The 1,045,275-nt window shown below is 41.7% G+C and overlaps 1 protein-coding gene and 1 pseudogene across 1 annotated transcript; both read left to right on the top strand.

Moving 5' to 3' along the window:
• Nucleotides 1-94,105: 94,105 nt before the first annotated feature.
• SPOCK1 (SPARC (osteonectin), cwcv and kazal like domains proteoglycan 1) lies at nt 94,106-663,838 on the top strand. Its single transcript, XM_058279114.1, has 11 exons — nt 94,106-94,330; nt 94,935-95,117; nt 348,593-348,638; nt 470,806-470,920; nt 499,686-499,812; nt 551,992-552,106; nt 629,733-629,849; nt 633,684-633,905; nt 644,318-644,380; nt 659,797-659,934; nt 660,448-663,838. The coding sequence occupies exons 2-11, from the start codon at nt 94,935-94,937 to the stop codon at nt 660,636-660,638; spliced, it is 1,317 nt and encodes a 438-aa protein (XP_058135097.1). The 5' UTR covers nt 94,106-94,330; the 3' UTR covers nt 660,639-663,838.
• Nucleotides 663,839-1,013,611: 349,773 nt separating this feature from the next.
• Nucleotides 1,013,612-1,014,577, top strand: LOC101446144 (maspardin-like; annotated as a pseudogene).
• Nucleotides 1,014,578-1,045,275: the final 30,698 nt, after the last annotated feature.

Raw genomic sequence — 1,045,275 nt, 5'->3', positions numbered from 1 at the left:
CCATTTGACACTCTGTGCTTAAGCCCCGTTTTGTTTCCTCCTTCCTTGGTGGTGGGGCTTGGGTATCTTGACTTTACTTCCTGTTCCTGGCTCTACTCCATTTACTCCAGGGAATGTGGGATTTAGTAAGCATGGTGCAACTGTCTACTTTTTAAGGAGTTGCAAACTGTGGTCTCGTTTGGGTCTCCAAAAGTCCAGTGAGGCAGGAAAGGCAGGCATTATTTTTGTGTCATATGTCCCTAGCTATTGTATGCAACGGTAACTACTGCCACTCCCTGGGAACGTGTGGGAGTCACTGCCCTGGGCCTGCACATCACGGACGATTCATTAGCCGTAGTGATGGTTGCTCTCATCATTCCCTTTGTATGGCTGGGGAAATTGAGGCTGGGGAAATTGAGGCTCGAGAGTCTTGCTCAAACTCCAGGCAATAAGAGCTTGGACTCTATGGATTATTTCTGGGTCCATGTGGCAGCAAATGATTGCGGTGGCTTAACCAAAGAGTGGGTAAGTTTGCTCACTGCTGTGCTGAGCTGGCACAGCAGTTCCAGTGTCATTGGTCTCCCAGCTCCTTCTCCGGTGCTTCTGTCCTTAGCATGTTGCAAGAGCATTGCTCCATAGTTGTCTTCACACCTGCAAAACAGGAATGAAAAAGAAGGGAAAATGTCTGTAATAGGAAAGTAAAAACTTTTCCCAGAAATCCCTAGAACAGTCGGGGATGTGAATACTTTTACCTGAGTATGTGGTTGCTCCAAACTTAAGAGTTCTGCTTGGGAGAAAGAAGTGGGGAATGGACATTGAGTAGATAATTGGCAGTGTTGGGCATAGCCGGAATTCCTCTTGACTTGAATCTCTGGACTTCCATGTGCCAGTTGGGCCCTGAGCCTCTGTAGAGTTGCAACTCCTATTCTCTGCTTCATTGGACCTACCCAGGCCAGTAACAGGGAGGTGAAGATGGTCAATCACCACACCAGGGAACCGAGAGTGCCTACAACTGCAAGCAGGAGAATTGCATCCATCATCCATGTGGGATCTAAGCCCCCTCTTGATCTAGAGGTGGAGTGGACATCACCATCCCAGGGTCCACAGGATGGAGGAACAAAATGTGGATTAGAGTGGACTTACTGATATTCTACTATAAAACTTTTGTGAATACTAATAGAAGTAATTGTATCATTGATGGGGAGAAAGTGGCCACAGCAGTTGCTGAGAGCAGGGAGTGGGAAGAAGAGATGTGATGAGGGGGCATTTTTGGGACTTTGGAGTTGTCCTAAATGATATTGCAGGGTCAGATGCTGGACATTGTATATCCTGCCATAACCCACTGAGTATACCAGGGGAGAGTGTGAACTACAGAGTAAACTATTATCCACGTGGTACAGCAGTGCTCCAAAATGTGTATACTGAGTGTGATGAGTGTGCCACAATGATGGGGGAGGTTGTTGGGGTGAGAGGAGTGGGGTGGGGTGGGGGGAACGTCTAATGTTTTTTATAATGTAGCCTTTTTTGTGATATATGTATCTTCAAAATACAATTTACAAAAATGATTGGGGTGGGGGAGTGGGGTGTGGGTTATATGGGAACCTCTTATGTTTTTTTAATGTAACATTCTATGTGATCTATTAAGTTTAATTTTAAAAGTTTTATTAAAAAAATAAAAATAAAAAACAAAAACAAACAAAAAAGAACTCCTTTTGGACTACTGTCTTCAAATGCTACATAACTTCCTCTCCATCAGTGAGCTCCACCTTTGCCTTCTTGGATCTAAAAGTGCACATCTTTTTAGTCTATCCTCCAGCATCTGACTCTAACCCTGCAGGTTATTTTGACCCATACACAAAAAATCTGTGTATCTATATCTATATCTATATATCTATATCATCTACGTATCTATCTACCTATCTATCTCTATCTATCTCTCTCTCTATATATAGATATATATATGAGAAGGCTAATTTTGTTTCTTGTGCACTGGCTGTCTGCTGAGGGGTCCCCAAGGTAGGGCCGAGCAGGGAGGGTTTCCTCTCAGACCCTCACCGCAGCCATCTTCCTTGCTATATTGTCATCACGGGTGGAGGTCTCTCTTGCAGGATAAATGAAAAATCCTTAGCAATGGAGACCTTTCCGAACCGTGGCTGAGGCTTCAGGGACAGCTCGTTTATCAGCCCTGGAAGTGTTCCTGAAGCGCTGATTGAAGAGGCCTGTCAGCTGCAAGATCTACGACCTTTACCTGGAGAATGACCCATCAGGGCAGGACTGTAAATCTTTCTGAGTCACAAACTGGGAGGTGGAGGTGAGTGAGATTTGGTGTGGGCCTCTTGGAGGCAATTCTCCCAACTCTGTTCCTCCTGTCCTCTAGGAAGTTCTCATGTTTAAAGGGGGCCCACTGAACTGAAGGAGCTCACCAAACCAAGGGGCACGGTCTGGTTGCCAAAGGGCCACCTCAGGTCGGTTGCTGCCGGGTGGGGCTCTGATGCCAGCTTGGGCCACGGAGCAGGTGGGCAGGAGGGAGGACCCTCGAACTGGAGAAGCCCTAGGCCTTGCCCTGCACCTCTTGAGGAGGATACAAGGCAGTCTGGAGAGGATTGACAGAACCGGAAGATCTGCACTCACGGCATCGTTTGAAAGTATAGCATAATGGTTAGGAGCATGGGCTTTGAGCCGTGCAGTGTGGATTTAAATCCCTGTCCACTGGTTACTAGAAGTGTGACCTTGGTAACAGAAGCAGGCCTCCCACCCCCAGGACAGACGGGTCAGCGGAGGGTCACACACCCGGAGGTGCGGGAGCCTGGATTCTAGAGCAGCTAACAGCCCCCACGGGGACCTCACCCACACCTTTGAGCAGCAGCCTGGCTCCGAGGTGAGGGATCTGAGGTGAGGAGAGGCTGCAGGCTTCTGAGAGCATTCCAAATGTATTTTTCAGCAACAGATCCATCATGTTAATGTAACCAGTTCCCCTATTTGAATGATTAACTAGGGAACTGCCTGTCCCGGTGCCGGCGTCTGCTGCAGAGTCCTGATAAGGAAGCCCATAAAACCAGCTCCAGCAGCCAGGGGAGGCGTTCTGTATGTCCCAGAAAGGTGGTTCGATTTCTAGCAGCTTCTGGTAGGAATTTGCTGCCTGCATCTGGGAAATGGCAAGACAACAGGGGCCTGTGAATGCAGGAGGACTGGCTCCAGGTAGATGCAGGGAGGCCAAGGTGGAGATGGGGGGGTGGTGGTGTTGAGACAACTGGGCTTTGCTCCGGGCTGACTGCACGACAGGGGTCCCAGGCTGGGCTCCAGCACTCTGGGGTGGCATGAATGGATTTCCCCACACACTTGGCCTGGGTGACTCCTGTCCTGTCTGAAGGCTTGTGCAGGAGCTGCCCCCTTCCTGAAACTTTGCCTCCTGGTTTGCCACTGCCTTCTCTGGACTGCTGCTGTGTGTAGTTCACATCACACATTCAGCACATGTTCATTAGCTCTTCATACATGTCAGACTCTGTGCCAGCTCCAGAGAGGTGGTAGTAAATGAGAGGGCCTGTCCTTGTGGAGTTCATGTTGAGCTGTGGAGGCAGAGGAGTAAACAAGGAATTACAATACAGTGTGACAAGTGTCATGATGCAGGCAGTAAAGGGGCCTGAGAAGTACAGAGAAGGGTCAGAGAAAGTGTGCTGGGGAAGTGATGGATTATTTGGATGGAGGATGGATGTTGGCCATGTGAAGGGATCGATGGAGGTGTTGGGGAGGAAGGAAGAAGGAACATAAGTGCAGAGGCCCAGAAGCTAAAGAGAACATGGTCTTTTAAAGTTCCAGTATTTCAGTATGACCGGATCACGGTGTATAAGGGCGAACATGCAGACAGATGAGACTGGAGAGGTGCGTAGCAGCCATGTCACAAAAGCACTTGAAACCATGGAGAGGAGGTGGCCCTCTGTCTCAGGGTTAATGGGAAGACTTGGAAGTGTTTAAGGTTGGGTTCCCCAAGAAACAGGCCCTGAGACCCTGAGATTTTCATGCAAAATGTGTTTTGGTGAGTGCTGTTGGCAATGACACCCATGAAAGAACGAGTGAAGCAGAACTGGGCAGAGGGGGAAGTTGAGCTATCATCAGTTGCAATAGAGCCTCAGCCAAAGCAGGAGGGACGCTGGAGCCAGGATGGCCTTTCAGTGCTATACTGAATGGAGCCAAGAGAGATGAGACTTTCTATCCCTGCAAAAATCAGTCATTGACACCAAAGCACAGGCAACCAAAGAAAAAAATACATAAATTGGACTTCATCAAAATAAAAAAAAACTTTAGTGCTTAAAAAAGTACCATCAAGAAAGTGGAAAGAATCCACTTAATGGGTGAAAATATTTGTAAATCATATATCTGATTAGTATCCAGAATATATAAAGAACTCTTACAACTCAACAATAAAAAGGGAAGTCATCCAATTTAAAAATGGGCAAAGGATTTGTATAAAAGAAGCTTTGGCAGAGTAATGGACTCAGCAGTGAGCTATTAGCAGGCAGCCCCCTAAGCAGGCTGCCTCCAGGATCTGGGTTATTCACCACAGCATCCACTATGGAAGGATTTAAGGGTGGAAGTGGCGCATCAAATTTCCCTTTAGCATGTAACCGTCATGACAACCACAAGAAGCAACATTATTTTCCCCTTTTCAAAGATGAGTGGCCTGAAGCTCAAAGAGGTCACACAACTTGCAGAGGGTCTAGACAGCTAGTGGAAATCTGGACAGGAATCGACATTCATGCCCATGCTGTGTGAGGCTGAAGGCCATGTGCTTTGCTATGATTGACACTTCTGTGTTCTCTCATTCACAAATTTGTCTCCTCTGTGAGACTAATTGGTTTAAAAGTGGAGACCATGTCTAATAATAGCTGTGTTGCCAACAGTCAGTGCAGAACATAAAGAAGGTGCTTAAAAATATTTGTTAAACTGTACTAAGGCATTCGCTTCCCAACACTACTAAAGATGTTGTGCCACTTGCTAACATTCAGCAAGGGTAGTTTTTTTCCCAAGTCACAAGAAGAAAGTCATGGAATGAACAGAATCTCATTTTAAATCTTTTTTCGTAGGCAGATGTTTGCTTAAACTTTGACAAGTTGTATGAAAATTTAGTATTAGAAGGCATCTTACTTATCAAAAAATACATAGGTTTATCTTCATCAATATTTCAGTCCCTGTCAGATGCTCCCACACCTAAACACATTTGCTTGATGACATGGGAAGAGTTATGGATTCCCATAAATGGAAGTCAGGGCTGATGGAGATATTATGTGACTGTTCCTTTCCCACTGGGTTTCCCCATGAAGCTGCTTAGTTGTGGCTGGTGGAGAATCAGTGACATTATCCTGGACACATATGCTACTTATTTCCCATCAGGCCTGCTGTTTCCAAGGCCCTGTATTGGTGCCTCTTGTGTACACCTTAGCTAGGGTTAGGAGAGAGACTGGGGGAACCATTAGGTGAATCTGGGTTGCCTTTGGTAGATTTTCTCCACAGGGGGTGGGGAGAGGGAGGAGGTGCATAGGTGAAGGTAGGTCATCTGCAAGACGGCGTGTACCCGGAAAGGTGAGATGATTGTAGAAATGATTTCAGGAAGAGTCAGGCTCTAAGGATGCCCTGTCAGGTAAAATCCTGGTTCTAGTTCTGAGTTTGTTACATTAATCTTTCAGACGGGGGTAAAAATGGTCCCCAACTCATAGGGTTATTGACGGATTAAATGAGATAAACATATATGACTATTAAAACAGTCACATAAGCAGAGAAAATTCAGTCATGGTTTCTTCTTACAGGCTCCCCACTTTCTAGGTAGTGTGAAGAAAAACCATTCAATTTTAGTCCAATCTGGTAAACATTCAAAAATTTAAACTTCCTTCTGGAAACTCCTTGCCTCCTTAGGTAAAAATGCAGAGCCTCGCATTTTGCCTGGTTCCCTTTTTCCTTACTCAGGATGGCATCTAAGTATATGAGGCGTTGGTTTCTTGTGGCAGTGGGGGAGAATAGGTCCTTCTCTAGCATTCATTTGCAGAGGAAGAGACTTACAACAGGGTACTTAATAGCTTTCGAAATTGCTGGGACAGGTAAAGAAACACATCCTTAGAGCCCAACCCCTGTTTGGCTTTAGTTCTGATTGGCAGAACTTAAATCCCTCCAGATTTGTGAATGAGTCTGGGAAATGCAATTTTTAGCTTTCCAGTCTATGCTCAATAGAAGTGGGCTTGGAACACGTTGTGCTGGCCGTCCTTACTATCCACATATTCCCCCCATTTGGCTATTTGACATCCACACAAACCCTTCTTCCCGTATTTGTAAACAACCAAAGCAACAACGTGCTGTTTTCTAACCTACATTAAAATGTGCTTACCGTCTTCCCAAAAGGGGAGGCCCCAAAGCTCATCAGTCATTGCATCTCTAAGTGATGCCATTCTTTTTCTAGTTCAGTGACAATTCTGCCTTGAAATCATGTAACGTGAAGATTAAATATAAAGTTAATGACCACAATACACACTATTGCCCAAATAAAATAGAAGGGAGAAAAAGGATAATTGGGTGTGTGTGTGTGTATTTGTATCTGTTAGCTTTTACTGCATGACAAACCACTACAACACTTAGTGGCTTCAACCAACCACCATTTACTATTTCTCATGGTTCTGCAGATTGGCTGGGCAGTTTTTCTGGTCTGGTGTGGTTTCTGCTCTTGGCTGGGCTGGCAGGGCAGCTAGTGCCTGGGTGAGCTAGGATGGCCTCACTCTAGTATCTGGTGGCTGGCAAGTTGGATGGGGTGTCCCCCATCTTCCAGCAGGCTAGATCAGGCTTTTTCACAGGGGAGTTTCAGGGTTCCAGGCACACCAAGATGTCAAGCCCCAATGTGCAAACACTTTTTGAGCCTTTGCTAAAGTCACATTTACTAAAGTCCCATTGGCCAAAGCATGCCAGAAGGCCAGCCCAGGCTCAAGAGATGGAAAAACAGACTCTCTCTCTATGGGAGGAGAATAATTTATGGCCGTTTTTGCTATTTACTATAATATATATGTACATCAAGACAGATCATATGCAGGACCATAAAACCAGCCTCAACAAATTTGAAAGAACTGAAATCTTACAACACGCATGCTGTGAAAACAATGGGATTCAACTGGAAATTAATAACAGTGGGATAATGGGGAGGGGGGCTCAAATATTTGGAAATTAAACTAAAGTCCTCATTGGGCTTGAGGTTCTGTTTTAACTTTTCTTCAGTCTCACCTGGTCTTAATTTTTCCAGAAGGCTAGTGAAATTTTAGGAAATTTGTTGCTCTTGGTTTTTTATTCTCTGTGACCAAAGAGGCTGTCCACCATCAAGATCCAATTGTCCTCTGAAAGGCTGATTTTCACCACACACAAGCACTGGACAATCATCCTCTTGATGGCAGTGCCTCTCCTCTCTCTCTCGTCCCCTCCCCTCTTTGGAAAGCTGAGCATGATCTGGACATTATTATTGGTCTTTCCAAGTCTCCTGAGAATTGGCATTAAATTTAGAGGTCTCCAAAACCTGTCAAGAGAGCTGGTACTGCTCTAAGCCCAAGGCAGTAATCACTTATCAGTTAGGATACCGTCTGCCTGACCCCTGCAAGACAGGCACCAGGTGGCCACTGTCAAGTAGTTGGAGCTGGAGGCAGAGGTGAAACCTATTTGCCCTCTCAGTTTGAAGCACTTACTTGCCCTTGTGTTCCTTTGCCTGGTGCAACTCTCACATCATAGTCATGTGTTTCAGACTGAGGGCAGGATAGTGGAGAATACCATGTCTTAGGTATGTGCTGTAACTAAAAGCACATGAAATTGGCTATACAAAATAGTGAAAATTTGTGATTTTTTTCAAGTTCAAAACCTTGTTAAAATACCAGGAACACTGTTATGTGGGGAGATGTTAAAAGCAAGCTGTGTCCTCCCCCAAACATTTTTTTTCTTAAAAACTGTCTTCCTCCTTATTCCCAGATCTTTGGAGATCCTAGAAGCATTTCCTTTTGTACTTTTATGGAGAGGACCGCAAATATTTTAAAAATCTACAGCTTAAGAAAATACCTTTTTTGTACACCAGAGGCCCCTCTTTGATTTGGAAATATAAATAGTTTAACAGCTACCAGCTATTGAATTTCCTCTCTGGATTGGGCATTTTCCTGAGGGATTTAGCCACATCAGCTCATGTACTCATCAACAACAGTCCTGAGGGCCTAGTATTAGCAGGCCTATTTCACAGATGAAGAACTGGATTCAGAGTGGCCAAGTAACTTGACCAAAGATGCACAGCTAGTAAATGGTAGTTAGGATATGAGTCTGTCTGGCATCAAAGCCTTAACAGATATTCTGCCCAGCTTCTTCCTAAGGGGGTATGTGCTCTTAGTTTGGGACCTTAAAGCTCCCCTCCCCCTTTCCTGCTTTCCCCCCATCTTCTTTCACTCATACTAAGTCAAACCCTTTCCTTTTTTTTTTCTTCCAGAGAGGTACCTTCCTGTTAGTCTGCAAAGGCTGGACATTCCTCTAGTAGGGACAAAGCCTTTCAGCTGAAAATGGACCCAGCTAAAAATGCGTGCATCTTGGAACAGAGAGAAGTGCCTGAGAGCAGAAGTAAGTGGTGGCCTTAGGTCACGTGGGAGGGCAGGATTTGGGAGAGGCATGAGGGAGCCCGGCAGGTCAGGGGAAGTGTGGGCAGTAGGGAGGCCGGAGCGGCAAAGTCAAGTTCCACCAGCCCCACAGACTTCCGGCCTGCGATGGGCAGATTCGGTCATTGGTTATGTAATCTACAAACCATCCCTTGAGTTCCCTGTGCTAGGCTCCGGGAATGCTCAGAGGACTAAGGCCTGCCTTTAGGAACCCGCCTTTAGAGTATGGAGAAAGAGAAAGACAAGTCCTTGCTGCAGCACTGTGGAGGTATGCTGGGGTAGGGAGCGTAGAGAGGCGCCCACGAGGAGACGGACTCAGGAGGCCCCAAGAGGGCCAGTCATCCTGGGGCTTGAGGCCATCTTTCTGTCTTCTTTTTGGCTAGCTGTGATGACCAACTGGCCTCCCCCTTGAAGCTCAGGCAAACCATCAAAAATCAATCAATCAATCAATTCCTGGTTCTACTCACTGCCTGGGCAAGAAGCTGCCCCATCGCAAACCAAATCCTGCAAGCCAGGGAGTCAGTGCTTGTGGCTTTTGTTTGGGATCCACACCTACACTGACCACTCCCATTTTTTTCTGCCTAGAGTGTCTTAATATGTATGCAAACATTGCACCTGAGGGGCTGGCCCTTGGCTGTCCAGTCAATGCACTTTGGTTTCAACTGCTTTGGAGGATGAACTATCCTTAGTGGGGCTCTCAAAGCGACTGGTGTGTGTCCCTATGTTTTAAGTCAGACTGTCTCAAACATATCCTGAATAGAAGGAAAAATATCACCAGCCTCTTTGGCCTGATGTGCTGAGATGGAAACTTAAAATGCAGATACTGAAAGACGTTTCTCTTCCCAGTTTTCTTTCTCTCTAGCATCGGGAGGGACCTTGCAAACGGCTTTCTGGGATCCCTGGTCTGAGAGAATTAGATTGCAGAGGCAGCCTGTGGGAAGCCTCCAACCCTTCCCCTGTAAACCTCACCTCCTGCCTTTCTCTGCTCCTAACCTTCAAAACCCACCTAACTGGATCCAGCTGGGAAAGACAAAGCAGTGGCTGTTGCTCTTTGTGGCTGTGCCATCTGATGTCCTTGAATGCGGTGGGTCATGTCTTCCTTGGTGTGGGCCGGGTCTTTCTGTCCTCCTATTGTACACCCACTTGCTTGCACTTAATTTTAGATCTGGGCCGCATGTTATCCCGTGACACAAGCTGATGGCAGGTTGGGGAGAGCGGGTGTCTGCATTTCCCCAACCTCCGCTGTGATAGAAACCCTGGGCTGACAGTTCTCACACTTTTTGCAGAAGCGCTGTCTTGAAATGGCAGGAGAGAGCCAGACTGCTCCCAAGGTCTCAGCATAATTTGGTTTTATTACAAGGGTTTTCATTTTGATGGCAACATTATTCTTTCCACGGAAGAAATTATCTTCAAATTATTTAATCTTACTCTTTTATCTCTGGGGGAACTTTGGGGGTATATTGCAGCAGTCTTTATAGATTGCTGGAAAACAGTTGGCCTGTCTATCATTTTAACCACTGTTACAGGCCTACACTCGGAGGGGGAAAAAGTCTCTTGTTACTGCAGAGATGTTTGGTCCCTGAAATAATCCTGAAATAGCTGTGCTTCCCAGAGAAGAAGCGAAGAGGCGCCCAGGTTCTTCTCTTGCTCCCAAGAAAAATATTATCAGTCTAGAAAGAGTGGAAGGTTCCTGAGAAGGAAGGTTATAAATGAGATAGAGTCAACTACCATTCTTGGAGAAATGTGTTAGCATGAGCTGCCAGACCCAGGAAAGAGCATTCATTTTAATTTTTTTTTTGGCCTGGAGTTAGCAGGAACTAAAAGCATATTAGTAGTAGTTGTTGATAATAGTAAAGAAGCTGAATGGTGTGGCTCACTGGAGCCTGGGGAGGACACCAGAGCTGGAAGCTGGAAGAGAAGGCCCCTGGGGGTAACTGGTTATGACTTAGCCTGCCTGGCTCTGCTACCACAGGTGGCTCCATGGCCCCAGCTACTGGCTCAGAAGTAACCCTAGAGGAACATACAAGGTGCAGCTTCAAGTGGACTTGAGACCAAGGCTGCAGGTGCCTCCTTGGTTTTTCCTGCAGAACATACAAGGGGTGGTTGCCCGTCACTGTGGTCTCCTGGAGGGCAGGCACCTTGTGGTATCCTGTGCCCACTGGCTGGGCGAGGAAATAGCTGGGGATCACTGCTGGGGATTTTTCAGGGGGACACCTCACAGGCATGTAGTAACATAGGTGGGTAACCCAGGACCAGGCCCTTGGGTTAGCTCTCCAATCCCTGGGCCTGGAATGGCCTCCCCGACCCCACTTGTCTACTTGGGTCACGGGTCTCCTCCTCCCTGCAGCCTTTGCTTTCCACCCTCCTCTCCCCAGCGGAGGAGACGGCTACCTCCTTTATGTTCCTAAGGGACCTTGTGTAGACATGTCGTGGAGTACCCACACCTGGAATTGCAATCATCTCTTCCACTGGTATGTTTGTCCATCCCTAATAAATCAGGAGATGTTTGAGGGCTGTGCCCCACAAAGTTCCTGGTGCAGAAGATAAATTCAATGAGCAGACCATTCAGGGCTCACTGGCAGGCCTATAGGGGAAGACACAAAGAGGGTGTGAAACGATGGGGCACACACTGGATCAGGGTTTGGTTCTTCCTGGTGCCACCCTCACTGGCTTTGCAGCCTTGAGGACTGCACTTTGCTTCTTGGTGTCTCTGTTTCCACATCTGTTCACAGAGAGGGTGCTCTCAGCCTGGCCTCCTCAAGGGCTCTGATGCGACTCCGATGGGCTCACGAAGGTGCTGGCCAGGTGGAGGGGTGGTGCTTAGCCCCATTCTCTGGCATGTGGACCTAGGCACACCACACCCAGAAAGGCTTCCTGGCAGGACTAACAAGGTCAATTTCATTTTCACCAGATAGACAAGCCCTTTTCCAGAATGAATGGTGGGATGACAGCCAATGGACTTTACCTGCATCATCTCACAACAACCCCAGGCAGGGAACACCCCATTTTGCAGATGGGGAAGCTGAGGCTCAGAAAGGGGAAGTGACTTCCCAGGGTTCCCAAGATTGGAAGCCAGGGGGTCTGATGCAGGGTCTTGCTCTTTACCACTGTGCTCCACTGCCTGTCTGTGCCTAGGGTGTGGCAGTTTGGAATTTATGAATTCCCAGAAAGATATTTGATTATGTTTGTAAACTGGTCTGTTCCTTTGGGTGTGATACCATTTGATTGTATTAGACTCAGCTGAGATGTCTTTGATTAAATTATGTTAAGATTAGGGCTTTGAGTCGACCATCTTGGCAGAGTGTAACAGTCCCCACCCCCTTGGTGGGCTGTATAAACGGACATTCACTCTCTTCCTCTGAAGCAGATACACAGAGGAAGGCAGACAGCTCCATTGACACGGCAGAGGCTGTGGGAAGAAGCTGAGCCATTTGCCTGACAGCTTGCAGCTGACCTTGTGAAGAGACCAGAGCAGCTGAGCCCAGAAAGAAATGAGCCCTAGGAAGAGACGAGCCTTATGCCAGCCTACAGCTGAGACCGGGAAAAGCTGGACCCCATGGAGCCTTAAGAGGGAAGAGGAAGCCTGAACCCTCACAGACATCACCTGCTATCTTGCTTCCACCTGTGGCAACAGAGTTTGGTAAGGAACTAAACTTGAGTTGGACCCTAGGGCCTTGTAACTGTAAGCTTTTACCCCAAATAAATACCCTTTATAAAAGCCAACCGATTTCTGGTATTTTGCATCAGCACCCCTTTGGCTGACTAATACAGAGGGTATACCTAAGGGGTGATGATGTCAGCCGTGGTGCCAGGTGGCAAGGAGGCTGGAGAGAACCCTGAGTCTCAGCCCTGGAATGGGGCTCCCAGGAATTCCTGGGGGCTCAGACTGACTGCTGGTACTTTTTCCTTACTTCAGCACCAGCAGGCTACTGTGGAGGAAACATTGGGCCTTTGTTGACTTAGGAGGTTCCAAGCCTCCAACCTTGGCCGAAGAACAAGTACTTGGCCTTGGGATATGGACACAGAGGCTGAGGGGCACCTGGCTGGTCTTCCAGAACCCCAGAGCCACACCCCAGAGGGCGACGTTAGCTCAGTTCCAGACAGTAGCGTGTTTGGCTGTCTATTGCTTCTTCCTTTTTAAGGAACGAGAGAAGACTGTTTGGTGGGAATTTTGGTCTTTTGGGCTCTGGTAAAGAGAGAACTTTCTGTGCCCTTTCTAAGCATGACCCTGGCATTGAGGGTAGGTGGGGACAGTGGCCTTTGTCTTTGGAAGTACACAGGTCACCCCGGTGTGGAGGGCTTGAGGCCTTTTCGTACTTCAGTACTCTAACCCCTGAGCCAACCAGACCCCATCTCCATCCCATCTGGCACCCCGAAACCTTACCCCAGACGTCCTCAAGCTGGGGACATATATCTCTGTTGTGTTACCTTGGGAGCAGCCACCAGATGCCCTACCTCATCTCCAACATAACTGCCAGAACCCATAAGGCTCTGCTCATTGGCTTTTGCTCCCCTTTTGGGTTCCTGTATGTGTTTTCATCTCTTGTTTGTCCAGATTCCACCTTGTCTGCCCAGAGGCACCCTGGCTGGTGGTGCAGTGCTCACCTACCATGCAGGGAGGGCCAGGGAGCGGGGCAGGGCATGGGTAGCAGACATCCTCCAGGCTCTGCTGTCACTTCTCTCTCTCTTTCCCCCCACTTCTCCTACTGCACTATGTGCAGCACTGCTAAGCCAGGCCTGGAGCTGGGGGTTGTTGGGGTAGGTGGTGCGTAGAGTTTCCTAGGCCATGGTCCCTGGTCTCAGGGACTTGCTATCTGACAGAGGGCAGCAGAAAGGACTATCATTCCCATGGCCAAGGAGGAAACTGCCAGTCCTCCTCCACATCCCCTACCCACGGCTGACTTAGGTGATGGTCCCTTGAGAGGTACAGAGAGAGGGCCCAGTAGGAGATCTAGCAAATTGGGTAAGACATCAGGCAGACCTGGGGCTTGAGTCCTGGTCAGGCCGCTTAGGGGTCACGTTACCTTTCTGAGTCATAGTTCCCTCATTTGTATAACTGGGGTAGCATTGTGTATCTGGAAGCTTGTTGGTCTGGTGCACAACAGATGCTCAAAGAACAATGCTATTATCACCCTTAGTAGGGTCCTGCGGGTGGTACCAGGAGCCCTGAGGTAGTTGAGGAGGGGAGGGAGAGAGCAGGAGGAACTTGTGGAGGGCAGGATGGGGGAGAGTCCCACACAAGGCTGGTCCAAAAAGGGGCCGCAGCCCTGCACTCGATGTTGGCGCCACCGGGCATGTGGCCTCTGACAATGCCGCCTTCGCCTCCTCTCCTCTTTCCGAATCCAAGCATTTGATAAAGGCAGGTGTGTCCCTCGATCCTCCCTAGAAGGGCTGGTTTGAGAGGAGATGAAGGTGGCATTTAGAAATGACTGGATACATATTCCCGATAGCATCAAGACCTCTTTTAAAATTAGAAAGCATTTGTTTGCAGTTCAGGTTGGGCTTGGGTTGGGGTTCCCGGCCTGTTTGTGTCTTGGCTCTCCCTTTGGTGAGGCATGTTGGACTGGGAGTGAGGGCCTTTCATCTGTTTCCCCTCTGGAGTGCCATCGCCCTTCTATTGCCCCCATGAGCTCTGGGTGGGTCTCAGTGAGGAGGAGAACACAAGGGGAGAAATCTGCCCCCACAGGGGCAGGTGACTAGGGCAAGAAGGTACCCAGAGCTGCCCATGTCTTTCTCCACATGTGGGGGAGTGGCAACTGGGGAGGCTGAGACCTCAGGTGCCCCCATCCCTAGGATCCATGGTTGGATCCTTCCCGGAGCTGCTGTGAGGTCCAGATGAGCCCATACTGGGCAGCTCTTAGTCTTATTTGTTACTCTCCCCGATTCTTCTCCAGTAATGCCACCTGACTCAGCATGCAGCCTGCCACCTCTAGTCTACCATCCTCTCCAGACCCACCTCACCCACCCGAGAGCTTTAGCCTCATCACTGATGCCCCTGTTTCCATGCTTCCCCCAGCCCACATCCATACTTTGTACAATGGCCTGTGTGACCTTTCCAAAATGCAAAACTGTTCTTATCTCTTGCCAGCTTAGTGACTTCCCATTGTGCTTAACAAGTAATAAAACATCCTCATCGCAGCCCTCAAAGCTCAGTGGGATCAGGCCTTGCTGGACAATCCAGGCCCTCCTTCTCCCGCTCACCTCATCACTATCTTCCACCTGCCATACTGGCCTGCTGTCAGCATCGCAGACTTCAGGGCTTTGCATATGCTGTTCCTTCTTCCTGTAACGTTTTTCTCACCTCCACCATCTCTTTGGCTTGGCCAACTCCTCTTTCATGTTTCTTCTTAAACCTCTTTTGATTTCATTTAGTGGCGTCTGTCATGACTCCACCAAATGAAATCGAATTGATCGAAGTATTATCATAATTTACTTTTCCTTCATAGTACCTGTTGTAGTCGTTCATGATACATATTGTGAAGTTAGTCTATTCAGTGTCTCTCTTCCAGTAAACCAGGTGCTCTTTAAAGACAGTATCTTGCACAGGACTGGCACACTGGGTGCTAAAGGTTCCTTACTGTGGGAGCAGATGTAGCTCAGTGGTTGAAAGCCTGCCTCCCACATATGAGGTCCTGGGTTCAATCCCTGGTACCTCCTAAAAAAAATTGCTTACTGAGTGAATGAATGTAAGTTTCTTCTCTTACTCTGTTTTGCTTTCCCCATCTCATTTCCCTTCAAGACCTTCTCTGAATTTGTTGTATTTCTTATATTTGTGGAAACTTGTGAATTTTCACTGTACAGTGAAGCAACACAAAAGAAGCAACACAAAAGAAGCTCCTACCCACCCTGTATTTCTATTACAATCACTGACAAGGACCGTGGCACGTTTTCCTGGAGTTTTGTGCAGAGCCTCCCTGCTGTTTTCAGTGCTACTTTCTCCTGCAGCATGGTTGTAGGCATGTGTGACTTTCCTCCCATAGCTCAGTATCATCCAGTCCTCTTCTCTTGAAGCACTCCCCATCCTTCTACCATCTGGACACCCTTGCTCCTCAATATGCACTTGGTGAGCACCAGGCATAGAGTCAGACCCTGAGGGAAGCTGTTAAAAGTGCCAGCTGTCAGGTCAGGTGGACCTTGCTTTGACTCCTGAGTCCATCACTGACTAGCGGTATGGCTTTGGGCCAGTTATTTAACCTCTAAATCTCAGTTTTCTCATCTATATAATGGGGATGATAGTAGTATCTACATCATAGAACTGTGGCAAGGACAATGAGGTGAGCCATGGAAAGCATTAATACAAGCTTGGCAATGGGAAGGGTGCACAGATGGCAGCTGCTTTGTTTGTTGTTGTCAGGAAAAGGAGATTCATATTGGTTGGGCCAGACATTTCTATAAACCACCTCTGCAGTATAGTTTGGTCTCTGGTGATGAGGGTTCCTGCTGTGAGGAGTAGAGCACCTAGGCAGGGTAGCTGTGGGAGGCACACAGACATCTGGTGGCCCTGTGGGGCTCTCCGGGAGTTTGTTCTGGTTGTTTATATATGGGGTCTCCCACTCAGCATCTGGGACTGCCTGACTAGGAACTGCATTTCCACTAGAATCAGTGGGCTAGTAGGTCTAGGTTGTGCCTCTTTCATCCGAGATATTTCATCCAGGGAGGGACAAATGAAACTTCTGTTGAATTTCTTGCTTCTCAGAGAATACCTCTCTATGGTATGGGAGGGCTTAAGAAAATGGGAGGGATCCCCTCCACACCAGGGTGAGAGAGAGAGAGAGAGAGAGAGAGAGAGAGAGAGAGAGAGAGAGCTGGGGTGAACATAGCTGACAAAACTGAAGTGTTTCCTTCCACTGCATGGCAGAGGTGGTGTCAGTCAGCCAAAGGGGTGCTGATGCAAACTACCAGAACTCTGTTGGCTTTATAAAGGGTATTTATCTGGGGTAGAAGCTTACAGTCACAAGGCCCTGAAGAGTCCAACTCAAGGTACCATAAGAGGTACTTTCTCACCCAAAGTCATTGGCCATGTGTTGGCACAAGATGGCAGGCAATGTCTGCGAGGGTTCAGCCTTTCTTCTTCCTCTTAAGACTCCATGGTCCCAGCTACTTCTGATCTCAGCTGTAGGCTGGCATAAGGCTCCTCTCTGTCCCAGGGGCTTGTTTCTTTCTAGGCTCAGCTGCTCTGGTCTCTTCACAAGGTCAGCTATACACTATCAAGCTCATTTCTCTTCCCAGGGCCTCTGCCATGCCTAATGAGCTGTCTTTCTTCCTCTGTGTTCTTCTCTGTGTGTCTACTTCTGTGTGAGAGTCTGTTTTATCAGTCCACAGACGGGGTGGGCACTCAACGCCAAGTCATACTCTAATGACGTGGTTGAAATCAAAGCTCTAATGTTAACATAATTTTATCAGATGTCTCAGCTGAATCTAATACAATCAAAGGGTTATCACACCCAGAGGAACAGACCAGTTTACAAACATAATCTATACTTCTTTTTGGAATCATAAATAATATCAAATTGCCACAGGTGACTTCTTTGCTTTTCTTAGAATCACAGATTCTTAAAAATGAAAGGAAACTTAGAGTTTATCAAATTCAATCCTACCTTTTTTTATATGATGAAACTTAAGTTCAGGCAAAAAAGTTTCATTCACTCTTTCTGCTTTCCTCATCTGTAAAACAGAGACCACAGCATCTCCTTTGCAGAGCCAATGCGAGGTGCATGAAATGGGCCCATTAGAGTGCGTGGCTTGTAGTAGGTGCTCCATAAATTTAATTCCCTTGCTTTGTGTATGGCACTTCCAATGCCTACTAGATTTCTGTAACCAAATTGTGATAGGGAACTTTCTGGGGGGATTTCTGAAATCATTTTTTTTTGTATGTGTAATCAAGACCTTCAGCCCTACAACCACAAAACCTGAATTTTTCCTTTAGACTATTGGGGAAAAAACAAACTTGGGCAAGCCACAGAACTTCTCGGGGAACTCACCTTCCTCATCTGCCCATTTACCTTACAGGACTAGCACAAAGCTTGAATAAAATCATGTACTCTAAAGGTCTTCAAAATGTATAAAGTACTCAGCAAGTAGAAGGCACAACACTCCCCTTTTGTCTAGGTTGCCTCTTCTATGACCTCAAGTGGATTTTCCTGCTGGAGGAATGAGGCATTAGAGAATGAGCGATGGTGGGCATATGAGTTGAAGTTTGTTCTGGTGCTATGCTATGAGTAAGTCTTTTTTTTTTTAAGATTTATTTTTTATTTACTTCTCTCCCTTTCCACTCTCCTCCCCCGCTGCCACCGTTGTCTGCTCTCTGTGTCTGTTCGCTGTGTCTGTTCCTCTACATCCGCTTAGATTCTTGTCAGCTGCACCAGGAATCTGTATCTCTTTTTGGGCATCATCTTGCTGCGTCAGCTCTCTGTGTGTGTGGCCACTCATGGGCAGGCTGTACTTTTTTTTGCATGGGGTGGCTCTCCTTATGGGGCGCACTCCTTGTGCATGAGGCTCCCTCATGTGGGGGACACCCCTGTGTGGCATGGCACTCCTTGTGCACATCAGCACTGTGCATGGGCCAACTCATCACATGGGTCAGGAGGCCCTGGGTTTGAACCCTGGACCTCTCATGTGGTAGGCAGATGTTCTATCAGTTGAGCCAAATCCACTTCCTGAGTAAGTCTTAACGTATACAAAGACCACAAACTGGTCTAATTGATTCCTACCTGCAGATTTTCTCCCCCTTGCTCTTCCCTCTTCTCTGATTTGTCTGAAGGCCTTGCTGTATTCCATATATTTCCATCCATATAACCAAAAGTGAACAGCTTCCAAATTGGCTAGAAATAATTCCAGACTTAACAGGCTAGAATGTTACAATCTGATCCTGATTCATAAGAGCTAAGGGTTGAATTCCATTACAGGGGATACAAGTCTCTGGTTTATTTGAGAGAAAAAGGGGCAATTTAATCTGATGCATGTGACGGGGTTCTTTTTGAAAACAGCGATGGTAATTGCATCTTTCTCATGTACAGTTAATCACATCTTTTAATATTTTTTTCTCTAATGGCTTTCATTCTCTTATCTTCTAGGCATCCTTACTAAATTCATCTCTTCTTCCTTATTAACATGTTCATTAATCTGAGGAAATTTATTGTGCTTCATTAATCAGGTTAGAGAATTAACAAAACTCAGGATTTGAAGCAATTAAAGCTACAGTCCAGTTCGAACCATGAAACATAGTTTCAGTTTGCTGATGACTTCATTGCCTGCAGCCCCGGTTTTTGAATATGATGAGTGTGAGAATAAAGGAAATTTTTTTCCATTTTATAATTCAATTTTATTGATACATATTAATAAAGCATAAATCCATCCAAAATGTACAATCAATGGTATTTGGTATAATCACATATTTGTGCATTCAGTACTTCAATCATTCTTAGAATACTTCCATTACACCAATAAAATCAGTAATAAAAATAATGAACAAACAAAAACCATCCCCCTTCAATCTCTTTTTTCCCCTGCCATAGATAGCTGCTATTCTTTTTCTTTTCTTTTTTTTATACTGACAAACTTTATTTCAATAGCAATTATGTTTTTTTTAATGTTACATTAAAAAAGTATGATGTTCCCATATAACCCCACCCCGCTCACCCCACTCCTCCCCCATAACAACAACCTCCTCCATCATCATGAGACATTCATTGCATTTGGTGAATACATCTCTGAGCACTGCTGCACCTCATGGTCAATGGTCCACACCATAGCCCACACTCTCCCACATTCCACCCAGTGGGCCATGGGAGGACATACAATGTCCAGTAACTGTCCCCGCAGCACCACTCAGGACAACTCCAAGTCTCCAAAACACCCCCACATCACATCTCTTCCTCCCATTCCCTACCCCCAATAAAGGAAATTTGAGTTCAGTTTTCTTCCTGGATAATGGAGCCCTCAGCCCAGTCCCTGGTTTGAAAGTATGTTTATCCTAAAAGGCATGTTCTTGAGAGTAATAATCTCAGGGTCCATAATATTAGAGTTCAGAGTTAGAAAGCAATTAATTTAAAAACTTGTTCTCTTGTCTTCTTGAAGTTGTGATACGTAATTTCTTCATTTGTAAGATAAAGTGTTAATAATAATATCAGTAATAATGAGAGCTCTTATTTATTGTACTGAATATTTACTATGAGTCAGACACTGTGCTAGGACTGTCACATGAATTATCTCATTAGATCCTCACATGAACCTAAAGAAAGAAGACTAGTTGTATCCCCATTTTACAGATGAGAAACCTGGGGCATAGAGAAGATAATCAGCTTACTCAATGACACATAGCCAATTACTGGTAGGGCCAGAATGATCATAGAGTAATATAATAAACCCTGAATCATCTCACTAATCCTGGGACCTTGAAAGTCACTTAATTACTCTGGATTTCAGATTTTTCCCTTATAAAATAAAGACATTGGAAAAGATCGACTTTATATAAGCCCCTTTCTAGCTTCTGGATGTTCAGGAATTATACTGAAAATAAAAAGTGCCACCAAAGTGGGCTGGATATAATTATCTCTGTGCTGAACACTCCAGTGGCCTCGATTTCTAGCTGTGACACTCTGTGCTGGTGCCTGTGATTACTTTGCAAAGAAGTCCTTACAGTCTCCGAGCACTTCTCAGCCATCTCACACTCTAAGCCCCTTGAACATTGCCCTCAATTTTGCAGTTTTTCCTCATGTGCCCTGAAGCTCAGATGACATGTAAACAACCAGACCAAGAACAATAATTCTGCTTCTTGGTATTGAGGAGTGTATCAATTTTCTGTAATTCCTTGTAGCAGTGCAAGCATACATTATAGAGTTCAAGTGTTTTGAAAATAAGCCATGAAGAATTGTTATCTGCTGAAAGAACTGGGCAATTTGTCAACTTCCAGTGGCTGAATAACTGAGCATACTCTGTAAGGTGTCTGTTGTCAGTGTTGGCCTCCTCAGGGAGGTATGGGCAAGGAGGATGGGGACAGGGAGGGAAATGCCCTTCAACCTCTCAAAGAGGAAAATAATTTAGCTGTGAGGATGTGATAGGACTGTCACAAGGACCTGAATGGAGCTATGCAAATTGTTACCCATAAGTACTAATTTTTAAAAAAACATGAAAACTTTGGACTGGCTCAACTCAATCATAGTGCCTCTAGTGTCCTCATTTAGTCCCAAGAACTTATTTAATTTGTATCACACCCGTAAATCTGATACCCTTGATAAATTTCCTGCTTTCCTTCTGTAATTTAAAAATTCCTATTTCAGTTATGGTGGATTGTAGTTTCTTGGTAACTGCAATTGTTTAAAAAATAAAAGTCTTCCTTTTCTCTTTGGTAATTAATCTTTCAGTGCCTCTGCTTTTGAAATAATCTTTTTTTTTAAAAACTCTCCTTCCCCTATTTTACCTTGCTTTCCTTCTCTCTTCTACCACTGCTGCCTTTTCCCACATTTCTTAAAGAATTCTTGGAAGAGGATGTTTAGGGATCACCAATGATCCAGGTTAGAAAAAACAGTGTCTTGGCAAACAGGACCAGTACCATGGACAGCACCTGCGCATGTCTCTCCAGATTATCATTCTTTTATTTATCTTTATTTTTTAAATATATTTTTAATTTCTTTTTAAATGACACTTAGATTACATAAAATGTTACATAGAATTATATAAGGGATTACCATATGCCCCACTCCCCACACCTCCCACTTTTTCCACATTAATAACTTCTTTCATTACTGAGGTACATTCATTGCAATTGTGAACACTGTATTAGTCAATCAAAGGGGTGCTAATGCCAGAAATTGGTTGGTATTTATAAAGGGTATTTATTTGGGGTAGGAGCTTACACATACCAGGCCATAAAGCATAAGTTACTTGCCTCACCAAAGTCTATTTTCACGTGTTGGAGCAAGATGGCTGCCGATGGCTGTGAGGGTTGAGGCTTCCTGGGTTCCTCTCTTCCCAGGGCTGACTTCTCTCCAGGTTTAGGGTTCCTTTCTTCCCAGGGCTCCCAACTTAAGGCTTCAGCATCAAACTCCAACATCAAAAAACCCCTAACTCTGTCCTTTGCCATGCCTTTTATCTGTGAGTTCCCACCCACCAAAGGGTGGGGATTCAATGTCCTACTGGCACAAGAGGTTTACTTAATTACTTAATCAAGTAAACCTATGAATCTGATATAATCTAATATGCCCAGAGGAAAAGATCAGTTTACAAGCATAATCCAATATTTCTTTTTGGAATTTATCAATAATATCAAATGGCTACAAACACATTTTGGAGCATTGCCACACAGCATGGATTATAGTTTACATTGTAGTTTACACTCTCTCCCACTCCATTCTGTAGGTTATGACAGGATATATATTGTCCTGTATCTGACTTTGCAATGTCATTCAGGACAACAATGGACTAGAGTGACTTACTGGTGTTCTACTATAGACTTATTGTGACTCTAGCAATGGAAGAAATTATATCATTGATGTGGAGATAATGGCCAGTGGAGTTGCTGAAGGCAGGAAGAGGGAAAAAGAGGTAAAATATGGGGGTACTTTTGGAACTTGGAATTACCCTGAATGTCATCATTCTCTTTGACTAAAAAGCGTTTAATGGGGGAGTGGATGTGGCTCAAGTAGCTGACCTCCCACCTCCATATGGGAGGTCCCGGGTTTGGTTCCCAATGCCTCCTGAAAAAAACAATAAAACAAACAACAAGCAAAACAAGTGAAAAATCCAATTTGGGGATGCCAAAGTAACTCAGTGGTTGAGAGTCAGCTTCCCACATACAAGGTCCCAGGTTCAATCCCTGGTCCCTGGTACCTAAAAAAAAGCATTTAATGGCACCATCTCAGGACAAGATAGAAACCTGTTGAAAGAATTTATATACTCATTTAGAAGCACAGAACAGAAAGTGAGCTGCTATGTCCCCTGTTGTTCTAGGGGGAACAAAAGTTTTACTTCTAGTCTCCTTGCAACCCCAGCAGAATTTTGTGACAGGAAATTAATTGTTGCTAGCTGTGAGCAGAGAGAAGAAAAATTCAGTTTGCTTTGAACAATGGTTGTGAGACTGGAGTTGGGGGTGAAGAATAGTAAGTGGTTTGTCTGAGGGTCTTGCTCAGCATGCCTGAAAGGAGACATGTGGGCAGTTATAGGAATCATGAGTGGGGAACTGGTGTACATTTTGTTCTCACCAGAATAGAGTGTTCAATGACATGCAGATGATATGCAAATTGGCTGCCACTGTTTTGCTACCATTAGCCCGTGTAGTTTACAGAACGGCATGGAGGTAGGAGAGTAATAATATAAGTATCAGGAGCATCACCCACAGGGAGAAGCCAGTGGGGCAGAGAACTTTTTCCCAGGAGGCCATGATTATATAATATAAAGTTTAAAATATAAAAAAGATGTCATAATGTTTTTATTGTCATGAAGGACTGTATTAGTCACGGTTCTCTAGGAAACAGAACTGACAGGAGATATATGTAAATATGAGATTTTATAAGAATTGTCTCATGCAAATATGGGGATGGGCAAGTTCAAATTCCATAGGGCAGAATGTAAGCTGAGAACTCTGATGAAGGTTTTCAATGACTTTCCCAGGAGAAGTTGGCTGACTTAAGTAAGATGGAAATTCTTTTTTCTGACTGCTGAGGTCCTCACTTCTCCTTTGAAAGCCTTCAACTAATTGGATGAGATTTCTCTCATTGTTGAAGGCAGTCTTTTCAGTTGATTGTAGATGTAATCATAAATAGATGCAATCAGCTTACTGATGACTTAACGTTATGAAATATCCTCACAGTAACAATGGTGCTTGCTTCACCAAACAACTGGACAAAATAACCTGACCAAGTTGTCACAAGAACTTAATCATCACAATGAACTTTTACATTTTGGATATTTGAATGTGTCTATATCCAGCTATAAGCCAGCTATAAGTCAAACTCATTTCTCTTTGTCATTTTCCTTTGGCTTTTATGATTTTTTGTTTATCTCTGATGTTTATTATACCACATCTGAAAATGATTTTTACAAATCTTGTCCTTTCTAGGATTGTTGAGCTTCTTGAGTCCATAGATGGATGTTTTTCATGTGTTCTGGAATATCTTCAAATCTTGCCTGTCCATTCTCCTTTATCTCCTCCTTTTGGAGCTTTTAGTAAGCATATTAGATCTTTTTGCAGCATATTAGATCTTTTCACTCCTTCATCCTTGTCTCTTAACATCTCTTCTATCTTTTTCTTCTCATGATAGAACTTACATTTTATTAAAGTCTGTGTTGTCTCACTAGAGTTTAATAACGGTAGGGATTGTAGCTTACAATAGATTCTTGATCCACAAAGATCTCCCAAATATGTGATTCTTCCCTGGAAATAGCCCCTGAGCAAAAAGGAAAGAAAAGCTAAGTTGGATTGAGGTGTGTATTCTGGGTAGTTATTGGGGCCTCAGTCACCAGAAAAGTGTCTTGTTCTAATACAACAGCTTCTGATTATGTGATTCAAAGTTGTGCCTCAAAAAAATTGCCAAACCAGGGGCACTCAAGGCCACTTCTGAATAGCATCAACTTCCAATGCTGTATTCTCTAGGGCCATAGGTCACTGGTGTTCATCCTTTTAGTACTTGGTACATAGTAGAAAAACAAAAAATGTTTATTTCCTCAGGACTGCGTACCCATTCTAGGCACTGGGTTAGGTTCTGAGTTATAGAAAGACATCGGAAAATTGTCCTTACCTCAAGGAGCTCAGAATCAATGGAGGTAGGAGAAAAAGAAAATACAGGGTGAAAGTGTTCTGGTGATGTTAGCACAGGGGAGGGGAAAGGATGAAGCTTCCTGTAGCAAGTGAAATATGAACTTTTCTCTCATTGCCTTCATTGCTACTGTCCTGGTCCAAGCGACTGCTGTCTCTCTGGAATAATGTACAAGCTTTCTAACTAAGCTCCCTGTTTCTACCTTGCTACCCATACAGTCCATGCTCAGTAGGGCAGTCAGAGTTATTCTTTTTCTTCTTTTTTTCTCTCTCTCTCTCTTTTTTAATGTTACATTAAAAAAATATAAGAGTTCCTCACATACCCCCTATCCCCCTCACCCCACTCCTCCCAAAACAACAACCTCTTTCATCATCATGGGACATTCATTGCAGTTGGTGAATACACTTTGGAGCCCTGCTGCACTACATGGATAATGGTTTACATTGTAGTTTACACTCTCCCCCAGTCCACCCAGTGGGCCATGGTAGGGCATACATTGTCCAGCATCTGTCCCTGCAGTACCACCCAGGACAGCTCCAAGTCCTGAAAATGCCCCCACATCATATCTCTTCTTCCCTCTCCCTTCCCTCAGCAGCTACCATAGGCACTTTCTCAACATCAATGCTACGATTTCTTCCATTACTAATCACAATAGTTCCATAGTAGAATATCAGTAAGTCCACTCTAATCCATACTCTATTCCTCCATTTTGTGGATCCTGGGATGGTTATGTCCACTCCACCTCTATATCGAGAGGGGGCTTAGATTCCACATGGATGATGGATACAATTCTCCTACTTGCAGTTGTACACTCTCTTGGCTCCCTGGTGTGGTGGTTGACCTTCTTCACCTCCCTGTTCGCTGGCCAGGGTAAGTCCAATAAAGCAGAGGGTAGGAGTTACAAGTCTGCTGAGACTCAGGGCCTGGCTATCTCATGGACAGTTAAGAGATTCAGGTCTCCTGAGTATATACCAACCCCAGTGCCAACCACAGGTCCAGTAAAAGTGACAGAAAAGGCATGTGTAGAAAGGTCACATCTGAGTCCAACTTTATCACACTCATAACACAAACTCCAAAGAGGGCCGAGTGACATGGCACTGAACTCCAGAGCCAACTGCCATGACCACGGAACCTGTGGGTCTCTGTAGCCCTCAGGAGAACCAGTACCTGGGGCTGTATCAACTTTGGCTGTCTCTGGGACCCTGCTGAGGTGTGTGTAAGCATGATCCCTCTGATGACCTCCTGACTCTTTTTTGGAGACTCATAGCCATATACATTCATTTGTTCTTTCCATTTCCCCCTTTTATTCAAGGTTAAAAAGGAGTTTTTAACACCTGATATTACATGAGGGCTCAGATATTCTGCTGGTCTGAGTTGACCCTTTTATTCAAGGTCTTTTTCTAGTTACATCATCAACTGGTGCTTGGTAGTAATCCCTTGGCACAAGGGAGGCTCATTCCTGGGAGTCATGTCCCATGCTGGGGGACATTACAAATGCACATGTAATGCATTTACATGCTGAGTTTAGCTTAGAGAGTGGCCACTAAGCCAAACCATTGCAATAGCCCATGAATCAGGGGACAAATGCACTCTGGCCTTTTTTCTTCCAAGCAAAATGAACAACCAGGCACACTGCTTGAAGTTCTGCCCACTGGGAGGATTTGCTCTCACCACTGTCCTTCAGGGACATCCCAGAAGGGGATTGCAGTGCTGCAGCTGCCCACTCTCACATGGTATCTGCATATCATGCAGAACCATCTGTAAACTAGGCCTGACTTTTCTCTTTCTCGGTCATCTGATTGTAAGGGACTCCCTGAGTGGCCAAAGCTGTGGGCTGGGGAAAAAGAAGGTAAAGTAGAGGTGGTGACCATGGGCATTTGGGCTTCTTCCTTATGGAACTTACTTGTGCCTTCAGGACTCGCTTGAGCCCTATCTCATATATACCACTTCCACTTTATTATGGGGTGCTGCTGTGCATGCCCAACTTCATGGTTTGGTGGGTTAGACAATACCTGGCTCATGATAGGCAACTCAGTCTAATGGTAACTTGACCAAACTGCTGGGTACAATTACCTGGTCGAGTTGACACATTAGCCTAACCATCACAGATCACATGGCTGGTAAATGTGGCTAAGCTACTAAGTTTTATTTCCAGTCTATTAGAGTCCAACACCCATGTTTTTTTTTATTATTAAAAATTTATTTCATTTATTTATTTCTCCCCTGTCCCCCTCACTGTTTGTGCTCGTTGTCTGCTCTCTGTGTCCATTCATTTTGTGCTTGTCTTCTTTTTAGGAGGCACTGGGAACCAAACCTGGGACTTCCCATGTGGGAGGGAGGCACCCAATTGCTTGAGCCACCTTGCTCCCCACTTGTGTCTCTCATTGTGTTTCCTTGTTGTGGCTCTTCTTTGCATCATCTTGTGTCATCTTGTTGCATCATCTCATTGTGCCAACTTGCTGTGCCAGCCTGTCACATCAGCTTGTTGTCTTGCTCATCTTCTTTAGGAAGAACTGGGAACTGAAACTGGGGCCTTCCAGGTGGTAGGTGGGTGCCCCACTGCTTGAGCCACATCTGCTTCCCCCAAGTTTTTTTTTTTAGATTGTCAATTTTATTGTCTCTTTGTGTGTGTGTGTGTGTCTTTATTTCCCCAAGTTTTAAAACACATTTTCTATACTCAGATCAGCCACCTGCGACAGACACCTTACCTTTGAGGGTAAGAACATATTACTCCATAACTTGCTTGAAAATGAGGTTTGGGGTGTTCCAAAAACTGTAGGTGTAAGTTTATATACAGCTTTGGCAGGGCAAGTGCAGAAGGACTGTGCAATCTTGGACCCTGCTCTAACCATGTTAGTCATGATATCACATACAATATTGTCAGAACTCAATTAGGGAAGCCATTAGGACAGCAAAAGACAGGGCATATTAAGAAAGTATTGCTTCACAGGTTAAAGATATTCTTGCCTAGGAAATGTACTTTCTGTAATAATTTTAGTCCAGCTTCCTAAGCTTTGTTGAAGGGAGCCTCGTATGTGTTAGGGAGAAGGTTTGGAAGCACCTATGTTCCCTTGGGGAAGGAGCAGGGGGCATGTGTTGACATGTGATGGAGTGTTCCTGCAGAGAATGAAGGGTGCTAGATAGGAGGGTGTGAGGTCTAGAGAAAGAAATGCAGACCATAAGTGGTGGCAGCATTTTTAGAGGGTTTACAGACATTGTTTGCAGTTCAGGGAACAGTAGGATTCTCCCTTTTCAGGGGTGGTGGATGGATAGCTGGGGATGGGAGTTCATCCCCTGGAGGTTGTTTATGGATTAAGGAATCAGGTATTCTTAGAAGTAGCACTGACATATCTTCTGGATCACATTGTGAACAGTGTGAGACTCCCTGGTTACAAAGTGGGCAATGTTGTGATGCCCACAGATTATATCAAGGGACAGTTTGTGGTGAGACTCCCAGATTATATCATCAGCTGTGTTGTCAGAGTCCCCAGTTCCACCATGGGCAGTGCTGTAAGAGACCCTGGTTTTCAGCACACTCTGAAGCATCGTGTAAATCCCTCTACATATATTACCTTATGATAAAATCCAACTCAGGGGTGGCCCTCAGAGCCTAGGTTAAGACTAGCGGGGATTCTTGGGGAATATTAGGAAGGCTAAGACATCACCCTGCCTCCAAGGAATTACCTCTATGCCTCTGTCAGATGAGGCAAAAAATGAGTTTTGTAACCTACTAAGTCAACTGGTAGTGAGTTCAACAAACGTTAAGTGGGGAGAAGTGTGAAGGCTGCTCCAGTGCCCTCCACAAGGCATCGGGCATTCTGCAACAGGAGAACCGCTGTCTTATTCTGAGCTGCTCACCTTTACAACCATACCTCCAGTGTACATCCAAGACTTGACTGTACATGGCTCATCTTTGCATTTTCCTGTATTTGGATTTGAGTTTGGTTCCTCCATTCAATGTTTTACTTGAGTTCTCCCTCAGTCTGAATTTCCTTCCTCCATCTGAGTTTGTTAACTCTCAAAGACAGCCTATCTGACCTGCCATTCCTACTGCTTTTCTGCTTAATGGCTGCTTAATGCTCATGGGTGCATTCTAACAGGATTTTTCCAGAGACAATCTCTCACTCTATGGAATAATTCTAAGGGCACCTACTGCAGTCACTGAGGCAGCCCATTGTGCGAGTGATGTCCTGGCCCTGGAGAGAAAGATCTGGATGGAAGAGCCATGGGAGCAGGGGGGAAGGACGAGGAAAGTGTGTTTGCGTGTGTGGGAGCTCCCTCCATTATGTGGGGGAGCTGCTGAAGATGGCTGGAGAGAATGCTATCGTACTGGAGATGTTGGACTCTGTGCATGTATCACAAGCTAATTAGAAGAACAGATTAAGTTGGTTTGGTGTCAAAATAGCTGTGGGGAAAACAACCTTAATAGCAGGTTTCAGGTGAAAGAAAATGAAATGGGAAAGAAAGAAATGAAGAACATTTTAAAAGAGAATCATGATGTTGGAGGGAATGGAGAGAAGGGGATAAAGCAGAGTGTTTAAAAAAGTGAAGAAGTTGGTGTGGGGTAGCATATGCAAGTCTCATGAGCAAAAGGGGAAGGAAGCCTAGGCCCACAGTCTCTTCAGCCTCAGTGTTTGTCCTGTTCAAGGCCCTGCAGTTACTAAGGGGCAGGAAGCAGGAGAAGGGAGGTGGTAAAAACTTTAGCAGTGCCACTCAAGAGCACCAGATTTGCTCTGCCCTGCTCAGTCTCAGCACTGCCTCTCCCTTGGTTTCTGTGCTTTGCTTCCCCCTCTTCATTCCTTTCAGTGAGATCCACGGTCATGGCTTACATTGCCCTCTCTTGGTGGGTGGCTCTCATGTCCTGGTCTTCAGGTCAGATTATTTTTCTGAGTTTTCTAGCTGCTGTCCATCCCACACTGCACTCTCTCACTGAATACATCTAAAGTGAACTCATCTCTTCGTGCTGCCTATCCATGCTTCTCCTCCATGGTTCCCAATTTCAGTACATGGCACCACCATCCACCAGTTACCTGGGTCAGGAAACTGGGACTCTCTCTGGACCCTCCTTTCTCCCTGTTTTACCCATTCAGTCAGCTGCCACATATATCTCTAACCAGCTCACTTTTTCTCTTTGCCTCACTGCCACTGACCTGGTCATCACTTACCAGTGTAACTGTAGTAGCCCAAAGAGTTGTTCAGCTCCATTTCCGCCACCCCCAATCCATTTCCCATGCAGAAAGTTGAACGCTCCTTCCAGAAAAAATCTGACCTTGTCACTCTCTCCTAAAAACCGTCAATACTCCCTTGCTACTCTAGTTATTTATTGGTACATAAAAAGCTACCTCAAAACTTAGTTACTTAAAACTGCTACCATTTTATTATACATCATGATTTGGGGCTCAGGAAATTGGGCAAGGCTCAGCTGGGATATTCTTCTGTTATATGGGTTATCAACAGAGGTAAGCTGGTAATATTCAGCTGGCAATTGGCTAACTTGGTATCCAAGTGGCTTTGCTCACATGGAAGGTACTTTGATGGGGATGGCCAGTAGGCTGGGCTCAGATGGGACTGTTGGCTGGAGTGCCTACATATGGTCCCTCCAGCATGGTGGTTTTGGGGTGGTCAGTCTTCTTACATGGCACCCCAGGGTCCAAGAGTGAGTATTCCATGAACAAGGCAGAAACAGCATAGTGTTTTATGGCCTAGCCTTGAGTGTCACATAGCATCACTTCCACAGTACCCTCTTCGTTAAAGCTCTTACAAGGCTACTCTGTTTCAAGAAGGGGAGCATCAGTTCTACCTCTCAATGAAAGGAATGACAAAGAATTTGTGGCCGTCTTCAAACCAGCAGGGTGAAGGACAGCCTCTGTAGTGTGCACAAGTGGCTTTTTGTGGTCTGGGCTCTGTTTACCTCCTCTTTGCTCACCATTCTCTTTTCCCTTGCATTTTATGTTCCAGGCATCCAGCCATCTAGAGCAACTTATAACTCCTTGAGTAGTCTGAGATCTCACTCACCCTTGGATTCCTCCTTCTGCTTAGAATGACTTTCTCATCTCGTCTGCATCTGACAAAATCTTGTTTCCCTTCAAGTCTCAGCTTAAGTGTTACTTCCGGCAGTAAGACTTCTGTGGACCTGTTGATCCAGGTTAGATGACTTCCCAGGTGGTTGAATAATATTTATTACACTGTATCATAATCACTTGCTGAACATCTTACATCTCTCACTAGATTGAAAGTTGTTGGAGAGCAAGAAATATGACTCTTTGTTTTATCTTCAAGATAGACCTACCATATATTAATTTCTCAACAGATGTTCATTAAACCTCCCTGGGATCCAGTTTTTTTATTTGTTCCTCAGGATGGGCTGTAAAGGATTCTGAAGCCACAACTGAGTTCAGCAAGAAAGAGGACCATGACACATTAGTGTTGTCTACCATGGTGTCTACCATGAACACAGCAGGGAGAAGAAGCAGCATTTGACATATCTAGGTTAGATAATCTCCAGGGCCTCTCCAGCTTTAGTATAGTATAATATAAATTGTATCTACCTAGAATCCTAGACTTCCAGATCTGGAAGTTTCTCACTGGATCACCCAGCCCAATGCCCTCATTGCATAGATGAAGAGACTAAGATTCAGAGGGACAGAGATTCATTGATGTTAGAACCTGAGTCTAGGATCAGATCTAGTATAATGAATTATTTTGCAGTCATGTAGGCAGGGCAAAAATAGAGGGCTATTCTATAAGATAGGAGATGCCAATCCCAGCCACGTATTAATTTCTTCCCTTGCCTACTCTGAGGTTTCAGATAACATGTATGTTTAGGAAGAGAGCACCACCTTTGTGGTCTAACTAGGAGAGTTTTCAGTGGGGAATTTGGGGGATTCTGGATGTGGTGGTGGTTAGAGGGAGGGAATAGAGTAGTTGGCTGCTGGGTCAGGTAGTATCCGCTCAGTTTACCAAGGTGGCTACAGTCTGCACTGCAGCTGGCACTGGAATAAGATGGGTAGAAGGTGAGAATTTAGAATCTCCAAATATGGCTGATCTTGTGACCTGGGACTTAGTAGCATCATCCAAACACATACTGTGATGACTGAAGAGTGCTTGGGAGCACAGGTCATGGCGATAGAGCAAACTGGTTTCAGAACCTGGGCTCGGCCACTTATAAGCTGGGTGTTCTTGGCAAATTTCTTAACTTTTCAAAACCTCAGTTACCCCTTCCATAAAATATGGGTAACAGTAATATCTACCATGTAAGTGAGATAAAACATAGAAAGCACTTTCCAATTATTTCTGGAACATAGTTTTGACTCAAATGTTAGCTGTTGGATTAGTAGTCTGTATTATGATCACTTCTATTATTCTTCTCAAGGTTTTATTGATCCTATTTCCTTGGAGCTAGCACAGAGGCCCAGGGAACATGGGTTGCAAGGCACAGAGTACAGACTATCTGAACTCTCAGGGGTGACTCAGTACTTGGTTAAAGAATACTTGAAGAATTCCATTTTCCCAACCAGAAGGTTCTGAGACTGAATCCAGTAACGAATTGTGGCTTGCTCCTGGAAAATGTCTCTAGACTACTATTAGAGCCACCACATTTTCAATCAGGACTTTGACAGAGGAGAAAGGGCAGCTCATCTAATAGACCAGATGCTTTATCAGATATAAATAGTTTTGTCTTGGGGAAGAAATGGTAAAAGTCAATATAAAACAATTGACTTCAGAGAAATTATATATATTTATATGTACACATACACACACAGTCAACCTATTTGGGCACAGGATCAGTGTGCAGCCCCCATCCATGCCCTACCCTAAGCTTCAGATAGGTAGGATTTATCCCTAAGAGTTGAATAGTAATGAAATAATGTAAGTTGATTATGAAGTTAAAAAATAAATAATTTGAGAAAAATCAATGCAGGGTGATGATTGCAGAAACCAGGCGTTGTGGTAGGGAGCGGCAGGGAATGGTTAGGTGTTAATCTAATTTCTGGAGGGCTAATGCATGAAGCTCTCCAGGCAACAATGACAAATGCACTTCTAATCATCCAAATATTAAATTTAATATCAAGGAGAGGGGCACTTCTTTCTCTTCAATTTCATAGGGAATGTGATTAACGTGGATATGAAAAAAGTTAAAGGAAACAGAATTTGATTTGGACTTCATAGTCTATTTCAGAGTGAAAATTAAGATGTATTTGAAGGGTTTTAGTAGATAAGTTTCCAGGGACCCTAAACTGTGATTGAGCCAATTCCATCTTGTATTTTTCCTCCGTCCCTTTTCCCTTTCCTCAGAGTGTAAGTCTGCCGAGAATGAAGCACAAGGAAGACAGAGAAACCAGCTGAGTGCGAGGAGAGTGCTGCTGGGGCAGGGGCGGGTGTTGGTGGAGAGGAAAGCTGCCCTGGTAACATAGCAGTGTGAGGAAGTTCAGGCTAGTGTAGGCAAAGGAAATGAACCCCTTGATGGTCAATGAACCCTTTGTCAGCATGAGAATAGGGCTCTCAGAACTTGAAACAAGAGGGTTGGGCAAGAATAAGAAGGTTTATTAATCTGCTGGTTGACTAAGCAGTTGGCTTGGACACTGACCTGTTAGAGGGTCCTATTCTGTTGACAGTTTGCAGGTGGAGACAACCTCAACTCCTCTTCTGCCTCTGGTTAGTCTCCTTCACCTTATGAGTCGAAGTTTTGGATTCAAAGACATAGAGTGTGACAAAACCTTATCAGGTGCAGAAGGAGAACTTAAAAAAGTCATCTATGAATATCTGTGCCTGGAAAGGTCTTTCCTCACCTAGATTCTCTTCCTCTATTAAAGTAATTTTGGGGAATAGTGAAGGCAACAAAAGGAGAAGAAATCGGGGGACTCCTTTGGCTTTGGCAATGTAGGCACCTGCAGCTTTCCTGTCTTATAACTTGAAAACAGGCTGTGCTTTGTAGCTCTCACCCTATGGTGTTTCAGATTTATGTTTTACAGAAGAGATGCTTTTGAATGAGTATGCTTACAAATTTACCTCCTTTGGGGAGGAGCCTTCTTTGAACATTCTCTACCTGTAGTAAACAATTTAAGATAGACCTTTGGTCTGGATAAACATTAGGAAACAGTGTAATTAAAGGGATATGTGTAATTGGGACAATGACCTAGAGCCCAATTTAGCATCACTGTCTAGGCCTGACTGGGCCAGGCTGACGTCAGTGGGATTCTGGCTGTCTCAGGAGTTGGGGACAGAGTTTGCTTGATTAAGATGTTTCTAGGAAATGGAACTAAGCCTAATGATTTCCAATGGAAGGGACTGCTAATTGGAGAGGCAATTCTGCTTAATTGGGACACCTGCAAGTAATTATAGGCTCCCTCCCAATGGCCTTCTCTGCAATTACGACTCCAGGAGGTTAAGACAGATGTTGGGGATGTAGGCATTCTTAGGCCCTTGAGTTGAATCTCTCCACTGGCCATATGTTCAATACCACCCAACTAGGCCTTCTTTATACTCATTGGCGAACAGTATTTAGGGTGACATCTTCTATGGACTCTTAGTAGAACTCCTAAGCTGCTGCCAAGTAGTCTAGCAGGCTCTCTGGGAAGGGGAGGGAAAGGCAATGAGGTAATGTGGCTGTGACCAGGAGGTGCCCTGAGTTTTGATCTTGACACCCAGACCCAAGAGACCTCTGTAATACATGACTCTGGATGAACTTAAGGTTCAAGATGTAACTTCTTGAGAGATATGCAGACCTAGTACCATGTGGGGAAAAGTACTGGTAGAAACCTGGTAGAAAATACTTTGTATTAGGAGTTGGGTAAATTGATTTCTAGTTCCAAGTCTATTGCCAACTGGTATTGTGACTCTTATTTCTTTGGATCTTAGTTTTCTCAACTGTAAAATGGGAATGATTATACCTAATTTATGGACCAGATAAGGATTCTTTCCTATAGGTGCTGTGTAGGGAACTGTAGAAGAATGAAATTTTAATCTCCATTCTAAGGAACCCTGTCTACTGGGATGGAGAGATCAATAAACCAACACTTGTGATTTGGTGTTAGAGGTTTTACTGGCATTGGAGAAAGAGATCAATTTTAAGAGATGGTCAAGAAAACCTTCACAGGAAGGCGAATTATGAAAAAAGCAGATCATTGAATAGATAAGGCAGAGGGAGAAAGCCTCTTAGGTAGAGAAAGTAACATCTGCAAAGGTACAAGCATGCAAACCCGGTGATACATCCCAGGTGTTGTCACTGGTTGTGCATTTCTATTAGGTGGAAAAGAAAAGCATTGCAGGGAAGAGAAGAGGGGGTGAAAGGAGGTGGTGGAGGTCGCAGAAGATGAATCGTGAAAGTCCTCATACGTCACTTCAAGGCACTTGTTTGGACCTTGTCTATAGACAGTGAGGGGTTGTTGAAGAGTGTTCAGCATGGAATTAACAGGGTCACAAATAAGTTTGAGAAAAATGACTCTGATAGAAATGTGGTCCCGATCTGGAAACTTAATTGGAGGGACAAGGCTGGAGACAGGGAGAGTACTAAGACCCTAAATTCAGGCTAAGGCAGCGGGAACTGAAAAGAGGGAACAATTTGAGTTTGTATCATGGATTGCCTGGTTTTCTGGTGTTTGTTTTTAAGCATCTGAGAACTCTGGATTTAGAAGCCTTATTAAAGCCCCTCCTTTCCCTTTCAGCCAAAGGTCCCTCAGTTCCCATGTCTTTTCCAGCTTTCACCCCTCACTCTGCAGAGAGGCTCCCTGGGACCTGACTTTCCAAAGGAAACTTAGGGGGAGGCTTGAGAATCCCCAGATCAGAGGAGTGAGAGAGGACAAGAATTTGGGGCCTCCTTCTTTTCCTGGAGGCTTAGGAAAGAGGGCCACAGCAACAGAAGGGAACCCACCTCCGAGCTTGAGTTTCAGAGGGTTTGGAAAAAAACACATGATTGAAAAGCATCCGAAGTGGGGAAGCACAAAGGTGAACTGGAGCAGTAGGTAATTGCAGCTTTCGCTGTGGCCATCACCTTATGCTCTCTCCTTTCATACCTGGCAGTTTGGATAATAGGTTTGGCATTCACACTGCAATGGATAAGGTAGGGTCCCATTTCCAATTTTTTTGAAAAGCTGTTCCCAAGGGTTAGGTCACCTGAAAGGCTCAGTAGTTGATGTTGGTGCCAAATGCAGACTCTTGGGACTGAAGCTATTACATTTTATACCCCATCAAAAAGCATCTTCAGGGTGGAAGTTTTATTGAAGTGTTCAACTATGATTTGGCTTCTGTGAATAGCCTGGGTGCAGAGTGTGAGTTAATGTGATTTTCTTGCTTTTCCATCTGAAATTTTACTTGATATATCCCTTCTCCTCTTAACTCTTAACAGCACTGCCTCTCTTTACCACCCCTTAGCAGGGAAGGCCTTGGACCGAGGTTGAAGTCTGTGTGTCTGTGTGAAAAATACCTGGTATGTTTTACAGAATTCTCATTCCGAAGTGCAAGTTGAGTTCCTTTCAACTTGTTTTGTTTCCTTTTGAAGCCCTACGTGAAAAGAACCCTTTTGGAACTGGGCCTTGAAAGGGCCTTTTCCTGTTTGGGGAACCACAGATTGACCCCCTTTTCTCTCCAGCCAGAGCCTCTGCTTTCTCCTGTGGTCTCCATGTCACCAGGCAGAGTGACACACCCAGCATCCTTTAGGACGAGCTCCACTGTTGACCACATCAGACTGATTTCACCCGTGCCGTGTGAGAGCTAGTCTTACAACCTTGGCATATACTTGCTAGATGAATGAATGAACTTTTTCTCCCAAAAGGGAAAAAGAGGGACTGAGCTATAAAGTTTTGGCCCAATGCTCTTACCAGAACCACAGAAAGAGCTATCCTGCATTAGTAGCTCCCACAGTCCTTGGGATGAAATGCAAGCCCCTTTCTGTGGCCTGCATGGTCTGGCATGACCCAGCCTCCATGGACTTGTTTGGTCTCATCTTGCTCTGCTGTTCCTTTTGCTGGCAGTGCTTCAGCTGCACTGGCCACTGGTCACAGTCCCTCATACGTGATCCTAGCACAGATTCTTCCTCTGCTTGGAATGGTCTGTTCCTCCAAGTCCAGCTAATTCCTGCTCATTCCCTCAAATGACAGTTTAAACACCTTTGCCACAGGGACGCTTTCTCTGATCTCTTATCTAAATTAGGGTCTCTCTCTACACTCTGCCATCAAACCCCATACTCTTCCTTTTTTTTTTTTTAATGTTCTATTTGTTTTTTATTTATTTCTTCCCCCACTCCCCCACCATTGTCTGCTCTCTGTGTCCATTTGCTGTGCTCTTTGTCTGCTTACATTCTTGTCAGTGGCACTGGGAATCTGTCTCTTTTTGTTGCGTCATCTTGCTGCGTCAGCTATCTGTGTGTGCCGTGCCACTCCTGGGCAGGCTGTGCTTTTTGTCACACAGGGCAGCTCTCCTTGAGGGGTGCACTCTTTGTGTGTGGGGCTCCCCCACATGGGTCAGGAGGCCCTGGGTTTGAGCCCTGGACCTCCTATGTGGTAGGCGGATGCTCTATCAGTTGGGCCAAATCCACTTCCCCCCACGCTCTTCCTTAACATCCTTTATGAAAATATGTCATTCCATGTTTGTTTGTGAGAGTATTGGTTCAATCTGCCTCCCCTCTAGACTCTAAACTCCTGAGGGAAGAACTTGTCTGTCTTATTTCTGTTAATTCTCAGTGCCCAGTGCAGAGCCTGGCACAGAGTAGGTGCTTAATGAATATCTTTTGAAGAAATGAAAGACCAATGTTGACTCTTAGTTCAATGTGGCAGCCAAGATAAGCAGAGGTTGGAAGCATTAGCCACAGCTAAGGCCCATCCCAGGAATAATGATGGTCATAATGCTTCTAGAACTTTCCTGTAGTCACTCCTGTAGGGGCCATAAGAGTGGAGCAAAGAGTCTCATGCCAGGGCTCCCACTTGGCCTCTGTGGCAGTACTGCTTTTACTTCTCCCATCCTCTTTGAGTCCTGAAACTGCCCTTGGTATTTTCTTCCATCCCTGCAGGGTCAGGTGGTCTGCTGGGCTGGGGGCCAGAGTGGAGCGGGGAGGAGAGAGGAACTTGTTTGTACAGATTGGAGGCTGGTAGACCAGTTTTCTTAGCAGGGTGTCTGTTGATGAAATACCTAGAGCCATTTGTGAGAGGTTATTAATCTCAATTAAATCTGATCATGGCATGATTGGATTTGAGCTGAGACTGTCCAATTCAAGCCTAGCCCCCTTGATAGTCTGTTCAATGGCAGGCTGGTGCTCACATGGGGACTGAAGGAGAGCCTCTGGCACCTCTGGAAGGAGGGAGCAGGTGCCAGCCATGAATATTCAGGTCTCAGGGACAGACAGCAGGTGTCACAGTTTGTAGGCCTGCTATAGGCTGCTTGTGGAGAGGTGACACTCACTGGGGAAAGATTATTAATTGTCGCTATTAGGGGACTGTTACCTTGAAACACTGATAAAATACTTTTATCATCTTCCCAGTGAGGATGTATTGGGAGAGGTCTGGGAGAGTTGAGCCAGGGAAGCATTCTGCCATCCTAGCCTCTGGGCTGCTGCTGAGGGCCAGGTGGGTTCCTGAACAGACAGGAGCACCAACCTGGCCTGGTGGGTTGCTCGGCCCCCAGCTGTTAAGAATCACCACTCAGCTTAGAGAACAATGAATGGGTCTTTAATGTGGGCGCCAGACAGGCTGGGCCAAAAATGTGAAACTATTAGTGCAGGCTTGGACTCAGAACTGAGAGCCTTTAACTACTGAGTGGGCAGAACAATGTTAACATATAAATCCTGGCTTTTGTATATAACATGTGCAAAGCACAAATGAAAATCAAATAGGTGGAAGTTGAACAATAGATTTACATGTATAAGGGAGTCTGTTTTCAGAGAAATCAATGTATACCAATATCTCTAAAACTACTCACCACTGAAATATAATCTGAGAAAATATGGTAATGCTTCATGTGTGTTATTTCAAAAAAAATTTCACTTTTATCAAAGTAATATGTGCTCATATGTGAAAAAATGTAGCATTAAAAAACTGTTAATGACAAGTCATAGCCAACCATCCCATCCCTCATCGTTCTTCAGTTCTGCCCCCAGTCAGCTACTTTCGAAGTCTAATATTTCTTTAGTTATTTAGTTTCATATTTATTAATAATATGCTGAATACCATTTTTTGATTTATCCATTTCAGACATTTAAAAATTCTTGTTCAAGTATGGGAAGATTTAAAGTAGCTTCCACATACCCTCCTACTCACTCCTTGGCCCTACCCCATTCCTTCAGTATAATTATATAACAGATTTTGGTTGAATTAGAAGTCTATGTTTACATTATTATTGTTATGAAAATATAGTTCATTCATTAGTCAAGAACAATACTATGGTTGTTTCTTTTATTGGGGGAATTTTTGTTTTGTTTTTCCTATTTTTTTTCTTGCAAAATTTTCTTCTTACCTAATCTTAAATTTTTTTTTCAGTAGATATCTCCCCACAAAGTATTTTTTCTAAATACTCATACACATAGATATTCTATCATTCTGTCTTGAAAAGTTCTGTCTTCCTGCTCCTGATTTGGATCCAATGTTCTCTAGGCCTATAACACAGCCATGACCCTAGCTTTTCTGCTTTGGATTCCCTGCTTAAGTTTTGAGTTCTTTCAGGTCTATTAACCATTGCATTTGAATGACATTACAGCTGGTTATAAAATCTCCGATTATCTTTTGTGTCCAGTGTTCAATTCAGACTTTAACTGCCTTCATCTCTAATATGCCCGATGTTCTTGATTTCAGAGCCTCCCTAGTCTAATTTCCTCAGAGAATAAATCTTTGGTTTCCTTGGGTTGGGATGGGTGGAGTTATTCACCTGGCTGTGTGGGATTGCCGAGGGAATTTTAGGGTACAACACCTCTGTATTCTAACTTTCAAAAAGTCCCCCTGCTTTCAGCCTTATGCCTCACAGTCCCCACCTTCTGCCTTTATGGCACCTAGACCTTAAGTTCTAGGCCTCTCTGGCATTGTATGTGGTGGGAAGGGATTGGTGTGCTTATTGTCGGTATCTTCATTTTTGAGGGCACACTCGTGGCACCTCTGCCTTGCTGGGCAATTAACTCTTCTCCATCTACATTCTCTTTCTCCAATTTGCGGAAAGTTTTCATTCACTGATATGTCCCCTCTCATTCTTCTTCCTTGGGTACTTCTACTTTGTAAAAAAAGTTCCTTTACTATTTATTATGTTAGTGGGTTTTCAGAGGGAGAAGAGATAAATTATTATGATCAGTTAGCAATATTTAACTGGAAGTCTCATATGTGTGTATTCTGTTCTTTTTCAAAACTGAGCACATAGTCGATTTGCTTAAGTCCAGTGAGTACTATTGGGACTGAAGATTTATTGCTTTTGCCTTACCAAATAATTCTCATCTTTGTCTAAATTGTACAAACTGTTTATGCTTTATCCCCTATAGTAATAGACTTTTGATTATTTTGTTGTCCATAATCTAATAGTCAAGTATTTGTAAAAATAAGAAACTACACACAAATGTAGTAAAGCTAACAGAACTGGACTGTTATTTGGTAATCAGAGCCACCCAGTAATAGTTCAAAATGTCTGTCCATCAGTTAGGAAAGTCCAACCTATGAGTACAAAGGATATTTTAGCAGTGACAATGGAAAAGGTACAAAAGTCACAGGCATGTGCATTAAAGACTGTTGGTAGATAGTCAGCCTCATCAGAGAATGAGGTTACCCAGTGTGCTTCTCACAATCTGCCTTCTCCTCCAGAGTGTCTACCTGATTCTAGCAACTCCACTAACTTGAATGCCTGTCATCCTTCTGCATACCACCCAGATCGCTCCTACACTGGGAAACTTTCTTCTATCCTAGGTAGAGCTAATTGCTCCTTAGATACTTTGCTCTTGCTTTCTTTTCCAAACCCTCTCATGTTAGTTTCCAAATGGTCTTTTGAGAACTGTGCTGAAATTTTATTGGTTTTTAGAAAAGTTAGAAAAATAAAGAAATATAAACTGTGTATGTGTGTACACATGCCAGTGTCAAGTTCCTACTCTTCTTTCTTTAATAATAATAATTATTATTAATTTTTGAGGTTCTGGGAACTGGGGATTGAACCTGGAACCTCATATGTGGGAAGCCAGCACTCACTACTGAGCCACATCTGCTCCCCTGCATTTTTTTTTTTTTTAATTTGTTTTGCTGGTCGTTTTGGTTTTTCTTTTTTCAGGAGGTACCGGGAACCAAACCTGGGACCTCCCAAGTAGAAGGTGGGCACTGAACTACTTAAGCCACATCTGGTCCCCTCTCATTTTGAGGCCATCATGTGTTTTTATTCTTAGGTAATGCTGAAATGTCTTTTCTTTTATAAAACAATCATGATAGAATATGGTAGACAAATGAACGCTTACTTGGCAAAATAGGTTGGAAACACCAGCATGTGATATCTGAATTAGGGGACTGGTATGTCACACAGGAGCAGTCATCCCTATAAACCATAAACCAATGGACTTAGGTACAGATTGCATCCTTTCCCCTTAGCTTTTGCTGGATAAAAGCTGCAACCAATCTCTTTTGCTTTAAAATACTCCAATAATATGGTTTGAGGCCCATCCTGATTCTGTCGGACCACACCTTAACTAAAAATAACATCTTCAAAAGGCCCAATTTACACATGAGTTCATACCCACAGGAACACATTAAGAAGATATCTTTTTAGGGGATACATAATTCATCTGCCACAGTGGGTGTGCAAGGCAGCACTATCATGGGAAGGGGAGAGCTGGCAGCCTGGAATTACTCCAGACTTCTCATCTGAGTGTGTAGGCTTCTTAGAAGATGCTCAGTATGGCTCTGGCAATTAATGGATGAACTGGTCACATTCTCTGGCCACCGGCTCAGGCTCAAGGTCTCACCTTCAGGGTGTTGACATTCCTAGTGTGGAACTCAGGTCTTGATTGTTGCCTGCTGTGCTGAGGTGTGCCCTCCCACCCCACCCGCAGCTTTCATAGGGTGGTAGAGTCCAAGTTTGGCAGCATCACAGGGACTAAAGTCCTTCCAGAACTTACCCTTTCTCTTCCTCAGTATAACACATCTTCCTTGCCTCACCCACTGAGCTGTGGGCTCCTTGAGGAATACTGTTGGTTCATCATCACATCCCTGCTCTCTTCTGCCAACTAGCCCAGTGCCTGGCACCTAGTAGGTACTCAGTTAATATTTGTAGAAGGAGTAATAAATAATCTGCCTAAAATTTCATAGTGCTTTATCATTTGTAAGTGCCTCCATGTTCTAGCCATGTACTAGACACACTTGGATACGAGAACCTTGCAAATCACAATTCTTAAGGAATTCAGGTATGGCCTTCAGTGAGTTTAGGAACCTCTCGAAATTATATGCAAAGTCTTTCATATGTTTGGTGTATGGGCATGTTTCTCAGGAAGAGTCTTCATAGCTCTACCCTTTCAAAAGGTTAAGAACCACTAAAGAAATTGAGGCTTAGTGCTATGTACAAACACACTTGAATATGTATCACAAGCTGCAAAGTGCTATATTAATGCAAAGAATTATTAGTATTTCTAAAGGAGTCTTCCACTTTGGAAAATACCTCCTTTGGGCCTGACCACACATTTTTTTTTTCTTTCTTTTTTATTCTTTATGTGAAAAGAAGCGTTAGTTTACATAAATATTACATAGAAAATATAGGGATTCCATTATACCTACCCCCCTCCCACAGTCTTCCCTATTAATGACATCTTTGATTAGTGTGGTACATTTGATACAATTGATGAGCACATATTGAAGCATTACTACTAACCGTGGTCTATAATTTACATTATGGTTTATACTTTGCACTGCAGAATTTTATAGGTTTTGACAAAATGGGTAATGACCTATATCCATCATTGCAATATCATGCAGAACAATTCCAGTGTCCCCCAAATGCCCCATGTTACACCTATTCTTTCCTCTCCCTCCCTTCAGAACTTCTGGTGACCACCACCTTTATATCAATGATACAAGTTCTTCCATCATTAGAATAATAATAATGTCTACTTTAGTCCGTAGTTGCAATCCCCCCTTGTGTTTGTTCATTCCTCAATCTTGAGGATTTTGGGATGGTGATGCCCACTCTGCTTCCAATTGAGAGGGAGCTTAGATCCCATGGTGCAGATGGTTGGAACTGTCTTGCTTGCAGTTATAGATACTCTTTGATTTTTTTGGGATGGGTGTTGCTGACATTTTTCGTTGTCTCCCTTTCTTGGAAACACCATTGCTTTTAGTTCCAAGAAACTGACCTTGGAATCTTACCTTAGATTCAGTCACTGAGCTTGGTACATGAAACTGAAATTCCAGGTGACTCAAAGAGATTTTTAGGCTAATAAGTAACTGGATTGGGTAGAGCATTTTGTTTCACAAACATGATCACAATTTGTACGTATTTACTTTTAAATTATAAGTGATTATTCAGGAGTTTTTTTCTTTCTCTCTCTTAAATGGGCTCTTGAAAACATTGCTTTAATGAAAAATAAAACTTAAAAGCAGCTGTGGTGTTGATATGTAATGATCGAAGTATAATTAAGAGTTGCAATTATTCCCAATTAGGCATTTGGAATGCTAAAGTAGGGACCCAAATCAATTCAACCCAGGAAAAGAAACATCAGGCCTGAGACAGGGACAGAGTGCAGGGTGGGGAGCTGTTGATTTGGGGGCCCTTGAGCATCCAGTTGAAGTGGTTTGATCACTGGATGGAACATGTAGGGATTGACTTCTTATGTGTGCTGAGATCTTGGAGGGATGGTCCCAGCCTTATGAGGCTTTGGAAGGAAAGAAAGATCTGCTCAGGGGAAGATGTTTTTGAAGAATGGTTCCTTGAGGATTTTTGAGTCTTAGCTACTCAAGAGCACACAGACACCCTGGAAGAACTTCTTCCCCTTGTGGAAATGATATTCACTTGAGGGCACAAAGGTCCAGTACCTCCTTCCCCCATGGGCCCCATGACCTGGTGTAGTTTCCAGGCTGCCAGGTCTCCCCATTCCCTTAATTGTGCTGCCTCACCCATACCCACTGTGGCAGATTGAATTATGTACCTCCTCAAAAGACTTGTTCTTAATCTTTTTTTTTTACACTTTCTAAAATTAAAGCTAATAGATCACAAAGAATGTTACACTAAAAAACATAAGAGTTCCCTTATAACCCACTCCCCACCACAACATTTTTGTAAATTGTGTTTTTTTTGAAGATATATACATCACAAAAAAAAATTACACTAAAAAATATAAGAGCTTCCTGTATACCCCCCACCTCTCCACCCCACTCCTCCCACACCAACAACCTCCCCCATCATTGTGGCACACTCATCGCACTTGGTGAGCACATTTTGGAGTGCCGCTGCACCACGTGGATAATAGTTTACCCTGTAGTTCACGCTCTTCCCTGGTACACTCAGTGGGTTATGGTGTTCTTAATCTTAATCTGTGTTCCTGTGAATTTGAACTCATGAGTAATAGGGACTTTTGAAGATGCTGTTTTTAGTTAAGGTGTGTCCCAACTGAATCAAGATGAGCCTCAATTCATATCTTTGGAGTTCTTTATAAGCAGAAGAAATTTGGATCCAGTTAGTCATAGAGAAGGCCACACCAGAAGAAGCTGGAAATCAGCAGAAACTGGAAGAGCAGACATGAGGAGAAAGATTGTCACGTGAGAGGGGCAGAGATGCAAGCCAAGGAACCCTGAGGATTGTGGCAAGCCTCCATCAGAATGCTACCGACTTTGGGGGGAGGGTATGGCCTTGTCGACACCTTGAGTTTGGACTTCTAGCCTCCAAAACAATAAGCCAACTGTAGTATTTGTGGTATTTGTCATAGCCTGGCAAACTAAGATACTTACCTTCCCCATGCTCTGCTAAAAATCTTTACTATCCCCATCTTTTTATCAGTGTTATCATGTTCCATTATCATGGGGATGCCCCTGCTTTCAGTTATTTTGTAAATGAACCCAAGCTGTGAGAACCATGGTCTCAAAACAGAGAGTAGTGGGTTACTGTATGTATTATTTGTCTTGTTTGGATGGTCTTCCTGACAGTGTTATTTACCCTTGATCCCTGTTCCTGCAGTTGGGTGATGATGGTGCCTGCACCAGGGTGGGAGCAGAGTAGAGGCATGCCTGATAAATGGCATGAGTGGCAGAGCTGTTAGCCAGGGCTTCAGGCACATGTGGCAAAGCCTCACAATCAACTCACAGCTGCAGTGGACCTTCCCCATATAGGATGGGGTCCCTGGAGGATTTTGTGGGAAGAGATGTGGCAAGTTGTGATTTGGAAGATTCATCAGCCGTCCTGTTTATGGGGGTCATTGGGAATGGGGAGGGCCCAGAAGCAGAAAGATCTGCTGGAGACCACTGCTGTGGTCCGGGGAAAGGTGTGATGAAGGGGAGCAGACTGGCCATGGGTCAATGTGGTGGCAGGGCCACTGGGCAGCTGTGGAGGTTTGGACCTATGTACCCCAGAAAAATGTGTTCTTAAACTTAATCCATTCCTGTGGGTGTGAACTCTTTGTAAGTAGGACATTTTGATGAGGTTACTTCAGGTAAGTTGTGGACTAACTCAATCATTATGTGTCTTCATCCTATTCTGCAGTCCTTTTCAAGCAGAATGAAATTCAGACAGAGAGAAAGGCACAAAGGGAGGAGCCAGAAACTGAAAGTCAACGGAACTCAGAAGAGAAGGTAGAGGCCCCGAGATGCGGCCACGTACGCTGCCATGTGACAGAAAAGCAAGGACCAAGGATCACTGGCAGCCAGCCCCAGAACCCCAGGCTTCAGGGAGAAAGCATCACCTTGCTCACACCTTGATTTTGGACTTCTAGCCTCAGAACTGTGAGCCAATAACTTCTCCTTGTTTAAGCCAACCCATTGTATGCTATTTGTTTTAGCAGGTGGGGAAACTGAAACAGGTGGGGTATGGGGTTCAACAACAGAGGAGACCAGGTGTTTGGTAGGATGGTGTGGAGGTGTGTGCTCAATACTTAAGCCACATCTGCTCCCCCTGGATGAATTGTGTAGACTGAATAGTAGTGAGCCGAGTGTGTCTCAATCCCAGCTGCCAATGTGAATCAGGAGCAGGGTCCCACCCTGACCAACCCAATCAGAAGCTCTGGGGGTGGGGCCCAGGCACCCATAAGTTGTTTTTTTTTTTTTTTTTAAGGTACCTCGTATGATTCTAATGTGCAGTCAAGGTTGAAAACTACTAAATCAGCCCAGTGAAAGGTGGAATGGGAACAGAAATGGAATTTTAACAGAGGGAGTTGCATGTGTGGAATCCCGGCGGGGCAAGAGGGAGAGATGATTCAGACGAACTGCAGGAATCAGTGTAGTGTATTGTTTTGAAACCAGCTTAGTGTGTCATGACCAGTTTTTAAAAACAAATGGAATAAAATGGAACTGAAAACGTCAGGGTACATCATATACAGTAAGGATCTCCATTTCTTGAAATATTTGTTGCACTTTAGCGTGTGGGTGTGCACCCTGGGTCTCCCGCAATAAAGGCTTCTTGCTGCTCCAGTCACAGCTTTGGAGAAATAGTGGCTCGGCTTGACCGAGTTACGGGGTGGGTGGTGAGGCAGAGGCTGGGCAGGGCTGTGGAAGGTGCTCGGGCTCTGTCGCTAGGGCAGTGGGCAGCCTTTGCAGGACTTTAAGCAGGGGGCCCCAGGGTCCCCTCTGCATTTCAGACCTGTCTCTCTCCTGTCATTTGGGCAGCCTGCTGGAGGCAGTGGAGCTGCTGGCTGGGGTGCTGGGCTCCGGGAGCAGCGATACGGTCTGAGGGGGCAGTGGCTTTGGGAAGGAGAGAGGGACTGAGTAGAGGGCAGATGGTGGGGCGGCTCTGTGTACCTGGGCCTCTGTCCTTTCCATTTCCCTTCCTTGCCTCTGGGGCAGGTCCCTGGCTGCCCTCAGGCCCTGCACAAGGGCCGGATTCAGGGCCTTGGGAGCTTTTTCCTCTCTTCTCTCCATCCTTTGATGTTTCCAATTGGGTAGCTCAGCATCACTTCAATGATTCAAGCTGGGGAGAGAGAAGCCGCTGGAATCTGTCTTTAAACTGAGGCACTATTTGGGCTTTCTGCTCCCCTACGTGCAAAAATAGCAGAACAGATGTAACTAATGTTTTGAGAGAAAATTTTCTTTGAGCTTATATCAAACATGAACGCTGGGCCCCGAAGGGGATGTTCAGAAAGTTCTGGGTTGGAAAACACTCCCTTTATCTCATCCAGGGATGGGTGCTCCGTGGGTGTCCTCTAATGGGCAGAGTTTGTCATGTCTTTGTAGTGTGAGGTGCTCAGGTGAGGGGTGCGGGCCGCCAAACCAGAGGCTCCCTCCTTGCTCTCCTGGGGGCTGGATGATGAGTAACGGGCAGTTCCTGCGGCTAATGAATTGCAGCGCGGTGCGGCTCCCTCGCCCCGCCTCCCTCGCTCTCCTTCAGCCACACTGGCCTCCATGCCTTTCCTGCCAAACCCACTCCTGCCTTAGGGCTTTCGATCCTGCTGTTCTACCCGCTTGGAACACTCCTCCCCTAGAGTTTCACACCTCTGCCCAAACGTCCCCTCTGCAGAACAGCCTTTCCTGACCATCGAGATAGCTTTTTCTTCCAGCACTTTTTATTCTCTTGTCTTGCTTCTACTTCTCTTTACTTGCACTGATCTCTGCTTGAATTGATTCATCTGTTAGTTTTTGGTGGTCTTCTCCCCCCAGCAGTTTGCGAGCTCCACGAGGGCAGGCACCGGGTCAGTCCACGTCTACCTCGCTCACTGCCGCATGTATCTGGTGCTAAACAATCGCATGGTGTGTGGTGCCAAAGAAATATTTACTTATTCAAGGTGGGCCTCGCCGACGTTTTGGCTCATTCTTTCTCTCTCCGTTCAACCCTGAGCCAGGCACAGTGTTGTGTTTTTCCTGCTGGTGCTGGGGGTTTGGGGAACTTGGGTCATATCCCAGGGTTTCTGTGGGGGCAGCCAATTGGAGTGGCTCTGCTGGGGTTTTCACCCAAGCGGCTTTCCCTGAGACAGGGACTCTGCTCAGGAGCAGTCCTGCTCCTTTGGGGGCTTCCGGGTGGCCTTCAGTGGTTTTTCCTGGAGGACTAATGATAGGGATCCAGGTACCTATTGGGACAAGAAGGGAAATGATATCCAATTGCCATCAGGGGTTATGTGGCAAATCTGTACCACCAGTCCCTGACCTGGAGCTCACTCACCTTCTCTGCTCCTAGAGTCCATCTCACAACCTCCTTTCTTTCTCATGTGTTCTCAATCCTACCTCTCCTCCGCATTGAGGCTGAGAAACTGGACTTTATTTCTTTCCCTCTGTCATTCATTTATAAATTTAAGGCCACTGGGAATCTTGGGCCACACATCCAGATGTGAAACACGTTTCATTTTCTGTGGATCTCAGTTCCTATTCTACCAGGCTAGTAGGATCTCGGCCTCAGGCAGTCTCTCGTCAGGGGAGTGCCAGGGAGCCAGGTGCTCTGTCCGCCCCGCCCAGGCCTGTGCTCCTGCTGTGTCCTTGCCCACTTGGAGCCCCTATGCCTCACATGCAGCCTGCCTGGTATGGCCCTCTGAGCGCCTACCACCTCCTCATTTACAAGGAGAAAGAGGAGGCCCTGTCCCTGCCCCGTGAGGCCAGCCTGTTTAGCTGCAAGTCACATGTAAAATGGATAAGTGATAATTCAAGTAGATAAAGAGGTAAAAAGAACAAGAACTGCAAGGACTGGGAGAAAAGTGGGAGGGGGCAGGGTTGGAGAGATGGTGGCAGGGGAGGCAATGGTAAGCCTGAGCCTGGAAGGTGGGCAGATTTGAGAGTACCCTGGGGGGGAGAAAGGAATCCCTACATCCATCCAAAACCCAGCTGGCAAACTCCACAGCCCATATGAGGTGAATTTGCCATAAGAAAGAACCAACTTGAACTCTGAAGGACTTGGAAAAGCTCCCTTTGCTATTTCTGCATGGAGATGTTCTCTCCGCTGCCACCAGCCAGGTCTGATAAAGTTGGGTTTGAGATGCTGCAGCCCTTGGATGGAATTGCGTGTCTTTATAACTGTATGGCTTTGAAATGTAAAGTATAACAAGGTCACCTGTCACAGGCTGGAGCAGTCCCTCAGTTGTCGCTCCCAGCTCTGTTTCTGCTGCAAAGGGGCCACATTAGAATCCAACCCCAGAGAAAATGAATGTGGAGTGCACTAAAGGCAGCAGGCGCTTTTTATAGCTTTCAATGGGTTTTGAGTGGTGCACAGAACTGACAAAACACCTCTCGAGGCAAAGACTTTGCTGGACACTGTGTTTTGAAAAGGATTCAATTTCATTTAAATGATGGCATTTTGAGTATTTTTCACAGTCTGTACCCCCTGTCTGCCTTTTTATTTTCTATAGGAAAAGTATAAATGTGAATTAAAATGGCCTGGGAAAGGCTAGGCATAAATATTAAAACACTTGGCTGCTGGTTAAAGGGAATTTATGTCCTCATTTTCTCTCTGTTGCAGAAACTTGATTTTCTTTTTGGTGGAGGCTGTTATTGCAGACTTCAGAAGATGTCCTTCTTGGTGCTTTCTTCTTTCTTTAGCAATGGCCCTGTCCCTCCACTCTCCCCCCACCTCCGTGGTCAGTGGTCTTGGGAACCATTTACACGGGGTCCGGGAAGTAAATCAACGGGTGAAGAAGGCAGGTGGGGCCTAGGTGAGCTGGAGAGTGCATCCCAAGGGGCAGAGCTGCTGACGCTCCCACTGACAGTTGCCGGGGGGCCCAGACCCATTTTCAAGAGAAAATGGAATCTAGATTTTACAGTGAAATTTATGAGTTTTAAATGTGAGCAACTAAAAACTTAAAAAAATCCCCACTGTGTGGGCTGACTAAACGTACATGCCAGAAACAGCCCATGGGCGACCAGGTCGTGAGCTCTGCCAGGGATGTGCCAGGTTTGCCCAAGCTGTGACGAGCTGGGGGAGGGCCAGTGCCCTGGGCTTGTAACCTGCGTGCAAGTGCAGCTGCCTCTTCCAGCGAGAGTTTTAGTTTGAAAGAACGACCTCGTCATGGAGAGGGAAGAGCCGCCACTGGAAAGGCAATGGCATCGGCCAGCCGCAGTGGGTGGGGTGGGGTAGGTAGTCCTGGCGAGGCAGAGCATCGCAGAGGCCCTGAGCCCGCGGAAGGGGTGCTTCCAGGGGAAGAACCCAGAGAGGCTTGAGCCCCAGGGGTGAGGCTGGGCACGGGTGTGTGGGAGACCAGAGAGGTGGCAGGGCCTGCCAGGTGAGCATTTAGAGGCACAGGAAGGATTTTGCCCTTTATGCTGAGGGCAGTGGGATCTCCAGAATCTGCTTGGGAGAGTGGGAGGAGAGAGAACAAGAATACTTTTGTTTAGATTTGGGGGTGGTTTACGGGTCAGCTGCTGGAGATTAGGGGGAGGCACTAAGGCCTCCCTAAGCCGTGACCTGGTGTGTCCATTGCCTGAGACCCCGGGGATGCTGGGGGCAGTCGGGGAAGGTCTGCACGAGGGAGGCTGCCTCTCTCCTCCCCCAGCTGTAGGAGTTTTTCAGGCTGGGCACAGAAAATAAAGAATAAACACTGGCTGCCAGGGACAGTACTTAAGTTCTTTCTGCTGTATCAGGTTATTTGACCTGGGGGTATGGTCAGCTTTCCACATGGACGTAAAGCTTCTCTGATAAGGATCCTACTGCCTACTGGGAATGAGGTGCCAGGGGAAGGCGGGTGGTGACTCAGCTCACAGAAAGTTTTCTCTTGCCCGCTCTGGAATCAAGAATTTGTTGATTGTGCCTCCCAAGGGCCTAATGTCCCCCTGAATTCCGTGTTACTCAGAGCATAAACACAGCCAGCGCAGCGTCAAATGCTCTGCACGTGTTCATAATTCTTTCAATAAATATTGATTGAGTGTTATGCCAGGCACAGGAGCTAGAGGACTGAAAAGGAGCAGAGGGGCCCACGCACTCCCTGCGCTCTCCTTCTAGGGGAGGGAGAGTGCGTTAACCGAGACTGACAAAACTGAGGGAGGTGGGCACCCCCGACCCAATTCAGAGGGGCCAAGGAAGGCTTCCTGGAGGAAATGAAGGCTACAGTGAGACCTGGAGAATGAGTATGCCCTCTTAGGCTGAGGCAAGGGGCGAGAAAGAATGTTCCAGATCCAGAGAAGAATGGACACAGGTCTAGAGGTAAGAGCATAAGACTCATTCAGGGGCAAAAGGAGGTTCAGTGTGTCTGGAACATGGGTGCAGGGTTTGGCAAGGAAACTTTGTAAGATTTCCACTTTTCCTTGCTCTCCTGGAGAAGCTTCCCTAAAATTTGTGGGGGAGTCCGGAGCAGTCTTGGTCATAATCATCAAGTGTAACTGTATTATTCCTTCTGGGCACACTAGGTCCCAGACACACCGGGTTAAGCTGCGTTTTCTGGAATACTGCCTATGGGGTGGAGAGAGTGTGTGTGTGTGTGTGGGGGGGGGGGGGGGGTGATACTCTTGATGTTAGAAGTTGCAGGAAGCAATTATTGCAAACAATCAGAGCATGCTCATTGCTAGGAAGCCTTTGCATGGATGCCCTGAGCCCTGAACTGATGAATTACTATAGCTGCATTGACGAGGCAGAGGTTTTTCATTTAATGGGAAGGATAGGGGCCGTGGGGCTGCAGCAGCTGCACTGACCTTTCCTGGTAGGCAGAGATAGGCCAACGTTGAAACACAATGATCTCAAGTGCCTGCGGGTACCAGTTTCCTGTTGATAACATGTGGTGCTAATTACCTGGAAGAATTCAGGGCAGACGTTGGTGCCTGGAATGAATCGGCCAGCAGAAGGGCCAAGGAGTAAAGGTGTCAGCCGCCTTGAGCATCAAGGCATGTGGGGGAGGCACCTTCTCTTCTCTCCCTTTCAGGACTGCAGATGTGGTTCCTCGCCTTGTCCAGAAACTATGCTTTATTGCACTCTCTTAACCTTTTCAGCGAACCAAAAATTTGATTGGCTGACCAGTCACCCCTCTCTCCGTTTATAGCCTTCTAGACCTGCAGGGAAGGAATAGGGTGGCCAGTTAATCAAAATACTCTGTGTGGAAAAGGTCAGTGGAGTGGGGCCCTACAATATATTTTCCCAGAATGGGAGATATTAACATTCTGCCTCTGCATGCCTTTCTGTATTGCCCAAGTTGAGCCGTGTGCTCAGGAAATTGCATTGGGGCTGTGGATTCTTGATGGTGATGATTTTTAATTAAAGAGAGTAATGGTGCCTAGTCCAATCGCATTTTCCCTTGTTCTTTCTGGACCACTATTATCTGAAAAGGTGGGCAATGATGGTGGGAGATGCTTGGTGGTTTCCCTGCTGTGGGCTACCTGTCATACCTCTTTACACTCGCCTTTTACAGACTCATTACAAGTGCAATGCCAATGACATTATTAATTAACCTTCATCCAGGGCCACTTTGTGCCAGGCCTTGCACCAAGCATTTCACGTGCATCATCCCATTTAATCCCTGTACCAGCCTGATGGGGACTCTTAGGCCCCTTTTACAGACAGGGAAGCTGAAGCCCAGGGAGGTTAACAAATGTATGCAGGCCAATCAGCTAGCAAGCAGGGAAGCCAGGATTAGAACCCAGGGTGTCTGACTCCAGAGCCACCTTTGTTTCAGTTCTCTCTCCCCACCGGATCCCAGGTTCCACGAGGGTAGAAATGCATGTATCTTATTCACCTCTATATCCTAAACTCCTAATAGATGCTGAGCTCATGGGAGGAGATGGTGATAAGCATTTGCTAAGTGAATACATGAACTTAAAACTCAAACCTTCCTTGAGTGTGAGTACAGGAAAGATGGGGTCTGAGGAAGAGGGACAGGGCTAAGTGGATCAGATTCATATTATTTTGCCTCCAGGGGACATTTGCTGTGTGTTTTGTAGACAGTTGGAGGGGTGGAGAGTGGTGAGGGGTTGAGTAGAGGGGTGGTGGTGGCTTGCTGTTCTTGTGGAATCAGGTGGAGACTGATTTGGTTAATCAAGGGAAGGTAACTTTTGAGGAATGTAGAAATTGTTGCCATTGAAGGTAGTGAACCATGTGGGTTGTTTGGTATCATTTCTTATTTCCCAAAGATCTTTAGCTTTGAAAACTCCAGTCCATAAGAGCTAGCTATCCAAAAGTGGTCGGGAGCTGTAGATACCACCGTTCACCTTTCAGATACTTAGTGAGCTGTGTGTGTGTGTGCATGTGTCTCAGTTACTGAACTTAGCACATTGAATTTTCTGTCGTAGATGCCTCTCATTTCTACTATAAAAAGCTGTTCCATTTTGAAAAAATTAAATTGTATAAACAAAACAGAAAGGCATGAAAGATAAAACAAAATCACTTGAAAATTCACCATCCAGAACTAACTAGTAGATAATTTGGTGAACATTTTTTCAACGTTCACATGTGTATATGTAAAACATAATTTTGCAGAGAGTAAAATACTATAAATACTGTTTTGCAGTCTACTTTTTTCCCAGTTAATGTGTCACACAGAGTCCTTTCCATGTCAGTGAATATGATGCTACATTATTCTTTTTAATGGCTGTATTGAACGATATTTTATGGCTATTGCCTGATTAATTTAACCTGTCCCTTATGATGTACATTTATCCAAATTCATGGGTCACTATAATTATCCATTCAATCATCTGTTTCTTCCTCTAGGTTGTGAGTTCATTGAAATCAGGGACATTTCTGAATCCACAGGCATACAATAGGTATCTAATAATGCTTGGATGGATGGATGGATGGATGGATGGATGGTTGGATGGATCAGTGAGGAGGAGAGGAAGAGGTTTTGTTTTGTCATTACTGTGGTGTGGTTCTGGCTAAAACTGTGTTCTGAATGACAACCTATTAACTCAGAGCTGGTGAGGGCATTTTAGTGATTACGTAACTGCACGTTAAAAATAATGTTCTTTCGTTGACATGAGTTTAAATCCTGGTGTCCCAGGAAGTAATTTTGACATCAATCAGATTAAATTCTGATCTTCTTGAAGGAAGGTTCTTGATTTCTTAACCCTGTGGACCACTTTCGCGGCAGCTGAAGCTGCTCTTTTGCTTCCCAGGGAAGATGCCTTGTACACATTTGGAGAAACAGGAATTGGCTTTTCTGGGGGACTCGGGGACCATGTCCCTCTTTTCTCTCTCTGTTGTCTTCTCTTGGTCTTGAGCTGGATGCCTGGATATGCTGAAAAGTAAAGATGAAGAAAAATCCAAGATCATCAATGAAAAATAAAAGTTAAAATTCTCGATACCTGCTTTAGGGGAGTACAAAAGACATTGTCAAGCTGGGGCTCTTAACCTGGGCTACATGGATGTGGCCATGTGGGTGGCTTCACCATGTCCATAATCCCTGAAATAGTGTGCAAGACTTAGTGTTTATGTGCACTTTTCTGGGCTATGGGTCCATAGCTATTGTCAGATTCTTGAACAGGTTTTAGAACCTCTATTTTGGAGAAAAGAGTAATTTAAGTAACCTGAACCTCATTTTCCTTATCTGTAAAATGGAGGAAGAGCTTCTAACTCACTAGTTGGGTAAGGCTTGATAAATTAAATTCCTTAAAGTGCCTGCTCAGGTGCCCAGGCATGGCCTCTATTGATGTTCTTGAGGTAATGGAGCATTATTACCCTTCTCTGCCCCTTGGCTAGCTGTCCTCCCAGCTTCACTGTGTGTGTGTATATGTGTTTGGGGATGTGCTGTGACCAGAGATTTGTTTTAGCAGCCTTGATCTGACAGTGTGCTGGTCTGGGGACAGAGAGGAAGGCTCTAAGAGAAGATAGGGGCTGTCTCACTGTCCTGGTATGAGGTTGGCAGTGCTGGAGATGGAGGAGAGAAGCAAGGAGGACAGACTCCTTAGGACTTGGTAACTGGGCATACAGTTGAGAGACCTCTGAGGGTCTGGTTCCCTCTAAAGAAAAGGAAATTTTACTATCAGACACAGAAAGTGGGTGGTGACAGGGAGGAAGTTGGGTTTGCAGGAAGGAATTCCATTTTCCCATGCTGAGTCTGAGGAGAGGTGGACCATATGAGAGGAAATAGCCAACATGAAATATATCACTTTTGGGCTCCTTTAGTTTTTTATTTGCATGTTTTACAATTTGTAGGACTTTTGGATTTTGACTGGAAGTGGGGGCTGACTTCTGTTGTGTGGAATGCCAGGAGCAGAGAGAGGAGAGGGCTGGGATGGTGGAGCAAATGCCCTCATGTCCCCACTTGGGAATGGAAGGCAGGGTCGCTCTAGCATTGTAAACATTGGGAGCAAAGGAAAAAGCACTTTTGCCATGGATGTTAGTAAGGATTGGTGTGTTCATGATGGACACCACAAGAAGCAACAGAGGTGAGACTCTAGTTTCATGTGTGAGGAAAGGACATTGGTAGGGAGAGGAAGGATGTGGCATATCTTCCATAGTGACCAGAGATGATGATGATGGGCTTATATGACACTGTAAAGGATACTCCCTGGGAACGTTTAGGAGATGGAGGATCCCCAAGGAATGGAGGACTTTTGTAAGTGGGTATGGCAAGAGTAGGCAATCTGAGTTTTTAAGGGAAATAAACCTTTATTTCCATTTATGGCTGGGGAGGTCAGGGTATTTTTGGATCATGTAAATAAAGCTACCTGAAAGTTGAAGCCAAGGAAAGTGAATTCAAGAAATTGGCGACTCAGTTGATAACTATGTTCCCTTCTCCTAGGTTTCAGTAGCTGTCAGTCCTCTTGGAATTACTGTCTCTCTACAGCAAGAATCTATACCTCATGACAGTACCCTTGCAAAGAAAAGCCAGAGAACCACTGCTGATCAGCCTTCTAGTCTCTCCTAATTCACTGAGATAGACCAGTTTCTGGGGTCTCTACCACGTTGCGGTCTGCTGGTGTGGATGTTCCTTTAGAATGTGACTCTGGGGGTAGAAATGCCTGGAAGCCCTCTGTTGAAAAGGGGCCATTCATTTCCCAGACTGCCAAGTGAGGCTGGAGCTCCACGAAGCCTATTGGGCAGAGGTGTCTCGTCAGCTCCGGGATGCACTGATCATATTTACACTGTGGCCAAATTCCAGTAACTCAGGGGCTGGACCTACAGCCTGGAAACTAGGTTCTTGGGTCTCTTCTTTTACTCTCTGAAGCATCCATGTTATGCTGCTCTGCAGTCAAGGGGGATAGTTCTCACCTTTCCCTTATCGTCAGTAATCATTCCCCACTCCTGTAAGACAGAATAAAATATGGGGAGAAGAAGGCGTCCCATGTTAGCAGATTTCTCAGCTAAGATGAGATGTGGGGTTAACTGCAGGGCTCTCCTCTTCCAGATCCCCTATGTCTTTCTGGCAATACTCTCCTGGGTGCCCAAGGTCTAATGGGGCTCTCACGCCAGGATTCTGGTCCTCCCGGGTTGTGCCTCCTGCTCTCACCCTCCTCACCTTCAACTGATAGGCCTTCCCCAACCCCATTGCCATGAGGCTCTGTACTTTGCTGTGTTATACTCCCTTGTCTTTATAATCAGTGTTGATATTTTAAATTACAAACTATTTTTATTAATGCCATTGTGAGGTATGTGTTTGAAACCCACCACACACAATCTCTTTCCCACTGAGGTGGATTTTTCTAGTTCTATGCCTCCTCTTTCCAGTCTCCTTCCTCACTAGTAGGCATCTGGCTGTAACTTTGCATGTTTTGCCCTCTCATTTTTCTTTTCTTTAAAAATTTTTTTTTCTGATCATAAGAAACACATTTATGTTGAAAATTAGGAAAATACAAACAAGTATGAAGAAGAAAATAAAAGGCATCTGTAACTCCCTTCTGTTTCTGCACCACTAGAGCTAACCATGATCAGCACTTTGCTTTTTCCATACCATTCAGCGTGTCTTCCCTCCCTCCCTTTTTTCCTTCTTCCCTTCCTCCTTTCCTCCTTCCCTTTCTTCCTCTTTCCTTGTATGTATGAAAATCCAATCATATTGAATATACATAATTTTTCACATTATTGAAATATGCTTTGGAGTGACAAAAGAGTGTTTTATCATAAGATGAAATTTTCTAACATACCCACTTATGGTTTGATGTTCAGGAGATTTGCAACTTTTTTGGTACTGATTCACTATATGGAGAACATTTTTAGGTACCTTTATTCTAATTTTTAATTGTTTTAAAGGATAGACTCTCATATGTGGGATTAAAAGATCAGACTAGAGTTGTTTTTTTTAAGATCTTGAAATATATATGGTCAAATTTTTTTGATCGATCTCCATAACAGTTGTTGGTGGTGAAATAACTGGGTATCTCTTATATTGCTGGTGACACTGGGCATTTGGAAACTAGTTTGATAGTTTCTGAAAAAGTCAAACACTCACCTACCATATGACCCAGCCATTCCACTCGTAGATATTTATTTACCCAAGAGAAAAAGAAATATATGTCTATACCAAGAATTGTACATGAGTATTAATAGTGGCTTTATTTGCAATAGCCCAAAATTGGAAATAACCAAAATCCCATCAACTGGTAAATGGATAAACAAACTGTGATATACCCATACAATGTAAAACTACTCAGTAATAAAAAGAAATGAACTATTTCTCAGGCAACTTCATGTATGAATCTCAAATTTATGCCCATTGTAAGGAGCCAGACAAATAAGAGCACATACTGTATGATTCCATTTATATAAATATAACTCTAAAAATGCAAACTGATCTGTAGTGACTGAAACCAGATCAGTGGTTGATTGATGATGGGAGGTGGGAAGAGATAGGAGGGAGGGTTTAAAAAAGGGGTGAAAGGGCCCTATTGGGGATGATGGGTATGCCTTCTATCTCTTTGGGGTGATGGTTTCATAGATACACACAAATATTAAAAGTTATCAAATCGTATACTTCAAGTATGTGCAGATTTTGTATGACAATTATATATATATATTTTAGATTTTATTTATTTATTTATTACTTATTTATTTTCTTTTTCAATTTATTTTCAATTTATTCATTTTTTTAAAAATATTACACTCAAAAAATATGAGGTCCTCATTCACCCCCACCGTCCCCACCCCACCCCTCCCCCCATAGTAACACTCTCCCCCATCATCATGACACATCCATTGCATCTGGTGAGTACATCTCTGGGCATCGCTGCACCCCATGGCCTGTGGTCCACACCATAGCCCACACTCTCCCACGTTCCATCCAGTGGGCCATGGGAGGACATACAATGTCCGGCAATTGTCCCTGCAGCACCACCCCGGACAACTCCAAGTCCCGAAAATGCCTCCACATCTCATCTCTTCCTCCCATTCCCTGCACTCAGCAGCCACCATGGCCACTTTTCCCACATCAATGCCACATTTTCTTGATTATTAACCACAATAGTTCATGAATAGAATATCATTAAGTCCACTCTAATCCTTACTGTATTCCTCCTTCCTGTGGACCTTGGCTTGGTTGTGTCCATTCCATGTCTATGTCAAGAGGGGGCTTAGATTCCACATGGATACTGGATGCAATCCTCCTGCTTTCAGTTGTAGGCACTCTAGGCTCCATGGTGTGGTGGTTGACATTCTTCAACTCCATGTTAGCTGAGTGGGGTAAGTCCAATAAATCAGAGTATAGGAGCTGAAGTCTGTTGAGGCTTAGGGCCTGGCTATCATGTTGTCAGTCCGGAGATTCAAATCCCCTAGATATATCTTAAACCCCAGCACCAACTATACTTCCGGTAAAGTAGCATGAAAGGCTTGTGAAAAGAGATCACATCTGAGTCCAGCTCTATCACGCAGAAACACCAGCTCCAAAGAAGGGCCAACTGACATGGCAGTGAACCCCATCTGCCATGACCATAGAACCTGTGGGTCTCTTTAGCCCTCAAAAGAACCAATATCTGGGATTGTATCTATATCTGTCTCTGAGACTCTGCTCAGGTGTGCATAAGGGCAATCCTTCTGACAACCTCCAGACTCTTTTTTAGAGACTCATAGCCATATAAACTCATTTGTCCTTTCCATTTCCCCCTTACTTTAGGTCAAACAGCATTTTTAACTCTTGTTATTATATGTAGACAGGGATATTCTGCTGGTCCACATTGAACCTTTAATTCAAGGTCATTTTCTAGTTACGTCATCAGCTGGTAGTTGGTAGTGATCCCTCGGTGCCAGGGAGGCTCTTCCCCGGGTGTCATGTCCCATGCTGGGGGGAAGGCATTGCATTTACATGCTGAGTTTGGCTTCGAGACTGGCCACATTTGAGTAACACAGAGGCTGTCAGGAGGGAACTCTTAGGCACAGTGCTGCTCTAGGCCTTGTTCTTATTTCAGGTGTATAGGCTCACAAGCATAGTCATTAGTATCAGGGGCTCACTGTTGGACCCTCATTCCTTCCTGGTCCTTGCCGTTGCACCTGGGGGACTGCTGCTGCTCCCCTAGGGACCATGACAGAGCCCCCCCCCCCCCGGCCAGGAACCCAGTACCCCCCCAGCTGTTGTTTTTAATTATTTCCACTATGAGTATATCCAAACATTTCCATGCACCCTGGACACATGCCCTGTATAACTCCCTGTCAACCATATGTCCCCTGTCAATAACATCCCATACCAGTATTCCTCTGCTGCCATTGTTGAACCACTCTGTGGTCCAAAACTTCCTGAAAAGTGAAGCCCAATATAATGTCAGGTTCCCTTACTAGTAAAATGGAATATAGCGATGAGTTTAAAGGTTAGACATAGAATACATATTGATTTGGAAAAATTCTACATCCTATCTTTTTCTCTTCTTTTTTCCTAATTATTGCGCTTCTCTTCACAAGAGCCCTAGATCACAGTAATTCATATATACAATATACAATACTCCCACATATCCATTATAAAACATTTTCCCTTCCACAGCGATAATCTTTTAACTTATTCATATCATATTTACTGAAACTGATGTACAGATATTGAGACAATAGCTTTCAAACAAGGTAACATTTGTGTTTACATTGTGGTTTATACTTTAGGCTATACAGTTTTCTAAATTTTTAAATTATCCTATGTTTTACATTATGGTTTATATTATTAGTCTGTCATACCCCCAATTTCTTGGGCAATATTATCCATCCACCTATCTCTAGCCCCCCTCAAACCTTCAAAGCCCCACCCAAAGGTAACCCTATGCCCCCATTTTATCTCTTCCTTGTACACATACTTACTTCCAGCTTATCATAGATTTCACCCATGTAGATGTCAGCTTACATCCTTCTTCTACCCCCCGATTTCCTGTAAACCTATCTTCCAGTCTCTAGCTCTCTGAGGCAGCTTGCTTATTTCATATCATTGAGATCATGTAGTATTTGTCCTTCAATGCCTGGATTGCTTCACTCAACATAAGGTTCTCAAGATTGATCCATGTTATCACGTGTGTTTGTAGTGTATTTGTTCTGAAAGCTGAGTAGTATTTCATTGTATGTATATACCACATTTTATTGATCCACTCATCTGTTGATGGGCATTTGGGTTGATTCCAACTTTTGGTGATAGTGAACAATGCTGCTATGAACATTGGTGTGCATATATTGGTTTGTGTCCTTGTTTTCAGTTCTGCTGGGTATACACCCAGCAGTGGTATTGCTGGGTCATATGGCAAATCTATGGTTAGTTTTTTGAGAAACTGCCAAACTGTCCTCCAGAATGGTTAGATCCTTCTGCATTCCCACCAGCAGTGGATGAGTGTTCCCATTTCTTCATATCCTCTCCAACATTTGTATTCTTCTGTTTTTTTCATAGCTGCCAATCTTATGGGAGTAAGATGGTATCTCATTGTAGTTTTGATTTGCATTTCCTTGATAGCTAAAGATCTGGAGCATTTTTTCATGTGTTTTTTAGCCATTTGTATTTCTTCTTTGGAGAAGTGTCTGTTTAAATCTTTTTCCCATTTTTTAAATGGGTTGTTTACTTTTTATTTTCAAGATATAGGAGTTCTTTATATATGCAAGTTATAAGTCTCTTATCGGATATATGGTTGCCAAATATTTTCTCCCATTGTGTAGGTTCCCTTTTTACTTTCTTGACAAACTCCTTTGAGGTGCAGAAGGCTTTAATTTTGAGGAAGTCCCATTTATCTATTTGTTCTTTTGCTGCTCGTGCTTTTGGTGTGATGTTCATGAAGCCATTTCCTATTACAAGGTCTTGTAGATGTTTCCCTACACTGCTTTTCAAGGTCTTTATGGTCTTGGCTCTTATATTTAGGTCTTTGATCCATCTTGAGTTGATCTTTGTATAAGCTGTGAGATGGTAATCCTCTTTCATTCTTCTACATATGGATATCCAGTTCTCCAGGCACCATTTGTTGAATAGGCCATTCTCTCCCAGTTGAGAGGGTTTGGTGGCTTTATCGAATATCATATGGCTATATATATGAGGTTCTATATCAGAACTTTCAATTCAATTCCATTGGTCTGTGTGTCTCTCCTTATGCCAATACCATGCTGTTTTCACTATTGTAGCTTCGTAGTATGTTTTGAAGTCAGGTAGTGTGATTCCTCCAATTTCATTTTTCTTTTTCAATATGTCTTTGGCTATTCGGGGCCTCTTTCCTTTCCAAATAAATTTCATAGTTAGTTTTTCTAGTTCCTTAAAGAAAGCTGTGTTGATTTTTATTGGGATTGCATTGAATGTGTAGATCAGTTTTGGTAGGATAGACATCTTAATAATATTTGGTCTTCCTATCCATGAACAGGGAATATACTTCCATTTATTTAGGTCTTCTTTGATTTCCTTGAACAGTCTTGTATAGTTCTCGGTGTATAAGTTTTTTATATCTTTAGTTAAATTTATTCCTAAATATTTGATTTTTTTATTTACTATTGTGAATGGTATTTGTTTCTTGATTTCCTCCTGATCTTGCTCATTATTGGTGTACAGAAATGCTACTTCCATTTATTTAGGTCTTCTTTGATTTCCTTGAACAGTCTTGTATAGTTCTCAGTGTATAAGTTTTTTACATCTTTAGTTAAATTTATTCCTAAATATGTGATTTTTTAATTTACTATTGTGAATGGTATTTGTTTCTTGATTTCCTCCTGATCTTGCTCATTATTGGTGTACAGAAATGCTACTGATTTTTGGTCTTCTTGGATTTCCTTGCATACCTGGAATGAATCCCACTTGGTTGTGGTGTATAATTCATTTAATGTGCTGTTGAATATGATTAGCAAGTATTTTGTTAAGTATTTTTGTGTCTAGGTTCATTAGAGAAATTTGTTTGTAATTGTCCTTTCTTGTGGTGTCTTTGTTTGGCTTTGGTACTAGGGTAATGTTGGCATCATAGAAGGAGTTTGGCAATGTTCCTTCTGTTTCGATTTTTTGGAATAGTTTCAGCAGGATTGGTGTTAGTTCTTTCCGGAATGTTTTGTAGAATTCACCTGTGAAGCCGTCTGGCCCTGGGCTCTTCTTAGTTGGGAGGTTTTTAATGACTGATTCTATCTCTTTACTTGTGATTGGTTTGCTGAGATCATCAATTTCTTCTTTTGTCAATACAGGCTGCTTATGTCTTTCTAGGAATTTGTCCATTTCCTCTGAATTGTCATTTTTGTTGGAATATAGTTTTTCTAAGTATCCTCTTATGATAGTCTTTATTTCTGTGGGGTCAGTGGTGATATCTCCTTTCTCATTTCTTATTTTGTGTATTTGCATCTTCTCTCTTTTTTTTTCTTTGTTAGTCTCACTAAAGGTTTGTCAATTTTATTGATCTTCTCAAAAAACCAGCTCTTGGTCTTGTTTATCTTTTCAAGTGCTTTCTTATTTTCTATTTCATTTAGTTCTGCTCTTATCTTTGTTATTTCCTTCCTTCTTCTTCCTGTTGGATTATTTTGTTGTTTTTTCCCTAATTCCTCCAAATGTGCAGTTAGTTCTTCAATTTTTGCTCTTTCTTCTTTTTTGATGTATGAATTTATGGCTATAAATTTCCCTCTCAGTACTGCTTTTGCTGCATCCCATAAATTTTGGTATGTTGTGTTATCATTATAATTTGTTTCAAGGTAGTCATTGATTTATTTTGAGATTTCCTCTTTGACCCACTGTTTTTCTAAGAGTGTGCTGTTTAATTTCCATATCTTGGTGTGAAATCTGGGCCTCTGGCCCTTGCAAATTTCCAGCTTCACTCCACTGTGGTCAGAGATATTATTTTGTATAATTTCGATCTTTCTGAATTCATTAAGACTTTCTTTGTGGCCTAGCATATGGTCTATCTTGGAGAACGATCCACGTGCACTTGAGAAAACTGTATATCCTGCTGTGTTTGGGTATAATGATCTGTATATGTCTATTAGATCTAGCTCCTCTAATATACTGTTCAAATATTTTGTTTCTTTAGTGATTCTTTTTTGAGATGTTCTGTCCAGAGTTGATAGTGGTGTATTAAAATCCCCCACTATAATTGTAGATGCATCTATTCTTTCACTTAGTTTTTCCAGTGTTTGCCTCACGTATTTAGAGGCGCCCTTGTTAGGAGCATAAGTATTTATGATTGCTCGTTCTTCTTGACACATTGTCCCTTTCACTAATATGTAGTGTCCTTCTTTGTCTCTCACAATTGTTTCACATTTAAAGTCTATTTTGTCTGATATTAATATAGCTACTCCTGCCTTTTTTTGGTTATTGTTTGCTTGTAAGATTGTTTTCCAACCATTCACTTTCAGCCTCCATGAATCTCTGGGTCTAAGATGTGTCTCTTGTAGACAGCATATAGATGGGTCATATTTCCTTATCCAATGTCCCAGTCTGAATCTTTTGATAGGTGAGTTTAATCCATTGACATTCAGTGTTATTGCTTTCAAGGAATTATTTGTGTTAGCCATATTTTGATTGGACTTGTGTTTGTCATATTTTCTTTGTTTGTTTGTTTTTCCTTCTCTTTTTGTCTTTTTTGTTACTCTTACACTCTCCTCCAACTCTGCCTGTCCTGTTTTTTCCTTTCTTCCTGCAGAACTCCCATTAGAATTTCTTGAAGGGGTGGTTTCTTATTGGCATACTCTTTCAATTTCTGTTTGTCTGTGAATATTTTGAACTCTCCATCATTTTTGAATGCTAATTTAGCTGGATAGAGTATTCTTGGTTGGAAATTTTTTTCTTTTAGTACCTTGTCTATATCATACCACTGCCTTCTTGCCTCCATGGTTTCAGATGAGAAGTCAGCATTTAATCTTATGGAGCTTCCCTTGTATGTGATGGTTTTCTTTTCTCTTGCTGCTTTTAGAATTTTCTCTTTGTCTTGAGCGTTGGATAATTTCACAAGTATATGTCTTGGGGTGGGCCTGTTGGGGTTCATGATGTTTGGGGTGCGCTGTGCTTCTTGGATATGTACATCTGTCTCTTTCAGTAGATTTGGGAAGTTTTCAGTCATTATTTCCTGCAACACTCCTTCTGACCCCTTTCCCTTCTCTTCTCCTTCTGGGATCCCTATAATACATATGTTTGTGCGTTTTGCATTGTCATTCAGGTCCCTAAGTCCTAGCTGAATTTTTTCTATCTTTTTATCAATCAATTCTCCTATCTGTTTGATTTCCGATGTACTGGCTTCCACATCACTAATTCTCTGCTCTGCCTCTTCTAATCTGCTGCTATTTTCTGCAAGTGTATTTTTGATTTCTTGAACTGTGGTGTTCATTCCCATCGTATCTGTTAACTTTTTGCGTATGTCTGCAATTTCCCCTCCAAGTGTTGTCTTCATATTGTTAACCTCTTCCTTTACTTCATTAAATTTATCTGTGATATATGTTCTGAGATCTTTAATTACTTGTGCAAAGTTCTGCTCCCCTTCCTGGTTTTTAGTTTGTTCATTGGATTCAGCCATGTTTTCCTGATTACTGGTTTGGTTTGTAGATTTTTGTTGCTGTCTGGTCATCATTTTGTCTTGACGGGTTTAATCAGTTCCTTAGCTTCTTTGTCTAGTCTTGCGGATTAATTAGCTGTTGTTTTTGCGTAACTGTTATATCTTCTCTTTGTCACTTTGTTCTTCTTATTCTAATTTCTTATTGCTGGCTGAGTTCACTTTGAAGGAAAGTATTAGGGCCAGGGAAAGGCAACTGTGTAAGAAAGGATAATGTGTAAAGTAGTATTGGTAATAAATGTTAACAGAGCAACAATATGAGATCTGGGAGGATGGATATTAGATTCATATAAGTTGTGTAGAGTTATAGCAGTAGGTAGAGTACCTATAATGAGGTAGTTGACTGAATATGGGAGGAATATCATATGAATTAAAAAGCTAGTGTTTTCGTGAGAGAGGGAAAGAGAAAAGAAAGGCAATAGTTTCAAGAGTGGATAAAAGACAGAAAACAAATCAAAGGTATTAGAAAGTAAGAGTTAGACAATTTGGGGATCAAAGAAAGTGAGGTGGAATATAGGAGAGACAGTAGATGATGGAGGATATCAAGATGTGGGGGAAAGGGAATAGTGCAGGTAGCCAAAATCAATTCACACAGAAATGAGGCAACAGAGGATGAGGAAACCCAGCAAATGTGAGGTGTTCCCTGCAGCACCTCTTGTATGATTAAGATAAAATAAAATAAGAAGAAAATGAGGGACAAGAGAGAGAGAAAAAAAAGACCTTGGGGAATACAATGGGAGAAAAGACTAGGAGATAATGCAATGTTAGCAATCAGGACAATAAAAAATAAAAAAAAATTAAAAAACAAAACAAAACAAAAAAACAAAAAAGAAAAAACGCAAACATTGAGGGCTAGGACATGAAGGACCTCAGATGGACCTCAGGGCGTGGTGGATTCAAGGATGGAAAGTCTGTGATATTGCAGACTCAAGAGGTGTGAGTCTCTGGGGTGTGGGCCACCAGGGTTTAGGGGACACAGACCTGGCAACCTCCAATCTGGTTAACAGGGAGCCTGGGAGCACCGCAGTGCAACACAGCCTTCAGGGATCCCCGCAGCTGGGTGCCAGCCCTATGGGGGAGGTCACATCAGAAAACTGTGACCTATGTGTCAGAACCCTGCAATTCACCCTCTCACTCAGGTCTCTTCTGTGGCTATATCACCAATTCGACTTCAAGACACCTCCCGCCCTGCAAGCCCCTGAAACAGCCACCTGGGGGCGCCTCTACACTGCAGCCAATTTAATGACGCTGCAGATCAGCAGCCAGGCCCAGGGGGTGGGTTTCCAGCCGGAAGCACCGATATCCGTGTCCGAAACTGAAATTCCCACGTCTCACAAAAGATTCCCCTAATCGGCTTCCAGACGTCTCCCACCCTGCAGGCCCCTGAAACAGCCTCCTGGTGATGTCTCTTTATTGTGAGCGATTTAAGGCTGCTGCAGATTGGCAGCCGGCCTTGGGGGCGGGGCTCTAGCTGGAAGTGCTATTATTTGTGTCAGAAATCAAAAATTTCCCCGCCTCGCACAAAACTCCTGTCTGTCTCCCCAAATCAGTCTGCGAAGGCCTCCTGCCCTGTTAGCCCCCCAATAGCCCGCTCAGGGCTTATGAATCCCCCAGTACCGCAGAGCCTCCAGGAATCGCCGCTATGGTGCTGGTGCCGCAGCTCCGCCCACCTCAGGAGGGAGCGTCCCACACGCAGCCCCCACCTCCGTGTAAGAGAGCCTCAATTTTATCTTATACATGAATTTTCTCTTTTACCTTCCCACCAAATTGATGTCCAGACACCTCCTGCCCTGCAAAATCCCGAAACAGCCTGGTCCCAAAGAATTTCCAACGCTGCCCAGCCGCTTCTTTGCAGGAGAGACTATAAGGTGCACTCACTCAACCACCATCTTGCCCCGCCCCTCTTATTATCTGTTTATTTCTCTTCCCTTCCCTGTATCCCCCTCCCCCCCCCTTGTCTGCTCTCTGTGTCCATTCTCTGTGTGTTCTTCTGTGTACACTTGTATTCTTGTCAGCAGTACCTGGAATCTGTGTCTCTTTTTTGTTGCGTCATCTTGCTGTGTCAGCTCTCTGTGTGTGCAACGCCATTCCTGGGCAGGCTACACTTTTTTCACACTAGGCGCCTCTCCTTACGGGGTGCAATTCTTGCATGTGGGGCTCCCCTACGCGGGGGACACTCCTGCGTGGCATGGCACTCCTTCTGTGCCATCAGCGCTGCACGTGGGCCAGCTCATCACATGGGTCAGGAAGCTCTGGGTTTGAACCTCAGACCTCCTATGTGGTAGGTGGATGCCCTACCGTTGGGCCAACTCTGCTTCCCAACAATTATATATTGATAAAGCTATTTGTATTCTTAAAGATCTTGGTACTTATGGCCAAATTTCTTTCTTGGAACACAGTATCAGTTTATATTAAACTAAAAGCTTATAAGTACCCTTCACATCAGATTCTTGACAGAATTGGATATTATAATCTTTAAGCATTTCTGACCAATTAGTCAGGTAAAAATTATAAAAATTGTTTTAATTTGTATCTTTTTGATTTCTTGGGTGTTTGAACTTTAAAAATATTTATTGGTCATTTGTACTTCTGTGCATTTTTTGTTCATGTCCTTTATCACTTTGGGGATGTCTGCTCTGTCTTATACATTTATATGTATGTTCTTCATATATTAAGGCTATCAATCCCTTTGCTTATGCTTATTTATGTACTCCCCCCACCCCAGTTCATAATTTGAATTGTTTCTGGACAATTTTTGATTCACAGGAATTTTAAAATGTTATTTGATCAAATCAATTGAGAATTGATGTCTTTCCATCTTTCTAATTTGCAACTTTTAATTCCTTATGTGCTAGAAAAATGGGTAATCAAACATCTTAGAACTTATTAAATAAGAGTCACTGAGGCAGTAGGGTGGATGTGTGAAATTTTTCTATATAGTAATGAATGTGAATTTGGTGATGGCCATTCTAGTCCTTTCCAGGTCATTGCTTTCTACATTTACTATGTTTAGGAACACTTAATTTTTTTTCTTTATTAGAAAAGTTGTGATTTTACAGAAAAATTATAGCAATCCTTTTTAATGTAAAAAAGTTGATCTCTGCGTGATAGTGGTTATACTAATACGGTCTGTTGATGGAGAATATATAATGACCCAAACGTCTACAATTTGCATTATTTTAATCACTGCAGTACTTACATACATTTGAAAAAAAAATACACATATCTGTGAAGCAGGTACTCTGTCTACAAAGTTTGGTATCTTTGTCAGTACTTTGGCCCCTTGTAATAATTGCAGGACCACCTTCTCCAGGTTTGGGAACCCCTGTTGGGGGCCACAACTTAGTAGGTAGAGCAGGGACTCAATCTTTTGCCTGTGCAAAGGTCTTCCTCTTCCTCTAATCTGCCTTCAGCTGGGAATTATGGGGAGGTGGGCTTAGGGCTTCTGGGAAGCCCGAATTTGGGATAAGTGGGATAAGTATTAAATTAGTCTTTAAAAATTTGTCTTCAACCTGCCCTTCTCAATTTTGAAGGAGCATTTTATTCAAGTGTCCTGGGAGTGAGTGAAAAAGACATGGACTTTTCTTATCAAATGGAAGTGTCTTAACCCAGATTAATGAGCATGTAGCTTTCCTGGTCCCTCTTGTCATTTTCTCTCAGGGGACTTGGTGTGTGCCTGTTTATACAAGATAACACATGTGAAGCACCTAGACAGGGCCTGGCTGGTAGTTCACTCTCAGGAAATCTTTGTTCTCCTTCCCTTCTTTGTTTGATAGCAGGTTCCAATCTCACTTGCAAATGTAGCATTGATCCCACAGCAAATATGTTTTAGCTTAGCGATGAGTGCACTCAAAAGAAGGGGGAGAATTATTTAAATTATGGAAACACCTTAATCCGTAAGCTCACATAAATATTGTTTTGAACTGATAGTTTTATGCACTTTGGCTTCCGTGCTCTTTCTTATAGGTGGTTAATGTCTCTTGCTGTCACTCGCACCAGGCTCAATATCTTTTGCTGTCACATACTTAAAAAATGCAGGCTTTTAAAATTTTCTGTTGTGTTAAACTTGCAATGGAGTATTGGATTCCTTGGCTCATTAAAAAAAAAAGCCCTTTATCAAAATGTTAAGCTTGGTTAATTTGCATAAAATATTTCCTCCGCAATTTACTCTCTATTACTTTTGAAACGCAAATTGCCTCTGCTGCAGCGTGGGGTGTTGTAATGGCACGCAAGCTATTAGGGCTTTCGATTCTAGAGATGAGCAAGTCTCAGGTTTGAAGCTCAAGGAAATAAATTGGAATCCTGCTTTGCCTCACTCTCTGGGGTGATTTGAGCTGATCCAAAGATGCAAAGCAAGAAAAAGAAGCAGAGGTTGCAAAGAAAGGGCCCAAAGCCTGGGTTTAAGGACGTGGAAGGATGTGGTTGGAAGCTGGGGTGTGGCTGTGTGTTCTTGTGTGCTCAGTGAGTGGAGAAGGAGGAAGAAAAGCCACGGGGTATCTCCAAGAAGAGGGTCAATGGCTGCAAATCCAATGGGCACTCACAGATTCTTCTGCCTAAAACACAGCTTCCATCCTGTTGTATCTGTGCTCCAGAGCCTTTACTGCCTCCCCACTAGCCCAGAATTAACTCTACATCCAAACAGGGTATGAGAGAGTTGGTGGGTGTCAGTGCTGAACAAAGTCAATAAGCTTCAGCATATCGAGTGGAGGCTGAGGGACTTTCCTGGGGTCTTAATGTTAGGGGCCACAATGGGCCCTGCCTTTGTCCAAGGACACCTGAAACCTAGGGCTGGCGCCTCCTGTGTAGGACAGCAGAAGAGGCCTCTCTGCACTTATTGACTATCCCACTTTAAGGCAAAGCTACTCAGACTGAAAAACACTGACATTCACAAATAGCAGATGGGCAAGCCAGGCGGCAATTAGGCATCTGCTGACTCCTCGCACTCCACTTTTCTTAGAAAGGAGAAGACTCACAGAAAAGAGGGGGGCTCCCTTGTTGGGTAGGGGTCTTCCCTTTGCGTACAGGAAGTTCTTTCCCTGACTCACCCTGGGCTTTTCTTGAAAGCCAAGAAAGAGCTAATGTTAGTAGGAGCAAATGAACGTATGCAATGAAAGGTGGGATTCGTGTGCTAGGAGATGGGGTTATATTTAGACCCGTGTAATTAAAGATCCATTTATGTCTGAGCATCCTTAAACAGACAAATATAAAACTCATGAATACCAAATCCTATTTGGGTAACTGGCTGGAAGCACACTCGCACTCACACATGTATGCTCTGAATCTGTCTCTGTCTAGTCAAGTAGAAGTAAGAGCTACCATCAGTCTCAGTTTAGGCTAATGAATTTCAGGTCTCACTACTTAATGGCTACAATAAAGAACTTGTATTTTTGGTTCTTTCTGTTCTCTCTGATTTTGAAAGTCTGGTTCCCTGCTACAGCATAAAACCTAAGATGATCTGAGATTAATACAGACCAACATTACTTCTGAATTGCTTCTCTCCTCAGACCCAATGAGATGTGATGTTTGACACCTTAAAAAGTCAATGATTTGCATTTTATGAAAAAAAGGATTTTTTTCCATTTAAAAATGTTGCAAAAAGGAGAAAATACATATTTCTAATCTCTCAAAGGTCCAGCCATCTTAGAAACTGGAAAAAGTTTCTAGTTTCAATGACTTTGTGGTAGTAAGAACAAGCCACTGATGTCTGAACTTCTCCACCCAATATCACATCAGAGATAATCATATGAAACTATTGGGGTCATGTTATTTTCCAAAAACGTGGGCTCATGCTGATCTTTAGATTTCAGATATGCTGGAATTTAACTACTTTGTCCTTTATTGTAAATTAGAGTTCTAGCAGAGGCACCTCTCTCTTCCTCACTCCCTCTTCTGAATTCTACAAACATTGGCACATGTTCCACACTATTTATCCAATCCTGTCTGCTGTTTATACTCTCTTGAAGTGCAACATCTGCAGGACAGAGAAATTAGCATGGGAACCATGATTCTGGATATCATTCTGAACCATAGGAAGGACTGCATTGGAGAGTAAACATGCATCGGTCAGGAACATGGTAGAAATTGACCATGTCTTCCTAGGGATTTCTTATCAAGGATTTGAGTGAATTTAGAGAGGTTTATGCTATGAGTTTGTGGATAACATAGAGTTAGGAGGGATAATCAGGTGTTGAATGATAGACTCAGGATTCAAAGAGATCTTGACAAAATGGAACCAAAGCCTGGAATCTAACAGGGTGTATTGGTTTGAGGTTGTATGTATCCCAGAAAAACATGTTCTTAAACTTAATTCATTCCTGTAGGTATGAACCCATGGCAAGTAGGACCTTTTGATGAGATTGCTTCAGTCAAGGTGTGGCCTACCTTCATCAGGATGGTTTTACTCCTATTACTGGAATCCTTTATAAGCTGAATGAAATTCAGACAGAGAAGAAACCACAGAGAGCAACCAGAAGCTTAAATTAAATGAAACCTGGAAGAGAAAAGAGAGGCCTGGAGAAGCCTCCCTGTGCATTGACATGTGATAGAAGAATCAAGGGCCAAGGATTGCCAGCAGCCCAGAGCACCAGTCTTTGGGAGAAAGCATTGCCTTGATGACACCTTGATTAGGACTTTCTTTTAGTCTCAAAATCATGAGCTAATAAATTCCCATTGTTACAGCAATCCATTGCGTGGTATTTGCTTGAGCAGCCAAGAAAACTAAAACACAAACAAAAGCTAATGGGAATAAAGGTAAGGCCCAAAACACCAAGAGCACAAACACAGCATGGGGAAGGAAGGACATAGCCTGTGTGGATGTAATTTGGGGTTTTAGCTGACAATGAGTGCATTCCTGATCAACAATGGGCTTCAACAATAGAGAAACCAGGTGATCTGTGGCTACGTCATGGCCAGTGAGGGAACTGGTAGCGTCTATTGTGATGAGATTATGTTGTAGCATCTTTCTCAGTTCAGGACCCTCCACTGAGAATTGTAGGGACAATGGAGGTTTTTAGAGGAAGGTCCAGATCCTTGAAACAACTGGAGACCATACCAGTTATAAGGAAAGGGATTGGGCCCATATGATTCAGAAAAGAGAAGGATTGTTGTATTCCTTCTTAAAATATCTGCAGGATTGACCTGTGAAACAGAGAATGGACTTGACATGGGTGGCCATGCAGAGGCTAGCAAACTAAGATCTGTTGCCAGTTTTGTAAACAAATTTTATTGAAACGTAGTCACAGATACTCATTTATATATCATCTATGACTGCTTTGGCACTACATTTGCAGAATCAAGAAGTTGCAATAGAAAATGTATGGTCTACCAAGCCTAAAATATTTACTATCCAGTCCTTTACAGAAAAAGTTTGCCAATCCATGGTCTAGTGTGTGGAAATAATGTCTAATTTGGAGGAGTTGATGGTGAACATTTTAAGAAGACATATTTTTATATAATAAAAGATATGTGGGAAGCAGACTTGGCCCAGTGGTTAGGGAGTCCATCTACCACGTGGGAGGTCCACAGTTCAAACCTTGGGTCTCCTTGACCCGTGTGGAGCTGGCCCACGTGCAGTGCTGATGCGTGCAAGGAGTGCCCTGCCACACAGGGGTGTCCCCCACGCAGGGGAGCCCCATGCACAAGGAGTGCGCCCCGTAAGGAGAGCTGCCCAGCGTGAAAGAAAGTGCAGCCTGCCCAGGAATGGTGCCACAAACACGGAGAGCTGACACAACAAGATGACACAACAAAAAGAAACACAGATTCCGGTACCGCTGACAACAACAGAAGCAGACAAAGAGGATGCAGCAAATAGACACTGAAAACAGACAACCAGGGTGGGGGGGAAGGGGAGAGAAATAAATAAATAAGTCTTAAAAAAAAAAATAAAATAAAAGATATGTTACATACCATGGCAGAGCTGAGTTATTTCCTTGGTGAGGTTGATTTAAAAGAGATTCAAACACCTAGTGAGTGTTTTGAACTTTGGTATACCAAATTTTCCTCTTTCTAGTTTTGGAAGTCTCTGATTCATTGCTTTGTGCAATCACTTAAATCACTTCCTCATTTATTTTTCGATTGTCAGATATGTCTCATTTCCATCCTTTGCTAGGCCATTTCCTTTCCTTGCCCACAGGGCCCACACCTTCCTCTGCTTTTTGTTTCTGCTATGGCTCAGGTAAGTCTGCCCTGCATTCTCTTGAAATAGGCTTATAATGGGAGCACCAAGAGGACCTTCTTTTTGGGGAATTTCACTTACAAGGATGTGCAAAGGCAGACGTTTCATAGGCACTATGGTAATAAAAATCTATGGAGATAGTATGGAGTAGAATTAGAATAGGCCTTGGAGCCAGACAGCCTTAGATTTGAATTTTAGCTCCATCCTTTACAGTGATCTTGGAAAAGTTTCATTCATTCACTCTTTCATTCATTCATGCAATGTGTATTGAGCTGGGCACTCACTATTTAAGGCCCTTACAACATATCAGTAACAAAGGCATAAAGATTCCTGCCTTCCTGCAGCTTATCGTCTTGTGGAGGAGACAGATAATAAACAGTAAACATGACAAACATGGAAATTATATAATATGTTAGAAGGTGATAAGTGCTCCGGAGAAAGAAAACATAGAGCCAGGTTAGGGAATTTGGGAACTTGGGCAGGGGAGAGATTGTAATTTTATAGATGATGGTCAGGATAGACCTCATTGAGAAAGTAAAATTTTATTAAAGGCTGGGAGAAGGTGGAGGACTTGGTCATGCAGACGTCAGGAGAGGAGTGAGGCCCTAATGTTGGAGTGTCCCTGGTGTATTCAGTAAACAAGCAGGAGGCCAATTGGTCTGGAGTGGCAAGAGGGAGAGGAGGGGAGGGGTCAGAGAGGTAAGGGGGTAAGAAGGGTGGGGAGCAGATATGGAGAGCTTTTGTATGGACGTTGGCTTTTACCCTGAGTGAAATGGGAAGCCCCTGTAGGAACTTCCCTGGTAACCAAAGAAGTGACCAGATCTGACTTTTGATTTAGAAGGATCCTCTGGCAGCTGTTTGAGATTAGAAGGTGGGAAGTACATTAGTTTTCATGTAGCTGCTGTAACAAATATCCATGAACTGGGTGGCTTAAAACAACAGTAATTTATTCTTTTACAGTTCCGGGGGGCCAGAAATCTGAAATGCTCCCTGTGTTGTTGGCCTCTTCCAGCTTCTCCAGGCTCCAGGCACTCCTTGGTTTGTGGCTTGAGCAGTCTCTGCCTCTATATTCACATGGCTTTCTCCCCTCTCACTCAAATCCCCCTCTCTTATAAGGACACTAGTCATTGGATTTAGGGCCCACACAGATAATCCAGGATGATCTCATGTTGAGATCCTAAATTTAATTACTTCTGCAAAGACCGTATTTCTGGTAGGACTACATTCACAGGTTCTGGGGATTTGGGTGTGGACATATCCTTTGCGGGGGCCACAATTCCACCCACTTTGGTGGGCAAGGGCAGAAGCAGGCAGGCCAGCTCAGAGGCAAAGCAGTCATCCTGGCAGAAGGTGATAATGGTGTAGCCAGAGGGGTAGCAGAAGTGGTGAAAAGCCAAAAAGATTTGCTGACAGATTGTATGTAGGGTGTGAGAGAAAAATAGGAGTCAAGGATGATTTTAGGTTTTTGGCCTGAGAATTTGGAAAGTTGGGATTGCCTTCCACTGGATTGGAGAAGGCTAGCGCTGGAGAAGGTTTTTGCTTGTTTGATTGGATGTTTTATTTTTATTTACTTTTTGGTGGGAGCAAATCAGGAGGTTGTTTTTTTTTTTCACATATTAAGTTGGAAATGTCTGTTAGACATTCAAGTTATTAAGCAGGCAGTTGTATTGACAAGTCTGGGAGAAATCTTGACTGGGTATACGAATTTGGGAATCAATGTATAGAAGATATCCAAAGCCAAGTAACTAGAAGTTTTTTAACCTCAAGGAATAAGGATCTGACTGTAGAAAATTGTGTGGAATCTAGTTTGCTTGTGAAGGATGATTTTATGAAATGCAGAATCCGAGGCCCCAGCCCAGATCCACTAAATCAGAACATACATTTTACAAGACCCCAGCTGATCTGAACGCGCACTAAAGTTTAGAAGTTTGAGAAGCCCTGTTCTCATCAGTACAATTGCTGACCTCATTTTACGGACTTAATTTAGATGTTCTGGGAACACTCATTGAAAGGCTTGCTGGAGTAAAACAAAGAAATGTGGAACATTGTACAGGAAAGGGCCAACCTTTTGTTCTAGTGACTTTCCGGTACCTTCATTATTTCATTCTAAAAAGCGCCTCAAGTGGTCCAGGAAGGATGTCAACTTCTGGGATAAGCAGGTATTGGGAACAGATCTGAGAGGTGAGAAGGAATATTCCCTGGTTCACCTTAGTCCTTAGTGCCAGCCCTTTCACAGCCAAGAATTCCTTGTAGTATTTCTTCTCTTTCTCAACTGACTTTTCTACCTCTCCATGCAATAATTACAACCTTCACAGTCCTTAGGGATATCAGGTTCCCCAGGTGAGTGGAATCATTTTCTAAATAGATAAAAGGTGATTTCTCTAAAAGTTTTAAACCATGTATTTTAGAAGGTGAGTCTACCCTTTTCATACTTTAGTGGGGTTTGTACCATAATAATCTATAAACCTGTGTGGGAGTCAGCTGACTTATTTTGGAGATGCTCCTTTCTTGGAATTCACAGCCTGAGGGGTACTGATGTGCTTCACTTTAACCTCCGATTTTGGAACTCCACTTTCAAATATTCAATTTATGGGGATTTTTAAAAGGATATGTCTTGCCTTATATAGCAGAGCCATTTTAGAAGACTTATACTTACCAGGAACTCTTGGAAATTAACTTATATTTTCCCAGTAGCTTCTGAGAGCGTTTAGGAGACACTTGGCCCTCATTTCTGAGCATGGCATAAGCAGACTCCTCCTAGCTTGGAAGTAGGGTAACCAGCCCTTGCTGTTTGCTGGGTGCTGAGGGACATTTAGTACAAGCAGGGGCACAGTTCCAGGCAAACTGGGATGGTTGATCACCCTTCTTGGGAGTATAGAGACCTGGGATCAGGTCTTGGCTCTACTGAGTCCCCATGAACATGGTAGTCAATGTACTGGATCCTCAGCTTCCTCTTGGGTGACATGAGAGAGTTGACTTTGGGATTCCTTCCAGCTATTTTTAAGTTCATATGATCTGATTTTCATTACACTGGGTTTTATTAAGCCATGGCTTTCCTGACTTAAAATAATGGATTTTCCAAGCTAGGGCATGCAGCCTAAATTCTCTTGTTAAACATTTTGTTTCTTGACTTGGAATAATCCTGGTTTGGAAGGCACACTGACACTTTGTTCTCAGAGAAGAGCTTCCCTGCTGCTTTCATCCATTATGAAGTCTGAAACACTAAGGGAGTTTCTCCCCTTGACATCCATCTTTTTGAAAACAGAACACTGCTTGTGTCTTAGTTAACCCAGGCTGCTAAGACAAATACCATACCCTGGTTGGCTTAAGTACAAGAATTTACTGGCTCATGGTTTGGGAGGCTACAAGTCTAAAATCAAGGCTTTTCAGCAAGGCCATGTTTTCTCTTGGAGTTTTGGTGATGGCTTACTTTGCAATCCTTACAGTTCCTTGCCTCTCTGTCTCTGCCACATGGCAGTGTCCTTAGTCTCTTCCTGTGGTTTTCTCTAACTGTTGGAATTTTCTGTCTTTATAAGGCCTCCAGTAATATGGGTTAAGGCCTACCCTGATTCAGTTTTTAAATGAGGCTCCTATTCACAAGTGAGTCTATACCCTGCCTCACCTTAATATATTCAAAGGTACTATTTACAAATGGTTTTATACCCACAGGAATATGGATTAAGCTTTGAACGTGTCTTTTATTGGGCATATGATTCAGTTGCCCAACACTTGTTAAGAAGGGACTTGAGTCTTCTGTTTCTTTCGGTTGAACCTGAATTAAATGTCTCAAAGTAGAAGTAGGAGTGAATGTGGGGTTGTGGTGTATAGGCCTGGCCCGGCCTCTGAGCCCAGGACACGAATCTTAGAGGACAGCCTCTGGGTGATTTCTTTCTAAATACCTTTCAGCCCCTGCTTCTCCAATTATTCCATGGTCTCTGATTTGCCCAGCGACATAATCAGAAACATTAAGCACATCATTATCTTCCAAAGTCCACAGCCGAGAAATAGCTAAGACAATTTTTATGAAATTGTAATGTGTCTACTTGAACACAAACCCCAATTTCCTGAAGTCTAGCTCTAGTTTGAAGAATTGTGGGATTTATTTTAAAATTGAATTTTGCTGTCAGAAAAGCTGCCAATACTTACTGCCAGCGTTGTTATTTTTCTTTACATATTTTAGTCTTAGCTCTTGAGTATAAAAAGCTCTCTCTCCCCTTCCCTTCCAAGAATTGAGTTTCAACTGCGTGACCAGATTGTACAATTTTGCATGGGCTTACAGATTTTCAGGGAAGTAGAAGGTGCCTCATGGTTTCTTCTTGCAGATGATAGATTTTCCCATTGACAGACAAATATAGGGAAAAGTTCAATGATTCTAAATAGCAGAAAGGACCTTAAGAGGTCTCCTGTTTCATCTCTCCGCCTACTGGCAGCCTTGTATTCAAGACATTCCAGATAAAAAAAGGTGTCACAATGACCCTCAGGAATCCTTCCAGAGGTTCTTGTGGAAGATCTTTAATTTCAGGCCAAGTCAGTCAACAACTATAGAGGACAACATTATGTAACAGGCTGGGGGATATAGCATTAAGTAAAGAAGGTGAAGAAATATGAAGATGAGTGATCTGTGCTACAAAAAATAAAATAAAACAGGGAGATGTGGGAGAGAGAACTTGGGGTGTGAAGGGATTGATACAGCTTGAGAGGGAATGGGCAGTGAAAGGTTGGGGTTAGATAAATGGTGATATTTAAGGTGAGATCTGGATGATAAGAATTTAGATTCTATTCTATAGACAACTAGGAACCAGGAAATGTTTCTCAAATGGGTGACCACAGGATAGGGTCACCAATAATCCCTTACCTATATGTGTACATGCCCTATTTTCATATAAGAAACTCTGTGAGGTATTCCATGAGAACGTGAGAACACTGAAAATCAGAGACCCCCAGTAACCTTACCTAAGATCATACAGTGGTCAAAGGAATCAGCTCTTTCGTTCATGTTGGTTATTTAACCTTGGGTCAGTCACTGTTGGGACCAGCTTGTCCATCTGTAGCTGGATAAGGAGCCATTAAGAGGCCTCACAGATTTCTGATATTTTGAGTTTTGGAAGCAGGATGTGAGTGTGGGGCCCTCTGGCTTATTTAATGAGTTGTCTTCTCCAGTCGAGCAATGGTAAAACAGGATGCCTTTTCCACTCCCATGGGCCTGGGGGAAACTAAAGAATGCTCTGAAGTCCCTGCTGAGGTCCTGTCAGCCTGCAGTGGGTGTTCATCATCTGTGGAGACCCTATATTTCATTTGGTCCTTGTAATAAATGGGTACCCATGCATTTATCACACCCCCCCTCGCTACCATCCTCATTATAGTGGGCTTAACACCGACTTATTAAATTGTTTATTACAAGATGATGAATAAAAAATTCGTTTCTCAACAAGTGGGTCAAACATATCAAAATATGCTCCTGAGTTATTTAATCTTCAGATATTAACTTCCATCTATTCCGTAACCTCCCCTGGGGAGCCTGCAATGGGAAGGAATGCTTTACAGCCTGAAATGTGTGTTTGATGATCTCTGCTTCATTAAATTGGAATAGAACCCATCATTTGTTCTTCTAATAGACACTTGAACAACATACCATATATTAGCACTGTTTGTAACTGTTTCTATTTGAGATAACTAAATAGAAAGAAGGCAAGGCCTTTCCGTCCCTTCCAAATAGGCTGGGGCCTCTGGCACTGTTGATAATGGGTGTGGGAGAATGAGACTTACCTTTCTGCTGCTGGACAACTGTTCTGCCCAAGAAGCCCTACAGCTCCTTTTCCATTTGACTATAAACATTGAGATTTCTGTTCCTTTGCTCATCGTGATGTTTCAGGTAACAGAGGGGTGAAAAGTATGCATGTCTGTGTAATTATTTTTATCATTCAAATTTTAATAATATATAATTCATCACATAGTCTGATATTTTACAGAAGGAAATCCCTTTACCTTAGAATATTCTTTATATGTTCCCTTTTATTCCTTGCAAATGGTCTTCCTTTGGTATCATCCTTGACTCATCTTTCTCTCCCTTGTCTAATATCCAAGCCATGAGGCAATTCTGTCAACTCTGTCTTCAAAATATATTCAGAATCCTACCACTTCCTGCCACCTCCAGTACCCCCACCCTGGGCTAGGCCACCGTCATCTCCCAACTGGGTTATCTCAGTAGCTTCCTAACTGCTTTCCCTGCTTCTGTCCTTGCCTGCCTACAGTCCAACCAATCTTTCTAAAGCCTAATCAGATTATGTCGCTCTCTGCTCAAAACTCTCCTAAGCTTCCCCATCTCAGAAAATCCTTGAGGTCCTTTGCAATCTTGCCTCTCCTCTGACATCACCCCTAGAGCTCCCATAGCCACACTGGCCTTTGTGCTGTTCCTTGAACACACACATGCATATCCCTCCTCAGTACCTTTGCCCTTGATGTTTCTTCTGCCTGGAGCACTCCACTTCTCTCACCTATCCCCGACTCCAGAGGCATGACTTGGGCCCTCATTGCCTTACTCTGCTCAAATGTCAACTTCTCCAAAAGACCTTTCCCAATGATACTATTTAAAGATTTAAACCAGCATGCTGGCAATCACTTACCATCCCCTTACTCTGCTCTATTTTCTTTATTTTCCTTATCTTTACCAGTCACGTTTGTTGGACTCTTACCTCCACCAGAATGTAAGCTCCATGAGGAGTCTAACTTTGTGTATTTTATTAATTCTGCATCATTGCACCCTCAAGAGCACTTGGCACATAGCAGGCATTCCTATGTAGTTGTTGAAAGCATATTCATACCTGCATTTTCATATAGTGATAACAGGCACTTGATAGGGAAGGCTCTGGAGTCAAATTGCCTTAGTTTCTAAAATGGGTTCTCCTTTAATTACTTTGTGCATTTTACTTATCCGGAGCCTCAGTTTCCTTCCCTGAAAAAAAAGGGATAAATAATAGCACCTATTTCATGGAGTTATATATTGATGATTCAATGAGATAATCCATGTAATGTGCTAGTTCTTATTTCTGCATATAGTAAGTGATAGAAAAATGTTATTTTGTTGTAATTGATGTTGTTATTCTTTTGATTTCTGTTTTTTCCTCTCTCTTTTGCTTGAACTGGTTTCATGTCACGATAGTATCAGTTTTAGAGCTATGTGATCTCTATCCTACTGATTTATGGCACCTGGCATAGCCATTCTGCAGGAGGATGGTTCCAGATTTTTTTCTCATTATAAATTTTATCAACAAGTCCCTATGTACACATTGAAAATCTGTTTATTTTGTGCCTACCTCCATGATACCATCTAGCCACAAGGTCTCCTGCTTGTGGCTTGTCTGGTCACAATGGGCCTTCAGAGAATGGGGGCCAACTGGAAGATGATAAAAGCAGAGGTTTCTCTGTGGAGGAACATGGCATAGAGGAAAGGAGAAGGGGTAGCTAGGCCTGGTTGGATTGATGGCATTGACATTTCCAAGCTGTGGGATCTCAATTCAAATTACTTAACCTCTTTGAACTTCAATTTCCGCATTTAATGAAGGAAGCTAAAATGATTTACCTCAACGAATTGTAAGAATTGGATATACTGTTGGAACCATGTCTAGTACAGTGATTGGCACATACTAGGTGCCCAGAAAGTGTGTGCTACCATTGTTGCTACTGTTATTTGTTTGCAGGCAGGTGCTCTGCAGGAGGCTGGTAAATGTGGGAGGGTGGGTACAATGTTAAGGGTCAATCGAAAAGGCACTCAGTCTAATGGAGATTTTTTTTTTTTGGACTACCAGGGCTGGGGATTGAACCCAGGACCTCATATGTGGGAAACCAGTGCTCAACCACTGAGCCACATTGGCTTCCCTGAGTTGGTTGCTTAATTTGTTTGTTGTTTGCTTTTGTTTCAGGAAGCACCGGGGATGGAAACTGGGACCTCCCATGTGGGAAGCAGGCGCCCATTCACTTGAGCCACCTCTGCTCCCCAGTCTAATGGAAATTATAGTCTAATGGAAATTAATATTTTTCTAGTTTCTTTGTATGTTGGAAGTTGGTTTTCTCCCTGCAATTTCCATTCTAGAGGATGATCTGATTTGATTTAAACATGATTGGTGGGAAAAGCTTCCTTTCTGATCTTGTAGAAACCTTTCCATTCACAGCATAAGAGACTGAAGCTCCTGTCTTTGGGTGACTTGCCCAGGATCACTGAAGCTGGTTAGTGGCAGGCAGGAAAGCCAGGTCACTAGCAACTTCCGGTCTAGCTGCCTCCCCCTACTGGAGTATACCTCCACGTTTAAACCCAGGGTTACCATGCAGGTATCTCTCCCCATTTTCCTCTTTTTTTTTTTTTTTTTACCATTTATTCTAGAGCTGAGAGAAAATTCAAAGTCTGAGTTAGGAAAGTTTCAAATGTGCGGCACCTGGGATGGGAGAAGCGGGGATGTAGTTCTCCTCTGGGCAGAGGTGAGATTTGCAAATATTCTTGAGGGCTGAAGTGATAGGAAAGACCAAGAAAGTGAGAGCGAGGGAAAGAGGATAATTTTGAAACTACAAAGATAGGATAATACTGTGGGTAAACTCAGAGACATATCTGGATGCCGAAACTTCAAATAAAATATTTTCTTGGACTGGAAATCTTTTTTTTGTAATAAAATTCACCACATTAGTAAGTGTTAGAAGACTGAAAAAATCTCTCTTAAGGGGAAAAGAAAATAATAAAAAAAAAGAAATGTATGTATTGACTTATTTAACTTGCCAAGTCCAGAGCCTGGTTGGATCCAAGGACCTGAATTGTGTCTTTAAGGCCCGGCTGGCTGCCATCTCTCAGCTCCCTGTTGGCGTCATTCAGCGTCTTTTCCAAGACGGCTGTCCCTGACTCTAGGCTTATCTCCAGTCATCTTAGTAACATCAAAGAAAGAGCCCTTCACTTTCCTAATAGTGTCAACAAAAGTCCTAGAATCGAGCCTCGTTCACCAGGCTTAGGTCATGTACCCTTCCTAAACCAATCACCATGGCTAGGGGTACTACATGCTGTTTGTGCAAGCCTGTTTTTGGAATCACGGTATGGCACCTGCCCTCCAGAACCATATGGGCTGAGAGAGAGGAGGAGGTGGCTCTTCAAAGGAAAATTGGGGCATAGTTAGGAGAAGAAAGAGAAAAGAATGATGGGCAAGGAAAAGCCTCAGGTCTTTGCCTCATTTACTATGTCCTGATGTTTATTCCTTTCAACATATCCCTCTGTAAATGAAAGGGGCCCCATGAATGGTGGGTGTCAGGAAAAATTTCCCAGGATTCATAAGAATGTAATTACAATATAGCATCTTTTATAATTTTCCTACAGCTTTAGCACAGATCACAAATAGGGGAATTGTACATGGCTATTGAATTTGAGTTCAATAAGAATTTGTACCACCTGAATTACACGTCTACACACCAGATAGGATACATTAACTTAATTACTATTAGATTCAATAACATAAGCCATTGCCCAGGGATTTATCTTGTGTTGTACCCAGAGAGAGAACCAGGGCATCATTTCTAAAGGCAGTCAATTTCCAATTATCCATGCTAATGGAAGAACACAGCATGTGGAGACTCTAAATACAGTTTCTGTTTGGTTTAGGGAGTGGACATGATTTTTTATTTTCCTACTTGAGTTATTTGTTTTGATTGAGCTTAGGTAATACTAAAGGAATTTGCATTATTTTGGCCCCAAATAGTTCCCCCTTGGAGTGTATTATATTTTACTTTTCAAATGTTATTTTTAATTTGAAATTAATTTTAGACTTATAGAAAAGTTGCAAAAATAGTATAGAGGGCTTGCTTACTCTAAAGTTAACATTTTATAAAAGCATAGAACAAAACCAAGAAACTAACATTGGTAAAATACTATGAACTAAACTATGAACTTCATTTGAATTTTACCAGTTTCCCACTAATGCCCTTATCCCACATTTAGTTATTATCTTTGGGCTCCTTCAGTGTTCATCAGTTTCTCAGTTTTTCTTGTTGTTTTTTTTTTTTTGTGTGTGTGTGATCTGGACACTTTTTTAAAAAAGATTTATTTTTATTTATCTCTCTCCTCTCCCACCCCCCCTCCCCAGTTGTCCGCTTTCTGTGTCCATTTGCTGTGTGTTCTTCTGTGTCCACTTGTCTTCTTGTCAGTGTCACTGGGAATCTGTGTCTCTTTTTGGTGCGTCATCTTGCTGAGTGAGCTCTCCATGTGTGAGGCCTCACTGGGCAGGCTGCACTTTTTCCATGCAGGGCGGCTCTCCTTATGGGGTGCATTCCTTGAGCATGGGGCTCCCCTACGCTGGGGACACCCCTGCATGGCTCGGCACTCCTTGTGCACATCAGCACTGAGCGTGGGCCAGCTCACCACACAGGTCAGGAGGCCCTGGGTTTGAACCTTGGACCTCCCATGTGGTAGGTGGATGCTTTATCCATTGAGCCAAATCTACCTCCCTGGACACTTTTAAAGGGTACTGGTCAGTTACATGTAGAACATCCCCGAATTTGAGTTTATCTGGTTGAAATAAGGTTATGCACTTTTGGCAAGAATACCAAAGAAATGATCCAATGTCCTTCTCAGTGAGCATATGGAGAGGTTCGTGGTGTTAATATGTCTTATCTCTGGTGAGGTTAGCCTTCACTTGGGTGAGGTGGTTTTTGCCAGGTTTCTCTACGATAAAGTTACTATCCTTCTTTTCGTCGTTAACAGATATTTTGGAGGATATATCCAAATATATCCAATATGCAAGTCCTGTTTCTCTTTAAACTATTGCCTGCTTATTTTAGCATCCATTGCTGGATCTTGTTTGCAACAATTGTTATATAATGTTTAGCTAATAGTGATTTTCTATTTCCCTCTACATTTATTAATTGGATTTCTATTGTAAGGAAGATCTGTCTCCTTTCTTTCCTATTTATTATCTATTAATATTTATTTAATAAGTACATACTCATGGATATTTATTTTATTCTATGGGATGAATCCAATAAATCACTTTTTATTTTGCTTTAAAAATGGTGCCAGCTTTGGCCATTAGGAATTCCTTCAGGGTGTGCCCCATCCTTTTGACAAGGTCCCTTCATTTTTGAGCACTTTCTTACTTTCTGGTTCTACAAGATGTTCCAGATTCATCTCGTGTTTTTCCTCTCCTAACCCTGGAATCAGTCACTTCTTAAGAAGCTCTGATTCCTTTTATTGGAGAATAGTGTTTAGAAACAAGACCTGGGCACTAGGTGTGTTTGTTGCTCCTGGGGTGTGGTTCATCTAGACTCCGTCAGTGGACAGGGCAGGAAGTACATGCATGTGCACTAACATACTTATATACACATCTGTGTTTCTTGTACAATGGTATGATGAATGGAGTACCTGGGGTGGCAGAGATGAAGCCATGCACGGTCCCAACAACATGGGTTCCCTGTCCAAGGCTGATCTAGTGACTGCCACAGTTGAATGTTCATCTTGCCAGAAACAGACAGCATGGCTAAGCCCCCTCTATATATCAGACCCCTGCCAACTGGGAATTCACCAAAGTTTCATTTTGACTGGGACTGACACATATTCTGGGTTCATATTTGCCTTACTTGCCTGCAGTGCCTCAGCCAGCACCACTCTGCTAGGGCTCAATCTATGATATGGGATATCGCATAACACAACATTGCCTGGACCAAGGGACCCATTTTTATGGAAAAGAAGGTATGGCAATGAGCACATAACAATGGGATCCACTGATGCTTTCATATACTACTCCATCCAGAAGCTGCTGGTCTGATTAAGCATTGGAACAGCCATTTGAAGGTGTAGCTGAGGTACCAGTTTAGAGATGATTTCCCGCAAGGATGGGACAACATCCTTCAGGCTGCAGTGTGCACCATAACCCAATTGCCATTAAGTGGTGTTGTGTGAAAACATGGGCCTGAGAACCAAGAGGCAGGATATTAAATGACAGAGCTGAGATTCAAACCCAGGTCTCTCTGACTCCAGAGTACATGCTCTTAATGAAGGCTCTGCTGCTATACTTTCACATTAAGAAAATTCTGGAAGAAGAATGAGGAGGTACCCACAGTTCCACTCTATCAGAGCTGCTCCCAGTGGCTGTGTCTCCTTTTACTCCTTCTGCATATTCACTTCTATAATTTTTTTCACTCTATGATTCCCCATGTTATTTCATGGATTTTATAGCCATCATTTTGATGCCCTGTGTAACATTTCTTTGTTTGGCAGATGCTAAATTCTTGAATTTTGTATTCTCCCACTGAAGATCTTGGGGTAATTTCTGGGGACCCCTGCTGGCTCCCCTATAGTTCTCTCTGGCTTGATAGTTCCTTTCTTTTTTTTTAACTTCATGCCTTGAGCAAAATGTTACAAACTTAACTTGCAAATTGTCTAAGGATGTCTTTCATAGTTACAGGCATACGTAAATTATATGCCGATATATGTGTAGCCAGGCAAATTCTTCCCAACAATTTGAATTTAAGAAAAGTCTAGTGGGGATGAGTGTCTAAGTGGTTAAACTTTTTTCTCTGAACCTCAGTTTCTCAGTCTACAAAGTGGTGAACTGACCTGTTTGTATGAGTCTCGAGTGTCAGACTTTAATAAGAAATCCCATCATAAGTTGTAAAGCATCCTATAATAATGGCAGAGACACTGACATCTAATGTTTGTAAACTGTTTCTCATGTGTAGGACACTATGCACTGTGCATTTTACATACCTCTTAACCCTCACAACAGCCCCATAAAGAAGGCACACAGTGATTATTCCCATTTTACAGATGAGCTAATGGGCCCAGGGGAATTAATCAACTAGCATGAGAGTCCACAGCTAGTAAGAGGCAGAGCTAGTGTTTGCACTAAGGCTCCTCAGAGCCTCACTGCTCTGTACAGTTACCTAATTATGGAGGGTTATGTCCTCCCATGTGTTCATCCAGTCCTCCGGGACTGTGTTATCTTAAGATGATGCCTGCCTCCTATCATTCATTCCTGGGTACCTGAACTGGTTTAGTTTACTGTGTAGAACTTTGCTGACCCGTCTGTATTACATGTGGGGAGTTTGGGTAGGAAATTTTTACTGTATGCTTGGTTTGGCTCAAGCTAGTTTGCTGGGGGTTTTAGAAATCCTTTTGATTTAGTTCATGCTCCAGTAAGTCTGTTTGTTAATGTTCTGCCTTCTCTGGGGGCTCAGCAAACTAGTCTGGTTCATTTTGCTAAGCTTCTGGTTTGCATGGCTCTAGGTGACTCCTCCAGCTCCAATTTTGTTCTCCTGTTTCCATCCCATCTTGAAAGCTCCTTGGAGAACTTTCTGCATAAGGGTTTCCATTTTTCTCTGTCATGGGATCCTTACTGAACTGGGGCCACTTTCAGTAGCCTTGTCATTGGGAGCATGGCCAAGCTCTCTGCTGATACCACACTCACCCGCCTCCATTTCCCCAAGGTGTAAGCCTACATCCTGCCCAAACTTAGGTCTCCTTCTAGAGGTGACAATGTGGCATTAACCTGAGGGAAAGAGGCCCCCATGACCCTATCCCAAATCTTTGAAGGATGCATGGAGGTTGATGCCTCCATATGGACACATTTCTCTTCTTTAGTTGAATACAAAGCTAATGAGGGAAAGAAAAGGAACATGGGTGACTTTTCTGGGAGAGGAAAAGAAAATTGTCTTCCAGTCTCTGAAGGCTTGTTATTCAGCCAACAGAGATCAGGTATCTTCATATTTTCTACTCTGGGGACTAATTTAAGGAGTAGAGAGTGAGGCAGCACTGAATCAAGGCTTAGACCATGGATGCTGGAATGAGATTTCCTAGGTTCAGATACTCTGTATTCTTGAGCAAGTCATTTAACCTCTCTGAGCCTCAGAGCCCTTAACCATAAACTGAGATGACAGTGGTATCTACCTCATAGGCTTGAGTGAAGAACTTTGAATCTAAAAAACAAGCACTTATGTAGCTTTTATTACATGTTTAAAACTAGTCTAAGTACCTCACAAATATAAACTTGTTTAACCCTCTTGATAACCTCATGAAGCAGGTATGATGCTGTTTTATTGATCCTCAGATGTGTTCTATTTTAACTTCTCTGAAATTGGGATGTATCTTACAACTGATAGTATCTTACACACTCCAGGGATTGATACAGCTATTTGGAGGGCAGGGGAGAAGAATGCTCCAAGAAGAAGGATGTCTGAGTTTACTGCAGACCTACAAGAGCACAGAGGAGGCAAAAGTAGATGAATTCTTTCCAGCAGAGCTGAGCACGTATGCCACTAACAGGCTCTCAGGTCTTCCCTGTTGGAATAAGCTCCAGAAGGGCAGGGGCTCTATCCCTTCCAGTCTCCTGTTTTGTCCCCAGCATCCTCTGGTATGGCACACAGGGCATGCTCAGCAGCTTACTGTCGAATGACTAAATGAAGACTCTGAGGTTGCCTTTCCTAGAAACCCAGCCCTCCTGCTCTAACCCTGGTGACTTTCCACAAAAGTATCAGCCCCTGCAGTCTCTTGCCCATGATTCCTGGCCACCTCCTTAGACTTTGCACAGAGAACCACAGCTTTGGTGTTAGGCCTGGAAGTGGGGTCAAGAAACCACCTCACGCCCCTCTCACCAGGTGCTACCAGAGGTAGAGAGGGTCTCAGTATTCCTGGATGAGCAGCAAACATGAGTCTCTGGCAAGTCAAATACTATTTTTTTTTTCAAATACTATTTTATACCTCTGCAGTGATGAAGTTCCATCGTCATCATAGAACATGAGTCACTATAAAAATTTGGAACCCTATTTAATGAGTCACAGTAGTAAGGGCCTTTTGAGGCATATACAATCACACTTGTAAATAATTAATGTGGTAGATTGAATTCTGTATCTCCCTGAACAACATATTCTTAATCTTAATTCCTGTTCCTGTGGTTGTGAACTCGTTTGTAAATAAGACCCTTTGATGATGTATTATTAGTGAAGGTAAGGCACGACTAATAGTTACCTTCAGGTAGCCTGAATCAGGGCAGGCCTTAATCTGTATTAACAGAGTCCTTTGTAGGCCAAGGACATTCTGATGCAGTGAGTCAGAGAAGGGCAGAGGAAGAAGCCAGGAGTCAGTGGAAACTGAAGTGCAGACAAAGGTAAGAGAGAGCGCCATGTGATGGGAGGCAGGGATGCAAGCCGAGGAACCCCGCAGATGGCGGCAAGCCAGCCCCAGAATGCTACGGACGTCGGGGAGAAAGCAGGGCCTTATTGATGCCTTAATGTTGGACTTCTGGCCTCTGAAACCGTGGGACGATAAATTCCTATTGTTAAGCCAATTAGAGTGTGGAATTTTTCATAGTAGCCTGACAAAGACAATTAGTGTAATTTACCAATAGACCATCCATTCCATGGGAACAGACGCTAAACTCCACAAGCACAACACAGATTGTGCCCACATAACTAGTTAAAGCCCCTACATAAAACGGTGCTTTCCCCTGTGTGAGTGAACTTAGTACGAGAGGTGAGAGAAACGTAGTGGGTGTGCAGGGAGGTGGCAGCAGAGTGGCCCAGTGCTTGTGTGGGTGATTGTGGGAGCTCTGATATCAGATCATCCCTGGTTCCAATCCTGCCACTCACTGAGAGATCTGGGATAAGTTATACTCCAACTGTGGGCCTCAATGCCTGGGGCTTAGTACCATGCCTACCTTCTAGGCGATTGTCATGAGGATCACATTACACAGCACACAGCACTGTGGGGCCTGCTCCATCTAGTGCCCCAGGCGTGCTGGCGGCTGTTGTTTTTAGTATTGTCCCACTCTACTGACTTTCTTCCTCTGAGGCCAGCACTAGGATCTCTCTGTTCTGTCCCTGGGTAGTGTGGCCAGTAGGCTTTTCTGATGGCTTTCATTTATTTGTGAGGTTTTAATTTGCTTAAAATCAATTCCTCCCAAGCTGGGCTGCCCAAATGCCACAGCTCTGCATGTGGGGAAGAAAGCAAGAAGGCGTGTGTGGGTGGGTGGGGATGGTGATGGGGAAAGTAGGGAGATGGAGCCAGCCTAACTCTGCTGAATACATAAAATCTAAGGTGAAATCGACATGTTCGTAAGAGTTACAGGCCCTGCTGGGTGAGCTGCTTATCACGGTGCCAAGGAATGCATCTACTTCATTCCTTCATTTTGGGGTCCTGGTATGTTCCAGCATCACCCTCGAGCCAGCAGAATAGTCTGGGAGTGGCAAGGTCATGGCATCCCTTCTCTGTTTCCACATTCCCTCCCAGGGGTATTTTGGGGTCAAAATACTTGATATAAGCCTGGGAGATTTTCTGCCTCTAAAAAGGAAGGGAATAAATGCATTAAACCATAAACATTCATTGATTCACCCAATATATATTGTATTCACACTCTGTGCCAGGAATTTTTCAATGTACTCTGGGTTCAGCAGTGAATGAGGCAGAGCCTGGCCTTGACCCTGCCTTTGTGGAGCTGGATGTCCAGTGGGAGATCGACATTAGCCATCACACAGCTGTGGTAAGTGCCATGAGGTTGTGGGTCAGGGAAACCTTTTCTGAAGGCTCAGAGTAAAGCTGGACCTGAAGGATGAGATGGGGCAGGCCAGGGGAGGGTGGGAGAAAGGAGAGCATCCCCACAGCCAAAGGTCCAGAAGAGGAGGGACAGGGTGCTGGTGACCAGGGGGAGGGCAGGGTGCTGGTGACCAGGGCAGGGGCAGGGACACAGGAGAGGGGCTGGATGCCACGTGCTGGCAGAGCGTAACATGTGTGTAGGCACAGTGAGCAGCCTAGGCTTTGTGTAAAAGATCAAATTTACACTGAGAAAGGTCCACCCTGGGTCATGTGTGGAGAACGACTTCTATGTGGCAAGTCTGGAGGCAGAGGCCCTTGTCAGGGGCCATGTGGAGTTCCGGTGAGAGGGGGTGGGAAGTGGACTGTAGGTATGCTGCAGGAAGGAAGAGTGGGTGGGACTGGAAATATTGAGAAGGCCGACTCAACAGATGGGTGATTCACTGAAAGTGCGGGTGAGGAGGAGATCAGAATGACAGCTGGGTTTGGCTTGGTGCTGGGTTGTTCCACTGAGGGGGTGGGTACATGGGAAGGGGAGGATGTTTGGCTGGGGGCACAGCTCAAGTGGCCAATTTTGGACACACTGAGTTTGAATAGGCAGCGAGAGAGCTGATGGAGATGCCAGGTAGCAGATCGATGTATGAGTGTGAAGCTAGGATAAATCTGGTTGATGATGTTATCTCATTTAAGCTTCCAACAATTCTGTAAGGGGGATATTATGGGCCTCTCTTTTATCCAATGGAGCCTAAGAAGTGATTTTCTAGTTGGCATAACATCACAGCGGGTGGGGGGTGCTGCACCTAGAACTTTCTGCTTTCTGTGACCTTCAGCAATTCATTTACCCTTTCTGTGCTCCCCTATCCTCAGCATAAAATGGTGATAGTTATGTCTGCATCAGACTACCCAGGAGCACATGTTTGAGGATCCATTAAACTGAAAATAAAACATGTGGGGCTCTTTGGAAACAAGAGCGATGTTAAAACAAGGAGTTATTATAGTTGTGCATAAGCCAATGAAAAGCAGAAATATAGCCCCAAGGCTCAGTATTGATTTTGGTCCTGGGTGCTTCCCGCAGCCGAATAAATCTGACATTTCTCCCCTTAAGTGCTGGCGGAGCTGATGGCATGTCTCCAGCTTCCAGCCTCCTTGCCCTGTTCCAAGGTTATGTCCTTCCCGGGCTCAGGCCAGATCCAGCCACACACACACCTGCCTGTGCTGCTCTGGCTGCCCTTCCCACCCTGGTGGGTGGTGATGGGTGGATTCCAGTTGTGAAGTTGGACCTTGGCCAAGAGCAGATGCCCTTTGATTAAAATGAGGACAGCCCCTCCTTGAAAAGCAGAGCCTGGATCTGCAGAACAAGGGACTTAAGGGGAACCAAAGGAAAAACATCCCTAGACAGGGTTTTCAAACTTTAGGAAGCATTAAGGGTTACAGTATTTGTGGCATTCAGTAATTCATTCAATCACTGGATAAATACTTACTGAGTGCCCACTAGACCTTAGGCTCTGTGATAAGCCTGAGGATACCAGAGCAAAAAAAAAGACAATATACTTGCCTTCTTGCAGTTAATATTCAAATTGGAGCATGTGTGTGTGTGTGTGTGAGACGATAAACAAATAAGCAAAATACTTTTAAGGGAACAAACAGGTACAATGACAGAGAATATTGATGCGGCTGGTGGGGGGAATGTTTATTTTAGATGGGACAGGGAGGGAATGCTTCCAGTGAGGTGATGACATTTGAAGGAAGATCTGTGGCTAAGCAGCAGCAGCCCTGTGAAGAGCAGGGAGAGGCGTGTGCCAGGCAGGGGCCACGGCCCGTGCACAGGGCCCAACGGGAGCACACTCACGGCATCTTGATGGAACTGAAAGGAGCGCAGCTGGCCTCTGCTGAGTAGGGGAAGGAGCTGGAGGATACGGGGCTTTACTAGTCACAGAAAAGAGTTTGGATTTTCGTTTTAGTGTCATGCTGTTCTAGTTTGCTAGGCTGCCGAAAGCAATATACCAGGAATGGGTTGGCTTTTACAGTAGGAATGTATTAGCTTACAAGCTTGTGGTTCTGAGGCTGTGAAAACATCCAGATCAAAGCATTTTCAAGACGATACTTCTTCCTGAAGACCGGCTGCTGGTGCTCCTGGACCCTGTCACATGGTAAGGCACATGGTGGCATCTACTGGTTGGTCTCTCTCTTCTCTTTTGGGTTTCTTTGCTTCCAGCTTCTTGTTTCTGTGGCTTTCTCTCTAAATTTCATTCTCTAATAAAGGACTCTAGTAAGAGGATTATCCCATCATGAATAAGGTGGGTCATGTTTTAACTTAAGATCCTACTCACCAAAAGATCCTACTCACAATGGGTACATATCCATAGGAATGGATTGACTATAAGAACATAATTTTCTGGGGTCCCTAAAAGCTTCATACCATCACACATGCCAAGCCATTGAAAGGTTTTATGCAAGGAGTGATTTCTGTTTTAAAAAGATTGATCCAGCCCTAGAGTGGCTGATGGATTGGCGGGGAAAGGAAAGGATCAGGAAATATCCTCTAGGAAAGAAGTGATGGTCGAGTGGATCAGGTGGTGCTTGTGGGGGTGGAGTGAAGGGCATGGACTGGAGAGGTGTGTCTGCAAGTGGAAAGTGCTGTGCTCACTAATAGACTGGAAGATAAGGACAAGAAAAATGGAGACATCAAAGTGGACTCAGAGGTTTCTGGCTTAAATACTGTAATGGGGATGACTGAGAGCAGAGATCCATGGAGGGACATCCAACTTCTGTTCTGGCCTCGTAAGGTTTGAGATTATCTATCTATATCTATGTCTATGCCTATGTCTATGTATATATCATCTATATCTATCTATATGTATATGTATATCTATATCTGTATGTAGGGTACCCAAGAAAAGATGTCAAGTATGAAGTTGGACATTTAGGTTGAAATGATCAGATATACCTGGTGCTGGAAATGCAAGTGGGGAGCCATCAGCACGGCATTGGACGTGAGCACTTGGGAAAGGGTATAGGGAGAAAGCAAAGGCCTAGAACTGAGCCCCAAGAAGCTCTGGTCTGTGGGGAATGGCGAGGGGGTGGAGCATGGGAGCCGAGGGACAATTGCTCAATGTCCAAGGAGGGCAGGTTGGTGGGCTTGCCCACTGGTTTTGGCAACTTGGAGGTGGCTGCTGATGGTGAGAAGTCACTCTGGTTAGTTGGGAGGATGAAAGGCAGATTAGAGTGGGTGGAGGAATGATTTGGAGCGAGGAGGCAGAAATGACATCTGGGGACAACTCGGGAGAAAGGGGGCAGAGAAATGGGGAAGTAACTGCTTACTTGTGTTTCTGTGAAGGTAAGAATCACTCCATTATTTCTAAACTTTTCTCCCACTCGGACACTCAGGACATGATATTGAAATACCTAAAACATTCTCTTACAAAAATAAAAACGTGGATGAAATGCAGTCCCCAGCATAATAGCTGTGACTCCATCGCCTTTTCTGCCTTTCAAGAAAACTTCTAGGAATGCAAATAAGTCTGAGTAATGGAGGGATAACCATGACTCTACTGATATTTTAAAGAAAAATCAAAATCCAACTCTCTTACATTAACGTATTACATTGCAACCCAGTTATTTTCAGTGCAACATACAACAGCCCACATCACAGATGCCAGGGCATGGTGGTTGAGAAGTGTGGTTCTGTGGTCTGGCACCATTCAGGCACTCATTCATCACATAGTTTTGAGCACTTGCTCTGTGTCAGGAGCTTGAGCTCTGGACACTGGGGAAGTAGCAGTGGACAAGTCAAACATGGGCTCAATCCTTACAGAGCCCACAGCTATGCAGGGAGGACACGTCGGATACGCGAGTTCAAGGACAGTGAACTCGTGGCTAGACAGGCATCAGGTTCTCTAGGAGATTGTCACCAGGTGTCCTGGCCTGGACTGCAGGTTCAGCAAGTCTCTGAAGAAGTGAGGATGAATAAGCCAAGGGATGAATTCGTGAAGCCATGCGGAGAGTGGTCCAGACAGACAGGGAGGCTCAGTGCCGGAGGGAGCCCCTTTCTGCTGCGGTCTTGACTCAAGGCCAGCCTGTCGGGGAAGTCAGGGAAGGAGGAGGGAGTGGCATGAAACCCAGCCAAATTGGTGAGCAGGGCCAGCAGGGCCTGGGGCTCCGGGCAGGAGTTAGGTGTTTCTCAGGAAAGCAACACGAGGAGTTTTAAGTGTGTGTCTGTGTTTGTTGAGTGGAAGGGTGACAGTACGGCCAGGCTTGCTCTAAAAGAGCACTCAGGTGTCTGGGAAAGAATGAGGTATAGCAGTAGGCGGAGCCAGCCTAAGTGGCGGGCCAGGGACCGTGTGAAGTCCCTCCCAGCTCTGATCACACATGGCAGAGAGTTGAGGGGGTGACCAGCCTCCTGTTTCTCAGTGTTCTGACCCTGAAGCTTATGCTATTCTTCTCTGTCCCTCCCTCACCCCCAGAAAAGCCCAACAGTCTAGTGCTGGGTGAGCTTCCAAGGGATGGGGGCAGAAGCACACACAGGCTGTCTTTGTGGAGGAGACCCACGGGATACCCATGTGGGCCACCCCGGTGTAGAAATGAAAGACATGGAGGCTAGAGGGGCTGGCTTTAGAGCCTGATAGCAGCGGGCTTGGTAGAGGGAATGGGGGTGCAGAGATGGCTTTCCACGTGGGTGGGTGCCAGCCCTGGGGTGGGCAGTGCAGAGATGGACCTGCCTTGGTGACGGACAGGGTAGAGGTAGCGAAACTTTTCTGTGCAAAACAAAAAACAAACAAACAAAACCCAAACAAACCTGGAGAGTTCGTTAAAAGGGCAGACTCTTGGATGCTTTCCTAAGAAATGCTGTTTCAGCAATACGGGGCTGGAGCCAGCAATTCTCATTTTTTAAGAAGCCCTCTCCTTCCCCCACCGACGTGATTCTGATTTAGGTGGCCCAATGACCTTATTTTCGAGAATGCCTCAACATTGGTCGGCTTCTTTGCAGTATATCCTCGGTCCCATCAGCTCTCCCTTACTAGCTTGGGCTTGCAAGCTTATTTCATTAAGAAAATCGGACCTGGGAAGGAAAAATGATTGCGAATCAGCACATCCCGGGATGCTGGCCCAGGGGCTGCCGGGCTGTGGGGCCGGCAGCATGCGGCCGCCAGGGGGCGCCAGAGGCCTCGGCTGGCGCTCTCGGGCTCCTCCGCCCGCGGACGCCGCGCCCGAGCGAGCGAGCGAGCGAGCCAGAGCGCTGCGGGCTCACAGAGCTGCCGGACGCTCGGCGGCGGCGGGTGGCGGGAGCGCAGGGCAGCGAGCCGGCCGACCAGCCTTCTCCGCGACCGCCCACAGGAGCTCCGGCAACTCGAACGCGGGGACCCGGGCCGGCCCCCAAGGTACGTGCCCCGCGCCTTAAGTTGCCGTAGTTGGGAACCTTCGCCCCCCGCCGCGGTCACCCGAAGGGCTGGGAGGTTCAGGGCCCGGAGCCGTCACCGCGCTGCCCCTTGCCACCGGCGCCGCGGGGTGGGCGATGGGAGACCCCCACTTGTGCCCCCTCCCCCGACTGTGGGCTGCGGCTCAGAGCCCTCTTCTCCCCTGTCCTGAAGCTGTAGGCGCCGTCTGTGGGAGGGGGGCTTGCGGGTCGGGGCCCCGGGTGTTTGGGGAGGGGTACTGAAACCCCTGAGCCGAGAGCGGCGGTCTGTGGGGCACCCGCAGAATTGGCGAGAGGGGACTTCTGTAGTTTTACAGCAGCTCCCCAATTTGTGACGCAGCCTCCTAATCTGTAACCTAGCCCCGCATTTGTGAGGGGGGGTCCCTAGATCCGTGACAAGCGCCCCAGGTTTGTGAGAGGAGCCTCTCCGCGCCCGTGAGATCCCCCGACCCCCATAGCTGCAGCCCGTTTTGAAGGGGCCCAGACGCCTCGGTACCCCGCCAGGGGAGGGGGCCGCCAGCGCCCTCCGCTCCGCTGCTCACTGGCCCTGCCTGGCCCCTGCCCCGCAGATGCCCGCGATCGTCGTGCTGGCGGCGGCCGCCGCGTGGTGCTTCCTCCAAGTCGAGAGCCGGCACCTGGACGCGCTCGCAGGAGGCGCGGGCCCCAACCACGGCAATTTCCTAGACAATGACCAGTGGCTGAGCACGGTCTCCCAGTACGACCGGGACAAGTACTGGAACCGCTTTCGAGACGTGAGTACCGCCGCCGCCCTTGCGCTCCTGGAGAGGGGGCCTCTGAGGCGGGGTGGGCAGGGGGACAGACCTCTCACGGGCGCTTGTCTGATGGTGATTCCTGGGCGGCGTCTTGCCTGAGAGGAACTTTAAAAAGAACTTCCAAGGCTTGATGCACTTGCCGGTTACCTGTGGTCCAGATGTGTTTATTTGTAGGTGTGGGGGAGGCGACTGCACTAAAATAGGGTAGGAACAGCTGAGCAGCTCCCGAGAGAGGCGCTCCCTAAGCTTTTGAGTTCTAACATTGATGGCTGATTTTGACAAACCCCCTAGAGAACCTCTCTGCAGCACGAGGAGCAATTTGGACCATCTCTAGGGTTTACCAGAAGAATCCCTGCTGGAAAGGTTAGGATGGGAGGTGAGCCCAGCTGCTTTCCTAGGCAGTCACGTGGTCCAGATAGAATGGAGGCTTGCTGGGGTCCAATAATGCTGGGGGTGGGGAACCCCGGGCATCTTTGAGGGAAGGGAAGGGGAGCCCTGGGATGAGAGAGGGTAACTGAGTTGTTCCTGGGTGCCCAGAGGCACCTCTCCTACCTGTTTCTGCCCCCACAACTGGCTGCCGTTCCCCAGGTGTGCCTCAGAGGAGCAGGAGACACCTGGCTCAGAGTTGTTCCAGCAGACAGCATGCTCTCTGTCTTTCTGCAGCTGCTGCTGCCTCCTCATCAGCTGTCCCAGGTGGCTGGGGCCATGCCCTTCTTAGTTGGGGACTAAGAATGAACTTTTGTGGGCACTTAACATTAGGAATTTCTGTCCCCGAGAGAAACCCATACCACAGAGTCCCTTGTTCTTGTCACAGGGCATGATTTACAGGCTCTTTGAGGAGGGAGATGTAGAGGGTCACCTGTCTTCCCCTGGGTTCTTCTGAGCTCCATTCCCAGTATCTCCAGCCCTTGCAGGAAGAGGGTCTGAGGAATTTACTGAATCCTAGATTTTTTTTTCACTTTCTAAGCTAATGGGCGCTCTTTCCAGATCCCCTTCCAGAGAAGCAGTGTGCCAAAGGTTGACTTTCTCCTTTCTTGATTCCTCTTCCTCCTCCCCCTAGTAGGTGGAAGGCTACTTCTCCTTGAAAGGCATTTTCAAACACATTCAATGAACTTTCATGGTTGTTTGGGGCCTTACTTTCACAGCAGATGTGTTGTCCTCCCGTTTCCCCTTATAATTTGGAACTCCTGCCATACCTCACGCCTTTCTCTGACCAGTTCTGTTATCCATCTTTGATCCTCTTTCTCCTCAGCCTGGAAAGATGACTTGTCTAGGGCTCTGAGATACTCCTTACTGGCTACCTTTGCCTTTAGCTGAAAAAGATACCCCAGCTGTAGAGCTTGTATTCATGGATTCCATGCGGATAGAAATAATTTTGCATTTAAAGACATCATTACATTTTAGATAAGTTTAGGAGCAGGGCAGATGCTAATTTCTGATAGAGATGGAAGCATGGGGCCTGGTTTAGAGGTAAAGGGCCACCTTTCCAACACTTTGGATTACACGGAAGCCGAGCAGGACTGTAAGCTCTGTGCATGTTGAGGCTTTAGGTTGTGGAAAGGTTTACTGTAATTTTCATGCCTGTTTGAGATTTTCAAGTCTCAGTGCATCATAAGCATGACATTAGCCTTAATTTCTGTCCAGTTTTAAATATTTAAAATTGGAATCTGTTTCTTGTCTTTCTTGGGGATTGTGACTTTTAAAAAATCCGTGGATCAGTGTTTTCTCCACACCTGACTGATGATGAGGTTCTTCTGGGATGCTTGCTAAATTATAGTTCCTAGGCTCCTCCCTGGAGATTCTGATTCCATATTCCTGGGGTGGGTCCTAGGATTTGATATTTTAAACAAACATACTAGCTTAGTCTTAAGGTGTTTGAGAAATACTGCCTTAGATTTTGTAAAAATGTTCAGGACTTGAAAACAATAAGAGAAAAGCTGTTATGTTGACATTCACTGTTTTCCAATTCTGGAGCAATTTTAGTTCTTAAACTAACATTTTTAGCAGCATGTATGTTTATAAATGAAAATTTAATCTAATGCACTATTAAAAATCACCTAAAAAAATCCCCTAATCTCACTTGTCCACCATTTTACATGTGTCATGGAGTCTTCTGATGCTAGCAATGGCTCAGCCATAATTTAATGTCATTAGCCTCTTGAAAGTGCTATGAAACTCAAACCGGATGCTCTTTTAGGGTAAGTCCAAGTGTCTCCATTTACTTGGAATAGCCACAAAGTCTGTGTTCCCTGGGACTAGGGAGTAAAAGGCTGCTTCCTCTATAAGTCAGCTCTTCAGTGGACCATGGACAAAGCCCCATCTAGTGTTGCAATTGCTCTGCCAGCCTGATCATTTTCACTGAGCCAGACCTTGCTTGGAGTTGACAAAGCCCCAGCTTCTTTGCTGCTGCTTTAGTTGTTTTGTTGAAGCCACTGGTGACTTTGAAAGGCTGTGCCGTCTTATGATGTTTGTCAGTTTTTAAAAAAATCATTGTGAAAGAAAATGTCTTGCCTACCTCCCTCCTCCACTTGCCACTCTTTGAACCTGAGAGAAAGATATTTAGAAGTGACTTTTGATCTTGGGAAATTAAAATCTAGGGACTCTTTAGAAAGTTGTTGCCGGGCCAACTTTGAAATGGAAATGATGGTGGTGTGTGTACTCTGTGCTCCCCTGAATGTTAGTTTGCTGTGACTTTTCTGGGATGACCTAATGACCTCTAGTTACACTTAAGTGTCCTACTGCTCTAGGCACACAAATATTTAACTATCAAAAAAAATATTTATCCCATTCTTTCCAGAAGCAAAACCTTTAGAACTACTCCTTGGCTTGTTACCTAGAGCTATGGATGTGGGAGAAATACGACAACATCCAGATGATTATTCTTAAATGTATTTATGGGCTGTTAGTTTGGTCATTATTCTTTTGTAAACACTAGCAATTGGCATGTTTTGGCCAGATGGAGACCTGGGCTTTTGCACAAATATTAAGGAGAAGGCTATGAAGAAGGAAGGTGTTTGTTCTAAGTTATACAATATATTCCTGTCTCCAACTGTTAGGCATTTAACTCCTCCATGATTTGTGGTTGAGAGATCAAGATGTCACAACCATTCTCCCAATTTCTCTGAATCTGAAAAAGCTTTGGTTTCCATACCTGTTATTTTACTGCCTACCATGTGACAGGCACTGTGTTATAGAGTGAGCAAGATATATAAATGTGATCTCATCTCTCATGCAACCTCCCATCTACTGGATGAACTCCTATAATTTGTGCTGAGCACATTTAAGTTTTTTTCTTATAAAAGAAATACATGCTGGTTGTAATTTTAAAAAATTATGACATTGCAGAAGTAGAATAATAGCTAACATTTTCGCGCCCTTAGTGTGCCAGATATTGTTTAAGGTACTTTACATAGATTATTTCATTTAATATTCATAACAACCTATGAGAGATATTATTATCTCCCATTTATTGGGAGTTTAGTCACTTGCCTGAAGTTACAGAGCTGGGAAATGGGGGGCCCTGGGCTGGGACCAGGAAACCTGACTCTAGAGCAGGGTTCTTGACCTTTTTTGTTCCATTGACCACTTTGCCAGTCAGGTGAAAACCACGGACCCCTTACTAAGTCCACACTATACTGTGTATTATTTAATAAATATATCACACCCACACTAACACATCCCCACAAGAATAATGTGTTTTTGAATTTCAGTTCAAGCTTACGGACCCGTTGTTAAGAACCCCTGGTCTAGAGTCTCACCATGATTCTCAGCCGATCAAGCGTTGAATGGTTTTAGGTGTAAGTCTCCATTGAAATCCTATTGCAAGTCTGTCTTTTCAGCTTTTAGTCTGAGGACTATCAGCCGGGTACTTTAGGTAAGAGAAAGTAGAGTATGAAAGCAGGTGGACACAGCTTATTGTGGAAGTCATGCCAGGACTTAAATTTTCCTAATAATGAGCTTCTGATTTGATTAAAATAATATTGTTGCTTACACCAAACATGACATTTTCTTTCTTTTGCACACATAGAACTAGCCCTGGCATTTAACTCCAAGATAATTATCTTTGGCAGGCCTGAAGAATCAGAAGTGTTGCTTTGGCTGGCATTTATCTCACTCCGGAGCGACCTGAGTTTGTAATTCTAATGAGACCACAAGGACCAGTCTATGTTCTTTATCCTTCTAGCGTATACTCTGTGGGATTTGGTGGTCTCTGCAGCAGAGCGGGGGTGGCAGCAAGCATCTGATCTTAACATCGCAGCTATAATGAGTTTCAAGGGCAAGTGGGGCTTATTGATAGAATAGTGGCTGGCTTAGTCCACGGGGCTGGTGACAAGAGAGGTGCTATGGCTTACCCGGTCAGTCTTTAATCTGTCACCATGGAGACTTTGCTTGTAATCAAGTATAACAGAAAATCATTTTGGCTAAAGAGGTGCAAGGAGACTTAAATGAGTTTGTGATCCTGACTCTTTAATGAACCCATTATCTTAAATCCCCAATACTAGATGACCACTGATAGAAATAATTATTTCACAGAGATTATTATAAAGGGACAGTTTAAAAGTTGATAGACCTAAGACTGTTCTTACATTCTCTGTCCTTATCTTCAGTTTGTCCTTGCCACACTAAAGCTAGATCTTGCCCAGAAAGGATGGTAGAGCTTCTTACCCTAGTTGGCCTGCCTCTCCTGGTCACGCTCAGCCCCACACTCCCACAGCACTTCAGCTGTGCTGGACTGTGGGAGCACAAGTGCTTTCCTATATACTGAAGAGATTTGGGGTGTGAGCCTCCATCGTGGTCACATTGTTTTCAAAACCATGAGGTGGTCCCAAATGGATAATCAGGCTTCTAACTCTTGCTAGGAAAAATGGACTTAATAGTAACGTGTAGATTAGGATGTAGATTTAGCTGCATAAAACAGGTACCAAGTAACTGCTTAAACAAGATAGAAAGCCATTTCTCTCATAGTAAATCTGGTGGCCCAGTTCCACAAAGCTTCCAAGAGCCCAAGCCCTTTCCATGGTGATGTTCCACCAACTTGAAGATGTGACCCTGGACCATGGGTCCATGGCTCACTGCCTCCTTCCAGCCAGGGAAAGTGGGCAGAATGCAGAATTAGTACACATCACTTCTGTTTATTATTCTGATGGTCATATGTTCAAGTGAACATTTTATTACTATGCAGGATGGGGGAAGTTGCAGTGTCTGCCCTCACCAAGCACTGTGTTTGTCATGGGCGGGGACGGTCTGTGCATTGCAGGGTGTTTAGCACCATCCCCAGCCTCTACATACTAGATGCAGGGACATCTCCCATGCTGCCCCTACCCCTGACCTGTGACAACAGAATGATCTCCCTGTGGGGCAGAATCATCCTCAGCTGAGAATCACTGCATCCAAATACTAGAAAATCTACCTTGACCAGGTGCCCTCCAAAATGTGATTAGTTTACAGTCCCTAACGCTACCCTCGCTCCTTTCCCAGAAGCCTTCTAGCTTCTGGTTTGTGTGGTTGTCCATACTGGACAGTAACGGCCCCTTTTCAGCACATCCTGCCTTTTTCCCTCTGAATTTCAATTTCTAACCCATCTTTCGAGGTCCATATCAAGAGTTCCTGATGCCTTGTAACTTTTCTAATCCCAGCTTCCTAATTGATGAAGGAGAGATGGGAAACACATGGCTGTGGAGTTCTGAGCCCACGTCTGGTTCAGATGACTCCTGAGTTAGTAGTAAGACTATTTCACTTTCACATCCCCATGTGGGTTGATCAAATTGAGTGACCTTAACACCAGGCTTGTTTTTGGGGCCTAATGTTCACAAAAAGAAGGTTGCCTATTGCTAACTCCTAAAATCTCCTCCGAGCTTAGGGGCTCCAGTTCCAGACATTCTGAACCTGAGGGTGGAGGTGGCTGTGGGAGGGGCAGAGGGTACTGCACCTCCTAGGCCCGGCCTTGCCTGCTCTGGCCCTGGCCTCCAGGCTGTTTGGTGAGTTAGAGCTCAGGGTGTCGTCCACATAGCCTGGAGGTAGAAAGTCACCCACTGCAGACCTCTTCTGGGACCAGGGCTCAGGACTTTTTTTTTTCTTTTAAAATATATATATATATATTTTATTTTTAAAAGATACTTAGATTACATAAAGTGTTACATAAAAAAAATATAAGGGATTCCCATGCCCTACTCCCCACACCTCCCACTTTCCCCACATTAACAATTTCTTTCATTAGTGTGGGACATTCATTGCAATTGATGAACACGTTTTGGAGCATTGCCACACAGCATGGATTAGAGTTTGCACTCTCTCCCGCTCCATTCTGTAGGTTATGGAAGGATATATAATGTCCTGTATCTGACTGGACCTTTGTAGACCTCTCCCCATCACTTGCCAAGACCTTGCTCTGGCTAAGGAAGCAAGGCCAGCTTTTCTGAGGCCATCACATCAGAGTAAATCTTTCATTTGTAAGTTTCCCTTAGAGAAGTGGGGACCTAATGATTAGTAATATTAGTATTGAAATATTACTAATTGAAATATTTTATGATAAATTATTTCTTATTAATTTACTCAGTATAACATTCAAAACCCAAACATACTTGGTACCCAAACCTGAGCCCATTCAGATGTCTCATTTTACCTTTCCTCTGGTGAGATGACTATATATGTTCCTTTGGAAATTCCTTAGACCCAAGCTCACATTTGGTCTTATCTCCCCAGGTGAAATAATTATGAATGAAAACTTCCTATGTAAAAAATAATTTTTCCAAGATTACAAGTATTTTTTTCACCATATATCATCCTATAAAAGATGCCATTAATTGTAAGATGCACTGTTTTTATGTACTACTAAGAAAACTATGTCCAGAATGAATTTTGTAGACCCTTGCATAAAGCTGGGACTCCAGGGCATCATGCCCTCAGTGTAGGAGTAAACGAGAAATAAACCCATCACACAGAAAGGGACAGCAAGGCAACTCACATATTTCTACCTTGGTACTAGTAGATGAAGAGAAAAGTATACTTCTTGAACAATTGAATAAGCTGACACTCTTGCAGATTTCTGGTCTAAATCCACATACCACTGTGGCCCATAAAATCTCATGCAGTGAATTTAGTTGAAAGTAGTCTCAGGATGTTTATCCTCTCTGAACCTCTGACTCTTCATTTATTAAGTTGGGATAATGATACTCTATTGGTGAGAACTCCATACTGCACATGACTAAAATCTAATCTAAGCTGAAAGAAAAGAAAACTTAATCACTTGTGTAAATGAAAATTCCAATAAGCTCTGGCTTTAGGTAAGGCTGGATGCAGGGGCTCAGGGCTCAGGTTATGTCATAGGACCTGGTGTATGTGCCATTCTCTCTGCCCCACCCCCATCTTTGGGTTTTATTTCACTTATATTGCCTTTGTTCTCATATGGCCCCTCAAAGCATCTAAAAATTTATATCATCATCTGATTTTTCTGTCTCGTAGTTCCAATAAAAGTCCCAGAATTGACAATTGTTAGATTTACCTCTGTTCTGTACCCTTTCCTCAATCAGTCACTTTGATCTAGCTGGTAGAATATGCTGACTGGGCTGGTCTGGGTCATGTGCTTTGCACTCGGTGTATTGGTCAGCCAAAGGGCTGCTGATGCAAAGTACCGGAAATCTGTTGGCTTTTATAAAGTATATTTATTTGGGGTAAAAGCTTACATTTGCAAGGCCCTAAAGAGTCCATCTCAAGGTACCATAAGAGATACTTCCATACCCAAAGTCTGTTGCCACATGTTGCAGCAAGATGGTAGGCGATGTCTGCAAGGGTTCAGCCTTCCTCTTCCCTCTTAAGGCTGTGGGCATCCAGCTTCTTCTGATCTTAGCTGTAGGCTGGCATAGGGCTCGTCTCTCTTCCCAGCTTGTTTCTTTCTGATCTCAGCTGCTCTGTTCTCTTCACAAGGTCAGCTGTAAGCTATCAGGTGAATAGGTCATTTCTTTTTCTGGGGCCTCTGCTATGTCTGTAGTGCTGTCACTCAACCCTGCACCCCTTAATGATGTGATAGAATAAAAATCCTAATCTTGATTTAATCAAGTAAACGTAAAGCCTTTGAATTTAAATCAATCAAAGGGTATCATGCCCAGAGAAACAGACCAGTTTACAAACATAATATCTCTTTCTGGAATTCATAAATAATACCAAAATGCCACACTGTCGCTAGGGGCTGGGGAGGGATGGTGGTGGAGCTCCGTTGGATCACATGGTTTAAGGGTGCTACTGAGGTGTTCCTTAAGGGGAAATGCATACTGGTGGGCAAAAATCAACAGATGTCCTCTACATTAGCCAACCTCACAGGCTTGCCATAAGAATAAATGAGCTCATGTGTGTTGACGCTCTTAGCACAGGCCTAAAGGCTAAATATGTAGAAGATATCACTTATATTGATGTTAACTACTTCTCTAGTCTTTAAGGTATACTCCTTGATTATAGTTTTATATATTTATGTTATAGATTCTTTCATAGTTGAATGCTTCCTGAAGTGAAGCTTGAGTCTTTCCATGCCTTGCACATTGTAGGTGATCAGTAGGTACTTTTTGATTGAATTGCATCCTTAGCACAACTCTTGGGAGAACTGAGGAAGGAAAGCTTTTAGGGGATGATAGGCACATGTGCTTTTATTGTCTTTGATAGGTAGAAATTCTAGGTCACACACACATTGAGAAATGCTTTTTTCATCTAACCCCTTATTTTCAAGCCAGAACCTTAGGATTTTATAAGCCCTTTGAAGATATACTGTTGAATAAATCTTTGTATTTCTAGAACCTTAGAGTCTAGCACAGAAAGTTGCTTAGTGAATGTTTGAATGAAGCTGAATGAATGAAATATTCCAGCCCAGAGCTTTCTAACCCTCTAGAGGGTGCTTTGTTAAGGGTAAACCCCAGTGAATCATGCTGGCTTTGGATATGTGTGTCTCATTCTATTAGTAGTTGATGATGATGTTGGATACCAAAAGATGGGGTGGCATGTTGACAGGCAAAGTTAACCTGACCAGGAAACCAAACCCTTACAATTCCAGCATAATCCCTGAATCTGTGAGAAGCTCTTTGAGGCTGAGTCATGGTATGGTTCAGAGCCTGCTATTAACTTGAGTTCATGTTCTAGTCTTGTCAAGTACAAGCTTGGATGATTTTAGTCAGACTGTTTTTCTGAGCCCAAGTGTCCTCATCTGTAAAACTGGAATGACAATACCTTCTTCATGGGATTTGGGGGAGGATTGGGTGAGTACATGTCATACTAAGATGCTCATAAGCTTTGAGGGGCTGATATCTCTGCTGTTCAGATTTGCTTTCTTCTGTTTTATCACTTTTTTAAATTTCTACCTTGTGAACATGGGTAAGTTGTGGGTACACAGCCATAGAAGCTGCTTCTTGACTTGTGTCTTAGAGAAATGTTGTGAAATTAGTTCCATTATCCTTGAACTTGTCTTTACTCCATGCTTTGCCAATCTTGAAGGCTGTTTAAAGTTCCCTATAGTTCATTCTCTACTATTTTCCAGTTGTAGCTCCTTGGCACAGAAGACCTTCCCTTCATATTTTACATTCTTGCTGGTCTTCTGGAACTGGCACCTCTAATCACACAGTATTTGGGAGGGGTCTGTGCTCAGCTGTGCCTGGAAAAATTCTAGTTATGGGAAGAGCTCCCCAGGGATTCATGTTATGCCCACTAAGCCCTAATTGGCATCACCTTTAATGTTAAGCTCTGATGCAATTGCCTCTAGCCCATCTCAAAAGATAACACTCTTTTTGTCTTGGAGAGTGGCTTTACATTGGGGTTTGGGCTCCATTTTAAGGTAAATGATCCGTCCAGCCTGCATATTAACATGGCTTTCTCAGCACGCTCTGTACATCCAGTTTGGTCTTGGTTTTGCATAAGGTTTTAGAAACATCAGGAAACACTAGTAGGATGGGGCAAGCCTTTGTTTCTTCTCTCCACAGACCCCATTCTTCAGTTTCAGATCATTACAAGTTGTCAGAGGACCACTTATTAGAACAGTGGAAGCAGGTTGGCTCTGTGTTTTAGTTTGCTAGGCTGCCAAAATGCAATATACCAGAAATGGGTTGGTTTTTATGAAGGCGGTTTATTAGCTTAAAAGCTTACAGTTCTGAGGCTATAAAAATGTCCAGATCAAGGAATCATCAGTTGACACTTTCTCCCTGAAGATCCACTGCTGACAATCCTGGACTCCTCTGACATATGGCAGGGCACATGGTGGCATCTTCTGGTCCCTGCTTCTTTCCTGGTTTTTGTTGCTTCAGCTTCTGGCTTCCTCTTTCCTTCTGTGGCTTGTTTTTCTATCTCTTCATATTCATCCCATTAAGTAAGATGATTAACACCCACCCTGGGTCATGCTTTACTGAAGTAATCTAATCAAAAGGCCCCACCCACAGTAGGTTTACACCCACAGGAATGGATTAATTCTAAGAACTTAATTTTCTGGGATCCATCCAGTTTCAAACTGTCACACTCTACTTTACAAAAACCCAAACAATGACAAATAGCTAAGGCAGGACATGGTGATTTTTTGGTTCAAAACTGTTCTTCAAATGCCAGCTACATGCCAGCTTTTCTGGGTGCTGGGTAAAGAAGATAGCTATGGTTTATAACCTCCTGGCGTTTATGGTCTAGTGATGGTAGAAAGATAAAAAATTATAAAATTATCATAGGTACAGTTGATGGAAGTGCTACAAAGTTATAAAAATATGTAATGGAGTATTAAGTATGGTTTAAGGTAATGTGTGTGATTGCCTGGTTGACAAGGGGTGGCCAATGAAGGTTAGGTTCATGTGCCAACTTGGCCAGGTGATGGTATCCAGTTGTTTGGCCAAGCAAGCACTGGACTGATTGTTACTGTAAAGGAATTTTGCAGACTTAAATCAACTTAAGTTGATTGCACCTATGGCTGTTGACATCTACAATCAATTGAGATTATCTTCAGCAATGAGAGACATCTCATCCAATCCCATGAAGGCTTTAAAAGAAGTGATGATTTCAACGGTCAGAAGAGAGAATTTCCATATCCACTTTAGCCAGCCAGTTTCTCCTGGAGAATTCATCTAAAACCTTCATCAGAGTTCCCAGCTTTCAGCCTGCTGTACAGAATTTGGAATTGTGCACCCCCATAATTGCGTGAGACAATTTTTATAAAACTTCATAATATTTACTGATCTCTCCTGTCAGTTCCTTTTCCTTAGAGAACCCTGAGTAATACAGCTTTGGTCCTGGGGAAGGGACAGAGGGGAGGATCCTTAAGAAAGGCATGGATGCTGAGACCTGCAGGATGAGCAGGAGTTAGCCAGGTGAGAAGAGGGGAGAATTGCACACCAGATGGCAGGAAGAGCATGCCCAAAGTTCTTGAGGCAGAAAGAGCTTGATATACTTTCATTTAATGTATTTGTCCTAGGATTCCCTCAAGTAGCATACACTTTCTTAGTGTATTTAAAAACCACACTTTATACATTTCAATTTAGCTCACATTTTGGTGGTACACAAATGAGTCACCTATGAAAAGTGAGGTATTCAGACGGCCCAAGTACTTGGGAGGATGGCCTGTTCTCTGCCTCTTTGTGCATTTCTGTGCTGTCTTCTATAGCTATCCCCATTGTATAAATATCCCTTGCTCCTCTAGCCCCTTTAAAATCATAATTCCTACTTCTCTAACATCTGTAGCTGATGACTTTCTCCTTCCCTCTGTAGTCAAGTGTCCTAGGCTTCAGAGCTCCTGGAATTCTCATTGCTGTATAGAAGTGAGGACATCATAGAGTATCTTGGCAAGAGTGATGATTTGCGAAGTTTGTATTAAAAAATGAGACTTGTTTAAATGGGTTGCTCCTTGTCTCCCCCACCTCCTTTTGCATCTACTATCACCAAGACCAGCTAATGCCAGAATTTGAGGCTACACATGAAGAGTAAGATTTCCATCTTCAAGGACCACAGTTTAAGGGTTTGACAGACGTACATGCAGTTACTTTAGCCCCATGTGGGGAGGGATGAACAGCACATGGCTTTTTGTAGTCTCTGGATCCTCCCTGTGTCCCATGTCTAACAAGAGGATAATGATTTCTCCTTGGGAAGGAGGAAGATGTGGTCACAGACTGGTGATATAAATTACTGAGGATTCTTCTAGAAGGGCAATACTAATGTCAAAGGTAACTTCACTGGGTTGCTTTTCTTATGATTTTATGAAATTATGTCCTTCAGGAGGTCCTCTCCCTTGACCCCTTAAAACAAACTCTGGTGAAAATACTAACTTAAAATTGAAATAGGGAAGAGAAAAAGGAAGGCCATATTATAAAACTCTTTGTGCTAATTTGCAAACTCTTCCTGTGTGATATACCACATGTCACACTACAGAGAACACTGTCAACATTCCCCAGCATAATTATGTGGTGAGCGAGCAGGCATTTATGCAAAGTCAGTTGGTGCTTGTGATTGGAGCAGGGAAGCAGAACTTACTGCAGGTTCCAGGCAATCTTCGTACAAATAAAACTTGGGGAAAACAAATATGCAGAAGCAGGAGTCTCCACTTTATATTTCAGCTCTACTCTTCCTGTCACACCATATAGACAGGATCACTGTAACTCAATTCTAAGAGAGGCCAGGCCAAGCAGCAGATGCCTTGCCATGGCCAAGGCAGAGAGAGAAGGTACCAAGAATGAGATGCAGGAGTAGGTGTTCTCAGAGTCATATCTTTGTGTGCTTGAAAAATCATCAGTGGGACTTGTTCAACATGCAGATTTCAGCCTCCTAGTCTAGAGCATGGTCTTGGTAGGTTAAGGATGGGGCCCAGGAACCTGTATTTTAAATAAGTAGCCCTCATGATTGTGATACAGTTGGTTCTCAGACTGCATGTTCAGAAAATCTTGGAGAATTATTCACCCCAAACTGTCAACATCACTAGCGCCAATGAATAATGAAATTATAGGCAAAACTCATGCTTTATTTTGAAGACTTGTAGTAAATTGATACGTGCAGTATTTTCCCCAGTGTTACCCAGCAGGGCTCCCATGGACATTGTCATAAAAGTCTTGCTTTCCAGTGTCTTTGTCTGCATGGGTCTCAGCGGCAGCCATTGTCATGAAACGTTCTTCCTGAAGAGGATAACTGGTGACTCTCAACTGGCTTCTAGTGCTTTATGGACATTTGTGCAACTGAACACAGTTTAATTGATGTGGGAACTTCTACGTGACAGGGTCACAGAGAATCATCTCAGCAGATCTTCCTGAGTCCAAAGAATCCTGCCCTAGTCAATTCTGATCTGACTTGCATTTTCTCTCTCAGAATTGATATATTTTGAGCATAGATGCATAGATGGACTGAGGGAAACTGACTCTGACATTAGCTTTAGTTCATAGTGAAGAGGGAATTGAAACTAGAGTGGTGTTAGGGTATGAAATAGACAAGAAGAATGGTAATATAATCAAGAAAGTTTACTCTCCTGGTATGTGTGCCCACAGACCCAGAGATGCAGATAGTAGCATTTGGAAGCACACAGAAGGTCGAGAGTTATGAACCAGGCAGTGACACTATCTGCTGCTCTCTTCTTGGTATATTAATCCTTAAGTCCTTTTGTTTGGTTGGCCAGATTATTCTGGAAAGAGCAGATGACACCAAAAACAAAGACCTGTTAAAAAGTAGAAAATTTATGAAGGTTATAACTGGCACTATTCCTTTATTCCTTGTTCTGAAGCCATTGCCCACTGAGCAAATTCTCAAACTTTTCTTTACCCAATGTTTCTGAATTTCTTCTAATGAATGGCTAACTAATGGCAACTAAAATCTGTTGCCAGAGAGAAAAATTAGTTACGTCTATTGAAGAGATGAGTACTGTTAATCGTTAAGGGGCATTTAAGTAGTTCCAGGTCTTTCCTTGCTCCTTTGACATGGTGATTCCTTTGTAACTTTGGTGGGCTTGGTTGGCTGGTGACCAGTACTTTTATCTGGCCAAGACTTCATTTCCCATATGAGCCAGCTAGCCTTGCTGTGTTTCTGGACCTGGCCCATAACTTTTTTTGGTCCATAATTTTTGAACAGATATGAAGCCTATATCATTTTTAGTAAATGACAGAGTCAAAGTGCTATTCGTGATAAAGATAAAATAATGCCGTCTTTACTGGTGTTAGAGAAATCGTGTGATTTTTATATGTCAGAGTTGTTGGTTTAAAGATTCCTTCCTATCTCAGAAGGTCTTTGCCTATACTTTTTGAATGTTTTCCTTTGTTTCTTTCCATGGTAATCCTGGACCTAGAAGTTAGCCTTTCCAGAAACTAGATACTGGTTACACTCTCAGTAATTTGGTTGTTTATTTGCTCTTTCATACATTTACCCCACAGGTACTTATTGGCCAGGCTACCATGTACCAGACTACCAGGCATTGCCCTGGGCACTTAGGGTATAGTGGGGGGGGCGAGGAGTGGGGCAAAACAAATATCATCTCAGGCCTCTTGGAGTCTATGGTCCTCTTGTCTGGGTGAAGTTAAAAAATGAGCACCATGGTGGTCAGGAAAACCTATTGGGGGTATTCTGCAAAACAAACCAACCAACAAACCAAAAAAGGGTCTGTTTTGTAAATGGATCAGAGCAGTTCTGCCAAGCTAGGTGTCTTATGTCTCTGTGGGACAGTAGCTTTGGCCTTCATCTCTGAATCTGTCCGGTGGTCAAGCCTCTTCTGTTTACGTCAACTCTTATGGAAATATTTGGGTGATCCCTGATATTTTTTCCTGAGTTTAGGGACCCAGTCCCTCCAGGAGGAGGGACACCAGTCTGTACAGTTGAGGTGGAAAGTTTAGATGAGACAGAACTTGATGTGTGCATGGATACTGAAGTGTTGTGAGTTTAGGCCTTGTCAGAACTGTGGTCAGGGTCCTATAGCAAGTGGAGGGAGAATCATGGGAAAGATTTCTCTGTCTTCAGCAGCTAAGGATTGGTAGGGAGTGTTTCATTGAAGTATATCATATGTAGAACAAAGGGTACACAACATAAATGTACTGTTTGATACACTTTCACAAAGTAAACACACCCATATACCCAGCAACTAGATCAAGCGATAGAATATTTTCAGCATCTGAAAAGTCTGTGTGGTTTCCCTTCCAGCCCCTTCCCGTGACAGTTTGAAGTTCTTTTATGAATTCCCAAAACTAATCCATTCCTGTGGGGGTGAAATCCTTTTGACTGGTCTGTCAATGAGGTGTAACTCAAGTTGAGTCTCTGCCCTCTTGCTGTGTTTGATATAAATGGAGACCCAGAGAGAGACACCCAGGACAAGGGAGCCACCCTATTGATCCTGTCCTGTGAGACAGGACTCCAGTGTCACCCACAGGTGAACTGCCAGGATCACAGCCCCTGGGAGGCCGAGGGAGAGATAAGCCATATGCCTGAAAGCTTGTAGCTGAGCTCGGGAAGAATGTGGAGCAGCTGACTGATAGAGGAAGCCTGGAAAGAGATAAACCCTATACTTATTATTTTTAAAAAATTTTTTTATTAAATTGTCTTTTTTAAAAAAGATATATAGATCACAAAAAATGTTACATTAAAAAATATGAGAGGTTCCCATATATCCTACATCCTCCACCCATCCCCCCACATCAACAACCTCTTTCATCATTGTAGCATATTCATTGCATTTGGTGAATATATTTTGGAGCACTGCTATACTGCATGGATTATAGTTTACATTGTAGTTTACACTCTCCCCCAGTATGTTCAGGGGGTTATGGCAGGATACATAATGTCCAGCATCTGTCCCTGCAATATCATTTAGGACAACTGCAAATCCCAAAAATGTCCCCACATCTCATCTCTTCTTCCCTCTCCCTGCCCTCAGCAACTACTGTGGCCACTTTCTCCAGATCAATGCTATAGTTTCTTCCATTACTAGTCACAGTAGTTCTATAGTAGAATAACATTAAGTTCACTCAAATCCATATTTTATTCCTCCATCTTGTGGACCCTGGATTGGTGACATTCACTCCACCTCTATATCGGGAGGGGACTTAGGTCCCACATGGTTGATGGATGCAGTTCTCCTACTTGCAGTTGTAGACACTCTTGGTTTCCTTGTGAGGTAGTTGACCATCTTCACCTCCCTGTTAGCCAACCTGTGCAAGTCCGACAAACTGGAGAGTAGGAGCTGCAACTCTACTGTGTCTCAGGACCCAGCTGGCACATGGCCAGTCCAGAGACTGAAGTTTCCTGGGTATACACCAACCCCAGCGTCAACCGCAGGTTCAGTAAAAGTAACAGAAGAGGCATGTGTAGAAAGTTCACATCTGAGTCCAACTTTATCACACTCAGGAACACAAATTCCAAAGTAGGGCCCACTGACAAGGTACTGAACTCCAGAGTCAACTGCCATGATTGTAGAACCTGTCTGTCTCCAAAGCCCTCAGATGCACCAGTACTTGGGGTTGTATCTATTTGGCTGTCTCTGGGATTCTGCTGAGGTGTGCATAAGCACGACCCCTCTGATGACCTCCTGACTCTTTTTTGAAGTCTCTTAGCCATATACACTCATTTGTCTTTACCATTTCCCCCTTTTATTCAAGGTCTTTTTCTAGTTGCGTCACCAGTTAGTAATTGGTAGTTATCCCTTGGCACCAGGGAGGCTCATCCCCAGGAGTCATGTCCCACTGTGGGGGGAAGGTAATGCATTTACATGCTGAGTTTGGCTTAGAGAGTGGCCACATTTGAGCAACATGGAGGCTCTCAGGAGGTAACACTTAGGTACCCTACAGCTCTAGGCCTAGGTCAAATTTCAGGCACACAGGCTCATAAGCATAGTCATCAGTATCAAGGGCTCATCCTTGGACCATCCTTCTTCACTGGTCTTTACCCTTGCACTTGGGGGATTGTTACTGTTCCATTGGGGAATGTGACAAGCTCCCCTGGCTAGGAACTCGGCACTCCCTCAGTTATCATTTGTAACTGTAACTACTACAAAAATACCCAACATATATCCAGACATTTTTATGTACCCTATATGCATGCCCTGGAGAACTCCCTCCCAACCACGTGTCCCCCATCAATAACACCCCACACCAGTGTTCCTCCCCTGCCATAATTGAACCCCTCTGTGATCCAAAACTTCTTAAAAAATGAAGCCTAATATATTGCCAAGTTCAATTAATAGGAAAATGAAATAGTGATAGGTTTAAAGATTAGAAATAGAATACATACTAATTTAGAAAAACTAAAAGTAAAAATAAATTGGGATATTAGAAAGTGAAAAAATACCATAAAACTTTGTTTTTGACATTTTGCCTTTCATCACTATAATAGGTGTTGCCCTGTATGTACTGTGGCAAGGCAATTTCTTTCATTTCTTCCTCAGTGTCTACATCCTTTCTTTTTAATTTTTTCTAATTTTAAATTTTGTCTTCAAAAAAGTTTTAGATCACAGTTAAGTCACACATACAATATAGGGACTCCCATATATCCAACATCAAACCCTTTCCTCCCTTCCCCAGTGAACATCTTTTTATGTGTTCATGTTATATTTGCTGCAGATGATGTACAGATATTGGAACATAGCTACGAAACATGGTTCCATTTTGGTTTACATTATGGTTTATATTTTAGAGTACAATTTTCTAAATTTTTAGTTACCTTATGTTTTACATTATGGTTTACATTTTAGCCTATAGACTTTTGTACATTTTTGGTGTAATTTAACATGTCCTATATCCATCATTGCACGACTTTGTGGAACACTTCCATTGCCCCCCCCAGTTACCCTGCTTCCTTCTATTCTTCTTTCCCCCTCCCCTCAGGGCCCACAGTAACAATCAATCTTCACTGCTTGAAGTATCAGATTCACAGATACTTGCAACAATGCTGAGGGCTTGACATACTAGATTGTTCTCCCCCATTGAGAGCCACCATTTCTCTTGAGAGACACAATTCCCTTTATTTCAGAACATCAGGCCTCCCAAGGATGTGGGTGCACCATCCTACTCAGTGTATGAGTCTCCACCCAATGATATAAAACACTGTGACAAGATGAGCACTCACACCCTCCCTAGAAGCCTGCCCCTGTGCCATATGCCTCCCCCCATTAAGCACCTTAAATAGGTAATCCTTCCTTATAATATTATCTGAAGAGTTTTCTCAACACTGTAGTTTCAACCACATACCTGACAATCTCCCATGTTCAACTCTTCCCCCTAGCCTCCCTCCAATTCCTTGGGCCATCTGATCCATCCTCCCGACCCTAACCTCCTTCAAGCCTGCAAAACCCCACCCAAAGGTATCCCTATGCCCGCATCTTATTCCTTCCCTGTACAAATACTTACCTCCACTTTATCATAGATTTCACCCATGTAGGCATCAGCTCACAACCTTCCTCTCCCTCCCAATTTCCTGTAAGCCTATCATCCGGTCTCTAGCTCTCTGAGACAGCTTGGTTTGCTTATTTCATATCAAAGAGGTCATGTAATATTTGTCCTTCAGTGCCTGGCTTGCTTCACTAAACTTAAGGTCCTCAAGATTCATCCATGTTATCCTATGTGTTTGTAGGGTACTCCTTCTTATAGCTGAGTAGTATTCCATTGTATGTATATACCATATTTTGTTTAACCATTCATGTTTGGTTTTATTTTTTTTAAAGATTTATTTATTTCTCTGCCCTTCTCCCCGCCCTCCTTCCCCCCCCCCCCCCCCCGCCACCCCATTGTCTGCTCTCTTGTGCCCATTCGCTGTGTGTTCTTCTGTATCCTCTTGCATTCTCGGCAGCACTGGAAATCTGTGTCTCTTTTTGTTGCATCAGCTCCCTGCATCAGCTCCCTGTGTGTGCAGCACCATTCCTGGTTGGGCTGCCCTTTTTTTTTGCATGGGGGCAGCTTTCCTTGTGGGGCACCCTCCTTGCACATGGGGCTCCCCTACAAGGGGACACCCCTATGTGGCATGGCACTCCTTGTGTGCAGCAGCACTGTGCATGGGCCAGCTCATCATATGGGCTAGGAGGCCCTGGGTTCAAACCCTGGACCTCCTATATGGTAGGTGGACACTCTATCAATTGAGCCACACCTGCTTCCCTATCCATTGATGGGCATTTGGGTTGATTCCAACTTTTGACAATAGTGAATAATGCCACTATGAACATTGATGTGCATATATCTGTTTGTGTCCTTGTTTTCAGTTCTTCTGGGTATATATCCAGCAGTGGGATTGCTGGGTCATATGGCAAATCTATAGTTAGTTTTTTGAGAAACTGCCAAACTGTCCTCCAGAATGGCTGGATCCTTCTGCATTCCCGCCAGCAGTGGATGAGTGTTCCCATTCTTCCACATCCTTTCCAACACTTGTAGTCCTCTGGTTTTTTGATAGCTGCCAGTCTTATGGGAGTAAGATGGTATCTCATTGTAGTTTTGATTTGCATTTCCCTAATAGCTAGTGATTTTGAGCATTTTTTTCATGTGCTTTATAGCCATTTGTATTTCTTCTTTGGAGAAGTGTCTGTTCAAATCTCTTGCTGATTTTTTAAATGGATTGTTTGTCTTTTTATTTTTGAGAAATAGGAGTTCTTTATATATGCAAGATATTAGTCTCCTACCAAAGATATGGTTATCAAATATTTTATCCCGTTAGGCAGGCTGTCTTTTCACTTTCTTGACAGACTCCTTTGAGGTGCAAAAGGCTTTAATTTTGAGGAGGTCCCACATTTCTATTTGTTCTTTTGCTGCTCATGCTTTAGGTGTGAAGTTAATAAAGCCATATCCTATTATAAGGTCCTGTTGATGCTTCCCTACATTGTTTTCCAAGGGCTTTATGGTCTTGGCTCTTATATTTAGGTCTTTGATCCATCTTGAGTCGGTTTTTGTATAAGGTGTGAGATGGTAATTCTCTTTCATTCTTTTGCATATGGATATCCAGTTCTCCAGGCACCATTTGTTGAATAGGTTATTCTCTCCTCGTTGAGTGGGCTTGGTGGCCTTGTCGAATATCAGATGACTGTATATATGGGGATTTGTATCAGAACTCTCAATTCGGTTCCATTAGTTAGTGTGTATCTCTTCTTTTTTGATGTATGCATTTGATGTATGTATGTATGAATTTTTTGATGTATGAATTTACTTTTGTTGTATCCCATAAGTTTTGGTATGTTGTGTTATCATTCTCATTAGTTTCAAGGTTGTTATTGATTTCTTTTGAGGTTTCCTCCTTGACCCACTGTTTGTGTAAGAGTGTGTTGTTTAACTAATTCTATATCTTGGTGCCAAATCTGGGTCTCTGGCCCTTGCAGATTTCCAGTTTTTGTTTCTTTATTGGTTCTCTGTTGAAATGTTCTGTCCATTGGTGATAGTGGTGTATTAAAGTCCCACACTATAATTGTAGAGGCATCTATTCCTTCACTTAGTTTTTCCAGTGTTTACCTCATGTATTTGGAGATGCCTTTTTTAAGGCATAAATGTTTATGATTGTTCTTTCTTCTTGAAAGATTATTCCTTTCACTAATATGTGGTGTCCATTTTTGTCTCTCACGATTGTTTTGCATTTAAAGTCTACTTTGATATGAATACAGCTTCTTCTGCCCTTTCTTGGTTATTGTTTGCCTGTAAGATTGTTTTCCAGCCATTCACTTTCAACCTCCTTGAATCCCTGGGTCTAAGATGTGTTTCTCGTAGACAGCACCTAGATGGGTCATATTTCCTTATCCATTCTTCCAGTCTGTGTCTCTTAACAGGTGAGTTTAATCAATTGACATTCAGTGTTATTACTTTTAAGGAATTACTTATATTAGCCATATTTTATTTGGATTTGTGTTTGTCATATGTTGGTATTTTTAGTTGCTGTGTGTTATTGTAGCATTTTCATTCTCATTGTTGTGACTATTCCATAAGTCTATTGTTTTTTCTTTTATTAGAGAAGTTGTGGGTTTATAGAACAAGCATGCATAAAATACAGGGTTTCTATATACCACCACACCATTAAAACCTTGAATTGGTTTTAGTAATATTTGTTACACTTGATGATAGCACATTTTTGTAATTATACTATTGATTAAAGACCATGGTTTAACTTGGGATTCACTGTATAGTATAGTTCCATGGACTCTTAAAAAACGTTTATTCTGTTACCATATATACAATCTAACATTTTCCCTTTTAATCATATTCAGATATGTATTTCAATGCTGTTAATTGCATTCACAGTGTTGTGCTACCATCACCACCATCGATTACCAAAACATTTCCATCATTCCACATAGAAACCCTGTATATTTTAAGCCTTAACTTCCCATTCCCTATCCCCACCTTGTCCCTTGGTAACCTATATTCTAGGTTCTGACTCTATGAGTTTGCTTATTCTAACTGTTTCAAATCAGTGAGATCATATAATATTTGTCCCTTTGTGTCTAGCTTACTTCAACATGATATCTTCAAGGTTCATCCATCTTGTTGCATATATCAGGACTTAATTCCTTTTTATGGCTGAATAATATTCCATTGTATGTATATACCACATTTTATTTAACCTTTCATTGATTCATGGACATTTGGGTTGCTTCCATTTTTTGACAGTTGTGAATAATATAGCTATGAATATCGGTGTGCAAATATCTGTTCAAGTCCCTGATTCTAGTTCTTTGGGTATATATCTGGTAGGGGGATTTCTGGGTCATGTGGTATTTCTATCCTTAGCTTTCTGAGGAACTGCCAAACTGTCTTCCTTAGCTGCTGCTTCATTTTACAGTGCCACCGGCAACAAATGAGTGTTCTTACTTCTTACATCCTCTCTAACACTTATTTTCCATTTTTAAAAATAGCAGCCATTATAGTGGGTGTGAAATTGTTATCCATTGTGTTTAAAAATTTTTTTATTAGAGAAGTTGTGACCTTATAAAACAATCATGTGTAACATGCAGTATTCCCTTACATTACCTCTCCGCCAATACCTTGCGTTATTGTGGAACATTTGTTACAGATTATGAAAGAACATCATCAAAATATTATACTAACTATGATCCATAGCTTACATTTAGTATATTTTTTCCATATACCCCTCCTATTAATGTCAGTATGGATTAGTATTGTACTTTTGTTAGAGTTCATGAGAGAATGCTCTTGAATTTGTACTAACTACAGTTCATCATCCACCAGTGGTTTACTGTGTTATACAATCCCATGCTTTGTACAATCCATCTAAAGTGTACACTCAGTGGCTCTCACTTTCATCATGAGTTGTGCAGTCATTGCCTCAGTAAATTTTAGAATGTTTTCCTTAGTCCGAAAGAAAAAATTCCATACCCCCTATTGTCCCTTAGCATTGATATAGTACCTTCTTTGATATTGATGCAAGAATATTACAATATTGCTGTTAACTATAGTCTATACATTGTATTAATTGTATTTTCCCATGCATCACCATATTCTTACCATCTTGTAATCGTGACTTACATTTGTTCTAGTTTATAGAACTCTTTTTTTTTTTTTTTTTTTTTTTTTTTTTTTTTTTTAGTTTATAGAACTCTTGATGTGTCAGCTCTCCGTGTGTGCGGCACCATTCCTGGGCAGGCTGCGCTTTCTTTTGTGCTGGGCGGCTTTCCTTACAGGGTGCACTCCTTGCGTGTGGGGCTCCCCTATGCGGGGGACACCCCTGCGTGGCATGGCACTCCTTGTGTGCATCAGCACTGTGCATGGGCCAGCTCCACACGTGTTAAGGAGGCCCGGGGTTTGAACCGCGGACCTCCCATGTGGTAGACGGATGCCCTAACCACCGGGCCAAGTCCGCCGCCTTAAGGATTTTAAAGATCACTTTCATGATGGCTTTGTTTGGTATATCCACATTTTTATCTTCTTTGTTGGTGTTTTCAGTATTTTTATCCTCTTCCTTTGGATGGGCCATCATTTCCTATTTCTTTCTTTGTCTTGTCCTCTTTTATTGCACACTGTGCATTTTCATATTTTCAGGTGTTAACTCCAGGATTTACTCCCTGGATTTTCTGTTTCCTGGTTTTGTAAACTAATAATGATAAGATAGATTTTCTAGAGCTTCAGCCCTCCTATCAGGAAGGTCTGCCCAAGGTGAATGCACTGTACAGGAGTTTCCCTATCTCACTGGGCCTCTTCCTTGTCCTGGGCTTTTGCTTATTAGTTGTTTTGAAGTTCCCCTGTTTACGAGAGTTTGGTCATCCCCTCTTTTTTCCAGGGGATGAACCTCCTTCTCCCATTCATCTGAAACTGGCATGCCTTTGTCCCAGACTCTTTGTTACTCTCCTTTTGCTGTCTAATTTTGAGGGCTAATTTTGGGAGGAGGGCCACCCCAGGGAGGACTTTCTCAGTGCAGTCTTTCCCAGCCAAAACGGGGACAGGGACAGGGACCCATGAAGGGAGCACAGACCTGTGGTTTGGGTCAGGAAGGGTGCCAAAATCTTCTCTGATGGCTCCCCAAAGCTGAGCTTTCCTGGCTTGCCCAGCAAATGCAGCCCTTTAGCTAATTGTCCCCCTTATCTTTGATGAATTGCTGTGTTTTTAAATGTCCATCACCTTTGCCCCTTTCTAGAGAGGGCTGAAATAATGGCTACTACCACCTTTGTCTGGGGCAGGTTGAAGCAGTAGCTGCCCTCAGAGCTGGGACCCAGTGGCCCGAATGTGCTAATCAAAAACTGTGATCAGTGTTTGGTGCTCTCTCTCTCCTCCCTCTTTTCCTCCCTTTCTCTCTCTCTCTTTTCCTTAACAACATGACACAAACATTTTAGCATTCTTTGCAAATGGCACTTTAATGGTATGTATTAGTCTAGTGAATGTATATATTGCAATATACAAACAAAAATATCCAATGGTAAGCAATGAATTGTTTACAATTTCTCCTTATTCTAGATAATTATGTGGTGAATATTTTTGTGCACATTGATTCTTTCTGCATTTAGAGTCATTTCCTTATAATATATTTCCAGAAGTAGAAATACTTGGTGTACTGGCAGAGGCATTTTATTTTATTTTATTTTATTTTTATTTTTTATTTTTTTAATTGATTTTGTAAAAATATTACATTAAAAAAAATATATGAGGACCCCTTCAACCCCACCACCCCCACCCCACCACTCCCCCCCCAGCAACACTCATTCCCATCATCATGACACATCCATTGCATTTGGTAAGTACGTCTCTGGGCACCTCTGCACCTCATGGTCAATGGTCCACATCATGGCCCATACTCTCCCCCATTCCATTCAGTGGGCCCTGTGAGGATTTACAATGTCCGGTGATTGCCCCTGAAGCACCATCCAGGGCAGCTCCAAGTCCCTAAGACGCCTCCACATCTCGTCTCTTCCTGCCATTCCCCATACCCATTAGCCACCATGTCCACTTTTCCCACTCCAATGCCACCTTTTCTCTGTGGACATTGGATTGGTTGTGTCCATTGCACCTCTATGTCAAGAGGAGGCTCAGATTCCTCATGGATACTGGATGCAATCCTCTCACTTTCAGTTGTAGGCACTCTAGGCTCCGTGGTGTGGTGGTTGTCCTTCTTCAACTCCATCTTAGCTGAGTGAGGTGAGTCCAATAAATCAGATTGTAGGTGCTGGAGTTTGTTGAGGCTCAGGGCCTGGCTATCACATTGTCAGTCCAGAGATTCAGATCCCCTAAATATATCTTAAACCCCGACACCAACTACAACTCCAGCACAGTAGCATGAAAGTCTTAAGAAGAGAGGTCCCATCTGAGTCCAGATGGCAGAGGCAGTTTAAAGGCCACTGATGTATGTTACCATGTATCAGTTCTACCCCCAGAATTATGGAATGTGCCTGGTTACTGCATCTTTGCCAACATTGGGCAGCAATGATTTGGGGGGGGTTAGTAAAGGAATATTGTGGAAACATGGCTTGCCAAGATATGTTCAAATACTGAATCAATACAAAGATGGCAAATGCAAGAGTCCTGATTAGGAGGATTGTTTCTCCTATCCTGTCAGGGAAACAGGTTCGAGAGACCAGCAGCTCACCTGAGTTGGGGTGTGGAGACTGTTGCCCTTTCTCACATTTGTGCCTGGCCTTGAGAAGGCTTTGCAGATCCTGCTCTCTGTGAAGCCCTTTGAATTTACTGTGGAGATATTAATGAATCCCAGCTTTGTTCATTATTAGGAGCAGGAGCAGATGCCTGAAGCCTGCTTTTGAGTCACAGCTGCTGATGGATCTCCTGCTATGGGTACAACTTATAGATACTTTAATGCCCTTGTGGTGGAAATGAGTGAAAGGAGATCATTAAAAACCAAGTCCGTTCCTGCCACAACATAAAGTTGTTTCTTCTGTTGAATGCAGACAAGGCCTGGACCCACATCTCAGTCTATCTGTCTTCAAGACATCTGCCCAATTTTCATTACTCAATATTTCCTCCCATTATTCCCACGGCAGACCTGTCCTTGCCTCAAGAGTAGGCTTGGAACAGAGTTTCCCTTGGATGCTGTCTAAGCATTGTGAACAAGACAGGAACTCAGCAGTTCTCTGGGTCTGAGAACCCCAGTGGTTCTCCATTGGGGAAAATTTTGTCCCCAGGGGGCATTTGGCAATGTCTAGAGACAATTTCGCTTGCCACAGCCGGAGTGGTGAGGGTTGTGTGTTTCTACTGGCATCTAGTAGGTAGAAGCCAGGGATGCTGCTAAACATTGTACAATTGTACAGGAGGGTCCCCTCCTGCACCACCAAAGAATTATCCAGCTCAAAATGTCAGTAGTGCCACAGGTGAGAAACACTGGCCTTGAGATATAGTTGCTCCTTTTAGTAGTAGTATTCTTTAATGTGAGGCATAGTCCAGGTGGATGAAGTTAAAAATGGGGGGTAGGTGTGCATGTGACTAGTCATTCTTTTTTTAAAGTTTTTTTCCTTAAAGTTCTTTTTCTTAAGTGTTTGTGCATAAAATAATCATGCATAAAATAAAGTATTCCCATGTACCACCCTATTATTAGCCACCTTGCATTAGTGAAGTACATTAATTACAATGTTAAAAGCTTAGTTTTGTAATTGTACTATTAACTATATAGTTCATGATTTAACTTAGGGTTTATTGTTAGTGTTGTGCAGTTCCATGGGCTTTCTTTTTTTAAATTTTATTCTAGTAACTTATATACAACCTAAAAATTTCCCTTTTGACCACATTCCAATATGTAATTCAGTGTTTTTAAGTACATTCACAATATTGCGTTACCATCATGATCATTGATTACCAAAGCTTTTCCATTGTCCCATATAGAAACTCTACCTTTTAAGTCTTAACTCCCCATTCTCTACCCTTACCCCATCTGCTAGATAACCTATATTCTAGATTCTGACTCTCTGAATTTGCTTATTCTGATTATTTCATGTCAGTGAGATCAGACAATATTTGTCCTTTTGTCTCTGGCTTATTTCATTCAATGTGAAGTCTTCAGGGTTCATCAATCTTGTTGCATGTATCAGGACTTCATTCCTTTTTGTTACTGAATAATATTCAATTGTGTGTATATATCACATTTTGTTTATCCATTTATCAGTTGATGGACACTTGGGTTGCTTCCATTTATTGGCAATTGTGAATAATGCTGGTATAAACATTAGTGTGTAAATATCCATTTAAGTCCCTGCTTTCAATTTTTTTGGGTATATACCTAGAAGTGGGATTTCCAGGTCATATGGTAGCTCTATCTTTAGCTTTTTGAGGAAAAGCCAAATTGTCTTCCACAGTGGCTGTACCATTTTGGATTGCCATCAGCAGTGAATGAGTGTTTATATTTCTCCACATTCTCTCCAACACTTGTAATTTTCTATTTCTTTAGTAGTAGCCTTTGTAATGGGTGTAAAATGGAATCTCTTTTGGTTTTGATTTGCATTTCCCAGATGGCTAATGATGTTGAGCATCTTCTAATATGCTTTTTGGCCAATTGTATGTTTTCTTTGGAGGATGTTTGTTCAAGTCTTTTGCGCACTTAAAAATTATGTCATTTTTCTTTTTGTTGTTGAGTTGAAGGATTTCTTTATATATTCTGGATATTAAACCCTTATTGGATATGTGGTTTCCAAATAGTTTCTCCCATTGTGTAAGCTGCAATTTTACTTCCATGATAAAGTCCTTTTAGCACAAAATATTTTAATTTTGTTGAAGTCCCATTTATCTGTTTTTTTCTTTTGCTGCTTGTGCTTTGGGTATAAAACCTAAGAAACCATTGCCTAAGCCAAGGTCTTATAATGTTTCCCTTTGTTTTCTTCTAGGGGTTTTATAGTTCTGGCTCTTATATTGATCTTTTGTCTAGATATTCTAGCCATTATTGAAATTGATGTATTAAAGCATCCTTATATTAATTTAGAACTGTCAATTTCTTCCTTCAAATCTGTCAGTATTTGCTTCATATGTTTTGGGGCTTTGCTCTTAGGTTCATATATATTTTAATTATTATGTCTTCTTGGTGAATTGACTCCTTAATCAATATATAATGGCCATGTTTGTCCCTTATAACTGTTTTTTGACTTAAAGTCTATTTATTCCATATTAATATAACTGCCCCAGCTTTCTTTTGGTTACTACTTGCACACTATATATTTTTTCATTCTTTCATTTTCAATCTACTTCTGTCTTTGACTTTAAGGTGAGTCTCTTGCAGATAGCATATAGTTGGGTCATACTTTTTATCCATTCCTCCAATCTCTGCCTTTTGACTAGAGAGTTTGATCCATTTACATTTAATGTCCTTCTTGATAATACAGGACTTTCTTCTCTTCTTTTATTATTTATTCTTTGTAATTCTTATACTTTATTGTCCCTCAAGTATTCTGTTAATGCCTACTTTTATTTGATTTGATTTTTTTGTATTGTACCATATTGAATGCCCTCTCCTTTCTGTTTGGATATCTTTTTCATTTATTTTCCTTATTTTTACCATGGGGTTAAAATTTAACATCTATATATAACAATCATATTTGATTTGATACCAGCTTGACTTTACTGGCATACATATACACAGTTCTTCTATTTCTCTGCCTACCCCCTTTTTGGTACTTGTTACCACTTATATCTTTGCACATTGTATGTACAAAACCAAAGTGCTATTAATATTCTTACTTTTCATGTGTTTGCATTTTAGTACTTGTAGAAATTAAGAAGTTGAGTTACATACCAAAACATACAATATAATAATACTGGCATTTAAATTACCCAAATGGTTACCCTTACCAGAGGTCTTTATTTCTTTATGCTGCTTTAAATACCATCTAGTTTACTTTCCTTTCATTCTTATGAACTCTCTTTAGTATTGTTTATTGAATCCATCTAGTGGTGAAGAATTCCCTTTGCTTTTATTTATCTGGGAATGTCTTAATCTTTCCCTCATTTTTGTAAGAAAGTTTCACCAGATATAAAATTCTTGGTTGGCCATCATTTTCTCTCAGCCCTTTAAGTGTTTCAACACTGCTTTCTTGCCTCTGTGGTTTCTGAACAGAAATTGGCACTCATTCTAATTGGTATGTTTGATGGTGTCCCAGAGGTCTCTTAGGCTATTTTAGCTTTTTATAATCCTTTTTACTTTCTGCTCTTTAGCCTGATTCATTTCAATTGTCTTATCTTCAAGTTTGCTGATCCTTTCTTCTGCTAGCTCCAATCTGCTATTAAAACTCTCCTGGTAATTTTTCATTCTAGTTGCAGATTTCAACTCTGGTAGTTCTATTGGGTTTCTTTTTAAAATTTCTGTCTCTTTACTGATATTCTCATATTGGTCATTCATTTCCCCCCTGATATCCTTTAGTTCTTTCTTTGTATTTACTTAATCTAGAGCATATTGAAGGTCATTTTTTTTTGGAAGTCTTTGTATGGTAAGTCCATAGTCTACTCTTTTTTGTTGGTGTTTTCTGGATTTTATCCTCTTTCTTTAGATGGGCCATCATTTCCTGTTTTGTTTTTGTTCATTTTTTAATCTTTTGTTGTACACTGTACATTTTAATATTTTAAAATGTTAACTCTGGGATTCCCTGAGATGTCTATTTTTTTTGAGTTTGTAACTAGCTGGTGATATGACAGAGATTTTCTTGAGTATTAGCCCTCTGTTCAGGAAGGTCCACCCTAGGCAAATGCAAAATGCAGGGTCTTCCCTATCTTTTCTGGGCCCATGTCTTGTCTGGGCTTGTGATTGCTAGTGGCCTTAGGGGTTGCCCTGGTAACAGGAGTTTAAGTGCCCTCCTTTTCTTCCCTAGGGACAGATCTTCTCCCTATCCTGGGTGTTCTGCTGCCAGACCTAATGCAAGTGAGCCTTTGCCCCAGGCTGTCTGCATGAATTGTTCCTTACATTGCTTTCCTTCTTTCCTTGTCTCAAGCTGCTTTTACCTGTAGGGCTAATTCTGGGAACGAGAGACACTTCAAAGAGGAGTTTCCCGGTTCAATCTTTTCCAGCTGGAACAAGGCCAGGAATCTAAAATGGTACATTGCTTGGCTCCAGACTGCCCTGGAAAAGGGCAAAGGAGGGGCCAGAAAGAGTGCCAGGAGCTTCTTACATGGCTCCCCAAATCTATGCTTTCTTGACCTGCCCAGCAAATGTAGCCCTTCAGCTGTCCTCTGCAGCTCTGAAGAAGCATACCATCTTTAAGTCTCCTCCGCTACCTTGTCTGGAATGGGTTGAAACAATAACTGCCCTCAGAGCTTGGCCCCCAGTAGTCTGAAGTAGATAATCAAAAGCTGTGATCATCAGCCTGTGCCCACCTTGGATCTTGGAGAAGTAGATTTTTATGTCCCTTACTAGCACCAGCAAGTTGTCCCAGGGGCCAGACCTTACTGCTGCCTGTTGCAAGAGTGGCAGATGGGAACCAGGAAAAGCTGTGTGGATAGATCAGTTTACTGGAATTTGCCATAATGTACTAGCCTCTTCTCCTCTTCTCTGGATGCTGTATTGTGTTCTGTTGGACTCCAATGTTTCAAAATAGTTGATTCACACAGTTCCTGCCTCTTCAGTAGTTCTGGTGGAGGGCCTGATTCCTGGAGTTTCCTGCTCCATCTTCCCACAATCTTACCTAGCCATTCTTTCTTGTTTACTTGAAGGCAAATGTGTCAAACACTGTTCTAGGCTCTAGAACAAAGCCATTAGCAAAACGGACAAAACTCCCTGCCCTCATGGACTTTACATTCTTGTAAACAGAGTTCTACTTGTTTGAGATACTGGACTGTCCCAAAGCCAAGAGAACAGAGTACTCATTAAGCAAATATATTAATTTTTTACCCTAAGGAAATTTGATGGATTATTTCAGACAATTGGTATAATAATGACCATTTGATTTTTATTATTTTTGGAATGACATACAGCCACAGAATTTTTGTGTGAGATGTTATGTATTTACCTTAGAGTCACAGTAAATTGGCTGCACTGTGAATCAGAAGGATGTTTGAGTTTGTTACACTTTGTAGTTACAAAATGCAGTATAAAAGTATTTCTCTTCCCCAAAGGGACTGACAGTCTCCAGATGGATGGACTGATTACTCTCCCTTGAATCATCTTTTGCTACACATCTCAGGTAGTATCCATTATTTCCAATAAGATGATCCTTGTTCACAACTCACTTCTTTTTCATATGCTGAAGAGCAAATTCTAACAAACTGCTCCTCTGAAGTCTGTAGGAGGGACAGTTAGCACCACATGGCTCAGTGTTGGAGATGGTATTACTCACCCTGGGTTCTTGTTTTATCTGCTTGAGACACACCTGGATTGTAAACTCCTGCTGCCTGGGATTTTGGCTTGTATATTCTGCCATCTCTAATGCTACTTTGATGTTTATTACTTATTTGTGTGTGTGCTGGGGACCTTTTTCTCCTTCCCTGTGTAATTCCAGCACTCTTCCTTGGAAGTGAAGGGGGGCAGTCTATAACAAAGTGATCAATTCCACCCAGCCCCCTAGAAGATGCCAAATCATGCCCATCCTTCTTGCTCAAGTAGTCTGGGAGAGTCCACACCAAGTCCCTATTACAGAGGAGATGGGGAGAGTCAGAGACATTACTATCCCCATTTGGATGTTTCCATAATTTCTGCCCCAAGATGTGATATGCATGTCCAAGATGATGTGGTGGACCATATGGCCCATCCTTGGCTACCAGAGTTCCTTTGGGCATTCTCCATAGTGCCCCTGTTTCCACTTACAGCCCTCACTTCTTTTCTCCCTTTATTCTACATTCTCCCCAAACCCTCCAGTTACCATACTTGATATCTAGCATTGGATGCTACCTCTACCCTGGCTGGTGCCTCTCCTGGGGAAGGTTGGATGTCTTAGGCATGGGTAGGAGTATGGAGAAAGGTTGTCTGTTTGGTATGATCTGAAAGTCCTTTCTCACTTTTAAGATAAACTTGCTGCCAACATATCTCCTGTGTGATACTAATCCAAAACCATATCTTTCTCCTTTCTTGCCTTGAATAAACATCAAAAAGCCCATTTAGTTCTTTGGCATACTTTAGGGTCCATGGAGGAAAGAGAAGAAAACCTGTATTGCCACGACTTTGACCCCTCTTACCACAACCCTAGAGGACTCCTCCTCTTGTGTTTTTTATATAGACCTATGGCTGACTTTACAATTTTGTTACCAGTTGTCTAAAATGGGACCTAAACACCTGAGTTTGTATTTTGGAGTACTTTTTTAGGTAACTTAAGTCATAGTTTTAAAATCCTACACTTTCGTCTCTACCCCCCAACCCCTGCCCCTTAACAGAGATTATAGATTTATGTGAGATGTTTTCATAGCAAATAGAACTGACCAACAGAATAGCTAAGCCTCTCTACAGGTAACACAAATGCTGATGCAGAGGAAAGAAATTCACTTTGTGCTATATACAAGGGGAGCAGGTAAGAAGAATTTTCCTCCCATTCATTTGGTCAAGTAAGATTTTGAGTTTGAGAGAGACTAGAACATCTTAATCTCCAAGTACCTGTGTGCTAGGCATGGAGCCAGGTTTGGGGATATGGAAATTCAACATTGAATCTTGGCTTTATAGGAGCTGATGCTCTACTTGGAGAAACAGAAATATAGTTATAATATAAGGTGATGTCAGTTAATGTGAGGAAGCTCAGGATGCCATGGGAGCTCCAAGGAGGGTCACCATCCCCAATGGAGAGGCCAGATAGGCTTTCAGGGAGAAGGATACACACTCTGAATTGTGAAATATCTTTGGAGAGGATCAGACCAAGAAGGCAATGGGATGGATACTGAGTAGAGTAATTTCTCCAGAATTAGTCAAATAAATCCCAGGACCCCACATGGCCAAGACTTTAAGTCTCAGTGACAAATGCACAGTCCAATAGCCAAAGTTCAGTTTTTACTTCTGTCATTCAAAGAATGCTGGAGAAAACCCAATTTACCACTTGCAAGTACAGGTTTTGAAAGCTCTATTCTCTTCCTCATTTTTTTTGGTCCTTATAGGTGCTCAGAAGCCTCTTATGTGACAACCCCATTTAACTCTTTCTTTTCCTTTTTCCTCTCCCAGCTCTTTATTATGTAGTTTGGCTTAACTTCTCTGTGTTAAATATAACCTCTTCTTATCTGGCTTCATAGGTACTCTTCTCTACCCTTTTGTCTTTGAGTCTGGAAAAAACAAAAATGTTTTTTAGAGGGCAGGGGTTTGATAATGTTGAATAGGGAGAAATTGGGGAGCCTTTCTGCTTTGTGTCAGTGAATGTTTTTCCCCTCTCCCAGTCACATTCATGTAGTCTTGGTCGCTGATCTTCCAAGGCAAGTGGAGATTGGCTGCTTTGTGAGGAGTAGGCAGGCACTAGAGGTACCTAGCAAATGTGTTCATGAGCTCGCTTGATGGACTTTGGATTATGAGGCCTGAGGTTTTGACATTTCAGTGGAATTTTTCTGTAAGGGATTGATGCTGCTGACATGGCCATTTTCTCCTGTAGTGGGTCTCATCTTTTTGCTCAGGATCTTTTGTATACAATGTTATTTCTGAGTTTTTGATGCAAGGAGAGACTTCAAGTGATGAAGGAGGAGTTAGTGGATGCAGGACACATCAAATGGGAAGAAGACATTTCTGGGCAGGACTACTTGGAGAACCCTGAGAGTGATTGAGTTGTTCATTGATTGATTGATTCAATAAACATTAAATGCATACCATGTACTCATAGCTAGCTGAGGTGTGGGGATACAGTAGTGAACAAAGTTGATATGTTTCTTCTATTATGGAACTTTCGTTATTTAGTAGGGAAGATCTGATAAACATACACATTTATAATTGGTTTCAGGCTGCAGTCAGTGGTATGCAGACTGAGGCAGGGTAAGGGAATAGAGAGTGATAGAATTAGGGTGGGAACTATCTTAGTTAGCAGAGGCATCCTTGAGTACTTGACATTTGAGAAGAGAAATGGAGAAGGGTAGAAGTGAGCCATGCAGAAATCCCAGGGGAAAGATCAAGGCAGGTGGAGGAAACAGTTAATGCACAGGCCCACAGGTAGGAGTAACCTTGGTATTTTGATGTGTAGGGGGTGACCAGACAAGAAGAAAATGAGGTCCAAGAGGCAGTCATGGGTTAGATTGTGTAGGACTTATTTCAAGGGTGGGAGTCAATTCCTTGTTTTCTCTGAATTCTTGAGACCATGTTGATTACAAAGGTTAGGAGTAGAAGAAGTTCAGCGTTGGGCTTGACTTGGTTTATATTAATAGTTTGGTTTGGCCTGGTTTGGTTGTGCCTTCCTTTTTTGGTATCTTGCAGGAAAATAGTGGACTAGGATCCAGAAGGAGAAGCTAGTCTCTGCCTCTTGTTCTGCTGGTGACTTGGCTTAGACCTTTCTAGGTCTCAGTTTTCCCATCAGTTACATGAGAGGGTTGAATCAATTGATTTCTTAGGCCCGCTCCACAGCTCTTCACCACTTAGAATTTGCTGGCTTGAGAGCAGCCATTAGGCTTTTTGTAGTTTATCAAAATCTCTGGGCCACAGTCAGGCTATTCAGTGTATATCCCTGTTAATGATGATAGTTAAGTACTAACCCACTTCTGTGGACATGTTATTTTCATACATCCTAATCTTTCTCCTTGTAGGGAATACCCTCTTGTTACAGAGAAAAACTTCCATATCTCTAAAAGAGTCAGTAAGACCACATAACAGAATTAGTACATGACGGTTGGTAAGGCTGATTAGAACTGATTGTCTTGGAGCATTATTGATGGTCTTTTGAGAATTACTGCAGAAATACAAGTGTGTGAGTCTGTATTTTAAAGGGAGCAAATATGAACAGATGTAGCTTTCTGAGACCAGTCATAAACACATGTCCCTGTTTACCAAACATGTATGGATAACCAGCTTATTGAAAAATTTCAACTTGGGAAATAAACAGACAATTTTGTTTACTTTTCATTGCTGCTTTCCCTTAATAACATCTTGGGAAGAGTCCATAGTTTTTCATCATTTTCCTTTTCTTTTTTTTTGTCTTTATTTTTTTTAATGTTACATTAAAAAAAATATGAGGTCCCCATTTACCCACCACCACCCTCACACCACTCCTCCCCCCATAACAACAACCTCCTCCATCATCATGAGACATTCATGCATTTGGTGAATACATCTCTGAGCATCATTTTCATTATAAAACTAAGTCCAGTTGAGTTTAAAATGTAAATCTCATATCAGATTTGGAGTTTTTCTTCTTCTGCATGGGCTAGATTTATGGCTTGAGGAGTCAGGTGTGATGATGAATGTATAGTTGATTATTGAACCTTCTCCTTTCCAGAGTTGGTGTCAAAAGTGGGCTCTTTGGAGACCAGGCAGGAGTTCTGGTGACTATGTAATTCCCTGATGAGGTAGTTTGACTCCAGATCAATCTCTTCCAGTCTATTCTCTTTTTATACATCTGGATGGGCTAGGTTATGCTGTGGTAACAAATAACTCCAAAATAACTGTGGCATGAAACAACAAAGATGCATTTTCCACATGTTGCTCATCTCTCGTGAGTTGATAGGAGCGCCACTGTTTGTTGTCCCCAGGGCAACAGACTGATGAAGGCCCCATCTCCGTACCTTTATAGTCACTGCAAGAGGAAGGATGTAATGTAGAGCCTTGCATTAGCAATCAAGTGGGTCCTCTGGGATGAGACACCATTTTATTGAGTATAGCAAGTCATTAGGACAGACCCTACATCAATGGAGCAGTTAAGGGTGATCCTACCATGTACCTGGAAGGAGAAGTTAGACATTTGGGCAATGGTATTAACAATATACCTGTAGCATCTTCTCCTGGAGGTCTAACCTGCAACCTTTTGCTGCTCAGGTTCTCTTACCTGGTAGGCAGCCCTTATGAAGAGATATGTACAAGATAGCATCAACTTCAATGTTGTTCTTCTCTTTCCTAAACTCTCATATTCTTGCTCTATTACAGTGGGGATAGATGCTTCTCCAGCACTCCCCCTTCTCTCAGTTTGGTCAATCCTCCTGAATTGTCTTTTCCCCTGTTCGGATAGTCACTGGAGAGATTAGCAAGGTCACTCCCTGAGAAGATATCCAATCAGGGAAAGAAATCTTCCCCTCTTACCGATGACCCAGTTTTTGAGCATTTCTCTTATAAACCGCCGCCCTCCCCCCCTTAAATTGCATTTAACAGGGCAAATACACCTCACTGGGAGAACACGGTGTACATTGCATGTCCTCATCTGCTAATGACCCCCATCTTCTCCCTCTCTAGTTCTCTTCTAATACAGACTGGAGAAGTTGGGAAGGGTTGACATGGGGCAGTGGAAGGACCAGTTCTTCCCGTTACACTAAACACTCTAGGTAAGACTCTTCAACATCTGGGAGCTTGTTGCCTGCCCCGTTTAAAAAGAATATATAGGAATTTGCTGTCAGGCTTTTGGCCTTAGTCAAATTTGGGGGACAACATAAAAAGTCCCACTCAAACAATATGCTCCCAGTATAAGTGGTGTACCCCTCTGCCTTGCAACATGGTAGTCCATTGGTAAATAGGAAATCTTATTAATAAATACTATTCTAAAGATCCTCTAGATTTGCAACCTAGATTATATGTTGGTTAACATTGGAAGTTTTGCTAAATGTACCTTTATATTTTTGTTCAGATTTTTAAAAATTTATTTTTTATTTTTAAAGAAGCTTTAGATTATATGAATGTTACAGCAAAGATAATAAGGGATTCCCATAAACGCTACCTTCTCCCCCTCTCACACTTTCCCCCATTAACACGTCTTTCATTAGTGTGGTACATTTGTTAACAATTGATGAACACATATTGAAGCATTGCTACTAACTGTGGACTATAGTTTACATTATAGTTTACACTTTGCCTAGCACAATTTTATAGGTTTTGACAAAATGTATCATGGCCCATATCCATTATTGCAATGTCATGCAGGATGATTCCAATGTCCCCAAAATGCCCCTATGTTACATCTATTCTTCCCTCTCCCACTCTCATAGCCTCTGGTGGCCACTGCCTTTCTATCAATGATACAAGTTCTTCCATTGCTCGAATAATAATAAATCTACTTTAGTTCATGGTTGAATTTCCCCTTATGCTTGTTCATTCTTCAATCGTGAGGATTTTGGGATGTGGATGCTCACTCTGTTTCTCATTGAGAGGGGGCCTTAGATCCCATAGGACAGATGAATGGAACTGTCTTGCTTGCAGTTGTAGATACTCTTTGGTTTATGAAATGAGCTTTGTCCATCATCATCCTTTTGTTAGCTGTCCCAAGTGATTCCAGTGAACTGGAGAGTAGGTGCTGCAACTCTGCTGAGATTCAGGGCTCAACTGGCATATGAACAGACCAAAGATTTAAGTCTCTGGGACATATAATTAACAAGTATAATGCTAATTATAGGTTCAAATAAAAGTGGTAGAAGAGCCGCGTGTAGGGCAATTATAAATGAGTATATTTCTGTTACATTGGGGGGCATATATTCCAAAGTAGGGGCCACTGACAGGATGCCAAATTCCTGAGATTGTCTGTCTTGCCTGTAGTGTTTAGATGTCTGTAGAGCCCTCAGAAGCTCCACTGTTGGAGGCACTGTATAGTGTGGCAATCGGTGAGATCCTGCTGAGACTCGCATAAGTGTAACCTCTGGAATGACCTCCCAACTCATTTTGAAATCTCTTGGCCATAAAAACTCATTTGTATTTAATATTTCCCCCTTTTGGTCAAGTTCTTTTTCCAGATGCATCCTAGTTGGCACTTGGTAATAATCCCTCAGTGCCAGGGAGGATCATCCCTAGAAGTCATGTCCAATGCTGAGGGGAAGGTAGTGTGTTTATATGCTGAGTTTGGCTTAGAGAGAGGCCATACTGGAGCAACAAGCAGGCTTTTGGAAGTAACTCTTAGGCAATATTATACTAGGCTAAATTTCAGTTTCACAAGGAAAGGTTCATAAATATAATCATCAATACCAAGGGCTGGTGTAATGGTCTGTCTTCCTTTACTAAGCACTGCCCATGTACTTGGGGGGTTCTTGCTGCTCTATTAGAGTAAGTAGCAGTACTTTCCAGGATGGGAATTCAATATTCTTCTGGATATTGTGTGAGTCCCCAACCACCGAGACAATACCCCATGACTTGAACTTATTCATATGCATAGAGACATGCCCCAGGTGCACCCCTTCCCACATATCCCCCACATCCCTGATACCTTGCACCAGTGATCCTCCCCTGCCACTATTGTGACCCTTCTGTGATCCAAAACTTCCCCCAAAGCAAAGCAAAAAAAAAATGAATAAAAATAATAAAAAAACAAAATACTAAAAACATTAATAAAATGAATTTTTCATTGTCTTTCATCACTGTAAGATCCATTATCTTTTATGTACAGTGACAATTTCTTCCTTATGTGTCCCCATTGTCTTATTTTTTTGTTTATTTTCAAAGAAGCTTTTGGTTACAGACAAGTCACATAGAAAATATAGAGGATTCCCATATACCCAAGCCCTCCCTCTCACCCACTCTCCCCTATTAATAAAATTTTACATGTACATGGTTCATTTGTTACAGTTGATGTACAAATATTGTAGCATTGCTACTAACCATGGTCAGTGGTTTACATTATGGTTTACATTTTGGACAGTACACTTTTATAGGTTTTGACAACACTTAAAATGGCCTGTATCCATCATTGCAAGATCATGCAGAACAATTCCAAAGCCCTAAAAATGCTGTATATTCCATCTATTCTATTTTTCCTTTCCCTTTCCCTCACAGTAGGAATCTGAGAGAAGCCTGTTTAATTTCCTAAAGCAAATATTTCTTTTTATAGTTTGAGGCATGAGTTTACGAAACAATCATGTATACCATACATGATTCCCATACATTGTCCCACCACCAACACCTTACAATTGTTGTGACACATCTGTTGTAATTGATGAAAGAAATCATCATGATATTATTGCTATCTATAGTCCAAAGCTTATATTTGGTTAAAACAAACATTTTAATGGACCATTTAGTTTATATTCCATTTTAAATAAAACCAGTGATTATTCCAAATCTGAATATCCCTTATACATGGAACTTGGATATGAGATGTTTTGTTTTGTTTTGTTTTGTTTTTTAAAGCTAGTATTTTTTCCCTTTTTGGTGTCTAATGCTAGTCATATCTTTTGGAACCTTTGAATCTTGTTCATGGGTGATTGTACCTCAAGTCTGATCTGTTGGTGGACAACTCCAGCTCATTAATCTTTGCTCTATCAATAATAATAGGTAATATTTATTGAGACTGACTCTGTGCCAGGCACTGTTCTAAGATTTCCTTTCCACTATTTTGCTTTATGTGTATCACTCTTCCTGTGCAGTGTTTATTCACATGTACACTAAGCTTCTATACCAAGCAATCTATACACAGCTTGTTTAATCTGTATGTTCTACTAAAAGATCCTGTTACTTCCATTTTATACCTGAGGAACCTGAGGCTCAGGGAAGGTAAGTCACTTGCCCAAGCAGAATAGCTAATAAAAGGGAGGGGAACTTCAAATCCAGGTTTGACTCCAAGCCTTCGTTCTTGGGCACACTGAGCTGTTGATTGAAGTAAACCTCTGCTGCCAGTAAGTTGACAGAAACTGGGACTTTCTGAGTTTAGTTACATGAAGCCATTGTACCTCTTTCCAGTGTCACAAGGATATGCTGATGTGTGGTAGCTGCTTCTGTCAGCTTTTTACAGTGGTCCTTAGCTTTAGGTGCTGTCTGAGCTGACATGTGGAGCTTAGCAAGGGGAGCTGTACTGGAGTGAGGCTATGTCTTCCCTCTCAACTGTGATCATTCCCTGGGGAGTAAGTAGAGCTGCATTGTTACGGTCCAGTGGACGTTGACCTACTCTTGGGCAGAGCTGCTCTTCGGGATTGTTGGCAGGCTGACAGGTATATTTTGATATCCTAGCTGGCAGGCTGGTACCCCCTCCCTTCCTCTCTACAAATTATACTGAGAAATATTACAGGGGCTAGAGACACGAGGTGGCTCTCTCCAGCCTTGAAGTTAGTAAGAGTGGCATCTGGATTGTACCTCTTCAAAAGCCTACTACTGCACAGGACTTTTCCAGCACTATTCACAAAAATAATTTCACTCTTTTAAAAAACTATAAAAGAAATCGCATTATTTCAAGCTAGCTGTATTGCTTTTTGCATTTCTGTGCCTATATGCATACAATTTTAAGTGACATCATGTTTTGCTTATGCCCTTTTAATTTAAAAATATACCATAAACATCTTTCCATATCATTGCATGTATTTTGACCACATCTTCCTAGTATTCCCTGGAATACTAGGAAGCCATAATTGTGGCTGATCCATAATTAAATAAGTCTCTCTTTCTCTTGGACGTTTGGGCCATTTTCAGTCCCCCTGTTTTTGATGACTAAATCTTTGTGCTTGTGATGATTTCCTTAAGGTTAATTTTCAGAGAAAGAATTTCTAAATTGTTGGGAAACAAGAATCTGTAAATACATAAGACTTTTGATGTGTTTTGCTGACCTGCACACTATTCTTCCCCACTCAGCCTGAGGAGACCCTGCTTTATTATATCAATGACATAATCGCTACTTTTAGAAAAAGTTAAGGGCCTTCCCTGAAGGTCCCTAATTTCTTACACTCCTTTCCTAAAAATCAATTTTCACTTAAAAAAGTATATTTTTTCATTAAAAAAGAAAACATTTCCATTACTAGAAAATACATTCCCATGGTTTAAAACATTTTAAAGTTTAAAATTTGAAATTATTTTAGGTTTTTATTTTTTATTTTTTTTTAAAGGTTTGTTTATTTATTTCTCTCTCCTCCCCCCCATCCCTGTTGTCTGTTCTCTGTGTCTATTTGCTGCGTCGTCTTTGACTGCTTCTGTTGTTGTCAGCAGCATGGGAATCTGTTTCTTTTGGTTGCGTCATCTTGTGTCAGCTCTCCGTGTGGGTGGCGCCATTCCTGGGCAGGCTGCACTTTTCTTTCGCGCTGGGTGGCTCTCCTTAAGGGGCGCACTCCTTGTGCGTGGGGCTCCCCTACGCGGCGGACACCCCTGCGTGGCATGGCACTCCTTGCATGCATCAGCACTGTGCATGGGCCAGCTCCACACGAGTCAAGGAGGCCTGGGGTTTGAACGTTGGACCTCCCGTGTGGTAGATGGACGCCCTAACCACTGGGCCAAGTCCGCCGCCCTATTTTATTTTTTTAAAGATACCTAGACTATACAAATGTCATATGCAAGATATAGGGGAAAATATTTTACAGTACAGCGGACAGACTTGCTCCCACCTCTGTCCCCTACCCTTCTTTGCCACCTGCCACAGTTAACCACTGTTATTAATTTCTTATATATTCTTTCAGAAAATACATGTTCACATACAAATTAAACTATATTTTATTCCCCCCATTTAAAAAGGAGATAGGAGTCAATATACACTGTCCTATATCTTGCTTTTTTCTTTTTTAATGTAATGCAGTTTAAAGAGATTTTTAAAAATCAGAATATAGACAGCATATTCTTTTGATTTTAAAGATACTTTAGCTGATATGCTTCCTAAGAACTGCATGTTTTCAATAATACAATTATCAGACCTAAGAAATTTTCATTAATAATGTTATCTGGTCTATATTAAAATATCTCTTATTTTCTGAAAATACCATGTGTTGCTGCTTTTGTTTTTTTAAATTCCAGGATGCAGTCAGATATTGAATTTAGTTGTCATGTTACCTTTCTTCTAGAAAAGAAGAATACCTCATTTTTGGGGGGAAGGGTTCTTTCATGACTGACATAGACATTTTTGGAGAGTTGAGGCCAGTAGTTCTGTTGAAATACACAGTCTGTATTTGCTGCTTCATGGTTAAATTCAGATTACACATTTAGGCAAGAATATCACTGGGTGATGTTATGTACTTCTCCTTGCAATACGAAAGGCACCTAATGCCAAGTTGTCTCACTATTGGTGATACTTAGTTTGACCACTTGATTAGGATGGTGTCTGCTGAATCCCTCATTGTAAAGGTACCCTGTTCCATTTGTAATAATCTATGGGATGGGATTTTGAGACCACATGAGTATCCTGTCATTCAACATCCTTTCATCCAAAAGTTTAACTTCCATTGGTGATCCTTGCCTGCATCAATTTTTACATTAGGGGTTGCATGGTGATGATTTTCCAATTCTACCATTCTTTCTACACTTATTAGCTGGTGTATTTCAATTAAGTAGAGCTGCATCTTTCCTCACCTTTTTAATATCACTATGGATTAGGAATTTTCTTTTCAATTTAATGTGCTACCATCTATGTGCTAGCATTGCCATCGTTATTCTTCTGGATGCTCAAATTGTTCCATGTTGGTCTATGGGGGGTTGAGCTTGCTTTTGTTCCCTTTTGGGCACTTTCTTGCTTTCTGGCATATTCAGATGTTCCAGGCACATCTTTGTATTTACTCTCTTCTGAGTCCTGGAATCAGCCATTTCTTCCAAGAGTCTTGGTCCTTTTTTATGAGAACTGGTATTTATAAACATAGCTCTGGGGGCTGGCTATACTCATCACTGCTGGGACTTGCCATTGCTTTTAGGCCCTTTGAGTACACAGAGGTAGGAATTACATAAATTATAAGCTTGTACTGATAATTCCAATGTAAATCTAACACCACAGTCTTATATTCTATAAATTGCTCTTTTCCTCACAGTGAGAACACTGATCCCCAAAATGTCAGTATTTTTACTCATTAGTTTTATTCTACAGTGTACACAAAGAGTTTTAGTATTGCAGTACCAATACTACTACTCACAATAAACCTACGTCAAGTCCAAGATTTCTTTGCAGTTCTTAGACTATATCCCTCTACTGTTTATAGTTGGAATATTTTGTTAATATTCAATATCTGACTAGATCCTGGAATTTAAAAGAAAACAGCTATACATGATGTGTCTGGAAAATAGGAGAAATGTTAATATAGACTAGACAACATTGTTGTATTAAAGGCAAATTTCTTTGTTCTGATAGTTATAGTCTTGAAAATGTGGAGTTCTTAGGAAATGTATGCTCTTTTGCTTCTTGCTTTTGTCTGCTTAATAGTATATCCTAGAAATAATTCATAGCAGTTCATTGAAATCTTCTCATTCTTTCATACAGTGGCAGAGTATTTTTCTATGTGGATTTATAGTGATTTATTCAGCCAGTCTCCTATGGATAGGCATTTTGATTGTTCTCGATATTTTCTGAGATATTTGTGATGGCCCATAACTCTGTACATCTGTTATTTCCATGGAGGTGTGTCTTTGAGGTAAATTCCTCGAAGTGGAATTGCTAAGTCAAAGAGTAAAAGCATATATAGTTATGATAGTGATTGTTTTCCTACAGTCTCACTGACAAAATATGTTGGAATGGTACCATAGCGTAGTTGTACTTGACATTCCTCTTAGGAGTGAAGTGCAGCAGTTTTTCCTATTTTGTGTGTCTTTCTATGCAGGCTTCTTTGAATTTTGCCCATTTATCTACTGGGACCTCGTTTTCTCTCTCTCTGTTAAGTTGCATTGTCTGGATATAATTTAATTTATTTACCTGGGCTCTTATCAAAGGAAATTGGGGTTGTTTTATGTTTTGCCATTAAAAACAATGATACAGTTAAGCCTATGGAAACATAACCCTAACATAACCATCCCTGAGGTATCCCTTTCCTAAGGTCCACTCAGCATGTACATGGTCTGCTGGCAGCCCTAGAACCAGGTCCCTGGCCTTATCCTCCCAGGAATTCCTGCCTGATTCTCAGATAGCAGCTCTCCAGATAAGTTCCTTAGTTGGGGGGGTGGGGAGGGGAAGGAGCCTGACTTCAGGACCTTAGCTTGTGATTTGAGGGAATTTTCCATCACTCCTCTTTCTCTCACCCTTCTCAGCTGCTCTCCCTCTTCCTGCCCATTTTACCTGGCCTAATCTCTCTGCCCTGTTATTTTCTGTGCCCTCAGGCCCCTTGTCCCCATGATTACCTCTTTGCTGATTGCTAAGCTGTAGAGTTCCCTGATCACCTCTTGTTCTCAGCCTCTTATTTCCCTGCGGAGAGGTGGAGAGAGGGCTGGGGCCCCTCCTGCTGGGGGAAACGCTCCTTTTCTTGATGGCTGGTACCTGCCTTCCTGGGCTGGCTGGACTCTGCCATGGGTCTGATAGGCTGACTGCTGGCACCCAGCTGGCGCTCAGGAGCCATCCTTTTTGATGCTGGGTAGTAAATCCTCGGCTTCCAGTTTTCACATGATCTCAGACTAGCTACCAAAGCCCTGCAGTTTCCCACCTACATTTGTTAGCCATGCCATGGCTGCGAAAGCAGTGATGGTGGAGTTTTTTATTTCAGCAACTGTAGCCACAGCAATAGGAATAGCAGTTAATATTAGTAGAGAATTACTCTGTGCTAAGCACCTTTATATATATTTCCATTTAATTGTTAAATGAAAATAGGTGCTGTTATCTCCATTTTTATAGGTGAGGTAGCTGTTCAAGTCCTCACAGCTATTAAGTGGCAAAGCAAGAAAGTACACAAGTAATTTGATGTTGGGGAATATCATAATTGGGTGGGAAAGGCAGCAAAATCTAATTATGTGAAAAATAATGTTCACTTTTTGAGCATGTATCATGAATAGATGAGCCAAGGATCACCCCTTGTCGCTGTGGGGACCTTGGCCGGGGCTGGAGAGAGAGTTGGGCACAGTGAGCCTTTTGCAAAGCAGACTGTTGCAAGGGGACCAGTTGCTGAATTACAAAGGCTGATGTTTAATGAGCATTAATTGTGCGCCCAGCTCTGGGCTAAGTGTTCTGCAATCATCTCACAAACTCTCACAACTGCCCTACCAAGAAGGAGTTGTCAGCCTAAATTTACATACCATGAGCCTGAGGCTCAGAGAGTTAACCTATCTGCCCCAGGACAGATGGATAATCACTAGAGAGCTATGATTCAGGTCAAGGTGGTCCTTCTCCAGAATCCAAAGCTACAAACCATCCTGCTACACTGTTTCATGTGAGGCTGGGAAATTTCCCCTCTTCAGGTGCAGGAGGGAGGGGAGCCAGGGTAGTTTGCTGCTCATGATTGGCAAGTGGACCAGAGGCTTTAACAAGACAGACTTCCTTTCTGCCCCTGGCAGGCCTGTTATAAGGCAGTCTCTGTGGGCTGCATAGTGCATGGCTCTGGGGCATCAATCAATAGTTCTCAGTGTAATCACGGCGTTGTGCATTCATCACCACAATCAATTTTAGAACATTTTCATTGCTCTGAGCAAAAAAAGAAAAAAACCCGAATCCCATATGCCTTAACACCCCTCTACTGTTGACACTACTGAGGGTTGAGTATCTTTTCATGTGCTTTTTAGCCACTTGTATTTCCTCTTTGGGAAAATCTCTATTCGAGTCTTTTGCCCATTTCTTAATTGGGTGGTTTGTCTTTTTATTGTTGAGTTGTAGGGTTCTTTATATATTCTGTATATTAAACCATTATTGGATGTATGGTTTCCAAATATTTTCTCCCATTGATTAAGCTGTCTTTTCACCTTGTTGGCAAAGTCCTTTGAAGCAGAGAGGGGACTTTTAAGAGCAGGGGGCTCGCAGTGGGGCAGCATATGGAGGGCAGAGCATTGTAGTCCTAAAAGGCTTTCATAGTCTGCCTCTGGGTTCCAGACCGGAACATCAGCTGGGCTACTCGGAAAGCCCACCCTGGCAGCAGCAGGAGGGGAGCCTGCTTGGGTGGTGTTCAGTGTTACCACCCAAGAGATACTGCGCCAAGGGTGGTGGGTGGAAGGGAGGCATTTTCTCTGCAGAAGCCCGGCACAATGACTGGTGCGTGTAATAAGGCAATACTGAGCACTGGGAGGAGAGCATTTACCTAAGGAGACCCGGAAGCGTATGGGGCAATCTTTCCAAAGTATGTTGCATTGAATCTTAATCCCATGAGAAAATAACCTGGACAAGTATATATGTAATATACCCCCCATTTTAGAGACTCAGAATACAGTTTTTTTTTTTTTAAGGTGCTGAGAAGTCTTATAGTAAAGAGACCTATTTAACTTTTTACATTGTTTCCCAAACTTATTTGACCATGAGACCTCCTTACTTTACCCCTGTTATTAATATCCAGCAGAACAGTTTTGTTTTTGTTTTTTGATAAAACTTTGGAAATAGTGTATTTAAGAAAGATTTCCATCTCAAAAGCATTTAACTGTTAAATGCTCTTGTGCTTAAAAGTTTAACTCCCAACCCTGGGGGATTAGTAACAAAGGCTGTGTTTCTGGCAAATTCTGGAAAGCTGAGAGTTTATCACATATTTGTTTTTCCTCTTGAATTAAAATGTTAAGTTCCTTGAGGGCAGCAATGGTGTCTTAACCTCCTTTGTATCAACCCCACCACTTACCTCAGCACTGGGTATATAGTAGCTACTCAATAATTACTTGCTAATGGATTGATTGAAGACGTTTGCTGAAGGCCAAAGAGTTAATTAGTCGAGGTTGGAATCCAGTACTTTCAAGTTCCAGCTGGAGGCTTGTTTTTGCCAGCCAACAAACTCTAAATTTAGGGCTCACCAGTCTCCTGCTGTTTCCCAAAACTACTTTAAAAGCTTAATGAACTCTTTTGAGTAGTTTCCTTTTGGTCCATCATTCCTGACCCCCTCTCTCCACATTGTCGGGCACCTTACCTGTGATGAAGGGCTTGACATGACAACCTGTCAGCGGGATTTTATTTGTAGGCAGCCCTTCTTCCTCAGGTTTATCCTATTCCAGCTTCTTGCCCCAGGAAAGCATGCAGCTTTGATCCTGTCTGCTTTATTCTGTCCCTGGCTTTTACCTTGGGAATTCTATCCTGTGTGTGTTCAGGTCTAAAGGAAGTGGGGCTGCAGGTGTGCTATTCCCAGAGCTGCTGACTGCTGACACTCCCTTTTTGAGAGTAATAAACATGCATGGCCAATCTGCAAACCTTAATTGTATAATTATGTGTATATTAACGTTGGCAGTGTACTTGAGGTTTTTTACAGCGTCAATAAGAAAGAAGGCCCTTTGTCAATATATTACAATGTAGGCCGTTTATTATAGGTATCTCAGGCCCATGTTAACACGGATACAATGAGGATCCCCTAATTTCTTTTCTGTATAAAGGCATTGTAGTCCAGATATAATGAAATGTGTCCTTTTATGGTTGTTTGACACGTGAACCTGCAGCTTGCTGGCAAGCAAGAGAGGACAGGACATTGAACAGAAGTGAAATGTCTTGGAGGAAAGTTATTTATTTAAACACCCACTGGGCTGCATCTGTTTCCGGGTCTATTCACTAACCTTGAGAATTAAAAGAAAAGCTTCTTTGAGTGTTCCAGTATGTCTCTGCCATGTAGCAGTATTCCTGGATTCTCTTTGACTCCAGTAGCTGTTTCACATCATTTATATAAAAATCAATTGCATTTAATGAAATGGAATAAGAAGGCCTCTTCTGAGTGCTTTTTTGTTAGCAATAATTCATTAGAAAGAGATCGGATTTTGATTAGGGGCAGTGTGTCCTGCTATGTAAGGCTGTTTTCATGGCCAAATTAAAACAATCCAGTCCCCAAGATACTTGAGGTTTAGAAGTCTGGAAGATTGAGACCAACTGGGCTTTTATGAACTCTGTCTGGATAGTTTTTAATTATTTATTTATTTTATTTATTTCTCTCCCCTTCCTTCCCCTGCCCCCCGTTGTCTGCTTTCTGTGTCCATTCACTGTGTATTCTTCTGTGTCCACTTGCACCAGGAATCTGTGTCTCTCTTTGTTGTGTCATCTTGCTGTGTCAGCTCTCCATGTTTTAACCAAAGTCATGGAGGGCCATCGTCCTAGTTTGCCAGAGCTGCTATCACATATACCATAAACTGATTTGGCTTAAACAACAAACATTTATTGACTCAGTTCCAGAGACCAGAGTTCAAATCAAGGCATTGGCAACACCATGCTTCCTCCTGGGGTTGGCAGCATCCTGGTGCTGGCTGCCAGCAAGCCTTGGGGGCCCCTTGCCTTGTATTTCTGCTTCTCCTCACGTGGTGATATCCTCTCCTTTCTTCTGTGACTTCCAGGTCCTCTTTCCAAGGTCTCCAGTAATCCAGATTTAGACCCACCTCATTCTGTTTGACCATACCTTAAGCAAAGATAACATCTTCCAGAGGTCCTAGTAACAATGGGTTCACATCTGCAGGAATAAGATTAAGAACATGTGTTTGTTGAGGTACATAAATCAACCTACCTCAGCACTTATATACTTGAATTACAATTCTAGAATTTACTTGAGCTGAGAATATCCCTGTTTCCTGGTGTTTGGACACTGTCCTGCCTCCACCCTCCGTTTATCCACCCCTGCCTGGTGTTGGGTACTTCCCACTGCAGGCTAAACAGAAGCTGTTCCCTTTGTATCTGGACGATTGTCTTCTTTTCTGGCACTGCCTTTGCACTGGTTGGCTCTTCCTGATCCTTTTTTTTTTTCCTCCCCTTCCTCCCCCCACCCCCCAGTTGTCTGTTCCTCTGTGTCTATTTGCTGCATGTTCTTCTTTGTCCACTTCTGTTGTTGTCAGCAGCATGGGAACCTGTGTTTCTTTAAGTTGTGTCATCTTGTTGTGTCAGCTCTCTGTGTGTGTGGCACCATTCCTGGGCAGGCTGAAGTTTCTTTTGCGCTGGGCGGCTCTCCTTACAGGGTGCACCCCTTGTGCGTGGGGCTCCCCTACGCAGGGGACACCCCTGCGTGGCACTGCACTCCTTACACGCATCAGCACTGTGCATGGGCCAGCTCCACACGGGTCAAGGAGGCCTGGGTTTGAACCGCGGACTTCCCATGTGGTAGACAGATGCCCTAACCACTGGGCCAAGTCTGCTTCCCTTCCTGATCCTTTTGATCTCAGCATGGCTCTTCCTCAGGGAAACCTTACTTGAAACCTGGGTTGGTCAGATTCTTCTGTAATTTTACAGGATGTGCTTTTTCTTCCTGGCACTTGCCATAATTTTAATTAAACAATAATTTGCTTTATTTCTTTAGTGTCTGTTTTCTCTGCGAAGATTGTTAGCTTCATGAGAGTAGGGCCACGTTTTCATCAATATATTTTTAGGATTTTATGCAGTACCTTGCACAGAGTAGGTATTCATATATTTATTGAAAGAAGAAAAGAAAGGTATAGAAATTTATGAAGATTTTGCCCTTTCAGATTATAGTATGCAGCCTCTATGATCATCCTTAATAATCCCTTGTATAATCCTCTCTTGCCTTGGTTATGGCTGGACCTAGTGTCTCAGGTCTAACAAATAGAATATGGCAAAATTGTGGAATGCCACATCTGAAATTAGCTTAAAAAGAGAATGTGACCTCTGGTTTCTGTACCTCCTCTTGCTGTCTTGCTTTCTCTGAAGAAAAGCATATATCATGCTATAAATTGTTCTATGCCATGTGTCAAGGAATTGAGGCAGACCCTCAGCCCAATAACCAGTGAGGGACTGAATCCTGCCAAACATCATGCGAGTGAAACTTTGAAGTATATTTCTCCTAATTCAAGCCTTCAGATGAGACCTTAGCTGGTACCTTGACTACAGCCTTGTGAGAAAACCATACATTCCTGACCCACAGAAACTGTGAGATCATAAATGCTTATTGTGTGAAACCACTAAGTTTTGTTGTAATTTGTAGGTGGCATAGATAACTAATACATAGATTTTTTTTCTGTTAGGTGATCAGATAATAAGCTAAATACTTTACATACACACTCTTTTTTACTCCTCACATTATCTCTGTGCCATAGGCTCTATATTTTCTCCATTTCACAGATGAGAAATTGAGGCAAAGAGAGGTTAAGTAACTTGTCCACAGTCTTGGCAGAGCACTGGCAGTCTGATTCAGTTTTCTTCCTCAATTAAAGACCAGAGATCCTGACTCTATGGGCTCCCAGGACTCAGTGCAGGTGAGGTGTGTAGCTGTTCAGTATCAGAATATGGCTAATAGCTCAGCTCAGATCCTGTCTCTTTAAAGAGGATCTAGAACAAACCCCAGCTGTCACCTTATTTAGGCGTGACCCTTTAATGCTCTGAGAATTAGCCTGCTTAGTGTGGAAGCCCAGGGAGAAATTCTGAATTAGTCACTCTTCTTATGTCCAAGAATAAAATCTAATCAGGAACATAAAAGATGGTGGCTTTTGGAATAAAATGAGCAGCATCCACTGTGATTACAGCTTGTTTTTCCACTTCTGCAAGATGAAATTAAATTGAGTAATTGTTTGCACATTTAACCACATGACTCTGATCTGTCAGATTGTGGCATTGAGAATATTTAAACCAGTAATAAAACCTTTTAAGCTTATGTTCCATTTTATCTCATTTATCTATAGAATTAGATCTAAAAATGCAACAGAACAGAGTGTAAGATGTTTGAGAGAAAAGACTAATGCTGTGGAAGATCACTGTGGATTTAGGATATGAAGTTCCAAGGCTTTGTAATGGGAATTAATCTTGTGTGCAGAGAGATTCTGAGATCTGGATTCTGGTATATATGTTCTTCCAGAGAATCTTAGATGAGTAGGACTCCATTGTCATCTCTTTTCCTGTCTTCTGGAGTGCTTGGGTCGCCTGCACCAGAATTGATGTTTTCCAACACTTTTGAGTACTGTGGCGTGGCATCATAAGTGCTCACTCAGATTCATTTTGAATGACGGACAAATAACCAGGTGGGGTACAAATTGCAAGTAAGTGTTGTGTACAAAATGTATATTGAGTGTGGGGCTATTTGGAATGCTGTTTCAGATAAGACCTTATATTCTGCAAGCATGCCCTTGTGTTTGATAGTAGAAATTTTGACAGTTCTACAGAACTTTTCCAGATATATGAGAACGAATTTTGGGCTTGGATGAAAAGATGAGTTTATAGTTTGTCTAGAGTATAAACATATCCATCAGTCTTAATGTAATTATGAGGAGGAATTTGGATGGAACCTAGGTTTTATATTCCAAGGCTTTGCTTTGCCCATGGTGTTCCGCTGTCACGATTTTGGCAGCAGTTTGATACTGGAGTTGTTTTCTAACCTCAGTGAAGTCATAAGTAAATAAGTGTGTTTGATTTGGTCATTTCTTCAACAATCCGAATTTGGAGAAATGGCATTCATTTATATTAGTAACATATTTTCCTCATGAAGTTTTTTATGTGTAAAGTCAAAATGGCCAGCCTGGGTGCTTATTAGTTCCTTCCCCCTGTTCGGTAATTAGTCCCAGGCTCTGGGGTTGCCTGGCATCCCTTTCCTTCCCTTGGGCTTCTATGGCCCTGTGCTCTCATGGTGTTCTGACATGGCCTCTCTGATGGCTCTGCTTTGTCTTTTTTTCTGGGCCCTGTTCTTCCTCCCAACCTTTAGATACTGTTGATTCCCCAGGGCTCTGTCCTCAAGCCTCTTCTCACTTATTTATCTATCCCAGATCATTTATTCACCAGGGAGGTTTTTTTAAATTTTTTTTTATTTTTATGAAATTTTATTGAAGTATATCATTCTATACCTGAACATACATAAACAAGTGTATAGTAAAAGTTGTGAACTAACAAAACAAACATGCATGGCATCATACAGGTCTCCCATGCGTCACCTCACCATGAACACCTTGCACTGTTATAAAACAATTGTTCCTAACTATTAAAGAGCATTGTCAAAATATTACTATTAACTACAGCCCATAGCTTACATTTGGTGTATTTTACCCACAACCCACCTGGTTATTAACACTCTGTATTAGTATTATATATTTGTTACAGTTCATGAGAGCACATTCTTATATTTATTCTGTTGGCCACTGGATTTCCTGTGTTATACAGTCCCATGATTTGTTTAATCCACTCAATGTGTATACTCAGTGGCTCTCATTTTCCTCAGAGTTGTGCTGTCACACCTCAGTCAACTTTAGAACGTTTTCATTACTTCAAAAGGAAAAATCCCATACTCCCTTATACCCTTTATTGTTGTCCCTTAGAATTGATATAATTCCTTTTTGCAATTGCTGCACAAATATTACAGTGTTACTGTTAACTATCATCCATAAGTTACATTAGTTGTAATTATCCCATGCATTGCAATATTCTTAAAACTTTTATTTTATTTTATTTTTTAAAAAATTTTTTTATTTAATTCATTTAAAAAAGAAAAATTACATTAAAAAACATGAGGTCCCATTCAACCCCACCGCCCTCACCCCCCACTCCCCCCCCCAGCCACACTCTCTCCCGTCATCATAACACATCCATTGCACCTGGTAAGTACATCTCTGGGCATCGCTGCACCCCATAGTCAATGGTCCACATCATAGCCCACACTCTCCCACGTTCCATCCAGTGGGCCCTGGGGGGATCTACAATGTCCCATAGTTTTCCGTGAAGCACCACCCAGGACAACTCCAAGAACCAGGGAGGTTTTTACTACCACGTACATGCTCACTTTCCTGTGTACCTCTAGTCCAGGCCACTCTCCCAGCCTCAACACACTGCTTGTCCAGTCGCCCTGTGACATCTCCACATGGATGATCCCCTCCCCGTTGACACTGCAAACTCAGCCTGTGCAAAACTGAACTCCTCTGCTCCTAGACCTGCTCCTCTTCTCTGCCACTGAGGATGCCACCATCCATGTCCTCACCCATGTCAGTAGGCTGGTGCTTCCTGGATCTCCTTCTCCAATCCCCCCATACTCAGGCCTGCCCTTCTACCTCTTAAGTTGCTCTCAAAGCTATTTTTTCTTTCCTGTATTCTTTTAAGTCTCCAAATTTAGGCTCTTCCATTCTTGCCACATTTTTAAGCCACCTTCCATCCCGCTTCCTGCTCCATATTTCTGAAACCCAGATCTGACCTTATCTTGTCCCTGCTTAAAATCCTTCAGTGGCTTCTTTGTCCACAGGATGAGGTCCACGTTCTTTCTGTGAACTCTGGGGCCTCTCTATGATTTGCTTCCTGCTTACCTCCTAAATGGCATCTCCACATCATATCGAGCTGTTTGTAATTCCCCAGAACTGACATGCCATTTTCTGCCAGGTTGCCTTGGGCATGCTTTTTCCTTTAGCCCAGTGGTTCTCAACTGGGGGTGATTTTGCCCCAAGGGACTTTGGCAATGTCTGAAGACATCTTTGGTTGTAATAACAGGATGAGGGGTTGATACTGTATTTAGTGTCAAGAGACCAGGGGTGCCACTAAATATCCTGAAATGCACAAGGTAGCCCCCAACAGCAAAGAATTATCTAGTCCCAAATAGGGCCTGCCATTTCATTTGGTGTACCTTTTTACTAAAAGTCCCAGTTTCAGAACAGTTCCTTTGACTTGCCAGCTCTGTGACAATGGGTATAATTTCCTCATCTGTAAATGCAGATGGTAATAATACTATCTCTTATGTATGCTGTGAGCCATAAATGAATGAATAATGCCTTAGGACAGTACCTGGAACATAGTAAGTACTCAATAAATGTAATAAAAGCTATTATAATAATAATTATTATTTGATATACCATTTATTTTTAAAATATTTTTATTTCACACCTTCAAGCAGAGTTGATCTTATCTTCCTTATGCCATACCTAGACTGTGAGAATCTTGAGGAAGTGTTCTGATTTGTTCATTGCTATATCTCAGTGCCTGGCACAGAATAGGCATCTAGTAAATGTTTGCTGAATGAATGAATGATTTCATTTGCATACATTTTATATTATAAATTCAGAGTTCTCTATTGCTGCAAAATCAACAAAATGTAAGTACTCTGCAAATATAATTCTTAAAATTATATTTTCAAGTATTTTCCCCATTGAAATGTTTTATGTCAACACTTCATTACAAATCGCATTTTCCAGATCTCCAGACCTTAAGTGCCTTAGGCTCTTGGCAGTTGTCACATGCCTGTGCATACTCTCTCTCTCTCAGGGCAGTGCGTGAAGGTCTTTGCAATTCACAGGGCAGATATCTACTGGATGCTGGGAAGGCCCCTGCCCCCTGTTGTGGCGGGGACCATTAGGGGTGGGGCGTATGAGTTTCCTGGCTGAACTGTTTAAGTGCTTGGTTCTAGCAAGACTGAGTGCAAAGTCTGAGCTTAATTAGGTCTAGACACCTGTGAGGTCTAGCCAGGAGAGCCAGATACTAATGGCAAGGGAAGGAGGCTCTGAGCCTCGTTCCCTACCTAGAATGTCCTCTCTCAAACTGGACAATGCCTACTCCTCCTTCAAGACTCAGTTCAGTGTCAAGCCACTGATTAGTGAGCTTTTGGAGCAGCTACCCTGTGGTAAACACTGTTTTAGGCCCTGGTGAAACAGTAGTGAACAAAGCAGGCAAAGTCTCTGGTTTCATGCAGCTTATATTCTGGTAGGGAGAACTGGGCAATAAGCAGGTGAGCACATGTGGTCATTTCAGGTGCCTACTGCGAAGGCAGCACGGCAGGGTGGGCTGACAGAGTGAGCGGGGGCCCCTCCGGGTAGCTGGTAGAAAAGCCTTTCTGAGGAGGGGGCTTTTGAACCACCCCTGGGGAGATTTCCAAGCGGAGAAAACAGCCAGTGCAAAGGCCCTGAAGGGGGAATGAGCTTGACATTCTCAGTGAAGCTTTCTGTCTCTTCTGTGTTGTGTTTGGTTCCTAATCTGCTTTGTTCTTCTCTCTGAAATGTTAAGTGCACTGCATTGTAACTTACTTGTTTACGTATTTCTTTCCATCTGTCATCCTTGCAGACTCTCTTAACCTTTGGAGAGGATTATATCTGAAATAAAAGCTATTAATAGCAATAGATAATATTCATTAAGCCCCTCCCTGTTCAACAGCTAGACACTGTTCTAAGTGCTTCACAGATATTCTCTAATTTTTTTTTATATTTATTTATTATTATTATTTTTAATTACATTAAAAAAAATATATGAGGTCCCATTCAACCCCACCGCCCCCGCCCCCCACTCCCCCCACAGCAACACTCTCTCCCATCATCGTGATACATCCATTGCACCTGGTAAGTTCATCTCTGAGCATCACTGCACCCCATAGTCAATGGTCCACAGATATTCTCTAATTTAAGACAGTAGCCCCACGAGTCAATACCACTATAGCCTTCCTTTTTCAGATGAGGAAACTGAGGCAGAGAGTGGCTTAGTAACACCTAGGAAGTGACCAAGTGGGGATTCAGAATCTGGCAGTCTGACCACAAGTCTGCCTTTTAGCAGTATACCATCCTGCTTCCCAGTGATTTTGGTACAGAGAATGGGTCTGCCCCAAGGAGGTCTCTCTTAAATAAGTGTGCGAACTATAGTCTTGTCTTCACCCAGCTACAGCAGACTGACTGGTTGCAAGAACTGGGCTCTGGCTGATTCCAGCAGAATAGCAGACACAGCAAACATCGTTGCTGCCTTCAGGGCCGTTGCATGTCCTGGATGTTGAGGAGAAGTGTGCATGTTAGAAACAACTGGAAGAAATTACAGAACAGTGAGCTCTGCCAGTGGAAAATAAGAGAAAACAAAGGCATCTCTAAGGTCCTGGGGGCTTGCCCAGATGCCAGCTTCACAGTGTCCGTGGCACAGAGAAGGCTGAGTGCAAGGCCCCTAGGAACCTTCCATTTATTTTTGCTCCAGCCTTGTGATAGGAAGAGGGGTGTGTCTGGGCTGGGAGGGATTCCTCTGGGCACGTGGAGTTGGAGGCTCTTGGGTGGCCTCATTCTGCCCCCATCTTGGGCTCTGGGCAACTCCCTTGTTTCTCTGAGCCTCAGCTTCTTCATCTATGAAGTGCTGCTGCTACTAACACTGCCCTCACAGGGAGTTTGGAATCATAGAGACAGTGGGATGTGAAAATGCTTTGTGAGTGATCAAACGCTGCAGAAATGGTAGTTGATTTTATTATTAAATCACAGACAGGTTTGCTGAAAGTGTTTCTGAGTTATCTGAGGGTTCCGGTTATTGTCTTTCTACCTTGTTAGTACCTGTAAGTGAGAGTTGGCTACATTTTGCTGTTTCTTGGTTAGGATGAAATACTTTTAAAAGGCATCTCTGCTTTTCATAAAGTCTTATTAGATCCCTGAGACAGGAGCAGAACAAAGACACGGGCCCACTAGCACACCGGGACTTAGGTCCCAATCCTTCCAGCACACTCTGGAATACCAGCAATTTTACCCCTTTCTCCCCTGCCTTAACTTGACAGTTACGGGAGCTTTATTACCGACAATGACAGTATTTCAAGAGGCTGCCCCTAAAAGCTGCTTCATTAATGAAGACATTTCTGCAAGTTTCTTTTCTTGTTGACTTCATGTTCAGCAGGTTCCCTATTGCTTTTTCTCAATTTGATGTGAACACACACAATACCCAGCTGCCAACATTTTAGATGCAGATGGTTTGAAAGAAACTAGAGGCTCTATAGCTTCAGTCTTTTCAAGATCTGACTGAGCATCACATACTCTTAAGCAGATTTTCTACCCAGGGAGGTGAAGTTTCATGGATCTCCCAAGATGTGGATTGATTCATTCATTGATTCATTTATTTACCAAATATTTCTTGAGCATGAATATGTGCCAGACACTGTTCTAGACACTGGGAAGACAGAAATGAAAAAGATCGAAGAGGTCCCTGTTCTCCTTTTACGGTCTAATAGGGACACAGACAGTAAACCAAATATAGAAATAAATTAGAATTTCTATAGAGCTTCGTGCAATGAAGAAAATGTGGTGGGGGTGATGTGTGGTGTGGTGTGCCTCCTTTGGGGGCATAGAAAAAATAAGAGTAGTCCGGAAGAACTTTCTGAAGAGCAGAAAGTTGAGTGGAGACTTAAAAGACGAGGAGGAGCCAGCTGAGCCAAGATCTGGCTAAAGATATTCTGGATGGAGGAAATAGCAAGAGTAGAGATTGGAGGTGGGAATGAACTGGGCCCATTTGAGGAATAAAAGGAAGCCCAATATGTCTGGAGTATATTAGGTGGGCAGAGTGGGGTGGAATAGTTAGGTAGGGCTTGTGGGCCAGTGTGAGGAACTGGATTTTATTTGGAATTAGAGATCACTTTCTCTACCCCTCAAGATCAGGTGCAATAGAAAGAGGCCCCCAGAGTTGGACTTGCCGTTAGAGTCTATGTGACCCTATGTTGCCTGCCTCTTTACTAGATATAGTCACCATTGTCCTCCCTGAGTGTCCAGGAGTCAGCCTGGAGCCTGGCCTGAGTCTGTCAACTGGACAAACCAGGTTTATGTCTTCTGCAGGGTTGGGGCACATGGAATGGGTCAGGGAGTAGCTGTTAAGCTCTATTCCTTGACTCCCCATGTCACCTAAGTGCTCTAAACAGAATGGTCCTCACCCTGTTACTTAACCTAGAAGGTTCGCTCTAGGGCCCTGGCTCCTAGTGGCTTGCTCTCCTGCCAGGAAGACGGTTATGCAGGCAGGCCAGGGATGTTCAGAAGATCGTGGTCAATAACCTCCTTAGAACTGCAAGGCAGGAACTAGGTATCCTGGACTTCCTGAGCCTTTCCCCATTTTTTAGCTTAGGCTTTCCCCATCCAGACCATTCTACAAGCTTATCCATACTTATCTTCCATATTGTCCTTGAAAGATCCTACCTGGGTGCTTTCAAGGGCTGCCCAATATAAATGAATTAAATCCACACTCTACCTTGGCCTTCAAGACTCTTTAAAATCTAGTCCTATTGACTGTCCCATCCTCCTCTCTCACACTCCTGCTACACATATTCTTTCCCACACCAGGTGTTTGCTTGCAATCTCTTAAGTATCACAGGTACTTTCTGACCTCATGAATTTGTGTATGCAAACCCCTCTCCTAGTGCACTTTTTTCATTGTCCTGACATCCCAGGTATACCTTCAATATCCAGTTCCAAACCTACTCCTCCAGGAAGCCTTCCTGATTGCTTCAGATCATGGAGATCTTTCTAATACCCTGGAATGTCTCAAGTGCTTCCTGTATGATGGTTACTTTTTCCTCTTATCTCCTCAAATAAGCCATCAGCTCTAGGGCAACAGAGTACCTGCCTTACTGCTGATGTTGATAAGAAACCTCAGGGATAGTGAAAATATTTGAACAAGCTAGAAACCACCTGCACCTCCTTTAGGTCACGGTGCAAGTACATTTCAGATCAACCGTCCAGAATGTGGGAGCAGCATCACTTAAATCTCTACGCAGTTCTGGTCAGCCCTACAGATCATTTCCAAAAGGAGTTTCTTGCTGAAATATCTCCTTAGAACTTTGTTTCAAACCTTTTGTAGTAGGCAAGGACATATTGCTCTTGGAACCACCTCTTCACTGATGGGAAAGCTCCCTCAAGGCTCAGAGTTGGAGGTGCCCTTTTTTATTTGTCTGAGGACGAGGTTAATTCTAGCGATGGTTGGGCCAGGTCATAGGGACTGTCTTTTTGCTTTGGGCATTGATTTGATAAATGTTCTTGTCTCAGACCTCAGGAAGCTTCCCGTGCCCTTGAATTCAGTAATCAGTATTGTTCTTAGTTCCTGGGAGACGACACAATACACACATCTACACACACACATTTGGAGCAAGAGGAGACCCCTGCCTGGGTAAAAAGCAGTCACCACCTAACTTGCTTGATGTAAGAACATTTAACCAAGGCTGTCTGCCACACATCGCTGCTCAACCACATTTAATTGTGTGTGCAGCTAGTGAGAAATGGCAAGATGCAGCCAGGATTTGAGGAGTACAGATTCCCTCCTTGTTGTGTGTATTCTGTTTCTCTATTTGTAGACATCATTTCAAGTAAGTATAACCAAGTTGTTGTGCCATCTTTCTGGGCTAAGAGGATGGTAAAACCTTCATATCAACATCCCCTAGTATTTATTTTTGCATACACCTTTCTGTAGACTTTCATATTAGTTGGGGGCTAATCTCAGCTTTTTCCTGTTTGCTGTTCAAGTATTTCCCTTGTACCCTTAGAACATATGTGTTTTCTCAAAGGACGGTATGACATGCACAGGAATGTTAGCTTGCTCCTGCCTTTATTGGTAAAAGCTGAAAAACAAGGCATGGAACTCTGTATTAGTCAGCCAAAGGGATGCTGATGCAAAATGCCAGAAATTGGCTGGTTTTTATAAAGGGTATTTATTTGGGATAGGAGCTTACGGATACCAGGTCATAATGCATAAGTTATTTCCCTCACCAAAGTCTATTTTCACATGTTGGAGCAAGATGACTGCCAACGTCTCCAGGGGTTCAGGCTTCCTGGGTTCCTCCCTTCCAGGGTCTTGCTTCTCTCTCCTCTGTGTGCTTACTTCCTGGGGCTCCAGCTTAAGGCTTCAGCATCAAACTCCAATATCAATACTCCAACATCAAAAACCCTCAACTCTGTCCTTCACCATGCCTTTTATCTGTAAGTCCTCACCCACCGAGGGGTGGGGACTCAATGCCCTAATGATGTGGCCTCATCAAAGCCCTAATCATAACTTAATCATGTCCAGGTACAGACCAGATTACAAACATAATCCAATATCTATTTTTGGAATTCATAACCATATCAAACTGCTACAAACTCTTACTCCAGGAGAAAATTAGATGGAAGAAAATAAGATAACTGAAGAATGGTTATGTTTCCCAAATCTCATAGCATATGAGTTTTCATTGTATCTTGTCTAGAAAACTTGACAGAAGGCCACAATTCACTGCCTTTTTCAAGATGGTTAGATTATTTTTCAAAAACAAGGCATCCAGGGCTGAAAGATGTTTGCCCAGGCAATATTTACTATTTTCTGTTTTTTTAAAAAAATTGCTTCCCTATTACAAAAGTAACATATCGTCATTGTAGGAAATTGAGCAAATAGAGTGAACCCTTGTTGTTTTCCAAGACCGTTCCATGCTGGCCAAGAGAAACGGATCTTGAAGTCACTTTTGGAAATGATGACCAAAGCTTATTGCTTCTTCATAAACATTTTGCTGGCCCAGTGCATATGTTTTGAAACTTACAGTAAAGTAACATCTGTGCCTGTATGTGTCTGTTCTTTCCCAGGTCCATTTCTCAAATGGCATGTGCCCTCTGAAATGTACTGGTCTGACCTGTCAATGAGAATTCAGTCTAATCCAGAATGAGGGATCACTGGAACAATGATGCACTAGTTCACAAAGAAGCAATTTCTCTTTATAAGACACCTCAACATTTCTCTAAGAACTTGCTTAGAGGTGCTGACTGCCATTGTTTGCTTTATTTCCAGTAAGCACTGAATAGAATTTATTTCTGTGTATTTTCTTTTTTGTGTCATTTGGTTTATCCACTACATATGGCTTCCGCTTGGTTTATACCTGAAGGAGACTTATCTTGTTCAAAGAACAAATTCCTCTTGAAATTTAGAAAAGCCAATGCATTCTTGTTAAACTAGAAAGCATGTGTTAATTCTCTGAGGGTGGGTTGAATGTTTTTTAATCTCTACCTCCCCAGTATCATTCACACTATTTAACACATTCAAACAAGGCTAGTTGAAATACTGAATTAAACACCAACCCATCCTTATTAGTTTATCCCCTTGAAAAAGGGCTGTCACACTGCATAACTCCAGGGGCATCTTTCATGGCAGTGCCCCAGCTGTGTGGCCAAATGCAGCAATCTTGTCTAGAAGCAGTAGTCAATGAATGGTGTCACGTTTGAATAGCTTCTTGATTTTTGGTGTGGTTTAAAAATCTCTGAGAGGCATTACGTTTGAAAGTTCAGGAACTGCTCATGCTCTCCCACACTGGTATTACTCATTTGTCCCCTCCAGCCTTGGAACATTGTATTCTGCTCAAGCTCACTCTGCATGGATAGGCTTTATCTAAATTCCAATCCATGCCAGCACTGCTTCCACTTCATATCATTCTGCTTCAGCTCATTCATGTCTATTTTCTCTTTGATCTTCCTCTGAAAAATTCATAAGGACCTCTGCAGGTATCTGCTTATGTGTGAGTTTCTGCTCAAAACCAGCCATATGTGAAACTCCTTCTCCTTGATAGTGAAGCCTCATCTTAGCTAATGAATTCCCTATCTGATGAGTTACTCTCAATTTTCAAGTTCTTCTTTCCTGAATGTCAAGCTAAACTGAGAAGCCCTAGAGCATTAAGTAGAATGAGTACTAGAGCACACTAGTGGCTAAACAACCTTCAGATTTATTTCAAGTTTATCAAATGCTCTCTTGAAACTAAGGTTAATATACTCACTAGGAGATGTATATTAACAATGAATTTCTTCTGTAGCTGTCAAACTTAGATAGATGCAGTATAGTTGGTATCATTGTTATAGTATCATAGAAAAAATAAAATTTATACAAATTTCCCATTGGCTTTTGGTGGCAAGTTGTTGTTTGGATTCATCATGGTGTCCATTACAGACTTCTGTAATGGTTTTTATACCCCACAGTTTTAATGGGTTCTTGCCTCCGTACTTCACTATTATCTCTGTGATGAAAAGGACATTCCAGTGATCATAGTGATTATAGCCAGCACATAATACTATGCAATAACCGTTTGTTGATTGAGTAAATACACCAAAGGTCTGTTAAGCTGGTGGGCTAGAAACACCCTTTGGAGGCTGGATGAAGACACCATCTGGGACCAGGGGTTACTGAGATTCTATAGCATTTAATATAGTTGGAGAATCAGAGGGAGATAATGAAGGTCACATGCCTCCAAGTTTCCCAAAAGAAGAAAAGAAATCACATTTGTAAGCGTGAGAGAACTATTAAAAGTGTGTGCAAGAAGCTATCTAAATTGTGAAGCATGAGTTATAGGTTACGTTACTTCTGTGATACTATGCAATTTTATTTTTCCCTCCTATCAAAATGAGAGCTATGAGCACTGGGTTGGACAGGAATCGCCAGTGACTGAGGATGGCAGAAGCCACTGAGCACCAGGGACAGTGATGATTAAGGACCACGGACAGCTACAGTGGGGCCTCAGGCTCAGCCTATAGCCCCCACTATAGGTGGTAGGAGGTAAAACAAAACAAAATAAAAAACTAGCCTCCTTGAATTTTTAGCGGTAAGAAAAACTGACAGGAAGGACTGATCTCATTTTAAGAGCAGATTCCCTAGTGTCGTAATTTCCAGGGATGGCAGGTACTACGACCTGTTATCGTAGACATCACACACACCCATGCATGCTGGCTGTACGGTTCCTCTCATTCAGGGACTCTCAGGGTATATGACTTTGGCTTCTATCACTTTAGCACTGCCTTTTCTTAGGCTCCCCAAGGCAGCTATTCTCCTCATATACCCCATTAGACCAGCATGGGCCTGACTCTTGGAAGACATATGCCATATTTGGGGAGCAACTGGTTTGATTCCATTTGGTGGGTGTCTACAGTGCTTTTCTGAAACAAAGCTATCTGTATTTTAGACCCTTCCTTCTTGATGCATTACTATGGTAATCTGGGCTAGTCCCATCACATTTTCTGGTCTCAGATTCATTTTAGTAGGAAAAAATAACTTCTGTATTGTTCTTAAAATAATGTAGTACCTGAGACTAGACACAGCTGCTTCAAGGAAAGATACTCCAGAAGGTGATAGTGAAGCAGTGATAAAAAAAAAATCTGGGGTGCATTCTCTGGTGTAAGGTATTAAGTCTGTTATTAACAAAGCTTCAAAATTTCACCTTATTTCTCCACAATCCCCATCCCAAGGAACTTGCTATACAAAGATTTGAGAATTGAATATGTGTGAAGAAGTTTAGATTTTAAGGCCAGGGTGGTCTTGTGCAATGATAAATTTAATTTGGTAAAAGAGAGACCATTTTCCCATGTATTATTTTCTCTGGGTGGAAAAGCAATGGAATAGATAGATTTATGTTTTATCTTCAAGTGCTTCCAAATTTTATATGACAACTTCTCAAAAATCCACTGTCTAAATACCAAAAAAACCAACCCTCATTCTTTTTCATATATATGAGTTGACAACATTCTTGGCCTGGAATTGTAGAAGATATGTCATTTGTTGCTGCAACTCAGCACTTGTGATTAATTGTTTAAGCGCCTTTGTTGTACTTTGCCAAAACAAAATTAAGGGAAGGGAACATTCTCATCATGCAAATCATGTAACTTTCATGCTTATTAATCCTTCCATAGAGGAAGCAATATCAACTTCTGAATGAGAGTAACCATCACAGTGAATACTTCTCAAACATTTATAGAAGAAATCATTTTAAAATTTTCTAGGGGATTTACCTCATTATCTGAGCAAGTTAGAGCTCATTGTGTACCCCAATACTAGCAAGCTTTTGAGGCCCTTGTGTAGATTACAGAGATGTGACATTTGCTTCAACATCTGTTGATCAAGTAAAAGAAATTTTAAATGCCCATTCCTGTGAATATTATTGAACCACAGCAGATCAGTGATCCTCTGATTGTGTTTTCCACTTTCCTAGGTATTTTGGGGGTTTTTGTAGTTGGCTCAGAATTCACCTGGTTGTGCCAGCTGTTCTCTTAGATCTAGCTTCCTGTCTATTGCTGAGGTCACATCAGAGGACCAGGTTTTGCTTGTAGATAAGCCAGCTTCAAGTTGTATGGGCTGGTTCACAATAATAGGGACAAATAGAATCCTATTTCATCCCATGAAGATTCATCTTCATTATTGTCTATCCTTGGATACAATATACTCTTGGAGGTTTTGTTTTCCCTATGCTTTTTCCTGATGCCCAAAGTATCTGTTTTTTGCTCTTGCTGGTACACTATAATATTTGCCATCAGGGTGCATGCTATGTATTTGCATTCGTACATGCACAAACAGCTAAATTTAGCTTGGAGAAGTGAAACCCAAGAGGTAAGAGTATTTACAAGGCCTTGATTTTCCATTTACTTTCTATTCTTCCTTTCCCTCTGTTGATCCTCCTCCAAAGAACAGGACAAAAATAAAGCACCCAATGATACCACAACCCCCTCTCACTCTGCTACCTAAATTGCATTACTGTTGTGATGTAGATGTCTATGGAGCAGTGGTAATTGTTATTTCTCAGGCACACTACTCTGACCTGTCCACGGTGCTGATGGGCTTACAAGAAAACTATTCTTGAACAAAACACAGATTTGGATGGATCAAAACATTTTGCTCCTTGAAGTTAGAGAACTCTAGATTCCCATGGCTGAGGTCTTGCCATAATGAAAGAAAGTGGAGGATTGGGGGCAATTATTTTGCTGGTTTGAGCCAAAATAATATTTTTAGCACTTTGATATTTTGGGCTCAAGTTCTTTTGGCCTTAGATATTGGGACAGTGTCTCACTTCTAGGCTGCTTTTGGTAGCTGTAGCTCATGTTTTCATTTTTCCTTTCTTGTAGCTACCCCAGAGGATCACAGACAGTACACGGGGAATTGACAATTATTTTTAATGAGAGGTGTATGTGAAGCGGCTTTCTCATTTTGAATTCCCTGTGCTGCTTTTTAGTGGAATCAGGGGGTTTGGGATGTGCTTCTGGTGCTGTTTGTGTTGACAGTGAATTCCATAATCATTTTCTGGCAGGACCAAATGGGCCCTGGTTTTGAATTTTATTTTAGAAGCTTGCCTTAAGCAAACCAACTAGTTGTGACATTTGATGAAAACATTAGCCCTCTAATGTTTACTTTCAGTTTGAATGAAGATGAAGAACAATGGTAAGGTGGAAAGGGATCTAAAATGTCAAATAATCTGTACTTTCTCTTTTCCTAAAACTCATATGCATGAATTTGAAGATGACTTGGATTCTTAGACTGTTAGTGCCCTAGCAAGTTCTCAGGAAACATGGGAGGGCTTTCTTCTCCACCCATATAGCTGTGCTACTTTGACGCCAGCACCAGGAATAAAAGTAATATTCCACTGAACATATATTACTTCAGAATTTACAGGAAGGCCCTCCTAGCATTAACAGGGCAGTGGAGAAAACAGACATAGGATAAATAATTGCTCATGTGTTCAGGATGCTATGTAAGCAAAAAATGAAGCTACATCTTTGCATTTTAAGTGCTAGTGATGACAATACAAGTACTATCCTAGGTCAGAACTATGCCCTGGGTGTTTTTTTTTTTTCTCACTAAAAATTATCACATGAGGTATTGGATGGGGGCACATCACCCACATACATTGCAATCTCAATGATCACTATGTCTGCCATATACAGCCAAATTCAAAAGGAGGTCTTCCCAAATGACCGTGTTGTGAACCTTGACTCAAATTCACTTTTATTAGGTTCCCAAGTGCCAGTAGGAAGTAGCAAACCGCAATAAAAGAAAGGATAACTAAGTCATTTCAGATTCAGTAAGCCCCACCCATCCTTTCAAAATGACAGCTTCCTAATGACTTGGTAAAGTCCTATTTTAATATCTTTTCACTCTGCCCAACAATAAGCCAGCAGAATTGATACAACAAATACATATCTTTGGTTAAAAGCACATCTAATCAAAATACATTTGTTGTGATACAAAACACTGTACATGGTGGTGAGATTATGAACCACAAATGTAGATCATTACATCTTGTTTGACTTAACAAAATATATTTCCAAGTTTCTCTGTATGGTTATTGCTCTAAAATATGCAATTATTTATGGAGTCCAAATTATCCTAATCTGTAGAACTAGAAAACATACATGCATATTTACTGTGCTAAAACATTATAGGACTCACTAAAAGAAAGATTGAAACAAATGGATGAAACAAATTAATGAATTATTTTGGCAGCATTTCATACAAATCAGAATTAATGTGCAGCAATAGGATTAAAGTTTCAGATGAAGGCATAAAATGTATGTGCAGGACCAAACACAGTTTACACAGTTTACGTTGGCCAAGCCATTTTTCTATTTGTACATAGTTCAAGAGAAAGAGGTATGCCAAGATGATGCTTGCTAAATATTCAAATGAGAAATAGATTTTAGTCAGCATTGGAGGGAAAGCTTATTAGCTGGATTAGTGAATATCTTTCATATTACTTTGAAGTAGATTTCAAGAGTCTGTTTATGCTTAATATAATTCCTCTGTTTGTGTTTATTGTCGCTGAAAAAGGAAGTAGAAAAGGAGGTGACAGATGTCCTGAAAAATTGAATGCATTGTAAAAGCACTGTGATCGTATTGAGTTTCCCCTTGCTGAGACTGAAACATGAGCTTGGGGCAACGCTGAAAGTGTGTATTGTGAAATGTCACTTTTTAAACAGTCTGCCTTGTGCTGGAGTGCCTGGGGTAATCAGAGACGGAGCGGATCAACGTGGATTCTAACCTCGGGGAGCATACGGTATAATGAGGGAGTACGTGAGTCAGAAAGGGTGCTGTTATGTTGTAGAATAAGAATCAAGGAGGGAGGAGCCACCCTCACCCTTGACTCTGGCTTTCCTGAAAGTTTCAAGAGTCCTGAGCAGGCTGGGTCTGTGTCTGGACTGGGGCAGGGTTGGGGGTTATCCATGGCTTCAGAGGAATGGGAGTGCTACCCTGGGAGAGGTGGGGCACTGTGCAGGGTTTTGAGCAGGAGAACGCTCTGAGCATTCTTGCCTTGGTGAGATTAATTGGCATGGGTTGGCAGGATGGGCATGCAATAAAAGAGCCTGGGAGAGGGAAGACTAGTTGGGAGAGTATTTTAATAGTCCTGGGAGAAAGAGAGAACTAGAGCAGCCGCAGTGGGTATGGAGAGGAGGACATGGATGCAAGAATCTTGGTGGAAATGGAATTTACAGCACCTGGTAGCTTTCAGGTGCAGAGGGCTGGGGAGGAAGAGGGCTTGGGATTTCAAGCCCAGGTGGAGGGGAAGATGGTGCTCCTCTTATCAGGAACAGAGAGGGAGAGCAAATCTTGGAGAAAAGCTGACTCTTGCTATGAAATATGGAACCCAGAACTGGCTACATAATTTGTGGGTCCCAGTTTAAAGGCAGGGTCCCCTTGTTTAAAAAAATTGCTCAGGCCTTTAAGCTGGCGGCAGCAGAACACAGCCCTCCGGGCCACACCCCCGTGACGCTGGCCCTGCTGAGGTGGAGGTGCTGAAACGCACGTGCGTCCTCGCCCTCCAGGACATCTGGACCCTGCCCAGTACCTGGGCATGCTCGAGTGAAAGCACAGAGCAGCCCTGCTCCCACTGGGGCTGCATCCTTCAGAGACGGAGCATGGCTGAGGACAAGAATCACGGCAATCTCTGAGTAGAACTGAACTTTTATCCCCGTTGTCAATGATAGGCTCATTATCAAATTTGATCAGTTCCTCAGAACAGGTGGGGAGTCAGACGTCTTCTCATATTTGCCATCAGTTGAGATTTAAATGAAAAAGGTTGAAGCTGAAGAGCCTTTATAAGGTCCCCAGTCCTTCTGCCCTCCCCTTCTTCAATATCTCATTCCCCCCAAGTGTGTGGCTTGAAGAGTCCCTGGGCATTTTTGCATTGAGGGAAGAAGATACTAACCTTTATGTGGTTGTCTAGCATGTTTGCACAGATATACTCTTTTAGATAATTTTTATGAATGCTACTCAATCCTCAATATGGGTAAATTAACTCATTTTACAGATGAAGAAACTGAGAGAGGCAAGCCCCTCTAGAATCTCACAGTGACCAAGTGGCAGATTCCACCTCCTGCCTTGATGCTGTCCACTTTTGCTGACCATGAAACACAGATGATCAGAGCTGCTCAATATGTTTTAAAGAGTTGTGGCCGTGCTAATGTTAAAGCTGCCCTCTAAGGAAACTGGTTGTTGTACATGTGGTAGAGGGGCACAGGGAAGAGTCTGGGGGAGGCTAAGAATGTTCTGGGGCTAAAATCAGGGTGTAGGTGGTGCAGGTCTCTGACTCAGTGGCCCTGAAGTGACTGAAACTCTCTTCATCTCATTTCACAATATTCTTGGGCACTTGAGTCAGTTGAGAAGAAATCATTTTCCAGTGTGTGTGTTGTGACTGGACAGCAGGCTGGAAAGAACACCTCCAAGTGTCCTGGGGCCATGGCCAAGCCTCTCTTTCCTGGCTTCTGAGCTAGAGCGGGAGCACAGGAAGGCTGTGGAGAAGCGGACACCCAAATGAAGAGCGCCTGCTCCCTTCCCTGGGTAGCCAGCTGGGTTCAATCACAGCCTTCTCCCTGCACAGCCCAGGGCTTTTCTGAAGAGGAGCCCTGCCTGACCCGAGGGAGGAAAACTGGAAGGGAGCAGAACGTAGAGCAATTGCCTAATTCAGACTGTGTTTGTATAAAGTGCCTGCTAAATCTCTCAGTGACAGAGCAACAAAGAACCTGATATTTTAGAATCTGAAATCCGTCATTGAATTAATTCTAAATTAACAGTTCAAGTTGATTGATAGGAAAAATATGCCCTTAAATGTATTGCTGTTTGAAAACTTGAAGTTCTAGGAAATCTTACTAGCAAAATTAAAAAATATGTATGGCTACTGTTCGTGCACATATTACCTTACCTGTATTTGAACTTCACGTAGTGGCTCTGCCCCAGGGAGGGGTTTGCAGAGTCCAGCTCTGGAGCCCAGTGCAGTGGTCGGGGGTGGGGGTGGGGGGTGGGGGGGGTGGGGGAGTGGCAGGTGATGTCTGTAGGTGTCTGGGAACTCCAGGGCTCGCATTTTGCTGTGGAATTCTTCTATCCGGTTCTCCTTGTCTTGAGGGGGACCTGAAGAAACTACGAGGTTTCTAATCAAATGGTATTTGGAAGACTACTTGCTCACAGAGTGACTGCCTCTCAGTAAAGATCCTGAGGTCAGGTGTGGTCTTTACTGAGGTATCAGTGAGAACATATTTGTTTTTTAACACCAGTGCTTAATTCCTACTTGATGATAGAGACTGAATGTGACTATTACGGAAAGCCAGGCATCAGGTGCCTGGGCTTTGAAGCAGGACCAGATTATCTTCTATACCAGGGAATGTCAGTGTTTCTAGCTGGTCTTATAGAGGTGGGCTAACTTTATTTAGGAAAGTGTAGAATTCATTTCTACACTGTCATTTCTCTTACAACTATGAGTGATAGTTTCTTGGAGACCTGAACAGATGGGTGGAGATGTTTAGGGAGGCATTCCAACTCTGGGTCTTAGATCTCTGGGTGGCAGTGGTAACTGGGGTTTGGTGGTGGGTGTCATCTATGGAGTGACTTCAAGTCTGTGAGTCCATATGCCTGCAAGTTCCACCTGTACTATATAAATATGTATATATATGGATGCTATTGAACTTAATAAGTGCCAATTAATTGTAAAGCACCTCTGGATGACTAGTGTAATTTTTTAAATTAAAATTTCCTTTTTATGTCTAGAGGAGTATCTTTGTACAAAAATAAGTAGGGGAGGGAAGCGGCTGTGGCTCAATCAGTTGGGCTCCCGTCTACTGTATGGGAGCTTCTGGGTTCACGTCCTGGGCCCTTCTTGTGAAGGCAGGCTGCCCACATGCTGCGGAGAGCTGCCTGGCCGCAAGCGCTATGGAGAGCTGACTCAGCAAGGTGACGCAACAAAAAGGGAGACAAAAACACAGAAGAGCGCACAGTGAATGGATATAGAAAAGCAGACAGCAAGCAAGCCACAAGACGGGGTGGGGAATAAAGAAAATAAGTACAGAACTATTGGTTTAGGGAAATGCTATCAGCTCTCCTACTGGATCACAGTCTCACCTTTGTATGTGATAATGTACTTCAGGTGGCATACATACCATTCATTCAGAGTGGAAGTTCTTCTTACTTGCTGGCAATGGCTTTTCTCAGCTGTTGCTTTCCTCTTCACGTAGGTAAGGAGTGATCATTTAAATTAGGAAGCAAGCAAAATATTAGGCTGAACTCTTGGCTCAAAATAGACATTTCTATTTATGAAAATCTCCTTACAAGAATCAGCCCCGTTTTTCAGTCCCCAAGCCCAGGCTGACTTGTGCTGTCCTCTGTCTTTCCTCTGGTGCTGGCACATTCCTAATTTCTCCTACTGTGCAGCGCACATACCTTTCTCCCCTGAGAGTTCCTCTGCATCCGGGTGAGATGTATTTTGGGATCTTTTCACCTGTGGGACCCTGCGGAGAGCAAAGGAAGCCTGCCTCCCTGCTGGATCCCTGCTGTGGTGGCCTTCTACCCGGCATGACTGGAGAGCATGTCTGATCTTTTTCATCCTGGCCCACCTGCTCTCTGGAGACCCAAATGCTGTGCCATTTTCTACAGCTGCATTGATTAGTTGCATCATTGGGTTTGATTTAATTGCAGTGACTCTGCTGTTAAATTTATACAGGGTACAGCGGGGGAAAAAAGTCTTTGGGTACTTCCATCCCCCCAAAAGATAAAATGTATCCATTTTCCTGCATCATTTGAATTTTTACTGCTAATAAATGCCCGGCATTGCTTTTGGTGTGTTATTTAAGGCCAAAGAGATATTGTGGAGGCTGTGTATACATAATTTAATGTAGAACATAGAATTTTAGTGCTGAAGAGGATCTCTGAGGGCTTTTATTTCAACTTCCTCATATTTCAGAGGAAGAATTTGGTTCCTGAGTAGGGAAGTGGTTGGTGGCAGGGGCCAAAACTAGGTCCAGGTCCCAAGTTATATTGTGGGCTCCTCCCATTCCTTGCCATCTTTTGGAATTTATAAAACTGTATTTAGCCTGAATGTAAAATACCATATATTTTAGAGCGTGTGCCTCTTAGCTTGAAGTAATTGTATGCTTAGTCTGCCAGCAGCGAGAGGTGGCCGTTCATGTATGAACTCTTGTGCAGGTTGCCTTCCTTTATACAAAACTGGGCTTCTGATTCCATGTGCAAACATCAGATTTTGAACTCAGTGCTACCAAGAAGCTGGCTAGTAGAGGATTTCTGGATTAAATAATTTTGTAAATGGAAAAATTCTTCCGTAACGTGAAAAAAATTGATCTCTTTTGGGAAATAATGTTTGCACTTACCTTTTCTTTTTTTTTTTTTTAAGATTTGTTTATTTCTCTCCCCTCCCTTCCTCACTCCAGTTGTCTGTTCTCTGTGTCTATTTGCTGTGTGCTCTTCTTTGTCGCTTCTGTTGTCAGCGGCACGGGAATCTGTGTTTCTTTATTGCGTCATCTTGTTGTGTCAGCTCTCTTTGTGTGCAGCGCCATTCTTGGGCAGGCTGCACTTTATTTTGTGCTGGGCGGCTCTCCTAATGGGGTGCACTCCTTGCAGGTGGGACTCCCCTACGCGGGAGACACTTTGGTGTGGCACGGCATTCCTTGTGCGCATCAGCACTGCGCGTGGGCCAGCTCCACACGGGTCAAGGAGGCCCGGGGTTTGAACTGCGGACCTCCCATGTGGTAGACAGATGCCCTAATCACTGGGCCAAGTCCGCTTCCCCACCTTTTCTTTTTACAACAATTTTTAAATTATTACTTTTAAAGATGCATAGATCACGCAAAACGTTACATTAAAAAATATGAGGGAAGCGGACTTGGCCCAGTGGATAGGGTGTCCACTTACCACATGGGAGGTCTGTGGTTCAAACCCCAGGCCTCCTTGACCCCTGTGGAGCTGGCCCATGCGCAGTGCTGATGTGTGCAAGGAGTGCTGTGCCACGCAGGGGTGTCCCCCACATAGGGGAGCCCCATGTGCAAGGCGTGCACCCCGTAAGGAGAGCCACCCAACGCGAAAGAAAGTGCAGCCTGCCCAGGAATGGTGCTGCACACATGGAGAGCTGACACAGCAAGATGATGCAACAACAACAACAAAAAGAAACACAGATTCCGTGCTGCTGATGACAACAGAAGTGGACAAAAAGAAAAACAAGCAGCAAATGGACACAGAGAACAGACAACTGGGGCGGGTAGAAGGGGAGAGAGAGAAATAAAAAATAAAAATAAAATTTAAAAAAAAAAAAAGAGTTTCCCATATTCCCCACTCCCCACACCCCACTTCTTCCACATCAACAACTTCTTTCATTAGTTTGGTACATTCATTGCATTTGATGTACCTTTGACTCCCCCTCACCTTTCCTTATTCCAAATAGTATAATTTATTTTTAGGGACTTTGGAAGCGACCTCCTATTAGGGTCTAAGTTTTTCTGAAGCATCTCCTGTAGCCTCTAGCTCAGTACCCAACACATGGGAGGGGCCCTTTCAGTCTGGTTGCACTGAATTTAAGTGGACTGTTCACAGGATTGAAGAAAATATATGATTACAAATAAAATGTAGTGTCCTATAGCTCAAGGAGCAGGTGGTATATTACAACAGGCAAGCATACTTAGGGAGAAGAGAATATGGAGAAAGGGGATGGGGCAGACTGCCCAGGGGGAGAGGCACAGTGGACTTTCCTTTTGGTGGGTTCACCTACCTCACAATGAGCCGAGACATTCTACCCCTCACTCTCCACCACTTACGTTAGTGAGGCCCTCAGAGGCCATTCTCTTCTGAAACATCTCACATCTCATCTGCTCTTTTTTTTTTTTAAAGATTTATTTTATTTATTTATTTCTCTCCCCTCCCCGCCCTCCCCACTCCAGTTGTCTGTTCTCTGTGTCCATTTGCTGTGTGTTCTTCTTTTTGTCTGCTTCTGTTGTTATCAGCGGCATGGGAATCTGTGTTTCTTTTTGTTGCGTCAACTTTGCTGTGTCAACTCTCCGTGTATGCGGCGCCATTCCTGGGCAGGCTGCACTTTTTTTGCACTGGGTGGCTCTCCTTACGGGGTGCACTCCTTGAACATGGGGGTCCCCTACACAGGGGGTACCCCTTGCACACATCAGTGCTGCACATGGGCCAGCTCCACACAGGTCAAGGAGGCCCGGGGTTTGAACCGCGGACCTCCCATGCAGTAGATAGACGCATTATCCACTGGGCCAAGTCTGCTTCCCCTCATCTGCTCTTTATAGTTGTTGTTGATTCAGGCAGGCATGGGCCCCTGATCCAAGCTGGGACAATCAGAACTTCTTGAACTAGGAACTGGGAGGGGCAATTTCTCTTTGGGTAGCCAGACCAGTGTGAGGGGGACATTTGTTACCTGTCAGGGGGCTGAGGAAGGGGAGGAGGCTTGTCAGCAGAGAAGAGAGAAGGGAGATAGAGAAAATTGGGTGATTTCTAATCCGTGGGGCCTAGTTCCATCCTTGGGTCTGGCTGCAACCCTGCCTGCATACCTCCTTCAGCATGACTGTGGCCAAGTGATGGATTCTTTATTTCCATAGCCACCTTTGGAATAGAGATGATCCTGTCATTTGCACCAAAAAAAAAAAAAAGCATTAATGAATATAGGTAGCCTTGGGCAGAAGAACCAGAGTTTTGGTTGTATCCCCAAAGCTGGTTGGAGAGATTTGGTTTTGAGATCTTTCCTTGGTGGCAGGCTTTGTGGCTTGGTCCTCATGTGTTGGAGTTAGTCTGTCATCTCTGCTGTGACACCTCTGTCCCATCTGGAGTTGGATCCCAAGAGAGGGGACCATTGGTCAGAACCTACCTATTTGTTTGGCAAATGTTAAAGACTGACATTGCTAACGTGACACACAGCTGAGTTTAACAGGTAGAGTCCATGTGACAAATGTGCCAACAGAGGAGTGTAAGGCACTTGAGAGTGTGGGAGTGCAGGACATCGAAGGGAAGGTAGCACAGGAGGGGAAGCTGGGGGGCAGTGTAGGAACTCTCCTGGCAGAGCTAACAAGATGTGCCAGGTGGGCAAGAGCATGCCACACTTGGGGACACAGGGAAAATCCTGTAAGACCAAAGCTGGTGGTGTTTGAGAGAGGAGGGAGAGAAAGTTGCACACACAGGCAAGAGCCAGATCACAAAGCTTGGCCCAGGTCTCCCTTCATAGGTGGGGTGACCGTCCATCTCAATTCGCCTAGGACAGCTACAGTTTGTGCCCGTTATGCTAGTATAGTTGTTAACAGCACTCCCTTTCACCCTCAGAAGTGTTCAGTTCTGATAACAAATGCTATCTTTTTCCTGCTTGTAGATGATGGCATCCACTGCAGGACTTTAAACTTCAGAGTGACAGGCTAGAGTTTAAGGTAGGGAGATGATTCAGGAGCCAGGGTCAGGAAGCAGGGCTGGAGGCAAGATTAGAAGCAATTGCTTAATGTGAGTAGTGGAATGGAGCTGGAAAAGAGGACGTATGTGAAAACTGGTATGAAGGAGAGCCTGTTGGACTTTGTGAACCTACAGATGTCTGCAGAGGGGTGGGAAAGGGTAACTGAGTAAGAACAGACTTTGGTAGGGATGGTACTGAGTTTTCTTTACATATGTGGTTTAGGAGCTGTGGGACAGAAATCGGAAATAATGGTCTGGGAACCAGAAGAGACAGTGATCTGGGAGTCATTAGGTTGTGGGTGATGGTTGAAACCATGAGGCTATCTGGAGAGAGTGTGTGATGAAGAAGAAGAGAGAGTAGGAGACTAAGCCTCAAGGATTCCAGCGTCTAAGGGAATGACAAGAAAGAGAAGCCCACAAAGGACATCGAGACGAATTAGAAAGAGAGGTAGGAGGAAAACTAAGGGTGTGGCCAGGAGAGCTGTTGGCATTAATTGAAGGTCGGCTATGATTCAGGCACTATGCTGGGAACTTTGTGTACATCACTCTTTACACCCAAACGATCTTTCAGAGGGGTGGGATTAGCCACAATTTATGGGCTCAGAATTTAAATAATGTGCAAAGTTAGCCAAAGGCAGACATGTCTCTTTTCCCATCCCATGGGACATGAGGCTGTGACTGAGATGGAGATGCCACTGTCCAGAAAGCCCTTTGAGTGGACATCAGCAGTTGGGGCAGATGTTAGGGAACTTGATCATCTCAGTTGCAAGTCTGAGGGGTTGGCGCACTGACCTCCTTTCTCTGCTGGACCCACCGAGCGGGACACACAAGGGAGACCAGACAAGGAGGCTATTTAAAATGGAACATGGACAACTGATGCCAGTGATTTAATTGCACCATGAATTGTGGCCAGAAAAGGAGCCTAGCAACAAACTCATTTTCTGTTGGGCAAAGCACAGAGGACTTACTATAATTAATTCTGTTTTGTATTTTCTTGTTGGCAAGTGCCTCTATTTTTCTTCCTTGAGTGCACATGATGGATCAGCTTTTATGTAAGGCACTGGTGTTGGAACTGTCTCACTGCATTGCCCTAAGTTTGTGCAAGTTTTGGAAAGACACACCTATGTCTAATATTTATTGAGTGCCTACTATGTGCAGGCAGTGTCCTTGAGTATTTTACATGCATTATCTTATGTAATTTTTGGCACATTTGTGAATTAGGCAATATTAATGTTCTCATTTTACTGGTGGAGAAACTATATTAAGGGAAGTTTTTTTTTTTTTGTTTTCAACAGTTATACATTTTCTTTTTTTTTCTTTTTTCTTTTTTATTGACTTTGTAATAATATTACATTAAAAATATATATGTGAGGTCCCATTCAACCCCACCCCCCCACCCCCCCTCTCCCCCCCCCCAACAACACTCGTTCCCATCATCATGACACATCCATTGGATTTGGTAAGTACATCTTTGGGCACCTCTGCACCTCATAGACAATGATTCACATCATGGCCCATACTCTCCTCCATTCCATCCAGTGGGCCCTGTGAGGATTTACAATGTCCGGTGATTACCTCTGAAGCACCATCCAGGGCAGCTCCATGTCCCAAAGACGCCTCCACCTCTCATCTCTTCCTGCCTTTCCCCATACCCATCGTCCACCATGTCCACTTTTTCCAATCCAATGCCACCTCTTCTATGTGGACATTGGATTGGTTGTGTCCATTGCACCTCTATGTCAAGAGGAGGCTCAGATTCCACATGGATGCTGGATGCAATCCTCCCATTTTCAGTTGTAATCACTCTAGGCTCCATGGTGTGGTGCTTGTCATATTAAGGGAAGTTAACAGCTTGTCCAAGGTCCCATGCTAAGAAGGGGCAAAATGGGGATTTGAACTCACCTCTCTCTGACCATTCCCAGTTATGTTCTATAGTTTCCCTCATTTACTGTGGGCTGGCATCTTACCCAAGTCAAAATCCCCTTGGCCTGCATCTGTTTTTTTTTTCCCCCCAAACTATGACTGCCTTTGAAGGCCATGAATGATTAGCAAGGATGTTTATGAGGTAACTGACTGAATGACCCAGAAGAGCTAAAGCAACTCATGCAGAGGCCTTAGCCTATAGCTTGGTATCTGACCAGCTGAAGCCTCATGAGTGGCTCAAGTTCTGCAGGAAGATCATCAGCAAGTAATTCTCCAGGCCCATTGCCAGCATGGCACTGTTCTTTTGTTTCCTTAGGGGTAGAAGGAGTCTGTGTCTGAGACTCAGGAAACTGTGATGCCATGGACACCCTGCGGCCTTTAGTGGTGGCTCCAGGGGCACTGCGTTCTTGCAGAAGGCATGCTCTCTGGCTCTGCGGGGAGCTCTGCACCTGTGTAGTTGTGACTAGGTAACTGCTCAACCCAGAGACCTGGAGTGCATATCCTGTTAAAAGCCAATGACTTGACAGTTAGGTGGAAACATTCCCTTTGTTTGAGGCCTCCTGGTTTTGTTTCTGGGGATTTCTATGCTCTTTTGCTAAAGATTTATCCAGGAGTCAGTGGCCCTTGCAGAGTGGCTTGGTGCTACTGTCCATGCAGTGTAAGACACAGCTGCCGGCCCTGTGCGACTGCAACCTGAGGTCAGAGCCTCGGAAGAGATTACAAAGCTCTCCCATTAGCCACTTTTCCATTCCCTTTCTATATGCCTGGAGACCCGCCGATACCTGTTTGCTCCCTCACTGCGGTGAGCAGTGGTTTAAGCCTGGCAGGTGGCTAAGGCTACTGATTTGATTTATCTTACTAAGTGGTGTGATTTGATACAAGTTGGAATCACAGACTTTGGGACCTAGAAGGAACTTTGATTCAATCCCTTTATCTTGCAACTGAGAAAATAAAGGTGGGAGAAAAGAGGTGATTTCCTTGGTTTTGCCTTGAGAATCAGAGGTGAAAGCAAATTTTCTGTGCTACCACTTTAGATATCTCAGTGTCATATGCTTCTAAGACTAGTCCTCTTGCCCAAGAAAACTGGAAAAGAAGATTATAAAGATCTTGGAGAAACCACATTAGTTTTCTAGGGGATGTTGATGGGTTCCTTCTCAGACTCTGATATTGAATCAATATTTGCTTTTGCCTCACTTATTTCTATCCAAAATCACAGAAGTGGTTGTGGTAAGTGCTCAACTAGTTTCAGACAAGGGACCAAGGATCAGTCGTCCTGTTAGAGACCCCCCACCCCCCCGCCTTGTTCTTCAGTTTGTTAAAGACCTATTAATGTCCTCAAACAGTCATGTAATAGATAAAGCTTCTCGAGCCTTGAATGGCAGTAGTAAGTGCCTCATTTGCACTCAAGGATTTGTTTGTTCACACAGCAGGATCTAGGTTAATAGATATCATTTTCATAAAACATTTATCTTTCTTTTTCCATATTAGTCTCTTTTTTTAAAAAAATTGCTTTTGAGGCAATAGGCTTTGGGAAAACAATAAAACTGGCAGATTATAAGAATAAAAGCTTGACTCATACTTGGTTTTAGGGAACCAAAGCTCTATAGTATTTCCATTTTTATCAACACTTTGCCATAATGAGGTTTAGATTCAGAATTCAATTCTGAATTTTGTAAGATGCTTGCTCAGAAGAAAAGGTGCAGTTATGCCCTCTAGATAGTACTTAGGGAGACTGGAGAGGACATTTAAGAGAAAGTGTGAACAGCAAGGGGTAGGGGCTAACTCCTGACATAATCAGAAGATTTGATTTAGGTGGATTCAGTTACCTAATGATTCCTGTTGATTTTGGTTTTGCTCTTTGATGGGCACTCTTCCAAAGGAAGGTGTACATATTCTGCCCTATATTTACATTATTGGGCCGTGCAAACTTTCATTCATTCCTTCATTCTTTTGTTCTTCTTTTCTTCCTTTTTCTTCTTATTTCATGTCAGTGGTTCCAAGTTATACATGTATTCTTTATTATTTATTTGTTTGTTAGAGTATAAGTGAAATACTAGGCAGTCAAAATGCATTTTATCCTGGAAATAATGTTCTAGGGCATGGCTAGGTTACCAAGTAGCTCTCAAAAAATCTGTGTAAGTCATGATTTAGCTGAAGTACATGCTATGAGGTATTCCATTGTATTTATCCACCATTAAAGAAAAATAAAAAGGGTAATAAACTTATATTGTTCAAAAATGTCTGAGAGGAGAGCTCATTTCCACCCCATCCCCCAGCTGACCCATTTCCAGCATCTCCCCAGGGAACCATTTTTATTAGTTTGTGTGTGTATGTGTGTGTGTGTGTAGCCATCCTTCTAGAATTCCAGAGTTCAAGGATGTAAAGCAAAAGTGAATAATAGTCTTAACTTCTCCCATCTTTTTGTTTCTGCTGTTGTTGTCCAAAAAGAAGCCTCTTATAATACAGCGTTTTTGAACTTTGCCTTTTTTCACTTCTCTGTTTGTCCTTCTGGGTCAGAGCAATGAACTAGACAAATCACTACTAATCTAATTATCAAGATAGGTGAAGAGTAAAATATTTCTGGGGAAAGTGAGAACAAACTATTCCCTATCTTTGTATCATATACATTTCCATGTCTCAAGAGACTATGGCTTTTTGCAGGAGCACTGAGAAATCCAGGCAAGTTTTGTTTTCCCATGCCGACTTTTCTTCCTTTGCTCCCACCACTTGTGTGCATGTTCTGCATCCCCCTTATCCTCCTAATATAGTTGTACCTCATTTTTGGTTAAATTGTTATGTAGTGTTTGCATCACTGTGCACAGGTAAATGTTTTTCACTGCTGAGCCATGTAGCAAACTATATTTACTTTTCTTTGTTCCATGTCTTACTATTTCCTCTGGCACTAATGATTGTATTGTTTTCTTAATTGCTTGGTTTTCTATGCAATTTTCACTAATCAACCCTTAACCCTTGCCAGTTGAAAATCTCTACTGAAGATAATAAGACTCATCTGAATTTCCATTACTTCCATTTTCCTGTGCAAATCTCTCCCGGCTTTGACCATTGCCACTCTGAACTGGCTTCCATCATGGCCTGGTGCACTGTGCTCACCTTGGTATGGCACTCGTTGTGTGTGGCAGTACTGTGCATGGACCAGCTCACCACATGGGTCAGGAGGCCCTGGGGATCGAACCCTGGCCCCTCCATATGGTAGGTGAATATTCCATCAGTTGAGCCATGTCTACTTCCCTATTATTGTAGGATTTCATCTTTCCCCCTAGTGTCCTAAAGTTTCATGCTGTTGGGCCTTAATTCATGCTTATTTTTATCTACTTTTCTGAATACTTGGAGAACCCTTTATGTATGTTTTTCTACTCTGAGATTTTTTGAACATTTTTCTTGAATTGTTTTGAATAATTTTTGTCCCCCACCCCTCTCATTTTCTGGAACTCTCATATCTTCTGACATCTTTTTTTTTTTTTTTAAGATTTATTTATTCATTTCTCCCCCCTCCCTCCATTGTCTGCTCTCTGTGTCCATTGGCTGTGTGTTCTTATGTATCTGCTTGTATTCTCTTTAGGTGGCTCTGGGAACTGATCCTGGGACCTCCAGAAGGAGTGGGAGAGAGGTGATCATTCTCTTGTTCCACCTTAGCTCCCTGGCCTGCTGCATCTCTCATCATCTCTCCTCTGTGTCTCTTTTTGTTGCATCATCTTGCTGTGCCAGCTCTCCACATAGGCTAGCACTCCTGTGCCGGGTAGCACTCTTGCACAAGGCAGCACACTGTGTGGGGCAGCACTCAGCATGGCCAACTCACCACATGGACCAGCTTGCCTTCACCAGGAGGCCCTGGGTATCAAACCCTGGATCTCCTATATGGTAGACCGGGGCCCAATTGCTTGAACCATATCTGCTTCTCCCGATTTTATCTTTTATCTTCCATTTTCTACCTCTCTGTCTTTTCTATTTTCTCGGAAATTTTCTTAAGCTCATCTTTCAACTATTTATTGGCTTCTGTGTGTGCATGCATGTGTGTATGCCTTATCTCAGAAAGAAATCACAGGAATAAAGTCTTCTTGCTAAGACTAACAGTATGTAAACTGGTCAGCACATTTTCAGAAATAAAGTGTTGCCATTCCCTCTCAGGGCAGCCTTGAGCTCACCTTGGCTCCTGATTTCTCCCCACAGCCTATGTCTGTCCTCTGCAGTCTTCTCAGTGTTATCTTTTAGCTTTCCCATGTCAAATCTACTAGCATGTCCTCTCATTCTATCTTTAGAATTTATTTTATAAACCCAAAATGCATGTTGAATCCATCTCCTACTCTCCTACTCTCCTTCACTGCTTTAAAACAGTTCCCTACATTTTCTGAAGGAACCTCCCAATTTCCCAATTGCTGGTCTCCCTTCTTGATCCTTCTTTCTCTCCCTTCCTTTCTTCTTACCTCTTTCTCTCTCCTTCTCATCCCTAAAAAACCTTACATGGCTAGGGGGATTCTTTTTGGAGTGATGAAATAGTCTAGAATTCATAGTGGTGATAATTTTATCACTCTGTGACTACATTGAGAACTATCGAATTGTACACTTTAAATGGGTGAATTGTATGGTGTGTGAATTATATCTCAATAAACTTTCTCCTTTATTTCAAACCATCACTTTGATGTCTCTGTTTTCCCTGGGCTCCACCACAGGGACTTGGAGATGGTTGTCAGGAGGAGATATTACCATCCTGGCTCAGTCCCAAAGGCCAGTGTCATTGTGTTCAAAATTCCCTAGAAAGACCTTGGTTTGGTTGTGCCCACCCCTTGGGATGGGAGTGGAGGATTGGGAGTGGTGGGAAAATCAAACCATCACTGACAGTCCTACCAGAAGTGGTTGTATGATTATCTTAACATGATGTATTTTTGTTTGAAAATAGAAAGTTGTCATTGAGCAGTAAGAACCCTCATGGATCTGCTACATGGTCTAGCCAACCCTGTTCTGCTCCATTCCAGGGCTTTTGGATCTGTTCATCATTCACTCATTCATTTGTTCATTCATTCATTCATAAGAGATTATTGGACCCTCTCTGTCAGTCCCTGGAGGGTCAAGCTTATCATTTATGATGTGACCTTTAAATTTAGGCATACTATCTCAGAACTTCCTTGCTTGGAGTAGTTAACTTAGAAGTAAAACTATATAAAACACACAAAAATAACTTAACAAGAAATGTTGCAGAATCCATATGAAGAAAATAACAAAAACTTACTAACTGACATAAAAGAAGACCTGAAAAAGTAAAGATGTGCTGCCAGTTTCTTTCCGTGTGATAAAGATGTCAGCTCCTTCCAAAATAATGTATCATTTCACCCCATTCCAATCAACATCTCAGCTGGGGTTTTCTTTCTTTCTTCTTTTTTTGGAATGTGTCAAAATTATTCTCAAATTCTTGAAGAATAAACTAGCTGGAATTGCCAAGAAATTTTTGAAAATGATGCATAATCAGAGTGGATTTGCATTTCCTGAGATAAAATGTACCTTTAAATGATGCCAATCAAGACTGTGTGGTTATTAGTGCAAGAACATAATGGTGCATGAAACACAACCATCTAGAAACAGGGCCTAATATGAAAGAGGGTTTAGTGAATGATAAAGGGAAAGAATGAATTGTTTTATAAGTTCTAAATTAACTACTTGGGGAAAATATGATTAGAGCCTTTCCTCATACCAGATGCCAAATCATAAGAAATGAAACTAGGGAAAATTGTAGGTAACTCTCTAATGCCAGGAGAGTCAACAGAAACAAAATTCTCCAGAGATGGAGCAGGGGAGGGGCGGGGGGAAATTACTGATTTCTCTACCTAAAATTAACATTTCTATTATTCAAAAGCTTCCATGAAGATAAAATATAATTTAAAATTCTGGAGGAAGCATCATCTAAAAATACAGGCAACAAAGAAATAATTTTATCAATAAACACATAAATAGGAACAACACTAAAATCCTAGTGGGAATATTGGCAAAGGATATAAGCAGGTAATTCACAGGCATGGAAATACAAGTAGCTAATAAACGCAAAAAAGCTTTCAACATCTCTCTCCATGCTTGAAGAAATACACATTATATGATGCTCTATATGCACTCATTACAAGAATCATGCCTTCAGAGAACTATTAATGTCCTAAAGAAATGAATGTAATTTTATGTGAAAACAACAGGAGACAAAATAGCACATCCAAACTTTGTGAGATAAAACAAACAAGAAAGATAAACAAAGAGAAACAAAATTGACAAAATATTCACTGGAAGTTTAATAATCTTGTTGGAAAGAAAAAAAAGATCTCAAATTGGCAATCCAATCTACACTGTGGGTAGAAATGTAGATCGCTATAATTTTTATTTAAAGCCATTTGGCAGGTCTTATTAAGAACCTTAAAAAGTCTGCAGGGAAGTGGATGTGGCTCAAGCAATTGAGTGCCTGGCTACCACCTGGGAGGTCCTGGGTTTGGTTATGGGTGCCTCCTAAAGAAGACAAGCAAGACAGCAAGCTGAGATGCCGGGCTGGCATGGCGGGCTGGTGTGGTGAGCTGACGCAACAAGGTGATGTAATGAGAAAACCCAATGAGAACACAACAAGCAGGAAGCAGATGTGGCTCAAGGAATTGGGCACTTTCCTCCCACATTGGAGGTTCCTAACAAGACGATGAGCAGACACAGAGAACAGATAGCGAGTGCAAACAATGTGTGTGTGTGTGTGTGTGTGTGTGTGGAAGTCAATGCATGTTGTGAGATTGCCTCCTAAGAATTAATAAGAGATGCAGACAAGAGTTTTTGTATGTGGATGTGAGTCAGTTTATTGGTGAGTTTAAAAATGGGAAACAAGCTATAAATCCAGCAGTAGGGGTTTATTTAAAGAAATCCTATTGAACGTACTTAATATGTTTAAAGGTAAAACAAGATATAAAATTATATGCTCAAATTTTGGTGAAAATATATATACTTAGAAAATACATGGGAAGGAAAGCCACCAAAATGTTAATTGTAATTATATGGTTGGTGAGATGGTTGGCAATTTTTAACTTTCTTCTTTATATTTTTATGTGTTCTTTATATTTTATTCTTTGAGCATTTATTACTTTTGTAACCAGAGTCCCTTGAATAATTGGGAATTATAATTCATTAATATTTTAGTAATTTTAAAACTTCTTTGTGCTAGTAATATTTGACAGTTATAATTCTTAAGAGTTGAGGAAAGGATTTTAGTTTCTCAGTCACTTAAGGATTTGTACTTCCTTCCTTAAGATCTCATATTGTTTGAATGTAAAACCTGAAAGGTAAGTAGTAGGAGAGTTTCCATTTATCCTAGAAATCTATGGAAGATCACTGGAATTGGGGATGTGTCTTAGGAGTTGAGGTAAATCCTATTGTAAAGGACTAAAGATCAATAAAGAAACGTCTTTCTCTCTATTTTTCAAATGACAGTTGAGGAAGAAAGATAGATCATTACTCACTGCCTATTTGGAAGCTGTTCACGAAATGCTTTTAAAAACCAGTGCATGGTTCAGCAACTTTGCCATTTCTTCAGCTGGCCAGTTTCAGTGGATCTATTTAATTAGATTTCAACACGGCATCTGTAGCCCCAGTAAATTCAAATAATTAAGCTTCATGATTTCTTGTGTGTTATAAATGTCACTAAAATTGCTGTTGCAGAACAGATCATTTCTTTGGTAATTGCGATTTCTGTCATGAATTGTGTCATCACTTATAGCTATTAGAACTTAGAAATAATTTCTCAAAATTGGACTCAATTGAATAATCTTTTTTTTTTTTTTTGATCAGATCTCCTTGCCTGTTTTTCTCTTTTTTCCTCTCTCACTTATTTGTGCTAGTTTACTTGTCTTCCATATGGAGAGGAACATGGCTAATACTTCCAAAAGAGCAAGATGCCCAGATTTGGAGTTATGCTGTGATGGAGGGTGGGTCCAGTTTTCCTTAGAAGGGAAGCCCTCTTCTTCCTGGTAGGTTTTACCCCATTTGGGATCATGCATGATGAAGGCTTTTCAGGGACTAGGACTTGTCTGTGGTTTCTTCAGTGGTCAAAGGTTTTTTGAGGTGTTTGCTTATTTGTTGTGGATGTATCCCAGGTAAAAGCACACATAAAGTGTGGTCTTGGCTCTAAGGGGTCTGCCTGCCCAGGCGGTCCTTACTATTTGAGGACCTCTCCAGCTGCTTCTGAATACTGAGTGAATGGGCAGTTTTTGAGAACTTGTGGTGTGCCTTGAATAGTCTTAGGTGCTGTGGCTACAATCACCTACATCTGTTTTCTTTGCCCCCTCCTCTGTGAAATAAAGATCTGACTCCCTTGCCTGGCCCTTAGGCTTAGCCTTGGCTATATTACCTTTTCTGCTAATCCTAGTGCATGATTCCTCCCAACCAAACTAGATGCTCTGATGTCTCTGCTCACACTGCTGCTCTTTCTATCTCTTTAAACCCCTTATCTGTAGCAATACATATTCTCATTCTGCATGTCCAATTCCAGTTCCATCTATTCTTGGGAAATTTTCTCAAACTCCAAAGCCAGAAGCAGTGGCTGTGACCATTGAAATCTCTGTACTTGTCTCTACCTCCCTTCAAGCCACAGGTTCCATGCAGCCATATAGTAGGGTTGTTTGCATATTTCTTTGCCTTCCTCAAGGGCAGGGAAACTGTTCGACTCATCTCTGGTTTCCCAGAGAGACAAGTCACTGTGTATGTTTGCTGCCTGAGTGAAATACCTTTTAGAAATGTTGATCTGGACCAAATCTGCAATGGGGTGGGCACTATAGAACTTGACCCACAGTAGTGCTTGGCTAGGACCACCTAATTCATTAAAATGTTAGTATCAGTAACATTTAACCAGACATTGCACAAAAACTCTTTACATGTACCATCTAGCTTATTCCTACAGCAAACCTATGAAATAGGGAGTTATAGTGTCATTTTGTAGACAATGGAAAATGAGCTCTGAGGAGTTAGATAGCTTGTCTACCTAGTAAATGACCAAGCCAAATGCCCCCTTCCCCCCCACCCCCAAGTATGTCTAGCTCAAAGACCTTGAACTATGCACCCTCAGGACTGTATTTCAGTGCAGGTAACAGAAAACCTGTCCTAACATGGTTTAGTTTCCTTACTTAATATATAGCCTGAAAGGATGTAATTACTGTTATTGGCTCAGCAGCTCAACAATACAGGGCTGATATCTCTGATTTTCTAGGTCTTTCCATTATGACTGACTCCCTCATTACCTCCTGTTCACAAGATGGCTGTTACAGCTCCAAACATCACATCTATGATGAAGGCAGGAGCAAGGAATAATTGCAGAACCATCTGAGACTGTCCTTTTTAAAAACCAAAGCAAAAGCTTTCCTAGAGGCACTGAAACAGATCTCTACTGATGTTTTAGGGTCTGGAACTTGGTCAAATGATGCCCCTCAGTGAAAGGAAGGCTGGCAAGTGAGTTTATAACTTTTCAAACTCTGTAGCAAGATGCAGCAAAGGAAGAGAGGACTTGCAGTAGGTTTGAGAAGCCACTCAGTAGTCTGCCCTGCCGTACATTTCTAGAGGAGAGGAACCCATGATTTGTTCCTCCCTACTTAGGATTCTAAAGGCCAAAATGAGGGCAGTTAATCACTTCTGTCTGATTTTAACTGGAAACAAAATTATTACATTAAATTCTTCTCTGACCAAGGAAGATATATAAAATAATAATGAAAATACCAGTAAAGATGGGTAGGTTGTAAAGGGCTCTACAATATGAGCCTCCTGGGATAGAGACTGTGTCTCATTATTACTGAATCCCTAGGGCCTACTGAGGGCCTGAAACATTACAGGAACAAAATAGGTGTTTATAGAACTGGCTGAAACATCATTTTGAGCTGCTGATGGTGGAAAAGCTGCCAGGACACTCAGTTTTCCTGGATGAGGCAGGGAGAGGCCATCTGTACCTTGATGGATATGGCCTGGAGTGATGGATTATCTTATTGTCCACCTGTGAATATAGTCTTTGGTATAGTCGATAATACTATATATTTAAATCAAAATTTGAATTCTTGGTAATTACACTGCTGGCAGGAATCGGTTAGCTAGCAGTGCCATCTCTTTTAGATGGATCACCTGCCATGTGGCTCTGTGCACTAGGATGTTGGACATTTCTCAGTGTGGTAAGATCAGGATGATTTGTTTATCATCCTTATTGGACACCATTTGCTGGATGCCTGGGGAGAACAGTGACTGCTCGTTAGAAATACTTTTCTGTCATCCTAAGGACTTGGCTATCTGGCCTGGGTTGCACTGGGCACACAGGAATTGACCAGTGCATTTCACAAGCTATCTCAGAACAGCTACATCTCTAGAGAAATTCTATGTGCCAAGTCCTATGCCAATCACAGTGTATGCATTATCTCATTTTATTTCTACCATAACCTTGCAAGATTTAAGTGATAAATCCAGGATTTGAAACTAGATTTTTGGTCTCTGCAGTCAAGGTTCTAAACTCTTTTGGGTTATAGATGGATTCAGTTCTTGGCCCTAGAGTGACTTAAGTGTTAGTATGGGTTAAGGATCAAACTGTGGATTAAGAGCCCAAGGTTTAAACCACAGCTCTGCCAAAGACTGTGAGACTTTGGGAAAGCCCATTCCTTTCTCTGAGCTTCAGGTCCTTCGTCTATTATATGTGAAGGCTAAATTTACTAAGCCAAGTAATATTTATAGAGTGCCTACTATGAGCTGGGAAGTCAGCCAGTGGTAGATACTGGTGATATAGATCTCAACAAGCTGAATTGGTTCCTGCCCTCATGGAGCTTACATTCTAGCAGAGGAGACAGCAATGAAACAACCACCCCAAGTTATTTAATTATCATTGTGAGAGGTTCTACAAAGGCAAAGTACAATAAAATGGGGTTATGTAATGAGAAACTTGATATAATTGAGGGGAGTATGGGTTGGAAAGGCTTTGTTGAGAAAGTTATTCCTAAAAGAACACCAAGGATATCTAGGAGTAGAGAGTGGAAACAAGGGGTGGAGTTGCAAGTGTATTCCCAGAGACAGAGAAGTCTGAGGACATAAGAATGTTGGATAATTTTAGCAACTGAAAGGAGACCAATATGGCGAGAAGAAAATGAGTAAATATAGGAAAAGCTTGAGAGGCTTGAAGGAGCTAAAGTATAACAGTGCTGTGAATATCACATGGGGCTTTTGGTATTTATCTTAAAAAACCAAATGAAACCAGGGAGTAATACGATCAGATGTAAATTTTTAAAAGATCAGTCTGATTGCAGTGTGGGAAATACATTGGAGGGAAGTAAGAGAAGGCTTCCAGGTAGAAAGAGATTTCATGGATCCATGTGAGAGGGTTGTTACTGGCTTGGATTATAATGATGGTAGAGGAGATGGAGAAAATTGGAAGGGTTTGAGAGAGATTCAGGAGGTAGAATCAATGAGATTTAGTGTTTTACTCAAGAGTGGCAGGGGCAGGGGTTGGGATGAAGGAGATGTTAGGTTGCCTCCCACAGTTCTGATTGGTTATCTCTCCTTGGGGATATTGGTGGTGGGTGTGCTGGGACCAGTAAGGAGAGCCAGGAGGGGAATCACAGAGTTGGAAGCAGGGCACTGAGGGGATTACTTAATATCTAACCGTGATGAGCTGTTCCTTTTTAAAGCTAATTTGAGGGAGAACACAAAGTTCCTGTTCAATGAATAGATACAGACTACAGATTTTCCAGGAAAAGATGCAGAATTAAGATGGTTGTTGCAAGTAGGGTAGAGGAAACTTAGATTCCATAGAAAACCATAACTAAGTCTAGGAAAAGTTGATGGAAGTGCATTGATGGAGAACAGCCTGGGGACAGGTTCTCGTGTGCCCATCTCTCCTGGACTTCTGTACCAACTGCCTACCTGGGCCCCTGGCCTTCCGATTTCCCCCACTCCAATCCATTTTCCATGTGACTGTCCTAGTGACATGTCACTAAGATATGACTTTATCTTAGAAAGCTCCTTGCTTAAAAACCTCTGAGCCTCTGAGGCTCTTTGTTTTTTAAAGGACCCAACCTATCTTCTCAGTCTCCCTACTACTTTCTCTTCACTTTCTCCTTAACACGGATGTGTGAATCTGTTTGCAAGCTAAGGCCAACCTAGGTTGTAAATACATTGGTATGTCTGGCAGTGGTCCCAGGTAGTGACTTGTGGTAGGTCATGGCTTGACTTGTCCGTGAAAAGCCTGAAGTAGATAGAAATGGAAAACGTCTGGCCTTTACAATGCAGATACAAGTAAGGGGAGATTACTTCTGGCACAGCAAGAATTTGGAGCATGAAACCTGACCTCAGGCTGGGGTGATATGATTTGCTGAGTAGCCGAAGTATTGGTAGTGTAAGTTGTTTCTGAATTCTGATGTGAATGGAGATAGTGTTAAGATCACAGTCAAGATCCCTTATCTTGAGCAGGCATCTATTCCATGCTGAATTCTGTAACCACCAAGCACTGGATGTATCTTTGGGAGAAAACAAGAGAGGCTATTGAGAGCATGGCTCTCATCTGTTTCCTTGTCTTGTTCCTAACCCTAGTTCTGCTTATGTGTTTTTTCCAGAGTAAACTAAAGAAATTCAACTTGGTTTTCATGTGGGCCTTGTTGAGACATGTGAACACAATCCACCTGCTCTAGGACCCAAGTATGAAAGTATCAAGCCTTGTTTGAGGGAAAGGACCTTCTTTCCACATCAGCAATGAACATGACAGTTAAAGCAGTGCTAACTGCTATAACAGATAAGTCCCCAAATCTCAGAGGGTTAGGTGAAGGCTCTGCTCTCTGAAGTCTTGCAGGGTCTCAGACTCTTGGAGGACCTGCCTCTTTAACATGTATCTACCAGCAAATGAGGAAAGAGGCAGCATGGAGAAGACATGCCCATTTCCTAACCATTTGACCTGAAAATGTCACACATTACTTCCTCTCATATTCCATTAGTGAGGATTAATCACATGGTCCCGTGGAGATGTAAGGGTTGTGCAGGAATGAATTCCTTGGCTTGACACCTATTTTTAAGCAACACCTCTTGTAGTGGAAGGAGAACATGAATCTCTGCCATATACAGCATTATTGTGGTACATGCTGTGGGTTGGTGGACACCCCTGGAGACTGTACCCTTGGTGGAGACATTAGGGCTCTCAAGGGGTTTCTCATGTAACAGCAGACTGGAAAGAATTACATGTGAGCTCATGTGTTTCACTTCCAGAGAAACTTCTAGAAACAACTGGAAACTTCTAGAAACTTCTGGAAACAGGAGATCTTACATCACATGTCAGGGCAGGAGTTGGAGAAAGGTTGATGAGGTTTGAAGAAACTCAGATTACATGTAAAAAAATTCCAGTGTTTTTCTAGGGGAGATGATCCAAATTATTTCAGTAGAAATATCCTTGGAATGTAAGATTGGGCTGCCATAGCCTTGAAAACATGCCATTGTCTTGGGTGTCATTCTGTACTGTGAAGGCAAACTTCTGATCTATGTGTTGGTCTTCTGAGAGGCCCCACTCAGCAGGAAGAGGCCTCCTTGGGTAAATGACTGGCTCTTGATCATAGACCTTCTTGTGTATAAATATGTAATTGTTCATTCTGAGCTTCAAATTGGTCTTATATTTGCTCAGAGGAATGTCAGTTATTCAGAACTGAGTAGGTCAGTTCTGAATAAGCCTCTACTGTAAAACTGTGTGTCATAGTTTCAGGTCACTTTGTAAAGCTCAGCCTGAAAGAGCTCTTATTTCTATTGCCTGTGTCAGTTGATATCCAAGGAGTATACCATGTCTGACTAAAAATTCCTGAAAGGTATGCATCCAGATTGGGCATGGTCCCAGAATCTTCATTATTTCTTCCTGCATTCGATAGGGAGCAGTCAATAATCTTTTTATTGAGTGGTTTGCAATTTATATGTACAAAGGTTATGCTATGACATATATAAGCACAATAATAAAATAATAAAAATGATGGCAATAAGAAGCTAACATTTATTGACCACTTACTATTGGTCAGGCATCTGAGCTGTACAATATTTAAAAAACTAGGTACAGTTGTCATCCCTATTTATGGATGCAGAAACTGTGGCTCAGTGAAGTTAAGTAATTTTCGTGGAGTTGTATTATAGAGATGTGGCCAAGCCAGGACTTGAACCCCAGATATTGGGTCTATCACTGACTTCTAAATAGACACTGTGCAGATTGAGTTTGTGTGAGACTAGGAAAACTTTACGATCTGGGCTTTCCGATCACCATCAGTTTAGTGGTTTTGGTCACACTCTGGTTCTCCTAGCAGGCTCTTTTTTTGCTGGGATGCATCCCTAGCAGTGTAGAAGAGGGAAGATATGCCCCAAGAGTGATTGAGGGTTTGGGAGATTTAATCTGAAGAAGCTATTGCAGGTGGGACGTATCTTGGAACTGTCCTTTTTAAATCTCAAATTATGTGTATATTGCTTTCTATTCTTTAATGCAGTATGACTGTTATACCATAAAAACATTTTTTCCTTTCTAAATGTCCATGTAAAATAGATGCTTCAGAGAAGATGCACCATGTTATTTTGTAGATTGCTGTGTTCTCTGGTACAATCCAGGGCACTGAAGAAGAAAGCAGGTCCTAGCTTTTGCCAAACCAAAGGTTGCAGATGGTTTACCAGTCTTCAGGAACTGAGGTGAAAACATGGATGTCAGGGCATGCCTTGGTACTCTGAAGTGCTGCGTTGTATTGTAATGCATCGACTTATTAGAGTTGTTGTTTGCTTCAGAAAATGCAAACTGTATTCTTGGTTTGGTGACAAACTTGGCAGCAGAATTCCAGGCCATTCTCTTTGAGAGGGCTGGTTGTGGATGATGGTGACACAGATAGAAAGAGACACATGCACTGGGATAGATCTGTGTTCAGTATTTCTGCTGTGTCCCCAGCATCAGAGTTTATTACCATACCAATGACTTGATGGGAATCCGGAAAATAAACAACCAGAGCAGATCAATAAATACATTAGTAATAAATGTATCTCTTTTAGATAAGGCCATCCATTGTACTAAGCTAATCTTAAGTGTTAGTTTAAAATATAAGCTTTGTGAAAGCGTTCTAGAAATAGTCAATAGAAACGAGGGGCAGCCCAGCATCTTTAGATCTATAGTGTGATCTTTTATACTTGTGAATGTATACAGATCCTTTGGTAAACTTCTGGAATAGAAAGCCTGTCTTGAAAATGGAGAAGAGTGCTTGTTTTGTTTTTTAATAATTTTTTGAGGAAAAATTTACATGCAGTAAAATGTACCCATTTTAAGTACACAGTTTGAATTTTAACAAATGTATACACCTATGTAAATGCCACCATGATCAAGATTTAGAACATTTCCATAACCATAAAGAGTTTCCTTATGCCCTTTTCTAATCAATCCCCCAGGTGCAGGAGACCTCTGTAGATAAATTTTGCCTGTATAGAATGTGATATAAATGGAATCATACAGTACGTAATCTTTTTGTGTCTGGCTTATTTCTCTTAGCATAATCTTTTTTAGATTCATACATGTTGTATCAGTAATTCATTCTTTCTTAGTGCAGACTATTATTCCATTGTACGGATATGACATAATTTATTAATCCATTCACCTGTTGACGGACATTGGGGATGTTTCTAGTTCGGGAATATTATGAATAAATTTGCCCTCAGCAGTCAGGTATAAGGCTTTTGTGGACATATATTTTCATTTCTCTTGGGTAAATACCTAGAAATGGAATTTCTGGGCTGTACTTATAGATCGATGGATCAAAATTAGAGAATCTGGAAATAGGCCCAAACCTATTTGGTCAGCTGATTTGTTTTTACTAAGTTGCCAAAGTATTTCATTGGTAAAGGGTAGTCTTTGCAACACATAGTGCTGGAACAACTAGATATTCATATGTAAAAAAATGAACTTGACTCATACTTACGCTATACTACTAAATTAAGTTAAAATGGATTATATATCTAAATGTTAACATAAAATGTAAACTATAAAACTTCTAGGATAAAACATAGAAAATCTTCATGACATTGGAGTAGGTGAAGTTTTCTTAGGCATGACATAATATGCATTAATTATAAAAGAAAATGATAACTTGAACTTCATCAGCACTAAAAACTTTTGCTCTTAGAAAGACACCATTAAGAAAATGAAAAGACAATGCACAAGCTGGGAGAAAATATCTGTAATATATTTATGTGACAAGGGACTTGTATCCAGAATATATAAAGAAATATTACAACTCCATAATGAGAAGATGACCCAATAAAGAAATAAGCAAAAGATTTGAATAGGAACTTCACAAAAGAAGATCTGCACATGGCCAATGAGCACACAAAAACACATTAAAAAATCACTGGTCAGGAAAATGCAAATTAAAATAATAAGATACTATTTTCAGTAGACTAGCTAACATTTAAAAGACTGACACTACCCAGTGTTGGTGAGGATGTGAAACACCTGGAATTCTCATGCATTGCTGGAAGTGGAAGGGCACAACCACTTTGGAGAAGTTATCTGGCAGTTTCTTATTCATATTAGTTTTGACAGACTTCTGATTTTTTTCAGTGTATTACAGGTCACTTCCTTCACTACATTTTAAATTTAATTCCCCCCATTTTATGGCTCTTGCAGGATTATGTTAAACTATTCTGCTCTTCTGCTTAAATCAAGGTCATATCAAAGAAAGCAGTACTGTGCAGGAGAGAGTTAAAAGGTATTTTTTTCAACAAAATATGTAACATAAGGAAAGCAATTAAAATATGTGACTAATTTGAGAGCCCATGTGGCTACCATTTCCATATCTTTGTATAGATCACTAAATCAGTTGGTATAATTTTCCTTCTGACTGAAGGATTTCCTTTATTGTTTCTTGTAGTGCAGGTTTGCTGGTGATAAATTTCCAGTTTCTGTATGTCTGAAAAAGTCTTTATTTTACATTGTTTTTGAAAGACATTTTTTTTGGATATAGAATTCTAGGTTGATATTTTTTCTTTTAGTACTTGAAAAATGTGACTCTTCTGTATTCTTGCTTGCATTGTTTCTATCAAGAAATCTCTTCTTTTCCTTGTGTTTAATCTCCAGTGTGTAACATGTTTATTTTTCCTCTGGCTGCTTTTAAGATTTTCTCTCTATCACTGTTTTTGAGCAACTTGATTATGATGTTCCTGGCTGTAGGTTTTTTTTTTTTTTCCTTTCCTTTTTTTGTGCTCAGGGTTCACTGAGACTCTTGGATCTACGGTTTATACTTTTTATCTGCTTAGGTTTCTGAGAGCTAACAAGATAATCTGAGATTTTGGGACATTTAGGACCATGATTTCTCAGGGTTGTCAAGGTAACAGTGAAGAGTGCAAACTAATGTGTTTTCATCCAGTTAAATCAGCTGGGAAATAAGTGTATAAGGTTCAGCAAAAGTTTTTCTTTTTTTCCAGGAGCCTTAGGTAGGCTGCTGCCAGATTCTGAGTTAAGAACATGGAGGTCTTTTAATTTTGATTCATTTGGGTGATCAGTCAGTTAGAGATTTCACACTTGTGGCTCTCTGGCCCAGCACTCTTTGGGGGTAGAGTTTCTGGGATGTGGTGTGGGACTTGTCTTGACTAAGGAATGATTGCCTCTAATATGGTGTTCTAGGAAGATTATGTTATTCTTTACAATGGATGGAGAAGGCAAACCCTGGCTGACCCCATCGCAGAGGACCGGTCCCATCACCATTAGGTGCATGTCACTCCACTTTGGACCTGTAGAGGTCACAGTTTGCCCCACAGCCACTGACCTTTCCACAGCCACACAAATACATGGGTTGGGTTTCTCCTCTTTCACAAACCCTGTTAAAAGAGTCAGCCCAGTGGGTTGCTAAGTAGCAACGATTCAAGTCAGAGGTATCTGTGTGCTTATACGAGGAAGGGGCTGCCTTTTGTGGTAGGGATCTCTGTCTCATCCTCTCCCCTAATCAAGAAATTATTCATAAATTTCTTTTTACATATTTAGCCTGAAATACCATTTTTCCTTTAGGCTCGGAATTTAGTGCCCCAAATGGCTCATATCCTTTAAGTAGGATTTAGAACTGTCATCCTGTATTTTCTTTTCTAGTTTACTTATAACTGTGCTAATTCCCATATCTGAATGCTTCCCTGGTCCAAATTGAATGCTCATTTGTGGACTCAGGCCAAATTCAGAATCAAGGAGGTCTGTAATAGAACAAGCTTTGATCAGCACATGGGAGACAGGATATAGCATCCTCCAGTTGGTAAGAGGGTAGCTGATTCTTGGAATCACCTATTACTCTATTTAGCAACCAGAGTACACAGCATCTAAAACTCTGGACATTTTAGGGGTTAAAATATGGAGTCCTGGAAAATATTTTTTACTATCTCCCAGGAACAAAGAATTATTAGTTGTAGGCATTACTGAAATGTAAATCTTTCTTGCTTCCTTTTTCCAAGTGGTGAAATTGATAGCTGGACACATGGTCATATCCCAATTTAATAAAATTCCTCTAGCAACAAATCTTGACCAGAAGGGTATTTTGGATGTTTTGCCATCAGCAAGTGAATGTCTTCCATTTAATATAGGGAAATGTAAACAGAGCAAGCATTTCCATTTCTTTAGGCTTTAAAATCATTAATAAAGATGTCTTTACTCTCGAAGGATAGGGTGGTAAGCAGTCACATTTTTATTATTCTACTGAATAAGTGAATTTACCCAGCTCATAAATTAGCAAATATATATTCTCCCTGCAGCACATGTTGACATTTTCCTACAGATGGCTTGGCAGAAGGGGAAGCTAGAGAGGTGGTCAGTGACAAAGGACAGGCATGTTTGGTCACTGTCTTTCAATGCCCAGAGACACTGGTCTGCTTGCCCCTCTCACCCAGCCATTGGGCTTGCTGGGAGGGGCAGGCCTTGTGAGTGCAGACACCGCTGTGGAGGAGGGAGGGGGCATTGGAGGGAACTCACATCTGCCTGATCCCTTCATGTTAATTTTTGGCCCTGCTAAATTTGTTTATACTGTTGTGAGTTGGATGAAGCATTTTCTGTGTTTTCCTTTCATCTGGAATCATCTGTCAATCATAGTTTGTCTATGGAAGATCTTTTCTTGAACAGGAAGGGGATGGACTATTTGACATGTAAGTGCTCAATTTTGGTTTCAGGTGAACTGGAGGCAGGGTTTGGCAAGAACAGGTGAGTGGAAGTTGGGGGTGATCTCGGTAAAAACAGAGCAGAGCTGGGTAAATATCACATTTTGTCACCCATCCACTTGTTGGACCCTCGTGATTGGCAAACTAGTGGTTGATGGGTACAGGCAGGGGCTCAGCATGTGTTGCTTGGTATATCAGGATTGTGAGGGCTACAATTTTTTTCAGGCATTTGGGACTGAAGTCTGCCTGGATGCAGAAGGTTTCTAAATAGGGTTGTGGAATCTCGACAAGGCACAGTCCCCTCCAAAGGCTGCAGTTTCAGAGAAGGCAGGAGCGTCGCTCGGGTCTCTGATGGGGGCTATGACTTGTGCGCAGTTGGGGTTGCTCATTCTAGGAGATGGGAAAGAAGGCGTAGGTGGGGCCAGAGAAGAACCATCAAGAAGGCAGAACAGGACAGCTGGAGACTGCCTAGGTGAGTGAATGTCAGTCCCGTCTGCCTATTTACCTATACATGATCAATTATTATTACACCTGCTCAACATCAAAGCCAATTTTGAAATAAAAGAAGTTAGTAAAATAATAGATTTTGGTGTATGTGAGTTTTTTCTTTGCTGTTTCTTTGTTTATGACAAGCAAAAATGAATCAATGTTTGTATGAGCATTTTTATATACTTCTTGAGACTTTGTGTCTAGAATGGAGCATAATTCTGGAAAAAAACCTCAAGATAGACTGAGTAACAGTACTTGCACTGTTCAATGAGAAGCAAAGCATAGTTCGGTATTCAGCAGAATTGATGGAGGGGAAAAGGATTTTGAGTTAACATCCTCATTTTATAAAATGAGGTAACGGTAGTAGCTACTTGATAGAGGATTTTGCCCATAAGCTCTTGGTACAGCCCCACAAAAAGTTAACTCTTAAGATTTCATAAAAATAGGATCAGACTATTCACTGTTTTGAAAAAAATTTTTTCACTTAACAGTACATTTTGTACAGCTCTCTATGGCAGAACATATGGATCTAGTCCGCTGATCAGGGTATGCCTGTCTCTAATTTATTTCCATGTCTTCTGTTGAAGCAAATTTAGGCCCTCTTCACTTGTCTTCCCTTGTGTGTGCTTGCGGAGCTCCTCTATGGGATAACAGCTCTACCACTTATGCCTGGGGCCTGTGAGGAGACAGCACACACTCCCTGTCTTGGGTAACAGGTCCTGGTGGAGACTTGATTGAAGATCCCAGGCCTCCTTGATTTGGGACCTTGGAGTCAATACCTCCCTCCTTCTATCCTAAGGACTGCTCTTCCTCCTGTGTCTCAGGGACCCTGATTAAGTCGGCATGGTTCTTTCCAGTTGGCCTGCCGACGGTGCTTTCCAGGTAGAGACCTTGGGCGTCCCTGTGCTCCTCCCTGAGAACAAAGCAGGCAGCCATGCCTTTCTTTTTTTTTTTTTTTTGAGGTACCAGGTGGGGATTGAACCCAGGGCCTTGTATATGGGAAGGTGTGGCTCAACCACTGAGCCAGATCATTTCTCCTAAGTTGGTTTTTGTTTTTTCATTTGCTTGTTGTGTTTTTTTCTGGAGGTGCTGGGAACCGAACCCAGGACCTTCCATGGTGGAAGTGGGCACTCAACTGCTTGAGCCACACCTGCCCCTTCCACTTGTTTTCTACTTCCTTAATGTACAAGTGGCAAAATTTTGTTTGGGAAACATCTACCTATACTTAGTTATCTTCCAGGAATGAACGTTCCCAAGCTGGTCACCTGTGGAATGAAAGGCCAGCTAGTTTTTCACTCTGACCCATCCTTTTCTATAGGACTGCCAGATGTTCAGTGTGGCACGAGGCACCCCAGGTGGCACAAATTGGATGACATCATCTGTCCACTGCTACTTGCAGAGAGGTCCTGCACAAACTGGAGATTTCATCTGAGCTCTATGGGACTCTGTGGCCCTGGAAAATGGTTGTCTGGGAGAAAAGTAATATATGAAATTACTGCTACACTGGGTTTACACCTTCCATCTTAATGACAAGTTGTTTCTCTCAGCTCTTTGTTATTTGGGTTGCCTTGTTTATCCTGAGAGTCATCTGGGGTTTGGGGGTCTGAGTCAGAGTACTACAGTCTTTTTTCCCTCATTCTTCCTTCTCTCCTCTGCTGCAATACCATATTCAACATATTTTTGGGTCAAAATAGATTTTCTTTTCCTGGAAAGGGTTTAAGCAATGGGGTGGAGTGAAATTTTGGTGTTTGGGAAATTATCATTGTCTGTTGCTGCATTTTGTGGTGCTCTCATTTGTATGATTGGAGCCCCTCAATGCCCTGGTGAGATCAACAAGGCCTAGTTGTTATTAGTCCCATTTTGCAGATGATAAGTCAAGGTTCATAAGGGGAAATCATTCATCCAAAACCATGCAGCTGGGAAGTAGCAGAGTATGGAGAAGCCCTGAGCTTCCCTGCTCCTAGTCCAGGATGCATTCTAGAACACCATGTTTCCTTTCCCATGGTTATCCAGGGGATCGTCTTAAAACGCCAAATGCAACCATGTCTTTCCTGTTACTAAAGTCCTTAGAGCTCCTTGTTGCACTCAGAGTAGAATCCATGCCCTTAACAAGCCAAGCAAGGCCCTTGGTGATTTAGCCCCTGCTCCACTCTCTGCCACCATCACTGGCACTCTTCTCTTCCCCCAGCCTTTGCTCCAGCCACAAAGAATGTGCTCCATCTTGCCTTCTGCCCTATGAATGTGCTCATCTCTCTGTCCCACTGTCTTTCTACGGGCAATATCAGCACAATCCCAGGCCCTGGCTCAGGTGTAGGTCCCTTCCCTGGGAAGTCTTGACTATATCCCGATCCAGGTTAAATAGCCCTTCTAGCTGCTCATACAGTACCCTATTTCCGTTGTGTCATGATGATGTGTGTTCCCCTGGACTGTGCAGGCAGGGACCACACCTGTCCTGTTCTCCACTGTATCCTCAGCGGGGCCCGGGCCTTCAGGAGGTGCTGGATAAAGACCTTCTGGCTGGAATCTATGCTAGACTGAGGGGCATGAGAGTTTGTGACTTGACTTTGGGTTTTATCCAAAGAATGATATTAGAAAACTCCCTTTGTTGAGTTTCCTGACCTTGGTGTGCTCGTCTGTGAGGCTTGGTGCTCTTCCCAAAGTGGAATTTCTGCCTTTTCTGCCATATGCACCCCCTTTTCCCTCCCACCTCATTGCAGCCTCCCTCTCTGTCTGGGCCCTTGAGGAGAGAAAGCAGATTCCCTTTGTGTCCTGGGATGTCTCTTGGCTTGGGTGTTGCCCATCAATGAGCTGGCGTGATGCACTCTCTTCTTAACTAGAGGTTTATACTCAGAAGACATGATGAGCACAGGTCCATCTCCCATTTTGCCTGCCTGCTTTTTGTGATATACCCTACGCAAACACTGAGCTGACCAGCTGTGTGAGACCCAGTCTCTATTTAGTACTGTTGGATCCATTAAAATGCCAAGGGGTCTTCCCAGCCAATTATCCAGTGGACACCAAATGGAACTTGTGTGGAATAATGAAACTAATAAGAGAATCCGACAGTGATGATCCGTGCAGCCACTAAAACGGTTATCAAAAAGCAGCCTTTCCCCTGCTTTCTGCAGCCAGCCTGCTTGCCACATCTTAAAAAGGCCCTATTGTCATGATAAACCCACATGGCCATCAGTTTCCAAATGCTGCTTCCCCCTAACATTTTGATCGGTTCTTAAAATTAATTATCATCAGGAACAAGTCAAATGATACCATGGAAAGATCTTTTAAACACTAACAGGCGTTGTGGTAGAGTTCCCAGATAAGGGGAAATCTATCAGCTGGAAGACATAATAAACCAGTAGAGCACCTTGATTAAGTGCCTGTGAATGCCGAATATCAGGAGCATGATATTAAAGGCATAAAATGGGAAGATTTGATAAAGTTAAAATGGTCTGTGGTGCAATGATTTGAGATGCAGTAGCCCAGGGGAATGAAATGAAGTTTTCAGGGTTCAAGGTGGCAGCTGCAGCCCAGGCCAGCCATGTGGCAGCATGAGGAGGCTGCTTGAGATGGCCCATTTCCAGATCACATCTGACTTGTCTTGGTGTCCCTTCTCTCCATGCCATGTCTAACCTGGTCTGAAATGTTGGAGGTGCCTGCACATTGTTGAGTGGGTAAACTGAATTTCCACTCAGCTATAAGCTCCCTGAGGGCCAGCTACTTTATTTTGCTCAGCACTTAGTACTGAACCTAGTACTTAGTAGATGTTGAATGAGTGAATGAATGGGGAATGTTCATGCATATTCTTCCAACCTACAGAGAAACATAGGAAAATTTTAAAAAGTGACTACCTAACCAATAATTACCAATATAATAGCTAGTCTTCAATGCGCAGCTGCTACATACTATTCATATAGTATTCATTGTGTACTAAGTGCTGACATTCATATAGTATTTATTGTGTACTAAGTGCTACACATGACTTATCTCAATAAATGTATAACAACTCTATGAGATGGGAACTATTATTGTGCCATTTTACAGAAACGGAGAGAGAGGCTCACAGAGCCAGCTCATGGCTGATTTGGAATTTGAGCCCAAGCCGTCTAACACTAAACCCCACGCTCTTGATCACTAGGCCAGACCACCTCATCCATATTTCCTCTAGCCCAGTATTCTTCAACCCAGTCCCTGGGAGATTGTGTTCTGTGCAGCCTCCCTCCATTCTTGTGCACTGGCCATGGTAGGGAGCCTTGAGCCTCTAGGATTTCCTGAGTCCATGGCTTTCCCTCAGTCCTCTTGCTTAGGGTTATGAAATACACCACCTAAAGGGAGCATGATGGATAGGACTTGTATGTGCCCTTTTGGTGCTTCGAAAGAATCATCTTCTTCTGAGCATTTAATGAAAACAGGAAAATCCTCTTTGAGGATGAGGAGGTGAAGACTGTGTCTCGCATTTCCTGGATGGAGTTGGGGGTGGGATGTCATTGTGTTTTGGGGTTGTCTGTGGGGTCCTGAAAGTAGCTGGGATTCTCTCACACTTAGGAGTTTCTGCTCAGGGGTCTGATGGGCTGTGTTCTGGTTGAGGAGGAGATGGGACTGACATTCACAGGACATACATTGTGCACTAGGTGCTGTGCTGGAGCCTTCCTCCACTACCCAGTGGGATTATCTTCCCATTTTACAGTTAAGGAATCTCAGACCCAGAGAGGCCGAGAAACATAGTCAAGGCCACATATCTAGCCAATGCTGTGAGTCCCTCTACTTTATCTCATGTGAGAATCAGAATCCGTGTTCTTTCTGTGACATCTTGTTCCACTTTCCAGGGGAATCAATCTTTGGTGGAGGCTGCTGATCTTTTGCCACAGCATAAAATTAGAAAACATTCAAGCTGCAAGTACCCTTAAGAATCATGCAATTTAAAAACTAAAGTATGTGGTGTTCAGAGAGAGTAACTAGGTCACAGCTAGGAGCTCAAGGTCTTTCACCCTCTTACCCTTACTTCTTCTCATGAGTGGGATGGGACCAAAGATAAGCTTTTGATCCCTGAGGAGGAGGAAAAGTAGTGATGGGTTTCAAGATCAAGACCATTTAGGAGGTGTTACATTCTGCAGGTGATAATTGTCATAGCAAAGTGGTCATGGCCTCTCTTCTCTCTCTCGTCCTCCATACCTGTGGCATGAGGATCATGGTCCAGCCCATGTTAAATGAAACCTGGACATCCATCGTGTGTCTCCGTCTTTTGTGCTCTGCTCCCTTCCACCTGGTAGCCAAACCATACCTCTTGTAGTGGGGTCTGGGGCAGACCTAGGCTCTTCTGTCTTCCATAATCTGCGCTGAGTGCTGGGGACACAGCGCTGAATTATACAGATGAGGCCTTTGTCCTTGTGGATCCCGTGGTCTTATAGGGCAAACAGACAATAAGCCAGAAAACACATCTAGTGATAAGTACTATGAGGGAAATAAATCAGGATGGAGTAAAGTAACCTTCCAGGGAGATGGAGCAGCAAGATGCAAAGGGTCTGAGGGGACAAAGAGCATGGCCTGTTGAAGGGGTGGCGAGGAAACCCATGTGGCTCAATCTCCCCCATGAGGGGAGGGTGGTGGGAGATGGGCGAGCAGGGGAGCCCACGGGTCCGGGTAGTACAGCAGCAGGGAGCAAGGGAGAAGCCACTGATGGGTTCTCAACTTGGGAGTTCCCCATGTTCTCTGGCATAAGTTTCAAATGTTCTCATGTTCTCCATTTCTCTGGCTCTGTTTTCTCTGATGCTGGTAGGTCTACAAAGGATTGGTATATTCTTGATGGGCAGAAAGGCTTGAGATTCAGTTTTGTGCTGGGGGTTGCTGGAGAATGAGGCTCACTGTCTTAGCCTGGGTGATGAGTTCTGTGTTGTCTAGCCTGGACTGTAGGTGTTTTATGTTGGGGTCTGCACTCAAGAAAGTAGTGATTTGTGTTTCTTTGGCATATATTCTGCCCTGGGACCTTGAGGAGGGGTGGGGGAATGGACCCTGGCAGGATTTAGGCTTGTCTGGGTCGTTATCTAACAACGGGATTGACTATATCCCCAGTATAATCATGGCTTCCCCTTGTCAGGTGTTAGTAAGTGACTGTGAGAACCCCGGGGTCTGCATCCCAGGCAGGTGTAATGTCTGTCATAACATCCTGCCCTCTGGGTTAACCCTGTCAGTGCTGCCCTTTCTCTGTCTCCAGTCTCTTCCCAAGTTTTCCCCCAATTGAGAAATGTGGCTTTAAGTAAAAAAAGCGCAGTGTTGTCACATTTCCCTAGAGAAAAAAGATCAATTGCTCTAAAATTGCCCATTCTCTTTGGACAGCAGCCAGTTCAAAGTGACAGCTACAAGGAGTTGAAGTAAAGATCTTATATCTACTTTTCCAGACCATGAAATTATGTCCTGCTCAGTATGTATTTCATGGATATAATTAAGCTGTTAATTCTTCTGAGTTTATTTGAGCCACATTTTAGCAGCATCCAAGGATGCTGTTAATGTTTCACTGTGGTTAAGGGCAAGAGATTTGAAGTCAGCCAGACCTCAGTTCAAGATCCAGCTCTGCCACTTACTAGCATTGGCCTTAGGGAAATTACTTTATTCTATGAGTGTCACTGTCCTCAGTGTCAAATTGATATAACAGCAGCAGCTAGTTATTTGTTCACATTTAGGCTATTGACACACTTACTTGAATTACTCATTTAATCCTCTTAACCATCCTATGTGATAAGTACTATTATTATTTCCATTTTACAGATGAGAATACTAAGGCACAGTTCAGTCTTTGGTCCAAGGTCACTCAGCCAGGATTTGAAAGAAGAGCCAGGATTTGAAACCAGAGTCTGTGCTCTTAGCACCTACTTAAGAGGGTCTCTGTGAGTCTCAAATGGAAAAATGCCTGCATTGCACTCATTGCAGTGCTCAGCATGTAGTTTTTGCCCTTCCCATCTGTCTTCCTGTAATTCTTGAAGAGCTGCCCTCTGGAAGCCTTCTAAGTAGAAGGGTAGAAGCTTCGAATCCAAACGGGCGTTTTGCCAACGGTGGCAGTCTCTTGGCACCCGAAGCGCAGGATGGATTGTGTGCTAAGTCATCATGTGTTGATGAGGTAGAGCTGCCTGGAAGGGGGTGCTCCACCATGACCCCCGCCACATGGGGCCTTCACTCTTGTGGATATGTGTGCACTCCTGCCTGGCCCTGTTGCTCTCGTTGGCGCCCTTTCTCGCGACCCACTGCTTGGCCCCAGAATTACTGTCTTCCTTCAGGTATCTTTAGCACCATGGGGTTTGGCATGGGCATGCACCAGGGCCTGGCACAGCTTCTGTGTGTCCGGGGGTCTCTCTAACTATGGCACCTGGGTGTGAATGTCTGGTGGTAGGCTGCCTTTGTCAGGATGCCCCTAGGCTGGTGCTGATTCTCCTCTGTAGTACAATGGGCTTCTCCAGCAAGGAGATTGCATCTTCCCTTTCTTGCCTCCCCAGAACTGAGAACATGCTCTCCTGGGTCTGTGACAAGGCACTGAATTGAGGGCTGGTGGAGTCAGGCCACTGTCCACCCACTACATCTTTCCATTTTATCTTTCCTTTCAGGCAGCCAGGCCATATTGGAAAGCAGGATAGAATTTGGGCTCAGTTGGTGCACGAAGCCTGTGGGATGGTTGTGTTTGCCTGGTGTGTATTCCTCGATGCAGGAAGAGGCTGCACAGGTGGATCTGCAGCACAGCTGTGAGGCCCTCTCTTCCTGTTCCAACCATGAATAAAGACATGCCCTCTCAAATGGGAATTTAAATGTATTTGGCTAAACTGGGAAAGGAATAACCCAAACATTTCTCTTTCCTTTGCCTACTGCAATTTGGGTCTTGTTAGCTGGCTTGCACCTCTTGGCACTTCCTGCCTGGGGTTCTGGAGCCTGGGAGAGGACTGAGCAGGAAAACCAGGATATGCCCTTGGAGGCCCAGCAGAGTCAGGGCAGCTCCTTGGCTTGTTCTCTTGAGAGGGGGTGGGGTGCAGAGAGTTTGTGGCAGTCACTTAGCCCCCATGCTGCCCCTAGGAGGATCTCATATCTGACTGGTGGAGAGGGCATGGGAGAAGCACCTGCCATCTTTGCCTCCCACCTGCCACCTATGGCCCTTCTCCCTGGAAGTACACTTCAAGCTTGTCTCCCCTCTCTGAGAGTTAATAACTTGCAGTTCAACTGATTTATGGGGCTAAGATAAGCTCATTATGTGAGTTGTCAGTAATTATATGAATTGATGAGGGGATATCCATGTTCATTCCCTTGGATGTTTGCAATATCGTTTCAGGTTGATTTTGCTTTCTTGACCTAAACAGTGATGAATTTAGACATTAGATTCTCTGAGTTCAGGATAACTTCTGATCTCTGCATCCATCGCTTTGTAACAAGTTGTCTGAGGTGGGGTTTCTGATTAAATTTTCCAACACCATGGGTGACCAGAGGCTCCCTGCATCCTTGATAAGGTTGTGTTGTCTTTATTTTCCTAATTATTAAATATTTATTAAGAGCATTACCTGGAAGGATTTCAGCCTGCTTGCTCCTGTTATAAACATCTGTTGCATTGGCAGCAAGATCCAAAGTGAGTGATGGAGTATTCGTGAAGTAGAAAAGCGTATGCACCTGGAAATATAACTCTGTGGATAGAGCTGATGCAACATAACTCTTCATTTGTTAGTCGCCTTCCTTTTCAATGATTAAACTACTAACATAGGTGCATCACAGGTGACAACCCCATGAATCCATGTCTTAGAGCCATTGCCCATTTTGCCTGGAATGCCCGTTCCCTGAATATCTGCCTGGATTATTCCCTCATTCCCTTCAGGTCTTGACTCACGTTGCACCTTATCACTGAGGCCTGCCTTCCCAGCCTATTTGTTACTGTAGCCTACCCCCACCCCACCTCCTGAATTTCTCATTCCCCTTACCCTGCTCTACATTTTCATTTTTCTGTAGCACTTATCACCTTTTAACACATTTGACTTGATTTCATTATCATGTCTATTGTTTGTCTCTTCTGTCTGCTAGAATGTAATTTCCACAATGACAGGATCTTTGTTCAGTTCACTGTTTTATCCCTGGTATCTAGAACAATGCTGCACACATAGTAGGCATTAAAAAAAGTCCGTGTTGGATGTGGTTGAAATCATGGCACATTTTCTGAGGTTCCAGATGCTTGAAACTGGATAGTAATTGGGAATTTCAATTATTTATTTATTTTAATTTATTGATTTCTAACTTTTAATTTTGAAATACTTTAAAACTTACAGGATAGCTAACAGAAATAATACAAACCTCATACAGAGAACTCCAACATACCCTTCCCCCTAACATACCCAGATCTACCAATTTTAGCATTTTGCAACTCCCTTTATCTGTTTTGCTGGATAGAGAATTCTTGGTTGGCAGTTTTTTGCTTTCAGCACTTTAAATTTGTCATCCCACTGCCTTCTTGCCTCCTTGGCTTCTAATGAGAAATTGGCACTTTATCTTATTGATGCGTCCCTGTAAGTGAAGAGTTGCCTCTCTCTTGTGGCTTTCAGAATTCTCCCTTAATCTTTGGTATTTGACCATTTGATTATAATATGTCATGGGTGGGTCTATCTGGTTTTATCCTGTTTGGAGTTTGTTCAGTGTCTTGAATGTGTATACTCACATCTTGCATTAAATCTGCAAAGTTGTCTGCCATTATTTCTTTGCATTGTCTCTGCCCCTTTCTTCTCCTAGGACTCCCACAATGTGTACATTGGTATGCTTGATGGTGTCCCCACAGGTTCTCAGGCTCTGTTCACTTTTTTTCATTATTTCTTCTGTTCCTTAGATTGAATGATTTCAAGTGTCTTACCTTCAAGGTCACTGGTTCTTTCTTCTGCCAGTTCCAATCTGCTGTTGAAGTCCTCTACAGAATTTGTAATGTCTGTTACTGTGGTCTTCAGCTCAGTTTGGTTCCTCTCATAATTTCTGTCTCTTTCTTGATAATCTTTTTGTGTTCATTAATCATTGTCCTGGTTTCCTTTAGCTCATAGAGCATATTTAGGACCATTTTCTTAAAGCCTTTGCCTGGAAGTTCCTTTAAAAAAGTTCCGATCTTACTCATTGATGGTTTCTATCACTTTAATATTCTCCTTTGCCTGGACCACTGCTTTCTGTTTCTTTGTATGTTTTTTAATATTCGTTGAAACCTGATATTTTGATATTTTATTGTTATCACTGGAATTTAAAGACTCTGAGGTGTCTATTCCTTAGGTTTGTATCCAGCTTGTGTTATGAGAGCACCTTCATTGAATGCCGGGAGCTAACAAAGAAGGAAGTGGGGAGAGAAAGAAACACCTTTCCAAGATTGACATATGCCAGTGCTCTCCTTCAGAACATATTCATACAGTGAGTTCAGATAAGTGCTCCAGGCCAAAACATAGGCACTTCCCTCATCCTTTTTGCACAGGTATCTTGTCTTGGCATGTACATGTGTGGTCTTAAGAATTCTTTGTTTAAATGGTTCTGAATGTCTCCTATTTCCTAGGAAACAGTTCCCTCACTGCCCAAGGCACTACACAATATGTCCTCAGCCAACAATCCCTTGCCCCAGGCATCCACTTGAGTGCTCTCCCGTAGCACTATGTAGAAGAGTTTGGTGAGCTGCCTTCTACTGGTAGGGCAAGTTCTACAGATCGGGCCAGGTGTACATGTTCTCAGTATGTGCATGGCAGTTACTTTGCTCCCTCTAGAATCCAGACCATGGATCTGCATTGTGAGCATGGGCAGCTCTGTGTTGAGCCAGTGAGGAGTGGAGAAGGGCCCAGCCAGGGTACCAGGAGATTTTGCTGCTTTAAGTAGCCATTTTCTTGATTTGACACTCACCCTGTTACTACAGTCCTTGAAAAATATTTTCAGGAGCTTGGAGAAAGATGTTTCTGCCAGTTCTTGCTAGTCATTCTAAGTTTCTGCAGGAGGATAGAACCCTGGAGTGTCTTGCTCTGCCATCTTGATCGGGTTGGTACCCTGGGGTTCTTTCTATATCTCAGTGTACTTGTCCAGCAGGTAAGAGCACTAGGGAGAGGGGCAGTGTGAGTGCCTGAGACTGTGCCGGAGGGCCAGAATTCCAGGCTCCATGCTTTGCTATCTCTTCCTCTGTAAATGAGGATTAATCTGGCAGCATATTTGCTAAACAGAACAGAGAGGAAATGAAGAACAGGGAAGGAAGGAGGCACTGAGAAGGGACAAGTGTGAGCAGCAGCTCTAAAAGCTGTGTGACCTGAAGCACTTTTCTGGGCTGCAGTATTACCATCTGTGAAATGAGTTTATTGTTTTAGGTTCTCTCTGAATTCCTTTTCAGCCCTTTAATGCTGCTGATTGATGTTTTAACAAGGTCCTGATCTACACTGGATATATTTGGTGTAAAGTAGGAGAGTCTGTAGGTAGAATTATTTGTGCCCCTCATCATCTCTGTAGGATTCTGAATTGTTTCCTAAATCTGGCTCGATGCTATCAAAAATACATTTTATTTTTCAGATGTCCATTAGAAAAATCCTTTCTGGTTTAGAACTGCCCCCTCCCATATACATATAGTCAGTGAAATACAACATAATTCCAGCGTGCAGCTTTATGCAGGCACAGTTTTAATGTTCTCTTTGGGAAGGACAGGCTGATGTCTAACTCCTGGGCCTGCTTTTGGAAGCCTAGCATTTAATATGGTGTCAAATATAGTTTCTCAGAGCTTCACCTCCATACATACTTACTAATAAAGAATTAATTACAGTCGAATATGAAATAATACAGGCCAACCATCACCTCAGCCAAGTGGCATAAAACACACCTCATCTGCACTCCAGATGGTTGTCGATAAAAAGTGACATTTAAAAACGCTGACTAAATTTGAGCCCATGAAATGCTTTCTTCCATAATTTAAACTCATTTTTTTGGGAGATGTGCAAATCTGTTTGTTATAATGCCTAAAGGCATATTAATTGACAAGAACGACAGTATATGCAATGGTTGTACATTTACCTGACAGCTTTTCCAAGAGCAACCTGAACGGCTTCTACTGAAACAAATGAAAAATCACTCTGACTCAGGGGAACTGAAATAAACAGGCCTATTTTCTCTAAATCACGACAGCTTTGCACTTATAACCTGCCTTCCCTGGCTTTTTGGTGCCAGCCTTGAGGTGAAATCTTCATGAACAGATGGGGCTCCTCACAGCTCCTTGGGAGGGAGGTAGAATGCCTCTGCAATGACACTAAGCAGTGTTCTATTTCAAAGTTCCCACTTTTCCCAGAGAAAGCTGAAGCTCAAATCTTAAGGTCTCTCCTATGGAATAGAAGCCTTTTACAAAAAGAAATACCTTTAGCATTCCTGGAGAGGGCTAAGCATTCCCTCTAAAAGAAAGAGAGGCAGAGGCTCAAGGGGAGGCAGGAGAGAGTCGAGTGTATGGGGAGCTTGTGCGCATATAGTCATAGATGCTCTTGTTTAAAGCAGATTTCCCTTGGTGCTTGCTGTGTGACCTTGGGCAAATTACATAACCTCTCTGAGCTCTGAGTTTCTAACTTTGTGACGAGAATGTTCCTTCTATGAGTATTAAAGATGATGCATATAAAGCTGGCACTTGGCTAGCACTTAATAGATACTTAGCTAATATCTTTTGCAAAGTCTCCCCATCTCCATCACACTGTTCCTTATCCCTGTTGGAATGATGAAAATAGATACATTTCCTGAGCACGACTACTTTTTCTCTATCTGTAGTGCTTCCCTGAGCGGGACAAGGCGTGCACGTTCCCTGCTGACGGGGTCTGCAGTTGCTGCCCCTGCTGGAACGATCAGGGATGGACCCTGGTTCCCAGCCCCTGGCTGTATATTGGTTTGGTTGGAGGCTGTTCTGCGGCCCCTGTTAGGAGACTGGCCCTCGCTGCGCTGCACTCCCACCCTGCCCGCTGGCTGTGGCTCCAGCACACGCAGGACACTAGGGGGTGGGGGAGGCGCTTTTGGTGGGTGCTGTGCTGGGAAAGCCTGAGAAACCTCCCGGAAGGGCCTCCCATTGGGCAGCGGGCACCGCCCTCCCTTGGGGGGGCTGGGCTTTTTTTCCTTCCGCTCTAATCCCCCCTGTCCCTCCCTCCTTGCCTGCTGTTCTTTGGCCCCATCCGTGTTTGGGGGTTTGCCCTTGTAGCCCCCAGCTCCTCGGCTGGGACCGGTGCCTGAGTCCCGTCAGGGGCCTGTGCATTTCTGAGTGCGGCCCGGGGGTCCTGCGAGGACCCCTTTGATACCTGCCGTGGTTCTCGTCCTGTTACGGCTCCCCGTAAAACCAGGAAGGCCCCGCCGTTCACGGCTCTCCCTCCTCACCCCTGGAAGCAGGGCTGAGGCGCTGTAATTCCAAGGCCCGTGCTTGCAGGACAGGCGTGGCTCCTGCCGCTCGGCTCTTCTGGCTGGAGCTTCTCGCCGCTTCCTCGCGCACCTCCGTCGCCCCCTTAACCACGGCGAGTCTTCCCGTGCGGCACTGACCCGGGCCCGTGGTGTGCAGGCCCCGCGGGGAGCAGGGCCTCGCCGAGCCCGCCGCCCTGGCCTGGAGGCGCGGGGTCTGCGCGGGCCGGGGTGCGGGAGGCTGTGCAGCGCCGCCCCGCGTGGGGAGAGCCACCGAGAACTGGCGGTGCGGGGCTGCCCCTCCCCGCGGCGGGCGCGTCCGCGCCGGCAGAGGGCTGAGGGGCGCCGGCGTCTCCAAGCCCCCGTGTGAGGACGAGGCCTTGCAGGTGGGCCCGCTTGGGGTAGTTTCGTGGATGGGACCTGCTTCAGGGCAGAAACGTTTGAGAGAGTGAAAAACAATTCTATTGATTTTGAGGAAATGTCTTCTGAGAGTGTGTCCAGAGAAGTGCAGCTCTTCCACCTTCTTGGAACAAAAACCAACTGGTTTGTTTTTATTAAAAAATAATTTTTAATAAAGAAAATAGTGCATATTAATAATTTCAATGCAGTTTGGAAACGTTGGCTTTCAGTCCCCACCCAAAGCTTTTTCCTCTGTAGGCCTGGGCTGGACCTGGTCAGGGTGCTCACGTCCCTCACACGGTGGGAAGCTGGACTGGTGAGCTTCTGCAGAGAATAAATATTTTTCAATGATGGAGACAAAACCACAGTTTTTAAAAAAATACTTAATGTGGGTGTTTTTATTTTTATTTTTAATAGAGCCTACCAGTGAAGCATCTGGGCCCTGGATCCTCACTCATAGTGAGATCTGTTAGAATTAAAGGAGACCCTGCTTGTGAAAGCTTGTTCCACACAAAGCCTCATCCTTAGTGAATTCTAGCTATCACTGTTACATTCTGCAGTCTTTCCTTGGCATCCCCATGCCTGGCATATTTCAAACATTTTCTGGGATTGTGTTCAGTACTGTATATGGGCTACTATGACTCAGAAAAATAGAACTTTTAGGAAAAATGGGCCTCAAAAAATATAAATGAGAAGAGCAGGCTTCTCACGTGGCATGCATCATCTCCTTGCCATTCATTGCACTCCCTTTAGGACGGTGTCATTGACACAGATGGCCCTTCACCACCCCAATCATCTGGCACAAATCTTTATACCCTCTTCAATTCTCCCAGCTGCCTGGAGTGTCAGGTTTTGGGGAAATCCAAGTGGCCTGGGGCATGCTGTACCTACTGGGTCCTTCTCTCTGCCCTGTCCATGGACTACAGGTGATAGCAGGTTGGTGCATTTGGAATCCTCTATAAAGTATTTTTCATGCTGCTAGTTTTTCATTTTCAGGAATAAACAGGTTTTTTAGTATTAGATTTTATTGATCACTTAACTAGAAAGAAATTATGGAAATATTATCCATAAAGTTGCCATAAAACCCTGTTAACCTGCCAAATTTTCAAAGTAGGGAATCAATTAGATTTGTTGAGTATTTGTTTAGCTGTGGTCTCCAGGTGACTCCTGCTTTATTTACTCTCATAATTCCCCCAAAGATTTGTTTCTGGCTTCCTGAGAGGAGAATGTGTTCTGCATATCCTATCAGAAACTGCTCGAAGGGATTGGGGTAGAGAGATAAATTAAGTAAATATCTCAGATTTGTTACTGTATATCCGTGAGCCATACAAGTTAATGATCCAAGGCCAGATACATTGCTTAATGCCAGATACAATCACATGAAGTTCTGCTTTTCCTGGGGAAGCCGTGGATGGATTGCAGCTCAGGTTTCTCTGGCCCGACTCCCAGGGTGACGGGGACCCACCTCCTGACACTTTGTCTTGGCCTGAACACTTAGTCTCCAGGCACCAATTATTTCAAAGGCACGAGTTATTGTCATGGTGCCATCTCGTCCCAGCCCATCAGCTAATGAGGCTGCCTCACTGAGGTTGGCAAATGCCCAGAAATTGCAGACAGGTGGGGTTCATTGCAAGCTCTGACAGGTGGCAGAATGGGCCCAGGTGTTGGTGAGATGGGCAGCCGCCTGTATGCTGTGAACTGGTGGTGAGAGGGTGTGCTGGGCAGGGTCCCCAAGCCACCCAAAGATTGGCCCTACCCTGCCTTTCTGGTAGTCCATCTCCCTTTCTTTGGGATCTGATAATTCTCTTTTGCTGGGGAAAACATTTGCTTGATAAATATTTATTGAGCACCTACCATATGCCAGGTGTGTAGGGAGAAGGGTAAGTGTGCCCCCTCCTCCTGGAGGAGGTGATTCTGAGCTGGGTCTGGGGGTGGTTATGTGTGACAGCCAGGTGTAACAGCTCATGTGGATTAACTCAGTAACTCCCTTGATGGCTCCTTGGTGGAGGAGGAACTGAATCTCAAAGAGGGCAACTTGCCCAAGGTCGAGAGCTAGTATTTGAACTTAGGAAGCCTCTCTCCAGAGTTCACATGCTCAACCTCTGCACCTTATTGGTGGACAGACTAGCTACATCAACAATTTGACCCAGTATGGGCAAAGAAGAGAAGGAGGCAGAATGAGGAATGAGAGAACAATAACAACCTAACCTCCTTCACGGCTGATTATGTGAGAAGAGGGGGCTTGGGGTGAAAAGAAGGAGGGGATGGGATCCCAGTCCTTACAGAGTTTATGGTCCACTTAGAAAGGTAATGCTGGGAAAGCACTAATTGATGGAAATAGAGGACTACAGCCATGGGTACAGACCAGACTTGGAGCTCCAGGAGCTGACAGTGAGCAGGTCCCTAACCATGGGACGGACACACTCACCATGTGGAGCGTGGTCCTCCAGCTGCGGTCAGGGGCACGCGAGGGTGGGACTGCTCCCCAGCTCGAGGCCCAGCCCCTTGCCAGGTGGAATGCTGCTACTGTTTTCGAGGGTCACAAGCCCTCCGTGGCCTCCCACTCCCTGAAGGAGTTGCTTGGAAAGTTCTGGCTCTTTGCCCTGGAGTCACAGAAGCAACACAGAACAGCACTTTGAGCTTCTGGACCAGGAATTTGGAAACCTCGGTTCTGATCCTGTCTCCACTGTTCACTTACTGGGTGACAGTGGGCCCCTTGCTCAATATCTCTGGATCTGTTTTCTTCCTCTGTCACATGAACATAATACTTACCTTAAAGTAAATATTTGTTAAGGGATGTGAAGGCATTTTGAAAGTTCAAAGTTTAAGCATATAAGTCTCTTTGCAGAGTAGGTTCTTGTAACACTTCTTAGGTCTGCTGTGTCTGACCACTGAGCCTCCCTCTCCTGGATGGCTGCGAATCAGCCCAGCCACATTTCAAAGCCATATGTGCCATTTGATATGCACGGGATTAGTAAGCATGTTTAGACAACTAAACATCTCTGTATTTCCCCCCCAAAATATAAAATGAGGAGACAGTACTGTCTCTCAGGGTTATTATGACAGTAAAGTGAGGATGAACAAAAGACTCCTGAAGCAGAGTGGATACTCAGGACGCTTGCTGTCCACTGCCCCTCGCCACAGTCTAATAGCTCCTCCCCCTCACAACCTAGATGTTCTGCGTGAGCTCTGAGGAAGCTTGCAGTGGGGCATGGGTCTCCAATCTCATGTCCAATCCAGTGTCTCCCAGACTTGAGGTTTCCACTTTCCTGATTTCTGCCATATGACTAGGCACCTGAATTTATTAAAATATTTTTTCTTTAAGTCAATTCCCCTTTCCCTCTAAGTTAGTCTTAAGTAATAATATATGTGAAACCATAGGCTTAATACACATTTGCCTTAATACACATAGCCTTAATACACACTAGCCATAAATGTTTAAACGAAAACTGTGTGCCCCCTAAAATTCTCAGTTGGTGTTTGTATCACACTTTGAGAAACACCGTGCTAATTGGATCCCTTTGTGATACCTTTGGGCCTGCTGGAGTTATTTTCTGTCACTTCTCATTAAGAAATACTTATGGCATTTTGTAGGTAGATTAGTGGTAGGAACATTTTTATCCAAGGAAGTTTGAGGAACTGAACTGGATGTGTAATAGTGAAACCCAAATTCAGTTTGAGATTTTAAAGCTCCATCTCTTCCCAGATGGTGGAATCCAAAAGTGGCATCAGAGGTAGACATTGATGGAGTCATTAAAAATAGATGAGTGTCATGGTGGTCACTGTTGTGCTGAAGAGACATTTGAAGTTATGAATGGGTGCCACCATCATAGATATTGTAACCATCCTTTTGGTGTTGGGATGTTTGGGATCCTTCTGGAAGGATGAATGACCTTTTGTTGACGTTCCTATCCAGGCTTTTTTCAGGAGACAAATACTCACAGGATTAGAATTCACCCAGGACAGCAGCATGCATCCAACGGACTTCTTGGCCTATCTCCTCACCTCTCAGAAATGTAGACTGGAGGCCCTGGAGGATCTGAGCTTGTATCTCTTTCAAGCAGAATTGTAGGAACATTATTTCTGCTCCATCAACCACCTCCTCTCTCCATAACCCTGCATTCTCCTTTTATTCCAGCACACACACACACACACACACACACACACACACACACACACACACACACAATGTAGTAGCCACCTGTACTTTGGCTAGTAGCTGGGTGATTATTTTAGTTATTAAGCGTGGTCATTTGGGAATGAGTCACAGGTCTTGAGTGCCAGATGTGGTGTTGATGGAATGTGGAGTGGATGCACAGGCCTGCTTACCACTTTGATTTCTGATTGAGACCAGCACATCTCACACCAATGAAAATGTGTCCTCTTTGTCGGCATTCTTTTCTGAAGAGAAATGTGGTTTTAATTCTGGAGATCAGATGGGATGACTTGTGTTCATATGACTGATAAATCATTTTAAAGAAAATTACTTTGGCATGCCTGACATTTGTATGGATTGCTGATGAATTAAAGGAATGGATCCAGATCACGTCAGAAATATTTTACCATTGCAAAAAAAATAAATAAATAAAAATTGTGCTCTGCAGAAAAGCAAAATCCAATAAAGCCATAAAGCTGTCTGACCACCCTTCTGAGCTGTGGAAATGCAGCATCTGGGACTGTGCCATTGGCATAAACTTGCCAAATGGTGGGCAGTCTACATGGGAGAACTGCAGTATAGAATGAGGAGGTCTGGGTCCTGCCCCAGCTTTGCCCACTGACCACCATGTGCTATTGGGAAGAGGTCATTTCATCTAGCTGGATTTCAGCTTAGCTGGGTTATTGATTCCATTTGCGTATCTGATAAAAGCTTTACTCTCCCCCTACAAAACATACAAATGTACCCAAAGTACTTTTGTCCCAATGCCAAGGCTTCGTGGATCCCTTGAAGCCCTGTGGGCTTCAAGTTCAGGACTTCCATACCCAATGAACCGTAAGTCCCTCCCTAATTTAAAGACCATCTTCAAGCCCCATTTGAATTTATAACACTCCTCTCTAGTGGAGGAGATGAGGAGAACCAGCCCTCAGAGCCAGCCTCCTAAGTTCCCATGGGCTCTGTCTTATGGTTCAGTACAGTGAACTTTTCTTGAGCATCTATTGCATGTGAGGCATTGTACCATGCAGGTGGAAGGGTGGTGTTTCAAAGATGACTGAGATACACAGTCGGATTTTGAAGGATTAATCCAAGAGAGACTGTTCGCGTGGTTACCAGCATTACTGTTGATGAAGGCCATGGGGTGCTGGGATCAACACTGGAGAAAGACTCAAGACTTGAGGTCTGCTTCTAGCCTTGGGATGCATTCTAATTCTGTTCTTTGTGATCCTAGGCAATTCATTGTTCCACTGTTTGTTCATATGTTCAAGAGGGTCAATATTTCTAAGACTATCTGCCTTTCAGAATTATTGTGAGAATCTTATATGCTCATATACTGAAAAAATATTGTTAGTTAATTGTGACATGAGACTGTATGTGTATAGATGGGGTAAATTCTAAAACTCCTATTAATTAAGGGATTTACAGTCTATTGGCAGAAACAAGATCTTTGTCAATTAAAAAATAAATAAAAATACAAGAATGAATGACAGCACATAGTGAGAGTTTGGAGAAAGAAGGCATTGCCTAAGGTTCAGCTGATGGAAGAAGCCTCTGCCCTAAATCCAGGGACCTTTACCTTGGAGGATTTATTTTCATTCTTATTACTTTACTCTATAAATAGTCTGTGTTAATTGTGAAAAAAAAAAAAAAGAAAATGCTATTTATCGAAAAAACGAAAATCAAACCTAAAACACATACCATTCATCAATTGAACAGCTAGAAATAACCACTTTTTCATCACTTGGTATGAAATGAACCAGATTTTTAGAGGCCTGCATGCATATAGAAATTCACTCATTTGTTCATTCAACAATCTTTACGAAGAATATACCATGTTCCTGGCCTTGAGATAGGCATTTCAATCGATAGAGGTAAGAAAAACAGGCATGGTTACTCAAGGATATTATTTTCTAGGCTGGGAGTTGGCATTTAGATAAGCAATTTTATAAATATGTAATTCCAGCTGCACTACCTACTTTATTTATTTTTTTCACTATTTTATTTTTATTTTTTATTTTTTTCCAAATTCTACTCAATTTATTCATTTTTTTAAAAGATATTACATTAAAAAAATATGAGGTCCCCATCCGCCCCCACCACCCCCACCCCAACACTCCCCCCCCAATAACACTCTCCCCCATGATCATGTCACATCCATTGCATCTGGTGAGTACATCTCCGGGCATCGCTGCACCCCATGTCCCGTGTTCCACACCATAGCCCACACTTTCCCATGTTCCATCCAGTGGGTCATGGGAGCACATACAACATCTGGCAATTGTCCCTGAGGCACCACCCAGGACAACTCCAAGTCCTGAGAATGCCTCCACATCTCTTCCCCTCCTCCCCTTCTCCGCACCCAGCAGCCACCATGACCACTTTTCCCACATCAATGCCACATTTTCTCGATTATTAACCACAATAGTTCATGAATAGAATATCATTAAGTCCACTCTGACCCTTATTGTATTCCTCCTTCCTGTGGGCCTTGGCTTGGTTGTGTCCATTCCACATCTATGTCAAGAGGGGTTTAGATTCCACATGGATATTGGATGCAATCCTCCTGCTTTCAGTTGTAGGCACTCTAGGCTCCATGGTGTGGTGGTTGACATTCTTCAACTCCATGTTAGCTGAGTGGAGTAAGTCCAACAAATCAGAGTGTAGGAGCTGAAGTCTGTTGAGGTCAGGGCCTGGCTATCATATTGTCAGTCCAGAGATTCAAATCCCCTAGATGTATCTTAAGCCCCAGCACCAACTACAATTCTAGTAAAGTAGCATGAAAGTCTTGTGAAAAGAGATCCCATCTGAGTCCAGCTCCATTACACAGAAACACCAGCTCCAAAGAAGGGTCAACTGGCATGGCAGTGAACCCCATCTGCCATGACCATAGAACCTGTGGGTCTCTTTAGCCATCAAAAGGACCAATACCTGGGGTTGTATCTACTTTATCTGTCTCTGAGACTCTGCTCAGGTGTGCATAAGGGCAATCCTTCTGACAACCTCCAGACTCTTTTTTAGAGACTCATAGCCATATAAACTCATTTGTCCTTTCCATTTCCCCCTTAATTTAGGTCAAACAGCATTTTTAACTCCTGTTATTATATGTAGACAGGGATATTCTGCTGGTCCACGTTGAACCTTTAATTCAAGGTCATTTTCTAGTTGCATCATCAGCTGGTACTTGGTAGTGATCCCTCAGTGCCAGGGAGGCTCATCCCCTGGTGTCATGTCCCACGCTGGGGGGAATGCATTGCATTTACATGCTGAGTTTGGCTTCGAGACTGGCCACATTTGAGTAACACGGAGGCTGTCAGAAGGAAACTCCTAGGCACAGTGCTGCTCTAGGACTTATTCTTATTTCAGGTGTATAGGCTCACAAGCATAGTCATTAGTATCAGGGGCTCACTGTTGGACCCTCCTTCCTTCCTGGTCCTTGCCGTTGCACCTGGGGGACTGCTGCTGCTACCCTAGGGACCACGACAGAGCTCCCCACCCCCCCCGGCCAGTAACCCAGTACTCCCCCAGCTGTTGTTTTTAATTGTTTCCACTGTGAGTATATCCAAACATTACCATGCACCCTGGACATATGCCCTGTATAACTCCCTGTCAACCATATATCGCCTGTCAATAACATCCCATACCAGTATTCCTCCGCTGCCATTGTTGAACCACTCTGTGATCCAAAACTTCCTGAAAAGTGAAGCCCAATATAATGTCAGGCTCCCTTACTAGTAAAATGGAATATAGCGATGAGTTTAAAGGTTAGATATAGAATACATATTGATTTGGAAAAATTCTACATCCTATCTTTTTCTTTTCTTTTTTCCTAATTATTGAGCTTCTTTTCACAAGAGCCTTAGATCACAGTAATTCATATATACAATATACAGTACTCCCACACATCCACCATAAAACCTTTTCCCTTCTACAGCGATAATTTTATAACTTATTCATATCATATTTACTGAAAGTGATGTATAGACTCCGAGACAATAGCTTTCAAACAGGTGATATCTGTGCTTACATTGTGGTCCATACTTTAGGGTATACAGTTTTCTAAATTTTTAGTTATCCTATGTTTTACATTATGGTTTACATTATTAGTCTGTCATCCCCTATATGTTTTTGGTGTAATATTACATGTTTTTTGTCCATCCTTGTGTACTCTCACGAAACTCCTCTCTTACCCCCACATTTACCTTGGTTCCATCCATTCAGCATCCATTTTCCCCTCCCCTTGGGGCCCACAGCGACAGCCAATCTCCATTTCCTGAGGAGCCACGTCCAGAGATACTTGCAACAGTGTTCAGGGCCTGACTTGATCAACTGCCCTAATGCCCTGGGAGCCACCCTTTCTCTTGAGAGATGCAGTTCCCTCTTTTTTGATGGCATTAGTCCTCCCCAGGATGTGGGTCCACCCCCACTCTCACTACTTGGGTCTCTACCCAATGGTATAACCCACCCTGGCAAAATGAGCATTCAGACATTCCCCAGGAGTCCGTCCTGCATCAGACCATCCCCTCCAAGCATCCTGAACAGGTAACCCTCCTAATTATATTTTGATACGGTTTTCTCAGCATTTTACTCTCAACCAACACCTGACACTCTCCTATGTTCGTATGTTGCCCCTCCCTCCCCCCAATTTTTTGGGCAATATTACCCATCCGCCCATCCCCAGCCCCCCTCAAACCCGCAAAGCCCCACCCAAAGGCAACCCCTTGCCCCCATTTTATCTCTTCTTTGCGCTCATACTTACCACCAGCTCATCATAGATTCCACCCCTGTAGACGTCGGCTCACATCCTTCCTCCACCCCCCGATTTCCTGTAAGCATATCTTTCAGTCTCTAGCTCTCTGAGGCAGCTTGCTTATTTCATATCATTGAGGTCATGTAGTATTTGTCCTTCAGTGCCTGGGTTGCTTCACTCAACATAAGGTTCTCAAAATTCATCCATGTTATCACATGTGTTTGTAGTGTATTTGTTCTGAAAGCCGAGTAGTATTCCATTGTATGTATATACCACATTTTATTGATCCACTCATCTGTTGATGGGCATTTGGGTTGATTCCAACTTTTGGTGATAGTGAACAATGCTGCTATGAACATTGGTGTACATATCGGTTTGTGTCCTTGTTTTCAGTTCTGCTGGGTATATACCCAGCAGTGGTATTGCTGGTCATATGGCAAATCTATGGTTAGTTTTTTAAGAAACCACCAAACTGTCCTCCAGAATGGTTGGATCCTTCTGCATTCCCACCAGCAGTGGATGATGCACTACCTACTTTAAAGTGTATGCACGACACACACACAAAGCTGGGACCATGCTCTATGTTATTGTTTTGCTGTCTGCCACTTTCCCTCCATGATGTCCTGTGAACTTTTCTCCATGTCTGTTAATACATGTATCAGGTACTTGTTTGTGGTGCATTGGTATTTTGTACCCCAGAAAAATATGTTTTTAAGCTGCTGTTCCCTTGTAAATAGGACCTTTTCATGAAGTTACGTGAGGTAAGGTATGGCCCAACTGAATCAGAATGGGTCTTAATCCCATTATGAGAGGACTTATAGAAAGAACCTCAGATGAGGAAGCCATAGGGAGCAGCCAGAAGCTGGAAGTCAATAGGACCCAGAGGAAAAGGAGAAGGTGCCACCATGTGATGGGAAAGCCAATGATCATGGATCCCCAGAGGCCAGCCCCAGAACACCACAGGCTTCCGGAGAAAGCTTCGCCTAGCTGATGCCTGGACTTTGTACATCTCCCAGCTGCAAAACCCTGAGCCAGTAAATCCCCAATGTTTAAATCAGCCCATTACATGGCATTTATCTTAGCTTCCACTATGCTAAAACACTGTTGCATAACAGACAACCACAGAAGTCTCTCTGGCACTCGACAACAAGTGTTTATGTTTGGGGTTCGTGGAAGGTACATCCTCTTGGTGGTCTCACTCGCCGAGCTGTAGGTTGGCTAGCTGTCAACTGTCTAGGGGCCCCTTGGCCCAGACAACTCCCTGGGTCTTGTCTTCCAGTAGCTGGCTCAGGCATGTTCTCATGACGATGGCTGAGGTACAAGAGCAGAACTGAAACGCTCAAGTGCTTTTTCAAGCCTCTGCCTGTATGATGTCTGCTAAAAACCCATTTGCTAAAACAAGTCAAGTGTATGGGCCAGGTGGCAGGGTATTAGGCCACTAGAAGGAGACCTGTTCAAGGGTAAGGATTCAGGGAGAGCAAAGAAATGGAGCCAGTAGTGCAATTGATATGCCACAATAGCCCTCTGCATTACCCTTCTTAGCTGCTGTACAGGATTCTGTGATGTGCCTGTGGCTGGGTGGGATTCTAGGCACAGGGTATGATTTTTGCAAAGGTGTGAAGGCAGTACTGGCTCTGTGGGAGATGGTGGTAGGCTGGCACTGCCCTTTTGCTGTAGAGGAGTCACTTGGGAATGAGAGAGTGAAGAGCACCCTGTGCTAGGAAAAGGAGGACTTTATCTTGTCAGGAGTGAGGGATGATACAATAAAAGTAAGACCTCAAAAAATAAATCCAAAAGTGATATTTGGGATGGATGTAGGTGAATAGACTCTGGAGAAAAGGTTAAAAGCCAGTATACATTGGAATATTCCTAGTATTGGCCTAGAGGAAGAAGGAAATGAAAAGGAAGTGATGGACCAAGTTGATTGAATTAATAATTGCAGCTCTTGTTAATTGAATTCTTACTGTGCACTGGGCCCTGTGCCAAATACTTTGCATTATTATCTTTAATCCTCAGGACAATCCTATGAGCTGGGTACTCACATTATCCCCTTTCTATAGAAAAGGAAACTGGAATACAGCATTTTAGCAGCTTGCCCAAGGTCACACAGCTACCCAGTGGCAGTACTGGGATGTGGACCCAGATAGGTTCTCTCTGGTGCTGCACCCTTTACTATACTGCAGGAGTCTCTCCTCATAGCAGAAAATACTGCTGAGGGAGATTTGAAAAGAGTTGATATGAGTTTTTGGAAGAAAACAGGTAAGTTATAGAAATAACTGAGCATTCCAGTTGTAGAAGTAGTATTCTTGATAGAAGTAGGAAAACTAGAAATGAAAGTCATTTTGTGTTTTGGGGTTTGTGGGGAGATACTGGCTTTTAAAGGTGCCGAGGCTGAGATAAGTTGGATGCTCATGGACTGTGGGTGGAAGCAATGGGCAAAGGTGTGGCCCTGGGGGTGGCATCCAAGGAAAGGAAAATGTGAAGGGCAGAAAGGGCTGATAATGGAGCCGTGAGGCCAGTTTACGTTTGGGAATTAGGAAGGGAAAGTGGAGCCAGTGAAGGAGTGATTGGAAAGGAAGGCAGAAAGCTTGGATGAAATTTAGTTGTGCCATCCAGACTAACGTGGGGAAGGTTCAAGGTGGAAGGCTGGTTTATGGCCAAGAGTACAAAAGCCATTACGAGGACGCAGACTGAGACGACTTCTAGGATTTGGCAGAGTGGAGTTCGGTGGGGGCGTTGGAGAGGCTGTTTCAGGGAAGCTGTGGAAACATAGGGTGGGTTGCGTAACCACCTGGAAGGAATGACTGAGAAGAACACGGGATAGCAGATTTAGAGTCTGTGTTCAGGGATTTTGGCAGCCAAGGCCAGGACCCTTGCAGGGGCGCCTGGGCTAAGGAAGAAGGTGCTCTCTGTGTGGGGTTGGGGTTGTGGAGAGGTCAAAAGGAGAGGGCGACTGAGGATGCCCCAGAGAGGGGGGCTACTTGAAGGAGCAAGTCTTAGGAAGGGCACACGAAGCCTGGCAGTCAAGAACAGGCAGCTGAGGAGGAATTAACCACGGAGCGGAGGAGGGAGAGATGCCCAGAAGAGGTGTGGGAAGACCGTGTGTGAGTTTGAGGGTGAAGGAGTGGGAGGGGCACGGCTATGAGGCAGTGACAGCTGGGGAAAGAGCATCATTGTTTCATTTTCACTCCTGTTTAAACTCTATTAATACCGGTTACCCACTTCTGATACAGCAGCCCAAGGATGGTTTGAAAATAAAACCCGTTGATACGCCTTGTGGATGAAGCCTGCTCTCCTTTGAGTGGCCTGTCTTGCTGGTTGCCCTGCATGTCTGGGCCCCTGCCGGCTCTTCAGCCTCATCCAGCATACCCTTTCTAGATAGCCCACTCTCTGTCCCTCCCCCTTTCCTCCAGCCTGCTCCTCCCCAACCCCAGGGGTCAGCTCAGACTGCTGACCCCGCTGTCGATCCCAGCCTTCTCCTCTGGATGCTGCCTTGACCCCTGCGGAATCCCCAGCTCCCCACACCATGCCAGGTACGCAGTGGGGGCTCAAGACAGATTTACTAAGAGAAACGGAGTTGGCGGTGCTAACGCTGGAGGAAGCCCTCATTGCCTTCGGTAACCAAGTAGGGCTATGGAGGTGGGGATTTTTCTGGTGATTCTCTCAATCTCTATGTGGTCATCACTGAGAGAAAAACTGTGTTTTTCAAGCTGACCAACTGCCCTCTGCCCTGCAGTCCCCTTTTTTCTTTTCTTTTAGAAAATGGAAATCAAACAGGCAATACAGACCTCCCAAGGACCTTTTTCCTTTAGAAAATAGCTGGTATTCCTATTAAAATGGTAATTTCCTTTGTTTAAAAAGGCAGATGTGGTCAAATTAAGCTAATCTAATTTGCAGTTTTTCATTAAAAATATATATGGGTTAGGCTGGAAGGCTATTTGGGTCCCAGGGGTCACTGCATTAGCAGCCACGGGAACAAATGTCCTTTATTTGCTTATGGATACATACAGCTTCTAGGCAGGCATCATTTCCTCACATTGACTTCTCTGTGACCTTGTTTCAGACCACAGGGGATTTTTGTCTGCCAACTTGTCTTGCATTTTGCCCTTTTTATTAAATAGAAAATCCCTAATTACCCCAGGTTTCAGAGTCCCTTGCAGAGAGAAGAGGAGAAAAGAGCTAGAGAGTTAATAGAGAACACAGGACAAAGACATGAGGATTTTTATGTAAGAGCAAAGAAGAACACAAAACTGTACATGAAGCCACATGGCTGTAGATGTGACCCCTCACCCACATACACAGGTTGGGTGGACAGGACATTGGGTGGTGGAGTAAAATGGGGCCAGTGGTATCTACAAATGTTTAGTAGGCCCTTGACATTCTAACATCCCACACTTTGCCAATACCACAAATAGCCTAGGATAGCTCCCAAAAAGGCCACCAAGCACACCTGGGACCTCAGTGACCCTGTTCAAACCTTAACGAGAGTCTACACTCTCTTTGCCGTTAGGACAACACAAATGACCTACGTTGAGATTAAGATGTTATAGTCAACTATTTATTTTTCCAAGTTCCAATGTTGATGTACTTGATTCAAATCTGTTTTTTTTTTAAAAGATTTATTTATTTATTTATTTCTCTCCCCTTCCCCCACCCACCTCGGTTGTCTGTTCTCTGTGTCTATTTGCTGCGTCGTCTTTGTCCGCTTCTGTTGTCAGCAGCATGGGAAACTGTATTTCTTTTGGTTGCGTCATCTTGTTGTGTCAGCTCTCAGTGTGTGTGGTGCCATTCCTGGGCAGGCTGCACTTTCTTTCGTGCTGGGCGGCTTTCCTTACAGAGCGCACTCCTTGCGCGTGGGGCTCCCCTACGCGGGAGACACCCCTGTGTGGCACGGCACTCCTTGCGCGCATCAGCACTGTGCATGGACCAGCTTCACACGGGTCCAGGAGGCCCGGGGTTTGAACCGCAGACCTGCCATGTGGTAGAGGGACGCCCTAACCACTGGGCCAAGTCCGCCGCCCAAATCTGTTCTTTTGTAGAAGTTTTACCATCTCAGAAACTTGGATTTGAGTCCCAGCTCTGCCCTTTACCAGCTTTGTGGCTTTTGCAGAGTAATTTAACCTCTAGGTGTGTGAAATGTAGCTGCTGCTGTGGTAAGAAATGACCTGTGACGTGCTCTGTGCAAGCTTGGCCCACAGCAGTCATCAGTAAACGGTGGCTGTTCTATCACCATCAACTTGGAGATTGCCTTCCAAGTGTGGGGACTGTTAAATCCACAAAGCTAGGGGGTCCTCCTGCTTCTGTTTAACTTCATCAATGATACTTTGAGCTCTGGAGGGTATGTGGTCCAGTGACACAGGTTCTGTGTTGTTAGAACCTTAAAACAAATTCAAGGTGTATTAGAGAATGGAGATAGGTTTGGGGTCCACATGGCAGATGGTGCTCAATGGAGGACAGCCTGGGCAAGGTGGTCTTAGAACCCTTGGCTCTTCTGGAAGTCCTGTGCAATTCTTATCCATGTGAGGAATTGGAGATGCTTCTATGCTATTTTAAAGAGGGCTGATATACTTCAAAAGTTGTGTTTGTTTGGATTATCACTTGCAAGCCTGTGATAAAAACCATCTCCCAGGAAGAGTGTGGCAATGTGCTTTATTTGTACCTCTCACATCCTGTCTCGACTGGTCTTTGCAATGAGCCTTAGGTGTTTTTGCTGTAGTTGGTCTATTTTCTTGCCTACCTAAATTATGCCAATTTGTGCAAAGCATGGTATACGATGACAAGTGAGTGGTCTGCAGTGGATTCTTTTTTCTGCAGCCCCTTTTAGTCAGTGTCACAGCTGTGATTGCTGGCAAGTCCTCAGGATAGATTTTCTTTTCCTCTTAAATGTTTGTCTAAAATTAATTTCGACTCTGTTGAAGAGGTTGCTGAGCAGTTGCAAGGTTTTGCAGAACAGAATCTGCAGCCCAGGCGGAGGCGCCGAGAGCCCCAAGTTCAGTGTGATGTGTGAGTGCCATACCACAGAGAAAACTGGATCCAAATCCATGTAGAATGGGCAGGTGACAGCGGCTATCCATACTATTGAGGACCTAGAGGGGAGCCTTTGAGGCCGAGGGGTTCTTCAGAGGCCAGAGATGGCTCAGGTCATCACAGGCTCATACAGCCTGGACATCTGGCTACACGTCAGGGAAAATAGTGGGTTTTTCAAGAGTATAATTTTGAGACCTTGTTTTTCCTATATGGTTGCCTTGTGAATTCAATAGCATCTCCCCCCTCCCCCCTGCCCCTTGCCCTCAGAGATCACATCAAAAAGCATGGGAAGAGCTTGGCTTTGTACCGGAGAGGATATCTATGTTCATTGGTGTTTCTTTGTGGGCCATGGATTGTATGTTTTATGGGTTTTCACTTGGTATCTAGCACAGTGCTCTCATTCAGGACACAGGACTCTCTGTAGATTTCTGGTTCCATGAGGAACTGGCTTTGCTTTGCTCGCTTTTATATCCTTAATGCCTAGCAGATGCCTGGCACAAAGTAGAAATACAACTAATACCTGCTGAATGTGTGTATTAGTGTACTGAGTTTCACATTATGAATGTATCCTCATTGCTATGTCACAAACAGTTTTGGCTTAACTCTTTCTATTTTCCTTCTTGGCTTTAAGTGCATTTTTAATTGATCCTGGGTGGAAAAGGTAGGACATGGTTCAATAGCCTGATGTAGCCACCGGAAAAAAGGATTGTATGCTTGGCTTTGTCTATTCCTCATCACTGTGAGTCTTACTTGCTTGTGTATCCTCAGAAACGGGTTGGCAAACTACAGCCCACTGCCTGTTTTCATAAATAAAATTCTCTTGGCACATGGCCATGTCATTTGTTTACGTATCGTCTGTGGCTGCTTTTGCACTGTAACTGCAGAATTAAGTAGTTGCAACAGAGACCGTATGCCCCAAAAGCCTAAAATAGTTACTATCTGGCCCTTGAAAGAAAGTTTGCTTATCCTGCTCAAGGCAGAGTTTGTGTTCAGCAAATGCGTGAACAGGTGAAGTGGCTTCCTGATCTGTGGATGTGGTGCTCGTTCTAGGGACGGCAGAGGAGGTAAGGTTGTGGGTTCAATCCCAGAACTGCCTCTGAGGCCTGCAGAGGGGCCTGGATGACTTAGCGTGAGCTGGTGCCTCCACTGGACTGTGGAGAGGAGTGACTGGTGGTGCCCATTTATTCAGTTATCAGCTGTTTATCAAACAAAACAATTGCTGCGTGCCAACAGGTAATCGTCTTCCAGGTGTGGAGCACGTGCTCTTGGCTGGTCACTCTCTTCAGGGTTGGATGTGCATTGTCTGTGGTAGTCATGACGTTCTTGGAAAGCTGCCCACCTTTCTCTTCCTCAGCTGACAGTGAGGCCTTCATGTTAATTCACATGTGTGAGGTCACATAATTCGAAAGGGGCAGAGCCAGGTCTCAGCATGGGCCCGTGTGCCTCACAAGCCTGCCATCAGTGCTGAGACCGTGTTATCTAAGCTCTTTGAGGTGCTCGGGAAGCAGAGATCAACAAGCATGGGCCCCACTCTTAGGGGGATTTTTTTCTAGAGAGTAAGTCTAAATAACCTCAAATTAATTTTTGGAATGAGTGGTCTGGAAGGATTCCTGGAAGAGATGAAGAGGATGGCTATGGCAATAACAGGATGTAATACAATTCTTGTTCACTGTGTGCCTGATACTGAGCAATGCTTGCTGCAGACATTCTCTTAATCTGAATAACCTTATATGGTAGGCCTGAACTGGGTTGGATTGTGTCTGCCCAAAAGATATATCCAAGTCCTAATCCTAATCCCCAGGACCTGTGAATGTGGCCTTATTTGGAAATAGGGCCCTTGCAGATGTAATTAAATTAAGGATCTTGAAATGAGATCTCCCTGGATTTAGGGTAGCCCCAAATCTAATGACTACCCTTATAAGAGAAAGGAGAGGAAGACTTGTGATCCAGTGACACAGAGGGCTAGGCTGTTTGAGGTTGGAGGCAGAAGCTGGAATTACACAGCCAGAAGCCAAGGGACGCCAGAAGCCAAGGGACCCCAGAACCCCTGGAGGCTGGAAGAGACAAGGAAGGATTCTCCCATACAGAAGGAGCATGACCTTAATTTCAGATTACTGGGCTCAGAATTGAGAGAGAATCCATTTCTGTTGCTTTTAAGCCACCAAGAATACATTTCTATTGTTTCAGTTTCCTAATTTATAGGAAGTTAATACAGACACAATCAATGTCCTACTCAGAAAGGTTGAGTTAGTTGCCCAGGATGGTACAGCTAGCAAATTGTAGAACTTGAAGTCAAACTCAGGTGTCTTCATCCTGGGCTACTGGAACAGAGTTTAGTTTTAAATTGGGGTAGAACCTGATGAGCAAAGAGTTGTCGTGGGCAGAGCCCCACTGGGCAGCTCTGGGGTCAGATTCTGAGTGTGCAGTGCATTGTGGTGGCTCCAAAGGGCCCACGTTCCCTGTCCGAAAGGTCCAGCCTGCCATGTCCAGCCAGGATCCCCATGGGGAACTTGTGGGGCCATATGTCCCTGCTGTGTTGACATCCTCTGGCCATGGCCTTTGTACCTGGAACAGAGCCCTTGTGGCTTGGGCCGGCTGGGGACACAGAGGGCAGCCTTGGCAAGCATGGCCTGGAGCTGAGGCACAAGCTGTGGAGCTGGCAGGAGAAAGGAGCTTCTCTGCTGGGTGTGGAGGGTGGGGAGGCTGGCATGTGCCTTTTGTGGTCCTTGAAACAACCATGACCTTGGTTTTGCTGATGAGGAGAGAGCCTGTGGCTGAGTTTTAGCGGGTGCTTTGACTATTCAAATCTGATCCTGATTCAGTCTTCCTCAGGGAGGAAAGAGGTGGCATAAACCAGGCTTGAAAGAGCGAGTGTGTTTCCTGAGAGGGAGCCGTTGGCTGGCCCTCCCCGCTGAGGTGGTGGGCTCGGGAAGCTCGTCGTACCTGGCTGTCGGTGCAGAAGCTGAGTGGGTGGTGTCTAGGGCTCTGGCTCCAGGGCTTCACTGTGCGAATGTGGGCCCACTCCCCATGCCGAGCCGTCTCCGTCTCAGGCAGTGCTGCCCAAGCCTCGGGATGCTCCCCTTTGACCAGAGCCTGTGCCACTACCCTCTTCATTCCTAGTCCGTGTTCATTTGTCGTCTCATGGCTCTGGGACTACATCTTAACCGGCCAGAGGACAGGGATAAAGTCACCCTGACTCTGGCACCTTTGTGGAGCTGGCCTTTGATCCAGGCTAGAGGCATGCTTACCTTTATCTTGGGGAGTGAGGAGCATTATTGGAGAACTGCCAAAGCCTCCCCCCAAATCTCCCTTTCCCTCCCTCTTCTTGCGGTGCAGGGAGTTAGAATCCAGCCACCCAGTTAGCTGCTGTTATTGTCAGACAAATCAGTTCTTCAGATAAATAATGGAAGCCAAGGACTTGGTGAGTCAGAGGGTGGGGAGAGGAAAGAAAGCTGGAACGATGGCTTGTGGAGCCCTACTGTGAGGCAGGCAGTATGCTGAGGTTTTTGTTTTTGCATGCTCTTATTTAATTTAAGCATCATAATGGCCCTTTGAGATAGATTCTCATGTCCCCATTTTACAGGTGGAGAAAGGAGGGCTTGAGGGCTTAGGTGACTGACCCAAGGACTCTCAGCAAGTGGCAACGGTGGGATTTGAACTCATGGTCTACCACTGCATGAGGGCAGGGCATGAATGCTGCTGGGGAAGGCAGGCTGGTGGGTACCGGGGGACCATCCAGTGGCTGGTCCCAGTGAAGACTGTGGACAGAGCATGGAAAGACAAGGGGAGCACCTTCACTCATGTCCTACCTTTCTTCAGGAGCTTGTACTCACTTATTAGATACACACACACTATTCGATTACCTGCTGTCTCCTTTATATTGCCTTGGAAAATGTACCCAGAAGCTATTGTGATGACTACACCAATAAAGAAATTACGATAATGAGTTTGCTGTTGAGCTACATCTATTTGGAGCATTTGGTGTTGTCTAACCTGACACAGTACCTGCCCCCACATTTTCCCCTGCCCCCAGCTCCGCCCAGCTATATTACCATCTCTCTGACCTTAGCAAGTTCTTATGGTGGGGGTAGATGTATTGCACTTTAGGTGGAGGGTGATTCACGCACTCGCATTTGCTCCACCAAGCTGCCAGTCTGGTGAGTTTATGCCGTGCAGGTCTTAGGGAGTTGCTACATGAATATCTTAGAGGGAAAAAAGGAGAATGATGAATGCTTGGAAAGCTCTTCCCTGACATTCTAATTCTTACCCACTAAGTGCTAAAGTGGCAATATTTAGTTTGATGATTCAGTCTATGCTGGGGAATTGGTTTTAGTGCTATCACCATTGGGGCTCGTGCATTGATCCACCAGCAAGGTCTGAATTACTTGAAAGATGAGTTTATTTGGACTCTGGAAAGGAGAAGGGAGTCTTAAACTCCACTCACCCCACAACTTTTGTTGTCATGTCAAGCCCTGGTTACTTCTGTGGTGGAACCCACAGACACATCTTGAGTCATTGAAGGAAATTTTTGCATTCAACTCAGATGCAGAGTACATGGTTTGTGGCAATTAACCCAAAGAAATGATCAAAAAAGTTTAAAATCATTGGCTTGTCTTGTGGTTTTTAAGTTGTAGCCAAACCCCTCCAGTAGGCAAGAGATGCTGCTCAGAAGCATTTGCAGCTGGCTTCTTTTTTTGGAGAGGGACGGTAGGCATTAAGAGACCTTGGCACTTGAGCAATGTCTTTTTGAACATTAAACCATCCTTTTTTGTTAGTTAAAGCCAAGGATAGCTCAGAAGCATATTTGCATATTACCCAGGATTTTTCTTTCTTTGCAGTAAATTTAAATATGTATATGTTTGATCTCTCTTGTGTTTGAAGGAGATTAAAATAGATTCATTATGATAAAGCTCTTCAAATGCCTGGTCTGTCTTTGTTGTGATGGAAAGCTGGAATTAATTCTAGTGGCTGCAAAACACGATCCTGCACCATCCTGACCAACACTACCCGTCCCGGGGGTGGGCTGGCAGGTGCCTCTTGCCGACTGTTGTGCGTGGCACCCCCAGCCCTGCAGGCATGTCTTCGAGGTTAGATGGTGGTGGTATGGGTCTCTTAGGCTGAGAGGATCAGAGGCTTGCTCAGGTCCCTGCACATAACGGGGATATACTGCACAGCTACCGGGGGCAGTGAAGAGGCTCAACTCTGCAAAAGCCAAGTCTCTTCAATGGTCAATTCTCTCCAACGGCCATTCCTGTCGAGAGCTGGCAGGTGGCCCAGGATACAGCAGCAAGCTCATGAGCTGACTCCATGGACATTGCAGAGTATACCAGTTTGCCTTCCTGATGCTTCTCTCTGTCTGCTGCTTTTCCCCACCCCCTTCCCAGCTGCTGTCCCTTTCTTCAGGCCTCCCCTTCAAACTCCCTGAGTGAGAACTGAGTTACTTCTAGTGATCCTGGGCTACTGGCTAGTCTGTCGAGGGCAGCTTCTGTCTCAGACCCTGAGCCCTGGTCTGGCCAGCTGTTGCCAGGAAGAAGGACTGTCTAGTAACAAACACACTGATCTGTCATTGGGGGACCCCTTCTGGCCACTTTACTCAAAGAGGGGGCTGTCAGCCTAGTAACAGCAGCATCTTAGGCAACTCTGGCTCAGGTGGAGACGGTAGCCTCATTCGCATGAAAGGCTGTGGGTTTGTTAGTGTTTCCAGCTCAGGAACTGCACTCATCCAAATGTGAGACAAATTGCTGCTATTTAGCACAAATTGGACTGTTTGGTCATCGCAGGCCCATCCGGGTTTTATGGAGCTTAAGGTGGCAGTGCCAGTCCCTCTCATATTCTCAATGCCACCTCTTCCTCACCAACCCTTTTACCTATTCTTTCCCTTCTTCCTCCAGCCACAAACTTGGGAAAACCCAGACATCTGCCTGTGGCCATCCGTACTGAGCCTCTGTCAGGCACCAGTTCCCATGCAGAGCAAAGCTAAGACACGGAAGGGGAGGGGTGATGGCACAGCCTGTCTTTCGGCTCTGTCTTATAATTCTCACTTAGGCTTGCCTGATTTCTTTCAGTCCCTGTCTGATTTCTCTTTAGGACAAGGACTTACTTTCAGGACTAAGTTGTTGGCTTTGAAATCTGTCCATTGCAGAGAATGTCAAGGGGTTTCTTGTGAGCTCATTATGAGATAATCCTGAATTCCACCACAGCTGGTGGTCATGCAGCTGTAGCCCTCCTCCCTTCCAAAAACTTAATTTATTATTCTACAAGTAATTCATGTTCCTTGTAGAAAATTAAAAATAAAAGTAGCAGGAACAAGTAGTTTCTTGTTACTTGGAGAGCAAATTGAGACATTTCCCCTAAAGTTAAATCAACTTGAGGCCTCACTTGCTCAGATAGACAGGAAGTCCAGTGTCAGGCATCCCTCAAGGCTCCTTCCCTTGGGAAGGGAGGGAGGAAGGCCCCGAGGCTCTGCAGGCCCTGGCGCCGAGTGTGCCCTTCTCGTGGGCACCTGCATGCACTCTCTACCCATGTTCCCACCACGCAGTATCCTGCAATCCAGTGGAGGCAGGCTCCCCAGTGGAGGGGCCCATGAGCGCAGCTCCTGCCCAGGCCAGCAACCTGCGTGGAGCGCTTCCTTTGTCGCCTTCACCTCTGCCTATTTGGAGATGCTGTTGCAGTTAATTTTCCTTGTTGAACCAAGAAATTGAAAACAAAGAAGTTGGAGTAAGGCTTGTCCTCTGCCTATCAGTTCCTCCCCTCTGATTCTTTCATTTTTTTTAAGATTTATTTTTATTTATTTCTCTCCCCTTCCCCCCATTGTCTGCTCTCTCTGTCCATTTGCTGCGTGTGATTCTGCGTCTGCTTGCATTATCCGTCGGCACTGGGAATGTGTCTCTTTTTTGTTGTGTCATCTTGCTGCGTCAGCTCTCCCTGTATGCGGTGCCACTCCTGGGCAGGTTGCACTTTTTTTCATGTGGGGCGGCTCTCCTTGTGGGGCGCACTCTGTGCGCGTGGGGCTCCTCTATATGGGGGGACACCCCTGCGTGGCACGGCACTCCTTGTGCACACCAGCACTGTGTGTGGGCCAGCTCCACACAGGTCAGGAGGCCCTGGGGATTGAACCCTGGACCCTTCATAAGGTAGACGGTTGCTCTATCAGTTGTGCCATGTCCACTTCTTCCTCCCCTATGATTCTGAAAGTCACAAATTATAACATTTACTCTTCTCTGAATAAGGAGAGCCCAGACCTTGAGGAGCTCAAAGCTGTCTCTTCTTGGGGAGGTAGGGAAGTGAGGTACTGTATTGGTGAGAATACCACAGCAAACACACACACACACACACACAGAGGCACCAATTAAATTCTTAATCATGTACCCTTTTAACCTACAGGTACACAAAGAGAAGGTGGCACAGATCACCCATGATCCTGTGGCTCATACACCCATACTTAGTGGCTGTTAACATTTTGCTGCTGACCTTCTAGTCTTTTTTTCTATGCATATTTGCACAGGTGCAAAGAAACGCTGGGGTCGTCTACAGAGAAACCGTCCACAGCAGTATTTAAAAAAGAAGATGCGAGGATAAAGGGAAACCAAGGGCAGGAAAGGAAGGTGATTCCAGGAGTTACTTTCCCATCACGCTTATTTGGTCCCTCGGGCCCAGATTGGAGTTTCTGTGAAAAAGTCTCTTCTACAAGGAGCTTAAAAGTGAAACCTATTTGTATGGTGGGTCTTATTTCCATTTAAAGAGCCCCCTCCCTGCAAATCCCAGGGGAGCCCTATTGCTGATGACCTTGTAATTGCTGAACTGCTGCTCAAATCAGAGCACGATTGTGATCAAACCCAGCGACTCTCATTACTCCTTTGCCTCGTGCTTCAAAACCTCTCACATTGACAGCGAGCAAAGCTGGCTTCACTTTTAATAAGCGAGGTCCTGTGGGAGGGCGAGGCGGGCACGGGGCTGGCTGCTGAAGGAGGGTGGCGAGCCAGCCCCTGCACCGCTCTTCATGGACCAGAAAGACCAGGGCTCTGAGTTGCTTTCTGGAGCTATAACTGGGTGGGTCCACAGTCTTTTAATCTAAGCCAGCCTGTTCCCAGACCTGGAAATAATTAGAGGCGAGCGTGCCTGGAGTGATTTACTGTGTGGTGAAAGCCTAGTGGGCTGTGGGTTTCCTTTTGTTATTTATGCCCATTTTGATTCACCACTTGGTTGTGGAGATGGCCCGCTCCAGTTTTATTGCATTCAGTGCTTTTGAGATTGCTTTTGAGTTTCTTGTGGTGCCTTCTTAAAAGGCTGGATATTCCTAGACTCAGAGGAAGGGAGCATTATTCTAAGACCCTTTGAAGTGGCGAGGCTTGGGCTTTGTTCTCTGCAGACTTGGCTTCCCAGAATCAAACCGTGGCTCTCCCCTGTGGGGTGAGCTGGGGGTGACTGGAGGTCGAGCATCACCCTGGAGCACGAGGCTCCATTAGCTCATCTCACTGCTCCAGGGTTTCATTGTTGTTGTTGCTGAATTTGGGGTTTTGTTTTTTTAATTCTTTTTTTTTTTACAATAAAGATAGGCTGTTTCCTCCTTTCTTAAATGAGTCTGGGTTCATTCTTACCTAAAAGCAGAATCCTGTATTAAATCATTTCTTGAGATATTCCTGAAATTTTATTTTATATTTTAACGAGGTATAACCTACATAGAGAAAAGTGCACTGCTCAATAAATTTTACCTCTAAATACACCTCTGTCACCTTGTTCAGAGTAAGATATAGAACATTCCCAGCATCCCCAAAGACCCCCAAAGCTCTGTCATCAAGGTTATCACCATTATAAATTTTATCACCAGAGATTAGCTAAGTCTGTTTGACCTTGATAAATATTTTTCTTTATCTGTCATCTTTCAGTCATTATACCTGTGATTTCAATCCATATTGTGTAGTCCTTGTTCATTGTCGTCCTTGTTCATTGCTATGTAGTCTTCTGTTACATAAATTTATTACCATTATTTATCTATTTTACTGTTGATGACCATTTGACTTCTTAACAGTGTTAAAAGCCTGCTATATAGGGTTCAATCCCTGGCTCTGGTACCTCAAAAATAAAAATAAAAATTAAAAAACCTGGTATACAAAGCATCTTTTGATATTGGTTATCATTTCGTCCAGTGACTTAAAAAACAGATTAGCAGTAATACTGTTTTTTCCAAATAAAATTTGACATAGGACCTGGTGCACCTGGCTTGAGGGTGGGTGGCTTGGTGCCCAAGCTCCTCTGCCTTCCCTCTGCCCCTGTGGCACCACTGGAAAGCCAGGGATTTGTGCTAGTGGCAGGATGACAGTCCTTCCTGTCTGTCCAGTCCCGTGAAGATGAAATATGCCACCAGGCAGCGTAGCATCCGAGCTGGTTGGAAGCTCCTGGAGGCAACCACCCAGAAAAGCTGGCACTTGAACTGTACCCTCAGGGCCCTATCTTCCAGGCCCACCTTTCAGTGTGTACCTGGGCTCGATGGGATCTGGGGCCATGCTTGAGTTTGCCAAACTTTCCCTGACCCTATCCCTGTGGCATGTGTCTCAGGGAGAAAGAGGTTAATATGTGAAGAATGGAGCCTGTCTCAGGCTTTTTTTTTCTATCCTGGCTTCGAGCCAAATTGGGGTTTAGATACTATTCTTAATAGCAGTAGCTATTATTTTTCGTAAGAGCAACAGCTGTTTATTCAGTGGGTGCAATCTGTCAATTTAATCTTCAGCACAGCCCTCCGAGGTGCAAGTACTGTTACTAGATCTGATTATATGTGTTTGTTGATCTTCCCACTGGGTTCCTGTCCCCCACTCCCAACTAGAATTAAGTTCCATGAGGGAGAGATTCTTTTCTTTTTCCCCATGTTGTATCCCCAGAAGTGAGAACAGTAGGATCTTAATAAATATTGGTGAAATGAATGAATGATTCTCTCTATGAAAGAAGAAGAAATTGAGGCTCTGAGCAGTTAAATAACTAGTAGCAGGAGAGCCAGGTCTGTGTGATGCGGGAGCTCCACTGGTAGTGACACAAGAGGTGAAGGGCCCTCCCGAAAGGATGGACAGCCTGGTTCTGCTCACTCTGAACAGAGGGATGTTACCTGAGCTCAGCGTTTGCATGCGCCTGTTACAATGAGCCCAGCGTGCCTCAGGGAGGACGTGCTGCTGGCCACCCAGGTGGGGTCATTTGTGACTCTTACCTGTGTGGGTCCCAGCCTTGGCTGTCCCCGGATGGTCTGGCTAGACAGAAGACTTGGTAATGGGGCCTCAGTCTCAGCCCTTCACTGAGCAGCTGCTGGCACTGGGTGGACTTCTCTGTCCTCTATGGGGACGTGGCAGGGGTTAGGGGGAAGTGAAGCCCACCCGGTCTAAGAGGGGCTTCGGGTCAGTCCTGTGCTTAGCTTAAGGTTAAGCAGTTCAGATGTGGACATTTTTACCCCCTTTCTCTTTAAGCTCTTGGGTATTCTCAGCAGCTGTCTCTGGGCTGGAATCTCTCTTGATCGTGTCAGTCTCAACGTAGGTCTTTCAAGACACTTTGGTTCTTGAATAGATTTTTACTCACAGTACAAGAGGCAGCAAGTAATTACCATTATGCCACCAATTACAGCTGTGGAAAGTTTCTATCCATGATAATTGGCATGTCTCAGAGGAGACATCTCAAGACTCTACAGGTGAGCAGGTGAGTGACTGCTTGTCCCCAACCCCTTGGCCCATCATTTATCCATTTTCTGTGTCTCCAGTTAAGTATGCAGTTACCCATTTCATTTAAGTGTATATACATATATTTACCTCCTCATTTGCTTCATATATTTCTGTGCTTAGCATTGTCATTTTCTGATATTTTCCCCAGGAATTCTTACACAATCGCAACTAATCTCTATAACGCTCACTCTTCCCTTTCTGGGAATTTTTGACAAAGGATTAGACTTTTTTTGGACCGTTTTGAAACTGCCCTTTGGGTACTGCTGATAAAGTGCTTGCCTCTTCTTTTTAGCCATTTCTTGCTCTGGGGTCATTTTTAGCAAGTTTTAGTGGTGGTGAGGATCTTTTCTTTAAAAGTAAAATCACAGTTGCCCCCTTGAGTTTCTCTCTGCATGCAGGAAGGGGTTCCATTTGATCATTATACTGAGTTGCAGGAGAGTGTGATGGTTAGGTACTTGGCTCTGGACACAGATTGCCTGGGTCCAGTGGGGGGTCCTGGTCAATTTCTTTATGCTCTTTCCTCATTCTTTAGACCTGTGCCACCTGCCATGGAAACCACTAGCCACGCTTGGCTATATGGGACTTGAAAGGATACTTGTCTTAATTGAGATGTTGCTGTGAGTTGTAAACCATGCACCAGGTTTTGAAGCCTTAGCATAGAAGAAAGAATACAAAATGGATCGTTGATATTTTAAAATATTCACTGTATGTTGAAATGACAATATTTTGGATATATTGGGTTAAATAAAAATATTATTAATGTGCTACCTATTTCCTTTTACTTTTTTGTGCCACTGCTAGAAAATGTAAATGATATACTTGGCTCCCATTTGTGGCTCCCATTTTATTTTGATTGGACAGTGTGGATTTAGACCGAGAATAGTAAGAATGCCTTCTTTACAGGGTGTCATGCTGGTTAAATGGATGAATAGGTGAAAATTATTTAGTTTGGTACTTGGCACGCAATAAGCAATCACAAAATTTTAGATACTGTCACAATCATCATTGTCATCATCATCATATCATCAAAGGGTAGAGATCTAAGCTAAGAGGCAAAAATATGAGCGTGGAGACCTCTGGATTGTGGTTTGAGGCAAACTTGCCTCCTTCTTCCTGACGGGTGGTAAATGATTTGGGGGTGCTCTGGTATTCTAAATAATGCCCTTGTCTTCCCATTTGTGTTTATAATGAAAGCTTGTTCAAACAATTCATGGTAATTCCTGTTACCTAAAGGAAGACTGCTTACTGCATACTGCTTTGTAGAATCCCCTAAGGCTGACTTATTTATCTAGCAGATTTGACAATTGTATTGAAGTGAAAAAAAGTCAGTTTTTTTTTAATGAAACCAGTTATAATAGCTAAAATTTATAATGTGCTTGCCATATGCCTAGCACTGTGGCAAGTAGTTTTTGTATATTACTTTATTTAATACTCACCATAAGCCTCCAATGTAAGCACTGGCCTTTCCCCAGTTTGTGGTGGAGTAAAGTGGGACTTGGGATAAGTAATGTGGCCAAAGTGTCACAGCCAGTGAGTTAGGCAGCTGTGCCTAGAATCCAGATATGTCTTATTCTAAAGTTACTATGCTATTTATTCTGCCTCATTAGAACTCAAGACATGTCTCTGTTCCTCAGGAAACCTTAAGCGGTGGTAGATTGGCTATTTCAGAATGTCTGAGACACTGGAGAGGGCAGAAGTCTGAAGGCAGAGAAGTCCTAGAAAACGGCTGAGGCTCTTCAGGCTGTGCCCAAGCAGGATTCTGGGAGCAGAGGGAGGTGCATGGTGGCCAGGGACATAATGTGGCCGGAATCCAGGGACTGTCACCAGCAGAGAGAACCACGTAGCCTTTGTCCTAGGCCTCTCTTTGTCTCAGCCAGGCAGATTTTATAGGCTTCCTTCTCGGACCTGAAGTCTATCCTCCAGAAAGGCTCTCCTGGGACCTTGGAGAGACAGAGAAAAAGGCAGCTCCAGACTCTGACAAATGCATTAACTTTGCCAAAGCTGCTTAAAGAAGGCATTTGATGTAACGTTTCCAAGGCTGCAGTGTTTTCTCAGAGAAATCTCACTACAGCTAAAACTCTAATGACTGTGTGTGTCAGAAAAGGACCATGTCTTTTGTTTAGTTTTGATGTAAATTCGCTGATGACTCTACCACGTTAGCTAAAAGCCAGGAAAGATACATGTCAGGGAGCGGGTGTTTCTGTTGCCGCAGGACACTGAGTGGCACATCTTTTAATGAGCGAGTGTCACTGATTGGAGCAGCTGGCTTTCAGGGAAGCCGTTCCTCTTGAATAAAAGATTTCTATTTAGTATCCTGGTTATTTCCTCTTTGACCCTCTTTCAGTCAAAATATGCAAGGCTTATTCCTCACCTCTTGACATCCGATGCCTGTTAGAGTCTTATTAGCATTTGTTCTCATTGATGTTCATTGCATTTTAAATCTGGCAGGGACGTGATTAAGAAGTGGAAAATCATCTGTCTCTGACCGTGTGTGACTGTTGGATAGTCGCATGATGACCAGCTCAGCATTTAATCACATTTCTTGTGTTTTCAGTTTCCTTTCGTACCTCTGGTGGGAAAAAGTTCAATTCCAAGTCAAGGTCTGGTTTGGCAAGGGCAGGCAGGGGGTAAGAGATTGTGCAGGATCAGTTGGTCCTGACTGTGTGATGAGAGGCTGGGTGGGGCCTGGGAGGATTCCACCTGCCATTCTCCTGAGACACCATCATGGTGTCAATGGCCACCACAACCGGTGGCACCTCTCGCTTGGCATTTACATGGGCTAGGTGCTATGCTAAGTGGTTTACTTAGGGGGTTCCAGTTAAATCCCACACCTGTCCTATGAAGTGGATGGGGTGCTCCTAGTTCCAGTTTTCAAATTCGAGAAGCTTGCCCAAGTTCCCCAGTCAGTACATGGCAAACCCAGGTCAGTCTGAGGTAACAACTTCCTGGCACCTCTTCTCCTCTGTGGGGATGTTGCCCGGTGGGGCTTTGCTTATTTGTATTCTGCTCTTATGGTGCTCACAGAGCCATGTGCAGAGGAGACACTGAGTATATACCAGAGGAGGGAGTGAATGAATATGGCAGCCTGGGATGGAAACCAACTAAGGAAGGAAGGCAGGAGAAGGGAGTCAGGAGCCAGTCACCTTTTCCCTTCACTCATATCTGGTGTGTGATTCTGCATGGACAAGGAGCCCCAGAGACGTCTCCTCTTCTGTAGCTGGTCTCCCTAGAGACACCCACCTCCCCAGGGGGGCATTGCCTTGGACAGCTGGGATGCTGAGGAGACTGTGTGGCTGTTGTCTACCCCAGGTGGGTGCCCAGACTTCTGCTTCCATTTGAGCCCCGGGATATATGGGAAAGGAAGGGTTAAAGCCTCAAATGTGAATGTGTTGTACTGAGCAGCAACTAGGTCATTCCATTCCTCCAACACAAAAAGAAATGAAATGCAGCGCGCCCAGCTGCCGCTTGCCGCACAAACCCCGCTGCTCAGTGCAGAATAGCACCAGGCAGGCACCAGGCTGTTTTAATAAGATACAGCAAGATTAATAAGGGAGCAGACCACATGCTCCTCCTGAGCACATTCTGTGTGCAGCGGTGAAGGCATACCGGAGGGGAGAAGGAGAAGCAGCAGGGGTGGAGGTGCAGGTAGGGAGAGGCAGGCACCATGGACAGCGCCCCGACAGCAGGCGGGCCCAAGAGGCTTCCTGGGAGGAAGGTTGTGTTGTGGCAGGAGCTTCTAAACCTGGGTCCCGGAGGGGTTTCTAGAGGTCTGAGAATGCCTTGCAATTGCACATACAGTGCTCTGTGCATTCTGCCTTGGGCTGTGCTCTCGAGCCTAGCTGGCTTTGCCTGGCCCCTTGGCATGTGCTGTCCTCCCTGCCTGGGTCATCCTCTCCAGTCTTCACCTAGTTAGCTCTCTCTCTTCCTTTGGATCTCATTGCCTTGGAGAAGCCTTCCCAGACCCCAGCCTAGGTCACAGAAGTCCACTGTCCACTTTCATAGCCATGCCCCTCTCCTTTGTGACACTCACCACAGTTGTAATTTTACATTTAATTGTGTGATCTGTGAATAGTGTCTTCCTCCTGCACTAGGCTCTCAGCTCCAGGAGGGCCAGGGCTAGGCTGGTTTGTTGTTTCTTTCCTCATGCATCCCCAGAGCCTGGCGCTTAGTGGGCACTCCTGGATATTTGCATAGTTTGTGAGTGAATGCACTTTTCTGGGGTCCTTATATGGGAATCCACCTAAGGTGCCTCCTGATAATGAGCCTTGTCTGGTGAGGTTTTTGTGTTTCCTTAGTGAGGACTGGCTCATTTCTCAGCTCCCCTATGGCCACAAACCTGTTCCTGAGATGAATGATGGTATACTAGTGGTCCTTTGCAGCTGTAGGGAGAAATCAGGTTACCTGCATGGGGGACCTGAGGCCATGACCCAACCCTTAATCTGCATCAAGCTCTGGGGTCATTCAGGAGAGAAATCCCCCCTGAAGTGTTATCAGTAGGTTGGTTAGTGGCATCCTCCCATATCCTGGAAGTCCTAGCTGGTTGCCCATCATGTCCTATGATATCAAATCCAATTTAGGTTTTGTGCTGTCTCCTACAATGCTCTCAGTTCTCAAAGTCTCTTGCTTTCTAACCAGCCTTCCCTCACTGCTTTCCCCACATAGCAGCCAGGCCCTCTTTCTGAAATGCATCAAATCCCATCACTGCTCTGCTTATTTAAGACTTATGCAAGGCTTCCTGTTGCCCACTGGATGTGAATCTTTCCCCTTTCTCTGGTGGACAAGGCCCTTCATTGCCTGTTTCCTATTTACCTTTGCACCCAAACGCCTGTGCTCTGGTCACTGCACTCCAACCTGCCTGCACAACATGGCTTACTGCCTTTTTCCTACCTCTTCACCTTTGCTCACACAGCTCCCTCCACCTCTCTACCCCAGGTCTTCATACTTTGGCCTGTCTGGTGAGGGCCTCTTCCTTTCCTCAGTTGATGCCTGTTTAATCAGAGCTTTGCTATCTGCAAGGAACAGAAACCTGCACAAGCTGGATCAAGATAGGGCTTTCATAAGAAGATCTCAGGGAGCTCCTTGGAAGCTGGAGCTGGGATCTGGGAAGCAGGTGGAGACCAAACTCCTTTTCTGACTCTTTCCCTGGGAGTCCTCCTTGCTCCTTGCTTTCTGGATTGCTGCCTTCATTTTGGGCTGTCATGGGACTTTTGTACATGCTGGTCTCCCTGCCTGGGTTGTCCTCTCCCATCTTCACATATTTGACCTCCACTCCTCTTTCAGTTCTCATTTCCTTGGGGAAACTTTCCCAGGTGTCACAGGTGCCCATAGTCTACTCTCATGGCTCTGTGCTCCTCTCCATGAGGGCATCCACCACAGTTACAACTTAACATCAAGTTTTGATTTCCTCCTCTCCTGCTCTTGCTAGCCTGTCATTTTTTTTTTTTTTTTTTTGTTATTTCACTAGGGTAAACTGGATTTTGCTGCTTGTTCATTAGTATATTCACCTATGAAAACTATTGTATCAGCCCTGACTCAGCAGCACCTTCTGGTTGAAATGCCTTCCATTAGCTGATCACAGTCTCTGTGACTAATAGGTATAGATGTTTGAGAATTTGGTGTCTTCTAGGATCAGGTGTTCAGCCCAATTCAAACAGTGTTTTGAGGAGGAGGGCATGTGACAGTGAAACTGCTCTTTGGGGGTGGTTGGGGTTAATTAAACAGGGCAGGGAAGCTTGGGGGTGATGGGCTTATGGATGGATATTCCCACTGCATTGTCCTAATTAGAGGTGAATGTTCTCCTCTGCCCCCTCATCCACACCTCAGTTACAGCCCTTGTCCTGTTGCCATCCCAATAACTTCTCTCTGCTTGCCGTCCTGGACTTTGAGGACAGGGATTATGCTCTTTATCTTAGCACCCAAAGAGTTCGGCGCAGTTCTTGGCAGGTAGTTGGTGCGTAATAGTATGGGGTCAAACAATAAGAAAGAGGGGAGAAAGGGTATAAGGACATTTCCAAAATCTTTGGGCTGAGATCATTGGCATATATGGTTTATAAGGGGAAGTCTGAAGGACAGTGGGCACTTTAAAATGGGGAGCCAGAAGCTGCTCAATAGTAATGGTGATAGTAGATCACATGATGGATTGGCACTTCCTATATTCTACTCACTGTAGTTTGCTATCTAATTTAATGTCCCTGGGGCATGTATCTAGTTATTATTTTTTCCCATTAACCTGTAAACTTCTTGAGGGAAAGTGCCCCCATATGCCGTATCCAGGGCCATGTTCCCCTGGAGCTATTGTAGAAAATACCCAGTGACTTAATGTCTGTAAACCTCAATTTTATTTTCTTCCATGCGCAGTGCTCAATGGTGGTACTTCTTCCTGCTGAATGTTGACTCGAGTGGCAGGCATGACTGTTCAGCGGTGCTGAAGACTTAAGGGAGTCCAGTGGAGGCCAGGGCTCCTTCTCTGGCTCATGCATTTAGCACCTATTGCTGCCACCTGGTGACTGTCTGCGGCTCACTTTGGGCAGCAAAGTACAGGTTTTACCTTTAGCAGGGGGAAGTTGTGGATGGAGGTGAACCAAGAACCACAGGCAGACTCCCCTTCCTGATATCCAGGGTTGATATAAAGTAAGTGCAATCCAAGAACTTTCCTTCAGCTACTTTCAAACATATGAATAGGAGAACAAACAATACAAGAATACACGCAGAAGCACTGCCATTTGAGTCAAATGTCTCGGCTCTACCTTGGTGGTCTCTGGTTCAGGAATTTAAACACTCTCAGGTCTGGTGTTTAAAAATTGCAGCCACCATCGTTTGCTATTCTCTGCATTTACTTAGTCTGATATTTTCTTCCTTTGCTGACAATTGGCCTGCATTTACCTAGAGTATCTCTCTGCCTTTCTCTTATCTTTTGTAGAGCCAAACTTTTCCCTCTGGTTCTCTCTTGATTTCCTTAATGGAGGCCTGTGATGGACTTCCCTGCCCCCACTGTTTCTAATTGAACTCCTACTTAATCATTTATGTCTTAGCATTATTCAATGACCTGCCCTTTCACAGGAGTCAAACTATTTTGACCAACAGATGGCCAGGGTTAAACGGCATTAAACCATGTCATACGAATGCAGGCCCCCTAGGCCAGTTTGGTGTCACGATTTCGGGCACTGGCGTTGGAGTCCAACAGACCCCTGCTGCAGACCTTGCTCTTTTGGTGAAGGAAGGTGGAGATGAAGTGGGGGTGGCTGTGGGCACTTTCAATAGCTCTGTCTTCCTTTCCTTGTTGGAAAAATGGAGCTAGCACCTAGGTCAGGGCAGTTGTCAGGATGAAATGAGGTCTTGTATCGCCACACTCTTGAGAACAGTACCTGGGATTGAGTGCTCAGTAAGTGGTGGTTATTGTTGGTATTATTATCTGGCTTATAGATTGAGATAAGACATTTTAAGTTTTCTATTTTGAAAACATCGAAATTGCCCTGTTACCCATGAGACATCCTGATCCATCATAGGTTTGAAAAACACTGTCTTGTCTTGGCATTCTTGGGCCCTTGGCAATCTTGGGGAGAACTCATTGACATTCTTGATTAGGAGTGCAGAGACTCCAAACCTTTGTCTCTGTTCTCCTGCTTCTGAATTTCAGTGCAAAGAGTATTTATACCCACCCCTGCCTCTGCTTCCCTTGCCAGGGTTAGGAGTCACCCCATGCTTAAGGGCCTTTGCTGCACCCTCTGGTCAATTCAGGGGGAGCCACTTTCTTCCAGGGCTGCCTAAAGTTTGGGAACTGTACTTTTGTGTGCCGTTGTGTGTAGTCGGCACTACAGAATATTTAATAAGGTCAACCATAATACATGTTTGAAAACTGTATAAGTTGAATTAGGAAAACAGCTTTGATTGCATGAGTAATATTTTAAATGCCTGCTAAAAATACAGTAACTTTTATGTCAATAATAGAAAGCCTTCTGAGCTCTGGAGAGATTTTTAAAGCAAGATGCAGTGGTTCTTGCCTGTCTTGGTGAAAGTTTTCCATTAAACAGATGATTCATGTTACGGGAGTGGAATGATTAACATGAATTATGGGGAAATTATTCTAAGACTTGAATGTTTGATTTATGAATGGATTAGGGGCAGATTGCTCCATAATTGTTTTTTTTTTTTTCTTGTAAGGAGGAATTTGGCTAAATAAATGTCTCAGACCCTCAAAAAAGAGGGTTTGCTCTAATATTGGTGTTTCTTTCAAGGAGGTATCTCAGGGTCCCTTAGTTAAAGAGTGAAAAGGGGCTACCCACTTCTTCATTTGCACAGTTGCTTCCAGAGTGCTCTCCAAACCTGACCCAATTAGAGAGAGTTTGAGAAGGTCAGAACTCTTCCCTGGCCCATGAGGGTGAACCTCTGAATCCAGGTCCAGTGAGGAGGGGTGGAAGAAACCCAAATGAATTCAAGTTGGTCAGAGACTCTCGTGTTGATGGTGCAAATGGCTGAGGCTCTCCTTACCTCTTCACCAGCCAGAGCACTGGCCTCAGGAGGGTCTTTGCAGGGACCCCTGGGCTGACAACTGCAGCCTGGGTAGACAGGGAGCGGCTGAGCAGGGGAGCAGCTGCCGAAAGCTGTGTTCTGAAGATGCAGCCCACAGGCTTGCCTCAGTGTCCTCACTGACCTACTGGGTGCCAGGACCTGTGTTGGGGGCTTGGCCACAAAGTGGTTGGTCCCTTGCATGATTGTCCACGTAGGACAACATGATGGGGTGATCGTCATCATTCACTGAGCACTAATTAGCAGTGTGCATACACCTGTGTCATCTGACCATCATAGCACCTCTTTGAGAGAGGTGCTCTTATTAGTCCCCTTTTACAGATGGGAAGACTTAAGGCCACACAGACAGCTGCGACTGAGCCATGGCTTGAACCCAGGTTTCCCCAACTCCAGAGCCTTGGATCCTAAATCCTGCCTAAAAAGGTAGTTACTGCCACCCGAGGTGTGGCACCATAAATGGGGCCCACAGGATAGACCCAGGAAGTAAGGGCCCAGAAGCTGGTCTTCTTATAGACGATCACTATAGGTTGAATGAATAAATGATGGCCCCCGGGCAATGGGGTATCACTGGGACTGTGAGAGCTTTGTGGAAAAGCTGTTCATGTTCTGTGCCCCCAGATGCTTTATAAAAGTGAATCCACTTTTCTTCAGCTTTATGTGGCTTGTTCTCTCAGCTTGCTTGGGTAGAATTGGCAGAGAAACCAAAGCAGCAGTAGTAACATGTAGAAAAGGGATGGCACAGGGCTCGGGGTGGAGACAGCTGGGTAGGGCTATGCTATCATCTGAAAAGTGTGGCAGGCAATTTGTCATCTTGCTTTTCAAGAATTTAACATGGGTTGTATAATGTGTGTGTGCATGTGTGTGTGAGTAAAGCTTGTGCCACACTCAAAGAAGATAATGTTTGGGTCTCCTGAAATGTTCGGGCAATAGCTGCTTCAGTTGTTCACTCATTTGTTTGTTCATGCATGTTCATTCATTCAGTCAGTCAGTCATTAATTCATAGAAGAGATATATTTGAGCACCTCCCATGCCTGAAGCCCTGTGTGAAGTACTTGGAGTTTAATAGACGTGGTTATTGCTTTCATGGAACTCATTGTCCTGGATGGAAGTAAACCATACACAAATGATCCATCTTATCACTTGATTACAATTGCTGTAAAGGAAAGATCCAGGCCACAGTACAGGAGAGAGGGATGGGACTCAGGAGCAAACCTAGACTGCTCTCAGGGGCGATGGCTGGGGAGGCCTTCCTGAGCAAGTGCCAACTGACCTGAGAACCAGAGGTAGAAGAGGATTTAGCCAGGTAAAGAGAAGGGGGAAGAATATTCCAGGGAAGAGGAACAGAAAGGATACCTCTGCGGCTGGGGTGTAGTGGGCAAAGCGGAAGTGGAGCAAGCTGGAAACAGTGAAGGAGGCACGGGACCACCTGGTGCCTTGATCGTCAGATGAAGGTGAGGTGGCAAGCATGGCCCTTGGACTCAGAAGGTCCTGGGTTTGCTACCGACTAGCTGTGTGACCTTGAACTGGTGACATATCCTCTCTGAGCTCCAGCCTCCTCTTTTAAAATCATGGATGAAAATGCCCACCCTGGAGGGGTGCTGTAAGAATAAAATAGCATGATTTGAGTGTTTAGCCCTGTGGTGCCTGACACACTGCAGGTGCAAAAAATATCATTTTCCTCCCCCACTCTGTCACCTCTGGCTTTGGAATTGAAGCCGCCACAGGTGTGCAGATGGTGGTTCGGCATTAGGGAAAGCTGCTTGCAAACAGCAACATTTAACCCCTGTCCTCCTCCAATTAGGCGGCCCCCAGGCAGGCCTGTGGAGGAGGAGTGGGTGGAGGGGCAGGCTGGCTGTTCACTCCCCTGTTTGCTGGAGATGAATAAGGTCAGCGTTGAATCAAGAATCAGAAGCAGGAGGCAGGCAGCTTAGAAATAAACAAACGGCTGAGACTGGGGCGGAGCCGGGGTGGTGGCCTCAGGCTGCGGGGTGCACTGGGCTCTGGGCGCCAGCCTTGCTGCTCACTCTAGCTGCCCTCCACACCTTCCTCCTGCGGAGGAGCGCCTTTTGGCCCACCGGGAGATGGCTTTGTACATCCCAAGGTTAGTCCCCAGGCCTGGGACTGTGCGGGTTGGCTCTGCAAGGACAGCTGTGCCTGACTTCCAGGGCTAGACTTCTCTTACTGGGAAGTTGTTTGTAAAAAAGAAAAAAAAAGTGCCATTTTCCTGCTGACTTAGATTATTTCAGAGATTCTGTTTTTATTGGCCTCTCTTCCCTTTGTTTTGCACCTCCTGAGTGCCCGGTGCTGTGGCTATGGTAAGACAGACACAGTGCCTGCCTCCCAGGCTGTCTCTTACAGCCCCAGGAGGGTAAGAGCCTAACCTCTGCTTGCAGGTGAGGGAGCTGAGGCTGAGCGGTCAGACCATTTACCCAAGCTTGCTCTTAACTGGGGTTCCAATCCAGGTCTGCTGAACCCCATGTTCTCAACCATGAAGCTACACTGTGACCTAGTACAATGTAATGGCTAGTAGGGGGTTCCACATGCTCTTTTTTTTTTGCCACAGGACTAATGGATGTGTAAACCAGTATTTAAAAGTCCCTAGTGAGCCCACTGTCTAGCAATATCCTTGTGTAGAGAATAAAATCCTTTTGTAAAGGAATTAGGTACACTTCATGTATGCCTGTTGGGTGGGTGTTGGTGCTCCCGAGACGTGTTTCATGGGACATACTCGTGTTAGGGAGGGGGCGCCATCTTAAGTTTTGAATGGAAGACAGCATCTGGGGCTCATCCTGGCATCCCCATGCTCCGCCCGATGCTGACCTGAGGATGTGCTCAGCACGTGTTCACCTGCTGAAGAAGGATTGAGCACCATCTCCAGGGCCTCTAGAGGCAGAATGACCTCCAGGTACAGAGGGGGTTCTTTGGGGTCACACTGACCTGGGCTTGAGCCGAGCCCTGCCACTTGATGACAATATAGCCTGGGCAAATGATGTCATCTTTTTGAGTCTTAGTTTCCCCATCTGAGGGTTGTGGGGGATTAAACTAGAGGTAATATAAGTAAGGGTTGGCACAGGGCCCGCCCATGGTAAGCCATGGGTTGGCAAACTATAGCCCTCAGGCAAATATGGCTTGCTGCACTTTGTACGTAAAGTTTTACGGGAATGCAGCCACACTCTTTCGTGTCCTGGCCATGGCTGTGTTTATGCTAGGAAGGGAGAGTTGAGTAGCTGTGGTGGAGCACCTATGGTCTGCCCAGCTGAAAATACTATCTGGCCCTTTACAGTACAAGTTTGCTGACCCAGTGTTAACAAGTGGCAGCTTCAGTTTTTGTTACTATGATTGTTATTATCTGCAGACCCCTTGAATAAGAGACCATGACTTTCTGTACTTTTGTTTTGAGTGGGGGTGAGGGTCCAGGAAGGGAGTAGCTTACAGGGAGCTTCTCAACTGCTTGGTAAACAAGTGTGTACTCCCCTTAGTTTGGGTCTTCATGCCTTGGAAGATTTGGGTCAGCTTCCTTTCCAGCCTTTTTCTTCTGTCTGATGGTTCCTCATGGTTTCTGGTATGTCCTTTGAGGTGGTGCTTCTTCCATCTCCATCTCTGAATGGCAGAGGCAGTGAAAGCCCTTAACGGGAAAGTCTGCTGTAGAATCTTCTGGGAGGTGGGGAGGGGTATGTGTTAGGTTCCACATGCTTCTGGGAAACCTGGGGAGAGGTCAGCACCTGAGCTCTGGGGGCGTGAGCCCACTAAGGGTCCTGACTTCTCCAGAGTCCCTCTGACCTGCTTTTAGGGGAGAAAATCTTCTAAAATACAGAAGCGTTTGATTTTTTTTTCTTAGTCTTTTCCTTTTTAAAAATGTAATCTTATTTTTGGATCATAAATGTAATACATGCAATTTATGGACACATGGGAAATAAAGAAAACTGCAACAGTCAATCCTAATCTTACCACCCGGAGATAACCGCTATTAGCATTTTTAGCATATTTCCTTCCAGGTTCCTAATCATGTGTAAATGTTTACATAATTGAACTTCACATTGTTTATGTAATTTCATTTCCTGCCTTTTTACTTATGTCATAAACATTTCCTCTAGCTCTGAATTGTTCTTCAAAACCATAGTTTTCATCTATGCATGGACATATGCATTCACTCACCCTCTCCCCCACCTATTCATCCCCTCACCTACCCATCATCTGTCCATCCATCCCACCCACTCATCATCCATACATCCATCCATCCATCCTATATTTTCTGAGTGCCTACTACATCCCAAACCTCTGCTAGGTGCCAGTGATGCAGTGGTGAGCAAAAGCAGACCTGGTCCCTTCTTTCATTAAGCCGACAGTCTAGTAGGGGCTAGAAAGAAGTAATTAGTCATTACAACATCATGTAATGCTCTCATGTGGAAGAAAATAGCATACGTAGGAATGCATAGAGAAGGGACCCATCACCTGAACTTGAGTGGTGAGAAAAGGCTTTCTAGAGGAACCTAACTCTTGTCTCCAAGGTCCTGTTTAGAGGAGGCTTAAGGAATCCTTGCTCTTCCAGCTCTTTCTGGAATGGTGGACAGTCTTCTTGTTGTAGAAGTTGAGAGAGGTTCAATTATTTGCGTTTGGAAGGGCCAGGACTCAGGAATAATTTTGAGAAGGAAAAATGATTTATTGACGGTTGGCAGGACTCGGGACCTTTCTGTTCAAACCCGAGCCCTGAACAAGATTTTCAAGTTCCTTTTATACAGGGTGGGGAGTCAAATGGTGCTTTTATCAAAGTAAACTACTTTCCTTGTTAGTTAAGTCTTTGCCTGAGTACCAGATAGGTTTTGAATTAACATATCGCCCACATTTCAGGTGAGCTTGAATTAGCATCTTGCCGACATTCTGTCTGGATGCAACTTTGAATACATATTCAGTCTTACATCTTTTTTGAACTTTCAAAGCCCATATCACTTAACTGGATTTCTAGAGACTAGGCACACTTGGATACAGAATTAGCTGATTTTGAATTTATGCACAAGCTATTATATTTTTCATTGGATGCCAAGTCCAAGTTCCCTTAAGCTTTGGCATCACCACCATCAGTTTCCCAGGACTGACTGGTATGTATATAGAGTTTGCATTGCTAAATGGCCTCCTGGGACTGGAGTTGTTGCCATGGTTACCAAGGGCAGGCCTGCAGGCTCTTACCGTCCCACGCCCACAAGTCAGGACAGACAGCTTAGGTTATCTCAGAAGACACGAAGAGCCTCCCATCCATAAGAAAGATGAGAAGAAGGGAAATTAATAGTTACTGTTAGTGACAGAAGTGCAAATATTACTGTATTTTGTTGTTATGAAGACCATCTTCATAGCATGGGGCACTTCAGAAATAAAGTGAGGCACTGCAGAGAGAGAAGTAGGTGAACTCATCTAGAGATGTTGAACTTGTTCTTGAAACTGGAGGCAGTGTTCCAAAGGGCATACCCTCACCAGACCTAAGGACCCAGCATAGGATGGGATGATATTTGGAGGCACTCTTATGTTTTGAAGATTCCACAGCACTCCTGGCATCTTTGGGGATGCCAGGTCCACGTGGGTCCAGATGACACCTGAATTAATGTGGAAAAAGCAAGCAGCCTTGTAAGGGGGGACATAAAAATTTTTAGCAAGGACGCAGCTCAGCCCCCTAGTGCTATTCCAAAGGTCTGAGCACACGTGCTGCTGCCTTCTGCCTTTTGCTTTTATGCCTTGTCATGTGATGTTTTTTTTTTTTACTTTCTTCTGAGGAACAATAGGGTGCGCGATGGCTGTTGTGACCCACCGATTGCAGATTGCATCTTGCATGTTATGTTTGACAGCTGAGCTGGACGTAGAAGTGTGCTCCTGCATTCAGGAGTAAGGGCATCAGTTGCTACTTTTAAATCCTGAGTGTTTGAGGTGGAATTTGGCCCTCTCTGCCCTTTGGATGTTCAGGGGATGGGGTTGGTCAGGACAACTTTGTGTGTGGGGGCTTACTCAGTGATACCTTTGTCACCACGAGTATCTCCAAAGTTGCTGCAGGGCATGTCTGGGGGTCATAGCCTCACCACAGCAGCAGGTGGGGCAGCTGCATGGATGTGGAAGTGGTGGGGGATAGCTCAGAGCTGGATCATGTCCATCATGGAGAAATCCAATTCAGGAAATACAGCTATGTGTTTCTTCTTGTTGCTTTTTAAAACTTTATCCAAGTGGGGCAAGCCTACAAAAATGCTGACTGCACTTAGCTCCTCAGTATGGAATGCTGTGCTTAAGAGAAAAAAAAAGACTTTTCATTAACAAAGTCCTGCAAGCAAGGCAGAAACTAACAAAATTTGCATTTCCTCACCTTCATCTGTAAAAAGTGGAAGTTATCACTAACCTGTAGGGTTGCTGTAAGGATTAAATTAGAGAGTGGTTATCTTTGACCCTGCCTAGGGTATAGGAGGTACTCAGTAAATGGGAGCTATTATTCTTATTGATGTAATACCTAATTTTGATTCAGGGTTCAAAGTGCTTTTACATGTATTAACTCTCGTAATCGATTTTGTATGCTCTGGCTCACCTGTATTTTAGTTTTTAATCATAGATGGAAGTGTCTGTAAGACATTCTTGCTTGCCTTCCTGGGGGGTAGCTGCTCTCCTCACCAGGAATAGCCAGAGAAGTATTTTACAACCGAATGAGAGAATTATCCAAATGCAGACTTCCAGTTCAACCCCTAAATTGCTTTCTCAGATACAGGAATATTACTGTAAAGTGATCCAAAGTTTTATTGTTACGAGGATGCTGTGCCCCAGTTAGAGGGAGAATTCTTATTTCATATAGACACAAGCCGCAAAAAGTTGCTCCTAATACAGGTCTTACATCTCAGGTTCCCCAGGGGGCTTGGTTTATTTAGACTTCTTTTGAGGCTAACCGACAGTGATAGACAATTTTTAGCCTTCATCCCAGAAATGATACCTTAAGAAGCTGTCCTCTGTTTTCCTGTACTGAAGGCTTTGTGATGATTCATACTTTCAGTACCATCCAAAAGCACCTATTAAATTGGAGTTTGGGCATCTAGATTCTTGATTTGATCATGTAAGTCTTGATATTTTTTCCAGGAGGCATAGAAAAACCCTTCAAAGTTTTGAGTGTTTAATCTGTTTGAACAGATGCTCAGGAAGGGTTTAGCCAAAGAATATCAAACTTTGATATAAACAGTTTATCAAAAACCGACAGGTCTTAATATCTTAATGTCTTAAATAATTGTCTTAAATACACACCACCTGGAGCTGCTTAAATTTTAGAGGAAACTGTTGTAGAATTGTTAGATGGATTCAATTTCTTATGGCTGGGGGAAACTTATGAGTGGGGAGATATTGGAGAAGGAAGTGGATCTTTGTCTATCCATCCACCTACCTATCCACTTGTCTCTTTACTGCTTGAACGTGAGCAGAGCTAGATGTGTTGTACAGTTAAAGAGCAAGAGAGTGATGCCTCGGTCAGCACTGGAGTCTTTTTTCTCCAGTTTTGGCCAGTGGTGTTGACTGAACCTCACCCTGAACCCAGTGCCTTATGCTGGGCACACATGGCAGGGAAGAAGGAAGGTTAAATAGACTTTTTGTCTTGGGGAAGGAACTCGCCTCGCCCTGTCTTTGTCAATGATGTCTCCTCTGGAGACTCAACATGCAGTCATGAAGCCCCTTCTCTCTACCCCTCCCCACTAAGTGGCCTGCCAGGTCACTTGTTGCTCTTTGACTTCTGCAGGGAAAAACATTCAGGATTTGCACGGTGACTGCTACAGTCCTCAGGCAGAAAAACAGGTTTCCAGAAGTCGTTAGAAAGTCCTTGTCAGAAGGTGAGGCTTCTTTTCTTTTTTCATTTTCATCTCAGGGTAAGCTGATTCTGGCAATGCTTTCTTGCTTCCCAGGAAGATCCGTAAGGTTGAAATGGAATGGGACTGTATAGTTATACTTCTTTATATTGATGGAGATCAGATTATTAACAGAGGGTAAAGACAGGGCATTGCATGGGATCCAAGTATTCTATTATGGGAGAATGAGAAAAATTTCATTTCTTCAAAGATTCTTTGAGAATCACTAGGCACAGATAAGGTAGAGATGCATGATCTCTTTCAAGGACCAAGCATGTAAACAGCTTGTTCCATCAGTGTGCTTCCCTTAAAACATTTGTGCATATTAACCTACCCACAGTTCCTGAGATGCACAAGCTGTTTCATGACTAGTGGCTTTGGCACACCTTAGTCCTACTCCTTTATCCTTGTCTGCCTGGCAAACTCCTATCCATCCTTCAAGGTGCAGCTCAGGCATCTCTGTCTCTGTACTGCCTTTCTTGATTCTTGCCCCCATAAGCAGAGCTGATTACAGACTCCTTTGTACCCCCACTGACCTTGAACAGTCATTGGTCAGCATTCTCACCTCCACATCCCCAGGGCTTCACACTGTGTCTTGGACAACGTGGGCAAACAGAGCTGATTTGCTTCATAGTAGTTTAAGCATCTACCTTTCTTGTTTGGGAACTCACAGTAACAGAATATATTTTATTCATCTCTGTGTCCTCAACAAATAACACAGTGCCTAAATCATAATTGTAGATGTTGAATTATATTCCAGTGAATGTGTAGGTTCAGTACAGTGGCCTAAGAGGAGAATGGTCTAGCGCTGAGCTGCAAACCAGAAGAATGTTCCTTTCATTGAGTTCCACTGTAAGCTCCTATTCCTGTTCAAGAGAGCTGTAATTGGGGAGATTGCGCTGTGGGTGAGCAAGAATCGGTTCTTTGTATGGACATGACAGGAAGGGAGGGAGAGAGAAAAGTCTCTTCTAATTGCCTGGTTGGCAATGGTGATGTTTCTCTTCATGTTCTTGAGAGACATGATAGGTACCTGTGATGAATGCCCGTGTAGCTGTGGCAAAGCTGGAGCATGCCTCCAGGAGCTGGGGTGGGTGAGGGAGTGGGCTGAGTAGCTGGCCCCCAGAATGGTGTGCACACAGCTCTAACATGGCTTTCCATGGAGGTGAATGGGATCCATCTGCTCGGATTCCTGCCAAATAAAACGACAGCACAATCACAAAAGTGAGAGATCTTTGCTTACTGACGTGATGTTGGGCAAGTGCCGACTGCCTTTTTAAATTTCCCACCAAGTTCCCTAATGTCCAGATGGCAATTTGTGGTGAATAATTCATAACTAGATATCTTATGCATTATGCAGTGCAGATTTAAATTATAAATTGACCTTGCCTGACAGTTTACCTTAGTTAATGAGTGGAATTAGTGGTGTAGGCTTGCTAGACCAAATTTGGGTTGAGTTAATGTTAGTGAAAGGAAAATGGGGTGGTTGGTCCAATACAGTCTGCATGAAGGAAGCAGAGCAGGTGGAAAGAGGTCCTAGAGCTTGGGGTGCTTTGACTCAGATGAACCCTTGTCTGAGGGTGAGTATAGGGCAGGGCTAGCCTGAGCACTGAGTTACTGCCTTGGGACTGCGCAGATTCCTCCTGATCTGGGGGTGATGGAAGTGCCTTATAGTGTGAAGGATTGAGCCCCTCTCCAGTCTGTGACTTTTCCAAGGGAGGGGGACACTCCCTTGGCAGCCTGCACCCTAGGTGGGTGAGCTGACCCATTTGGCCTGGTCAGTTCAGTAGCTGCTGCCTTGAGATGCTACCTTGATTCTCAGGACCTTAGGACCCAAGCTGGTGGGGTGCGGTGTGACCTGAGCAAAGGGAAGGAGGAGGAAGGAAGGAATTCCTCCTTCCTTCTCCTCTTTGATTAGAGTTTCAAAGAGAACTGAGGGATGAAAGAAGCATGGTAGAAACTCTGGGATGAGGTCAGCACATCTCTGCGATGATTGTCCAAACATTGACAGCCTTATGCTGAGTCCTCTTCCTGCATTATTTCATTGGCTCCTCAGACCCCTCCTTGAGACAGATATTGCACTGTCCTCCCATTTTACATAGGTGGGAACTAGGTCATAGAGTAAGTCGCTTACCCAAGGTGAAACAGGTAATAAATGGCAGAGCTGAGTCTTGAAGGCAGATAATTCAATTACTAAAGTATTTACTGAGTGCCTTGTATGGGCCAGCTCCTCTCCTGGATGCTGGAACACAAAGCGAACAGGCAGACAGGGCTCCATCCTCAAGAAGTTACGTTGCATTGGGAGAGATGCAAAATAAAACTGCAAACCAACCTGCTATGCCTGGTTGATGCTGTGGCTCTTGCTCTTAAACATTATGCTGTATGGATTGATTAGACAATATATTGTCTAATTAAATAGGATTGGAAGGCTGCAGTAAGGAAAACTCCACACTCTCACATACTCTCACAGAGGTGAATGAGACCATGTTACTTTCATTCAAGGAACTCAGAGTTGCCTTTTTGGGGAGAAGTACAGTGAGGTGATATATAGGGTAGGGACTGGCTGCAGAGAGTGACTAATGAGGTTCTTTGGAGGATCAGAGGGAGCAAACACATGTCATCCTGGGGGATGCTGAAGAGGCTTCCTTGAGAGGTCAGGTTTGAGCTTTTGTGAGCAGGTAGAGCACTGACAGGGAAGGGGTTTACAGGGACAGACATCTATGATGGGCATTCTGGGTATGTTTGACTGGAATGAAAGCTGCAAGGAGAAGAGTGTAGAAGACTGGAAAGGACCAAGGATTTGTGCTTAATATGGTAAAGAGTGAGGAACTGACCACTGGCTTTTCTGGAGCCATGGCTTAGAGGTGCACTTTAGGGTGAGTTTGGGGATGGCATTGGGCAAGGGAACCAGGTTGGAGTCAGGAAGATTAAATTTTAGAGCTCCTGAAGATATGAGCTTGGGTGAAGATGGAAATGGAAAGAAAAGGGCAGATACAAGAAAGAGCTTTCCAGTAGCAACATCGTTGAGGCTTTTTCGTGAATGTGGGTGGCTTGAGAGGGGTCTTCAGAGAGGACCCTAATGGTCCTTTAATGGACTGCAGGGAACTCAAGCAGGATATTTAGTTTGGGAAGGAAGACAGGAGTTCAGCTTTGGCACATTGTGCTGGTTGGGTTACAAGTGTCTGCAGAAGAAGGATGCCAGCAAAGGATCTAAACTTGAGAGTTACCCTCCTGGAAGTAGAAGGGCCTTCCAGGAACAGAGACTTGAAATAGAGAATTGAAGGGGTGGGGAGCCTCTGCCCCTGCTGAGCCATCCATCCAGGAAGGGGTGCTAGGTTGCGAGCTTGTGCTGAGTGTGCTGTGTTCCAGGGACCACTGATGGTACATAAAGTTGGTTTGCAGGAGGGCCCCAGCAGCAGTTATGGAGTTCTAATAGGCTGAATAATTTGTCTCTGTTAAAGAAAGGGGCTACTTTATCTGATGAGGAACCCTTTGATATCTGGTTAGAGACGTTTGTTTCTGGTGAGTAAAGATAATCCAACTCCTGATGGCAGGTGTGGTGCCACCAGAAGGCCCATGTGGGTCATTGGGGAGACCAGTGAGTTCAGTTTCATTCCGTGTCACTTTCAGGCTAGTGTTCCACGAAGTCCTTTATGTTTGTTTTCAGTTAGTTTCTCTTCTCTGACTTGACCAGTGCTGCAGTGGTATGTGGTGAATCCAGAGCTACAAAACTGTGTGTAAATGCTAGAAGACAGTCTTTGAAAGGACTCTCTACGTTTTTGCAAATACAGTGATTTCGTGTGCGTGTGTGTGTAGAGGGAACATGGAGATGTGTCACTGCAATGCCCTCCCCCATCCTCAACATGAAACATCACCCACTCTACCTTTGTCTACCTTGATTTGAAGTAGAGAGATTTTGTCACTATCATTTACAAGAACTGACAAGTTCTTCTTGGTACAGCCTATCTGTGACTCTCAGTATATGGTTATGCCTGCCTTTTCAGGGAATTTCTGACCTGAATGTATTTTTCATGGTCTTTGTCTTCTCTTCCTCCACCTTTGCTGCCTGGTCTTTCCAGGGATTTTTCCTTTAGTGGAAGCCACAGCCATATACTTAAAATAATCCAATGGAAATAAAAATCTTTACAAATAATGTGTCCAAGAATGGATCACCTTCAGCGAACATCACATTTTAATTACCTTGTATCTTATTTTTCTCCCCCATATTTGACTATGTTAGGGCTGTTAAATATTTATTGAGAGATGAACAGGCATGTCTTTTTAGATGGAATTTAGTTCTGTGCCTTAAAGAAAGAAAGTCTAGTCTACTAAACTATTTATTGGCACACTGATAACAGCTGCCAATTTTGGGGGCCTATAGTGCATCAGCTCTCATTCTAGCTATTTGTTAAATGCTTAATGAGAACCAGGAAGGCTGGTTTTAACTTGAGAAAGAGAAGGCACAGAGAAATGAAATCATAGGTCACATGGCCAATAAACTGCAGAGAGGGAACTCCGGCCCATTCTTTCTTTTTGCAGAGCCTGAGCCCTTTATAGCTCCTTGTTCTTGACTGGCCTCTAGCTCTTCCCAGAGCATCAACTAAGGAAGCTTCTCATGCAGGCTCTCAGCTATGGTCCAGAACAAGGCTGAGTAGAGGCCAGGTTACGACTCAAATTCCTCTGGGTTTGTCATATAATTTTGGTGTAGATAGACCCTATTTATATCAGGGTTATGTAGATACTCTGATCCACGTGATAAAATTATATGTCCTTTTAGTGTTTTAAGAAGGATAAAACTTCTGGAGGAAGGGTGCTGATATTTTTGTTGCTGGGGAGACATTTTATTTCCATCTGCTTGCGGCAGTGTGTGTGTACTTACTGCCTTCCGATGTGGTCATGGCATGAAACCATCATGGCTGCAGTCACCTCGTTAGGCCCTTTTGCAAAGAGGGCGCCTGTCTATGAAACAGAACTGGGAGGGCCCCGAGGGCAAGATCCACAAGACCTGGGAGTTTCTTCCCAGATACAAGAGGACTTGGATTCTGTCTCAGCTTTTGTTACTCTCCTCTGCAGAGATGGACACTACTAGATTGTGGTTTTAAGGAGGACCATTGGAGTCAAGCAGAGTGACAGTAATAGTTAGGAGAGTGTCTAGTGTAGAGGATGCCTCCCACAATTCAGCTATCATTGTCACACCCCCCAGCGAGAGGAGTGTGTTATATTCCCATTTGACTGATGAGGAGCCTGAGAGGCTAAGTGCCCTGCCCAGCAGCACACAGCCAGCGAGTGGCAGTGGCAGCAGATCTGGCCAAGCTCGTTCTAAGAGGCCAGTCTGCTCTGGTGGGAGGTAGGACTCCATTCGTACTTTCTCCCCTGTCCTCTCTATCCCATTCTTATCCCCAGCATTCTGCACATCTGGTACACATTTCTTATCTTCACTGAGATTCTTCTGGCTGTTGGGTCACCTCAGGTTGCTGGGGGTTAAGGCTAACAGTGCCCTTGTTTCCTAGGGCTGGATGGCTTCAAACAACAGAAATGGACAGCCTCACACCCCTGGACACTAGGAGTCTGAAATCCTTCCTTGCTTCTTCCAGGCTTCTGGTGATTTACCAGCAATCCTGGGCATCATTCTCTACCTCACTCATCACGTAGTGTTCTCCCCGGAGTCCATCTGGTCTCTTCTCCCCTTTTTAGGACACCAGTCATATTGAAGGCAGGGCTTACCCTACATCACTGTGACCTCATTTTAACTTAACTAACTTCATCTGCAATTACCCTATTTCCAAATAAGGCCACATTCATGGGCCTGGGGGTTAGAACTTGAACATGTCTTTTTGTGGGGCATAGTTCAGCCCACAACACTCTTTTCTGGAACAGATGTGGCCACCTGCTGGACCTGCTGCTGAGCCCTAGTTGGAAATTGTGACAACCTGCACTCTAGTGGGTCGTAATAGAATTGGCCGACCTTCCCTAGAATGAAATATTTAGCTCATGTGCAACTCATGGGACGCATGCTTAGTCAAATAGAATCGAATGTCCCAGCCAAATGACTTGAAAATGGGCCAGACCTAATGTTTTTATTATAGTGGTACTTTCATGCACACTTGGATGTCAGGTTTTATAATTTTGTACTTTTAATGACACTTTATTCCTGCTTTTTGAACAAGAGACCCCATGTTTTCATTTTGCTGGGCTCAGCAAATTCATTTGGCAGTTGAAGATTGCTTCCACTGAGATCAGGAGGCTACAGAAGCACCAACCAGATAGAGGCCTGACCCTAGCTGGGACCCCGAGACCAAGATGCCCATGTGTGGTCGCTCTCCTTGGCAGTCGCAGCTGAGTCCAGCCTTCCAGCCATCCCTGCCTGGGTGCCAGGCTTGCCAGTGAGGCACCCCTGTGGACCATCCCACCCCCCGGTGAATACTAACAGGTGGCCTGAGTTGATGGCACATGGTGTGGACTTGCTCAGCCAACCCCTGGCCATAGTCCTTACCACAGAAATGTGAGAGACAATAAATGGCGGTTGTTTTAAGCCACTAAGTTTTGGGAATAGTTTGTTATATGGTAATAGATAAGTGGGGTACCTTAATTGAACCGATGACTCTTCCTTTCAAACTTTTTTTGCTGTATATGCTTTATTTTTTATTTTTTATTCCAACTTTATTCAAGAAGTAAAATAACAGAAAAAAGCAGCTCAACAAGTTACGGAAGCATTACTCCTAAAAAGTTCCATCCAGACACTTTTATCTGATCTAATTCCAACTACTAACTTAATTGTTCCTCTAGTGTTCAAAGAGATACACAGGTGAACACAGATTAGTTACATAAGATAGTCATAAGATAATTTATTAATGAAAAAAAAAGAGAAAAAATGCTTAGTCATATTCATATCTCACAAACCAAATCCCATATTCTTTTTTTTTTTTTTTAACCTTTAGCATTAATATAGGACCTCCTGGGGAGTGGATATATCTCAATTGGTTCAGTGCCTGCTTCCTATCTATGAGGTCTGGGGTTCAATTCCTGGTACCTACTGAAAAATGGAAATACATAAAACCTTCTTTATTACTGCAAAAACATTACAGATTGTTAACTATAGTCTATAAATTACATTATTTATATTTTTCCCATGTATTACCACATTCTTACACCTTGTGGTAGAATAGAATAATGTTCCTACATTTACATTATTAACCACAATCCTCATTTACCACCAGAATCAGTTACACATTCCCTATATTATCCTTCAGCTGTCCTTCAACTAACATTAACCTCCCTGGACTATTTGTTTCAGCCACAATCACACACATGAATCAACAATGTGTGTTACACTAATTACAGTGTGTTACTATCAAGTTCATCCATTACCACATATTTACATTTGACCTTATTAAACATTCTGCATATATCTCTCTTCTCAGCTCACATTCCATCTGCCACTTCATGTCCAACTCCATGCGTCTACTCGCTGTATTTAGTACATGTCAGTGAGACCCCCTTCAAAACCTCTGTTCCCTTGGCCTCCGTGATGTTACTCTTCGGGATTTTCTCCCACCTCTTTGGCAGAGACTCTTTAGGCCTCTTCCCTTGTCTATCTCTGAAGTGCTGATGTTCTGCTCTCAGTTCTCTTACTTTGTAGCATTTTACCTTCTCTCTGGGCAATTTCATTCATAACTGTGTCTTCAGCCACACCAGGTACCTGATCATCAATCATCTTTCTGTTTGATCCAGTAAGTGCACATACTTACTCAACTCTATAACATATAACTCAACTCTGTATCTCAGTGCAAATTTTTCTTCTGACCTCTAGAACTGTGCATGCACAGATAGCTCAACTTTAAAATGCTGAGAACTGGGCTTAACATCTTCCTTTATCTTCCTTACACCATCCATGCTGCAAACTTGATCTTCCTCTATGGTCCTGGTCTTGGCGATTGGCTCCCCATCCTTCTTCTTGCCCAAGCCAGAAACCTGCATTGTCAGCCCCAAGAATAAAGCCAGTTTGAAGTTAGATGTTCAATAATATTGACTATTTAAATAGATGCCCTCAAATATTACAGGTCTTTTGGCAATTACAGATATTACCTTGAGGATGTGCAGAATTGGAATTAAAAAGAGATAAAAATCCCAGACATCTTTTATATCCATCCCATCCCTCTGTATTTCAGGTTTTCTGAGAGAAACTATTGATTTCTTTTTTCAGCCATGGGGCCGGCATATATTGAGAGCCACATGTATGTAAATAAGGGCTCAGCAGCGAGCTGCCTTTCTATTTTGTAGAGAACTATTGATTTTGACTCGGGAGAGTTACCTAAAAGTTGTCTCTTCACCGGTTTCTTCTTTATTGTGTATAGCTTGAACCAGAGTGTTGAGATATACAATGTGATCTTTGTAACGAATTTTGCAAGTTTGGCTGAGTTCTTTGGAAGGCTTAGGGCGAGGAGGGCAGTTTTAGAGCTGTATTGATCTGCAGCAGGTTATTGAAGTTGTTGCAAATGCTTACCTCCATTTTTCCCATTCAGTGATATTGAAATCACTGGTCTGCAGAATTAAGACTCAGGTTTCCAAAGAGATGTTGTGCTATTTTTCTCTTGACAGTGATTTCAACAAGTCACTGTGCTCCATCCTTTCAGAGCATCTGGATTACCCTTGGCAACAGAAGAGCAATATAATTGTTGCAATTTCATTTTATATTGAAACTACTTGAACACATTTCCTAAACTTTGTATATGCAAATTTTTTTTTTTTTGCAAAGAAATATAGTTGTGTGTGGAAGCTCTAAGCAGTGCACAAAGACATCAAAGTCGGCCACGATCATAAAAAGCACATGCAAATCTTCCACATTAATAATTCACAGTTAAGCACAGGCCCTACGAACCCCAGTCTAGGATTGCAAGTAGCAATTTGTTTAGCTTTGGTAAAGGGCACAAAATCACCAACTTCAGAGATTCTATTTTGGTCTTGCTCTTACTTTATGGGTTAGATTTAGATCAACAACTTTGTAAGTAGATATTTATGTAGTTATCCTGAAAGTCTGATCTGTACAGGATAGTGTTAATTTTGTGGACTTTATCAATGTCATCACCCCCATGATCCTGATGAAATTGACATCTGATCCCCAAATTCCTTAGTTTCTACACCCTACCCCTCAACCTTCTTCACTAATTAATTCTGTAGACATTTACTGAGTGCCAACCATGTACCAAGACCTGGCTTGGTGCTAGGGGGACATGGTGAATTTGACAGCCTGGCCCCTGCTTTCTTTGAGTAGTGAGGCCTGATCTGTGGACCAAGTGTGGTTTCTAACCCAGCAGTGTCAGCATCACCTGAGCGCTTATTAGAAATGCAGCCTATGAGGCCCCACTCCAGAGTCAGAATCTGCATTTTAACAAGTTCATCAGGTAATTCCTATTCTTGAAGAAGAGGAAATACACATTCAGTGAATAAATATAATATGGTATGAAAATGCTCTTGTAGGGCACACGTAGGGCATTCTTCTTGGACAGAGGAGGAATGCCTGTCTTTGAACAGGAGGGGGTCAGGGACTCAGGAAAGGCTTCAGAAGGAAGAGTTGATTTCAGTGGAGACCAAAAAGATAAAGCAGCATGAACCAGCTAGAGATTTGGGGAATGTAGGTGTATGCATGGGGCCAGGTTCCAGGCAGGGATGTGTGCTTCAGCTCAGAGGTAAGAGATTATGGCCTGCTGGACAAAGGGCCAGGAGAAAAGAGCAGCAGTGGCATTTTAGAGGGCGCAGGTTCCAAGACAAGAAGTTTCAGCTTTCCCCAAAAAGTTATGAGGAGCCGTTGAGATGTTTACAAACATGACTGGATGTAAAAAAAATCACCCTGGGTATAGTATGGAGATGGAATTGGTGAAGAGTGAGAGTGGAGGACTGTCCAGGCAAAAGACAACAGGCCTGGACCAAGGTTATGGCCATGGGGAGCAGGGAGCAGGTAAGTGGATGCAGTTGAAGCAGAGCCAGGAGGATGGACCTGAGAGTAGTGGAGGGAAGAGTCAGGAGAAGAGACTTCCACCAGTCTCAGGTGGGGCACCTGGATACAGGAGATATTGCTTGCTGGTGCTCAGGAGAGGGCTTGGGCCACCTTTTCTGATCCTCACATTGTATGGGCTGTACCAATAGGCACATGCCATGTTTGGGCTATTTCTCTCTTCTCTTCTTTTGGGGAAGCCTGCCAGCTTCTTAAAAGAGGGCCATATATATATTTTTTTACTTCCTCTGCCTGCCACGGAGCCTGGCAATAGTACTATCTGGCATCCTCTTCTTGAGTAATGAACTACTTTTCCTGAGAACTTGCCTTGTTTGGTTGAAGAAGGTGACCCTCAAGTAAGAATTGACTAGAAAGCAGTATTTCTCTGTTTCCCCTTAATGTGGATGATAACTCCTGTTTGGATGGTGCTTTACCCTTGAGGTGGCATTTCCACAACTGCCCTCTCATTTGCATTCACCCTTCCTAGCAGCCTTAGAAAATGTGGTGCCTTCACAGCTCGCTGCTATTCAAGGGCTGATTATCTCAGTCTTCCTCTTCAGCCTGTTCTGGCTTCCAGCTTTTGACTTGGGATTTGCAGCTGGAGACTGGTTGGGGTCAAATAATGCAGAGTTTACTCAAGTAAATTCTATCCATTTGAGTTAGCCGTTCACAGGAAAGGAGGAGTGGAAAGAGAGACTGTGGGAGGAATCAGCTCTCCGCTCTGAGGTTCAGGTGCCCAGGTAAGTGGATCCCGAGGGCAGGAGGAGACCACAGGAACACAACCTCCCAGCCTTCCCGGGGCTCCTGTTTTGGGGATCTATCCTGATGTGCCTTGGGAGAGGAAGTCAAAATGAATTTGGTGTGAGAAAAAGGAAAGTTGAGGTCCCGTTGAAATTGTCCCTTGAGAGGCAGCCTGTGTAAAAGAAGAAAGGTGGTGAGGCAGACCTGAGTTTGAATCCTGAGTCCTGCTCACCAGCTCCTGGCCTTGGGCAGCTACCTTTGTTTTTCCAAGTCTATTTCCTCAAGAAAAGGTAGTGATAATTCCTGTCACACAGTGTGAGGTTTAGATGAGGCCGAGATGCATATTTGTCAGTAGGGTGCCCCAGTGTTCCTCAAGTCTGGTGGAGAACCTGCAACAGTGCCTGTGTATTATGTCTATCCAACTCCCAGCCCCATGCCTGCCCTACTTGTTGGCGATGATGCCTCCAGCACATGAGGAAGGGCTATCTGCTGTGGTTTCCATGTAGAGTGCAAGGGTTCTCAAATCTTCGCAGTGGGTTTGATGTATACTCAGGAGACTTGAATCTCTGGACTGGCCATGTGCCAAGCTGAGCCCTGAGCCTCAGCAGATTTGCAACTGCTACTCTCTGGTTCATTGGACTTACCCAGGTGTGCTAACAGGGAGGTGAAGATGGTCAACCACCACACCAGAGAACTGAGAGTGCCTACAACTGCAAGCAGGAGAATCACATCCACCAGCCATGTGTGATATAAGCCCCCTCTCTATTTAGAGGTAGAGTGGACTTCACCATTGCAGGGTCAACAGGATGGAGGAATAAAATATGGATTAGAGTGGACTTACTGGTTTTCTACAATAGAACTATTGTGGCTCTAGCAGTTGAAGAAACCGTGTCATTGATGTGGGGACAGTGGCCACAGTAGTTGCTGAGGGCAGGGAGAGGGAAGTAGAGATGTGATGTGGGGGCATTTTCGGGACTTGGAAGTGTCCTAAATGATATTGCAGGGACAGATGCTGGACATCATATATCCTGCCATAACCTACTGAATGGACTGGGAGAGATCGTAAACTACAATGTAAACTATAATCCATGTGGTGCAGCAGTGCTCAAAATGTATTCACCAAATGCAATGAATGTGCCACGATGATGAAAGAGGTTGTTGAAGTAGGAGGAGAGGGGTGGGGTGTGGGGTATATGGGAACCTCTTATATTTTTTAATGTAATTTTTTTTATGATCTATATATCTTTAAAAAAAAAACCAAAAAAACAAAAATCATCCAGAAGTTCATTAAAATATACATTCCTGGCCCCATGCCCCTGGTCTGATTGGTTGTGCTGAAATGGTGCTCAGTTGATTCTCTTGGAATGAATACCTAGAATTTGGAGAGGTTTGGAATAGAGCCAGGGCTAAAGAGCCACCAGGTTAAGATGTTTGCAGAAAATATAGATTCTCAGCCCTACCACTGATCTATTTATTATTGCATGAGAATCTCTAGAGAGAGGGGTCTATATTTTTATTAAGGCTCTGGATTCTTAGGATTAGGCAAGTTTGAATACCACTGGGTTAGGAGATCAAGATAATGCCCAACTCTGTGGAGGTATTTATGCAAGAGATAAAAGATGCATTTGAAAAGCACATATGGTTTCAGCCCAGAAGTGGGAAGAACACAGTAGTGGGGGGCTAGGGGGAGCAGAAGGAGGGACTGTGTCTTCCCTAGAGTACTGGCAACCAAGACTGAGTGGGCACTGCCTGGTAAGGTCTTAAACTCTAAAATCCAGCAGTATGCCCATGGGTGGTTGCTTTCCATGTCTGTTAAAATAAACCTGTAGGATTCTATGACTTTAGTCCTTCCAGCTCTGAACTCACTTGACTTTAAAAGATTCAGTATAAGTTAAATTAGGTAGCAGTGATTATTTTTAGTAGGGAGTTGGTGTTTGCATTCTTTAAAATATTGCTCAATATTGAATGACTTTATTCAATTTCTGTTTAATCTGTGTTACTCAATTATATTGCTACTTAACTATATTTTTGTGGGGAAGTATAGCATATGTGTTATTTCAAGCTGTCTAAAAGAATTTTATATGAAACATTTGTTACCTAAACTAGCAGCACCGTTACCTGGTGGCAGATAAAGGAATTGCAAGTACAGTATTTTGAGGAACTAGCAAAACACTTGCATCAAAATCACTCAGGGAAGGTGAGAGGTTTTTGTAAAAATACTAATTCCCATTCCAGACTAGCTGAATCAGGATATCTAGAGGTGGAATCCAGAAACCTGCACTTATAGTAAATCTTTCATGTGAACCTAGTGCTCACTGTGACTTGACAAATGCTGTTCTACAGTAGGGTTTCTCAACCTTGGCACTGTTGACTCTTTGGACTGGAGAAGTCTTTGTTGTGGGGAGCTGTCTTGTGCATTTTAAGATGTTTAGTGGTTTCCCTGACCTCTGTCCCCTAAATGCCAGTGGCTCCCCACTCTCTCCACTTGTAATAATTAAAATTATCTCCAGACATTGCCAAATGTCCTCTGGGGGCAAAATTGCTCCTGGTTTAGAATCAGAAGCATGGGTGTTCCTTGAACTTCCAGCCCATTTCAGTGACAGCACATGCCACAGGGTCACTAAAAGCTAAGATGCATCAATTGTCCTCAGGAGATTATTAATGCAAATGTGAAATGACTTATGACTTCTAAGTACAATAAATATTCTGGCTTTTTGACTTTTGTTTTGATTTTTAAATGGTCATAGGGGAAAGTCATAAAGGATGGAGTGACATAGACAACTCCCCACGTTTGGGGTGGGGCGCCTGACCGGCACACAGTGGCTACCCTGGTGTCTTTCTTGAGTTGATGCTAGTTTAAACTGCTAGTATATGGATGCTTCTAAGCATAACTTCTTTTTTCTTAAATCCCTCTGAAATATTTAAATTCTATTAGCTTTGCCAGTTGTGGGAAAGGACTGTTTATTGTGTACACTAATGTGAGGCAGACACATTCTAAAAGAGCTACAGAAAAGACTCACTGTGGGGAAGAGAAAGCACTGGATGTCCATGTGGCTCACAATCATGTTGAATGGATATTGCTGATCCTGTTTTGGAGATAGACCTGACTTCTCCCATGTGGTACCTGAGAGGTCACCCCAGGGGTGAATCCTGGACCTTAGCTGTGCCACTGAAAGTCAGTGAACTAGGGAGGGCTCCTCAATGCTCCCAATAGCACTGTCATGCACAGCTTTCAGGTTTTCTCATAGAGGGACAGAAGGGCTTATGAATAGCTAGACATCAGGGGACCTGTCACAGGATGAATGCCTGGGTGTTGTAGAAGAGATTGACTTCTTGTTCTCTAAAAGCAGAGAATTGGAATTGACCCTTTGTGAATATGCTTCCCCATTGACATGGGATTTCACACCATGGGGCTGAGAGCAGAGGCAGCAGTGTGGACACAATGCTATGCTTTTTGTGAGGCTCTTCTACCTCTGGTCTGTGTGACCGTGGGCAAGCCCCTGCCCTTTTTGTGGCCTCATTTCTTCCAGTGTTGAATGGAAATGTTGAACTCGAATATCTCCAAGGCACCTATATGGAGAATGGCTGTGGTCTTTGTATCTCTTCTATTCTAGGGAGGCTGGATGAGATGAGGTAAAGGAGATGCTGGCTAGTTTCTGCTATCAGTGTACTTACTGTTCCTCTCAACTTGTGCTCCCCTCCCAGAGAGCTGCAGATGTCACTAGTCTCTACTTCGCCATGGGCAGACCCTGAGGTTTGACCTGGGCAAGGTATGGCCAACCCTCCCAAACCTCTCCATGGTGACTCATGCCCCTACAACTTCTTCCTCTGATGCCCTCATGGGTAGTCAAGCATCATGATGTAATTTCATTGGATTGATGGCCCTTCTGCTCAAAGAAACTAGTTCAACAGTTCTCTGATGCCTAAAACCCTGTTTTGGGTCTGCAATCATTTTGGTTTAATACTTGACCCAGCATCAAACCATTTATCTAGCATTAGTCATTTACATTTAATGTGAATAAATTTCAGCTCATTTCCTGAGATCAGATTTTGCCAAGACAGGAAAGCAACTGAGCTCCTGAAAGGGTCAGGTAAGAACAAACAGTAGAATACAAAGATAGAAGGATCAAAAAGTACATGGAACTTGGAGACTAAAGCTGATAAAAGAAACTTTTGCTGTCTAATCTTGCCAAAAGGCAAGGTTGTCTGACTCTAAGTTCTTCCTCAAATTATCTGTGAATAGCGAAGCATCTTCCATTTCAACCTTGTCTTCTCTTCTAGTCTGAATCTCTGGGCAGATTTCTTTGTTTTAAATAATTTGTGAGGATTCTCATTCCCTTCCAGAGGCCAATTGCTTCTCTCGTTCTGCAACACTGTCGTTGGCACTTGTGCTTAACATTCTTTTATTGGAAATCTACTATATTTGTTCTGAATGGTAGGAAGGAGGTCATGAAAATCCCTCTTCAGACTACAATTATTACCACACTCAGAGGACATGATGGAGGTTGACTGGGCCACCAAATGAATTTTTTATTGGTATTTTCAATTATTCATGGTAATCAATTCCATGGGAGGAGCTGAAAGAAGTGTCCAGGACAGGATTTTTTTTTTTTATGACATAGGGAATAAAATACTTTCCAGATCCTTAATTTTATTTTCTTTTGTTCAATGAAATTCTTATGCTGAATGAATTCTAGGAGTAAATTATGGAATATCTGGGAGATGGCATACACAGGCAAGAAGGGGACAAGGGGGTCCTGGATTTTGCTGCCCCTGGTGGTCTGCCTCAGATGCCATCCTCCGTGGCAGTGTTTCTACAAAGTGCTTTCTGTGGAACACTAGACCTGCAGAGTGTTCTCTGGAAAAGAGTGCCTGAGTGAATACAGTTTTGGAAACCTTTGGTTGGGCAGCCCCATGTGCTCATACCCTTTAGCCCTGGCTTTTCCTTGGTGAGTCATCAAGCATGTTCACGTGGTAAAGGCTCTGAGAAGGGAAGTGCCATGGTAAAGAAATGGGTTTGCCAGTTTAAAGCCAGTACTTAACATGTAATTTGACCATAAAGGCTGCTTGTTTTCTTCTGTGACACCTTATTAGAAGGAACCAGTGTTTGGAAATGTTGCTCTCTGAAATTATTTTTTCCTGGGATGGGCTGTTACCCACATCATTGCAAGCAGATAGTTTTTGCAAACCTGTCTGAACTGCTGGCAAGGGGCGCAGGGCCTCTGGATGTGTTGTCTCCACTCCCTGAGGGAGAGCAAGGGCTGTGTCTGGCACAGTCAGGGTTAGGGTCTGAGAATCTACCCTAGGACCTCAGCCAAACCGATGGAACAGACAGTCCAAGATGGTCTGTTTTTACAACTTCCTGTAAAGTTCTTACAGTTCACACAGATGTCCTTGTGCTGGTAGGCCAATCTTGAAACCAAAGAGCTGACACATTTCATTTTGCTTTTTGCCACAATTTTTTTCAAACCTGAGACATGATTGCATCCCCCAGGCCTAAGCTGTCTTCTATGGCAGGCTCCTAATTTCCTTTGTATTGTGTTCCACCTGTTCGATTGCTGGGCTTTCTTGACACTTATGAAGAGTAAAGGCTCTGGGAACAGACTTTGTTTATTCTGAGCAGACTTAAAATACAGCTACATTTATAATATGCCTGCAAGGCACCGTGTGCAAACACAAGCATAAACAGAAGGATAGAACTTGTTTCTTGCCTCTGAGACCTTGCCTCACAGAGCACTAAGTTTCTGCCAGATGTGTGCAGAACATCATGCCTGAAGTTGTTCTCCCTCTAGAAGATGGTAACTTGGATCATTGCAGTGAGTACACGACGAGAGACAGTTGATAGCTTCACACATTTCTCCAAGAAAGATATACAAATGGTCAAAAGCACATGAAAAAAAATGCTCATTAGCCATTAATGAAATGCAAATCAAACCACAATGAGATACCATTTTATACCCACCAGAATGTCTACTATTAAAAGAATCAAAATAAAACCAAGTGTTGGAGAGGATATGGAGAAATAGAAATACTAGTTCATTGTTGGTGGGAATGTAAACTGATCGAGCCACTGTGGAAAAGTTTGGTGATTCCTCAGAAAGCTAAGTATAGAATTACCATATGACCTGGCAATCTCACTTCTAGGTATTTACCCCCAAAGAATTGAAAGGAGGGACTTGAACAGATATTTGCACAAAGATTTTCATGGTGGACTTAATTCACAGTTGCCAAAAGATGGAAGTACCCCAAGTGTCCGCAAACAGATGAATGATAATCAAAATGTGGTATATACAATCCCTAGATTATCCTCTATCTTTCTTTCGATTAACATTAATCTAACTAGACTATCCCTTTCAGCCACACTCACATTTATAAATCAAAGTGTTGATTATAGTCACTATAATGTGTTATCGTCAACTCTATTTCTCCACATTACAATCCCCCTTATTAAATGTTCTACACAAATTCAGCATCAGCTCGCCCTTCACAACCCACATTCTATTTCCTAGTAACCTATAGTCTAGTTTAACTCCATGAGTTTATTCATTGTATTTAGTTCATATTAGTGAGACCATACTATATTTGTCCTTTTGTGACTGGCTTATTTCACTCAACATAATGTCCTCAAGTTTCATCCACATTGTCATATGCATCCCAAGTTCATTTCTTCTTACAGCTGAGTAACATTCCATCGTAAGTATATAACTCATTTTGTTTAACTGTTCGTGGGTTGATGGACACTTAAGTTGTTTCCATCTTTCAGCAATTGTGAATGATACTGCTAATGAACATTGGGGTGCAAATGTCTGTTCATGTCCTTGCTTTCAGCTCTTCTATATATTCTGAGCAGTGGAATTACTGGATCATATCACAGTTCTATATTTAGCTTTCTGAAGAACTACCCACCTGTCCTCCACAGAGGTTGCAGCATATTACGTTCCCACCAACAGTGAAGGGGTGTTCCTATTTCTCTGAATCTTCTCTAGCACTTGTAGCTTTCTATGTTTTTAAAAAATAAGAAACATTCTATAAGGCGTGAGATATCTTATTGTTGTTTAGATTTACACTTCCCTAATTGCTAGTTATGTTGAACATCTTTTCATGTGTTTTTTGGTCTTTTGTATTTCTTCTTTGGAAAAATGCCTGTTCAAGTCTTTGGCCCCTTTCAAAATTTGTGTGCTTGTCTTCTTTTATCATTGAGTTGTACGACTTCTTTATATAACATGAAGAGCAAACCCTTATTGGATATGTAGTTTTGAAAATTTTCTCCCAATGTGTAAGCGGCCTTTTCATCTTCTTAACAGAGTCATTTGAAGCACAAAAGTGTTTAATTTTGAGGAGGTCTCATTTACTTGTTTTTAATTTTGTTGCTTGTGTTTTGGGTATCTCCAAGATGTCTTCCTACATTTTCTTCTAGGAGTTTTAAAGGTTGTAGCTTTTATATTTAGGTGCTTGATCCATTTTGAGTTAATTTTTATGATATAGGGGTCTTCTTTTTTTTTTTATCTGTGGATATCCAGTTCTCCCCACACAATTTGTTGAATAGACTGTTCTGACTCAGCTGGTTGGCTTTGGTAGCCTTGTCAAAAATCACTCGACCATATATATGAGGGTCTATTTTGGAAATCTCAATTCTGTTCCATTGACCAATCTGTCTTTAAGTCAGTAGTCAGATTTTGCCACTGTAGCTAAGTAATATTGTTTAAAATCAGGAAGTGAGAGTCTTCCAACTTTGTTCTTCTTAAAGACATTTTTGACTATTTTTGGGCCCCTTTCCCTTCCAAATAATTTGATAATTGGCTTTTCTACTGCTGGAAAAAAGGCTGTTGGAATTTTTATTGGGATGCATTGAATCTGTAAATCAGTTTAGGTAGAATTAACATCTTAATATTTAGTCTTCCAATCCATGAACACGGAATGTCCTTCCATTTATTTAGGTCTTTGGTTCCTTTTAGCTATTTTTTCAGTTTTATGAATGCATGTCTTTTATGTCTTTGGTTAAGTTTATTCCTAAATATTTGATTCTTTCAGTCACGAATACAATATTTTTTTTAAACTCCCCAGATTGCTTAATTAGTAATATATTGAAAAGTTTATATCCTGCCACTTTGCTGAACTCATCTATTAGTTCTAGTAGCTTTGTTGTGGATTTTTCAGGGTTTTCTAGATACAGGATAATATCATCAATGAATAGTGAAAGTTTTACTTTTTACTTTCCTATTTGGGCACCTTTTATTTCTTTAGCCTAATTGCTCTAACTAGAACTTCTAGCACAATATTGAATAATAGCGGACACACTGGGCATCCTTGTCTTTTTTCTGATCTCAGCAGGAAAGCTTTCACTCTTTCACCATTGAATAAAATGTTAGGTGTGGCTTTTTCATATATTCACTTTACTATATTGAGAAAGATTCCTTCCATCTTTCAGAGTGTTTTTTTTTTTTAATCAAGAAAGGATTCTGTATTTTGTTAAGTCTTTTCTGCATCAATCGAGAGAATCATGTGATTTTTTTTCTGTTTATTAATATGGTATATTCCCCCAATTGATTTTCTTGTTTTGAACCATCCTTGTATACCTGGATAAAACCCACTTGATCGTGGTGTATAATTCTTCTATTCTGCTTTTGGATTCAGTTTGAAAGTATTTTATTGAGGATTTTTGCATCATATTCATTTGAGAAAATGGTTTGTAATTTTCTCTTTTTGTAGTATATGTCTGGCTTTCATATTAGGGTGGTGTTGGCTTGATAGAATGAGTTTGGCAGCATTCCCTTCTGTTATATTTTTTGGAAGAATTTAGCAAGATTGGTATTAGATATTTGAATGACTGGTAGAACTCTTCTGTGAAGCCATTTTGTTCTGGGTTTTTCACTTTGGGAGGATTTTGATGATTGTTTCTATCTCATTACTTGGGGTTGGTTTGCTGAGATCTATTTCTTCTCGGGCCAATGTAGGTTGTTCATATGTTTCTAGGAATTTGTCTGTTTCACCTGCATTGTCTAGTTTGTTGGTATACAATTGTTCATGTATCTTCTTAATATCTCTTTTATTTCTGCAGGGTCAGTGGTAATATCCCCCCTCTCATTCCTGATTTTATTTGCATTTCTTCTCTTTTTTTCTTTGCCAGTCTAGCTAAAGGTTTGTTGATTTTGTTGATCTCTTGAAGAACCAGGTTTTGGTTTTGTTGATTCTCTCCTTAGATTTTTGTTCTTGATGTTATTTATTTCTGCTCTAATCTTTATTTCTTTCCTTCTAATTGCTTTGGGATTCGTTTGCTGTTCTTTTTCTAGTTCCCCCAGGTGTACAATTAGGTCTTTGATTTTAGCTCTTTTTTCTTTGTTGTTGTAAGCATTGAGAGCTATAAATTTCCGTCTTAGCACTGTCTTCACTGTATCCTATAGGTTTTGATACCTTGTGTTCTCATTTTCATTTGTCTCAAGATATTTATCAATTTTTCTTGCAATTTCTTAGACCCACCAATTATTTGAGTGTGTTGTTTAATCTCCATATATTGGTGAGTTTTCCTCTTTTCTGCCTATTATTGATTTTCAGCTTCATTTCATTATGATCAGAGAAAGTGCTTCGTATAATTTCAGTATTTTTAAACTTTTTGAAACCTGTCTAGTTACCCAACATATAGTGTATCCTAGAGAAGGATCCATGAGTCCTTGAGAAGAATGTATATCCTGCTGCTTTGAGGTGTAATGCTCTATAAATGCCTGTTAAGTCTAGTTCATTCATCATATTATTAATGCTCTCTGTTTCCATATTGATTATCTGCCAGATGTTCTATCCAGTGCTGAGAGTGGTATACTGAAGTCTCCAACTATTATTGTAGAGACATCTATTTCTCCCTTCATTTTTGCCAATCTGTGTCTCATATATTTTGGGACACCCAAGTTAGGTGCATAAATATTTGATTGTTATTTCTTATTGGTTAATTGGCAGTTTTATTAATATATAATGATCATCTTCATCTCTTATAACAGTTTTGCATCTTAAATCAGTTTTGTCTGATGTTAGTATTGCTGCTCCAGTTCCTTTTTGGTTATTATTTGTGTGGTGTATCTTTTTCCAACCTTTCACTTTCAGCCTGATGATTGCAGTCCTTGCATCTAAGGTGATTCTCTTGTAGACAGTTTATTGATGGCTCATACTCTTTCCATCCATTCTGTCAGTCTACGTCTTTTGATTGGGATGTCCTGTTGACATTTAATGTTATTAATATTACTGTAAAGACATTATTTCCTTCATCCATTTTATCTTTTGACTTTCTGTTGTCATATCTTACTGTTGTCTGTCTTTTTACCCTTCTAGTTACCCTTTCTGATATTCTTCATCTCTACACTTTTCTCCAAGTCTCTCACCCTTGTCTTTTCTTTTCAGGCTGTAAAGCTTCCTTTAGTATCTCTTGTAAATCTGGTCTTTTGATAACAAACTCTGTTTTTGTTTGTCTGTGAAGACTTTAAACTCCCCCTCATTTTTGAAGGATAGTTTTGCTAGATAAAGAAATTTTGGCTGGCAGTATTTTTTTCTCTCAGAACCTTAAATATATCATGCCATTGCTTTCTCACCTCCATGCTTTCTGATGAGGGATCAACACTTAGAGTTATTGAACCTTGTATGTGATGTATTGCTTTTCTCTTGCTGCTTTCACAATACTCTTTATCTCTGGTATTTGACATTCTGAATAGTAGGTATCTCAGAGTAGGTCGTCTTTATTGTCCAAGAAGGACAATGTGCACAAAAAAATGCATGTCTTGTGTACATTGTTCTTCTTGGATATTGGTATTTGTATCTTTCATAAGGGTTGGGAAGTTTTTGATCATTATTTCCTCAAATATATTTTCTGCCCCTTTTGCATTCTCTTCTCTTTCTGGAAAACCTATAATGTGTATTTTTGTGTGTTTCCAGTTGTCATTCAATTCCCTGAGACCTTGTTCCATTTTTTTCCATTATTTTTTCTTGCTCTTCTGTGTTTTTAAGTTCAGATGCTCTGTCCTCCAACTCACTTATTCTGTCCTCAACCAATTCAAATCTATTATATGCCTCTAATGTATTTTTCATCTCATCCACTGTGTTTTACCTTCCTATAAGCTGTTATTTTTCTTTGCAGGCTTTCTGTTTGTTCTTTATGCTCACCCAGTGCTGTCTTAATATTTTTTATCTCCTTTGGAGATTTGTGTGAACATCATTGATTAGTTGTTTTAAATCCTGTGTCTCATTAGTACTTTTTATTTGATCCTTTGACTGGGCCATATCTTCCTGTTTCTTAGTGTGGTTTGTAATTTTTTTTTTGCTAATGTCTGGGCAGCTCATTATTTGAATGAATTACTTTGGTCAGTTTTTCTCTCTTGTGTAGTGGTTTTGTTTCATGTGTTTTCTTTGATTTTTAGCTCAACTTATTCTAATTCTTTAAGAATACCCAGTTTAACTTATCAAAACAGGACCAGGCATCCTCTAATGGTATGCAGACAAGATCAAGGGGTCCTTGGGCATGAGAGATTCCAAAAACATCTTTACTTCTTGCATTTTCCTGGCCTGCCAGCAGATGGCACTCTTCAGCAAATGATTCCACAGAGGTGACTCCGCTTCCACTTGTCCATGATTCTGGTCTGTCCAGAGCCAAGATCCCAAGTGGGATCTGCTGACCAAATTCACTGAAGAGAAATGACTGTTTGCCCTCTGCTGCACCCTCCCTTCTTCTAGGGAGGAAGATGTCCATTACCCTCTCAGTTGGATGCAGTGGGCCACAAATTTTACCTAGGCTGTTTGCCTTGAGGTTGGGGAATGGGTGCCGTTCCTGGCCATGGGGGCTAGTAACTCACAGTTTTCACTTTGGCTTCTTTGTCTCTCTGTCTCTTTCCCTCCTGAATAGTATGCCTTACTCTCTTGGTCTGTAGCAGCTCCCTCAGACAGCTTTTTAAAAAATGTTGAGCAAATTTTTATTCTTTCCATTTCCTTGAAATTTCAAAGGGAATGCTGTGTTGTAAACTTCTTGAAGGCAATTGCCACATCTAAGATGTTATATATAACAGTGAGTGTTAAGCAGCTAATAGTTGTTAAAATTTTAAAATAAATTTTCCATTTCCCACATTGTACACAATACATACTTATTATGAAAATATTTAAACAATTCAGAAGTATATGGAGTAACACTAAAAGTCCTTTTCATACACTCCTCCAATGCCACTATCTTCCCCACAAGTAACCAAAAGAGTTTAATGTTGATCCTTTCTTTGAGACTCACACATGCCCAAACCCACACATCTTATAGCTTTATTTGTTATAGCCTTATTTATTACTAGAAATAAGAGATAAACAATTGAGATGAAATTGGCCTTGTTGCATGTTTATGGAAGACTTACAGTTTAATAGTAAGGTTGATCTTATACAGAAATGAGAGAAATCACCTGGCTGTTTGTAATGGTTTTTATAGGCGAAGGTCAGTGCACTCAAAAAGATTTCCTAGAGAGAGAGGTTTAACTTCCCTGCTGAGTCAATCATTCCTTGTAATTAAACACCCCCACTGTATAGTAAAAATAGTTTCTAAAATAAGTAACTCTATTCATTACCACTTTAGTATGGATTCATTAGCCATTCATTTATTTTTTAAATAAAATTTTACTGAAATATATCATTCATACACAAACATACATAAACAACAAATGCATAGTAAAATTTGTGAATTTATAAAACAAACACACATATCATCATACAAGGCTCCCATACATCTCCCCTACCACCATCATCTTGCATTGTTGTGAAATATTTTTCATAAACTGTGAAAGAGCATCATGAAAATATTGCTACCAACTATAGCCCACATCTTGTTTGGTTTGTTTTCCCTCCCAACCCACCCAATATTAACACCCTATGTGAGTATTATGTATTTGTTATCATTCATGAGAGAGTGTTCTCATATTTGTCCTGTTAACCACAGTCCATAATCTACCACTGTATTCCCTTTGTTATTCAGTCCCATGCTTTGTACAAACTAATGAAAGTGAATACTCAGTGGCTCTCATTTTTCATCAGTTATGCTGTCATTATCTCAGTCAATTTTAGAACATTTTCATTACCCCAAATGGAAAAATCCCATACCCTCTTATACCCCTTACCATTGTCTCTTAGTATTGAAATAATATCTTCTTGCCATTGCTGCAAAATATTACAATATTGCTGTTAACTATGTCTATAAATTGCATTAGTTATAATTTTCCTCTGTATCACCATATTCTTAGCACTTTGTAAAACAAGACCATTGTAATATTATTTCTATTAACCACAATCTTCATCTACCACCAGAATCACTGTTATACATTCCCTAGATTATTCTCTATGTTTCTTTAACACATTTACATCTGCAGACTACCCCTTTCAGCCATAATCACATTTATAAATCAGCAATATTAGTTATACTGTCACTATAATGTCTTACCCTAAATTCTATTCAATACCATGATTTTACAATTAATTCTATTACTAACGCTACATACATTAAGCATCAGCTCCCATTCTTAACCCACATTCTATTTCCTAAAAACCTATGTTCAGTGAGTTTTTGCATCATAATTAGCTCATATTAGTGAGACCATACAGTATTTGTCCTTTTATGTCTGGCTTATTTCACTTAACAAAATGTCTCAAGTTTCATCCATGTTGTCATATGCATCCCGATTCCATTATTCTTACAGCTTACTAGTAGTCCATCATATGTATATAACACATTTTGTTTATCCATTCATCACTTGATGGACACTTGGGCTGGTTCTATATTTTAGCAATTGTGAATAATGTGGTTATGAACATTGGTGTTCAAATGTCAGTTTGCGTCCTTGCTTTCAGTTCTTCTGAATATATTCCTAGTAATGGTATTACTGGATCATACAGCAGTTCTATATTCAACTTCTTGAGATATTGCCAAACTGTCTTCCACAGAGACTGCACCATTCAACATTTCCACCAACAGTGAAATAGTGTTTCTGTTTTTCCACATTATTTCTAGCACTTGTAGTTTTTTATTTTTAATGGCCATTCTATAAGGTATGAAATGGCCTTATAAGTTGGAAAGGGGGAAGGGATTGTGTATAATCTCCCTCACATTCCAGCACCATTGATCCCCTTCACATCACTGCACCAACACCACTTGCATCCACTGCCCAACCACACTCTTCCAACTTATCATAGGTTTTGCCCATACTGAGCATCAGCTCACTGTACTCTACTCTCTTTCTCGGATAACTTTTTTTCTGGACTCTAGCTCTGTGAGTTTGCTAAATTTGCTTAAATCATACTATGGAGTCATGTAATATTTGTCCTTCAGTGACTGGATTACTTCACTCAACATAAGGTCTTCAAAATTTATCCATGTTGTCACATGTGTTAATACTGTGTTCCTTCTAATAGCTGAGAAATATTCCATTGTATGTATATACCAATATTTGTTTATCTATTCATCTGTTGATGGACACTTGAGTTGTTTCTGACTTTTAGCAATAGTGAATAATGCTGTTGTGAACATTGGTGTGCATATATCTGTTCATTTCCCTGCTTTCAATTCTTCTGGGTATATACCCAGAAGTGGGATTGCTGGATCATATGGTAGTTCTATAGTTAGTTTCCTGAAGAACTGCCAAATGTCTTCTATAATGTTTGCACCATTCTACAAGCAGTGGATGAGTGTTCCCTTTCTTCTACATCCTCTCCAACATTTGTAGTTCTAATTTTTTAATATTAATCACCAGTCAGTCTAATAGGTGTAAGATGATATCTCACTGTAGTTTTGATCTGCATTTCCTGAATAGCTAGTGATGTGAAGCATCTTTCCATGTGCTTTTTGGCCATTTGTATTTCCTTTTTGGAGGAATGTCTATTCAAATCTTTTGCCCATTTTTTGATTGGGTTGCTTGTCTTTTTAACATTGAGTTATATGATCTCTTTATATAACATGGAGACCAAACTCTTATCAGATATGTGGTTTCCAAATATTTTCTCCCATTGAGTAGTCTGCTTTGTACTTTCTTGGCTAAGTCTTTTGAAGAACAAAAGTGTTTAATTTTGAGGTCTCATTTATCTATTTTTTCTTTCATTGCTTGTGCTTTGGGTATATGGTTTAAGAAACTGTTACCTACCACAAGATCTTGTAGATGCTTTCCTATATTTTCTTCTCAGTGTTTTATGGTTGTAGCTTTTATATTTAGGTCTTTGATCCATTCTGAGTTAATTTTTGTATAAGGTGTGATATAGGGATTCTTTTTCTTTCTTTTGGATATGGCTGTCCAGTTCTCCCAGCTCCATTTGTTGAATAGACTCTTCTGGCCCAGCTGATTGGGCTTGACAGCCTTGTCAAAAATCACTTGACCGTAGATGTGAGGATCTATTTCTGAATTATCAATTCAGTGCCATTTGTCAATCTGCCTCAGACATCTTTTTTCCCATCTCTGTTGTTTCTGTAATATGGTTGATCCCTGCTACCCTACTTTGACACTGATGTCCTACCCTAGGGGTTTTTGATTTGCTGTCTGGCCCAGCTATTTCTTTAGGACATCTTTTTCATGGCCCAAAGACAATCTAGGCTCACAGGTTAGAAATAGGTCATGGCTTACCAATCATAACCTGGGCATCTCTGCTTACCTGCTCCCCTCACTCCCAACTCCAAACACTCTCACCCATATCTCAGGAGTTTCCTAGTTTAATGAGAGGAAAACTTATTCCAAACTGATTGGAAAGAAAAGGAATTTTAGGACTGGCAAAACCGAGAAGTCAAGAGGTAGTTCTGGCTTCAGGGTTGGCTTGATGTAGGGGCTCACAGTTATCACCAGGACTTGGTTTCCTGCTTTCTAACTCTGAGCCCTGTTCTATGTGTTGGATCTGTTCTTAGCCAGGATGTGTTTTCATGGGGCTAAGATGGCTGCAGCAGGTCCAGTTTTAAAGCCTTCTACATTTAGTAGAAAATATCTTTCAGCAGACTCATTGGATTTCATCGCCTCTGATTGGGTCATGTGCACATCTGTGAACCAACCACTGTGGCCAGGAAAATGCAATGCATTGGTTGGCTGAAGTTTGAATCACAAGCTCTGGAACTGGGATGGCATCTGGTCCAAAGCTTAGGACTGTCAGGGAGAATTTGTCCTCCAAAGGAACTCAGAAAAGGAGAGGTGGGTGCTGGTTTTCATAATGTAAAAAATATTCTCTGCAACTCCTACTTCCCTTGATCTCTTTTGTCCCCTGGTCACTTGACTGTACTCTGGGGTTCTGGGTGCTCCCGGGAGAGGGTCTGTCTGTTCACCTCTGACTGTATTCCAGAAGCAAATATGTATTTATGCTTTGGCCACATTCTCTATGACTTATGACAATTTAAAACTCACATGTAAGAAAATCAGTAGTAATAGTTATGGCTACCAATTTAAAGCCTCTACTCATGTTAGGCACTGCTAGACACTTTGATATGCATTCTCTCACTTCATCTTTGGACTTATACTAGTCCCAATTTTCAGATGGAGAAACAGACTTTGGGAGGCAAAATTCCTTGCAAAGTCACATAACTAATTAGTGGAGAGACTGTTATGAGAAGTCATTCTGGGCTGTTAGCCAGTATTCTTTCCATCAAATCACTCTTCCTCTCTTATAGACTTATTTATTTGAAAGATGTTTGGATGTTTCTTAATGCTTCTTGCTGGACAAAGAGAAATAATGTGCCTTCATCCAGTATGGTCAGAAACTCAGTGAGGTTGTAAACTGAGTTCTTGTTTGTGTACAGCATATGTACATTTGTATATGTGTGTGGATAAGTATGCTGTTGAAAGAGTGGAGAGATGAATCCTTAGACTTTGTGTGAATTGATACTTGCTCTTTGCCTTTAGTTAAATGAAACTGATGTAGTATCTCTGCTCTTATAACTTAAATTATTATACGTCTGTAGTCATAACCTCTGCAGGTGGAGGATACTGTTGAATCTGAGACAATAGATTCAGTGTATTTTGTATTTTAATGCTATGTGCTACACAAAGGAAGATGCAACAAAATCTTTTGCGTCAGTAGGGATACCTTGAAGGTAGTAGCACAGCAGAGTAGAAAGTGTGGATTTAAGGAACTGTGGTGGAAATTTGGAGTGATCTGACCTGCCTATAAGATTACTTTAACTCTTTAGCCTGATACTCAAGGCTTTCTCTCCTATAGTCTCATCCTATAGTTCTGCAGTTATGTTTGGTGTTTCCACCAAACTGGCTGCTTCCTACTCCCTGGACTGACAGACTCTGTACTTTTCTACCTGTACTTGGTTTAGGTTGCTTCTTGAGCCTGTGCTTGGGAAGAATTTTTAAAAGGAGATGCTCACTAAGTATTTAAGCATCCATTAGTTCGTTCATCAGGTACTTTTTGAGCCCCCACTATGTACTAGTATGTGGGAGACAAGAGGTGCCCCTGGTCCTTGCCCTTGGGAAGCTCTCATTCTGACCTACCTAGAGCAAATGGGTCCTATTAGAGGCCCCACTGGGCTTCCAGCCTGGACATCTGCTCATAGGATCCCTTTCCCAGGAACTTATACTTGAAGCTCCCTTGGTCTCCAGCCTTGGAGAGGAATGTGTTTCATTCCTCTGGCTGTCCCTTTGCTCTAGTAAGAGAGCTGAGAGAAGAATTTCCTATTTTCAGAGTGGAATGCATTTTGCGAGTTCTTTTTCCATGGCGTCTTTGGATGTATGTCTCAAAAACTCATTCATCTAGCTCAAGCCAAAGTGTGGAATCATCCAGAGGCTAAAGGGGTGGTTTGTACAACCTGAGAGCTGGCCTCACAGGGACTATTACTAGACCTGGCAACTTGTTGCAACCCAAGAAAACCCCGCTAGTCTCCTCTGTCTGTGTTCTGAGCTTTCCTGCCGTATCCTGCTCTCCCCTGAGCTTGCCTTTACTGGGTACATTCGTGGAGACTGCCTGCCCCATAGTTTCAGAATTTATAGATCCATATTTCAAATGACCAGTGGAGACCAAAGGTATTGCTAATTCTGGTTCTAGTATCGGGAGTGATAGAGTGACTGGCCTAGCTTGGCAGGGCCCTAGACCCCGCCCATCGGCTATGGTCTGAGAGGGAAAAGTAGGTTCTGTGGTGCAAACATGGCTTCCAGGTCTGTTCCTGTGAGGGCTAGAGGGGCAGGTCCTAGAAAGTTGCCAGCAGGCTGCGGATACCACCCTCGAAATTTTCTACTGGGGCTGGTCAGGGAAACATGCCCTTTGCCTGGTTTATGGCACTTCTTTTTTTTTTTTAAAGATTTATTTATTTATTTAATTTCCCCCCCTCCCCTGGTTGTCTGTTCTTGGTGTCTATTTGCTGCGTCTTGGTGTCTATTTGCTGCGTCTTGTTTCTTTGTCCGCTTCTGTTGTCGTCAGCGGCACGGGAAGTGTGGGCGGCGCCATTCCTGGGCAGGCTGCACTTTCTTTTCACGCTGGGCGGCTCTCCTCACGGGCGCACTCCTTGCGCGTGGGGCTCCCCCACGCGGGGGACACCCTTGCGTGGCACGGCACTCCTTGCGCGCATCAGCACTGCGCATGGCCAGCTCCACACGGGTCAAGGAGGCCTGGGGTTTGAACCGCGGGCCTCCCATGTGGTAGACGGACGCCCTAACCACTGGGCCAAAGTCCGTTTCCCGGCACTTCTTCAAATGCATGAACTGTAGGACTGACCTCAGCTGACCTTTGTCCCTGATCTTAACACCTGTGGTGGAGAAACTCCTGTGTTAGCATGATTCAAAATATTTAGTGTTTTAGAAAATTCTGTATCAGCAAAGAACCTGAAGATCCAGTGTGTGATATTAATTCTGAAGGATAGAAAATCATTAGTTGGGGGTTGGTAAATCCTCTGTTACAGTCGGACTGTGTGTTCCAAGAAAACGAGCCTGTCGCTGGGGAAAAGAAGCATTTATACACATGTGTTGTATCTTGGGTTGGGGACGGGCACCCTGGGCTCATGTTTAATAATGTAGTTCCAGCTCCTTTCGTCCATATTTAATTGAATGGAACACGTTGAAATTTGTTCTGTTGTGTTAGGGAGCTGGTGAATGTGTGTGCAATATATGACTTAATTAATATTTGCTTCCTCTGTGCTAGAGCCATCCCCCCTCTGGGGACACACACAGTGAACCTGCTGAGGAGAAGGGGATGCACTTACTTGAATTGGGAGGCCTCAACTCTTTCAGGTCCCTGAGTTTCAGCATCAGCCAGGGAATTAAAAATCTGCTTGAGCAGATTGCTGGGGCCAAAAGTGGTATCTTTGCAAGCATTGTTTTACACTCTTCCAATTGTGTACACTGAGCCAATTATCTCATAGGTGCATTACTGAAAAGCAGTTTCGTTTCTTAATTATGAAAGCAATACAAGTCCATGATAGAAATTTGGAATATACAGAAAATATAAAGAAGAAAATTAAAATCACCTATAATCCCACTAAACAGAGAATAATCACTATAAACATTTTGGTATTTTTCTTTTATTTCTCCTGTGTCTCTGTGTGCCAATATGCATAACTTAAAGTAGATTAGGAGGATATGGTTTGATATTTGGCACTCTGTGTGTGTGTTGTTCATTTTTACTTATCACCTACGCCCATATCACTAATTACATGATGAATGCATTACTTTGTATAGTTTTATTGAGGTACCATTTATTGCAGTGACATTCCCTCATTTTCAATGAATTTTAGTACATTTTTAGAGCTGTGCAGCCATCACCACAATCTAGTTGGAGAATATTTACATCATTCCCCCAAATTCCTGGAGCCCATTTGTGTTACTTCCCATTCCCACCCCTAGCTCTGGGTAACTGTTGACCCTCTTTCTGTCTTTAGAGGTTTGCCTTTCTGGACATATCATATAAATGGAATCAGGCCACATGTGGCCTTTTGTGTCTGCCTCCTTTCACTGAGCAGACTGTGTGGTGTCTCCCACTGAGGCAGCATTGATGCGCCAACATCGCTCTCGTGTTTGGTTTTAAGGTTCGTGGGAACCCATCTCTTTTCAGAGGGTTGCAAATTGCAGTCTGAGAGTTGTCAAGCATCTGCTTCTTCAGAGAAAGGCAGGACAGCATAGAGTCTGTCCTCAGGATTGGAGGGCTTTTTCCTGAACATCAAGAGGACAGTGATGACAAATGTTAACGTGATTGTGAGGAGAAAATGAGGTGTCTGTGTCAGCATCCTGTTGACCTCAACAGGGGACCTCATCTTAGGGCCAGAATTATTGCTTCATTCCGAGCCAGAGACTGCATTCAGCTATTGATTTTCACCTTAAAGGTTATCTTTGAGACCAGAAGCACAGAAAAGCATTGTCGGCTTTGGAAAGAATGTAGGACGTTAGGGCAAGAAATACAGGGACCTGGTTCCATGACAGAATCCTCATGTGTCCCTGGAATTTAACCGACTTTGCTCTCCTTTTGCACTAGGCTAATTAGACCTTACTAGAACACTTTCAATTCTTGCACTGAGCTAAAAGGCCTTCTGGAATATCTCGCTGGGATGTTTACAGCCTGTCTGCCTTCAGACAAGTGGAAATGATGTAGTTTCTTTTGGCTGGAACCTTGTTCATGCATTTCAAAGAGGGATGCTTTTTAAAAGTCACCTATTCTATTTATCTCAGCAGAAAAGAAAAGTTGTTTGGCTGCTCATACACTTTATCATTTTGAGAGACCAAGTTATGTATCTACATTGTTTTCTGGCAAGTCTGTCTCATAGAATCTGTGTACTCGTGTGAAGCCAGTGAATTTTATGTAACTCATGTTTGGAGAGCTATGAAGACACAGGGAGGGGGAGGATGGATTTGTTGGCAGAAATTCCTAGAGAGTGGGGCTCCCTGGGCTTGAATGGGGCATCTTTTAAACTCCCCATTCACCATAGAAACTACCTAACATGGCTTCCCTTGAATAATGATGCATTGGATGTAATGTTTATATGTTGTCCTTCTCCGATTTCTTCCTCCTTTTTTTTTTTTTAATTGCTTAGTAGAGGCTATTGATTCATCTCCCAACATGGATGTGTTTAGAAAATATCACACTTATATTTTGTGTTCACAGAAATCTTTGTGTATTTATAGGTGCAACATGCATGGGCCAGTTTTTGCCAGAAAAGCAGGTTCTTGACTTTGACTAATTAGTTGTTGTTTATTTGTATCCAGGAACTTGGGCTCCTGGTACGTGGCACATCCCTGCCAAATACCAGTGCCTGAGCACTTGAATTCTGAAGGCTTTCTTACTTGGTCCACAAATAACATTTTCTCATTCATGCCTTGAGAGCCTATGTGTTTCTTTGGCCAAAATAGCCTCAGTCCTGGACTCATCAGCAAGACCAGTGCAGAGGCTTGTGGAGGAGACTGGGAAGGTTTCTCATCCACATCTGTGCTTGGGCCCCAATGGTGGCCACCATGGTAGAATTCAGCATGGCAGCCTGAGACTCTGGGAGAATGGGGACAGGCTCTGGTGAGTCTAGAGGCTGCTGGGGCATCCTAACTCATCTCCTTCATTACACAGGTACACTTTCCAATCTCTCCTGAACTGTTTCCCTATTTTTCTGGAATAGCTCATTTATTAAATAACTTAGTCAATCTCTTACCACAAAGCCTGCAGTGTCTCCCCATTTCCTGTAGAACCCAGGCCTACTTCTCGAGCCTGACATTCAAAGCCACCTATCATTTAGCCCTAACACGTATTTCCAACTTTTTATTCTTTTTATTCTGTGTTCTCACAAATTACTGCCTTATAAACACAGCTTGGGTATATTTCGGCCTCAACTTTTGCCTGGTGGACTTGCCTCTGCCGCTAGCTTAAACTCCCTGACTATGTTTCTTCAGCGTACATCAGGATCTCCTGAGTTTCTGATAACTTGCATGGGTTTTTCTAGACCCACCACCCAGAATTGTTAGTAGGTCTTGTTCCCTCTCACCCTCATTTCAGTAGCACCTATTATCTGTGATACTCACTTTGCACCTAGCCTGTTCTGTCTTGAACCATATTTGAATATTTGTCATTTGTTATTTTCATACCAGTTATTTAAAAATCTTTATATCTGCATGACATTTTGTAGTTTGAGAACACTTTTGTATGTGTTATTTAGCTCCTAGAGAGCAAAGGCCTTGCTTTCTGTGCAGGTCTTGGCCCCATCATTCCCTCCTGCCCTGCCAGCCCACAGTGGCTGAGATGGATCTGTGTTGTTGACTGGTCACTTCCTGCAGTTATTGGACATGGCCTATCAAAATAAGCAATGTTTGTTCTTTCAGACATTATGCAAGTATTTACCAAGGGCTGGTTTTGTGCTAGGCACTTTGCTGAGTGCTGGATACAGATGATGGGTGAAGCAGACAGAGTCCACAATGGGGGAAACAAGCACCAAACATAAGTGAGAAATTGCTCATTGTGCTGTCTGCTAGGGGGAACCAGTGTGCTGAAGTCGTGACTAACCCATGGAGGGATATTCAGAGGAGGGGACCTGGAAGCCCATATCCAGACAACAGGAAGACGGTCTTGTGAAGGGTGGGCGGGGTGGGGATCGGGAGGGAGCTGCAGACAGAGGGGCAAGCAGAGGTCCAAGGAGGGAAAGAGTGTGAAGAAGTGAGAGCTTGGTGAGGCTGGGGTAGTGAAAGGGGCATGGGCCTTCTAGAGAGATCTCATGGAGCTTCTCAGACCCCATGCAGGAGTTTAGATAACTAGCAAAGGGTAGAGAGGAGCACATTTAAATGTAGAGGACTGTAATGGATTGAATCATGTCACCCACAAAAACACACTCAAGTCCTAATCCCTGGTCCTGTGGATGTAAACGCCTTTGTCAATAGGATCTACGAAGATCCTGTTAGTTAAAGGGAGGCCAAATGGAATCAGGGTGGCCCTGACTCAGTACAACTGGAGACCTTATTTGCAGAGGAAATTTGGGCACAGGGAAAGGAAATGGGAGAAGACAGATGGGAAGAGAGGTGGCCACATGATGAAGGCAGGGCCTAAGTTATGGATTGCCAGCAAGCCACCAGCAAGCCACTGCCAAAACACCACAGACTTCAGAGAACGCACCATCCTGACGATGTCTTGATTTTGGACTTCAAGCCTCCAAAACTGAGAGAAAATAGATTTCTGTTGTTCCAAAGCCAACTCCTCTGTGCTGCTTTGTTATAGTAGCCCTGGCAAACCAAGACAGGGGCCAATGTGATCTGAATCATATAGAACTATAATGTATAAAAATTACTCTATCAGCAAGTGAGATGACACAAGAGGGGAGCTGGCAGGGCAGTGAGGGCTTTGGTGGGGGTTATGACTGACTGGTTTGTGGCTGAGCTAAGTATTTTGGAGTCAGCTCATCCCTTGTGGGGCCCCCATCATGACCTGGTCATGGGCTGTATGCCCAGGGAAGGTTCTACTCTTGATTACACCTTGGCAGGTCCTCCAATCCCAGGGATTCAGGAGACCCTGAGGTTGGAAGATATCTCATAGACCCCTTTGCTCCCCCTCATTTAGATGGCAAAGCAGACTCAGAGAGGGGAAGCAAATTGCCAGGACCTGCGGTCACATCCTTGCCATTCACATAGCTGCTTCTGGTTCGCAGAAGGTGGAATAAACATCTTGGCCCCAGAGGAAAAATGGTGTGAAGATTGTTGCACAATCGAGTGAGGACTAGGTCTTTTTTTTTGAGTCCCTTAGGAATCATTGTGGATGCTGTAGGAAGACCAGAGCTTTGCCACCAGACTGACTTGGAATTTGGATCCTGGCTCCACCACCATTTGCTGGTTATGATTTTGGGCAAGTTTAACCTCTCTGGGCCTCACTTTAAAATAGTAGTAGTACAATACAAACTTTTCAGAATTACCAGGTGAATTAAATGGTGTATTGTGCATCATAGTTATCATAGTCCTTAACATAATAGGTGCTCAATAAATGGAATGCTGAAAATTTTCTCTTAACTATGGCTGAGTGATGCTTGGCATGTGACTCCCTTCGATGAAAGCTAGATTATCAGGGTGAATGTTGGGCTGGGAAGGTCCCTGGAAAGATTCAAATAACTTCTCAGCAAAATTGAAGAGGGCTTAGTGGAGTGCTTTAGTGGATTGGTGGATGGTGCACCCTCACTGGGGGAGGAGGGCAGCGGGGAAAGGGCCTTGCCTCTCCATCTCCAGGGTCTGTGCCTGGCACAGAGTAGCTCTTCATCATGTATTAGCTGAAAAGGTGCTTGGACGAATATTTTTTACTATCAAGAACTTAAAACCGGCTATATAACCAAGTATAAGCCTTGCATTTACATTCATTTTTTAAAATTTTGCTTCACTTTTGCTTTTAACATTGTGAATTTTCACAATTCATCTGGCAAATGGTTTGGCGGAGGTTCTTGTCTTGAGAGATGAGAGATATGTGGCTTTAAAATAAGTGCTGATGTCTTGAAAGAGGGAATTACACTGACTTTAGTAGAATCTAACTAAAGAGGTAATATCAGCATGCATTTTGGTGGAAGCTGGTGAAAGCTAGGGAACCCAGGAGGATTATAGGTATGCAGCCCTTATCTTAAAAGTCACCCACAACTGGGAATTGCCTTTGCAATTTCTGTCTCCAGAGTGTCTGGGGATCTCTGACTCAGCCAGCTAAACATACCAGGACAGAGATAGAGGGCAGGAAAGTGGCAGGAACGTAAATATTCCGAATTGGGCCCATAGGTCATCTCTTAGCTCCTGTGCTTTGGGCAGCATGTCATGATGAAAGAGCTAATTTTCAGGAGCAGTGTCTTGGCGGGAGGTCTGGCAGAGCAGAGGTGAGGTCCCAGCTCTGCTTGCATGCAACATGCAGTAACAGCTGATGTGGCTCCAGTTTGACAGCAGATTTATTCCCACCGAGCCTTGTTTGAGGGCCAGGGGAGTCTGTCTTGTAAATGGGAGAGAGAGACAAGAACTGTGAAGAAGATTCTGACCCAACAAGGACTTGCCCTTCTGCCATTTGATTGGACTCTTCCAGACCCAGCCCTGGACTCAGAGGAGGAGACCTGTGGTGATGTGCTGAGTGATTGCTCAGAGATGCTTTTTATACTTGTGCTATGGCACAGCGTTTGTGCTCAGAGGGTTGTGAAGTGTTGAAAGAGCCCAACAAAACAAGAACGTAAAAAGGTGTTGGAGGGGCACAAGATCACTGCCACTTATCCCTTTACCTCTCTTTTCAGCTCCCTCTGCTTCAAATCAGTTCCCATTTTATTTTCAACTCAGCATTTCTTCTCAAATGGATTTGAGATGGGCTTGGACAATGGCTAGTTAATTCCAGAGCATGGTCTAAAGAATATCAGGTGTGTTTGCAGGAACACTAAATTCTTGCTCTTTTTTCTTGCCAGGGCATTTTCCTTCTGTTTCTTTGGTTTGAGAATCCTGAGTTCTGAAGACCTACTCTAAAAAATGTTGGGTGGGCTTGCCTTCCAGGGGTCTCATGCTGGCATATGCTGTGTGTGTAGCAGGACTTACCTCCTGTAACATTAGTTTGTTTTCTTCCTAGAAACTATGTTTTATTTATTTGTTTATTTATTTATTTTTAAAGATTTATTTTTTGTATTTATTTCTCTCTCTTCCCCACCCTGCCCTACATTTGTCTGCTCTCTCTGTCCGTTTGTTGTGTGTTCTTTTGTGTCCGCTTCTATTCTTGTCAGTGGCATGGGTATCTGTGTCTCTTTGTGTTGCATCATCTTGCTGCGTCAGCTCTCCATGTGTGTGACACCACTCCCGAGCAGGCTGGACTTTCTTTCACCTTGGGTGGCTCTCCTTACGGGGCGCATTCCTTGCGCGTGGGGCTCTCCTATGCGGGGACACCCCTGCATGGCATGGCACTCCTTTTGTGCATCAGCACTGCGTGTGGGCCAGCTCCACATGGGTCAGGAGGGTCCTGGGTTTGAACCACGGACCTCCCCATGTGGTTGGCAGATGCCCTATCCATTGAGCCAAGTCTGCTTCCCTGTTTGTTTATTTTTGGTATATTTTTATTATCTCCCACCTTACAGATGAGAAAATGAAGGCACAGACTGGTTATTTGCTTTGGCCGAGGTTTACACTGGCATGTAAAATTAAAGCTTATCATTAGAATACTCAGTCCTGCTGGTGTAGGAGGTCCCAAGGCACCATTTAGAGATTGTGAAGGGTCAGGCATCTTCCTCTCTGTTGCCTTCTCTTCTCGGAGGTCGTGGGCAAGTGGTCTCAACTGTTGGTGTCATTTTTCCAAATGGCAAAATGCATATAATTGTATTGAATTCTGCCAGTGTCACCAGGTGTATTTATACTGGGGAAATACTGTATATTGTATATATGAATTTCGGTGATCTAAGACTCTTCTGAAGCTGACATTATGTTGGGATTCACTTTACGGGAAGTTTTGGATCACAGAGTGGTTCAACAATGGCAGCGGAGGAATACTGATATGGGATGTTATTGACAGGATATATATGGTTGACAGGGAGTTATACAGGGCATATGCCCAGGGTATATGGTAATGTCTATATATACTCATAGTGGAAACAAAAACAACAGCTGGGGGGTACTGGGCTCCTGGCCGGGGGGTCACTGTTGTGGGCCGTGGGAGAGCAGCGGCAATCCTCCAGGTGCAACAGCAAGAACCAGGAAGGAAGGAGGGCCCAACAGTGGGCTCGTGATACTAATGGTTACACTTTTGAGCCTATACACCTGCAATAAGAACAAGGCCTAGAGTAGCATTGTGCCTGGGGGTTTCCTCCTGACAGCCTTCATGTTACTCAAATGTGGCCACTCTCACAGCCAAACTCAGCGTGTAGATGCGATGCATTCCCCCCAGCGTGGGACACGACACCTGGGGATGAGCCTCCCTGGCACCGAGGGATCACTACCACATACCAGCTGAAGAAGCAACTAGAAAATGACCTTGAATTAAAGATTCAATGCGGAACAGCAGAATATACCTGTCTACATATAATGACATGACTTCGGGAAGCTGTTTGACCTAATGTAAGGGGGAAATGGAAAGGAGAAATGAGATTATAAGGCTGTGAGTCTCTAAAAAAGAGTCTGGAGGTTGTCAGAAGGAATACCCCTATGTACAACTGAACAGAGTCTAAGAGACAGATAAGGTAGATACAACCCCAGGTATTGGTTCTTTTGAGGGATAAAGAGACCCACGGGTTCTATGGTCATGGCAGAAGGGGTTCACTGCCATGACAGATAGCCCTTCTTTGGAGCTGGTGTTTCTGCGTGATGGAATTGGACTCAGAGGGGATCTCTTTTCACAAGACTTGCATGCTACTTTATTGGAATTGTAGTCGGTGCTGGGTTTAAGATATATGTAGGGGATTTGAATCTCTGGACTGATAATATGACACCCAGGCCCAGAGCCTCAACAGACTTCAGCTCCTACACTTTGATTTATTGGACTTACTCCACTCAGCTAACATGGAGTTGAAGAAGGTCAACCACCACAACATGGAGCCTAGAGTGTCTACAACTGGAAGCGGGAGGAGTGCATCCAGTACCCATATGGAATCTAAGCCCTCACTTGACATAGATGTGCAATGGACACAACCAATCCAATGTCCACAGAGAAAATGTGGAATGGGTGTGGGAACGGTAGCCATGGTGGCTGCTGGGTGTGGGGAACGGGAGGAAGAGATGAGATGTGGAGGCGTTTTCGGGACGTGGAGTTGTCCTGGATAGTGCTTCATGGACAATTACGGGACATTATAGATCCCCCCAGGGCCCACTGGATGGAATGTGAGAGAGTCTGGGCTATGATGTGGACCATTGACTATGGGGTGCAGTGATGCTCAGAGATGAACTTACCAGGTGCAATGGATGTGTCATGATGATGGGAGAGAGTGTTGCTGTGGGGGGAGTGGGGGGCGGGGGCGGTGGGGTTGAATGGGACCTCATATTTTTCATAATGTAATTAAAAAAAATAATAAATAATTTTAAAAAAAGACTTCATTATAGATGTGACATGATGATGGGGGAGAGTGTTATTGGGGGGGAGTGGTGGGGTGGGGGCGAATGGGGACCTCATATTTTTTTAATGAATCTTTTAAAAAAATGAATAAATTGAGTAGAATTTGAAAAAAAAAGACTTCATTATAGTTATCCTTAAGACTTATTTTCTTATTTATTCTTGAGGGTTGTTTATAAGATCATGAAAATAGACCCACACTATTTTTATATCAGGAAGATGAAAGCCTGTTAAAAACTTAGGCATATTTTTTATAATATCAGTTTGTGCTGTTGGGATATACTAAATAATATAATAGTAATAATTGCTACCACTTACTGAGCAATCACTATGCAGCAGGTGCTATTTCAAACATTTGAAGGGAATTAACTCATCGAATATTTAAAACCACCCTGTGTGCCAGCCACTCCTATGTTTCCCATTTTATAGTTAGTAAGTGATGGAGCTGAGACAGGAAATCAGTGACTCAGGAGTTTGTATTTCTAACCACAGCACTCTATCCTTCCCATAACAGAAAGCACATCACTTTGGCTTTTTGAAAAGTTCCATTTAAGTCAATGATGAATGCAAATGATTATTTTTTAGAATTTAAGGGAAGTGTATTCAGAGTGAGACTCTTTTGGACAATATCTCATCAGAAATGATGAAGCTTAATGCAATGTGTATTAAAATGTGTTCCATTTGAGGACATCTCAAGAGAAATTAGTTGGTTGATTTTTACAATGGGCATAAACACAATGGAATGATAGACGAGATGAATTCAGGTAATCTCTGGATTAAAATTCTGAACAGTCAAAGAACATCTTTCGCAAAAGGTTGAATCTCTTGATAAGCTCCAAATTATATTCCCACCTTCTTTAAGAATATGTGTTGGCAGGTTTAACAAGATCTTGGCACATTCTAATTTGAGATTTATTACAAGATGTGTGCATGTTTAATAGGGGCTTAATTATTCATATCCACATCTTTCTGACAGTAACTTACTTCAGCTGTAGATAAATTCTCAGTGCACTGGGAAATATTGGCTTCTACTGTTGAAAAGATCCAGTAGAATGAAAATCAAATGCATAGGAAAGAAATTACCCAAGACAACCAGCTCCATTCAAGTCAGCGTGTGGGGTGAGTAGGACCCCATGTCCCTTGGATAGGGTGAGGCCATTGACATGGGTCGAGTTCAGGCAATGAATGGAACCTCTATTCCTTTCATTTTCTCTTCTCCTGTCACCAGTTCTTTGGAGTCCATCCATCCAAAGCTCTTCAAGAAAACATGGTTCTTCCTTTTTTATGGAAAATAAAGAAAAGATGGGTAAAATGAGGTGCTGGTAAAAATGTAGGGAATGAGGCACTCCCAAGTACTTTTGGAGAGTGTGAATTGGTACAGTCTTTTTAGAGGGCAATTTGTTGATTACTCTCAAAATTAAAAGGCCCCAGGGCCTTTGCATTTGCAGCTGCTTCTGCCTGGAATGCTTTACCCCTGCACATCTGCCTGGCTTTCTCTCTCTCTCTACTCAGGCCTTGGCTCAAATTATTTAGATTAAATAGATTATTTATCCTCCTTGTTTCTTCCATAGCTTTTATCACTGCCTGACCTTATTATTGTTTTATCTCCCAGTGTGAGTTTGTGTGCCTACCTCCACCACAAATGTGAGTTCCACGGTGGCAAGTTCTTTGATTTGTTCATTGTGTATACCCAGCACCAAGAGCAGTGTTGTGTCTGGCACAGATTGGGTGCTTGATAAATAATTACTGAATAATAAAATTAGAAGTTGTTGCCTTGAAGAAGTTCTGCTTTGGCAAACCACTCTAGAACGCTGGTTGGTACAGTGCTCTGGAACCACATATGCAGTACTGTTTTGAGCACAGCAGTAGTTTCTCTGAGAGATGCTGTTGTTACATGAGTCATGGCTCCCTTGACAAGGAGGAGGCACGATTCTTTGTCCTGGCCTTAGAGCACAAAGCACAGTGAACCCTGTGACAAAAACAGTGTGGCTTGTAGATGAATATGTGATGAAATTTCCCTCACTTGAGAAAGGAAGTCACACAAGGGAAGGCTTTGGTGTTTTTATGTATCAAGGATATATATATATTGAGAGATAATACCAGAACTGATTGGTAAATTGAAGTTTTGTTCTTTTTGGAGGTATTGGGGGTTGAATCTGGGACCCTGTACAAGTGAGGCACATGCTCAACCACTGAGCTACACCCACTTCACAGTAAATAGGTTTTTTTAATCAAGAAATTTTATTTTCATTATTTTACCTTTTTTGAATTATACAAATTGGTCATTAACATTTTTCTTTCAAAAATATTCTAATATTACTCAGGTGTCTTTGATCATCTCTAATCCCAGTTGTTCCCACCTCCACCAACCCCTCATAGGAGTGACAGTGCTATCAGTTTGCCATATGTATTTCTGGATGTGCTTTTGTTCACTTATATACGTATACACACACCAAACTCAAGGTCTGTAATCAGATTGGAAAACATTTACTTTCCTTGGCCAGTGCTGATGACTCATACTTTTTTTCAATATTGAGCCATTAAACTTGTCTATATGGCTTAGTGATGGGGATGCTTTGCTTTCTGCCCCTTTGGAAAATAAGTTTTGGTATAGAAGAAACCCGCTTGTCCCATGCTTTAGGTCCAGGATTTTCTGAGACTCTCATCTTGGACATTAGGCGTCACGTTTTGGCATTTGGTAAAATTGTAACCCACCCAGCATTATTCAAGTGGTCTCATAGCTAGTTTGGTGAAACTGGTATTCTTGATTGATGCCTTTAAAGAAACCATTTTATAAGAACAAGGCCTAGAGCTGCAGGGTGTCTAAGAGTTACCTCCTGAGAGCCTCTGTGTTTCTCAAATGTGTCCAGTCTTGAAGCCAAACTCAGCCTGTAAATGTGTTGCCTTCCCCCCAGTGTGGGACATGACTCCAGAGGATGAACGTCCCTGGTGCCGAGGGATTACTACCAAGATACCAGCTGATGATGTAACTAGAAAATGACCTTGACTAAAGGGTCAACTCAGACCAGCAGGATATCTCAGTTTACATATAATACCAGGAATTAAAAATGCTTTTTGACTGGAATAAAAGGGGGAAATGGAAAGGACAAATGAGTTTATATGGCTGTGAGTCTCCAAAAAGAGCCGGGAGGTTATCAGAGGGGTTTCCCTTATGCACACCTCAGCAGAGTCCCAGAGACAGCTAAAGTAGATACAACTCCAGGTATTGGTTCTTTCTGAGAGCTACAGAGACCCACAGGTTCTATGGTCATGGCAGATGGAGTTCAGTGCCATGTCAGTTGGCCCTACTTTGGAGTTTGTATTTCTGTGTGATGAAGCTGGACTCAGATGTGATCTTTGTCCACAAGCCTCTCCTGTTACTTTCAGTGGATCTGTAGTTGGTGCTGGGGTTTAGTGTATACCCAGGGGACCTGAATCTCTGGACTGACCATGTGATAGCTAGCCCCTGAGCTTCAACAGACTTGCAACTCCTACACTCTGGCTTATTGGACTTACCTCACTCAGCTAACATGGAGGTGAAGAAGGTCAACCACCACACCAGGGAGCTAAGAGTGCCTACAACTGAAAGCAGGAGAATTATATCCAGCATCCATGTGGAATCTAAGCCCCCTCTTGATATAGATGTGGAGTGGACACAACCATTTTAAGGTCCACAGGATGGAGGAATAATGTATGGATTAGAGTGGACTTACTGATATTCTATTCACGAACTGTTGTGATTAGTAGTCGAAGAAAATGTGGCATTGGTATGGAGAAAGTGGCCATGGTGGCTGCTGGGGGTAGGGAATGGGAGGAAGAGATGTGATGTGGGGGCATTTTCAGAACTTGGAGTTGTCCTGGGTGGTACTGAAGGGATAGTTACTGGATGTTGTATGTCCTCCCATGGCCCACTGGGTGGACTGTGGGAGAGTGTGGGCTATGGTGTGGACCATTGACCATGAGGTGCAGCGGTGCTCAGAGATATATTCACCAAGTGCAATGAATGTCTCATGATGATGGAGGAGGTTGTTGTTATGGGGGGAGGAGTGGGGTGAGAGGGGTGGGGGTGTATGGGGACCGTGTATTTTTTTAATGTAACATTTTAAAAAAAAGACAAAAAAATAAATAAAAATGAGGAAACCATTTTACAAGTTTTCAAAAGACTTGCTCTTCCAGGGATGCCAATCTTATAATGAGCAATAAATATATTGAAAAAATGTTTTGGGTGAAAGAAAAGGGCAATGAATGATTTTAATAGGCATTTCATCCAAAGATAGTCATGAAATATGGCTTGCAAATCTATTAAAGGCGGAAGGGAAGCTTGGTCATTGTGCCCTATGGGCTTTTCCTTACAGATTCTCTTCCAAATGCAACCACCCTGGGAATCCCATGAATCCTTGGGAGAGGCAGCTTCAAATTCAGTCGGGCAGTTTTTGTGATGTTTCAAACAGGCTCCATAACCTTAGGGATGTCAGCCTTGGAATTTGTCTGTGTGTAGCTCCTCTTTTCTTTGAGGCAGAGATTGGACAAACTTCAACTGCTGAGATGGAGAAAGTGAGTTATGACAGTTTTAAGCTTATAACTGCATTGGTTGGCAAATTTCAGGGGCTAAGATGTGAATTGTCCTGAGTTGAGTGGTGGCCACAAACCCTATGTATGACTGAAGAAGTCTGTAAATGAAGTTTAATTTCTTGCAGAGAAACAGGTGCCTCAGTCAGCAAATCCATGTTATTGAGTGCTTCTACTTTTGACAGCATGTCTTGGGGTTAGGGAAAAAATTACCTCTACCAGGTGAAATACCCTCAATGGGTCTGCTCTGTGCTTTCTTATGCATACTCTGGTTTTTAGAGTCCTAGCTTTTGCCCAAACACCCTACTTGAAAGGGGGAGGGGGGGAATTAAATGATAGACAATGCATGTTTCATTTTTTAATTTTATTCATGGTTGCTTTTTATAGTGACCTCCTAAATCTGTTTCTGTTTCCATGTCACTGTCTAAACAGTCATCTTGCTCACCAGCCACCAGAAACCTAGTTATAGGAAAATGATACTTGGCACTTTGACCTCTTCTCAGTGTACTGAGGGGGCTTCCTGGGAGAGAACTGGGTAGACCTACTAAGCCCCTCATGATGATCGGGGGTTTCTGAGAGTTGCTGCCTGGAAATAAGAATTCTGCTTGACATTCTAGAAAATAGAGCCATACATTTTATTATTTAAAGACGGCTTTTTCTTTCTTCTCAGGTAGTCGACAGCTAGCAATTTAAATGAGCCAGGTTTATGGATGGCTGCAGCAGTCCTCTTCGCTCAAACCCAGTATCTATCCATCAGCCACTGCGTAGCACTTTACTGTGGAGGCAGCAGGGGGATGGCTCATCAGAATCGCCCCAGTGGAATGTTATGATAGGAAAAGAGAGGAATAGATTACATATTTATGTGGTTTTTGAAAATGCAGTGGGACAGGGAGATTGCTTGTAACGTATGCAGTTACATTAAATGACTATTAACCTTCACTGGTTGTGAATGTCTGGCAAATGCATATGTGCCTATGTGTGTTGTGTGGCTTGAAAAATTAATGAGACTTGTAAAAATCATCAAAAGTATTTGTTAAACCAGGTTTTGGTGAGCTATCAAAACAAAACTGGGTGCAGCTTACAAATGTAAAGTGTCTGCCAAGAGGAAGAAAAAAACTTGCAGGAGAAAATTTATAGCTATGCAGATCTTAGAAGCTAGTTTCGTCTGATTGAGTAAAATAAGAGAAAATAAGCCCTTGTATTTTCAGATTCACTTGTAGTTTATGGTTGGTGAATTATGTCTTTTGTCATAAATGCATCACCCTCTGGAGGAATGAGGTAGCCTTTGCAGTGGTGTTTTATTCCTGCAAGTGCTAGGCTTTCTCCAGCCTGCTGGTTGGAGGAAGGACGATTTGCCAGACCTGGTGAGGAATGGTATGTGCTGAGCTGAGCCTTAACTTGCTGAAATGGAATGTTTGAAGAGGCTCTTTTTTTAAAAAATTTATTTTTTTAAATAATAAAAAAAAGATATTTAGATTACATAAATGTTGCATGAAAAGTGTAGGGATTCCCATATGCCCCACTCCCTACTCCTCCTACACTTTCCCACATTAACAACTTCCTTCATTAGTGTGGTTCACTTGTTACAACTGATGAACACATATTGGAGCATTGCCACTAAGTGTGGTTTATAGTTTACATTATGGTTTAAATTCTCTCCCACACAATTTGTAAGTTATGGCAAGATGTATAATGGCCTGTATCTGTCACTGCAACATCGTTCAGGACAATTCCAATGTCCCAAAAATGCCACTATATTTCACCTATTTTTTTTTTTAAGTTACTTAAGTTACATAAATGTTACATAAAAAATATAGGGAATTCCCATATACCCCACTCTCCACACCACCTACATTTTCCCACATTAACAACATCCTTCATTAGTGTAGTACATTCAGTGTAATTGATGAATACATTTTTGAGCATTGCCACTAAGCATGGATTAAAGTTCACATTGTGGTTTATACTCTCTCCCACTCCATTCTGTAGGTTATGGCAAGATATAAAATGGTCTGTATCTGTCATTGCAATGTCATTCAGGACAATTTCCAAGTCCCAAAAATGCCCCTGTATTATACCTGTTTTTTACCTCTCCTTGCCCTCAGAACTTCCAGTGGCCACTGTCCTTTACATCAGTGATATAATCTCTTCCATTGCTAGAATCACAATAACTCTATAGTAGAATACCAGTAAGTCTACTTTAGTCCATGGTTCATTCCCCAATCCTGAGGATACTGGGATGGTGATGTCCATACCACCTCTAATTGAGAGAGGACTGTGATCCATTGGGGCCAATGGATGGGACTCTCTTACTTGCAGTTGTAGACTCTCTTGGTTCCTTGGTATGGTAGTTGTCCAGCATCACCTCCTTGTTAGTTGTCCTGGGTGAGACTAATGAACTGGAGAGTAGGTGTTTTAACTCCGTTGATATTTGAGACCCAGCTGGCACATGGACAACCCAAAGATTTAAGTCTCTTGGACATAAACCTACCAACTCCAGTACTAACTATAAGTTCAAATAGAAGGACAGAAGAGCCATGTGTAGGGAAACCACAACTGAGTCCAGCTCTGTCACCCTGGGGAGCATAAATTCCAAAGTAGGGCCCACTGGTAAGGCACCAAACTCCTGAGCTATCTGCCCTGAGTATAGTGTCTGGATGTCCTGTTTTTCCCTCAGGAGCCCCGCTATTTGGGGTATTATCTATTTTGGCAGTCAGTGAGATCCTGCTGAGATGTGCATAAGCGTTACCTCTGTGATTACCTTCCAACTCACTTTGAAGGCTGAAGAGGTTCTTTTTTTTCTTTTTTTTCTTTACTTTTTAAATATTACATTAAAAAAATATGAGGTCCCCATATACCCCCCACCCCCCTCACCCTACTCCTCCCCCCATAACAACAATCTCCTCCATCATCATGAGACATTCATTGCATTTGGTGAATACATCTCTGAGCACCACTGCACCTTATGGTCTTTTGACAAGGGCAGTTTGACCCTGCTGTAGGTTCAACCACACCAGTAAACTATCAGTGTTGTTTTTTTTTCCTTTACTATTCTTTAATATTCTCATCTGACTTTCATAAAGCCACCTTCCATCCGTTCTTGAAACTTATCTATTCCTAATACGCTGAAGCCCACATTCTTCCCAGTGTCCTGTTCTGCACCAATGTAGCAGTGGTGTAGGTCGGGGACAAATCCCTAGGAGTCAGTGAAGGTCAGAGACCACTAGTTTTCTCTGTCCTCCATGGCCCCAAGGTAGGAGGGACAAGGGGCTCTAGAAACTTTACTCAAGAGGCTAGGGACCAGGCGTTTTCTTCCTGTCGTAACATATTTTACAAAGCCTTTTGGGTTTACTTAGCTGCAGTAGAAACTGGGGAAAGAGTCGAGGGCACAGATTGGGGACCGGTCCATAGGACATCTGCAATGAATTCTGCCAACAGAGGTGCCCCCCTGCCCTGGCCAGGCAGTGAAGTGTGGGAGCAGGTCATGTTTTACGTGGAGCCCTCAGAGGAAGGGAGGCTGCATGGCCCTCTGGCTGAGTGACCACTCAAAGACCTTATCAGCTTGGAAAAATGTATAGTCCTCAGAGGAGTCCAACACATCACCCTTCTTAGATGACGTGACACCATGGGGCTCTGGCTCTTTAATTGATTTCCTCCAAAGGCAGGTAGATTTTTTTTTCTCCAGTAAGCACACAGCAGGCCCACACTGAACACAGAAATCGTGTTATTCTAATTGTTAAACAAGAAAAACCACATGTTGTGAGGTAGGCTAATTGATTGCAGAATTCTGGTTTCCTGCAATTTAAGACTCCATCCTGGGCATGAATGAAATATTCAGAGGCCAGAGGAGTTAGAGATGAAACCTGCAGGGAACAGAAAGTAGTTAGAATGAGATTTTGCATGTAGAGTTCTGAATTCCAGGGATTTAAAATAAAGGCATCTTGCTAAGGCCCCTGCTGCCATGGCCAGGAAGTTAGTTAGAAACTGTGTGGGCACAGACAGAAGAAGTCCTGGCTGTGGGTCTGGAGCCAGCAGAGAGGGGGCTATACCTGGAACCCCCTGTCTTAAACTCTTCAGGACTGAAGCTTTGCTTCAAGTTCCCCAAATCATATCATATGAAGGAGAAGAAGACTCATGATGTAGGTGAAAGAAAGGAAAAGTCCAAGTGTCCAGAAATTTAAAAAAAAAAAAAGAGGGTCTTTTTTTGCAAAGATGGAGATTGGCTCTGGCCAACCAGGCCTCCAACTACTACAACCTCACCTCTCAGAGCATGGTCCACTTTCTAGCAGCCTTGACACCCCCTAGGAGCTCAGTGGAAATGCTGAATCTCAGGTCCTACCCCAGAGATACCAAATCAGAATCTGCATCTCCACCAGGTTCCCAGAGGGGTTGCATTAACGTCTGAGAGCACTGAGGGAAAGAAAAGTCCTCTGTATTATTTCAGCAAATCTTCCTGGGGCCCTCTTCTCTGCAGCCACCCTGCTAGTGCTGGACCTGATGATGGATGATTGATGCTGTGCCTGTTCTTGTGGAGCTTGCCATCTAGAGGGGAGGACAACAAAGAACGATCACAGGGCAAGATAAATTGATCTCATAGGGTGTTAGTGAGAGTCTGAAGTTGTCAGTGCCATGGGAAGCTGCTTCGGGGTCTGTGGCAGTTTGGTATTATTTATGAATTTAAAAAAAAGATATTGATTGTAAACTCCTCTGTTTCTCTGGATGTGATTCTCTTTGATTGTATTAGATTCAGCTGAGACGTCTGATTAAATTATGTTACGATTAGGGCTTTGATAAAACAGACTCACATGGAAGTAGACACATAGGAGAAGAGCACAGAAGAATAGAGACAGCTCAGCTCATTAGACACAGCAGCAGCCCCAGGAAGAGAGATGAGCCTAATAGTCTATATCTGACCTTGTGAAAAGAGCAGTACAGCTGAGCCCAGAAAGAAATGAGCCCCAAGAAGAGAGATGAGCCCTGAGCCAGCCTACAGCTGGGATGGGAAGAAGCTGGGCCCATGGATCTTTAAGAATAAGAAGGAAGGCTGAACCCTTGCAGATTGTGCCTGTCATCTTGCGTCAACATGTGGCAACAGACTTTGGGTGAGAAAGTATCTCTTATGGTACCTTGAGTTGGACTCTTTAGGGTCTAGTGACTGTACGCTTCTACTCCAAATAAATACCCTTTGTAAAAGCCAGCAGATACTTGATACTTTGCACCATCACCCCTTTTGGCTAATACAGGGTCTCCTTCTCTTTCAGTATAAAGCAGAGGGTATCCTAGTTAACAAACTTAGCCTCTTTCCGCTAGTGTTTACTCATGTACAAGGTGGGGAGAAATTCTTGCTCCATAAGACTATTTAGTTCTTTCAATAAAAGTTTGCTGAACAACTACCTATTTGATATCCATTACGATACATGGTGCAGAGTTAAAGATACCCTTGAAGCTCACAGCCTCATGAGGATGACAGATGAAAAGGGAATTGCAGGTCCTTGGGATATGGGTTTTAATAGAATGTGAATGGGATGGGGCCACTGAGGTTTAGCATTGAATTCTGTCCAGGGTGGATTCTGGAAAGCTTCCCAGCTCAGAGAGATGGATTTTAAGCTGAGATAATGCTTTTGAAAGTTCATGGCATAATTCCAGCACTAGTGTTTGTGATTCTTTGCTCCTATCAGAGCTGAATTTGGTCATTGATAAAGCTGTGCAGAGGAGAAGGTTGACTTCAGGGAGTTGGCAGGGGTAAGCACACAGATGGAGGTTCTGATTTTGGAGAAACCATAGGATTTCACAAGTAGCTGGGTTTGGTGGCTACAGTAACTGTTTCAAATGTTCTCCAAGACAACTCATTTCTACTGGGTATCGAGACTGAGCTCGTGCCTGTGAGAGGACAGACTGCTTTTTAAAGGCTGCCAAGCTCACTAAAGCCAATTAAAGACATGGCATTAGCTGCGGTTGTCCTGTGATCCTGATTTATCAGCCACCTGTTTGGTGCTGAACTCAGGACAAGATGAGGCCAGGGAGTAAAGAGGAAATGGAAAACGTGGTCCACATACTCTAAGAACTTTAAATATGGCAAGCTCTCATTTTCTTTTAAATATTGCCAAACTATATATACTATAGGTAAAGATTCTTGCTGGGATAAACAGCAGCCATGTAACAAATACTACCTTTTACAGAGGTCAGTATGTTTCAGACATTTGCCAGGTGCTTTATATATGATGTCTAATTAATTTTTAAAAAATGCCCCAGAGAGGTTTTATCACCTCCGTTGAACAGGTGAGGCAAGTGAGGCTCAGATAGGTGCTTGCAGGTATCAAGTCCAGTCTTCATTTTACTTTGCTGTTTGTCAGTTTTAAAGCAAGCCCAGAGGAGCAGGTAGGGGTTACTAGATTGCAAAGGTGGTAGCGCTCGTACAGTGGAATTTAGAGGTCCTTGAACAGTTATCAGGGAAGTTAGGACTACCCCCATGTCATGTGAGAAAATGGTGTTTCCTTGTCCTCAGTCACAACTGAGCAGTGGTCAATTGGTTGCCTTAAACGAGTTCAGCCGTGGGGAGGGATTAGGTGGCCACCACTTGCCGGCAGGTGCTGTGGACGCAGAGAGACCCCCAGGGCATCCGTGTGGCAGGCTTTGGGGGAGCTGAGGAGAAAAGGGGGCTAACAGGGATGAAGTCTCTAGGCTTAGGTGTGTGAGGGAGAGGCCTCAGAGCCTGGGGTCTCACTGAATTGACGTGATCTAGGGACAAGGAATTCAGAGAGTGAGAGAACCTGGAGGTCTGCCAGGGGTGGTGTGGCATCCACTTTGGAGAGCAGAAGGCAGGCTCCAGCCAGAGGCTCCTTAAGTTCCTGTGGAGTGCAGCTGTCCGTTCTGCTTCTGCTGTTGTCCCTGGGTGCTCCTGCTTTCCCCCAGGCGGTGGTGCCACTGAGTCTTGCAGTGAATGATTGGAAATAGCCAGGGAAACCGTCCCTTTCCCATCCTGCCGGAGCACAGCCCCACTGCGATTCCCTTCGGCCAGGGAAATCTGATAGAGCTGCAGGAAGCAGCTGGCTAGGGCAGAGGGGCTTCTTGGCCAAGGGATGGGTTGTAACTTGGACAGGCTTGACCAATTTTCTCCCAGTGTGCCAATATTTGTGCAATGTAGCCCTGCATTCTAGGAGCTCAGAGGAAAGGCTACTAGGCTCACTTTACAGGAGAAAGAGTCTAGCCTACGACTCTCCCACTGGTTCCCCTTGAGGCTGTTGTATCCTTCCAGGGGCTGGTTCCCAGGGGCTCAGCCTGCTCTCTGATGATTTCCTGAGAGGTTTCCTCTCTCAGCAGATAAGGCATCTTCTGCAGCAAGATGCCGGGCCCTTCTTTCTCGCTTCCACCTTGCCCTCTGTCAAAATCTGCCTCCTTGGGATGGCGCACCTTTATCCTGCTTCCAGCTAGATGATTATAATATCTACCAGTGGGCTGATTGAATTACCTAGTTTAGCAGGGACTAGTTTGTTACCTCTTCAGTTATCTGAAAACGTATTGCTTTACACTTATTAAAATTCACTTGTACCCACTGGGTACTTAGGAGAGACTGTACAGAGGGGTTTCATGCACTATTGGGAATTGATGGTGGACACACATTTTGGCCCAGGATACTTAGGCCCACCCTGTTTCCCCATGGAGATGGCACTATGTTTTTGTGCTGGGATTCAGCCTTGCTCTTAATCTAGGATGCTGCTAGAGGAAGACAGTAACCTGGGAGCCTCCTGGCTAGAGTTTATGTTGACAGTAGGAAAACAAGTCTGTGCAAACGTACTATTGTCTGGCAGTAGGTCTAATTTTTCACACTGACACAGCAGGGGGCAGTCCTCCTCCAGGGGCATTTATTCTTGAACCTCCAGTTGGGAGAAAATTTTCCAGATGGGGTATGGTGGAAGGAGGGGGGATGGATTTTGGAGCAGAGAAAGCATTTCTTCTCTCCTTATATTCTCGACATTTTGAGCTGTGATGGGCTCCTTCACTTTGTCCTGTACTCCATCCACTGGATGCCAGAGGACAGGGCATGTTGCTTCTGAAAGAACCCAGATTGCTACCCTAAACCACAGTAGATTCCTGACTGCTGAGGGTTCCTGCCTTGGCACTTCTTGGTATAGACTCTTTTACAACTCAGTTTCTGAGTAAGAAAAACAGAAACAAATAAAAACTTCTTGCTCCTTCTTACTGGTTCCCGAGGGGCTCAGTGCTTTTCTGCCTCCCTTATTCTCGAACATTCCCAGAGTTGGGATCTCTAGGCTGATGTGATATTCTCATTTGAGTGTCACGGGGACAAAACCAGAGTGGATTCTTGATTCCCTGGGGTCACGAACTGAGTCAAAGCAGAGCTTGGGCTAGAGCATCGTCTCTGAAATCTGCAGATATTCCTTCTCTCACCACCTCACAACCTGGACAGGAGGCCGCCCAGAGCCTGATATGGTAGACTCTTGCAGGGCAGTCCTGCTGCTAGAGATTTAAGGGAGCTGGGTTTGAAATTGAACCATATCCTAAGGGGCTCCCAGGCCTTTTTTTGAAATTAGATGTGCTTAGGAGCCCTTTGAAAAAGAAGTACCCTAAAGAATTGGCATATTAATGCAGCTGCATGCCAAGCAATGAAAGGTCTCCACATTTTCAAACACCTGAGTACCTGATTTTTCCAGTTTGGGGATGAAAATGGAAGACTAGTTTTGTCAGACAGTAAAACCTAATTAATTCAGATGAGCTAAGTAAATTAGGGCACAGGCATACACTGTAATACTAGGCAGCCACTAAAAGGATGCTGTAGAATATTTAATGACATAGGGAAAAGTTCATGCCTTATTAAGTGTGAGAAGCAGGTTACAAAAGAGTGGATGCAGAATTACCCTATTTTCTTGTAATTTCAAAAAAGTATGTAGAAAAACTGACAAGACAAAGATCAAAATGCTAACAGTGGTTCTCCCTGAGAGTTCAGCTTACAGGTGATTGTTTAGGTATATAAAGTTTTTTACTACAGAAATGTTATTTCTGAAATAAAAGGGGAAAAGATGAAAGTGTGTGTGTGCACATATGTGTGTGTGTGTAAAGATTAAACCCAAAAAAGAGAGGAAAGAGGTAGATACTTTAAAGTTACTTAAGGGAAGCAGACTTGGCCCAGTGGATAGGGCGTCCATCTACCACATGGGAGATCCCCAGGCCTCCCTGACCTGTGTGGAGCTGGCCTGAGCGCAGCGCTGATGCACGCAAGGAGTGCCCTGCCACGCAGGGGTGTCCCAGCGTAGGGGAGCACCACGCACAAGGAGTGTGCCCCGTAAGGAGAGCCACCCAGCGCGAAAGAAAGTGCAGCCTGCCCAGTAATGGTGCCGCACACAGATAGAGCTGACACAGCAAGATGACGCAACAAAAAGAAACACAGATTCCCGTGCCGCTGACAACAACAGAAGCGGACAAAGAAGATGCAGCAAATAAACACAGAGAACAGACAGCCGGGGTGGGGGGGCGGAAGGGGAGAGAAATAAATAAATAAATCTTTAAAAATAAAAGAACACGCAGCAAATGGACACAGAAAAGACAACTGGGGCGGGCGGAGGGGGGAGGAGAGAGAAATAAAAAATAAAAATCTTAAAAAATAAAGTTGCTTAAAAGTGTGGTGGACAAGTTACTTATGCTTACGGATGAAGAAACCAAGATTTATAAGAGTGAGGAAACCTTATTTGTTGTACAGGCTTGTTGTATTATCGAAGGAGAACAAGCTATACAAAGAAGCTAAGGCAGGGGTTCTTAACCTTTTTTTGTTCCATGGACCCCTTTGCCAGTCAGGTGAAAACCATGGACCCCTTACTAAGTCCACACTATACTGTGTGTTATTTAATAAATATATCACACTTGCACCAACACGTCTCCATAAGAATAATGGTGTTTTTTTGAATTTCAATTCAAGCTCGCAGACCCCTGGTTAAGAACCCCTGACCTAAGGCAGCAGTATTTTTTAATACTCTCCGGGTTAGTTTTAATACGCAGCCAGGATTGAACACCACCTACTAGCATGGCAGGCAACTCAGGAATAGACAGTAATTTGGAGTCACCCACAAAGAAGACTCTAGTGGGGTACTTAACACATAGTAGTTGCTCAGAAAATGGTTAACCATCATTTCCTGCATTTTCTGAAGTCAGTGTTTTGCTTCTGGTTACAAGAAAACTATGACATTCTGAAGCAAATGGAGGAAAGAAACAACTTTGAATTATCCCCTTTGGATTAGCTAAATTTGTTAAACCAACATGGGAGGCTCTGTCTTGTGGCCTGAGAGATTAGCATCTACTTTGAAATGTGCTTATCAGGATGAAAAGAAAGTTTTCTCTTGAAAGAGAAAAGGGTTCCCTGAGGCCTCTCCTCTCACAGAGGGTGCCCATGTTTTGGGAAGAGAGTGATCCTTCTGTTGTTCTCTAATAAGAGCCAGATTGATTTTAAAGCTTGTGTCTTACCTGTGCCTAGGGAAGATGGGCTTTTCTTGTGTTCTCTCTCATTTCCTGGATGATTTTCACAGTATTTCGTGGATATTATTCAGTGGAAAATAGCTGCTAACTCTAAGTGAGTCATTCGTTAATAAACCCATTAAACTCTTGCTGCTGTGCCTGTCCAGTGTGGGAACAGCCTTCCTCAGGCGGAGGTTTCCTCTGTGTTGAGTACAAGAGGGCGATGGTGGGAGAAATGCCAAGGAATTGTTGGAGGACACAGCTATAGATTTTTTTACAAATTCTTCCATCACAGAAAGAAAGCTCCGCAGAGGCCAGCTCATCAAAGGTAGGCTGCTGTTTCGATGATTGATGATTCTGGTGTGTTGATCCACCCCTCTTTCTCTAAAACAATTGTTTCTACTGTAATCTTCCCTAGTGAATTGCTTCTTGTTGTTAATAAATCAGTAGACAATGTAAATATCTTAAATGAAGATGACACTTAGCATGGTTCCACCTGAAAGCTGTTGTGCTGCCGGGTTTATAATTGCAGTGAGGTCTGATGACTTTTTTCATGAACTTAAAAATATTTGGCTTCATTCATTTAAATGAGGGGATGGGGACTGATGTTTGTAGAGGTCTCCCTATGCCAGGAGATGTGGTAAAATTATTTGACCTACATTTTTCTCATTTTATCCTCTTTAGAATCCTTGAGGAAGGTGGTATCCACTCCATTTTATAGAATTGGCTCAGAGAGGTTCAGTAACTTGGCTGAGACACCCAGTTGATGAGTGGTGCAATGTGAATTTGAAACACAGGACTGTAGCTTCAAAGTCCGTGTTCTTTCTAGGTTTTTATGCCTCTGAAGATAATGTGCAAAGAGGCAGGCATTTACATGAGTGGGCTCCATGATATTAGGTTAATGTTATGTTTATGTGTAAAAAAGTGATCCTGAGCAATAAATATTTACAGAATGACTAAATGTGTCAGCCCCTTTTCTGCAAGCTGGACTCTAAGTTGGGGTGAGGACCCAGTGTTTGAGTACCTACTATTTGGCAGGCATGACAGTAGATATTTCACTACGTTTTCTTATTTAATCCTAGTAATCTTATGTGATAAGTGTCTTTAGTCTTAATTTACTGCTCAGTGAAGATAAGTAATCTGCTCAAGGATACACAGATTTAAAATGTCAGAACCAGGATTTGAGCCCCTTTTTGAACTTGTTATAAATAATTACAGTCAGTGAGAATCATGCCAATGCATGCTCAGCCCACAATAAAGGGTCAGTTTATTAGCAGACTCTTGTGCTTACTACTTGTCCAAAGCAGAGAAGGACCAGGCACATGGGAAAGAATGACAGCAGCTGGCTGAGAAGGGCAGGGGACACCTCCCAGAGACATTTGGTTGGGTTCTCTGAGTGATCTGGGGAGGGTGGTTGGAGAAGGCGCTGGGGAGAACCAAACCCTCCAGATCAGGATTAGCGGCAGAGGAGGTGTGTGGCGCCTGCTCCCTAAGCAGGAATTCTGGCGATACAGCCCTCCTTCCTTCTGGTCCACTCCTCCTCCTGTGGGCTCTCCACCTCCACCCTTCCCTGGGCCAGGAGCAAGCTTGGAAAGAGATGACCCTTCACTTCTTCCTGAAGATCTATCTCCTTCTAGATGTTATTTTTCTCCAAAAAATGGAATTGACTTTTTTTTTGTTCTGATATAATAAAAGTAATCCATACTTACTACAGAAGAATCAGACTCTCCAGAAAAGCCCAAAGGAGAAACTTGATAATCTCACTGCCTAGAGATAACTACAGTCAAAATAGTATGTATATTCCTACAAGCATTTTTTCAGTGTGTATATGTACATAGCTCTCACTGTTTTTCTTTTCTGTGTGACAGTTTCATGATCATCTTATTCTCTTAAATATAACCCTCACTTGTCTCAATATGTCAATATGGTTAGATACATATCATTGTTTCTAATGGCAGCCAAGGGTTCCATCGAATGATTGTATAAACATTCTTCTTTAGACCGTGTGTTGGTCAGGGTCCAGTAAGGAAAATAAAAATCCCTCTGTGTTTTCAGTGTACAAAATTCAGTACAGGGAATTGGTTAAACCAGAGATGGAGGAACTGAGAAGAGGTGCAGGAAACTGTTCCTACTTCTGAGCTGGAGGGCACACAGGAGGAGGTGGACCTGAGGTCAGAAGCCTCCCTGGGAGAGCTAGAATGGTGGCAGAGGCTGCCCAGGCTGAACTGGGACTACAGGGCAGGGGAGGAGTGACCCACGGAGCCAGCACGATGGAGGAGACAGTCACCACTGAGGCAACACCCAAAGCAGGCAAAGGTCTCCCACCTCCAGTATTGACACCTGTGCCTTGAAGGAGGCTAGGAAATGACTTTTCCTTCTGACACAGAGAATGTCGAGGAGGGGCACGGGATTGGTCTGAGTGCAAACAGGCAAATGACCGACACAGATAGAATCAGGCAACTCATTCCAATGGCTTTTAGTGTGTCTGAAAAAACTTGTTAGAATTAATTAATTGCTATCTTTTCAGCACTCATGTGCGCCCCTGCTCTGTGATAGTGAGACACACTAACAGCTACTGTTTGTTGAGCATGTGCTATCTGCCAGGTACTCTGTTCACTCTTTCATGGATGTTATTGTTTTTATCTTCATGGCTCATAGGACCATGTTCCATTTCTTTTTAGCATTTATTTTGTCCTTGAAATGCATACCTCATTTAGTGCAGAATGTGTTCCCATAAAGGAAAGTGCCCTGTGCATTAGCATCAAGTCAAGGTCATGTTTCCTGAGTCCCTGCGGTACTGTGCTCCCATCTTCCAGAGTCGGCAGTCACTCTCAGTGAGGCTCCCAGAGGTCACGCCATGCTTCCCTCATTCCAGCCCTGCCTCTGGCAGTTGGAGGTTAGTCTGCCCAGACTAGAGTGGTTTTTAAGGTGGTCTTTGTAAGTCGTTTAAGGGGCTGAATTATCCCCCAAGGTCTGCTGGTCTTTGCTGTCTGTGTCCTGGAAATTTCCATTTCTAAAACTTATATTTTAGTACCATGTGCCAGATTCTTCCTTTGCTACACACTGTTCGCCAACAATTACAGATGTTGAATATAGAAGTTGGCTAATGGGAAAAGACTTTGGAGACAGTGCTGGTCAATGGCTGGGCTCTCACATGGTTTGTGTGGTTATGTGACAAAGGCTCACTTCTTCTACAGTCTGTGTGCTGTAAGCACACATTTCCGATCATGATTGTATCTCTAGCTCTCAGCACAGTATTTGAAAGTACAGCTGAATATGTAAACTGGCAGATATACGTCCGTTTACATCCAAGGAAACGGGTTCAAACAGGTTAGATAAACCACCACCAAGAGATAGAGTCGGGTAAGAGTACAGATCTGGGTGCTGTCTTGGTAACTGAAGGGTCCAACCAGAGGATTCTGTGCATCCACAAGGCAGTTCAAGACCACACAGTTTTCCAAGGAGGATAACAAAGTTGGAGATCCATGGTAGCCCAAGTATGGCAGACCCAGGTTTTGAAGGTCCTTAAACTTATGCAATGCTAGGGGCCTGCTTTATGGAAAAGAGTACAAAATTACAAATACAAATTTAGAAATACATACATTTATTTCTTGTTTAGTCTGAGAAAATTAATCATCACAGAATTACAAATTTTAAAAGCTGACACTTACTACAAAAATGGCATGAGCTAACTGCCCCTACACCGCTTTAGTTCATTTTTCCCCTCTATGCTTTTGGCTGCATATCTTTGTTTGTCCCTGTATATGACATCAATTTAGTAATGATTATAAAGATAATTCAGTCTTTCCTCTAGCATAACAGATGAAATGTATTTTTTGTTCTTGATAATTGGATTCACAAAACTGACTTCACACAGATATGTATGCTCACTTCTTGTAATGTTGCATCCCACAAACACAGGGATTCTCATTAATTTTATGTGGTCAATACAATGTGGTTTCCATAAAAAAATAAAATAAAACAGAGCACGAATAATTATAGTTTGGTATGCTGCCGTATAGAGGTATTTTGGGAGAGACCCTCCATTCTGAACCAGGCATCAGCGAGAACTGAATTCTGTGCTTCACAATTTTACACATCTGATTACTGGAAGAATTTTATGCTGCCTAGATTCTAACTCCATATGTTTCAAACCTTGTTTCTTCTCCACACCCACATACTTCTGATGCTGGGTACTGTATGACATGTATGTGATATGACTTCCAGTCCTGATATTCCATGACATAGATGAACAGGGATATTCCTGGAAGCTGTTCCCATACCAAGATGGCTGGCAATAATTTTGGCTATCAATAGATGTGACCACAAACCATATCCATCCATCACATTAACCCCACCCTGAATGTAGCCCTGAATGGAATCCTCTTAGCTGGATTCCAAAGGTGACTGCAGGTGTTGCAGAACCACTTGGCGCAAGAAGGAAATGTGGCAGAGGGGGAAGTGGATTGGAAAGAGATGCAAGTCTTCACCAGTTGTGGTTAAGTCTTACTTTTGCAAGTTTATATATAAACACATATCCATGTGAACACAGTACTAGGGCCTGTCCCAAGGTCTTGGAGACAGCATGTGTAAGGAAGGGCCCTGAAACTTATACTATACTAGCATCACAGTATATCTGCCTTTAAGTCCAGGGCAACTCTAGTTTCTTTGGGCTACCTTGGCTGAGGAAGTTTTCTTAGAGGAACTGAATTAGAGTTGGGCATGAAAGTAGATGGATTGGGAATGAGGAGGCATGCTTTATAGCAAAGATCACAATTAGTAAGCAGCAGTGGCAGTGAGTTGGAGTAGAGTAGATGATGGGAGTGGCCATGCCAAAACCTGCCCATGTGACTGATGACAACAGTAAATGTAGTGGCTAACATTTATGGACATGTGGGCAGGTACTGTACTAAGTGATTCTCCAGCCCTGTCTCAGTGAACTGCCCAACAACCAGATAAGGGAGGCACAAAAAGTTTAAGTCACTTGTTGACATCATCCAACTACTCTTGGCAGAGAATGGTCAGTGCCTCTCAACTGACCCTGGTGGTATTTATGCAGTAAAGGCTAATTTCTAGAGATACTACCTCCCATGGATCACAGGCCTGGAGAAGTATATGGATCTTATTCTTCAGTCAACCAAGGTGATCTGCCCTACTCACAGATAAGGGCAGGAGTTGCTTTCTCATCAACCCTGATGGTTCCCTTCCACTGTTAAAATCCTATGCCTGACTTCCCTACATTTTCTGCAGCTCCCATCCCACAAACTTGGACAACTAGACTTACATTTCACTGGGCATACTTGAAACTGCTGAACTTGGCAAAGTTCATGTCTTCCCCATGTGGAAGGTTGTCTGGAGGACCGTGGAGGCCAGGTTTGGAAGCCTAAGGAGCCAAAGAAGCAGTGCAGCCAGAACAGAGTTTGTGTACTGTTGCTATGGCAAACCTGCTGTGTGCCAGAACCTCTGTTAGGGGCATGGAAAGTGCAGAGATAAGTAGAATACTGTTCCTTTCCCTACCTTCAGTGTTAGATGAGGATTTAAGCCTTTGAACATGGATGTAAGATATTTCAATATATTTTAATTTCCAGTAAGGTTTTCTTTTCGTTTTCAGAGGGTAAAGGCTTTTTAATATTTTAGCTTTCATTTCCTTTACTCTTCTCGCTTGACATTCCCATTTCAGGATTCAGTAACAATATTTTCAACAAGTATTTATTGAGCACCTACCTTGTGCCAACACTGTACCTGTTCAAACCATGAAAATATGCTGTTGAAAGTGACTGGAGCAATCACAAACTTATAAACCACCCCCTCTCATTTTTATGTGCCAGGACTGTGTGTTAGAGGTAGCATGTAAGTGATTAACTGTTTTAAGTTGAGGTCCTTAACTTTGAGTCATGAACCCTAATGGATGTGAGGGTTCATGGACACTTTACAGGATTTACCAACCCCCGAAATTATTTGTAATATTTTTGTATGGATGTGGATATGTGCTTTATTCTTGGAAGAGAGCCTATAGTTTAGTCTTTCAATGGTGTCTAAAAGTAATTTAAGGACCCTCAAGGTTAATTCCTTTTGGAAAGTGAAGGAGTCTTCTAAAGAATGCATGATTTTCCATAACTTAGCCATTCAGAAATATTTAAAATATAACTTGGGACTTTAGAATCAGAATCTAAAATCATTTTCAGAAAGTAGAGGAAGCCTGGATTTCCCAAAAGTCTGTTTATAGTCCCTACAATATTATCTGGTAGTAAACTTAAGTCATTTATGAGATTCTCCTTCAAGAGCCAATTCAATTTTATAGCGGTTGGAAGCACATTGTTCCAGAAACATCATGGACAAATAGAGTGGGCTCCTGGATGTCAATCACTATACTTACAGCCCTTGCCATCCTCCTAGCATTTAATTATTTACCTATGAATCTGAAGCAATGTAGAAAAACTGTCAATCTGGAGGTGTCAATTTACACTACCGTAATCAGCAGGTTTCCTTTATTCCCTTGGTTGTCCCTGTATAGGTACAGGATATTATTACATGTAATCACTGTGCCAACATAAGTTTAGCGAGTTGTATGATTCTTCTTTCTTCTTTGCTCTGAGTGGTCCTTGACAAAAATTAGAACATACTTAAAATATAATGGCAAAATGCTCAACAAGTGTGTTTGCTGATAGTATCTAATGGTCTAAACCAGGCTTCATGCCCAAGCAAAAGATGAGGAGATATTGCTTTAGTATTTACTGAATGTTCCTGAGTGTGCCAAGTGGTACACTCTGGTGGAGGTGGAGAGGTTCCGATGGAGCCATTATACTGCCTCTGAGGGAGTTCACAATGGGTTTTGGCAGAGAAAGTTTCCACCTGTAGTCCTTCCCCAAATAATCTTTCTGGCTGCCCCAGATGTACATAGGATTGTCATAGATACCTTTTAATTCATAAATTGCTCTGAGAAACAGCAATCATTCACAGGATGGCTTGGGAACAAAGTTGTAGGGATCTACTCTCTAATCAGCATCCAATCACATATCCTGATGAGTGAGTAGAGCAGAGGAATCCTCCTTTGTAGAGGAGGGAACAGTTCTTCAGTTTAGGCCCTGAGCATCCCATATTGAGGTCCTAGGGGAGTCCTTACTTCTAGAAGGGCAAAGATAGAGATCAAGGGGTCAGTGAAAGTACTTGAATGTTCTCAAGAATATGTCTCCCTTTCTTCCTTATTTGGCTGAGAATGAGCCTTTTCCTATATCAAGACCTGGAAGCCTTGGACTGAGATCCAAATAGTCTCTTCTCTCTGAAGAATAAACCCACTGGCTTAGCTGCCAGCAGAAACTAGAAGGAAGTTGACCCTTAAGAGAACTGCAGTTGGCAAAATTTGTGTTTATATACTTAGGGCACTCTATAATTACTGGAATATGGGGTCAAACAGAAAGCTACAGTATTATTAGGTGAAGACTTGAGGGTAGAGTTCAGTGCTGCCAGAACAACTGGAACATGAAGGAGGAAATATCACAAAGGAGGAAATCACAGAAGGAGGATGTCCAATATTAGTTGTAAAATCTGCCCAAATCATTGGCTTACATCTGAGTGCACAGTAGTTTAGAAGACTCCATAGTTCTCAATAAAAAGCACCAGTTGAAAATCTAAAGAAACTAAACACTTTCAGCTTCTGCCCATTGCAGGTGAAATTGAGTTCGGAGATTGTCCAGACAAATTAACTGCCTGTTTTAAAAAAAACAAAACTACCCCCCCCCCCAAAAAAAAAAAAAAAACAAGGCAAAAGAATCCAGAGACTTTATGGTTTATTATCCCAATATCCAGTATGCAAGAAAAATTACTAGACATATGAAGGAACAGGAATGTAGGAGCCATGGTTAAGAGAAAAACCAGTTTAACAAAACTGACCATGAGATGATACAGCTATTGGAATTAGAAGATGAGTACTTTGAAGCAACCATTATAAATATGCTAAAAGACTTAAAGTAAAAAATGGTTTTAATGAATAAACAGATTGAGGAATCTAAGCAGAAAAATGGAAGCTCTAAAAAGTAGAACTATTAGGACTGAAAAATATAGTATCTGAAAGGAAAAGTTCATTTGATGGGGTTAACAGGAGATTGAAAATGCTATAAAGCATAATGGTAAAGAAATTATCCAAAATGAAAAGCAAAGAAAAAAAGAAGTCAACAGAATGTCCTTGACCTATGAGGCAATATAAAGTGGTCTAATATATGTGTAATTGGAATCCCCCCAAAAAAGGGAAAGAGAGAGAATGAATGAGGCTGAAAATATTTGAAAAAAATGAATGACCTAACGCTTGCTAAAACTGATATGAAAAAACTAAGTTATAGATATAAGTGTACCAAATCCAAAGCAGGGTAAATAAAAAGAAACCTGCACTTAGGTACATTATACTAAACTGATAAAAACCAAAAGAGGAGATCTTGAGAGCAGGTAGAGGAAAGGAAGACATTATACATGATGAAATAATAATATAAGTAAAAGCTAAGTCCTTATTAGAAATAATGGAGACAAGAGAACAATGAGGGAAACGGACTTTGGCCCAGTGGTTAGGGCGTCCGTCTACCATATGGGAGGTCCGCTGTTCAAACCCCGGGCCTCCTTGACCCGTGTGGAGCTGGCGCACATGCAGTGCTGATGCGCGCAAGGAGTGCTGTGCCATGCAAGGGTGTCCCCTGCGTGGGGGAGCCCCACGCGCAGGGAGTGCGCCCATGAGGAGAGCCACCCAGCGTAAAAAGAAAGTGCAGCCTGCCCAGGAATGGCGCCGCCCACACTTCCGTGCCGCTGACGACAACAGAAGCGGACAAAGAAACAAGACGCAGCAAATAGACACCAAGAACAGACAACCAGGGGAGGGGGGGAAATTAAATAAATAAATAAATATTAAAAAAAAAAAAGAAAAAAAAGAACAATGAAAAACATCCTTAAAATGCTGGATGTTTTAAATGAACTTGTCAATTCTTAAATATATATATCCAACAAAGATATCCATAAAAAATGAAAGTGAAATAAAGATTTTCAGATAAATGAAAGCAGAAAAGTTGTAACCAGCAAAACTTCACAATAGGATATGCTAAAGGAAATTCTTCAGACTGAGGGCAACATGGACTTATAGGAATGAATAATTCACTCTTTGAATAAACAATAGTAGATATTATATATATTTATATAAATATAAAAGTCTAATATATTAAGACTGAGTATATATTTTTCTTAATTTCTCTAAAAGACACCTGATTATTTAAAGCAAAAATTAAAGCACTGTATTAGTTTTATAATAGTGGAACATAAATCTTAGCCCATGGGATGGGGAAGGGGTAAATAGAATTATGTTACACCTCAAAGTTTTTAAAGATACATATTGTAATTACATCAGTCACTGAAATAGTAAATCCAAATATATAGCCAAAATGTCCAGCAGAAGAATGAACTCAGTATGCTAAAATACTCAGATAAATTAAGTTTGTAGTAAAAACAGATGAAACAAACAGCAAAATGGCAGATCTAAATCCAACCATATCAATTATTACACTAAATGTAAATATATGATACATTCATTTAAAAGGCAGAGATTGTCATACTGTATCATAAAAGAACACAGAATGTTGTTTACAAGAGAATAACTTTAAATATAAAGGGACAGATAGGCTGTAAGTAAAGCATGGAGAAAGATATACCATGTGAAAAATAAGCATAAAAAATGGAAATGATGTTAATATCAGACAAAATAGACACCAGGACAAGGAATATTACCCTAGTTAAAGAGAGACATTTCATACTAAAAGGGTCACTTCACTCAGAAGACCTAACAATCATGTATATGTATGTGCTGATAACAGAGCTTCAGCACAGTTGAACAAAAACTGACAACTAAAAGGAGAAATAAACAAATTTACCATGTGGCTAGAGATTTCAATATTCCTCTCTCAGGAATTAATGGAACAATCAGAGAAAAAAATCAGTAAGATTACAGAAGATCTGAAAAATACTGTCAACTATCTTGACCTAATTGATATTTTTAGAACACTCCACCCAAAAGAAGACTATATTTTTTTCTTTCAAGTATGAATGGAATATTTACCTGGATAGGATAAATGTCTTAGATTTCAAAGGATTGAAATCAGAGTTTTTTCTCTGACCAAAATGGAATTAAATTAGGAATCAATATCCACAAAATCCCAAATAGATGGAAATGTAATCACACTGAGTCTATAGTACCTTGAGAGCTCTGGGAAGATCCCATTTTGGTGCCTGAAGCAGGACAACCTGCACTCAGGGTGGGATATGTTCAGCCACCACAGTGAGAGAGGAAGGCAACTGATATTCATTGTGTCCTCACTGCATATCTTGCACTATGTTAAAAAGTACCTTCGATGCATTAAATCATGTAATGTTCACCTAGTTATTCTTTTTTTAGAGGTGGAGAGATTGAGCCTCAGAAAGCTTAAGTGACTTGCCGAACACGTCACAGGTGGTAAGTTGGAGAAGTGAGGTTGTTTCCAGGCCTGTCTTAACTTTAGAGGCCTTTCTGTGGACCACCTTAAGTCATGGGCTTTCAGTCATTTTTGGGTAGATGCATTTCCTTTGCTGATGAGTTTTTGAAAATATACCGTGCTCATTTCTGATGAAAATTTGTCCAATGTTTATCCAAGCTTTCATTTTTCCCTGTCATATGTTTTTTCTGATTTCACTAAAATTATGCATAGAAGTTCTCCTTTTGCACTTCAGCACTCACTAACTTCTCTAGGTCAGGTTGAGGCAGCCTCTGAGGAACCTGGGTCTACCCATGTTTGTACCTCATGGTTTCTCCCAAGAGTTCCACCAATGTTTTTCCTGCCTTCCCCCCTGCTCCCCACTCTGTTCCAGAAGGATCTGAGTGCCCACTCAATGCCAGGCACTCTACCAGGCTGGAAGGGAGCCATACACTCACCAATTGGAGTTACATCTTACTGTCTTCTGCAAATAGAGCTTAATATGTTTCATTGTTGAAACATTTCATGCTTGTTATAGAAGATTATAAAGAGAAATGGTCTCTCATCACCCAGCAATAATGACACTTCAGAATTGTATTTGTATTTTCTTCCACTATTTTTCTGTTGTGCTCACATATCCTGATTATTTTCACTTGTACTTTTATAAAGCAATTTCCTTATTATTTCAGATTCTTTAGAGACATCCTTCCCTTTTTAATCACTGCGTGATATACTGTTGAGTGACTGGATCATAGCTTGTTTAGTCTTTTCAAGGGACATATGTTCTGAGGACCAGCTTCAATTATAAGGGAATGAAAAAATATAGATGTGTCTCTTTGCTCTCCTGTGCTGGCCCCTGCACTTGCCCCCATGCCCTCCCCCCTTTCTCTCTTTCCCCCTTCCATTCTCTCACCCTTCCCTTCTCTCCTTTCTCTCCCTCCCTCCCTTCTCTCCCCTTTCCCCCTTCTCTCCTCTCTCTCTCCCTGTCCCCCATCTCTGCATGTGTTTATTTTTTGGTCCCTTGTTTTTTCTTGAGCTTCCCTCAAGCTAAACGTCTTTCAATGCTCTCTGGGGTTAGCTGTGCCACTCACCATCTTGCTGGGGGGCTCGGGGAGTGTCAGGCAGCCTGCTTTCAGTCCATGTGCTTCATCACAGCCCAACTCTCAGTCCCGGCTTGCGCGGGCTTATGTCAAGATTCCACATGGTGTTGAATGCACCTTTTAACCTGTCTCTCTGGGATGATGAATTGCAATAGTGGAGCATCAGGACACCTTCAGCCCTTCTAAGAAGAGCCCTAAACTAGGATTTATCTCTGCTTGTCATTGATGAGAGCTATTTACTTACGAGGCCTGCATTAGTGTCAGGCCGGAGGGAAAGCTTTTCCATCTACCGATTCACTGGGCAACACTTGTCAAACTGTAATGTTCATAGGCAGAGCCAGGAGCATACTTTTGTTTGTGTGCAGTCAGCCGTGCCACACTCTGCGGTCACCCACACAAGCTTCTCCATTTCCTGGGCATCCTTCCTTGCTACCTGCTTATAGCTAGAGATGATGTCCTTCAGCTCAGCGTAGGCACTGGATTTGAATCCTTGCTCCACCTCTGTCTACCTACATGACTTGTGACATTTGAAACCTTGTATTCCCTTTCTCAACTTCTTAACAGGAATAATTATACAACCCACCTTATTGCGTTGTTCACGTGATTAAACAAGGTGATATAAGTGGAAAAACACTTTGTAAAACCATGGAGAGTTATGCTGTGTGCATTTTTGTTTCAGATATAATGTAATTCCTCTCATTATTGATATAAATCAGAGGCCCACTCAACAAAACATTTTTTTTTTCAATAAAAAAGGCATTACCTAAGCATGCTTGGTCAGGGAAGTGAATAGAATCCAAATTCATGATGCCAGCATTAAAAATGTTGTCTATAGTTGGCCCTTTGTGGAGGAAAAAAACCATGTAGTTACTTTAGAAAGTATTGGGATCTTTAATTCCTAGCCTTGATGCAATTGCAAACTTGCCAGATATATGGAATTGTATTTTTCAGCTGAAAGAAGTCGAGAGAGAGTCATTGGCTCCTGTTATTGGGACCCCTTGGATTTGGAAGGATGGATGAAGACATGACTGTCTCTATTTGAAGGGAGTATTAACCTTGTCCCCATAGCTAGGTGAGCTCAGAGGAGGAATGGTGGGAGCAGGGCTATAGATACAAAGCAAGGCTTCATGGGGAAGTGACATTTAGGGCAACACAATGACTACTGAGGAGGATTATGTGAAAAACATTTATTGTTTATGAATTCAAAGAGCAAAGATATTTATTGCAGAATATTTGGAAAGTACAAAAAGGCATAAAGAACAAAAATATAATACCTATATTGTAACTATGGAGGTAAATTTTGTTCTTTGTTGTATATATATGTATTTATTCTGAGTATTTACTGAGTGCCTCCTGTGTGCCAGGTGCTGGGATACATCAGTGAACAACACAGAACTCTTGTCCATATGCAGTACATATTCCAGTGGGGGCAGAGGAAGACAGAATAAACAGATACGATGCATGCTGGGGAAAAAAATAAAGCTCCAGGGATAGTGGTTTGTAAGGGTTAGAAAGGGGGTGTTGCTTTTGAATAATAGTGAATGAAGGATTCATGGATGAATAGAAATATCAAGAAAGAGGAACTAAGCATGTGGATATTTGAAAGAAAAGTATTTCAGGGTAAGAAAACTGCAAGTGCAAAGGTCCTGAGGCAGGAACGTGTTACAACAGAAAGCCAGTATGATTAGAGCACAGTGATCCACAGGGGAGAGCTAGAGCCAGAAGAGGTAAAGCAGTGAGTCCAAATCCTATAGCCTGTGTTTGGCCCCTGGAACCTTTGGGTTTTCCTCTGAACAAGGTCTTGAGTGACTGAGATTTATTGAGCAGAGGAGTAGAATGATTTGACACAGTTTAACAAGGTTTTAACAAGGCTGTATTGAGAATCTACTGTGGAGGTACAAGGATGGAAGTAAAAAGCTTTTGTAATAATCTATGCCAGAGATTCTGAGGGCTTGAACCAGGTGGTTTTGGAGAGTATGATGGGAAGTAGCCAGATGCTGGATATAATTTGTGGGGAATGCTGGTAAGATTTGGGGACGGATCAGATGGTGGTGTGAGACAGAAGGGAATCAAGGATGATGTGAGGACCTGGAAGGATGGTGTGTCTAGGTACTGAAATGGGGAAAGCTGTGGGAGGAGCAGGATTGGGAGAGGGAATTGGAGTTTCTGTTTTGTACACATTTAGTTTGAAATGTCTAGTAGATTTCCAAGTGGAGATACCTGGAAGGCAGATGCATAAATGAATATGAAACAGGGAGAGGTCTGGGAAGGAGATATAAAATTGGGTGTCATCAGCATCTGGATGGGGTTTAAAGACTCAAGATTAGAGGAGGTTACCCGGGGAGCAATTGTAAGTAGAAAGGAAAAAAAGTTGTGAGGCCTGAGCCAAAGGGCACTCAATGGTAAGGGGCTGGGGAGATGAGGAGCCCAACAAAAAGGCACAGAATAGGTAACTAGTGAGGTAGGAGGAAAATCAAGAGAGTGACGTCCTGAATGGAAATGTTTCAGGGACAGAGATATTATCAGAGGTGCCAGATGCTACTGATGGGTCAAGAAAGATGAGGACTAAGGGTTGAATACTGGGTTTGGCCCTGGGGTAGTCACTGATGACCTGGAGACGTGGTTTTGGTGGTGTGGGAAGGATGTACACCTGCTTGGAGTGAATTGAAGAGGGAATAGGGAAGAGAGCAGAGACAGCAGGTCTTCTGGAGAGTCTGCCATAAAAGGAGGCAGAGAAAATAGAATGGTAACTGGAGATGACTGAGGAGTAAAGCTAAAAACATTCTTAAAAAATGGGTGCTATTATAACATGTGTAAATGATAATCACTGAGTAGAGAGGGAGAAATGATGAAAAGTGGGCAGTGCATCTTACTGGAGCCATGTCTTTGAGTAGATGAGGAAGGGGCAGGTGTAATGGGCAAGGGGAAGGGTCTCTTAGCAAGAGCAGGAATAGTTCTTCTAAATGAATAGGAAAGCAAGATGAATGGGTGGGTTGGCGGGAACATGCTGGGATTCTCTCAGCAACTCTGACAGTTTTGGCACATACATTATCCAGTCAGTTAGGTGGAAGGTTCTCCTTGAGGAGCCACCTCTCCTGATTGGCCCTTTCCCTGCCTGGGGACCAGATTTCACCTAACTCAGGGGTGCAAATGCACCTACCTGCAGGGCCACAGAGTACCCTACTTGCAGATCTTTAGGAAGGTTGTGGGGAGGGGAGGGGTGGGGCCTCTGGAGATCTGGGAGCGCATGGCCCACATGGAGGCATTCAAATTTAGATTCAATCCACACACGCGCATGCATGCACACACATTGCTGGCCACAGTGTATGTGCAGGTGGTCAGCTTGCAACTTCTGAAGCCACCTCTGGTGAGTGAGATTCTGTTGTAATTTTTAAGCTCTTTAGGGAAGGTGACACCACAGTGCCATCTTTAAGCATGGAGGCATCCCGGCTTGGTCCACTGGCCTAGTGTTAGAACATCTATCATCTTATTACTAACAGTTCCTAATAGCTGATGTTCACTGAATGTTAACTACCTCCCTGGCTGGCATGGTGCTAAGTGCTTAGGAAAGATTATTTTAGTTAATCTTCATAACAATTCAGAAAGGTAAGTCTTTTTATCTTAATTTTATAGGAGGGGAAACTGAAGCTCAGAAAGGTTGTCATTCAATCCAGGTCACCCAGCTAGTAAGTAGTGAGGGTAGGATTTGAACGAAGCTTACTCTAGAGCTTGGCCTTTATCAGTTATGTGGTAGTGTCCCTGGGTTTAGGATGGGCTATGGTTGGAGCTAAATATCAACTCTTCCACAAAAGCCATGGCCTCATGGGTGCCTGAAACAGCGTCTGGTGCACACACAATACATGGATTTTTTTGAATGGGTAGATGTCCTTCCTCTGTGTTATTTTTTAAATTTATTTACAGAGCCCTAAGTAGGAATGCCAAATGATATGTTGAAAATAATGAAAAAATCTCAGGAGTTTGGGATAAGGGAGGATACAATTCCTGTCACCTAGTCCTTTGTTTGAAGTTGGGCTTACAAATGCGGGGACAGCATGGTGTTGGAGTTGTAGGTTTTGTGTTCAAATCTTGTCTCTGTAATATCCGGGTCTCTGACCTTGGGCAGATCATTTAGCCTCTTTGATCCTCAATTTGCTCATCTATAAAACTTACTTGATGGAGTTTTTTACGAGAATTAAAAAGCACCATAGATACACAAATCATGCCATTTCTCTATATCTTTTGATATAGTAAATTGCTACAGATATGCCAATAATAGGAAAGAACACAGTTTTGTCTAGTTAACTCCCCCATTTTTTTTCTTAACTGCCCCTGTTCCATCTCGAGCTGCATAGTCCAATAGACATATGTGGCCATTTGAATTTTAATTAATGAAAATGAAATAAAATTAAACATTTAGTTCCTTGGTCATACTAGTTATTTCATATACTCAATAGCCACATATGATTGCTATGTTGGATAGTGTGGACTACAGAATTTTCCATCAGCACTGGAAATTCTGTGGGACAGACTGTTCTAGAGCAAGCGGCAAACCCCTAATTATTCTGAGTGCTAATCCACATTTAGTGAGAGCGACTAATACCTTTCTTTATGGTGGCATTTCATAAATGTTGTCTCTGGACCTCCAGGATCACAGAAACTTCGGGGAGGGGGTGGAGTGGGAATTCCAGACCCCGTGTGAGCTTTCCTTAAATTGAATTTCTGGGGATAAGATCCAGAGATCTGCTTCTTTAATAATTTCCTCTGTGATTCTGATTCAGGACTAAAATTTGAGATTTGAGGCTCTAAAGGGCATTGTTGGAATTAATTAAGGCATGTTGCACATCCTAAAGTGCTCCGAGGATGCAGGCTAAAGAACTTCAGAATATCATTACTAATTGCATATTGCTTTGGTATATCAGTTCCCTTCATCATGGTCCACTTGAGAATAGACTAATTTGTTGGGCTCTGTTAACTTGCCTATTGTTAGCATTTCATATGCTCTAATAAAAGCTGCCTACATGTTTTTTGTACCATCAAAATATTCCAGAAATAAATGCTACTCTGTGTTGGTTTATTAGATTTCTTTTTAAAACAATTAGCCTAATACACAATGGCCTACAAGTATACACTGAAAAAAAAATTCAACAAACCAACCACAGAATTGAATTAAGCAGCAGTGGCCACAGTTTTCCTAAAAGAAAGTGCCAGATGGGCACTGACCATGAGGGATTACTAGACCAAGAAGATAAACAAGATTAAAATGGAATTATTTCTCATTCCAAATCAGGATTTTCCACTGTGTTTCCCAGAGTGACTCTGGGGGAAATACAGCCTGCAAAGAGTTTGCTGTCATGGTGCCAGTTGTGTGTTTGTCCAGTGATAAGTCAGTAGATTTATGGATTTAATTTCCCTTATTGCCAACCCTCTTCCTATCTGGAGATATAAATTTAAAAGTTAGGGTGCATATCTACAGGTAGTAAAATACCATTTGTTCTTTCTCACTGGTTGAGTTCTGTATGGAATTAAAATCACAGGAAAATCTTGTTGAAGATTAATCAATTCATTACACTGCAGAGATTCATTTGTGGAAGGCAAAGCCTGCCTCTGTATTCAGTTTGCAACAGGAAGGGACTCGTTCTGATGGCTGTTTGCACTCATAGGCATTGGGGACTCTCCAGCTCCACACCACAGCCACACCTGTGGAGCTGCCCCTGCATTCTGGTCTGGCCCCTTTGTCTACCACTCCACCGAGTGGAGAGAGCATGGAGATTTTCTCATGTCACCATGCAGCCTTCTTTTCCTGGAAGCTGAGGAAGAATTTTGGGGGTTCAGCTTAGGAAAGTTTCCATTTGAAACCATTCCATCCTTAGTGGTAATTAAGACTGCTTGGCTTTGCCCCATTCCATTTGCAATCACTTTGTTTTTGGAAACTATCCTTACATCACACCTTATTTAGAAGACTTCTGTGTTAGAACTCTTACAGTTGCAAGTGGATAAAACCCAATTAAGACTAAGTACAAGGCTAAACTACTGGTCCATGTGATTTGTAATCCCAGTTCAGGCATGGCTGCGTCCAGGGCTTGCTCTCACTCTTTCCCCATCTTTTGGTCGAAGCTCTTTGGCATATTGACTTTCCTCCATGTGAGTGCAAAGACATTTCCCAAGCCAGCCCCTCCCTAAAAAAGTCGTGTGGAAGAGAGAACCATTTCTCCCCAGCATCATGCAAACCCAAGAGGGTCCCTTACTGACCTGTGTGGGTCTGGCGTCCATACCTGGATGAGTCACATCAAGGGTAGTGAACTCTGGCCAGGCTTCAGTCATGAGGCCTCTTGTATGGCTTGGGGGTGATCAGCCATGCCTGGACCATAGGAAAAAGTTCTCTCAGAGGAAGGGGAGAAGTCTGTATGACAGGCGAAAGAGATTTCCACTCCTCTCTTCTAGACCCGGCATCTTCAGGCTTCACTTTGACTTTTGTTTGTGTAGGAATCTTCCCTTCCTGGCCCAGCCCTCTCCACTCTCAGGAGAGCTGCATTCTTGATTGTTGGGTTTGGATCTGGCCTGGGTCTGTGAAATAATCATGGGCGTTGCAGAAAACGTGTTTCTGCAACCTGGACTGTCTCTCCTACTTCCCTTCGATGGTGATGGCCTACCGTAGTTGCAATGGAATCGCCGTGATGTCAGACCTGTTCAGGCTTGCGGGCCCGTCAAGTGAGTGAGTTCTGGGTTCCAATCCTTTCCTATACCCCTCGCTGGCTATGCGAAGTTAGTTAACTTTTCTGAGCCTTATTTTCTTCCTCTCTCAAAAGAGGATAATAATAGTAGCTACTTTATAGGGCTCTTGTGAAAATTACACACAATTTGTCACAGAGAAGTACTTAGTCTCTGCCTGGTGCAGAGTAGGTGCTCCACAAACAGTGGTTCTTCTCTGCCTGGTCTTGTGTTCTCTCTCCCCATCGCCAGCATGAATGCTTCAGCTAGACTACCTGTTCTTCCATAGATGTGCAGGTAGCTTAGGGTGGTGGGATAGGACATGGTTAAGTGCATGGGTTCTGGAGCAAGACTACCTGGGATGAATCCAGCTCCACCTCTTTTAGCTGTGTGACCTTGGGCAGGCCACCTAACACCTCTATGCTTACTTCATTTGAAAAATGAAATAGAGACTTGTGGGGATTACACGAGTTCCTATGTTTAAAACATTTAGAACAATACTGACACAGCAAGTGGTACATTTAGTATCCTTTGTACCATTATTAGATTCCCTTTGAGCTTTTCTGGCTTCCTAGACTTGCAGGGTTAAAATGAGGATGATGTCCCACCTCGTATGGACTGTAGGGGTGTGTCCCCATTCAGTGATTCAACTGGTGTCCATTCTGCCATGTGAAGATTTCCCTGGAAATGCCTTTTCCTGGCTAGGAGTATTTATTTCCAACTACGTAATTACCCAGATAGATCATATAAATACAACAGAATAGGCTATTTCTGTTTCACTTAACTTTAAAACTTTGTTTTATTGGAGTGTAATATGCATGTGCACAAAAGTGCACTCTTAGGAAAGATTGATCACCAGGTGAGCACAGCATGTAAACAGCGCGTGGATAAAGAAACAGCACCCAGCACCCAGAAGCCCTACTTGGGCTCCCCTCACCTTTCCCCTCCTGAGTTCTTTCCCCTCCCTTCTTCCAGTGGTTACCCCTATTGAGCTTTTATCATGCATTTGTTTTACTCTTTTTTGAACTTTGCCTTTTTTGAACTAGTTTATTTTCTTTTGCGTCTGGATTTTATTTCTCAATCTTATGCATGTGTTGTCATCTGTTCTGTAATGTCACAGTAAGTCTTTTTTTTTTTTTATTGCTGTCAAGATTTCCATTGTGGAAACATACTACAGTTGATCATTTTACTGTTGGTGGAATTTTGGCTTGTTTCCAGTATGGGCTACATTGAATATTGCCGCTTATGCACATTCTTGTGTGTGTCTTCGAGTACATCCACGCTCATTTCTCCTGAGTATATTCCTAGGGATGGGTTTGCTAGGTACTAAGGGTGCACATCCTTCTTAGTTCATGCTCTCAAATGGTTTTTGAAAGTGGCTGCATCGCTTCATGCCTGCCAGCAGTGTATGAGTGCTCTGGTGGCTCTATATCTTTTCTTATACTTTCTCTGATCATCCTTTAAAATTTAGCCATTCTTATTTATTTTGACCTCTGGCTTTCCTATTTTGTGAAATGCCTATTCAAATCTCTTGCCCTTTATTGGGTTGTCTGTTTTTTTTCTTACTGATTTGGGTAAGTCCTTTATATATTCTGGAAGCAAGTTATTTGTTGGTTTTAGATGCTGCAAAATATCTTCTCTTACTCGATGGCTTGCATTTTCACTGTCTTTAGGCTGTACTTTTTTTGATGAAGGAGATGATTTATGAGTTTTCTTCTTTGCACTCGTTTTCCCTTACTTATTTTAAAGAAACAGCTAGGAAATTAGGGTTTCTTCCCCTTGTTGAGCAGAGTGTACAGCTCTTTTTCACTTTGTTCTGGATTCAACCAACACATCTCCAGCTGGGAGACTTGTGGTTTTTCCTTTGTAATGCTTTTTCTCCATGATAAAAACAGAACCATCTTCCCTCATCTTTGCTTCTGGCTGATATGTTAGTTTTCTTTTTCTTTAAAAAAATTTTTTTCTAAGCAATCTATTATCACTGACTTTTTGGACCTGTCTTAATACCACAGAGCCAGAGTGAGCTATGTTTTAAAGCTCAATCAAACATCTTTATTCAGTCTTTTAGCCTAAAATGTTAATATGATGGCCAGCTCTTGAAAAGGAAGAGGAATTAAATGCACATAAATAATGATCTATTAGTGATAGTGCTGCTTTTAATGATTGCTCTTTAATGAGCATTCATCGTGATCGAGCCTTTTGTATTTTACATAGATTAACTCATTTTGACTTTTTAAACTCTGAGTCAGCTCCATCAAGACCCTCATTTTATAGATGGGAACAGTGAGGCTGAGTACCTTTCCAAGGTCACATAGTCAATGAACGATGGAACCAGGATTCAAACTTGGCTGTGTAAGACTCCAAAGCCCATTGCTGAACCACACTGCTCTACTAGTGAAGATGCGTCACTGCTCTTTGCAAATTGTTATCAGGCCAATCAAACTGCATTTCAGTCCCCTGCTATGAATTGGTTATTTCTGATGAAAAATTGGGTAGCTCCTCTTTCCCCAGCTCTCCATCATAGAAATAAGCCAATGACGTCAACTGTTTCTATAGTCCCTTTTAAATGAAAGATTTTATTTCTAATTATTCCAGAAGGCATTGTATTTCATTCCTCTGGTGCAATCAGGAATACCAGGTGGCTTTGGATAAAGCATCATGGACTTCAGCACTTGGCAGCAGCCTGGCAAAAAAATATATATGTAAAAATCACTGAGTCCAAATTTCCCTTTAAATGTAGTGTGGAGTCCAAGCTTGGCAGCAAGTGACTACCAGGTCTTAGGAGCCTAGGAGAGGCCAGTGATGAGAACTGCTGACTGCTCCCAGGTGTTGCCTCCATTCTTTGGATGAAGATGCTTACTTTCCAGCCCATCAGCCAGGAGCTCACAGTCATGAGGGATTCAAAGAAGAGGGTGGGGATTGACCCTGATTTGGGAGATTGGATCTGCTTAGAGGAAGCACCAAGTGGGGTTCAGGACACTGTGCTGGGATTTCCTGTTTCGAGCATCTTATTATTAAGACCTGGGGCAGGGTGAGAACTGAGTACATCCAAGGGCTTCTGTGTCCTGGAGGCTCTTGGTTTCTGAGTAGAAAGAAGGGAGGAGTCAAAGTTGCTGTTACCTGTTCTTTCAAAATGTCAATAGCACTGTGTGCTGAGCCACACAATTTGCCAAAGTTGACTTAAAGCAGCCTTACGCTGTGGAGCTATGTTCACAGAAGCTGCAGGCTGGGCCTGGCTCCTCCTTGCTGGATGATGCACGTAAGTCCTTGGGAAACGTGTACACTTGGGAGCTTAACAGTGGCAAATCTGAGTCTCCCTGGGACTGCTGCAGCTCAGTTATTTGTCATTTGATGGGACTCTTGCTGCTTCCCTTCTCCAACTAGAGGGTCTTGTATTATTGTGCTTCCTTTTGACTATTGATTACTTCTTGCAGTGGGACTTCCCTCCATATTTAACTTAAAAATAGTATTTTCTCAATTTTATGGCTTGTGACTTCCGCCCACCCACTGCTTCTCTCCCCATGTAGGCACAGCCTAAAGCATAAACAGCTGTTTTCTGGGTAATTTTCTGTGTTGCTGTTTGCTCATTTCACGGTGGCACAGGGCTCCGGGAATGATTGCCCTACCCTGAACCAGCCATCCGTAGACACAGCGACAACGGCAGCCTCAAGACAGGCTGTTCAGGGAGTCAGAGCTAAGCAGTTGCAGAGAGCAATTTTCTTTCTCTCCTCACTAGTGTCTGTCTAGAGACAACTGCAGAAACTTTTAGGGGCATCTGAGAAAAATCTTGTCCTAGGAGTTAGAGATGAAAAAAGGAAAGAAAATACAATTTCTTTTGCATATTAGCTAATTCCCAACAATTTAACTAAATCTTCCCCTGGTAGGTTCTCAGGAAGACAATCATGAGTTTGTTTTTTCCAGTTGGGTAGGATGTGGGGGTGGGGGTGGAGCCTCATAGGCCCTGAAGGACTCTTCCCCAGCACTGTACCCCGCAGGCAGCCTTCGGCTGGGCCCCTGGCTGTCTTCAGCAGAGTGCTTGGTGCAGAAACAGATTTTGCCATGACAGCTGTGCTAGGCGCCTGTAGCACACCTACGGCCTGGAGATGTTAATGTTTTGCTGGTGAGGGAAGGTGTGGTGGCCTTGGAGGTGGGGGTCAGAAGAACCACAGCAGGAGCTCACAAGGCTACCTGAAGAGCTGTCACGTGGGGGCTCCCATTTTTCTTTTTGGTTAAGAGTCTAGTTAATGATGACATCTGCACAATATAAACTTCAAGATGTCAGGAAAATTCTCTAGGTGCTCCTGACTTCCTTTATTAAGCCCTTAGGCTGTGATCTCCAGGAAAGCCAATAAATGCCTGTTGAATTGGATAGGATTTGTGTAAATCTTCCATTAAAATACCCATTTTTCACCGTTGTCACCTTTCGGAATTATGAAGTCCTTTAATTCTGCTATCTGTGTGTGAAATAGTGAACTTCTTTTTACTTACTGCAAAGTTCTATCCCAAGGGGCTTGCAGGGCAGGTGGGCTTGGCTCTCCTAGTGAATGAGATCTGGTTCCTGGATTTCTGTCCCTGGAACCCCGCCCCCTCCTGCTCTGTGATCTTATATATTTGGGCTTTCTCCTGTCTCCCTTCCTGGGTCCAGGCTGTATGTTCTTCTGGCTTTGGTGAGGCTGCCCCTGCCTCTTCCTGCCCCCTCCCCCCCAGAAGTACACTTGCAGGACTACTGCAGCCACTGTGAGGCCTTGGTGAGAAACAGGAGGAGAGGACCCCTCTGGGTGGTTGCAGCCCTGTTCCAGGGAGTGGGTTGCTATGCGCAGATGAGATGTCAGCCTCCACTCCTTTCCTGACTGGGAATTCTTGTACAGTGAACAACCTACACAGGCTTCCATGTACCCCTGTGGACTCTCAAGGATAAAGTTCATGGCTAGGGCTCAGTAAATGTTAGTTCCTTTTATATCCCTCTTATCCATAGTATAAATTCACTTCTGCTGAGAAGACAATTGCCAAATTCAGAATGTTTTTGAGATCATGTGGTAAAATGGGAAGTATGTGACCTTTAAAAATCGATGGACCTAGGTTTATACCTTGTCTGGATCTGCCGCTGACATATAAACCAAATGTGCAAATTCAAGCAGGTTCTCTAGCATTTTAGAACCTCACTCCCCACCACCCCGCATTTTTTTTTTTGACTTTTAAATCTGAAATACTTTCAACCTTACAAAACAGTTACAAAATTAATACAAGCCCCATAGAAAGAATTCCAACTTACTGCTGTCCCCTCAGATACTCAGATCCATCAGTTTTCACATTTTGCCATCCTTGTCCTCCCTCCCTCCATCCTTCATCTAGCTCTCCATCCTTCTGTCTATTTATCAATCCATTTTCTGAACACCTCAATGTAGGTTGTATACATCATGCTCTTTGAACTGCCATATACATTTCCTAAGAACAAGGCTATTTACTTATGTTTCTCCATTAACCACATTATCGAGTTCGAGAAATTTAACATTGATATAAAGTTGATGTCTATATTCTAATTTTTCTTATGTCCCAATGATGTCTCTTTCAACTTTTTCTCCTCCCTTACTAGATCCCATCCAGGATTGTGGATTGCATTTAATTGTCATTGTCTCTGTAGTTGCTCTTTTCTCTTTATAATTGTGGGAACATACATATAACATAAACTTTCCCATCTCAACCACTTGTAGGCGTACCGTTCAGTGGGATTAATCACTCATGATATTGTAATACCCTCACCACCTTCCATTACTAAAACTTTCCCATTTTTCTAAAAAGAAACTCTGTACCCATATGCATTAACCTCCATTCTCCCTGCCTCATCCCCCAGTAGCCTGTACTCTAATTTCTGTCTCTGTGAGCTTGCATATTCTCTGGTATTTTTTTTTGTCATTACCTTGGAACTTAAATTTAACATCCTAAATCTGTAATAATCTTGTTTGGCTTGATACCAACTTAATTGCTCATAGTATATTCAAACTATATTGCTTTGCCCCCCCATCTCTCCACATTAATGTAGCTCTTATCACAAATTGCGTGTTTATACTTTGAGTCCAAAACCACTGATTTCTCATTACATTTTATGTATTTACCTTTTAGTTCCTATAAGAAGTAAAAAGTGGAATTACAATCCAAAAATTCAACAGTATTGGCATTTATATTTACCTATGTCATTATCCTCACTGTTGATTTTTATTTCTTGGTGTGGCTTTAATATATTGTTCTTTTCATTCAATCTGTACAAATCTTTTTAGCATTTCTTATAGGACCAGTCTACTGGTGGTGAACTCCCTCAGGTTTTGTTTATCTGGGAATGTCTTAAACTCCCCCTCAATTGTGAAAGACATTTTTGTTGGATATAGAATAATTGGTTGGCAAATTTTTGCTTTCATCACTTTAAATATTTTATCCCATTGTTGACATATTTGCCTCCATGATTTCTGATGAGAAAATGGCACTTAATCTTATTGAAGCTCCCTTGAATGTGACATGTTGCTTCTCTCTTGCAGCTTCCAGAATTCTCTTATCTTCAGCATTTGCAAGTCTAATTATAATATTCTACAGCATGAGTTTATTTGGGTTTATCCTGTTTGGAGTTCACTGAGCATCTTAGATGTGTATATTCATGTCTCATTAAATTTTAGATGTTTTCAGCCATTATTTCCTTGAATACTTTCTCTACCCCCCTCTCTCTTTCCTCACCTTCTAAGACTCCTGCAGTGCATATATTGGTATGCTTGATGGTGTCCCACAGGTTCTTCAGACTCTGTTCACTTTTCTTCTTTTTTCTTCTTTCTTCTCAGACAGAATGATCTCAATTGTTTTATCTTCAAGTTCTCTGATTCTTTCTTCTGCCATCTCCAATCTGCTGTTGAACCCCTCTATGAAATTTTTAATTTCCCTTACTCTTGTCTTCAGCTCTCTTTGCTTCATTTTCATAATTTCTACCTCTCTATCGATACTCTTTTTGTACTTACCTATCATTTTCCTGATTTCTTTGAGTTCTTTCTCCATTATTTTCCTTAGTTCTTTGAGCATATTTAGGACCATTTTAAAAATTTCTAATGCTTTAATATCCTTTGCCTGAGCCATCATTTCCTGTTTTTTTTTTTGTAACTGTTTGTTGAAACCTGAGCATTTTGATATTTTAATATGTTATTCCTAGAATTTAAACTCTGAGGTATGTGTTCCTTAAGCTTGTATCCAGCTAGTGTTATGATAGAGCTTGAATGTGAAGAACTAACAACAACAAAAAAATACCTTTCCTTGTCTTTGCATATTGACCTGTGTGACTGCTTTCCTTCAGTGCTTATCCATAGGATGTGTTTAGAGAATAGCTGCAGGCCAAAGCTTAAGGGCTGCTCTGATCCTTTCTATGCATCTGTTTTGTGTTGGGCATGTGCCCTGTGGTCCTAGGAATGCCCCCATTTCCATGGTTTTGAATGCCCCCTCTTCCCTAGGAAACAGTTTTCTCTTAGTCCTGGATACTGCACTATATGTCCTATAACCAGTAGTCACTTGTCCCAGAGAGATAATTCAGATGAATTGCTTGCTTTCTCACAACATTCTGGAGGAGAACTCTTTGAACCATCTTCTACAGGCAGGGCAAGTTTTGGGACAGTCTCTTAGGGTACCACCAGAAAGATAGGACAAGATGCACACATTCCTAGTATGTGCATGAAGCCTACCCTGCAACCCCTGGAATCAGCACTGGGGATCCACTGGAAGCATGGGCTGGCTCTGTGCCAAGCCAATGACCAGTTGGAGAGGGGCCAGCCAGGACACCACATGATCCTGCTTTAAGTAGCTTTTTTCTTGATGTGGCATGTATCCTGTTCCTAAAGTCCTTCAACTATTTACTGGAGCTTTGGGAAAGTTGTTTCTTCCAGTTCTTGCTGGTTGTTCAAAGCTTCTGTGGGGGATGGAGCCCTGAAGAGCCTCACTCCCCCACCTGGATCTGGATGGGTACTTTGGTTTTTATTCAGAGCCTCATTCTTTTGATCTTTAAGATGGAAGCACAACAGTACCTACTGGAGAGGAGGTGAAGAATGTTAGGAGAGTGGTCTGTTTAGAACAAGGGTCGAAAACCCATGGCCTGTTTACTAGAGTAGAGCGATTTTTACATTTTTAAAATGTTGTCAAAGGGTGGCGGACTTGGCCCAGTGGTTAGGGCGTCCCCCTACCACATGGGAGGTCTGCAGTTCAAACCCCGGGCCTCCTTGACCCGTGTGGAGCTGGCCCATGCGCAGTGCTGATGCGCACAAGGAGTGCCATGCCAAGCAGGGGTGTCCCCCACATAGGGGAGCCCCACGTGCAAGGGGTACGCCCCATAAGGAGAGCTGCCCAGCGTGAAAGAAAGTGCAGCCTGCCCAGGAATGGCACCGCACACACGGAGAACTGATGCAACAAGATGATGCAACAAAAAGAGACACAGATTCCCATGCCGCTGATAACAACAGAAGCGGACAAAGAAGAAGACGCAGCAAATAGACACAGAGAACAGACAACTGGGGTGGGGAGAGGAGAGAAATAAATAAATAAATAAATCTTAAAAAAAAAATGTTGCTAAAGAGAACACACACACACAAAGAAGAATGTGCACCTGAGTTTCAAATGTGGCCCACAAAGCCTGTTTAGAGGGTTGAGCCCTTCCTGGCACAGAATAACAGTCTCCACATGTGGTATTTTCCCCACTTCTTACAAATCTTTCCCCAAGATTCTTCTCTTCCTAAGCATTAGTACAGAAAGCTTCCCTCACCAAAATTAGGCATAAAGGCGAAAGTGATCCTCAAATGAAGATCTCTTCGAAATGGAAATCCACAGCAGTTCTGTTTTTTCCACTGTTGGGTATAAAATTCACAGAAGATCATGTGGGCTCAGAATTACCACAGATGTGTGTGGCTTTCAGTAATCTCTCATAAATAATCATGGTTAAACTGAGTATCAGTGGAACACTTTTCTGATGGTCTTTAAACTGTATATTTATCTTCTCAGAGAAATATAACCCAAAATGGCTTGGTAATGAACTGCCGCTGTTGTTATGGGGCTTTTTTCATATACAGTCAGGAAGATTCATGTTCCCAGGCAGATTTTAGTTGCAAAACATGTAAGAATAATTTTGTCCTCTAAGGAGCGGAGAGGCAGTTAATAAGCCCAAAGGGCCAGTGCTGTTGTAGTTGAGTATGTGTTCATAATTTATTTAAAATTTTCTCCATTTCTGTCATTCAGGCATAATTGTTGTATAGAGGAAGAGCTCAAAGGCCAGAAGGAAAGCAAGCAATGACCAAAATCAAATTTGCATCAAGTTTTTGGTGAAGTGGGCCCCAGATTTCTTTTTTTTTTTAAAGATTTATTTTATTTATTTCTCTCCCCTTCCCCCACCCCAGTTGTCTGCTCTCTGTGTCCATTTGCTGTCTGTTCTTCTGTGGCCACTTGTGTTCTTGTCAGTGGCACCAGAAATCTGTGTCTCTTTTTGTTACATCAGCTCTCTGTGTGTGCGGCCCCACTCATAGGCAGGCTGCACTTTTTCACGTGGGGCGGCTTTCCTTACAGGGTGCACTCCTTGCGTGTGGGCCTCCCCTACACCGGGGACGCGGCTATATGGCAAGGCATTCCTTGCGCGTGGGCCGGCTTCACCATGCGGGTCAGGAGGCCCTGGGTTTGAACCTTGAACTTCCCATGTGGTAGGCAGATGCTCTATCCATTGAGCCAAATCCACTTTCCCCAGGTTTCTTAATGCATGTGTGCTCATGCAAATGGGCGCTCGGGCACTGTCAGACCCTGTGAGGCAGTTGGGCCAGGTGTGAGCTTGTGGTGCTGCTGGGGGCAGAGGCACATTGGTCCAGGGTAATTCACAGATTCCAAGTTAGTATTGGTCTCACGTAAAATGTTAATGGGCCTTCCTGGAACCTGCTCTGGTGCTGCTCAAGTTACCAGGAAGACTCCTGTTTCATCCTCCCGCCCCCATCCCAGAAGCCATGGAGAAGTGTGGTGTAACAGTGAGGCCAGCTGTCCTTTTGTCCTCAGGTCCTGGGACCTGTCCCATCTCTATTTGCTCTGCCCCATCCAGGTACAGAACTCCCATCCCTTCAAACTCCCCAGTCCTACCTAGTTCCAGAGAGAAACCCCTTGCTCAAAGGTGTTAGTGAATCCAGTGGAACACACTGATGGTTTTGTGGTGTAGACTGAGGATGAGTTATACCTCATATACTCCACAGCAAACAATCTCAAATTTTGCAATTGAACTTGTATTTTCTCTCTTCCTTAGGTCACTTCATCCCACAAGGACCCTTCCTCTTGACTGGTTTTCTCCTGATCCTTCTCTAGTGCAGTGCCAGGTGTAACAAGTTTCTCCATTCTCATGCCTTTCCCTTCCCTCCAGGATGTCTCCAAGGATTTCAAGTTCTTCTCCCCTCTTTCTGGACTCTGGGTTCTCTTATACCTTAGGTCTAAAGGTTCATCTTCTTCAAGTCTTACCAAGGGTGGGTCTTTTCCTTCAAAAGAATTAAATTACTGGTTGCCAAGAGAGTAATAATTGCTCTACCAGCTTTGAGTCAACCCTTGGCCCTTTTGAGTCTCTAATGGTTGCTCATGTCTGAGTAGGATCCAGCAGAGTCCACTTGTCAGGAGCTAGTGATCTAGTTTATGCCATGGAAAGAGCCCAAGGCTCTACAGTTGGGCAGAGCTGGATTTGCACCCTTACTTCCTGCTGTGAGACCTGAAACAAGACACTTAACCTCTCTGAGCCTCAGTTTCCCCAACTGTAAAATATCGTCCCTTAGAAAATAACCTGGGTCCTTCTTTGCTCTCTGACTTGGATCCTTGCTTTACTGACACTGGGTCAACTTCAGGTCTGTAGTAGAAAATATTTTTACGTTGACCATGCTCATTTTCCTGCTCACTTCCAGGCTATTTGCTAACTTCTTCATTCCATTTCCTTCTCCCTATTTGTCATTAATCCTCCTCACCTTCCATCTTTTCCTGGTCCCAGGCTGACAGGGATGCCATAAAATCAGAGGGCAGGGAAGGCTCTCTCCCAAACATCCCTATGTCCTTCTATTGGCAGGACTTTGTCACTTCAGACCTGGATCCCTTATAAAACGTGAGTGGCCAAGGAACTGTTAAGTCTTCTTTGCCTGGCTCTCAAGGAATGGTCCAGGACCTGGTTCTAATGAGCAGAGGTAGGGAAGAAGACCTTGACACAGGCCCTCTGCTGGGAGGTAGAGGCACAAAGGCTGAGGCAAGTCTGCCCTCTCCACAGCCACCCTTTTGGAGGGAACTCTGTCCCTGCAGGAAACAGGGGGAAGGACTGCCTCACTGGACCTGGTTTAACACTAAGAGCTGACCCTTAGAGTCAGCTCATGCTCTGCAGACACCTTGCATCTGTGGATCACACTTGTGGTTTTTCTCTATCAGCATAAAGGATCCAGGAACTCAAACATATCCAAAAAGCTGTCAGGGCAGCTCTAGTCAAATGGAAAACCTTGGGATGTCAGACATCCTCCTCTGAAAGGAACTCAATTCTATTACAGCCTTGCTCTCTCCTTTGCTGCATGTGGCACCATGGAGGCAAAAGTAGGCTATATCACGGCACCCCAGAAGGCTCTACTCCTACTCAGCCAGAGCCAGGAGGATTAGGCTAGAGATTCCTTCTGGCCCAAACTCTCTGGGGAGCCCTTGAGAGCTGAGGAAGGGAACTCAAATAGATGGCTTAGAACTTGGCAGCTCTTCCTCAAACAAACATTTCTGTTTGTATTATCACCTTATTATGAAGGCATCGCCTCCTTCCTGCTGGGTCTGTTCCCACTGATAGCAGGAGCGTGGGTCCCATCAGGAGCTAATGTAGATGTTCCCAGCCAGGGCGCCTGCAGACAGTTGGATGGACTGCAGTGGCAGCCGACAGATAATGAGAAATCCATCACACACACATGCCTGCTCACAGCTCTGGATCACATGCATTAAGCTGTGAGTAATGTGATTACTTAAGTGGCATTTTATTTACACTTTCACACAGAGTAGTGGCTGCTTCTACAAAGCAGCCATCACCCAGATTTGAGTTCTTAAAAATTTCCTCAGAGTTAGGATGGTAGCATCACAAATATACTAATCCAGAGGAAACTAGTGGTATGTTTTTAAAGCTCTTATCGGCTGAGAACAGAGCATATACTAGGGTCAATTAAAAAAATGCAGTTACCATTTTGGTATGCATACTATGTGTATGGCATCTTGTATAGATGTCTCAATCCTCACAGCCACCCTCACAGAGCAGGTGCCACGGCCTTTAATTTACAGATGAGGAAACGGAAGCTCAGAATACTTAGGTTGCTTGCTCAGGGTCACTTAGACAAGGGGAACATCAAGGGAAGTTACCAGTTAAAAAAATCTGCTATAGGCATTAATGTATTTTAGATTTTGGATTGGGAAGCAGAACCATCAATTTCAGTTCCAAGCTGGGTTAAGAGCTGAGTTTTATGAAAAGAGAGGTGCGAAAAACAGATGTGTAGGCTTTGATGGGCAATGCTGAAATAACCCATGTAGTATTGTTCCCAGATAATTCCAGCAGGCAGCCCTGACAAGGTACCTCGGATTCTAGCTATGATTTATGTGTCCCCCTGATAAATTAGATGAGGTATCTGAGCCTCGGATGCCTTATTAAAGTAAGCCACATTTTGGGTTTGTCACAGGAGCTGTCATCACCTTGTGGGTAAATGTATGATTTCTGCTACAAGCTCTGGCTTTTCTCCAGTGTGTTTCTAGCAGGAGCCATGGGCTGTTTGCTGGTGGCTCTTTCGAGGGTCACCCTCTGCTTATTTCAGATCTTTCATTCCTTACTATGGTGACAGGAATGCCAAGAATAAAGTAATGAATGAATGGGTGACACTGTTTGCCATTCTGAAAACAGGCTAATTTGAAGAGTTTGTGGTTCTTCTCAGCTGCCTCGAAGCATTCCTGGGTCGTGGCCCAAGAGGCTCTTGATTCTTATGTCCCAGGTGTGGGATGTGAGTACAATTTTCAGAGTCTAAGCCATTAGTGTATGCGTTAGTTGGCCAGGGCTGCTGTCAAAAATACCTCAAAATGGTTGGCTGAAGCAACAGAAACTTATCGCCTCACCATTTTGGAGGCTACAGGTCCAGCATTTAGGTATCAGCAGGGCTGTGCTTTCTCTGAAGCCTGTGGTGTCCTGGCAGTGGCTTGCCCACAGTCCATCCCTCAGTCTCTGCTTTGGCACAGGCTGTCTATTCTTTCTGTCTCTTCTTTCTCCTACCTCTCCTGGTCCATTTTCCCTCTTCTTAAAGGACTCCAGGTCTAATAGATTCAGGCCATGCTGAATGCTATGAACATTCATGAACAAGTATTTGTTTGAGTCCTTTTTTCCCATTCTTTGGGGTATATATTTAGGAGTGGAATTGCTAGGTCACATGGTAATTCTATGTTTAACTTTTTCAACCAAACTGTTTTCTACAGGGGCTGCACCATTTTGCATTTCTACCAGCAATTTATGAGGGCTCATATTTTTCCATGTCCTTATGAACCCTTATTTTCTGTATTATATTATTTTTATTACCACCATCATTATCATTTATCATCCCAATACATGTGAAGTGGTACCTTATTGTGTGTTTTTTTTGTTTATTTTCTTATTGTCTTTTTAAAAATATATACCTAGATCACAAAAACTGTTAGAGTAAAAAATACAAGAGGTTCCCATATACCCCACACCCCACCCTACCCCCACTCCTCCCACATCAAAAACCCCTTTCATCGTTGTGGCACATTCATTGCATTTGGTGAATACATTTTGGAGCACTGCTCCAATGGATAATAGTTTACATTGTAGCTTACACTCTCCCCCAGTCCATTCAGTGAATTATGGCAGGATATATAATGTCCGGCACCTGTCCCTGCAATATCATTCAGGACAACTCGAAGTCCTGAAAATGCCCCCATATCAATTCTCTTCTTCCCTCTCCCTGCCCTCGGCAACTACTGTCACCACTGTCTCCACATCAATGATACAATTTCTTCCATTGCTAGAGTTACAATAGTTTTATAGTAGAATACCAGTAAGTCCACTCCAATCCATATTATATTCCTCCATCCTGTGGACCCTGGGATAGTGATGTCCACTCCACCTCTATGTTGAGAAGGGACTTAAATCCCACATATGGATGTGATTCTCCTGCTTGCAGTTGTAGCACTCTCGGTTCCCTGGTGTGGTGGTTTTGATTTGTATTCTTTAATAACCAAAGATGTTGAACATCTTTTCATGTGATTTTTGACAATTTGTGTATCTTCTTTGGAGAAATGTGTATTCAAGTCCTTTGCCCATTTTTAATTGGGTTATCTTTTGTCTTTTTGTTGATGAAGTTCCTTATAATTTTGTATATTAAATCATTATCAGATATGTGATTTGAAAACATCTTCTTCCATTTTGCAAGTTGTCTTTTCACTTTCTTGATAAATTCCTTTGCACAAAGTTTTTAATTTTTAAGAAGTCTAATTTATCTATATTTCTTCATGTTGCTCATGCTTTCAGTGAAAAAAATCTAGAATTCATTTCTGAATCTGAGGTCATGAAGATTTACCCCTATGTTCTTTTCTAATAGTTTTAGCTCTCATATTTAGGTCATTGCTGCATTTTGAATTAGATTTTTTGTACACGGAGTGAGGTAGAGGTCTGCCTTTGTTCTTTCGTATGTGGATATCTAGTTTTACCAACACCGTATGTTGAGGAGACTATTCTTTCTCCATTGAATGATCTTTCCACTCTTGTCAAAATCAATTAAACATAGATGAGGTTTATTTTTGGACTCTCATTTCAATCCCATTGGTCAGTGTCTGTCATTGTGCCAGAGCCACACTTTCTTGGTTACCATTGCTTTGTAGTAAGTTTTGAAATTAAGCATGAATCCTCCAATTCTGTTTTTCTTTTTCAGTGTTCCTCTGGCTGTTTAGGACCCTTTGCAATTCCATATAAATTTGAAAACCTGTTTTCCCATTTCTGCGTAAAAGGGCATTGAAATTTTGATAGTGGTTGCACTGAATCTGTAGCTTTGGGGAATATTACCATCTTAATGGTGTTAAGTCTTTCAGTACATGAAGATGGGATGTCTTTCTATTTATTTTGGTTTTTTAAAATTCTTTCAGCAATATTTTGTAATTTTTCAATGTACAAGTCTTTCATCTTCTTGGTTAAATTTATTAGACATTCTTTTGGATGCTAATATAAATAGAATTTTCATAATTTCCTTTTTCAGATTGTTCATTACTGGTGTATAGAAATGCACTGATTTTTCTATGTTGATCTCGTACTCTCCAACTTTGCTGCTTAATTTATTAGCTCTAGTAGATTTTTTGTGGATTCTCTGGAGTTGTCTGTATATCATGTCAACACCATTATGTCTTTTTTTTTTACGTTTGCATTTTTATTTATGATAGAGTGTAATTTCAAAGTAATACCATTATATCCTTGGTTCTTTTTCTTCTTGTTTTCTTCCTGTGTCTTCCTATATGACCTTCCCCTAGGAGTCTCCAATTTTAGGAGAAAGTAATTTGGCTAAAAGTTTTGTCTTGGGATTTTTAAAAAGAGATGCTGTTTTAGTAGCTCTGGACAGTGCATGAAAAACTCAATTGAAATCTTTCTTTAATGTTCATAAGTTATTCAACAGGAAAGGGATTTTAATGGTCTAGGATGTAATTGATGCTTGTGTTCATATTAGACCCTTAAAATTTGGAAGCTAAAATCAAAGAAAAAGCAGCTTATTGCTTTAGTCTACTTTGGATTCTTCTATTACATTCAAGTCTTCATAGGCGCCGTGAAAATTTCTCCTAGATTATTTACACAGAGCTTTCAGGCATATTTGATTTATTATTTGACATGTTTAGAATCATAAAATTTTAGGACTGAAAGGGACTTGAATTGTTGTTTAATTCCTGTTATTTCCCAAATAATAAATGAATTTGTGAAGCATAAAAGTAAAAGTGTACATGGTTTCTGTTGGCTGAATGTCCTTCCACAAGAAATAAATATTGTCCTTGTTAATGAGTATTTTATTACTGTATAAATGATCTCATCAGATAATTTTATCCTGAAGGGCTTTGATTTTAAGAGATGAGAACCAGGAAACTCTGGTTGTTTGTCTTCTCCCCCTATCCTTGCTCCCTTCAAATGAGAGTGAGACTTTCAAAGGCAGAGTTGAGAGCACAAGGCCATTAATTGTTATCACTGACTCAGTGGCCCTTGCAATATCCTGGTGCCAAGATAGTGGTCAAATGACATGATCCTTATTCTCAGGGAGTTCACCTCCAGAGAGAAAGATGTTTGTTTAATAAAGGGAAGGTGTACCAAGCTGGTAATCTCTCTTTGGGAGGGAAACAAGGGCAGGCCTACCAACCAGCTGGCTTGAGTTGTTTTCATAATGACTCACAGAAGTTCTTTGCAGGATGCATGGGGATTCTTACTGATGAAGTTGGGAGGGGTGGGATGTGATCTTTCTCTTGTTCCCGAGGTGGTATGCCACAGGTCAGGGTGGTTTCCCAGTCATAGTGTCACTGCTCAGTGTTTCCAGTTGAAGTGGAATACATGTATTACTCCAAAGAGCAGCCACTGTGACAACAGAGCCTCCTAGTACCAGAAGGAAAAACAGACTAGAGGTGTGGTGAGTGGGCTTGGGAGACACTGAGAAAAGTTGGTGTGTCCCCCCATTTGTCTCTTCTCTACTACTGCACCTGGACTCAGACTTTACTACTTTTGCCTGAGCTGTGAGCTGTTGCAGCAAAGATTCCATGCTCTCACACATGCCTGTTCCTCTACCTGGCCTGGCCTCACTCATCTCTCTTGTTATCCGTCATGATCTGCTTGAGTGCCACTTTCTTGGTAGTCTACTTTGGTTCCCTGGAATAGTTATTGCCTTCTTCCTCTCTGTTCCCATAGCAGGTAGTCACTGTTTTCTGGCTTAGTATAATGGCAGGCATATAGGGCAAGTTCTATAAGTGATTTTTGTGCACATGTAAAATGAACTTCTTCACTGTTATACCTTGTTCCAGTTGGACCCCCCTACATCCTACACATGGGAGCAGAGGATGCTTCAGAAAACACCAGTCCAATGGGGTCACCCTTCCAAATTAAGCCCTCCAGTGACTTTCCAATGCCCAAAGGATGCTTGTATATCTCATTGGACATCGAAAGTCCTTGATCTTCTGGACCCAGCCTTCCTTTCCAGGCTTAATCTCACTCTTCCTCCGTTGGTGTTCCAGGCCCTCGATGAGTATAGTGAGGTCATAGAAATCCCTCGGGGTGGGAATAGGGCAGTCAGATGTTCCTGGAGTAGACCAGAGCTGGACACCCTGACTTTGGAGGCCATTCTATCCTTGGGGGACTTATGCAAATTGCTCTTGCCATAAGGACAGTTCTCTTGTAAGTTCTGGAGTCCTCTGTCTTGTCGATGTGACTGAAGTGCATCAACTACCTGTCTAAGGGGCCAGATGAGCAAGTTCCCAAGTGTGGAGCCTGGCTAAAGTGCCTTGTGGTCTTCTCTCCAAGTCTCCTGGGTCTATCAGGCATTTTTTTGGCAGAGCTAGGGGTGAGAAACTGTGTTATGTCAATTGCAGTGTTGCATAAATGCCTGTTGGCTGACAGGAAAGGTAGCTCAAGTCTCTATGATCCAGTTTTCTTTGGACCCAGCAACTTTTAGAAGTGTGATTCCCTGGAGAGTCTTCAGTTGATCTCAGAGGATTGTTCAACCCACATGGGGAGCCCTGGTATTTCAGGGAAGGGATACCTGCCCTTCTCCACAGAGGCTTCGTTGATGATTGCAAAGGTACATTGTTGCTTGGAAGGGTGGGTCTGTTTTGGCAGGCTTGCCTACTTTGGTTACCTCTTTACCTGGTGGATATGTCATTTCAGAAACTGCAAATTTCAAATGAGAACTCTCAGATTCTTATTGTGATACCATTAGCTTAAAGTGGATAAAATACCTTGAAGAGATTTATTTCTGGGCCTTTGAAGAGGACCATCTGCTCTGTAGGTGGTCCCAGGCTAGAGCCTCAGGGCATAGTCAAGGACTGGCAGGGTGACTGGTAGCACAGTTTAGGGACATAGTGAGGGAGTCTTTATTGCTACCCTTCCCAGATGTTCCTTTGAAGAGAAGAGGCCGAATGGGAGAAATTGTAACAGACATAGCTGTGCAGCTAATGAAAATTTCATACAAAGTCTGTGGCCATAGGTTTCCAGAGAGGTGACTGGTGCCAAAGCCACATCTTCCATGCGGTGCCTTGATGTTGGAGTTGGATGTTCCACTTTGAACTGGGCCCCAGGGAGAGCTGGCAGCAGACAGGTGTGAGTATTCCATCCAGAGCTCACAGGAGCAGAGAGCTCCCCCTGCTCCCCTGCCGGCCTGTTCCTGCTCACATGCCTGTGCCAGGGAAGGCTGGGTTCTGCCCAGGGAGTGAGAGTGGGTCTGGACTAGGGGTGGATCAGGAAGCTAGGGAGTCCTGTCTCCTAGAACCAGGCACTTAAGAGATAGACTTGTGTCCATACACCTGGTGAGGCAGGCATTTCCATCCCCCATTTCACAGATGGGAAGCCTGAGGCTTTAGGCACACTAAGGGTCAGGGAATGGTAGAGAGTGCCTCTTTGGAGGCCTCTGCTGTGTGCTCTCAACTACCATTGGTATCTCCTGCTGACATCATGCTACATCTCCACAGGCAGCTGGCCCCATGTCCATCTCTCCCAGGGACTCCAATTTCCATCACCTCACTGCTCCTCCTTTCACCTGGTGCCATTAGACCAGTGTTGGGTAGTGGTTAGAGCATGATCCTTTTTTCTTTTTTTTTTGAAAGATTTTATTTATTTATTTATTACTCTCCCCTTTCTCCCCACCCCAGTTGTCTGTTCTCTGTGTCTATTTGCTGCGTCGTCTTCTTTATCTGCTTCTGTTATTGTCAGTGTCATGGGAATCTATGTTTCTTTTTGTTGCATCATCTTGTGTCAGCTCTCTGTGTGTGAGGCACCATTCTTGGGCAGGCTGCACTTTCTTGGGCAGCGGCTCTCCTTACCGGGCACACTCCTTATACGTGGGGCTCCCCTATGCGGGGGATGTCCCTGCTTGGCAGGGCACTCCTTGCACTCATCAGCACTGCGCATGGGCCAGCTCCACGTGGGTCAAAGAGGCCCGGGGTTTGAACCGTGGATCTCCCATGTGGTAGACGGACGCTCTAACCACTGGGCCAAGTCCGCCACCCAGCATGATCTTTGTAGTTAGGCAAAACTGAGTTCATATCTGGGCTCCACTTCTTACTAACTGTGTGTCCTGTGTAGTAATTTCATCGCTCTAATCTTCACTTCCCCCAGCTATATAACACAGGGGTGCTGATTGTACCTATCTTACAGGTTATTATATTATTACTATAATGATTACCATGACTATTACTATTACTTGACCTAATTTGAAGTTCAGCTTGATGCAAGTCCTGAATCTTGCATCAGGTTCAGCTCAGCAGTGCTGGCTCAGTCATGCTTGTTTCTTGAGGCAGCTCAGGGTGTTAGTGGATGTGGGTGAGGATGCTGGGCAGAGGTCCACTGCCTACCACCCACACAGTATGGCTGAGCCCTCTAGACCTTCCAGTGTCAGCCTTGCCTTTCCCTCGACACTGGTTATGGCCCTAGTTGGTGCCACTGCAAGGGATTTACCTGTTTCATATCTCTCAGAAACTTCTAGGCTATAGAACCTGCAGTTTTGTCAAAGAAGAAGAGTTGGGGAGTTACGGCCCAAGATTCTGACATAAAAGCCAGCAGAGTTTGAATTGTTCTCTTCATTCAGTTAATACTTCTTGAGTTCCTGTTGCAAAGCAGGTCCTATGCTGGGCCCTGGAGTTTCAGGAGTAAGGATGCCCAACAACTGGCCTAAGGGACTGCTGTCTTGTAGTGTAAGAGATTGAGGGGTTAGGCTACTACAGTCTGGGTCCTGAGTATGCTATTGGGGCAGCACAGGTGGCTGCAGATTACACATCAGAGATGCATCAGGTGTGGGGCAATTGGGGGGCAGGGAAGGCTTCCCACAAGAAGCAATGTCTCAACTGGAATTAGATAGCGAACTAGATGTTAACCAAAAATAGATGAGGGGAAGTGTTTCAGGCAGAGAAGGAACAGTGTGTGCAAAGGTTTGGAGATAGAAGAGAGCATGGGGTCCTCTGAACAGGAAAGTAGTTCCCTTACAGCTGGAAGAAAACTTGGGCACTGGAGTGCAGCGGCGAGTGAGGCTGAAGGCTCAGCAGGGGCTGTACCTTGAAGGGGCCTGTGACCTGGCCTTCATTGGGGAAGCCACAGGGAGTCACTCAAGTATTTTAAACAGGGGAGTGATGTAGGACATCACTGTTGAACAGTACTGGAGGGAGGCTGGATAGGGCACGTGGCAGTGATCTGCGGAGAAACTGGATGCTTGGCCAGAGGTAAAGGCTGTGTGATGCAGAGAAGTGGGGAGATGTGGGAGAGCTGTGGGAGTGAGAACAGAGAGGACTTGGCCATTGCTTAGGTGACTAGAGGGAGAAGGAAAGAGGAAGGTGACTTCCCAGCTGCAGCTGGGTTCTAACCTGGGCAGCTGGGTGGACAGAGGAATTGTGTCCCTATCCCAGATGCTGGAGGGCAGGCCCTGGAAGTGGAGGATGGAAGCATCTCTGGAGAGCTCCAGTAGTTGGGGGAGAAGGCCTCTGGTGAGCCACACGGGGTTTGCTCTCTGCCATGAGCCGAGGGACTGGATCCCCCCCTGGCTGGTCCTCGGTCGCTGTGATTGAGTTGGTGTGTGTATGGCTTCCTTTAGCCCCTCTGGGGCCAAGGCCACACCTCCAATTTGGGGCCAGGCACCGGCATTTGTAAAGCCCCACAGTGATTCCAGTGGCAGCCAAGGACAAGACCCACTGCTTTAGCCAATCCCTGAGGTTGGCACCTCTCCCAGAGGATGATGGATATGGATGGAGGGGTGAGGCCATAGCTAGTAGTGGTGGTTTGCTCTCTAAAAGGTGGCATCTGGATGTTTTTGGAAGCCTACCAGCTATGAGGGGCGTTGGCATTTTTGGAAATATGGTGGTTCCTAATTGAATTGGATTTTTGGTACTTGGACAAGGCTGGGCCTGTGGTCAGTATAATTTGTGCTTTCTGTGAAGTAAAGGTTTACAGGCTACAAGCTGAAAGATTGCAAAAGCCTTGTTTAGTGTCCCAATGAGACAGACACTTTCAGGACTCCGCCATCTGTTTTTTATACATAAATTGAAGATTACACAGCAATATTGCCTGTTCAGAACAGGCCTGTCCCCTCATCAGGATATGGTTAGTTGTAATTGAAACTTTAATTTGTTTACATGTTTTTGACATGTAATGGTTTATAATGTTTCAAAACACTTCACTTGCTGCACAAAACAGCTCTAAGGTATAAGCGTTACCTTCTTTTAATAGATAGGGTCATTGAGTCTTAGCAGGAGTCAAGCCTGTGAAAAACAGAAACGTGCCTACAGCTCACATTTTCAGTCTTGAATTTCAAAGTCGAATTTTTCTCTCAACCCCTCTTCACAAAGGAGACTAGTAAAATTGCATGTTTTTAAGTTTTCATAATTATTTTTCTGGTTGCGTTGGTTTTCTTTCACCTGGGCCTAATTCAAATGTGCAAGGAGTCACATTATTGAAAATGTTCACATCATAACTCCACAAGGCCTGATGCTTCCTGGAACATTCCCAAACCTCTGTAGATGTACGAAAATGTACACCTTTTATTTGTGGAGTACTTCTCCGTGCAAGTTAATATACCATCACTTTTGCAAGCATTATTGTGAATCACCATGACCATCCTCCAGGGTAGGTGGCAGTGTTCTTGTTTTACAGCTAAAGAAACTGCAAAACTGCAACTCAGAGAAGCTGAGTGGGTTATGTGAGGTCAAACAGCGGGAGAGCAAGAGCCAGAATGTGAACCAACATAGGCTTCAAGTCTCTCCTGCTTGTAGGAACCCCTCTGCCTCCAGTCCACATACTGGCTGCTGCTTCTCTGCTTTCTACATGTTCAAAAAGCTGTTCCTGGGGAGCGGATGTGGCTCAAACAGTTGAGCGCCTGCTTCCCACATGGGAGATCCTAGGTTCAGTCGCTGGAGCCTCCTAAAACAAAAGAAAACAAACAAAAACAAAACAAAACAAATGAAAAACCAACTCAGGGGAACTGATGTGGCTTGGTGGTTAAACAGTGACTTCCTATATACAGGTCCCAGGTTCAATCCCCAGTCCCCAGTACCTCCAAAAAATAAAAAAAGACTGGTCCTGGTTAGTGCAGACAACTTGAAAATTTTGCTAATGAAGTCAAGGGTGTGGGTGGTTTTGACTCTGGGGAGGCACCCTCATCCTCACAGAATACAAATGGAACTTCATATACCCATTCACATCCCCAAAAGAAAAACCCAAATGAAGAGCATATTTTTGGAAAATAACCTCAGATTTGGATTTATCCTTGAGGAAAGAACAAGTCAGGGCATGACTGCGTTTACCCAGCTTGGATGGACTGGCAGAAACAGCAAATGCTGAGGATCTAAGAGCTCTCTGTGGTAGTTATACTACTTTAATCAGCTGTTGGGGCCACAGCAATTTTATTCATTTTACATGTTTCCTAAGATCATAAATCCATGTCCATCTTATGTTTTAGCCCCCCCCCCCAAGCTATTTTGGAGGGCAAGGAAAAAGAACTTATTTGCATAAATGTAGACAATCTATCCCTCTTCATCTCTGATGTCATCTTGGAGTTTTAATATCTTTGGGGTATTGTCACAAGCAGCTATTCATTTGAAATTCTCATAGAAAGTAATTGTGACCGAGTGTTTGAGTTTAACGGTAATTTTATTAGCTGTGCTACAGTAATGACATAGATCCCAAGGGAACATCCAGGTTTCTCCTCACATCAGTTATTCTTTCCAATAACCTAATGTTGTTTCCCATGAATTTATTGAATGACGGGACCCTTTTCAGAGGAATGATGGTAGGTGACTTAAGAGAAAATATCTGGCTATGACTTTCTAATGTTGTGATAATTTGGAATTTTGATGTGATTATCAAAAAATGTTATAGTCCTTCCTATTGTTTGATATCATTCTTTTATTTCTTTTTCTCATTTATACTGCTTTCGTACTCAGGAAGTTGAGGTAGGTTTTTTACTTTTCGACTGTATGTAGACATAGTATCAAAATAGTTGCCAAATAAAATGTAAATTTCATTCTAAATCCTAAATCTCAGTGGTAAATATTTGTTTTAGTTCAGTGAACCAGCACCACACATATTTATTTTTCATTGGTATATCCAGGGGATGCAATTTATCAAACACATATAAACAGTCCATTTGCTGCTTTATCTTTTCTCATTAGTTACAGCACAAGTATGATTGTCAGTTATTATCTGTGTTTTACTGGTGGGTTATTTATTGAAAGAGTAGAGGAACTGACATTGTTATTTTCTAAATCATTTTGTCTAAGGCCCGCAGGACTTTAAACCAAATGTCAGACCAATTTATCAAAGAATCACTCTATTCAGGAACAAAGTGATTTAGAGTGTGTGTATAAACACACACCCACCTGTACTTAGACCACACACACATGCCTCAGTACAGTTATGAGAATTTCACAGGGATACAGAGATGTTAATAAGGATGGAATAGCTTTCTTATTTTTGATACAATTCAGCAAGGATTTATTATGTGATGTTGAGTGATGCTGAATTACACCAATCCCTGCTTGAAGCAGCTTAGACTCATCTGTGTGTAGGTCATATGTGCACATGGGAATGTGTGAATGCACACAGCTACCAGTCCCTGGAGTGCAGGGTTCTCATAAACCTTGTCTGTGGGGAGAAGACTGGGGGAGGTGGTGTGGGTCTTAGGCTCAATGCAGGATGGGTCAGTTGTTTGGGCCACTCATTCAGAAGGATTCTCATTGGGCCTCTTCATTAGCAATGGAAAGGGGCAGGCCCACTTGATAGGAGATAGCAGTTTGGTTAACAAGAGATATGAAGGGAACCACCTCAGAGATGAGAGATGGAAGAGTTGTATGCAAAGCTAGCTCTTTTCCCAATAAATGGAGTGTTGTTTTTTTAATCTTATATCCGCTTGATTAGCAGGGATTTCCACTGTACACAGATTAAAATTACAGGCCAATGTTACACTATGAGTTGAGGTACTTCTATAATGTTGTCTGGAAATTTCACTTTTCCCCCTACTACTGCTACTATCATTTTAGAGATACTTCATCCACCCACCCCAAGCAGCCCTCCTTCTAATTCTCATTTCCATCCAGGAAGCATGGAAATGAACTTAACTAGCTTTCACTGAATTGAGAGCAATTTGGTTAGAGTCTCTTAATTGATCTCTTTTAAAGGCTTGGAGTTTGGTAAACTGGAGCCTGCCTTTGTCTGGGATGGAATATGTCTACAGACCTGGTTTTGGTCCACCTGACTCAGCAGGGCAGGGTTTTCCCTTTTGGGTTTTTTTTTTTTTTTAATTAAAATTTATTTATTTTTCTCTCTTTATTATTTTTTTAAATGCTACATTCAAAAAATATAAGAGGTCCCCATATACCTTCTGCCCCCCTCACCCACTTCTCCCACATCAACAACCTCTTTCATCATTGTGGTACATTCATGCATTTGGTGAATACATTTTGGAGCACTGCTGTGCCACATGGAAAATGGTTTACATTGTAGTTTACACTCTCCCCCAGTCCACCTTGTGGGCCATGGCAGGACATGCAATGTCCAGCATCTGTCCCTGTAGAAGCACCCAGGACAACTCCAAGTCCTGAAAATGCGCCCACATCATATCTCTTCTTCCCTCTCCCTACCCTCAGCAGCTACCATGGCCACTTTCTCCACATCAATGCTACAGTTTCTTCCATTACTAATCACAATAGTTCCATACTAGAATATCAGTAAGTCCACTCTAATCCATTCTCTATTCCTCCATCCTGTGGACCCTGGGATGGTTATGTCCACTCTACCTCTATATCGAGAGGGGGCTTAGATTCCACATGGATGCTGGATGCAATTCTCCTGCTTGCATTGTAGGTACTCTTGGCTCCCTGGTGTGGTGGTTGATGATCTTCACCTCCCTGTTAGGTGGCTGGGGTAAGTCCAATGAACCAGAGGGTAGGAGTTGCAAGTCTGCTGAGGCTCAGGGCCTGGCTGTCACATGGACAGTCCAGAGATTCAGGTCTCCTGAGTATACACCAACTCCAGTGCCAACCACAGGTCCAGTAAAAGTGACAGAAGAGGCATGTGTGGAAAGGTCACATCTGAGTTCAACTCCATCATACTCAGGAACACAAACTCCAAAGAGGGCCAAGTGACATGGCACTGAATTCCAGAGCCGTCTGCCATGGCCATAGGACCTGTGGGTCTCTGTAGCCCTCAGGAGCACCAGTACCTGGGCTTGTATCTACTTTGGCTGTCTCTGGGATCCTGCTGAGGTGTGTGTAAGCACAACCCCTCTGATGACCTCCTGACTCTTTTGGAGACTCCTAGCCATATAAACTCATTTGTCCTTTCCATTTCCCCCTTTAATTCGAAGTCAAAAAGCAGTTTTTAACACCTGATCCTACTTGTAGGCTGAGATATTCTGCTGATCTGAGTTTACCCTTTAATTCAAGGTCTTTCTCTAGTTATATCACCAGCTGGTGCTTGCTAGTAATTCCTAGGCACCAGGGAGGCTCACCCATGGGAGTCATGTTCCATGCTGGGGGGAAGGTAATGCATTTACATGCTGAGTTTGGCTTAGAGAGTGGCCATATTTGAGCAACATGGAGCCTATCAGGAGGTAACTCTTAGGCACCCTGCAGCTCTAGGCCTAGTTCATATTTCAGGTGCATAGACTCATAAGCATAGTTGTCAGTATCAAAGGCTCATTGTCGGACCATCCTTCTTTGTTGGTCTTTGCCATTGCACTTGGGGGATTGTTGCTGTTCCATTGGGGAATGTGATAGAGCTCCCCTGGCTAGGAACTCGGCACTCCCTCAGTTGTCATTTTTAACTGTTTAACTATTATGAAAATATCTAAACATTTTTATGTACCTTTTATACATGCCCTGGAGAACTCCCTCCTACCCATGTGCCCCCCATCAATAACACACCACACCAGTGTTCCTGCTCTGCCATAGTTGAACCTCTCTGTGGTCCAAAACTTGTTCAAAAATGAAACCTAATATATTTCCAAGTTCCATTAATAGTAAAATGGAATATAGTGATGGGTTTAAAGCTTAGATATAGAACACATACTGACTTAGAAAAACTGAAATAAAGAAAAAATAAGTTGGGATATCAAATTTGAGTTTATCAGAAATAAGCCCAGGGATGACCCCAAAGAGGCTCCCTTCACCTTGGTTCTTTCTGTTAATCTCTTATTGCTCATTCCTGGTCAAATCTCCCACTTATTTTCTAGGCTGGTAATTTGTATTATCTAAGGTAATCTTCAGATGAAACTGCAGGGTTCACATGGCTAAGGTAAAATATGTACGAGGGAGAAATTGTCCCACGTGAGCTAAATTTCTTTGATCTGTAGCAGCTGAAGCTTTAAGGTATATAATAAATTATAGTGTCATGTTCATAACTGGGAGCAAAATAGTTGGATTTCAAAAGGATTTCCATTTGGTTCTATCTCTCAGAGTCTGCTTTGACATTCTTTAGGACTGAAATGTGCACTTCTTGAAAGGCAAATCCCTGGGGAAACTTGAACTAAGCTGTATCAGCCATTTTGGTGCTGTGGGACAGGAGAAGAAAAATTCAGGTTCCTACTCAAATTGGACTGGAACCATAAACTTCCCAATTAGTTATGATCATTCATGATGAAGAAATGTAATCACCCACATTATAGCAGGAATATTTTTGCATCTTTTCATGTTAGGATTTCATTGGTGGATGCTTAAGAAGTAAAATATTCTTTGATTAATATCTAAGATTTACTTTTCCATGTGAATGTTTTAAGGAACAGATTATCTTTAAAGTTGAACCCAGAGTAAAAATCCTTCCCAACAGCCACAAACTGCTGCCAATTATGTCACAGGCTCCAGTGCTATGCTAGTGGGCTATTTAGTGAGCTATGTGGAGAAATATGATTTTAACTATGTTGATCAGCTGTGGAGGGTAAAATAGTAATTAGGGCCACAAATGTTCTCAATCTCTGATTTTTTTCTACTCCCCTTATTCTTCGTCCTGTACGTGTAATGACTTGTCACTTTTCTTTACCATGGTCTTTATGCTGGCTTTTCATGGTATCTCCTGCTGCCTAGGTATATTATATAATTTTTGGATAAAAGCAATTGTGCCCAAGTATAAAACTCTGTTTAAATGTGTAGTTTCTTCCAGATTTTAACAGTCTCTAAAAGAGAGTTGGATAGTTTTCACTTATGAAATGGTAGAGAAATGGAATCAGCTTTTCCTTAATACAGGTTGGTTAGAATTCAGAGCAAGACCATTCTCTACCATGTCCAATAGAGCCCTGATGTAATTATACTGTGCAGTGTAGCCCATAAAATATACATGCATAGTCACACTGCCATCCTTCATTCCTCAACCTTTATAATGCATTAATGGGAGTTGTTGAATTTAATAAAGATTATATTTAGACATGCATCTTTTTTATTAGGTTTATGTTAAAAAAAATTAACTGTTGCCATGGTCCTTGCAAGTCTTTTAAAAAAGCTTTTCATCATTAGATGATAAAATTACCAATCATGAGACTAACTCAGACAGATATGCCCTGCCTGGCAAATTTGATCTAACACAGCCAATATGCCTTCACCACATTCTGAATTTTAAAAGACCACAACTTTATTGGGCCAAAAGAAAGGAGAGAGATGAGGGCTCTTGAAGCCCTGGTATGGTGGCCCCGACTCTGGGTGTACAGATCAGGAACAGATGTTATATAGTGCAGCATCACAATGGTGTGAGGGACACACACGGCTTCCAGGGTGGGAACTGCAATTGTTAGAAAACTGATAGAATATCAGCAGCATAAACAAACGTGCTTGTTTTCAGACAGCATAAGACATATGCTATATTTTTTTTAGATAGAATTAAGATAAAAGAAAACCTGAACTGGTGCCATCTTTGTCTAGCCCTGGAGAAATGACCTGCCCTGGTAGTGGTGGAATGTCGGTTCAGGACCACAGACAGCTCTCCCCATTTCCTCCCACCCCATGCCCCTTGAGTACACAGATTTTTAAGCCAATTTAGGGATGACCAAATTCTTAGAAGGTGGAACTCTACAAGAGCCATTCCTGTATCTTTAGCTTTTTATACTTGGATTTGGATGCTGCTTTACCAGAAAGTCCTCCAGACTGCAGAGTGAATTAATTGATAGAACCCCAGCCTGCTTGGACTGACCATGTGTGCAGGCCTCTTGGACCTGACTAGTGCAATGTGGATGAGTGGACCAAATGTGCCTCACCATCTCACATTCTGACCTTGACTGCTACCCCATGCTCACTGACCATCCCCCAAGTGGGCTCTGGTACCTAGAGAGTCATAGATATTCTTGATTCTTGGGCTCTGATGTAGGGTTTTCTCTTTCAGCTATAGCCAAAGTAGTTAAACACAAGGTTTTTATCAGCTCCTGGCTCATTGGTTTTTCCTTTGGCAATCTACTTTCCTAAGGCAGAGCAAAGACAATCAGATGTGAAGAATCATTTTCCTTCCCTGCTTGGCCTTGCTGGGCAAGGGGAAGTGCAAAGGACTCATTTTGCATAATGAGTTTTCACTCAAGGTGTCCTTGCATATTTTGGCAGCAATTAGGCAGTATTACTACATTTGCAATGAATTTAAAATATTCTAATGCAGACACCTGATTTTAGAAGCCTTATATTTAAAACTAATTTTTCCCAAGAAATATGTAAGAATTGCAATTACTGTTAACCTGGAAAAGTAAAAAGGTCCAGAAGAATGCTGCTAATTCCAACTAAGTTATAAAGTATGTTGAAATCATTAGGGAATATGCAGTTCTTGAGACTTGCTCAAATCTTTCTTTGACATCAAAGAGAATGTGACGTATGAAATTAAAGTAAAGGGACTCGTCTTTGGCTCCAGCCCTTCTCTATTGGACACACATCTTAAGCTTCCAGGGGCTTCCATGTATTAGAACAGCATGTTCAAGTAAAAAATATTTCACAGGATTCCACATTGACAGTGGACTAGGTTCCATCCTCTGTATGTGAAGAGGGCATTGATGAACTACAGTTGAAAGGGTGAATGTTTTATTTTTTTCTCCAATGTTAAGAATGAGATCACCTTGGGTTATCTCTTCTCTTGACCTTGTGAATGCCCAGTCTGTTGGAAACATGATTGTCCAGGGCTAAGAGTACTTTGGCCATTAAAAAAAGGGAGATATTAGGTGCTAAATTACCCACCTCCTTTGCAATCCTTAACTGATAATCATTTAACACTGGTTGCTGAGTTTCTGACAGTATAGCTCCAAAAGATTAGAATTGTGTTTAAAATAATAAATGGAGAGAGATGTTGCAGAGGGATTGTTTTAATTATTCTCCATGATATTTCATGGTGTAGACCTCAAAGACATCCCAACCAGATGGGTGAGAAGGCCAGTGCAAATTGGGCCAATTCCTTGGAGTTAAAAATAATTTAATGTCAAGTCCCCAGGATCCAGGAGAAACTGTTCATGTTTATTCATGCTCTGGAAAATGGAATCATTGCCCAAGAAGCAATATGTCCTGATTTTACTCTAAATCCAGTTTCCTAAAATCTATTTAAGGGCTTAGGTGAACTCAACAAGGATCTAATAAAAACAGGTAGCTGAATGATACAGAGGCTGATAAAATTCAGAGGAGATCCTATTGGAGATCAACTGCAGCAAGGGACAGAACGGACAATAATTTAAATTAATTGTGCACTTTAGTGTAAATTAACTTCTCCAGGAGAGGAATTGAAGCCTCATTTTGGACAGCTGTCTGAAACTGTCTATAGCATACATAGTACCTGCCAAAAACACATGTAGCAAATAAATTTAGAATATTCAGGAGGAAATCAACTAAAAAATAGCTTCCCTAAAGATGGTGTGGGGATGAAGGGCATGGTGATGCCTGGTCACCTTGCAAATCATTTTGCTTCTAGGGGCGTGTGCCAGGAACATTGGGGTTCCATGAGTGCTGAGGTGATGGGGTGTGAAGAGAGTGGACAGTGGTCATTTGGATGGAAAGGGTTGTTAGAAGGAGGAAGAGGTACTATAACTGAAGAAGCAAGTGACCCTAGACCCTTGAAATTTCAAAGTAGTGAGGTGGCTAACTAACCTTAGGACATAAATCGGTGCAAGCTAAATGCAAGACAGAGTTGCGAAGAGATCAGATAGGCCAACCCTTGTTTTATTTTCTCTTTACATGCCCAGGAAAATGGTATTAAACAACTCTAAGTCTATGGTTAATTCCAACATTTGAATGGCCCTTTGTTTTTCGGTTTTGTGAGTACTGGAAACTGAAACTGTGCCACAAGTTTCATGTCTTCACATGAAAGAAATGTTGGCAGTTGAATTATCAGTTGTTACAAACACAGAGGATTAATCATAAGTGAGAGCAGCAAGGCATCACCTGCAGTATAACTGATAGCAGATACAACTTGCACTTAAAGTTGTCTAGGTGTTTGAGTCAAACCAAGAAGAGCAATGCCATCTCTGTATTGGGCTGAAATGTTTTTTTGTGACTCAAAGTGTTTAATACAAACTGTTTGAAAGAGAAGAATTTGAAAAGGAACTTGTTATTTTTGTTTGTACACAAATGCTTTGTTTTGAGAAAGATTTCCTTGTGTTTGGGGAGGTGGGGAGAATGGCAGGTTTTTATGCAGTTACATAAGAAGCTTCCTGAATTCTGATGTTTGTTTTCTATATTTCCTAATATAGGATGATTATTTCAGAAACTGGAATCCCAACAAGCCCTTTGACCAAGGTAAAGGATGTGATGTTCTTGCTATGTATTCTGTGTGAAATGCTGGACTGATTTGTTCCTTCCTTGCATGCTGAATTTATGTTCCCACAAAGGCCAGCTGACTGTTACTGATTGACTTTGGGAGCCAGATTGACTGGAGTGACAAAAATTATTTTGTCAATTTGTTTGTTGGCGATTATGTCTAAGATAGATTTAAAATTTCTTAATTGACTTGATCAGTCCAATCATTGTTAGACTTGTTGAAAACATGTAGTAAAATGATTATTAGACTAACCTGGTGAACTGTGGGACCAAATCTTGTCATTTCATTCATGGAGCACTCTGTGCAGGGAGACACTTCCCAATTCACATAAGCCATAAAAATGAAACTTACTTTCTGGAAAAAGGCTAATCCTGGGAGACTTTCCAGGGTCCTCATACTTCATTTGTTAAATAACTTCTTCATGGTTTCTAAATAGAAGTTTGTTTCAGAGTCGGTTCACTGACCACTTGGATTTAAACCGGGTTCTCCAAGGGCACTTTCCATTCACACCAGCAAGCATAAAACCAATCTCATGATGGCTGTTGTAAATCATTAACCGTGTCCCCTTGTGAGCTAAGGCACAGCGTGAACCTGCTGTGATTCACATCCCTGTTCCCATTGTTCCACGCGCTGCTGCCGTTGGCACAAACCTCACTCCTGAAAATGATGGTAGATTTGTGACTCCAGTATGTATATGCAGTTGATGCGGAAGCTCAGGGAAAATATGACCTAGCAAGCATCAAAGGGTTCACGTTTCTGAGAATCACTTTTAGCTGTGTAGCTTGAGTATTTGATGTGACCATGATGGTCAACTTGATACAAAGAAATCAAGGAACGTATCAGTATTTGTCCTGGTAGAAGGAGCCCCTTCCTACCCTTTGCTTTGTTGGTTTAATGAGTCACACTCTCTGGGCTGTGATTTTCTCATAATCAATATTAGTATTATAAATTTGACATGCATTTTGCAAATGCTTTAAGGAATGTAACATTGCATGCATGCATGCATTCATTCATTCGTTCAAGAACGCTTGTTGAGCTTACATTGTGTGTACAAGCACAGGCCAGGTATTGGGGATGGAGCAGCAGAGTTGTGGTGCCTGCCCCGGAGGAACTCAGAATGTAGACTAGGAGAGAAATCAGTCAACTATTACAGTGGGATGAGCTAAGAGCTGTGATCCAGGTGTGTGAACGGCAGCATGCTGTTTTTTGGGTGGGGGCTTAGGTCAAGGTGAGCACGAATGTGTGCATATGTGTGCAAAGGGGACAGGGTGCTGGGGAAGGCTTTCCTTTGGAGGTTCTGTCTTGGCTATACCTATTTCAGCAGACTTTGGGCCTCCTTTGTGATTCTAATGATGACCAAATCACCACAGTAAATCATATTAAAGCATGTGAGAGCACTTGTAATTAAGTTTAGGAATTTACCATCAAAATGATCAAAATTTTTTAAAAGTGTCTTTTAAAAGGGTATAACTTCATTTATGAAGAATAGTCAGAGATGCAGAGCAATAAATTCCCTTTTTGAACTTTTCCACAAGCATCCCTACCAGGCTTTTGCTTGTGAAGGTAACTCAACTGAAAATTGCAGTGAACTGATTTTTCTTAGTCAATACCTAGAAATAGATTCTTGTTCTATACGGATCAAATGTTGCTTTAAATGACTCAGATTTACTCTTCCCAGTGGCTTGCAAACAAATACAAAACTTTTCCAAGGAAAGACATTTTTATTTATACTAATGCACATTGGATAATATACTACATGAAGGTGGGAATCACTTGCTACTCAGGGATATAAATTATAGCGTCACTTGATTTGGGGGTTAACATGGTCAAAGATCCAAAGAAGGATTTTTTTGTTCTAGGAATGGTGGCAAATTAACTACCAGAACCTTGCCCCTGATCCCTCTTTTTCTAGCTCTGCAGACTTGAAAACTGGATCTGCTTAGATAAATCCTCCCAGAAAAACTCATGACTTTATGGGATATAATTGGGGACCTTAGCTGAAGAGCCCCACTTTCTACTCAGGTATAGCTGCTGTTTGCTATATATAGTCATGGGGAGAGCAGGCAGAGCTGAGAATAGCCTTCACTTAAAATATCAGCTCCAGCAGATGTCATCAATTACATTGTGTGCTGCTCAATAAAAAAGGGAGGTTACTATATCACCTCTGACACCACTTGGTGAAATATAAACCACAGGCGTAGAAGATGTAGAGCATTTCATCTTCCAGAAAATAGGAGAATGACTGAACTCCAGTGGAAGATGTCTGCTGCAGAGAAGTCATTTCCCCTTCTAAGCTGAAATTAAAAAAAAAAATAGGCTTAAGGTGATTTTGTGGTTGGAGAAAATTTTTAATTTGTAGAAATGGATCTTGTTGAAAAGCATCACAAAGTTTCATATGAAAAATCTGGGCTGAGGTGGGGATAGATGTGGAAGGGGCTTCATGATGGCAGTGAGTCAGGAGCAGGCTTGAAATGTAGGGGGAGAATTCTGATCTAGTAGAGCCAGGAAGGTGGATTTGAGGCAGACTGTGTATGACCTTCCGTGCCAGTCTGCAAAGTTCGAACTTAGTTTTCTTGGCAATGGAGGGCCATAGAAAGTTTTCGAGCATGGGAGTGACATGATGAAAGCAGTATTTTCTGGAGGATTTAGTTTTGTGATGCAAAAGCTGGAATTAGGACCTGTCAACTGGTGTCCCTCCTCTATGACTCTGAGGTAAGTTCTCTGTTGCATCACTCATTGCCTGGACCCCTGTGCTCTTGATGTCATAAGTGGTCAGATTTGTCAATTTAGCCCTCTAGCTAGACCCCTAATGCCTATGTGACTTCTGATTGTCTTAGATTTTCGTGCAAATGTTTAAGGAAGTATTCAAGAAAGAGTTACCTAGCTGGAATTGCTCCTTTTGGTTAAAGATATTTACTGAACTTTGAACAACAGGGCTTCATGGAGCGAGCATTTATCATGTAATTGACTCCAAGACAGAAGAAAAGTGCCTCACTTGGCGCTCTCCTATGATGAGCCGAGAATGCCTGTAACTTGTTACCTTTAAGCGAATCATTAGGCTTCCAGCAATGGAAGATAATAGCCATCAACTTCAGGCTTTTCTAAGCAGAATGCTGCCTGAGATTTGGGTGAAGTAGGATATTCTTTTTGATTGTGATAATTTAATGCCAAATCTTTTTACAGAGGGGACAGACAGGAGTTCAGAATTGAAGGGAACAATTATTAACTCAGGTAGGGAATTTCCTTTGTGAAGTCCACAAAGGCAAACACCCTGCAGAGAGAGTTGGGGCAGGCTGTGCATCTAGGGGGCAATGGACAAATGGAGATGGGTTTCCTGCTGTATACAGGCAGGAGAAGTAGAGGCCCTTTTCTGGAGCTCTGAAGGAGGCTGGCCCAAGCTGTGGGACATGAGTCTAGGGTCTTGGGTTGTCTCTGCCTGTTTGCCCTGTGAGCACCTTCCCTCAACAGGCCGTCCTTGAAGCACAAAGTAGATGCTACACAGACATGAAAGCAGTGCTTCTCCAAGTGGGATCTGAAGAACACTGCTGCAGCAAGATGCTGCCCCAAGAAAGTCCATGGTAAAATAAGTTTGGGACACACATATACTCTACTCATGTCTTAGAGATTCATAATGCTCATTAGCAAATTAAAATCTCTGAGGAGTCTTTTAGTAAAGAGACCCATTCAACCTAGCATTTTCCAAATCTGCCTATGAGCACGTGTTTTTATTTTTTCCAATCCACACCATTATCAGGTGCCCAGAAGGCGTGGCACATTCTTTGGGTTACATTGTAGTGGTAAGGTTTGGGGTTGGACAACCTAAATTTAGAATTTGACCCTGCCAGTTACCAGCTGTGTAATTCTAAGATGCTCAATGCTTTGATCCTAAGCTTTCTCATCTGGAAGTGGCAATATTAATAGCACTCTCAATGATAGTATCGAAAGGATTAAATGAGTTAACAAGTATCAGGTATTTAGTCGACAGTCTGGCACAAAGTAAGGGCTTGGTAAGTGTTGTTTTAATAAGTAGTTGATCTTTTTCTTTCCTTCCTCTTTCTATTATCTGCCTCTCCCTGTTGCTTTCCTCCTTTCCCACTCAGGTTTTATTTCTTTCTCCTTGCATTCCTTTTTGGTGCATCCTAGATCCTCATTATTGATGCTGAAGAACTTCAGTCTCTTAATGTGTCCATTCATTCACTAAACACTTATCAAATGCTCTATGTTGAAACCCACCCTACTGGCTAATAGAGCCCCTCCTAAGACCTCTGTTTTGGGCACACCTGGCTGTCAGTCATAAACCATCCACGTACGGTCTTATGCAGGCATGGCGTGTGTGTGAGTACTGGGGGTGGTGGTGGGGAGGGGCAAGAGTGGGAAATGTAGGTATGGGGGTGGGTTGCTCAGGGAAATTGGAAAATCCATCAGATGTCAATTGGTAGTTGATGACATAGGCCAATTTTAGTTGAGGTGACATTTTTTGTTACAACGTCGCCTTCCTCAGTCTGTGCCTGTGGTATCAGGTTCCTGGTGGTATACATTCAACCTTTGCAATCCCTTTCATGCAACCATAAAGGCTGAGGAAGTTTATCCAGTGGGCTGGAGGGGAATGAAATATATAATTTATTGAACCACAATACTGTTGTAAACAGTAAAAGGTATTGTTTTTAGGATTTATAGAATATGGAATAAAGAAGAAGCAAAGTGAATCCTGCCAAGTTGTTTCAAAGCTTTCCAACCAGTCCTTTTTGAAAAAGAAAACTGAAGCTTATTCATTCATATGACATGTTTGCTGTATAAAAGAGGTGGATTTTTTTTTTTTTTTTGAGTGTGATAGGGGTTGGGAAGGTAATTTATGTCTATCATCGATATATCACTTTAGGATAAAATTTTGTTACATGAAGATGGCCCAAGTAATAGAATGCAAATTAATTTAAGTTCTCTACTATAACCATGTTCTACTTAGGAAAGAACCTTCTGATTTATTTGAGTATGAAGTTCCTCTTGATGAGACAAGCCATATTTAGGAGAAATGACTGAAGAGGATTTATCATAGAACTTTCATGAGACGAGTGGGTAACTTTCATGTGGAATAAATGAATGCTTTAGATGAAGTGCCACTGGTTTTAAGGATAGTGTTTTTCTTTTGGAGTGAATATTCGGCATTTTTCCAGAGCAGTCTGCCTATAGCTAAAGCTCAGACGATTCTGGTGATCTTCAAGTAGAATATGAACTTGTAGAAATTGATCTCCAGATAAAAATAAAGATCAGAAAGTCAGGGGCACCTTTCACTCATGTTGTTCACTTGAATAGAAGAAAAGAAGAAAAACCTTGCCCTTTGACTTCCACTCTATTATACCAAGATCCTGACAAGCTCAAATCCTGACCAAAGCCCAGAATTGTTTTGAGGAGAAAATTCTAAACCTCGAAAAGAAAGAGTTCTTCCCTGTTCCAACTGTGTTTCTGGAACGAAAGCCCAGTGGATTATCGCAGCATCTGTGTTTTGCTGAGTTTTTAAAGGGGGGTCCAAAAAGTCAAGATTGCTTATTGGTAAAATTGTTTTTTAGAAGCAAAGTTTTTTTTTTCCCATCTAGGTTAATGTGAAATTTTACATCATAGGCTCAATAGAAATTTTAGGCCTATAGCCTTCTTCTTGATGTGGAATTTAACCTTCCCCCATCCCCACCCCAAGAGCTTCTGATTTGCATTCAAAAGGCCTTGAAAATTTTTCAGTGTTTAAGGATCCAGTTCACCTTATCTGCCCCGGAGCTGCTGATTTTCAGAGGCAGCTGGCCTGGTTTGTGGAAAGCATCTTAATAATTTTCTCCTGGTTCCTTCATGTTTGGCCTGGTTGACAGCTCCCTTTTACATTTCCCTTTTCACATAATTCAAACACTATGCCTTCCCTACCGAAGCACCTTCTCTTATCTACCTTAGCCACCTCCCCACCCAGGACAGTCAGACCCCCTCCAGTTCTATTAACTACTTTTCCTGCTGCCATCTCTTTTTCTGCTTCTTGATTATACTATTTTTAAAAATTTGGAGCACTGATTTTAAAAAGTTCTAAGTCAATTCTGCTAGAGAAGAAATAGCAAACTACTAACTCAAATATTGGTGCCTTTTACTCCATCTTTCTGCTTTGAATTTAGATCAAGTTAAGTTTTATTTTTCAACTCTGACTGCCATCACACATAAGATTGGAATCTCATGGGTGCCACTTCTGGGACCCCTTCCCCATTTTCATTTCCCTAAAGATGAACATATTGTTAGTTTGCTTTTCGGTCCATATTCTTATGCCTTCATGTCTTGTGTGCCTGTCTACAAACAATATATCACATTTATTGTATGTTTTTACAAATAGAAATAATTGTTCCCTTCCCTGACTTGCTTATTTCACTGAACATTGTTTTTGAGATTTTCTGCTTTGATTATTATAGATCTAGTCAACTCGTTTATATTGTAATACTCCATTGTATTAATATGCCACAGTTTATCTAACGCTTCCCCTACTGATGGCGTTTATGTTGTTTCCATTTGTTTTGCTGCTGGCCTGCTGTTTCTTAGCATTTCTAACACATGCTGGCCATTTTAAAATTAATATGCATACCTGATTCCTCCGTCAAACTACCAGGCCTGGAGTGTGTGGAGTCTGGAAAGAGCTCCAGGTGGAACCTGACTCTGTCCATGTTAAGATCTGCACTGTGGGCAAATTACAAGGCCTTTTTGTCTTCATCTTGCCCATCTCTGAACTAAAGGAGATGGATCTGGTGGTTCCTGGGTCCCTTACATCTGTAATAGTTAAGCCTTCACTGTTTCAGGCAGCATAGTTTTCTGGATGTTTTCCTCATAAAAGAAGGAAAAATGAAAAATTTGAGGCATGATGCCCTCACTTAAAAGGTTACTATTTAACCAATGAGGTATGAATATAACTTCAATAAAACCAATGGAATTAAATGGGCCTTTTAACCACCAGGGAGTGGGAAGGGAGGGAGACTCAGAATAAACAGCAAAAGAGGCCAAGGTACTAGGTACTTTGTCTTCTCCTCATAGCGTCCTGCGGGTCATTGCTTCGTGTGGAGGAAAAGAATGGGTTTAAAGGGTGCAGGTTCAGACTTGAATCTCTGGACTGCCCATGTGTCAGTTGGGCCCTGAGCCTCAGCAGAGTGGCAGCTGCTACTCACTGGTTTGTTGGTCTTACCCAGGTCAGCTAACAGGGAGGTGAAGATGGTCAACCACCACACCAGGGAACTGAGAGTACCTACAACTGCAAGCAGAGGAATTGCATCCATCAACCATGGGGAATCTAAGTCCCTTCTTGATCTAGAGGTGGAAAAGACATCACCATCCAAGGGTCCACAGAATGGAGGAATAAAATATGGACTAGAGTGGACTTACTGATATTCTACTATAAAACTATTATGATGAGTGATCGAAGAAATTTTAGCATTGAGGTGGAGAAAGCGGCCACAGCAGTTGCTGAGGGCAGGGAGAGGGTAGAAGAGATGTGATGTGGGGGCATTTTTGGGATTTTGAGTTGTCCTTAATGGTATTTCAGGGTCAGATGCTGGACTTTATGTATCCTGCCATGACCCACTGAATGTACTGGGGGAGAGTGCCAACTACAGGGTAAACTATTATCTGTGTAGTGCAGCAGTGCCCCAAAATGTGTTCACTGAGTGCGATGAGTGTGCCTCAATGATGACGGAGGTTGTTGGTGTGGGAGGAGTGAGGTGTGGGGGGGTGGGGCGTATGCAGGAACCTCTTGTATTTTTTAGAGTAATATTTTTTTTGTGATGTATATATCTTCAAAAAAATACAGTTTACAAAAATGATGTGGTAGGGAGTGGGTTATATGGGAATCTCATTTTTTTTTAATGTTTTTTTAATGTAAAATTCCTTGTGATCTATTAACTTTAATTAAAAAAAAAGAAAAAATCTTCAATATGTGTTCATTTATTGTAACAAATATATCACACTAATGAAAGATGTTGTTAATGGGGAAAGTGTGGAAGGGGTTGGGGTATATGGGAATCTCCTATATGTTTGATACATTTATGTAATCTAAATCTTCTTTAAAAATAAAGAAAAAAACTTTACAAAGAAAAGAAAAATAAAGGGTGCAGATTCAAATCTTGGCTCTCCCATTAACTTGCATAAATTTGAGCAATTTGCCCTATCTAGCCCTCATTTGCTCATCTGTAAAGTAGGGCTAATGATAGCAGTCTCGTCAGACATTTGTGAAGACTAAATGAGGTCATGTTTGCAAAGGGCCAAGGCATTGGTTTGTGGTATATGCTCAGTAAACCTCCATTTCTCCTCAGCTTGGTCAGGTGTGAGTGTGTAAGCTTTTTTTTTTTTTCAAATTCTACTCAATTTATTCATTTTTTAAAAAAATATTACATTAAAAAAATATGAGGTCCCCATTCGCCCCCACCGCCCCCAGTATGTAAGCTTTTATTTCCTCTTCTGTGCCAGGGGGTGGTAGCCTGTGAATGTTAGGTTGTGGCTCCTCCCTGACCTCTCCAGGAGCCCCCAGAACCCTGCGCCTCCAGCACCAAAGAGCAAAAGTCATTGTGGATTTGGCCCCACCCTTTGGATGGAATACCAGGGAATCCTGAAGGGATTGTAAAGTTCACCTTGCAATTAGGGGGCACTGCGACGTTCTATTACTGTGTTTAAGAGGTTCTTTCAGCACGAACAAATCCATTTTAATGACATGTTTATAACCTTTCCCCAAACTCATAAAACGTGGTGTTAGTTTTATAAAAAGGGAAAAAAAATTCTCCCTGCTATTCCACCTGCTATGGCAACAGCTCCTGAATTAATTATATTGTATTTGTTGAGTCCTAATGAGCCAGCCTTGGTTTGGGGAAATTCTCAGAAGGGAAAAATGTCAGCTGAATTTTAAAATCGATCAATAATGCTGTTGAAATTTTCCTCATTTGAGACTGTGAGTGGATATGAGCATTTTCACAATAGGGAGATGGCTGTTTGGAGAAACACTGCCAGAATCATCTATGTTCCCCATATCTTCTCTGTCCGAGATGGAGGGTTCTTTTTGTTACTGTCTTCAGCTGTATTATGTAGCAGTTCATTGCTGGGGCCCATTAAGTTCATCTGCCCTAATACCGAGCCTGGTGAGAGGCAATACGGAGAAGGTGGAAAGGCCCTGGGCTTCGCTGTCTGAAATACTTGGATGCAGCTCCTCCATTAATAACTGGTGGTACTTAGGCTAGCACTGAAATGTCCCTGAGCCTCAATCTCCTTATATATAAAATAGAAATTATAACACTAGAGAGTTTGTAGAACTCCTGATGCAATGCCAGATCTGATCTTGTTATAATGAACATGATAAGTACAGTAAAGATTTGGTAGAAGATGGTGGGCTGATGTTTGGTTTAAAACATCATGGGGTGGGGGTGGTGGGGGTGAATGGGGACCTCATATTTTTTGAATGTAATATTTTTAAAAAAATGAATAAATAAAATAAAAAAAAACCAAACATCAGACTTGGAAGGATCTTACTGGTTTTTGATGTGTCCACTTAGCTCATCCAGGGTGTGAACTAATGGATCAGTTAATTGTTCAATCAAGTACTGATGTGCATGCCTGGGTGCTGAGTTGATTACATGCAGAAATACAAGGAGGAAGGTAAGAGGTGCCTTTCCTTGGGGTGTGTATAGAGGAGAGAGAGACAAAATAACCCTGAAGGTGTGTTTGAGGGGCTCTGATAGAACCTTGCACAGTAGGGGCTCAGGTGAGGGGGAGGTCAGCCCTTCCTGGTGAGGGTCAGGCAAAGTGTCCAACGAAGTGACTCAGAGTGTTTTTAAAGACAGTACATGTTTAGAGGTGGCCTGAGGGGGCAGCATTTGTTGGGAAGAAATATTTTCTGATAGTTGATAATTCAGTTGCTATGGAAGTAAAACTTCATAGGATGCTTCAGAAAAAGTATGTTTCTGAAGATATGAAGAATATGCAAGTCATGGCTTTAGTAGAATGCTTCACTCTACCCGTTTGTAAATGTACCCAGAATGAGCCACTCAAGACTCATCCTGTGGGCACCTTGGAAGACCCCTAAAGCAGGGCTTGCACACAGTGAGGCAGGTCTGGACAAGGACACAGAGTGTAGATGGTGACTCACTAGCCCTTTTTCACCTCCAGAGAGCAACTGGCCCCAGCTCCAGCTGCCTTGGGTCAGGGCGGGCTGGCGGCCCGGCACTGGCAGGACTTCATGCTTGTGAGCACCTGGATTTGAAGAAGCTTTTGTGTGTGCGTGAGAGCTCCTGATTTTCAAATGTTGGCAAATAAATCAGTTATTAAAAAGCAGTTAGATTGAGGGCTCTTTCCTTAAGGGAGGACTGAGGCCTCATCATTATACCCTGTGGTGTGAATGCTCTGGAGGCTAATGAGGCCCCCAGTGCCCTTTGGCCCAGGGCAGCGGGGACATGGAGGTGTGGACGCAGCACCTGACCTGAGTGGAGGCAGCCTTTGCTCTACCATGCTCATGAGTGGAGGCAGCCTTTGCTCTACCATGCTCATGAGTGGAGGCAGCCTTTGCTCTACCATGCTCATGAGTGGAGGCAGCCTTTGTTCTACCATGCTCATGAGTGGAGGCAGCCTTTGTTCTACCATGCTCATGAGTGGAGGCAGCCTTTGCTCTGACCATACTCAGAGACCCTGAGGCCAGAAGCCACCTGTAATAAGCGTGGGAGCCCGAATGCGGGAACCCAGCCCCAGGCAGAGTGTGGGCTTATTACTGTCGTTTCCGTGTGGCCTCTGCATCACCTCTGATGGATCGTTTTAATCTGGAGAAGGTGGGAAAGTACACCCCATCCTGCACACATACACACAGGCACACTCTCACGCTCACTCACAAATGGAACTTACACAAAATATGGTCCTGTCGGGATTTAGAAGCGCCTGCCACTTCCCAAAGGGCAAAAGCTGAACCCGTCTGAGCTCATGGGCGATGGGGTCAGGAGCTGCGTTTGCTTGCTCTCGGGAGGTCGGGCAGTGCGATGGGTGCTGGCAGGCTGGTCAGAAGGAGCCGCTTAGCAGGTGGGGGCTGTGTGCCACAGATGGCCCAGCACTGCTTCTGCTCTTTTTGGGCCTAGTAATGGTAGAAAGGAAAAGATAAGGTGGAATTTGTCAGAAGCAGTCATACCAAGGAAAGAAAACCCCAATTAGGGGTGAAGATTGTTCTTCTGAGCTCATGGGAGACTCTGTGACCCCAGGGCGTGTGCCACTCATGGGCCCTTGCTCTGCTCTACTCTTCCCTCCCCAACTCCCAGACCGAACGTGCTTGCATTCACTTCAGGTCCGTGAATGCTCAGTTTCTATTCTGTAACTTATTTGAAGTGTCACTCAAATGTCCTCAGATCTGTAACCAAATGAATGATAGCCTGACCTTTCTGTCTTTTTCTTTCTTTCTTTCTTTTCTCTGCCTCATTCACTGAAAAATAGATTCCAGGAAAATATATAAGTATAAAGTGATAAAATGAACAGATGGGAACATTTGGTTAAAAAGAACAATATATAATAAATTAAAGCTGCTGTAGGGGTAGTACTCAAAACGCATGCACAATAAGTTTCTTTGTGCTTTTAGAGCTGGGCCAAGCCTCCAGGCCTCCTAACAACCAAAGCGAGGAAGGAAATGCGTGATTCACTATTCCTGTGAGATGAAAATAAGGCAGTTATTCAGGAGAAAAATAGGTTTTCCTGGAATTGAGACCAGTGGTGCCTTCCTCTTAGGGGATCTCAGAAAGGGGGTGTGTCATGGTGTGTCAAATGGGGGTGTGTCATGGGCCACACTCTCAGCAGCGCCCTGACAGAAATACTGCAGGAAGTTTTTATCATTGTTTTCTCCAATGTTCTCAGTCTACACAGATAGTTTATTGCCAAAGTTCAGTTGTTTAAAGTAATTCAGTGGCAGGCCAACCTAATACCAAGTACTCAGTCTTCTAAAGGTCTGGCTTGATACAAGAATAAAATTGATAGCATCCTGGAGAATGGATGGCCCTCGTCTCCGTCAGGGAACACGCTCATTTTTTTGTTTCTGGTAACTGATTAGCATTGGGGAACAGAGCGTTCTGGGATTTTCCTGGCAAAAACGAGGAGTTCAGATGCTTTGTGCTGCCAGTTAATGGAGCAAATGGATCTCCGATCTCCTTGTGTCAACCAATTGGCAGGCAGAGCCCTTGTTCTCAAGAACTTTGATACCTAATATATGGTCATCATCTTCCTCGCCAAAGTTGTAGGCCAAGTCAAGCCCACAGACAGATGGGTGATTAAGAACATTAGCATTCTTCCCTACATCCCACTGGCTTCTGGGAGTTACAAAGGTATGACATCGAGCTTCACAATAATGTAGGCTTCATGCGTATGTGAGATGCTTCTTTCACACACATACCTGTATATTTACAAATGTTTATATAAACTTAGATGTATGCAGGGGCTGATATTCTCCAAAAATTCACATTTTATGTAAAGGCATTGCCAAATTCATACTCGATTTTGTTGTTATGTGACTTTTGCATCCACCAAAATAACTATTACTTTGATGCCTAACATTGGAGGGAGGAGTAGAGAGTATACTTTACAAATATTTTTTGACCATGGAAAGAGGTCTTCAGAGTAAACTAATTTGGATGCTAATGGGGATTGAATCATGTTCCACACAAAAGGCATGCTCAGGTCCCAACCCTGGCCCTGTGGTGTGAACCCCTTTGTAACTAGGATCTTTGAAGATTTTATGGACTATCGTGTGGCCACACTGAGTGAGGGTTGGCCTTCATACAATATGACTGAAATCACTCTACGCAAAGGAAGTTGAACATGGACGGAGAAGCCATGGGGAGCAGCCTGAAGCTGGAAGTCAGTCGAACCCAGAAGAAAAAGGAAAAAGTGCTGTCATGTGCATTGCCATGTGGTGGAAAGAGCCAAGGAACCCCACAGATTGTCAGCCAGCCAGACATGCCCACTCTAGAGGAAGCAAGCCTTTTGGCCTCTGAAACTGTGAGCCAGTAAATTCCTGTTGTTCAGCCACCCCACAGTATGGCATTTGTTTTAATAGCTGGGAAACTGAAACCACTTTTGGATTTGGAAAGTGGGATACTGCTGTGACAAATAGCTAAAAATGTGGAAATGACTTTGGAATTGGGTAATGGTAGAGACTGGAAGAACTGTGAGTCACTTGATAGAAAAAGTATAAATTGCTTTGAAGAGACTGTTGGTAGAAATATGGATACTAAAGGTACTTCTGATGAGGCCTAAAAAAGAAATGATGAATGTGTTACTGGAAACTGAGGAAAGTGCCAGAGACTTTGGCAAAATTGTGTTCTGCTGTCGGACAGAAGGCATAACTTGAAAGTGATGAACTTGGGTATTTAGCTGAGTAGGTTCCAAGTGAGGTGTGGAAGGTACAGCCTAATTTCTCCTTGTAGCGTATAGTAAAATGAGAGAGGAAAGAGGTAAACTGAGGATTGAAATATTAACTGCAGAGAAACCAGCAACTGGTATTTTGGAAAAATCTCAGCCTATCCGAGTAGCATGCTTGGAGACTAGGGCTGGAAGTGGCTCTCTCAGGCACCTCCCTGAGTTTCTGGGAAGCAACTGCAAAGAGAACAGGATTCCATGTGAAGGTTTAATTGAATAACACTTTACCACAGCTGAAGATACAGGAGTTTCATTTTGGACTATTTTCAAGCAGGTGTTTTGAAGTGTTCATAAACAATCTCAGTGGAAACTCATAGAATACCTAATTTTAAGTCATGGCTGTTCTCATGACCCTGCTAAGATACATTATTTGTAGAAATACATCCTTAGGTAAAAATACAATTTTTGGGTTTGAGCCATATAAATGTTGGTGAGCATCTGCTAATAGCTATGATTTTTGCTTTTAGTGAGGTCAATTCTGAGCCATTCTTTTAATCAGTAATTAGGCAAGAGGAGAAATTTCCAGTTTGTGATGGCAACATGATACTGTCAGATTAGGGGTGAACATTCATCACTCTATTTTTATAGCCAGACACAGATTTCTTTATCCAGAAATCGTTTGAGTTCTTCATAGTCTTTAAAATAGATTTGGGGTGATAAACACCAAGGGGTGTATGCAATCCTCAGACGTAATAGCTGTCCTCAGATATTTGTAGAGTTTCTCATGGAGAGGGAGTTGAGGATTCTGTCTGGTTCCTAAGGTTAACCTTGGACTAGTGGGTGGAAGCTGAAAAGTGACAGACTTTGGCTTAGCCCAAGGAAAGCCTTTCTGCAGCCCAGGCTGTACAGGTATGGCTTAGGCTGCTGTGGGGGAGTGAGTCACCAGTGCTGGTTTTGCACACACAGGACTGGGCAGCCACATGGCTGGTTTGCTGAGGAGTGGAACACTGGAGGGAGACAGATATGATGGACACCCTTTCTAACCTTGAGCTTATGTAGTTCTGTGATAAGGCAGGTCTGTTGAAAATTTACTATATGAAGTGTTTCCCCACACAACCTACCTAGCTGGTACATCATAGGTAGATTCAGTTAAGTTATGTCTATGCAGCTTTTCAAGAAAGCCTAATAAGTAAATGGGGTTGTGCTTTTACAATTACAGCCTCATTTGTTGCAAATATAAAGGACTGGGAAAGAAAAATAGCTAGATTACTAGATGTTCCCCATAAAGAAAAGTAACAGATTGAGTCAGTTGAGAGCAATAGTTCCATGCATTTGGAATGACCCTACTCCTCTATGTGGATTCTGTTGTCTTTGGCAAGAAATGGCAGGGGACTAAATGACTCCAGAGCCATGTTTATCTTGCCAGAGCTGCAGATATAGGCATACATTTCTAAATGTGGAGCGATTACTCAGCATGAGGCTTAGGAAGAGAGTTTGGTGTCCCTGTGTAAAAGGAGGTACTTTTACTTTGGGAGTGAAAGAGAAGGACGTTGGAAACCATCAAGTCCATGGAGCAGCTGTTGAGGGCCAGGGCGGGGTGAGGGATAGATGAAACTCGTGTCTGCCCTCTAGGAAAGCCCAGTCCCAGCAGACATGCTGTTGTCCAGCTTCCAGGGACCGAGCCCCATCCATGGATCCCCCACCACAGCCCCAAAGGGCATGCTCTTGTAAATTCCTGTCCTCTGAGTTTGTTCTTGTTGTTTGAAAAATCTGAAGTGTCTGCAGGATTAAGTTTTGTTAGCATATCAGATAATGACTCCCTAGATGTTCTGAACATCGTGCTATTTTAGACACCAAAGAAAATACCCTGCAACTTTCAGATAAAGAGAAATTATTATGTGTTTGCAAAGTATGGGCCTAGTGTTTGCAACACTGAGCTGCTCTGCCCTGGAAGTGAAATGGGAGGGACCGCCAGTGCCTCCAAGGACATGAGGGCTGAACATTTCCAGGCAGAGGGCAGGCGGAGAGCGATGCTGGCTGTCGGGTTAATTGCGCGGCAGGAAATTTTCTGTAGAATATTCTCGGTGGCTGCTGTGTCCATGCCTGTTATCCACATTTTGCTTTGTTCTTTGTATGTTTTCCATTTTTCTTACAGCCATGCTCTGCTATGTGAGTTTGACCCTTCAAACATACTAAATAGAAATGTGTCCTGGTGGTACAAGTTTCTAGAGAGTATGGAGGGAGATAGGAAACACACAATTAAGAAAGTGAATTACATACACTTTTCTTGTCTCTTAGCAGTTTGGGTATTCCAAATTTCTATAATATTATGACTAATATATAGCTAGCCCCCGGGTCTTCGTCCATTCTGTTCTCTCTGCTTATCTTGTCCCTCACGCCCCTTCTTGTGGGCTGTCCAGCCCATCCTTAAGGTCACAGTTTCTGTGTCGCTTACTCAAGGAAGCCTTCTCTGATTTCCCCGACTAGATTAGGCCATCTTCTAATAGTCCTAAGAGCCTCAGCTTTGCAGTGTTCTGAATTTGTAATTGAATAAATTTTAAAAATCATTTACTCTTTGTTTTCCTGGCTAGACTGTGAGCTTCTTGGGAGCAGGCTTATGTTTGTCTTGTTTACTTTTGTATTTCTGGAACCCGGCGTAGGACTGGGCACAAATAGTTGTGGAGTTCATAATTGTTAAATGAATACTAATTGCCATTTTTTGAGCACCTGCTGTATGCTGGTACTATCTATCCCTCTTAAAAATTATGTGTGTGTGCATACGTGCATGATCTTTTAGTATCAACAACAACACTACAAAGAAAATGTCCTCCCATTTTATACCTGGGAAACTGGGGTTCAAATTCAGAGAACAGAATACAACGCTTTTGAAAGCGTTGAGGAAATTCATATGCAGTCATCTGGAAAAGTAGCCATGATATTGTAAGGGTGAAAAAGCAAAACTTTGTCTAATATGATTCTTTTTATGTAAAGCCAAATGTTTGCATATGCGTATATCTGATAAATGCTTATATTTGCATATAAAATATCTAAAGCAACACACCAAATTGTAACCAATTATCTTCTGAGGAATGGGCTGGAAGGGGAGTAAGGAATTTTGCTTTGTATTTGGTATAATTTTTTTTTTTTTTTTTAATTTTTTTATTTTTTATTGACTTTGTAATAATATTACATTAAAAATATATATGTGAGGTCCCATTCAACCCCACCCCCCCACCCCCCCTCTCCCCCCCCCCCCCCAACAACACTCGTTCCCATCATCATGACACATCCATTGGATTTGGTAAGTACATCTTTGGGCACCTCTGCACCTCATATACATTGGTTCACATCATGGCCCATACTCTCCTCTATTCCATCATGTAGGCCCTGTGAGGATTTACAATGTCCGGTGATTACCTCTGAAGCACCATCCAGGGCAGCTATATTTGGTATAATTTTATATGTTGTCATTTTAAAGATTTTACAGTGAGCCTCTCCTTTTACATGAGAAGTAAAGGAGGAAAACAGTGTCTTGCTCATGGCTACCTGGTCGGCGTGGTGGCTGAGGGGGATTTGACCCTGGCCCGTCTGGCTCTGAAGCCCGCGTTTTGTTCATGGTGCCCTCTACATGTCTAGAGCAGTGATTCTCAACAGGAGGGCAATTGTGTCCCACAGGGGAGATTTGGCAACATCTGGGGAGATTTGTGGTTGTCACAACTGGAGGGGCTGCTACTGGCATCTACCAGAGGACAGGGACTCTGCTAGCATCCTACAATGCACAGGGCAGCCCCTTACAACAGAGTTCTCTGACCCAGCCTGGGGCAACCATCCCCTGACCCCGGAAAGCTGACTCACTGACCAAACGCTGGTGAGCTCCCCACCCACTTCAGCCCGATGGACCCCAGCCACGTGTCTGTGGGAAGCCCAGTGCTGGCCTAAGGAGCACTGGGCTCAGAGCCAGCTGTAAGGCCCTATCACTCTGGTGCCCACTGGACACAGCACAAGTTAAATGAAGTATTGGCCTGTCTCTGACCACAGCTTTTTAAAGAGAAAGACCACTTGACAGAGGTAGTCGCTAATTGGGCTTTTAGGAAGGTGACAGCCAGGAAGGGGGAAAGCCCTGAGAGGGTGGAAGGAGGGAAAATTATGCTTGCTTTTATAATGATGCCTGAATTTTTCCCCCTCATCTTTTGTTCCTTTAATGACTTGCTACCTGGAATCAGGTGTCATGCAGGTATCTGAAAGCCAATCAGGGGCATTGTTATTGCTGGTACCTGAGTCAGTCAGTTGCTGGTGGCTCCTTCCTTACTTCGAGGACTCCTGGGGCTGCATGGATGGCCCATGACTGCTCAGGGCAGGGAGGTGCTTCTGCCAGAGTATCAGCCTTGTTGTGTTCTGCTGAGAAGGCTCTGAAAATCATCTAATTTGGGCTTCTCCTTTAAAGACAGAGGCGAAATTGAGACCAAAGAGGGGAAGATCACTTGCCACAAGCTGCCCAGCTACTTACTAGTTGCTTAGGACAGGGCTGCAAATTCTCCAGCCACATCTCAGACCTAATGAATTAGAGACTCTGGGTGTGGGGCCTAGCAATCTGTGTTGGAACAAGGTCCTCTGGGTGATTATGATGCATGTTCAACTTTGAGGACTGTGGGAGAAATGGATACAAGGCGGGAATGAGCTTTCCGTGTTACCATTCCATTAACTGGGACCTGGGACATGTCACAGGACTTCCCTGGGCCTCAGTTTCACTGTCTGCAGAATGGGGTATATCTAGAAGGTAGATATCTAACATCGGAGTTGTTGGAAGAATCTGTAGTTGAGTGTGACTTGTACAGTGTTACTCAAGCAGCCTCTCGTCTGGAAAATGGGGAGGATGTGGCTGCAGGCCAGCCAGGAGGGCTGACCCAGTGCCATGAGGCTGACCCAGAGTTTGTGAATGGGGCATGCAAACAGCTTGGGGAAGACTGGTTCTGAGAAAGGGGGGTAGTCAAGGAACTGGTGAGGAAAACCTGAGTCAGACTAGAATATGGAGACTTATTAGTGAAGGTGCTGGTAATCGCCACGGTAGCTAAATCTATCAGGTAACCAGCATGTGGCAGGCTCTGCCATCTTTCACTGAATCTGAGACATCATCTGTTGAAAGAGTCACCATTATTTTATGTACCCCTAAAAGAAGCCCACCAAAAAGCTAACTAAACTGATATGCCATTGGTTGTAAAACATATCCTGATTTCAATGTGGAAAATAATTTGGAAAACACAGTAATTGCTGACTGCTTTTTACACATTACCACATTCAATCTTCCCAACTACCCTATGAAATTGGGGCTCTTGCTGTACCTATTTTACAGATGAGGAAACTGAGTCTCACTTAAGTCAACTATATAGGACTGGGGTCAGCTAAATTTTACTGTGAAAAGCCAGATAGTCAATATTTTAGGCTTTGCAGTCCACATACTCTCTGTCACAACTAATCACTTCTGCCTGGCAGCATGAAAGCCGCCAGAATTGATGTGTAAATGAGCAGGCCTGGCTGTGTTCCAGTGAAACTTTATGGGCAATGAAATTTGAGTTTCATGTAATTTTCATTTCATGAAATATTATTTCTAATTTTAAAAATCATTTAAAACATAAATATAAAACATTCTTAGGTCATGGGTCAGATATAAACAAGCAAAAGGTCAGAATTGGCTGTGGATCTGGCCCCTGGGCCGTAGATTACTCACCCCTAGGGGCAGGGTTCAAATCCAGATGTGCTTCCACAACTAGTTTTAATTTCTACTGTACTGCACTGTGTATAATAAGAAAAAATAGCTGATTGTCAAGTTGTTTCTCAAAAAAAATCTGGAAAATACTGTTTGCCTTAATCATGAACTTTTTCTTGTTTTTCAAGGGAGATCTAATTTTAATTTCCTCTGAACTTGTGTTTTCTTAGCTCAATGTTAATTATAATTTGGGGAGGCATTTTGGCTTTTGAACTGACAGCTTGAAAATGTAGTTTTTTAAAAAGTGATGTTAAACATACAGAGTAAAAAATTCATATACTTCAGAAGTGTATAAGATGAAGCATAAAGTTTCTCCTATTCCTTTTTTTTTGCTAATTCTTCTTCCCAGGGTAACCGTTGTTAATAACTTCTGATGCATCCTTTCAGAAGTTGTCTTTCTGTAAACAGGAAATTGTGTGCATGCATATTCATTTTTAGCTGTGCACTTGGTTTTTCATTTTGTAGAGTTCTTCATATCAACGTGTCCATCAATACATTATTTTTAATGGCTGCGTAGTATTCTATGGGATGTAATCCTGAGCTGCCGCTACTTATTTAACCATTTTCCCATTGTTGGATATGAGTTGTTTCCACTTTTTAGTTATTACCAAAAAAATGGCACATTGAATATGGTTGTAATTAAATTGATCATCCTTCTGTAAATATTTCTGTAGGATCGGTTCCTAGAAGTGAACTCCCTGCATCAAAGGGACAGTGCATTTTTTGATACATTAAACTTTTTCCTACATTAAATTTCAACAAGTTATTTGCCTGAGGTAAGACTGTCCATGGAGAACAGCATTACTCGTAGGAAAATTGACTCTCTCCTGCCTTCCATATTATTTCCATCTATCTGTTGTTTTTCATTTGGTGAGGAAATAGGTAGTGTTTCATCTTAAAAAGAGTTTGTAGAGATTTAGGAAGGGGTGACACTGAGTTTTGGAGCTCCAGATCTCATCATGATCTTTGACATCTATTTAAAGAACAGCCACCTTTTCTTTAAGAGCACAAGAAGTATGCTCTGAGCCTACAGGATTCTCTGATGAGGTAGCAACATGGGTTTTTTTTTTTTAAAGATTTATTTATTTATTTAATTCCCTCCCCCCCTCCCCCGGTTGTCTGTTCTCTGTGCCTATTTGCTGCATCTTGTTTCTTTGTCCGCTTCTGTTGTTGTCAGCGGCACGGGAAGTGTGGGCAGTGCCATTCCTGGGCAGGCTGCGCTTTCTTTCGCGCTGGGCAGCTCTCCTTGCGGGGCGCACTCCTTGCGCGTGAGGCTCCCCTATGCAGGGGAAACCCCTACGCGCGTGGCAGGGCACTCCTTACTAGCGCATCAGCGCTGCACGTGGGCCAGCTCCACACAGGTCAAGGAGGCCCGGGGTTTGAACCGCGGACCTCCCATGTGGTAGACGGACGCCCTAACCACTGGGCCAAAGTCCGTTTCCCGCAACATGGTTTGTGAAAACTGGTGTTTATCTCCCTGAGTTTTCCCCTAAGCATGTGAGAGAACTGTTAATAGCTAACATGTCGATTGAGATGACTGACTTTGAGCACTGAATATGTTCCGGCTATGGTACTAAGCCACTCATAAGCATCGCTTCCTTGAATTTGCACTGCAACTCTATCAGGCTGTAACTACTAGCATCCCTTTCTTCATGTGAGGAAACTGAGATAAAGAGAGTTTACTGACAGGCTGTGTGTCACCGAGCGAATGCGTGATAGAGCCACACGTTGAATCCAGTGTCCTCTCCAAAACTTCCATTCCTATCCATCAAGTGTGCTGCCACCTTCGGTCATTTAGCTGGCTCTCACTTCTCCTATACTGTTTATTCAGATTCCACCACCTATGATATCCCCCTAACCTTTGTTAGATTTTCAAAACTTTGTGGCAGCCACTCCATAATAGAGATCAGACAGTCAGTCGTTAAGAGAGAGCTGGGAGAAGCAGGCGCCACTTCTGCCTTCTGCTTCACAGCTGCTTACAGGAACAAGGACAGGATGGTAGATCACGTTTACCTGTGACTCTAGCATAGAAAGGTGCTCATAAGGTTGGCAGAGTGAGTGAATTTGACAAAAACACATAAAATAACTAAAGAATAATTTAAAATTATGTTTTCAGGGGCTAGTGTGATATAAAAGATTTAGAAGATAAAGGTTTTTTGTTTTTGCTTTTTCTTTTTTTAAATGTGTCTTTTTTTTTTAAAAGTTACATCACGAAAAATGTTACATTAAAAAATATGAGAAATTCCCATATACCGTACACCCTACCCCACTCCTCCCACATCATCAACCTCTTTCATCATTGTGGCACATTCATTGCATTTGGTGATACACCATGGAGCACTGCTACACCGCCTGGATTATAGTTTACATTGTAGTTTACACTCTCCTCCAGTACATTCAGTGAGTTATGGCAGGATATATAATGTCCTGCATCTGTCCCTGCAATATCATTTAGGACAACTCCAAGTTCTGAAAATGCCCCCACATTACATCTCTTCTTCCCTATCCCTGCCTTTAGCAACTCCCGTGGCAACTGTCTCCACATCAATGATACAATTTCTTCCATTGCTAGTGTCACAATAATTCTATAGTAGAATACCAGTAAGTCCAAGGGCTCAGAAAGTCTATATTTCTTTGTGTTTCTTCACTCAGTAGTGAAACCAAAAATGTCTATTTTATTCTTAATATGTTAAAACGCTGCTTGGTAGCTAATTCTTTGTCTCCAAATTATATGCAGGAAAATAGGTAGAAAGAATTGATACAAGGCCCTTTATTCTAGAAAAGAAAACGTTTTTCCTTTTTTTTTTTTTTTTTTTAAAGCATCTATGAATTTCTATGGTAATGACTGGTTGTGTACCTGAGGTCAAGAAGAGGTGTATCTGTTAGGTTTCATCTGAATCAAAGGAGGAGTCTAAATCAGGGAACACCTCCTCGGATACTGAGAGACATGGAGGAGCTTCTCCAGGTCTCCTGTGAGAGCTGAGCTTGCTATATGCTGTGCCCTGGGCCAGGCACTCACTTTCTGCAGCAGGTTCCCCTCACAGTGCCCTCCCCCACCTTCCCACCCTCTGCCGTGTGGCCTCATTTCAACACCTCGTCCACAGCCTTTGCCATGTTTGGCCTCTGCCCACCATGTTCCCCTTTCCCTCCACATGTCTTCTTTTACCTGGCTAATGCCTGTTCATTCTGCAGACAGTTCTGCAGATTCTTTGTCAAGCGAGCTCCAGCTTCAATGTCCTCCACACTGGGAGTGAAAGGTTTCCAATTTTAGTAGTGTGTTTAAGATGCAGGTGCTGGACTCTACCCATAGAGATTAAATTCAGTAGGTCCAGGGTGGGGATTCTGACTTAGGTGACCTATGCACCTACCTTGAGAACCACTCTAGAAGGAGCTCCATAAATGTGGCCACATGCAGCTGCTAGAAACCCACTCTGTGACCTGTACCTTGTTCTCCTTGGATTCTTGTTTCTAGTCCCCATCTGTCCAAACCACAGGTTCAACAAGGTTGTTTGGACAATTTCAGGCAGGATGTTTATAACAGAATGATTTGTCTCTTTGCCCCAGGGTGATGAGTGAACATGATCATTAATGGCCTTCACCAAGTTTGAAGACCCCCCTGCCACACACACCAAGCACAATGTCCTCATTCAGAGCATGCCAAGGTCATCAAATTTAGAGAGTCCAACACTACAAAATGGAAACAGAGTTGGAGCTAAGAGAAGCAGTGAGATATGAAGGTGGCAGTTAAGGGCCTGGAAGCCATGGAGGAGAGGAAGAAGAATTGAGAATGTTTCATTTGGGGAAAAGCCAACTTGATAGTTGCAAGCAGGATAAAATGTGTTCTGTTTGATTTGGGAAGGTAGAACTAGTCTCAGTGCATGTTAGTTGTAAGGAGGTCACTTTAGCTCAATATGAGAAAAATGTTATGCTACAAGTGTAGTAATAGATCCCAGGCAATTTACTTGTCACATTCTATTATAGATAGTGTTTCTAATATTTACAGCAACATTGTAAATAGTTACTGTGATCCCCACTTTATAGATGATGGAATTGAGGCTGGAAAGTAATTTAAAAGGTTGCCAAGGTTATATAGCAATTAAGTAAGTAGCGTGAATTCAGATAGTGATCAGATTGACTAAAAACCTGAAGTGTGTCTCAATGTTGTTTCCTCTCAATAATTCAAGTTGTATAATGATAGAATGGCTGCTTGCATGGGGAGGTCCTGGAACTTACCTGCTCAGGTAGAACATGGGGAATCACTAAGGAAATTGGAGAGCAGCCTTTCCTAAAGAAGGTCCTTGTGCTGTTAATAGGCATTGTATATATAATATGTATTTATATTTGTATATAAACACATACGCCCCTATCATAGGTATTATATGTGCATATGTGTGTGTGTGAGAGAGACAGTAAATGAGTGCATGAAGGAATTTAGGACAACATTGGTTAAATAGACTTCTTTACTCCTAAACTTCCCAGAGCCTAATGTGCATTGTGGTTCTCCAAATAGGGGTATAATATACAGTGATTCCCAAACTTACTTGATTATGGGTCTCTCTTGAAGAATACCTCAAGGGAGTTGAATCTCTGTAAGGATATTTTTTCATATATGCAACTGTGAAGGAATTCATGTTTCAGAGACTTCGCGATGAGTCGCCTGTGATTGTTGCTGTCTCTGTGATTCTGATTCTCAAAGATCTGGGCACTTTTGCAAAGTGTGATCCCTCCATGCCTGGGCACTTTGAACTGAAACTTGTGCTTTTCTCACTGTTGTAAGTTCTTTTTGCTTGTATTGCCCTCAATCTTGCTTTCATTTATAAGCAGCAATATTGAATGTTTAATTAATTCCCTCTTCTGTTTATGCCCTTAACTATGGATTAGAACCAACAATTGGCATAATAACCATTTGAATTAAAATTATAATCTTATAAATGTTATATGAGTCCTGGGAAAGGCCTTGTACAGCTATAGAAAGATATACTTATGTCCATGTGTTTTTTCCATTTTCTGAAACCAATTTCTTTTCTGAAATTGCCTTTCAGATTGGCTATTAAGTTGAAAAGATCAGTGTATGTGTTTTTTTTTCAGATACTAGCATGAAGGAGCATCCTAATGAAACATGATGTGTTTACTATTAATTATGTTAGCTCTCACCTGGCAGCTGAATGCCAAAAATGTTTATTTTCTGGTTCTTGTGAGACAAGTGACATGTTCACTAATACCTCCTCAACCTCTACGGGAATGGGTGTGTGTGTGATTATCTTTTTATTTAAATCCTTGGAGGATTATTTTGCATTATACAGAATTTAAAATCATAACTTTTAAATTTTTATTCATTTCTATGACCTATTGTCTCTTATTAGGTGAAAGTAAACTTTGCTTTGGATGTTGGTAGGTTCTAAACTTTAGTGTTCAAAAAATAATTTTATCACAGGTCTTTGTTAAACAAATCTGACTTCCCCAGACTGGAAGGGGGTTAAACCTTGGCTCTCATGTTGCAGGGCACTAAGGCATGGTGACGACCTGGCATTGGTGGAGGGCATCGGGGGGTGCCAGCAGGGCCTGCCCAGCAGCATTGTTTACAGTCCAAATTGTAGCTCTGGCAGCTGAAACCTTTCCCCTCTGGGTGTGAGCACCTTCCATTGAGGGGGAAATCAATCCCTGACTTCCAGGTTTCATGGATCTCTGTTCTCTGGCCAGGGTACCTCGAAATTAGAACCTGCAGACTTGACATTCTCCAGATCTTAAAGTCAAGACCATTCACCCTTATATTAGTCCTACTCTCAGAAATCAGTTTTTCTATTTTGGTGTCATGCCTTTTAGGAAGACACCTAGAATTCAGCTCTAAGTGATGCTGATTCCTTTCAGGTTACCCTCCTCTGCCCCGCAAAGGCCTTCATTTTGTAAATCTTCTCATAATAGAAGCCACAGGCTTGCACTTACTTGAAGGACAGTGTGTTTCCTGATACCATCTCTCCTAGTACCAGACTAAATTTGAATTGCATACACGTTGAACTTTGGGGGTTTGTTTTCTGTGGTTCCCTGGTGCCAAGAGCAGCAGACTCTTTAAGTCCCTGGCTTTGTACTTTTGTGTACCTGTATCAAACTCAATATAGTCTCTTTATAGCCAACATGTTATTTTTATGTGCCTTACTTTATTACACATGAAATGAAACCATATCTGACATTTTTTATACTCACTGAATTTTTATTAGAGTTCCATCTTTCATCAATAATAACATAAGCACACTGCAGCCTTCTTTGGAATATTTGCTGAAATTGCTGCCACTGTTTGGAAGGAGTGCTATTAGAAATAGTTTCATCCTCATTGCTTTTATCTCAGTAGATAATCCTTTAATCCCTATCCATGGCCCATGGATTCTGACTCTCCTTGGCATGTTGCTAATGCAGGCCCACTAAACAGTGTGGGTGGGTGAGGCTGGCCCAATAGTTTATCAGACCTGTGAGTCATTACAGAATCATTAGTTCTGGTGGCTGCAAGTGATTAGAACCGGAGGTCTCATACCTGAGGCTGGCCGTGTTCATTCATAATCAGGGATTTAGCAGGTCTTAATGCAAGCAGAAAATTGAATCAGCAGCACCACCAGTGCATTAAATTATGGCATTTTCCTGCAGAATTCCTGTAAAAAAGTCATAGTAGATTTGGATGGAACTATTTCTTATGTGGGTAAGTTTCTTTTGGTAACACAGGGAGATAGGAAGTTTTCTACATGAATAAGTCCTCCATTATCTTGAAGCTTCAAATCCATTTGTTCTGGTGGATACCCACATATGAATGTGGAAGTTCACATTTTGATACTAACTTTCTATCAATTTAGGAAAATCACTTTCTTTATGGTGTCTTTGGTCTCAGGAAAATGAGACTGAAAACACAAGAAAACAGAAAGGTTCTAGTGCTGAATTTAAAAACTGAAACACTAGCCCGCATTTGACGTTTGGGAGAGATTCATTGTAATTTTAAGAGATTTAAAAATAGCTCCCGATTATGTAGCATCTTAGGACCTCCAAGGGCTTTCCCCAAGTACTAGGTTTTATTAAAAAGGGAACTGGGGTCTCTATGAGGCAGCCAAGGGGAACATCAGGGACTCAGTTGGAAGCAGGATGAGGCACATCTTATCCTCCCAGGGCATGCTTGGATAACAATTTATAAAAACTCATCCCACAAAATATCACATTACTGTTTATTTTCTTTTGTTTTTTAATATAGTTTCAAAGTAGGGAATACCTTCGGATGGTTCAGAAATGAAAATAGATGGAAAGGACTACAATAAAAGTTTCTTTGTGTCCAATTTTCTTACCCAATAACCACCATCATTAGTTTTTGGTGTATCTATCCAGAGGTATTTTTATGAGAGAAAATAGTATGTGTGTGTATTCTTTTTCTCCTTTTCTAAAACATAAAAGCATATTATGTGTATGTTCTGCACCCTGTATTTTTCAAGTAATAATGTATCTTGGAGATCTTTCCACATTTGCATGTAAAGAATGTTGTCTTCTTTTTCTTCTTTTATAGCTATATGGTTTTTCATTGTAAAATGTACCATAATTTATTTAACCCATCTTCTTTCCAGTCTTTTACTATCATAAGCAGTGCAGTCATGAATAATCTTATCCACACATCATTTCATGCACAAGCTCTTCCGTATGCTAAATTCCAAGAAGAATTACTGGATCAGAAGATGTATATGCATTTAGAATTTTGATGACTATTGCCAAGTTGTTCCCCATAATGATAACTATTTGAGATCACCTGTTTCAAAACAGCCGTGTCAATAGATATGTTTGTTCATGCCTTTTGCTCATTTTTCTGGTGTGTCTTTTGCCTAGTGCTTATTCATTTCTAGGAACGCTTTGTATATTAGAGAGTTTGGCACTTTGCTTATAATGTGAATTCAAAAAAGAAATGCCCATTTTGTTGTTTGTCTTTTGATTTTGTTATGGTTTATTGCCAAATAATAATTATATTTTTATACAATCAAATTTATAAGCTTGACTTTTATGGCCTTGGGATTTTCAGGCATACCTTGAAAGGCCATCTCCACTGTAAGTTTAAAAAGGAATTTTTCCATTTTTATCCAACCATTTTTTATCCATTTAGAATGTATTCAGATGGGTGCTATGGGACATAGATCCAACTTTTCTTCAGATGCTATCTAATTGCCCTTACGCCAGTAATTGAGCATAAATTTTTTTTCCTGCTGATTTGAGATACTGTCTTTACAGCTTACTGAATTTCTATTGTAATTGAAATGATTTCTGTACTTTATATTGCGCTCCATTTGTTTTCCTTATGGTCATATTCCAGCACAATACTCTTTTAATGATTGAGGCTTTATAATACTGTCTGCCAGTGCTTTCCTTCATTTCTTTTCTTTTTCAGTTTTTTGGCTAGTCATATGCACATGTATTTTTTTCTACACATACTTAAAAATAATTTTGTCTAATCAATTTTTTCATTAGGGCAGTGTTCTGTTTATAAATTACCTTAAGAAGAATTGACATCCGTGGGTTTGTTTTCCTATCCAAGAACATGGTATGTCTTCTGATTTGTTCATGTCTTCTTTTGTGTCTTTCAGAAATGTTTATAAGTTTTCCTCTTACAGGTCTTGCAAATTTCTTTAATTAGTCTATTCCTACATATTTTATTTCATTTGTTGCTATATTAAATGGGATTGTTTTCTTGAAGTAGGTCTATTAATTGGTGGTGGCTTGTATATAAGGAGCTATGAATTTCTGCAACTTAATTTTGCTTTCTGTTTCCTTTTTGAATTGTCTTTTGGCTTACGATAGTTTTTCAATTGATTCTCTTGGAATTTCCAAGTATACAATCATCTTGTCTTTAAATAGTCAAAGTTTTTGTCTACTTTCCAATTTTTATACTTCCTTATACCTTCCCTGGTTTGTGCTTATGCACTGTGGAATAACAATGGTGAAATTGAGCCCCCTTGTGTTAATTCTGATTCTTGATTTTAGTGGGCATGTATTCTAGTGTTGCCCCATTAAACATGCCAGTTTCGGAGTTGAGGTACTTTTGTTTTAACACATCAAAGAACACATATCCTGGTTTTTTGGGGGGTGATTTGTTGTTATTGTTATCAAGAATGGTTGTTGAACTTTGCCCAATAATTTTTCAAATTGTGACGATGGGTACATGATTTTACTTCTGAGTTCTATTTGTATGGTGTTAGTCAACCAAAGGGGTGCTGATGCAAAATACCAGAAATCGGTTGTTTTTTATAAAGGGTATTTATTTGGGGTAGGAGCTTACAGATACTGGGCCATAAAGCATATGTTACTTCCCTTACTAAAGTCTATTTCCATATGTTGGAGCAAGATGGCTGCTGATGTCTGCGAGGGTTCAGGCTTCCTGGGGCTTGCTTCTCTTTCCCTTGTGGGTTTACTTTCCGGGCTCTGGCTTAAGTTTTCAGCATCAAACTCCAACATCAAAACTCTTCAACTCTGTCCTTGGTCATGCCTGTTATCTGTGAGTACACACCCACCAAAGGGTAGGAACTCAATGCCCTACTGGCACAAAAGTTTTATATAATTACTTAATCAAGTAAACCTATGAATCCAATATAATCTCATATGCCCAGAGGAAAAGATCAGTTTACAAACATAATCCAATGTTTCTTTTTAGAATTCATCAATAATATCAAACTGCTACATATGGTGAATGAGGTAAATGGATTTACTGATATTGAGCTGTTTGCAGTCCTTGTATAAACTCTGTTTGGTCTTGATATGTTATTCTTTGATTGTGCTTCTTGATTCTGTTTGCTAATTGTTTACCATGACATTCATGAATGAGACTGGTTTTCAGTTTTCTTTTGCATGTAATAGTTATCAGGTTTCACACTTACTTTACACAACTTACATTTGGATATGTCTGGAGAAGAGTTTTCTAAGTAATTTCATAGTGTGAGCAAGAGTACAGGGAGTGTGCTTTGCTTTTTTTAAAAGAATAAGTGTTTCTGAGGACTTCCTAGGGGTGTAGTCATCTGGGTGTATGTACATTTAACTATTAAGATGAGATTTGCCACTTTGAGAAGGGAAAATATGGAAAATAATTTATTAACACTTTATTAGTACTTATAAGAACTAATAAGGGTAATTATTAATAAATCATTTACTATGTACTTGGTGGTGTACTTTACGGATATTAGTTCATTTTTATCTCCATGAATAACCCTATGTGTAATTATTTTCAGTTTATAAGAGAAACTGACTTTGAAGAGGTTAACAAGATGTGCCCAAGATCACACAGCTACTAGAGGATAGAATCATATTTTGAACATAAATCTATTTGATTCCAGAACGCTTACACTCAACCACAGTGATATTATATATATTGCTTTGAAAGTAATTCAAAGTTATTTTAGGTTATTAGAAATAAGGTTACGGAATGGTCTCAAAATATGGTCCCTAGACCAGTATCAACTGGGAATTCGTTAGAAATGCAAATTCTCAGACACTCGTTGAGGTACAACCATCTGTGGTTTAACAAGCCCTCCAGGTGATCCCGACGCACACTGAAATTTAAGAATCACTGCCTTTAAAAATGTGTCTGTTATTCCCTTCTGCAGTCTACATTTTAGAAGAGTTATTAATTTGTTTGACTCTATGTATAAAGGCAAAATATTCTTTAACGCCTCCATTTACTGTCCAGAAATAAAGGCTAATAATTTGTTTAACACCTTATGGCTTGTTCACAAAAGGAAATACATGCTGAGCCTAGCTCACTGTGAAACATATGAGAATTAAACACTCTTGTGAAATATTGAGAACATTGTTTACTCACAGCCTCAGTCCAAGAAGAGGTCTGAAACACCTAAGTAGGCTTCCATGGTGATTTGGAGTTCTGTATCTCAGAAAAACATGCTCTTCAACTTAATCCATTCCTGTGGGTGGGAACCCCTTGTAAGTAGGACTTTGAGAAAGTCACTTCAGTTAAGGTGTGGTCCAACTCAATCAGGATGGGTCTTAATCCAATTACTGGAGTCTTTTATAAACTGAATGAAATTCAGACAAATAGAAAACCACACGGGGAGCAGCCAGAAGTTTAACATCAGTGGAACCCAGAAGAGAAATGAGAAGTCAGGAAAAGCCTCCATGTGCATTGCCATGTGACAGGGAAGCCAAATACCAGGCATTACTGGCAATGCCAGCCCCAGTATGCCCAGTCTTTGGGAAGAAAGCATCACCTTGATGATGCCTTAATTTGGATTTCTATTAGTCTCAGAACAGTGAGCTAATACGTTTCCATTTTTTTCTAAGCCAAGCCATCACACGGTATTGGCTTGAGCATCAAGAAAACTGAAACAGGTTTTGGTACCAGGAGAGTGAGGTACTGCCATTGCAAATACCAAAAATGTAGAAACAGCTTTGGAATTGGATAATGGGTAGAAGCTAGAAGAATTAGTGAGGTGCTTGAAAGAAAAGGCCTAGATTGCTTTGAAGAGAGTGTTGTTAGAAATATGGATACTAAAGGTGCCGTTGATGAGGCCTTAGAAGGAAAAATAAGGGATATGTCATTGGAAAGTGGAGGGAGGGTGATCCTTGTTTTAAAGTGGCAGAGAACTTGGCAAAACTGAGTTCTGATGTCACTTGGAAGAATTTGAAAGGATGAATTTGGATATTTAGCTGTTGAGATTTCCAATCCAAGTGTGGAAAGCACAGCCTTGTTTCTCCTTGTGGCTTAGAGTCAAATATGGGAGGAAAGGGATAAGCTGAAAATCGAACTCCTAAGCATAAAGAAACCAGAAATTGATGGTTTGGAAAATTCTGAACCTATCCAAATATGAGTTCTGAGGTTAGGGCCAGAAACCACTCTATTAAGAAACTTCCTGGGAAATGGATTTGGCTCAACTGAAAGAGCATCCACCTACCATATAGGAGGCCCAGGGTTCAAACCCAGGGCCTCTGATCCATGTGGTGAGCTGGCCCACATGCAGTGCTGATGTGTGCAAGGAGTGCTGTGCCATGGAGGGGTGTCACCAATGTAGGGGAGCTCCACGCACAAGCAGTGCATCCTGCAAGGAGAGCCGCCCTGTGTGAAAAGAGTGCAGCCTTCCCAGGAGTGGTGCTGCACACATGGAGAGCTGCTGCAGCAAGATGACACAACAACAACAAAAAGAGACAGATTTCTGGTGCTGCTGACAAGAATGCAAGTGGACACAGAAGAACATACAGTGAATAGACACAGAGAGAAGACAATGGGGGTGAGGGGGAAGGGGAGAGAAATAATTTTTAAAAATAATAAATTTTTAAAAACAAAACAAAACTCCCTGTACTTCTAGAAAGTGAATCTCTAGAGAATAGGGCTCCATCTGAGAGTTTAACTGAAGAAGGATTTCAATGGAAGTCAGAAGTAAAAATGTAGTTATACAGGAAAGATCTCTGGTTCTGCCAGTCCTTCTGTCTGGCAGTTTGGATTCCTATGAACTGCACACAAAACCAATAAGATTTTTGTGTAATTTGTATATACAGAACAGTAGTGCCAGCCTGAACTGAAAGGGACAGAGAGGGTTGAATTGAAGGAAGAATGACTTCAAGGGGAGAACTATAGAAGCCAAGGTCTAGACCAAAGAGATCTCCTTGGGCCAAGACAGTGGGCCCAACCCCTATATGTGGAAAGGAGGTATACCCCAGTATTTGGAGTGTTCAGGGAGAGTGCTGTCAACCCTGTGCTCAGAGAGGATGGGGCCTGTCCCCTGGTATTTGTGCAGAGCCTGGCTGCCATCCCAGTGTACAAAGAGGATGGGGGCCTCTGTCCCAGTGTTTGTGGAGGGACTGGCTGCCATATGGATGCTTGCAGAAAGCAGGGACTTCACCCCAATTTTTAGGGAGAGCATGGCTGCTGTGCAAGTCCTTAGAAGAACTATGGCTCCCTCAGGCCTGGAGGATAAAACATCCACCCATAGATTCTTCTCAGACCTTGAAATCTAATGGAGTTTGCCCAGCTTCCTTTCAGAATTGTTTGGGACCTATGACCCTTGTTTTCCTTCCAGCTTCTCCCTATTGGAATGGGAATATCTATCCTCTGTCTGCCCCTCCCTTGTATTTGGAAGCAGATAATTTATTCTCTAGGTTTCACAGGTCCACAGAGGGGAATTATGCCTCAGGACAGACCATACCCGTAACCAATTTGAGGAGACTAGGTACTTATCATTGTTACAGAAATGACTTAAGGCTTTTTTTTTTAGTCTTTTTTTTTTCTTTATTTTTTTAATATTACATTAAAAAAATATGAGGTCCCCATATACCCCCTCATCCCACTCCCCCACTCCTCCCCCCATAGCAACAACATTCTCCTCCATCATCATGAGACATTCATTGCATTTGGTGAATACATCTCTGAGCATCGCTGCACCTCATGGTCAATGGTCCACATCATAGCCCACACTCTCCCACGTTCCATCCAGTGGGCCATGGGAGGACCTACAATGTCCGGTAATTGTCCCTGCAGCACCACCCAGGACAACTCCAAATGCCTCCACATCCCATCTCTTCCTCCCATTCTCCACACCCAGCAGCCACCATGGCCACTTTCTCCACACCAATGCCACATTTTCTTCGATTACTAATCACAATAGTTCATGTGGGAGTACTGTATATTGTATATATGATTTACTGTGATCTAAAACTCTTGTGGAGATAAGCTTAATAATTAGAAAAAAGAAAAAGATAGGACTTAAGGCTTTTTGGATGTTGTGATGGAATCCACACATTTTGCATGTGGAAAGAGCATGTCTTTTGGGGGTCCAGAGGGTGGACTTTGGTGGTTTGGGGCTAGGTAACCCACAAAAATGTGTTCTTAATCCATTCCCATGGTGTAAACCCTGGTGAACAGGACCTTTTGATGAGGTTACTTCAGTTAAGGTTTGGCCCAACTCAATCAGGATGGGTTTTAATCCTACTACTAGAGCCATTTATAAACAGAATTAAATTCAGACAGTGAAAGGTAAAGCAACAGAGAGGGCAGCTGGAAGCTGAATATCAGTGAAACCCAGAAGAGAAGTAGAAGCCGGAGGGGCTGCCATGTGACTGCAGATTTGACAAGGGAGCCGAGGACCAAGGTTTACCAGCAGCCAGCCCTGTAACTTGAGTCTTTGGGAAGAAACCCTTGCCTTGTTGATGCCTCAATTTGGACTTCTATTAGCCTCAAAGGCATGAACTAACAAATTCCCGTTGTTTTAAGCTAGCCCATTGTTTGAGCACAGGCAAGGAAGTGAAAATATCTTCATTTTAGGAATGTAAGCATTTCACAGATGTGCATGTTTTCCATGTGTGGCCACTGTGCATGATGTGCCTTACCAGGACTAGCAAGACAAGGGGGCTGGAAGTGCAGAGACTTGACAGCCTCAGTTCTGTGCCTCCTGGACAGCCACATGCAGCCTTTGTTCCATTTTATTGACTGAGTGAATGCCAGGAGAAAGGTGAAATCATGGTGGGCTGCCCACTTGCCCTCATCTCTGCACAGTGTTACCAAACTGAGGAAATAATGATGATTCACTTAACCTAAAAGGCTCAATCCAATTAATGATTTCCCTGCAATTGTCATTTGCTTGCCCTTCCCTTCCGGGTAGAGAATTCATTTCACTGGCATCAACTAATTTACAAAAGGCTTGTAAGCTAATTGGGTAAAGTCATTACAGAGGGCAGCATGACTGTGAGCTGGAACAGCGCTAAAGTGGTTTTCGATAATGTGCCTCCTGTCCCTGCGTTGGTCATCACCCCCAGAATAATTAGATCTGAGTAGCATCACTTTGGGACTATGAGGACTCTGTGGGTTTCCCATTGACCAAGTATAGTTTGCTGAAACTAGCTCTTAATTATATCAGGACACCTTGTCCAGTTCTGGGATTTCTTAGGCCTGATGTATTTCTTTGCTGAATAGATACTTCCCTTGTGAGTGGGGAAGTGGGGTGGAGTTGGGAGGTGGTGGGGGTAGTGGTGGTGGAAGGGATTGATTGATATGGCAAATGAACCACTCTCTAGGGACTGTGGGATATCAGCCTCTGTGAGTCGTTCCCCGCCCCCACCTTAGGCCTGAAATTACCTCCCTCTCAGTCCATATCTTCATTGACCAGAGGTCTGAGGGTTGTAGACTAGGATTTGTAGGGCTCAAGGAGCCCAGGGATGCCTGTGCATATTTAACATCTGTATACAGGTCTGCTTCTGACATTTGTGGAATCTGTAAGAAGAGTATAAACGAAGGTCCACATAACATAGGTCTAAATAATTAAAAGTGGTACGTTAAACTAACACAGTGTTAAGCAATACCATGTGTTCTGTCCTCCTATCTTGACAAATCACCTTCCATAATGATCTGGGATGAGACAGTGTGGTGAGGGCGCCCCTTTTCTTCCCACCCTCAGCTTCATCTTACCCTGCAAAGGGCCTTTGTGCATGAATGCAGACACCCAGCTTGATCATAGCCCTCTCCCCACTGCACACAGCTGCCCAGTGGTCTCTCCTTGGGTCTACAGGGCTCGTATTGACAGCTCAGTCAATCTGGAATGGACCTGAAGAAAGGGCTCACACAGGCCCTGGAATTTGGCCCAGGACCATATGAGCAGGAAATTCTGGGGTCCCAGAGATGGAGGACCTGATTTCAGAAGGGGAAGTGTGAGCCGTGGATGGAAATGTTTTCTAAGCCCCATAAAAACCTCATTTCATAGGGAAAGGCACAACTAGATAAGAGTCAGAGCAAGGATTCCTCTGCCAGAGTCTGAGGATATTACTGCACTTGTGAAATGTTAGAGGGCTTTCTGTTATACAGGGCCTTAGTCAAAGGAGAGGTCTGAAATACAGGCTTATGTGTTTATGTAAACACCCCCACACAGACATGTACGTTTCTCTATATGAATATGATAGGTATAACCAGCTATGTGAGTTACCTATGGTAATTTCATATTCCACGCTTACTCCCACATACACACTGAAACTCTCCTAGCAAACATTTTTGTATCACATAAAACGTGCATACCGATTTTCACCATGGCACCATACCCAGATACATGTCATAAATCTTTATCCAATCATGTCTCTTCACACAGACATGTGTATCTATCAGTCTTGCATGCACACACACACACCTACACACACCCAGAAACATTTACTTGTACACATACTTCCAAACCTTTCTTTCTACCTATACTCACTTCTCCATCACATAGTCACACTTTATCTGGCAGATTTTTCTCAGCAGCAGCTTTGAGCATTGGTGTTATCAGGGAGCAGATTGAAATTAGTATCTAAAATGAGGCTTTAGAGTTTTGGGTGTAGTGATTTTATTGAAGTTCTACTTGTAATCAATTAGCAGATAATGAAAACTGATCATATTGCTTTTACTGACAATAGTAAGCTAATCCAATGCAAATACCTAAATACCTGCTATGTCTTGTAGGTGAAAGGAGGTATCATTGATTGAGGCAGAAAAGTTTTCAACAAAATACAATACCCATTCATGTTATAAAAAAAACTCTCTCATCAGTTAGGTGTAGAAGGGGATTACCTCAACGGGATAAAGAGAATCTGTAAAAAAACTGTAGCTAATGTTGGACTTAGTGGTGAAAGATTGGCTACTTCTCTCCTAAGTTTGGGAATCCAGCAAGAATGCCTGTTCTCACCACTGTTATTCATTGGAACTTTTAGCTACTGAAATAAGGCCGGGAAATGAAATGAAAGGCATTGGAAAGGAAGAAATAAAACTGTGCCTATTTGCAGATGATGCAATTGTCCATGCAGAAAATTTCAAGGAATCTTAAAAACAAAAACAAAAAACAATCAAAGCCCCAAGAACCAATAAGTTAGTTCAGATTACCAGATCCAAGCTCAACACACAAAAATCAATTATATTCTATATACTAAACGAGGGAATATGAAAACTAACATTAAAAACAATACCATTTATGTGCACTCCATTGAAAATGAAATATTTAGGTGTACACTTTACAAAACATGTACAGGATCTGAATTCTGAAAATTACAAAGTACTGATAAAAGAAATCAAAGCAGATCTAAATAAATAGATATATCTTGGTCCCGGATTGGAAGACTCAAGATAATAAAGATACTGCTTTTCTTCAAATTGTCATATAGGTTTAAAGCAATTCCTAACAAAATCCCAGCAAGGTTTTTGATAGACATGGATAAGGTTAGTTTGACATTTATATGGAAAGGCACAGACTCTAGAATAGCTAAAACAATCTGGACAAAAAAATTAAGTAGGAAAAGTCATTCTACCTGATATTAGGAGTTACTCTATAGCTATGGTAATAAAGACAGTGTGTATTGGCAGAGTTATAGACGTGTAGATGAGTGGAAAGAAAAGATTAAAGAAGCCATAAATAGACCCACACAAATGTGCTCAACTGATTCTTGACAAAGGAACAAAAACAATTCCATGGAGGATAGAGAGCCTTTTCAGCAAATGATACTGGAGCAATTGGACATCTATAGGCAACAACCAACCAAACAACCTTCTATATACAAATTAACTAAATGGATCATGGACGTAAATGTAAAACATAAAACTGTAAAATTTTTAGGAAAAAATAACGAACAAATCCTCAGGACATAGAGTTTTTACTAGACTTCACAAGAAGAGCTTGATCCATGAAAGGAAAAATTAAAAACTTGTGCATTGCAAAAGACCCTGTTATGAGGATGAAAAGACAAAATACAGATGGGGAGAAATATTTTAAAACCACATATCTGAGAAAGGGCTATTATCTATAATACTAGAATACTCTTAATATTCAACAGTAAAATAAATAAGCAATATAATTTAAAAATTGACAAATGACATAATGAAATATCCAAGCTAAGGAGGATATACAGATGGCAAATAAGCATATGAAATGTTGCTCAATATCGTTAAATATTAGGGAAATTCAAATTTAAAAATAACCAGGAGCTATCACTACACACCTATCAGAATGGCTAAAAGGAAAAATAGTGACAGCACAGAATGTTGACAAGGATTTTGCAGGAAAACTGAATCACTGGCACATCGCTGGTGGGAATATAAAATGGTATAGTTAGTCTGGCATGCAACTACCATACAGCCCAGCAATTGTACTCTTGGGCATTTATTCCAGGGAAATGAAAACTTATGCTCATACAAAACCCTGTACACAAATATTTACAGGAGCTTTATGTGGAATAGCTAAAAACTGGGATCAGCCCAGAAGTCCTTTGGTGGGTGAATAGGTAAAAAAACAACAACAACAGACCTGTGGTAGACACATACCATGGCATACTACTTAGCAACTGAAAGGGAATGGTTATTGATGTGTGCAAAAACTTGGATGAATCTCTAGGGAATTATGCCGAGTGAAAAAAGTCTATCCCAAAAGGCTACATACTGTATGATTCCATTTACATAAACTGTTTGAAATAGCAACATTTTAGAAATAGAAAGCAAACTAGCTATTGCCCTGGGCTAGGGATAGTATCAGGAGGGAGGCAGATGTGGTTATGAAAGGGATCCTTGTGGGGATGGAATGTTCTGTCTGCTGACTGTGGTGGTGGATCCACAAACCTGCACAGGCGAGAAAAGTATAATGGACCTAAGCAAGCATGCACACACAAATGAGTGCAAGTAAAACGGGGAAATCTGAATAAGGTTCATGGATTGTATCAATGTCAAAATCTGCTTTTGCAAGATATATGGGATCTCTATTATTTCCTGCAACTGCCAGTGAATCTACAATGATCTCAATAAAAATTTTAGTTAAAATTTATTTGCTATGGTGGCACTGGGTTTAATATGTTTTGAGAGCATTAAGAATGATCAAACAGGTCCTACTATAAAATTATTAGAGAAGTATTTGGAAAGGGATTGAACAATGTGCCATCAAAATTTCCTGCCCCCCAAAGTTGATAGTTTGACAGAAATTAATTTAATATGTATCAATTTAGTTCTGATCTAAGAATGCTATATTTATTAATGAAGTAATTTTTAATTTTCCTTCTTAGAAAAGCAAAGCCCAGTGAATAAAGTAAGCATTGCCTGTGTTTTGTATTTGCTATTTAATTGACATTTCAGGCTGGAGTGTATTCTTTTGCTTTCCCTGGTTCCTCTGATCGTTCATTTTGCAGTGGGTGGGTGGGGAGAATTTTCTTTCCAAGGAGAATCCCTGAGAGAAGGTGTCAAGGTCTTCCTGTGACTCATCTGGACCTGTCTTTCAGGAGGGATGCTATTGGTTGGAGAAAAGGCTCTTGCACAAAATTTTATAAGTTAACTGCTAAAGAACTAATTACTGGACTTGTTTCAGACATAGTCTCAGCAGCTCTGTTTTTAAATTATGTGGTAACTCAAGGAGGTACCAACAGATTTTGTTCATAAAGAAAGGGGGGGGGGGAGCTTAGAATATCCAGTCCTGTCTTTGAAAAAGCATCACCAGTGCCCTTTCCTTACAAGGCCTTCTCTCTTCCTCCCCTTAAGAAGGGAGCACTAGGAAGTCTTGGTTGCCTTTTCGTCAGAGGCCAATGACTGCCTTCATCATCTGCCACTCTACATCACAGTGACAGGGCTACGCACAGCCTAACGCATCCCTCCTCTGAGCACCCTATCATGGACATCTCTTGTTCTGTCTGCCAGGCCAGTAGCCATCCACGTTCCCAGGAGATGTTCCTTCATTTCTCTAACCATGTGTGCCATCTTCCTGTAGCATCTGCCTCTCTGGCTGCAGTGGAGGTTGCACCAGGATCCTGGGAGCTGCCAGAGGCTATCCTTCTAGGACCTGGTGGTAGACCTGCCCCAAGACTAGCCACCCTTTTATCTGTTTGTATATTTGAGCTAGGGAGATATGTTCTTTGGCCAACCTAGTTCAAGTGCAGTTTCCTTCACATGCACTCAAGTGTTCTGATTCATATTCTCGCCAGAATGAATAGAAATTTTCTCTTTCTTTATCACCCCCTGCCCTCAATCTTGCTGCTGTTAGCTATAGAAGGGAAGGCCAAAATAAATGAGTAATTTTATTCTATTCTGTACGTTTTCTGCTACATCCCAGACAAGATCATTTGATGATTCCCTTTTTGTGTCTTGTGAGAATCAGAAGCTTCTCTAAGGAGTAGCTCTGGGTCTGATCAAGAATTCCTCATAATCAGAACTAAAAAGGCATGGGGAGGATGACAACTCAGGTTGCTGTCAGCACCTTTCTTTGCAGTGTGTGAGCTCATCTCCTTGCCGGAGAGATTGACGGCCTTAGCCAGGTCAATTCCTAACAGATTCATGTATCACGACTGAAGAGTGATTGCAGAGATATATTTAGATTGTTCCTAAATTCTGCCTTGCTCCAAGGTAAATTCATTATCTGGGCAAGAGCTGCTATGTAGTAATTAAACTGGAAGTATTATATTTGTACATGCTTTATGCCCCTCAGCAAAACATATTTAAAATGTTCATAGAAGTGATTTTTTAAATATCTGCACTTTTGTATTGCAATTCTCCTCTGAGTATCATGCAAGTGGTATTCTGGAGATGATTATTTTCCTATCATGTATTAGATGGGGTCTTGCAAGGAGGTGCTTCTGTGGTCTATTCAGTCTGAGGTTTGACATGGGTGGTTGGAGCAGCCAAGTGCTTGCCCTGTGGCTTGGGAGTCATCTGCAATTGAGTGTGCAGCTACAGCCTCCTGGGACACTGATGTTGATCAGAGTGCTCCCTGGTTGTACCAGCCACGTGCTCTTTGTAAGTCCTAGAGCTTGTTGGAGTCATTCAGGGCTTCCTGGGTCAAATAAATTTGGTCAGTGAGCCACACCTCCCTCTCCCTAGAAGGTGAAGAGGTGAGAACAAGAAGAAGGAATCAGGCTTGGTTTGGTCATTATTGCATTTTGGGACTTGTCAGCTTTGTTAATGAAAAGGAATTTGCCCTTTATCTGTTTTGAGTATGGGTAGGAAAATGACTGAGTCACGGAATATGTGGTGACTTTTCATAGGTCTATTAGCTTTACAACAGCCCGTGTAATCTATGGAAACCTCCAAGGAATAGGACAACAAGATCCTGAGGATGGAAGAGTCTGAGAAGCATGTTCTTACAGCACAAATCTGCTTTGGTGGTCTGTAGTCTAGAATCGGTGGTGGCAGTTGTTGCTTTGCTCCAGAGTCCTGTAATGACTCACGCTCAACTCTGCAAAGCCTATGGGTTGCCCTGAAGCCATGGGGCTTTCTTTAATAGTGTCACTGGATTCAGGTCATTGCCTTCATCTCTTGACTCAGAGACATTTCTGCACAGGTTGGTTTTGTCACTCTCACCAAAATGGAGGACTTGGGCCCCTTTGCACGTCTCAATGCCTAGCACCAAGTTGGGCAATAGATGCCAAATTTCCAGTGTTATTTTGTTATATGCTACCAGAGTCAGAGGATCATCAAGATCTCATGACCCTGTGAAATAATCTGACATAAATCATAATAAGGCAAACAATTCAACTCTCTGTCCTTGTAAAGTCCTTTGCACGAGGTACAAGACCAGCTGGTAGGACTGAGCTTTAGCAAACAATGATGACTTTCAAACCTACTTCTCATAGGCAAAGAAATATTTTTCTCCAGTCCCAACTAGAACCTAGAGCATAAAGCTGATTAAGTAGAACTTCTTAGGTGAACTTACCCTTGCCTTCTCCAGTAGATTCCAAGGTAATTTCTTGAAACCCCAGGGTTTCAGGGGCCCTACTCTAAGGGTGCTGGAATTGAGTCCTTCTTCACTGCCTTAAAAGCTGAGGCATGAGCAGCTCACAAAGGACAGAATTGGCTTGGAATTGAGTTTTTGACTCCCTTAGTGTTCTGAACTTAATTCTTCGCAGCTGCTCTGAGGTCCCTCCCTGCCACCTCCCCCACTCCCCCCTATGTGCCCTTTGGTCATAAATCTTGTTAGAAATCCTCAGTCAGAATTTCTCATTTTGCAATTGGGTAAAGGAAGGTCTGAAAGAGGAAGGAGCTGTTCAGGGTCAGCTTCTCATCATTGATTCATTCAGAAATATTTATTGAGCATCTATTACTTCAGATGCCTTGCTGGTTGCTGGGATATACTGGCAAACAAGACAGATTTGGCCTTGACTTCCCAAGGTTTACAATTATAAGGGGCAGACAAACTGTGCAAATGATTCTCAGACCCGTGAATGTTAGGATACGGGCTATTGGAGCCCACAGTAGCTATGTTTAAGCTGATGGTTGGAGGGTGAGTAGGAATTAACCATACAGAAAAGGCAGAAGATAGACTTACAGGCAGAGAGAAGCCCTGGGCAAAGGCACAGAGGTGGGAGGAGCTGAGCCCTTGGGGCTGGGTGGTCAGAGCACAGTGATGAGAGAGGAGGCAGTAGGAGGCCTGTGGCAGTTGGTGAGAGTGCAGTCACCTGGGCCCTGAGGAAGGCAGGAGCCCTTAAAGAGGTAAATCATAGTGGAGTAGATGGTCTTTTATGTTGCTTCCGCCACGTTAAAGACTCAGTCTGCGTACGTGGCCCTTTGTGGTCCAGCACCACTTATTGAGAATGAATGTGGATGCCTCTGCAGCATGACACTCCAGCCCTCAGGGCAGGAAGATCAAGCCACAATGTGCGTGCTCAACAGATTAATTTGGTCAATAGTTTACTTCTGGCAGCAGCTGAATGACATTATAAAGAATGCAGTGGCATTTCTACTGGAAATGTCTGCCATCATTTTCTTCTTGACATGGGGAAAATAAAGGCTTTTCAACTCCAGAAAGAATTAGCATGAAATACGCCCATCAATCTCCCTGTGAAGAATCTTTATGCTGCAGAATTGTAATAACATGGAGGAGGAGAGGCTAACTGAGCAGGATGGTGTGCCGCCCACTGCTAGCGTTTCGAAAGCCCCACATCTTTTCAGGGTCTAGTGTTGGTCTGGATGGCCCTGTTGGGCTGTGGTTGGGGTCAGCCCAGCAGGTCAAATTCCAGGAGCCTGCTGAGGCGGCCTGCATGGCAGGAGGAGGTCAGCCTGCAGCAGCCATTCTTGATATTCACTTGAGGGTGTCCACTTAATTTCGTCAAGTGTCTTTTGTTTATGCATATCCTTTTCTCACCTCTCAAGCTTGGCTCCTCTTAATTTTTTTGGAGCTTAATAGTTTATTTTTTTAAATTTCTTTGTCTTTATTTATTTTAATGTTACATTAAAAAAATGTGAGGTCCCCATATGCCCCCCACCTCCCTCACCCCATTCCTCCCATAACAATCTCCTCCTTCATCATGGGATATTCATTGCCCTTGGTGAATACATCTCTGAGCACTGCTGCACCACATGGTCAATGGTCCACATTATAGTTTACACTCTCCCCCAGTCCACCCAGTGGGCCGGGGAGGACATAGAATGTCCAGTAACTGTCCCTGCAGTACCACCCAGGACAACTCCAAGTCCTGAAAATGCCCCCACATCACATCTCTTCTTCCCACTCCCCACCCTTAGCAGCTACCATGGCCACTTTCTCCATCTCAGTGCTACATTTACTGCCATTACTAATCACAATAGTTCCAGAATAGAATATCAATAAGTCTACTCTAATCCATACTCTATTCCTTCATTCTGTGGACCCTGGGATGGTTATGTCCACTCTACCTTTGTATTGAGAGGGTGCTTAGATTCCACTTGGATGATGGATGCAATTCTCCTGTTTGCAGTTGTAGGTGCTCTTGGCTCCCTGGTGTGGTGGTTGACCTTCTTTACCTCCTTGTTAGCTGGCTGGGGTAAGTCCAATAAACCAGAGTGTAGGAGTTGCAAGTCTCTTGAGGCTCAGGGCCTGACTATCACATGGACAGTCCAGAGATTCAGGTCCCCTGAGTATACACTAAACCCCAGTGCCAACCACAGGTCCAGTAAAAGTGACAGGAGAGGCTTATGAACGAAGATCACATCTGAGTCCAGCTCCATCACACTCTGGAACACAAACTCCAAAGTAGGGCCAACTGACATGGCACTGAAGTCCATCTGCCATGACCATAGAACCTATGGGTCTTTGTAACCCTCAGAAGAATCAATACCTGGGGTTTTATCTACTTTAGCTGTCTCTGGGACTCTGCTGAGGTATGAATAAGAGCAACCCGTCTGATGACCTCCGGGCTCTTTTTTGGAGACTCAAAGCCATATAAACTCATTTGTCCTTTCCATTGTCTCCTCGTTAGCCTTCCTTTAACACAGTGGTTCTCCAAGTGTGGTGCCTGGAGCAGAAGCAGTATCAGACCAGCTTGGAAACTTATTGCAAATGCTAAGTCTTGAGCCTTAACTCAGACATAGGGACTCAGAGTCTCTGCAGATACGGCCCAGAAACCTGTGTTTTAACAAGCCTTCCAGATGATTCTGGATGATGCACACTCAAGTTGAGAACCACTGCTTTAGCAAATATGCATGCTAAGTTATGGTGCCTCATGGTGCACCATTTAAGTGTGCAAGTTTGTATTCAAGTAGAGATGAACTTGCTGGACCTATTTAAGGAAAGTTCTGAGTAGGTAAAGAATTATAAAGGACACCTGGATAAGGACCAGTGAGACTTGAGGGCCCTGTCATGGTGGTAAAGTACCTGATAACGATACTGATGATATAGCTAACAGCTATTGGGCATCTGCCACAGGCCAGTCACTCTGCAAAGCATCATAGACGTTATTTCATTTTCTTCTAAAAAAAAAAAAAGAGGCTCAGAACATTACCTAACTCAGCTCAAGATCACCTAACTCAGCTCAAGATCACCCAACTAAAAACTGGCAGAGATGGAACTCAGCCCAGGTCTGCGCTGTCTCCAAAGCCTGTGGTCTTGACTGCTGCAGCACACCTCTCCCCATGCTCTGCTCCCTTACTGGTCCTGCTGAGGATGGTCGCTTGGCGTCAGCACCACCTGGGTTTCCTGAGTGTGGCTCTGGGGCTGGCTGGATTGATGACTTTCAGTAGGAGCCCCGCAAAGGGATTGGGCATGAAGGGCTTTCATGCTCCTGGGGGAGACAGGTATTTAATCTTTTCTCCAAGAGTACCTTTAGAAGCACAAAAAGGAACCAACAAAATGAAGTGAGCTCTTTTACACTTGACGTGCACCACATGGGAACTACTGCCTATTAAATTGCGGTGGGCCTGCGCTCCTAGCTCCCTGCGATGGAGGCCATTAAAATGAGGTGCTAAACTGCAGGGGAGGGGCTGGTTAATTGTCTTCCCAATTTGCTGCAGCAGCCGGTGAGGGGGACAAGGGTCTCATGCTGCCTGCACATCTCTCCGTGGGGTTTCCTCTTGTTATTAAACGAGCAGCAGTAATGATGCCATTTTACTTGGGAGAACAAACAAACAAACAAAAACCTGCACTAGGGTTTAGAAGTCTCCAAGAAGACATGTGTGAGGTTTCCATTTTATTAGGTTTAGCAGAGACAGTTTCTGAGTCTCTGCTTGCTGCTTCCACGTTGATGGTTGGATGCAACATAGGGCATTTTTGGGCATTAGAATTGTTCTGTGTGATCTTGTAATAACAGATCAGGCCATTTTAAATTTCGTCAAAACCTATGTAAGTGTATGGTGCAAAATGTAAACCATACCTGTAAATATTTATACATCAATTATAACAAATGTACCTTCTGTATGTACAATGTTATCAATTGGGGAGAGTAGAAGAGGGAAAAAAAAAGATGAAGTTTCTATTTTATTAGGCTTGGCAGAGACATTTTCTGAGTTTCTGCTTGCTGCTTCCAGGTTGATTGGTGAGGCTTTTTCAAGTTTGTCTCTGGCTCTGAAACCTGCCGGTAGAAAGGTGCTCTGGGACTTAGGTATGAACTAGTCTATTGATTATAAACCAACTTGCTTTCCAAGCTAACATTATTTAAGGATTTCTATTTGGCTATGCCTTCCTTCTGGACCCCCGTTTTGTAACCTCTCCTAGAAAACATGTCACTTACTCTAAGGAAGAATCTGGCCAAATGATTAAGTCACCTCTTCCTGTCTCCTGGTTACATGGTAGGTATTCCTCAGTCTAAATGTCTCAGCATTTTCCAGATTTGAATTGGAGACATCCCAGCAATGAACTGCATTTCCCTGTGATTTCTCTTGCCCAATTAGCTTGTAGCCAAGTTCCAATAACATATTAAACCCAGAGCTTTTCTTGTTAATTTCCCCATAGAAAAGATGTGGCAAAGCTACAGGGAGGCTGACTTAGCCTACAAACAGTGCTGAGCTATGCTGTTCTTCCTTCCAAATAATCAGCTGCTCCCTTAGAGAATAACTTTGTGTAGCATCTGTAATAATGTTGGAGTGTTATAGGAAGTTGGAAACTTTGTGGCATTATTAGTTATGGGAAGTATACCTCTGGAGTAGACTCCATCAAGTGACTAGTAAAAGTTCTCTTAGTAGCCAATAGGTGAATGTATTAAGATGGTCCCAACTGTTTCAGATTTGCCTTTGTACAACCTTCACTCTAGCCCATTTTGAAATGATACTCGTGAACCATCTTTTGTTCACTGGTTTTATATCTTTTTTTTAGAATGTCCCCTGGCATTCTGAGCTCTGGCAGTGCTTACCAGCTAACAGTGGAAGTTTTAGCAGGGCCATCTCCTTTGTTCACCTGTATACTCTTATAAGTTTGAGCAATTACTTGAATTTTTAGGGCATTTTTGCTCATTATTTTATAAATACATGTAAACAAATAAAATAATGTTGAAGTTTGAGTCTCATAAATGTGGAGACAATGTTGAAAATCAGTTAGCATGCCCCAAATGGCAAATCTTTAGTTTCAGTTGGTTGCACTTTGGAATTAAGCCAGGCAACTGGGTATTCAACTGTGAGGAAAAAGAAAATAAAAGGGCATGTAAGAAATGCTGAAAATATGTCACAAAAGATTGTACTTAAAAAGCTGAGTTATATGGAATTTCATGCTGTTTTTAACACCCTGGGAATAGACACCCCCCTTACAACATATAAATCTGTTGTTTGACAATCACACTTTTTACTTTTCTTCGTATTATAGCACATTTTGTATAGTTAAAGAGGCTTTTAACTTGTAATCAGAATTTCATTTTACTTAGGCTGGAGTCACAGATCTCATTAGCAGCAACAACTGGGAAAAAATTAATGATTAATCAATGGAAGCAGTGGCTTACTCCTGTTTCATCCTCTGTCCCTTCTTGGCCTTTTTTTTTTTCTTTTAAAAGTTACTGGGGCTGAGGATTAAACCTGGGGCCTCGTATGTGGGAAGCCAGCACTCAACCACTGAGCCACATCAGCTTCCCTAAGTTGGTTTTCTCATTTTTTTGCTTGTTGTTTGTTTTAAGTTAGGGACTCAGAACAGAACTCGGGACCTCCCATGTGGGAAGCAGGCGCTCAACTGCTTGAGTCACATCTGCTCCTCTCTTGGCCAGTCTTTATCTTCTTTCTATGCTTTCCTTTTCTCCATAGCACCTATTACTATGTAATAAACCACACATTTATTGTTTACCACCTGTCTTTCATTCACAGAATACTAACTCCATGAAGGCTGGGTTTTTTGTCTGCTTTATTCATTATGCTAGGCCAGTGTTTCTCAACAGTTTTTGCTTTATCACTCCTCTAACAAGCCTTTTTAGATGTTTTTACTATAATTGCCCCTCCATGAGATTTTAATAACACAAACATACTGTATGTCTGTTTGTATATGGTATCTATTACTGTGCCTTCTACATGAAAAAGTAAGATATTTTTCACCCCTCAAAAATTGATTTTCTTCACCTTGGGGATAATGTAGTCCCCTTTGAGCACACACTCTAGACCTAGTGCTGAGGAGAGCACCTGGAATGTCATTGGTGCTTGATAAACTTTCTTGATTTCATTTGACTTATCTAAGGTATCATGAATTCATGAAAGCCATTCAACCCACAAAGAAATAACATGTTTGCAGTATCCAAGCATCTATTTATTGTTTTAATTGTATGTCCTTTTTTCCCCCTACAGTAGAGACCAAACAAATGTTGGCTAACACTTAACAGGTATTTGAAGGGAGTCTTTCCCATTGTTGTAGCGGGTTCTCATTCTTCTCAAGAGTCTGTGATTATCCAGGAGAAGGAATGATGTAATGATAGTCTTATTTAAACAGACAGTTATCTTGGACTATCAATGCATAAGTAGAAAGCCAATGAGCCAATTTACTAAATGCTCTCGATAGCTACTGGCACCTGAGGTGTGTCACCGAAACTGAACTGTTTGATGACTGATAACCAGCCCGATGAGGCTTACCCTAACAGGTTTCCTCGTGTACTCTGAGTTGGGACGGAACCAGACAGCGGCACTTAAACAAAGCTTAGAATTCTCGGACTTACCCAAGCACTCTGCATGTTTTCAGATCATTTGATTATCTGCATCCGCCTGTCCTCCTTCCTGATAGCCTATGTATATGGTACAATCAAAGCCAGCAGTTTCTATTGTTTTGAAGAACACCCTAGAAAACCCCAGGCTTTCAAGCTCTCCTGTGTGATGGGAATAGTAATGCATCAGGACATTGGTGTGTGTCCTTTAAGGAGCCAGGCATGTGAAGGCCATCTCCACCTGGAGTCTGGCCACGGCTCTCCCGTCAGACATGTAAATCTGGTGCCTGAAGCCTGCAGAGGGTGGATGCTGCCTTCCTTGAGATGCCTGATGTACACTCCCAGAAGGGGAAGTGTTCATTCATCATTTTAGGTGGCGTTGTTTCTTCATAGAAGTATTTTAGATGCTAATTTCCTTGGGAGAGAAGATTGACATTCACATTTACTTTTATACTGACAACTAAAGAAAAATATGAATATTCATGCCAAGAAATGAGTTTAATTACAGTCTAAGCAAATATCATAATGAATGGTTCTGAAAGTTTGACCCCCATGACTGTGATAAAGTTAAGTCCTTAAAATTGGGATCTATCATCATCCCAATTACAGACTGAAAGTGAAAAGGCTTTGAATTTTTTATTTGCTTTGTTGGGCCAGATTCCTTGAAATGAGGCCAAAGTGTATTGTATATACTGCCTTGCAATAATTCTTATTCTAGTGGGGTCAGGAAGAGTCTGGCATCTCCTAGAGCTTTGTCACAGTCGGATGCATTTGTAAATTTCTGATATTGGCCTGGACTTTGATAGCATGAAACCAGATATATTTCTTAGTAACTAAAACTGATTGATTGCTTACCTTATAATGGACCGAAGTAAAAAAAAAAATGTGCATATTGGATGGTGTTGAAAACATTTAGAATTGAAATCTCTGAAGCAACAGGCTATTAGTGGAATCTTATGGTGGATCCCTTTTAAAATGGAATATCTCTCCTCATTTATGTTTCTACGTACATTTTTGGGTTTTTATATCTATTTTTTTTCAAAGTGAAGCTCTCTTTTCTAAGCAGATATGTTTCTGCTGGCCATGGACTCTTGGTTCCCTGCGGTGGACTGTGTCTTTAAGTGAGTTGTAAAAAAAGGTAATTGTACAAGTGCTTTGGAAACATGGATTAGGTCAATTGTCTTAATAATAAGAAGGTGGGAGGACTTTTATCTTCAGTCTCGTTTGGATGTTACCATTTTCTACTGGCTGAGCTAGGCTCTTAAATGGATTCTGCATGGACTGACTTACGTGTTCACTTGGTGGCCGTTTGTTAAGTGTGGACCTTTGCCCTATGCCAGGTGGTCTGCTGGAGAGGCAGAGATGGTTTTGAGGTTTTGACTCAGTCCTGGTCTTCAGTGACTTCTTGATTTAGGGTAGAGACTGTGCTGCAGTCCAACAGTTACACTAGTAAGACATGGAGCTCAGCATGGTTAGGAGACCAGACTTGGGGTCAGCCCTGCGATCTTAGCCAAATTAGTTATATTTTCTGTGACTTTGTTTGCTTATCTGTAAAGTGAACTTTACCAACCTCACAGGATTCCATGAGGATTAAATGATCTAATCCATGCAAAGCACAGTGCCTGGCACATGATAATGCACAGAAAATGATGATCCATTTAAGAGCTGCATGGACAGATGCTACAGAGGGAGACTCTTAATGCATGGGGGAAGCTCCACCAGGCAGGGCAACTTTGTTGAAGGAATGAGTCATGTGCCCCTAGAAAACAAGGAGGGAGGTGCATGTTCTTTTCCAGACTGATGCAAATGGTGCTTTTTGGAAATGAGGAATTATCAAGATGGGCTGAGGAGAATGTGGTTTTGAAGTCATTTGGTATTTGTCCTGGACTGCACTGTCCCTGTACTTCCCCACTTCCAGTCCAACACTGGATTGTGCCACTCTGCCCAGAAACACCAAATCCCAGGGTCAGGAGATGCAGGTGGTCCCCCTGGAGGAGAGTGAGGTACCTGGAGACCCTGCGCTGTCCTTTCAGAATCTACTGCTGAGTCAGACGGAAGGCTGGGTATGTTGCTCTGAGCATAGACTCTAGAGCAAAGAATCCTGAGGGCTGTGGCTCTGTAAAAGTTCACATTTTTTCCAAGATTTCTTCAGGACCTGCTCACTCTTAGGATGCAAAGCAGTTCTAAAACACCAGAGCCTTCTAAAATCATCATGGCTCTCCAGCAAAGAGCCATGCTAGGTTCCTGTTAATAAACTAGACTTGGAGCTCATCAAGGACAGAGACCTCTCTTCTAAGCACTCAGCATAGAACCCCATATGAGTGAGTGAACGAGTGAATAAATGAATGAATACTTCGATCATAACGAGCTCAAGAACATTAGGTAAAGGCATTCTGCCAGGTATTGTTTCTTCACATACAAATGTTTTTCTGGTAACAAGGTATACTTTTTCATGGAATTTGACCTGGGATTTTGTTTGGCAGTATTTTGAGCTTCTATTATTTGGAGAAGAAAAGGCATGATTCTTAATTGGTGTAACTTTACCTTCATGAATTCACAAAAGCGACTCCCAGAATAATGAATTCCACTTTTAGAAAGAAGCCTATTTGCAGAAATGCCAATACCTGGCTCATTAGGCCTGTCCAGCACTAGGAATACCTGTCCCTCCCTAGGGGAGGCCCTGTCAAGTTTTGGGATCCTCTTACATTTTCCAGTCCCTGTGGTTCTCAGTCAGCTTTACTTCTCACAGCTAAGGGTTAATGTTTAATGAAAGGATCTTTGAGGCTTCCACTGCCAGGATTCTACTTGCTTACCACTAGGCAAATAATTTTGGATGAATGCTTTTTATAATCATAGCATGGTTATTTCCATTAACAGGAAGAACAGTGTATTTGTGTAAACAGGTCACTGGACAAATTGATAGGGTGATGAAAACACTTCCTGGGTGCAAATATGTCAGTAGTTCTCTGTTTTTGAGCTTCCAAGGCAGAAAGCTTTATATCTAGCAGGATTCTTCTATTGTGCCTCCTTAGGATTTCCCCCCTCCCAGAGCTTGCTAACAAGGTGTGCTTTGTGCTGGGAGCCATGAGTTTTCTTGACTGCCCCACTTCTACCTCCTTGGAGCCCACCTTGGCTCTGCTTTCTTCCTTGTTCATGGTCTTCTCTCCTACTCCATGCCTACTCTGCCCAGATGCCTGATGGCTGGGTGCCTGCTCTAACATTTGGGGGTATTTCAGCTTCCCCATCTCCACTTGTAATGTCTTGATCTGATGAGAAACCTTTTCTCAGGCAGGGCTGGGTCACCTGCCTTGTATGCTTCAAGAGTAGGGAAAGAACCTGGCTGGCTTTTACGGGTCTTAGCTCTGGGAGTTGGCTTCTTTTCAGTCCCAGGAATGAGACTGGTGGTTCATCTTTATCAGGTAATTTTCCCTGCAAAGCTTGAAGCTCTAGTGTCCCCAGAAGGACTTAAATGAGTAGAATTACTGTACTTAAGTTTGGCTCATGGGTTCTCTGGGATTTGCAGTTCAAATATTTGTTGGCTGGAAATAAAAAGTTGATTTTTCTGATTTACAAATGACTCATTTCTGTGAGAACAAAGCAAAAATGCTGTTCTATAGTGGACCATTAGTTGGATGACTTGTAGTATCTGAGAACCACTTGTTAGCATTGCACTTGGAAGTCTCCTCCTGGCCCTTGATGATGCTGTCATCTTGCTATATCTCTTCCACTAGTTATCTCTATTCCACCAGAAAAGGCACTGTCCTTTGCATAGGAAGGTCTGACACCAACCTGCTAGACTGGAACTTAAGGAACCAAGTTTCTAGTTCCAACCGCTGTCCCTGCCAAACTGTGTCACCTTAGGTAAGTCATATCCCTCTCATGGGACTCAGTTTCCCCAGCCAAAGATGAGGATGAAGGATCAAGTTTCATCTTGAACTGTGATTAATTAGAAATCGATCTGAAGTCACAACTGAAGTCAGTGGGGAAGGGTACTGTGGTTGACTAGTCATATCTGCCACAAGGAAGGCAAGGGTGGATGACCTTTATGCCACAGATTGCCATCCTTCACACAGGTGATAGCAAAGCCTCTGCTGCTTCTGATAATCTGTACTATGTGTACACAGAAGCAGTGGAGTAGTGTGAGTGGGGTAGTACAGCATGGGAGATAGGAATGGGGTGCTGGAACCAAACTCCCTGATTTTCAATGCCAGCTCTATAACTTATCGGCTATGATTATTTGGATAAGCTACTTAACCTCTCTAAGCTGTAATTTCTTCATAAACAAAAGGAGAATGTTATAGTCCTTACCTCCTAAGATTGTTATGAGGCTTGAGTCAGACATATTAAGTACTTTGTGTGATAGTTAATCAATAAAAATGTTATTGGGCTGTTATTAAAATAACAAGTACTTCTTTCAGTAGCAATGCCCAACCTTGCCAAGCAATTTGTTCCCACACTGTAGTACAGATATATTTGCCCACATTATTATGTAGATGATGATCTCAGATGGTACAAAGACATATTAAGGACCATCACTGGGAAGGGAACCCCATTCTTAGGATCATGGATCACTAAGGCTGGGCAGAAGCCCAGAATCTGTGTTTTCCAGATGGCAAACCTGACCCCTTGGTGGGAGGTTAAATCCAAGGTCGTGGAGTGAAGTCGAGGCAAAGTGAGCCCTTCTCGGCCTCTAGCACACTCTTGACCTCTGTCTCTTTCCCCTTCTGCTTGGAGCCACCCCGCTCAGTGGCCTCCACAAGCAGAGGGGGAGACACAGCTCAGCGCGATGGGTCTCATTCAGCACTCTTACAGCGGGCTCTGGGGAGCGATTTAAGTGGAAGCAAAGTGCTTCTTTGTAGTCACTGGAAGCATGTTTATTTATTCATTATGTTTGAGAAGAGCCTCCAGTAGCAGAAAGAAATGCTTCAGTCAACTGAGTTTTATTTTCTTTGTTGGTTTACCTGCATTCCCCGTGGCTTCCCACGGGCCTCCCTGCCTTTTCTCTGTTTGCAGCATCGAGTCCAAAGTCTCCACTCCCTTCTCCTGAATCAGGCTTCAGAATCCTGCCTCTGGTCACTTTCAGCGGTCTCTTACCTGCCCCTTCCTACCCTCTCAGGGCTTGCTATGCCTGTCTGAGCCTCCTGCCACATGCAGGACACCTGTTCTAAAAGCCTGCCTCTGACCATGTGACTTGTCTGCTCAGAACTGGGCTCCTTGCAGCCTCCAGGACAGAGTGCCTCCCGCCCCTGCGACAAGCCCACGCCAGGCTGCGTTCTCCACATGCCCGGCCTTCCCAGGCCTGCCTCTCGCTTGGAGCACTCTAGCTTTCGATTCATCCCCAAAGACTTGGCTGACATGAGTGTTCCCTAGCCGGGTGGGGAGTCTGATCTCAGGGCCCAGTGGAAACTGTTCTCCACGTGCTGGCGTGAAGGCCAGATCAGGTGAGGGTGAGTTCACCAGGGGCACGAGGCCGCTTAGAGGACAGTTTGCCTCTGTGCCCAGGTGGAAGCTGGATCCTTGACATTAAGTGGGATGCATTATAGCTGTTTCCTATTGGGGTTAAAAACGGATTCCTCATGGGTCTTAAATGAGAAAGAGTACAAAAAAGTTGGTTCATGGCCTATAGTAAATGTTCAAAGATGTTGGTTTCTTCCTTTGAAATGATGGACCCTGCCATCCGTCCAGTCTTCCATCCCCAGTCAATGTTTGTCCAGCACCTTCAGCGGGCAAGGCTTTACCTTGAATGTATGATAAAGTGGATGTTTATGCTTAGTGCGTGGCATTCCTTGTGCCTGCACCTCATTAAGAAGTCACTATTTATTTTTACCTTGAATTGGGTACATTGAACTTTCTTTTTATTGGGGGTAGAATTTGCTGATTAAAACATTATTTGTGGAGGAATAGCATATTTCTACAACCCAGAATGATCATGATTTAATATGCTGTGAATTGTCTCACATCATCTCTGCTTGTTCAGATACTGACTTACCCCAAAATTCAGTTCAAATACAGTTTTCTGACCACCTTACAAATGTCTCCCTTGACCCCCGGGGTCCCCCCAAAAGAAAAGTTCAAGTCCTAACCCTTGGTCCAATGAATGTTGATTTGGAAATTGGATCTTTCAAGATGTTGTTAGTTGAGGTGAAGCTAAACTGGCATAGCGTGGGCCCTTAATCCACTATGCCTGGAGTCCTAAGCAGAGGAAGTTTGGGCACAGGGAGAGAGAGAGAAGGCAGCCACGTGACAGAGGCGAGATCACGCCTGCCCCAGAACACCATGGATTGCCGGCCCTGCAGATTTCAGAGGAACCAGGCCCCGCGGATACCTTGCCTCAGATTTCAAGCCTCCAGAACCATGAGACAAACCTTTCTGTTACTTAAAGTCGGCCCCCAGCAGTCTTTATATTTCGTATCCTAAAAGTGGTCCTCAATGTGTGAGGGATTGTTTTTCTGTGTTTTTAAAAGTCTTTTCATGTCTTTGTCTCATTATTTATCCTAATTGGTTTGAGGGTAAAGACCTCAGCCACCAATAAACGCTTATTCAACCAGTCATTCAGAAAAGTTTGTGTGTCATTGAGTGATTGCAGGGGGTCATCAGTGTGGAAGACTGTGGGAAATGAATGGCGAACTACGTAAACATGGAACCCTGTGCCCCTGCGCAGGCACATTTGGTGCCATAGGAACAAAATGGCTGTGATGGTGCTTTGGTGGCAGGGTTACAGAGGGGCTTTGGGTTTGACTCATGCAGCCTTGGGTTTGAATGTTGTCTCTTCCGCTTACCAGCTCCATGACCTTGGCCAACTTGTCTTCTCTGAGCTTCCGTTTTCTCATTTGTCAAGCAGGAATAAAAGCAATCCCTCTTTTACATTTGGGGGAGATTAATTGAGATACTGCTGTGCCTGGTTTGTGGCGCTAAACAAACTTACCTATTTACTATTATTTAAAAATTTTTGTACTCCTATTACGTGGGCCATGCACTGTGCTAAGTATGAAGGAATGCCATGGTGGCAAAGGTCCTGCCTTTAATGAGTTTTGAGCTGAACTAATCTATTGGCATCATCTCTCAGATGCTGTATTTCAGTTGTAGTTTTCCTTGACTTAAGTTTCCTGGTGCTGGTATAAATTGAGTGCAGAAATGAATGACTGCACACTGGAGGTCTGCACCTCTTCCAGCATATCCTGTTGACACTCTTTTTGCTTTAAAGTAGGATGAAAGAAATGATAGCACTGGGGCAGCTGCCCCAGATGGGAGGAAGGTCATTCTCACCATTCATGGTAATCACTGCCCCCCGCCCCGGGTGTATCCATTGTATCCTTGCATTGGTCCTCCCTTGTTCCCCAGCAGTAGGCACCACACAGATGGGAGACCAGGGACCCATCAAATTTAGCCCATCCTGATTTAGTCAAGGGTGTGTGGTCATTGAGTGGTGAAGACAGAACAAGGACCAGGTGTCCTGATTCCTAATCCAGCCTGCTCGGGAGCCTGGTGGTTTTGGAGTCAGATGTCAGCCTTGTCACCCACTTGCATTATGTGAGCTTCAGTTTCCTCTTCTAAGGGATAGCAAAATGGGATAACAAATAGCTCCTCCTTGATAGAGGTTTGGTAAAGATGGAGTGAGAGAGTGTAAACTGCTCTGCACAGAGCTTGGCTTGTGAGTCTCTAGACATTAGCTCTCGGTGGCAGTGTTGTCGGTACAATCAGAGCGGGGAATCTTTAAGAAGATCTGCATTTGAAATCTGTTTCTGTCACTTGTTGTGTGACCTCGTTTATTTCTTATCCTCTTTAAGCCTCAGTTTCCTCATGAGTAAAATGAGGGTAGGTGTTGTGAACACATGAGCAAATACCAAGTGCCCAGCAAAGTCTAGTCATCACCATGGTGATGTGGATGACTTCGCTTTGCCTCCCACTTTTCCTGTCGTCAAGAATGAGAAGTACCTCCATAAATCCATGACCGCATGCCTCAGATTTGTACCTTTTGTGATCTCCAGCTGCTATGTTAGCTGACTTGCTCCTTCCTGGAAGGACCCACAATGAGTTGCAGAAGCTGCTGTAGAGCACTGTAACTAGAGTTGCCTTGACCTTCCCCAGAAACTGGCGCAGCATCGCCTCCGCAGGGCGGAGGAAGAGCTCAAGGCTGCCGCTGCCCCCCTCCCTCACCCCCTTCTCCTTCAACAGACAGCCAACCTTGTCCAGCCAACCACCTTGGTCCAGCCAACCACCTGGGGCTCTTATGCATGGGCGAGGAGCTAAGCTCTGACGTTGTCTACTGCAAGGACACTCAGCCACAGGGGAGGCAAATCTGGCAACAGGTAAAATACACATTTTGGAAATGCAGCCTGCAAGGGCTAAGACTCCTTGCCCCTGCCCAGGCCTCCTAGTTCAGCCATAGACTAAATGGGTAAACACATGGAGGCCTGACCTGACCAAGATGAGATGTTAACCAGACCCTAGGCCAGTCTTTCTGCCTGGTGTTGCCACTGCTGAAGCCCCAGTGCCTGGCACAGAGTATATGCTCAGTATATATTTGTTGAATGAATACAATTAATTCTGGAACGATTATGGTTGGAAGGGATGCTAAGAAATAGCACTATCATCACTATATTAGCTACAAATATATTGCCTCTTCTTTATTTACCAGGCACTGTGCTAAACCCTCTCTCTGAATCATCAGTGATTCTTAGCGACACCCCTATTGAGGTAGAAGTCATCACTCCCCTCATTTTAAAGTTGGGGGACCTGAGCCTCCAGGCTGCTCAGTGCCTTGCTCAAGGTCCCATAGCCAAGGGGTGGCTGAGGTTGAAGCCTGAGGGGAATTGTACTGAAGACCTTGCTCATACTCAGATGAGATCCAGGGTAATGGACAAAAATGTGGGGCTTTAGTCCCTTTGCCTTCCTGGGTCTCAGCTTCTTCATCTTCTAAGGAAATAGCATGCGATTGAAGGGCTGGAAGTCCCTTCTGGAGCCGTCATGCATAGCTGCTTCCTCCACAGGCTCCGGGTGTGCTCAGGGCTGACTGGGAACTGGAGCACGTCTCCCTGCTGCTACCAGTTTTGGCTGCTGAGGATGAGAACAACTGTGCTGCGACGTGGCTTTGGCTCACTGGAGGGGATTGTGGTGAAATGGCTTTTGAATAGGGTACTGGGGGTATGAGCGACTGAGAATTAAGCCCACAGACCACTGTCTCATCACACCAGCCAAGCTTACTGGCAATTCTGGGTCTGGGTATCTCTTTTCCCTAATTGGCATAGAACAGACTGGGAGGAGGCATGGGGAATGTAAAGAACAAAATTAGAGGATGAAAGCTCTAAACTGGAACACTGGGAAAGCCTGCTCCTCCATCCCAGTCACTCCTGCATCCCTTGCCCTGTGACTGGGTTATCTAGGAGATGAAAGTTCTGGGGCTCACAGCACTGACTCCCGTTTCCCCTCCAGATGCCCCCTGGCCTCGTGCTGTTGTCCAGACTTTATCAGCCTGTATTAGGAACATGCCTTTATACGTGTTCTCCCCTACACCTACCTGAGTTAATAAACAGGACTGCTAGGAGGTTCTAAAGAATAGAATGAAGTGCCTCATAAACTAAACTGATCTTTCAAAAGCAGTTCAGAAGTAAGCGCCCATGATTCATTCTTAAATCTCCAAAGACTAAGATGTAATATGGCTTTAAGTGTCCCCTGGCTACTTCCTGAGTGTGATAGAGTTGGACTCAGATGTGATCTTTGTTCACAAGTCTCTCCTGTCACTTTTACCAGACCTGTGGTTGGCGATGGGGTTTAGTGTATACTCAGGGGACCTGAATCTCTGGACTGTCCATGTGATAGCCAGGCCCTGCACCTCAACAGACCTGCAACCCTTATCCTCTGGTTTACTGGACTTACCCCAGCCAGCTAACAGGAAGGTGAAGAAGGTCAACCACCACACCAGGGAGCCAAGAGTGCCTACAGCTGCAAGCAGGAGAATTGCATCCATCATCCAAGTGGAATCTAAGCCCCCTCTCCATACAGAGGTAGAGTGGACATAGCCATCCCAGGGTCCACAGAATGGAGGAGTGGAGTATGGATTGGAGTGTGCTTGCTGATGCTCTATTCTGGAATTGTTGTGATTAGTGACGGAAGTAAATGTGGCGTTGAGGTGGAGAAAGTGGCCATGATGGCTTCTGGGGGTGGGGAATAGGAAGAAGAGATGTGATGTGGGGGCATTTTCAGGACTTGGAGTTGTCCTGGGTGGTACTGCAGGGACAGTTACTAGACATTGTGTGTCCTCCCATAGCCAACTGGGTGGACTGGGGGAGAGTGTAAACTTAAATGTGAACCATTGACCATGTGGTGCAGCAGTGCTCAGAGATGTGTTCACCGAGTGCAGTGAGTGTCCTATGATGGAGGAGGTTGTTGATGTGGGAGGAGTGGGGTGAGGGGGGGTATATAGGGACCTCATATTTTTTTAATGTAACATTAAAAAATAAATTAAAAAAAAAAAAAAAAGAAGAAAGAGTCCCCTGGCTAAAGAGTTTACCGAGTTCCAGCTTGGGAAGTAACCAGAGAGCAAGGGAGCTCTGTGTTTCTGTAGAGCATCCCACTTTCAGTGCTTCTTTGAGATGAATCCATATAAAACTTGGCCCAGTTTCTTTTGCCTGTTATATGGGGCAGGAAGGGAGTACACATGTACCTGAAAAAGGGAAACTGTCAACGAGGAAGTAAACTGGAACTCACGTGATATTACACGAGTGACATAACCTCCTCATGTGCTCAATTGTCCTGTTTATAACAGGGTGGAAGTGTCATCCTAAAATTCTATAGAATTGGAATGCAAGAGGGAAAAAATGGTTACATTGGATCATATATTTGGACCCCAGCTCTTTTAGTTGCTGGCTTTATAACCAAAAATCAATATCGAATCTAGTCGTGTTGGCAAATACACAAGTTTGGAAAGGCTACAGTGAACATTGAAAGCACTAAAAGTACTTGAGTCTTAATGCTGAGAACATAAAATACAGATTTATTACATTTTGTATTTGGGATAGTTGATATTTCCCTGCATTTCCTGTGGTTTTATGTTTCCAGACAAAATGTATTATATGCATCTTTTTAAACTTGATCCCAGTAACCTTATGCTAATTGGCTGTATGAATCAATTTTCCACCTTCTACTGTCACAGAACTTTCCTGGCTGTTCTCAGGCTGAAGGTTTAGGTTTTTGTTTTCTATCTGATTTGACTGACACTGAGGCTGAATTCTCAGGGGCCCCATAATGGAAGCAAAGTACAGTCAAGCAATATGTGGTTAGTCTGATTCAATCAAACCCAGTGCCTTCTCATCTGTCACACAAGCCACTCTTGCGGTTCTTGGCCCAACAAATCATTATGAAAATGGTTTCACATTTGCTGCCAGTGGTAATGTTGCCTGCTTCCAACTTTGGGAGGGATATTTACAGTGTTTCTATAGTTCAAGTCATATCAGAGCAAAATCAAAGTACCTCCATACCTACTTATATTTAGAAGCAATTCATTTCTAGCATGCAGGTCATGCAATGCTAGCTCTGATGTGACCTCGTTATTTAGGGCTTTGGCAGCCTTAATAGTTTTGAATTACCTAATGTAAAATATATTTTGGAAATAAGGAATAGTAAAAACCTTTGTGAGTAATTCCTAGTATAGTATGGGATTTGATATTGAAAGGATAAAAAAAAAGTTGTTGCTGCCACATGCAGGAGAATACATAAAGATTTTTTTTTTTAAAGGTGGCTCATCAGGTTGGAGGGGGAAAATAACATTTGTTGAGTGTGCTTTTTGAATTCAAATATTATTATTCCAGCTTTGCAAATGAGGAAATGGAGGTTAAAAAGGGGTTAGGAATCTTACCCAATTGGGAAGAAATGAAGCTGGTTTCCCATTCAGGCAGAAATAACTCCAAATCCTAGGTTCCTTCCTCCACTCCACAAGGCTCCAATTCTGTATAGGGTCATTTCAGATACAAAAAAAATGTCTTAGATAGCATTGTCATTCTTAGGGAAGTGAAATGGAGTTGTGAAGAGTCAGAGTTTCTCCTCTCTATGCGTTGTAGGGCCTTGAACAAATTTTTTAAATGTCTTTCAGGCTTTATTTTCTCATGTATAAAAATTGGGACAATATCCCTAAGTTCACAGGGTTGTATTACTAATACTGGGGTAAATTTATTAACATGGACCATCTATTGAGCTTCCTGTTCTGCCAGCTACCTAAAAGAATCCTGTAATTGCCAGCCTCATTTTTTATCTCTTTACCTTGGGGAAAAAAAAAATGTCTTTCTGATTGGGAGAAAAGATGAGTCAGGCAAAAGAATTAGGGACAATGGAAAAAAGACTTTTTTGGGGGGAGTGGAGGAGGAATTTTGGGCAGAGGACATACAATGGGGCTGGCTCTTTGTGGAGAATGAGGGAAATGAATGAGAAAGGAAGGGCTTTTGATAAATGATGCTGGAGACTGTATACATTGATCCTTTTTAAATGCCTTTCAGAGACATTACTGTTATTCCTTTTATTTTAAATTAATAAATGAATGGCCTGTGCTCTGTTTTTTAAACCATATAAGTTATTTTGGATTCACAGGGTGTGATAATAAAATAAAAGTAATCCATGATAATAGTAAGTCACACAAACCACAGTCAGTGTTTGTGGAGCAAGTGCCAAGCAGGCCTGATGCAGAGCCCTTGACACGTGTCATCTCATTTAACCCTCAGAATAGCCCCAGGAAGCATCCAGCACAGGGCTCAGCTCATCTCATGGGCTCATGTAAAGTTCATTCCAGATCCCTTCCCTTTGTCCCTACAGCACAATGCCTTATAGCCACCTGCTCCACCATCTCTGCTCCTGCAGAGCCGTCCTCAGCTCAGCCCACTGGTGCCTGGATCTACTGTCTCACATGGGGTGAGCAGGGAGGCCAGCTGACCTCCTATAACCTGGACGGGAAGCACATGCAAACCCAAGTCCAGTCCTAAATGAAGCACTGCACCCGAGGCCTAATACTTCTTTCCTGGCACTGATGGAAAAGACTGTGAAGGAAATATATGTGCACCTATAAATCATTTATTCACCATCTCTTATACATAAAACTAAATCAAGAGAATGCTGGTATTTTGGGCCCCAGTTTGAGTAGACCCTGTCTGAAGGGCTCCCTGCTGGGGGGCTACACTAGGCCACAGGGTGGGGGTTGCCAGACTGCGGTACTGGCTGTGACGCAGCTGGAGGGACTCGGCAGGCAGGCCATTCAGGGCCTCTGACCTGGATACCGGGGAATCTGGATAGGAGGAGATTCTAGAGACCCAAGGCTGGGTCTGAGGTGAGGAAATCTGTATCACTTGGGACAAAGGACTGCACTTTCTTTTTAAAAATATTCAGGGACAAACATGCCATACCATCATACTCTCGAAAGGTCACAGCACCTGCGGTCGGCATGTGGGCTCTGAGTCTCCTGGGTAGTCCGTATCCGAGCGCTGCCATGTGTTAGGCAGGGCGTCTCTTTGGTAAGCTCTCTGATCTCTAGTTCTCAGTTTCCTCATTTATGAAATGAGGTTAATACTTGTCTCATCTTTATGGGGCATTTTAAAGATGAAATAAAACAATCCAAGTATATTGCATAAGGCTTTACTATTATGTATAATACTTAATAAATGTCATTGGTGATGGTATTAATGTGCAGTTCCTCTTGTTTATATTATGCTGGTTGTAACACATTAAAAGCAAGTTTAATTTCTAGGATTCTATTAACATTTCCTAAATGCTTTAGCTTATTTCCCATGGTGGCCCTAAGGAGCAGTCAGGGGATCCAGGTGAGGAAACAGGCACAGAGGAGCAGGTGCCTTATCTGCTGTGCCCCCGCTGGGGAAGAGCAGGGCCCGGGGCTCCCGAGTCACGCTGACCTGCCTCCCCTCCGCTGTGTGTGATTTCCCCTTGTCTGGCTTTCTGAGTTAGAGAAAACTCCTCCATGGCCCTTGCTGTGTTGTGCAGGCCCATGTGATTCGAAAGCCCTTGCAGGGGCCACTCGGCCTGGGCAGTCCGGGAGACCAGCACGGTCTTTGTGGAGAAGCTTTGGGGGCTTAAAGGGAGTTCCCACTCCTATATTCGGCTCTTTGCATTCTAAAGAATGCTGCTTTTTAGTGTAACTTAGATGTGCTGAGACGTAGGAGTTACTGTTGACTTTTTGGACTCCAGCCCAGTCTGGCAGCATTAACGAGGATGTTAAGTGGTTGGTGAGCACCAGTAATGTTTCTTCTACGGGAACTGAAGGGGGCGATGCTACTCAATCTTGCCTTTCGAGTTGCCGTGCTGCAGGTTCTGGTGTTTGGGTGACGGGTGTGTTTTCTGGTCTGCCTGCCTGGTTGCTCTTCCGGACTCTGTCACCGGTGGGAAGTTTGACCTTGGGCATTGTCCTCATTTGTCAGGGCTGTTATAACAAATGCTGCAGACAACAGGAGTTTATTGTCTCACAGGTTTGGACACCAGAAAGTAAAAATGAAGGAATCAGCAGGGCCATGCTTTCTCTGATGTCTGTAGCACTCTGCTGCCTACTTGCTGGCTATCTGCCTCCTTCACGTGGCTCGTTCTCTCATGGTCTGTTTCCTGATACCTCCTGGCTCCAGATTTCCTTTGCTTATTGGGACCCCAGTCATTGGATGAAGGCCCACTCTGAAGTTTGGCCTTATCTTAATGGGATCTTCAAAGAACCTATTTATAAATGAGTTTACATCTACAGGACCAGGGGTTGGGACTTGAATGTGTCTTTGAGGGGGGCATGACCCAATCCTTAAGGGGCACCAAGCATTGGTCCCCCTGCATCTTAGTGTTCTCATAAGAGGCAGTAGTAGTACTTCTCTCCTGGGTTGTGGGGAGGACCTGAGTTAGTAAATGCAGAGTGCCTAGAAATCTGCCAGGAGCATGGTAGGCCATCTGTAAAGTTTGGTTTGTTGGTTTTCTTTTCCTTTTACTGTCTAGCCAGGGCCAGCCTGGCAAGGAGATGAGCAAGTGACAAGTGGTGCTTTTGCCTTCAGCAGTAGCTATGACTTGACCATGGATCTCCCCTAACACTGGGGCCAGGGAGCCTTGTTTCAGGATCTGAGGGCACTGGGACACTTGCCATTCCAGCAGAAGCTGAGACAGCTGCCGTGTCCCAAGGGGCACAGGTCTGCTGTCTCCTTTCCTGCCACCCCACTTAGGCGATTCATCACTGTCAAGAGCTGAGCCTGTTTCATCTTATAGAGTCCTAGAGGTGAACGCCACCTGCCAGGTTTTGTAATCCAATCAGTCATTGTCTGTGCACTGCTGGCTAGTCCATGCTTGGACACTCTCAGGGCTGGGAAACTCACTACTCACAAGGCAGGCAGCCTTTTGGAGAGAAGGACACATACTGTTCACTGAGACGTAATCTGCTACTTGGTAACATCTGTACTTTGAAACCAGGCAGAAAAAGTTCAAATGTTGCTCTATCCCATGACAACTCCTGAGTGAATTTACTTAACAAATATTTACCAAATACTACTAGATGCCAAACACTGAGCTAGGTGTAGGCTATGCTGTGGTGAATGAAAAAGATGTTGCAGTCTAGTGGGTGAGACAGGAGGCAGTCAACAGGCAAATATGCAAAAGCAGCATTACAAATTGTGAGAAACACTAAAGAAAGAAGCAGGGTACTATAACAGAGAATAAATAATCTTTGGAGTCATTGGGATTATCACTTCTAAGCTGAGTATATTTCATTTATTTCTTGATGACAAGGAGGGAGCCAGCCAAGCCAGGTTTGGGAGAAGTGGGCTTTCATGCAGAGGAAAAGCCTGTACATGGGGCGGGAGGCAAGCTGAGTGTGTCTGAGGGAGAGAGAGGATATGGGTATACTGAGTGAGGGGACTGTGGTAGGGTATGAGATTGGTGGGGCTGGTAGAAGCCTGGTTGGGGTTTGAAATTTTTTTCTGGAGGTGGTAGGAAGCCATTCAAGAGTTTTCAGTAGACAAGCTTTGCTGCATGGAGAATGGATTTGGTGGGAGCCAAGGGTGCCATAGGGTTAGAGGTGGGAAGACTAGTTTCTAGGCTAGTGCAATATTGCAGGTAAGCAGATGATGCTGAATGGGGAGGAGAAGAGGGTTAGGGAGATTTTAAAGGTAGCATCTATGGTGCACCATGAAGAATTGATGAGAGAAAGGCAGTGAAATTAAGGATGGTGCTGAGACTGCAGATTTTACCATGGGGGTGGGAAATGTTGTCTTGTATTGATGACTCTTAGAAACCGATGGATATGTTTCTGTCTTGTCATTCTGCTGCTTTTCTTTTCCATCAGAGCTGAGTCAGTCCTGGAAGGGCAGTGCTCTCTCCCAGACACAGTGTGGGAATGCATGTGGATCTTTTAGGTTTTGCTCTATCAAGGTGACAAAATCTCTGCTCTTTTGTAAACTGTTGCTACTGGTAGTGGCTTGATACTATGAATAATATTGAGAATAAAAGTAAAATAAAATATGAGTATCTATGTTTATCGAGCCAGGCATTGTGCTAAGAACTTTATAGCTATGATCGAATGGATGCCTCATAGCAGAATAAGAGTTAGGAAGAGTTATTTCCATTTTACAGAGGGGCAATCCAAGGCTTCGCTTGGTTAAGTGACCAGCCCAAGGCCTCCAAACGAATGGATAGTACAGTATTTGAATCCAGATCCATCAGATCCCAGAGCCCAAGCTCGTACCCAGAAGCCAGGATTGTTTTGTATGCTGCCTGTATTCGATTTTATGGAAGAATTCTCTGTTCCCCTTTCCTTTGTAAGTGGTAGCACATCATTAATCTATATTACTTAAGGGGGGATTTTCTGTAACATCCCTCCAAACAGTCTGATTAATTTATGAAGGAGAGACAGTTATGCAAGAGTGACATTGTTCTTGATCTAAGTAGTTTCTTGTTTACATGTGCAAATTTAGAAAGTATCCTATACATCAAAAAGTTGTGAGCGAGGTAGAGTAAATAATTTCTGTTGATGACTTGGTGAGATGCTTAAAATTCATTTAAGCAGCATCATATGCGAAGTTCTTGAAGATTAGAGAGACAGAATGATTTTCTCATTTAGCTAAACCGTGCATTAACCTTCAAGTAAACATGGTGATGCCATCCTAAGGAAAAAAGGGTAAATAGCAGTAATGATAAGGAAATCATGTACTGAAAATCGGTAATTAGAAGTAGCTCTAGGGGACTTCTCCGGGGAGGGAACAATAAGATGCTCAGCGCTGGGATATGCTCACTATTCTTTTCATTTGTGACAGTGAGTCTCATGCCTTTAGCCTGACCACCTGGATCTTGGGGAAGTTCTCATGCCAAACAGATAGGGATGCTGAAGCTCTCATGAGCCTGATCAGAAGTGACAGATCAGGCACAACTTTTCCCTTGATGATGAGGCTTAGCAATCACTTTGGGGCCACCAGACCCTCCTTTGTCTGCCAGTAGCCAGGCCCAGAAAAGTGTTCAGAGTTTTTCAGCTTTGTCCACAGTGTCAGTTATCAGGTTTAGGGTATTAAAAGACAGAAGTTACTTATTTGTTAAACCAAGATAATCGTTAGAGTAAATGAAGTTTCATTAAGGATAATATACTCATTAAGCGTAAAATGGCTTGGAAAAGTTTAACTATCATCATTTCTCAGAATAACTCAAGGCCTTGGCTGGGTTGGTTGACTTTCACCCTTGTGCAACAAGCAATCAACATTTAATTAGTTGAGTACTTAGATTTGTTGATTAGAGCACATTCAGGACCTGTGAATATGTATGACATTCTTAAAACAACATATTCAGATCAGCTGTGGTTTTTCCAAAACTACTTGTCCAGTGAGTTTAAAAGGCTCACAGTGAATATGGATGTTAGTGATTATTTATAGAATAACTCTTCTATTTTCATCCTTAGCCTTTACAAAGTTATTTTTAAGTGTACTGTGACCTGATTTTTAATTCCAGGAGAAGAATGCTTTGCTGTTATTTTCCTTTTCAGAATGTGAGCTTCTCAAATGAAGGAAACATTTCAGCCTGTGAACAGCTAACTCACTTGGTCTCAAAATAAGGAAATGATTTTTAAACTCAAATAAAGCCTCTGTGTGCTGTTCCACACAGTTTTTACCCATTGATTCTCCTGGAGGCATTTATACTTGCTGGGACACCCAGAAATTGCTGTCATGTGCATCTGTGACTGTATATTCTTGTTTACATCTATATCAGGATGCAGAAAGTCAGAGCTCAAAAGGTATTGGATCCCAGCTTGTCCTCAGCATTAGTCTGGGCTCTTTGTAGTCTGGGTTTGTAGTGTTGTGTGGAGACTTCTCTTTTCCCTTTATTCCCAATGCAAGAGGAACATGTTTTCAAAAATTAAATATATATTAGTATGTTCACATGACAAGTGTTTTGTCCAAATCATGAACAAGTAAATGAACCATACCTTCCCCCACAACTCTCTACATTCATTTCTGTTTCTACCTGCCACCATTCTATTTGCTTTTCCTTTATTGGGATTGGAAGTCTTGCAGATTTGCTACAGCCAGCCATGAGGTTGGCATTAGAGACCAAGGCATAAAAACTGGATTGGTGTTATTTGGAAATGATTGCATCAATTGACACAAAGCACATGTTCTCCTCAGATGATTGGCAGCATATTGTTCTTTAGAAGCCCTGAGCATCCCTGTGTGATGGAATGTTCAGGCACAGACGGTGACACTGCTGGGCATGGAGCTAAGGCTCTGCAGCCACATCTGGGCCTCAACTGGGTTGAGAATTGCGGGGCCTGCTGCGATGCAATTTCAATCTGTGTGTGAGTCACATGGGCATTCTCTTTTTATTTTTCCCTCCATGGAATGGAGCTGGCTATATATCTTAGAATATATAGAGTAGACACATCTTAGAATGGAGAAAGGAGTCATGTGAATTGTCATGAAAATTATGAAGAGACAGCGCTAGTGTATACTATTTGCTCTAGCCTTGTCCAAATTAAGTGACCTTGCTCAATGGGTTTCAGAATTACTTTTGTTCTCTTTCTCTAGGGGAAAGCTTCTTGGCCTTGCTTGTTCACATGAAGTGTGCATATGAGATGTTAACATTGTAATTGGCACCAGGACCTGGATACCGTCCCACATGTGGCATCTCAGGGACTTAATCAGGTTCTGTTCATATTAGCAGGGAGAATATTAAAATTCTCCTCAAACCAGCTTGAAATGTTACAGTGGCTTTGTTTCTGAGGCATAACAGGAATGAAGCACATTATTAATTTAGAAACAACTAGATAGAACAATCCCCCCCTTTGAATTAAGTGGTGATAATGGGCATTTGTGAAACTGACTGAATGCTCTTTGGGGGATGCTTATTAAAATCTTAACATCATTCCAGAGTTTTGTAGCAGATTTATTATCAGCTGTAATCTTATTAGGGCTGTTTTGTTTTGCAATCACCATTCTATCACTGGAGCCCCTGGACGTGCACCAGGCTTCTCTGCTAGTCCAGCCCTTCTGGTCTCTTTTGTTCTGATGAATCCATCCCTCTCCTTTCCTGTCAGTCAGACCCCTCACTCAAGGTTGGGCATTGTCTTACTGATGCCTCTTTCCCTTACTGGGCCAACTCAAGAGGGCAGTGGACTTGATGTCTACATTGTTCTTTTTTTTTCCTGAGAAAACTGCATTCTAAAGATATCAGTGGACATCTGCCCATTGCATTGTGAAACAGCAGGGCTTGCTGAATAGATCAAGTTTCTATTCATCGTGTTACCATCTCAACCCTTCAATTCATGTTCACAGTGTTATAAACACAAACCTCATTATATCATCATTCTGGGTTCAAATTCCAACCTTGGGGGGGATTTTTAACTACCCTAAGACTTTGTTTTCCTTGTTTGTAAAATAGTGATTCATTCATTCACTCATTTGTTCAAGGAATGGTTAAGTACTTATTACATGCCAAGTTTATGCTCTAGCTCTAGGGATTACAGGAGTAAACAGACAAAAACGCCTGCTTTTGTGGAGCTTAAATTCTGGTAAGGGGGACAATCAAGCTAAATAAATAAAATAAAGAGTGTATTAGTGTAAGTGTCAAGGAAGGGAGGTAAAAACTGGGAGTTGACATTTTATTTTTTATTTATTGTTTGTGGAGGAGGGCTGGCATTTTACTTAGGGCCAGAGAAGCCTCACTGAGAAGGTGACAATGAGTAAAGACCTGAAGGAAGTAGAGAGATAGGGAAGGACCATCTGGGGAGAGAGAACATCAAAGCAAGGCCTAAGGGACGGAGTGTGCCTGGCATGTCTGAGGAACACAGGCGGTCTGTGACAGCGTGAGTAAAGCTGAGAATACTAGGACATGGGATCAGAAAGGTACTGGGGCTGTAACAAGCCTAGGAAGGACTTTGACTTTACTCTGAATAAGATGATGGGATTCTTCTGCCTGCTATGCTGAGAAACTGAAAGAGAACAAAGCGCAGAAGCAGGGAGACTATTTGGGAGGCTCTTGTACTCATCCAGTCTCAGAGTCATGGTGGCTTTGCCCAGGATGTGGTAGTAGGGCTCCTAAGATGCAGGTGAATTCTGGCTCTATTTTATTGAGTTTGTTGATGGACTCTAATAAAGAAGACCAAAGGAGTAGCTGGTTTGCCAGGGGCAAGATTGGGAGTTTATTTTGGGATGTGTTAGAGCTTGAAGTGTTGATTGTTGGATCTATTCATCTGGGTATCAATGGGACCCATCCTGTATGTGTAAAAGGGTTGGGAGTCATCAGCCTGTGGATGGTGTATAGAACCATGGGAATGGAAGAGATCACCTTGGGAGTGAGTGTAGGCAGAAAAGCAAAGAGGACTGCTGACAAAACTGGACTCATCTGCATTCAGAAGTTGAGGAAATGATGAAGCAGTGAAAAGGACTGAGAGGAATCTCTAGAAAAGAAGAGACAAACCAGGATGTCCTGAAAGCCAAGTGAAGAAAGTGTTCAAGAAGGAAGGAGAGAACAGTTGGGTTAAATGCTGCTGATGAATCAAGTCAGATGAGGACGTAGAACTGATGAGGCTTGAGAGGTGGTCACAGATAGATGAAAATCATCCTTGACACTTGTTAACTGTTTGCTCAGTAATCTAGCTCCGTGGTGACCTAAGCAGCCCAGGTTCTTTTCTGACTAGTCTGGACATTGGAAAACATAGTGAAAACAAGACAAACCACAGCCTGAAAGACACTGAGATGGTAATTGCTGGAGGTGGGGGAAGGTAATTGCAGGACCTGAATGGAATTAACAGTGGCAAAAACATTTGTCCAGCTGACACCCACATTATCCCAGGTCTTTGTAGTAATGCCCGCACTGGTTCTATGGTGGGAGGCTGTCGCCCAAAGGAAGAGGCCGTGCCCCATGCCCTTGGGGTCACAGGGTGACAGAATCCACTGACTTCAGGCTCTGAGAAGCTGGGGGATTTGCCTCCTTAAGACCTTAATGTGAATGATGTAAAAATCAATGGACATGACGAAATCCACAAGTCAGAAATAAATCCTGAGAGTTGTTGGTAGGTCTTTGGCATATGGTTACAACAATAGTGCAAACAGGATTATTGTACAGATGATGTTGGGAGATTTTGCAAAATACTTTGAGGTAATCACCTTGTGCCAACCACCACAATACGTTTATTCAGGTTATTATGTATTTTTTTTCAGAATAGTTATATATAAAAAATGAGAACACATTAAGTTAATGAAGGAGATGATTGAGTTTTCATCTAACCGTAAAACAATAGATCTTAGAAGCAAAATCAAGATTTGTGTACCCTAAATTTAAGATATTATTTGTGGCAAAATAAAACACAAAGCAAATTAAGAAAAAATATTGCCACAAATAAAGAGATGATAGCCTTAATATATAAAAAGCATTTACAAATAAAAACAGTGCAAAAACCTTAGGAGATACCTGAACGAAGACATGAGCAAAAATTTTCATAGAAGGAATATAGACAATATGAAAGTGTTTAAATTCCCTGGCATTCAGGGAAATATAAAATTGAACAAGATATCATCTTTTACTATTAAATTAGCCAATTTTTTAAAAAGGAAATTCTTAGACCTGTCTTTCCTGACAACTATTTATCCAGCCCTTCAATGTTAGACACTCTCCTAGACACTATGGAAGTATAAATTCTGGAGAACAATTAGCTGTATATTGGGAATTAAAAAAAAAAATCCATGTGCTCTGTTACATAGTAATTCATCTTTTAGGAGTCTGTGCTAAAGAAATACTTGAAATGAGGACAATTTTGTAAAGAAACATATTAAGATGATTATAAGAAAACAACATTAAAATGTTTAAAATACTTAATTATGGGTGGCAGGATTACAAATTTTTTTTACCTTTCCTAATTTTGTACCTTTATGATTTTAAAAAGACTCAGCAATAGCAAGGATGATGAGGAAGATGAGTGTAATGTTTACTGAGCCCTCACCTTGTGTCAGTCACCAGATGACCTTACGTAATTTTCACAAAAAGGCGATGAGTTGGGAAATATCTCCGTTTCATGAAATGTGGAAACTGATCTCCATAATATCCCCATGGGACGGGGTATCTTAGTTACTCTGGGGGCTGGGCTTTGTAGTATGTGATGGTTAGGCTAATGTGTTAACTCGACCAGATAATTGTGCACATTTATGGGCTTTAGTCATCAGTGAGTTTATTGCATAGATGGCGGATTACATCCATGATCAACCAGGGAGATTGCTGTCAGCTATGAGTGACATTTTATCCAACCAGCTGAATGCCTTGAAAGGGGAAGTGATTTCAACATTCAAAGAGAATTTCCCAGCTCATCTTTGGACAGCCAACATCTCCCAGAAACTCATCAAGAGCTTCACTAGACTTTCATCTGAACCCTGGTTTGTAGCCTGCCTGTGGAACCTGGACTTGTGGATCCCCACAGTCATGTGAGAGAATCTTGTAAAATCTCGTACTATTTACAGATACCTCCTGTTGATTCTGTTCCCTAGAGAACCCTGACTAATATAGCTTGGTACCAAGAGTGGTTCTTGATGAACAGAATCTTAAACATGGGATGTCTGAGGTAGTTCTGGGAGTTTTACAATTGGTTCTCTTAATTGGACTCAAGGATACTGATAACTCCCTTTCCAATAATGAAGAGGCCACTAACAGTCCATGGTATGAGTTGGCAATGGAGATACACAAAATATCCTAAGGAATTCCCCTATTTCCATGCTTATAAGAGGCAAGGGTGTGGGGTGAGAGTATTTTCATCACCTTAACAAAGTTGTAGAGTCAAAAGGTATAATGATGTTGCTGGCTTCTCCTAGACACTCTGGATGCAGTTACAAAAGAAAGAGATGAGCTAAATGCTTCAAATTTGCATCTTAAATGCTGTACGAATGTTGTGAAAGTTTCTGTGTGTGCTCTGAAAGAAACTCATGTTTCCTGCAGTCACAGGCCTCAGATACCTGAGAACCATCTAGACTCAGACTCTTATTGTATGAGTAGCAGAGTTACAAAGGAAACTAAAATCTCCACCCTGCAGGGTATCTGCGGTTAAAGTAAAGACATTGATTGGAAAGGAGTGGAACCCAGAGGATTGGGGTGGAGACATATGGGATGATGATAATGTTGGTAGGGGACATTGGAACCCTAAATTCTGCTGAGACTTTACCAGATAAATCTGTGATGGCCTGCCCTGTGGATACCACACTCCATCAACCTTGTATAACCCAGCCTCCAACCTGCGCCACAGAGTCAGGGCCTCCTCCCACCCCTGAGACAGGTACCAGCCCAACCCCAGCCTGCACTGCCCAACGTCCATCCTGCCCTGAGGAATCTGCCTTCTAACCCCTACCTGAAGAGATGAATCCTGTCTCATTAGAAGAAAATGCAAAAGAATGCCCTGAGGTCAGTAGATTGCAAGACAAATCTAAACCTTCTCTTTATCCTCCCCACCATCCCTCTTGTCTTTGAGACCTATTAGTAGACTAAAATCACAACAAGCCCCCAAAGGTAAAATACAAAGTGTGACCCATGATGAAGAACACTATACTCTGAAAGAATTGTATGAGTTTTTCAACTTATATAGACAGAAATCAAGGAAATATGTGTGGGAATGGATCCTAAGGGTATGGGATAATGGTAGAACAAATATAAAGTTGGATCAGTTTGAATTTATTGATATAGGCCCACTAAGCAGAAATTCTGTATTCAACGGTGTAGCTTGAGGGGTTTGAAAGGGCTCTAACAGTTTGTTTGGGGGGCTAACTGAAACATGAACCAAAAGATGTCCTGGATGTCTATTTAAGATGCCCAATTTACTCTGATACACTGTAGGTGAGGGGATCCAATGGCCTAGAGAATTGGAATGCTAGAATGGATTTACCATTTGAGACCTGCTCACCCACCCCAGGAATGTCCAGAGGACACACCTTTAAGCAGGACTGTGAGGAATAAATTTGTAAGACTAACTCCATCTTCCCTGAAGAGCTCTGTGGCAGCATAATTGAAATAGACATACTCAGTAACTATCAAAATCCCACATTGGATCCCTGACTTGTGGAGTGAGAGCTATTATGGTAGGAAAGGCCAAGTGGAAGCCACCAGAACTGCTTCTGCCTAGAAAAATAGTAAATCATAAGCAATACCAGATTCCTGGAGGGATTGCAGAGATTAGTGCCACCATCAATGAACTAAAGGATGCAGGGGTGGTGATTCCCACCACATTCCCATTCAATTCTCCTATTTGACCTGTGTGGAAAACAGATGGATCTTGGAGGATAACAGTAGATTATCATAAACTTAACCAGGTGGGGGTGACTTAACCAGCTGCTGTCCCAGATGTGGTATCATTGCTTGAGCAAATCAATATATCCCCTGGTACTTGGTATGCAGCTATTGATCTGGCAAATGCTTTTTTCTCAATTGCCATTAGTAAGGACTACCAGGAACAGTTTGCTTTCAGCTGGCAAGGCAAGTAGTATACCTTCACTGTCCTCCCTCAGGGATATATCAGCTCCCCAGCCCTATGTCATAATATTGTCTGCAGGGAACTTGATTGTCTCTCTTTTCCACAAGATATCATACTGGTCATTTACGTTGATGATATCATGTTGATGGGAACTAGTGAGCTAGAAGTAACAAAGACTCTAAACTTATTAGTAAGCCATTTGCATGAGAGAGGATGGGAGATAAATCCAACAAAAATACAGGGGTCTTCCACCTCAGTAAAATTTCTAGGCGTCCAGAGGTGTGGGGCATATTGAGATATTACTTCTAAAGTGAAGGATAAGCTGTTGTATTTGGTCCCAACTATCACCAAAAAAGAGGCACAACACTTAGTTGGGCTCTTCAGATTTCAGAGGCAACATAGTCCTCATTTGGGTGTGCAGCTCTGGCCCATTTGCCAAGTGACCAGAAAAGCTGCTGGTTTTAATTGGGGACTGAAACAAGAAGAGGATCTGTGATAGGTCCAGGCTGCTATGCAAGCTGCACTATCACTTGCACCATATGATCCAGCAGACCCAATGGTGCTGGAAGTATCTATGGCAAATAGAGATGCTGTCTGGATGGAGCCTTTGGCAGGCCCCTATATGAGAATTACAATGCAAACCCTTAGGATTTTGGAACAAAGCCCTGCCATCCTCTGCGGATAACTACTCTCCTTTTGAGAAACAGCTTTTGGCCTGCTACTGTGCCTTATAGAGACTGAACGCTTAACCATGGACCACCAAGTTACTATGAGACCTGTGTTGTTATCATGAGCTGGGTATTCTCTGGCCCACCAAACCATAAAGTTGGGCATGCATAGCAGCACTCTATAATAAAGTGGAAGTGGTATATATGAGATTGGTCTCAAGCAGGTCCTAAAGGCACAAGTAAGTTGCATGAGGAAGTGACCCCAATGCCCATGGTCACCACACCTGCCATATTACCTTTCTTTTTCCAGCCCATAGCTTTGGCCTCTTGGGGAGTCCCCTACAGTCAGTTGACTGAGGAAGAGAGAACTTGGGCCTGGTTTAAAGATGGTTCTGTGCAATATACAAGGACTACCCGAAAGTAGACAACTGCAGTACTGCAGCCATTTTCTGGGACATCCCTGAAGGATAATGGTGAGGGCAAATCCTCCCAGTGAACAGTACACCTGCTTGCTCATTTTGCTTAGAAGGAGAAATGGCCAGAGATGTATTTGTACTTGGATTCATGGGCTATTGCCTATGGTTTTGGTTGGATGGTCAGGGATAGAAGGAACATGATTGGAAAATTGGTTACAAAGAGGTCTGGGGAGGAGGTATGTGAATAAAACTTTGAGTGGGCAAAAAAACATGAAAATATTTGTGTCCCACATGAATGCTCATCAGAGGTCACTTCAGCAGAGGAAGATTTTAATCAAGTGGATAAGATGACCCCTCATTATGGCTAATGCTCAGCCTCTTTCCCCAGACACTCCTGTCATTGCGCAGTGGGCTCATGAACAAAGTGGTCGTGGAGGTAGGGATGGAGCTTATGCATGGGCTCAGCAACATGGACTTCCCCTCATCAAGGCTGACTTGGCTACAGCCACTGCTGAGTGCCCAGTCTTCCAGCAGCAGAGACCCGTACTCAGTCCCCAATATGGTACCATTCCTCGAGGTGATCAACCTGCTGCCTGGTGGCAGGTTAATTACATTAGACCACTTCCACTATGGAAGGGGCAGAGATTTGTTTTAATTGGAATAGACACATACTCTGGATATGGGTTTGCATTCCCTGCATGCAATGCTTCTTCCAAAACATCATCTGTGGACTTACCGAATGTCTTATCTACCCACCACAGCATGCCACACAGCATTGCTTCTGATCAAGGAACCCATTTCACAGCAAATGATGTGTGGGAATGGGCACATGCCTATGGAATTCACTGGTCTTGCCATGTTCCCCCTTATCCTGAAGCAGCTGTATTGATAGAATGGTGGAATGGCCTTTTGAAGACTCAATTACAGTGCCAACTAGGTAGCAATACCTTGCAGGGCTGGGATAATGTTCTCTATGAGGCTCTGTATGCTCTAAATCAGCATCCACTCTATGGTGTTTTTTCTCCTATAGTCAGGATTCATGGGTCCAGGAATCAAGGGGCAGAAATGGGAATGGCATCACTTACTATTACCCCTAGTGAACCACTAGGGAAAAAAATTTTTTTAGCATTTAATTTTTTATTATCTTTTTTTTAAAGATACGTAAATCACACAAAATGTTACAGTAAAAAATATGAGGCTCCCATATACCCAACTCTTTCATTAGTGTGGTACATTCATTGCGTTTGAAGAGTACATTTTGAAGCATTGCTACACAGCATGGATTATAGTTTATGTTGTAGTTTACACTCCCTCCAAGTCCATTCAGTGGGTTATAGTAGGATATATAATGTCCTGCATCTGTCCCTGCAATATCATTCAGGACAACTCCAAGTAATTTTTGCTTCATGTCCTTGCAACCTTAAGCTCTGCTGGTCTACAGGTCTTAGCTCCAAAAGGAGGAGTGCTGCCGCCGGGAATACAACAATGATTCCATTGAACTGGAAGTTAAGTCTGCCACCTGGCCACTTTGGGCTCCTCTTACTTCTGAATCAACAGGCAAATAAGGGAATTACTGTACTGGCTGGGGTATTGATCTTGAGTATCAAGGGGAAAGAGGACTGCATCTACATAATGAGGGTAAAGAAGAGTTTGTCTGGAATACAGGAGATCTTCTAGGGTGTCTCGTAGTACTACCATGCCCTGTGATTAAAGTTAATGGAGGGATGTGGATTTGGCTCAATGGATAGAGTGTCCACCTACCACATGACAGGTCCTGACCCATGTGATGAGCTGGCCCACGTGCAGTGCTGATGCACACAAGGAGTGCCGTGCCACATAGGGGAGCCCCATGTGCAAGGAATGCGCCCCATAAGAAGAGCTGCCCAGAACAAAAAAAGTGCAGCCTTCCCAGGAGCGGTGCCACACTCACAGAGAGCTGATGTAGCAAGATGATGCAACAAAGAGGGACAGATCCCCTGTGCTGCTGACAAGAATACAAGCGGACAGAGAAGAACACACAGCAAATGGACATAGAAAGCAGACAACTGGGGGGAGGGGGGAGGCTAAGGGTAGAGAAATAAAAAAATCTTTAAAAACAGAAACAAAACAAAACAAAAATAAAATAAAATTAATGGAAAATTGTAACAACCCAATCCAAGCAATACTAACAATGGCCCAAAAGTTTGGGTCATCTCACCAGGCAAAGAACCATGACCAGTTGAAGTGCTTGCTGAGGGTAACTGGAACATGGAATGGTAGTGGAATAAGATAGTAATAAATATAAATATGAACTTCGACCACATGACCAGTTACAGAAATGAGAACTATAATAGTCATGAATCTTTTGTTTTGTGTTATTAGTATGATGGTATATGTACATAAAATGAGTTTCTCTTTCTTCCCTAATCTTTTCCATTATCATATAACAAATTGTATTAGTTTCATGTCATAATATTTAAGGATGTCAAGTTTAAGAGTGAATATTACCCAATGTCTTGCATCCTATTCTGTAGGGAATTAATGTGTTTCCAGTTGTAAGCAGGAGAGTTGAACACTGTTAGGCAGATATATATATATATATGCACATCTGTTATTGTTTTTACTTAGATACTAAGTATGGTTTAAGGTAATATGTATGGTTGCTCAGTTGACAAGGGGTGGACTGTGACGGTTTGGCTAATGTATCAACTTGACCAGGTAATTGTGCCCAATTGTTTGGTCAAGCAAGCACTGGGCTAATTGTAATACAAGGACATTTACGGGCTTTAGTCATCAGTGAGTTTACTGCACAAATGGCTGATTACATCTCCTATCAACTAGGGAGAATACTACAAGCAATGAGGGATATTTTATCCAATCAATTGAATGTCTTGAAAAGTGATTTCAGCATTCAGAGAGAATTTCCCAGCTCACCTTTGGACAGCCAGCGTCTCCCAGAAACTCATCAGGGACCTTCTTTGGGTTTATATCGGAACCCCACTGCCCTAGCCGCCTCCTCTACCTCCTGCTGGGTGGGGTGATAGTGATGTTAGGGCTGGGTCTCAGTGCTAATTCCATGGCTGCTTGCATGCTTTGTTAAGAAAGCTTTTAAAATTAACAGCCAGAACCACAGCCATGCAAAGTTACCTTTTGAAATGTCTGTGAGATTTAGGTAACTTGCCCATCATCTACATCAAGGCAAGTTGGCAGAGTACCTGTGTGAGAGAGACTTCTTGGAATCCAAAAAACTGTTAAGTGGGCAGAGAATCATTGGCGTTGGAAAGATGTACGGTTAACACTTTTGGAAAGGGGAGTGGAAACCTGTGCACGGGGGATAGTTATGCCTTCCATGAAAGGGAATTAAAAGGAGAAGCCAGATGAGCTTATTTACTTAAGTTTTTTAAGAGGGTCATTTTACATTGTTAGAGTGAGAAGAAAATAAAAGAAGTGATGGATGACCCTTTTGCTGCATGGTGAATTTAATCATGGACTGCTGCCTGGCCATTCTGTTTTCCTAATTCATGAGTTGGGGATGGAGGGAGTCAGAATCACACTGGGGAGAATGTATCTGCTCTTGGCGTTTTGTTTTCATTGCAGTTAAACCTTTCGACCCTGCCCAGACAGGATCAGAGTCCCCTGTAGTGTGGTATGCATTGTTAGCATCCGTTATCAGAAGGCTCTGTCCAGAAATGGGGAGTGTAGCTGCTGGCCCAAAGGATGGTTTGCAGAGGAATTGGATGGGATTCTGCCGAGTCCTGACTTTCCTGATAGTGGTCAGCCAGGTTGCTGTGGTAGAGGGATGAGCGGATGGGGTGAAAGCTGCTGAAATCCACTTGGGCCTGTTGTAGGAAACAGGTGTCCTAGGAGAAGTGGAGGCATTGGGAGGAAAGACAAGAACCAGAGGAGGAAGACTTGGCTCTGCTCTGTGAGCTCCTGGAGGGCAGGGCTGCCAGATCATCTCTCTGCCTGCCCTGCCTAGGCTGGCACGGGCTGAGTGTGGGGACAGTAAAGACCTGTGCTCCTCTTTACCCCTCCAGCCTCTGCTCTCTGCACTCTCACCTACTCCTCTCTCCTTCCACTAAACTGAATTGCTGCAGTTCCATTAACAGGTCAACTGGTTTCTTACTCCCGGGCCCTTGTACACGCCTCTGCCTGAAACGCTCTTCCATTCCTTTCAGCTGCCTCAAGCCCTCTCATCCTTCATGTCTCAGCTTCCCTTGAGAAGCCTTCCTGGCTGTGAAGTAAATTGCCTCTTGGGTGCTCCCTTCAGCATCAGCATGCGCCTTCCCTGTGCTGTAGCCCTTCTCACGCAGTTCTTGAGTGCCCACTCACTCGTCTGCCTCCCTGGGTGGTGAGTGCCTCAAGGACTGGGACACAGTCCTGGCACAGTTGATGTTTAATGCCTCCTTAGCAAAGTGGATGATGGAGGCCTCCACCTTGCTTCTCGCCCTTCGCTGATGAGAAATGAGTTATGGATTCTACAAAGTGTGGAGGGAAAATTTGCTGGTCCACCTTTTCCCATCTCTGGGTGATGCTGTATGGCAGGACTGACCTTCTAGGGATATTCAGTCTGAAGCAGGTGCATGGGTGCACCAGATACCTGAAAACCAAGATCCTAAGGAGCCAGGGAATTAAATATGAACAATAATTAAACACTTTCCCATTCAGCCTGACCACGTGGAGTAAGCGTGTTTGTCAGGGACAGGGAGCTATGCAGGAGGCGCCGGCACTGCCTGTGGAGGAGGAGAGCAGACCGAGGGTTGTGCTGGGGCTGGATTGGCCTGATAGGTTATCTACATGATTGCAATGCCATCCCTTACCCATTCTAATTTCCACACCATTAAATCTGCTTCTCTACCATATCCTTCAAGGGGAAATAAATTACTGGCACCCTGTACCTATAGCCTGTTGTGTTATTAACGCTAATATAACTTGTCAGGAGCAGCCAAGCACTATTCAGATTTCACAGTCGTCTGTATCCCCTAAGCTATAATGCTATCAAGTATTCATGGACAACATCTAGACCTCCCATTTTTCTCTGCTGGTTGTACCCAAAGGTTTGACTGCAGAATTAAGTATGGACTGCATTACTACTTGGGGTTTCAGCTCTATCCTTTCCAGCTCTTGCTTAATTGGGTTATTTCATCAAAGGCAGTTGCCGGACATGGCTTATAAAAGAAGTCTCACCATGTGTGGGGTGAAGGCCCTTATGGGTCTGGGGAGATGTCTGCATCTCACTGCATTTGTTACTGAATGGTACTGGGGTGGTTGTTTCTGGAACCATCAAGGGGTGGCTGGATGTGTCTCCTCCACTGCCTTCTGCCTATTCCATTGCCTCTACCTCCCAAAACTCTAGCCAGGAAACTGCTCATTAAATTGCCTTCCCCCTCTCCATCAACTCCTGCTCTCCCTAAATATACCATCAACACCCCAGCCCTGTTGGGTCATCTCCAAGACATAAACCGAGCCTGTCCAATTTTATCATCTCTACTGCTGCCCCTTTGTCCACCTATTTCCAGTTTCCCCCATTTAGTCTGTTTGTAATACAGCCATCAGAGTGATCTTTTCTTCTTTGTAACTGATGTATTTAAAAATACATCTATGTATCTACCTACAGCTTTAAGCAGCCATATTGGCCTCATATCATTTACTTAACCAAAACAGCATAGATTTATCAGGGTATACCCTTCCCAGATTTCATTCCCACCTTCCCTCCCGCCCAGGGGTGATAACAATCCTGAATTTGGTATTTTTCATGCCTTTTCTTATGCTTTAACTATGTATGTATCTGTAAATAAAAATTATACTACTGTTTTGTATGTTTTAAACCTCATACAAATAGCATCATACGTGCTTTTTTCCTCAACACATTTCTGAGATTCGTCCACGTTGATGCACATAATTCTAGTTCATTCCCTTTAGCTGCTACGGGGTCATTGATTGTATACAAAATGATTTCTTTGTCCATCTTTCTGTTTTCAGCTTTTCAAGTATAAATCAGATCATGTGTCTCCCTAGCCAGCAAGCCTGCAGCAGCCTGGTGAGGAAGCCATCCCAGGCTGCTCAGTCCTTTTGGCTGGGCGCTGCTAGTGACTGCATAGCCCCTTGTAGGGAGGCAGCCGCAGGTGTGTGAGAAATCCTTCTGACCTAGGTTAACTCCAGCCTCCTTTTATTCTACTTGGCAGTGGTTGTTCTTGGTGAGAGACCAATATATGATGCTGGAATCTTTGCCCTGGACTCCAGGTCTTGAGAGTGGGGGCTTATCCTCTTTTTCTATGCCTTCCTTAGGGCTGGGCTCTTCCATATGGCTCATCCCTCCTGCCGCTCCTCAAGCAGGACAGCTCTGAAGAGAGTCTTTCTGAAGCTTCTCTATTACTTGCTTTTTTAAATTTATTTTTATTTATTTCTCTCCCCTCTCCCCACTGTTGTCTGTTCTCTTGTCCCCATTTGCTGTGTGTTCCTTCTTCTGTGTCTGCTTGCATTTTCAGTGGCACCGGGAATATGTGTCTCTTTTTTTTGCGTTATCTTGCTGTGACAGCTCTCCATGTGTGCAGCGCCACTCCTGGATGGGATGTGCTTTTCTCGTGCGGGGTGGCTCTCCTTGCAGGATGTACTCCTTGTGTGTGGGGTTCTCCTACGCGGGGGCAACCCTGCATAGCATGGCACTCCTTATGCATGGAAGCACTGTGCATGGGCCAGCTCACTTGCTTTTTCTTTCTTTTTTTTTTTTTGAGGTAGATTGAACCTGGGGTCATGTATGTGGGAGGTGGGCCCTCAACCACTTGAGCCACATTTGCTCCCCACTACTTGCTTTTTGATCACCCCTTTCCTATATCTCTTCTGTAAGGAATGGTGGTGAATTTGTTGGAGTATGGCATGCAGATATTAGGGATTTTCTGGAGCCAAATATCTCAACTTCAAAATCTTAGATCCTGTTCTCCCTAATTAAGTCCATTGTCTCCTATGACCTTGTCAGTGAGGACCAGTTGATTGTGTGGGTGACTCAGAGAAATCCCATTTTCCCTAGTCAAAAAGCTGCTCTGGGTCCATTCTACCTGGGAGCTCATTGGTATTGTCTAGGCCCTGGAAAGGTGTGGTTGGTGTTTTGATGCTATAGGTAGAATTCTGTAGTCCTTGAAAAGGAAATCTGTGCTTCATGTAAAAGTTCTGAACCATCAGGTGAAACCTAGCTTATTCCAAGCAAAGATTTATATGGCCAAAGCCCAAGTACACCAGACTTCTCGGCTGAGCCCCCAAATGTGTACTTTGTCATGGACTCCACTGTAACTATGTGTTTTTACAGTCAGATGTTAATTTATTCATTTTTCATAAAACCCATTTGAGGAGATGTTTTATGTTCCTCACTTTGTTGAAGAAGAAATACTCAGGTTAAGTAACTTGCTCAAGATTACACACCCAGGAAAAGTTTGAGCTTTTCCATTACATTTTCCTGCCAAGTCTTGGCCCTGTGTAGCCTCCCAAAGAAGAACCAAGAGATAGTCTAGAGAGTTCCATCCTTACATAAAAATGGGGAACACAGATATAAACCTCTCAAAGCTTCCTTTTCCTTGACCTGGACAGGCTTATTTCTACCTCCACAGGTAGGCCCTGCAATGAGTTCTCCTTGGTTTGCTCAGGAAATCTATGTTGAGCTGTATCCATTGCCAAGTATTGAATTAGGCCCTGAGTAGACACCAGGGCTACCTACACATGCCCTGAATCTACCAGAGGAGCGGGGAAAGAAGGCAGCAGATGCACGGCGGCTGTGGGAGTTGGCTCATTTATCCTGGGAATTGGTTGAATGTTCCTGGGCTATGGCATGTGGCCCGAACAATCTGAAGGATGTTAGACAAGGGAGAAGAAGCATTTCTGGCCTGAGAGAACAGTCAGAAAATGATAGTCAGGTATAGCTGAAGCAGGGAGCAAGTTGTGAACAGGCGTGCATTGGGGTAGGAGGAGGTCACATGATGAGGACTTTGACCACCATCACGGGATTACTTGGAGGCCAGCAGCTCTCATCCTTTCTTCTGCCATGACTTCCCTAACCAAGGATGTCCTGTGGATTTGCTTGGGCTGATGTTCATCCTGTAAGGCTGTAGCTGCTTACTCACCTGTATTCTGCAAGTAAGCAGGGGAGAGGAGGAAGCATCTTACAAAACAGTTTGAATCTGCTCTCATGGATAAAAGGTAATCTTGTAAAACTCCTTTATTAAAGCCATTATTGCTTGTACTACTTTAATCTCTTGGGACATCTCACAGTGGATCACTACCCTCTGGTGGTGTGTCATGATACCACCACTGGTAGCTCTGTTGAGGCCATCCCCTGGGGAGTCCCTGAGAGTTGCTCATAGGAAGTTCCATGAGTGGATTTACCATCCTCTTCCAGGCTCCCACAGAGCTCTGTATACACTCCTGCTTTTAACATATTGAATTGTAATGGTGGTTTATGTGTAGCCTAGTACTTACAGGCAATCAGGAACATGCCTGCAGTGAGAGTACCTTCTCTCCTGGGTGCCCAACATAGTGCTTTGTATACTAAATGCATGTACAAGTGATAGTTGCATTGGGATAGATAATGATGACAGATTGGAAGTTGTATTAAATGGTGATAAAGCCTGTCCCCCATGGGATCTCAAATAGGTAGTTGCTATGGATTATGGGGAAAGACAGTGATTGGAACAATAATTGCAGGGGAGGATGAGTTTTGGATATGGGAGCACAGAGGGGGACAGGCATCACCAATGCCTACATTTCCGGTCTGGATGACCAGGTAAGGAACACGGAAAGAGAAGATGGTTTGGAAAGAAAAGGGTGAGTTAGATGTTGGACCCATATTGACCCTTATGTTGCTTGTGGGTTTTCCCGGGGACAAGGATCAAGGGGCTACTGGATGGATGGGCCTGGGGTTCAAAGCAGAGGTTGATCCTGGAGAAATCCTTGGGAATCATCAGCATGGAGCCCTGGGATAGAGTGGAGAGTTGCCGTACTCTTTTGGAGAGAGTTGTGGAGTCATAGAAGAGAACCTAGGACAGAACTGTAAGAAACAGTAACGTGTAAGGGATAAAGAGGAGGACAAGATGTGAGAGAGGAAAGAAGTTGACTGGGATAGTGGAGGCTATGGTATCATAGAAACCTCAGGGAGAGATGGATTTGGGAAGGGAGACATGATCAGAGGCCAAAGGATGCAAAGAGTCAAGCCAGGTGAAGACTCAGAGGTGGCCTTCGGTTTAGTGGCTGGGAAGTGGAGTGAAGTGAAGGAAGGAAAAGCAAGGGGTGAGGCAGTGAAGAGAGGAGGATTAGGCTAGATGGTGATGAGGTCCTAGTTCACTGCCTTGCCCCTCCCCAAGCTGGACCCTTGAGGACTCTGAGTTAAGCAGAGAGCACTTGGCTCACACTGCCCTGGTTCAAGCCTGATCCAGCAAATACAGTCAACAAAGATTTTATTAGTGCAAAGTTTACAGTAATTGTTGCATGCCCGCCCCCCCATGCCTTCTATCCTGCTCCCTTTGTCTCCTGGGGCTGGAGGAGAGTTACTGATGTTAGCTAGTCCAGTTTGGTCCAGGGTTTGAAGATGTTTTCCCAGGTTAGAATTAAGTCTTTCCAGGGCAATGATGGTGACAATGGGCATGATCTGAAACAGATAGTTGGTGAGGATGGTTATGGCCAATTTTGTAGCTGTCCAGCCATTTGAAGTGATTCCACCATGAGGAGCCTGGGGGGAAGGATAGCAGATGAAAATTTTCTGCCTGACTTAACGGCCTCTCTGTGATCATCAACATTATTTCTCCACAAACTTGTTCAAGACAATTGGTTGTGAAAGGTGAGAGTGGAGAGAGGAGGTGAAAGGGAAATAGGACTGAGAATTTAATTTTTAAATATTGGGGTGGCTTAAGCCTGTGTGACTGCCCCATATATAGATCTGGACTTGGGGAGGCCTTAGACCTGTGAGGACAGGGATTTTTTTTTCAGATCCCCCCAAAATAAGACAGTGCAGATTAATTTGGCCTCAAAGGGAGTTTGCTTCTCTATGTTGCCATCCCCACTACTGTCCCTTTGGAGGACTCTGTTTCTCATGACTTATCAGGATGGAGCACTGTATTTTGTTCCTGCCTGGCTTGTAGCAATACCACACTCATTTTGTTTTCAATTACTGGGGTGTACTTTGAAAGGCCTTATCTAACGGAGACACAGCTCCCATCCTCCCTGCGCGTATTTCTCTGCGTTCCTGCAGAGGCCTCCTCACATGCAGGCCTGGCTCATATCTATTTTCTGCCCCCGCTTGGTGCAGTGGCCTCCTCCGGGCACCCTGGTGCCATTGTAGTCCATCACCGAATCACAGTGCACTCCCCACCATGCTCACCTCATTCCTCTCTGAATGTTGTCTTTATTTCTTTCTTTTATTAAGTTGAAGGAGACTCACAGGGCTGTGGATCGAAAAGCGATTGCTGCAAAGTTGTCAGGTATTAAAGCCATGTAAGTGTAGCTAATTTGTCTGCTGCTATTTCCTGAATTAAAAAGAGAAACTCAACAAATTAAAATAATTGCCGAGACTCCTTCGGTGCTGGAGCCTGTGCCGTCTGCTTACAGAATTCCAGGGTCCTGCCTGCCTGGGCTCAGGACTCACAGGTGCCTGCCCAGCGGCGCCAGGCATTGTGATGGGGGCAGCCCATGGCTGTCTGCTGGTGCCAGGGGCTTCAGAGAAGGTGGCCTCAGACCTGTTGCAAGGAGATTTGACATGGATGGAAAGGAACCTGGGGAAGGCCTTCCTAGGGCCTCCGAGGCAAAAAGAACAAGAAATAAAAATGGGGAAGAGGACATGGCCCAGTGGTTAGGGCATCTGTCTACCACATGGGAGGTCCACAGTTCAAACCCCGGGCCTCCTTGACCGGTGTGGAGCTGGCCCATGCACAGTGCTGATGCGTGCAAGGAGTGCCCTGCCATGCAGGGGTGTCCCCCCGCGTAGGGGAGCCTCATGCGCAAGGAGTGCACCCTGTAAGGAGAGCCGCCCAGCGCGAAAGAAAGTGCAGTCTGCCCAGGAATGGTGCCACACACACGGATAGCTGACACAACAAGATGACGCAACAAAAAGAGACACAGATTTCCATGCTGCTGCCAACAACAGAAGCGGACAAAGAACACGCAGCAAATAGACACAGAGAAGAGACAACCGGGGTGGTAGGGGTCGGGGGGCGGGGGGGAAGAGAAATAAATAAATAAATATTAAAAAAAAAAAGAAATAAAAATGTCCCTAACACAAAGAGCAGTGATTTCGCTACCTTTCTTTCTCACTCTCTTTCATCCTCACCCTTCTCTCTCTTACTGGACCTTTCTGTTTCTTCTTCTTTCTGCCCCAGTTTCACCCCTACTCCCTTTGCTCATCCCCTCATTTGCTCCCTCTGTGCTGTCCACTGTTTTGGGTGCTGGAGACAGAATGATTAGAACAGGCAAAAACAGATGAAATGATAAGGGAGTAGATAAATAAACGAATACATAAGTGAATAAATAAATAACCACCAAAGTGAAGGGAACATGCAGCTCCAGCGTTAGAGAATAAAGGGACAGCATGTGTCAGGAAAGGCATCTTGGAGACCGTAGAAATGAGGCCCAGGGGATGCAGAGGAGTCAGTCATGAGAATATCAAGAGATGGGGCTCCTGGTAGACCCTGAAGCAGGAAAGAGATTTGAACTTCTAGGAATTAAAAGATGAGAACATCGGGTAAATATAATGAGAGAGGGGAGAAGGGCTGGGGCGAACACACCCACTTTGTAATTCTCCTAAGGGAGGTCATGGCCCTCAGTACTCCCCCCTGTGGCTGTCCTCAGATGCTTTGCCCTGGGCCGTGATGGACAAAAGGCTCCTTGTTGGTTTCATTGGCTCTGACACTGGCCGTTGATTTTACTTGAAACCCCACGGGGCTCCAGTTAGAACCTCTGTTACTTGCCCAGCAGCTTGGGGAGGGAGTGCTTTCTCTTTTCCCAAACTGACAAGAGCGTGGGCTGTGTCAGGCGGCAGATGCAAGAGCTGACAGCCCTTTCTGAGCAAGGAATAGGAGCGGCATGTGTGGGTCAGGAGTAGCTTGTATAGGGCAGGAGAGAGAAGGGCATTTTGTTGCTAGAATCAGTCAAGGACACCAGCTTAGATGCCTGAGCTGGTGCCTGCCTCCCTGGCTGCTTTTGACTGATTATCTGAGTCATAGCTACTTATGAGCTTATTTTGCTAACCTCCTAGAGCCAGTCATGTGCCCTGGGGAGAAAGCTAAAGCCCAAACCCTCACTGCAGAATGCCTACTTTGCATAGTAGGGAAAGAAAACAAAACTATTTGCAAAATGGAAGTAAAGTTCATTCCAGTCCTGGGAAACCCTTCTACTAGTGGTCATTGGACTAAATCCACCAGCCGATGGTAATATGGTTTACTATCACAGCACACAGGCATTCAAAAGATGTTAGGTGTTGGCTGCTGTGCTAAGTGTGTTATGTGGAATATCCTAAATTATCCTATGAGGTGGATAATATTCATGGTTCCCTATTATCAAGAAAGCTAAAGCATAAAGGGGGTGAATAACTTGTTCAGAGCCACCCAGCTGGAAAATGGTGGAGCTGAGAAGGTAATCAAGGCAGTCTGCTTCTCACCCTCTGGACCTTCCTGCCCACTGATGGGGATGAGATTTTCTCGAGGCTACACATCCAGCAAGGGCCCAAGGCTGGACTGTTCCAGGGTCCCCCAGCTACCTCCAGTATCCTCAGTGTTCTGCCTCCAGGTCCCTGGTCGCTCTGAGCAGTGACTCCAGATCCAGTTCCTAGACCAGTGCCAAACCGGCTGCCCAAGTCACCTGGAGAACAGGCTTGCAGAACCTTGGGCCTCCGCCTGCTTTTGGGAGGTGGGATCCAGATATCTACCTTTTGTTCTGCAGTATGATTTAGAACTGCTGACCCAGCTACTACTTTGTGAACAGTGGATTGCTGGGCAGGAGGCCTTGGTCCCCCTTTTATGGGTTTTTTCCTGACTTCATCTTTGTAGCGTTGGCTGTTCCTCCTCCTGTGACCCAGGCGGGCTGCTGCCTCACCCAGTCGACCTCGGTTCCTGCTCCCCTTGTCTGCTGAGGATGAGCACTGGGTCTGATTCATCTTTTTATTCTTAGTCTTTGCCACATAGTGAGGGCTCAGCAAAGGTTTGTGGGATTAGTGAACGTTCAAAAGGATACAGTTATACATAATAAAATATTGTGTGTTTAAATATGGAGCTACCTGTTCTTTCCTGGTGGAGACAAGGGGGATCTTAACGGGGTTCTCCTGCTGGAAGGCAGAGGCAGCCAATCACGTAGGGAGAACAAGTGCCCACGGACTCTGGACTGAAGCCCTGCTGCAGGCCGGGCTTTCTGCCCTCAAGTTCATGGTCTAGTGGGAAAGACAGACCCACAAACAAACAGTGACCCAGAGGTTAAGTGCCAGGAAGGAGGTCATTGAGAGAAGGGCGCTGGAATATCGGTGGTCTCCGTCCCTGGAAAGTGGGGATTGTAATAGTGCTTGGCATAGAGCGGACACTGGCAAACCTGTGCGGACTAACCCAGGGCCGAGGCACTCTTCAAGAAAGCTTCCTGGGAAAGAAAACAGCTGAGTTTTGTTTTGAGGCACAAGTAACAATGAGCCAGGAGAAGAGGAACATTCCAGATGAAGGAAGTGCAAGAGCAAAGAGGGACTGTGTGTGGTGTGTGAGGAAAGCTGCAGGCAGTTCATTTATTACCACGGCATAAAATTTTAGGTGGGGAGTCACAGATGGTGAGGGCTGGAGCCACACTTCCTACTGAGCATTTGAAACGTTATGCCAGAAGCAATGACATTAAATGGTTGAGCAAAGAGGTGGCATGGTTGAGCCTGTGTGTCATGAATGGTCTGTATCCAGACAGAGGCTCTGAACTCTTTAGCTGTGTCTTGATCCAGCTGGGGGGGCTGTTCTCCTGAGCCCACGGATGCAAAATTGTTTGCAGACTGTTGTCCTCTTATCCCTTTCAGCCACTGTCTGAGGTTCAGTGGATGAGTGCCTTGGGACTCTGGAACACTGAACGCATGTTCACTTCATGGCCAGGTCCGGTCTGCCCAGTCCTGAGGTCTCTTGGGGGATGAAAGGGAATCATCAAGCAAATCCTAATCAGATTTCCCAGGCAGGCATCTGCCCAGCCCGATTTAGATTATCATACATTATCCTCAGCTCAGAGAACTTGTGATGGTGGCAAGATTAGCTCACGCTTTGCATTTGCCCTGGGAGTTTACACAGCAGCAGGCCTGTTTGTTGGCTAATGCTCTAAAGTTTCCAACCTCCTTGGGGATCACACTTCCAGCTCTCTTTAATGTTTTATTCAAATGCAGCAAAATGGAGGTGCAAAACTGATGGCAAACTAGAAGCTTCTAGGATTGGGATGCTGGCACTGGTGCCCCTCCCAGTTTTGCCCTATGTGTCATTCCCTGAACCTAGCCCAGAATATTCATTTTTAAGGCAGGAATTGAGAGAACCCCCATTTGTGAGCAGAACCACAATATTGAATTTCCTGTTGACTGCTGCTTCTAATCCACCCCCTGTCCATTACTAACAGAGGGGAGAGCCCCAAGCAGATCCCTTTGTGTCGCTCTCTTGCCCAGAATCTGTCAGAGGCTCCCCCTGATTATGGAATAAAGTTCAAACTTACTGGCACAGTGTGTGTGGCTCTTCATGTTCTAGTCCAGACTAGACAGTGTCTCACATATCCAGACTAGAACATTCCATACACACAATTCTTCAAGTTCCTCTCCTCACTGTGTTTGCTCACACTTTTCCTTCTACCCAGAACACCTCACTTCTATGAGTTAGAAATCTTGTGTGTTCTTCAGTGCCTGCTTCAGTGGCTCTTTCTTCCATTGAGTCATTTCATTTCTTGTAGGTGGCATCCTTGTTTTGCACTCTGTGTTGCTGGACTTGTGTTAGAGTCACTTGTGAGGTTGGCACTCTAGGCTGGAAGCTCCTTGAGCTTATGGCCTTGGGGTCACCTTTATTCCCCATCTTTCTCCCTGGTGTCCATCCAAAGACCTCACAGGCAGCTCATGATAGGTACATCGAATTGATTCAATTCCAGTCAACCCTGACCAAGACATCCACTTGATCACACACTATTTCATTTTGGTTTTGTGAGGACCAGGACACTGAAGGGCTCATTCATGACCTTCTTGGGTTTTTCCCACATCCAAGTGCCTGAACCCTAGGGGTTTCTATTTTGAGAATGGGTTCATCAGAGTGTGGGAAGGAAGAGAGCTGAGGAGGGGAAGCACAGCCTTGGTGCAGCTCTGACCAGTAGAGGTGATTGCAAACCCTGAGAGTCTTGGTCTCAGGGTTGTTGGGAAATAAAACCTACTGGCTTCAAGCTTGGGAAGCTGGAATTCTCTTTGAGGTTGTTGTTCTCTCCTGTAAAATGAAGATAATAATGTATACCTTAGAGTCATCAGGAAAGAAATATGATAATTCAGGTCAGGTGCCTGGCACTTCAGAAAGTCAAATATCTCCTCTTCTTTCCCTACCCCAATTTTCACCCTCATTTCCACTCTCTTATTTAACCTGGCTGAGGGCAAACTTTACACATTATTCTTATCAAAGGTAATAATAATTGATAGCAGTAGCATCTTACATTTGCATCTTTCTTTTACCTTTACAAAGTGTTTTTTTTTTTTAGGAAGTACCAGGGATTAAACTCAGGACTTCATACATAGGAAGCAGGCACTCAACCACTGAGCTACATCCACTCCCCAATGAGAGCTGGTTTTTTTTCGTTTGTTTTTAGGAGGTACTGGGGGTTGAACCTGGAACCTCACACATGGGAAGCAGGTGCTCAACCACTCGAGCTGCATCTGCTCCCCTTTACGAAGTATTTTATTCTCGACTTGGTCCATGCGCAGTGTGCCAGGTGTTTTGCACCAGCTGGGCTGTGTGGGAGGGTGCGGACACGTGTCAGTCAGGGTGGCAGGCTGACGTCAGTAGCTGCAGGACACGGGCAGGGGATTTAATCTTTTGGAGCTTTGGTTTCTTTATTTTAAAATCGAGATACTAGGAACCACTGTGTGGGGTGGTTCTAAGGATGAAAGGGGATAGTTCCCTCTGGTGAGGGCACAACAAATGTTATTGTGTGTGGCAGTGTAGGAGGGAGTCAGAGCCTTTGTCCTCAAGGAGCAAATGATCTAAGGAGGGAAATGGCCTCGTCTACATTTATTCCTCACAAAAAGCCTATGAAGCAGGTGGGGCTGTTTGGTTAATCCTTCCTCAGAAGAATAAGGGGCCTACCCCAAATCTCCCAGCTGGCAAGGGGCTGCGTTGGGGTCTGGACCAGGTCTCGGGCCGTGCACTCTTGCAACCTAACCTCAGGCTGCACTTCATTCCATCTCTGCTGTGGATAGAGGCAGGTAAATGACCCATGATGGGGATGCGCAGGACTTAGGCAAGCTGCTAGGAGGCATTTTTTTGGCTAACGAAAGTGGTTAGAGAAAAAGTGTCACGAGAAGGAGATGAGATCCCTTTCCCTAAACAGAGGAGGGAGTCACAGGGCTTCAGGATGCTCCAATAAAGCAGATGCTCTCCTCATGGCAGAGGAGCAGACAGGATGACCCTACATGTCCTCCAGCTCCAGAAGCCTGTAATTTACCCCGTGTGACAACTCAAATGTGTAAGGGAACTAATTGGGAGTGCAAATAGCTGTGTCTCTTCTGCGAAAAAATAATCAGAGCTTAAATCAGACATTCTCAGAACTCAGAGCCGGTGCCTTAATTTTCAGATTGAATGGGGAAAAAGGGCCAGAAATAGTTATTTTTCACTGGGTATAGATAGAAAACCTGTGTTCCCCCTCCCTTTTTTTAAAACCCATTTTGGGCATGATTCTTAGCAAAGCAGGGATGGAATCTGCCTTTTTGCATAGCCCAATTTTTGCAATAAATACCTATTTTTAATATTGGAGGGAAAATAATACCAGAGTTTAAATTGTCTGGAAGACCTTAGAAATGCTCCATAGCCCGTCAGTTATTAACTGCCTTGGAAACAGAAGTTGCTTGCCACTACCCTGCATGCCGTCAGTTTCTGAGCACGTGCTCTTCAGTGCCCATCTTTTGTCAATCCCCAGGAATGCAGAGGTGTATTTAGCCATTTATTAAGGTTCTACTGAACTCCTGCCTTGTGCCAGACTGTTTTAGGGGATGGTGCACCACCTTCCCAGTCATGCATTCTATGGGGAAGGATCAACAAGAAAATATTGTATAGTGCTAAGTGCAAGAAAGAAAAAGGAGAGAGAGATAATGGAGGCATGGAGGAGGCTACTTTAGGTAGGGTGGTCTGGAAGAGTCTTTTTGGGAGGTGATGGGCAACATCTGGGTGACAATAAGCAGCCAGTCAGTCAGGGCACTGGGGCAGGAACAGTCCAGGTAGAGCAAAGTCTCTAAGGCTAGTACCAGCCTTTTGTTCAAGGGTGAGAAGGAAAGAAGGCCACTGCGGTTGGACCATAGTGAGGGACAGGGTATGGCCAGAGGTGAGTTCAGAGAAATGGGCCAGGGCCAAATCATATGTGTCCTTGCAGGCCATGGCAGAAGCCTTCCAAGTCACTGCAGGGATTTCAAGCAGGGACTGGGTAGAGTGGGATTTATATTTTTAAAAGATGACTTTGGTTGCTGTGTGAAGGTAGATTATAGGAGCTAAGAGAGAAGAGGAAGTCCAGTTAGGAGGCTATTGTCCAGACAGTTGAGAAAAATGGAAAGAAGCAGACACATGTAAAGCATGCTTAGGAGGTGGAGCCAGTGAGACTTATTGCTGGATTGGCTGTAGGTATTGAGGGAAAGAGAGGAGCCAAATGTAGCCACCTAAGCAATCCAGTGGATGATGTGCCAAATGCTGAAATAGCCTGGATAAGGGATAGGTGTAGGGGAATCATGGTAAGGAATTGAGAAGGTTGTTTTTGAACCTGTAAGTGTGAGCTCCCATCTGGCCAGCCAGCAGTGAGATCAGATGGCAGTTGCTCATGCAGTTTGGTGCCTGAGACAGGTCAGGGCTGGAGACGTATTGAGGAGGCGCAGCCCTGCCTTCAAGGAGCCCGGCTCTACTCACATAAAGCCACCCAGGGCCAGACTGAGGTGCCACCCATGTCCCTGCCCACAAGCCTCCAATCTGAAACTTGCCCTTAGGTGGCCTTTCTCTCATTCCACCTCAGGTCCTTCCTGAGCCGGTTCGTGGAGTCACTGTAGGTGGGAACCCAGAGCTGGAGCTGTTGGTCACTGTTAGGCCAGTCCAGAGGTGGATCAGTGGCAATTGGGTCTGAACAAACGACATTTCTCATTTCTGCTCCCTTTCCACAAGTGCACAGGACTGGTATGAGGGAGGGTCAGAGGAAGGGACACTGTTCGGGCTATCACCCGTCAGGGCACTGTAGAGAAAGGAACTTGATCTCTTCAATTTGATCTGCTCTGATATGCAGCCATGCAAAAATAGTCAAGGCACTTGTCTTCTCTGAGCCTTCATCTCCTTAAATATAAAACGTGGATAGTAATACTTTCCTTATGGGAAGTTGTAAGGATCGATCACCATCCTTTGCATTGAAGCCAGGCAGTGAGATGGGGCTGAGCTTTCTGAGGGCTGGGGGTGAAATGGGCTCGGAGACTCATCTCTCCTTGGCTGCTGCCTTCCCTGCTGCTCTGCTCAAAACCCAGCCAGGGGTCTGAAGATTTCTGAAGAAAGCCTGGATGTAGGTGCCTTCCTCCTCCCGCTGTGGTCTTTGAGGTCATGCTGAAGCCATCTGTTCCCTTTTCTTAACTGCCCCAGCTCTGCTTAGGACGGGAGGGCAAGAGAACTTCCCTGGCTGTCTTTTTTAAATCCACATCTGGGAAAGCTTTTTGATTATTACCCTGTGGCAGTTTGATCTTATTTATGAATTTCAAAAAGAGATCTTGAATATGTTTGTAAACTGGACTGTTCCTCTGGGTGTGATAATCCTTTGATTATATTAGATTCAATTGAGATGTCTGATTAAATTATGTTAAGATTGGGGCTTTGATTCAACCACATCATTAGAGTGTGACTCAGTGTTGAGTTCCAGCCCCCTTGGTGGGCTGATAAAACAGACTCTCACATGGAAGTAAACACACAGAGAAGATACACAGAGTTTCTGCATCCCTGGGAAGAGAGATGAGCCTGATAGTTTACAGCTGACCTTGTGAAGAGAGCAGAGCAGCTGAGCCCAGAAAGAAATGAGCCCAGGGAAGAGAGGAGTCTTATGCCAGCCTACAACTGAGAGCAGAAGCAGCTAGGACCATGGAGCCTTCAGAGGAGGGAGGAAGGCTGAACCCTCGCAGATATCACCCACCATATTGCTTCAACCCATAGCAACAGACTTTGGGTGAGAAAGTACCTCTTATGGTACCTTGAGTTGGACTCTTCAGGGCCTTGTGACTGTAAGCTTCTACCCCAAATAAATACCCTTTATAAAAGCCAACAGGGTTATGGTACTTTGCATCAGCACCCCTTTGACTGACTAATACACCCCCTTTCCTTGCCCTCTCCCTCATACTCTACTAGAGATCTTCTCCCCATGCCTCCCTCATTTTTAGCTACTGGCTGACACCACAGACTTTTCTTCTTCAAAAGACTCTTCAAGGTGAATGCTCAGGATTCTCCTTCCTCTTGTCTTTAAGTCTAACAGCACTTTCATGAAATAATTTTTTTTAAAATGTGCATTAATGTTAAAGGGAATTTTAAACTTTATTTTACAAGCTCTACATTTTCTTTTTCCTCCTTCCCAAACCCCTATGTTTCTTCCCCTCATCAACTTCCTTAAACCTCTTTTCTCAGAGTATTTCTTCTGCTTGTCCCTTATCTTTTTTCTCCTCTCCTCCTTGCCATGTCCTCTTGATTCCCACCTCTTTCTCTTATTCTGTCCTTTCCAGTTTTCTCTAGCTCTCACTTTCTGTCTCCTCAAGCTGGGCTCACTGCACTGCTCCTTGCTCCAGCTGCCACAGGGGCTGTTTTCCACCTGAAGAGGCCTCTGATCTCCTCCTAACCCCGGGACGCCTTTGAAGATGTCTTTGATAATGAGGGGCTGGCCTCTGGCAGATCTGGGCCACAGGACAGCTGCGCTGTCCACTGGCTGGCATCGCCCTGATGACAAATAAAGCAAGTGTTGTTACTTCACGTGGTGGCTTCTCTCTGGGTGGAATTTCTACAGAGACTAAGAACAAGTACATCTAACACACAATTTCTGAGGGGCAGATACTGCCTTGAGGCCATTTATTCCCTGGGCACACCGGATGCCAGCCTTCTATTAATTGGTTAATTTCTCTAGACTCTGGGAGTTTACTCCATCCTATAAGTTACAGGCCCAGCTTTAGGGTGTAAGTTTTGTAATTGCTGGCAAGCCTGACAGAATTCTGGGCCTTTCAATGAGAACATTTCGTGTTTACTTTACCAGAGTTTAAATATCTATCGAGATAGCCAAGCATCTTCACAGCTTCCAAGGGATGTGCCAACTCATGTCTCAGCTCTACTCCTTCTTGTGTTTGCTGGCAAGAAAGGAACAGGGTTCCTTCTACCAGTACTTTAGGGAGGTCTAAGGCGGGGCCTAGATTTGAGCCCTATGGGAATTGAGGTCCTTCTGGCCATTTGTGTGATTAAGGAACAAGATCTCCCTTCACTGAAAACAAGTAATGCATCATTGTGGGATTTGCTGGCTGCTTTTTATTGAAGAGATTATAAAGTAAAATGGGTTGGTGATTTTAATGCCTGTTCCTTGGCTTAATTAAGTTGTTATAAAGATGGGCTAAAAGTTTAATCTTGTGGGTATTCCCCTGAGTTTGATACTCAGGTCCAGAAGTCTCTTTCTATAGCTTTATCATAGGTGTAGTCAAAAATAGATATGGGACAGTGCAAGCTTCCTGATTTTACTATTATTGCAGATAGATTTTAATTTTATTTTGAGTTTTGAACAAATTATGCATTTTCCCCAAAGGAGTCACTGCTTCCTGCTTGTTGCAAGTGTGTTTGTGTGTGTGTGTGTGTGAAAGAGAAAGCGAGTGAGGTTATATCCACCAACACAGATCTAAATCTTTCTCATCCACATGGGGGGTTGGGGGTTGGTGGTGCTGGAAAGAATGGTGTTTAGGAAGGTAGGCATCTTTTACACGCCATGGGCTCTGCCAAGCACTTTACATGGATTGCCTCTGTTAATATTTGACAGCCCTATGAAATAGCTACACTTGTTTTTCCTCTTTAAAGAAAAAGAAACTGAGGTCAAGAAAAGTTAAGTGGGTTGTTCAAGGTCACACAGATAATAGGTAGTGAAATTGGGATTGGCACCTGGAGCCTGAGCTCTGAACCCCTAGGCAGGGGTTCTTAACCTTTTTTGTCCCATGGGCCCCTAGGCCAGTCAGGGGAAAACCATGGATCCCTTACTAAGAACCCCTGTCCTAGGCTATACTGATTGACAAAGGAACCTGATAGAACAGCCCAATGATTCCCAGGAGGGGACAGATTGGAAATAAGCATTCATTAATAATAAACATTTATTTATCCCCTACAGTACCTTTCCCTGCCCCAAGTGCACTCTCTGCCCCTAAGAAGCGGGCATGCTGATTATGGAGATAGAACATTTGCCTTTGTAAAGATGGTAAACCATGTACAACTCCAGTCACATCACAATTTTGCTTAATAGCCTTCAATTTTCCCTGTCTATCCACCCCTCTGGTCCTGTGGTCACTTGTTTTCCCTACCCCCATTTTCTAAATGTCCTAACCACCCATTTTTCAGAGCCCGGTTCAAATGTCCCTTCTTCCAATGCCCCCATTTCTATAAGCCTTCCCTCATGCCTATGTGAGTCATAAGTTCTCTCTCTTCATAACTCTCATTCCCATAATAATTTGTAATTTTTCTCTCTTAATGACACCTGCCACCTTTCTTTGTTTAATCTTCTGAACTCCCTGAGGGCAGTGACTGGATCACAGACATTTGAGACATGAATAGGAATTAGCTCTGCAGAGGGGTGTGTGTTACGGGCAGGGTATTTACGGCAGGGGCTGGTAGAGCCTGTAATGTCGAGGAGAAGCATGCGAAAGGAGGTGGTGGCAAGGTACCCTCCTTTGCATGATGCCTCTCCAAGGGGCGCCTTGTCCTTTGACATCTTTCTTTTGGAATGGTCCCCTCTTTTCTGCCTGTCTCTGTCATTCCTAAGGGGATCTTGGGGCTGGTGAAGGGCCAGGGCTTCCCTGATCCTAAGCCCACGTGGTTTTTCTTCCCTGCCTTGTGCCAGCTCCTGCACGATGACCTGCCAACGAACCAACTTTGGGACAGGGTCTGTGATCAAGGCAAATGCTCCCTTTTGGAACGGGGGCTGCCACCCACCCTCTGAATGAACCTTTTCACCTCTGCCCTGCGACATAGATATCTGAGTCAGGTATGAGGGGATGGACAAGACTGGGCACCAGGGCACTGATGCCTGTGTCAGGGCCCAACTGTAAAGGACTGTAAGAATACAGCTCAAGGGAAAGCAAAACGTTTGATTGTGGAGCTGGAAATTAGGGCATGGATGAAAAATAATTAGGAATCGTAGCCTCAGGAAACGAAGCCTGCAGGGAGATGTGGTAATTGTCTTGAAGCATATGAAAGCCAATTATACCACCAAGTTAGGTCAGCTTGTCTCTTCCCTGTGGAGAAGAGAAAAGTATGTTTAAACTTGAAGAGGAAGGGTTTCAGTTCAATGTGGCATTGTTAGCTGCTGGTGTGAGTTGTCATGAAAGTACTTGATATCAAATTTGAGGGAGGAATGCCTCTTTCCAGAGGGAAAGCTTAGGAAGAAACAGAAAGCTGTTTTAAGTACAGCTCAAATTTCTTTTGTCTCCAGGACTTGGTCATTTTGTTTAACTCTGAAAGTTTCCATAATCAGGATCCTAAAAGTAATAATTAAATATGGCATAACTTGGTGATTAGGTTAGACACAGAAGTTTGGAATTTCTTAGTGTAGGTTAAAATCTTAGCTTTGCCTTTTATTCCCAGTGTGAACTAAAGCTGGGCCTCTATTTCCATTACTATAAAATGGTAATAATAATACTTCCTTAGTAGCATTGTCATGATGATTGGACGGGAACAAGTTTCCACAAAATTTAGTAGCTATCTAACATACATGGAGATATACATGTTATGACAATAAATGTTGCTCAGCCTTTACCCTGAAGCCTAGCATTCAACTTTGGTTGAAGAGATTTGATAAATTATGGATATCTGTGCAATGAACAGAGCCATGCTAAGTTTTTAAAGATCTCTAAGTTCTGATCCCATATGCAATTCAAAATGTAAACAATTCTAAACTACAAAATCTAAGGAAGACCAATAAGGTTCTGGCGCTTACCATGGTCCTTGTCAATGGCTTGGCACTGTTTTGGTTTTGGTTTTGAGATATTGCAGTTTTAGGGAAATACCTTTGGTGCCCTAAGCACAAGCTCAGTCTGCTGGTTGGATAATCCAGTATTGGTGATGAGAGAGAGTGGCAATTGGATCACAGCTTGGATCAAACGAGCAGCTCTTGAGTGCTTGATCAGTTAGTGTCTTGGTTGCAAGAAACAGAAGCCAACTCTGGCTGTCTTAGGATAAAAGCGATTCATTAGGAAGATAATAGGTGTTCACAAGACTCTGGGGAGAGTGGACAATGGTCAGGAACTGGGGGCCCTGCTGAAGGCCACACCTTGGAAATGATGGAGTCCAAATGCTATGATCTTGGGGGAATTTGGCCTCTAGCTTTTCTTTGAGTCACTCTCTGAAGACTCAGAGGTCACAGAAAGAGGGCACTCTCCTGCCCACAGCTCTCCTGGGGCTCAGGTAAGAGAAGTATCTGGGGTGAGAGACAAGCACGACTGGGAACTGCATTTCCACCAAAATGATAACACAAAAGGGAGACTGGAAGCAAGGAAAAAGGGAGTTAGGTATTAGACAGAAAAAATAAAATTAAAAAAAGATAGGCATCTGCCTCTGTTTTGGACTGCTAGCCTCAAAACCATGAGCCAATAAATTCCTCTTTAAGCTGACCCATTGTATAGTGCTTGCTTTAGCAGCCAGGAAACTACACCAACATCCCATGCCCTGTGGACTACTGATGTGCACTCGGCTGATTTCTAGTCTTCAGTGTTTACCTGTCTAGGTATTTTCTTCTTGTGTCTACAGGCAGGCTTTAGGGGCCATGAGGGCAGGGATCTGTGTCCCCCAGTGTGGGTTGGGCCTCAGTAAATATCTGGTGATCTGTTAATTGACTGCATCACTGCTTATTGGATTCTGAAGTGAGTCTGCCTCAGCACAAACAGATGCTGATGGGGTATCTCTGGGGCAAGGAGTGTGTATTCGACACTTGGAGTGTATTGGTAAGACTAGAAACAGCCCCTTGGCTCAGAAAATCGGCAAATACATCTCTCTACGATTGCCAGCTGAATTCCAGCAGTGTATTGTCGGTCTAAGGTCTCTGGTAGAAAGGTTGAAAAATAAAATAAACTTATCCCTTCAATTGCTTTATTAAATAATGCACAGATGACAGTGCATGAAATATTGATGAATGGAGAGCTCCTGCAGGGAAGAGGGGCCTATGGATAATTGTTTTTTTCTACATGGCAACTGAGATAGCTTAGAAATATTGTTGCTGTTTTCCTCACTGTATCAAACTCTATTAATGAAGGGATGGAACCCATTGATTCTTGTTTCCCAAATCCTCATTATCCTGCTATCCCTGAGGCATTAAAATGAATGGAAGGAAACAGTAAAGTATTGGTGATTTCAGATTTGTTAGCTGGCAGGATTGGACATATCCCATGGGTGAAGCCGAGGGCCATTCTGCTTTTCATCCCTTTGGAAACTTTAGAATTTGGGTTTGATGTTGAAGGCCACAGCTGCATTACTGGATGTAGCTGTTTAAGTGAAATAATCATTGAATTACTTGTGAAGGCTATTTTATGGAAGGAAAGTATGAAAACCTGTAATTCAAAGGCCAGATGCTCAGGCCATTTGCTGGCCATGGAGGGAAATTGTCCATGCGATTTAATATGTAAGATGTGCAAAAGAGCAGCTGCTCTAGTACTCTTAATGGAATTTTAAGTTGCAGTAACCTTTATAATTGGAGGGACACAGACAACATATGTTTATTAGGAGGGTACTGTGGTTGCCATGTTGCCCTCTCAGGTCTGAATGGCGCTTCAAACTCTAGTTTGATTTTATTGTTGTAGAAAATGTCAACTGATGAGCTCAACAGCCCAAGGAGCTCTAATTGAAAGCCTACTGTGTGCCAGCATGGAACATTTTTTTACTTGTTGTCATTTGTAATTTTTTTCCAGCAAATGCTTTGGTCCAAAATTAGATTAGACTGAATTGATGTAAATACAGTTAGCTCTCAGCTGCTTAGAGCTGATGGGTGAATTTCCCTTTATTCAGCCAACATTTCTAGAGCGCCCATTCTGAGCTGGGTTCTGGCCCTTCATGCAGCATAACGTTATCCGTCCTATCGGGTGGTGGTTTCAAGAACATCACTTCCCAGTTAGGTTCAGCAAATGTTTATGGAGTGTCTGCCTGGTGGCTGGCAATGGGCGAATAGATAGTGAGATTCACTATTTACCCTTGAGCTCCCGGGGGGTGGGGGGTGCAGGAGGGATAGATATATGGCTATATGTGGCTCCCCTTGCTTGTGGAATTGAATATAGCCACAGGAGGCTGTCCAGAAACAGGCATTAATTCTGCAATGAAACTGTCCAGGGCAAGAGTGGGTGTGGGATGGTGGCCTGGCGTTGACCAAATGGTGGTGCCTACGGGTCTGAGGTGCATCCTGAAGGCCTGCTCCAAGGTGAGGTTCTGTCGGAGGCTCTCCCTGTTCATCCCACGGACACTCTTCCAACATCCCTGCTGTGGTCACAGCCTCACTGGCCGCCTGGTTGGCTGTGGGCCTGCCTGAGGGTATTAGGGAACAGTGGTAATGCTATTGAGCTTTGTAGTCACCTCCAGGAGGGTTTGACTCACAGCTTGGCTTCTTGTTACTCTGTGCCCTTGGGTGATATAGGAATTGTAATAGCATCTGCTTCATCTGGTTCCTGCTGAGTAAGGTTTGTAGAGAGCCTAGGCTGGTGTCTGGCATGGGGTAAGTGGTCTGTAAATGTTGACGTCTATGGTTGCATGGGTACATCTAGTTTCCCTATAAAATCATAATCCCCTTGAGGCCAGGACTGTGTTTAATATTATGGCTGTCTCTCTTAATTGCTTGGTGTAAAAGGAATTGCATTGAAAGAGGAGAAAGAATAGAGAACTCGGATTTAGAACAATAGGTTTGACTCTTGGCTTGACTGTGTCCTAGCTGGCTGTCCTAGAGCTGTGACTAAATCTCTCTGAGCCTCAGTGTTTTCTTGTCAGTGGGATGGGAACAGTAACTCTTGCTTCCCAGATTTCTTGTGTGAGGTTTAAATGAAGCAACACATGTGAAAGTAGTTGCATTTTCTGATACATAGTGGGTGTTCCATAAATATTTGCTGAATGAGATTCCCACATGTGTATCCCTGGAATATACTTTGGGCTGTCAGTGGTGGTTGACTTTTTTTTTGGCGGGGGCGGGGGGGGGGGGGGGAGGTGTGTGTGTGAAGGTACTGGGGATTGAATCCAGAACCTTGTATGTGGGAGGCAGGTGCTCAACCACTGGGTTACATCTGCTCCCCAGACTTTTGCTCTGAACTCCCAGGTTTCCCCGACTCTACTGCCTTCCATGCAGAACTTCTGCATGCCTGTCCAGGTAGCCATTTAATGAGATTCTTGACAGGGACGGAAAAAAGAAAAGTAAACTTAATCTGGTAGAGGAAGTAATGACTTAGATCAATTGTTCACATAGAAAAATGGGTTATTTTGAATGTTCTTTTTCCCATTAACAAAATTTAATCTAGTGATGAAATTTATGGGGCAGCAAGCAATCTGTCTTGCCTGATAGTGCTCAAAAGTGCAAATGAATACTTCATCAAACCTCCTTGCTTTTCAGAGTTTAACAGCGTCCGTGCGAACATTTACATTTCAAACAAGGTGCTCCCCTCTCCAGCAGGTCTCTTTATGGTCTGTGTGAAATACTTGACTTTGAAATATATGGTCTGCTGACAATTTAAGTTTTCTGAGAAGCGACTTGAAACAGAAAGATATACTATATACATACCTATTACTGAAGATAGAGGTCTTGTGGCGTAAGACCCTATAGGTAAACTGCAGGGATGCAGCAGTTTGGGCCGTGGTGGAGGAATGAACAGGGAAGTTGAACCCACGTGTTGGCCGGGGGAGGCCACCGTGCGGGTCTCAGCTCTGGATGCTGAAAACCTGTCTTGATGCAGGCAGGCTACTCATGAGGACCCTAGTTCCTGGGGGCAGACAGACCTGGACAGGAGCTCCTCTAACTGTGGGACTAGATATTACACATCTTTGAACCTAAGCTCCCACATCTGTTAGTTGGAGAAAGAATCCCTACTTCACAGGGCTGGGAAGAGGATTTAATGAGATGGTGCATGTAAGGTACAGCACACAGTGTCTTGCACATACACTAGTGCCCAGGAAATACTGGCTGGCATCATTATTACTATTATTATTATTACTTGCACTGTTGCATCATCCTAAAATACCCTTTTCAAAGGTACTTGGGGATTTATTTTTTCAGGTCTTTGATCCCTACAGAGTAACAGCTTTACCTTAACCTCCGTTTATCTTTGGCCTTAGCCTTGCTGCCTTTCTCCTCGTGGCGGTGTCTGTGGCTCTTGCAGGTGTTAGTAGAAAGTAAGCCGCAGGGCAGCAGGGACTGAGTCGCTCCCATTTGCTGCTACATTTCTGTCAGGTAAAGCTGTGCTCAGCATATAGTAGGTGCTAAATACACCTTCGTTGTTGAATAAACCCATTGCCTTTTTTTAAGCCAGAAAAAACCTCTCATTTATTTATTTTAAATTTTACTTCCCCCCACTTTGCAGCTTGCTTGTTGTCTGCTCTTCTGTGTTGTTGTTGTTGTTTTTAACTTGTCTCCTTTGTCGCGTCACCTTGCTGAGTCAGCTCTCCATGGTGCTTGCGGGCCAGGGGCTCTCCGCAGCGTGTAGCGAGCCTGCCTTCACAAGGAGGCCCCGGGACGCGAACCCAGGGCCTCCCGTGTGTTAGACGAGAGCCCAACTGATTGAGCCACAGCCGATTCCCAGCCCATTGCCTTTTGACTTTTAGACTATACATCTGGTTCCCTTGTGGACCAGAAAAGCCTCTTCTCTGTTCCCGTCTCTCTGAGTGAATTTAGAGGCTAATGACAGTTTTTTAAGCCTATATTTCCTTTTCCCTTTTCATAGCCCACCTTCTATATATAAGCTGGAGTTTCTCAGCCTTGGAGCTATTGATATCATGGACCAAATAACTCCTTGTTGTGGGGACTGCTGCCCTGTGGATTGTGGGGTACTTAGCACAATCCCTGGCCTCTACCAACTGAATGCCAGTAATATCCCACCCTCCCACCAGTTGTGACAACGAAAAATGTGTCCGGACATTGCCAAATGTCTTATGGGAAGTGCGGGTGGGAGTGGACCACCCCTCACGGAGAAACTCTGGTATAAGCACACATTCTTCCATAGTCCAATTTCAGGTGGCATTATTAGGGGAGGGAAGTTTTCCCAGAAGACTAGAGCAAATGGGGATAGTATATTGATCAGAGGCATCTGTTTCCCATAGGGTTGGGGGAGAGAGAAAAACATAAAGCAATTTTCTACCATCTTGAGGGTAAAATATAAACCTGGCCCAAATATTGTGCTGGGGATCTGGATTCACACTGAGATAATACCATGTATAATATATCACTGAAGATGTGAATAGGGAATGACAACTCTCAGATCTTACCCAGAATATGACAGCTATTGGATCTTATTCTTACATCATGGAAATTGGATAGCTGTGGCACTGAATACTTGATGAAAAAGATAAGTTTTAAAAATTTCCATCTTGCTCCTATGTTAGATGTAGGCAAATCCTAGAGATTTTTTGAATGCAAAAACAATTTGGGTAAAACATTTTCATTGGTGCCAGGATATTATAAACAGCTTGTTTATTATAAACTTGATAATTTGTCAGCAAAAGTAAGATACTTGTTGCTCTAAGAGAAGTCAAAAATATTTGTAATTCAGGAGTACACAGTTTGGTAGGCAATACAAGACAAAAATGGGTAGAAAGGTAAAACATAAATCATAACTAAATTTGTAGATGAAAGCAATGATGATTTTATAGCATAAGCAATAATTGCCGTAGGAAGCTGTGTTTAGCTTTGCTAAAGCTGCTGGGAGCAAAATACCAGAAATGGGTTAGCTTTTATAATAGGAATTTATTAGGATAAAAGCTTACAGTTCCAAGGCTGTGAAAATGTCCAAATCTACACATCATCAGAGGCTGTCTCACCAAGGTTGGCTGCAGGTGATCCTGAATTCCTGCCACATGGCCAAGAAAAATGGCAGCTCTGCCAGTCTCTCTCTGCTTTTTCCTCTGCCTTCTCTTCCAGGCTTGCATTCTCCCTGAACTCTCACCTGTGGGCAATCAAGCACATGGCAGGGCTCTGTCTCTTCAGCTTTAAGCTGCTCCATGGGCCTAGCCCCTCGGGAGCCTCTTTCTTTCCCTCTGTGCTCCAGCCTCTCAGCCTCTCGAGCTTTCTCTGTCTGTAAAAATGGTGGCTGTCTTTCTCTGTGTGGAGTCTGTTTATATACGACACCAGTAAAAGGACTATCCCTGCAATCTAATCAGTGGCCCATAACTAAAGTGATCTAATCAAAAGGTCCCTTAACTGAATCTAATGAAAAGGCCTACATATAATAGGCTTACATGTACAGGATTGGGTTAGCTTAAGAACATAATTTTCTGGGACCCACAAAAGACTCAAACTATGGCAGGACCCAAAGAAATATCATAGCATAGGTTGACAGGAAAGGTGTTTGGTCTTACAAGGGGAGAGATTTTAGGGGGTCTAGAGGAACATTATATCAGGGGCTTGCTATTCATTAAGAGGTTGTTTATGGTCCTAATTAGATTTATTTGGGGCCTGGCAAGCAAGACATATACATTTAACATTAAAGTCAGCTCTAAAGTATTTATTCAAGCGGCTCAAAATATTCAGGGCATAGGACCATTTTAAGAGCTCCTTATTTCCTTATCTCATGTTAGTCCTTTTGAGGCTATCTTTTAAAATGTCTGCCTAACTTAAAAACACTTGTTCTCTAGGAATATTTGTGGGCTCCTGACAGCCATGTTTGCTTCCTGTAACCCACCCCCTCACCGTAGGCCATAGTTGATTGGATCAGAGTGGACACCTGATCCCAGCCAGACCAGTCAGGTATGCCTACCTGAGGATTTGAACATGGGGCCAAGAGCATGCCAGTCTCTCATGTGATTGGAGCTGTACATGTTAATCTGGGAGCCAGGGGCAGTTGTCTTTTCCCCATTTAGCTGCATGAGAAGTTAGTGGTTTGCCATCTCTGAATGGGAGCCTGTGCACACTGCTTGCCAGTCACCCGAGGACCAGATCGTCACAGGAACACCTGGTAAGGTGGGTGAGGTTTGTACAGGGGTCCTCTCAAACCCCCAACTGGCCCTTTCTTGTCACAGTACTCCCAGGACCCTTCTCAGCTACCCTTTCCCCACCTTTTGCCTCTCAGCTACCTTCCCTGGATGGTGTCCTGCATGAAATCTCACTACCTGCATTCCAGGGATATGCACAGTATTTTTCATCTCAAGGGAGTGATTTTCTATGACTGTGATATTAAGGAAGATCTCACCCCAATCACTCTTAGTCTTCCCAGCAATTAAGGTTCAGTGTTCCAGCTCTCCCAGGTATGGCTGCATTTCAATCAACACTGACTTTTCAGTGCCCTAACACTGTGCTTTCTAAACACAGACCCTCTGGAGATCCCTAGAGACCAGGAACCTATGTTTCTTAGGAGTTCTTCTGATGTTAGTAACTGAATATGTTCTGGTTAACATAGAGTATCATGGGAAGGAGAGCCAATGCCCACAGAGGCAGTGGGAGACAGGAAAACCTGGCTTGGGAATGGGAAAGGACTAGAATGTGCCAGAGAGCTAGGCAGCAGGATGATCTGGTCAGCACGTTGTTGCGGCCATAAATATTTTCCATGTTCCTTCTGCCCTGGGGTTCCTCCTTCGAGATGCAGAATTGCTGGATGGTCACTGGAATTTAATGAACCAGAGTATAGAGAGGAAGGCTCAGCTGGCATCCCTGCCCCCCTGTCCTTTTGGTGAGAAGGGGGCATCTGGAACCACTATCCCACCAAGTCTACGCACAATAGGAAGAGATGATTTTCTGTAAGGAAAACAGAGGGATGTTAGAGAGGGGATTGAAGGATTCTAGGTAAACATCCACTCTAGGTCCTTGGCACCACAAAAATAAAGTTGTATGTGCAGATTTTAGACCTTCTAAAGACTACCCATAGGCATCTGGCTACCAACCTTTAATCCAAAGGCAGCGGGGTTGGGGCCAAGTAATTAACAGAAAACTCTGCAGAGAGGGAAATCATGTGGAAGACTCACCTTTCGATGCACAGACATGAAAGCCCAGCCCAGGGGAAGCACTGGGTGGAAGAGGTTCCTTTGTTACTCTCCTGCCATAGTCACCTCTGGGATCCGACAGCATGAAGACTGTGTTCAGCACAGTCAAGACTCAAAAAAAAAAAAAAAAAAAAGGCAGAGGAAAGCATGTTAGGAGAGGGAAAAATCTCCAGGGCAGAAGGACATAAAAAAAGAAACGTTAACATGTTGTTTGCCAAACAATAAAGCACTAATAGTGGAGTGGCTTTTTGAATCTAAAGGAAACTAACCTTCTTAGTGCATTCCCATCCAAATTGTCTTGGGATTCTTGTCTAGGTGAAGGAAGTATGGATACTGAACTGTGTGGTTATTTGTACTGCAAGGAAAAGGTATGCTCTTATGGAGCCATAGATGATGCAAACCCAGTGCCTTTGTGATCGGACAAACAATTAATGTACGTGTGAAGGAGAGAGAAAGGGAATTGTGGCAAAACAGTCTATAGAAAGAAAAGAAGAAAATGATAATGTAAAGGAGGCAACCATGTGGAAGAACAGTCCAAGTGTGGCCGGATCTTCCACTTTAAAAAAAATCCAGAGGTTTATAGTGGATTTTTATGTGAAATTCCCTAGTTTTTGAAGGCTGGTAACTTATTTACAAATTTGAAAGCACTGTGTAGACTGGTCCATGCTCAGGTGTGGGCTGAGCTGGCCTGGGTGGGCTTTGTGGCCCCTGGTGCATCCTGGCTCTGGCTCTATTTGACGTTTGAATTCTTGCTCTGCGCCTTTTAGCTCTGGGTGCTAGAGCAAGTTTCCTGTCTTCTCTTAGCACCTGAGCAAGTTCCCTGTCTTCTCCTAGCACATTCCTCTACTATCTTGGCTGTAAAATGCACAAGAGAATCACATCCATCAACCATGTGGGATCTAAGCCCTCTCTCAATATAGAGGTGAAGTGGACATCACCATCCCAGGGTCCACAGGATGGAATAAAATATGGATTAGAGAGGACTTACTGGTATTCTACTATAGAACTATTGTGACTAGTAATGGAAGAAACTGTAGCACTGATGTAGAGAAAGTGGCCATGGTAGTTGCTGAGGGCAGGGAGAGGGAAGAAGAAATGTGATGTGGGGGCATTTTTGGGACTTGGAGTTGTCCTAAATGATATTGCAGGGACAGATGCTGGACCTTATATATCCTGCCATAACCCACTGGATGGACTGGGGGAGAGTAAACTACAATGTTAACTGTAGTCCGTGCACTGTAGCAGTGCTCCAAGATGTAGTCATCAAATGCAATGGATGTGCTGCAGTGATGAAGGAGGTTGTTGATGGAGAGGGGGTGGGGGGTGGGTGTGGGGTATGTTGGAACCTCATATTTTTTAATGTAACATTTTTTTGTCATCTATGTATCTTCAAAAAAATACAATAAAAAAAAAAACACTACAAATGATGGTAACTGCTGCCTCAGGGTATTGTGTAAGGATTCCATGAGATCGTATGTGCTGGGCATGTAGAAGGGGCTCAGAGCCTGGTAACTGGTACTGGCCTCACTCGGAGGAACTGGGCCCCTCTTGCTCAGCACACACACTGAGTACCTGAAATGGTGCCTGGCACGTAGGAGGGTTTACTGGAGGTCTGTGCCTAACAAATAAGTGAATTATTGGATTGCAGACTTCTTTAAACTCTGAAATCCTATTGATTTCCCTTTTGAAATAACAAAGAGGGGTTGCTGTGCAGATGTGTTTCCCATAAGGAATTATCCCCCAGGAGATGAATATGCATGCTCTTGGTGATGAAAGGCCTGGGTTGGGACGCTGTTTACGGCCCTGCACCTGAACGCTAGCCGCTGGCAGCCAAGCCCAGCAGGCCCCGTCGGGAGTGCCACTTTGTTTCTGCAGCAATACCTGGGGGTCCACCGCTGGCCTGCCGCTCTCCTCAGGGTGCGCTGGCACTTCTGCTGCCTCTCCAGCACCTGATGAGGCATGGATGCTCTCCTGTGACCCTTTACTCTGTGGGTCCTTTTCTGGTTTTTTTTTTTCCCTAGGAATTTCTACTCTGTTTAAAGTTACGTGTCATACTCCATCTTTCAATGCCACTGCCGGAAGCAGTAGTGAACTTAGCCTGAAAGTTGTCCAACTTGCTCTTTAGAAACCAGGTGAAAATCAGTATTCTGCTTCAACAGTCTGAGTTCAAACCTCTGGATTTTGACTTGGCTTCCAGTGAGGAAGCTTGTTAGGCAGGAGTGACATGCCCGGAGAGTCTGTCCTTGTGACAGAGGCAGTGAATTTGCCATCTAAGTCCTCTTACCTTTGTTGATTAGACGAGACCCACAAAGAGAACAGAGGTTTTGTTTATCAGAGGGAGGAATGCACCAGGGAGATTTGCTGCCTATTTAAAAAACAATTGGGCATGAAATGGATACTATTTGGATTACACAGAAAGCACAGCCTCTCATTTGCTTTTTTCAGGACTACAAAAGGCCTGATGGTGAGTTTAGCCCCAGCCAGTGGACTCTGTTGCCAAAAATCTCTGTTACACATTAGCATAAGGAAGGAGTATTGGGGGAAAGGGAATCTCCTTTATTTCATCATTTTCCTTCTCCATTCACCAAGGTTTCTCACAATTTATGGAAGGCCAGGGGTCTGTTTCCAGCTTGACCTCCCTGAGTGGAGGGTATGAAACTGTCCCTTCACCCACGTAGGTTGCCTTGGATACAGGAGAAGGCCAAGGGGAGTGATCAGGTTTCCAAGGCATGGTGGTGTACGGGTGGGCTCCAGGCAGTGGGTGGGGGCTACTGTGCAGCGGCAGGGCCAGTCCAGCAGTAGAGGTAGCTCAAAGGAAGTCTCCGGGGGAGTGCACATTAGAGGTAAGATGATTTTAGGACTGTGCCTGGACTTAGAGATTCCTTGTTAGAGAAACTTGGAGAAGAAAAGGGGTCCACTTTGGTCTGTTGCAACTGTAAGGGCTGTTTAAGTAGAATCATGAGGGCAAGAGTTGGAACTAACATTTATTAAAACCTTGCTAAGATCAATGTTAAATGATCAGTACACTGTCTTACCTAGTCCTCTTAACAGCCATATAAAGCAGATAGATGTTACCTGCAATTCCCCTTTACAACCCAGAGAGGCTGTATAACTTGCCCAAAGTCACACAGCACAGAAGAAGCTGAGCTCAGATATGGAACTGGCTCTGTCTGGAGCACCAAGATCGTGCTCCTTTGGTCTTTCCAGATGGGCCGTGTCATGCTTCTTGGTGATTTGCTTATATGAGCCAAGCTGGCTCCAGGAAACCTGGGATCTGGGTTCTCTTTGGCCTATTTGCCTTTAGCTTTGGCAGCAGGCATAATGGCCAGGCGAGAGTCCTGTGCTGAGGCCGAGCACTGGCCTGTCACAGCGCGGTGGCGGTCACGGTGGTGAGCTCGGGTCTAGAGTGACACCCACTGCAGCACCTCAGCTAGACGTCACCTTGTTGATCGGGTGTCGGCAGACGCATTGTCTCAGGATGCAGAGATGAGAATTGGTCATTCTAGAGATGAATCCTGGTTCCTCCCTTGGCAGTGTGTCCTGAAAAAGTCATAAAATCTGTCAATACCTGTCCCTTTCTCCAACGATCCTGGGCTTTGGGGCCTTTGAAGTGGCTATTCTCTCTACCTAGAATATTCCTCTACTGATCTTCATAAGGTTGATTCCTTTGCCAAATGAGAGCTTTTCCCTGATCACTTAATCCGAAGTGAACACTCAGACACTTCCTACTGCATCACCTTTTTACAACCAGCTGCTTAGTTCTTACCACTGCCTAATGTTTTTCCCTTTCCTCCCTCCCTTCCTCATTTATTCTTTTCTCCCCTGCCCTACCTTTCCTTCCTTTCCTCCCTCCACTATAATATTCATTCCTTAAGAGCAAGGACTTTGTCTCTCTAATCCGTTTGTGAATACCCAGTGCTTGTAATAGACTTGGTGTGTAAAATGAGCTGCATAAATGTTTGCTGAATTGATGGATTAAGGTCTTTCCTGTGTTAAAAGTGAGCATATTGGTCCGGAGATACTCCCAGCTCTGAATCTTTGTGACCTAGAAACCCTGGGTTCCAAGATCCATCCAAACACCCCTTGCACAGATAGTTTAGTCAACACAAAATGATCAGGTCCCTTGGAGCAGACACAGGGATCTGAAGTTCAGAAATAAGTAAGATTTGGTCCCTGACTTCACAGAGCAGGGTAGAGTAGTGGTTAATCCCATGGGCCTGGAGTCATTTGTGCATTCATTCAACAGCTGCTATCGAGCCCCGTCATACCAGGCTCTGTTCAGATAAGGAGGCATGCGGTGGCGAAGAGGACAGACTCTTGCCATCTCGTCTCCTGAGGCTTATATTCTCCTCCATGTAGACAGAGTTGGAGTCCTATTCAGCTTGGCCAGTTACTGGTTCCATGATCTTTTGGCGAGTTCTAATTTTGTTTCCTCATCTGTCAATGAGAGATCATTGGTCTCATATGGTGGATGTGAGAATGGAATATGTCGGGGACTGACTCATGCCCCCATAAAAGGCATTCAGGCCCCGCCCCATCCCATGGGTGTGAACCCACTTGTAAATAGGTGTGCCCAGACTGAATAAGGTTGAGCCTTCCTCCAAGATGCTAAAGTCCATGGAAGCAAAGGAAATTGGGCATGAAAGGAGAAGCCACAGAGAGCAGCCAGAAGCTGGAAATCTATGGAAGCTGGAAGAGAAAGGAGAAAGTACTGCCTTATTCATTGTCATGCAATGGGAATGTGAAGAAACCCCAAAGAAGCTAGCCACACAGAAAATACTGACTCTAGGAGGAGCATACCTTCTAGCCTCTGAAAGTGTGAGCCAGTAAATTCATCTTGCTGAGCCAACCCATTGTATGGTATTTGCTTTAGCAGCCATGAAACTAAAACAGAATGATACTCTGTATTGGGCGAATGATACTCTGTATTGGGCGGCACAGGTCTAGGCTCTAGAGGCATGAAAATGTGCCACAGGTGTGAGGATTTGTAACTGAAGCCAGGGTAAATGTTGGCGGGTGAGGGGAAGCTGGGTAGGGAGGGACAACTAAATTCTGGCTGGGAAGTATTAAGCCAGACTGGGGAAGACATTCATGAAGCTCTTCTAAAAATTAAATCTGGAGTCCATAACCTTAGGGAAAACAAACAACTATCAGAAAACCAGTCCCTTTCCTTCAGTGGAAAGAATTTTCAGTCATTTTCATATCTCAAGTTGATTATTTCCCTGTTCTGTCTTACCTGCTGGGTACTCAGTGCTCATTGCTAAAGAAGAAAAAGGAAAGATTTTACTCATCATTTGTTCAGTGTTTATCTTAGGAAACCCCATAGGTATACCCATTATTTCTTGTTGCATCTGCCTCCCATATGCAGTTAAGACCTGATTTGTGTTTTATTTAGCACTATAGCACTTATCTTAGCCTAATAAGGAAGGTAACTGGCCACTGAGTGGCATACTGGTGGAAATTTAGGCAGGAAAGAGAGCCAGTTGCAGGCAAGATTGGAATTGCAAATTGCTTGGCTTATTTGCATGCATATGGTGAAGTATTTTAACAATGATTGAACAGTGTGAGGCACAAGAGGCAGAGGAACAACAAGAATATACAAAACGTAAATGATACAGCGCTTACTAAAGGCTACAGTGGGAGATACCACCATTCTTCTCTCAGCTTGGGGCAGTTTCTAATAGCTTAGAAGATGCCTCAAAGAACCCCAACTCCAATCAGCGGACGTTTAGTCGTGATTGCTTCAATGTTATCAGTTAAGGAATGGAACTTAATAACCTTGGGAACCATCCCAGGGAAGCAGAAATGAATCTGCCCTAATTGGAGAAAGAAAGGCCTTGAAAATGAATAGTCTCCAACCACCCATTTATAAATCCAGAGTCAAGCATTTCTAAAAAAATTAACAGTGGGAGGGATGATTGTTATAACAGCTTTAATTTTGTTAGTCATACCCGGGGAGTCATAAAAGTTTACTAACGCTTATATACCTTGCTTAATGCTTGACTCATAGAAAGCTCTCAAAAAAACTTTGGACTGTGCAAGGTCAGTTCTCTGAAAATCCCTGGAAACTTTCACCAAGCAGGACTTAGATCCCTGGAATTGATGGATGGGGAGCCTGTGCCAGGGAACAGGGAATACATTTTTGATAAACCTGCTTTAACTGGAGCTGCTTCCTGGTCCCGCAAGAGTGAACAGTGTGCTTATGAAGGTTCTTTGCATGTACTTTTACTGCTATTGATTTCCCATCTTAGACACAAGTACCCTGGAGAGTGCTCTGCTTCATTCTTGGACCTTCAAAACTTGTAAACATTCAACACTTTTCAAACTTTTCTATCAAAGAGTCCCTAAGGACAATTAGAAATACTTTCTCTGAGGTTCAGAGGACAGGACCCACTGTGAACACATATATTCTTGAAATCTCTTTATTCAAGTTTATATGAATTTGCATTTTGTTCCAAAATATATCAATGATTGCCTTAATATAAATATATCATCTACCCTCCAGTTAAACAGATGCTGCTTAGAGAGTGACTGTAGATTTGAATTCTCCTTGGCCACCCAGAGTGCAAAGCAAGGATTAGATTAGGTGGTGGAAATGAGAGGAGAGGTGGGCACAGGACTGCTGACTTCTTCTCTAGGTGGCTTTTGGACTCTTCAGGGAGTAGCAGTGAATGACTGTCATGTTGCCTCATAGAGGTCGTGCAGAGTTCTGTTCCTCAGATGCCACACTGTGGAAGTGACAGCTTTGCCTCAGGCTCTGAGAGGTTAGCTGAGTGTTCCTGTCTCCAATCTGGGGCAAGCTTTCCCTGCTGACCTGACTACTCTGGTTTCCATTAACACCTGCACCTTCTAAGCACTGTGGGACAGGGCAGGAAGCAGTTAGATGGGCAGCCTCTGGCTAAGGATTGGAGAGCACCAACCTATCTACCAAGCCTACCTGTGGAAGCCTGCCTGCCTGCCCATTTGTCCCTGGCATACCCCACTTAAACAACCTCCCTATACTCAAGCTTTGTCTGCTTGGATCAATAGTATTTACCAGCTTTTCTCCTTAACTGGTCTCTTTGTTCCTAGCCTTTTACTGCTGCTGCTGGAATGTAGGCTTTCAAGGTTACTTAACTCAAATTCCATGACTCTCCAATAAAGAGTTTTCAGAGTCCAAGGACCTTCTCTTTAAAAAAAAAAGTATGAACCTGTAAGTTTGTGTAAGGCTTTGTTGGATGCCCTTTGCATACAGAATTTAGGGAAGAAAAAAAAAAGATTTTCATCCTTCATTCTCGGACTTTTTCATCTTTGGGAAGAGACAGGCAGGAACACTGCTCTGCTAGGACGTATAAGCTCCCCAGTTGTCATATGGTGACATCAGTAGTGAGTGTAGATCTGGTAAACCAGCCACAATTTTCTGGATTAAGTGAACCCTGAGCTCTATGTTCAAAAGTAGTTTTAATGTTTCTTCCTGTGGAACTGAGTCTACCATTTTGAGCATGAAAAGCCTGACTAGAATTGCGGTTCCAAGAGCTCGGGTCTCGAGATGTCCAGTGTACTTTGCCCTTGGTGGGCATCCAATTTCTTTATGTTCAGACCAAGCTACAGAGAACCAGTAAGGGTGATAAGGATGATAACCAAATGTGGACTGTGTGTCAGACACTGTGCTGGGCAACTTTGATGCATCTCTCATCAGATCCTCTCTCCCAACACCCCACTGAATAGAGCTGTCTACAACTATGTTCAAAGGGTTGAGGAGCCTACAGAGACCATGTGGGTAGCTGCACCTGTCAGACCCCCACCTCTCTGATCCCAACCCCCAGGCTCTTAGCTTCTAGGCAGCATTAAAACATTTCACGTATTCCTGGAGTACCCTGGTTTCTCCCTCCTTACACAGTAAATCATCGTGGCTGCTGAGGAATGGTGGACTCATGCTTGTCAGCACCAAAGGAGTTCTCAAGATGCCTTAAGTTTGGGAAAAGCTCTGTGTTTTATAGGAGTTTTAATTGCATTAATGTGAAGTGCAAAGACAAAAGATAGACTTTATGAGACATAGCAATCATTTAAGTATACATTTTTCCTGGAAATATTTGATTTTTATTATGCTTTTTTATACCCTCTGATTCACCTAGGTTATAGAACTGGTTCTTTTATTTTTTATGTAATTCTATCCCTTTTGTTCGTAAATGTCTCATGAATAATGAATTCTAATTAAAATGAACTAGAACCCAAGTGTCTTTACTATTAAAAGAGTTTGAATGACTTCTGGCTATTTTGATGGAGAAGAAGGTTGAAGCCTCTGTGGGGATAGTTTGGGTCTCATCCTTCTGCTTAGATCCCATTGTCCCTGCTGCCCGGTCTCATGTCACCACCAGGCAGCATGGGTTTCCCATCAATCATGTGGATCACACATGCACTTCACGCCACCCCCCTCATGATGGGAACACAGTGAGGCTTACCTGGGCCCTACTGTATCTTAAGTCAGAGAGTGAGTTAAGTTTACTGGGCATTAACATTACTTTTATGATAAGCTTTGAATTTTACTGTCATTATAAAAGTAATGCAAGCTTATTAGAATATCCAGCAATCTGACTTTGATTTATGATGGTGCAATGTTTTCTTCACAGGAAGAAATTTTTTCTGGCATCTTGTGGGTGGTATGTTTCTTGCTGGGAGGTAGATAGAAGCGTTTGGTATGTTGCTGCTTAGCATTGTAGGCCTCACCTTTGCTTCCATTGGGAGCCGTTTTTATTAGTGATCTAGTGGTTCTGAGCATCAGCTTTGGCATGAGACTCACCTAGATTGAATTCCTGCCTCACCAGCTGTGTTGGTCATAGACAACTTACTTACCATCTTTGTGTCAGTGTCCTCACCAGTAAGTTAAGAATAGGATACATTATTTTATGGGTTGGTGGACGTTACTGTCTTCATCATCAGTCCCTTGATTAGGTGTCATAAAATGCTCCCACCTTTCCTTCATTTCTATTTAGTTTCCCTCTCCCTTCTCTCCGTTTCCTTCCTCTTCCTCCCACCCATAATTTAAATGAAAATCAGTATCTTGGAGAGAACACTGTGTGACAGTCCTTGTCTTCAAATTCCCAGGCAGATGGGGAACAAGAGAAGGTGTGGGATGATAGCACTGAGAAGGGAGGATTGGCTGGCTAGAATAATAAAATGTCATGGTCTGTGGTTTTAGAGAGCATATTTCCACAGCTGCTTTAGTAGACCCCTTTAACACCTTCCTTCCTAATGATCGGGTCGTTTGATTTTGCCGTGTTAAACCCATTAGTGGTTGCTCATAACGTCCAATTCAGCATGTGAGCAAACTTTTCCTAGCCACCGTCAGTAGTTCCAGCCAGACATGGGACATCCTTAACTCCTGCATCTCAAAGGCAAGTGCCAAAATCTCACAGGACTGGATACTTGCCGGCCCTAGGTGGTTGTCCTGACTTTTCACTGTTTCCCTGCTACAGACATGATTTTGTGGTCAGATTCTCTAGGAAGCAGGGAGACTGTGCCTTGTATGGGTGGTATTTCTAGACTAGGTCACTGACAGGCAGTAGCAATGCCAGCTGGAAGCTTGGAGAGTCTGAATTTGTTCACAGGTTATTGCATGGAAATAGAGGGTAGTAAGGAAAGCCTGAGTGCCCTGGTTTGGAAGAGGTGTTTTTTTTAAAGGGAAGCAGGATAGGAAAAGGAAAGAACATCTCCTTTGGAAGTACACAGACCTGGGTTTGTGTTCTGGCTTCACTAGTTATTAGCTGTGCAGTGCTGGGAAGTTACTTTACCCTTTCAAACGTTTTCTCTCATCTTCAACCTGCTTTTTCACTTCATCTGTCATAAACATCTACCTGTGTTAGTACAACCAGATCTACTTCCTCCTTTGTAATAGCAGCATTATCTTTCATAAATGGATGTTCTGTAATTAAGTTAACCATTTCCCTATAGATGGACATTCAAGTTGTTTATAATTTTCCCTTATTATAGGCCATTATGATGAACATTTTCACCTATTATGTTAGCTTGTTGGGTTGAAGGACATTTCTTTTGTCCTTTCTTTCCTTTTACTGTGAAAAGTTCCACATGCACCAATACATTGAGAGACTGGTATAATAGACCCATCCACCTATACATAACAATTGTTAATGTGTAAGGTTGTGCCTGAGAAACTGCCTTGCAAGAAAAAGCTGTTATTAATTTATAATCCCACTCCTGCTCCTTCACACACTACTAATGTAACAGAGGGCATGCTTATGGTTTTGACACAGAAAGAAAGATGTCCTCAGGCCCTCAGTTGGAAGGAGAAATAAGAGGTCTCTTCCTAGGAGGGTATCTTTGGTCACATGTAACCTCCTATCCTCTGCCTCTTGTCCTTGTCTGTCCCATGCCCCATCCCCACTCTCATTCTCTAGTCCTTGGACACACAGTTCATATTTCTGTATCGCTCAGCCGTATGTCCAGCAGGTCCCTTCATTCAGCCTCAGAGAACTTTATCAACCTCTTTAACTTGAAAGCTGAGAGTGTGCCACTCTTTCCTGGTTCCAAGAAAATCCTATGGGCATCATCTTCTATTTTATATTCTATGAGGCTCTGTCGTCAGCTAGTAAACAAGCCACTCTGGAGAGGGGGGTTGCAAGATGCATGTACTGGTTACCATGGGGACAGACAAGCTGTAATAAATGTTTGGAATCTTAGCTTGATGAGGTTTTAGCAGTTTGGAGTAATTTCTTTGTCAATCACACATAAAGTCACTCCTAATGAATCACTGGGAGTGCCTTTTTCTTTTCAAATGAACTTTGGATGAGCTTGAGCTTGACGCAGGTGGAACTCAACCCTAAAAGCATCAAGGAGACAACAGGCAGGCCTTGATTTGTAGACTTCTTGCCAACTGCATGACCTTTGCCTGAGGAAGTTCTGGGAGTCACCAAAGCAGACCACAAATACATACTGTTGCTTTAGACCAAGCCCATTGGGCACTGGTCTCAGCAGGTAGGCATGTTGCCTCCCAGAATCCTGTGTGCTTCGTGCCCCCAGGGAGGGGGGCAAGGAGATTCCCCAAAGGAAGAAAAGGAGAGGTTCAAAGGGCTAACTGCTGCGACCTCCAGCTCTGACATCCGCTTGCATTGGAGAGTGAGATCGTGAAGTCTGCCCATATCAAAGTGCCACATTCCAAGAAAAATGCAAAGGGAGGGTTCTGTCTTCTGCCCCTGTCACCCATCTTTGGGATGGGAGCGTGTGCCAGAGACCATCAGACTCCCATGTTTGTGGTCACCACAGAACTCAGAAGCCATGGCTGCCCTCGGTCCTCTGTGTCATGCCTGAGTCCTCACTGAGGTTTAAGGCCCTTCATGATGATGTCCTGCCCTGCCCTTCCCCCTTATCACACACCAGCCCTGCTCCAGCCTGCCTCCAACCCATGAAATGCTTCCCTTCCCCCAACTTTTTTCATTTGTCCCCACAAAGAGAGCTTTCCTTTATCTGGTATGTTCTTATTCATCCTATTAGCTGGCTCAAACCTACTTTTCAGTAGAGGTCAGTCTGTCCAGAATGTTTCATCTGATCCCCAAAAGGCTGGACTAGGCACCTCACCCATCTCCCATAACATATAGAACTTGCTCCTCAAATTGCCTGTCTCTCTTCTTGAACTGTGTGCTCCTGGAAAGCACAGGCAAGGCTTCATTCCCTATCGAAGTGCCACCTTCCTATCTGCCAAGGGGTGCCTGACACAGAATGTGTGCTCTCCAAATATGAATTGAATAAACACAAGCAGGTGTGATTGCCCTAGGTGACTCTCACAAGACAGAACCTTACTCTCAGTTCAGCGCCTCTGAGGTGGTACCTCATTCTGCTGTTGTGGGGATTATGACATCTTTGCCAATTAGCCTCTAGGATGTGCCCAAGTTCAGCAAAAAGACTTGATTCAGGACTTTAAAATCAATGTAGCTAATTAAAAAATAACTCATCAAACTGAAAGCAAGTTTAGAGACAATTAAGATAATTAAAATACCACTACCTTATTTGAGACCAAGCAGCAAGCTTTAAAAATAAAATTAATTTTTAAAAAATTTGCATGGAGCCTTAATTAACTGGCTTTTGAATTCATTGCTTTTCAGCTCAACAAATCTCTTTAAATTAATCCAGTCTTATATTTTTCCTTGAGAAAGTTTTAGTAAAAATTATTTTAAAAAATAACTGGGCTAGTGTCATGTGCCAGTTGACACTTGACTGGTATCTGTGTGTGGGTAGGAAGATGAAATTAACCTTCTGTGGGTATCTGCTTTGTGCAAGGCACATTATCCTGTTTAATTCCAAACAAGTCCTCCAGGTATTGTGATGCAAGAGGTAGAGGGGCCACAGGGCTTTGCCATCTCCCAGGGCTTCCTGCATCTTCTCACCAAACTTGCTAAACTTGTCTACCTTGTGCCAGACCATAATAGAAATATTAACAAGGTGGAAGACAGGGCCACTGTTCCAGAAGGGCTTATGTGCTCTGAATAGTCATGAGAGACTCTTTTGGGTCAGACACTAGTTTAAGTGTTTAAGTTTTGGTGTGTGGGGGGATTGCATGGAGAGCTCATTAAAATGAGGCTCCCACCTCAGAGGATTTCACGGAGTGGGATTGGGTTGGGGCCCAGGCATCTGCATTTTAATAAACAGCCCGGATGATGCAGATGGAACCAGAAGAACACAGAGGCGAGAGCGTCAAGCTCATTCTGAGCTATCTTTGACCGAATCCTGATCATTCTGGGCAAAATAAAAGTGGGCGATGCCATGCCGTCTGCACTTGGGAAAATAAGTCAGGGAGGGCCGGCCGCAGTCTGCCAGCCCCTGCGGTGGGGTTCTCTGTCTCTGTTTAGCCACGAGGACCCAAGGGGCGATGCTCTGGAGGACCACTCCCCTCCCCCTCTCCTGCCCTGCAGAGCTGCTGCTCCCTCTTGGTCAGTTGGCAGCTTTGTCTGGGCTCTGACTGAGGTCAGAGCTCCAGGTTAACCATGCAGAGGGGCCGATTGTCCTCAGGAACTGTGCGGTCTGTCTAAGGAGAAAGCCAAGGCACACCCAAAGCACCTTGGCAGGCAACCAACAGGCGTCTCAGAACCCCCTGGAGCCTGAGGGGAAGGGAGGGGCTGAATGAGGGGTGGCTGCAGGGGCAGGTCCAGCCAGGTGGGCTTCCATCAGCAACGGTAAATGGCGTGTTGGTGTGTAGGGAAGGGGGTCAGGGGAAGTCTGCAGGGAATCTGGCATCCCTGGGGCTGGGGATGGATGACATGACCCTCTAGTATCTCTGACTGTAGAGATGTTAAACCCTGCTGTGGGCATGAGCTTCACAAGGGCAGCTCCGGCAGAGGCCCACTGCTCTTCCAGGCACAGAGCTGCTCCCAGCCCCCTTGCTGCCTGACGCCGTGCTCTCTGGGGGCGCCAGCAAAATCAGGACCAAGAGAGCCCAGGCCTGTGCCTGGCTGTGCTGAGAAAGACAAGCTGGGAGCAGCTTCCAGAAATTATTAGCACTATACCCAGGAAGCTTCTAATGCTGGCCAGGCTATCACTAACACTCAGCTCTCTGCCCGCCTTCTCACCTCCACAATTTCCTGGCATGGGTCATGGTATTAAGGGGCCTCTCAGATGACACTTAGTATTCTGATCTCTTATCATCCTCATTAGAAAGTGAAGCCACACTTCCAATATATGTGCCCTGTCCAATTTGGGTGCCTTTCAGGAGTGTCACTGTGAGCCTCGGGGCTTTAGGAAAATCATGTCTGGGAGGCCTGCATTTAAATAAAAATGACATGCTCTTTTTACCATCCTCATCCCCTTTCAATCCCAATGCTGCTGCTTTTCAAAAACAAAATACGTTGTGATGATTAAATAAATGCTGACAGCTTGATTTGTTACTGTTTAGTTCTGTGAAGTTCATTTACTCTAAGTAATTCATATACATGTTTAAAGTATTCAGACCTTGGTAATTAATTTTTAGCAGAATTGATTTCTGTATGTAAGTAGGTATACAGAGTTAAATGACAATTTTTGCTTAATTTTTAGTTGGATTATTTTAAAGAACCATTAGCTTGAACAGTTAGAGGAGGGGTGAAGTATAGCAGTTAGCCCAATGGTAGGCTCACCAATGGCAGAAACGTTATGTAAGCCCAAACCGAGTTGAATTTGGTGTTCTTAGTCCTGTTCTTCTTGATGTCTGTGTCAGCTGGGAGGTTTGCTGCAACCCAGTGAGCTGGCCGAGGGCAGGTACCCCATCTGCACCCCATCTGTGGGGAGTGGTGTTGGGGCCGTGACCCAGCCCTTGGAAGTCTTTCTCCCCTGAAGGACCCTCAAGGCTAAGGTGCACCTGGGCTTTATCAGTGAGACCCTTGAATCACACTCACAGGGATTCAAGGAACTTGGGGTGAGATGGAGCCCCATCATCAACAGCTTAAAGAGGGTCCCAGGTGATCTGGTACAGGTGGCCTCAGACAGGGTGAGAACTGCTTCACCAGCAGTTCACCAGCAGCTTGTCTTCAGACCTTTGTTTGTAAAATGGGCACATTGGTAGCAGCTTCTCCCTTGGGTGGATGCGAGGATGAACCGTGATAATCTAGTACAGGTCAGAATCACTTTGTGGGCCCTGGGTATTGTGCTCATTATCATTGAGGCTTATCACTCACTCTGGGAACAAAATACAAACACACACAAAAAATAGTAACAAGTACATACAAGTTGCTTAATATATACCAGGACTGTTCTAAGCACTCTCAAACATTAACTCATTTAATCCCCATGACAACCAACAAACAATATAGGTGCTATTATTATCTCCATCTTACAGAGGAGAAGCCTGAAGTTTGGAAATGTTAGTAATCAGCAGAGCCAGGGTTCAAGCCCAGAAGCCCCAGCCCCAGAGTCTGCTCTTCCCCACTGTGTCCAGCTGACTTATTTTCCTTGTGATTACACTATCCTTTCAGACCAACTGGGTGGCAGTGTGGGCACTGCATGTTTGTGTAGTTGGTTGCAGAAGCAAAAAGCAGCTTGCCAGAAAACCTGTGTTTTGCCACGAAGCCTGCCATGTAGTACTGCAGATTTTGACACCCATCACCTCAGGCCAATGTTTCCTTCTCAATCTCTGAAATCCACTCAAGGGGAAACCTCAGGATCTCTGCAGCCCTTGGCACCTACTGGGGAAAATGCCTCTGCTGGTAACTGTGGTGGGGGCTGCTAGTGGTCTGGTGCCCGAATTTCTTAAGCACCGTATGTGTCTTTCTTGAACTCAGGAGTGAGCAGAAGTACGAAAAGGGCCAGCATGGTCATCGATAGTGGTCATCTGGTAGTCACCCGGAATTGTTGGCTCAAGTCAGAGGGTTGATGTGTGCTTTTCAGTCTTTTGGAAGACTCTTGGGAAGCAAGTCCCTGAGGTAGGGGGAGGCAGTACCCAAGAAGAAGCCACTGGCCACAGGCTGCAGCAGCCCCTGGCTTCCCACACGGATGACTTTAGTAACTGAGAGGCTTCTATCTGAGACCAGGATGCTCTTGCTGCAAGATTCTGGAAAGCTCAGCCCAGAAGGACTTGGAGGGCACCCAGGCCCCCTGTTCTGTGCCCACCAGAGGCAGCCTCCACTTGAAAGCTGGGAGTGGATGCCCTGCCCCTTGGACTTGCTCCAGGTACCTGGGTACTTCCCTTGGGGAGGGGGCTCTGCCAGGTGTCCCCTCTGGGGCCAGGACCTCAGCCTCACTGCCCCAACTGGCCTAAAACTCATCCTGGCCTCTGTTTATAGTGAGCAGCTCCCCACCCTGCTGAAGCTGCTGCAGCGGAGGGAGTCACCGGAGCTGTTCAACTGCAGGAAAGCCTTTGAATGTTGTGTTCAGATCCCTTGAAAAATTCTGAGCAGCAGTCTGAAGAAAATGGTGTTCCGGGTCTGGGCCCGAGCAGAATGATAGGAATCGTGACTTCCTTTATGTGCGGGAAAAGCCATGAGGGCTGAGAAGCCCAGCGGCTGAGGGGACGATGGCATTGCTGATGTTAATTTTGCTGTCCCTGCTCAGAATGCCAATTTGTTTAACCAAATGTTTGTGTGGGAAGGATATGGGAACACATCACCTCCTCTGACTGTGAGGAACAGTTATGAAAGATTTACTGCCTAATAGGTTTTAGGCCCTGGAGCTAGAAGATGGCACAATTGCTTTTGTTTTGCAGAGAATTCCCTGAGGCCTTTTCTCTGCCAATGATGAGCCTGTGTACCTCCGCATGTGGAGTGCTGATTAGCCAAGGGCCTGCTTCCCAGCCTATTTTAGAAAATGTGGCCACATCTGTACTGCTGTGTTGGGAGACCCTTTCTGGCGTTGTCTGGTGGAGTAGCCTCTTCCCCTTTGCCAGTACTCCCATCCAGAAGCCACTGCCCAAACACACCTCCCTGCCTTCACTTGGGCCATTCCTCCTAGCTGGTTTGCCTTTTCTGTCTTGGCTTTTCAAAACCCTGCCCATCCTTCAGGACCCAATTCACATATTATTGCTTTACTAATCCTTGCCCCAGAAATTGATCCCTATTTTTCTCCTGAGCTCTGTTGTCATTTTATATGCCCATCACGACCCTTATCTAATTCTGCCTTGCACAATAAATATTTATGTGTAAGCTTTTTTCCCCTTATTACATTGTAACTCTCTGTGGCCAAGAAACTGTCTTGTGCACCTTGAAATTCTTCACAAAACTTAAAATAGGCTTACGCACATAGTCGATACTTGGCTTATTGAGCTGAACGGGGGGGAAAACCCTGTCCTTAAGGACTTTTTGAGTTACAGGAAGTAAGTAAAATTGGCATGGATGAAGACATGAAAAAACAATGCCAGACAAATAACCAAAGAGAAAAAAGGTAGCTCTTAGTCCTTGGATCATGTAGGATTCTAAAGGATTTTGAAGAGTAATTCTTGCCCAGGGTGAAGAAGCTGGGACTCCCCAAAGCACAAAGGAATCACTATCCTGACGTTAGAGAAAAATATGTGCAAGAGACACAGAATACCCTGGGCTTCAGCCTCTATTCCTATCCCCACTAGCCAAAGAAAACTGCACAGAATGCAAATACAGGGCTGGTTTTCTTCCACATCTTTAACTTGAGTAGTTGAAATTAAATTCCCCTGAAGGCCCTAACCTTCCTCATCTCCTTTTTCCCTCAGCCCTTGACCCCTCCAAGGACCCCTGCCTGAAGGTGAAATGCAGCCCTCACAAGGTGTGCGTGACCCAGGACTACCAGACTGCTGTGTGTGTCAGCCGCAAGCACCTGCTCCCCAGGTAAGGCTGAAGGGAGAGCCTGGACGCTGGGAGGCACTCTCCACCTGGTGGATCCAGGAGTGTCAGGTCTGGGACTGGAGGAAATGGGGGAGAGGGACAGCATAGTGTTTGTGTTCCTGTTTTATACAGCATTCTATGCCTGTTTTGCTGTGGTGTGAGCTCTGTTCTCAAACGAAGATTTGTGAAGAGCATCAATATCTTTATTTCCTTTAAGTCAATGTTATTTCTACTTTGAACCCCCATCTGAGCAGATGAACAGACAATCTTTTCCTTTTTTTTCTTTAAAGATTTATTTATTTATCTCCCCCTCACCCAACCCGGTTGTCTGCTCTCTGTGTCCATTCGCTGTGTGTTGTTCTGTGTCTGCCTGTCTTCTCTTTAGGCAACACCGAGAACTGATCCTGGGACTTTCTGGAGTGGGAGAGAAGCACTCAATCTCTTGTGCTACCTCAGCTCCCTGGTCTTCTGTGTCTCTCATTGTTTCTCCTCTTTGTCTTTTTTTGTTGTGTCATCTTGCTGTACCAGCACTCCGCATGGGTCAGCTCTTCACTTGGGCCAGCTTGCCTTCACCAGGAAGCCCTAGGAATTGAACCCTGGACCTCCCATATGGTAGATAGGAGCCCAGTCCCTTGAGCCACATCTGCTAGGAAGCCCTTTCTTGCTTATTACTGGGGTTCTTCTTCCTCCCAAAGTGACCCCAGAACGCAGGAAAATTATAGCTGGGGAAATGGGGGCTGGACTTTTAGTCCTCTGGCTGCCACTGTCCTCTCTGAGGTGGTCCCCTGAGGTCCCTTGGAGGCCAGGGGCTCTCTACTTCTATATCTGATATACCCTCCTTACCAGCTGTTTTAGTTTCCTTGGCTGTTCAGGCAAATACCACGCAATGGGTTGGCTTAAACAATGGGAATTTATTGGCTAGGAGAAGTCCAAATCAAGTTCAAATCAAGGCCTCATCAGGCAATGCTGTCTTCCATAAGGCTGGTGTTCTGGGGCTGGCTGCCAACCATCCTTGGTCCTTGGCTCCTCTATCACACAGCAATGCACATGGTGGCCCCTCCTGGCCTCTCCTGTTTCTCCTGGGTTCTGTTGACTTTTTGCTTTTTGCTTGCTGTGGCCTTTTCTCTGTCTGAATTTCATTCTGCTAATAAACGACTCCAGTGCTAGGATTAAGACCCATCTGATTAAGTTGAGCCATACCTTAACTGACGTAACCTCATCAAAATGCCCTACTTACCTTCCACAGGAATGGATTAAATTTAAGAACATGTTTTTCTGGGATACATATTTCCAAGCTATCATATCACCTTTCTTCTCCTTCTAGGACTGTTAATATGTATATTGCCACATCTGATGATATCTCACGTATCTCTTAGACTATGTTTACCATTTTTTAATCTTTTTTTCTTTCTGCATCTCTGCCTGAATCATTTGAATTGTCTTATCTTCAAGTTCATTGATTCTTTCTTCTGCCAGAAGAAACTGTTGAAACTCTCTAGGGATTTTTTTTTTTCTTTCTTTTCTTCTGTCTTTCTTTCAGTTATTATGGCCTTCTACTCCAGTATTCCTGCTTGGTTCCTTTTTAAAATTTCTGTCTCTTTTTTGTGATTCTCATGTTGTTCATTCCTAGTGTTTCTGATATCCTTTAGTTCTTTCTCCATGTTTTCTTTTCATTCTTTGAAGATACTGAAGATAAAATTTTTTAAGTCTCTGTTTTATATGTCCAAAGTCTGGCCATCTTTGTTGATGATTTCTGTAGATTTATCTTGATTCCTTTGGATGGGTCATCATTTCCTGATTCTTTCTTTGTTTTGTAATTTTTTCTTTCACACTGTACATTTTAATATTTTAAGGTGTTAACTCTATTATTTAGTCTCTAAACTCAGTGTTCCTTAAGTTTTTATCCAGATAGTGACTTGAGAACTATTTCCTTGTGTGCCAGGCATTAACAAAACCAAATAGACAAAAGCAAAATACACCTCTCACAGTCTTTGTAAATTTGTTCTGTGTTGGCTGGTGCTCTCCTTCAGGGTTTAGCCCTCCTATCAAGAAGATCAACCTGAGGCAAGAGTACAGTTTCCTCTGTCTTTTCTGAGACTGTGTCTTGTCCTCAGCTTGGGCTAATGGCCCTCAGAATCTCCTCATTTACAGGAATCTAAATGCCTCTTGTACTCTCTATGAAATGTATACCACCCTTCTCCCACTCTAGTGTATTGATCCAGTCCTTCAGTCCACTACCTGATATACAACTACACTAGTATGTGCATAGGGGCTACTCTGCTCCTTCCAGAACAGCTCCAGGGACCCACATGGGTGCATTGGGGAGGATGTAAGAGAGGGGCTAGCAAGGGCACCACAAGCTTCTCCTACTGGTTTTAAGTTGTATTTTCTTGATTTGCAACTTGCTCAGTTACTGAAACCCTTTAATTGTTTCCTGGAGGCTTAAGGAAGACAGCTTTCCTGTTTTCTTTAGCTGGAAGGGGTATGAAACCCTGGAGCATCTGAAATCAGGCCAGCAGAGAAAACTGTACTCCTGGTGTGTTACGGCAGCACATAGGAGAGCCTCCCACAGCCTCTGTCTTTTCTAACCATGGCACCTGTGGCAATAGACCAAGCCTCTATGACCATTTTGCTCAGGGTCATTTTAAATGTTACTTTTTAAAAAACCAACATTTGTCTCTTTAAGAGCAAGATGTAAGGTACTATGATGTGCTTTGCTTTTCACCCAGGCTGGATGTTCTCCCAGATAGTAAAAATAGATATCATCCCCAGAACTCTTAGCATGTGCCAGGCATTGTGCTCAGGACTGCATCCTTGAATTCTTCTAGCCATTTTGTAAAACTAATATTCTTTTGGTCTCATCTCTACAAACACGTTAACTGAAACAGAGAAAGGTGTTAGCCATTTGCTTATATATCTATTAAGAGGAAAGCCTAGATTTGTCTGACTCATTTTTGTCTTTCATTACTAGAATATGTTTGCCTCTTCATTTGATGTGGCCATGTTTACCCATTCATCCATTTCTTTCAACAGAAATGTACAGAGTACCTACTATGTGCCATGCTTGTGTTAGGCATCCAGGCTACAAATGTAAGCAAAATAGACTAAATTCCGAACCTCAAGGAAAATTGAGTTTGCTGGGTAGAGGAATGTAAAAAATATCTGTTATTCAGACAGTCCTATGAAAAGACTAGCCTTTACTCTCCTGCCTCATACAGTTTCTCCTTTCTCTGAGTCTCTGTGGTCTCTTTGCTGCCAGTACCCTAATATTTTTGGGAGAGTGCTCTGGGTTGTTCAGCCATATACTTTTCTGGGCCTGTTTTATTGTGTGTTTTTATAAGATGAAGAGTCCATTCTATGCTCCTCCCGCACTCTCCACAGTTCTAGTCCAGTGTCATGTTCAGAGCAAACACTGAATAAATTTTGGAATTGGAGTTGTGCCCACAGGTGCAGGTGTACCTTCCTCTTGGCCCTCTGACCTGTTCTGCTGGCCTTGTCATTCTCTCGGCCTCTTTTTTACTGGGCTTCAGCATCCATACCCTAGGTGAATAATGAACCAGATAGCAGAAAATAGGTCATCTCTAGGATTCCCTGCCCGGTCAGTCACAGGTTTCTTGTCCACACCCAAGGGCTGGAAACACTTCCACTTTTGCTTTATGGCCATCCAGGACAGATCGGAATGCCTGAAGAGATAGATTGGAATGCCTGTGGCTCAGCGTTTGCCTGCATTCCCACGCTTATCAGTGGTAGCTGAAGCCTCTTAGGGCTCCTGGTTCACCAGCTTTATTAACTGTTCCTCAACATGGCTATCATATGAATGGCCAGTGCCAGGCAACTCTGATGGCCTGAGCTGGCTGTTCCTAGCATGGCCAGAGGGACTGTACAACTCAGTGGAAGGCACATACTGGGAACCCTGATGGGTGGCCTTTGTCCACAGCAAGAGCCACTCTTACCTCTTGCCTCCCTCTGATCCCCTTGCCTGATCCTCTAGTTCTCTAACTTAGATGCAGGTCAACTTTTCTTGTCTTTGGCAACCATGCTTTTGTGAAAAACATGCAAACAACAACAAAAACCTGAAAATTGTTTCTAAAAGACTTCTAGAAACCTGTAGTTTCTTCCCATGGAGGGTATGGACAAAAAGAATGACAAGGCAGGCATGAGCATTCTTTTATTACCATAGGTAGAAATGTGATGAATGAAAGATATGTAGAATGGTTGCTACAAAATATAAAATATCCTGGAACTCAGAACACAGACCTTTCTGGAAGTGCCAGACAAGAAATTTTAATTTTAAGCTCAAATCTGAGACAGAAGTGTTGGAATTCAGGCATAGCCAGGTGTAAATGGCATTTTTCTGGGCATGCCTTTTTTCTGTGTTGGAAGCACACTTTTTGCTTGTGTTGAAAACATAATCCTCACCTTCTAGTGACCACAAACTATAGAGGTTCAGAGCATGAATTTGAGAATGAGACTGATATGGGTTCATTTATCAGGTCAGCTGTTTCTTAGCTGTGCATGACCTTCATAGGTGACTTTATCTTTCTGAATTTGTATGTCCTTGTCTGCAAAATGGGCTTACTGAAAGTACTTACCCCATTCCTCTTTTCCATTTTGCTGGAATACATCCTCTAGTAATTATTATGGAGAAGGTTTCTGCATATTAAAATTTCCAACTCATCGCATAGGGTGTTGTGTGTACATTTGTGTGAGAGTTCAGTAAGGTGATGGAGTGGGAAGTACATAGTCTAGTGTCTGGACTATAGTACGTATTCAAATAATAGCTATTCCTATAATTACTAAAACAATTATGATAGTAGTTATCATTGTCTTATCCATTCTGGATTGCCAGCTGGAAACCTCCAAAATTGTACCCTCCTTAGAAAAATTGCCTCACTACAAGTACCTTGTCCCCCTTTGATTATGTCTGCTTTTGCCATTCCTGCCAGAGTAAGCCTTTCAGGTTTAGTGTGAAGGTTACAGTTTTATTTCTCCTGCCCTCTTTGTGATTCACAGCAGGTAAGGATGAAGAAGATGGCTGCATTTCTGATCATAGTGCCCACTCATAGGGAAAACAGCCCAAAGAGGAGGCTTAGGCTGGGGAGGCATGCACACTTCCTCATCAGCGTTTGGGAGTTCCAGGGGTGTTTGCTAGGGTTGTATTAATAGTTCAGCCTTTCTCCTCTCCCCCTTTGAGGTTGAATTATTCAGTCCACATTATCAACTCACTGCTTAACTCTTTTAAGGATCTTCTTGGACACCTTCCCAGATGAAACATCTGTCCTTCCACATTATACTTCAGGGGTCTTCTCTGACCAGGAGATCATGTTGACACTCTATTTATTCATCAGTCAGGGAAGTAATCTTTCTCTCTGTGAAACATCTGTAGACAATCCTGCCAGCAAATCTTGCCTCCATGGTAGAGGAGAGGCAAATTCCGCCTGCCAGCCCATCAGGAGTGCACACATATGGAGAGGCGGCTGGGCCAGCCTTGGGCTTATTATGAGGCACTGGTCTTAGGTTGGCTTTGCAAGGAGATTGAGACAGAAGAACCGTGAGTGCATCAGTGTGAGGATGTCATTTGCTTTCCTTGCCCATGGAGACTGAGTGAGTGGAGAAGCTGTTTGACACACACATCTGTGACTGCAGCGTGTTGGGGTGGAGGGCAAGCGATTTCAATGTGTTCCAAGCAGGGCAACTGGGCCTCATCCTGCTGGAATTCTTCTCCTCCATTAGGGTTATATTTATGTTTTGGTTTGTGTTTGGTTTCATCTGGAGGTTTCAGCTAAACTCACATTCTCTTTGGAAGTTCTTTGTTTCATCTCCTCTGTTGTTAAGCAGCACTGAATGTGGCTGAGAAAGGGTGGACTTTCGGTAGTATGTTCCCTTTTCAAGTTTTTCAAACTTGAAAAGGCTATTTGTGCACTAGAGAGCAGTGTGAAGCTAAAGCCTTCCTTTAGGTGACACACAGCTAATATTGTAATTTATTTTTGTTATAATAGTAGTTGATGCTTGTTACAACCCAATACCTGAAGGCCCCAGTTGGTGAGGCCACAAGTCTAAAGAACACACTTGCATTTAGTCTGGCATAAGTTTTTCTGGGATTTACAGACAGGAGAGAATATTTGATGGCAGCCAAAGAATGAATGAAATTAGCACTTCATGAAGAGACAGGAAAAATGAGGGGTGATATAAGAGGTCTCAGAACAAGGACATTCCCCAGGGTATGAGAACAGAGATCCTGCTAGGGTCAAATGAAGCGTACACATGTGGTGGGTGATGTTTTTACTACACATGTAGGAAAGACCATTAGGAAGGACGTTTACTGCTTTGGGAAGATAATAGTTTATGATACCATCTATGCATACTGGGAGGGTTGTTAACCTTTAACCTATTCCTAGGTCATATAGGCGGCTATGTGCTGAACTTTGTGGGGGGGGGGGAGGGGTGCTGGGTCCCCACAATGCTTATTATAGAAAATATTGAAAATATAGAAAAGTAGAAAGAAATAGGAATCAGGCAGATGTCACAAACAATAATTAAACTATTTCAGCATATTCCCTTCCATTCTTTCTCTGGGTTTTGTTGGTTTTGTCAAAACCTGAGTATCTAGTGGGTCTATTCTGTATATAATAATTTGTACTGGGCTCTTCCTGCTTAATATTTATAAATGTGTATTTTTATGATGCCACAAACTTTTAGATATAATTTTAGTGAGTGTGCAACATACTTCATATAAAAATTAACTTCGAATGGATTATAGACCTACATGTAATAGCTAAAACAACAAAACTTTTCAAAGAAAGCATAAAAATTACTCTCAGTGACCTTGGGCTTGTCAAAGATTTCTTAAATAGGGCACAAACACATGAACTAAAAATGAAAAAGGAATCAACAAATTGGATTTCATCAAAATAAAAAAATGTTTGCTCTTCAAAAGGCACTGGTACTAAAATAAAAAGGCAAGCTGTGAACTAGGAGAAAAATATTTGCAAAACATATATCTGAAAAAAGATTTATATCTAGGATTTATAAAGAACTTTCACAACTCAATAAGAAGACAAATAACCTACTTAAAAGAATGGGCAAACAATTTGAACATATACTTCCCCCAAAGGAGATATATAGATGGCAAATAAGCATTGGAAAAGATGCTTAGTGTCACTAGTCATTAGGGATGCAAATTAAAACAGCAAGGCACCACTACACTAAACGACAGGCCAGACCAAGTGCTGGCAAGGATGTGGCGCAACGGAAACTCTTGCTCATTTCTGGTGGGAATGTAGAATGGTACAGCTTCCTTGGAAAGTAGTTTGGTGGTTTCTTAAAATGTTAAATACCTACCAAATGACCTAGCCTTTCTACTTCAGATAACTACCCAAGAAAAATGTAAGCATGTGTCTACACAAAGATTCATACGTGCATGTTCATAGAAGCGTTATTTGTAAACTGACAGTAGGTTCCTACTCAATAAAAAGGAATGAACTGTCAATACATATGACAACATGGACGAATCCCTAAATAACTAGGCTGGGCAAAAGAAGACAGACTGAAAAAGGGAAGAGGAGTCTTTATTATACGATTCCATTTACATGAACTTCTAGAAAATTCAAACTAATTCACAGTGACAGAAGGCAGATCAGTGGTTGCCGTGGGAAGGGTATTGGTGGTGTTAGGTGGAGGGCCTGCGTATTCTTTAAGACTTACGTAAAAAGAACCCTGAGAGTAAAAGTTAAGCTAGACTCTGTGTCATAGATGCCAAAAATCCCACTGGCAAATGGAATTAAGCAATAGTGAGCAATATTACAGCAAACCTGACTTAGGTTTTAAAAAAATTCTCTTATACCTTCTTAGAGAAAATATTCTCCTTCAGGGACCGGGAATGGACAGAAAGACATGTGACCTGCAAAAGGCTCTGCTGTCAGGGATTCTCTGCCAGTGTGGATGGCTAGTTCTGATTTATTGTTCTGGGGCGCGAGAGGTGGGGGGGCTCCCTACAGAGCACTGAACATTGATTTTACCTCTCTGTTGGCATTGATTTTCATTTGGAGAATGGAAAATTGAAGCATTTGTTTTAAGCCTTCCAGACAAGCCACATTCTCAAATTCTGCAAGTGTGTTTGAATGGGAGGAAAGGATGTCAGGATGGAGCTTACAATATCTGAGTGCACCCTTCGAAGCCTTCAGAGAGCAGTGGGAACTAATCTGTTTTTAAATAAGGAGCTGACAGCCTGACTTCCCAATGGGCTGGGCCTCTCTAATGCAATGGCCCTTTATCTCTGCCTCCTAACTATCTGGAATAACAACTAATTCTCTGCACCAACCAAGAATTCAGATCCAGTGGAGGTTCTCAGTGCAGTAGACCAATCTGAGAGCTTTCTGTCTTTTATGTGAACTTGAAAAAAAAGAATCAAAGTATTTGAGGTCAGAGAGAAGTACATCACAGAATGTGCCTCAAATACCAAACTCTCAGAGGATATTTGAAAGGATGATGGTTATTTCATCTCAGTTTTGTTTTACAACAAAGCACTGCCTTCTGCTACAGGGGCTTTGAACCTGTTGATTATACATACACATATCCGCTGTGTTCGGAAGACATGTGGCCACGTGGAAGGCAGGTGATTCCTAGGTACCTCCTGGTTGGCTTTGTGGCACATCATAACTCAAGGCATTGCCAGTTACCAAAGTGTGATTGGTTTCAATTCATATTTATGTGTCTTGAGCCCTTTCTTCTAAGAGCCCACTCATCGTCTTGGCTTCTGTTTTAACCTTAGGGGATTTGCCCTGTTCTAGGTCTGGGTAGGGTACTCAGAAGGACTTGGCGCTATTCTGAGGCTGCTTGTGGGATTCAAGCAGCTCCGTTTGTGTTTGCTCACTTCTGAGACATTCACTTTTATAAAGAGAAAAAGCCATCACCCAAGTCTGTTGTTTCGCACATACCTTCCACTGGGCCCCCGCGAGTGTGAGAGCTGTCACAGTGCTGCACACTTTGCAGAGATGGTCTTGCTGATTTTTCACTACAGCCTGCTAAATCTGTCCCCGTTTTATAGATGAGACTGTTGAGGTTCTGTAAATAACTACCTGAGAGCACGGGGCCAATTATAGGCACATTTGGACTCAAAGCAGAGGTCCCCCTTCCTCCAGATTCCATGCCTTCAGCCACTCCTTGCTGCCTCCCCTGCTGCACAGTGGGGGTATGCTGTCAGTGAGCTGGTCTGCCCTTCTCTGCAGAGCCGGGGGCCATCAGCCCTCCAGCCAGTCTTCCAGGACCGCTACACAAAGGCCTGGGCCTTGGCTCTGTACTCCTGCCCCTGGCAAAGTGATTGGGCCCTGGTATTGGACCTTCTTCCTCCTTGCTGTGCCAAAAGCAATACTTCTAGATGTGTGGTTTTTCAAAAAGCAGTAATTCAAACTGCTTGTCACTTAAACATGAAGATATTTAATTACTTTAAACCACAAGCCTTGTGTTTTTTTTTGTTTGTTTCTTTGTTTTATTATAAGAACAAAAGTACTGTATGTCTCTGCTGAAGGTAAGAACCCAGCTGGTATTTGGTCTCCCCTGAGCAAGATTTTTAACTCAAGCAAGCCACTTCTCTGCTTTCCTCTCTGAAACTGAGTGTATTAATGAAAGGATCTTGGTGACAAGAGCAGTAGAGAGTAAAAGTAATTCATAATGGAGATGTAAATAATTGTGGGCAATTTTTTAGTCTGGAGGGGCACAGAGAAGCAGATCTTGCATTATAAGGAAAATCCACTAGGCTAGTTTTACAAATGCATTCAAAAAATTAAAAACCATAGCTGCTGGTAAAATTTACCAGACCCATATCTTGCCCTGCCTTATTTTCCGTTTTTATGCCATCCTTCCAATGTCAAAGCAGCATTATATCTGAAGATGGGGGGCAAGAGTACCTGGTGAGATCTCCCTGCCACAGCCCTCACCAGAACCTACCACCAGGTTCTCATTTCCCCACCTAGAGGCTACACTGCTGGAGAAGTCCCAGCCCCATTCTAGAGGGACCGTTCATATTACCACTGATGCCAAATCACTATCATTTTTTTTTTTTTGAGCCATATTCTATCTGTAGAATATTGAGGTTTTTTTTTTTTTTTAATGGTTAAAGCCCCGGAAGTCCTTGTGCCTAGATGAAGAGTTGCTGGAGAGCTAATAAGCCGAGAGACCGTGGAGCTGGGAGTGGCCAGGGCTGGATTAAAACCACCCTCTCCTTTCCTACCCCTGCTCTGTTAGGACGGACTCTGCACTGCTCTGCTCTGTGGTTCTGCCAGGGGTGACAGGGCTGCAGTTGCTGTATTTATCAGCATCTTTGCTATTAAGGAGTTTACAGGTTGGCATATTTCATGCATCAGTTTTCAGTGGATTAGAAAAGGGGAGGTTGAGCTGGCATGCTCATTTTGAATAGATAATGACTAGGTATCGTTTCTGCCCATCATCATCTTTCTGGGTAGCATGCAGGTGTGAATCACTACATTTGCACGTATGTCCCTAAACAGACAGAAGAGACAAGATCAAATGCCTTTGCAAGTTATGGAAGATGTTAAATTGCTCAACTCAGGGCTGGAATCTGTTCACTTTCTGGGGTACCCTTTGTAGTATCCGGATAGACTAGGGCCCATGTGACCCCCTCACAAAATGCATCTTCTTTCATAAAAGTGAATTTTTTGCACTTTCACTTAGTTCTATTATAATTTATTTAAACCTCTCTCCTCTTCCTTTGTTATCAATAAATCTACCATTGCCTGCTTACTGCTCTGCAGAAAGACATCAAGAGCCCAATGCACCAGTTTTCAGTTTAGACGTTTTATATCAGATTAATTCAACCAATGAACCGTGAAAGTCATTCTTTATGGCTATCAGCTGCCATAGCAGGGCCCATCTGGGCGCTGACCATGCGGGGTCTGGGACCAGAAATGAACTTAGAATGATTTAGATGGATGTCCAAGGCTATCTTTAGAGGTACTTTTGTTTTAAATAGAATCTTCCAAGCTAATGTCTTGTCTATAATGTTTCTTGTGGAGGGGGTGGGCAGAGGGCAAGGCCCTCCATGCACAGAGGGAGAGGAGAGATGAAAGTTAATTAGTTTGGAGACCTTGGTACCTTTCCAAGGCACACTCTTAAATGGTGTTTTTTCATGGGCACCATTGAACCGGATGCTGCTCTATTACCAAGTAATGAAAGGGCCATCTCCCAGGCTGCTTTGGCCCTGACTCTCATGCAGCTGGAGGTGCTGGTATAGCATACTTCCAGCTGACCTGCAGTCCAGCTTCTAACTGGCAACTCCTGATAGGAAGGAGGAGGTTCAGGGCTAGGAGGAATTCCCCAGTGGAGGGCAGGCTCCTCTCTGGCCTGGAATTGGAGGTCTTCTCTTGGCAGGGACCAGGGAGGCCATCCATGAACATGGTGACAGCGACAAGGGCTTTGGAGACTGAGTCCCTCCCGCCATAACTTTCACAGGACCAACTCTCAGAAGACTGCACACGTGCAGTGGTGGTGGTAGAATTTGTGATAATTTCTTTATTCAACAAATATTTACCTTTCCTATACCAGCCTCTGCTATGTATTTAGAATTCTATGGTAAATGGATGTAGTCTACCCTTGTAGAGATTTAAGTCTATTGGAAAAGAAGGATACAAATGAATTCATCTAATAAATTGTGATAAGCATTAAGGAGGATAAGGGCAGGGTGCCACAGAAAGTAACTGTAGGTTGGTTGAACAGGGAAGGGCTCTTAGGGAGGTGAAGGGGGAAGCTGCCAGCCAGGCAGGGAGTAGGAAGAAGTGTCCTCTGTAGAGGGAGCAGCCTTTGCGATGGCCTTGAACCAGGGAGGAGGTGATGGGGTTTGGTGTCCTGAAGGAAGAGAACGCAGTGACTGTGGTGGAAATGCTGCAATGAGGGTGGAGAGGAAGGCAGGGACAGGCACCCTTGGGTCTCAGGCCAGCTGTGATGGAGCGTGACAGAATCACATGGTGCTGTCTAGACTGAATCTCCTTGACTTCTTGTTCTTTCAGCCAGATTCCGTGCCATGTGAGAGAAGCTAGAGGAGTCTGAGGGTGGGCTGGGAGTCAGCGATCCTAAAGATCTTTTCATTGAGTTTGTAGCTTATTAGAGGAGGTTCAGGACACAAATATAATGTGTATCATCTAAGTTAGAAAGAAAGTTAAGGTTCCAGAAAGGAAGTGATCACTTCCAGGCACAGTATGGAATCAGGAGATGGTTGAAAGGCAAAGAAGGGATAGCATTTATTGGTGTATTTACTGAAGATGGCTATATATATAGTAATAAGTTATTTAGTAAATAGCACTAGTAAGTTTACTAAATATAGAACTTACCGAATATTAACTAGTGGTTTTAGAGCATGTGGGAACACTGGCTCAGACCCCTGGTAACGTGGTCTACTTTGCACAGCTGTTAAATGGCAGCTGTGGGAATCAGGACATTGTTGCCTCAAAGCCCATCTTCTGTGTAAAAACCACTCTGCCCTCAAGCCATGTTACTGCACTGATTCTCCATTTCCTTACTTATAAAATGATTACTTTAAGACCCATGTCATGGCATTATTCTTAAGAAAGCAGTAAGCATAGTGCTGGCACACAGAAGGTGCTCAGTAAAGGTTAATCTCTTGTCTGAGCCTCTAGCTCCTCAATGAGCAATCAGGTGACATATAGATCCTTGACAGATCTTTACAGAGCTGCTTAGGCTTACAGGCAATCATGTGCAAAAGGCCCTGCTCTTTTTAATATTCTGAATGGTGTGAGTTGTCATGTATAGTAAGGACACATTTCCCTCCTTGTTATGCCCAACCCACTTACTTGCAATTCACAGGGTCCTTCTGGAGTGTAAGCCTGATGAGGGCAAGGCCTGTTCCTCTTCATATCCCTGGTGCCTAGCTCAGGCCTTGACACACTGTGGGTATTAATGACATATTTAATGGGTGGATGAATAAGTGAAGGCAAAAGAGGAGCTAGGATGAAGGACCAGGCTGGTGCACCTAACTGGGAGCTCCGATGGGCCAGCAGAGCTGCCAAGAGATACTCTGAGTGAGGGTTAGGGCAGGGGTATGTGTCATCCCCCTGGTTTTGTGTATAGAATCTATCACATTCCTGGGTACACAGAAAAGACTCAGGAAGTACCTGTGAAACTTCACAGGGAAACTGGAGGCAGAGGTGTTTAGAGATGATAACATGTCAATCTGGTATAGAAGTAGCCCTCTTCTTAAGACATACTTCCGATTCTACACCCTGTTCTGATCTGGTGGCCTGCTTCTTTAGGATGCCTTTGCCCACCCACTCCCCTGTGCTAAGTAACTAGATACATCTTAAGGTCAGTTCTCCTCTGGGGCCACAGGCCTGTCCTTGTTGGGGATAAGGTGCCATCTGATTGTCAGAGTTGGAGGTCTCTGTTCTTCAGAATGCTGAACAATGGCCTTTGGATCTGCCTTACGGAAGGAAGGAAAGGAACACAGACTGGGTGCTTGGCTTTGCAGGCCATCATGATCAGAACTTATGCATGGCTTTCCACTGCTCCTACCCTACCCCATCTCCTCTCCCAAGACTCCTTCCTGACATGCCTAAATAAATGCTTTAGGACTAGAAGACTTGCAGGCACCACAATCTCTTCTCTCTAAGGTCTGACTCATCTGCGCTGTGGCCCATGGAACTCGCCCTTCCTGCCCTTTAGGAGAAAACAGGGCTGGCTATGGCCTCCATTGCACACTCAGCCAGAAGGAAGCCCTTGGACGGCAGCAGGCAGTGTTCTCATGGGTTCATCTTCCCTGTCCTTGTGAGAAGCCCAGGACAGAGAGCCTTGGTGAAGAACCACCCCACCCTCTGTGCTGAGCCCACAGGGTACCAGCAAGCTGAATGGAATGTGCTGGGGTGACATTTGATTTCCTGTGAAGCTACCTGCTTTCCAGCTTAAGCAGATTCTCCTTATACCATTCTTTTCCACTTGTATTATGGGAGAAAAGTTGGTTGGTTTTTTTAATGGCCTCATTTATGGTCCTTTGTTGGTATATCCAAGCATTTGGCTTCAGAGCAGTGCTCAGATCAGTGTCTAGTAGAACTCAGGAGCATGGAGGGTTGGGGCCATGGAGTAGAGTCCCCTCCCACTGCTATTGATGGGGGTGTAAAGTGGCTGAGCATTTCTGATGAGCATTTGCCTTTATTGATCTCATGATTCCATTTTGGAGAATCCATCTAATGGATATAAATAATAATGTGTATATATACAAAGATATTTGATGCACCTGATTATAATATTAAGGAAATGGGAACAACATCCTGGAAGTCCATCCACAGGAAAGTGCTTAAGTACATCACAATATTCCTTCTATAGAATCCCCTTCTGAGAGGTGACGCTAATTGAACTCTTGCAGTCTGGGGCCCTAATGCCTGTGCTGTGATAGACCCTCAGTCTTTGGGCAACTCTCACTCAACATTTGAGTTACTTTTCTTATAATGAGTCAAAAGGCTCAATATAACTCAGTAACTTCTACACCTTGGTCCAGGTTTTATCCTAGAATAGCATTGGAACACACTGGTTTAGTATTCCCTGGGCATCTTGTCTGTATGCAGGAGGCAGTTGGGTGCCCAACTGAGTGTAGCCACAAGTGACTGGTAATAAAGAGAAGCAGTGCCTGCACTAGGGACTGAACGCAGGGGGCAGACATGTCTGAGGGCAGGTGGGCTATCTGAGACATCCTCAGGGAGGGGTGGCATTTGAGCCCATCCTAGGAAAAGGGGATAAGACATTGGCAGAACATAAGTGTTGGAGAAAGCAGAGGTCCAAGGGAGCTAGCCTTAATTCTTAGCCACCCATCGGGAAACTTCTCTACCAGTGAGGGCCACAGAGACGGGAAGGAGCCTCCTGGGGGCGCCATCTTTCCTCCTCTGACACTGACTGCAGAAAACGCTTTCAGAGCAGGGGAAAAGCGATGCTGCTGCTCGGGTGGCACCTGCCTGCTGCGGAACTCTTTGGTGACACAGAGTTGGTGGTTTGTAGATGACTTTCAGTGTGATCTCGCATGCCAAGTCTGTAAGCTTCCAGCCTGTCTCTGGCCCTGTACTGAAAACAGCCATGTCTCTGGTGCCATCCACCCCCTTCTGCCTCATTTTGTTGCCTTGCTCCTTCCTAAAGCAGTTCATGTGCCGCCCTCTCAGAACAGAGTGCTTTGGGGCTAGTGACTAGAAAATAAATGTGGGTTTTTCTCACACACACACACATTCCATATTCCATAATAATTAACTGCCCCCAAGGAATGCAAGCAAATGTTTTCTAAGATTATAGCGTAGGGGCTGATGGTGGAATACATGTATTGGCACTCACCCTTGTGTGCACACCTAAGCTTGCAGACAATTAGCCAAGAGCTGTGTTAGCAAAACCCTCTGCTCTTCTGGCACCTCCTGTGAAGAGGCAGGATTATGAACGCTTAGGGAGGAGATAGCGAATTAAATTCTAGTCCCTGAGCATTCTTTATTAGTTTTTGAGTTTTTCCAATTAGTGTGTCCACTGCTAAGTATTTCCTCTAAGGTCTCAGGCTAGAAATGGACCTCTTTATTGGGCCAGTGAATAAAGAGGAACAGCAAAACAAGAAATCAAATGACAAAGGACTGTGGGTGAAAGTAACCATTTCTTTTCTATCCCCCTCTTAGGAAGAAGTGGATTTTTAAAAGAGTATACCACCATCCATTATCCTAAGGGAATAAAGCAAGCTCAACTTGCTCAAATGGTTTACATTTTCCTGATAGTGTGCTATTACACTGCTAGATTGGCACTTTTCACTAATGAAGCAGAAATCTATTTCAGACTGGGGCAGGCGTGTGTGTGTGTGTGTATGTGTGTGTGGCCATGCTTGTGCAATAAGCTAAATTTTGAGTTAAATCCCCAAACTCTGTTTCTCCCAAAGCCCTTCAGTGCCATTGGCCATACTCTGTCACTCTCTTAATGAAAGGTGACTGCAGAGGCAGTCTGCAGCCAGTTACTGGAATTTACATAATCACACCCGCCTGCTAATCTTCATGATCCCTTCAGGAAACCAGGAGGGCATTGTGGCCTTAGGCTCCCTGGACATATGTATTTGGTTACAAGTTTAAGGAAACCATGATTCAAGTAATTTCCCAAAAGGTGTGAAGCACCAAATATCTGGGGTTGTGATCTGGCAAGTTCCTTTTCATCAGCCACACAAATTGCTCCTGGCAATTTTAACTGTATAGTGGTTCAGGAGGTTCTTGAAATTAACAGCAGATTTCTTGCCACATAGAGACTTTCTTGGAAAAGTTAACAGTTTGTGAGAGGCTTTCATACCTCAAGATGCCAAGGAGAATAAAAGGTTAAGGGAATTCCTCTTCAGAATAAATTCAGCCATTAGCCATTAGGAGTAATAAATATGATTATGTATAATAATTACATGTAGTGTGTATTATAGAAAAGACATTCTACCTTGGGGGACTGTATGTTTTAAAAGTCTTAGAGCAGAAGAACCAGCAAGATGGCAGTAGAATAAGGCACTCCTAGAGTCAGATCCTGCTCCAGGGCAGTTAGTAAGCACCCAGAGCTCTCTGGAGCTAGCTGAAGCACCTGTTTGGGGGCTCCAGGAGACCAGAAGAGCATCCTGCAACATCCTTGAAGGAATGGAAGGAGGAGACTGCCCATCTACAGAAAAGACTTGTAAGTAGAGTGCTCCACGCCACGGAGGCTGGTGCCCATCCTCCATTGGAGGCACAAGGCCCCTTGGGAGCCATTCTGTGGCTGGACTTGAGAGTTCCACTTCCCCAAAACAGGGGAAGAGATGGTTGTGCACCAACTTCACCTATTGATGAGTAACTTCAGCGGGCTAAAGTATAATCTGGAGAACAGCTAAAGTTTAAGTCTGTCCAAGATAGAAAGAGGCCAGGAGCTGCCCTCTTTACTCCACACCTGGCACGAAGGGAAGCAGGACAGACTGAGAATCCCAGTGCTGGTGAGGACTGGCTTCTTTCCATACAGATCAGATTGCAGCTCTAGCCTAGGCCCCAGTGCTACCTCTTGCAGGGAGGAAGCTGTGGGGACCTGCACCAGCCTCTGCAGGAAATTACTGGCCAAGCTGCAAAAGCCAGTGACTGTCCTACTCTGATGATGTGAGCCACCACAGGAGCTATTCTGTGGCAGGAATTGGAAGCTCCATTTCCCAGAAACAGGAGGAGGAGACAGTTGAATGCCAATTTCAGTTACTGATTGGTAGACTCAGCTGGCTAAGCTATAATCCTGGGTACAGCTGGGGTATGAATCAGCACAAGTTAGAAAGAGGCTGGTGGCTACCATTTTGACTCTGCCCCCAGGATGAGCTGACAAAATCTCAGGGACAGTAGGAACTGGTTTCTTTCACTCAGATTGGACTGCAGCCCTAGACTAGGCTTCAGCCCTGCCTGAGGCAGGGAGGAGACTGGCAGGCCCTATACCAGCCTATCCAGGTAACTGCAGGTAACTTTGGTTGGCATAGATTGAAAATTGGAAGTCTACTGGGGAAACTGCAGTCATCTTGGACCCTCACTGCATAGATTGCTGCCCACACCTGTAGCTCCATCCCTGCCCCAAGCAGGGGAGAAAGGAGTGTGAAACTTCTTCAGTTTCTCTGGGCAACTACAGTCTAGGCCTGAACAAACTGGATTATCCACACAGCTGTGACTCTGTCCCTACCCCCCTGGCAAAGGAGAAAGTTGGAAGAAGCTTCATTGGTTCCTGGTACAATGAGGGCAGCTTGAGCCTCCACAGCGTACAGCACCAACTACATGCTTGGCTCCTACTACATAAGGAGCAAGGGAGAAAGGGCAGGAAGCCCTAAGCTTTAGAGAAAAATTTCACCCAGAATAAATATTCTACTAAGCCAGATGCCAGGACACCAACCAAAAATTACAATCCACACCAAGAAACAGGAAACTATGGCCCAGTTAAAGGAACAAGAGAAGCCTCCAGATGACATAAAGTAGTTGAGGCATCTAATCATAGATATTCAAACAAATCTCTTTAATAAATTCAATGAGATGGCTAAAGAGCCTAAGGATATTAAGAAAACATTGGATGAGCATACATAGAAAAATAGCAGATCTTATGGGAATGAAAGGTGCAATAAATGAGATTTTAAAAAAACATTGGAATCGTATAATAGCAGATTTGAGGAGGGAGAAGAAAGGATTGGTGAGCTTTAAGAAATGACCTCTGAAAGTGAACGTACAAAAGAAGAGATGAAGAAAAGAATGGAAAAAATTGAACAAGGTCTCAGGGAAATAAATGACAGTAAAAGGCGTGCAAACATATGTGTTATGGGTGTCCCAGAAGGAGAAGAGAAGGGAAAAGGGGCAGAAGGAATATTTGAAAAAATAATGGTAGAAAATTTCCCAACCCTATTGAAGGATATAGATATCCATGTCCAAGAAGCATAACATAATCCCATCCGAAAGTCTGAATATACCAACTCTGAGACACATACTCATCAGAATGTCAAATGCCAAAGACAAAGAGAGAATTTTGAGAGCAGCAAGAGAAAAGCAATGCATAACATACAAGGGATACCCAATAAGATTAAGTGCTGATTTCTCACCAGAAACCATGGAGGCAAGAAGACAATGGTCTGATATATTTAAGATATTATAAGAGAAAAACTTCCAGCCAAGAATATTATATCCAGCAAGACTGCCTTTCAAAAATGAGGGCAAGATTAGAATGTTCACAGATAAACAGAAACAGAGAATTTCTAAGCAAGAGACCAGATTTTCAGGAAATACTAAAGGGTGTGCTAGAGGCTGAAAAGAAAAGACAAAAGAGAGAGGCCTGAGAGTCTAGAAATGAAGATTATATCAATAAAACTAACTAAATGTGTCAAAAGATTGAAAATAAAATATGACTGATAAAACTCAAATAGTCAGGAATAAACTTAATCAATGATGTAAAGTACTTGTATTCAGAAAACTCCAAATCAATGTTAAAAGAAATCAAATGAGTCCCAAATAACTGGAAGAACATTCCATGCTCATGGATTGGAAGACTAAATATCATTAAGATGTCAATTCTACTCAAACTGATATATAGATTCAATGCAATCCTGATAAAAATTCTACCAGCATTAAAGAAAAAATTGAAAACACAATCATCAAATTTATTTGGAAGGGTAAGGGGTCTTGAATAGCCACAAACATCATAAAAAGGAAAAGCAAACCCTTATCTCCAGACTTTAAATCATATTACCTAGCTATAGTGGTAAAAACAGCATAGTACTTGCCTAAAACAATAGACCAATGGAACCAAATTTATGGTTCAGAAACAGACCCTCAATTGTATCATCAAATGATTTTTGACTAGCCTGTCAAACCCACACAGCTTGGGCAGAACAATCCATTCATCAGATGTTGCTGAAAGAACTGGATATCCATAGCCAAAAGAAGGAAAGAGGACCCCTATCTCATACCTTACCCAAAAATTAAGTCAAAATGGATCAAAAACCTAAAAATAAAAGCAAGAACCATAAATCTTCTAGAAAAAATTGTAGGAAAATATCTTCAAGATCTGGTGGTAGGTGATGGTTTCTTAAAGAAGATAAGAGGACTACTGATGTTTAATGTATGTAGAAGTTTTAATTAGCTTTACTATAAAAGTGTGGCAATGTATAGAGTGGATGGTAACACACAGTAACAGCTAGTTTATAAACGGGATGTGACTGAAAATGGTAGACTAGGTAAGTAAATGCCAATTTACAGAATGCTAGAGAATAATCTGGGAACTGAATAGCACAGTAAACCAAGAGGTGGATGAGAATTGTGGTTGATGGTACAGATGCAAGAGTGTCCTTTATGAGCTAGAGCGAATGTATATCACTACTGCACGGTGTTGGGAATATAGGGAAGCATGGGAAAAATAGAGTTGTAGTGACCTATGGACTGTGGTTAGTAGTAGTAATATAATATTCTTGCATCTATGTGAAAGATGTACTGTGTTGATAACAAGGCAGTGTGGAAAATGTGAGCCAAATGTACACTATGGACATGGTAACAATAAGATGATGTTATCTTATCTGAGCAAATGTGCTACCACAGTGTGATGTGTTGATGGAAGGGTGTTGTTTGGGAATTCTGCACATGTGCATGATTGTTTTATAAGTTTACAACTTCTGTCATAATATATTTAAAAAATAATAAGTAGGTTGGGGGGAAAACACACCAAATATAAGATAAGGACTATGATTAGTAGTAAGATTTTGACAATATTCTTTCATAATTTGTAACAAACATCTCATGACAATGCAAGGTGTTATTGGAGGGTTGATGAATGAGACCCCTGTATGATGTTATGCGTGTTTGCTTTGTAAGTTCACAACTTTTACTATACACTTAATTGTTTATGTATATTCATATATAAATGATATAAAAATAATAATAGGATTGGTTGGGGGAAAATACTTTGGTTAGTAGTGATATTTTGACAATGCTTCTTAATCATTAAAAAGATTTAACAACAATGTAAGTTATTAGTGGTAGGGTGAGTTATGAGAGTCCTGTATGATGTTATATGTTTGTTTTGTAAGTTCACAGCTATTATACACTTATCATTTATGTATGTTTATATATGAGTGATATAGTTAAATAAATTAATTTTTTTAAAAAGTCTTAGAGCAATCTTTGGCAGTCTGGTCTACCAAAGAGACACACGCCTGGCATGGATCTAATTCCAAAAGCATGAATGCTTCTCTAGGTGTACCTGAATGCCAACCTCTCTGCTGAAGTTTGACTCCATGACCTCCCCTTCACCTGGGCTGTGTAATGGCCAAGACAGCTGGGGAAACATGCACTCTTCATGGAGAGGGGATTCAATAGCCCCAGAAGAGAGTTTCTAAAAGCACTGCATGAGCCTGTGTAAAGCATTGAAAATGAAGGCGGAGGACACATACCAAAGGGGTAACATACCCTCTGGAAGTAGGATTAAGGATATGAGAAATGTTATTGTGGTTTTTTTCATCTGTATGCCTTTCTATGTTTGATTCTCTTATAACCATGTTTGGTTGGTCTATTTTTTTTTAATCTGAAAAATAAATGCATTTGCAGAATTTTAAAAGAAATCTCTGTTGCTAAGCCCACACCTGTCTGCCAGCCTTCCATTTCTCAGTAGTGTTTAAAGAAGCTCAGGCTGTGGGGTCAGGGAATCCAAGAAAGATCTCCCAGGTGCAGGATGGAGAGTGGAAAAAAGGGAAATTCGCCTAGATAAAAACTCTCTGAACAGTCCTTAAAGGTTTCAGTGAAGACCAAGAAGTGGGATCAACCTTATCTGGACCAAATGTTCACTTGTGTATTTTGAGGTTCTGTGGGTTTCCAAAACTGAAGGGATAAACGTTCCAAACATGGTTAAGATTCTAGAGGTAGTCTTTACTTTTCAACAAACCCTTAGTCAATACCTACTTTTTGCCAGAAACTGGGTAAAGAATTCACAGGTAATGCTGTCACTTTCTATAATATGCATGACATGTAATTATTATACATCATGATCTGATTTAACGAACCTTATCCTCCTTACCTTGGCAGACCCAGATGAGGCAAAGCCACGAGTGCACTGGCTTTCCTGTGCTTGACATGCTGGCTTGAATCAATGGCGGACCTTCATCACGATACCTGGGCTGGGACTCACATCGTGAGGGTGGACCTTTCCCAGTCCCCCAGGTCTGCTTTGCCCATGAAGTCTCCCCTACTTTCTCCCCTCATAGATTCCCTTGCTCTAACATGACTTTTCTCCTTCTTAGGGGGCTTGGGAAAAAAAACTTGGGATAGTTTGTGTACAGGGCTTAAAATAGTAACTGTAATATTGTAAGACCTTAAAACATGTTAGCTATTAGCAGTGGTAGTAATAGAGGTAAGCAGGAACACAATACATGCTCAGTACATGCTTATGCTCTCATTATTACATATTTGTCCTTTTAAATTTCATGCTTCTATAAACAGCATATCTTCTATATGATCTGAGTACACAGTAGCACTTGGGACACTCCAAGGTACAGTAGATATTCCATGGAGGCTGCTCTTTCTGTGGTGCTCTAATAGACATCTGATTGGTAGGAAAAATGGCCTCTCTTTCAACGGGTCTTATGTACGGGACCTTCTTCACTTAGTAAAGGAAGATGACTTCTGAGCCCACGTGTACCAGGATGGACAGTGTCTCATATGGGAGCCTGTCTCTGTCATCAAAGCAGCTTTTGTAAGTTATACAGGCCATTATGGTCTTCCTGTGCAATTTTATGACTTAGTATAATGACTCAAATAACACTAACAACAGAGGAATTATAGCATCATTTGACATGACAGATTATTTCAGTGGCTATCATGTTTTTCATTTCAATTAACATTCATTGTTTTGTCTCTGGTTCAAAATAGCTACCATGTCATCACTCTGAATATCTTCCATCCTGCTTTAGATGCAATTCATTTTGATTTTGCAAACAAATTCAATCCTGTTTTGAATGGGCAGTTTGATATTCACATGAAAATAAAATACATGTAATCATGCTGCTAGCAAACAAATACTGTTATTACTAGAAAGGGATCATTTGTGGGTGGGTTTTCCACTCTCAGATGACAAGTCTGCCTTTGAAACCCAGTAAGAAAGCAAAGATACAACAGGAAAAAAAGGTCCTGTGCCTAAGACTCATTACATGAGCCTTGGTTTCTACATCTTTAAAATGGGGATAATCATAGCATCTACCCTCAGAGGGTTACTGTGTGAGAGGAATCAGGGAGATGATGCATTTAGGGTATGTAGCCTGGCATGTAGCAAGCATACAAAACAGAGTGCTGCTGCTGTTACTTATGGTCTGCAATTGCTCTATGCCTCTACCAATGTGTTAGTTTGCCACAGGAATACCAGTGTAATATACCAGAAATGGGTTGACTTTTATAACGGAAATTTGTTTGGGATAAAAGCTTACAGTTTCAAAGCTGTGAAAATGCCCAAATCAAGGCATCATCAGAGATGCTTTTTCACCAAAGGTCGGCTGCTGGTGGGATCCTGGGCTCCTGCCATGTGATGAGGTAAAATGGTGGCTCTTCTTCTGGATCTCTGCCTTCTCCTGGAGGCTTCTTTCTTCCTGGGCTCGGCTGTGGGTGATCAAGCACATGGCAGTGCTCCTTTCTTCAGCTTTTAGCTGCTCTGTGGGCCTAGCCTCTAGGGGCCTTCTTTCTGTGCCTCTTTGCTCTACTGATTCCAACTTCTGGCCTCCTGGACCTCTCTCAGCCTCTGGGGGCTTCCTTGTCTTTCTATGACTGTGGGTGATCCTCTCTCTCACATGGCAGGGTCAAAACAGTGGCTTCCTTTCTCTGTGTGTTTCTGCCTCCAGTTCTCCGTTTATATAAGACCCCAGAAGATGGTGGAGACCTAACCTTGGTCACACCTCACTGACTTACTCCAATAAAAGGACCTAAAGAAATCTAATCAAAGGCTCCTTAACTGAATCTAATACAATCAACCGGTCTCACACCCACAGGAACGGATTAGTTTTAAAAACATGGTCTTTTCTGAGATTCACAAAAAACTTTATACTGTCACAACCAGCTATTCATGTGCAAAGTAAAATAGCTCCATCTATTAGGCAAATGTGGTAGAATATACAGTGTATTGGTTAAAATGAGTGGTCCTTCTTTAATAACTGAAAGAGAAGAGCTAGTAATTATACCTCCATCTACCCTATCATTAAAATTATTTTATTAATAGACACAGATTGTTTGAATTTCATACAGTGGGATTGATGTCAAATTTTTTTTTTGCCTGTACATGTATTAATTGCATAAAAAGTTTTCTCAGGGGAAACGGACTTGGCCCAGTGGTTAGGGCATTAGTCTACCACATGGGAGGTCCAAGGTTCAAACCCCGGGCCTCCTTGACCCGTGTGGAGCTGGCCCATGCACAGTGCTGATGCGCGCAAGGAGTGCCGCACCACACAGGGGTGTCCCCCGCATAGGGAGCCCCCCGCGCGAGGAGTGCGCCCTGGAAGGAGAGCCGCCCAGCGCGAAAGAAAGTGCAGCCTGCCCAGGAATGGCGCTGCCCACACTTCCTGAGCCGCTGACGACAACAGAAGTGGACAAAGAAACAAGACGCAGCAAATAGACACAGAGAACAGACAACCAGGGGAGGGGGGGGCGGAATTAAATAAATAAATAAATCTTTAAAAAAAAAAAGTTTTCTCAGTAGGTCTCAGTCATGCATTCCCTTTCTATGGGCCTTCATCCTGGCCCCACTCTGACCATGGAGAAATGTAATGCTGATCACAGCTGATGTCATCAAAAACCACGTCAGTGTTGACTATGGGGAAGTGGCAGGAGCTGAGGCTTGTCTTGGTGGTGAGGGTAGAGGTATCTATTGGGGAGCAGGTGCAGTCCCAGGCACTGGGGAAGGTCACTCTCCTCAAGGTAGTGTTTCCATGCAAGAATTCCTTCCTGGCATTTCTTGGGAAATTTAGGTGCTTTTCTTAGTCCTGACTCCTGAGAAAATTGGTAAAAAAAAAATGAAAAGTAGGGAAAGTAGGACAAAATATTGTAATTCTCCTGTGAGAATTAAAACATAATCATTAATGTAGAGGTGTTACTCGTTGGAAGGAATTAATTGACGTCGAGCTGAAAGCAAGAGCAGGAAGCTCATGTAGAGTTGAAGGTTAAGGCTGACATTTTCAGAAACTGGGACAGAAGCACTGAAAAGAGGAGTGGTCACAATCTGGCTGGTCAGTCTTGCTCATAGCTGTTGCCATGTTAAAAGAGCATGTTCATAGTCCTGGCTGCAGCCATTGGTAAGTCATCTTTGTAAATCAAGTGGATATTGATAAATTTACTTGCACAGTATACTTATAGAAACTGTATGTGTGGTATTCCAAGGTGTAGTTTTGGTGCAAAATGAGTCTTTAAATTGGCAATATCAACATGTGATTCTGTGTAGTTCTATTAACTTGCTTGTAGATCCATTTGTTAACATTGTTTGAATACTTTCCAATAATGTCCACTGACAGTTTCAAGTATTTGAGTTTTCAATCTAGGTTACATTTCTTTGTAAATGCTATTAAACATAATATCCTTATTTATTGAAAAACACAGAAACATTTTTTAATCTGTACTAAGGGACTTTGTAGCAAAACTGTGGTCATGGCGGTGGCAGTATGTGTATGTATGTATTTTGGGAAGGGAAACAGAGCAGACAGTGAACCTGTTAAGTTAGACTAGGGTGGTTTAATACCCAAACTAGGAGTTTAGGTTGTGCCCTAAAGGGTGGGGAGAATATGGAGGTTTTAAGCAGAGGAGTCACATGATCAGATTTGTAATGAAGCATCATTGCTCTGCTTCAAAGAAATATGCTGGGAATTTTGGTAGGCTTAAAAATTATTGAAAATAAGAAGTTGAGCAAAAGAGAATAAGAACACCAATGATGTGCTGCTTGTCTTCTCTGTACTGTGGGGTGCTTGTAGGTTGGGCTTTTCTGTCCTGTACTGTCTAGTTAGTAGGAGGTCTGGATTACCCCTCAGCACCAGTGAGGCTGGGGCAGAGTTAGAACTTAGCAGCTAATAGGAAGATTAGAAAGACCTGCCTCTCAATCTAAATTGCCTGTGTCACCTCAAATGATGAATGTCTATGACACTGGGCATAGCAATCTCATCAAGACACATTCATAGGGTTTCAGTCTTCATTGACTAAAGAATTGAAATATCTTGAGTTAGAGAACTTGCCTCGACTGGGCTGGTTATTTTTTATGATTTGTGTTGAATTCTGGGGATTGTAACACACACACAATAGCCAGGTAAGTTATGCCTCCTCAGGCTCATACATACTTGTAGATTTTTCTAGACTGTGTCTTCATTTCTGTAAATAACTTGGCCTCTGGACAGAGACCACAGACAAATTTTGGTGCTATCTCCACTAGGGTCCTCATGCAGTAAGGAATCCTGGGTTTGCCCTAGTCTAAGAGGTATTCTTGTTTCATTAGGGTTGGGAAAATTCAGAATGACTTGCTTTGTACCTAAAGCCCCCACAGCAACCTAGAAGAGGACAAAGTAACTGCCATATTTTTGTGTGACGTTGACCAAGTCACTTCCCCTGTGTGTCTCCAATGCCTCATTTATTAAATGAAGCTGTTGGATTGATTCGTTTTAACATTTTTAAAAAATTCTGACCTTCTGTGATTTTGCAAAAAACTGCTGAGTCATCACTGCAGTGGTCACTACGTGGCGAACCACCTATCCAATGGGGATATAGTGACCACTCATGACTTACCAGTCCTTCTAGTTGGATCCTGCCAGCCTTTCCTTAGTGAATTTAATTTAATGGTGAAATTCAGGTCCAGAGACAGAGATGACTTGCCATAAACTGGTGATTGATAGTTGGTTCCATCTGTCCCTCAAAGCCATTGGCTCAGTGTTCAACCCTACCTCCCCTGCCTTCGGCTAAGCTTCCTTGGCGTTTATCCTCTGGGGAATCATTTCGTGGGGTTATATCTGCTCCAGCAAAGCAGCCCTCTCTTTGGACTTTATAGCCCCTTTCTGGGAACTCATAACAAGAATTGCCTTAGCTATGGCTATGTACACTGGGGACTGACCCCAGAGAGGGGCTTCCAGACGCTGGAACTTCTGCCTGCACTTGCTGATTCATTATCAGTGTCAGACAATCTGCTGCGCGAATGATGATAAATGTGAGGTGTTCTGCTGAAGGAATCATGGGCTCTGAGATTAACTCCATGCTGACAGCTTGCTCGATCTGCTGCATGGAGTCCCACCACCCGCTGTGCCTTTGGTGATGGTCCAGAACAAACCTTAAAAGAGTAAAGTGTGTTTGGCAAAGAATAATAACAGACCTCGTGTACATGTGACTTAAAATGTAAATGATAGATTTTCTTTTCCAGACAGAGAGGCGAGGACAAGTTGGGTAGCTGCTGTGAAGGCAGGGAGGCATTAGAGAGAGGACCCCACTGACAGATCTCTAAGTTCCCTCAAAAGAATTTTCAAACTGGTATTCCAGGTATAAAGGAGACGGGGTGAAGAAGATCCCACCACCCGTGTACCGTGCTCCATCCCATCCCTGCCGCATCCCTGCCCCATGCCCGCTCTGCAGCTGTGAGAATATCATCACAGGCTTAGCTGCTAATTATCTAAATGAATTGGGGCAAGACACTTCCCTCATTAGTAAAATGCCTCATCAGACTTTCCTCTCTGGGTCTTTGGTCAGAGCTAGGCTCAGCCCCATGGCCTGTCCAGCCTGGGATCTCCAGCGGACCTGACGGTGGGGTTGCGGGTACGTGGTGATCCTCTTTGATGTCCACCCTCAAAGTTATTTCTATAAATGGAAACTCTTACTCTCCCAACCTCCCCCAAATTTCCAGTACAGACTTGAGGTAGGATAAGAACAAAATTGGCAGGTGCCCTTTGCTTTATCTCCCTTTCATGCTCACTTTCCTTTTAGAGAAGGGTGGATTACCTCCAGTGCCAAATCAGAATTTCTGTGGGGCTAGAGATCCATTCCACATATGGCAAAGGTTGTGTCCCAGGCAGTACTTCTGGAGGGATTTATTATGATTAAGCTACATTTCTATGGCAATGATAATTTCATCTTCTGTGCCCCTATCCACTGGGGACAGATAATTATAGACACAACTACCATTCTTATTGCACCCTATCGTACAGGCTCTATATCAAGTTTTTCATACGTATGTGCCAGCTCTTTTAATCCTCATATCATCCATTTGAAGCCAGGTCTACTTTTCTTCCATTTTACAGATGAGGAAACTGAGACCTGTAGGTTAAATATCCTGCTCAAGGTCACACAGTAAATGGCAGAACTGAGATTTGAACTTGTGCTTCCTGATTCTAGAGCCCAAAATAGCCACTATGCAATCCTTCCAGTACAAATCATTTCAAGGGCACAATAATCGCCTGATTCATGGGCAGCCCAGAGATGCTCGTCCTCCATCCGGAACTCACCTCCCTGCCGTGACTCATTCCATGTGTTGACTGAGAGCAGCTCTGGCTAAGAGAGGAAGATGGCCGTAACTGCAGGCCTTTATTTCAGTGGTTTATGATCCTGTGATGGGGTTCCTTCCGTGGACACAAGCCATCCTAATAGCACCATTTATCATTATGACAAAGGTTAGGATGGGGGGAAACTCAAGCTGGAATGAAAGAGTAGAATTCTGATTATTTTAACAGTTGAAAGTGACATCACCTCAGAGCCTCTATCGAATGGCAAATTGGAAGCTGGACTGAAATTGCTTTAAAATGTATCCAGAGATAGTTTTCTACAGCTGTGATAAAGTCATTTGGATGTGTTCGGAGATGCATTTCTATCTAAACTGTTTTGCTGAGCCGTCTGAGTCTCATCCTAGGCGGAACACTGCCCTTCAGCTTCCTTAGCTCCGGAGGCATCCAAGGCTCGGGGTGCCACATCCAGTACTGGGGGCAGGAGGTGATGAAGCCCACAGCCTGAAGTGGGTTTTTATTGTTTTCCCATGTCAATAAATGATGCTGCACAACGTTTTTAATGGCTACATTGCTTTCCTCAGTCCATCTGGTAGACTGAACCCAGGCATTTGGAACAGTCTCCCTGCTCCAGCATCAATGAATCTGAACAAATGGGAGTGCTGGCTAAGGGCCCTGCAGATTCCTCTGCTTGTTTGACCAGCCCTTTAAATTACATTTTGGCCTTTGATGCTGGGAACCTGGAGGGAAGACCCATGGGGACTGTGGCTTCAACTAACATATCCCCTCTTTTCTCACCCTTAGGCAAAAGAAGGGGAATGTGGCTCACAAACACTGGGCTGGAGCTTCAAATTTGGTCAAGTGCAAGCCATGTCCTGCGGTCCAGTCGGCCATGGTCTGCGGCTCCGACGGCCACACCTATACATCCAAGGTTCGTCCTCTTTGTCGTCTTTTGTGGCATCAAAAACTCTGCATCTACTTGTTCTGATGAGTCTCTGCACTCAAACCGGGGCCTCTGAAGCTTGGTGGGCTTCAGGTGTTGGAGAAGCTGCCCCGTGAACAGACTCAGGGATGCTGATCTGGCCAAAGAGACACTAGAAATCCATGTAACTGAATTGGTTAAACCTTAAGGAGAAAGGGTGACTCTGAGAGTGGGCATGTGACCCTGATGTTAACCTAGATGGGCTTCCTGGAGAAGGTAGGCAACAAGCTGTTCAAAAAGATGCAAGTAGTACACTTTTGCTGACAGGGAATAAACAAGGAGGCCAGGCCCAGGGTGTTGCTTCGTGGACTCACAGTGAAAGGAGGGGGCTGTAAGCCCAGGTTTAATCTATGTGTTTTGTTTGTCTAGAATGGTTTCAGCTCTGCCCCAGGCCCCAGGGCCCCAGGGACACATCAGACACTGCTCTTTTCTCAGAGAACCTGAGGTACTTACAGTCTAATGGGGGAGAATAACATGGTGGCCAGTCATTTTAATTCAAACCAATGAAAAGAAAATAGGTTCATAGAAAAAGGACCGAGGATAAAATAGGTATATTTATTCTTATTGAAGGGATGATGAAAAGCTTCACAAAAGAGGGGGTATTTTATCTGGGCTCTAAAGCTTAAGTGGGATTTAGACAGGCAGGGAGGCTGGAATTGGAATGGAAGAAAGAGCAAGGAGGTGAGCCTTTTTTTCCTTGGAACTTCAAACTCTCCCCTTGGGATACAATTGTCCATTTATGTTTGGGAATGAGTACACATTTCAGTGGGATAATGAATGAAAGAAAGGGAAACCATGAAACTGACCAGAGTTTGCTTTTTCAGTCTTTTATTCAAATAGTATAATAGTATAAATAGGATAGTATTTGTATGATAGTATAAAGAGTATAAATCAAGTGCCCCCTTCTGTGCCTGACCTGGTGTCTCAGTAATTTTCTTTAAGAGTTGGGGTAAGAGAGCAGGCTGTGCTGTAACCCTCCCCATCTTCTCTAGCCAGAACTCCACTTTAATCCCACTTGATTTTCTAGATAAGGTTTCAATTCCATAATGGAGTCTGTAACTAATGAGAGTTTGAAAATCGTTGCTGTAGGTGACACCCAGTCACTTCTAAACCCCCTTACTGTGTAATTCTCTGGGCTCAGGAACTTGGGCCTTTCTGCTGGGGTTCTCTCTCTGTCCCCCTCCTGCACAGACAGCTGCCAGCTCCTATGATCTCCCCATCATCCTGACCCTCATACCACCGAGATTCCACAGGCCTGGAGGATCCTCACTGCCCATTGTTCTCAGAGGCTTATTCAGGTTATTTTGAGGATTTGGCCACTCTTCCCTATTGCTTTTGTGTTATATAGGTCATATATGTTCAATCATTGAAAGTAGTTTCCTCCTCCCAGATTTTCACATATATCTAACAAAATAGGAAGCCAGAAGGTATGTGTCTGGCTTGTATTCAGATGCATGGTAATCTGTTTTAGCAGCTCAGTAGCATAATCATTGCTTGATTACTTTCTTCATTCATTCAACAAGTATCATTTGAACCCTTTCTATGTGCCAGGAAATCTTATAGTAGGAATTAAAAAATGGCTCTTCTTCATGCTCAGAATCAGTAATCCTTAGCTCTCCAACTCGAGACCTTTCTCTGTGAATTAGAACCTCTCTACTAATGCAATATACCAGAAATGGGTTGGCTTTCATAATGGGAACTTTATTAGGGGAAAATCCTACTTTTCTGAGCTGTGAAATGTCCAAATCAAGGCACTATCAGAGATGCTTTCTCACCACGGTCACCTGCTGGCAGATCCTGGAGTCCTGCCACATAGTAAGACAAGATGGCGGGTCTGCCGGTCTCTCTACTTTCTTGGGAGCTCATCTATGGGCAATCTGGTAACTCTCCTGGGTCTTTTCTCCTTGAGCCTCTTGGGGCTTCTCTGTCTTTCTGCAGCTATATGAAAACCTGGAGTCCTCTCTCTCTCTGCTACCTCCTTTTCCTCACATGGCAGGATCAAAATGGTGACTTCCTTTCTCAGTGTCTCTCTGTGTGTTCTCAGTTTAAATAAGACCCAGCAAGAGGGTGGATACCCAACCTATGAGTCCTGCCTCACTGACATAGTCCAATCAAAAGCCCTAAAGCAATCTAATCAAGTGATCTAATCAAAGGCCCCTTAACTGAATTTAAATGCACACAGGAATGGATTAATTAAAGAAAAGTTTTTTTTTTTTTTCTGGTATTCACAAGATTCAAACTGTCACACTGCCCAAGTTCATAGCCAGTACATCCTGGCTAAATAGCACCCAGCCCACCTTAGCTCAGCTCTACCCATTCTTTTCCCTCTCCTTTCTCTCCCTGATTCCTAAAAAACTCACAGTTTAAGAAACTTTGTAGTAACAGAGCTCTCTCCTGATAGCCTGAACATTTCTGGAATAGAGGATTTATAGGGGACATTGATGAATCGTTCCTCTTCCCCATCTCCCAAAAGCTGATCTGGTCACCACCATCTTTCCCCCAGAGTGGAGCTTCTCCAGCATTTAATGTGCATATAAATCACCTAGAATTCCAGTTAAAATTTAGATTCTGATATAGCAGGTCTAAATGGGGCCTGAGCTTCTGCATTTCTAACAAGCTCTCAAGTAGTGTGATGCTGCTGTCCATGGACCACAATTTGAGGAACAGGGGCCTCAGTTTTTATAGGCATCTCCTGATAGGTCTCCCTGCCTCCAGCCTGGCCCTTTTTCTTCCACAAAAGTCCATTTGCACATGACAGTTGGAGGGATATTTCTGTAGTATATGTCTGCTCAAGTGCTTCTCCTGCTTTAAAATGCTTGGATAATTTTCCTCTGCTTCTAAGGCTAAGCTCAAAACTCTTTATTGTTACTAGCAAGGCCCATCAGAGTCTGTCCCCTTCTTACACCATAATCGCTTTGCATAGAAAGGATCATTCATTCATACATTTGCTCATCCAACAACTGCTTATTGAACACTGAACAGTTGTTCCAGGCACTGTGCAAACCTAGGGAGTGGAGAACAAAACAGGCACCGTCCCTGCTCATCTGGAGGTTACTGTCTGGTAGGGGAGGCAGCAATGAATAAGTAACCAAGAAATAAATACACAATTTCAAATTTTGGTAAGTTCTACAAGGAAAATAAGAGTGGTCCTGGGAGAGAGAATGGTGGAGAGAGGCCTGCTTTATTGGGGATGTCAGGGAAGTCCTCTCTGAGGAGATGTCCTTTACCTGAGATGAAGACTCAAAAGGCCCCAGAGTAGAGGGATAGAATGTTTCGGACAGAAAATAGCATGGACCAAGCTTCTAAGGCAAGATGATGTGTGTAAGGACTGTGCAGATGTCTGTGTATCTGTAATGATAATGGGAGAGGTGTGTGGGATGAGGGGGGAGAAGGGAGTGTTATGGATTAAATTGAGTGTTCCAAACAGATATTTTGAACTCCTAATCCCCTGTACCTTTTGAAAATAAACTCATTTGGAAATAGGGTCATTACACATGTGATTAGCGAAGTTAAAATGAGGCCATGCAGCAGTCTGGTGGGCCCTTAGTCTAATGTGACTGGTGTTCTTACAAGAAGAGGAAATTTGGACAGACACAGGGAGGACTCCATGTGACAACTGAGGCAGGGAATGCATGGGTTATTGGCAAAGCACCAGAAGCTAGAAGAGACAAGGCAGGATTCTCTCCTGCAGGTTTAAGAGGAAGCATGGCCCTGCCAACACCTTGCTTTTAGACCTCTGGCCTCCAGAACTACGAGGCAATACATTTCTTTCTTTTAAGCCACTCAGTCTGTAATACTTTGTTATGGCATCTTTAGGAAATGAAGACCAGGAATGCTTCAAGAGGTGACAATTGGCCAAAGGTGGGCAGTGAGAAGATCTTCAGGGAAATGTCAGGCTTAAGGGCCACTCGGTATTATAATTGCCTTCTTGTCTATGTCTGTCTTACGTGTGTTGATCTAGAGGCAGACATACCCTTCGCCACCTTCACCAGGCATGAGGCATGTAGCACAGTGGGTTCTCAGCAACTACCATCGAGATAGGAGCCACCAAGGACCACAGCTGAGATGGGATGGGAGGAGGAGATTCCAATGTGTACAGCCCATCTTGGGTCTGATTTAATGGGAGGGAGAAAACTCAGTGACTGAGAAAAAAAAAGACTTCCCAAACCTGGGCCAGTTGCTTAACTGACCACCCAGCCTGGAGCTCTGCAGAAAGAGTCAGAGGCTCCTTGAAATGATTCTTTCTTTGTGAGGACCCAGTTTGTGCAGTTCAAATTATTCCCTCCAGCACTGGAGTCTGGTTCTCAGGCCCAAGCCTGGAGATGAGCCATGAAATGTCAGTGAGTGGTCAGGGCTTGGTGACCAGCACGTTGCGTATCAGGACCTGGCAAAAACGTGCCCACTCACCTGTCTTTCATCTACAGAAGAGGTTAAAATATCAGCTCCCTGTGACCCTCAAGCTACAAGAAGCAATGGAAACCTGTCAGACATGGGTGAAAATGCTGTCAGTTGCCCAGGGACTGTCTCTGGAAATGTGTGCTGGTCAAGGCCCCCTGCAGCCTGGCTAGCAGGTTTGCTCATTGTTGTGTGGGAAGGTTGCCTACTTACAGGTGCTGGCAAATAGTTTGTTTAAGAGGCAGGATGAGGACTTGGAAGATTCATTTGTAATGATTCCTGGTTCCGTGGAAGAGGAGTGATTTCCAGACACTTCTGGACAAAGTCTCCAAAGGCCTTGCCCACAGCACCCTGGGAACAGTTCCTGAAGTGTCCTGATTTCCCACACCAGCCTCACGAGTCCACGATTTCCCAGACCCTCTGCGACTGCCATTTTCTTCCCATCAATTTTTTCTGGAGCAAAAGAAGAGACTTAAAGTTTTCTTGTCAGAAATCGTAGTATTCTTCTCCCCATTTTACATGTGGGGTTTATTGAGGCCCAGAGATACCAAGCAACTTGAACAAAGTTTACAGTAGGACAGTGACTGAGTTAGACACCCAGGGTCTCATGTGGGGACACCTGTGATCTACCTACGTGTATTTGAAGTTAAACAAAGGGATTGGGGTGGTGGGAGAGGCAGGCATAGGTGTTGGGTTCTTGGCATGTGTCTCCTAGTCTTCTGTCTTGTGTGACCTTTGGAAAGTGTGTGTTCTCTATTTTCTAAAGAAATGTATCACATGACACATTTGTGTGTTGACTGCTCAAGACTTTGAAAGCAGAGGACAGTTCTAACCTCCTATGGCACTCAACAAAGCTTACTTCAAAGGGGGATGTTTCAATCTGGTTGGGTCAAGTATTTCAGTTATTTCCCCCATATACATGGTCACTTATTTTTTGAGGTACAGGAGAACTTTTTAGTCTCCTCGACAAAGCTGTTGGGGTCCACCAGTAGGTGCTCCATTAATAAGAATGCATGAATGAATTAATGAACAAATGACTTTCACATGCCCTAGAGTTATAGCCTTTTCTGGGTCCCTGAGATCAGGAAACAATGGACAGATAAAACCGCGATGGATATGTAACAGAAGGTTGTTTGATGTCATTAGCCAAATTCATAAAAAACCTCAAAATTTGACAAAAATATATGGTAGCCCTAGTCCTGTCATTATCAGGAAATCTCACACCCCATAATAAATAATCTCCGTATGCCAGGCGAATTGTTTACCCCTTCCCAGATGGGCTGGGGGCTGCAGGGACCATTGCCAGGAGAAGCAGGAAGGAGGAGTCTGAGTATCAGTTCTATCTGGGTTCTGAGTGTTGGTCCTCAGGGCCCCATTAAGTAAGCTTTTCTCCTGCTTCTGGGTTCTTAGAGCTGGGGGGATGTACTTAGGAGCCTCCCAGGGTCCTGGCATCTGGGACACCACTCAGAGCTCTGCAATTCCCACAGGATCAAAGACACAAACAAGAATATACAATGTATTGAGATGAAAGGATATAAGATGTTGCATGGCAATAAGTGATTATTCAAACTCTTATAAACATATCCCATAAAAGATAAGGAATAGAAGGTTACCTTGAGAATTGACAATTTGAAGACCAGCATTGAAATTGTTAGAGGAGTCCAATATAATCCTTCTCCTTGACCCTGCTGCCATGTGATAAGGATCAGTGTAGTCATTTGTTAGTTGCCCATTACGTTGCATTCTCCTGGCCAGGAAAGCTGAAGTAGTACCATCTAGAAATTGAGTAAATATTTGTTGAGTTCTTACTCTACACCATTCATTGTACTGGACACTATGGCTATGGCAAAGGACCAAATAGACAAAGCCCCAGTTTTTGTGGAACTGACCAGGAAGGTAGGCAAATTAAAAAGCAACCTCCTTTCGTTAGATGAAGTATAGACATACATAGATAATGGGCGTTCAGGATGCTGCCGGAGCACAGAACCAGGCCACCACAAGCATTTTAGAGGAGTAAGCAGTCTTTTTAGAGGGTGCAATGGTTCAGTTGAGATCTTAAGCCTGAAAGGAGTCAACCAGAGTAAGGATGGGGAATGGAGTGGGCATTTTATTCTGTCAGAGGAAAGAGAAGATTGAAAAGATGAAAGAAAGCATGGCACCCTGAGGGAACTGGTGACAATGTCAGTGTGCTGGGTCATGTGTGGAGTAGGTGTAACTAGCTAAGGAAATGAGGTTAGAAAAATAACTAGAGGTCATATCTTGCAGGTCCTTGAAGACCATCTGAAGGATGGTCAAATCTTTGCCCTAAGATTATCTGGCAGCTTATTAAAGATTTATATTTTTGAACTGACTTACACTAGCTGTAGGATGGGGAATGGGTCAGGGCAGGAATGGCAACAGTATAACTGAAGAGCCTATGGGGTCCATCCAGGCACAGCATGATTGAGGACCGGATTTGTATAGTGGTGGCAGAAATGGATAGAAAACTATCTAAAGAGGCTTTTAGGAAGTCATGACTGGTCTTAGTGGCTGAATTTCAAATGAAAGTCTTTTCAGTTTAGTACTCAGCAGAAGGACTTCTTTACCATCCTCATCTTAGCTGGACTTGCAAATCCTCTTGCCAACTTTTCATTTTGTCTGTAAGAAGACAATTGAGGCTGCTGACTAGACTCTAGCCAGCTCAGATATCAGGTGAGCATTCTCAGGTTTCCTCTTTCTAGGTGGGATTGCCATTTTGGAAAATATGAGGCAATCTAGGGTGCTGGGGTTCTGGAATCTCAGGGGAGGAAGTCCCCGCAGCTCCAGATCGTGGCTCAGCTCTGGCAGGTATGCCATTGCCAAGCTGCCTTCAACAGGACTTTGTTGACTTCTCTCAAGCTGCATCCACCTGATCAAAGCTCAGATGTTAGAGTGACAGCTGCTCAGTCTCTCACCATAATCTGGGGTGCTCAACCTGACCTCCCAGGAGAAGGACCTCAGAATGCAACTGGGAACCCCTGATAGCCAGCCGTGTTCTCTGGCATCAGACTGGCTGTCGGTAATTGGAAAAGAAGCAGGCAAACACCCGTCTGCTCTTACACACTGCCACCCCCAACGTTTACTTCCTTAATCGCTGTTAAACAATTAGCAAATGGCTCATTTATGTCTAGAAGCAGAAGAGAGATGCAGAGTTAAGAACCACTGTGGAGGAAAATGTTTCTTTTCTGTTCTCTGAGTGTGCACACATGAGGGAGGGGTAGAGAGCTTGCTTTACAGGGTTGACATTTCTTTCAGCATATTGTCGCTCCAGATTATATTATTTTCAGAGTCATCTTAATAGTTTCCAACAATTGCTACCAAGTAAAGGTCATGTTTGAAGTTCTTGGCAAATGGAGTCTCTGTTGGCCAGCATTTCCCAAGAACAGGCTGTTCTGAGGGTTAAAGCAAATCGAGAGTGTGGATACTAGGACTTCACAGGATGGCTTCAAGCTCGGTGTATTGTCTCAGTCTCCCCCAGACTTTTAGGATCCTGTGACAATGACAGACATGGAGGGGTTTATGTGTGGCTACTCTTATTAGCTCTTAGGCAGAGTGAAAGCTGTCAGTGTTTCCAGGGATAGTTTGGGATAGCTCTGCCTTCACCTGTGGGGTGAGAATTTTCTTCACTTGCAATGGCTCATTGGTAAGGGACTTGCTTCTGACTAAGCAGAAAATAAAATTATTGGAAACTGAAGGTGGGATGCTGGTATTAGCTCATGTTGTGCATCAGCAGGCTGGAGCACAACAGCAGACACAATGGTACCAAAAAATGAGAGTAGCAGCAGCATTTAAGCCTGCCATTGGCTGCTCCCATCTGTGCAGCACTGTGGGGAGACAAGGACTAAAACTGCCCGTTCCCACATGGTGTCCTCAGGTACCAGAGAAGGAAAGAGTCCTCGACAGATAGGCCACAGTGGACACCAATGGTCTGATGAGGGCATCAGACATTACATTTCATTATTTTGGGTTTTTTGTTGCTTAGAAAAATCAGCGATATAAGTTTTATGACTTCAGAGAAATATATCTGTGGCATCTAACCAACTATATGCAATTTTGCTTTGTAAATTAAAACACTTCGAGGTTAGGGGGAAATCCCCCCACCGTGGATGCCCCAACTTTGCTTTTCCTCTCAGGTCTTATTCATAGTCAACCTTTTTTCCACAGTCTGGGGTAAGCAAATATCATTTGATAATAAGTATATGTGGTATGAAATCCTCAACTCTTAGTTTAAATAGGGTTCTTGCCCTGATTTTGTTACTACCACACATATTACCTTGGATCATGAGTTAGCCTCGCAGAGCCTAAGTTTTCAGTCCCTTTTCTCCTTCACAGGTTGTTGGAAGGAACAAGTGTGAATAATTAGAAATATTAGTTGTGTATTAGGACATAGATTCTGACTGCAACAAAACCCCAAATGAAACAGGATCAAATTCTGTTTATCTCTGTGTAAATATTCCAAAGTAAAGCAGGCCAAAGCTGATACTAGTGGCTTGATGCTGTCAAGGACCCAGGATCCTTTAACTTGTTATCCTGTCATTCTCAAAAATTGGAGTTGTTGAACTTCTACCTCTGGGTCCAAGATGCTGCTGCACCCCAGTCAGTAAGAAAGAAGAAAGAAAAGGGGGCATAATCTAGAAGTTACATGTGACACTGCTCACATCCTTTGGACAGAAATTAATCACAACCCTGCACCAAACTGCAAAGTAGGCTGGGGAATGTAGTTTTAGTTCCTGGCAGCTATGTGCCAGCTAAAACTTGAGAGGACTCTTAATAAAGGAAGGACAAAGTAAATACTTCACTTGGCTAACTGTGTCTGTAATATCTTAAACAACAACAACAATCACAACAACAGTACTTATTGATTAAGCACTATGGCATTGTGCTAAGTGCCTTTTCCTGGGTTGTTTCATTTAGTTCTCACAACAAACCATGAGGTCCCAAATTAAAGAGAAAACTGAGGGTAGAAAACTTTTCCACAGTCAACAGCTGGAAAGGAGCAGGTCGGATATTTGAGCCCTGAGTATTTGACTCTAGAATTAGCCTTCACTTCCATGAGTGCAAAGTCATCTGTAAAGTAATGTAAAATACCAGCTGTATTACAGGATGCTTTTGATTTTAAGTGACAGAAACATAACTCAAACTTAGCTTAAATCAGAAGAGAGAGTTTATTGGCATACAAGGCTAGAAAGCATACTGGGGTGGCAGACCTCAGGGAGAGAAGGTGGAAGTCAGCATTGATGACACTCCATTTCCTTTTGTCTCTGGCTTCATTCTGCAAATAGGCTTTCTCCCCCTAGCAGAGAACGTGGATTGTGACAGCTCAAAATTCACTTGTTCCCAGCCTAGAAACTCCAGAGGAAAGGGAAAAAAAATGCCCTCCTTTTACTAGCGTCTGTTTGTCATTCCCAGGGAAGGATTCTAATTGGCTCTTTTTGAACTGCATGTCCACCCTTTAGCCAGACACTGTGTCCTGGCTGATGTGGTTCTGTGATTGGCCTACACTGGTCACATGATCCTCCCCACTCCCACCCTTCAATGTTATCAGGGTAAGAATTTTTTAGTGGAAGAAGAGGCAGGACAACTGCACAGGCTGGATGAGCAAAAATTTTAAAAATTCTATACCACACAATCTTTTTAAATATCAAAAACATTAACCTCAGCTAAGTGGCATTCATCTGAGTCAGTAAGAATGTACTAAGGCATGGTATGTTTCTAAGAATGGCAGCTATACAGAGGCATATTAGACAAGGGGCATATAAAAACATGTCTTTACATCTGACATGTTAGTTATCTAGTTAAAGGGAACAGTCATCTAAAATATCAAATGATCCAGGGTCATTTGAATTCAGAATTCTTTTAAACCGTTTGGCTGAATGCTTTAATACTTCCTCCTGATCTTGAGACACATCTGTCCTCAGTTCTCCTGAGCTTGCTTTTTTCTTTCTTTCTTTTTTTTTTTTTAAGGCCAGTATATTAGTCAGCCAAAGGGGTGCTGATACAAAATACCAGAAATTGGTTGGTTTTTATAAAGGGTATTTATTTGGGGTAGGAGCTTACAGATACCAGGTCATAAAGCATAAGTTATTCTCCTCACCAAAGTCTATTTTCACTTGTTGGAGCAAGATGTCTGCTGACATCTGCCAGCGTTCAGGCTTCCTGGGTTCCTCTGGGCTCAGCTCCTCTGTTTTCTCCACAAGGTCAGCTGTAGACTATGAGGTTCTCTAGACTTTAGGTCTCTCCAAGAGGTCAGCTGTAGACTATCAGGTGAATAGCTCTGTCTCTCTCCCTGGGGTTTGCCATGTCTAAGGAGCTGTCTCTATTCCTGTGTTCTTCTCCTGGCCCAGGTCCTCTCTTCCCAGGGCTTGCTTCTCTTTCCTCTGCATGCTGACTTCCTGGGGTTCCAGTGTAGGCTTCAGCATCAAACTCCAACATCAAAAGCTCTCCAACTCTGTCTTTTGCCATGCCTTTTACTGCCACTCTTAGTGGGTGGGGACTGAACACCCTACTGATGTGGCCCAATCAAAGCCCTAATCATAACTTAATCATGCCCAGGTACAGACCAGATTACAAACACAATCCAATATCTATTTTTGGAATTCATAATTATATCAAACTGCTACAGGCAGTAAAAAGAATTTATTTGGGAAATGGGGGAATGAACAGAGCTTCTTGAGAAATGGGACATAAAGACAGAAATACACACCGAGATTTGGTGCAGGCCCCTCTAGGCAGAGAGAGCCTATTTTTTCTTAAAACATCCCTGGGTAACACAGTCTTTGCCTCCCAAGGATAAGCTTTCAAGCAAAATGGTTATTGTGACATTTTCAAAAGGCACAGATGTTCAAACACCATCCACGGTGACAATGCATCCACAGAATTTATACAGACTGCTTCAATATGCAGACTAGTCATGAAGTTAGAGCAGAAGGAAACAATTCAACTAATTATTTTACCACTTATTTCTATGTTCCACATGTGAACATGCATTTAACCAAGATTTGAAGAATAGGTTTTCATTTCTTCTTCTTAAATGTCCTGAGTAAAATGCCTTGTAATTAGTTAGCGCTTTTGTTAAAAACACATCAGGAAGAATAACCTTCTTGTTCAGTTCTGTTGAATGCACAATTAAGCCATTTGATAAAGCAATTACCTGCGCATGAGGATGCTGGTCCTCACCTCATCAAGAGATGAAATTGGGGATTAGGTAAAATTGCAAAGCACAGGAGATGTCTGCCTACCAAGCCTTTAAAAGGCAGAAAGGTCCCTGGCCAGAATGAATATGCACATTGCTATAAATCTAATTAAATCATTACAAACAACTGTAATTAAGTTCATGATCATGTTGCTTTTGTTTCTCTAAAAGAAACAAAACATTCCCTGTTGACATACTGCTGAAATGAATACAGTTAGATTTCTGTACAGTTATAACATTTCTTCAGCACTAGATATGGGTAATGCTCAGAGAAGCTAATCTCATTTTCTAAACACGGGGTTAGGACTTGCATGTGAGGGAAAATAGTTAAGTTAGGACTTACCATGAATTGCCACCATAACTGCAAATCAAGGGAGACGACTTTAAGGATACTCTTGCTTTCACTCAAGCAAGGATTCCTATCCCCCTTTCTAAAACAAATAGAACATTTGGGATCTTTATAATCCATGCATGAAAAGAAATGCTGCCTTTATGAGTAAGGGTGGCCTTCCTGTGCTGTTGAGTTCTGTCCAGGAAGGTGCTCAGAACAGCAGACCTCCAGGTATGGGAAGACTTTGTGTCGCAAGGAGCAACTTTTCCCAAGGTCTCATTCAAAGGCACTGAGGACTGTCTTGAAATCCAAACCTCCCCCAAAAGGAGGCTCTGTGATGGTGACCAGATAGGAGACCAGGGTCCCACAGGAACCCAGGGACCCTGAACTAAACTGATCAGGTAGAGCCTATTATAAGAGTTTATTTGCTTTCTCCTCTCCTGAGAGAGAGACTGAAAGATGATATTGAGGATTAATGCAGGTGGAAGGTCCCAAAAATGGTTATGGGTAAGATCTGCTATAGCTCTCATTTTGTCTTCTACCATGTGCCAATGAAAGCTCTCTTGACTAGCCGCCTGGCACTTCTTTATAGCAAACCAACATGCAACCCAGTTCCATGGCACCAAACAAGGAACAGATATGGACTACGGAGGAGGCATCATTCTTATCTTAGTTTCCAAGATGCTAAAACAAATACTACTTGATGGGTTGGTTTAACAACAATAACTTATTGGCCCATGGTCCAGAGCCTAGAAGGCTTGCTTCCTCCCAGGGTAGGTATCTTTCAGCTGGCAGGCTATATTTGGGGTTCCTTGACTTTTCCCTCAGATGGGAATACACATGGCAGTACCTTCTTCTTTCTCGTCAAGCTTCTGTTGACTTCCAGCTTCTGGCTGCTCCCTGTGGCTTCTTCTTCCATGTGCAATTTCCTTTGCTTATAAGGACTTCTGCCACATTGGACCAAGGCCCACTCTCATTCAGGTTGAGCACACCTTAACTAATTACATCTTCAAACCCTATTTACAGATGAGTTCAAACCCAAATGACCAGGGCTTGTGACCTAAATGCGCCTTTTGGGGCTGGGGGAGGCCATGATTTGATCCCCAACAGTTCTTTTAGTTTGATGCCCTAGGATGGGGTAGAATGAACTGAGTATCCCTTACCCATATCTATCCCTACCAACAAGGAAATAATCCTATTCCTAGGATTTCTACTTTAAGCCTCATTCTAAGTACCATCTCCTCAGTGAAGTCTCCTTATACCCTTCATGCTGAATTCAGGCATTGCTTTTCTCTGAACTCCCACAGGACCAGCTATTACCTCTGCTGGGGTATTTACTCCCTGGCTTTGGAGTTGTCTGTAAATGTGTGCCTCTCCAGCAATGTGGTAGAGTAGATATCCTGAAAATTGTATGATACAAAAGTCCTAGAGATTTAATAAACATCCTTTTAATAGGTGAGCTAGTAATAAGGAAGGGAAATATGTGGTTAGGGGCAGGGGTAGTGGGGGATAAAAAGAACTGAAAACTGGAATGGGTACTGACTATTGCCCTGCAGGTGGGGCAGGCCAGCTAACCCAGAGGCTCTGGGGTAACAGCTTTGAGAGGATTGGGCACAATGCTGTCAGTCCTTACCACAGGGAGTTGGAGCTGAGGTGCTCCCTCCCCCCACACACACAAACCCAAGACCCTCAGAGCATTCACCCAGAGTTAAAGGGCTTGCTTTAAAAAAATTCACCTGCTGGCAAATTGGCAAGACAGCAATATTTGTCAGTCTCTGCATTGGATCTGGTGAGAGAAAGAGAAATAGTTGCCTTTGAAACTTTCTGACAATGAGCCTGTACTCACTTAGGTAGGACAAGGGTAAAATACAATTGGTTTAAAGATCATATAGGGCACAGATACAGTCCAATCACAACAGGTAGCAATTGTTGAGCTATCCTGTGGCATACTACGCTAATTTCAGCCTGAGAACTGGATTTGCATTTATAGCGTTTGTATGGTTTGGGAAATCTGAAAGTGAGACATTGACTTGAAGAGGTTTCAGATGGGTACCTTCCAGAGTGCCTGGAAGAAACAAAGACACATTGTCTCTGGAGGGCTGAACACTCAACTCAAGCGTCATAGGATTCCCTCAAAACCCTGCCAGACATGACTCATAATTCTTTAAAGCATAGAAGGAAATGGGTCACTATGAGTAGGTGGCAGCATAAACAATAAACAGTGGATTTAGGCCCCTAAGAACTTGGGAGATGGATTTTTCAGGTATAGATTATAAAATAAGTTCAAATGTTCAAAATGCTCAAATTAAAAAAGGGAATTTAAAATTTAAGCAATGAATTACATACTACCAAAAATACTGAATTAATTTGAAACATTTAGAAGTGAAAAATATAATCATTAAAAAGAAGATTTTAATGAAGAAAATATTCATGTAAGCTCCTTCATCATGGGAAAGAAACAAGGACTCCAGATCCTTGTTCTAAATTTGGCAATTATATTAAACATATCCATTGTTTCTATACAGTTTATACAATTCAATATAGGAAAATTCTTTATAGAAAGATTATATTGAAAAACATGGAAAGAAAATAGACTAAGAAATCATCATTTTCAGTTCTTCATGATATAATTGATGTAGGCAATAATCAATGATGGATGAAACTGTTAGACAAAAGGTTGATTCAGACCTTTAGGTGGTTGCCACCTGAGCCCACTGATGAATCTTAGGATCACTTAAGTGGGCAGCTTGGCATTGTTTGTCCTCTGATGTCCAGCAGGAGGAAGAGCTCAGCAACATGTGTGCTTCATAGGAATGCGAAGTGTTCTTGCCAAAAGGAGTTGATCCTAAATCTAATCAAGCCTTTATAGCACTAAATTCCATTAACAGGGGGTTCATAGTCAGAACAGTATATTAAATGACGCCACACAGAAGAGTCAAGGGACAAATCCAGAATATGAGGTGTTTGGGGGACCATAAAATGGATTCTGTTTTTGCGTGGAAAATGATGGGATGAATATGTGCCATGAAAGAGACCTAAGACATAGCTACTAAGTGTTGTTGGTTGGTTGGACCTGAATTGAAACAAACCGACCAAACTTAAAACTTGTTATTGAGACAAGGAAAATTGATTACGGATTGGGAATTAGATGTGATAAGTGCATTTCTTTAAAATAAATTTGCAAAAAACCCCACAAGAGTGAGGCAAAGCAAATGTGGCAAAATCTTGAAAATTGTTGAGCTGAGATCATGGTATACATTCCAATAAATAAATATTCAAATTAAATAAAAAAGTAAGCTCCTTGAGGGTAGAAACTATCTCCTGTTAATCCTATAACCCTAATGTTGAGTACGTAAATATTATTAGAAAGGAGGGAGGGAGGAGAGAATATGTATTTGTAGGAAACCTATATTTAAGGCAAAAAAGGAATATATTTGTAAAAGTATAAAAATATATAGGGAAGCAGATTTGGCCCAATGGTTAGGATGTCTGCCTACTACATGGGAGGTCCAAGGTTCAAACCCAGGGCCTCCTGACCTGTGTGATGGGCTGGCCCACACATAGTGCTGATGCGTGCAAGGAGTGCCACGGGAGCCCCATGCGCAAGGAGTGTGCCCTATAAGGAGAGCCACCCAGCATGTAAAAGCCACCCAGCCTGCCCAAGAATGGCGCTGCACACATGGAGAGCTGATGCAGCAAGATGATACAACAAAAAGAGACACGGATTCTGGGTGCTGCTGACAAGAATACAGGTGGACACAGAAGAACATGCAGTGAATGGACATAGAGAACAGACAACCTGGGAGTGGGGGGATGGGAAGGGGAGAGAAATAAATAAAAACAAAATCTTAAAAAAAGAAAAAAATATATAGATAGATAGATCATATGCCTTACTATAAAACCTAAAACCATAAAACTTACAGGAAGGAAAAACATAGGAAAATATCTTTGTAACCTTAGGTTAGGCAAAGATTTCTTAGACAAAACCCAAAAGCATGATTTGTAAAATAATTATTTGATACTTTTTTTAGTTTTGCTCTTTAAAAGGTACTGTTTAGAGAATGAAAAAAGAAGTCACAGCCAAGGAGAAAATATTTGCAAATCATGTATCTGATAAAGGACTTGTGTCCAGACTATATAAAGAGTTCTCTAAACTCAATAAGTAAACAAGCAATCCAATAAAAAGCAGGTAAAATATTTGAACAAAGATTCCACCGAAGAAGATATACAGTTGATAAATAAGCTTGAAAATAATGTTCGCCATCATTTGTCATTGGGAAAATGCTAATTAAAACCACAGTGAGATACTACTTCACACTTATTAGAATTATGAAAAGAGTAATCTTACCAATTGTTGACAAAGATATGGAAAAACTGAAATGCTCATACATGACTGGTAGGAATATAAAGTGGTCTAACCACTTTGGAAAAACAATTGGGAAATGGTTTTTAAAAACTACCATAATGATCTAGCAATTCCACTTTTGAATATTTACTCAAGAGAATTGAAAGTACAGGTGTGCAGAAAAATTTGCACACAATGTTCATAGCAACTTTATTTTAAATGACTCCTAACTGGAAACTACCCAAATATCCATCAACGAGTGATAAACAAACAAACATGGTGTATCAATGCAGTAGGTTACTACTCAGAAATTAAAAGGGGTCATCTATTGATACATGTAACATGAATGAATATTAAAATAATTGTACTGGCTTGAACTCAAACAAAAAATAGTTCATACTGAGTCCACTGATATAGACCTTTTGAAAATGCAAACTTATCTATAGTGTCACAGATCAGTGGTTGTCTGGGATGGTGGGAATGAGGGATGGAGAGAAATAGAAGAGAAGGATTGCAAGGAGCGTGAGGAAACTTGGGGATGATGGATAGATATGTTAATTACTTTGATTATGGTGATGGCTTCACAAACACGTATACATAAATATAAAGATTTATATATTTATAAATACACATATGTAAAGATACTCATTTATCAAAACTCCTCAAACTGCATACTTTAAATTGGTAAAGTTTATTTTTTGTCAATTATAATGCAATAAAACTTTTAAAGTTTCAAAAAAGTTGATAAATCTGTAGAGTGTGTCCAGGGATTCCAGTTATCAACATTTACTTTTATGTTTCTCTCTTTTGATGCTGGGATCCACCATCATTTAGAAATATCCCACTTTGCTTTCACATCTAGACTGAGTAATAGCAGGGAAGAGTTGACAATTTCCAAATATTTCTCCACTGAAAAATGGAAAGATAGAAAGTGATGCAGAGTTACCCTGAGCTTGCCTGAACACAGTCACTCAGTTTTCTTCTTTCCTGAAGAATTCTCGGAATACACTTGAAGTGTATTCTGGATTTTAGCATCTCTCTGGGTACAGAGGTCAGTTTTCATTTGTTGGCCCTTCTGCCCCTTCTTTGAGAGGACCATGTTTGAGGACTGGGCAGCAGGTGGAAGGGCCAAGCGGAGAGGACTGGAATTGCAAAGCAGGTCCCCTGGGGTGGCCCCTGGAGCCTATGGATCCCTTAGTCTTTGAGTGAAAGGCTGCTTGGGTGGGAGGGACAGTTAAGGTTTCCTGTGTGGCAAGAAGAAACTACAAAACAGATATAAATCCTAAAAGATAAGAGTCTGTGGTCAGTACAGATGAAACAAGGAAGATGGTGCCTCTGAGGAGCACGTGGTGGGGGGTGCTGCTTTGCCTTTTAACTAAGCAGATTTTCAGAGTCCATTCACTGATTCCCAACTCTGACCTCCAGAATCCCAAAATTGGAAGAGGCCACAGGCTTTTCTGGTCCTTGCTTTGGGACCCTCCTCCAGGGCGCCCCTTTCAGAGTAATCAGACACAGCCACCAAGTCCACCAAGTTGTTGGTGTGAAAAACTTCTCATGTTTATTTTCATTTCTTCAACCAACCTTTAGTGAGCAGGAGGGCACAGCAGGTACTCTCCAGGTGTGGCTGTGCTCCTAATAGTGAAATCAGAGTGGGTCTATATTCCGAAGATCATACATAGACTGTGAGATTGAAATGGGAGGTGGAAAAATGCCTCACAGCGTTACAGGTGGGGATGCCTCTTGCACACTCACTGGTCTGTCTGCCTCACCCTGATATCCCCCATCCCCTCTCCACTATGCACTCATTCATCGTATGCCTGTGGTAAATTGACTTAAAGAGCCCTTCTGATGAACTTGGCACATGAACAGATGCTGAGACAGGTGGACCCAGCAGGTTGTACTTTCTAGCACTTGTGAATAGGTGTTTGGGCTTTGCTGGGGTTTCCAAGCCCTGGTTCACACATCTCTGAGATAGGACCCTGTTGGAGTGCTAAGAGAGCAGCAGCTTTGGTTGCTGGGCTGATCATTGTTGTGCTAGAGGAAATGGACAGAAATGTGACCCTAGCCAAATATTCCCAGTGTGCAAGGGGAGCAGACAATGGGGCTCCAGGCTGCTCTTGCCTCTGAAGCCCCTCACCCTAAGGAACTGAGCAAAAGCAGCACCGCCGCTCACAGGGCCAGATACAGAGTCGGCTCCAGACCCCTCTCCAGGGTCCGTCACCCTCCTGACCTGGGCATCACACCCCATTCCCCTATGTTTTTCCTGTTGACTGGCTAGGGGTCAACCACATGGATACCAGTGCCCATGGACCACGTGAGTGCCTCCCCATGCCATGTGCTATGCTGAGCACATGACATGATCTTAATTCTCACACCCATTCCATGAGATGGGCACTAGGATTAAACCCCTTCTTCAGATAATGAAGAAAGAGAGGCTCATATTAACACCCCTGCAGTCCCTCAGCTCATAGGTGGAGGAGCCAGGCTTTACCACAGAGCTCCCCAACTCCCACAGGTAGTCAGGCACTCCCCACAAAATAATAGAACTACCCCAAATCAGACTAATCTGGGATGGATTGAAATGGCAAGAGAATTGGATTTTAAATATTCTTTTTCTTTTTTTTTTTATTTTCCATAAATGATATGGCTGCAGACTGAGGGTTTATTCCTGGCTTGGCAGATAAGTACAAATAATGGCTTGGGCTCATTCATCCTTGCTTGGGTACAACTCTGCTGCTCTGATGGTTTGTTTCCAAGTATCACTGACAGCCTCTTCCTGAGTAGTTGAAGTGTTCCTCTTGCGGTTGTGTCTGCATTAATTCCTCCACTGAGTAGACCGTTCCTTTCCCAAGCTGGTGGTTGGATGTCAAGTCTAGCCCAGGATGTTGTCTCCTAAGTCCTGATCAGGGTCTCTGGGTAGTGGGGGAGGGCTCAGCCTCTAGATGACAACTGACAGCTGGCACTGCTTCTGTGTGGAGGCATCTCCAGATACCTTCCTCAGAAGAGGCTGTTGTAGAGACTTGTCTGTTATTTTTTTCCTGGGACAGTGGCCATTGTTTTATTATAGCTATTGGAAAGAGTGGAGTGCCTAGCCATGGAAAATAAGTATAGCATATTACTGAGCAATTTCAGGGGCCACTGCAAACAATCAGAAGCTAAGGATGGGGCAGGCTATGTGGCACCCCTCAGAGCAGTCCTGTCCACCCCACCCCATTATTATATCAGGTAAGCAAAGTGTTTCTGTCACAAGTGCTAGGTGCTGGCAACCTCCCCTAGTCTAGTCTTCTCAGTGACCCCACCTCCTCAGTGAAGATGACCCCTTCCCCTCCTACCCACCCACCCACCTGGATTCTTGTGTGCTGTTGGGAATTGGTGCTGCCACTGCTGGGAGGGAGGGAGGGTTCCTGAGGTTACATGGTTTTCACAGCTCACAGGTTTTCTTGATTGCATGTTTTGTAGATCCACATTTTTATCCCTGTAGCTGTCATTTTTCTTGACCTGCTGTTTCAGTCAGTCAAAAGAATATTACAGTTTTGCTTTGGAATTTCTTAGGCTTTTTTCCTTCATAGAGTTTCCATCTACCTAAGGATAATAATAGCTAATGATAAGAATGAGAATGACCCCTGACACGACTGAACTCCTTGCGGGCAGGGCCTGGCTGTCATGGGAGTGATGTGGGCCTCCCACATGTGTGGAGCGCACTCTGCCAGGCGCTGCCCTGGGGGTTTGCTGCTCACCATCATATCTGGTCCTCCCAACAACCCTGGGATTCAACCATTCTGTTCTCATTTTACAGATGAAGAAACTGACACTCAAAAAAGGTTGTTGATTACCTAAGATCATGCAGCGGTAAGGGACAGCTGAATCTGAACCCAGTCTTTTCTCTATACTTGAGGTATGGAGAATATATTAAACTTTCTTGGAATTAATAGCCATGAATGATAATGGTATGGGGCATTTATAGCATGGCTTTGCATGGCCCACTAGAACTGTTGACTCAGATGTCTGAGTAGCACCTCACATTCAGCATGGCCACAACAGAGCTCCTGATTCTCCTCACCCTCTGGTGCTTCCCCCAATCTGCTAATGACTCTGTTCTCTGCCAGGTGATTCCTGCCCAAAACCTGGAGTCATCTTTGATTCTTCACTTTCTCTCATCAACTTTAGTCAATCCACTAGCAAGCTGTCTTATCAACTTAGCCAGGCCCCTGTGATAAATACCACACAGTAGCTTGGCTTAAACAAGAGTTGATTGGCTCGTGGTTTTAGAGGCCTGAAGTCCCAAATCAAGGAATGAGCAAGGCCATGTTTTTTCCCCTGAAGTCTGTAGTATTCTTATGCTGGCTTACACAATCCTTGGGGTTCCTTGGTTTGCATCTCTGCCTCCCATCACAAGGCAATCTCTTTCTCTCTCCTTAAGTCTGCTCTTCCCATTTCTACAGACTGCTATCTTCTGGGTCCTCTGACTGCATCTGAATTCCTCCCTTAATAAGACCTCCAGGGCACTGGGTGTGACTCAAGTGGTTGAGTACCTGCTTCCCACATGGGAGGTCCTGGTGCCTCCTAAAAAAACAAACAAACCAACCAATTCAGAGGAGCCAATGTGGCTCAGTGATCGAGTGCCAGCATCCCACATATAAGGCCCCAGGTTCAATCCCTGGCCCTGGTACTTAAAAACAAACAACAACAACAAAAAAACCCAAAGCCCTCCAGTCATAAGGATTAAGACCTGCCCTCATTCAGTTTAATTATACCTAAATAGAATCTCTTATAAGACTCTTTTCATAAATGAATCAATACCTTAATGGATAATTTATCTTCACAGGGTCTTGTTTACAAATGAGTTCACATCCACAGAAATGTGGTTAAGATTGAGAGCATGTCTTTTACCTAATTCAGGCTTGTCATCTTTACCTTAATACTATATCCTCATTTCATCCACCATCACCATTACTACTCCTATAACACTGGTGCAATTCACCATCTTCTTGCACTGGAACTGTTGTGTTGCCTCCTCACTTACCTCTCTGCTTCTGTTACTGCTTCCTTGTAGTCCATTCTCACAGAGCAGCTGAGTGAGCAATTAAAACTCTCCAGGAGAACCAACAAGATGGTGACGGAGTAAGGAGCTCCTAGAGTCAGCTCCTGCTACAAGGCCATTAGCAAATACCCAGAGCTCTCTGGAGCTAGCTGAAGCACCTGTTTGGGGGCTCCAGGAGACCAGAAGAGCATCCTGCAACATCCTTGAAGGAGTAGAAGGAGGAGACTGCCCATCTGCAGAGAAGACTCATAAGTAGAGCATTCCATGCCACAGAGGCCGGACCCATCCTCCACTGGAGGCACAAGGCCCCTCGGGAGCTGTTCTGTGGCTGGAATTGAAAGCTCCACTTCCCCAAAATGGGGGAAGAGATGGTTGGGCACCAACTTCATCTATTGATGAGTAAATTCAGCGGGCTAAAGTATAATTCTGAGAACAGCTAAAGTTTGAGACTGTCCAATATAGAAAGAGGCCGGGAGCCACCATCTTAACTCTGCGCCTAGCACGAGGGGAAGCAGGGTGGACTGAAAATCCCAGGGCTGGTGGGGACCAGTTTCTTTCCATCCAGATCATATTGCAGGTCTAGCCTAGGCCCCAGGGCCACCTCCAGCAGGAAGGAAGCTGTGGGGACCTGCACCAGCCTTCCAGGAAATTACTGGCCAAGCCGTGGAAGCCAGTGACTGTCCTACTCTGGCAGCACAAGCTGCCCCAGGAGCTGTTCTGTGACTGTATTTGGAAGCTCCATTTCCCAGAAACGAGAGGAGGAGACAGTTGGCTGTGATTTCAGCTACTGATTGGTAGACATGGCTGGCTAAGATATAATCCTGGGAACAGCTGGGGTGTGAATCTGCCCAAGTCAGAAAGAGGCCAGTGGCTGCCATTTTGACTCCGCCCCCAGCCTGAGGGGAAGCCGGGCTAACTGAAACTCTCAGTGTCAGCAGGAACCAGTTCCTTTCACGCAGATCAGCCTGCATCCCTAGCCTAGGATTCAGCCCCTCCTCTGGCAGGGAGGAGGCTGAGGAGCCCTGCACCAGCCTATACAGGTAACTGCAGGTAATTTTGGCTGGCATAGACTGAAAATCAGAAGTCTACCAGGGCAACTACAGTCACCTTTGACCTGCACTGCATAGATTGCTGCCCTAAAAATCAGAAGTCTACCAGGGCAACTACAGTCATCTTCGACCTGCACTGCGTAGATTGCTGCCCACATCGACAGCTCCATCCCCGCCCCAGGCAGGGATGTGAAGCTTCATCAGTCTCTCTGGGCAACTACAGTCTAGGCCTGCACTTGGGTTATTCCACACAGCTGTGACTCTGTCCCTATCCCTGGCAAAGGAGAGAGTTGGAAGAAGAGTTGGAAGAAGATTCATTGGTCCCTGGTGAAATGAGCACAGCTTGAGACTTCACAGCTTACAGCACCAACTACATGCTTGGCTCCTACTGCACAACCAGCAAGGGAGAAAGGATAGGAAGCCCTAAACTAAAGAGAAAAACTGCACCCAGAAAAAATACTCTAGTAAGCCAGATGTGAAGACACCAACAAAAAATTATAATCCACACCAAGAAACAGGAAGCTGTGGCCCAGTTACAGGAACAAGATAAGCCTCCAGATGACATAAAGGAGTCGAGATAACTAATTATAGATGTTTAAACAAATCTCCTTGATAAAATTAATGAGCTGGCTAAAGAGATTAAGGATATTAAGAAGACACTGGATGAGCACAAAGAGGAATTTGAAAGCATACATAGAAAAACAGCAGATCTTGTGGGACTGAAGGGGCAATAAATGAGATTAAAAAAAACATTGAAATCATATAATAGCAGATTTGAGGAGGGAGAAGAAAGGATTGGTGAGCTTGAAGGAATGGCCTCTGAAAGTGAACATACAAAAGAACAGATGAAGAAAAGAATGGAAAAATTGAACAAGGTCTCAGGGAACTAAATGACAGCAAAAGGCATGCAACATACATGTCGTGGGTGTCCCAGAAGGAGAAGAGAAGGGAAAAGGGGCAGAAGGAATATTTGAAGAAATAATGATAGAAAATTTTCCAACCCTATTGAAGGACATAAATGTCCTATGTGCTTCCTGTCCAAGAAGCATAACATACTCCCATCTGAAAAAATCTGAATAGACAACTGCAAGACACGTACTCATCAGAATGTCAAATGCCAAAGACAAAGAGAGAATTTTGAGAGCAGCAAGAGAAAAGCAATGCATAACATACAAGGGATACCCAATAAGATTAAGTGCTGATTTCTCACCAGAAACCATGGAGGCAAGAAGACAATGGTCTGATATATTTAAGATACTACAAGAGAATACTTCCAGCCTAGAATTTTATATGCAGCAAGACTGTCTTTCAAAAATGAGGGTGAAATAAGAATATTCACAGATAAACAGAAACTGAGAGAATTTCTAAGTAAGACACCAGAGTGTCAGGAAATACTAAAGGGTGTACTAGAGCATGAAAAGAAAAGACAGGAGTGAGGAGCCTGGAAGAGAGTCTAGAAATGAGATTATATCAATAAAAATATCTAAAATTGTCAAAAGAGTGATAGTAAAATATGACAGATAAAACTCAAATAGGAATAAATTTAACCAATGATGTAAAGCACTTATATTCAGAAAACTGTAACTCAATGTTAAAAGAAATAAAAAAAGGCCTAAATAACTAGAAGAACATTTCATGCTCATGGATTGGAAGACTAAATATCATTGAGATGTCAATTCTACTCAAATTAATATACAGATTCAAGGCAATCCTGATAAAATTCTACCAGCATTAAAGAAAAAATTGAAAACACAATGATTAAATTTATTTGGAAGGGTAAGGAGTCCTGAATAACCAGAAACATCATAAAAAGGAAAAATAGACCCTCATCTCCGGACTTTAAATCATAATACCTACCTATAGTAGTAAAAAGAGCATGGTACTGGCCTAAATACAGATGCAATAGACCAGCGCAACCAAATTTATGGTTCAGAAACAGACCCTCACAGGTATGGTCAAGTGAATTTTGACTAGCCCATCAAATTCACACAGCTCAGGCGGAACAATCGATTCAACAAATGGTGCTGAAAGAATTGGATATCCATAGCTGAAAGAAGGAAAGAGGACCCCTATCTCACAACTTATCCAAAAATTAACTCAAAATGGATCAAAAAACTAAAAATAAAAGCAAAAACCATAAAACTTCTGGAAAAAATTATTGGAAAATATCTTCAAGAACTGGTGGTAGGTGGGGGATTCTTAAAGGAAATAAGAGGACTGAGTGGACTACTGATGTTTAATGTATGTAGAGGCTTTAATTAACTTTACTATAAAAGTGTGGAAATGTACAGAATGGATGGTAATGCACAGTAACAGCTAGTTTATAAATGGGGATGTGACTGAAAATGGTAGTCTAGTTATGTAAATGCCAATTGACAGAATGCTAGAGAATAATCTAGGAACTGGATACCACAATAAACCAAGAGGTGGCTGAGAATTGTGGTTGATGGTACAGATGCAAGAGTGTCCCTTGTTAGCTAGAGCAAATGTATATCACTACTGCAGGGTGTTGGGAATGCGGAGTAGCATGGGAAAAATCCAGCTGGAGTGACCTATGGAGTGTGGTTAGTAGTAATAATATAATATTCTTGCATCTATGTGAAAGATGTATTGTGTTGATAATGAGGCAGTGTGGAAAATGTGAGCCATATATAAACTATGGACATGGTAACAATCAGATGATATTATTTTATCTATAGCAAATGACACACCACGTTGTGTGTGTGTTGATGGAGGGGTGTTGTTTGGGAATTCTGCACATGTGCTTGATTGTTTTATAAGTTTACAACTGTCATAAAAACATTTAAAAAATAATAATAGGGTGGTTTGGGGGAAAAACACACCAAATATAAGATAATGACTATGATTAGTAATAAGATTTTGGCAGTATTCTTTTATAATTCATAACAAGCAGATTTGGCTCAATGGAGAGAGCATCCCCCTACCACATGGGAGGTCCAGGGTTCAAACCCAGGGCCTCCTGACCCATGTGGTGAGCTGGCCCACGCACAGTGCTGATACACGCAAGGAGTGCCCTGCCATGTAGGGGTGTCCCCTGCGTGTGGGAGCCCCATGCACAAGGAGTGCACCCCTTAAGGAAAGCTTCCCCATGCAAAAAAAATGCAGCCTGCCCAGGTGGCACCACACACACACACACAGCTGATGCAGCAAGATGATGCAACAAAAAGAGACATAGATTCTGGGTGCTGCTGATAAGAATAGAAGCAGACACAGAAGAACACAGCGAATGGACACAGAGAGCAGACAGCTGGGGTGGGGGGAGGGGAGAGAAATAAATTTAAAAAATAAATCTTAAAAAATAAAAGTAAAAACTCTCCAGTCATTTCCCATAGCTTGTAGAATAAAATCTAAATTACTTACCCCGTCCTACCAGGTGCTCCATGATCTGGCCTCTGTCAGCATCTTCAATGCCATTTTTTTGAGAACTTTCAACAGTTCTCAAAATGTGCCAGAGTGGCTGCAGAGTAGAGCATCAGGCCTTCTTCAGCCCAGAATCTCTTGGGATTGAGGGAAAGACTTGACCTTCATCAGCTCACTGATGAGGATGACAGTCTCTTCTTGATTGTCCTTCTGGGATCCAATGGAGACAGGGAAAGCACAAAATCATGGTGCTAAATACTAGGAAGCATTGACTGCCCAAACACAGGCGTGTGCAAACACACATACCTGAAAGAGCAGGAGAAAGGTATCGGAGGGACCAGCACTGCTTTCTCTCATCCAGCCAGTCACCTGCTCTTCCATTCAGCAGGTATCAGCTGAGTGCTTATTCTCTCTAAGGACCTGGTAAAAAGTCCTGAATAACTGAAACATCATAAAAAGGAAAAGTGGACCTTCATCTCCAGACTTTAAATCATAATACCTACCTATAGTGGTAAAAAGAGCATGGTACTGGCCTAAAGGCAGATGCAATAGACCAAGGCAACCAAGTTTATGGTTCAGACAAAGACCCTCACAGGTATGGCCAAGTGATTTTTGACTGGCCTGTCAAACTCACACAGGTTGGGCAGAACAATCCATTCAGCAAATGGTTGGAGAAATAAAATGGGTTAGACAAAATCCTGCCCTCACACAATTCCCAGTCCATCAGGGAGATGGGAAAAGACACATGATAAAGGGCTGATAAAGACAGATGTATGCAGAGCAGCATGTGGACACAGAGGAGGGTATCTAACGTCACCTGGGTAGTCATGGAAGGCTTCCAGAGGAGGTAATGACTGAACTGCATAAAAGAAATATGAAGGTGTTTTTGCAGAGTACTGCAAGGACCGAGATGCAGAGGTAGGGAGAACCCTGGGTGCTCCTCCCTCCCCTTCACGCCTCGTCCTTCAGATCTCAGCCTTGGGACTCCATCCCTCATGCCCCCAACCGTGTCAGGGCCCTGTGTTATACATCCCAACTATACCTCATAGCTTTTATTCTTGGCGTGCACTGTAATTCTAGTTTAATTTTGTATTTGTAAGGTTATTCAATTGATGTCTCATCCCAGTAGACTGTGAGTATCTTGAAATAGGAATCATGTTTAAGTTTTGCTCACCATTTTCTCCCCAGCATCTTCCACCATTTCTAGCACATAGAAATAACTAAGTAGACACTTCTATACGGAAAGGTGGGTGGCTGGAGAGGGAGGAGAGATGAAGCCGGAGAGGTGAGCAGGGGCCAGGTCATTAAGGGCTTGAAACAACCCGATGAGGGACTAGCCAGGAAAACAATAGAAGTGTGAGTTTATCGTGTTTATAAGGACCTGATATGATTAAGCACTTTGGGGATTCTTTTTGTCTTAGTGGCTGGAAAAGCTTTGTGAGTAAATATAATAGTCTGTAAGGAACAAACGAGCTTCTACATGCAAAGAGCTTTCAGTCCTGGAGAAAGAGGGTAATACAGTTCAATTCACTATTCAGTGTGCCTCTGCCTTGGTGACAGGCTTTCTGGCCAGCCGGGGCAGAGCAGAGATGAATGAACAATTCAGGGCCCCACTGGGGGAGGCCTCCATTTGGAGGGGAGGGCCAATCTGTGCTGATCCTCCTGCAGACTGACAATGAGGAATCCTGAACCGCTGAGGCAGTGGGAGGCTCAGGGAACCCCAGGGCAAAGGGCAGTGAACAGTCATATTAAATGTGGCTGTCGAAAAGCTTTTATTTTTACTTGTCATTACCCAGAAACCAAGACATCAATGTAAAGACTGCCAGTGGATACAGCTTTCAGTAGAGACGAGCACAGGCCTTCTTCAAGTAGAGCCTGGGGCCCAGGACTGATGCTTACATGAAGGAAATGTGTCTCCGCTTTGCTACAGCAAGGGATTTCTTTTTTCATTTTAGTATTGCCCCTGGGAGTGTCTTCTCATCCTGGCATGACACTGTTTTTTCTGGAGACTTTATTTCTGTGTTTCCCAGAACCTACTAGCAGCTATTAGGTGCTCAATAAATGTTGGCGGAAAGAGTGGAATAGAGTAGAGACAGTATTTGGGAATTTGGGAGGAAAAGGCTCACAGGCTGCCAAGTTTGAAGGCAAAGCCCTCAAACCCATAAGGAATTATCTGATTTTTTAGATGTTGTGCTCCATTATACCGTATTTAGCCCACTCTACCATACCTTTCTCTTTGTGTCCCTTCCACTCCTCTTTGCCAGGGAACAGAGAGGTAGAAGGGGAACCTGTGGCCCACATTCCAATGCTCTTAGGCTACCTTTCTCTCTACATCTTGGCTCGGTTCCATGGCTGGATTAGTATGTAAGGAGATGGGTGTGGGAGGATGGATTTAGATTGGAATTTGAAACCAAGCCAGGAAGTACTCTTCGTGACTACATGTATCTGAGAGTCTCAAGAGATTCGAGTTGCATCTTGTGAAAGCCCCTTACTTAAAAGCCCAGGGCAACAAAGGAATTTTCCTCTTAAGAAATCTGTTTGTGCCTTGACCCATTTCCTCTCCCAGATCGAGGACTACAGAGCATTTGAAAGGTGTTTCATACTGTCAAGATGAAACTCTACTTGGTAACCCAACTTGACTGATTCTGCCCTTCGTTAGCTTCAGCCAGCAAAAGCTCTTGCTAATGTTCCGAGTCCCGGGTCTGGTTCTGCTGTGGGGATTGTGAAGATGGGCTGGACCCAGCACCTGCCCTCGAGGGGCTGGCAGTCTTAGCTACCACTTGTCACCACTTATCCTACACTGGCTGGACAGTGAGCACCCCTTCAGTGGAAGTTCAGTGTCCCCCCAGCTGCCTGGACTTGTGTGCTCAATGTCTACCATCTCCAGAGGCAGAGGAAAGTGCAACTGCTTTTGGAGCTCAGTGAGTGAAATGCTCTCTGATAGACCAAGGAAGAGAAAAGCGCTCTGAGGTAGAGAGCAGGGGCTCTTCTTCCGTTTTGTCACGACTCAAAGAAGCATTTGTTGGCTAATTACTTTTCCGCGAGCAGTTTAGAAATTGCATAGCAGTTTTGTTCACAATGGATTAACTTAAAATTGCCATTTTGCAAAAAGTTATTTGTTTTTGAGGCAGGATCAGCTCTTTTTATTGATATAAAACGTGAAAACTAGCAGCTTGTTTTGCGTGGGATTTACACGTTTTGTTAGAGAAAACATTGCTGCCATATCTGTTCTAAATGATGGACCATCTCCAAGTTGGAATCCCAATCAAGCTAGTGAGCAAAAATGTCTAATATCCAGGTATGAGAACGTGTTACTCCCACCCTGGTCTGGTTATTTGGGGAGTGAAATGTTCCAGTCTGCTGGTGGCCCCTCACAGCTCCTTAGAATGCCCCTGACATTCCTGGCTTACCTCCCAAGTCTACTTCAGGTTTCTTTCTCTTCCTTGTTGCAGTTATCTTAGTATGGTGTGAGGCTGCTATAACAAAGCACTGAGGACAGGTGACTTAAAAGAACAGAAATGTATTGTCTCAATAGTTCTACGGACAGAAGTCCAAACTCCACAGTGGTCTGCAGGGCCCTGCTTCCTCTGAAGAATGTAGGTTCTGGTGGTGGTTTGTGGCATTACTCCATCTCTGCCTCTGTCACATGGCCATCTTCCCTCTCCTATCTCTATCCAAATTTCTTTTCTTTGTAAGGGCACCTGTCTTACTGAATTAGGGCCCACCATAACCCAGTTTGACCTCCTCTTAACTGACAACATCTGCAAAGGTCCTATTTCCAAATAGGGTTACACTCACCAGTCTGGTGCTAGGACTTTTGGGTGACACAAGGCAATCCATTACACAAGTCAAACCACGAACCCAGGGCTACAACAGGGTATGCTTAGAAAGTGGAGTTTCTAGTAGCTTGCTCTAAATTTCTAGACTTTTTTTTTTTTTTTTTTTTTGCAGATGGGCAGTCGCAGACTTAGTGCTCTAACCCATTTGTCCCATACTCATATCAACTTTACTCTGCATCCATGAAGAATCATCGTTCTTAGCAAAACACCCCAAAATTGTTAGCAGTGTGTAGCAGACTCCTACTGTGTAGAGAAGGAAAAGACAGAGAGATACTCTTCTGCCTTTTGAGATATTGTGGGATAATAATGTTTTAAAATTAGCCCTAATATGAACCAAAAGCCATGAGTTACCTGTATGGATTTAGCATTTTAATAAATGAATATATTCTTGTGTGTGTTTAGTGCATGACAGAGAAACCAATGCTGGAATATTGGAGGAATTACTAAAAAATTAGTGTAGATTTTGCTGATGTTTCTGTCATGGTATAGACTGTATATATGGTAAGACTTCAGAGTTGAGGGGACATTAGAGTTTAATGGAGACTATTTGCTTATAAAGTCTCACCTGTTCCACATTGCTTCCAAAATTCAGCCCCTGATTCTCTTGGTGACTCATCACCAGCCGGTCTGGCTGGGCTAGGTCTCTGAGGAGGCACTAAGAGGCGGCTGCACAGCTAGCTCCCCAAGTCCCAGGTATGAAGGAGACCCTGTTGCTGGAGATGGAGCTTAGCAACAAGACAGAAGAGGACATCAAGAAGGCCAGGAGGATTGTGTGGAGCTCTGCAAATAGGACAAGTCCAAGTGGTTTGAAGAGATGATGACAACCACACTGGAGCTGAAGTGGCTGTTGATGTCCCTCTGCCCTAAGGTCTGCAGCCCCAAGGCACTCTGCAGACCCTGAGGCACTTGTGGGAGGAGGAGGAGAATGGTCATAATCTGGGAATTCACATGCCAGCCCTTCAGTCCACCCTGTCACCACAATTTTGAATCTGCGAAAATGAAAGCATTTCTACTTGCTTTCCCCTGCAGGGCTAACCAGAAAATTAGAAAATGCTATTGAGACTGAGTAGCACTGAAGGTTTTTTGGTTTTGTTTTATGTTTGTTTTCCCTTTTTTCCAATTTGGGTCAGAGGGAGAAAGTCTTTGACATTCAGGAGCCGTATTAAGGAGGGGAATGGGAAGCCAGGAGGGGGAGGGATGTGCTGACCCCATCAGGAACAAGCCCTCTCCTCTTCTCTTTGTGCCTGTGTTTCTTTGCTCACTCCCACTTCCAGACCTTCTCCAGCTCTTGGCTTGTTGTCCTTGCCATGTTCATAGTGCTCTTCCAGGCCTCTTCCCCTGGCATGTAGACTGTGCTTGTCCTTTGCTTGAGAATCCACAGCATCTGCTTCATGTTCCTCCCAAAAAGGCCAGGCTCCAGTTTGGAGTCTAAGCCTTTTTCCTAATCCCTGTCTTTACTCCTGGGCTCCCCCTTCCCTTTTCCTTCAGAACCTTGCACCAAGTCATAAGGCTGACCCAAAGACTTCAGTATCCCATCTTCCAGCTTACACAATACACAAGACCTCTCACCATGGACCACCATGTGACTGTGGCCAGTCTGGTATAATCTGATGACCCATTTGTCAACCTACTTGTTAACTCTTTGAGGGCAGGGGCCATGAATTTTTCACTTATTTATATCTCTCGCAAAATCCTTTTTCCACAAAAACAAAAATAATTGGCATAAAAGAAAGAAATGAATGAAAAAAAAAACCAATGACCCTGAAGGAGGTGGGAATGATGGAGGGATTGGGGGTTGTCAAGCTTTCTTTAAGAGGTTGCTAGATTTGACACCCTGATACTTCTTTTTTAGCTCTTTTTAAACCCCATAGAGCAAGCCCATCAAGTGATTCGACCCAAAAGTGGAGCAAATGAAAGATATACAGCCAACTCACATTGATAAAACAAATGGGGTTAGGAAGCTTAAACTAAATTCAGCTGAAGAATATGCAGTTCACATCCATGACACTGCTCAGAGACTTAAGTCACATTCCATGGAGGCTGTGGAGGAATAGAAGAGGTGGCCCTGTTCTGGAAAGGAATCCAGATCAGGCTGAGATAAGGTGTTCTACTGGCTAGTGAAAGCCTAGCATATTTGATTTGAGGGGAGACCTGGAATGTATATAGTCCAGCTTCCTCTAGTCCCCACTCCCTGACCCCCAACAATCCTTATAGATATGGAAAGTGAGACTCAAAACGTTAATCTAAGCCAAAATCCTGAATCTTCCAACATCTGGTCAAGAGCTTTTCATGCAATGCTGGCAGGTCCTTCTGATCACCTATGCTTAGACAAAACATGTATCAGCAGCCCCATGTTACTGAGATCCTCGATTGGAGGTTCCAGCTATACTGAGCTACTCGTGTTTCCCTTGGTTCACATACATTTTCCCCCTGCCTACTTCCTATCACCTTTCTGAGGCTCTCTGTGTTCTCCCTCACATGAGGCTTGGGAAATTCTCCCAGGTCCCCCTGAAAGATCCAGCTGATGCTGCTAGCTACTGCATTACAGGGAAGCCAAATCTCTGCCCAAACCTGTCATGCAGAGACCCAAGGATGCAGTGTTTTTGAGGGTGAGAAATACTAAAGAGCTAACTCTTGTAGATGAACTTGATGACATGAAAAGCAATGGTAAGAATAATAGTAGTAGTAATAATAGTAGTAGTAATAATAAAATAGCTACCATTTATTAAATTCTTCATTCTGCTAAGATCTTTACCTCTATTATCTCACTTAACACATAATCCAAAGATGTCAGTGGTATTATCTCCATTTTACAGAGGAAGACACTGAAGCTCAGAAAGATGAAGTGGCTGGTCTGAGTTCATACAACATGATTTATGTCCAGATCTATTTGATGCCTCTTGGGAAGGGCAGGGGGTTCCTGAGGGAATGGAGACCTCACCAGTCTGCCCTTCCAGATGTAGCCTACAGATGTGGCCTTCACCTTTTGAAAAGAATAGAAGCCCACACTGACCCTCTGTCCTCTGGTCCTGCTGCAGTTAAAAAGAAGGGAAAGAAAAATGGTGGTGAACTGCTCCCTTCACCATTCTCTTTAGGAAGCTTTTCCTGGTGATACCTTATTGTATTGATTTAGTTCATTTCAACAAATATCTATCAGGATTTCCCCAGCATCTGGGGAAATGACAGCTTGTTATAGAATAAGAGCATTTGATTAGTACTCAGAAGTCACTAGTTATGTTGTGTTATTCAGCTTTGGCAAATCCTGAGATTTCTCTGAGTTCTAGTGTTTTCATCTATAAAATGGAGCTAATAACACCCTCCCTATGTGCCTTGAAAGCCTACCACATGGACAAAAACTAATAGAATGGAAGACACTTCACTGAGAACCAGGTGTGGTAGAAAGTTTCTTTTACTTGTTAGTTAACCCAAAACTAAACATGTCCACTAGAATTTCGTCTTCATAAGAATAGGAATTGGATGTGTTGTCATCTTGTGCACTGCAGTAGCACTGGCAGGCATGTGACAGGTACAAGAAACCATTCGGCCAATACATGACTGAATGGATGCAGGGGCAATGCCAGGAATGAATGAGAGAATCCCTACTCAGTACCCTAAGAGGTGGCCTTGCCTCAGGTCTTTGTAGACTGCTCTGCTCCCTACAGAACAATTTTGCCAGACTCCAGAGCAAACAAAGGGCCCATGCCTTCATGTTTGAGCCCCTCCTTTAAAATCTCCTCTGATGAAGGCAGCATGCTTGATTGCCACTCAGCTCTGAGCAGTCTGTGTGGCCAGGACTGCAGCATATCCCAGACAGGAACCATGAATGTCCTATCTCAGGTTTTGCACTTAGTCTGGGGCTAATAGGGGGAAGATAAGCCCTTGACATCTTGTAAACTTTAGAGTGGTTTGATGTGTCCCTAGAAGATAAACCTCCTGTGTCCTCTACCACGAGGCAGGGAGTGTGTACAGGAAGATGAGGCAACAAAAAACTAAACACTTTATGAGCCTTTTTATTTCATTTGCCCTAAATTAGCAGTCCTCGAAGTAGGGTCTATTGTTACTCCCAGTCTACTGATGGGAGAACTAGGACTCGACTGACATTAGAAGAACTGGGATCAAGGTCAGGTCTGTCTGACTGCAGAGCCTATGCCCCCAACCCTGGAATGGCTCTGCCTTTGTGGGAGCAGGGAGGGAGAGTGTCTTGGTGAGGAGATAAATTGAAACCATGGTGAGCTACAGTTGTCTACCCAGAAAAGTGGTCAATATTTTAGGAACCAAGTATGCTTACTTAGAGGTTCATCATAAAGCTTGACTGAGCTAATGGATGCCAAGTTCTACTTCTTGTAGTTATCCTTATAGTTTCTATCATTTTCATCATAGGCGCTCACTTTTGGGGGGCTGGCCATTTTCTTGTGTCTGTATCGACCTGGCTTTATCTTCCTCTGTTGCCTTGTGAGAGGGGAGTGTTCTTCCTCCTCAGCGAAGAGAGCAACACTGTTCCATCACTGACCAGGACATTGGTCTCATTCTCCACATCCATCTGGCCCCATCCGTCTCCATGGGTAGCCTCCTCCATCCTTCTGATACTGGAAAGCCAGGGGGGGAGGGATAGCTGTCAGCTTTACATACCCGGTTGCAGATGGTGAGTAGGATCATTTCACTGGAGCTGAGCTTCTGCTTGGGGAAGTGTCGCTTTCCTGCTCTTGCCTCTCAAATGCCTCAGAACTGAGGTTGGTAATGGCCCTAAATTTAAATCTTGGTTTTTCCTTTCTGCTGATTTATGGGCCCTCTCTGACAGCTGCCATTTGGTCCGCTTCACTCGTTACTGTGTTGGTCCCAGCACTTGGCATGTTCGTGTGGGCCAGGCAGGGGTCGTTCTTGGATGGTCTCAGCAGGGCTCTGTAGGGGACCTCAGACCACAAGGTCCCTTGGGAATTCATTCCTGTCATGGCTTGTCACTCTGGGTACAGAAGGTCCCTTCTGTTAGAGTCACATATTTGGGAATCTTCTGGGGGCATAAACATTTTATTTAATTTTTATTTTTAACGCATTTTATTGCTTTGTTCTGGTTCTAATCATAATGCATGCAGAATATATGTGTGACTGGAAAGTTATGTGTTATGTACAAACCCCTTGTCTTCTGCAGATGGTAGCTCCCAAAGAGGCTTCTTTGCTTCCTTAGAGGGATATGAGTGTGAGAATGCAGAGGGAAAATATCTAGAGCTAGTGAGGTGGAGTCAGCATGGGGAGGCTGGAAGAGAGAATGAGGCAATGAAAGCTGAAGAGGAACTTTGGTTGGAGAAATGAAGAATCTAATAGAAATTTTTGTTTTTTTAGGTTTCGAAAGGCACTGAGACAGAAACTTCTCTAGGCCCTATAAAATATTTAACAGAACATTGGTTTTTCATGAATACTTATTTCAGAGGACTTTTTCTGGAGAAATCAAAGTGATGCGTCCCTCTTAAAGAGTGGCTTCCCAGTGTCCCCTGCAAGTTATGTGGCTTTGAGTTATTATCAGCCTTCAGGTATTTTCCATCCGCTAGCAATGTAAGCACTGAGAGGGAGACACAGAGCAAGACTGGGAGCTTCTGCCCTCTGGAAACTCAGTCTGGCAGGTGGATAAAAGAGAAATCATTCCTGTTGCTGGCTCTAAGTCAAATGTGGAGTGGTGGTCAGGATGCTACCCCAGCTTGGCAGTTTCCCAGGCCACTCTGCAGCTTCTGAAGAATTCCCTGCGCACTCGGTATTCCAGCTACCCAGCATGATGGGCAAAGCTACCTCATCGGGAGGGTGCTTATAGCCATTATGAAGGGACTGGGGCATCCTGGGCATGGTCTCAGAGGTGGAATGGATACGCCACAGCTGCCACAGCTTCCCAAGCATGCATGGAGGGAGGGGCATTTGGCAGGGCGAAATGAGCACCTACCCTACACCAGGCACTTGACTGAGCCCCAGCCCTAATCTTAACAACTCAAGGAGGGAGGCACCATTATTATCCCATTTTATAGATGCAGAAACTGAGCCTCAGAATGTTCAGTGACTTGTTCAAGGCAAGGAGTAAGCAAGAGCTGGGTTTTGAGTTCATTCCTACCCCAATGGGATTATAATTGTCTCATCATTTGCTCCTGCTCCACTGAAGGGACAGAAGCCAGGCCAACTTCGTCAAGGTGGAGGCCAAAGCAATACCCATTCCCTCCTGGACTGGCTTGGTGGGGAGATGTGTATTCCAAACATGCCCTGTGTTTTCCAACTCTCACTTAGAGAGCCAGGGCTCTGTGCCTGGCATTGCACTGAGCCCTTTATATACATCAGTTTGTTTAATGTTGATTTTTTCTGATACATAGCCTCCTTCTCTAGGATGTAAGTCCCAGGAGGGCAGCAGCCTTGCCTGTTTTGTTCCACTGCAGTATCCCCAGCAACTAGGGCAGCACCTGGCACATTGCAGGTGCCCAATAAATATCAATTGAATATAGAAAGGACAGCAGCCCATTGAGGCTGACAGTATTCTCTTCCCCATTTTCCAGCTCTGGAAACTAGGACACGGGAGTTTTTAATTGTTCCCATAGCTAGTAAAACTATAGAGCCAGGGAGAATTTGAACTCAGGTTGGTTCATTCTAGAGCCTCTGCTGGAACCACTGTGCTGTTCTGGAAAGTTAGCAGTGCAGTTCCTGAGAATTTGAGTAGCTGATGTATCAGCTTCCCCCTGAGCCTCACAAGTGACATCTTCCTAAGGCAGCACAAAGAAGGAGATAATTGATGGGCCTAATTATCTGTGGTAATGACATGATGAGGGGTGCCGCGACGTGAATCCTCGTTATTACTTTGCCGTGCAGGCTCCCTGAAACAGCAAAGCACACATTACAACAGGCACCTCAAAACTGGAGCTGTCGCATTTCATTTATGGGGGTCCCTCCTGGGGCTTGGTGTTACAATGTTTGAAAAATCACTCAGCTATGTGAAACACAAATTATATTAGATGGAGAGCAGATAGCTTCCTGGAGATCACAGTTGGCCTTCCTTAATGGATTTTGGCCTGATTAATGCGGGTTCTGGATTGACATAAGTAGATACTTGGTAGGGGTGGGAAAAGATCAGGTTGAACACTGTAATTTTGCAATGAGGGAAAAGGAAGGCTTGGGTGAGGCTCGGATATAAGGACCAAATGTGTAATGAGCTCTGCATCTTTGAAGCTGCACCATTTTGCTCAGACCCCTGTAGGCTGAGGTCCAGCCCAGGTCCTGGGGGCTTCCTGGCCCCACTCTCTGTCCAAGGGCACACAGCCAGGATGGAAATCTGAGGCTGATTGATGCTCAAGAGCTGCACTAACTGCTTCTCTTTTGTCCTGTTTCCTCAGCACCTGATACAGCCCTGTGTCCTCATCTAAACTCATCATTCTTGAATTCTTCACAAGGATTTACCAGTAGCCTCTTGTCCATGAAAGGCTGCCTATTACGGCTGGGTCCCTCCTGACTGGACCCATGCCAGCTGCTTGCCCCTTGGATCGATCTACATCACCATCTCAGCCTGGCATCTCAGCCTAAGACTGAGCTTTTTGCAAGTGGTGGGCATGCTTCTTTATTCCCTTTGTCCCTGTGGGCTAGCTTCCTAGTTACAGGTCTAATTTCTGTACCTTCCAAGTCCCCCAGAAACATTCACTCCAGCATCAGATGCTGGTATCTCCTCCAGCCTTGAGAGTTTGCCTGTTGCTGTGTTGTGACCACTTCATGGACGCTGGGGCTTTAGTTCTGGCCTCATGAGAAAGTACAAAAGGAGGGAGGGGGCCAGCATGAACGATGGGACTTAGAGATTTCTGACCATGGGGCCAGCAACGGGAGCCCTGAACTGGCAGAGTTGTTGCAGGGATCAGCCTCGTGAGCACCTGGTCTGGCTGGCTCACATTTTGTCAGGTTCTCTGAGGAATGAGGTTCTGTCAGGAATGACCTATTGGGGAAAACTGTAATTGGAAGAAAGGACAAATGGCAGCCTTTGTCTACCCCTTGCTACAGTTTCACAACTCAGTTCCATCATCAGAGAATGGACTCTTGCAAGGGCATTTTATTACTTAAATGTATTTTTCACAGAAGTGATGCCACACAAAGAAAATCCTCTTTGAGTTATATGGATTGTTCATTCAGCACTATAGGGTCTTTTATCTCTAAGCAGTAAAATCAGGTAGTCAGTAACTCAAAGTTGAAGTTACTGTTTCACTTTTAAATATCATCTTAATCTCGTTGCATTTGGTCAAAAGACTGGCATTTTCGGCCATCTTTATCTATATTATTTTTGTTGGTTCCTGTGAACATGTACAGGCTTTATTCAGAAAGACATTTGGGGTTTATTTTCTAGGTCAAGTAAAGGGGAAGAAAAGATAAAATTGGAGTTAAGAGCAAAGTTATAGAGGCTGAGTGGCTGGTGATGGTTATCTCATGTCAGGCCAAGGTGAGACTTTAATGGCTTTTTTTTTTACCTTCACAAAGGACAAAGGTTAGCTTTGGAAAAGAGTTGGTGAATATGCTTACCTAGCATCTGTTTTTTTTTTTTCTTCTGGGCAGCTGGAGATGGTCCATAGACTCTGTATCTTTTAAAAATCTGCTGTTCTACTTTCTCCATCTACATTTCTTCTTCCTTATCTGTGAAGTCTCTGTAGGTAGGTGAAGAAAGGATTTTTTTATGCAGAGATTCTAAGAGAGGTCACCACTTCAGAAACCAAGAATAAGTAACCCCCCCGCCCTTGCAGTGTGTTGCGAGGACATGAAGCTGGCCTATGCCGGGCCCTCTGGAGGCTGATGTGCAGACGTGCTTGGTCAGGAGTGGAAAGCTGCCTGCTGAGGGTCATCAGAACAGAGGACTGGGTTCACCACTGCTGAGCCCTGACTGAGAAAGTGCCTACAAAGCCTGGACTCTCTGGAGCTCAGAGCCAGAGAAGAGGCCTTTCCTGGCCTGCTTTTTAATGTCCATGGAGCAGATGCAGACTTCTGTTCACTCTGACCCTCTTTCACTAGTAACATAGGCACCCCATCTCTTTTGGTCACTGTGAATTTCTACGGTTTTCTTTCCTCACTCCTCCTAGGAACTCCTTTCTTTGGTGACAGCTCTGGCAGGGCTTCAGAGGGCTTGGCTTCCATTGCATTCGTCCATTCAACAAATAACTAAGGGGTATATGCTGGGTGCTGTCCTAGGTGTCTGAGCCAGACCAAAGATCTTGCCCTCACGGAGCTCCTGTTGCAGTGGGGTCATGACGGGTCTGAGGACACACCAGGGAGGGATATGGCCTCTGCATCCCCCAGTGCAACAATCTCAGTACAGTTCCCAGAGAATTCCCCACGGTTTGTGGGACTTGGAAGTGGACACTTTCTTGGCTTTCTTTAGAGGGTGGTAGTTTTGCAGCCACCATGGACTGATGGGCAGAATGTCATCAGCATGGGTCTGAACTCAGCAAACATCCTGACATAAGGCTGTTCAATATTAACCTCATAAAAGGGCTTTCAAGTCAGATATCTCTGCAATGTAGATTGGCTTTCATTGGGCAAATGACGTTTCTGGGCCTCAGTTTCTTCACATGTAAGATGGTTGTTTTAAAGTTCTGATTGCGTAGAGGTTAGGGTAAAAATCAGTGGAGAATGTCTAGGTAAAGCTTTTAGCACAGCTAATGGTTTATGATTAATTTAATGAACATTATACACACATACACATATATATATAGTTAAGACTTTATAAGCCATTTGTATCAGTACTATGGAGAATACAAACATAACACTTGCATCAGCTCTATGAATGATACATAGAAGTATTACCCAAAAGCTCTGAGGTCTAACAACTAAATTATAATTGTGAAGACAATATTGGGAACACAAGAACAAATGAGAAGTAGGCATGAGGCTGCGTGTGGCTGAGCGGTATAGGTTGGAAATGTGGCTGGAGTTGGGGGAGTGGGAGTTGGTGGGGGCAGGAGGGGTGAGGGAACTGTCCTGGGGGAGGATAGACCTGAGTGGGGATGGTTTGGGATGGAAAGAGAGAAAGGCATTCATGTGAGAGGGACATCAGCGTGGGGAAGGGACTGGGGAGAATGATGCTGAAAGGACCGGGTCATGCAGAAGAATCAGGGCAATGTTATTAGAGAAGCAACATCAGGACCAGATGGCAATGGGCCTCCAAAAACTAGAACTGGAGTTTTATTGAGGGCATAGAAAGGAAATGCTAACATTCTGGGATCTTTGGCGTACTTCACCCTAAGCAGGGAGAGTCAGATAGGCTAGTAGGAAGAGCAATCCAGGCTTTGCATCTACCTGACTGTGAGGGCAGAGATGCCATTCTCTGAGCCTAAGGGCATCAAAACCTAGAGCTGGATGGCTCTGGGCACCTTGACTTGAGAGGACAGTGGCAGCCGGGTAGAATTGCTCAGAAGGCAGTTAGGTGGGACCGGTGTCCATCTGTCCTTCCATCTCTGTATCCATCCAACATAGATGTTTTTTTTTTTAGAGAGTAAAACCATTTATTTTGCTTTTAATAATGCAAGTTTATGGCATCAAGTTTTTTTTCTCATGCATCTCTTTTAGTTTTATTTTTGTCTTATTTATTTTTAAAAATATTACATTAAAAAAATATGAGGTCCCCATATACCCCCCACCCCCTCACCCCACTCCTTCCCCCATAACAACAACCTCCTCCATCATCATGAGACATTCATTGCATTTGGTGAATACATCTCTGAGCTCTGCGCCACCTCATGGTCAACGGTCCACATCATAGCCCACACTCTCCCACATTCCACCCAGTGAGCCACCAACATAGATTTTATGCCTGCTCTTTTTCTGGATCCTTTGCTAGGCACTGGGGCTAAACAAATGAATTAAAACATAGTCTTCGGGGAGCTCGTAATAGAGACAAGTAAGAAAGCAGTCACTGCAATACAGGGCAAGAGTCAGCCTTAGAGGTGGGCACAGGTGTTGTGAGTACTTGGGACACCCGCCTGAGGCTCCATGGTGGGCTACGGACAAGCAAGGCATTTGGCAGGGGCTCCTCAGGCAGAGCATCCACGGCAGTGTAGACCCAGGTGGGCTGTGGCCCGTCTGCTCGGGGTCTGTAAGCTGGAGTGGAGAGGGCATGTGTTTAGGAGAGAAACAAGGGATGAGGATGGAGAGATTTGTGGGGCATAGATTACTGGGGAACTTTTCAGCTGGGCTAAAAGCTTGCGTTTTTATCTGAGAGGACAAGAGAACTGGAAAAAGTTTCAAGCTGGGCTGGGGTGACAAAATAATTTGCATTTTACAAAGATCACTGGTATGAGGAAGCTATTGGAGGAAGGTGGGAATGGATGGTGGGGAGTTGGGGAAGGCCCCGGAGTAAAGAACTAAGAGGTATTGCATGTCTTCAGGGGGCCAGGAAGGACTGCTGCCACCACTAGAGATCCATTATCTGGTTCGTTCTCCTGACAGGTGCAAAAGCTAGAGACTGTATTTTAGAGATTAAGAAACTGAGGCTTGGGCAAGTTATGCACATTGCTCTCACATTCTCACCTCTAGAAGTGGAGCCCAGAGTGTCAGATTCCCTTCCTTATTTGCAATGAGATGCAGTCAGCCCCTGGGCAGAAAGCATCTCCCTTCCACCGTCCCAGCTGGAGATGTGAGAGGCATAATATAAATTATATACCACGTGGACTTGCTCGCCACTTCCTGAGCATTCGTGGTGGACACCACCCCAGATGGTGTGGGGGGACAGGCAGAGTGTGACGGGGCACCACCAAGCAAGCCAGGACAATTAAGGGGCAGGCATCTCGAGGGCATTCATAACAGCGGAGATGTTTTTTTTAAAGCAGGTGCCAGTACATCAGAACATTCTCTTCCCTTCCCTTAGATCTGCCTGAGCCCATGTAGCCAGGCTGGCCAGAGACACAGGAGGAGGTCCCAATTCCCACCCATGCCAACACAGCCTGCGGCTCTCCCACTGCCTCCAGGGTCTTTCCTGCTGTTTTGTGCTTTTCCTACTCCTCACGTATCTTCTCTTTCTTGATTTTCTTCCCTTCTTCTGTCGTGCGTCCTTTACTCCTCTCTTCTTTTTTCCTTATTTGTGTTTCTTTTTATTTCCCCCTCCTCATCTGTAAAATGTCGGTGGGGTCCCTAAGCTAGAGTTGCTGGGAAAATTACTAGTTCATTCACTTCAGCAAATCCGTTCTACCCACTTCCTAGGTGCCAGGCTTATGTCTGGCCCTGGTGGATATGAGCACCAGCTGCATCTGGTTCTTGTTCTCAAGGAGTTTACCATTGGGTGGGAGTCAAATTAAGAGACCTGGCCTTATGGGCCAAACTGTTTTTTTGGAGGCCCGAGTTGGGCCACTGTGGGCTGCCTGATTGATACGAGTGGCAAGAGGCCATCATGCCCCAGAGTGAGCCAAGGCTGGGTGCCACCAGCTCCCCGAGCACAAAAGGGAGGTGCGCTCGGCATCTCGTCAAGGCCTGATGGGTTATCGTCGTCACTTCTGTAAGATACTTTTGCTAATTGCTATAATTTAGAGGTGCTTTGAGTAAAGTCACTGTCACTGTTGACTAGCAAGTGTTTGATTTGGCTCAATCTAGGGAGAAGAGGCCCTGAGCTTCCTTTCCTCCTCAGAGTCCAGCTCAGAGCCGCCTCAGGCAGGCTCTGGAGTCATTCCTTCCCCTCCTGGCCTCTGCATCTTCATTCAGCAGTTCCCAGGTGTCACAGGAAAGACTTTGCCAAACCTCTCAGCTGTTAGAAGTCTTTATATCACCACACACACACCTGGACCAGGGAGAAGCTGAGGGATTTGAATTAAAAATTAAATCTGGCACTGTATCCTTCAGGCAGTCACTTGCTTTCTTTAGATTTCTCTAGCATCTATAAAAAGGATATAGGGGAGCGGCTGTGGCTCAAGCCATTGAGTGTCTGCTTCCCACATGGGAGGTCCCTGGTTTTAAGTGCCTCCTTAAAAAAAAAAAAAAAGGAATATACCAACACACCTGCTACCTAACACCTGTATAGGGTTCTATAATGTATATCCTATAAATAAGCCAACATTGATTGAATACATCCTATGTGCTAGATAAAGAGGCATTTTTCTTCAAGAAGCAGACATGTGAACAGATAAGTATGGTGTAGTATGTAAGTACAAGCAGAGGCTTTCTTGGCAGAGAGGGAGGAGCCAGAGGGAAGCCTGCCTGGAGGAGGAAAGCCTGGAGCTGGGAAGGGAGAGAGGAAGCCTGAAGCATGTCTGGATGTGCATTTTCACCTCAGTGCTGGGAGATGGCATGCCTCTTCATTTGCTTGTAAATCTGTTCATGTCTACACTGCTCTCATTGTTCATTCCTATATTCAACATCTTTGTATTGAGCACCTACTATTTTCCAGGCACTGCTGTAGGCACTTTGGCTATAGCAGTGAACAGAACAAAGATCCCCATCCTCGTGGAACTTATGTTCTAGCAAGGAAGACAGATAGAAAGCAGAATATCCAACAATACATTAGCTGATGATAGGTTTTATATCAAATAGAAAAAGCAGAACAGGGTAAGGGAACGGAGAGTGCCTTTTATTTTTTTATTTTTATTTTTTTAAAGATTTATTTTATTTATTTCTCCCTCCCCACCCCTGTTGTCTGCTCTCTGTGTCCATTCGCTGTGTGTTCTTCTGTGTCTGCTTGCATTATCTGGTGGCACTACAAAACTGCATCTCTTTGTGTGTGTGTGTCATCTTGCTGCTTCAGCTCTCCGTGTATAGAGTGCCACTCCTGGGCAGGGTACACTTTTTTCACACGGGGCGGCTCTCCTTGCAGGGAGTACTCCTTGTGCGTGGGGCACCCCTAGGCGGGGGTGTCCTGTGTAGTAGGTCACTCCTTGCATGTGGCAGCACTGTGCATGGGCCAGCTCCACATGGGTCAAGGAGGCCCTGGGGATCGAACCGTGGACCCTCCATATGGTAGATGGATGCTCTATCAGTTGAGCCATGTCAGTTTCCCTGGGGAGTGCCTTTTATAATTTTAAGAGGGTGTGGAGGGAAGGCCTCAGTGAGAAAGTGACGTCTGAGCAAAGGCCTGAAGGCAGTGTGGAGGTGCAGGGAGGGACACTGAGCCTCGCTGGTCTGCGGGCTCTGCTGCCCCAGGCGGTGCTTGCGGAGGCTGTGTGTGTCACACCTCTCCCGTGAACCTCAGGAGGTCCTTCCTCGCTGGGGTCCACCATCTCCCCAAGAGGCTGACAGGACAGGAAGCAGGGCCTGAGGACTCCAAATCCTTCCTCCTCTGCAGTGTCCCCCACCCCCCACATTCCAGATAAGGGAATGATGCCAAATTATTACCCAGCTCTAAGAGCATCCCAGGCAGAGCCACAGCAGGGGGAAGGTCTAGAAGTGAGAAGCAGCAGTTGTGAACCAGGCGGGCACCAGGTGAGTGATACTGCTGCAGCAAGGACCTGGAGCAGGGAATAGCTGGAGAGGAGCCTGAGGAGCAGGGTGGGCCAGAGGCACCCTACAGGGCTGCCCCTCCAGGCGCAGGTGCTGGTCACTCAGTGGATGCATGAGCTGTTCCCTGAATCAAAGGTAGTAGGAGTTTGTTCATTGTAGAAACTCGGCACAAGAGCACCTCCTGCCTTTGGGGAGAGGGAGTCTTTTTCTTAGACACCTTCTCATGGCATTTCAAGTGCAGGACTTTCCACTGGTTTTGTTACAGAGCTTCAGAAACTTTATTCAGACTTGCCTCTAAAAGCAAGCCTGTGACCATGTGTATGTGAACTGGACAGCAGTGTGCCTCCTTACTTGTGACAAAAGGGTTTGCTATACCACTGACAAGGCAAACAAGGTTATGAGAGATGCCTGGCTTCTCCCAGTCTCAGTTTTCCCAGATGTGATATGAAAGGGTGTCCCTGCAAGGCCTAAAATGCTGCAATTTTGTGCACCTGTGTATAGCCTTATAATTGCATTATTACTGGCTCTGTCAGTCAAGAGGATTGGGGCTTCAGGGAAACCTCAGTCACTTGTGGGTTTAATAAATCCTTATTGGAGGCCTGCTCTTGGCCAAGTCTGGGCCGGGTCCCAGCCTGCCAAGAGCTCGCCCTCCAGTGGGGAACCGCAGGATAAGAAATAGTTACAGAGCTTTGTGCTCACTAAGGAAGGGAGAAGTTATGCTCCTGGGAGAAGTTAGGCTCCTAGGAAGAGTTCTCATACTACTGGACAAAGCAAGTTAAAAATGTTTTTCTAGCATTCGATTTAAAAATTATGAAACATATGGAAGAGTTTAAAGAATGATGCAATGAACACTTGTGAACACATAGATTTGAAAGTTGTTAACATTTGCCACATTTCCTCTATCTGTGTGTAGTACACATGCACACTTTTTTTCTGTGAATCATTTAGAAATAATTTAAAGACATTGTGACAATGAACCCCTAAGGAAAGGCACATTCTCCTATACATTCTCAATATATTATTGCACCTATGAAAACAATAATACCGTAATATCACTTAATACATACTCCACATTAAAATCTCTCTGGTTTTCCAAAGATGTCTCTTAGAGCTTTGCATAGTTTTTAGTTGAGATGCAATGAAGTTTCACCCATAATCTCTCTCATAATCTATAACAATGGTCCACCACCTCAGATTATTTGTTTTATCAAGTTTCCTTTTTTGAAGAGTTCATGTAATTATTTATAAAATGTCCTCAATTTTGTATTTGTCTATTTCCTCATAAATAGACTCAGACTAGGTACCTTTGGCACCAGTACTGACTCTTAGATGCTGCTGCGAGCCCCTTTTTGTAGTGCACACATCACAAGGCATGTAATGTGAATTGTCCCACTATTGGTAGTACCAAATTTGGTCCCTTGGTCCATTTATTAAGGTGTAACTGCCAGATATTTTTATTGAAAGTGTACATTTTCCTCTTTTAAATAACTTCTTATTCTAAAGGGTGACACTTTGAGTCTGTGGGAATATCCCATTCTCTAATAACTTTTCACCCATCATTTTAAGCAAACGTTAAATGGTCCTTTCATACTCAGTTATTACACTGATAGCTGCAAAATGTGCTTCTCTAATTCTAGCATTCGCTCTAGATTTGTTTAGCTGATATTCTTCTGCAAAGAGCTCTTCCTTTTTCACATTTCTAGCAACCTGGTTTTGAAGTGTCAGTTTTTGCCTTCTTTGGAGCTCAGAACATTATATGAGGGTGTGATGACTAAAGACTGAGCCCTGGCTCACACACAGGCTTTCCTGAGAGGGAAGCCCTCTGTTCAGCTGAGATGGTCCCTCCCACTCTTTCTTCCACGCCCTTCTAGCTGCACTGGCTTCCTTGCTAGTCTTCAACCACAGTCGGCCTAATCTTCCTCAGGGCCTTTATACTTGCTGTGCCCCTTGCCTGGAACCCTCTTTCTCCAGAGAGGCCACGTGGCCCACTTTGTTCTGGTCTCTGTTCAGGTGTCACCTTGCTACAAGTGTTCCTGATCCCTCCATGTCATATATAACCCCCACTCTTGTCATTCTCTGTCTTGTACTATCCTTTGTTTTCCTCCATAGTCCTCACTACCACCTGCCATATAAAGTTCATCAGAACAGTGCCTGAAGCCCTTTGATTTAGTGCCTCGGACAGGGCCTGGCTCATAGTAGAGGCTCAATAAATATTTGTTGAATGCAGGAGGGAACACATATATAAATGTATGTTTGGTGAGGCTCTGAGGGAGACCAAAGACCCCTCCCTTGTTGCTCTGCACGGCTCCTGCTGAATGACTCTAAGCCACTCACATCCTGTGTGTAGAGACGAGGGCTGTTCTTCCGTCATCCAGGGACAGCGCAGGCTGCATCCGTCCATGCGGGCAGCTGCCACTCACTTCACGCCCAATTATTAAAGCCAGCAAAGTAGTGAGATTATTTTCCCCCTCTACTTTGACATGATTTTGGGGAAATAAAAACAAATCAGAATTTCATCAACTGTGAACAGAATTGTCAACTGTGAACTGTCAACAGTCTGGTTTAAAAATAGATGATAGGTTGATGAAATACAGTGGAGAAAGTAATTTAAATAAAATGTTAAAAATAATACCCAAAACATGCAAGGCAAAGCAAAGAGTGTGGTGTGGTGAACAAATGTACTCAGTTGAGATTTGCATGAGCAATGAACCAGAGAGAGGTTATTAGTTTTGCTTTATAAATCATAGAAGAGAAAGATTTACTGGCTATTTGCAGGAAAACATTCATTCATTCAGATGTATTGGTGTGTTATGCAAAATGGAAAGAAAGATTGGTTGGGTAATTTGCTAGCACGTCTATTTTTAAGTAGGTCAACATTTTGAATACTTCTGCCCATTCATGCAATCTCTGGCTCTCTCCATCTTTCTTTGTTTTTGTGATGATTGGGGAAGACATTTTTGCTCTAGCAGGTCAGGGGTCTAGAAACTTCAGGGGTTTGTATTCATATTTGTATTTGTATTTATGTGAATGTAGGTTCCAGTACAATGTTTAAAAGTCCTTAGTTATTTCCCAGCTTCTCAACTCTCCTCTTTTAAATAGTTAGAGCTAATTATTTATTTAACTGCTTTATCATGAAATCAATATAAAAGCTTGAATTTTTCCTCTTTTCTGGAAATGAGTCACATTCTCAGGGGCTTTTGCTTCTTGATTTTTTAATTTTTCTTTTCAAGAGAACCAATCCATCTTGGTACAAAAATCTGTATTTTATAAACTTCAAACTATAAACCAAGTTTCCATTCCCTAGAATCTGTCTCTTTTTAAAAATCTGGATGGGAGGTGTGAAGCTTTCCCTTCCTGGGGGTGTGTGGGGGCAGAACAGAAGGGACTCCTCTTCCCCTGGATTCCCTTCCTGTGTTGCCAGGGCCAGGAGGACCCTTGCCCACAGGCAGCGTGGCTCTCTGACGGTAGCTACATCCATCACAGTGTGTCTCTCTCCTTCTGGGGGAGGAGTCCCAGAGGACACCTTTAGCTTTGGCTACCTGTGAGCTTTAAGCATTGAGTTTCTCTCCCACTCCCAATCCAAAAGGTTTGTTTATACTCTTTCCTCTTCTTTTATTGTCAAAAAATTTATTTTTTTCTAAAGTGGGAGTTAAAATGTCCCCTTATTATTCCCCAAGAATGTCATTTTTTAGTTCAATTTTTGCTTGTCAACCTCCAGGCTGTGGTAGGTAGGCTCACAATCTAACTCCTTTAGCCCGGGACTCTGCACAGAGCCTTCCAATTTGGTGAACAAACAGCCAGCTGCCGGGATCCTCCTAACAGAGGCAGAGGGAGGAGACTAGAGCTATCTGAACAAGCCCTTGTTGCAAAGAAATGAGCAACCATAATTTTGTCAGTTTTCAGCTCCTGCCTTGTGTATACTATAAGAGAGAAAGTGTAGGAATTCTGAACCCTTGCCATTCATTTGGTTCTGAAGTTGTGGGGGAACCTGTGAGGTCCTATGGTGCTGGGGAGACTCATGTCTCCTCTTCACACCTCCTTAGGAGAATCCTTTGACTTTCTTTCCTATGGAGGGGGTGCTTTCAGTCTCTCTCTCTGCTCCCTCTGCCTCTTTCCCAAGAAAGACTGTATGTTTGTTTTGATTGTTGGGATGCTGATATCTCTTGGATCATGTTCAAATCCATGGTGAGGAACAGAATCACTGCACTGGAAAGGTAACATGGGCCACTTCTTTTTCTCTTGGCTCCTTTTCTCTCAGAAGGCCTGCTGCCAAGGTGTAGCGTAGCTGCCTTGGGTTTCCAGAATCTGTTTGTAAGCAGACCAGGGGTGTTTGGGAAGCACTAGCCAGGTCTCCGCATTCTTTCCACCTGTGATTAGAAGGTAAGTGGGTCAGGGCTTCCTGTGCATCTATTATCTGCGGTTTGGGAAGGAGAGCCGGGAGCTCCTGCTCGTTGTGAAGGTCCCATTCACCTTGCAGGGTCTGGCTTCAGTAGGCAGCTCTTCCTGTGAGTTAGCTGGCCCCTCTGTGTGATGCTGGCAGGGTGCCTCCTTTTGGCTTCTATTGCTGTTCTTCCCTGGTAAGAACCTGGGAGAGAGAGGATGGTGGGAAGTGTTCAGCCCTCCAGACTTTGAAGGGTGGAAATTGGAGAAGCGCTGATGGAAGGGAGCATTTGTGGGATGCCCAAGCTGCAGCCGTCAGAATGCCTCTGCCCAGCAGTAATGAAGGGGTTCGGGTTCAGAGCTGTGCATGCTCCCCCTTCCCAGGGGGGCCTCCTAATGCTCTCACTTTCTCCTCCCAACAGGTGTTTTCTGGGAGGTGTTGTTATAGCTTGGTTGTCACCTCTATAGAAGCCTATAATTTGCTTCATATTTTATTAAGTATTTGAGACAAAAAAATATATATATGTACTATTTATATAAGTTGTCAAGCCTAGTCATAAAACAGAAACCTCTGAATTCAACATCCAACCTGTGAAATAAAATGTTAGCAGTTCTGGTGATGCCTCCTGGGTGCTCCTGGCTGGTCCCATCCTTCTGCCTTCCTCTGGAGGTAACCCCTGTCTTGATGGTATTTGTTATTTGTCTTTTGCCCCTTTTAAAGCAGATTTTGTCCTGTCCGTGTATCTCAAAATAGTATGTTTTGAGTTGTATATATATAAAAAAAGGAATTACAGCCTTTTGAGCATCCCTTAAATGCCACATGTCTTCGAAGATAAAAAGCAGCTCCGTGCACTTGAAACTTGGGTTTTCACTGGTGTAGACAAACATTGTTTCGGGGTGGTGCCCTCCTGGAGTCAGATTGCCCACAGGGGCTGGAGAGGGGAGAGGATGCTGCAGCCCAGCCAAGGAGCCTGGGGGCTCCTAGTCAAGGAGAGACCCCCACAGGTGTTTGGAGCATCTGGGAAGCAGACAGACGGAGCTCTGATCCCAATTCTAGGCTGGCATTGAACAGGAAGGCTGAAAAGCAGGGTACTGAATGTAGAACCTGGAGAGCGCCCTCTAGGAGCAGATGTGCATAAAGAACAGTTCCAGATGAGCAGCTCAGATACTGAACTCCAGCAGTGGATCCCTTCGGAGGCAGGTCAGTAAGCTCCCTGGGGCCGGAACAGAGGTTTAGAGCAGTACGGTGGACAGCTCACCCTTCTTCCTTCCTTTTCCACTCAGCAGCTATTACGGAACACCCACGGATTCCAGGTGTATGGGTGTCATATCAGGCCAGGGATAAAACATCCTGCTGTTAAAGTGCGTCATGGTCTCATAGGAAGTCGGGCATTCAAGTCAGCTTTTGTAAAATGATGCTACCATAACAAATGCTTCCCAAACACTAGTGGCTTACACTGCGCACATTGGTTTCCTTGTTCCTGTTGCGTATTCACTTCAGCTCTTCTCTGTGTCTTCTACTTCCGGGTCCGAGGCTGAAGGAGCATCCCTTCTCTGGGACTTTTCATCTTTAAGCACAAGAGAGTGATGACACCAAGCAGCCGTTCCTTAAGCTTCTCCTCAAAGCTGGCTCATACCCTTTCTACTCGTAAGCCAAGGCCAGAGCAAGTTCCATGGCCAAGGCCGATGCCCCTAGGGAGGGGAAGCATTGCACTGAGAGACATGGGGTGATGGGCAGAAGGGTAGACTCCTCTTTCAAGGAGGGCAGAGAAGATTTGGGAAAAGTCTTACAATCTATCACAGATGTGAATAGGCAATTACAATTATAGTATCATAAGGCCTTATATAAAAATACGCATTTCCCCTATATTAGCTTTAGGGATACTGTTGTTAAACATTTGAGAACTACTAGTCTGATAATCGAGGGTTTTACCAGAAGCTTACCCAGAGGAACAGAAGGAGACAGGGGCTGGCCCCTTTACTCCAGATCTGGACACATGCATATTCACAATGCTCTTTGTAGAGGAAACTTCTTACATGTTCAGTGTTCCTTTTGGCTTATCTTCATTCCATCTGAACTGTCTGCAGGCTCCAGCACTGCATGCACAGTTATGCTGCCCCACCTCATAGTCACATCCATATGCTCTCTTTTTTGCTTCATCAGTAGATCAGTTGATGTTTGAGGTCTGAGCCATGGTTTCTTTTCATATAGCCTCCACAGCTCCTGCTGTCACATTGGGCACATATGAGACATGTAACAAATATATACTAAGCAGAGTTTTGCATCAAGAGGAAGCTAACACTATGTGGCCTTGTTCTGCTTGTGCCCTTGCTCACTCTCTCTCTCTGCAAGGGTGGCCAGAAACTGTTTGGGTGACAGTTGAAGTTACACAAGAGTGACTCCAGTACATTTGGAGCCAGGTTTAAAGCACACTTTACCTCTGCTGGCAATCGGTGTGGGGATTGAACAGCTCGTGCTCTCACAATGAGCCAGTGTTCAGCTGCACTCCTGTGTTGCTTTGCAAACGGGAGTGCTTTTTTCAAAGGTATGCATTTCTGTTTTCCCAGGGCAAGGACTGTATCTCCTCTTTTCTTTCTTTTAAATGATTCCCCATGGCACCTGATAAGAGCTCCCTGCACAGTAGGTGCCCAATAACTCTTGCCTAGCTCCTTTTCCTTTGAACCTCCACCAGATACAAAGCATGGTCTGGGGCCCAAGGGCCTTTGCAAAGGACTGATTACACACAGGACTTAATCTTGAGAATTTTATAGGCAAAACAGAGTAAACTCTAAGATAGCACAGATCCAGGCCAATAGCAAAGGTGCATAATTAGCCATACATCAGCACAAGTTCTGTCCTCTGAAGCCCTATCAGTATGACAGGGGCCGTGTTGTGGGACCCTTAGGTGCTTAGCCCTGGAGTCAGAGCTTTGAATTTTATGATCTTTGGCAAGTTTATTTAACTTCACTCAAGTTTAGTTTCTTCTTCTGTAATGTAGGAATAATAAAAAACACTGATAATTCTTGTGCTCTTTTGCACCTATACAGACCTGTGCTCTGAATCATTTGAAACCAAAGAGTAAAGGGCTGGCAGAAAGTGGCAAAGATATCACCTTTATTGCTGATAAAGGGTTGATAAGAGGATTTTTCTCCGGGGCTTCTAATACTGAATCCCAGGATAAAGTAGACTGACTCCCCGCCGTCACTGGCCAGGTCCTTCAGTGGGGAAAAGACCCCAAGTAAAACTTAGGTTTTGGGTGATGGACTCTTCAGCATTCACTCCCTGCTCAGTCCGGTGGGGAAGGGGCCGGGCCTTGCATGTGCCATCCAGAGGTACTGAGTGTGAGCAGGCCCAGGCCCTAGGTGGTCTTCCTCTCTGTGGGAGGAAATGGGTGGGGGAAACCTGTTGTGAAGTGGGAGGGCTTTGTGGGCTATACATAGGACTCCACAGATAAGCTTCCTACTGAGAGTTTTATTCTATAAATAGTCATGTTGTGTTTATCATTCATTCAAGCCTCACAGTGCTTCTACAGTATTGTTAAGGTATCCTTTGCATCTGAGGAAAAAAAAGACCATTCCTTATCTAATGCTCTGGAATTCAGACTTTAACTGAAGTAGACTTCTCCCTTCTTCCTCTCTGGTCTCTGTGAACCCAGCTGTGGTTGGAGGGGCACTGGCTGCTTCCTAAGGAAGCTGAGTAGTCTGTTGCAGCTGCGTTCTTAAGGCTTGTTTTATTTTTCTTTTGCAGTGCAAGTTGGAGTTCCATGCTTGTTCAGCTGGCAAGAGCCTTACCACCCTCTGTGATGGGCCCTGCCCATGTCTCCCGGAGCCTGAGCCACCAAAACACAAGGCAGAAAAGAATGGTGAGTGAGGATGTTAGGGAACTCCCTGAAGGAGCTGAGGGTGGTCAGGGGGCTGGCCTGGCCTTGTACCGGATACCAGCAACCTGGCATTTCACAGAGCTGTTCTACCCCAAGTCAGGCACATGGGTTTACTTGGTAAACCACTCCAGCTTGTTTAGGGACCCTAAACTAAATTGTCTTCAGCAACCATTAAAAAGAAAAAGAAGAGCTGAAAATGACCAAAATACGAACTGGGTTCTTGGAGAGGTCAAATTGGCTACAGTGTGGCAGGAGCACGTTTTTCAGCATCTAAGACCAACAGCTGCTCTGGGGCACATCTTCATATTCCTTGAACTCTAATCTCTCAAATCCTTTGAACGTCTCAAGACCAAATTTCAAAACAGAGACTGCAGAGATGTCACAATAGTGGAGAGTATACCCCCCAAAAGCATTTCTTTATTAATATATTCTGCTTGGAGTAAAGTGTGGAGCCAGGGGGCAGATGAAAGGAGAAAACCTCCCCAGGGCCAGCTGAGGGGCAGGAGAGGTCGGCCAATTTGACTGTCTTCATGATGGAGAAAGTAATATTGTCTTACTGGTCTCAGCCCATTTTGAACATCTCTTAATGAGCCCCAGGATAGAAGTTGGAATTCGGCTTCTAAGGAGCTAGGGCTTTCTCACTTGTAGCTGGCCATTCTGTTTAAATATATATGTGTGTGAGTATGAGTGTGTGCCTGCCCATATACACTTGTATCTTCCAAGGTTAGCAGTTATGTATCATGGAGGAGAATGAACTGGATGTGAATGATTACCCATTTGTCTCTCCCTAAGTTGTATAATTTCCCAGGGCAAATAGATGAAAATGTTCAAACCTAGATTTATTAACAGGAACTTCAGAAATATTGTGCATAACATCTCTTTGAGGGGAGTGGATATACCTCAGTGGTTGAGTGCCTGCTTCCCGTGTACAAGGTCCTGGGTTCAATCCCAGGTACCTCCTAAAAACACACACACACACACACACACACACACACACACACACACCCCACCCCACCCCACCCCACCCCACCCCACCCCACCCCACCCCACCCCCCTACCTCCTTGTCAGGTTTAACTCCGGTCGTGGATAGACATTGTAAACCATAAAGCCCTGTGATCACAAGAACAAAGGTTATTCTTGGAAATTGCTGGTCTCCTTGTATTTTGATGTGATTCGTTTAAATAGCTCCAGCAAGAAATATTAATTACTATACATAAACCTCCTCATAGTGTGGTCAGAAAACCTAAAGTCATATGGTATTAACCAACTACAAAATCCAGAATATTAACTTCTATCTGGAGGTTTCTTAAGAATCTTCTTAGGAAGTTTCAATGGCCTCTCTTATTCCAGGTATGTGTTTTGTTTTGTTTTTCCAGGTATGTTTTGTATTGCTTTTATTTCCTTTTCCATTCTGAGTCTACAAAACCGAACCAAGTAAGTCACCCACACCAGTTTTGCCTGTAATGTCTATAAATGAGGAGTGGGGCATGCCTTACTCCTCAAGGGCCTCCAAATCCACTGAAGTTTCCTGGCTTGCATTAGTGAGGCTAGCAGACCTGTTTCCTAGGAAGGCCTTGCAGTTTTCCAAATGAAGGACAATTCTTGTTTCTTACTGGTGAGCTTGCCAAACCTAATTAAATGAGATTCATTCTCAAATGTGATTGTCTCGTTATGGCTTTGGCTATGCCATCTGTTTGTCAAAGTATAAACTGGAAAAAAAAATTAGAGCAAATCTTATTGAACCTATATAAATAACTGCATTGCTATTAAAAGGAAAGAGGCTCAAGAAAAAAGTGTTCCTGAATTCTGTGGGGTTAAGAACAAGATAACCATTGTAAAATATTTCACTTTGAGTTTGCAAAAGCATAGACTACTAAGTTAATGGTGAGAGCTATACCAGGAAAAAAAAGAAAGAAGGTCAAAATAGTCCTATCAGAAAAAAAGGACATTAAAAATAGTACCAACAATATTCCAAAACAAACAACCAAAATTATATTTCCTTCATCAGTTCCTTCAGTCCTACTTAGTTGACTTCTAGATCTTGAGTCAACAGTTTGCTTCTATGAATTCATCTGATTCTGAATGAAAAAGAGTTTGTGAAATCCTGACTCAGTCCCTAGGACCATCTGGCAGTTTTCTAAGCAGTATCACCTTGAAAGCATGTTCCAAGGAGTCTACTGTTTGAAGTATCAGTAGTTCCTGAAATCTGGTATAGTTTTTCCCATGAGATTCTGAGACTGTCCTTTGTTCAAGACCCAATTTCTAGGCTATGACTTATGGTAGGTTTTTTAAGTAAGCATGACAAAAAGCAGAAACTACCTGCTGGTGATAAGACTGAATGACTCTGGTTAATTGATTACAGTATCCAACAATACCCTAATGGAGGAGAGTATAATCCCCTATTGTGGTATAATGCTTAACTATTTAATGTGGATTTGGTCAAGTGTTTCCCTGAAGGATCAGAACATATTATGGGCAGTGAGAGCATTGATAATCCCCAGGGTGATTCTATAAAATGAAACATTTAAATTAATAGCATGTTACCTGGACAAAGTTAGTCAAGGGAAGATTTACCTTCTCCTTTGACTTGACAATCCAGCTCTCACAAGTTTATGACAGACAAGGAGGGCTGTGCCAGTTAAGAGGAAAAGGAGGGGGAACAAATAAGAGAAAGAGATCAGAGATGAAATGAAAGGTCTTGGCAACTTTGTTATGGGGATGGAGGGAGGAGGAAGAGATGGCCGTGCATTCCCCCTTACCTTACCTGTCATCGGTCTCTTCCAACCTGGAAGAAGTGGGAATCGTGTCTAAAGGCAGTCTCTTTTCCCTAGTGAGACACAACATGATTTCTGGACTATGTCAGGAGCAGTCTTGTTTCTGTATCTCTTGTGGTAGAGCCCTGGTGCTGATGGGAGGTGGTTCTTGGTATTGTCTCTCATTCTGTTGTAGAATTTGAGAGAAGTTCAATTATTTGAGTATAGAGAGGCTAGGACTCAGGAATGATTTTTAGAAGGAAAAATGGTTGATTGACGGCCTGCCGGACTCCGGAGCTTTCTGTTTGAATCTCGAGCCCTGAACAAGATTTTCAAACGTCTTTTATACAGAGAGGAAAGGTCAAATGGTCCCTTTGTTTCAGTTCTCAATAGGCTTCAATTAGCATATATATCTTCCACATCTTAGGTAAGCTTTTAGCATGGACTCTAGATATTCTAGATAAGCTTTTAGCATATTTACTTTTTGCATTTCCCCTAATTACTTAAAGTTTATAGCCCTTGCATTGTTAAACTATTTCCTGCTCCCCAAGGGCAGGACTGCAGCCTTATGTCATCCCGTCATCCCACACCCACAAGTCACAGATAGTTTAGATTATCTCTGAAGAGACAAAGAGCCTGCCACCCATAGCCCACATCAATTCTTTGGCATCCACTTATATCCTCGCTGCATCCCAGGAGAGATCGTTCAGATCCCACCATGACCTCTTCTCCCCGTGTCCATTTAGGTCATCCTGTCTCCTCTCTTTTCTTTTTCAGACTCTCCTAGGTTTACCAACCCTCTCACAACCCTACAGGGAGGGTGTTACCTCAAATCCTCTCTCCCTAGATCTGCCCTGCAGCAATTCCTACAGGGAGGGCATTTCTGTAAGGCTTGCCTCAAGTTGAATTGCATATTGAGAGCAGAGCACCTGTCCTCTTTGCTGCTGGAACTATTCAATCTGCCTGAGGTTCCAGAAGTGCCCCTTTTCTGCCTAGGGCCCAGACATGGATTAGACACAGGGAGAACTAAGGTAAGAATGGACGTGCTTGGGGACTTAACTGCCACTACTTGCTGTTCTTCCAAAAAATTCAATCTCTTCTACCCCAGCTTTAATGAGTTCTGGATGGGACAGTGGAAGGCAAGTAAAAGGGTCTAACTCATTCTTTAGGGTCCTAATCTAGGTCTTAGAGTGCTATGCTTCCTCCATGCTCAGCTCTTGTAAATCAAGTCTCAGCTGTAAGTTTCAAGAGCATATTTGAAAGTCAAAGCCAAGTAATTTTTTTGCTTGTTTGTTTCTTTGCTCTTTCTGGCACCCCTCCTCTGGAGATTTGGACCCCCCCCCCACACACACACACACAGCCAAGATACTGGAAGGTGGGATCATTCTTTAATCTCACTGAAGTTTCCCATCATACCTTTAAATTACCTTATGACCTTGAACAAGTTATTTAATTGCCTTATCTCTCTTTATCTTTAGATGGGCAGTCCAGCCTCAACTAATGATTGCCCACAAACTGAAATAAAAGGAAAGGAAAAAAAAAAAGAATAGAAAAATAAGGAGGGGAAATGAAACGAAAATCTAGCTATTGAGCCTGAGTTCTGTGTACTTTTTTGAGTATTCCAGGGCAGATCCCTCCTCAGTTTAATTTGTTATATTCCAGTGTCCAGCAGCCAGCTCAGCAGGAAGTCACTTCTTATAGCTAAACTTAACTCTTTAGACTCCAGGCTATTGTTGCTGCCTTTTCTTTAGTTCTTGGTGAAGAAGGTGAGGACAGCCTAATATACTAGTTTCTTGATTTCCTTACAGCCGTTAAAAATCTAAGGGGAAAATAGAGCTCTCTTAAAATGAGAGGCTTTGTGATCATTTTTAAACCAACACTTCTTCTCTTCTAAACCCCAGCATCTCCCTACCCCACCTCACCACTCCTCTTTTGTGGTGACAACCCGTTCCTGCCTGGCCCGGGCTTGGCAGCCCTGCTCCTCGCCCCATCATTCGGAGGAGGGATTTGGAGTTCCCTCATTGCCATCTTGGGTTATCACATCAGGAAGGATCCCACTTACCCTCTGTATTACTATGTTGAGGGGGGTCTTGGTACCGTGGAGGTGCCTCAGATTTCCCGGTAGGACCAGTGGAAGAGCAGGTGGGTGTGGCCTCAGACCTCCCCCACAGTGACTACATTTGCTTAGATTACATCTGTAGGAAAATTTTGACCATCAGTGAGCCCTGTTCAGTCCCCATTTATCAGAAGAGAAACTGGAGGCCCTTTGGAACAAGAAATTTGTCTAAGGTCAGACAGAGGGTTAGGGCCCGAGCTCAGGTTAGAAGTGGGTCTCTCCTCAGGGTGTAGTGCCTTTGCTCCCACTGTGTATACAACCTTGCACCAGCGGGAATTTCAGCCTGATGGTGGTGAAGAGCCTGTAGCTAAGTTTGGCAGATTTACCTTCTCCCAGGAGTGACTTGCCTGAATCCTGATGTGTAAACCCTCAGGCCGAAAATGGCACTGTTTTCACTCTTCAGGACCTCCTCCCCCCCCAACACACACACTTTATCTCTGGTGGAGGAAGCAGAGAGAACAAGACTATGTCTGAAGGCAGCTCCTCTTTTCTTCTATTGGCACAGATTAGCATTTGGGGAAAGGATGTGGGTCCTGCTGAGCAACTTAGGAAACTCTGGAGAAGACCCTGGAACTGTTACCCTTTATTGGCCTGCCATGTACTGAGAGGCAGGGTAAGGGCATGCATAGTTGAGGCAGGGGAGGAAAGAGTGCTCTAAGTTTTTCCAGCAGGGCATGTTAAAGAGGAAATAACAACTTCCCTCCAGCTGAGCTATTTGGAACAGTAGAAAAATAGTCTAAAGTGAGTTTCTTTCCTCAAATGGTGTTTTCAACCTGAGGGCTGATTCTGGGGGAAAAAAATTCCTGGGTTGACAGACAGTTGTCTGATTCCATTACTTATTACAAGTAGAGTTGGGGAAATGTGTTTAAACAAAAAGGGAGATGGTGCAACAACAACAACAACAAAATAGGGTGAGGACTTCCTCCTACCCGTAGAGTCTCAATGGAAAAACCCTAAAAGAATTCTGCTGTGGAGGCTCCCAGCAAAATGGAGACCTATCTTTGCATCTAGAAAAGAACACTTCTCTTTAATGCCTGTTGTGTAAAGGGTGAAGGCCTCAGGCTTGAAAACTTGCAAGTTAAAAGCAATTTATATTACCTTTCCACACCCATTCAGCTTCATTCACTTATTACTCAGGACTATTATGGTCAGAAATTAAACATATAAAGGAACATTTAATTTTTAGGGCCTTGTTATTCTAAATGTCATGACCTTAAAAAAAAAAGAAAGCCCAAAGCTTGAGAATTAAATTGGCAAACGTACCAAAGAAGAAAAATTAATTTGTCAGGACTCTGAGGTAACTGCTGACTTGGGCTTTGAATTCAAGTTCCTCTTCTTTGGTGAATTCAGCCCTGGGAAAGTTGAGCACAGGTTCTCCTGGTCCTTTCGAAACTTGGTAGTAATTGAGTGGGGGAAGCTAAAGGTGAAAAGAAAGTGAAAGGTAAGTGAGGCCAAGGGTGCCCTGGATTATAACTGGGAGCCAGAGAAAGGGGACAGAGCTTTGGGCTAGAAATTTAACAGCTTTGATGGTTCACCCGAATAGCATGCTTCTCGCCCGCATTGTTAAAATTACAAAATTGTAATTTTTTATTTGTAGACTTTATATTTTTAATTAATTATTTTTAAGTTTTAAAGGAGCTTTAGATTAAAAAAATGTTACATAAAGATTGTAGGGGATTCCCATATGCCCACCCCCTCTGCCCACATACTTTCCCACATTAACAACGTCTTTCATGAATATGGAAATTTGTTACCATTGAAGCATTGCTACTAACCGTGGACTATAGCTTACATTATAGTTTACACTCTGAGGGGAGGGAGAGGGAAAATATGTGTAATATGGGGCATTTTTGAGACACTGGAATTGTCCCACATGACATTGCAGTGTTGGATACAGGCCATTATACATTTTGTAACAACATACATTCTTATATGAAATCCAAATGTTACAGCAAAAGTGCCCCATTCTGTTAGCATTTTATGCATATAAACTTTTTAAATTTTATCATCCAAAACTGGGATCATAGTCCACGTAATATTTTCCCTACCTCTTTTATATATCATAGATATGTTTTCATGTAAGTACAGACAGATCTGTCCACATGGATGTCAGTAGGTCAGCCTGTCTCTCTCTCTCTTTATATCATCCATCATCTATTTATCACTGGCCAACCTACTTAGACTATTCCTTTGAATTCTAGACTTATAACCACTACTCAGCATTTCCATTTGAATGTCCCTAGGCATACCCACTTTAACATGTCGAAAATTAAATTCCTGATCTTCCCCCAAAATCTGTTCCTTCGGCCTGCATTTTTACCATCTTAATTAACCGCAGCTCCATACTTCCATTTGATGCAAAGTAAAAAAAAAAATCCTCTTTTTCCACATGCCACATCTAATCCATCAGCAAACTGCATTTTCTTTACTGTCAAGTGTATTTTCAAATATATCCACTTCTTATGCCTGCTACCGTTACCAGCCTGCTGGTCCAGGACACCTTCACCCCTTGCCTGCGTCATGTTAATGGCTTCCTTATTGATCTCCCTGCCTCTACATTTCTTTTGAACATTGTCATAGTCAAAGTGATAGTGCACAATGTAAGTCAGATTATGTAGTTCTTGTAGAAGACTCTCCCATGTCTTCCCACCTTGTGAAGAAGGAAAGTAGAAGTCCTTTCAGTGACCTACAAGAGCCAACATGATCTGGTCCCCTGAATATGTCTGTCCCCATCTTTACTACTCCTTATTTACGAAGCTCCAGGCACACAGGCCTCCTCGGGGTTCCCTCAGAGGCGTCCGTCACTCCACTGTCTCAGAACTTTACACTGGCTGCTCCCTCAGCCTGGTTGGTTCTCCGCCCCCCCCCCCCAATGTTCACGTGGCTTACTCCACCTTTCTCAGTCTTTGCACAAGTGTTATCTTCTCAGGAACCCCTTACTGGCACTTCTTATCCCTCTTCTCTATTTTTCTCTGTGGCTCTTATATTCTAACATATCAGATAACGTTATTACCTGTTGTAGCAGTTTGATATAGTTCATGAATTCCAAAAATAGATATTGGATTGTGTTTGTAAACTGGTCTGTACCTGGGTATGATTAAATTATGATTAGGGCTTTGAATGGGCCACTGCCAGAAGGGTGTTTGGTTCTCACCCCTTTGTGGATGGGGACTTACAGATAAAAGACATGGCAAAGGACAGAGTTGGTGGGTTTTTTTTTGTTTTTTGTTTTGTTGTTGTTGTTGCTGGAGCCTTGAGCTGAAGCCCTGAGAAGTAAGCACACAGAGGAGCTTGATTGTGAGGAGTAAGAAGCAAGCCCTGGGAAGAGAGGAACCCTGAGCCCAGAGGGAAGTAAGCCTCAGGAAGAGAGGAACCCAGGAGGGCTGAACCCCCACAGACGTCGCCAGCCATCTTGCTCTAACACGTGGCAAAAGACTTTGGTGAGGGAAGTAACTTATGCTTTATGGCCTGGTAACTGTAAGCTTCTTCCCCAAATAAACACCCTTTATAAAAACCAACCAATTTCTGGTATTTTGTATCAGCACCCCTTTGGCTGACTAATTACACTTGTTTTAGTTATTGTCCCTCTCCCCAAGTAGAAGAAAGTCCCATAATGGCAAGGTTTTATTTGGGGTGGGAGGCAGGGTACTCAGTGAATATTTGTCAAATGTTGAATGACTCTACCTCATTCTTTTTAAAGGGTTACCCATTATATGGATGTACTATTATTTGTATTGTTTAAAATAGTTTTAAAAAGGTACATTGTGCTTACTATGTATGAAGTGCTAAGTACTTCATGTGTATTGTTTAATTCCTCTAACAACCAAATAATCTCTCCATTGATGGTGAGAAAATTTGAGTTTCGGACTGGTTCAATAACTTGCCTAAGGCCACACTGTAATAAATGACAAAGAGGGATTTGAAGCTCTTTCTAGAACCTGAGCTCTTACCCCCACACTATACTTTGTTCTTAAACTAAATGGAATGTTCATTGAAAGGTAAGCTTCCTTTGGAAAAAGAAAATACACACATACACGTAAACATGTACATACACACATGTACATCACACCTTTTAAACTAAGTTTTACCTTGATTTCAGTGCTCAGAAATCAGTCCTTCAGTCATATCACCTCCCTCCCTGTTGTGATTTTTCCAAGGTTAGAGAATTAACATCCTCACTCATTTTCTTTTTCTTTCACTAGCACATTTAGCTCTCTGAAGTTTATCAAAACACCATCATGGGCTCATTGTTCACTACCATATTAGGCTTTTCTGATAGCCGCAAGTTTCCAACCTAGCTTCTTAAAGATAAAAATTCATTTGTAATCTGTCCTGAAGTTGACTCTCCTTCCATTGCTTTGCTATCTATTGCTGCAAAAATAAAAGACAGCATTACAGTGAAAAATAAATTGAAATCATGATTGAAAGCAAGCAAGCAGCTGCCACCTTGTAATTCAGCTGCTTGGCCTCTTTTCTAGATCCAGTAGTAGGAATGGGGGCTTGGCCCTTGGTGAAGTGGGGAGCAAAGGAAGGCGTGGCCTTTAACAGGTATAGGGATTTTTGAATGAGCTACTTGGGCCTGGTACATATAGAGTTAAAATATGTATGTATTTATCTGTTTTATTATCATCTTTATCACTGTCATCACCAAAATAATGATTCATCCTTTCAAAGCCAAAAGTGGCAATTAGAGATGAAGGGAGCAGGAATGTCACTTTAATTATTTAACTTGAAGAATAGATTACAATGCCAGAAAAAGTTTAGAATAAGCAATTGGTTGAATACCTATTAATAGATATTCAGATCAATCATGACCACAGCCAAAACAAAAACAATACAACTTCCGTCTCTTCAGTCTGAAGAAACCAGGGGAGAAGAGCAATCTGAGACGTGTTTCCAAAACATGATGGTGGAATTAGGTGCTACCTTGTCTTGCTTTCCTAATTCTAAAAGAATAGCTTCCCGGGTCCTTCCTGGTTGAAAATATGGAGTGTGGTTAGAGAAGGCAGACCTACTTATACAGCAGGGATTCTGCTTATGATTCTCATTATTTCAAAAACTAGAATTAGCTAGAAGGAGAAATAGGGGAAGTTCCAGGAGGTGGCAGTTCAATGATATTGGAGACAGAGGTGAAGGTGCCTGGAGAGCCTCCTGATTAGCAGACCTTATTGGGGACAAGTCCTTTATATTTGACTAAATGTCACCATGTAAAAGAATCTGTGTAAAGAACACTGACCCAGTCCTCCTATTACTTTTCTATCCCATTGGCAGATACAGGTGCCTATCTCCTCCCACTCAAGCCTGGGGAGGATCAGTTTCTTTGGTCTGACTGTGCTTTGTCCAAGCTAGAGTCTCCTAAATGGCTCATGCTATTATGTCATACACGGGGACAGAGCTAAACTAACAACTGAATGAGTCTTCTGGGTTCCATCCTAGAAAGGCATGTGAGTGCAGCCCAGCTACAGAAACCACATGGGCAATGGACATTGACATGAAACCAGATTTAGCTGCTGAATGTCAAGACCAGAATATTAATGTGGATGGAGGTTTGATCAAAATTCTGATCATGTAGCAGGGCACAGGGCCTAGAAATACTTCAAAAATTACTTGCAAAAAATCACTTAGACAAGTAAAAAGAAGACCTTCTCTTTAGTTTGAGGACTAGATTCCTGCTCCTGTTTGTCTCCAAATCTTAGGTCTTAGGAGACTCAGTCCTAAGCCAGGCTAATCACCAGGGAGAGTTTTCAGAGCCCCTGGATATTTACTTAGAGGGGGCAGTGTCAGGCTCCCCTTCACCCTTGGCCTCATCTGGGTCTGGATCCCAGCTTAGCCTAGTTCCTTCAGGATGGGGGTACTGCTGGCTCTTCCCAGCCTCTAGGACCTGATGTGTGCATTTCCCCCGGGTATTGAAAGGTAGGTGCTGTGGTATTCCTTCACATGCCAGGCTTCTGTCTGATTCTGTACCTGCCCAGGTGTTCTGTCCACCTGGGGTCTTCTGCTCTAGCTTTCCCTGCAGGCTGTTCATGGCTGTGTGTCCCATGCCTGGCAGGTACATAGCACAGATTTGGCTGCCTTCCATCATAACTGGAGTAAATTAATTGAGGGAATGTACAGCACTTTCATGTACCTGAGCTTGTGGAGGTCCCAGCCCTTGGAAAGGTATTGTGGGTGAACTAAGTCTCTAGAAGAGGCAGCTCTGTAATTCAGAGACTCGAATCTCCAGCCTTTCTTGCATCAGTCATTCTGCAGCTTGATCTTGGGCTGGGGCATAACTGCCCTATTCCAAATTCTACATGTTTCTGATGCCTTCTGGATTCAAATTGTGATCAGGCAGTTCAGCTCTCTCCCTGTATACTGCCTCCTTGACTTACGAAAAGGACTAAAGGTGTCTCAGGGAGAAAATATTTTTGTCTTCATGAAACAAGGGTAGTATTCTTTGGAATAGAACATTCTGTTAAACATCAGTGTTTCCTCAGTCTCCATGAGAACACAGGCAAAGGAGGGAGTATCTGGAGATAGCAAGAATTTGTTCTCATTTAGAATGAGAGCTTCTGGTTGTGACATAGTTGGATTAAAAACATTACCACTGTGCCCAATAAGAAACTTGCCTATTCAGGGAAAATATAGTGGACTAAAATAACACTGATCTTTTACTTCATGTACCTTGCCTCTGAAGGCTTCTAGCTCTATTTAAAACTTGCTGCTTAATGCAACATCCAGAGAAATTTTTTCTTTCCTAAAATTGAGGGCAGCAATCAAGTGTGGAGGTAGTGAATAATGTGTCTTCATTTGCCCATCCATCCATGAATCCATCCATCCATCCATCCATCATTTAAGTACCTTCTCAGTGCCTAAGTTCTGTGCTATTTCTCCCCTGAGTGAGAAGACAAGAGAAGAACTCTTTGGTAATCTGGAGTTCATTTATCTTTCATATGGAGCTCATTTATGTCTCAAGGTAACACTTACCTGGAATTGGGCTGTCTCTATCTCTTTATGGAGTTGAGTTCCTAAGACCAGGATTCTAAAGAATTTTAATTCTTTCTGAGCAGTTTGTTATAATTTTGACCTACTGCCTCCTCGTGCAGTATAGTCTGTATGATCAGAAGAGTTATATTTCACCTCTTGTGGTTGAAACAGGGAAACTAAAAACTGTAGGTATACTATTACATTTTGGACACTCTTCTACTGGCATTGAATTCCCATTCATTTGTTACCTTCTTGAAGGCAGGGATTATGTCTAATTTATTTATTTTCGTAGTCCTGACATAGGGTCTGTTGAATGAATGCTTACAACTATGTATGAATATTAATTTGTATCATGTCTGATATACATGTAAGTAGGGTAATATTTAAATAAGTAAATATCCAGGTTAAACTTGATACCTTTCTACTTACTGTCTGAGTTATTGTTTATTCCACATGTGGTAGAGACAGGCCTACTTAGATGACTCTGAGACTTCTGAATCAGGTTGGCACCTATGACTGTTGGAAATTATTTTGTGAATCCCAGAAAAGATTGTGTTTTTGAATTTATCCATTTCTGTGGGTGTGAGACCCTTTGATTGTATTAGATTCAGTTAAGGGACCTTGATTAGATCATTTGATTAAGTCACTTTTGATTGGACTACATGAGTGAGGTGTGACCAAGTTTGGGTCTCCACTCTCTTACTGGAGCCTTATATAAATGAAATAGAGACACAGAGAGAAGGGACACAGAAAAGGGAGCTCTGCCATTTGACCCAGCCATGTGAGAGAGAGGACTCCAGGTTTTCCTACACCTGCAGAAATACAGAGAAGCCCTGAGAGGCACAAAGAAAAGTGGTCCATAAGTAGATGCCTGATCACCCACAGCTGAACTCAAGGAGAAAGTAGAGAGAAACCAGCAGACTTGCCGTCTTGTCTCACAATGTGGCAGGATGCCAGGATCTGCTAGCAGTCGACCTTTGGTGAGAAAGCATCTCTGATGATGCCTGGATTTGGACATTTTTGCAGGCTTGGAACTGTAAGCTTTTATCCCAAATAAATCCTTTTTATAAAAGCCAACCCATTTCTGATATCTTTGCATTGGCAGCCTTTGCAAACTAATACAGCATCTAATATCTCTAGGTTGCTTTCTGCAGTTGCTTTCTATGATAACCACAACCAAATATTGTGTTTGTTTGGAACCCTGTGTACCTGGTTTATCACCAACTTGTCTATGAGCAGCAGCTGAGGAGAGATCACAGTCATGGTCACTTTTCTTTCCACAAGAAGATTGCTCTCCACCTGTCAAACCATTAGTCTTCAAATGTTGAGGAAGACTCACATATACTGCTTCTGCACCATCATTTGCCTTTAGCTTCCAAGGAGTCAGGGACAAAGTCACCTTGGCATCTAGGGAGGAGACCCAAGATGGCCTGAAGAGTGTCACTCAGACTATCACAACATGCTCTCAGTTATTTGGGAGCACGCAAATTCTAAAGTTAGGCTAGGGGATTGGATTGGCCTGCAGAGGGAACATCTGACCTATCGGTATGGCTGTGTATCAAATGTTCCTTATATTTCATAAAGATTACTGCTAAGGGAGGAGAAGGATGTGCCCTGGTGCAAACCACTGAGACATGTTGGACTAGAGCATACTGTCCTTGAAGGTGAGCAGAAGGAATGGCCCAGCTGGAGAAGACAAGCATGGTGTGAAAGATAATCGGCACATGCAAAATATTTAAATAGTATTTAAAAACTATAGGAGTGTTACATGTTTATTATCAAACATATAAAAATAATAAAAAAACACAGAATAAATTTGTGAAATTACCCATAACCTCCTAAACCAATATAAACACATACTATTTTAAAATCTTAATTATTCTCTTAATAATACTTAATATTCCCATATCATTAATTATTCTTTTAAAATTTGATTTTTAACGGCTGCCTGGTGTTTGATTATATAAGTACATTATTATTTTTTATATCCATTCCTCTATTGTTGAGCATTTAACCTCTCTAAATGTTCACTACAAAAATAATGCTTTTATGAACATCTTTTTGTATTAATTTTGCACACATACTTATTTTCATAGGGTACTTCCTAGCAATGGAATTTCTAAGTAAAAGGGTATGCATATTTTAAGGCTTTTTACATACCAGCAGAATTCCTCCCAGAAATCATATACCACAAGTAATGTATGAGAATCCTTATTCAGAGAACTCTCACCAACTTTGGGCACACAGTTTTCTGCTTGGTGAGTTAAATAAAAAGTTACCTAAATTACCTAGGATTTGATTTAGCAGTATATAATCAACACTCCAGCACCCAAATAAAAATGACTTAAACAGGAAAGTATTTATTCCTTTCTCATATAAAATAATTCAGCTGGTAGGCAGTCCATGGCTGGTATGGAACGCCTCAATCATCAGAGACCCAGGCTCCTTCCATCTTGTTGCTCTGCCAACATTAGCATGTCTCATGGTCCAAGGTATCTGCCAGAGCTCTTGCCATTCCATCCACAGTCCAGTCAATGGGAAAAGAGAGGCATTTTCTTCCAAGCAGACATCTGCAAATTTGGATATAATTCTGCCTTTATGTCTTTTTTTTTTTTATTGATTTTGTAAAAATATTACATTAAAAAAATATGAGGTCCCATTCAACCCCACCACCCCCACCGCACCCCTCCCCCCCCGCCCAGCAACACTCACTCCCATCATCATGACACATTCATTGCATTTGGTAAGTACATCTCTGGGTATCTCTGCACCTCATGGTCATTGGTCCACATCATGGCCCCCACTCTCCCCCATTCCATCCAGTGAGCCCTGGGAGGATTTACAATGTCCGGTGATTGCCCCTGAAGCACCATCCAGGGCAACTCCCAAAACTCAGTCACATGGTCTTACCTTGATGCAGAGGAATGTAAACATTTTAGCTGAGTACCAATGAGCCAGCCAAAAATCAGGGTTCTTATTACTAAAGAAAAGCAAAAAAAAGGTCTTGGGAGGCAAATATCTAAAATTATCTGACTGGCATATTTTGATTTTTACTACTTTGATTACACTACAGGTTTAACTTTTATATATATATATTTGCTATTTGTAATTCTTCTTTTTAATTTGCCTCATATCCCCTATCATTTCCTTTTAATGGTGTTGGTTTTTTCTCAATAATCTACATATTTTAGGATATGATTCTTTTATATATTAAGGATATGAATGCATAATGTGTTTCGTATTTTTTCAGGTTTTTCATTTACCTCTTAATGGTGTTCACTGATAGACAGGTTTTGAAGTTTTTATCCAGTCAGGTCTGTCATTCTTTCCTTTTACAGAATTTGGCTTTGATGTATATTTAGAAATGTCTCCCCCACGCTGAGGCCACATAAAAATTTCACCTATGTTTTTCATCTTGTTATTCCATGGCTTGAAGTTTTCATTTTTGATACATTAGGCCAGAGGCATTCAAACAGGAATAGTTTACAACATGAGCCACTACTTAGAACTTTCATGAAGGAAAACTCACCCTTTCTCTCCATGGTGTACTCCTTTTTTCTACTCCCTGCTCTGATACTTTTTATTTTAGAAAGTTATGTTCATGGTCCACTCATGGGTTGTGACCTAAGTTGAAAAATAGTGTTTCCAACAATCTAATACTTATTTTGCAGTATAATATGAAAGGGAACTATACTTTTAATTTCTTTTTTAAATAGTTTTCTTAATTATTTTATCCAATAATTCATCATTTCATCTAATATCAAGTTCTCCTGAAAATTTTCATGGCTATTTTCACCTATTCATTCTCTCTGATGAATTTATAATCGTTTGGAAAATTTTAAGAAATTGAGATTTAGATTTGGAGTCACAAATAATTTGGGAAGAATTGATAACTTTACATTGATGCTGTTCCATCTGGAGATGTGGCATATGTCTCTATCCACGTTTCCGCAGGAAACAGCTGTAGTTTTCTTTCACATAGGCCCTCACATTTCTCACTACATCTATGACTTGAGAGTTGATGTTTGTGATTGTTTTTAGTGAATGAAATCTGTTTTCCATCTTTGCTAAAATAATTATTTCTGTAAAATAGGAAATATCAATTCTGATGGTTTTGTAGTTTATCATGTTGGATTTTCTGTAGAAAACGTTAGCATATGTAGATAATGGACATTTTATCTTCTTTGCAATGTAAATATTAAGAAATAGCTGCCATTTATTGATTACTCACTATTGCTAGATACAGTTTTTATATGTATATTTCCATTTATTCCTCCTAAAGACCCAGTGATGGAGGAAGTGAATGAACCTTAGTTAATTAAAATTTCTCAGGATCACACAGCCAGCAAACGACAGAGGCAGGATTTGAATCCCGCTCAGTCTTCTTACTCCTAAGCCTGGGCTTTTAAGCTCTTCACTTTACTATCTCTATTATATAGCATATTTATTTTTTGCTTTTCAATGCTTTAACTAAAACTTCCAGTATAGCATAAATAATCATACTCAATTACTATGAAGCCCAACATACGAGAATTTTTAATGTTGCTGGGGATAAATGTGAATCAAGGCTGCAAAGGCCTTCACACAACTCATTCCTCTGTGAGTTATCTAATGAAATGTTTGCTTGCAGTGATGTCTCTCCTCACTTCCTTGCAATGGTCACTTCTTGGTAATTTTTTGTGCTTATAGCACCATGTATCTCGTCTTTTCAGCAACTGGTACCTGATAGAGTTCTAATATTTCCCGAGGTTGTTATTTCTATATTCATTTTTTATCTAACATTAGAAAACTTATAGATTTCAAAATTATGGCAATAATACTGTGGAAAGTTCCCATACCCTATGCCCAGCTTCCCCTGTTAATGACATCTTATATTAATCCAGTACATTTCTCACAATTAATGAACCAATATTTATATAGTATAATTACTTGAAGTCCATACTTAATTCAAATTTCCTTAGTGTTTACCTAATGTCCTTTTCTCTGTTGCAGGATTTCATCCAGGATATCACATTACATTTAGTCATCATGTCTATTTGAAGACCTTGACAGTTTTGAGGAGAATTGGTTAGATATTTTGTAGAACATACCTCAGTTGGAATTTGTCTGATGTTTCCCATATGATTGGCCTGAGGTTATGGGTTTGGGAAGGAACACCATAGAGGTGAAGTGTCCATTGTCTTTATATTAGTGGTCCATACTGTCAACACAGTTAACCATTGTTGAAGGGACGGTGTTTGCCTGGCTGACATAATGTCCATCAGGTTTCTCTACTGTTAAGCTTCTCTTTTCCCACCATTTTCATACTGTGCTCTTTGGAAGGAAGTTATTTTAGGAGTGGGAATTTATACTCACCCTGTCGTAGTTTCCTGGGTTGCTCAAACAAATACCATGCAATGGTTAGGCTTATACAATGGGAATTTATTTGCCCATGATTTTGAGGCTTAGACAGAGTCCAAATCATGACATCATCAAGGTGATGCTTTCTCCCCAAAGGCTATGGCATCCTGGGGCTGTCTGCCAGTGATCCTTGGTCCTTAGCTTGTCACATGACAAGGCAAATGGTGGCATCTCCTGGTCTCTCCCTTCTCTTCCGGGTTCCTTTGATGTTCAGGTTTTGGCTGCTCCCTTTGTGGCTTTCTCTATGTCTGAATTTTACTCTGCTTCTAAGGGACTCCAGTAAGAGGATTAAGACATATCCTTTCAGTAGGTTGTGGCAGGATATATAATGTCAAGCATCTGTCCCTGCAATATCATTTAGGACAACTCCAAGTCCCACAAATGCCCCCACATCACATATCTTCTTCCCTCTCCCTGCCCTCAGCAACTACCATGGCCACTTTCTCTACATCAGTGCTACAGTTTCTTCCATTACTAGTCATAATAGTTCTATAGTAGAATACTAGTAAGTCCACTCTAATCCATATTTTATTCATCCTGTGGACCCTGGGATGGGGATGTCCACTCCACCTCTATATCAAGAGGGGGCCTAGATCCCACATTGTTGATGGATGCAATTCTTCTGCTTGTGGTTGTAGTCACTCTCAGTTCTCTGGTGTGGTGATTGACTATCTTCACTTCCCTGTTAGCGGGTCAGGGTAAGTCCAATGAACCAGAGAGTAGGAGTTGCAACTCTGCTGAGGCTCAGGGCCCAGCTGGCACATGGCCAGTCCTGAGATTCAAGTCTCCTGGGTATACACCAATCCTAGTGCCAACCGCAGGTTCAGTAAAAGTGACAGAAGAGGCATGTGTAAATGTTCAGAAAACACAAAACAAAAAAACAAAAAACCCCACAAAACACATACACATACACATACATAACATATTGAGCATTGAAAGACAGAAAGAAAAAGATCTATCTTGATTGAAGTTGGTCACACCTTAGCTGAAGTTACCTCATCAAAAGGTCCTACCTTCAATGGGTTCATACCTACAGGAATGGATCAAGTTTAAGAACATGTCTTTCTAGAGTACATATAGCTCCAATTACCATATCCTCCTTGAGGGTGGAGTATCTGTATCATTTGTTTGGGATTCTTCTATAAGGGAAATTTGTCTCTTCACATTCAATTATTTATTTGTTCAATCATTTATATCCATCTAGACTTATGAACATTTATTTTTATACCTTGGATTATATAGCAGTTTGATATTATTGATGAATTCCAAAAGGAAAAATGGGATTATGTTTGTAAACTGATATTTTCCTCTGGGCATATTAGATTATATTGCATTCATAGGTAATTATGTAAACCTCTTATGCCAGTAAGGCATGGCAAAAGATAGAGTTAAGAGTTCTTAATGTTGGAGTTTTGATATTGGAGTTTGATACTGGTCTTAAGCTGGAGCCCTTGGGAGAGAGACAGAGCCATTCACCTGATAGTCTACAGCTGACCTCGTCGAGAGAGGCTAAGCCTAGAGAGCCTCATAGTCTATAGCTGACCTTGTAGAGAAAACAGAGGAGCTGAGCCCAGAGGAACCCAGGAAGCCTGAACCCTGGCAGATGTTGGCAGCCATCTTGCTCCAACATGTGAAAATAGACTTTGGTGAGGGAAGTAAATTATGCTTTATGGCCTGGTATCTGTAAGCTCCTACCCCAAATAAATACCCTTTATAAAAACTAACCAATTTCTGATATTTTGCATCAGCACCCCTTTGGCTGACTAATACAGATTATAATACAATACTGTTGTATTTTGTCGCTCAAAGTGTTCCAGCTTTGACTATTGGGAGCTCTTACACTTCACTCCTGTATCCCTTTGACATAAGCCCATCAGTGTAGGTTTAGTTTTATTTTTGAGCATTTCCTTACTTTCTGCTAGTACAAGATGCTCTAGGCTTATTTTGTATATTCCCTGCCCCAGTCCTAGAAGCAACCATCTCTCCATGGAGTCCTGGTTCCTTTTAGTAGAGAATGGTATTAGAGTCCAAAGTCTGGGCACTAGGTGTACTCATTGCTACTGGGGTATTGTTTCCAAGCCCTCTGAATGGACAGACCAGGGACTTATATGTGTGTATCTAAACCATGTATACACATTTATCTATAAATATTTCTATATATAACCATCTGTATCTATATTAAGCTAAACATAAGATCATAATGATATGTCCAACTCTGATCCATTACCACTTGGATCATTCTAGCTTCCTCCCCTGCTTATCTGTAAATTCTCACTCCACCAGTAAGAAATCTGAATCTCACCATCTGCTCTCCATTTATTTAATTGTTCAATTCGAGTATACATATATAGCAATATCTGAATTACTAATCTACCTCTATGGGAAACAACTTTAGCAACTAGAGTACAGTGCTTATATGCAGTTCCTTTTGCCTTTAGTCTTATAAACTCCACTCATTTTCAAAGCTACTTACTTAGATCAGCACTGTTTTCTCCTACTGTCTTCAGTGAGGTTATTTCATACATTTATAAAGAATTAGTTTGTTTTGTTACATTCTGTATTCCATACTGAGATTCCCCCAACCTTTTAAATGATTTTTTAAATTTATGTACATTAAGATTCATTCTCTATACTTTAAAGTTCTATTCATAGAGTCATGTATTCACCATTACCCTAGCATACAGAATGGTTTCACCACCCTAAAACAATCGCCTGTGCTTCACCTTTTCAATCTGTACACACATAGACACCTCAAAACCTTCTGGCAACTATTTATCTTATCTATACTTTTTCCTTTCCCAGAACATCATTTAAATGAAATCGTACAGTTTGTAACTTTTTCAAACTGGCTTTTTTCACTTAGCAATATGCATTGAAGATTCATCCATGTTTTAGGGGAGGCTTGATAGTTCTTCCTTTCCATCACTGAATAATTGTCCATTATATGATTGTCTGATAGTTTGCTTACCTATTGAAGGACATTGTGGTTACTTCCAGTTTTCAGGAATTTTGAATAAAAAGCCTATAAAAATTTGCATGCAGGTTTTTGTATTTCAGATCTGATGGTTAAATACCTATGAGCATGATTGCTGGATTGAATGCTAAAACTATGTTTTTAGTCTTCTAAAACAACTGTTAAACTCTCTTCCAAAATAGCTGTATCATTCTGCATTCCAACCATTGATAAATGTGTTTCTATGGCTCTGCATCCTTGCCAGCACTTTGTGTTGTTAGATATTTTCATATTTACTTTAGATATTATAATATATGTGTGGTGATGGTGATAGCTCCTTGTTGTTTTCATTTGCAGTTCCTTAATGACAAATTATTGAGAATCTTTTCATATTGCTGTGACCCACACAGCTGAACAGGTTTCTGAGGAGGGAGGGGTAGAAGGCTGAAGAAATGAAATACACAAAATAGCAGGGGCCAGGTGGACCATGAGGAGCTTGCAGCTACCTCCGGCACTTGGCTTGATCATGCACTTTATTTTATATCATAAGTGGAAACAACACATTCAGCAGTTCTCACAGGAAGTTTGCGTTTCTAGGTCACTACAAATACAAAAGTTTCTCTTCTATTCATTAACCCTCAGATAACACAATTTCCTTATCCATACTCAGCATGTTTTGTTCAGCACATAACCTTGCCCAGTGGGCACCTCCTTCTTTATCTATATTCTTCCTGTGAACCTTGGAGCCTGCTTTGCAGGGCTCCCCACATCATATAGTTATTTTTCATCTTTGTATCTTCTTTGGTGAAGTGTCTGTTCAACACAAGTGTCTGTTGTGCATATTTTTAATTGAGTTCTTGTCCTATAGTTGTGTTTTAAGAGGATTTGAATTTCGGATATAAGTCCCTTATCAGATATGTTGTTTACAACTATATTCTCCTAGTCTGTGACTTGGTTCTTTATTTTCTTGAGAACATCATTTGCAGCACAGAAGATTTTAATTTTAACAAAGTCCAAATTATCTAATTTTTAATTTCATGGATTGTACTTTTGTTGTTGTATCCAAAAGCTTATCCCCAAAGCAAGGTAATTTAGATTTTGTCCTGTGTTTTCTTCTACAAGTTTTATAGTTTTGCAACTTGCATTTAGCTGTCTTACCCACTTTGAGTTAAGTTTTATGTAAGGAATAAGTATGTGCCTAGGTTCATTCTTTTACATGTGGGTAACCAATTGTTCCAGCAGCATTTATTGAATTGCCTTTGCTCCTTTTTCAAATATCAGTTGACTATATATGTGGGGTCATTTCTGGTCTCTCTATTCTGTCCTATTGATCTCTATGTCTACTTTTTTTTGCCAATACCTTGCCGTAGTGATTATTTTAACTTTATGTTAAGTCTTGAAATTGCATAGCGTGAGTCCTCCAACTTTGTTCCTCTTCAGTTTTACAATGCTGTTTTTAAAAAATTGTAATATAAAAATATTTTTAAGGAAAGGAGATGGTTTTGGTTCCCAGCGTTTTTGCTTAACACGTATACTTCATACAGAGTTTATTTTGCCACAGATCTTGTGCTAGCCAAGCACATAGTAGGTCCTCATTCATCATTTATTACCTGACAGGAAGGTCAGGTAAAAGAACTCCTTTGGTTAGCAAGTGAGATAGTTGGACATGGCTAGCTCAATGGGCTCTTGTGCCTCAGCATTTCTCTAGAATTCTTGTTATGGTTCCCCAAAAAACCCCAGTTTCTAGTGATAGTGATTAGTATGAAGATTTGTGAAAGTGATGGTTCTTACCCCCAAAAAGTAGAGGTTTGGGATATACAGTATCTTAGAGTCAAATGAGAATAAGAACACTGGACACCGCAGACAGAAGCAAGAAAAGCAGTTCATAAAATAGTCTCAGCTAAGGTTCCAGCCAATGTCAAACTTTTATGGTCACTTTCATGCTCTAGTGTTGTCTGGATATTTGGGATTTGTTTACGTCTCTGGAATTATCCATCCTTTGTGAATTTGGAGGTCTATATTTACAGAAGGTTATCCCCATCCGCCCTCCCTTATTCCCAGATATGCTTAGAAACTATCTCCAGCATTTGTCTCCTCTCTGTAAGACATATAGATGTTCTGTGATGAATTTTCCAGCCAAAATACAGTGCTGGGGCAAGGAGACATATGCCCAGTGTGGATTGGCAGCAGATGGAGCTCATCAGGATGCATTAGAACAGTTGTCCAAGCCCTCATGAAGTGCTAGCCTGCTGTTAACACCGTCCTTCCTGCCTTCTGGATTGCTGGGTGGGCCCACTTCAGCTGGAAGCCAATCAGTACTGATGGTCCTTTTGCTCCAGGCTTAGAGCCCTATTTCTGCAGGCCTCACTGCCCAGCAGGCACTGGGCATCTGCTGCATTCAGCCAGAGCTGAGAGACAAGTGCAGGAGGAATGGCTAAGGTGAAATCTGTGCACAGCAGCTCCACGTTAACCTTTGGAGAAACTCTCCTGGAAGGCAGCCTTGGCAAATCCAAACCAGAGCTGGTCTTACTCCTTTTCAAAGTATGGAAGCAATGAATGGGCTAGGAGGGGGTGGAGCATTTGCTTCTAACCTAACCTGAGGAAGTCTGACATGGGAGGAAAGCTGTTCGGATGGCAGCCCACCACTCATACACCTGTGAATATGCAGCATTGCCCTGGGTGCCTGGGTAGCAGGTGCTGATGTTACCTTTGAGTGGATACCATGTTCTTTTCCTGCAGGCTAATGTAATGGCTCCATAAAAGCAATGAGCAGCACAGGGTTTATAGCCTAAATCGTACCTGGACCCTGATGCCAGTACTGCTCCTTTCTCTGGGCTATCCTTACCAAAGCCTGGCCAGCTGATGGAGTGGGCCCTGCCCCAGGAAGCTGTGGGACCTGGTCAGTGAGATTCTCTGGGTTTGTAGGGAGCCAGACAGCTGGCAGATGAGGGTTGGCAATCTAAATTTGCATCCTCCAACTTGGGTCTTCTGCAAAGGCCAGTATGCGGGGTGGGACAGTACAGAGGAGAAGTAGTCATTGTGAAAATCAGATATTCAGTCATAAGCATGGACATGGCACTTGAGCTCCTTAGGATCAAGACTCATAATTTCTTTTATCTGCTTCTGCCTTAGGTTTACTCCTACCCTCCAGGATCCTGGTATGGGCAGAATTGTCCTTGTTGCAAAATTCCAGGTGTGGCAGACAGAAAAACAGAGCAGTGAAGAGTCCTTCTCTCAAATTCAGAGAGACCTACATTCAGTTTAGACATCTACTATAATAGTTGGAGAACTTTTTGCAAATCCTTTATCATTTGGAGGAATGGAGGTATAAGTAAGAATACCTCCTCATGGAGCTGTTTTGAGGTTCAAACGAACTAATGACAGTAGAGCACATGGAGTAGGACCTGGTGTATAACATAACAAATGACATTATTACCCTCATTGTCATCACCATTTTCATTGTTATAGTAACAGGAAGTCCATGCAACAACATCCTTGCTTCTCTCTGCATTAGCCCCTTATGTTAAATCAAAATTAGGAAACACTTCTTGAATCCTACTGTATGCAGGACTTGTTGAAGGATACAGAAACAGTTTCTGCTCTCACAGTGCTTACACCTTCTAGGGCTGAAGATTCATAATTTTTAAAGTATAATAATAAATATAAAAATAAGCAATGTGAGGTGTAGTAATTGCTATGAAAACCAAAATAATCATTCTCATCTGATTACACACAGTTTTGACTGACCACACAGTCTTTTCATTGGCTCATCTCACTATCGACCTCCATCAGAAAAACAGGGTTTCTGTGAAAAGTAAGGAGAGCCAGAAAGCAAACCAAACCTGCTGCAAAGCTCCTCACCATTCTTTTGTTCTGGCATTAAGTAGTCTCTTTCTCTTGTCTTGCCTTCTTCCTTCTCCACCTCTTTGAATTCCCCCCTTTTCCATTCTTCCCTTGCTCACTCCAAACATCCAGCCAGTTGAAACAACCTGGGCAATCAAAAGATGTCTGCAGGAGAAGAAGGAAAGAAAAGGGTAGAACATGTCTGCTGTGATCACACCTTCCCCAGCCTGGTTTGGAACATTGTCTTCTGCTTGCTTCTTTCCTGCCAGATACTAGCATTCTGTATCCAGAGATGTTCCATGGGTGGCCTCCGCGGTGCCAATATCCACCCATTGAGAGTAACTGAGCTTCTAGTGAGATCCTCAATTTCTCCTAGAGTTTGGAATTCTCCCAGAGTTCCAAAAGTATGGATGCAGAATTGCTGCTTGAAATGTCTTATCCTCTCTATGTCAGAAAGGAAGAGGGTGAATTTAGTGGCTTTTCTTTCTTCAACCCAATTCTTAAGGGTCCAGCCAGTGTTTCCTCATAATAAGGAGTTGGCAGGAGAGATGGCTCCAGCGCTAGGCAAGAGCACACTTGCAGTTAGGTTGTCCCCAAATGCCCAGTTTCCAAAAGGCATTTTTCTATTCTTCCCCAAACCTGATGTGGCCTCTGCCACAAGTCCCATTCATGTGATCATTTGAATATGTCAGTGCAGCCAGTGAATGAGATTCCTCTCCCCAGCTCACCTTCACCTCCACCCTCAAACATCACATATAGGTGAGTGACTCAGGTTTCTGAAGCTTCCTTTCCAAGTCTATTTATTATTTTCAGTGCTCACTTATTAGTAAGGTTTTTTAGGGCAGAGATTTCTATGAGTTTAAGGGGCAGGGCTCACCCAAGGAAATCTGTGAATGAAGGCACAGGAGTGTTTGTATGATTGTCTTGTTCCTCTTGTGTCTTAATTGGAGGGGACAATGGATGGTTATATACACTTTTAATATTAAACCTCTGTGATACTGGGAATTACCCATTACTGGAGCTACCATTTCCCTAACTAAAGCAGAAGTGAATTCAGGGAATGATTTTTTGAGCACCTGCTATGAGAGAGGCATGGTCCTAAATGCTGGCACTCCAGCAGTGAAGACAGAAGAAGGGCTTGCTCGTGGGAAGCTGAAGTTCAAGGGCACTCAACCTAGAGAGTAGGTGCGGCACACACTGCTGCACCCACATGCAGCTAACCATGAGAGGGCAGGGGCTATATGTACTCCCTGGTACCTGGTTCCATCTAGTGCCTAATAAGTGCTTGAAAACTGTCTAGGATGCCTTGCCATTGAGCAGACGCTCCTGGGGAGGTGTGGGCTCCTGTCTTTCTCCTTAAATAGGAGAGAAAGATGCCTTGCAAGCAAGTACACTATCTGAAATCAGCTTTATTTTTCATTGTCTCTTAGAAGAGGGAGCTTAAGCTTCTAATTGCTGCTATAGAAGCCAGAGCACCTGCTGGTTCTAGCGGCTGCCTCCATTAGCACTCTGCATCTCTCCCAAGGCTGCCAGGCTGGTAATCTGAAAGGGAAATAACTTCTGGTGGGGGTGGGGCGGGCGTGGGACTCAATGTTGCTAACCACTCACCATGTCTATCTCTGTCTCACCTCTCCTTTTGAGGAGAGAAATCAATAGCCTTTTAAATGTCTTGCTAAGTGAGTGTTTCCAAAGCAGATTCCCAAGGAGCTTCACCTAGGGGCGGTGCTGGGGGCAACCTGAACCCCTGGAGCAGGGAAAGCCTCTGAGGTTGAGGAGCCTCCTGGCTCCACCCTGGCACCCCGTGCGTGCCTTCCTGTCCTTGTGGCTGTGTTTGCCTGAGACCTGGGTACTGTGAACTGGTGACGTTGAGGGTAGGAGGGAATGGCGGTGTTCATGAGTTCATTCATTCACCATTCATTCCACATATATTTTCTGAGTATCATTGTTAAGTGCTGGGCACCCCATCTCTGCTATCAAAGAACTTTCTGTGTGGAGGGAAGACAGAAAAATAGATCACAAAAGTAATGTGATTTTGACATGAGGAAGGGAGGTAGAGGAGCCCCCAGGGAGTGGAGGGGTGGGAGGAAAAGGAAAGCCAGAGAGGGCTTCCTGGCTGGGAGCGAGGGAGTCTTCAGACTTCACCCTGGCGGCTGCTCCTTCTCCATAAGCTATTTCTCCAGAGCTGCTGTTTGTGGCAGGACAATGGCCGGGGCTGTGGGCACAGTCAAGAGACCTGGGACTGTGTGATGAGCCCCTGCTGAGGGTTACTGGGTGGATAAGGTTATTTAGAAAAGAAAATAAGGGAGGCTCAGTGGTGTTTGGCAGTTTTCTGCTGCCAGGAGCACACAGTTTCCTTTGTGAACCCAGCTTTCTCTCCTGCCTGCCCTAGGGTGTATCCTCAGTGGTGCCTTCTCCTTCTGGCTGTCTCCTCACTCTTATGGGGAGCTACAGGAGGTCATCCTTCTTGTTCCCTGGTTAATCCCCAGCATGAGGCATCCAAGCAGAGAGAAAACTCAATGCTGCTGCCATCCTGGCAAGCAGTTTCCCCTTTAGGAACGTTCCTCACTTTCCTTGTCTGGCTTAGCCAAGAGAGGAGATGACTTGGGCAGCCGACTACGCACAGTGGAGTGAGGAGCTGACCTCAGAGCCCCACCCGGGGCTAGCCATGGCCCCAGCAAAGCCTGATTAAGACTCATTCATGCACCAACGAAGGGCCTAGGCAGCCTGAAAGGGCAGCAGCCCGAGGTGTCTGAGAGCAGGGATGCCAGGTCATGGCTTGCCACCCTTCCCCATCTGCATTCCTCCTGCTCCAAACTTGCCATCTTTCTCCCCATCTACCCATTTCTTCTGGAATAGCAGCTGCCTTGAAGAGTGGTGTGTGTGCTGCATAAATAGGAGTCTTTGCTTGGAAGTGGCTTTCTGGAAGGTGTGAAGCTCCTGCACCTTTCCAGGGGTTCTCTGATTCAGACTGTCAGGAGCAGCTGGCTGCCTGAGCTGGGCAGGGGGCTGACAAGCAGCCGACTCTGGTCCTGATGCAGCGATGCTGCGGGGCTGCTTACTTTCTTCCTCTTTTCCTTTCCAGCAGAGGGAGAGAGGAAGAAGTCACAGCACAGACACCTGCAGAAATAGCATTAATTTGGCCTGATTTAAATTCCGGTGCTAACTTGTGGCAGTCCTGTACGCATCAGGCTCAGGGTTGGAGGAGCTGCTGATGGTCTCATTTGTAGGGCAGGAAGCAGGGAAGGAGGCACGACTTATGGAAGGACTGGAGCAGTGGCAGCCCGCAGCAGCTGAATCCATCCGGAGGCAGCTGGTGCCTCCTGCCACCTGCTTCCCTCCCCCGGTAGCTGTGCTAGCTTGTACCTGGAATACTCTTTTGTTCTATCTGGTTTTTCTGCACTATGCCTGCCTCTCAGGCAAGCTTTACCCATCATCCAAAACCATTGCCCTGCCCTGCCCCTCAGTTATTAAATCATGTAGTTATTCTCAAGAATGGACATTTCCTTAACTACAGCATGATAATTGGTTCTGGAGTCTGCAGATCTGAGTTTCATTCCTATCTTGGCTACAACCTAGCTTTGTAACAGGACAAATAATCTAATCTCTGAGTCTCTCAATTCTCTCGGCTGTAAAATAGATGTTATAATAACACTTAGCCCATGGAAGTTTGACAAAACCATAAGATGAGGCCTGCAAAATCTTTACTAAAAGGGTTGGAATATACTAAGTGCTCCCCCTTATGTCATCTGCCATTAGCATCATCGTTAGCATCACTAAAGACACTCTGACCACCCTTTGAGACTTACAGCCCAGGCTTGGAGAACGCCACCTGTTTGCTCACTTAGAGGTGTGAGCATTTACAAGAGATCATCTTGTGAAGTGCTTAACGCAGAGTTGGGCATCTGGCAAATCCTAGTAAATGGTGAAATCCCCCACGCCCCCACCCCATGCTGGACGTACTCTCTTAGTATTCTTCACCGTATTGAAGAGCCTTGCTTCTGTCCCTTCCCTCCCTAGGCTGAGAGCTCCTTAGGGCAGGAACCTTCTCATTCCCCCGTCCCTGCCCACATGTCAGGGCCAGGTGCTTAGGCAGCCGGTGCTCAGTTAATGCACGGGAAAGAATTATTCTCACTCACATCCCTTCTGGCTGCGAGGTACTGACAGCTTGGGGAACCCTAGCCATCCTGTTATCAAATGGGAAACTGAGGTCCTCCGGAGGTGCGGTAACCCACAGGTCCAGACACAGAGCTGGTGTACCAGGCAGGCATTTAGCGAGCTCCTGCTGTGCGCAGGCCTTGAGGAATCACAGGCAACTGAGGCACTCTCTCCCTCCAGAACCTGTCTTCCAATGCGAGAGAGACAGCTGCAGAGACACAACTAGAGTACAGCTTACGGCTCATTCACCTGTTGCTTATTTAGCAGGTACTTCCTAAGTGTCTACTCAGAGCCAGTCACTCTGCAAGGAGCTAGGTATAATAAGTATAAAAAAAGTCTCTGCCCTCATGGAGCTGACAGTCTAGTGGGAGAGATGACAGTCATGATAAAAGTAGAAAACACAATGCATGATTATGACTGTGGTAAGTATACAAGAAAATCCCTGGAGAACAAGTCCAAAGTGCTGTGAAGAGCATTCAAACCTGACCTTCTTTGGGTGAGCATCAGGGAAGGAGGGCTTCCACTGGGTGGCACCTGATCTGCTGCCACCAGCAGGGGAGGGAGGGGATACTTGCTGCATTTGAGGAGCTGTAAGAGAGCTAGCAAGGTGGAGTCCTGAGAATGAGGGACAGATTCAAGGTACCGAGGGAACAGTGGGTGAGTGTCTTTGTAGAAAGGGAATTAAGTAGAAAGTAAAGAGCGAGCAGGAATTTGCCAGATAGGCAAGCTTATCAGTTTGCAAAGGCCTGACCCCATTGTCCTCTCCTGTGAATTTTGGGACCTGGTTGACGCCATGACTTCATAGTGTCTCCACATCCCTCCCCTCACCCCAGCTCCCGGGCTGCCGCACCACTCTGATCCTCAAGGTCCCTCTCAGAGATTATCAGTTGTTCTATCCTCCCACCTCGCCCTGACCCTCTGTCCCCTTGGGAGAATCCCTACCTCCTGAACTACCCCCAGACCCTCATTCAGCCATGTCACAGCCAAGGTGTGCTCACCTCCTGACCCCACAGCCGTCCTGCCAGGCCCAGCCCTAGACCTGCCTCCCTGCCTCTTCACCTCCTTTGGGGGGGCACTTCTTCCGGGCCTTGCTGTGTCAAGGCTGGGAGGGCTGAGCTCACTGACTTACAGCTCCCAGGTCCCATCCACCTGTCCTTCTCAGGCACAGGAAGAGGAGCCCCTCCATCCCCCATGAACCATTGCCTTTCTCTTCCCTGTTGTCCCTCCCTTTCTGCTTACTTGTTTCTCCTCTTCCGCCTTCATACCCATTAGGTCTCCCCTGCCTTGAACCACCAAACTTCTTTCACTGTATAGAAAGTACTTGCTGTGTCCTCTTTCTTACCATAAATAGTTATATATTTATTTTTATATATGTTTATGTATACATACATATATGTACATATGAAATATTTAAATGTGCTAACATATATATAACATAAAATTTGCCATTTTAACCATTTTTAACTGTAAAAGTCAGTGGCATTAATTACATTAGCAATGTGCTACCATCACCACCACCCATTACCAAAACTTTTTCATCACCCCAAATAGAAACTCTGCCCATTAAGGAATAGCTGCTCCCCTTTCCTTCTTCCTCCTGGTCCCTGGAAAATTCTAATTTACTTTCTATCAATTTGTTTATCCTAGATGTTTTTTATCAGTGGAATCATACAATATTGATCCTTTTGTATCTGGCTTCTTTCACTGGCCTAGTGTTTTCAAGGTTCATTCATACTGTAGAATGTATCAGAACTTAATTTCTTCATATGGTTGATTATTATTGCATGTATATACCATCAATCATCTGTGGATGGATACTCGGGGCATTCACCCCATTTTAATCTTATCATTTGGCCTTTAGACCCACCACAGCAATCCTGATTGCTAAATCCCAGGGTATTCTTCTGGTCTTCTTTCTCTTTGACCTGTCTGTGGAATTTGGGGGTGTTGACCCCCTCTTTTCTTCTGAAAACTCTTCCTTTTTTCTTAGCTGATTTCTGGCCGCCACCTCTTGATTGTGCTGATTTTTCCTTCCTTGGTTTTCTCTCTAGTACTGCCATTTCTCACATGGACTCATCCACAAGTTCTGTTCCTACGATGTCTCAGACCATTGTCCACTGGCATCACCTCTTACCCCCACCGCTGCAATGCCATGCTTCCAAGTTTTCTCACCTGTTCTTTTCTCCTTTCCACTCTCCTCACCCTCCTCCAGAGTAATCTTTTTAAAACACTACTTGGGGTATGACTGTCTCTCCCTTTAGCCTACTCAGACTCATTAACTCACTGTCCCCAAACTTGGTTTGATTCTTGTTTAAGCTGTTTCCAGACCAGAAATACTCTCTTCCCTTGATTAGTCCACAAAGCCACTCTAGCATATGGGGATTTCTCCCCTGGAATGAAACATTACTTGTTTCTTGTTGTTGTTTTTCTCATTGGTACTCGCAGTAACTCAGCAAACACTTATTAATCTCCTACTGTATATCAGAGACAGACAGATGTAGAGAAAGTTAAAGAAAATGGTCTTCTTAGCTAGAAAATATAACAGTATATATGGATATATAATGATATATTCTAAACTGCCATTTGGGAGTTACCCCAAAACTAGGCCTATTCTCCTAGCATTTGTTAATTTTTTCTAATGTTGTCATTTTTATCATCCTCTTAATTCCTGATCTTATGATTATAATAAAAATATTTTTTTCTGAGATACAGCAAAGCTTTGAGAACTTGATATTAATTGCTCAGGTAGTTACAAATACCCTTTAAAAATAAGTTCTGTTAATTCCTCATAGTTCACAGTGGAGGCTGTAAGTATTTTGTGTTTATCTCGGGGAATGCTTTAATATGAAATCACTTTAAAATGAGACCCCCAAACATAGCCCGTCTTGTAATCATGCCATGTATAATTTATAAGGAAAATGTGCTTTTATGATTCTAGGGGAAGATCCTACCAAAATAAAAGTCTTTGTTATTGTATATATTATAATTTTCAAAAGAATTGTGAAGAATGACAATTAAAAAACATATGGTACCTTTTAAGTTTTCCCATTGGGAAATATTTATGTCTGGAGAATGACAATCAGAGCTACTGTGCAGAATCAAAAGAGAGTTCAGAAATAATAGTTCCACACCAGTGTGAAAAGTCAGTGTCAAGTTTATTTTTGAGATGAGACTTATGCTATTTTAAAAATAAAATTGTAAAATAATATATATTAATTTTTGAACATTAGGAACTATAGAAAAGAAAATATGGAAAATATATATATATATTTTAACAAAATTGGAATGATTTTCCAGGTAGTGCTATGGAACCTGATTTTTTCACTTTAAGTTAATAAACTTTCCCCAAAGCCTTAAGTATTTTTTGAGAAATTGTTTTTGATGGCCACAGAGCATTCTGATATACATATATATTTGTATACATGAGTGTGTATGTGTACTTTAAGTTTGCTTTTTTTTTCCTGTTCTAAACAATTTTTAAATAAATTTCATTGTATATAAGTTTTTGCACACATCTTTGATAGGATAAATGGCAAGATTAAAACTTTAAAGCTGCCAGTCAGTGAAATGAATCATTTTGGGTTGTTTGATCCAGACTGCAACTTACCTACCAAAATATATACCAACTTATACTCTCATACACTGGTCATTTGCCAACTTCCTTTCCAATCCTGAGTATTATTTTAAAATATACAATATTTTAAAAAGGTGGCCTATATGCTAACCCCCCTAAAATTTATTCTTATTTTCACTGGTATTTCTTTGCTTACTAGCAAGATTAAACATGCTTTCCTCCCTTGTTTGGTCATCTGTAATTCTTTTGTAAATTGCCTGCCCATGTCTTTTGTATATTTAATGGCCATGTTAAACATCTCTGCTCCTGCTTAAAGTGCTGAGAAATAGTCACTAATGGTTCATTAAGCTGTGTTGAGTCATCTTGAATCAGATCTTTAAACTGGTCATTTGTTCAAAAATAAATTTGTTGAATAAATGCTAAGTAAATTATAAAACAGTAGTTGGATGACTGTAGGGCCACAAACTAATGGCTATTATTGTTAGGAGTGACAGGACAGTAGTACTTCAATACTCATCGTTCATCTATCATTCTACTCTCTAGATACTATATACAAATATATATATATATATATATATATATTTAAGTGGTCCATGCCATGTAAATATTGGACTTTAGTTCTTGCTCTCAAGAATTTTAGGGGTTTATGATACAGTGTGCTAGGTCATTAAAGAAAATCTCTCAGAACACCAGCCCAACTTTAAGAGTGCGTTCTTGACCTATGGAAAGTACCCAGTGGTTTCAGGACATAGAAGATTTCCAGCTCACCTTATATGAGTAAGTGTGCATGTCCCTTCTCTTGTTGCACACTTCCTTTGGGAGGCAAATTTCAGCCCAAAACACATCAATTTCAACTTTTAGAAAACCAAACCAAACCTCTGGTACCTTTTCTATAGAAAATGATGACTTTTGTTTCCTCTTGGGCCTTCACCTATCCTTTAGAGTAACTTTTGCCAAACCATAGTTGAAGGAGCCAGACAGACCCAGGGGCTAGTCCCAACTCTTCCACTTAGAAATTCCTGGGCAAGTCACTTATCTTCTCTGAGTCTCAGCTCCCTAGTATTTAAAAAGGGGAAATAAACATTATCTCACAAGGGTTGTTTCAAAGACTAGACCAAATGATGAGATTAAGTGTCTGGTACAGTATAGATACTAAATTATAGTTATTATTATCATTATTAATAGTAAAGTAATATAGGTTTATCATTAGGGAAGACTAACTGGTTGGTTACAATTAAAAGACTGTGCAAGGTGACTGATGCTTCCATGAATTTACCACAGTCAGAATCTATTTGCATCTTAGCTTTGCACAACTGAAACTTGGTTTTATTTTCATTCTGAGAGTGGGTCCATCTCTCAGGGACAAGGTCCCATTAACTAAGTTCTCAAAAGGCTGTTAAATAAACCAGAAACAAGATAGCTTATCAAATCTAGGTAGCTATCAAATAGGTAGAAACTAGACTATAAGCCAGCTTTCTCCCCTCGCTAGGCAAACTGTGAGAGCCAGCTTACAATGAGTGGTTGTAGGTGATCAGGGAATTGGAGTAAAGGACTTAAATTGATTGTAGGAAGCACCCCCCCTCAACACACACACACCCCAGCTTCCATAGCTCAGTTACTATTCTTCTCACAGAATTACTAGTGCTTTATGACACCCATGGACAAGATCCCATCTCTTTCCAAGAGATCGCCAGTGGCCAGTACTTCTCAAACTCTGATTTTCTTCTTGGTTCTACATCGACCACTTCCTTTGCTGATTGACACATTGTTTATCTGGTTGTGTCAATGCCTTTAAACAGGTTATTAGTTACCATTAATTGCTTTCATTCTGGAGTTGAGTCTCTGTAAGAGCTTTTGCATGTGTCCGCTTATTTATTGATTCTGTCATTCTCCTTTCTGAAGTCAGTCTCATTTCCAGAGAGCCCTTGAGTGGGTGGGTGGGGGAGAAGTATACTTTATTACCCCATGACCCATCTGCAACTTTTCTACCTTAAGCAAAGGCATGGGTTGTGAAACCCACTCCCAGAGATGATAATGGGCAAGGAAATATCCCTACCAACAAATACCTTATTTCTTGCTGTCCCCAGGGACCTGGGATCAACCTCAAAGCCCTCCTGCTGCTCAAAGGGGCCATCAGATACTTTGTGAACAGCCACCAGCTTCATGTTGCAGTGCTGGAGGAAGACTTTACCAGGGCACATTCTCTGCTAGATGCTATATTCTGTCATTTAGAGTCAGCAGGGGTAATGATGTGAATTTCATTTCTTCTGTGACATATAATAGCATCTTTCCCAGAGAAAGTCTAACCGAGATTAGATTTCTGTTCTGTTTCACATGGCCTGGGAGCCTGCATCCTCTCAGTGCAATTGCCGCTCATTCAACCCTTCATCTCTGTTCCTGGGAAAGCAGCTTGCATCCCACAGGGGGATTCAGAACTCTGACAAGTCTCCTTGACACCTGGACTCTGCTGCATCAGTCGCATCCTGTCTTAAAGAGAGGAACAAATGAGATGTGGACACCCCAAAGCCACAGCATTTCTGAGGGAAATGGAAGAGTTTGGCTTCTGGAAATCTGAAGGAGACGGGAGTCTGAGGATAACAAGTTCATTCTGACCAAATTGCTTCATAGACACCCACTTCTCCCTTTTGTCCATGCTATGGTCTATCCTTGTTGTATTAGCCAGCCAAAGGGATGCTGATGTAAAGTACCAGAACTCTGTTGGCTTTTATAAAAGGTATTTATTTAGGGTAGAAGCTTACAGTTACCAGACCCTAAAGAGTCCTACTCCAGGCACCGTAAGAGGTACTTTTCTCACCCAAAGTCTGTTGCCACATGTTGAAGCAAGATGGTGGGCAACATCTGTGAGGGTTCAGCCTTCCTCCTTCCTATTAAGGCTTCATGGTCCCAGCTTCTTCTGATCTTGGCTGTAGGCTGGCACAAGGCTTGTTTCTCTCCCCAGGGCCAGTTTCTTTCCAGGCTCAACTGCTCTGTTCTCTTCACAAGGTCACCTATAGACTTATCAGGCTCATCTCTCTTCCCAGAGCCGTATTGATGGAGTACTCTCTCTCCGTATCTGCTTCTGTGTTTTCCTCCTCCTTGTATTTAATTCCCTGTCTTTGATTGAGTGTCCATTTATGTAGTCCACAGCTGTAGCTTAACTGTACACAGTGACTCAACCAAGTCATTCTAATGACATGGTCAAATAAAAGCCCTAATCTTGATTTACTAAAGTAAAAGTGAAACCTCTGAGTCTAATACAATCGAATATACCCAGAGGTTCGGACAGACCAGTTTACAAACACAATCCAGTATCTAATTTTGGAATTTGTACACAATTCCAAACTGTCACACTTGTCCTTGTCAGTTCCTTACCCAGCAGGATCTTCAGCACAGCAGCCACAAGGTCTCCACTGAGGTTAAGCTCCCTGCCTGCTCATGTTAAGAGATAATGAGGGTCATGAAAAGGGTGGTGGGTATTGGGATAGGAGAGACAATCACAGGCAGACAGACTGCAAGTGAGCTAATCTGGCTGCAGTCAGGGTTGGTGGAAGGAGAGTCTCTATGCTTTGACAGATCTACTGCATTCATGTAACTTTTAATCAGACCATTTAGCAAATCTGCATCAGTGTTGTCTGATATGGTAGCTACTAGCCACATATAGCTGCTGAACATTTTATAGCTACTGAATTTATTAAAATAAAATGAAAAGGTCGGTCCCTTGGTCACACTAGCCACATTTCAGGTGCTCAATAGCTCACAGGGCAGGTGGCTGTCATATTGGATATTGACAGTGCAGAACATTGCCATCATCACAAAAAGTTCTATTGGGCAGCACGTTTCTAGAGAGTGGTCATTGGTTCTACAAAAGAATCCACCTCAGGATTACTGTATCGATAATTCGCTGCAGCATTTTTGTAAGTTTTGGATTTATGTAATACTGACCTTATTACTTCTGATGACTATTATTTGTGTAAATTAGGGAAGGTCTGTCTTTCTCTGAGGTCACTCTGTAATTCATCCTTGCATTTACACATATACAGACATACACACAAATGAAAGAATCAAGTTCAAAAGATGTAAAGAGCTTGAGGAGAAAATCTCCGGTTTGTGAAACAGTGGTCCATGTCCTAAGTCTCTCATTAGGAATCTTTGCCATTGTCACCCTAGCCTGTTGGTGACCCTCGCCCTCTACATATCTTGATCTGAATTCCAGATTTAGTCACCTGGGTCTGAGTTCTTTAAGAAATATAGCAATCATAACACAGGCAAGTTTAATGAATTAAAGTGAAGAATGTATTCCTTCATTCCACATGTATTTACTGAATGCTCTCTGTGTACCAGGTACTGTTAGGTGTTGGAGAATCTGTACTCTGTCTGGTTCAGACATAGAGACTGACTTGGCCTGAATGGCCTGGTGGACTTTCAAGCTGTTGGTCCTCTTTGTTTCCCATGAATCATGTGGGGGGTTTCTCAGAACAGCAAGTGAGAGGCAGCTTTGGAGTCATCCTATTCTAGGCCTGGGAGGATTCTCAGTATCATGAAAGTGATTTCTTAGTCCTCTCTTAGGATGCAGCCTTCTCTGCCTACCCTTGGTAGAGTGCAGGTGCAGTTCCTCACTGGTCCCTACCACAATGAGTATGGGTGTTTCTTTATCTCTTTTTTTCCCCAGCCAGCCCCACTTCTTAAGTCCTTCATGGAGAGCTAAACGACCTCAGGGTATATAGAAATTCACTTCTTGCAGACATGTTCTGCATATCTTCCAATTTATCCTCCATCAGAGCTGGCTTCCTTGCCTGTTTTTTTATGGGTTACTTCTCGAGCCCAGTTCTCCTTGGCCATGTAGTCCTGAGAGGAGGTGCCTCCTCCCCTGCTCCCTAACAACTTTCTTCTCCCTCTGGCAGCAAGGAGGAGGCTGCATGATGGAGCTATCGCAGGTTTTGGAGTTAGACATATTTGGATTGTGGTCTTGCTTCCATTGCTGGGCAGCTGTGACAATGCCAAACCTGTTTCCTCGTCTGTAAAATGGAATAATAGTTATCTCATGGGTTTAGATCCTCTTTCCAGTCTCAGTGATGCCTCCAGTTTTGTTTTTTGTTTGTTTTTTATCTCAGCTGCATGGTAGAGATGACTGGCATGTCATGAGCCTAATAACCATTCAGTCTTTTTATTTTCCCTGCCTGGTTTTCTTGTCTCCTCTTTTCTTTTTTCTTTTTAAAGATTTTATTTATTTATTTATTCCCCCCCACCCCACCCCTTTGTCTGCTCTCTGTGTCCATTCACTGTGTGTTCTTCTGTGTCTGCTTGTATCCTTGGCAGCACCAGGAAACTGTGTCTCTTTTTTTTTGTTGAGTCATCTTACTGCGTCAGCTCTCCCTGTGTGGGGCACCACTCCTGGGCGGGCTGCACTTTTTTCATGCAAGACAGCTCTCCTTGCAGGGTGCACTCCTTGAGCATGGCAGTTCTACGTGTGGGCCAGCTCACCACACAGGTCAGGAGGCCCTCAGTATTGAACCCTGGACCCTTCCATATGGTAGGCGGATGCTCTGTCAGGTGAGCCACATCTGCTTCCCCTCATTTCTTGTAGGACTGGTGGTCCCCTTCCTACTGATTGGTCTAGTTAACAGGAATCATTAGTTTTCATGATTAAGATATTGACATTGTAGAGTAGTAATGGGGTAGATAGCAGTAGAGAGACTCTACATTAATACCTTAAACATTTTCATAGGTCAGAGGTTAGTCCTTTTTTTATTCCAAAGACCTGAAGAGATTTCATTAATCACAGTGAATTTCCAGGATCCCAGCTCTAAATCAATCTTGTATTTAACAAGAAATGAGCAGTCAGTTGTAACTTTTTTTTTCAGTAAACTGTTGCAATTTAGTGCTTATGGAATTTATCTGTCTGGCAGATCAGCCGCGAAACATAATTTTAATTAGACCTGTCACCCTCAGTGGTTCTCTCTTATTCTGTGCTAGCCTTATCAGGATAGAGGTACCTGTACTGCTGGATTTTGCTGCTCACAAGCCACAGTCAGCTTTCTTGTCATTGAGGTAGCTGCCTGGCACTTGGATATCAGAGACACTGCCTTATTAATATAAAGCAGCTTAATAGGAGGTACAAGCTGTTAGGTTGCATGTCTGACTGAAGAAATCTACAGGTTTCCTGAAATAGCAAAGGATGAAATGTTAAAGTTAGCAAGGAATACTGTATTGACACTTGCTAATTAGATCCAATTTCACCATGTAGCCTGCTATGGTTATGGGAATTTTACTACCTTTATTTGCATTGTACTCTGGAAGCATTTCCTGCTAACCATGCTCACTGTATTTGGGTAGAACAGTCCTTTAAAAGAACCAAATCAGCTCTTTTCTCCTTCATTTCCTTGAAAGCAGAAAGGGTGAAGGGACAGGGATGAACACCACTTAGGATGACAAAGAATTGGCATTCTTTCTCCCATATTATAATTAGGGTTTTGAACATGTCTGGGCCCTGCAATGCAGGAGAAAGGATGCCTTCCTCAGTGCTCCTTCTCTCCATCTGTAGCACAATTTGATTCTCATTTTCTAAACAATTCTAGGCACTGTCTGGTATCTGAGTCACACTTTTCATGTCAATTATTTTGGAGCACGTGTTGTGTATTGCAGACTTTATGAGTGTAAATGTTAAAGTATCACACCCTGCCTTCACATCTATCCCAAATGGCTCTTAAGCAATGGCTACAGGTTTTCCTTTCCACACAGTCCCCTGGCCAAGTAGTTGCTCTCTCTTGGGTGGCTGATTAGGAGTCAAGCCAACCTTTCTGTTTCTATTAAGTCCTGCTTCTTGTGCTACCAAACTAAATCACACCCTCTAACTTCACGGCCAAGTGCTCTCAAGGCTTATGAAGCACTTGCTGTGTGTCAGTCAAGATTCTAAACACTCTGTTTTAGTTTGCTAAGCTGCCAAAAGCAGGCACCATAAAATAGGTTGACTTTTAACAATGGCAATTTATTAGCTTCCCAGCTTCCAGTTTTGAGGCCATGAAAATGTTCATATCAAGGCATCATCAAAGTGTTGCTTTTTCCTGGTGATCCTCACTCCTTTGTCACATGGTAAGGTACATGGCGACATCTGCTGGTCTCTCCCTTCTCTTCTGGGTTTCATTGCTTTGAGCTTCTTGCTTCTGTGGCTTTTTCTCTCTCTTCTGAATTTCATTCTCTTATAAAGGACTTTGGTAAGAGGATTAAGACCCACCCTGGGCCATGCCTTAACTGAAGTAGCCTAATCAAAAGTTCCTACTTATAATAGGTTTACACCCACAGGAATGGATTAGCTTTAAGAACCTGATTTTCTGGAGTACATGCAGTTTTAAAACACTGTAACTATATATGTTAACTCATTTACTTTAATTCTCTGAATAACCTTATGAGATAGATACCATTATTAGTTCTACCTTTTAGATGAAGAAATTGAGACACAGAGATTATATAAATTGCCCAAGATTGTGAAGCTAAGTAAGAGGCAGGATTTGAACTCAGAGCCAGAATTCAAACTCAGGTAGTCAGACTCTGGAGTCTGTGCCCTTAGCCAGGAGATTGTGCTGCCTTTCTTACTTTCTAGGATTTGCTGTTTGGGAAACATTAAGGAATGGTAGAAAAAGAGAAAACTCTGAAATACAAGTTGAACTAAATGATCTGTCATGTGAGATTTGAAGACAGAGTTGATGAGTTCCCAGCCAATGAGCAGAGGAGAATTCTGTCCAGGACTCATAGAAAGAGGGAGGGGTCGAAGAAGATAGGAGCCAAATGCCAGCCCTGTGATAATAATAATATCAATAACAGTAGCTACCATTTTTATGTATTTTATGTAGACAGTATATATTATGGTTTTCATGTCATATCATATCTCATACTTTAAAAGCCCTGAAAGATATAAATTGATAGTCCTCAATTTCCACTTGGGGAAACTGAGGCTCACAAGGGTTAATTGGACACTCAGCTAGTTAGTGGCAGAGCTGCATTTCAAATCCTGGATTTCTGTCATCAATTTAATATTTTATATCATCTTTCCTCTACTTCAGAGAACTTAAAATCATAGTTTGTTCTAGTTATATGTTGCTGCATAACAAACTAATTTAGCAGCATAAAATAATACCAACCATTTATTGCTGGTATTTGTCCTAGTTCCGTGGGTTGATGGGGCTCAGCTGGGTGGTTTGCGCTTGGGGTTGGTCATGTGGCTACAGTCAGATGGTGATTGGCTGGAGTCGTCTTGAAGGGTTCCTCCTTCGTGTGTTTGGCTTTGATGCTGCTGTCATTTTGCTCTCAGCTGAGGTTGACTGGAATGCTGCTGTATGACCTCTCTTGGGCTTCCTCACAGCTTGACAGCCAGATTCCAAGAGAGGGACAGAGAGAGAGAGAAGCAGAAGAAGCTGATGCTCAATCATCTTTTTTTCAAAATTTATTTATTTATTTATTTAATTGATTTTGTAAAAATATGACATTAAAAAAATATGAGGTCCCATTCAACCCTACTACCCCCACCCCACCACTCCCCCCCCCAGCAACCCTCACTCCCATCATCATGACTCATCCATTGCACCTGGTAAGTACATCTCTGGGCATCTCTGCACCCCATGGTCAATGGTCTACATCATGGCCCATACTCTCCCACATTCCATCCAGTGGGCCCTGGGAGGATTTACAATGTCCGGTGATTGCCCCTGAAGCACCATCCAGGGCAACTCTAAGTCCCAAAGGCGCCTCCACCTCTCATCTCTTCCTGCCATTCCCCATACCCATCAGCCACCATGTCCACTTTTCCCCCTCCAATGCCACCTTTTCTCTGTGGACCTTGGATTGGTTGTGTCCGTTGCACCTCTATGTCAAGAGGAGGCTCAGATTCCACATGGATACTGGATGCAGTCCTCTTGCTTTCAGTTGTAGGCCCTCTAGACTCCATGGTGTGGTGGTTGTCCTTCTTCAACTCCATCTTAGCTGAGTGAGGTGAGTCCAATAAATCAGATTGTAGGAGCTGAAGTCTGTTGGGGCTCAGGGCCTGGCTATCATATTGTCAGTCCAAGTCAATCATCTTTTATGACCTAGACTTGGAAGTCACATACCACCATTCCCTCCCTACTCTGTTGGTCAGTGCAGTCACAAAGCTCTGTTCAAGTTCAAGCGTTCAAGGGGAGGGACTGCAGACCACACTTCTTTATGCAAGTTGTGTCAAGGTCACATTTGAAGAAGAACACTTTGGCCATCTTTGGAAAATACAACCTGCCACATGTTTTTTTTTTTTACCCCGGGAATTTGTTTTCCTTCTAGAGATAAAACATGCTGCATCAAGCAAACATTTTGGCCAGCATAGATATTTCTTTTTCAACTCACCATTGCTGTTAGATGTTTTCTCAGTGAGACATTAGGGTATTAAATAAAAAAAAAAATCAAGTATGCATCTTGAGCTGTACCCTCAACTGAAAATATTTCCTTCTTCATCCCTAGTAGAGAATAAATAATTTAGACTAATTCTAGAGATGTTGAATATACCAGAATTGCATTCCATGTTATAATTGCATTCCATGTTAGTATTTCTGTGTCACAGAGGGTGTTCCCTAATGGATACCCTATTGTCATCAATAAGGTTAGGGCCAGACCTGCCCTGATGAATAAACTTTTCTAACAAGCATGCTTATTATTTTTAATTTGTTAGAATTATTTCTATTTAATACAAAATAGATAATATTTTTATCTGTGAAACAAGTAGAAGGAATAAAGAGTGAAAATAGAAATTAGGCCAGTGTATCTACCAGAGACGTTAAGAAACAAATAGTCACCATTCACTTTGAATTCACTTTGTGCTAGTCTCTGATTCCATCATCTTTCCTCCCTACTTGGAGGTAGCCATTACCCTGACTTCTGTGTTTGTTGTTCCATTAATTTCCTTTTCAGCTGGATATTCATATCCCTTAATGATCTCTTATTTAGTTTTGCTTATTTTAGAACATTTTAGTAGTTAAAATTACACTGTATTTTTACTTGATGCTATGTTCATTAGATTTATCTATGTTGCTGGTGTATGTAGCTGGATTTCAATCACGTTCACCATTACATAATATTCAGCATTGTATATAATCCACAGTTCAATAATATATTCTACTGTTTGATAGATATTTCTTTTTTCCAGTTTTTTCTTTTTTTTTCTTTTATATTTATTTTTATTTTTTTAACTTTCTTTTCTTTTTTCTTTTCTTTTAAATGCTACATTCACAAAATATGAGGTCCCCATATACCCCCCACCCCACCCACCCCACCCCTCCCATATTAACAAACTCTTCCATCATTGCAGCACGTCCACTGCACCTGGGGAATACATTCTGGAGAACCGCTGTAGCACATGGACAGTGGTCCACATTGTAGTCCACACTCTCCCCCAGTCCACCCCGTGGGCCACGACAGGACACACAATGTCCAGCATCCGTCCCTGAAGCACCACCTAGGACAACTCCAAATCCTGAAAATGCCCCCACATCATATCTCTTCTTCCCTCTCCTGACCATCAGCAGCCACCATGGCCACCCTCTCCACATCACTACTACAATTTCTTCCCTTACTAATCACAATAGTTCCCCAGCAGAACACCAGTAAGTCCACTCTAATCCATACGCTATTCCTCCATCTTGTGGACCTGGGATGACTATGTCCAGTCCCCCTCTACATCAAGAGGGGGTTTAGATTCCACATGGATGATGGATGCAATTCTCCTGCTTGCAGCCGTAGGCACTCTTGGCTCCCTGGTGTGGTGGTTGACCCTCTTCACCTCCCTGTCAGCTGGTCAGGGTAAGTCCAACAAACCAGAGGGTAAGAGCTGCAAGTCTGCTGAGGCCCAGGGCCTGGCTGTCACATGGACAGTTTGGAGTTTCAGGTCTCCTGAGTATACACCAACCCAAATGCCAACCACAGGTCTGGTAAAAGTAACAGAAGAGGCATGTGTAGAAAGATTATATCTGAGTCCAACCTCATCACTCAGGAACACAAATCCAAAGTAGGGCCAACTGACATGGCCCTGAACTCCAGAGCCATCTGCCTTGACCATAGAACCTGTGGGTTGCTGCAGCTTTCAGAAGAACCAGCACCTGGGTTTCCATCTACCTTGGCTGTCTCTGGTACCCTTCGGAGGCATGCATAAGCATCACCCCTTAATGACCTCCCGACTCTTTTTTGTAGACTTTTAGCCATATAAACTCACTTGTCCTTTCCATTTCCCCCTTTTTATCCAAAGTCAAAAAGTAGTTTTTAATACCTGATATTACATGTAGGCTGAGATATTCTGCTGGTCTGAGTTGACCTCTTTGTTCATGGTCTTTCTTTAGTTACATCATCAGCTGGTGCTTGGTAGTAATCCCTCAGTGCCAGGGAGGCTCATCCCCAGGAGTCATGTCCCACACTGGGGGGAAGGCAATGCATCCACATGCTGAGTTTGGCTTAGAGAGTGGCCACATTTGAGCAACATGGAGGCTCTCTGGAGGTAACTCTTAGGCACCCCACAGCTATAGGCCTAGTTCATATTTCAGGCATACAGGCTCATAATTGGAGCTATCAGTATCAAAGGCTCATCATTGGACCTCCCATCTTTATTGGTCTTTGCCATTGCACTTGGGGGGGATTGTTGTTGTTCCATTGGTGAGTGTGATTGAGCTCCCCTGGTCAGGAATTCAGCACTCTCTCATCTGTTGTTTACAACTGAAACCACTATGAAAATATCCAAACCTTTATATGTACCCTGTATACATGCCCTGGAGAACTCCCTCCCAACAGTGTACTCCCCACTGATGACACCCCACAAAGTGCTCCTCATAAACAATACTGATATTGACATTCTAATAAATGTCTCCAGATATATATTTGCAAATATTTTTCTAGGGCATATACCTAGCTATGAAATTGCTGAAGTATAACAAATGCTCACTTCATTTTCAGTTTCACTAAAAATGTCCAACTCTGTTCCATAGTGTTCATTCCAGGTTAGACTCATACCATCAACATGTATAAGTTCTGGTTATTTTACATCCTAACACTTCTGTTATTTATTTATTTATTTTTAACTTTTGCCAAGCTGATGTGTGTGAAATGGTATCTTACTGTGGTTTTCTTTGGCATTCTAGGAATTTTAAAGTCCTGGTTCTTATATTTAGGTCTTTGATCCATTTTGAGTTAATAGGGGTCCTTTTTGATTCTTTTGGATATGGATATTCAGTAACCTACTGTTTGGATCACTGTAGTTTTGTAATATGCTTAAAAGTCAGGACATGTGAGTCCTCCAATTTCATTCATCTTTTTCAAGACATTTTTAACTATTCAGGGGCCCTTACCTTCCCAAATAAATTGGATAACTGGCTTTTCCATTTCTGCAAAGTAGGCTGTTGGAATTGGGATCGTATTGCAACTGTAAATCAATTTGGGTAGAATTGACTTCTTTATGATATTTAGTCTTCCGATCCATGAGCTCAGAAAGTCCTTTCATTTATTTAGGTCATCTTTGATTTCTTTCAGCAATGTTTTGTAGTTTTCTGTGTACAAGTCCTTTACATCTTTGGTTAAATTTATTCCTATATATTTTATTCTCTTAGCTGCTATTGTAAATGGAATTTTTTATTGATATCCTTTTAAGCTTGCTTGTTGCTAGTGTGCAGAAACATTCCTAATTTTTGTGTGTTGACCTTGGATCTGGCCACTTTGCTAAACTGGTTTATTAGCACTAGTAGCCTCTGGTAGATTTTAGGAACTTTCTACATATAGAATCATTTCATCTGCAAAGTAAACATTTTATTTCTTCCTTTCCTACTTGAGTGCCTTTTATTTCTTTTTTTTCTGGCCTAATTGCTCTGGGAATATCTATCTTGTTCCAGATCTCGGAAGGGAAGCTTTTAGTCTTTAATCATTAAGTACAACGTTGCCTATGGGTTTTTCACGCCCTTTATCATGTTGAGGAAGTTTTCTTCTATCCCTATTTTTCTAAGTGTTTATATAAAGAAAGGATACTGAATTTCGTCAAATGCTGTTTGTGTCAATTGAGATAATTGTGCGTTTTTCCCCCTTCACTTTGTTGATATGAACATTAATTTATTTTCTTATGCTGAACATTAGTTTGTTTCTTATGTTGAACATTATTTTCTTATGTTGAACCACCCTTGCACACTTTGGATAAAACCCAATTATTCATGGTATATAATCCTTTTGATGTGCTGTTGGATTCAATTTGCAAGTATATTTTTGAGAATTTTTGTATCTATGTTCCTAAGAGAAATTAGTCTGCAATTTTTTTGGTAGTATCTTTATCTGGCTTAGGTATTAGGATAATATTGGCTTCATGAATGAATGTGATAGTGTTCCCTCCTCTTTAAGTTTTTGGAAGAGGTTGAGTAGGATTGGTATTAATTCACCCTGGAATGATTGTTAGAATTTACCTGTGAAGTCATCTTGTCCTGGGCTTTTCTTTGTGGGAAGGATTTTGATGACTGATTCAAACTCTTTACTCATAATTGGTCTGTTGATGTCTTCTATTTCTTCTAGAGTCAGTATAGGTTGTTTGTGTGTTTCTATGAATTTGTCCATTTCATCTAGTTTGTCTAATTTATTGGCATACATTTGTTCATACCATCTCCTTATGAGTCTTTCTTTTTTCTGACTTTGTTTCTTTATCTCTTTTTTCCTTCATCATTCTTGCTAGGGTTTATAAATTTTATTCCTCTTCTCAAATAACCATCTTTTGATTTTGTTTATTCTCTTTATTGTTTTTTTTATGGCAAATTTCATTTATTTTTGCTTTAGTCTTTGTTATTTCTTTACTCCTGCTTGCTTTGGGATTAGTTTCCTATTGTTTTCTCTTGTTCCTCCAGGAATGCATAAGGTATTCGATTTTAGATATTTCTTCTTTTTTAATGTAAGTGTTTAGGGTCATAAATATCCATCTCAGCACTGGCTTCATTGCATCCCATAAGTTTTGATATGTTGTATTCTCATTTTTATTTGTCTCGAGTTATTTACTGATTATCCTTGTAATTTCTTCTTTGATTCTCTGATTAAGAGTATGTTGTTTAACTTCCATATATACCCAGAAGAACTGAGAGCAGTGACACAAACAGAAAACTCTGCATGATGATGTGCACAGCAGCGTTAATCACAATTGCCAAAAGTTAGAAACATCCCAAGTGTCTGACAACTGATGAATGGGTAAAGAAAATGTGGTGTGTATGCAAAGGATGGAATATTGTCACCCTTTAAGAAGTAATGATGTCATGAAGCATATGATAACATGGATGAACCTAGAGGGCATGGTGTAGTGAAGCAAGCCAGCGACAAAAGGACAGGTACTATGTAATTGTGCTACTATCAACCAAATATATTGTGTAGACTCATGGAGTTAATAACTAGAACATAGGTCACTAGAAAATAGAATGACATTAGAGAATGGAGGGCACAGAATTGGTAAAAAGGTTGTATATAAATCTTTTGAAATGAATAGAAATGGTGAAAGCACATCATAATGTTTGTAAGCAGTGCTATTATATGGGCTTGACAGTGGTTGAAAGGGAAAGTCTAAGGACATGTATATTACTAGAAGGAAAGCTTAAAAATGTAGCATGGGACTGTACAACATAGTGAAACCTATATGAAATACAAATATGGTAATATTGCATATATAAGACCATTTTTACAAAATATAAATACAGATAAATTAGTGACAGAAACAGAATAGCAGCTATGTATAGCAGAAGAAGCATAGAAAGACTGAGAAGTGATGAATTTTGTTTGTTTTTTTATTTGATTATTGGAATAATGAAAAATTATTTTATTATTGGAATAATGATTAAAGTGATGAATACACAGCTATATAGATTATACCAAACACCATAGATTGTACACTTTGGATGGATTGTATGCTTTGTTAATATGTATTAATAAAATTGATTTTTTTTAAAAAACCATGACAGTGGTCAGCTGTGCCTACCTCTGTTCTTGGGGAAGATGCTTTTTATGTTCCTTTCTCTCATCAGTGAGCTAGCAAGGGACTGGACACCAAGGTGGACCACTGCAAGAGTGAGGGATGGGTGCTGGCAGCCTCTGCTGTGCAGAGCGCAACACACTGTTCTGTATCCTAGTTTACCAGCCTATTACTCCTGCTCTTTCCTAGTGCTGTACATTGTTCTTCTGGTCTCCTGAGCCCCAGAACAATTATTTCAGATAGTTCCTGCTTGTTTGATAGCTGTTTTGGTGCAAGGACTGAGTCCTGGAGCTCCCTACTCTGCCATTTTCCTTTGTATGCCCTCTTAATCTCTTAGTTGAATGAAGATATATATTATTTTTTCTGTACTTCTGTCAATTTTCCCTTTAAAAATTTTGAGGCTATATTATTAAGAACATACATGTTTAAAATGACTTTGCCAACCTTGTTGATCTGTACCTCTTATCATTGTGTTTGATTCTATTTATTTTAATATTTTTTGCTTTAAAATCTGATAATTAAGAATTCTGGTATCAGAATTCTATCATTTCTGATAATATAGCTACAGCAGTTTTTAGTTAGTCTCTACCTAGTATGTCATTTGAATCCTTTTGTATTTAACCTTTCTTTATCCTTTTGTTTTAGGTATCTAAATAGTATACCTAATTAAAAAATTAAAAAGTACCATGTAGCTGGGTTTTGTTTTCATCCTATGTTACAGTATTTGTCATTGCTAAAGTGTTCAGTCCACAAATATTTATGATAATTCTATTCTCTTATTAATATTTTCTACTTTTTGTCTTGCCTTTTCCATGTTTCCTTTTCTCTCCCTTTTTCTTTCATTTGGATTTTTTTTTCTTATTCTATTTCGTCTTTTCTCTATCAGGTTTGAAGTTACTCACTATAGTTCTAGTTCATTAGTGATTAATTCAGAAATTTTAACATATACTTTATCAGAGTCTAAATTTAATCATTATTTTTGCTCTCCTCAGATAATATGAGGACTGTTGATATGTGTTTGAATTGTATATTTTTTTTACTTCCAAGATGTTCTCATTGTTTTATATAGTTTATTTACTTTTCCCTATGTATTTGCCTTTTTCTTTGGCAATCATTCTTTTCTGAGCTTCCAAAGTCTGTCTGGGGTCATGTTCCTTCTGCTAAAGTATATACTTAGGAATTTCCTGTAATGAGGGTCGGTTGTGTCAAATTATTTCAGGTTTTGTTTGTCTGAAAATGTCTTTATTATCCAGTCATTTTAGGAATACTCTAGGGAAGTAGCAGTCATTGAAGATGCAGATAAATATTGAGGTACAATGATGTTCTTCACAGCATTCTTCATAACAAAAAAAAAAGTCTAATAGTTGGAGAATGCTTGATTATACAAATATATATCCATATGATGTCATATTATACAACCATAAATTATCATGTTTTAAAGATAATGCAGTGGTGAAGGAATATGCTCATAACACAATATTAAGTGAGAAGGAAACAAACTGTGTATGTCCGTTACATATATGTATTGGTATACAGACTCACATAAACACCCTGTAAAAGGCAAGAAAAATATAGCAAATGCTAAAATTTTCGTTTCTCAGGTGTTGAAATGATAAGCTATTCTGATTTTTATATCTTTCAGTAATTTGTAAACTTTCCACACAAGCAAGTATAGCCTTTATAATTAGAAGCCAGTTATTTATTTAAAAAATTACCCATAATCAAAATGATTTTCAGGAAGATTAGATCATTTATACTCTCATACCACCCCAGGAGTATACTAGTAGCATTTATATTTTTAATGTTTCCCAATTTTATAAGTGTGCTGTAGTATTTCATTGTTATTTCCATTTACATTTTTTATTACTATTGAAGTAGAACACTTGTTTGTGTGTGTGTTTATTGGCTATTTGTATTTCTTCTTTCTCTAGAGCAGCTGTTCATGCCCTTTGTCGATTTTTCAATTACATTCTTAATGGGTTTCCTATTGATTCAAAAGAACTCTTTGTATATTAAGAATATTGACCCTGCTTTTTTTGTTTCCCAACTTGTCTTTTAATATTGTTTATAGTAACATGGCTGTTTTTAACTTTTTCATTTTAAAAATGATTCAGGTATACATTTTGAAAAAAGGGAGTGGAATAATTGTAAACAAGGTAAAATACATATATTAAAAATAAGATTCTAATGTACATGTTGATAATAAGTGGAGAAAAAGTAAACAAAATGTAACTCTGAAAGGAGTTGCAGATGTATATAAGGACAAAAGGGGAGGAGACAAACTACCCCTTTCATTTTTAACTGATGAGGGGTTTGGGTGGCTCTGTCTTATCATCCCTCTGTGGGTGTAGCGATCCACACACTTATTTCCATATATTTAATAGGCTGTCATGATACCTTTCTAAGGGTTGTAATTGCTCGTTAGCACTATAAGATATACTTGAGGGAAGTATGGAAAAGTGCAAGGAGAGAGCTAACTTCTAGTGCATGCAAAATAAAGATGAATGCATTTTACAGTAGAGATTAATCCAGTGATTTTTCCACTTTACAGCAGTGTTCCTGAGGTTTGGACCTGGGTCTGTTTTTTTCCTCCATATCAGCATGGGTTTCACTCAGTCATGAATGCCACAGAGCAACCCCCTTTTTCCTCCAGTCCAGGGTTTCTCAACCTGGGCACTACTGCAGGTTTGGTTTGGATTATTCTTTGCGGTGGGGGATTGACCTGTGCATCGTAGCAATTGGTGGGGGATCCCTGCAGCACCTCTTGCCTCTACCCACTGGATGCCAGTTGTGCCATTCCATTTGCCACAACCAAAAATATCTACAGATATTACCAAATTTGCCCCTGGTCAAAAACAGTATTCTAGCCCAAGGCTGACTCAGAGCAGTGGAAGCCAGGGCTTTCCTTGTAGACTGCTGGGGTCTTTAAGTTGAAGTGTAATTTGCAGAAGATTCAGGCTCAGCTTGTTTTGATGGTAGTTTGATGGAACTGCAGCTTGTCCACTGGCCTGTCATCCACAGTGTGGGGCCATAGCAAGTCCTTTAATGAACATAAGCTTTCTCTTTTTATACTCAATTTTATTAATAATTTTCACTGCTGTTTTGTTGCTTTAATATTACCATGTTCTTCCTCATTGTTCTAATAATTTAGACTGTTAATTGCTTTTACTTTAAGCCTTTAATCCCTGTGAAACTTACATTGATGATTGAGATGAGGCTTTAACTCTATTTTTTCCTTTAAAATAACAAATGTAATGATATCACTGGTTGAATAATTCCATTATGATGTTCCTTAAAACATTCATTAAGTTATTACTTTTGTAGAGTGTTACATTATGTTTCATGGTTCTGTCTGAAGATTCTTATAATATTCTAACAAAGAAGCTCCTTACACATTTTTTTGTTTATACCTGAACATAGCTAGGTGTTGGAAATAAAATTCAAATATTTGATCCTCATTTTCTTTTGGGACATTTCTAAATTACTTAAACTTTCCGCTTGGAATTTGGCTCAGAACAGAAGCAAGAATGTCAGCCTCACCCTCTCTTAAATGATCACTAATATCAACTATATATTAAGCTCCTACTATGCCATAAGAGAAACTGAAATATAATCTGTCTATAATGCCAAGGACTTATGGTCTTGTGGCGAGACATACTCAAAACAGAAAATGTGTGTGCTCCCTCATCTGGTCCACGTCGGCTCTCTGGTTTACTCCCCACTAGGAAGACCCGAAGCCCCTGCCTCGCTTGGCAGTAGGTAGGAAGAGTCATGTAAGCAGCAGGCAGTCTTGAGGGCTCCAGCTGTGGAACTGGAGGTGGGAGGCTTCCCCTTTTCCCAGTCCTTGTTTCCTTTAGGCAGTGATACCATCTAGGGAGAACAGGGGAAATCTTTCTATGCCATAGCAGGGTTAGGGGCTTCACATACTTGCCGAGAGCTGGCAGGAGGAACCTCTGATCTCCACACCCCATCCACGCCCACAGATTGGCTCAATGCTGTAAGCAAAACTTAACCCCCTCCTTCTGTTTCCCTCTCTTTATTTCTCCCAGGTTTCCCTTCTCACACCTCCCTCAGGCCACCCTCACCTCACTGCTTACCTGGGGCCATATTGTTCTGGTATTTCTGATTCTTTTCTTCTATTATAATATGGCAAATGGTTTGGTTCCTGGGCAGCCTCATTTGGTGCCTGAGCAGTCTTTCCTTGTCCTTACTCTTAAAAATCCTAAAGTTGGTTGGTTGGTTGGTTGGTTGATTGGTTTCCTTCTGGAAGTTTAGAAAACATACCAGACTCCTGTGGTTAAACCTATGTATGACTAGGTGACTCCTTTCTGTTATAGCTTGAAGACATCAGCTGGTGTTGAGCTGAATTGTTTGGCTTTTCCAAGTCCTTGTAATCTGGTTCTACTTTTTGGTATGAAACCTGTTGTTGACAGGTTTCTAAGTCTGCTCATTTTGGAAATACTGTTTGAATTTGAACATATGACTGTATTGCCCATTTAGCTCCCCACTTGTGAGGATCCTAAGTAAGTAGGGCAGAGAGTGAGAGTTCTCAGAAGTACTGGCTTTTCCAACACCCACTATATGTTGTGCTCATGCTAGGGGTCCTGCAGGACAAGGATGCTCCTGTAGTCTTCATGACAACATATGAGGTGGGAATAATGTTTTTGCCAGTTTTCACGAGTGGCAAGTAAACACAGCAGCTTGGTGGGGTTCATGTTTGCAAAGGTCCCAAACAGGAATGCACTGGGATTTGTTGGTGGTCTGGTTTTGCAGTGAACAATGGCTTTGTTCCGGTGTGGCATTTACTTCCTGATCACATAACCCGTATTTGCCCTGGGTTTTCGCCCTTTTCATCAGTGAAGTTGATTGGCCTAAGTCTAGATATACACAGTAAGGGTACCCTTCAGACCCCAAATGTGGATCCCGAGACTTGGAATGCTTTGTCTTTTCTTTTCCTGCCATATTCCAGAGACGTGGACAAGTTCCCTTCAAAGCCATGTGTTGTTGGGGTCAGTGGCACGTGCTTAAGTGCCAGAGCCTTGCAAATGGTGTCTTAGCCTGTGTGATGTTAAAAAACACTCCATTCTGTACCCCCTGCCACCCAGCCCACACCACCAGGGAGCAGGCCACACACATGACCCAGGGCAATCTGCCAGTGTATGAAGACTAATGTGCAGGAGGGCGGGGCAGGCTATCCTCTGTGCTCTGCTATGTTTGCCTGTGTGTACCTTCTAGTAAACACACCCCATTTTCCTTCCATGCTGAGAACTGGCAAGGATGTAACTTCGGTTTGGGAGAGGAGAATCCTAGAGGAGGATGTGCGTTCAAAATATCCATGGTTCTTCTTAAAACGGTGTTATCAATACTAGTGCCTGCATCTCTGCTCTGCTCTGCTCTTTAAAAAGCAGACTGATCTCCCTTTCCCAAGACGAATGTGATAACCATGTTACAAATTCTGCTCCACAGCTACTTAAGCTGTCTACTCTTAAAGTGGAAAAATGAGTCTTTCAGAATTCACTTTTACCCAAAGACGCTTTTGAATCAGCTCCAGCCTAATTTCACAGGAGCAGAATCTATCCATCTTAGAGAATTCACCTCCAAATGAATTTGGCCTTTGTCTGTTCACCTTGCCAAGCTTTCTCAGTGAGACCCTTGCTGCATGCAGAACAATCACTATCAGAGAAATGGGTGGCTTCCGTCTAAGCCGTCGGGGGCTTTCAGAGCATTACACAGGATTTAAAAAGCAAAACACACTAAATAAAAGATGATGTATTCTGACCCTCTCTGGAATATGTTCTTGTCAGGACTTTAATATCCCTTGAGATAGAAAATTGGATTTATGAGTCTTAGCTATGTAAATATTTCATTATGGATGATAAGCTCATGGTTACTAAACACAAAGCCCCTCTTCCAGATAGATCTCAGAGACGTAAGACATTTTCTCTCTCATCTCCCTCTGTCTTGGATACTTACAGTCTGGACCCAGAGGGCTTAACTAGCTGGTAAGTTATGTCTGAGGCCATATTTCAATAAGACCCAAATCTTGATGCCCCGAGGCCCTCACCCGTAGACTAAATATATTCTGAACCAGAATATATTTAGGCCACACCAACACCTGCAGCCACATGACCAAGGAAAAATGGGTTCAGTGAGGAACTCATAAAACCAGAGCCCTCACACCTGCCTTTCTGCACGCTTGCTCCGTGGGAAGGGACCTCCACTGTCCCAGCTACCTGCGATTTCCTTGGTATAATATTCCAGCTTACCGATCCAGCTCCCAAAGCAAGTTCTCAAAAACAAACAAACGAGCAAACGAAAATGTATGACTTACAAAACAAACATGCATAGCATGTTTGTGTATGTTCATATATGAATGATGATGAAAAAAATTTTTAAATGAAAAAAGTATGCCTCTTAGTGGTAACATTTTTAGCAGTATTAGCAGCAGTAGAAAAGAAAAATGTTTCATTCTTTAACAAGTATTTTGACTTGAAATAGTTATGTCTACATATCCAGGTACCCCTTGCATAGAAGGATTAAGAATATTTTTCCTGCTTTTATTTAAATTCTGAAAATATTTATGGGGGATGCAGAGGAAAAATGTGATTAGTGTGACAGGCTTTAAAGAAAGGAAATTCATGGGAGGGAGACTATGTATAGATGTAGAGAGGGGTAAGTAAACACCTGTAGGCAAACATTTCCCAAACTGGGTTCCTCAGAGATGCAAGATGTTAATTGATTGTCCTACACAAAATAAGTATTCTGTGGGCATATAAATTTGGGTGCCTCCAGGTTAAACCAATATAAATAAACTGTGTTTAACATGAGACTCTGCAGTGCAAGTGAACAAAGAAAGAATGTTTGCCAAATGAATCTCACCGTGAAATTCTTTTCGGGGTATATCCACACACTTGACACACTGAAATGCTGCTCTGGTCCCCAGTGATTTTTCCTAGCCTCATTGGAACTGTTTTGTCTCACCCATACCTACATACAAGTCTTAGGCCTAAAAAACCCAAAATTTTGAATATTTGTTATTTGTAGAAACACAAAAACATTGACAGGTGTGGCAGTTTGAGATTATTTATGAATCCCCAAAAAGAAAGATTGTTTAAGTTTATTTGATTAAATCAATTTAGGGGTTTTGATTCAACCATTTCAATAGGGCATGACTCTGGTTGATTCTCTGCCCCCATGGATATAAACAGACACGTAAGAAGACACACAGAAGACGAGAGAACTTGGTCATTTTAGTCCTGGCATGTGACAGAAAGGAGAAGGCTCAAACAGCTAAAGTCCCAGGAAGAGAGAGGAGCCATTCACCAGATAATTTGCAGCTAAAGAGAAGAAAGCAGTTGAGCATCTGAGAAGGCCCAGAAAGAAAGGAGCCCTATGCCAGACTATAGCTGAGATCACAAGAAGCTGGGCCCACAGAGCCTTAAGAGGAAGAAGGAAGGAGAGACCAGGCCGTGATCACCCGCCGTCTTGCTTACATGTGCAACTGACTTTGGTGAGAAAGCAACCTTGAGTTGGACTCTTTAGGGCCTTGTAACTGTCAGCATTTATCCTAAATAAATACCCATTATAAAAGCCAACAGATTTCTGGTACTTTGCATCACTATCCCTTTGACTGACTAATATAACAGGCAAAAGAAAAAATAATAACCATGTTCTACCATAATAATAGACCCATTGTTAACCTTTTATTGTATACCTTCCCCCTCTGCCTCTCTTTCTATTTCTATCTCTTTCTCACTCATTCTATATACTCTACTCATTTCATACTACAGAGTGGGACCAAACCATATATGCGGTCATAATCTGCTTTTTTCAATTATATTGTAAACATTTTCTGTGTCATAATGTCCTTCTTTGTCATAAATTTTTATGGCTTCTCAGTTTCCTGACATATTTGTGAATCATAATTTAATCCCTAATATTGGACATTTGTTTTCAGTTTTTTTGTTCTGTAATAAAGTATATCAATATAGATGTAATAGTACAACTAAATCTTGGCAGCTATCTGTGCTTATTTGACTCAAGGCTCATATAAAACCACTGAAGGGTTATAAATTTTCAGTGTTTTTTCCTCATCCTGAGCCAGAATCTTAATTCAAAATAGCCCCTGGGTCATTAATACTGTGTCTCTAATTATTGGATTAATTGTTTGGCCTAATGACTCAGTGTGTGGGACCTGGAGTCTTAGACAGCCTTGGTGTAAACCCTGACTCTGCTGTTTAATATTTTGCTGAACCTGGGTAGGTTATGTAACTTCTCTAAGCCTCAGTCGCCCTAAGTATAAAATGGCAATAATAATGGTGCTTGCCACTAAGAGTTGTTGTGAGGATTGACAGCTCTGTCACTTGGGATTGTGTTTGTGGACATGAGCACATTGAGAGTACAGAGGGAATGGATGGGGCGAGTATTGAGTACCAGAGTCCAGCATGACCTCTGCAAATCCAAAACACTTCTTTGCCCAGCTCTTTCTCATTTCCTGGCAATCAGAACCTCTTTTCAAATGGCGAGACCACAGGACTGAGCAGAATAAACAGGGCTATGACTGTGACCTGAATGTGACTCCAAGCTCTACCACTTATTTGCTCTGTGACCTTAGATAATGTCCGGTAACTTCTGGTTCAGAGTCTATAAGATGGATATTAATTGAAATCCCCATCCCATAGAGTTGGTGTGATCCAGTGAGATCACGTTTGTGGATATAGTGGCTGCCATGTAACAAGCATCCAGCTGGTGGCAACTGGAAAAAAGGTCAATTAACCTCTCTAAACTTTGCACATCAGCAAAATAGAAATCATAGTAATGACTCTGATGGATTATCACCAAGAGTAAATGGGGGAAAAATGAAGTAAAGTGTAAGGTATGGTTCCTGGAAGTAGTAAGAAGAGACATCTTCTTACTCCTAGTGTTAATATTGATGAATGTGATGTCATTAACGTAAACCGAGTGCCGCTTTGACACTTGCAGTCGATAGATGGCTGTTTGAACCTTGCTAGTTAGCAGGGCCCTTGGATGCAATGCCTGCAGACAAATAAACCACCTCTACTTTGGTCTGCAAATTGGAAACCACTGAAGCCCAAGTACTCTAACCTCATCTGTCCATGTGTTTTAAAGTCTACTGTGTTGGTCTGTCAGGTTGACCTCACTGGACCGGTACTTTTAATAACTTTTTCAGTGCAATGTATTGCTGAGACTGAGGCAACAAGTTCTTGAAAAGAATGGGAAAAGAGTATAATAGATTACAGGGATGCTTTCACTATCGCAGTGCTTTCTAAGCTCATGACGAGCCTAGAATTCTCTCCCTAGGCCCTGGGAGAAAAACACATGTAGGAAATTGTATGAAGTTTAAGGAGTCACAGTGGAATTGACGTTGAAATGTACAACCACATCACACCATGAATTCAGTCTCAAAGAATGTTTTGGGTTATAATTCCTTGGGGTCCTTAGAGATGCCTTAAACACCACTTACAATTAGAACTGTTCAAATCCTAGCTTATGCCCAGCCCACGCTACACATTGTAAACCATTACTTTCCATTCATATCTAAGTTAAACTATTCTTACAAACCAATGATTTTGCATTCCTTTCAGAATGACTGTATTGCACTAAAGTTTCCTTGGAAGGTACCTTTATTTTTTCAATGCTCTGAAGTGTGAAGGCTACATAATTTGCTAAATGCATCATGTTTACATATGCATAAGCAGTTATCTTCAAATCACCATCTCCTGCCTGCACTATTGGCTGGATGCTTAAAGAAAATGAAGCTTAATTTTCTGTAAGCAGCATTCCATGGTTTCCAAATAAGCTTGCAGAAACACAAGATAAACTAAATTACTTAGTGGTAACTTCGCAGACAGGAATGAGAAGCCAGAGCTGAAACAAGCCAGGTGTGTGGAGTTGTTCTAGCATCCCTCAGTCACAATATGCAAAGAAACATGAAAATAATATCCCAGGGCTCCCCAGACTGGTGCCAGGCTGGCTGAGGTTGCCAGGCATTCTGATAATTCCTTTCCTTGGGGAAGGGAAGTTGTGGTAGAAGGATTAGGTCATCCTTTCACAGCCAGTCAGAGTAGGGAAAATAAGGAGCATGGATTTGAATTACTTGGTCCTGGATTCAAACGCTGGCTTTGGCCTTTAAGTCTGTGTGTTGTGGTGTAGGGGAGGGGCCAGGTCCCTCCGCTGTCTAGGTCATGGTATTCTTCATTGTGAAAAGGAAATAACGGCTCACCCTCCAGGGCATTCAGAGTCTTCACTGAGACACTGTGTGTCTCTACGTACTGAAGATCTAAGGGCCCGACACACATGTGTTTTTCTTCCCCCATCCTGGCCCACTCTTTGGTGGGAAATTGTTTCTCTTGGGGTGATTCCGCCTCTCCTGCTCATCCCTAGGGTCACGTGCCGGCACGTTCTTGTCTGACCTGCTCACCCCTGTTGAATCTTGGTCCCTGCAGGATGCCTGGAGTGGCGCTTACACTAGGCTCAAAGCATTCATATTCCTTCCCTTGCTGCTTCCACAAAAATATGTCAACGATTCCTTTTGACAGATATGATTTTCGCCAAGTGCTTGCTGTTTTGGATCTCAGCGTCTAGAAGAAAAGACAGGTTGTGATAGGGCATCGAAAAGGGGGGCTGCAAGGACAGAGTCCTGGGGACACCCCAAAGAGGTGGGGGATAGAATTTTCCAGGGTGGGTGGTAAGAGAAAGAAGATGTCACAGTTGAGTTAGATATCTGAACTGAGCCTTGGTTTTCCAGCAAAGAGCATTTTGGGGAAGAAAATGGCTAATGTCTTCATTGTTAAAATTCCACCAACTCAGTGGAGGGAGAGTGCTCTGCTTTCACAAATAAGGAGAGGGGATGCCGAGCACCGGGCCAGCACCATGTCTTAATCATCTCTGAATCCCCCAGAGTGTCTGACTCAGAGTGCTGGAATTGAATTTAGACCTGCTCAAGGTCACGGGGCAGGAGGGAGAACAGCACACAGATTGTGTTGATTAAAAAATCCTGTGTTGAGGGATTATTTTTCCCTTTTGGCTTAAAAAGAAAAATGTTAGCATGTGGCATTAAAACTGATGGATTGGTGCAAACTTGAGTTACACAGCTAACAAGTCTCTTGAGGCCATCTCATTCAAACTTTCTGCCGTCTTTGGGAAATGGCCCTGAACTGCATTTTCTTCATTCATTCATTCAAAAATCGACCAGTCCCCAGTGTTACATTGCACCTCAAGCTCTGAGTGGGACACACGGTCCATGCATTCAGGGATCCCGTGGTTTGGTGAGGGAGACAGACTTAAACTTTTTTTGAAGATGTATATATACACATTGTAACCAAAATTATTAAAAAGTAATGTCTCCCTCTCTTTCCAGACCACCATCTGTCCAGCTCCCACCTCCCCTAAAACAAAAGCCATTATTATAAGTGTTTTTATCCTTAAAGAGTTTATTGCATATAGAAGCAATTTATTATTATTATTTAGGAGGTATCAGGGATTGAACCCAAGACCTTGTACATGGGAAGCTGGTGCTCAACCACTTGAACTATGTCTGCTCCCCACAGAGATTCTAATTTGTCCCCCATTTTACACAGATGTAGCATATGATACACACTGTTCTGCACCTTACTTTTTACTTAAATATATCTTAGAATTCCTTTCATAGCATATAAATAGCTGTATAGTTTGCCAGTGAGTGGAGTTATTATAGTGATTTTACCCCTAGACATTTGAATTGTTTCCAACCTTTTGCTATGCCAAACAATGCTGCAATGAATAACCTCATGCACGTCATTTCACGTGTGTGTGTGTGTATATTATAGTCCCAAACTAGAAATTTGGGGTCAAAATATATCTAGCAACCTATCTGAATCACTTTGCCATTGTTATGTTACTTGTAGTCAGTATGTAATTGGGTTTTGCTTTGTGACCTGGTCTGAAAATAGAATCTTCTTCTCTTAAGAGGTGTTTAACCCATTTAGATTTCTTGGAGTTAAAATGTATCTTTAGTCCTGTCAACTCAGTCATATTTTAATGTTATGTTTTCATTTATGTTTTTTCTTTTCACTGTGCACTCTCTTTTGTTGTGTGTAGGGGAGCATATGTGTATATTATTCTTCTGATGAGGAATGTTATCACTTTAGTGATTAACAGGATTCCTCTTCCCCCTTCTTCACTTGCCTTTTGTTTACCTGTGTCTTCTCCTTTTCTTCTACTCCTTGGAAGTAGTTGATCTGATTATCCTCTTAGGGTTATTCTTTAGTCTATTAAATATGTTCAAACTTTTATTCCTTAATTTGTCATTTATTAATGCCTTTATCAGACCTCTAGATTGGAAATGAGGCAATAAGCAAACCTGCTCTAATTTCCATGTTCTTCCTCTCTTCCTATCCCATTTGTTATTGTTTTTATTGTTAGTTATATCATTTCTTTGTCAGAGCATATAACACTTGCATTTGAATCTCACCCTATTCTCCACCTTCCTTAGTTCATAAATAAATGTATTTCCCAAGTGATCTCTATGGCTGGATAAAATTAGTCCTCAGAAAGCTACTCTGGAAGGGCCCATGGGAAAAATATTCCCTGAGTTTCTGTATGTTCAAAACTGTTTTTTATTTGTTTTATTTATTCTTGAAGAATAGCTCAGGTGGACATAAAATCCTTGGTTCAACTAACTTTTCCTGACTTTATTACAAATATTGTTCTACTAGCTTCTGGCTCTCAATATTGCTGTGCTGAAATCAGAGGGCCAGCCTTATTTTTTTCTTTTCTCTTGAGTAACTTGGATGTCTTTTCTGCCACTGAGTCAATATTTCTTTATTTTTAAAATCTAACGACTTCATTAGGATATTATTTTGTATTGACCATTTTGGGTCAGTTTTCCCTGGTTTATATTGTATGTTTTCAAGATGTAGATTTAACTTTTCTTTTCTTTCAGAAATGGCTTAATGAATTATATTTTAAATACATGGCCTGTCCCATATTTTCTTTTGTTTCTTCAGAAACAGTGATGTACACATGTAGCATTTCCTTTGACTGTTCTCTCTAATATCATTTCCTCTCTAATCCTTTGTAACTCCTTTATTTCCTTTTCATTTTGCTTACTTTCTCGTTTCTGGCATCCTTCTTTTTTACTGTGTTTTCTGCAATATCTGTTCTTGTGTTTTTTTCCAATTTGGACTTCATTATTTTTACTGTGATTTTGGTTTTTCCTTCTACTTCTTTCCTAGATTCTCAATGTCCACGTCATCTCCTCAGTCGTCTCTTTATCTGTTTTCAGAGTTCTTGTATACTGCTTTATTGTCTTTCATTAGAAAGGTGGTTATTTCAGTTTAATTCATAGCATTGAACATCTCTTCATTTTTTTATTTTCCTTTTTTTCTGCTCACTGGTAAGTTTTGCGGCTTTCCTACATTTTTTTTCCTTCTTATTAAATCTTTTTGTCAATGTGCAGTTCCTTTTATTAAACAACAATAACAAAAACAGATTTTCCTGGCCTAGCTATTTAAAGATTCGTGTGGATGGGAGAGAAACCAGGTTATCTCTATAGATTTATAATCCAAAGTCTCTCTTCAGTGATTCCCCAGAGACAGATGGCTTCCTGCTAAAATGGCTCCCCAATGTTATCCTAGCTTCTCTGTTTCTAGGAAACAGATCAGGCCCAATGTGTTCACGCTGTAGTCAATGCTATTGCTACACACAAGATGCACTTTGGGTAAGTCCCTTGCCTACAGGAAGTACAATTTTGTAGGCCTATTCTGATCTGTGTTGCCCTGGGCCACCCTTGTGTTTTCTTCCTTAACACTTTCTGCTCAATTTTTAAATCTGCACCCTGTCCTTTCCTCCAGGTACCTTCCTTCTTGCTGAACAGGAAATTTTGATCTATCACTTCAGGAGTATCCCTTTGCCTCTAGGAACATATTTTTACTATTCTGGTTTTTTTTTAATTGCCCCCCCCCCCCGGACATTTTACTCTTCTCTTCCATCTGGGTGGCTTCTGCTATATTTTTCATGCCCGTGGATTATATCTCTTTCCTAGTTTTCCTGAAAATGAAATTTATGATTTTCTTCTGTTTACTTCATTGCTTATATATGATATTCAGAAAGAGAAGAGTGAAATTGCTAGCTCTCTTATAGCACTATGTTAGATATTGAATCTCTGAACACGCAATTTTGATCACATATAGCAGTATTATTAAATATAGAAATAGTAATAGCTAATATTTCATCTCTGTGCCAGGCACAAGGTATTCTCTAAATCCAGAGGAGGTGCCTTGAGGCTTGGATGCCAGCTGCCTTTCACACCAATCATGCCCTAAGGCTTCTGGCCTGGAGGCAGATTTAGAGTGAGTTGCATGACCTGAAAGGTGAGAAGAATAGTGGGTCAAGCACTCACTATTTGGATTTTGAATAGCCTAAGACACCCTTTCTGGTTTCAAGAGGCACTTTTTCCTTTGTTCCTGCTTTATTTATTCTGATCTTTCAGCATTTTGTCCTCTAGGCACATGAAGGTGAAGATGCCGTACTGTCTCTGGTCCAGGCATCTCCAGGACCTTTCTTCTCTGGCCTCAGTTCCGACTGGGAGTTCTCATTTCTAGCTGCAACCTACGTGCTCTTACCCCAGTCTCCAGGCTCCGTGGAGATGCTCCTGGTCCTTTGTTATAAGAAGGGTTTGGTGCTACCACCCTTCTAATCAGCCCATATACTTGGCCCCTGTAGCAGTTTGATATAATTGATGAATTCCAAAAAGAAATATTGGATTGTGCTTACACAATCTGATCTGTACCTAGGCATGATTGAGTTATGATTAGGGCATAGGAAAAAAGGCATGGCAAAAAAACAGAGTTGGGGGCTTTTAATGTTGGAGTTTTGATTTTGGAGTTTGATGCTGAAGACTTAAACTGGAGCCCTGGGAAGTCAGCACGCAGAGGAAAGAGAAGCCAGCCCCAGGAAGGAAGGAACCATGAAGCCAGAGTAAAGCAAGCCCCAGGAACGTAGGAACCCAGGAAGCCTGAACCCTCGCAGACGTCAGCAGCCGTCTTGCTCCAGATAGACTTTGGTGAGGGAAGTAACTTATGCCTTATGGCCTGGTATCTGTAAGCTCCTACTCCAAATAAATACCCTTTATAAAAACCAACCAATTTCTGGTATTTCGCATCAGCACCCCTTTGGCTAATACAGCCCCCATCCTCTCTAGAGCAGGGACAGGGAGGAGTTCAGGTGAGCTCATGGCTTCTGCGTTAGGCCCAAATCTACTGCTGGTCTGCCACTGGAGCCCTCCTCCCACCCTCAAATATAAGAGGGGTTCCCAAGTTACAGGCACCCTAGGCTCCCACTGTCCTCAGGATCAGACCTCAAATCCTGAGCTTGGCATTCATGGCCTTTCACCTATCCTTTGTGGCTTCCTTCCTGCCCCAATAAATAAGAATGTAAGTGTATTTTATCTTTAAGGTAAAAACAAACATGTACATATTGGTCCTTTAGGTATAGAAAAGCATAGAAAATAAAATGACATTTAATTTATGCCTAGATCTGAACATTGAATTTGAACAGGTGAAACTGGATGCAAATTGTCAATTAGGAATGGAAATTAATCTTATATATAACCTAAAAATATGTTTTCTGTCCCTAAACCTCTTGCAGATGGAGCTTGTAAATCAGTCCTGGAACAGTTAATGTTGCCTGAGTCAGAAGAAGTCTTGTGGAATGTATATATGCATATATAATGTGTAATATATAGGAATATCTTATAAACAGATATGCAGATTATACAGATATATTTATCTATTTAGGTGCACCCACAGTCACACACACATAAAATGATATAGAATTATATTTAATCATGCTAAAGTTGGTGTGTTTAATTTGAGCAGAGCTTATCTTAAGTATAAATATGCTTTAAAAAACTCATTCATTCATATGGGCATCCTTATTATTTCAAAGACCCTAAAGGAATATTTTTCCCTTTCTGAGTCCTCCATTCTGCCTCTTCCAGGAGACCTTCCCTGACTGCCATCGGCCACTCAGAATTCATACATTAACAAAATGCTGTGACTTTCAGAGAATTTCTGGCATCACATATTGGAAACAGGGACAAAGACGAGTCTGGTTTCACTGAAGTGGGATGGCCTATGCAGGGATCACAAACCTTTCCCAGATTCCTGTTTTACATACCTGGCCCTAGATTGCCTGCCACTGCTGATTTTAGATCAAGTCACTTTCTAGCTTAGTTTTAACTAGTTGAGGCCTTAAGAAATCTGGTGGCCATGAAATCCTCCAGTAAGACTGAGTGATGTTGTTTTTTCTAAAGTCACTGCTAATCTACTCTAGGTCTTTCACATAGAGAAATGCATACCCACTGGCTGGGAAATAGCAATAAAGCAAGAGATGGTATTTCTAACCAGTATTTTATATATGAATATTTTTCTTACGCCAGAGTATAGCAAAGGCTGTGGATTTTATCAGAAAATGCTTCTTTAATCTAGCTAACCTCCCTGCTCTAGATTATTTAGGAGAGGAAAATAAATGTTACTCCGCTAAAGCACATTTACAAATATTGTGCAAGTTCTAAATGTATTTCTTTTCCAGATGAAAGGTTATCATTAGAATCAAGGGAAATATTAAAGTCTCCTCAGATCAGGTTACTAACAATAGTCTTAATGGGTTTAATAGGGAAATTTATCCATCTTAGCTTGTAGGTTGTACCATTAATTAGTTTAACTCATCTTCTCCAAGTTTAATGTCAGTATTTTAAGCTCTTCCAAAGATTGCTTTTTAAGAAGGACTTTATTAGCAAGCTCATGAATAATGGGGCCCTAATTCCTTTGCTCCTGCCTATTTTTACATAAAATGATATGTTCTCTAAGGATAAAAGAACATGCATATATATTGGTGTTTTAGGCACTGAAAAGTAAAAACTGGAATTACATATAATAACATATGTATTGGTACATTTCAGTTGAGTAAGCATAAAACTGCTCACATCTCTGTTAGATTGTCTCCAATTAGGGGCTTTACCTTGAATTGCTTTAAAAATTCCTTCAGTAAGTCCTGTTAGTGATTTCCGCCACTAAAACTGCTTACAGCTGGGATATTATCTATTCACTTCTCAAAGGTAAGAGCTACCAGCTCCTGAAGATCCTCAGAAGGGATCATAATGGATGCCTCTTGGTATCTGAGAGCTTCATCTTCACAATAAATCCTCTCCATAGCCCCAGGGGGTAGCTACCATTATTATCCCCATTTTACACTTAAAAAAAAACAAAAACAAAAAAAAAACAGGTGTGGAAAAGAGCAGTGACTTGCTCAAAGAAAAACATCTTGCACTGAGAGCTGGAATTCAAGACCAGGAAAGTCTGACTTAAGAGCCTGAACTCTCACCCACAGCACAGACTGCCTTTTTGCATCCAGGGGAGAAAGCGTGGTGGCTTCTCACCCTACAGTCCATGATCTTGATCTTGTGGAAGAGGCTCTTGCCGTGGCCACTGGAGATTTGTGTGGAAGAGCAGCTGCTGGCACCTTTGGGGAACCTAGCATTGTGGTTCCCCAAAGCAGATCAGTGAATCGAAGTTAGGAGACCTGGGTTTGAATCTCACTTTGTGCCATTTACCATCTGTAGGATCTGGGAGATGTCATCTAATCTTCTCTGAAATAAGAAAGAGGAGTAGTATTTTGCTGGATGGCCTCATGTGGGCATTGCCTATGAAAATACCACACACATGACCTGGATTCCTGTACTTTTCTACCCGGTCAATGGCTATGCCTGTCCTGTGTCTTCAAACAAATGGGATCATAGCCAGAGCTTCTGAGTGCTGACTACATGCTAAGGCTGTGCTTAAGCACATTCTAGTTTAATCCTCACCACCATCCTAGGAGCTAGTTCCTTTTATTACCTTCATTTTGCAGATGAGGAAACTGAACTTTGGGAAAGTAACTTGTCCACACTCACAGGCAGAGCAGGCAGTTCTGGGACGTTAGCTCAGCTCCATCTGACTCCAGAGCCTCATTACTCTCTCCTGCTTCCCCAGGATCCTTTTAAAGCAGAATGATTCTGATTATTGCTCCTAAAACTGTGCTAAGCAGAATCAATCCCCACCTATTTATATGCCGGTTTATTACTCTCCACATTCCTAAGGGAATCATAGACTTGCTCATTCTCTCGCTCTTTCAAGCACCATCAAGCACAACACACACCCTGTCGTGCCACCTACCCTCCACAGGGTTCCTGCACAGTCCAACACTCGGCACCTGCTGTGAGCCAGATATTCAGTGACACGGGGACCTGGTTCCTGTTGGTGAAGAGGAGCCTATGATCCCACGTGTGGAAACACACATACAGGATGGCTACCAGCTGCGTGAGAATGCACTGTAGAGGGAGGAGACTGGACCCTGGGCGAGGCAGTTCAGGAGGACACCCTGTGTTTGCTGAGGATCCAGACTCTGGGAAGCCTTGTCTCCAGATCTAATCTCCACCCTAAAGAAGGCTCAGCTGGCCCTTTTACAGGAGATGCTAATTGCAAACATTCTGAGCGCATTGATCCAGCACTGCTCTGATTAAATAATTATTCACGATAGCACCTAGGAGGACTAAAGGAGATTAGTTTGAAATGGCCAGCTCCAGGTCTCCACTTCTGAGAGGCCTCCTGATCTGCTCCCAAAGAGAGCTCAAGGCTGGCCCAACTCTTTAATTGCCTTTGGAGGCACTAAAGTTGAAATTAAATTTGGATTGTTTTCCTATTCGCTTCTGCCAGAGACCTAAGCCAAGCATTGGTGAAGCTGGGGTGGGAGGGAGAAGCCATTCCAAGTGACAGGGAGGTTCATTTTTTTCCTTTTGACTCTTTAGCTGAAAAATTTTATGAGTTACAAGGGTATACCAGAAATTGGTTCCCTAGTAGAGGTTTACAGGTAACTTATAAATACTTGTGTGTCAGAGTTGCCAATTTCAAATGTCCCCAACTGGGCATTCAAATATGGCCTCAGTTGTTTAGGATTTTTTAAAAAGAATTCTTTATTTATTCCCCGCCCCCTTGTTGTTTGCGCTTGCTGTGTCTGTTCGTTGTGTGCTCATCTTCATTTTATGAGGCACTGAAACTGAACCAGAGGCCTCCCGAGTGAGAGGAAGGTACCTAATCACTTGAGCCACCTCTACTCCCTGCTTTGTTGTGTTTCTCATTGTGTTTTCCTCCTTGTGTCTCTTTGTTGCATCATTTTATTGCATCAGCTTGCTGTCTTGTTTGTCTTCTTTAGGAGGCACCAGGAACTGAACCTGGGACCTCCCATGTCATAGGCGGGAGCTCAACAGATTGAGCCACATCTGATGCCCTGTTTAGGACATTTAACGGGTAGACACACACACACATACATTATTGATCTTTCACTCTTTTAGATATTTTAACAATATATACAGAATTTCTGTCCTCTGCCTCCCCCCCCCAGTCTTTATGTCATCTCCTAATTACTTTAATAACTCTTATTTCCTTGGTTTCCCCTTTTCTGTCTAATCCCCTGAAAGAACTTTTGAATGTCATTCAACCCTCAAAGTCATCAGTAAATTGAGACCAGCTTGAAAATCTAGTGTCAGCCCTTGAGGACACTTTTCAAAGAAGCTTGAATTTCCTAGCTCCTGTCTCTCCCCTTTTAAAATCACCACCTATTTTGAAAGCTGTTATCCAGCTAACCACCAGCACTTGGCGTTGTCTGAGGGAGGGTAGATGGGCCAGGGCTGATGAGGTGGCCCTGCCAGGGAGCAGACAGGGCTCGATGGCTGATACTCACTTGGTTAGGAAGCAATCCACTCTCTCTCTCCAGTACCTCTCCTGGAGCTGTCTTAACCTCCCATAAGCAAATACGTAATAAATAAATTAGAGCACCCCTCTACTTTGTCTCTTGTAACCCACCAGGGCACCAGTAATCCTGTAAGGGCTTCTTTGCCAGACAGAATTGGCAACAGTGTATCCTTCCCCCTCCCCATAGGCTGGATCACTCAGGATATATCCCAGGCTTTGTTGGAACACTGCCTGCATTCAAATTCAGTCTAGCTTAAAGCCCCTTTATGCTCATGCCTTGGAGAGGGAGAGGGGAAGAGTGCCCAGGTGGAAAAGCAATCCAAATTCTCTTTCCATATACCTTCCGTGGAGACTACAAGTGCCTTAGTTACACCTGCTCATTGCATTTTGTTCATATTTTCCAAATAGACAGGAAAAGTCCACTGGGAGAGGACCAAATTACATGGGCCCTTCTCTGCTTGGACGCTATGCTTTCTTGGAGGAGGGAGCTGTCTTCTTTCACATCTTGTAATGCGCAATGGCACTATACTTTTCTCTAATGAATCCCCAGTGACTGCACATGAGACACATGCTTCTGGGAGCATAACAGGAATGTAGCAGGCTGTGCACAGTCCTTCCAGAGGACCATTGTTCCCACACCAACGCTAACAAAGGCAAGAGCCTCACGAGCTCCTTCCCTCCACCCTGTGGGCACTGCTAGCTGCCTTGCCTGCCTCATTGGCAGAGCTGCCTTTACAGGTAAAGACCTGAGGTTTTAATTTTTTCAGCCCAAAGTATGGACCGTGTGTCCTAATTACATCAATTACTCCTGGCTGCCCACAAGCCCATTCTACCCAAGAAGCCTATCCAGGGATGGCCCAGCAAGTTGACAAATGTGGATTCCAATATGCAGCCCTGGATTCAAATCCTATCTCAGACATTCAATAGCTATTCAACTTTGGGAGTTTGTACCAGTGTATTCTTCATTCATGCTTCTTTCAGTAAATATATTTTGCATGACTACTACTCACCAAACCATACGGTAAGTGCTAAGAATACAGGTGTGGGGAATTCATACCGCCCCCTCCCTTTGTGGAGCTTATGGACTTGGGAGAAGGCAGATGTATATTGCAACCAGAATCTACTGACCAACCTATAAAATTCATACAGAAATATTGTTCTTTATATCATAGGCATCTCCTCAGGCTTAAAAAAATAATAATGAAATTCTAGCATATTCAGAAAGTTGGGATATGGAAAGAACAGAACCCAAATTTATTAAGGCCCTGCTATACATCAGTGCCCGTGAGCTGTTTTACTGACATTATTTCATCTCGTTCCATGCAACAGTACTGCAAGCTAAACTTTGTCATGCCATTTTGCTGATGGAAATATTGAAGTTTACAAAGATAGCAACTACATTCAGGAAGTAATTATGTATTGAGAAGATTCTTCATGCCAAGAAATGACTGCATTAGATGCCGGGCCCCCAATGCTGAGGCAGACTCAGGACCTGATTTAAGCTGCTATGATCTAGAGGTGCAGGTGGACACTGGATAAGAAATTACGAGCGTGATGCATGCCATCAGAGGAGCAATGCATTGAGAGCATATGAAAGGGTCAGACTCTCCTGGTTGAGGGTCAGGAAAGTCCTCTAATAGGATGTGACCTGAAAGCCGAGACCTGATGGAGAAGTTGGCATTAGCCAGGCAAAGAGGAGAGGTGTTTTAGGCAGAAAAGTGTGTGGGAAGGGTGATAAAGCTGAGACTTGGATGCTGGGCAGGAAAGAATATAGAAAAGAGGCTGCCAGTCCATGGCAATCAGATCCCACAGGCCATCAGGTCACATGTGGAGGTAGGACTTAACTGAAGAGTCCTTGGGAGCCTCTGAAGTGGCTCAAGCAGTCAAGTGCCTTGATCAGATGTCCACTGAAGAAAGATCACTTGGGCTGCTGAATGGATCTAATAATGTGGGAAGCAAGTTGGGAGACCAATGCTATGGCCATCTGGGTGGGAGGTGCAGGTGGTAACATGGACTGGGATGAAGGCAGAGGGCGAGTGAGAAGCAGAGGAGCCTGTGAGATATACAAGGTGGAACTTTCTGTGGTCAACTAACAGGAAGAGTGAGAGGCAGGGGGGTCCAGGGGTCCCAAATGTTTGCCCTGAGGAAATGAATGTTTCTGGTGGTGCTGTTTTCTAAATACTGGAGGAGACACAGATTGGAGGTCGGTGAGTCTCAGAGATGCCGCAGACGCACCAGCCCTATAAGAAGGATGTGGAAAGTCAGTAAAAACAGGAAGGCAACTGGGGAAACATTAATGAAAAGGAGGATGCTGGGCAGAGAAAACTGGGAGCCTGAAGCCAGGGTGGAAAGCAGGAGAGAATATAATGAAAAATGAGAGGAACAAAGAGGACTGGCTGACACTTATTCCCTCAGGGAGGTAATATAGTGGCAAAGGGATAAGTTCTTTGTGGGTGAATGAATCCTTCCCTGAGGTAGCACCATCTTTTCCTCTGAAGACCCTGGTGCTTCCTCCCCAGCCAACCTGGGGAGTCAGGTACCCCTCTCCATAAGCCACAAGGTTTGACCCATCTCAGGCCATGCTGGAATGGCAGGGATATGGCTTTCTTTCCCCCTCCCCACTAGAAGGACCTGAGTGTATGGGATATACCCTTTGGGTCCCCCATTTCTGAAAGGATTAACCTCCAGTCCATACCTTTTTCTGGAATGGGGATTGGCACTTCAAAATGCAAGCATTTTTCTCATTGCTTTCTTGTTGTGGCTGGAATACCAAATCTGAACACAGCTCGCTGCAGAGCTGCCTTTGTGAGAACATTTTCTGGGATGCATCAAGCTCCAGGCAGGCTGTGCCTGAATTTCTCATGAGGACCATTTGTTTGAGGACAGCATGAGGGAATGGCCCCATACCTGAGTGCCCCTGATCCCCATTATGGCTTTCTGATCTCTCTCCACCTACACCTGTGGTTTCCTGCTTGTGGACTTGTCCCTGCAGGAGTGACAGATTCACTCTTTTGAGATTCTAGTAATTTCTTTCATCAGCCATCCAAAGCCTGTGTACTTTAGAAAACCTGTAAGAAATTCAGCAGTCTTCTCAAGATATGGATTCCCTGCACATCTGTCAGGAGTTAGTTAAACATGACTAATTCATCCTGCAGGGTGAGATGGGGATTCATGTCCTTTGCAAGTTGACTTGGCAATTTCTCTGCTCAAAGAACATTTCTAATAGATAGTGCACACGGCAATGGAGAAGAAATAGATATTAATTTTACATTTTCAAACGTAGATTGACTACAGACTCCATATCCCATTCCTTTCAGAAAAAAATAGGCCATGTCCTCATTGCCTTAAAGCTGTGCAGTGTCAAAAAAGTGAGTGCTAGATCTCTCTAAAGCTCTGAGTTGGGGCCAGTAAGTATGTCAGGGTGTGCCTGCTTCTGAGGACTGGTCTTGGTATCTAGACAGAGAAGCCTGTGAATCTCAGCCTTCCACAACAACTACTTCCCCTTCTCTCAGTGAGCATGGTGTAGCCTGAGATGCTGGTTCCTGGCCTGAAGGAGCTGGGGGAGCTTGTTATCTTCTTTCCCAGCCCATCTTTAAAGACTGCAGGGAAAGGTAGAGAAACAACCTCCAGAAAGCTGGAGATCCCAAAATTATTGCTAGCTCCATCTAGGGCTTCCCAGTAGAACTTTCTACTATGATGGAGATATTCTATATATATACTATCCAATATGGAAGTCACCAGCCCCCTGTAACTATTGACCTCTTGAAATATGAGTAGGGAAACTGAGGAACTAGATGTTAATTTTATTTCATTTTAATTAATTTAAAATCCAACAGCTGTATGTGGCTAGTGCTAATTGTATTCATTTTTACCTGTTTCCTATGTGGCCAAAGTCAGATTCTTTAAATACATTTGTCTTGTTGGTTTTCTGAATGTTGTGATATTTGCTCTAAGTTTACCTGTAAATCTTCAATTTAAAAACATTGGATTTGTATAGAACAATAATAGTAATGGTGATAAAATCACAGCTTGCACATACTGAGTATTTACTATATACCATACACTTTGCTAAATACTACACGTTATCTGATTTCTACTCATGTAACACTATTATTCTAGGTTTACAGATTAGGAGAAACTAAGGCTCTGAGTGGTTAACTCACTTGTTTGAGGTTCTTCAGCCAGTGGTCAAGCTGCAACTCAAGTCCATGCAGTGTGACTCCAGAACTGTTGTATTTTGCTGCCTGTCAAAACACTTCTCAGTGCTATCTCCTGGCTGGTTTTCAAAGTACAGCCATGCCCTGGCATTAAAGCAAGGCAGAGTATTGAGGTCATTAGCAACTTAGATGTAAACAGTGAACAAACATTCACTTCATGTGTTGCAGGGTTTAGAGTTTCAGTCCTGGCCTGGATAAGGCAGCAGCCATAAGCGAGTGTCCTTGGGTTCCACTGAGCTCCCCTCAAGTATGGAAGTGGGGAAAGATGTGTCCCTGTTGATGCTTTAGGCCCAAAAGTTTGTTCTCCACAAGGACCCAGGCCGGGCAAAAGAGACATGGGTTTGATTGAATACCAGATATGGAATATAAAAATGGGCAGAGAACACATCAATGAACCTCAAAAACATTATGTTATGTGAAGTAAACCAGATTCAACAGGAGAATATACAAAGATATCCTTATAACTCAATAAGAAAAAGACAAATTGATTAAAAGATGGGTAAAAGACCTGAATAGACATTTCTCTAAAGAAGATCTACAAACAACCAAAGCATATAAAAAATTGTTCAACATCATTAGCCATGAGGGAAATGCAAATCAAAACCACATGAGAGACAACCGGCAAGATAGCGGCAGAATAAGGAGCTCCTAGTGTTAGCTCCTGCTCTAGGACAGTTAGTAAACACCCAGAGCTCTCTGGAGCTAGCTGAAGCACTGCTTGCGGGTTCCAGGAGACCGGAAGAGCATCCTGCTACGCTCTTGAAGGAATGGAAGGAGAAGACTGCCCATCTGAAGAGAAGATTTGTAAGTAGAATTGTCCATGCCATGGAGGCTGGTGCCCATCCTCCGCTGGAGGCACAAGCTGCCTCAGGAGCTGTTCTGCAGCTAGAATTGAAAGCTCCACTTCCCAAAACAGGGGAAGAAGAGACTGTTGGGCACCAACTTCAGCTACTGATGAGTAAATTCAGTGGGTTAAAGTATAATCCTGAGAACAGCTTAAGTTTAAGCCTGTCCAATTCAGAAAGAAGCCAATAGCTACCATCTTAATTCCACAGATGGCAAAAGGGGAAGCGGGCAGACTCAAAATCACAATGCTGGTGGGACTGGCTTCTTTCCATCCAGATCAGATTGCAGCTCTAGCTTAGGCCCCAGTGCCCCCTCCAGGAGGGAGGAAGCTGCAGGGACCCGCGCCAGCCTCTCTGGGAAATTACCCACCAAGCCGCGGAAGCTGGTGATTATCCCACTCTGGCAGTACAAGCCACCCGGGGACCTATTTTGGAAAATGGAAGCTCCATTTCCAAAAACAGGGGAGGAAGAGATGGTTGGTTGCCGATTTTGGCTACTGATTGGTAGACTGAGTGGGCTAAGTTATAACACTGGGAACAGCTGGTGTGAATCTGTCCAAGTCTGAAAGAGGCTGGTGGCTGACATTTTGACTCCACCCCCAGCCTGAGTGGAAGCCAGGCTGACCAAAATTCACAATGATGGTAGGAACCAGTTTCTTTCACCAGATTGGCCTGCAGCCCTAGCCTAGGCTTCAGCCCCTCCTCTGGCAGGGAGGAGGCTGGCAGGCCCTGCACCAGCCTATCCTGGTAACTGCAGGTACCACTGGCAGGCACAGAATGAATAATCAGAAGTCTACTGGGGCAAGTGCCGTCATCTTGGACCTGCACTGCAAAGATTACTGCCCACACCTGCAGCTCCATCCCTGCCCCAAGCAGGGGAGAAAGGGGCATGATGATTCATCAGTCTCTCTAGGCAACTACAGTTTAGGCCTGCATGACTTGGATTATTCCACACAGCTGTGACTCTATCCCTACCCCTGGCAAAGGAGAAAGTTGGGAGAAGCTTCATTGGTCCCTGATGCAATGAGGGCAGCTTGGCCTCCACAGGTGAAAGCACCAATTACAACCTTGTCTCCTACTGCACAACAAGCAAGGGAGAAAAGACAGGCCCTAAACTAAAGAGGAAAACTGCATCCAGAATAAATACTCTAGTAATCCAGATGCCAAGACACCAACAAAAAATTACAATCCACACCAAGCAAGGGGAAGCAATGGCCCAGTTAAAGGCACAAGATAAGCCTCTAGATGACATAAAGGAGTTGAGACAACTAATCATAAATGTTCATACAAATTTCCTGAATAAATTCAATGAGCTGCCTAAAGAGATTAAGGATATTAAGAAGATATTGGATGAGCACAAAGAAGAATTTGAAAGCATACATAGAAAAGTAGCAGATCTTATGAGAATGAAAGGCACAGTAAATGAAATTTAAAAAAACATTGCAATCATATAATAGCAGATTTGAGGAGGTGGAAGAAACGATTGGTGAGCTTGAAGAAATGACCTCTGAAAGTGAACATAGAAAAGAGTGGAAAAAATTGAACAAGGTCTCAGGGAACTTAAAGATAGCAAAAGCTATGCAAACATAGGTGCCATGGGTGTCCCAGAAGAAGAGAAGGGAAAAGGGGCAGAAGGAATATTTGAAGAAATAATGGCAGAAAATTCCCCAACCCTATTGAAGGACATAGATATCCATGTCCAAGAAGCACCATGTACTCCCACCCAAAAAATCAGAATAGACCAACTCCAAGACACATACTCATCAGAATGTCAAATGCCGAAGACAAAGAGAGAATTCTGAGAACAGAAAGAGAAAAGCAATGCATAACTTATAAGGGACACCCAATAAGATTAAGTGCTGATTTTTCACCAGAAACCATGGAGACAAGAAGATAGTGGTCTGATATATTTAAGATACTACAAGAGAAATACTTCCAGCCAAGAATCTTATATCCAACAAGATTGTCTTTCAAAAATGAGGGCAAGATTAGAATATTCACAGATAAACAGAAACTGAGAGAATTTCTAACCAAGAGAACAGATTTTCAGGAAGTGCTAAAGGGTATGCTAGAGCCGGAAAAGAAAAGACAGGAGAGAAATACCTGGAAGAGAGTCTAGAAATGAATATTTTATCAATAAAAATAACCAAAAGTATCAAAAGAGTGGGGAAAATAAAATATGACAAAATTCAAATAGGAATAAATTTAACCAATGATGTAAAGCATTTGTATTCAGAAAACAGCAACTCAATGTTAAATCAAAAAAGGCCTAAATAACCGGAAGAACATTCCATGCTCATGGATTGGAAGACTAAATAGCATAAAGACGTCAATTCTACTCGAATTGATATACAGATTCAATGCAACCCTGACAAAAATTCCACCAGCATTTTTTTAAAAAATTGAAAACAGGATTATCAAATTTATTCGAAAGGGTAAGTGGTCCTGAATAGCCAGAAACATCTTAAAAAGGAAAAGCAAACTCTCATTTACAGACTTTAAATTATATTACCTAGCTATAGTGGTAAAAAAGAGCATGGTACTGACATAAAGATAGACACATAGACCAATGGAACCAAATTTATGGTTCAGAAACAGACCCTCATATGTTTGGTCAAATGATTTTTGACTAGCCTGTCAAACCCACACAGCTCAGGCAGAATAGTCCATTCAACAAATGTTGCTGAACGAACTGGATATTCATAGCCAAAAGAAGGAAAGGGGACCCCTATCTCATACCTTATCCAAAAATTAACTCAAAATGGATAAAAAACCTAAATATAAAATCAAGAACCATAAAGCTTCTAGAAGAAATTGTAGGAAAATATCTTCAAGCCATGGTGGTAGGTGATGGTTGATGGTTTCTTAAAGGAGAAAAGAGGAAGACTGAGATGGACTACTGATGTTTAATGTATGTAGAAGTTTTAATTAGCTTTAATGTAAAAGTGTGGAAATGTATAGAGTGGATGGTAACAAATAGTGAGTAACCACTAGTTTATAAATGGGGATGTGGCTGAAAATGGTAGTCTAGGGATGTAAATGCCAGTTGACAGAATGTTATAGAATAATCTAGGTACTGAATAGCACAGTAAACCAAGAGGTGGATGAGAATTGTGGTTGATGATACAGATGCAAGAGTGTCCTTTGTGAGCTATAGCAAATGTACATCACTACTGCAGGGTGGTGGGAATATGGAAGTGCATGGGAAAAATACAGCTGGAGTGACATATGGACTGTGGTTAGCAGTAATAATGTAATATGCTTGCATCTATGCCAAAGATGTATGTATTAATAATGGGGCATTACGGAGAATGTGTGCCAGATGTACACTATGGACATAGTAACAATCAGATAATATTATCTTATCTGTAGCAAATGTTCCAGCACAGTGTGGTATGTGAATAGAGAGGTGTTGTTTGGGAATTCTGCACATGTGCATAATTGTTTTAAAAGTTTACAACTTCTGTCATAAAGAATATATTTAAAAAATAATAATAGGGCAGGTTGAGGGAAAAACACACCAAATGTAAGATAAGGACTATGATTAATAGTAAGATTTTGACAATATTCTTTCACAGTCTGTAGCAAGTGTCTCACAGCAATGCAAGGAGTTGGTGGAGGGTTGATGTATGGGACCCCTGTATAATGTTATACATGCTTGCTTTGTAAATCTACAACTTTTACTATACACTTATTGTTTATGTACACTCATAGCGGCACAGTTGTCAAAAGATGGAAGCAACCAATTGTCCATCAACTGATGGATAAGCAAAATGTGGTAGGTACATACACAGTCCTAAAAAAGACTGAAGTTCTGATACATGCAAAAACATGGGTGAACCTTGAAGTCATCATGTTGAGTGAAATAAGCCAGACCCAAAAGGACCAATATTATATACTCTCACTGATAAGAAATAATTAGGAAGAACAAATTCATAGAGTCATTATCTAGAAACTAGAATACCAGGGAATGGGGTGGAGGTAGGGAATACAGAATTAAAGCTTAAATTGTACAGAGTTTTTATTTAGGATGATGGAAAACTTTTGGCAATGGATGGTGGTGATGGTAGCATAACATTGTGAATGTAAACAACAGCACTGAATTATATATTTAAATGTGGTTAAAAGGGAAATTTTGGCTTGTATATATTAGAATAAAACGTTTTTTAGAAATCCATGCGACTGTACAACCCAAACAGTCAACCCTAAGTTAAACCATGGGCTATAGTTAATAGTACAACTATAAAAATCTACTAACATCAATTATAACAAATGTACCACACAAGAGCAAGGTGTTAATAATAAGGTGGTATATATGAATCCTGTATTTTATGCATGATATTTCTGTAAACCTCAAATATCTCTATTAAAAAATATTTTAAAAGGACAAAGCTTATATGATTCTACTTACATGAAATAGCTAGACTAGGCAAAATTCATAGAGAGAGCAGATTACAGGTTACTGGCATTGGGGGAAGGGGAAATAGGGAGTTACTGCTTAATGGGAATGGAGTTACTGTTTGGGGTGATGAAAAGTTTGGTAATACATGGTGGTGATGGTAGCACAGCACTGTGACTGTGATTAATACCACTGACTTGTAAAATTTAAAATGGCAAAATTTGTTATATATGTCACCACAATAAAATTTTAAAAAGTACACAGAGGATCTGTGTGGTATTATTTTCTTTCAGAGAGGATTCATCCTGTCCTTTGTGAGAGGGACAGATGGACTGATGACCTAAATTCAGTCAGGGCTTGTGCAGACTCATGCCTGGATTGAGATTTTGGTGAGACTGTCTACTTCCCTTGGTCCCTGCCCCCAGGACTTCCAATGGAAAGCCTGGAGTGTTCTCTGACAAGTTCTGACAGCTAAGTCTCCTCAGCACCATGGGAGGATCAGAACTCAGCCCTGCATCATAGCAACATTCTGCCCGGTGTTTTAGCCACCTGGCTAGGGCAGCTTTAGAAGTTGGACAAAGCAGCATTTGTGGGATTCAGCTCTTTCTTCCTTCTTACTTACTGGGAATTTGGCCACTCAGGTCTCTAATTTCTGTCCCTCCAAATGCCAAAGGCCACCAAAGCTACTGCTGGTTTTTCTCCCTCTTGGTAATGGCCCATTGCCTGAATCCTTTGCCAGGATCCTCAGAACCCAGAGTTAGCACATGTCCTGAGGACACAGGGTGCTGGGCTGAGGGGTCAGCCCCTGTCTCTGCAGTTTCCTCTTCTTTGGGATTTCTCCTCTATCATTTTCCTTACCTCAGTACTCTATGAGGCCTTCAACAGCCTGCTTCTACCTACCTACCTACCTACCTACCTGGGTTTTCTTCTTCTTCTCAGCAGGAGTATCCATCTGCCCCAATTACTACTCTATCATACCCTAAAAAAGTGGACTGGAGGGTTAGAGATGGGCTGCAATTAGAGACAACCCTTCCCTGGAGAAAGCCTCCCTCTGTCTAGAGTGGAAAGTCAAGAACAAGTCTGTAGAAAGGCCAGAAATACAGGCCAAATTCATAAATCCAAACCTGGGGCTAAAACAAAATACAGTGTCTATTAACTGGAATCTCTTGGTGTCCTAGGCAACCTCTCCCTAAGAGCATTAGCAATTTCTGGGTGTTAATCTCTTGGCATGAGTTTAGTGGAAAATGTGATCATCTTTGGCAAAACTGCAATAGCAAGTTCTATCCAGTTAACGAGAAGAATACATGGCCATCTTTGAAGGATGCTCTGCACATGAGACCATAGCAGCTTGCTGTTAGAGCTCGGGTGCAGTCTGAATTCATGTTCTGAGTGATGCTGCTTGCTCTGGGAATCGAGGCTCTCTCTTTGCCATACTCTTTACCTGTCATAGCAGCATCCTTTGGGGTATTTTCAGAGTGGGGCAGGAGTTACATCGGAGTTGGAGAGGGAGGTTTGTTTTGAGCCTGGCTTTGCCAATGGCATCACCCTCTGAAGGCAGGGAGCTAATGTGAAGAGAGAGCCACAGACTCACTGTTTCTTCATCTGTGTTTCCCCAGCCTGCACAGACAAGGAGTTGAGAAACCTGGCTTCCCGGCTGAAAGACTGGTTTGGAGCGCTTCATGAGGACGCCAACAGAGTCGTTAAGCCCACCAGCTCTGACACAGCCCAAGGCAGTAAGACCACTTGACTTTTGCTCATTTATTTCATTTTAAATATTGCATTTCCTGACCTGGCAGACATTGTTAATTTAGCAATACCATTTTATAATGTGTACTGCATTAAAGTATACATTGATTTTAAACTATGCATCATTTTCAGAAATGTTAAAATTTGGAGGAGAAATAGAACTCCTTCTATATTTTAAATTTTGATTGCAAAAATGTTATGTTTATCATAGACATTTTGGGAAATACATTAAGTATATAGGAGAAATACAGAAAAAATCTATAACTCACCATTTAAGTCCTATAAGCATGTTGTGGTATATACTTCTTTTTTATCATACAGGAAAATTATATATCTATTTAAATATATATACACACATATATTCATGTGTGTTTATGAATATATTTATGAAGTTTGGATCATATATTACAGATTGTTTTATGACCTGCTTTCATCATTTAGCAATATACCCTGACTTTCCATGTCAGTAAGTAGTATTGTGCTTCGTAATAGCTCTATAGAACCCCAGGTTAATGATATAATTTAATTAGACCTTTATTTTGTGACATTTAGATTATTACTAATAATTCACTATTATAAACAACACTGTAGCAAACATCACTGAAGATATAGCTTTGTGTACATTAGTCAGAATGCTTTTTGGTTTCCGTAGAAACTCCCAAACAAGCGCCCTACCGTAATTAAAATGCAAATTCCTCAATCTGGCCAGCTGCTGAATTGGGAGAGACCACACACGGCATCTTTATAAATTGGGAGATAACTCATGGTGAGGCCTTCCTTCTATTTGTACTTTGATGAAGTTTGTCGATACCTTTAACTCAAGGTGGCAGGAGGTAGGCTTCTCCGCACTGGGTGTGGCAGGCAGCACGATGGATTACGGAACAACATAATTGTTCAAATACGTATGGTTTTGCCATGACCTTTTCTAGGTAGCCATTTTTATATTGCTATGTCAAAATATAAAAGCATTTTTTTGTTGCTTATATATATAAAACCCCATCCCTGACTCCTACACAGGGTATCATTACCTTTTTGGACAGAATTTCTGAAAGTAAGATCCTGGAAAAAGTTACTTTGGTAACTATTGGGATCCAAAGTTTAATCAGCATCTGGTCTTCAGCCAAATTAAAATTATCTCCTTAAACTTTGGATATTCTTTGCTACCCTTAGCCCTCTAGGGATATGGTAGAGAATGGTGGTCTATGGTATGTTTAATTACTTGCGTTAAAGGTATGGAGAAACTTCATTAAAGGGCAAATATGAGGGCCTACCTTAGGTCTGGATCTTTTACTTTAAGGGAAAGTTAGTGTTTACATCCCAGAATCTAAGTATCCAAAGAGTGGTCCTGGGTGGTTGTTATCTAGGGGAATGGTGGAGTAAGATGGTTTCTTTCTACTCCTGCTGGAGGTTTCCCTGGGAGTTTGTGGACAATTTGTTCAAACATGGCTGAAAACCAGGCCCATGGGCTTCCTGAACAACTTTCAACAAAGAGGAGATTTAAGCCAGGAGAGTGGTTCCTAGCAGCCTGAAGTCCCAGGAGACTTCTTCCACAGACAGCTGGGGAGCCTGCGAAAGACCTGCCCTTGGCCAAAAGCAAATTGAGTCCCCAAAGAGGCTTTTAGTTTTGATGTCCTGAAGCACTTGAAGTGATGGGAAAGTAAAGGAATGATGCTTGGCTGGCTTCCAAGACCAGAGCCGGGAGAGAGATTTCCTCAGTCCAGGAGCTCTGAAGCAGATGTTGGTGAACCCAGGAGGTCCCTCATGCCGGAGGCCAATTAGAAGAGCTGCTCTGTTTCCTGCTGAGTCACAGGCACCAGATGCAGCTGCACCTTTTCTAGAACCTTCTGAAGGGAAAGGGAGGATGTAGGAGACTGGACATTTTCACTGTTGCTCAACCAGTTTACAATTCTTTCTTGTCTTTAGTCAGCAGTACACTCCTCTTTCCTATGTATTAAAAAGTCTATTTCTCTAAAATTGATTCATTTTACATAAAAATTCTATGCAAAAATGTGTCAGCGTAAATAGTTTTCACTAACTCAGTAGCCCCTGAGATCGTCATCATCACCAGAATTGTTCAGTCATGACCTTCAGTTAAAGAAGAGGATATCTTATGTTCCACAGGCCCTCTTCTTGAAAAAGGGGGCATTTTCTAAGGTGTGCTAGATTTCTATTAAAATGAATACATTTTAAAGTGGAAAGATTTTATGTGTCTTGCAGTAGCTAGAGAACTTTTCTCAACAAATATGTTTACTAAGCACTCAACTATGTGCCTGTACTGGCAGATGCTACTGAAGGAATCAAGATGGCCGTTTCCCTCAGGGAGTTCATAGTCTAATTAAGGCAGTGACAGAAAGGGGAAGCACAGCATTCTATGAGACCTTGGCAGAGGACGTGCTGAACTTATTTTACTGGCATTTGGACAGTTAAGAACTTTCTGTGAAGACACTGCTTTAAAAAGGGGGTGTGCACTTTGTTGTATCTTATATCCTGCTGACTAAGCAAGGGCTCCTGATACATAGAGGCTTCATGACTGGACTATGGATAAGAACCCCAGGAGTGGACAACCACGTGGATAGTCACTCACATAACCCAGCATGGCCCAAGATTACAGTCACTGTAGCACTCCCTTGCACTGCCCATACCTACCCTAGCAAACTGGATATCCTCAAGGCAAGAGAACCATGCAATGCAGAAGGCAGCCCAGGGAGAGGAAGGACCCAGGATATAGACTTGGGATCTGGCTGCCTGGGTTTGATTTCCACATCTGTCTGACTTGGAGCAAATTATTGAAGTCTTGAGCCTTATTTTTTCATCTACAAAGTGGAGATATCATGCCATTTCATAGGCTGCTGCATACATTCAGTGAAATAATTATAAAGTGCTTAAAAGAGTGCTTAAGATATAGTAACACATAAAACACAAAAGTTAACTTTCATCATTATTCTGGAAAACTAAAACTAGTCCTAGAAATCCAGTTTGTGAAATAACTTGGGATTGCACAGCACCTTTGATTTGGAAAGAAAGAAATGTTTTAGATTTGGGGCATGCCTTCTCTGAGGTTTGTCTACAGTAGACCTAATACCAGCATATTAAGCCAAGGGTTATTGTTCTAGTACATAACAGTTTCCATTTGTGGAACCAAATACTTCTTTAAGAAAACTTCTTCCTCCTCCAGAGAAATATGAAAAATTATTGTCTGAGTGGATTTGGATTCCTTGTCACATATCTCTTTAGGGAATTGTGGAAAAGAAGAATGATGAGCATGCAGGTACCTGGCCTCTACTTGGCTTTAACAGTCCTTTGGGACAGAATCAGTGTTTCTGTATTATATTATGTAGTTTCATTTTACTGCCATCCTTTCTTTGTACAATATTTTCTTTTGTTTTTTTTTCCAAAATTTTTTTCCTAAATATAAAAGCAAAGTTTTCAGGAATATAAGTTATTCCTCGTACTCACCAGGCTTGTATTCTTCCTTTTTGGCATACCCGGTTCCAACAAGCCTAGGAAATGAAAACTCATTTACATCACAGACAAATTAGCATCAGGGATTTGTTCCCTTTAGATCATATTTTCTTCAAATGCTAACTTCTGTTTTGGTGCATTTTTAATTACTCCATTAAAAAAACACTAAAACAAAAAGACTGTAATAGAGTAGTAGAGGGTCACTGAGACTGGGCCCAGAGAAAGAAACCACCTAAAAATCCACCGCACGGAGGTGGAGGTGGTCAGCACCAGGCATCCTCTTGGAGCAAAAAGCTGAGGAGTGAACAGGCAGGGAAGGAAGGCTTGGCGGTGGCTGAGTCATGTCATTCCCTTGGCAGGGTTTGACACCAGCATCCTGCCCATCTGCAAGGACTCCCTTGGCTGGATGTTCAACAAGCTGGATATGAACTATGACCTTCTGCTTGACCAGTCTGAGATCAATGCTATCTACCTGGATAAGTATGAGCCCTGTATCAAGCCTCTCTTCAACTCGTGTGATTCCTTCAAGGACGGCAAGCTCTCTAACAATGAGTGGTGTTACTGCTTCCAGAAGCCTGGAGGTAAGGTGGAGGGGGGCGGGGGGAGGGCAGAGCCCAAGCAGCCTTGCTGGGGCAGGGAAGGACCTCATATCACCTATCAGGGAGGCAGATAGAGATCAGCAGGCAGAAGGACATAGCTAGAGAATAAAGAATTCAGCCCATGTAATGGCAGGTCCAAAGGCTTGTTTCTCCTTATTTCCACTTTTAGCATGGCATATTAGAAAATTCTTTATTTCAGGCTGCTCCTCTCTTTGGGAAAACCTCTTAATCATATTATGCCTCAGGTTGCTCATCTGCAAAATGGGTTTAGAAGCCCCTTTGTTACATAATTCTCTAGATCACTGTGAGATTCTCAATGTGAACAATACTATACAGATATGAGTATAATTCCCATTATTAGATGAATTCTCAATATCATGTGTTCCCCTTAGAGAAATCCACTTATATCACTTGCTCTAGAATAAGTATAGATTCATGCTGAGTGTCTATATAAGGATATTTTGGTTATAAGTAAATGCCAGCTAACAAGAAAGAAAAAGGCAGGATTTGGGAACTGTATGGAAAGGATATGGCCATAGCTCATATAACACAAAGTCAGACCTGAGAAGCAGCCTAGAGAGGGAATTCAGACTATGAACTGGAAAATTCTGAGGAGTCCAGGGGCCAGCACTCTGACTCTCCATGCAGGTAGGGTGGCATGGTCTGGCTTCATTTCCCTGGAAGCCTCCTGGAGACTGTGCCCACTTGTGGTGGTTCACAATTCATAGGACTAGCAGACAATGCCTTGTGTCTGAATTCTAATCCAAATGCCCAGAAAAATATGGGCCAGCCTGGTTCAGGTATCCAAGATAATATACTATAAAACTGGCAGGACTCAACCCCAGGAAAACAGGATTTAAAAAGTAGGAAAGTAAAGTAGATTATGCATGTATATACATATAACACATGCAGATAGTAAAAAATTAGGCATCTGTTTTAGTTTGCCAAAGCGCTGCCTAGGCAAAGTGCCAGAAATGTGTTGGCTTTTATAAAGGGTATTTATTTGGGGTAATAGCTCACAGTTCCAAGGCTGTGAAAAGTCCAGCTCAAGGCACCATACGAGGTGTTTTCTCACCAAAGTCAGCTACTCGTAACCCTGGCATTGCACGTGGTGAAGTAAGATGGCAGCTGTTCTCTGCGGAGGTCTCTGCCTTCTCCTCCAAAATCTTCTGTCTCTTGGAGCTCAGCTGTGAGCAACCAGGATAGAACTTGTCTCTTTCTGAGCCTTAGCTCTTTGAGCCTCTTCAGGGGCTTCTGTTTTCCTGAAGTCCTCTCGCTTACATTGCAGAATCAAATATAATGGCTTTCTTTTTCTATGTTTGTCTGAGTGAGTCTCTGTTTTTCTGTTTATATCAGACCCACCAAGGGGGCAGAGTCTCAACCCGAGTCATGCCTCACTGACCAATCAAAAGTCCTAAAGTGGTCTTATCAGTAATCTAATCAAAGCCACTTCAACTGGATTTAATGCAATCAAAGGATATCATACTTAGAGGAATAATTTACAAATATAATCTTTCTCTTATTTTATTTTCATAAAATAATTTCGAACTGCCACAGCATTACAAAAGGGCATTCGGTAAAAATTGTAAACATTTTCTAAATGTAAATGTGTATTTATACAAGACATATTCCAAAAAGTAGAATCACTGGTTAAAAGGACATGTTCATTTTAAAATTTGAAGAGTATTGCCAACTCACCCTCCAAAGGTGATCTACTAATTTTTATTTTCACCAAAAACATAAGATTAACTGCTTTGATCATTGCCAAACTGAGGAGCAAGAAATTATACCTTCTTATATTTCATTTCTCATATTATGAGTTAGGTTGGGTGTTCTAATACATGTTTGAGACACAAATTTACTTTTCTATGAAATGTGTTCTTCGAACATTTTTTCTATTAGGCTCTTGGTTGTTTCTTTAGAAGAACCTTTTCTCTCTATATCTATATATATTTTTTAAGGAATGAGAATTTTTATTAATTTCAAATCCCAAACATATTGTAAAGCTAAATCAAAATGGATTTCAGGAAGTAAAAGAGGAAAACTGGTGAAAACTTACAGATTGCACATATAACATTTTAATGGCTAGGTACAGAGGATTGACTGTCTTTTAAATTAGTTTAAACAGCAATTTTAATAGAAAATGATTGGAATTTGTACAGGCTATGCTTTCAACAACACTATACAGTCTACATCAATGACGAGGAAGTGCGTGAGCTGTGAGTATAACCTGTATTAGCCTTTGCAAACTTCCATACTTTTCAACCAACTCATTTTAATAGTAGCATACAATTGCTCCCAGTTTATAGCAGGAAGAAATATTAAAAATTTCCCAAACATTAAGTTCTGATATATTTTTTATATTTTAAATTTTTTATTTTGAAATAATTTCAAACTTGCAGGGCAGTTGCAAGAATAATACAAACCCCAAAGAAATGCAGCATGCCCCCACATGCCCAGATCCACCATTTTAACCTTTTGCCTCCTCTGTCCTAATTATCGACTAAACATTTGAGAGCAGATTGCACACATCATATTCCTTGAACACATAAAACTTCCAAACAAGGATATTCATTCATGCGATCACCTTAAAAGTGCAGTCATCAAGTTAAAGAAATTTAACATTGATATAAAGCTTACATCCTATTCCAAGTTTTCTTATGTCCCAATAATGTCCTTTTTTAAAATATATATATTTTTAAAATAGGGAAGTTATCAGTTTACAGAGAAGTCACATAACTTAGTATTCCCATATATACTCCTATTGTTGACACTTTGCTTTAGTGTAGTACCTTTGTTAAAATTGATGAAAGAATATTAAAATAGCACTATTAGCTATAGTCCATAGTTTACATTAGGAGTGTTTTTCCCATATACCACTCTATTATTAACACCTTACATTATTGCCTTATTTGTTATAATTCACAAAACACACACACATACGCACAAAAACATTCTTGTACTCTGAACTCCAGCCCATTTTCCACAGCAGGTTTCACTGTTATATAGTCCCATGTTTTATCTTCTAACTTTCATTCTAGTAACATACATGACCCAAATCTTTCCTCTTTCAATCACATTAACAAATATAATTCAGCATATTAAATATACTCACGATAATGTGCTAGGATCACCACCATTCATTTCCAAACCTTTACAATCAACCTAAATAGAAATTTGGTACAAATTAATAAGCATCAGCTTCCATTCTCTACAGTAACCTATATTCTAGATTCCAAATCTGAGTTTGCTTATTATAATTAGCTCATGTCAGTGAGATCATACAATATTTGTCCTTTTTTGACTAGCTTATTTCATGCAGCATAATATCCTCAAGGTTCATCCATGTTGTCGCATACATCAAGACTTCATTCCTTTTTACAGCTGAATAATATTCCAGTGTATGTATATACTATATTTTGTTTAACCACTCATCAGATGATGGACACTTGGGTTGCTTCCATCTTTTGGCAATTATCAATAATGCCTCTTGAAATATCTATTTAAGTCCCTGCTTTCAATTCTTCTGGGTCTATATCTCGTAGCAGGATTTCCGGGTCATATAGCAATTCTATATTTATCTACCTAAAGAACTGCCAAAATGTCTTTCACAGCAGCTGCACCATTTTACATTCCCACTAGCCATGAATGAGTGTTCCTATTTCTCCACACCCTTGTCAACGCTTGTAGCTTTTTTTTTTTAAATAGTGGCTACTCTATTGGGTGTAAAATAATATCTCTTGGTTTTGATTTGCATTTCCTTAAAAGCTGGTGATGTTGAGCATCTTTTCCTGTGTTTACCCACTTGTATTTCCTCTTTGAAGACATTCAAATTGCCCATTTTTAATTGAGTTCTTTGTCTTTTCATTGTTGAGTTGTAGGATTTCTTTCCATATTCTGGATATTAAACACTTATCAGATATGTGGTTTCCAAATATTTTCTCCCATTGAGTGGGTTGTCTTTTTACTTTCTTGACAAAGTACTTGGATGCACAAGTATTTAGTTTTGAGGAGGTCCCGTTTATCTCTCTTTTCTTTTGTTGCTTGTGCTTTGCATGTAAAGTCTAAGAAACCATTACCTGCCACGAGATCTTAAAAATACTTCCCTACATTTTCTTCTAGGAATTATTTAGTCCTAGTTCTTATATTTAAGTCTTTGATCGATTTTTAGTAAAGTTTTGTTTATGGTGTCAAATAGGTGTCCTCTTTCATTCTTTTAGATATGGATATACAGTTCTCCCTGCACCATTTATTGAAAGAGACTATTTTTTCCCAATTGGGTGAACTTTGTAGCCTTGTTAAAAATCTTTAGCCATAGGTGTGATGGTATATTTCTGAACTCTCAATGCTGTTTTGATCACTGTAGCTTTTTAATATGCTTTAAAGTTAGGAAATATGAGTCCTCCAACTTTGTTCTTCTTTCTCAAGATGTTTTTGGCTATTTGGGGCCCCTACCCTTTCAAATAAATTTGATAATTGGCTTTTCCTTTTCTGCAAAGCAGGCCGTTGGAATTTTTATTGGGACTCTGTTGAATCTGTAAATCAATTTGGGTAGAAATTTAGCCTTCCAATCCATGAACAAGGAATGTTCTTCCATTTATTTAAGTTGTCTTTAATTTCCTTTAGCAATGTTTTGCAGTTTTCTTCATTCAAGTCCTCTCCAACTTTGGTTAAATGTTGTCCTAGATATTTGATCCTTTCAGTTGCTGTTGTAAATGTACTTTTTTTCTTGATTTCCTCCTCAGATGGATTATTACTAGCATGTAGAAATGCTATGGATTTTTGCTTGTTGATCTTGTACCCCACCACTTTGCTGAATTTATTAGCTCTAGTTGCTTTAAATTTTTCAAGACTTTCTATATATAGGATCTGCAAATAGTGAAAGTGAAATAGTGAAAGTTTTACTTCTTCCTTTTCCAATTGGATGTCGTTTAATTCTATTTCTTGCCTAGTTTCTCTGGCTGAAACTTCCAGTACAATATTGAGTAACAGTGGTAACAGTGATAATCCTTGTCATGTTCCCAATCTTAGAGGGAAAGCTTTCATTCTTTCACCATTGAGTATGGTGTTACCTGTGGGTTTTTCATATATGCCCTTTATTTCATTGAGGAAGTTTCCTTCTGTTCCTATTTTTCTAAGTGTTTTCATCAAGAAATGATGCTGAGTTTTATCAGATGCCTTTTCTGAGTTAATTGCGATGATCATGTGACTTTTTCCCATCGTTTCGTTAATGTGCTATATTATATTAATTGATTTTCATATGTTGAACCACTGTTGCATACATGGCATAAAACCCACTTGATCATGGTGTGCAATTCTTTTTATGTGCTGTCGGATTTTATTTGCAAGTTTTTTGTTTGTTTGCTTTGTTCTTGGGGCCCTTTTGTGTGCAGCGGCCCTAAGAGGCTTGTGTTCTGCCCTGGGTCTCTGAGGTCTTAGGTCCCTGTGTCTGGATAGGCCATCGGTATGGAATTCTTTCTGCTGTGAGTCTAGTCTCATTTCCCTGGTGGGAGGGAGCTGGGCCATGCTGCCTTTGTGAGAACAAGTGAGAGTGAGGAAAGGGGAACTGGCACAGAACTCTCCTGCCTGAGATTTTCCTGGTTCCCAGTTCAGCTTTTGCAGAGTCCTCCTCCAGTCTCTACTGTCCTCCAGACTTCCAAGCTTAGTCCTTTTATTTGCTAAATCTCTCGGGAGGCTTTTTCAGGGCCTATCTTACATTGCCATATTGATGACATCATCCAAATATTAGGTTTTGATTTACACTTCCCTGAAGTACCCAGGGTTGTCTTTTGCTACAGTGGTTGAGTCCAGGAAAATGTCCAAATCAAGGCACAGTCAGGGTGATGCTTTATTCCTGAAGACTGGCTGCCAGCAATTCTCGGCTCCTCTCAGAACTCTATATTAAGGGCATTGTAACTTTTTCAGTCATAAGTTTTGCAATGTTTTAAATCCCCAACTTTGATTTTGTACAATTTTGTTAGAGAAGAATTTTAAGATATCCAATTTCTCAATCTTATTTTATAGCTTCTTAGAAGCCATAAAGCTTGTGGTTAAGCTTAAAAATTTCCCACTTTAAAACAGCAAAGCAATTCTCTTCTGTTCTGCACTCCTTTTGGTGTGGTGGTAGTGTTTTACTGTCTTACCACACTGGATTTTATTCTGGTGTTTGGACAATTAGGGTCTCAACCCTCACTCCCACATGGTAATCCAGGTGCCCTTCTGCCGTTTATTGACTAACCTTTCTCCCTCCAATTTGAAATGCTTCTTTTAATATATTTAAAACTCCTATATATTTGTCTATCCCTGGATATTCTGTCCTATCTAATCATAAACCAGTTCCAAAGTATTTAAATTACAGTTGTTTTAAATATGCTTTAAAATCTAGTAGAGCTACCCTTTCCTGCTGTTAATCTTTTTTTTTCAGAATTTTTCTGAAAATTCATATATGCTTCTTTTCCTCTTTGAACTTTAGAATCCATTTATCTAATTTTAAGAGTTCCTGTTGGTAAGATTAGAATAATCCAGGAAGGATTGATCGCTATATAATACTGACAGTTATCCTCAAACAGGACCTATTAACCTGGGAAGTTGCACTTTTTTGTTCCCACAGATATTTACTTTATCTGTTGTTGTTACCATTGTAATTTTCCATTATGTTTCCTCACATGGTTTCAGTATTAATTGTGTGCCTAGCTGCCTTGCTAAAGTCTCATTTTGTTTATAATAGTTATTCTGGTTGATTTGCTTGGATTTTTCAGGTGTGCAATATCATCTGCAAATAGTGATAATTATTTATCTTCCTTTTCAATTTTTACACCTCATTTCTTTCACTCTTCTCTTTGCATCAGCTAGTACCTCCAAATCAATGTTAAATAATGGCCATGGTTTTTACTTTACTAGAAATGCTTTTAATGGTTCAGCATTAAGCATAATGATAGCTTTAGGCTTAAGTTCCTATAAAATCATGGCAGTCCTCATCTGAATTTCTTAGAACCTGAGTGAGGCAAAGCCTAAGTGCTTATGCTCACCTGAGGCTGCCACGCCAGGGCTTCAAGAGTGCAGTTCCTTGCTGGTTGCCTGGCCACAGGAGAGGTCTCTGGCCAGGCAGCCCTTTTAGCATCTGCTCAAGAAGCCAGGATTCCCATCTGTGGCTTTGCATGGCATCTAGGACTTGCTCTAGTTCTTCCTGGTCCCCTACCCCTGCTTCTGTCTTCTCATTTTTTGTATTTCCTCCATTTTCCTATTCGGGCCTTTGTTCTGTTGTGAGGTCCGCACTATCTCCTTCCCTAACCCAGACCCAGCTCTGGGATTTCTCTATTTTACTTTCACATTTCTTTCATTTATTGTATTGTTATTTTATCTAATACTTTGAGGAAGTGATTGTTTATTCTTTCCTGCTTATTAATACATTTGAGGCTAAACATTTTCTTTAAAGCACTTCTTTAGTTATTGACTGTCAGCATTGAAATCTAGTATTTTTATTATGGTTAATTTATAGATATTCTTCAGTTAAGGCTAGGTGTGCCTTAGTGATCTAAGAACTGTTTGAGAGAACACTTTTCATGTGGTAGGATTATTTGTTCATTGGATTGCAAGGTTTATATTTCAGGGTTTTTTTGCCCCTAAAAAGTCTAATAGCAATTATAGTCCCTGAATTACTCCTTGAAGGTTTGAAAATATTTCTATTTTCTTTATTTATTTATTAAAGATTTATTTATTTATTTAATTCCCCCCCCTCCCCTGGTTGTCTGTTCTTGGTGTCTATTTTCTGCGTCTTGTTTCTTTGTCCGCGGCACGGGAAGTGTGGGCAGCGCCATTCCTGGGCAGGCTGCTCTTTCTTTTCACGCTGGGCGGCTCTCCTCACGGGCGCACTCCTTGCGCGTGGGGCTCCCCCACGCGGGGGACACCCTTGCGTGGCACGGCACTCCTTGCGCGCATCAGCACTGCGCATGGCCAGCTCCACACGGGTCAAGGAGGCCCGGGGTTTGAACCGCGGACCTCCCATATGGTAGACGGACGCCCTAACCACTGGGCCAAAGTCCGTTTCCCTCTATTTTCTTTAAAGATTAACTTCTTGGAGTCAGAGTTTCTTATCCTGATAATTTTTTTTTAACGTTTTTATTCTAGCATTGGATATAGCTATAGGAAAAAGTGAAACCACTCTAGCTTCTTTCCTTTTTATTAGCAAGGCTATTGTTTACCTAGAAACCACAAAGTTTCTTTACCTTTCAATTACTTAAATTTCCAAGAACATGTCTCAGCTTTGTTCTCACTTATTTTTTCTTGAGATGAGGTCCAGAATTAAATCTTTTTTTTTTAAATTATGTTTTCAGGAATCTTTGAAAACTTTATTGTTCGTTTGATTGGTCTCTTCTCTGGGACATGAATAACGTGTTTCATATAAATTTTATTGCATTGGATGTAGACTTTATTTCTTTCATTGCTCAATTTCCTCTTCCTATGTCATTTTAATGCATCTCTGCACTGAACTCAACTTGCAGTCTATTTTTAATTAGGTCCTTTGACTTCATAGAGAAATTCTTTGGTATTTATTTTCATCTGCTCAGCAGCACAAATATTCTGATATGAATCCTTCATCTGGAGCTTTGTCTTGTTGCTATCCACTGTTTTCCTTGCAGCATTTTAAAGTAGATATTCATTTTCCCTTATCTTTCAATATGCAGAGTTTTTTGTTTTAAGATTTGACAAAATTTATAGATCAACTCTCAGGAAAACAAAAATAATGAAACAGCAATATAGCAGACATTTATAGAAGAACACTTGTTCTTTGTCATTATACTAAGTATTTTATACACAATACACCATTACATTTACAATAAGTAGAGTTTTTTAATTGCTGTGGGACAACTGGGGAAACGATCAGTACTTACAGCTAGCAGGAAATAACTTCCCTCATAGTAAAACTGTCTGCTGTGGTGTTTGTATGAATGATTTTGATTTTTCTGCTTTTCTCAGGAGCCAACAGTGCTCAAAATACTACGGTTTTTTTTTTCTTTCTGCATAGTTACAAAGTTGAGATTTCCATTTGCAGAATAGGGGAAATAATGGTATCTACCTCATATGGTTATTGTGATTATTACAATAATTAAGACAATTGCCTGACACATTTAAGAATTCAATAAATGCTCATTATTTATCACAATAAATGTGACCTTTTATCATCACAGATGGAGTATGTTTCTCCTTTCTTTTTTGTTTTCAGTTAGAATCTTTCTCCTTTACTCAGAAAGCATCTTAAAACCAGAAGTCAATAAAATGTATTTTTACAACTAGTTTCTCCAGGGAGCAAGCAGCAAAACCAGGTGGCACTGTCAAATCCACAGGGTGACAGATATAAGATGTAAATAGGTGCACAGATGGTTTAATGCAAGTGTGAGGCCTCTAGAAAGAGGCAATGAAGCCAAAGGTAAGAACTCCGAGAATCCAAACACTTCTGCCAATGCCTGGAGGACCATGAGCCACAAGATCTGCAAATGCAAGTCTTGGTAAAACTCTGAAGATAATTAATGAGGCCATCTTTCTTTTTGCTTGGAAATGGAAGGCAGTTCTTCTTTAGGGAGGTAAAAGGGCATCACACACTGTTATACACTGTACTAGCTGCATGGCCTTCACTGCATCTGTCCTTACATGAGGGGTAGTGGATTCATGCTGCCTCATATGAGATACCTTCCCACGCAACATGTTTCACAGCTGAGGGCTCTGAGACTGAGTGGGGTAAAGAGACTTGCCCAAAATACTTAGCAAGGAAGTGGCAGCGCCGAGATTTATTTAAGGTCTCACTCTTAACCACTCTGCCCCCTTCCTCTCTAGATCTCTTCTGTATCTCTGTAATTTTTCCTGGAGGTCTGGGTTTTCCTTTTCTTGGGTAGTGAGGCATGAGACCCAAAGTAGCCATCCTAACCCTCTTTCTTCACTGCAGCAAGGTCTGCGGTAGATTAAGTGTTTGTTACCTTCTGGTTAGTTGGTCTGTGGATCCAGAACACTAGCCACTAATAAGCCTTGACCCCATTCTCAGATCATAGAAGCCTTAGATAGTGTATACCTGCTAATATAAAGAGAAACGTAATTAGCAAATCACCTCTTAGACACCTGGTATTTACTTGAGTTGGTGGCGGGAAGAAAAAAATCCTGTACAATGCAGTAGCCCCCAAATACTTTTTTAAGTACCCCATGGTAAGAGGTTTTTTTGTGTGTGTTTTTTTAAAATTAGTAACACTAATGGCCTGAACTTGTTTTTCCATATAGTAACAGCATATGGAGCTATTCTGCTCCTAGGTGTGTCATTGTCTACATTTCCCGTCAAGAGTGAAGCCAATCATTAGAGATTATATCCCACACCATCTGGAAGCTGACTTTCATAAATTATTTTTTAGGTCTCCCTTGTCAGAATGAAATGAACAGGATTCAGAAGCTGAGCAAGGGGAAAAGCCTGTTGGGTAAGTACTATTTCTTGCTACTCGTTTAAACAACTAATTAAACCATCGATGTTGAGCACGGTGATGGTTATTCAATTAGGGACCAGTGTTTCGTGAAAGGAATGCCTCTTTCTGCCCCAGGCAATGCTCATCAAAGCAGCTGGTAATATGCCACAGTCAGCTGGCCCCAAACAGAACTGCTGCACGCTCCATCCTCATCAAGAAGAGAGTCAAAGTTTACCCCTGGACCAGGGGCCAGGTCAGCTGAGCTGGAATCTAGCAATGCCTCCTCTGCTAACTACTTCCTGACCTTGGGCTACAGTGAACCTTAGCTTTCTCTTCTTTCAAATAGGGTCATTTGAAGAGAGCTCTCAAATGTCCCTTTCAACTCTAAACTTATAAGTCTATAAATGATAGCATTTCCTAGATTGTCCAGATCAAGTTATTCATCCAAGGGAGAACATGAAATTTACAGCTAGGTGTCAAGGAATGAATACTCTTAAGTATTTTTCTTTGTCTTCATGAAATCCCTAGAGAAAAGCATTTACAATGTTTAAATACTGAACATTTGTCCAAATGTTAAGGCAGAGGCAAACGGGTTATGTTTCCCGCTCAACCCCCACCCCCAGTGTGAATCTGAGGCAGAGGTAAAGGTAATAAATGCTGGTCCTTCAAAGCTTTGCCTTTTAACTAGGAACCTCTTTTCTCCACAAGAAGGTGATACTATGGCATTCAGGCCAGATGTCACTGAGATGTTGGTAAAACCTCATTTGTTTCCAGAAGAAAGGAGTCTGTCTGCATTGCTTTGCTTGCTTTTTTAAAAAGAGAGCTGACAACTGCAACACAATAATCCAAAATTATTCTTGTTAAGCATTCAGAGGCAGGTGTATTCCCTAAGCATCCTGCCATTTCAGAAGTTTATTTATTTACTTGAAAGAAATGAGCAAGTTTTCTTGCAGACAGTCAAATGTAGAAATCTGAGAATTCTAGCAATTTCTCCTCTTCTCATTTTTAGGTCACCTCAAAGTACATAGTCCCTCTTCTGCTTTTTTCCACTTCTGTTAACACCCTATTCAACTCAGAAAGAACCAATAACTCCCAAGTTGTCATGATTTTGACCCCTCTGGGCCTCAGTTTCTCTTGCATATAAAAAGACATAAAGTTGTCCTCCTGATAAAAAATCAGAGCAACTGGGTCCCTCTTCCCCAGGTTTTCCAGAGCTTGTGAGTAATGATCTTAAGCTTCCATGTGGGATGTTATTTTAGGTTTCAGTACAGGTAGTTCTAGAACTACAGAATGCTATATTTCAAATTTGATTGGAAATGGCTCTTATTTTTTGTATCTATTTGTAATTAATCAAACATGTAACGTATGTGGCTTAAGAGAAAATGTATCATTTTCCCATGAATGAAATGTGCACCATTGTACCACCATGAATCTCACCCAATGTTCAAGTTTGTTTTTATCACATCTCCCCATATATGGAGATTACTCAAGCTGACTCATAAAGATGCCATTCATTTGTTTACAAAATAGTTTTTTGCATGAGGAAATCTAATGTAATAATTGTGTATTCAGGGCCATTCAGATTCAAAAATAAAACAAATTACAATCAGTTATAATTACCACCTACTAATAAAAATGCTAATCCTATTACATTATAAATTTAGTGCAGCACCTGCTTCTTACCATCCTGGTAAGTGGTGGGGGGCAGTCTACGAAGTGCTGGTGTTTTCTATCTCCTGGTCAAAAAGGAGGCTCAGCATTTCCCCCACTCTCCACTTGTTCTCTTCCTTTCACAAATCTCTCTGCCTCTTGATCCCATGGGCTGTTGAAAGTACCTACTTTTTCTTTTCCTTCCTCCTACTCCCTGCTGATGCCACTGGTGACACCCATAACCCTAAGTGATAGGCATAGTATTCAGGGGTCTTTAAGGGCATCTTCCTATTCATGATCTCATCTGATATCTAAGTACCTGGGCATCTCAGACTAGCCTGGTGAGCAGAGGTGACATCACCAAGAAGGCAGGGTGAGGCATTCTAGGATTCTGTCCCTTCAAACGGAACAAGATCTGACAGAACCATCATTCTCAGGGCTCTGGAAAATGAAGGATTGTAGTAGTTGAACAAACCCAAGAAAACAATTTTAAAGTGGTCAGAAAACCCCATGGCAACCTGTGACACTTCCCAGCATGGTGCAGTACTGGCCTGTGCACCCAGAGTGGATCTCTGGTCCCAGTTTTAGATGAAGCAGAATAACCCTTTTAGCCATACTAGGGTTCATGTATGTTATGCCAGTCTGTCTGATGGCAGCATAAAAGACTGAACCAGGACACTGGTCACATTCTAACCAACCCAGAACTTGCCCTGTTCATAGGAAGCTAGAATACTGGGCACCGAGAATGCTGACTGTGGGACACAGAGTGTAGCACCCAGGAAGAGGGGACATTTATATCCATGGTAAACAGGGGAATTCCTAGGGCCATGTGTACATGCCCAGGACAAGATGCATACTGATAAAAGATAGTATAGGGGAGGACCCTATACTATCATTTCAAGCTGTTCTTTAGATTTAGACACTCACACAGGGCAATCCGCAAAAACTGGAAAAGTTTTTTTTTTTTGCTAGCTCATAGCATTCAAGGAAATCATTCATAGATACCTCAGTTATAAATTCCAGAAATAATATATTAAAAGATCAAAATGTGCAACAAAAGATTATAAGGAATGCAAAGAAAGAGAAAACTATGGCCCATGCAAAGGAGATAAAAAGCATTACAAACCCTCAATAAGGAGAAACCTAGATAAACCAAGGACTTTAAATAAAATGTACTAAATATGCTCAAAGAGCTAAAGGAAAGGAATGAAAGGAAATCAGAAAAATGATAGATACATATAAAAAGAATATCAATAAAGTGATAAAAACCATAAAAAGGAAACAAGCAGAGCAGAATTCCCTGAAGAGTTCAATAGCAGTTTCAAGCTGGCAGAAGAAAGAATCAGTGAACTTGAAGAGAGGACAGTTGAAATGATTCAGACAGAGGATCATAAAGAAAAGTGAACAAGCATAGGAGACCGGTGGGACATTATCAGATATACCAATATACATGTTATAGGAGTCCCAGAAGGAGAAGAAAGAAAGGAGCAGAAAGTATATTTGAAGAAATAATGGCAAAATATTCTCAAATTTAATGAAAGACATGAATATACACAGCCAGGAATTTCAGTGAACTCCAAACAGTATATAACCATGCTGAGACACATTATATAATTATACTGTGAAAAATCAAAGGCAGAGAGAGAATCTTGAAGGCTGCAAAAGAGAAGCAATGTGCCATGTTAAAGGGAACCTCATTAAGATTAAAATTGATTCCTCTTAAAGTTTGTACATTTTTTAAATTAGAGAAGTTGTAGGTTTACAGAAAAATCATGTGTAAAATAGAGTTCCCATGTACCATTGTTTTATTAACTTCTTACATTAGTGTGGTACATTGGTTAAAATTCCTGAAAGCATCTTTTTTTTAAAAATCCTGTTACTTTTATAACATTTATTTATTTATTATTTATTTATTTCTCTCCCCTTCTACCCCACCCCCCACCCCAGTTGTCTGTTCTCTGTGTATATTTGCTGCGTCGTCTTTGTCCGCTTCTGCTGTCAGTGGCACAGGAATCTGTGTTTCTTTTTGTTGCGTCATCTTGGGGCATGGCATGGCACTCCTTGTGTGCATCAGCACTGCACAGGGCCAGCTGCACACAGGTCAAGGAGGCCCGGGGTTTGAACTGCAGACCTCCCATGTGGTAGATGGACGCCCTATCCACTGGGCCAAATGCACCACCCCAAGAGCATCTTTATTATTGTACTATTAACCATAGTCCATCTTTTACATGAACATTTTTTGGACATAATGCTATTGCATACTTCATATGCACTGGAAAACCAAAACATCATCAAATTCTTATATGTAGGGTATGTGGGAAAACTACTTACATTTTTTAATGTAACATTTTTTGTGATCTATGTATCTTTTTAAAAAAAGACAATTAAAAAAAAAAAAAACTCCCCAAAGAAAAGTCAAGAACCAGATGGCTTCACTATTGAATTTTGCCAAATATTCAAAGAAGAATTAATACCAATCCTGCCCAAACTCCTCTCCCCAAAAATGGAAGAGTAGGGGAAGACCTAATTCATTCTATGAGGTCAGCATCCTTTTTACACCAGATAGAGATATCTCAAGAAAAGGAAATTACATGCCAATATCCCTGTGAATATCAATGCAGTATTCCTCAACAAAATACTAGCAAATGCAATCCAACATATTAGAAATTGTATACATCATGAGATTTATGAATGAAATTAATAAAATGGTAGTTTTTTTTTTTAAAAAGTAACTACCTTAATAGAAAGAAGGGGGAAAAAAATACATGATCATCTCAATTGATAAAAAGCACTTAAAACTAGGAATAGAAGAAAACTTCCTCAACATAATAAAGGATATATATTGGAAACACATTGCTATCATACTCAATGGTAAAATGAGTGAAAGGTTTTCCCCCTCTAATCAGAAACAAGACAAGGATGCTCTCTTTCACCACTGCTATTCAACATTGTACTGGGAGTGATATCCATAGCAATTAAGCAAGTTAAAACTATTCCTATTTGCAGATTATATATATAAAACCCGATGACTTTACACAAAAGCAAATAGATCTAATAAATGAATTTAGCAAAGTGACAGGGTACAAGAACAACACAAAAAAATCAGTGTTGTTTTTATAGACTAGCAATGAGCATCCAAAAAAAGAAAATAAGAAAGCAATTCCATTCACAATAGTTACTAAAAGAATAAAATATCCAGGAATAAAATTAACTAAGACTGCAAAAGACTTGTATAGGCATAGCTCATTTTATTGCACTTCTCTTTATTGTACTTCACAGATACTGCATTTTTTACAGATTGAATTTTTTTATTGAGCAAATCTATGGGTGCCATTTTTTCTAACAACATGTGCTAACTTTGTGCCTGTCACATTTAATTAAAGTTTGTACATTTTTTAAATTAGAGAAGTTGTAGGTTTATAGAAAAATCATGTGTAAAATACAGAGTTCCCATGTACCATTGTATTATTAACTTCTTACATTAGTGTGGTACATTGGTTACAATTCATGAAAGAGCATCTTTATTATTTTACTATTAACCATAGTCATCTTTTACATGAACATTTTTTGGACATAATGCTATTGCATACTTTCATATGCACTGGAAAAGCAAAAAATTCATGTGACTCACTTTATTGTGATATTCACTTTATTATAGTGGTCTAGAACTGAACCTGTAATGTCTCCAAGTTATGAATGTATGCAGAAAACTACAAAATATTGCTGAAATAAAAGACCTAATCCACAGCCTTGAATTGGAAAACTTAGTATCATTAAGGTGTCAGTACTAGCCAAACAATTTACAGATGTAATACAATCAAAATTAAATAGTCCTTAATTGTCAAATTCATATGGAATGGACTTCCAGGAAGAAGGTGGAGTAGAAAGACATAGGACTCTCTCCTCTTACAGAAAAAAAGGACAGGCAGAAAAGGCCTTAAAAAAATAAGTTCTCAGGTGTAGGACCCCAGGGGAAGGCTAGACACTGCCCAGAAGAGAGAGGGGCACAGAAAAGAAACCTTGACTTTTAGACCATGAGTAGACTGCAGCTGCCAGCAGTGTTCCTCCACAGAGATCCACCTCTCCAGGAAACTGGAGAGAGAGGGATGCAGCCTAAGGCCGATTTAGATTTTGACCCACAAATTTGGTCTCCTGTGTCCTATGAGCCCTTCCAGGCTAAGTGGGGCCACACCAGTGTTTGCCTTGGGAGCTGGCATGGGGCTTAAGAGATCTAACCCTCTCATGCCTTCCCTACTGACCAGGACTGGTTTTTTGAGGATGCAGAAGGGAGTGGAATTATTTCCTACCTGGTGAAAGTGGGGGCTGCCAGCAACTGTTGAAGAGCTGTCTCTGAGAAATTACAAGTAAATAAAAGAGGCTTTTTCTGACGTTTATAGCCTCCCTACCCAGGGCCCTTGGAAGCAGGTCGGCAACCCATTACTGGGCCCAGGGCCCATATTTGAGTAATTAACACTGACAATCCTAAAGACCTAGAAGAAGTTGAACCAAGAATCAAAGAATGGCAATAAAAGTTTCCCTCCACTAAATCTCCACAAAAGAGCAAAAAATTGAGCAGAAGAGTAAACTCACTATCATAATCAGAAGCCTAGACATCAGCCAAAAATTACAAGCCTTATTTAAAAAATGGAAGAAATGGCCCAAGCAAAGGAATACATCAAAGATACAGATGAGACACAGGATTTGAAACAACTAATCAACGAGATTCACACAAATTTCCAAAATCAGATTAATGAGTTGAAAAATAATATGGCTAAAGAAATAAAAGACACCAAAACACTGAGCCAGCTCAAAGAATAATTTGAAAATCTGAATAGAAAAGTAACAGTCATGGGAATGAAAGGCACAATAGGTGAGATTTTTTAAAAAATTAGAGTCATACAGCAGCAGACTCAAAATGACACAAGAAAGAATAATTTAAACTATTCTGTCATCTGTATCAGTTAAAGAGAGAGAAGAATGGAAAAAAAATGAGCAGGGTCACAGAGAATTTAATGATAACACAAATTGTAACATACATGTGATGAGAGTTCTAGAGGGAAAAGAAAAGGGAAAAGGGGCAGAAAGAGTATTTAAGGAAATAATGGATGAAAATTTCCCAACACATGAAAGAAATGAACTTATGTGTCCAAGAAGCACAGCTTACCGCAATCAGAATAAACCTGAAAAATCTATTCCGAGACACATGCAACTCAGAATGTCGAACCTCAAAGATAAAGAGAAAATTCTGAGAGCAGCATGGGAGAAACAATCCATCAAGTACAAGAGATACCCAGTCAGATTCAGTGCGGATTTCTCATCAGAAACCTTGGAGGCCAGAAGAGAGTAATATAATACAATTAGGATACTGAAAGAAAAAAATTGGCGGCCACATATTCTTTATCCAGCAAAATTGTCCTTCAAATATAAAGGCGAATTTAAAATATTCACAAACTAGGAGAGTTCATAAAAAAGAATTCACCTTTGCAAGATATATTAAAGGGAGCTTTATAGCCCAAAAGTAAAAGATAACCAAAAGAGTAAAAAGACTGACAAAAATAAGATGATATATAAAATCCAAAGAATAATATGGTAGAAGTAAATAATGCATTTGTAGTAATATCATTGAGTGTGAATGGATTAAACTCCCCAATCAAAAGATATAAGTTGACAGAATGAATTAAAAAACATGAGCCATCCATATGCTGCCTACAAGAGACTCACCTTAGACCTATAGATACAAACTACTGAAAGCAAAAGGTTGGAAAAAGATACTCCATGGAAACAGTAAAAAGGGCAGGGGTAGCTATACTAACATTGGACAAAACAGAATTTAAATGCAAAAAAGTTTTAAGAGATACAGAAGGCCATTATATATTAATGTAAGGGACAATCTACCAGGAAGAAATGACAGTTACAAATGTCTATGCACCTAATCAGGGTGTCCCAGAACACATGAGGCAACCTCTGGCAAAACTGAAGGGAGAAACAGACATCTCTGCAACAATAGTTGGAAACTTCAATACACCACACATATCATTAGATAGACAGAAGACCAACAAAGAAAGAGAACTTGAACAATACAATAGATAAACAAGGTAAACCTAACAGACATATACAGAATATTGCATCTCAAATCAGTGAGACATATATTCTTCTCAAGTACTCATGAATCTTTGTCCAGGTTAGCCCACGTTAGGTCACAAGCCATGACTAAATAAACATAAGAAGACTGAAATTATAGAAAGTGCATTCTCAGATCATAATGGAATGAAACTGGAAATCAATAATAGACTGGAAAGGGGGAAATTTTCAAATGCATGGATGTTGAACAATACACTCCTAAAGAATCAGTGGGTCAGAAAAGAAATTGTAAGTAAAATTAGTAAATGTATGGAGATGAATGAAACTGAGAACACAAGATATCAAAACCTATGGGATACAGCAAAGGCAGTGCTGAGAGGGAAATTTATAGCCCTAAATACCTATATTTAAAAAGAACAAAGTGTTAAAAATCAAAGATCTAACTGACCTGAAGAAACTAGAAAAAAGAACAATAAACCATTCCAAAGCAAGGAAAAGGAAAGAAATAATAAAGATTAGAGCAGAAATAAATGAAATTGAGAACAACAACAACTAAATAGTGAAAATCAAGACCCAAAAGCTGGTTCTTTGAGAAGATGAATAAAATTAAACTCTTAGCTAGACTAACAAAGAAAAAAAGAGAAGATGCAAATAAAATCAGAAATGAAAGGGTAGAAGTTACTACAAACCCCACAGAAATAAAAAGGATCATAAGAGGATATTATGAGAAACTATATGCCAACAAACAGACAACCTAGATGAAAGGGACAAATTCTTAGAAACTCACAACCTACACTGACACTACAAGGAATACAGGAACTCATCAAACCAATCACATTTTAAGAGATTTAATCAGTCTTCAAAAATCTCCCAATAAAGAAAAGTCCAGGACCAGATGGCTTCACAGGTGAATTTTACGAAACATTTTGAGAAAAATTAACACCAATCCTGTTTAAACTCTTCCAAAAATTGAAGAGGAGGGAAAACTGCCTAACACATTTTATAAGGCTAAATCACCTTATACCAAAGCCAGATAAAGATACTACAAGAAAATTACAGACCAATCTCTCTAATGAGCCTAGATGCAAAAGTTTTCAACAAAATACTTGCAAACAGATTCCAACAGCATATCAAAAGAATTATATACCACAAACAAGTGGGATTTATTCCTGGTATGCAAAGGTGGTTCAACAGAAGAAAATCAATTAACATAATAAACTACATTAACAAGTTGACGGGGCAAAAAAAACCCATGTGATTATCTCAATTGAAGCAGAAAATTCATTCTACAAATCCTGCATTCTTTCTTGATAAAAATACTTCAAAAGATAGGAATAAAGGAAAGTTCCTCAATATGATAAAGATCATATATGAAAAACCCCACAACCAACATCATACTAAATGGGGAAAGTTTGAAAGTTTTCCCCCTAAGATCAGAAACAAGACAAGGATGCTCATTGTTATTCAACATTGTGCTAGAAGTTCTAGCTAGAGCAAGCAATTAGACAAGAAAAAATAAAAACCATCCAAATATAAGAAGTAAAAAACTCTCACTATTTACAGATGACATGATCTCATAATTTAGAAAAATCTATAATGTCTATGACAAAGCTACTTGAACTAATAAATGAGTTCAGCTAAGTGGCAGGATATACATATAGCAAAAAAAATATTTTCCTACACTCATATTGAACAATCTGAGGTGGAAATCAGGGGAGGAAATTCCACTTTAAATAGTGTATTAGGGTTCTCTAGAGAAACAGAATCAACAAGAGATATCTGTCAATAGTATGTGATTTTATAAGAGTCTCTCATGCAACTGTGGGGATGCACAAGTCCAGGTTCCACAGGCAGGCTGCGACCAGGGGCTGCAATGAAAGTCCAATGAAGGTTCTTGACAAGTTCTGGGAGATGTTGGCTGTCCAAAGATATGTTGGGAAATTCTCTCTCAATGCTGGAATCACTTCTCCTTTTAAAGGATTCAACTGATTAGGTTAAGCCTCACTCATTGCTGATGGCAGTCTCCCTGACTGATGTAATTATAACCAGCTGTCCGTGATTTACCACTGCAGTACAGTCAGTGGTGACTAAAGTCCATAAATGCCTTTGTTTTATACTTAGCCCAGTGCTTGCTTGACCAAACAACTGGGCACAATTACCTGGCCAAGTTGACACAATAGTCTAACCATCACAAATAGCAACAAAAAGATGCAAATACCTAGGAATCAATTTAACCAAAGAAGTACAGGACCTATATGCAGAAAACTACAAAACATTTTTGGACCACAGAGAGGTTCAACTATGGCAGGGGATGAATGCTGGTGCAGGGTGTTATTGATGGGGGGCACATGGTTGGGAGGGAGTTCTCCAGGGTAGGTATATAGGATACATAAAAATGTTCGGATATATGTTGGGTACTTTCATAGTAGTTATAGTTACAAACAACAACTGAGGGAATGCTGAGTTCCTACCCAGGAGAGCTCTGTCATATTCCCCAATGGAACAGCAACAATCCCCCAAGTGCAATGGAGAGACCAACAAAGAAGGATGGTCCAATGATGAGCCCTTGATACTGATGACTATGCTTATGAGCCTGTGTGCCTGAAATATGAACTAGGTATAGAGCTGCAGGGTGCCTAAGAGTGACCTCCTGAAAGCCTCCATGTTACTCAAATGTGGCCACTCTCTAAGCCAAACAGCATGTGAATGCATTACTTTCCCCCCAGCATGGGACATGACTCCCAGGGATGAGCCTCCCTGGCACTGAGGGATTACTGCCAATCACTAACTGATGATGCAACTAGAAAGAGACCTCAAATAAAAGGGTCAACTCAGCACAGCAGAATACCTCAGCCTACGTGTAGGATCATGTGTTAAAAACTGCTTTTTGACCTTGAATAAAAGGGGGAAATGGCAATGACAGATGAGTTTATATGGCTAAGAATTTTCAAAAAAGAGACAGGAGGTCATCAGAGGGGTTGCACTTATAAACGCCTCAGCAGGACCCCAGAAAAAGTCAAAGTAGATACAACTCCAGGTACTGGTGCTTTTAAGGGCTACAGAGACACACAGTTTCTATGGTTGTGGCAGATGGCTCTGGATTTCAGTGCTGTGTCAGTGGGCCCTACTTTGGAATTTGTATTCCTGAGTGTGATGGAGTTGGACTCAGATGTGACCTTTCTACACATGCCTCTTCAGTCACTTTTACAGAACATGTGGTTGGCACTAGGGTTGGTGTATACTTAGGAGACTTGAATCTCTGGACTGTCCATGTGCCAGCTGGGCCCTGAACCTCAGCAGAGTTGCAACTCCTACCTTCTGGTTCATTGGATTTACCCAGGTCAGCTAACAGGGAGGTAAAGATGGTAAACCCCCACACCAGGGAACCGAGAGCCTACACCTGCAAGCAGGAGAATTGCATCCATCATCTATGTGGGATCAAAGCTGCCTCTCAATATAGAGGTGGAGTAGACATCACCATCCCAGGGTCCATAGGATAGAAGAATAAAATATGGATTAGAGTGGACCTACTGATATTCTGCTATAGAACTATTGTGACTAGTAATGAAAGAAAGTGTAGCATTGATGTGGAGAAAGTGGCACAGTAGTTGCTGAGGGCTGGGAGAGGCAAGAAGAGATGCAATGTGGGGGCATTTTTGGGACTTGGAGTTGTCCTAAATTATATTGCAGGAACAGATGCTGGACATTATATATCCTGCCATAACCCACTGAATGTACTGGGGGAGAGTGTAAACTACAATGTAAACTATTATCCATGTGGTACAGCAGTGCTCCAAAATGTATTCACCAAATGAAATGAATGTACCACACTGATGAAAGAGGTTGTTGATGTGGGAGGAGTGGGGTGCTGGGTGAGGTGTGGGATATATGGGAACCTCATATTTTTTATTGTAACATTTTTTGTGATCTATGTATCTTCAAAAAAAATACAGTAAAAATGATGGGGGGTGGGGAGTGGGGTATATGGGAACCTCTTATGTTTTTTAATGTAAAGTTTTATGTGATCTATTAACTTTAAAAGATAATTTAAAAACATTGCTATTATAAAAGAAATCAATGAAGACCTAAGCAAATAGAAATGCATTCCGTGTTCAAGGATTGGAAGACTAAATATCTTGAAGATGTCGACCCTACCCAAATTGATTTATAGATTCAATGCAATAACAATCAAAATTCAAACAGCCTAATTTACAGGAATAGAAAAGAAAATTATCAAATTAATTTGGAAGAGAAAGTACACCTAAATAGCCAAATGCATTCTTAAATAGAGGAGTGATGTGGGAAGAATTTCACTGTCTGACCTTGAAACATATTACAAGGCTACAGTGGTCAAAACAGCATGGTATTGGCATAAAGATAGACACCTCTATCAGTGGAATAGAACTGAGACTCCAGACATAAACCCTCACCTCTACGGCCAACTGGTTTTAGACAAACCTACCAAGTCCTTGTTATAGGGACAAAACTGTATCTTCAACAAGTGGTGCCAGGAGAACAGGATATGCATAACCAAAAGAATGAAAGAAGACCCCTATCTCACTCTCTACATAAGAATCAATGCAAAAGGGAACAAAAACCTAAATATAAAAGCCAGGACTGTAAAACTACTATAAGAACATGTAGGGAAACATCTTAAAGATATTGTGATAGGTGGTAGTTTCTTGGACCTATACGCAAAGCAGGAGAAACAAAAGAAAAAATAGATAAATGGGACCTGCTCAAAATTAAACACTTTTGCCCCTCAAAGGATTTTGTCAAGGGGGGTGAAAAGGCAGCCAAATCAATGGGAGAAAATATTTGGAAATTACATATCCAATAAGAGTTTAGTATTCATGATTTATAAAGAGATGCTACAATTCAACAATAAAAAGACAAATGACCCAATTAAAAAATGAGCAAAAGACTTGAATAGATATTTGTCTATGGAAGAAATACAAATGGTGAAAAAACACATGAAAAAATGTTCAACATCATTAGCCAATAGGGAAATGCAAATCAAAGCTATAATGAGATAGCATTGCACACCTACTAATATGGCCACTATTAAAAAGATAGAAATAAAAAGATAGTCTTGGAGAGGATGTGGAGAGATAGGAACAGTTATTCACTGTTAGTGGGAATGTGGAATGGTATAGCCACTGTGGTGGACTGTTTAGCATTTCCTAAAGAAGTTACACATAGATTTGCCAGGTGACCCATGCAAAGTCACTACTGTGTTTATACCCAGAACTGAGAGCAGTGACACAAATTAACAGACATCTACACAATGTTTGTGTGGCATTATTTACAATTGCAAAAAGATAGAAACAACCCATGGACCTACCAACCAAGGAATGAATAAACAATTCTATTCTGGAACTATTGTGATTAGTAATGGAAGTAAATGTAACATTGATGTGGAAGAAAGTGGCAATGGTAGCTGCTGAGGGTGGGGAGTGGGAAGAAGAGATGTGATGTGGGGGCATTTTCAGGACTTGGAGTTGTCTTGGGTGGCACTGCAGGGACAGTTACTGGACATTGTATGTCCTCCCATGGCCCACTGGGTGGACTGGGGGAGAGTGTAAACTAAAATGTGGACCATTGACCATGTGGTGCAGCAGTGGTCAGAGATGTGTTCACCAAGTGCAATGGATGTCCCATGATGATGAAGGGGGTTGTTGTCGTGGGAACAGTGGGGTGAGGGGTTGGGGGGTGTATGGGGATCTCATATTTTTTGAATGTAACATTTAAAAAAATAAAGACAAAAGACAAAACAAAAAAAACTATGGTGTATACACATGATGGAATACTATGCAGCTGTAAGAAGAAATGAAGTCATAAAACATGACAACATGAATGAATGTGGAGGACATTATGTTGAGTGAAGCAAGCCAGACATAAAAGGACAAATACAATATGATTGCACTATTATGAACTAAATATATTGTGTAATTTTATGGAGTTGATAACTTGAATATGGGTCACCAGAAAATAGAATGAGGTTAGAGATTGGAAAGCTGAGTGTTAATCTTTGGAAAATAAATAGAAATGAAGATTAACACTATTAGTATTAATCTTTGGAAATGAATAGCACAACACAATGCTTGTAACTAGCAGTTCTATTATATGCATTTGACAGTGGTTCAAAGAGAAAGTCTAAGCTCATATAAATTACTAAAAGAAAAGCTAAAAAATGTAACGTGGGGCTGCATATAGTAAAACCTCATATGAAATATGAATATGGGTAATATTGTACATTTAAGACTGTTTTTCTTTGAAACTGAAGAAATATATCTTAGTATCAGGCAAAAAACCTGCTCAGTGAAAGAAACCAGACACAAAGTACTATGCATTGTATGATTCCACTTATATATTATGTAAATATACAGGGCTGTGAAAGGATAGAGGGATTGAGAGGTAACTGCTAAGGAATGTCAAGTTTTTCTTTTTGGAATACTGAAATTGTTCTAAAATTTGTTGTGGTGATGAATGCACAACATTGTGATTACACTAAAAGCCATTGGTTATTCACTTTGGGTAGATTATGTGTTATATGAATATATCTCAAAAAAACTGCTTTAAAATAAATAAATATGCAAGGATAGCCAGAAATAGAATTTTTGTACAGAAGTGGAAGCAGAGAGAGAGTGTGAGGTAATGAATTTTCTTTTTTTTTTTTATTATTGAAATAATAAAAATGCTCAAATAATGATTGAAGCAATTAATGCACAATATGTGATTATGCCAGAAACCATTGGTTTGTACACTTTGGATGGATTGTATGCTTTACTAATATGTATCAATAAAATTGATTTGTTAAGAAAAAAATTATTTAAATTCATATGGAATGGTAAGGGAGAGCAAATAGTCAAACCCATCTTGAGAAAGAACAAAAGTTAAATGACTCATACGTCCTGATTTCAGAATTTATTGCAAAGCTACAGTTGTCAGTGTGGTACTGATACAAAGACAAACATATAGACCAATGGCATAGAATTGAAAGTTCACAAATAAACCCATACATCTATGACCAATTTATATTTGACATATTGGCCTGTCCTCCCCTATTAGGCACTGCCTATGCTTTTGAGAGACTCTTGCCCCTCTGTCTGGGAATATAGCAGGACTCCCCAGGAAGGGAGTCGAACATCTTACTGTTCATTGTGCAAGTCTCTACTCACTGATACAATGCACTATGGCAGAACGAACACTCGCATACTTCCTAGAAGCCTGCCCCAGGTGCACCCTGTCCCACAAGCCCCCCATATCCAACACCCTACACCAGTAACCCTCCCTGCCATATTTGCCAAAAGAACATTCCCAACTGTGTAGTTTCAACTACATACCCACAAATACCCAGAGTTCATCTGCTCTCTCTCACAACCCACCCCCCCACCCTCATAGACCAGTACCACCCAACCCAACAGCATCACTGCACCACTGTCATGCCCATCCTCTGTACAACTACACCCTTCCACATTATCATAGATTTTGCCCAAATGGGCATTGGCTTACAACCTTCTATTCCCTTTCTGTCTCCTGTATCTTGTCATCTTAAGGAAAAACTGATCAACCCCATTCTCTTCTGCTAGCCCTGCAACTATCCCTTGTGATGTGCGAGTGCTTGTCCTTGTTGGTGAAGGCATTGACTGAGTGTCTTTGTGCTCCTCTGATCAAAGTTGAATTTTTTCTTCCTGCAGGGGCGTTTATACCTCGATGTAATGAGGAGGGCTATTACAAAGCCACGCAGTGCCACGGCAGCACAGGGCAGTGCTGGTGTGTGGATAAATATGGCAACGAGCTGGCTGGCTCCAGGAAACAGGGCACAGTGAGTTGTGGTGAGTAAGACTGTTTGCCCCACAATGACCTCCAATGGCCAGTGGGAACTCACGATGGAAGGATCTGATCAGAAGTATTTTGAGAGATAGCTATGATCTCCAGTGAAATTACAATGGAGATACAGTAGCCTATAGTATGCAGTGTAGGCTTCCCAAGTGGCAAGAACTCACCATGACCACTGGGTTGAATAAAAATGTTTGAAAGGCAGGTAAATGTTGCAGGCAAAGGGAAACTTTTGTTGCCATTGATTTTTACTTAGTATTTTACAACTCCCAAGAAGGTAGAAGCATCCCAAGAGTTCTAGGGCTCATATCAGAACATTGGGGTCCATGCCATGGAGACTAATCCCACCTGATATATTTTAGAAGTCACAGGGATGCTTCCACACTTAGAGAATGAATTGCATGGTTTTACCCTACAGTTAGGTCACTTGTGAGGGGAACCACCAGTCATGGGCCATACAGTATAAGCAGAAACTAACCTCAAATCTTTTCTTCCTTCATTTATTTCAGAAGAGGAGCAGGAAACCTCAGGGGATTTTGGCAGTGGTGGGTCTGTGGTCCTGCTGGATGACCTGGAGGATGAGCAGGAGCTGGGACCCAAGGGCAAGGAGGGGAAACTGAGGGTGCACACGCGGGCAGTGACAGAGGATGATGAGGACGAGGACGACGACAAAGAGGATGAGGTTGGGTACATATGGTAGTCCCCAGGAGGAAGAGGACATGGGTTTTGCACAAAATTGCAAGTCGCTTCCTGTTCCTGCATTTGTATCTAAGACTCCGAGGCACCAAGGTCTCTTCTCCATTGTTGCTCTCTATGCCCGACCTAAGGTTTGGAAGACAACTCCTTGTTCCCAGAGCTTTCTGATATTGAATATGGCTTGTGTAGGAGGAAGAGCGTTGCATTTTGCTCTGTTTTTTGTTGAGACTGGCTGGCTTAATTAGCCTCCTGCCCTCCGTGAGAAGCATGTTATTGATGTGGAATTTGGACAGCACAGGGAGCCCCCACCCTCTTAAACAACAAAAGTCCTTTTCGATTACCCACACTGGTGGTTGTTACAGCATGGTTCCCGGCCTTACAGTGTCTAAGTGCTTTTCTTGTGTTCTGTAGATGTCGTGGAAAACACACCTGTACCTTGACCCACCACCCCTGGTGTTTATGACTGAAAATTAGTTTTTCATATCCCTGTATCTTGCTTCCTACAAACAACAGCCTTAATTCAGTCAAGAGTCCCATAGGGAATTCATTTTCTTTATTTAAAAATGGTGTCTGGGTGCTTCTTGCTATACATGCATAAATACGTATGTACGCAAGAGACCATGTGTAGGCAGGTATGCCTGGCACACACAAGCACACACCTCTCAGAAAAAAATGTTTGGGTATTTTTAAAACTCGTTTGTAAAACAATTATAAATTTATCAGCTTGTCCAGACCTGGACACTTATTTCTGAAATAAGAAATTTATGTTGAAGTCTTCGTTTGCACTAACAGTTAACACTTGTAGCCTGGAGGCTTCTTCTCTATGCATCAGCAGAGTTACTGGAAGCCTCTTTGATTTGGATAAGCCTCTGTCTGCCTAAATCACTTTTCTCGCAGAAGCCATGCAGCACCCACATGGGAAGCTTCACAAGCCATCCCTTTCATTTCAGCTCAAAGCCCTGCTCAGGCTGCAGGATTTCTGCCTACCACAGGTTCCTCCCTTCCCTAATGACTCAAGGGCTTCTTCTAACACATGTACATGCACACCCTGTTCTCTGAGAAGACAGTACCACAGTGTTCCCTTAGAACTAAATTTAGGATTCCTTACTCAATGTTTTGCTTTTGCCCCCTTTCTATCCACAAATCATGAGGGTACAAAAGCTATACAGATCTTTACCACCCATTGTTTGCAAAGAATCCCATATGGGAAGCCTAGGAAGAACTTGGTAGGAGCACAAGGAAGCACAAGGAAGTGAGAGTTGGATTTTTAAGAGTTAATCCTCCCCGCCTCCTCCTTCCAAACACACGTGGCTAAGATACTAATGAAGAAAAGCCTTCACCACTACGTTTATTTTCTTCAACTCATTATTGGAGTCTAGTTCCAAATTTGATAGGGTTATCATCATTATGTACCTTTAGGATTGCTTGCTCTCCCAGGCCAGCTGGCCCAGATACAAATACCAAAGAATGGTCTTCAAAGTGGCCCCCTTTAGTTTGGTTCCTGCCCTTAAACCTCTGCCTCACCTGGTTATCAACTGCCTGGATGCCCTAGTCACCCGCCAAGCAAGGTTCTCTGGTACACGTTGTTCTTGCCTTCCCCGTGAGATGCCCCCAATCCGCAAGAAGATACTAACTTAGGCAAAAGTTATATTCAGCCAAACTATGATCATAGTAGCAACTGACCAAACCTCTTCCAAATTCCTTGCTTTTGACTGGACTAAATGGAATTATCCCTAGAGTCAGATAGGAAATGAAAATACCCAATATAGCTAAACTTCATTGGCTTGTTGGGCACAAGTACAATCAGGATCTTAGATGTGCTTAACTTTTCCCATAGGGAGACCATAGACAAACTCTACATTGGGATTTCAATCCATAACCTCTGTTGCCATTTTTTTCACTTGAACAAAACTTTGAAATCACAATTTAGAAAGCAGGTGTTTAATTGCAGCTAAATTATAATAGAGTGAATTAAAAAATCATGACATATTAAAAATATCTCAGTTTAGACCATCAAAGAAAACCATTGTTACCATCTCCTCTGAGGTTGGAAAATGCACAAGAGAACAAATTAAAATCGACAAATTGATTTCACTTAGAGAAACTTGTAGGAACAGAGTGAACCACTGATTTTAATTTGCCTAATTATCTTATGACAAGTGTCAAATTAAGATGGCACTTAAAGATCCTGCACATTAACTTAATGATGGAGAAGAGTGCTCAGTAGATAATTCCCAGTAAGGTAATGAGATGCCATTTTCAGAGATATTCCAAGAAGGTATTTTGATTCATTAAAATATTAAATAAAAAGCCCTCCTGAGATTGGAACCCCAAATCAATGGAACAACATTAACACCGGTTTTCAAAGGTCTTTAGTACTCTTCACAAATACTAGAGATTGAATTTTGAGTTGTCTTATCATTAGAAGTAGAATTTTTGTTTTGCTTTTTGTAGCAGAAGCTCTTTAGTTTTAGTGACTGAGTACATATGAAATATCGATTAAAAAAAATAGTATTGTAATAATCCAGTCCCTTGTTTGAGGCAGGTTTTGAGTTGAATCCCTAACTCATTTGTGGAAATGCCTCAGTGAATAGTTTTATTCTTATTCCATGACTGGTTCTTTTGTTTAATATTGTTCTCTTGGCATTCAACTTAAATCCCAGCATTTCCTTCCATCATGGTTAGTTGTCTGGCCTAGGAATGTCTTGGTTGCCACAAGAATCCTCGGCATGGGAACAGCTTACTACTGAACTTGAGGTTTTGTATCAGTTTCCCCTCCTTGTGCCCATTCCCTGTCCCAGCACAGACGGCGACGTGCCTGTCCAGGTCTGCCCCTCTGCTCTTCCCAGGATGCCATCCATATTTGCTGTTTTTTTACCGTGACCACACTGTACAGTAACATCCAAGAGCCCTTTCTACAGTGGGTGGTTTTGGTCTTTTTATACCTTTTTCTCAAAGTCTCTGATGTTTGTCCCTGTTAAATGTGTAGCATTGTAATGACAGCCCACCAACTCCTGAGTGTCAGTTCGTTGTCCCTATTGTAGATGAAATAGTGAAGTAGAAAAACCTTGTAAATTCTGAATGCTTTTCCATGTAGACTTCTCTGGAATGTGAACATGACTCTTTGGTTAATAGTAAATGCTTAACTGTAGTCCTGAGTAGGTGCATTTCTGTCTGTCTCAATAAATTTTAATTTGTCTGCAACATCTAGTGTCTGTATTTTGTTGACTTGACTGTGCAGCCACGACCACACACCATCCCTGGAGAGCAGTGTGGGCGCAAAAAGGGAATGGCCAACCGGGGCCTCACAGGCGGGGTTTCTGTATGTGGCAGGCGATGGAACTGCAGGTGGTGTGGCCTGTCCTCTCTGGCACACACATGCCAGGTGCCCACTCAGTTTGGAACCATACCACCTGACTTCTCTTTACTGTTGCTTTCCCCTCTTTCTGGTTCCAGCTTTGTTACTTCTTACCCAGATTTCACTGCTGCAATCCTGATTACAACCCTAAACTTTCTCAGCTAGGCTCATTCCTTTCCTCCCCAGACAGCTGTTCTCCAGTTCTCCTAGGAGAGAAAAATTCTCTCTCTCTGCATTAGAGGAATCCTGAGCTCTCCTCAGCTCATGAATTACCACTCCAGATGCTTGTCAAACATCAGAAAGCACCCAAATTGGAAAAGGAATTATTTCCTTTCCACCTTTATCCAAGTGTGGACCAGTCTGTCTATGACTTAATTATACCCTGAGTGAGTAATTTCACCATGAGCTGTGATAGAAACTGTCTTATGAATAATTCTATTCCTTTACCCCATGGACTAGATTTTACAGACAATTTAGAGATTGACAGTTCAAGGAAAGGTGCCTCAAATTCACAAAATAACTAATGTCAGGAGAACAATGGCCAATGCGAAGGCTTCCAGGTAGAGAAAGGATACTTTAAAGAGTTGCTGGACACACTCCAAATTCCTCTCAAATTGAAAGTCTTACAGGTCAAATCCCTGTTTTCATGCAGTCACACCTCCATGGATGTACCTGAGTCTGGCAAAGCCCAGGACTAAAGGATAAACTGGCTCTGAGGAGGCCTGGCTTCCTGTTCTCCATCCCTGGTAAGTTGCTGAGTAAAAGGGTAGTAGGATTTTTTCAAAATTAGCAGTTGTAAAATTTGCTTTGCCAAGTTGATTCAAGGAAAAAAAGGAAGATTTTAAAATTTTGTTTATTTAAAGGCAAGCCTTGGGAAACGGATGTGGCTCAACCAGTTGGGCTCCTGTCTAGCATATAGGAGGTCCAGGGTTCGATGCTCAGGGCTCCTGGTGAGGGCAAGCCCATGCGGCAATGCTGCCCTGTGCAGGAGTGCTGCCCTGCATGGGAATGCCGCCCAGTGTGGGAAAGCCATCCCACACAGGAGTGCCGGCTGATGCAGAGAGCTGACGCAGCAAGATGATGCAACAAGAGACACAGAGGAGAGAAAATAAGACATAGCAGAACAGGGAGTTGAGGTGGCACAAGAGAGTAATCGCCTCTCTCCCACTCCAGATGGTCCCAGGATTGGTTCCTGGAGCTGCCTAATGAGAATACAAGCAGACACAGAAGAACACACAGCGAGCAGACAACGGGGGGAGTGAGGGGGAGAAATTAATTTCTTTTAAAAAGATGTTTTTAAAGACAAGCCTTTATAGATTAATAGGTAGATTCATACATTTCTAAGTTAGTAGGTTCAAGAAACACACATTGGTCAATGGATCCAGTATAGGCCAGGTGCTGTGTTCAGTTCTAGGACCTCAATGGTGAATAAAACCCGGTACCTGCCATGCTAAGATAACACTCTCTTTAAAACAAGACAGACCTACAAATAACTGTTACAACACAGGTTGCTGGGTATCTGAGTCAATGCTAGTGGCCACTCCAGCCTTGCTAAGGCTGACCTTTCTTGGATCCTTTCATCTGCCGTGCCCTGGTGCTCTTCCCACCTCTTGATTCACTTTAGGTCTCCTCATATCCCTGTGGTTTAACCATTTCATTAAATATCAGTGCTCCTCAGAGCTGTGACCCTGGACCACGTCTCTTTCACTTCAGATGCTTCCTCTGTACCGTCTCATCCACGGCCAGGGTTCAATCACCTCTTCCACCCTGAGGACCCCCCAATCTGTATCTTGAGTGCAAGTTCTTACTTCTGTTCCACTCTGAAACCACCACCTGCCACTTAGATAATTCTACTTGAATTTCCCACTGGCATCTCAATTTCAAACTTCAGAAATTCAAAATGATAGAACACAATATAGAGTGAACAGCCCTCTGGGTTTAGGAGTCAGCAAGGCTTTTCTTAAATCATAAACATAAGCTATAAAGGAAATAAATTTGCCTCCATCACAATTAATAACACATCATAAAAAACTTAGACTAAAGACGATATTGGCAACATAAAACATGAAGGATTAGGGTATTTATATATTTTTTAAACTCCTACAAATTCATAAGAAAGATACAGCCCAACAAACTAATGAGCAACCAAGCCAAGGTCCACAGGAAGGAGGAATACAGTAAGGATTAGAGTGGACTTAATGATATCCTGTTCATGAACTATTGTGGTTAAGAATCGAGAAAATGTGGCATTGGTGTGGAAAAAGCGGCCATGGTGGCTGCTGGGTGCGGGGAATGGGAGGAAGAGATGAGATGTGGAGGCATTTTCGGGACTTGGAATTGTCCTGGGTGGTGCTCCAGGGACAATTGCCGGACATTGTATGTCCTCCCATGGCCCACTGGATGGAACGTAGGAGAGTGTGGGCTATGGTGTGGACCACAGGCCATGGGGTACAGCGATGCCCAGAGATGTACTCACCAGATGAAATGGATGTGTCATGATGATGGGGGAGAGTGTTACTGTGGGGGGAGTGGTGGGGTGGGGGCGGTGGGGGTGAATGGGGACCTCATATTTTTTGAATGTAATATTTTTTAAAAAATGAATAAATTGAGTAGAATTTGGAAAAAAAAAAAAAAGAGTAGAGGGAAGCGGACTTGACCCAGTGGTTAGGGCATCCGTCTACCACATGGGAGGTCCATGGTTCAAACCCCGGGCCTCCTTAACCCGCGTGGAGCTGGCCCATGCTCAGTGCTGATGCACACAAAGACTGCCCTGCCATGCAGGGGTGTCCCCGCGTAGGGGAGCCCCACGTGCAAGGAGTGCGCCCCGTAAAGAGAGCCGCCCAGCACAAAAGAAAGTGCAGCCTGCCCAGGAATGGTGCCACCCACACAGAGAGCTGACACAGCAAGATGACGCAACAAAAAGAAACACAGATTCCTGTGCCGCTGACAACAACAGAAGTGGACAAAAACAAGAACATGCAGCAAAATGGACACAGAGAACAGACAACTGGGGGGTGGGATGGGGAGAGAAATAAATAAATATTTTAAAAAAGAAAAAAAAAGAAATAAAAACAGAGCCACACAAATAGCCAATGAATCATGCCCAACCTTACCAATGACCAGAGAAACACAAGTTAAAACCATAATCTATTGTTTTTCACTCATAAAAGAAAGCTTGATAAGGTCAAGGGTTGATGAGAATGTGGGGGAAGGAGAACTCATACACTTTAAGCCAGAAGAACCCACTATTGCATGTGCAGGGCAGTATGCAATACCTGCCACAGTTAAGCTTGCACCTTAGCTCAGTGATTCCACTTCTCAGTAACTGCTCCCAGAGATCTATATTAAAGTATATCCATTGGAGCATCATTTTTTTTAGAACAGGATATTGGGGGAGAAATCTAAATGTCGATCAACTGGGACAGGAATACTATGCAGCAGTTTAAAAGCATGAAGTAAATTTATAGGCCCTGACATGGAAAAACATTGAAAATATTGGTTGCATGGGGCGAAGCATCAAGTGATATATAAAGCATGGCATATAGAAGCTAGATACCTAAAAAACCCTACTATCCATTTTCTCAGAGTGGGTGCCTAAAAGCACAGAACAAGGCCTGAAATGACTCTTGCAGCTGGCAACTGTGGTAGCCTCCAAGGAAAGGACTGGAATTGGCTCTGGTATCTGCCCCATCTGCAAGTTTTGGTTTTTAATGCAAAATAATGCACTATAATGTCTTGTATGATCTCAAAGTAATTTAAAAATAATTCATCTTCCTCCTCAAAGTGGTTCCTTCCACAGCCCTTGACTTTAGGAGTGGGATGCCATCTACCCCTTCTCCATGCAGCTCCCCTGAAGTCGTTCTCTAATTTTCCTCATCCCACCCTCCTGCCAACCTTCAAGAAGTCACTGAGTTCTGGCAATTTCTCTTTCTAAATATCTCTTTTCCTCCTATCCCACCACCACTGCCATGGTACTGGCCACAAACTGGATGGCCAAAGGAAACAAACTGGGTGGCTTCAAACAAGAGAAATGTGTTGTCTCAGGGAGGTCAGAGGTCTGAAATCAGCACGTCACCAAGACCATGCTTCCTCAGAAGTCTGTAGGGTTCTGAAGGCAGCATAGCAATGATCCGTAGAGTTCTTTGGCTTGTGGCAAAACTCGACTTCATGCCTCTGTCCAGAGAAAGCATGTTGTCTCACTGTGTCCAATTTCCTCAACAATAAGGACACCAGTCATACTGGATTAGGGCCCACTCTACTCCAGTTTGCCTTCCTCTTCACTAATAACGTCTTCAAAGATACTGTTTCCAAATAGCATCTTGTTCATGGGACTGGGAATTAGGGTTTGAGCATAACTTTTCAGGTGTCATAATTCAATCCATAATATCCATCATCTCTCAAATGTCCTAGGAGTATTGAGTGACCCTTCTTTTATCCTTGTCCAGCTCCACTCCACCCTACATATTGCTGTTGCCAGAGGACTTTATTTTTAAAGGCAAATCTGATCATGTCACCACCAAACTTAATTTTCAAGGTTTCCTACCACCTATAGGACCAAATCCAAACTACAGGCATACCTCAAAGATCTTGTGGGTTCAGTTCCAGACCACCCCAATAAAACAAATGTTGCAATCAAGTGAGAAATACAAATTTTTTTTTTTGGTTTTCCAGTGCATAAAAAACTATGTTTACACCATACTGTAATCTATTAAGTGTGCAATAGGGTTATGTCTAAAACACAATGTACATACCTTCATTAAAATGTGACACAGTGAAACAAAGCGGGCACATGCTGTTGGAAAATTGGCACCAAAAAACTTGTTCAACATAGGGTTGCTACCAACCTTCAATTTGTAAAAAGCGCATTATCTGTGAAACACAAGAAAGCAGAGCACAATAAAACAAGATATGCCTGGACTTGGCTTGACAAAGAGGCTCCTTTGTAATTGACTCCTTTGCTCTTCTTTGCTGCTTCTCTGGTTCTAGTTTTTGTCTAAGCACCTCCACATTCCTCAAGCCTCTGTACCTTTGCTGCTGGTTCCTTGCCTGGAGTTCCCTGGGTCCTCAGCACAATTATTCCTCCTCTGGAAAGCCTTCTCGTCTGCTCCTAGCAAAACCAGGCCTTCCTCCTCTTTGCCGGCGGCATTGCCTGTGTGTCTCCCACATGGCCCTTGTCCCCGCTGTATAACTGTCCAAGCCCAATCCTCTCATCAAATTTGAGCCCTTCAAAAGCACCAGATGCCCTTTTGTCTTACTCTTTCCCATTCCTCAGTGCCCAACACATAGTAGGTAAGCAGGTACTGTCTCATTTGCAAGTGGTAATAGGAACAAAGATGACTAAACATTCCAGCTCATTCTGTCTCAAATGACCAAAAAAAAAAAAAAAAAGACTTCCTAGAAAGGGTGACCATTTTTTTAACCTTTCATTGTGATAACATACATACAACTCAAAGCTTCAAAAGGATGACATTTGATCAATACCTAAAGGGAAGAATTTTTCAAGGCTGAAAAGGATGGCAAACACAGGTTTAATTTTTTAACAGCATTATAAAGGTATAACCTACTCAGTATAAAATCGATCCATTTTAAGTGTACAATTCAATGACTTTGAGTAAATATATAGAATTGCCAACCATCACCACAATCCAATTTGAGAATATTTTTTATTATCCCTTAAAGAAACCACAAGCACTTCTATAATCCATCCCTTTCCCCACCCTGATCACCAGGCAACCATCAACTGCAGGTACTTTCTATCTCTATGGATGTGTCTTTTCTAAACATTTCATGTTAAAGGAAACATGGTTTCCGTGTTGGACCTTTGGTGGCATATCCATCATGTCAGTGAGTTCTATTTTTCACAGGTTTGAAGGTTACCACTTAAAATGGCAAACCTCGAGCCAAATAATGATTTGCAAGTCTTTTCAACCATAGGTTTCGAGATTCAAGCAGCTGAAAAACATATGCTCTCCCAAATCCTAGAGTAATCCTCTTCTGTTACTCTGTTGTTTTTACTATTCCATCCTAGAAATATATTGCCTACATCCTTTTTCTTTATTCTTAAGGACTTAAAAACCATTTGATAATACATTTCAACAGTCTTTTCTTCCTACTTTTTCACAAATTTGAACTATATTCATATACCTCCAAGCTTAAATCTAACAAGTGGTACCTCTTTCACATTCTGGCAAGAGAGACAGTTAAACTAATTAAAAGTCATAAAACTCATAAAATAGAGACGTGGGTGATGCTGCCTCTGTGGCTCGGGGGTCAAGGGTTCTGGCTCAAAGTGCCTTCCCTCACCTCCCAGTAATCCATGCTCAGTTGAAATAACCACAGAAGGCATCAACCTAATGGTCTGCTCAGTGGTCCACACTCTTCTTCTGGAGACACGGCCTGGAGCCGTCTTTGCAAGCTAGGAAAAGCACATTGTCATAACAGAGCTAGAGAACGTTGTGTCTCAAATGGACCCCGGACAAACTCTGCTGGTTACAACTCACCTTGGGGGACCTGGATGAAAGGGAAGTAACATTAGCCATCGCCATTAATTGATGCCAAGACTGAATGTAAGTTGCTTACCTCTGTCTACCTCATCTCATGGAAGCCTCACAACAGTTCTGTAGGTTATACTATCACTGTTCCTATTTTACAGTGTTAAGCAACTTGTCCAAAGTCGCACAGCTCACTCGGAAATGGTAGAGCAAGGATTTGAATCCAGGATGGAGGTTTCCAAAGCCCTTGCTCTTAATCCCCATGCTACACTATATGACCTGATGTACAAAATGAAATATAGATAAGTGAATAAAAGGCAAATAAATGCCCAAAGAAAACAGACAACCTGGACCTACCCACAATACAGAAAAAAACATAAACCATTTCACAACACTTATCAGCTGCCAGGTACCTGGCACTGTGTGATCAGGAAATCAGAACTTGTCCTCAGATAACTCCTAATTTCTTTGCTAGAGAGAGCAAAACGATAGAGCACACTGAACAGACTGCGCTCAGTGCCAAATGAACAGGCTAGTCTGCAGCCCCGGCCGTCATGAATAAGAATTTCAGGAGCTCCCAGCGTCTCCTTAGGTGAGTCCCTTCCCTTTCTGGACCCAGGGTTTCTTGCCTGCAAAGTGAAGGGACCAGACCTGCTGGCCTCTGAGGTCCTGTGATTTGTGCTCTCTTTGCTTCCTGTATAGCACCATTGCTGCACATCACACCCTCACTCCTGGGCTTTCCAGTGATTTCTACAGCTTTGAGAAAAAGAAAGCCCAGACACATTTCTTAAGCAATGTGCTATACTATGCAGCATTGCTCCCTCTTATAAATGGGATTGAATGAAGACTAATTTTATTTGGAGAATTGCTTTATGCTTTAATCACAGGCAGCCCTCTCTCTGTCTTCTGTCCCTTAATCTTAGCCACCCCGTGGCTTCCCAAAGTTCAGATCTCGACTCCACAGAACTGGGCGCCTCGTTCACCACAGTCTGCCATATTTCACTCGTGGCCAAGTGGAGAATTCATTTCATTTCACTGTTCAGTCTCAATGGCGCGAACATATATTCAGGGCTGACATATTTTCATTATGGAGAAGCAAAGCTCTCAAGCAGATGCTGCCCATAGGGATTAATGAGGGGAGCGGTTATTTATTCTACTGCTTGATGTTTCGTGCAGAATAATTCCTGAGTCATTCTGTATTTTAACAAATAGTCCATGAACAAAGGAACTCAGCGCTTTGGATGAACACCAAGCCAGGATTTAGTTGCTGGCTAATGTCAACCAGTAGCAATAGAGCCGCTTCCCAGCACCACAGGATATGTAATGATAGACCCTAACGTCACAGCCCCGGCCACGGGACCAGCTCCGTTCCTGACGCGGGGCGGGCCCACCGATCCCTCCCAGAGGAACTCCAGGGACTCCCTGGAGTCCTCCTACCCCAATGTAAAAGGACCGGCTTGACTGTGTGCTGAGTCAACAGAGTTAACGAAAATACCTTGGATCATTTTTGGTCTGAAGCCAATGGCTCCCTTTAGCCTACAAAAATGAATAATTAATATACAAACTCCACAGCCCTACTTCGTGTGCACAAGGCCTAGAATCATCAGCACTGACCTCTTTTTTTAATTTATTGAAGTACATCACTCATACATAAACAATAAGTGTATAATAATAGTAGTGAACTTACAAAACAAACATATATAATATCATACAGGACTCTCATAACTCACCCTACCACTAATAACTTGCATTGCTAAACCTTTTTAACTAATGATTAAAGAGCACTGTCAAAAAATTACTACTAACCAAAGTACTTTCCCCTCAACCAACCCTACTATTATTTTTATATCATTTATATATTAAGATATATAAACAATAAGTGTATAGTAAAAGTTTTGAACTTACAAAGCAAACATGCATAACATCATACAGGGGTCCCATATGTAAACCCTCCACCAACACCTTGCATTGTTGTGAGACGTTTGTTACAAATTACAAAAGAATATTGTCAAAATTTTACTAATCATAGTCCTTATCTTACATTTGGTGTGTTTTCCCCCAACCCACCCTATTACTGTTTTTAAAATATTTTTTATGACAGAAGTTAACTTATAAAACAATCATTCACATGTACAGAATTCCTAAACAACACACCTCTATCAACACACCACATTGTGGTGGAGCATTTTCTACAGATAAGATGATATCATCTGATTGTTACCATGTCCATAGTGTACATTTGGCTCACATTTTCCACACTGCCTCATTATCAACACAGAACATTTTTCGCATAGATGCAAGAATATTATATTATCACTGCTCACCACAGTCCATAGATGTATTAGTCAACCAAAGGGGTGCTGATGCAAAATACCAGAGATTGGTTGGTTTTTATAAAGGGTATTTATATGGGGTAGGAGCTTACAGATACCAGACCATAAAGCATAAGTTACTTCCCTCACCAAAGTCTGTTTGGAGCAAGATGGCTGCCGATGTCTGCGAGGGTTCAGGCTTCCTGGGTTCCTGCATTCCTGGGGCTTGCTTTTCTCTGGGTTCAAGGTTCTTTCCTTCCTGGGGCTAGCTTCTTTCCTCTGTGTGCTGACTTCCCGGGACTCCAGCTTAAGTCTTCAGCATCAAACTCCAACATCAGAAACCCTCAACTCTGTCCTTTGCCCTGTCTTTTATCTGTGAGCCCCCACCCACCAAGGGGTGGGGACTCAATGCCCTAATCATAACTCAATCATACCCAGGTACAGATCAGATTACAAGCATAATCCAATATTTCTTTTTGGAATTTATCAATAATATTAAACCGCTACTATAGATCACTCCAGTTGTATTTTTCCCACTCTTCTCCACATTCCCACTACCCTGCAGTAATGTACATTTGCTCTAGCTCATAAAGGACACTCTGGCATCAGTACCATCACCCACAATTCTCATCTACCTCTTGATTTACTGTGCTATTCAGTTCCTAGATTATTTTCTTAGCATTCTGTCAATTAGCATTTACATCCCTAGACTACCATTTTTAGCCACATCCACATTTATAAACCAGCTGTTACTTAGTATGTGTTACCATCCACTCCATACATTTCCACACTTTTACAGTAAAGCTAATTAAAACTTCTATATACATTAAACATCAGAGGTCCATCTTAGTCCTCCTCTTATTTCCTTTAAGAATCCACCACCTACCACCAGTTCTTGAAGATATTTTCCTACACTTTCTTCTAGAAGTTTTATGGTTCTTGATTTTTAGTTTTTTAATCCATTTTGAGTTAATTTTTGGATAAGGTGGGGGACAGGGGTCCCCTTTCCTTCTTTTGGCTATGTATATCCAGTTCTTTCAGCAACATTTGTGGAATGGACTATTCTGACCAAACTGTGTGGGTTTGACAGGCTAGTCAAAAATCCCTTGACCATACATATGAACCATATGTTTCTGTTTCTGAACCATAAATTTGGCTCCATTTGTCTATGTGTCTGTCTTTATGCCTGTACCATGCTGTTTTTACCACTATAGCTAGATAATATGATTGAAAGTCTGGAGATGAGGGTTCACTTTTCCTTTTTATGAGGTTTCTGGCTATTCACAACTCCTTACCCTTCCAAATAAATTAGATGATCATATTTTCAATATATATTTTTGAATCTGTATATCAATTTGAGTAGAACTGACATCTTAATGATATTTAGTCTTTCAATTCATCAGCATGGAATGTTCTTCCAGTTATTTAGGTCTTTTTTGATTTCTTTTAAGATTGAGTTGCAGTTTTCTGAATACAAGTTCTTTACATCATTGGTTAAGTTTATTATTGACTATTTGAGTTCTGTCTGTCATATTTTATTTTCACCACTCTTTTGACACTTTCAGTTACTTTTGTTGGTATCACCTACATTTCTAGACTCTTTTCCAGGCCTCTCTCTCCTGTCTTTTATTTTCAGGCTCTAGCACACCCTTTAGTATTTTCTGAAATTCTGGTATCTTGGTTAGAAATGCTCTCAGTTTCTGTTTATCTATGAATATTCTAATCTCACCCTCAGTTTTGAAAGATAGTCTTGTTGGATATAACATTCTTGGCTGGAAGTTTTTCTCTTGTGGTATCTTAAATATATCAGACCACTGTCTTCTTGCTTCCATGGTTTCTGGTGATAAATCAGCACTTAATCTTGTTGGATATCCCTTATATGCTATGCATTGCTTTTCTCTTGCTGTTCTCAGAATTCTTTGTCTTTGGCATTTGACATTCTGATTAGTATGTGTCTCAGAGTTGGTCTATTTAGATTTTTTTTTTGGATGGGAATATGTTGTACTTCTTGGACATGGATATCTATCTGTGTCCTTCAATAGGATTGGGAAATTTTCTACCATTATTTCTTCAAATACTCCTTCTGTCCCTTTTCACTTCTCTTCTCCTTATGGGACACCCATGACATGTCTGTTTGCATGCCATTTGCTGTCATTTAGTTCCCTGACCTTATTCAATTTTTTCCATTCTTTTCTTCATCTGTTCTTTTGTATGTTCGCTTTCAGAGGCCATTTCTTCAAGCTCAGCAATCCTTTCTTCTGCCTCCTCAAATCTGCTATTAAATGATCCCAATATTTTTTTAATTTCATTTATTGTGTCTTTCATTCCCATAAGATCTTCTATTTTTCTATGTATGCTTTCAAATTCTTCTTTGTGCTCATCCAGTGTCTTCTTAATAACCTTAACTCTTTAGGCATCTTATTGAATTTATTCAGGAAATTTGTTTGAACATCTATGATTAGATGATGCAACTCCTTTAAGTCATCTGAAGGCTTATCCTGTGCATTTAACTGGGCCATTGCTTCCTGTTTCTTGGTGTGGATTATAATTTTTGTTGGTGTCTTGGCATCTGGATTACTAGAGTATTTATTCTCGATGCAGTTTTCCTCTTTAGTTTAGGGCCTGCCTTTTCTCCCTTGCTTGTTGTGCAGTAGGAGACAAGGTTGTAATTGGTGCTTTCACCTGTGGAGGCCAAGCTGCCCTCATTGCATCAGGGACCAATGAAGCTTCTCCCAACTTTCTCCTTTGCCAGTAGGGACAGAGTCACAGCTGTGTGGAATAATCTGAGTTGTGCAGGCCTACTCTGTAGTTGCCTAGAAAGACTGATGAAGCTTCAACCCCTTTCTCCCCTGCTTGTGGCAGGGATGGAGCCGCAGGTGTGGGCAGCAATCTATGCAGTGCAGGTTGAAGATGACCGCACTTTCCCCAGTAGACTTCCAATTATTCATTCTGTGCCAGCCAATGGTACCTGCAGTTACCAGGATAGGCTGGTGCAGGGCTTGCCAGCCTCCTCCCTGCCAGAGGAGGGGCTGAAGCCTAGGCTAGGGCTGCAGGCCAATCTGGGTGAAAGAAACTGGTTCCTACCAGCCCTGTGATTTTTGGTCAGCCTGGCTTCCACTCAGGGTGGGGATGGAGCCAAATGTCAGCCACTGGCCTCTTTCAGACTTGGACAGATTCACACCAGCTGTTCCCAGGGTTATATCTTAGTCAACTCAGTCTACCAATAAGTAGCCAAAATCGACAACCAACCATCTCTTCCTCCCCAAAATAGGTCTCTGGGAGGCTTGTACTGACAGAGTGGGATAATCACCAGTCTCCGTGGCTTGGCAGGTAATTTCCTGGAGAGGCTGGTGCAGGTCCCTGCAGCTTCCTCCCTGCTGGAGGTAGCACTGGGGCCTAAGCTAGAGCTGCAATCTGATCTGGATGGAAAGAAGCCAGTCCCACCAGCATTGTGATTTTGAGTCTGCCTGCTTCCCCTTGTGCCATCTGTGGCATTAAGATGGTGGCTATCAGCCTCTTTCTGACTTGGACAGGCTCAAACACTAGCTGTTCTTAGGATTATACTGTAGCATGCTGAATTTACTCATTAGTAGCTGAAGTTGGTGCCCAACCATCTCTTCCTCCCCTGTTTTTGGGAAGTGGAGCTTTCAATTCAAGCCACAGAATAGCTCCTGAGGCATCTTGTGCCTCGAGTGGAGGATGAACACTGGTCTCTGGGGCATGGAGTGCTCTACTTACATATCTTCTCTTCAGATGGGCAATCTCCTCCTTCCATTTCTTCAAGGATATTGCAGGATGCTCTTCTGGCTTCCTGGAGCCCCAAAACAGGTGCTTCAGCTAGCTCCAGATACCTCTGGGTATTTACTTACTGCCCTGTAACAGGAACTGACTCTAGGAGCACCTTATTCAACTGCCATCTTGCTGGTTGTCTCTGACCTCTTTCTATTGTAAACTCTACTCTCAACCACCTCTATTCCTATCTTACAGCAGTTTTCTCAATTTCTCTATTTCCCTGTCCACTTCCCCCATCTGCATCTTTCAGATGGTATTCTACCTTCCTGTCCTGGCCTTCTTCAACCATCTGACATAGCCCTTTCCTGGTGCCCAGGGTCATTAACTTCTTTCCTGGGTACAGCCATTTTTAAAACCTCCATGAGGGCAAGCTTTGCTCCTGAGTTGGGCATTAATTTGTTCTTCTCCAAGGCTATATGTCTTGCAGGAAGAAAATCAACCTACCCCTTCTCTGTCACCCCAAAAAGCACAGCCCTTTTGGCTACTGCATACTCAGGAAATATTTTCTATACTGAATAAACTGTAAACTCCTAAGGGGAAGTACCAAGTATATTTTTATGCAGCTTGCACAGAACATAGTATATGACAGGTGCTCAATACAAATTTATCTTGCAAGAAAAGAACAGAATAATAAACTGGAGCCAATCATGGACAAGAACCTCTGGTAAAGCACAGATAGAATTTTGTGAACTGATGCATTCAACAAATATTTTTGTGCTCCTATTTTGTACTGTATTAGGATTTTTTTGTTTTGTTTTGTTTTCACATTCTAGGATCTATGACACTTAGCACAGAGGGAATTTCCCAACTCTGGGGCTACATCTGAGGGTACATCACATGCGCGATCCAGGACACTCGATGTCCTGTTGCCTCCACTCTACCACATCTGATTTGCAGTCCATCTCCCTTTGTGGTTTCCTTTTGGCAATTTGGCCTGGTGCTCCTGTGCTGAGGCAGGAGGGACAAAGGAAATAGGATGCCCCAAAATCCACCCTTCTCAGGTGGCTGCCAGATTACCTAGGGCCAAAAAGTTCTGAGAAAGCCAGGATGAGGTCTGGGCTCTTGTAGAAAAAGTCCCATGGGTTACTCTATATATTTGAGCCTGCCCTCTCCTTGTGAATTTTCCAAACCACCCACTGGATGCCAGCATGGTCACTCTAGGACCAGGATAATGAAGAGCATGGTAATGAGAAGAATGTGAGGTCAGAGGGGTTAGGATAAACAATCAAGTGACCTCACTGTTTGATAATAGGCTGACAAGATGCTCAGAGAAAATCCTCCTAATATTTCCCAAAATACCCAATAAAATTAATTTACTTTCCTGTTAACTCAGTTATTCAGATTTTTTTTCAACTTTTAACTGACAGAAAAGAAAAAGAAATGCAAGAGATAGGCAACAAAGCCCAGTCCCCAGTAGTATGAGAATGTGATCAGAAACCCCAGAAGAACAAAGACCTTCAAAAGGCAATAAGAGTAGATGAATTTGTTTAAAACAAAAATCTTAGGAAGTGGAAGGTATACATGCCAATTTTGGTCTTGGCTCTATACAGAGTAGAATTAAAAAAAAAGAATTTCTAACACAATCTGAATTTGATGGGTTTGAGGACAGAACTCATATTATCTACATGGCCCAAAACTCCAAGCTGAAAATCAAATGTGATGTGCCCCTAGAAGAAGCAAACACAAATCCTCTTTTGGAAAATTTACTTTAGACACAGGCCTCTCAAACTTACAAACAAATAAAGTTCCAAGGTGATGACTTCACAATTAGAGATAACTAAATGCATGGGGAAATGAGCCATCATGTGTGGGAGACAGCAGAAAATATAAACTATAGAACCACACTCTCCAATTCTTCAGATATGGGAATTAGGAGATATAAAATATAAAATAAGTAGTTATAAATGTTTTAAAAATAAAAAGATGAGTATTGAAAGTATGACAAAGCAATAAGAGATTATACAAACCAACCAGGCATGTTTTAGAAGCAGCTTTTCCAGAAATAGATACATAATGACTGATATTATACACTCATTGGGTAAGACACAAATGAGAGAATTAGTGAATTGGATGATATAGCTGAAGATATGACTCCTAGTACAGTAAAATTAGAAAGATACAAAAAATATGGGAAAGAGTAGTTAAAAGATACAGAGGGTAAAATGAAGAGCTCCAACATAAGTCTAAGTAGTGAAATTACAAAAGAATATAGTAGAGAAAATAGGATAAAAGCAATATTGAAGAGGTATTGGGTTACAATTGTCCAGCATTAATGAAAGTCACCAATCATTAGATTCAGGAAGCCCAAAAATCCCAAACAAGATAAATAAAAATAAATCCTTTCCTAGACTCATCAGAGTCTGCAGAAATCCAAAGACAAAGAAAAAACCTTAAAAGCAGCCAAAATTGAAAGAAGAGTTACCTTCATTCTTCAAAGGAATAATGACTATATCAATGGCTCTCAAATTGTAGTACGTGTCACCTATAGGGCTTTTTAAAAAACACATTATTTCTGTGCTTTACCGACAGAGTTTTAACTTATTAGGCCTGGAATAAGGTACCAAGTATTGCATTTCTTACAAGCTCCAAAGTAATACTGCTACTGCTGGTCTAGGGACCACCACTTGAAAACCAACAAATTAGACTGATAGTTACATCCTGAGAGCAAAAGTAGAAGAGAGAAGACAATGGCATGGTATCTGTCAAGTACAAAAAGAAAAATGTCAACCTAGAATTTATACCCAGGAGACTTTCACTGAAATAACTTCTAAATTAAGAACTTCAGGAAGAAGGAAAATTATCCAAGAGGAGGGTCTTAGGTAGAGAAAGAACGGGGAAGCAAAGAAAATAATAAATATGTGGGTACATTTAGCAGACGTTGATTGTAGGGGAAATAAAAATGAAGCAATACAAAACATTACTCTATAATTTGTAGGGCTTAATAAATTAATTTAGAATTTATATCCTGACATGCAAAGTATATAGATCATGATTTGAGTAATCAGGTTTAAAAAAAGAAACTGAAGCTAAAGCTCAATTAATATTGGTTATTTGAAAAGATATGAAACTGACAAATCTCCAGCAAGAACAAGAGAAAATATACCAATTACCATAATTTGATTCAAGGAGGAAATAGAAAAACATTAAACACTCCTGGGAAAGAAGAAACAGGCTAGAGGCAGGAGGTTGGATTAACCATGCAAATTCCAAGGTTAACTATAAAGTTATATTAAGACACTGTGTAATTGGCATGTGACATATAACAGAGCCTTGACATAGAGCCACACTTTTATGTACACTTGACATATGACAGAACTGACAAAGCAAAACATTGGAAATGGAAGGAAAAATGACGCAGGAACAAATGAGTATCTGTATAGCCAAAAGTGAATTTGGATTTCCTGATGTACACCATGCTCTTAAAATAAATTTCAGGTGGATTAAATTAACCAGATTAAAAAAAAAAAACAGAAAAGACTTGTAAAAGCTATAAAAAATAATACAGGAGAATTCATGAGAGCATTAACCATAAAAGAAAATATTGATACATATGACTACATTGAAATTAATCATTTTTAATTCTTAAAAGACTCCATAAAGGCCACAAACAAAAAGAAGCCACAAATAGAAGATATTTGTAATATTTAACTCCAAGAAAATTTGAGATTCCTGGTAGAAGATAAGCAATCCAAGAGAAACATGGACATAAGAGTTAAAGTTATTTTGGGAGAAGAAAACTAAATGGCAAACTTGTGAAAAATGTTCAGGAAACTGTGAATGAATCCCATAAGCTATCATCCCGTATTTCCAAAATAGAAGAAATGAAAATGTTAGATATTATCAAATATTGATGAGGATGTGAGGTAACCAGCTCTTATATACTTATTGTACTGGTGCAACCACTTTGGGAAACAATTTGGCATTATCTAGCAGAGACAGAGTCCACCCTTGGGTATATACCTGAGAGATGATCTGCATGTCTATACCTGAAGACACATATAAAATTGTTCACAGAGTATAAAATGTATGGCCTCTCTAGAAAACAGTTTGACAGTTTCTTACAAAGCTAAACCTGTGCTTACCACAAGACCCAACAATTGCATTCTTGGACATTCGTCCCAGATAAATGAAACTTCTCTTCCCACAAACACCTGTACATAAAAGTGGAAACAACCCAAATGTCCTTCATGGGTGAACAGTTAACCAAACTACAGAATACTACTCAGCAGTAAAAAGGAACAAATTAATGATGCACACAAAAACTTGGATGTCTGTCAAGGGAATTATGTGGACTGGAAAAAATCTCAGAAGGTTACTTATTGAGTGATTCCACTTACATAACATTCTTGAAATGACAAAGAGAGAACAAATTAGTGGTTGTCAGCAGTTGTAGGGAGTTAGGGAGCAAGGTGGCTGTGATTAAAAGAGGGTAACATAAAGGATTCTTGTTTAGGAACTGTTCAGTATCTTGACTGTGGTAGTGTTTACACAAATCTACACAGTAATGAAATTTCATAGACATAAACATACACACACAAGTGCCTGTAAACCTGGTGAAATAGGAGGAAGGTGTATGGACTATATCAATGTCGATTTCCTGGTTGTGATATGTACTACAGTTATTCAACAATGGTACCATTGAGGGAAACTGGGGGAAAGCTACACTGGACCTCTTGGTAGTCTTTCTTACAATTACATGTGACTCTACAATGATCTCAAAGTAAAATATTAGGCAAATATTCATAGAAATTTATAGTATAATAGCAAAAAAAATCCAGATTTTGGCAGAAGAATTGGATTAATAAACTGTGATATATTCATGTAATGGAAAACTATATATAGCTTTACATATTAACATAGGCAAACCTCAAAAAATTGTGTGAAAAAATAAAATTGTGGGATAATTCACATGATTCTATATATTCTTCATAAATGACAAAACAAAGAAATATTTTAGTTAAAGATAATGCCCACATATGTGGTAAAATTATGAAGAAAAGCAAGAGAATGACAAATACTATATTCAGGAAGGTACTTATGTCAGGGTAGTAGAAAGTAGGAGGTGGGAGTAGAAAGAGGATTAAGAAGATGTGCATGTTTGATGTGTGTGAATCTACCATCTAGTTTGTTATTCTATATATTCTATACTTATGATATAGATATTTTGTATGTAGTCAATATTTAATTAAAATAATAAGTCTTTTGGGATAAAAAGTTGTGGGTGGGGGACAGAATGCATACAAAAGATTATGAGAGTTTGTGTAATCTATGAAAATATGACGTAAGTACAAATAATTTCCAATTCCCAAGTTCAACATAAGAAGATATATGGGATAGAAAACATCCCATACATGCATTCTCTACTTGGCATGAAAATAATTTTAGTTTCTCTGTAATACAGAATCAGTAAAAAGTACACTGTGGATAATAGGCAGATGACTTAAATACAAAAAAGAAATATATGTGGTTATTATGTACATGGACTCTGGAGTTAAATTTCTTTTTTGTGACTCTTAGTGCCACCACCTTCTAACTGAAACCCTTGGACAAGGAGTCTCATATTAATATGAGACTAATATGATGATCCTCAAACTTCTTGGTCTTGAGACCCTTTTAGCCACTGAAAAATTATTAAGGTCTTCAAAGAGCTATTGTTACATGCGTTATTATATCTACCAATATTTATGGCATTGGAAATTAAAACTGTCTACATTTTATAAAAAGTCTACATTTTATTAATTTAATAAGAAACCTATGTATGTTAATATCAATAACATTTTATGAAAAAGTAACTACATTTCAAAAATAAATACTGAGAGGCATGGCATTGCTCAACATTTTTGCAAGTCTTTTTAGTGTCTGAATAGAACAACTGCATTCTCAATACTCACTTCTGTATTCAATTTGTTGCAGTATATTGTTTTGACTAAGGTGTATGGCGGGAAAAACGTCTCTCATGCAAATACACAAATGGAAAAGGAAAGAGTTTGCTGACCTGAACAGGTCACTGAACTAAAGTTTCCAGTTTCAAGATGACAAACTAAACACGTACGACAATCTTCTGTGTCCTATAACAAATTGAAAGAAATGACAGAAAATACATTAAAATAAATAAATGCATTGGCTGCACTTATAAAACTAGGTATGGGGGCAGAAATAGGAGGAAATCCTTGAAGGAAAGTTCTATCATTAAAAAGTAGAAATGGCATCAAGTGTCCCATAGGCTTTAGTTTCCTCTTTGCTAAAGCAAATACTATGCAATGGGATGGCTTTAACAAAAGGAATTTATTGATTCACAGTTTTGAGTAGGAAATGTCTGAAATCAAGGCATCATCAAGGCTGTGCTTTCTCCCAGAAGACTGTGGTGTTCTGGGGCTGGATGACAGCAATCCTTGATCTTTGGCTTTTCTATCCCATGGCAATGCACATGGCGACTTCTCTTAGCTTCTCCCTTCTCTTCTGTGTTCTGTTGACATTCAGCTTCCAGCTGCTCCCTCTTAGAGGTGTCTCTCTCTGTGACCTTCTCTATAAGCCTCCAGTATAGGATTAAGACTCATTTGGACTCAGCTGGGCCATTACTGAACCAAAATAACCTCATCACAAGGTCCCATTTACAAGAATTCATCCCACAGGAATGGACCAAGTCTAAAAACATAGCTCCAAACCACCCACCATACATGGAGATGGTGGAGGACAGGACCTGAAGGTGACTAAGAAGCTATCATCTAGGTAGTAGGCTGAGGTGCTGTAGGCAGATAAAACCTTGTTCATCATTCTTGATCTTCCTCAGGGACCAGGAAATAGCAATTTGGGGGATTTAAGTGTAGGATTTAATTTGGGATATTAAGTGTAAGTAAGTGTATGAGCTGAGATCAAAGAAGCAGGGTGTTATTTTCAGTGGCTCAAAACTCTAGGAGGAACAGGGTGTGCTCCAGTAAAGAATGCCAACTTCTCCACCCAGTCTTTCAATCATCCCTTGCCCATTCTTACCTTCCAAAGTTCATTCAAAACAATAGTATCTGCCAAGATCCCTGAGTGGTGAGATATTGGGTAGTTTAACAGGAAAATTCAACCATCAAGGTGAACCCAATCAAAAATCATCCACTATTGGAGGAAATGCAGCACCATGGAAGAGCTGACAAATTCAGTAAATTGGAGAATTAATATCAGAGAACAAAGAATACAGATATCAGCATAGGACCTTTAAAAAAAGATAATTTATATGATTAGAAAGAATTTTTAAAAGAGAATATGCTGTTGCCCATCTTAAAATGAAAAATGTAATTGAGAGGGAAAAAAATCTTTGATAGATGGGCTGTAAGCCAAATAAATCCAGAAAGAGAAAGAATTAGTAGGCTGCAGGGTTGAATTTCCGGAATTCTTCCAGAATTCAGTCAAAGATATTAAGATGGAAAGGAGGAAAGAGAAGTTAAAAGTTGTGAAGCATTGATCAAGAAACCAACAAGCTTCTAAACAGGAATTTTGGAGAGGGTGAAATTTGATGATAGAAGAATAGCAATATGGAGAAAAGTGAATAGTTATGGAGAAAAGTGAATAGTCAATAACTGAAGATGGGCCTGAGTCCTCAGTTTGAAAGAAACCATGAGTACCAAGAAAGATAAAATCAAGGATCTATATAAAACTCTCAAATCTACCTGAAAACTCATACAGAACACCTACTTATGAGTAAGTATCAGATTGACAGCAGGTGTCTGATCTGGTGCAACACAAAGATGACAATGGAACAATAGCTTTACAGGGCTTGGAGAAACAGTAAAATTATCATTTGAGAGTAGGGACAACAACGCATATATTTTCAGACATAAGTAGGACCTTCTAGCGTACTTGCCAATGACCAAGACTGTTTTTCTTTCTCTTGACCAAACTGCTGACTTTGCTTCTCTCATCTTCTACCCATTCTCTCCCCTGTCCTGACCACTAGGAAACTATTCTTGCAGCTGTGGGAGTGCAGAGCAAAACAACTCAGACCACAGGAAAAAAGACATCCTCAGACATTAGCTATTCCAGGTGACGAGGCTGGCCCGGACCTCCCCTTCCCTTCTAGTGCCATTCGGCTTACTAATGTTTCCATTGCCCTTATTCTGACTATAAAACCCAACCAGCCCTCTGCCTTCCTAGTTCTATTCTCTCCTGACTGTGGTAGCTATGAATAGAGTCATCCTTCCTGTTTCACACTGTCCAGGGCAGTTTTTGCTTTGTTTTGTTTTATTTTTGCTCCTTTGATACCGCTTTTCTACCCTCTGCTGGCAGATAACTAATGCAGCCCTGAGCATGCATGGGAGGTGAGCTCACGCTCCTCGTCTCCTTGGCCATGCACACATCGCACAATCATATAAAATGGCTCTACAATTAGGAATTTAAAACATTTATCACCCAAAGAGTATCTAAGAAATACTACCAGGAAATCCACAGTAGCAATAAGATAACTTCAGGAGGGAAAAAATAGTTCTTAAGAAGTAGAGTGAGCAATAAACTTTGTAAAACTTATTGTTTGTAAATACGTATTTTGATTTAAAAACATTTTTAATATCCAAATAAGTAAATTTGGAAATAAAAACTCACTGTGAAAAAATGGGTACAGTGGGGAGAAGAGAAAGTAGGAAGGAAAATCTTTGTGGGATTCTTATGTTGTCTAGAGGAAAGATGAAAACTCCCATTAGCTCTACACTTTGGAAATAAATAAATAAATAAGAGGGTAAATAGATGAGTGAGATATTTAAAGGTAACCACTTGAAGAAAAGAAATACTTATGATAAATTTCAAGTCAGTAGAGGGGAAAAGAACAAAGAAAACCTACTAATCTAACAAAATGCAGGAACGGAAAGGAAAAGGATAAGGCATGGCAAATAAAAAATAGAATGGCAGAAATGAGTTCAAACCTGTCAGTCATCACACAAATTGTAACCGGCTTGTTTAACCCCTCCCAAGCACGGGAGGCTTGCAAATGGCCTGAACAACCACTACCAAAATAACAAGAGCCGCCAATGTGGGGTTTTTGCAAGAGGCACATCTGAAATAAAATGACACGGGAAGTTTGAAAATAACAGGATGTAAAAACATATATAAGGCAAATAATGAAAAGAAAGCCAATTGCTAGCATACAATGAAGTAGAAATAGAAGGCAAAAAGCAAATGAAATAAGACATTTTTAAAATACTGGTTAAAGGAAAAAAACTAGATACAATTGCTGTCGTGAACAGGGCTACCTTGTGTGGGCATGTAGGCCAGTTTGCCAGTGTCTCAAGACTCTTCAGTGTCTTCCTTCTTCGCTTCGATTTGCCTTTCCTGTGCCCTGCTTCTCCCATCTCTGTTCTGTGGTCTTTCTTGGTGCTTTCTCGGGTGTTGAGGGCAGGGCCGGGCCGTGCACCTGGTCTCGGGTATGCGGCCTCACAAGTGTTCTCCCCCCTTCCCCTCAAGTAGTGCTTCCCGTTCTGTCCCGTGAGTGATTACCCAGGATTAGCAATGTCTGTGCCCCCTGAAACTAGTGATAAAAGAAAACTTCTCATGCCGTTTAAGATCTTATAGGTTTGAGAGATTCATGAGTGAGACGCATCCCATTCAGAAATTACAGGGAGCTCTGTCAAGGGGAAGTTCATGCAGGGTGAACACAGAAGCAAGGGAGGAAGTGTTCTGATCTGCTGGCATCAAGTTTACATTTTACATGGGGGGGGGGGGTCCTACAAAGTGGAGTTTGCATTTTACATAGGGGGGTCCTACAAAGCGGGGAACAGATACAGGTTGATTAGAAAGGTATGTTTGGTCTATTCTGATAAGTTTTGTTTAGTGGACTGAACTAGTTTTATCAGCAGGTGTTGCTCATCAGCAATCAAGTAGGGTGTGTTCGATTTTCTCGGAAAACCCCTGCAAATCAATTATTTTTGATTTCTGGAAAAGCCCTCTGGGAAAGCGTTCTTCTCCTGGCAAAGCCTAACGTAGGCAGCCATTTTATTTTACGTAACACTAGCTAGACACAGAGACAAACATTTCTAGATCAGCTGAGACTTCCTCTAATTGAAAACAGTCCCATCTATAAATCACTCCACCTGTCAATCACCCTACCTGTTACCTGTCTTCTCCTCCCTCTTAAAGACAAAGCCACCCTGGAGAGTGAAAATAGGGAAAGATCTGGGGTGATAATAACCTGAATAAAATTATCTTAATTTTTCAGTGCATTTTGTCTTTGACACTAAATTTTAGGTTAGTAGTTTGTCCTTGATTCAGTTCTCTGAAAGTTCAAAAAAGTCATTAACTTGCAGTTTGTACAGCATTTTTTTCTTAAAAGTATGGGAGCAATGCTATTTCCAGCTTTCTGTATCTCTAAGATGAAACAGGAGGTGTTGATTCTTTTCTTTTATTTACCAGTTTCAGAATAAAGAGTTTGTTCCCCAGCATCTTTCAAAAATGACCAATCAGGCTTTTTAAAAGTACCTTTATGAAAGAATTGAGTTTTAGCATTGTAAGTCTTTCAATCCAAACTGTCCCATCGTTGTCTGGGGGGAACACCTTCAAGTTAGCCTTTTAAACCTTTCACACAGCCCAAGTAGTCCTCGGTTGCTGCCTTGCTTTCTGCTTCCAGGCTCATCCTGTGCATTTCCTGCTACAGATCTGGAACAGCATTTATCTACAGAAACTTTTTTCCTTTTAGTGAGAAACGGTAGTTTAAGGTCATAATCTGAGATCTATGGAAAATGCATTTATTATTTTAAGTTAAAAATGGGAATAATACTGTTACATATATTGTAGTAATTAAATAAGATAAGCAATATATCAAGATTTTTAAAAGGTGAGTTTTTATCCATTCAAAAAAATATTAAGCATATGCTTTGAGCCAGACATGTTCTAGGCACTGAGGATAGAGCAGGAGGAAAAAAGAGGGCAAAAGTCCTTGTCTGCTTGGGGTTTACATTCTAGAGGAGGAAGGGAAATAATAAATAAATGGTAAAAGAAATAGTATATTGGATGATGAGTGTCGTGGAGCAAACTAAAGCAAGGAAGGGGACTTAAAGGAATGCTATTGTTATTTTAATAAAATTAAAAAAATAATAATGCTATTAAAGAACAAGAGTCAAAATCCCCTATATAGGTAACCTATACCAAGCAATATAATTGGATGGGTCAATTTAATTTATGAAAGCAAAAGTCTGATTTCAATGTCCTTTCAGGACTCATTTAGATAGATAAAAAATGTGTCTTTTTGTGGGACAAATATGGTATGGCCTCACTAATATGAACTAAACACAATGGGTATACTCACGGAAGTAAACTCTAGAGTACAGGCTACTAGGAAATAGACTGTGGGTTGAGGATGGTAGCTTATGCTTAATGTATGTAGCATTATTAACAAGTTTTATTTTGAAAGTGTGGAAATGATAGGATTGATAGTAACACAGTATAATGAGTATAACTAACACTGCTGATTTGTAAATGTGACTGTGGTTGAAAGGGGTAGTTTTTGGACATATACGTCAATTGAAAGGAAACTAGAGAATAATTTAGGGAATAACAGTGATTTCGGTGGTAGATGAAGATTGTGGTTAATAGTATAATGTAAGAATGCACTTCTTTTACAAAGTATTAAGAATATGGTAATACATAGGAAAATTACAACGAAGGTAACATGGATAATAGTTAATAATATTGTAATATTTTGCAGCAATGGCAAGAAGATATTTCAATTCTAAGGGACAACAATCAAGGAGGTTATCAGGGGGCATAGGATTTCTCCTTTTGGAGTAATGAAAACATTCTAAAATTGACTGAGGTGATAGCACAACTCTGTGATGAAAATGAGAGCCTTTGAGTGTATACTTTGAAAGGATTGTGCAAAGCATGGGATTATATAACACAGGGAATCATGTGGTTAATAGGTAAAATATGAGAACATTCTCTCATGAACAATAACAACTATATAATACTGGTATAGCATGTTAATAATCAGGTGGGTTGGGGGGAGTAAATACACCAAATGTAAGATATGGGCTACAGTTAGTAATAATATTTTGACGATGCTCTTTCATAGTTTGTAATAAATGTTTTACAACAATGCAAGCTGTTGGCAGTGGGTGATGCATGAGAGCCTTGTATGATGATATGAATGTTTGTTTTGTAAGTTCATAACTTTTACTATGTACTTATTGTTATGCATGTTCAAGTATATACTTCAATAAAATCTACCAACAGTTCCTTTAGTAAAGCCCACCTATCTTCCTCCTCCCCCACCACGTCCAGTGGGTGAAGATACTGGCACGGCCTGAGTTTGCTTGGAGGAAAGCACACCTGCATATTGCTGGCCCTGCGGGCCCTGCAGGTCCTCCCTCCCAGGCCGGCACTGGCATAGGATAAGCCTGCTCTGGACAGGTGAGGGTGCCTCTTGGTGAAATTCTACTGAGGCCCCTTCTTCCCGATACAGGTGAACTGGCTAACAGGACCTTTGAGAGGTAATAATCCCCCAGTTTGCTTCCTCATTGCCACTGATGGGTCTGAGAGACCTTCCGGCCCACCTTGAACACCTTCTGAAAGGGCTTACCTCAGCACAGGTAAGGTTTTATTTTAATGTCTATTGACATATTACCAAAGAACCAAATAAAAACATTTTATTTGGTGATACTTTGTGAAGGTGGCAACTATTTGTGAAAAACATTTAAGTGCCAGGAATGAATGACAGCCCAACCACATTTCCAATGTATCCGCATAAGAAATAGGAACATTGCTGCCTGAATGCCATAAAGTATTTTTATGGAGCTCTAAATTCTGTTGGTGTATAGTAAACCAGGCACTAGAGACAAATTTCTAAGATTGTATATATATCAATATAATAGACAGTCCAATCTATTTCTTGGGTAATTTGTTGTGTATATCTTAAAGATACATTTTTATTAAAATGAGATTTATTCTATATGAAGGGAATTACAAAGTTGCTGCCCAATGGTATGGTGTGAACTTTCCTGGAGTCCACAGTTGGTAATATAGATTGGTATTTTTGGCATTCTGTTTTGGATAATGGAGCACCCTGAAACCCCCAAAGTCATGGCTATTACATTATTTATCTCTTTTTAAAATTCTCGCTGAGATAGAGACACAGGGGGCCTGCAGTAATGATGTTCTGCCTTCTGTATTTGCCATGGCAAAACATGGTTCTTATGCTAAGAAACAAAGAGTACACAGGTTATATTTCAGTCATTGAAATGTGGGACCACTGTGCCTGATGTTTCCATCATTTATTCCTTTGCCAGCTAGACGTGGTCTCCTCAAAGCTCAAACTGCATCTCATTCATCTCTTCATTCCCTGTGCAGAGTTTCAGAGCCTGACATATTTTATCACCAAGCAATAAATTGAATAAATGAACAGTGGCAATGTTACTAGTTTATTAATTTGTGCTCTTATCTAACTACTTTCCTACAAATTCTACCCCTTCCAAAGCTTTTTCTGTTTCATTTCTACTGATCATTTGAGTCTTCCCTGCCCAAGCCATGATCTTTTCTACCTCCAAGCCTTTGGTCATGCTGTTAGTTCCATTAGAGTGCCCTTTCCCTCCATCCTCCAGAAGTTTGCTCAGCGCATACCTCACAGGGTTGTTGCAAGGCAGGAATCAGGTAAAACATGTAAACGCTTTTAGCAGATGCCTGGCCCAGCAAACATGAGTTCCTCTATATTGCTGCAGACCCTACATATTCATCCACTGAACTTCTGAAACACTACATCTAGATCACACACCATAGTCCTTGAGTAAACACTGTTTTGTATTACTCAGGAACTGCCTTTTCTAGGTTGTTCTGGTCCCTCCAACCAGTCCTTAGAGGGTCATGCTTCATTCCCTTGCATTCATCAGAGCATATAGAATAAAGTGAGAGACCTGGTCAGAACTCTATAAACGCTGCCCAGTTGGCTTGCTCCTTGCCTGTGTCCCTTCATCTCCCCTTTCAGTCCCATTCCCTTGTTTGGGGGTGGCACATTCTGTCTCCAATTTGCTTAGGCTGTGATCCTGCCTGTCTGAGCCACAGCACACTTGGGCCAAGGATGGAAGGTTTGCCTAAGCTGAGTTAATCAAGTCTCCTCTCATAAGGATAGGTCATTGGAAATAAAAGAGCCTCTGGGAAGCTGGGACCAAAACACATAATGCTGAGCATGTAGAATACCCATATTCCATACCATGGGCTGAGGAGTCAAAGCAAATTGGTATGTGAAGACAGGGGGAAATGAAGCAGGAGAGCGGGCATAGAACAAGAGATAGAGAAGTCCTGTCCAGTTTCTAATTCCTAATTTCTGGTAGTTCTCTTCACACGGCCCAGGCACTTTAGTGCCCTTGGGTTCTGGGAGGTAGCCCCTTTCATTCATTAACTCTGTCCCCAATCCCCATCCAACCTAGTCTGCAACCCAGAGATTCTTATTTATTTTTTAATGTAGCATTAAAAAAATATGAGGTATCCATATACCCCCCCACTCCTCCCATAACCACAACCTCCTCCATCATCATGTGACATTCATTGCACTTGGTGAATACATTTCTGAGCACTGCTGCACCACATGGTCAATGGTCCACATTATAGTTTACACTCTTCCCCAGTCCACCCAGTGGGCCATGGGAAGACTTACAATGTCCAGTAACTGTCCCTGCAGTACCACCCAGGACAACTCCAAATCCTGAAAATGCCCCCACATCACATCTCTTCTTCCCACTCCCCACTCTCAGCAGCTACCATGGCCACTTTCTCCATCTCAGTGCTACATTTACTTCCATTATTAATCACATTAGTTCCAGAATAGAATATCAGTAAGTCCACTCTAATCCATACTCTATTCCTCCATTCTGTGGACCCTGGGATGGCTATGTCCACTCTACCCCTCTATCGAGAGGGTGCCTCGACTCCACTTGGACAATGGATGCAATTCTCCTATTTGCAGTTGTAGGCACTCTTGGCTCCCTGGTGTGGTGGTTGACCTTCTTCACCTCCCTGTTAGCTGAGTGGGGTAAGTCCAATAAACCGGAGGGTAGGAGTTGCAAGTCTGTTGAGGCTCAGGGCCTGGCTATCACATGGACAGTCCAGAGATTCAGATCCCCTGAGTATATACGAAACCCCAGCACCAACCACAGGTCTGGTAAAGTGACAGGAGAGGCTTATGAACAAAGATCATACCTGAGTTCAACTCTATCACACTCAGGAACACAAACTCCAAAGTAGGGCCAACTGACATGGCACTGAAGTCCATCTGCCATGATCATAGAATCTGTGGGCCTCTGTAGTCCTCAGAAGAACCAATACCTGGGGTTGTATCTACTTTAGCTGTCTCTGGGACTCTGCTGAGGTGTGCATAAGTGTGACCCCTCTGATGACCTCCCGGCTCTTTTTTTTGGAGACAGAGATTCTTAGTTGAAATATTTATTCTCTTTCTTCTGCTTCTTTTGCCTCTTCCCAAATACATCAAAAAGCAACCTTGGCAGCCCTGAGGGCTTGGGACATCTGGAGTTTCATTCATTCTTTCCTTTTTCTGATGGATCCAGGTTCAGGGTTGGGGGGGAACATGTGGGAGGGTAGAAATTCATTGCAGCCTAGCCATTTGGAAATAAATTTAGTCTGTCTCTACATTATACACATCCTTTGGCAGCAATAGCTCTCCTGATAATCTGCTCTGGAGAGCATCATGACACAGGCAAAGAACTGTGTCAGGAGCATTGGCTTCAAAGACACACACCTAAATCCAATTACATACAGGATGTAGGTCCAGGGGTTCCCTTGTGGTATTGCTCCTAATGCAGTAAATATGAGCAATAAAAGGGCTGGTCTCGGTCTGAGGGTGCCGGGCACAGAGTTGGCACATGGGTGCTCGTGGACCTCCCACCTTCCCAGCATCCATGTCAAGGTCGGTCCCTTCTGCCCACCTGCACTGTGATCTGCCCCACAGAGCAGGAGGGATGCAGAAAAGAAAAGGTGATTCTCAGACAATGATCTGATTCTCAGGCAACAATGTGTGAGGCCCTGTGCAGGGAAATGTACGCAAAGTCTTGGTTCCCTAGAGCCCAGTTCAAAGAGCAGAAGTAACACAGCATTCTCCCCTGAGTGAGCCAAGTGTAGAAAGCAGGAAAGAATGTTGGGCAGGGAGGAGGAAGAGAAAGCTGGGTTATTTTCTTTTACTCTCAGCTACCTCTTTCTGTCTTCTCTGGGGTTTGGGAAAGTGGGCAGGGAGAGTGGGGAAAGAATGCAGGGATTTTGATCTCTTCTCTTTGCCACAGACATAAATAAATATTAGAAAGGAGAGAGATACAAATAGAGGAAAGAGCAAGATATCATCACTATCCCAGGAGGAAAGAGAGTGTTATGATTCAAATTATTAAAGATTCAACCACATGCACTGAAGAAATGTATCTCATTTAGGTCTGGAAGTTTTCTGCCTTAATTTAATTAGGCCACTCACTATGTAAAGACTTCACTTTTTGTGTGTGTGTGTGAGAAGCATCATCAGCAAACTTAACTCTAGAAGAAAAATAATTAATTTCAGAAATGGAGGCTGTCAGTCAGTTATATGCTGGCATAAACCATCTTGCTAGCAAGCAGCTAGGGCCTTTGGGAGCTGGGAGGAGCCTGGACTCGTGCCTCAGCTATTAGGCTGAGCAGACTGCATGGATTTGGTAGAAAAGGTACTTAAGTTGGGTTGAAATCTTATGGACCTTGATGTACCCAAACTAACCTGGTAGAAAGGGCTGGTTTACAGCTCTCTTCCTGACATTTTTGGCTAACCGGGAGGATTTTCTTATTTTACTCATCACATTTGGTAGCCAAAAATCTTAGAACTTCAGGCAAAATAACCACAGCAATGAGCAGTGATGGAAAGCCTTATTCTGAATGTTGAATACAATGAAAGAACTTTTTTTTTTTCATTTATAGGAGATGATGATAGTCTTTCTCCTTTGACTGACTGATAGGATCAATTATATTAGCAGATTTCTTCATGTCAAACCACCTTTGAAATATGGGAATATACTCAATTGTTTGCAGTGGATTAGCCATTTCAAATGTTGCTGGATTTAGTTTGCTAGCATTGTATTTGCTCCTTACCTGTAGGTTGGCTGTCTATTGCACACTTTTTGTCAAATTAGGGTATCAGAGTTAGGCTAGGTTTGTAAAATGTATCAGGAAGTTTGAAAAGCACCACAGTGACTAAACAAGGTGTTTGAGAAAGCCCCATTGAGTATCATCTTGCAGGGTTGGGAGCAGGAATAAACCAACTCAAATTCATCTGCCACTTCTTTCATTACCTCATCTTTTTAGGTCCTCCCACCATGTCCTTTCATAGCTTGCTTACTTGTGGCACTTACCACATTGTGTACCTCTATATTAACTGGTGTTTGTTTTTCTGTCTTCCACTTGACTTTAAGCTCTACACGGGCAGAGCCATGTCCACTTATTCACCAACATATTAACCAGGACCTACCTATACTTCCTGAAACATAGTAGGGGTGCAAGAAATACTTATTGAATGAAAGAGTCAATTTGACCCAAGGTAAACTCTATTACTAAGGTAGAAGGTAAAGAACTTATAATGCTAATAATTACTAATAATCTTTTACTGATTTTTACTTTATACTGTATGCTATACATACTATATACCATAACTATCAACCATATACTAATCATTTGAGCAAATATATTAATATATGTGATACTTTCAAAAGCCCTAAAAAGTAGACTCAGAAACAGTAAATAATTTACTTAAAGTCACCTGGTTAGTAAGCCAGTTTTGGAACCTAAGTCTCTGAGACTCCAAAGTCTGTGTTCTTTTCAACTGTAAGAAATTGTCCTCTCCCTGAAATAAGCTGCAGCAAAGAACGAACTGGGCTCAGTAAGTTTTCACTAATGTGAGGCCATATCTTGGTTTATTCATTCCAAAATATGAGATTCCTTGGGCCAATGTTACATTAACATTTAGAAGGATTTTCACTATATATAATGAAACTACTGTTGCATGTAGAATAAATCTGATTGTTTAAATGCCTAAGGAACATCATCTGAAATGCAGTATTCATCACAAGAATATCATAGCCCTCCCTCCTTGGCCTGTGATAATGTGCCTGGAGAGGCAGAGAGAAAGAGGTAGTGTCTTCCTTCCTCCCAACCCCCAGCCCTAGGTCTGAAGATCACAGGGAGGTGGTGCCAGCCACTGTGGGAGCTCAGGGGAGCTGGAGGACTCAGGCTTATTCAGCATATTCAGTTGGCAGGAGAAGCCAACTCCTGCCTCTTTCTGTCCTATGCCACCCTTCCCTACTTCATGTAACAGTGATTGGCTTGGGCCACCTCAAGAGAGGAGTAATTCTGTGGCAGATATATAAATGCTTTTTTGGGGGAGGGGGGGTGGAATATAGTGGGACTTGGAAATTGAGGATGGTCCATACGGGCAGGTTGGATAGTGTTGATTCATTCAACAGTTATTTATTGAGTAAAATATATTTGAAGCCAGGGATACAATCAGGGATGAAAGCCAATGGAGTGGAGCTATCAAATGATTACAATTTGATAAGCACACTTGTTATATAGACTAAGGAAAATCAAGGATGTGTGAAGAATGTAAGCAAGGGACTTACCACACTTGGACTAAGGTAGATCTTCCTGAGGAAATGACATTAAGCTGAAGCCTGAAAGAAGAGTGGTAGGTGGCTAATATTAGTGGGTTGGAATACGAGAACAGCATTCTAGGCAGAGAATAATACAGGCAAATTTTCTGAGGGAGGAAAGACAGTAGGCTAAAATAAAGAGCAGGGATTGGACTGGTGTGGCAGAGGGGAAATACAGAGAGAGGCTCAGGCAGAGGCTAGATCATGCAGAACTTTCTGGACCATATTAAAGAATGTGACCTTTATGTCATGTCAAGAACAATGGGCAGCAAATGAAAGGCTTTGAGCAATGGAGTGGCATAGCCAGGCATCTTATAAACTTCAGTCTGATTGCAGTAGGAGAATCAGCTGGAAAGGGCAAGGGCAGGTGTGTAAAAACTGTTGGCATTTCACCATAGATATGATGATGGCTGGTGGTGACTGCAGACAGAGCTGGGGAGAAAAGGGAGGGTTTATGATTTATTTTGGAAATGGAATTGTCAAGTCCTGATGTCTGATTAGATGTAGGAGTAGAGAAATATGGGGGTTTAAAGGTGATATCCAACATTCTGACCTGAGCAATTAATTGGGTGGGCAGAGGTGTCATTACTGAGATAGGAGGACATGGTGGGAGGGGGAGATCTGCAGAGGAAAACCAAGAGCTCCCTTTGACTATGTTTTGGTTGAAAACTTGAAACACCATATGGACCATTAGGCATATTTATCTGGAGATCAGAAGAGAGATCTGGGCTGAAAAGTTAAATTTAATTTAATATAATAAACACTGAACACTTACTGAACCAAGCAACATGCTACGTCCAGGGGAAATTCTTTGTCTTCCCAGATAGAAACAATCAGACTTAAGCATGAGGCCATATGCTGGAAATGCCAAGAGTGAGATATATACACCCTACATTGGAAATGGCCCTAAAGCTCCCAAGTAATTACAACCAGTGGCTGGAGAGGGGAGAGAGAACAAATGGGGATGGGGAAGAGAATGCAGGCAAGTTCTGTGGAAGAGCTCAAAGTCAGTTCAAGCTTTGAAGGTTGAACAGTATTATAACAGACAAAGGAATAGAAGTCATTCCAGGCAGAAAGAAAATTCTGAACCATGGCATAACATAAGTGTAGGGTGTAATGGGAAAAACTCTAGCATGAGGGGTACAGGGAGTAGTCTATTAAAGCATGATAGAACCAGATTGCCCAAGGCCTTCATAAGAGAGCAAGGAGTTTGGATTTTATGATATGCCTTGATTCTCAACCCTGATGACATTAAAATTACTTGGGGATATTATTAAAATTAAGATTCCCAGGCTCAACTTTTAAAATTCTGATTCTATTATCTTGGGAAGGAAACTAAAGCTACCAGATGATTCTCATTGAGTTAACCTGGAAACTGTTCTTTGGAATCATTGATATCCAGGATGGAGCTAAAAGTGGTCTCAACCTGGGGGATGCGTGGTGTGGAAGGGGGCGTGGGGTGAGGAAGAGGTAGCAGTTAAGGATGACGAGGAAGAGTGTTGGAAGCATTTCTGATGACCTTTCCTTTTCAGTAAGAGGGAAGCCAGGATCATCTGCTGAGAGAGAGAAGGTGGTGAGATTGAAAAACTCAAGGGCACTGGAGATAGTTGGCAATTGTCACTGTCCCCAAGGAAATTATTCTGAGAATCAACTAGAGTGTAATAGCTTGGACTAAAAAGTGTTATGAAAGGCTCAAACCAGCTTTTAAATTTCTAGATTTAGATATAAAAGAAGGATGGACAAAGGGAAAAGGAGGAAATTGCCCTTTTTAAGCTACTGCTATAGGGAAGGCCTTCTGCTGGGTTCTGTGTAAGAATTATCTCATTTAATCCTTGCCAAACCTCTGACACTTTATCTCATTTTAAAGGTAAAACTAGGGCTTCAAAAGTTAAGTACCTGGATCAAAACTACCCATCTGGTTAAGTGCCAGAGGCAGAATGGACTCATCCTTTGAATGTAATGAGAGTTTTATTTTACTGGGAATTCGATCTTTGTTACAACTTTATGAAGGTATAATTAGGGTGACCAACCATCCCAGTGTGCCTGAAACTGAGGGCATTCCCTGGATGCAGGACATTCAGTGTTCAAACCAGGAAAACCCTGGGCAAACCAGGAGGAGCCAAATACCCTAGGTGTAAATGACACACAGCAAACTGTACATATTTAAAAGGCACAATTGTTAGATTTTGGCACCCTTAAATGACTGGGAAGCCATCCCCACAATCAAGACAAGGTATACATCCATCATCCCCAAAGTTTCCTCAGGCCCCTCTATAATTCTGCGGGAGCCACCTCCACATTCCTGGCACTGATCTGCTCCCTGTCAATATAGAGTAGTTTGCATTTTATAGAATTTCAGATAACTGGAATCATATGGTATGTATTTTTTTGGGTTCTAGCTTCCTTCCTTCAGAATAATGATTTTGAAATTCAGCCACATGTTCTTTTTTATAACTGAGTACTATCCCATTGTGTACACACACTACAATTTGTTTATCTATTCACCTGTTGATGTATATTTGGGCTGCTTCCAGTTTGGGGCCATTATGAATAAAATTGATATTAATATTTAAGTTCAAATCTTTGTATGAACATATGCTCTTTTCTCTTTAGGTAAATACCTATGAATGGGATTGCTGGGTCATATTGTAGTTATATGTCTTATGTTCTTAATAGTCAAATAAATCACCAACCTTTTCTCAGTGGTTATACTATTTTACACTTTAACCGGTGGTATATAAGAGTTCCATCTATGAAAGATTGCTCTGGCCATCTTTCAGGTCCTGAAATTAAGTGCTATTTAGAAAATCACCACCATGTGGAAATACTAGTACTTCATTTCCAGTTTTCCATCTTCTCCTTACATAGGTGAAACCAAGGGAATCCCCATGGAACCTACAGGGAAAGTGAGTGACTAGATGCAGGGGAGTACATGTAGGTTTGGGTGAATGTTAAGAAAGAACAAACAAATCAGGTCAGCTAATGTCATTTAGCTGCCAGGGATCAATGAGTATCAATGTGCTGGAAAGGATGAAGTTTTGTAAGTTAGAAAGACCTTTATAAAATAGAGTTGATGATTACAAAATCTCTGTAAAGATGTTTAAGATTAGAAATAATGTCAGTAAAGCAACTGGAACATTAGCCGATCAATGAATATTACCACTATCACTGTATTCTCTATTCCCCAGATGGCACATGGTCCCCGTGCTTGCTGGTCTTACTATTTAATTGAAGAGAGAGAGTTGAGGGAAAAGCACAAATCGAGAGTGGCTCTCCTGTTGTGACTCATCTAGTGTGCGTAAGAGTGTTCAGCAGATTTTGTATACTGCTGCCAGCATTGCAGATCCTATTTTCCCTACATTCAAAGCAATGGTTTTCAGCTTTGGCTGTGCACTAGGATCCCTGGGGAGTTTTTAAATAATTCAATGCCAAGATTGCAGCCTAGACCATCCAAATAAAAATTTCTGGGGGTGTGCCCAGGCATTAGTATTTTTTAAACTCCTCTGGTAATTCCAGTGTGCAGCCAAGGGGTTAACCACTATTTAAAATTAAAGGAGGCTGTTCATAGCAGAAGTAATGAGAAATAAAATAGAAGCAACTGTGTTTTGGCTCCTCTTCTCTGTCTTCTATCCCATTCCCTCTCTTCCTGTCAAACCTTCTTCTTGACCTACCACTACTCAGGAGGGAAAACAACAAGCCTGGAGGTAAGCCCTTGGGCTGAAGCAAATGGCAGTGCATGGAATAGTAGTTCCCAAAATTCCTTTGTTTCCTCAACAGAACTGCCTGTCAAACACTTGAAAAGTGCATTTTCATGACAATTTGCAAGTGATTTGATTTGCCTAGGTAATTTTGATTAGAAACAACCTTAACTGGGTCCTTGGTTTCTAGGACAGCTATGGCCTAAGATTATGAAACTCATTTGCTGGTGGTACAGGTTTTGTGGGATTGGGACCTGACATTCCTTCAGCAAGGATGCTGAAACTTCAAGAGGGTAGAAGGAACTGAGACTGGGAGACAGCAGAGTTTTCTAGAAGTGCTCTTCTGGGTTATCATGAAAGGATTCTGAATGTAGCTTTGACCCCACAGGGAAAGAGGGCAGGTACCAGATGCAATCAAGAGACCAAAGGAAGCTGGAAGAGTGCATGCAGACATGGAGATGAGAGAGACAATGTATGCTTGATTATTTTATAACTTGGTGAAAGCGTCTTAGATGACTGCAGCTCATTAGGCTCCCAATCCATTCTAAAAGGGTGAGGATCACTTTATTGAAGATCAGTAATTCATTCTGACTATGGTAACATACCTACAGAACTGACTTTCAAATTCTCCATCCTTTTTAATGAAATAGTCCTAATTCAGGTAAAGGAGTCTTCTCCAGGTAATTTTGGATAAGTCCAGTTGTGGTTAATAAGAGGTTAGAAAGCAACTAGAATTACATTATTATTCCTCATATGATAAGGTTGAGTTAATCCTTTATATATAACCAAGATAATAATGAATTTTCTCACCTCAAATCTTGATCTTTCATTATTATTACCCAATGCCCCAACTCCCTAACTTGATATTAAGATAAAGGTGTGAGAGAAAACAGATTAACATTTATAATTTGCTACAGACACAGTGGCCTCTCTCAAGGCACAGCAGAAAAGGGTAAAGCACAGAGAGGGAAATAGACTTTCTGCATCTCAAAATTCTACAGAAAAAAAGCAAGAAACTACAGCTACATTAACCAAAAAATATATCCTTCCAAACCAGGCACAGAGTTGGAAGATGGCTGGACCAGGGAAAAGAGCATAAATCCAATGGGAGAAGAACAGCATATAAATGAACTAATTCAAACTCTATGCATAAGTACATCATCCTAAGCAGTACAGGGTAGATGTTGAGATCCAGGGTCCTGGAGGCCTCGAGACTCAAGGTCAAGCCCTGGCTCTGTATTTTCTCTGCCATTTTCCACTTCTTAGGAAAGTTACCCTCTTGCAGCCTGTTTTCCTCATCCTACCACTGAAAGATGTTGTGAATTTGAATGAGATGATCCATGTGAAATACTCAGTAGCAGATATTAAGAGTCATTAACTGAGGGGTGGTGTCCTCCCAAATGTCTCCCAGAGGAGACAGAGGCCCCCTCCAGGGGCCAGCTCTGTGCTGGTTCTCAGTCTCAGGAAGAGGAAGAAAATTTCTATTTTAGTTTTACAATACATTTCCATTTTCTTGCATCTTAATGATACTCAACCTCACTCCTAAGAGAAATGCATTTTTCACCTATCAGATTGGCAAACATCCTAAAATCTGATAGCACACTCTGATGTAAAGGCTCTGAATGATCAGGTACTCTCATTCCTTGCTGACTCAAATGTAAATTGGTATAGGTCCCAGAACTGTAATTGGCAATCTACCAAAATTACAAATGCACAAACTTTTGGTATATGAACAATGTTAGCCATTGAAGGATTTTTTTTAAACATAAAAGATCAGAGATAACCCAAATGTCCATCAATCAGGGACCGTTTAATTAAATTTTGTTACATCCATCCAATAGAATACTCTGTAGAGGAGAAATGGTTGTTCTCTTTGTACTGATGTGAGAGTCCAAGATTTATTTTATTTTTTTAAAGAAAAGGCAAGGGACAGATCAATATGTGTAATATTCTACTTTTAGTTTAACTAAAACGTGGAAATTAAGAATATTTATCCACATTTGCTTGTATAACCATAAAGAAACTCTGGAAGATTTACAAGGAACTAAGAAAAGGAGTTACCTATGGGACAGAAATAACTGGCTAGGTTGGGAACAAAGCAGGGAAGGAAACTTCTCACTGTGCCTATTTATTTGTACCTTCTTATTCTTTCAAGGTTTCAAACAATGTTATTGTGTCACTTATTAAAAATTAATAAAGAAGCAATTATTAAAATTCAATTTTTAGAACCTACCCACATGTCCTGTGGTCAACGATATGGGCCTGACCCTAGCCCTTTTGAGTCCACAACTGCGTCATCATAGTCTGCTTTCTGCTTATTAAAAGCTATTTTCATGTAGTTGTGCCTTCATGTCCAAACTCCGTTCATCTTGAGAGAACTAGAAGGGACCCTGTGCTACCTGGATGGAGGAGGCAAGAGAGCTCACTGATAGGGACAGACAGGTGAGCCTAGTTTTTGACTCTACTTCTGTCCCTAACTACTTGATGTTGTGCAAGTTACTTCCCCTATGTGGGCCTCAGTTTACCTTTCTGTAACTAAGGATGCTGCCCTAAAATTTATTTCTTTCAGTTATTAGATTTTAAGACCAGTATCTGACAGCATGTCCTCTTCTTCTACTTCATCTCTCACTTCCTTCCATCTCCTCACCACATTCTTCCTTTTTTTAAACATTTACTAAGTACCTGTTAGGTGCCTGGCATAGTGCTTGGCACTTAAGGAATTCAAAGATGAAAGATAAAGACCCTGCCATCCAAAGGCTCATGGTTTTGGGGAAGAGAAAGGCAAATGGTACTTATAACACAAAGAGGGATCAACTAAATCACGCCCTCAGGGATCTCAGCAATAGACTGCCGGGATGACCCAGAGGCACTTGGTGGAACTCAGGGAGACTGGAGCTCCTGTTGAGAAGAGGCCTCTGAGGACCAGTGCCTGGGGTCTTGTCTGGCTGGAGGCCCCCAGTTTCTACAAATAAAAAGTCTAAAGCCTTATATTATCCACAACCCAAATCTTCCTGCTGCTCTAAGACTTGGGTGTCTTTGGCTCCTTTCCCTAGTCTTCAGCTCCTTGCTTGAACAATTTTATCCTTCTTTTTCACCTCTACTGCCCGTATCCTCATCTACACCCTCTTTGCTTCTTGCCTAGATTTATCCTGGAACCTCATAATTGGCCTTTAAGACTCCCATTTCTTTTTAATCTAGTCTATTATATATACACTTGCTGGGCAAATATTTCTAAAATTCTTCATCCCATTTAGTCTTCTGAACAATTTCTGAGTAAGTAAATGGCAAATGAGCAAAATGCATAGCAAGCTCTGCTATTCAGTATTTGGTTAATCAAAGCTCTCTATTGCATAGCATTTTTACAGATCTCCTGTGCAATAAAAAATGATGAATGGTGACATCTGCCCCCTCCCAAAGGGCTCTAAGATCCTAAGTTGCCTCCTTAACATCAAAGATGCCTGTCTGATCTTAATTAGTGGTGTGCTCTTCATTGTATTACAGTTGCATTGTTTGTATGGTAACATTTTATTAACCAGTGTATTTGATTAACCAGGAATTCCCATTCCATGGCTGTGAAAGGAGAATTTACCCTACCTAATTAATATTTTTTGTTTCACAGACAATTTTCAAGATTGCAAATTTATATATTTTGTCAATGGAGAAACCTAATTGATTTTGATTTAAAACTTTAGAAGAGATTTAGTATAAAATTTTATATGTAATTTCTATTAATTTGTTGCAACCCCCTCAAAAAGAAACCCAACAGCAGATAAATAACAACTACAAATAACCGCCAATAACAAATCCACACAGACCAGAATAAATATCATTGTAATCACCTTTTCAGGAGAAAAATGTAAAACAGTTGAGAGAATTGCTTAGCAGATTATACAATGGGTATTTGGGATTTTTAAATGTGTCTCAATGGAAGAACAAATATTTATCCTTGCTATTTCTCATTGTACAATATGGGAAATAAAAGTTTCTCTCTAATGTGCAAGTTATTTGTTGTCTCCCTCACTGGAATTTAATTCGTTGCAAACCCTTTCTCACTGCCATGGAACGAGTCACTTGATTATTAGGTTCCAAAATTGATCAATGATATTATTTTCCTTTGGTAATTTGGATGGTACCCAACTTACCTCAGAGTCCTGATAGGCATGTAACACACTTATTTATCAGAAAGAAAAGTGTTTGTTTTAACCAGAAAGCTCAGGGAATTATAGAATTTATAAAGCAACTGAACCATGTCTTCGCCTTCATTTATCAGAATTCCCCTTTTTAAAGGGATATAAAAATGCCCATTCAAAGCTACTCTTGAGGCAATGGAGCTACTTTTCAAGGTCAAAATTATAAATTATTTTTTAGTTTAAGTTTCCCTGTCTTAGCTCTTTTATTCCTGTCTTTCAGGCCAGAATATCGTTAATTATCCCTTGGTCCCTGAAAGCCAATAAATCTGACGCTGATGAGTGCTCAGAGGACCGCTCACTCCCTGGCAGGCCGCCTTCAACTCCTGGCTGCCTGGAGCTTACAGGAGCAGCCCTGCCCTGGGACAGCTTTAGAGGTGGGGAAAGTTTCTCCTTGGTGGCTTCCTCTCTTCTCTCTTCTGAAGGTGATTTGATGAGAGAGGAGTTCTGTCCTTTGCAGAGAATACCACCTCCTGCTTCCTGTTTACACCTTCTCCTTCCAGCTGAATGAGGAGTTCAAAACCACAAAGATACATCCTCTTTGAGTAACTTCTTTGCCTTCTGTCTCTCATTTTCTGCCCTGATGGATGCTACCACCACACTGATTTCAGTAGGGAGCGTCAGCCCATTTTAAAGAGGAAGAAACAGACTTGAAGAGGTTACTTTCCCAAGGACACATCACAGGTAAAGGACCAAGCCAAGATTAGAACTCTGGCTTGTCTGCTGTCCAAGGACTGCGAGGACACATCATTAACTGGCCGACCTCTAAGGGACCTGCCATCCCACACATGTAGGCTCACACAGACAGGCTAGAACCAAGGGCCATTTTCCAGGCCTCCTCTATACCAGGGGCATAAACCTGTCTCTCCAACACACTTCCTGCGTTTGGCCTGCTTCCTGAGGTGAAATGTACTACAGTTGGTTGCTATCCTTTTTCTTTCACTTTTTCTTTTCTCAAATGGTGGTTTCTCTTCTTCATGCTGACTCTGATATTACAAATCTTCCACACTGACCACTGAACTTACTCACTTAATATCAGATCTGCATTTTTCCTCAGATACATGGAAAACACTTCTGTGTTACCACCAGTTGGCTACTTTTAATCTGCCTTGAGCCAGCATAGCCTGCCTACTCACTTTTATTTGCCTCATTTTGCCCCTCAGTGCTAAAATCTCTTAGAGTTCAAAGTGTTTCTATATTATTATCTGACCAACATTGGCTTAACTTCCACTTAGCTTGGACAAACTTTAGGCTTCTCCTGACTCCAGACCTCTGGCCTCCCTCTCACTCCTGCACTTATAGGGTCCAGACCCTGGCAGGCACCTACTCAGGGAGTTCCTTACCACCTCCCTCTGTCCTGGCCCTGAAAATCACCAGGGAGCCTAATCCATATGAAGGAAAATGTTCTGAGCCAAATGGTTCTGATTGCAAACTCTGTAAATCAGTTACCCATATAAACATCCATGAGTGCTTTTCCACTAGCCCACCCTAGCCCTTAAAAACCTTGCATCCTTTGTCTTGATGGACATGAGTTCAAACTTGGTTTCTGCTCTCCCTTCCCTGCTGCAGTTAGTCATTGAATAAAGCCATCCTTGCCTCTTTTACATGGTCTGGTGCAAATTTTCTTTGACATCCCTAATAATCGTCATGGAATTTATTTCCAACCCATCTCTCAAAAATCCAGCTCATCTAAACAATGAGGACATAGATATTAAGGAAATTATTCCCATATATACTCAATTTTTTCCCTGTACAGGTACACTCAACAATACCATGCACCAGAAAAGGAACCAGTTTTTGCCCTCTCACTATTAAAGTACTCAGCCTCATTTTTTCTTAATTATTTTTTTTTTATTTTTAAAGAAGCTTTAGATTACATAAATGTTACATAAAAAATATAAGGGATTCCCATATACCCCACTCCCTCCCTCTCCCACATGTTTCCATATCAACAACATCCCTCATTAGTATGGTACATTTGATGAACACATATTGAAGCATTGCTACTAACCATGGACTACAGTTTACATTATAGTTTACACTCTGTCCTGCACAATTTTGTAGGTTATGACAAAATATATAATGGCCTATATCCATCACTGCAATGTCTTGCAGGACAACTCTAATGTCCTGAAAATGCCCCCATATTACACCTATTCTTCCCTCTCTCATCCCTCAGAACCTCTGGTGACCAATGCCTTTATATCAATGTTTAGAGATCTTCCATTGCTAGAATAATAAGTCTATAGTAGAATAATAATAAGTCAACTATAGTCCATTGTTCATTTCCCAATCTTGAGGGTTTAGGGATGGTGATGCCCACTCTGCTTGTAACTGAGAGGGAGCTTAGATCCCATGGGGGTAGGCAGATGGAACGATCTTGTTTGCAGTTGCAGACACTCTCTATTCCTTGGGATGGGTGTTGTCCGTCATTATCTCCTTGTTAGTTGTCCTGGTTGAGTTCAATGAAATGGAAAGTAGGTGCTGCAACTCTGCTGAGCTTCAGGGCTCAACTGGCACATGGAGAGATCAAAGGTTTAAGTCTCTGGGACATATATTTAATGAGTATAATGCTAATTATAGGTTCAAATAAAAGGGGCAGAAGAACCAGGTGTAGAGAACCTATAAATGAGTCTAACTCTGTTACACTGGGGAGCATAAATTCCAAAGTAAAGCCTACAAAGTAGGCTGAATTTCTGAGCTGTTGGACATGCTTATAGTTTCTGAATGTCTCTAGAGCCCTCAGGAGTGCAGCTACTCGAGGCACTGTTTGTTGTAGCAATCAGTGAGAGCCTCCTGATCTCATTGCATAAGCATAACCTATGGAATGACCTCCCAATTCACTTTGAAGTCTCTTAGCCATAAAAACTCATTTGTATTTACCATTTCCCCCTTTGGTCAAAGTCTTTTTCCAGATACATTGCTGGTTGGCCCTTGGCAATGATCCCTCAGTGCCAGGGAAGCTCATTCCCAGGAGTCCTGTCCCACACTCAGGGGAAGATAGTGTGTTTATATGCTGAATTTGGCTTAGAGAGAGCTCGGCTTCATTTTGAACACCCTTGTGAAAGTCTTGTCATACTTGTAACCTTCCACAAGTATATTAAAATAGATGAAACTAACCTGTTCCTTATAGGTCTAAGTCTAACTTAAGGTCCAGGTCTAAAGGTTAATGAGGTGAATTGGGGATGTAATATGTTCATGCCTCAAAAATAACTGCTGGTTAGCTTTGGAGGGTCATTGAGCCAGGCTAATGTTACTGCAAAAACCTGTGCCATCAGTCTTCACTTCCCCCAAACACTGTTCCAGCTCGATGAAACATATTGCTTTTCTTTAGCGTGGCCAGGATCTCCCACTTCCAAGTCTTTTCAAAAGCATATCCCATGGCTTAAACAACCTTCCATTTCCCATTGCTTTACAAACTCCCATTCATCTTTCTGTCATTTCCTAGCATGGTCATTACTTTCTCCAAGAAGTCACCGCTAATCCTACCATTGAAACTCTGTCCCAGAGGACTTATCATTTATTGTCATTGCTTATTCATTTTCCTTACTGGACCTAAATTCCCAAGGGCCCCACGTGTGCCTGTGTTGCTCACCATTGTGTGCTCAAAGTTTAGTATGATGCCTAACATGGAACATGCTCCAACTCAAAGCTTTGAGGGATAAATGGACAAAAGAATGAATGAATGGCAAAATGTACTATATCACCATTTGATTGATTGTGATTTAATAAATAATGACAAATCTCATCTATTAGCAGTGTTTAAAAAGGTATGTAGAATATATTGACCAAAAAGACAAGTTATAAAAAGCCTGAGTGTTATAATTACATTTATAAAAATTATATTTCTCAGAGTGGAGTGAGAGAAAGAACTAAAAAAGGATGTTTACCAAAATGTTAATTAATGTTGTATAGAGAAATTGGAGGAGATTCTTTTTACTTTCTTTTTTATTCATTTCCATAAGGTTTGAATATGTCATGTGAGAATACATCAATTTTATAATAAAACCTCTCACTAAACAAGCTTGGGTTTTGTCTATCTGATGTCTGCAGGAGAGAAGTGCAGTTATGTGAGACACAGAACCCCCAAGAGTCACAGTATCCTCTGTATGACCTGGCCTGTGTGCCTGTGGGGGGCCCAGGATGTAGCAGATACATGGAGTATCTGGAAGGGAATGGGGCCTCCACATACCTAATAAACTCTTCTTAATTAAGAATTTGTTTTCCTCATCTATATAGAGATGTCCTTTGGTTTCTAATTAAAATAAAAGAAACCAAAATGAAAGCAACTACAATGTGTTTCTTATGGTTTCATTGTCCATTTTATTGTCTGAAAAATGTTTCACTGATTCCAGAAGTGATATCTCCACAGATACTGTTTTTAGCTTTTTCTCTTCCTCCTTTCGCCTCCCAACCCACCAACCCTTGAATTAAAACACAGAAAATCCTGTCCATAATTTGATACTGGAATGAAAGCTTTGAAATGTATGTGTGTAACTTGCACACCCATCTTGGCTGACCCTGACACATGCATGTCACTTACAAACATCAAATATCCTGAAGAATACAGAAATTCATCCTTGCATATAATAGCAAAAGGAAAAAAGAAAAGAAAATGAAAAAAGAATTGTGCATTCAATGGGGAATAGTTAGAGTTTGAAACTGCCCTGTTATGAAAAAGGAAATAGGAGTTTAAAAGAATGAGTCAGACCTCTCTTACCAACATGGAGGAAACTCCAAAACATATTGTTGAATGTGAAAAGCAAATTGTAACATACTGATGATTCCATTTATAAAACGAACATATGCATACAAACATAATCTCTTCTATAGGAACATATGTATGTGAATACCTAGAAAAGTCTAGAAGGATTCACCAAATTGAGAAAGTTGCTACTTTTGAGTAGGACAGCAGTGTCTTAAGGGAGAACAGGATTGAGAGAAAACTGGACTTAGGCTTTATTTAAATTGTTTGAATTTTATAAGAAGAATGTTTTACTTTTGTACCAAAAATTAAATTTCAATAGTATATAGCATTTGTAAGGGGACTAAATATTGATAGGCATAAAGTACATACTCAACAAATGGGAGCTGCTTTTATTTTAATAAATAAACAAGCAGGGAAACGGACTTGGCCCAGTGGTTAGGGCGTCTGTCTACCACATGGGAGGTCCGCGGTTCAAGCCCCGGGCCTCCTTGACCCGTGTGAAGCTGGCCATGCGCAGCGCTGATGCGCGCAAGGAGTGCCGTGCCACACAGGGGTGTCCCCCGTGTAGGGAAGCCCCACGTGCAAGGAGTGCACCTGTAAGGAGAGCCACCCAGTGCGAAAGAAAGTGCAGCCTGCCCAGGAATGGCGCTGCCCACACTTCCCGTGCCGCTGACGACAACAGAAGCGGACAAAGAAACAAGACGCAGCAAATAGACACAGAGAACAGACAACCGGGGGAGGGGGGGCGAATTAAATAAAATAAATAAATCTTTAAAAAAAAAAAAGTAAAAAAAATAAATAAACAAGCAATACTGATTTAGTCATAAAAGTGTTAAATACATTGCAAAAATTAGCTTAATGTGTGTCAAAGATGTGAGTTAGAAGAGAATTTCATTTGCCCATTTATGTACTCTTTAAATCCAGACAGAAAAGTAGAAAAAGAAATAGGTAATATAAGATTAAGCAGTGATGCTATCAGTGAAGCAAACTGCCTCAGAGCTTCTCAGAGAACACACATTTCTCTTCTAGCCTCAGCAAAGTCACATTTCACCTTTCCATTCTCTTAATGTGCTGTAGAGACTGAAAGAGTATTTAAAATATTCCATTCACTCCCCAAAGGAGCCAATATGACATTTCCACGGAGAGGAAACTTAACACCATATTACCTCTCCAAAGTATATAAGCTCACAACTGTACAATTTGATAATTGAGAAATCCAATTGGCTCTCTCTGAGCAGGGGAAAATGGATTTGAAAGGAGATGGAATTTGGGCAATGACTTTCTGGCAGCCTGGTCAATAGCTCTAAGAGGCTAGATTGATTGCAGGCAAAGAGTGAGCCAAGGCAGTAGAGAGGGGCTGGAAGTGGATGGGGAAAAACCAGGCTTCTGGTTGGTTGCTGCCTGCTGCTCAGCTAAAAGGACCCAGGAGAAAACTGTCTGATTCAGCTCTCTTTTCCCGAGTTCCTGCAACAAATCCAGTCCATTTCCCTTTCTCCAGGTCATCCTTCTGCAGGCCTGTGTGCCTTCACCCTGACATGTCTGGATACCTTATGAGGTGGTGGCTCAAGTAATTTGTCATGAAGAATGATCAAAGTACTGAAATGTGCAAATTATTTCTCAATTTTTTTCCTTAAATAAATTGAGATTCATGACTGTTTTATTATGAGGCTTGCTCATTTGCCTTTCAATATGCTTTCTTGAATGAATGACAAAGATTTACTCTCTATCTTTTCCATACTACAGCCTTGAGAATGGTTCACAGTTCTGCTCCCTGACTTGATTTCCCACCTGTCCTGAGGCCAAGCAGACCATGATTTACATCTTGCCTCTGCCATGTCTATGCTGCGAAACTTTGGGCAAGTGATAGAAACTCTCTGAGGTTCAGTTGCCTTCCCTGTAAAACAGCAGTCATGAGGCAGCTTGGGCAGGCCCAGAATGCAGCGGGCACTTGATACCTAACTGTCCCTCTCTGGGAGATGCATACCCCAAATGGGTTCACACTGAGCAGTCCCCTGTCTGCTCACATTTCTCTCCTGATTTGCTTCCCAGCCGCCTCAGTAAGTCAATATTTAATCACCCCTACCATTTTTATGTTATATTTCTATTTCCCAATGTGAATTTCATGGAGGTTCCTCCTGTTTTCCTTCAATGTCCTCCTCATTAAATCTCTTGTGTCAGATTATTCAGTCCCCACTGGAAAACATTGGGGACAAAGAGCAGAGAGGGCTCCTCCTCATGGACCATGAGGTTCTGATGGCCAGACTTGACCCATGCCCTATTGAACATATCTGAAATCTGATAACATTCTGAATACATTCAGTGTAGATATGTGCCTTAGGATAATTTTGAGGTCACTTGCTCAGAGGGCAAGTATGTCTGGACACTCTGAATAAGAGGAAAGGTAGTCTGATCCTGTTGTCCATATCCTTGTGCCAGAAAAAATGACATTTACTCGTGAAATATTTGTAGGACCATCTGGAGCCTGACGGACAGCCATTGGATTTGTCCTCTTCCCATTTCTCTGGGAGAGTTCTGAAAGAGCAACTTCCACCTCTGGGTAAGATGGAATAAGCAACCCTTCCAGAAAACAACTATTAAACCTGGACATAATACAAAAACAAACTGCCCAAAGGTGTTGGAAAATGAACAGAAGTACACAGACAATTGGGGCGTACATACTAGCTTGGAGGAGGGAGCCAAATGGACATGGCAGAGGAAAGAGTAAATGAACATGTTGATAGATTAATAGTATACAAGGTGAAGAAGAGCACAAAGAAGATTGAAAAAATACACAGAGATTTGTGGACCTGTTAGATGATATCAAACTTAAACATCTATATATTTGAAATACTGTAAGAAGAAGAGAGAGTGAGAAGATGCAGAAAAAACATCTGAAGTAAACACTAATGATGAAACAAACAAGAAAATACCCACTATTTGGAAATTAAACTATATAAATATAAATAATATTTTGTTCAAAAAATAAAGCACAAGAGAAACTAGAAAACATTTTGAACTGAATAATAAAAAAAATAATGTATCAAAATTTGGGGAATGCAGCAAAAGCAATACTTAGAGAATGTCATAACTATGAAAGACTATATTAGAAAAGAAAGGGCTCAAATCTAAGCTTCCATCTTAAATCAGAAAATAAAAACTCAAAGCAAGCAGAAGGAATGAAAGACAAGGGAAGAAATAAATAAAATAGGAAATGGAAAAACAATAGAGAAAAACATACATAGGTAGTTCTTTGAGAAGATCAATACATAGATAAACTTCTACCCAGATTGATCAAGAAATAAAGGAGAATGAAAGGGAAGACATTACTCTAGGTCTTTCAGATATTAAAAGGATAAAATGGGAACGTTATAGGCAACTTCAGGCAATAAATTTGATAATCTAGATAAAATAGAAAAACTTCTTGAAAGACCCAAGTTATTAAAACTAACCCAAGAAGAAATAGAAAACTTGAACAGATCTATATCCCTTAAGAAAATTGGAATTCATAAGTTAAAGATTTCCCACCCAAACAAACATATAACAATTAAAAAATCTCCCAACATTGATGACTTCACTGGTAAACTCTGTCAAGTATTTCAGAAAGAAAGAATATCAATCCTACACAAACTCTTTCTGAAAAGTAGAGTAAGAGGAACACTCATTATATGAGGCCAGTTTTAACTAATTCCAAATCCAAACAAAGATACTGAAAGGAAAAAGAATTACAAACCAGTATCCCCCATGAATACAGATGCAGAAATCCTTAAAATATTAACAAATCAAACCCAACAATATATAAAGAGGATGATATATCGTGTTCAAGTGGGAAAAATCCCAGGAATGCAAGATTTGTGAAAATCAATATTCATTATATTAATAAAGTAAAAGAGAAAAAATATGATTATTTCAGAAGATGCAGAATTATTTATTGTTTTTATTTTAAAAAAAAACATAAATGTAATACCTTTCATGGTAAAAAGTCCCTGAAAACTAGAACTAAAAGGGAATTCTCTAAACCTGATCAGAGCATCTAGAAAACACATGTAAACAACAGCGCAAAGCTCTGTAAATAAGGCAAAGATGTCCTTTATCACCACTTTTATTTAATATTGTAGTGGAGGTCCTAGCCAGTGCAATAAAGGCAAGATGAACAAATTAAAGGAAGATTGAAAAGGAAGAAATAAATGGTCCTTATTTGCAGGTGATATGACTACATATATAGAATGCCTTAAAGAAAAGCCTCCTGACTCACTTTGAAATCTCTTTGCCATAAAAACTCATTTGTATTTAATATTTCCCCTTTTGGTCAAGGTTTTGTCTCATTAATAAACCTAACCAAACCTGGAATTTTAGTTGGGCATATTGCTTCTCAACTAAAATAGTACATTTCCCAGCCTCCTTTGCTGTTGGTATGGCCTTGAAACTAAATTTTTCCCAAACAAATCTAAATAAAAGTGCTGTATAGGAATTTCAGGATAGTCTGCAATATCCCTGTCTGGGAAAAACTTATCCTGGACTCCTTCCTCATACCATATTCAAAAATCAATTCCAGATGGCGCATACATCTAAATAAAAAGGTAAAATAATATGAATAAAAATCACAAGAGAACATGTTCATGACCATGTGGTAGGCAAAGATTTCCTAAATACAAAACAGAAAGCTTAACTATGAAGAGGACAAACCAATAAAGGGGACTATTTTGCAATTAAAACTTCATTAAAAGACAGCATTAAGAGAGTGAAAATTCAAACCACAGAGAGAAGACATTTATAATTTATATCTAATCATGAATTCATTCAAAATATATAAAGAATTCTTATAAATCTAGCAAAATAAAGACAGAAAATCCAATAGGAAAATGGACAAAAGAATAAAAGAATAGGCACCTTACAAATTAGTATAACCAAATGGCCAATGAACATATGAAAAAGTGCTTAACTTAATTACTCACCAAGGAAATGCAAATTAAATCCACAATCTGATACCAATACACACCCACAAAATGATAAAAATTAAAAAGACAGAAAATGCCAAGTGTTGGCAAAAACATAGAGCAAATGGAACACTAGTACCCTGATATTAGAGTATAAATAGGTATAACTGCTTTGAAAAACTATATGACAGTATCTACTAAAATTGAATATATACATACTCAGTGACCTAGCAATTCCATATCTTGGCACACACAAGCATACAACAGAAATGCATACTTATGTTCACCAAATTTCAAGGATGTTCACAGCAACACTATTTTTAATGAAACAAACCAAATTTCTAAAAGTAGAATGGAAAAATAAATTGTGGTAAATGCACACAATAAGCATTGAAAATTTAAGGGGTAATTTTAGGTTTATATATATTACTATCATAAAATTAAAAAGAAAAACAACCATTGGGCTGTATAATACGAAGAGTAAGCCAGAGAGATAACTAGAGATGCAAGCACTGATTTAGGGTGATTTTGTCCCAGAGGAATTTTCCAAATCCAGAAGAGAATGCTAAGAAATTGAGCAGGGCTTTTGACAGCCCATTAGAATAGGGGACAAATCTATGTTTGGCCTTCCAAAGAAGTGGACCCTCCCTGGCAAATCTTCTGTGCTCACAAACTGCAGCTCAGCATCAAGTAATTTCATTTCCTGGAATTGCATTAAAGAGGTCCTGGATCACTAGAGCCTCTGGGGGCTTGGCAGAAGCAAATACAAATTATTCCTTAAGGAATGTATTTTTCTTAGCTTTCACATTATCTCTTTAATTTGTATGTATAATAAGTAGCATCCAATATAAAATAACCAGGTTCATGAAAAAGTAAACAAAAACAAACAGAAATAACCGAAACTATGAGGACCTGGGGGAGTTCCAGATATTGGACACAGATTTTAAAATTATTTATATTTACTATGTTCAATGATAAGAAGGCAAGTTTGTGAATTTTGACAAAATTGAACACTGTAAAAAAAAGATATAATATGTTTAAAAAAGAATCAAATAGAAATTATAGGCTGAAAAATCTGAGTTTAAGGATCCAAATGAATGGGTTTAACAGATTGGATTAAAGTAAATAAAGAATAAAGGTAAGGTATGAGACAAAAAGAATATAGTTAGAAGGTCTAACATTCATATAATTGACTTCATAGATGGGAAGGAGAGAGAAATGAGACAAAAGCAAGATTTGAAAAGGTAATGTCCTTAAAATGTACAGAGTTCCTATTTGGAATGAAAAGGGATAGGGAGAGGGAAAGGGAGAAGGAGAGGGGAAGAGGGAGGGAGAAAGGAAGGGGGGAGGGGGGAGAGGGAGGGGAGGTGGAGAATTTCCCAAAATCAATGAGGCACCAAACCTTAGATTCAAAAGTCACCATAAATCCCAAACAAAATAAATAGAAATCCATGCATATGTACATGTGTAAAAATTCTTTAAAAATTTAGACAAATCTTAAAAGCAACCAGAATTAAAAAAAGAAAAGTTGCCCTTCAAAGGGGCAGAAATTTGAGAGCTGATCTCAACAGAAAAGCATGAAAACTAGAAGAAAATGATCCAAACACCTGCTTAGCATGCAAACAGCAATAAAGTGCAAAGAAAATGATAAGTATATGTACAAACATAATAAATATTGACCAGAATAATAATAACTTTTGTCGCTTAAAATATGAATTAAAACATAAGAAAACAGAGTTTAGAGTTTTCAATGATCTCTTAATTGTGTGAGAAGTTGGTATAAGCATCAATTAATATTAGACCTTGATAAAGATGCATTTTGTAATCTCTAGGGTTACCACAAAAACAAAGTGGCAAAAGATCTTTTACTGGCTAAGATGAGGGAGGAGAGAATGGGAGATAGCAAAAATACTTAATGCAAAAGAAATTAAGAAAGAGGGAAAAGAACAAAGAGAAAATATTTAAAATCAAATGTAACAAGAATATCCTTAATTGTAAATGGGTTTAAATTTCCAATTAATACACAAAGTTTGTCATAATGGATTAAGAAGAAAAAAATCCAACTGAATGTTTCTTTAAAAAGACGTACATAAAATATAAAGCTACCCAAAGGTTGAAAAATAAAGGGATGGAATAATTTATACCTTGCAAACACTAGCCAAGGCAAGCTGGTATTGCTATATTAATATCAAACCAGATTTTAAGACAAAAGTCTTATTTGATATAAAGAGGTAAATTTCGTAAAATAAATTATGCAATTCACCAGCAGTTTAAATCTGAATTCACTTGGTATCATAGCTTCAAATTAAAACAAAAATCTGGAGAGATACACAAACTTTAACTTGTGATAAAGGAGATTTGAATAGCAGATAACTAAGCTTGAACTACTGGACATACATAGACTACTGCATACATGCAGTTTTTTAACAGAACTTGACAGTATGCTGGGCCAAAAAGAAGTCCTGGCAGATTTCATAGGTTAAGTTCATATAGAGTATGTTCTCTGACCATAATTCAATTAACCTAGAGATCAACAACAAAATGAAAACCACAAAATCCCTATTTATTTTTAAATTAATAAAAGTACTTATAAAAAATACATGGGTCAGAAAAACTATCAATCAGAAAACAAGCCACTGGAAATCAGAAAATATCTGTACCTGAATTATAAGAAAATATTACATATAAAAACTGATGGAATGCAACAAAAGTCATGCTTAGAAGGATATTTAGTTTTATATGTGTTTATTAGAAAAAGAAGAGAAGCTGGTAAAATCAATAAGTTAAAACATTTTAAAACCTAAGAAATTAAAGCCAAAGGAAGATAAAGAAGAACATTAAAAATGAATAGAAAATAGTGAAATATTAAATGACATAAAAGAGAGGATCAAAGTCAAATATTGACTGCTTAATAAAATGAATAAAATTGATAAACTCTCTGTTTTAAAAAAGTGAATAATAAATGCAAAAATCAAAAGGGTATATCAGCACAGATCCTGCAGAAAATAAAATGATAAAAATTTATGAATAATTTTATAGCAATATGCTTAAAATTTAGATGAAATGGTTAAAATTCTTAGAAAGAACACCTTAAAGCTAAAATGAGAAAGGGAAATTTTGAAGAGTTGTATTCATTAAAGATATCAAATATTTAAAACCTTTCTACAATGAAGTCTCTAAGAGAATTCTACCAAATATTTATGGAAGAAATATTATTAAACAAATTCTTCCAGTTATTAGGAAAAAATGAACACTCTCCAAATTGTTTTATAATATAAGAATAACCATAAAAATGAAAACATAAAATGGTTTTAAGAATGGAATATTACAAGTCAATACCAGGCATGAACATAGATGCAAAAATCCTAAACAAATTATTACCAAATCAAATTCAGAAGCATGTATAAAAGGATTTAATTTCATGTGCATTTGGGTTGATTTCAGGAATGCAAGTTTGGTTTCACATTAAGGGAAAAAATCATGTTCACCACCATAACATAATAAAAGAAAAACATCATTGACTGTCTCAATAGATACAGAGAAAGTATTAGATGAAATTCAACATCCATTCATGAATTTCAAAAACCTTAGCAAACTAAGAATAGAAGAAAACTATTTCTCTGATAATTGATGTATACAAATAACAGTGGTGAAATGTTGAAAGATTTCCCTGTGAGAAAAGAGAACAGAATGGATGTTCATTCTTAAAACTTCTAATCAACCTCGCAGTGGAGATCCTGGCTAATGCAATAAAGCAATAACTACAAATAAAAAGGTATGAGCATCAGAAAGGAAGAAATAAAACCATCCTTATCTGAAAACATTAATGAATATGCAGCATATCCAAAATAATCTAGAGAGAATTTATTAGAATTAATATCTGAGTTTAGGAAAATTGTTGGCTGCAAGGTCAGAATATAAACATTAATTGTATTTCAATACACCAGTTAGAAAAATAAATTTTAAAAGGTACAATTACAATAGCATTAAAATGACTAAATATTAATACCTAGGAATAACATCTGTGTAAGAGCAACAAACAGAAAGTTAAAAAAGATTACTGACAGAAATTAAAGACCTAGCAAATAGGAGGGATGTGCCATGTTCATGGATTAGGAGCTCAATATTATATAGGTGTCAATTCTTCCCAAAATTGATCCAAAAATTGAACGAAATTCCAATCAAAACCCCAACAGATTTGTGTGTGGGTGTATGTAACTTGACAGAGTCTGAAATTTATATAGAAATGCAAGAGGGCAAGAAAAACCAAGGCACTTTGATGAAGAAAAGGTGAAAGGACATTTTCTAATGGGTATCAGGATCTATCATAAAAGATAGAGTAATTATTACAATGTGGTATTGAAACAAAGAGACAAATAGATTGATGGAATAGAAGAGAGAACTCAGAAACAAATTGATGTGTATAAAAACGCTAAATTTACAGAAAACGTGGCACTGCAGAGCAGTGAGGAAATGGACTTTTTAATAAATGCTACTAGAATCACCAGATGTCCAATGGGAGAAAAATCTGACCCTGACCTCACATATACATAAAAATCAATCCAAGGAAGATTGTAGATCTAAATAAGAAAGTCAAAATAATAAAGATTGTAGTAACTGTCACAGGAGAATTTCTTTATTACCTCAGCATACAAAAAGATTTCTTAACCAGACACCAAAAACACTAAGTATAGCAAAATGATTTATAAATTTGACTACATTAAAAGTAAGAACATTTCTTCATCAAAGTACACTGTGAAGAGAAGGAAAAGTCAATCCATGGAGTGGAGAAGATATTTGTAACATGTATAACTGACAAAAGTTTAGTATACAGAATATACAAAGAGTTCCTACAAATAAATGACAGAAAATGTAAATTAAAAATGGTAAGATATTTGAGCAGGTAATTCACAAAAGAACTTATCTAATGGCCAAAAATATATATAAGAAAAAAGTGCTTAACTACTACATTAGTAACCAGGAAAATGCAAATTAGAAGTACAATGCCATACCACTGTTTGCCCACCAGAATGTTACATGACAATGAATATGGCAAACCTCATGAACATAATGTTTAGCAAAAGAATTTAGACATAAAACAATACATACTACATGATTCCACTTATAAAAAGTTTAAAATAGGCAAAACTAAACTGAAGAATATGGGGTTAAAACTTAATTGATAAAACTATAAAGAAAGGCAAAGGACAACCATGAACGTCCAGATAGCAGTTTCCTTTCTATGAGGAGAGATATTAGGCAGGAATCTGAAGGGGAACTTCTGGGGGTCCTTGGCAATATTCCGTTTCTAGACCTGGGTATTAGCCATATACTTGTTTTATTATAATGTATTGGGTTGGCTATATTCTTTGAGCATTTTTCTGGATTTGTGCTCTATTTCACTTCCTGGTGTTTTAAAGAGTGAGGGGCCACGCCCTTCTCACTCTTCCCTGATGGAGATGAGGCTGCTCAGCTAAGCTGGAGGAAAGCCCGTCCCCATCACCTTGGAGATGCCTGCCAGCCTGGGACCATCTACCTCTGAATTTGCTTTACCCAGTAGAGAAACCAGCTTCAATGTTGTCTAAGTTGCTTTTTGAAGGATTTCTGTTTCTTACACCAAATCTAATCCTAACAAACAAGATGAGATTGCATTGACCAAGACTTTCTCTCTCTTACTCCTTCTGTCACTCCCTGGTCCTGACTACCTTGAAATGAATCTTGCAGCTGTGGGACTCAGACTTCATGGGAAAAAGGGGAAGAAAGGACCACTTCGGGTCCCAATGATTCTGAATATCAATTCCATGCCCAGGCTCCTCCCGCCCTTCCCTCTCACCATGGCCCTTAAGCCACCCAGGCATCTGAGAGGCTCCTAAATGGGCAGTTCTTTATCTCTATCCTCCTCTCTCCCAGCACTGACCAACTTCAGGGGGCCTAATTATGGTGAAGGGAAACATTTGGAAACAAGCGGTCCTAAGCACAACCTCAGTAAACCCTTCACCCGTCTTGGAGCTACCAAACCGTCCAACGTGCAACCTCATACACCCCTGTGATTACAACCCGCTTAGTATCTTCAGGGCATTCCGCCAATCCACCCCAGCCCATAAAAGGCTGGCTGTCCTTGGTTTCAAAGAAGCTGAGTTCTTCTCTCCCTGCTATAGCAGTACCTGAATGACGTCATCCTTGCCTGTTGAGCATTGTCCCGTGTGCTTCTTCTCCTTTGATAGGATTTAATTCAATTCAACCATAGGAGACACCTATCGTACCTCAGGGATAGCCAAAGGAAGAATGAATATTGAGACCATGGGAACCTAGTAAAGATGATCAGAGAAGCATTCAATCCACCATGATTTGTTGGGGCAAAGTCAATTCTCTATTTCTTGGAAGACCGTAGATGGTACTTGCTGCCTCCTAGGCATCTCTTGTGCAATGCAAGTCTGGTCTGATGGTCATTGCTGAAAGGTAAATGTGCTTTTATAAAAAGTGGCTGTAGACAAACTCTTTGCTGAAAGGGGCTAGAGCCGTTTAAACTGTCCTTGAATCCCAAGCTCAGTCTGACAAGGATCCTGAAGGTTCATTTTTTCAGAACTGGGCGGCACTTACTTTCATGTGTGGGGCACTGGGTCTTGAACTGAGCACTAAGCAAAAAGTGGGAATAGGTCACATTCATTTCCTGAATCAGACTGAGCTCAGGTTATTTTAAAGTGAGCTATGGAGCAAATCAAAGTTGTTTTTAAATACATAAATCCAATAAGCCTGTTGGACTCAGGACTAAACCTATATCTTTTCTAGAATTATTCAACCAGAAAATCAAAATATTCCCTAAACTGAATCTGAATTGAATGGTACGGTTATTTCATTTGGTCAAGCCCCTGGATTGTGGAAGGAGGGGAGGGCACCATTTCTGTTAGGGGCAGCTTAAGGGTGGGAGCCTGTGTGGGTGGCAGGAGGGTGGACTCCAGGAGCCTGCTTGTGTTTGGAATGTAAAACAAAACCTTGTTAGCAATCTGCTATGCAGTACTCTCGCTGCATGATAGCAATTCAGCCATCAAAGGGGAAGATGACCTATATTTGTCTATACAGACTGCATTGGCCATTTAATCAGTACTTGGGAAATCAGCTGCGGTCCAGAGAAGATTGCACCGAGCTTGGCCTCGTGGTTAATGCTCCCTCAGATGGGCAGACGACCTGGCAGGTATGATTTATTACGCAGAGAAAGCAATGTTTTCTTTCTGAAACATACTTTCAGGCATAGCAAAGAAAGCCTTGTGTGTTTCCAAATGCTCTACAGGAGGGATCAAGGGAAGGTTTCACTGACACTGACACAGCAGCAGGGAAGGCAAGGTATTGTAATGCAAATGGCTTCAATTCTTCTTGGGAATTGGGAGCTTTTCAAAGAGGTACAAGAGGAGGGAACAAATGGCTGTTAAAAGTGAAATATAGAAATAAAACAAGCAGTGCCATAGCATCTTGTCTCTGAGAACCTCACGGTTTCTGGTTTCCTGAAATCAGAAACTCCTGTGCAGGGATAAGAGAAGGTGGCCCGGGGGCTGGCTCTCTGCCCCAGTCCCACCCCGGAACTCAAAAACCAGAGTGAAAAGTGGTCATGGTTTGGTGGGAAGAGCTGCTTGGTTCTGACTCCCGAATCGTGGATGCATCTACTTTTATCACACCTTATGCTGGGTTTGGTGCTGAGGGTATGGTTAGAGAAGAAAAAGCACGTTATCGTTTTCCTCAAAAAGCGTGTCCTCTTGTGGGGAACGCCAGACAGAACGGCCGAGGACTCAATTATGCAGCCTCTAGGGTTTCCCCTGATTTGCCCCTGGATTTGAGACTGCTGAAATGATTTAGCTAACAAAGCTGTGCAGAAAAAGAGCAGAGAATGGCTGCATGGCCCAAGCGCCACCTCCCAGTCTCATCTTGTGGCCTCCGAGCATGGACAAGGCAGAAGGAGAGTTACCACATCACTCCTGTGCTTAAAACCCCGTGACGGCTTGGCTTCTCCACACTCCTTGGACCAAGTCTGAATTTCTTACTCTGCCTTCCCGAATCCTCTGTGCCTGCTTACGTCTCCAGGCTGCTCACCTCCTTCCCTCTGTTTTTATAACATGCCATGTGTCTGTCCATGCCAGGGCCCTTGTGCTTGCTCATCTCTCTACCTGGAGCCTGCCTTTTGCCTAGCCACATCCCACTAATTCTCAGGAAGCTGGCCTGACTGTCTCCTCACTGGAACGGCCTCCCCTCAGGTACCTTCTCTAACCATTCCAGATCCAGGTCGGGAAGCACCTGTCCACTGCCCCTGTACATTGCTTTCATAGCATTTACCATGATAATAATTTTATCTGTGTAATTATTTGTAAACCATCTTTCCTGCTGGGTCATAAGCTTTGTTAGGTTTACATCCATTTTCACTTAGCCCCTAGCACAGTGCCTGACTTACAATCATAGGTAGCTATTATTTGTGGGGTACTTTCCACCTCTGCCTGCATTAGCTTGATTAATCCTCATAATCACCCTATGCAATAGATACTATTAGTACACTTTCTTTGGAGATGGAGAGATTGGGAGCACAGAGAGGTTAAGAAACTTGGCCAGGGTGATCCAGCCATTAAGTATCTCAGCAAGAATTTGAACCCAGATGGTGGGGCTCCAGACTTTGCACCCTTAGCAACTACACTGTGGGTGCTCAAGAAAGATTTGTTGAAAGAATCGGCCTGCAAATGAATGAATGAAATTGTGTTGGCAAATGTCTCCTACTCTGACCAAAGGAGTCAAATGTTGAGGTAGATTTTCTCTCTATTACATGTGTGATCATTTAATATAAGCACATTCTCTTGTTTTGCTGATAAGGAAACCAAGGCTTAGAGAGTTTAAGTAACAGGTCACACATCTAACAAGGAGCAGAATTTGGATTTCAAACTCTTTTAAACACTGCCGTATAATGCTTCCCACATAAAATAGGGAATAACAAATACAGGTATAGAAATGAAGACAGAGCTCCATACTTGTGGATTTTCATCACGTGTACCCAGTCACACAGACAAAGCCCTTTCAAATGAAAGAGCAAAGTGGATGGGATTTACATTCGTTTCTCCCCTTCCTTTATGAATTCAATCCAGGTTAAGGTATAGAAAATGGCTTTTGATAACACCTGAGATCTTGCACTGGTGGACAAAGAGTCCTATTCTTAACACTCAGACATAAACACTTGGCATCTCAGCCCAGGAGATGGCAAGCAGACGAGCCACCCATCTTCCCCTCTTGCTAGGTCATGCCTGGTTTCCCAGGTCCTCTCCTAACTGCTCATTCTGCCTGTCCTCACCTCTAGCATCAATCCTCCCCCTTGGATGAGAACTTTAAGGAGCATGGTCAGCCCTCTTGGGATAAGAAGAACTCAGCTTTGCTGACCATCAGACCCTGGCCTTGGGCATTGGTTTGTGGCTCCTTCATTCATTCATTCATTCAGTAAATATTAACTGGGCACCTATGATGTGGCAGGTCATGTAAAGAGAGACGGGGATTTAACGTCTGCCACAATCTCTGCCACCATAAAGACATACCCAGCAGGGGGAAAACTGACATAAAGCAGCTGGTGACATAATTAATTATAGAATTATATGACAAGGTAATGGGAAGTGTCACCAAGAGATGCCTTCCCTGCTCTATCTGGTTCTCCACTGTTCCCTTCCTCTGAGTGCCAAATCAAAGAAGAGAGAGAAAGCTGGCAGCTGTGAACCAGAGCTGTTTCATCCATCTTCTAAACAAAAAGATACTTCTTGGGGCCAGACTCTCCTACATTGCACCAAGTAGAAATTAAGAACTTGTTGGTGTTTTTTCCCACCAAGACAGAGAAAGTGAGAGGAGGAGATCTGGGGAAAGTCAAGGAGATGGGAGAACTACATCTCTGGGCTGTTCTGTCCTCTCCAGGTACTCTCCAGGGACTGCTCTTTGCAGCTCGGGGATGACTACGGACATAGGTTCTGGAGCCTGCTTCTCATCTGGTGTCTGGCAGACAGCAGGTCCTGTGGGGGAAGTGAACAAAGCAGCAGTGATACCAGACTGATAGAATGAGAAAGAAGGCAACCAAGCCTGTTCCCCAACGTCCTGCAAGCCCTGTGGGCCTGGAGTGGGCAAAAAAGGTAACCAGGACAGGGGCAGTGCTGAGAATGCTGGGGCAGGCAGGGTAACAAGGGCTGGTGGAAACTACCATGCCTCCAGTTTCCAGTGGTGGGGAAGGGTACCCTGATCCCCCTCTGCCTTTCTGCCCTTTCTTCCTGGTGTGAAGTCTCAGGAAGCTGGGATCAGAGGGATGGGGTGGAGGAAGTTGGGAAGGAGAGTGCTGAACTGTGAGTAGCTCCCAAATAATGACAGTCCGTAAATCTGTAAATATGGTTCAATACCTGGAGAGGCTTTTAAACTACAAGTGATTGAAACATTGTAGACTGAACTGAATTTAACTGGATTGGGTTAAATGTACTTTTCTTGGATGGGGGCTGGTCTTTCTAACTCTATAAGTAAGCATTTGCTCCCCAGCCCAACTCCATCACTCTCTGGCCAGCCCTGGCCTGTGCCTCTGTGTGTCCACAGTGGACATTACCATTGGAGAGCAAGATGGGCCAAGACTTTAGGTCTCGGAACTTGAAACAACTGGAGTCCCTGTGCATGTGAGAGGCAGAGAGTGTGGGGAGAGAGGGGAATCTAAACTATTGGAAACAATTTACACATCTGAGCCTACAGACCAAAAAATGTATTTTATGACAGAAATTGTAAAAAATCTCCAATATTGCTTCTCCAGAGTGAAAAAGAGCTTTCCTCTGCTTAAGGGAATGCTCATGTTTCTGATTTTCCTGGGGAGACTAATGGAATAGAATGATCCCATCAGGGACAGAACAGTGTGTCCACTGAACAGGTAGCTCACAGGCTGGTAATTTATTTATATAAGACCCTTTGCTTAGGGATTGCAAAGTCCTCTTACAACTAATACTTTCTCATAAAAATGACTGCAGTTTCCCTGAAGGCCAGGTTCAATAAAATTCAGAAATGAAAACAAACTTTCAGTGCCCCCATGTTTCCAGACTTTTCAGGCCTGTGAGAAGCAATTGGCTGGAGAAGAAAGAAAGAGTGAGAGAGAAGAAAAGGAGGGGAGAGAAGAGGACAGGAAAGGAGAAGAGGGGAGGAGGGAGCAGAAATGGGTGGAATGGGAGAAAGAACAGTGCAGAATGAGAGAATTATGGATTTTGGTTCTTCCATCAAAATCGTGATATTAGAGAAACGGATGTGGCTCAAGTGATTGAGCTCCCTGATTCGGTTCCTGGTGCCTCCTAAAGAAGATAGTGAGCTGGCATGACGGGCAAGCGTGGCAAGCTGACACAACAAGAGCCACAAGAAGAGAAACATCATGAGACACACAACAAAGCAGGGAGGGGAGGTTCCTGGTGCCTCCTAAGAGGACGAGCAAGATACAAGCTGACACTACAGGCAGGTGTGGCTAGCTGGCACAACAAGAGACACACACACACAAATATGATGAGAGACACAACAAAGCAGGGAATGGATGTGGGCTCAAGTGACTAGACTCCTCCCTCCCATATTGGAGGTCCTGGGTGCAGTTCCTGGTGCCTCCTAAAGAAACAAGAAAGACGAAGAATCACAGCAAGAGCCAACAATGGGGGGAGGGGAGAATTTAATGAATAAAATAAATCTTTTTTAAAAAATTGAGATATTATAGGAGGCCCAGTTTGATGCCCATGATGAAATAATAATAATGATGATGAAAATATCTGTGCCAGAAAAACAAAACTATAATTAGCCTGGCTATCAATAGGAAACTGGTTGAGTAAATCATGGTAACATTATTTTTTGCACTTATAAGATCAACAGGCTGTTTAGAATGTCACACAGTTCTTCAAAAGAATAAGTTTAGACCTAGAGAGATGCTTGTGAAATAAAAAGAGTAAGTTTGGTGACAACATGATTCCATTTCTGTCCAACAACAACAAAAACAGCAAGGCACTCAGGCAAAGACGTCCTGATTTTCTGTACACATGAGCAGTGCGAGTGGAGAGAGTATTAAAGGCACCCACCAACTTCTCCCTGCTGACTCCTGGGAGAGTGGGAGATGGTGCTGGAGGGCAAGAAGGGGAAAGAAAGGTTTTTTGCACACCTTTGTATTTCCTGACTTGTTCCTATGAGCACATATCATGGAAATCTGAGATAAAAAGTTTGAAATTGTAAATTGCCAAAAATCTACAATAACAAATAGCTCTACATTTTAATCATCAGAGCTGTTCTAACAGCCTGTTAGGTCTCAGGCCCACTGCTAAGTGCCTCATAAACACTCTTGTTGCATCTCACAACAGCCCAATGTTCCCATTTTATAGGCTCAGAAATTCTAGGTCTGAAATCTCATAAGTGATGTCGCTGCGATGTCTGCCTGCCACAGAAGCCCTAGGGAGTACTGCAGCCAGGGACTGCCAGCTACCAAGAGGTCAAGCAGGTGGCCACGGTCTGGCCGAGGTGAGCATTTTCCTTCTGTGCCCAGGGGCAGGGCAAGGGCAGCGACAGCTGCAAGCTGGACCCAGGGTGAGAGTAGCTTCCCCGGCGTAGCAAATGTCAGTATCTCGGTTCTCACGGGTGGGCTCAGCTGAGCGAGCTGCTATTACCCATGAGCTTCTACATGGCATTTCCCAGGAAACAGGCTATTTGGAACATTTAATGTCTAGAAGCATCTCATCAGTGACGAGGCTTAACCAAGGCACAGTAAAATGAGCTGGCCCCTTTTCTAAGCCCACGGGCAGGGCAATTAAGGGCAGTCAGTTCCAGCCAGCAGTATGGCATGAGGCAGTCAGGTCTTATTAATTTGGGGCTTTGTGACAATTCAACATAAGTCTGGCCGAAATTTGCCTCTGCAACATCTGTAGGTAAAAGACCAGCCAGGTTTCTTGATGGATAAGGAGAATAGACAGGTGAGAATGGGAAATGTTGAACCTACTTGAAAGATTTAAGTGTTTTTCTTTTTGTTATTGTTTCATTTATAAAGAACTTAAGCATGTTGCCTGCCTGAAAATGCCAGTCCCTAAGTAGTTATTATTAACGGCAAAAGCAAATTCAGCAAGATGTCCAGGCCACAGTTTTTTAGAGGTAACCAAGTAATTGTACCTCCTTCTAAAGTTATAGTTTATTTCTTCAACAATATTTCCCTAAATGACAACACATTCTCCAAACAGAATTGATGATAGCCTGATATACTATGACTGAGGCCGAAAGCTCTCTGTCTTCTTGGAGGCTCATGCTTCTGGTTTCGATCTTAGCTTGAGAACTCCAGATTTCTCTCTCTCTGCAGGTCAGAGACTCGAGCTGTCCATTGTCTCAGAAAGAAGGAACACCTCCTTCTCCCTCCAAAAGACCAATCTATTTGTACCGCCCATCTGAATCCCTTGTGTGCCTACGAAACCACTTTTTCTCTTGCCTCCCATTTTATAAGGGCTCTACAGCGTTGTTCCAGCCACCTTCCTGCTTCAGCCCTCCAGAAATTCCCAGATGGGAGGAGAGCAGGCCACGCCTGCAGCCTCCATTTCCCAGTACCCTACGCATGACTTCATACTCTGCTTTCTGGCCCCGCATCAGCACAATTGCTCTCCCAAAGGTCACCGGCGACATTCTAATCAGCAGGTGCAGTGACCTTTGCTCAGTCTTCGTCCACCTGACCTTTCTGAGTGTCTCATTCCTGGACCACCTCCCCTGCCCCTTGTGGAACCCCAGGTTTGCATCCACTCTCCTGTAGTCTCCTTATTCTTTCCCTGCCTCAGCTTCTGGTTGGGGTTCCCTTTCTTTGCTTCCCCTTCCTCCCACTCTCCCTTATATTTGAACATTTTCCAAGTCCTTTCTTCTCCTTGGGGCATGGGGAGTGGTTCCCGTCCTCTCCTTTGACTATGGATGCGTCCTTGTGCATCCCTCCAAATTTATAGCTAAAATCAAGTTTTGCTTTTCTACCTAAATCCAACATGCCAAGAGCATATTTCTTCTTAGGCCCTTCTTCATATTGGCACCACCATCTTCCTGGTCAACAGGGCTTGACATCTTGCAATTATCTTTAAAACCCTTCTTTCTGCCTCACCCACCCATCCCATCAGGAATGAGCCTTTCTGGTTAGACTCTGAAATGAATGTCACAAATTGGTGCTCGTCATTTCTTCACTGAGTGACCACGGACCCACGCGACAATTCTGAGACTCAGTTTCCTTACTGTGGAGATGGCAGCAAACACATGGCAGGGTGCTGTGAGGGTCAGTGGCCCTGCCGCCCAAGCACAGAGGGAATGGTTCCCACTACAAGTTTTACTTTCCCTTTCTCATACCAGATACCCTTGGCCTTGCTGAAAGCTTCTTGCCTAGATACCCTTACCTAGATTTCCTGCAGCAGTACTCTGGCCAACCTTTCTACCCCCAACCTTATACTTTTCATTCTCTGGGCCTGAGTTCACGGGCTCTGGCTCTCAGGAATTTTCTGCACATTTCTTCTCCCTGCCTAGTGCCACCTCTCTGAATTATATATACCCTTACCAGCTGCCACATTATAGATAGGTCATCTTAAACAAAACCATTTAACCTCTCCTATGTTCATTTCCTTAATTTCTAGAATGGGCCTAGTTTATAGAATTGTTGTGAGGATCGTGTAAGACAGTAATTCTCAAATTTGTGTGTGCATAAGACTCACTGGGGATGTGAACTGGGAAGGGAGGAGGGAGAATTTGATTCAAATTCAGGTTTCTGGGTCCTAATCTCAGAGATTCTGATTCATCAGGTCTGGGTCAGTCCCAAGAGTTTATTTTTAACAAGCTCTCTGTTTTTTGGACCATATTTTAGGCATCTCCGAGATAAGTCAATGCATGTGAAGGTATTTTGAAAACTAGAATGCATTCTACCTTCATCCATCAACAAGTAACAAGTGAGCACCTGCTATGTGTTGCTGACTTGCAAGTACGGGGACATAACAGTGAAAAAACAAACTCAAAGAGGAGAAAGGATATCATTGCTTTTGTTGATATTATTTTTTTCACAAGAACACCAAAATATAAGCCAAACCTCAACAAAGAAGAATGTGGTCAAGCACAGAAATCCTAGAAATGAGTGCACAACCACACTCGAAAATCAAGTTGGAATGCTCTAAACGCCTGTTCGAATGATCTGCACAGACCTTTTCTCTCTCCTGTGGACGAGGGGCCAACAGTTTGCTCTGTGCCTCCAAGGACTGCACCACAGACCTCGAACCTGCGCCATGCTCAGCAGATGTTTGAATGTCAGTCGGAAAACAGCCCCACTAAATATGCTTAAACAGATGATCATTGTGAAAACAGGCTTACCAACTTCTTTTTTTAAAAAACTGGCTTGTAATCAGGGATGTTGGCCACTCAAAGAGGCAGGAGAGCAAAGGAGAGGACAAGGACAGGACATACACTGAAGAGCTTCCCATGGGCTGGTGGCTGTGTGCACACTCCACGAAGCAGATGCTCTGTGACCAATTTTCGGCCTCAGGACAAGAAGCCTGAAGGAGCATTTTAGAGGGCTGGAGTCATCCCTCAATTGGCTAGACCTGTCTAAGCCACACATTTTCAGTCCGGGGCTCTTAACCTATTCTGTGTCGTTTGTGTGAAGTCTATGGACCCCCTTCACAGAACCATGATTTTAAGCACTTAAAATTAAAATACAAAGGATTTAAAATTACATTGAAATATGGTTGGCAGAATATTTTTTTAAAAAGACTGGATGTGTCATATGTGTGTTTCTTTAATAATGCATTAAATTATAATACCGAGGGGCAGATCTAATAAATATCATATCAAAGTAATGAAAATTTTTAAAATAATATAAACACCTGTAAAGTAATATGAAAATATAGATGCTTTCTATTGATGACAAAGTCAGAGGTGCTGCTAATTGTGGTTTGTTGCCTACTTTCATAAATGAGGGAAATTCTAATCTGTAGCTGGGTATTAGTGAAAATAAAGACATAGTTTTCACCCATCCAAGTTCACGTACCCCATGAATTCTATCCATGGACCACTTAGGCCCCAAGTTCAAAATCTTTATTCAATTTGGAAGTACTTGGGCAAATGACTAAACAATTCCGTTTTAGAGAGCCTCCTTCTTGCTCTTTGTAAAGCCATATAGCTCTGTAATCTCTCACTGTGGTGCACTTCAAAATTTTCTCACTGGTAGTCAAGAAAATATTTAGGAAGTCCAATACCTGCTTCTCCTGGGTCTGCGTTGTCTTATTGTCCACTGAGTACATTCCCCTGGGATCTTCTATTTTCCACTTAAGATAACTATTAACAAATATTATTTGCTCTTGTTCTGTTTTAAAAAAGACTTTAGGGTGGGGAGGAGCATTCTATATTAAACAAAAAAAAGTGTTCAAAGTAGAAAAAATAAGAAGCAATTAACAAAAAAGAAAACCCCACATTCCAGACATAAAATAATTTTGTGTTTATACTTTAAGGCTTTAAAAGATGTGCCTGGGAAGCAGATGTGGCTCAAGCAGTTGGGAGGCTGCCTACCACATGGGAGGTTCTGGGTTTAGTTCCCAGTGCCTGCTAAAAAAGACAAGCAAGACAGTTAATGTCACAAGCTGACACAACAAGTTGGTGCAACAAATAGACACAATGAGGAACCACAATAAGAGACAAAATAAGCAGGGAGTGGAGGTGGCTCAAGTAATTAGGCACCTTCTCCCACATGGGAGGTCCTAGGTTCGATACCCAGTGCCTCCTTAAAAGAAGATAAGCACACAACAAACAGACACAGAGAGCAAACTGTGAGCACAAACAATGAGGCAGGGAGAAATAAATAAAGAAGATGAATATTTAAAATATCACTAATTTTTTAAAAATGTGCTTGTGTATACACAGAAAAATATACAGATACCTATTTTTATATTAATAAGACTATTTTATAATAAGAGAGTACTCTTGTAACCTATTTTTCATGTTTAATACATCACAGACTTCTCTACATCAAGAAATACTTCGCACCATTATTTTCAATGTCTAGGTGGCTGAATTTCATTTTATAACTGACATAACTTAACAAATCTCTTAGACTATTTAAAAAAATGTACTCCAGTAAGACATACAACCTAAAAATTTCCCCTTTAACCCCTTTCAAATATATAATTCAGTGCTATTAATTACATTCACAATGTAAATAGACTTTTAAATTGTTTCTATTTTTTCGTCAAGATTAAAATAATATGTAACAGGAAGCAAGTATTTCGTTTTCCAGCTTCTTACTAGTTGGGTGACCCTTGGTTTCCTCAACCAAAAAAAAGGGGAGGGGGGAGGGAGGAATTGCCTTCCCTATCTCATAGGACTGCCAGGAAGGTTTAATGAGATTACACAGGTAAATTGCTTGGCCAGGGGCGTCAGACATAATAAATGTGCAGTAAGCTTGCATAATTTAATTTTTTATTATTCTGTAGGGTAAACACTTAAGTTTGGAGTTATTATATTAGGTCAAAAGATATATCTAATTTTGAAATGTTCTGCCAAATTGTGACACAGAAAGATTTTTCACAACATAATGAATATGGGTCTATTTTCCTCAGGCTTGTTATTTTTAAAATTGTTGTAATTTTTTTATATCCTTAATGTTATCCCTAGGGGAATGTGTGTGTGTGTAATTTTTGTGTGTTTATTTTCTGTACGGATTTTTTAAAAATTACTTTTCCCCAAAATTTTCTTTTGTCACATGTCACCAATGGTTTTTTGGTCTTTTTTCATTATTTTTTTCCTATTAGTTTTATTTACAGTGTCTTTTGCATAGAGAAACTTTACAAATTGTTTAATGTAATTAGTTCTACCTCCTCCCTCCGCAACCATTTGGTGGATTTTTTCTTTGGAGTCACACTTGAAAAAACCAGCTCTGCCCTAAGATTTTAATATATCCATTATGTTTTCTTTAAGAACTGTTGTTATAAATATTTATATATGAACTTTTTAGCCCATCTGGACATTATTTTGATGTACAATGTTAAAGTTAACTTTTAAAAAATTTAATGGTTAGCCAGTCTTCCCTAAGTAATTATTGAATTTGATTCCACAAAGGGATGGTACAAGAATTTGTACTAATCCCATGTAAGAATATTTCAGTGAAGTGTATTTGGTTACCCTCTGATTGCTTACATTTTATTTGATTTCCTAGTCTACAGTGGTAGGAGGAGTGATTATGTTTGGCAGGATAACATAAAATGCCCTTCTCACTTCCCAGTTGGTGATTCCCATCCAAATCTTAAGTGTACTTCATTTTTCTTTTCCATCTCCCCTCTCTTAATCATTTCTACATGTCTAGCTTTGTCCTATGCTCCATCAAGGACAACAGAAGAGAAATAATATAAGAGCTAAAATAGTAACATTCACTTGGCCACCTTTTAAAATTGTGGAATACACATAACAAAACTTACCATTTTAAGAATTTTTAAATATATTTTTCATTTTTTAAAGATATTTAGATTACATAAATGTTACATAAAAATACAGGGGGTTCTCCCATGTGCCCTGCTCCCTACACATTATCAGTACTTCATTCCTTTTTTATGACTGAATAATACTCCACTGTATAGCTATACAACTCTTTGTTTATCCATTCATCAAGTGGAGAATATTTGTGTTGTTCCCACATTTTGCCTATTGTGAAGAGTGATGCTATGAACAAGCTTTTGTTTGAACCTCTGTTTTCAGTTCTTTGGGTCATATAATTAGGAGTAGAATTTCTGGCTCATGTGGTAATTTTATATTTAGTGAATTGAGGAATCACCAAAACCTTTTTCCATAGTGCCTTCACCATTTTACATCCCCGTCAGCAATGTATCAGGATTCCAATTTCTCCATACCCTCACCAACACTTATTTTCCTTCTTTTTAAAAAATCTTTTTCCTTTTGGTTATAGCCATCCTAGTGGACCTGAAGGTCTATTTCATTGTGGTTTTAATTTGCATTTCCCTAATGACTAATGGCATCATGCATCTCTTCATGTGCTTGTTAGCCACTTATTTATCATCTCTGGTAAATGTCTATTCAAGTCCTTTGCCCACTTTTTAATTGTGTTGTTTTTTTCTTTTTGTTGTTGAGTTATAAGTGTTCTTTATAAATTTTAGATAGTGAATTCTCATAAGATATATGTTTTGCAATTATTTTCTCCCATTCTTTTGGTTATCTTTTCAACTTTCTTGACAGTGTCCTTTAATGCAAAAACAATTTTAATTTTGGCAAAGTCTAATTTATCTATTTTTTTGATGGTGCTCATGCTTTGTGTCATATCTAAGGAACCATTGCTTAACCTGGGGTTATGAAGATTTAAACCAATGTTTTCTTCTAAGAGCTTTATAGTTTTAGCTCTTACATTTAAGTCTTTGATCCATTTTGAGTTAATTTTTTATATATGGTGTGAATTAGGGATCCAAATTTATTCTTTTGCCTGTGGGTATCCAGTTTTCCAACCACTATTGTTGAAAAGTTTAGCTTACCCCCATTAAATGGCCTTGACACCATTATTAAAAATCAATTATGGGAAGTGAATGTGGCTTAAGCAGTTGGGCACCTGCCTACCACATGGGCAGTCCCAGGTGCAGTTCCCAGTACTTCCTAAGGAGGAAGAGTTGGACAGTGAGCTGGTGCAGTGAGCTGGCATGGCAAGATAATGCAATAAGATGAAGCAACAAGATGCAACAAGATGACACAACAAGGAGACACAAAGAGGAGACACAAGGAAACAACACAATGAGAGATGAAATGTGCAGGAAGCGGATGTGGTTCAAGTGATTGGACACCTCCCTCCCACATGGGATGTCCCGGGTTTGGTTTCCAGTGGCTCCTAAAAAAATTTTTAAAAATTAATAAAAAAGACAAGTAGATGCAGAACGTGTACAACTGACAGATAAAGCAAGCACAAGCAAAAAGGGGGTGGGAGAAATAAATAAGTATTAAAAATTAATTATCATAGACATATGGGTTTATTTCTGGACTTGCAATTCTATTCCTTTGATCCAACTGTCTATCCTTATGTCACTTGGCCACTTTTGCCAATAGTGTTGATTTTTCCCTATAATATCAAAATGCAACCCTATATGAACACCAACTTCATAGAGATGGGATTGGCTCTTCCAGAACAGAATTGTCATTGACTTATTAGGAATGATGTTTTGGGCTTATGTAAATATTTTACAATCTTAGCATATGGCAAGCCTTTGTAAGCAGGACTCCCCCCAAATGTTTAACATGAAAAATCTTATGTTTGCTTTTAGTCCCTAATACCTGGACAATATATTCTGTTTAACTCAACCAGAATTATTGAGCAACTGCTATGTGTTGAGTACCAGCTCAGGTGAGACAAAGCTTGAAGCAGATTGGCACAGAGTAACTCCTCTCTTCGCAAATGGAGTTTGATTACTCTTGGATGGACACTATAAAATTGGCCATGATGGACTGGATTACAGCAAGTTTGGAAGAAAGCTGTTATAGAGACCAAGGGTACCTCAGAAAGGATCTTGACTGACAAAGAAGACATGTAACATTTTCCAAGACCATGATTTAACACTCTGTCAGACTATAATTAAACCCCTTATGGACATGACCCACATTTGGTTGTCCTGGCACTGACCCCATCCTTGTACATGTTGTATATTGGCATGAAATAATGAGTGAATAAATGATTACTGCCAGGACCTGCTTCAAAATATGTTTGGCTCAGAATTGGCCCTCGCTCTTTCTGCCTACATCAATGGCCTTGGTGTTCTGAGAAACTTGAGGGTAACTGGCTTTGCACCACAGAGCATGCAAAAAGGGCTAATTGATGATGATGTTTCAGTAGCCAATAACTTTTGAAGTCAGGAAGAATTTTTTTTAGTATCATCTTGATGTTTAATGAAACATTCAATCCTCCTCTTTAAGAGTTTTATTTTCTAATTTCCCCAAACTGCATTTCTAGTTTCTACATGTTGCTTGTCTCTTGGTGACAGTTTCAGGCATTTTCCCAAATGCTAATGATACAAAGGATGAATGATAGCACTGGTAAATTGCTGCAGAGTCACGCTTTTGAAAAGATAAAAAGAACAAGAAATGGGACTTCTCTAGCGTCTGCTCAATTTCAATGACACATTTCTTATTAGCTGCCTTTGTTTTTACTCTGTGGGTATTTAAAATTTAGCATACTGAGTAGTTTCTCCCAGAGAACTACCAATTGAGCATCTTTCAACTATGGCAAACAACATTTTTCTCATATAAAATAGATTACATTATTGCTCCAGAATAACTGAAAACAGCTTTGAATTATTGACTGGCTTCCCAAAGTGGCTTTTATTTGCAGGGAATGTGGAAAAGTGAGAGTGATCAGAGAAGTCCCGTTCTTAGTCCTGGACTGTATTTCTAGCATCTTTATGGATCTCCCCTGCCTACCTTCAATGCGTTGTCCACATGGCTTTCAGTGTGTTTTTTAAAAGGCACATCTGGTTATGTCACTTTCCTACGAAAGCCCTCTAATAGCTCCCCATTTGTCCTCATCATAAAATGCAAACCTGTTACCTCTGCAGGTTCAGTTACTTTTTTTTTTAAAAGATTTATTTTTTATTTATTTCTCTCCCCTTCCCATCCTCCCCCCCCCACCCCGTTGTCTGCTTTCTGTGTCTATTCGCTGTGTGTTCTTCTGTGATCACGTCTATCCTTATCAGCAGCACCAGGAATCTGTGTTTCTTTTTGTTGTGTTATCTTGTTGTGTCAGTTCTCCGTATGTGCGGCACCATTCTTGGGCAGGATGCACGTTTTTTCATGCTGGGCGGCTCTCCTTACAGGGCACACCCCTTGCAAATGGGCTCCCCTTCGCAGGGGACACCCCTGCATGGCAGGGCACTCCTTGCGCACATCAGCACTGTGCATGGGCCAGCTCCACACGGGTCAAGGAGGCCCAGGGTTTGAACCGCAGACCTCCCATGTGGTAGGCAGATGCCCTATCCCTTGGGCCAAGTCCGCTTCCCAGGTTCAGTTACTTTCTGAACTTTGTGCTCCAACCATACAGAACTAATGCCCAATATTGTTCTCAAAGTGTGTTCTGTCTGGAACCTAAAAGATTCTCTTTATGTTTTACCTGCCCTCACCCAGCTCATTTCTCATTCTCTTACCTCCTATTCATCATTCAGACTTCTACTTGGATGTCATTTTTGCCAGGCAGTCTTCCCTAATAACCTTGCTGAGTTAGGCGCTCCTCTTTGTGATCCTACAGTTCCATTTACCCCCACACCATAACACTTATTACATTGTATTGGCATTACCTATTAGATATCCCTCACCAGACTGCTCCATGGAAATAGATATGTTATTCAAGACTATGTCAGCAGGGTAGAGCATAATGAGTGGTTAACATGTTTGGTGAATGTTACTGTGGTGGGGGGTATATTAGGGATGAAAATTAGAACCTAAGAAGAATTAAGGATCCAAGGCTCAATTTTGTTGAGTGTATATCCAGACATCTAGCTTATACCTCATTTGTACTGATGATTCCATGAGTTGCTTCCCTAACCAGAACATAAGGGGTTGCTCAGCAGTCACTTAAGCACACTGCAGGGGGCTGCAGGCAATAGATACTCGATGTATGCTGTTAGCTATGTGACGATTACTTTTTGATAGTTTCTCGCACTGGTGCCTGTCGATAACTAGTAGAATTTGAGCACTTAGTTCCTAGTTATTTTTGCAACTAGGCTTAAAATGTGATGAGAAATGAATTTAAAGTATAAAGGAAGATCATAATCATGAAGCTTGTGAACACTGGGAGAGTTTATACAGGCAGGTGACCATACATTGTCTAAGGCTATTAATCGCCTTTGTACCCATGGGTTCTGCAGGCAAATGAGGTGCCTGTCAGTCCTTTGTTGTCCTGTGATGGTTTACTACCTTGAAACAGTTAAAAGTCACAAGTTTTGATAATGTATAGGGTAACACAACATTGTGAATGCAATTAACACCACTGAATTATAAATGTGAATGTGGTTAAACTTTTAGGTAGATTAATGTTGCTGGAGTAAATTTAAAAAAAAAAACAACCATACGACACAAACAGTGAACTCTAATATAAACTATGGACTATAGTTAATAGTACAATTATAATAATATTTTCTCAACAATAGTAAAAAGTTACAACACTAATGCAAAATGTTAAAAATGGGAGCAAGTATATGGGAACTCTGTATTTTTTGTGTGATTGTTCTCTAAACCTACAATTTCTCTAAAAAAATTACATTAAACTGGGGAAGTGATTTAAAAAATCAAACCAAACATCCACCCCTGAAAAATAATACACGGTCTGTATTATTACATCCATTCCAACACCTCATTCCTGTTAACCCTGAGTCCAAGACACTCACATTCCTATTACTTTTCCTATAACCTCTGTTGTCATTGGCCCAATTATACTGCATCCCGTAACCCCACAATGTCTGCTTTACTTTTCTCATAAGCACTCATTACCACTGACATATATGCATATGTTCACTCCATAAAGGCAGGGACTTTTTATATACAGTGGTACCTGGGTTCTCATTGGTTCCAGGAGGCACAATGAGTACCAAAATGATAGTACCAAACAAAATTTTTCCACCAGGAATAACAATGTATTTCCAAACCAAAGACGATCCACATTTTTAAGGCAATATGTAAAATACATTCCCGAACCAAAGACAATCCACATTTTTAAGGCAATATGTAAAAAGATGGGTCATATATCATTACTTTACATGAGGAATAAACCTAAACATTAATAAATACTTAGATTAAATAAAATTAAAACTTCACTTTACCTGTACTGGGAAAAGTCCATGGCCTAATGAGATGGTGGGAAGAGAGTGGTGAGGAACCACTCTCTTCCCACCATCTCATGAGTGTACATGGGGTGTTGTTTGGAAGGAGAGCCCCCTCCAGTAGAACATCAGGCACTTGGACTTCACGTGTTCCTTCTCTTTTCTGCCTTTTCAACTTGCACCACTGAGTCTGACACACTCTTTGTCACCCTCACTAAAAACTTATCCAATGAGGACTGCTTCTGTCTTCTTTTCATAATTCTGCAAAAGTGTGAAATTGTCTGGTCATTCAATAAATTCACATTTCTGCTAGTCAGAGGTTTGTCTCCATGGTGCTTCTGCCCATTTTGCACACATTTCTTTTATCAAGGAACTGGGAACTTCCTCCCTTATCTCCTACTCACCTGAAGAAATCTCTTCAGCCACCTCTTGCTGCTGCTCCTTCTGTATTTCCTGCAGCTCCTCAGAGCTGAGCTCTTCACGATGTTCCTCCACCAGCTCCTCAACATCAGTAGCATCGACTTCCAGACCCATGGGGTGGCCCAAAGATACACTATCCTGTACAACTGTACCCTCTGTACCTGCAGGCTTGGGGTCAGCCTTAAACACTATGAAGTCTCTCTGAGTCACAGCTTCTGGCCACAAATTCTTCCACGCCAAATTCATTGTCCTATAAGAGACTTCATCCCAGGCCCTATCAGTAAGGTTAAGGTAGTGCAGGATACTGAAATGCTCCTTCCAGACTTCTATGAGGGTCAGCTGGGTGTCAGAGGTGATTTCAAAGCACCTCTGGAAAAGCACCTTGGCGTACAACTTTTTGAAGTTTGCAGTGATCTGCCGATCCCTGGACTGGGTGAGGGGAGTAGTGTTGGGGGGCAGGGACCTTACAGTGAAGAAGCTGAACTCCTCCAGTAAGTCATACTCCAAGCCTGAAGGGTGGGCAGGTGCATTATTCAAAAGTAGGAGAGCTTTCAGTGGCAATTCTTTCCCCAGCAAATACTTTTTCACTGAAGGACCAAAGACTTCATTTATCCACTTGGTGAAAAATTGCCTTGTGACCCAAGCTTTGCAGCTTGCCTCCACATCACACGGACTTTGCTTTTCATGATATTGTGCTTCTTGAAAACTCATGGGTTTTCACTATGATGGACTAGTAGAGGCTTGAGTTTTAAGTCCCCAGCAGTATTCCCACATAACAGTGGAGTGATCCGCTCCTTCATTGGTTTGTGGCCTGGTAATGCCTTCTCCTCTTTGGTGATGTAGGTTCTACTTGGCATTTTTTCCCAAAATACTCTGGTCTCACCACAGTTAAAACCTTGGTGGGGAATAAAACCCTCAACCTCTATATAGTCTTAAAATTCACTGACAAATTCATCAGCAGCCTTTTTATTAGTACCTGCTGCCTAGCCATGCCTCACAACACTATGGATGCCTGTCTTTTTAAAAAAAATTTTTAAATTTTATTTTATTATCTTTTTTCTAAAAGATACATAAATCACACAAAATGTTACAATAGAAAATATAAGAGATTCCCATAGACCCCACTCCCCACACCCTCCACTCCTCCCGCACCAACAACTTCTTTCATCAGTGTGGTACACTCATTGCATTTGATGAATACATTTTGGAGCACTGCTACACCGGCTGGATTATAGTTTACATGGTAGTTTACACTCTCTCCCAGTCCATTCAGTGGGTTATGGCAGGATATATAATGTCCTGCGTCTGTCCCTGCAATATCATTCAGGACAACTCTAAGTTCTGAATATGCCCCAGTATCACACCTCTTTTTAAAATGATCAAACCAGCTGTGGCTGGCCTTAAAAACTTTAACACTCTTATCACTCGGTTCTGGTTTGTTTTTCTAAAGATTGGCATGCAACACTTTCGCTTTTTCACATGGCTTCTGATATACTGTCGCCTGCTAAGTGCTTCTTGCTCACCCAAAGTAATAACAGTTTTCCAATCTCCTCAAGTGTTTGGGAACGCTGCTTTGTTACTCTTTTAACTCCTTTTGCAACATCAGGCTTTTTTATTGCTTCTTTATTCTTAATGACGGTGGAGACCATTGTTGAAGGCATGCCGTATTCCCTAGGAAGATCAGTAATGCAAATATCACTCTCATATTTGCCTATTTATTTCTTTTCCTTGTTCAACGGTTGTGCGAAGTAATTTTCTTTTCTGCCCAGCACTATCACTGATCATTTTCTTAGGACCCATGATGAGAAAAAAAAAAAAAGCAAAAATACACAAAAAGAAGCTGAGATAAGAACTACCCTGTAATTAATGCATGACCCCGAGTTTCTGCTGGAAAGGGTAGTGAGTCACAAGGCAACCAACAGACAAATTCTAGCTTGCTCATTGAGTACCAAATAAACAACAAAGTACTGGGACAAAATTTTTATTTCAAAATGCATACAGTACCGAATTTGACGAGTTTCAAAGCAGTCGAGTACCACGGTATAACTGTACATAAATGTAAAAAAGTCACATTTGGCTACTTTAGTAAAAGTTGTGATGATGTCCAGGATGATATTCCTCATAAACTCAAGGCTTATCTAATAGGTTCCAGTGTAGAGTTAATCCTTGTAGGTTTCAGGATTCAGCCTCAGTGTTTGAGATTTCGAAAAAGCAGTTGGACTATAAGAAGCGATTAGGAGGGTGAGGGATCAAATCACAGCAATTATCCACTTAATGTGAAACACTAACTCTGTGCAAGGTCATTTAGACTAACCACCATTTATTACATGAACACTTTCCTGAAACTAGCAATAATCATAAAGATAATAATTTATTGCAAACCTAATAAATTCAAGAGAGATAATTAGCATGAGCAATTATTGTAGGAAAATATTAGCTGTCCATAAAGCATATGCCTGAATCTATTTCTTGCTCTCCTTGGAAGAGATTAGTTCCATATGGTTTATATGTATGCCTCCTGCAGATGGTGGTACCTTGAAAAAATTATGAACTAGCCTTATTAATCTTTTTGTGAAGAACAAAAGAATTAATTGAGAGCTTCATTATCATAGATGATTGAGGTTTTCGATGATAATGGCATTTTATTTCAAAAGTTCATCAAACAGGATTTTAACTATGAGGCTTGGATAATCATGACCACTTTGACTCTTGATAATTATGTATCAAGATGGAAGTTTTTAATGAGTCTTCTTGAAATTAAGGGTACATGCTGCCACTGTGCATTTGATACAGAAAAACATGCTCTAATTTTTAATATTCAAAAATGTCAAAAACCTCCTTCTAAGTATACTTGTTCTAAAACTACGTTCTAGGAATTTAGATTAGAAGTAGATGAGCTGAGAATTGTAAGAGTGGTTTTCAGTCAATGAGAGGGAATAGTCATGGGGCCAACTTAAATAATTAGCTAAGAAAAAGAAATCGACAATTGCTTTGTGCAAGGAATTGTCTCCTAATTCAACGCAAAGGGGTTAAAGTACATCTTGAGTGAATTCCAAATGCTCATTCACTAGGTAGAACGACTAAGAAAATATTTTGCTCCTAGTATTTCTATTTCTCAAAGCCTACATGACATTTGACTGTAGAATAGGTTCCAAGTTCATTCTCATTTAGGAATATTAAATATTTGGCTTTAATGGCTTCATGGCCAATATCTAAAATCTTTGATGGGATGGAGCATATAAATGTTCCTCAATGGAAGCCTCTGCTAGGGCTGGCATAAATTTCAGAGCTGAAGTCAGATAGGGAAGTCACTGATTTCACTGCAAATTAATGATCTTTATCCCCCAGCCTTCTCCTTGGTTGGACATAAACATGATTAGGTAGGAAACTGATCTGTAATTTTAAAAGCTTTCTAAAATGGGACTCAAGAGGTGAAGTTATCTCTTTTACATGAGGAAAGAGAAACTCAAAAAGAGTATAAAGAGTAGAGGGCTCTAGATCCTCTCAAAAACTTTTCCTAGGATCCTATCTGCTCCCTGAATGAAATCAGCATTTCAAGGGTGGGATATGATACTTGATCAACCACATTCCAAACTAACTACAATCAGTTCAAATGTCGAAAGCAATTCAGAACATATTCAGGACCCAACTGGATTCTGAGACATACTGCTGCAAAATACTTCAGTTTTCCCATGGAACTCTCATTGGGACCTTCCTAACTGACAGTTTTCTGGAACCTCGGATTCTGGAACTGAAAACAGGGAGCAATTTGGTATCACATAGCACATTATTTCCTTTAAATAGCAGACATCTTTCTAAGATGTCTTAAGACAGGACTGAGAAGCTGAGATTTAAAGGTTCTAGGAAGGTGAAATAGACTCTGTTAGCTACCACTAAGGTGAGTCACCTGAAGGCTGAAACAGCACAACAGCTGATAACACAAAAGGAGGGGAAAGTACATGGAAGTTCAGACTCCTTGCCTGAGCTGCATTTCAATGGGGGTGGAGAAGGATGATCAAGGATCTGTTTAAACCCATTAGAGAAAATGCAGAGCCTCTTGCTCCATCTCTGTTTTAAGCCATAGCTGCCAAAGGGGATAGAGATGCCATAATTTGGTACTAGATTGATAAATACTTATATTAGGAAGGTGATGAGCCAAATCTTAAATTGGAAAATAAAAACAACTTGAGTTGAGACTTCCTCTAGTCTCTCCCTCTCTATTTATAGTGTGTGTGTGTGTGTGTGTGTGCAAATTAAAAAGGCACACAATCAAAAGCAGGAAATCCTACTCTGGCAAGCTGAGGAAGTGTGTGAAATGCTCTGCTTGGAAAATATGGTGTGCAGTAAATTTAGATGACATAGGCTCAATGTTGGGACCACAATTAAAATCAAGGAAAATAGATACATATTTGCTTGTCTATGCAATTACCTACTCTCAGCAGGAAGTATAGTTTCACAGCTGTAAAGCCAATTGTTCGTATTTGATTCTAGAATGTAGTATCTTATATTGATTCTAACAAATCTGTGGTCTGTTTCGTCCTTGTAAATCCCATTGACTGATCCAAGCCTGCATGAATGTACCTTTTCCCACTCAATCTATGAAAGGAAACTTTAGTTCACTCTTCCCTCCATTTTCCATTTCTGCCTTTAACCTTCCACACACACACATAGACATTGGGCTCAACCTAATCACTCTTGGATCCCTGTTTCTCTATCCCTGGCTCTATTCCCCAGCTCTGGTAGCCCAAAATTACCTTTGGACCTTTTGGTTTGGAGACCTGGTTGACTCCCTGTAGCTTGCTGGCCTTCACTTCTGGTCCCTTTTTCATCTTGGCTCTGTCCCCTGACTTGCCTTAAAGTTCCTGCTCTAGCTTTGAACTCACATTTATCAACCATCTTCACTCAATCCTGCTCAGACTGACTATGGATGACTTGATATTCTCTTAATATCCAACAGCTTTGATTAAGGAAGGTAGCCTTAGCTCTGGCATGCATAAAGTAGATACACAATAAGTATTTGTTGAATGAATTGGGTAATTGAACAGTGCCACTCGTTTCTGGACTGCTGGTTTGTCTTCCTTTAGACTTCTGGATTTAGCTCATTTGTTGAGCTTCAATTAGGGCTTTGTTAATCAATCTATCTCAAAAACATATTAGCTGCATGGTTAAACCTATGATATGGGCAATTTTTCCATCAGTGAATGAGAACTAATTGAATTAGTTAAAGATGGTTGGACTAAATTAGCTACAAAAAAAGAAGATAATCACTTGGGGTTAATTTGACATCCCCTGAACAATTTCACTGGATCTTCTAGGCCAAACACTTTCTCAGAGACACCAGTGTGATTGAGCACCAAATAGCTACCATTCATTGAGTGGGCAATTGGCTACATGTGCCTTAGTAGAGAAATCTCACAGCTGGAAGAAACAGATGTACAAAGAAGTGAAGTGACTCTCCAATAGATCTAGGTTGGTAGATGCTGGAGCCAGAATTCAAACTCAAGTCTGGCTAATCCAAAGAATATTTTCTTTTCACATTTCCACGTAGCTTCCTTATTATGGTCCAGACACAGGGCAGGGATCTAGAAAACTGAAAAATCCAGTGCTCTGGGCCACCTCACAGCCCAGTGGGAAAGAAAACTTCATTTAAGAGACATGTGGTCAGGTGGCGGCAGAAACATACACAGCCGTGAGGAATGAGGTGATTCACTGCGGGGAGAAAAACACAGGTGGGTGCTGCAAGGACACAGCCCTAGCCAGCTCCTTCGAAGAGGCCCCGTGGGGTGGGCTTCATTGCTACCCACTTTTTCCTGATCCCATCCTGTTTTTCCCTTCTTTCTGCTCTGCCATTTCTTGGTATTCTCTTTAGGATAGCTGCCTGAGGCCGCAATATTCCCTGCTGGCTGATTTCTATTTATTTACACCTTTGTTTGGCTCTCTGCTCCTTCCTGCCCAATCATAGGTCCAGGATTCATTTTACCGCCTTTGAATTCCTTGACGTCCTGAGAGCCTCTCTGGCACTCAAATAACACAGACAGTGGCAAGGACTGCACAAACCAGACCTCACACCTGGCCTTCCTCCACCCCAGTATCCACTTAAAGCCATGGATCTCAAATTTGGTTGATTATTTTTCTTTCTACTTAAGCACTACAGCACCTTGGGAACCATTTTATACTCCTCCATCACGTGCCTGGGTGACCTGCAATAACCTCGAACCCACCATTAAGAAGGCTGCTCACATTCTGCAGGTCCACCAGTCAAGAGAGAAATCTGATTACTGTGAATGGAACTATGTGAGGAGAGGAGGCAGGGGGACTTCAAAGAGGCTAGCCAGATCTTTGACCACAGGCGTTGAGGGAGGACACCATAAAATAATCTGAGAACAATCTTCACAGTAACACTCTTAGGTATTTTATCCCTATTTCATGGATGAGAAAACTACGTCTGAGAGCTCAATGAACCTCAGGCAGACACTTTATAGATGACAAGGCCAGTTTGCCAAAGTAGGTCCAAGCCTTCTCCATGTTGGTTCCACTGCACCAAGCTGCAAAAGATAGAGGTGAACAGAGCTGGGCCTGCATGTCTAGGTAGGATTTTAGGAGGAAGGCAGAAGGGAACAGCATGAAGCTGGAATATACAGTTGTCCTCAGGAGGACACCTACAGGCTGAAGCAGGAGGGAGGCAGGGGCTGCAGCCCGGGATCTGGCAAGCCTGTGGTGTTACTGTCATGCTAGGAGGGCACAGCTTCCTTTCCCATTTTGCACCAAAAAAATTAGGGGACACATGAGGCTGAATTCTCTGGCAGGTGCAATGCCTGGCTACACAGAGCTCAAGCCGAGGCCCAGACAAGATGAGCTACAAGGAGTAAAATGCAGCTCCAATTTCCATCCACTGGAACCCAGGCCTAATCAAATGCCATAAACAGTTTTAAAAGAGAATGTTAGTTACAATCCAGAGCTAATTAAAACTTTCCATAAAATAACTCTTTAAAATTTAAGTGGCCTTGAATGCTAAGAGCCCAGGCTTGTCTCTAACTGCAGAATTATTATTAACACATTAGCACAGCAATACCAGCCATTGAATTTGCTCAGCAATTTCAGAATAATGATGTTTTGAGTATTTCCAGCTGAAATGGTATGTCCCTTTCAATTCTGACCCAGCAGGCCCTCAACCTCCTCCCTCCAGTACTTCCTCCACACTGATGTTTTTCCTCTGAGGCTGACTGAGTTTCCTGCAGCTCTGCCTGCAACTGCCCTCAGCTCCTGGGTAAATCTCTGCCCTGACCCTACCTGCGCAGTATGAACATATGTTTACCTCCCTTTAAAGGTAGAGACTGTGTTCATGCAGGATACGGTGCAATGTCAGTTGAGGCTATGGGCGTTAGAAATGGACAAATGTCATGCCAGTCCTGATACTGCCCTAACTGGCTCTGGACTTCAGAACACACTATTATGACAGTATTGCTGCTAATGATGATAATTGCTAACATTTTTTGAGCACTTACAATGAATCGAGCACAATTTACATATATTATCTAAATTCCCCACAACAACCCTTGTTTTTACTCATTCTGTTTAACAAACAGTTATAAAGAACTCGCTTTAACACTATGTGCCAGGCACTATAGGAAGTGTCTTATATACATTGATAACTTAATCCTGATAATGATCTCAATGAGGTAGATACTATTATTACTCCCATTTTACAGATGAGTAAGCTGAGACATGGAGAGATGAAATAGCTCGGGATTAAGTAACTAAGGTCACACAGATAAAAAGTAGAGCAAGGCCAGGGCTCAAGTCCATGGATTTGGGTTCCAGAAACCATGCTCTTCACCTCTGTACCAACGTTTCTCAAACCTGAGTGAGCCTCAGACCACCTGGAGGACTTGTCAAGACACAGATGCTGGTCCCAACTGCCCTGAAGTTCTGCCCTGAAGGCTGCTGGCCGGAGGACAACACTTTGAGAATCGCTGCTCTGGACACAGTTGCCAGATTATCCTCCCCTATTTAAAGAGGCGGCCAGTCTCAGCTTTACTAAACTACCTAAGAGTACACAGCAAGTAAATAGCAGAACTGAGATTTGAAAGTACATCTGTCTGACATACCTGAAATGCCAGGAATCTCAACTTCTCATCTAAATAATGGGCATATTAATTTTACCTAACTTATAAACTTGTTATAATGAACATTACAATCTGTGGCATATAGTAGGTACCTGCTGAGTGTGTGTTTTCTCTGTATCCTCCAGTACCTTTGTGCACAGTGTGTGCCCCCCAAAAAGTGAGTTGAATTGAACTGAATCCTTGCAATCGTCCCAAGACAGACTTTTGTTGCTGACCAGATGTTCTGACTTTTCCAGTCTATTCTCTTACTCTTCTCTTTAGTGCCAAATGTCAACAATTTGAATGGGCCCCTCCCCTCTGGAGCCCAAGTTCCCAGGACTGCCTCATTGCATAATTCTAGGGGGACATTGTTCAAATTGTCTTCTAGGTGAACAGCACCCTGTGGTGTTGAGGATGTGAGAGACCGGTTGGTTTTGTTGTTTTAATGTCCACAGTGAGAATAAACCTTATTTCCTCAGCACTCCCAGTTTGAGGTCTGCCTTCTGATAAGTGAACTCTTAAGAGATGAAATTCTACCTAGAGAGAAGTTAAACTTTTAAATTACCATGCCGAAGAGTTTAGCTCTTCATTGTCTCAAACTTGCTATTTTCCATAACCGAAATGTTCTCATATTCTCTCCACCTCTCCACAATACAAAAAGTCTGCCCTGAGAATGAAGTGTAAGTGTTCAGGTCAAAGAAGCAAAACAGCGCTGTGAAAACCTTCAGCACAGTCATCACATTTCCATAATTCACCCTCATGATTGACCCCCAACAAAACTAGAAACAAATGCTCATGTGGACAAGGTTGTTTATTATACCAAAATGCTAGAAATGAACTAAATGTCTCCCAGAAGATTGATTGAAAACTATGGTTCATCCACAGAGCAAGGTAATGTGCATCTGTAGAAATAAAGGAGAATGATGTCTATAGACTTATCTGGAGTGATTTCCAGGATAAGTACTTTAAGTGAAAAGAAATTAGGTGCAAAAAACTAGAGTTATAGTTTAGCTTTTATGTACAAAAGAGGTGGTAAGAAAATGAGTGTTATTTTTGCAAAAACAAATATGGGAAGGATAAATTAGAAACTAGCGAAATTAGTTACCTAATTAGTAACCCAGAGGGATGGATGGGATTAGCATATAAGAATCTGGGAAGGAATGGGATCTCTCTGAGTGTATCCTTTTATACAGTTTTGTCTTTGAGTTCATGTTAATGTTTTACATACTCAACAATTAAATCAACAAAGATGGGGGCAAAAATGGAATACAAATATGGACAAATAATCCTAACTTAATGCCAAATAAATACCAAAGCCATTCAAAAGAAAATCAGGATTTGACCAAGTAAAGAAATTTTTAATTTTATTAGCAAGTTTGTGTTGGTAGTGGTATTGGTGTAGCTACTCCAAAACTATTAATATGTGTATTATAGATTTTAGCAAATGAGTAACTATACTGAGGTTATTGGGAACCAGAGTTCCCATGAAGGTAGGAGGGAGAAATAAATATGGAATGTAAGAAGAGGAGGAAGAATTCTGTGGTATTCAATTGGAATTAGAGATATCAATATGAATTTATAATTTAAAAATATATCCTAGTTCTATCCATAAAAATGGCCTAGAAGAAATGACACCCCATTTATGATAAGCACATCTAGTGCCCAGGTCTTTATTTTAAAACATAATTTCTCACTAAAAGGAAACTGGCTCTTTGGAGAAATGGCTGATGCTAGATACGCCACACAGAAAGAACAAAGTAAATCCGATAGAAAATAAGAATGTTGCTCAAAAACTAAAGAGGGCATGTCAAAAGCATAAAAGGGCCAGTTTTCATGAGTGCTCACTGGCTAAATTAGGATAGATTAAACATGAAAATGAATAATAGGAATGGATTATAACACTTTTTATTTTTTATTTTTATTTTTTTTTCTTGCTGCTTGAACTCTTTATTTTTTTCCCCCAAATTCTACTCAATTTATTCATTTTTTAAAAAATACTACATTAAAAAAATATGAGGTCCCCATTCACCCCCACCACCCCCACCCCACCACTCCCCCCACAGTAACACTCTCCCCCATCATCATGACACATCCATTGCATCTGGTGAGTATATCTCTGGGCATCGCTGTACCCCATGGCCTGTGGTCCACACCATAGCCCACACTCTCCCACGTTCCATCCAGTGGGCCATGGGAGGACATACAATGTCCGGCAATTGTCCCTGGAGCACCACCCAGGAAAACTCCAAGTCCCAAAAATGCCTCCACATCTCATCTCTTCCTCCCATTCCCTGCACCCAGCAGCCACCATGGCACTTTTTCCACACCAATGCCACATTTTCTCAATTATCAACCACAATAGTTCATGAATAGGATATCATTAAGTCCACTCTAATCCTTACTGAATTCCTCCTTCCTGTGGACCTTGGCTTGGTTGTGTCCATTCTACATCTATGTCAAGAGGGGGTTTAGATTCCACATGGATATTGGATGCAATCCTCCTGCTTTCAGTTGTAGGCACTCTAGGCTCCATGGTGTGGTGGTTGACATTCTTCAACTCTATGTTAGCTGAGTGGGGTAAGTCCAATAAATCAGAGTGTAGGAGCTGAAGTCTGTTGAGGCTCAGGGCCTGGCTATCATATTGTCAGTCCAGAGAATCAAATCCCCTAGATATATCTTAAACCCCAGCACCAACTACAATTCCAGTAAAGTAGCATGAAAGTCTTGTGAAAAGAGATCCCATCTGAGTCCAGCTCCATCACGCAGAAACACCAGCTCCAAAGAAGGGCCAACTGACATGGCGGTGAACCCCATCTGCCATGACCATAGAACCTGTGGGTCTCTTTAGCCCTCAAAAGGACCAATACCTGGGGTTGTATCTACTTTATCTGTCTCTGAGACTCTACTCAGATGTGCATAAGGGCAATCCTTCTGACAACCTCCAGACTCTTTTTTAGAGACTCATAGCCATATGAATTCATTTGTCCTTTCCATTTCCCCCTTACTTTAGGTCAAACAGCATTTTTAACTCCTGTTATTATATGTAGACAGGGATATTCTGCTGGTCCATGTTGAACCTTTAATTCAAGGTCGTTTTCTAGTTATGTCATCAGCTGGTACTTGGTAGGGATCCCTCGGTGCCAGGGAGGCTCATCCCCTGGTGTCATGTCCCACGCTGGGGGGAAGGCATTGCATTTACATGCTGAGTTTGGCTTCAAGACTGGCCACATTTGAGTAACACAGAGGCTGTCAGGAGGGAACTCTTAGGCCCAGTGCTGCTCTAGGCCTTGTTCTTATTTCAGGTGTATAGGCTCACAAGCATAGTCATTAGTATCAGGGGCTCACTATTGGACCCTCATTCCTTCCTGGTCCTTACCGTTGCACCTGGGGGACTGCTGCTGCTCCCCTAGGGACTACGACAGAGCCCCCCCCCCCCCCGAGCCAGGAACCCAGTACTCCCCCAGCTGTTGTTTTTAATTGTTTCCACTATGAGTATATCCAAACATTTCCATGCACCCTGGACACATGCCCTGTATAACTCCCTATCAACCATATATCGCCTGTCAATAACATCCCATACCAGTATTCCTGCACCACCATTGTTGAACCACTCTGTGATCCAAAACTTCCTGAAAAGTGAAGCCCAACATAATGTCAGGTTCCCTTACTAGTAAAATGGAATATAGCAATGAATTTAAAGGTTAGATATAGAATACATACTGATTTGGAAAAATTCTACATCCTATCTTTTTCTTTTCTTTTTTCCTAATTATTGAGCTTCTCTTCACAATAGCGTTAGATCACTGTAATTCATCTATACAATATACAGTACTCCCACATATCCATTATTAAACCTTTTCCCTTCCACAGCGATAGTCTTTTAACTTATTCATATCATATTTACTGAAACTGATGTACAGATAGACGTAGAAGAGTGCGCAGCAAATGGAAACAGAGAGCAGACAGCAAGTGAGCCTCAAGGGGGGGAATAAAAAATAAATCTTTTTAAAAATTGGATTATAACAATTTTTAAAAAGATTTATTTTTTTAATCCCCCCGCCTCTTAAGGCTCGCTTGCTGTCTGCTCTCTGTTTCCATTTGCTGCACACTCTTCTACGTCTGCTTGTCTTCCTTTGTTGCATCATCTTACTGCACCAGCTCTCCATGGGCGCAGGCTGTCAGCTCTCTGTGGGCCCGAGCCAGCTTGCTTTCACCCTTAGGGAGGCCCTGGGATGTGGGTTCACATCCCAGGGCCTCCCATATGGTAGATGGGAACCTGATCGATTGAGTCACAACCGCTTCCCAGATTATAACAATTTTAATTTAAAAGGATCAATGAACCAATTCTAGTAATTGTATAGATAATGTCTTACCTATGTACCTATAGACGTAGATATCTATCTATCCAGCAATCCATTCATTGATTTATACTCTCTCATGCACATTTCACTGGTATCAAAAAAATATACATGACAGGGAGAGATGAAGCTTTTTTTAAACAGAAGAATACCAAATAATAAATGTAGATGACATGATGGAAACCATCATCATTTTACAAACAGAGAGTAATAATTGATTTAGGTAAGAAATATCAGTGGCTGCTTGAATTGTTGAGGGAAAGAAAGTAGGGGAACATGATATTCACAGCTCAGAATGTCTCCCCATCAATTACTTATTAGTTACAAAATTGAAAAGACTCTTTTAAAAGGGAAAAACTTGGTAGCTACCTTCTTAACCAAGTGATCATACTTAATGTTACCAATGGTGGGTAAAATTGACATCATGCTTCCCTGAATTGATTCCTTAAAAGGAAACAACAAATGTACTATTCCTGCCCCAGTGTTTAACCTGAATCTAATCATTGAAAAAATCATACATCCAGATGTAGGGCCACTATGAAAATAAAAATAGTTTGGAGACTTCAAGAACATTAATATCATTAAAGACCAAAATAACAAAAGAAAAAAAGGGTTGGAATCATCAACTGTTCTAGGTTAAAGTAAATTAAAAACAGATTGCAATTAAATGTAATTCATGACCATTGATTGGATAATGGATCAAAACTGCAATAAATGACTTTTGGGGGGACTATTAGGGAAATTTTAATTGGTTTGGATATTAGAAAATCTAATTGAATCTATATTAAAATTTTGAGTGTGATATTATATTGTAGTTATGTAGGAGAGTGTCATATTCTTAGGAGATACATACAAAAGTATTAAGATGTCTGCAAATAATTCTCAACTTATTATATCTATCATTATATCTATCATTATATATCTATCATTATATATGGATATATATAATGTATCTATCATTATATAGAGTGAAATAAAGCAAATGGGGCAAACACTATCAATCAGTGAATAAAATATTTGGCTTAATAAAAGAAAGATTTTTTAAAAGCTGACAAATAGGAACATTTTCCAGCTTTGTGCTATCCACTAGAATATCCACACACAATATGACACACAAACCATGGACAGTTCACTCTCTTTTCATATCACACCTAAGAAACACAAACAATCTCTGCATTCTCTGACTCTGGTTACCTCAAGTTGAGTGAATGGATATCTGACCTGTAGCTGAACATCATTATCTTCTGCTGCTTGCCCACAGCCTCATTCATTTGATGAGTGAAAAGTAGGACACAGCTGAAAATCCTTTTTGAGCCTAAAACTCAAAATTGCAAATTCATGTCTCACTTGTGACCCTCTTCCTTGCTTCATTCTCTCAAGGTCTTCTGCTTTAATTTCCAACATAAACAGCTTGAAATCATTGCTCCCACCCTTATAATAACAGCTATGAAAACTAAACAAACAGAAAAGCAATGATGTTTATTGGACTGAACAGGGACAATTGAGGTTACAGGGTAAAGCAACCCCATCCCCAGAATCTGAAGAGGCAGGTGAACACAGAAAATCATACCCATGACGATCTTACCTAGAGCAGAAGTACCTGGAGCCATAAACTGATAGGAACATTTAAATAGTAATTTTGATGAATTGCTGGAGATTGTGTGGACTAGACTAGAGTCAGAAACCCCTGGGTGCCACAGCCTTAAGGGTCCCACACTTTCGTGGGTCTTCCCACAGTGGATACCAACTATAAGGAACAGACTCACTTAAGAAGGACTTCTTAACAAAGAAAAAATAACAATTGAACAATTAAATAAAAAAAGAAATAAATACAGGACTTCTTAGGGAAACCCAAAGACAACAGGGCTTTTGAAAAAAAAGTATACTAGAGGAATTTGAAGCCCCTGGCATATACGGCTATAGTAAACATTAAACACAGGACAACTCCTAGTCAGATTAATATAAAACCTCACATTAAAGACCTATTTACCTCAATTTCTATTACCATATATATCAGGTCTAGTTTTTACAAAAATTACAAGGCATACCAAAAAGCAAGAAAAAACACAATCTGAAGAGACAAAAAAGAATGAGAACCAGACTCAGATATAACACAAATGTTGGAATTATTAAACTGGGAATTAAAAATAACTGTGATTAATATGCTAGGTTGTCTAATAAGAAAAATAGGAAAAAGTGAAAACAGATAGGTAATGCAAGCAGAGAGATGGAAATTCTAAGAAAGAATTAAAAGGAAATTTTAGAATCAGACATACTACAACAGAAATGAAGAATGTTCTTGATAGATGCAGCAATAAACTGGACACAGCTGGGGGGAGGGTGGGAATCAGTGAGCTTGAAGAGTTTTCAGTAGTAACTTCCAAATCTGAAATCCAAAAAGAAAGAAGAAATGAAGGAAAAAAAAAAAAACACACAAAAACTCCAGAATAGAATATCCAAGAACAGAGGACAATTATAAAATGTGTAACATATGTTTAATTGGAATACCACAAGGAGAAAAAAAGGGAGAATGAAGCAGAAGAGATGTTTTAAGCAATTAAAACATTTGAGATAGACATCAAACCACAGGTCTGGGAAGCTCAGAGAACAACAAACAAAATAAATACCAAGAAACAACACCTAGGTATATCACATTCAAACTGCAGAAACCAAAGTCAAAGAGTAAATCTTGAAAAAAGCTCAGAGGAAAAAACCACCATAACTTTAAAGGAATAAGAATAAGAATGGTAGTAGACTTCTCATCAGAAACCATGCTTGCCAGAAGAGAGTAGAATGAATATACTAGTGTTAGAAGGGGGAAATAAAAAGAACTATTTAGTGCAGAGGTGCCCAAAGATGTACTTACCAAATCCAATGGATGTGTCATGATGATGGGAACGAGTGTTGTTGGGGGGGGGTAGAGGGGGGGTGGGGGGGTGGGGTTGAATGGGACCTCACATATATATTTTTAATGTAATATTATTACAAAGTCAATAAAAAATTAAAAAATTAAAAAAAAAAAAAAGAACTATTTAGAATTCTATATCCAGCAAAATTATCCCCCAAAAGTGGAGGAGAAATAAAAGACTTTTTCTCAGACAAAAAAAAAAAAAAAAAAGCCTTTAGGAATTCATCACCTATAAATCAACATTGCATGAAATCTTATAAAGCAAAATGTCCTTCATGTAGAAGGACAAAAATAGAGCACAGACACTGGGACCTGTAGAAAGAAGGAAAAGTATCAAAAAAATAATAATAAATGAAGATAAAATATTTTTTTCTCATACTTAATTGAATCATAGATAACTGTTCAAAGTATAGCATATGGACAAATGAGATGAATTTTGGCAATGCTATAAGAGACAGGAGTGAAAAATTGGGAATATTCTGTTATTTACTACCTGTGTAGCAGTTGAGTTTTATTTGAAAGTGGACTTAGATGTATAATGCAAACTCCAGAACAAATACTATTTTTTTACAGAAGTATGATGGATATGCCAAAAGAGGGAAAAAAATTGAACATATAATGCCAATTAAAACTAGAGAATGCAGAAAAAAGAAAAAAAAAGAAGTAAAGAACAAGTACAATGAATAGAAAAAGTTACAAACATGGTAGATATTAATACAACTATATCAATAATATCTTTTAATATGAGTGATCTAAATATGCAAATTAAAAGAAAGAGACTATCAATGTGCACAAAAAGTAATACCCAAATATGTTATCTACAAGAATTCCCATTTTAAATATAAAGACACAGATAGGATAAAAGTAAAGGAGTGGCAAAAGAGTGCTAACATTAATCAAAACATTAATCAAAAGAAAGTTGGAGTAGATATACTAATTTCAGACAAAGCAGACTTTAAAACAAGGAAAATTATCAGGGGTAAAGGGAGGCATTCCTTAATGATATAGGGATAAGTTCTTAGAAAACTCCACTTGATAAATAACATTTACAAATATCTTATAGCTAACATAATAGTTAACGGTGAGAAATTGGACAGTTTCACCCTAAGATTTGTAACAAGGAAAGGATGCCCCTTCTTACAATTCCTAATTAATATCGAACTGGGAGACTGACATAGTGCAATAAAACAAAAATGTAAATAAAAGGTATAATGATTGGGAAGGACAAAATAAAACTGTCTTTGTTTATACATGACATGATAATCTATGTAGTAAATCCCAAAGCAGTAACAAAAAATTCCTGGATCTATTGAACCATTTTAACAAGGTTGAAGGATACTAGGCTAATGCACAAAGTATTGCTTTCCCATAGACAAACAATGAAAAATTGAAATTTGGAATTAAAACAAAAGGCCAATTTTAATAGCATCAAAAACAAAATACCTAGGTATAAGTCTAATAAGTTATGTATCAGTGTCTTTATGCAGGAAATTACAAAACTGTTGAAAGAAATCAAAGATTTAAACAAATGGAGAGAGTTTCCATGTTCCTAGATAGGAAGCCTCAATTTTGAGATTCTTCCCAACTTAATCTGTAGATTCAACACAATTCCAATCAAACCTCTGGCATGTTATTTTGTAGATACCAAATCTCAAGTTCACACGAAAGGCAAAAATCCATAATAGTCAACAAAATACTGAAGAAGAAAAAAAGGACACTGTCTGACTATTATAAAACCACCATAATCAAGACAGCATAGTATTGGTGAAACAAGAGACATTTAATATAAATGGAACGGAAGAGAAAGCAAGATATAAACCCATACAAATAGTCAACAAATCATTTATGAGAGGAACAAAAATAATTTGATGGGAAAAAGCATTATATTTTCAACAAATAATGCTGCAAAAATTAGATGTCTAAATGAAAAAGAAAGAAAGACAGACAGAAATACACTTAGATCTTTCAACAGTCCCAAAAATTAACTAAAACGGAACTAAATGTAAAAGACAAAACTCTAAAGGTCTAGGAGAAAATGGAAAAGAAAATCTAGGTGACCTTGGGTTTGGTAATGAGATTTAGATGCAACACAATCCATGAAAAACAAAAATAAAACAAGAATCATAAAAAAGCATGACACATTAATGAAAAAATTGATCCAACTGGACTTTATCAAAATTAAAACATTCTGCTCTGTGAAAGGTACTGTTAAGAGAATCAGGAAAGCGGAGTTGGCCCAGTGGATAGGGTGTCCGCCTACCGTGGTTCAAACCCCAGGCCTCCTTGACCCGCGTGGAGCTGGCCCACACACGGTGCTAATACGCGCAAGGAGTGCCATGCCACGCAGGGGTGTCCCCCGTGTAGGAGGATTATTATTATTCAATGTTAAGCTACAAAAGATTTACATAGGTAAATCCTATGTAAATAGGAAAACATAAGTAAATCCTAAACGCATATTGCTAAATGAAAGACACCAGTCTAAAAACGTTACATACTGTAAGATTCCAGTTATATGACATTCTGAAAAGGCATGGTAAATAGACAGGTTGGCAGAGGTTGGCGGGTGGTGAAGGGTTAAACAGGTAAAGCACAGGGGATCGTTAGGGCAGTGAAACTATTCCACATGATAGTGTAATGGTGGATACATGACTATTTTCAAAACCCATTGACCTTTACAGCAGAAAAAGTAAACCTTAATGTAGGCAAATTAAGAAAAATAATATTTATGTCAGGGTATTCCAGGAATGAATGCAGACGAGAGAATCTAACTGTAATACAATTATATGAAATGACTGCATTTAAGAGGGAAGGAGAGAAAGGTGTTAATTTAAGTAACCTAGTAAAATCAGTAGAGTTTGTAAAACTAAAGAAATAAGCAGAGTCTGTAACACTAAAGGCAAAAAGAACTGTACTGTATTCCAGGGGATAAAGTTGCTCCATATTGGAGCTAGAGAGGAACAATTCAGAAACTGCTATATATATATTCTGGAATTAAACAATTAAGTATATGGATGGCAGATAGCGGAACCCAGGTTTTTCATTATTGGAGTAGGCATTTACAGATAAGCAAGAGAAAGAGGCTAGAAAGATCCATGTGGTGAAGGATTAGAGTTGGAGATACCAGTATGAACTCATATAATACAGATTAATATACAGACAGATGGTTACATATATAAATATTTATAGATATATGTATATACACAGTTTAATATACACATATATATGTCCTTGGTGTCTTAGCTGAAAGGACCTGGAAGCAACAACATCCAGTAGCAATGAGTTAAGAACCTAGTGCCCAAATCTTGGTTTCTAATACTGCTCTTCACCAAAGGAACCAGGGCTCCTTGAAGAAATGGATGATTCTAGGATTAGGGCAGGAAATATGTAAGATGAGTCTGGAGCATCTTGTAGTGCCAGAAAGTAAGAGAGTGCTAAAAACTTAAAAAACAAACAAATACGACATTGACAGAGAATCAGAGAGCCAACTGAAAGAGCCCCCAGTGGCCAGAGCTAGAACATTTTCAGCAATAAAATAAATAAAGTAGAATTGGATTATAATCCAAACCCTGAGTCTATATGTATATAAATAAATTATTGAATAAACAAATAATTGGGGGAGAAAAAACAAATTTCCCTTGCAAAAGAATTCCAAATAAATTGTATAGATACTCTACTCTCAAGAAGGAGCATACATTCCCCCTCCTTAAGTGTGGATGTCACACAGTGACTTCATTCCAAAAAGTACACAATGGAAAAGGGGGAGAAAGAGAAACTCATGATGCAGAAACCTGATAAACACTTTCTCAGCCAGGAGAGCAAGGTCAACATGAACAGTGATGAACCATGTTGATTGAAAGTACTTTTGAGATGATATGAAGAAAATGGCACTTTACCTCCCCCAAACCCATAACCCCAGTCTAATCATGAGAAATATATCATACAATTCCTTTCTGAAGGGCATCCTACAAAATACCTGACCAGAATTCCTTAAAACTCTCAAGGTCATCAAAAACAAGGCAAACATTAGAACCTGTCACAGTCAAGAGGAACATGAGACCTGACAACATGGTATCCTGGATGGGACCTTAGGGGCAGAGAAAGGCAATTGATAACACTAAGGAAAGCAGAATAAACTGAGGACTTTAGTTAATAGTAATGTATCAATATCAGTCCATTAATTATAACACATATACCATACTAATTAAAGGTGTTAATGGTAAATTTCATGTGGATATATGGGAACTCCCTTTACAATCTTCTCTATTTTTCAGTAAATGAATGTTCTAATGAGGAAAACCTATTAAAAAACAAAAACAACCAAAAACTCTTCTGATTCAGATTCCCTTTATGTGGAGGTTTGGGTCAGGAAAAGGAACTCAGCCCCTTACTCTTTCACCTAGTTCTCTTTGTCTTTTTCATCCCAGATGGCCCATGCTGCTGCCAGCGCTCCTCTTGTTCTGATTCAGTCACTGGGCAGTTCTAACAGCTTGAGAGTTCTAACCATGTGTTTACCAATTTAAGGCCATCTTTGTAACCTTTTGCACTCCTAGAACAAAGCAGAATGAATATTCTTCTGCAAGGTAGTTGTTCAATCATTCAGAGACATTTTCCGAAGTCTTCTTTCAGGGGTTGAAATTAGGCTACAGATCCTCTGTCATACCTCACAGGATGCACTCTGTCCATACTGCATGCCCCTTGACACCGTCCTGTGAATATTTGTACTTCGTTAAATGAGGAACCCAGATCTAAATGCAGTTTTCCTATTGTGTTCTGATCAGAATATCATTTCTTGGTTGTATTTGGGTGATATTTCTATTGCTTGAAATATATATTTCACTCTGGTGTTAGGTCTCCATTTCAACAAGTGAGCTAAATATAATCGACTCCTCTATAATCCTCATTAAAGCCCCCAAACTGATGACATTCCAAATAATTCGCTTGAATTCCATACCTCATCCAGAGGTTCTCACTGTTTGAAATAACAACTACTTTGACTACCTTTTTAGGGAATGGGCACTCTCCTTACTGTATAGCAATCTTACACTCAAATGTGTAAGCAAGCCTTGCCCTTACACTTCTGTCAAGGATACATAGTAAATACACTCAAACACATGTATTTTTTTTAACATCTGGCTTTGTGTAGATTAGCAAAATCATAGTCCTCTCAAACAGGAATATATCTAGATGGTACTTCCCCCAGAGGGGCTGGCTAATGTATGAAAAATATGAATCAGCTTCATGGAATTGGGTGGTATGGTCTTGGGTTTTCATGCCAACCATGAAACCAAATATAGTAATAAAAGCAAACTGGTGGAATAACTCCCAGATTGATACAGAAATTATAGTATTTAGACATGAAAGCTGGAATTAGTTGCTATCTTTTTGTGCTTCACAGCAAACCTTTCAGAATGTTGCACAGAAGTTTACCTGGGAATTCTGGTGTTTGGAAAGATGTCTTTTCCTATTTGAGTGATCCTTTTTCCTAAAGTTACCAACCTGGACCATCTTTGACCCACTGTGAAAAGTGCTCTAAATGTAAGAGGTACACTATCAACTAAGTTTTTTTTGAATATGATTAATAAAGCTACCTTTATATCTATACATAAATCAACAATTCAACTTTTTTTTTCTTTTTAACTCTTAATATTCATCCCAAATTTCCCTTTTCCCTTGTGCCTATAGCCCATACTGATCATTTCTGGCTATTTCTCACTTCTCCAACACTTATGTCTGATTGCTTGATGTTATTCAATATCTCTGTTTATTAGTGTCTGCCATATATTTGCCTCTGATAATGTCAAATAAGATTTCACCTATGGCAGCGGACTTGGCCCAGTGGTTAGGGCATCTGTCTGCTACATGGGAGGTCCGCGATTCAAACCCCAGGTCTCCTTGACCCGTGTGGAGCTGGCGCATGCGCAGTGCTGATGCGCACAAGGAGTGCCCTGCCATGCAGCAGTGTCCCCGCGTAGGGGAGCCCCACGTGCAAGGAGTGTGCCCCATAAGGAGAGCTGCCCAGTGTGAAAGAAAGTGCAGCCTGCCCAGGAATGGTGCCGCACACACTGAGAGCTGACACAACAAGATGACGCAATAAAAAGAAACACAGATTCCTGTGCTGCTGACAATAGAAGTGGACAAAGAAGACACAGCAAATAGACACAGAGAACAGACAGCCGGGGTGGGGGGGGAGGGGAGAGAAATAAATAAATAAATAAATCTTTAAACAAAAAATGATTTCACCTAATTACGTGGCAATGATTTTGAGGACAGAAGCTGTGTCCTGAGTTTCTTGCTTGTCCTGCTTACCTCTAGGCTTCAAAGAATTCCAATTATTGGAGTGCTCATTAGCTTTTGGAATCTACCCATTGGATATAACCTAAAATCTGACCCAGGCCATGTTCACATAACCCTAAAATAATAAGGTTGATACACTCGGAAACATAATTAATCTCATTCTATTACAGTCATATAACTGAGTGTCCAGAAAAATGTTTGTACTTGAAAGGACTGGCCAAATACTGGTTCTTGCACAGTTGGTGGTCAATCCAGCTTCATCATTCACCTCTACGTGTGTTTCATGGGAGAGGAAGATTTGTCTGTTCTTTTATAAACAATTTGAGGGCAAAATCAGGCCAGCTACTCATGCTGCCAGGAATCTTGCCTGGCTCAGGGGTACAGGATTAATTTTGTAGTGTTTGACAGCTTATCCATCTCTGTCTAAGCTTATGGTAGTTGAAGTTGCCCAGTGGGGGTAAGACGAAGTCATCTTTCTAAACAGAATTCAGTCATCCTTCTTTGCAGACACAGAGGCAGCTCTAAGGTTTCAATAAGAACAAATAATTTCTTCCCCCAGGGAAGAAGGACTGCTGTTCTTTCCTGAACCATTGATGCCTTTGTGAGAAGCAACCTCTCAGAACTGGTATCTGTTCTTCCTCTTTCGGTTGGGGAGCCTACTGTGAGACTATCACCACCTCTAGCAGCCAGTCTCCAAGGGAGCATGATTCTGCTCTCCTCCTGGAAAGGTAGTCCCAGTAATTAGGTTTGCATACCAGGAGAATCCTGAGCAAATGCATTTGAAGCTTCAGAAATGCCAGCTGTTGCTGAGATTTGTTTCCATGCCTTGATCAAAGAAATTGGGGGTAGCAAATTGATTTAATCTTTGTGTCAATTCAGATCAATTGGTAGGCACTAGCGAACAGTGTGGAGAGAGTCTCAGGCCATGCATGTTTGGACTAAGGCTAAAGAGGAGCTTGATTGATTAGAGATGTCTGTCAGAAGCATGGAAGTGGGTCTCTGGAGATTAAGGACCTTGGATTTGTCACCATATGTAGAGAAAGCATGATTATGGAATGAACTAAACATACGCACTACTTTCCCAGGTGCACAGAGGAGTCCTAAGGTCATCGAAAATGCAGTTATTGCACCTAAGAAGAGTGTGCTACAAATGACATAACATGTGTTACCATTAACCATGCTTCTGTGACGGAATTTATAATTGTCCTTCCCTAATACAGGTACATTAACACACATGCAAACACACATGCATAATAAAACAAGTATTTCAAGTGATGTTCCACATGTGGCAATTCCTCTACTCCCTGAAAATGTTCTAAACTAGTACTTCTCAAACTTTAATATGCATACAAATCACCCAGAGTACAGATTCTCATTCAATAGGTTTAGGGTAGTGTCCAAGGTTCTGCCTTTTTACCATGTTTTCAGATGCTGTCCATGCTTCTGATATATGAACCATTCTCCATAGAAAAGTTCTAAACTCTCAAATGGCTTCATATTTTTCTTGGGATAAAGGCAAAATTTAACATGGTTTACAAGGTCCTACATGGTCCTGTGCCCTAACTCAACAGATTTGTCTTCCCTCCATGCCTCCCCTTGCACTTTCCAAAGCCTCCACACTGGACTTTGTCCAGTCCTTTCTACTAGTCAAGTTCTGTCCATCCCAGGACCTTTGCATATACAGTCTATTCCATCTGTAATGCTCTTTTTCCCCCTTTTCTCCCAGATAAATTTTTTTCATCATTTATATCTCAGCTCAAATAGCATTTCTTCAGGACAACTCCCTGACCTCCCTAATAAGAATCAATTCTCTTTATCATATATTCTTATAGCACAAAACATTTATTATTATAAAAGTTGTATCATTACAGAAAAATCATGCAGAAATACCGAATTTCCAAATACCTCCCTCACATGCAAAATTTTTCCTATTATTAACACTTTTTGCATTAATATGATAGCTTTGTTACAACTGATGGAACAATATTATAAATTATACGATTAGCTCTAGTCCATAGTTTACATAAGGCACTGCTTTTGTTGAACTGCCCTGATTGTTTTTAAAAATTTTTATTTTAGCAACATATATACAACCTAAAATTTTCCCTTTTAATGACATTCAAATATATAATTCAGTGCTGTTAATTATGTTCAACGTTGTGCTATGATCTCACCATCCATTATCAAATTTTCCATCACCCCAAACAGACACTCTAAATGACATTCAAATATATAATTCAGTGCTGTTAATTATGTTCAACGTTGTGCTATGATCTCACCATCCATTATCAAATTTTCCATCACCCCAAACAGACACTCTAAATGACATTCAAACATATAATTCAGTGCTATTAATTATGTTCAACGTTGTGCTATGATCTCACCATCCATTATCAAATTTTCCATCACCCCAAACAGACACTCTATCAAATACGCATTAACTCCCCATTTTCTACCCTCCTGGTCCCTGGTAAACTGTATTATAGTTTCTGACTCTATTCTAATATTCTGACTTTATTAGTTATTCTAATTGTTTCATATTGGTAAGATCATACAATATTTGTCCTTTCCTCTGTGGCTTATTTCACTCAACATGATACTTTCAAAGATGAAGATGATAGTTTCACCCATATTGTCACCATGTATCACAACTTCGCTCCTTTTACAGATTATTAATGTTGGCACATGGTGTGAGGTAGGGATCCACCTTCATTATTTTGCATATGGATACAATTTTCTCAGCACTGTTTGTTGAAGAGACTACTATTTTCCCATTGAGTTGACTTGGCACATGTCAAAAATCAATTAGCCATAGATATTAGGGTAAATATCTGAACTTTCAATTCAAGTCCATTGATCTATATGTCTGAACTTGTGCTAGAACCATGCTGTTTTGATTACTGTAGACTTTTAATAAGGTTTTTAAAAAAAGATACTTAGATTACATAAAATGTTACATTAAAAAATTATAAGGGATTCCCATATGCCCCTCTAATAAGTTTTAAAATTAGAAGTGTAAGTTCTCCAATTTTGTTCTTTTTCAAGATTGTTTTTGCTCTTCAGGGCCCCTTATCCTTCTGTACAGATATGATGATTGGCTTTTCCACTTCTGCAAAGAAGTCTGTTGGAATTTCGATTGGGACTGCTTGGTTTTAAAAGTTCCTTTGAGTAGAATTGACCACCTTAAGAATATTTAATCTTCCAATCCAGGAACACAGAATGCCCTTCCATTTATTTAGGTCTTCTTTAATTTATTTTAGCAATGTTTTATAGTTTCCAGTGTACAAGTATTTTATATCCTTGGTTAGATTTATTCCTAAATATTTGGTTCTTTTTGTTGCTACTGTGAATAGAATTTTTCACTTGATTTTTGTGATGGTCTGTCTCTGGGGCACAATTGCCCTCCAGCTGTGGACCTGTGAGTCTTAGAGAAAAAGCTATCTGTTTCCAAAATATAATGGAGAGACAGTCATAGAATAAAAATTCCCATTCCCATTGGGAGAAATTGGAAGGTAAACAGGGGTCATAGGTCCTGAATAGTTCTGAAACATTGCAGGACATATACCATTAGATTTCAAGGTCTAAAGTCATCTGTAGAATGGGATGACTTTCCTCTTGGGACCTGATGGAGTAGCAGTCCCTCCCTTTCAAAGAGCTTGAGGATTGGGCTTGCCCTCCCCAAACACTAGACTGAAGGCTCCAACATCTTAAGGCTTTGGGGTAATACCAGGCTCTTGGCTTCACTCTCCTCAAGCATTAAGTAGCAACCAGACTCTCCACAACAACCCAGGCATCTGAAAAACCTGGGGTGGTAACACTCTTTCTGAATAATGGATCAGAAGGCTTGCCCTCTCCAAGCTCCAGGGCATACTCCCCTTTCCACAAACATGGGTGGGCCCATCCTCTTGGCCCAAGGAGATGTCTTCAGTCCAGACCCCAGTTTCCAGGGTTCTGTTTTTGAAGTCTTCTTTCTTTGAATATGTCCCTCATAGTCCAGGCTGGCAGTGGTTCCTTTCATACAGATCTTGCAAAAAAACTTGTCAGTTTCACATGCCATACATAGGAGTCCAAACTATCAGACAGTAGTACTTTCCAGAGATCCTTCCTGGATAATCAAAAAAGATATCTGTGAATGTTGAGATTTTATAAAATTGTCTCACGGGACTATACATTACACAAGTCCAAATTCCTTACTGCAGTCTGCAAGCCAGGAATGCCAATGAAGTTCCTCAATGAATTTCCCAGGAAGATCTGGCTAGCTGAAGTAGAGATGAAAATTCTCTCTTCTGCCTGTGATTGAAATAATCACTTCTGGGAAGCAGACTTGGCCCAGTGGTTAGGGCATCCATCTACCACATGGAAGGTCCACAGTTCAAACCCTGGGCCTCCTTGACCCGGGTGGAGCTGGCCCATTCGCAGTGCTGATGAGCTCAAGGAGTGCTGTGCCACACAGGGGTGTCCCCCTCATAGGGGAGTGCCATGCGCAAGGAGTGCGCCCCATAAGGAAAGCCACCCAGCGCGAAAGAAAGTGCAGCTTGCCCAAGAATGGCACCGCACACACGGAGAGCTGACACAGCAAGATGATGCAACAAAAAGAAACACAGATTCCCAGTGCTGCTGCTAAGGATAGACGTGGTCACAGAAGAACACACAGCGAATGGACACAGAGAGCAGACAACTGGGGGTGGGGGTGGGGGGGGAAGGGAGAGAAATAAAAAGAAAAAAAAAAAAGAATCACTTCTCCTTTTAAGGCCTTCAAGTGATTTGGATGAGATAGCTCTCATTGCTGAAGGCAATTTCCTCAGTTAATTGTAAATGTAATCAGCCATGGATGCAATCAACTTACTAACGATTTAAGTCACAATAACGATTAGGCCAGTGCTTCCTTAACCAAATAACTGGGTTCAGTTAACCTGGCCAAGTTGACACATGAGCCTACATCACAGTTTACCCCGTGTCAACTTGGCAGCCATACACAAAATCTTAAACCATACTCAATCTCTCAATAAAAAAGTGTTAGACACATTTTTTTCTCTAACAATACTCATCTGTCCTGTGTACACCCGGTTAATGCACTAATCCTTTCCAGAATAGGGTCCAAGTCCTCAGGTAATATTCACTCTTTAATATCCTATAACTTAAGTATATTATGACATGAAACTATCACAACTTACGTTGTACAATTAGAGGATAAAATAGGGAAAACATATATTTTCTTTGTGTATATATAACAAACATACTCAAAACAAAACAAGGAAAAAAATTCATAACCATTACAGTCCCCATTTCTGTAACTGGTCACATGGTCATAGTTTGTATTTATCACTACCTTCCTCCACTATCCATTCCATGTTCCCTTTACCTCAGCAAGCACTTCAGCTGGCTGTGGTTCTTTGCCTGGTGGGTCATCCCAAACCTTCATTCCTGAAGTTTCTGGGCCATTGGTAGTCCAGCCTGGATTTAGAGGTTATAGTTTTCCATTGACAATAATCACAGGGCATGGTAGTACTCAGAGACAGCCTAAGGACCTCTTGTATTCCAGGCAAATTCTTCTTTACCTCCATTGGTAGGTACAGTCCTACTTCCCCTTGATAGTCAATAATCCCAGCCAGTACAGTAATTCCCTTCTTTGTTTGTTGAATCAGAGGCATAAGAAGCCTAAACTGGCCAGGTGGCAGTCTTAAATTCCAGTTCAGTGGAATTGTTGTATCTTCTGGTGGAAATACTCTCCTTTTGGAACTCAGATCTGTAGGCCAGTAGAGCGTAAGTTTTCTGGGACAGGAAGCAATTTTTTTCTAGTGGATCACGAGGAGTAATAGCAAGTGGAACCACTCCCATCTCCACCTTTGATTCCTGAACCCATGAATACTGGCTCTAGGAGAAACAGCATCATAGAGAGAATACTGATTTAGAGCATACACAGCCTCCTGGAAAATACTGCCCCAGACTCATAGGTATTGCCACTTACTTGGTGCTGTAATTGACTCTTCAAAAGGCCATTCCATCATTCTATCAATCCAGCTGCTTCAGGATGATGGGGAAAATGGTAAGGCCAGTGAATTCCCACACATCATTTGCTGTGAAGTGGGTTCCTTAATCACAAGCAATGATGTGTGGAATATCGTGACAGTAGATAAGGCATTTTGTAAGTCCACTGATGGTAGTTTTGGTAGAAGCATTGCATGCAAGGAAGGAAAACCTATATCTGAAGTATGTGTCTATTCCAAATGGAACAAATTGCTGCCCTTTCCATGATGGAAGTGGCCCAGTGTTTCAACCTGTCACCAGGTAATAGGCTGATCACCTTGGGGAACGGTGCCATATTGGGGACTGAGTGTGGGTCTCTGCTGCTGGCAGATTGGGCACTCAGCAGTGGCTATAGCCAGGTCAGCCTTCTCGAAGGAAAAGTCCATGTTGCTGAGCCCATGCTTAATCTCCATTCCTACCACCCTGGCCACTTTGTTCATGAGCCCACTGAGCAATGACAAGAGTGACTGGGAAAGAGGCCCACAGGTATTTACAGAACAGGTCATCTTATCCACTTGATTATTAAAATCTTCCTCTGCTGAAGTCACCCTCTTCACATGTGCATCAGTTAGCCAAAAGGGTGCTGATTCAAAAAACCAGAAGCTTGTTGGCTTTTATAAAGTGTATTTATTTGGGGTAAAAGCTTACAGACAACAGACCATAAAGCATAAGTTACTTCCCTCACCAAAGTCTATTTTCATATGTTGGAGCAAGATGGCTGCCCACATCTGTGAGGGTTCAGGCTTCCTGGATTACTTTTTTTCTGGATCTTGCTTCTCTCCAGACTCAGGGTTCCTCACTTCCCAGGGCTTGCTTCTCTTTCCTCTGTGCGCTTATTTCCTGGGGCTCCAGCTTAAGACTTCAGCACCAAACTCCAACATCAAAACTCCAGCATCAAAAAGCCACCAACTCTGTCCTTTTCCATGCCCTTTGTCTGTGAGTCCCCACCCACCAAGGGGCAGGGACTCAACACCCTACTGATATGTTCCAATCAAAGCCCTAATCATAATTTAATCACACTCAGGTACAGACCAGTTTACAAATATAATCCACTATCTATTTTTGGAATTGATAACCATATCAAACTGCTACAACATGGGACAAAAATATCTTCATGGTTTTGTCCACTCTGAAAGGTCTATTATCCACATGCCTCCTTCCCAAATCTCTTTGTCAGCAATTTTCCAATCATGTTACTTTCAAGCCAAACCATTGATGATAGCTGATGAATCAGTGTACAAATGTACCTCCAGCCATTTCTCCTTCCAAGCAAAATGAACAACCAATTGTACTGCTTAGAGTTTTGCCCACTGGGAGGATTCCCCTTCATCACTGTCCTTCAGTGACATCCCATAAAGGGACTGTAAACCTCAGTCAATGATTATAAGGAACTGTACAAGAGGTAATAACTATGGGCTGGGAAAGAGAAGGTAATGTGGCAGAAGTGGTAGCCATGGGAATTTGGTCCATTTTCTCGTGTAACTGACTTGTGCCTTCAGGACCCACTCGAGTCCTAATCATATATACTACTACAATTTTATGATGGAGTGCTGCTGTGCATGCCCAACTTTATGATTTGGCAAATCAGACAACACCCACATCATGATAGGCAACTCAAGTCTCAGAGTAACATGGAGACTCATGGTTAAGCATTCAGTCTCTAAGGGCCAGTAGCAGACCAAAAGCTATTTCTCAAAAGGAGAATCGTTATCTGCAGAAGATTGCAGAGCTTTGCTCCAAACTTCTAAGGGTCTGCATTTTGATTCCCCTCAAGGGGCTTGCCAATGGCTCCAGACAGCATGTTGATTTACCACTGACACTTCCAGCACCATTGGATCTACTGGATCATATAGCCCAGGCAGTAGTGCACCTTGCACAGCCTGGACCTGTCACAGAGCCTTGTCTTGCTCTGGTCCCCACTCAAAACTAGCAGCTTTTCTGGTCATCCAGTAAGTGGGCCAAGTACCACACCCAAATGAAGAATATGTTGTCTCCAAAATCCAAAGAGGTCACTCAGGTATTGTGCCTCTTCTTTGGACGTAGGTGGGGCCAGAGGGAATAGTTTATCCTTCACTTTAGAAGGAATATTTCCACATGTCCCACACCACTGGGCACCTAGAAATTTCACCAAGATGGAAGTCCTCTGTATTTTTGTTGGATTTATTTCCCATCCTCTGACACACAAATGCCTTACCAATAAGGCTATAGTAGTTGCTTCTTCTTGCTCACTAGATCCTATCAACATGATATCATCAATATAATGGGCCAGTGTGATGTCTTGTGGGAGGATAAGGTCCCTGCTACCTTGAGGTAGGACAGTGAAGGTATATTGCTGGCCTTGCCAGCTGAATTCAGACTGTTGCCAGTGGTCCTTATTAAGAGCAATTGAGGAAAAAGCATTTACCATATCAACAGCTGCATACCAGGTATCAAAGAATGTGTTGATTTGGTCAAGCAATAATACCACATCTGGATGAGCAGTTGCAATTGGATCACCACCTGGTTATGTTTATGATAATCCACTGTCATCCTCCAAGATCCACCCACTTCCTACACAGGCCAAATAGGAGAATTGAATGAATGGGAATATGGGCAAGAATCACCACTCCTGTGTCCTTCAATTCCTTGATAGTGGCACTGATTTCTGCAATACTTCCAGGAATCTGGTATTGCTTTTGATTTACTAATTTGCTAGGTAGGGGCAGTCCTAGTGGCTTCCACTTGACTTTTACAACTATAAAAACCCTCACTCCACAAATCAGAGAACCAATGTGCCAGTTGCTAAGTATGTCTATTCCAATTTTACATTCTGGATCTGAGAAAATAACTACAGAATGGGTCTGGGGATGCACTGGATCCATTCTTGGATGGATCTTAGCTAAAGCTCTGTTGATCACATTTCCTCCAAAGCCCCTACTCTGACAAGAAGACTACAGTGATGTTATGGTCTTCTGGAATTAATGTCACTTCTGAGCCAGTGTCTAATAATCCCTGAAATGCTTGATCATTTCCTTTTCCCCAAAGTACAATTACCCTTGTAAAAGGCTGTATGTCTCTTTGACGAAGGCTAGGAGGAAGATTAACAGTATAAATTTTTGGCAGTATAATAGAGTCCTTTTCTTCCTTTGACCTAGAACTCTTCTGTTTCTACAGACCAGGAAGGAATTGAGTAGACTGCCCAGCTATTTTACTTACAGGTACTCCATGATCTATTAGCCAGTGTCCTAGGTCACTGCAACTCAAACTATTTTGATTGTAGCTTGAAGTCTGCTGTTCATTGTGGTAGCCACTCCACCTTGTCTTTGGTGATTCAGTGCTGCCACTTGGCCTCTGCCAACCTGGAATTTGATCATTCCAATTGTGTTTAAGGATCCCAGTTTTGTGACAACAGTTCCAAGGTAATATCTGACCTACAGAGAAGAACAACCACCAAGCTCTTCAGGGTGGATGGAGTTAGTCTCACAGATTTATTCCTTAAAGTGAAAGGTGTGTCCTCTAGACATTCCTGGGGTGGGTAAGCAGGCCTTATATGATACATCCACTCTTGTATTCCATTCTCTCTAAGCCTTTGGATCCCCTCATCTACAGTATACCAGGGTAGTTTTGTCATTTTGACCTCAGTTAATGTTGTGATGGTTTGATATATTTTTGTATGTGAATCCCCAAAACAGAAAGATTATGTTTGTAAACTATTCTTCTGGGTGCAATACCCTTTGATTATATTGAATTCAGTTGAGAAGCCCTTGATTAAATGATCTGTTTAGGGCTTTGATTTGATCATGTCAATAAGACATGACTCAGGTTGAGTCCCTGCCCCCTTGGTAGGCTGATATAAACAGACACTTACTCACGAAGACACCAGAAGAAAAAGACCTTTGTCTTTTTTTATCCTGGGGTCCAGGGAAAGATGAGCCATTCATCTGATAGTTTGCAGCTGACCTTGGGAGGAATGCAGAACAGCTGAGAAGGTTCAGAAAGAAACAAGCCCCGTGCCATAAGAGAAACAGGAAGCCTTGAGAGACAAGTCCTATCTCAGCCTGCAGCTGAGAGAGGGGAATCCCAGAGGGGAGGCTGGATCCTCACAGAGATCATTAACCATATTGTTTCGATATGTGGAACTGACTTTGGTGAGAAAGCAACCTTGAGTTGGACTATTTAGGGCCTTGTAACCATAAGCTTTTACCCCAAATAAATACCTTTTTTTAAAAAGATTTATTTTTATTTATTTCTCTCTCCTTCACGCTCCCCCCCCCCACACACACACACATTGTCTGCTCTCTGTGTCCATTCACTGTATGTTCTTCTGTGTCCACTTGTATTCTTGTCAGTGGCACTAGGAATCTGTGTCTCTTTTTTGTTGCAACATCTTGCTGTGTCAGCTCTCCGTGTGTGCGGTGCCACTCCTGGGCAGTCTGCTCTTTTTTCATGCAGGGTGACTCTCCTTATGGGGTGCACTCCTTGTGCGTGGGGCTCCCCTATGTGGGGCGCACCCATGCATGGCATGGCACTCCTTGAGCGCATCAGCACTGCACTTGGGCCAGCTCGCCACATGGTTCAGGAGGCCCTGGGTTTGAATCCTGAGCCTCCCATGTAGTAGGTGGATGCTCTATCAGTTGAGCCAAATCCACTTCCCCCAAATAAATACCCTTTATAAAAGGGTGCTTTGCATTGGCCCCTTTGGCGAACTAATACAATCAGCCATCTTTTGGTCCATGTTTGAGCCAGACAAACTATTAAGAGCTACTTCTTAACCCCTTGAGCTACAACACTGAATCCAGAATTTCTGCCTAGTCAGCTCATATAAATAAATGATCCAACTTTATAGTCTTTCCACCATCATACATCACCCTTAATACTCATTCTCACACATACTCCCCTGTCTATATAAATTGGAAAACTCATGCAGTTCTTTTGGAGTGTAATATACTTCCTCATGGGTCACACTTAATACCTCACCATTTGGAGCCTGTTGGGAAGTTCTGGAAGAAAAGAGGGGTTGTGAGGGAAGGTATCAAGAAGGATTAGAAGTTTCTTGCAAGGCAATTACCTCAGCGCATTCATTTGCAGTTTCATCTGGTAAAACGGGATTATTCTCTTCAGGTGGAGGTTGGATGGCAGACTCCTTTGGGTAGACTGGAGGTTGGGTGGCTGTTTCCTCAGGACAAACCATTACACATTTATCTGACAAAGATTCAGCAGAATTTAGGATTTCAATGTCCCCACTACCATCATTATCAACCCATATTTCCCCATTCCAATATTCAGGATCCCATTCCTTTCCATTAAATGCTGTCACTTTAACAGCAGTCACCTGAGAATTTAGTTTCCATTTTAACTCTGCTACTTGCAAATTGAGACTCCAGATCTGGTTCTCAGAGATCTCAAGTCTGCAGCTAGGCAAAATAAGATTTTCTTTCAGGGTACAAATAGAAACTTTCACATTCTTCATGCAGTGCTTAAGATACAAATATGAAGCCCCTCTCTCATCCTTTTCTGTTATAACTGTATCCAGTGTATTTAGGAAAAATCAGTCAACATCATTGTACCTTTTAACTCCACAAAACTTTATTAAGGTGTCAAAACACTCTCACCCAGGGCCTTGCTTCTTATAAGCATGGAAGCAGTCATATCCACTGGTGAAATTTAATGTATCTCTATTGACAATTCATGCTATGGACTATCAGTGGCATCTTGATTATTGGAAATAGAGTCATTAGTGCCTTTGATTCTAGTAAGATTAAACAGTCAATTACAAAAAACCCAGAACCAGTTCAGAAATCCCATTTTTAAGATTCTATTTCTCAATAAATACTCCAAGTACCAAACTGTATTAGTCAGAGTTTTCTAGGGGAAAAGAACTGATAGGAGAGTTCTGTAAATGTTACGAGATTTTATAAAATTGTCTTATGCAACTATGGGGTTGCACAATTCCAAAATCAGTAGAGCAGGATGCAGGCCAGGAATTCCAATGAAAATCCTTGATGAATTCCCTAGGAGGAGCTAATCTAACTGAAGTAGAGATGAAAACTCTCTCTTCTCCTTTTAAGGCCTTCAAGTGATTGGATGAAACATCTCTCATTAGCTAAAGCAGTCTCTTTGATTGATTGTAGTTATAGCCAGTCATGGAGGCAATCAACTTACTAATGATTTAAGCCCACAAAACATTCTCACAGTAACAATTAGGCCAGTGCTTGCTTCTTAACAACTGGGCTACCATTACCTGGTCAAGCTGACACATGAGCCTAACCATCACATTTAGGGAGTCATTTACTGGAAGCCCCAAATTTTCCAAACGATCAATTTTTTGTTTCTTCGTGCCCAGAAGTTCAATTCCCAGCTCATTTCTTTCCTCTTGCATTTTACTATAAGCTGCAAGAGGCCAGGCAGCACATTCCATATTTAGTTTGGAAATTGGCTCAGCTAAATTCATTACTTTCAAATTCTGCCTTCCATCTGACATCAGTATTCAATTTTGCCAAGTTCTCTCCCTCTTTAAGATGAGGATTGCCTTCCTTCCAGGTTTCAGTGATAAATTCATCATTTCTAAGTCCTCATTGGAAGTACCTTTAGCATCCATATTTCTACCAACAGTCTTTTCAAAGCAACCTAGACCTTTTCTATCAAGGGCTTTGCAATTCTTCCAGAATCTACTCCTTATGCTGTTATAAAGCTGTTCCACATTTTTGGTATTTGAAATCACAGCACCCCACTCTTGGTACCAGAATCTTTTCTAGTTTGCTAGGCTGACAAAAGCAATATACCAGAACAGGTTGAGTTTTATTAACACAATGGGAATTTATCAGTTTACAGGCTTACAGTTCTGAGGCCATGAAAATGTCAAAATCAAGGCATTATCATGATACCTTCTTCCTAAAAGAGCCTACATATAGTGGAATGGAGCCCACAGGAATGGAGTACTTTAAGAACATGCTTTTCTGGGGTCCATCTGCCTTCAAGTCATCAAACCAAAGATAAATCCCACTTGTTCATGGTGTCCAATTCTTTTAATATGTTGTTGGAGTCAGTTTACTAGTAGTTTGTTGAGGATTTTTGCATTTGTATTCATAAAAGATATTGGTCTGGAGATTCCTTTGCTTGTGGTTATCTTTATCTGGTTTTGGTATGAAGATCATGTTGGCATAGTAGAATGAATTAGGGAGTATTCCCTTTGCTTTAACTTTTTTGGAAGAGTTTGAGCAGAACTGGAGTTAAGCCTTCTTGGAATATTTGGCAAAATTCCACTGTGAAGTCACCTGGCCCTGGGCTTTTCTTTCATTGAGAGGTTTTTTATTCCTGTTTGCTAAGACTTTCTATTTCTTCTAGTGCCAATATAGGTAGTTTATGTGCTCCTAATAGTTTGTCCATTTCATCTAGGTTGTACAATTTTTTGGCATACAGTTGTTCACAGTATGCACTTATAGTCCTTTTAATTTCAGTGGGGTTGGTAGTAATAACCCCTTTTCATTTCTGATTTTAATTACTTGTATCCTGTCTCTTGTTTCTTTGTCAGTATAGCTAAAGTTGTGTCGATTTTGTTGATCTTTTCAAAGAAACAATTTTTGGTTTTGTTGATACTCTCTATTTTGTTTTTTGTTTTTAATTTTCTATTTCATTTATCTCCACTCTAATCTTTGTTATTTCCTTCCTTCTCCTTGCTTTGGGTTTAGTTTGCTCTTCTTATTCCAGTTCTTCCAGTTTTGAAGTTAGATGTCTAATTTAGAGTCTTTTTTATTTTTTAACATAAGTATTTAGAGTTATAAATTTGCCTCTCAGCACTGCTTTCACTGCATTCCATAAGTTTTGGCATGTTGCATTTTCATTATGACTCAAGATATTTCCTAAGTTTGCTTCTGATTTCCCCTTTAACCCACTGGTTGTTTGAGTATGTTAATTTCCACTTATTTGTGAATTTTCCTTTTCTCCTTCTGTAATTGATTCCTAATTTCATTCCATCGTGGTGGGAGAATATACATTTTATGATTTCAATATTTTTTAATTTTTGAGACTTGTTTTGTGACCCAACATATGGTTTATACTGGAATCTGATCCAGGTGCACTTGAGAAGAATGTATTTTGTCAGTTTTTGCTAGTTGTTCAAAGATTCTGTGGGGGAACAAAACCCTGGGGTGTCTTACACTCCATCTTAATCACCTGTAAGTGAAAACAGAACATTTTTATATTTATTTTGGTGGCGGTCACTTGATATTTGTTTCCTTGTTAGAGTATAAACTCTATCAGGGCAAAGATCTTGTCCTTTGTTCCAACTTTTATATTGCCAGAATATGCTGTTTCTTGCTTCAGTTTCTAGACTGTTTATTTGCTTGGAAATGACAATCCTCAGAATAGGTTTCTCAGGTAATAGTCCCTTATCCTCCAAACTGTCCTGTTTAGACAGCCATCCTGAGACACTGGACTAGTGGCATGAGGTGAGTGAAGGTTTGGGGAGGTACTGCTTGGTAAGAAATGTGTTCCCAGGCTATGAGATAGGACATGGGCTTATGTTGTTTTGGAATTTTATTCCAAGTGATTTATCCATATTTTGTACCTTTAAAGGACTGAAGACATGATCTTATCCTATCTTACATCAGAGATTCTTATAGACTTGTATGACACACACTCTGCTACTGTATAAGTAGTTCTTTCTGGATAGAAATTCCGTCTTTCCATATTTCTACTGCTATGATTCTTGAACACAGTGTGAGTTTAAGAATGTGTGAGGCTGAATCGAATCTGGGAATGTGTATAGGACAATCTATGGTTCTTGGGCCCATGGGAGGACATAGTCAGGTCCACTAATATTTTCCCTCGGGTTACCAGGATAAAACAATGATAATTTACTCTGTGACTATTGTGACTCACATAAAAGGTTGTGTTTCCTTTTTGTACTGAATGTTGGAGGACTTAGCAAAAAGTTCTGTGCTTAGAGCAAGTACTTGTTAAGCCATCTCAACATCATTTCAGATAGAGGCCGAGTAGACAGAAATAGATGACAGATATTTAATGGGATGCCCATTAATGCTTACAATACGTTTAGGTACACAACATGTAGTCTATCAGTTTCCTCTATTTAAAAGGTAAATAATGTTATCCTCATTTTAATATGCAAAAATAGAGGGATTGTGTATTTTACCTAAAGACGCTGGTCTAGTAAAAAAACTCGAGGCTCAGAATTGTTGAATACTCCAAGTTTACTCAGCTGGTTAGTGACTGGGCCAGGATTAAATCTAATTCAAGGCCGTGTTCTTCACACTGCACTATCCTAACTACCTCTGACAATCTTTTTCCTTAGGGATATTTTCCAAAGTGCCTCACAATGGACTGATTTTCTCTATCACAGAAATTACTCTGGGCGACTCTAAAATTAATTTGCAGCATCTCTTAAAAGTGGACTGATGGTTGATTTGTATGGAAGAATTGCTGAACAGTTCATTTTAGAAAAGATGTAATTAACAGATTTAGGTTTAAAAAAGAATTTACACTGTGAGAAGCCAAATATTCACAGAACAGATCTGACTAGATAGGATTGGGTTTACTTGACCTGGAGTTTCTATGCTCACAGGAACAGCCTCTTCATCCATAATCATTTTCCCTCCACACAACTCCCAAACCCCACTGACAAGGAGAGTGCTTACTTTGCATTGGAGCAATGCTGTCTCCCAATTGCTTGTTTGATGTTAATATTATTCTGAGAATCACATCTCATCCAACATGATATTTTAATGAGGCTTTGTCTGTTCTAGTTAAGTCAGTTGGAGATAAGCTAACAATACACAGGAATGTGAAGAGATAGTCCTCAGTGATTTTGTCCATCTACATAACACAGTGGCTTGAAACATCAGCTTTCTTAGTTGCCCTGCTCACTCCAGCAGTGAGAAGTTTGAATTCTGAGAATATCCTTGGGAATATTCTTTTCCATGTGTGATTCCACCACACACTTTCTTGTGGTGGTGAAGGGGAAAAAGAGGAAGGTATATTGTACCAAAAAGGCTTCTTATCCAGGGCCCAGACCAGAGGAACTGGGATGCCCCGGGAGGTAGGCTGGGCAGGACATGCACCAAGAATCTGGGTCAGCTTGAGACAGACATCAAGTGGCAGAAAGACAGAAGACAACCTGGCCATTCTCCTGGACTGGGCTATAAGAAGGCAGCCTCGGAAGAAGAAAAAGTGTTGCCAGCTGGAAGTCTGAAACTGAACCAAGGAGTTTCACGTACTTAGTCTACTAACCACCTCCTCTCCCTGCATCCCATCACCAGTGGAAAAGCCTCCTCTTCTTGGCAATGTTGACCCACCCCCAGTCCAGTTCTTTTTGGAGACCAATTTCTTTCCTTGGTGACTTAATCTCCATTTTCATCTGATCTCTTCTGTGATTCCTAGGTGACATTTCTATATAGAGAACTCTTGGTATCTTTTTTCCAAGCTCATCAACCATTTATACTGTACTGTAACAATTTTAGATCCTGATAAGGAAAGAGCTTGAAATTGCAAAAGGAAAAGAGAGATGGTGACCTTTCCCCACCAAACAGGAAACAATTTGATTAAGAGAACCAAATATTGGTTTCAACAATATTGTTGGGAGCCAAGGAGTACTTCTCTGGAGGTATAAAGGGAAGGGAAGAAGAAATAAAAGGAAGGAATAGGGGAAAGGAAAGAGAAAAGGAGAGGGGGAAATAGGGAGGGAGGAAATGTGCCTCTCCAGAAAATCATGAATGCTCTTCAAGTTGGGCAGAAAGTCTTGGTCCCCTGAATTACTTTGGGGACATCTAAGCATGGTTACCAGAGGGTTGGCAAATTCTTGTAGAGCAAATTCATTGCAAGAGATAGTCGGTGTAATGATTTAAAATGTGGATTCTAGGATCAGAGAGACCTTGGTTTAAATCTAGGCTTTTCTCCTTTTTAGACATCTAAATTGGGAAATTTATTATTTCTTCTTTTGGCAAACAGGGATAATAACCTACCAAACAGGCTTTAGAGGAAGATTCAACGAATGCCTAATGCATATATAGAGGACCCAGAACAGTAGTAGGGTAAATGTCAAGTACATAGTGCTTTCTACTATTTCTACAAAGTGGTGTGCAGCAGGACTAGGAGGGGCTTTGGATGACCCTGAAGACAGTGCTTCCTTTCCTTAGAAGGGCCCAGCACAGGCTCAAAGCAGAGACTTAAAGGCTGGTCCTGTATTCCTTGCATGGCTGATTAGCTTCCATTTCTGAAGCTCCACTTCTTTTGAACTGAGGATTTACAAGTTTTGTGTAGTGCCTTCTGTTCCTTTCTCTTGGTCCTTTTACCCAAGCGAATGCCTGGCAGGGCAGTCTGTGCCACGGGGCAGGAACATGATGGGGAAATCAGATTTCCTAGCTCTCTTGAACTTCTTGCCCAGTAACTCCAGTGCTCCTGGCCCTTGCAGTCTTTCTCCCTGCTGACTCTGTAGCCTCTCCTAGGCTTGTTATTCTAGTTCCTTTGCAGTCTTGCCTTCTGCCTCCAAAAAGTCTTACAGCTCAAATGTGAAGCATTGTTGGTTAGGGATTTGAGTTTTCAAGTCAGGTGAAGCTGAGTGGATCATGTTTGTTCAAGCTAATATTGTGCATGCAGGTCAGAGACTCTGAGGGTGGACAAAGCATTCATTTGAAAAGTATTGGCAGCTTTTCTCTTTTTCTAAAATGACTTGCATTTCTTAAGCCAGGCCTCAGAGTGCCTGGAAACATTCTTCTTTAGAGACTCCACCAGTGATTTGTGTAAGGATTTGTCCTAGATTTACTTGACTGTGCAGCTGATAAGATATAGCAGGTGGAAAGCTAACTTTGGAAGAGTTGGAGGGTTTACCCCCTGATACTAGCATATATTTTCTCTCCTAGCCAAGGCCTACTTATATAAAGGACCATATGGAAAATCTTCACTGGAAAAGAAAGTATAGCTAAGTTTAGACTCAGTCAGCCAAGATTGGCAAGATAAGGAGATTGCTCAATGAAAAGGCAAGTATCATGGGGCTTGATATTCAGGACACATGAGTTTCAGTCTAGCTTTGTCCCCAGATCGCTTTGCAATCTTGGGTAAGTAGGCTGCTTAACCTCTTTGGGCCTCAGTTTCCTCATCTGTAAAGGCGAGGATTGAGTTTGACAGTCTTCAAGGCCCTTGGAGTATAAATATGTCAGAAGGCAAAGGAATGATGCAGCTGCCCAGAGAAAGACAGATGAGAATGGGATTCATGTATAGGGTGACCTTGTTTTATTTAAAAACATTCCAAAAATGTGTTTATAATCAACCCTAATTAACATATAATTAGGGAGCTCAGCTTTTAAAGAATTAGCTCTTCAATTCAAAATTGTTATTTAAATAGAGGTATCTGGTCATGGGCATGTGTCTTTTCTGGTGGAGAATACACAGAAGCCTGAATAGACTAGAAACTGAACTCTTAGGGGGCAGAAGATGGATATAGGAACACAGACACATATTCACACATACATGCAAACACTCCAATAAATATTAATCTAAAGATGGAATGCTTTCATCAAACAAAACCATCTTAGTAGGGACTATTAATAGCAAGGAATATTTAGCCACACAAATTAGCACAGATATAAGGGCAATCCTTGTATGGAGGTCATCTCACAGTCACCCATAGGCAAATCTCCATATATATGCATGTAGTTTCATGTATTTGAGTGTCTGGATTTTTTTCCTCCTTGTCCTTCACACCCCACAGGGACTCTCACCCAGTTCCTGTGTAAATATAAATTTCATTCTTCCCCACAGCTGGACCGCCCGTGCTCACTCAGCAATGCACCCTCCATTCCAACCCAAACTTTAGCTTGTTTTGCTTCAGTTATCCTGGAACTGAATTCAACCTTTCTACATGACTTTTAAACTCCAGGGCCTTAAAATAAAACAGCTTCAGCCTCTGTGGCAGTTTAAATTCTGAGGAGAGAGAATTTGATTTTCTTGTTTGAGCAACAAATTGGACTGAGAGCTAGTTGATGATACTGACATGGCTGAGCAGCCTTTTCAACAAGCTATGGATGGATGGAGGATGTGGTATGTTGAATTATGCACCCCAGAAAAAAATGTCTTTAATCTTCATCCCATTTCTGTGAGTGTGAACCCACTATAAATAGGACCTTTTGAAGATGTTATTTTTAATTAAGGAGCTACCAATTCTTAACTAAAGAGTTGATCTTAATCCCATCACTGGAGGCCTTAAAAAGGAGAAAGCCATAGGAAGAGACAGAAGCTGGAAATCAGCTAGAAACCCAGAAGAGAAAGGAGAGAGCATGACCATGTGGTGACAAAGATTACGGGAATGCTACCTAGCTTGGGTGGAAGCCAGCCTTCGAGGCTTTGAAACTCTGAGACAATAAATTCCAGTTGTTTAAGCCAAGCCATAGTGTGTGTTCATAATAGCAGTCTAGAAACTAAGACAGAGGACGTTTCTCCAAAATAGGGCTGAGAGCAGAAGAGTCACCAAGAACATTTAAGAAAGCTTGTTTTAAAATATCCAGTTCATAAATCAGAAAAACTTAGGGTCACTTTTTTGCTATTCTACCTTCTGATATACCTTCCCCTCCCAAGGGACACAGAATGGAAATCATTGATCTAGAATGATCCTCTAAGAGTGAAGTAATAATGAGCCTATGATTTTCTATATCTTATGTAACATACACAGTAAAAATCACACACCACAATTCAAAGATAAAAGACAGTTTCACATTTTTTGCCACTTTACCTACTTCCCAAAGCCACTTATTGTTTTCAAATAAAGGACCACCTTCTTTCTATGTAAAAATTGGCATCTAATTTTCAATTCAGTAAATTTTTATTGATTGCCTGCTACATGCTGGCAATGCTTGGCACTGGAGAACTAGACAGTTAACAGATTTCCATGGTAAGTGAGATAGGTATGTGCAGAGGGAACTCCAATTCTAGCAGTGATGATGATCTTGTGCATTTGCAGGGTGATCTCACTCCATTTCTATCAAGCAGCCTTTACAACACCCACCAATGTGGTTTCTTTGTTGGAAATACATTCAAAAGTGAAGGCTTAAAGATCAAGATGAAGATAAGTGGGTATGTTTTATCTATTTTTTTCCCCAAAAAGTTCCATCTGTCTTTGCCACATGGTATACTTCTTCCCATCACCCACGCACAGTTTCAGCCCTCTCTGAAAACTCCTCTGTACTGATAAGTTATCTCCTACAGACCTATATGTTATAACAAATATAATTTCATTGGAATGGATAACCTTTCAGATCCATTCCACTCTGAGATACTGGGTTTCTGTGGTCACAATACATTATCTGTATTTACAGGAGAGCTCATTAATTTCTTCCATCATTTATCTATTTTGTAGAGTCCAAATTCCACATTATCTTTATTTGTTCAATGCTTTGCTTTTTTAAAACAAAAACGAAGTTCCAGTGTCCTCCTTGATAAACTGCAAAAGGCTTCACCCACCCCCTTGCCTGCCTTCCCTCTGTTAAAAGCTCACATAACTGTATTAGAGAAAGAACACAGGGGAAGCCTGTGCTCATGCCCATGGAAAATGAGAAAGAGCGGCAGACCTCCTCTCACTGCACATTAGAGGAAACACAATGATACAGGCCATATCTTTGGGGAGGAGGATCCATGTGCAACAACTTATACCTTGTCACATGTTCTCCTCTTCTTCCTCCAATCAGTCGGTTGGTCTAAGGGAGGTAAACTTGTTTGTTTATTAACTTATGTCAATATTTATTTTAAAAAGGAGTTATTTATTAATTCAACAAACATTTATTGAGTGCCTGCTGTGTGTCAAGCACAGTACTAGGCATTGGAGATAAAATAGTAAAAAACCCAGTATCCCTCCCTTTCAGAGAGTCATATTCTGGCGCACAAAGGAGAGTTTGTAAACAATTATGATAAAGGTCAAGGAAACATAGGGTGCAATGAGAACATACAGTAGGGAGAGAAGTTTATAACCTAATTAGAACCTAGTTTGGTAAGTGATTTGTGTGCATGTGTCCGTGTCCATGTGTGTGTCTATTTATGTGAAGGGCACAGTGAGAGACGGGGACTTCTTTGATTTTGTCTACTTTGGGCTTAAGAACTTTCATCAAGGTATTCAGGGGTATATACTCAGTCCAGGTATATAAATATCACAGTGTTCTTTTGGATTCATTAATTTGGGACTGTCTGAAGAAGATAATAGCATTTATTGAGAATGGAACCACTTCCCACTTTTCAGTTAGGTTTGAAGGAGTGGGTTGGCAACTGACCTGGGTCCCCTTGGCAGAGGGATCCTGAACCAAACAATAGCGAGAGGGATCCTGAGTCAACCAATAGGATAAGAGCAAATTCATTGCAATTGTAACTCATTGCAATTTCGACCGATAGAATCCATTGCTTTAATTAATAACCAATCAACACCTCCCATAGTCAACCAATCAGCACCTCTCATAATCAGCCAATCAGCATCTCCCAGTTAGGAAACCCTATTTACATAATTTGCTAGTCTGGTTTTCAAACCCTAACTAATGCCCTCATTCGGAACCAGTGAGTGACCAACCAGAGCACCGCACCTGGGGGCTCCAGGGACAGCGACACAGCTAAACTATATCAAGCTGAGCCCCAAAGCCCTGAGCAAGCATTCCATCTTTGCACTGGACAGAGGAACCCTGAGCTGCGAACACCAAGCCAAGCTGCAATGCCAAGCCGACCCAAATACCCAGTAGTGATGCCGAACATCAAGCTGAGGGCACTGAGTTGAGCTGCAAGCCGAGCTGCAACATAGAGCTGAGTTGTGAGCCAAGCTGTGACAGTGAACATCGAGCTGCAAGCCAAGACATGATGCCAAGCCATGTGCTTCCACTGGTGCCTCCCCAGGCTTGTGCCTTGGCTAGACTTGAGCTGCCACATCAGAGGGCATTTCCATCATCACCCTGACCAGGTTTGAACTGCAACATTGAGCTGATTAAATAAAGTTTGATTGAGCTGAGGTTGTGTTTCTTCATTCTGAAGTCCATCCAAACCAGAGAATATAAGTGGCAATTACATGTATATGACAAAAACCCAATAACAACAGCTTGAACAAGATATAAATATATTTCTCTCTCATGTAAAATAACACTGGACGTGAGCAGTTCAGGCCTGGCATCAGAGACTGAGGCTCCTTCTGTCTTGTTGTCTTTATTATACTTGGCATGTGGATTCCTGCTCATAGTTCAAAATTATTTCTCACACTCCAGCCATTCTGACCACATTCCAGTCAGCAAGAAGGAAAAAGAGAAAGACAATTATGAAGCCCCATCCTTTTATAAACACTTTATACTTCTGCTTTCATCCCATTGGCTAAAACTTAGTGACATAGCCACATAAGATACAAAGGAAGCTGGGAACTCTCTCCATTGTAGAGGGCCATGCATTTCATTAAAAACCGGGGGCTTTATTACATAGGACAAATAGCAATCTCTGCCACATTCCTTAGTGAGAACTCTACAGAAAGATTACTGCATGGAGATACATATAACGAATTATAATGAATGAACCTTCAGTAATTTCTGGTCTCCTGTTCCTCTTTATAGAAAGGATCCATGATTACCCTTCACCTGAGTAGGTGAGGAATTATTTCCTGTGGCCTCTGGATTCTTCCGATTGAACCACATTGTTCTTAATTATCCACAAAAGGATGTCGAATTCTTACTTCAGAGCCCTTTGTTGTTGAGTTCAGCAAATTCTTTTTAAATAATATTCTGTTTTTAACTGTAAGATTAGTCTTGTTCATTGTAGAAATTTTGGAAAATTCAGAAAGAAATGAAGAAGTAATGAACTCAGACATAATTCCATCTTTGAAGATAGTTTCTATTACTACTTGGAGGAATCATTTTTCAGTCATATATTTCCTAGCTTTTGACTAAACATTACAAAAATAATATATATATATATGTGATACACATATATTAACTTCAGGTAAAAGTTTCAAACAATACCTAAGTATCCAGAGCAAAACCTGAAAGTGTCTTACTTTTGCCCTTCACTTTAACTCATTTGTTTACCCACTCCTTCAAAAATATTGAGTTTTGACTGTAGAACTAAACCTAGGGTTGCAGCAATAATTGTACCTGTCCTTATGGTGCTTCCATTCTAGATGAGTGCACAGACAATATATGAGAAGATAAAAAAGATGGGATGATAAGGCTACTTCATATATGTGTAGTGGTGATCCTTTTGCAAATGACAGAAAGCCCAGGCACACTAACCAAAACAGCCAGAAGCACAGTTTCACCCAGTGGTCCAATGATACCACAAAAAAACTTGGATTCTTTCTCCACTTTTTGGCTTACTACCTCAGCATTGGCACCATTCACAGGTGAGCTCCGTTCTCATGGCCTCAAGATGACTTCCAGCAGCACCTGGGACTGCAACCTTTCTCATGCCTAGCTATTACTTCTCCAACACTGCAAACCATAGTCCTGGATTTGGATTTCATTGTCCTGATTGGGATAACAAGACCCATTCCAGAACCAATTGTTATGGACAGGAAGATGGGATACACCTATTAGCCAGTTATGACCCACTCCAAGCAGTGATTATGAGATTGGTCCTACCAAAATCACATAACTAGAAAAATTCCTAAATTCCAGTTAGGAAGAAGAGCAGGAAAACTGTTACTTGGGGGCACAGACAAATGACCACCACACAAACACTTCATGGATGAGGAGGAGGTACCCTTCTGAAGATTCAGAAGAGTGTTTCAAGAAGGCGAAAAGATCCTGTGTTGAGAAAAAGGGTGGCATATTCAAAAGGATCAGAATGCCAGAATTGCTGAATGAGAGGCTGAATGATGGTAAGATTGTGGCAGTAATCCTTCCTGCTGTGTTTCTATGCATGTATGTATATGCCTATATATAAACAGTTTTATTTTCCCTTCATATAATGGAAATGAGGCTCTGTGAATTGTTTTATGATTGACCTTTCTCACTGACAAAGAAAAATGCATCAGGAACATATAAATTTACATATAAAATTACCCCATTCTTTTTTTTAAAGATTTATTTATTTTTATTTATTTCTCTTCCCTTTCCCCCCCATTGTCTGCTCTGTGTCCATTCGCTGTGTGTTCTTCTGTGTCGCTTACATTATCAGGTAGCACCAGGAAACTACATCTCTTTTTGTTGTGTCATCTTGCTGCATCAGCTCTCCCTGTGTGCAGTGCTGCTCCAGGCAGTCTGCACTTTTGTCATGCAGGGCAGCTCTCCTTGCAGGGTGCATTCCTTGCATATGGGGCACCCCTACGTGGAGGCACCCCTGCATGGCAGGGCACTCCTTGTGCGTGGCAGCACTGCACATGGGCCATCTTACCACATGGGTCAGGAAACCCTCGGTATCGAACCCTGGACCCTCCATATGGTAGGCAGATGCTCTATCAGTTAAGCCATGTCCACTTCCCTCACATTCTTTTTGATGACCATAGTTTCTGTGCATCAACAGTTTATTTAACAGCTCCCCTAACAATTGGTATTTTTCTACTGTTTTTATGGTGTCCAGCAATAATGCAATGAACATTCCTATACATGAATCTTGCAGAATATGTATATTTTGACACAATAATTTTTTGAGATAGACTTTCTTGATTAAAGGGTGCACACATATTTAAAATTTTATATTGCCAAATTACCCTCCAAACAGCTTACAACAAATATTCCAAACAAACATGGATGAGAGTGTCTGTTTCCATAACAACATGAATATGATCAATATGTTTAATTATTTCCAATCTAATGGAAATGTTAGCTAATTATTTTATTTAATTTTCATTTCCCTGATTACTAGTCAAGTTAAATGACTTTTCATATGTTTGTAGTCCTTTAGTAATTCTTCATATGTTAATTGTCTATTTCTATTTTGTGTTAATTTTGCATTTTAGGGCATTTATAGGAACCTTTCACATATTGTGAATATTAATCCTATCTATAATTTGTATTATAAATGATTTCTCTTATATGTTGCTTATTTTTTCCAATATTTTATTATGAAAATTTTCAAATATTCAGGAAGTTGAAAGAATGTTGCTGAATTTTTACCTTCTCTTATAATGCCTTTGGTAAATCAGAAATTTATATTATTTCATCATCTGTTCACATTTTTTTTAATTGTTAGAGATCCATTTTTCCAAGGGCCTGATGAATACATGATAGGCATACAATTAATGATGGTCTAAATCAGGAGTTTTTTTTTTTTTTACTTGAGATGTTTTTATTTATTTATTTATTTATTTTTCTCTCCCCTCCCCCCACCCTGGTTGTCTGTTTTCTGTGTCTATTTGCTGCGTCATCTTTGTCTGCTTCTGTTGTTGTCAGTGGCATGGGAATCCGTGTCTCTTTTTGTTGTGTCGTCTTGTTGTTTCAGCTCTCCGTGTGTGCGGCTCCATTCTTGGGCAGGCTGCACTTTCCTTTGTGCTGGGCGGCTCTCCTTATGGGGCGCACTCCTTGCGCGTGGGGCTCCCCTATGTGGGGGACACCCCTAAATCAGGAGTTCTTAACGAGGGTTCCATGGACCCGTAATGAGTTTGTGGAAAGATTTCAAGGGGTCTGTGAGCTTAAATTGGAAAAAGTCAACTTACTGACTCTCTGATGTCTAACTGAAAACTAGCATTTCCTTCACTTATGAATGTATGCAATAAATTACAGTAGTATTCATTTCATATCACATTACAGTTGTTGCATATCTTGAAAAATCACTTATGCTCATCCATACTTCGAAATTACAGTAGTTGTTAGACTCAACGCTAGTTAAGTGTCATAAAGCTATCTGCCACTACATTCCTAGAAGAGGTCTGTGGTTTTCACCTGAATGGCAAATGGGTCGATGGAACGAAAAAGATTAAGAACCCCTGGTTTAAATGCACTGGTGGTTGGTGAAATACCAGCATTAACATTCAAGGGTAAAGTTTTCTACTCTCAATAAATTTACAGAGCTGAGAATGATTAATCAAGTCAATAAATGAACTACCTGCAAACAAAACCAAAATACATTTGCACTGGTGGCAATTGCACTACTGTGCAAAAAATAGATAAACCATACTATTCCATTTAATGCAAATGAGATGGTTAATACTTTTCAAAGAACCAAATTGTAGACATCTGTAAAGTCTCAAGGTAGGCCATTGGTAGTGTAACCATACATCCTAGTTTGCCTGGAATAATCCTGAATTTCTAAAAGGAACTTCTTCTGCACTCTATGGATCCTTCCTTATTAGATAAGGAGATGTGAAGGAGTGATGTGTTTGCTAGAAATGAAAGAAAATACTTGATAAATAGTAATCTTCAAATTTCACTCCTAATTCTAAGAAAAAAAAAACAAATTGTTTTGCTAATAGTAAAAAACCATCCTTACAAAGTCAATTTTTATTATATATTTTTTGGTGAGTACTTATCCAGCCAATTTGACCTTATTCAATACTGATTTTTAAAAATTGCTGATTTATAATGTGGCACTTGAACTGATACCTCTCATCGTAAATGAGCTGAGAAAGGTGAGCAGTGAGAAAGTGGGTGGGAAAATGACATTTTCCTTTTATTGATCAGGCAGCAGTATTCTCAGCCTCTATCTTTGCAATAACACTAAGGGTATTATTTCATAAAGTCAAAAATACATTAATAAGAAGAATTAATGTTTTTCATATGATGAATAGGCAATTTGGTCTTTGGAAAAAAATTAATAATGATAGTGATAAAGTGTTTTGCCTTTTGTTAATTCCATAGAAATACAGCCACAGTCTTGAGTGGTGAAAAGGAAGTGACCCATCTTCCCTTCTATCCCTTCCGTGGGCCAGAGTTCACCTCACCATCCTTTTGAGCCAACAAATGCCTGGTCAGAAGCAAAAGTCACATTAAAATGTTTCTGAACTCTCCTGGAGGGGACTTTGCAACTTCTAGGAAGGAATATGGGATTGAGCTTCCATTATCTTGATTGGAAACTTGAAGAATATTCAGAAAGAAAAGTCACAGGACAGGGTAGAAGTTAAGCATTAAGGAAGAAGCTAGGCAAAGAGGCTGGGGAGGATTACAACGGAGCAACCACTTGGATATCTTCTGGGCACCTCTCACTTGCATGTTACCACTCAGATCTACCGCAGGCCATTTCCCTGCTCTGCTCTGTATTCAAGAAAGCTTAGCCATGCAAAATTCACTTCCCAGGCTACCTTGCTAAATAGTTTCTGGTTCTTTTTGGTCAAGGAAAGGCACTGGCTGAAGACTGAAGTGTATAATGTGGGGAGACTCTGAAATGAAATTTCAGGCTGTGTCTGTAGACCTTTTAAAGACAGCCCTTCCCCACTTGCCATCCCAGCTCTTAATAACATGTGGTCTCAAATTTTTTGTCTTTATTTGATTTTTTAATGTTACATTTAAAAAATATGAGGTCCCCATATACCCCCCAACCCCCTCACCCCACTCCTCTCCCCATAACAACCTTCTCCATCATCATGAGACGTTCATCGCATTTGGTGAATACATCTCTGAGCACCACTGCACCTCATGGTCAATGGTCCACACCATAGCCCACACTCTCCCACAGTCCACCCAGTATGGCCTCAACTCTTAGGCTCTGTTAATGCTACTGCATGAATTTGTTTTTTAGCCCTAGGTGTATTAACTTTTTCCTATTATTATTATCCTAGATTGCTTCCCCAATCCCTGTTCACTCTCCCAGCTTTTCTAATGCCTCTGTAATTTGTCTCTCATATTAAATTCCTTCTATCAAACTATCTGGTGGAGAAACTGTATGTAATTATGACTGAAAAACACTGCAGTCCTAAATAGCAATCGTCCATATCTGTTGCTCTGTTTTCTTTGTGCTTAAGGATTTCTTCCTTCTTCCAGTTTAAAAATACATAGCCCTTTCTTGATTCATTTTTGGATCCTGTGATTAAAATAATAGCATATGTCGTTGGAGTTCTCTGTATGTAGTTTGTATTTTTTTTAACGAATCAATTTTATTGATACATATTAATAAAGCATAAATCCATCCAAAGTGTACAATCAATGGTATTTGGTATAATCACATGGTTGTGCATTCATCATTTCAATCATTTTTAAAGCATTTTCATTATTCCAATAATAATAAACAAAAATCAAACAAAAAAATTCGTCACCTCTCAATTTCTCTATGCTTCCCCTGACATATAGAGCTGCTATTCTGTGTCTCTCTCCATAGTTTATTTGTATTTATATTTTGTAAAAATAGTCTTATATAAGCAATATCATCCATATTCATATCTTACATGAGGTTTCACTGCCATTTGTATTTCTTTTTTACACAATTGTATTTTCAAGTCTTTTGTCCATTTTTAATCAGGTAGTTTATCTTTTTATTGTTGAGTTGTATAATCTCTTTATATATCATGGATATTAAACCCTTAATGGATATGTGATTGCCTAATATTTTCTTCCATTTAGTTGGTTCACTTTTCACCCTTTTGACCAAGTCTTTTGAGGTGCAGAAGTGTTTAAATTTGAGGAGGTCCCATATATGTATTTTCCTTTTGTTGCTCATGCTTTGGGTGAAAGATTTAGGAAACTACCTCCTACCACAAGATCTTGAAGATGTTTTCCTACATTTTCTTCTAGGAGTTTTATGGTTGTTACTTTTATATTTATGTCCTTGATCCATTTTGAGTTAATTTTTATATAAGGTGTGCGATAGGGGTCCTCTTTCTTTCTTTTGGATATGGCTATCAAGTTCTCCCAGCACCATTTGTTGAAGACTGTTCTGGCCCAGCTGGGAGGGCTTGGGAGCCTTGTCAAAAATCACTTCTCTGTAAACGTGTAAATCTGATTTCTTGATTCAGTTCCTTTGGTCAGTCTGTCTGTCTTTAGGCCAGAACTACCCTGTTTTAACTACTGTAGGTAGGTAATAAGCTTTAATGAGTGTACTCCAACTCTATTATTTTTTAAAAGAAATTTTTGGCCATTCAGGGCCTCTTATCTTTCTAAATAAATTTGATAGTTACTTTTCCATCTCTCCGAAAAAGGTTGTTGGGATTTTTATTGGGATTGCATTGAATCTGTAAACATCTTAATGATATTTAGTCTTCCAATCCGTGAACATGGAATGTCTTCCTGATCATTTAAGTCTTCTTTGGTTTCTTTGAACACTGTTTTTCAGTTTTCTGAATGCAAGTTCTTTATGTTCTTGGCTAAGTTTATTCCTAAATATTTGATTCTTTTAGTCGCTATAATAAATGGAATTTTTTCTGATTTCCTCCTCAGATTGCACATTAGTAGTTATAGAAATGCCATTGATTTTTGCATATTAATCTTGTATCCTGCCACTTTGCTGATTTTGTCTGTTCTAGTAGCTTTGTTGTGGGTTTTTCAGGATTTTCTAGATATAGGATCATCTTATCAATGAATAGTGAAAGTTTTACTTCTTTCTTTCCTGTTTGGGTACCTTTTGCTTCTTTATCTAACCTAATTGCTCTAGCTAGAACTTCTAGCACAATATTGAATACAATTACAGACCAATATCCTTAACAAAATTCCTTAACAAAATACTTGGAAACCAAATCCAAAAGCACACTAAAAGAATTATACACTACGATCAAGTGGGCTTTCTCCCAGGTATGCAAGGGTGATTCAACACAAGAAGGTGTGACAGTGGGCATCCTTGACTTGTTCCTGATCTCTGCGGGAAAGCTTTCAGACTTTCACCATTGAGTACATTGGTAGCTGTAGGTTTTTCATATAGGCACCTTACCATATTGTGAAAACTTCCTTCTATTTCAGTCTTTTGGAATGATTTTGTCAAGAAAGGATGCTGTATTTTGCCAAATGCCTTTTCTGCATCAGTCAAGAGGATCATGTGATTTTTCTTCTTCAATTTATCAGTGTGGTTTGTTACACTGCTCAGGTGTGCAGTTAGCTCTTCAATTTTAGCTTTCTTCTTTTTTTTCTCCCCCTTAGATGGCTCCCTAATCTGTTTGCTTGTTTTTTTTTTTTTTTTTGCTCATTGTTTGCATTCATTGTCTGCTCTTTGTTTTTGCTCATTATTTTTTGCTCATTGTCTGCTCATTTTCTGCTCATTTTATGTTTGTTTTTCTTTAAGGAGACACTGGGAACTGAACTCAGGACCTCCCATGTGGGAAGCAGGTGCTCAAATACTTGAGCCACATTCACTCCCTGCTCATTTGTTTTTGCTCATTGTTTGCTTGTTTACTTGCTCATTGTTTTTGTTCAATGTCTGCTTGTTGTCTGCCCCTGATTTGTTTGTCTTCTTTAGGAGGCACCGGTAACTGAATCTGGGACCTTCCATGTGGGAGGTTTGTGCTTGACTGCTTGAGCCACATCTGCTGCCCTTTCTTCTTTTTTAATGAAAGCAATGAGGGCAATAAATTTCCTTCTCAGCACTGTCTTTGTGGTTTCCCACAGGTTTTGATATATTGTGTTCTCATTTTCAGTCATCTCAAGATATTTGCTGAATTCTTTTGCAATTTCTTCTTTGACCACTGATTATTTGTGTGTTGTTTAATCATTATATATTTATGAATTTTTCCTTTTCCATCCATTTTTAATTTCCAGCTTAATCCTGTTATGACCAGAGAATGTGTTTTGTATAATTTCACTCTTTTAAAATTTATTGAGACTTGTCTTGTGACCCAACATATGGTCTATTCTGGAGAAGGATCTATGAGTGCTTGAAAAGATTGTGTATTCTGCTGTTTTGGGGTGTAATGCTCTAAAGATGTCTGTTAGGGTTAGTTCATTTATCATATTATTCAAACTCTCTATTCCTTTACTTATTCTCTGTCCAGATGTTCTACCCAATACCAAGAGTGGAGCATTGATGTCTCCAAATATTATTGCATAGATATTTCTCCTTTCAGTTTTGCAAGTGTGTGTCTAATGTATTTTGGGGCACTCAGGTTAGGTGCATAAATATTTAGCATAGTTATTTCTTCTTGGTGAATTGCCTCTTTTGTTAATATAAAATGACCTTCTTCATCCCTTAAAGCAATATTGAACTTAAAATCTATTTTGTGTGATATTAGTATTGCTACTCCAGCTCTTTTTTGGTTACTATTTGCATGGAATATCTTTTTCCAACCTTTCACTTTTAATCTGGTTGCATCCTTACGTCTGAGGTGAGTCTCTTGTGAACAATATATAGATGGCTCATATTTTTTTATCCATTCTATCAGTCTATGTCTTTTGATTGAGAAGTTCAAGCCCTAACATTCAATATTATTACTGTAAAGGCATTACTTACTTCATCCGTTTTGTCTTTGACTTTCTGTTGTCATATTTTAGTATTGTCTGTCTTTTTACCCTTTAATTTATCCTTCCTAATAATCTTCATTTCTACACACTTCTCCAAGTCTTTTGCCCTTGTTTTTTTCCTTTCAGGCTGCAGCACTCCCTTTAATATCTCTTGTAATTCTGGCCTTTTGGTAACATATTTTATAAGTTTTTGTTTGTCTGTGTAGACTTTGAACTCACCCTCATTTTTGAAGGACAGTTTTGCTGGATACAGAATTTTGGCTGAAATTTTTTCTCTTTCAGTACCTTAAATACCTCATACCACTTTTTTCTTGCCTACAAGATTTCTGATGAGAGGTTGGCACTTAATCTTATTGAGGTTCCCCTGTATGTGATGCTTTGCTTTTCTCTTGCTACTTTCAGAATCCTCTCTTTATCTCTGATATTTTTCATGCTGAATAGTAGGTGTCTTAAGATATGTCTATTCAAATTTATTCTGTTTGTGGTATGTTGTTCTTCTTAGATATTGATATTTGTGTCTTTCGTAAGAGGTGGAAAGTTTTCAGTCATTATTTCCTCAAATATTCTTTCTGTCCCTTTTCCATTCTCTTCTTCTGGGACACTGATAATGCATATATTTGTGCATTTCACATTGTCATTCAATTCTCTGAAACCCTATTTCATTTGTTCCATTCTCTTCTCTTTCTGTTCTCCTATCTTTTCCAGTTTGGATGTTCTGCCATCGAAATCACTAATTCTGGGGAGTGGGTGTAACTCAGTGATTGAGTACCTGCTTCCTGTGTACAAGGTCCTGGGTTCAATCCCCAGTACCTCCTAAAAAAATCACTAATTCTGTCTTTAAGCAATTCAAGTCCACTCTTATGTGCCTCTAATGTATTTTTAATCTCATCCATCCTGTCTTTCATTCCCATAAGTTCTATTACTTTTCTTTCAGGCTTTCAAGTTATTCTTTATCTTCAACCAATGTCTTCTTAATATCTTTTATCTCTTTAGTCATATTTTCTTTCAATTCTTTTGGTCTGTCTAGAAACAAGGTCCAAAGCAGGCTCTGCTCGCTGAATTCACTAAAGAGAAGTCCACTGACTCCCCCTCCCTTCTCCCTTATAACAGCTGGAAGGAGGAAGATGTTTGTTCCCCTCTTAGTCAGCTGCAGTGAGCCATGGGTTTTATTCCAGCTTACTGTCTTGGGGGTGGGTTATGGGAGCCCTTCTTGGCTGCCACAAGGGGTTAGTAACTCATGTTTGCTGTTTTGGGTTGTCTCTCTGTTCCTTGCCCTTCTCAGAGTTGCGTACCACTATCCTGGTCTGTTGACCCCCACAACTGTTCCCTAGGACAGCTTTTTGCCCTTTCTCTGTTGTTTTTCTGAGAAGTTGAGTCCTGCCTGCCTATTCCTATACTATCTTCCTGGAATGTTACATTTTTTTTTTTTTTACTTCAGTCATTTGTATCCTACCTAAGAAGACCTAACCCTTTCCAAGATCATCAAAATATTATGATATCTTCATCTAATATTAACATTGTCTTGAATACTGAGCTTTTAAGTCCATCTCAGTTACAATTTGGTGCTGGAGAAGGAGGGTTTATTAAACCTATAATGTTGTGACAACTAGTTCTCCATTTGAAAGGGTCCATTATTTATCTATCAATGTTAAATTCCAGCTTTCCCATAAGCTAAATTCATATATATATATATACACACACATATATATGGTACCATTTTTGTATCCTCTGCTTTCAATCCAATTTTAATTAACATAGTTTTAATTACTCTATTATATATTTTGATATGTTAGACTAAGTACATCCCTCACTGTTCTCTTTTGAATGTTCTACTTTTTGTTTGTTTCTCTTCCATACAAACTTTATATTCAGCTTGACAGGTTCCATGAAATATTGTGTTGAGATTTTAATCTGGAATTCATTGAAATATTAAACCAGAAAATGCTGACACCTTAAAAACACTTGGTCTTTTCTCCCAGGGACTCTGTGCATCTTAGTCTTGGCTCTTTGACCCTGGATAACACTCTGGCTATGTAAGGAGAATATGCTGGGTGGGTCTGCCTGCTCTGGTGATTGCATGATCTTTGAGGGCTCAGCATCCTTCTGCTGTCTGTAATGGAGGAAGAGAATCCCTCAGAGCCTAGTAGAAATCATCACTCCCTCCCTGGGGAAGACTAAGAATGATATCTCATTTAGTTGAAGCCTGGCTACCATGGCACTTTCTGTGCAGTCTCAGGAAACTGTCTAAAGCAACAGGGGCTGCTGGAGACACTGCAATTTAATTTCTCCATTCCCAGTATCTTGTGAGGGTCACCAGTGCTTCACATGGTCCAAAGGAGAGGATTATCTTGCTGATCCCTAACAATTCATAATGAAATTCTTGCACTCCCTTCCCTGCTTAATTTACTCTTGGCCTACCTCCTTTGGGCTTTTTTTTTTTTTATTATTAAGGGGTATATATAGTAAGAACTTGCTCTCTCCCACTTGCTCTTGGGCACGTTCTACAAGATGCTCCCCTAACTTGTTCCATTATTCTATTCTCTTCCCCAACTTTATATACCATTTGGCTTTGTGATGTGTGTGTAACACCTTCCTCTGCCCACCTTAATCTAATGTTATAGCAGATATGTATATGAATTTAACATTTAGAAGAGTAGAAAGAATAGTATGACTAAGGAACAGGACTTTTGAATTTTTCTGTAGAAAGGCTTTGCCATCTAGTTAAACAAGTCCCACACAAACCATACCTATGCACATATTTGCAACATAAAGCAGACAAAACCACCATATCCAGAAGGGTAGAGATCCTAACCTCTTGGACTCTATTCCCATCCAGATTGCTCAAGTGTTTAAATTGACCCAATATAAGATTCAATCCAAACAAACATTCAAAATAAGAGGTCAATTCTTTTTAAGCAGTTGAACCCTGAGTTCAAGTGATTCCCAGAACATCCCAATTGTATTTCAAGGAGTGAGTTATAAAATCATATAAGCAGGGTAAGGAATTGGACCTCACAGATGAAGACATGACCTTAGATTGAAGCCCCCTATGATTGGATGGGAGACAGATTCTGCACTGACCTTAGACTAAAGCAGCCTATTGCCCCAGTGATTAACTGGTGAATCCTCCGTAATGAGGAACGTCAGATGAAGTGCAATGTGGTAATTAGGAACAAGGATGCTGGGGACAGACTGCATGGGTTCAAACCCTGACTCCACCATTTCCTAGCCGAGTGACTTTGGACAAGTTCCTTAAATCTGAAGGTCTCAGTTTCCTCATCTGAAAAATGAAATTAATAATTGCCCCTATCTCAGAGTCACAGAGTTTCGTGTAGATGAAATAACATAGGTATAGAATGCTTGGAACAGTACCTTATTCACGGCAAGAACTCAATTAAGGTCAGCTGCTTTTATTCCCTGATTACCGTTAGCTATTGTTCTTCCATAATTGTTACTTCTGGACATAATTATCACTTCAGACCTGCCATGTGCCATAATAAACAGTACCAGAGTTTGGCTCCCAGAACCTAATGATGCAGGTGCTGACTTCCTATTGCCCAGCTTTGTGTCAGGGATGCATTGTGATCCAGGTGGCTGTGAGGATCCCATTAAATGTTCCTGCACAGTAAATACTGCCAATGAGCTGCTCACAGACCACAGTTGGTGGGTGATTGGTTTAGGGTACATGGGGAACTGATTAAACCAGAAACAAAAGGAGAATTTCTATGGATGAGCCCTGCAACATCACATTCACACCCACTCGCTCAGAACAGAAGGGGGCCCTGAGATGAGAGGGAAAGAATATTGCACAATTTTCTAAGGCAGTGAGAGCCTTTAGTTAGGATATGGTTTATTAGCCTTGCTAGAATCTTCTTCAGGCTGACTGTCTCAGCAAGGATTTCCCTACTCTCAAAATCCCCTTGTCATGTTGTCTGTTACAGTAAAGTAATTGCTAATTTCTATGCTCTTTCAGGCTATAGTTCTGCATAATTTTCTTATCCTATAATTGGCCTTCCCATTCGAGCTGGTAAAGTAATAGGAAGGTTACTACTATACCACCCGCATTTGAAAAGTGAGGCAATTCACTCTAGTTCAGCCCAGATTCAGCGGCTGTTTTCTTGGGGCAATTTCAAAGCACATTCAGATGCATAGCAGCTTTTTCTGGATTGGAACACCGGACTTCTGAACTACAAAATCATTTGGGTGTTCTCCAAGTGGACAGGGCGGCTCACCATGGCCGGTCACAGTGAGGAACTCAAAGCCTGCCTAATGGGCACTCAAACCCCAATTCTTTTGCACTCTATGCATGCCCCCGCCACCCCACCGCCCAGGCTTGCTTGTGCTGATCATTCTGCCTTGAACGCCTTTCCCTCTCCTCCTCTCTGCTTGCTCATTCCTCATTCACCTTTTTATTCCCTCCCCAAATGCCACCTGAGGAACAATAAGACTTGTTAACCTTTTTGAGGGTTTACTCTAAACTCCATGAGGATGTAAATTCAGTGTGGTGCAGGCAGGGGGAGGATAGAGAGACGAAGGAGTAGAGAGAGGGAAGGCAGAATTTGTGTCTGCTCTTATTCACTGATGTACCCTGGCACTTAGCACAGGTACCAGCACCATTGTAAATGATCACGAATGAATGAGTGTTACTAAATATTTTACATGGATTATCTTACTGACTCATAAGAATCACACAGAGTACTGTTATCACCCACATTTTACAGATGTGGAAACTGAGGCTTAGCAAAGTTAACTTATCAGGGATCACAAAGTAGCAGGGGTTGCCAAAGGCTTCAAAACAATCAGTCTGATTCCAAAATCTATTCTCTGAACTGTTTTTTTTTTTTAAAGATTTATTTTTATTTATTTAATTTCCCTCCCCTCCCCCGGTTGTCTGTTTTCTGTGTCTTTTTGCTGCATCTTGTTTCTCTGTCCACTTCTGTCGTCAGCGGCACGGGAAGTGTGGGTGGCGCCATTCCCCGTCAGGCTGCTCCCTCCTTCTCACTGGGCGGCTCTCCTTATGGGTGCACTCCTTGCACATGGGGCTCCCCTACACGGGGGACACCCCTGTGTAGCAGCACTCCTTGCGCGCATCAGCACTGCGCACGGGCCAGCTCCACATGGGTCAAGGAGGCCCGGGGCTTGAACCCGGACCTCCCATGTGGTAGACGGACGCCCTAACCACTGGGCCAAAGTCCGTTTCCCTGAACTGTTCTTAAACATCCAGATATGCTACTGCACTCTATACTACTTAACACATTTGCATTCTCCTCATTCCTGTGCTGATTTCTCACACAGGATTTATCCAGCTCCTTTTTAAATTTTTTATTTTTTTCTTCTTTATTTTCTTTTAAATGTTACATTAAAAAAATGTGAAGCCCCCATATACCCCCCACCCCACCCACACCACCCCTCCCACATCAACAACCTCTTCCATCATTGCAGCACATCCACTGCACCTGGCGAATACATTCTGGAGCACTGCTGCGCCACCTGGACAGTGGTCCACATTGTGGTCCACACTCTCCCCCAGTCCACCCTGTGGGCCACAACAGGACACACAATGTTCAGCTTCCATCCCTGCAGCACCACCTAGGATGACTCCAAATCCTGAAAATGCCCCCACACCATATCTCTTCTTTCCTCTCCTGACCATCAGCAGCCACCGTGGCCACCCTCTCTACATCACTACTACAATTTCTTCCCTTACTAATCACAATAGTTCCCCAGCAGAACACCAGTAAGTCCACTCTAATCCATACTCTATTCCTTCATCTTGTGGACCTGGGATGGCTATATCCAGTCCTCTTCTACATCAAGAGGGGTTTAGATCCACATGGATGATGGGTGCAATTCTCCTGCTGGCAGCTGTAGGCACTCTTGGCTCCCTGGTATGATGGTTGACCCTCTTCACCTCCCTGTCAGCTGGCCAGGGTAAGTGCAAGAAACCAGAGGGTAGGAGCCACAAGTCTGCTTAAACTGATTATTCAACTCTGTAAAACTTGAATCACAATCACACATTCTCCATCAGCTCCTCTGTCTGGAACTAGCCCCTTGTACACATCCCTGGCTGACACTTCAAAGTCTCTCAGGGGCCATGTTTTAGTTTGCTAGGGCTGCTTTGACAAACACCACACAAAGGATTGGCTTAAAAAATAGGGATATATTATTTCACAGATTTGGAGCCTAGAAGGCCAAGATCAAGGTCTCAACAGGTCATGCTTTATCCTGGGGTGTCTAATGTTCTGGTGCTGGCTTGCCACACTTCTTGGGGTCCCTCCTACACATGTTGCTCTACCACATTCTGGCATCTACTTCTATGCCCAATTTCCTTTGCTTGTAAGGAGTTCAGCCATATTGGATTGAGGTTCACCCTCACTCAGCTTGGCCACACCTTAACTAATAATAGCACATTCAAAAGGTCCTATAGATAGATTGGTTCATACCCACAGGACTGGGGGATGGGCCATGGACCTGTCTTTTGTGAGGCGCGTGAGTCAGTCCCCAACAGGCCACCTCACAGAGGCTTGTGTCTGAGCATGTAGGGTCTTCCATGCTTCTTTCTCTGGCTTCAACTAGCACTTTGATCCCAGAGGGGGCTATACTCCAGCCTTGTCTAATTCCCTGGGAAAGAGGGACCTTCCCTTCCTTCACTGCTTTCCATATAAAATAGACTGGCTGTAATTTTTTAAAATTTCCAAAAACTTTCAAGAATGATGAGAGGGAAGTGTAACACAGAGGAACAGTATTCAACCACTGACAAGGCCATGACCCATCCTTGGGGTTTCTCATCCACCTCTCTCTTTTACTCATTCCTTGTGCCAAGGTAAGGAAATCCCCCTTCCACCCATCTCTAAATCAGGACTCCTTACCTCCTCAGAGTCTGGGCCAGAGAGACCTTGGAGAGGGGGAACTTTTACCTCACTCCAGTCTAGAACCTGCCTTCCAAATCATTTCCTACCCAGAATTGCCCTTTCTCCAGATGAAGAACAGTACATGTTTTCAATCCCTCTAGGACAGGGGTTCCTAACCTTTCCTTTACCATGGATCCCTTTGACAGTCAGGTGAAAACCATGGACCCCTTACTAAGTCCACATTATACTGTATATTATTTAATAGATATATCACACCTGCAACAAACATAACCCCGCAAGAATAATGGTTTTTTTTTTTTCAGTTTCAATTCAAGCTCATGGACCCCTTGTTAAGAACCCCTGCCCTAGGAGAAAGCCCATTATCAGTGTGACCCTAAGGCCTAGAGTGAAAATCAAACAAGAGACCTGCATCAATACATCCCAAAGTTTAGGTTATTATTCGTCTCAAGAAGCACCTGGGAAATCCATCCTGCCGACAGGACACAAACAGGCCAGTACATACAGGACCACATAAGCCCAGGCCAACTCCTTTCCAGCCTCCCCTGGGTGTGCATCTCCTCTTTGTCCAGAATCTCACACTAGCTAAAAGTCCCTTGATGGCAGAGCTATGACTTATTCACCCATCTCCCTTGTGCCTAGCCCAGCACCTAGAACATAGTTTTCTTCAGATACTGGTTGTGTTGAATTCTATGTCCATCCTCTCTATCCTGCCTCTGATGAAGTCTTATCTCAGAGCCCTGGAAAAACATTAGCTTTCTGCAAGAGAACATCTGTAGACTCAGCAGCCTGGGGGCAGAGGAATCAATCTGAACATTTGAAGCCCTGGAGAGAAAAGTCTTTTTTTCATGTTGCCCTCAGGGTAGGTGCCAGGTGCTGCCCTGAGATTCTGGACACAAGACATAGGACAAGATGCAGAAAAGACCGAGTTGGTACAGCTCAGTTTTAATGTTCTTTTCCTGGCTTGTGTTGACAAGACAAATAATGGCTCTCAGACAGTATTACCCAGCAATGTGACCGTGGCAGATGCAGGTAAACAGACAGGCTCCGTCTGAAGCTCTCAGTTCTTTGCCAGTTAGTTCATTCAGGGCTATCCAGGGATCTGCTCTGATTTGTGCAAAGGGAAGAGGCTGGTGTGGTCAACAGCCCTGCACTGTGTGTGAATTATTTAAGCTATGTGGCATACACAGACACTAGCCAAAGAAATTACGATGGAGAATGGGAGAAGAGTTTGCCTTTGGCAGGAGAGTGGTTGTTTAGAAAAGTAATTATGGGGATGTGGCCTAGTTGAGAGTCTTCTGGATATATTTATTTATATGAGCCTCCATTGACTCAAAAGCCATTAGAGGGCATCTGGGAACTGACAGTTTGTATATGTACCTGCTGTTAATCCTGATGGTAGTTAGATGTCTACTTAAGGGCTGTGACTTTCTCATCAAATCACCAATAAGGGACTTTCCTGTCTCCTTGAGCCTGAAGAATTGTTCATACTCAGGACACAATTGGAAAAGACCCATAAACCATAAACACTCACCTGCATAACTATCCACCCTAAAACACAGACAGCAACAGCTCCAAGTCTTTTCAGATTTGTCTTTTGTTGCCTTTCTGACTGAAAGATTCAGCACTACCAGACCTTGTTGAATGAGCCACCTAATTTGTATGGTACTACCTTTGCTAACAAATAATGCACCCTTCACTTAAGTTCCTGAGCCAGGCAGAGGGCTGAGATAACTGGCTGCTTGTGGTCCCTGGGTTGACCACACATGAAGGGCTTGCTGCTGGCCCAAGGCTGCGTCCACACCAGGGTTCTGACCTTGCAGGAGTGTCCACCTGAAGAAATGCTAATCATGGCACTTATTTTTGTGAAATAAGTTCAGGAAAGGGATGTCCAGGCATGTTTGTTGACAAAAGGGAAGAATTCCTTGGAGAGAATGAAAATGCAAAAGAAAGAGATAATGTTGATCTGATTAAGTCTAGCCTGGTAAGGATATTGGCCATTTATTGAGGCTTTCTGTGTGCTAGGCCATATCCTATGTGCTTTACACCCATCACAGCAGCCTCACAATAACCCCATAAGGTAGGGATTATTATCATCATTTTGCAGAGATGAAAATTGAGATGCATCCAGATTAAATGACTTGCTCAGGATCATACATGAAAATAAAAGTAACATTAAACCCCAAAATGTCCATTATATTATACTACTTTCCTTGGAATAAAATAACTGCTCTATTTCTCTTCCCTGAGTCAGAAGCAAAGAAAATAGTACTACAAGGAGAGTGCTTTAGATGATCTCTTTCCCCTCCAGAGAGATTTCCCACCTCCTTTCTCAACCCTGCCATGGGCCCAGGAGTTTAATTCTTTGTATAACCTCAAAGTACTCCCCTGCCTGCTGGATTCTGTTTGGGGTCAGCTAGTGGAAGTCACCTGCTGGAGATCAGAGGACAGGAAGAGAATGATGTTCAAGTTTATTCCTTGCCTCTCCCTTCTGGGTAGATGCAGGTTGTTTGTTTCTTGACCATGGGCCACAGTTTCTATCAGGCAGCCTCTCTATAGAGCTCACTCTAGAGGATCCAGTAACACTCACTTCTGTTCCTAGGCCTGGAGTACTGCACCATCCCTTGTTTTTTCTTTAAACCCTGATCACACTTTGTAAACAGCCATTTATGAAACTCCCTTTAAATTACGTAGCTTGTGTATACCATTTCTTTCTTGCTGAGCCTCTGGTGCAGAGAACACAGCAAGCTAGAGACAGACAAGAAGAGAGGTGGCAGTGAAGTGAGCAGACAGACAAGTTTAGAGATGGGGGTTCCTGAAGATTGAATAGGGGTCATGCTGAATGGTGTTGGGGATCCCTTCAAGTTTTGTAGCAAGGATTTGAAGTAGAACCAATCTAGCTGGTTTCTGGGTATGGTAAGTCAGAGAACAGAAACACTGAAAGACCGGCAAGGCAAAAGGAGAAAAAGGTTAAAAAAAAAAGTGAACTTAAATGCCTACAATCTCCTAGTCTAGCAGATGAGAAAACTACAGCCCAGAGAGTCAAGTGTTAGAACAAAGCTCTGTTCACAACCTGGTAGGTGTCCTGAACACATGTGGCTTGGGTAGGTCATGGGCACTCTCTCTCCCGTATCTACATCCCTTCCTAGGCAGGTCTCTGGACTTTGAGAAAAGACACATGCCTGCCAAGCATTCATTGTGTCTCCATTTGGCATCAATGGTGAGTTTGGGGTACTACTAGATACTATTTTTGCTAAGCACTTGGGAAGTCCTTAATCCTGCCCTGCTAATCACCTTTCCTCCCTTTAAGGTCCAAGAGGGAAAGCTAAATATAGGGCAATACCTGGCAAAAACAGAATACAACAAAATATAGTCAAACAATATATTGTCAGCTGTTGTTTTTGCCTCAAATGTCAAAGCAGAGAACTTTAGTAAGCTGATAAACACCTTTCTCCTTACCTGGTTAGGTCTAAAGAACCACAGACCAAAGGTTGATCTAATACAAACCCATCAACCCATCTCTTAAGCAGAGAGAAGGAACATTGGGAGAAAGGGCTTTGGATCCTCAGCAGGACAGTGTTGAGCTGTCCTGGACCTCAGCTAAGGCAGATGACCTGGGCTGGCTGTCCAGTGGGAGAAAGGTGAAGCATCCAGAGAAACAGATATTGGCTCTGTTGGCTCAAGGGAGCCGATCTGCATAAGCGAGCCTCTCTGCCACAGGAAGAAAAGCTACAAAAAGAACCATGCCCAACCCTTTAATTCACAGCAATTCTGCCCACAAGTCCCGGAATCTACATTCATATTCTTCCTTCTTGGTAGGACCCATGAGGGGAGCAGGAGGAAAGAAGTCTTGAGAATGTCCCCCACTAAAGGCCCATGCTCCTTCTACTCCTCCTGCAGACAATGGGGAGACCAGCAAAATACTAAAATCAATGAACCAAAGGCTTGGAGAGAAAAACTGGAGAGACAACAAAATCAGGCAGGTGGAGGATAGATGACATTTAGAAAAAGGCTGTGGCATGGTGTGAGTTTCTGAATTTTATGGGTTTTTTTTTTTTTCACTTGAGGGCAGGCTGAAATCTGTGTTTTGTGGGGCTGTTAAAACACTAGTAGAAACTCCACAATCTTTCTGGTCTGAAAAATCGAAGTATTGAGTTTAGAGCAACCACAGTTGCTGGAAATTGAGTATGGGTGTGGTAGGGGAGGAGGTACTGGGAAGGAGAAAGTCAGAGAGGGAGAGCCCAAATTCTGCATATAAACTCTGCCAAATCTTTGGTTGTGCCCTGTTTAAACCATGAATGAACAGAATAGCATCCTGTTACCCAAAAGAGCTTGCAGTTTGAATGCAACCAAGTGACTGGCATGCTGGGAAAAATAAAAAGCACTCTACAGAGGATATAACCTAATCCAGAGTCTCTGCAGTGCAATGTTCACAATGTCCAATATACAATACAAATTAAGCCACATGTGAATAACAGTCAAATGCTGACCAAAGGCTGCCTCTTTTTCATGAGAGAGAGGGGCAGTGGTTCTCAAAGTGTGGTCTGGGGCTCCCCGAGACCCTTTCAGGGTCCATATCATCAAAGCTATTTTTATTAAAATGCTGAGATATGATTTGCTTTCTTCTCGCTTACCCTCTCACAAGAGTACAGTGGAGTTTTCCAGAAGCTTCATGACGTGATGTCAAAACAGGTTGAATGTAGAAATAGATAATAGAATCCAGCAGTCTTCACATTTTTAAAGGAGTTTGCAAAAATGTGAAACAATGTCACTTGTCTCACTAATTTTTTTTCTAATTTAGAGAATTGTTATTTTTCATAAAAATAATAGGCTTATATCCTTAATAAAAAAGTATTTTTAAGTATTAATTTTAATTTGTAATATGGTAAATATTGATAGATATTACCCAAGTAAACAAGAGCTCTTCAGTAAGTTTAAGAGGGTAAAATTCATGAGACCAAAATGTTTGATAATTGATGGTGTAGGGCAGTGATTTCCCAGGTGCATCAGAATCACCTGGGAAGCTCCTTACAATAGATTCCTCTGGACCTCCCCTCTACCCTGAGCTTCTGATTCAGTAGGTCTGCGGTGAAGCCTAAAAATTTGCATTTTTACAGGTTCCCAAGTGCAGCCAATGCTGTGACTGCACCCTGGTGTAAGGGAGGCCATGGTGTGCGGACCAGGCACTTACTTTCTAGCTGCTATGAATGTTGCCTGCTTGAAGACTTGTGGCTGAGTCCCTCCTCCAGCACTGTCCTTGGCAGAAGGGAGCTACCTTGTCCAAAGTTATACCACCTCTCCAGGCTCAGCCCACATCTAATGGCTGATTGATGTGGGGATACAAAGGCCTGGCCCCTTTACTCAATGTGAGACAATTCTGAAGTGTTTTCCTAGAAATCCCCATGGAATCAACTGAGGCCCTTGTTGCATCTATATCACAGTTCAGCTTCTCCCTCTGCCCAATCCTGTTTCCCTTACTCCTTATCAGATGGTTCCCAACAGCACTCCCTGATAAATAGAAATCTCCATTTCAGAGTCCCACCCCACCCCTACCCCCACTCCCAACCTGACCAGGAAACCCAACCTATAACAAATGGGGAAAGGATGGGCCTATTTTGTTGCCTGGGTCATCCCCAGTCTCTGTAATGGGTAGAGTAGCCTGATGTCCAGAATTTCTTTGCTTTTGTGTATGTCTGGACAAGTTTGAGGCTCAAGTCTCCAGTCCTTAGGTATGGATTCCCCTGCCAAACACCCCCATTGGTGTGCAGCATGCTGGAGGCATAATCCTGGGCACTGATCAGTGGCAGTAACCCTGGCAGGATATTGGCTCCTGAGAGCTGTTATATTTTCAGGAATTTTTCAAGATGATTGTTAAACATAGCCATATTAAAATTTAAATTATGTACATTTATAATGAAATAAATTACATTAAATCAAATACAAGAGTCAAAATTCATCACTTTCCAATTATTTTACTATATATTACTACGTTATCTATGCTTTTAAGGTTATTTACATCCATTGGAACTGTATAGTGGAAATACTATGTAAAGGTGTATAGCAGTTTGATATAATTGATGAATTTCAAAAAGAAATATTGAATTATGCTTGTAATCTGATCTGTACCTGGGCATGATTGAGTTATGATTAGATAAAAGGCATGACAAAGGACAGAGCTGAGGGTTTCTGATGTTGGAGTTCTGATGTTAGAGTTTGATGCTGAAGACTGAAGCCCCAGCAAATAAGCTCACAGAGGAAAGAGAAGCCAGCCCCAGGAAGAAAGGAACATTGAACCCAGAGAAAAACAAGCCCCAGGAACGTAGGAACCCAGGAAGCCTGAATTCTCACAGACGTCAGCAGCCATCTTGCTCCAACACATGGAAGTATACTTTGGTGAGGGAAACAACTTATGCTTTACGGCCTGGTATGTGTAAGCTCCTACCCCAAATAAATACTCTTCATAGAAGCCAACCAATTTTTGGTATTTTGCATTAGCACCCCTTTGGCTGACTAATACAAGGCGTGAAATTGTGCATTTCTTCCCAAGTTTGTATTTAGTGCCGTCATATTGGTACCTTGAAAATGGTTATGGTAGGAGTATTTAATACCACAGTGATTGTCTAGAATTAAGAAAGTGATGGGAAAACATTAATAATGTACATTAAACTGAAAAGTGTGCCATGTTGTAGCTGTTACATTCTGAATAGCACAAAAATTGGGGAAGTAGTCTCCTCGTACTAAAAAACTATCATCTGGGTAGCAGATGTGGCTCAAGTGATAGAGTTTCTGCCTACCATATAGGAGGACCTGGGTTTGATCCCTGCGGCCTCCTGGTAAAGAAGAAAAAGAGAAAGCATGCCTGCGTGGCAAGCCAGTGCCCACATGGTGAGCTGAGTGCCTATGCAGTGAGCCAAGTGCCCGTGTGGTGCGCCGAGTGCCTGCGTGGTGAGCTGAGTGCTCACATGAATGACTGCATGGCGAGCCAGTGCCTGCTCAGTGACCAGTGCCCACGTGGTGAGCTGAGTGCCCGCATGGTAAGCCAGTACCCATGCGAGTAAGTCACAGCAGTAAGATGATGATGCAACAAAAGAGAAAAGAAGGGGAGAGTCAAAGTGAAGTAAAGCAGAAACCAGGAACTGAGGTGGTGTAGGTGATAGGGAACCCCTCTCCACATCCTAGGTCCCCAGGATTGAATCCTGATGAATCCTAGAGGAGGAAAAACAAGAAGAGAAGACAAAAAGAGAAAATAGATACAGAAGATCACACAGTGAATGGACACAGACAACAAAAACAGCAGGACAGGGGGATGGGGAGAGGAGAGGGAGGGGAAAACTAGCATCTGATTCAGCAAAATAATTGATCACATCATTGACAGATGATTGGAGTTCTGACATATGTCTTCACTGTTCGATTTTCGTTTTGCTCATTAACATAAATTATCAGCAATCATTCATGTCAGGACTACTCTTGTTTGTCAACTGAAACCATGTTGGTTGCAGAAGCAAAAGTTTGGCAAAAATCCATGAAAACCTTAATAATCAGAGATATGGAGTTTATGGTAAAGAAGATTGCATATACTATTATTAAAATTTGTAAGTTGTATGCTACACACTTTTTATATCAGCAAAATTTATAATAAACTTTTGCATGTGTGTGCACACACACACATCAAAGAACCAGTTGCTGAACATGTACCAGCACACCACTGGTCATCCACCTCTTTGTAAGCACCCTTCAAGAAAAGTCAGGTGGCCAGGAGATAAAACAGCTGCTAAGTTCTGTGAGAAAACAACCAAGAAAAGATTGAGTTTATATGTTCTCTCTCAGCTCAGGAGCTGCCCATTTCATCTCCTACCCTGGGAGACCACCAGAGGTTCTTCCATTCTTCCTAGCTCTTTGCTGATGGCAACTTTTTGCGTTCACTCTGAGTGTGGCTGGAATTCTCATTTTCTTATTTATTCATCTGGTCCTATTTATTCATATCCTCTAATACCAGCTCTGTCCTGAGCTTTGGAATAGAGAAGATACATCCCTGCCCTTGAGCAGTTAATGTCTAACAGAGCGTATAGGCATGTACACAAGTAATAAAATGTATTGACATACGAGCAAATCTAAGTAAAGAGAGAACCTCAGAAATGTCTATTGATTAGAATTCCTGGAAGCATCAGGTGATGCACTGTATATTACAGGAAACTTCACAGAGAAGAGTACATATAAGTAACATCTTTGCAGAGCAGCTGGTATATGCCATGTAGACAATGGGTGCCAAGTGGAAAGAGCCCTGTGTGTGCAAAGTCACAGAGGCAATTCAGAACAGCCTTTGATTTTCGGCCATAGGGACTGTTCAGAGATGCCCACACTTTCTCCAGACCCCTGGAGATCACAAGTCTGACCACCACTAAGTCTGCAGACATCAGAGAGAGGCCAGCTGACTTATATGAGAATCACAGCCCTGATTAAGGCTGTGCTCACAGGCTGTTGCAATCCACCAAGTTGATTGAGTACTATTTCTATACTCCTTTCCTCCCATAGCTTTGTATGAGGATTTTGAGGTTTTATGATTTATTTCATTGGAAGGGGAGTCCGTGGAACTGACTTCCCTGAAAATCTTCCAAAGATCTCATTTCTTGTTTAGATGGACCTGCTGGGTAGGTGTTAAAGGGCATCAGATGACCTACAACATTTGCTACATGACTATAACCATGTCTAGAGTTGGTCCACTGATGAAACAGCTTAGAATAATTGGTTTGGATGGAATCGAATCCTAGCAAAGGTTCTGGAAGCTCTATCAGCCTGTGCTAAAAAGCTGCTCCATTTCCCACAGAGTGAAGAAGAAAAGTATCATGGTAATGAAATTGGAGCATAGCACAAGTCCCTCCAAACCCCTGTGTATCCATCACTTCCAGCTCTTTCTCTAGCACCAGAAGGCTTCAGTGTGGAGCCAGGAGCAATAAAGAAGGAAGAACATTGAAGCCACATGAAAATGCCCTGTCTTAAGTGTCCTATCACTAAGGAAGGGTCTGAGTTGGCAGACCCAGAACCTTTCAGAGGCATCCCATCAGAATAACCTTGCATGTATTTCTGTCCACCTGAAAAGGCTGCCAGCTCATTAAAGACAAGACCTGAGTTTGATTTTTCTCCAGGAACTCAGTGTTTGATGGTTGGTTGGATGGATGATAAATCTTGCCCAACAGGAACTTACAGTTAAAATTCTAAGTAACCTATATTATACTGAGTGTAACTAACACAGCTGGTTTATAAATGGGATCATAGCTGAAAGGGGTAGTCTAGGGATGTAAATGTCAATTGTAAGAAAGCTAGAGAATAATCTAGGGATGGAATAATATAGTGAACCCAGAAGTAGATGAGAATTGTGGTTAATAGTATAAATACACAAATGTTCTTCTATGAACTAGAACAAATGTATATCACTATTGCAAGGTGGTAAGACTGTAAAGACGCATGGGAAAAATATAATTAATGCAACCTATAGACTATAGTTAACAGCAATATTGTAACATTCTTGCATCAGTGTCAAAGAAGTACTGTGTTAGTAATAGGGGTTATGGAAAAATACACCAAATGTACACTATAGACCATTATCAATGGCATTAGTCTGATGATATCTCATAATCTGTAACAAATGTTTCACAACAATGTAATGTATTGGTGGTGGGTTGTTGTATGGGAATATTGCACATTTCCATGATTGTTTTGTAAGTTCACAACTTCTCTAATAAAAATATATATTTAAAAATTTTTAAGTAACTTAAAAATGTTTATTAAACACTACATGCTAGGTACTTTTCTAAGCATACTTTATGGGTTAACTTATTTAATCGTCATGACAATCATGTGAGACATGTATTTACATATTTTACAAATGATAAAACACTTATTTAGAAAAGATTAATCACTTTCGCAGGATCACACAGCTAATGAGAAAGGAGAGAGAATTAAGATTCAGGTGTCACTCCAGAGTCTTAATTCTCAAACACAATTGAGTAAGAGATAACGCAGATTATCGGTTTTCAGAGGAGACAGAAAATAGAGTATGCAGGGGCAGGGGAGAATGCTTCCTGAGAAAAATGAGAATGCAACTGAAGCGTAATGAGAAAACTACAAAGGGGTATAGGAAGAATGTTCCAGAAGGGAGGATGGGTGAGCAGAAGCTTGCTACGGTTGTGAGAGCTTACGCCAGGCATTGAGAAGGGGCAGTTAGGGACCAAATATGGCTCCAACTCAATCTTCCTCCTTTGCCCTTACCGTGGGGCCTATCCACTAAACTGAAGAAAGATGTCAATACTGCAGTTACTTCCTCCATCAGCCTGCCTGGACCTCGTGTAGCCCAAGAGAGCAAATAAAGCAGAAATGCCCCCCCAGATGCCAGTCTGGCACAGGAGTTACTTTCATATGAGGTAGCTACCTGCAACCTATTCCCCATGGCTTAGCCAGCCTTGTTTGAGTTCTCCTCAGGGGCTATCCTTGGCATTTTGAGAGGCAAAGAAAATTGGTTGAATCAGAGGCAGATTTGCAAATAAGCAGGAAGCCACTTAAAAGTCTTGCCAAGAACTGCAGTGCTCAGTGTTCAATTAGAAAGTGTAATAGAAGAGGGCACTTGGAGCAAGTCTCAGAGCAAGTGAAAGCATTTCTATTATGTTTGAAAATGGGCACAGAGTACTCCCCCCTTCAGATAATGAGGTCAAGATGTCAAGTGGATCATCAGAGAGGAGTAAATACTCTGTGAGGGGAAGGAGAGAATCAATAGTTATAATTGGGTCTATATATCAGGCAATGGGCCAGGCACTCCATATGCCATGTAATTTAATTCTTTGAACATTTGTATGAGAATACAGAGATTCAGAAAGGTTAATTGACTTGCCTAAAATCATCCAGCTTTTAGGTTGTTGAGTCATGTTTGAAAACCAGTTCTATCAAGCTCCAAGTGCTTTGCACTGCAACAAATCCCCTTCTGCAAAAGTTATTCCACATATTCTCATCCTGGGAATAGAATATGATCTATTCCAGTGAAAACAAGGTATCCCAAGCATTAGCTCTGCCAAGAGTACTCCAGGTCATGCAAATTTGGGAGGTATTAGAAAGGCTATTGAATCAGATATTAGAAGACCTGAGATGTAGTTCCTAGGCCTTTTGATGAGTAAATAGAGAACTTTCCTTAAATTTTGAGGCAATATATGTAAAGCAATTATAATTTATTACACACAATGTATAATAAAGGTAGCTGGTTATTATTATGTGAAACACTAAAAATTGCTTGAAGAGATCTAGAAATGGTTTTATGGTTAGGAATCTCATTACTAGATATAATAGTTGGGATTCTCTGGAGAAATATGTATATATACATATGTAAATATTAAGAGATTTATTATAGGAATTGACTCACAAGACCATGAGGACTGGCAAGCACAAATTCTGTAGGGCAGGCTGCAAATCGAAAACTCAGCAAAGATGGAGTTGAATTCCTAGGAGAAGCAGGTTGGCTGAAGTAGAGATAGAAACACTTCTCTCTGACTGCTAAAGTCTTCAATTCTCCCTCAAGGCTTTCAACTGATCGGATGAGGAGCTCCCCTCACAGCTGAAGGCAGCCTCCTTAGTTGATTGCAGATACAATCAGTTATAGGTGCAATCAACTGACTAATGATTTAAATCCATACAATACCCTCATAGTAACAATCAGACCAGTGGTTGTTGTGACCAAATAACTGGACACCATAAACTAGCCAAGGTGACACATGAACTTAACCATCACTTAGTCTCTTCAGTCTTTTCAAGTTCTAAAATTCCATGCTTCCTTCTGCCTTCTCCAGCCCCACCTCACAGTTTTTCCCAGAAGTATTTAGAAACTGCATAAAATTATAAAACTCAGTCTTACTCCTGCTAGTTAGAGGCAGCCCCAGCTGACATTCATTATATTTTCTTCTAGTCTATTTTCTATGTATTTTTTACATAATAAAAATCATTCTATATAAACAAACTTCTATCCTGTTTTCTTCATTTACTTTTGTATCATAAGTATTTTCTCACAACCTTAATGTTCTTCCTAATGCTTTTTTCTCATAAATCTTTTATCCGCCTCCCCCCCCAACACAGATGGTTTGCTGTCTGCTCTCTGTGTCCATTTGTTGTGTGTTCTTCTGTGTGTCTATATTTATTTATTTTAAATGTATTCCCCATCCCTTGCGGCTTGCTTGTTGTCTGCTCCCTGTGTCCATTTGCTGCACCCTCTTCTGTGTTTTTACTTGTCTCCCTTTTTAATTGTGGCGTGTTGGTGAGCCTGCCCTCACAAGGAGGCCCCAGGATGTGAACTCAGGACCTCCTATATGGTAGACGGGAACCCAACTGAATGAGCCACAGCCACATCCCCCTAATATTTGAATGAATAAAGAATTACCCGTCATTTGAATATTTCTCTTTTCGACATTTAGGTTGTTTACAATTTTGACTAAAAGCAATAATGCTCAATTAATACTTTTTTACAATAAATCATAGAACATAAAATTCTTTCCTTAGGTCAGTAAGCTTGAATGGTAAAAAAAATTCTAATGCTTTCATACGTGCCATACTAATTGACATATTTTTTGACAATGGATGCTGTTTCTTCAAGCATTGATTTTTTAAAAGTTAGCTATGGCTATGTGGGTGCTACATTTTCCTAACATTAATATATCTGAAACCATTTTCCTGTGGTTTTCACCCATGAATTTTTGGCTCTGACTGTCTTCCTTTCAAAATGAATGCTTTTTTTATATTCTTTATTTAGTCATGCAGAGAAAATGTTTGGGGACAGCTAGATATGTATTCTTTGTGGATTGTCTAAATGGATGCATGTATGCTTTTTCCTTATAATTAAGATATTTTATTTCAGATTCTTATCTAGGTAGGGGTTATTCTCACTGATTCTATCTGTAATGGGGTGAGTTCCCTCCCCCTATCATCTTGCTATTAAAGTCCAAAACCCTTTTAAAAAACAGCTCTGTGATTGAAGAAAATGTGGCATTGGTGTGGAGAAAGTGGCCATGGTGGCTGCTGGGTACGGGGAATGGGAGGAAGAGATAAGATGTGGAGGCGTTTTCGGGACTTGGAGTTGTCCTGGGTGGTGCTGCAGGGACAGTTACCAGATATTGTATGTTCTCCCATGGCCCACTGGGTGGAATGTGGGAGAGTGTGGGCTATGATGTGGACCATTGATCATGAGGTGCAGTGGTGCTCAGAGACGTATTCACCAAATGCAATGAATGTCTCATGATGATGGAGGAGATTGTTGTTATGGGGGGAGGAGTGGGGTGAGGGGGGTGGGAGGCATATGGGGACGTCATATTTTTTGAATGTAATATTAAAAAAATAAAGACAAATAATAAAAAATAAAAAACAACTCTGAAGAACTTTCTTCAACTATGCTTTTATTGATTCACTACTGATTCCAGATTTTTAATCAGAAATTCCTATCATTCTTAAGTGGAATGTCTTTAATTTGTTTTCTCTATAATAATCACACCCATAATTTTTATGTTTGTCCCACATCTCTAATTATTTTAGAATTAAATTGTTTTATATTTAAATATAAAACCAAGCATACATTATATTTCATATTTATATTTTATATTTATGTAATTATCTATAATGTATAATTACTTCCTAGTTGTGCCACTCCCCTAATTATTAAAGATGTTTTAAATTTTTTCTCTGTTTCATTGAATTAAATTTTTGTATAACTTCTGATCTTTAGCCCCAATGTAGATTTCGTTCTGTATTTTTTGTTTACATGAAAATCTTTATTTTATCTATCTGCCCTTGCATCTTACTATATTGCCTTTTCATTTTTGTTTGTCCTATCTTTGTGGATTTCTGTTTCTATTTCATAGAGGCCATATCTCCTGGCATCTTATTAAATACACAAATAATTTTCTAAACTTTTTTCTGATTTCTGTAGTAAATTATCTTCAGAGATTTGTTATTTCTTTACATCTTTAGAATTGGCTTTCCACCAATCCTCTAGAATTTTATCATGGATCCCATGTAATATTTTATTTTTCATGTGCTATATGTGCTATATGTGTTATCTATCTTTGGTTCCTTTAAACAGTAGTCAGCTTTTCTTGTAAAAGAGCAAAATTATATTCATAATTCCCATCTCAATTCCTTGTTACCAGTGGGCATAGAACCTGTGTGGTTCTCTGACCTGAAATGGCAACCCACCTGCCTTTTTGGAATTCTCACATTCTAAACAAATGGAAAATGTGACAAACCATGACTACAAATATGTTTTATTTCTGGAACAGCTCTTGTTGTATGTATATAAAGCAATTTACTTGTGATTTTATAAACCAAAACCAAAAAATCTCTACAAGGATGAATTCTATGCACCAAAGAGAGGATTTTCTGTAGCAATTTACAAAACGTAGATATCATCAATTTCTAGTGCAGTGGATAGTTACACTTAATTATTTTTTACCTCATTTCCCACTAATGTGTTTAGGGGAAGTGATTATTGGAGACATGAATGAAGCACTAGAAATGCCATTTGGGAGACAGATGGTTCGTCTCAACCCAAGAGTTCCATCCATCAATGGGAAAATGGAGCCATCCCCTACATGGGCTGGTGGATATGTGAGATCCTGCATTTGTGTATGTGCATGAATGGGTAGGCATGTGGTTATAAAGGTTATTAATTATTATTCTCTGTATAGATAAAGGACCAGCATAAAGAGTTTCAAGACTTTTTGACACAGTGTAAGTTATAAACTGACAAGCTCTATGGACATCTTAGTGAAAAATCTTCCCGTAGTGAATTTCTACATTTTAATAAGTAATAATAATTCATAACTCATTACCATCTGAAAGAACTTTGGAAGTTGGTAAAAACTTGGTAATAGTCTTTAACCAATGTTAATTCCTGCCTTTGAGGTCAGAAAGGGAAGATGTAGAAGAAATAAATGCCCAAACTTATTCCCTCTCCCCTTCCTTATTCATTCTTGTTCTTTCCATCTCTGCTCCCCTCTGGTGTGACAAACCTGCTTTCAAGCATCCTTGCTTCCCTCTCCACTTTAGTATTTCCACTTTCTTCTGACAAATGTTTGGAGCAGAGTTCCCCTCTTATCCACTAGAAAATCCTCCTCCTCTCATTTAAATTTCATCTCTTTCAAGAAATCTTTGCTGAACATGGCCCAAGTTCTAGCCTCAGATTTCCCCTTCCCTTCTGCCCAAATCAAGTTATCCAGAAGATGAACAGGAATAAAGGTGGCATAAACCAGCAGCATCTTAAGTGTGAACTGTAGAATTATGATTAATGATGGCTCAGAATCTCCAAACATTTTAGAGTGGTATAGATGGCATGTTGCTGAAATACTGACATTCACAAAGACCTTCTCTATTCAAATGTGTATAATAATAAGAATGGTTTATTGAGAGTCTATTACATGCCAGGCAAAATGTTTGGATTTGGGAATAAAATGATGAATAAGATATGGCCCTTTCCTATACAGATGTACGGATGGACAAATAAAATGAAAAATAGCAACACAAAATAGATCTAAGGATATCTGTGGGGGTGCCAATGGAAGATTGAGTATATCTGGAGATTTGGGAAAGACATCAGAAAGAAGTAACTTGTTAGCTGGGTTTTGAAGAATGTGCAGGAATTTGGTAAGTTGAAAAAAAGGCTAGAGACATCGAAGAGCATGTTTCAGGAAAGACAAGTTCATTGTAGCTGGAGCTCAGTATTAGGAAGGGAGACAGGAAGAGTAGCTTTAAAAGGAGTCTGGAAAAGTGGGTGTAGGCTTGATTTGGAAGGGTGGTTCTAGCAATTTTAAGACCTTTATCGCATAGATAATACGGAACCACTGATGAGTTTGGAGGAGGGAGAATGATGGGATCCAATTTGTAGAAACATCATTCTGGATGCAGCATGAAGAATATTGGGCAGAGACAGATACAGATGTAGCAGCGAGTGGTCAGAAAATCAACAGCAAACTAGTGACACAGTCCAGGTAAGAAACAAGCTCAGATTGTAGCAGGGGAGGGATGCCTCCTATGCATTTTCAGATAGCACAGACATTCTGCATTCTGCTGATGTTTATAGTTTATGGACCACGTCCAAGGAACAAAATGTAAACATTTTAAGAGATTATTTGTGGTTTTTTTCTGACACACTCAACTCTATTTATCTCTAAAAGAAAATTTTGCATTTGGCCCTATTCCCCTTTTGTGGGTTATTGTCTACAATAGTGAGAGCTACGTTAAGAAATATTTGCAGTGATTTCCACTTAAACAGTTCATCATCTTATTTTACCATAGTTCTGCTTTCATTTTGAAACAAGGTTGGTTGTTTGTGTGGACAAATCACCTGAATATAGAACCGCAATGAGTCTCATTTGAAAATAGCTCTCTATGCCAAATACCAGCTTAATTTTCCTTCCGTGGAAGTCTCTCTGGGTAAAACCATTTCAAAAATTGTCAGAGCCGCCTCTTGAGAGTAATTTTGTCTTATTCTGAAACAGACTATGGGCCAGCAGTGCCCTCTCATGGCATTTTGAAGTTATAGTTTGACATTCCTGTTTTTGAACAGTGAGGTTTTTCCTATAGAAAGAAGCCATTCTTAGTAAGAGTTCTGCCGATTTAGAGACCTAAATTAATTAATTATTCAGGCCCAAGAGTTTGGAGGGCAGGCTGAAATGAGAATCAAGGAAGAGTCTCTTTTTCCATGGGCAAAGTGAAGGAGATGGGTGAAATATTAAAACAAACAAAAACCTTGGCTTTGCCATCTGAAGCTGGGTTCAAATATCAGCATTGCCTCTTGCCTGCCATGTAACCCTGGACAGGTCATTTCCCCTTTGCTCAACTCATGGACTCCTGTGAGCATGGGCCACCATAATGCATCTAAAAGCATTTGCACATGCTCAGTGTTCAATATGCATCATATGAACATCGGAAGTTTCCCTAAAGGAGTATAATTAATACAACTTTTCTGGATTAAAAAAAGCATCTACTAGAAAATATCAAGAACCTAAAAAAAATTTTATATGTTTTTTGATCCAATAATTGCAACTTCAGAATTTATCCTAAGAGAAAATAATTGATATGTGGAAAAGGCATAGGTACAAAAGATGCTCATTATGGTGTTGTATATAAAACATGTTAGAAATAATCCAAATGTCTATAAAACTAAAATGGTTAAATCAATTTGGCATATTCATATTAAGTTTTTATGCTGCTATTTAAAAACAAGGTTTATGGGAAGCGGTTGTGGCTCAACTGATAGAGCGCCCACCCACCATATCAAGGGTCCAGGGTTTGATACCCAGGGCCTCCTGACCCATGTGGTGAGCTGACCCACACGCAGTGCTGCTGTGCGCAAGGAGTGCCATGCCATGCAGGGGTGTCCCCCGCGTAGGGGAGCCCCACGCGCAAGGAGTGTGCCCCACAAGGAGAGCCGCCCCACCCGAGAAAAGCACAGCCCGCCCAGGAGTGGTGCCACACACACAGAGAGCTGACGCAGCAAGATGACACAACAAAAAAAGTGACACCGTTTCCTGGTGCCACATGACAAGAATGCAAGTGGACACAGTAGAACACACAGTGAATGGACACAGAGAACAGACAACAGGGGGCAGGGGGGAATGGGAGAGAAATAAATCTTTAAAAAAATAAAAATAAAAACAAGGTTCATAAAATATTTAAATTAGATTGAAATGGTCATAATGTTATTAAGAACAGGTCATATATTATATCAAGTATGATCTCATAGATGTAAAGAGAAACAAATAGAAAAACCTTTGAAACGAAAAAGAATTGATGATATCAGGTATTGATAACGATACGGCAAAATTGGGTACTTTCACATACTGCTGACAGAAGTGAAAATTTGTAGGGTCACTTTGGGAAGCCTTTTAGATATACTTATTACATTTTTAAATGTACATAGGATTTTCTTTTGAGTAATTACCTCAAGAAAAACTGTATGAACATAAGAGATGAGCGTAAGGATGTTCATCAAAGCATTGTTATAACAATGAAAAGTTAGAAATGACTTGAAAATCCACCCATGAAGAGTTGATTAAATGCAGAATGATGTGGTGGTTTGAAGCTCTATGCACCCCAGAAGGTCCGTTCCTGTGGCTGTGAACCCAGAGTAAGGAGGAGCTTTTGAATAAGGCTACTTCAGTTAAGGTGTGGCCCACCTCAATCAGGATGGGTCTTAATCCTAATACTGGAGTCCTTTACTAGCAGAACAAAATTCAGACAGAGAAAAAGAAAGCTACAGGAAAGAAGACGCTAAATACCCACAGAGCCCAAAAGAGAAGGGAGGGCCCAGGAGACGCTGCCATGGGCCTTGCCACATGACAAGCTAAGTACCAAGGATCGCCAGCAGCCAGCCCTGGAACGTCACAGTCTTCAGGAATAAAGCATTGCTTTCTTGATGCCTTGATTTGGGCTTCTTCCCAGTTTAAACCCTGAGCAAATAAATTCCCATTGTTTAATCAACCCATTTCATGGTATTTGTTTGAGCACCTAAGGAAACAAAAATACACATTATACCTGCCTGTCTGATTCAAATCTTGATGCTTTAAAACAAAAATGCCTTATTTCTCACTCATTTTATATGCCCATCACACTAGAGCTGGAGACTCACCTCTGTGTCCTCCTTAAGATCCAGACTGAAAGATCCAGGTAGAACTGTGCTGTCCCAAACGTAGCCACCACATGTGGCTTTGAGCATTTGAAATGTGGCTAGTCTGAATTGAGATGTGCTGTAAGTATGAAATATACATTGGGTTTCAAAGACTTAGTATAAAACGTGTAAAAGCATCTCATTAATAATATTTAATATTGACTTCATGTTTGGATATATTAGGTTAAATAAAATATATTATTAAAATTAATTTTACCCATTTCTTTTTATTTTGTGTGTAACCTTTGGAAGATAAAATTACACATGTCACTTGCATTGTATTTCTATTGGACAGCCCTGGTCTAGAATTTCACCAGCAGAGGAAAAGAAAGAGATGGTGGAGTATGTGCTGGCTCTTAAAGCTTTTGCCTGATGCATGTCACTTTGGTTTATATTCTCTTGACAAAGGAAGCCACACTGTCATACCTGAGTTTAAAAGAGTGGGCAATTGCAATGTTACCATGTATCCAGAAAGAGAGACGGGAACTAGAATATTGGGAACTAGTCCTCCTATTGCTCACACATGGAACACCATACAGGAGTTTAATATAATGGATCCTGTCTACACCCACAGATTACATGGGTAAATACCTAGAAAAATGCCTAGAAGGACCTATACCAAACTTAAAACAAGGGTTACCTATTGAGTATTTTCATATTAAGCCACAAAAGGATACCCCTGTTGGGGTTTTTTTTGTTCCTCTAGATTTACTCTCCATCCTCCTCCAAGCTGTGCCGCGCCAGCCTGCATCAACAAGCGATCTTGCTGGCCAGTGAGGCTACTGGCAGGAAGAAAGGAGAGGGAAGAGGTGTTTATTTTCCTCCCTACAATCTCACAGCTTCCCACAGCCATCAAAAGACCCTCTTCCACCACTCTCTCTTCATTCCGACCGTTGTTCCTCCTCCACTCTTTGGGGTATGGCTGGTAATGGCACCCCACTATTACTAGGCCCTGGGTGCTGCACAATCTCTTGTGGTTTCCTTACCCCAGCTCATTCCTTTATAAATAATGACTTCATTAAATTTTCTTCAAGTTACCTCGAAGTGTATTGTCTGTTTTTTGCTGGGACTGTGACTAATACAATGTTTTACTTGTATAAGTAAAAATAAAACTCACAGGAAAAATAATTCTGAGGGAATTATGACAAAATTGTTGTCTCTGGGCAGTAGGATTATCTGTGAATCATTTTCTGTGCCATTAAATTTCTTTGTAGTTTCCAATTTTTTCTATAAATGTTACCTTTATAAATTGTTTCAAAAGTAAAATTCTAAAATGAGCAAAACAGGTAAAAAATTACAAAAATTACAAAATATAATTTAGAAGTTGCTGAACTTTGTTTTATGAAAATATGGCAGACTCAGAGAAGGTCCTTTCTTATCTGATCTAGAACATACCTTCTTTTTGTAATATCCAGAACTAAAATCATGATGAGCATCCTCTGAAACGGCTATGGTAGGCTAGGCCCTATCTTGTGCCCCCTACCTGAGACCTTGGGGCCCACTGCTAATAGCGCCACTGTTTGGCCTCTTACTGCAGCAGGGCAGCTTCCTGACCATGAACTGATTCTCCTAAGTACCATCCCACAAGAACACGCTGAAGGACCCCCAGTGTGGGAGTTCTCAGGGACTATTTTGCAAGGCCAAGAAATTCCAGAGTGTAGCATACTGCACTGAGACACACCTGCCAAGTCCCGTCACTAAACTATTCTTTAGGACACCAGCTGGTAGATTTTCCTAAGACCAGGATCATGCAAATCACCTCTGCTGGCCTACCTCGGGCCAGGGCACTCACCATCCCCTGTTAACATTTGCTTAACTTCTTCATTCATTTATATCACTGAATATAATGTACTGCAAATATTTTCCCAGAGTCCGCAGAGTACCTTCCACATGCACTAAGGCAAGGTGGTGAGATGAGCCAGAAGAGGCACTGCTCTCATCTTTAATTTAGTGTGTGCCATTCCTGAATTATAGAATCAGCATCGCACTAGGCTAGAAGAGGTGGGAGAAATGCTAGCACGCCAAAGGGAGCTAAAGTGCCTGAATTAATTTATCTCTCCCGAAGAGGTCTTCTCTTAGGGCAGTGGTTCTCAACTGGGCATTTGAGAATGGTGGGTTTTGCCCACCAGAGGGCATCTGACAATGCCACATACTCCACCCCATTGTCAACGGTATCTAGTGGGTGGAGGCCAGGGCTTCTGCTGGATCCCCCACAATGAAGAGTTTTCTGACCCCAAATGTCAATAGTGATAGTGTGTTTGGGAAACCCAATCTTAGGGGAACAGGCAGACAGCACTGTTTAGTTTCCTCAGATTACTAGAGATATTAGAAGGGATTTCAGCTGCCCAAGACAAGGACTAGCAACCTGCCCTCATCAAGCTCCCGGGACAGGTGTAGGTATAGCTTAGAGGTAGACCGTCTATAATAATAAAAGCTACTCTTTCTCCTTAGCTCAAGAAAGCCAATTTCATGTGCACCATTATTTGTATATAGTTCTTTTTTGTTTTTTTAAGATTTATTGTATTTATTTCTTCCCCCCTCCCCATTCCCTCCATTGTCTTCCCTCTGTGTCCATTTGTCATGTGTTCTTCTGTGTCTGCTTGTATTCTCATTAGGCGGCTCCGGGAACTGATCCTGGAAACTTCTGGAGTGGGAGAGAGGTGATTACTCTCTTGCACCACTTTAGCTCCCCTGTTCTGCTATGTCTTCTTATTTTCTCTCCGCTGTGTCTCTTGTTGCATCATCTTGCTGCACCAGCTCTCTCATTGGCCAGCACTCCTGCATAGGGTGGCTTTCCTGCGTGGAGAGGCATCCCCATGCAGGGCAGAACTCCTGCGTGAGGTGCATTCCTGTATGGGCCGGCACTCTGCGTGGGCCAGCTCACCACGTGGGCCAGCTTGCCCTCACCAGGAGACCCTGGTCATCGAACCCTTGACCTCCTATGTGGTAGATGGGAGCCCAAATGGTTGGGCCACATCTGTTTCCCTGTATATAGTTCTTGTTATCAGAGGATTGGATTGACTGAGAACGCATAAGGATTTGATTAGAATTTTCCTATTATATGAATTGTGACTGCTTCCAAACTAAACACAGTCTTCAGGTCCAGGGACCCTGAATCTCCTCAAGCCCATCTTTCTTCAATGACAAGTTTCAACCCACCAAATCAGGGTCTGGCTTGGACTGAGGGTGCTTTCTTGAGCTGCGACCCCTTGAAGCACAGCCTGCTGGAATAGTTGCAGTCATGGACCTCGGTTCAAGTCCAGCCTCTCCCAGTCACTGGCTGTGAAGTCTAGAGGAAAACACTTATTCTCTCCGAGCCTGGCTTTTCTTCTTTGTAAATGGGAGCAAGCCATTATTTTTAGTGGAGGTAATGTTGTTAATTAATTGGTCACAGGAAGTCAGCAGGAAATAATTTTCCCGTTTTTATCTTGCAAGTCAGTCCCCCTTAGGTTATTTTCAAAGCTTTTGTGACAGTGCTTGGTTTCTCAGCATATTTTAATTTAAGCCAATGATTGAATTTTAGCACCAGCTACTTGTCACTGCTGAGGACAAAGTAGTGAACCTGCCTTGCCCTGCCTTGTGGAGCTTATTCTTTTTTGATATGGTCTCACTCCTGTAATCACCATCACAGAAAATGAGAGGGAGCAGATGTAGAACTCAAACCTTATCTGTCTCCAAACCCAGAATCATTCCACTCAAACATGTTGCCTACTAAGTGCCGATATGCTTTTGGTATTTTTCTATATTCAGTTTTCACCAGTTTGGGCTTGGCAGACAACAAACACGGGCATGGTTTGAATTCTAGCTCTTCTACCCACTAGCTCATCTACAAAGAAGGTGCCTGGTACATGATAAGCACAGTGCTCAGCACATGGTAAGCACTCATAAATGTTAAGTATGTTTTTATTCATTCGTCAAATGCTTATCTTCTAGATATATCCCTATAAGATCCATGAAGGGAGGGCCATATTTGTCTTGATCCCCATGAGAGTCTCCAATGCCAGCATGATACCTGGAAGTAAATGTTTATTGAATGAACACGGCTCAGGCTCCAGAGCTGGGTTGTGACTCCAAAGTCTGAATTCCTTTCCTGACTCTCAATGTCTCTCTTAGAGCCTCCTGTGACCCTTGGAGGCGCCAAATGGGCCAACAACCAACGACAAGAGAATGTGACACTGTTCACTCTCTTTTGACCCATGGATTGCACAGATGCTGCCTCGGGAACTTAACGGGAGGGGACTGCACAGTGCTTAACTTCTGTCCCTGCTCTGATATTTACAAAAGGGGCATTGACCTCATCATGCCAGTAACTGCAACACTGATTTGAGAAAGGAGGAATTATTGAAATGGCATCAGAAAGAAGGGAAGAATGTGAACCAGGTAGAAAGAAGGAAGGGGTCCAGGTGGGAGGGCACAGAGTGGAGTGCTATTTTGTAAGTTCTGATCTAGCTTTGCCTCTGTCATGCTTCTGCTGTATATTCTTGGCCTAGCATCTCAGTGCCTCAGGTTCCTCACCTGTAAAATGGGAAGGAAAATTTCTACTTAGGTCATTTAAAATATGTTTTACTTTAATTCCATCAAGCTTAAAGACTACCACCTATGTCTGAAGGCAGATTATTAAAAGGTCTTCAAAAGAGGAATGGTGAAGACACAATAATTAACTCAATAAGCAAATGGTCCCTTACTAAGTGCCAGACACTGTGTTAATAAGACATTGTCCCTGCTCTCAAAGGGCTCACAGGTTGGTGGTTTTCATTTTAAAGTGAAGACACTAACAGGATCCTGTGTGGGATTTCAACACCCTCCCTATCAACTTCCATGGGGAAAGACAATGAAAGTTACACTGGAATCCAGCAGGAAAACACAAAGATCCAACCACCCCATCAGAGAAGTTTGGGATGTGCTGCAAGGCAGCTGAACTTTCTTTGCCCTTTCATGAAAAGGATTTTAATACCACAGAAAAAGTAACTATATAATTGGTGACAATTAGGAGCATTAAGATCTACTCAATTTGACTTTCTCTGGCTTTCCCACTTCAGTCACTCAAAGAGCAACAGTCCCCCTGAAAGCGTCAGATGTTCACTTTGCAGAGAGAACTGAGAGGTCACATCAGGAGAGTCAGGCACAGGAAAGGGGTCTGTGGTGGGAGAACGGATATCATTGCACTAGACTCCGTGAGGCAGCAAGCTCCCAGCCTAGGAGGCTAGGAAAGTCCAGTCCATCCACGTCAGCTACAAAAATCCCACCTTGTTAACTGTGGGGAGTATAAATTAACATTATCAAAAGGAGAAGATGGGGCAATGGAAAGAGAATCATGAATGTTGTGTCAGAAATATGTGGGATCTACAGTATCCATGTAGAATCTGAGCCTCCTCTTGACATGGAGGTACAACGGACACAACCAATCCAAGGTCCACAGAGAAAAGGTGGCATTGGAGTGGGAAAAGTGGCCACGGTGGCTGATGGGTATGGGGAATGGCAGGAAGAGATGAGATGTGGAGGCGTTTTTGGGACTTGGAGTTGCCCTGGATGGTGCTTCAGGGGCAATCACTGGACATTGTAAATCCTCCCAGGGCCCACTGGATGGAACATGGGAGAGTATGGGCTATGATGTGGACCATTGACCATGAGGTGCAGAGATGCCCAGAGATGTACTTACCAAATGCAATGGATGTGTCATGATGATGGGAGTGAGTGTTGCTGGGGAGGGAGTGGTGGAGTGGGGGTGGTGGGGTTGAATGGGATCTCATATTTTTTGAATGTAATATTTTTACAAAATTAATAAAATTAAAAAAAGAAAGGAAAAATAAATAAATAAAATATTTATCATTAAAAAAAAAAGAAATATGTGGGATCTGAACTGATTTTTTTTAGTGGTGTATCCATATAATTGCAATGTGCAGTCTGAGAAGGGGGAAAAATGGCATTTACAGTAGCAACTAGACAAATCAAATATTTAGGAATAAACTTAATCAAGGATATAAAAAGCATTTATATTCAGAAAACTACAATGCATTACTAAAAGAAATTTTTAAAAGTCCTAAATAATTGGAAGAACATTCAATGCTCATGGTTTGGAAGACTAAATACCATTATGATAATAATTTTACCCAAACTGATATACAGATTCAATGCAATCTCAGAATTCCACAGGTATTTTTTTTACATTAAAAAATATAAGAGGTTCCCATATATCCATACTCCCCTGATCTTAATAATTAACAAATAAAAATTAATGATTAATAAATCAATAATAATTAAACTGATCTTAATAACTAAAAGATGTGCATTCTGGAGCAACTCATAGTCAATTGTTTTTGTACCTGTAAATAGGGGTATCAGTAACTACCAATCTCATAGACTTGTGGAGAGGATTAAGTAGTTTAATCCTGGTACCTGATCAAGATATGAAATCAGAGAGAGGTTGTTTTCAAAAAGAAATTCAGCATTATTATGTACAAATACTGCCATATGAAATTTTAAGTTCATGACTAGATGTCAACTGTATAAGTTTAACTGAGTGAATATATAAGCATATAAACATAATTTTAGTGAGATATTGTCTATTAACAGATGAAGTGTTCCTAAAGTACTTTGCAACAGAATCTTTGTTTTTGTTAATGAATTGAATCATGTCCCCCATAAAGACATGTTCAATTATAATGCCTGGGCCTATGGATATAAATGTATTTGTAAGCAGGATTTTTGAAGATGTTATTAAAGGTGAAGTCGAACTGGATCAGGGTGGGCTTAATGCAATATGATTGTAGTTCTTATAAACAGAGGCAATTTGGACACAGAAGGCCGGACAGATGTGCAGAGAGATGCCCAAGTGATGGAGGGGAAACTGAGTTATGGACTGCTGGCAAGCCACCAGCAGAATGCAACAGACTTCAGAGAAAACATGGCACTGAGCACACTATCATTTTGGATTTCTAGTCTCCAAAACATTGAGACAATAAATTCCTGTCGTTTAAGCTATGATACATGTTACAGCAGCCCTGGCAACTAAGATAGTTTCCCCAGCTCAAACCCTGCCTTCAAATTCTGTTCCCACTATTACTTCATTTGGTAAGCACACAGTCCTTAAAAATGAAAAACAAATTGAAATTCTGCTTGGGCCACAATTATCATGGTTTGTCTCTTAATATTTCTATAACAGCTTTGGATCTCTTGTGATGAATCCCCTTTTCCTTTCTGATATTAATGTGTTTTCACTTTTATTTTTCTGGATCACTCTTGCAGCAATTTATCAGTTTAATTGATATATTTTATATATAAAAAAAGAAACAACTTTTGACTCTTGATTCTTTCTGCTCTACACTTTTCTTTCCTCTTTCATTCATTTCTGCTTTTATTATTATTATTTCCTACCTTCTATTTTCTTTGGGTTTAATGTGCTCTTATTTTCTTAACTATTAGAGCTAGATACATAGATTATTAATTTGTCGTCTTTTTTTCTCAAAAATAGGCCTTCAAGCCTATATGTATTACCCTGAGCAACATCTTACAAGTTTTAATGACATATTTTTATCATAATTTATTTTAAAAGATTTTCTAATTTCCTTTGCAATTTCTTCTTTGTCTAATGATTTATTTACAAGTATATTGTTGAATTTAATGTAACTGTGATCAAAGAATATACTCTGAATTATTCAATCCTTTGAAATTTGTTGGAGTTTTCTTTATGACCCAGAATATGGTCAATTTTGGTAAATATTCTATGTGCTATTGAAAAGAATATATATTCTGCAGTGTCAACGTATAGTTGATTAGGCCAAATTTGATTAAATCTTGTGTATCTGTACAATTTTTGTTGTTTGTTATATCAGTTCCTGAGAGAGGTATGCTGAAGTCTCCCACTAAGATTATTGCACTATTTTTGCAGTTCTGTCCATTTTTGCTTTATATATTTTCATGATGTATAATAAGGTCCATACATACTTAGAATTTTTAAATCTTCTCAGTTGATTGAAACTTTTATCATTACAAAATTTCATTCAAGAGCCATAATAATGCTTCTTGCCTTAAAATCTAATTTTTCTGATATTAATATAGGAATACAAGATAGTAGCCTGATATTATTGTAGGCACACCAGCTTTTCTTTTGTATAATGTTTACATAGCTATCTTTTCTCAACTTTTTACTTACAATCTTTCTGTATTCTTTTTTTTTTTGAAGATTTATTTTTTATTTATTTCTCTCCCCTTCCCCGCCACTCCCCTCCCCAAGTTGTCTGCTCTTTGTGTTCATTTACTGTGTGTTCTTCTGTGTCAGCTTTTATTCTTCTTGTCAGTGGCACCGGGAATCTGTGTCTCTTTTTGTTGCATCATCTTGGAGCATCAGCTCTCTGTGTGTGCAGTCCCACTCCTGGGCAGGCTGCACTTTTTTGCACAGGGCGGCTCTCCTTATGGGGCGTATTCCTTGTGCATAGGGCTCCCCGACACGGGGGACACCCCTGTATGGCACAGCACTCCTTGCAAGTATCAGCACTGCGCATGGGCCAGCATCACCACATGGGTCAGGAGGCCCTGGGTTTGAACCTTGGATCTCTCATGTAGTAGGCAGATGCTCTATCCATTGAGTCAAATCCACTTCCCCTCTGTATTCTTATATGTAAAGTGTGCTTCTTATAAATACCAAATAGTTGTGGTTTTTTAAAAAAATTTTCACCTAGTTTGACAATCTTTGTCATTCAATTGGACCATTTAGTTTATTCATATATAATGTGATTGTGGACATATTTGAGTTTTCCATATTTCCATTTGTTTTCTATTTATCAACTGGTTCTACAATCTTGTCTATCTTCATTTCTCTTTGGGTTAATTATTTTTTATTATTTTATTTTTCACCTATATTTGCTTGTTAGTATATGCTTTCACTACTCTTCTATTTGTCATCCTAGCTATTAAAGCATAGTTTGGTGTTTTCTGTATAAATTATTCTCTCCTTCAGCCAGCCAGCTTCTCCAGGGGAATCCATTAAAAACTTTCATCTGAGTTCCCAGCTTGAAGCTTAGACTTGTACATCTTCCCATCATGTGAGATAATTTTTATAAAAATCTCATAATATTTAGATCTCTCTTGTCGGTTCTGTTTCCCTAGAGAACCCTGACTAAAACAATTATTATTTATTTTGTATACATCTTTGACAATGCAAGGACCTTAGAATACTTTAAGTACATTTATTTCTCTTTTGCCTATTGGGATATAGTTGTTGCTTACATACACATACACACACAGTTAAATCCCACATTGAGGGCGCAGGGCGGCTCAAAGAATGCTGCGGAGACGGAGAGTGGTGGCAACGCGTCTGCTTTATTGAGGAAGACAAGCGTTTATATAGGCTAGGGCGCTGGCGGTAGCAAGGCTAAGCCAAATAAGGCAATGTATGTGAGGGGAGGCCGCTAATTGGCTGGGGGACGGTTGGGGGTGAGGTACGAGGGTAAGGGGCGACGTGTGGGGTGCGGATTGGCTTAAGCTGAAGGCGACCTCCGATTGGTTGTTGGAGGCTGTTGCTAGGTAAAGGGGCAGAGGTGAGGTTATCATTCTGGCGGGGGGGTATAAGGGGGCTAGGGCAGAAGATAAGGGGAAGTTGTGGGTTGGGTTCTGGTAAGGCGCGGGAGGGGCAGGCCGATTACCCTAGGGCGGCCCCTATGGAGACCGGATGCTGGGTGGAGATAGAGGAGGCAGCCGTTAAGGGCAAGAGTAGCAGCGGGGCGACAATCTACCCGCACCAAGCACTCACCCAGAAGGAGACGAGGCCTCATCTCAACGTGCTGGGCCTGCCCAACGATGGTAGCATGCTTGTTACCTCACCACATGACAGCATTATTATTGTTGGTTAAAGCCGTCTTTTTTTTTTTAGGATTTAACCACATTTTACCCCTCAATGTCTGGTCACTAGTATTCTTCCCAAATTTAAGCACTATTCTGATTTCTATGCTGATTTTATTTTTTGTATGTTATGACTTTTATGAGATCATAAAATATGTACTCTTTGGCTTCTTTATGTTTCAAGATTTAAAAATGCTGTTACAAGTAATTATAATTGTTCATCCCCATTGCTATACAATATTCTGTAGGTAAAATACATCACATTTATTTGTCAATGCTTTTTTTGACAATGTCCCAGATCTTTTGCCCTTGATATTTGTGCGTTTCATTATGGTGTGCTCTGATGTAGTTTTCTTTGCATTTATCTTACTTTGAGTGCATAAAACTTCTTGAATATTTGGCTCAGTTTCTTTTATCATTTTTTTGAAATTCTCAGCCATTGATTCTTTAAATATTGCTTCAGATACATTCTTTTTCACTCAATTCTGGGACTCAAATCATATATATGTTTTTTATGCTATTTTCTGTATTTTGCATTATTTTGTCTCTCTAAGCTTCAGTCTGGATCTCTTCTTCTGATTTATGTTTATATTATTAACTCTCTTTTAGCTGTGTCAAATCTTTACTTCAGTTCTTGTATTTTTCAGTTCTATCATTTCTATTTTATTTCTTTCATATTCTACAATTCCAGACTATAAGTCTCAATTTAAATTTAAATTTTGAACACATTAAGCATGGATTGATTAAAGTTCCTATCTGATAAACCAATATATGAATCTCTCAGGATTCTGTTTCCGTTGTCTACTTGACTTGGGGGGGAGGGGTCATATCTTATATTCTGTTATGTCTAGTTAATTTTGATTGAGTATGAGTCTTGTGTTTAAAAAATTGTAGAGACCACTTAAGACTCTGGATGATGTTCTTCTTCTCCAAAGAGGATTGACTGTTACTTCTGGTAGACAACTAGCTTGGGGACAATTCACCTTAATGCAATTATTTATTGAGCATCATTCCACGTGAGGGTTGAAAACTAATCCAGTGGGAAGTCTTTTGGAGGAGGGTGGGTCCCAGCTGAATTTTTTTTGCCAAGGCCCCTCCTCCTTGACAGACCTTGAAATAAAATTTCCCCACAGTTCCATGGACTGATAAAACCTCTGCTCATTTTCTCAGCCTCTCATCTGCTGCCTTCTGCTCCTCTCTACAGGTTTTCTGTCATTGCTTTGGACTATGCAAATACCTCAGGGTGGGGCCCTAGCAAAAGTTGGGCCCACCCCTTTGGGCTGCCCTTCTCTTAACACTCTTGGATCACTCAAGTTTTCATTGTTTCTGGAACTCTCCAATACCTCCACACAGATATTTTTGTAATATGTTTTCAGCTTTTCTTGTTGTGGGGAAAGGATAAGTCTGAAATATGCTAGTATGATACTGCCAGAAACAGAAATTCACTAGTTTATGCTTCAATATTTGTGAGTTTGCTAGGCTAAGTGGTATCTCATCATTGTCCTCTCCCCATGTCCAAGATTGGCACTAACACAGTAGAGAAACCCACCTTCAAATCACTAGAAAGTTCAGTTACTGTGTTTAAAAGTGAGCAGAGGGTACATTTGGCACACTTTCCCCATACATCCCCATTATCAATGCAGAACATCTTTGGCATTGATGCAAGAATAGTACCTCATAATCTGAAACAAATTTTCCACCACAGTAAGGTGTGCTGGTAAAAGGTTGTTGTATGGGAATTCTACACATGTGCGTGATTGTTTTGTAAGTTCACAACTTCTGTAATAAAATTATATTAAATTAATAATAATAATAATAGGGGGAAGCAGACTTGGCCCAGTGGATAAGGTATCCGTCTACCACACGGGAGGTCCATGGTTCAAACCCCAGGCCTCCTTGACCCATATGGAGCTGGCCCACATTCAGTGCTGATGCGGGCAAGGAGTGCCGTGCCATGCAGGGGTGTCCCCCATGTAGGGGAACCCCACATGCAAGGAGTGCGCCTGGCAGGGAGAGTAGCCCAGCGCGAAAGAAGTTCAGTCTGCCCAGGAATGGCGCCCGCACACGCGGAGAGCTGATGCAGCAAGATGACGCAACAACAAAGAAAACACAGATTCCTGTGCCACTGACAACAACAGAAGCAGATGAAAAGAAGAACACACAGCAAATGGACACAGAGAACAGACAACTGGGGTGGGGGGGAGGGGAGAGAAATAAAATAAGAATAAAAATAGGATGGGTTGGGGGAAATATACATCAAATGTAAGATATGAACTATAATTAGTAGTAATATTTTGACAATATTCTTTCATAATTTGTAACAGACATTTCACAATAATGCAAGTTGGTTGTGGTGGGGTGATGTCTAGGACCCCTGAATGATGGTTATGCATTTTTGTTTTGTAAGTTCGCAACTTTTACTATATATTTATTGTTTATGTATGTTTATGTATAAATGATACACGTTAATAAAATTTTTTAAAAATGAAAAAAAGGTGACCAGAGGATGGGAATGTAAAATGGAGCAGCTGCTGTCGATGGTTCCTGAGAAACTTAAACATAAAAATACCATATGGGGAAGCGGACTTGGCCCAGTGGATAGGGCGTCCGTCTACCACATAGGAGGTACATGGTTCAAACCCTGGGCCTCCTTGACCCATGTGGAGCTGGCCCATGCGCAGTGCTGATGCGCGCAAGGAGTGCCACGCCACTCAGGGGAGCCCCACGCGCAAGGATTGTGCCCGGTAAGGAGAGCTGCCCAGTGTGAAAGAAAGTGCAGCCTGCCCAGGAATGGCACTGCACACACGGAGAGCTGACACAGCAAGATGATGTAACAAAAAGAGACACAGATTCCCATGCCGCTGACAACAGAAGCAGACAAAAGAACACGCAGCAAATGTACACAGAGAACAGACAACCGGGGCAGGGGAGGGCGGAGGAGAGAGAAATAATAAAATAAATCTTTAAAAAATAAAAAAAAAACAGAGGGTATCTTCTTTAAAAAAAAAAATACCCTATGACTGGAGAGTCAAGATGGCCAAGTAGGCAATGGCAGGCTGCATTCTACCTCCAGATACTATGGAAGGCAGGCAGGCTTGCCAGGCGTAAGGGAAGCCAGGGTGCCACAGGGGCAATAGGAGAGGGTTGCTGGGGGGCGGGGGGCACTGGGGAAGAGGGGAGCCAGCCCCAGGGGAAAAGAGGAGCAGTCCAGCCAGCTCTGGGGAGAGGGGAGCTTCTAAGGAGTGGTCTCACAGGCAGACCTGTGCCTAGCCTCCTGGGGGCGGGGTGGGTGGGGAGGGAGAGCTGCAGGGAGAGCTGAGGGAACACAGACAGAGGTTTTTTGCTTCTTTCTTTTTCTCTTTTAATTTCCTATTTCTTTTTTCCCTCCTCTATTCATCCAGGTACTAGTGGAGAGGCTGCTGTGTGTGATTGATTGGCAGGAACAAGCAGACAGAGAGGAGTACACCAGTGGGTCACTGGTAGCCTGAGAGGGAGGCCTGTTTTCTCTCTTTCTCCACCCAGATACCCGCAGAGAGGGGGACTGTGGGGTGATTGATTGCCCAATGTGGGCAGCCTGAGGGGAGGAGCCCAGCCAGTCCGGGTGGTCTGAGAGGGAGGCCCAGATTTGTTGCTGTCGTTATTTTGTTTTGTCTATTTTTTATTCTCCTCTTCCTTATTTTCTTTCCTTCTTCTCCTCTTTTTCTTTATTTCTTTCTTCTCTCCCCATTTCTCTTTTTTTTTTCCTTTTTTATTTCCTCCATTTTCTTTTTTAATTATTACTTTACTTACAAAATTCAGGAATGCTTCTGTACACTATCATTGAACAATCTGAGGAGGAAATTAGATAAAAATTCCACTTACAATAGCAACTAAAAAAATCAAATACCTGAGAATAAATTTAAGTCCTAAGGATGTAAAGGACTTGGACACAGAAAACCACACAACATTACTAAAGGAAATGAAAGAAGACATAAATAAATGAAAGAACATTCCATGTTCATAGATTGGAAGACTAAATATCATTGAAGTGTCTTTCCTACCCATATGATTTACAGATGCAATACAATCCCAATAAAAGTTCTAACAGCATTTTTTTAACAGACGTAGAAAAACCAATTATCAAATTTAAGAGGCCCTGAATTGCCAAAAGCACCTTGAAAAAGAAAACAGAAATTGGAGAAATCATGCTACCTGACTTAAAAGCATACAACTTTATACATATTAAAGCTACATACTTCATACATACAAAAGCTACAGTTTTCAAAACTGCATGGTATATACTTATTATACTTATTGTTTATGCATGTTCTTATATGAATGATATACTTCAACAAAATTATATTTAAAAAGTTTTAAAAAACCTGCATGATATTGGTACAAGAATAGATACACTGACCAATGGAATGGAAATGAGCATTCAGATATAGACCTGCACATATACGGCCAACTGATATTTAACAAGGCCACCAAGCCCACTAAACTGGAACAGAATAGTCTCTTCAACAAATGGTGCTGGGAGAACTGGATATCCCTTTTCAAAAGAATGAAAGAGGATCACTATCTAACACCCTATACACAAATAAATTCAAGATGGATCAAAGACTTGAATATAAGAACCAAGACCTCAAAGCTCCTAGAAGAAAATGTGGGAAGCATTTATGGGATCTTGTAGTAGGAAATGGTTTCATAAACTTTACACCCAAAGCACGAACAATGAAAGAAAAGATAGATAAATTGGACCTCCTCAAAATTAAAAATATTTGCACTTCAAAGGAGTTTGCCAAGAAAATGAAAAGGCAGCCTACTCAATGGAGAAATATTTGGGGACCACTTATCTGATATGGGTCTAATATCTAACATATATAAAGAAATCTCACATTTTGAAAATACAAAGACAAACAACCATTTAAAAATGAGCAAGAGATTTGAATAGACACTGTTCCAAAGAGGAAATACAAATGGCTAAAAAGTACAGGAAAAGATGTTCAGCATCCCTAGCTATTAGGAAATACAAATCAAAACAATAATGAGGTATCATCTTATACCTACTAGACTGCTATTTAAAAAAATACCCAGAAAACTACAAGTGTTAGAGAAGATATAGAGGAATAGGACACTCATCCACTGCTGGTGGGAATGTAGAATGGTACAGACACTGTGGAGGATGGTTTAGTGGTTCCTCAGAAAGCTAAGCATTGAATTGCCATACGATCCAGCAATCCCCACTACTAGGAATATAGCCAGAAGAACTGAAAGCAGGGGCGTGAACACATATGCACGCCAAGGTCATGATGGCATTATTCACAATTGCCAAAAGTTGGAAGCACCCAGGGGTCCATCAATAGATAAATGTATAAATAAAACATGGTATACACATATGATAGAATATTACTCAGATGTAAGAAGGAATGAAATATTGACACATGTGACAACATGGATGAATCTTAAAGACCTTACGTTGAATGAATTAAGCCAGTCACTAAATGACAAATATTGCATGATCTCACTGATATGAACTAAGGATACTGAGCAGACTCATGGAGGTAGAGTCTCATACAGGAGATAGAAAGAGAGTAGAGAGTGGTGAGCCGATGCCCAATTTGGGCAGAATCTCTGATAAGTTGAATGGTGGAGGTTTGGCAGTGGATGGTGGAAACAGTGATGTAGTGTTGGGAGTGGGGTCAAGATGTTGGAGGATGAGTGTGAGCAGGGTTGAAGGAATGGGTTGGGCTATCCATGGAGCTTGGGGGAGGGCTGGAATAAGGAACAGATGAACTCTGGGGAGGTCGAGAACTGTGGTTGAGAATAAAATTGTGAAATTTTTCTTTTAGCATATAGGGTAGGGGAGATGTGCATGTGTGTGGGGGTGGAGGGGGCTTGTGTGAAGAAGGGTGTACCTGGGGCATGCTTCTATGGAATATGAAGGTGTTCATGTTGTCATAGGATGATCTGACAACTGATCCCACAGAAATAAAAAGGTTCATAAGAGGATATTAGAAAAAACTGAAAATTACAGACCTATCTCTCTAATGAATATAGATGTAAAAATTCTCAACAAAATACTTGGAAATAGAATTTAACAGCATATTAAAAGAAGTGTACACAACGACCAAATGAAATTTATTCCTGGTGTTCAATGGTGGTTCAACACAAGAAAATCAATTAATATAATACACCACATTATCAAATTGAAGGAAAAAACCACATGATCATCTTGATCAATTTACAGAAAAGTCATTTGACAAAACACAGCATTCTTTCTTGATAAAAACACTTTGAAAGAGAGGAATAAAAGGCAAATTTCTCAATATGATAAAGGACAGCCAACATCGTTCTTAATGGGGAAAGGTTAAAAGCTTTCCCTCTAAGATTGGGAACAAGACAAGGATGTCCACTATCACCACTGTTATTCAACACTGTACTAGAAGTTCTAGCTAGTACAATTAACAATTAGTTCAAGCTAGGATAATTAAACAAGAAAAAAACCCATAAAGTCATCCAAATAGACAAAGAGGAAGTAAAACTCTCACTAATTGCAGTTGACAAGACTCTATATTTAGAAAATCTTGAAATATCTATGAAAAAGCTACTTGAGCTAATAAATGAGATTAACAAGGTGGCAGGATACATGAACATATAAAAATCAATAATATTTCTGCACCCTATTATTGAAAAATATGAAGAGGAAATCAGGGAAAAAATTCCTTTTAATAGCAACCAGAAAGCTCGAATTCCTACAAATCAATTGAACCAAAGATGTCAGGATCTATATTCAGAAAACTATAAAACAATGCTAAAAGAAATCAAAGAAGACCTAAACAAATGGAAAGATATTCTGTATTCATGGACTGGAAGACTAAATATTGCAAAGCTGTTAATCCTACCCAAACAGATGTGAAGATTCAACGCAATTTCAATCGAAATTCCAACAGCCTACTTTACAGAATTAGTCAAGGCAATTACCAAATTTAATTGGAAGGGAAAGTGTAATCAAATGGCCAAAACCCTTCTAAAAAAGAAGAGTGATGTGGGAGGATGCTCAGTGCATGACCTTGATAGAAATTATAAGGCTATAGTAGTCAAAACAGCATGTATGTTTATGTGTGAGTGATATACTTCAATAATTTTTTTAAAGTGTACACATAAAAACAAACAAACACAGCATGGTATTGGCATAAAGATGGACACATTGATCAGCAGAATAGAATTGAGAGTCCAGAAATAGACCCTCACCTCTACAACCAACTGTGTTTTGACAAACCTACCAAATCCATGTTACCAGGACCAACCAGTCTCTTCAACAAATGGTGCTGAGAAAACTGGATATCCATAACCAAAAGAATGAAAGTGGACCCCTTTCTCACTCCCTATATGAGAATCAACACAAAATGGATCAAAGACCTAAGTATAAAAGCCAGGACCATAAAACTACTCGAAGAAAATGTAAGGAAAATATCTTCAAGATCTTGTGGCAGGTGGTGGTTTCTTGGACCTTACACTCAAAACATGAGAAACAAAAGAAAAAAAATAGATAAACAGGACCTCTTCAATATTAAGCACTTTTGCTCCTCACAGGACTTTTTCAAAAGGGTGAAAAGGCAGCTGACACAATGGGAGAAAATATTTGGCAATCACATATCCAATAAGGGTTTAATATCCATGATATATAGAGATGCTACAACTGAACAATTAAAAGACAACCTACCCGATTTAAAAATGGACAAAATATTTGAAAAGACAATTGTCCAAAGAACAACTACAAATGAGGAAGAAACACATGAAAAAATGTTCAACATCACTAGTGATTAGGGAAAGGCAAATCAAAACTACAATGAGATATCATTTCGCACCTATTAGACTGGCCAGTATAAAAAAGTCAGAAAACTGTAAATATTGGAGAGAATGTGAAGAGATAGGAATGCTTATCACAGTTGATGGGGATGTAGAATGGTGCAGTCACTGTGGAGGATGGTTTGGCAGTCCTAAACTTCCTAAAGAAGTTTATTCAACTTCCAAAAGAAGTTGAATATAGACTTGCCATGTGACCCGGCAAAACCATTACTATGTATATACCCAGAAGAACTGAAAGCAGTGACACAAACAAACATCTGCACACATATGTTCATAGCAGCATCATTCACAATTGCCAAAAGATAGAAACAACCCAGGTGTCCGTCAACCAATGAATGGATAAACAAATTGTGGCATATACATATGATGTAATATTATACAGCAGTAAGAAGAAATGAAGTCATAAAGCATATAACAAAATGGATGAACCTGGAGGACATTATGTTGAATGAAGCAAGCTAGACGCAAAAGGACAAATACTATATGATTGCATTACTATGAACTAAATATATGGTGTAAATTCATGGAGTTTACAAGAATGTAGGTCACCAGAAAATAGAATGAAGTTAGAGAATGGAAAGCTGAAGGTTAGTCTGTACATAATTGGTAAAAAGGTTGTTCGTAAACCTTTGGAAATGAATAGAAATGGTGAAAGCACATCATGGTGTTTGTAACTAGCAGTACTAACATATGGTATGACATGGTTGAAAGTGAAAGTATAAGGTCACGTATATTACTAGAAGGAAAGCTAAAAAATGTAACATGGGTCTGTATAGCAGAGCAAAACCTCATGTGAAATATTAATATGGGTAATATTGCATATATAAGACTGTTTTTCTTTGAAACTAAACAGATGTATATTAATGTTACAAGATGTTAATATCAGGCAAAATACAACCAAAGCAAAATATGGACATTAGTATATAGTAATATATTAATAATCTTCTATTAAGGGTAAAAAAAAAATAAAGAAATATACTAAGTGAACAGTGGCCATGGGAGTTGCTGAAGGCAGAGGGAGGGAAAAAGAGGTGTGATAATGGACATTTTCAGGACTTGGAGTTGTCCTCAATGATATTGCAGGGACATTATATATCCTGCCATAACCCACTGAATGGAATGGGAAAGAGTGTAAACTACAAGATAAACTATAAGCCAAACTGTGTAGCAATGCTCCAAAATGTACTCATCAAATGCAATGAATGTACCACACTGATGAAAGAAGTTGTTGATGTGGGACGAGTGGGGAGTGTGGGGAGTGGGGTCTATGGGACCCTCTTATATTTTTTATTGTAACATTTTGTATGGTTTATATATCTTTTAAAAAGATAATAAAAAGGTATTACATATTGTTTGGCTCCATCTATACAAAATATAAATACAAATCAATTAGAAAGATGGAAATAGAATAACAGCTATGTATGCCAGTGGAAGCATAGATTAAGAGGTAGGGCTTTTCTGTTTGGCTATTTTATTATTATTATTATCAGAATAATGAAAATGCTCTCATAATGTTTAAGGCAATGAATGCCCAACTATGTGATTATGCCAAATACATTCAGAGTACAATTTGGATGGATTGTATACTTCAGAGAAATTGTATGCTTTTTTAATATGTATCAATAAAATTGACTTTAAAAACCTACCATATGATTAGGCAATCCCACTTTAGGTATATACCTGAAAGAGTTGAAAGTAAGGACTCAAACAGATACTTGTATACCAATATTCAGAGCGTCATTATTCACAATATCCAAGAGGCAGAGCAACCCAAACATCTATCAATAGATTAATGGATAAACAAAATATGTACATACATAGAAATATTATGCAGTCATATAAAAGAATGACATTCCGATACATGGTACAACATGGATGAACCTTGAAGACATCATGTTGAGTGAAGTAAGTCATACACAAAAGGAAATTTATTTTATGATTCCACTTATAAGAAATAGTGAGAATATGAAAATTCATAGAGGCAGGGCATGGGCACGGGGAGTTAACGCACAGTGGAGGTTTGCTTTCTCTTCAGGATGATAAAAAGTTCTGGTAATGGATGGTGGTGAGGATAGCAAAACATTGTGAATGTGATTAATCTCACTGAACTGTACGCTTGAGAGTGGAAACGTTATGTTGCATACATGTCTCCACAATTAAAAAGGAGAGAGAGAGACTGAAGAAACAATGACAATTACATGCAATACATGATCCTGGACTGGATCTAATAATGGGGGAGAAAAGCCTCAAAAGGACATTATTTTGGGGCACTTTTTAAAAAATGGAATGGAATATAGAATAGATGATTTATATCAATGTTAAACTTCTTGAATTTAACTGTACTTAATGAGGTTACATAAGTGAATATCCTTGTCCTTAAGAAATATACAAGGAAGTATTAAGTGTTCAAGGAGTATGAAATATGCACCCTACTTTAAAATATTTAGAAAATATGTAGGTAGGTAGATAGAGAGATAGAATAGATAGGAGAGAGAGAGGGAGGGAGAGTGAGTGAGTGCACATGCAGGACAGAAAAAGATGCAACAAAAGTGGAAAAATTTTAAAAGTTGATGAATCCGGGTAGTAGGTATATTGGAGTTCTCTGTATTGGTTTTGTATTATTTGTGCAACTGTACTGGAAGTTAGAAATTACTTCAAAATAAAAAGTTTAAAAGTGTGACCAGAGAACATTGGTTTTTCAATATCCAAAAGTGAAAGAAATATCATGGGACTGACCCACCCTAGATTTTAACCACTGTTTGGAAGAAAACTAACTCACCAAGCAGGTTTCATGACGTACCTTATAAATTCTGCTCTCAATAAAATATTTGCACTCCTTGCATAACAACAAGAACAGCAATTAATAGTTCGATATATTTTCTTGCCACCCATTCACTTATTGATTTATTCAACAAATATTGCTTTCATGTCTAAAACTTGCCAAACTCTATGTGAGTTATTTGGGATACAGGTGGAGCAAGAAAGATTTACTTTTTCCTTTCTCCTAGGGGATATCAAAGTTTTTTAGGAGCAAAATTTGAATTAAGAACTTGGACTCTGGAGGCAGAGAGATATAACTTTCTGCTCTCAGATAGGTGGGGCTTTGGAGCAAACAATTTAACATAGGGAACAAAGAATGTAATTTGTTTTCCTCAATAGTATATATAAAATAAACTTATGCTACAAGTGAGTGAATGAACGAAGTGATTAATCCTGTAGTGCTGTCTATGATTTTGTCAGGTTGAACCAGTTCTTTCCATTTTAGTCTTCAGTTTCCCACCTATGCAAATTGATGATGCTCAGTAGATTTATCTCTACTGGTGGTTGTTGTTTATTTTTTTAATTAAAATCTAATATTTTGTGATCTGCGACTCTATAAAATCCATGATGAGTCATGAGGAGGCATTTTAGGTTCAACAATCTCTTAACACTCTGGGGCACTAGAGGGCAGTAAAACCCCACACGTGAAGGAAACGCACAGGCAGCTCTAGAGCATTATCACAGGAAGAGGCTCTCACTAAATGGCATGCTTTCTTCCTGCCTGGGCTGATCCTGCTCTGACCTGCCAGGCACCGATTTTCTTCTTGACTTATATCTATGGCATAGGTCAATTTCACAACCGTTGTCCTGCTCCTAATACTGCAGTGACTATTTTTACCATTGAAATTTAGAACTCCTAGAAAAAGAATGTAATTTTTGAAATTGGGATTCTCCTGGCAAATCCCTGACATGAGGTTACTACAGTTTAGAGCCTGTTTTAGTTTCCTGGCTTTTCAAACAAATACCATAAAATGGGTTGGCTTAACAACAAGAGTTTATCGACTCAGGGTTTCAGAGGCTAGAAGGCTTGCTTCCTCCTGGGGTGGGTGTCTACCCACTGGCCAGCAATCTCCAGGGTTCCTTGACTTTTCCACCACATGGCAATGCATGTAGTTGCATCTTCTCCTTTCTCTTCTGGGTTCTGTTGACTTCTAGCTTCTGCCTGCTCCCCGTCCTTTCTCTCCAGGTCCAATTTCCTTTGCTTATAAGGGCCTAAACCAAATTGGATTAAGGCCCACCCTCATTTAGTTTGAACACACCTTAATTAATAACACCTTCAGAGGTCTAATTTACAAATAGGTTCATACCTACAGGACCAGTGGTTTTGGACCTGAATGTGCCTTTTGTGGGGACCATGATTCAATCCCCAGTAGATCTTTTTGTGCCTGATCACAACTCTTCTGGTTCAACTCATGTACTAATTCAGAGTGGAAATAAACAAACTTGCACAGTGTGCACCAAATATTTTATTTGTGTTAAAGTGATGGAATGGAGGACACAATTAAAGCACTCAAGGAATGGCCTAAGCATCTCTTGTGCTGATGATCACTACCTCCCAGTGGTCCCAGAGCTGAAACTAGGGACTCATAGTGCAGTGTAAAGCAAGAAATTAGACAGCAGAGGGAGGATGGTTCTGGAGCTTGTAACAGTAAGAAGATTTTCCTTCTCTGTCAAAAGAACAGGGAGGAAAAAAAAAAAGAATGGGGAGTACAGAAGTAGGCTTCAAATATAGCAGAAGTTTAATTTAAGACAAAATTTAAGACTAAAGGAAAGTTCCTTGATACTAAGGTATGAGTTACTATGGGCAGAGGCTTGTCCTATTGATCAACAGGATGCTAGATTGGGGAGGACCCTCTCAGACTGCCCAAGTCCACCCTACTCAGTTTTCAGATGGATAGCCTGGGGCTCAGACAGAGGTGGTTTTGCACTAAGACTCACAGAAAGCTTGGGACAAGGTCATCCCTATTCCAAGTCTTGGTCTAAAATGATACTTTCTTAGACCAAAATTCTAGGTTTAAGGAATAAGTAATGTGAAGGCCACCAAGTAGTATCCAGATTGTTTTTTAACATGGTGCCCAGAAGACATCTGTGTTAGTTGATGTAGCTTACTCAAACCCAGGATGGTAGAAGTTCATCCTAGCCATAATTTTGAGACCTGGGAAATCATCATGGTCCTAGAACACACTTTCAAACAAGAGTCTTTGTTTGGTAGATCAGCTCCTTTTCTTGTGCATTCTAATCCTTCCACCACCCAGAAGATTCACTGGCCATTGAGAGAGGCTGGTAAACTGGGTGACCAAATCTCTCACCCATTCCTTTGTGAAGGAAATAATAGCTATCTGACCCAGCCTGACATTTCCACCATTTATCTTTTCAAAGAGCACCTGCTTTTTTTGCCCTCTATTAGTGAAGATGAGATTTTCAAATTAGTTGAGATCATTCAGGGAGGGAAATGAAAGGAAACTAATATATATCTCATACTCATTCTGAATCAGATTGTAAGGACGCTTTGTAAGCATATAGTTTCATTTGATTCTAAAAACAACCTTGTTAAGGAGAAATTATCATTCCCATTTTACAGATGCAGAAACTAAGGTTCAGATATGTACAGAAAATCATCAAGGGTCAAAGAAATTTTAAGCAACAAACTCAAAACCTCATGTGTTTGATTCTAAAATCCATTTCCTCCAGATAGAATGAGGACCTTAATTTAGAAAGTTAGGTACTGAAATATGGGGCACCCAGAGCAGGGTAGAGAGAACCAGAAATGAAGGTAAACCAGAAAAGATCTCTCCAGGTTGACTGGAGGCTAAGCACAGGCTTATAGAAGCTTAGGTGAGGACACAATGAGACAAATGTTAATCAAATAATCATCCCAATACATGGAAATTTTCAACTCTGAAGGGGAGGTCCACAGTGCTATGAGATCTTTAATGGAGAGACAGTTTATGGGAGGTGAATCAGGGAAGTCTTCCTTGGGCAAATAGTGATTGAGCGGAGAATTGACTGATGAGAAGGCAAAGTTGGAATGGGTAGATTTTTTCAGGAAGAGGGAGCAGAACAGCAAAAGCCTGTAGAGGGAGAACCCTGAGTAGTATAAAAAGGTCTTATAGAAGGCCAGCATGGGGGTGAGGCACAGAGAAAGGAGAGTGTGCATGGTGTGGGGCACAGTAAGGCTGGAGAAGCAATGGGCAGTAAGTATAATGTCTTATTTGAGGGGTGAAATGATTAGATTTGTGTTACCGTAAAATGCACGAGGCTCTGGTATAGAGGATGGCCAGTTAGGAGGCTGGTTCAGAGTTCAATACAATTGGAAAAAAGCAGCTGGGAGATAAGGGTGCCAGATTAAGAGAAATTTAGGAGGCAGAGTTGAGAGCAGTGTTTCCAAATTCCTGAGAGTCTTTGGGATTTGGGAATAGGAAATTGGAATTTCCAGGAATTCTCCAGAATTTCCAAAACCATAGGTTTTTCTTAAAATATGTCCAACATTCTTCATACACTTTACTCATTAGTATGGATCTCTAAAATGTTGCTAAATGAGAAATTTTAATTTTAGTGTATTTACATAAAACTGTAGCCTATAGCAATACCCAAACACTAGAAAACACCAGCAAACATTATTCAGTAGTATTCCAATAATGTAGTATTCAGATTTCCTAGGAAGATTAATGGCACTGCGCAGAAATATATGTAAAAAATGTCAGTTTAAGGACTTGTTTGCAAAACTTATTTCCTGAAACACCATCATAGGATTTTATAAAGTATACTATGTGTATAAACTTATTAAAATTTCTTTTATTTGCAAGAATGACCCACCATTAGCAGCAGACAAGGCCATGAACACAGATTTATAAACATGGCAACAGCTACAAGTGAAACTGACTGATTAGACTGTTGTGGCAAAGTTAACCTTACCCTTTCACTCTACATGCCAGCTTTTCCTGCTCTTGCTTTCTGTTTGAACTCAGTGGGTTCCTTCAAACCAGTAATATGTCTCAATGTTAACTGGTAAGCCTTGGTTCTCAAAGGAGATTTATAATACTTATTTTCTATTTTGCTGATTGATTTTTCTCAGAATTGAAGATTCAGAAAAATGTGTACATTTCCTAAGAAATGGCAGGAAGAAATTTCAGTATGGAAACCCTTGTTGACAAAGCTTGTGATAGATTGTCACGTTGGAACAATCTGACTGAGAGGTAGATGACAAATCTTTTGCCCGTTGTTTTTAAACAAATCAATTTTATTGATACCTATTACTAAAGCATAAATCCATCCAAAGTATAAAATCAATGGTATTCAGTGTAATCATGTATTTGTGCATTCATCAATTCAATCATTCTTAGAGCACTTTCATTTTTTCATTATTATAATAGCAATAATAATAAACAAAAAACAATCAAAACTCATCATCTCTCAATCTGTCTATGCTTCCACTGCCATATACAGCTACTATTCTTTTTCCACCTCAAGTATATTTGTATTTATGTTTTGTAAAAACAGTCTTATATATGCAATATTACCCATATGCATATTTTACAAGAGGTTTTACTATCTTATACAGTCCCACATCACAGTTTTTAGCTTTCCTTCTAGTAATATGCATGACCTTAGACTTTCCCTTTCAACCACATATTCCCATATAACAGCACTGCTAGTTACAATCACCGCGATATGCTTTCACTATTCCTATTCATTTCCAAAGATTTACAATCAACCTTTTTATCAATTCTGCATTTTGTGCCTATTTTTACCTGTGTTCTCGCCAAATTGATTAGTCTCCCTGAGACTGATCATCAGGGACACTGAGGCAGGTCAACAATGAACAGAATATGATAGACAGCCAACCCCACCCCATTATTCTAAATGAGAACTAAATTTCCAAATGTTACATTTTTACTCCTTTTGAAAAATAACATACCTTTTGAAAGAGCAAAGAACAGGCTGAAACACAAATCTTTCCAAAATCCAGGGCTCTGTGCACAGGCCATCAGACTTGGGATGGGGACAAGATGGGTCAGTTACAGATTCGAGCACTGATTCTTGGAGGGTGAGACTCTTTTAGACATTTTACCATATTATTATTTGACTTAAATCCTAAAAAAATATTTTACTCAGTCATTAGCTACTCGTGAAGACTAGGTAAGAAGACAATTTGTTTAGCATAGTTGTGTGTCACAAAAAGGTATATGTGATTTAAAAGATAGGATAAAGACAAAAACACACAGAAATAAGAGGAAGTGATTCTGAGAAAAAAATTGTGGTTATTTCAAATGGTAATAAACAAGATCCCAAAGTCACCAAAGAATTGTAATCATTTTCCTTTGGTTCTGATTCCAAACAGGTTTTTCCCAAGATGCATTTGTGATTCAGAGCAGAGATGGGGAAAAAAAAAGAGATTGGGTATTCTACCGTCTGGCTTCTGGGAGTGGCCACGGGTGAAGTTTCCAATAGCACAGTTTTCCCTAGATGGTTTTTCAGAATTGTGACATGCATATACATTTAGGAATGTGTGACTATTAGTGGTGCTGAAATATATACCTGGGCTGGAAAGACACCTTGCTATTTTCCATTCATTTATTAAGTAATTATGAAGTACCCTCTGGGACCTTGGCACGGTCCCTTTTATTCTGGTGTAGTTTTCATAGCTTTTGCCCTGAAGAATATTTTTCAGGCTGTGTAGGAATAAGAAAACTGGGAGGAAAATGAACACTGCAGAGAGTCAGAGGAATACAATGTGCTCAAAGAATCTTAAAGACCCACAGCTATTTATAGATCTTGAAATAAATGGTCTTCCTTTGATTGGAAGACGCACTTCTAAGAGAACGTTAAAAAATAGGGCAAGAGAATGTTGGTGAAGTGGGAAAAAATTATCTAAGATTTATCTGTCAGTATAATTTTTTCTTAGGAAAAAAATTAGAATTGCTACATTATCACATACACTAAAAAAAAAAAAAGTTTCTTTGAAGAGGTAACAGGTCTTCCAAAGAGGTTTTTTTGTTTGTTTTGTTTTTGTTCTGTTTTGTTTGGGGCTAGGAATAAAATCAAGGAACTGATTGAAAAATGGGAGAAGAAAAATTTGGCCTACTGATGTTTATCAGGATTAAAGTTCATTTTGCAAAGGTGAACCTCAAAGACATTTGTATAAGGTAAAAGAAATTGGATAGTATGTCATTGTGTTGTTGGAAGACATATGCTGGGACAACTGGGAAATACTTTCATTATTTTACACAGTGAATTCTTGAAATATAAATTAATTGATTCTACTTCATACTCATTTCAAACAAATCAGTACAAATAATTAAGGATGCAAAGTATCAGAGATGGGCAATGAGGGGGATTTGAAACCAGGTCTCAACTGACTACACAGATGACGGCCATAAAGCAGATGGGCCAAGTCTTTCAATAACCTAAGAAATTCAGTCAACAGAGTTTTGTAGAATATTTGTCCTCAGCCTTGCCTGCACATTGACTCACCCAAAGAGTGTTGTCTGGTTTTCAGCAATTCTCACTTAATTGGTCTGGAGTGAGACCTGACATTAGGATTTTTTAAATGCTCATCAGATAATTCTGCTGTTGAGGCAAGGCTGAGGAACACGGATCTAAAAGGCTGGTTCAGGACAGTGAATTAGTGATATCTTCTTGTCCCCTCACAATCTAGAGTCTAGACTTCCCCCGGGCCCCTTGGTCAAGCCAGGCAGGGAAGACTTGCTGTATATTGACGTCTTTCCCTTCCTAAGCCTCGACAACTCTGGTGCTTTCTGTAGATGACAGTTCCTTCAGAGAAAAGCCTAGAGGGATAAGAACAGTTCCTCCGAAGCTCTTTTGTTGTCAGTTGTGGGAAAAACTGCCCTTGTCCTTGTTCACAAGGGTTTCCCCTCATCTGGGCAATGAGATGCTGAGCACGATTACAACAGTTGGGAGGGAGCCAGCTCTTCCAAAATGATGGGCTTCTCCACAAGGTGCACACAGTTTTTTATCTTTATTTTCTTTTTCTTCTCCCTCTCTTTCTCCTTTTGCTTTGTATTTACCTTGATTTAAAACTTTTTTGAATCTTACACCAGCATAAAGCAAATAAACTATGACTTTTCCTTCTCCATCTAAACTGGTTTTGCTTAAGATCACATTTCCTATATAAAATATTTTTCGGAAAACCATTTATATTTTCCTTTTCTGCACTGGGATATTGGAGGAGGGAGTGTTATAATCTGGAGGTCACCCTGCCATGTGACCCTCCAGTGCTCCCACCTGCTGTGCTTATATTTGCTGCTCAGTCTAAAAGCACTCAGGCAGCTCTGGAACTCTAACATGTGACTACTGCATAGCAATGAATTTTCAATCTAGGCTTTTAGACAGAGCTCCCACAAATCACCTGCTTTCTTGATTTTGCACTGCTCCATATTAATAAAGATCAAAAGTGTAGAGTCAGAAAGTGAATTTTTCACCAGCCAACTCCTTGTACATATAGTATATCTGCATTTGTCCAAATTAAGAGGCGGGAGTCAGCCTGGCCTTAAACCAAGAACAGAGAAGTAGCCGCGCAGGAAGGAATGGGATCAGCTCTTTTACTGTGGATTTTAATCTCTTTGCCAAAACACCTCGACCTTGGCCATATCTCAGCAGACAGGGACATGCAGGAGTGGGCCCTTCTGAGCACCCACCATTAGCAGCCCCCTGGCTACTGCCTGTCCTTCCTTCTCCTCCTGCAGATTGCAATGGTCTCCTGCTGGGCTGTGTGTTGGGTGGGGTGGGCAAGGCCGTGAACCCCGGGAGCAGCAGGCAGAGCAAGTGGGTCTACTTCTTGATTTTAAGATGGTGAAACCAAACCTCCGGGGATGCACAACTCAGGTTTTTGTGGTTTGGAGAAAACGGGGAGTAAGATCAGGTTGCTCATTGTTGTCGTCAGATCAGGCAGGGTGCCTGGTGGGGGGTCTCTCCCTCAGTTCAGCCTCCAGCACCCACTGCTGGTCAGACAGAGTCCTTCAAGCCTGCCCCACTGACCCTGTCCTTGCCTGTTGGGTTAGCCCACTTGATCCCATAGGGCTCCATAGTGCAAGTGCCCGGCTTTCTGCCCCTCCTCCATGGAAGCCAGCAAGAGGGAGGGATGAGAGTCCTGGACAGTAACTGCTACAGCTCAACGAGCCTCTGGTTTAACCAGCCCAGTTTCACCCGCAAATGCAAGCTGGACTCAGAGGCTCTGTGGGTGGAGCCCCCAAGGTGATGCTGGTGCACTTTAGGATTGCTCACAAAGGTGATTATGAACAGAGGTGAGGGAATCTGACTGACTTGTGAATCCTTGAGCAAATGACCAAAACTTACTGAGCCTCAGTATACTCATCTGTAAAATGGAAATATAAAAATTCTTCCTTTCACGCCATTCCTGTTGCTGAGAGTTTTCCCCAACAGACGATCCCTTAAATGGAGAGAAGTAGTTCCCCCATCAATCTTCAGCTCTGGGGGAAAGCATTCTCAAGGGAAAATGGCAGGGAGAGATATTTCTTCACAAGATGCTTGCATCACTCTTTCCATGTTCCCTCAGGCAATAGCTTTGGATTCACAAGCCTCATTGTGGCCATAGGGACATTTGTTCCTAATTGTGTCCATCACAGAATCTGGGAATGGAGATCACCAAGGGCAATGGCAACAAAGTGGAGAGACAGGATCAGCCAGGCCTACTGATGGGGAGAGGGGGAGCGCTGCATGCGCGGTGCCCGCTCAGGGCCTGTGTGCCCTGGACTTGCTGTGACAAGGGCAGAACCAGAGGGAAGGAGAGGAGGGGCTTAGGTGAGACCCAGTGTGGGCTGGGAGGCAGCAGAACTCCTTTTCTAGAAAACTGATTCTTAGTCTCCAAAATTTAATGGGAGGAAAGGGACGTACAACGGGAATCCATTGATGTCATAAGGTCTGGGATTAGCAGGCCCACCTGTGGGAAGAAGCGCTCCAAGCTTGCAAGTTGCCTTCCTGCCTTCCTCTTTCAGAGCCCTCCTTCCTCCTAAAGCCCGCAGCACCGTCCACACACCCCAGTACATCCCAGACATGGCAGCACAACTCTGGTTTCACATCCGGTTGGGTCTTGCGGCACGCATCTTCCCATGAAAACACATGCTGCCTCATTTGGTTCAGCTGTTCCCTGTGGATACAACCTTGCCTCCAGGGGTGATTATTCTCTTTTTAGGGCAGGCGTGTATCCTGTACACTCCCGGGGAGGGAGGGGCTAGTCTTTTGGTAGGAACGCAAGGTCTATCACATTTAAGGGAAATACCAAAAGCGAATAAATTGAGGGCTCAGTAGGCCGGGTGTAGTGAACCTGGAAGGCCACTGGGGGGCGGTGAAGGACCGGTGAGTGCAGCTGGGGCCAGCGGACCAGACTCCCAGGCAGGTAACAGCAGTCCTGCCGAATCAGAGCCAGCCAGGGAGGGTGTCCCAGAGGGCTGAAAACCCAGGAGAGGACACGACCCAGAGCCAGGTCCTTCCAACGTACCCACACTTGTGTGCATGCTCCCACCTCCCCACAAGGGCCTGGGGCTGCTTCCCGGGTGCCTAGAAATCCCAGTTACCACTGAGCTGTGTGGTGCAGAGAGAGGGTTTTTTTGTTTGTTTGTTTGTTTGTTTTCCCTTTCAGTGCCTGTATTTCCTTTAGGCCTTGGCCTTGGGGTGGGGTGGACTATTTTCTGTTTAAGGTGAGGGTTTTTGAGGCCCTTACTTGCCAGCAGGGAAGCTTGGATTGCAGTTGCAGAGTTTAAGCAGGGGCTGGTGGGTTGGAACACACTGTGAACTGGCCCTGGTGGCTGGAACCGAAGCCTTTTCTTTTCTCTGGTGTCCCTAAGGACGTGCTGGGGAATTACACTTGGCATAACAGCTACAGTTAATTCTGATTTATGGCCCCACCATCTCCCTCCGACACCTGGAGGAGCTTTCGGAAAAGCTTTGTGGCAGATGCTGTTGGTATTTCCACTCTTGGTGTCCCTGCCTTGGTCCTGGCAGAGCGATGTGCACCCTCGCTCTGCAGAAGAGGGAAGCCAGCTTGGCCCTGGCTGCCCACCTTGGCTCTCCTGGGCCCCCTGGGCTGTGCTGGCCCTCCTCCACCTCCTCTTCCTCCCCCCTGCAGCACAGCTGTCGCTCCTGCCTGGGTGAGCTCTCTCTCTTGAGCCTGGCCAAGGCCCTCCCTGCCAGACAGTAAATGTGTTCCTGCCCTGGCCTGGCTGGTAGACCTTCTTTTGGTCCTGTCTTCACCTGTTCTAATTCATTAATGTTTAGGGACACCTCCTTCTCTACCTGACTGCAAGCCCCAGGACAACTTAATTCAGTAAATGCTTATTGCACATCCACTGTGTGCCAGACACTGAGCTAGGTGTGAGGAAGCAAGGGAGCTGACAGACTGGTGGCAAAGGCGGAAAATGATCAGATAAACGAGCGGGAAGATTATGAATCGTGATAAATGCTACAAAGGAAATGAATAGCTCACGTGTTTGGGAGGGGTTGGAAGCTGCCTTCGGCACATGGGCAGGCAAGTCTTCTCTGAGAAGGTGACAGTTGCGTTGAGAACTCAGGGAAGATGCACACCACTGCCTAGGCAGAGCAGAAATGTCAGGCAGAGGACACAGTGAGTGCACAGGACCCGAGGTCAAATGAGCTTGCGTTCTCTAGAAACTGACCAGTCTGAGAACAGTGAATGCCAGGGAGTGGTGGTGTTGAAATGCCCTATAGACCTGCCCTAACTGCCACCTGAGTAGATTATACTCCATTCTTCCACTGAGCCTCACCGCCATCCTCAACTCTTTCTCCTAGTCCACAGCCAATCTATCAGCAAGTCCAGTCAGCTCCACCGGTGTTATACATTTAGACTCTGACCACTTCTTCCCACCTCCACAGCTGCCACCCTGGTCCAAGCCCCATTGTCTCTCACCTGGGACATGCAGTGGCCTTCTACCTGGTCTCCTTGATTCCTCACTACTCCCTACCCCTCGGCAGGCAAAAGGATCCTTTTAAATGTAAGTCAGATCACAGAACTGCTTTGCTCCAACCTTCCTACAGCTCTCATCTCTCTCAGAGTATAATTTAAAGCTCATAGAGTGACCCGTAAGGTCCTATATGATCTGGTCCTGATAACTCTTAAATCCTCCTACCATTCCTACTCACTCACTCTTCTCTGGCAGCCACCTCGCTTTTCCTCAAACATGCCAAGCACAATCCTACCTCAGGGCCTTTGCACTTGCCCTTTCCTCTGCTAGATTACTCCTCCTCCAATAACCCCCACACCAGATTTCCACATGGCTCCCACTTTTAAATTCCTTTATGTCTCTACTGAAATATCAGCTTATTAATGAAGCCTCTTACCACTCTGTTTCCTCTGCCTCTTCTAGCAGCTCCCTTACCTATCCTGGGCACTTTCTGTTTTCCTTGACACCCTTCATTATTTGATGTACTGTTATTTATCTGCTCATGTATTATATGCCTCTCCCCACTGAAATCTAAGTCACTGGAGGTAGGAACTTGTTTTGTTCACTATTGTACCTCCAGCACCTAGCACAGTGCCTGGTATATGGTAGACCCTCAAAAAATATTTCTTGAATGAAGAATTGAGGTCAGAAACAGAGGCAGAGCCAGACCATGCATAGAAAGCGCCCTAGATGATATGAAGGGGTTTATATTTCATTCTAAAAGTAATCAGAAGCCTTTGGAGAGTTTTGATTGGAGGACAGGGATATTGATAGGAGATCACTATCTTGTCTGTATTTTGAGTTTACCGGGATGTGGTCTGAAGAATGACTGGAAACAGGTGTCCAGAGACAGAGCCAATGTTAATGGACCAGGAAAGATGCTGGCGGCTCAGACCAGGTGGTGTCCACAGGAATGAAGAAAAGGTTGTGAGTAAATTGATTTGTGTTCAGGGGCAGGAAGCCTGCCATGGTTTCCCCCAGCCAGGTTGAGCTCAGAACAGCCCTTCTGCGCTGGCTCTTGAGCATTTCTAGTGAGGCTTACTTGGAGCTCTATTTCTGCAGCTGGGCATTTGAATAGTCACCCACACTCCCCTCAAGCCTGCCAATGAGCATCTTCAGGGCAAGGGCTGTGACGTTTCTTTGCATCACCTGCTCCCTGTCCCGTTCCTCACCAAGACAGACCCCTGAAGACATTCGATACTGCTTGGATCTCTGGAAGCATCTGGGAGGGAGAAGGTGAGGAAGTGGAACTGGGCCACAGGAGGTGTCAAATTGTAATGTAGGCGCAACAAATCCTCCTCCAAGCTGGTGGGAAGCTCTGGGGTGAGTACTGCCTGTCCTATGTTGAGACAGAATTGCTGGCCCTTAGACATCTGCCTTGCTCAGCCACTGAACACAGGCTGCCTGGGAAGGATGGGGCTCTGGGAGAGGGGGCTCTCTGCCGTAGGCGGATCCTGAAGGCCCTGACGGCTAGAGGCATCTGCTGACTGCTCACCCCAACTATGCAATGAGTCGTTCCCTAACAGGGCTCTTGGAAGCATATCTCTGGGCCTACCAGCAGTGTAGACCACTGGCCTTGGGTCACAGCATCTCTTCCAACCCCAGGGAACACTCACAGCTGGATGCAGACATCTGAGATTCATATAGAGGGCAATTTCAGAATCCTTTCCTCATCTGTTGTGTTGTGGAAACATACGAGCTTTGTGGTCTGACCGTCTAAGGTTCAAATCCTTCCTCTGTCGCACACCAACTCCATGACCCTAGCTGAGCTAATAATATTTCCAGAGGTATTTTCCTTCTTTGATAAAATGCATGTAATAATACCCAAAAGATAGGCTCCTTGGGAATAAGGGGTCTACCTTGCTAGCCTGGTCTTCTCATCAGCCCAGAGAGAATCTCTACAGGTGTTTATCGAATGAATGAATGCCGTTTGCTGGCAGGTATTTGTGCCCATTTTAGACAGATCATAGCAGCAGTAAGCTCCTGGAGGGCAGGAGCTGCTATCCACACTGGCAAAGGTGTGAGTAGCACTTACTGCTGTGTCAGCACTTCTCACACTGCATGGGGTTTGCTTATCTGCCTGCCACTTCATCTGCCTGTGAGCAACTGTCGGTGCCATGGCTGAAAATATAGTGCCCAGCCCGGAGTCTGGCCCAGAGCTGACACCCGACACACATTAGCTGCAATGATTGAAACCGGCCATAATACACCGGGGTCTCTGCCTCATCCCAACAATCAGTTCCTGACACCCTCTGGGAAGAAGTCCTGGTTTCTGCCTGACCTCAGGCTATCTTCCCAAATCTCATTTGCATGACAGGCAGCATGTGTCCTGGCTGGATTATAGTTGTTGGTGAGCAAAGCATTTGCCATTGCTCACTGGTTCACTAGCGATTGGATGTCACCCTGTTAAACTCACCTGAGCTCCTTCCTTGTCAGTGCAATCCCAGCAATGGATATTTGTTGTTGTTTTTTTCCTAGCATCTGAGTCCTGAGAGGCGAGACTACAGCTCTACAGAGGAAAACCTGAGCCTTTTGTAAGAATGTAAATACTCTAGGTTTGACAAATTGCCCCTTGGTTTTCAAATTAGAGTCCTTTGTTTTGCCCCATACAGCCTGGTGCAGTGGCATAAGCACCTGCTCTGGCTCCTGTGTGATCTTGAGCAAGCCTGACTAATTTCTGAGGACTTCAGTTCCCTTATCTATGAAATGGGCAGCAATGCCTATTTTGAAGGTTGGTTGCAGGCTTAGAAAAGTGATTGTTTGATACCCAGCACCTACTCAATAACATGTAATTATTTCCTTTCGCCAAGAGGCAGGGGCCAGGAGTGGACAGAGCTGATGTCTGCCTTACCTAATGCCATATGATTTGCATGTAATCTTGGGAGATATTCAAGTGTCTGCCTCACTGGATTGTGACTGAGGGGTCAGCGGGAGAGCAGGTGGCTAGAAGGAGGAGCAGCCATAGTGTGGCCTGGTGAGCTGGCAGTAGGAACCTCCGAAAAGTGAGCCAAGAGGCTGACAGCTGCACTTCGCTCCCACCAAGGGAAGCTAGCTTAGGAACTTTCTCCTAAACACCAAGAAAGAGACTCTCAGGCAGGGAGAAGAAAAGTCAGGGCTCATAAATTTATAAATTAGAGTGGAAATTCATTAAAGGCAGGGGTCATGTCTGTCTGGGTCACAGTTTAACTTTTAGCACCTAAGACAATGCCCCATACCTAGGAGGCATGCAATATCTGTTGAATCCTGGCCAAATTGTGTGCTGATTCCTTCCATCCATCCATTCATCCATCCATCCATCCGTCTGGTTAGACAACCATTTCCTGAGTTCATGCTCTGTCCTTGGTGCTGGGCTAGTTGGGTTTACAGAGAAGGTAAAGTCATGTCTCTTGGAGCTCACAGCCTAAGTGAGGGGGCATTAAAGTTCAGCACACAATCTCAGTGGCCCAGGGAGCAATGGGGGAGACCTAACCCAGGGGTCAGTGGAAGGTTGGGAACATTTCCTAGAGGAAGGGGTATCTAATCCACAGCCCAAAGGAAGAGCAGGAAAAGAGAGTAAAGGCTTGATTTCAGCTGACTCATCTAATCCAAGACTGTGTTTTCTTATTGCCTCTTTACAAAGTTCCTTTGGATATTGTATTAGTCAGCCAAAGGGGTGCTGATGCAAAATACCAGAAATCGGTTGGTTTTTATAAAGGGTATTTATTTGGAGTAGAAGCTTATAGCTACCAGGCCATAAAGCATAAGTTACTCCCTCACCAAATTCTCCAAATTTTTGGAGCAAGATGGCTGCTGACGTCTGCCAGGGTTCAGGCTTCCTGGGTTTCTCTCTTCCCAGGGCTTATTTCTTTCCAGGCTCAGGGTTCATCTCTTCCCGGGGCTTGCTTCCCTTTCCTCACAACCAAGCTTCTTTGTGTGCTTACTTCCCAGCGTTCCCGCTCAAGAATCTAATATCAAAATGACAACTCTGTCCTTTGCCAGGTCTTTTATCTGTGAGTCCCCACCCACCAGGGGGCGGGGACTCAATGCCCTACTGACATGACCCAATCAAAGCCCTAATCATAATTTAATCATTCCCACGTACAGACAAGTTTACAAACATAATCCAATATCTATTTTCGGAATTCATGAACCAAATCAAACTGCTACAGATATTAACACAAATTGTTTAATTTGCTCTTTAAAATTCCTATTAAACTATCATCATCATCGTTTCCTTTTGCAGGGAAGTACTTGGTTCAGTACTTACACCATCCTGTCTCAGTCTGGCTTGGGACAGGACTCTTAGCTTAGGTCAGAAGGGCTGGAGAGAGAGGAATGTCTGGGGGAGGGGGTGGAACTTCCAGAAAACACCTATCCTGGACTCCTAAGTGGGAAGAAAGATAATATTTCAAGGGTCCAGGGCTTGAACATGGCTCTTGACCTTCCTTCTTAGGTCTTCCCCTCCTCGATCATAGTTGCATCTTGTGCCCATGAGCTTAGAGCAGACTTGAGAGCACTAGCGAGGGCATCTAGCTCTGCTGTGGACCCTCATCCTCAGGGAGAGGAGCTGGGGGACACCAGTACTGGCTTTGGGTAGCACACTTTGCCTGGGGTGAGGGGGACTGGACACATGCCCAGCAATCCAGGTTTTCCTCAAAGCTCCTGGATCTTCGAGTCCTGCCTTTGTGGGGGATGAAGACACTGCAGGGCATCTACATAGCCATCAGATCACATATTCTCAGCCTCAGCTGCAGTGTGCACTAGCCCAATCAACACCCTTCTGCTTCTTCTGTTGGCAAGGTGGCAAGTTTAGCCTGGCACTCAAGATGGAAGTTTCTAACTGCTCCAAGTGCCAAATGCTTATGTCCTTCTGGGAAATTTAATGGGCAATTTAGTGGTGAGTGAAGCCTCCCAGGACTGGCTGTGTTCTAGTTACATGCAAAATTGAATCTAATAGATCTAATAAAACTATTCAAAGAGATTTACTTCTGCTTAATTCTGAACAGAGAGGCTACAATGTTCAACATCTCTCTTTTCTTTGGCATTCCATTTCAAAAATCACTAATTCAGTCTTTCTGAATTTTAAACATGATTTTAAAAATTTTTTAATAAACTTAATGTTTGTGTGTTTTGCAAATTATTTTTTGTATTTATGGTCACACTTAATTTCAATGGACACATTGTTAGAATTTATACTTTCAGTTTAAAGAACTTGGAGACAAGTGACCCAATACCCAGCCTCTCTGCCATGAATTAATGAATTGCCAAAGGAAAAAGGGTTCTGGTTAGTGGGGAGAGGAAACTGTCAAATGCCCCTGACAAAATCGACTATGCTTCTTAAGAAGAGTGTGGCAGGAGGTAGGGAGAAGAGGGTTTTCTGGAAGGTTTTGGGGCTTCAAGAGCTTGATTCTTTTATTCAGATTTTCAGAGGTGGCAATAAACAAGGCAAATGCTATTTGTTAGCTTGTGGCTCTGACAAGAGGATATTGGTTGTATTTTATTTAATGAATCTTGCCCAGACCTATATAGCCTAGTGAGTATTATCCACTTCCATTCGGAAGGCTGTAAACTTATTTCAAAGATGTCTGGTTGCTCCAAACAGACCTTCAGTAACTCTTCTTTTAAAAAAGGTCCTCAGGTTCATTTCAGAAATCTTACAGGAAACTCACCCTCATTGCTTCACAATCATTTTGCAGTGTGGCAGTGGCAGGCAGGGAGTGTTGAGGCATCTTTCAGTTTGCTCACCTATCATATTAGACTCTAATGACTTGGGCTATTTACCAAAATTCAAACCCATGACAAAGACAAAGATTTGGTATTATTAAGAAGATTTCAAAAGAATGTTTCAAAAGCTTGGGAAATAATTTTGAAGCTGGAGTTGGTTAAACATTTTGAAGCATTTTCAGAAGTACCAATACTGCCGAGGGGGACTACTTTGAAGACCAGCACTCATTTGCTCATGTGATTCTAAATTCTGTATGTTAAGTTCCCAGGATTTATACCATAGACAACTGTTGTGTTTCAAAGTCTCTTCATTTTCTTCTGTTCTGCATCATAAATTTCTTTAGAGTTCATGGATCATGGCTTTGCTTTTCTTCTCTATTTTCCAGAGCTACCGATGGTCTTGCTGATCCCATTTCCCCTTGCTCTACAGTCAAAACTCCTGAGTGTTCGTCTACGCCTGCCAGTGATCTCTGTGGTAGCAGGCTGGCAGACACGGCACTGCTAAGAGGCACCTTGGAGGCATCTCTGCCTTCTTGGGCCGGAGCAGGAATGGCAGCAGAGCCATGCTTTAATATACACTCCTCTCTGAGACCTGTTATCTCCTCCTGGCCCTATCTAGAGCAGCCAGTCAAACAATGAAAGAAAAAAATCACAATTTAACAAACACCAGAGAAAGTTATTGCTGTTAGTTGCCTATGTGGGGCTAGTTCAAGAACACAGGAAAATATCTCTTCTCTGATTACCATGTTACCTTTGGGTTAAGATGTTGTTTGAAGAAGCCACCACATACTGGGCACTGCCCAGCAAGGCATTCCTGGGAGCAAAGAGGAAATAGGGAGAAACTCCAGGTGGACTCTGGGACAGAAGGCTCCTGGAAAATTATATTCTTTTTGTTTTATCAACATGCAGCCTTGTCCCATTTGCAGCATCTGCTTTTCCCTCCTAACCACCCAGCTGGGGAGAGCTGCAGAGAGCGAAAGTGCTAGGAGGGAATTAGGTTTGAAAACTCTACTTACTATCCCTTCTTGAGATGAAGCAAAGGTTATAATTCTTAAAGGGATGATATAGATGCACTCTTTGAGATGACAGTGTAATGTCCCTAAGATGCTCTTTCCTATTCTAGCCAGGTGGTACCTAGAGCCACAGGGGTAATTCTTTGCATCTTTACAGCTTGGTGTTAAGCTTTCTGCCAGTGCTGTGTCCTCTGGGTAAGCTGCCTATGGGGACAGTGACCCTTCACATGTCAACACATTACTAGCTCAGTGAGATGGGAAGAAGAAAATCAGCCTCGGGATGACATTTGAACTCCCTTTCTCAATTCAGCTAAGCATTTTGAATGCCCTAAATTACAGCCACAAATTTCTCAGTTATCCAGGTATGCAAAACCTAACTATATTTTTCATCAAATATCTACTCTCATAATCCAGTCCCATACCATGGAAGGGATCATGGGAATAACAGTAGCCAACTGGTAGATTACTGCACAGATTGGATGAGGTAATGTTTCTAGAGTGCTCAGTCCTAAATCTTTGGAATCAGGCTCATTAATCTCAAAGGTAAAATAATATTAATAATTGGGGGGGTATAGTTTATTATTTTTCTTAAGTTTACGAAGTGTTTTCTGTTCCTCAGTAACAGAGATAATAAAAGCATCAGAATGTTAATTGCAGAGTAATGATTATAAAACCTTATTCAATAAGAGACAGAAACTAGGAGGGGGGAATAGACAATTATCAGCACGGCCTCCTCCAGCTCATTTGGATGCAGCCTACACTAGTTCAGCATGTAATAAGACCAGGCCTTGAAAAATTCATACCGAATCTCATAGTTTCTGCCCATGTACAAATTCCTTTCTGGCTCTGGGTAATTTCTGCAAAGTGGCTGTACCTTTCTCATAATTTATGTCCTCTATTCACTCTGTGGTTGCCAAACACAAATGCCTGCAGGAGTGAGAGTTTGATTAAGCCATTGGCAGGCTCTAGGTATGTGGGCGGCTCTGTACTGTCCCTGGCTGGCTTGTGCTTCCCAACCACCACCAGGGAAAAAGGGCTAAAAGAGGACAATTCTCAGCCTGTGCACCAAAAGATTGTGATGGCCCAGTTGGCAACTTAATAACAAAACAGGAAAAAGGGTGGCATTATATTCTGTTAGCCAGAGCAAGCGCTCTTATTTTCCTCACAAGCTGTTGGGAATTTCTAGGACTGATTCCTAGGGTCAATGTAATGGCTCTTAGTGGCTGCTAGAGAATTTCCTCATCCAGGAAGCTTGGGCTGGGTTAGGGAGAGGTGTATATATGTTGAGAAGGTAGGGATGGGGAAGGACTGCTATTGGTGAGAATCCATGGTCCTTTTGAAAATAGTTTTGCTCCTGTGATGTAATGAGGCACATGTTCCAGAAGACTTGAGTGAATATCCAGCTTTAGAGAAGACCAGGGTCAGTAATTTGACTTTCAAACATTTGAAAGTCCAACTAAAAAGATGTTAATCTTTTATCTCCAATTCTGGTCTCACAAAAGGATGGTCCTCATTAGATCACAATTCTCCTTGTCACCAAAGAATACTGAGCACTTATTCTATATCAGGCATTCTGTATCAGAAAGTTAAGGATGCTGATGAACAAGATGGTGGTTCTAATTTCAAAGAACTTACAGAACAATACTAGCTTACTATGTGCCAGCTAAAAGTCAGACACTGTCCTAAACCCTTAACATTTATTCCTTACAAGAGAAAAGTGAGGCACAGAAAGATGAGTTCATTTGTCTATAATAACATAGCCCATCAATGACAGAGCAAAGAGCTGAACCCAGGCAGTCTGACTCCAGAGCTGATGCTTCAACTTCCATTGTTTGCAGCATTAGGCTATAGAGGAGGATACAGACAAGGGAAATACAACACAATGTGTAAAGTGATGTAGAGGGGTAAGAAACTGAGAAGAGAAAGCAGGGGGCACATGAGAGCTACAGAAAACTACTTCCCAGAGGAGGTGATGGCTAAGCTGAGACCTAATATATCATTCTTGTCAGCCAGACCAAAGGAAGATGTAGGTTCTAGGCAGAGTGAAAAGCAAATGCAAAAATCTCACATTGGGAGACAGCAAGGAATACAAGGAATTTAGTGTGGATGAATCATAGATTGCGTGGCAGGAAATAGTAAGAGATGAGATTATGGAGGTTTATTCATTCATTCAACAGATATTAAGTACCTGCTATGTGTCAGACATTGTAATAAGCTCCGGTAAGAAAACATTAATTGAAACAAATAAGGTGCTTGCCCCCAAAGACCTTTTAGTCTATAAAATGAAATGTTACTTCCTGGTCTCCCCTCTTTAAGAAAAAATTAAACCAGGAAATAAGGCAAAAATGTGAGTGGCATGTTCTTTCAGTGTCTTACTGGGGCATTATTTAACAGACTCAACCAAAGGTTATTTAATTGTCTAGGGTAATGTACTTGTGTTAGACTGCACTATTTACTACTATAAATGGTTTTGGACTCTGAAGTTAAATGCATAGTGGAGAGATCTATCTGGTAGAAAAGATAACCTCAAAGGTTTTATTGCCTTGTAGGAGAAAATGTTTTATCTCTACCTCAGAATGCTAATTTTCTATTGCTGCTAAAGCATATTAACACAAACTTAGTGGTTTAAAAGAAAACCAGTTTATTATTTTACATTCTGTAGGTCAGAGGGAGTGATGGTTAAGGTTATGTGTCATCTTGATTAGGTTATGGCATCCAATTCTTTGGTCAAGCAAGCACTGATGTGATTGCTACTGTTGGGGTATTTCATGGATTTAAAGCAATAGTCAATTTGTACATCAGTTGTAACAAATGTACCATGCACATATAAAAAGATTGTTGATATGGGAAAGGGGGGAGACTATTGGGTAGATGGGATCCCCTGTGTTCTGTATGTGACTGTACTGTGACTTAAAACTTCTCTGAAGACAAAATGAAAAAAAGAACCTGGGGAAGAAATGGAAGAAAATGTCACTGTACATACAGGACAACAGTTATTACAGTGATAAAGCAAAAGTCAAAAATTTTTTTTTACTATTTTTCATTATTTTTTTAATATCCCAATTTCTTATGTTTAGTTTTAGTTTTTCTAAATTATGTATTTTATTTCTTATGTTTAAGGCTATCATTATTATTTCATATTTTTATTAAGTGTATTTGGTGATATTCTTGGCTTCATTTTTTAAGAAGTTTTGGACCACAGAAGGGTTATAACTGTGGTAGGGGAGGATTATTGGTGTGGGGTATCAATGATGGGGGATACATGTGAGTAAGTTCACTTGGGCACATATAAGGTACATAAATGTGTTCAAATATTCATGGGACATTGTCACAGTGGGTGGAGACTCACACACTAACCTAAGGAATATTGAATTTCCATCCTGGGGAGCTCTGCCACATTCTCTAATGGCACAGTAATAATCCCCCAAGTACATGGGTAATGACTAGTGAAGGAGGATGGTCCATTGATGGGCACTTGATATTAACAATTATGCTTATGAGACTTTGCTCTTGAAATTGTAACTTAGCCTAGTTCTGTAGGGTGCCTAAGAGTTACCTCCTGAGAGTCTCCATGTTGCTCAGTTGTGGGCTTTCTCTAAGCCCAACTCAGCACATAAATGTATTACCTTCCTCCCAACATGGGAGATGACTCACAAGGATAAGCCTCCCTGGCACAGAGGAATTACTACCAAACCCCAACCAGCAATGCAACTGGAAAAAGACCTTGAATAAAAGGGGGAAAAGGTAAGGACAAATGAGTTTATATGGCTAAGAGACTTCAAAGTGAGTCAGGAGGTCATCCCAGAGGTAACACTTATGCACATCTCAGCAGGATCTCATAGACTGCCAAAGTGGATACCACCCCAAATAGTGGAGCTCCTGAGGGCTCTGGAGACACCCAGGTCCTACAATCATGGCAGATAGCTTTGGAGGTTGGTGCCTTGCCAGTGGGCCCAGCTTTGGAGTTTGTGCTCCTGAGTGTGACAGAGTTGGACTCAGTTGTGATTTCTCTACACATGCCTCTTCTGTCCCTTCTATTTGAACCTATAGTTGGTGCTGGAGTTGGTAGGTGTATGTCCAATAGATTTGAATCTTTGGGCTGTCCATGTGCCAGATGGACCCTGAGCCTCATCAGAGTTGCAACACCTAGTCTCCAGTTCATTGGACTCACCCAGGATAACTAATAAAGAGATGAGGACAGACAACCACCATACCAAGTAACTGAGAGATTCTACAACTGCAAGCAAGAGCTCCCTATCCATCAGTCACATGGGATTAAGGCCCCCTCTCAATTAGAGGTGGAGTGGTCATCACTATCCCAGAATCCTCAGGATTGGGGAATAAAATATGGACTAGAGCAGACTTACTGGTATTCTACTATAGACTTATTGTGATCCTAGCAAAGGAAGAAATTATATCATTGATGTGCAGACAGTGGCCACTGGAAGTGCTGAAGGCAGGGAGAAAGAAAAAGGTATAATATGGGGGCATTTTTGGGACTTGGAATTGACCTGAATGACATTGCAATGACAGATACAGGCCATTTTTGGGACTTGGAATTGACCTGAATGACATTGCAATGACAGATACAGGCCATATATCCTGCCATAACTTACAGAATTGAGTGGGAGAACATGTAAACTACAATGTAAACTATAATCCATGCTTAGTGACAATGCTCCAAATATGTTCATCAATTGCAATGAATGTACCACACTAATGAAATAAGTTGTTAATATGGGGAAGGGTGGGACATGTGGGGAGTTGGTCATATGGGAATCCCTTATATTTTTGTGTGTAACATTTTGTGTAATATAGGTATCTTTTTAAAAAATAAAAAATACATTTTTTCAAAAAATCAGTAGTCAGTTGACTGCATCTAAAGCTGATTACATCTACAACAGACAAAGGAGATTGCTTTCAGCAGTGAGAGGAATCTCCTTCAATCAGTTGGAGGCCTCAAAGGAGAACTAAGGATTTCAGCAGTCATAAAGAATAATTTCTACCTCTACTTCAGCCAGCCAGCTTCTCCCACAGAATTCAAAGTCGTCACTGAGTTCCCAACTTGCAGCCTGCCCTATGGAATTTGGACTTGCTGAAGCCCACAATCATTATAAACCAATTTCTATTTTAAAAAAGAAAACCTTAATATTTTCATTTATAATGTGTATATATTATATATAAAATACATACTATACATATATAAAATATAATTATAAAAATATGTGTGTGTGTATATATACACACACAGTGGGTTCTCTTTTTCTGGAGAACCCTAATACAGAAGCTCAGTATGGGTCTCACTGAACTAAAATCGATTTATAGGTAGACTGTGTTCTCTGGAGGCTCTATGGGAAAACTGACTTCCTGCACATCCTAAACCAAATTCAGTTCCTTGTAGATGTAGGATGTAGGTTTCCATTTTCTTGCAGGCTGTAAACTGGGAGCCATTACCAGTTTGTAGAGGCTGCCACATTCTTTATCTCATGGTCACCTTTCTCCATCTTCATAGCCATAGAGTATCGAGTCCTTCTTATGTCACATCTCTCTGACCCATTCTTTTGCTTTCATCTCCCATGTTTAAGGACTCATAATAACATTGGGCCCACTGAAATAATCCAGGATGATCTCATATTAACATCCTTAACATAAATTCCATCTTTAAAGTCCCTTTTCCTTGTAAGGTAATATATTCACAGGGGAATTAGGGCATGGCCATCTTTGTGGGGCATTATTAAGTCTTCCACAGATAGCAAACATTTCAGAATGCTTTTTTTTTGGTCAACTATAAAGCTCCCCTTTCTCAAAGTACTCTTAGCTAGCTTTACCATCTTACTGGTTCCTTGGTTAATAAGTCAATACATCTTTGACACGTATTGAGTCTATGGTTGTATGTTTTAAACTTCTTGAAAATGATAACTGTCAGTTTCCAAGGCTTTAATGAGATTGTCAACTGGAATAACCAACATAGCCAGTTAAACTGGGGTTCCTGGAAAATATCCCACATGGGCTGTTTGATCCTAGGCATGCATGCTAATTCATCTCCAGGAATGTCTCAAATTGTAATAAAACTTTGATCCTTTCCCTCTCCCTCAATTCCAACCCCCCCCTTCCCCCCCGCTTTCTCAACTTAGTTTTTCTTTTAATTTCTAGTCCTTGGCCAACTTTACTTCTGGTTCTGATTTACAGATAGCCAACCAGTAATTCACCATTGCTGATTGCACTGATTGGGGATCTGGTTTTATGGTCTGATCAGTTGGTGATCTCTGCCAGTATGATGGGGATCTCTTCTCTGTTGGGAATGCAACAACAGAAAATCCAGTCTGTCCATCATTTTTATTTGTATGTTTGACCACTTGTGAGCTCAAATCACCTAAGAAAATACTGTGTGCTTTCTGGAAATAAGAACAGCTCTTTGAAATCCAGATCAGTGAATTTTTGTTTTTCTTTGTCTATTCTTGATCTGTGGCTTGTAGAATTGTGTGTTTGTAGAAATGAAGCTGCACTCTCCCTGCTGGTTTGTGTCTGTAAGTAAGAAAAGTCTGTATTGTGTGAGTGTGAACTGTCTTCCTTCTCCTGAAGGGTATTAATAAATTAGAATACAATGCCTCTTAAATGGAAAGATCTGGGTTCTAATTGATTCATAAAGATTTTAAGCAATTACATAAATATAGTATGCCCAGAATTGCCTCATATTAAAGAAACCGAACTTCTTATATTTTAAATGAACTGGTTTACAATAAAACCTTTCTCACAGATAATGATAACCAAGGGCAGCGGACTTGGCCCAGTGGTTAGGGCGTCCGTCTACCACATGGGAGGTCCGCAGTTCAAACCCCGGGCCTCCTTGACCCGTGTGGAGCTGGCCCATGCGCAGTGCTGATGTGCGCAAGGAGTGCCCTGCCACGCAGCGGTGTCCCCCATGTAGGGGAGCCCCATGTGCAAGGAGTTCGCCCTGTAAGGAGAGCCGCCCAGTGCGAAAGAAAGTACAGCCTGCCCAGATTTGAATGGTGCCGCACACACAGAGAGCTGACACAACATGATGACGCAGCAAAAAGAAACACAGATTCCAGTACTGCTGACAACAACAGAAGCTGACAAAGACGACGCAGCAAATAGACACACAGAACAAACAACTGGGGTGGGGGGGAAGGGAAGAGAAATAAATAAATCTTAAAAAAAATAACTAAGAAGCATTTTCATATAATTATCAAAATTCAGATAATCAAAGTGAATTTTTGGACAAACCAGATTTTTTTTTTTTTTAAGATTTATTTATTTATTTCTCTCCCCTTCCCCCTGCCCTGGTTGTCTGTTCCTGGTTGCCTGTTCTCTGTGTCTATTTGCTGCATCTTCTTTGTCCACTTCTGTTGTTGTCAGTGGCACAGGAATTTGTGTTTCTTTTTGTTGCATTATCTTGTTTTGTCAGCTCTCTGTGTGTGTGGCACCATTCCTGGGCAGGCTGCACCTTCTTTCACGCTGGGCGGCTCTCCTTACGGGGCGCACTCTTTGCACGTGGAGCTCTCCTGAGGGGGATACCCCTGCGTGCACGGCACTCCTTGCATGCATCAGCACTGCGCATGGGCCAACTCCACATGGGTCAAGGAGGCCTGGGGTGTGAACCGGGGACCTCCCATGTGGTAGACGGACGCCCTAACCACTGCGCCAAGTCCACCTCCCATTGGGCAAACCAGATTGGTTTAATAATTGTGGCTTAACAATAGTTATTATATGACTTTTCTCTGGTTTTATCGTATTTTTTAAATGTTTTAAATATGTTGGGTATGTTTTTTAATGAATGAACTAGTTCATCTGAACTTCCTCAACTTTTTATGCTAATTTACTTAATAGATAAGCTAATATTACTACTGTGTAATATTTAGGATTGTGAAATATGTAAAATTTTCAACAAATTATAATAATTCTGACAAACATTTTACATCAACAGTAATTATGTTTGTAGTATGTCTGATTTCCATGACCCTTAGTTAACTTAGATATCTTATAGAAGTATTAAATTGAGCTAGTTAAGGGATAGTCTTAGAATATCTGGGTTATTTCTCAGTAAGATTAATATAGGAACCTTGGTAACTGAGCACAATCCTTAAAATATGAGATGTTAAATTCATGTGTCAATCGGCCAGACTGTGGTATTGTTGTTCGGTCAAGCGAGCACTGGCCTGATTGTGATTGTGAGGATATTTCCTGGATTTAAGTCATTAGTCACTTGATGGCATTTATGAATGATTACATTCACAATCAACAAAGCAGATCCCCTTCAGCAATGAGAATTCTCATCCAATCAGTGGAAGCCTTTAAAGGGAGAACTGATGATTTCAGCCGTCAGAAAGAATTTCTCTTTCTACATCAGCCAGCCAACTTCTGGGGAACTCATCAAAACCTTCATTGGAGTTCTCAGCTTGAACCCTGCCGTAGGGAATGCAGACTTGGCCAAATCCCACAGTATTGTGAGCCAATTCTTATATTAAATCTCATTACAGTTACACATTTATTTCCTGTTGGCTCTGTTTCCCTGAAGAACCCTTACTAATACAATATATAAATACATATATTTTTTTGCTTCTTATTTTTGTGTGTTATAGAGTAACTATTCTTTGGCTTATGTTAATGGATGTGTTCCTTTTTGCTACTTTGAGAAGGTGTGAAAACCAGGTGGGTGGCTGTAAGGGGTCATGTTATATGTTCTTGGGAGCATTTTGGTCTGCTAAAATGCTTGTGTATAATAGGCAGCTCTCAATGACCTACCTAACACTCACTTCTCCCTTTAAAATAGAATTTAGAGAGCAAATGTGGCTCAGGAGGTTGTGTGCCTGCTTCCCACATGGGAGATCCCGGGTTTGTCTCCAGTGCCTCCTAAAAACAAGGAAACAGGCAAACAAATGAGAAAACAATTTGGGAAGCTGATGTGGCTCAGTGATTGAGCATGAGTTGTCCTGGGTTCAATCCTGGCTCTGGTACATAAAAAAAAAAAAGGGGGAGAGCGTGAAATAGAATTTAATTACTTAGAGTAAAAGTTACAAATAATATAAATGACTGAGCCTATCCTAGAACTAATGGTAGAGAAATTCACCTGTGTTTGTGAGATAATAGGATATGTCTCGCAAGGGGAAAAGAGTGGTCCTGACCTAAAGTAAAATATCTGGTTACTCCAGAATGTGGTTAAGAGTGATGAAAGACTAAACCTGTATATAGAAAGTTGTAGAATTTTTCAGAAATTAAATTATATTCATTTTGGTTTAAAATATCTGCAAATAATGAGTGCAAAGAAGAGTAAGAAGTATGCTAAAATTTCAGCAGTTTGCTCAGTTTTGATGGGCTTATTCATAAGGTTATATACAAAAAGTGGAGGTAGGGAAATCTTGAGAATCTTTACTGCCAAATCTTATATTAATGTAAAACTGGAATTTGGTCTTCTCTCTGATAAGATGATAAATTGGTCTTGGAGCATTTAGACTGCTCTTATCAAGGAGAGTAAAATGTTATTCTTTACATTCTGTATTATCTGTCCCAGTAGCAAGGATTTCAAATTTCACCATAACAATTTTTGGTGCTTTGTGCTGATATTACCATGCCCTTGATTCTTAGAGCTAAGAGTCCATGAAAGTGTGTTATCTTCTTCTATGCTTATTTAAAATACTGTATTGTCACTTTGATTAATAAGTAACCAAGCTATTGTTTCTCAGGCACCATGATCTTACTTTAATCTAGTACCCAAACCCCTCTCATAACCTTTGATTTTGCCATCCCATAATTTAGAAAAAGCACATTTAGGATATCTTTTACACTTAAAATAATTTGCAACTTCTCAGAGATCCCATGGGAACTCTTTAATCTTATATTGGCTAGGGTTCTCTAGGGAAACAGAATCATCAAAAGATATCAGTGAATTCCATGGGCATGTGCCCATTCCTGCACCTCATTTGCTGTGAAATGGGCTCCTTGATCAGAAGCAATGCTACGTGGAATGCCATGGTGATAGATAATACATTTGATAAGTTCATAGATGGTAGTTTTGGAAGAAGCATTGCATGCAAGAAGTGCAAACCCATATCCAGAGTGTGTCTGTTCCAGTTAAAACAAATTGCTGCCTCTTCCATGGTGGAAGTGGTCCAATGTAGTCAATCTGCCACCAGGTAGCAGGCTGATCACCTCGAGGAATGGTGCCATATCCAGGGCTGAGTGTGGGTCTCTGCTACTGGCAGATTAGGCACTCAGCAGGCTGTAGCCAAGTCAGCCTTGGTAAGGGGAAGTCTGTATTGCTGAACCCAAGCAGAACCTCCATCCCTCCTTCCATGGCCACTTTGTTCATGAGCCCACTGGGCAATGACAGGAGTGGCTGGGGAAAGAGGCTGAGCATTAGCCACAGAGTGGGTCATCTTATCCACTTGATTATTAAAATCTTCCTCTGCTGAAGTTACCCTCTGGTGAGCATTCACATGGGACACAAATATTTTCATGTTTTTTGCCCACTCAAAAAGGTCTATCCACATACCCTTTCCCCAGACATCTTCATCATCAATTTTTCAATCATGTTCCTTCTAATTCCCTGATAATCCTCCCAAACCATTGGCAACAGCCTATGAATCAGTGTACAAATGCGCCTCTGGCCATTTCTTCTTCCAAGCAAAATGAACAACCAGGTGAACTGCTCGAAGGTATATCCACTAGGAGGATTTGCCCTCACCACTGTTCTTCAGGGATGCCCCAGAAGGGGCTGCAGTGCTACAGCTCTCCACTTTTAGGTTGTACCTGCAAATCATGCAGAACCATTTGTAAACCAGGCCCAAGTTTTCTCTTCCTCAGTCAACTGATTGTAAGGGACACCCCAAGGGGCCAAAGCTGTGGACTGGGAAAGAGAAGGGAACATGGCAGGGGTGGTTATCATGGGCATTTGGGCTACTTCCTCATGTAGCTTACTTGTGCCTTCAGACCACCTTAAGCCCTATCTCATATATACCACTACTACTTCATAACGGAGTGCTGCTGTGCACATCCAACTTCATGGTTTGTTGGGTCACACAATACCCAGCTCATGATAACAGGTCTCACGGTAACTTGATGGCCTATGGTTAAGCATTTAGTCTCTACTAAGGCCCAGTAGCAGGCCAAAAGCTGTGTCTAAAAAGGGAAGTAGTTATCTGCAGAGGATGGCAGGGCTTTACTCCAAAATCCTAAGGTTCTGCATTGTGATTCTCCTATAGGGGCCTGCCAAAGGCTCCAGATAGCATCTCTATTTGCCATGGAAACTTCCAGCACCACTGGATCTGCTGGATCATATGGCCCAAGTAGTAGTACAGCTTGCACAGCAGCCTAGACCTCATGCAGAGCCTCTTCTTGTTCCGGTCCTCGATCAAAACTAGCAGTTTTTCTGGTCACCCAGTAAATGGGCCGGAGCAGCACACACAAATGAGGAATGCATTGTCTCCAAAATCTAAAGAGACCAACTAAGTGTTATGCCTCTTTTTTGGTCATAGGAGGGGTCAGATGCAACAGCTTATCCTTCACTTTAAAAGGGATATCTAGGTGTCCCACACTACTGGACACCTAGAAATTTCACTGAGGTGGAAGGACCCTGTATTTTAGTTGGATTTATCTCCCATCCTCTCTCACACAAATGCTTTACTAATAAGTCTAGAGTCTTTGCTACTTCTTGCTCACCAGCTCCTATCAACATGATATCATCAGTATAAGAGACCACTGTGATGTCTGTGAGAGAGAGAGATGATCAAGATCCCTGCAGACAATATTATGACATAGGGCTGGAGAGTTGATATACCCCTGAGGCAGGACAGTGAAGGTATACTACTGTCCTTGCCAGCAGAAAGCAAACTGCTTCTGGTGGTCCTTACTAATAGCAATTGAGAAGAAAGCATTTGCCAAATCAACAGCTGCATACCAGGTACCAGAAGATGTCTTGATTTGCTCAAGCAATGATACCACATCTGGGACAGCAGCTGCAATTGGAGTCACCACCTGGTTAAGTTTATGATAATCTGTCATCCTCCAAGATCCATCAGTTTTCAATACAAGCCAAATAGGAGAGTTGAATGAGGATGTGGTAGGAATCACCACCCCTGCATCCTTCAAATCCTTGATGGTGGCACTAATTTCTGCAGTCCCTCCAGGAATCTGGTATTGCTTTTTATTTACTATTTTGCTAGGTAGGGGCAGTTTTAGTGGCTTCCACTTGACCTTTCCAACCATAATAGCCCCCACTCTACAAGTCAGGGATCCAGTGTGGGGATTCTGCCAGTTACTGAGTATGTCTATTCCAATTATGCATTCTGGAACTGGAGAAATAACCACAGAATGGGTCCGGGGACCCACTGCACCATCTGTGAGATGGACGTAGGCTAAAATTCCATTAATCACCTGACCTCCATAAGCTCCTATTCTGCCTGGTGGACCACAGTGACATTTTGGGTCTCCTGGAATTAATGTCACTTCTGAGCCAGTGTCTAATAATCCCTGAAATGTCTGATCATTTCCTTTACCCCAGTGCACTGTTACTCTGGTAAAAGGCCATAGATCTTCTTGGGGAAAGGTGGGAGGAAGATTAACAGTATACATTTTGGGCAGTTTAACAGGATCCTTCCCCAAGGAGACCTGGCCTTCTCCTTATTCAAGGATTACAGCTCTGGATCTGTAAACTGTTTCAAGTCATTGAATTTATTAAGAGGCCACAATTCTGTGTGTCTGTAATTTGAGTTAGGATTTTGTTCACTTGGCCTAAAACTCTTCTGTTTATAAGATCCAGAAGAAATTTAGTAGACTGCCCATCTATTTCACTTCTAGGTACAACATGAGGTATTTTTTTTTTACACTTTTAAAATTAAAGTTAATAGATCACAAAGAACATTACATTAAAAACAAAATAAAACATAAAAAACATAAGAGTTTCCCAAATACCCCACTCCATCATTTTTGTAAATTGTATTTTTTTGAAGATATATACATCACAAAAAAAAGTTACATTAAAAAATATAAGAGGTTCCCATATACCCCCCACATCCCCACCCCACTCCTCCTACACAAACAACCTCCTCCATCATTGTGGCACACTCATTGCTTTTGGTGAACACATTTTGGAGCACTACTGCACCACATAGAGAATAGTTTACCCTGTAGTTCACACTCTCCCCCGGTATATTCAGTGGGTTATGGCAGGATATATAAAGTCCAGCATCTGACATTGCAGTATCATTAAGGCAACTCAAAATTCCAAAAATGTCCCCAGATCACATCTCTTCTACCTTCTCCCTGCCCTCAGCAACTACTGTGGCCACTTTCTCCACCTCGATGCTAAAGTTACTTCTATTACTTGTCACAATATTTTTTATAGTAGAATATCTGTAAGTCCACTCTGATCCATATTTTATTCCTCCATCCTTTGGACCCTGGGATGGTGATGTCCACTCCACCTCTAGATCAAGAGGGGGCTTAGATTCCACACGCTTGCAGTTGTTGGCCCTCTTGATTCCCTGGTGTGGTGGACGACCATCCTCACCTCCTGGCTAGCTGACCTGGGCAAGTCCAACAAACCAGAGAGCAGGAGTCACAACCCCACTGAGGCCCAGGACCCAACTGGCACACAGGTAATCCAGAGATTCAAGTCCCCTGAGTATGCACCATCCCTAGCACCAACCATAGGTTCAGTAAAAGTGACAGAAGAGGCATGTGTAGGAAGGTCCCATCTGAGTCCAGCTCCATTACACTCAGAAGCACAAACTCCAAAGTAGGACCCTTTGACATGGCACAGAACTCCAAATCCATCTGCCATGACCATATACCCTGTGGATCTATGTAGCTTTCAAGAGAACCAGTACCTAGGGTTGTATCTACTTTGGCTCTCTCTGGGGTCCTGCTGAGGTGTGTGTAAGCATGACCCTTCTTATGACCTCCTGACTCTTTTTGGAGGACTCTTTGCCATATACACTCATTTGTTTGCCATTCTCCCCTTTTATTCAAGGTCAAAAAGCAGTTTTTAACACTTGATCCAACATGTAGGCTGAGATATTCTGCTGGTCTGAGTTGACCCTTTTATTCAAGGTCTCTTTCTAGTTGCATCACCAGTTATTGATTGGTAGTGCCAGGGAGGCCCATACCCAGGAGCCACGTCCCATGCTGGGAGGAAGGCAATGCAATTACATGCTGAGTTTGACTCAGAAAGCAGCCACATGTGAGCAACATGGAGGTTCTCAGGAGGTAACTCTTAGGCACCCTGCAGCTCTAGGCCCAGTTTATATTTCAGGCACATTGGCCTTATAAGCATAGTGGTCAGTATCAAGGGCTCATTGTTGGACCATCCTTCCTTGTTGGTCTTTGCTGTTGCACTTGGGGGATTATTGTTGTTCAATTGGGGAATGTGACAGAGCTCCCCTGGGTAGGAACTCAGCACTCCCTCAGTTGTTGTTTGTAACTGTAACTACTATAAAAATCCCAACATATATCAGAACATTTTTATGTCCCCTATATACATGCCCTGGAGAACTTACCCCAGTCATGTGCCCCCCATCAATAACACCCCACATTTGTTTTCCTCCCTTGCCATAGTTGAACCTCTCTGTGGTCCGAAACTTCTTCAACAATGAAGCCTAATATATTGCCAAATTCAATTAAAAGAAAATTGAAATACAGCGATGGGTTTAAAGTTTAGAAATAGAATACATAATAATTTAGATATGCTAAAATAAAGTAAAAATAAATTGGTGTATTAATAAAATGAAAAATATTATAAAGCTTTGTTTCAAACATTTTGCCTTTCATCACTGCAATAGGTGTTGCCCTGTATGTACAGTGGCAAGGCAATTTCTTTCATTTTTTCCTCAGTGTCTTTTTTTCTAATTTTTAAATTTTGTCTTCAAAAAGGTTTTGGATCACAGTAATTCACATATGCAATATAGGGGATTCCCATATATCCAACATCAAGTCCTTTCCCCCTTTCCCCAGCAATGATCTTTTTACATGTTCATGTTATATTTGCTGCAGTTGATGTACAGATTTTGCATCATAGCTATAAAACATGATTCCATTTTGGTTTACATTATGGTTTATATTTTAGACTGTACACATTTCTAAATTTTTAGCTTCCTTATGTTTTACATTATGGTTTACATTTTAGCTTATAGGCTTTTATACATTTCTGGTGTAAGTTAACATGTCCTATATCCATCATTGCATGATCTTGTGGAGCTTTTTCATTGCCCCCCAGTTGATCTGTTTCCATCTATTCTATACCTCTCTCCCCTCCCCTCAGGGCCTACAGTGACAATCAATCTTCACTACTTGAGGGACCAGATTTACAGATACTGTAACAATGCTGAGGGCTTGATATACTAGATTGCCCTAACTAACCGGGAGCCACCGATTCTCTTGAGAGAGACACAATTCCCTCTATTTGGGAACATCAGGTCTTCCCAGGATGTGGATACACCTTCACACTCATTGTATAGGTCTCCACCCAATGATATAACACACTCGGACAAAATGAGCGTTCACACACTCCCTAGAAGCTTGTCCCTGTACCAGATGCCCCCTCTTGAGAACCTTGAACATGTAATCCTTCCTTATATTTTCTAAAGAGTTTTCTCAACATTACAGCTTCAAACATGTACCTGACATTCTCCCAACTTTTGGCAATAGTGAATAATGCTGCTATGAACATTGGTGTGCATATATCAACTGTTCCCCCCAGCCCTCCCCCAATTCCTTGGATCATCCGACCCATCCTCTCAACCCTAGCCACCCTCAAGCCCACAAAGCCCCACCCAAATGTATCCCTATGCCCCCATCTTATCCATTTCCTGTACAAATACTTACCTCCAACTTATCATATACTTTACCCATGTAGGCGTCAGCTCACAACCTTCCTCTCCCCCCCAAATTCCTGTAAGCCTATCATCCAGTCTCTAGCTCTCTGAGACAGCTTGGTTTACTTGTTTCATATCAGAGAGGTCATGTAGTATTTGTCCTTTCATGTCTGCCTTGCTTCACTCAACATAAGGTCCTCAAGATTCATCCATGTCAGGAGGTTGTTGGAGTGGGAGGAGTGGAGTGGGGTGGTCAGGGGTACATAGGAACCTCTTATATTTTTTAGTGTAACATTTTTTATGTGATGTGTATATCTTCAAGAAATACAATTTACAAAAATAATATGGTGGGGAGTGGGGAGTGGGTTTTATGGGAAACTCTTACTTTTTTTTTAATGTAACATTCCTTGTGATCTATTAATTTTTTTTAAATGTTAAAAAAAGATTGATCCATGTTATCACATGTGCTTGTACTGTATTCCTTCTTATAGCTAAGTAGTATTCCATTGTATGTATAGTCCACATTTTATTTATCCATTCATCTATTGATGGGCATTTGGGTTGATTCCAACTTTTGGCAATAGTGAATAATGCTGCTATGAACATTGGTGTGCATATATCAGTTTGTGTCCTTATCTTCAGTTCTTCTGGGTATATAACCAGCAGTGGAATTGCTGGGTCATATGGCAAATCTATAGCTAACTTTTTGAGAAACCACCAAACTGTCCTCCAGAATGGCTGGATCCTTCTGCATTCCCACCAGGAGTGGATGAGTGTTCCCATTCCTCTGCATCCTCTCCAACACTTGTGGTCTTCTGTTTTATTTTGATAGCTGCCAGTCTTTATGGGAGTAAGATGGTATCTCATTGTAGTTTTTATTTGCGTTTCCCTAATAGCTAGTGATTTTGAGCATTTTTCTCATGTATTTTTAGCCACTTGTATTTCTTTTTTGGAGAAGCATTTGTTCAAATCTTTTTCCCAAAATTTAAATGGGTTGTTTGTCTTTTTATTTTCAAGATATAGGAGTTCTTTATCTATGCAGGAAATAAGTCTCCTATCAGATATATGGTTACCAAATATTTTCTCCCATTGTGTAGGCTCTCTTCTCACTTTCTTGACAAACTCATTTGAGGTGCAAAAGGCTTTAATTTTGAAGAGGTCCCATTTATCTATTTGTTCTTTTGTTGCTCGTGCTTTTGGTGTGAAGTTCATGAAGCCATTTCCTATTACGAGGTCCTATAGATGCTTTCCTGCATTGTTTTCCAAGGTCTTTATGGTCTTGGCTTTTACATTTAGGTCTTTGATCCATCTTGAGTTGATTTTTATATAAGGTGTGAGATGGTAATCCTTTTTCCTTCTTTTGCATATGGATATCCAATTCTCTAGGCACCATTTGCTGAAGAGGCCATTCTCTCCCAGTTGAGTGGGCTTGGTGGCCCTGTCGAATATCAGATGACTGTATATATGAGGATCTATATCAGAACTCTCAATTCGGTTCCATTGATCAGTGTTTATCCTTGTGCCAATACCATACTGTTTTCACTACTGTAGCTTTGTAGTATGTTTTGAAGTCCAGTAGTGTGATTCCTCCAGTTTCATTTTTCTTTTTCAATATGTCTTTGGCTATTCAGGGCCTTATTCCTTTCCAAATAAATTTCATAGTTAGTTTGTCTAGTTCATTAAAAAATGCTGTGTTGATTTTTATTGGGATTGCATTGAATTTGTAGATCAGTTTTGGTAGGATAGACATCTTAATAATATTTGGTTGTCTTATCCATGAGCAGGAAATATTCCTCCATTTATTTAGGTCTTCTTTGATTTCCTTGAGCAGTGTTGTGTAATTTTCTGTGTATAAGTCTTTTACATCTTTAAATTTATTCCTAGGTATTTGATTTTTTAATTTACTATTATAAATGGTATTTGTTTCTTGATTTTCTCCTCAGATTGCTCATCATCAGGTGAAGGAATGCTATTGATTTTTGTGCATTGATCTTATACCCTGCAACTTTACTGAATTCATTTATAAGTTCTAGAACTTTGTTGTAGACTTCTCAGGGCTTTCTATGTATAGGATCATGTCATCTACAATTAGTGAAATTTTGACTTCTTCCTTTCTTATTTGGGTCTTGCCTTAAGCTTGAGCAAGTACTTCTAACATAATGTTCAATAGAAGGGGTGATAGTGGGAATCCTTGTCTTATTCCTGATCTTCGAGGGAAAGATTTTACGATTTCACCATTGTAAATGATGTTAGTTGTTGGGTTTTCATAAATACCCTTTATCATGTTCATAAAGTTTCCTTCTATTCCTATCTTTTGCAGTGTTTTTATCAAGAAAGGGTGCTATATTTTGTCAAATTCTTTTTCTGCATCTATAGATATGATCATGTGATTTTTTTCTTCAATCTATTTATGTGGTGTATTACATTAATTGATTTTCTTATGTTGAACCATCCTTGCATACCAGGAATGAAACCCACTTGGTCGTGATGTATAATTCATTAATGTGCTGTTGAATATGATTATCAAGTATTTTCTTGAGGATTTTAGCATCCAGATTCATTAGAGAGATTGGTCTGTAATTTTCCTTTCTTGTGTTGTCTTTGTTTGGCTTTGGTATTGTTGGCATCATAAAATGAGTTAGGCAATGTTCCTTCTATTTCTATTTTTTGGAAGAGTTTAAGCAAGATTGGTGTTAGTTCTTTCTCGAATGTTTGGTTGAATCCACCTGTGAAGCAATCTGGTCCAGGGCTCTTCTTAGTTGGGAGGTTTTTAATGACTGGTTCTATCTCTTTACTTGTGATTGGTTTGTTGAGGTCATATATTTCTTCTTTCATCAATGTAGACTGCTTATGCATTTCTAGGAATTTGTTCATTTCCTCTAAATTGTCTGTCTTGTTGGAATATAGATTTTCAAAGTATCCTCTTATGGTAGTCTTTATTTCAGTGGGGTCAGTGGTGATATTCCCTTTCTCAGTTCTTATTTTGCTTATTTGCATCTTCTTTCTTTTTTCTTAGTCTAGCTAAGAGTTTGTCAATTTTATTGATCTTCTCAAAGAACAAGCTCTTAGTTTTATTTTTTTGACTGCTTTCTTATTTTCTGTTTCATTTAGTTCTGCTCTGATCTTTGTTATTTCTTTCTTTTTTCTTTGGGGTTAGTTTGTTGTTGTTTTTTTACTAATTCCTCCAATTGTGCAGTTAGTTCTTCAATTTTAGCTCTTTCTGCTTTTTTGATGTATGAGTTTATGGCTATGAATTTCCCTTCCAGTATAGCTTTTGCTGTATCCCATAAGTTTTGATATGTTGTGCTATCATTTTCATTAGTTTTAAGGTAGTTATTGATTTCTGTTGAGATTTCCTCCTTGACCCATTGTTTTTCTAAGAGTGTGCTGTTTAGCTTTCATATCTTGGTGCCCAATCTGGGTCTCTGGTCTTTGCAGATTTCCAGCTTCATTCCACTGTGGTCAGAGAAATTATTTTGTATGATTTCAATCTTTCTGACTTCATTGAGACTTTCTTTGTGGCCTAACATGTGGTCTATCTTGGAGAATGATCCATGTGCACTTGGAGAAGAATGTATATCCTGCTGTATTTTGGTGTAATGTTCTGTATATATCTATGATGTCCAGATCCTCTAACATATTGTTCAAAGTCTTTGTTTCTTTATTGATTCTCTTTTGAGATGTTCTGTCCAATGGTGATAGTGGTGGTTTAAGTCCCCCACTATAATTGTAGAGGCAGTATTCCTTCCCTTATTTTCTCCATGTTGGCCTCATGTATTTGGATGTGCACTTGTTAGGGGCATAAATGTTTATGATTGTTCTTTCTTCTTGAAAAATTATCCCTTTCACTAACATGTAGTGTCCATCTTTGTGTCTCACAATAGTTTTGCATTTAAAGTCTATTTTGTCCAAAATATTAATATAGCAACCCCTGCCCTTTTTTGGTTATTGTTTGCCTGTAAGATTGTTTTCCAGCCATTCACTTTCAATTTCCTTGAATAACTGGGTCTAAAATGTGTTTCTTGCAGACAGCATATAGATAGGTCATATTTTCTCATCCAATCTTTCATTCTGTGTCTCAAACAGGTGAGTTTAATCCATTGACATTCACTATTATTACTTTCAAGGAATTACTTATATTAGCCATATTTTCTTTGGATTTGTGTTTGCCATATGTTGTTTGATTTTTTTCCCTCCTTTTATCATTTTAGTTGATCTTACACTCTCCTCCAACTCTGTCTCTCCTGTTTTTCTTTCCTTCCTCCTGCAGAACTCCTTTTAGTATTTCCTGCAGGGCAGGTTTGTTGTTGGCATACTCACTTAGTTTCTGTTTATCTGTGAATATTTTGAACTCTCCATCATTTTCGAATGCTAGCTTTGCTGGATAGAGTATTCTTGGTTGGAAATTCTTTTCTTTTAGTACCTTATCTATGTCATTCATTGCCTTCTTGCTTCCATGGTTTCAGATGAGAAATCAGCACTTAATCTTATGGAGCCTCCCTTGTAAGTAATGGTTCTCTTTTCTGTTGCTGCTTTTAGTATTTTCTCTTTGTTTTGTGCATTGGATAATTTGACAAGTATATGTCTTGGGGTAGGCATATTGGGATTTATGCTGTTTGTGCTGCACTGTGCTTCCTGGACATGTACATGCATCTCCCTCAATAAGTTTGGGAAGTTTGCAGCCATTATTTCCTCCAACACCCCTTCTGTCCCCTTTCCCTTCTCTTCTCCTTCTGGGATGCCTATGATGTGTATGTTTGTGCATTTTGTGTTGTCAGTCAGGTCCCAAGTCTCTGCTGGATTTTTTCTTTTTATCAATCAATTCTACCATCTGTTTGAGATCAGATGTACTGTCTTCCACATCACTAATTCTTTCCTCTGCCTCTTCAAATCTGCTGTTATTTGCTGAAAGTGTATTTTTGATTTCTTGGATTGTGCTGTTGATCCCCATCATATCAGTTATCTTTTTGTGCATGATTACAATTTCTTTGGTATGCTCTCCAAGTGTTTTCTTAATATGCTTAATCTCTTCCTTCACTTCATTGAATTGGTCCATGATACATGTTTTGAGAGCTTTAATAATTTGTTTGGTGTTCCACTTCTTTTCCTGGTTTTTAGTTTGTTCATTGGATTGGGCCATGTTTTCCTGATTCTTGGTATGGTCTGTAGTTGTTTTTTCTTTAAGATTTATTTTTTATTTATTTTTTCTATCCTCTTACCCCCCCCCCCCCAGCTGTCTGCTCCCTGTGTCCATTCACTGTGTGCTCTTCTGTGACCACTTCTATCCCTATCAGCATCACTGGGAATCTGTGTTTCCCCTTGTTGCGTCATCTTGTTTTGTCAGCTCTCTGTATGTGCAGCATCATTCTTGGGCAGGCTGCACTTTCTTTCATGCTGGGCAGCTCTCCTTATGTAGTGCACCCCCTGTGCATGGGCCTTCCCTATGCGGGGGATACCCCTGTGTGGCACAGCACTCCTTGTGCACATCAGCACTGTGCATGGGCCAGCTCCACACGGGTCAAGGAGGCCTGGGGTTTGAACCATGAACCTCCCATGTGGTAGGCAGACACCCTATCCATTGGGCCAAGGATGCCTCCCTGGTCTGTAGTTTTTTGTTGCTGTCTGGTCATCATTTTATCTTGTTAGGTTTATTCAGTTGATTAGCTTCTTCATCTTGGGGTTTAATTAGTTGTTGTTTTTGTGTGCATGTTAAGTCTTCTCTTTGTCACCTTGTTCTTCTTATTCTATTTCCTTGTTGTTGGCTAAGTTCCCTGGATGTGCCAGAAGAGTCCCACCCCCCGCCATGATGTATTAGCCAACGCCATAACTCCATGTGACTCAGATTATTTTGAATGCTTTTTTGAGTCTACCTTTCATTGTGGTAGCCACACACACGTTGACTTTGGCAATTAAATGCCTATACTTGACTTTTACCAGACCGACATCCAATCATCCCCACAATGTTTAAGGATTCTAATTCCATCACAGCCCTCCCTACAGTAATATCTGGACTACAGAGAAGAGCAATCATAGAGCTCTTCAGGGAAAATGGAATTAATCTTACAAATTTATTCCTCACAGGAATTTACCATTCCTCTCAATGGTAAATCCATTCTAACCTTCCAAAATTCCTAAGCCTTTGAATTCCCTCTCGTACTGTGTACCAGGGCAAATCTGGCATCTCAACCTCAGATATGCTAGGCCATCTTTTGGCCCATGTTTTTTTTTTTTTAATTGATTTTGTAATAATATTACATTAAAAATATATATGTGAGGTCCCATTCAACCCCACCCCCCCACCCCCCCACCCCTCCTCTCCCCTCCCCCCCCCCAGCAACACTCATTCCCATCATCATGACACATCCATTGGATTTGGTAAGTACATCTTTGGTCACCTCTGCACCTCATAGTCAATGGTCCACATCATGGCCCATACTCTCCTCCATTCCATCCAGTGGGCCCTGTGAGGATTTACAATGTCTGGTGATTGCCTCTGAAGCACCATCCAGGGCAGCTCCATGTCCCAAAGACGCCTCCACCTCTCATCTCTTCCTGCCTTTCCCCATACCCATCAGCCACCATGTCCACTTTTCCCAATCCAATGCCACCTCTTCTATGTGGACATTGGATTGGTTGTGTCCATTGCACCTCTATGTCAAGAGGAAGGCCCATGTTTTAATCAGCCATCCAAACAGACTGTTAGAGCCCTTTCTAATCCCTCAAGCTACAGTGTTGAATCCAGAATTTCTGCTTAGTGGGCCCATATCAATAAATTCAGCTTGCTCCAACTTTATATTTCTTCCACCATTATCCCATATGCTTAGTACCCATTCCCATACATATTTCCCTGATTTCTGTCTATATATTGGAAAACTCATACAGTTCTTTCTGAGTATACCTTACTTCCTCATGAGTCACACTTTGTATTTCACCTTTGAGGACTTATTGTGATTTTAGTCTAGTAATAGGCCTTTTTTTTGGTCTTTATTCATTTTTTTAATATTACATTCAAAAAATATGATGTCCCCATATACCCCCCACACCCTTACCCCACTCCTCCCCTCATAGCAACATTCTCCTCCATCATCATGAGACATTCATTGCATTGGTGAATACATCTCTGAGCACTGCTGCACCTCATGGTCAATGGTCCACATTGTAACCCACACTCTCCCACGTTCCATCCAGTGGGCCATGGGAGGACATACAATGTCTGGTTATTGTCCCTGCAGCACCACCCAGGACAGCTCCAAGTCCTGAAAATGCCTCCACATCTCATCTCTTCCTCCCATTTCCCACACCCAGCAGCCACCATGGCCACTTTCTCCACACCAATGCCACATTTTCTTTGATTACTAATCACAGTAGTTCATGAATAGAATATCAGTAATAGGTCTTGAAGAGAAGAGAGGTGGTGGGGGTGGGTAAGAAGAATTAGAAATTCCTTGCATGCTACTGACCTCAGAGCACTCCCTTGCATTTTTTTCTAGTGAGATAGGATTAATCTCTTCATTCAGGGGTTGGAAGGCTGTTTCCTCAGAGCAGACTGGAGACTCCACAGAGCATGCTGGAGTTTGACTGGTACATGCCTCAGGGCTGGGAGGAGGTCTGGACTCCCTGGGGCAGACCAGAGTCTGGGCAGGGTAGGCTTCAGTTTGACTGGTACCCACTTCAGGGCTGGAAGTTGATTCAGACTCCCTGGGCCAGGCTGGATGCTGGATGATACAAGGTTGACAAGGCATGTTCTGGACAGGGCCGGCCATGGCAGACTTATCTGGTAAAGTCTCAGTAGAATTCAGGGTTCCAATGTCCCCACCAATATTTTTGTCATCCTGTATGTCTCCATCCCTATTCTCCAGATTCCACACTTATCCAATTGATGCTTTCACTTTAACTGCAGAAATCCTGCGGGGTTGAGATTTTAGTTTCCTTTGTAACTCTGCTACTCGTACAATGAGAGACTGAGTTTGGTTCTCAGATATTTCGAGCCTGTGGCTACAGGAGACACAATTTTCTTTCAGAGCACACATAGAAACTTTTACATCATTCATGTGGTGTTTAAGTTTCAAATTTGAAGCCTTTAACTCAGCTCTTTCTTTTGTAATAGTATCCTGGGTATCTAGAGGAGGTAGCCACCATCATTATACCATTTGACTCCACAAAACTCTGTGAAGATGTTGAAAATGCTCTCACCCAGGTCTTTGCTTCTCATAAGCATGGGAGGAGGGGAATCCAGTGATGATATTTTGCATATCTCAATTGCCAACTTGCACCATGGACTGTTAGCAGCCTCTTTGTTATTGGAAACAGAGTCGTCAGTACCCTTGAGTCCAATTAGAGTAGAAAGCCAATTGCAAAACTTCCATAACCACCTAAGACACCCCATATTTAAGACTGTTCCTCAAGAACTACTCTCGGTACCAACCTGTATTAGTCAGGGTTCTCTAGGGAAACAGAATCAACAAGAAATATCTGTAGATAGTATGAAATTTTATCAGTCTCCCATGTGACTGTGGGAATGCACAAGTCCAGGTTCCACAGGCAGGCTGCAACCAGGGGCTCCAATAAAAGTCCAGTGAAAGTTCTTGAGTTCTGGGAGATGCTGGCTGTCCAAAGACAAGCTGGGAAATTCTCTCTCAATGCTGAAATCACTTCCCTTTTAAGAGATTCAACTGATTGGGTTAAGCCTCACTCATTGCTGATGGCAATCTCCCTGACTGATGTAATTGTAATCAGCTATCTATGATTTACCACTACTGTAAAATCAGTGGTGACTAAAGTCCATAAATGCCCTTGTTTGACAACTAGCCCAGTGCTTGCTTGAACAAACAACTAGGCACAATTACCTGGCTGAGTTGACAACATTAGCCTAACCATCACACATCTTATAAAAAAAAGGGATGCTAGAAATAATTAGGTATGTTTGGTATGAACCACATTTCTTAATTAGGGCAATAACACTGTAAAAACTTGAATGGCAAGAGTTGTCAAATCAAAGAATAAATGTATAGATAAAATGTTATTAAAATAAATCTTTCAGAGAGTGTATACTTTACAGAAGGTCTGGAAAATCCTGGAGATTTGTCAATCTTATTGCCCATAAATGTTCTTGCATGCAGAGGAAATACTGATCAAAATTTTATGAAGGAGTTATGCATTGTATCTCGACAGCCAATTTAACTCTCCTCTACTTTGATACTATCGTTTATTGTAAAAAGTTAACCTAGCAACAGAGCCTCATCTAAAAGTGGTTGCCCACTCTCCTCTGATGCATTCATGAAGGCTCACAGGTGAGAATCTGTATCTTCAACAAGAAGAACAGACTCAGAGTCTTATGGAAAGGACTTTACCAGAACTAATAACTACTGTTGTTTCAAGAAATAGACTCATGGAGAAAAGCTTCAGAGCATAAAGCTGACATTGTTTAGTTAATTGTCAGACTGCATCAGGGGACTATTCAGAATTTCCAGGATTCTCTTTAGTTTAGAAGCAGACAATTGCATGAAAGCAGCAATGACCCAGTGGAATAAAACTTAATTACACAGGACTAAATTAGCTGATGAGAAAATTTTATGTGCATTCCTTTCTTCTGGAATATTATTTAATATTCTATTTCTGATAGGTGTATGAGGAGGCACCTTTTTTCTTTTTTATCTATGTCTAAACCTCAATTTAGTAATGTTCTGGCAAACTGAAATATAACTATTTTAATGGTTACATTTCTCACCGACACCTCAGAACTAAGACATTAATACTTTTACTGAGTTTCCTTACTTTGCACAACAATATAGTTGCTTGTGTAGGTTCTGTCCTCCTTATTACCAAGATATAATTGGACAAATCAAAGCTATATGTGGAGTCTCATAGGAAAAATTTATCTCATTTAAGCAGGATGGAAAAGCTACGCTTTATAAGTGGAGCCAGTGTCTCCAGAACCTTCCCAGGAAAATGTTCCATGGCTTACAAAGTCCCAGCCTCATGGATGTCAGGGAATGTCATTTTCTGGCAGGACAGGGACCTTAACAAATTTGGGGTCTCTCAGAGAATTCACCAAAATCTACAGGAACTGCACAGGAAATCTGGTGAAGTTCCTTGGACCAGTTTCCAGCCTGAAGATAGAAGAACAAATAGTTAAGTCTTTAATAAGCATAGTCTGAAATTCCTTAATGAAATTTCCAGACAAAAGTTAATTATCTGGCCACAGGAGTTGCTCACGGAGGATTATATGGTTAATTGATACCTCTTGCAATAACTCTAATTAGGCCAAAACATAATGCTATCAGCCTCTTTTTGTGTGTGATCAAGAATAATCCTTGGACACTATTTATAATAAAAACAGGGGGGTTATTAAGAAAAATTATTCCCAACTTGGACATAAGGCAAAAAAAAAGTGGTTAGCATGTCCTTTCATTGGCATAGTAGAACAGTGTTTCACAGTCTTATCAAGGATTATTTAATTTTCTAGGGGAATATTCTGGTGTTTGCCTCTATCATGAAGGATTTAGATACTGTGGAGGTATGGTAATATGTAGATTTCTCTCTGGTAAAAAAGGTAATCCTAAAGGTTTTATTTTATTGCCTTGTAGGACATTCCAGTTTTCTGCCCAACTAATCAAACTTATTTCATAATGCCTTTCCTGGCGGAGTACATAACTTTGTTCTTCAATATTCTCTCTGAACCAGCTTTACCATGTCATTGGTTCCCTTTTTAAAGAGTTTAAAGAGTTTATAGTAGTTTAGAGCTACATACCCCAGAATAGCATGTTCTTAAATTTAAACCATTCCTGTGGGTGAGAACCTGTTGTAAGCAGGACCTTTTGAGGACGCTACTTCAGTTAAGGTGTGGCCCAACCCAATCAGGAAGGATTTCAATCCTATAACTGGAGTCCTTTATAAGCAGAATGAAATTCAGACAGAAAAAGAGAAAGTCACAGAGGGTGCAGCCAGAAGCTGGGCATCAGCAGATCCCAAAAGAGGAGGGTGAGACCAGGAGAGTGTGCCATGTGCCTTTCCATGTGACCAAGGACCACCTGCAGCCAGCTCCGGAACACCAGCCTTCGTGAAGAAAGCGTCACTTTACTGATGCCTCAGTTTTGGGGTTCTCCTGGCCTCAAACCGTGAGCCGATAAAATCCCATTCTTTAAGCCAATCCATTGCATGGTATTTGCTTGAGCTGCCAAGAAAACTAAAACAAGTTAATCTTTGACACGTATTCATTTTATATTAAAGAGTTATACTTTTGATAAGTAAAATCTACTAGGCCCAAACAGAGAGGCACCCATGTTGAGTATCATGTAAAAACAAAACAAAACACCTAAACTTGTCTCTACTTCCTTTAAATGCCTGGCTTGCCCAGAATATCAAATTTAAGGACAGTCCATCAGTTATCTCCAGTCTTCCTCATTCCTAAGCAACCACCAGCTCCCCACTTTGTAAGACCTCCCCAAGTAAAATGGAGACTTCATGCCCGCCATTCAGAACATGTCCTCACTTGCTTCCGCAGTTGCCCTCTGAGCTTTCCCTTTCCACCCCCTCGGCAGAGCTTCCTTCTACTTTCTGAAGGGGCTGCTGACCAATCCATAAATCGCTGAATAAAGCTGTGAGATCCTAAATTGTGTGAAAAGTTTTTCTTTTATCACTTGTATCATTTTGAAAATTATAATTAGACAAACATACCTCACAGGGTGGGGAATGTAGGAGAAGTAGCCTCTCTTTCCTTTGCATTTCTAGGGCGTGTCGTTGCCCTGCCTTCTAATGTAATGGCTCCTCCTTTCTTTTCATTTCCCTTCCCTCTACCAAATATCTGGGCAGCAGCTGTGGGTCAGCCAGTCCCTTTCTAGGCATCTTGTTAACTGCAATACAGTTTATGTCTCACTTCTCAAATAGTGACTCAGTGGTTGCACTGAGTTGACAGAACAGAGAGGAAGCCCAGCAAAGATGGCTTTGCCATTTTATCCACCTCCAGGGTACCCACTCCTGACAGGGTCTGATAAGACCTCAGAAACTGGCTTCAGAACTAAAATGGATGGATAATTGACTTAATTAGGTAAAGCCTTAAAAGCTGCTGTTAACTACCTATATGCCATGAAGTGATCAATAATACCTTTTTTAAAAAAATGCAGGCATATATTTCCATGTGAAGCTAGCTGCTTTAACAAATAATTCCCAGAATTTCTGCATCTGAGCAAAAAGGCATCATTGAGGGTCCAGGCTACATATACTTGAGAGCTTCAATGTGCAGCTTCTTTCAACATTGCTCTGGGCATCAGTATCCAGCAAGCAGATTGGTGGAGAGAGAGAATTAAGCATTGAGTAAAAGGTTTTCATGGGTCACGCCTTCAAGGGAGGCTGGAGAAGTTCATTGAGCTGTGCTCGCAGAGAGGGAACGGGTCTTGGTAAACAGCTCCAAGTCCCTGCCACAGCTTCTGGTAACCAGAACCTCAGATTCCATTCAGTCCTCACTGACACTGAGTATGAAGGTCTCTAGAAGGTCAAGGTCATATCTGTTTAAAGCTTTGCATCACTCTATTAAGCTGCTGGCTCAGCAGCAATTGCTATTTCAGAAAGTACAATGGTGAAAGTGACTTTATTTCCCACCAACAAATCCTGAGGATATAGACAGTCCTTTTTCTTCTTTTTTTATCCTCTGAGATAGAAAGCTTTCAAGATTATGCTCAGAACTTTGTTCAGGAGGAATTGGTAAACGAGGGATAGTTTTTGAGAAGGGATTGAGATGATCAGAGTTGAGCTTTTGAAGATAACTCACAGCTGATAGGACTTTGGCATCACCTGAAGTACCTGATAGATGAGTCAGCACATGGAAAGAACTTAAAACCACAGGATTCTTGAGTTAAGAGGGGCTTTAGTCTCTTAATTTGTACCTTAATTTTGCAGTTCAGCATTCTGAGCCTCAGAGAGATTAATTTTCCTAAGATACTATGCTAGCTCACAGCAGAGTAAATAAAGCCATTTTTCCCCAGCCTACGCTATTGTTCCATTCTCATGAAGTAGTAAATGATCTTTCATTTTTATGCAAAATATAATAAAATGTTGAGTCACCAGAAATATCAGTGAACATAGTATTTTTGTAAACTAAATTTTCTGCTTAATGTTGTTCATACAAAGAATAATGGAGTTCGCTTTAAGTCTTGCATTTGAATAATACTCACGAAATGAGAACAATGTTAATTGTGGTTTCCAGAGTCATATTTTAAAATTACAATGTAAATAGGTTTTAGGTCATAAACGCACTCAATGATTGTGCATATCTGATCATGAAAAAAATGTTTATTTTGTAGTTATAACTGCATCTAGCTATTTTACACTGGTCTATTCTTAAAATCTTATTATGTTATTGCTATAGGACACTTGCCTTATAGCAATAAAATAATATTGCTTCCCTTCAAGACATCAGATGATCCTATTTATTCCCTATTTCCCATTAGTTCTTTAGCCCAGCTACATTGCTGAGAGCATTTTCTGAGTAGTGACTCTCTCCTACCCCTGCAATTAGGCTTGCATGGAATTAGAGCACTCCCTGAGGTTCTCCAATCCTCTTACTGCCTAAAAAAAGAGATGAGTCACTTCAAAGTGCCCAAGTAGTGTGGCTACAGCGTGGGGACACTCACCCAGACCTGACATCAGGTGCCTGTTCTCACGAGAAAGCTCCTTGCTGAGACAATTTTATAATCTGGGTATGAGTAGGAGTAAAAAATACAAACAATTGAGTCTTGAAACTAGCAGAGGGCTTTTCTTCTATTCTCGCTCTTTCAAAAACATTTTCTTATAAAATATTTGAACACATAGGAAAGTGCTCACCACCCACTTTTTATATTCTTCCCCTCCCCCGCCCTGCTGTTTTTGCTGTGTCCATTCAGTGTGTGATCTTCTGTATCTATTTCTCTTTTTGTATTCTTGTCGTTCTCCTCTAGGATTCACTGGGATTCGATCCTGGGGACTTCTGATGTAGACAGAGTTTCCCTGTCAGTTGCGCCACCTCAGTTCCTGGTCTCTGCTGCACTTCACCTTGACTGTCCCCTTCAGCTCTCTTTTGTTACATCATCATCTTGCTGCGTGACTCACTTGCGCAGGCACTGGCTCACCATGCAGGCACTCAGCTTGCTTCATGGGCATGTGGCTTGCTGCATAGGGACTTGACTTGCCATGCAGGCACTCACATGGGCACTTGGCCTGCCGTGCGGGCACTCGGCTCATTGAACGGGCACTTGGCTCACCACTTGGGCATTCAGCCACCACACAGGAACTGGCTCACCGCACAGGCATGCTTTCTCTTCTTTTTCACCAGGAGGCCCCAGGGATAGAACCCGGATCCTCCTATATGGTGGGCAGAGGCCTTATCATTTAAGCCGCATCCACTTCCCCACCCAGTTTTTGTTTTGTTTTGTTTTTAATTAATTATTTATTTATCCCCCACCACCACCCCCCGCAACTCATTCCCTTCTTCGCTGTCTCTTCTCTGTGTCCATTCACTGTGCTTTTTTTTTTTTTTCTGTATCTGCTTATCTCCCTTTGTTGGGTCATCTTGCTGCTCCAGCTCTCCATGACACACGGGCTGTCAGCTCTCCAAGCTGTGCAGGGGCCAGCTTGCCTTCACAAGGAGACCCTGGGACGTGAACCCAGGGCCTCCCATATGGTAGATGGGAGCCCAACTGATTGAGCCACAGCTGCTTCCCCACACCCAGTTTTAATTAACATGTTGACATACTTAGTTCAGATTTTCTTTTATGTATTTTTAAATTCTTTCAGCCATATTTTATTGCATTGATATGTATCTATATATGGTCTTGTTTTGTCTTGTAAAAATTCACAAATATGGTTTTATATATCTGCAGCTTTCTTTTTCTACTGGATATAGTGTATTCTAGATATACTCACGTGGTTATATGTAGCTCTGGTTCATGCATGCTCACTGCAGTGTAGTATCCCAGTATATGAACATACTCCAGATTGTTGATCCATTCCCCTTTTGATGGCTATTTAAGTTATTTCCAATTTTTTGCTATTACAAACTAAGCCGGGCCATCTTGTGCAAAGCTTCTGTGCACACAGCTCTGAGTTTCTCCAGGTTATAGACCTTAGAGTGGGATTCAGACCATCTGCTGCTATATGCCCGAGACTCCCGCCCTTACTCAAACTGCCATCCTCCCAGCAGGGCACGATCTCCGTTTCCTTTGTGAAGCTACCTTTGGGCACTTTGCTCTGTAGGCCTCCCCTTTTAAGGCTCTCAGCCTCCGCAACACACAGGAACTTCCTTATTCTCCGCCAGGGTTTTCTTGAGGAATTCTCTCCCTTCTGTCCTGGAACTGCTATGACTGGGTGCCTCCTGAGGGCAAGGATTCTCTCTACCTTCCTCCCTCCCTTTCTCCTTCCTCTTTCCTCCCTCCCTCTCTTCTTTCCTCTCTGTCACCCTCTTTCCCTACCCTTCCTTTCTCCCCCCCCATCCTCCCTCCCTCCTTTCCACCATCAGCTGTGGAATTACAGTGTTCCAGTCATTTTTTCAGTGTAGGGGATTCAAACAAGCATCAACTCAGTCTAGGAACACTGATGGCCAGGTAAACAGATAAAAACCAAACCACATGAACTAAGGTGGTAGAGGCTAAAGGAGGAGAACCCCACTGGGTATGGAAGAAGTTCTGAGGAGGAGGCTCAGCACAGGTTACCTGTGAGGAAGGAAAGCACTGTCAGGGGAGGGATCACAGAAGAGAAAGTTCTGGAGCCAGGTCTGAAGGAAGTATGGGGATTTCTCAGTTGTACCAAGCGGAAGGAGAAGGGAAGGACATCCTGGCAGAGAGGAGAGTTGGCACAGAGAATGGGACTAGGAAACAGAGTGGCAACATCAGTTCAGAGAGGCAGGCATGGGATGGGTACTGGAGGCTTGCTTCCCCTCAGGAGGCAGTAAATGGGGCCAGGCTGGGTTCACCCCTGCCCTGGGCCACAGGAGTTGCACAGGTCTCAACCAAAACACTCGGGGCAAAATCAAAATCAATTGTGATGTATATAAGTGCATGAATGAGAATTACAAACAACACAAATTCAGGTTAGAAAATGCCTGAAGTTTCTACTATTTGGATTTCCAGATTTTCCTTAAGATTATATTTCTGATAGACTGAACAATGTATCTGGCGGGGTTTCTCCCTCTCCCTCCCTCTCTCCCTCCCTACCTCCCTTCCTCCCTTCCTCCCTTCCTTCCTGAAGAAGGCCTTGGTTGGGGATTGAAGAGAGTGTGACCTGAGAGATGTAGGAGGTTCCTAAAAACGGAAAAGGGCATGAGAAGTCCACCATCAGAGATACCAGGCTTTACCACCTTAGAAACACAATTCATTTACCCTTTATGTTCCGTCATTTCCTCTTTCTAATAAAGCAATTTACAAGCACCATTTTCTTGTACTGGAATGGAAAAAAAAAATTCATTTTGAGAAGTTGTTATTTTACTGGTTTACCTAGCTCATGCCCCTGGAAAGAAGGCTCCCTATTTTAATTACATAATGTTGGGTTTAAGCACTGCTGCTAAGGAACTGAGGGCTTTCCAAGAGCAGCCACTTTGATTTAAGGAGGCTTTGTCACTACAGTTGAATTGATTTTCTAAAGGAGTTTATTTCTACCTGCTGTTAAAATCATCTATGCCATGCAATGCCGAGTAACAAATATATTTTGTAGGCTCCCTTCCTTTTTGCCTCGTATCCCTTCATCCGGTTGTTTCTTGTAGTAGTAGAAGGAGAAAATTACACATAAGGTGTTATTGAGACCTGGAAAAGCTATACTTCTCTTAGCATCTGTGTTTCTCAGTGTCCACACACCATGGGTGGTGGCCTGTCCGTGGATTTGCTCTGGACCATTCTGCTTCCACCTTGCCTTCTGCCTTCCCCAGCTGACTGCAGGAGGGCACAGGCCTTTCTTTTTCCTTTTGTGTCTCTACCCAGAGCTCAAGGTATAAAAGGTGATTTTCAGCCTGCCACACTTGCCACTATCTGCTGTTTAGAAAAAACTCTCCTGGAAGGTGAATTTTGCTAACTGTAGTTAGTTAAATAATGAACACTTTATTGAGTTCTTATTGGGAACATTGTGCTAATTACAAAGAAAAGAAAAATTGTTCTTGCTTTCTCCTTGATTGTAAAAGACCAAGCTAAGGTAAACAAACTCTATCAAAAAGAGTGAATTTACACAAAGCAAAAAGAACATACTATATCTCCCGGACATAGAATAATTAAATTAACAATAATCCCCCATTTCTGAGTGCTAGACCAGAGTATTTTCTGAGACGTTTGCCTAACTCTCTGCTCCATAGGGTAAAGGGCAGGTCTTTCTTATTTATTGCTATGCATTAGCACTTAGCTCTGTTCTGGCTCATAAAAGGTTATGGTGAATACCCAAAGAGGATGGGAGGGAGAAAAGAGGCTGCATGTGACACTGGTCCTGTTCTTTTTTATCCTCAAAGCCACCCTGAAACACATTTATGGCTTTCAAATTCACTTTTACAGTAGGTACATTCTGTTTGTTCTTGATTTTAGCCAAAAGGCCGAGAAGCAAAAGGGAATTCCCTCATTTCCTTTTTCTAACAAAGCCACAGGTTTGTTGGCATGAATATGGCTCCTAACGCCACACATCTAGCACATCAGCATCAGGGTGAGATTCTGAGTCATTCCATTGCCAAAGACGGTGCTCCTAACAGAGAGCCGCTCTCCCCGCAAAGAATGGCTGGCTGTTGCGGGTGGTTTCTCAGGGCAGGCAAATGCTGCTCTGAATTGAAGCTGCACTCAGCAAACCACTGAGACCCTGGGAGGAAAGCAGTGGTGGGCACTTGAGCTGGCCCGCATGCCGCTCCTGGTAGGTGACTGGCGCAGCGTGAGGAATGGATATTTCAGGGGGATGATGTTTGTACGAAATGAATAGAGAGTTATTCTTTAAAGAGTGCCCTCACCAATCTCAGCATCAGAGCCTGGGGATTTCCTGTAGGATCATCAGGGCCAGCCATTTCAGGTTTAAGCTGAGCACACTCTGACTAATAGGAGAATCCCTTCCACTGATAATTCAAGGTCAGGTACAGGGCATTGCAATAAAGGCCAATAAAATTATGAAGATGAGTCAGATCATTCAGTGGGAAGCTAGAACTGCCCACTTCTTTTTTCTGTTGTTTCACTTATCATTTTAAAATTGGAGAATTATATGATTGTTCTCTTCTAAATAAAAAGACATAATGGAGAGAGAGAAAAATATAAAATTTAAAATATAGCTTAACTATTTGTCATGCAGATTATCATCCTGCCTTTTTTTTTTAGTAGATTTAATTTTTATTTATTTCTTTCCCCTCCCCCTCACTCCAGTTGTCTGCTCTTTGTGTCCATTCGCTGTGTGCTCTTCTGTGACCGCTTCCATCCCTATCAGGGCACTGGGAATCTGTGTTTCCCCTTCTTGCATCATCTTGCTGTGTCAGCTCTCCGTGTGTGCAGCGCCATTCCTGGGCAGGCTGCACTTTCTTTCACGCTGGGCGGCTCTCCTTACGGGGCGCACTCCTTGCACTTGGGGTTCCCCTATGCAGAGGACACCCCTGTGTGGCAGGGCACTTCTTGCGCACATCAGCACTGCGCATGGGCCAGATCCACCTGGGTCAAGGAGGCCCGGGGTTTGAACTGCGGACCTCCCATGTAGTAGGCAGACGCCCTAACCACTGGGCCAAGTCCCCTTCCCCTCTTCCTGCCTTTTTGATCCCTATATTATGAACCTACAAAAGCCTGTTTTGGGCTTCTGTTCTGAACCTACAAAATGAGTATAAAAGTTCAGTCAGCCCTACTGGTCTTTGGAGTGCTAGAAAACTAGAAAGAGAAATATTTTGAGAAGCTGTGTCACAGAGTGTGTTCCATAGGGTAAAGGACACACTTCCTTATTTGTATCCTTAGCACTGAGGTGCCCTTCTGGCTCAGTTGATACCTGTAGAGACTAGAAAGAAGGAAAGAGGCTGCATATGACATTGGTCCTGTTCTTTTTATCCTCGAAGCTACCTGCATACTGGCCATGTTTATGGTTCTCATATTCAGTATTATGATGCCACTGGATGAATGACTATTTCAAAATTCATCTCAGGAAACTTAAGATGTTCCTGAAAGTAAAGGTACTTGCCAATATTCCTCCCTTAGATCCAAAGAGGGGCAGAGATGCACAGTTGGGCCCTGCTCAGCACCACACAAGACAATGAATGCAAAATATTTGCTCTACTAAGATGTCGGTTCCTTTGGGGTTCTCCAAACACTGTTGATGTCCTCGATTCCATAATGGGGGTTAACACCTCTACCTAAAGCAGGCAGTAGGTTTGGATGACTATTCCTTTAAGATCAGGAGAGGTGGAAACTCTCAGAAGGGAAAGTAGGGGCTGGAAAGGGGGCGGGCTTCCCTGGTGCTGCTCTTGCTTTCTATCTCCTAGAAGGATTTTTTCCCAGCGGGCCAAAGATCTGTCCTGGATGCTGGCTCTGACTTCCTAACAAGCTCTACTGGCCCTTGAAGCTGACCCTAAACTCCAAATTTCACACACTGCTCAGCTTAGATGTCTCCTACTAAGCTGACCTAGCCTGAGACTCCAGGCCCTTTCATCCTTCCAGCACCAGCCTGTCACACGCCCAATCTGGCATTCAGTACCCCACTCCCATCCCTTGTCCTTGGCCACCCTGCTTTGGCTTCTCCTCCCTCAGTGCTGACAGCTACCTGTGACTGCTCCCAATTGCACTATTAAGGAACAGAGGCCCCTTTCCACCAGAGTACATCTGAGTTGTTTCTGTTTTGTTTTGTTTTGTTTTATTTATTTTTTAATGTTACATTCAAAAGATATGAGGTCCCCATATACCCCACCCCCACCCCACTCCTCCCATAACAACCTCCTACATCATCATGGAACATTCACAGCCCTTGGTGAATACATCTCTGAGCACTACTGCACCGCATGGTCAATGGTCCACATTATAGTTTACACTCTCCCCCAGTCCATCCAGTGGACCATGGGAGGACCCACTGGGGCCCATAAACCCATGATCCTGTCTAAAAGTAAACCCAAAATTATCTGCTTGGGAGGAGACCACATGTGCACTTACAGAAAATTCAAAATATGGCATCCTAGGTTTACCTATTTTCAGAATTCAGATTCTCCTTTTTTCTAGTTCATTTTATTTTCTCTGCTCACCATCCTAACCCATACTGGTGAGGCTGAACTTCATTTGGTTTCTTATCAGAAGCTGAATTCTCTAGTAAGTCATGGATGGTGGGCATGCAGGTATCACTCTTCTCTAAGAAAGATCAATCCTCTGATCCTTGTCCCAGAACTCTGAATTTGATTAGATTCACATTTTATAAAATTATTATGACTTCAGGATGATGGATGGATCAGAGGAAGACAACACTGGAGACATAGAGACTAGTGAAGAAGACATTCTAAGAGACTTGATAGGAGGTCCTGTGGACACCCACTTTCCCTGAACATATGTGATGAGCCTAAGTGATTTTAGATAAAAGTAGGTCACCAGGACAGACTGCCTGTTCCCCACCTTCTACTCCCCCAACACCCCATTTAAGTCTTGAACCTTAATATGATCAAGGAAAGACATTTACCAACTACAGAAAGGATAGAATCAAAGAGAGAGTGTGACTGTCCACTCAGGACTGTGTGTACCCCTAAGACTTGCCATACACTGAAACATGAAGCCCTGAAATTTGACCATTAGATTCATAACTGCCCCAGAGTGAAATCAAAGGAGTCAGAGATTAAAAAACTGATTTAAATTCCTTCCTGTAAAGGAAGCAGAAATTACTAGTCAAGCCCTGGAATCTTTAAACTAAAATGTAATTGAGGCTACTTATGCTCCTTCACTGTCATCTGCTCCTGACTTCCTTCAACGACAGTAAAGGGAAATTTAGACCCAGCCTGGGCTACTAAGCAGACAAAGGACGTTTTCTAAAAGAGGTAGAAAGATTTGAGACTTCACTGAGAGGAATATTATTTAACAAAGAGCCTCAGAGACATCATGAGATAGTGGAACATAAAAGATCCCTGAGAGAGTGGGTGACAGCTGTTTCAGGTACAAATTAAGTGACATCAGAGTCAAAGGTGCCAGAACATTCGGCAATATAACGCTCTACGCATTATGAACAAGGAAAGAGATTTAAATTACTTTGTTTATCCTTTCCAAGATTTGATTTTTATGGGGAAAAAATTACTCAAAGATTGTAAGCCAGTGAGGAGAGAACCAAAAAAAGATTTTCCAAGCAAAGGGGTGTGACTGAAATCAGAGTGAGGGAAAAATATAAGGGAAAAGACCAAGATGCCACAATTCTTTCTTATAACTTGTTTGGAAAGTTTTAAGGAAAGAGGTAGAAAGAAGGAGAGGAGATACATGGCAGAGCTTTAGAAACCCAAATCCAAGGATGGGATATCTTTCTTAATAGCTTGAGCATCAGGGATCCATGGGAAGTAGTAAGACAAGAACAGTACATAGCAAGCACTCACTGCTTCTCTGGGCTAAAAATGGCAAATGGACTTAACCTTTACACTAATCTTATGAATTAGGAGTGGCTTTTGGGAACTTTGTACTGAAAAGGAATCTGATATTATGTCTGAAATCAGCAGTAGAGCATTGTAATTGATTAGTGATGTCTGCCACAGGTCAGGGTTGGAGAATGGGTGCAATTAACATAAAAGAAAGGAGTGCTTCTGGTTGTCCAGTCCAGTTTATTATATTCTGTTTTGGGGTTTGGGATAAAAGGCCTAGCTAACATTAAAGTGAGTCTGCTTCTTACCTTTGTACTGCACATTATTTCTCTTAGGGACTTAGAAAAAGAGTGATGCCTCATAGGTAGGTTCTGTTTCTGGGTCTCGGGGCCATGAAAACATCCAACAGGACTTGCTCTTGATCGACAAAATGTTATGTATGGATCTTTGTGGAATTTAGGACCTAAATTTTCCTCATGTGGGATCAGGTAAGGACTTACAGAGGTCATGTTAGTTTTATTTGGGGAGTGGGTGGGTGTGAGACCTCTGGGTAGGCTTCAGTGGGCAAGAACAACTCTCAGACTCCTGCCTGACTTCCCTTCTGGGAGAAGCAGTACTCAAGTTTCTGGTCTCATGATCCAGGACATCACTGACACCGTTAGCCAAGGCCAGGAAGGCCTTAGGGGTACTTCAGAATTTGAGTTAAGATGACAAGATTCACCTTCGTTTAACACACAAGTGTCATGTGGGGGACGTTGGCATGATCTGTCTGAGATCTATTCACTGCTTTTCCCTCTGACAGTCAGAAATAGATGTTCAGGCATCTATGTGAAAATCATCTTGCATAAAAGTAGAATGAGTATTGATTCTCATTTATGGATTCAGAGGATCCCCTCCAGGAAAATAGCACAAGGAGCCTACATGGCCCACCCAAGAGTTTCGTTCAAAGACCGACCTCTTTCAGAATGACAGTTCATATTATGTGGCCTACGTGTGAGTGCAAATAGAACACGCCCCTACTGCCTATGAGTCAGGGTTCATTATATTTTGTTTATCAGAATCTATAAATCAATACCTAGGTCAAGAGTTAAGTACAGGTTACTAAGACTTGTTTTGTTTTAATGTTTTCACTTTTTTCATCAGGAAAATAAAACGAAAAACAAAGCAAGGATTTTTTTGTTTTTTTTTTTCAGGATAAGATTGCAAAGTTGAAAGGATCACTTAATTTGTGTCAGTATGGAATCTCCCTCTATATTTACACATATTTTAATTCATTGTTGTATTCCCCAAATGTCTTGTGAATAGCAGGTGTGTTTGATAGCATTTTTTAAATTGAAAAGATGAGGTTGTAGTACTGAGTAGTGGAAAGGTCCTGCTGCTATCTTCCCAGCATCTAGAAATATACCTGGGATATAGTAGAAGGTTTTACTATTGATATGGTCATGGGAAAACTTTTAACCTGAATGAGCCTCAGCTTTCTTATAAATAAAATGGGGGTAAGTATGTCTACCCTGCTTCATGCCTTTATTCAATGTAGCTTCCTCCACCAGGAATGTCTTGACCCTCTCATTTCAAAACCTTGCTCAGGTGTCATCCTCTCTTTAAAGCTTTTCTTTCTTTTTTTTTTTTTAATTGATTTTGTAAAAATATTACATTAAAAAAAATATGAGGTCCCATTCAACCCTACCACTCCCACCCCACCACTCCCCCCCCCCCCCCCCCAGCAACCCTCACTCCCATCATCATGACACATCCATTGCACCTGGTAAGTACATCTCTGGGCATCTCTGCACCACATGGTCAATGGTCCACATCATGGCCCATACTCTCCCACATTCCATCCAGTGGGCCCTGGGAGGATTTACAATGTCCAGTGATTGCCCCTGAAGCACCATCCAGGGCAACTCTAAGTCCCAAAGGCGCCTCCACCTCTCATCTCTTCCTGCCATTTCCCATACCCATCAGCCACCATGTCCACTTTTTCCCACTCCAATGCCACCTTTTCTCTGTGGACCTTGGATTGGTTGTGTCCGTTGCACCTCTATGTCAAGAGGAGGCTCAGATTCCACATGCATACTGGATGCAATCCTCTTGCTTTCAGTTGTAGGCCCTCTAGACTCCATGGTGTGGTGGTTGTCCTTCTTCAACTCCATCTTAGCTGAGTGAGGTGAGTCCAATAAATCAGATTGTAGGAGCTGAAGTCTGTTGGGGCTCAGGGCCTGGCTATCATATTGTCAGTCCAGAGATTCAAATCCCCTAAATATATCTTAAACCCCAACACCAACTACAATTCCAGTAAAGTAGCATGAAAGTCTCGTGCAAAGAGATCCCATCTGAGTCCAGCTCCATCACGCAGAAACACCAGCTCCAAAGAAGGGCCATCTGATATGGCAGTAAACCCCATCTGCCATGACCATAGAACCCGTGGGTCTCTTTAGCCCTCAAAGGAACGAATACCTGGGGTTGTATCTACTTTATCTGTCTCTTAGACTCTGCTCAGTTGTGCTTAAGGGCAATCCTTCTGAAAGCCTCCAGACTCTTTTTTAGAGACTCGTAGCCATATAAACTCATTTCTCCTTTCCATTTCCCTCTTACATTAGGTCAAACAGCATTTTAAAGTCATGTTATTATATGTAGACAGGGATATTCTGCTGATCCTCATTGAACCTTTGGAAAAAAACAAACAAACCTGTATTAAACCTCAGGACCAAGTCCTGTTTTTTTCCTGCCCCATTCCTCCATTTTCTCAAAATTTTTGGAACAACTTTATTGAGGTATAGATTACAAACAATAAACTGCAGCCATTTAAAGAGTACAATTTGATGAGTTTTGGCAGATAGATATATCTTAAAAATGACCACTGTAATCAACATACAGAACAATTTTGCCACAACCCCCAATTTTATTCTTCTTTTTACAGTAGATTTTGTTAGGCTCTAACCTTGACAGTGGGGAGACATCTGATGAAGTAAAAACCATAATCCTTTCCAAAATGCCCTTTGAAGTGTTTTGTTGCCTCTGATGTCATTAGTGCCAAATTTTAAGGAAGAAAAGAAACCATTATGCAGTTAAGCCAAAGAATTCAAGGTAATTCAGCCCTGAGCATCAAATTAAACAGGGTATAATATTCTACCAAAGAACAGGTACTAGTAATGTGCGGAAATTTTCCAGTTGAAGCCTAATAGCTACTCATCAGAAGCAACAGATCCTTTGGACACAGGGAATTTCAGAATATTTAGGAAAATGAAGTCTTTGCTGTTCTCTAGTCTCTTCTTCCCTTTCTTCCTTGGAGCCAAATTCCCTTCTCCTTCTGCAAATGCTTCCTTACTCCTTACTATAGTTGCTCTCTGCCCTCTCTGCTCTACCCTGCCCCATCATAGACGGGATCAATGCAGCCTCTGAACTCGGAGATCTCCTTGATGGCAAGGACCTCATTTGAGTCTCTGCTGGACTTCCAGGTCTGAAATGGTGTCTACTTTCTGACCTCCCCGACCACTCCTGCTGAGGGGCAGCAGAATTCAGTTCCTTGCGGTTGTAGGCCCAAGGCCCTTTCTCTTGGTGGCTTTTGGTCTGGGTCTGCTCTCGGCTCTTAGAAGCTATCTGTCTTCCTTGCCACACGGTCTCCTCTGTCTTCAAAGCCAACAACAGGCATTCTCCCTCATGTCTCATCTCTCTCATTCTTCAAATTGCTTCCTTAGTCACTGACCTTGAGGCACATGTGTCAGGGCCACCTGGGTAATTTCCCTTTCAAATTGAACTGATCAGTAACCTTCATTACATCTACATGATCCCTTTTGCCATGTAAAGTAATCTAGTTATGGGAATGCTATCCCATCATGTTCATAGGTTCCTCCCACACTCAAGGGGAGGCAATTACACAAGGGTGAGGATCACTGGGGGTCATCTTAAAATTCTGCCTGCCATGCATCCTCAGTTTACATTATCCCCTTTGGAATGTCAGATTCCTTAGCTGTAAAACAGAGATGAATAAACCCACCTGCCAGGCTTGTGGTAAGAATTAAATTAAATAACAAATGTGAAAGGGCCACTTAGTGACTGCACGTCTCTTTCCTTTTACTGTTATTTCTGGGTTGTCTGCCTCAGTGGCTCTCAGATTATCCAAAGAACAGACAGAAGCTGGACTATGTGCTTAAGAAATGCCTCTATACAATCCTTAGTAATGAATGCAGATAAAAAAGACCAATTGATAATATCCAGTGATCTCCTTGAAGGGTGGGAATCACTGAGATCACTTTGAATTTGCCCATTATCCAAGTGGAGAGGATTTCACAAAGATTGAAATCCAAGCTCCCCCAAATGGAAGATTCCCACTCTAAAAGCTTAGGTATTATTTGTCTTATTAACAAAAACAGAAACTGAATAAAGACCTCCCTTTCCATGCAACTGGGGTATCAATAAAATAGATGCTGTGGGCAGCAAAGAGCCTGGTGATAAGGATGCTGTGGACTTTCAGGATACAGCTGGCAGATAAGGAAAAGCAATCCTCATCAGCTCTCCATCTCAGTCAAGCCTTGCTGCAAGTGCCTTCTGCTTGCGCTGATTCTGCTGCCAGGTGCCTGAGGACTGCTGCAGCAGTGTCCCCAACCCCAGCAAGCTCTACTCTGTATGTTATCTGACTATTCACCACAAAACTTAACACTCCAGTGTTCTCTCACCTCAACGCCTAACTGGATACTTGTCTGATTGGGTACAGGAAGAGCTGAGGTGTCAGTCAGTGAGTTTGACTGATATGTTCCTTCTTCCTGGTGACATTTACACGTTAAAGAGGCCTTCGGTATCATTCAACCAAAGTAGACTTCCTTCCCTTTCAAGGCTCAGGTGGATCCCACAGCTTCCCCAAGTGGACAGTCTTAGTTCTTCCCTATCAGAGCAGACACCTCATATACTCCTACTAAGGGATGAGCCTCCCACATCACCCCTTCAACTCGGATTGGAACATACCATTTGCATTTCCTAAAGGGCCCTTGTTCTTCATCTCATACCTGTGAGACAAGATGACATCTCTGGGTCAGGAGAATAAGAAGTAAATAATAGTAAAATGTGAATTGGTATCAAAGCCACTCTGTGGCAGTAGATATTTTTTTAGGTGAAAGAAAAATTGACCATAGCCTCTAAAGACCATTTCCTACAAAATTTTGTTCTTTTAGATAATGAGAGGGAATAAAACACGAGTGTCCCTCCTCTCTGGCCTTTAATAATGAATCCAGAGGCACAAAATTAAATTAATCCTCATCAAAGACACATATTCCACTCCAACAGTGGTCAGAGATCTGCACTCTCTGATGAACCAGTCAGCAGCAGAGCTCTAAACAGCTGGAAGGACTGAGGGGTCTATATTATCAAAGGCATTGGCACTGATTGGGTGGCTGGAGAAGGCTAAGCCTTTGCAGTCAGCTGTACTGTCTGCTTTGGGAACTCTTTGGGGCAGTCCTGAAGCAGTAAGTGGTCAGCCCCTTCCAACTCTGAAGCCTGTGGCAGGAAGTGCTCCATCAGATATGCTCTGACTTCTACCTTCCCCACAGCCCAGCCTTGGCTTGGGTCACACCATTTTTCACTTGGATTTTGGTCTCCCCATTCCATTCTCTACTCTGCAGCCACAGAAACATTCTCAGATACACCCTAATAGTGCCGCTCCCCACTGCCCTCAAGATAAAGTTTTAATTACTGGTTATTGCAAAGGCAATTTAGGACCCATGGCCTTTCCACTTTGTTTACAACTTCTTGTTTTGCTGTAATTCTCACTCCCATCCCACAAACCTACTCCCCTGAGCATTCTTTGGAGCCTAAATATGGAATGACTAAAAACAGACAGACTTTTATAAAATATAGTCCTTAGGTCAAGTGTCATGTGTTTCTTTTCCCACAGGCCTTTGCACATGCTGCTCTCTCTGCCATGAGGGAATGGTCTCCTCCCCTTGCCATGCTTCATCCAAGCAAGTCTAGCTATGGTGCTCCTCCCTGCCTCCACAGCCCCATTACAGCACTTACCACACCGGTAATGAAGCCACCCATTGGTGGCCTGCCATTACCACTAGTTGGTGAATCCTTTGACTCTCCAGTGCCTGGCAGAATGCCTGGCATTTGGTTAACATCCAGAAAAGTTTGTGGTAGGAAAGGAGGGGGGAGGGAGGAATGGGAGGAATGAGAAGAAGGGACAGACAAGGAAGGCATGGAAAGAGGAAAAAGGAGTGAGCGCAAAAAAGAAAAGGAAGGTTGAATATAGCACCCTAGATTGGTGTGGGCTTCAAGGCAAAGCGTTTTTTGGAGTATATTGAGGAGTGAGGCCATTCCTAGATCTTGGAACACCCTTAAGGAGAAGCAAACAGAGACATCCTATGTCAGCATTACAGCTGGTGCAGGGGAATAGGAAGTCAAGGGCATGCAGCCTAGTTCTGGCCAACAGGCTCTGCTGCACACTCACTGTGAGACCCTGGAAAAGACCCTTCCCTGTAGGAGACTCAGCTTCCTCTTTGGAAAGTATTGTTAGCTAGATTCTCTGACTTCTGCCATATAGGAGGAGAAGATTAGGGAGAGCAGCAATGCCCTGATCCTTCAGTCCCTAGAAAGCCTCTCTGCCCAAGGTCCTGCCCTGAATTCGCTGCTTATTACTTAGTCCGAGGGAGTTCGTGATTGGGTTGATGAATGAGCCTCCCAGACCTGAGATTTTACCCATTAATAACAAAACTCATTGCAATCCTTAAAAAGGCCAAACAAGTCATAGCAAATGAGAACTGACTAGGAATGATCAGATGTTTTCTAGGCCAGATCCATCAGTTTCTCCATTAATTTATTTTGTCAGCAGCAATAATACAGAGTTCTCAGGCAGAAGAGTCAAGAGCAAGGGAAAAGCATCTGGGCTGGCTTTCTGTAACAGCTTCTGACTCAATGAATTGGTCCTCATCTGGTACAAATGCCAAAGTAGGTCAGTTTTGCAGCATAATACAGGTTTTCAGGGTTCTGCATAGGCCAGGGGAGGAGGATGGATGGCTTACCCTTTGTTCTCACAGCTCTCAGGTGAGGGGATCTGCAACAAAGCAAATAGCTCAATTCATGTAGCTAAAAATGTCCAATAAAAGGGAGACACAATATAGGTTCCAGGGGACAGGCTGGGGATAGGGAATGGAAAGTTAAGGCTTAAAAAACACGGGGTTCCTTTTTGAAGCGATGGAAATATTTTGGCAATGGATGAGGGTGAAGATAGCACAATATTATAAACATGATTAACAGCACTGAAATACATATTTGAATGTGATTAAATGGGTAAATGTTTAATTGTATATATTGTAACAGAATAAAAAATTTTGAAAATCCATGGAATTACAGTATAGAAACAGTGAACCCTAAGTCAAACCATGGACTATAGTTAGGAGTACAATTTAAAAATGTGCTATCAGGCGGCAGACTTGGCCCAGTGGTTAGGGCACCCGTCTACCACATGGGAGGTCTGCGGTTCAAACCCTGGGCCTCCTTGACCCGTGTGGAGCTTGCCCATGCACAGATGCATGCAAGGAGTGCCCCTCCACGCAGGGGTGTCCCCCAAGTAGGGGAGTCCCATGCGCAAGAAGTGCACCCCATAAGGAGAGCCGCCCAGCATGAAAGAAAGTGCAGCCTGCCCAGGAATGGCAACGCACACATGGAGAGCTGACACAACAAGATGATGCAACAAAAAGAAACACAGATTCCCGTGCCGCTGACAGCAACAGAAGCGGACAAAGAAGATGCAGCAAAATAGACACAGAGAGCAGACGACTGGGGTGGGGGGTGAGGAAGGGGAGAGAAATAAATAAACAAATCTTTAAAAAATTAAAAATTTAAAAAATTTTTAAAAATGTGCTACCATCAATTGTAACAAATCTTTCACACCAAGGTGGAGTGTTGGTGGTGGGGTGCTGCATGGGAATCCTGTGTTTTATGTATGATTGTTCTGTAAACCCACAACTTCTCTAATAAAGAAAAAATTTTAAACAAACAAGGGAGTCACAAAGTAAATTAGGTTTATGCTTTAAGATGATGTCATTTTCTTTTGAAAAAGTTATTAAAAATACATGAAAACATGGAAAATGCTTATGAGATAAATGTTATATGGAAAAGCAAGATGCAGACTTGTATTTTAATGTGGTTATAATTATACAAAAAAAAAGCAGAAGTAAAAATCCCAGAAATCTATGCAGAGGGACAAATTATGGCACTAGAAGTGTTTGATAAAATTATCATCATTTAAAAACCGTTTTCTATATTTTTCTGATTTTTCTATAAAATGCCTGTATTTTATGTTAGCAAAATAGAATTACATATTTAAAATCAATCATGAGAAAGGAACCTTAGAGGGCATTTTGGTCAGTTGTTCCCAAACATGGTTTTGCTGAGTATTCAGCTAGCTGCATCAGCATCGGCAAGGAAGCTCGTTAAGTGTAAAAGTTCCCAGGCCACAGCCTGAGAGATCCTTTACTTAGTAAATCTATTTTTGGGCTCAAGGATCTGTATTCATTAAATTAAATATAAAACATTTTACTGATTTCTCTTGTAATTTCTTCAACCCACTGATTATTTAAGAGTGTATTGTTTAATCTCCATATATTATATTTGTGCATTTTCCTTTTTTTGCCTGTTATTAATTTCCAAAAATTCAATTATGATCAGAGGAAGTGTTTCGTATATTTCAATCTTTTTAAATTTATTGAGATCTGACTTATGTCCCAATATATGGTCTATTCTGGAGAAAGATCCATGAACACTTGAGAAGAATGTATATCCTACTGTTTTGGGGTGTAATGCTCTATAAATGTCTGTTAGATTTAGTTTATTTATCATATTATCCAAGCTCTCGCTGCCTTCTTGCTTCCATGGTTTCTGAAGAGAAATCAGCACTTAGCATTATTAAGGCTTCCTTGTAAGTAATATGTTGCTTTTCTCTTACTACTCTCAAAATCCTCTGTCTTTGGCCTTTGAGAATCTGAATAGTAGATGTCTTGGAGTAGATCTATTGGGATTTATTCTGTTTGGGATATGTTGTCCTTCTTGAATATAGATATTCATGTCTTTCATAAGGGTTGGGAAATTTTCAGTCAATATATCTTCAAATATTCTTTCTACACCTTTTCCATTGTCTTATTTTTCTGGGCCATCTGTAATGTGTATGTTTATGCCATTTGTGTCGTCAATTCAGTTCCCTGAGATCCTGTTCAATTTTTTGCATTCTTTTCTCTGTCTCTTAGCCTATCTTTTCAATTTCAAATGCCCTATCTTCAAATTCATTTATTCATTCTTCTAACATTCCAAATCTGCTGTTATATGCCTTGAATGTATTTTTTAAATATTACAGAAGCTGTGAACTTATAAAACAATCCCATAATTGTGTGGGAATTAGAATTCCCATACAACAACCCTTCACTAACACACCACACCATTATGGAACATTTGTTACAGATTATGAGATAATATCATTAGCCTATTACCCTTAGTGTACATTTGACATATTTTTCCATACCTGCTATTATTAACAAAGTACATCTTTGGCATTGATGCAAGAATATTACAGTGTTACTATTAACTATAGTCCATAGGTTACATTAATTGTCTTTTTCCCATGCTTTTCCACATTCCCACCACTCTGAACTAGTGACATACAGCTATTCTAGTTCACAGAATGACATTCTTGCCTTTGTACTATTAACCACAATTCTCATGCACCTCTGGGTTCACTGTGTTATTCAGTCCCTAGATTGTTCTCTGGCTTTCTTTCAAATGGCATTTACATCCTTAGACTACACTTCCTCTAATGTATTTTTAATCTCATCTATGTGTCTTTCATTCTCATAAACTCTGTTATTTTTGCAGGCTTTCCAATTGTTCTTTACATTCAGTGTCACCTTAAGATCCTTTATATCTTCAGTCCAATTTTCCTTCATCTCCTTAAATTGATTGAGGATGTTTGTTTGAACATCATTTATTAGTTATCTTAAATCCTGAGTCTAATCTAGATTCTTGGCTTTTTTCTTTGAGTGGACCATATCTTCCTGATTCTTAGTGTGGGTTGTTATCTGCTTATGTTGATGATTTTGCTCTGTTGGTCAATTTCTCCCTTGCCTAGTGGTTTTACTTCATCACTCTTCTTTGATTTTTAGTTTAACTTTTTCTAAAACTTTAATATTGCCCTGTTTAAGGAGTCAAAACTGGCAGGGAGTGGCTAATGGGGTCTAGCTAGATCTACTATGAATGGAAAAGAATCAGGAGAGACCAGTCTGCCTTCCTTCACCTTCCTGTCTAGCCAGTAAATGGCAATTATTGGCAAACTCATCCACAGAGATGAATCATTCAATTTACACTACCTCTTCTGAGCTAGCAAATTATGGGAGTTACAGTCACTGAAGAGAAACCAGTCTCTCTGCCACACCCATCCCTCTTCCCTGGGTTGCTTAGCCTCAGGTTTTACAGAGGCTGTTTGCCTCACAGATGGGGGATGGGTAGCATTCTCAGCTGCAGGGGTATCACCTCATGGTGTTTTCTTTGGCCTCTCTAATTCTATGTCCCCAGTCCCTCCTGGACAATGTGTATGGTAGTTTCCTGACCTTCAGGGGTCCCCAAAGCAGCTCCCTGAGACTACTTCTATGCCTTCTCCCCTATTTCACAAGAAAGCTATACCCTGCCTGAGCTACTGTAATGCTATCTTGTGCATTCCCAAAACAAATGAAAATGAGAACACAACATACCAAAACTTATGGGATGCAGCAAAGGCAGTGCTGAAAGAAAATTTATAACCCTCAATACTTATATTAAAAAGAGAAGGAGCAAAAATTAAAGACCTAACTGTACACCTGGAGGAATTAGAAAAAGAACAGCAAATCAATCCAAAAGCAAGCCAAAAGAAAAATAATAATAAAAATTAGAGCAGAAATAAAGGAAATGGATAAAAAATTAGAGAAAATCAACAGAACTAAAAATTGGTTCTTTCCAAAGATCCACAAAATTGATAAACCCTTAGCTAGACTGACAAAGGAAAAAAGAGAGAAGATGCAAATAAATAAAATCAGAAATAAGAAGGGTGACATTGCCACTGACCCAACAGAAACAAAAGAGATCATAAGAGGATACTATGAACAACTGTATGTCAAAAAACTGGACAACACTGATGACCAGACAAATTTCTGAAAACACATGAACAACCACACTGACCAAAGAAGAAATAGAAGACCTTAGCAAACCAATTGCAAGTAAAGAAATTGAAACAGTCACTAAAAACCTCCCCAAAATGAAAAGTCCAGGACCATATGGCTTCACAGGTGAATTCTACCAATCATTTAAAGAGGATCTAATACCAATCATGCTCAAGGTCTTCCAAAAAATTGAACAGAAAGGAATTCTACCAAACTCATTCTATGAAGCCATTAATAACATCACCCTAATACCAAAGCCAAATACAGATATTATGGAAAAATAAAATTACAGACCAATTTCTTTAATGACTATGAATGCAAAAATTTTCAACAAAATACTTACTAATCAAACCTAAAAATATATTTTAAAAATTAAGGTGATGATGCCTTCCTGGTTCTCTGGTTTCTGCTCACTTACCAATTTCCTTAGAATTCAGGTGATGCTTCCCAAAATGAGTTTTGACCAGCACAAGTGATACCCTACAAAGAGAAGACCTATGAAGGAGGACTATTTTGAACCAGAGTCAAAGGATACCTTCAAACATGGTTTAAGGGGAACCCTTACCCTGCTATATCTTCCAGGGAACAGCTAGCCAAAGAACTAGGCATTCTGGAGTCTAGAGTTCAGAATATTTAAAAGCAGGACACAGAAGAAACTGGAAACACAGGAAAAAATATCATATCAGTATCCTAGATTCTAGCCTTGAGAAGAACCAATTCCCTGATATTGCTACTAGGTAAGAACTGGCTAAAGAAATAGGTATTTGGAATAAAGAATTCAGCAGCTGCAAAATTTTGCATTCCCACCAGCAATGAAGGAGTGTTCAAGCTATTAGATTAACTCCTGCCATCCAAAGATTTTTGGTAAAAGGCAACAAATTTTCTGAATCCAGATCCAGATCCGAACCATCCCTCAGTGAGGAAGATTTCTAGGCTCTGTTCCTCATACTGCAAAGTCCAGCAGAAATTCAACTTTTTTGTTTTGTTTTGTTTTTGTATTTTGTTTTTGCCTTTTCTTTTATTTTTTTATTGTCTATTTTTTTTTAAATAAAAAATCACAAAAAATGTTATGTTAAAAAACATAAGAGGTTCCTATATACCCCACTCCCCTCGCCCCCTGCTCCTCCCACATCAGTATCCCCTTTCATCAGTGAGGCACATTCATTGCATTTGGTGAATACACCCTGGAGCACTGCCACACCACATGCACCATAGTTTACATTGTACTTCACCCTCTCCCCCAGTCCATCCAGAGGGTTATGGCTGGATAAACAATGTCCTGTATCTGTTCCTGCAATATCATTCAGGACAACTCCAAATCCCAAAAATGCCCCATATCACAATTCTTCCACTCCCTGCCCTCAACAACTCCCGAGGCCACCATTTCCACATCAATGATACAATTTCTTCCATTGCTAAAGTCTCAACAGTTCTATAGTAGACTACCAGCAAGTCCACTCCAATCCATATTATATTTCTCCATCTTGTGGACTCTCGCATAGTTGATGTCCAATTCACCTCTAAATTGAGATGGGGCTTAGATCCCACATGGCTGATGGATGCAATTCTCCCACTTGCAGATGTAGACACTTTCAGTTCCCTGGTGTGGTGGTTGACCATTCTCACCTCCCCATCAGCTGACCTGGGTACACTCAACAAACTAGAGAGTAGGTGTTGCAATTCTGCTGAGGCTCAGGGCCCAGCTGGCACAGGGACAGTTAGAGATTCAAGTCTCCTGAGCATACTCAAACCCCAGCACCAATCACAGGTTCAGTAAAAGTGACAGAAGAGGCATGTGTAGAGAGGTCATATCTGAGTCCAACTCCATCATAATCAGGAGTACAAATTCCAAAAAAAGGCCCACTGGCAAGGCAATGAACTCCAGAGCCATCTGTCATGACCATAGACCTGTCTGTCTCTATAACTCTCAGGAGAACCAGTACCTGGGGTTGTATCTACTTTTGCTGTCTCTGGAATCCTGCTGAGATGTGCATAAGTGCGACCCCTCTGATGGCCTCCCAACTCATTTTGAAGTCTCTTAGCCATGTAAACTCACTTGTTTTTACCATTTTCCCTTTTATTAAAGGTCTTTTTCTAGTTGCATCACCAGCTGGTGATGGTAGCTCATCCCTGAGAATCATGTCCCATGCTGGGGGGAAAGTAATGCATTTACATGCTGAATTTGGCTTAGAAAATGACCACATTTGAAAAACATGGAGGCTCTCAGCAGGTAACACTTAGGCACCCTACAGCTCTAGGCCTAGTTGAAATTTTAAGCACACGGGCTCATAAGCATAGTCATCAGTATCAAGGGCTCATCATTGGACCATTCTTCATTGGTCTTTGTCCTTGCACTTGGAAGATTCTTGCTGTTGCATTGGGGAATGCGACAGAGTTCCCAAGGATGGAAACTCAGCACTCCCTCAGTTGTTATGTGTAACTCTATCTTCTATGACAATACCCAGTGAACATCTGAACATATTTATATACCTATATGCATGCCCTGGAAAACTTCCTCCCACCCATGTATCCCCCATCAACCACACCCCACACCAGTGATCCTCCCCTGCCATAGTTGAACCCCTCTGTGGTCCAAAACTTCTTAAAAAATGAAGCCTAATAGATTGCCAAATATAATTAGTAGTAAAATGAAATAGTATTGACAGGTTTAAAGATTAGAAATAGAATACATATTAAACTTAGAAAAACTAAAATAAAGTAAAAAATAAATTGGGGTATTAAAAAATGAAAAATATCACAAAACTTTGTTTTTGATATTTTGCCTTTCATCATAGTAATAGGTGTTGCCCTGCATGTACAGTGGCAAGGCAATCTCTTCCATTCCTTCCTCAGTGTCTACACTATTTTTTAAAAATTTTGTCTTCAAAAAAGTTTTAGATCACAGTAAAGTCATATATACAATATAGGGAACTCCCATCTACCCAACATCAAACACTTTTCCCACTTCCCTTGCAATGATCTTTTTACATGTGGATGTTATATTTGCTATGGCTGATGTACAGATATTGAAACAGCTACCAACCATGTATCCATTATAGATTACATTATGGTTCATATTTTAGACTGTACACTTTTCTAAATTTTTAGTTACATTATGGTTTACATTTTAGACTATACACTTTTATAAAATTTTGGTGAAATTTAATATGGTTTATGTCCATTGTTGCATGAACTTGTGGAACACTTTCATTGCCCCCAGTTACCCCAACTTCCATCCATTCTATTCCTACTCCCCTGTGCCTCAGGGACCACAGTGACAATCTTCGCTGCTTGAAAGACAAGATTCATAGATATTTACAACAATGCTGAGGGCTTGACACTCTAGTCTTTCCTATCCCATTGGGAGCCACCCATGCTCTCGAGAGACACCCTCTCCTCTCTTTGAGAACATCAGTCCACCCCAGGATTGGGGTAGAATACTTTCCCACTCATTTTATGTATCTCCACCACTGATATAATACAATAGACAAGATGAGCACTCACATACTCCCTAGAAGCCTGTCTCAAGTGCACCCTGTGCCAGATACCCCTGTCAAATCCCCCAAACAAGTAACCCTTCCTTATTAAATTTTCTGAAGCGTTTTCCCAACATTATAGCTTCAACCACATACCTGACACTCTTCTATGTTCACTGTTTCCCCCAAACCCTCCCCTCAATTCCATGGACCATCTGACTCATCCTCCCAACCCTAGCCCTCCTCAAGCCTGCCATGCCCCACCCAATAGTATTGCTATGCCCCTGTCTTATCCCCTCACTGCACAACTACTTACCTCTACTTTATCATAGATTTCACCCATGTAGGCATCAGCTCACAACCTTCCTCTCCCCCCTGCCCATGACCTGTAAGCCCATTGTCCAGTCTCTAGCTCTCTGAGATAGTTTGACTTGCTTAATTCATATCAGAGAGGTCATGTAGTATTTGTCCTCCAATGCCTGGCTTGCTTCACTCAACATAAGGTCTTCAAGATTCATCCATGTTATCCCATGTGTTACTACTATATTCCTTCTTACAGCTGAGTAGTATTCAATTGTGTGTATATACCATATTTTGTTTATCCATTCATCTGTTGGTGGACATTTGGGTTGATTCCAACTTTTGGCAATATTGAATAATGTTGCTATGAACATTGGTGTGCATATACCAGTTTGTGTCCTTGTTTTCAGTTCTTCTGGGTATATAACCAGCAGTGGAATTGCTGGGTCATATGGAAAATCTATAGGTAGTTTTTTTAGGAACCACCAAACTGTCCTCCACAATGGCTAAATCCTTCTACATTCCCACCAGCAGTGGATGAGTGTCCCCATTCCTCCACATCCTCTCCAACACTTGTAGTCCTCTGTTTTTTTTAATAGCCGCCAGTCTAATGGGTATAAGATGGTATCTCATTGTAGTTTTGATTTGCATTTCCCTAATAACTAGTGATGTTGAACATCTTTTCCTGTGCTTTTTAGCCATTTGTATTTTTTCTTTGGAGAACTGTCTGTTCAAATCTCTTGCCCATTTTTCGTATGGGTTGTTTTCTTTTTATTTTTGAGATATAGGATTTCTTTATAAATGTTGGATATTAGGTTCCTATCATATATACAGTTACCAAATGTTTTCTACCATTGGGTAGGCTGTCTTTTCACTTTCTTGATAAACTCCTTTGAGGAGCAAACGTCTTTAATTTTGAGGAGGTTCCATTTAACTATTTTTCTTTGGCTGCTCATGATTTGGGTGTGAAGTTCATGAAGCCATTTCCTATTACAAGATCCTGTAGATGCTTCCCGACATTGTCTTCCAAGGTCTTTATGGTCTTGGCTCTTGTATTCAGATCTTTGATTCACCTTGAATTGATTTTTATATTAGGTGTGAAATGGTAAACCTCTCTCATTCTTTTGCATATGGATATCCAGTTCCCCAAGTGCCATTTGTTGAAGAGGCCGTTCTCTCCCAGTTGAGTGGGCTTTGTGGCCTTGTCAAATATCAGTTGACTGTACATGCAAGGATCTCTACCCAAACTCTCAGTTCAGTTCCATTGTTCAGTGTGTCTATCCTTGTGCCAATACCATGCTGTTTTGACCATTATAGCTTTGTAGTATGTTTTAAAGTAAGGTAGTGTGATGCTTCTGATTTCATTTTTCTTTTTCAATCAGTCTTTGGTTTTTGGGACCTCTTTCCCTTCCAAATAAAATTCCTAGTTAGTTTTTCCAGTTCAGTAAAAAAATGCTGTGTTGATTTTTATTGGATTGCATTAAATCTGTAGCTCAGTTTCAGTAGTACAGACTTCTCAATGATATTTAGTCTTCCTATCCATGAACAGGGAATATTCTTCCATTTATTTAAGTCTTCTTTGGCTTCCTTTAACAGTGTTGTGTAGTTTTCTGTGCACATCTTTTATATCTTTAATTAAATTTATTCATAGATATTTTGATTTTTTAATTTACTATTTTAAATGGTATTTTTTTCTTGATTTCCTCCTTGGATTGCTCATTATTGGTGTACAGAAATGCTACTGATTTTTGTGCATTGACCTTATAACCTGCAACTTTACCAAACTCATTTATAATTTCTAGAAGCTTTATTGTAGATTTCTCAGGGCTTTCTATGTACAGGATCATGTCATCTGCAAATAGGGAAATTTTGATTTCTTCCTTTCCAGTTTGGATGCCTTTTATATCTATTTCTTACCACAGTGCTCAAGCAAGAACTTCTAGCACAATGTTAAACAGGAACAGTGATAGTGGGCATTCTTGTCTCATTCCTGATCTTAGAGGGAAGGATTTTAGGATTTCACTATTGTAAATGATGTTAGCTGTGGGTTTCTCATATATACCCTTTATCATGTTCAGAAAATTTCCTTCTATTGCTATCTTTTGCAGTGTTTTTATCAGGAAAGGGTGCTGTATTTTGTCAAATACTTTTTCTGCATCTACAGATATGATTATGTGATTTTTTTCATTCAATCTGTTTATGTGTTGTATTACATTGATTGATTTTCTTATGTTGAACCATTCTTGCATACCAGGGATGAAACCCAGTTGGTCATGGTGTATAATTCATTTGATGTGTTATTGAATACAATTAGCAAGCATTTTGTTGAGAATTTTAGCATCTAGAGTCATTAAAGAGATTGGTCTGTAATTTTCCTTTCTTGTGTTGTCTTTGTTTGGCTTTAGTATTAGGGTAATGTTGGCATCATAGAATGAGTTAGGCAATGTTCCTTCTATTTCTATTTTTTTGGAAGAGTTTAAGTAAGATTGGTGTTAGTTCTTTCAGGAATGTTTTGTAGAATTCAGCTGTGAATATGTCTGGCCCAGGGCTGTTATTAATTAGGAGGTTTTTTTGTTTTTGTTTTTTAATTGTGTGTGTGTGTGTTTTAAGATACATAGATCACAAAAGATATTACGTTAAAAAAATATAAGAGGTTCCTATATACCCCACCCCACTCTTCCCACATCAAAAACCTCCTTCATCTTTGTGGCACACTCATTACATTTGGTGAATATATTTTGGAACACTGCTGCATTGCATGGATTATACATTGCATTGTATGTTTGCATACATTACAATGTATGCATTGTAGTTTACATTCTCCCCCAGTACATTCAGTGGGTTATATGGCAGGGTATATAATGTCCTGCATCTGTCCCTGCAATATCATTTAGGACTCCAAGTCCCGAAAATGCTCCCATATCACATCTCTTCTTCCCTCTCCCAGCCCTCAGCAACTACCATGGCCACTGTCTCCACATCAATGATACAATTTCTTCCTTTGCTAGAGTCACAATAGGTCTACAGTAGAATACCAGTCAGTTCACTCTAATCCATATTTTATTCCTCCTTCCTGTGGACCCTGGGATGGTAATGTCCACTCTACCTCTAAATGAAGAGGGGGCCTAGATCCCAAGTGGATAATCGATGCAATTCTCCTGCTTTAGCATTTGATAATTTGACAAGTATATGTCTTGTGGTAGGCCTGTTGGGATTTATACTGTTTGGGTTGTGCTGCACATCCTGGACACGTACATCCATCTTCTTCAACAGGTTTGGGAAGTTTTTAGCCATTATTTCTTCCAATATCCCTTCTCTTCTCTTCCCCTTCTGGGATGTCTATAATGCATATGTTTGTGCATTTTGTGTTGTCATTCAAATCCCTAAGTCCTTGCTGAAATTTTTCTATCTTTTTATCTATCACTTCTACAGTCTGTTTGATTTCAGATGTACTGTCTTCCACATCACTAATTCTTTCCTCTGCTTCTTCAAATCTGCTGTTATTTGCTAAGAGTGTATTTTTTTATTTCTTAAATGGTGCCATTCATCACCATCATATCCATTATCTTTTGTGTATTTTTACAATTTCTTCAGTATGCTCTCCAAGTGTTTTCTTAATATCCTTAATCTTTTCCTTCACTTCATTAAGTTGGTCCATGATATTTGATTGGTGAGCTTTGATTGGTTGTTCAATGTTCTGCTCCTCTTCCTGGTTTTTAATTTGTTCATTGGACTGGGCCATGTCTTCCAGATTATTAGTTTGATTTGTACTTTTTTTGTTGCTGTCTGGTCATCACTTTATCTTCGTGGGTTCATTCAGTTTATTAGCTTCTCCCTGTAGTCTTGGGAAATTTTTAGGTGCTGTTTTCGTGTATGCTAATTTTTCTCTTTGACACTTTGTTCTTCTTATTCTATTACCTTGTTGTTGTCTATGTTACCTTGAAGGAAAAAAATTAAGGCCAGGGAAAGCTAAAGAGGTAAGGAAAGAAAAAATATAATAGTAGTATTGGTAGTAAATGTTAGCAAAATAACTGTATAAGACCTAAGAGAATAAATATTAAACTCATGTAAGCAGTGTATAGTCATAGGAATAAGGAAGTAGGGTACTTACAATGAAATGGGAAACTGAATATGGAGAAGAATATAGTATGAATTAAAAGGCTAGCATGATCAGGAGAGAGGGAAAGAGTAAAGAAAAGACAATAAGATGAAGAGTTAATAAAAGATAGAAAGCAGAATAGAAGTGTTAGAAATAAAAAGCCAGAATAATTGGGGGCTAAACAAAGAGAGGAAATGTAAGAGCAACAACGGAAGGTGGAATGTAGTAAAATGTAGGAAGAAAAAGAGATAGTGTCCGTAGCCAAAATCAGTACACACAGAAAACAGGAGGTTGAAGATGAGGATACACAACAAACAATAAACAAGCTGGCAGCACCTAATTGAAAAAAGGTAAAAAAAGAAAGAAAGAAGATAAAAAAGGTGGGAAGATAAAGAGGAAGGAAAGACAAGATAACAAGAAAAATACCACAAACCCTCAAGCAAGAAGTCTATCACACAATAAAAAACAACAGACTTCTCTCTTAAGTGCTTATTTAGGGAAAATAAGAAACCCAAGGGAAGCTAATATAAGGATATTATCTATGTTTTCCCTGTCTCAAAGTATCAGCTAATATCCCAGTGGATCGCTACTCTAAGAGGAGCTGTGAACTGAGCCAGAGATATTGCACATTCAGGGCTGAAATTCCTCCACCAAAACAAACCTTCTTTCTGGTCAACCTGCTCCTTAAAAAAAGTCCCTGATTGGGAATTTGCCCTTTCCCCTTTTTCCCTTTCTCACTTCCCTCTCTCCCAGGGCAGCAGGAAGCACATGTGAGAGCTCCCCTCTGAAATTCAAATGGGACTCTGGTGAACCAAATCACCACGGAAAATAATGACTCTCAATTTCTTTGAGAGAGAGTACCCATACTTTGCTGGGAACCCTAAATATGCTCTTGAAATCCTACCAAGCACTTCCTACTGCCCCCCTCCCTTAGGTGTGTTGCACAGGTTTAGTTAATTGCCTGGCTCCACCTTCTCCCAGAAGTATCCCACAGAGGTAAGGTAAATTGTGCTGCCTCGTTAGTTTGGTCTCTCCCTGCTTCCTGGTTTCTCCTCAGTCCAATTGGTATGCTCCTCAAAGCTCAAAAAGGGAGGCCAGACAATTGAACCCACACTTGTAGGACTCTCTGCACCCTTCATCAGAACCTTCCCACTCTCATAGTTTTTCTCCTCTGGCTGTGTGACCGGTGAGGTTCTGGGAAAGCCATGGGTTCTTGCTCTGGGAGAAGGGCAGAAACCCATGGTTCTACCCTGAGCTATTACTCTTCTGTCAGTCTCTCCAGATCAATGTCCAGCAGCATCCTGCTTTGTGGGTTCCCAAAACAATGCACTCAGGCAGGATTTTGTCCCCACTCAGTTGGTTTTTTTGTAGGATCAATGACATGGTGCTCTTACTCTGCTGCCATCTTGCACACCCTCCAGAAATTCAGCTTTAAGAGGAGAAAGATGTCATTTTCACAACCCTGGTCCAGGACTCCTTTACTTTGATGCAAAATCAGTATGATTTACAGGACAGTGAACAACAAGGATGTCATGTTTAAGAGCACATCCAAAGCAAAAAGAAGCATAAAGAACATAGAAACCCAAATGGAAGATTTTACCCTGTCTTGTGGGCAGCGCTTACCTTCTGCTATTCACTTCATTGGTTAATGATGGTTTCAGAGTTCCATACTGCCTCTGGAGACTCCTTGGATCCTAGACAGTGGACATGCTCACTGAATCTTTAAGAAACAGAAGTATTTTAATGACAAATATGACTTCCTTGCTGTGATCATAATCTCTTTAGTAATTTAGAAAATCTTTTAATTCTAATTTAATCCAGTTGAAGAAACTAGGTCCTAGAGAGAATGTGAACAATTTTTTTTTTCTGAGAAGATGGGAAGTTAAACTAGAAATTTGGTTGCTGTGTAGAAAATGAAGGGATGCTGTAATTCTTGCTTATTTAAGTTCATGAAAATGAGATATTTCCTAGCTCTGAGGGTTGGAATTGGAACACACTCCATATCCATCAACATGGAGTGATTAAACAAATTATATTCATAACATTAGTAGTCTTCAAGTATGATCACATTTTTTACATTTTTTAAACATACAAACAAATACAAGGAAGTGTAGAAGAGCAGTAATATGAAATCACTGAACAAAATAGATAATATTGCCACATTTTTGTTTTTGTATATATTTACATTTATTATTCATAAAATTCCCTATTTTAATAAAAATTACATGCAAACTTATATGTAAGCTATGTATGTGAATTTTATTATTATATTATATTGTATGTAAACTTAAGGAAATTATAAATCATGATCAAATGGGCTTTATACCAGTTTTATAAGGGCAGTTCCGGAAGTGGATTTGGCTCAACTGATAAAGCATCCGCCTACCATATTGGAGGTCCAGGATTCAAACCCCGGGCCTCCTGAACTGTGTGGTGAGCTGGCCCATGTGCAATGCTGATGCACGCAAGGAGTGCTGTGCCACACAGGTGCGACCTCATGTAGGGGAGCCCCACCCACAAGGAGTGTGCCCCACAAGGACAGCCGCCCCAAGCAAATAAAATGCAGCCTGCCAGGAGTAGTGCCACACATGGAGAGCTGATGCAGCAAGATGACTCAACAAAAAGAGACAAAAATTCCTGGTGCCACTGATAAGAATGCAAGTAGACACAGAAGAACACACAACAAATGGACACGGAGAGCAGACAACAGGGGGTAGGAAGAGGAGAGAAATAAATAAATAATAAATCTTTAAAAAAGGGGGGGGCAGTTCAAAATAAGAAAATCAATCAGTGTAATACACCACATTAATAAATTGTAGAAGAAAAACACATGACCACCTTGATTGATACAGAAAAGGCATTTGACAAAATAAAACATCCTTCCTTGATAAAAGCACTCTGAAAGATAGGAATAGAAGGAAACTTTCTCTATATGTTAAAGTGCATATATGAGAAACCCACAGCTAACATTGTATTTAATGGTGAAAGACTGAAAGCTTTCCCACTGAGATGGGGAAGAGGACAAGGATGCTCTCCCTTTCCACTGTTATTCAGTATTGTGCTAGAAGTTCTAACTAGAGCAATTAGGCAAGAAAAAGAAATAAAAGGCACACAAACAGGAAAGGAAGAAGTAAAACTTTTGTTATTCACTGATAAGATCCTATATTTAGAAAATCCCAAAATATCCACTGTAAAATTTTTAGAACTTATAGTTTCAGCAATGTGGTGGGATATAAGATTAATATGCAAAAATCAGTAACCTATCTATACACTACTCATGAGCAATCCGAGGAGGAAGTCAGAAAAACAAATCCATTTACAATAGTGAGTAAAAGAATAAAATATTTAGGAATAAATTTGACCAAGGACATAAAGGACCTGTATTCAGAAAACTATAAGGGAAACGGACTTTGGCCCAGTGGTTAGGGCGTCCGTCTACCATATGGGAGGTCCGCGGTTCAAACCCCGGGCCTCCTTGACCCGTGTGGAGCTGGCCATGCGCAGCGCTGATGCGCGCAAGGAGTGCCGTGCCACGCAAGGGTGTCCCCTGCGTGGGGGAGCCCCACGCGCAAGGAGTGCGCCCGTGAGGAAAGCCGCCCAGCGTGAAAAGAAAGTGCAGCCTGCCCAGGAATGGCGCCGCCCACACTTCCCGTGCCGCTGACGACAACAGAAGCGGACAAAGAAACAAGACGCAGCAAATAGACACCAAGAACAGACAACCAGGGGAGGGGGGGAAATTAAAATAAATAAATAAATCTTTAAAAAAAAAAAAAAAGAAAACTATAAAACATTGCAAAAGAAACCAATGATAATTTAAATAAATGGAAGGATAGTCCATGTTCATGGGTTAGAAGACTAAATATCATTAAGATGTCAATACTACTTAAACTGACTTACAGAGTTAACACAATCCCAATAAAAATTCCAATCTCCTTCTTTGTAGAACTGGAAAATCCAATTATTAAATTTATCTGGAAAGGTAAGGGCCACCAAATAGCCAAAAATATCTTTATAAAAAAGAACAAAATTGGAGGACTCAATTCTAGACTTTAAAGCACATGATATAGCTGCAGTGGTCAAAACAGCATGGTACTGGCATGAAGATAGAAAAGTTGACCAGTGGAATATTTGAGAGTTTAGAAATAGACCCTCACATCTATGGTCAAGTGATTTTTGACAAGACTGTCAAACCCACTCTGCTGGGTCAGAAAAGCCTATTCAACAAATGGTGCTGGGAAAACTGGATATTCATATCGAAAAGTAAGAAAGAGGACCCTTATCTCATGCCTTATTAAAAAAATTAGTTCAAAATGGATCAAGGATCTAAATATAAAAACTAGAGCTATAAAACTCTCAGAATAAAATGCAGGGAAACATATTCAAGATCTTTTTCTTGGTGGTGGTTTCTTGGACCTTATACCTAAAGCAGAAGCAACAAAAGAAAAAAATAGATAAATTGGACTGCCTCAAAATTAAATAATTTTGTTCTTCAAAAGACTTTCTCAAGAAAGTAAAAGGGCAGCCCACTCAATGGGAAAAAAAAGATCTTTGGAAACCATATAGCTGATAAAGGATTGATCTACATGTTATGTAAAGAGATTGTACAACTTTACAAAATGACAAGGAACCCCATTAAAAATGTGCAAAAGAATTGAAAAGATATTTTTCTGAAATGGAAATACAAATGGCCAAAAGTCACATGAAAAGATATTCAACATCACTAGCTATTAGGGAAATGCAGATCAAAACTACAATGAGATATCATCTCACACCATATAGAATAGCTATTATTAAAATCACAGAAAACTTCAAGAGGTGGAGAGGATGTGGAGAAATAGAAACACCCCTTCACTGTTGGTGGGACTGTAAAATGGTGCAAACTTTGTGGAAGATGATCTGGTGGTTCCTCAGGAAACTAAATATAGAACTGCCATATGATCTAGCAATCCCATTACTAGGAATATATTCAGAAGACCTAAAAGCAAGGATGTGAAAGCAGATATTTGCACACTGATGTCCACAGTGGCATTATTCACAGTTGCTAAAAGATGGAAATAACCTAAGGGTTCATCAACCAAAGAATGGATAAACAAGATGTGGTATATTCATATGACGTAATATTACTCAGCTGTAAGAAGAAATTAATTAGGGAAGCACATGACAACATGGAGGAAACCTGAGGATATTATGTTGAATGAAATAAGCTAGGAAAAAAAAAAAAAGAAAGAAGCTAGACACCAAAGGATGAATAGTGTATGGACTCACTGATGTGTACTAAACATATGAGTAGACTTATGGAGTTGGACTATGAAGTATAGGTTGGTGGGAGATGGAATGTGGGATAAGAAGGTGGAGAAGATGTTGGATGTACGTAGAATGTTTAATAAGGTCAAATATAAGTATGTGGTAATGCTTGGACTTCATGGTAACACATTATAATGAATATAACAAACTGTTGATTTATGGATGTGATTGTGGCTGAAACAAGTAGTCTAAGAAGATTAATGCTAGTTGGAGGACAGCTGGAAGATAACATTGGGAATGTATTAACAATGACTTGGGAAGTAGGTGAGGGTTGCAGTTAATAATATAAATACAGGAATGTTCTACTACAGGGTGTTAAGAATGTGGTAATTCATGGGAAAAATAAGACTACTGTAATTTATGGACTACAGTTAACAACAACAATGTAATGTGTCTCAGTGTGGGCTCGCCAAGAGGGCCGCTGCAGGGGCAGTGTGGGCTCGGGCGGAGGGCTGCAACACACGGAGGGGCCTTCCGAGAAGGCGCTCCGGGGCCGGCAAGGTGCGGAGGACGCGCGGTAGGAAGAAGACTACCGAGGAGACCAGGATCTGTGCGCAAGTCTGATTTATTCAGGAAGTACAGCGGTTAATATAGGGTGAAGACGAGGAAGGGGCAGGGGGCATGGCCGGGGGGCGGCAGACGGCTGATAGGTTCGTGCAGGGGTGCATCACTGGTTGCGGGCAGAAGACGGGGTAGCCAGGGTTCTCGGTGGCAGCGAGGCGGGGCTGTCATGGAGCGGCGGTGGCCCTCGGGGGAGAGGCGGGGTTAGGCCACCGAGGGGAAAGCAGGCGCAGCTGGGCAGAGGGGTGGGCAGTACGCCCGAACCCCAAGCGGAGGGCCTTAACGCCCGTTCCCGCCACCCGGGTCCGACTCGCACCAGCGCCTGGAGACGAGCCGACCCTTGCTGTCGCCGCGCTCCCACACGGTGCCACCCTACAGTAATGTTTTTGTAGCAAAAGCCAAGTTGGCACTAAATTTATTCTAAAGGTAAATAGAAGAATATGGAGTTTGGTTTTGTAAGACATGAATACAATTAAGTATTTTTGTCATTAATAAGGAGATCTTGACTATGTCAGTTAATAAATCTGGGTTCATTTGTGTATCTTCCTGACCATTAGAGGAACAACTGAGTTAGCAGGTGGAATTAGAGGAGATAAAAAAAGCCTGAAAAGTAAGTTTATAAAAGTAATGTTTCCATAGCTTATTGAGCTGCCTTTTTCAGTTCATTTATTTTTTGAATTTGAAATAAAGTTGTTAATAAAAATAAATTTAAAAAAAATAAAAAGTTTCTCAGGTAATTCCAAAGTGGAACCAGGATTGGGTGTGGTTCTTCTAGTCTAGATCTTATTCTCACTTTGCACAATGAGGAAACTAAGGCATCAGAGTGAAGAGTTACCTACCAAGTGTGTGACAGACACAGGACCAGAGTTGAATGCCCATGCTGGTAGAGCAGGATAGACTCTGGGTAATTAGAGAAAGAGTTTTGAGTTTTGAGTCCTTTATGCCGGTTCTCTGTTTCTAGTCATTGGTAGTGTTGCATTCCAAAGGCCATCCCTTTTGGAATGGCCTGACCCCCAAGGCTACTTATGAATGCTGATTGGAGTCAACATGCACTTCTTGTGACCTTTTACGAACAAAGACATCCAGCCCTCCGGACTTGAAATGTTAATAATGAGGAATTGGATAAAAGGGTTCCAATTCTGTCCCCATTTTCTAAGGGCTGGCATTATGGTGTCTGTTTATTTTGGCCTTTAGGGCAGAAAGTAGAATTGCTCATCCTCCTTGGACATGCAAGGTTGGCATATGCAAATTGCATGCTGGAAGGGCAGGCTGGCCCCAGTCTTCTAGGACAGGCCACTGCTCAGTCAGGGGAGTTAACCTTCACGCTGAATGGAGCAGAAAGGGCAGGAGCAGAGGGAGATGGCCACGAAGATTTAGCTGCAGTCAGAGCTGCTGAGTCAGTTCTGAGCATGTTCCTAATAATGATATCATATGCCATTCAGCCAGGTCCTTCCCAGCAGAGACCCATCAAAGCTGCCTTTCTCCTCTAGTATTTCTCACTAAATGATAAGTACTTGGAAATGATGGGTGTCAAACTCTACATTTTACTAATGTCTGGCAATAGGGGCAACCAAGATGGTGCTTCCTTTTTACTTCCTGGAAAATAAGCAGTCCCTGCCCCATGTGAGGGAAGTTGCTCAGGGGTTTGGATATCAGCTGGTGTCCTGGCCACAGACTTACTCAAGTTACTTCAAGGAAAAAAAGGGTTTGTTGTTGGGACACCCATGGTTTGAAGCAGGGACAGTTCCAGGTGCCAGCAATAACAATGATGACAATAATAGCAGCTGGTATGGCAGGATAGGGTTTCCTTCCATCCCTGTACCTCTTTTCCTTCCCCTCCTCCTCCCTGGTGAGGAGGATGTCTGTGATGACACAATATAAAGAGACAGAGGCTTTGCCTAAAAAATTATAAGGCTCTGAGAGTCATCTACACTACTGAAAAGACACACTGTAGATAACAAGAAAGAGGCTCAAAGTGACCACAGAGAACTTGCAGCACACTCTGGATGGAGCTGAGGATCCAAAGGAAAGGACTAAAGCTTGGTTCAAAAAGATAAAAGATAGAAATGACCGAAGGACAGGGCAATTGGAGAACATAGGGAAGGAAGGGTCTTCTGGACACGTCCCCAAGGCAGGCTTTATTTATATTACAAAGCAAATCGGGGAAAAATAAGAAATATTTTGCACCAACATTTGAAGCCAGTATGTTTAAGCTACATTTTTTTTTTTTTTTGACAATGATGGTGTACTTGCCTGATATTTCAAACTTTGCAGGCAGCATTTGATATCGTCACTTTTTTTTTTTTTTTTTTTTTAGGTTTTACCCATTGTAATAGGTGTGTAGCGGTAACTCATTGTTTTAATTTGCAATTACCTAATGACCTATGATGTTGAGCATCTTTTCATATGCTTATTTGCCATCTGTATATCTTCTTTAATGAGATGTCTGTCCAGATCTTTTGCTCATTTATAAATTAGTTGTTTGTGTCTGTTGAGTTTCAAGAGGTATTTGCATAATTGGTATAGAAGCCCTTTATCAGATAGGTATTTTGCAAATATTTTCTCCCAGAGTATAGCTTATTTATTCTCTTAACAGTGTCGTTTGTAGAACAGAAATTCTTAATTTTAATAAAGTCTAACTTATCAATTTTTTCTTTCATGGATTATGCTTTTTATGATCGAAAAACTTGTCACCAAAACCAGGTCACCTAGATAGTTTTACATTTTGGTTCATGATTCATTTTGAGTTAATTTTTGAAAAAGGTATTAGGACTGTGTCTAAATTCTATTATTTTTTTTTTTTTTTGTATATGAATGTACACTTGCTCTTGCACCATTTGTGGAAAGATAGTACTTACTTCATTGAATTGTCTTTGCTCCACAGTCAAAGACCAATTGACTATATTTGTGAGTCTATTTCTGGGCTCCATAGACTTTCTACTGATTGATATGCCAATACCTCACTGTCTAGATTATTATAGTTTTATAGGAAGTCTTGAAGTTGGGTAGTGTCAGTCCTCCAACTTTGTACTTCAGTATTGTGTTGGCTATTTGGGGTCATTAGCCTTTCCAAATAAACTTTAGAATACATTTGTCAATATCCACAAAATAACTTGCTGAGGGGAAGTGGACTTGGCCCAATGGATAGGGCGTCCACCTACCACATGGGAGGTCCATGGTTCAAACCCCGGACCCTCTTGACCCGTGTGGATCTGGCCCATGCGCAGTGCTGATGTGCACAAGGAGTGCCGTGCCATGCAGGGGAGCCCCAAGCTCAAGGAGTGCGCCCCATAAGGAGAGCCGCCCAGAGTGAAAGAAAGTGCAGCCTGCCCAAGAATGGCATTGCACACACAGAGAGCTGACACAACAAGAAGATGCAACAAAAAGAAACACAGATTCCCGGTGCCGCTGATAAGGATAGAATTTGTCACAGAAGAACACACAGTGAATGGACACAGAAAGCAGACAACTGTGGAAGGGGTGGTGGTGGTGAAGGGGAAAGAAATAAAAAATAAATCTTTAAAAAAATAAATAAATAACTTGCTGGGATTTTGTTTATGATTGCATTGAATTGGTAGATCACATTGGAAAGAACTTAAATCTCAAGAATAATTTCTTTTGATTCTTTCTTAGTGTTTTCATCTCTCTGCATACATTACCCATCTGTTCTTTCATGTGGTCTACTTTTTCCATTGGCGACTTTAACATATTAATCACAGTTGTTTTAAATTTTCCATTGGTTCTAAAATCTGTTTTATATCTAAGCCTGGTTGTGATGCCTGTTTCGTTTCATCTGACTATGTTTTATCTTGCCTTCTAGCATGCCTTATAATTTTTTAATTAAAAGCCTGAAAGGGCTACATACTATATGATTCCAACTATATGACATTGTGGAAAGGATAAAACTACAGAGTTGGTAAAATTATCAGCAGTTACCAGAGCTTGAGGAGGGAAGGATGAATAGGTGAAGCATAGGGGATTGTTAGGGTGGTAAAACTATTATGTATGACACTGTAATGGTGAATATATAACACTGCATTTATTGCACAAAAAGGTGCCAACCTAAGTAACTTTGGAAATAGAGTCTGTAAGACTAAAGTCAAAAGAACCTGCACTAAGCACTATATTATAGTTGATAACAATTTTCCCCCATGGGGTTACAGTTAACAATTCTTATACCACTGTTTATGTATACTGGCATTGAAGAATTAAGTAAATGGATAGCTGATAGCAGGAGCCAGGTTTCTCATGGTTGTAGTAGGAATTTGCCGATAAGCAAGGGGAAGAGGCCAAAAGATCTATCTTATATCTCATACACTTATCTATAAATATTTCTACTTGTAGATAAAGACATAGGTGTTTACATAAAGAAATAGTTTTAGATATGTGTATATACATGGGTTAATATGCACACATACATTTCCTTGCTCTGTTAGCTGAGAAGAACTAGAAGCAACACTGCAGTAGCAATGAGCACGCCTAATACCCAGAATTTGGTTTCTATTATTGTTCTTCAATAAAGGGAACTGAGACTCTTTGGAGAGTTGATTGATTTTAGTCCTGGGGCAAGAAATATAAAAGATGAGCCTGGAATATATTATAGTTCCAGAAAATAGGAAAGGGCTCAAGAAAGCAAAAAACCAAAACCAAAATATGATGATGAATGTATGTCAGAGGGACACAAGAGTCAACCTTAAGAACTCCAAATGGTCAAAACTGGAATAATTTGAGCAATAAAATAAATGAAGTAATATGAGATTATAACTTATAAAAAATAAATATCAGGAAGCTGATGTAGATCAACGGATAGAGCATCCACCTACCATATAGGAGGTCCAGGGTTCAAACGCAGAGCCTCCTGACCCATGTGGTGAGCTGGCCCATGTACAGTGCTGCCATGCACAAGGAGTGCCATGCCACATAGGGGTGTCCCCCACATAGGGGAGCCCCATGCACAAGGAGTGCGCTCCACAAGGAGAGACGCCCCGCACGAAAAAAGCACAGCCCACTCAGGAGTGGAGCCGCACACATGGAGAGCTGGCACAGCAAAATAACACAACAAAAAGAGACACAGATTTCCAGTGCTGCTGAGAATGCAAGTGGACATAGAAGAATACACAGCAAATAGACACAAGAGCAGACAATGGCAGGGGGGTGGGGGGGAGAGGTAAATAAAAATATATCTTTAAAAATAAATAAATATCTATGAGTCTTTCCTAATTCAAATAAATGATTAAATAAATAAATGTGGTAGAATAAACAAATATCCCATGCAGAAGAATTCCAAATAATTGATGTAGCTATTCCACACTCAAGGAGGTGGAACATAACTCTTTACTCCTTAAGCATGGACTGTGCATACTGCCTTTGTTCCAAAGAATACAAGATGGAAAGGAGAAAAAGAGTAACTTTAAAGTGTCTACATCAAACACTACCTCAGCCAGGTAGCCAAGGTCCACATCAGCAATGATAAGTTATGTTGATAACAAGTACCCTTTACATGGTGTGATGAAAATGGCCCTCTACCTCTGTGGTCTTTCTGCAAAAATACATAACCCCAGTCTAACACAGGAAAACAGCAGATGAATCCCAATTGAGAGACATTCTATAAAATACAAAATATTATACATTCAGTACTCCTCAAAAGTTTCAGGGTCATCAAAAATAAAGTCTGAGAAGAGCCTAAGGAGACTGGATGAGTAAATGCAATGTGGTATCCTGGAAGAGAAAAATAATACTCGGTAAAAATTACGGAAATTTGAAAAAAGTGTGGACTTTAGTGAACAATAATGTATCAGTATTGACTCATTAATTATGACAAAAGTACTATACTAATGTAAAATGTTAACAGGAAAAACAGTATACAGTATGTGGGAACCTCATCTACTACCTTTGTGATTTTTCTGTTTATCTGAAACCATTATGGAATAAAAAGTTCATTAAAAAATTTTAACTTGTACAAATTTACCATTTTTATGAAAGAGGTAAAGCATTAATTCAACCTGTTAAGTAAAATTAAATGGCCACCTGCATTGGCATATTCAGGAGGAAACTCTTTCCAAAAATAGATTTTCCTGAGGACAAAAACAATTGACCTGCAGGAGCTTTCCAAGAAAATGGAATGCACCCTACAGAACTGCAGATAGGCAACACCTGTTTGGTACAGTAGAAAGAGATTATCCGAATGGATAAGCATATCATACTGATCAATGTATATTGGCTCCCCACTTTCTATTAATAATACTCCCTATGTAAAATGGAAACTTAATGTTAGCCAATCATAACATTTCCTCACTTCCTTCCACATTTGTTCCATATACGCTCCCTCTTTCCACTCCCTTGGAGCTCCTTTCCATGTGTGGTTTGGATGCCGACCAATTTATGAATTGTAAAGTGCTCAAATAAATTCCCATAAATGATATCTCCTCTAATATTTTTGAAAACCAATAAAATAGTGAAAATTGTAAAAGTGAAAAAGTCAACTGTTCACTCCCACAGAGAGAAACATCATCCCTCCATCCAGATCACCAGTCTCCGACCTTGTTACCAGACCCCTGCCTTTCTATTCATAGACTTTCCCACCTCTACCCACCGCCTGCTAATCCTCCCAACTTCCATTTATTTCCTATACAGAGAACTTCAGCTAGCATGGCAAGGATGAGAGATTAATGAGACAGAGAGCTAGTCAAAAGGCCCTTGGCAGATTCTGTCCTTTCACACTGAATAACTTACTAGAAAGGTATGTATCTCTATATGGCTTGAATGATAAGAGCTGTCCTCATCTTCTCCAAATCATCCTTGCTACTTCTGCCTGTCACATCATATAGTTTAAAATTGCCAATTCCTGTTTTCTGTGGGAAAGCCCTATGGCTCCTCTCTGGGTCACAATAAAGGCAAGAGCCCGAGACCCATATCACTCTCCTCCCCTCCACCTCCACGAACCCTCACAGGAGGGTTCTGAAAGCCCCAAACTCCTCCACTGCCCTCATTCTCCCCTTTCCTCCTTCAGGCCCTTTGATCTAATAAAGCTGTCTTTTCATGCATTCTCTGCAGTCTGCTATCTGTGGTTGTGTCTCATCATCTGAAGAACTTCCACATAACATCCAAAATAGAAAGACAGTAGATGATTCAGTGAGAGCAGGATACAGATCACAATGACCTTGCTGCCTAAGGGAAGGACCTTGGAATTTATTCTATCAGACAGAGGAAATCCATGATTTAATGGCACATCTTCAACTCTCATTCTGGCCAATGTGTGAAGAATTAATTATAGGGAGAAAGACTGGATGTGTAGAGATGGCTATTGCCGTGGCCTGGTAGCTTGAGCCATAGAAGATGGAGAGAAGTGGAAGAATTTGTGAGAAATTTACTAGCTTCAACAGTGCATCAGTGGTATTACTGGAAATGAAGAGTAGTCTGTTCTATTAGAAAGCAGAGTCTCATCAGCCTAAGCCTGAAAAGTACTTAATACTGCCTAGGTGCTTAATACGTATTAACATACTTTCCGTTTCTACATGCTCCAAAAAATCAGAGGAATGGATTTGTTGCCTTCTTGAGATACTGTCTAGCCCTTATCTGCTTCATGTTCTATATTTTATTTTCCTACCTGTGGGAAGGTGGTGGAACAACCAAAGACTGATATGAAAGATATTATAGGGCCCATTACTCAGCTCAAGTCAACTCACTCAACACATGTTGACACATCCTATATTATTAAGACCAGTCTCAGAGTATTTTTTCCACTGGTCTGAGGTCCAGAGTCACTTTGGATTTTAAGTATTCTAAATGTGGGAGGTAGTAAAGTAAAATAAAAGTCCTCATTGAAATTCATGTTGTTATTAAACAGAAGTAAGAGATTAGCATCCACCAATAAGATCCAGACAGACTCAAGGTTCAGAGAAAATGGGATGGAGGCATTAGGATTTGGCAGTAGGAAGGACTAGATCTCACAGGTGGATGCTCAAGTTTGAGGCCAGCAGGCCCTTTGGATCTAGAAGCAGTGGATGGGCTTCAAATAGGGAGTGGGAAATCTGTGAAGACACCCTTGCCTGGTTCTGTGCTAGGCAATGTGTTGTTGGTCTCCGGAGGCACTGAGAAAGTGGTTAGCTTGTTATCTTTAAGAGGAAAGCAAGGGGAGTTGTTCAGGTTTAAGGGATTTGTTGTAGGTCTGGGTCAAGTTTCCACATTTCCACTTCCCATCCAGTGGTTTTCATCTACATTCACTTCTGGATAGTCTACTCTTTTGCTTGAGATGAAAGTAATCTCTTCACTAGATACTTTACAATGTGATCAAGGAAATGACACTGTCTTGGGATGGGAAGAAGAAAGAGTAAAAAGACAGTGAAACATGAATTCAGTGATGAATAAAAGATAAATTACTTGAGTCTGGGAAAGGAAAGGCCAGCTCTTGGGGGAAGAATTAGGGTTCAGTGTGGTAGCCTGTGAGCAGGGCCCAACGAGAGTCTTGAGGAGACATTCAGAGAACTGGGAGGGAAGTTTGGATCCTCACCAGTGTTAGGGGCACAGGAGGCAGCCATGGGTTGCTTGTCAGGATGTGAGTTTCAAGTGTGATCAGTCACTTGCTCATTTCTAGTGACACGCAGCTTGAGGCTTCAGTAATGTATTTATTATACATTAGTTCAGGTTAGGTGTATTCCATTCCATTCTGACCCAAATTGATTTTATATTTTTCTGATGCAAATTGAGTTGGAGCACTTCAAAAAGAAAACTAGACTTTCCAAGTTCAGTTTCAACACTCATAATACATAGTTCCTGCCATTGGTAGATTTAATGTAACTGTCTGAGTATGAATCACCATGAAATTGAAAAAATAGAATATTCTCCCTGAAAGAGGAAAGAAGAGCAGAGAGTCAGATTACAATCCAGTAAATCGATATGTTTATACAGTCTTATCTACTAGGCATCTGTATAATATATTTAGATGAATTATAGGGTAAAAAGATCGCTGGGAAGGAATACTAAGTGTAACTTTTTACAGAAAGACCTCATTTCTCAATCAGCAAAGAACCTATCTAAATCATACTAACTCATGGAGTTTATCTTCTAATGAATCTTATACCCCAAGTTTAAAAAGTAGACTAATAAGAGTGGGGTTAGCAGCCACACAGTGTAGATGGATGACCAATGGATAAAAAGTGGAGATTGGAGTCTTGCCTGGACCTACAATGAATTCCTTTTATAATTTTGTAAATCTTTCAATCTCTACCTCATTTCTCTCCTCTCAACAAAGGTCTGGGGTTGGTCCAGGAATAAAATTAAGTTTCAGATCTTATTCCTCCTCCAATAGTTTGGTAGAAGTACCCAGAAGTGGCTAAAGATATTATATCCAAAATCTATGAAACAAGTGTCCTGATCAATTAGGCTATGGACCTAAAAGGGTATATTTGACTTCCCTAGACTATATCATCTATAGGATCAGCTTTGGTGATCTCACTCTCCCCAGGAATGTCCAGAAGATATACCTTTCAATAGGACTGTAAGGAATAAATTTATGCGAGCTGCTCCATCATCTCTGAAGAACTCTGTGGTCATTCTTTCCTGTAGATCAGATATTAAAGTGGGAACTGCTACTATTGAACTTGGATACTTAAACACAATAGGGATGATCAGATCCTGGGTTGGAAGAAGCAAGTGGTAACTCTTAAAGAGTGGGTGTGGCTACCATAATGGACAGAAGAGTCAAGCTGCAATCAAAATAGTCTGACTTGGAAAGACCTATTGCATTGGCTAATTGATCATGAGGTACCCAGAAATTTACTTGATCTGTATAAGCAGAAGAGTTCTAGGTCCTGTGAACAAAAGTCTAACTTGAATCACAAAAACAGAAAGTCATGACCCCTCAGTCAATTTCCAGACTTGAGACAGTTTGCAAGCTCAGAACCCCTTGAATGAAGGAAAGCTCAGTCCCTTGGGGAAAGACACTTACACAATGCCAAAGGTTTATACTGTTAATCTTCCTCTTAGCCTTTACCAGGGTGACTGCATTACAAAAAAGAAATGATGAGACAATTCAGGTATTATTAGTTACTGACTTAGAACTGACATTAATTCCAAGGTACCCGATATGTCACTGTGTAGAGTGGGAGCTTATGGAGGTCAGGTGACCAATGGAGTTTTAACTTAGGCCTATCTCACAATGAATCCAGGGGTCTCTGAACCAATTCTGCAGTTATTTACCCTGTGCTGGGATGCATGATTGGAATAGATATATTCAGCAACATGCAAAATCCCCACATTGGTTCCCTGTTTTGGGAAATGTGGGTCATTTGCAAGGTCAAGTGCAAGCCACCAGAACTGCCTCTACCTTCTAAAATAGTAAATCAAAAGCAATACCACATTCCTGAAGGGATTGCAGAGATAATTATCACCATCAAGAACTTGAAAGATGCAGATGTTGTGCTTCCCACCACATCCCCACTTAACTCTATTTGGCCTGTGCAGAAAATAAATGGATCTTGGAGGATGACAGTGAATTATTGTAAACTTAACCAGGTGGTGACTCCAATTGCACCTGCTGTTCCAGATACGCTATCATTGCTTGAGCAAATCAACACACCCCCTGGTACCTGGTATGCAACTATTGATCTGGCAAGTACTTTTTTCTTGATACATCTTAGAAAAGATCACCAGAAACAGTTTGCTTACAGCTGGCAAGTCCAGCAATACACATTCACTGTCCTACCTCAAGGGTGTATCAACACTCCACATCATAATCTAGTCCATAGGGACTTTGATTGCCTTTCCTTTCCATAAGACCTAGTGAGCAAGAAGTAACAACTACAATATATTTATTGATAAGGCATTTGCATATCAGAGAATGGGAGATAAATCCAACAAAAAAACCAGGGGCCTTCCACCTCAGTGAAATTTCTAAGCATCCAGTGTTTAGGGCATATTAAGATATCCCTTCTAAATTTAGGATAAGCACTGTATCTGGCCCCTCCAACAATCAAGAAAGAAGCGGAATGCCTAGTTGACTTTGGATTTTGGAATGTGTTACTCTGGCCCATTTACAGAATGAACCAAAAAGCTGCTTGCTTTGAGTGGAGACCAGAATAACAGGAAGCTCTGTAACAGGTTGAGGCTGCTGTGCCAGCTGCTCTGCCACATGGGCCACATGACCCAGCGTAACCAACAGTGCTCAGAGTTTCAGTGATAGAGATGCTGTTTGAAGCCTTTGGCAAGCCCCTGTAGGAGAATCACAGTTCAGATCCTTAGGATTTTGAAGCAAAACCCTGCCACCCTCAGCAGATAACTACTTTCTTTTTGAGAAACAGCTTTTTGGCTTGCTCCTGGGCCTTAGTAGAAATGACTATTTAACCAAGGGCCACCAAGTTACAATGAGACCTGAATGGGTCACTTTAACTGGGCACAAAGCCGTAAAGTTGGGTGTGCAAAACACTCCATTATCAAGATCGGGGTCAAGCAGGCCCTGAAAACACAAGTAAGTTATGGGAAGAAGTGACCCAAATCCCATGGCCCCACTTCCACCACATTACCTTCTCTTTCCCATTCTGTAGCTATGGCCTGGTGGGGAGGTCGTTGTTATTACTTGATGGAGGAATAGAAAACTTGGGCCGGTTTACAGATGGTTCTGCGTGATATACAGGTTCCACCCTAGAGTGGAAAGCCATATTACCACAGTCCATTCCTAGGATATCACCGAAATACAGTTGTAAAGAAAAATCCTCTCTGTGGGCAGAACTTTGGGCAATGCCTGTTTGTTCTTTTTGCTTAGAAGTAGATATAGCTGGAGGTGTGTTGGTATATTGATCCATGGGCTATGGCCAATGGTTTGGCTGAGTGGTCTGGGACTTGAAAGGAACATGACTGGAAAATCCTGGAATTATACAAACCCTGACATTCAGGAGAGTCTACCTGATGTCTCTGACATTTCTTTCTTTTTATTTACATCTATTATTGTCCTCTTTATTTCTACCCCAGTCCTCACCTAAATAATGGACAAATAATGATTCCAAAACCATTCATACAGTGCAGTGGTAAATCTCTATCTCTCTGGACAAAGCAAAGCAGGAAGGATCAGACAGGCTGTTTTCCTTCTAGTTTATCTTTTACAAAATATATGGCACACAATTGAATCCCATTCCAGATCCACTTTTGAATTCCATTTTTAAAATACGTAATATTTTGTCAAATATTTGTCCTGCATGATATTAAATATTTTCAATTTAAAACATTTTTCAAAGCCCACAAGGGTCTATCATAAGAATGTATTGATATTTATGTAACCACAGACCCAATCTTTAGCTATTATGAATAATGTTGCAATGCACATACTTGTACATAAATCTTTGTCGAAATTTCTATTTTTTTAGCACAGATTCCAGAAAGTCCAATTTCTATTTCACAAGAAGAGGAAGTTCTATAACATATTGGTTTCAGAGTCACAGATATGTGCGTGAGTCTTGGCTTAGCCACTTTTTTTTTTTTTTTTTTTTTTTTTTTTTGAGGTACTGGGGACAGGGGATTGAACCCAGGGTCTCATATGTGGGAAGTCAGTGCTCAATCACTGAGCCACATGGGCTTCCCTGAGTTGGTTTTATCATTTGTTTTACCTGTCATTTGTTTTTTCAGGAGTGGGAGGTGGGCACACAACTGCTTAAGCCATCTCCACTCCCCTTAGCCACTTTTTAATGTATGACTTTGGGCAAGTACATAACATCTCTAAGTCTCAGTTTCCTTATGTGAAAAGAGAGATAAAAGCAGTATCTACCTACCAAGCAACAGCTTTGCAGAGCCCTCTAGCAAGGCCTCAAGGGCATGAGCTCTCCAGGGGCCCCTCCAAGAGATACAAGGCCCTGGCCATTGACAAGAGCTTGGACCAGCAGGACTTGACCAAGGACAAAACTGTATGGTTGGAGTGCTGGTGCCCAGGGTTAGGCAAGCCATGGTGGGCACCACTGTGGTGGGCGTCAGCAGTGCTGGGGAGTGGGCCTGGAAGCCCCTATGCCCAGCCCTGAATGAGGTGCCTACTCAGAAGATCAGATGGGTTTTCTTCTTTTTTAATTGTTTAAAGACCAAATAAACATTTCGTTCCTTAAAAATAAAAAAAAAAAAGCAGTCTCTACTTCACAGAATTGTTGTTAGAAATAAATGAAAAATGCATATTTTAGCAGAGTCCTTAACACATTAGCAGAACTCAATAAATGCTTAAATAATTAGTATAGCAGAATAGGAGAATTGGACCAGAAATATTTCTTGGGAATTTGAAATTACATCAGCTTTTAACATGTTGACACTTGCTCCACATTTTTGTGTTAGGATTTTTAAAAATTACCCAAAATATGAACACATTCTTCCTTACAAAAATTACAGCATTATAGATAAACGAGTGAGGATATACCTTTCCCAATCTTGGTGCAACTACAAGTTCAGTGAGATACCTTTTTTAAAAAATCATTTTTATTCCAACAGTTTGGCTGCCTCATAACCCTTGAGTCACTTTATAATACCAGCTATACCCTAAACTACTCATCCTAAGCTTCAAAACCAACAGCTTCATCAAAATTACATAAAGTCTACTGCTGCCCTACCCATTTGCCCACACATCTGTTTTTCTCTCTTGGACAATTCCTTTCCATTCTAGCATTGAAGCACATCATTCTCTTTATTATTTCCAAAGAGTAAATTAGCTCTGTGTATTCTGTTGCTGTTTAACTGAACAGTGGGTGGTTAGTCAAGGTGTTGCATTGATGTTAAGAGGCCTATCAGGAAGTATTCACTTTGGTTAACCACAGTTTATAGCTGCCCTTCAGCATTACAAGTTCAAAAGCTCAATTTTGCCAGAATCCCCAAAGAAGAGCTGTCACTTAGGGACAGACTCTCATCATTCCAGCTGTCCTAGCCTGAAATAGACTAAAAGGGCAATTTAAAAATTTATAGTGAAAACATCATTCTCCCAGCATCATGATCAATACTGTCTCCCCCGCCCCGCGAATAAATAAATATGAGCAATTGCTTGGTACATATGAAATCAAGATTAAAATCTCTTTAATCTTGCCAAGTCTCTTTCCAAGAAGGTGATACCGATTTTTATGAGCTCAATGGTTATATATTGGTGCCCATTTTAACATATGCTCTCTAACACTGGTTATCATTTAAATATCTTCAGTTAATTAGCAGGCAAAACATCACTCTCATTGTTTCAATTGGCATCAAAGGACGTTTTAATGTTCCTTCAGTCTTTTGCTTGTGTTTACAGTGCCACATCCATCAATATCATAAATAATTCTCATGAATATATTGTTTTAGTCTTTGTAAGGCTCTGCATTAAGAAAACTGAGAAGAACCGATCTTCAGAGAATTATACAGGAGAAATTACACTGGATATCCTTAAAGCTGCGTGGGTAAACAAACACTTATTCCAGAGAAAAAGATGGAAATGTTTCTTGTCAACTCTAAAGCACTGAGTTGTAGTCTTTCCTAAACTACAGGCTTATCCCATGCTTAAAATACTAGAGCACACAGCTTTATTTGTGTTAATTTTTACACATTCACCAGTACTTCAATGGTAGCATATGAGTCACTCCTATTAGGTGTAGCCATGAAAAAGAAGAAATTAGGGTTTGGAAAGAGAGATGAGAGGAGAGAAGTAGAATGGAAGTTCTTATGGTAAAGTTTTGGGAGGGCAAGAAAAAAAAAGCTGGGGGAAGTCAGCCAAGGCAGAGAACTACATCTTCTGATATGCTGGGAAGAAAGGGCTAAGATGTACAAATCTGTAAGAGGATATTGATGTTATGTGCTCAGGGCTTAATCCCTGGGACCTCAATGAGACCAATGAGATGAGAGTCAAGAATTCTCAGTCAACTAATCATAAAGGCATTTAACAACAACTGTCATCAGCATGACAGCAATGTGACATCCCCTGAAACAGCCTCCCCATAGATTCAGCAAATATATAGATAATTTCCACTTGCTTAGAACTCTGGAGGACAGTAGAAACTGGAGAAGGACTTCACAAATGCTGCATTGAAGAAAGAGAAATATCAGGTAGGAAACTTCTGTCCCAGACTAGGTGCCTGCCTATCCCTATCCAGTCCCATGCAGCTTGTACACAGCTTGAAATTCTCCAGAGGCAGAGGCCCAGGTCCTTCCCACTGGGGACACAGAAAATAGAGGAATTCACAGCAGTGAGTTAGAAGCCCAGGCATACCCAGTCAGAGGGACCCAAGTTCTCAGAGACCCTGGATGGAACATTAGCTGCTAAGGAATGCTGCATACAAAAGGGCCCCCGCAGTGGGAGGAGGGAGAGAGAAACCGTGGCAGAACTGGTGGCCAAGTGCTGCATTGGCTCAAGGAAATTACTGTCAGCTGGACTTCTGAAATGCAAAACAGTCTCTTCAGAAGTAACCAACCTTTTTGGATTGACCCCATCTGGCTTCTCAGGGTGGAATACCCTAATAGGTAAGAAACTGGAGGCAGAAAAACCTCACCAAGAAAAATAAATATAAGAAAAGGGTTTAAACTGAACTGCTGTAAGACTGGAGGATACCAAAACTGAAAAGTGAAAGAAAAATGGGACACTAACTGAGGGAGGGAATTTAATCATACAAGTTGGAGGAGGGGGGATTTGGCACAAAAACAAATAGAATAGATAAAGATTCCCTGAGAAGGAACAGAGGAAGGAAGTGTTCTCCTGGAGGTGAAACAACTGCACAAAAAATGTAGTCTTAAAATTATACTACTTATCAGGGACAAGAAGCAGATGAAAAAGAGCTGAGAAAATACGATCAGTTAAATTTGGGCTATTCTAAAGGTCCAGAATAAGTTGGATCAAGTATCAAAGAAGAGCCTTAACACAAAGTCAATCAATAATACAACACTAGACAAGAAACAGAAACTAACCTTCAGAGTTAATTCATTAAGATAATCAGATGCCTAGACATCAGCAAAAAAATTACAAGCCATACCAAGAAAAAGAAAGATACAGCTCAGTCAAGGAAAAATTTAAAAATTCAGAGGAGACAGAGAATTTGAAATGATTAATTGAAGAAGTTCAAATAAATTTCCTAAATCAATTCAAGGAGAGTAAGGAAAATATGCATAAAGAGATAAAGGGTATTAAGAAAAAATGTGTGAAAATAAAGAATATGAAAGTTATAAAAAGAAACATAACAGAAATTATGGGGATTAATGGCACAATAGTAGAGATTTAAAAAATACTAGAGGCATACAACAACAGATTTGAATAAGCATAAGAAAGAATCAGTGAACTAGGAGACAGGGCAATTGCAATAATGTAGCCAGAAGAACAAAAAAAAAGAATAGAAAAAATTAAGCAGTAACTCAGGGATTTGGCTGACAGCACAAAGTGAACACACAGGTCATGGGTGTCCCAGAAGGAGAAGAAAAGAGAAGAGAAAAGGGGCAGAGAGTATATTTGAGGAAATAATGGCTGAAAATTTCCCAACTCTAATGCAAGACATACATATATATGTCCAAGAAGTGCAAATTTTATTCCAAACAAAATAAATTCTAATAGACCTACTCCAAGACACATACTAATCAGAAAATTGAATGCCAAAGATAAAAAGAGAATCCTGAAAGCAGCAAAAATAAAATGATTTGTCACATACAAGAGATACTCAATAAGACTAAGTACTGATTTCTTATCAGAAACTATGGGGTCAAGAAGGCAATGGTATGATATATTTAAGGTACTGAAAGAGAAAAACTAAGACCAAAATTCTGTATTCAGCAAAACTGTCCTTAGAAAATGAGGGAGAGATTAAAACATTCATGAAAAGCATAAACCGAGGGAGTTGGAAAACAAAAGGCCTGCCTCACAAAAATCACGAAAGGGAGTTCTGAAGGTTGAAAGGAAAAGACAGGAGAGAATGACCTGGAGTAGTGTGAAGAAATGAATATTCAGAGAATATGTATACTATTGACGCTAAGTTGGTACCTTTCAAATTCGTAGGTTATAGATGTAGGTTGTGCAATATAAATGCCAGGTAACCACAAAGAAACTATTTTAAAAATATAAATAAACAGAAATGAGAAAGGGACCAGTCAGATACATCACAATAAATCAACGATACAGAAAAGGAGGTTGCAATAAAAGAAAAGAGAGACAAAAAGATACAACATATTAAAAATAAATGGCAAAATGGTTGAAATAAGTACAGCATTTACAGTAGTAATACTGATTGCTAATGGATTAGACTCCCCAGTCAAAAGATACAATTTGGCAGAATGGATAAAAAAGCATGATCTAACCATATGTTGTTTATGAGAGACTTGCCTCAGACCCAAAGACATAAATAGTTTAAAAGTAAAGTTTGGAAAAAGACATTCCATGCAAACAGTAACCAAAAAAGAGCTGACAAAATACACTTTAAGTCAAAAGCTGCTATAAGAGACAAAGAAGGACACTATAGATTAATAAAATGAGCAATCAATCAAGAAAAAATAAGAATCAAAAATTCTTATGCACCTAACCATGGTGACCCTAAATACATGTGGCAAGCACTGGCAAAACTGAAGGGAGAAATATATACTTCTACAATAATAGTTGGAGACATCAATACACCACTCTCATCAATAAGTTTAAAAAATCTAGATAGGAGATCAATAAGGAAACAGAGAATATGAACAATATGATAAGTAAACTAGACCTAACAGACATATACAGACATTGCACCCAAAAACATTAAGAAATACATTATTATCAACTGCATATGGGTCATTCTCTAGGATATACCACATTTTGGATCACAAAACAAGTCTCAAATCAATTGTAAAAGTCTGAAATTATACAAAGCATCTTCTCTGATCATAAAGGAATGAACTTAAACATCAATAACTAGAAAAATGCACAAATACATTGAAGTTAAATAACACACTCTTAAAAAATCAGTGAGTCAGAGAAGAAATTGCAAGAGAAATCAGAAAATATCTTTAGATAAATGAAAATGAGAGTACCACGTATCAAAACTTATAGGATGCAGCAAAGGCAGCCTGAGGGAGAAATTTACAGTCTTAAATTCTTACATCAAAAAAGAAGGAAGTGGAGTGGGTGTAGCTCAGTGGCTGAGCATGTGCTTCACATGTATGAGGTCCCAGGCTCAATGCCTGGTACCTCTTAGAAGGAGGAGGAGGAGGAGGAAGAGGAGGAGGGAGACAGTATTAAAATAAAACAAAGATGTAACTGCACACACAGAAGAATTAGAAAGAGACCAGCAAACTAATCCCAAAGCAAGCAGGAGGAAAAAAATAACAAAGATGAGAGTAGAAATAAAAGAAATTGAGAATTTTAAAAAACCAATAGAGAGAATTAACAAAACCAAAAGTTGGTTCTTTGAAAAGATCAATAAAATTGACAAACCCTTAGCTAGACAAAAAAGGAAAAAAGAGAGAAGATACAAATAAATAAAATCAGAAATGAGAGTGGGAGCATTACTACTGACACCTCAGAAATATAAAGGATCATAAAGGATACTATAAACAACTGTAGGCCAACAAATTAGACAATCTAGATGGAATGGACATATTCCTAGAAACACATGAACAAATGTGGAAGGGAAAAGGTTTTACGGTGGATGTGTGAGAGTACTGCATATTGTATATATGAATTACTGTGGTCTATGGCTCTTGTGAAGAGAAGTTCAATAATTAGGGGAAAAAAAAAAAGATAGGATGTAGAATTTTTCCAAGTCAACACGTATTCTATATCTAACCTTTAAACCCATTGCTACATGCCATCTTACTAGTAAGGGAACCTGACATTATATTGACCTTCAATTTTCAGGAAGTTTTGGATCACAGAGTGGTTCAACAATGGCAGTGGAGGAATACTGGTATAGGATACTATTGACAGGTGATATATGGCTGACAGGGAGCTATACAGGGCATATGTCCAGGGTGCATGGTAATGTTTGGATATACTCATAGTGGCAACAATTAAAAACTACAGCTGGGGGGGGCACTTGGTTCCTGGCCGGGGGTGCTCTGTTGTGGTCACTAGGGGAGCAGCGGCAGTCCCCCAGGTACAACGGTAAGGACCAGGAAGGAATGAGGGTCCAACAGCGAGAGCATGATACTAATGACTATGCTTGTGAGCCTATATGCCTGAAATAAGAACAAGGCCTAGAGCAGCACTGTGCCTGGGAATTTACTCCTGACAACCTTTATGTTAGTCAAATGTGGCCAGTCTCGAAGCCAAACTCAACATGTAAATGCAATGCCTTCCCCCCAGCGTGGGACATGACACCCGGGGATGAGCCTCCCTGGCACTGAGGGATCACTATCAAGTACCAACTGATGATGCAACTGGAAAATGACCTTGAATTGAAGGTTCAATGCGGATCTAGCAGAATATCCCTGTCTACATATAATAACATGACTTTAAAATGCTGTTTGACCTAATGTAAGGGGGAAATGGAAAGGAGAAATGAGTTTATATGGCTATGAGTCTCTAAAAAAGAGTCTGGAGGCTTTCAGAAGGATTGCCCTTATGCACAACTGAGCAGAATCTAAGAGACAGATGAAGTAGATACAACCCCAGGTATTGGTTCCTTTGAGGGTTAAAGAGACCCACGGGCTATATGGTCATGGCAGATGGGGTTCACTGCCATGTTAGATGACCCTTCTTTGGAGCTGGTGTTTCTGTGTGATGAAACTGGATTCAGATGGAATCTCTTTTCATTAGACTTTCATGCTACTTTACTGGAATTGTAGTTGGTGTTGGGGTTTAAGTTATATTTAGGGGATTTGAATCTCTGGACTGACAATATGATAGCCAGGCCCTGAGCCTCAACAGACTTCAGCTCCTACAATCTGATTTATTGGACTCACCTCACTCAGCTAAGATGGAGTTGAAGAAGGAAAACCACCACACCATGGAGCCTAGAGTGCCTACAACTGAAAGCAGGAGGATTGCATCCAGTATGCATGTGGAATCTGAGCCTCCTCTTGACATAGAGATGCCACGGACATAACCAATCCAAGGTCCACAGAGAAAAGGTGGCATTGGAGTGGAGTGGGAAAAGTGGACATGGTGGCTGATATGGATATGGGGAATGGCAGGAAGAGATGAGATGTGGAGGCGCCTTTGGGACTTAGAGTTGCCCTGGATGGTGCTGCAGGGACAATCACCGGACATTGTAAATCCTCCCAGGGCCCACTGGATGGAATGGGGGAGAGTATGGGCCATGATGTGGACCATTGACCATGAGGTGCAGAGATGCCCAGAGATGTACTTACCAAATGCAATGGATGTATCATGATGATGGGAGTGAGTGTTGCTGGGGGGAGGAGTGGTGGGGTGGGGGTGGTGGGGTTGAATGGGACCTCATATTGTTTTTTTAATGTAATATTTTTACAAAATCAATAAAAAATAAATAAATTTAAAAAAAATAAAATAAATAGAGGACTTCTACAGATTAATCACAAATAAAATAATTGAATCAATCATCAAAAACCTCCGAAGAAAGAAAAGCCCAGGACCAGATCACTTCACAGGTGGATTCTACAAATCATTCCAAGAAGATTTAATACTAAGCCTGCTCAAACTCTTCTAAAAAATGGAAGAGGAGGTAACACCACCAAACTCATCTTATGAGGCCAACATCACCCTAATACCAATGCCAGAAAGATACTACAGGAAAAGAAAATTACAGACCAATTTTTTGTATGAATATAGATGCATATATCATCAACAAAATACTTGAAAATTGAATCCCAAAGAATTATACACCATGATCAAGTGGGTTTTATCCCAGGTATGCAAGGGTGTTCAACATAAGAAAATCAATTAATGTAATATGCCACATTAACAAAACAAAGGGAAAAACCCACATGATCATCTCCTTTAATGCAGAAATGGCATTTGACAAGATCCAAAATCCTTTCCTGATTAAAAAGAAACTTCAAAATATATAAAGAGAAAGAAATTTCCTCAATATGATAAAGAGTGTATATGAAAAATTGACAGCAAACATTGTACTCCAATGGTGAAAGTCTGAATTCTTTCCCCTTAATATCTGGAACAAGACATGGATACCCCCTATTACCACTGTTATTCAACATTGAATTGAAGTTCTACCCAGGGCAGTTAGGCATGAAAAAGAAATAAAAGTCATCCACATTGGAAAGGAAGAAGTAAAACTTGCACTATTTGCAGATGACATGACCCTATGTGTAGAAAGTCCCGAAAAATCTAGCACAAAACTACTAGAGCTAATAAATGAATTCAGCAATGTGGTGGGATACAAAATCAACATGCAGAAACCAATAGTGTTTCTATACAATAGTGGAGAGCAATCTGAGGAGGAAATCAAGATAAAAACTCCATTTAAAATTGTAACTAAAAGAATCAAATATCTAAGAATAAATTCAACCAAGGATGTAAAGGGCTTGTACCCAGAAAACTACAAAACATTGCTAAAAGAAATCAAAGAAGAACTAAATAAATGGAAGGACATACTGTGTTCATGGATTGGTAGATTAAATATCATTAAGGTGAGAATTCCACCTAAAATGATATATAGATTCAATGTAATACCAATCAACTTTCCAACAGCCTTCTCTGAGGAAATGGAAACATCAATTATCAAATGAATTTGGAAGGGTAAGGGACCACAAATAGCCAAAACATCTTGAAAAAGAACAAAGTTGGAGGACTAACACTTACTGACTTTAAAGCATAACAAAGCTATAATGATCCAAACAGCATGGTACTGTCACAAGGATAGATATATTGACCAACAGAATCAAATTGAGAATTCAGAAATATACCCTTACATCTATGGCCAATTTATTTTTGGCAATACTGCCAAGTCCACTTAATTGGGAAAGAATAGTCTCTTCAATAAATGGTGCTGGGAGAACTGGACTTCCATATGCAAAAGAATGAAAGAGGACCCCTATCTCACACCATATACAAAAATGAACACAAAGCAGATCAAAAACCTAAATATAAGAACCAAGACTATAAAACTCCTAGAAGAAAAGGTAGGGAAGCATCTTCAGGGCCTTCTATTAGGCAATGGTTTCTTAGACTTTACACACAAAGCACAAGCAACGAAAGAAAAAAATGTATAAATGGGACCTCCTCAAAATTAAAAACGGTTGTACCTCAAAAGAGTTTGTCATGAAAGTGAAAAGACAACCTACTCAATGGAAGAAAATATTTAGAAACTACATATCTGATAAGGGTTTAATATCCAGAATATATAATGAAATTCTACTGCTCAACAATAAAAAGACAAACAACTCAATTAAAAAATGGCCGGAAGACTTGACTAGACATTTCTCCAAAGAGGACATACAAATGGCTAAAAAGCACATTAAAAGATGCTCAACATCACTAGCTTTTAGGGAAATGCAAATCAAAACCACATGAGCACATCCAGCAGAATGGCTATTACTACTACTACTAAAAAATAAAAATAAAAACACTGCAAGTGTTGGAAAGGATGTGGAGAAATAGAATGCTCATTTATTGCTGGTGGGAATGTTAAATGGTGCAGCCACTGTGGAAGGCAGTCTGGCAGTTCCTCAGAAAGCTATGAATAGAGTAACTATATGACCCAACAATCCCACTAACAGGTATATACCTAGAAAAATTGAAAACAGGAACTCAAAGAGATATTTGCACACCAATGTTTGTAGCAGCATTATTCACAATCGCCCAAGATGGAAGCAACCCAAGTATCCATCAGTCAATGAAGGGATAAACAAAATGTGGTATATACATACAATGGAATGTTATTCATTCATAAAATGGTATAAAGTCCTGATAGATGAGACAACATGGATGAACCTTGAGGACATTATGCTGAGTGAAATAAGCCAGAAAGAAAAGGACAAATACTGTAAGATCTCACAGACGTTAACTTTTATAATAGGCAAGTTCATAGAGTTAGAATCTAGCTTATAGTTTACCAGGGGATATACAGGGTTTAGAGAATAGAGAGACGATGCTTAATTTGTACCAAATTTCTGTTTAGATTAATCTTAAAGGTTTGGAAATAAATAGTGGTGATGGTAGCATGTTGATGAGGGTCTAATTCACAGCACTGAGTTATGTTAGCAAACGTGGTTAAAAGCATTAACTTCAGGTTGTGTATGTTGCTAGAGTAAAAATTAAAAGGTTAAAATAGGACTGTATAACACAGTGAACCCTATTATTGATGATGGACTATAGGTAATAGTACAAGTGTAAGAATGTACTTTCATGGATTTTAACAAATGGATGACACTAATACAAGGCGTTAATAAAAGGGTGATATATGGGGAAAATGCAACTAATATAAACTATGGATGACAATTAATAGTGCTATTTTAATAATCCTTCATCAATTGTAACAAAGGTAACTACTGTTAAAAAATAGTACAATTATTAAAAAGTGCTATCATCAATTGTAACAAATGTTCCATACTAATGCAAGGTATTCACGGTAGGGCAGTATTTGGGAATCCTGTATTTTATGTATGATTGCCCTATAAACCCACAACTTCTTTAATAAAAAAAATCATTATTAAACATTTGGATTGAAAATCAAAGAGGAAAAAAATGATATGATATCTATAACAAAGCAAAATTAATTTCCAAGCATCTTTCTGAAACTGCAAGGAAGGGTTATATTAAATTTTTTCCATGAAGTGCACATTAACTGTATAGTCTTAGTTCCTATAAATTTAAAATGTATTAAATAAGGTTTGATATTCTCTTAAATGAACACTTTATTATTTTGTATTGATGGATGCAAAAGTTGTATAAGGGCATGCATAACGTTTTCTGTAACCTTGGTCCTACTAATTCTATTTATTCCTATGTCTCAAGATTGTCAACTTTCTACACATGCCTCTTCTGTCACTTTTACTGAACCTGTGGTTGGTTCTGGGGTTGGTGTATACTCAGGAGACTTGAATCTCTGGATTCAATCTCAGCCAAGTTGCAACACCTACTCTCTGGTTCGTTGGACTTACCCAGGTCAGCTAACATGGAGGTGAGGATGGTTAACCACCACATCAGGGAACTGAGAGTGCCTACAACTGTAAACAGAAGAATCACATCCATCCGTCATGTGGGGTCAAGCCCCTTCATGATTTAGAGGTGGAGTGAACATCACCATCCCAGGGTCCACAGGAAGGAGGAATAAAATATGGATTAGAGCAAACTTACTGGTATTCTACTATAGAACTATTTGTGCCTCTAGCAATGGAAGAAGTTGTATCATTGATGTGAAGACAGTGGCCACAGTAGTTGCTGAGGGCAGGGAGATGGAAGAAGAGATGTGGTGTGGGGGTATTTTCGGGACATGGAGTTGTCCTAAATGATATTGCAGGGACAGATGCTGGACATTATATATCCTGCCATAACCCACTGAATGGACTGGGAGAGAGTAGAAACTACAATGTAAACTATAATCCATGAGGTGCAGCAGTGCTCCAAAATGTATTCACCAATGCAATGAATGTGCCACAATGATGAAAGAGGTTGATGATGTGGGAGGAGTGTGGGGTATATGGGAACCTCTTACATTTTTAATGTAACATTTTTTGAATCTACGTATCTCTTTAAAAAAAAGACAATTAAAAAATTTTTTTTAAAAAACGGAAAAAAAATATTGTCAACCTTGAAAATTTTAGAGAAAGATCTTTACATAATGAGTAGTGCTGGAATTCTCTGATTTTCTTCCTCCTGGTAGATTACATTACCACAAGTATCACAGAAATGGTAGAATCCAGTCTTACTCCAACTCAGGGGTGCATTCTATTTTTTCTCATTGGAGCCTTCAGAACCCAATGGATCAATAGCCGCTTGCAGAAGAGACTTCTTGTGTGCATCCCTGGGAACTTTATCTCACCATTTGCTCTTTTGACATGCTCAATTTCCTCAGTCCACCACTATCTTTAGGCTTCATGTCAGTTTCTTAACACCCGAAACTTCCCCTACCAATACATATACTCTCTTGTCTGTAGCATTTCACAGAGCAATCCTGGCACTTTAGCCCTTACCCTTCTATCCTCTTGCCTTGTCCATCCCTACCCTCGGTTTGCTTCTCCTGTCTGGATTTTCTAATCCTGAGCCACTGAGCATGATTGGAGAAATTCCTGAAATAAGGGGGCATGTCCGATAGCAAAGTGATTAAGTACATAAGCTTTAGTATCAAATTGATCTGGCTTCAATGCAAAAATGAATATTTGTTAGTTTGTGATCTTAGGCAAGTCACTTAATCTGTCAGAATTCCACTTTCTTAATCTGTCAAATCTAATAAAAGCAACTCCTTAAAACATTAGCAAAGTGGTATCCAGTTGGCAATTAATAAATGCTAACTTATTATTACTGCTACATGCTGCAGCTGATCCTGGCACTAGATGCTTTATTGTTTCATTTAATCTTCATAATTCTTTGGAATAGGTGATGATGTTTCCATTGTACAGATAAGGTGCCGAGGGTAATTTAAGGGAGAGTCACATAATTATAAAGTAGTATCACTAGGTCACAACTGTAGGACTTCAAAGGCCACGCTCATTCTCCCATACAAACTGTGCCCTCATTGTACATTCCAAAAGGAAAAACAACCCTTTACTGAGCTATGTACCTGGGACTGTGCTGAGCGCTTTACTTGCATCATCTCATTAAATCCTTACAAACCGCTTCAACTATTAATACAAAAGTTAGTTTTAGAGAACCCATCCTCTAGGTAAGTCTAATGAGAGCTTTAGGCCCAGAAGAAAAAAAATCACTTTTTCTTTTAAACGAGGGGAAAATTCTAGGGGCTTTTGATGCCACTTTACCCTTGCAGATGCTTCTCCAAGCATTAAGAGTTGCTGGCAACCAGTTCCTGCCATTTCTAGCACTGTTTTCTTCCTGGATTTACTGCTGGATTATTTTGCGCTGTTTCCCCAACCCCCTCAAGTTCAAGCACTTTGAATTGTTGCCACACAGATGCCAATGTTTCAGTAGTCAGATTGTGTGATTAGAATGAAATTAACAGGATGCCAACAGGGATGTGTAATGGCATGCTTGCTAGTATTTTCTGGTTAGATATTGCATTTTGTTTTACTGTGGGATTCAAATTAACTCATATATATTGGGTGGTATATGATAAATATCCCTTCTAAATAAAGAATAGAGATTACTCTTGAGTGCTGAATAGATAAGATTTATCTTCTGGGGCATATCCTCTGTTGGAACTTAATTCAGTGTCATGACTAACTCACAGGAGATACTCAGCAAGGCTGTGAGGCTGTGCTCCTGAGCTCACGACTGTTTTAATATAATTGAAGTGGGACCTTGGCATCCAAGTACACTGGGGTACAGAAAACCCAGGGAGACAAAAGTCTAGTTGCATAAAGGATGGAGGATTCCCGTGGGAAACATTCATCCCAAGGGCAGGAGTAGCCAGGCTCTCAGTGCCACCCAGTTGCAAAGCCTTCATGTTGGAGTGGAGTGCTGGGTGCGAGCGCAGCATGGGGCTACCATTGGAGGCAACCTGGGCTCATCCTCACCCCATAACTCATATTTGAGTTTTAGGGAGAAAGGATGCTCTCAGAAAATATTGAAAGTGCTATATTGCTAAAAATAAAGTAAATGAAACAAAAAGCTGCATAGACTTTTAGGGCGATGTAACACCACAAAGAGGTGAAGACGTTAATAGCTTGAGCATCTTTTTTTTTTTTTGGTATTTTTTCTTAGTTGTCTTTTTTTTTTAAGCTACATAGATCACAAAAAATGTTACATTAAAAAATATAAGAGGTTCCCATATACTCCACCCTCCACCCCACATACACTCCTTGCACATCAACAACTGCTTTCAAATTGTGGCACATTCTTTGCATTTGGTGAATACATTTTGGAGCACTGCTGTACCACATGGATTATAGTTTACATTGTAGTTTACACCCTCCCCCAGTCCATTCAGTGGGTTATGGCAGGCTTATAACGTTCAGCATCTGTCCCTGCAATGAGCATCTTGAGAGATCCAGGATGATGGTGGTGATCCCCATTCACGTTGATGGAAATGGCAGCAGTGGTGTATGGAAAACTGCAGTGTTCGATGGAAAAACGGAGGCTTGCCCGGCAGGGGATCCAGAGAAGCCCGGACAAGACAGTGGTATTCACTGGACTTGGTGCCCAGCGGAAGGCGTTGATTGGTATGTGGCAGTTTCATGCAATGCTCTACTAGTAACTTGTGTGCAAACGCACGCTAGACCCGGGGTACTCCCAGGAATGCTGCTGGGTACCTTCCAGAAAGCTGTAGCAAGGGGAAAAAAAGAGCCTGGGAAGTCAGCTTATCATTTTAATCAGGCTTCAGGGAATTATATCACATAATAGCATTAATTATAAAAGTGGGTACCCATTTAAGGGTGTTATGTGGAGGACGGAGGTTTCTTCACTGCAGTCTGAGGACAGGGTCCTTCCCACTTCCCTCACCTTAGCCGGCTTTTCCATGAACGCACGGCTTGGTCACCACGGGGCTCCTTAAGAGCATGTGGGTAGTTTAGAGCACTCCCGTCAACTGGAAGCAATTTCCCCCCCCCCGGGGACATTTGATAATACCTGGAGACATTTTTGGTTGTCATGACTAAGGAGGGCATCTACTGGGTAGATGTGAGGGATGTTGCTAAACATTTTAGAATGCACAGGACAGTGCCCCACAACAAAGAATTACCCAGCCCAACACATCAGTAGTGCTGCTACTGAGAGAAGCTGTGGTTTAGAGCAAGCCTCTTCCTCCTGCTGGGGGAAAAACCAAATTGATGAAGAGGACTGGCTGCATTTCTCAAGCAGAGGAAGGCAGGTATCTATAGGTGACTGGTACTTTCCTGTCTTTTCTCCCACAAGCTTTCAAACCAGAATTTAATGTACTGCCAGAAAGATGTCTCCAAAACATAATATGTTGTTTTGTCCCCCAGAGCAGCCATCATCTTTCACCAATCTTTCAAGAGCTGAGGCCTGAGAAGAATAAAGGAAAGGACTGTTATCTCTGCAGTCATGCAGTGAATCTGTCCTGGTTGTGTGTGATGCTTTTATCCACACATTCAGATTGCTTAGTCACACACTCAGCTTCATTGCAAGGATGTGGCCTGCCTAAGTGAAATCCCCATGCCAATCTTCCTGCAAGTTAGAGAAAACCATGGCATGCCTCTGAATGACTATCCAGAAAGACCTTGGGCTGAATGTGTGACTATTCAATTCATCAGGGAATTATTAGTGTAACCAAAATAAAAAGTGCTCTTTTCCTTGGCTAATGTGAAAACTCAAAACCATGGGTTCCACTACAGTTAAATTCTTGCTCTTTGGGGCTTGTGTTTAGGTGGAAAGTAAGGGTCATATTTGTACTGGAATAAACTCTTTACCAAATAAGTGACAACTCAGGAATCAGGGAGCCAAATAGGATGTCCCTTTCCTGTTTCCTGTCATAGATAATTATAAGTGCAGTAACTTAGGCTAATTTAAAAGCTACATCTCTTTAGACTATAGACTGCTACCACTGGAAGGGTCAACTCTGGCAACCTGTCATTTTAGAGGTGAAGAACCTAGACCCAGAGAGGAAGTGGCTTCCCACAGAGCTAGTACGAGGTCGAGGGCTCTGCCCTGAGCTGCTTCAGGTCACCGCTTCCTGAAGTACGGGTTCTCATACTGTTCCATTCACTGTGGGACCCTGGACAAGTCGGGATCAAATGATAAACATCAGGTATAGTAACTGCCACATTTAAGTGTCCAATGCATGATTTAATACCTTTTAGTATTTCCCTAATTAAGCGATAAGCTTAATAAAGTTAGAAGCATTGCGTTCTCCTTTGTAACACCACTCATTTCCAGGCAAATGATTAGTTTTTTCCCCTAATTTAAAAAAAAATAATTTAGAGAAGTATATCATTCATACATAAACATACATAAACAATAAGTGTATAATAATAGTTGTGAATTTACAAAACAAACATATATAACATCATATAGGACTCTCGTAACTCATTCCACCACCGATAACTTGCATTGCTGTTAAACCTTTTTAACTAGTGATTAAAGATCATTGTCAAAATATTACTACCAACCAAAGTATTTTCCCCCAACCAACCCTATTATTATTATCATTATATCATTTATATATGAGCATACATAAACAATTAAGTGTATAGTAAAAGTTGTGAACTTACAAAGCAAACGTGCTTACCATCATACCAGGGTCCCATACTTCAACCTTTCACCAACACCTTGCATTGTCGTGAGATGTTTGTTTCCCCAACATTTTATTATTAAAGTTTTCAAATGTTCATAAAAGTTGAAAGAATTTTACAGTGAATACCTATAAACCCACTACCTAAATTCTAGCATTAGCATTCCATTATCCTTGCTTTGTCACATATCTACCTATCTATCTATCCCTCTATCCATCCATTGATCCACTTGTTTTTTGGATTTCCAAGTAAATTGTTGACAACAGTACACTTCTCCTAAATACTTCAATGTGCAAATGAAGTTTAATATTTGGTTAAAGTTTTTTCTTTTCATATAAAACTTACATTCAGTAAAATGCATGCATCTTAAGTATATATTTGCTGAGTTTTAAAAAAATGCCTATGCCTGAGTAACCCAAACCCCTATCAAGAGATACCATCACCCCCGGAAAGTTCTCTCAGGACCCTACCCCTGCCTGACCTCACCTTCCTAAGAGGCAACCACTGTTCTATTTTTTCTACTCTACCTTTTCCTGTTCCAGTATACCATATAAATGTAATTATACAGTATGCATTCTCTTGTATAAGGCTTCTTTCACTCAGCATAATTAAAACTTTCAAGATTTATTTATGTTATTGCATGTGTCAATAGTATATTCCTTTTTATTGCTGTGCAGCATTATATTGTACAAATATGTTAAAATTTGTTTATCCATTTTTCTACTGATGGGCACTTAGGCTGCTATGCACATTAGAGTAGAAATCTTAGTATGGACATATGTTTTCATTTCTCTTGGGTAAGGCCTAGGAGTGGATCATTGGGTATATGTATGTTTAGTTTCATAAGGAACTCAATTTTCCAAAGTGGTTGTTGTACCATTTTATTTGCACCAACAGTGTAAGAGATTTTCTCTTGCTCCAAATCCTCACGAACATTTGGTATTTTCAGTTATTTCATAATTTGTTTTTGACTTGAGTTTGTATGTGGAGGAAGACAGTACCAACAGGGATTATAATCATTTTTGGATAATCTTGCCCCAAGACTGTTAATTGTCTTCAGACATTTTCCAGTTTAAGTCCAGGTTGGCACTGATTTCCTGGAAAAGGTACTGGAAAAGGTAATTGAGAAATTGGCAATCAGGGGGTATAGTCATTCAGAGACTACTGTTATGCTTTCTAAGCAGTTCATCAAGGGCACTTTCCTCATCAGCTAACAATCTGCTGATGCCTTGTGACATGCCCACTTAACACAAGCCTACAGACTGGGGAGCCTGCAAACCCTTCAGGGATTTGGAGAAGGTGGCTCGTAATAATAGCCTCATGGTTCCCTTCAATAGGAATGAGTCAACCAAAAGCTAGCTCATACTATGAATTTGTAGTTGTTTGCAAGTAGAACAGGTGAAAATGGAACTGGTTGCTTCTACCTTCACATTACTGTGGAAGGGACCTTTGGAACCAAACAACTGATAGTGCAGGAAGGGAAATTATAAATACTATTATATAAAAAATACTCTGTAGCCCTCTGTCTTAGTTTTCCAGGGATGCTATGACAAATTCCATGGACTGCCAGGCTTAAGTAACAGGAATTCATTGTCTCACAGTTTTGAAAGCTAGAAGTCCAAGAATCAACTTATCTCCAGGCCATTCTTTCTCCCAGAGTTTGTGGCATTCTGGGACTGACTTGGGGACAATCTTTGGGGTTCCTTGGCTTATAGATTCATCTCTGCTTCTTTCACATGACAATCTCTCTGTCCTTCTCTGGCTTCTCCTTCTATATCCAACTTCCTTTGCTTATAAGGCTTCAGCCATATTGGATTAAGACCTACCTCATTCAGTTTGGCCACACCTTAATTAATAACATAGTCAAAGATTCTATTTATAAATTGTTCACACTCACAGGACCCAGGGTTAGGACTTGGACATGTCTTTTGTGGAGGACATGATTCACTCTCCAACACCCTCTCTTTCTTTAAAAGAAAACACTGACTCGCAGAATCAGTACTGAAAGGGTCAAAGCAGGATGAGATATTAGGCCTCTGGACTTAAAGAATGGAGGTATTTCTCAGCTCTGATCCATTGTTAAACTGATAGTGTTCGCTGAGGATGAGGCAAAGAAGGATGAAATTTTCAGGTGTATGTGTTCAGATGTGCCCAGTGTCCTGACCCCAAGCCTAAGATGGACAGTTATGGCAGCCACAAATTCCTGGGTGGAATGATGGGTCAGGATAGTGCCTTTTGTCAATAAGAGGTGCTTAGAACATTGGAATGGGAAGGGTCCCTGGGAATTTTAGTATTCAAAACTTCCCATTCACACATAAGGAAATGGCGGCCTAGGCCATTTGAGTGTCTATAGAATATATTTGAATTCAGGAGAAGAAAGGACATCCAGTGGCTCCTTTACTGTCTTCAGGTGGATGGAGGACTTCTAGTTGGAGGAAGTCTCTAACTTGCTAAGTACCTGCAGCAGTATGAATTTTCTCCAAGTTTTTGAGTGTAAGAACTGTTCCTTCAGCTTTTATCAAATTGAACATGGTTCATTATTGGTTACTAGTAGAGGGATGCTTGCCCTCTTCCCACCCCAGTTTTATAGCAAAGTCCCAAGAAACTCATAGAGTTCAGAAAAGTTACGGAAAGGCTTCCAGTCTTCAGTTCATCACAGTCATCATGCTCAAAATTACTGCCTAAACTGGAGTGTTCTGTTGGGATACTGGGAACACCACTCCTGTTCCAAGAAAGGCCCCAAGAGAGTTCATTGTGGTTCCTGAGCCATGGCATATTGCATTTGGTTGTTGCCAGCATCCTCCTCCTGAGAGCTGGCCACAACACAGGAGCTGGCACAGGGCCCACCACCTGCAGAACCTACAACTGTTACCTCTCCAACTTCATCTCTTCTTGCATCCCCTATAGAACCTCCTTCTCTCTAATATGATCCAAGCTCCTCAAAGAACTGAAACTTAAATCACTTTACTTCCTATGTATGCGTGTGTGGGGTGGTGGTCATGCCAAGGTAACATACTAAGTCAGACTTTCAGAACCACACCCTATTTTCTACTGAGGTAAAATGAATTTTTATCTTTCTTGCTGAAGGAGTGTATTCATCAGGGTTCTTTTGGGAAACAAAATCAACAGGAGATACTTGTAAATAGTATAAAATTTATGAGATTCTCTCACATGACTGTAGGGATGTACAAGTTCAGGTTCCACAGGGAGACTGCAAACCAGGGGCTCCACTGAAAGTCCAATGAAAGTCTTTGATGAGTTTCCAGGAGATGCTGCTGTCCAAAGATAGCTGGGAAATTCTCTCTGAATGCTGAAATCACTTCCCCTTTTAAGGCATTCAACTGATAGGATAAAACATCACTCATTGCTGACGATGTCAATGTAATCCGCCATCCATGAATAAACTCACTGACGACTAAAATCCCATAACTGTCCTTGTATTACTATTAGCCCAGGGCTTGCTTGGCCAAACAACTGGGCACAGTTACCTGACCAACTTGACATATTAGCCTAACCATCACAAGAGCAACAATGAGGAATAAGCTCCCATGGAACTTGTAAGTTAGATGGATGGAAAAGATAACTATCAAGGCTAGATAGTAAATAACATGAGGAATATGCTCTTGCCCATCACAGAAGGGGGGAAAAAGCACTCAATTCTGCTAGACAGGGGCTGATTCCAATGAAAATAGTAAGATGAAGAAAGACCGGAGATAGGAGACCAAATGCCACAGTCCCAGAAGAGAGAGTTGTCCTATGTGGTTGAAAATCTAGGGAGTGGGAGGAAGAGATGTGATGTGGGGGCATTTTCGGGACTTGGAGTTGTCCTGGGTGGTGCTGCAGGGACAGTTACCGGACATTGTATGTCCTCCCATGGCCCACTGGGTGGACTGTGGGAGAGTGTGGGCTATGATGTGGACCATTGACCATGAGGTGCAGCGGTGCTCAGAGATACATTCACCAAATGCAGTGAATGTCTCATGATGATTGAGGAGGTTGTTGTTATGGGGGGAGGAGTGGGGTGAGGGGGTGGAGGATATATGGGGACCTCATATTTTTTAATGTGACATTAAAAAAAAAAAGACAAAAAAAAAAAAAAAGAAAAGAAAATCCAGGGAGCATTAGGTAATGAAAAGTCAGAGGTACTTTGGATATTTGAATGCAAATGAAGGAAGTTCAGTTTAATGCATACTGTGACAGCGAGTCAAGGGAAAATTAGGAGACTGGTATACTGAAAACAATGGTTTGGAAAGATGAGTCAAATTTTCAAAGTAGGTGGAATTATCAGAAGATATTTGAGACTATAAAACCAGTTTAGAGGGCAATTAGAAATCCACTGCAGCAAGCCAGGTGAAAGGGGGTCAGAGCCCAAATGGCATCAGCAGAAAGGCTGAAGAAAAGGAGATAGACTGGAGAGATAATGAGGATAAGAATACCCAGGACTCCGTCATCACTAAAGGGCAGAGATGCTCAGCATCTTCCCAAGGGCAAGAGTCCTGTGTGGTCAGCCCTGAAACAAAGGTCTCCATCTCTTCTGTGTCCCTAGAAGTCAACATAGTTGACAGTGAGTGATACAGTAGTAAAGAGGGGCCAGAGTGGTCCTTGGCTGGGTGCATTTGCTTGGCAAGGCAGAGAAGACGGACACATGGAACTAGGCAAAGAAGTGAAAGTGGGTTTATTCACTGGCAGAAGCCCAGAGATGTGCAATTTCAAATCACCCTCTTCCATCTGCAGAAATCCTAATATTTTATACCATTAATGCTAATGAATAATTGGGGCACAGCTGGATACAGTTTCCTTCATTAATAAACATGAAGAGGTTGATAAGGGGTGGGTACTAAGCCAGGGTGAGTTACAAAGTTACAACCACTGTCAGAGATCAAGGTTCTGGGATAGGAAGTACAGAGTAGAGGGCAGTCACAAGGTTTTACATATGTTTATTAAAAAGGAGGGTGGAGTGGTTACCATCACAATGGGAAGAATATACAAGGGTGAGTCTAGTTTTGAAATAACCATTAAAAAAGCCAAGTATAGTTTAGAATAACCATCACAATAGTAAGTATACAAAAGGGAGAGGCTAAGTCTAGAGTAAGCATAAAAAGGGGTGATATCTGTTTAGAATGACCATCACAATAGTAGGTCTAGGTTAAATCCAGCCAGTTTCAGCAATTTCAGATATTAACCTTTTGCTATGTTTATTATAATATAAAGTCATCTATATAATGATTTTGTAATCATAATTATTTTTAATTCTTAACACTCAGTTACAATTTCAGGCTTCATTTTTACTTCAAAATAAGCTGGGCACTTTTGTTTATCAATGAAGCAACTAAAATTATTTTAATGTTAGGTTGTGGAGGACAGGACTGCCTCAGTCAAGGCCCTGGTGTCTGCAGAAACCAAAGTGGAGCTGAATTTAAATTGCTGTGGCTCAGTGGGATAGCCCACCTTCGTTACTGCCACCTCATTCCTCCAGATGCTGAAAACTCAAGTCTTGACATGTAGAGGATGCACTAGCTGCTTCTTGGCCCAGAGGATACAGGTAAGAAAAAGGTGAGATCTGTTAGATGGACTAGAAGCTTTGAGCTGTTGACTCTCACCATCTTTCTGGTGTCCTCACATCCACTTCTGGTCCACATAACCTACCTGGTTAATGGAATGCTCTGGGTTCTGGGGTTCTAGGTTCTTGACTATGCTACAAAAAAGAATTTAAGGACACACCATAGGGTAAGCAAGGGAGTACAGAGTTTATTAAGAAACGAGAAAAGAGATAAATAAACAACCTAAGACACGGGTGCCGGCATGCTACAGGGTGAGATGCACATGTGGTACCCCCGTTAGGCCTTTTAAGACCTTTCCTCCTCCCCTTTCCTAATGTTGGAGAGGAGCCCCAGCGTTTGCTGTTTTGATTGGTCACCTTATGATCCCCACTTGTTAGCCCTCCAGGGACCAATGAAGAGGCTGTTTGGAGTTATCTGGGACTTCCCTTTGACCCCAGAAAGGGTTCCAAATGGGATCTTGTGACCAGGGTCTCATCAGGATCTTTCCAACTTTGTTCTTAGTGGCAACCTTCTCTCAGGGGGTTTCCAGGCAGGGTCTCATGGCCATGTTCTCTCACACTTCCCAGGTGGCTTCCCGCTTTCCCTATACTAACCTGCCTCATACCTACTCTCCACCATCCACCTAAAATCCACCAAAAGCTTCCCAGGACACTCAGGATAAAATCTCAAATCTTGTGACCTTCAAGGCCTTGAGTAAACTGGCCTTGCCTTCCCTCCCCCATCTCTTCTAGTATCCTTCTGGACCTTGCTCACTGCAGCCAGGCATAGTAATTCTTTGAGGAACTTGCTAAGCATTCCTACATAATATCCCTTTCCTGGAATATTATCCTTCTCTACCCCAACCACATCTGACTCATTCCCAGGCCTGGGGTATCTGCCCAACCCCTCCTCTACCATCTAGTCTAAAGGAGATGCTCCCCATGGTTTTCTCTCATAGAATCTGTTTCTTACTTTGCAACATTTGTCACATGTTGTAATTATTTATTTATTTGACTTTAATAATTCATTTAACATCCATACTCATCAGATGAGATCTCCATAAGGGCAAGTGACACATCTGCTTTGGTTACTGCTAGTCCTCAGGGTCTGGCAAAAGCTATGACAGGTGTTCAGTAGATGTTAGTCTCTGCCCAGTGAGCTCAAATGACCAATTCCTGAAGCACCAGGGTTTCAAAGAAAGAATTTATTGCTAAGTACAAAGCAAGGGGATCAGATGCCTATTGGCCTAAAATCTGCCTCATCAAGTCTAAGGAATTTAGTTTTTTTATGGATTCAAACAGGGGAGGTAGATTTGTTAACATTACAGTAACAAGTATAAACAGCTATAGTTCCATGCAAAGGGGTAGAACTAAGCTAGAACTAAGATAAAATAACCATTATGATAGCAAGTATAAACACTGTAGTCAGCCATTACGACGTTAGTGGGAAGAAGAAGTGGGTGGATCCTGTCATCTAGCTTCTGATGGCTGCCTCACCTCCCTGATCAGCCCATCAAACATCACCTCCCTCACCAGCCCATCAAACACCATTTCAGCTATTCAGAGAACCAATCTGCATGTCAGGGTCTTTTCTCCAAAGGAGGCTGGCCTTCTAGGAGGTGTGAGCTGGTCACTCTACTGGGAGTGGCTGACTAGTCTCATAAGTCCTACTTCATGTTACCCCGCTGTGATTTTACCTGTGAGTGTGAGAAAGCAAACTCTAAACATAATACTTTCCTGGCCTTGTTAGGTGGGAGAGACTTCCCAGAAGCACCAGCAGATGTAAAACAGAGACACATAAGTGGTTTTTGTTTTTGTTTTTTTCTTTCCTGTTCTTGTATGGGAGCCATGTGTATTCCATGGTCCTAGTGAGCAGACTTTGGAAGATAAGAACACTATTTTTAGATGAACCCTTCACAATATGATTTACAAAGTGACAGCTTTCAACAGCTGTAGCGATTAGTATAAATAGTTTGAGACACAGAATCACACTATTATACCTAAACCCATGCCCTTCAAGAACCCAGCGGTGAAGGACATGCGAAAATAGGAATCAGGCAGCTAAAGGACAGACGTGTGCACCTGCTCATGAGTGCGTGCTCATGATGCAGTTATAGAACTGTGATGAACCCAGATTTCCAATTTGTGTATCTAAACTAATACATTTTGGGTGTTTGTTTGTATCAGAACACCTGGAAATAAAATTGGGTTAGATGGAGTGAAACTTTCCTTGCCAGATTAGCAAACTGATGCTCAGTGGTTTACAACTTTGCTGCACATTAGAATTATCTGAGGAGCTTTTGAAAACCCCAATGCACAGGACATTCCAGGATCAATTTCCTCAAGATTCTTGGAAGAAGACCCAGATAGCACTATTTTTAAAGCTCCCTAGGTGATTACAATGGGCATCCACGTTTGAGAATCCCTGTTTAAGGAGTGTTGAAGTTCAGAGGAGTGCCTTGAATTAGGTATCTCAGGACTCAAAGCCATAGGCTGGGCCCATTATATAAAAGGAGAAAAAGGAAACTGACACTGGTTGAACACTTTCTATGAAAGACAGTAACGGGCAGTAGCTAATAGCACTGGATGCTGGGGCCCGGCTGCTTAGAATCAAATCCCAGTATTACTGCTCGCCAGCTGTGTGTGATGTTGGGCAATTTGCTTAAACCTGTGCCATATTTCTTCATCCATAAAATGGAGAGAATAGTTGTACCTACCTCACAGGGTGGTTGTGAGGATTAAATGGATTAACACATGTAAGGATCATGCCTGGCACATGGTTCTCAATAAGTGTGAGCTGTTACTATTATGTGCTAAGAACTGTCCTTGGAACTTGGTCATCTCAGACAGTTATGTGCATGTGATTGTGTATATCTGTGTGTTTTTATGTGTTTTGTAATTTTGGCTGATGCTACAGTTGTGGCACTTGGGCATTGCTATTCCTTTGTACATCTGAAAAGCAATACTTTGATGTCCTTTATCTTTCCAATTCTGTTCCTGTAATAGTCCACATGAGAACAGGTAATGCTAGTGAGGAAATCATTAGTGTTTCTAGGAAGAGACATGTGTTCTTAGTCTTATGGGGCAGGAGCTATGATTTGGGGGCTTGGCTGCCTCCTCAGCTGTGTGTGTTGCCTTTTCTCCAGCTCCACTCCCTGTCCTCCTCTCCCTTGCCCCCCACTTCACACTTGTCTTGCTTCAAAGCAGAAGGGCAGACCCAAGTACTCCTAAATCTGCTTCACATGATGCATGAAGGAAGGTCAGGAAGTGGTCAGAGGCCTGGTCAGGAGTGTGATGGATCCTGAGAGTACACAATTGTGTAAGAGAATGACAAGCAGAACACATGGATGAGAAGTTCAAGTACTTTCATGAGAACTACCTGGCAAATGAGAGAAGGAGGTCTTGTATCTGATTTAAATTTCTGATAGGACTATAATTCACTGTCTGCACTGGACTGCGTGGGGACCCAGAGACAAGAAAAGCATGTAAAGTTATACAATAGATTTTCATTTGGAAACAAATCTAATTTGTGACTATGCAATCTATATATACGAGCATGGCACATGGAAGAGAGAGGCAAAAATATTCATTTCCTTCCATCCAAATGAATATTTTTGTCTCTCTTTTCCATGCACCATTAACTTAGGAAATAGAGGTAAAGATGGAGCTGTTGGCAGGTGCCACACGATCTCTTAAGAAAGGAGCCCACATAGAAAACAGAGCCAATGGACGGAGCGTGAATGTGTTCAGATGGCCTCAACTGAATTTCTGGATTCAACTCTGCCTGAGGCTAGTCCAACTTCTGGGCTCTTTATGAGTAAATATATTCCTATTTAAGTAAATATGTATGGATGCATGTATGTATTTTACCAGATAAGTTGGGTTTTTTTTTGATACTTGTAATGAGAGATTTTTACATGTTGAATTTATCTTCACTTTACAGATGAGGAAATGGTGACTCAAAGAGGGTAAGTAACTGAATTAAGTCCACACTGCTCTCAAGCTTGTCTGGCCCACATTCATCTAACAGCAAAGTCTACACTCTTAATCCACTTACCATCTTACCTCTTTTTTAGAGAGAATAAGGGCCTGTGATGCTCTCAGATCACTGACAGGGCCAGTACGCCAGGCCTGGACGTCTTTAATGTCAGCTTCCTCTCAGAAAGGTGACCCGAGTTCTCTGCAGGAGTGGTCAGATAATCCAAAATATAGCGGCCTACCTCTTAAAAAAGTTAGCATTGGCGACTTAGGTGGATTCAAACTTGGCCTATAAATAGTTATTTAATAAAAGCCAAATTTATTACAAAGTAATAAAATATGTAATGAGAAGAAAAACACTATTAAGTAAAATGTCAACATGATTACCATGTTCTCTTCCAGTACGATGAGCAGTTGGGAAATCAACCCATCACCTGTTTACCTGGCCAGCAGTAAATTAGGGCAAGAAGAGTTAGTTAGATGATGTGCAGCTCAGTGGCACCTGGCAGAGATACAGGGCTCCTCAGTGTGAGGGCTGGTGGAAACTACTTACATCAGAACCGGCTGAGAAATGGCTTAAAAAGGCAGAATCGTGAGCCACCATCCCAAGTCTACTGAATCTGAAACTTTGGAGGTAGGTTACAGGAATCTGTACTTTCAACAAGTGTAACTACAGTCGAGAATTCCCCACACGTGGAATCCAAGTGGCAGAGATAGACAGGCTGACAGGAAACCCCCTCTCCTGGGCAGAATCTCAATGGATGAAACATATCCTGAGTTTGAAATTTAAGCTAAATGTTAATTTATGTATATGGAGGCTTGTCCTGCTTTTGTTGATCATTTTTCATCATGCTCCTGCTCCTTAATTGGACTTTAGGGAAAGAAAACAAGAAGAGTGCAAAGTGATATACTGAATTATCTTCAACATCAATTACCATCACTAGTAAATTCAAATGTTACCTTGATATCTGGCAGGAGAGGATTATAAAAGCCTAGAAGTGGGCAAAACAAAAATCAGGAAAAAAAATATTAATAGTTTCAGGAAACTACAGAGTGGGAGCCTAGAGTTTTATGAAGTAACAAATAATGTAAACTTTGGAAAATCATCTCTGCATTATTTCTGGGGAGGAAGGTGTGTGGGTGATAACTTTGATATTTGTAGAAAGAATGAAATATTTTTGACACACTTGCATGGAGAAGAAGAAACTAACTTCATATATGTTGCTAAGAAAACAAGTAGGTATACTAAACTGAGAAAAGTCAAGTCAATAAATAAGCTGTAAGGACCTACTATGTGCCCCAAACTGGAATAACAGGGCTGTGTTTTTGTGTGTGTGAGTATGAAGCTGACAGCTGTGCATCTGTCCTCTTAGAATTTATACTGTGGGAATGATAATACTAAAACTTCAGTGTAGGTAAAGAGTAACATTAATTTTAGTTTAGGGAGTGTGGCAGTTTGACATTATTTATGAGTTCCAAAAAAGAGATATAGATTATGTTTGTAAACAGGTCTGTTCCTCTGGGTACGATATCTTTTGATTGATTTAAATTCAAAGGTTTTAAGTTTACTTAATTAAATCAATTCAGGGCCCTTGATTCTACCACATCAGTAGGGCGTGGCTCAGTGTTGAGCCCCTTGGGCTATATAAACAGACACTCAATCAAGAAGACACACGGAAGAAGATACAGAAGGTGGCACAGGAAGCAAGAGAGCTCCACAGACACAAAAGAGGAGAGAACTTGGTCATTTCGATCCTGTTATATGACAGAAAGGAGAAGGCTCAAACAGCTAAAGCCCTGGGGAGAGCTGAGCCGTTTGCCCGAGAGTTTGCAGAGACCAGAGCCCTGACCAGCTGAGAAGGCCTGGAGAGAAATGAGCCCTCCAGCCTACAGCTGAGATTGGAAGAAGCTGGAACATGGAGCGGTAAGAGGAAGGGGAAGGCTGAACCCTCGCAGAGATCAGCAATCATCTTGCTTCAAAATGTGGCAACTGACTTTGGTGAGAAAATACCTCTTATGGTAGTTTGAGCTGGACTCTTTAGAGCCTTATAACTATAAGCTTTTACCCCAAATAAATACCCTTTATAAAAGTCAACAGATTTCTGGTATTTTGCATCAACACCCCTTTGACTGACTAATACAGGGGTTTGCTTTAAGACAACATATATGAGTCTATCTCAAGAAAGCAGCTTTTTTGAAGGCTGTAGTTTTCTCAGAGTTCTCCTGAATAGTGTTATTTTATCTTGTCCTGTGAAATAGTCTCATTTTTATGCAAATAATACCGATTGGGAGACTGATTTATACATATTTTTAAATAAATTTAGTAGACATCATTTCATTTACATTGTATTTATTTGAGGCTAAGAATGTAAAAGGGAGATGCTGCATTTATCTAATAATTAGTATGATAATCTTAACCTGTCCAACCTTTGAGAGATTTTTAGGTTTATTGGATGGATATTAGATTTCCCTTTTTCTAAAATAAGACTGTTTACCACCTTGTCAATGGCAGAGAGATCATAACACTGAGGACACTAATGAAAGCTAAGTGTCTACTTTGATACTGTTCTTGTCTAATAGGCACTAATATTTTTGAAAGATTGAGAACTGCATAATTAACTGACTATATTTAGTACTAAAGAATTGCTACTGTCATCTGTATGATAAAAGTTTTAGGAAACATTGGCTGTTTCTCCCATGCCCATAGAGGAAAGAAAACGCCTCGTTTTTCTAAAAACCTAATAATTTAAGTAAAAAATAATATATAGGGACTGTGTAGAAATTTTTAAAAAGTATATTGAGAAAAGTCAAATAAGTCAAAGGATTTGACAGATGAAATGTGTTCCTGAATAGAAAGCCTCTATGCCATAAAGGTGTTAATTCTCTTTTAAATTAGTTTATAATTTTAATGCAATTCCAAAAATAATAGAATTTTGGAGAGCATTTAAAAACCATAAATAAAAAAGGAAATTCAACTTGAGAAAGAATATCTATGAAAACCTAGAACTAACATACTTAATGCTAAGAAACAAGATACTAGATACTTGTCCCTAAAATCGCAAACATGACAGGAATGTCACCTTTCACTTCTCATATTTAACATCATAATGGAAATCCCAGAAAATGCAGCGAGGCAAGAAAATGAAGTAAAAGCATATACAGTTTGAGAAGGAGAAGGAAGCAACAAAACTGTCTTGTTCACAGATGACATCATTCTTTATGTAAAGTATTTCGAAGAATCCACACAATATACTCCTTGAACTGATAAGTGATTATAGCAGAGTTACAGGATGCAAGGTTTATATATTAAAGTCAGTTGGGCAGAGTGGGTGTATCTCAGTGGTGGAGCACCTGCTTCACATGTACGAGGTCCCAGGTTCAATCCCCGGCACCTCCTAAAAAAACAAAAATTGAACTGGTTTCTTCTATAACAAAAAGGAACAACTGGAAATTGAAATTAAAAATATACCATTCACACTAATGCCAAAAAAATGAAATACATAGAAAAAATCTAGCAAAATATATACAAAATCTATATGAGAAAAGCTAAAAAAAATATCTAAATAAATAATGAACTGTTTCATGTTCAAGGGTAGGAAGACACAATGTTGGCAAGATGTCAGTTTTTCCCAACTTGATCTATAGATGGAATGCAATCCTTATTAAAATCCCAGAAAGTTATTTTGTAGATATTGACAAACTGATTCCAAAGTTTACATGGAAAGATGAAAGACCCAGAATAGCCAACACAATACTGAAGAACAAAGGCACCTGGCTTCAAGACCTACTATAATGTGACAGTGATCAAGGCAGTGTGGTATTGACAAAAGAATAGACAAATAGATCAATGAAACAATAAGCCCAGAAATAGACCCACACAAATATAATCAATTGATCTTTGACAAAGAAGCAAAGGCAATTCAGTGGAGAAAGGTCAGTTCTTTCAACAAATGGTGCTAGAACTACTGGATGTCCAAAGGCAAAAGAAAAAATAAAGCATCTAGACACAGATCTTTGGGAAGCAGATGTAGTTCAAGCAATTGGGCTCTTGTCTATCATATAGGAAGTCCAGGGTTCAATGCCCAGGGCCTCCTGGTGAAGGCAAGCTGGCCCATGTGGAGAACTGGCACGGCAAGATGACACAACAAAAAGAGACACGGAGGAGAGACAATAAGAGACACAGCAAACCAGGGAGCTGAGGTGGTGCGAGAGAATGTCCCAGGATTGGTTCCTGGAGCTGCCTGATGAGAATATAAGCAGACACAGAAGAACACACAGAGAATGGACACAGAGAGCAGACAAGGGGGGAGGGGGGAGAAATAAATTAAAAATAAATCTTTAAAAAAATATATAGACACAGATCTTATACCATTCATAAACCTGACCTTGAAAGGGATGATAGACCTAAATGTAAAGGCCAAAACTATAAAATTTCTAGGAGATAACATAGGAGAAAATCTAGGCTACCTTGGGTTTAGCAATTACTTTTCAGCTATAACACCAAAGCATGGTCCATGAAAGAAAAAAAAAAAGTTGGACCTCATTAATATTAAAACCTTCTGCTCAATGAAAGAAACTGTTAAGATGAAGCTGGCTAGTAAGATAGGGGATCAAGAGATGGATCTGGAACCTGGCAAGGAGTCCACATGGACATCAAAAACCCCAAGATTCTGTCATTCAGAACAAGATTTCCTCTGGAAGCCAGAAGAAGCCTGGATATTTCCCAAGGACTTTATCTTTGGGCCCTCCTAGGGAATTCATGGGTAATCAATCAAAACAGCAAACAGCTAGAATTCCTCCCCTGCCATTGGCAAAGGGGTGGAATAATTAATGGTTCAAAAAGCAGGCACTAGGCCTAAACTTGCTCTCTCAGCTTTGGACTCTGGTTCTGGCTGCCATCTTCCCCTCATGGATAAACACACAAGTAAAATCTGGGCATTTATAATCTCTATTATGGGAAATTGTAGTCTGTAAATCAGCCCACTTTATCATTTTTCAGCCCCTTCCTCTCTACCTGGGCCCATAATCTGTTATTTTCTCCCATTTCTCTTCCCTCCCTACCTTAATAAATTAACCTAACTCACCTGACGTGCTCTTGAAATTCATTTCTGCAGCATAGTCAAGAACCTAGACAAAATCCGGTAACAAAGAGAATGAAAAGACAAGCCACATACTTGGAAGAAATATTTGCAAAACACATACCTAATAAGAAACATGTATTCAAAGACTGCTTAAAACTCAACAATAAGAAAACAAACAAACCATATTAAAAATGGGAAAATGATCTGAAAGATACTTCACCAATGAAGTCAGGTAGATAAATAAGCATGTGAAGAGATGCTCAACATCATATTGTCATTAGGGAATTGAAAATGAAAACAATGAAATACTACTATACCTACTAGATGACCAAAATCCAAAACATCGATAACACCCAATGCTGGCAAAGATGTGAAGCAATGGAAACTTTCATTCATTGCCGGTGGATACAAAATGGTACAGTCACTTTGAAAGATGGTTTGGCATTTTCTTACAAAAAGAAATCAGTGAGAATAACAAAAATAAGTTTACAAAAGAATGATAAGATTGGGCTGGCATTGCCTGGTGATAAAATATATTACAGCCTTATAATTAGTAAAGCAGTAAGATATTTACTTCGTATAAGAGAAAAACAGATAGATATTCATGAAAAAGAAGAGTAAACTCCAAAACAGTCCCAGGTATAGTTTGTAATACAGATAACAATACTTCAAATCAAAGGGAAAAATTGTGTCCTTTACAATAAATAGTGTTAAAATATGCCTAAACATTTAAAAAATTGGACCTTTATTTCCTCTTATTCACCAAAATGTAGACTAAATAATTAACATAGAAAAGAAAGCCATGAAATAACTAGAACACAGTACTTACTAAGCATAAAAGCAAGTGAAGAACTAGGAAAAAAATAAAAGAAATTCATATGCAAGTATAGAAAAATTTAAAACTTCAATATGTCAAAAAGTTTGAGAGTAGGAAAAAATATGTATAGCATTTACAACAGAGGATTAATGTTTTAAATATAAAGATAATCTTATAAATCAGTATGAAAGTAATATTCCTGTAAGAAACTGGCAATGAACACGGAAGGCAGTTCACAAAAGCAGCAACACGAGTGGCCATGTTACTAAAAAGGTTCAAATTCACTGCAATTAAAGAAATGAAGATTAAAATCATTAGGTATCATTTTTGCTTATTATCCAGTGGATTAGGTAGGATGTTTTTCGCTGCCAGTTAGGAAAAACCTGATGAAAGTGGCTTAGAAAATAAGGACCTTTATTACCTCACACACAAGAGTCTTGTGCGGGGCTGGTTCCCTGTGGCTAGGCTGGTGATGCTGAGAGGACCCAAGCTCTCTCCTCTTCTCCCTCTGCCGTCTTGCACACACCGGCCCTTGGTCTCCACACAGGCCCCTTTGTGTCACTCCCGGGGGAAGCAGCTCTTTCCAGGAATCTCCTTCTACTCCAGAAGCTGGAATTATGGACAGTTTCCTCTCTGAATCTCTTTTCATCCACCAGGAACCCATTTTCCAGACGCCCTTGTGGACTTCCCTACAGGTCTTGTTGGTCAGATCATGTCTAGTAATGCGGGATGTGAAATTACCACAGTTAAGTTACACGAGCCATGATCTATCCAGTGGTGCTAAACTAAATCCTATATGCCGCTGGTGGAGTACAAACTGGTGCAAACTTCCTGGGCAAAACCTATCAAAGGTTTCAGAACTCTGCATACCCATTAACCCACAAGTTCTCTTCATCTTTTGAGTATACAGTCTTGGATATGCTCATAGAGTTAGCTACAAAGCTGCTCACCACTTAGCTGTTTATAAGAATAAAAAAATTAGAAACAAGCCATGTGTATAAATATGAGATAGGTTAAATAAAGATATCATTACATGGAAATATTATGTAACCATTAAAATTATACTTATATCAAATATTTATTTGTTCTAGTACATGGGGCAACAATGCTAAAATATGATCCCGTCTTTTAATATATGTGTAAAAGTCTGGAAGAATATATACCAATTTCTTAACAGTGATCTATGGGTAGTGCAATTGTAATGATTTTAACTTTTTTCCTATTTTATTCTGTATTTTTAAATATTTTATATAAAATGCATTACTTTTATAATTAAAATGAAGAGAACAGGGGAGTGGATATAGTTCAAGTGGCTGAGTGCCTGCTTCCCATGGACAAGGTCCCAGGTTCGATCCCCAGTACCTCCTGAAAACAAACACAAAGAAACAAATGAGAAAAAACAACTCTCATTGGGGAGTGTGGGGAAGACTTTGGCTCCTTCCTCAGTGGATCCCCAGGAGCACTGTCTATCCCTCAGCAATTGTCTCTTCCTCATGCAGCTGTTAAAATGCTGCAACAGCTGTGGAAAACAGTTTGGTGGCTCCACAGAAAGGTATGGAATTACCATATGACCCAGTAATTCCACTTCTTGGTATATACCCAAAAGAATTAAAAGTAAGAACTCAAGCAGATATTTACACACTGATGTCCTTAGCAGCATTATTCACAGGTGCCAAAAGATGGACGCACCCCAACCGTCTATCAGCTGATGAATGGATAAACAAAATGTGGTACATACACACAATGGAATATCATTCAGCAGTAAAAAGACTGAAGTTCTGATACATGTGACCACACGGATGAACCTTGAGCACATTATGTGGAGAGAAATAAGCCAGACACAAAAGGACAAATACATGATAACACCGATGTGGAATAATTAGAATTAGCAAACTCAGAGAGTCAGAATCTAGAGAATAGTAGATTACTAGGGGATGGGGTGAGGGTAGGAATAGAGAGTTAAGACTTAAAAGTACAGAGCTTCTGTTTGAGGTGATAGAAAAGTTTTAGAAATAGATGATGGTGATGGTAGCATAATACTGTGAATGTAATTAATAGCACTTGAATGTGGTTAAAAGGGGAAATTATATGGTTACTAGAACAAAAAAATTTTTTTAATCCATGGAATTGCACAACACAAACCGTGAAACCTAAATTAAAACATGGACTATAGTTAATAGTCTAATTATAAAAATGTTCTTTTGCCAATTGTGACAAATGTACCACACCAATGCAAAGTGTTAAGAATAGGGTGGTACATGAGAACCCTGTATTTTATGCACGAATAAAAAATTTTTTAAGTGAAGTAGGAAAGTAGCTTTTTGTTTTTTGTAAGTAGAAATTTAAATAGATAAACACGTTTGTTTTGTCTGAGAACCAGATGGTAGCAATAGAAAGGAGCTGAGGAAAAAAAGTCTATAGAGATGCCTAGCAATTGTATGTTATTAATAAACAGTGTAAATTGCTGTCATTTCCTTGCCCTCCTTTCCAAGGGAAATTCAGAATGGAGATTCCTTGTAACTGCAGAATCTCTCTAGTTTGAAGAGTTTCAGTAACAATGGTTAACAGCAATAGCTAACAGCTACTGAGCACTTACTCTATGCCACGGTACTAAATTCTTTGCGCAATTATCTCATTAAATCCAAACAATTACGTGGGGAAGGTGATACTCTTCTCTCTGCTTTTTACCAAGTAAGAAAGTTGTGATATTTTCTTCAGTAATTTTTTTAAGGCTACAAGGCTAGTAAGTAGTAGAGGCCAGAGTCAACCTTATCTGCCTGGCTCTGAAGCATAAGCTATTTGCCTCTTTGTTGTGCTGCCTTTTAAACTGGGAGGAGGGGTTTAGGCACAGGGATACAGCGCTGAGGGGCAGGACCAGAGAAGCCACAGTGTCTGTGTCCCACCAGCCCAGGAGAGTATGCCTCAGAGGAGAGTTGGCTGTGAAAGTTGCAGCCATGGGAATTGAGGTCTGTGTGTAAGTGTACATGTGCATATATTAGTGCACTGCGCCTGTTTCACATGGGTGAAGCCAACAAACGCTACACTTGGCCTGGGGTCTTAGAAAAGGAAGCAAATTAAATTGTGACTGTATTTCTCAAATTCCATGGGACAGTCTTCCCATTTTAGGAAACCAGCTTTGTAAATTTAGGCCCTTGACTCATAAAGTTTTGGGAGTGTCCCTACAATCACGAGTTTTCCCTGTTCTGCTGTAAGCACATACATAGACACACCGTGACTCGTCATTTTAAATTGTTTTGGCCTGGTAGGGATGAACGTTTATCCCTTAATAATGATGTCTGAGCTGGGGTGTGTTCTGTCGAACCTCCTCAGCACATTGCCTTAAACAGGACAGATTTCCTTCTGGGGCTTGCGTTTTGAATGTTAAGCCTACCACGCGCAGCGCTGATGCGTGCAAGGAGTGCCATGCCACGCAGGGGTGTCCCCCGCGTAGGGGAGCCCCACGTGCAAGGAGTGCACCCTGTAAGGAGAGCCGCCCAGCGCGAAAGAAAGTGCAGCTGCCCGGGAATGGTGCCGCACACACGGAGAGCTGACACAGCAAGATGACCCAACAACAACAACAACAAAAAAACGAGATACAGATTCATGGTGCTACTGATAAGAATAGAAGCGGACACAGAAGAACACACAGCAAATGGTCACAGAGAACAGACAACTGGGGGGGCGGGGTAGAATGGGAGAGAAATTTAAAAAGTTAAGCCTAAAGGCAACTTAGGCATGGAAATCACCACGGCCGCCATTCATTTACCAGATTTTTTTGAGCACCTACTATAAAATAGAACAGAAATGATATAAGATTGGCCTTCTGTAGTCCTTGATATTCCGAGTTTCTTTGTATGAATATTAATTTAGAATTTAATTGGAGAAATATCTTTCCAGATTACCTGAAAAATTCTGGGAATCAGTCCAGGTTGCTTTCTTAAGTGAACTATAATAAATCATATATTTAGTGGAAGGGCTTTCCTTTCATAGTCTCATGATAGCTATTTAGAGCATAAGTCCCTAATTTAACATCAGGCTTACCACTGGAAAACCTTGTTGCAGTTTTCATCAGATGTCCATGACACACCTGACATATCCAGGATTTGCTGTTTTCTACTTGGCGGTAGCTCCTGCTCTGAAGAAACAATTGCCAATGTTTGCTATTACATTTAGTTTACTTTTAGTCTTGATAGTCAACAAAATATTTTAGGAGGAATTATATTCCCATCCTTATTCTCTAGCTCATCAATTTTTCAATAAAGAAAACATTTAGAAAAGGCAATTTACTAAAGAAGAAAATCTAATAAATGTGTGAAAATGTTCAAAAACATCTAAATACAAAGAAGAAATGTGATGGCATTTTCATCTATTGCATTGACAACTATTTTTTAAATAAAAATACCTTGGTTGGTAATGGTGAGGGAAACCAGCACTTGCCGACAGGAGTGTAAATTGGTCTAGAATCTCTGAAGTAAACTTTGACAATAGTTAACAAAAGTTCTATAAAAAGTGCATATCCTCTTGCATCAATGCCAAAGATGGACTGTGTTGATAATAGGGAGTATGGAAAAAGTGTACCAAATGTACACTATGGACCATGGTTGGTGGTAATAGTCTGATGATATTATCTCATTATATGTAACAAATATTCCCACAGTGTGGTATGCTGGTGAAGGTGTGTTGTATGAGAATTCTACACATGTGTATGATTGTAAGTTTACAACTTCTGTAATAAAAATACATTTTAAAAAATAGGGTGTGTGGGGGGAAATATACCAGATATAAGACATGGACTATAATTACTAGTAATATTTTGATGCTGCTTTTGCATAGTTTGTAACAAATGTATCACAGCAATGCAAGGTATTGGTGGAGGGGTGATGTATGGGACCCCTGTATGATGTTATGCAAGTTTATTTTGAGTTCACAACTTTACTATATACTTATTGTTTATGTATTTTCATGTATAAATGAAATACTTCAATAAAAAGTATATTTTAAAGTGCATATCCTTTGACCCAAAACTTCTACATCTAGAATTTTTAGAACATAATAGCATGTGTACACTGATACATGTTTCAAGATCTTTATCATAATGTCATTTAAAAGATTTTAAAAGTGGAAAGAAATTACAAACAATAGATGAAGTCAATGTTGATATCACACAGTTATTAAAATATGTAGGTAGGGAAGTGGCTGTGGCTCAATCAGTTGGGCTCCCATCTACCATGTGGGAGGCCCTGGGTTCACATCCCGGGGCTTCCTTGTGAAGGCAGGCTCACCCACATGCTGCGGAGATCCACCAGCCCAGGCGCCGCGGAGTGCCACCTGACCCACAAGTGCTGCAGAGAGCTGACTCAGAAAGGTGACGCAACAAAAAGGGAGATAAGTGAAAATACAGAAGAGTGTGCAGCGAATGGACACAGAGAGCAGACAGCAAGCAAGTCGCAAGGGGGGGATAAAAAAAATATGTAGGTAGAATAAACCTTACTGATATGGAAAACATTCAAGATGGAAAAAACAGAAACAATGTATTACACATGCTATTACCCCAATATTATATACACACATAAATGCACACACAAAAACTGGAAGAATGTATGTCAGATGTTTATTCTGATACAGAGCTCTCCAGAAAGGGGTATTAGAAGTGATTTAAGGAAGAGGATGTGGCTCAAGCAATTGGGCTCCTGTCTACCATATAGGAGGTTCAGGGTTCAATGCCCAGGACCTCCTGGTGAAGGCAAGTGGCCAGTGTGGCGAGCTGACCCATGCAGAGTGCTGGCCTGCATGGAGTGCTAGCCCATACAGAGAGCTGGTGCAGCAAGATGACACAACAAAAAGAGACACAAAGGAGAGACAATAAGAGATGCAGCAAATCAGGGAGCTGAGGTGGCACAAGAGAATGATCACCTCTCTCCCACTATGGAAGGTCCCAGGATCAGTTCCCAGAGCCGCCTAATGAGAATACAAGCAGACACAGAAGAACACACAGAGAATGAGTACAGATAGCTGACAATGGGGGGGGGGGGAGAATGGAGGGAGGGAGTGCAGGGGAGGGAGCAAGAAATAATACAATAAAAAATAAAAAAGTGCTAAAGAAAAAAAGAAGTGATTTAAGAGTTAGTCAAGGAAAGGTATAAGGCCAAAAATATTATTTTGTAGTAGTTTTATTTATTTATTTTTAATTATTCATTTTTGTGGTACAGTTTTATGTGTTAAAATAACTTACTGTGCTGTAGACTTCAGTGATCCAGCCAATGCTTTGTGGAAAGCTTATGTTTTATTTTCCTGCAATTTAAATCCAAATATAGGTTCACACATGTCCTGATGTTAAGGTCTCAATCAACAATAGTCTGCCAGACTGACCAGTCCCCCTTTAAAGTCCTTTGTATTCATAAAAACTACTTTATAATGATAACTTAGTATGTTCTGAGCTCAGTGCTAGGCACCTTTTGTATAAATTCATTAAATCTTTTCACTAACTGATCCTATGACCTACCTGAACTTCAGAGAGGTTAGGTAACCTCCTCAGGTCACATAGCCACTAAATGCCACAGCAGGGATTAAAATCCAGCTCTGTGAGGCTCTATACCTTTGGACATAACTTCTTTGTAATACAGCCTACCACCCACCCACATTTCCATCGTCAGAGCTCAAGGAGCCTTCCAGTCAATCTCTCCTTAGTCCTTCAACTCCAGTACTCTCCCAAAGCATGTCCACTTCCTCTGTTTCTTTTTCTGGTAGATAGAAAGTCAACTGAATATTATAGAGAGCCCAAAAAATATCTAGTGAATAAAGAAGAAAAGAGATGCTTTTGCCAGAAATTCTTTAAGTATGTGTTTATAAAAACATGTATCTTGAAAATAGAAAGGAAGCCCAATGAAGCTAATGTATTTTGCATAAATATCATTATACTCTGGAGCAAAGCAAATATTGGTTTATTGATTGTCTCAGGAGCCTTAGGGAAAAAATTAGCATGAAAACCATTTGCTTCCTAAATTCAAAACTTAACTCACAAAATTCAGCTGAAATAAAGATGGCACAGTGCAATAAATCTGATAATAAACGTCTCTGAGATAACTCAGGAGAAATAGAGGGAATCTAAGAGTTGGTCAAATTCTCCAGTAATTTGGTGGGATGGTCCCTTGAGGTCTAATGCTTTGTTCTTCATTTTGTAGACTTGCCCCATTGCAGGCATTATTAAACCAGGCAGGGGCAAGCATGATTTCAGTGGGCAGAAAACATACCAGACTTTGACTTGGCTAAAGGCCCCCGTGCTAATCATTCTCAGGGCTGAGCTAAGCATGGGCTGATTGTGCCCCTATGTGAAGGTTAGGCTTTTGTGCCAACTTGGCCAGTAATGGTGCCCAGTTGTTTGGTCAAGCAAGCTCTGGCCTGATTGTTACTGTGAGGACATTTCATGGACTTAAATCATCAGTGAGTTGATGGCATCTATGGCTGATTAAATCTACGATCAACTGAGGAGTTTGCCTTCAGCAATGAGAGACTTCTCATCCAATCAGATGAAGACCTTAAAAGGGGACGTGATTTCAATAGTCAGAAAGAATTCCTATCCCTACTTCAGTCAGCTGGTTCCTACTGGGGAACTAATCGAGGACCTTCATCGGAGTTCCTGGCTTGCAGCCTGTCCTAAGGAATTTGAACTAACTCCATGGTCGTGTGAGACAATTCTATAAAATCTCATACTATTTACAGCTCTCTTCTGTCAGTTCTGTTTCCCTGCAGAACCCTGACTAAAACCCCCTAGGACCTGGTTTGAAATGATACAGGAGTGGCTTTGCTATTGACCAGCATGTGCACCGAGCAGATTTTTAATTGTTCAGTTTCCTGAGGTTTAGTTATATTGTGTTTGAACACAAGCAGCCCAAAGCTAAGAAGGCCTTGAGTCCTATTACTTCCCTAAATACACTCCATGTCTGGGTCAGGCCTGGGGGTGGGGGTGGCATTTGGGTTGGAAATCATATTTCTGACCAAATACTGCTGGGATCCCATCCCTAAACTCCCCCCTTGGTATTGCATTGCCGTGCCATGCACCTCCTTTCTGGCACTTTCTCATTTTGCATCAGCACCCTCATGCCACTAGGGGCTATCACCACTGACCCCATCCTAAGATCACCAGAGAAAAAAAGGCATGTAAGATGGGCTGACAGAATTCTCCAGCTCCTGCTCAAATCTCTTGTCTACCAGAGAGAAAAGAACCAGAAAATGACCCTTTCCTGACACAGTCCTCAGCTTGTCACAAAATTAGAATGTGTCATTCCAAAAATCACATTAATTGTATACATTTTATTCTCCTTCTTTCTTACTGATGCTGTTCATAGTTTAGATTTTAGAAATGTGATGAGTGTTTTAAATACTCTAAGATAGTATTTATATATGTTTCTGTGGTTGCTATTATAAATAATGCTGTGTTAATCTTTATGTCTTTAAAAACATCTTTAATCCACTATATTATTGATCAGTATGGCCCAAGGAAGCAATTTGAATTACAAGGTTAAAAACTTGAAAGGAATTTAATAAATGTCACTTAGTTCTTCTATGGATAATGAAAGAGATGTAAAATAGGTATTCTGTAAGACCTTAGTAGAAAGAATTGGTTCTCAGTTAGACAATTAGAGAAAGCAAGGCTATATGCCTCAGAATACACAGGGTCAACAAATGACACATTTTAATCTGACACATTTTTTTCATCTTAAAGTGAGAATAATATCCCTTACTACATAGATTTTTTTAAGATTAAAATTTTTAAAAGACACGTAGTAAGAACTCCTTCACTACTCACCATCGTCACCATACCATCACTACCACCATCACTGTTATTGCCAGTTTTTATTTCAATCATATGTTTTTGTAGAAAACACTGAAATCTAGGAAAATGGGAATGCTGTGCTTTGGGCATGTGTTTGGTTAGAAGGGTGGGACAATGAGGCAAGATCGGTATTCCGCAGGGTGGGACAATGAGGCAAGATCCATATTCCACAGGTGGACTAATGGATCTTGTGGCCACATGCTGAGCATTTAATCTTTGGGAGGAGATTTAACAACAGATACCTAAGGTCATGGTGCTGCCATCAAACCCATCTCCCACTAAATAAAAATACACCTTCAATATCATTCAGGACAACTCCAAGTCGCAAAAATGCCCCCATATTAGACCTCATTTTCACTCTCCCTGCCTTCAGCAACTTATTTTAAAAATAAATTTAAAAAATATTGAAAAAGAAAAAATACAATAATAAAAAAAAAAATACACCTGTCCTTCAGGCAGTACCTTGCTTGTTACTGGGAAGTCAGATGAGTGACCCAGGTGGACCCTGTAGCTATCCATCTCTCCATATCTCTTAATGAAGGGAGTTACAGATGTTATATTTTCATTGGGTGCAAGAGGATAGAAGATCTTTCTCTGGAAGACAAAACTTATCAATAGGCACCAAAGTCCCTCAAATTCTGCCTACAGCTATGCTGGGATCAAAGTTATTCCTCTTTCAAGAAAAATCTTGGTCCTCTCACATGCGGCTTCTTATAAACTTTTTTCATTTACCATTTATCTGCCATTTATTGAGTATTACCTTGTGTGAAGTAGAGAGCTAGTTTTGGGGACTTACGGTGATCAAGCAATGATGTCAAGGACTTATTTGGGGGCCACTTCATTACAGTACTCCCTGAACAGGGGATATGGGGTGTTCTCTTTCAGAATCTTTGGTCCCTTCTTAGACCTATAATTACATGTGGCTCCTCATGAATGTCATGTTACTGGGTCCCTACATCCCTCTGTTCTGTGAGGTGAGATGAGGGTTAGATGCTCTTATAGTTATGATCTTTAGCTTCCCAAGTGGAATGTTCAGGTGAGTATAGCACCTTCTTGTTGGAAATGGACAGTTTTTGGCAGGCAAGGCTTTGAAGGCCTCTTGGTCCACACAATGTAACTAATTGCAGTGGATGAATGAAAAAGAGTTGCACCTAGTTTCATGGTCTCTGGATTTGTGGTGACGTACAACCTCATGGAGACTGCCAACTTCTTGAGAGATAGAATCAGGGTGTTGGTATGTGAAGGACACAGCCTGGCATGGCTATTAAACTAACAACAACTTAGTAATTGGTAATGATGGCACCAATAGCTTCATCATCCTTGAATGAGCCATTTCTGGACATCCTTGGGAAATGATGACACCTCTTGCCCTTTGCAAGCCTAATTTCTGTCATAAAAATATTTATCACACCGTTTATGGAACTAGAGCTAAAAAGTGATTGTTAAAAGGAAAAGAGGGTTTTTTTTTTTTTAAGATTTGAATTGAAATTTGTAGGCTTTTTATTATGGCAGGGTGCTGACTGAAACACCAATTCCTTTGCCAAGAACATACCTGATGAGTCATTTTTGTAAGGATGCTGATTAATGTCTTTCAGTTGTAGCAAATGAGGGAAAAGCATCATCATGTGCGTTAATTCACTAATGGCTCATAATGATAAACCTCTGGATAGACTAGAGCATTAAGAAGAGGAGTTAAAGAGGCAGATCCCTCAGCACCAAAGTTCTATGAATTTGGTAAAATCGCTTCACCATTGTGGGGTTTTTTTAATCATAAATTACTTTTTATAAACCCAGCTCATTTCTTTGCTAAAAGAATGGCCTCCTGAACTGAGAAATGGTTTCATATACAAGTAAATATGGATAACCACAAGGTAATGCATATAGAGCCCTAGCATGATACAGGAACATAGTAAGCATTAGGTACATTGTACATTGTAGGGGATGACATCTTATCATTATTATTCTATTGAATTTATTATTTCCACTTCACATGTGTATGAATCAGGAAAACAGAGCCACTATAAATATAATGAGAATAAGAAATAATGCTTATGGGAGAATTATCGTTCATAGATATGCTGGATATGGGAAAGTAAAGATATTGAAGAGAACACTGGGGAATCAGAAACAATCACTAGCTGTACCTGCCTCATACATTGGTATGTGAATGGACAAGTTAAGCTTGCAGGAAAATATGAGAAACTGAGAATCTGGCTGGCAAAATGGGACAACAAAAGGGGAACCCTTGCAGAGTTTGAGGAGACACCTGCCTCTATGGAATCTGTTGCCTTTTAGGAATTTGCCACCTCTTCTGCCTGCCATCAAGGACCTGGTAGTGGGCCTGCAGCTGGTGTTGGCTGACAGAGTCATCAGTTGAGAAGATGCACAGTATGTACTACAGGAAGAGGGCAAGGATTGCTGAAGTTCTCCAGGTGCCTCTGCACCTGTCTGTCATCATTCCTGAATGATCTGATCTCTGCTTCACTTCTATATCCAAAATCTCATACAAGTTCTCTTGACTCAAACTTGGAACTACATGAGGAAAGGAATCCTGGGAAATGTAGTTCACTGTCATAGACAGACGTACAGCCAAAATGACAATGCATAACACATGACTATGCATCAGAACAGCTTAATGGCTTTCCCCATATTTGATAGTTTTGGATCCAGGTGAGCAACACTATAAATATTAGTTAGAATTGCAAAGTCTAGAGAGATAGATTGCTATGTTAGTAAAAGCACTGGACTGGGAGTAGGTAATCCTTCTTTACTTTGGCATTTATACCTGTGACAACTAGGAAAAGTCACTCACCACCCCGGTCCTTCTCTTGGACCACATCCCTGGATCTACACCACGGTCAAGACTCATTAAGTTACAAGTAACATACCTGTTCATACTGTCCTAAGCAAATATGTGGGGTTATCTCATGCAATCTATGGGAAGAAAGTGTAAAGCAGCCTCACAATGACAAGTCACAGGAACTGGAGCATCAGCATCTTCTGAAGGACAGTGACTTTCTCAATTACTCCAAACCTGCTCCAAGCCTGCTTAGTTTATTGTCTCTGTTTCTCTGCCTGTCTCTTTATTCTTGTTTCCATAGTCAAGGCTTCTTGGTTCCTCCGTGAACATAAAAGGAAGTAGTCACATTTGACCTTGGACCTCCACCTCCTCTTGGGTCTTGTATGACCAACCAATTAGCTTCCTCATGTGCCAGTTCTAAGATCCAGTGGGGAAACTGTAATTGGAAAGTTAAAGTAGACGTTCACCTATGGTTCAATTAGCAAATGTTAGCTAAAGAAGAGAATCCATACAATATAAGCTTAGTCTGAAGACCCCAAAACTGTGGATAAGGGGCTATTCTTAGAGAAAGAAGTGTGATCTGGGAGGTTACCCCAGAAGGTGTTACTCTACCCTGCCCTACATGACTTGAGGTCATTTATGAATTTCAAGCTTGATGGTATATATGAGAGTGTTTTGTAAGTGCTAAAGCCTGGGCAGCTAGGATTATGTGGGCTCCAGGCCAGACAAAAGGTCCTCTGAATTGTTTGTGAACTTGAGTCCCACATGGACTGTGGAGTTGGTCTGCATATTCCAAAATGGCTCTACCATATTCCAGTTGTGTAACCTTGACAAGTTTCTTAACTTCTCAAAGCTTCAGTTTCCTAATATATAAAATGGAGGTAATAATAGGATCTAGCTTGTTGGTTAGAAAGATTGAATGGAATAAAACATGTCAAGGGCTTTACTCAGTGCCTGGTGCAGAGTGATTATGCATAAATAAAAATGATATAACATTCTACTATTTGCCTTGCATGGGCGAGGGTATTAAGTCCAGCATGGCTTTCCACATGCCCTATCCCAGAAATTGGTCAGGTGTGTATACTGATAAATAGCTGCAACAGTGTAGCCTGCTCCATATTCAGTCTCTGACAAGATGTCATGGTCTTTAGGAGAATATATTTTCTAAATATATGTTCTAAATATGAGCCCTAGCTAGTGAATTACATGAGGAAATAAGCTTGGATGCCAAGAAAATCCTTCAGGCTAGCTACCTGCTCTGAGTGACATATGAACTAAGTGGAGATGGCTCTCAATGTGTTATTTGGCTTGAGAGAAACTGCAAAGAGATTGACTCACTGTCAAGTCAGACATGAGGAAACTTTTCAACATTGCGAATTACTTCTGATGATGTCTAGTCAATTCAATTCTCTTCAATCCATCAGACACATTGTTCAGTTATTCTGTGTGTGTTTGTGATAAGTTGAGAATTTCTACTTATATAGGAGCTACTAAAGGTCAGGCACCATGCCAAGCACTAACGATTTAATGAAATATCACAATTAAAAATTAAAACAAAATTACTTAAATTTAAGAAATAAATAAAACATAGGTTCTGCTCTCAAATAGCTCACAGTATAACAGGTTGGTCCAGGAGATAAGGGCTAACAAACTATCAGTAGACTATGAAAAGGGTCTTATCATGGTACACATTTTATGTTTCATTATTGAGGTGAAGAGCTCAGTTTTGATTAAATCTTCGTATATATTATAATCATAATGGGCAGCCACTTAAACAATTTAACCAACCAGACAAATGGCTCTGCTTTAAACCTATTGTTCCAATTCCAAACTTGGCACATTATAATATAATATTAGTAATATGCAGTACTGATTTGATCACCACTTGCCATAATAGTGAGTAAATGTCTATTAAGGAAGTAAAGTTTTTAAAAATGTATTATTTTAAAGATTACAGATTTAAGGATACATTCTTTTAAATTTTCATTTTCAATTATCTTTTCCAATAAGAAATTGAAGTCCAAAAGATCAGAAACTTTTATTTAAAGTTATTTATTCAGGCACTAGGCACTTAATGATAGTCAATAAATATGAATAAATATGTATTAAATGAACAAATGAATGAATGAACACTTAGTTAATAGATTCAGAGAAAGCTTCATAAAACTGGCACCATTTGAAATATGTCTTTAGAGAAAGTAAGGATTTCAACAAGTGGAGGTTTGAATTAGAGTGGAGGGGGTATTGTGGGAGAAGGGAACAAGATGAACAAAGCTGTGGAAGTGGATGTCTCAATTCTCAATGAAATTGGACTGACAGAAGATACATCTTACAATAATGTATGAATGCACGTTTTAATCTAAAGAAAAGGGAGCAAAATGAGATATGGTCGAAGGGAGGGCTGAGTTGGATGTCAAGAACTCACTGGACCTGAAGACAGATTTTTTTCTCCTCGGGCATTCGTACACAGAAGTCCACCAGGCACCAAGAGGTACAAGTCCACTGAGTGGGAGCAAACTCTTCTGGCTAGGATGCTACAATTCACTTTCTGCCTGTGGCAGAGGCTGTTAATGCTCAGCAAGTCCCTATGCATCCTTTTTTGGGAATCATATGACTAATTCTTGCCGCTGGAACTTGAACCTAAACAACATGTCACTTCTGATGCTAGGCAAATAAGAATGAGATTGTTTTCTCCCTGTTCCTTTTCTCTGTCATAGATTTGTACAGCCAGAAGCAAAAGACTCCAAGAAGGCAGTGTAGCAGGATGGAAGTGGCCTGGACCACTGAGTCACTGCCTGGAGGAAGTCCTTCAACAGATGTAAGTGAAGGATAAACCTTTGTTTTAGTAACCTTGAGACTTGGGGATGTTTACTTTATTGTAGCATAGACTAGCCATTCTGACTAATAAACTCTCTTTCTCTTTTTTAAACTAATTTTATCCTTTGTTTCTTTTGAGGGAGGGCAGGGATAGAGCTCAGCATGATTAAATCTTCATAGATAATAAAATCATAATGGGCAACCACTTAAACAATTCAGTCAATCAGACTAATGGACCTGCTTTAAACCTATTATTCCAATTCAAACTTGGCACATCACAATATAATATCAGTATAAACACTATTTATTGGATCACCATTTCCCATAACGGTAGAGTCAGTAGAATTCTAGTAAAGAAATGATTTTTTTTTCTTAAAAAATGTTAAGGATTATAGAATCTGTTTTGGCAAGGTCTCCTAAATTTCCCCATATTCTTGACTACTCACTCTTCCTCTTATGACAGCTATATTGACTCACTCCAATTTCTAGTTAATATAAGTAATTTAACCCAACTGAATTAAGAAGCTTTGATGGAAGAGAGCAATCAGGTAGCACACGAAATGTGTAAAATTCACTGTCCACTAGCATGGTATGTGAAAAATGCTTTTGGAGAATACTCCCCTGAAATGCCATGTATATAGTGCTCCAGGGCCTGCTGTTCACATAGAATGGTACCTCTCATAGGTGGATAGTTTGGTGGCTCTGTAAGAAATGTACAGATAATCCAAAACGCATGGTGAATTATAAATTCCAACTCTACTCCAAGACTCCCCCCCCCCATATAAATTAATTAAATTGGGCAAAGATCTGTCTGTAAAATAGGCCAGTATGCACCTTTCCTCCAAGGCCAATCAAGGAAAAAGGGGTTTAGAGAAAGACAGAGGCTGATTAATGCATATACCAGAGTATTAGCTTCTGAAAATGGAATAACATCTGACCTCGGACCTTCTGCTTATTTCAGTTGTGTGCATTTGCATTCATATTTAACATGATTTTCAAATAATGGCAAAATTGTTCTAGATATTGGTTGAATAATGCATGAGTATTTAAGTTTGAATTTAGAAATATATATGAATATATAAATTTATATTTAGTAAGTTAAGCGTCAGTTCTTTCAGAGTTTAAGTAAAATTTCTAACTCCCAGGGTTCGAAGTTCCTTCTGACATGAGTTTTTCAATGAATGTGCATTTGTGTATGTAATACACATGCACAAACAAAAATGTGGGCAAAATAGGAAGACAAGTCACCTGCGATTCTGCCATCCAAAGCTAACCACTGAGAATATTTTTATATCAGTTTTAAACAATTGAAATTATATAGCAAATAAAATTTTTAACCTGAACTTTCCAAGTTAACTTTCCCCAGATCATTAAAACACTTTTGTAAATATTATTACAATCTGCATAATATTGTACCTTATAAATGTATCAAAGCATAATTACATATTTTTATCATTGCATATTATTGGTAAAGTATGCTCATTCACTGTTATAAATAATTAGTGTATTATATATCATTGTTTTTGTACATAAATATATCCTCTGAGTTTCAAATTACTTTCCTAAGATAGATTACTAGACATGGGAACATAGGGCCAGAGGATCTACTTTTTAAATTGTTTTTGGCAACAATATATTTCTGAATATAAAAGTAATTGTGGAAAATTATAACTTCTGTTCATTCTACAAAAAGAGTCACTGCTAATATTTAAGCCTTTTTTTATGTATATATTTGTTTTCATGTGCAAATATAAACCCATTCAGGTTATATGATTATCTTTTATATTAAAATGCTCTGGTGCCTGGTCCCCAGAATGCCCAGGGATGGGGCTGGTAGGGAGGAAACCAAATGTCCAGTACTACAGACAGGACTGGATTTTTACATGCAGGGAAGGGGAACCTAAGTGGACCATGCTGGCTGTGTTTAGAGCCATCTGCTTTGAGTCAGCTACTTTGCTCACTCCTCCAAATACAACCCATCAGAAAGGGTCCTGTCACTTCACTTCCAAGTATGTTCTGCCCAGCAGGATTGGCTCCTCTCCAGATACCATCAACTTCATGAAAATCAATATGATGGTGCTTGCCTATTCCAAGAATAATCGATTTAAAGACTCCTGGAATATATAACAGAGCAAGTCACTGCAATCCGTATAATTAAATCACTCCCAAGTACCCTCATTTATTTTTCACTAAACAACTGTGATAGAAGCCTGAGCTGATAGACTTTCCTTAGAGTTTCCATCTGAGCTCTGGGAGGGCCAGGGCCAGCTGCAGACTCATCTGGTTCCAGTGCTCATCAAGACTCCTGACCTCAAACAATGAAGACAGAGCATCTGACCTATAAGGACAGAGACATATGGCACTGCAGACACTCATGGGAGTGGCCAGCTGTGTGTCTGAGGGAGTAACTATTCCCCACATTGCAGGCAGTCACTGGCCTATGGGGCAAGCTGTGGATCATCTTTGCCAGCCAAAGAGGGGTTGGTGCACCAGGGGTGCAGCTGGTGGCAGGCTAACCTGCTAGCCAGGGACAGGAATACACACTTGTAGTGTATTCCTATGCTTAAGGTGCTGAGGTAAGACACGATGAATCAAAATATAATGTTTTTAGAATAAGGAGTGTTGGTGGGAGTACAAATGAAAGCAGAAAGCAAGCAGAAAAGAAGCAAGAACATAAACCTAATTATCAGAAATACAGGAGCTGGTTGAACTGTATGGAAGTGGATAGATATGCTAAGGGAGGAGAATGGAGTGAGGATACTTAGAGAAAGCTTCAAGGAAAAGTTTCCATGTAGTATTCAGAAATAAAGGGGAGGGAGAGTTCTGTTTCTAATAATAGATGACTAACCATTTCTGACCAACCTTCCCAAAGAGACCAAAAGAAAAGTGAAGAAAGTTACAAAAGGGGTGTGTGTGTGTGTGTGTGTGTGTGTGTGTGTGTGTACATGAGCATATGTGTAGGGGGGGTCTGTGAAAATTCCCATACTTTTCAAAATTAATAACACTTTTCTATATAAACTATGCATCAATGAGAAACTAATAGGAAAATTTTGAAAATATTTGAACTGAATAATAATGAAAAGAAAACATATCAGAATTGTGAGATGAAGTTAAATTGTAAGATGAAGTTAAAATCAATGAAACAGAGAGCACCAATATCAATAAAGGAAAAAGTCTTCTGAAAATGAGGTTAACATCTGAACTCAGACCTGCTGGTTCTGGTTGTGTGCCTTTGCATTCATGTTTAATGTGATTTTCAAATAATTGGTGAAACTGTTTAAACTAGATAAATCCTAATAAGACAAATCAAGTTAATAAAATATGGAGAGTGGTCACAAATAACTAACATCAGGATTGAAAAGATAAGCACCACAAGTTAAGGGTATTAGAAACAAATGTATGCAAATAAATATGAAATTTGAAAGCTTAGATGAAATAGTCAAATTCCTAGAAGAATAAGAATTTTCAAAACTGACAGGAGAAGAAAAAGAAATCTGAATATTCCTATAGCTATTAATGGAATTCAGTCCATAATTAAATATATTCCCTGATGAAAAATCCAGACTCAGATGGCTCCTTGCGTGAATTCTACCAAACATTTAAGGAAGGAATAATACAATTTTAGACAAACTGTTGGTCAATATAAAATGAAGGGGCATTTCCCAACTTACTTAATGAGGCTAGAAAAACTCATGAACACAGCATACAAAAAAAATCTAAGAAAAAGTCAGCCAATCAAATATAGCGATTTATTAAAAAGATAATATATCTTGATCAAGTTCATTCCAGGAATGCAAGGTTGATTTAACATTTTGAATTGATAAATATATTTTACCACCTTCACAAAATAAAAGAGAAAAATCATATGATCATTTTATGACTCTAAATGATTTATTAAAATTGAATGCTAATTCATAATAAAAACTCATAGCAAAATAGGAATAAAAGGGCACTTTCTTAATATCTCAAAGGATATCTGTATGCTTGATAGTAAATCATCCAAAGCTCTTTCTGAGATTGATAATGATACCAGGATGCTTGCCAAAACTATATCTATTCCATGTAGTTATTTTCCTACATCTAGAAAATAAGGAAGGATAAAAAATACAAATGTATAAGGACTGAAAGGGAAAACGTAAAATTGTCATTTTTCACAGCAAGTAGATTTTGTAGATAGAAATTATTTGGATTAATAAATGAAATAGTAAGATTGCTAAAAACAAGGTCAATATACAGTAATTAATTGTATTGTTAAATATTGGCAATAAACAGTTCAAAAATATAATTTAAAAAGATACTATTTATGGAGTTTAATGCTTAATTTCTGCCCCACTCCCTTGAAAATAGTCTAGACTTAGTGGCTCATCCTCGCAAAGAGACTTGCCAAACCTTACCTTAACCTTGTGGTGAAGATTAATGTTAACAGTGTTGTCATGTGGAGTACATGTATCCCCTAAAATGACAGGACTTCACATAAGCCAATTCAATCTAATCATAGGAAAAGCATTAGACAAACTCAGATCAGGGGACTTCTACAGGATACTTTGTATTCCTCAAGACTCTCAAGGTAATGAAAAACAAGAAATTGTCACTGACCAGAGGAGATTATGGGTACATAACAACTAAAAGCAATGTGGTACTCTAGATTTGATCCTGGAACAGAAAAAATGACATTAATGGAAAAACTGATGAAATCTAAATAAAGTATGGAGTTTAGTTAAGAGTAATATGCCAATGTCAGTTTCTTCATTTTGACAAATATACCATGGTAATGTGAGATATTATCGAGGGAGAAGCTGGATTTATATAAAAATTCTCTATACTATCTTTGCAATTTTTCTATCATACCATAATTATTACAAAATAAACATATCATTAAAATATTGTTTAAATCGCAAAAACAAAACATAACTAAACTGAAAACTAGGTATAAATCTCTGGAAAAAACGGGTAAGACCTTGATGCAAAGTTCTATAAAGTATTATTTTATCATGTTAATGGAGAGCAAAATGAATTGAGACATTTATCATTTTATGGATTTAAAGATGATATTGTAAAGATGTCAGTTATTCCTGAATTATCCATAGAGACAATCCATTTTGAATGGCTTAGCCTTTCCTTTTGTGTAGATTTCTTTCCTATTTTCTTTATGGTTACCATGGGGATTACATTTAGCACACTAAATTTATTACAATTTAGTTAGTGTTGATTCCAGCTTGACTTCAATAACTTACACTTACATAGTACCTATATCTCTCCATCCCTCCCTTTTATGTTCATGTCATAAATTACATACCCAGGTACAAAGATTTTTGCTAGCTTTTTTTTGTTTTAGAGAAGTTGTGAATTTACAGAACAATCATGCACAAAATACAGAATTTCTATTCACTACCTCACCAACAACAACTTGCACTGGTGTGGAATATTTGTTACAATTGATGATAGCACATTTTAATATTTGTACTATTAATCAAAGTCCATAGTTTAAGTCTCACTGTATAGTACAGTTCCATGGATTTTTCTTAAAATTTTTATTCTGTCATCTTCTGGCCTACAAGATTTTTATTGAAAAATTAGATGTTAATCTTATTAAGGATCCCTTAGATGTGATATGTCATTTCTTTCTGTTTTTAAGATTCTGTTTTTGTCGATGGCATGGGACAATTTGCTCATAATGGATCTTGGTGTAGATCTATTTAAGTTTATCCAGCTTGGAACTTGTTGAGAATCTTGGATTTGTATATTCATACCTGTCATCAGATTTGGGAAGTTTTCTTGCCATTACCTCTTCAAATATACATTTTTTTCCTGGTCCTTTTTCTATCTCTTCTCCTTCTGGGACTCCTGTGATGTATATATTGGTTTGCTTGATGGTGCCCCATAGGTTTTCTCAGACTCTGTCCATTCTTTCATTCTTTGGTCTTTCTTTTCCTCAAACTGGATTGTTTTGTCTTTGAGTTTGCTGACCCTTTCTTCTGCCTCCTCCAATCTGCTCTTGAATCCCTCTATTGAGTTTTTCACTTCAGTTATTATCCTTTGGGGTTCCAGAATTTCCATTTGGTTCTTCTTTATAATTTCTATCTCATTATTGAAATTATCATTTTGTTCATATATTGTTTTCCTGATTTCCTTTAGTTCTTTGATACTATTTATGAAAATTGTTCTAAGATCTTTGATTAGTAATTCCAGAGACTGCACTGCCTCTAGAATATTTCCATCAAATTCTTTTTATCCTGTGACTGGGCCATACTTTCCTATCTCCTTATATGTTTTGTAGTTTTTTATGAGAACTGAACATTCTGATATGCTGTGGTCACTCTAGAAATCCAGCTCTCCCTTTCTTTAGTCTTCCATACTAAGAACAAGCAGGAAAAAAAAGAAAAGAAAATGAAAAGAAAAAAAATACCAAGAAACAGACCAAATACCCATGGGAAAAAAAAAAAAAGGGAAAAAATTTGAAGTGCCACTGCTGCTTGAAGTCTTTATTATGTGCCAATAGGAAGCCAGAAGCTACTGCTTTTGAGGCCAAAACATAGGCCTGCATCCCTGCTCATCCCTGAGGGATTCACCAGATCCAAAAATATATAACAGAATAAAATAACCAGCCAAAAAAGAAAAAAAAGAAAAAGGTTCATTGGCTCCTTATATCCTGGAATATGCTGGTGTAAGGTCAGATGATGCTGTTTCTTAGAGAAAGCAAGGCTAGTGTCTGTGATGGACCCTCAGAGAGCTGCCAGACTGAAGAACACAAAAAAGAGAAAGAGGAAGCCCAACCAATGAAAAGTGCATGGGGTCTTTAAGTCCTGGGAGATGCTGGAGTGAGGCAAGAAGTGCCTGCTGCAGAGAAGGCTGAATCCAAGGAGGCCAGAGTATACTCTGTGCCCTTAGAGATCTGCAAGACTAGGAAATGCTTACACACAGAAGGTATGTAGAAGGAAAAATATGAAACGCACTACTTCTTTATAGCCAGATGAATGTTGGTAGGAGTCTGGAAACACTGCTGCCCAGAGGAACAAAACGGAGGCCACTTTCTGTGCTGGCTCCTTAGGGAGCCCCCAGACCCACCTTCACCCTCAACTCTAACTTTCAGAGGAAGAGATTTCCTTTGCCAGCTCTGGTCTCAGGCAGTCACTCCTGGAATCTGGGCTACCTTGCCCCAGCTGGAGTCATTTCCACAGCCACTGCCACAGGAGTGAGCAACAGGGGCTGATGTCTGGTTACAAATCTGAACTCTTGGCATGCCTACTTCTCCCAGCACTCCTATAGTTGTTCTAAATATCCATTCTGATTCCAGTGTTACCACCTTGTTAAATGCCGTTTCTTTTTCCAGCTCTTTCATTTTTTAGCAAAGGGAGTGACTTATAGAACCTCTCACTCCACCATTTTTGCCCCTGCCTGATTGTTTTTTGATAATATTAAAAAATACAGGGAAATGGCGGCGGACTTGGCCCAGTGGTTAGGGCGTCCATCTACCACATGGGAGGTCCACGGTTCAAACCCTGGGCCTCCTTGACCTGTGTGGAGCTGGCCCATGCACAGTGCTGATGCGTGCAAGGAGTGCCCTGCCATGCAGGGATGTCCCCCACTTAGGGGAGCCCCATGCGCAAGGAGCACGCCCCGTAAGGAGAGCCACCCAGCACGAAAGAAAGTACAGCCTGCCCAGGAATGGCACTGCACACACGGAGAGCTGATACAACAAGATGATGTAACAAAAAGAAACACAGATTCCCGTGCCACTGATAACAACAGAAGCGGACAAAGAAGACGCAGCAAATAGACACAGAGAACAGACAACCAGAGTGGAGGGGGGGAGAGAAATAAATGAATAAATCTTTAAAAAAAAATACAGGGAAGTGGCTGTGGCTCAATCGATTGGGCTCCCATCTACCTTATGGGAGGCCCTGTGTTTGTGTCCCAGGGCCTCCTTGTGAAGGCAAGCTGGCCCGCACCCCGCGGAGAGCTGATGGCCTGTGCCCCACAGAGAGCTGATGCAGCAAGATGACACAACAAAGGGAGACAAGCAGACATAGAAGAATACACAGAAAATGGACAGAGAGAGAAGACAGCAAGCAAGCTGCAAAGGGGGGGGGGGAGAGGAATATCAATAAATGTTTTAAAAAATGTAGGCAAACTTAGAAATTTTGTTAAAGAGGTTATCTTTGGAGAGGAGGGTGGGGCAGAGGTTGGGAAGGGCACAAGCAGGGCTATGAGGTCGAGAAATATTCACATTCTGAGGTGCTGGTAATATTGATCTGGGCAGTAGTTACATGGATGTGTTCACTTTGTAATAATTCACGGAGCCATTCACCAGTGAACTCTGCAGCCTGGTGCAATGGAAACATGGCATTTGGTCAGACTAAACTGGCTTCAGTCCTGCTCAGATGGGAGCTAACTATTTGGCTTGGTAGGGCTCGTTGCCTCCATCTGTAAAATGGGCGGTGATGATGACTCTTTATAGGATTATTGAGAGGATTCTATGTACTGGATAACATACTTAAAGTCCTAACTGCAGTGCCTGACACAGTAGATCGTCTCTAAATGTTAGATAGCTGCCCATTTTCCTCTAGTTCTTGCTGGGGCTGACCTTAAGATAAGCCCAAGAAGAGTTTTTGTACTTTTCTGAAAGCCCCATAGGTTGTCCATGGCCCAGCCAGGTTTGAAACTACTATTGTAATTAACTATAAACCAAAATTTCAAAATGTGGAGCAGGAGTAGAGATGGGATGGCTTGGGAAAAGTTGTGTTTTATTCTCGGTGGGATGGGTGTTGATTCATGGATAGCTTATCAAAGAGGAGACAACTGTCCTGGGCTCTGTAGGATGAGCAGCATTTTCAGCTGGATTGTGTGAGAAGGCCATGCTAGGCAGTGGTACCACTTAAGCAAAGTCCCAGAGGATGAGAGTACATGACCTGGGGTGGGGGTGGGGGGCTGCTCATAGTCCATTAGGATTGCTATGTAGGTTGTATGAGCTGGGAAGAGAATACAGGGGAAGACAAGGATTCTGGGGACAGACCTCAAGGTTCTAGAAACTACAGAGGAACTTAGATTCATGGAAGGTGAGGCTTTCAAAAGTAGGGAAGTGATGTACATGATCAGATCTCTTTTTAGAAATATCCAAGACAGCATCAATCCTGAATGGAAGGAGGCAGAGGATGTAAAGGCAGACCTGAGTCTGCATGGTACCAGTCCTGATTGTCATTAGTGTCTAAACTCCTAATGAGGGCATGACGGGGGTGGGTTCAGGGAGGTTCAGAGCAAGTGTATATGTGGTGCTCCTGGAAAAGATTCATTAAAAGTGTTGATTAAATTTCATCCCTGATAAAGTGGGTATAGAGGCAAAGCAAAGTGGACTGAGTGACATCTTGCTATTCATAAAGTCAAAGCTCAGAGGTACCTTTGTCAGTAGCTTATCTGGCAAACTCATTTACAGATGAGTAAAATTAGTCCAGAGAGGAGGGGACTTGCTCAAAGTCATAGAGCAAGGCTGCTACAGACCCAAGGCCCAAGCAGGACCAGCCCTGTGTTCCGTGGCTTTTATGACTGGAATCAGGTCTCCACCTGCATTCAGGACTCACCAGAGGAGTGGCAGAAGAGCAGTCACAGGCAGGAGCTTGAGCCAATGTGGGGTCATATTTGCACTAGTTTCCCAACCAGTCCAAACAGCCAGCTCTCCCTTCCCTTCACTTGGTCTGAGCTGAGCCTGCTTCCTGTAGATGACTTGTTGGCATCACATTATTTTAATTCTTTCTCTAGGAGTATGAAGACAGGAAACTTGAGTGAATAATATTGCTTGTTCTGGAATATCCAGTAACTGAAATTGTGATGGGTAGCCAGGTGGCAGAGTGACAGAAGTGTGTGTATATGTGTGTGGTAAGCAAGAAAGAGGGAAATTTCAGAATGATGTGGCAAAGATAAAAATGGTGTGGGTATCTCATTAAAGTCTGTGTATCCACAGCAAGCTCAGGGCATGGTGCTCAGTCCTGGAATCAACCATCCTTATATGAGTAGTCCAAGTTGCTACTGTCCAGGGACTCACAGCCTAACTGGGGAGCAAGCAAGACAGACATAGGAACAAAAAGCCAGTGTATAAGGAACTGCAGAATAAACTGTAACCCTGTAGACAATGAGGGAAGCAGGAATGAAGAGGGACACAATCAGGACCATATCCTGAGGAAGCTGGGTCTTGAAATGATCCTGAAGGATGGGATGGTCTAGACACGTGAAGGGGAAATAGAAAGCAGTGAAACTTGGCAAGCAAAGATAGAAGAAGGAGAACCCATAGCATTTCTGAAGACATGGGAAGGGTGCTTTTGATGGGGAGAGAGGACTTGAGTGGGGTCAGTGTGAAGCAAGACTGAAAAGGAGGTTAAGGTCATCCTGAGGCAGACCTCAGAGGGCAGGAGACAGAATGCTTGTTAGTCTGTGTGGGGCACTGAGAGTTTCGAATTTAATTATAAAAGATTATATTACTTTTTAGAGCTGTGATGTCCTCATTGAAGCACAATACAGGGGATTAGGGGGAACACTCATCTCCCACTCCTCAAGTCTCCCACTGATTATATTCCTAGCCTCTTGCCACACCCCTTCTCATTCCTCCCCATGCAGGAAGAGGGAATTACCTCTTTATTGGGTGACAGCTATTGGCCCATGTTTTTCCAATGGATGGAATAAATCTATTAAAAACCCATAAGCATTTGAGGATTTGGCCTCTTTCTTCCCTTTCCATTCTGGACAAATAGCAAATAATAATTCTGGCTAAGTGCATTTACTCTGCAGAACCCAACTTTCTGGAAATGGGCTGTTCTATATTCTAGGTGTGAGAAGGGCAGGAAGCATGAACAAACTCATTCAGCTTTCATACAAAGTAAAATACACACCTCTAAGAACAGGTTGTCCTCCCAGTTACCACATATAAACCTCTGAGTGTGCTTTGAAAGCTACAAGTACTAGAGCCTTTTTCCTAAAAATTTAATACATGACTTCATCAGACAAGAGGGATCCATAGCAATGTGGAGGTAGAAAGCAATTCCTGTGACTGTCATGAGAAATCATTTTTCACTTCTATCAGGTGCCATTTTACCATGTGTAATTTGGGAGCCAGATTAACATACAAACAAATTGAGCAAGTCGTTTGAAGAGAGAAATGTAAGACTCTGATGGATGCTTTGCCACAAAGAAAAAAATGTTCTCTGTTTTCCTTTCCCTCATATGGACCTGATAAGGAATATCCATCTCTAATCTGATGTCCACATATAGAGACAAGAGAATCTGAAGGTGGAACAACAGATGATTTGGAAATAGAGGCCATTAAAGACCCACAGGTTCTATGGTCATGGTAGATGGCTCTGGACTTCAGTGCCATGTCAGTTGGCCCTCCTTTGGAGTTTTTCTGTTCCTGAGTGTGATGGAGTTGGACTCAGATATGACCTTTGTACACATGCCTCTTCTGTTACTTTTACCGGACCTGTGGTTGGTCCTGGGGTTGATATATATATACTCAGGAGACTTGAATCTCTGGACTGTCCATGTGATAGCCAGACCCTGAGCCTTAGCAGACTTGCAACTCCTACTATCTGGTTTGTTGGACTTACCCTGGCCAACTAACAGGGAGGTGAAGAAGGTCAGCCACCACACCAGGGAGCCAAGAGTGCCTACAACTGCAAGCAGGAGAATTGCATCGATCATCCATGTGGAATCTAAGCCCCCTCTTGATATAAAGGTAAGTGGACATCACTATCCCAGGGTCCACAGGATGGAAGAATAGAGTATGGATTAGAGTGGACTTACTGATATTCTACTATGGAACTATTGTGATTAGTAATGGAAGAAATTGTAGCACTGATGTGGAGAAAGTGGCCATGGTAGATGCTGAGGGTAGGGAAAGGGAAGAAGAGAGAAGAGATATGATGTGGGGGCATTTTCAGGACTTGGGGTTGTCCTGGGTAGTACTGCAGGAACAGATGCTGGACATTGTATGTCCTACCATGCCCCCACTGGGTGGGCTGGGGGAGAGTGTAAACTACAATATATACCATTATCCATGTGGTATGGCAGTGCACCAAAATGTATTCACCAAATGCAATGATTGTGCCACAGTGATGGAAGAGGTTGTTGATGTGGGAGGAGTGGGATGAGGGGGGTGGGAGTATATGGGGACCTTATATTTTTTGAATGTAACATTTTTTTAAAAAAATAAAGAAGGAAAGAAAGAAACAACACACACACATTGGAGAGGCAAGGCTGGCCCGGAACCTTTACCCTTCACAGCTTCTGGGGATTTTGCTCTCCTTGTGCGTTGGTATTCCTATTTGTTTTGCTTTGTTTTGTTTTACTTTGTAAACTACCTTTGTGGAGCAATAAAAGCTCAGGCTTTTATGGTAGGAAGTGCTCACTGTGACAAATGGAACAGAAGAAAAAAAACAAAGAATTATTCATAGACTCTATGAGACCTTCCCTACCACCCCAGATCCTCAATTCCTGACTGTGGCTTCCTGTGTTCATACTGTTTTACATACACATTTCTCAGTGGGATCATGTCCTGAACAGTGAGATTTAGTTTTACTTCAAATTGGGTAATTTTCCAAGAAGATAAACTGTTTAGGGAGCAAAGACAAAGTGAAATGGACAACCGTATGATATTTTCACTTGTGCCAAGATGGCATCCTTCCCTCAGTTTCCATAGAAAGTTTTTTTCACATTGTTCTATGTTTAGTCTTTCACTGTGTTCTCTATTATATGGTCCTCTAATAGCTTCGTGTGTTAGATTCTTGGCCTTCTTTCTAAAGTATAAGCTTCTGGAGATAAGGGCCCATGCCTCAATGAAAGTACATTAATTACACTTTAACTGCTTTGCTTGTAATGAGACAAAGCCTCACTCTCAGTTTTGGTTAAATGCTGCTGAAAGCAGAGCTAGGAGCAAAGAGCTCTAATGCTCCACTTCCCATTTGACACTTGGCAGTGTTTAGAAAATAAAACAGAGTGGATGATAGAAAAACCAACCTTTCCCATGGTCCTCTGTCCCTAGAACAATGACTATGTGGATTCTGCTAGAGAGCATGCAGGTTTGGGCCAGGAATCTTGTATAATGGGTACATAAGGCTGGGTGCTAAGAATACAACACCAGCTCCCTCCAACCTCCTGGACAGGTATCTTTCTTTCCCCAAACTTCATCTGAACCCCTCCCAATCATTTCCCTTGCTGATGTCCTAGGAGCCCAAGGGTCCTGGAACGTACAATGGGCCACAAAGAGAATGTGGGATGTGGTCTTTAACAGGACCGCTGTCAGGGTCATTCAAGGGATTTCATGCTATGTCCAAGAACTCATATGTAATTGAGGCTGCTTTTCTTTACCCTGAAAGCTTGTAAGAACCTTATGTCACTGTTAGACAGAAAATACTGACTCATTTTTAATAACAGCCTGAACAAAACATAATTTGAAATGGAAGTCATATTTGAAGATTATTGAGACTTTGATTTTGTCTGTAAATTGTCCTTAATTCTAATGTCTTAAAAGGAATTTTTTTTTTTAAAGAAACTGCAGTGTATTTCTTAAGAGAAAATGACTTGGTGATAAGATGCCAAAACTAATGAAAGTCATGAGGAGTGATAGCTCTTAAATTAACTCCATTGAAATGAGTACTCTATGAGTTCATCTGTGTGGGCTTGAAATTACCAAAGGAGCATCTGGAAGGGGTCCTTGGAGATAACCCAATCCAACCATTTCCTTTTATAGAGGGGAGAACTGAGATCCAGAAAATGGAATGGATTTGCCTAGGGGCACACAGCGACTTATGAATACATCTGGCACTAGAACATGTTTCCTGCTATTCCCTGTTCAAGGCCCATTCTGAGATGCCACTGGATATGTAGAAAGTAGTGGCTTCTAATTCTCATCTGTAAGTAATCGGCTACTGCCAGGAATGGCAAAGGGAAAACAAAACCTCTTATCATGATCCTTTTTTTTGGCAAGGGGAAAAGAAAAAACAAAAACAAAAACTTCTCATCATGACCCTTTTTCTTTTCCTCTTGGGATTGTACTTTTTTGTCCACAGGTTTTTGTTAGGTCTGATAAATCCATCAGATGAACAGAACCAAAAAATATAAAATAAAAACTAAGAATCAGAACTTTACCTAATAATTATTAGTAGCTCCCAATTAATGAGCACCTCTATGTGCCAGTTGTGAGATAGATATTATTTTGTCATTTTATACGGCATGGTTAGGAACACAGGCTTCCTGAGTCAGATACTCCTAGGTTGGTATTCCTCCTGTGTCCCCCATCACCTTACTCAAGTTACTTACCAATCTCAGCCCCAATTTCCTTAGCTGAACAATGAAGGTGATACTACTCTAGGATGAATGTAAAGTTGGTAGCACAGCTCCTAGCAGTGTCTAGTAGATGATAACTATTTATATGATTATGGAAAAATAGAAGTTCCAGAGAAATTTACTACATTGTTTAAAGTCATACAGAGCTGAGACTTGAAGCTCCTCTTTTCCAACATCAGTATTTGTTGTTACTGTTGTTGTTATAAAATTGAGGTTTTTTATTCTCATGTAGCATGAGCCCAAAGTTGGACATTCCAGGCTGCTGTGGTGGCTCTGTGATGCCTGTGAAGACCCAGCCTCCTCCTACTTTTCTGCTCTGCTTCCTTGCACTTGGTTCTCATCCTCAAGGTATCTACATGCTCATGAGATGGTTGTGGACATCACCACCTTTCAAGAAGGCAAAAAAAGAAGGAGCACTCTTAGATGGCTTCTTAGTACTTGGGTTCAAATGCCCCATCACTCTTAGTCCCCAAAGCTTTAGGGCTGTTCATCCTGGTATGTTGTCCAGCGTCTAGTGGAAAGAAGAATGAACAGGGGGTTAAGACCTGGTTTCTTAGGTCATGCTGTCCTACTGAGGAGCATGGCCATTCTCCCATGCCTTAGATCCCCTTCCTATGGGATGAGGATATCAAGTGAGATGATCTTTTAAGCCTGGTCCTGTGCACTTCACCATGGCAAATATTGTTGGCATCCTCATGAGGGAGAAAGTCAGGAATGTTCCTGTTTACCAGGTGGCCGCCTGGGTCATAGAGCAGAAATCAAAGTCACACGACTGGTTCTTGGCACTCACTGTGCACTGCAGGCCCACGTCTTGCTCTGAGCAATGATGTCAGGGAGCCAAAGTTTTCTCTGGGGCACTACCACACTCTTCATACTTTATTTCTCTGTGTGCCTCTAAGTCCCCCTCCCTGCCCGACTTCACTGCTGGCAGCCAGCAAACTGCAGGTTCTAGGACCCCTACACTCCAGGTATTTTTGAGCTCCCTCAGAGTTTCCAATTAATTTTTCCATTTCCCCTTCTACTAAACTCACCTCACCCCACCTCCAGTTCTCTGTTAGTACTAATCTGGCAAATAACTCATCCTAAGGTATTAACAGATGAATGTGGCTCACAAGGAACAGAGGAGACAAATGACATTTTAAAATATCCTGCCTTTATATTATTGCCACCATCACACTTAATCCACATATGAGGTTTGTGGCAATATCCCCACTTAATTGTTGAGGAAACTGAGACTTAGAGAAGTTAAATAAGGTCATAGTTATAATAGGTTACAAGAGTTGGGATTCAAAGGCAGGTCCATCTGACTCCAAAGTTTGCAATTTAATTTCAGGAAATATTTGCTTTTTATTAAAACCCTCCCAATGATAGAATTTCTGGTTCTCTTTCAAGCTTAAAATATGGAACATTTTGTGCACAAGGCCATTTTCTTGTGCTCCCAAGGTCATCCTTTGCCTTCTCCATGATCAATTCCCATAATTTAGATGCTGTGGATTAATTAGCCTTATTTATTTTGGAGAGTCACACTGAGGCTTACAGGTATTTGTATCTTTTCTTGCTCTTCTTACCTGCTGGTGCTGAACAGGGAATACCCAGGAACTCTCAGCCAGCTGGCATAACCTCACTGTCACTTCTGAATTCTAAAGAGGACATTTGCTCTCACCACACCATGTACAGATGCCTCGAGCTGGCTCCAGGAAAATGTTGTCAAGTCTCCCTGCTGTGATGCCCACTGCACATCTCATTTGAATTTACTTACCCTTAAAAAGGATCTTTTTTTCACCCCTTTGCAAAAAGACAGTGAAAGCTAGTGTGCTAACAAAGAGACATGAAGAAATGTACAAAGAAAGAAAGAAGTTCAAAGAAAGAGAAGGAATCAATACCACCGAAGGAAAGCAAGATGAATGTGACACCTGGAAACTCATTTTCACCAGCAGTATTGTCATTATTATAGTCTAAAGAAAAACCAAATGAAAGATTCCTACCTGGGGCTGCCAAGAACAGCTAATTACAGAGAAATAGTAGCTTAGTTCAGGTCTCCCAAACGTGTTGAGCAGAACACAAATTTGGAAAAGAGGATAAAAAGGCATTCTGCAGGGAAAAATAGTCTAGCCTCAAAACAATTTGGAAAAACCTGGGTTAAACAAAATTTAACCAATTTCTTTACTGAAGGCTTCTCAGAGCCTTTGATATGTTAATGAATGTTATGAATTTCCAAGAGGGCAATTATAGTAAGTGGAATTTTCCAGACTCTTCGACCTTCTTGATTTTCACAAATTAGGTCCTAAGGATGACTCTCCATCACCAAACCAAATTCATTTCCTCCCCAGGCCATATCCTACCTTGCAGTATTGGATTTATTACTTGGGTACTGATTTGTGGGTCTTCCTCAGTTGACCTGTGGCCTGCAGGAGGGCTGGGACCAGGTCTGTCTCATTCACCACCATGTTCTCAGCATGTAGTACAGGGTCTGACATGCAGAAGATCCTGCATAAGATTAGTTCTGTAACTGTTGTACTTTTTTCTTTCTTCTTACATTTAACATTTATTGAGTGCTTACGATGTGCCAGTCACTTTGCCAGTAGCTTCACATGGATTATTCCATTTAATCTTTACAACAACCTTATGGTATAGGTATTTATTAGGAGACTGAGGTCAGGGAATTTAGTTAACTTGCTCAAGAGCACACAGGTAGTAAGTGGTGGAGACAGAATTTGAACCCAGACAGTCTGAGACCAGAGCCAGCATTATTATGCTAAATGAATGCATCAGGTCTCTGCCCAATCCCAGGAGGAAGGCAAAAGTGAATGACAGTAAGTCTTGGCTCAGAGGCCAACCAGGGCTCTTTGAATTAAGAGAGAATAGTCTAGCAAGTTCTCAGGGAAATCTCACACTCACTGAGCTCTTACTATGTGGCAGATACTAAGTCAGGGATTTTTCATGTGTTAACTCATTTCATCCTCACATCTCTGTAAGTATCAGGTAAGATCATCCCCTTTTATTGAAAACCAGACTAAGGCTCAGAGAAATTGAGGACTTGCTCAGGGTCACTGGGCCAGGAAGCAGCAGAACAGAGGTTGGTCTGACTCCTAAGCTCCCGGTCTAAGTACAGCAAGCAGGAGAGATGGCCCAGGTAGAGTTCGTAAGTGCACAGAGGTCAGTAGGAAGTTCCTGGAGCAAGAGCCATCATCCTCAGATGCCTTCTTCTTCTTTTGCCTGCCATGGTCCCATTCCAGAAAGCTAGGTGGCACAGACCCTTCAGCCCTGATGTTGCCAAGGGAATTCCCAGATACTGACCAAGGGCAGAGAGGACCCTCTCCGGATCTTCATTTTGTAGTTTGGCTCTCCTGACTAATCCTGTGGACTCTGGGATCAGAGCTGAGTTCACCAGTTCCACCAATTATTAACTCTAATAACCCTAAGCTATTTCATTTCTCTGAGTCTCACATTTAATAATAGGTCCTACTCCATTACATTGTTGGGAGGATTAATTGAATCATTGCATGTAAGGTATTTAACTCCTTGCCTGGAACATTTTAGATGTTTATTAAACAGTTGTTATTAATAAAACAATTAGTAATACCTCACAGTTGAGGTTGGTGACTCTGAGGAGATCAAGGAACCTCTCTCGCTAATATCTTTGGCTGAAGAAATGAGGATATATGGGGAAGCACAGAGACTGGCACATAGAATGTGCTCAGTAAATGTTTGTTTTGTTGACTTGACTTCTTCTCGAGTGAGCAGGTGGAAGTTTTAGCCAAAATGAAAAGGTGGGAAGAGGTAGATCCCACCGCGAAGCCTGCAATGTCCAGGGAAGCATGGAGCAGTACATAATGAGATGGCTGCATCTCTTCCTTCTCCTCTACGTGAATCTCAAGGACTTTGGCTGACACTCAGGCTCTTGTGGGTCCAGGTGGCAGTTTTCAAAGTCCTTTGTCAGGAAAGCTCTGCTGTCTTTAGGAGATGGATATTTATTTGGCTCTTCCAAGGGAGATCTACAAAGGTTGAAGGCTTCTCAGGCAGTGGAGATACTTACCTAATTTTGCCATCTTTGTGGGCTCTCCAGTTGGGTTACAAAGAACTTCTGTCAGAGTAAATCTGAGACCTTAATTTTCACACACATTCTGCACCTGAGGCCAGAGTGATTCTGTCTGCTTGTCCAAACACGGACTGATAAATAGTCCATGCTTGCTGTGCCTGGCTCACTGCTAAGCCCTGCCATGTGTTACATCAGTTAATCCTCACAGTATTCTGAGGCAGGTGATAGCACCTCCACTGTAGAGGTGAGGAAGGTGAAACAGAGAGATTTATAATATGCCTGGTAATATCATTCCTAGGGGGTAGAGCCTTCTGACACCAATGTCTGTCTCTTAAACATTACACAATTCCACTTCCCATCACAAATTCTATTTCTCCTGAAATGGAGTGTTTGGCTAGTTCTCAGGAATCTTCAGTTCTAGTCCTGCCACAGCCTCTATTATTTGCAAGTAATTTAACTTCTCTGAATCTCAGTTACCATATCAGTAAATTAACACCAACAATAATAATCATTTATTGAGCCATTAATCAGGCACCCCATGGAATGCTTTACATGTGTCACCTCATTTAATCCCTGCACCATGTTTTGAGAGAGAGGCATTCATTTTCCTCATTTGACAGAAAAGAAAGGAGGCCCATAGAAAGGGAGTAATTGCCCAGCTTCATACACTGTAAGTGGCTGGATCAGGCGCTGACATGTAGTCTGTCTGACCCTGGAGACAATGCTCCACTGCCTCACCAGCTTCCCATCCCTAGGGGAGGAGGAGGTCTCACTGTGTAGTCTCTGAGGCTCCTTCTATTTTAATCTCTGGGATTCTAAAGAAAGTACAAAAACAATGACAGGGTAGCCAAAGACCCACATCCACTGGACAGTTAAGTTATTCCAGGGCTCCATGCTATGTCTCAGCCTGTCCTATTTATTCCCAGTCCCTGAGATTTTGCTCACACTCTGCCCTACCTATCTCATCCTTTTTTCCCCTTTTGGATGATTTACATTCCCTTCCTTAAAGCTCCAAATCAAGTCTAACTTCTCCTGACCACATATCAGGGCCCTTGGAGATCTCTGCTCATTCCACTCATAGTAACTTAGGTGACTTTGAACTGCTACTTGGCTTGGATATGGGAGGTGCACAGTGAGTTGTAACAGTGATGTCTTCACATGTGTACCTCAAACATGCGCATACATCAATTGTGCACAGGCCACATACTCAGTATATATGTGGCATGAATGATACACATCTTAAATATAGTTACTATTTCACACAAATTTTAATTCATAATGTCCAAATTCATTTTTTTTAAGATTTTTTATTTATTTCTCTCCCCTCCCCAGTTGTCTGTGTCCATTTGCTGTGTGTTCTTCTGTCTGCTTGCATTCTTGTCAGTGGCACTGGGAATCGGTGTCTCTTTTTGTTGCGTCATCTTGCTGCGTCAGTTCTCCGTGTGTGTGGCATTACTCCTAGGCAAGCTGCACTTCTTTCAAATGGGGCAGCTCTTCTTATGGGGTGCACTCCTTGTGCGTGAGGCTCCCCTACATGAGGGACATCCCTGCGTGGCACGGCACTCCTTGCATGTATCAGCACTGCACGTGGGCCAGCTCACCACATGGGTCAGGAGGCTGTGGGTTTGAACCCTGGACTTCCCATGTGGTAGGCATATGCTATATCCATTGAGCCAAATCCACTTCCCTAAATTCATTTCTTTTTATATTTTTTGGCCACCTTCTACTTCCTCTTCTAGATAACTGAGGTCCCTTGTTTTTACACCAAATCAGAGTAGCAAATGCCATTAGGAGAAGCTAAACAAAAAAGAAGTGCAAACAGAGATTTTCCATTCCAGGTTCTGAAACTCAGTGCAAGGGAAATGAGGATCCCTTTCCCACTTTGCCTTTCAGCCTCTTCCAAAAAATTCACACTAGGCAGAGAAATGGAGAGTACTGTCTAGGACTGAATGGAGGAGTAGGAGCTCTGCTCCATGTTAGCAGTGCTACCTTCTAGAGAGCCTCTGGGGACATATGCCTGTCTGGACAATTGTTGCTGAGAAATATTATTTGACTTCAGCTCTGCCATGAGGCCACCAAGGAGGATAGAATTGCATATGTTTGCCCAATTAATCAGAAACCCTCACTCCTCATCCAGTTAGGCCTGCCCAGGGATGGAATATTGGGAGTATCACAGTCACCTAACATGGTAGAATCCAAGTGCTGAGGGACCTTATCAAGGGAACTTTTAAAAAAGTTAACGCATCCTGGGAGAGAAGTGGTCAGGAGCCTTTGTCACCCACTGCAGCTCAGGGCTGCATGGTCAGGATGTGGAGTGGGTTTGCGCTTGGATCAAGCTTCTGAGAAACCAATAATGTACACACCAGGAATATTGATGACTGCTTAGTGTTAATGATTTATTAGGAATCTGCAATGGGCAGGGAGTTACATAACAAGAAGGGGAATATTGGGCATAATCAAGTCCATTCTATTCAACCACCAACATATATTGATTTCCCAGTGTATGCCAGGTCCTGCACTAGGTAGGGGCAATACAGAGTTGCAGGTAGTGTTGTCAGAACTGGCAGTCTTCTAACCTGCTGACTGAGCATGGAACGCGTGCAAGGTGAAGACTTTACAAACAGAAGGAAATTTGTACTCCTGTATGGGATTCCTTCAGAGGTATGACTGAATCCCATAACTACCTGTGGTGGCTCTTTGAAAAGTTTAAAATGGTTCTTAGACATACTAGAATGATAATATGCCTTTATTATTATTATTATTATTACTTAACATTAAGTGATATCTGCTAGGTAGAGTCTATCATCTCTGCTTGCCAAGCCTGCCTTTACCAAATGTAAATAATTTTGCTCAAGAAAGGTCAACATGCTCTTGAGGAGTCCTGAATCCTACACAAAAGCAGTGGTGAAATCCTTTTCTAGTCGCTGTTGCTTTGCCTCCCTCAGTAGTCCAGGCACTCGGAAGTGCTGCTCTTTCCTTGGTAAGTCTTCCCTTTCTGTTTCATGAGCAGATAAAGTTAAGATGGCTCTGTAATGACCAGAAAGAAGAGGTATTTCCCCCAAAGTAAATCTCTGGCTGGCAGGAGCCCCTTGTCCCTTTGTATTTGCTTTAGTTTCCCTTCTTTTGGAGTCAGGAAAGGAGCCCACCACTCTATTTTTGCCTTCATCCAAATGTTCAGCTTTCATGATAAAACCCTTTCTAACAATGTGATTGAAGTTTCTGTGTGCTCCCCCAACAACACCCAAGTGAGAGGTTATAAAATGCCTGTGTCACTTCACACTGTGTATGTTACACTCAGGTAGAGCTCAGCATGGTGGGATCTTACCCATTGTTCACGTTCTCACGTCCAATACCCTGTGTGAAAACTTCTCTGAACTGTCAGTGTGAGGAAGGACCTCATGGTGAAACTCAACGGTGTGCAGGTAGGAAGACAGATTACTGTAGAGTCATACCCCTGCTTTTCCCCTTAGGACTCGGTGTATATTCATTAACAAACAAAAAGCCACCTGGGATAAACCCTACCCACACTGATTACTGGCTGTGCATTCCTGGGAAAGTTACCTAACCTCTCTAAGCCTGTTTTTTCTTCTGTAGAATGGCGATGATGACAATAACTATTTTGTGATAATGTCTATAAAGTGCTGGGAGCCCCTACTGCTCATGTTCAGTATGTGGTAGCTCTCTCTATGTGAAATAGCCCATTCTCAATATGGGCTATTCATTGCTGTCACTTCTCTCCAACTCAACAAAGAAAACCTTATCACTGAAAGTTCAAAATCTCCTTTTGACCTCTTTCTGGAAAAAAAGGAGGAAAAGTTTTTGCTGGAAAAAGGAGAATGAAGTCACTTGGGTAGCAGTGAAAACATCACATGAGAAGCCCTGAGGCTAGGCTGGTCTTTAAACATGCCAGCTGTATCTCAAAGCTGTCCCCAGGGGAGCTGAGCAGCGCCCTTGTTTCTGTGATCTGGCCAGTGCCTGTGGGCAGTGGAGACAGGCCAGTGGGAGGACAGTTCCAGGAACCTGAAAACCTTTCAGTTGGGGCAACCTGTCAGAGCTGCTCCCTCAGGTATCTTAATGATGTCCCCCAAGTATATGCTGGTTCTGTACCTGACTGTGAGGAGGTGGGAAGCTCTCTTGCTTTCTTAATGAAAGAGGCACTTTTTTTCTCTTTTGAAAGAATCTTTAAGGACAATCGCAGGGTTCTAGTATGAACAGAACTCTTTCTTTCTATTTTCGCCTTCCCTGGTGTTTTCTCTGGCTATGGTCTCTTTAGTCTATTTGTCTTGCTGATGAGAAATGCAAGAGGAGGAAACATTGGGAGAGAGATTCTCTACTCAAAACAAACAAAAACTGTCAGAAAGGATTTAGATGACAGTATTTTTCCTGAAATATTTAAAGGTGAATGAAATAATTTAAGTCTTATTATAAGGGCGATGTAGTCACATGTCAGTGCAGGCTGAAGGTGACCAGCAGTGCCAATCTGTGCCTGTTGTGGTTTTAAGCAGAACACATTTGCCTGCATGTTTATCAAATAGGAGCTAAGAAACTGGGATGAACAAGACCAGGAGGAAAGCAGGAAGAGAAAATAAAATTCACTTTACAAATGAGGAGACTGAGACTCTCCCAAAATTATGTAGTTTGTAAGCAGTAGATCCTTGGATTTTTTTTTCTCAGAGACCATGTTCTTGGCCACTATTCCCTCTCTAGACACTATGAAAATGAGGTAGAAGAAACTTTGAATTTCCCCAGTAAAGAATTAAATACTAGCACCCAAGTATGGAAGGTCTTTTCTGCATTGATTTTGACATTTCCCAAACTTAACCTTTGGGAAGTCAAAAAACATTTTGAAACAAAAAAGTTTAAGAACCCCTGCTTTAGCACTAGAAGGATCTGAGTTCAAATCCTTATAGGCTTACTAACCAGCTGTGCCATATTAGGGCAATTACATACTTTTTCCGCCCTTCAATTTTATATGTTGAGGAAAATGATATCTCCCTCACAAGGTTCTTGTGATAAATAAATCAGCTGAATTACGTAAAGCATTTAGAACCAATACACATGATATATGGTAGACTCTAAGAATGAAACTGTGGTAAGCATTTTGGTCATTTATTCACAAATAATTTTTGCACCCTATATACCAACCATCTGATGGATGTTAGGTTTATTTTTAAGCAGAGCAGCTGTTAAATGACAGCTGTACTAACCCTGGCCCATAAACTGGTAAATATTAAAGAGTGGGAATACCTCCATTCTAGAAAAAAAATTCTCAGAATATGCTCTTGGGAGAGATGCTTCACCACAAAGGTGAGCACATTTTCTCCATGGATGACCTTATTAGTTTTCTTCTCAAATTTAGGTGTACGTATATATTTCACATTGTCTAACCCTTTCTGAGCACTCGGTTTTCAAGTGAAAAAGAACCCATAGAAAATATTTCAAAAAAGAAAACTTTGGGAAGGAATTTGTAGCTGTTTCAAGGAATTCTTCTGTCCTTCCATCTAATAGTCATTACTATTAGAAAGTCACTAGAGCTACTTTATATCTCTAGATAAAATATTGCCAAGCTGTTTTGCAATCCCTTGGCCTTTTTCTTTCCAGTTTGTGATTTCCTTTTCAGAGCTGCTTAGTTAACCTGGGGCCATGTTCCTGATTTTTAAATTACTTGTTCTGATGGACGTATTTAAAGTAAAATTTCAGAAGGCAGAGGAGGGGAACTAATGTTTTCCTCACTGTCCAGGATTTTTTCTTACTTTTGTCCCCTTTTGGGATAGACCCAAGCACTTCTCCTTTCTGTTCTCCTCATCAGACCTCTACTGAAACGGAAATTTCATTTTTCCAATTAATTAACAATTCTGATTTTGAGGGTAAAAAAAAACTAAGAGAGTCTGCCCAAAGCCCTTTGATCAATTGCTCTTAATGAAATTAAACAAGACAATAAGAAAGAAATAATGGCATCTAAGACTTTCATTGAGGCTGTTTCAGGAGAGAAGAGGCATTTAGTGAATTTTCATGTTTTCCTTCCCTATGCTTACGGCAACATTTTGACACATTTATTGTTTGTCAGGGTGGAAAGTGTTTGGGAATTTAAGGAGAGGAAATTAGCCAAAAGGATGTATGGCTGGCTGATTTAATTCTTTCTCTTTGTAATAAAGAACTGTACTGCATTACTCGTATAAATGACTTTATGTTAGTTCTCCTTCCCAGAGGGAGAGGAGGAGTGAGCATTAGTCTAACAAACTCTGCCTAGGGGGATGGTATCAGGGGAGTGCGGTTAATAGGATTTAGTAAATGCAATTTTAGTTTCTGGGCAAAGAGAAAGGACCTTTGCATAATGGACGTCATTGTTTTTATACTCCTAATCTGAACCTACTTCCACCTTTATGCATAGCCTTATTTACATGGCAACTCAGGACATGGAAGGACTCTATTAATTTTAGGAGTTTAACTTTTTTACATTTATGCTTTGAAGTCTTAAAACATGAGTTAAGTCTTAGAACTAATATTCATTGAGCACTCATTGTAAATGTTCTCAGCTCTGGGTGGGCATCAGAATTACCTGTGGAAATGAGAAAATATACATAGCCAGCTTTGCTATCCCACCCACAACTCCCACCCTGAACAACTGATTTGGAAGGTCTGGTGGGGTTCAGGTGCTCCCTAGGTGATTAAGAAGTTCCCCAGGTGATTCTGATGATCATCCATACTTGGGAACTAAGGTTCTGGTACAGTGGTTCTTAAATTTGAATATGCTTTAGAATTTCCTGGGGATCAGCTTGCTGAGCCCTATCCTTAGAGCTTATGATTCAGTAGGTCTGGTTTAGAGCTCGAGAATTTGTTTTTCTATCAAGTTCCTAGTTGCTACTGATGCTGCTGATTCTAGGACCACACTCTGAGAACCAATGATTTAAGACAGGTTGGCAAACTATGGTGTGTGAGCTAAATCCTGTCCACCTCCCGTTTTTATATTTATTGGAACACAGCCACACTGATTCATTTGCATAGTGTCTATGGCTGCTATTGCACTACTCTGGTAGAGTTGGGTAATTGCAACAGAGACTGTAAAACTTGCAAAGCTAAGATATTTACTATCTGGGCCTTTACAGCCAAAGTTTCCCAACCCCTGATTTAGGAAATGATGGTCAGTCTTTGGGCCCCTATCTGGGAATAGGTTTCCCAGTTAAATTTATATTTAAGATAAGCAAAGAATGTTTATATAATTATGTCCTAAATATTACATGGCACATACTTATACTAAAAAGTTATTCATTGTTTATTTGAATTCAAATGTAACTGGTTATCTATAGTTTTATTTGCTAAGTATGAGCATCCTATCTGGGGTTCCAGTATCATAAAAATCAATGGGTTGCTGGTGGCAGAAGCCAACTCAAAACATGCTTTCATGGTCACATCTAGTTAGGCCTGTTCTCATGAGTTACATGTAACCCAACAGCACACAAAGAGAAAAACACACAGCTGAGGTAGTCCTTGTGGTGGTGGCTGCTAACATTAGTCTGGCCTTAGGTTGGTAAAAGTCAGTTCTGGGGGTAGGAGACCTGCTCCGTTCAGCTGAGGTATTCTAACAAAGAGACCCCAGTATCCACAGGGGAGCAGAAAGGCCTGTGCTGCTGTGCTGCCTGTCATCCAGAGACCCAGGTTCCTCTCATCCTGTTCCTCTGCTGTCCCCTAAGATGTAGTCTTTATCCACAGAGCTTATGGTGACTGTCCACAGGAAGGGGTGAGAGGAAACTTCATCTCTAAGGCAATGATCCAAAATTGCACACACTACTTTTACTTTCATCCCATTTGCCTGAACCTCGTCACTGGCCACATCCAGATGCTGGGTGACATCCAGCGGGCTCTGTCCAGTGATAGTGCTTACCTAGGGATTGGCAGAGCAGGGAAAGGCAGAAGGGAGGACTTGCAAAGGGGCACAAGGAAACCCTTGGGGGTGATAGCTATGTTCATTATCTTGTTTGTAGTGTTGATTTCACCAGTGTATAAAGATGACAAAACATCAAATTATATACTTTCTTTTTTTGTTTGTTTGTTTGTTTGTTTTTTATTGACTTTGTAATAATATTACATTAAAAATATATATGTGAGGTCCCATTCAACCCCACCCCCCCACCCCCCCTCTCCCCCCCCAACAACACTCGTTCCCATCATCATGACACATCCATTGGATTTGGTAAGACATCTTTGGGCACCTCTGCACCTCATAGACAATGGTTCACATCATGGCCCATACTCTCCCCCATTCCATCCAGAAATTATACACTTTCAATATGTGCATTTTATTGTAGGCCAATTAGGCCCAATAATGCTATTTGGAAAAGAATTCAACATGTCATCTTTCTGATTTCATTCATTCTCCATGCCTTTCATACTCTGAGAATTAAGGCTGGAGCTGATGCTGACTCAATCCAGCAACAACTGCATTTATCTGAGCTCTTTGTAGCTATGAGTCTAATCTCTCCTATTCCATTATAAGGTCCTAGAAGGCAGATCATCACACTCAGATGCCCCTGGGGCTGAGCCTGCTCCAAGAACAGTGCCTGGTGGCCCCCTGAACCTGGTCTGTTATCTTATTGACAATTCCGATCCGTAACAGTGTATCCAAGGTCTACACTGTGTAATCAAAAGCCAGTCTGGCCCCTCCTCAACAACTGGCCCCTTGGACTGCCAGAATGCCTGCCTGCTCCCCAGAGTCCTTGGATCTCAGTCCTGGACTGAGCCAACCTCAGACCACGTCACTGAAGGAATTGCAAGCCTTTAGCCTGAGTGTATCTGTATCTTCCACAGGGGCTTCTGTTCGCTTTCCAGGAAAGCCTTTTCCACCTTGTCCATTGTGGATAGAATCATGTCACCTACAGAGATGCCCGATCCTGGGAATGTGAACTTATTTATTCTTAGGGTTTGAAGATTCTATTAAGAGGAGGTCAAACTGAATCACCATGGGCCGTCATCCAATATGACAGGAATCCTTACAAGCAGATGAAATTTGGACATAGGAGTAGAAAAGAGGAGGAGACTGATGGGAAAAGTGAGCCATGGCTGGAGGCAGACATTGAGTTATGGACTGTTGGCAAGCCACCACCACAGTACATCAGATTTCAAAGAAAGCAAGATACTGCTGGCTTCCTGATTTTGCCTTCTAGTCTCTAAAACTATAGGACAATCATTCTTGTTATTTAAGCCAGTTAATCTCAGGTAGTTTGTTAAGCAGCCCTAGCAAATTAAGACACTGCCCAAAGAATAACCAGAGGAACAACTCTGATCCACTGAGTCTGGGAGTGAGGTCTGAAGGTTAAAAATTAAAGCTGGTGTCTTGAGTGGATGTTGTTCAGCTATGGTTCTCTGCCCTAATCTGCTGGCAGGATCTGATGAGAGTAGAGTCTTGATAAGCAGAGAGATGTGTCTGTCCTGTTCCTGTCCGGGAGAGAGACAGCTTGCAGGCCAGACAGCCACATGGGCCCTCTCTCTCCAGCTGACAACTGGGTCAAGGAATTCCAAGGGGAAAAGACATCACTACATGAGAGCATTTTCCCCAGCTATCTCACTGAAACACTAATACCGTTTCCCTAGAATCAATTTCTGCATAGTCTTATTGTGATTCTCAAATATTAAATAAACCAATATAAAATGAAATGGTAGATGAAAAACAAAAGTCTTCAGAAATGTATGATGGAGTGATATGTTCCTTGTGTTGGATAGAATTATTAGTCAGCATTAATTTCAAAATTTTTTTTAAAAGATGCCCAATCCAATAGCCCATGCTTTTCTGTTTTGTAACTTAGTCACAGATAAATTGTTTGGAGCTCTCTGAGATCCTAAAGGGACATTTAGCCCAGTTCAGACAATGAACTTCATAAAGGGAGGGGAGAGGCTGATGAGCTTTAGTACCACAACCTTTCCTAGGCTGGGGGGCTCAGGAACCCAAGTATGCCAGCCCATACTTATTCTTTGCAGGGAAAAAGATCTCTTCAAAAGTAGAGCAAAATATATAGATAAGAGGAGAACTACTAGAATGTAATTAGATTTGACAAATTCTTACATTAATTTCACAATTCATTAAGGTTGGGAATTAGATACACAGTGGGAATTCAATAATCAGACCATATAAGAAAGAATGTTATTGACCTTCTTGAGCATTTGGTTTTATTCTCCATCTATTGATTTGTGCTTATTACTGTGGGGCATCAATTTAATTTTCTAATTGCCTCTCCCAACTCTGTTGTGAAAGTAAAGAATTTGATATAATGTCTGGCTCACAATAAGTATTCAAAAAACGCTATACATTTTACCTGAGTTATTTCATATATGAAATTAATTGAAGAGGGACATAAAGCATATGGATAAATGCTACTTGTTAAAAAAAAAAAAGTAGAGCAGAGACCACAGGCCCTACCAAAGCCTGTGCCAAGATAGAGGCTCCGTCTCTCCTTTCCCTCCTTCCCCACTTTGGTGGGCTGCTAAGCCTGCTCCACTGCAGTGCCCCAGGGCTCACCGTGGCAGACCCCCACCTCTCCATGTGGGTCACTGCAGACTCCTGATGCTTTCCAGAACAATACTGATTGAGCAGAAGCAATAAAAATACCTCCTACATGCTATGTACTGCAGGAGACACTTGGAGTGTATTGCTTTATCCAAGCCACACAACAACCCTGTAAATCATCTGTTCTTTTCCCCATTTCACAGCTGAGGAAATGGAGGATTAAAGAGACTATTTGCACTTCTTAAACTTTAATGTGTACCTGGATCACCTGTAGATCTTGCTAAAGGCAGATTCTGGTATGGGGTGGAGTTTGAGATTCTGCACTTCTAACCAGTTCCCAGGTGAGCAGCAAGAGATTGGGTGGTTTCCAGTTTAATCAGCCATTAGGAACAGAGCTGGGATTGAACCCAGTTCTATCTGACGCCAAGGCCTGGGAGCAGCTATCTGCCAGGAAGAGGGGGAGGCTCTGGGGATTTTCAGTCCTGGCCAAGAAGGTGGACACCTCACCAAAGCAAGAGGATGTGCTTAAGTGCTGCATCAAGGTGTGAATCAACTCATGGCTGGGTGCCAAGGGAGGAGGAGGAGGGGCTCAGCCCGTCCTGCAAAGGGGAGGGTTGGAAGGCTCACAGTGTGGTTTAAACGATGAGTTGAATTCCGGAGAAGACAGCTGGCATTAAAGGACATTTCAGACTGAGAGGGCAGCAAAGGTGAGGCCCAGAGCTTAACCGTGAGTGCCGTGTTCTGGAATGGTGAGAATTCCAGTGGGACTGGAATGTGTCCTCTCTTCCTCGCCTGCACAGCCTTTGGCTTTCAAGAATTCCAGCTTGTCCTTCAGTTCTGGTCCCTTGCACTGCCTGCCCTGGGTAAGTAGGTCAGGAGGGAGAGGCTGGGGGGTGACGCCAGGCACTAGCTCAGGATTTGCCCATCTTCTGCCATGGCTCAAGATGCTCCCTCCATTGCCCTCCTCCCTCCCTGGCCATCCCAGACCCTGTGAGAAAGAGTGGAAGGTGTGGGCTGAGGATGTGCTGAGTCGCTCTCTGCCCTGACTGCTCCCCAGGGAATGAGTCAGGGGCTCTGAGGAGCAGGCGAGGGAGCCCTCTGAACAGGGAGTCTCAATCCTGGCTGCACAAGAGTCACCTGGGGAGCTTTAAAATACAATGTTGGAGCTCAGCCGCCAACCAGAGCTTCTGCTTTACCTGCTCTGGGGGTAAGGCCCTGGCATCAGCATTTGAAATGCTCCTCAGGAGATTCAAATATGCACGAACTCAGAAAAGCGTGGGGCAGAGGAAGGCCTCAAGGTTCCGGTGGAAGAATAAATATTTCACACATTGTCATAGCTGAGAAAAAAAACGAACTATGCTTCTTTTATAATATAAAGAACTGAAATGAAAAAGGGTAAGAGAAGAGAGCCTAAGCCCTATGCAGTTTGTCAGGGTTTTCAAAGATTAAATTTTGTTTTTAATAATATGTATGTGTTTCATCTGATTGTATCAGAAATATACAGCCACTGCAGAATATTTGAAAAATGACAAAAAAAAAAGTGTAGTGAAGAATATAAAAATCTGACCACACAAAGAAAATCACCCTTGTAGTACATATCTTCCTAGATTTTTTCTAGGAACATATCTAATAAACACATACACATGTCCACATCTACACATCAATATGAGATAACATTGTCCATATAACTGTCACTCCCTAATATTTCATTTCATATTTGTTTGTTTATTGTCCCCCAGGAACCCCAAGGAAAGATATTCCTACAGCAGAAAATTTGTCTACATAGTTCACCTCTATATCTGCAGTGTCTAGACGAGTAGCTAGCACACAGTAGGCACTCACTAATTATTTGTTGAATGGTGAATATGTTAATTGTGTAAGATCAGGGATGATGAAGTAAGGTTCAGATTTGATCCCAGCTCTGTCACTTACTTGGATAAGTTACTTAAACTCTCTAAGCCTCAGATTTCTTCGTCTGTAAAATGGGCATAATAGGAAAAATAACCTGAGATAGTGTTTATAAAAATTTTTAATACAGGGCCTGACACATAGTAAGTCCTCAGTAAAATTTTAGCTATTACATCATATATTTTATATTAGGTAGCTCTTGGAAGTTTGAAAAGAAGGCACTGGCCAAAGTCTACGGGGTGAAGGGAGGATGTTGTATATCTTAAAGACACATAGACCTGAGAAAAATAACATTGAATTTCAATTGATCTTATCTCAGAAGTTCTGTTTTAGAAGACCAAAAAAGAAAAGCAAATTCAGAGTATCTTCTTTCCTTAAATCCTAAGATGCTTCCTTCAAGACACATAGAAAATACCTTTGGAGAACCCATAATAAAAAGCTGCATGTTATATAACTACCTATTTTTCTTCTCCCATCTTCACTCAGAGAGCAGAATGGCACCCTGGAAATGATTTGGCAATGCCATCTCTTCTATGTGTCCATACTCCTTAGGACAGATCTGCTGGCTCACAGTGGGCCTGTCCCACTGTAGAATGCCCTGCCTTGACCAGGGAGACTTGATACCTGGCCCTGGGAGAAAGCTGACTTAGATCCCATGTCACCTTTTGTTCATCACCATTCATCTGTACTTCCTTTATGACCTGAGAACCGTAATGGATGCTTAGAGGAAAAAATTCTCCAGCATCTAGTACAGAGCTTTTACAAAGAAAACACTCAGTAAATATTTGTTGTATAGAAGACTGAAATCATGCACACTGATTTTAAGTGATTGGGTTTGTTCTTACTAAATGCTACCTGTTTTATCTCTACCAAACACCACAAATTGTCGGCCTTATAATAATGGTGACTGCCCTCTTTTTTACCCTGAACATGATATGTTCTATCACATGTATCTCTTCCTTACCTTTAAATTGCTCAAAACACTTAACCTGGATAGCAAAGACTTTGTAGTATCCCCCTAGTTAATTTGGAGAGGCTCATGCCTCAGGTTTGCCTGGGAGGCATTTCTTGCATATAACTCTTAGTTTGGGTGGTGGCTGTCCTATAGTACTGGTCACTGATATGTCACCAGTGGAGACTGTGGCATCAATAGCTATTGAATCCACAGCAGACAATATGCCTGGGGCAGGTTGGTGGCAATGGCCCCATCAGCCAGAACTGCTAGTGTTTACCAAGTGATGTTTAGCCTGCTTTTGTGGAAGCTAGTATACCACAGTGGTGAAGAATATGCGCTTTTTGATCAAACAGACATGGGTTTAAGTCCTAACTCTGTCAATTCCTTTTCTGTGACTTTGGATAAATCAGTTAACTTCACTCAGCCTTAGAAGGTGACACCATAAATGCCAAACTTCTAGGGACATTGCAAGGGCATAGCACAGGGTCTGGCATATTGTAAACATGAAACAATGGTAACAATTATTCAAATCATTAGTACAAGATAAAGTGACTATAGCTAAGGCCTATTCTTGATGGTTTTTGAAAATTGCAAGGGAGATTTGAAGACCACTGAAATATAATAAGCTCATCGTATGCTCATTATATACAGTTCTCTTCTATTTCAAAGGATACCACGCCTTCCATGGATGATTGTTCTTCTTTAGCTCATTGATAAATTTATCAAATACCTACCCCATACCACACAGTAGCAAAAGGTAGACACTTTCTTGGCCCTAGAGAAATTTATAATCTAGTAAAGGAAAGAGACAATAATCAAATAAACAAGCAGTTAAACAAAAAATTAAGACTGTGATAATGCTATATAGAAATAAAAGACTATAGAATAATGGTGATATGAGATAGAGAGAAGATGTCAAAATATAAGGAAGGTAGAAATTTTCTATATGATAGGAAAAGTGTTAGTTCCTGTCTGGGTGAGATGTGGCGAATCAACTCAAATCAGGCAGTACAAGTTGTGAAAGAAGTGACAGTATTATTTAAAACTGGGAGAGAAGGCAGAACCTGACTATAAAGCAGGGCTTGGCTTTTAAATCTGAGGCTCAGGTAGAATTGCTCTGGACATGGAGCCATATCCATCAGTCTTCTGTATCTTAAACCAGTGACCTCAGCAGGCCAGAGATGGCAATTCTGCTCTCCTTAGTTGGGGAAATATCTTTATACCCTGGGAAATTTGGAAATGAGCCTAGAAATGGTAAAATATGTAAAACACACTCGTGATATTAACACTTTTGTATTTGGCTTTGATTGATTTTGCAGTCATGATCATTTGTGTGTTTGAATCATTTATGTGGATGCTCCCCAACCTTTACCATATCATGGAACAAAAGACATATGTATTTTTTAGAAGGTACTGGGAATTGAACCTGGGACCTTGTATATGAGAAGCAGGCCCTCAACCATTGAGCTGTATCTGCACCTGACAAATGATATTTCTAAGGAATACTTAGGTTGTTTATTGGAGGGAATTGGAGCCCTCTATGAGGCTGCTTTTGACAGGATGCCATCAGCCCTTGGGCTCTAACCACCTTAAGCCCCACCTGCCCATCCCAAAGGCAGAGGGCATCAATTTCTTGAGGCACACTGATGGAAAAACTTCCATTTAAGGGATGTGTAATGGGTAAGCCATGTGACATGGTAGACTTGTTATTTTAATTTTAAATGTTGAATTGGTTACATATGATTTTAATTTTAAATGTTTTGTAAATACTGTTTAATTGATAATTTGATACATTCAAACACTTAGATTTACTAGTTTTGAAATTAGCGTTTAAGTGGCTAGCGTTAGAGTTGTATGTCTGCTTTGTAAGGTGGTTCAATGTCCCTGGGAGAATCAGATCTATTACATTTGTGATTGTAATATGAAACATTTAAGAATATATGATTATTTAAGAATGCTAAACAGTTATGAATAATTTAATCTGTTTAATTTATAGGGTGATTGAATATTAATCAATTAAATGAAATATTTCTTTTTTTATATAGAAAGTAACTAGATTTATAAGTAAAAGAACATGATCCATCAATTGAAACTAAAGCTCAAGAGAAACTTTTTAAATTTCATTTTAAATAAATTTAGTGTTAATTAAAATACAAGTAATAGCAAATATTCAAATAAAAGTATAAAAAATCTCTCCTCCCCAATATAATAGAAAACTTAATTGGGGAAAGGAAGACAAGGGCATGGTCATTAAGAATATAATGGGAAGTGGATGTGGCTCGACCAGTTGGGTGCCCTCCTACTACACAAAAGGTCCTGAGTTCAGGTTCCAGTGCCTCCTAAAGAAGAGAAGCTCGATGCCTGTACCCCACTGTACCAAAGGACACTGCCACAGTGAGCTAGATGCTGCACCCTGACTCAATAAGCAGACACCTAAATGAGTAAATGCCACAGGCCAGCAGAGGCTGCAGCCTGCTGGGAGCAGGTGTGGATCAGGCCATTGGGCACTTACCTGCCATGAGGGAGCTCTGAGGTTTGGTTCCTGGTGCTTCCTGGAGAAGGTGAGCAAACAATGAACAGACAGATGAGAGAACCATCGGGGGGGCAGGATAATTTTTTAAAGATAAAATAAATAAATCTTTTTTAAAAAAGAATACATAGTAATAGAATTTGACTTGGGGTAGAAGTATGGATCAGGAAACAGTTTTCCAAGGAAGTAAGTGTGGTGGTTTGAAATTGTATGTACTCCAAAAAAACATATAAAAACATATCTTAAATATAATCCATTCCTATGAGTATAAACCCATTATAAGTAGGACCTTTTTTTTTTAATAGCTTCTCCCCTCCCTTTTTTTTTTAGATTTATTTATTTCTCTCCCCTTTCCCCCCATTGTCTGCTCTTTATGTCCATTCACTGTGTGTTCTTCTGTGTCCTCTTGCATTATCTGGCAGTACTGGGAAACTATGCCTCTTTTTTGTTGCATCATCTTGCTGCGTCAGCTCTCCATGTGTGTGGTGCCACTCCTGGGCAGGCTGCGCTTTTTTCACGTGGTGTGGCTCTTCTTGCGGGGCTTACTCCTTGCACATGGGGCACCCCCACGCAGGGGCGCGCCTGTGTGGCACAGCACTCTTGTGCTCGGCAGCACTGTGTGTGGGCCAACTCACCACACAGGTCAGGAGGCCCTGGGGATCGAACCCTGGGCCCTCCATATGGTAGACAGATGCTCTATCAGTTGAGCCACATCCACTTCCCAAGTAGGACATTTTGATAAGGTTACTTCAGTTAAGGTGTGACTCACCTCAGTCAGAGTGGTCTTAATCCTATTATTGGAGTCTTTATAAAAGAATGAATTTCAGACAGAGAGAGAAAGCCATGGAGGAAAGACGCTGACATCAGTGAAACCTGGAAGAGAAGGGAGAGACCATCAGACACCGCCATGTGCCTTCCCGTGTGGCAGAGGAGCCAAGGATCACCATCAGCTGGTCTTTGGGAAGAAAGCATTACCTTAATGATGCTTTGATTTGGACATTTTCCCTGTGTCTAACCGTGAGCAAATAAATTCCCATTGTTTAACCCGACCCATTTCACGGTATTTGCTTTGAGCAGCCTAGGAAACTAGAACAGTGAATTTAGCCTGGATCTGAAGATTAGGAGGAAACTAGGTCCAGTAAAGGAAAGGGAGAAGATAATTTCAAGTACAGAATAAAGAGAAGTATGAGAAGAAGAACATGGAGGAGGAAGATAAGGGGTATGTGTAAAGGCCCTGGGGTAGCTGTAGACGTTGGAGAATATTAAAAAGAAGGTCAATGAGCTGAGAACACAAAAGAGCAGAGAACTTGAATCCCAAGCATGCCCTCACTTGCTTTAGCTCTCTGCAGGGAGTCCTCAGTTCAGAGAGGCTTCCTCATCCTTTCTAAAGTTACTGCTTGCTGGTTGCTCCCTGTAGCAGTTTGATATTATTGATGAATTCCAAAAAGAAATATTGGATTATGTTTGTAAACTGATCTTTTCCTCTGGACATATTAGATTATATTGGATTCAGAGGTTTACTTGATTAAGTAATCAGGTAAACCTCTTGTGCCAGTAGGGAACTCACAGATAAAAGTCATGGCAAAGGACAGAGTGGGAGGGTTTTGCTGTTGGAGTTTGATGCTGAAACCTTAAGCTGGAGCCCTGGGAAGTAAGTTCACAGAGGAAACAGAAGCAAGCCCCAGGAAGAAAGAAACCCTGAGCCCAGGAAAAAGAAGCCTGGGGAAGGGAGGAACCCAGGAAGCCTGAACCCTTGCGATTTCGGCAGTCATTTTGCTCCAACACGTGAAAATGGACTTTGGTGAGGGAAGTAACTTATGCTTTATGGCCTGGGATTCATAAGCTCCTATCCCAAATAAATACCCTTTATAAAAACCAAACTATTTCTGGTATTTTGCATCAGCACCCCTTTGGCTGACTAATACACTCCCTAAAACTTTATGATGCTTACTGTGTCTTCATAGCACTTACTCCCTCCTGAATATATATGTTTTATACTTTCTCATTGCTTATCTCCCCTCACTAGAATATATGTTCCTTGCTTCCATGAGTCAGGGACTCTGTTTCATTGTTGTTGTTGTTTCATTTGCCACAGTGTACATGGTGCTTTGAACAGAGTATGCATTCAATCAGTAATTTTTTTAAGGTGGTACCAGGGATGGAACCCAGGACCTTGTACATGAAAAGGAGGCGCTAAACAAGTGAGCTAAATCCACTCCCCAATAAGTATTTTTAAAAAGTAATGAATGAATAAATCCATGAATAAACACAAGAAGGACCTTTTAAAACCTTAAAGATTTTTATCTTCAACCTAAAAGCAGGCAGGAGGCATGATCAGTTTTCATTTTGAAACTAACCTGGTTAACTGCAAAGTGGAGACAAATGAGAAATTATGGTCAAAGACTAAGACTGTGCCACTGGAAAGAGAGAAGTATACTGATTTGGGAGGTGAGAGAGCTTGCTGATAGATTGGCTATGGAAATGTAAGGAAGAGGAGGTCAAGTTTGGCTTCCAGGATTCTGGCTTATGCAACTGGATGGGTAGAGGTGTTATTCACTGAGACAGAGGATACTGGAAAGGGACTAAATTGGGCATTTGGGATGTGCTGAGTTCAAGGTACCTAGAAGAATCCAAGTGGAGATTTCATGTGAGGAGTTGGATTTATGTGTTGGAAGCTAGGCTGAAGATTTATATTACTGTGCCATTATGTATATGTAATAAGCGAAGCCATGCATAAGGATGAGACAGCCTATGCAAAAGTGTAGAGGAAAAGAAGTACCAAGAGAAAAGTAGAGGGGGCCTATGAGTAATCCTTGAATAATTCCAATATTTAATGCCCTAAAGAGGGAATGGACAGAGATATTAGAGAAACATAAGGAAGATGCCATGTCACAGAAGCCAAAGGGAAAGAGTGTTTCAAGAAGGGAGGAAGTGGCCAGTCAATACCAAGAGTGCCACTGAGGTCAAATAATGGAGAGCTGAAGGTTGGCCATTGGAGTTATAAATATGATGGTTATTGGCCATCATACCAAACAATGTAATGCAGGCTTGGTAATTTCAGAAGTCCTTTTGGAGTAGATTGAGGAATAAGTACAAGATGAGAAATTGGCTACTGGAAATAAAGGCAACTCTTTCAAGAAGGTAAGCTGTAAAGAGAAGGTAAACAGAGAGGGTATGGTGTCAGGAGAAGGACTTTTTAGGAAAGATTGTTTTTGCTTAATGAAGTTTCTTCCACTAACCATCCTAGCACATGATAAACAACATAATAGAAATAAAGTGGGAGGTTAATAGGCAGGACAAGAAAAAATTCTCCTTATGTAAATAAGTTTGGGGAATTCTTAGTAGCTTTAAAGGTGTTTGCAGGACATTCCAGAACCACTCATATGATAATTTCAGTTATGACTCATCAAGGGGCTTAAAATTGGAACTGAAAACTTTCTATATTACAAAGGGGTGGGGAGTCTTGTGTTACATTCTTTCAGGATTATTGCAAAGACCCACATGGCCATGACCAATCAGTGAAATTATGTTTTTAATCTTGAGAAACCATGTTTCAATCTCCGTCTCTCACCAATAAAACCAGGTGGCTCTAACTTGCAAGATCCTCTGAGTTACAGTGGTGGGGGTGATATATATAAAAGCCCTGATTTGACACACTTATCCCTATCCCATCCTTGTTTCCTTCATAGTTGTTATTTTCTTTCTCTCTTCTTCTCTCTCTCTACATTCTTTCTCCCTTCATTCCTTCCTCTCTCCCTCCCATTCTTCCTTCATCTCCTTCTTTATTTCTTCTTTAAACAAATTTCTGTGTTGTGCCTCTCCCCCCTAGAATATACATACCACGAGGGCCAGAAGTTTGTCTATCAATTTATCACTGAAATTCCAAGACCTAGAATATTACCTGGTATAAACTAAGTCATTCATAAGTGTTTAGAAATGAAAGAACTGGTACAAATTTAAGTAAAAGCTGATCAGACATTTGGCCCAAATGATCTCTTTGCTTAACAGACCCATTATTTGGCTTTATTGAGAAGATCACCTTGTTGTTTGGGCACAGTGGACTAGTAAAGTGAAACTTCTATTGAAACACCAGGTCAATTCCTAGAGGAATTATATTTGCCAAGAGAGGGAAACCCTGAGGCCATATGTGGGGACAAAGCATGAGTACAGTCAACTGCGGATCTTGCTAGATGGTCCCCTGCTCTTCCTGACTTGGGGGCAGAATCATATTTTAAGGGAGACCTCCAGCTGTGATTATTGGGCCCATAAGCATCAAGGGCAATTTCTATTTTGGTTGAATTTCTTTTTTTAGTTTAAAATGACAATTTGGGAGCGCCCCGGCCACTGGCCAGAACTCCCAGCCCAACCTCCTCCCCAACTCCCACCTGTACTGGGGGGAAAAGCTGCCTTGGGAAGGAAAGGCCCTGGGGCGACCACGGCAGGGTTAACGTCCATTTCAGCTAATCATGGGAGAGATTAAAGTCTCTCCTGATTATAACTGGTTTAGAAGTATAGTTTCCCTTTAAAAGATTATCGTAGATGATGACGACAATAAGATACGGTCGCTTTATGATGCAGGTCCTGGAAATATCAGGTGTCCAATCCTTTTTCTCCCCCCCGCCTTCCCCCAGTGAGTGGAACTGTGGATGTGTTTTCCCGGCATATTTTGGCTCTGACTGGATAGGGTAACTGAGTTACAGCTTTGTAGAATACAGTTTATTGGGACCATCTTGGATTCTGTGATGGATTCAGAAAACTTTTAGGTATCTACAGTTAGATAAAGTTCATCTTTTGGGGGCTTCCCTGGGAGGCTTTTTGGCCCAGAAATTTGCTGAATATACTCACAAGTCTCCCAGAGTCCATTCCCTCATCCTCTGTAACCCCCCAAAAGTGACACTTCTATCTTTAACCAAACTTGGACTGCAAACAGCTTTTGGCTGATGCCAGCATTTATGCAAAAAAAAAAAAAATAGTCCTTGGAAATTTTTCATCTGGGCCAGTAGACCCTATAATGGCTGATGCCATCGATTTCATGGTGGACAGGTTAGAAAGTTTGGGTCAGAGTGAACTGGCCTCCAGACTTACCCTGAATTGTCAAAATTCTTATGTGGAGCCTCATAAAATTCGGGACATCCCTGTAAGCATTATGGATGTGCTTGACCAGAGTGCATTTTCAACCAAAGCTAAAGAAGAAAAGTACAAACTATATCCAAACGCTCAGAGAGCACATCTTAAGGCAATTTCCCGTACCTGAGCCGAAGCGCAGAGGTGAATCTTTATGTGCAGATACAATTTGCTGCAATTTCACGGAACCAAATACACGGCCATGACCCGTCGATGGTCAGCGCCCAGGAACTGGAGGTGCAGAAAGGCAACCTGAGCCTCAGTCAGGAGGAGCGGTAGCCTGGCTTCTGGTTACCAGGAGTCGGCCCAGTGCGTCCTTGTCCAGGCAGCGGGGTCAGCGCTCTCTGTTCAGCTCGCCCGGCTCGCCGCCTGGCTCTTGCTTTGGAAGCAGGACTGACTGTCGTCTTCACCACAGGCGGCAGATCTCCTAAGCCAGTGTAACTGTTCCCTCTTCGCATTTTTTTTTTTAGCTTTTGAATTTGAAGAAATACTTTTAAAGACTCCCATTTTAAGAATTGTGAAAATTTTGCAACCAAACGCCTACACTACTGTGTTCTTAAGGGAATACTAATTTCTGATGTTTGGAATTTTTGTGTTTTTTTTTCCCTTCTCTTCTTTATTTTACTCTCTGTCTTTTCTTTTATGTTATTGCTATAAATGCTGCATAACCAATTGTGTATTAGGAGGACATTGATTATTTTTTTTTGTTTCCTTGGTTATAGCCATTATCAGAGTGCCAAGGCTGTCTCCTCACTGTTGGCGCTCCTGTAAGTCAACTACTTTTAATTTCTAATTAAGCAAATTGTTTTGAGTTTTAGCTGTTGTCTTTCTAGCCAATACAATCACTTAGAATAAAAATTCAATTTCAGTGAAAAAAATTACATTTGGGCTTTTTATATGATGACTAATGGTAATTCATTGAGTATTTTTATTTGTTGTTATCACTTAAGATTAAAAGCCAAGTCAATCAGTGGATGGAAACACAATGTGGGATGGGGTTCATATCCCATCATGTTGCAATAAAACAGATAAGGTTCCAGGAACAGACTTCCCTGCAATTTCAAGAGATTTCTTCTAACCGATGGCTATAAATGACAGCATCTATCCTAACATCTCAGGAAACCGGCCAAAGTAATTTCTTTTTGTGTCTCTTGTTACAATGGCTTGAATGGTCAGATATTGAAACATATACAACTTAGATTAAAGGAACTGGCAGCATTATATCCCAATGCCAGGGAAGCAATTATTGCAAACAAGAACATTTACTACAAAATGCCTATCTTAGAATTCACCTTGGCAGGGAAAAAATTATGCAAGACCTTCTGCCAGAGTTCTTTTCTTTTTTAATATCACAAAGGGAGAGAAAGTTTCAGGAGCTTACCAAGAAAGCATGTTGCTAAGCAATACCTCTAAGAAACTTGCTTCTTCACATAATAATAATACATATGTTTTACTTTGGGGCCTCTCAAGTTCTGTTAACTTTTATGAATTCCTTAAATGGCTCTGTTGAGCAAAGTTTCTATTGTCTAGACTTGAGTCATGGCAATGACAGGGCTATTACCTGGAGAAGGCCAGCTGGACCCAAGGCCACTCCCATGGATGGAAGAAAGGGAGGTGGCCTTCATTAATTTTATTTTATTTTTTCACACTTTTTAAATTAAAGTTAATAGATCACAAAGAACATTACATTAAAAAACATAAAAAACATAAGAGGTTCCCATATATTCCACTCCCCACCCCCACACCCCATTCATTTTTGTAAATTGTATTTTTTTGAAGATATATACATCACAAAAGTTACATTAAAAAATATAAGAGGTTACCGTATATCCCCCCACCCCTGCACCCCACTCCTCCCACACCAACAACCTCTCCCCCATCATTGTGTCACACTCATCACACTCAGTGAACACATTCTAGAGCACTGCTGTGCTGCACAGATAATAGTTTACCCTATAGTTCACACTCTTCCCCAGTATGTTCAGTAGGTTAAGGCAGGATATATAAAGTCCATAATCTGAACCTGCAATATCATTTAGGACAACTCAAAGTCCCCAAAATGCCCCCACATCACATCTCTTCTACCCTCTCCCTGCCCTCAGCAACCACTGTGGTCACTTTCTCCTCCTGGATGCTACAATATTGGGAAGCGACCTTGGCCCCGTGATTAGGGCCCCGTCTACCACATGGCAGGTCTGCGGTTCAAACCCTGGGCCTCCTTAACCCGTGTGCAGCTGGCCTATGTGCAGTGCTGATGAGCGCAAGGAGTGCTGTGCCACGCAGGGGTGTCCCTGCGTAGGGGATCCCCACGCACAAGGAGTGCGCCCCATAAGGAGAGCCGTCCAGCACAAAAGACAATGCAGCCTGCCCAAGACTAGCACTGCACACATGGAGAGCTGACACAATAAGATGCCACAACAAAAAGAAACACAGATTCCCGTACCGCTGACACAACAGAAGCGGACAAAGAAGAACATGCAGCAGATAGACACAGAGAACAGACAACTGGGGGAGGGGGGAAGGGGAGAAAAATAAAAATAAATAAATCTTATAAAAAGCTACAATTTCTTCATTACTTTAATTTGAAGTTTAACATGCAGAAGGAAATCTTGTTTCCTTATTTCTAAGTTATTTGGGGGAAGAATTCTGTCTCAGTTTGAGAGGGCTACTATAACAAAATACCTCAAACTGGTTGGCTTAAACAACAGGAATTTATTTGCGCACAGATTGGAGGCAAGAAGTCCAAAATCAAGGTTTCAGCAGGCCGTGCCTTCTCCAAGTATAGCATTCTTGCTGGAAATCAGTCTCCATCTCTGTCACATGGTGATCTGCCTCTTCCTCTCTCCTGTGGCTTCTACATCCCTATCCAAATTTCTTTTGCTCATAAGGACTCTAGTCATACTGGATGAAGGCACACCCTGATTCAATTTGGCTTCATCTTAACAGGATCTTTAGGAGGCAATGTGCCTTTACTCCAGGAACTTAATTTCTTTCGGGGAGATTAGATTCTCATTCAGACACACAGGGAATATGATGAAAACAATCACAGGGCAATGTATACACATGCACGCAATGTTATCTTAAAATATTTTTACTGTGATAAAACTATTGCATAAGCATTATGAACATTTCAAAAACAATAAAGAAGAGAATAAAAAATAAACTGTAATGCCATGATTCATACACTTAAAGCTATTAATATTTTGGTATGTTATCCCCAGTAGTTTTACTAAGTCCATGAGGATGAGTACTGGGATCATAATGATATTTAACTATGTAACTGATTTTTTTCTTCCACTGAACATGATAATATGAACATTTATCTAAGTCATTCACTCTGAACTCTTAAAATATTCTTACAATGATTTCATCACTCCAGTGGAAAATCATGGAAAAAGATTTAGAGGGAAGGGTGCCTGTTGTGATCTCCAGAGGAAAAAAAATGAATTGTACCATCAGTCCCAATATTTCGTTTCTCTTTGAGGTCTACCTTCACATGTTTATTCAGCCATCTGAGATCATCTACCTGTTGTGTGCCAGGCAGGAGCCAAGTGTTGAACACAGGGCAATAAGTAAAAGGAGTCTTGTGCACCAGGAGCTCACATTTTAATGAAAGTTTAGCATGGAATTAATCCTTTGATCTGCCAGCTGAATGGGTCATGTGGTCTCTGCACATTTATATGTTTCTGATTATCTAGACATTTCAGAATGATGGATATGGTCTGCTGGAAACTAATGAAACTCTTAGAAAAATGTTAGTTCAAACGCATGGTTAGGAAATGACATGTAGTCCACAGTGGCTTAACTGTAGCAGGCCCACTCAAAGGCTTTCTCAGAACATTTCTTGGCCACTTTCAAAGCATAGTGGTCACTGGTGATATGGTGACCTAGTACAATCTAAAGAGTTCATCCTGGGATGCAGATCCAAAATGGCTCTGTGGAACATGAAGATCCCAGCTTCTTCTTCTGATACATTTAAATCTTCAGCATGTGTATTTATCATATCTGTAACTGTGATAAGATCTGACCTTGTTTCTATCACTATTCTTCCTCCTCACATTATCTTAGGCAGGAATCCAACCTTCTCTCTGTTCTTCCTGTTATGGAAACATTATTATCTGTGAAGAGTAACCAAGACTCTTTCTTCAACCAGAAGTTGCTTTATACCTCATCAATTAAATGCAAACATAAATTATAACAGACCCATTTTGATGTTATGCCATGATCACACTCCCCATGATCACATTATAAACATATACTGTTGTCTTTTAAATGGTTGGAACTGAGAGAGAATTTTGGATAGCAGAAAAAAGAGGAGCCTGTGTGCCTGAATATGAAGTAGGTCTAGAGCTGTAGGGAGCCCAAGAGTTACCTCCTGAGAGCCTCCATGTTGCTCAAATGTGGCCACTCTCTAAGCCAAACTCAGTATGTAGAGGCATTACCTTCCCCCCAAAGTGGGACATGACTCCTGGGGATGAGCCTCCCTGGTGCTGAGGGATTACTACCAATCACTAACTGGAGAGACCTCGAATAAAAAGGTCAACTCAGACCAGCAGAATATCTCAGCCTACATGTTGGATCAAGTGTTAAAAACTGCTCTTTGACCTTGAGTAAAAGGGGGAAATGGCAAAGACAAATGAGTTGATATGGCTGAGTCTTCCAAAAAGAGTTGGGAGGACATCAGAGGGGTTGTACTTATGCAGCAGGACCCCAGGAAAAGCCAAAGTAGATACAACCCAAGGTACTAGTTCTCCTGAAGGCTATGGAGATCCACAGGGTATATAGTCATGGCAGATGTATTTGGAGCTCTGTGCCATGTCAGAAGGCCCTACTTTGGAATTTGTGCTCCTGAGTGTGATGGAGCTGGACTCAAACGTGACTTTTCTACACATGCCTCTTCTGTCACTTTTACTGAACCTGTGGTTGGTGCTAGGGATGGTCTATACTCAGGAGACTTGAATCTCTGAACTGCCCATGTGCCAGCTGGACCCTGAGCCTCAGCAGAGTGGCGATTCTTACTCTCTGGTTCATTGGTCTTACCCAGGTCAGCTAACAGTGAGGTGAAGATGATCAACCATCACATCAGGGAATCAAGAATGCCTACAGCTGTAAGCAGAGGAATTGCATCCATCATCCATGTGGAATCTAAGACCCCTCTTAATCTAGAGGTGGAGAGGACATCACCATCCCAGGGTCTACAGAATGGAGGAATAAAATATGGACTAGAGTGGGCTTACTGATATTCTACTATAAAACTATTGTGACAAGTAATAGAGGAAATTTTAGCATCGAGGTAGAGGAAGTGGCCACAGTAGAGGCTAAGGGCAGGAAGAGGGTAGAAGAGATGTGATGTGGGGGCATTTTTGGGATTTTGAGTTGTTCTTAATGATACTGCAGGGTCAGATGCTGGACTTTATATATCCTGCCATAACCCACTGAATGTACTGGGGGAGAGGGAGAACTACAGGGTAAATTATTATCTGTGTAGTGCAGCAGTGCCCCAAAATGTGTTCACAGAGTGCGATGAGTGTGCTGCAATGATGACTGAGGTTGTTGGTGTGGGAGGGTGGGAGGGTGGGGGGTATATAGGAACCTCTTATTTTTTTAGTGTAACATTTTTTTTGTGATATATATGTCTTCAAAAAAATACAATTTACAAAAATGATGTGGGGAGTGGGGAGTGGGTTACATAGGAACCTCATGTTTTTTGTGTTTTTATGTTTTTTATTGTAAAATTTCTTGTAATCTATTAACTTTAATTTTTAAGAAAAGATTAAAAGAGAGTACCCCCCCCCCAAAAAAAAAAGAAAAAAGAAAAAAGAGGGAGGGACAACAGTAAACACTATGGTTATAGAAGTTACTCTTTACTTCAATGCCTTAATTAGTCTATGTCTGTTTTTTCTCATCATAAAGGTGTATTGTCCAAACATTCTGATGTAGGCAATATATTTCCTACATATATTATACATATATATTTCCTAATGTTAAAATATTAAGTAATTTCCACCAGGTAATACAACTTGTAAGTGGCAGGTCTAGAATTGAAACTCATGTCTGTGTGATTCTAAGCCCATGAACTTTCTGTTTGCTGCCAGATTGCTCTACCTCTCACAAAGGTCAGATATTAAAGTGATTATCCCATTTCCATTACAGTGAATGGAGCTGAAAATAGAACTGTTGGTCCTAGATCTACAGTCTTCTTAGTTTGAGAAGTGTTCAGAGCAATGTAATTCTGCAGAAGAAGCATGCAAGTGCTCAATAAAGGTGACTGCCATGTGGCCTGCATAATTGCTTTCTCCCATGGCACAAAGATTTCCTGATTTCTTTTGAGGAATGACAGTTCTATAGTCATAAATGATCATCAATTATGTCCACTGTGTTAGGCTCTAAGCACATAAAAGGTAGGAGCCAAGGTCCTTGCCCTTGAGCAGCTAACAACCCACTTGGGAAAAGAGAACAAGGCAAAGCAGAATAAATAATTTAGACAAAAAATATATATATATATATCATCTGAAGAAAATATTCCTGAAATTTAGAATGATGTGGAAGGCTTCCTGAATGAAGAAGTATAGACTTGGATAGGAGGAGAGGAGCAACTTCCTAGATTTAAGTACAGCAGTGTACATAATGTGCTTAGGCCACATTTTCTGAAGTGGAATGATGATGATGATGATAGATAATGATGGCTTAAGTAACTCTACAGCTTGCACATTGGTGCACTTCTGAGTAGAATGCCCAGAAACTACCTGTTTGAAATGAAACATACTTGTTTAATTTTGCTTTAAGTTGGAGACATTTTTATACTTAGAAGGAAAACTTGCTCTGAAAAGAGGGAAAGGAAAGCAATATGGTAGTTCCTCAAAAAGTTAAATGTAGAACTACCATGTGACCTGAAAATTCCATTCATGGGTATTTCTCTAAAGAAAGTGAAAACAGGGTCTCCTAGCAGCATTATTCACAATAACCCAAAGACGGAAACAACCTGAATGTCCATGAACAAATGAATGGATAAACAAAATAAGATATATACACACAATGGAATATTATTCAGTCAGAAGAAATGATGCAGTTCTGAGACATGCTGCAACATGGATGAAATCTGAAAACACTATGCTCAATGAAATAAGCAAGCCATGTAAGGACAAATATTGTATGATATCACTTATAATAGATATCTAGAATTAGCTAATTCACAGAGATAGAAAGTAGATTAGAGTCTACTAAGGGAGAAGGAGTTTTTGCCTGATGGGTAGAGTATTTGTAAATAAAAATTCATAAAATTAAAATATGTATGGGAGAGGCCTCTGTTAAGGGGATACTATACCTTTAGGCATCCCAAATGGAAACATCAATTTTGTATTAAGAAAAATCCCCAAACTTGGGGCTTATGAAACAAGGAAACTGATGGACATGATGTAAGTTTAGCTCCTTGAGTCACTATTTCCAAACAGTACCAGTAAAAAGCGAATCATCTGCCAAGCTAGGGTCCTCCCTCCACTGTGTGGTTCAGGTATAGTGCACCCGTACTAAGTTCCAAGGTCAGGCCCTGATGATTTAGGCCAGTGTTCTCCTCTTCTTGAGGCCACCATGATGGTTTAAGGAGAAACACATGAGCAAATGTGAGCCAATGAGAGTGAAGGTATCAAAGGATTTGTGCAAGAACTAGCAAAGGCAACTCTTGTTCTTCCCTTGCACAATGTGGTTCAGGTTCAAGGTTCTGAGCTTGCAGCTAGTATAATAACAGCCACTTGTAGGAATGGGTACAGGGGCAATGTGGGGAGTCTGAGGTTGAAGCCAATACTTTTAAAGACAAAGTAAGAAAGGAAAATCAGGTTCTGGTTACAACATTTGAGTTATTGGATCAGGCCTTGCATGAATGCAAGTATTTCTGGATCTTTCAGTTATGTGAGCTCAAAGTGCCCTTCCCTCCCTTGTTATTATTATTATTTTTTATTAATTTGATTTGAGTGCTTTTTTTTTCTCTCTTTCTTAAAACCAGAAAGTTCCTAACTGATGGGAATGGACAAACAGGCTCCGAGACTATTAAATATGCCTCAATTTACTGTGCATTTTGCCTGAGAATATTCACTCCAAGTGCCAACCATTTGTGTAAAACAAATATCTAGCAATACTTTCTAAGCAATTCACTATAGATACTTGCCATTTCAACCTATATTTGGAAATAAAACATGTGAATACCTGTGTACTCTATCAGACCATAATGATCACTAAATAATGACATATTTGAGTGAGGTTTATATTCAAAATTGAGATTCATCAGTTAAGATAATTACATTCTGAATACTGCTAGATAATACATACATGTCTGTCAAACCTTAAAGCACCATGCATGAAAGAATTTAGAAAGAGCATCTATCACAACTCAGTCTCAGTTTGAATTTAGTGACATGTTTTGCATTCAAGCAGTTGGACCAGGACTGATACTGGAGTCCTTAGGGTCTCTTCAAATGGAAATCTCACTTCAGTGGGAGCAGTGCCTACCAAGGTGATATTCAGTGAAACATTAGGCATAGAGAGATGGCTGCTAGCACAGCACTGGCCTAGCTAATGCCCAGAGCCCACACTTTGCACATTGCATCTTCATCCTTGTTTCTGTCTTCAAGGCGTAAGGCTGAGTGATGGGCAGAATGGATGACTGCTTCACAGGACAGAGAGAACTTTTGAAACTCACCTCATCCCCATGCCTTTGCTCCAAAACTACACACCAAAAATATCTCTCCCACCTTGCCGAGTCCTCATATTTTCACTAGTGGATTGTCACTCCTCTAAACCAGAACACTGTCTTAAGAACATCTTGCGTGATTACAACTGAAAATGGGAGGATTGCATCCAGCATCCAGGTGGAATCTGACCCTCCTCTTGACATAGAGGTGCAATGGACACAACCAATCCAATGTCCACATAGAAGAGGTGGCATTGGATTGGGAAAAGTGGACATAATGGACAAAGGGTATGGGGAAAGGCAGGAAGAGATGAGAGGTGGAGGCGTCTTCGGGACATGGAGCTGCCCTGGATGGTGCTTCAGAGGTAATCACCGGACATTGTAAATCCTCACAGGGCCCACTTGATGGAATAGAGGAGAGTATGGGCCATGATGTGAACCAATGTATATGAGGTGCAGAGGTGCCCAAAGATGTACTTACCAAATCCAATGGATGTGTCATGATGATGGGAACAAGTGTTGTTGGGGGGGGGGGAGAGGGGGGGGTGGGGGGGTGGGGTTGAATGGGACCTCACATATATATTTTTAATGTAATATTATTACAAAGTCAATAAAAAATAAAATAATTAAAAAAAAAAAAAAGAACATCTTGCTCTTTGCCTCCACTTTCCCATTTTCCTTTGTTCATTACAAAGTATAAATGACAGAGGGTGTACAGAGCTCATCAGTGATTTCTTACACAGGTAAACTTGATGTTAAAATTCAGGAGGTAAAACACTCCTCCAACATATAAAGAGCCCCTCTAAGCCTTGACAAAGAGCTTCCTGTGGCTATCGTAGAGGGAGAAATGTGCCATTCCTACATCTAGATGGGAGTGATGTTTTCTAAGTCAAGTGTTACATGAAAGTCTACCCACCAGTGTAAAGAAGTCCTTTCCTTCGTATACAGACTTATTCTTTGACCCTAGCATTTGTCTCTACAGTGGAAATATATGTCATTTTCATGGATTGGAGACTGAAAGATTATTAAGGTATCCATTCTCTCCAAATTGAGTTGTAGATTCAGCATAGTCCTAATCAAAATCCCAGCAAACTGTGTTGAAGAAATTGATGAACTTATTCTAAAATTTATATTGAAATTCAAGGGATCCAGAATACACAATCTTGAAACAGAAGATTGAAGTTGGAGAACTTGCACTCTATGATTTCAAGAAAGCTACCATAATTGAGACTGTGGTATTGACATGTAAGGATAGAAAATAAATCAATGGAACAAAATAGAGAATCCAGATATAAGTCCACACATATGCAGGCAACTGAATTTCAACCAAGGAACAAAGTCAACGGGGAAAGGAAAACCTTTTTAACAAAGGTGTTGGAATAACTGGATATCTATAAAAAGGAATCTCAGCCCCCTATGTCAACCCATACACAATAATTAATTTGAGCTAGATCATATACCTAAACCTAAAAGCTAGTATCATAATGCTTCTGAAAGAAAACAGGAGAGAATATCTTTGTGAATTGGAGTAGATAAAAGGTTTCTTAGCCAGAACATAAAAATTAGGAAAATGAGTAGACAAACCATACACTAGGAGAAATATTCCCAACAATACTTCTTATAAATGACTCATATCCAGAATAAAAAAGACTACAACTTCACATAAGAAGGTAAGCAAATGACAACAAACAAGGTGCTCAATATCACTGGTCATCAGGGAAATGCAAATTAAAACTACTATGAGATACCATTTCACACACACTAGAATGGCTAAAATAAAAAAATTTAAAAAAGACTGTTAATAATAAAGGTTGGTAAAGATGTAGAACAAATAGACCACTATACACTGCTGGTAGAGTATGCCATAATATTACAATTTTAGAAAATTGTTTGGCAGTTATTATTAAAGCTAAGCATATATCTACTCCCAGGACCCAGGAATTCTAATTCTAGTTATTTCCCCAAACATAAGGAAAACACATGTCCACAAAAATACTGGTACAAGGATATTCATAGCAGCCTTATTCAGAATAGACAAAAATTGAGAGAAAACCCATTAACAGGAGAATGGATAAACAAATTTCATGAAATAAAATACTACTCAGCAATGAAAAGACACAAAGGAAAATAAAAATATGTATTATTCCATTTAAATTAAGTATAAGAACATAGAAAAATGATAAATGGTGATAAAACTCAGAAAGTTATTGTCTCTGGTGGCAGTGGGGGAGTTAAAAATTGACTGGAGAGTACATTAGGGAATTTTCTGGAGTGTTGGAAATATTCCATATCTTGTTTTGATGCGTGATTATATAGGTTTGTACAATTGTCAAAACTTATCAAACTGAACACCTAAGATTTTTGCCTTTTATTGTGTTTAAGCTCAATTTAAAAAAAAACAAAACTGTTGCTTTATGAAAAAATGGTACCATAATAGAGTTTTGCAATTTAACTATTTCATACCTCTATTTTAAGATTATAAGAAGCCCTAAGAAAATGTGATAAACAATAATGCAAACTCTTTGCCATCAATGAGTTTGGAGTTAGGTAGAGAAGACTGATGAATATGGGCACTAGATCTCAAGAAAAATAAGGTATGTATCTAAGAGAGGCAATGGGTATATACCATGGGGATTCAAAAGAGAGAAGCATAGATATAATTCTAGGTAGCACTGAAAATAAATGAAGTGAATCTATGTATGATATAGAAAAATCTCCAAAGTATACTCTAAAATGAAGAAGGGAAGGGGCAGAACAATGTGCAGAAGGAACTTCTATTTGCTGATGTAGCTGACTTATCTTTGGAAAGACATTCAAGAAACCAAAAACAGAAAACACCTCTGGGGACAAATGAGGGGGTTGGGTGGTGGGGAGATGTACTTTCATTGCATGCCCTCATAGTACTTGATTTTGATTTTTTACCCTGTGCAAGTATGGCTTCAAAAATTAGACAATATAAATCAGCAAACAAAAAAGGAAGCTATTACTTCTAGTTGAGGGGGATGAAAATTGGGTGATGGCTTCATGGAAAAATGGGCACCTGAGCTGGATCTTGTAGGATATGGGGCAGTAGGGTGGAGGGGGTAGAATTTAAACACATAGGAAAAAGGAAATGATAAAAGTCAAATTTCTACCCCTTGAAAACCAGCAAATACCACACCATTTTTCCTTCTGCACCACAAATATGAATAGACTTTTCTCTGTTCAATCCCATGGCAAAAGCAAACAAACAAAAAACAATGTTCCATTCCTTGGAATGGACTATCTATCTTATTTAGGAACAGTTTTTATTCTGAATGAATTTCGTATTTTGATTGAAATGTTTGCTAGGTAATGTTTTGTTATCTTCTTGGCATCATAGAAGAACAGAAAAAACTAAATTCCCCAGCTGCTTTTAAATTGCCTCTCAATATGCAGTCCACCTCCTCAGAGCTTTTTCTTCCAGGGGACTACCGCCTGCTGTGCTGACTCTGCTTGCCATTGATGGATGTGCAGTGGCGGAGGGGCCCAAGGGGGATCCCTCTGGCTGCAGCCTCCCTGTCAACTCTCCCAATAGGGCTCCCAAGTCGGAGCTGTCAGTATTCTGCAGATTTCACTTCAGCTAAGTTCCCTCAATACCATTCTACTTCTCATTGAATTTCTGTACCATATCAGAAATTCGTTCAAGTTTCTGACATGGGTATAGTACCATAAGTGGTTTCTGATGCTGACGCAGGTTTTCTTGCCCCTATTTTTGGATTGTTTTGGTCCTTTAGGTCAGTTTATAGAAGAAAAAGGGAGGGGTTCAATTCTAAGCTCAAATCAACATCTTTCCTAGATGCTAGCCAAAGTTTTAAATTTACAGTATAGGACAATACTAGGAACCTGCCAAAATGTGGTCTAGTACTTACATGTTTTAGGCAATTAACCTCATTGCATTGGAATTTAAAAAGGGGATCTTTGTGTTGAATAGACAGGAGCCATATCCCAACTCTACCACTTTGCCAGGCAAGTTAAGCTCTTAGCCTCAGTTTCTTCATCTATAAAATGGAAATTTTAATAGTATCTACTCCATAGAATAACTATGAGGGAAATCAGGTGGTGCATCTAAAGTTTCAGCACAGTGTCTGGCACATAATAGCTGCTTAATAAATGTTTAAAATAGTCTCCCAAACTACCCTCATTGCTGGTTCTGGTGGCTGAACTCATATCTTTCCATATAGGTTCAGACTTCTCACACCTGAACATTTTTAAGAATAGTTTTTAAAAAAGAATAGTTCATATGAAGATTGAAATGTTATCTAATCTTTAAAAATGTATAAAAGACCTGGAAGGATGTGTCCAGGTTATCTAGACAGGGCTCCTTGGAGAACTGGGATCCTGTTGGAGCCCCAAGGCCTCTGGTTATCATTTTCCTTATCTGTAAAGTAAAGATCCATTTCCATCAAAATCTCACAAAGATGCATTTGACCACCCTCCTATACAGATGGAACACTCTCAGGTTATGGTGCTATAGATTTTTCTTAATAAGTGAGGAGAGTTGTCCCTCCCCAAGCTTAATATGTAAGGAAGGAGCTGAAGATTAAAAGGGACAAATGAGGAGGATTTAAGCAGATTTTATTGTAAATCATCATTGGAGGACATGAGGTACAGGCCCAAGGTTAAGGTAAGTCTCTCTGTCAAGAACATTTTCTTCAGGTAACAGACTGACAAAGGCTTTTTCTTTTAAATCATTCTCTAATGAGAAATAGTTTAAACTGGAGTACTTCTCTGCACAGTAAATTGGACAGATTCTGGGATGTGCTAGACAGATCATTCAGTAACAGAACTAAAGCTGTTGCCTAGCAGAACTACATCAGTCAGAATGAGAATAAGATGCTCACAACAGCTAACAACCATCATGCTGAAGCACTTGCCACAGGACCAAACCAAGATGGATATACACTTTTAATGAAAGAACAGGTGAACTCTGGGGAGGTAGAGGACTGTGGTTGAGAATACAATTCTGGAAATGTTCTTTTGGCAGCTAAGGTAGGGGAGGATCACTGGTGCAGGGTGTCAGTGGTAGAGAGATGTATGGGGAAGGATGTACCTGAAGCATGCCTCAGTGGAATACAAATGTGTTCATGTGGTCATCGGGTGTTATCTCAGTGGGTGGAGACCCACACAATAACCAACAAAATATTAAATTCCCATCCTGGAGAGTTCTAGTACATTCTCTACTAGAATGGCAAGAATCTCTACAGTACATAGGCAGTGCCTAATAAAAGAAAACAGATCAAGATACAAAGCCCTTGATATTAATGCTTTAACTTATGAACCTCATTCTTGCAAAACTGAAACATAGCATAATAAAATCTATTGCCTAAGAGTTACCTCCTGAAAACCTCCTTGTTACTCAAATGTGGCCTCTCTTTAAGCCAAACATGGCAAATAAAGTTACTACCTTCCCCTCCACCAGTGTGGGACATGACTCCTGGGGACGGGCATCCATGGCACCAGGGGATTAATCACCAACCAACAATGCATTTGAAAAAATAGACCTTGACCAAAAGGAGGAAACATTACATACAAAAGAGTTTTTATGACTAAGAGATTTCAAAGTGAGTTGGGAGGTCATTCCAGAGGTTATGTTAACGCAAGTCTCAGGCCTATCTCACTAACTGCCACAATGCACAAAACCTCAAATGGGGGTGCTCCTGAGGGCTCTAGTGATATCTGGAAACTATAGGCAAGGCACACAATCCATGAAATCAGCACCCCATTGGTGGGCCTTACCTTGGAATACATGATAACCTATTTTCCCAATGTAAGAGAATTAGACTCATTTGTAACATAAGTCTTCAACCCCTTTTGTGTGAATCTACACTTAGCGCTACACCCTTTAAATATATGTCCAAGAGATTTAAATCTTTGGTCTGCTCATATGCCAGTTGATCCCTAAATCTCAACAGAGAAGCAGCCAACACCTACTCTCCAGTTCATCGGACTCACCCAGGACAACTAACAAATGATGATGGTCAGCCCCCATCCCAAAGAGCAAAGAGTATCTACAACTTCAAGCAAAATAGTTCTTTCTATCTGCCCCATAAGATCTAAGCCCCATCTCAATCTGAGGCAGAGCAGTCATCACCATATCCAAATCCTCAAGATGGGGGAATGAACAAACATAAGGGGGAAATGCAACCATGGATCAAAGTAGACTTTTATTATTATAATAATCGAAGAACTTGTAATACCAATATAAAGATAGTGGTCACCAGTTTCTGAGGGGAAGGAGAGGGAAGAATAGGTGGAACACAGGGCATTTTTAGGGCATTGGAGTTTTTCTGCAAGACATTGCAATGATGGATACAGGCCATTATACATTTAGTCAAGACCTATAAAATTGTATGGTGCAAAGTGTAAACTATAATGTAAATTCTAGACCATAGGTAGTAGCAATGTTTCAATATTTGTTCATTAATTGTAACAAGTGTACCACACTCATGTAAAATGTTATTAATAAGGAAAATGTGAGGGGGGTATATGGGAATTCCCTATATTGTCAATGTAACTTTTCTGTAATCTAAAACTTCTTTAAATTTTAAAAAAGACCGGAAATTATCCTTTAAATTTCATTTAAAGTTCCATGTCTATACCTTTCTAGATGAAGTGTTAAAACAATGTCCATTTGGATATTGTTTCATTTTTGCTAACTCTTGCTCCTTTTATTATGTTTACTAATAGCTCGTTTTTCTCCATCTTCCCATTAGAGAGTCTCCACATGGTGAAAATTATCAAAAATCTGAAAAATCTCTTCAAGGTCCCATTCCCCTCAGCATTCTTTGTTTACATCTTTGCAAAAAATTTCAACAGGGTGAAAAGGCCATTCTCGTTTCTAACAACATGGTTTTGCCTTCCCTGAAGACAGGATTAAGGTATCTGATTGAAGTACTCCATTCTTCCTTATTTCCTTTTCAAATGAAACTGAGAAAACCAACTGGAATACCTGGAAGCTTTCTGAGTTTCCCATCTATTTTGCTTACTGCCTGTTAATGATATTCCTATTTATTCTCTTCTTCAGGAATATCAAGGACACCTAGAGGTGTCTTTCATTGTCTCTCATTTCTTGATTTGATTCTTAAGGCTACATGTGGCCTATGGAAATGTTAGTCACCTTAAGTTGGCAGTTCCCACCTATGCAGTCTTGGCTTAGTCACTTAAATTCCCTGACAATCAATTTCCATATTTGCAAAATAGTGAGACATTCTGCTTTAAGTATTAGACATAATGAATGTGTACGGCTCAGCCCAAGCCCTGTACATTTAGTAAATAGTAAAATAGTATGAATATTGAAACTGTAGGTTTCCCACACATTAATAACATTCCAACATGTTAGTATAAGGTATGTAGCATTCTGTTTTTATAAATAATTTCAGTCCACTTCTCATGAGAGGAAGGAGGCTTAAACACTGGAGACTTTGTTCCCTAGGAGTTCATTCATTATGGTAACATTTGTTCATCCACTCAACAATTATTAATCAGTCCTCTCTGTGTGCCAGTCTCTGGGCTGGGAGCCAGATTTCCAGCAGGGACCAAGGCAGATACAGATTTAGCCCCTTGGAACTTATAGTCTTGCAGAGGAGACTAAAATTGTCATGAGTGTATTCTACTAATAGTATGATATGTAAAGTTATCTTTCAGTGTTCCAGGATATCTGTGATTGATAAGTCCATCTCTGACAAGCCCATAAGTGATGATGATGATAATGATGATGACAGTGATAACTATAGATTACCTATGCCTTTTATTTGAAAAAGTGATGGCATTTCCTGTTGTCCTTCCTTTTAAGGAAATTTAAGACTCTTTTCCTAATCGACTGCAAGGATATTTGGACCAAAGAGTGTGCTTTCTTATACCTATATGTGTAGCTTAAGTTTGCCCACCTTTTAAAAAATTTTTAATTTTTTTATTATCTTTTTTTAAAAGATACATGGATCACACAAAATGTTACATTAAAAAACATAAGAGATTCCCATATACCCCACTCCCTGCCCCCAGCCCCATTCCTCCCACATCAACAACTTCTTTCATTAGTGTGGCACATTCATTGCATTTGATGAGTGCATTTTGGAGCATTACTGCACAGCATGGATTATAGCTTATGTTGTAGTTTACATTCTCTCCTAGTCCATTCAGTGGGTTATGGCAGGATATATATAATGTCCTGCATCTGCCCCTGCAATATCATTGAGGACAACTCCAAGTCTCGAAAATGCCCCCATATCACACCTCTTTTTCCCTCTCTCTGCCTTCAACAACTTCCGTGGCCACTGTCTCCACATCAATGATGTAATGTCTCCCATTGCTAGAGTCACAATATTTATACAGTAGAATACCAGTAAGTCCACTCTAATCCATATTTTATTCCTCCATCTGAAAGTTTTCCCACTTTTAAAAACATTTGGTATGTCTTTTAAATCTCTCTTAATCTATAAATTCTTTCTTTATCCTTTTCTTTATAATTTATCTGTTGACAGACCCTTGCTTTTGAATTGTATGATATCCCACTGTCTAGATTTTCCTGGCTGCACACCCACAGTGCAGTTTAACATGCTCCTCTGTCCTCTGTATGTCCTACAAATTGTCAGCTTGATTCAGAAAATGTGTCATACTCAGATTCCATAAAATATATAGAAGGCACATGTCTGATTTGTCTCTCATTTTATGTTAGCAGACTTTGACACTGAATGCCTAGATAACTTCTTATTTTGGTTTACAAAATGGCAATATCCAATTTCTGGTTTCTACTCTGACACACAAAGAGCTCAGAAGTCATCATGTTCATCTTTACAACAAGAAAAAAAGCTGAACAAACTTAAAATCGACATCCCTTCTTAGATTCATCATAGAATTGAGGCCACAGGGCAAACTAACACCTCCAAAACTAGAGAGTAGATGTATACAGAGAACTACAACTTACCAGGAGGAGAAGCCACTGGAGCCAGAAATTGGCAGGAAAACTTAAACTATAATTAATGATATCCAACCTTATGGGAATCCCTATATTTTTCCATAGTGTTTGTAAGTAAAAATTAACAAATAAAGAAAATTCACATTAAAAATGATTTGAATATGTTTAAATGAACATCTGGATCTCCTAATAAAAATAAGCAGACAAAAAAAACACACACACACAAGGAAATGCTAGAAAACAAAACCACTGTAAGACGAATGAAGAAAGCCTTTGATGAGCTCACTAGTAGACTGGATATGGAGAAGGAAAGAATCAGTGAACTTGAAGATATGACAACAGAAATTTCCTAAACTGAAATATAAAGAGAGAAAAGAATGAGAAAAAAAAAAAAAAGGAACAGAATATCCAAGAGCTGTAAGACCATTTCAAAGGGTGTAACATACATGTAGTGGGAATAAAGAAGAAAGAAAAAGAAATATTTGAAGTAATAATGGCTGAGAATTTTCCAAAGTTAGTGACAAAAACAAAGTCACAAATCCAGGAAACTCAGAAGTCACCAAACAGAATAAATTCAAAAAAATCTGCACCTAGGTATATCATATCCAAACTGTAGAAATCCAAAGAGAGAGAGAAAATCTTGAAGGAAGCCAGAATGGGGAGGAACAAGGGTAAGAATTATATCAGGCTTCTCTTCAAAAACTATGGAAGCAAGAAGTGAAATATTTAGTGTTGAAAGGAAAACGACACACATCTAGAATTTTATGCCCAGCAAAATTATCCTTCAAAAGTGAAGGAGAAATAAAGACTTTCCCAGACAAACAAAAACTGAGGGAATTTGTCATCAGTAAATGTGTCCTTCAAGAGATGTTAAAAGAAGCTCTTCAGAGAGAAGGAAAACGATAGAGGGTCAGAAATTCACATCTACATAAAGAAAGCAATAAACGAAGATAAAATGAAACATTTTATTTTCCTTGTTGTTAACTGATTTTACAGAGAATTGTTTTTTTAAAAGAGTAAATAGTGAATTGCATGATTATAGCATACAGATAAGTGAAAAGAATGACAACAATATTATAAAGGAGAGGAGGGAAGAATTGGGAATACTCTGTTGTAAGGTAATTGCACTGCCTGTGAAATGGTACAGCATTATTTGAAAGTGAACTTAGATTAGTTGTAAATATAAACTGCAGACCCTAGGGCAACTACTAAAAAGTTTTAAAAGACTTATAACTGATATGCTAAGAGAGCAAATGGAATAATTTAAAGTGTTCAATTAAAACCAGAGAAGGCAGGAAAAGAGGGAAAATAAAAAAGAAACAATGAAAACATGCACATTTTTCAAAGAAAGAAAAAAATAATAAAACTTGGAACAGAAATCAATGAAATTGAAAACAAGAAAACAAAAGAGAAAATTAACAAAACCAAAAGCTGACTCTGAAAAGTTCAATAAAAAACAATATCAGTAACTAGGAATAGAGATCAATTTCCTTAACTTGATAAAGAACATCTACCAAAAACCTACAGTTAATTGCATACTTAATGGTGAGAAACTAGATGATTTCCCCAAAGGCAAGGATCCCTTCTCACCACTCCTATTCAATACTGTACTGGAAGTCCTAGATAATGCAATAAGACAAGAAAATGAAATAAAAAATATATCAATTGAGAAAGAAGAGATAAAGCTGTCGTTGTTCACAGATGATACGATGTGTATGTACAAATCTCAAAGAAGCAATAACAAAAAACCTGTTGAAACTAATAAGTGATTTTTAAAGTGATTTGCAGAATACAAAAGTAAAATACAAGATCAACTGCATGCATATATACCAGCAATGAACTATTGGAATTTGAAATTAAAAGTACAATACCAAAAGCAAATTGGTACAGCCACTTTGGGAGACACTTTGGCAGTTTCTAACTATACAGTCCACCAATCAAACTCTTAGGAATTTACCCAAATTATGTGAAAAGTTATGTCCAAATAAAAACCTGCACTTAAATGTTCATAGAAGCTTTATTCAGAATAGTCAAAAATTGGAGGCAAAAAAGGTGTCCTCCAATAGGTGAATGGATTAAACCTGGGGAACAGCTATATAATGGAACAGTATTCAGTGATTTTAAAAAATCAACTATTAAGTCATAAAAAGACATGGATGAATCTTAAATGCATATTTCTAAGTGAAAGAAGTCAATCATTTAAACCATATGACATTCTGGAAAAGATTAAAGTATAGTGACAGTCGAAGACCAGTGGTTGCCAGGTAAGGAGGGGGTGGATGAATAGGTGGATGCCTAAAGGATTTTTAGGGCAGTGAAACTATTCTATATGATAGCATAATAGCTTATTTTATGTAATGTTTTATAAAAAGACACTTGTCCTTTTCTATTTGATTATCTGTGGTATAGTTCATAAAAGAAATGCAGTAATATACTTGATTCTTTTCATTTATTTACCAGATTTCAAGATAATGAATTTGTTTTCTGTCATCCTCTGAAGGTGACTTATTTTTTAATATTATAAACTCATATATTTAAACACATTTGATGGGTTTCAATCCATTGTGATTTTTACATTACTGAAACACCAATTATGCATCAACTTTAGCCAGAAGTAGACATTGATAGCTTTCTTGCAATCCCTTCTTTGTGTATGACAGAGGTTCTGTTCTCATCTTAGATTTTCTGCCCCAAATATGAAATTAGCTATATCTTCAATACATTTTTTAAGAAGGTTTATTTTAGTGATAAATTTTATTTCAGAACTACAATCTGGGTGCTACAGATGATAAGTGCTACAGGTTGATCATTGTTTCTAGGCGTTTTCACAAAGCTAGGAAATACAAGACACACACACACATACTTACATAAAGGTAAAAGTACCTCATGATTTCATTTTGCTACTTACAATTAAAATTTAAGCCTACAGTAAGTATTTTTACTTAATCTTTATTATATATGTATTTCCTTTCTTCCACATTGAGAATCTTGGTTCTCAAGAAGATGAAGGATGATGGAATGAGAATTTTCCATAATAACTCATTTGCTTTTCATGTATTATATACTCAGCAATATTAGAATAACAATACTGATACTAATATTGGTGTAATCTAATTATTGAAAACAGTACAATTATTTTGCACATTCTACATTCTTCCCCTGTATTTATTGGAGTTATACTATATCTACACTGTCATACTAGTCATTATATAGTATACACTCATCTTCATAGCTCTCAGAGTTTAGATCTACAAATAACTATATGTTTAATTCTCTCTACTTGTCCTTAAATCTATTTCTTTTTAGTCATTTCGTGAAAAAATATATGCTGAGATGACGATTTTTATATTATTTTTTAATCCTTCCCTAAGTGTTTTTACATCATATATAGGTCTTACTAATTCTGATTCATCTTGTATCACTTTCTTAGTCTTTTGTTTGTTTTGAAGTAGTAGGTTACAGGTCTGTTCTATTTTGAGAACCTATCTCTTTGGCATGCTTTCATTGTAAGAGAGGTTATTCTGCTCCTCATTCTCTTCCTTTCTTATAGTAATTTGGTATGGATTTGACCACCATATATTTCTGTTGCTCATTTTTTGTTAATTTCTTGAACATTTATAATAAGGCATGGTTCAGGATACCTTTTATAATTTTGCAGATTTCCCTCTTCTGCTGTTTTGTAAGGTTCAAAAATAGGGCAGCCTGCTTCCTGAGGTTTCCTGGCTCTGATCGCCTCCTCCATTTTGTGTTTCCTTGTATCCATTGTCTATTTTCTGCTCAGTTTTGATTCCACTCCCAGCAGATACTCCTCAGTGTAGGTTCTTGTCCCAGGAGGAACTCTAGCTTGTCAGCTTTGGGAATTCATAGGGGCTAGATTGCTGTTTTCTCCTCGAACCTTTTTACTGCAGGCTCCTTGTATTTACTCAATACGGGTGAAAGCAAAGCCCCTCCAGGTTTTAGCTGCTATTCTCGAATTAGCCCAGTGTGCTTTCCCATCAAAACCTACTGGCTATTTCTGGGGTTCTTTTATTCTCAAATCTATCAGATACTGCCCTGTCGATCCATTCTTCTTCTTCCACAAAAATCCCAATACTGTGGAGATATTTTGGCTATTAGCAGTTTGCCCCTACCCACCCTTATTTTAGGGTTTGCAGAGATATCTCATCACCTAGTTTTGTTGTAAATGTTGACCATGGTTACCCATATATTAGCTCTAATTTTATGTGAGGATTCAGAGAGATTGAGAAACTTGGCTGCCACTGCTACCATATTTCCCAAAACCTCCTGAGTATGCATATTTTTGAATTTGTTAATAAAATAGGCAAAACAATTTAATTTTTATCTTCCTTTTGCTTTATGACAAAAATAACAATTTTCATTGACGATATTCATAAACACAGAAAAGTAGACAGAAAACAATAAAAGTGGACTATAATTATATCCCAGAAATATAACTACTAATAATTAGGTGTATTTTCTAGTCTTTTATGCCCAAATAAAGCATAATGCCCACTCTATGAATGTGTAATATATAACATTATATATGGATCAAATATATAATGTTATTCATTATATACATGTATAATATATAGTTTTGTGTCTGACTTTTGACAGTTGCCATATGTTAATCCTTTTCACCACATCCTCAGTCAGGTTTAAAAGCTTGAGAAACTAAATTAAATAGTGTCAGGTAAATTGTTTAACCAGAGAAAAACAATGCTAGGTTTTACTTTAGATGATGCAAAAAATTAATCATAAAAATAAGAGTTAAGTGTATTTTCAATAAAAAATTAAAATAAAAAATTATATAGATGGACAAAGAAGGAATCTTTTAAGTATAAAAGCTATGGAAACAGGCACAAAGGAAAGTATCAGTAGAGCTGATCACATAACAAATAATACATCCCTCTGAGGAATTTAGTTATCATATTGTCATAGCGCTTAGCAATGACTCACATAGACATCAGAACTTGTCAGATTTAGGATGAAATAACTCGAAGATGTTCTCTATTAGCCATCATCTGACAATTGCCTTGAATTCCAGCTTGTACTGGCCAAAATTAATCTTATGATTTGGCAAAAGATAAAGACCAAAGGATTTTTTTGTTATCCAGATTGATGGGGATCACACTGTTTGGCAAGTTACTAATTAAAGACCCTCAAATAAATCCATTTACCCCCAGTGGTTAATAGTAGGCTACCGACTAATCCAATCCTTAGAATCCAGGATCTGATGCTTCAAAACATTTAAACAGAGCTTATGAAGGATGAGCAGGCAGTTAAGAAACCCCTATAGTAGGGCGGGGGGCGGGGGGGGAAGGGGAGAGAAATAAATAAATAAATAAATCTTAAAAAAAAAAAAAAGAAACACCTATAGTAAAAAGCTCTTAATTTGATAGTCATTGTTGCTGTATTTTTAGCTATCTGGTTGGTTTTAGGACAGAGACTTTCAGGAATCCAAATTTATCACAACTTGAAGAGCATGAAAACATATGCAAACCTACTTATAAATCAGATAAATTAGGGAGTTGATATTTAATCCCCAGGATTACTTTTCCATCTTCAGTTTATTCATTGCAAGCTTCCTGTAGTGTTTATGGTTCTTTGCATGAAGCATTAATGAAAATACAGAGCTAACATTGCTGGGCCCATAGCCAACGGAAGATTTTAAACAACAGATGAAATCTCTTAATAAAAGTGTAACATTTGTGAAAGATATTCAGGGAAACACCCTCTGGATAAATGATGATTGGGTTGTGTAAAATTATCAAGGCTGTCTGGGTGTTTATGGACAAAGCATTGGGACTCAGCTCTCCAAGGGTAGGGGAGCTCACTCCCACAGCCCAGGGTGAGGCAAGTGAGGCACACAGTGTGCAAAATTTAAGGAGGCACTTGCTCCCAGGGCTGACCCTGCACTTGCAAAACCCTGAGAATAAAGGACTCCTTGAATTGTGCACCTCAGGGGCCTCACCTCACCTCACCTAACCCTCATCCTGGCCCTGCTGAGGCAGCTTGTTCAGCCACAATAACAAGTGGCTTCTTTTGATTCCTAGTGGTACTCCTGGATCTTTTCCCATGCAAATTTACATCTCTTAGTCCCCAGCAGCAAGCTGGAGTAAGTGAGTGATGTGTCAGCCCAAGGGGAAATTTCCTTTAGCCAGACAGGGAAATAGCACAGACTCTTGGTGCCTGAAGAGCATGTTTTCTAAATCCATCCCCATCTCTCACGCCAAGGGCCCTTAATAGGAATTTGAATGTTAAAAAAAAAAAAAGAGAAAGAGAGGGAAAAAAAACCCTGTTAGGAGTGTGCCTTGATTTATAAGACCTGACACTGACTGGGCAAAGTGTCAGAAACTAGGGGGCATTTAGCACCAGACTGCAGCAAATAGGTGACTTCCCCTTACCCCATAATACTTCCTTAGTCTGCCTAACTAACAACTGGATCCACATCTGTGCCCTTAAGTTATAAGTATGATCCAGGCTCACCAGGTTCCTTTGCTGTCCTGGAGGAAATTAAACAGAATCTCTGAAAGAAGATAATTTTGCATGCTTTCTTCCCTATTTCCTCCCTGAAAACATTTGGAAGGACAGTGCCCACTTGTGAAATGCTTTATTTTGCTTTCTTTTCCTTCGGTTTGCAGTCGTGCACATCGTCTGGGGTTCCTTGCATCTGTTGGGAGGCATGCTGACTCAATTCACACTCTGGCTGGCTAGCAATTTTCAGATCTGGATAGAAAGGCATAGCCCACCTTTGACAACAGTGGCTCAGTTAGAGGCACTTCAGGGAAGGGGAGAGGAATTTAGTGAGCTGAGAGTATGGAACAAAGTCAAGGTTGGCTCTGTCTCGGACCCAAACATGGATGTACAACTGTCACAGAACTGACTTCTGTCATTTGCATCCTCTATGTTGTCTTGGGCCATCTTTTATCATGATCTATCTGAGGGATTTCTTCCCTTGTTACATTTGAGAGGAGAAAACTTATTTTCTCTGCTTCTACATTTCTTTCCCAAAGGAAAGATTACCTTATTTTTCCCAATCACCTCTTCTCTCCTCATTATTCTCAGCTGGTTCAACATCAAAACATGGCGGAATCTGTCCAGGGAACTCTTCTCTTTCTGGAGAACCTAGTTTCACATGTAGTGTTCAGATTCTGTGGCAATCTCTGGGGCCTACTTCTTGCTTAAAATAGTAGTCCAATTTAGGTGCAGGACCATAGTTCACACCATTTGCCCGGTCAGGTCTCAATAATAATAATTCCCAGTAGGAATAACTTTCTAGAGATCCTTTCTCAGAGAGATCAGTCAATGTTAGGTAATTCCCTCCATCCGCCACCACCCTTCAGGGTGTTCAATGCTTTTAGCAATGCCCTTGCCAGAACTAGCACCTAGTAAAGCTCTAATAAGTATTTGTCGAATAAATGATGTAAATGAACAAATTGACTTTTCTTTATCACCCCCCCCCCCCACAAATTGAACTTAACTCATCTGTATCTGTCTTCTCAGGATCTCTCTCTGCTGCCTAACCCAGGAACTAATGCTGCTGGGGGAGCAAATGTAATAGCCCTTCAGGAAAAGATATTTTCACTGTAGTGGGGATGTCCTTGCCCAAACATGGGCCCCATCTTTGGAGAGAGTATGAGGCAGGTCCATGGTCAAGGAGCCATCTGGGGACAGGAGGAAACTCACCCACCACCCTGTACATGTTGCCAACAAAAACAACTCTCCAGGAAGTTCCTTGTGGGACCCTTGATTCCCGGCGTATCATGGGAGTTGGTCTCCGGATCTGGGGAGAGCTGATCCAATTCAAACTCTATTCCAGACCATTGATTTAAATGCTGCTTTTAAAAACACACAATCCAGACCAGCAGGAAGAGCTTTTAAGCTGTATTTTTCAGAAAATCTCCCTTTAATCATAAAATCAACATTGGGATTTGTTGTGCCTTGTTCACTGGAGTGATGGTGTACTAGGAAAGTCTGGATCCTGCTATAGTGCTTATGATTCCTTCTGGTATCCAGGATGCTGAGATTTCCTTTTGACCAGGAAGGCTATGCATATGAGGCTCACCTATTAAAATTTGGAGAAGCAGAGGATTTTGGACCAGACAATGTTCATTGTATGCCACAAATTCCCTTGGCTACAAAGAAGTGATTTCCCCCACTTTTTTAGGAACTGTCCTCTTAAAGCAGCACCTGGGAATTCTAAAACTGGAAACCAATAAAACCAAGCCTTCATTTAAGCAGAAGTGACAGCTGGAGATGCCAGTGGGCAGTTTTAGGATGAGGCTTCCATATAGACAGGTCCCTGACAACAGATGTTGTTCTCCCAGGCTGGGCTGAGGAGCTCTTAACTCCCTGCACAGTGGGGTCATTTACATAGGGCAGGAAAGTGGGAATTTGGGAAGCCACCAAAGAGGCTGCCAAAGCCAAACACACTTTAGGAACCAGGCTGCAATGACAGAGGTAAGGTGCATGCCCATAAGATCTAGGTAAGACCAGAAAAGGGTCTCCTGAAGGTGCCTGGAGACAGGAACTCCTACTGCTGGTCTTTCCCACCTAAATATACAACTCCTCATGGGTCCTCATGATCTCACCACACTCAGCCACTTAGCATCCAGGGCTACATATTACTCTGCTATTCTTCGACATGGTATTGTCACTGTTTTACTGTTCTGTGCTAAGGCATGGGCATCAGGCATATAGAAGAGTCTGGAAAATTATTTCTTTTTTCTGATAATAATGAAATAAGTGCTTCCTATGTGCATTGATCAGTGCACACCATTTAATCCTCACAGCATTCCTAGGAAGTAGATGCTATAATTACACAGGAGGCTGTATAGAGAGAGAGGTTAAAACTATGGTTTATGGAGATAGGCTACATGGGTGCAAATTCTTGCTCCTTTACTTATGGGTATGGAACCTTGGGCAAGTAGCATGAACTCCCTTGTACCTCAATTTCCTCAGCAGTAAAAGACAAAATGGATATACCATAGTTTGTACAGTGCCTAGCATATAGTTTATGTTCAATACATGTTACTCATTGTTATTTTTGGAGGAAAAATATAAGAACATTGATATCCAAGATGCTAAGAAGCAGTCCAAGATATCACTAAGTTAGGGGGCCAGGAGTCAGTATCAAAGGCAAGGCATAAACCCAAGTTTTTGGAGGCAAGGGCATAGAGAGTGGGCAGGCTGGAATCTACAGAGAAAAGCAGTGCCTGGAGTATTGCCTGGATCACAGTAAAAGTTTTCAATTTGCTTTGATAGGCCTGCTGAGAATAAACACATCTATACAGTGGGGGTCCTGAGAGCTATTTCAGAGGGTTGGTGGGAATATCACATTGAATATAAATATAAATGTAATATAAAAATAAATACAACTATAACATTCTTATAAATGAGATTATTTGTGAAGAGAAACTTTGATGAACTCCAGTCAGGCCTATTGAGAAGCAGGCAAGGCCATGGAAAATTAACCTACAGTGCTGTGAGGGCAAGGGAATCTGGGTGGGAATAAACACACTCATACTAATGGGCTCCAAGACTTCTCTAGCACAGGCTGGATGGCTAATTCAGTAAAGTGCATCCTCTGTTTAGCTGGGAAATAGCTAGGAACTGTCAAATCTGTTTGAAATAGGTATCTTGTTCCATCACCCAGAAGCATCCTTTTTTTAGGAAAGAGGGGAGTTGAGGAGCTGGAGAAAGCACTGAGGGCCTACCATGGACAAGAACTGCCCTTGCCACCTTACAACCCTCACTACAGGGTAGGTATGCTGTTGTTTGAGGACTTAAAGCTGATTGGACCTCCCTTTTGTTCATCACAGCCATCTCTGTTCTCTTTGAGTTTAGGTATCTGGGGCTCTTAAAATGGTTAACCTCTCCAAGTCTTGATTTCTCCATTTACAAAATAACATTTAAGTTTAAAAGTTGACATGAAGATTACATAGCATATTAAATATAAAGCACTTAGTACCAAGTTTGGCACAGAGAAATTATAAATAACTGTCAACTAAAATTATTAATAGTTGACTGTTTAACATTGGAAATCTCTCTATATCTATCCATCCGTTCAATCACTGGATAGATGTTGATGGATGTTTATCTATCCTTTCAACAAATTTTTGTTGAATATCCACTGTGAGACAGGATGAATCAAGAATGTTTTCCAGCATGTTTTGAGTTTCATTGAAAGATTCCCAAATAATCACCTTGTCCTTTCCTAGGGTTCTGGATTATAAGAGCACAAAGCACTAAACTTATAGCAGTGCAGCCCAGAAAGAACACAGAAATGGGAGGTCAGTCCAGAACTCTGTCTTACAGGAGAGCACCCAGAGTCCCAGGGATAAGTGCTCAAGAAATGGGAGCCACTTGTATTGTAACCTCAACTCAGGTCTGATATTCTTTCTCCTCCTTCCATGTTTGTTCTCTTGTTCCATTCTATCTTCTCCATTCTTCCTCTTAGGACTTTCTTGCAAGCCAGGACAAAGCCAATTCAACCCCAAGATGTCATCTCTTATTGAATTTCCCATTCTGGGCACTGAGCAACTTGCCCAGTGGACAAAGATTCTCAGACTATGTGGACCTAAAGGATGAAGAAAACCAAATTTCCTCATAACAGGGATGCCTGAAAGTTCTGGTACTTCTTTATAGGGACTCCAAGGTTCAGGAAGAAGTCTCCTTTTCTCTTCTTCCACAGCTGAGGAACCCCCAAAACCTTTTTCTTTTTAAATCATATTCAGAAAATGCATAGTCAGGACATAGGTGCTCTTGGTTCATATTTGTCAGTGTTTCCAACTTGAACTTCAGTGTTTTTTTCCTTCAATAAGCAGTATAGTTATTAGCAGCAGGATATGGAAAGGGCATAGATAGTTACTGAAGCATTGAGTCAAGAAGTGCAAATGTCAAAGGCAAAAAGAAAACTGTAAATATAGTCACAGATTTGAAAGTGAGGCAGCAAAAATAGTTGTGGGATAAAATGTCCTTGGAAAACAGTTAAGATATTGATTAAAGCTCTTGTTGACAATGGACATTGATACCTTCAAGTATTTTTCCATATCTTAGCACATGGTAGGTACTCAATAAAGCTAGCTGAATGGATGAAAAATTGAATTAATGAATTATAATCAAATACATACTAATTTTATTCATGAAATTGAAATGGTAGAGTTGAAATTGTTTAAAAATTGTTCTCTTTTCAAAGTCATCCTTTCATGGTTTATGAATCTTGTCACTTTTTTCCTTTACTATTCCATCAAATACCCCTTGCTTCTAGTTATTGTGACTATTGTAACCCTAGAATGCCCCACCCCCCTACAAGATTGTAAAAACAAGCCTCAAATGTTAGATGCCCTAGGCTCTTGTTTCTCTTTTGATCTCCACCTCATGTTCTGATACATAGAACTATCATATTTCTATATAAAATCCCCTTTAGTTGCAAGGTTTCATCCTGCTAAAGTTACTCATTGATTTCACTAGTTTTTGCTCTTTCATGTTTGTGGTGAGCACTACCTGTAGAGTTTGTCTCTCTTTTTTCTATCTGGTTGTGTCATCGTCATTTCTGGTGCGTCACTTTGCCGCACAGAGCCTGCCCTTCTCTATGCCTTGCAGGGCTGAAGGCCTTTTTCTTTTTTTTACCAGGAGGTCCAGAGGATAGAACCTGGGTCCTCCATATGGTAAATGGGAGCTCAATTGCTTGAGCCACAGCCACACTTCCCTAGTCTCCTTCTTTATGGTCCCTACCTACTCCAACTGCATCTCTACACTGAGCATAAACTTGACTCAAGTCTCGGGGCTATCGCACTTGTCCCAAGAGAACTGTTCCTAGCAACTGTTCGTTCTTGAAACTGCCAATGATATTTAAATAGTTAAATATAACTTACTAATTATGAATCAAACTGGTAACATAATTTTTCTTCCATGATTGTCAATTAGCAAAACCACCTTCTTATCAAGAATCCCTGGATATTACAAAACACTCTACAGACAGTTGTTTGAGAAGTTGAAAATTTGAGATAGCCCTGACTTATAAAGGGCTAACTTGTCTGACCATGTGAGATGCAATTTTGCTGAGCAGAAGGTGGTAGTTCTCTCCCTTTCATTAGGAAGAGATAAGATCATAGGATATTTTTTTGTTTATCTTTCTTTGGTAGTGATAGATAGATTCTTTCCATGGCTCACTGAGTGAATTTGTGGTCATCTTGGCTATGATTCTTAAAAAGAAATGTATGATGGAGTACTACATAGAATAAAAAGTAATGAACCACTGCTACATGCAACAGCATAGATGAATCTCACAGAAATAATGTTAAGAAAAAGAAACCACAAATAAAATAGCATATACTGTATGATTAGGTGATTATGAAGTTCAAGAACAGGCAAAGTCAATATATAGTGATAAAAAAAGTTAGAACATGTTTACCTCTGAAGAGCTGGCTAACTGAAATAGGATACAAGGGAACTTCCTAGAGTGTTGGAAAAGTTCTATATCTTGATCTGGGTGTAGTTACACATACATACCATTATATATGTATGTATATACACACATAAATATATACATTTACACTGTATATGTAAATATTTATTGGGTTATTCATTTAAGATCTAAATACCTGACTATATATATGCTTTACCTAAATTTAAAAGTTTTTTAAAGATTTTTTTAAAAAAGATGAAAAAAGGAAATATGACATAGACCCTGGTATTAGATCACAGGTCACTATACATAATATATCAACCAAGATAAAATCCAGAATTGAGTTTTCAAATTTGCCTGCCAGAAGGAAGCACTGACTCCATCTTGAAAGGTGCTAATTTCCAAGGACTAACAAACATAGTTAGTTATTAGACAAATCGGACATACTGACTCTTCCCGATGGCATAAACTCCATGGAGATTATTAAGCCTTTAAGATAGCTCTTTTACCCACTCATCAGAATCTTAGTATGTTGCTGAGAGCATTCCTTAGGAAAAACCACATCTGGGAGACAAGTGAATTTAGAGGCATCCTAATTCACATTTCCAATCACAGATGATTTATTTCTAACATTGGTTCATTTCAAACATAAAGAAATGTGTTTTTTGAAATGGCAAGAACTTATATGACCTTATGTCAACCAAATCAGGGAACTAATCCATCTGTAAAAACTGCATTAGATTTGAAAATGGCATTTTGATATTTAGAGTGCAATTGGCTTAAGAAGAAGATTCCCTTTATGGCCACATATATGTAGGGAATGTATTTCTTTCAAACAGTTCAGCCTTTCAGAACTTCTGAAATCCATTTAGTCTGGAAATTACTAGGGTCTCATTCAATCAAAAAATAAGCTTGGGTTGCTAAAGGGTACAAAAGTAATCAAAAGGGAA

The sequence above is a fragment of the Dasypus novemcinctus genome, chromosome 2 (assembly GCF_030445035.2).
Source record: "Dasypus novemcinctus isolate mDasNov1 chromosome 2, mDasNov1.1.hap2, whole genome shotgun sequence".
NCBI lineage: Eukaryota > Metazoa > Chordata > Mammalia > Cingulata > Dasypodidae > Dasypus > Dasypus novemcinctus.
This window is presented reverse-complemented; position numbering and strand designations above follow the sequence as displayed.

Excerpts from the sequence above, each read along its gene's own strand:
- SPOCK1 (XM_058279114.1), top strand. The coding sequence starts at position 94,935 with ATGCCCGCGATCGTCGTGCTGGCGGCGGCCGCCGCGTGGTGCTTCCTC. Across the intron at positions 95,118-348,592 it reads ACTGGAACCGCTTTCGAGAC|GATGATTATTTCAGAAACTG; the intron begins GTGAGTACCGCC and ends TTCCTAATATAG. Across the intron at positions 629,850-633,683 it reads CTCTGACACAGCCCAAGGCA|GGTTTGACACCAGCATCCTG; the intron begins GTAAGACCACTT and ends TTCCCTTGGCAG.